General features: G+C 39.6%; 4 protein-coding genes and 3 pseudogenes across 9 annotated transcripts; 5 read left to right on the forward strand and 2 right to left on the reverse strand.

Moving 5' to 3' along the window:
• Nucleotides 1–88,401: 88,401 nt before the first annotated feature.
• Nucleotides 88,402–90,137, reverse strand: LOC125118487 (heterogeneous nuclear ribonucleoprotein A3-like; annotated as a pseudogene).
• A 106,178-nt stretch (nt 90,138–196,315) lies between these two features.
• Nucleotides 196,316–752,552, reverse strand: OPHN1 (oligophrenin 1). 2 transcript variants are annotated; one of them, XM_047764386.1, is made up of 25 exons: nt 751,849–752,549; nt 751,550–751,707; nt 547,817–547,912; nt 515,206–515,267; nt 507,005–507,076; nt 468,681–468,782; nt 452,752–452,862; nt 449,844–449,948; nt 447,617–447,746; nt 444,707–444,810; nt 437,726–437,817; nt 433,214–433,292; nt 428,191–428,224; nt 427,293–427,355; nt 425,857–425,931; nt 326,822–326,906; nt 321,623–321,681; nt 320,376–320,481; nt 303,707–303,866; nt 262,560–262,707; nt 226,218–226,541; nt 204,382–204,547; nt 203,240–203,290; nt 198,581–198,622; nt 196,316–197,331 (listed from the first exon to the last, which is right to left on the reverse strand). In XM_047764386.1, exons 2-24 carry the CDS (start codon nt 751,701–751,703, stop codon nt 198,589–198,591), a joined length of 2,412 nt encoding a protein of 803 aa, XP_047620342.1. In that variant the 5' UTR covers nt 751,704–751,707; nt 751,849–752,549; the 3' UTR covers nt 196,316–197,331; nt 198,581–198,588. The 2 variants fall into 2 exon arrangements, with proteins under 2 accessions (XP_047620342.1, XP_047620344.1); XM_047764388.1 differs by lacking the exon at nt 226,218–226,541 and having other exon boundaries at nt 751,849–752,552.
• Nucleotides 556,807–557,957, forward strand: LOC125118212 (ceramide synthase 5-like; annotated as a pseudogene).
• A 528-nt stretch (nt 752,553–753,080) lies between the features above and the next one.
• On the forward strand, nt 753,081–779,892 carry LOC125118037 (Y-box-binding protein 1-like; annotated as a pseudogene).
• A 15,256-nt stretch (nt 779,893–795,148) lies between these two features.
• Nucleotides 795,149–819,478, forward strand: YIPF6 (Yip1 domain family member 6). Of its 2 annotated transcripts, none has more exons than XM_047765015.1 (7): nt 795,149–795,517; nt 806,006–806,134; nt 807,181–807,259; nt 810,944–810,986; nt 813,375–813,500; nt 814,398–814,555; nt 816,347–819,478. In XM_047765015.1, the coding sequence occupies exons 2-7, from the start codon at nt 806,072–806,074 to the stop codon at nt 816,460–816,462; spliced, it is 585 nt and encodes a 194-aa protein (XP_047620971.1). In that variant the 5' UTR covers nt 795,149–795,517; nt 806,006–806,071; the 3' UTR covers nt 816,463–819,478. The 2 variants fall into 2 exon arrangements, with proteins under 2 accessions (XP_047620971.1, XP_047620970.1); XM_047765014.1 differs by having other exon boundaries at nt 795,149–795,483.
• Nucleotides 819,479–903,496: 84,018 nt separating this feature from the next.
• Nucleotides 903,497–979,183, forward strand: STARD8 (StAR related lipid transfer domain containing 8). Of its 4 annotated transcripts, none has more exons than XM_047764415.1 (15): nt 903,497–903,739; nt 918,538–918,571; nt 965,040–965,111; nt 967,250–967,331; nt 968,330–968,393; nt 970,226–971,625; nt 972,190–972,363; nt 973,588–973,747; nt 974,183–974,381; nt 974,930–975,140; nt 975,408–975,522; nt 975,648–975,998; nt 976,979–977,196; nt 977,305–977,481; nt 977,636–979,183. In XM_047764415.1, exons 1-15 carry the CDS (start codon nt 903,695–903,697, stop codon nt 977,751–977,753), a joined length of 3,420 nt encoding a protein of 1,139 aa, XP_047620371.1. In that variant the 5' UTR covers nt 903,497–903,694; the 3' UTR covers nt 977,754–979,183. The 4 variants fall into 4 exon arrangements, with proteins under 4 accessions (XP_047620371.1, XP_047620373.1, XP_047620374.1 ...); XM_047764417.1 differs by having other exon boundaries at nt 975,774–975,998; XM_047764418.1 differs by lacking the exons at nt 903,497–903,739; nt 918,538–918,571; nt 967,250–967,331 and adding an exon at nt 945,797–945,966.
• A 99,988-nt stretch (nt 979,184–1,079,171) lies between these two features.
• On the forward strand, nt 1,079,172–1,092,255 carry EFNB1 (ephrin B1). Its single transcript, XM_047765190.1, has 5 exons — nt 1,079,172–1,080,091; nt 1,088,739–1,089,016; nt 1,089,760–1,089,852; nt 1,090,072–1,090,200; nt 1,090,342–1,092,255. Exons 1-5 carry the CDS (start codon nt 1,079,964–1,079,966, stop codon nt 1,090,752–1,090,754), a joined length of 1,041 nt encoding a protein of 346 aa, XP_047621146.1. The 5' UTR covers nt 1,079,172–1,079,963; the 3' UTR covers nt 1,090,755–1,092,255.
• The last annotated feature ends 61,178 nt before the right edge of the window (nt 1,092,256–1,153,433 follow it).

Genomic DNA, 1,153,433 nt, shown 5'->3' on the forward strand with positions numbered 1-1,153,433 from the left:
GGAGCAGTGCTCCATGGGCTAAGGAGGGGAAGGCCACGAAAGAGGAAACCTGGGCGAAGGTCCGGACCCACAGGAGATACAAGTCACCATTGTTGGGGATGGGAGAGGAGGAGGGGCAGGCCACCATGGGAAACTCCCTGCTCTGGAGCATGTGCATGCCCCTGGGCTTAGAGGGCTGGGGGGCTCTGCAGAGGCTACAGGTGGTGAGAAGACTTTTGCTCATTTAGGGGAGATTAAGCACTTCTTGTAAAGGCTACCAGTGCCCAGGCACCTATTGTGTGGGCTAAGGGCATCAGGGAGCTAAGTGCAATGTGGTGCCTCTTGAACGATCTACAGGTGGCAGGGACAGATTGGCGGTCATCTTGGAGGCCAGGGTGAGGCATGGCTTGCGACGACTGGGGGCCTGTGAGCAGGCTCCACATGCGACCCCAGTCACCTCAGGGGTTGGAAGAAAAGAAAAAAAGAGGGCACTGCAACCAAACACCATACGCTATTGCTCTCACTCCCCTGGGAAGACACCCGCCCTGCAGCTGCCACTGTCAAAAGCTCTGGGCAGCATCCAGACACTTGGTCAGTGTCCCATCTCAAGATCCTACAACTAGGAGCAGCTAATGCAGCATTTCCTTTGTGGGCTAAGTGGGACAGGGGGTTTCCTGCATGGCCTGCAGGCAGCAGGGGCAAATTGCTGCAGTTATCCCTGATTCCAGAGGTGGGTGTGGCCCACTGCCTTTGGAGAGACCTAAACAAAAATCACTTACAGCCCCATTCACCTAAAGGCCACCACAGAGGAGGGCATTGTGACCGAACACCACCTGTCAGTTCTCTCCCACACCCAGGAACACACCTGTCCTGCTGCTGCCACTGCCAAACATCTGGGCAGTACCCACATGCCTGATCTCTGTCACTTCCCAGGATCCTGCCACTAGGAGCACCCTGTATAGCACCTCTTATGTGGGCTAAGTGAGATGGGTTGCTTCATGCGTGGTCTACAGCTGGTGGGACAAACCACCACAGTTTTCACTGACTCTAGAGATGGTCATGGCCTGCTCCCAATAGGGGTCCCTGAACTGCACTACCTGCAGTTCCAATCACCTCAGAGGAGGGCATTGCAATAAAAAACAAGCTATTGTTGCTCTCACTCCCCTGGGAATGCAAGCACCCTGCTGTTGCTACTGACAAAAGCTCTGGTCACCTTGAAGATCTGCCTAGAGTTTATTACCACTTCCCAGGGCCCTACAACTAGGATCAGCCTGTGGCACCTTCCTGCAGATCCTTGTTGCTATTGAGAGCCCAATGACCAGGCACTGACTTCTGGCCCCACTCATTGCCTCCTTCTCCCCTAAAACACAAGGAGCATCATAGGGATAATGGCCTGCTCACACCAAAGAAAGAGACAGAAAATATTCAAATTAACACACCAAAAATAAATAGTAATCCCTCCAAAAATACAAAGGGGTATTCTTGCATAGAAGTAGCCTTACAAGACTACAGTTTGGCTTCCCCAAACTCAAAGAAAAAGAAAAATATATGCAAGATGAAGAATCACAGAACCCATTCCCAGTTAAAGGAACAGAAGAATTCATCTAAAGCAGTCAACAGTAAAACAGACCTCTGCAGTCCGACAGATATTGAGTTCAAATGGGAGTGAAAATACTGAAGGAATTAAGAGAGGATATGAACAGTACTGCAGATTCCTTTAGAAATGAACTAGAAAATATAAAGAGGAGCCATGAAAAACTAGAAAATTCATTTGCAGAGATACAAAATGAGATAAAGGCAACAAAGACCAGAATGAATAATGCAGAGGAACAAATCAATGACATGAAAGATAAAATAATGGAAATCACCCAATCAGGACAGCAGACAGAAAACCAAATGAAAAAAAAACATGAAAGCAATATGAGACATATGGGATAATATAAAATGGGCCAATCTATACATAATAGGAATTCCAGAAGGAAAAGAAAAAGAAAAGGGGATTGAAAATATATTTGAAGAAATTATGGCTGAAAACTCCAAATCTAAAGCATACTGACATCAAGACACAGGAAGCACAGAGTGCCCCAAGATACTTGAATGCAAACAGGCCCACAACTAGACATATCATAATAAAAATGGTAAAAGTTAAAAATGAAGAGAGGATTCTAAAGGCAGCAAGAGAAAAGCAAAGCATTAATTATAAGGTAACCCCCATGAGGCTATTAGCTGATTTCTCTACAGAAACACTACAGGCCAGATGGGAGGGGTAAGATAAATTTAAATTACTGAAAGGAAAAAATATGCAACCTACAATACTCTACCTAGCAAGAATATCATTTAAAATAGAAGGGGAAATAAAGAATTTTTCCAACAAGAAAAGCTAAAAGAGCACAGCAATACTAAACTCATTCTAAAAGAAATACTGAAAGGGCTTCTTTAAATTAAAAAACAAAGAGAGAGAGAAAAGAGAAAAAGAAGAAATAGGATGGAGGAAACCACAATTGAAAAGCAATCACATAAATAAGCCAGTATAAAGATCTAAGTATGAAGATGTTAAAAAAAAGACATCAAAATGATACAATCTGGGGAAGGAAAGTAAGAATATATAGATTCCTTTTTTTATTTTAACGATGTGTTTGAGCCTATGTGACTATCAGGCAAAACAAGCAGATATAGGAAGGGCTTAACGTGCTTAAAAGACAGGGCATCCACAAATACACAAATCAAAACAGGGCATACACCAACATTACATTCACAAAAACTGATAAGAAAAGTACTCAAGCATGAAATGAATGTAAACAATCCAACCCAAAAAAGAAAAGAAGAAAAGAGAAACACAGAATCAACTGAAAAACAAGGTTTAAAATGGGAATAAATACGGATCTATCAATAAACACCTTAACTGTCAAGGGACTGAATGCTCCAATCAAAAGACACAGAGTGGCAGATTGGATAAAAAAGCAAAAACCTTCAATCTGCTGTCTACAAGAAACTCACCTTAGGGCAAAGGACACATATAGATTGAAAGTAAGGGGATGGGAAAAGATATTTCATGCCAATGGACAAGACAGGAAAGCAGGAATTGCAATACTCATATCATACAAAACAGACTTTAAAATGAAGGCCATAAAGACAAAGAAGGAGACTATTTAATGGTTAAAGCATCCATTCAAGAAGAGGACATTACAATGGTCAATACATATGTCCCTAATATAGGAGCACCCAGATACCTCCAACAAATACTAACAGACATAAAAGGAGAAATTGATGGGAATACAATCATAGTAGGAGACATTAACACCCCACTCACATCCATGGACAGATCCTCTAGACAGAAAATCAATACAGCAACAGAGATCCTAAAGGACACAATAGAAAAGTTAGACTTCCTTGACATTTTCAAGACATTACGTCCAAAAAAATCAGAATACACATTCTTCTCAAGTGCACATAGAACATTCTCTAGAATCGATCACATCCTGGGGCACAAAGCTAACCTCAACAAATTTAAAAGTATAGAAATTATTTCAAGTATCTTCTCTGACTACAATGGCCTGAAACTAGGAATCAACCACAGGAAAAGAAATGAGAAAAAACTTACTATAAGGAGACTAAACAACATGCTACTAATAAAACAATGGGTCAATGAGGAAATCAAGAAAGAACTTGAAAAATACTTCGAGACAAAAGATAATGCAGACACGACCACTCAAAATCTATGGGATGCTGCAAAAGCAGTGCTCAGAGGGAAATTCATAGCAATACAGGCCTTCCTCAAAAAAGAAGAAAAATCTCAAATAGATAACTTAACCCACCACCTAAAGGAATTAGAAAAAGTAGAACACACAAAACTCAAAGTCAGCAGAAGGAAGGAAATTGTAAAGATCAAAGAAGAAATCAATAAAATAGAGATTAAAAAAAAAACAATAGCAAAAGAAATCAATAAATCCAAGAGGTGGTTCTTTGAAAATGTAAACAACATTGACAAATCTCTGGCTAGACTCACCAAGAAGAGGAGAGAAAAAACCCCAAATAAACAAAATCAGAAATGAAAAGAGGTCACAAAGGATACTAATGAAATACAAAAAGCCATGAGAGAATACTATGAACAATTGTATGCCAACAAATTTGACAACTGAGAAGAAATCCACAACTTTATGGAGACTTACAGCTGGCCAAAACAGAATCAAGAAGAAATAGATCAACCGAACAGACAAATCACTAGAAATGAAATTGAAATATGTCATAAAAATACTCCCTACAAATAAAAGTCCATGAAAAGATGGCTTCACAGGCGAATTCTAACAAACATATAAAGAGGATCTAGTGCCCACCCTCCTTAAATTTTTTCAAAAGCCTGAAGAAGAAGGAACACTCCCAAAGACATTCTATGATGCCACCATCACCCTAATTCCAAAACCAGGTAAAGATACCACCAAAAAAGAAAACTATCGGCCAATAACTTTGATGAATATTGACGCAAAAATTCTCAACAAAATTTTAGCCAACCAAATCCAACAACATATAAAAAAGATCATATACCAGGTGAGATTCATCCCAGGTGCACAAGGATGTTTCAACACACGCAAATAAATCAATGCCATACACCACATTAACAAAAAAAAAGTCAAAACCACATGATTATCTCGATAGATGCAAAAAAAGCATTTGAGAAAGTCCAACATACCTTCATGACAAAAACTCTTACCAAAGTGGTATAGAGGAAACAGCTTAACATAATCAAAGCCATTTATGACAAACCCACAGCAAACATGATACTCAGTGGAGAAAAGCTGAAAGCCTTCCCACTAAAATCTGGAACAAGACAAGGATGCCCACTCTCACCACCGTTATTCAACATAGATTTGGAAGACCCAGCCACAGCAATAAGTGCTGGGAGCCACAAAGTGGCTAAGAAGAATAATCCTGTGTGAGGCCTAACTGTAAGCAAAGCTACAGCAGAGGCTGAAGAAACTGAAGCTGCAAAGCAGTTTCGAAGAATCCCCCAGCTGATCCTGTTTAGTAAAAATTTCTGAAATATGATTTCCTCTTCTATTCTTGCGCTTCTTTTCTGTCTGATGCTTATGTGTGTTGTGAGTCATTCTTGGCTCATAATATTGGGAACTTTCTCAAATTCCTGAGCTTCCACCCAAGTATGGGCCATTATTTACTTATAAACCTAAGCCCTTGTTAAATAGGTTGAAAACAATTGAACCATGCATAAAGAACTTTCCTAATAATGGGAAGTTTCCCTTCAGAAGAGTAATAGTAAATATTATGCAGAACTGCCATGTAGGCCTGGAGATCTTTGTTGGACTCTGGTCCGTCCCCATGGAGACAGATTAGGGGGTGGTTTAGGTGTTGCCCATGGCCCAACAATTGTGGATATTATAAGACAAGACGTATTTTTTCTATAATAAACGCTACCTGTTGGGACCCAGCAGGTGGAAATTATTATTATAATTGGCAAGATTTTTTGATATATAGATTTTATAATTAATAAAGATTTTTATAATAGATAAGTTTTATTTAAGACAGTTTATGTTCACACAACCTGCTATGGTTTGAGGTCAGCTTGACCTCTAAAGCAAGCCACGTGTGAATACCCCACTCCCTATCCATGGCTATTCATGCCTGCTAGAGGAGCACAATAGGTAGCTTAGGCAAGAATATCTATCACCTTATGCCAAATCATTGTTAAAGCAAAAATTAGATACCTATTATTCTGCTTGATATTTACTTATTTTTTAAGAATAATATTACAGTTTGTACGTAATCTTCATTTAAAATCTAAAACTAAAATAATAGTTTGGAATAATAAATTAACATATATTGTTGTTTGTATAATCATGCATAAAAGTAAAATGTATAAAAGCTGATGCTCTCCTTTCAATAAACGGGTCATCTGCAGCACTTGCTGAGGGAGTTGGCTCCAATTCTTTCCACGCCTGTTTGTAGCCCCTCCTCTTGTTCATCGTCTCCTGGCTGCTGGGGCTGGACCCTGGCAAATAAGATAAACAAAAGAAATAGAAGGCATCCAAATAGGAAGAGAAGAGGTAAAACTGTCACTGTATGCCGATGACATGGTACGATATATAGAAAACCCTAAGGACTCCACACAAAAACTACTCGAACTGATCAAGGAATTCAGCAAAGTAGCAGGATATAAGATTAACATTCAGAAAAGTATACTAACAATAAAATAGTGGAAAAGGAATATGAAAATACAATACCTTTTAAAATTGCACCCCAAAACATCAAATACCTGGGAATACACCTGTCCAAGGAGCTAAAGGACTTATATGCCTAGAAGTATAAAACATTAATCAAGGAAATTAAACAAGATGTAATGAAATGGAAAGATATTCCATGCTTCCGGGTTGCAAAAATTAATATTGTAAAAATGGCCATACTACCCAAAGCAATCTACAGATTCAATGCAATCATTGTCAAATTACCCATGACATTTTTCAATAATACAAAAATTTATATGCAAGCACAAAAGACCCAGAATTGCCAAAGCAATTCTGAGGAATAAGAACCAAGCAGAACGCATAACTCCCAGACTTCAGGCACTATTGCATAGCCACAATAATCAAAAAAGTGTGGTACTGGTACCAAAACAGACAGACAGACCAATGGAACAGAATAGAGAAGCCAGAAATAAACCCAGACATCTATGGTCAACAAATCTTTGCAAAGGAGGCAGGAACATAAAATGGAAAAAAGAGTCTTTTCAGCAATTGATGGGAAACTTGGAGAGCTACATTCAAATCAGTGAAACTTGTACACACCCTCACACCATGCACCAAAATAAACTCAAAATGGCTGAAAGACTTAAATATAAGACAAGACACCATCAAACTCCTAGAAGAGAACATATGCAAAACATTCTCTGACATCAACCTTATGAATATTTTCTGAGGTCAATATCCCAAAGCAACAGAATTAATAGCAAAAATAAACCCAATGGGACCTAATCAAACCGACCAACTTTTGCACTGCAAAGGAAACCGGAAAGAAAACAAAAAGACAATTTACAGAATAGGAGAAAATATTTTCAAATGATGCAACTGACAAGGATTTAATCTCTAGAATATAAAAGCAACTTATACAACTCCACAGAAAAAAGCCAACAACCCAACAGAAAAATGTGCAAAAGACCTGAATAGACATTTTTCCAAGGAAGATATACAGATGGCCAACAAGCACATGAAAAAATGTTCAATATCCCTGTTTATTAGAGAAATGCAAATCAAAACTACCATGAGATACCACCTCATACCAGTCAGAATGGCCATCAGTGATAAGTCCAGAAATAACAAGTGCTGGAGGGGCTGTGGAGAAAAGGGAACCCTCCTGCACTGTTGGTGGGAGTGTAAGCTGGTACAACCACTATGGAGAACAGTATGGAAGTACCTTAGAAATCTATACATAGAGTTACCATATGACCCAGCAATCCCACTCTTCAGCATATATCCAGACAAATCTCTACTTAAAAAAGACAAATGTGCCCACATGTCATTGTAGCACTATTCACAAAGGCCAAGACATGGAAACAACCCAAATGTCCCTTGATATATGATTGGATTAGGAAGAAGTATATATACGCAATGGAATACTACTCAGCCATAAAAAAGAATGAAGTAATGCCATTTGCATCAACATGGATGGAACTAGAGACTCTCATACTGAGTGAAGTAAGTCAGAAAGGGAAAAACAAATACCATATCATATCACTTATATCTGGAATCTAATATAAGGCACAAATGAACTTTTCCATAGAAAAGAAAATCACGGACTTGTAGAATAGACTTGTGGTTGCCTGGGGGGAGGGGGATGGAGTGGGATGGATTGGGAGTTTGGGGTTAATGGATGCAAACTATTGCTTTTGGAATGGATTAACAATGAGATCCTGCTGTGTAGCACTGAGAACTATGTCTAGTTACTTATAATAGAGCATGATAATGGGAGAAAATATTATGTATACATGTATGTGTAACTGGGTCCCCATGCTGTACAATGGGAAAAAAAGTATTGTGGAAATAACAATTTAAAAAATAAAAAAACAAAAAAAATAAAGTCAATTAAAGATATCATATTAAAAAATCTATATCTGAGTATCAGGGAAATTCCCTAGTTGGCTTTTATGTAAAGCCTGCACCAATAGAATCTATTAAGATTTTAGCACATGTAGATGAAGTCCATTCTGCTTCCGCAAAACAGTAAACCCTCATCACCAGTCTTTTGCCATTCTTATGTCCTTTTAACATGGCAATAGTCTGCTCTTCAATCAGAAAAATTAGGATGGGGGAACAATGGATATAAAGTAAATTGAGCCACTTAGTTTTTCTTGACTCCCTGACAAACCCGATTTTTAGTTTTTGCATTCCTTCACCCGCCAAAGTGCATTTAAGAAAAATTATTTTTGTCTCTAGAGACCTCATCCCTCTCGACCCTTTTAACACCTGCAGCTGGACTTCATTCAACTGCTGCTTAGTATGGGTTATAAATATGTTCTTGTTATTGTGTATATGTTTCCTGGATAGGCTAAAGCCTTCCCTTGTTGCAAGGCTGATGTCCTCCCAGTGGCAAAGAGACTGTTAGAAAATGTGTTTGCCACTTGGGTTATACTTCCCACAGTCTCCAGTGACTGAGGGACCCACTTCACTGGGCAAATCAGATGAGCTTTGACAAAAGTCTTGCAAATTTCTTGGAATTATCACTGCCTCTATTACCTTAATCATGAGGCAAGGGTAACATAACTAAAGGAAATACTAGATACAAGCAGAAAAGGGAATTAATGAGACTGAATGAACTGAGGAGGGTGATTATAGTTTTTAATTCCCTTCTGTTTAAAATATCACTGGTTCTTTTGTTTTCTAGGTTTAAAGAAATCTTTTCTCTTAAGTGAGCAACTTGGTAAACTATACTTTTGTGAACAAAGATGAAACATTTACGTTTTCTCCCTACCTGGTCCCTCTAGAATTCAGAAACTCTCAGTGAGTATTCCTATTCTGTATAAATAATCAGGCCAAGTTCATTATAAAAAAATATTTTGCCATGATTATCTTTTGCAAAAAATGGGGATGGTTGTAGAGAGAAAAATTATGTTTGCACCTTTGTTGTTATTAGATTCTAGTCCTATTAATTGTCTTTAAGATTTTGTTACATCCTATAAACTGGACTGGATCCCTAATTCTTGCAGTTTCCACAAATATCACCAAATTAACATTTCCACTTTTCTCCCACTCTTCTGACTTGTAATCATTAGGAATGAAGTCTGCCCTTCAGCGTTTTTGGAAGGGACCTTAGTGATTCTTCTAAACACTGACTATGCTACAAATCTAGAAATTATTGAGCCTTGGGTACACACCTCTTAACTAAGGAGGATTTCAACTGATACCTGGTCCTTTACAAATACTAGAGATTTCCAAGCCAAATTGAGGAGGAAGAGAAGTAACTGATATTGAGGTATACTGTTTCCACCCAAGAAAACCAATCAATACTTCACGCTTTACCTAAACTTGAAATCCTTTCTTTTCTTTCATTCCTTTATTCTGACATTGGCCTGGAAAGATAACACCATCATTCTTATCTCCAGGCCATTGCTATGCTGGAATTTAGAACAATTTTTAACTTCAAGCTAGAAGAAAGTCTAACTAACCCCTGGCTGAAATAAGCAAATGCACAATTCTTGTGAATGAATCCATTAACAGTGTCACCTTAGTGGAAGTAGTTTGTGCCTGACAGGATTTGTCTTTGTGGTGGTTATCATTTTCCTTGGGGTAATGAATGCTTAGATGGTTGGCACATAACCAGGCAATGCTGCTCAGATAATCTAACTGTGCCCCTAAATGTCCTAGAAAGAATGTAACAGGAGGCATTTATTTCAAGAATCGCTTCCTTTATCATGACTGGATTTCCCTGGATAGGATTAAATGCAAATAAGAATATATTCAGAAGCCTCTCATTAACTAATTTTTTCAATAAATTTAATCAATTTATTAACATTCTGATGCATTTATTTTTATCATTTTATGTATATCATATATATATTTATGATGTTATATATATGTGTATGTATAAATATATGCACACTATATATACTATATATTTTCCCAAAACATCTGAGAGTAGATTATGTATGATATGTCCTCTTAATACTCAAGTATGTTTCTTATAAAAAAGAATACTTTTATTTATCTTCTTTTAAAGAATTTCTTTTTCTATTTCAGGCCTGCACCTGTGGCATGTGGAAGTTCCCAGGCTAGGGGTCCAATCGGAGCTACAGCCACCACCCTACACCACAGACACAGCAATGGAGGGATCCAAGCTGCATCTGCGACCTACACCACAGATCATAGCAACACTGGATTCCTGACCCACTGAGGAAGGCCAAGGATCAAACTCACATCTTCATGGATTCTAGTCAGATTCATTTCCACTGTGCCACGAAGGGAACTCCTAAAAGACTATTTTTAATGTAACCACAATATAGTCATCAAATTCAGGAAGCTTAACAATGATACACTTTAATATTCCGATTTTGACCATTAACTCAATTATGTCCTTTATAGTTTTTTTCCTAGTCAAGGATCCAGTCCAAGATAACATATTGCATTTATTCATTTCTTTATTGAATTATAGCTGATTTACTATATTATATTAGTTTCAGGTGTATAACATAGTGATTCAGTATTTTTGCAGATTATAATCCATTATAGGTCATTACAAGATAGTGGCTATAATTCCATGTACTCTACAGTATATCCTTGTTGCTTATCTACTTTGTACATAGTAATTGTACTTGTTAATCCCATACCCTTAATTTATCCCTCTCTCTTCTTCCTCTTTTGTAACTATAAGTTTATTTTCTGTAATTATAAATCTGTTTCTGTTTTGCATATACATTCATTTGTATAATTATTTTAGATTCCACATATAAGTGATATCATATTCGTCTTCCTCTGACTTAACTCTTGAAAATAGTGCAGAATCTGCTGCTAAAGCATTAGGTGCCCAGCAAAGATCCTTAAGCATTTTGGCTAAGGTTGTTCTTGATAATAGGATAGCCACTGATTACCTTTTAGCTGAGCAATTGTAAAATAAAATTAATATTTTATGGCAAGAAAAGAAAAATATAAACATAAAAAAAATTTTCACTGCCCTTTAGCCTGTTTTCTCTCCCCACTGTGCATTGCATATCTGCATTATGCATAAACCAGACATTTCCCAGTTGCAGGAATACCTGCTCAACCATAAAGCACAACATCTCCTAACATCAACAAGACAGCTTTTGAAAGATAACATTCTTTCTTGGTCTGTAAGGGGTTACATGACTATGATGATGCCATTTAGATCTAGATTATGTAAACTGTCACTAATACATCATTTGGTGTACACTTTGGTGTACACTTCATAAATAACTGTGCCTTGACTTCTAAAGGGTGGAACAGTTCTCAGAACTTTTTGAGATGCTCTTCCTGGGTCATAATCCTCAAATTTGGCTTGAATAAAAATTTCCGTTTCTTTCATAGATCAACTGATTAATTTTTGTCAACACAAGGATGTAGCTGTACTTTGTTCAACACCACCTGTTCCACCTGGAGCAACACTTCTGGGGAAATTGAAAGTAAGTTACATAAGACCATTGAGCAAGCCACTTGGTGTAAAAGGGTGACTCCTTCAATGGGGGTCTTTCTTTGACAGGTATTAGGAACCATGGCATGTTTTATTATCTCAAAAGCTTTAAATGCAGGTTCATAGCCATTAACCACCAGATAAATGATCTCTCTAAGCCTAGAACATCAAAAAGGTAACAAAGAGGGCAACCCCAACTTAAAGATTATGAACCTGGAACTATGATCTGTGAATGTCATGGAGATTAAGCAAAAATATCATGACCAATAAATAACACACCAAAGATCAACAAAGCTCCAGAGTGGTAGCTGAAGGTTATGCTAATGCCTTAAATCTTTTTTTTTTGTCTTTTTGTTGTTGTTGTTATTGTTGTTGTTGTTGCTATTTCTTGGGCCGCTCCCGTGGCATATGGAGGTTCCCAGGCTAGGGGTTGAATCGGAGCTGTAGCCACCGGCCTATGCCAGAGCCACAGCAACGCAGGATCCGAGCCGCGTCTGCAACCTACACCACAGCTCACTGCAACGCTGGATCGTTAACCCACTGAGCAAGGGCAGGGACCGAACCTGCAACCTCATGGTTCCTAGTCGGATTCGTTAACCACTGCGCCACGACGGGAACTCCTAATGCCTTAAATCTTGATCGTATCTCTCAGTTAAGCTGAGAGACTGATTAAAAGGTGGAATTATTAAAAATAAAATACAGGCCTAAAATGGCATACTTGTGTTAAGGCCCATGATACTAAACCTAGATTTAATATCTAATCTAGTCACGGTTTCAACCTTCTCCAGAACTACAATCCTAACCAACCAGTTTGGAATATTCTGATCAGTATTAGATAACCTGCCATATGACACCTCTCTATCCCCCACAGGAAGAAGAGACAATATGCATGATAGAAATCTATACTGTTCCCTTTCCCCAAAAGAAAATATCCTGATCCAGAATTATCCCTTTCCCTATTTTGCTAACCATGTCTTTGTCCCATCCTCCTTTTCATAAAAGTCTTCCATTTTGTACCCCTCCTCAAGGTGCCCTTCTAGTTGCTAGATGTGAAGCTGTGCATTTCATGAGTTGCCTAATAAAGCAAATTAGATCTTCAAATTTATTAGATCTTCAAATTTATTTGAATTTTGTGTGGGGGTTGTTTGTTTTTTTCTTTCTTTTTTATCTTTTTTGGCGATATCTTTTTTGGCGATCTTCATAATGACTGTATTATGAAGATGTGGTATATATCAACATGCCACTGTTGGCATGTATATATAAAATAGAATACTGCTCAGCCATAAAAAGAATGGAATAATGCCATTCACAGCAACATGCATGCAACTAGAAATTATACCACTAAGTAAGTCAGGAAGAAAAAGACAAATACCATGATATCAAAAGTTAAGAAGAAACTGCAAGGCCAAGTTGTTAAAGCAAGAGAAACATTTGCTGTGGGAACACAGGAGGGAATGGCGAGGGAACAAGAAGCTAGGCAGCAGTGCCCCAAACCCCTGGGTTTGCAACCCAGAGAGCAGCAGGCAGAGGCATCTCATCTTGGGCTAACCTCTGGATCCCACCCAGGCTTGGGTCCCTGACTTAGGCTCCTTCTCGCCAACCCTCTTGAGCCCAGGCAGGGAGGAATGCTGAACCAGGAAATGTGCCTTTCCATTACTGACTCCGTGTCCAACACCAGCCTCTTAATTATTGGGTAATTACCACATTTATGGGCCTTCTGTCAGCATGGCCAATGGGCCCCAGTTTCTCAGACAAATTCTAGCACTAGGTCAGAAGACTCCACAGACACTTGGCCCTGTTTCCTCTGATCTGTGGACACCCATATCAGAACATAACCTCTCTCTGTCTCTCTGTCTCTCTGTCTCTCTCTCTCATGGGACCATTTTTCAGACTTTGGGTATACCCAGCCTCAGTAGTGGCACTCCCAAATGTGATCCTTTATTTACCCTCAGTCCTTTCTTAGTCCTCTCTTTCCTTCTAATCACTGGGATGACTCCCTCCACTCTGGGAACGCTCTTCTTGGCTGCCTCTTATGAAATTCACATACACGCAGACTAAGGCGAAATTAGATCCAAGCCTCTTAAATTTATAATACTGTTTGGACAGAATACAGATTGGATAATGGGTCTCAATGGCCCCAAAAATGGCACTTTCAGTTTTAATATCTTGCATGACCTTGATAACTTTCATTACCATAATGGCAAGTGGTCTAAAGTTCCCTATGTTCAGGCCTTCTTTACCCTCCACTCCAGACCCTCTCTGTCTTGCTCAACCTTTCAAATTTTCTTCACTCAAAACTGCTTCCCTCTGATTCTGATATCTCCTCCTTTGATCCTGTAGATCATCTTTCTCTGTGCCCACCAGCTCACAATCATTCTCTCCTTTGCCCTTTTCTTCCTCAACACTTCCCAATCCTAATCCAGATCCCGACCCCTTTTTCTCCCCTCCTCATACATGGTCCTGGACCCAACCTCCTGCCTCCAAAGACACTTCCCAACCAACTCCTTATTCCCTTTATGGGAAGTTGAAGGAACTGAAGGGATTGTCCAGGTCCAAGTCCCTTTTTCTATGGCTGACCTCTCTCAAATTGAAAAAAAAAAAGATTAGGCTCCTTCTCTTCTGACCTTCCGCCTACATTAAGGAATTTGAATATCTTACTCAGTCCTATGACATTACCTGGCATGACATCTATATCATCTTATCTTCCACCCTCTCCCCTGAGGAAAAGAAAAGGGTCTGTTTAGCTGCTCAGGATCATGCTGATGACCTCCACTAGCAAGATAACTACCAGCCAGCCAGTCAGGGCAGCAGCAGTCCCCAGACAGGATCCAAACTGGGAAAATCAGGTAGGTTCCCCAGGTCACAGACTCTGTAGTCACATCGTAACTTTCCTCATAGCAGGACTCCAGAAAGCAGCATACATAACTGTTAACTATGAAAAACTAAAAGAAATTAGCCAAGGCCCAGATGAAAACTTTGTCCTCTTTTTTCTTGCTCAATGGAGGCTTTCCAAAAATATATAAATTTAGACAGTTCCTCAGTAGAAGGAAGTCCTTTTTTAAACACTTAATCTCTCAATCTGCAGCTGACATTAGGTGCAAACTACAAAAATTGAAGGGATGGCACTCAAACCCCACAATGGGATCTCTTGAGCCTTGCCTTCAAGGTATTTAATAATGGGGATGAAGGAGTCCCCTTCGCGGTTCAGCAGTTAATGAACCAGACTAGGATCCATGAGGATTCAGATTTGATCCCTGGCCTCGTTCAGTGGGTTAAGGACCTGGCATTGCCATGAGCTGTGGTATAGTTTGCAGATGCATCTCAGATCCCATGTTGCTGTGGCTGTGGTGTAGGCTGGTGGCTACAGCTCCAATTCAACCCCTAGCCTGGGAACCTCCATATACTTCAGGTGTGGCCTTAAAATAGAAAAAAAAAATGGGGATGAAGAGGATAAAAGGCAAAAATTCAAAAGAGATCAGGCTAAATACCAAATTCTGGCAACTACCATTCAGGGATCCCAATGGTACAGGCTTCCTCATGAGGACAATGGCTCTAAGGCCCCTCCAGGCCCATGTTACAGGTGCCACAAGGAAGGCCATTAGGCTAAGGCCTAACCCTCATTCTTCCCTAGGCCCTTGTCCAATGTGGTAAGAGAGGCCACAGGATGATCAACTGTGATCAACCCACTCAGGGGAGGACCACATCCCTCCCTGTGGAAAGAGCGGAATCATAGAATTTCAACCTTCCCAGCCTCCTTGGTCTGGCCACAGAAGTCTAGGGGTTCCTGGGCCCCATGACCCCAATGCCTATCACTCCATCAGAGCTCCGGGTAACTCTGCTGGTGGCATGTAAGCTGATGTCTTTTTTCATTGACACAGGGCCCACTTAGCACTGCCTGAATTTGCAGGCCCAACACAGCCCTCTCAAGCTTCCATTATGGAGGTTGATGGGCTAATATCCAAACCCTCAACAATACCCCCTCTAAATTGTACCTTATCAGGAAAACCCTTCAGCCATTCTTCCCTGATACTACCCAGGTACCCAATCCTGATTCTTGGCAGAGACATTTTATCTAAATTCAGAGCCTCCCTTATGATTCTCACTCCTATCTCTGTCACTGACCCCTCCATCCTCCTTCTTACTCATCTAGACCCTGATAAATTACCCTTCCAAGCCTCCATTGTTTTGCCCAAGGTGTGGGATAACCCCACCCCTTCCATAGCTCAAAATCATGCTCCCATTCAAATTAAAGTAAAAAATCCATTCACATACACCTGCCAACCCAATATCCTTTGTCCCTTGAGAGCAGAAGGAGCCTCCAACCTGTTATTAACCACCTTCTTTCTGGTAACTTACTCCAACTTACTCCCCATTCAACACTCCAATCCTACTGGTAGAAAAAGTCAGATGGCTCTTACAGCCTCATCCAAGATCTCCACATTCTAAACCAGGCAGTCCTTCAAACTCACCCAGTGGTTCCTAACCCCTATACTAGCCTATCTCTTATTTCCCCAGATACATCCCATTTCATTGTACTCAATCTTACTGATCCTTCTTTATTGTCCCTTCATGCCCAGACCCTCAGGACGTTTTTCCTTCTCTTGAATAGGTCCCAACACCTGCAAATTGAATCAGCTTACCAGTTTTGGGGAAAGCCCCATTTTTTTCAGACAGGCCCTAGCTTCAGATCTCATCACTCTTGATCTCACCCCTAGTACCATTCTCCAATATGTAGATGATCTCTTACTCTGTATCCTATCTTATGACACTTCTCTTAAACATACAGCAACATTTTTAAACCATCTGGCCGATAAAGGATATCGGGTCTCTCCTGCCTAACTGCAACTTTCCTCCCCCCCAGGTCAAATACCTGGGACTCTCTATTATCCCCCCCCAACATCATACTATCACTGTAGATAGAAAACAGCTTATTGCCTCTCTCTCTCCTCCCACTTCCAAAGGGGAACTCCTATCTTTCCTTGACCTTGCAGGATTCCTCTGCATCTGATCCCCAACTTTGGGCTTTTGGCCCACCACTTATATACCAAGCCATCAAAGAGCCTCTAATGGAGCCACTGGAACCTACTTTCAATATTAAATCTCCCTTCCATAAATTATAGCAGGCCCTTATTTCTGCCCCTTCTCTCCCTTCCTGACTTATAACAACCCTTCAAACTCTATACAACAGAAAGTGATGGAGTAGAACTTTGTCTGTTTGTACAAGATAAGGGACCAGATATTCAAGTTGTTGCCTACCATTCAAAGCAGCTAAATGCCACAGTCAGGGAATGGCCGGCCTGTTTGAGAGTCCTAGCTGCAGCTGTATTCCTAACATTCGAGAGCAAAATCTTACCTTCAGACAGTTCACCACAGGCTATTCCACACATAGCCTCTCAGACCTTCTCTCACTTAAAGCTACTCAAAATCTTTTTCGCTATAGAACACAGGAGCTTCATTTGGCTTTTGTTGAGTCACTCAACATACATTTAGCCAGAAACCCCCCACTTAACCTAGCTACCATTTTACCTATCCTGGACATGAAAAACTTACATTCTTGTGAGGAAATTTTAGATTTAAAACACCATATCTTGCTAACATATCAGACTATCCTTTGCCTAAGGCTTCTTATGCCTGGTTTATTAATGGCATCTCCTTTTCTCAGGATGGAAATAGGTGGCAGTACATGCAATAGTTTCTCTTAAGGAGGTCATAGAATCTAATCCCCTTCCAATAGGAACCACCTCCTCAAATGCAGAATTAATTCCTCTTACTTAAGCCCTCATTGTAGCTGCAGGACAAGATGCAAACACGTACACTGACTCCAAATATGCCTATCATATCTTTAACTCACACCAAGATCTGGGAAGAGAGGGGGTTCCTCACCACAAAGATCTCCCCCATAGTCAATTCCCCCTTAATCTTCAAGCTTCTCCAGGTGACCCGACTCCCCAAGGCAGTGCCATCATTCACTGTAAGGGGCATCAAGTGGAAAGTGATCCCTTCATTCAGGGTAACAAGGCAGATATAGAAGCCAAGAGGGCAGTGCTACACCAACCCCCTTCCCCTCAACTCCTAGCTATTCCATATATTACACCACAATACATAAATCCTTCTTAGCCTCTGGAGCATTCAGGGAAGGCACATGACTAACAATATAAGGAAATCACATCCTACCAAAAGACCAAGTTCAGCACATATTAAAGGACATTAATTGGGTTACACATTGCGTTCAAAACTCTCTTACAACTCTTAAGACTCTTCCTAGTCTGCCCTAACTTAAACCCCCTTCTTCAAGAAATCACAAAAAAAACTGTCCTATCTGCTCTTCTGTCTCCCCCCAGGGAAGCCTACACCCTCCCTCCTTTCCTATTCACCAAGCCAGAGGCAATGTACTTGAACAAGACTGGCAGATTGACTTCACCTACATTCCTCCCATTAAAAAGATCAGGTACTTACTAACCTTAGTTGATACCTTTTCAGGCTTAGTGGGGGCATTTCCTACCACAACTGAGAAGTCCTCCGAGGTTACCCAGGTCCTTGTTAAAGAAATCATTCCCCTCTTTGGATTACCAACCTTTTTACAATCACACAACGATCCGGCCTTTGTATCTCAAATAACCTATGAAGTTTGTACAGTTTTAAACATCCAATGATAACTGCATACTCCATATCATCCCCAGTCCTCAGCCAGAACAGAAAGGCTAGCTGTATGATTAAAACACAATTAACCAAATTTAGCCTAGAAGTCAAGGAGCTCTGGACTTCCTTAATACCCCTTGCTCTTATATGCATCAAAGCTTCCCCTCGAGCTCCTTCTTTCCTGAGTTCTTTCAAACTTATGTATGGCAGATCCTTCCTTTTGGGAAAGTTTCCAGTTAAAGAATCTCCCTTTGGGGAATATATACCTATTTTAAATATGCTCAGAGAAATCCTCAGTGAACACCAGGCCAGATACTCTGAAAACTCTTCATGGGAACAATTCCCCTAACCTCTAGAAACCTCCCAAACTGGGTTCTCTTAAAGAACCAACATCCTCACTACCTCCAACCTAGAGGCAGGGTCCCTTTCAAGTACTCTTAGCCACTCCTACAGTGGCTAAACTTGCTGGACACCACACCTGGTTTCATTTCTCTAGGTTAAAACAAGTCTCCAACAGCACATCATGGGACTTGATGCCCCCAAACTTTCCAAAATCTAACAGCTATCTGGTTAGACTTACTCAACTCTAGTTGACCAAGATTCTGGACAAATCAACTAATGAGTGAGCTCCATTACCCATGATACTCTCACTCTGTCCAACCACGTCATGACCAATTATTAAGGTCTTGATTATTTTAGTTCTTATCTGGGCATTTTCTCTTCTCTTCCTCATTCTTCCCTGTGACACGATTCCCTGGTACTCTTCAGACTGACTCTACCAAGTGTTTATTGGGAAAACAGCTCCTTCTCTCTAGATTAACAGTCCTCTATGAATAGACCATATTGTCCTTATCTATTCTGTTTTCCCCTAAATCTTAATACCCCATATCTCCTCCATCTACAAAGACTGTCCATACTAGCCATTGCCCTTCTCAATCTTTGCATTCATATCCTCACCTTTTTGTGGGAGTCACTCCCACAGGGAGACTTCAAATGCCCATGGAGGTGGATCACACATCTTCTGGATCCTTCTCAAGAGACTATCCAATGCATATGATCCTCAAACATTCTTTTTACACCTTACTAACCATAACACTTCTCTTTCAACACCTGTCCTCTTCTGGAGGGTCTTGTCACCCCCTCACCCCTACTGTCAGTCTATAGCACAGGTTACAAACCTAACCAATTGCTGGATTTGTACAAAACCTCTCAGGAGTCCTCAACAATTTTATGGGCCTTTCCTATACATCCAGAAATCCTTCTTAGACTAACTTTAAATTACCATAATGCCCCCATTTTTCCAAAAGATGAGCTATTTCGGACAGATTTAAGTAAATTTACAGGAGTCTCTCAACCAGTATGGGAAGTTACTCATTTGGCTGATAAGGCCTTTCTCTGTTTCCAACATATATCCAGCTACACCTGGTCCTTACCCCAGGAAACCTGAACATTTCCTATTGCAACCACAAACTCTCACTCAGTGCCACTACAGGTACATGGATGTCTATAGGTCCCCATATTCCTGGCGGGAGACATAATGTAACAATTCACTGGGGAAAATTTCCAAATTACACCCCAAAAACATATGAACACAATCTCTTCAACTTTAGTAATTCTCATACTATGCTCTTTGGGCTAACTGATTGAATGGGACAGACTCTTACTAAAGCCAAGGCTAATGGAAACTTTACCTCAACCGGCCCCCAAAACAACCTCTTTCATCTTTTATTCTGAAATCTGCTCTGTCAGCAACCTCCAAGAGTAGAGATAAAAGGATAGTAATAATGAAAAGTAGCCTCCATACAGTCCTGTGTCCAAACCAATATTTTATATGAGATCATAGATACCATGTCTCCACTACAGCCCTCTCTTTATTAGGAACTGGATACTTCTTATGTGGCAGTATGGCCTACTTAGTACTTCCAATACACTGGTAAGATACATGTACTATAGTCGCACTAGCACCCAATGTTCAAATCCTACAACCTCATGAAATGGCTGTCTCAGATTTAATTACTAATCTAGGATCGTTCTTAGCACATGCTCTAAAAAGATCAGGACACAAAATAAATACAAAGAAAATAGGCCCATCCAAAGTTGGCTATTGTGCCCATGACAACCCCATTTTAGAAAAACCAGGGGTAGGCCAGTCCATATGGTAAAGTCTCTTCTTGGTCACAAGGGACTCCCTTACTAGAAATATCTATCTTGAACATCTCTCTAACCTTACAACTGTCCTGGAATGCCACAGTGTAGGTATTTTAAGACCAACAGAGATCTCTTAATAGCCTAGAATATATGGTCCTACAAAATAGAAGAGCTCTAGACATTCTAACAGCTGAATCAGGAGGCACTTGTGCCATACTTAATGAAACCCACTGCTTTTATATCATTACCACAGGACAAGTAGACGAAAATCTGAAAGTTTTGAAAGATAAGAGAAATAATACAGAGGGCTAAAGAACATGCTGCCTTAGAAACATATGCATATCTATTTGCCTCACTTTCCTCTTCTCTTAAAGGTAAACTTCTCCCCACTCCATAGCTCCCTTTATAATGCTTCTCTTAATATTACTCCTTGGCTCCTGTCTAATATCTCTCTCTTTTTTTCTTCTTTTTAATCTATTTTCCCAACAGATTATTTTTTTCCTACTGTACAGCATAGTGATACATCTCTTAGTCAATTTCATACTAACACAGTTCAGACCGTGGTCAACAGAGCTACTGGAGAAATGCTCCTCCTTCAGCAGTACCAATACCAACCTATTCCCCAAACCCCTGTTTAATTGTGTTTTTCTTTTCTTCCCATCCTCCGTAGTAGGAACCTACTATGTTCAGCAACCCAGTACTTGTTGCCCCTAGCCAGCAGAAAGTAGCTAGAGAAGAGAAGACTGTCACCCCTATACCATATAACAAAAGACTGGAATAATAGGTTCCCAGGAGGATGGAGATGGACCCCCCCAATATGGCTGTACACCTGGAGACTTGCTGTGGACACCCTTTCCCAGAATGTGGGTGCTCAAGTTGGGTAGCAGGAAAAAATGGCCCATGGAAAACTGCCTCCATAGATTAACCACCTACAAGAATTAACTGCCCTCTGTCATGGGACTCGATCCCCTTCCCCTCTCTTGACCTCACCCTCCTCCTTCTTCATTGTTTCTGCCACAAGTTCCCCCCATAAACTTCCAGCCACAGATTCCCACCACAGATCCTTTATAAGCTTAGCATCTCCTCACAGTGACATCTTGAGCTCAGTTCATCTGTTTTGGATGCCTTAGTAAATTTATCTTGCTTTACCAACTTGGCCTTGCATGTTCCTCCCCCAGCAGACCTAGCAAAACCCACTGTAAGACCCATGTTCAAAGTAAAGATATATTGAATAAAATGGTAAAATGCTTTCACATAGCAAGAGCTCAATGAATGGTAGCTATGATTACTTTGTTGCAATTGTTGTTATTACCAAACTTGGAGCTCCTATAAGACCAAGACCTAATCTACTTCATTTCTGCCTCTCTAGTACCTAGCACAGAGCAAGTGGGGTAGGGGGTGGGGGTGGAAGGTAAGTCAAATTAATTCACATAAAATGGATTAAGCATTTTAATCATAGCTTAGCAGTAATGAACCTGACTAGTATCCATGAGGATGCAGGTTCGATCCCTGGTTCTGCTCAGTGGGTTAATTATCTGGCATTGCTGTGACCTGTGGTGTCGGTAGCAGACACAGCTCAGATCTTGCATTACTGTGGCTGTGATGTAGGCCAGCAGCTGCAGCTCTTATTCAGCCCCTATCCTGGGAACTTCCATAGGCCCCACTTGCATCCCTTTTAAAAAAAAGCAAAAAAATAAAAATTTTTTAAAAATTTTAAAAAAAGGATTAAGTGACTATTCTGTGCCAGACCTTGTATGGGGAAAATAGGGATGATTTAGACACAGATTCTGTTCTTGAGTAGCTCACAGTCAAATGCATAAGATGGATTTTTGGTCTTTCCACACATATTTGTCTGTAAGTCAACAGTTAGAAGAAGTTTCCCCCATATTAAAAGACCAGTACTCTAACCACAGAGCTGTGGAGCCTACTCAAGTTTCCCACATTTTAACACTTTTGAAATTGGGAGGCTTGTTGAGACCAATGGTGACTTGGTAGTGGTTTATAATTTAATTAACAATAGGTTTTTTCTTCTATGTTACATAAAATTATGGTGTTATTTCAACTAATGGCATCTTAGATTTGATGGAATATGGCAATAGATTATGTACAAGGCCTTTAACAATCTTAAGCTGTGGAGTTATATTTATGAGAAAATTGAAATTTACACAGGTTGAATAATTTGTTCAAGGTCACATAAGTGTTAAATACTCTAAAACTCATGCTCTTTCTCTTTCACTAGAACTCTTCAAGAATTGAGAGGACATTCAATATCACATTGAGCATTGGAATAAATGAAAAAATTAACCAATGAGTAATAGTAAATTCCAGTTTATTAAATAAAGTATTTGATGATATTTTATTATATCATACAATAGAAATGTATGAACCTCATGTATAATTTTAAATTTTCTGGTGACTACACCTTTAAAAAGTCTAAACAGGAGTTCCATTCATGGCACAGCAGAAACGAATCCGACTAGGAACCATGAGGTTGCGGGTTTGATCCCTGGCCTCGCTCAGTGGGTTAAGGATCTGGCATTGCCGTGAGCTGTGGTGTAGGTCACAGACGCGGCTTGGATTCTGCGTTGCTGTGGCTCTGGCATAGGCCAGCAGCTGCAGCTCCAATTCGAACCCTAGCCTGGGAACCTCCATATGCCAAGGGTGTGGCCCTGAAAAGACAAAAGACAAAAATAAAAAATTAAAAAATTAAAAAGTCTAAACAGTGAAATTAATTTTAATAATACATTTATTTTATCTACTATATCCAACATGTTATCATGTCAACATGTAATCAGTTTGAAAACATTATTAGTGAGATAATTTACAATCCTTTTTTCATTCTGACTCCTTGAAAATGCAGTGTATATATATATATATATATATATATATATATATATATACACTTATAGTATATCTCAATTTGGAACAGCTATGTTTTAAATGTTTAGTAGCCACATATGGCTACCTTATCAAACAGTGCAGGTCTAGAGCATCAAGAAAGTCTAGTAAGCCTGCCTTTAGAACTTTTTCATTTGGCTAATAAAATGATTCCCTTCTCTCTCTCCCCACAAGTGCTTCAGTAGTCATCATACCTCAGTGTTAAGGGATTTTATAAAGGATTTTATTTTTCATTTATTTTTACTTTCTATTTTTATTTTTAATTACTATGGAAAGAAGAATAAGCTCCCATGTACACATCATTTTTGTACTCATGCAATTTTCTTCCAGGAATATTTGTCCATTTTTCATGAATTTCCTTCCAGGAATATTCTAAAGAGAACCCCAAACATCTTATCACTAAATCCATAAATATTTCAGAATACATTTCTTTTCTTTTTTTTTTATTTTGTCTTTTTGCCATTTCTTGGGCCACTCTCGCGGCATATGGAGGTTCCCAGGCTAGGGGTCGAATCGGAGCTGTAGCCACCGGCCTACGCCAGAGCCACAGCAACGCGGGATCCGAGCCGCATCTGCGACCTACACCACAGCTCATGGCAACGCCGGATCCTTAACCCACTGAGCAAGGCCAGGGATCGAACCCACAACCTCATGGTTCCTAGTCGGATTCGTTAACCACTGCTCCACGATGGAAAAATACTATGATTTAAACATAAGTTCCATGTGGTTATCATTAGTCTATTTACATTATTATCCACCCATTTCCCACTGCTTTGTGCAAGGCCCTGACAGGCAGGACCAGAAATGAAGAAGATTCAATGATCTTGGCTAATTATTTAACCTCTCTGAACTTCAGTTTTGTCATGTATAAAATGGAGATAAGATAACTCTGGCGATGGATTATTGTGAGAATTCAATAAGAATACTCCAGGTAGAGCTCTAAGCATAATGCTTGGCCCATAGTGTGAGTGTATTGAACCCCAAGATGGTAAAAGGGAAGTCTTAACTAATATAGACTAGAGCAGATTGGTAAACTTAATTGTTCCAGGTACTACAATTTTATTAATGCAGCCTACCATTGCCTCAACTTTTGTGGCATCACATCTCATTATTGAGCCAAGAAATTCACTGCCAAGTTTGAGAACTGCTGCTACTGAGTCATAACTTTGCATCTTTTGATTGTACCTGTACATTGATCCTCTAGCAAACCTACTCCTCCTTGCTCAGATGTTTATAGTTTCATACTTGGAAGATCGTATCTCTAACAGGTATCCCTGCCACCATTCTAGTCCCTATCCATTCTGCTAGCTTTGAGGTTTCCAGACCATGAGACAATGGACAACTCTTCTCCAGCTCCCTCAGGTATCTGAAATAAGCAGGAACAATAGCGGAAGGACTAACATGAAAGATGACCACTCCTCCATCCCAGGCATTTTATAAAGAAGGTACAAACTCTCCTAAATGTTCTTCCTTTTTCCAGGGGCTTCCTTTCAAGAGTGATCTTCATAACAAAGATTCACATGCCACTCCCCTTCTCAAAACCCTTTAGAAGCTCTCCTTATGCTATAGAATAAAGTCCAGCTCCTGAACAAAGCACTCAGTACCACTGTGGTCTAGTGAAACCTCTAGGGTTTTCCCATCTCATTAAGAGTAAAAGCCAAAATCATTATGCTAGTCTATAAATCCCTACATGCTCTACCACAACCCCTGCTCCATATCCTTAATTGCTCTGACCTGAATTATTTACCCTACCACATTCTGCTTCAAGCATACCAGTTTCCCTAATTATTCCTCAAACATAACAAGTATGTCTCCAATTTGGCTTCTTTTTTTATTTAATGATTTTTTTCTATTATAGCTGGTTTACAGGGCTCTGTCAGTTTTCTACTGTACAGCAAGGTGATGTCAGCCCCTTTGTCTGTAACTCTCTTACTCCCATTTATTGACATAGCTCGCACACTACTTTTTTTTTTTCAGGAAAACTATCCGGGCTAGTCTTCACATTGGTCTTTGCTATTCTCTTGAATAGTCCATAAATAGGCAAAGAATCTTATATTCTACTTTCTTAGTGATTTAACCCCATTTAAAATTATATCTCCCATCTCCTTATAGCACATCCTTTTCCCCTTCTTATTTTCCACTACAGCATTTAATATATACACTTTGTTTTTATTATCTGTCTCCCTCTACTGGAATGTAAGTTATATGAAGGCAGTGATTTTTGTCCATTGTTCACTGTTATATCCCTGACACTCAACTTTCACATCTGGATACAGTACTGTCCATCTCAAAGCAGTTCCCTGTCTTTATCACTATCACACTGGACTATAACTTTTTTTTCCCCCCTCACCTTCTATGTCTCCTCCACTAGTTCTAGAACTCTTTGCAAAGTTTGCATTGTGTCAGTGGCTGTTCTCTAATTGACATTTACAGGTGTGTTTTGTAGCCAAGGAGAACTTTGCACTTGAATAAGGTAAATGCATTTTGTTACCTGTGCCCCAAGGCCCCAGTCTCCACACACCTTTCTTGAACTGAGGATGCCTTCTTGGGCTCTTGTCTCCTGACCCCACCCTTTCCTAGCTTCTTAGCATTTATGATTTTGATTGGCATGTTCTATAGTCCAACAAGAAAATTGGTAAAGTTACTGGATAGGATATTAAGGTAGGGTTGGAGGTGGGAGAATGCTTTGTGGAAAACTACCAAGGATAATATCTGAACTCTATTCTATTCCTAAATGATAAATAAGTGCTCTCATGTAGTCATTTTATGGGAAACTACTTGAGCTAGTCTTTACATTGGTCTTTGCTATTTTCTTGGATTGTCCATAAATAGGCAAAGAGTCTTGAACCATCCCAAATATACACACACAGACCTCTGGCTTCAATATTGTTGATTCAATTACACAGGATTCTGAGAGTCCTGAGGAGCCACAATACCAAGATGCATAAGTTCATCATATATTGTCAGAGACTTACTATGTCCTAGGACCTGTGAGAAATAACTTGGGAGCTTTTAAGGGGAGACACCTTATCTTATTCATCTCTTTATCCCTAAAACTTGATAAGGCCTTGGGATAAAATAAACACTTGCCAGAATGAGTGAATGAATAAACCAATCAATGAAGTTGTTCACAGTCTAGAATACAAGAGAAGAAAAGAAAACTATTTGTTAGGCCCATTTACCAAAAATCATCAGGGGCTAGAGGTCAAAGACCCAAACTGGAAATCCATTCTAGTGACCATGTGCCTTCCTCACTCTTATTTTTTCTTACCCACTTCCATTTTCCTGAAGAAAATATTAAGAAAGTTCAAAAGGAAACCTAACATTGATGAGAATACAGGAAAGTGAACACTCTTGTACCTGCTGGGGAGAGTGTAAATACCTTCTGGAATGCAGTCCTGACTCAGCAATTCCATCTCCAGGAACTGAACTTAAGGAGACAAGCAGACTCTTAGGCTACAACCTTCAAAATGGGAGGAACTAAGTCTGCCTTACCCATCATATTTCCCTAGAGCTTAGTATGATAAGTACCTGTAAACATTTGATCATTGTTTGTTGAATAATGAAAGTTTAAAAGCATGTGTTTTATGCACAAGGATAGTCATTATGATGTTTATATTATTTAAAAATTAGAAGCAACCTAAGTATCCTCCTAAGAGTAATATCTGTGGAATACTATGAAGTAATTAGCAATGGTACTTTAGAACTGTGGTTTTTCATATGTGCAAAAATATAGGTTGAATATATATTCGATGATACAATATTGCTTGAAAAGAGTAGGTTAAAGAGAAACACATATAATGTGATCCAGTTTATATAAAATTGTGTGTGCATGTTTACATGTCTGTCTGAGGAGATTTTCAACAAAATGTTGAGTAGTGGGTTATGTCCAGATAATGGGATTGTAAGAATTTTGAAATATCCTTTTAAAATTATTTTATTATAGTATAGTTGATTTATAGTGTTATTTCAATTTCTTCTGTATAGCATAGTGACCTAGTCATACATATATATATATACATTGTTTCTCATATTATCTTCCATCATGCTCTATCCCAAGAGACTTGATATAGTTCCCTGTGCTATACAATAGGAGCTCATTGCTTATTCATTCTAGATGTAATAGTTTGCATCTACCTACCCCAAATAAGATATTAACCTGCAGATAACTTTAACTCAATGGAAAAATTTGAAAGCTATTCCTCTAAGATCAGGAACAAAACAAGGATGCTCACTCTTGTCACTCTTATTCAATACTTTAATGGAAACACTAGCTAGAGTGGTTAAGCAAGAAGACTTATAAACAAACATACAAATCAGAAAGGAAGAAGTAAAATTATCACTATTTGCAAATGATATGATTTTGTAAATAGAAAATCCCAAAGATTCAATCAAAAAACATTGGAACCAATCAATGAATTCTAGTAAAGTTGCAGGATATTAAATCAGCATCCAGAAATCAGTTGCATTTCCATACATTGACAATAATCATCTGAAAAAGAAATAGAGAAAACCATTCCATTCACAATAGCATCAAAAACAATAAAATGTGTAGGAATAAATTTAACTAAGGAGATGAAATATCTGTACAACAAAAACATAAGACTTTGTTGAAAGAAAGAAGACACAAACAAATGGAAATACATGCCATGTTTATGAATTGCAAAAATTAACATTGTTAAAATGTCTATACTACCCAAAACCATCTGTAGATTTAATATGATCTCATCAAAATATCATTTACATTTTTCACAGAAGTAGGAAAAATAAATGTAAAATTTGTATGGATCCACAAAAGACAATGAAAGCAATCCTGAATAAAAAGAACAAAGCCAGAGGTATCACAATTCCTGATTTCAAACTATACTACAAAAGTATAGTAATAACAGTGTGGTATTGGCCTGAAGATAGACACATACACCAATGGAACAGAATAAAGAACCCAAAATTAAACCACAGCATGTATGCTCAGCTAATATTCGACAAGGCAACCAAGAACACTCAATGAGGAAAGGACAGTGTCTTTAACAAAAAGAATTGGGAGATCTGGATAAACACCTGCAGATGAATGAAACTGGACTCTGTCTTGAAGCACTTGCAAAATTTAAATGGACCAAAGATTAAACATGAGACCTGATACCCTAAAATGCCTGGAAGAAAATGTATGGAAGAAGCTCCTTGATGTTGATCCTGTCAAGGGTTTTCTGGATGATACAGAAACACAAACAATAACAACAAAAAAATCAACAAAGGTGAATATATTAAACTTAAATTTTTTGCCCAGCAAGGGAAATAATTAACAAAATGTAAAAACAGTTTATAGGATGGTAGAAAATTTTTGCAAACCATAAGGTAAGTGACTAGTATTCAAAATAAAGAACTCATACAACTCCATAACAAAAAAATCCCTGATTTTAAAAATGGGCAGAACAAAATAGACATTTTTCTAAAGAAGACATTCAGATGGCCAACAGGTACATGAAAAAGTGTTCGGCATCAGGAATTATGAGGGAAATGCAAATCAAAATCACAAATATCACCTCACACCTTGATGATAGAATAGCTATATCAAGAAGACAAGAGATAGCACGTGTTGGAGAGGGAGGGGAGAAAAGGGAAACCTGTGCACTGGTGGTGGGAATATAAGTTGTTTCAGCCACTATGGAAAACAGCATGGAGGTTCTTCAAAAAATTAAAACTAGAACTACCATATGATCCAGCAATTTACTTCTGTGTAGATACCCAAAGGAAATAAAAACGGGATTAGTCACAACAGCCAAGATATGGAAATAACCTAAGAGCCCATGAGCGAATGAAAAAAATAAAGATTTGGTGTGCATATAATGGAATATTCAGCCATGGGAAAGGACATTCTGCCATTCATTGGCAATAACATGGATGAACTTTGAGCACATTATGCTAAGTGAGATGTCAGACAGAGACTATATAATATTACTTATATGTAGAATCTATAAAAGCCAATCTCATAAAAACAGAAACAGTGATTACAAGGGGATGGGAGGATAAGACATATGTTGTTTAGGGATACAAACTTGTAATTAGTTGTAAATAAGCCCTAGAGATCTAATGCACAGTACAGTGAATATAGACAATGATATTTATTACAATCATAAAACTTGCCAGGAGACTAGAACTTAATTATTCCAACCACTAAAAAGCAATGATAATTATGTAATACAATCATATAACAATATAAAATGTATCAAATTAATTCAATAAATGCTTCAAATTTACATAATGCTATATTTTAAATACATTTCCAAAAAGCCCACATGAAGGAGTGAATGAGGGACTTGATGTCTCAACAAAATACCAAAACAGGCTTACATAGAAAAAGAATTCCACTGATAAAATCTGAAAGCTGAAAGGGAGAGGAGGTATATTTCAAGGAATAGAGTTAGGCTCCAAAAAATGTCAATAAGCTGAAATAAGAGGTTGAACCTAACCATATCACTGATAGTTATAAATGGAAAATCCTATACCTGAGCACACACACATACACACACACACACACACACACAATAAATGAATAACAACAACAAAAAACTGGCTACACACAAGATAGAAGACACTGCCATATACATAGTTTGCAGGAAGGTACTTGAGACTTTGCCTAACAGACATCACCCCTGAGATGAAAAAAATCGAATGGGTCTCACCTCATCCCAATCAGAATGGCCATCATCAAAGTCTACAAACAATAAAAGCTGGAGAGGATATTGGTGGGAGTGTAAATTGGTACACTGTTGGTGGGAGTGTAAATTGGTGCAACCATTATGAACAACAGTATGGAAATTCCTTAAAAAATGAATATAGAACTACCATATGATCCAGCAATCCCACTCCAGATTAAATCATAATTCAAAAATATACATGCACCTCGATGTTCACTGCAGCCTATTTGTAATAGCCAAAACATGGAACAGCCTAAACTTTGACAGAAGAATGGGTAAAGATGTGTTACATATATACAATGGAATGTTATTCAGCCACAAAAAAGAATGAAATTATGCCATTTGCAACAACATGGATGGATCTAGAGATTATCATACTGAGTGAAGTAATCAGATAAAGACAAATACATGCAAATATATGATATCACTTATATTTGGAATCTAATAAAATGATACAAAAGAAATTATAAAGTAGAAACAAACTCACAGATTTCAAAAACAATTTTATGGTTACTATACGTGAAACTATTAGGGAGAGGGAAGAATTGAGAGAGTGAGAATAACATATACACACTACTGTATAAATAGATGATTAATAAGAACCTACTGTATAGCAATGTATAGTATAGTATAGGAAAATCTACTCAATAGGGTGTAATAACTTATGCGAGAAAAAAGAATTGATATATTTATATGTATGACTGACTCCCTTTGCTGTACACCTGAATCTAACTATACTCCAATAAAATAAAATTTAAAAAATCTATTTGAAACTTAGGCTGCATTAATATAAGTATAGTGTCAGACCGGGGTAAGTAATAATCCCTGTCCACTCTATTGGTTATCTTATTGAAGGACTGTATCCAGCTCTGAATAATATACATTTAGAGAATATCATGTGAGATGTGTCCAGAAAGAAGTGAGAAGTCAGGGGAGGGAGATAAAGACTTAGAACTGTGGCTGCAAAAAGAACACTTAAGGGAAGTTCTCTCTGTCTTCATACCTTTAAGGATCTGTCAAGATCAGAAAGAGAAGATAGGTTCAAGAAGCCCTAGAAGGCAGAGATAGGACCCAAGGGTGGAAGACATAAGGAGACAGATTTCAGCTCAACAGAAGGAACAAGTTTCTGAATGGGCATGGTTGTAATAAGTTGTCATATGGAGTGAGCTTCTTGTCATAGGAGATGTTCAGGAAAGGTCTAGACAAGTGCTTCTTCATGATGTTGCAGAGGAGAACCACATATCAGCTAAGGGGCATAAAGGTAGTCTAGGTGGCCTTTTAGCCTTCCTCCTACCATATATCTAGTTTTCTGAGCTCTGTGAAGCTGAGAATTTCTCCTGGTACAGGCCCAGGCTTACCTTACCTGGCATTCATAGAGGCTTAAATACCAATAGCTCTCTCAAGAGATTCTGTGGGATGCTCCACAGCCTTTCCTCTGGGAGTTCAGAAGCTTATGACTGACAAAGTTGCTTTACCATTTGGAATTACCAAAAACATTTTCTATGAATTGTTTCTTAGGATCAGAGCTGAGAACCAGAGAAAGACAGAGAGAAAAAATATAGACAAATAGTTAGGAAGAGATCACCCAAAAAGGAGTGAAAGGAGGCTGAGAGGAGACATGTGGGGTGGGCCAGGAGACAGGCAGAGAGACAAGTAAGACCAACACAAATTGCAGGGAGGGGAGGCAGATGAGGAGAAGAGCAGAGAGTGAATAGAAGAGGCAGACTGCTTAAATAAACATTTGTTGGGCTCCCATTATAATGGCAAAGCTCTTAGCCTCATGTGCTTAGCAGTTAACCTCTGAATTTCCAAGAGTTTCCTAAGTAGCAATTACTTCTGAATTAATTCGACCAAGGGGGCCCAAGTAAGTCTGCCAATATACTTCTCAGAGATTAGGCCTTTGTTTACATGAAGAGAAAATGCAGCACTCCCCCATCTCCACTCATGCAAGGATCTTACCGATCTGGGGAGGTAGAAACAGATCTAGACTTACATAACTTCCTGACTTCCTGCACCAGCTCCCAGCCTGGCCCTTGTCACCAGTCTTGCAAGGGGGAATGTCACAAACTCACCTTGGCATGGAGTGGAGGGGAATGGGCAAACAGCTGTGAAGGCAGGCCAAGGAGAGGGACAGGTATTCAGCTATCCACACACTTTCCAGGCTCAGCAGATGAAATGCCCAAGATAATTCTCAAGGTGAGAATTTCCTCTAAACTGAGCACTCCCATTTGTTGTCTTATTTAATATTCATTAATTCACTCATTCAACAGCTTTTCATTGAAAACACACAAAAATCAAACACTCTTCTAGGTGCTGGGCCTATATAAATGAATGAAGGAGCCAAAGATCCCTGTCCTCATGAGCCAACATTCCAATGGAAAGTTTGGAAAACAATAAGCAAAGGAATTATAAAGTATGCAAGAGAGTGAGAAGTGCTATGAAAGAAATGTAAAGTTGGAACAAAGGAATTAAGAGTTTCCAGTGAGTTACTATGCCATTTTACAGATAAAATGCTTGAGCTTTGAGACATGACTAAAGTCACCATGCTGGCAAGTGCTGCATCTGGTATTGAAAGAAAGTCTGTGGGACTCTCCATTTTATCATACTGCCTCCAAGAATATATAACAAGAGTTAAGAGCTAGAGGGTTGACCTGGTAGCAAGTGTTGGGGGTGTCCTGTATTAGGTACAAGTTTAGTGGGGCCTAAGATAACCACTAGTCTAACAGTTTTGCCTCCTGGCTAGGGCTTCAAGACAGACTTCCAGCACCATCCCCAGAGAGGCCATAAGACAGTCAGGATAAGAGTAGCATGCTAGAGAGAGCTAGGATTTATATATACTTTGGGTACAATTCTAGTTCCTTAAGTTCTTGTGATGACAGGTCTGTCCCTCTTTCTCTCTGGATCATAGAATCTCATTTGTATAATCAAGGAGATGGACTTGGAGTTCCCGTCATGGCACAGCAGAAATGAATCTGACTAGGAACCATGAAGTTGTGGGTTCAATCCCTGGCCTTGCTCAGTGGGTTAAGGATCTGGCATTGCCGTGAGCTGTGGTGTAGGTCACAGAGGTGGCTCGGATCCTGTGTTGCTGTGGCTGTGGCGTAGGCCAGCAGCTGTAGCTCCAATTGGACCCCTAGCCTGGGAACCTCCATATGCCACGGGTGCGGCTCTAAAAAGCAAAATAAATGCATACATACATACATACATACATAATTTTTTAAAAAAGGAGATGGACTTGAACTTTCTAAGGTATCTTCCCCCTCTGATGTTCTATGGGCCACTAATAATAGTAATAGAACTGAGCCAATTATTCAAAAAATTCTGTAAGATCCCTTAGTTAATTATGGTTCTCCCATGGCTCAGAAGTAAATAGTACTAACACCCAAAATTCCTTGAGGCTTACTTTTAGAGAAGGCAAAAAAAGAAGGAAGGAGCTGAGGAGATTATGTTCAAAATCACAGTTAAACGCCAACTGGGTGTATGGAGAAGAACCCGAAGAAGCTGAGTCAGTGATAATGTCAGGAGAATTAGGAAGGGGAGGCCTCAGCCAGACAGAAATAAGGCATTCTCATAACTTTCCCAGCAGACTCTTAGATTTCCTGACCATATTCTCCTTATATTGTCACCTTTAGCCCATCTTACCACATTCAAGTGCACTCTGGGCTGCGCTTGCTGCCCAGGTCTAGCTTACCACTGTCATCACTTTACATCCCTCTATGCACCTCTAAGGAGGTACAATTTGAAAAGAAATGCTTAATAGATTATTGCATAATACAAAGAGTATCTCCTTTTGTGTCTGAGGCCTGAGTTCTAGTTCAGGTTCTGCTCCTAACTAAATCTGTGGCTTTGTGCAAGTTCTCCATCCCCCTTCTCAGGGATTCATTTGTAACATAAAGGGTTTGAAATGCTTCTTAATTTTTGTGGGATCACAGATTTCTAAGACTGGATGAAATTTATGAATGTAGATGCCACAACTTTGAATATAATTTTAAGTGACTCATGGACCCCTAGGCTAAGAATTCCTGCCTGATAGCTAAGGGCACTTTCAGCTCTGAATCTGCAGTTCTGTGATCTGGGCATGAGGCCAAGTTCTGCTTGCCCTTTCCAGAGGAAGAGGGTGAGGAGTCTGCCTTCCAAACACAGGCTTGGCCTGTGTCTCCAGCTTTTTTTTTTTTTGGCTTTAACCCATGGCAATCTGGGGCTATGAGGAGTTCTTGCTTCCCCCACAAGGCCTGAAAGTGAGTAACAAGGACAAAGGCAAGGTGCTAAATTTTCCTTCAAAGCCCCATGCCTCTGAGTTCCCTTCTTAGGGCCTCTTGGACCCCAGCCAAAAATTAGAGGCAGTAGGAGGAGGACCTCTGGTCTAGGCAGTAAATGACTCTCCAGGAAGACTGGTTTGCATTGCTGGGTGGCAAGACTTTTCCAGACCATACTGTCCTCTGGTGGCTGTGAACATGTACAGGACTTGTATTGCTGGAGGTCTCTAGCTTTAATAGCAGTATAGGGACAGGAACTAGCAGAGAAATCCCACAAGGTGCTTGGATTTTGTCCATAGCTACTGCTATAAAGCAAGCTCAGCATTTAGACTGTGGGGAGCGAAGGATGGGGGCAGTACTACCAGCACTTTCTGAGATTACCTCGAGCAACAAGTGACTTTCAGCCTTGGGGACATGATCACTGATTCTAGTGAGCTCTATCTTTTTGCAGCCCCTTGATATTCTTTCCCTGGGACACTTAAGGAGAGCTCCCTTATTGTGACTTTGCCAATATATTAGACATGAGTAAGGAGAGGGCAATCACAGTGGATAGCCAGTCTTCAAGCAACAATGAGGATAAGGGCTCTCTTTCCCCAGGAACAAGGACAATCCCATATATTCTTTGGGCCTCAAGTCAGTATATGCTTGTCAGGAATCTCAAACCTAGATGTGCCACAGATTTTTTTTTTTCCCAAACTCACCATATCCCAACTTAATTCATCATCTTCCTTTCCTAGCCTATTTGTATTAGTTAGGAGACTTTAAGGTATAAGTAACAGAAACTTAAGTAAATTGATTAAATTGTGATAAAATGTACACAAATTTGTTGTCTTTAGCAGAGATGCTGGAGACAGTCACTTCTGATGTTGGCCAATTCAGTGGCTCAGTAATATCAAGGACCCAGGTTCTTTCCATCTGTTTGTTCTATTATCCTCAGCATGTCAATTACTCCTCTTATGGTGAAAAAAAATGGCTGCAGTTGTGATAGACATTAAGTTTTCATACAATAATATCAAAAAGACTGTCAGTCCTTCCTTTTGATCATTTTTAGAGAGAGAAAATATTTCCTAGAAGTTCCACAATGCATTCCTCCTCACTTGTCATTGGTAAGAATTGTACCATGTGCTTTATGCTTTACAAGTTAGGTTTAGATTCAGCAGAAACAGAGCAGAAAAACAAAGCAAAACAGATGGCCTAAATATGATAAAATTTTGTTCTGTGTAGAAGACCAGAGGCAGGTTAGTCTAATGCTTGTAAGGTAGCTTTATGAAGTCTTCAGAGAGCCAGGATACCTCCAGCTTTCTATTTTTGCCACCCTTAGGGTATTGTCCCTATCTACATGGTCCCAGATGACTGTTGGAGATCCAGTCATCGCATCCATGTTCAAGAAGGAATAAACTAGAAGGAATATCCTCTCTATTTAAAATTCTTTACAAAAATCCCATATAACACTTCCACTTAAATTTCATTGGCCAAAACTTAGTATTATCACTATGGCTGGCTGCAAGAAAATCTGGTAGCAATGTGCTAGGCTAAAAATTGGTGCTCTATTGCTAAGAATGAAATGGAAAATGTATATTTGGGGTCAACCAGCACTCTGAAGAATGTATTAGCTCTTAATCAATCACTGGTAAAGGAAATGAAATTGCCATGATTAGTTTATGGCAAAACTATGGTAAATGGCTCCAAGACAGGGAGCCCCCAGGAAACATTCAGCAATGTCTGGAAACATTTTTAGTTATCAAAACTTAGGGGAAATATTGCTACTAGCATCTCGTGGCTAGAGACCAGGATTCTGCTAAGCATCCTTCAATGCCCAGGACAAACTTCTGCAACAAAAAATGTCAATAGGGCTATAAGCTGAGAAACTGGCTTAGACTTATCAAGGTCTACCACATACCTACCTTTGTCTCTTCTGCTAGAGAAAGATCCAGGCTCCTCTAGACTTCTCTATGTCAGTTAATGGTCCTGAGGGTTTTTATCTTTATTATGAGAGCAATGAGAATCCATCACAAAGTTTTAAGGAAAAGAAACACAATCTCCAGGATTTTACAACGGACAGCTGAATAATGTCTAGTCCTTAATATGACCTGAGAGAACCTACATGATCTGGCCCCTACCAGCTTTACAACATACCACTCTCCCCCCTCACTCTGTGTGGTCCAGCCATACTGTCCTTTTGTTTCAGTTTATCAAATATGCTGCAGCCTTTCCCATCTCTCCTCCTTTATTTCTTTTAGATAGAACTTCAGTAGGTTGATAGCATTAGTGGCCTCAGTTATTCACCCTTCCCTCTATCCATGCCCATTAGCATGCAACATTGTAACATCCTCTCACTCTGACTCTGAGCCTGGCTATGTGATTTTCTTTAGCCAATGGAAAGTTGGCATAAATGACAATGTGCCAATTCTGAAGCTAGGCATTGAGAAGCATTATGTGTATCTTCCTATTCCTGGAGCCAGTCCAGCTCAAGCCCAGACAAGATCAGCAGAATCTCAGATGACCTGCAGACATTCGATTGAGAAATAAATGCTTATGGTTATATGACATTGATATTCTGTGATTGTTATGCATCATTAGTGTGACAGAAGCATACCGATAAACACCTCAGTTCAATATCACCTAGATTCTGTTCATTCTACTGCTTAAATCTTTCCTATATGTCACATTGACTGAGTTCTGGCCTTTAAAATGTTATAACTGGTCTCAATGTTTCTAGGCCTTCCCTTCTCCAGCCAATCCTCCATACTGCTTCCATAATTACCATTCAAAACAAAACCAAAACAAAAAAAAAGAGAAAAAACAATAATCATGTTTCTCTCCTGCTTAAAATTCTTCAGTGTTGCTCGATTGCCTCCAGGATAAGATCTAAACCCCTTAATCTGGCATTTCAAACTTCCTTTCTGGGCTACTTTTACCTTTAAAACCTCATCTGCTCTGTCTTCTCTGGTACCGTCTAACCACAAGGCTCAAAAGTGCACTGTACTTTCAAGCCTGTAGACCTTTACTTTTCCCTCTGTTCCTTTCCCTCTCCTCATTTGGGTAAAATCTGTTTTCAGCTTTCTAGGTAAACTCAACTATCAGCTCTTCTCCAGCCTTCCCTGATTCCCTTTACTTTCCCCTATATCAATGATATCATGCCTCTCCTTTGTGCTTCCATGAGAAGCTGTTTAGCTCACACTTCCTTTAGCCCTGGATTCTAATCAGTTCCTTAAGCAGTCACCTGCCCTACTCCCTTTGAAATTCCTTGTGTTATTTTCCCCCCAGTCCAGTCCCATTCCTCACTCCCACAACCTCCCCATATCTAACACAGAACCTGGAACAAAGTAAGTAATGTATGTTGCAAAGAAAGAACTCTCTAATTTTTTTTTTTTTTTTTGCTTTTTAGGAGCACACTCACAGCATATGGCAGTTCCCAGGCTAGGAGTAAAATTGAAGGTACAGTTGCCAGCCTATGCCACAGCCACAGGATCTGAGCCATCAGTGACCTACACCACAGCTCTTTAACCCAATCAGCGAGGCCAGGGATTGAACCCGCATCCTCATGGAACCTAGTCATGTTCATTAACCCCTGAGCCATGAAAGGAATTCTCAAATTCCCTAATTTTAAGCCCTTAATGACAGACCTTAAATGTGTTATATTAGGGGAATTTATACCCCTCAAATTATCTTTTACTCCCTGCCTTCACATTTCCAACCACAATTATTCATCAATAAGAAAGTCATTGGGGTAACAACTCTCCCTTTACAGTTGTGTAGCACCAAGGAAGGAGAAAATCTTCATTAGTGTGTAGCCTAGGTGTTTTCTCTCATATATTTACCTGAGATAAGGTAATTAGAATTTTGTCGTATATAGGAGTGGGGCAAGGATGCTGAGTAGAATTGCACAGGATACACATTCCAACTGTAAGAGGTGCCACTCAGAGGCTTAAGGAAGGATGGAGGTGGAGTGGGGGCTAAGTATAGTGGCTCTGAAACACAGGAAACAGGAGAGAGAGTAACAAGAGAGTACAGAGGAGGTCAAGAGATAAGAGGATAAGTGAAGAGAGATGAGGAAAGGAGTGATAAAAATCAAGGGCTGAAGGCTATAGAAATTTTTCCATGTGCCTCTAGTCTACCAACCTTTATTCTGCAACAATCTTAGACCTTGAAGACCATGATCCAGGACAAAATTGCTTCAGAGAGAATAAACACACACTTTGTGGGTGGTCTGTCTACTAAGCCCCTGGTGTCAAATATTCTTGGCCCTTGTTTACATCCTCAACTCTATGTTTCAAGGTGTTTCCAAATACCTCTTGCTCTATGTCTCAATTCCCTGGCTTACCACTGACTTCCTCTGTGACCTTGGGTTGATCCTTTCTCCTCTTTAGGCATCTGGGTCCTCATTTATAACATGGGGGTTTGATAAGATGTTTTGTAAGGGTTGGGCTCAAGGATACTGTGTATCTATGATTCCATAACTGTAGGGTGTGTTTGTGAGTGTGAGTGTGTATATATGTATGTGAACTAGGATAGGTCTTGGGCTTCAGTTAATTTAAAAATGGGGATATTTGATTGAGATGACTTATTAAGGGTCTTCTAGTTTTTAAATAGCATAATACCACAATTCTGCAGCCCAAGCCTTTTCCCGTAAGTCAGATCCTGGGGCTCCTCCTATATATTTTTTTTATTTACTTTTCGTATCTTTATTATCCTCCTATCCATTTTCTCTGTAGCTCAATAATGCTTCCCCTCTTGCAACTCCCAGAAAGAAACATGAAGATTTCCAGGCCCTGCCCTAGATCTGGAGAGCCATATTCCCCTCTGGCCATACCACTCTCAGCTCCAAAGAACAATGAAAATGCCAGATGCTTGGAGCTAACTCCCACTGCTAATAGATTTTTTCCATTTGTCTTGAGAAACTAAATTATTCTCCAAATAAACTCCACCTAGGTTTATAATAAATGTAATTTAAGTGACAAAAACTTATTACCCTCTTAGGCTGAAAAAAAACTACTCCAATCTCTCCAGGGAGGAAATGCCCTCATTAACCAGGGCCTCTCCAAGACTCTTCAAGGTAAGGACCTCACCCTGTGGCTGACACATATAGAAATAAAAAGATCATGGGACTGGAGTGAGCTCACAATTAGCTCCCACATACACATTCAGGACCCATTGAGCCCTCAAGGAGATCATCCTAGACAGTTCCTTGCCTTCATGTTGTTCAGCCTCTATTCCTAGCCATAAAGATGTGATCTCTCCTGCTTAAAAAGGTCTTTCAATATCTCATTACACTATTTATGTCACAATTTAAAAATACATAGGAATTCTTAAAGATCATCACATCTAACTGCCTTGTTTAAGAGATGGGGAGACTGAGGCCTGGAGAATAAAAGAGGACTTACCTGGTGTCATAAAATCAATCAGTGGCAAAGCCAGAGTCTTTGCAGCCTAGGGAAGAGGAGTCTCAAAATAGTTTGATTTTGGCAAATTCTCTTCACTTCATTCTTGCCTTTTATCACCCAGTGTATGTGAGTACCCAATTTTTGGATGCAAGTGAAACTATCAGAACATGGGACATACTCCTTCCTACAGTCTGGCTCAAAACATTTACCAGTCACACCTGATGCTTCTTGGGACCTTTGTTATCTGACAGCATAAGCCTGTTAGGAGCGCCTGTTTTTTTGTTTTGTTTTGTTTTGTTTTAAATGATTGCTCTGGCTGAGTTCCCAGCCTCTTTATCCATAATCAGGGGCAGCTGCCCCATCCTTCACATAGACAGAAGCTAATGTAAGGCCCTGAATGCACCATCTCTTGCTAAGAAACACCTCTGAAGACCATGCTCCATAGAGGAGAATGGAATAGAATCTTTTATCTCTGGAAATGACTTAGCCCTCTTCCATCCCAACTCCTGTCCTCCCCAGAACACACCTTCACCACCAGTCCCTCCTGCTGACAGGTATCCTAGTGCATTCTAACACTATGTATTGTCATAAACAAGATAGGAGGCCTAGAGATACATTTCAAGATAGCATGAAAGAGGGACTTATAAACTCTGGCATTGGAAAGTCTAGGGCACATGGAGAATATGATTCCTATTGCCGTGCTCTTTATCTATTCATTATCAATAATTCATTCATTCCTTAACAGTCACAAAGTGTCTATTGTGGGTCAGGCCCTGTGTGAGATCCTGGGCATAGAGAATAAGGCACAGACTGTTGTACTCAAGGAGTTCCCAGATTAGTGGGAGCAGATGTGACAACATTATATATTATATCTGTGTCAGATCAGGGTTATGTTCAAAGTGTTGAGTAAACATATGTGAATGCCTTATTTTGCTTAGGGGATTCAAGCAACACTTCACAAGGAAGATAATTGTTCAGTAATTTTGGAAGGACAAAAGAGAGTTTGCCAATAAAAGTGGAAAGGAGTGCCCCAAGCATAGGAAATACCATATCAAAAGACTACAGCTGAATTATAATAACAAATATTTATTGAGAACCTGCTATTTGTCAGGTACTTTGTGCATTAACTCATTTAAGCCAGGCAATAACCTTATGAAGCAGGTAATACTATAACCCTATTTACAGATAGGTAACTGAGGCGCAAAAAAAAAGGTTAAATAACTGGCTCAGGCTCTTTTGACTAGGATATAGGGGAGGCATTATTTGAACCCAGACAGGTAGACTTCAGAGCCGGAGTTCTTAACCACTAAATGGTATTTGCTTCTTTTAGATGCTATTGGGAAACAGCTTGACTGGCATGTAAAGTTGGAGGAGTGGGGACACAGAGAATGAAAATGTCAAGAAGCATGTTGGAGAGACTCATAATCAAAAGGCCACGCAGAGAAACAAAGAGGAGACATTGGAATGGGAGAGGCATTTGCATTAGTTATGACTCTCAGGCACAAATTCAGGTCTATGTGGAATACCCCATTTGCTCACCTCTATGTAAGACATTATTGCCACCTCCTAAGTTGGCACCAGAATCCAGGAGACTTATGCAAATGTCCAGAAAAATGGGGAAGGGGCCTCTAATATCCAGTTTCTTATGGCCACTGCTGACACCTTGGTTATCCAAGACCAGCCAATGGGCTATGAATGAGGCAAACTGGAAACTACCTGAGGTGACTGGGGCCCAGGAACCTGCTCCTCGGCCTTTACTTTGAAATAGTTTGTGAGACCCAAGAGAGGAAGTATTTGAGATCTGGAAGGCAGCTGAGAGAGCAGAGATATTGTTTCCGGAGATTTTGTTAATGAGGTACCACTGAGGTGCCTCAGTAAGGATTTGTCTTCTGGCCACAAAACCTTGCTTTTGAAATTTAACCACATTAGTAAGTTACCTTTTTTCATCATTCTTTCTACCTTTAATTTTTTTTTGTAGAGGTTAATAATTTTTGTGTGTAAAATAGCAGTCATTTTCAGCTCTGCTGCAAAGAAGCAGAAAATGTGTGTGGCAGACACTACTTGCCCTTACCCAATAGTCATCCTCCTCTTCCTCCCGTCTAACAGAACTCTGATTTTGTTAGGTGCAGAAGTGGGCCCAGTAAGGGGAACAGAGAACTACACCTCTTAGCTTTCCTCAGCTTACAAAGAGAGAGACAAAAGACTTAGTTCTGACCAATGGATGCAAGCAGAAATCAGTGTGTGGAAATTCTACAAAAGAGTTTTTAAAAGAGGGTAGACTCAGTGGACAAATGACTTTTGCCTTTTCTTGTCCTTTCTTCCTAAAATGTACACATGATGCCTAGTGCTACAGGAGTAACAAGAGCTCTCCATCTTATAGATAGAGTCCTATATAAACCCTGGATGATACCACAGGTAAAAATAGTACAGCGTAGGAGTTCCCTTGGTGGCTCAGTTTGTCATGAACCCAACATAGTGTCCATGAGGATGCTGAGTCAATCCCTGGCCTGGGTTAAGGATACAAGAGTTGCTGGAAGCAAGCTGTGGCTGTGGCATAGGCTGGCAGCTGCAATTCCAATTAGACCTCTGGCCTGGGAACTTCCATATGCTGTAGGTGTGGCCACACACACACAAAACAGAATAGTGGAGCTTAAAGACCCAGGGGCCTGGATACACAGTAGGTCCTGGACTCTAACTCTAGGTTTACATTTTAAACCTCTGGATTTGTTTGTATGCTTGTCTCCTTTTACTATCTGTTGCCAAATGCAATTCCACATTGGTATACTTTGCATAGCTTCTTGAGCTGGAGTTTAAAAAGTAATGGGGTAATGGAATCCACTGAGGAAGAGGTGATATTGAGGGATGAGCTGGGCGCAGCCCCTTCATTCTGCCTACAGGCCTTTTTTCCCAAGCTTCTGTTTGTCAAACCTGGGAATTTCTCTGTTCTGATTAAATCTCTGTTCCCTTACAAGGGGTAGCAGTGAGAACCATAGCCTTCAAGGGAAAGCAAATCCAGAAGATAAAATATGGGCGTCTGATACAAGCTGTACCTTCCCTCCTACATTTCTGCCTTTTGGAACCCTCCTCTGGCAAAACCTAGATGTTCCCTGTTCTGAACAAATTTAATGCTTTAATGACTATAAGACAAAGGATAAAGTTTTGCTTCTTTTATAGACGGGTGACAATAAGATGTCAAAATTCTCCCTTACAAACTTGAAATAATATTCACATTGAATAAACACCTTCACAAATGAGTAATGAGTGAAAAAGACACAAAAAGTTTGATCAAAGCAAATCATAAACTGAAAATTGTTGGAGTTAGTCAGATTTTTAATTCTATATATCTGCTCTACTTAAAAATTAATACCTGAAGAAGATCATAATAAATTGATAATATTTCTAGACATTACAGAGAGGTATATACCCTTTTTTATAGCCACTAAACCTACTCTAAAATTAGAAAACACTGCTAGGCCACATATTATATAAAAAAAACAAAGAACACTCTCTGACATCAATATCATGAATATTTTCTCAGGTCAGTCTCCCAAAGCAACAGAAATTAGAGCAAAAATAAACCCATGGGACCTAATCAAACTGAAAAGCTTTGGCACAGCAAAGGAAACCAAAAAGAAAACAGAAAGACAACTTTCAGAATGGGAGAAAATAGTTTCCAATGATGCAACCGACAAGGGCTTAATCTCTAGAATATATAAGCAACTTATGCAAATCAACAGCAAAAAAGCCAATCACCCAATGGAAAAATGGGCAAAAGACCTGAATAGACATTTCTCCAAGGAAGATATACAGATGGCCAGCAAACACATGAGAAAATTCTCCACATTGCTGATCATAAGAGAAATGCAAATCAAAACTACCATGAGATACCACCTCACACCAGTCAGAATGGCCATCATTAAGAAGTCCACAAATAACAAGTGCTGGAGGGGCTGTGGAGAAAAGGGAACCCTCCTGCACTGTTGGTGGGAATGTAAGCTGGTACAACCACTATGGAGAACAATATGTTGATACCTTAGAAATCTATCCATACAACTTCCATATGACCCTGCAATCCCACTCTTGGGCATCTATCCGGACAAAACTCTACTTAAAAGAGACACATGCACCCGCATGTTCATTGCAGCACTATTCAAAATAGCCAGGACATGGAAACAACCCCAATGTCCATCAACAGATGATTGGATTTGGAAGATGTGGTATATATACACAAAGGAATACTTCTCAGCCATAATAAAGAATGACATAATGCCATTTGCAGCAACATGGATGGAACCAGAGATCTTATACTGAATGAAATGAGTCAGAAAGACAAAGGCAAATACCATATGATATCACTTATAACTGGAATCTAATATCCAGCACAAATGAACCATTCCACAGAAGAGAAAATCATGGACTTGGAAAACAGACTTGTGGCTGCCTGATGGGAGAGGGAGGGAGTGGGAGGGATTGGGAGCTTGGGCTTATCAGACACAATTTAGAATAGATTTACAAGGAGATCCTGCTGAGTAGCATCCAGAACTATGTCTAGATACTCATGTTGCAACAGAACAAAGGGTGGGGGAAAAATGTATACATGTAAGGATAACTTGATTCCCTTGCTGTACAGTGGGAAAAAAATAAATTATAAAAAATTAAAAAAATAAAAAATAAAATTTTATTTATTTTAAAATATAAACATTTTATTTTAAAAATTACTTATTAATAATAGATATTTGTGTTTTTTGTTTTGTTCTGTTTTTTTATTTTTTATTTTTGTCTTTTATAGGGCCGTTCCTGCAGAATACGGAGGTTCCCAGGCTAGGGGTCCTATCAGAGCTGCATCCGCCAGCCTACGCCAGAGCCACAGCAATGTGGGTTCTGAGCCATGTCTGCAACCTCCACCACAGCTCATGGCAGCACCGGATCCTTAACCCATTGAGCAAGGCCAGGGACCGAACCCACAACCTCATGGTTTCTAGTCGGATTCGTTAACCACTGCACCACAACGGGAACTCCCTTGTGTGTTTTTTTAAAGTATAGTTGATTTACAATGTTTCTTCAATTTCTGTTGTACAGCAAAGTGACCCATGTACTGTAAAGTAGGGCCCCATTGCCTATCTCTTCCAAATATAACAGTGTGCATCTAAAACCCCCAAACTCCTGGTCCATCCAACCCACATCTACCCCTGCCCAGGGAACTACAAGTCTTCTCTCCTTGGTGGTGATCTGTTTCTATTTTGTATATAGGATCATCTGTGCCATATTTTAGGCTCCACAACCTAAATGCCCATCAACGTATGAATGGACCAAGAAGATGTAGTACTACTCAGCCATAAAAAAGACAAACTAATGCTATTTGCAGCAACATGGATGGAACTAGAGATTCTCATGCTAAGTGAAGTAAGCCAGAAAGAAAAAGACAAATACTATATGATATTAGTGTGCATTTTAAAGCACATTAATTCCATCATAACCAACTGGAAAAGTTTAGGAAAAATTCTGTATTCCTTGGGTAAATTTTTTGCTTTATTGCAGCAATTAAATTCAAAAGTAAAAAAAGGAATTGCTAGGAAGTTGTCTTGTGGGGTAGTGGGTTAATTATATGGTTTTTCCATAGCTATGGCACAGGATGCAACTGCATCATGAGTTTGATCCCTGGCCCAGGAACTTCCATGTGCTGCAGATGTGGCCAAAAAAATATATGAATTACTGGAAAATATCAACATCAAAATGATTTTCTAATTTTTTCCAAAGGAATGTAATTTATGATTCCATTGGATATATGATGGATATATGATGATAAGCTAGGCTCAAACTAGTTGGGAGAACTTTAACAACCATTTTAAAGTAATGAAACACAATGTTTTCACATAATATTTATAAATATATCATACAATACTGTTTCCTGTACCACTATAGCATTGTACAACAAGGATAATGCCATCCCAAACTTATAAAGGAGACTCATTTAAACAAGTCAGTAAAATAAACAGTAGTATCCATTTAGGCACACAGATTTTAAAAGGGCAGCTTGCTTTTTATGACTGGTTCTGTGCAAGTAAAAATGAAACAAAGACATGGAAATGGTTAGATATACAAGAAATAGCTATTCAGGAGTTCCTGTCATGGCTCAGTGGTAACAAATCTGATTAATATCCATGAGGACGCAGGTTCCATCCCTGGCCTCACTCAGTGGGTTAAAGATCTGGCATTGCCCTGAGCTGTGGTGTAGGTCTCAGATGTGGCATTGCTGTGGCTGTGGCATAGGCTGGCGGCTGCAGTTCTGATTCCACCCCTAGCCTGGGAATCTCCATATGCCATGGGTATGGCCCTAAAAAGACAAAAAAAAAAAAAAAGAAATAGCTGTTCAGAGTTAAATGGCAACATTCTGTTCGTATTTCATACATTGTTTTATGCATATTTTTTCTATTTTTTTAATTTTCATATAAAAAGTACTGGTTTTCTACAGGTTCATAAAACAACATAAAAACAAGCAAGCACAATCCAGGAGAATGTAATGGAGGTGTTAGTTGAGGTTAACAAACTATGGCACAGTGCTTATATCCACTGTAAAATATTTCCAAATCCAAATAATACATGCAGAAAAGATTTCACATGGAAAAATGAGTATTGCTTGTCTCTACAGAAACCAATTATGAACAATCTTTTTTAATTAACATCGTATTAAAGTCACATGTAGCCATAGTCAAACTTAATGTCACTACAAAAGAATGCAGATGGGACCATAGTCACATGAATTAACATTTATAAAGCTGGAATGACATAAGATATCTATATAAACCAGAGGTTTAATATTTTTTCCTTAACAGTCTTAGGTATCAACTAAATGAAGTTGCTGATAACCCATACACTGATGATTTTTGAAATATATTGCAAAAGTAAGGTTGGTTATTACCACTAGGACTCTTGCTGATTCTATTCATAGCCATGCAATGTGAAGAAACAGAGATTGAGGAGACTGGATTGGACTAGGCAAATAAGAAGAAGCAAAAGAAACAACTCCTGCTGGGCCTTGTCACTCCTAGAGTCACTGTTCAGTTTTCTAGCATCTATCAGTCAACCTCTCTTTTTAAAATGCCATTGGAATTTGGATAAGGATTGCAATGAATCTGTCAGTGATTTTGGATGGATATTTACTGTCTTTTAAGTGTAGTAATCTTTTACCTTCTTGGTTAAATTTATTATTAATATTTCATTGTTTTTGATGCCATTGTAAATGGGATAATTTTCTTTATTTCTCTATGGCATAATTTGTTGTTAGTATGCAGAAACACCATTTTTCACAGAAGTAGACAGACAATCTTAAAATGTATATGGAACCAAAAAGGAAAACCACTGAATAGCTAATGCAATCCTGAGAATGAAGAACAATGTGGAAGGCTGATTCCAAGACACATTATAAAGCTGTGGTAAATAAAACATTATGGGATAACAATAGACAAATACACCCATGGAACAGAATCAAGAACCCTGAAATAAACCCATGTATGTATAGTCAACTAATATTTGACAAGGGAGTCAAGAATATAGAGGGGAAAACAAGTCAGATTTTTAAATTAATGGTCCTGGGAAAATTCACATGTAACAGATCTAAAGAGACCCCTACCCTATCTTATACCGTTCACAAAAGTTAACTTCAAATGTATTAAAGACTTAAATGTAATACCTGAAATCATAAAACTCCTAGAGGAAAACATAGGGCTAAAGCTTCCTGACATGGGTCTTGTCAATTATATGACACTTAAAGCACAAGCAAGGAAAATAAAAATAAACAAGTAGGAATACATAAAACTAAAAAACTGCATAGCAAAATAAATGATCAACAAAATAAAAAGGCAACTTACAGAATGGGAAAAATATTTACAAACCATTCATCTGATTAGGAGATTATATCCAAAATTTGATAAGAACCCATACAACTCAAGAGTAAAAAAAGCCCAAATAATCCAATTTAAAAATAGGCAAAGGATCTGAATAGTTGTTTTTCCAAATAATATAAAAAATGGCAAATAGATACATGAAAAAGTCCTCAACACTAGTGATCATTAGGGGAAGGCAAATCAAAACCATAAAATATCACCTCACTCTTGTTAGAATGACTATCTACAGGAATACAAGATATACAAATGCAGGAGTTCCTGTTTTGGTTCAGCATTAACAAACCTGACTAGTGTCCATGAGGATGTGGGTTTTATCCCTGGCCTTGCCCAGTGGCTTAAGGATCTGGCATTGAAGTGAGCTTATGGTGTAGGTCACAACTGTGATTCAGATCCCATGATGCTGTGGCTGTGGTGTAAGGTCAGTAGCTATAGCTCCAATTTGACCCCTAGCCTGGGAACTTCCATATGCCATGGGTGGAGCCATAAAAAAGATGAAAAAATATACAAATCCTGCTAAAGATATGGAGAAAAGGGAACACTTGTGCACTGTTGATGGGAACATAAACTGGTACAGCAACTATGAAAAAACAGTATGGAGTTCTTTAAAAAACTAAAAATAAAGCTACCATATGGTCCAGCAATTCCACTTCTGGGTATATATCTGAATGAAATGAAAACACTAACTTGAAAAAGTTATCTTCTTTCTCATGTTCATTACAGCATTCTTTAAAATAGCAAAGACCAGGAAATAATCTAGGAGTCTATCAATGGATAAATGGATAATTTGTTGTATATTTACAAAATAGAATATTATTCAGACATAAAAGTGAGAAATCCTGATGTTTATGACAACATGATGGACCTTGAGGGCATAATGCCAACTGAAATAAGTCAGACAGATAATACAAATCTTACCTATGTGTTGAGTGTTTAAAAAAAAACTCACAGAAAAATAAATCAGATAGATGGTTATAAGAGGTGGGGGTTGGAGGTGGGAGAACTAGATGAAGGTGGTCAAATGATACAAACTTCTAATTATAAGAGAAACAAATACTAAAGATGCAATGTACAATGTGAAACCATATTTAATGCTGCTACATGGTATATTTGTAAGTAGTTCTTATAACAAGGAAAAAACATTTTTTCTTTACTTTTTTGGGTATCTATATGTGATAATGGCCATTAACTAAGCTTATGTGGTAATCATTTCACAATAATTGTGAGTCATGTCATTATGCTGTACACCTTAAAGTTATACAGTGTTTTATGCCAATTATATACCAATAAAACTGAAAAAGAGAAATGCTACTGAATTCTACATGTGGATTTTTTATCCTATAGATTTACTAATTAGATTTTAGAGTCATTTGGTGGTTATCTTTTGGATTTTCTGTATATAACATCATGTCACCTGCAAATAAGATCAATTTTATTTCTTCCTTTCCACTTCTGATGCCATTTCTTCCTTTTGCTTGCCTGATTGCTCTCACTAGGATTTTCAATATTATGTAGAATAGGAGAGAAAAGAGTAAAAACACTTGTATTATTCCTAATCTTAGAAGAAAACTTTTAAACTTTCACCACAGAGTGTGACATTAGCTGTGGGTTTGTCCTCTAAGTTCTATCATTTTCAGGAGCATTATTTGAATACCTAATTAGTTAAGAGTTTTTATCATTGAGTAGATGTCAAATTTTGTCAAATGTGTTTTCTGCATCCATTAAGATATTTATCTTTCATTCTCATAATGTGATTTATCACATTTATTTATTGCTTGTGTTGAACCAACCTTGCATCTCAGAAATGAACCCTACTTGATTATGATGTATGATCTTTTTTAATGTGTTGCTGAATTTTGTTTGCTAGTATTTTATTAAAAATTTTTACATCTATGTTCATCAGGGATATTAACCTGTATGTTTCTTAGTCTCTTTTTATCTGGCTTTGGTATCAGGATGCTGGACTTTTGGAATGAATTTGGGAATGTTCCTTCCTTTTTAATTTTTGGAAAATGTTTGATAAGAAGTGGTGTTATTCTTCTATTTTAATTTTTTAAAGTTTTATTGAGGTAAAATTATACAAGGTTGTGATAATTTCTGCTGTACAAAAAAGTGATTCAGTAGTACATGTACACCTGTCCATCACCTTTCAGATTCTTTTCCCACATAGATTTTCAAAGAATATTGAGTTCTCCATGCTATACAGTAGGTCTCCCTTGGCCAATCATTCCATATATCTCAGTGTGCATTTGCCAATTCAGCAGTGAAGCTATATTGTTCAGGGCTTTTATGTGTTGAGAAATTTTGCTTCCTTATTATTCTAGGTTGTTCAATTTGTTAGCGTATGGTTGCTCTTAGGAACTTCTTATAATCCTTTGTGTGGCTGTGCTATTATTGGCAATGACTACATGCTTATTAATAATTTTGTTTGTGTCTTTTCTCTTTTTTCTTGATTAATTCAGCTAATGGTTTGTAAAGTTTGTTTCTTAAAATAAAACAAATCTTAGTTTTATTAATCTTTTCTATCGTCTTCCTGTACTCTAGTTCATATTCTTTATTATGCCTTTCTTTCTTTAAATCTAATCTTTATTATGACCTTCTTTATTTAAATTTGGGCTCAGTTTGTTCTTTATCTAGTTGTTTGGGGTTCATGTTGTTTATTTGAAATCTTTCGATTTTCTTGCTCTACTCATTTATAACTATAAACTCCCCTTTCAGATGTGCATATGCTGCAACCTGTAAGTTTTGATATGCTGTGTGTCCATTTTATTTCTCTCAAGAAATATTTTAAAATTTCCTTTTAATTTCTTCTTTGATCTACTTATTGTTAACGGGAGTGTTGTTTAATTTCAATGTATTCATTAATTTTCCAGTTTTCCTTCTTTTGTTCACTTCCAGTTTCAAACCATTGTGGTCAGAGAAGACACTTGGTACAATTTCAGTCCTCTTGAATTTGCTAAGACTTGTTTTGTGGTCTAACACATAGTCTATCTTAGAAAAAATTCATGGGCACTTTGGAAGAACATAGATTGTGCTATTGACAGAATTATCTGTTTATGTCTGTTAGATCCATTTAGTCTGTAGTGTTTTCAAATCCACTTTTTCCTTACTGATTGCTTCTCTGTCTGGATGATATATCCATTATTGAGAGTAGGGCATTATAGTCACTGGATATTTTATTTTTCCTTTCCCTTTGTTTATATATTCTGTTGCTTACATGTTGGTTCATAAATATTTATACTTATAACTTCTTTATGGATCAACTCCTTTATCATTATTTAATGATCTTTGTCTCTTTTTAAAATGTTTATCTTAAAGTCTATTTTGTCTGTTTGGCTCCACAGGTGAATTTTATCAAGCGCATATAGAGAAGAGTAAACACTTCTCCTTCTGAAACTCTTCTAAAAAAACTGCAGAAGAAGGAAAACTCCCAAACTTATTCTATGAGGCTGCTGTCACTCTGATACCAAAATCAGAAAAACATATGACAAAAAAAATTACAGGCCAATATCTCTGATGAACACAGATATAAAAAATTCTCAACAAAATACTATCAAAGTCAGTCCAGCAATACATTAAAAGGATAATACTCCATGATCAAGTGGCATTTATCCCAGAGATGCAAGGGTTTTTCAATAACCAAAAATCAATCAGTGTGATAAACCATATTAACAAATTAAAGAATAAAAACCACATGATCCTATCAATAGAGGCCAAAAAGCTTTTGACAAAATCCAACATCCATTTCTGGCAAAAACCTCCAGAAAGTTTGCATATAAGGAATCTACCTCAACATAATAAAAGGCATATATGACAAGCCCACAGCTAATATCATTTCAATGGTGAAAAGCTGTAAGAATTCCCATAAGATCAGAAAAAAGACAAGATGTTCACTCACATCACTTTTATTCAGCATCATTTTGGAAGCCCTAACCATGGCCATTGGAGAAGAAAAAGGAATGAAAGGAATCCAAATTGGAACATAAGATGTAAAACCACAACTGTTTGTAGTTGACTTGCTACCATACATAGAAAATCCTAAAGTTTCTACCAGAAAACTCTTAGAGGTCATCATCAATGATTTGGTAAAATAGGATACAAAGTTAATACACAGAAATTGATTGCATTTCTGTATACTAACAATTAAATATCAGGAAGATAAATTAGGGAAACAGTTCCATTTACTATCACATCAAAAAGAATAAAATGTTTGTGATGGAAATGTTCTAAATTATGTTGTGATTATGGTTGTACAACTATAAATATAATACAATTTATTGAATAAAATACCCAGGAATAAACCTACCTAAAGAGACAAAATATCTATACTCTGAAACCTATAAGACACTGATTAAAGAATAAAAAGATGACTACAAACAGATGGAAAGAAATGCCATGCTGTTGGGTTGGAAGAATCAATATTGTCAAAATGACTATACTACCCAAGGTGATCTACAGATTCAATACAATACCTATCAAATTACCAAGGATATTCTTCATAGAACTAAACAAAATACTTTAAAGTTTGTATGGAAACACAAAGACCCCAACTAGCCAAATCATATTAAAAAAATAAAAACAGAACTGGAAGAATCAGGTTCCCTGACTTCAGACTATACTACAAAACTACAGCCATGAAAAACAGTATGGTTCTGGCACAAAAACAGAAATATAGATCTATAAAACTGGATAGAGGAGTTCCCGTAGTGGCGCAGTGGTTAACGAATCCGACTAGGAATCATGAGGTTGCGGGTTTGGTGCCTGCCCTTGCTCAGTGGGTTGAGAATCCGGCATTGCCCTGAGCTGTGGTGTAGGTTGCAGACGTGGCTCGGATCCTGCATTGCTGTGGCTCTGGCCTGGGCCAGTGGCTACAGCTCCAACTGGACCCCTAGCCTGGGAACCTCCATATGCCATGGGAGCGGCCCAAGAAATAGCAAAAAAGACAAAAAAAAAAAAAAAACTGGATAGAAATAACTAAGACAAAAAACCTAAGCACTTATGTTCAACCAATCTATAATAAAAGATGCAACAACCTACAGTAGAAGAAAGAGAGTCTCTTCAATAACTGGTGCTGGGAAAACATGAGATCTACATGTAAAAAAATGAAATTAGAACATTCTCGGAGTTCCTGTTGTGGTGCAACAGAAACCAATCCAACTAGGAATCATGAGGTTGTGGGGTCAATCCCTGGCCTCGCTCAGTGGGTAAAGGATCTGGCATTGATATGCGCTCTGTTGTAGGTCACAGACGCAGCTCAGACCCTGCGTTGCTGTGGCTGTGGCCAGCAGCTGTAGCTCCGATTTGACCCCTGGCCTAGAAACCTCTATATGCCACAAGTGAGGCCCTAAAGAGCAAAACACAACAAAACAAAAGAGCATTTTCTAATAGCATACAGAAAAATAAGCTCAAAATGGATTAAAGATCTAAATGTAAGGCCAGATACTATAAAACTCCTAGATGAAAACATAAGCAAAACACTCTCTGACATAAATCAGAGCAACATTTTGTCTGATACACCTTTCAGAGTAATAAAAAGAAAAACAAAAATAAACTAATGGGACCTAATTAAAATCAAAAGCTTTAGCACAGCAAAGGAATCCATAAGCAAAACAAAAAGACAACCCTCAAAATGGAAGAAAATAATTTGCCAATGAAGCAAACAACAAGGAGTCAATTGCCAAAATATATAAATATCTCATGGAGCTTTATATATTTAAAAAAAAATATGTTCTTGCCTCCTTTGTCAAAGTTTAATTGACCATAGGTGTCTGGGTTTATTTCTGGGTTCTCTATTCTGTACTATTGGTCTGTCTGTTTTGGTGCCAGTACTACACTATCTTGATTACTGTGGCTTTGTAATATTGCCTGAAGTCTGGGAGAGTTATGGCTCCTGCTTGGGTTTTGTTCCTCAGAATTGCTTTGGAAATTCTGGGTCTTTTATGGATTAGCAATGGGATCCTGCTTTGTAGCACTGGGAAATATGTCTAGTCACTTATGATGGAGCATGATAATGGGAGAAAAAAGTATGTGTATGTATGTATGTGTGGCTGGGTCACCATGCTGAACAGTAGAAAAAAAATAATGTATGTGGGAAATAAAAAAAATGAATTAAAAAAACAATCAAAAAACACACAGAAGATCTAATCATTTTTCAAGGAGAACATACAGATGGCTAAAAACTACATGAAAAGATATTAACATCACTTAGTATTAGAGAATGGAAGTTAAAACTAGAGGGGGGAGGACAAGATGGTGGAGGAGTAGGAGGACACGCTCACCCTCTCCCACAAACACAACAATAAAAAGCACATCTACAGAATAAATGACTTGCACAGAACAGCAACCAATCACTGGCAGAGGAACCTAAACTCCAATAATGGCAAGAAGTTCGTGACATTACTGGGCAGAACGGGAGAAAAGAGGAGAGTGAGACAAGGTGAATCTGAGCGGGACGGGGGCTCCCGAAAGGGGACTGCAGAGGAGAAAGGGATCCCGCACCCTGGAAAGTCACCTACATGGGGAAAAGATCAAATGAACCGGAGGAATCTCCAGATGCAGAGAAGAGTGTAGCAGTAAGTTCGAGTACGGAAAAGCTGATCAAGAACCGAATGGACCATCTGAACTACGGGCACAGCCACCAAAAATTGAGACGCCTGGGTGGGGGCTGGGCACCGAGACCTCGCCTCTGAAGGTTAGTCCCTGAGAAAGGGCCTGGGGGACGCCTGGGTGGGGACTGGGCATCGAGACCTAGGCTCCAGAGGTTAGTCCCCGGGATGGGGGGGCAGGGCGGAGCGGAAACTGCTTGGGAGGTCTAGAAACCATTTGATGGGGCAGAGACTGCCTGGGAGACTAGAAAACAAAGCTGTCACAGAGGAAGGGAGCAATATTCTACAGGCCAGGAAGTGGAAAGCCGCACCGGAGGGAACCTGGGAAAAGAGCCTGGTCTGTGCCCATGCTGGGGAGGGGAGAGAAGAAGGGGTGGGTCCCCATAGAATACTCCCCAAGCCACAGCAAGCTTATAGGCCCACTAGCTAGGTGAAAGCTGTGCTTCCCAGTGCATCCCCTCCCCCCAACCCCGCCACCCCCTACACACTCGCCGAACCTGGGGCTGCCTGCCATCCAGGAGGGCTGGCCTCAACAATTGCCTGAAGCCTACCACCACAGGGGCTGTCCCTGCACAGGCCTGCTTGCCCTTGGAGGGGCTACATTTCCGCAGAGTAGCACCAAACACCACCAGCCCCCGAGAAAAGGCCTGCAGCCCAGAAAAGCTAGAACAAGCTTAGCCAGGCAGTGAATAGATCTGCCTAATTCCCAGACGGTTATTCTGAGTCGGGCTGCCCTGGGGAGGAGCCTCTTCGGTTTCCAATGGCCCTGCTATGCACCCAAGCCCCCAGGGGTTGCCGTAGTGGATCAGCTGCAAAGGACTGCCACCTCCAGGCAGGACCCCCTGCAGACCAGAAAAGCTGCAACAAGCCTGGCCGAGTCGGGAAAAGATCTCAGACGGTCTTTATGAGTCAGGCTGCCCTGGGGAGGAGCCTCATGGGTTTCCAGTGGCCCTGCTACCCACCCAAGATACTAGGGGGTGCCCCACTCCCGCGGAATAGCTGCTCAGCACCACCAGCCCCCTAGAAGAGCCCCTGCTGCCCAGAAAAGCTGCAACAATCTTGGCCAGACTGTGAAAAGATCTGCCTACATTCTCCGGCCATCCTTCTGAGTTGGGCTGCCCTAGGGAAGAACCTCTTAGGTTCTCAGTGACCCAGATAGCTGCTCCAGCCCCCAGGGGGTGCTGCACTCCTAAGGAACAGCTGCCCAACACCGCCAACCCCCTGCAAGAACCCCACAGCCTAAAAACACCAGAGCAAGCTCTGCATGACCAAGTGAAATCTGCTACCATCGTGGTGTGGACCTCCCAGTCCTGTCTGCTCTCAGGAAGTCCTCCTGTGCTTCATAGAAACACTGTTAGCCCCATCAACACTCCAGAAAAGCCACACTGCCTCAAAAAGATTGACCAACAACGCCAGCCCTCAGGAAATATTCCACGGCAGTGACAAGGCAAACACTGCCCGATCACGGAGAGTACAACTCCCTCAGGAGAAAGAAAACAACAAGCAAGATGAAGAAGCAGAGAAACCACCCCCAGTCAAACCAACAGAAGAACTCACCTAAAACAGTCAACAATGAAACAGATCTCGGCAGTCTGACAGACCTGGAGTTCAAAAGAGAAATAGTGAAAATACTGAAGGAATTAAGAGAAGATATGCACAGTAATGCAGATGCCCTCAGAAAGGAACTAGAAAATATAAGGAGGAGACAAGAAAAACTAGAACATTCATTTGCAGAGATGCAAACTGAACTAAGGGCAGTAAAAACCAGAATGAATAATGCATAAGAACGAATCAGTGATTTGGAAGATAGAATAATGGAAATCACCCAATCAGGTCAGCAGACAGAAAACCAAATCAAAAAACAGGAAAGCAATATAAAACTACCTTGGAACAAATGATAATGAAGACACAACCTCTCAAAATCTATGGGATGCTGTGAAAGCAGCGCTCAGAGGGAAATTTATAGCACTACAGGCCTTTCTCAAAAAAGAAGAAAGATCCCAAATGGACAACTTAACCCTCCACCTAAACGAATTAGAAAAAGAAGAACAAAAAAGGCCTAAAGTCAGCAGAAGGAAGGAAATTATAAAGATCAAAGAAGAAATCAATAAAATAGACACTCAAAAAACAATAGAGAAAATTAATAAAACCAAGAGCTAGTTCTTTGAAAAGGTGAACAAAATTGACAAACCCCTGGCCAGACTCACTAAAAAGAGGAGAGTAAGGACCCAAATAACCAAAATTATAAGCGAAAAAGGAGAAATAACAATGGATACAGCAGAAATACAAAAAACTGTAAGAGAATACTATGAACAACTATACGGCAACAAGTTTGGTAATCTGGAAGAAATGGACAATTTTCTAGAATCTTACAGCCTGCCAAAACTGAATCAAGTAGAAACAGACCAACTGAACAGACCGATCACTAGAAATGAAATTGAAGAGGTCATAAAATCACTCCCTACAAATAAAAGTCCAGGACCAGATGGCTTCACAGGTGAATTTTATCAAACATATAAAGAGGAACTTGTGCCCATCCTCCTTAAACTCTTTCAAAAAGTTGAAGAAGAAGGAATACTCCCAAAGACATTCTATGATGCCACCATCACCCTCATTCCAAAACCAGACAGAGATACCACCAAAAAAGAAAACTATCGCCCAATATCATTGATGAATATAGATGTGAAAATTCTCAACAAAATCTTAGCCAACCGAATCCAACAACATACCAAAAGAATTATACAGCATGACCAGGTAGGGTTCATCCCAGGTTCACAAGGATGGTTCAACATACGCAAATCAATCAGCATCATACACCACATTAACAAAAAAAAAAGTCAAAAATTATATGATGATCTCAATAGACACAGAAAAAGCATTTGACAAAGTCCAACATCCATTCCTGATCAAGACCCTCGCCAAAGTGGGTATAGAGGGAACATTCCTGAACATAATCAAAGCCATTTATGATAAACCCACAGCAAATATAATCCTCAATGGGGAAAAACTGAAAGCCTTCTCACTGAAATCTGGAACAAGACAGGGATGCCCACTCTCACCACTGCTCTTCCACATAATTTTGGAAGTCCTAGCCACAGCAATTAGACAAACAAAAGAAATAAAAGGCATCCATATAGGAAGAGAAGAGATAAAACGGTCACTGTATGCAGATGACATGATACTAGACATAGAAAACCCGAAGGACTCAACTCCAAAACTACTTGAACTGATTAATAAATTCAGCAAAGTAGCAGGATATAAGATTAACATTCAGAGGTCAGTTGCATTTCTGTATACCAGCAATGAAATATTAGAAAAGGAATGCAAAAATATAATACCTTTTAAAATTGCACCTCACAAAATCAAATACCTCGGAATACACCTGACCAAGGAGGTAAAGGACCTATATGCCGAGAACGATAAAACTTGAATCAAAGAAATCAAAGAAGATGTAAAGAAATGGAAAGATATTCCATGTTCCTGGATTGGGAAAATCAATATTGTAAAAATGGCCATACTACCCAAAGCAATCTACAGATTCAATGCAATCCCTATCAAATTACCCAGGACATTTTTCACAGAACTAGAACAAACAATCCACACATTTATAGGGAACCACAAAAGACCCAGAATTGCCAAAGCTATCCTGAGAAACAAAAACCAAGCAGGAGGCATAACTCTCCCAGACTTCAAGAAATACTACAAAGCCACAGTCATCAAAACAGTGTGGTATTGGTATCAAAACAGACAGACAGATCAATGGAACAGAATAGAGAATCCGGAAATAAACCCTGACACCTATGGTCAATTAATCTTTGACAAGGGAGGCAAGAACATCAAATGGGAAAAAGAAAGTCTATTCAGCAAGCATTGCTGGGAAACCTGGACAGCTGCATGCAAAGCAATGACACTAGAACACACCCTCACACCATGCACAAAAATAACCTCCAAATGGCTGAAAGACTTAAATATACGACAGGACACCATCAAACTCCTAGAAGAAAACATAGGCAAAACACTCTCTGACATCAACATCATGACTATTTTCTCAGGTCAGTCTCCCAAAGCAATAGAAATTAGAGCAAAAATAAACCCATGGGACCTAATCAAACTGACAAGCTTTGGCACAGCAAAGGAAACCCAAAAGAAAACAAAAAGACAACTTATAGTTTCAAATGATGCAATGGACAAGGGCTTAATCTCTAGAATATATAAACAACTTATACAACCCAACAGCAAAAAAAAACAATCAATCAATGTAAAAAGGGGCAAAAGACCTGAATAGACATTTCTCCAAGGAAGATATACAGATGCCCAACAAACACATGAAAATATGCTCAACATCGCTGGTTATAAGAGAAATGCAAATCAAAACTACCATGAGGTACCACCTCACACCAGTCAGAATGGCCATCATTAATAAATCCACAAATAACAAGTGCTGGAGGGGCTATGGAGAAAAGGGAACCCTCCTGCACTCTTGGTGGGAATGTCAACTGGTACAGCCACTATGGAGAACAGTTTGGAGATACCTTAGAAATCTTTACATAGAACTTCCATATGACCCCGCAATCCCACTCTTGGGCATCTATCCGGACAAAACTCTACTTAAAAGAGACACGTGCACCCGCATGTTCATTGCAGCACTATTCACAATAGCTAAGACATGGAAACAACCCAAATGTCCATCGACAGAGGATTGGATTCGGAAGAGGTGGTATATATACACAAAGGAATACTACTCAGCCATAAAAAAGAATGACATCATGCCACTTGCAGCAACATGGATGGAGCTAGAGAATCTCATCCTGAGTGAAATGAGCCAGAAAGACAAAGACAAATACCATATGATATCACTCATAACTGGAATCTAATATCCAGCACAAATGAACATCTCCTCAGAAAAGAAAATCATGGACTTGGAGAAGAGACTTGTGGCTGCCTGATGGGAGGGGAGGGAGTGGGAGGGATCGGGAGCTTGGACTTATCAGACACAACTTAGAATAGATTTACAAGGAGATCCTGCTGAATAGCATTGAGAACTTTGTACTCATGTTGCAACAGAAGAAAGGCTGTGGGAAAAATGTAATTGTAATGTATACATGTAAGGATAACCTGACCCCCTTGCTGTACAGTGGGAAAATAAAAAAATAACTACAATGTGTTATTACATCATAATGGTCATTGCCAAAAAGACTACAAAGAATAAATGCTGTAGAGGATGTGGAGAAAAGGGATCCCTCCTACACTGTTGGTGGGAGTATAAATTGTTGCAACCATTATGGATGCAAGTATCGGGATTCCTTAGAAAAATAAATATTGAACTACTATATGATTCAGCAATCCAAGCCCAGGACATAAATCTAGAGAAAACCATAATTCAAAAATATACATAGATAATTCACTGCAGCACTATTAACATCCATCAACAGAGGAATGGATAAAGAAGAGGTGGTACATATATGCAATAGAATATTACTTGGTCATAAAAGAGAATGAAATAATGCCATTTGTAGCAAAATGGATCAGTCTAGAGATTATCATACTGAATGAAGGAAATCAAAGACAAAAATATCATGTGATATCACTTATATGTATAATCTAATTAAAATGATATAAAATAACTTATTTATAAAATAGAAACAAACTCACAGATTTCAAAACCAATCTTATGGCTACCATAGGTGAAGCCATTGAGGGGAAGGAAGAATTGGGAAGGTGCGAATAACATATATACACTACCATATAAAATAGATGACTAATGAGAACCTGTTGTATAGCACAGGAAAAACTACTGCATAGTTTGTAATAACCTATATGGGAAAAAAAAGAATTGATGTATTTATATATTTGACTGATTTGCTTTGGGGTTACCTGAAAATAATACAACATTGTAAATCAACTCTACTCAAATCAAATTTAAAAAATAAAAAAAAATTGTGTTTCTTTTATTTTCATTAATATCCTTGAAATATTTTCATTTTAATAACTATTTTTATAGTTTAAATCAAGTAATTTAACCAAGGGACTATAAAATTATTGATCTTTGAGTAATTGTGAATTTAGAATTTTCATTCTTTTGGGATTTTTTTTTTGTATATGTGTGCATGGAAACTGAATGACTGAGCCTGTGTTCATGGGTCTAAATATGGGGCTATAAACAAATGGTCTTGTGGGGAGCCCTTATCATACTATATTTTTTAAGGCTTGCTATATTATCTGTTTCGATTTCCTGCTATTCAAAATCAAATGTCAGATACATACCAAACTTAAACATCTTCTTAATATCATATAATTAAAAAAATTTAGATGGCAAGAGAATGTATACCAAAAAAATGAAAGACTTATCAAGGCTTATGTTTGGGGACCCAAGTCAGCTAGGACTGTGCACTGAATTCCATGGCCAGATGGGCGTACCTGCTTTGCTCTGCTGGTAGGGAGGGCAATTGGCTTGGATCTCTGTTCAAGTGCCACCATAAGCAGTGTTTGGGATTGGCTACCCAACTTTGTGTATACTCTTATTAGGTTCCCTGTTTGGACAGGCTGAAGGCTATACCTAGCAGTTGGTGAGGCTACAAATTAGTTTCTCTGCCCAGGTGTAGCCACCATACAAGTCCTAAGGTTAGCAAGGCTCTTGTTTGTGGAACAAATTAGGCAGAACGATGCACCAAAACCCTCAGACTGATGGACCATGGCCCTGACTTTGCATATGGGCAGGATGCCTGCTAGGCTCTCTATTCAAGTGCTATATTCTTGGGAGATTTGGTTAGGTTTCCTGATCAGATAGGTCTTGTGGCTATATTTAGCAGCGAATACGGCTACCGATTAGTACACGTGCCTGTGTGGGCCTGCAGAATAGGCAGGCTGGCAGGTATTTTGTTTGGACCAAATTAAGCAGAACTGTGCACAAAGGACCCTCACCAGATGGGGCCACTGTATTTTCTCTCTAGATGGGCAGAACCACTAGCTGTGCTATCCACTTAAACACTATTGAGATAAACAGCAGTCTAGTTGCTTTGGCCAGGCTTTCAGGCTAAGAGGGGCTGGGAGCATCATTCATCAGTAGGCAGGACTATGAACTAGCTTCTCTGATCATCAAGGCAGAAGAACAGGCTCCAAGACCAGCAAGACTTGTTGTTTTGGGGTCCTGAATCAGGCAGACCTATGCCCTATCAAGTTCTCTGGTAAGACTGGGCCACCACCTTGGCTCTGCAGATGAGTAATTCTTCTGGGTGATGCTGTGAGTAGGAACTTCATCTGGTAGAAAGCAAGTGCTGGTTGATGTGAGCCCCTTCTACATCACTATCTGATCCCAGTGGTCAAGCCCCTAGGTTGTCTGGTTATCTCATGAGGCAAGACCTGAATGGACCTCCTGATAAATAACCCACAACACTGGGGAAGCTGAAAGTCTACCTTGAGCTCACTTTTTTTCTCACTGGAGAAAATGTAGGCTGATGGGGGCCCTTTTGGTGCAGTGCAATGACAGCCAAACCTGAGGCAATTCAAAGGAACCAAATCTGTCAGGGCTTTAAGTTCCATCAAACGATACTATCCAGTCTAATATCCTACTTATATAGATAGGGAACACATACAGAAATTTTTGCGGTGGTACAGGAACAAGTCTTCAGTTTTCTTTCTAGTAAGTTTGGCCCAGAGAGGGTGTCTGGTAAATCTCTAAAAGAATGAATAATTGAATTAGTTTTATACCAAAATTGAAACAAGTGGTTATGACAATGATGTGGGAGTGGAGAGAAATGCCTAGAGTATGGTTATTGATCTCAGACCAGAAGCTTCTAGAAGGCAATAATAAGGTTTCCTTGTTTCTTCCTATATACATGTTTTATTTGAACATGTCCCAGTTAGAACCATCAGAAACCTAGAAAATGCCTGATGAGGATGAGTAATTTTTCTCTCAAAAAATCCTGTCTCTCTTTCTCTGTCTCTGTCTGTCTGTCTCTGTCTCTGTCTCTCTCTCTCTTTACAAACCCACCCCCCCACACACACACACAATTTTTCTTTTGTCAAGAAGCAGGATATCCTGTGTGTAAGCTTCCCTATAGTGGCATAAAAAAGAACATAGTAACTGAACTCAGAAAAAATCTGTTTGGATTCCAGTTCTGCCACTTACAAGCTGTGTGACAAATTTCTTAACCTCTCTGACTTTGTTTCCTCATCTGTCCAATGGGAATAAAAAAACCTTCCTTACAGAGTTATTGGGAAGATTAGATGAGATGATTTAACAAAAAGTCGATTAACAGGATTGTATGGAGTTCCTATAACAGAAATTAAACTGAAATGACTTAACGTTTTTATTTGTGTCACTAATAAAAATTCTGGAAGTTGGAGTTCCTGCCATGGCTCAACAGTAATGAATCCGACTAGTATCCATGAGGATGTGGGTTCGATCCCTGGCCTTGTTCAGCGGGTTAAGGATCCAGTGTTGTTGTGAGCTGTGGTATAGGTCACAGATGCAGCTTGGATCCCAAGTTGGTATGGCTGTGATGCTGGCAGCTACAGCTCCAATTTGACCCATAGCCTGGAAACTTCCATATGCCACAGGAGTGGCCCTAAAAAGACAAAAAAAAAAAAGTCTGGAAGTAGACTACAGAGGAGTGGGACAATGGTTCCACAAGTCACTAAGGATCAAGCTCTTGTGTTTTTGGCTACACCATCCCAAGCATATATATTTTTTCCTTATGCTTTCAAGTCAACATCACATTCTAAGCATGAAAAGAAGATCAAACGAAATGTCAGCTGAATCCATCCCTTTTCATCACGAAAAAAAAAATCTTTCCTCAAAGCCCCAACCAGGGATCTTTTGCTTGTATTCCCTTAGCAATACTGGGTCACATGGCCATCACTAGTTGCACTGAGTCTGGAGAAAAGAACATTTTAAGTGGGTGCATTGTTTACCCAAATTAAATCATGATTCTGTAAGGAAGAAGGGAAGATTGGATAAAGGGTGGGCAACTTGCAGAGTCTGTCACAATGGTATATCTGAAAGATTCTAGACATAGGGTAAGTCCGGCATATAAGTGATGTTCAATAAATGTGAGTTATTGATCTCCGAATCTGATAAAATATAGTTCTGAATTTGTTGATGCTCAATTGACAGAGACAATCTAGACTACTAGAAGCTATTTTAGGTTGTATCAGGAAAGATCTTTCAGACAGAACCTCTTCACAAGTGATGATATAATGTATTTTGCACAAAGGCACCCAACTGAAGAATAGAGGGGCTGATATTCAGCCCACATTCTACTAACTTATATTTGGGTTTTAACTTGGGATTATGTCAGGATAAAAGAATACCTTTGCCTAGTCATCCCCTGAAGGTGTTCCTTTTTGCAGTTTATCATGAGTGAGTTGGTGTCTTTTTATAATTTACACAAAGATACCTGCTCTCTTAGAAACTGGAAATCAACATATGAGATGTGACATGAGCCATGATGGGACACGTCTGCTTCATTTTGCCTGTTGCAAGAACCTTAAGATCAAAGAAAGGTCCATATGTGAGCTTTTCTTGTGTTGGTTAGCTGGGTATTAATAGAAGTCTTTTTTAGAAGTCTTTGTGACTGACAAGCTTACTGATTGGCTAGTCAGATGGAACAAACTAAATTTCTGATCAGCTCACTTGCAAACTGGCAGAATGAGTGGTAAACTAACTTAGTTGATAGGATGAATTGCAGACACTCTGATTAATTGAATAATTTACTGGATAATTCATTATTAGTCTATTAGCCAAGATTTGTTACTGTTTCCTATTATATATATGATTGATAGGCTTATCTGATGTATTGTCTTCAGGTGTACTGATTCATTGACATGTAGGCTTGGTAAATATCTGACTGTATAACTCTTTGACTGACCTACTGGCTGACAAACTATCTAGCTTTCTTCTCAACTGTTAGATCTTCAGGCTGTCAGGCTGCCTGATAGGCTAGTCCACTGCATGTGGAAATAGGTGACTAGCTAGCTAATATTTTCTCTGACAGACTTGTAAACCATGTGGCCATGAGCAAAGACAAGGGTGAAGAAAGAAGAGTGGCAAGACCTGCAATTCAAGATACTACCCTGTATACATGAAAGAGCAAAGTAAACTAGTGGCAAGCAAAAGGAGAGGGCACTTGACAAAGGGGTTAATAGCTTTACTGACAGTACACAAGGAAAAATGGCTCTAGACAAAATCAACCCATCAATAATTGGACATGATATTAAAGTTAGCTCTAAACTGCTTGAGACGCAGGCAGTAATATCTCAGCTTGGTCATCAACAAGGAAAATAACAGGTGACATTTGGATGATGAAGAAACAGTAAAACATCAAGGATGGCCATAAAGGAGTCACTTACTGAGCCAGAAGGATGAGTCCTGAGAGGGCAAAAAGCCCAGAGCCCATGTGTTCAGCTCCAAGTACTTAGGCACAAAGAAGCCCAGAAAGAAGAGACCCAAGGGCTTTACATATTTTCTAGTAGAAGGAAGAGGATGGAATTATTCTCTTTTTGTCTCTGAGCACTAAAATGCTAAATCTGAAGTCTCCTTTTTCCTATTGTCCTTTGAGTTTGTACTAAGAAATATCAATTGGTACTATACATACTGTTGTCCACACATTATTCATTGTGTACTAAATGTCAATATTGATGCCTTCCCTACTCACAAATCCTTTAGATAGCTGGCTGCACATGCATAGCTATGGCTATTAAGCTAAGGGTACAAACTTAGTGAAATGTTAGCCTAGCCATAGACTTGCCTGTGACTTATGACATTGTCTGCTATAAAAAGTTTTGCTGGAACAATTCTCTATTATTGATATGTTTGACTAAGAAATATATAAAGATGGATTAATTTAGCAGTAGGAATAGAATCTGAAAGATCATATGGTAAAGAGAGACAAGGGCTATCATAATGGACCACATTTAAATCTAAATTCTATGGAAACAGAACCACAAGTCTATAGCTAAAGAAGAGGATGATAAAACTGGCCATAATTGAATTGCAAAATCATGAAGTAATCATGAAGTAGCTAAGTTCCATTCATATAAGACTAGTAGAATGAGGAGCCATAATTTCCAGTTGCTAATATCCATGGAAAATTTTGACCTATTCTATAGTTCCATCTTTTACTAAATACCAGATGATTTGCCTTTGCTGTGATCCTGGGCACATGTCCCTAAAATAAATCCCTCATACTTAAAGAAACACTGAGTTTCTTATAACTAAAATAACTAAAGTTTTTTTTTTTTCCCGCTGTACAGCAAGGGGGTCAGGTTATCCTTACATGTATACATTACAATTACATTTTTCCCCCAGCCTTTCTTCTGTTGCAACATGAGTATCTAGACAAAGTTCTCACTGCTACTCAGCAGGATCTCCTTGTAAATCTATTCTAAGTTGTGTCTGATAAGTCCAAGCTCCCGATCCCTCCCACTCCCTCCCCCTCCCATCAGGCAGCCACAAGTCTTTTCTCCAAGTCCATGATTTTCTTTTCTAAGGAGATGTTCATTTGTGCTGGATATTAGATTCCAGTTATGAGTGATATCATATGGTATTTGTCTTTGTCTTTCTGGCTCATTTCACTCAGGATGAGATTCTCTAGCTCCATCCATGTTGCTGCAAGTGGCATGATGTCATTCTTTTTTATGGCTTAGTAGTATTCCTTTGTGTATATATACCACCTCTTCCGAATCCAATCCTCTGTCGATGGACATTTGGGTTGTTTCCATGTCTTAGCTATTGTGAATAGTGCTGCAATGAACATGCGGGTGCACGTGTCTCTTTTAAGTAGAGTTTTGTCCGGATAGATGCCCAAGAGTGGGATTGCGGGGTCATATGGAAGTTCTATGTAAAGATTTCTAAGGTATCTCCAAACTGTTCTCCATAGTGGCTGTACCAGTTTACATTCCCACCAACAGTGCAGGAGGGTTCCCTTTTCTAAAATAACTAAAGTTTATGTATAGAATTTCTTAACCTCTTCCTCCCCTCCCCATCTATGTTTCCTTATAACTTAATCCCTTCATCAAAGTGTTCCTTCTTCAACAACATTTCCATATCCCTAGAAACTTGTGTGCAAAATATATGTGTTCCCATTTTCTTAGATGTGTAATGCTATTACCCCAGCCCCAAGTCTTGAATTTCTAGAAATTATTAATATTGGCATAGACTTTTCACATTTATTTTCAATTTTTTTTCCATAGTCCTAAAAGATTGTCAAGGTAATTCGTTACCCCTGTTTTGGAGATAAAGTAACAGAAACCCAGAGCAATGAATTACTGTTCCAAAGTCATACAGTAGTCAAGCTAGGACTATAATTCACTTTTCCTGACTTCCAGTCCTAGATTTTTTTCCCTTTAGTTAATAAGACTAAGGACTCATTCTTTAAATCAGAGTTCTCAAAAATGGGGTGTTACTACCCCAAAGGAACCCAAAGACAATATGATGTGACAAGTAAAAAAGTGAAAAGTTAAAAATTCTGTATAGACTTTTTCTCTGGAAAGATGGAACAGACATAGTTTTCCCTATACTTCATATTAAGTACAGCTAAAAAACCCAGGACATTATATATAAAACAAACATAGCAAGACTCTGAAATGTCAAGAGAAGAAGGCAGACTGACAAGGGATATTGAGACTTGAGAAATAGGGGTCAGCTCCCCAGGTTTTATTTTGCTCATTATGACATAGAGCTGAATATTAGCAACCCCAAACACCAAGAGAACATGCATAAACTTGTTACAACAAACATCTGCTCTTTATAACCAAAAGACCGGAAAAGGAGCAACATAGCAAAACAAAGTTTTAAGCAATACAGCTTTACTCCAGCCAAACAACATGGAAAAAAATTGATGGCCCCATGCCAACATATGTATATTAGTAAGGGTTCCCCCAAAAAATCTGAACCAATAGGACTTAAATATGTATATATTAAATATACATATACTTAACAATAGGGACTTGACCCACACAATTGTTGGGTCTGGAAAATCCAAATTTGTAAGTCAGGCTGATATGTTAGAAATTCTGGCAAAAGTTGATGCAGTCTTGAGCCCAAAGGCAGTCTTGAGGCAGAACTCCTCCTTCTTCTTGGGGAAGCCCCATATTTTCTCTTAAGGCCATCAACTGATTGGATGAAGTACATTTATGTAAAGGAGAGTAATCTGCTTTACTCAAACTATACCTAGTTAAATGCTGATCACATCTAAAAAATACCTTTACAATCCCATTTAGGCTGATATTTGACCAAAGTACTGGGTAGTACAACTTAGTCAAGCTGATACATAAAATTAACCATCACATTTCACCTCTTGTCAACATGGCACCCATACACAATCCTTAAGTCATACATAATCTCAAAATAAAGACAATAAAAGGTCATATTACTGCTTAACATAATACAACTATCCTATATACAGCTGAAAATTCTCTAACCATTTCTCCAGAAGAGGAAGCAAAGTCCTTGAGTGATGTTTCCTCTTCTTAATATCCTATAACTTAAATGTTATGATGTAAAGTCAATAATTATTATATATTATTATGGGAAGTCACTACATCTTATATTATATGAAAAGGGAATAAAAGAGATGAAAACAAAGATATAGATGTAGATACACACATACATACATACAACATACACACACATGCAAATATATTAATAAAAATAAGGAAGAAATACTCATAACAATTATAGTTATAATTTCTGCAATTAGCCACATGGTTCTAGCTTGTATTTACAACAGCTTTCTTCCACTACCCAATCAGTGTTACTTTGCCTTCAGCAAATGCCTCAGATGATAGTGGTTCCATACCTGGTGGCATGACACAAAACTTCATTTCTGAAATGTCTGGGCCATTAATAGTCCTGCCTGAACTGTGTTGTTTTCATTGACTTTAATCACAGGGCATGTCACTAAAAGCCATCCCAGGGTATTTTCAGCATTCCAGACATAGTCTTCTTGACCTCTGCTTCAGAACACTAGTCCAATTTCTCATGGTGATCAGGATCAATCATGGCAACCAATATATTTACTCCCTCCCCTGACTGTTGGTTTAGAAGCATGAGGAGCCCAAAGTGGCTGTGTTACAGTCTTAATTTCCAGTTCAATTATTTTTGTATCTACTGGTGAAAGCATTACTCCCTTTGTAACTCTTCAAGATATCTAGAAGAGCAGAGCAAAAGTTACAGGGACAGGAAGCTGGTGCATCACTGGTGGTAATAGTAAGGACTGCCACACTTATTTCTCCTTTTAATTCCTGGATTCATGTATATTGGCCATAGGAGAAATAGTACTATATATTTGATGTTGATTTAGAGTTTAAACAGTCTCCTGGAGAACCTAGCCCCAGCACTGGAAGTTTTGACTGGTCACTTAGTTGATGTTGTAACTTAGTCTTAAAAAGGCCATTTTACCATTTATTGCTTTAGGATGGTGGGAAAATGGTAAGACCAATAAATTCCATGAACATGGACTGATTGCCACAATTCAACTGCTATGAAGTGAGCAATTAATTAGAAGTATTGCCATGGAATAATGTTATGCACTGAAATGTATCCTCTTCAAACTTTATATGTGGAATTCCCAACACCAATGTGACTGCATTTGAAGTAAGGAATTAATTAAGGTTAGATGAAGTCATAAGGGTGGGTGCCTGGTCTTATATGATTAATAACCTTATAAGAAGAGATACTTAGAGCATTCTCCCTCCCTCTCCCACATGCACACAAAAAAAGAGGTTATGTGATTACATAGTGAGATGGCATCTGCCTAGAAGCACAGAGAAAATCTTCCACAAGAAACCAAGACTGCTGGAGTTCCCATCATAGCTCAGTAGTTAACGAATCTGACTAGGAACCATGAGGTTGTGGGTTCAATCCCTGACCTTGCTCAGTGGGTTAAGGATCTGGCATTGCCATAAGCTGTGGTGCAGGTCACAGACGTGGCTCAGATCTGGCATTGCTGTGGCTCTGGCCTAGGCTGGCAGCTACAGCTCCGATTAGACCCCTAGCCTGGGAACCTCCATATGCCATGGGAGTGGCCCTAGAAAAGGCAAAAAGACAAAAAAAGCAGCCAAGACTGCTGGTTGATGATCTGAGAATTCTATACTCCAATATATGACAAAATAAATTTTCTGTTGTTTAATTCACCCAGTAAGATAGCATTTTTTTTACAGCATCCTAAGCTGACTAAAATAAATACCATGACAGTGGATGAGGATATCTGTATGATAAAGTACCATGGCTGGTAATTATAACAGAAGCATTGGATGCAGAGAAGGCAAATCCGTATCCAGAGTAAGTATTTACTTAAGTAAAATCAAAGTGCTGCTCATTCCATTATAGAAATGTCTCAATGTAATCAACCTGCCACCATGCTGATCACCTCAAGGAATGGTGCCATACTGGACACTCAGTAGTATTCTACTGGTGCTGAGCAGTGGCTGTGGCCAGATCAGTCTTGGCGAGTAGAAGTCCGTATTGCTAAGTCTATGCCTAACTTCCATCCCTGCAATCATGGTCACTTTGTTCATGAGCCCATTGGGCAATGACAAGGGTGGTTGTGAAAAGAGGCACAGAATGGTAGCCACAGAGTCAGTTATCCTATCACTTGATTATTACATTTTTTTCTCTGCAAAGTTTACCCTGTGGTGAGCATTCACATGGTATATAAATATCTATGTTTTTCACCCATTAAGAAAGATCTATTGACATCCCTATTCCCCAGACATCCTGAGTAGCAGTTTTCCAATCACATACTTTCCAATTACATGACCATACAGTCAAACATTGGCCACAGCCCATGAATTAGTGTACAGTTACATGTCTGGCCATATCTACTTTTAAGAAAAGCAAACAACCATGTTCTCGTAAATCTTCAACCAGAAGGATTTACTGCTCTCCAGGGATGTCCCTTAAAGTAGCTGTAGTGTTAGTACTAATGCTGTCCACTTTTAGGTGGTACCTGAATATTGTACAGAGCATCTGCAAGTCAGGTCCTAGTTTACTCTTGCTCTGTCACCTGATTATAGAGAGCTCTCCATAAGACTTATATTAAGGTAATGTAGCAGGATGGAAGTTTTGTGCCATTTCTTTGTAAAACTTATCTGTGCCTTCAAGTCCTGCTTGATCCAATCTCATATACCACGTCTACTGATGAGAGAGTGCTGCTGTGCACACTTAATTTTATGGTTTTATAGGTAAGAACAAGTCAATTTATGATGGGATGTTCATGAATTTGGGAGCCCATGTTTAAGCATTCAATCTTTACTAAGGTCCAGTAGCAAGGGAAAGATTTTTCTCAAAAAAAAAAAAAAGAGTGGTAATCCGCTGAGAATGTTAATGCATTTATCCAAGATCCTAAGGTCCTGAGCTTTGATTCACATATAAGCGCATGCTAAAATCTCAAAATAGTACCCCTATCTTTCACTGCCACTTCAAGCACATTGGATGTGCGTGTCCCAAGAGGCTGAAAATCTTGATGGCAGCTGGACCTGTTACAGAGCCTTCTCTAGTCCAGGGCCCCCCCTCAAAAGTAACAAATTTTCAGGTCATTCAGTAAATGAGCCAGAGTATCACACCCAAAAGAATGATATGTTGCCTTTAAATCTCCAAAAGCCCCACTAAGCAGAGCACTTTATTTTGGTTGTATGAGGAGCCAGATGTAACAACTTACTCTTCAATTTTGAAAGGATATCTTAAAATGTCCCATGCCACTGGATGCCTAGAAATTTCACTGAGATGGAAAGCCCCTGAACTTTTGTCAGATTTATTTCACACCTTCTGACATACAAGCATCTTATCAATGAGGTAGAGTAATAAAGGTGTAGTTCTGGCCTTGCCAAGCGAAAGAAAAATTTATTATGGTGGTATTTACTAGAAGATATGGATTTAAAAAACACTGGACAGGTACTAAGATATCAGCTGTATACCAGGTACTAAGCATGTATTAATTTGCTCAAGCAATGAAACTACATCTGATACAGAAGCCACAGTTGGAATCGACATCTGGTTAAGCTTATGAAAATCCGCCTTAATTCTTCAAGATCCAACTGTTTTCTGCATAGGCCAAGCAGGTAAATTGAATAAGTGCATATCTAGTGGGAAACCTAAACCTCTACCCATGAGGTTATAATGAGGTGCCCCATAGCTCCACTGGATTGGTGTCAAAAAAGTCTAAGTAGGAAGCCAGAGCCTTCAACCATTTGGCCAGTAACACATACTCCCATTTCAGACATGTCATTGGAGACAGTTCAGGAGCCTAGACTCCTTCTAACACTTGGCAGTAATATAGTGCCTCTTCTCATCTCTAAAGGAATAGTGTCAGAGTTGGACTAGATAGAGTCAGGGCTTTCACCATCACCAAGTAATAAATCAGCTTACTCCATCATGATGTCAGTAGAAAGACCATGTAAGGAGCAAGAAATCACACTCCCTACCAGTTGTAATGAATAATATCCTCTCCTGTAAACAAGCTTCAGGGGGAACGTGCACATCTACACCCATATAGAATAATGAGGCAGAACACTCATTTCCCTTCTGGAGTGGTGTTTTTAAAAATTAATCTAAAATATAAACTATAATGTGTAAATTACTTCTAGAATATCCTAACAATTGGAAATGTCACAGGGAACTGTATGTGATTGGGTCACTTTGCTGTACAACAGATATTGAAGGAACATTGTAAGTCAACTATAATAAAGAAAAATCTAATCAAATGAAAAACAAGGAATATTCAAGCAGAATGAACAGAGGTAATCAACAGATAGCAAAACAGAATGAGATGTTAGAATTATCTGAGAAATATTTGAAAACAGCCATGACACACAACTGCAAACACATAAAAACTAAAAAAAAAGAAAAAGAAATCTTCAGCAAAGAAAAAGAAAGATTCAGCAAAAGTAATGAAAGAAAGGATGAACAAAAGAACTAAAGAAAGAAAAATTCAAAGAAAAAAAAGAGGAAATACAAAAAATAAGAAAATGGAAAATTAGGACTCATATATGCAATAACTGAAATAAAAAGTTTGAGTCATGTCACCAAGATGGAAGAGTAGGATACCCTAGTCTGAATTCCCCCACAAAGATGAAGAAGACAATTATACATGAACAAAAATAGTTCTGGGAAACTCAGTTTATTTAAGATATTTCAGCAGAACAGTAGAACGAAAAGCCTGAGACTATCCACATAAAAGGGTAAGAAAAACAGTTTCATTTTCCTGAGTCATCCAGTATCCCAGGCCAGCATTTCTCAGCACCAAGAAGGAACATCTTGGTTTGAGAGTTCCCCTCACTGGGAAAGGGAGAATGTGGTGAGCAACCAGCTTTCCCAACCCTTGGGCACTGCATAGAGGATCTATTCTGTTTTCACTGAATCCAAAGACAAGTAAATCAAAAACCTTTAGAGATAGCTAAGAACTAGAAAGGCAAGGGATAGCAGTATCAGTATGCAGTAGGAGCAACCATGGTTCCTAGTGGCTTACTTCACAGAGGACCCCAGCATATTTTGCCACTGAGGAAACAAATGATCAGGACAAGAACCACAATCTCCCTGCAGATTTATCCAATGAGTTCTGTACCCCATAGATTTTTGCATTCAAACAACAGCCACCTGAGGAACAACTTACTCACTCCTTCCCCTTTGCCACCACCTGCCAGTGCCCAGGATCCACACTGGCAAACATCACCAGCTTCCATGGTGCATGTATATATAAGATTCCTGTGGCTTACCACTACTACAATGTATGTGTTCACAGCTAGTTCTTGTAACTATGCACCTGCAGCCAAACTTCCACCACTGACCTCCACTGCCATTTACATGCCTGTAGTAAGACCCTCCTCCACAGGAGTACATACTGATAGCCAACTCCTTATACTGGCTCTGGCCCTTGCCACTATGGGTGTGTCTGTAATTGGCATCTGCCACTACACAGTCACATGCAGCTGGTCCGTGCAACCAAGCATAAACATGCCACCAGATATAGCCAACACCAGAACCTTCTTTGGTCCCTAACCACTGGATCTGAAGTCACCACTGAGGACCCCAATAGCTATCGCAGCCTCTGCAGAACCCTTGCAGATCTCACCAAGAATCACATAGTTGTCAATGTCATGGAGCAGAGCAACCTGAGCTGATGAAGTATCAGAACCTCTGAACACAAAACTGCCATATATCCTGAGTTACTGGACCTAGGATCACAGAACGCCGTAGTATACCCATAGATAAATGTTTCATAACTGAAGTCAGTACAAGAAGATCGGGAGAGGTGGCTGTCTTTTCTAATACACAGACAGTTACATGAGACTTCAAACATCACAAAGGGAAACATGACAAAAACAAATGAACACAGTAAATTTCCAGTAACTGACACCAAATAAATGGAGGTACACAAATATATACAAATTGGCTGAAAACTAATTCGAATAATTGTTACAAAAAAACTCAGATAACAAGAGACCATATAAAGCAACCTCATGAACTTAGGGAAATAATGCATGAACAAAATGAGAAGTTCAACAGGATAAAACATAAAAAAATAATCAAACCAAAATTTCGGAGTTGAAGAAAACAATAGCTGTACTGAAGAATTCAATAGGGAGCATCAAAAATAGGTTGTACCTCACCCAATGAAAGACTCAATGAACTCAAATATGAATAATTTGAAATCATCCAGTCCAAAATGAAAAAGAATAAATAAAGGCTATGGTAAATGATTAAGGGAAGCAATGTGGGAATTTGGGGGTTTCCAGAAGGAGAAGAGATATTGGAACAGAAATCTTATTTTAAGGAAATAATGGCTGATAACTTCTCTAATCAGAGGAAATGTTTAGACATCTAAGTCCATGAATTCCAAAAACAAATTAAGCTCAGAGACCATCTCCAAAACACATTTATATTAAAACTGTAATAATTAAAGACAGAGAGAGAGAATTTAAAAGTAAGAAAGACAGAAAACTCTAGCCAATATTTTGTGATAATCTATGTGGAAAAAGAATCTGAAAGAGAATGGATGTGTGTACATGTATAACTTAATCACTTTGTTGTACAGCAGCAATTATCACAACATTGTAAATCAACTATAATTCAATAAAATTAAAAAAAAATCAGTAATAGAAAAGAAGCTTTAACTTAGAAGGGAATCCCAAAAAGATTATTCATAGATTTCTCAGGAGAAACCTTGAGGCCAGGAGAAAGGTGAACAATGTATTTAAACTACCCAAAGTGGGGGGGGACCTGCCAATAAAAAATGCTTTATCTAGTAAGCTGCCCTTCAGAAATAAAGGATAAATAAAGACTTTCACAGAAAAACAAAAGCTGAGGGATTTCATCACCACTACATCTTCTCTATTAGAAATGCTGAAAGAAATTCTTGAAAATGAAATGAAAAGTTATGAAAAAACAAAAGAAATTGCAAAAGTCAGTAGAGTCAAGTTCAGAATATTTCAACTGTAATATGGTGGTTTGTTAATCACTTAGCTCCAGTATAAATAAAGGTAAAAAACAGAAGCATTAAAAATAGTTGTAGCTAAAATACTTTGTTAATGGATACACAATATAAAATTATGTTAACTATGATTCAAAAGCATAACATTTGAGGGGGAAGTAACGGAGAAGTTTTTCTATGCAACTAAAATTGTTATCAGTACAAAATGGACTTATATCTACAAGCAGTTTTATAAAAATGCCAGGGTATGCACAAAAAAACCTTACAGTAATACACACTAGATAAAGAGAAGGTAATCAATATACCTCTATTGAAAACCATCAAATATCAAAGAAAGATAAAATAGGCATCTGAACAAAGGAAGTGCAAAAAGTCAGGCAAAAAACCATGAGATGATATAAGAAGTCCTTATTGGCTGCTGTGAGGTGATGTGGCTCAGATCACTTGTTGCTGTGGCTGTGGCGTAGGCTAGCAGCTGCAGCTCTGGTTCAACCCCTAACCTAGGACTTCCATATCCCTGGGGTCTACAGCCAGGTGCAGCCCTAAAAAAACGCATAATTATTTTCAATGTAATTGGATTAAATTATCCATCAAAAGGTATAGAGTGGCTCAATGAATTAAGAACAAGAACTAAATATAGGAGAAGGGTCATTGCAATGGAGTAAGTAATGATGAGCTCAGCTCCTCTCATGGATACACCAAAATGCAGCAATTTTCAGCACAGCTATCAGTGAGAATTACTTGAACACTATCAGAAAAGATCTTCTACAACTACTGACTGCTAGAAGGATATGAGATGCTGTACAGTTAAGACCAATTTCCCAAAATAGGAGAATCAAAAATAGAAGATAATTACAATTTCAGAGATTCTCCCCCAAGGGGTGATGAATCAGACTTCTACATTGGGCTCCCCAGCCTGGGGGTTCTACCCTGGGAAGATAAGCTCCCATAAAGGTTGGATTCTAAGGCAAATGGAGCTTAATTTTGAGAGAACCAGAGAGCTGTGGGAAATAGGGACTCCCTTTTAATGGGTGTACATATTATTTCACAACTTCCAAGATGCACAGCAGAAGCAATAAACTGAAAAGAGCCTAGGTCAGACTCAGTTGCTGATCTTGGAAAGCCTGCTGGAGAATCAAGGGATAATTGGAACTTACTAGGTGGACAAAGATATTGCAAGCAAAGATTTTGGGGAGCTCATCTTACCACAAGGGCACTGGTGCTGGAAATAGCCATTTTGTAGTCCTCACTCTAGATTTTAAGTTCTGGGAACTGGATCCCACACCATCTGGAAAGCTCTATGCCGAGCTCCTAGCAGGAAGGAGAAATAGCCCCACCCACTAGCAGACAGGGTACTGTAGGACTCCCTGAGCTTGCAGTCACCTTGGGACCTAGTCCCACTCATCAGAGGGCCCTGTACCTAATCCCATGAATACCCATCAATAGGCCAGCACAAGTCTTGTGGTCCCTAGGGTCCTGCAGCCAGGCTTTGATCTAGGCCCGTTAGCAGACTGACACCAGCTCTGGGACCCTGAGGCTGCACAGCCAGAGGTTCCAAGACAACCAATGGGCCAACACTAGCCCTGGGACCCAGCCTCAGCTACCAGTAGGCAGGCTCAAGCTCCAGGATCTGCTGGGCTCTATGTCCACCAACATGCAATACAAGACCAACTCTAGGAACCCCAGAACCCTATAACCAGAAACCTTAGGGGATCTGTCTCCATACACTAGTGGGCAAGCACTAGCCCCAGATGTCTCTCAGACATATCCCAACCCACAATTGGGCAAACATCAGCTCTAGGACCGCCTGGAACAGTGCAGCTAGAGACACTTGGATATGGCTCTGCCCATAATTGGACCAGCATTTACCCTAGGACCTGGTTTCAGCCATTATTGGGGCCCAGAACCCCCCAAATAAACTTACCTTGTACACAAACAGGATAAAATCAGGTTAAAAACCACCATGATTTCAAAATCAGTCATGACAAGTCCCAGTCCACCCACCAGCAGGCTAGCACCAAAATAGGATGCCCCAAGTCCCAGTTCTGCCCAACAGAAGGACAGCATCAGCTTTGGAACACCTTGGGCCCCTCACCAAGCCAGTCTGTGTCCAAGCTGCACCCACCAGTGGGCTGTCACTAGCTCATAGCAAAAATTAAAGATAAAAATAAAGAATATTAAAAGCAGCAAGGGAAAAGCAACAAATTGCATACAAGGGAAATTCCATAGACTGTGAACTAAATTTTCTTAACAAAAACTATGCACTACCAAAAGACAGAGACAGGATATATTTAGAATTATCAAATGGGAAAATCCCCAGCCAATAATATACTACTCATCAGGTATCATTCAAATTTGAAGGAGAGATAAAAAAGTTTATAGACAAGCAAAAGCAAAAATGGTTCAACACCACAAAACCAGCATCACAAGAACTGTTAAAAGGACTTCTCTAAGTGTAAAATAAAAGGCAACAAGTAGAAATATGAAAATTATGAAAGGAAATGTTCCAGTGATAAAAGCATATATACTGGAAAAGTAGTGTATCAAACATTTATAAAGACAGTAGGAAAGTTAAAAGACAAAAGTAGTAAAATCATCTATATACACAATAAGTAGTTAAGGTTTAATTGAAACCAAAAGTTGTAAAATATGATGTCAAAGTCATTAAATATGGGGGGATAAAAAAGCAGAGTTGATAAAAATGCATTCGAACTTAAGAGAGTAGGAACTTAAAATAATCATAGATGGATAGCTAGCTAACTAACTATACATTAACCTCATGGTAAACACAAACCAAAAATCTATAATAGACACACACAGAAAGAGAGAGAGAGAGAAAGTAATTCAAACATAACACTAACTATGGTCATCAAATCACAAAGGATGAGAGCAAAAGAAGAAGAAAGCAGCAAAAAAGAACTACAAAAACAACCCCCAAATAACTAAAAATATCATTAAATACATACCTATTGATAATTATGTTAAATGTAAATAGCCTAAATACTGCAATTTACAAAAGTAGACTGGCTGAATGGGAACAATAGCAAGACCCCGATATAAGCTGCCAACAAGAGAATTGCTTCAGATCTAAAGATACATAGAGATGAAAGTAAAGGAGTGGAAAAGGAAAATGGAAATGTAAAGAAAGCCAGGCAACAATACTTATATGAGATAAAATAGACTTGAAAGACTGTAACAAAAAGACAAAAAAGAACATTACATGATGATCAAGTCATCAATCCAAGAAAATATAACAATTGAAAATATATATGCACTCAACTTAGGAACACCTAAATATTTAAAACATATATTAACAGAAACAAATGAAATTGTCAGTAACACATAAGAGTAGGGGATTTTAACACAACGTTTACATCAATGGACAGATCATCCAGACAGAAAATCATTAAGGAAACACTAGCCCTAGATGAGACATTAGACAAAATGGACTTAAATCTATAAGGAGCATTCCCCTGAAAAGCATAGAATGCACCTTCTTTTCAAGTGCACGTGGGAAATTTTCCAGGATAGATAATATGCTAGGCCACAGAACAAATCTTATTAAATTTAAGAAGACTGAAGTCATATTAAGATTGCAGTTCCTATGTGGCTCAACAGGTTAAGGATCTGGCATTGTCACTGCTGCACGTTGGATTCAATCCCTGGTCCCAGAGTTCTACATGATGCAGGCCCAGAAAAAAAATCATAATAATCAAACAAAAGAATCTTTTTTGACCACAACACTATGGAACAAGAAATCAACTACATCAAAAAAAAAAAAAAAAAGCCTGGAAAAACACAAACATACGGATGCTAAATGGTATGCTACTAAACAACAATCAAAGAGGAAATGAAAAATACCTAGAGACAGATGAAAGCAAAAATATAATGATTCAACATCTATTGGATGTAGGAAAAGACATTCTTCAACAAAATTTTATAGCTATACAGTCCTAACTCATGAAACAAGAAAAATCTCAGACAACCTAAACTTACACCTAAAGGACCTAGAATTTAGTTGAAGGTAAAAGCAATAAAAATCAGAGCAGAAATAAATATATTAGATAACAGAGTTCCAGCTAAGGCACAGTAGGTTAATGGCCCAGCTTGTCTCTGTGGTGCCAGTTCTATCCCCAGCCTGACCCAATGGGTTAAGGATCCAGCATTACCACAGATATGGCATAGGTCACTGATGTGGCTCAGATCCAGTTTCTGGCTTGGGAACTTCCATATGCTACAGGTGCATCGAAAAAAGGAATAAAATATTAGAGACAAAAAAGAAAAAAATCAAAGAAATTAAAACTGTTTTTTTAAAAAGGTAAACAAAATTGATAAAATTTTATACTCATCAAGGTAAAAGATAGAGGGCCCAAATCAAGAAAATCAGAAATGGAAATAAGTTGCAACAGACATCAAAGTAAAATTAAATAAAATAAAAGAGAATACTGGTATGCAAATAAAGTGGAAAACCTACAAAAATGTAAAAATTCCTAAAAACGTACAAACTTCCAATACTGAATCAGGAATAAACAGAAAAAAGGAATAGAACAACTACCAGAAAAGAACTTGAATTAGTAATTTTAAAAAACCCAAACAAACAAAGTCCAGGACAAGACAATTTCAAAGGTGAATTCCACCAAATGTTTTTTTTTTTAAAGCTGATACCTGTCTTTCTCAAGTTCTCCCCCCAAAATTTAAGAAGTAATGTTTCCAATCTCATTCTACAAGAGCATCACCCTCATACCAAAACCAGATAAAGATACCACCACCTCATTTTCAGGAAGGTACAAGCCAGTATCACTGATGAACATAGCTATAAAATCTCTGAGCAAAATATTAGCAAGGTAAATTCAATAATCCATTAAAAGAATCATACACCATGATCAAGTGGGATTTATTCCCAGGTACAAAGCTGGTCCAATATCTGTCAGCCAATGTGACACACCATCTTAAAAAATGGAGGAATAAAAGTCATTTGATCATCTCAATACATATAGAAAAACGTTTTCATAAATTTCATCAATTTTTAGAAAAATATAAAAAAATGAACATAGAGTGAACATATATTTCTCTTCTTTCTCAATGAATTTATCACATCTGTAGTTGTATAATGATCATCACAATCCAATTTCACAGGATTTTCATCCCACAAACCAAGCACATCCCCCCACCTCCGAACTGTCTCCTCTGGAGACCATAAGTTTTACAAAGTCTGTGAGTCAGAATCTGTTCTGCAAAAAAGTTCAGTCTGTCCTTTTTTCAGATTCCACATGTCAGTGAAAGCATTTGATGTTGGTGTCTCATTGTATGGATGAATTCACTTAGCAAGATAATTTCTAGGCCCATCCATGTTGTTAAAAATGCCAGTGTATTGTTCATTTTAATGGCTGAGTCATATTCCATTGTGTATATGTACCCCATCTTCTTTTTTTTCTTGTTTTATTATTTTAATTTTTTTTCCACTGTACAGTGTGGAGACCAAGTGTGGAGACTTACATGTGTACATTTTTCCCCCATCCTTTGATCTGTTGCAATATCTGTATCTCAATGCTACACAGCAGGATCTCCTTGTAAATCCATTCCAAATTGTATCCAATAACCCCAAGTTCCCGATCCCTCCTACTCCCTCCCCCTCCCGTCGGGCAGCCACAAGTCTATTCTCGAAGTCCATGGTTTTCTCTTCTGTGGAAAGGTCCATTTGTGCTGGATATTAGATTCCAGTTATAAGTGATATCATATGGTATTTGCCTTTGTCTTTCTGACTCATTTCATTCAGTATAAGATCTCTGGTTCCATCCATGTTGCTGCAAATGGCATTATGTCATTCTTTATTATGGCTGAGAAGTATTCCTTTGTGTATATATACCACATCTTCCAAATCCAATCATCTGTTGATGGACATTGGGGTTGTTTCCATGTCCTGGCTATTTTGAATAGTGCTGCAATGAACATGCGGGTGCATGTGTCTCTTTTAAGTAGAGTTTTGTCCGGATAGATGCCCAAGAGTGGGATTGCAGGGTCATATGGAAGTTGTATGGATAGATTTCTAAGGTATCAACATATTGTTCTCCATAGTGGTTGTACCAGCTTACATTCCCACCAACAGTGCAGGAGGGTTCCCTTTTCTCCACAGCCCCTCCAGCACTTGTTATTTGTGGACTTCTTAATGATGGCCATTCTGACTGGTGTGAGGTGGTATCTCATGGTAGTTTTGATTTGCATTTCTCTTATGATCAGCAATGTGGAGAATTTTCTCATGTGTTTGCTGGCCATCTGTATATCTTCCTTGGAGAAATGTCTATTCAGGTCTTTTGCCCATTTTTCCATTGGGTGATTGGCTTTTTTGCTGTTGATTTGCATAAGTTGCTTATATATTCTAGAGATTAAGCCCTTGTCCATTGCATCATTGGAAACTATTTTCTCCCATTCTGAAAGTTGTCTTTCTGTTTTCTTTTTGGTTTCCTTTGCTGTGCCAAAGCTTTTCAGTTTGATTAGGTCCCATGGGTTTATTTTTGCTCTAATTTCTGTTGCTTTGGGAGACTGACCTGAGAAAATATTCATGATGTTGATGTTAGAGAGTGTTTTGCCTATGTTTTCTTGTAGGAGTTTGGTGGTGTCCTGTGGTATATTTAAGTCTTTCAGCCATTTGGAGGTTATTTTTGTGCATGGTGTGAGGGTGTGTTCTAGTCTCATTGCTTTGCATGCAGCTGTCCAGGTTTCCCAGCAATGCTTGCTGAATAGACTTTCATTTTCCCATTTTATGTTCTTGCCTCCCTTGTAAAAGATTAATTGACCATAGGTGTCAGGGTTTATTTCCGGATTCTCTATTCTGTTCCATTGATCTGTCTGTCTGTTTTGATACCAGTACCATGCTGTTTTGATGACTGTGGCTTTGTATTATTGCTTGAAGTCTGGGAGATTTATGCCTCCTGCTTGGTTATTGTTTCTCAGGATTGCTTTGGCAATCCTGAGTCTTTTGTGTAACACATCTTCTTGATCCACTCCTCTGTCGATGGACATTTAGGTTGTTTCTATGTCTTGGCTATTGAAAATAGTGCTGCAATGAACATCAGAGTACATGTGTCTTTGCTAGTCATGGTTTTCTCTGGATAGATGCCCAGGAGTGGGATTACTGGATCAAATGGGAGTTCTATTTTCAGTTTTCTGAGGAATCTCCATACTGCTTTCCGCAGTGGTTGCACCAATTTACAATCCCACCAACAGTGTCATAGGGTTCCTTTTTCTCCACACCCTCTCCAGCACTTATTGTGTATAGACTTTTCGATGATGGCCATTCTGGCTGGTGTAAGGTGGAACCTCATAGTGGTCTTGACTTGCATTTCTCTAATAATGAGTGATGCTGAACATCTTTTCATGTGTTTTTTGGCCATCTGTATGTCTTCTTTGGAGAACTGTCTGTTTAGATCTTCTGCCCATTTTTCAATGGGTTGTTTGTTTTTTGGTATGGAGCTTCAGAAGGTGTTTATAAATTTTGGAGATTAATCCCTTGTCCGTAGATTCATTTGCAAAGATTTTCTCCCATTCTGTGGGTTGTCTTTTCGTGTTGTTTAGGGTTTCCTTTGCTGTGCAGGAACTTTTCAGTTTGATCAGGTCCCATTTGATTATTTTTATTTTTATTGTCAATATCCTAAGTGGTGGATCTGAGAAGATGTTGCTGTCGTTTATGTCAGAGAGTGTTGGGCCTATGTTTACCTCCAAGACTTTTATAGTATCTGGTCTTATATCTAGGTCTTTAATCGATTTGGAGTTTATTTTTGCATATGGTGTTAGGGAGTATTCTAATGTCATTCTTTTCCATGTGGCTGTCCAGTTTTTCCAGCACCACTTATTGAACAAGCTGTCCTTTCTCCATTGTATAACCTTGCCTCCTTTGTCATAGATTAGTTGGCTGTAGGTGCGTGGGTTGAATTCTGGGCTTTCGATCCTGTTCCACTGATCTATATCTCTGTCTTTGTGCCGGCACCATACGGTTTTGATGATTGTTGCTTTGTAGTATAGCCTGAAGTCCAGAAGCCTGATTCCTCCAGCTCCATTTTTCTTTTTCAGGATGTCTTTGGCTATTCTGGGTCTGTTGTGCTTCCAAACAAACTTTAAAAGATTTTGTTCGAGTTCTGTGAAAAAAGTCCTTGGTAATTTGATAGGGATTGCATTGAATCTGTAGGTTGCCTTAGGTAGTATAGTCATTTTCATAATATTAACTCTTCCAATCCACGAGCATGGTATGTCTTTCCATCTACTTGTGTCATCTTTGATTTCTTTCACCAGTGTCTTATAGTTTTCAGAGTACAGGTCTTTTGTCTCTTTAGGTAGGTTTACTCCTAGGTATTTTATTCTTTTGGATGTGATGGGAAACGGGATTGCTTCCCTAATTTCTTTTTCTGCTCTTTCATTGTTAGTGTATAGAAATGCCATCGATTTCTGTGTAGTAATTGTGTATCCTGCGACTTTGCCAAATTCATGGATGAGCTCTAACAGTTTTCTGGTAGATTCTTTAGGATTCTCAAGGTATAGTATCATGTCAACTACAAATAGTGATAGTTCTACTTCTTCCTTTCCAATTTGGATTCTTTCTATGTCTTTTACTTCTCTGACTGCCATGGCTAGGACTTCCAAAACTATGTTGAAGAGTAGTGGCAAGAGCAGATATCCTTGTCTTGTTCCAGACCTCAGCGGGAATTCTTTCATCTTTTCACCATTGAGAATGATGTTAGCTGTGGGTTTGTCATATATGGCCTTTATCATGTTGAGGTATGTTCCTGTTATGGCCACTTTCTGAAGGGTTTTTATCAGAAATGGGTGTTGAATTTTGTCAAAGGCCTTTTCTGCATCTATTGAGAGGATCATATGGTTCTTATTTTTCAGTTTGTTAATGTGGTGTATCACACTGATGGATTTGCAGATACTGAAGAACCCTTGCATCCCTGGGATAAATCCCACTTGATCATGATGTACAATTCTTTTGATGTATTGTTGGATGTGGTTTGCTAGTATTTTGTTGAGAATTTTTGCATCAATGTTCATCAGTGAAATTGGCCTGTAGTTTTCTTTTATGTGGTGTCTTTGTCTGGTTTTGGTATGAGGGTGATGGTGGCCTCATAGAATGAGCTTAGGAGTATCCCTTTCTCTGCAATTTTTTCTCGAATAGTTTCAGAAGGAGAGGTGTTAGCTCTTCTCTAAATGTTTGATAGAATTGGCCTGTGACACCATCTGGTCCTGGACTTTTGTCTGTTGGAAGTTTTTTAATCACAGTTTCCATTTCAGTTCTTGTGATGGGTCCATTCATCTTTTCTCTTTCATCTTGGTTTAATCTTGGAAGGTTGTACTTTTCTAAGAATTTGTCCATTTCTTCTAGGTTTTCCATTTTATTGGTGAATAGTTGCGTGTAGTAGTCTCTTATGATCCTTTGTATTTCTGTGATGTCCATTGTTACTTCTCCTTTTTCATTTATAATTTTATTGATTTGAGTCTTCTCTTTTTTTGCTTGATAGGTCTGGCTAGGGGCTTACCGATTTTGTTGATCTTTTCAAAGAACCAGCTTTTTGTTTCATTGATCTCGTCTATGGTTTTTTTTTGTTTCTATTTCACTGATTTCTGCTCTGATCTTTATGAATACTTTCCTTCTACTATCTTTGGGTCTTGTCTGTTCTTCTCTCTTGAGCTGCTTTGGATGTAAAGTTAGCTTGTTTATTTGAGTTTTTTCTTGTTTCCTAAGGTGGGCTTGTACTGCTATAAACTTTCCTCTTAGAACAGCTTTTGCTGCATCCCATAGGTTTTGGAGTGTCATCTCTTCATTGTCATTTGCTGCTAGGTATTTTTTTAATTTCCTCTTTGATTTCTTCAGTGATCCATCGGTTGTTTAGTAGCATATTTGTTATTCTCCACGTGTTTGTGTTTTTTGCAGTTTTTTTCTTGTTGATTTACAGTCATATAGCGTTGTGGTCAGGAAAGATGCTTGATATGATTTCGATTTTCTTAAAGTAACCGAGGTGGATTTGTACCCCAGGATATGATCAATCCTAGAGAATCTTCCATGTGCACTTTAGAAGAATGTGTGTTCTGTTGCTTTTGGATGAAATGTCCTATTATGTCCATTTGGTTTAATCCATCATTCAGGGCCTGTGTTTCCTTATTGACTTTGTTTATGGATGATCTGTCCATTGCTGTAAGTGGGGTGTTAAAGTCCCCCACTATGACTGTGTTATTGTCAATTTGTCCTTTTAAGGTTGTTAGCAGTTGCCTTATATATTGTGGTGAACCTATGTTGGGTGCAGAGATATTTAATATTGTTATATCATCTTCTTGGATTGATCCTTTGATCATTATGTAATGTCCTTCTTTGTCCCTTAAAATATTCTTCATTTTAAGGTCTATTTTTTCTGATATGAATATTGCTAATACAGTTTGCTTTTGATCCTCTTTTGCATGAAATATTTTCTTCCATCCTCTCACTTTCAATTTGTATGTGTCCCTAGAAGTGAAGTGGGTCTCTTGAAGACAGCATATATATGGGTCTTGTTTTTGTATCCATTCAGCCAGTCTATGTCTTTTGGCTGGGACTTTTTGTCCATTAACATTTAAGGTAATTATTGAATGTATAGTCTTATTGCCATCTTATTAATTGCTTTGGATTTGTTTTTGCTGCTCTTTTTCCTTTCCTTCTTCTCTTGTTCTATTCTGCCTATAGAAGTTCCTTTAGTATTTGTCGCAAGGCTGGTTTAGTGTTGCTGAATTTTCTCAGCTTTTGCTTATCTGTGAAGGTTTTGATTTCTCCTTCAAATCTGAGTGAGAGCCTTTCTGGGTAGAGTAATCTTGTTTGGAGGTTTTTTCCTTTCATCACGTTAAGTATATCATGGCACTCCCCTCTGGCCTGCAGTTTCTGCTGATAACCTTATTGGTATTTCCTTATATATTATTTGTTTCTTTTCCCTAGCTGCTTTCAAGATTTTCTCTTTGTCTTTAATTTTGGTCAGTTTGATTAGTATGTGTCTCAGGGTGTTCCTCCTTGGGTTCATTTTTTATGGTACTCATTGTGCTTCCTGGATTTGAGTGAGTGGTTCCTTTCCCATGTTAGGGAAGTTTTCAGCTATTATCTCTTGGAATATTTTTTCTATCCCCTTCTCTCTCTCTTCTCCTTCTGGCACCCCTATAATATGGATATTGGTGCATTTCACATTGTCACAGAGTTCTCTGAGACTCTCTTCATTCTTTTTCCTCTTTTCTGTTCTGCATCCATAATTTCCAATAATCTGTCCTCCACCTCGCTTATTCATTCTTCTGCCTCCTGTATTCTGCTGTTGGCTTCTTCTAGTGAAATTTTTATTTATTTCAGTTATTGTATTTTGCATCTCTTCTTGTTTAAGTTTTTTATCTTGTATCTCTTTGGTCAGTGTTTCCTGTAAGTTATCCATCTTTGCCTCCAGTTTATTTCCAATGTCTTGCATCATCTTCAGCATCAACAGTCTAAAGTCTTTTTCCTGGAGGCTAAGAATCTCCTCCTTGCCTAGCTGTTTTTCTGGGTTTTTTCCCTTTTCCCTGATCTGAGTTATAGTTCTCTGTCTTTTCATTTTTATAGGTTTTTGGTGTGGTGATCTTTTTACAGATAATAGACTTGTAGCCTCTCTTACTTCTGATGTCTGCCCCTCTGTGGCTGAAGTCAGTGTGGGGGGCTTGCTGTAGGCTTCCTGCTGGGAGGGGTTGATGCCTTCCCACTGGTAGGTGGAGCTGATTCTAATCCCTCTGGTGGGTGGGGCTTAGTCTCTGGATGGGATTCGTGGCAGCTGTGTGCCTGGGGCAGTCTTTAATTAGCCTGTTTACTGTGGGGTGGGGCTGTGATCCACCTGGATTGTTTTTTGCCATGGGACATCTCAGCAGCTGACTGACAGGTGCAGCCAGATTTTCCCAAAACGGCCACCTCCAGAGAAAGGCATGGCTGCTGAATATTCCTGAGAGCTTTTCTTTCAATATCCTTCCCTCACAACAAGGCATATTCACCCCTGTTTTCCCAGGATGTCCTCCAAGTACTGCAGTCAGGTTTGACTCAGATTCCTATGGAGATCTCACTCTGCCCTGGGACCCAGTGCATGTGAAAGTCTGTGTGCACCTTTTAAGAATGGGGTCTCTGTTTCCCCCAGTCCCATGGAGTTTCTGCGCACAAGCCCCACTGGCCTTCAATGCCAGATGCTCTGGGGCTCTTTGTCCCCATGCCACATCCCCATGCAAGAGAGTTTGATGTGGAGCTCAGAACTCTCACTCCTGTAGGTGAGTCTCTGTGAACCAGTTAGTTTCCAGTCTGTGGGGCTTCCCACCCAGGAGGTATGGGGTTGTTTATATTGTGTAAATGATCAAGAGATGTAAATATCTCTTGATGTGTCCTCCTCTTTTTCTTATGGAGTAGGACATCTTTTTTAAGGTTGCCAGTCAATTTGGGTGAAGAGTGCTCAGTCTTTAGTTGTGAATTTTGTTGTTTTTATTGGATAATTTGGGCTCCAGTCCTATTCCACCATCTTCCAAAACGTGTTCCTATTCTTACTCATTCTTAAATGACTCAGGTACTCCCCAATCTTATATTAAATAAAAATGTTGAGAGTCTTCTTCCCTGTTCTTAGAGGAAATACTTCTTGCTCATCACCATTATGATGTTAGCTGGATGTTTGTCATAATTATTCTTTATTATGTTGAGATATTTTCCCTCTGAACCATCTTTGCAGAGTTTTTTCATGAATGGATGTTGAATTTTTTTTTCTGAATCTATTGGGGTGGTCATTTGATCTTTATCCTTCCTTTTTTTAATGTTGTATATATAACACTGATTAATTAGTATATATTGAGCTATTCTTGATCCCTAGAATAAATCTCACTTGACCTTTATATGTTCTTTTTTATGTATTGTTGAATTACATTACTTGTATTTTGTCAAGGATTTTAAATATTCATAAAATAAATATCCATTAGAATTATGGATTTTTATTTCATTTTTTGTAGTATATTTTTCCAGGTTTGGTATCAGAGTAAAAGTGACCTCATAGAATGAGTTTTGGCATGTTCCCTCCTCTTCAACTTTTTGGAACAGTTTGAAAAGTATTAGTATTAACTCTATAAGTTTGGTAACATTCCCCTATGAAACTGTGGGTCCTAGACTTTTGCTTGTTGGGAGTTTTTTGATAACTGATTTAATTTCAATACTAGTAACTGACTTCTCAGATTATCTTTCTTTCTGATTCAGTCTTGGAAGCCTGAATGATTCTAGGAATTTATTCACTTCTTCCAGGTTGTTGAATTTTTTGGCATAAAACTGTTTGTAGTATTCTCTTTCTTTCTTTTTTTTTAACTTTTTTAGGGCTACACCCAGGGCATATGGAAGTTCCTAGCCTAGGGGTCAAAGCAGAGCCACAGCTGCCAGCCTATACTAGAGCCACAGCAACATGTGATTTGAGCCACATTTGTAGCCTACACCACAGCTCATGGCAATGCTGGATTCCAAACCCACTGAGTGAGGCCAGGGATTGAACCTTGCATCCTCATGGATGCTAATTGGACTTGTTTCTACTGTGCCACAATGGGAACTCCTGTAGTATTCTTTTGATTGTATTATTTATATTTGTTGTTCACACGTGACTAAGGTGAATGTAGAATCCAGATGTTCTCAACACAGCTAAGACTCTCAGAAAAGCTAATACACTAAAATCATATGATTACATTTGAAGGAAAATGCACAAAAAAATAAATAGGACTTTTGAGATTTTTCATTTCAAGGTAAATTTTAATGCTATTAAATTCACAAATATACTAATTTAAACACCCAATTTTATTATCTAAAACACACATTACAAACATGCAAATATCTACTCTCTCCACATGTCAGAGCCCACTCATTTCGTGGTTTGGAAATGGGTAGGATAGATTCCTATTAAACTGCAATCAGCAGGTGTTTCTTTACTGTTAACTTTAGCAAAATTCATACAAAATATTAATTAACAGTGACCTTATTAACTCACAAGGAAATACTTTCAAAACTGAATTTTGTTAATATTTCTGTACTAACATGTAGAAAAACTGAACTACACAAATATTGAAAAGTTAAAAATTCCTTAATTTTTTTTCCTACTATACTATAATTTACAGGGCAATATACCTGATGTAATGAAAAGAAAAAGAAAAAGCTAGAGCAGATAAGAAGCTTCAGGAATGTACATCTAATTGATGCATTTCATTAATCAATAGCTACACTTTACAAAAAGTGTAGCTTTTTCAGTCCTGAACAAGAAGTGTTTCCTGTTTAAGCCATAATAACTTTTCTAACTATGGATAATAATCATTCCTTCTGCAGCAGATTCTTAAAGTTCTCCTAATGCTTTGGGATGACTGTCTCAAAGGAGCCTGAGCTTTCCTGATAACGCCTTGCTCTCTCTCCAGCTAAGAACTGTAACCCCTTTCTGCTGATTTTTTAGAAATGTCTGCTATCATATCAACCACTTCTACCACCAGATCCATAACCACCACCAAAAGAACTGCCCAAGCCTCTCCCACCAAAACTTCCCCCTCTTCATAGGTCCATAATTTTGTTGCTATTCTCCACTAAAATTTCCAACATCATTATAGTTCCCACCAGAACCGTAGGTACTACCTCCAAAATTTCCTCCTTCATTGTAGTTATCATATCCTCCACCACTGCCACCACATCTACTGCTTTGGTTTCCATATCCTCGTCCACCATTATCATAGCCTTCTCTACTACTATAACAAGGACCACCACCATAGTTGCCACCATCTCCTCAAAATTTATTATATCCACCATAATCTCCTTCATAACTATCTCTGCTGTCACCACCTCCACCATCATAACCTGCTCTTCTACCAAAATTTCCACCATGGCCAAAGTTACCTCCAGCATTTCCAAAGTTTCCTTCATGACACATAAAGTTGCCTGATACACCAGATTGCATTTATTGTTTAGAAAAGGCCTTTTTCACTTCACAATTATACCCATTAATAGCGTGGTATGTCTAAACAACAATTTCATCAACTGCATCGTGATCATCAAAAGTTACGAAAACAAATCCTCTGTTTTTCCCACTCTGCCTGCCTTCCATAACTTCTATGTTTTCAAGCTTACCATACTTTTCAAAGTAGACTCTCAAATTGTATTCTCCTGCCTCTTCTTTAATGCCATCAACATTTTTTTTCACTGTTATATGGGTACCAGGCTTTACAGAATCCTCTCTAGAAACAGCTCTCATTGGTCCCACTATACACTCATAAGTCTTAAGTGGTCAAGTACACATTGCTGTATCCAACTTTTCAACACAAGAGTAAGTCATAAAGTTGAAGCCCCTAGAATGTTTTGTTTGGGAATCTCTCATTACCACACAATCTGTAAGTGCACCCCACTGCTCAAAATGTTCTATTAAATTGTCATTGATAATTTCAAACTCAGACCACCAAAAAACATTTTTCTCAACTATTCTGCTTCTTTTGGATCACAGCCCTCCTCCTGGCAGTGGAAACAGTAGTGACAGTGATGGCTGGAACAGGGCTGTGGAGCCACTGGACAATGATTTTACTTCCATTTTGAGACCAGACTCATATCTTCAACCTGAGTTCAATATGACTTTTATTTCTAATTTTGTTTATATGGATCCTCTTTTTTCTTAATGTATCTTGCTAAAACATTTACATTTTGTTTGCCTTATCAAAAATCTTTCTTTCATTGATGTTTTAACATTTTTGACTCATTTATTTCCACTGTGACCTTTATTATTTCCTTCCTTCTGCTGACTTTGGCTTAGTTTGTTCTTTTTCTCTTTTCTTTAGGAGGTAGTTTATGTGGTTTATTTGAGATTTTTCTTATTTCTTAGGGTAGGCATATATTGCTATAAATTTACCTCTTAGACTTGACTTGGCTGCATCTCATAGATTTTGGAAAGTTGTGTTTTTATTTTCAATTGCCCTTAGGATATTTTTGGATTAACTCTTTGATTTCATTGTTGATCCATTTTTTTTTTCAGTAGCATGTTGTTTAGCCTCCACATGTTTGTGGGTTTTTCCATTTTTCTACCTGTAAATCATTTCTAGTTTTCTACTATTGTGGCTGGAAAAGATTCTTGATATGATTTCAGTCCTGTTTGAATTTATTAAGACATGTTTTGTGACATAACATGTGATCTATCCTGGATAATATTCCAAGTGCACTTAAAGAGACTGTGTATCCTCAGAGGGCAAAAATATGGTTGCCAGAGGGGATGGATAGAAGAGAAATAGGTGAGGGAGATTACAAGTTACAAAATTCTTATTAAAAATGATATACAGTTATTAAATATACAGTATGGGGAAAATAAAATTATTATTTAATGTCTGTATGGTGAAAGTTGGTTAATAGAATTATGGTGATCATTTTAAATGTACAGAAATATTGGATCAGTATGTTTTGCAATAAGAACTAAGACAGTTTGTTGTCCATTACAGTTCAACAACAAATAAACTCATAGAAAAGGAAATCAGGTCTGTGGTTACTAGAGGCAGAGTGGTGGTGATTGGACAAAGACAGTTAAAAGTACAGTCTTACAGTAAAGGGGTGTAATGTACAGCACAATAAATATAATTAACTCAGCTCTATGTTATTATGAATATTGTTGATAAAGTAATCCTAATATTTCTCATGACAAGGAAAAAAAAATTATTTCTTTTATTTTGTATCTATATGAGATAGTGGATGTTCACTCACCTTATTGTTGTAATTATTTCATAATGCATGTAATTCAAATCATTATGCTATATACCCTAACCTTATACAGTGTTGTATGTCATTTACATCTCAATAAAAATGGAAAAAAATTTAAAATTTTAAAAATATAAAAAAGAGAAAATTATGTGTATTCTGCTATTTTGAGATGAAATTTCCTGTAGGTATCTATTAGGTTCATCTGGTCTGGTCCATCTTTAAGGTACTCCTTCCTATTGATATCTGGAAGTTCTAGTCATTCATGTAAATTGGGTGTTAAATTCCCCTACTATTGTATTACTGTTGATTTCTCCCTTGATGTTGGTTAGCATTTGCTTTATGTATTTATATGATCCCATATTAAATGCATGTATATTTATGAATATTACACCTTCTTCTTTTAGTGATATAGAGTGTATATGTCTTTTACTACAGATTTTAGTATCTATTTGCTAAACCCACTTTCTTTTTATTTTTATTTGCATGGAATGTCTTTCATCATCTCCTCACATTCAGTCTATATATGTCTTTAACACTGAAATGAGTCTCTTATAAGCAGAATATAGATGGATTTTACTTTTTAAATTAAAACAGCTTCCTATTTTTTGATTAGAGCATTTAGTCCATTGACACTTAAAGTGATTATTCATAGGTATGTACTTATTGCCATTTTCTTGATTTCTGGTTATTTTTATAGTTCCTCTATGTTATTTTCTTTTTCTTTTAGTGTCTTCCCTTGTAGTCTGAAGATTTTCTTTAGTATTATGTATGGGTTCCTTTCTTTTTAATTTTTGTTTATCTACGGTTTTGATTTGTGGTTACCATGAAGTTCATATATGTCAACCTATAATTACGCCTACTAGTTTTAAACTGACAATTATTCAAATTTAAATGCATTCTAAAACATCTACATTTTTTACTCTCTCCCCAAATATTTTTTATGGTTTTGATTTGTCATATATCCTCGTGTCTGTCTCATAACTGTAGATTGTATTAATAATTTATTTAATAATTTTAGATTTTAATCTTTACACTATATTAAGTGTCTGTTTTCCTTGCCTTTTCTGTATATTTGCCTTTGCCAGTGGGTTTTTCCCTTTTTCATGTTTTTATTATTTCTTCTTATAGACTTCTCTTTTTAAAAAAGACTTAAAGGAGACCCATCAACATTTCTTTAAATTTGAGTTTAGTGGTAATGAATTCCTTTGTTTTTTGTTTGTCTGGAAACTTTCCCTCTCCTTCAATTCTGAATAAACTTGCAGGGTAGAGTACCCAAGATTATAGATTTTTTTCCCTTTAAACTTTTTTCTTTTGGTCTGAAAAATTTCCACTGAAAAACTAGCTAATAGCCTTATTGGGGTTCCCTTTTACATGACTCAGTTTTTCTTTTGCTACCTTTAGAATTCTGTCTTTAACCTTTGCCATTTTAAATATGATGAGTCTTGGTGTGGGTCTCTTTGCATTCATCTTGTTCAGGATTCTCTGTGTTTCGTGTACATGGCTATTTGTTTCCTTTTTCATATTTGGGACGTTTTCAGCCATAATTTCATCAAATACCTTTTTTATACCTTTCTCTCTACTTCTTAGAACCCCTATAGTATGCATGTTCATATGCTTGATATTATCCCAGAGGTCCCTTTCACTATTCTTATTTTTAAATTTTATTTTCCTTTTGCTCTTCTGAAAGGGTGATTTCCATTATTTTATCTTCTATATCTCTTGTGCATTCTTCATTTTAACCTAATCTGCTCTTAATTCCTTCTAGTGTATTTTTCATTTCAGTTACTGTATTCTTCAACTGTTACTGGTTCTTTTTAAATATCTTCTATTTCTTTGTTAATATTCTCACCATGCTCATCTATTCTTTTCCCCAGTCCAGTTAGTATTCTTATTACTATTGCTTTGAACACACAATCAGGTAAATTATTTATCTCTGTTTCATTTTAGTTTTCTCAGGATTTTATTCTTGTTCTTTTGTTTGAACCTTATTCCTCTGAATTTTCATTTTGTTTAAATTTGCTATTTCTATGAAATTAGATGTCTTTCCCCTGGGGTGCAATGACAGCTGCCACCTTGATGAGAGGTATGTTGTGAGAAGCTAGAACCAAAACTGGGTGAAAACTGGGTATTCTGTTAGGAATGTTGGTAACCACCACCTCAAGGATGGGTCTGGAAACCTAGAAGCTGGGACATAGGCTCCGAGGGATTTTGACTTCCCCTGCTGTGGAGATTGTCTTTTCCTTAGTTTGGAATGTTCTCAACCAAGGACTTGGGGCTGAATGTATGCACTTTTTTTCACTTTTTCCTCAGTGTGCACTTTGTTTAGAGGTGGGATTTCAGCCATAAATGTTGGAGCTGCATTACTGAGCTGGTTCTGTTTCTTCCTTGGTGCATGCACGTGTCAGTTATGGTGGTCTCTGCACTGGCTTGAGGTAGGGCTGGTTCCAAGCTTGTTTTTCTCTTTCTAAAATGTATGCACACACATATGTGGAAGCAATGGCTGTCTTCACCTTGGTTAGAGGTAGGGCCAGGGCCTGAGTTGGCTCTTCTCATTCCCAAGAGGGTGCATGCTTGTTGCCTATAGTGGCCTCCCTCTTAGTGAGAAGCAGTGCCAAATAGGAGGTGCTAAATTAGGATACTAGGAGATCATGTCACGGCTCAGCAGAAACACATCTAATTAGAATCCATGGGAATGCAGGTAAAATCCCTGACCTCACTCACTGGGTTAAAGATCTGGTGTTGCTGTGAGCTGTGGTGTAGGTCTCAGACATGATTCAGATCTGGCATTGCTGTGGCTCTGGTATAGGCTAGAGGCTACAGCTCCACTTTGACCCCTCGCCTAGGAATCTCAATATGGCACAGGTGCAGCCCTAAAAAGACAAAAAAATTAGGATATTAGTATAGGCTGGAGGGATGTGCTGGGCATTTTTGGCAGGCTTCTTAGAGCCCCAGGCAATTTTTAATCTGTCTGCACACTGGGACTGAGAGCAAGCAAGTCTGCACATGTGTTCTAGAAGAGTAGAGTCCCATTTTCTTACAGCCCTCTGGTAAGCCCCACTGCTTTTCAAACCAGATAAGGTGGCTCAACGTCCTGGTGGACCACAGGGCTGGCATGCCTGATATGTGGCTTGAACCCCTTGTTCCCAGGAAGGCTCACTTAGCCTAATATATCCTCCTCCTCTTCTGGATCACCAGGTAGTGGTGTGGGTCTCAATTAGATAATTTCCCCTCCCATCCTATCAGACTCTGTATTGTTCTTTCTTTACAGCCTTGATTGCAGAAGAGCCACTAGGACAGTTTACAGTTATTTCTTAGAATTTCTCTATATGTTTTGATGTGTTTGTAAGGGGAGGTAAGTTCAGGATCTTCCCACTCTGGCATCTTGATCCCACCCAAACTTCGAACACCCTTATTTAAATTAAGAGGAAAAGCAATGCCCAGCACTTATGCTGTGAGCCACAAGGTAAAGGATATCAATAAAATAGAGATTAAAAAACAATAGAAAAAAGTCAATAAAACCAAGAGCTGGTTCTTTGAAAAGGCAATCAAAATTGACAAACATTTGGCTAGAATCATGAAGAAGAGGAGAGAAAAAACCCCAAATAAACAAAATCAGAAATGAAAATGAGACGTCACAACAGATACTACAGAAATATAAAAAAAAAACTATGATAGAATACTATGAACAACTATATGCCAACAAATTTGACAATTGAGAAGAAATCCACAACTTTCTGGAGATTTACAGCCTACCAAAACTGAGTCAAGAAAAAATAGATCAACTGAACAGACAGATCACTAGAAATGAAATTGAATATGCCATAAAAACACTCCCTACAAATAGAAGTCTGGGACCAGATGGCTTCACAGGCGAATTCTAACAAACACATAAAGAGGATCTAGTGCCCATCCTCCTTAAATTTTGTCAAAAAGTTGAAAAAGAAGGAACATTCCCGAAGACATTCGATGATGCCACCATCACCCTAATTCCAAAACCAGGCAAAGATACCACCAAAAAAGAACACTATCGTCCAATATCTTTGATGAATATAGACGCAAAAATTCTCAACAAAATTTTAGCCAACCAAATCCAGCAACATATAAAAAAGATCATACACCACGACCAGGTGGGATTCATCCCAGGTTCACAAGGATGGTTCAACATACGCAATTCAATCAATGTCATAGACCATATCAACAAAAGAAAAGTCAAAAACCACATAATCATCTCAATAGATGCAGAAAAAGCATTTGACAAAGTCCAATATCCCTTCATGACAAAAACTCTTACCAAGAGGGAATATTCCTGAACATAATCAAAGCCATTTAGGACAAACCCAGAGCAAATATAGTATTCGATGGAGAAAAGCTGAAACCCTTACCACCAAAATCTGGAACAAGACAAGGATGCCCACTCTCACCACCGTTATTCAACATAGTACTGGAAGTCCTAGCCACAGCAATTAGACAAACAAAAGAAATAAAAGGCATCCAAATAGGAAGCGAAGAGGTAAAACTCTCACTGTATGCATATGACATCATACTATATATAGAAAACCCTAAGGACTCTACACAAAAACTACTCGAACTGATCAAGGAATTCAGCAAAGTAGCAGGATATAAAATTAACATTCAGAAATGTATACTAACAATAAAATAGTGGAAAAGGAATATGAAAATACAATACCTTTTAAAATTGCACCCCAAAACATCAAATACCTGGGAATACACCTGTCCAAGGAGGTAAAGGACTTATATGCCAAGAACTATAAAACATTAATCAAGGAAATTAAACAAGATGTAACGAAATGGAAAGATAGTCCATGCTCCTGGGTTGCAAAAGTTAATATTGTAAAAATGGCCATACTACCCAAAGAAATCTACAGATTCAGTGCAATCCCTATCAAATTACCCATGACATTTTCCACAGAACTAGAACAAACAATCCAAAAATTCATATGGAACCACAAAAGACCCAGAATTGCCAAAGCAATTCTGAGGAACAAGAACCAAGCAGGAGGCATAACTCTCCCAGACTTCAGGCACTTTTACAAAGCCACAGTCATCAAGACAGTGCAGTACTGGTACCAAAACAGATGGACAGACCAGTGGAACAGAAGAGAGAACCTAGAAATAAACCCAGACACCTATGGTCAATTAATCTTTGACAAAGGCGGCAAGAACATCAAATGGGAAAAAGACAGTCTTTTCAGCAAGTATTGCTGGGAAACCTGGGCAGCTGCCTGCAAATCAACGAAACTAGAACACACCCTCACACCATGCATGAAAATAAACTTAAAATGGCTGAAAGACCTAAATATAAGACAAGACACCACCAAACTCCTGGAAGAGAACATGGGCAAAACATTCTCTGACATCAACCTTACCACTGTTTTCTCAGGTCAGTCTCCCAAAGCAACAGAAATAAAAGCAAAAATAAACCAACTAATCAAACGGACAAGCTTTTGCACAGCAAAGGAAACCCAAAAGAAAACAAAAAGACACTGTCCAGAATGAGAGAAAATAGTCTCAAATGATGCAACTGACAAGGGCTTAATCTCTAAAATATACAAGCAACTTACACAACTTTACAGCCAAAAAAGCAATAGAAAAATGTGCAAAATACCTGAATGGATATTTACCCATATACAGATGGCCAACAAGCACATGAAAAAATATGCTCAACATCTCTGATTATTAGAGAAATGCAAATCAAAACTACCATGAGATACCACCTCACACCAGTCAGAATTGCCATCATAAGTAATTCCACAAATAACAAATTCTGGAGGGGGTGTGGAAACAAGGGAACCTTCCTGCTCTCTTGGTGGGAATGTAAACTAGTACAACCACTGTGGAAAGCAGTATGGAGGTACCTTAGCAAACTATACATAGAACTACCATATGACCCAGCAATCCCACTCTTGGGCACTAGATCCTCTTTATATGTTTGTTAGAATTCGCCTGTGAAGCCATCTTTTCATGGACTTTTATTTGTAGGGAGTATTTTTATGACATATTTCAATTTCATTTCTAGTGATTTGTCTGTTCGGTTGATCTATTTCTTCTTGATTCTGTTTTGGCCGGCTGTAAGTCTCCATAAAGTTGTGGATTTCTTCTCAGTTGTCAAATTTGTTGGCATACAATTGTTCATAGTATTCTCTCATGGCTTTTTGTATTTCATTAGTATCCTTTGTGACCTCTTTTCATTTCTGATTTTGTTTATTTGGGGTTTTTTCTCTCCTCTTCTTGGTGAGTCTAGCCAGAGATTTGTCAATGTTGTTTACATTTTCAAAGAACCACCTCTTGGATTTATTGATTTCTTTTGCTATTGTTTTTTTTTAATCTCTATTTTATTGATTTCTTCTTTGATCTTTACAATTTCCTTCCTTCTGCTGACTTTGAGTTTTGTGTGTTCTACTTTTTCTAATTCCTTTAGGTGGTGGGTTAAGTTATCTATTTGAGATTTTTCTTCTTTTTTGAGGAAGGCCTGTATTGCTATGAATTTCCCTCTGAGCACTGCTTTTGCAGCATCCCATAGATTTTGAGTGGTCGTGTCTGCATTATCTTTTGTCTCGAAGTATTTTTCAAGTTCTTTCTTGATTTCCTCATTGACCCATTGTTTTATTAGTAGCATGTTGTTTAGTCTCCTTATAGTAAGTTTTTTCTCATTTCTTTTCCTGTGGTTGATTCCTAGTTTCAGGCCATTGTAGTCAGAGAAGATACTTGAAATAATTTCTATACTTTTAAATTTGTTGAGGTTAGCTTTGTGCCCCAGGATGTGATCGATTCTAGAGAATGTTCTATGTGCACTTGAGAAGAATGTGTATTCTGATTTTTTTGGACGTAATGTCTTGAAAATGTCAAGGAAGTCTAACTTTTCTATTGTGTCCTTTAGGATCTCTGTTGCTGTATTGATTTTCTGTCTAGAGGATCTGTCCATGGATGTGAGTGGGGTGTTAATGTCTCCTACTATGATTGTATTCCCATCAATTTCTCCTTTTATGTCTGTTAGTATTTGTTGGAGGTATCTGGGTGCTCCTATATTAGGGACATATGTATTGACCATTGTAATGTCCTCTTCTTGAATGGATGCTTTAACCATTAAATAGTCTCCTTCTTTGTCTTTATGGCCTTCATTTTAAAGTCTGTTTTGTATGATATGAGTATTGCAATTCCTGCTTTCCTGTCTTGTCCATTGGCATGAAATATCTTTTCCCATCCCCTTACTTTCAATCTATATGTGTCCTTTGCCCTAAGGTGAGTTTCTTGTAGACAGCAGATTGAAGGTTTTTGCTTTTTTATCCAATCTGCCACTCTGTGTCTTTTGATTGGAGCATTCAGTCCCTTGACAGTTAAGGTGTTTATTGATAGATCCGTATTTATTCCCATTTTAAACCTTGTTTTTCAGTTGATTCTGTGTTTCTCTTTTCTTCTTTTCTTTTTTGGGTTGGATTGTTTACATTCATTTCATGCTTGAGTACTTTTCTTATCAGTTTTTGTGAATGTAATGTTGGTGTATGCCCTGTTTTGATTTGTGTATTTGTGGATGCCCTGTCTTTTAAGCACGTTAAGCCCTTCCTATATCTGCTTGTTTTGCCTGATAGTCACATAGGCTCAAACACATCGTTAAAATAAAAAAAGGAATCTATATATTCTTACTTTCCTTCCCCAGATTGTATCATTTTGATGTCTTTTTTTTAACATCTTCATACTTAGATCTTTATACTGGCTTATTTATGTGATTGCTTTTCAATTGTGGTTTCCTCCATCCTATTTCTTCTTTTTCTCTTTTCTCTCTCTCTTTGTTTTTTAATTTAAAGAAGCCCTTTCAGTATTTCTTTTAGAATGAGTTTAGTATTGCTGTGCTCTTTTAGCTTTTCTTGTTGGAAAAATTCTTTATTTCCCCTTCTATTTTAAATGATATTCTTGCTAGGTAGAGTATTGTAGGTTGCATATTTTTTCCTTTCAGTAATTTAAATTTATCTTACCCCTCCCATCTGGCCTGTAGTGTTTCTGTAGAGAAATCAGCTAATAGCCTCATGGGGGTTACCTTATAATTAATGCTTTGCTTTTCTCTTGCTGCCTTTAGAATCCTCTCTTCATTTTTAACTTTTACCATTTTTATTATGATATGTCTAGTTGTGGGCCTGTTTGCATTCAAGTATCTTGGGGCACTCTGTGCTTCCTGTGTCTTGATGTCAGTATGCTTTAGATTTGGAGTTTTCAGCCATAATTTCTTCAAATATATTTTCAATCCCCTTTTCTTTTTCTTTTCCTTCTGGAATTCCTATTATGTATAGATTGGCCCATTTTATATTATCCCATATGTCTCATATTGCTTTCATGTTTTTTTTTCATTTGGTTTTCTGTCTGCTGTCCTGATTGGGTGATTTCCATTATTTTATCTTTCATGTCATTGATTTGTTCCTCTGCATTATTCATTCTGGTCTTTGTTGCCTTTATCTCATTTTGTATCTCTGCAAATGAATTTTCTAGTTTTTCATGGCTCCTCTTTATATTTTCTAGTTCATTTCTAAAGGAATCTGCAGTACTGTTCATATCCTCTCTTAATTCCTTCAGTATTTTCACTCCCATTTGAACTCAATATCTGTCGGACTGCAGAGGTCTGTTTTACTGTTGACTGCTTTAGATGAATTCTTCTGTTCCTTTAACTGGGAATGGGTTCTGTGATTCTTCATCTTGCATATATTTTTCTTTTTCTTTGAGTTTGGGGAAGCCAAACTGTAGTCTTGTAAGGCTACTTCTATGCAAGAATACCCCTTTGTATTTTTGGAGGGATTACTATTTATTTTTGGTGTGTTAATTTGAATATTTTCTGTCTCTTTCTTTGGTGTGAGCAGGCCATTATCCCTATGATGCTCCTTGTGTTTTAGGGGAGAAGGAGGCAATGAGTGGGGCCAGAAGTCAGTGCCTGGTCATTGGGCTCTCAATAGCAACAAGGATCTGCAGGAAGGTGCCACAGGCTGCTCCTAGTTGTAGGGCCCTGGGAAGTGGTAATAAACTCTAGGCAGATCTTCAAGGTGACCAGAGCTTTTGTCAGTAGCAACAGCAGGGTGCTTGCATTCCCAGGGGAGTGAGAGCAACAATAGCTTGTTTTTTATTGCAATGCCCTCCTCTGAGGTGATTGGAACTGCAGGTAGTGCAGTTCAGGGACCCCTATTGGGAGCAGGCCATGACCATCTCTAGAGTCAGTGAAAACTGTGGTGGTTTGTCCCACCAGCTGTAGACCACGCATGAAGCAACCCATCTCACTTAGCCCACATAAGAGGTGCTATACAGGGTGCTCCTAGTGGCAGGATCCTGGGAAGTGACAGAGATCAGGCATGTGGGTACTGCCCAGATGTTTGGCAGTGGCAGCAGCAGGACAGGTGTGTTCCTGGGTGTGGGAGAGAACTGACAGGTGGTGTTCGGTCACAATGCCCTCCTCTGTGGTGGCCTTTAGGTGAATGGGGCTGTAAGTGATTTTTGTTTAGGTCTCTCCAAAGGCAGTGGGCCACACCCACCTCTGGAATCAGGGATAACTGCAGCAATTTGCCCCTGCTGCCTGCAGGCCATGCAGGAAACCCCCTGTCCCACTTAACCCACAAAGGAAGTGCTGCATTAGCTGCTCCTAGTTGTAGGATCTTGAGATGGGACACTGACCAAGTGTCTGGATGCTGCCCAGAGCTTTTGACAGTGGCAGCTGCAGGGCGGGTGTCTTCCCAGGGGAGTGAGAACAACAGCATATGGTGTTGTTTGCAATGCCCTCTTTTTTCTTTTCTTCCAACCCCTGAGGTGACTGGGGTCACAGGTGGAGCCCAGTCACATTCCCCCAATGGTGGCAAGCCATGCCTTGCTCTGGCCTCTGAGACGACTGGCACAGTTTGTCCCTGCCACCTGTAGATTGTTCAAGAGGCACCACATCACACTTAGCCCCTGATGCCCTTAGCCCACACAATAATTGCCTGATGACCAGTAGCTTGCACAAGAAGTTCCCCACCTCTCCTAAATGAGCAACAGGTTTTTTCCACATGTATCCTCCACAGAGCCACCCTACCCTCTAATCCCATGGGCACGTGCATGCTCCAGAGCAGGGTGTTTCCTATGGTGGCCTGCCCCTTCTCCTCTCCCCTCCCCAACAATGGCGCCTTGTATCTCCTGTGGGTCTGTATCTTCACCTGGGTTCCCTCTCTGATGGCGTTCCCCTCCTTAGCCTGTGCTCCTTAGCCCCTCATGCAATCCCCAGTCCTCTCTCCAGGACTGACCTCCAGAGCCTCAGTCTCAGCACCCAGCCCCCACTGAAGCATCTCAGGCTGGGGTTTTGGCTTAATATATTCAAATCCTGAAAGGGAAAAATACTACAAGTTATGATATTCTACCCAGCAAGATTTTATTTAGAACAGAAAGAGATATAAAGTATTTCTTAGGCAAGCAAAAACCAAACGGATCCAGCAAAACTAAACTTATCCTACAAGAAATATTAAAGATTCTTCTCTAAATAGGAAAGAAGCAATAATCTATAGGAAATGGAAAATCACATAAGAAAGGTAAATAAATAAAAGTATTAAATATCACTTAAGATAGTATATAGATTTAAAATAATTTAAACATTCTAAAACCAATAGTTATATTAACATTAAAATTAAAAATAAGCATGAAGATGTAATGTAGGGCAGAAAAATCACAAAGTATGAGGGAGAAGAGTATAAAAATTTAGATATTTTAGAATGTGTTATAACTTGCATGACTGTCAGTTTAAATCAGTTAGATATAGTAATGGGTTACCACATTTGAACTCCATGGTAAACAGGAATCATATGCATGAAATAAATTCACAAATATCAATAAAGAAAAAAACTCAGGCATACTATAGAAGAAAGTCATCAAGCAACAAAATGAATAATAAAAAGTAGAAATGAACAAAGAACTACAAAACAACAAGAAAGAAAGAATTTAAATGGCAATAAGTACATACCTCTCACTAATTATTTATCTGATCACCTGTGGTGGCACATGACAGAAGATAACGTGACTCTCTCTCTCTCTCTCTATGTGTGTATGTATGTATATATATATATACATATATATATATATATATATATATATATATATATATATGGGTTACTTTACTGTACAGTATAAATTGACAGAACATTGTAAATCAGCTATAATAAAAATTTAAAAATTAAATCTCAATAGACTAAATACTCTAATCAAAATCATAGAGTGGCATATTCAATTAAAAAAAAACCAAGAACCTACAATATGGTGCATGCAAGAGACTCATTTCAGCATGAAACACACATCCATCCTTTACAAATGAAAAGGAAAATAAAACAGAAGAAGTGATATTCGTACCAGAAAAAATAAACTTTAAAACAAATGCCATAAAGAAATTAAAAGAAATCTAATGGTTAAGGGATCAATACAAGAAGAGGATATTATACTCATTAACATATGCATCCATCTTAGGAGTACTTAAATTTATAAAACAAATATTAACAGTTACAAAAAGACAAATGGACCATAATACAATAATAGTAGGAGATTTTAACATGCCACTGATAACAATGGGAAAAATTATCTAGACAGAAAATCAATAAAGCAACAGAAATCCTGACATAATATACAAGTTTGACATAGTTGATACCTACAGGACATTACACCAAAGAAAAAAGTAACCCAGAATACACATTCTTTTGATGACCACATTGACTATTCTCTGGGATAGACCACAAAGTAGGTCACAAGACAAGCCTCAACATATTTAAAAGGATAGAAATTATTTTAAGCATCTTTCATGACCACAATGGTATGAAACTAGAAATTATCCATGGAAAGAAAATGGGGAAAGAATGAAAATATGGAGACTAAATGATATGCTATTAAAAAATCAATGGTCAATGATAAAATCAAAGAAGAAATCAGAAAATACTTCAATAGAAATGAAAATGAAAATAGCCTTGTAAAATATGTGGTATATAACCAAACATTTCCTAAGATAAAAATAATAATGCAAGTCTTCCTCAAGATACAAGAAAAATATCAAATAATCGGCCTAAGCTACAACCTAAAGGAATTAGAAAAAGAAGAAAAAAGAAACAAACACCCAAGTCCACAGAAGAAGGAAATAATGAAGATCACAGAGTAAATAAATATAATTTAAAAATTGAAAATATCAATATAAAGAAGAGATTGTTTTTTGAAAAGATAAAAAAAGCTGACAAACTTCTAGTCAGGCTAAGAAGAAAAGAGGAGGAGGGGGAGGGAGTGGGAGGGATCAGGAGCTTGGGCTTATCAGACACAACTTAGAATAGATTTACAAGGAGATTCTGCTGAATAGCATTGAGAACTTTGTCTAGATACTCATGTTGCAACAGAAGAAAGGGTGGGGGAAAAATGTAATTGTAATGTATACATGTAAGGATAACCTGACCCCCTTGCTGTACAGTGGGGAAAAAAAAAAACTTAGAGGGCTCCAAATAAAAAAAAATTAGAAATGAAAGAGGATAAATAACAACCAATTCCACAAAATATCAAAAAATCATAAGAGAATACTATAAACAGTCACAGGCCAACAAATTGGACAATCCAGAATAAATGGACACATTTCTAAAAACGTACGGCCTACCAAGACTAAATCAAGAAGAAATGGTCATGAGAACAGACCAATTTCTAGAAGTGAAATAGAGTTTGTATTTTAAAAACTCCCTGCAACAAAAATCCAGGACCAAATGGCTCCACTGGGGAATTCTATCACATATACAAAACAATAAATTATACCTATCCTGTTCAAAATAGTCCAAAAAATTGAAGATATGACAACACTCTCAAATTCATTCTTAAATCCACCAACACCCTGGTAACAAAACCAAAGATACAAAAAAACAAACAAACAAAAAAACAACCCACAGAATATTAGATAAATACAGATGCAAAATCCTCAACAAAATTTTAACAAGCTTAATTCAGAAATAGGTAAAAATGATCATACACCATGATCGAGTTGGATTCAGTGTGAAAAGAATTGTTCAGTAGTTCCCATAATGGCTCAGCAGAAACAAATCTGACTGGCATGCATTAGGACACAGGTTCAATCCCTGGCATTGCTCAGTGGGTTAAGGATCTGGCATTGCTGTGAGCTCTGGTTTAGGTCACAGATGAAGCTTGGATCTGGCATTGCTGTGGCTGTGACATAGGCCAATGGTTACATCTTTGATTTGACCCCTAGCCTGGGAATCTCCACATGCTTCAAGTGCAGCCCTAAAAAGACAAAAAAAAGGGATGGCTCAACATATGTAAATTAATCAATGTGAAAATCACATTACCAAAAGAAGGCAAAAACACATGACAATCTCAATAGACACAGGAAACACCTTTGACAAATTTGAACAATTATTAATTATAAAATCTCTCACCAAAGTAGGTATAGAGGGATCATATTTCAATATAATGAAGGTCAGTTATTACAAACACCCAGCCAACATAATACTCAATGGTGACAACCTGAAAACATTTCCACTAAATTCAGAAACAAGTCGAGTATTCCTACTCTCACCACTTCTATTCCACATAAAATTGGAAGTCCTAGGCACAATAATTGGACAAGAAGAAGAAATGAAATATATACAAATTGGAATAAAAGAGGTCAGACTATCACTATTTACAGATGACATGATAAGCTATATAAAATAAATACTCCACACAAAATTATTAGAGGAAATAAATGAATTCAGCAAGGTGGTAGGAGAGATTAATATACATAAATTTGCTGCATATGGTTTTGTGTACACTAATAATGAAATAACAGAAAGGAAACAAAAAAATCCTATTTAAGATAACATCCCTGACCCCCAAAACATACTCAGAAATAATTTAAACAAAGGAGGTGAAAGACCTATCTACTGAAAACTATAAACATTGATAAAGGAAATTGAAGATGATTCAAAGAAAAGAAAAAATCCATATTCTTGGATTTGAAGAATGAATATTTTTAAGATGACTATACTACCCAAAGCAACCTACAGATTTAATGCAATCCCTATCAATTTTCCATGATATTTTTCACAAAACTAGGACAGAAAATCCCAAAATTTATATCTAACAACAAAAGACCCAGAATTACCAAACGAACCCTGAGGAAAAAGACAAAGCTGGAGGCATAACCCTTCCAGTCTTCTGTCTGTACTACAAAGCTACAGTAATTGAAACAGCATGGTATTAGCCCAAAAATAGACTTATACATCAATGGAACAGAATAGAGAGCCCAGAAATAAACCCATTTATCTATTATCAATTAATCTACAACAATGGAAGCAAGAATATATAATGAGATAATAACATTCTCTACAAAAAGTGGTGTTGGAAAAGCTAGATAGATGTAAGCCAATGAAATTAGGGCAATCCCTCACACTATACTGAAAAATAACCTAAAAATGGTTTAAAGACCTAAATATAAAACATTACACCATAAAATTTCTAGAATAAAACACAGGCAAAATATTTTCTGACAGGAACTGTAGCAATATTTTCTTATATCAATCCCCCAACACAAAATATGTAAAAACAAAATTAAACAAATGAGAACTAATCAGACTTAAAAGCTTTTGCACAACAAAGGGAACCATCACAGGGAAATATATCCAGTATCTTGGCATGAACCATAATGGAAAAGAATATAAAATACATATATACACATACACATACATGTAAAACTGAATCACTTTTCTGTACAGTAGAAATTAGCACAACATTGTAAACCAATTATAATAAAAAGAAATTAAAAAAACATGAAATAGTGATTTTACTTATTTTTTTTGATTTTTTTTCCACTGTACAACATGGGGACCAAGTTACACATACATGTATACATACTTTTTCCTCCCATTGTTGTGTTGTGATGTAAGTATCTAGACATAGTTCTCAATGCTACACAGCAGGATCTCATTGTAAATCCATTCCAAGAGCAATAGTTTGCATCCATTAACCCCAAGCTCCTGATCCCTCCCACTCCCTCCCTCTCACCCCAGGCAGCTGCAAGTCTTATCTCCAAGTATATGATTTTTTTGATGTGGAAACGTTCATTTGTGCTGTATATTAGAATCCAGTTATAAGTGATATCATATGGTATTTGTCTTTCTCTTCCTGACAATGCACTCATGATGAGAGTCTCTTGTTCCATCCATGTTGCTGCAAAAGGCATTATGCCATTTTTTTATGGCTGAGTAGTATTACATTGTGTATATGTACCACATCTTCCTAATCCAATAATCTTTTGATGGACTCTTGGGCTGTTTCCAGCTCTTGGCTACTGTGAATAGAGTTGCAATGAACACGTGGGTGTATGTGTCTTTTTTAAGGAAAGTTTTGTCTGGATATATGCACAAAAGTGGGATTTCTGGGTCATATGGTAGTTCTATGTATAATTTTCAAAGGTACCTCCATACTGTTCTCCATAGTGGTTGTATCAGCATACATTACATGTTGCTTTGGGAGAATGACCTGAGAAAATATTCATGAGGTTGATGTCAGAGAATGTTTGGCCTATGTTCTCTTCCAGGAGTTAGATGGTGTCTTGCCTCAAATTTAAGTCTTTAAGCCATTTTGAGTTTATTTTCATACATGGTGTGAGGGTGTGTTCTAGTTTCGTTGATTTGCAGGCAGCTGCCCAGGTTTCCCAGCAATACTTGCTGAAAAGACTGTCTTTTTCCCATTTGATGTTCTTGCCACCTTTGTCAAAGATTAATTGACCATAGGTGTCTGGGTTTATTTCTAGGTTCTCTCTTCTGTTCCACTGGTTGTCTGTCTGTTTTGGTACCAGTACTACACTGTCTTGATGACTGTGGCTTTGTAAAAGTGCCTGAAGTCTGGGAGAGTTATGCCTCCTGCTTGGTTCTTGTTCTTCAGAATTGCTTTGTCAATTCTGGGTCTTTTGTGGTTCCATATGAATTTTTGGATTGTTTGTTCTAGTTCTGTGGAAAATGTCATGGGTAATTTGATAGGGATTGCACTGAATCTGTAGATTGCTTTGGGTAGTACTGCCACTTTTACAGTATTAATTTTTCCAATCTATGAATGTGGAATATCTTTCCATTTCTTTTTTTTTTGTCTTTTTTGCCATTTCTAGGTCCACTCCTGTGGCATATGGAGGTTCCCAGGCTAGGGGTCTAATCGGAGCTGTAGCCACTGGCCTATATCAGAGCCACAACAATGCAGGATCTGAGCCATGTCTGCAACCTACACCACAGCCCACAGCAACACCAGTTCCTTAACACATTGAGAAAGGCCAAGGATCAAACCCACAGCCTCATGGTTCCTAGTCAGATTCACTTACCACTGAGCCACAATGGGAACTCCTATCTTTCCATTTCTTTACATCTTGTTTAATTTCCTTGATTAATGTTTTATAGTTCTTGGCATATAAGTCCTTTACGTCCTTGCTCAGGTGTATTCCCATGTATTTGATATTTTCGAGTGCAATTTTAAAAGGTATTGTATTTTTGTATTCCTTTTCTAAAGTTTCATTGCTAGTATACAGAAATGCGAATGGTTTCTGTAAGTTAATCTTATATCCTGCTACTTTGCTGAATTTCTTGATCAGTTCAAGTAGTTTTTGTGTGGAGTCCTTAGGGTTTTCTATATATAGTATGATGTCATATGCATACAGTGAGAGTTTTACCTCTTCGCTTCCTATTTGGATGCCTTTTATTTCTTTTGTTTGTCTAATTGCTGTGGCTAGGACTTCCAGTACTATGTTGAATAACGGTGGTGAGAGTGGGCATCCCTGTCTTGTTCCAGATTTGAGTGAGAAGGCTTTCAATTTTCCTCCACTGAGTATTGTATTTGCTATGGGTTTGTCATAAACGGCTTTGATTATGTTCAGGAATGTTCCGTCTCTACCCACTTTGGTGAGAGTTTTCATTATGAATGGATGTTGGACTTTATCAAATGCTTTTTCTGCATCTATTGAGATGATCATGTGGTTTTTGACTTTTCTCTTGTTAATGTGGTGTATGATGTTGATTGACTTGCATATGTTGAACCATCCTTGTGAACCTGGGATGAACCCTACCTGGTCATGGTTTATGATCTTTTGATATGTTGTTGGATTTGGTTGGCTAAGATTTTGTTGAGAATTTTTGCATCTATATTCATCAAAGATATTGGGCGATAGTTTTCTTTTTTGGTGGTATCTTTGTCTAGTTTTGGAATGAGGGTGATGGTGGCATCATAGAATGTCTTTGGGAGTGTTCCTTCTTCTTCAACCTTTTGAAAGAGTTTAAGGAGGATGGGCACCAATTCCTCTTTATATGTTTGATAGAATTCACCTGTGAAGCCATCTGGTCCTGGACTTTTATTTGTAGGGAGTGTTTTTATGACATATTCAATTTGATTTCTAGTGATCAGTCTGTTCAGCTCATCTGTTTCTTCTTGATTCAGTTTTGGCAGGCTGTAAGATTCTTGAGAGTTGTCCATTTCTTCCAGATTGGCAAATTTGTAGGCATATAATTATTCATAGTATTCTCTTATGGTTTTTTGTATTTCTGCAGTATTCGTTGTGATTTCTCCTTTTTCATTTCTAATTTTTTTTTATTTGGGTTCTTTCTCTCCTCTTCTTAGTGAATCTAGCCAGGGGTTTGTCAATTTTTTTTACCTTTTCAAAGAACCAGCTCTTGGTTTTATTAATTTTTCTCTATTGTTTTTTGAATCTCTATTTATTGATTTCCTCTTTGCTCTTTATACTTTCCTTCCTTCTGCTGAGTTTAGGTCTTTTTTATTCTTTTTATAATTCATTTAGGTGGTGGGTTAAGTTGTCGATTTGAGGTCTTTCTTTTTTGAGGACAGCCTGTATTGCTATGAATTTCCCTCTGAGCACTGCTTTTGTGGTAGCCCATAGATTTTGATCGGTTGTACATTTATTATTGTTGGTCTTGAGGTATTTTTTTTTAATTTCCTTGTTCATTTCCTCATTGACCCACTGGTTTTTCAGTAGCATATTGTTTAGTCTCCATGTAGTAGGTTTTTTCTCTTTTCTTTTCCTGTGGTTGATTTCTAGTTTCATACCACTGTGGACAGAGAAGATACTTGAAATAATTTCTATGCTCCTAAATTTGTTGAGGTTAGCTTTGTGCCCCAGGATGTGAACAAGTCTTGAGAATGTCCATGCACACTTGAGAAGAATGTGGGGTTTTTTTTGGATGTAGTGTCCTGAAAATGTCAACGAAGTCTAACTTTTCTATTGTGTCATTCAGGATCTCTGTTGCCTTACTGATTTTCTGTCTAGAGGATCTGTGCATTGATGTGAGTGGGGTATTAAAGTCTCCTGCTATGATTATATTCCCATCAATTTCTCCCTTTATGTCAGTTAATATTTGTTGTATGTATCTGGGTGCTCCTATATTTGGTGCATACATGTTGTCAGTAGTAATATCCTCTTCTTGAATGGTCCTTTAATCATTAAATTGTGTCCTTTTTTTCTTTCTTTACAGCTTTCATTTTAAAGTCTATTTTGTTTGATATGAGTATGGCAACTCCTGCTTTCCTGTCATGTCCATTGGCATGAAATATTTTTTCCTCATCCCCTCACTTTCAGTCTACATGTGTCCTTTGTCCTAAGGTGAGTTTCTTGTAGGCAGCAGATTGAAGGTTTTTGCTTTTTTACCCAATCTGCCACTCTGTGTCTTTTGATTGGAGTTTTCAGGCCATTGTCATTTAAGGTGATAATTGATAGATGATTATTTATTGCCATATTAAACCTCATTTTCCAGTTGATTCTGTGATTCTCCATTCTTTCTTTTTTTGGTTGGATGGTCTCCAATTATTTTCTGCTTGTGTGTTTTTCTTTTCATTTTTATGAATATAATGTTTGGTTGTAATTTTTGATTGCCCTCTTTTTTAAGTATGTTAACCCCTTCCTATAATTGTGTGTTTTAGCCTAATAGTCCTGTAGGTTCAAACACTTCATTATCATACTAAAATTTTAAAAAAATAAAATTAAAGAAAGAATCTATTTATTTCCTTACTTCCTTTGCACACATTTTATGATTTTGAGGTCTCTTTTTCTTCTTTTTAATTTTATTTTCTTTTATACATCTTCATGATTATATCTGTATGCTGGCTTATTTGTGTGATTACTCTCTGATTGTGGTTTCCTCAATCCTAGTTCTTCCTCTCTATCTCTATTTTTTTTTGATTTAGGGAAGCCCTTTCAATATTTTCTTTTAGAATGGGTTTTGCATTGCTGTGTTCTTTTAGCTTTTGTTTGTTGGGGAAAAAAATTTTTCCCCTTCTATTTTAAATGATATTCTTGCTGGATAGAGTATTCTAGGTTGCATATTTTTTCCCTTCAGCACTTTAAGTATCTCTTGCCATTCCCTCCTGGCCTGTAGAGTTTCTGTGGAGAAATCAGCTGATAACCTTATGGTGGTTCCCTTATAACTGACACTTTGCTTTTCTCTTGCTGCCTTTAGGGTCCTCTCTTTATCATTAACTTTTGCCATTTTTATTATAATGTGTCTTGGTGTAGGTCTATGTGGGTTCAATTTGTTTGGGGCCCTCTGTGCTTCCTGTATCTTGAACCCAGTATCCTTTAGATTTGGGAAGTTTCCAGTGACAATTTCTTCAAATATATTTTCTACTCCTTCTGGAATTCCTATTATGCATAGATTGTTCTGCTTTATATTATCCAATAGGTCTCTTATATTGCTTTCCAGTTTTTTGATTTGGTTTTCTGTCTGCTGACCTGATTGGGTGATTTCCATTATTCTATCTTCCACATTACTGATTCATTCTTCTGCATTATTCATTCTGGTTTTGACAGCCCTTAGCTCAGTTTGTATCTCTGCAAATGAATTTTCTAGTTTTTCTTGGCTCCTCCTTATATTTTCTAGTTCCTTTCTGAGGGTATCTGCATTACTGTTCATATCCTCTCTTAATTCCTTCGGTATTTTCACTATTTCTCTTTTGAACTCAATATCTGTCAGACTGCAGAGGTCTGTTTCATTGTTGACTGTTTTAGGCGAGTTCTTCTGTTGGTTTAACTGGGAATGGTTTCTGAGCTTCTTCATCTTGCTTACTATTTTCTTTTTCTTGGTGGAGGTGTACTCCCTGTGGCTGGGCAGGGTTTGCCCTGGCGTTGCTATGGAGTGTTTCCCAAGGGCTGCTTGTGTTGGCTAGTCTTCTTTGAGGCAGTGGGGCATTTTGCAAGGGTGTTTGGGGCTAGCAGGGTCACTCTGAAGCCAAGTAGGACTGGTGGGTCTGCACCACAATGCAGGCAGACTTCCTGTGGCTGGGCAGAGCTTGCTCTGGTGTTTCTGGGCTGTGGAGCTCTTCCAGGGGGTAGGAGTGCAGCACCTCCCCAGGGTCGGTGCACCTAGCTGGGAGACAAAGGGCAGACAGAACTCACAGGACTGCCCCACAATGGAGGAAGAATACCCATGGCCAGGCAGAGCTTGCCCTAGCACTTCTGGGCTGTGGAGCTCTTCCAGGGGGGAGCCAGTGCTGCACAGCTGCTCCGTGGGAGTGAAGCACCTTCTGAGGGTGGGAGCAGCTAGCTGGGCCACTGGGAGACAAAGGAGCACTTCCTCAGGACAGACAAAACTGGCAGGACTGCCCCACCATGGAGGCCGACTTGCCGTGGCCAGGCAGGTCTTGCTCTGGCATTTCTGGGCTGTGGAGCTCTTACAGCGGGCAGGAGTGTAGCCCCTCCAGAGGGCAGGCAGGCCAGGGTGGGGAAAGCCCCTGAGGTGGCCTGCTTCCCATGAGTGGTGAGGCCAGCCCTCCTGGATGGCAGGTGGCCTCAGGTCAGGCACACATGGGGTAGGGGAGGGGGGATGCACTGGATAGCTCTGCTCTCTGCCACCTGGCAGGCGAGCACACTCACTGGGGCACAAGGAGTATTCTATGGTGGCCTGCCCCACCTCCTCTCCTTTCCCCAATACTGGCACCTTGTCTCTCCTGTGGGTCCAGCTCTTCTCCCAGGTTCCCTCTGTTGCAGCTTTCCACTCCCCAGCCCTTACTGTATGGCTCCCTCCACCTGCAATGCACCACTTCCTAATCCCTCAGGTTGTCTCTTCACTGCCAACCCAATCAACTGCTTCCTAGTCCCCCAGGCTGTCTCCACACTGCCAACCCCAGCCCTCTCCTGGGGACTATCCTCTGGAGCTGAGGTCTTTGTGCCCACCCCCCACCTGAACATCTTGGTTTTTGGTGACTGTGCCAGTAGTTCAGATGATCTGTTCAGCTCTCACTCTGCTTTTCAGATCTCATACCTACTGCTGTGCTCTTCTTGGCATCTGGAGATCCCTCCAACTTGGTTGATATTTCCATTGATTAGGTGACTTTCCAGGGTGTGGGTTCCCTTTCTCCTTCACAGTTCCCTTTCTGGAGCACCCGTCCAGTCCTGTTTCCCCTTCTCTAACTGTCTTTTATTTTACCGAGTTATGTCACAAGATTCTTGCCGTTATTGGAGGTTTAAGTTCTTCTGCCAGCATTTAGTTGTTGTTCTGTGAGAGTCGTTTAACATGTAGATTTTTTTTGTTGTGTTTGTGGGAGAGGGTGAGCGTGTCCCCCTACTCTTCTGCCATCTTGCCTTCCCCCCTGATTTTAAGAATACAATACTGGCATAAACAGATACACCAATATAAGAGGAACAAGAGCCCAGAAATAAATCCAGGCACATGTGTTCAACTGAATAAATTCAAGTGAATACATCTAGTAAACTATATATACCAATCGCAAAAATTATCCCCAAATGGATTAAGGCCTTAAATGAACATCCTAAATTATAAAACTCCTAGAAAAAAAAAATAGGGGAAAACCTTCTTGACGTTGGTCTGTGCAATTATTTCTGCCTTTAACACCTAAAGCAGAAGCAATAAAAGCAAAAATAAAGAAATATGACTAAATCAAAGTGAAAAGTTTTTGTACAGCAAAAGAAACAGTCAACAGACTAAAGAGGCAACCTATCAAGTGGGAGAAAATATTTGCAAAGCACATATAGGACAAGGTATTAATATTCAAAATTCATAAGGAAGGCAAATAATATAAAATTATCATGTATTCAAAAATAGGTCTAGGGCTTAAATAGTGATTTTTCCACAGAAGGTATTTAAGTTTCCAAGAGTTATATGGACATGTGCTCAACATTACTAATTATTAGGGAAATGTAAATTAAAACCACAATGAGATATCACCTCACAGCTGTTAAAATGGATATTATCAAAAAGACAAGAAATAATGAATGTTGGTTAGGATGTGGAATAAGGGAACTCTAGGGCACTGTTGGTAGGAACATAGATTGACATAGTCATTGTAGAAAACCTTATAGAGGATAGAGGCTTATCAAAAATTAAAAATAGGAGTTCCCATCGTGGCTCAGTGGTTAAAAAATTTGACTAGGAACCATGAGGTTTCAGGTTCCATCCCTGGCCTTGCTTAGTGGGCTAAGGATCTGGCGTTGCTGTGAGCTGTGGTGTAAGTCGCAGATGCAGCTTGGATCTGGCGTTGCTGTGGCTGTGGTGTAGGCCTTCGGCTATAGCTTGATTAGACCCCTAGCCTGGGAACCTCCATATGCCATGGGAGCAGCCCTAGAAAAGGCAAAAAGACTATATATATATATATATATGTATATGTGTATGTGTGTGTATATCTATATATATGTGTGTGTGTATATGTATATATGTGTATATATATATGTGTGTGTATATATATATATGAAGTAGAGCTATTACATGATACACTGATTCTGATTCTACTTCTGGGTTTACATTTTAAGGAAATGAAGTCACTATCTTGAAGAGATATTTGCAACCCCATGTTCATTGTCACATTATTTACCAATAGCCAAGAAATTGAAACAACCTAAGTGCCCATTGACAGATGAATGAATAAAGAAAATGTGGTGTATTTATATAGATAGAGAATGGGAGATTATTCAACCATAAAAAAGAAGGAAATCTTGCCATTTTTGATAATATAAAGAATCTTGAAGGCATTATGCTAAGTGAAATAAGTCAGACAAAGACAAATTTTTAATGATCTCACTTTTTTTGCCTTTTTTTTAAGGCTGTGCCTACAGCATATGGAGGTTCCGGCTAGGGGTCGAATCAGAGTTGTAGGAGCTGGCCTACACCGCAGCGAAAGCAATGCTGGATCTGAGCTGGATCTGTGACCTACACCACAGCTCATAGTAATGCTGGATCCTTAATCCACTGAGAAATGCCACGGATCAAACCTGCATCGTCTTGGATGCTAGTCAAATTTGTTTCCACTGAGTCACGACAGGAACTCCCTGATCTCACTTATATGTGGAGCAAAAAATAAAACCTAAACCCTTAGAAACATAGACAAGATTGACAGCTGACAGAGTCAGAGGATGGGGTGAGGAAAATGGTTGAAGAACATGAAAAGGTACAAATTACAGTTATAAGATCAAGAAGTTATGGGGATGTATGTTATGTAGCATGGTAGCTATAGTCAACAATAATGTATTGTATATTTGGAAGTTTCTAAGAGAATAGATATTAAAATTTCTCTTCACAAGAAAAAAATTCAACAATGTAAGGTGATAAATGTTAACCAAAGTTATTGTGGTCATTGTTTTACAATATATTCATATATCAAATCATTCCATTGTACACTGTAGTTATTATGCAATGTTATATGTCAATTTTGTCTCAATAAAACTGGGAAAAGAAAAATAAAGAGAAAATGCCGTAGTTTTGTGTGGAATTAAGGCAGCTTCCATAAAAATAGGGAATGCATATATTACTGAACAAATGGTCCCAAGACAGTTCATTATTTGTATATATGCATATATGTGTGTGTGTGTATATATATATATGACTGTAGTTATTTTGCATATTCTATGTATTAGGTATTTTGCCTACAGTATCTCTAATATCTGCAACAATCATGCAAGGTAGATATTCTCATCACTGTAAGGTAAGAAAAGTCCTAGTCACCTCTGTGTCCGCATTTTATAGATCAGTACCTGGCACATAGTAACTCTACCTAATTATTTTGAAATTATTAACACAACGATTATTGTTGAAAATATGTTTCATCTGTGCATTATTCAACCTTTCATTCTTAGTAAGAACATTCCTGAGTTCTTCTGTGACAACTTTCCCACTTGAAAAAAGATATAGATTTCCCAGCCTTCCATGCAGTTAAGAGTGGGCTCATGACAGAGTTCTGGTCATTGAGCTGCAAGTGGTAGGCTCCAGATTGGGATTTTAGAAAAGCTCTCAGGTCAGGATGATTCATATTGTATATTTCTTTCACTCTCTGTCCTTTCCATTCTTCTTGTCTCATAAATATATATGATACAGGAAGTAGAGTAGCCATCTTATTGTCTTGAGAAGATATGGCTAACCATAGCCAAACCATATGGCACCATTGTGAAATAGAGAAGAAGGTATTACCTTCACACACAGGGTCAACTGCAGCTTTCACTTACCCCTCACTGGATGGTGAAAATTGTCACAACTGTATGTGGCAGTCCAGGCTGAGCGGAAGGCCAGAGGCAGCTTAGATTTCTCAGAACATCAAGGAATTACTTATAATAGACTTACCATTATGCAAAAAATTAAAACCCATAATTAAAAATAAAACCCAAAGTAAAAACACTATTCTCTGTTATTTATATACAAGCAAATACAATGTTTAATGTATATATCCAGGGACAAAGGAAGAAGGTCATCACTGACAGGGTAAAAATAAATCCATATTTTTTTGGGCACTTGATAAAAATGGATTTTCCTGAGGATTGTAAGGGTTTCTTTGAAAATTAGGGAGGAATTGTCATGTTTGGTTGTGAAAAGAGTAAAATAAATGTTTTATTTTTAGGAGTTTACTTCCCTCTAAAATGCTGAGCAATAAAAAAAGTATTGCTGGAATGATAAATTCTGATAATAACCCAAAATTTATCTGAGCCTGGGCATGTAGACTGAGAGTTTGCATAAGGCAGAAACCTTGTTCTCCCTTTATTCTATTAATCATGTCCTGACACTGCACTGGGCACACACAAACTGGAAAATACATAGTGGTTGAACTTTCCTATCCTCTGCATTCTACAATTCCTCCCTCCTCTCCCAACATCTGCCTTTTAGACAGATAAACAAAATCCTGGTACTGACTGCATCATGAAGTCCTGAGAGCTTATTCAATATTCAAGAACACTTTCTTACATGCTGTCCCAAAGAGAGTGGGACAAGAATGGGTGAGGGTGAGGCTTGGGATTAATCTAAAAGTCAGTATTTCAAATAAGCCCAAATCAAAGTCAGACATTCTTTCAATGCTTTTATCCAAAGGGGCTCATCCCAGTCAACAAATATACAGACCACATACTGCAGCTAACAATCCCTCATCAATCCACACTCTCATGATATATTATACTAATTGGTCATAGAGCTCCCTCTCACCAATCCCAGATAGAGCTACATTATACTTCCCAATATGGTGTTCCAAGAAGTCACAATAATTAGTCAGTACATGAAACATCACCTATGTGTCACTCTGGGATTGGATATAAAGGGAGAATCTGGACATGACACAATGAGGTGGTAAATGAGGATCAAGACAAAAGCAAAAGGATTAAAAATAGAGTGCAGAAATGTAGCCTTCAGAAATCAGCTGAACCAGAGTGGGTAGCTGTATAGAAGCTCTGTGGAAGGTAACGGAGGATTACGCAAGGGAAGGATAAAATTGATAGGGTTGCTGGCCCAGCCTAGATAGGGGTATTTCAACAGTGCCATCTTACAGGAACCTTCAGGAAACAAGGCCTATGGGGAATGCAAGGCTGAAGGTCAAGTCAGATAATTATGCTATAGGAACTATGGAGAAGAGAAAGGAAGCAAGAGAAGACTATAGGTTTCTAACTTATATCTGGTCCAGGTTCTGGGAGTTTAAATGTCCCATCCCTGCATCTGGCTTGCCTTTACTGGACTCAACTATGGCATAAATGTTCTCATTTCCTTAAAACCTCTCTGAACTGAGTCCTGTACTCTTGTTCCCTTGCTATGTGGCTGTTTATAAATTTCGTTTCTTCAGATTATTTAGGGCTTATTTATGTTGATTTCTCATTCTGTTTTCAAGCTGTGAGGTTGATCCTGAAAAACAGAATCTGCTCAACTGCTCCTCAGAAGGATGCTTCCCTGAAGAGACTTCAGTTCTCAAGGCTAATCTTGAGAAAGTCCCTCTTTATGGGACCAGTTATTTGGAGGCCCCCAAAAAGCATTCAAGTTTTTTTTTTTTTTATTTTCAGAAACTTGTCAGAAGAAGCTCCTTAGTGACAGAACATAATCCTTTGTTATGCCCCAAACATTTTTCACAAAATGAGAAACCCATGGTTCTAAGACTGTGTATATGTTTGATTTTTTCTGTTTCCTCAGCATGGGCATTTTACCCTCCCGGAGCAATTGTCGCCCCCATGCCTAAACTGGTTCCTTTGTTGTCCTGTCTTTTTGTTCTAGAGCTAATGTTTATTATCAGTTATAAAGTCACCTTCACAATATTTCCCAGGAGGGCTTGGACCTTTGTTTAACTGACTCTCCTGGTCTTAGACTCTACTAGCTAGAAATTCCAGAGGTGGGTATGTTAAGCCCTCTGCAGAAATTATAATAACACATGTGTAAATAGAGCAGTAAAGCTTTTAAGGCACACATGCCCATGATTTATTTTAATCTTTCCCTGTGAAATAAGAAGATCAGAGGTTATTATCCCCATTTTCAAAATGAAAAAACTATGTTCTAGAGAGTTGTACAAGGCCACATTGTACAACTATGTAATTCCCACTCTAATGTTATTTCTGCTCTGCCATGGGCCTCTGGATCAAGGTAGCTTACACTCACAGTGGGATCAGCTTTCCCCTGACAAGCCCCTTTTTCCAGGGCCAAGGAGCTGGCAGCCTTAGAGCCCATCTGGTCTCCAGTAGATAAAGCTTTCAGTGATTGGAGACAGGCCCCACCATCCAGTCCACTCCATTAGGAGTATTCTGTCTGAACTGCTGGAGGCACGCAAAGCTCTGCAGTATGCAAGTCTACAGCAGAAATCTGCTTTGCATTTGCAGTTTGCAGACTGTAAATCCCAAAGCACTGGATTGGAGCTCAAGAGGCATGATAATGTTTGCGTGTGCCCACACTCCAAGAAAAGGGCAACATTTTCAGTGCCATATTCTTGGAAGAAGATAAGGAAGATGTATTTAAAACAGAATCTAAAGAGCTGGAAAAAAGTGGGAAAGTGGATTATTGAAACCCACTATATACCATTTTCCAGGTGAAGGGACACTGAAACTTAAAAGATGCAAGGACCTAGTTGAGGTTCTATTACAAATATTTGACTGCTGGGAGCTGAACTCAGTTTGTGTGCCCTCAAACTGGTATTCTCTCCACCATACCACATGTTCATGTTAGGTGTCCTCAAAGGAAAGTTTCCTATTTTAGTTTGTTTCCTTCCTTCCCTTGAGTCAAGGTGAAAGGTACTCAACTTTCAAGTCCCCAAGAGAAAGTTGGTGAGGAGGAAGCAGGGGACAGTGGTAAAATGACTTTGGCTTGCTCTGCATGTATGAGGAGAGAAGATGAAGGCTCCTGCTTCCATTATGCTCAGAAGGGAAGCAGTTCCTGCTGGCTTTGGGGTTGACATTTTATATCGCTTTGAAATTACCTAATAATTTATAGCAAGTGATTAATAATAATCGGCCTGACTCTTTCACCCAAGGGAAGAGATATCTAGTAACATATTTCTGTTAAATGAAATAAAGAACAACCTAGTCTTGGCAAGCTCATTACCTGATGCATAAGCTAGAAAGCCTCGTGATTGTTCACAACTAAATATCTGATAGAGGGTGCTCTGGCTGGGTTTAGCTCTTTAATGTGCCTCTTACTGCTTTGTGAATTTTGGATAGTTACTTAATTCTGCTGCCTCTAGGGATTAGGAGATACTGCCTATTCTTCCAGTGCAGGACTATGAAGGATCAGGATTGTTTCAGATGTTTCCTCTCCTCTTTGGGCCTTAGTTTCTACATTAGAACACAAAGAAGTGGATTAACTATTATCTAGGGTCCTTTCTATTTCTGAAGGTTTCTTTGAGGGCTCCATTTTACCCTCATACACATTTTAGAATTTTGAAACACTTCATTTTTAATTTTTAAAAATTATACAAGCATTATAAGTTCACTGTAAAATAATAGGAAAATTAAGCAGCAGCATAAAAATAAAAGAAATAATCAACTAGAATTTCACTGCTTAGAGATAATTATTGTTAAAATTGAGAGCAATCTACCTCTCTGAACATTTTAATATGCACATTTATCTATGTTTATTGTGTTTGAATTTAAAAAAAAATGAGTCATGCCACACAAACTATTTTGTAATCTGCTTTTTTCTCTTCACAATGCATCATGAATTTTGTACAGAGGTGGAAAATGTATGCCACCCTTTTCATGTTGTGGATTTGAAATGCAAGAGACCTCCATTCTCTCTCCATACAGGTTTGTGCTGGAGAAAGACATTACCTATTCCTTCAAAATCTCACTAACTCCCTGTTTGTTCCTTCCCATTAGAGTATTTGCTAATTTGAAAAATTGGGGAGGGATATCTGCATTGATCATCAATGTTACAGTACTTAAAAAACAGTATCACTCTTTTATTTATTGTGTCTGGGCACTTCTGACCTTCCTCCAAGTCTTCTATCTATAAGATAAGGGCAATAGGTAAGAACACAGAACCTGCCTTTTAGCTATCCTCCCAACTCTCTTCTGGCTGCAATTGATATATTTTTATCCCCACCTACAGAAGTGGTTGAATGAAGTTATAGAAGCCCATTTTTGCAAATTCAAGAGAGGGAAAATGCCACATGTCAGCTTCAAATATGCACTATACACTCTCTAAACCATAGCTCTACATTGAGGATTATAATGATCTTGTCCAATTGAAAAAAATCAGCACATGTTTCCCATTTGGCTAGTAATCATTGTGTCTGCTTACCATTTGTTAGAAATCTGAAGAAACAAAAAAAGATGAATGACATTTTGATATTTAATGGTGAATATATATGCCAACTACATTTCTTCATTGTCATATGAACAGGCTACATGGTATCTCATTGTAAAGATGTCTCATTCTAGTTGAAAAATATCTATTACTGAATATCTAAACTGTTTCTTTTCCCCCAGGCTATAGGAGCCATATGATGAAAATTACAAAATGCCAATAAAAGAAATAAAAGAAAACCTAAATAAATAGAAAGAAATACAATGTTCACGGGTTGTAAGAATTACCATAGTAAAGATGTCAAGTTCTCCCCAAACTGACACAGGCTTAATCCCAGAAAGATTCTGTGTATATACAGAAAAAATTATTCTTAGCTGTGCATAAAAAGGCAAAGAAACTAGACTAGCTAAAACAATTTTGAAAGAGTTACAAAGTGAGAGGAATATTTTTATCTGATATGAAGTCTTCCTATATAGCTACAGTAATCAAGACGTGGTATTTGCTGTGGGATATACACATAGATAAATGTAAAACAAAAAGGAAACTAGAAATAGACCTACATAAGTATGCTCAACTGGATTTTTTAAAAAGATGGAAAACAATTCAGTGGAAGAATAGCTTTTTAAACAAATGGTGCTGGAGTAATTAGATATTCATGGACAAAAGCGAAAAAAAGAACTTTGGCCTAAACTCATACCTTATACAAAAAATTAATTAAAAATGTTTATTGATTCAAATATAAAACATAAACATTAAAATTATTAGAAAAAATAGGAGAAAATCCAAGAATAAGCCACAGGTTCTTTAATTTGACACCAAAGCATAATCCATCAAAAGAAAATTTGCTAAGTCGGACCCTAGTAAAATTAGAAAAATTTTTTGAAAGACCGTGTGAGAAGAATGATAAGACAAATTGCAGACCAGGAGAAAAAATTTACAAATCACATATTCAACTGAATGTCAAAAAGTAATGTATATCATATATATTCATATATAAATATGATAATATATAGAGTAGAATTACTTTTGCCATAATAGTGTGACCCCTCTGCTGACCCATTACCAAAAGTAACTTATGAACATTATTTTAAAACAATAATTTAAAAACTGGAGATGGCCTCCAGGACAAAGAGCAAATGAAGCAACAACATCTATTCAAGAAAATATATAAAATTTAGGTATAAAACTCAAGTCTATATTTGAACCAAGATCACTCCCTCACATCCTCCTCCCAGTTAACAAGGTGAAGACTCCACTCCAAATAGTTGCAGCTGAGAATGGAGAGATCTCTATTCCCCCCAGCTATCAGTAGGAGAGCATTCTTCCCTGGAAGAACAGGACTTCAGGAAACAGGGTGTGTCACATTGACCCCAACTGCTGAGGCTGAATACCAATAGAATTCAGTATAGCAGTGGGGGTTCCATTCTTTTGCCCAACTTCTACATGTGGAATGAAGACTATACCTTAAGCATGACATTTTGAGAATACTATGGCAGGAATAGCTTTTCCCCCAGCATGTGAGATGGTAGTTCAAAACCCAGAGGAATAAGATGATAGGACTTCAGGCTATTCCACAGCTTCCTTACCACCACTGAGCACTTGGCTCCTAGAATGGGAGTGCCATTTAGACATATGTACCATTGTGGCAGCTTCAGAACCATTGTTCAGAGTTTCTGCCTGGGCAGAGAAGCTGGACATAAAACTAATAGCTCCTAATCCCTTCCCAAAGTAACTAACTTCATTCGTAAGAGTATGAAAAAGTTTAAAATTAAGAGTACTCTCAAACTCAATGAGGTTGTAATGAAGGAAATTTAGAGGAGGTTCATATATCTAATACAGATACAATATAAAATGTAGACAGGCTAGTTTTCCAGGGAAAAATAGGAAATTAGGAAAAAAGAGAGCTTGGAAAGGCTCTGATGAGGTCAGAATAAATAACAAACACTGACCACTTCCATAAAAGGAGCTATGATTTAATTATATTAGTTTGTAGATAAATTTTATGCTCCATCACATTATGTAAACATACAACAATAGAGAGGCAATTAGTGGATCTTAACAGCAGGATGTTGTCAGAAAAAGATCAAAAAAGAGCCCTGCCATTACCACTGCCATCCCCTGGTGACTAGGACATGCCCCAAGTTTCATTTCACTGAGAAATATCAGAGAATTAAAACTGTGGAAGGTTGTACAGAAGTAGACTTCACTAAAATAAGCCAACAATTCACTAAAAAATTTAACAATAACTAAAAACTCCAGCAGTAGGAGGGCTAGTACACAGAATTGCTACAATATGCTATTTAAATTTTCAAGTTCCCAACAAAAAGATTAAAAAGCATACAAAGAAATGGGAAAGTATATCCCCTACATTAGAAAAAAAGAAAGCAACAGAATCTACCTGTAAGGGTAACTATATATCAGATTTAAGAAGAAAATATATATTTTTTTAATTTTCCCACTGTACAGCAAGGGGATTAAGTTATCCTTACATGTATACATTACAATTACATTTTTCCCCCACCCTTTCTTCTGTTGCAACATGAGTATCTAGACAAAGTTCTCAATGCTATTCAGCAGGATCTCCTTGTAAATCTATTCTAAGTTGTGTCTGATAAGCCCAAGCTCCCGATCCCACCCACTCCCTCCCCCTCCCATCAGGCAGCCACAAGTCTTTTCTCCAAGTCCATGAAAGAAGAAAATATTTTAAAGTAGCCACTATAAATGTGTTCACAGAACCAAAGAGAAGTTTGATTAAGGAAGTAAAGGAAGGTGTGCTGGAAATATTGATCAAAATGACAATAAATAGAAAAAAATTAAAGGACCAAAATTGTAAAAAACAATCAAATGTAAATTCTGGACTTTAAAATACAATAAAAGAAAGTAAAATACTTACTACTCTAGGTAAGGCACTTACTATTTTAGGTCTAAAAAGTAGATTTGACTGGCAGAAAATATAATTAACAAACTTGAACATAAAGTTCCAGATACTATGCAAACTAAAAAACAGAAAAAAGAATGAAGAAAAATTAACAGAGCTTCAAAGAAATGGAAGACAATACTTAAAGCATTGATATATATGTAATGGGGATAGCAGAAGGAGAGGGAGAAATAAATTGAAGAAAATTCTTCAAAGAAATATTAGCTAAAATATTATCAAAATTATTTTTAAAATGGTAATATAAATATCCCAGAAGATCAATGAAGTCCAAGTGGGATAAACTCAAAGAGACTCATAAACAGACATATGATAGTAAAATGCTGAAAATTAAAGACACAAGACAATCTTGAAAACTTCAGGAGAAAAATGGCATGGTGATGCCTTAGCAGAAACAATACAGACCAAAATGCAGTAGGATAACATATTAAAACTATTCAAGGAAAAACACTGTCAACCAAGACTCCTACATACAACAAAATTGATATTAAAATATTAAGGCACAAAAGACTTTACATGATAAACCATCAAAAAAATAGACTGGAAACGATCAAAAAAGATAACCTACACCCAAAGACAAAGAAGAAGCCACATTGAGATGGTAGGAGGGGGCTTTCAGGATATAAGCAATCCCATACTTGCCAGGTGGGTGACTCACAGACTAGAAAATAACTATATAGCAGAGGACCACCCACAAGTGGAGAGTTCCAAACCCCATATCAGGTTCCCCAGCCTGGGAGTCTGGCATTGGAGGAGGAATCCATGGAGTATTTGGTGTTGAAGGGAAATGAGCCGTGTGCAAGGATGTTGCATGGGACTGGGGTTAAAAGAGAATCCACTCATGGAGGATGCACACAGGCTTTCATGAGAACTGGGTCCGTGAGAAAAGCAAAGTCTCCATAAGAATCAGGATCAGTCATATCTGCAGGTCTTGGAATGTCTCTCAGGAAAACATGGATGGCTGTGGTTTGCTATGGGGACAAGACATTGGAGGCAGAGTTCCAGGAAATAATCATCAGCATGAGCTCCCATGGATGCTGCCATTTTGGAAATCTTGCTGAACCCATGAGGGCTGAGAATCCCCAGGCAAACAACAAACTAGGGTGGGAACACAGCCCCACCCACCAGTAAACAGGCTGCCTAAAGTCCTGGGCACATAGCCACCTCTAATTATACCCAGAGACAAAGCTCCACCCACCAGAGGGATTAGACTCAGCTCCACCTACCAGTATGCAGGCACCAGTCCCTCCCATCAGGAAGTTGGCCACAGGATCCTGTATCAAAGATTACCCATAAGGGGGTGGATACTAAAAATGGGAGGCTACAAGCCACTCTCTTGCAAAAAGGAGACCACACGAAAAGCTATACAAAATTTTTAAAAAGGCAGAAAAATATGAGCCAGATGAAGGAACAAGACAAAAACCCAGAAAAACAGCTAAGTGAACCAGAAATTAGGGACTTCCATGAAAAAGAATTTAGAGTAATGATGGTAAGAATGATTCAAAATCCTGGGGAAAAAAAAAACTGGAGGCAAAGACAGATAAATTATAAGAAATGTTTAACAGAGAAATATAAGTTTTAAAGGTTAAACAAGCAGAGATGAAAAGTACAATAACTGAAATTTAAAAATTCACTAGAAGGACCAAGGGCAGAAAACAGGAGACTGAGGAAAATAAAAGTGAGGTAAAAGATAGAGTGGTGGAAATCACTGATGCAGAAGAGAATAAAGTAAAAAGAATGAAAAGAAATGAGGACAGTCTAAGAGAATTCTGGGATAACTTTAAATTCACCATCATTCACAATACAGGGGTTCCAGAAGGAGAAGAGAGAGGAAAAAGGGCCAGATAAAATATTTGAAGAGATAATAGCCAAAAACTTCCCTAATATGGGAAAGGAATCAGTCACATAGTTCCAGGAAGCACAACAAATACCACATAAAATAAACCCAAGGAAGAACACCTAGAGACACATTTTAAACAAATTGACCAAAATTAAAGACAAAGAGAAAATATTGACAGCAGCTAGAGAAAACCAACAAATAATATATAAAGGAAGCCCCAAAAGATTATAAGCTGATTTTTTATCAGAAACTCTGTGGGCCAAAAGGGAGTGACATGATGTATTTAAAAATGATGAAAGGCAAAAAAAGACAACAAAAAAAAATATTCTACCCAGCAAGGCCCTTATTCAGACTTTAAGGAGAAATAAAAACTTTATAGACAAGAAAAAGCTAAGAGAATTCAGTCCAGTAAACCAGCTTTACAACTAATATTAAAGGAACTTCATTAGATGGAAAAGTAAAGTCCACAACTAGAAACAAGAAAACTAATGAGAATGCTCACCCATAAAGGCAAACATATAGTAAAGGTAGGAAGTCATCCACATATAAATATGTTACCAAAAGCAGCAATCCTGAGAAGGGGAGGGTACGAATGCAGGATATTGGAGATACATTTGTAATTAAGAGACCAGAAAATTAAGACAATCTTGTATATACAGAGAAATACCTATATCAAAACCTCGTTGTAACGGCAAACCAAAAATCTGCAATAGATACACACACAAATAAGACAGAGAAATCCAAATGTGACACTAAAGATAGTCATCAAGCAACAAGAGAACAAGAGAAGGGAAGAAAAAAAGATAAACAAAAATAAATCCAAAACTATTAACAAAATGGCAATAAGAACATACATATCAATACTCAATTTAATTTTGATTCCTTTCATTAGTTCTTTCTTCTTTGATTTTCATAGCTAAGACTTTCAAAACTATGTTGAATAGTAGTGGAAAAGTGGACATCCTTGTCTTGTTACTTATCTTAGTGGAAATTTTTTCAATTTTTTTACCATTGAGAGGGATGTTAGCTGTGGGTTTGTCATATATGGCTTTTATTATGTTGATATAGGTTCCCTATATACCCATTTCAGGAGTTTTTTTCTTAATCATAAATGGGTACTGAATTTTGTCAACAGTATTTTCTGCATCTATTTAGATAAGCATATGGTTTTTATTTTTCAGTGTGTTAAATTGTAAAAAAAGAAAAACTATCACTATTTGCAGATGCCATGGTACTATCTATTACTAGACACTCCTAAATACACTACCAAAAAACCATAGGAACTCATCAATGAATTTGCCAAAGTTGCAATACAAAATTAATAGAGAAATCGAGAATACAGAGAAATTTCTATGTACTAAAAATGAAAGACGAGAAAGAGAAATCAGAGAAACTTCACATTTACCTTTGCATCAAAAGAATAAAATACCTAGAAATAAAACTACCTAAAGAGTCAAAGACCTATACAGTGAAAATTATAGGATGCTGATGAAAGAAAGCAAAGACGACACAAATAGATGGAAATATATAACATGCTCTTGGATTGGAAGAATGAATATTGTCCGAATGATTAGACCACCCAAGGAAATCTACAGATTCAATGCAATCTCTATCAAACTACTAAGGACATTATTCACAGAACAGAATATTTTAAAATTTGTTTGGAAACACAAGAGACCCCAAATAGCCAAAGTGATATTGAAAAAGTAAACTGGAAATGGAGGAATCAGGCTTCCTGACTTCAGATAAATCTACAAGTTACAGATATCCAAGTGACATGGTACTGGCACACACAAAAAAAACCCCAGAAATATTGATGAGTGGAACAGTATAAAAAGCTCAGAAATAAAATCAAACACTATGGTCAACTAATCTATGACATGGAGAAAAGGGAACACTCCTACACTGTTGGTGAGAATGTAAACTGGTACAAAAACTACAGAAAACAGTATATATATATATATATATATATATATATTCTGAGGAAAACTAAAAATAGTAATACCATATGATCCATCAATCCACTCCTAGTCATCTATCTGGAGAAAACAATAATTCAAATAGAAACATGCACCACTATGTACTTTGCAGCACTATTTACAATAGCCAAAACAAGGAGCAATCTAAATATCCATCCACAGAGTAATTGGATAAAGAAGATGTGGTAAATATATGCAACAAAATATTACATAGCTATAAAAAAGAATAAAATAATGCCATTTGCAGCAATATGGATGGACCTAGAAATCAACATACTAAGTAAAGTCAGACAGAGAAAGTCAAATATGATATGATATCACTTATATGTGAATTCTAAAACTAGGTTACAAGTGAACTTATTTGCAGAACAGAAACAGACTAACAAACTTGAAAAATTTATGGTTACAAAAGGGGACACAAATTTGGTAAGCAGGTGGACTAGGAGTTCGGGATTGTTCTAATCCATATGGGAAAAAATCTGTAAGAGAATATATGTTTATACATGTATATTTGAATCATTGTGATGTACAGAAGAAAGTATCACAACCTTGTAAAACACCTATATTTCAGTAAAATTAAATGTCATGAAAACACTCCCTACAAATAAAAATACAGGAAAAGATGGCTTCACAGGTGAATTCTACTAAACATACAAAGAGGAATTTATACCCATCATCCTTAAATTTTATCAAAAAGTTGAAAAAGAAGGAACATTCCCGAAGACATTCGATGATGCCACCATCACCCTAATTCCAAAACCAGGCAAAGATACCACCAAAAAAGAACACTATCGTCCAATATCTTTGATGAATATAGACGCAAAAATTCTCAACAAAATTTTAGCCAACCAAATCCAGCAACATATAAAAAAGATCATACACCACGACCAGGTGGGATTCATCCCAGGTTCACAAGGATGGTTCAACATACGCAATTCAATCAATGTCATAGACCATATCAACAAAAGAAAAGTCAAAAACCACATAATCATCTCAATAGATGCAGAAAAAGCATTTGACAAAGTCCAATATCCCTTCATGACAAAAACTCTTACCAAGAGGGAATATTCCTGAACATAATCAAAGCCATTTAGGACAAACCCAGAGCAAATATAGTATTCGATGGAGAAAAGCTGAAACCCTTACCACCAAAATCTGGAACAAGACAAGGATGCCCACTCTCACCACCGTTATTCAACATAGTACTGGAAGTCCTAGCCACAGCAATTAGACAAACAAAAGAAATAAAAGGCATCCAAATAGGAAGCGAAGAGGTAAAACTCTCACTGTATGCATATGACATCATACTATATATAGAAAACCCTAAGGACTCTACACAAAAACTACTTGAACTGATCAAGGAATTCAGCAAAGTAGCAGGATATAAAATTAACATTCAGAAATGTATACTAACAATAAAATAGTGGAAAAGGAATATGAAAATACAATACCTTTTAAAATTGCACCCCAAAACATCAAATACCTGGGAATACACCTGTCCAAGGAGGTAAAGGACTTATATGCCAAGAACTATAAAACATTAATCAAGGAAATTAAACAAGATGTAACGAAATGGAAAGATAGTCCATGCTCCTGGGTTGCAAAAGTTAATATTGTAAAAATGGCCATACTACCCAAAGAAATCTACAGATTCAGTGCAATCCCTATCAAATTACCCATGACATTTTCCACAGAACTAGAACAAACAATCCAAAAATTCATATGGAACCACAAAAGACCCAGAATTGCCAAAGCAATTCTGAGGAACAAGAACCAAGCAGGAGGCATAACTCTCCCAGACTTCAGGCACTTTTACAAAGCCACAGTCATCAAGACAGTGCAGTACTGGTACCAAAACAGATGGACAGACCAGTGGAACAGAAGAGAGAACCTAGAAATAAACCCAGACACCTATGGTCAATTAATCTTTGACAAAGGCGGCAAGAACATCAAATGGGAAAAAGACAGTCTTTTCAGCAAGTATTGCTGGGAAACCTGGGCAGCTGCCTGCAAATCAACGAAACTAGAACACACCCTCACACCATGCATGAAAATAAACTTAAAATGGCTGAAAGACCTAAATATAAGACAAGACACCACCAAACTCCTGGAAGAGAACATGGGCAAAACATTCTCTGACATCAACCTTACCACTGTTTTCTCAGGTCAGTCTCCCAAAGCAACAGAAATAAAAGCAAAAATAAACCAACTAATCAAACGGACAAGCTTTTGCACAGCAAAGGAAACCCAAAAGAAAACAAAAAGACACTGTCCAGAATGAGAGAAAATAGTCTCAAATGATGCAACTGACAAGGGCTTAATCTCTAAAATATACAAGCAACTTACACAACTTTACAGCCAAAAAAGCAATAGAAAAATGTGCAAAATACCTGAATGGATATTTACCCATATACAGATGGCCAACAAGCACATGAAAAAATATGCTCAACATCTCTGATTATTAGAGAAATGCAAATCAAAACTACCATGAGATACCACCTCACACCAGTCAGAATTGCCATCATAAGTAATTCCACAAATAACAAATTCTGGAGGGGGTGTGGAAACAAGGGAACCTTCCTGCTCTCTTGGTGGGAATGTAAACTAGTACAACCACTGTGGAAAGCAGTATGGAGGTACCTTAGCAAACTATACATAGAACTACCATATGACCCAGCAATCCCACTCTTGGGCACATATCTGGACAAAACTTTCCTTAAAAAATACACATGTACCTGCATGTTCATTGCCACACTATTCACAATAGGAAGACATGGAAACAACCCAAATGTCCATTGACAGATGATTGGATTAGGAAGATGTGGTACATATACACAATGGAATATTACTCAGCGATAAAAAAGAACAACATAATGCCATTTGCAGATATGGATGGAACTAGAGGCTCTCATCCTGAGTGAAGTAAGTCAGAAGAAGAAAGACATTCTGGCTCATTTCATCCATATCTGCAAATGGCATTATGTTGTTCTTTTTTATCACTGAGTAATATTCCATTGTGTATATGTACCACATCTTCCTAATCCAATCATCTGTCAATGGACATTTGGGTTGTTTCCATGTCTTGCTCTTGTGAACAGTGTGGCAATGAACATGCAGGTACATCATCATATGTACATCACATGAATAGTGTGGCAATGAACATGCAAATACCATATGATATCACTTATAACTGGAATCTAATATCCAGCACAAATGAACATCTCCTCAGAAAAGAAAATCATGGACTTGGAGAAGAGACTTGTGGCTGCCTGATGGGAGAGGGAGGGAGTGGGAGGGATCGGGAGCTTGGGCTTATCAGACACAACTTAGAATAGATTTACAAGGAGATCCTGCTGAGTAGCATTGAGAACTTTGTCTAGATACTCATGTTGCAACAGAAGAAAGGCTAGGGGAAAAATGTAATTGTAATGTATACATGTAAGGATAACCTGACCCCCTTGCTGTACAGTGGGAAAATAAAAAAAAATATATTAAAAAAAAAGAAGAAAGACAAATACCATATTGTATCACATATCTGGAATCTAATATAAGGCACAAATGAACCCTTCCACAGAAAAGAAAATCATGGACTTGGAGAATAGACTCGTGGTTGCCAAGAGGGAGGGAGTATGATGAACTGGGAATTTGGGGTTAGTATATGCAGACTATTGCCTTTAGAATGGATTAGCAATGAGATCCTTCTGTGTAGCACTGGGAACTATGTCTGATCAGTTATGATGGAGCATGATAATGTGAGAAAAAACAATGAATGTGGGTATTTGTAACTGGGTCACCATGCTATACCATAGGAAAAAAAAGCTAAAAAATTTTTAATGAAAAAGAGAATGAAAATATAAAAAATATAATATGACACAAATGATACTATTTCCAAAAGAGAAAAATATTTAAGGCCGTAGAGAATAGACTCTTGGTTGCTGTGTGAGAGGGGGTAGAAGGAGGGATAGGGTAGAAGGTGTGTTAGCACATGTAAGCTATTGCAAGTATAATTGCTAAACAAGTTCCTACTGTATAGCACAAACTCTATTCCATATCCTATGATAAATCAAAATGGATATGAGTAGTTTTTAAATGATGTGTATATATGTTTGTGTATATAACTGAATAACTTTGCTATATAGCAGATTAATGCATTAATTAAATCAATTATACTTCAATTAAAAATAAAAAAGCTAAAAGATTTACAAATGTATAAAATTGAGATAATCCATTGCTAGGAGACTTGCCTTAACAGAAACACTTAACATACCTTTTCACACTAAAAAGAAATGATCTCACATGGTAACTTGTTGATTTGAATTCAAATGAACCAAAGGAGTATGCCCATGGATATATCTAATGTAATTGTAGTAGGTGACATTATGCATATTTTCACTTTTATCATTTTACAAAACCAGCTCTTGCTTTCACTGGTATTTTCTATTATTTTTTACCTCTATTTTATTTCCTTCCTTCTTCTGACTTTGGGCTGTAATTATTCTTATTTTTCTAATTCCCTTAAATGGTAGGTTTGATTGTTTGAGATTTTTCTTTTTTTCTTTTTTAGGGCTGGATCTGCAGCATATGGAAGTTCCCAGGATAGGGGATGAATCTGAGTTACAGCTTCCAGCCAAGAGTGAATGCTTTGAAGGAGACATTAAATCATTATAGCTTATATCTGGAATCTAATACATGGCACAAATGAGCCTTTCCACAGAAAAGAAAATCATAGACTTGGAGAACAGACTTGTGGTTGCCAAGGGGGAGGGGGAGGGAGTGGGATGGATTGGGAATTAGGGGTTAATAGATGCAAACTATTGCCTTAGGAATGGATTAGCAATGAGATCCTGCTGTATAGCACTGGGAACTGTGCCTGGTCAGTTATGTTGGAGCATGTTAAGTGAGAAAAAGAATGTTTACATGTAGGTATGACTGGGTCACCTTGCTGTAGAAAATTGACATAACATGGTAAACCATCTATGATGGAAAAAATAAAAATCATTTAAGTTTTAAAAAGGAAAAATTAATTAATTAATTAATTAATCCTTATAGCTGTGAGCTTCTGCCATCCCCAGCCATGTCATGATTTTCTTTTGTCTTCCTCACTCATGGATTCTTTTTGCCTGGAATTCAGGTGGGAAAATTCAGTAAGCAAATTAAGATGTGATATCAGTCTTCCTTCTTTGGTTTTGACAGTTTTTAATCCAGTTACTTGTTGAATTTGAGACTCTGTTCTGACTGATCCCCATTCTACCTAGTCATGCCCTCCTCCAGGGCTGCTCCCAAACTGTTTTTCATCCACTCAAGTCAGTCAGAGCCCTGATGATATGACCTGTCTGCAATCTGGGTTCTCATTAATGTCAACAACTTTCTCACCCACTGAGCCTACACAAAATAAGCTAGAGATCTATTTTCATCTTTTTCCATGGTTATAATCATCATCATCAATTCATTCTAGCAATTCTAGTAAAGTAGCTTTTACTTACCTTATTCAATGCTATCTTCCTAATAGCTCTGTGAGAGAGGAAAGGCAGGTATATTTATGTTCATTTTATAGATGAAGAACCTGAAGCTCACAAAAGTTATTTACTCAGCTATATAGCAATGAAACCAGAACTGGGATCCATGTCTCTCACTTTCCAGTCTCAAATTTTTCCCTACAATAGCATTTCCCCCAAGATGCCCACCATAAAGCTGTTTGGTAACCTCTGATTTCTTTTATCAGAATCCTCAGGAAGGAAGTCCTTAAAGGGTATTTGAAGGGCCTCCCAGTAATTTCCTTGTGGCTTAGCAGGTAAAGGATCCAGTTTTGTCACTATAATGCCTCTGGTTACTGCAGTAGCACAGGTTTGATCCCTGGCTCAGGAACTTCCATATACTATGAGAGAGAGGGGGAGAGAAAGAGAGAGAGAGAGATACATCCCAGATGTCTCTTATGAACAGGAAAAATCCCAAATACTGTATAAAACCCTGTATATCAATCAGGGTTAGCCAGTTAGTGCCTCATCTCTCATGTACAGTGCTGGAAATATCCTGGGAATGTTCATGTGGTCCTAGGTCTTTGAATTACATCATTTTTTTGTCTTTTTCTAGATCCACATCCATGGCATATAGAGGTTCCCAGGCTAGGGGTATAATCAGAGCTGAAGCCACTGGCCTACACCAGAGCCACAGCAATGCCAGATCAAAGCTGCATCTCAAACCTACACCAGAGCTCACAGCAATGCCAGATCCATAACCCATTGAGCAAGGCCAGGGATTGAACCCACAACCTCGTGGTTCCTAGTCAGATTCGTTAATCACTGAGCCATGATGGGAACTCCTGAACTACATTATTTTTAAGAGCTCATATTCCCTATTATGGGACACTACAACTAGGGAATCATGACAGGATAAAGGATAATCTCAGCAGTATTTGGTTATAGTTGTTACACATTTTTCTTTCTGGGATTTCATTTATAGGATCTCTCAACCTTTGTGATTATTTTCAACTGTTGTTTTGTTTTTTTGCATGAGTCTCAGGTAACTCATGTTATTGTGTCCCTTTTTGACCTAATATGAAAGTGATTTTCTCTACAATTGTGATAGGTGTTGCAACTAATTTCTATCCTCTAAGACCTTGGTTTCCCTATTGATCTAGGTAACTTTCTATTATCTCCTATGGATCAAAAAAAATTTGAGTTAGAACACCTGTCATCATTTTAAGGGGAATCTGAAGATCATCTAATGAGAAATAATTCTTGAAATGTTAATCAATCTTGCCTCGTCCAACTTTGCAGCCTCCTCTTTCAAAAAACATACTTTGAGTTCCTTGTGTGGTGCAGTGGACTAAGAATCCAACTGCAATGCCTTGGGTTACTGGAGAGGCATGGGCTCAGTCTCTGATCTGGCATAGGTTAAAGGATCTGCTGTTGCCACAGCTGCAGTGTATGTTGCAGCTACAGCTCAGATTCATTACCTGGCCTGGAAACTTCCATATGCCATGGTATAGACATTTTAAAAAATGAAAAAACATATACTAATCTACTTGGAGAATCAATTGCTTTACCTATTATTTAGAAATCTTATAGAAACTAACAGGCAAATCACTTAGACTTGCCTGCTCTAGTGAAAAAATAGAGCCTTCCTGGCTCTATAATTTCTAACCTATTGCCAAGACTAGAGTTAAATGGTAAGATTTGGTCATTGAGTCCTTTTTTTCACACTGCCTCATCTGCAGTTTCCTTCTGGGATCTCATAGGCTGACTGAGGATAGGACATTGGAGTCTTGTATCTGCTCTCTCTCTTGTCTTCTCTTCTCTCCTTTCCTTTACTGTCTCTGACTCTCTCTCACACACACAACATAAACATGTTAATACACTCCTGTCTTGAATAGAGATTCCTGCCTTTCTTGGAACATCCTTGAGGATTAGAACAGATACTAAGTTTCTATCTCTCCCTTCTTAATTAGCACCTTCACCTCCATATCTTTCCTAGACCCTAAATATCGATTTTCTAATAGCAGGTATCTGCTATCTCGGGCTCAGGGAAGCAGCTGGCTAAACTGAGGACCAATCTAAGCTTTATATTAATGAGGAATTGTCCTCGCTGGTAGATAAGCAACTGAATAGAACTAACTATATCACTTTCTAGACCTATGATCTTAGCTAATTCATTCACATAACTTCTCTGGAAATTATCTTCCTTAAATTATAAATAAAGAAGTGGGATTTAGCAACAAGTTCTAAGTAAATGGCTTTCTAGCTATGATCTGCACTACTCTGGGCACATCACACTTCACTTTAATTAAAGCAGCTCTGATTTTTTTCTGTATTATGAGGAAGCTCCAAATAAAACTTCACTAGAGAAAAGGGTTTAACCAGTATAAAACAGTCTTATCTACTTACCTAAAGAATTTTGAGGGCCAATCTAATACTAACATGTTTTGATTAGATAATAGAAGCTCTTTATAACCATTTCAGAAAAAATGGGAATATTTATGGTTGACTTAACCAAAGGATAAAGTTAATATTTGGGGATTTCAGTCTGGGCAGCCCAGTCAAGAAACACTGTAAAAGGTTGTTAGAGGAAATATTTGAGGGCCAGTTCATAGACATTAAATAATAATCCCAAGTTCATAACCTGCCTCTGCCATTATGGTATGTGTCTCACAGACACTGAGCTATTCAAATTTGTTTGCATAAGCATTTATGAGTGTCTGACATGTATGAGGTTCACAAGTAGGGAACAAATGTGGCATTACAAAAAGTTTGTTTTTTCCAACTATATGCTGTCTATAAGAGGTTCTTTTTTTCATTTTTTCCAGTCCATAGATAGACTCTTAATTCTTATGATGAGTAGATATACTATATCCTTACTTTACAGGTAGAAAACTAAGGCAAGAGAGGTGAAATTTGCCAAAAATCACAATTATTTCTTCCTCATTTATTCAACACACAGATTCACACAAATCGTAAGTGGTGCATCTGGGACATAAACCTATTTCTTCCAAGCTAAGCAACCCCTTTTCATTAGTTGATAAGACTTCTGGTTTCCACTTGGCCCGAAAATATCCAATCCATCCTTTTCTCTACATGTCCATACCCATGATCTTAATTCAGATCCATAATTTATCTTCTGAACTATTGCAGTGGCCTATTGCAGATGCCATACGAGAGCTCCTGGCTTCTTGTCTGTTGCCTCTCCAATCCATTCTTCTCCTAGTTGCAGTATTCTTTTTATAACACAGATATGACCATATTTCTTCCCTTCTTAAACATATGCAGCAGGCAGGATCAAGATGGCAGAGGAGTAAGACGTGGCAATCACTTTCTCCCACAAATGCATAAAAAAAATCCAACTACATGTAGAACAATTCACACAGAACATCTACTGAACACTGGCAGAAGACTTTAAACCTCCAAAAATGGCAAGAAACCCTCCACCTAACTGTGTAGAACAAAAGAAAAAAAGAGAGAAGAGGAAATAAAAGGAATCAGGGCTGGTCCAGCACTCCCGAGAGGGAGCTGTGGAGGAGGAAAGGAATCCACACCTTGGGAGGCAACCTAACTGATGGGGAGATCAGGTGAGATGGGGGAACCTCAAAGCCTCAGAGAAAAGGGCAGAATCCAGACTGAGGACTACAAAGCAGAGAGAGAGATGCACAAACCATTAGTACCACTGCCCCAAGACACAGCAGCCAGAGACACTCTGGTGGGAGCTGGGCGCTGAGACTCAGGCTCTGGAGATGGGAGAGGATGAGGCTTGGCTGTGTAGAGACAGCCTGAGGGGCTAGCGAGCAGCGCACTGTCCACTGGGAAACAGAGTGTCACAGCTGAATGAGTTCAAGAGGAGGCCTGGGCCTGCAGGAGAACCAAGGCACCACTGTTGGGAAGGACAAGAGGAGGAGCGGTGGGACTGACATATGAACATTTTTCTCTGTGCATGTGTGGGCTTTTGGATGGCAGGGCCCATCTTGAAAAGGATACAGGTGGCAGAGAGTTGCTTGCATGGGCTATGGGTGGCAGGGACAAACTCCTGTAGTCATCTCAGACTCCAGAGGTGGGCATGGCACAGCATCACTAGGGGTCTGTGAACAGGAAACACTTGTGGCCCTAGTCTTCTCAGAGACAGTGCAGAGAAGGGCATTACAACTAAGTGCGACCCATTATTACTCTCACTCTCCTGTAACACACAAGCCCTGCTTCTGCTGATGATGATACAAAATGCTCTGGGCATAGCCTATACCTGCCTGATGGTCACTTACCAGGGCCTTGCAACCAGGATCATCCTGCACCACTTCCCTGCCCAACAACCAAGTACTGGCTACTAGCCCTTCCTATTGCCCTCATCTCCCTGGAAGCACACAATGGCCATACACCAGTATACCTCCTATCAAGGGGATAACAGCCTACACACACAGGAAAGAGCAGTAAGCATCCAAACCAAAAGCAGTCCTCACAACAAAATAAAAGGGTAAGACCTCACAAAATACCCGGGGGGCACTCTCGCATATATAGTAGCCCTTCAAGATTACAGTAGTTGTTTTCCATAAAGTCACAGAATAAGAAAAAATATGAGCAAATTGAAGATGCTCAGGAACCATTCCCAGTTAAAAGGACAGGAGAATTCCCCTGAAGGAGCAAACAATGAAACAGACATCTGCAGTCTAACAAAAACCAAGTTCAAAAAGGAGACAGTGAAAATGCTGAAGGAATTGAGTGGCTATGAACAGTAATGCAGATTACTTTAGAAATGAACTGGAAAATATAAGAAGGAGCCAAGAAAAATGAGACTTCATTTGCATGGAGTTCCCATTGTGGTGCAGCAGAAATGAACCTGACTAGAAACTATGGGGTTGCAGGTTCGGATCCCTGGCCTCACTTAGTGGATTAAGGATCTGGCATTGCTGTGAGCTGTGGTGTGGGTCACAGATGTGGCTTGGATCTGGTGTTTCTGCAGCTGTGGCATGGGCTGGCAGCTGTAGCTCCAATTAGCCCCCTAGCCTGGGAACCTCCATATACCTCCTCTGCAGCCCTAAAAAGCAAAAAGTAAAAAAGAAAAAGAAAAGGAAAGGAAAGAAAATTCATTTGCCGAGATGCAAGCAGAGTTAAAGCAAGCAGAGCAACAAGTAAGTGACTTGGAAGGTAGAATAATGGAAGTTACCCAATCAGGACAGCAGACAGAAAAACAAATGGAAAAAAAAAACATGAAAGCAATATAAGAGATCTATAGAATAATATAAAGCTGGCAAATCTACATATAATAGGGATTCAAGAAGAAGAAAAAGAAAAGGGAATTGAAAGTGTATTTGAAGGAATTATGGCTGAAAACTTTCCAAATCTAAAGGAAACAGATATCAAGATACAGGAAGCATAGAAGGCCCCACACAAGTTGAACAGAAACAGACCCTCACCAAAACATATTATAATAAAAAAGGAAAAAGTTAAAGGTAAGATGAGAATTCTAAAGATAGCAAGAGAAAAAAAATAAGTATAATGGAACTCCCATAAGGCTACCAGCTGATTTCTCTAGAGAAACACTACATGCCAGAAGAGAGTGGCAAGAGATATTCAAAGTTCTAAAAGGGAAACATTTTCAGCCTAGAATACACAAGTCAGCAAGAATATCATTTAAAATAGAAGGAGAAATAAAGAATTTTTCCAACAGAAAGTAAAAGAATAGAGCAATACGAAACCCATTCTAAAAGAAATACTGAGGTCTCCTCTAAATAGGAAACAAGTAAGTTATAAGATGGAAGAAATCACAATTGGAAAGCAATCACTTAAATAAGCCAGTATACAGATATAAAAGTAAAAAAAAAAAAACTGTTGTAAAATGATGATTTAAAAAAAGGAACAGCAAAAGGATAAATGTGAAGATGTAGAGATTATCCAAACACCTGTAATGGAACATGGTGGAAGACAACATGAGAAAAAGAATGTGTGTGTGTGTGTGTGTGTGTGTGTGTGTATCTGGTCACTTGGCTATACCAAAGAAATTGACAGAGCACTGTTAATCAACTATAATAAAAAATTAAAATTAAAAAACTCACTTCTGAAGAAAAGCACCCCAGGAACTCACTTAAAAAGTTCATGGGTAGCTGGGATGATTAGAAGAGCTCCTTATGAGTGTCAAAGCCAGGAGGCAATGTGGCATCTGTGTTAGTAGATCTATGGGAACAGAACTGCTGGACCAGGAGATTGGGAACAGCAAAAAAATAGATGTCCCTGTGTTAGAATATGTAAAGCAGGTCACAACCAAGTGGGGTTTCAGGAGAAATAAAAAGGGAGTGAGAGTTTGGATAAACTAACAGATGAGAATCTGAAATTGAAGTTAGGATTTAATAAGGTACTAAATGGAGTGAACCCAGCAGAGCATCAGGAATAACTGTTATATTCTAAATGGGATGTGAGAGTGTATTCCATTTTTCTCCTCTGCAGATATCACTTGCTCTTGTTGAAGTCACCTCTGCTATGAAACTCTTTGAGTAATAACAATCACAGAACATAATTCCAAAGAAAAACTACAGGCAGAAAAGAGTGTCAAGATACTTGTAAAGTTCTAAAAGGGAAAAATTTGCAGCCTAGAATACACTACCGAGCAAGAACATAATTTAAAATAGAAGAAATAAAGAATTTCTCCAACAAACAAAAACTAAAAAAATAAATAAAAATAAAGCAAAATTAAACCTACTCTAAAAGAAATACTGAAATGTCTCTTCTAAAGAGGAAATAAGTAAGAAGATATAGAAAAATCACAATTGGTAAATAATCACTTAAGCCAGATCTAAAACAAACAAACAAACAAACAAAAATTGTAAAAGTGATGATAAACAAAAGGAATAGGAAAAGGGATAAACATGAAGACTAAAAAAGGACATCAAAAGCGTAAAATATGGGAAAGAAAAGTAAGAAAATCTAGACTCTTCTTTGTTTTTAGAATGTGTTTGAGCTTATATGAATATCAGGCTAAAGCAAATAGATATAGGAAGGGGTTAACACACTTGAAAAACAGGGCAACCACAAATAAAAAAAATACATTTGTAAAAAAAAATAAAAAGAGATACAAGCATAAAATACAAGGAAATCATCCAACCAAAAGATAAAGGAAAAAAGGAGAATTATATAGTCAACTGGAAAACAAGGTTTAAAATGGCAATAAATCCATATTTATCAATAATTACCTTAAATGTCAATGGACTGAATGCTCTAATCAAAACACATAGGTTGGCATATTGGATAAGAAAACAATACACTGTCTACAAGAGACTCACCACAGGGAAAAGGACACATATAAATTGAAAGTGAGGGGATGGAAAAATATATTTCATGTGAATGGAAAAGACAGACACCTACAGTCAATTAATCTTTGACAAAGGCGGCAAGAACATAAAATGGGGAAAAGAGAGTTTTTTCAGCAAGTGGTGCTGGGAAAACTGGACAGCTGCATGAAAATCAATGAAACTAGAACACACCCTCACACCATGCACAAAAGTAAACTCAAAATAGCTGAAAGACTTAAATATAAGACAAGACACCATCAAACTCCTGGAAGAGAACATAGGCAAAACATTCTCTGACATCAACTGCACAAATGTTCTCTTAGGGCAGTCTCCCAAGGCAACAGAAATAAAAACAAAAATAAACCAATGGCACCTAATCAAAATTACAAACTTTTGCACACCAAAGGAAACCATAAATAAAAAAAAAGACGACTTACAGAATGGGAGAAAATAGTGTCAAATGATGTAACCAACAAAGGCTCAAACTCTAAAACATAGAAAAAACTTATACAACTCACACCAAAAAACAAAAATAAAAACTCAACAACTCAATTGAAAAATGGGCAGAAGACCTGAATATACATTTCTCCAAAGAAGATATATGGATATAGCCAATAGGCACATGACAAAAATTCTCAACATCACTAATTATTAAAGAAATGCCAATCAAAGCTTCAATAAGGTACCACCTCACCTGGGTCAGAATGGCTATCATTAATAAGACCGCAATTAACTAGTGCTGCAGAGGTTGTGGAGAAAAGCAAACCCTCTTACACTGTAGAAATGAAAATTGGTACAACTGCTATGTAAAACACTATGGAGGTACCTCAGAAAACTAAAAATAGAACTACCTTATCATCTAGCAATCCCACTCCTGGGCATATATCTGCACAAAACTTTTGTTCAAAAAATTACATGCACCCTTATGTTCAGTGCAATACTATTCACAGTGCCAAGACATGGTAACAATTCAAATGTCCATTGACAGATGAATGGATAAGCAGATGAGGTATATATACCAATGCGATACTACATAGCCATAAAAAGAACAAAATAATGCCATTTGCAGCAACATGTATGGAATTAGAGATTCTCTTATTAAGTGAAGTAAATCAGAAAGAGAAAGACAAATACCATATGATATATCTGGAATTTAATGTATGGCACAAAAGAACATGTCTACAGAAAAGAAACAAACTCATGGACATGTAGAAACAGATCTGTGGTTGCCAAGGGGGAGGGGGAGGGAAAGGGAGTGGGATGGATTGGAAATTTGGGGTTAGTAGAGGCATACTATTGCATTCAGAGTGGATAAGCAATGAGGTCCTGCTGTATAGCACAGGGAACTATATCTAATTACTTGTGATAGAACATGATGGAGGGTAATGTGAGAAAAATAATGTATGCGTGTGTGTGTGTCTGTGTGTGTGTGTGTGTGTGTGTGTGTGTGTAAGTAAATGGGTCACTTTACTGTATAGCAGAAATTGATGGAACATGTAAATCAACTATAACAAAAATTTTTTAAAAATCTTCAAAACTCCCACTGTCTTTAGAATGAAATCCAAAGTCAACATGAAACACTATTCACTTCATGTTACCACCCAGTTACTTAGGCCAAAACCTTTGAGCCATCCTTACTTTCTCTCTTTCCTTTACCCTCTTTGTCTATCAGTAAATTATGTCTATAAAGACTTCTAAAATATATCTTGAATTTGTCTCATTCACTCCACATTCGCATCACATTCATAGCTATCACCATTGTCTCAGCCACCATAATATCTGTCACTTGGACTGTTACAATACTCTCTTAATTGCTCCACTCTTGCCTCGTGTGCAGCCTACTCTTCATGTGGCAGCCACAGTAGTCTTTTTAAAATATAAATCAGACCATGGTATTCATCTTCTCAGAACCTCAATGATTCACTATCTCATTCAAAGTAAATGAATATAAAACAGTAAATAATCTGCCCCTAACTCCTGATATCCCCTTGCCCTACTACCTTTTTTTTTTCTTCAAATATACCAAGTTCATTTCCATCTTTGGGTTTTCCCTAAGCAGTTTCCTCTGCCTAGAATGATCTCCTTCCTAATGTCTTATGCATGGTTTCTTCTCATCATTTAGGTCTCAGTTTAAATGTCATCTCCTCAGAGAGACCTTCACATACTACTTAAGATCCACCTAGTCAGGAGTTCCCATTTTGGCTCAATGGTGATAAGCCTGACTAGTATCCATGAGGACTCACGTTGGATCCCTGGCCTTGCACAGTGGGTTAAGGATCTAGTGCTATCATGAGCTGTGGTGTAGGTCACAGTCATGGCTCAGATCTGGCATTGCTGTGGCTGTGGTGAAGGCGAACAGCTGCAGCTCTGATTTGACCCCTAGCCTAGGAACTTCCATATGCCACCTGTGCAGACCTAAAAAGACAAAAAAAAATCCACCCAGTTTATCATATCACCTGATTTTATTATTTGCACAGCACTCATAACTATTTGCTGTTTTATTGTGTTTGTTTTCTTGTAATAGAGAGTAATCTCCATGAAATTAAGGATTTTGTCATTCTTGCTCATTACTCTATTCATTTTTCCCACAAAAGAGTGTGGAGCACAATAAATATTCCTTAAATATTTGTGGAAAGGATAAATTCCTTTCCTACATGTCCAGTTTCTTCTCTTATCACTCCCTTTCCACCCTGCTCTCAATAATTTCTTACAGTTTTGTGAAAATGCTAGAAAATTCCATGTTCTTCTTTGCCTCCTCTTTCTAGGTTCCCTTAGGCTTCTAACAAGTTCCTAGTTGTCATTCAAGAATCACTTCAGATATTACTTCCGTTTTTTGATTCCTTCAGGAAGAATACAGCTTAGCCTTCATGTTGATAGTGCTCCTTGTCCATATAGTTATTATATGTTTTTATGTACTATGATCAGTTTATAGTCTATCTCTTCCCTGAAGCCATTCCCAGCACTTTGCATAATGATTGGAATTTAATGAATGTTTGCTAAATGAATAAAAGATGTAAAAGCCAGAGCCTTCCAAATTCTACCACTTCCCTCTTGAATTACTCTTGAATTACTGGAGAGATAGCATGGATACAGCGTATTAACTCTGAAAGACTTGGCTCTTGGAGTTGATAGTATTTTCTATGTTTCTTTATTTTATTTTATCTTATCTTATTTAATTTAATTAATTTATTTATTTATTTTGTCTTTTCTAGGGCTGCACCTGCACCTGAACCTGAGGTTCCCAGGCTAGGGGTCCAGTCGGAGCTGTAGCTGCCAGCCTATGCCAGAGCCACAGAAACACCAGATCTAAGCCACATCTGCGACATATACCACAGCTCACAGCAACACTGGATCCTTAACCGACTGAGTGAGGCCAGGGATCCAACCTGCAACCTCACGGTTCCTAATCAGATTCATTAACCACTGAGCCTCAACAGAAACTTCTGTTTCTTCCTAATTTTATGGCATTGAACCAGTTATCCACTTCTATAAGACTCATGATCTTCATTTGTAAAGTGCTCTAATATAGTGAAAAATAGTTTTGGTTTACCTGAGACAGAGGAGTTTTCCTGAAATATGGATTTCAGTGCTTAAACCAGAAAAGAAATTCTAGGCACACCAGAATAGTTTGTTATCCTGGGTAATACCTACCTTGTTGTGTTGTGATGAAACTTAGAAATAACATATGTAAAATCCTTAGTACCTCTAAGTGTTTTCTGGTCTTTCTGACAGCTTTCTCTGCCCCTCCCCTTACTGATCTAACTGCAAATCTTGGCCATCCCCTGGTTTTCTCAGAACTTCCACCCCCAGAACCAATGAAAAAAATATAGAATCATGTTTAAGACTTTGGAGTCTAGAATAACACTGACTTGTGCTTGACAATTATGCCTATTAACTCTGATTTCAGGAAACTTACATAATCTCTCTGAACATTGGTATATTTTAGCATTGAATACAGATGATAAGAGTAATTACGTAGAGGGAGAGTTTCCACCTTGTCTTACCCTTCTGCCCCATCTTTTTCTATAAGAGGAAGTAATGTTAATATCAATGAAAGAAGCCTACAACATTGATTGGGTCATATTCACCGGAATGAGTAGTTGCCATGCATAAAACATTCAAGTGCACCTCTATGCAGCTACATCTTTCTCTTCCACTCCATGTAAACCTGTTTTTATTGGGCAAAACTTGCCCTGAAGGTACATATATCTCTGTTGTCATCATTGTGATTATCTCTGTCACTGTGGTCTTAGTTATACTCAAGTCCTCCTTTCCACATACACACAAACACATCTTTTGTGCAACTGAGTCAGAGGATACAGAACAAGACCTTGGTAGGTTCATTTATTTCCTCTTAACTTCCTGATTCAATGCAAATGGTCAGAGGTGGTAAAGTCCCAAGATTCTTATTTTGAGCCCCAAATACTCTCAAACAGGCTTCAAATCATCCAAGGATCTCCCCAAATATGCAAAAGGTCCTGGGTCTAAAATTCAAGTCTCCTAGAGTTTGTGCTTTCCAGAGTAATGGGCTCAAGACTCTCACTCATATTAGACCTTATAGTCTGTTTGGGGTTTACAAATATCCATTTTTGCTGGCATAGAAAGAAGCATGGGATTAACTTCACAATTGACATAAGTACCCTTGAATAAATGCAGACATTTAAGATCCCCAATATATGGGACTACTGTTAGATCCATATTTAAGTTCAACCCTACCCAGTTTTCCCCTCTTATTCTGGTATCTTCTGGCACAATGGTGGGTACCAAGATCCTACATACTCCCCAGATATTAATCTCCAACAAGGTCTGGAGCCCCTGGTATATTTCCCAAAGCCAAACATGAATGCTATATCAGGTACCTCCCTTTTCTCAATTTAGTGGGTATATGAGCTCTGTCTTCTGCTTTTGTACTTACTATGGATTTTTTCCTGATCAACTTTATTTGTATCTCAACTTACCCCTTGAAAAAAGCCCACCTTAATGACTATTAAAGTTTTGGAGTTAAGAATGTCCAACAGCCCACTTGATATGTATGCCTCAGTCAATCAATTAAGAAACAGCGATGGGAATTTTTCCTGACTCTTTTGTGTATGACTTTACCACACCAGCCCTGATTTCCCAGATCCAAACCTTGGCTCTCATGTATACTTTCAATGTGGGGACACTTCTGACATTCTGTACTTTGGTTTTCCAACATAAATTTTTATTCTTCCTTTGCCTTGGTTTTGACATTCCTGTTACCTCAAAAGAAAACACAAATGAATTGGGAAACTTGGACAGCCCAGAACTTTACATAAATTCTACTTTGGTCTTAGCAGGCCACAGGGCACAAAAAATAAGAAACAGAACCATCTAATTCTTGACTCTAGATTATATTTTTCTATTAATGCAGCTTAATTTGGCATGGGCCCTTTTGACAGCCTTGTCCACAGAATACTCAAAGAGCTTATAAGTTAAAGAAACTGTAACTATAGTCAAAGAAAACTTGTCTATTTCACATCTGCTCCTACTAAGCCAGGTGTTACCTGTCCTCTTCTTTGAGCAATTGATGTTAAATTTAAATGTTCTTTACAGTTCTATTAAATGAAATTTAGTTTCATCCAATTGTTCTTCTTTATCGACAAAGTTGGGGGATAAAAAGTTCTAGTCCACTCCTTCAAAGCCCTAATTATATTTCAAAGGAGACTATTGATGGATTCTCATTCACTCAGCACAAGTAATGTCTGGTATACTTGAAGATTTATTACTCTGGCCCCTGAAACTCAAGCTTTTGAAAACCTTGAAATGAACTTTATCATGAACTTTCCACCTGTCAAGGGTCATGATACCATCCTGATGTTGCTGGACACCTTATCCTATTTATTCTTTTAGATCCAGCATTGGACTCTCATTTGCTTCTATTCATCTAAAAATATTAAATTCTCAATATATACCCTAGTGCTTGTGATTTCTCTTCACATAACACCCATCCCTACCACTTCTGTTTCCACTTGTTCACAGCTCATCATGTGGAAATTGACAGCTAGATGCACTGAGATGAATATTTGCTACACTTCATACAGATATAATCATGAATTCATATACCTTTCCACTAAAGAATTTACCTAGGGTAGTTGGTATTCTTATTTTCCCAAAATTCTTTCTTCGATGTAACCATGGAGACTCACTATTTAGGACTGTATAGTTTTCAGAAGTTCTCAAAACTGTAGATCTCATATCCAAATATCCAACTGATTCAACCCATCTTCCATCACTTCCTCCTTTGCCTAGCTCACCAAGGACTTCATTTTTAGTCCATACCACAATGTCCAGACCCATAAACATAATATGAGAAACTTGATCATGTTGCGGAAGGACTTCTGGACTTCCATGAGCATTGTAGTCTGCACCAAATTTCCAGTTTAACAATGGATGTGAGTAGGACAGTGAAACTGCCCATTTCTAATTCAATAGCACTTAAAAAAATGTTAAGACTTCCTCTTAAGCAAATTCAGTGGCACCCCAAATATGATCCTCCAGAGGAATGGAGTAAGAGTGAAGGGTGGGGGTAAGATGTTTTTCTTCCCTGAGCACTTTAATCTGAGCCAACATACCTACCCACCATATACCCCTACAAGGTCATAAAGCCAAGAACTACCTCAATTTGGTTCTAAAGAATCACTCAATGCCTAATATTACCTCCATTCCACTGCTTATTACTTGGTTCCATATTGTGATAATGCCAGCACCTGCTCTGGCTGTTTTCACTTCTGGGAATCAATTTCTGCAACTTAAGAAACCATACTTCCTATCAGGCTAATTCCCTTTTACTTTAAAGAAGATTGGGTTGTAAGGTTTAACTTTAAAATAAGTTACACCTGGGGATCAGAAACCTACGAAGTGACAAGTGATCTGTATAACTGAATATATTTTTTAATCTTTCCCACCTCACATTCCCTGGCATGTAATAGCAGTGGCTATATAACCTTATAGTCAGAAAGAGTTGAGTTCAAATTCTATCTCACAAGGTGTATGCTTGTGAGCAAGTGACTTATCTTCTCAGGAGACTCAATTTGCTGATATAAAAATTGTGAATATTAATGAGAAAACAAAGTTGAACAAGTATTATTGTTATGTATTATAAGCCTTCCTTACACTAGTCTAACCACTTGACAGCACCTCTATACTTAATATCTGTGGCTAGGTCTAGTAACTCTTATTCTACCCCCCAGGAAGTTGGTCTTAAACAGATCCTGGTTCATTGCACCCTATCCACTTATCCACCAATTAGGTTTGTAATGCTATGTTTTGAAGACAACAACCCTTAGTCACATCCAGAAGGTTGCCTCCTCACCTTCCTGATAGAACTAGCTGAGGACACTCACATCTCACACAAGCTATGAGAAAACATTGAAAGGTGACTATTTCTATCATCTAGTTGACAATAGTTCTTCTAGGATATATGTATTGATAAGCCTACACATTGAGATTAAGCACATGAGGAGGCCCCATGGCTTACTATTAAAATAATAGAGACTTTAGTTCTGCATCAAAATCCTGACCATTCACTTATTAGCTATAGGATATGAGACAAGTTTAATTCTTTGAATCTTAGTTTCACCTAGGAATCAAATGACCTAGCACAAAATATGTTCTTGCTTCATCCATTCCCTTTCTGTTTCATGAAGAAAGAGGTTGACCTTAACCTAAATTTTGGAAGATGGAATAATGGGGGTTGACTGGTGAACTTTCCATAAAAGATATAAAAAGAAAGGGATAGAGTGTAAAGAAGCTGCCATGAGTATTGCAAAAGGAGTCAGGGAGAGTAGAGTAGAGCTCCCAGTTAAAACAAGGTAATTTCAATTCTCGAAGCTGTGCCCTTCTTTGCATAGTTTCCTTCTGATTTCCTTGCATTGTTCCTCCTTTTCTCACTTCATGGTGTTTTCCCATTCTGACCCTCAGTTTCCCAAATGACTCCCCAACATGTATACATACTTGGAATGAATAACTATAAAATCCTACAAGCACAAAGATCTTTTCTAAGGGAAAGCAACAAAGAGGGAGAAGGCTCACCTTACACCCAACTCTATGGGGAGTGGTGTCTTGAGGGAGAGAGTGGTAGGGGCAGCTTAGAGGAAAGAAAACAAAACCAAGTCCTTAGGGCCTGAGAGACAGAAGAGAAAGACAACTTGGTGGCTGGGGGCAGACAATGTGAGTCAGAAAAACTTGTGTCCTCCCTACCTACATCCTGTGGCCATAGAGAAACAGACCAAAAGATACTTTGACCAAAAGCAAGACTTAAATGCATCTCTGCATATTCATGATGCAAAACCACTCCATAACACATTTCATAATTTTTGCTGTCAGGGTACTAAGAACATGTCCCTTTCCCACCTCCCTTCCTGATAACTTAGCCATTACATTTGCTGCTTCAAATCAATTGAGAAAGTTTTAGTTCCCAATCTCATGAAGGAAAAATGACAACTACAAAAGGTATCAATGTTCAATGAAAAGAGAATGATTGACTTTTGAATAGGATTTCAGTTCAAATATAAACTCTGTCACTTACTAGCTGTGTGACCTTGGGCCTGACATTAAGCCTGAATTTCTAGATTTATAGAATTGGAATTACAGTATATACTCATGAGTTGTTGTGAGGGCCAAATGAAACAGGGCTTATACAGTATTTGGCAAATAATAACAATGCATAAATACATGCTATTTGCCATGGATGAGACTTGGGGAACTTCTAAGTACTATTAGAGTTTATGATTCAGTCAGTGGAGCATGGTCTTATAAGGCAGAGCATCTGCAGCCACTATGCCTGATTGTGAATCCCAGCACTTCTCTTTAATAGTTATTTTCAACACTAAGACTGGGATAATAATTATGATATTAATACTAGTAGCTATCATATGTGAGCATTAAATGAGTTAATAAGTAAAAGTGCTTAGAATATAACAAAAATGTAGTGAATGTTCGATAATTGTTATTTTTGTCATTCTTCTAATGGAGTATAAGATCCCAGTGTATAGGGAATTTTGGTATGCTTTATTTACTGCTGTTTCTCAGATCCTGAATAGTGCCTGGAATACAGTAGGTGCTTAGTATGTATTTGTTGAATGAATCAATCAATCGTATTCATTGATTTTCCTAACCCACACAAATCTAATGACTGTGGCATTAGTATTTGACAAGACTAGTGATATGACAGTTCAGGGCAACAGAAAGCAGCCTAGTTCCTAGCTTTTCCTTCACATCTAGCCAAGCCTACACAGAGCTGTCAACATCCCTGCACCAGAACCTCTTGTTGACATGGCATGTAGGCTGTAGACTTTGTATCAGGAGATTTCAAAAGGTAAGTTATTGTGTTTCTTTTTCCCTGGATATTGGAAGCTAGACTAAACTGGCAGGCTATGACTCTATCCAAGACATATACATTTTGGATATCTGTTTCACACAGTGTTTTCTAAAAGAAGATGCCCTTCCAAAGCCCTTATTAGGGCCATCCTTAGGTAGCCATGCCTTGGGCCACATGATATTCCCCCTCCCCACCTTAGCCATAACTATTTGGATTGAAGTGACAACCTAACTAATGGAAAACAATGCATACATAGGCTAGCCAATGATGAAGTATTAAGAAAGTAATCCTGCATCAAAAAATGATCTAGGCAAATTAAGTTCTCTCACTGGAATTTGGATTGTGATGAAATCACAAGTGAAGAAATCAGTTAGCAATTACTAAAGCTGAAAGATCATGATGTATAAAGACTGGAAGAACCATGAAGGATGATGATAGGCTAAGTGCAAGCCAGAGTTAGGAGAGAGTAGAGTATATTAGGGAGTAAAAAGTTAGCAACAAAAGAGCAATATAGAGAAAAGAATGGAGCAGATCCTGGGTTATAAATATAGCTGCATACAGCAGGCCATAGAATCTAGTACTTCTATCCAGAATGACCAGAAAAGCTGTATAAAATAAAATATTTTATTTGAGTGCAACAGAGAATTTCTGAGGCATCACAAATTAAAGAGGATAGCAATGCAGAGAGAAAATTACCTTGAAAAGATTAGCAAGATTCCATGGCCACTCTTACCTTGGTAGCATTTTCCTATTCTGAACAGAGATAGGAACCTGGTAATCTAGAATTGTCAGTAGTGTGGACTGCTCCCTGGGGACATGGAAATCAGCAGAGCTATTGGTGGAGGCCTGTATACCCTCATATAATTGATGAATACTAGGAATACTTGGGGGAGGAGGAAAAATTCTATGAGATCCTGAAAAGTAGAGCAGGTTGTGATGGCACTAACATTAATAAAAAATTATAGTTCAGGATCTGCTAGAATAGTTGTCATATAAATTACACCAGACACTGAATTGAAAGTCTTTCAAGTCCTGCAGCAAACCAAATGAATACTAAGACTTAGTTGGAGAAGTTGAACCCAGAGGTAACTTAGCAGTGTTCCTGATTGGATCAAGGTCATCAACCACAACACTAGAAACCCAGTACAGTGAAGGTTAAAGCCTTTGTAAAAGGAAAATAATCTCAACTTGATCTTCAACATTATTTTTATACCATATCTGACATTCACTAAAAAAGAATTGTACTGGAGTTCCCATTATGGCTCAGTGGAAACGAATCTGCCTAGCATCCAAGAGGATGCAGGTTTGATCCCTGGCCTTTCTCAATGGGTTAAGGATTCAGCATTGCCGTGAGCTGTGGTGTAGCTTTCAGATGCAGCTCAGATCTTCTGTTGCTGTCGCTGTGGTATATGCTGGCAGCTACAGCTGCCTTTCGACCCCTAGCCTCGGAAACTCCATATGCAGCAGATGGAGCCCTAAAAAAAGAAAAAAGAAAAGAAAAAGAATTGTGTGTTGAACTAAAACGAAGAACCACAAGACCAAAAGTGAAGAGAAAAAAGACACTAAAAATATGTCCAAAGATAGAGTTTAACTGAGAATCCCTTAAAAATGAGGTGAAAGCTGGATATCCATGTGTATCCTCACTATATGTTATATTTTTCTCTTGCTGCTCTTAAGGTTTTCTGCTTGTGTTTGCTTTCAATATTTTTACTATGGTATGTTTATTTGGTATCTTTATGTTTATCTTACTTGGGTTGTTGAGCTTCCAGGATGTAGAGAAAATCTCAGTAAAGTTAACAGCTGACGTAGCAGAAACAATAGAAGCCAAAATGCCATGCAATAAAAATATTAAAAGTACAAAAGGGGAAAAAAAACTTCCAGTCAAGAAACCTACTCCAGCAAAACTACTTTTTCAAACTGAAGGTAAAATAAAAGCATTCCCAGGTATATAAAAACTTAGATTTGTTGCTAACAACCTCTCTTTCAAAAAATACTGAAACAAATTTGTTAGGCTGAAATCAAGTGACCCCAGATAGTAATTCAAATTCAAATATAGGAGAAGCATCAAGATGTGGAGGAGTAAGATGTCATTCTCAACTTCTCCCACAAACATATAAAAAAAACCCACGTCTACATGTAGAACAATTCATACAGAACATCTACTGAATGCTGACAGAAGAACTTAAACCTCAAAAAGGGCAAGAAACCCTCCACTTAACTGGGTAGAACAAAAAACAGGAGAGAGAGAGAGAGAGAGAGAGAGAGAGAGAGAGAGAGAGAGAGAGAGAGAGAGAGAGAGAATGAATCAGGATAAGACTAGCACTCTGAGAGGGAGCTGTAAAAGAGAAGAGGAACCGACACCCTAGGAAGCCACCTAACCAAGTGGGAGATCAGTGGAGATGGAGGGACCTCAAAGTCTCTGAGAAAAGTGCAGCAGCTGGCATGAGGAGGGCAAGGCAAAGTGAGACACAAAGATCATCTGCAATACCACCCCAGTCTCCAGAACTTGAGACACTCAGGTGGGGGCTGAATATCACTGAGACTCGAGCTCCAGAGGTCATTTCCAGGGAGAGGACTAGGGTTGACTGTGTAGAAACAGCCTGGGGGGCTAGGGAGTGGTGTGCCATGGGCTTGGGAGCAGAACACCATAGCCAAGGGAACCTGGGAGGAGTCTGGGCCCACAGGAGAAGCAAGGTGCCATTGTTGGGGAATGCAAGAGGAGGAGGGGTGGACCACCATAGGAATCTCTTTCCTTGCACAAATGCAGAATCTAAGAGGGAAGGGCACCTCTGACACAGGCTACATATGTCAAGAGGCCACTTCATCAGGCTACAGGAGAGGGAGCCTCTTGTGTGGGCTAAAGGTAGTGGAGGGCTAAGCTTGATGCAGTACCTCTTGGGTGATCTACAGGCAGTGGGGACAAACGACAGCAGTCATCTCAGAAACCAGAGGGGCCCGTGGCCTGTCACCACTAGAGGTCTGTGAACAGGCTCCACTTGCAGCCTCAGTCAACTCAGACATTGGCAAAAAAGGGGGGCACTGCAACTGGGCATGACCTGTTGTTGCTCTCACTCCACTGGAAACACACTGGCCCTGTTACTGCCACTGCAAAATGCTCTAGGCAGTGCCCACACATACTTTATCACTGACACTTTCCAGGACCCTACAACTGGGAGCAGCCTGTGCAGCACCTCCTGCATGGGATAAGCAGGACAGGGTGCTTCTTGCATGGTCTACAGGTGGCAGGGGCAAACCACTATAGTTATCTCTGATTCCAGAGGTAGGCATGGCCCACAACCACAGGGTTCCATGAACAGGCACCACTTATAGCCCCCATCATCTCAGAGGGAACCACAGAGGAGGGCATTGTGACTGAACACCACCTGTTGTTGCTCTCACTCCCCTTGGAACTCACATACTCTTCCACTGCCTCTGCCAAATGCTCTGGGAACCATCTATCTAAATCTGCATGAGGTGTATTACCACTCCCAAGGGCCCTGAAAATAGGAGTAGCCTGCATCTCCTCCATGCAGGTTCTTGATACTGTAAAAAGCCTAGCAACCAGGCACTGACTACTAGCCCCATCCATTACTTCTTTATCCCTAGAAACACACTGAGCATCTTGGGAATGATAGCCTGCTCACACCAAAGAAAGAGACAGAAAATATCCAAATTCCCAAGTCAAAACTAAATAGTAACCCCACACAAAGTACAAAGGGGCATTCTTGCATAGAAATAGCCTTTCCAGGAGTTACCATCAGGGCCAGGTAGTTAATAAATCTGACTAGCATCCATGAAGATGCAGGTTTGATCCCTGGCTTCGTTCAGTGGGTTAAGCATCTGATGTTGCCATGAGCTGTGGTGTGAGTCACAGATGCAGCTCAGATCCTGCATGCTGTGGCTGAGGTGTAGGTCAGCAGCTATAGCTCTGATTCCATCCCAAGCCTGGGAATCTCCATATGCCTCAGGTGCAGCCCTAAAAAAAAAAAAAAAAAAAAAAAAAAAAAGAGAGAGAGAGAGAGAGAGAGAGAGAGAGAGAAATAAATAGACCTCCCAGACTATTGTAGTTGTTTCCCTAAACTCACAGAGAGAGAAAATACAGGCAAAAAGAAAAAGCTCAGGAACCGTACCCACTTAAAAGACAGGAGAATTCACCTGAAGCTGCAAACAATGAAACAAACCTCTGCAGTCTAATAGACACTGAGTTCAAAAGGAAGATAGTGAAAATACTGAAGGAATTAAGGGTGAATATGTAGGATTTAAGAGTGGATATAAAGAGTAATGCAGATTCCTTTAGAAATGAATGAGGAAATATAAGGAGGAACCAAGAAAAATTAGAAAATTAACTTTCAGAAACATGAACTGATTTAAAGGCACTAAAGAACAGAATGAATAATGCATAGGAACGAATTAGTGACTTGGAAGAAAGAATAATGGAAATCATCAATCAAGATGGCAGACAGAAAACCAAATGAAAAAAACATGAAAGTAACATAAGAGATCCATGGGATAATATAAAATGGGCCAATTCAGGCATACTAGGGATTCCAGAAGGGGAAGGAAAAGAAAAGAAAGAGGGATTGAAAATATATTTGAAGAAATTATTACTGAAAACTTTCTAAATCTAAAGGAAACAGATATCAAGATACAGGAAGCATAGAGGGCCCCAAACAAGTTGAACCCAAACAGGACCACACCAAGACATATTATAATAAAAATTGCAAAATTTAAAGAAAAAGAGAGGATTCTAAAGGCAGAGAGAAATACGAAGTGTTAATTATAAGTGAATTCCCTAAGGCTATGAGCTGATTTCTCTACGGAAACACTACAGGCCAGAAGAGAGTGGCAAGATATATTCAAAGCTCTAAAAGGGGGAAATTTTTCACCTAGGATACTCTACCCAGAAAGAATATCATTTAAAACAGAAGGAGAAATAAAGAATTTCTCCAACAAACAAAAGCTAATAGAGTACATTCTAAAAGAAATACTAAAAGGGCTTCTCTAAATAAAAAAGAAGTAAGGGAGTTCCCGTTGTGGTGCAGTGGTTAACGAATCCGACTAGGAACCATGAGGTTGCGGGTTCGATCCCTGCCCTTGCTCAGTGGGTTAACGATCCGGCATTGCCGTGAGCTGTGGTGTAGGTTGCAGACGCGGCTCGGATCCCACGTTGCTGTGGCTCTGGTGTAGGCCAGTGGCTACAGCTCCTATTCGACTCCTGGCCTGGGAACCTCCATATGCCGCGGGTGCAGCCCAAGAAATAGCAACACCACCACCACCAACAACAACAACAACAACAAAAAAGAAGTAAGAAGAAATAGGATGGAGGAAATCACAATTGGAAAGCAATCACTTAAATGAAGCAACATACAGATTTAAAAGAAAAAAATATTTTAAAAGTGATGATAAACACAATGAACAGCAAAAGGATAAACATGAAGATGTTAAAAAAAGACTTCAAAATTTTAGACTGTGGGAAAAACATAAAATATTGACTCCTTTTTAATAACGTGTTTGAGCCTACATGACTATCAGAATAAAGCAAGCAGATATTGGAAGGGGTTAACATACTTGAAAAATGGGGAAACCACAAATCAAAACCAAACATTGTATTCACAAAAATGCAAAAGAAGAGGACACAAGCATAAAATAAATGGAAATCATCCAACCAAAAAAAGAAAGGAACAATGCAGAATTATAGAATCAACTGGAAAACAAGGTTTAGAATGGCAATCAAGAACTACCTTAAATATAAATGGACTGAATGCTCCATTCAGAAGGCATAAAGTGGCAGATTGGATAAAATAGCAAGACCCCACAATATTCTGTCTGGAGAGACTCACCTTAGGGCAAAGGACACATACAGATTGAATGTGAAGGCATGGGAAAAGGTATTTCATGTCAATGGAAAAGACAGGAAAGCAGAAGTTGCAATAGTCATATCAGACAAAATAGACTTTAACATGAAGGCTGTAAAGAAAGACAAAGAAGGACACTATTTAATGATAAAAAGAATTCATTCAAGAGGAAGATATTACAATTGTCAATATCTATGGCCCTAAAAGAGGAGCTTGTTGTATATACAACAAATATTAAAATACAGAAAAGGAAAAACTGATGAGAATACATAATAGTAGGATACTTAACACTCCACTCACATCAATGCACAGATCCTCCAGACAGAAATTCAATAAGGCAACATAGATGCTAAATGACACAATAGAAAACTTAGAATTCATTGATATTTTTAGGACATTACGTCCGAAAAAATCAGAACATACATTCTTTTCAAGTGCACGTGGAACATTATCAAGGATTGACCACATACTAGGGCACAAAATTAACCTCAACAATTTTAAGAATATAGAAATTATTCCAAGTATCTTCTCTGACCACAGTGGCATGAAAGAAATCAACCACAGGCAAAGAAATGAGAAAAAAAAAAAACAGACTACATGGAGACTAAAAAACATGCTACTAAAAAACCAATGGGTCAATAACAAATTAAAAAATACCTCTAGAAAAATGATAATGAAGACACAACCACTCAAAATCTATGCGATGCTGCAACAGCAGTGCTCAGAGGGAAATTCATAATTATACAGGTCTTCCTCAAGAAATAAGAAAAATCATATATTTAAGTCTTTCAGACATTTTGAGTTTATTTTCATACATGGTGTGAGGGTGTGTTCTAGTTTCATTGATTTGCAGGCAGCTGCCCAGGTTTCCCAGCAATACTTGCTGAAAAGACTGTCTTTTTCCCATTTGATGTTCTTGCCGCCTTTGTCAAAGATTAATTGACCATAGGTATCTGGGTTTATTTCTGGGTTCTCTCTTCTGTTCCACTGGTCTGTCCATCTGTTTTGGTACCAGTACTACACTGTCTTGATGACTGTGGCTTTGTAAAAGTGCCTGAAGTCTGGGAGAGTTATGCCTCCTGCTTGGTTCTTGTTCCTCAGAATTGCTTTGGCAATTCTGGGTCTTTTGTGGTTCCATATGAATTTTTGGATTGTTTGTTCTAGTTCTGTGGAAAATGTCATGGGTAATTTGATAGGGATTGCACTGAATCTGTAGATTTCTTTGGGTAGTATGGCCATTTTTACAATATTAACTTTTGCAACCCAGGAGCATGGACTATCTTTCCATTTCATTACATCTTGTTTAATTTCCTTGATTAATGTTTTATACTTCTCGGCATGTAAGTTGTTTATGTCCTTGCTCAGGTGTATTCCCAGGCACTTGATGTTATGGGGTGCAGTATTAAAAGGTATTGTAATTTTGTATTCCTTTTCTAATATTTCATTGTTACTATACAGAAATGCAGCTAATTTCTGAATGTTAATCTTATATCCTGCTACTTTGCTGAATTCCTTGATCAGTTCGAGTAGTTTTTGTGTGGAGTCCTTAGGGTTTTCTATATATAGTATCATGTCATCTGCATATAGTGACAGTTTTACCTCTTCTCTTCCTATTTGGATGCCTTTTATTTCTTTTGTTTGTCTAATTGCTGTGGCGAGGACTTCCAGTACTATGTTGAATAACGGTGGTGAGAGTGGGAATCCTTCTCTTGTTCCAGATTTTAGTGGGAATGCTTTCAGCTTTTCTGCACTGAGTATTATATTTGCTGTGGGTTTGTCATAAGGGCTTTTATTATGTTCAGGAATGTTCCGTCTCTACCCACTTTGGTAAGAGTTTTTACCATGAAGTGATGTTGGACTTTGTCAAATGCTTTTTCTGCATCTATTGAGGTAATCATGTGTTTTTTGACTTTTCTTTTGTTAATGAGGTGTATGATGTTGTTTGATTTACATATGTTGAACCATCCTTGTGAACCTGGGATGAATCCCACCTGGTCATGGTGTCCAGTGTTTTTTATATGTTGTTGGATTCGGTTTGCTAAAACTTTGTTGAGAATTTTTGCATCTAAATTCATCAAAGATACTGGCTGATAGTTTTCTTTTTTGGTGGTATCTTTGTCTGGTTTTGGAATTAGGGTGATGGTGGCATCATAGAATGTCTTTGGGAGTGTTCCCTCTTCTTCATCCTTTTGACAAAATTTAAGGAGGATGGGTATAAATTCCTCTTTGTATGTTTGGTAGACTTCACCTGTGAAGCCGTCTGGTCCTGGGTTTTTATTTGTAGGGAGTGTTTTTATGACATATTCAATTTCATTTCTAGTGATTGGTCTGTTCAGATGATCTATTTCTTCTTGATTCAGTTTTGGCAGGCTATAGGTCTCCAGAAATATGTCCATTTCTTGGTTGTCGAATTTGTTGGCATATACTTGTTGATAATATTCTCTTATGGTTTTCTGTATTTCTGTAGTATCTGTTGTGACTTCTCCTTTTTCATTTCTAATTTTGTTTATTTGGGTTCTTTCTCTCCTCTTTTTGGTGAGTTTAGCCAGAGGTTTGTCTAATTGGTTTACCTTTTCAACAAACCAGCTCTTGGTTTTATTGATTTTTTCTATTTTTTTAATCTCTATTTTATTGATTTCCTCTTTGATCTTTATGATTTCCTTCCTTCTATTGGCTTTAGGTTTTGCTTGTTCTTCTTTTACTAATTCATTCAGGTGGTGAGTTAAATTGTCAATTTGAGATTTTTCTTCTTTTTTGAGGAAGGCCTGTATTGCTATAAACTTCCCTCTGACTACTTCTTTTGCAGCATCCCACAGATTTTGAGTGGTTGTGTCTTCATTATCTTTTGTCTCAATGTATTTTTTTAATTTCCTTCTTGATTTCCCCCATGACCCACTCATTTTTTTAGTGGCATATTGTTTAGTCACCATGTAGTAGGTTTTTTCTCACTTCTTTTTCTGTGGTTGATTTCTAGTTTCATGCCATTGTAGTCAGAGAACATACTGGAAATAATTTCTATACTCTTAAATTTGTTGAGGTTAGCTTTGTGCCCCAATATGTGATCAATTCTTGAGAATGTTCCATGTGCACTTGAGAAGAATGTGTATTCTGATTTTTTTGGATGTAATGTCCTGAAAATGTCAATTAGGTCTAACTTTTCTTTTGTTTCCGTTAGAATCTCTGTTGCCGTATTGATTTTCTGTCTAGAAGATCTGTCCATTGATTTCAGTGTGGTGTTAAAGTCTCCTACTATGATTGCATTCCCATCAATTTCTCCTTTTAGGTCAGTTAATATTTGTTGTATGTATCAAGGTGCTTCTATATTAGGGGCATATATATTGACAATTGTAACATCCTGTTCTTGTATGGATCCTTTAACCATTAAATAGACAAGACACTATCAAACTCCTGGAAGAAAACATAGGCAAAACACTCTCTGACATCAACATCATGACTATTTTCTCAGGTCAGTCTCCCAAAGCAACAGAAATAAGAGCAAAAATAAGCCAATGGGACCTAATCAAACTGACAAGCTTTTGCACAGATAAGGAAACCAAAAAGAAAACAAAAATACTACTTAGAGAATGGGAGAAAATAGTTTCAAAAGATGCAACTGACAAGGGCCTAATATCTAAAATATATATATGTCTGCTGTTTATAAGCCAAAAAAATGAAATAAAATCACACCACAGAAAATTAAATATCTAGGAATAAATCTGACCAAGGAGGTGAAAAACTTATACTCTGAGAACTATAAAACATTAATCAAGGAAATTAAAGAGATTCAAATAATTGGAAAGATATTCCATGTTCTTGTGTCGGAAGAAATGATATCATAAAAATGGCCATACTAACCAAATCAATCTATAGATACAATGCAATACCTGTCAAATTACTCATGACATCTTTCACAGAACTAGAACAAACAATCCAAAAATTTATATGGAATCATAATAAAAGCAATCCTGAGGTACAAAAACCAAGCAGGAGACTTAACTCTCCCAGATGTCAAGCAATATTGCAGAACCATGGTAATCAAGACAGTGTGGCACTGGTACCAAAACAGACATACAGAGCAATGGAACAGAATAGAGAACCTGGAAATAAACCCAGACACCTATGGTCAATTACTCTTTGACAAAGGAGGCAAGAATATAAGATGGGAAAAAGACAGTCTTTTTAGCAAGTGGTGCTTGGAAAACTGGACAGATGCATATAAATCCATGAAAGTGGATAATACCCTCATGCCATGCACAAAAGCAAACTCAAATTGGCTCAACAACTTAAAACATAAGACATGACACCTAAAATTCCTAGAAGAGAATATAGGCAAAGCATTTTCTGACAACAACATTACATATGTTTTCTTAGGTCAGATTCCCAAGGCAACAAAAATAAAAGCATAAATAAACCAATGGGACCTAATCAAACTGACAAGCTTTTGCACAGCAAAGGAAACCTAAAAAAAAAAAAAAAAAAGACAACCTATGGAATGGGAGAAAATAATTTCAAAAGATGCAACTGACAAGGACTTAATCTCTAAAAAGACAAAAAAAAAAGAAATTAAAATGATCCATTAGAAAAAAGTTATTTAATTCAAAAGTAAGCATGAATAGAGAAAGAAGAAGATATGCAACATATATTCACAACAAGTAAAATGGCATATGTAAATCCAGGAAAATTAATAATAGCATTAACATTCATTCAAAAAGATACATGTACCCTTATGTTCATCACAGCACTATTTGCAATAGCCAAGACATGGAGACAACCTAAATGTCCATAAACACATGAATGGATGGATTCAGAATTTGTAATATATATATACAATGGAATACTACTCAGCCATAAAAATGGACAAAATAATGCCATTTGCAGCAACATGGATGAAAATAGAGACTCTCATACTAAGTGAAGTAAGTCAGAAAGACAAAGACAAATGCCATATAATATCATTTATATGTGAATTCTAAAATATGGCACAGATAATTCTATCTACAAAACAGAAACAGATCACAGACACAGAGAGCAGATTTGTTGTTTCCAGGGGGAGAGAGTAGGATAGACAGGGAGTTTGGGGGTAGTGGATATAAACTGTAACCTTTGAGATGGATGGGCAATGGGCTCCTACTGTAGAGCACAGGGAACTGTATGTGATTGGGTCACTCTTCTGTACAACAGAAATTGAAGAAACATAGTAAATCAATATAATTTAATTAAAAATTACATTAAATATGAATGGATTATTTAATCCATTCAAATACTAAAATTATTAGAATGATAAGAAAATATCCAATTGTATGCTGTCTACAGGAGACAAATTACTGATTTAAAAGTGAAATATACTGAAGGTCAAAGAATGAAAAAAGAAATATTACAAAAATAGCAACCACAAGAAACCTAAAGTGATTACACTAATATACAAAACAAACTTTAAAAAAATGTTATAGACATAAAGGGTGACATTTTATAATGAAAAATTGTTAATCCATCAATAATATATAACAAATATATATATGCATACATATATCTAGCAGTAGAACTTCAAAACACATGAAACAAAAACTGATAGAAATAAAGTGAAAAATATATAATTTGGCAGTAATAGTTGGAGATTTCAATACTTTTCTTTCAATAATGTATAGAACAACTAGGCAGAAGATCAATAAGGAAGTAGAAGACTTGAATAGTACTATTAACCAACTAAACTTAACAGATATCTACAGAACATTCCATCTAACAATGCAGACTATATATTCTTCTCCAGTGCATATAGAACTTTCTCCATTGTAGACCATATGCTAGGCCATAAAATACATCTCAATAAATTTAAAGGAATAGATATAAAACATTATATTCTCCAGCCACAATCGGATGAATGTAGAAATTAATAACAAAGAAATATGAGATAGAAATATGTGCAAATTAAATTACATGCTTCTAAATAATCAATGGGTCAAATAAGAAATCAAAAGGGAATTTAGAAAATATTTTCAGGTAAATAAAAATGAAGCTCCAACATACTTAAACTTATAATATACAGCTAAAGCAGAGCTTAGAGGGAAATGTACAGCTGTAAATGCCTATATTAAGAAAGAAAAATTATTTCAAATCAATAGCCTAATTTTCCACAATAGGACTCTGAAAAAAATTAATGAAATGGAACATGAAAAATAATGCAGAAAATTAATAAAATAAAAGCTGGTTCTTTGAAAAAAAGTTATCAAAATTGACAAATCTTTAGTTAAATTGACCTAAAAAACAAGTGAGAAGCCTCAAAATACTAGGACTAGAAATGAAGAAGAGGGCATTACTAATGGCCTTACAGAAATTAAAGGAGTTTAAAGAATACTATGAAAAATTGTGTGCCAATAAATTAGAAAACTTAAATGAAATGGATAAATTCCTAGGAAGACACAAACTAGCAACATTCATTCAAGAAGAAATAGAGATTATGAAGAGATATATAACAAAGAAAGAGATTGAATCGATAACCAATGTTACAGACAAAGGAAAGCCCAGGCCCAGATAGCTACACCATTAATTTCTATTAAATATTAAAAAATACCAATTTTCAGGATTTCCCATTGTGGTGCACTAGAAATGAATCTGACCAGTGTCCATGAGGATGCAGGTTTGATCCCTGGCCTCACTCAGAGGGTTGGGAATCCAGCGTTGCCATGAGCTGTGATGTAGGTCACAGACATGTCTTAGATCCTTCATTGCTGTAGCTGTGGCATAGGCTGGCAGCTTCAGCTCCTAGTCAACCCCTAACCTAGGAACTTCCACATGCTGTGGGTGCGGCCCTATGAAGCAAAAGAAAAAAAATACTAATTTTCACATAGGTTTCCTTCAAATATAAATGAAAAAATCTTTAAATTAATATAAATAATCCAAATGCAGAAATATTAAAAACCTATTCAAAATGACCCAGTGAGATTAATCTCAGGAATGCAAGGTGGGTTCAGTATCCCCTCAAAATCAATTAATGTAATATACTGTATCAATAGAATAATAAGCAAAAAACACATGATCATTTCCATACATTCAGCTAAAGCAATTGACAAAAATGTCACCTTATCACAATAGAAATAGTCAATAAACTAGGAATATAAAGGAACATCCTCAATTAGATAAAAAGCATCTATGAAAATTCCCCAGCATCCCAACCCTCCTCTCTCTCATTCTCTCCATCTCTCCTTTATTCCTAGGCTTTCTTTCCACTTATTTCTTTAGCTCAGCCTATAAACACAATCAAATAACCTTCCATTCCTTTACATACACAAGTCATGCCAGTTCTCTGCTCAGAAACACAAATGACTTCCAAACTCATTGAAGATGAAAGCCAAAGTCATTTAAATGTCCACAGAAATTTTTGACCTCATCTCTTACTATTTTCCCTCTCACTGTGCTCCAATCACATCGGCCTGCTTGCTCTTCCTCATCAAGCATGTGACTACCTCAGAACTTTGCCTGGATCACTCTAGATACCTTCTGCCTGGAATCATCTTTAATATACATGACTCAGTCTTTCAATTTATTCACACCTCTGCTCAAGTGTAGCCTTGTCAAAAAGGCCATCTTTGACTACCCTGTTTAATATAGTACCCCAATCCTACCATTCTCTCTTCCAATTGCCAAGCATTATATTTCTCCTTATCTTCAGCTCTAGAATTAGGGCTCCATGAAAACAGGAATTTTTTTTCTTTAACCTCTGTGTGCCAGCACAGAATAATACTTGGTTCTAATCAAGAAAAAAAACTGTCCTTAATGTCCATAACTGATCTGATATTCACGGTTCAACCTCAATGTTATTACAAGCTTGTTTGACACTCACAGAAAGAACACTTCGTTTTCCTGTTGGACATGAACAATCTCATAGAATACCATTTCAGACAAGATTACTCTGAGACCAAGACAAAATGAAAGAAAAAAAAGATCCTTTGTAATTTTGCAGAAGTAGAGACAAAGTCAAGGTCATTTGGCCACCTACCTCATACCCAAACATAAAATTTCCCCCATATAATGCCTAATACAAACCTCCACTTTCTTTGTCCCCCTCCATGATCACACAAAAGATCCAAATCCTATGATAGTTTCTTTCTAACATCCTTACTGAGATAATCCATGGTTCTACATGGTATGTATTCTCTCTTGCTGCAGTGAGCAGTAAACCAAACTTGCCTAACTACAAAGTGTCCCTTGTGGTCTTTTGTTGAAGAGCATTAACAGAATTGGAGGCACTAATAAAAATTCCCCTGAGATACTCATTGCCTCAGACTGAGACCTTTACTATGTAGCAGTACAAACAATTGAGATCTTTTGTGTGTCTCTATCTGAATAAGATCCCATATACTCTTGACTGAGCACTAAATTCATTCTGAATTGAACTCCACTATTTCACTGAAGCCGTCCAGCATTGGGTTTGTTTTGTTTTCCAAGGAATAAGTCATTATTTAGGATTTTGGGTATAGATCATATTTGATATTTATCTAATACTTGCTTTGTCTAATGCATTTTCTGTTTGTTTTCTTGTCTAATGTCTTGATTGTTGCTTGCTTATAAGTCCATAGTGAGAGGAGGAACACTAGTCAAATAAGTCTATCCTCATGCTAGCCATAAGGACTGAGAAATTCAGAACTTGTTTTTTTCTCAGACCATTGTCCTTTGGACAAATTTTATCCCAGGTAACAATTTCAAAAGGACTTCTCCAGTCTTGTTTTTATGTCCTCAAGAATTTCTCATATTTAGTTCAGTCTTCCCAGCATAATAAGGTTTTGACCATCCTTTGATAAATGACTACTGGCCATTGACTAAGCTCTGGATACACAGGTCATACAAGCACTCTTATGTACATGGTGTAGCTCCTGTGGCATCTTTTCCATCTAAACTTCAACCCAAACACCTGCATTCTTTCTTACTAGAATATATATATTATATATATATAATATAAGATTTTATATATATATTATATATATAATATAAGATTTTATATATATATTATATATATAATATAAGATTTTATATATATATTATATATATAATATAAGATTTTATATATATATACACATACACACACACATATATATACATGTATATATGTGTGTGTGTATATACATACAATCTTCCAAACTAGAACAATTTCATCCTGGAAATTTTGTAATTATAGTGGCCACTTCAGGGGAACTTAATATTCTTTGGAATATTCCTTTAAAAAAAGTAAACAAAAACTCTGAATAGTCAATAGTCTGCTTTCTCTAATTGATATAAAGAGGCTTCTTGGTTCTTTGTTTTTGTATTTTTTTGCCACACCCCTGGCACAAGCTCCTGGACCAGGGTTGGAATCTGCACCACAGCACTGACCCAAGCCATAGTAGTAACAATGCCAGATCCTTAACTGCTAGGCAAACCAGGGAAGTCCAATTAGTATAAAGAGGATGCTAAATGCAATTCATACTCAAAAATCGTTTCCCTAAAATATTATTTAGCTAAAGATATTTCAAAATATGAGAAGCTGTCTCCTAAAGAGTACTTAGGATTAGCTTCTGATGTTGACATTCCTAATGTTATTTCCACTTTTTTGGTTGATTATTTAAAGCCTAAAATTGTGGATATGATATGTAAACCACAACTTGACTGACAAGTCATTCCATTACATAAACTCCAAAATTAAGCTTAACATTTTAAAGAAAATTTACATACTAGAAAGAAAAAATTTAAAATAAAAGACTTCATTTAAAAGATCATTTTAACAGGGTAATGTCTCCTTCTCTTACATATGCTGAGGATTCATAAGTGCAGGATTTTTAATTATGTATCATAAAAAATTTATAAGAACACAAATTATATAAAAATTTGTATGATATTCTATTATATGTACATGAAAAAAATATATTTTCCTACATCTAAAATTTTCTCTTTCACATTATAGATAACATAATTAGATATTTGTCTAAATCTGGCCCCTCCTCATTTTTTTCTGTATCATTTTCTCTTTTTTCTCTATTTTTATAAAATTTTAAAGATTAAATGGTTAAGATTACAGAAAATATGGCAGTGTAGAAAGACTCAAGCTCACCTCCTCTTATGAAGGCACCAAAATTACAACTGCTGAACAACCATCAAAAAATAGACTCAAAGCTGCCAAAAAAGATATCCTAAACCCAAAGACAAAGAAGAAGCCACAACAACATGGTAGGAGGGGTGCTTCCAAAGTATAAGCAATCCCATAACTGCTGGGTTGGCAACCCACAAACTGGAAAATAACCATATCACAGTGACTCTCTCACTGTTTCAAACTCCACATCAGGTTCTCCAGCCTAGGGGTCTGGCATTGGGAGGAGGAGCCCCTGGAGCATTTGGAGATGAAGGCCAGCATGACTTGTGTGCAGGAGCTCCACAGGACTAGGAGATACAGAAACTCCATTCTTTGAGGGTGCATACAATGTTTCATATGCACTGAGTCCCAGAGCAAAATGGGGATGCCATTTGAATCTGGGTCTGATCTACCTATGAGTCTTGGAGGGCCTCCTGGGAAAGGAGGAGTAAGCTGTAGCTTGCTGTGGGGTCAGGACACTGGAGTCAGAGTTTCCCAGGCAATTATCATCAATATGAGCTCCATGGGATGCTCTGTTTGGAAAAAAATGGCCCTACCCAAAAAGATCTTGTAGGCAAAATTCTCAGAAGCCCCAGGACAAACAACAAACAGGGTGGGAACACAGCCAAACCCATTATAAAACAGGCTGCCTAATGTCCTCCTAGGCACACATTGCAACCAGAGACACAGCCCCACCCACAAAAGGGAAAAGACTCTATTCACCAGAGGGATGGCACCAGTCCCTCCCATCAAGAATCTGGCCACAAGCCCCTGTATCCAATTTTACCCACAAGGGTCAAACACCTTGTGTAGCAAGAAAGGCTACAACCCTGTAGTCTGCAAAAAAGAGATCACACAGAAAGCTAAACAAAATAAAATGGCAGAGAAATACAAGCCAGAAAAAGGAACAAGACAAAAACCCAAAACGAGAGCTAGGTTAAGTGGAAATAAGCAACCTACATGAAAAAAGACTTCAGAGTAATTATAATAAGGATGATCCAAGATCCCTGGGGAAAAAAAAACTAGAGGCAATAATCTAGAAATTACAAGAAACATTTAACAAAGTAATAGAAGATTTAAAGAACAAACAGGGAGAGGTGAATGACATAATAACTGAAATGAAAAACTCACTAAGAAGGAATCAATACCAGAATACAGGAAGCAGAAGAGGAAATAAGTAAGATGGATGACAGATGGGTGGAAATCATTGATGAGAAACAGAATAAAGGAAAAAGAATGAAAAGAAATGAGGACAGTTTAAGAAAATTTTGGGATAACATCAAACGCACCAACATTTACAATATAGGGGGGCCAGAAGGAGAAGAGAGAGCGAGGGCCAGAGAAAATTTTGAAGATATAATAGCTGAAAACTTCCCTAACATGGGAAAGGAATCACAGACTCAAATCCAGGAAGCACAACAACTACCAAATAGAATAAACCCAAGGAGGAATACCCCAAGATACATATTAATCAAACTGATCAAAGCTAAAGACAAAGAGAAACTATGAAAAACAGCTAGGGAAAAGCAACTAATAACATACAAGGGAAACCTGATAAGATTGTCAGCTGATTTTTCAGCAAAAATGCTGCAGGCCAGAATGGGGTGGCACAATATACTTAACGTGATGGAAGGGAAAAACCTACAACCAAGAATATTTTAACCAGCAAGGATCTCATTCAGATTTAAGGAAGAAATCAAAAGCTTTACAGATAAGCAAAACAAAGAGAATTCAATAACACTAAACCAGCTTTACAACAAATACCAAAAAAATTCTCTAGGCATAAAAGAAAAGACTACAAAAGAAAAAATAAAATTGCAAATAAGAAGAATCACTGGTAAAGGCAAACATATAGTAGAAGTAGGAAATCATCCACAAACAAATATGATATCAAAACAATCAATCTTGATGAGGATACAAATGCAGGATACTAGAAATGCATTTGCAATTAAGAGACCAACAATGTAAAAATTTTTTCTATATATGTAGACTCCTATATCAAAACCTCATGGTAACCACAAACCAAAAATCTATAATAGATACTCATAGACATAAGTAAAAGCAATGCAAACACAACACTAAGAATAATCATTAAACCATAAGAGAACAAAGAAGATGGGAAGAAGAAAGACTAACAAAAACCAATCCAAGCCAATTAACAAAATGAAAATAAGAACATACATATCAATAACCATCTCAAATGTAAAGGGACTAAATACTCCAACCAAAAGACATAGACTACCCAGATGGATATAAAATCAAGACCCACATATATGCTGTCTACAAGAGACACACTTCAGTTCTAGGGACACATAAAGACTGAAAGTAAGATGGAAGAAGATATTCCATGCAAATGGATATCAAAAGAAAGCTGGAGTAACAATACTCATATCAGAAAAAATAGTCTTTAAAATAAAAACAGTTACAGGAGACAAAGAGGTCATTACATAATTATCAAAGGATAAATCCAGGAAGAATATATAAATATTGTAAATATATATGCATGCAATATAGAAGCACTTCAAGATATAAGGCAACTTCTGAAAGCCTAAAACAAGAAATCAACAATAACCCGATGTATTGAGAGATTTTAACACCCCACATACAGCAATGGATGGACAGATCATCCAGACAGATTATCAACAAGGAAACACAGACCTTAAATATGCATTAAACCAGATAAACTTAACATATATTTATGGAATATTCCATCCAGAAGAAATAGAAAGCCCTTTCTTCTCAAGTGCACATGGAAACTTCTCTAGGATAGATCATATTTTAGGTCACAAATTGAGCCTCAGGGAATTTAAGAAAATTGAAATTATATCAAGCATCTTTCTGACCAAAACAATATGGCTAGAACTCAACAAAAAGGAAAAAACTGCAAAAAAAAACCACGAACACCTAGAGACTAAACAATATGCTACTAAACAACCAATGGATCACTGAAGAAATCAAATAAGAAATTAAAAAATTCCTAGAGAGACAAATGACAATATAGACACAATGACCCCAAATATATGGATGTAGCAAAAGCTGTTCTAACAGGGAAGGTTATAGCAATTTGAGCCTACCTCAGGAAACAAGAAAAATCTCAAATAAACTACCTAAACTTACACCTAAAGCAACTAGAGAAAAAAGAATAAAAAAAACCCAAAGTTGGAGGAAGGAAAGAAATCATAATGATCAAAGCAGAAATAAATAAAATAGCAACAAGAAAACTATAGAAAAAAATCAATGTAACTAAAAGCTAGTTATTTGAAAAGATCAACAAAATTGATTAAACCCTAATGAGACCCATCAAGAAAAAAGGGAGAGGGTTCAAATCAATAAAATTAGAAATGAAAAAGTAGAAGTTAATGCATATCACTGAAATAAAAAGGGTCATAAGAGACTACTACAAGAAACTAAATGACAATAAAATATACAACTTAGAAGAAACAGACAAATTCTTAGAAAGACACAATCTTCATGGATTGAGCTGGAAGAAATAGAAAAGACGACTGTACCAATCACAAGTACTGAAGTTGAAACTATGATTAAAAAACTTCCAACACACAAAAGTCCAGGACCTGGCTGGTTTCACAGGTGAAGTCTATCAAACTTTTTTTTTAAGTGCTGCACATAAGGCATATGGAAGTTCCCTGGCTAGGGGTCAAATTGTAGCTGCATCTGTGACCTACACCACAGCTCATGGGGCTCATGGCAACACCAGGTCCTTTAACCACTGAACAAGGCCAGGGATCAAATTCACATTCTCATGGATACTAGTCGGGTTCTTAACCCACTGAGCCATGATGAGAACTCCATATCAAACAATTAAAGTACTCCACACCTATCTTTTTGAAATTCTTTCAAAAAATGTTAGAGTAAGTGACACTCCCAAACTCATTCTAACCATTAACTTGATACCTGAACCAGACAGAGATAACACACACACACAAAAGAGAATTATAGGGCAATATCACTGATGAATTATAGATGAAAAAATCCTCAACAAAATGCTATACATTAAACCAAATCCAGCAATACATTAAAAGAATTATACACTGTGATCAAGTGTGATTTATCCCAGGGAGATAGGGATTTTTCAATATCGGCAAATCAATCAGTGTAATACACCACATTAACAAATTAAAGAATAAAAACCATATGATCATATCAATAGATTCAGAAAAAGTGTTTAACAAAATACAACACCCATTTACGTTAAAAAACCCTCCAAAAACTAGACATAGAGGGAACCTACCTCAACATAATGAAAACCATATAGGACAAACCCAGAGCTAACATTCTTAATGGTGAAAAGCTGAAAGAGTTCCTGCTATTCCTAGTAAGATCGGGAACAAGATAACAATGTCTACTCTCACCACTTTTATTCAACATAGTTTTAGAAGCCCTAGCCATGGCAATCAGAGAAGAAAAAATAAATAAAAGGAATCCAAATTGGAAGGAAGAAGTTAAACTATCACTGTTTGCAGATGACATGATAGTATACATAGAAAATCATAAATGTGCTACCAGAAAACTGTTAGAGATAATCAAAGAAGTTCCAGGACAGAACATTAATACACAGAAATCTATTGTATTTCTATACGCTAACAATGGAATATTAGAAAGATAAATTAGGGAAACTATTCAATTTACTATCACATCAAAAAGGATAAAATGTCTAGGAATAAACCTAGCTAAAGAGACAAAAGACTTATACTCTGGAAACCTCAAGACACTAATGAAAGAAATCAAAGATGATACAAATAGATGGAACAATATACCATGCTCTTGGATTGGAAGAATCAATATTGGCAAAATGACTGTACTGCCTGATGAAATTTACAGATTCAATGCAATCCCTATCAAATTCCAATGGCATTTTTCACAGAAAGTGAACAAAATATTTTAAAATTTGTATGAAAACACAAAAGTCCCTGATTGTTTTGTGTGAAAACACAAAGCAATCCTGAGAAAGAAAAATGGATCTGGGGGAATCAGACTCCCTGACTTCAGACTATACTAAAAGCTACAGCTATCAAAACAGTATGGTACCAACACAAAAACTGAAGTGGAGATCAATGGAACAGGGTAGAAAGCTCAGAAATTAACCCATGCACCTATGGTCAACTAATCTCTGATAAAGAAGGCTAGAATATACAATGTAGAAAAGGCAGTCTCTTCAATCAATGGTGCTAGAAAAATCAGACAGCTTCATATTAAAATAATGAAATTATAACACTTTCTAACACCACACAAAAATAAACCCAAAATGGATTAAAGACCTAAATATAAGACTGGATACTATAAAATACTTAGAGAAAAACATAGGCCAAACACTCTTTGGCATAAAGCACAATATCTCTCAGATCCCCTCCTGAGTAAGGAAAATAAAAACAAAAACAACCAAATGGAATCTAATTAAATTTAAAACATTTTGCATAGCAAAGGAAACCACAAACAAAACCAAAAGACAACCCACAGTATGGGAAAAAAAATTTGCAAATGAAGCCCAACAATAGATTTACCTCCAAAATATAGAAACACCTCATGCAGGTCAATATCAAACAAACAAATGAACAAACAACCAACCCGATCCAAAATTGGGCAGAAGATCTTAATAGACATTTTTCCAAAGAAGACGTACATATGGCCAAAAAACACTGAAAAGATGCTCAACATTGCTAATTGTTAGAGAAATGCAAGTCAAAACTACAAGGTACTACCTTACCAACCTGAATGGCCGTCATCAATAAGTTTAGAAATAATACATGTAAGAAAGGGTGCAAAGAAAAGAGAATCTTCTCACACTGTTGGTTGGAATGTAAATTGGTATAACCACTATGGAAAACAGTATGAATGTTCTTCAAAAAGCTAAAAATAGAACTACAATCCCAGCAATCCCACTCCTGCCTGTGCATCTATCTGAAGACAACCACAATTCAAAAATATACATGCACCTCAATGTACATTGCAGCACTATTGACAATAGCCAAGACATAGAAGAAACCTAAATGTCTATCAACAGAGGAATGGATAAAGAAGATGTAGTACACATATACAACATACTACTACTCAGCCATAAAAAGAATAAAATAATGTCATTTGTAGCAACATGGATGGACATAGAAATTATCATACTACGTGAAAGTGAAAGACAAATATCATATGATATCACATATGTGTAATCAAAAAAAAAAGAATATACAAATGTTTCTGGCAGAACAGAAACAAACTCTCAAACTTTGAGAAACAATTACCAAAGGGGACAGGTGGGGGTGATGGGAGGGATGGACTGGGGGTTTGGGATTGGCATATGCACTCTGTGGTAAAGGGAATGACTGGCCAACAGGAACCTGCTTTATAGTAGAAGGAACTCTTTGATAATCTATGTGAGAAAAGAATCTGAAAAAGAATGGCTGTGTGTACATATACAACTGTGTACATATATAACTGAATCACTTTGTTGTACAGCAGAAATTATCCTATTATTAATCAACTGTACTTCAATAAAACTTTAAAACATGAAAAAAAGATTAATTGATTAAATATCATTTTTGTAAATACTCTATGAATATTTATTTCAGATAAGCAAACTTGCCAAAATAAAGTTATTAAATATGATTTTTATCAACACTAAAAAGTATATATTTATACAATAACCATTTTAACTATAGCTATGAATATGAAAAAGCTTCAATTTCAAGATATAAGATTTTCACATGATTCAATCAATAATTATTTTACCAAAAATTAAATAACATTTTTTTGGTTCAGTACCAAGGTTAAGTTTCTCATGATTTAAACTTCCTAAATAGCCTACATCTTTTTTTTTAAGTAAATAAGATTTCACTATTTCCATAACTACTTTGAAATTAAAAATTTTATTAGTGAAATTTTATTTAGCTAAATATTATTATAATGGATGTCTTCTTAAGTTTTAATTTTTAAATGTAATTTATAATTGTAATTTTTAGATTAACTTTACTAAGTTAATTATTTCTAAGTATTTGTACAGTTTCTAAAAGAAAAAATATTACAATAACTGTGCTTTGTAAACTCCAATTTTATTTTCCCTGTTTCTTAATGTGTCAATAGATTAACAAAATATGCAAATGATTTTGGATAGTAATGCATATATGTCTGTTCTTGCCTCTCAAATAGTATAAGATAAATGGAACTAGAAAAAGTAACTGTATGTTTTTTTAACTTTCTGTCTTCTAGGAGTTTTGTGTCTTGAGAAAAAAAATAACACATCATTTACTTTAATTAAAAGTGTTAGTAAATGTAGATAATTGCATTGGTAGAGTAATTGCAGAGTTAAAGTGAACCGAATAATATATGTGATTTTCTGTTTATTTTAAAAGTTGTTAAAATTCATTCAAATGATAAATTTAAAATCATATATATTACTTTAAATATACCAACTAATTAGTTATGTTTAAAAGCTATGCTTAAAGCTCTATGTTATTACCTTATTTGTATGTTTTTATATCTGCATATGCCTAAATGCATATAAATAAAGCTATATTCATAAAGCCTTTAATACAATTTATTAAATAATTTATCAAAGGATGAAAATTAGAATTTGGGTTTTTCCTCTAAAATACCCAAGTTTTTAGAGGTTCCTTTTTGTCACCAAATTTTTGTAACTCTCTGCTCTTGGGACATAGTCTTAAATCATTTTGTTGGAGATTCCCTTGGCTAACCCTGACCTAGTTTTATTTGTCCATTTTTAAAAAATGCTATATAACACATCTAAATTCATTCAAAATATAGTCCACTTCTAAAAATTAAATCATCTGAGATGATTAAAATAATTGCCCTTACCGGGCCTGCCAGCTGGAAAAAACTAAAAGCAAATATTTATATTGATAATAGATGTGCTTTTAGGGTAGTCCATCAATTTGGAATGCCTTGGAAATAAATAGGTTTTTAACCTTGATGAAAGCCTAAGGGAAAAATAGATGACAATTTGAAGAACTTTCAGATGCTTTGCTAAGAACATTGCTATAATAAAAATAAAAGGACAGTCAAAGCACAAAGACCCAGAATCTTACGATAATGCTTCAGAGGACCACTATGCTAAACGAGTAGCATTAACTAAGATAATTGCTACTGTAATCACACAGAAAAGAGAGACCTTGGAGAAATTCAGAGTCTATTTATTAATGGTAAAAGATAAGTCCCTGATTTAGAGAAAAAGAAATGAGAAAAGTTAGGATGTTCATTGCATAAAGATAATAATTGGCACTCTCAGTATGGACAACTGATAGCAGCAAATAATTTAAAATGGAATTTAGTAAAAATGCTTCATGTCAATACTTATAATAGCAAAAATAAACTGGCAACAATATTAAACCAGCATTGTTTGGGCAATTTTAGAGATATTGATGAGAATAACCCAGCATGTGCCCTACCTGTAAACAAGTCAATCCTGGTGATACTGGAAAGCCAGAACATGAACAGAAATGAAAGCATCGAAAGCCTTTAAACACTTCCAAATGGTGTTCATATAAATGCTTTCTGCAATAGGCTATGAATATGTTCTGGGTTTGTTTTGTTTTGTTTGAAACAGCTTTATTGAGATATGATTCACATAGCATAAAATTCAACCACTTAGAGTATACATTTTTGTATAGTCACAAAGTTGTGCAATTATTGCCACACTCAAATTTGAAGCATTTCCATTATGCTAAAAAGAAGTCCTATTTAAGTATTACCTCCCACTCCCCATGCCCTCTAGACCTAGGAAACTGCAAATCTACTCTCTGTCTCTACAGACTTGCTAGTTTGGACATGTCATTTAAACAGAATCATATGTGATCTTTTAAGACTAGCATCTTTCTCTGACAATGTTTTCAAGGTACATCCATATTGCTATATAGTATCTTGGTATATATCCATGCCTGGGTATTTATCCGAAGAATATACAAAACACTAATTTGAAAAGATACATGCACCCCAATGTTCATAACAACATTATTTACAGTAGCTGAGGTATGGAAGCAATTTATGTGTCCAACAACAGGTTAATGGATAAAGAAGATGCAATGAAATATTATTTAGCCATAAAAATAATGAAAATTAGTTCTTTGCAGCAACATGACTGGACCTTCAGGTTATTATACTTAGGGAAATAAGTCAGGTAGAAAAAGATAAATATTGTAAGTTTTCACTTATATGTGGAATCTAAAATGAAACAAACAAATGAATATAACAAAATAGACACAGACTTACAGATACAAAGAATGAATTAATGGTTACCAGTGGAGAGAGGGAAAAGAGGAAGGGCAACATATGAGTAGATGATTAAGGAGTTCCAGTAGTGGCACAGCGGAAATGAATCCGACTAGGAACCATGAGCTTGTGGGTTCGATCCCTGGCCTCCCTTAGTGGGTTAAGGATCTGAAGTTGCCATGAGCTGTGGTGTAGGTCGCAGATGCGGCTCAGATCATGTGTTGCTGTGGCTGTGGTGTAGGCCAGCAGCTGTAGCTCTGATTGGACCCCTAGCCTGGAAACTTCCCTGTGCCACTGGTGCAGCCCTAAAAAGACAAAAGAAAAAAAGTGAGTAGATAATTAAGAGATAAAAACTACTATATATAAAATAAGTAAGCTACAATGATACACTGCATGGTACTGGGAATATAGCCAATATTTTAAAGTAATTTTAAATGTAGTATAACCTATAAAAATATTGAATTATATCTTATATGCTTGAAACTAATATGTTAAGTTGTACTTCAATTTAAAAGAGGAAATGAAAACACTAATTTGAAAATATATATGAACTTCAATGTCCATTGTAGCATTATTTACCATAGCCAAGTTATGGATGCGACCTCAGTATCCATCAATAGATAAATGGAAAAAGAAGAATAAACTAGAATAAACAGAGAATAAATTAGTGGTAGCCAGAGGGAAGGCACTTTAAGGGGTGGGAAAAATAGATGGAGAAGATTAAGAGGTACACAATTCTATAAAACGAATAAGTAATGGGATGTAATATATAGTATAAGTATTATGGTCAATAATACTGTAATATTTATATGTGACAAATGGTTACTAGACTTTTGTGATCATTTCATAATATATTTAAATATTAAATCACTATGTTGTACACATGTAACTAGCATAATATTCTCTGTTGACTATGCTTCACTAACACACACACACACACAACTGCCAAGGCATTACTCTCTCTTGATTAGGAATTCCATGCCTCCATGCTTGCACATCCCCATCAGGGAGTACCATTAGTTATCATAACTTGCTATGGTCTGAAAATTATTTTGGCTCAAAATTTTTTTCTTATAGTCTTAATTCTGAAAAATCAGAATGCTGAAAAGCAAACTTTACCTATAGTGGAAAATGTCTGACTTTAAACCTTCATTGTAATATAAGGAAAATAGACTTGTTATTTAAGATAGAACTTTTATAAATTTCCAAATTATAAATATTATTAATATTAATATAAAATGAAAAATAATAAGCAATAATTGATTATTTATGTGTTTGGTGCGGTGTTAAACTATTTTATATGCATCATGTTCTTTCACCTTTATAAAAATACTATGAATCAATTTTCTACTATAAAAAAAACAAAGGCTAGAGAGGTTAAGTAATTTGTCCATGGTCATACAGGCAGAAAGTGGTGGATCCAATATTCAAATCCAGACAGTCTTAGAGGAAGCAATGATTTTTAAAGTGGTATATTAAAAATGTTAACCATTTGAAAAATAGAGTGTATTAAAATTAAGGCCTTCTAGTCATCAAATGACATCAACAATAAAAAAATACTTTAGCAATTTTAGGAATTTGTGCAATGCATATATTTGACAAATGAGGTATAGCCAGATTATATACATATAATCCCTACAAATCAATGTCAAAAGACAGGTTGACCAATAGAAAAATGAGCAAAAGACTTGAGCACTTTACAAAAGAAAATATCCAAATGACAAACATATAGAAAATGTCCTCAACTTCATTAGTCCTCACGAAAATGAGATGCCACTCCACAATAACCAGAATAGCTATAATGAAAAAATACAAAATTTCCAAGTGTTGGTAAGAATCTAAAAGAACTAGAATGATCATACACTGCTGATGGAAATGCGTAATTGTACATCTTTAGAAAAATGTTTGACAACAACTACTAAAGCTGAATACCTGCACACACAATGGCCAAGCCATTCCAATCCTAGGCATATACCTAACAGAAATGCACACTGCTCACTACAGGGCATGTTAAGAAATGTTCAAAGAAACACTAACCATAATTGCCAATAACTGGAAATTTCTTAATGGCCATCAATAGCAGAATGGACTGATTCCATAGATAGTGGTATATTCACATAATGGAATATTATATGGCAATGAGAATCAACAAACTATATAAGAGCAATGGTTTAGAATATCACAAATATAACATTGAACAAAGAAGCTATAGAGAAGAGTAAGTATGGTATTATTCTATTTATATAAATTACAAAAATAAAACATTTGTCTTTGATGTTAGACATGAGGATAATAATTTTCACTTGAAGGGGCTGGAATTACTCTAAGAGTCCATGGGGGTTATTTTTAATGTGCTGGTAATGTTTTGTCTCAAAATGAGTGATGCTGCATAAGTGAACTTAATTTATGAAATTCAGTGATCCATACATGTATGATTTTTTCACTTTCCTGTATGTATGTTTTACTTCAATTAAAAAAAAAGCAGTGTGCCTCCAGATACTACATACTTACACATGCCACTATACTCACTATGAATTGAGAACTGCATAACCAAACTGAGATATAGATGCTGACTCACTACTAAGTAACTTATGCCAACATATCATACTTGATTTTATTCCTTCCTTAATAATTGACAAACTTTTTTGGGGGGTCACATTCAAGTATTTGAATTTGATTGCTGAATTTTCAAATTCAAAGAGTCCTTCTCCAGCCATCTGGTAATTTAGGCAGGGATGCTGGTATTTCTGAAATCCAAAATAATTGTGAATTTTCTGTTCCAATTGAGAATTATTTGACAGGGACCAGGCTGGTAGCAGTAGTGGTAGTAGTCTGAAATATACACTTTGTAGGAATAGAAAGCAAGGATATTATAGATTCTGTAAGAAGTAGGTAGACTTGAGGGAGGGTTTAGATAAACTTCGCCTTCCCTTGGTGGGTGGAGTTCTACTCTTGGAACTCCAAGGGAGATAGCCCTTAAATAATCACAAAAAGTAAATGAATAATAATTTACTTTTAATAGATTATGAAAGGTGCTATTAAGGAAGAGCAAAGAGTGGGATGATAGGTCACAACAAGGACATTGCCTAGTTTAATTTGTGGCCTCAAGGAAACATTTTGTGAGGAATTAACATTTAACCAGAGAGCTGGAACTAAAATATAAGACGTTACCCATGCAAACAAATGAAAAGTGTCCAAGTCAAAAGAAAAAATTATGTGCTGAGGCCCTGAGACAGAGAGAATGGCATGTTTGAGGGAAATGAAGTAAGCCAATGTAGCTGAAGAAGTATGAAGATGGGGGAAAGAATGCTGTGAGAAGAGTCTGGAGAAGCAAACTGGGAGACCCTTCAGTGCCTTGTAGGACATATTAAGGATTTTGGATTTCAAGTTCAATGGGAAACCATTTCAAGCAGGGTTGTGGCATGATCTGACTTACATTTTTAAAAGATCACTCTCACTGCTGTGTGGTGAATTACTATAGGACGAAATGAGAGGAAATGAGACCAGTGATGTGGCTATTTAAGTAGTCCAGGTGAGGAGTTCCCGTCGTGGTGCAGTGGTTAACGAATCCGACTAGGAACCATGGGGTTGCGGGTTTGATCCCTGCCCTTGCTCAGTAGGTTAATGATCCCATGTTGCCGTGAGCTGTGGTGTGAGTCGCAGACGCGGCTCGGATCCTGCGTTGCTGTGGCTCTGGTGTAGGCTGGTAGCTACAGCTCCGATTCGACCCCTAGCCTGGGAACCTCCATATGCTGCAGGAGCGGCCCAAGAAATGGCAAAAAGACAAAAAAAAAAAAGTAGTCCAGGTGAGAGATAGTGGTGGCTTAGGCTTTAAATGATTGCTATGGAGAGGGATGGAGTGAAGAGTTTGGGAATACATTTTGCATGTAGAACTGACATAGTTTACTGATGCACTGGGGTGGTGAATGAGAAAAAAAGAGCCACCTAAATGATACCTGTTTTTTTTTTTTTTTTTTTGCATAATCAATTGTAGATGAAGCTACTACCTATTAATATAAGGAAGAGCATATTTAGAGTGAAAGAGAGGAATAAATCAAGAGCTTGATTTTGAACATATTAAGTTTGAGATGCCAGGGAACATTTAGATGGAGATGATAAATGGGGATGTTAAATTGGAGGAGTTCCAGCTGTGGCTCTGTGGGTTAAGAACCTGACATAGTGTCCATGAGGATGCGGGTTCAAGTGAAGATTTGGCATTGCTGCAAGTGGTGGTGTAAGTCGCAGGAGTGGCTAAGGTCTCATGTTACTGTGGCTGTGGTGTAACCTGGGAGCTGCAACTCCAATTTGACCCCTAGCCCAGGAACTTCCATATGCTGTAGGTACAGCTGTAAAAGGAAAAATAAAAATAAAATAAAATAAAATAAAATAAAATAAAATAAAATAAAATAAAATAAAATAAAATAAAATAAAATAAAAATAAAATGGCTGTTGGATTAGTAAATCTGGGCTCAGAATATGTGTATGGGCTGGAGATAAGTATTTGAAAGGTGTTGGCAAAAAGATGTTGTTTAAACCTGTGAGCATGTATGAATCTATGGGGAATCTTTAAAGAAGAGATGGAAAGGGCCCCAGACTGACCTATGACGAAAATCCGATAACCAAAAGAGGAGACTAAGAACATATCTTCAAGAGGCAGAAGGAGAACTAAGATATTGTCGTGGGAAGAATTTCAAGGAATAAGGAGTGGACAAATGTAACAGAGAGGAAAAATAGAATTGGCACTAAAAAGTGTTGTTGGATTTAATATCACTGAGGTACTCAGTGACCTTAGCAAGAGCAATTTTTATTAAGCGGTGGGAAGGGAAGCCAGATTGCAGTGGGTTGAGGTGTGAGAGGAGGTGAGGAATTTGAGACTTTGAGAGTAATCAACTCTCTCAAAAGGCTTGGCTGCGTACAGTAGAACAATAGGGCAGGAACTAGAGTCAGGTAGAGATAGAAGAGAATGAGGAGAAAATATTTTTAAGATGGAAGAGATTTGAGTGTGTTTATAGGCCTGCAAAAAATAGCTAGTTTAGTGGGAGCTACTGAAAATACAACAGAAGGAACCAGATCCCATTGACTAAATGGTTTAACATTTTTTTCACATTAATACTTGCCACCTCATTCATATCAGGATAGCCTTATTTAAAGTTTTCATCATTTCTCACTTGTGTTATCTATTCCATATCCTAATTGGTCTTCTTGTTTCCAATTATCCCTTCCTTCAAAACACCTCTGTACCAGCAGTTCTCAAGGAATGGTCTGTGGTCTCCTGGAGGTACCAGACTTACTTTCAGGGTTTCCATGAGGTCAAAACTATTTCCACAATAATACTAATGTTTAGTATTTTATTGTTAGGGTCGTTTGCCTTTGTCACTATGTGGATATTTGCATGAATGACACCTTAGTATGAAGCAAGGTGGTAAAACTGAATTGTACTAGTAGTCACTGGATTTTTCCCATTGCTAACTCTCAGAATAATAAAAAATGTGTCATTTTCACTTTAACATGTCCTTGATTAAGCAGTAAAAGATGTTAATTTTGTTAAATCTCAATGCTAAAGTATATAACTTTCTAATATTCTATGTGACAAAATGGAAATTACTTATAAAACACCTCTGCTATACAAGGTATGATGGTTGTCTCAGGGAAAAATATTTGTGAGTTGGGGGCTGAACTAGCTGCATTTTTCATAAAACATAATTTTTAATTGATAGAGAGAGCGACTGACAGATGAACTATACTATTCAGACTTGGGTATTTGGCAGATATTTTCTGAATGATGGGACTCTGTCACTTCAAGGAAAAAAACTGACGATATTTGTTGCCAATGATGAAATTTGAATTTTCAAGTGAAAATGAGAATTTTAGAAAAGTTTGTGTCTGACAGTTTCCACAATATTTTTGATAAGATCTATAGTATTATTCTCATATGATTTTTAAACTGTTGTATAATGAACTATACATGTAGAATTTGCATGACTAAATGCACTAATATTTCCAAATGACCAAGGCATGATACTACAAAATCTTACCTGGGTAAATCATTTATTCAAAGTGCAAAAGAGACCAATGGATTTTTTTTTGCCTTTTCTTGAGCAGCCTCCGAGGCATATGGAGGTTCCCAGGCTAGGGGTCTAATTGGAGCTGTAGCCACAGGCCTACGCCAGAGCCACAGCAACGCCAGATCCAAGCCGCGTCTGAGACTCACACCACAGCTCACGGCAACGCCAGATCCCCCAACCCACTGAGCAAGGCAGGGATTGAACCCACAACCTCATCATTCCTAGTCGGATTCGTTAACCACTGCACCATGACAGGAACTCCGAGACCAATGGATTTTAATAGAATAGAATATGCAAAGTTCACTGAAGTAGCTTCTGGTTCAACACTGCAACTAAACTTTAAAAAAAATTAATTGTGGAGTTTTGGTGTAGTCTTAAAGAAGAATATACACATACCTGAGTGAGGCCAGATTTTCTTTATTTCCTTCAAACAAAACGACACATCATAATAGATTGAATGCAGAAACAGCCACAACAATCCGGCTGTCTTCTATTAAACCAGAGAGAAAGAGTTTTAGAAAAAAATCTAAAATGATACCATTCTTCTCACTATGGTTTACTTTGGAAAATATATTTTTCATAAAAATATATTATGTTAATATGCAATTGGTTTATTAGTTATTTTTAAATGAAGTAATCAAAAATTTTAAATTTCCCAGGTTAAACATCAATAGATAGCACACACACACTATCAAAGCCTCTTTGAAGTCTTTAAAAAATTTTAAGAGTATAAAGTGGTCCTGAGACCCAAACATTTGAGAATAGTTCCTTCACACTAACCATATAATTTCTCTCATTCTTAAGCTTCAAGGCCGTTCATCTATAGGCCTAAAGCTTCTTTTAAGTCTCAATTCCTGTCACTCTCCCCATGCACCCTACCTGTCAGCTGCATCTACATCAGGTAACTTGTTAGTCCTTCAACCTGCCATGGTCATTCTCACTTCCATGCCTAGCACATCTAGCCCAATTCAAACCTCTAGAGTCTTCCTTCCTGCTGGGCAGATTTATTGATCTCTTTCTCCAGTGTACTTTATGAGGTTGATTTTAGAACTGCATTTTCCTCATTTTTGCAAATAAAGAAAATGGAATCCAGAAAAGGAGAGGGACTTGACTAAGTCCCATAGCAAGCAAATGGCAGAGCTAGAGCCTAAATTCCCAGTATTCTTTTCACACTTCATGGAAACTGCTACAGAGATCAGAAAGTATTGAAGGCTCTTAAGGGAAGGGCGATTAAGTTAAGCTGAGCTTTGAAAAAAGTTCTGGATTGGAACATTCTTAAAAGAAGTAACCCCTGCCTGTGGCCTGGTCTCAGAGCAGTCATTCAGTCTTAACTCATGTTGACAGCAGATGAAGAACAACTCATGGGAAATATCCTTGTCTTTTTAAAGCTTCTTCAATTCTATCCACTCAAGCCAGTCATTATCCTTAAATGGAATGTATAAGGGACCTGCAGGCACTCAAGAGGCCACCTGAAGAGTACTGCTGCCATCTGAAGAAGCCTACTTGAGTCGATGTTGTTCTGTCATCACTGACTGCTACACCCACTGACCATAGTTGGCTCTCTAGGCTTGCTTAAAAACTCTAGGAGAGGCCTAAAGCAACATTCAGGAATTACTGGATAATTTAATTGCCTGTCTCAGAGAAATATGATTTTCCTATAATTTGTCAAATAACAGGAATTGGGAAGTTTATCTTTGGAGAAAATTGGTTTCAAAAGATTTTGGTTCTTTGGAACTGAGCTGAATGCTCCGGTTAGCTCCTGGCTTTGACTACCCATTTGGAGTGGTTGGGGGCCCCAAAGCCTTTGCTCCTCTTGGTGTGTCCCTGACAGCAGACAAAGCCTCATGCTGCCCTCAGTTTCTCCCCTTTATTTCTTTTGAAGGACCAATTTCTCATGGTACTTGTACTGATTGTTTTCATAGTGTTCCAATCTGTATTTTTGTATGGAAAGGGAAATAATTTTCTCAGTGGTAATCACTAATAAATATTGTATTAAGTCCTCAAAAGAAATTTTGGCAATTGTGAAGAGATAGTTTCTGTGAAGCCTCCAAATGAAGCTAACCCTAAGGAATGCTACCTGTTCTACAGCAACTGGATAGTTAGGAAAAATTGCCCCCAGGCACAGGGGTCTAGAGGGTGTTAATGAAAATTAACTTGGTCTTGAAAATACTGTCCTAGGGTAAAGTTTTAAGGTGGAGTTGATTGATTCAGTTTAACCCACAGTAATGGGGCACATTTGAGCCAGATCCTGTGATAAGAGCTTAGAATACACAGTTGAATAAAATTAAGACCCTGCCCCAGAGAAGCTCATATTCTCTTCAGGAAGCCAGGCAAAAAATACACGTGGTTACAACATGGTATTTTCAGTTCCAGAATCTGTGTGATTGAGAAGGAGTGACTGCAATGAAATGGAGAAGGCTTTCTTACAGAGGCGATATTTGTGCAGGGCCTTAAGATGAACAGGTATTCATCTGGTATTCTTGTTGTTGTTGTTGTTGTTGTTTGTTTTTTGGGTTTTTTTATTTTTTTAATTTTTGTCTTTTTAAGCCCACACCCACAGCATATGGAGGTTCCCAGGCTAGGGGTCAAATCGGAGCTACAGCTGCCAGCCTACACAACAGCCACAGCAATGCCAAATCTGAGCTGCATCTGTGACCTACACCACATTTCATGGCAACACTGGATCCTTAACCCACTGAGCAAGGCCAGGGATCGAACCCACATCCACATGGATACTAGTCAGATTCGATTCCACTGAGCCACGATGGAAACTCTTTTTTTTTTTTTTTTTTTTTTAGGCATTCATCTGTTTACAGAAGATCATTACAGTTTTAGGGAACCAAATGTGAAAGGCATGGAGGTAGAAAAGCTTAGGTTGTTAGTTATTCTTTGGCTATCATCTGCCACACCCAGATCCATTCTCTGACTTTCTCTTCTCTCCTCTGTGTCCCAAGAATCTGACCCTATGAATTGTATCAATTTGTCTTCTGGTTTCTGGCTGGGTTTGGCTAATGAGTGACACTGATAGATCAAGAGTAGGAGGAGAAGATCTTTCTATGTCTTCTTTACTCCTTTCCTGCTTTAGGTCTCATTTCTAGACTGAATGGAATTTTCCCTGATTACAGTTCTCACTAGGGACTTCACAGCTCCAGCTCTCACTAGGGGCTGGTAACACTGTTCCATTGACTTACCCCTCCAGGCCAAGAGTGTAATGGCTTCCTGTTATTCTTAGACCGTGAGTACTTCACCATCTCTTGTTGATAGCAGTAACCCTGCACATACTTTTCAAAGCTGTCAGTTTAATTTCCTGTAGGACCCTTGCAAATACAAATGAGTACATTTGCAGGTCCAGTTTTCACAGAATGTGAAGTGTGTGGCTGTGGGTGAGGTGAAGATATACAAGAAGAAGATGCGACAGAGTCTACATGGGACAGTCTTATATGATCCTTTTTATGAAAGACCTTGTGTGAGTAGGTCATTAAGACACTTTACAAACCAATTTTGTTCTCAACTGGGAATTCCTGAGTTTGTTGATGTGTTACACAAATGATGCCAGAATTAATAACTACTATTTATTGAATATTTTCTATGTATAATTTTACCTTCGTTATCTCATTGAATCTTCACAACCCTTAAAAGAGAGCACTTATTGATCTCAATTTTACAAGTGAAAAAAACTAAGGCTCAGAGAAGGGAATTAACTTGCCTACTGAACTGGTAATGAGTAGAAGCGAAAGGATTTGAACCTATGCCTGTTTGACTCTAGAGTTTGGGTACCTCACTAGATCCAATTGGATAGTGAATTGGTACTCAGGATCTTTAGGTGTCTTTCAGTCCTAGTATTTCATCCACCTATTAAGTAAGCAAGTATCTCCAACTAAGCCCATTGGCCCATCCATTAACTAAAACTGCTGGTGGCATTTTATGGGGTACATGCAAGGGTGTGAGTGAGATTTCTTGGTTGGGCACAATGCCTTCATTTCCTGCAAATCTCCCTCCTGCTGGCCATGTATTCCCCATCTGGACAGAGACAGAACCACATAGCTAGTTAATTCCAATAGAATTCCGTCTTTAGAAATGCCAGTTATACAACTCCTCTGGTGGAAATCTGGTTCTCCAGCAGGAATGAATGTCACCTATAATGCCAACCAGTGCTTGCTTAGCACTGATATAGGCTAAGTTGCCATGGCTATTGAGTACCAATACCAAATTATGGTTTGATACTATACCTTAGGAAAATGAAAAGAAGAACCAACTTTGAATACCTACTCTGGGCTAGGCACATTCCATTGATCCCTCACTACAACCCTGAGAGGTATATGTCATCACCTTCATGTTAGTAGTGAGGAAATAAGCCTTAGAGAAGGGGAATGGATTGTCAGGGTGTAAGACAGCTGGAGAGTGTCAGAATAGGCATTGGAATCCAGACTCTACCTGATTCCCAAAGCCTGTATTCTTTGCTACTGTATCATGTGTGCAGCATAATAAACTGGTTAAAACCTCAGAATTAAGAACTTGGTTTTGAATCTGACTCCACCACTTTTTAGCTATATGACTATGGGCAAGTCACTTAACTTTTTGTGCCTCAGTTTTTTATCTTTAAAGTGGAAATAATAATATCTACCTCATAGTATTGATGTAAGGATTAAATTCATTCATATTTGTAAAACACTGAGAACAGTGTCTGACACAGAGTCAATGCCATATATTCTTAAATAAATGTAGAGCCATTTCTGTCCATTTAAGATGTCTTAATTCTTCAATCCCCAGGCTTGGAAAAGAAAAGAAAGGAACTATATAAAGAGACATACTCTCCTAGAAGGAAATCAGCTTTTCTCCTAAAGCTGGGGAAAGGCGAAGGTGATTGACCTGGATAGACCCAACCTGCAAAGCTAGGGAGGACTGACAGAAAAAGTATACGGCATCTTTGGGGTGAATTCTTGTGCCTACCCTCCTTTGTTCCCTCATTGCAGCTGGATTTTGCTTTGCCAGCTCTCTCTGACCTCCCTTTTACCTTCAGATGTGGAAATGGCTACTGAGATGATATTAAGAAAGGAGATAGACATCTGGAGGATTGGAACCTTGACTATATGTTGTGGAAGCTGGGCTTGAGGATCATAACACTATCTGGGTCAGAAAAAAAAAATAAACCTACATATGTTTCAGATTCCTTCCTACTATTGTCAAATTAGCAAGGGCAATGTGGTCGTTCCATGGCCACACCCTCTTGACTCAGAACTGATAAAGTTATATATGATGTATAGATGTTGCTGGGTGCCTTTTGATTTCCTGGAAGTCTGGCTTGAGAAGGGAGAAAATATGGATCTCCACTTGCCACTGAAGACTCTTGTGTGAGTGAGATAAAGCTGATGATCACTAAGGAGACCCCAGCTGCACAGGTATGTCTTGTGCACATCATGGTATGCACTTCATGGCCTCGGTACTAGTTATTTTGCTCTGTCAGGAGTCATGGACCCTTTAACATGATTTGTGCGGTTTCTTCATTCTCTAAGACTGACACTAGCCTAATGCTTCTAACTGATTGAACGCACATCTAAATGCCTAACAGTTACGTTATGAAGGGGGAAAAGTACTATTTCTTGTGTTAGATACACTGGGGGTCAAATCCAAGGACCATGGATGAAGTTATTTAGCCCTATAGCTTCAGTTTCTCCATATCTAAAACTTGGATAACACTATCTCTCCCATGGTTATTGTGTGGAACATATGAGAAATTCAGTGTAAAAGTGCCTAGCAGAGGGTCTTTCCCTCCTCCATTGCCAAATTCTTTCTCTCAGCTACCAGTCAGCATCCTAAAGCTTTCAGGGCTTTGAAAATGTAAGTTAATACTATATATTCAAATCCCTTCCTTCCCACCAATTAAGCCTCAATAATTCCTTCTCACTTAGAATCACATAGGACTTGATCTCTATGATGACATTCTATGCCTTAGATGGACTGAGGCACACTCATTAATGCTTCAGCTAGTTCCATGATTATTTCACCTCTTTGCACTTCTAGGCATCTTCCCAGGGTAATTGAATGCAGTCGTGATGGCTACATCTAGGGGCACCACTAACATTTTATCAGAGATCTGTATATTTATGACAGTTTTCTGGAAGATGGCCATAAAGTATCTTGATCAAGAGGTGCTTTGCCCTATTCACACAAAGGCTCCCTATAAGCTGGAAGTGGTCCTGCACCTTCTCTATTCCAATGTGCTTCAGGCACTGGTCATATTTACTCTCCCCTTACTTCACCTCCAGTAGCACAGTAAAATCATTGAAAAGTTTCTTTCTTCAAAAACGTTTCAACACTGGGACACCTTAAAGGAGTCTTCTGTGTTAGTGGTTTCAGTGATGAAAACATGTTACTTTTTTTTTTTTTTTTGTCTTTTTGCCATTTCTTGGGCCTCTCCCATGGCACATGGAGGTTCCCAGGCTAGGGGTCTAATCGGAGCTGTAGCTGCCAGCCTATGCCAGAGCCACAGAAACACGGGATCCAAGCGCGTCTGCAACCTACACCACAGCTCACGGCAACGCCGGATCGTTAACCCACTGAGCAAGGGCAGGGATCGAACCCGCAACCTCATGGTTCCTTGTCGGATTCGTTAACCACTGCGCCACTACGGGAACTCCAAAAAATGTTACCTTTGTACAGGCTCAAGAGTCCATTCCTGCCTAAGCTTCCACCATTTACCTTCTATGTAACATTGGGCAAGTAATAACTCTTTCTGGATTTCAAGTCCCATTCAAGTCCCAATGAGTTCCATTTTACAGATAAGGGGAGTAGGCATCAAATGATATGATGTATATAAAATATATGCAATGTGCCTGCACTATTTCTTCACCCAATTACCACCCTAGGTCTACTAGGAAGGCTCAAGGATTCAGGACATTCCCACTTTATGCTTAACACATGTCCTTCCCTTGGTCCCAGGGGACTCCCAGTTCCACTGTGGGCCTTGTTTAAAATCCCAAGGCCCTGAATTCTAGAAGCCCAAATTATTCAAAGGCTCTATATATGATTATTATAAACTGTCCACTTGTGGTCCCTCTCCCCCTTTGTCACAGTGGGACCAGACTGGCTATTTAGCTGCTTATGCTTCTTTCTCAGAGCTCTTCGAACTCTTTTATTTTATTTATTTTTTTATTTTTTATTTATTTGTCTTTTTGCCATTTTCTTGGGCCGCTCCCGCGGTATATGGAGGTTCCCAGGCTAGGGGTCGAATCGGAGCTGTAGCCACCAGCCTAGCCAGAGCCACAGCAACACTGGATCCAAGCCGCGTCGAACTCTTTTAAAGGATCTTTAGATCCATTTCCTAAGGCATTTTGTGATGTCTTATTCACTTCAGGGATAATAATGTGATTTCTTGCTGGATATGAATATACCCTGGAGAGCTAAGAGCCAGGGTTAATTTCCAATTAAGTATGAAATCATCCAGCAGCAAGATAGTGCTTCTCTCACATATCCCCTCCAGGACCTACCCACCCTCTCACTGAGTACCTTTGAAGAAACACAATAAGCACTATTGTAATGACAGTAGAAGTGAAAAAATATAGGAGGAAGGGAGAGAAAGGGAGTATGGGAAAGACAGCTGCTCCCCAGAATAGCATAAAGAGTACTTAAAAGGGTGAATGTACCTAAGCCACATCACCAGAAGCTTAACTGTCATAGGAAGAAGGAGTCCCTATCAGACCTCATGTCCTAAGAATGCTTTATCCTGGCTGTTGGCAACTACACAGGGAAGAGTATCTGAGCCTGGATTATTGGCATGACACCCCTGCATAAGAGAATAAGTATGGGAGGAACTGAGGCATACATGAGGACAGCTCTTGCAGGGTGAGGGGGTCAGGGTGGCTAGTTACAGGGCCAAGGGACACGACGATTTCCAGATAATCAAGTTACACCACATTGAAGATTACAAGAATCAGGTGGTAACTAGATAACATTTGGGAAGATTTGGAATGGCACAGCATGGTCCACCAGCTCTGAATGGGTATAAAGAAGATTCCATTCTTGGATAGAAACTGAGGCAGTTGTTACTACTATTATTACTACTACTACTATTACTTCTACTGCTGCTGCTATAAGTTAATTTTTTTTTTCCTTTAGGCCCACACCCACTGTATATGGAGGTTCCCAGGCTAGGGGTCTAATCAGAGCTGTAGCTGCCAGCCTACACCCCAGCCACAGCAATGCCAGATCTGAGCCACATCTGTGACCTACACCACAGCTCATAGCAATGCCGGATCCTTAACCCCCTGAGTGAGGCCTGGGATCGAACCCGCAACCTCATGGTTCCTAGTCAGATAAGTTTCCACTGTGCCATGACGGAAACCATGTTAATATTTTTTAAATGGCTGTACCCAGGCATATGGAAGTTCCTAGGCCAGGGATTGAATCCTAGCTACAACCGTGGCAAAACCAGATCCTTTAACCCACTGTTAAGGGGTCTGTGCCAGGCTGGAGATCAAACCTTCGCCTCTGCAGAGATCCTAGCTATTGCAGTTAGATTCTTAACTCCTGCTACTGGTTAATATTGATTGAACATTTATAAAGGGCCAATCATGGTTATTTGGGTGAAATAATTTGCCTGTGGTGATTGAGGCATGAATACAGATAGTGGTGTTTGAGTTACTTTCAGGGGAGTTAGGGGCCAGGGCTAGCAATGGCTAGTAAAGGAGATATGGAGAACAGAGGAACTCAGCCTCTATTGAATCCAGGGATAAAGAGGGACTGAGGTTGTCCATACCCCACCTACCTCACATCCTGATGACTCTGGAAACTATAGTAGGATGGCATCTGCCAGCATCACTGTACCTAGATGGGAGTAGCTGAGGAAGCAGAAAGCAGAGGAATAAATCCAGGGCTGACAATACTAGCGGCAACTTAGTTCCCATAGGCTTGCCAAAGGATTGGAAAAACAAGGCATAGTGAAGGCCATTGCCTAGCCCTGTTCTCCAGGACCAGGAAAGCCCTCTTTGCAACTTTAATTTCAGGCACCTTTTGGGGGGCATTCTGAGGGCCTGGAGCTTCCAGAAATAGGTTTCATAGAAGTTCGGAGGAAATGACGTAACTTGAATGCACACCAAAATAGGGAGGCCTCCTAACTCATGGGAAGCAAGTGGACATATTGTTGGGTAGAGGACATTCCTGGGGCCATTTCTTTTTGACCTCATCCATCTGGACTGACAGTTCCCTGTTCTAACCTTGCAGAAAATGTTAGGTACGTTTGATTTGCACTCTATTGGCCCCATGAAATTCAACAAGTCTGTAAATTTAACTGACTCATTCAGGAAACTCACTTGTGTTGCCTTCGGTTACCAAAATGCCAGGGGAAGCTTAGAATATCAAAGGTGCAAGGGACTGAAATTAGCTTGGCCTCTATCTCTGTTCTAGGAGAATTTTCCTAGTCTGATGGAAGCCACAGGGGATTACTTAGGGAATGGTCTGGGTTTCAATTCTGAATTCATCATTTCCTGGCTGTAGGAATGTGAGCAAATGATGTAATTATTTTATGCCTCAGTTTTCCCATCTGTAAAATGAGGCTAATACCAATACTTACCTCGTAGAAATAGTCTCTGGACAAATTCAGTAAACCCATGCAAAGCACTTATGCTCATGTAGTAGATGATATATGTGTTCTCTCTTTTGGTCAAGTGATACAATACAGGGAATATATATCTTATCTTGGGCCTTTGGGAAAACTGTTTCTGCCCCACCTTATCCTAGGTAGAATGTTCCTCGTTAAGGGACTGGTCACCAGCATGAAGGTGCTATCTAGGAATACCATCAGTTTCCAAAGATCCTCACTTGTACTCCAGCTGCCACTTTCTTTGGTGTGCTACCTAATTGCGTTTGTGTATGCTTGAGAGATGGGAAAGTTGGAAAACACTAGGATTTTTAACCCCTTATCTAGGTGGTGTGTAAATGGTCATTTTTTACCCCCCAGGATTAAAGGGGGAGAGCCATATATCTTTATGCTGAAAAGGAGGGCTTCTTTAGGGAGCTGCTTCATGCCTGTTCTAAGCAGCATTATGGCCCCAAGAAGATCCCATGACCTAATCTCCAGGACTGTGATTAATTACACAATTATTAATTGTGATTAATTACATAATTATTAATTACATAATTATGGCAAAAGAGATGTTGAAGATATGATCAAGGTAACTCTTGACTTTATTTTTTGGCCATGTCCATGGCATACAGAAGTTCCTGGGCCAGGGGTCAAACTCACACCACAGCAGCAACCCAAGCCACAGCAGTGACAACACCAGATCCTTAACATAGTGAGCTACACAGGAGCTCCACTACCGACTTTAAAATAGGGAGAATATCCTGGATTGTCTGTGTAGGCCCAATAAAATCATCCCAATGAAAGTATAGTCCTTAACAGCAGAGGCAAAAGTGGATGTTAAAGAGATACAGGAAGGGAAGCAAAAGGATTTGATGTGCTGCCTTTAGCCTAAAGATAGAAGGGGCCACATTGAAAAAATGTGGTAACATCAGACCTACATTAACAAGAAACTGAATTTTGCTAACAACCAGTGAGGTTAGAAGATGATCTTGAGTCCCAGATGAGAACCACATCCCTGTCTGATACCTTGATTTTAGTTCAGTGAGACACTGAGAAGAGAATCCAGCCACACTATGCCAAACTTCTGACCTATACAAACTGTGAGAGAATAAATGGATGTTGTTTTAAGCCACTAAGTTTGTAGTCACTTGTTACAACAGCAATAGGAAACTAATACAATGTTCATGGGCCTTACTTTGTATATGTCAAATACCTACCTTATGGGGCTGCTATGAGAAAAAATGATAGACATAATTGTGCTCTGTAGAGTTTCAAGTTAGAAAACTGTTAGGATATTCTTCAACAGGGAAAAAAATCAATCTGTTTTGAAGCAACACACCTGGCTTGAAGAAATCAAGAGCTTAGAGCCCCTGAATTTCCCAGAAGTGCTGTGGGTTTGGAGGGCTGCTTCTCCTCCCCTAGAGAAATAGTGCAGCATAGGTGAAATCAGAATACCTAAATCCAAGTCTATTTCCTATCTGTGTGACCTTGGGTAAGTTATGTCACCTCTCTGAGCCTCAATAAAGTGTGGGTAATCATCCTTTCTCCGACTACATGATATGGCTGTGTGAGGCTCAACTGAAGCAAAGAGTTTGAACATGCGATGGAAATAAAGTATTCAGAGGAGGATGGAAACCTATTCATCCTCCCCAGTGTGTTCTCTGCTGCTGGAAGAAATAGCTTGATTCTGGTGAAACTAGCCACCCAAAGAAAGTAGAGTTGAAAGACTCTTGGGGTGATACTCTGAACACCTGTTTTCTGCCATTGGCTCTGGTGTGTGACCCTGAACAAGTCCCTTCTCTTTATGTTTATTTCTCCATATTAAGAGGTTAGCTTATAGCTAGTTATCTTCAGCTAATGGGCATCAGAATTACCTGTAGAGATGAGTGGCCGATAGATGAAGAGCAAGAATTTTCTCTTTTTTAAAAGTCCCTAACACCTCATGAATAAATTAGCTTCCAAAAGCCCAAGTCAGAAGAGTTTTATTAAATCATGAAAAGTAAGCCCTATTCAGGATATAGGTGCTAATTCCCAAGTGTGTGGTTTGAAGCAGCTGGTTTTCAGAAGAGTCTGGATGCCTTGTTATGCTTTAATTAAAAGACTGGCCAATTTCAAACAGTGTTCTGCAGAGTTTCAAGTTAGAAAACTGTTAGGATAACTAGAATTATGCTCCTCTCAGTTCCTTGCAATTCCCATTAATGTTGCTTTGTCATAACTGTGATATTTCCTCCCAGAACTTTCCTTCTCATGTGAATTAAAGATAGTAAACTCTGGCCAGACAAAACTGGGTAAAATTTTCTGTGCTTTAATCACAGTGTTGACTGTAGTAAAACCCGTGACTGATAACAACTGAATGTCAAAGCTGAAAAGGCCCTTTGAGACTACCTGGCTTGAAGTCTAGAAAGGCAGAGGGATTTGCTCAGAATTATGGAGAGGCAGTGACAGAGGTGAGTCTGCACCCCCAGGATTCCTGAAGGGAGCTTTTCCCAATGCTCCATGTTGACTTTATAAAGTCTTCGATGCTCACAGATTTGCAAGTCAAGTAACTTTCAGTCTTCTTATTTCCTAGGCTAGTTTCACTATTCTTTGAAGTATAATACTTCTTTATATGTCATCAAAGTGCAAGGCCATGGACAAAGCAAAGTAAGAAGCAGGCAGCTATGGACACAGTCTTTGTAAACACTCCCAACATACTAGACTGGCCTTATCCATTGTTGGTCTTTGCCTCACCAAGAGGCCTCCTTCCTCAACCTAGTTTATTTTCTCAAATGCCTTACGACCAGCGCTTCTCAAACTTTAATGGCATAGATATCTTCTGGAGATCTCACTAAAGTACAAATGCTAATCCCAGATGTCTGCGATAAGGCCCAAGAATCTGCATTTATAATAAGCTCCCAGGTAATGCTTATGCTGAAGCTGATTATAGACCACAATTGGAGTAGCAAGACTTGAAGATGTTAGTCTCACTTCTAAACAACTTCTCCATTTACTATCATCATTCCTTTACCAGTGGGTGTAGTATGGTGTATTAGAAAGAGGAAGGCCCTGAGTTTTTATCAATCCCTAACTGTGTGACATTGGGCAAATCATTTCTCATCTCTCTGAGCCTCAGGTTTCCTTACCTGTACAACGGGGCTGTCACTTATTGATGTCACTCATTGATGTTGTAAGGCCTGAGGAAATGACTGGGCTTAGTGCAAAATAGACTATAGATTGAAATCTCTAGGTACAAAGAGATTCTGGGCCTATATTTCCTATATTTTCTTAGGACTGCAGAAGGTAAATGAAGAAATATATGTATATATATAATATATAAGCATCATGCATAATATGCTCAAAGGTTGTTTCCATGACAAAACTGCAGATAGAGGCCATTAATACTAGACAGTCTGAATAATTTATTGAAAGTCACATGAACTGGCCCCAGTATCTAATTATGTTTCTTCTTATATTATATATATATTTCACATAGGCAGTCGTTCTAACATCTATTAATGTCCTTGGTATCAAGTGATTATTTTCCCTGTGAAAATGAAGGCATTTCTTTTTCAAAAACATTTCTTCAAGGTATCTTGCTTTTCTTTGCAATTTTTAAACATTTCTGAAGCTTTTTCTGGGCTTGTAATGTGTCAAGGCTGTTTGTGTGTAGCCACTTTAAAAACAGTATCATTGATCTACATTCTCTCAAAAGCAATGTTCTCTAGTCAGAGAAATACTTCTACTACTTTATTTGTTGTAGTTATTACAGAATTAAGGAACTTCTTGAAAAGGGAAGGATTCTTTCCCATTATAGCAAATTATTTTAAAAATACTCTATTTTCGAGTAAACTGGCTATAATGGAAAAAATTAAAAATCATTTTAAAGGGAAAAAATGTTACGTTCACATCATGTCTTAAAAAAATTCTCTATTTGACAACACTTTATTACTGAATTTGAATGCTGAGTTTTTCCACTCAGTGGTTGGACAATACTCTCCAAATTTTTAAACAAAAACATCAATGATATTTATTATTCTAGATCATCTTTTACATTCTGCTATCCTCATGAAAAAACCTTATAGGGATTTTACTCCAGGTATCAAGTACTGCAGAGGTACCAAGACCATTTCCACTTCTCAAACTGCATGTGTGGATATTGCCAATCTCTTGGGCTGACACTTCACATGCTAGAAACTTGGTAAAGTAATAGACACATAAAAGGGCTTTTTTTTTTTCTTTGAAAAACAGCCAAGCCAAGGACTTGGCATCTACCAACTAAAAAATCAATCCTTCATTTTCATAAGACAAAATTAAATGATCTTTTTAAAAAACATTACCGAATAGGCATATCAAAGATGAGGAGAAAACACAACTCTAAAATCTCTTTCAGTCCAGTTTTGATTCTCCTGTAAATTGGACCTACATACCCTCCTTCCCCTCAAATGCTTGCTTTTTGATATTTTGTTAAGCAGACAAGAGTCAAAGAGTCATGCCAGGTCTAGTAACATGGCCTTTGTATAGCAAAGGGAAAAGAGCATGGGGTACAGAGTCAGAGGCCTGCATTAGAATCACAGTTCTGTTATTTATCTTCTGTGTGATGTTGAGCCAGTTATTTTTTTATGTATAAAATGAGGAGTATAGCATCCACTTGCAGGATTATTACAGTGACTAAATGAATTAATGTATATGAAGTTCCTGCACTTAGTAGGTGCTTAATAAATGTTATCACTGTCAGTTTAAGATTTATGGTTCATTCATTGCAGGTTTCTCTAACCTATTGGCTGAGGCATGTAGAGAATTTCCTACAGTTGCCATGCTTTAGTTATCACCCCCTTCCCACAGCTTTTTCTGAATGACTATCCGTCCATCTAGCCTAGACCAAGCCAGTCTCATTCCACTGAAGCTTCTGCTCTTTAAATCAGAGAACAAAAGAGTTGGTGCTGAGGTTCATTCTTTGTAATTATTTTAGTATAGCCCAGGGTAGGGGGAGAGCCAGCCAACCACAGCTCTCTGGTCAACTCTTTAGATCAGGCTCTAGATCTATGGCCCAGGAATCATATATCAATCTTACAGCAACATTTCTGGGACACATACTCTACTGGGATTGCAGTGGGTTTCTCTGTTTCTCAATAATCTCTCAGTATTTGTAGTGGTGATTGTGGAATTTCCCCTGAAGAAAACCAGAGTGTAACTATGTCTCTAACTTCTTCAAAAATACTGAGGCCCCATTGGCCACTGTTTTGTGGCCAAAATCTGCACACCTGCTTGATTTAGTTAGTCATCTGATGGGACAGAGCAGAGAGGCCATAGATCTGAGACTAGAGCTCAATGAGTACTTTGTGAGTGAGGCCAGGAGTCTTCACAGAAACTCCCTTTGTGGTTCAGCTTGCTCCTGGTTTCTCAGCAACTTGGCCTTTGAAATGGGGTGGAGCTGAGAGTTCAATATGGCCACCTGGGCACATCTTCTTTAAGAATATCATCAAATTTCTATTCAATTACTTCCACAAAGGCTCTCAGTGTGTTTACCTTAAGGGTTACTAACTCACCAACAAACCATATTTAGATTTCAGTCTTAAAAGTAACTATTGCCTTCTCAGTAACACTGTTGCAAAGGCATCTCAGAGTTGGTTTGGGCATGTGTGTATTTCTTCTCTCTTCCCCTTCATCCATGTCCCTCTTCCTATCCCTCTCCCTCTCTCACCACTCCCCTCCCCCATGTCTTATTTCTTTCTCAGTACTATAGTCAGTGTACTATATAGTCAGTGAACAAGTGGAGCCTTGCTAGAAGAGTCCAAATAATAAAGCCCTTTCTCTCACACTGGACCACATTATAATTACAGACCCTAAAGACAGGCTATCTAAAAACCTACCCTAAAGCCAAGGAATCTGCAGGGAAACACAAACAATGACACTTTCTCCAGTAGCTTCTCTTCAGCAAACAGGAATCAGAAAGGTCTGCTCTTCAGATTTCTGACTTGCTAAGCCAATTGTGTTTTGGTTCATTTCTAATGATTGAAGTAGCAAATGAAGAAGACTAGGAGCTTACGTTTGGAAGTCCCATTTGGTGGCAAATATGTGTGGCTCAAAAAAGAGGGTAAAATGCAAACCCTCAAAAAGATGACCACTAAAGCCACCAAACATAAGGCCCCTTGCTAGATAGGTATGACATAATGGAAAGAACCTTGAAAAGGAGCCCAGGGATGTGGGATCTTGTTTAAGCATGGCTGCTACCTTGCCCTGCCTCAGGTTACCCAATGATAAACTAGGCATTTAGACTAAATAATTCTGAAGGCCTTTCTAATCAAGTACTTGATGGGTTGTAAAAAGAGTCTTTTATCTCAAGGGCTATGGTTCTTAACCTTTATTGTGTCACAGGTCCAATCTGAAATTCACTAGAATGTTACAGACCATCTTTCCAGAAAAGGCACATTGTTGTGGAAGTCTGCATACCATTTCGGAGTTCCTGAAGCCATAGATATTGGGTTAAGAACTGTTTCTTTCAGAATATAAAAGAGCTTATAAGCAGAAGGCAAACATGGAACAACAGTGAAAACTGCCTGGCCTCAATCCATCTTAACAATTTCCCAGCATTTGACCCCAAAATGGAACTCCTATAGCACAAACGCAGTCTGCCTTTTTAAAAATAACTGTTTTTCAGATTTGTTTCTTTCTTGATTGCTTGCAAATGAAGCTGTCAGGAGAAAACAGGAGGAAGAATAACTAACAGACCTAGGCTTTAACATACAAAACATGCTTTGCAGATTAGTCCTAAATGACCTCCAGAGTCTATATGGAGGGGTTGTAGGGGCATCACTCATTCTGTCTGGCACCACAGGAGCAGACATGTTCTTGGCAAGATATTATAGTGCCAGAGCTCCATCCTGGCACCAGGGTCCATATCATCAGTGAGACATGTTAAGATTCTCCAATGTTCAGCAAACATTCCTTCCTACTCCCCTACTTCCAAGGTAAACAATGGCCCCAAGTCAAGTAACTTTTAGCCCCAAATCTTTCGGAGCTAGATGGCCTTTTGAGGAGGCAGGAAGAGTTGAAAACTGAGCTCCTCTCTTCAACTCGGGTCAGTGGACAGCTTGTTTTCTGCAGTTTGGCTTGAGGGAGTTCAGCCATTAACAGTCTTACAGGAGCTCAAGATAGACCTTCTGAGGGAATGAAGACAGACTATAAAGGAGAAATAAACATGTGTCTAGGACATATGTCCCTTATTTTATAGCATCCCAGAGCCTGAAGGTGCAGGGCCAGGAAAGATCTGCTCTTCAGTACAAAATGATTCAGCACACAAGGGTTTGAAGAAGACCCTTCTAGAACCTGGAAAGGATCCCCTGAGGCCAAGGCTTTTAAAACCTGAAAGGGAAAGAAGAGAGGAAGGAATTAGCTAGGACTGGTTAAGCACTTAACAGGCACTGAACAGTAGGGCCTCCCTTGGTAGGTAGCTAAACTTAAAATTGGTAGAGCTAATCTTTTGAGGAATAGGGGCTGGCTAGGACAAAGCCTTTGTACATCAGATCCCATGAAACATATTTAAGATGGTGCTATAATCAGGGCCTGAAACTGTGTGCTTTTCGCCCTAACTCTAATCCCCCAAAAGTCTAGAGGGGATGCAGAAGCCTGATAACTCTGAGATTACCACCCTTGCAGAATGGCCACTGCCTTTATGGCCCTACAATAACTCCAAACTTCCTTTCATGGAAACTCACCTTTATAAGAGCTGATAAGGAAAAGCTAATCTATCCATAGAGTTCTGAGTGACAGGAAGTGATAGGAAGAAAAGGAAGGTTAAGGAGTATATGAAAAGCTCTGCTCCAGATACCTGGATCTAATTTATATGTGTATTGGTTCATGACATGCCAGCAGTCTGATAGTCAATCAGAACTCCTAGGTAAAGAAATAAATTTCCATGATCATTATGACTCTGGTGACTTTAGTAAGTTACTTATCCCCTCTGGACCTCAGTTCTTTTATTTGTTGAGTTAAAGCACATATTGTCTCCCCTACTTCTGGCAATTGATATGGACAAAATGAGACAATGGAAGTGAAAGTTCTTTGTATTAGACAAATATAAACAACTAAGGATGAAGGTTCAGGGTGGAGGGTTGGTATGACTGAAATAATGATTTGATATGAATGAATGACGTCCCTCTATAAATACTAAAGTAGATTCCTGGGACTTGCTATAATATCAAAAGAGAAGTTACTGATCTTCTTATAGACCCAAGGGATGTCAGAGTTAGAAGGTTCCAAATTTTTCATTTTACATATTGGGAAACTGAGGCCCAGAGAAGGAAATGTAATTGTCTAAAATATCACAGCCTAAGATTCCTAATGAACTTATTTCATAGGCAATTTGTAAAACTACACTGAAGTTTGGCTGAGGGAGAAAAAAAGGAAAAAATGAAACTTAAAAACACAGAAGGCCTCAGAATTAAAAGTCAGTAAGTTTAAGGGTCATGTAATTATAGGGTAGTGAACTGAGACATAGAGGTGAATTCTCACCCTCTGGACCTACATGACATTCCAGTCCTCAGAAACTCAGATCTCAGAAAGAAGGCTTCTGTGTAACAAGGTTCTATAATCAGGAGTGGATACTACATACCTGAGGCCTCAACTCTCATCTCCAGGAAGTCTGCCTTGAGAACTGTGGGTAAAGGAGGAAACACATTTCACTAAGACTGTAGAAATCAAAACTGAAAAAGCAAAGCAAGTTGGTAAGTGACACTACCAGGACAATGCCAATTAGGTCATGTGAAAAACAGGGAAGTGATTCTATCAAGATGTTTCAAAACATCTCACTCCATTCTTATAGGTTAGGCAACCTCCCTGGCAGATTAAGAGAGCCCAATCTTCCAGACACAAAGACATTTTTCAAGTGCCAGCACAATCCTTTGAGTGCTACGCTATGGGAGGCAAGTGGAGACCAGAGATACTGGCCCAAAACCAAAGACTACCTTCTGTGATTATCTCCAATAGGAAAAGGGTAAAAAAGGAGGGCAAATCCCATATGAAATATGAATTTTCCTTTGCCTTGAAGACCAAGTCAGCCTTGCCCATCCTCTTGATGCACTTAGATCAGTCCTAAAATAGCTTTGTCTGGGGATGGTTGGAGGAAAGAGACATCCTGGACAATCAAGCTCCATATAGTGTGGACAGAAAATCCTAGGCACCAGTTCGTCCCAGGGCTATATGCTCAGCATTATTTTTCCCTTCTCTCTTAAGTCTATTTATACCTACTCTCTGAGTGATCCTATTCCCATTTATGATTTCAATTTCCATCAAATACTGAGAGGCCCCCAAGGGGGGTGGATAGTATATGTGAATAGCCCCATAAATTTGTACAGTGGCTGTACTCAATAGTTCTACCCCTAAGTCTATGTAGGTCGAGCCCCACCTACTAGTCTAAGTTGTAGGTACCCACTAAACATCTCTATCTGGATGTCCCAAAGAATCTTCCTAAACACTGTGTCCAAATTGAGCAGAGACACTTTCCCATGTAAACTGCTCCTCCATGACTATTGGTATCATCTACCTAACTGCCTAAGTTAAACTTCTCTTTTAATCCTTCTCTAATGTTCCATGTTTGAAAAGTCAGCAGAGTCTAAATGAGTCTATCTCAAATCTGTTCTTCCATTCCATTCTTTTTGTTGTTGTTGTTGTTGTTGTTGTTGTTGTTGTTGCTATTTCTTGGGCCGCTCCTGCGGCATATGGAGGTTCCCAGGCTAGGGGTCAAATTGGAGCTGTAGCCACCGGCCTACGCCAGAGCCACAGCAACGCGGGATCGGAGCCGCGTCTGCAACCTACACCACAGCTTACGGCAACGCCGGATCATTAACCCACTGAGCAAGGGCAGGGACTGAACCCGCAACCTCATGGTTCCTAGTCGGATTCGTTAACCACTGCGCCACGACGGGAACTCCCCATTCCATTCTTACTAACAATGCCACCGGTCAGGGCCTCATCAACTCCTGTCAGGATGATTATCCTGCTAATTGCTCTCCCTGCCTCCATGCTTTACTTTCCCACCTATCTTCCTCATTACCACCAGATATTTTTTTTTAACTCAGTAAGATTAGAATATGTGTTTTCATGCTTAAAAATGTTCCACGAGGCCCCATGGACTACAGAATAAAGACCAAACTCCTTAGTATGTAATATAAGGCCTTTACAGTCCAGCCCCAATCCATCTTCTTGGCCTCACCTCATGCCAAGTTTCCCTCTTCTCACCCCCAATTCTAGTCAAAGTGGAATTCTAATCACTTTGTGAAACTGCTTTGCATAAGCTGTTCTTCCTCACTGAAATGTCTTCCCCTCCCTTCTATTCTTGATGATCCACTTCTCATTTTATTTTGAGCCTTTAATTTTTTTTTGTCTTTTTTGTCTTTGTTGTTGTTGTTGTTGCTATTTCTTGGGCCACTCCCGCAGCATATGGAGGTTCCCAGGCTAGGGGTTGAATTGGAGCTGTAGCCACCGGGCTACGCCAGAGCCACAGCAATGCGGGATCCGAGCCGCGTCTGCAACCTACACCACAGCTCACGGCAACGCCGGATCGTTAACCCACTGAGCAAGGGCAGGGACCGAACCCGCAACCTCATGGTTCCTAGTCGGATTCGTTAACCACTGCGCCACGACGGGAACTCCCCGAGCCTTTAATTTTTTAATGGTTGTGGAAGGGAGATGAATGAGAAGTGAGTCCAATCAAATATCAGGTTTCAGTAGATGTATAGATAGGAAGCAAATGGGAAGCAAAAAGGGGCAGAGCAAAGGTTAAACAGATCATCTTTTTTCATTAGAAATGAGATGGGATTGACTGTGGCTAATCTAAAAATCTTGACCAGTAGCCAGCACATAGATGCACTGATGCAAGTGGTGGTTACAAAATCGAGACTTAGACAGCTTCCCTTTGTAGATGTTGAGCAGGTGGAACATGTGAGTACCTAGGAAGGTGGCTCATGACAGACCAGAGGACTGATGTACCCATCTTGGTCTTACCTGCACTCTTGCCAAGATAGTATCTGGGGATAAATACAGGATTAAATTTAGGTTCCAGAGGCCTGGTCATAGGATTGGTAGGGTGGGTCTCCAGCCTTAAGTGCTTGCTTTGACTAAAGCCCCCTATGTTGTGATTGGTCCAAGATTTCTCTGAGCACTAAATGACAAATCCCAGACAGTGGTTACAAATCTTTCCATGCTTTCAACACCGGTTTGGCTATTAGAAGTCAGGCTGCTTTAAAGATTCTATTGGATTTTGTTCAGGCCTAGTACATATTCCTTCTCAATGCCCAGGTTCTTTGCCCCAGGCTAGAGATCAATCTCTTATTTTTAAGTGTATTCTACCCATCTTTCAAGCCCCAGCTTAGATAGTACTTCCTCTAAAAAGCTTTCCTTTAGATATGCCCATTTCATTTTGTTAATTCTAGTTTGGTTCATTCCATTTCTACAGCATTTTTTTTTCATATGGTAATCCTAGGAAGGGAGGAAGGACCACCAGGAAGTAAGAAGTAGTCCTGCTCATAGGTGGATATTTTATTAAGAATATTAAGCTCTCTCTTTCTCTCTCTCTCTCATTCTTTTTCTTTTTTTTATCAAGGTAGGTATTGGATTAACCTTGCTTTAAAAATGCCATAGGTGAAAACTTTATCTTCATTCTACCAATAAGAGAAATCAGGGGTGGGGAGTAGGCTTGGATTTCACTTTCATCTGTTATGGTAGAATAAATGGTAAATTATTGTCTAAGAAGAAGTTGGCCCAGCCTAGGGTTCCCTGTGCTGACTGCCAAGCAGAACTTGGGTGACCTGCTGTTTAGAATCATATCCTGGTGAGTCAGGCCCCACAGTTTTGAGTAGATGATGTCAAGTCTAACCCAGCTCCAGTGCTGGTAAGGGCACATTGTTCTGCTTTTAACTGACCACCTGGAAGAGTTATACTGCTGCCACCCATCAGGAAGCATAATTTCTAACTCTCTGATGAGCAACATTGAGTGAACTCACAAAGAGTCCCTGAAGGCTAAGCAATCTTTTTCAATGTGTTCTAGTCTAAAGGGTCCCAAATGACAGGCCTTGGAAAGTGTATATCAGCACTTGAGGAATTTTAAAAACAAATTAAGTAAAAAAAAGGAAAGAAGAAAGGAAGGGAAGAAAATAAAAAATCAAATCCCCAGGCCTTATTCCTAGAGATTTTGTTTTAGTGGGTTTAGAGTGGAGGCAGGAATCTCTGTTCATTTTACTTTCTCTCAAAAGTTTTAAGTGAGCTATATGTGCAGCCAGTTTGAAAAAACACATCTAAGTATGATGTTTACCTCTGAAATGAGGGCTATGTTTATTCTAAGGCTATTTGTGTTAGAGTATTACATTCTATACATTCCTTTCAGCTGCACTTTTAGAATATAATAGGTTCTAAGTATGTAAACTAACAAAATAAGTAAGACCTACATTAGCACAAGGTTATTGCAATAGTATTTGGCATGTGGGTAGTGTGTGTGTGTGTGTGTGTGTGTGTGTGTGTGTGCACGTGTGCATGAAAGAGAGAGACAGAGATAGGATAGAGAGAAAGAGAAGGAAAAATGAAATCACAAAGGCAGAGACAACAGGTACAGAAGTAGACAAAGAAAGAGACATGGAGAGAGTGACAGAAAAAGAGTGAAAAGGATTGGGAGACAAAAAGACAAAGACAGAAACAGAGATATAAGTAGAAAAACACAGAGACAGAAAGAGACTGAAAATTACAGAGACAGAGGAAGAAACAATGCGAGAGGGACAAATAGACAAGAGTGACAAAGACAGAGAGACACACAGGTATAGAGTACAATACAGAGACACGAGGTAAGAGACAGGGAGACAGTTGGGGGAGAGAAGGGAACAAATGCAGACCAAGAGACAGAGACAGAGCTACGGCGAAACAGAAAAAGAGAATATAAGAAAGGAAATACAATGATTATGATGTATTTATTCATACTTTTTTTTTTTTTTTGCATTTTAGGGCCGCACTCGTAGCATATAGAGTTTCCCAGGCAGGGGGTTAAATCGGAGTTACAGCTGCTGGCCTATGCCACAGCCACAGCAATGCAGGATCCAAGCCATGTCTGTGACCTACACCACAGCTCACGGCAACACCGGATCCTTAACCCACTGAGCAAGGCCAGGGAAAGAACCCACAACCTCATGGTTCTTAGATTCGTTTCCACTGTGCCATGACGGGAACTCCAATGATGTATTTACTAAAAAAGTGATTTGATTTCTCTTCTGTCACCTATATCTCTTACCTTCCTGTTTTCCGGGATGCTGTTTCAAAAAACCTGGTCCTGGAAGCCACCCTGCAAACAGAAGCCAACCAAGTCCCATGAGTTGCTCTGGAATGCTTCTGGGACCCAATGGCCAATGGAAAGGACACAAAAATATGAAACAGATGGGCCACCTATGCCATCCCCTGCCTTAGCTTGCAAAGAATCTGAGTCTGAGTAAAATTCCAAGTATCAGAATGTAAAATGGCTTGGAGACCATAGGCACCCCCGAGGCTATGGCTGACACCTCTGCCCCCACCACTTTGGTACAGCATGATCTAGTTATGTTGCCCATTCAGGCTATTCTTAGGAGAAATAAGTGAAACAAGTTCTTGGTTTCAGAGTGTAATTTTTGGCATTTTGTAAATACTTAGCTAATTAGTCTAAATGGTGAAGGCTTTGTTTCCTTATTTACCCAATTTTACAATTACAGAAAACAAGTGACACAAGAAAAAGGAACACCGGGAGGCAGAATATTGAGAGGGGTCCCATGCACTGGCTGAGGAGAAGCCAACCAGGCTAGTTTTGTGGCCAATCAAGGCTGTTCCCTGAGAGCTGCTATGGCCCCATCTTAGCTACCCTATCCCTGGTTCCTTGACTTGCAGGCCAGCCTCAGGAAGGCCTGCTGGATATCAACTCTGGATATCCTCTTCCTATCCTTCAAGAGGCTCTCTGGAGAATCTGAATCATTTTGGAATTTTAAAAATCATACCCTTTCTTTAAAAAAAAAAAAAAACTCAAAGCACAAAGTAAAACAAATCTGTTCATTACATTACTTTTAAAACCAGTAGTAATAACAAGAAAAAAATTTCCAGAGCCAAGGAAGCATGAAAACAGCAAGTAATCTTATCACCCTACAGATCAGGGCAACTAAGAAAAAAGGGTCTCATCAGGCACTAAGGTTAAAACATTTCACCTTCAGGAAAAAATCTCTTAGCCTTAAGGGTTGAGTAGAACACTCCAAACAGGGCTGGTCTGGAACAGTTCCCTCCCTACACTATGAAGTGAATGATGCCTCAGGGTTGTGCAACATACACCGTTCATGACCATAATGATGATCCTGAAAGCAATCCTAGTGGCTTAAGGTGGGCTTTAGGTCAAAGTTGAAAAACAACCCTACTTACACGGACGAAGGGATTTCCCCTGCATTGCCAGCCACAATGTCTGGCTTTGGTTCCGGTTTCTGAGGAGTAGCTGCCCGGCAGGGAGGGTCTGGAGGCCTCACTGGGGGGCGGATGATGGTTGGCTTTTCTCCTGGAGGCCGCACTTTGCTGAAACTGTCAGAGTCTCCTAGAAGAGAGAACAATGACAAGAACTTGGACAGTGAGCCAAATGGAACATTACTCCTGAGCAGGTACCCAATATTGCAGTGATCTGGTTCTTTTTGGTCACTAACAGCTCTGAATTTAGAAAAGAATTCTTCCAGCAACTGTCCTTCCAGAAAGTCTGTTTGAACCTCTGTTCTGGAACTTCATATTTATATTACACCAATTTGCTCAGTCTCACTTTCCTCAACTATAATTAAGACCAATAATGCATTATCTTACAGAGACACTGAGAGGATTTACTTAGGTACTAACAAGTTTAGTACTGTACCTGACACAGAGTAGGTGGTTAGTCAGTGTTTGATGATGAATTTGATGATGAATTTGAACTTGTTATATTCATCGTCACCAAAACTCAGGCACTTTTCACTTAGGCCTTGACTATTGTAGTAGGCTGCTAATTCACCTTTCTGCCATTATGTCTCTAGTTTTCAGATCACTCATATTACATTTTACAAAATACACATAATTTTGTAATAAAATCATTCCAGCAGGAGTATGGTGAAACAGATGCATGCACACATTGCTGGTGGTACTGTACACTGAGCTTATCTATCTAGACAGCCATCAAAAACTCTGGAATAATGTGGATGAAATGAAAAATCATATATATGATACAGTTCATGCTCATTAATCCAGTTGATCCAGTTTAGAGGATAGATCCAAAGAAATTAACCCAAAAGAAAAAAACAATAAGAAAAATAATTGGCAAGAAAACATGCTCTTAACAGCAAAAAGGCAGATCCAACCAAAAAAGCTAATAAGGCAAACAATTTAATTCTCACAAGCATTTAACCAATACATATTAGGCATGAAATAACAAGGATTTGGGCTAGGTCAAAAATATATGCAAATAAAATCATATTAAGTGAAAAAAGTTTACAAAAAGTGTTCATGGCCTAATGAACACCATCTGGAAATAGACACATGTGCACTTAGGCAAAGGTGTTAGTGGATCCTGATATTCATTCAATTTTTGTCAGTAAATCTTGATATTTATCAAGTTTTCATCTGCAAGACTTTTTAAAGCAAATGTAAAAAATGTCAACCTTGATCCATGTAACACTGCAGATTTACCTTAAATATTTCCACATTGCTTTTCTTCTCCTTAAAGATTTTACCAGTGGCTATAAAATGTACAAGATAAAGGTCAAATTCCTTAATATAAATTCAAGGCCCTCTATGAGTTGGTCCCACATTATTATCCCAGGCACTAATGTTAGACTTTAACTAACAGCTCTTCTCTGAACTGTCTCCTCACTGGCCCTATCAGAGCAAGCCCTAACTCTTACTTCTAGATAAGACAGTGTGGTACAGTATAGAAAATACACTGTATGGAGTTGGATAGACCTGGCTTTTCTACTACTTCCAACCTGTGGTACCTGGGACAGTTATTTCAACTCTATCAAGGTATACCTATCAAGGAATTCATCTAGGAAATGAGTATAAAAACCTCTTCTTGGAGTTCCCATTGTGGCTCAGTGGGTTAAAAACCCGACTAGTACCTGCGAGGATGCAGGTTTGATCCCTGGCCTCACTCAGTAGGTTAAGGATCTGGCCATGCTGCAAGCTGTGGAATAGGGCATGGATGAAGCTCAGATCTGGCATTGCTGTGGCTGGGGCGCAGGCTACCAGCTTCAGCTCCGATTTGACCCCTAGCATGGGAACTTCCATACACCACAGGGGCTGCCCTAAAAATAAAAATAAAATAAAATAAAATAAAAAGAATGGTAGGGTATGAAAAAGTGGAGAGAACTGTGTGCTTGATGATCTACTGATGATCTGACTAGCTGAAGAATCAATCTTCCTCTGTGCCTCTTGTAATGGAAATTAATACATTTCTTGATTGCTTAAAACACCTTAAATAAAGTTTACAAAAAATACCTTTTCACAAGGTGGCTCCAGGACTGAATTAGATTACTGATAGGCAGTACCTGGCATACAGCGAGGGTAAGAAGTGTTAGATTTTATACTGCTTCTTGCCCAATATGGCCCCTGTTCTCATGTCTCATCTGTATTGTAACCATCCCTAAACACTGGCTCAAATCTCACTCTTCTGAACACTCCAGCAGGCACAAGTAATGTCCATTTCATGTAAATACTCATGAAGTACTTATTTATTGCTCTGTGGGTTTTTTAATTCCTCCCGGTAGTCATTCTGGTGAAGGAGATAGATATGAAAAAAGATGATGATAATACAATGTGACTGGAAGTATGAACCAAATACTATTCATTTATATGCATAGAAATTCAGTTTCTTCATACAGATGGTATCTATATTTCTGGACATGCCCTTCCCCTTTAGCAGCAGGTACAGATTTGCAGCTAAAAAATGACTAAAATTATAAAAATAATCTGATTTCTCTAAGACATTATAAAATTCAAAACGCTCTTCTAGGTAGATATTTGATGTTCAAGTAAGCTTGGGAGGAAAGAATAGTAGATAGGTTTTATCTTTTCTATTATATATAGAAGGAAACTAAGGTTCAGAAAGGTGAACTCACTCACTTACAATCATGGTTGTAAGTGGGATAATGAGGACTAAAACCCCCAATTTCCCGATTCTGCAACCACTGTTCTTCCCAGTGTCTGCTATTTTTTGTTATTATTAATGTAAAAAGTTATAAATTATAATAATAATGGTAATAAAATAACTGATAAAAATTTAACTACCTTTTTTATTGAACACCTACTCTTTTCCAGGTACTATGATACTATACTTAGTATACATGCATATGCTCCCATTTAACATTGGCCATAACCCTGAAAGATAAAAAGTATTATGCCTGTTCTGCAGTTGAGGAAACAGAGACATGGAGATGAGAGGTAACCTTATAGTTAGTTGGCAGTAGATTCAGGTCCACTTTATTTTTAAAGCCCATGTATTCCCAAGTACCAGTGGTTTTCAACCCTGGCTACACATTGGGAACATTGAATTTACAAAGTACTGGGGACCCATCCCCAGAGATCCTAGTTTCATTGATTAGGGTAGGACCTGGGTATGAGTATTTTTGGAAGCTCTATAGGTGATGCTATGTATAGCCAGAATTGAGAACCACTAGGCTATATGATGCTGCTTGCACGTTGCAAATCAGATTATAACAGCTGACAATGCTGTTCCATTTCTACAGGTCACTTGTAGGAGTGCAGGAAAAGAAGCATATGCCACAGTCAGAGCCAGAAAACATTTCTACCCGAAGCTGTCTATCCTAAGGCTATCATTTCCTTTGATGAGAAAACCAGATGACACCCTCTGAAATTTGAGGCCCACTCATTTCCAAGTTGCAGCCATATCCAAAAAGATATCAACCCAAGGCCTTGGAAAACAAATGTCATTAGCATTCATCTGCCTAGGTTCTTTATTGGGAGGTGCAACTTGATGATTCATTATAAATCAAACTTTGAATCAGTAGCAAAGGGCTTTTCTTGGTTGAAAGACCCCAGTGTTGTTTTCTCCCACCTCTGTTTTGCCACAGGAAAGCCAAAAATCAAACTGAGGAGGCAGAGATGGAAGAGTAATAATAACTGGGAATCAAGAGACCCAGATTCCAGTCTTCATACTAAAACTTCCTTTGTGATCTTAAGCAGATCAATTCCTTACCTGTTCAATGTGGACCACGGCTGTTTTCCAGATCAATGGGTCCATGATATAAATCTGTAGATCTATATCTATCCTTGCTGACTTTAAATGCCACATGGAATACTCTAGAAGCCAGTTCTGATCCTGTGCCTAACCAGCTTTAAAAAAAAATCTCCTTATGGATAGATAGACAGATAACAGTTAGACATGGATTTCATAGCCCCCCCCCCCCCCGCCCTGCCGCTCCTGGCCCTTGCAGAATAAACTCAAACATTTTTTAACTTGGAATTCACTACCTTCTTCCACCTGGCTTCAACTGATCTTTCTGATCTAACTTTCTACCATTCTTTTTCATATATACTATAGTCCACACAAACAGTATTATTTCTTGTTCTAGGTACATATCTTGCAATTAATCATCAGTTTCCCAGATGCCCTTTACACTACTCTTATATGCCCAAATTTGCATCATCCATCATAACTCATCTATATCTACTGGAAGCCTAATATGCCCCAAATTCCTTTCTCTGACTCTTAAAACACTAATCACTTTGCATTTTGAATCAGGGCTCTCTGTTTTGGTGGTTCTATCTCATGTATTAGAATGGAGCAACCTGAGAGCAAAATCCAGGTGGGATTCATCTCTGTATTCATCATGGGCCCAAGGAAATTGCTTTGCATGTAAGTAGTATTCAATAAATATTCCTTGAGGAAAGAAAAATGTAGTTTAGGCCATTAGGAGGACAACAGAAAAAGCTTTGCTTTTTGAAATCTCCATTTGTGCCATCTGTGACACGCACAAGTTTCAGGGCTATTATAAAACCTAAATTGAAAGGTGTTCAATATACTGAGTGTTTCTTGAGGGCTTTTCTGCTCAGCCTTATGCTATCATAAGAGATGCACACGTTTGACATTGGTCAAAAGGATTTAACATGGACTTTTCTATCCAGGGGCTGAAAACTGAGTTGAAGATTAAAGTCATACTTATGGGAAATAAGAATGAATACTATAAGCCAGCATTCACATTAGAGGGTAAAACTTAGGTGCCTAAATAAGTGAGGAAAGGGAGAGTTCCCTGGGGCAGAACTGTCAAAAAGCTTCCTGGAGGGAATAGGTCTTGAGATGGATTTCAAGGGATGGCTAAAAATCCTTCCTTGTCCCTTCCCTGTATCAATGACCCTCCTCTTTCTGAATGTATGGCATGGTCAGAAATAGGTTGATGGTGGAAAGAGTAGCTCTGAGTTCTTTTATGACATCTACATTTTAAGCTTGAGGATTCTCTCAGGATCTATCTAGAAAATAGAAGAGTAAACATCTATCACCTTCCATGCCTGCCATTTCCTGAGAGGTGTTACCCAACCAGTAGCACTATCATTTTTAGAACTTCTATTATATGATCAGATGCCCTGTATACCTAATCTTTTTAATCCTTGCAAAAAACTTGCCTGCAATATAAGCATTGTCCCCACTTACAGTTGAGAATACTGGTTCAAAGAAATGAAATTTACCTAACTAAAATCGTGCAGTTAGTAATCAGCCTCCTATAAAAGCAAAACAACTGCTACATTTTACTCATTATGTGCCAAGTATATAAATAACTCATTTCATTGTTACAGCAATCTTATGGACAACAAATATCTTCATTTTACAAATTAGAAAACTAAGGTTTAGAGAAGTTGTGACTTGCCCAAGTTCTCACAACTAGGATGAGGCAGATCCAGGATTCAAACTCATATCTGGGAGACTCTGAAACCTAAGTCACATCTGAGACTCCAGTAAGCCTTTTGAGCCTATGGTCTTTCTATCAAATTGTACTTACTTTTAATTTCTTTTTAACTTTGATCCACAACCTGACTTTTACTGTAAGTTTGACCTCTTTCTCCAGTTCAATCTGTTTCCCACCCCTACTCTTGGTTCTCTATCAAACACATAACATTTGCAGATTTCTTAGGACTTGATGACCATCAGTCTTCAACCTTAAGCCATTCTTTTACCTTTCTTTATATCCATCTACACCCTACCTGAGGGAACAGAGTAAGGGGAGATATTCCTCTTGTAGATTCTCTTTATCTACTAGAATCTATTTCTTTCTCTTGTACTCCCCCATGATAAGCTTAAAACCTCTCTTCTCCTTTAGCCACTAATTGCCCTTGTGGATCAACTGGGAGTTAGGCTCTAGGAAAGGCAAAGAATGAAAACCGAACACAATAGATTATTAAAAGCATGAGTCCAAACAAGAAAATGTGGATATTGGCCAGCACAGCTCATTACTACAGGATCAAGTCTGTGCCTAATACTTTTAGAGCAAATGCAAATACCACTCATAGCATTAGTCACCCTGGTGGAGAACTGATGACCCTGTGGCTAAGAAGGGCCTTACAAACACCCTTTATTCAAGCCTAAGAGTATACTACCAGAATTTAGTCCTTCCTTTCTAGTAAAGACAGAGGCTCCCAAGCCTATATATCATAGGGTCCCAGTGTGGAAGTATTCTCCACTATTATCTCAAAACCTCCGACATAGTGAAAGACTCTTTACCCTATGTTCCTACTGAAATTTATTCTTATTCTCACTAGAACATAAATCACACTGGACTGGGAATAGTTGCTTACATGCCAGCCTCACCATGAACCTTTAGAGGGCAAGGACCATGGCCTTTCATCTTTATTTCTCTCACTACATAGCACTCACTGTGCATGAATAAATGAACAAATACATGTAAGTAGCTGTCCTTCTCTCTATTTCCCAAAGGAAAGCCCAAGTCCCTTTGTAGAAGCTATACAGATGCCCTCTCCAAAACCAGGCCTGGTAAGAGCCAGTAACATGAAAGGAAGGCAGAAAATTTGGTTTGTATAATTTTGCTCCTCTAAAGTGAGTGCTTCCTAGAAAACAGAAAAGGGGAAGCTAGCTAAAGCTACTTAAGAAATAAGAATGTGTTGGAGTTCCCGTTGTGGCACAGTGGTTAATGAATCTGACTAGGAACCATGAGGTTGCGGGTTCAGTCCCTGGCCTTGCTCAGTGGGTTAAGGATCCGGTATTGCCATGAGCTGTGGTGTAGGTTGCAGACGTGGCTCGGATCCCGCGTTGCTGTGGCTCTGGCATAGGCCGGGGGCTACAGCTCCGATTCAACCCCTGGCCTGGGAACCTCCATATGCCACAGGAGCGGGCCTAGAAAAGGCAAAAAGATGAAAAAAAAAAAAGAAGAAGAATGTGTTACCCAGGGAGCCTGGTTTCAAGCCCCATCTCCACAACTTACAATGTGGGTAACTCTGGGCTATTTGTTTCACTTCTCTGAGCCTCAGTATCTACATCAGCTGTAAACCTATCTCAAGGCCTATCACAGTGATTAGATGCCATAGAGGAGATGTCTCCAGCTCCATGTGTAGAACAGAAAAGAGCCCTTGACAAAATTACATCAGCAAACAATACTGATTTTATTATAAAGTTGACTGCCATGGAACAAAGCAATATAACATATACCTGTTTTTGATATTTTTAATTACTTAGAAAAAATGTGGAGGACATCCAGTCTGTTCGAATGTTGAATCGATGCAAGAGGCGAAGACAGGGGATAGGACAGCTGTATCACTAAGGCAATGAGACGTGGGCACTGACCCTCAGGATGGAAAGTGAAACTCCTAACAAGGAGCTGAACTGAAGTGACTACAAGGTGCATAGTGGGTCAGCTGAGATGATAGCTCCATTCCTCTGACAATGCCATTTTAGGCTGTGGGCTAGTACCTGTGGCTAACAACTATCAGTTATAGTTCGGTGTCAGAGCTGTTGGGTTTTTCTTAATTGATGTGTGTTCTGAAGCAGCAGCCAAAATGGGGAAGAAGGGAGGGAGTAAGAAGTGAGGAGGTGGGGGTGGATAAGGTACAAAAAGGCAAGTACACTAGAAGTTTGGCTAATCCTTCACCAAGGCCATTTCTGCTTTCTGTAGCTAAGGCTGGAGGCATGGGTCTTTGAAAAAACATGCATCACACTTATCTGTTGCTAACTTATCTAAGGCAGAAAGCAAAGTCAGTCAATGTTTTGGCCCAGATTTAGGTAGTCTGACTGATATTTGACAGTCAAATCAGTACTTATATTAAATGAAATGATTAGATCAGAGCAACTGCCTCCAGTGGCCTGAGGCAGAAATGTGGAGGAAGGAGGAAGAATGGAATGTTGTTGGGATTTAACTTTGTAGCTGAAGAGGGTGAAAGTGGAACTGATAGGGTGAAGTTACTGTGTGTCCTGAGCTGGTATGATCTGACTGGCCCTAGGCTTGGCAACGGCAAGACAAACTTTACTATGATGAATAAAAGTTGAGTTATCCAATTCTCTACCAGGATTGATGTGAAGGTCAATGTATGACTTGTAATTTGAAGCTACATATAAGCCTGGCCTAAATTGGCTACTTTCCAGAAGAAACAAATCTCGGTGAGGGGAGGGCAGGGGAGGGAATTAATAACATATTTTGCATATTGGTTATACAGCAGATATTTTATTTGTTATTTCTTTTAACCCTAGAAATAGCAACAATTCTGAAGGAGGAACTGTTTCATCCATTTACAGATGTGGAAACCAAAGTGCAAAGGAGTTAAATGAACTGTAATTATACAGATGCACAAGTTTCAATCAAGAGAATTCAGTCAGTTACTTAGCAGAAATCTTATCAGAGCCCCATAGAAAGGCTTTTACTGAATTGTGTTCTGAAACAATGTCATTAGCCCATATTGAGGTTGTTATATGCAACAACCTATATTATGAAAGCAGCTCTAGGAGATATGTAAATATAAGAGCATGTTTCTGTTTATACACATGGGCAATTGAATTTCATATAATTTTCATGTGTCATGACCATTATTTTTCATTTTATTTTTTTAATGATTTAAGGCTATAGTTTGCTATGCTCTGATATAAGCCTAAAGAAGGTAGGGACCCTGTATGTCTTATTATTCTTATGTCCTCAACACCTAGAAAGGGGCTAGGCACAGAGTAATTATTCTTACTATTTTAAGTACTTATATTCTTCTATATTGTGAAGTGTCTTAAATCTTGTTTGGAATAAGACATGACATAAAACATAAGGCACATTTTTAGAAGACTATCTAGCTCTAACTAGATACTTTACTTTTTAAATTAAAGGATCCAAGATTCTGATCTAAGCCATATCTTGCTTCACAGATTTCTATCCTTCCAAATCCCTCTGGACTAGCCTCAACATCCCAACATGAGTCTCCACATCTAGTAGCCAATTAAATTTGCATAAGTCAGTCACAACTTGAATTTACAATTTGTAATTTTAAAAGTCCATCATTTTTCAGAAGTTGTTACACTTTGTTCTTATTTCTACTAAACAGTAAAATAAGAATGAGAAAACAGTAGTTCACAGATTCAAAGCTTTTAAAGGTAAGGTGATAGTCTTGCCTTACTGGAAGGAACAGAGGCTTTGGCACCTACCAGACTTGGTAAGACTTAGATCCCAGATCCCATGAACCTTTGGCAACTTATCCTTGTTGGCCTCGCTTTTCTAGTATAAATAAAAACAGCGAGGTGTAAAGACCAGAAATAGTGTGTGTGTATATATATATATATATATATATATATATATGACTGGGTCACTATGCTGCACAGTAGAAATTGACACACCACTGTTAATCAACTATATGCTAATAAAAAATTTCAAAAAAAAGATCAAAGTGGAAATACATGAAATAGAGGCCAAAAAGACAATCTACAAGGTCAACAAAATTAAGAGCTGGTTTTTTGAAAAGATAAACAAAATTAACAAACTTTTAGCTAGACACTAAGGATAAAAGAGAGAAGGATCTAACAAGTAAAATCAGAAATGAAAGACCAGAAATAATAACAGCTACTACAGAAATACAAATAAGAAAATATTATGAAAAGCTATATGCCAAAAAATTGGTCAACATAGAAGAAATGGAATAATTCTTAGAATCAGAACTTTCCAATACTGAGACATGAAGAAATGGAAAATCTGAATAGACTGATCAGTAGTAAAGAGATTAAAACAGTAAACAAAAACCTCTCTCAAACAAATGTCCAGGACCAGACAGCTTCACAGGTGAATTCTACCAAAAATTCAAACAATATTTAATACTATCCTTCTCAAACTCTTCTAAAAAATTAAAGAAGAGGGAACACTTCCCAACTCATTTCACAAGGCCACTATTACTCTGACACCAAAACCAGAAAAGGACCACACACACAGGCCAATATCTCTGATGAACATGGATGCAAAAATCCTCAAAAAAATATGAGCAAATCAAATACAGTGCATTAAAAGGATCATACATCACAGTCACAATCAAATGAGATTTAATCCAAGGACACAAGGATAGTTTGATATGTACAAATCAATCATGTAATACACCACATTAACCAAATGAAGGATGAAAACCATATCATTTAAATAGATGTAGAAAAGGCACTTGACAAGATTCAGTACCACATGTGATAAAAATTCTCAATAAAACTGGTGTAGAAGGAACATACCTCAACATAATAAAGGTTATACATGACAAGCTTACAGGAAACATCATAGTCAATGGTTAAAAACTGAAAGCTATCCCTCTAAGATCAGGAATAAGACAAGGATGCCCACTCTCACCATTCTTATTCAACATAAAATTGAGAGTCCTAGTCAGAACAATTAGGAAAGGAAAAGAAATAAAAGGCATCTAAATTGGAAAAGAAGAAGTAAAACTGTCACTATTTGCAAATGACATTATTTTATATATAGAAAATCCTATACACATAAAGACTATATCAAAGAACTATTAGAAATAATAAACAAATACAGTCAAGTTAAAGTGGACAAAATCAACATACAAAAAACATGATGTTTCTGTGTGTTAACTATGAAGTAGCAGAAAGAAAAAAAAATAAGATGATCCCGTTTACAATTGCAACAAAGTAACAAAATACTTAGGAATAAATTTAAATATGGATATGAAAGACCTGTACACTGAAAACTGCAAGACACTGTTGAAATAAATGGAAGAAGACACAAATAAATGCTAAGTTATTCAGTGCTTATGGACTGGAAGAATTACCATTGTTAAAAATGTTCATATTACCAATAGCAATCTACAGGTTCAGTGCAATCCCTATCAAAACCCAAAGGCAGCTTTCACAGAAATAGAATAAAAAAATCAAAAATTCATAGGGAACCACAAAAGATAACAAATAGCCAAAGCAATTCTATGATAAAAGAACAAAGCTGGAGGTATCACACTCCTTGATTTTAAAGTATATTACAAAGCTATTGTAATCAAACAATATGTATTAGTGGAAGAACAGACAGATATATCAATAAAACAGAAGTAAAAGCCTTGAAATAAAAGCACACATACATGGACAATTATGACAAAGGTGCAAGAAACATACAATGTAGAAAGATAGTTTCTTCAATAAATGGTACTGAGAAAATTGAACAGCCATATGAAAAGAAAGATTGATAAATAGAAAGAAAGAAAGCTATACTATCACAAAAGATATTTCAAAATCAATTAAAAATGAATTCAAGTCTTGAATGTAAGGTCTGAAGCTTTAACACTCATAGAAGAAAACATAGACAGTATACTTTTTGACATTGACCTTAGTGATATTTTTCTGTATATTCTCCTCAGGCAAGGGAAGCAAAAGCAAAAATGAGCAAATAGGATTACATCAAACTAAAAAGCTACTGCATAACAAAGGAAACCTTCAAAAAAAGAAAAGACAACCTACCAAATAGGAGAAGATATTTGCAAATCATATCTCCAATAAGGGGTTAATACCAAAAATATTTAAAAATTTATGCATTTGTTATTTGTTGACTTGTTAAAGATGGCCGTCTGACCAGTGTGAGGTGGCACCTCATTGTAGTTTTGATTTGCATTTCTCTAATAATTAATGATGTTGAGCATTTTTCATGTGCCTGTTGGCCATCTGTATATCTTCTTTGGAGAAATTTTTATTCAGGTCTTCTGCCATTTTTCAATTAGGTTGTTTTTTTCTTTTGCTGTTGAGTTGTGTAAGTTGTTTGTATATTTTAGAGATTAAGCCCTTGTTGGTTGCATCATTTGAAACTATTTTCTCGCATTCTATAGGTTGTATTTTTGCTTTTTTTTCATGGTTCCTTTGCTATGCAAAAGCTTGTAAGTTTTTGGGTTTTGTGGGGTTTTTTTTGTCTTTTGTCCTTTTTAGGGCCGTACTTGCAGCATATGGAGTTTCCCAGGCTAGGGGTTGAATCAGAGCTGTAGCCACCAGCCTACACCAGAGCCACAGCAATGCCAGATCCAAGCCACATCTGTGACCTACACCACAACTCACAGCAACACCAGATCCTTAACCCACTGAGCGAGGTCAGGGATTGAACCTACAACCTTATGGTTCCTAGTCAGATTCATTTCTGATATGCCATGATGGAAACTCCAGAAAATCTTGTAAGTTTGATTAGGTCCTATTGGTTTATTTTCACTTTTATTTCTGTTGCCTTGGGAGACTGCCCTAAGAAAACATTTGTATGGTTGATGCCAGAGGATGTTTTGCCTATGTTCTGTTCTAGGAGTTTACAGCATCTTGTCTTATGTTTAAGTCTTTAAGCAATTTTGACTTTATTTTTGTGCATGGGCTGTGGATGTGTTCAAGTTTTATTGATTTACATACAGCTGCTTGGTTTTCCCAGCAACACTTGCTGAAAAGACTTTCTTTTTCCCATTTTATATTCTTGCCTGCTTTGTTGATATTAATTGACCATAGGTGTCTGGGTTTGCTACTGGGTTCTCTATTCTGTTCCATTGGTCTATATGTCTGTTGATCCAGCAATCTCACTCCTGGGCATATATCCAGATAAAACTTTCATTGAAAAAATACATGCACCCCTATGTTCACTGCAGCACTATTCACAATAGCCAAGACATGGAAACAATCTAAATGTTCAATGGATTAAGAAGATGTAGTACATACACACAATGGAATACTACTCATCCATAAAAAAGAACAAAATAACGCCATCTGCAGCAACGTGGATGGAACTAGAGACTCTCATACTAAGTGAAGTAAGTCAGAAAGAGAAAGACAAATACCACATGATATCACTTATATCTGGAATCTAATACACAACACAAATGAACCTATCTTCAGAAAACAAACTCATGGACTTGGAGAAGAGACTTGTGGTTGCCAAGGGGGAGAGGAAGGGAGAGGGAGTGGGATGGACTGGGAGTTTGTGGTTAGTAGATGCAAACTATTGCATTTGGAATTGATAAGCAATGAGATCCTGCTGTAAAGCACAGTGAACTATATCTAGTCACTTGTGATGAAAATGATGGAGGATAATGTGAGAAAAAAGAATATGTATATGTGTGTGTGTGTGTGTGTGTGTGTGTGTGTGTGTGTGTGACTGGGTCACTTTGTTGTACAACAGAAATTGACAGAGCACTGTAAATCAACTATAATAGAAAAAATCTTAAAAATAAAAAGAAATAAAAATACTTATGCAACTCACCAACAAAAAATCTCTAAACAACCTAATTTAAAATGGTAAGATGAGCTGTATGGACACTTTTCCAAAGAAGACATACAAAAGGCCAACAGGCACACTATAAGGTTTTTGAAATTATTTTTTATAGTAGAAACTAATTTGTTCTCCAAGGGTTTTATTTTAAATTTTATTATTTTTTATTTTTATATATTTTTTATTATAGTTGATTTACAATATTGTGGCAATTTGTGCTATAGAGCAAAGTGACCTGGTTACACACACACACACACACACACACACACACACACACACACACACACATATAGTCCTTTTCTTATAGTATCTTCTTTCATGGTCTATATCACAAAATTGGATATAGTCCCCTGTTTAATTATGGGAAATGGAAATCAAAAGCCCAATGAGATATCATATCATGCCCACTAAAATAAGTATTTTATAAAAGGCAAGAAATAGCAAATATTGGAGAGGATGTGGAGAAAAGGGAACCATCATACACTGTTGGTGGGAATGTAAATTGGTGCAGCCACTATCAAAAACAGTATGGAAATTCCTCAAAAAATTAAGGATAGAACCACCATTTTTTGGTTTTTATACAAAGAAAATGAAAACACTAATTCAAAAATATATGTGCATAGAAAAAAGTATGGAGGTACCTCAGAAAACAAAATATAGAACTTCCATATGACACAGCAATCCCACTCCTGGGTCTATATCCAGAGAAAACTTTCATTGAAAAAGATATAGGCACCCCTGTGTTCATTGCAGCACTATTCACAATAGCCAAGATGGAAACAATCTAAATGTTCATCAACAGATGAATGGATTAAGAAGATGTGGTGGGGGGCAAGATGGTGGAGGAGTAAGATGTTGCACTCACCTTCTCTCACAAACACATCAAAAAAAAAATCTACCTGTAAAATGATTTGCACAGGATTTCTACTGAACACTGGCAGAAGAACTTAAACCTCCCAAAAGGGTAAGAAACTCTTGACATAAATGAGTAGAACAAAATAAAAAAAAAGAGAGAAAAATAATAAGGATGGAACTAGCATTCCTGAGAGGGAGCTGTGAATGAGAAAAGGAACCCGCATTCTGGGAAGCCACCTAACAGACAGGGAAATCAGCCAAGATCGAGGGATTTCAAAGTTGCTGAGAAAAGTGCAGCAGCTGGACTGAGGAGGGCAAAGCAGAGTGAGACCTGGACAGATCATCTGCACTACCTCCCCAGACACCACAGCCTGAGACAATTGGGCAGGGGCTAGGTGCTGAGATTCAAGCTCCAGAGGTCTATTCTAGGGAGAGGACTAGTGTTGTCTGTGGGGACATCCTGAGTGCCTAAGGATTGGTGTGCCACAGGCACGGGAGAGGCGTGCTATGGGCTGGGGAGTGGAACATTGTGGCAGAGGGAACCCAGGAGGAGGTTGGGCCCACAGAAGCAAGGCACCATTGTTGGGGAGGGTGAGATGAAGAGGGGTGGACTGCCATAGGAATCTCCCTGTGCACCCATGGGCTATCAGAGGGCAGGGTGCCTCTGGCACAGGCTACAGGTGGTGAGAAGCCACTACCTTGGGCTACTGGAGACCAGGCACTTCTTGTGCAATTTATGGGTGGCTGGGTACCTCTTCTGTGAGCTAAGGGCAGTGGGTGTCTAAGAAGTGCGATGTGGTACTTCTTGAGTGATCTACAGACACCAGGGATGGATCAAGGCGGTCGTCTCAGAGGCCAAAGAGGCGTGGACTTCCACCACTGTGGGCCTGTAAGTAGGGTCGACCTGCAGCCCCAGTCACCTCAGGGGTCGCAAAAAAAAAAAAAAAAAAAACAGGGCACTGCAACTGAGCACCAACAGTTGTTGCTCTCACTCCTATGGGAACACACTCGCCCTGCTGCTGCCATTGCCACAATCTGAGCAGCAACCAAACGCTTGATCACTGTCCCTTCCCAAGACCCTGCAACTAGGAGCAGGTGGTGCAGCACCTCTTGTGTGTGCTAAGCGGGATGGGGTGCTTCTTCCAATGGTCTACAAGTAGCGGGGGCAAACCACAGCAATTATCTCTTACTCCAGAAGTGGGTATGGCCCTCCATCACTAGGGGGTCCCTGAACAGGCACCACTTGTGGCCTCAATCACCTCAGAGTGCACCACAGAGGAGGGCATTGTGACTGCCACCTGTTGTTGCTCTCGCTCCCTTGAGAGCACACCCATGCTGCTGCTGACACAGCCAAACATTCTGGGCAGTGCCCAGATGCTAGATCACTGTCCCTTACCAGGAATCTACAACTAGGAGCAGCCTCAGCAGCACCTTCTGTGGGGCCTAAGTAGGATGTGGTGCTTCTTGCACGGTTTACAGGTGGTGGGGACAAACCACAGCAGTTATCTCTGACTCCAGAGGTGGGCGTGGCCTGCCACCACTAGGGGTCTGTGAACAGGCACCACTTGTGGCCCCAATCACCTCAGAGGGCAATACAGAGGAGGGCATTGTGACCAAACACTACCTGTTGTTGCTCTTGAAGGCCTGGGAGCACACCAGCCCTATTGCTACCACTGCTGAGTGCTCAAGCATTGACAAGCTTGAACACTGTCACATCCCAGGACCATGCAAATAGGAACAGCCTGTGCAGCACTTCTTGTGTGGGCCAAGCAGGATGGGGTGCTTCTGGCATGGTCTACAGGTGGCAGGGGAGAACCACTGCAGTTATCACTGACTCCAGAGGTGGGTGTGGACCGCCACCTCTAGGGATCCCTAAACAGACAGCACTTGCAGCCCCAATCACCTCAGAGGGCAACACAGAAGAGGGCATTGTGACTGAACACCACCTGTTGCTGCTCTCACTCTCCTGGGAGCATACCCACCCTGCTACTACCACTGCCAGACACTCCAAGGAGCACCCACACACTTGATCACTGTCTCTTCCCAGGATTCTGCAACTAGGAGGAGTCTGTGCAGCAACTCCTGTGTGGGCTAAGCAGGAGGGGGTGCTTCTTTTATGGTCTACAACTGGCGGGGGCAAACCACTGTAGTTATCACTGACTCCAGAGGTGGGCATGGCCCACTACCACTAGGTGTCCCTGAAGAGGCAATACTTGTGGCCTGAATAACCTCAGAGGAGGGACTGCAATTGAACACTACCTGTTGTTGCTCTCACTTCCCCGGGAACTCACATACCCTGCTGCTGCCACTGTCAAATACTCTGGGCACCCTGTAAATCTGCCTAAGGCTCATTACCACTTCCAAGGGCCCTGCAACTAGGAGTAGCCTGTGCCATCTTCCTGCATGTCCTTGCTGGTGTTGAGAGCCTAGCAAATAAGCACTGACTACTAGCCCTACTCATTGCCTCCTTCTCCCTGCAAACACACTCAGCACCCTGGAGATAACAGCCTTCTCACACCAAAGAAAGAGACAGAAAATATCCAAACTCCCAAACCAAAAATAAATAGTAACCCCCCACAAAATACAAAGGGTTGCTCTTGCATAGAAATAGCCCTCCAAAACTACAGTTTGGATTCCTTATACTCACAGAAAAATAAAAACATAAGCAAGATAAAGAAGCTCAGGAACCATTCCCAGTTAAAAGAACAGGAGAAATTACATGAAGCAGCAAACAATGAAACAAACCTCTGAAGTCTGACAGACACTGAGTTCAAAAGGGAGATAATGAATATACTGAAGGAATTAAGGATGAATATCAAGGAATTAAAAGTGGATATGAACAATAATGCAGATTACTTTAGAAAGGAACTATATAATGTAAGGAGGAACATGAAAATATTAGAAATTCATTTGAAGAGACACAAACTGAGCTATAGGCACTGAAGAGCAGAATGAATAATGCAGAGGAACAGATCAGTGACTTGGACAATAGAATAATGGAAATCACCCAATTAGGACTGCAGAAAGAAAACCAAATGAAAAAAACGAAAGCAATATAAGAGATCTATGGGATAATATAAAGTGGGCCAATCTATGCATACTAGGAATACAAGAAGGAGAAGAAAAAGAAAAGGGGATTGAAGTTATATTTGGAGAAATTATGGCTGAAAACATTCCAAATCTAAAAGAAAGTGATATCAAGATACAGGAAGCATAGAAGGCCCCAAACAAGTTGAACCCAAATCGGCCCACAACAAGATGTATTACAATAAAAATTGCAAAAGTCAATGATAAAGAGAGGATTCTAAAGGCAGAATTATCTAACAAACAAAATAGACTTTAAAACGAAGGCCATAAAGAAAGACAAAGAAGGACACTATTTAATAGTAAAAGGATCCATCCAAGAAGAGGATATTACAATCATCAACATATATGCCTCTAATATAGGAGCACCAAGATACATACAACAAATAATAACAGACATAAAAAGGGAAATTGATGGGAATAAAATAACACTAGGAGAATTTAACACCCCACTCACAGCAATGGACTGAGATCCTCTAGACAGAAAGTCAATAAGACAACAGAGATCCTAAATGACAGAATAAAAAGTTAGACTTCATTGACATTTTCAGGACATTGCATCCAAAAAATCAGAATATACATTCTTCTCAAGTGCACCTGGAACATTCTCAAGGATTGATCACATACTGGGACACAAAGCTAGCCTCAACCAGTTTAAGAGTATAGAAATTATTTCAAGTATCTTCTCTGATCACAGTGGCATGAAGCTAGAAACCAACCACAGGAAAAGAAGAAAAAACTAACTACATGGAGACTGAACAATATGGTACTAAAAAAAACAATGGATCAAGGAAATCAAGAAGGAAATTTAAAAAATACCTCAAGATGAATGATAATGAAGACACAACCATTCAAAATCTATGGGATGCCGCAAAAGCAGTGCTTAGAGGGAAATTCATAGTGATACAGGCCTTCCTTAAAACAGAAGAAAAATCTCAAATCAGAAACTTAAACCACCACCTAAATGAATTAGAAAAGGAATAACAAGCAAAATTTAATGTCAGCAGAAGGAAAAAATCATAATGATCAGAGAGGAAATCAATAAAATATATATTCAATATGTACAGCAGAAAAAATTAATAATGTATTGGAATAAAAAATGTATATAAAAATGATTCTAGAGCCTCAATGGAAAAAAACCACAATAGAAAAAAATCAATAAAACCAAAAGCTGGTTCTTTGAAAAGGGAAACAAAATTGACAAATCTCTACACAGACTCACCAATTAGCACAAAGAAAACACCCAAATAATAAAAATAAAAAATGAAAAAGGAGAAATCACAACAGATACTAGAGAAATACAAAAAACTGTAAGGGAATACTATGAACAATTATATGCCAACAAATTTGACAACCATGAAGAAATGGACAACTTTCTAGAGACTTACAGCCTGTCAAAACTGAATCAAGAAGAAATAGATCAACTGAACAGACTGATCACTAGAAATGAAATTGAATATGTAATAAAAACATGTCCTACAAATAAAAGCACAGGGCCTGCTGGTTTCACAGGCGAATTCTCCCAAACATATAATAAGGAACTTATACCCATCATCCTTAAACATTTCCAAAAGGTCAAAGAAGAAGGAATACTCCCAAAGTCATTCTATGATGCCATCATCATCCTAATTCCAAAACCAGACAAAGATACTACCAAAATAGAAAAGTAGAGGCCAGTATCTTTGATGAGTATAGATGTAATAACTCTCAACATAATTTTAGTCAACTAAATCCAACAACAGATAAAAAAAGATCGTACACCACAACTGAGTGGGATTCATCCCAGGCTCACAAGGATGGTTCAAAATATACAAATCAATCAACGTCATAAACCACATAACCAAAGAAAAGGCAAAAACCACGTGATCATCTCAATAGATGCAAAAAAGCATTTGACAAGGTCCAACATCCATTCATGGTAAAAATGCTTGCCAAAGTGTGTATAGAGGGAACTTACATTAACATAATAAAAGCCATTTCTGACAAACCCACTGCAAATATAATACTCAATGGAGAAAAGCTGAAAACTTTCCCACTAAAATCTGCAACAAGACAAGGATGCCCACTCTAACCACTTTCACCACTTTCATTCATCATAGTATTGGAAGTACTAGCCAGAGCAATCACACAAACAAAAGAAATAAAAGGTATCCAAATTGGAAGAGAAGCAGTAAAATTGTCACTGTATGCAGAGGACCTGATACTATGTATAGAAAACCCTAAGGACTCAACCCATAAATGAACTGAACTGATCGACAAATTCAGCAAAGTAGCAGGATATAAGATTAACATTCAGAAGTTCAGAAATCAGTTGCATTTCTGTATACTAACAATGAAATATTAGAAAAGAAATACAAAAATACAATTCCTTGTAAAATTGCACACCAAAACATCAAATACCTGGGAATACACCTGACCAAGGAGGTGAAAGACTTTTATGCTGAGAATTATAAGGTTTCAATGAAGTGGAAAGATATTCCATGTTCCTGGGATGGAAAAATTAATATTGTAAAAATGGCCACACCACCCAAAGCAATCTACAGATTCAATGCAATCCTTATCAAAATACCCATGACATTTTTCACAGAACTACAACAAACAATCCAAAAATGTATATGGAAACACAAAAGACCCAGAATTGCCAAAGCATTTCTGAGGAACAAAAACCAAGCAGGAGGCATAACTCTCCCAGACTTCAGGCACTTTTACAAAGCCACAGTCATCAAGATAGGGTGGTAGTAGTATGAAAACAGATATATATACCAATGGAACAGAATAGGGAACCCAGAAATAAACCCTGACACCTATGGTCAGTTAATCTTTGACAAAGGAGGCAAGAATATAAAATGGGAAAAAGACAGTCTTTTCAGCAAATGGTGCTGGGAAAACTGGACAGCCACATGCAAATCAATGAAACTAGAACACACTCTCACACCACAAATAAAAGTATATTCAAACTGGCTTAAAGACTTAAACGCTAGACAAGACACAATTACATTCCTAGAAGAGAACATAGGCAAAACATTCTCTGACATCAACCTTACAAATGTTTTCTTAGGTCAGACTCCCAAGGCAATAGAAATCAAAGCAAAAATAAACCAATGGGACTTAATTAAACTGACAAGCTTTTGCACAGCAAAGTAAACCATTAAAAAATAACTAAAAGACAACTTACAGAATAGGAGAAAATAGTTTCAAAGGATGCAACTGACAAGGGCCTAATCTCTAAAATATACAAACATATTATACAATTCAATAGGAAAAAGTGTACAACCCAATTGACAAATGGTCAAAAGATCTGAATAGACAGTTTCCCAAAGAAGATATACAGATGGCTAACAAGCACATGAAAAAATTCTCAACATAACTCATTATTAGGTAAATGCAAATCAAAACTACTATGAGGTACCACCTCACACCAGTCAGAATGGTCATTTTTAATAAGTTCACAAATATCAAATGCTGAAATGGTATGGAGAAAAGGAAACCCTCCTACACTGTTGGTGCAAAGATAAATTGGTATAACCACTATGGAAAACAGTGTGGAGGTACCTCAGAAAACTTAATATGGAACTACCATATGACTCAGCAATCCCACTCTTGGGCATATATCTGGACAAAACTTTCCTTGAAAAAGACACATGCACCCACATGTTCATTGCAGCACTCTTCACAATAGTCAAGACATGGAAACAACCTAAATGTCCATCGACAGATGAATGGATTAAGAAGATGTGGTATATATACACAATGGAATACTACTCAGCCATAAAAAAGAACAAAATAATGGCCATCTGCAGCCACATGGATGGAACTAGAGACTCTCATCCTGAGTGAAGTAAGTCAAAAAGAGAAAGACAAATACCGTATGATATCACTTTTATCTGGAATCTAACATACAGTACAAATGAACCTTTCCACAGAAAAGGAACTCATGGACATGGAGAATAGACTTGTGGTTGCCAAGGGGAAGGGGCAGGGAGTGGGAGGGACTGGGAGCTTGGGGTAAATAGATGCAAACTATTGCCTTTGGAATGAATAAGCAGTGATATCCTGCTGTATAGCACTGGGAACTATATCTAGTCACTTATGGTGGAGCATGATAATTTGAGAAAAATAATGTACATGTGTATGTGTGACTGGGTCACCTTGCTGTATAGTAGAAAATTGATGGAACAGTGTAAACCAGCTATAATGGAAAAAAATAAAAACTATTAAATTTTAAAAAAGACAAAAAGTCCAAAAATATAAAAAATAGCACAGGGAACTATATTCAATATCCTTCAAAAAAGCAATAACAGAAAAGAAAAAAATAATATCATTATTATTAATTTATTCTACAAATAACAAGTGCTTCCTGTATCACCGTCAGTCATTGTTCTCGGTATTTTGGATATAGAAGTAAATAAACAGGTCAAAAATCCCTCATAAAGCTTGCATTCTAGTTATTATGAATGTCTTTTTGTTCTTGTCTACAATTCCAATATTAGTGGTAGTAAACTGGACGAGATTTCTACTTAAACATCTACAACTTCAGAAAGGTCTCAAGGTGCAAAGTAGTTGGGGTCCTTTCTCTTTCCCATGGAATCCTCAAGCACTTACCCTCCTTGTGGTGAGCCATGGCCCGAGGAGCAGGTCTCTTTATGTGGAAAGATGGGGCCTTACTGGGCCCAGTGCCTGGAACAGGTCCATTGGTTGCCTTTGGTAAGGCCTTGGTCCCTCCATCCTGTAGCCTAGACACCAACTTCCCCACATCCACCTCGAGGCAGGACTCCAACTTGCCCTCTGAAACAGGTCTGCTTGGGGACTTCCTCCCAGAATCAGCTTCCCCACTTCTCTGCATAGGTATTTTGGGGTATTGAAGTGGCTTGGGCAGTTCTATACTACTGCTGATGGTACCATTGGGTGTTCTATGTTGGATTTCATCTAGGAAAAGTTGGTGCAAAGAGGAAAGATTAATAATAACCTTTATCACCATAACATTATTACACATGCATACTTAATATTGCAAAATTACACACATTTTCAAAGGAGTTATTGTCATGAAACAAATCCATGTATCGCACAAAATCAGTCTCTGCTTTTGCCAGTTCACAAGGAGTCACAGGTTTCATAAAACAGGGAATTCAAGAACTTAGTATTATTTTCATGACCAAAATTTAATAAAACCACAATATGCCAAGATGCTTCATTTAAAGGGATATGTTAAAAAATAACTTAATCTAATCATTTGTCAATGGACATTTAGGTTGTTTACATATACACAATGGAATACTACTCAGCCATGAAAAAGAACAAAATAATTCCATTTGCAGCAACATGGATGGAACTGGATACTCTCTTACTAAGTGAAGTAAGTCAGAAAGAGAAAGACAAGTACCATAGGATATCACTTATATCTGGAATCTAATACATGGCACTAATGGACCTATCTACAGAAAAGTAACAAACTCATGGACTTGGAGAACAGATTTGTGGTTTCCAAGGGGGAGGGGAGGGAGTGTGATGGACAGGTAATTTGAGATTTGTAGATGCATGCTATTGTATTTGGAGGTGATAAGCAATGAGATCCTGCATATAGCTCAGGGTCGCTTGTGATGGAAAATGATGGAGGATAATGTGCAAAAAGAACTGGTCACTGTGTTGTATAGCAGAAATTGACAGAACATTGTAAATCAATTATAATTAAAAATTAATATATATATATGTATATATATATATATGCAGCTCTATGTTCATTACAGCATTATTTATAATAGCCAAAATGTGGAAGAAACCTAAGTGTCCATCAGTGGATGAATGGACAAATATGTGGTATACACAAAACAATAGTACTCAGTCATACAAAGATGAAATCTTTCTATTTGTGACAACATAGATGAACTTTGAGAGCATTATGTTAAGTGAAATAAGTCAGATGGAGAAAAACCATTGCCATATCATTTCACTCGTGTGGAAACAAATGGACAAAACAAAAAATGAACAAAGAACCAAAATAAATCAACAAAGCAAACCAAACAAAACGAAAATAAAATATGGAGGGGAAGAAGAGGGAGAAATGGGTAAAGGGGGTCAACTCTATGGTGACAGACAGAAACTAAATTTTTGGTGGTGAGAATGCTATAGTTATACAGAAATAGAAATATAAGGCTGTACACACAAAATGTAAATGTTATAAGCCATTATTACTTCAAAAATAAAAAAATAAATGAAAATAGCAACAATAATTACATTAATAAATAATATAGATTCAAAATGATACATGCACCCCAATGTTCATAGTAGCATTATTTACAATAGCCAAGACATGAAAGCAACTTAAATTTCCATAAACATATGGATGCATGAAGAAGATATTTCACATATATACAATGGAATAATACTCAACCATAAAAAGAATAAAATAATGCCATTGGCAACAACATGGATGGACCTAGAGATTATTACACAATGTGAAGTATGTCAGAAAGAGAAAGACAAATATCCTACTATATAACCTATATGTTGAATCTAAAAGAAATGTTACAAATGAACTTATTTACAAAACAGTAACAGGCTCACAAACATAGAGAATGGACTTGTGGTTGCCAAGGGGGGTGGGGGAGGGGTGAAGTGGGAGTGTGGGGTTAGCATATGCAAACTATTATACATAGAATAGATAACTAACAATGTCTTACTATAGCCAATATACTGGTATATGGCACAAATGAATTTTTTCCTCAGAAAAGAAAATCATGGGCATGGAGGACAGACTTGTGGTTGCTGAGGGGGAGGGGGAGGGAGTGGCAGTGACTGGGAATTTGGGGTTAATGGATGCAAACTATTGCCTTTGGAATGGATATGCAATGAGATCCTGCTGTATAGTACTGGGAACTATATCTAGTCACTTAAGATGGAGCATGATAATGTGAGAAAAAAGAATGTATACATGTATATGTGACTGGGTCACCTTGCTGTACAGTAGAAATTTGACAGAATACTCTAAACCAGCTACAATGGAAAAAATAAAAATCATTATTAAAAAAAGGAACTTAAAAGCCCTCAATCAATTATACATTCTATTACTTTAAATAAAGATATCAGTTAATCCTTAACTATTTCTATTGGTTTCAAAAGTAATTTGTAAAGATCTATCAAATTGCAAGTTAATATACTTAAAAGAATTTAACTTCTTTCTCCATACTCATAAAGACATCCTCAACTAGCTACTTTATGGTCTTTTCCTAGCTTTTGTGGTCTACAATTTCCTGTGACAATAGTACATGCTTTTCAGGTGCTCTGTGTCTTAATTAAAACTTTGAGACTCTAATGAAAGCCAGGGATAATCTCCATATAAAAAAGTTAACCTACACATATACACACACAATTCTGAAAACTCTAATAAGAGATTCATGGAGCCCCCTGAAACTGTTAATGAACCCTTGATTGAGAACTCCTGCTCTACAGAAATTGTCACCTTCCTTGGTAACACAAAACCTAGATCAGAGTGTAGTAGTTAAGAACATAGGTTCTGGTCAGCGAAATGAGACCTGAGAGACATGTCAACCAATTGTAACACATGAGTCTTATTTGGATCCTGATTGAAAAAAAGGAAAACTCAACTATTTAAAAATAGGAGAAATTTGAACACTGACTAGATAGTTAATGATCTTAATGAATTACTGTTTTGTTTTCTTTTATATATGATGATGTTATTGAAAATTTGATTTAAAAAAGAGTCTTTATCTTTTACAAATAGATCTGGAAATATTCATGGAAGAAATGACATGATGTCTGAATTAGGAAAATGGGTAGGGATATAGATGAAACAAGATTGGGCATGTGGTCATAAATGTTGGTGATAGACATATGGAGAGTATGTTACACTGTTTGTTTTAAACTTGGTTTTTATTTGAAACTCTCCACAACAAAATTTTAAAAGAACTCCAGGTTCTAGAGCCAGGTATCCAGGTCTGAATCTCAGTTCTGCTAGTTACCAACTGTGGAACCTGGGGCAAGTTCATAATCTCAGTATACTGCAAATATTCTCCTCAGTAAAAGAGGAATGATAATAGTAAGTACCTACCTCATGAAGCTGTGGTGAGGATTACATGAGATGGTATATTTATTTCAGTGCCTAGTATATAATAAACATTCAATAGCCTTTAGTTATTATTTATATTATTATATTTAAGTGGGCTGTGAGATATGAGTTTCCATGTGGGAAGAAAGGGCTAAGTCTTGCTGCAAAGAATTTTTCCCCCAAGACTTTTCTTCCCCTTGGGAACCTGCCATAAATCATTGTAGCCACCACCAAAGCCATGAGGAGTTCCTCTATAGTTCCTCTATAATTCCCATAATCCCATACTCTTATCTGCTCCCATATAAAAGCAGATATATGACACTGCTTTTATTAACCCTAGCACAACTGCTCTCAGACTAGATCAGTAAGATAAAAAATTACCAAACACTCACAAATAATAGTAGTGACATAAGCTCAAAAATGCCAAGTAATTAGATCACATGCTTCCAGAACATGTCTTGTGGCAGAGGCTGCCTTTAAACCTTCTAGCAATTAGGACTAAACCTCAAGCACATTTACTTTCTCAAAAGAATGAAGTAAACAGTGACATAAATTCATTCTCCCACATGCTTTTGGCCCAACATCTCGGTTACATATTTTTATCTGAATACTTTCTTCTTCTGGTGGAGAGATGTCGGGAGCCATAAGGCTGCTCCAGTAAAGAAAGCAAAGCCACAGTTGGCACCTGCGTGAGGCTTGTCTGGTTAGCAGAGCTACAGACAAGCTGAAGAAAGAAGAAGGATTGCAGAGCAATCCCTTGAAAGACATCGGCTCCAGGAAAATAAAAATGATATCCCCTAAAAAAATATGTTAATCTATTTTTCTGTGTTTATCCTTCCTTTTCTATCTCTATTCACAGCTTTCTTACTGCTAAAGATTTGCCCTGGGTACATAAAACACTTGAACCAAAACAGAGTGAAGTTATTTAAACAATGTAATGGAAAAAGCCTTTGTTTTGGAGTAACAATTTATGGCACCTATTTTGTGAGAGTATACAGGGGTAACGTGATTTCAGTCCCTTTACTTAAAAAGAAGTTTGGGGCTGGGAAAATGTTGTTTGGCCTATAAATTGCTATTTTCTATAATAGATATATTTTTTTATCAAATAACAGTGTCACCTGTAACTTTTATCCCTTATGGGGGCATTTGCTAATTTTTGGGTATAATACTCCTTTCTATTGAAATTGGTGGTTTGGAACTTACGTAAATCAGCACAATAGGTTATATGCTTAGCTTGCTGGCGCCAAATAAATTGTGGTTTTAAGAACGCCATGAGCCCAAGGCTTTCATGCATTTTGTTAACTACATACAACTTTAGTTAAAGAATGTTAGGTATCACAGTTTATTACTTATTAAAGCTTTGTTTTCTTTATATAGAATAGAATAGCTACTGTTGTTGACCTTTTAAGAAAAATACAGTATGAAACTTTAAGTTTGTAATCTTGAAGGAAAATCTGAAGTTGAAAGGAACATGTTTTAACTAACCTTCTTTTTTGTATCTTGGGTGGAGGGAACAAAAGGGCTTTAAATCAAATGTTAATGTCAAATCTTACACGAAACCTGATTGTGATAGGGTATAAAAACTGATGCTTTTCATTTAATAAATTGGGTCATCTGCAGCATGCAGCTGAGGAGTTGGCTCCAATTCTTTCCGCGCCGTTTGTAGCCCATCCTCTCCTTCGGCACTCCCTGGCTGCTGGGGCTAGACCTCGGCAGAGAGACCCTAGGAAATTCCATCCCTGCTCTCCTTTAGGGGAAACAACAGGGGTTGGTCATGTCTTACAGGCCATAATGGTATCATCATTATTTCAAACCTTATAAGAGGTCCAATACTATAAAAAGGAGCCACATACATAGTCTCAGAAAAGCCACTACCTTTCACATTGGAAAGGATCTTTTCCTGGCTTGGAGAAATAGGGGGTATAATGCTAGCAGTAATGGGGACTTTGGAAAGGCCTTTCTGACAGGAAAACCATTTCTAGGTTCTAGAATGTGCTAAATAAGAATGATAAAATAGTAATGATAATGATCATGACAATGATAACAGATACCATTATTTGAATATTTTCTTTGTGCTAGAGCCTGTTCTAGGTGCTTTAGCTGAATTATCTCATGTAATCTTCAAATTACTGTATAAAGTTTTAAACTGTTATTAGTCCCACTTTTACACATAAGAAGTCTAAGGCACTGAGAGGCTTAATGTCATAAAACTAATACGGCAGAGCCAATTTTCAGAGTTGAAGTCTGTTTCCAGGGTCCATACTCTTTCTGAAGAGATAGTTCATGGCTACTGTCAGGTAATAAGAATTCAGTATCATCCCCTTTCCCTAAGTATCCATCTATTTCCACAGGAAAAACACATAATCCAGATTCAGAAACTGCAGAAAACTAGTAGTGAATCAGGATCAGACAGGGAGGCCTCATAAGAGACAGGCCGCCAATCAGGGGCATCTCTACTAAGTGTGGGTAAGTGATAAGGAAGAGTTTTGAGAGGTTGCAGCAGGAGAAAGAGTTAAGTTATGGTAATACCAGTAGAATCAGGCAAACAAGTGCTATGAGGAGGACAGTGCTAATTCTGCATGGTGATACTGGAGAAAATTTTGTAAAAGAGGTAACATTTGAAGGAATGGGCTTGAAGGATTGCAATAGATGGAAAAAAGGGGGAAAGGGAATTTCAAAGAGAAACCAACCTGGAAGAGTGAAAGATCATGATTTGTCTAAGAAAATGTAAAAGAAAAAGTTTAGTGTCATTTGAACATAGGATCCAAATTTAGATGAAAAATATGAGAAGTTGGAGAGGATGTTGTTAATTGGGCTGGGGCTATATAATGAAAACCAATGAATGTCATGTTCAAGAATATGAACTTTATCACTGGGCTGCAGAGAATCATGACTTTTTTGGCAGGGAAGTAGCATTATCAAATGTGTTTTTAGAATATCCTTTTGGGCTCATTATGAAGAGTAGACCAAACCAGAGAGACCGGAGGCAGGGAGACCAGATGGGGCTGCTGATGAGAAGGATCAAAACTAGAGAAGCAGCAAATAGAGACAGATTCAAGAGATATTACAGGAGTCGAATGCAGGGCTTAGATAGGGATGTGTGAGGGAGTCCACGATGATGGTGAAGGACTCACTGTAATACTGTATACAAAGGGAATAACAAGTTTTGGGGTAAGGTAGTGAAATGCTATTGGTAAAGAAGAGTGGTGAGTAGAGGGATTTGCTCCTTCTCAGAACAATGCTCAGACAAGTTATAGGAAGTACAATAATACAGGAGGTAAATGAACTCTGGGATAAGATGGATGAAAGTTGCTGCTCTGTCATTTAGAAGCTGTGTGAATTGGGCAAATCACTTACCCTCTATAAGCCTTCAGTGCTTTCACTATGAGAAATGCTGAAGATCAAATATGGATTTATACCCACCTGGTATGGCTAGAATTATAAAGATAAGATATAGAAACACGATGGCCAACAAGCACATGAAAAAAATGCTCAGCATCACTGATTATTAGAGAAATGCAAATCAAAACTACCATGAGATACTACCTCACACCAGTCAGAATAGCCATCATTAATAAGTCAACAAATAACAAATGCTGGAAAGGGTGTGGAGAAAAGGGAACCCTCTTACACTGTTGGTGTGAAGGTAAATTGGTACAACCACTATGGAAAACAGTGTGGAGGTACCTCAGAAAACAATACGTGGAACTACCATATGACCCAGCGATCCCACTCAGGCATATATCTGGACAAAACCTTCCTTGAAATAGACACATGCACCCATATGTTCATTGTAGCACTATTCACAATAGCCAAGACAACCTGAATGTCCATTGACAGATGAATGGATTAAGAAGATGTGCTATATATACACAATGAAATACTACTCAGCCATAAAAAGGAACAAAATAATGCCATTTGCAACAACATGGATGAAACTAGAGACTCTCATACTAAGTGAAGTAAGTCAGAAAGAGAAAGACAAATACCATGTGATATCACTTATATCTGGAATCTAATATATGGCACAAATGAATCTTTCCACAGAGAAGGAACTCACGGACTTGGAGAACAAACTTGTGGCTGCCAAGAGGGAGAGGGAGGGTTTGGGATGGACTGGGAATTTGGGGTTAATAGATGCAAACTATTGCCTTTGGAATGAATAAGCAATGAGATCCTGCTGCATACCACTTAACTATATCTAGTCACTTATGATGGAGCATGATGGGGACAATGTGAGAAAAAGAATATATATAGAGGAGGCAAGATGGTGGAAGGGTAGGGGGACATGCTCGCTCGCTCCCACAAACACAAAAAAAAAAAACCACATCTACAGGTTAAACGACTCACACAGAACAGCAATTAATCACTGGCAGAAGAACCTAGACTCCAGTAATGGCAAGAATCTCATGACATAGCTGGGTAAAACAAGAGAAAAGAGGAGAGTGAGAGAAGAGGAATTGGGGCTGGACAGGCACTCCCGAAAGGAACTGTGGAGGAGAAAGGGATCCCACACCCTGGAAAGTCACCTACTCAATGGAAAGATCAACCAAATTGGAGGGATCTCCAGATGCAGAGAAGAGCATAGCAGTAAGTCTGAGATCTGAAGAGCAGAGTGAGAACAGAACAGATCATCTGAACTACTGGCACAGTCAACAAAAACCGAGATGCTCAGGTGGAGGCTGGGCACTGAGACCTCAGCTATGGAGGTTAGTCCCCGGGAACAGACTGGGGTGGGCTGTGCGGAGACTGCTAGGGGAACTAGGAAGCGGTTGGTCAGGTTGGTGGGGCAGAGACTACCTGGAAGTCCACAAAGGGGAGTGTCACAGGTGGAGGGAGCAATACGCTAAGGGCTGGGGAGTGGAAAGCCACATCAAAGGTAACCTGGGAGAAGAGCTGGATCAGCAGGAGAGACAAGGCGCCAGGGTTGGGGAGGGGAGAGGAGGGGAGACGAACCAACAATGCCAGCTCTCAGGAAACATTCCACAGCAGGTCCAAGGAAAACACTGCCTGGCCACAGGGAGTACAACTCCACCAAGAAAAAGAAAACAACAAGCAAGATGAAGAGGCTGAGAAACCACCCCCAGTTAAACCAAAAGGAGAATTCACCTAAAACAGTCAACAATGAAACAGATCTCTGTAGTCTGACAGACTTGGAGTTCAAAGAGAAATAGTGAAAATACTGAAGGAATTAAGAGAAGATATGAACAGTAATGCAGACACCCTCAGAAAGGAACTAGAAAATACAAGGAGGAGCCAAGAAAAACTAGAACATTCATTTGCAGAGATACAAACTGAACCAAGGGCAGTAAAAACCAGAATGAATAATGCAGAAGAACGAATCAGTGATTTGGAAGATAGAATAATGGAAATCACCCAATCAGGTCAGCAGACAGAAAACCAAATCAAAAAACAGAAAAGCAATATAAGAGACCTATGGGATAATATAAAGTGGGCCAATCTACGCATAATAGGAATTCCAGAAGGAGTAGAAAAAGATAAGGGAATGGAAAATATATTTGAAGAAATTATCACTGGAAACTTCCCAAATCTAAAGGATACTGAATTCAAGTTACAAGAAGCACAGAGGGCCCCAAACAAACTGAACCCAAACAGACCCACACCAAGACACATCATAATAAAAATGGCAAAAGTTAGTGATAAAGAGAGGATCCTAAAGGCAGCAAGAGAAAAGCAGATGTTACCTATAGGGGAACCCCCCTAAGGTTATCAGCTGATTTCTCTACAGAAACTCTACAGGCCAGGAGGGAATGGCAGGAGATATTTAAAGTGCTAAAAGGAAAAAATATGCAACCTAGAATACTCTATCCAGCAAGAATATCATTTAAAATAGAAGGGGAAATAAAATTTTTTTCCAACAAACAAAAGCTAAAAGAATACAGCAATACAAAACCCATTCTAAAAGAAATATTGAAAGGGCTTCTCTAAACCAGAAAGAAAGGAAGGAAAGAAAGGGAGGAAAAAGAAAAAAAAGAGGAAGAACTAGGATTGAGGAAACCACAATCAGAGAGCAGTCACTCAAATAAGCCAGCATACAGATTTAATCATGAACATGCTTCAAACAAAATAAAATTGAAAAGAAAAAAAATACTCATCAAAATCATAAAATGTGGGCAAGGGAAATAAGGAAATAAACAGGTCCTTTTTAAAAAATTTTGTTTGTTTTCTTTATTTTAGGGTAGTAATGAAGTGTGTGAACCTACAGGACCATCAGTCTAAAACACACAATTATAGGAACGGGTTAGCATACTTAAAAAAACAGGGCAACCACAAGCCAAAACCAAATATTGCATTCACAAAAAAATGAAAAAAACAAAAACCACTCAAGCAGAAAATAACCGGAGACCATCTGACCAAAAAAAGAAAGGAAGAATGGAGAACCATAGAATCAACTGGAACACGAGGTTCAAAATGGCAATAAATAACCATCTATCAATTATCACCTTGAATGAAAATGGACTGAATGCCCCAATCAAAAGACACAGAGTGGCTGAGTGGATAAAAAAGCAAAAACCTTCAATATGTTGCCTACAAGAAACTCACCTTAGGACAAAGGACACATATAGATTGAACGTGAAGGGGTGGGAAAAAATATTTCATGCCAATAGACATGACAGGAAAGCAGTAATTGCAACACTCATATCAGACAAAATAGACTTTAAAACAAAAGACATAAAGAAAGACAAAGAAGGACACTACTTAATGATTAAGGGATCCATCCAAGGACAGGATGTTACTATCGTCAACATACATGCCCCAAATACAGGAGCACCCAGATACATACAACAAATATTAACAGACATAAAGGGAGAAATTGATGGGAATACAATCATAGTAGGAGACCTTAATACCCCCCTCACATCAATGGAGAGATCCTCGAGACAGAAAACCAATACAGCAACAGAGATCCTAAAGGAAACAATAGAAAAATTAGACTTAATTGACATCTTCAGGACACTACATCCAAAAAATTCAGAATACACATGGAACATTTTCAAGGATTGATCACATTCTGTGGTACAAAGCTAACCTCAACAAATTTAGGAACACAGAAATTATTTCAAGTATCTTCTCTGACCACAATGGCATGAAACTAGAAAACAAACACAGGAAAAGAAAGGAGAAAAAAACCTACTACATGAAGGCTAAACAACATGCTACTAAAAAATCAATAGGTCAATGAGGAAATCAAGAAGGAAATTAAAAAATACCTTGAGGGAAACGATAATGAAGACACAACCTCTCAAAATTTATGGGATGCTGCAAAAGCAGTGGTCACAGGGAAATTTATAGTGATACAGGCCTTTCTTAAAAAAGAAGATCTCAAATTGACAACTTAACCCTGCACCTAAACAAATTAGAAAAAGAAGAACAGGAGTTCCCATCATGGCTCAGTGGTTAACAAATATGACTAAGAACTATGAGGTTGCGGGTTTGATCCCTGGCCTTGCTCAGTGCGTTAAGGATCTGGCTTTGCCATGAGCTGTGGTGGAGGTTGCAGACGCAGCTTGGATCCTGTGTTGCTGTGGCTCTGGCATAGGCTGGTGGCTACGGCTCCGATTAAACCCCTAGCCTGGGAATATCCATATGCCCCAGGAGCGGCCCTAGAAAAGGCAAAAAGACAAAACAAAAACAAAAACAAACAAACAAAAAAACCTAAAGTCAGCAGAAGGAACAAAATTATAAAGATCAAAGAGGACATCAATAAAATAGAGATTCAAAAAAATGATAGACAAAATCAATCAAACCAAGAGCTGGTTCTTTGAAAAGGTAAACAAAATAGACAAACCCCTGGCCAGAATCACTAAAAAGAGGAGAGAAAGAACCCAAATAAACAAAATTAGAAATGAAAAAGGAGAAATCCCAATGGATATTGCAGAAATAAAAAAAAAAAAAACATAAGAGAATACTATGAACAACTATATGCCAACAAATTTGACAATCTGGAAGAAATGGACAATTTTCTAGAATTTTACAGCCTGCCAGAACTGAATCAAGAAGAAACAGACCAACTGAACAGACCAATCACTAGAAATGAAATTGAAGCTGTCATAAAAACACACCCTACAAATAAAAGTCCAGGACCAGATGGCTTCACAGGTGAATGCTACCAAACATATAAAGAGGATCTGGTGCCCATCCTCCTTAAACTCTTTCAAAAGCTTGAAGAAGGAGGAATACTCCTAAAAACATTCTATAATGCCACCATCACCCTAATTCCAAAACCAGACAAAGATACCACCAAAAAAGAAAACTATCGCCCAATATCATTGATGAATATAGACACAAAAGTTCTCAACAAAATCTTAGCCAACAGAATCCAACAACATATCAAAAATATCATACACCATGACCAGGTAGGGTTCATCCCAGGTTCACAAGGATGGTTCAACATACACAAATCAATCAGCATCATACACCACATTAACAAAAAAAAAAAGTCAAAAATCATATAATCATCTCAATAGACTCAGAAAAAGAATTTGACAAGTACAACATCCATTCATGATCAAAACTCTTGCCAAAGTGGGTATAGAGAGAATATTCCTGAACATTATCAAAGCCATTTATGGCAAACTCACAGCAAATATAATACTTAATGGAAAAAAACTGAAAGCCTTCTCACTCAAATCTGGAACAAGACAGGGATGCCCACTCTCACCGCTGCTATTCAACATAGTTTTGGAAGTCCTAGCCACAACAATTAGACAAACAAAAGAAATAAAAGGCATCCATATAGGAAGAGAAGAGATACAACTGTCACTGTATGCAGATGACATGATACTATACATAGAAAACCCTAAGGACACAACGCAAAAACTACTTGAACTGATTAATCAGCAAAGTAGCAGGATATAAGATTAACATTCAGAAGTCATTCGCATTTCTGTATACCAGCAATGAAATTTTAGAAAAGGAATACAAAATGATGATACCTTTTAAAATTGCACCACACAAAATCAAATACCTCGGAATACATCTGACCAAGGAGGTAAAGGACTTATATGCTGAGAACTATAAAACTTTCATCAAAGAAATCTAAGAAGATCTAAAGAAATGGAAAGATATTCCATGTTCATGGATTGGAAAAATCAATATTGTAAAAACGGCCATGCTACCCAAAGCAATCTACAGATTCAATGCAATCCCTATCCAATTACCCAGGACATTTTTCACAGAACTAGAACAGACCACCCAAACATTTATATTGAACCACAAAACACCCAGAATCGCCAAAGCTATCCTGAGAAACAAAAACCAAGCAAGAGGTATAATTCTCCCAGACTTCAAGAAACATTACACAGCCACAGACATCAAAAGAGTGTGGTAATGGTACCAAAACAGACAGACAGACTAATGGAACTGAATAGAGAACCCGGAAATAAACCCTGACACCTAGGGTCAATTAATCTTTGACAAGGGAGGCAAGAACATAAAATGGGAAAATGAAAGTCTATTCAGCAAGCATTGCTGGGAAACCTGGACAGCTGCATGCAAAGCAATGAAACTAGAACACACCCTCACACCATGCACAAAAATAAACTCCAAATGGCTGAAAGACTTAAATATACCACAGGACACCATCAAACTCCCAGGAGAGAACATAGGCAACACACTCTCTGACATCAACCTCATGAATATTTTCTCAGGTCAGTCTCCCAAAGCAACAGAAATTAGAGCAAAAAGAAACCCATGGGACCTAATCAAACTGAAAAGCTTTTGCATAGCAAAGGAAACCCAAAAGAAAACAAAAAGACAACTTTCAGAATGGGAGAAAATAGTTTCAAATGATGCAATGGACAAGGGCTTAATCTCTTAGGATATACAAGCAACTTATACAACTCAATAGCAAAAAAGCCAATCAATCAATGGAAAAATGGGCAAAAGACCTGAAGAGACATTTCTCCAAAGAAGATATACAGATGGCCAGCCAACACATGAGAAAGTGCTCAACATCGCTGATTATAAGAGAAATGCAAATCAAAACTACCATGAGATACCACCTCATACCAGTCAGAATGGCCATCATTAAGAAGGTCACAAATAACAAGTGCTGGAGGGGCTGTGGAGAAAAGGGAACCCTCCTGCACTGTTGGGGGGAATGTAAACTGGTACAGCCACTATGGAGAACAGTTTGGAGATACCTTAGAAATCTATACATAAAACTTCCATATGACCCCACAATCCCACTCTTGGGCATCTATCCGGACAAAACTCTACTTAAAAGAGACATATGCACCCGCATGTTCATTGCAGCACTATTCACAATAGCCAGGACATGGAAACAACCCAAATGTCCATCAACAGATGATTGGATTCCGAAGATGTCGTTTATATACACAATGGAATACTACTTGGCCATAAAAAGAATGACATAATGCCATTTGCAGCAACATGGATGGAACTAGAGACTCTCATCCTGAGTGAAATGAGCCAGAAAGACAAAGACAAATACCATATGATATCACTCATAACTGGAATCTAATATCCAGCACAAATGAACATCTCCTCAGAGAAGAAAATCATGGACTTGGAAAACAGACTTGTGGCTGCCCAATGGGAGAGGGAGGGAGTGGGAGGGATCGGGAGTTTGGGGTTATCAGACACAACTTAGAATAGATTTACAAGGAGATTCTGCTGAGTAGCATTGAGAACTATGTCTAGATACTTATATTGCAACAGAACAAAGGGTTGGGGAAAAAATGTATACATGTAAGAGTAACTTGGTCCCCATGCTATACAGTGGGAAAAAAAAGTATACACACACACACACACACACACATATATATACATATATATATGTATACACACACATATGTATGTATGTCTGACTGGGTCACTTTGCTGTACAGTAAAATATTGACAGAACACTGTGAACCAACCATAATGGAAAAAAATAAAAATCATTAAACTAAAAAGAAGATATGGAAACTACCTAAGTGTTTATCAATGGAGGAATAGACAAAGACATTTATTTATTTATTTACTTATTTCAGCCTTCAAAAAGAAGGATATCCTGCCATTCATTTGCTGCTATATGGATGAAACTGAAAGACATTACACTAAGTGAAATAAGCCAGACACAAAGAAAGAATGTAAACAGAAAGAAAGTGTATAATCTCATATGTAGAATCTAAAAAAGTTGAATGCATAGAAGAAGAGAGTAGAACAGTAATTGCTAGTGTCAAGGAGGTGGAGAAAATGGGGAGATATTGGCCAAGGTGTTGCAGTTATGTGAGATAAATAAACCTAGAAGTCTAATATATAACACAGTAAGCATAGTTAATAGTACTATATTGAATAATGGAAATTTGCTAGGAGAGTAGATTTCAAGTGCTCCATTCAAAAAAAAAGATGGCATTTAATTAGCTTGATTGTAGTAATCATTTCACTTATGTATATGTGTGTCAAATCATCATTTTTTATATCTCAAATATAAACAAAACAAAGCAAAACAAAAAACCCAGTGCTGGTTAAGATGTAGAGAAATAGGAACTATCATCCATTATTGGTGGGTAAATAAAATGGTACGTTGATTAAGAAAATAGCCTCAAAATGGTTCCTCAAAGAAGAAACATACAGCAACCATATGACACACAAATTCCATTCCTAGGTATATACCCAAGATCACTGAAAACTTAAATCAACACACAAATCTATGCAAAAATATTCATAGCAGTATTATAACCAAAAAGTGGAAACAATCCAAGTATCCATCAATTGATGAAGGATAAACAAAAGGTGATATATCCATATAATGCAGTATTATTCACTCATATAAAGGAATACATGCTACATAATGATGTATACATGCTACATGATGAATACATGCTACCTAATGGATGAACTTTAAAGTCATTATGCTAAGAGCCAGCCACAAAAAGACCATATATTGTATGTTTCCATTTATATGAAATTTCCAGAAGAGACAAATCCATAGAGATAGGTAAAGTAGTAATCATCAGGGATAGGGAGATAGGGGAATATTGGGAGGTACAAGGTTCTTTTGGGGATGATGAAAATGTTCTGGAATCAGATGGTTACACAAGCTTGTAAATATACTAAAAACCACTGACCTACACTTGAGAAAGTTGAATTTTATGTCATGTGAATTATATCTCAGTAAAAAAAAAAAAAGCTAGAAAAATGTCTAGAGTGGGTGATCCCATTGGTGATCTTCTGGCACAAAGATCTCATCACACAGGTGGGCAAACTGAGACCCAGAATGAGGAAGTGACTAGCCCAAGTCATTCAGCAAGCTAGTGGCCAAGATTAAATTATATCTTGGGTCTACTAACACTCAGTTCATTCACCTATCACACACATTTATTGAGGATTTATGATATGTCAGGATATATGCTAGGGGAATACTGAGTGAAAATTTTCTGCTGGTATAGAGATTATATTCTCTGGAGTGTACCTGTCTATTATGAATAGACAAATAAATGAGTTTATCCAATTAGAATAAGGTTATGCAAAAAAGTAGGCATTCAATGTTCTCTTCCATTTTCTCCTAAATGCCAGCTTACCTCCTCTGTGAAAAAGGTGATTTCTTAAGCTGATTTCTTAAGCTGGGCAGTTTCTTTCTCTTCATTATTCCCTATATACCTGCTTATTTATCCTAAAGGATTTACTGAACACATGCAATATATAGGAATTCCTCTAGAAGCTGGTGATAAAGTGGATCTTATATTCTAATGAGAAAGCCAGATAATAAACTTGTGAACAAATAGTAACAAATGATATGAATAAAATAAAAAAGTGTAAAAAGATAGAGAGTAATTGGAGGAGAAAGAACTATTTAAATAGAGTACTCAGAGAATGTCTCTTTAAAGAGATGGTATTTAGCAGAGATCTGAATGAAGGAGTGAAGCTTGCAAAATTCTGGAGGAAGAATATTTAGTGCCAAGGAAACAGTAAATGTAAAGGCCCTTAGGTTCATTTGATATGTGTAAGGAACAGGAACACCAGTGAGATAAAATCAGAGAGAACAAAGGGGACAGAGAGACAGTGAAGTTCATAAATGAGATTGGAAAGGTAAGTGAGGATCATATAATGCAGAATAAAATGTAAATTTTCTTCTAATTTTTAATGTTTTTTTTTTTTTGGTCTTTCTAGGGCCATACCCACAACATATGGAGGTTCCTACTCTAGAGGTAAATCAGAGCTGTAGCCACTGGCCTACACCACAGCCACAGCAAAGCCAGATCCAAGCTGCATCTATGACCTACACCACAGCTCATGGCAATGCCAGATCCTTAACCGACTGAGCAAGGCCAGGGATTGAACCTGTGTCCTCATGGATACTAGTCAGATTTGTTTCTGTTGAGCTACAATGGGAACTCCTAAATTTTCTTCTAAAAGTGAAGATAACCTATTGTAAATTTTGAGCAGGGAATGATATGATCTGATTTACATTTTTAAAAGAATGTATATCATACTGGTTGCTGTGGAGAATGAATTGTAGTCAGGCAAGAAGAAAAGTGAGGATAACAGTTTGGAAGCTCCTGTAAGCTCAGGTAAGAGATGATAGTGGTTTGACTAGGGAAGGAAGCAGAAGGATTTAGTATGTTTATAATGTGTACATAGAGCTAACAGGAATTGCTGATGAGAGGTAAATTTTTACATGTGAGATAAAAAGAAAAGAGAATAATCAAGGATGATCCCAAATTTCTTGAGCAACTGGATGACTGGTACTTCGAATTACTTACATTGGGGATACCAGAGCAGATTGAGGAATAGGAGTAGGAAATCAGAGTTGTGGTTTTTTATATTTAAAACTGGAGATGTTCATGAGTCATCTAAGGAGAACTGTTGAACATGGAGTCTGAGATGGGAATAGAGGGGAGATAACATCCCTAGATATATAAACTTGGAAATCATCCTCAGATTTAAAAGCCATGAGATTGAATGAGATCACAGAAGAAATAAATATACACAGAGAAGTAAACTGAGAGAAAAATACTCTTGGACCTTCCAAAAAGTAGAAGTTGACAAGAGAAAGAAAACCAGCAGAGGAGACTGAGATGGAATATCTAGTGAGGTAGAAGGAAAGTTTGGCAACCTGAACGTCAAGTGAATAAAGTGTTTCAAGAAGTAAGAGTTAGTAGACAGGAATGCTGCTCACAAGCTGCGTATAATGAGAATAGTAGCGTGGCAACATGGAAACTGTTAGTAATGTTGACAAAAAAGGTATCAACATAGCAGTGGGGAGAGATAATTCCATTTAGAATTGGTATAGGATCCACACTGAGCAATTATTCCACTGAATGACATTTGTTATCTATCTCCATTTAGCCTATAAATTTCTTGAGGTCAAGGACTGTGTCTTAATTCTACCTAACACTCTACCTGAAACAGTAATTACTAAATCCATGTGAGCTGATTTTCTCCCAAGCTTTCCTGGGATATAATTGGAAAGCAAAAATTGTATATATTTAAAGTGTATAATGTGATATTTTTATTTATGAATACATATAAAGTGATTACCACAATCTAATTAACACATCCATTACCCTGCATAGTTTCCATATTGTGTGTGTGTTTAGTAAGAACACTTAAGATCTACATTTTCACAAACTTCAAGTATACAATATGTTATTTTTAACTATGGTCACAACGCTGTATCTTATATCTCCAAAACCTATTCATGCTGAATAACAATCTTTGTACCCTTGGATCAACACCTCCCCATTTTGCCCTCCTTCAAGTCCCTGGCAGCCACCAATCTACCCTCTGCTTCTATGAGTTTGACTTTAAATTAACACATAAAGGTTTGACTTACACATATGAGTGAGATCATGCAGCATTTGTCTTTCTGTCCCTGGCTCTTTTCACCTAGCATAAGATCATCCAGGTTCATCCATGCTGTCATAAATTACAGAATTTCCTTCTTTGTTATCTAAGGCTGAATAATACTCTATTGTTGTATGTTTGTGAGTGTGTGTGTGTTTGTGTGTGTGTGTGTTTGTGTGTGTGATTCTGGGTGTGTGTGTGTATCTCACATTTTCTTTACTCACTAATCTGTTGACGGACACTTTGGTATTTCCACATCTTGGCTATTGTAAATAATGCTGCAATGAACATGAGAGTCCAGATGTCTCTTTGAGATACTGATTTCATTTCCCTTGAATATATACCTAGAAGTGGAATTACTGGATGCTATGGTAATTTATTTTATTTTATTTTATTATTTTTTTTGGTTGGAAATGTATGATTTGCATCTCACTTTATTGTCATAGGTTCACTGACACGGAGGTTAAACTCTACAATCTCAACTGCCATAGCATAGTATTGAATTCTTGTTTGTGTAGCATCTTAAGTGGTTTTTTTTTTTAATTATTTTTTTTTCCACTGTACAGCAAGGGGGTCAGGTTATCCTTACATGTATACATTACAATTACATTTTCCCCCAGCCTTTCTTCTGTTGCAACATGAGTATCTAGACAAAGTTCTCAATGCTATTCAGCAGGATCTCCTTGTAAATCTATTCTAAGTTGTGTCTGATAAGCCCAAGCTCCCGATCCCTCCCACTCCCTCCCCCTCCCATCAGGCAGCCACAAGTCTCTTCTCCAAGTCCATGATTTTCTTTTTTATTCACACAGCTGGTGTGGTGTTATTCTGTGGAAAGCCAAAAAGAAGTAACAAGATCACAAGATCTGAAGAACTGTTAATAAATGAGATGAGTGAAAACAACTAGGGGCAGAGACAAACAACCAAGGAGAGCTATTTCAGGTGTGTTCAAGGAGGGCCACTTGGAGGAGGTGGCATTTATCTTAGACCTGAAGCATGAGAGTGACCCAGCCATATAAAGGTGCAGGGGAGAGAGCCCAGCAAAGGCAACAGCAGGTGCAAAGTCCTGGATTATGAGGACATACTTGAGGTCCTGAAAGAAGCTGATACCTGGAAGATGGGGATGACTAATAGTTCATTCTTGTGTGTTGCTGAGTAGTATTCAATTGAATGCATATGCCACAACATGTTTATTCATTCATCATATGATAAACATTTAGGTTGTTTACGTTTGGGGCTGATATGAAAAAAAAGATACTAAAATATTCAATTATAAGTCTTCACAAAGCCATGTTTTCATTTCTCTTGAGTACATACTTAAGAGTGGATTTGCTGGGTAATGTGGTAGCAAATGCACAATTGCTTTTTATTTTTGTTCCTGTGTATGGGTCATGCTTTCTTGTTTCTTTACAAATCTGGTAATTTTGTATTGAAAAATTGGATAGTTTAAGTAATATAATACAGTCACTCTGGAAATCAGATATCTTCTTCCCACGGTTTGCTGTTGTTGCTATTTGTTTTAGTTATTGCTGTTTTTTTTGTTTGTTTTTTGTTTTGTCTTTTTTGTCTTTTTTGCTATTTCTTTGGGCTGCTCCCGTGGCATATGGAGGTTCCCAGGCTAGGGGTAGAATCGGAGCTGCAGCCCCCAGCCTATGCCAGAGCCACAGCAACATGGGATCTGAGCCGCGTCTGCAACCTACACCACAGCTCACGGCAATGCCGGATCATTAACCCACTGAGCAAGGGCAGGGATCGAACCTGCGACCTCATGGTTCCTAGTCGGATTTGTTAACCACTGCGCCACGACGGGAACTGCAGTTTTTTGTTTTTTTTAACTGACTTTTCTCACCTATTTCTGTAAAATCTGTATTTTTTGTTGAGTGTGACCACTAAAGATATTTCTTTGTCAGCTTCATGGTCAGTTAAATATTAGACATAGATTGCCTTAAAATTCCAAGAACCAATATGACTCCCAGTCTTTGCAAAGGGAATCTGTATAAATGAGCATGTCTTGAACACTCAGCCATACAGCTGACAATTCTATATGGTAGTTTATTTTTAATTCTTTGAGAAAACTACATCCTGTTTTCAACAATGGTTGTACTAATTTACATTACCACAAACAATGTACAAGTGTTCCCCTTTCTCCACATTCTTGTCAACACTTGTCATCGTCTGCCTTTTTTTTTTTTTTGTAATAGCCATCCTAATAGGTGTGAGGTGGTATCTCAATGTGGTTTTGATTTGCATTTCCAATGATTAGTGATGGTGAGCACCTTTCCATATACCTGCTAGCCATTTATATTTCTTGCTTTTAGAAATGTCTATTCAGGTCTTTTGACCTTCTAAAAATTGGGTTATTTATTATTGAGTTATATGAGTTCCTTATGTATTTTGGATATTAAACCCTTATCTATTTTTCTCCTATTCTGTAGGTTGGCTCTTCAATATCTTGAGTGTTTCTGTTGCTGTGCAGAAGCTCTTCAGTATGATGCTAGCACTTCAGTATATTTTGCTTTTGTTGCCTGTACTTTTAGGGTCATGTCCAAAAAAGTTACTGCCCAGAGCAGACAATACCAAGTAACTTTTCCAGAAATATTACTTCCCAGAACAGACAATGCCAAGTAACTTTTCCTCTACATTTTCTTCTAGTATTTATACAACTATAGGTCTTACATTTAAGTCTTTAATCCATTTTGAGTGGATCTTTGTATGTGGTGTGAGATAAAGGTCTAATTTCTTCTGCATATAATTATCTATTTTCCCACTACCATGTATAAAAAGACTGCGCTTTGCCCACTGTGTATATTTGGAACCTTTGTCAAAGATCAGTTGACAATAAATGTGTGTATTTTTCTGTTATTCTGTTTCACTGGATTATATGTCTTAGTTTATAGTAGTAATCTATTGTTTTGATTACTATAGCTTTGTAGTATATTTTGAAATCAGAAATGTGATGACTTCAACATTTCTATTCTACCTCAAGATTGCTTTGCCTATTTGGGGTCTTTTGTGGTTTCATATTAATTTTTTTTTAATGTATACCAAAACAATTTATTTTTTGCTTAAAAATAAAACAATGAATCATCAATGATGATTACCATGGCAGCAGCATCATAATAAGAATGTCCAATAATTAATGATTGAACAAACAATATACATTATAAGGCAAGCAGCTATTAAACATAATATTGAAAAAGAATACTTACTGTCATAGAAAAATATATAAGATTTATGGTTAATTCTTATTTATTGCTATTATTTTTGATTGCTCAATGAATTTATCACGTCAGTAGTTGTATAATGATCATCACAAACCAATTTTATACGATTTCCATCACACAAACCAAGCACATTCAACCACCCTCCAAACTGTATCCTCTGGAGACCATAAGTTTTTCAATGTCTGTGAGTCAGCATCTGTTCTGCAAAGAACTTCAGTCTGTCCTTTGTTCAGATTCCACATGTCAGTGAGAGCATTTGATGTTGGTGTCTCATTGTATGGCTGACATCACTTAGCATGATAAGGTCTAGGTCCATCCATGTTGCTAAAAATGCCAGTATTTCATTCTTTTTAAGGGCTGAGTCATATTCCATTGTGTACATGTACCACATCTTCTTGATCCACTCCTCTGTCGATGGACATTTAGGTTGTTTCCATGTCTTGGCTATTGAAAATAGTGCTGCAATGAACATCAGAGTACATGTGTCTTTGCTAGTCATGGTTTTCTCTGGATAGATGCCCAGGAGTGGGATTACTGGATCAAATGGGAGTTCTATTTTCAGTTTTCTGAGGAATCTCCATACTGCTTTCCGCAGTGGTTGCACCAATTTACAATCCCACCAACAGTGTCATAGGGTTCCTTTTTCTCCACACCCTCTCCAGCACTTATTGTGTATAGACTTTTCGATGATGGCCATTCTGGCTGGTGTAAGGTGGAACCTCATAGTGGTCTTGACTTGCATTTCTCTAATAATGAGTGATGCTGAACATCTTTTCATGTGTTTTTTGGCCATCTGTATGTCTTCTTTGGAGAACTGTCTGTTTAGATCTTCTGCCCATTTTTCAATGGGTTGTTTGTTTTTTGGTATGGAGCTTCAGAAGGTGTTTATAAATTTTGGAGATTAATCCCTTGTCCGTAGATTCATTTGCAAAGATTTTCTCCCATTCTGTGGGTTGTCTTTTCGTGTTGTTTAGGGTTTCCTTTGCTGTGCAGGAACTTTTCAGTTTGATCAGGTCCCATTTGATTATTTTTATTTTTATTGTCAATATCCTAAGTGGTGGATCTGAGAAGATGTTGCTGTCGTTTATGTCAGAGAGTGTTGGGCCTATGTTTACCTCCAAGACTTTTATAGTATCTGGTCTTATATCTAGGTCTTTAATCGATTTGGAGTTTATTTTTGCATATGGTGTTAGGGAGTATTCTAATGTCATTCTTTTCCATGTGGCTGTCCAGTTTTTCCAGCACCACTTATTGAACAAGCTGTCCTTTCTCCATTGTATAACCTTGCCTCCTTTGTCATAGATTAGTTGGCTGTAGGTGCGTGGGTTGAATTCTGGGCTTTCGATCCTGTTCCACTGATCTATATCTCTGTCTTTGTGCCGGCACCATACGGTTTTGATGATTGTTGCTTTGTAGTATAGCCTGAAGTCCAGAAGCCTGATTCCTCCAGCTCCATTTTTCTTTTTCAGGATGTCTTTGGCTATTCTGGGTCTGTTGTGCTTCCAAACAAACTTTAAAAGATTTTGTTCGAGTTCTGTGAAAAAAGTCCTTGGTAATTTGATAGGGATTGCATTGAATCTGTAGGTTGCCTTAGGTAGTATAGTCATTTTCATAATATTAACTCTTCCAATCCACGAGCATGGTATGTCTTTCCATCTACTTGTGTCATCTTTGATTTCTTTCACCAGTGTCTTATAGTTTTCAGAGTACAGGTCTTTTGTCTCTTTAGGTAGGTTTACTCCTAGGTATTTTATTCTTTTGGATGTGATGGGAAACGGGATTGCTTCCCTAATTTCTTTTTCTGCTCTTTCATTGTTAGTGTATAGAAATGCCATCGATTTCTGTGTAGTAATTGTGTATCCTGCGACTTTGCCAAATTCATGGATGAGCTCTAACAGTTTTCTGGTAGATTCTTTAGGATTCTCAAGGTATAGTATCATGTCAACTACAAATAGTGATAGTTCTGCTTCTTCCTTTCCAATTTGGATTCTTTCTATGTCTTTTACTTCTCTGACTGCCATGGCTAGGACTTCCAAAACTATGTTGAAGAGTAGTGGCAAGAGCAGATATCCTTGTCTTGTTCCAGACCTCAGCGGGAATTCTTTCATCTTTTCACCATTGAGAATGATGTTAGCTGTGGGTTTGTCATATATGGCCTTTATCATGTTGAGGTATGTTCCTGTTATGGCCACTTTCTGAAGGGTTTTTATCAGAAATGGGTGTTGAATTTTGTCAAAGGCCTTTTCTGCATCTATTGAGAGGATCATATGGTTCTTATTTTTCAGTTTGTTAATGTGGTGTATCACACTGATGGATTTGCAGATACTGAAGAACCCTTGCATCCCTGGGATAAATCCCACTTGATCATGATGTACAATTCTTTTGATGTATTGTTGGATGTGGTTTGCTAGTATTTTGTTGAGAATTTTTGCATCAATGTTCATCAGTGAAATTGGCCTGTAGTTTTCTTTTATGTGGTGTCTTTGTCTGGTTTTGGTATGAGGGTGATGGTGGCCTCATAGAATGAGCTTAGGAGTATCCCTTTCTCTGCAATTTTTTCTCGAATAGTTTCAGAAGGAGAGGTGTTAGCTCTTCTCTAAATGTTTGATAGAATTGGCCTGTGACACCATCTGGTCCTGGACTTTTGTCTGTTGGAAGTTTTTTAATCACAGTTTCCATTTCAGTTCTTGTGATAGGTCCATTCATCTTTTCTCTTTCATCTTGGTTTAATCTTGGAAGGTTGTACTTTTCTAAGAATTTGTCCATTTCTTCTAGGTTTTCCATTTTATTGGTGAATAGTTGCGTGTAGTAGTCTCTTATGATCCTTTGTATTTCTGTGATGTCCATTGTTACTTATCCTTTTTCATTTCTAATTTCATTGATTTGAGTCTTCTCTTTTTTTGCTTGAGAAGTCTGGCTAGGTGTTTATCAATTTTGTTGATCTTTTCAAAGAACCAGCTTTTGTTTCATTCATCATTCTATGGATTTCTCCATTTCTATTTCACTGATTTCTGCTCTGATCTTTATGAATACTTTCCTTCTACTAACTTTAGGTCTTGTCTGTTCTCTCTCTAGCCGCTTTGGATGTAAAGTTAGCTTGTTTATTTGAGCTTTTTCTTGTTTTCTGAGGTGGGCTTGTATTGCTATAAACTTTCCTCTTAGAACAGCTTTTGCTCCATCCCATAGGTTTTGGAGTGTGGTCTCTTTGTTGTCATTGGCATCTAGATATTTTTTAATTTCCTCTTTGATTTCTTCAGTGATCCATTGGTTGTTTAGTAGCATGTTGTTTAGTCTCCACGTGTTTGTGTTTTTTGAAGTTTTTTTCCTTATTTTTGATTTCCAGTCACAAGAAAGATGCTTGATATGATTTCAATTTTATTGAAGTTACCAAGGCTGGATTTGTAGCCCAGGAAGTGATCAATCTTAGGGAATGTTCCATGTGCACTTGAGAAGAATGTGTGTTCTGTTGCTTTTGGATGGAATGTCCTATAAATATTTAGTAAGTCCATCTGGTCTAATGCTTCATTCAGGGCCTGTGTTTCCTTAGTGATTTTCTGTCTAGATGATCTCTTCATTGCTGTAAGTGGGTTGTTAAAGTCACCCACTATAATTATGTTATTGTCAATCTGTCCTTTTTAAGATCCTTAGCAGTTGCCTTATATTTTGTGATGAACCTATGTTGAGAGCATAGATATTTAAAATTGTTAAATCTTGTTGGATTGATCCTTTGATCATTAGTTAGTGACCTTCCTTGTTGCTTAAAATATTCTTCATTTTAAGTCTATTTTGTCTGTCATGAGTATTGCTACTCCAGCTTTCTTTTGATCCTCATTTGCATGAAATATTTTCTTACATCCTCTCTCTTTCAATTTGCATGTGTCCCTAGAACTGAAATGGGTCTCTTGAAGAAAGCCCAGATATGGATCTTGTTTTTGTATCCATTAGGCCAGTCTATGTCTTTTGATTGGGGCATTTAGTTCATTAACATTTAAGGTAATTATTGATATGCATATACTTATTGCCATCTTATTAATTGCTTTGGATTTGTTTTTGTCGCTCTTTTTTCTTCCCTGCTTCTCTTGTTTTCTCCTCTTCTGGTTTGATGACTATCTTTCATGTTGTATTTGAGTTGATTTTTCTTATTTATTTGTGTACCAATTGTAGATTTTTGGTTTGCAGGTATTCTGAAATTTTGATATAAGAGTCTATACGTATATGAGATTGTTTTAAGTTATTCTCTTAATTGCAAGTGCATCTCCAGTGCCCTGCATTTGTACCCTCCTCTCATGATTTCTGATTTTGGTGTTATAATTATGCATGTATGATTTCATATCCTTACTGTATATATACCTTTACTGGTGAGCCTTCTCATTTCTGGTATTTTTGTTTCCTGTTGCTGTCTTTTCGTTTCTGCCTAGAGAAGTTCCTTTATTATTTGTTGTAAGGCTGGTTTAGTGTTTCTGAATTCTCTCAGCTTTTGCTTATCGGTGAAGCTTTTGATTTCTCCTTCACAACAGAATGAGAGGCTTGCTGGGAAAGTAATCTTGGTTGGAGGTTTTTTTCTTTCATCACATTAAGTATATCATGACATTCCCTTCTGGCCTGCAGAGTTTCTGCTGAAAAATCTGCTGATAATCTTATTGGAATTCCCTCGTAAGTTTTTTTTTCTTTTTTTTATTATTTTATTTTATTTTATTTTATTTTATTTTATTTTATTTTATTTTATTTTATTTTATTCTCCCACTGTACAGCAAGGGGGTCAGGTTATCCTTACATGTATACATTACATTTTTCCCCAACATTTGTTCTGTTGCAACATGAATATCTAGACAATGTTCTCAATGCTACTCAGCAGGATCTCCTTGTAAATCTATTCTAAGTTGTGTCTGATAAGCCCAAGCTCCCGATCCCTCCCACTCCCTCCCTCTCCAATCAGGCAGCCACAAGTCTGTTTTCCAAGTCCATGATTTTCTTCTCTGAGGAGATGTTCATTTGTGCTGGATATTAGATTCCAGTTATAAGTGATATCATATGGTATTTGTCTTTGTCTTTCTGGCTCATTTCACTCAGGATGAGATTCTCTAGTTCCATCCATGTTGCTGCAAATGGCATTAGGTTGTTCTTTTTTATGGCCGAGTAGTATTCCATTGTGTATATATACCACCTCTTCCGAATCCAATCATCTGTTGATGGACATTTGGGTAGTTTCCATGTCCTGGCTATTGTGAATAGTGCTGCAATGAACATGCGGGTGCATGTGTCTCTTTTAAGTAGAGTTTTGTCCGGATAGATGCCCAAGAGTGGGATTGCGGGGTCATATGGAAGTTCTATGTATAGATTTCTAAGGTATCTCCAAACTGTTCTCCATAGTGGCTGTACCAGTTGACATTCCCCCCAACAGTGCAGGAGGGTTCCCTTTTCTCCACAGCCCCTCCAGCACTTGTTATTTGTGGATTTATTAATGATGGCCATTCTGACTGGTATGAGGTGATATCTCATGGTAGTTTTGATTTGCACTTCTCTTACAACCAGCAATGTTGAGCATTTTTTCATGTGTTGGCTGGCCATCTGTATATCTTCTTTGGAGAAATGTCTATTCAGGTCTTTTACTCATTTTTCCATTGATTGATTGGTTTTTTTGTTGTTGTTCAGTTGTATAAGTTGTTAATATATTCTAGAGATTAAGCCCTTGTCGGTTGCATCATTTGAAACTGTTTTCTCCCATTCTGAAAGTTGTCTTTTTGTTTTCTTTTGGGTTTCCTTTGCTGTGCAAAAGCTTTTCAGTTTGATTAGGTCCCATGGGTTTCTTTTTGCTCTAATTTCTGTTGCTTTGGGAGACTGACCTGAGAAAATATTCATGAGGTTGATGTCCGAGAGTGTTTTGCCTATGTTTTCTTCTAGGAGTTTGATGGTGTCCTGTCGTATATTTAAGTCTTTCAGCCATTTGGAGTGTATTTTTGTGCATGGTGTGAGGGTGTGTTCTAGTTTCTTTGCTTTGCATGCAGCTGTCCAGGTTTCCCAGCAAGGCTTGCTGAATAGACTTTCTTTTTCCCATTTGATGTTCTTGCCTCCCTTGTCAAAGATTAATGGACCATAGGTGTCAGGGTTTATTTCCGGATTCTCTATTCTGTTCCATTGATCTGTCTGTCTATTTTGATACCAGTACCACACTGTTTTGATGACTGTGGCTTTGTAGTATTTCTTGAAGTCTGGGAGAGTTATGCCTCCTGCTTGGTTTTTGTTTCTCAGGATTGCTTTGGTGATTTGGGGTGTTTTGTGGGTCCATGTAAATGTTTGGATGGTCTGTTCTAGTTCTGTGAAAAATGTCCTGGGTAATTTGACAGGTATTGCACAAAATATAGGGGATGCTGCAAAAGCAGTGCTCAGAGGGAAATTTATAGCAATATAGGCCTTTCTCAAAAAAGAAGAAAGATCCCAAATTGAAAACTTAACCCTCCACCTACATGAATTAAAAAAAGAAGAACAAAAAAGTCCTAAAGTCAGCAGAAGGAAGGAAATTATAAAGATCAAAGACGAAATCAATAAAATAGACACTCAAAAAACAATAAAAAAAATTGATAAAACCAAGAACTGGTTCTTTGAAAAGGTAAACAAAATTGACAAACCCTGGCCAGACTCACTAAAAAGAGGAGAGAAAGAACCCAAATAAACAAAATTAGAAATGAAAAAGGAGAAGTCACAACGAATACTGCAGAAATACAAAAAACCATAAGAGAATACTATGTACAACCATATGCCAACAAATTTGACAATCTGGAAGAAATGGACAATTTTCTAGTATCTTAAAGCCTGCCAAAACTGAATCAAGAAGAAATAGACCAACTGAACACATCGATCACTAGAAATGAAATTGAAGATGTCATTAAAACACACCCTACAAAAAAAAGTCCAGGACCAGATGGCTTCACAGGTGAATGCTACCAAACATATAAAGAGGAACTGGTGCCCATCCTCCTTAAACTCTTTCAAAAGCTTGAAGAAGAAGGAATACTCCCAAAGACATTCTATGATGCCACCATCACCCTCATTCCAAAACCAGGCAGAGATACCACCAAAAAAGAAAACTATTGGCCAATATTATTGATGAATATAGACACAAAAGTTCTCAACAAAATCTTAGCCAACCAAATCCAACAACATATTAAAGAGGTCATAAAACATGACCAGGTAGGGTTCATCCCAGGTTCACAAGGATGGTTCAACATACACAAGTCAATCAACATCATACACCAAAATAACAAAAGACAAGTCAAAAATCATATGATCATCTCAATAGACTCAGAAAAAGAATTTGACAAAGTCTGACATCCATTCATGATCAAGACCCTCACCAAAGTGGGTATAGAGGGAACACTCCTGAATATAATCAAGCCATTTATGGCAAACTCACAGCAAATATAATACTTAATTGAAAAAAACTGAAAGCCTTCTCACTCAAATCTGGAACAAGACAGGGATGCCCACTCTCACCACTGCTATTCAACATAGTTTTGGAAGTCCTAGCCACAGCAATTAGACAAACAAAAGAAATAAAAGGCATCCATATAGGAAGAGAAGAGATCAAACTGTCACTGTATGCAGATGACATGATACTATACCTAGAAAACCCGAAGGACTCAACCCCAAAACTACTTGAACTGATTCATAAATTCAGCAAAGTAGCGGGATATAAGATTAACATTCAGAAGTCAGTTGCATTTCTGTATACCAGCAATGAAATATTAGAAAAGGAATACAAAATGATGATACCTTTTAAAATTGCACCTCACAAAACCAAATACCTCGGAATACACCTGACCAAGGAGGTAAAGGACCTATATGCCGAGAACTATAAAACTTGAATCAAAGAAATCAAAGAAGATGTAAAGAAATGGAAAGCTATTCCATGTTCCTGGATTGGGAAAATCAATATTGTAAAAATGGCCATACTACCCAAAGCAATCTACAGATTCAATGTAGAATTGAATCTGTCAATCTATCAAATTACCCAGGACATTTTTCACAGAACTAGAACAGACCATCCAAACATTTACATGGACCCACAAAACACCCCAAATCACCAAAGCAATCCTGAGAAACAAAAACCAAGCAGGAGGCATAACTCTCCCAGACTTCAAGAAATACTACAAAGCCACAGTCATCAAAACAGTGTGGTACTGGTATCAAAATAGACAGACAGATCAATGGAACAGAATAGAGAATCCGGAAATAAACCCTGACACCTATGGTCCATTAATCTTTGACAAGGGAGGCAAGAACATCAAATGGGAAAAAGAAAGTCTATTCAGCAAGCCTTGCTGGGAAACCTGGACAGCTGCATGCAAAGCAAAGAAACTAGAACACACCCTCACACCATGCACAAAAATACACTCCAAATGGCTGAAAGACTTAAATATACGACAGGACACCATCAAACTCCTAGAAGAAAACATAGGCAAAACACTCTCGGACATCAACCTCATGAATATTTTCTCAGGTCAGTCTCCCAAAGCAACAGAAATTAGAGCAAAAAGAAACCCATGGGACCTAATCAAACTGAAAAGCTTTTGCACAGCAAAGGAAAGCCAAAAGAAAACAAAAAGACAACTTTCAGAATGGGAGAAAACAGTTTCAAATGATGCAACCGACAAGGGCTTAATCTCTAGAATATATTAACAACTTATACAACTGAACAACAACAAAAAAACCAATCAATCAATGGAAAAATGAGTAAAAGACCTGAATAGACATTTCTCCAAAGAAGATATACAGATGGCCAGCCAACACATGAAAAAATGCTCAACATTGCTGGTTGTAAGAGAAGTGCAAATCAAAACTACCATGAGATATCACCTCATACCAGTCAGAATGGCCATCATTAATAAATCCACAAATAACAAGTGCTGGAGGGGCTGTGGAGAAAAGGGAACCCTCCTGCACTGTTGGGGGGAATGTCAACTGGTACAGCCACTATGGAGAACAGTTTGGAGATACCTTAGAAATCTATACATAGAACTTCCATATGACCCCGCAATCCCACTCTTGGGCATCTATCCGGACAAAACTCTACTTAAAAGAGACACATGCACCCGCATGTTCATTGCAGCACTATTCACAATAGCCAGGACATGGAAACTACCCAAATGTCCATCAACAGATGATTGGATTCGGAAGAGGTGGTATATATACACAATGGAATACTACTCGGCCATAAAAAAGAACAACCTAATGCCATTTGCAGCAACATGGATGGAACTAGAGAATCTCATCCTGAGTGAAATGAGCCAGAAAGACAAAGACAAATACCATATGATATCACTTATAACTGGAATCTAATATCCAGCACAAATGAACATCTCCTCAGAGAAGAAAATCATGGACTTGGAAAACAGACTTGTGGCTGCCTGATTGGAGAGGGAGGGAGTGGGAGGGATCGGGAGCTTGGGCTTATCAGACACAACTTAGAATAGATTTACAAGGAGATCCTGCTGAGTAGCATTGAGAACTTTGTCTAGATATTCATGTTACAACAGAAGAAAGGGTGGGGGGAAAAATGTAATTGCAATATATACATGTAAGGATAACCTGACCCCCTTGCTGTACAGTGGGAAAATAAAAAAAAATTATTAAAAAAATAAAAATTAAAATTAAAAATATAATAAAAAAATAAAATAAAAAGAAAAAAAGAAGAAAAAAATTTACCTTAATTGGAGTTCCTGACATGACTCAGTGGTTAACAAACCCGACTATCATCCATGAGGATGTTGGTTCAATCCCTGGCCTTGTTCAGTTCGTTAAGGTCTGGTGTTGTCCTGAGCTGTGGTGTAGATCACAGATGTGGCTCAGATCCAGCATTGCTGTGGCTGTGCTGTAGGCCAGCAGCTGCAGCTCCAATTTGACCCCTAGCCTGGGAACCTCCATATGCCTTGGGTGCGGACCTAAAAGACAAAAAAATTAAAAAATTTTTAAAAATAAAAATTACGTTAACAAAAAAAAAAAGAAAGAAAGAAAAGGCATCCATATAGGAACAGAAGAGTTAAAACTGTCACTTTATGCAGATGACATGATACTATACATAGAAAACCCTAAGGAAACCCCAAAACTCCTTGAACTGATTAATAAATTCAGCAAAATAGCCGGATATAAGAGTAACATTCAGAAGTCAGTTGCATTTCTGTATACCAGCAATGAAATATTAGAAAAAGAATGCAAAAATACGATACCTTTAAAATTGTACCTCACAAAATCAAATACCTCAGAATACACCTGACCAAGGAGGTAAAGGACCTATATGCTGAGAACTATAAAACTTTAATCAAAGAAATCAAAGAAGATGTAAAGAAATGGAAAGATATTCCATGTTCCTGGATTGGAAAAATCAATATTGTAAAATTGGCCATACTTCCCAAAGAATGTTATTTGTTTCTTTTCCCTAGCTGCTTTCAAGATTCTCACTTTGCCTTTAATTTTGCCCAGTTTGATTAATATGTGTCTTAGTGTATTCCTTCTTGGGTTTATTTTATATGGTAGTCGTTGTGCTTGCTGGATTTGAGTGGGTGGTTCCTTTCCCATGTTAGGGAAGTTTTCGGCTATTACCTCTTGGAATATTTTTTCTGTCCCCTTCTCTCTCTTTTCTCCTTCTGGCACCCCTATAATATTGATGTTGGTGCATTTAACGTTGTCCCAGTGTTCTCTGAGACTCTCTTCATCTCTTTTCAATCTTTTTTCTCTTTTCTGTTCTGCATCTGTAATTTCCACTAATCTGACCTCCACCTCGCTTATTCATTTTTTGCCTCCTGCATTCTGCTATTAGCTGCTTCTGGTGAATTTTTTACTTTAGTTATTGTATTTTGTATCTCTTCTCATTTAAGTTTTATATCTTGTATCTCTTAGGTCAGTGTTTCCTGTAAGTTATCCATCTTTGCCTCCAGTTTATTTCCAATGTCTGGCCTCATCTTCAGCATCAACAGTATAAAGTCTTTTACCTGGGGTCTGAGAATCTCCTCTTCACTTAACTGTTTTTCTGGGGTTTTTCCCTTCTCCCTGATCTGAGTTATAGTTTTCTGTCTTTTCATTTTTATAGTTTTTTGGTGTGGTGACCTTTTTACAGATAATAGAGTTTTAGTCTCTCTTACTTCTGGTAGCTGTCCCCCTTGTGGCTGAAGTCAGTAAGGGGGCTTGCTGTAGGCTTCCTGATGGGAGGGACTGAAGCCTTCCCACTGGTAGGTGGAACTGATTCTAATCCCTCTAGTGGGTGGGTCTTAGTCTCTGGATGGGATTAGAGCTGGTTGTGTGCCTGAGGGGTCTTTAGGGAGCCTGTTTACTGAGGGGTGGGGCTGTGATCCCAACTGAATTGTTGTTTGCCCTGGGGCTTCTCAGCTCTGATGGGTGGGGCCAGATTTTCTCAAAATGGCCACCTCCAGAGAAGGCACACAGATGGATATCCCAGAGAGCTTTGCTTCCTCTGACCTTCCCTCACTACAAGCCACATTCACCCCTGTTTTCCCAGCATGTCCTCTAAGAACTGCAGTCAGGTTTGACCCAGATTCCTATGGAGACTTTCCTTTGCCCTGGGACCCAGTGCACGTGAAAGTCTGTGTGCACTTTTCAAGAATGGGGTCTCCATTTCCCCCAGTCCCATGGAGTTCCTGTATACAAGCCTCACTGGCCTTCAATGCCAGATGCTCCAGGGGCTCCTTTTCCCAGTTCCAGATCCCCTCACGTGGGAATTTTATGTGGGTCTCAGAACTCTCACTCCTGTAGGTGAGTCTCTGTGAACCAGTTACTTTCCAGTCTGTGGGGGTTCCCTCCCCGGAGCTACAAGGTTGTTTATATTGTGCAATCACCCCTCCTACCTCTTGATGTGGCCTCCTCTTTGTCTTCTGGATTATGGTATCTTTTTTAAGGTTTATGGTCTATTTGGTTGAAGACTGCTCAGACTTTAGTTGTGAATTTTGTGTTTTTAGGAGAGAAGTTGAGTTCCAGTCCTTCTACTGCACCATCTTAATCCCATCTCCCATATGAATTTTTAAATTGTTTTTTTCTACTCCTTTAAAATGTCTCTAGAATTTTGATAGGGATTGTATTAAACCAATGATAGCTTTAAGCAATATGAACATTTTAACAATATTAAGTCTTTCAAACATGAAAAAAGAATCCCATTTAATTTTGTTTTCTTCAATTTATTTCATTGATGTCTTCTAATTTTCAGTGTACATGTCTTCCACTCCTTGGCTAAATTTATTCCTGAGTTATTTTATGCTATTGTAAACAGAATGGTTTTCTTCATTTCTTTTTCATATAGAAAAACAACTGAATTTTGTATATTGCTTTTGTATTCTATACTTTCCTGAATTCACTTATTTTGAAGAAAGGGAATATCCTTCTTCCTGATCTTAGAAGAAAGATTTTCAGCTTTTCACCTTAGAGTATAATGTGAGCTGCGGGTTTGCCATATATTGCTTTTATTATATTAAGTTATATTCCCCCTACAGTTATTTTGTTGAGAGTTTTTACCATGAAAGAATATTGAATTTTGTTAAAAGCTTTTTAGGGATCCACTGAAAAGAAATCCGCTATGGATTTCTTTGGGCTTCATGGATCCAGATTTTCATTTCCTATATCATATTTAGGAATAGTTTTTTCTTTAAATAATCTTTATGTGGCTTTCTCTGTCTCTGCTCCTTCTGGGACTCCCACAATGTGCATATTCATTTATAGATTATGTCCCTTAAGTCCCTTATGTTTTCTTCACTTTTACAATCTTTTAATGTTCTTCTGACTGGGTCATTTTAAATGACCTTTTTATGACCTCACTGATTCTTTTTCTGCTTGTTCAAGGTTGATGTTAAAGCTCTCTATTGAATTTTTCAATGCAGACTTTGTGTTCTCCAGAATTTCAGTGTGCTTTTGAATTTCTGTTTGGTTCTTTTTTTATGGTTTTTACAACTTTCTTGAACTTCTCATATATTATTTTCCTGATTTTGTTTAGTTGTTCTCTTTAGTTCCTTGATCTTCTTTAGGATGATTATTTGTAATTCCCTTTGAGTTAAGATGTCCATTTCATTAGGATCAATTCATGGTGCTTTACGTTGTTCTTTTGGTGGAATTAAGTTTCCCTGGTTTTTCCTAATCCCTGTGACCTTGAGTTGGTGTTGGCCTATTTGAAGAAGTAGGCATATCTTCCATTTTTTACAGACTGGCTTTGGTAAGGAAATCTCTCTAGCAGCCAGCACAACCAGAGATTCTGGGTGGGTCAGCTGGAAGGCTCCACAAGTGGGCTTTTCTGTAGTTCTTAGGTAGATTGTTATAGTGCCTGGGTCAGTGGATGGGCAAGGCTGCCACCTGGATCTACAGAGAACTTGGAGCCTTGACCCCAGAGGCTAGCCTGGCACTGAGGAAGAAGAGGCTGCATCCACAGGGGGCCTGGACTAGAGGTTGAGATGTGGTTATATCCTGATGACTAGAACTACCAGGGCAAGCCTGAAGGCTGGGTCCGTGGTTGTGTTCAGGAGACTAGGGCTTCAAGAGCCAGCCTGGTATGTGGAGCCTGGGACTGCAGAAAATGGCCTAGTGCTGGGGCAGGTATAGAGCCTTGGTTGGTGAAGGCTGGTTTGTACGCTGGAAAAATGGGGGGTGGGGTTGGTACTAAGGTTTACTGGTGTGGTTCTGGTGCTGGGGTCCAAGGTAAAGTTGGGTGTTCATCTCATTATCTTTCCTCCTTGTGGAGAGGATCTTTCTCAATACTATGTTGTGTAAGCTTAGGATAGGAGTGATGAGGATAATATGAAAAATGTCCTTTCTAGCATCTGCAATGCATCTTTTATTATTTCTGTACCCTTTCCAGGTGCTCTTATCTCTCATCTGGAAAACACAGCTCTCATGAAGGTAGTTCTATGCATGGATAGTTGTTTGAATTAAGGCTACTGTGAGGAGACAAGCACCAGAAACTCCTATTCAGGCATCACTCCTCTGAATTTGTATTTAAAATCATGGAAACACCCAAATGTTCATTGACAGACGATTGGATTAGGAAGATGTGGTATATATACACAATAGAATACGACTCAGCCATAAAAAAGAACAAAATAATGCCATTTGCAGCAACATGGATGGAACTAGAGACCCTCATACTGAGTGAAATAAGTCAGAAAGAGAAAGACAAATACCATATCATATCACTTATAACTGGAATCTAATATACAGCACAAATGAACCTTTCCACAGAAAAGAAAATACTTGAAAATACAGAAAAGAAAAGACTTGAAGAATAGACTTTGTGGTTGACCGGGGGGAGGGGGAAGGAGTGGGAGGGATTGGAAGCTTGGGGTTAACGAATGCAAACTATTGCTCTTGGAATGGATTTACAATGAAATCCTGCTGTGTAGCACTAAGAATTATGTCTAGATACTTACATCTCAACATCACAATGAGAGGAAAAATTATGTATACATGTATGTGTAACTTGGTCCCCATGCTGTACAGTGGAATAAATAAATAAATAAATAAAATTTACAAAAAATAAAAAATAACAAAATCTCAAAACACTCAGAAAACACATTGCTCACCCATTTCAATCTATTGAGGAATATATCTAAGAACACCTTGGACCCTCCGCTGACCTGCTAAGGAGAATGGTAGCTGGCTTTGCAGGTTCATCTCTGTACTCTCCATTGCCAAAAGACTAATTCACTCTCAGCACAAATTTTACAAACCTTGCCTTGCCTGACCCAGGACCCAGGAAAAGTATACCTTTACATGGAAAAAAAAACGGTTGTGCCTCCACTTCTGCATATCTTGTTTCCAATCACTATTAAGAAGCTAAGGTAAACCCTTGCTACTGACCTTCACTTTCATCCAGGGAAGAAGTATAGAAAACAGTCCTTTCCCGCAGCAAGCGCTTTGAAATTGTGATTGGTTTGTGCCTCCTTGCTGTCGCTCGAGGCGGAGGCACTGGAGGTGCAGTACTTTCTTCAGGTGGACCTGAATAGATCTGTAGAGGGGGAATATTTCCAGGAAATGATTAGAAAGATCATTTTTGTATTCCTAGTGGTAACTACCATTTCATGCCCATTAATGTTACATCTAGAGTCTCCATATCAATTCTAATATGACTAAAGAGATTGGGTGGATTTTCTAAATCACTCTAGCCACCAGCAATTGTTTAGAGACCTCCTACCATGTTTGAGGTGCATAACTTGGCGCTTCTCAAAATGAATACAGACAAAAGCTGCACATCAGGGGAGCATCCTTCTATCTATTAGATGTTATGCTGTCTGATACATGAGTCATTGAATAAAACCAATTTAATCATTATTTTTTTACTTATTATTTTTATTTTTTAAGTTTATTTAAAAATATATTGCAATATAGTTGACTTACAAAGCTGTGTTAATTTCAAGTGTACAGCAAATTAAATCATGTATATGTATATATGTGTGTATATTGTGTATATATATACTTATACACATATACATATATCCATTCTTTTTCAGATTCTTTTCCCATATAGGTTATTACATGGCATTGGGTAAATTTCCCTGTGCTATACAGTAGGTAATTGTTACTCATCTATTTTATATAGTATTGTGTATATATCAACTCAAACCTCCTAATTTATCCCTCCTCTCCACATTTTCTCTTGGGTTAATATAAGTTTGGTTGTGAAACCTATGAGTATGTTTCTGTTTTATAAGTTCTATTGTATTATTTCTATTAGAGTCCACATATTAGTGATCTCATAGATCATTATTTAGAAATAAACTGCAATAGCAATTCTGGATTTTCCACTTACTTCCCAGAAAACTGTAAGAAAGTCACACCCCCCCACCTCAAATACCATAAAAAGTTACCTCCCATCTCTAAGATTTAGCTTCCTTATCTGAAAATTGTGGAGAGCATCACTTATCAAAGGGTGTGGTGAGAATCAAGTGAAAAGGGTAGTCAAAGTACATTATATGGGTAGTGGGAGGTGTGATGAATGACTAAAAACACCTACATACATTCAATATTTATGAAAAGATACCTATAAAGCTGGTTATATTGTTTCCCTCAAGACAGGAATAATGAATGGCTAAAGAAAGGATGGAGGAAACTTGTTTTTTAACTCCTATACCATTTTTATCTTTAAAAATTTCATACCATATATGCATTAGTTATTCACAAAATAAAGGGCAAAAACAAGGTGCCTTAGAAGATAAAAAAAAGTGCTGGATAAGTGAGGGAGGAGTTGTGATTAGAATTTGTGTATAGTGTCTCATATGTACTTAAGGATCTTCCTATCCCTGGGGAGAATGACCTTCTGGCAAAAGTGAACCCTGGGAGGGAGGGGACCAATGGTCACTGCAATAATGAAATCAACCCCAATGATTAGTACAAAAAGAAATGTCAAAGCCCAACATTCTATCAGGCAAGATTCAACACAGGTCACATAGTCACAGAACTTACATGATTGGGAACACAAGGCAAGCCTATGTAAATGCTGCACAATGATAGATAACAATGTAAGAACAATCATAAGGCAGTATGTGTCTCAAAAAGGAAAAGAGAAAATGACATAGTAGCAAGCTTTGAGGCCATATACTCTCAGATCATATTTCTGCTTCCACCACCCTTAGTAATAATATTCTAAATAACTACCATTTGTGAGCACTTCCTTAGGTAACTGTAGTAGTTGTTACAAATATTTCTTGCTATTTATCAAACACACCGGGGCCTTTGCACTGAGTGTTTCTTCTACCCAAAGTACTTTTCCTCTACATATTCATATAGCTCATAGTCTCAATTTCAGGAGGATTCATGATCAAATATACTCCTCTCAGTCCGTCCAGGTGAATATATCTAAAACTTTGACTTGCTTCCCTCTACCCAGTGTTTCCTATCACCTTTATTTAACTTTCTTCTCATTAGAATTTTTATCACTTTCTAACATAGTATAATGTAATTATTTAGTCTTTTTTGTTGTTGTCTGTTTTCCCATTTGGTTATATGCTATACTGAAGAATATTATCATTTTCACTGCTATATCTCCAGCAACTAGAATTTCTGGGCAAAAAAAATAAATCACACTTAAAATTGTGATATGCATACATGTATACATTCTCTTTTTCCACATTATCATGCTCCATCATAAGTGACTAGACATAGTTCCCAGTGCTACACAGCAGGAACTCATTGCTGATCCATTCCAAAGACAATAGTCTGTATGTATTAACCCCAAGCTCCAAATCCATCCCATTCCCTCACACTAATGAATGAAAATTTTAAAAACTGTGATATAAAAGAACAAATCGTCCTCTGAAAAATATAATAGCCTTTTCCCCTTACAGCAAAAATAGTGGAAAAGGGATTAGATTTACATGTCCAACAATGAAACATTTTAAAAGCTAGGGAAAAAAAATATAACAACAGTTGTGAATGAATTTGAAATGTGGCAATGAAGGAAAGTGACCCATGAGAGATAGGAAAAATAAATGAGGTGAGTTCCATGATTATCCCAGTTTTCAGCCTGGGGAGATTCTTTGGGCCATAATGCAGGAAGAGGAACCAAAGGGAGTCTGCTTAAGTTGAAGGCATTCAGTTGCAAGTATGACGAGGGCAAGGAAGTGAGAGTTTTCAGGGCAGAGTAGCAGAGAGAAGACAGTTTCACAGAGAGCTCTGGAGATCTGCAGGGGTCCTCTTTAAGAATTGAGCTGACCCATTCCAAAGGCAATGGCTACTATGTCTAGTCACTTATGATGGAGCATGATAATGTAAGAAAAAAGAATGTACAAATGTATGTGTAACTGGGTCACCATGCTATACAGTAGAAAATTGACAGAACACTGTAAACCAGCTATAATGAAAAAAATAAAAATCATTATATATTTAAAAAAAAGAATTTCGCTGTCATCAAACTAACACACAATGAATACATACGTGTGAGGCAAGAGCGACATGATAAAGAGGAAACAATTACTTAAGATCACACAGTGGGTAGAAGAGGTCCTATTCTCAGCAGCTACAGTGTATTATTGAATACACCTGACCAAGGAGGTAAAGGACTTATATGCCGAGAAGTATAAAACATTAATCAAGGAAATTAAACAAGATGTAACGAAATGGAAAGATAGCCCATGCTCCTGGGTTGCAAAAGTTAATATTGTAAAAATGGCCAGACTACCCAAATCAATCTACAGATTCAATGCAATCCCTATCAAATTACCCATGACATTTTCCACAGAACTAGAACAAACAATCCAAAAATTCATATGGAACCACAAAAGACCCAGAATTGCCAAAGCAATTCTGAGGAACAAGAACCAAGCAGGAGGCATAACTCTCCCAGACTTCAGGCACTTTTACAAAGCCACAGTCATAAAGACAGTGTGGTACTGGTACCAAGACAGACAGACAGACCAGTGGAACAGAAGAGAGAACCCAGAAATAAACCCAGACACCTATGGTCATTTAATCTTTGACAAAGGCGGCAAGAACATCAAATGGGAAAAAGACAGTCTTTTCAGCAAGTATTGCTGGGAAACCTGTACAATTGCATGCAAATCAACGAAACTGGAACACAGCCTCACATCATGCACAAAAATAAACTCAAAATGGCTGAAAGACTTAAATAGAAGACAAGATACCATCAAACTCCTGGAAGAGAACATAGGCAAAACACTCTCTGACATCAACAACATGAATATTTTCTCAGGTCAGTCTCCCAAAGCAACAGAAATAAGAGCACAAATAAACGAATGGGACCTAATCAAACTGACAAACTTTTGCACAGATAAGGAAACCAAAAAGAAAACAAAAAGACAACCTACAGAATGACAGAAAATAGTTTAAAGTGATGCAACTGACAAGGGCCTAATCTCTAAAATATACAAACTTATACAGCTCAACATCAAAAAAGCCAACAACCCAATTGAAAGATGAGGAAAGAACCTGAATAGACAACTCTCCAAGGAAGATATACAGATGGCAAACAAGCATATGAAAAAATTCTCAACATCTCTGCTTATTGGAGAAATGCAAATCAAAACTACCATGAGATACCACCTCACACCAGTCAGAATGGCCATCATGAATAAGTCCACAAATAACAAGTGCTGGAGGGGGTGTGAAGAAAAGGGAACCCTCCTCCACTGTTGGTGGGAATGTAAGCTGGTACAGCCACTATGGAGAACAATTTGGAGATACTTTAAAAATCTATACATAGAACTACCATATGACCCAGCAATCCCACTCTTGGATATATATCTGGACAAAACTTTCCTTAAAAAAAGACACATGCACCCGCATGTTCATTGCAGTAATATTCACAATAGCCAAGACATGGAATCAACCCAAATGTCCACTGATAGATGATTGGATCAATAAGATGTGGTATATATACACAATGGAATACTACTCAGCCATAAAAAGGAACGAAACAATGCCATTTGCAGCAACATGAATGGAACTAGAGACTCTTATCCTGAGTGAAGTAAGTCAGAAAGAGAAAGACAAATACCATATGATATCACTCATATCTGGTATGTAATATATGGCACAAAGGAACCTTTCCACAGAAGAGAAAACCATGGACTTGGAGAATAGACTTGTGTTTGCCAAGAAGGAAGGATAGGGAGTGGGAGGGCCTGGGATCTTGGGGTAAATAAATGCAGAATGTTGCCTTTGGGATGGATTAGCAATGAGATCCTGCTATGTAGCACTGGGTATTCTGTCTAGTCAACTATGATGGAACACGTAATGTGAGAAAAAAGAATGTATACTTGTATGTGTAACTGGGTCACCATGCTGTGCAGTAGAAAAAAATATATATATAAAGAAATAAAAATTTAAAAAATAAAATAAAAAATAATAATTCACAGGGCAATGAGTATAGCACACAGACAAGTTTTGTCACATTAGTGATGAAAAATTAACATGTGACTAGATACTATTATTTTTCTAAGAAAGCCTAAAGGAAAGACTTGAAAAAATCAAGCTGCTTTCAAGTTAACCTAACTGCATCCCAGAAAAAAAGCTCAACAATATTATTTGTAGGAATAAAAGGGTGCCAACATCCAGGAAAGTAAAATGAAGAATGTCTTTCATCTGATAAAAAATTACCACAAATAAGTTATAAGGTAGCTCTTTCTGATTTTGCAGTATGTTATTTCTTTGTCTTGCCCAATTGCTCTGGCTAGGATTCCAGGACTATGTTGAATATAAGTGGTTACAATGAATATCATTATCTTATTCCTGATCTTAGCAAGAAAGCTGTCCACCTCTGGCCATTGAATATACTCACTGTGGGCTTTTTCTATACCATCTTAGTAGTGTTGCAGTATATTCTTTCCATACCCAATTTGTTGAGAATGTTTATCATGATAGGATATTGAATGTTGGCATATGCATTTCTTGCATCTATTGAGATTTTTGTTTTCCATTCTATTAATGCAGTGAACCACATTTATTGATTTGCATATGTCAAACCATTCTTGCATCACAGGGGTAAATCTCATTTGTTCATGGTCTTTGATTCTTTCAAATGTTATTCAATTAATTATGCTAGTATGTTATAGAAAATTTCTGCATCTATATTCACTAGGTATATTGGTCTGTGGTTTGTATTTTCTTTTTCTTTCCTCCTCATCCTCCTTTTTCTTCTTCTTCTTTTCCCCCTCCTCCTTTAATAGAGTCCTTATCTAGCTTTGGTGTCAGGATAATGTTGGCCTCATACAATGGGTTTGGGAATGCTCCTTCCTTTTCAACTTTTTCTGAACCGTTAATAATTGGCATTAAATCTTCCTATAATGCTTGGTAGAATTCACCAATAAAACAATCTGGACATGAACTTTTCTTTTTTTGGAACACTTCTGATTACTAATTTAATTTCCTCACTTGCTATTAGTCTATTTAGATTTTCTATTTCTACATGATTCAGTCTTGGTAGGTTGCATATATCTAGGAATTTATCCATTTTTATAGTTATCCAATTTGTTGGCATATGATTATTCATGATAGTCTTTTATTATCTTTTATTTCTGTGGTGTATCCATTTTCATTTCTGATTTTATATATCTTTCTTCTCTATTTCTTAGTCTAGCTAAAGGTTTTCAGTTTTATTCATCTTTTCAAACAATGAAACATTTTCATTTATCTTTTCTACTGTTTTCTGAACGCTATTTCATTTATTTATGCTCTGATCACTGTTATTTTCTTCCTTCTGCAAACTCTGGGCTGATTTTTTCCAGTTTCTTGTGGTATTAAGTTAGGTTGTTGGCAATCTTTCTTTTGTCTTAATTCCTCTCTTAGAACTGCCTTTTCTGCACCCCATTAAGTTTTGATTGGCTGTTTTTCTATTGTCATTATTTCAAGATATTTCTGATTTACCTTTTAGTTTCTTGCTTCACCCACTGATTGTTCAGAAGTGTGATTACTACATATTTGTAAAATTTCCAACTTTCTTCCTGTTACTGATTTCTAGTTTCATACTACTGTGGTCAGAAAAATACTTGATATGGTTTCAATCTTCTTATAATTGCTAAGGCTTGTTTTGTGACATAACTTATTATCTATCATAGAGAAAGCTCTATGTGAACGTGATTGAAAAGAATGTTTATTTTGTTGTTGTTGGGTGAAATGTTCTATATACGTCTGTTAGGTTAATTTGGTTTAAGGTATAAGTAAAGTTCAATGTTTCTTTAATTGATGTTCTATCTGAATGATCTATGCATTATTGAAAGTGGGATATTAAAGTTCCCAATAATTATTTTATTGTTGTTTATTTCTCCCTTCAGAACTGTTAGTATTTGCTTAATACATTTAGGTGCCCCAACATTTGGGTGCACATAACTGTATAATTTTATATCCACTTGATGGATAGACTACTTCATAAATAATGACCTTCTTTGTCTCTTGTTAGTTTTTCCTTTAAAGTTTACTTTGTCTGATGTAAGTATAGCTATCTCTGCTCTCATTTGGTTTCCATTTGCATGAAATAACTTTTTCCAACACTACACTTTGAGCATATGTGTGTTCCTAAATTGGAAGCGAGTTTCTTTTAGGCAGCATGTTATAGTGTTTTATATTTAATCCATTCAGCCACTCTGCCTTTTGATTGAAAAATAAATTTCCACTTATAGTAATTTTTTTTTTTTGCTTTTTAGGGCTGTACCCATGGCATATGGAAGTTCTTAGGCTAGGAGTTGAATCAGATGTACAGCTGCTGGCCTACACCATTGCCACAGCAACACTGGATCCCTGAACCACTGAACAAGATTGATTTTCATAATGATCACCACTCACCTCCTAATTGCCAATCCTATGGGCACTCTTCAATCCTTATTTTGACTTTTCTCCAGCACTTGACACAAGTTGACATTTCTGATCTAAAAATGCCTTACCCCTTACCTTTCCAAATGACTATATTCCTACCTTTCTGAAAACTACCTAGTCTCTTTCCAAATGTTGATCTTCTCCAGGATTGTATTCTCAGTCCTCTAATAATCTCACTAATTTAGACTCATTCCCTCTCTCAACAATTTCATCCACTCTCATGGCTTACACTATCCATTTTCTCTAATGATTTTTATACCAGTATATGTAATTGTGTACTCAATACTATCATTTGGGTATCTCAAAATTATCTCAACCTCAACATTTCTAAAATTAAACATATTTAATTATTTTCTTGTTTATTTTTAAAAATAATGCTAATGTCCAAGCCAGAAATAAAGCCATTATTATCCTAATATCCTCCTTCACTCTAACATCCCATATCCACTTAATGACCACGTTCCACTGATTATACTTCTTTAATATCATTCTAATCTATCCTCTCTGCTCACTGCCAACACATAAGTTCAGAGTCCCATTATGTCTCTCTAGTATTACTATAGTGGTCTCCTATCTGCTCTCTATGCCTTCTCTCACTCCTTCCTTCAGTCTGTCTATCAAAGTATGGATAAAGTGACCTTTCTAAATTCAAAATATAATTTTTTTACTCCTCTGCTTATAACGTTTTAGTGACTCCTTACTATCTTTGAGACAAAGTACAAACTCTGTAGTTAATACACAAGGTGCTCTATAATCTGGCCATTACCTACAATCTCCAGTCTCATCTTCCACTATTCCTACATTCATCTTATACTAGGTATCCATTCACCTTCTTCCTCTTACTAATAGAAGTCACTGAGTTTTTCCTGAGTGCCCATGCCTAAGTTTCCTAGTTTACCTTGTAGCTAAGTAAGACTTAAGTTTTAAACAATAGACTACAAGTGGAAGTGATGTATACAAACTTCTGGATCATGTTTTTATAAAGAAATTGTCTTGATTCCATTCTGTCTCCTTACCTCTTGTCTTTGATGAAGACCAATGGAACATATATATAGGACCCAGACATTAAGGCCAAGTCATGAGGATGGCAGAGCTACTCCACCAATTTTGGAGTATTTAATCTCTGGATTTTTACATGAAAGCAAAATGAATTTCTTATTTAAGCCACTGTATTTGCTGTCCTCTTTGCTATAGGAATTTAGCCTGTACCTTAATTAATCCATTCGCCTTTAACTTTTGGGACTTATAAAGCCTTAGCTAGCCCCCAAGACAGAGATATGTTCCACTTCCATTTTTGTCCATAGCATCTGATGTACATCTTCATCACAGTAGTTACAATGATGTGTCCTAAATATTACTTGCTCCAAATTTCCTGCCAGTATCACAAGCTTCCTGACAGCAGAGATTTTTGTCTCATTCACCTGTATATGCTAGGGCCCTAGTAGAACACCAAGTAAAAGGAAGCAGCTCAATGATAGATTTTAGAATGAATGGATGGACCATGGCTTCTAGGCCCCTCAAGGCTTATTAAGTAATAGAGCCTTTTCTCACTTATTTCTTCTAAACTGGAATTGGGGAAATAGTGTATGACAAAGAGATTAAAGAGGTAGCTTTGAGGCAGAATCAGCTGTGTAGAGGTTTTGCCACTTATAAGCTATGCAACCTCATACAAGTTACTTAAACTATATGAACCTCAAATGTGAGGCTCAGTTTGTATTTTGCAGACTTCAGTTGCAAAATAATGATAATAATACCATCTGCCTCATACCATTGTGATGATTGAATGAAAAAATATATGTAAAGAGCTTGGTCTGGAACATATTAAGCACTCTACAAATGGTAACTATTGCAGCCCTAAAAAGGGCTTAAATTCTCATTTTCTTGGAGGAGCTGGAGGGAGGGTGGAAGATTGGGGGACAGAAGAAGGTTGATTTTAGAGCAATAAGGGGTAGAGTGGTTATGTGCTACGCAAATCAGAAGTTGTGGACTTGATGGCTTTTCAAGGTCTCTGCCAGATGAAATAATTTTATTTCTCTCCTCTAGTTATACAAATTATTTGCTTCTCATTGACAAAACTCCTTCCTTACAGCCTAATCTTCTTCAAGGGGCTACCCCAAGGTGGATATGGGCTCACTAACTTCTAGGGTTTATAATGAGAGCTGCCAAATCCACTGGGACCAGGTGCTGTTTACAGGCTCTGTCTCCTTGAGATAGACTGAGACATTTGCTGGGAGTCTTTTGAGACCAGTTTTGTTAATGTGCTCATAGGCAGTGCTCAGAGAAGATAGTAGGCTTAAAACCACAGTATCTCTAAATGAGAAAAGTCTAGAAAAACAGAGGGGACCCTTCCTGTTGTGTGTCCTTTCTAAAATTAAAGCATGACCTGGATGACCCTACAGTCAACATGGATTGCAACATTTTCTCCAAAGCTGGCCTACAGATGTAAATCTTGGAGCCAAGATTTAATGTGGAAATATTGGCAATTACTGTGGTAGGAAGAATCTACTTACCTCCTTCTCTGTCCTGTGGGCCCTCCAAAGGCCTCACATCAGATCTCTTTTTAAATGATAAGCTTTAACCTATGTGTTACTATTATTCCCTTTGGGAAAATAAATGGAGTATGTGTCACTAGTATTCTCTTTGGGACAAGAAATGGAGTAAATGGTCATCCTTGCTCATTCAACTCTAGCCACTCTGGCCTCTTAGCTATTCAACATGTCAAGCACATTTCTGCCTCATGGCCTTTGCATTCAATGTTCACTATTCTTGGATCTGCTTTCCCCCAAGATATCCACCATGGCTTATACACCTAGTTTATTCAGTTCTCTGCCTAAGTATCATATTAATACTACCTTCTATAAGATAACTATCCCTTACCTTGTTTTGTTTTTTATTCAGAGCACTTATCACCACCTGGCAAAATTTTTATTGAATTGTTTACCATCTATCTCTCCAAAATAAAATATTAGATCCATGAAATAAAGGTCTCTGTTTTTGTTTAAAAGTGTATGCCCCAGTGTCTAGAAATTTTGCCTGGTATGTGATAAAATTTAGTATTAGGAAATTACTTTGGAATATATACTCAAATTTGAATTTAATATTAATATTATCAAAATAACATTTGAAAAGAAGACAACAAACTACAAATATAACTAGTGGCTTGAGAAGGAAAACCTGGGGAGAAAATCTATGTTTTCATTAAACTTAACTTTGACAGCCTGATTTTAATGAGGAGGGCCTTTTAGAAAGGAAAAGGGAGTTAAGAGAGGTCCAAGAAAAGAAACTGTTTTACCCAATTCCCTATTGAGTAATATTTCTTGAGTACCCATTAAAAGCATGTTCTGAGAAAGGAATAACAATATACCCTCTGAACACAGAAGAAACAAATCTTAAAGGAATGGGCAAGTCATAATGTGTGAGGCTTTCTTACAGATGGATAAAAGCTAATTAGATGAAAGCTAGATGAAGCTAAATACCAGGTGGCACAGGATACAAAACTAGCTCTTCTGTATCTCATGCAATCATTGTAAATGGGAAATTACAGCAGTGTCAGGAGAAGGCATAACTGGCAGGACTATGATAAGAAATCAGATTTGTCTCACTTCAAGGTATATACATAGAAGGAAACACTTTAAGTTAAGAAAAATAATTCTTTGGGTGGAAACAGTATCAATCAAAACTTATTTTCCCAATTTCTAAAACTCCAGAAAGAGGGCAGACTGATTTGGCTTTATGTAGATTGGTTAAGAACACCTTGAATTTTGTGATCTTTGATACTGACTTCAGGAAAAATCCCAGAAGGTAGCCAGAGTAGTCTGGGAGCAAACAAGTGATATTTGCTTTCTGGGCACTTGGCTGGCTCTGAGGTGGTGTTAGCTGAGTTGAATTCTAAAGGCCTGGTCTAAGAGAACTCAATAGCTAAGGAATAATATTTCACTTGGACGGGCCTTGACTATTGCCTGAGGTGGCCATCGGTCTAACTCCTAGAAATCCTTCTTCTGAAGGCTATTAAGGTCTAAAGTTGGATAATAACTTAACATTTGCTAAGCTTTGAGGCACAGACAGGAGAGGTAGCACCTTTTCTAGGAAGGGGGATTCAGAAAATGCTTGCCAGGGTTTGATCACATATTAACTCCTTCTGGTTTCTTCTCTGTTATGTCTTTAGGCATGAAAGAGAGAAGAAATTTAACATAAGACAGTCATTTTTCAATTGCCAAAAGTCATGAGATCCACACTCACCCAAACTTTTGGAAATTTTGGCCAAACTGAGCAACTATCCAGATTCTCCCCAGATGCTGCTTCAGGGCTGCAAATATCAGATTGTACAAAAAGCATCTCGCCTTTCTATAAATCAAAGATATAAAACTTGGCCCTGATGAATCTCAGCTTTCCACTGAGTCTCCATTTATGCTCTGGCCGAGGCTGTGCTGTGCTTTCTGGGGTCTGGTTATATTAGCAAAAATTGCACTCTGAACTTCATTAAAAATAGAGGTGGTGATGGGGTCAAAAATAATGAGCTCTTAGCATTTGGCAGAGACTACTTTAAACATCAAATGTGTCATAAAGTTTTCAAGTATGCATAGAACTTTGAAAATGTAATGTCTATTGTTATCAAGAGCATATTTTTTTTTTTTAAAGAGGGCTGTCACCAGGCTTGTCTTTGGTCTCTGCAACACAGAGGCTTTCAGGTCCTTCTACATGATACACTCTGCAACCATACCTAGTCCTACCCATACGTTATACTTATAGGAAAACTGATGATCAAAACAAGGAAGTGGTTTGCCAAAGGCTCCAAAGCTAGTAGGTAGTAGAACTTAGACTAGAACTGAAGAATTCTAATCCCAATATGGCACCCTATCCTCTTAAAATACAGGACCTCTTATATGAAACTGTTTTATACTTGCACTGATTATGGTCTATAATCCATGCTCTGCCTGTCAGTCCATTCCTCTGGCCAGTTGCCTTGGGAAGAGAATGCTGAGGTAGAGAAACAATGAAGTCAGATCCTGGTAAGGAGAATTCTATCCAGTTGTCATGGATTTATCTATTTTCTACTAAGAATAGAATGGCAGATTTCAAGTGGAGTTTTCCTTTTAGAACTATTTAGGATATTTTAGGTTGGAGAAGGGAAGAGTTTCTGCATTGTTTAGCAACCTGAACTAAAAATTATCTAAGCACTTCTAAGAAATTCCCCTTTGGTTACAAAGACTTAATATATACCAGGGATTATGAAAGAATGTCATTACTAAAATAATCTGTCAATAAAGTAAAGAGGTGGTAGTACAGGGAGGGCATGGGCAGGTATTAGAACTTGGTGGGCAATACTAAGTACAAAAATACTTGATACACTTATTTTACTGAATCCTCCCAACAACTGAGTGAGTTTACTAGTCCCCATTTTTAAAATGAAAGAAACAAGACTCAGGGAAGTAGCCTGACTTAAGCCATCCAGCTAGCACAGAATGGAGCTGGGATTCAACCTCAGAGTCATCCGCTTCCAAAACTATTTTTCCATTCTTTTTATAATATCCTCACTTTCAGAGATATTTGGAAAAATCTATAGAAGTGGCCTGGGCATTTTCAGGATTATTTTAAGAAGTCTTAGTCTGAAAAAGTAGCAGTGACTCAACGACAGTCCTAAAAATCAGAGCAAAAGAAAGAGTTCACCCAAAAGTTATGATTCCTGGTTTCCAAAATTCCTATAGGCAGTATCATCAGACTAAGGAACCTCAGTCTGCTTTAAGTTTAGCTGCCAAAGGACACCTATCTAACTGTCCAGAACAGTGGCCTCAGTCTTACTGTATTATCTAGACTCCGATGTTCAAACCTAAGGCTCAGACCACCCAAAGGAGAATGGCAAAAGCAAAAGTATATGATATAAGAAAATCACTGGCCATTGAAGGGAATGGGCCATATGAACTCAGAGATCTTTTTAAATTCTCAAAAATCTACAATTCTATATTAATTTCCTCATTTCTCTCCCTCTCTCTCTCTCTCACACACACACACACGTGACAAGCAAATCAGAAGCCTCCAAAAATATATCAAAAATCCATATTTGACTTTCATATGCACAATAAATTTAATCCTTCTAGGCCTCAGTTACCTGTAAGTTAAATGAGGAAATAGCTCATAAAAGTTGCAAGGATTCAATGAGATGTTGAATGTCAGTAGGGTACCAGAATTCATGGCACATAGTAAGTTCTAGATAAATACAAACTATTGTTTATACTATTAATTATTATTTCAGTGCCAACTGGAGAGAGGAAAAGGGAGGGAGAGAGTATTCCCCACCTTTTGCTAAATCTTGAGATAATTCTTAACGGTGACAAGAATCTAAAGGGTGACTCATGGGTAATGTTTCAGCTCTCTGAGAGATAAACCCCAGCTCACAGCTGTATAGTATACTTGTCACACTATCTCATCAGGATTGGACATACTTATTCACTTCAAACAGGTCCTGATCTCACTTCAAAGCTAAGGTAACTAAGCTTTTGGGAAATGTGTGAAGATCTTCTTTATTTAGATGTAATTGAAAACTTAAAGCTATGTTTTCAAAGATATACCATGACTAATGAACATATATGAAATTTCTCAATCTAATAATTCTTTGCTTAAAGATATTTTATCTTCAGGTTACACTTTGCTCTCAATATTCACTACTTAAAGATTTTTTTTCTGAAGATTCATTTGAAAATGTTTGCCAAGTCCCCAGATAACATTATAATGTGAAAGTGTCGTCACATGTACAGGCTAATAAAATGCTATTTTTAATAACTTTTACCTTAAATCTATCATTTCAGAAATTAAAGGCTTTGAAGTAAAAACCTGACTTAATTGGATTGTGTGTGGGGGGGTGTATGTCGAGAGATAATAGAGATATGTTTAAAATATATAAAATATAAATCTGTAAAGTATAAATATATATTTATATTCATTTATATTTTAAAATATCTACCTACCTACTACTCATTCCAGAAAACAGGGGCAGAGAGGAACATTCATGTATTCCTTTGCTGCCCTCTGGTGGCAGACTAAAATTTACAGAAACAGGAGGAAGAGACCAGGACTAAAATGTTCTGTTTCCCCTGGGTTGCAAAACTGGGTGTCTGAAAAATACATAAAACTGAGTTTTTCCTTAAAAGGGACTCTTGTTTGCCTCCTAAAATCTATTACATTGCTACAATGTTGGGTTTTTCCTGGACAAGATCCCATTTAGCCATTTGGGAACATAGGCAGCATTTGTATTCCCACAAACTCCACATTAAGAACAGCCCAGCTTTCTCTGGCCAATTTACAGGAAGAACCTTCCTCAACCATCTACATCTTCATCAAAGACTGTACCACTCAGTTCCTTTAACTATGGTTTATAACCATACATCTTTAGAAATAGGAATAAAATCCATTTCCACATATATTGATAATAGATTTTCCAATTATTTTGAAAATAATTATTCATCCAGAAAACTGTACTTAAGGCAATAAAGAAAGATCCTGTAGGATTAAAAAGCAGCTTCCCCCAGGGAAAAGGAAAGATTGGAAATGAATAAAGGGGCTCGAGTGAGGTTAGAAGAGCTAAGATAACATCAGTGGTGGAAAGACAAGCACAACTCGCTGTTATCTTTAACATCTCACACAAAATAGGTCCCCATTCCTTGAGGTGTAACCTTAACATAACATACCTAGAATTAAGTTTCAGCTTTACCACTTACCACACTGTGCCTGTTTCCTAATCCAACAAATGGAAATAATGATATCCATCATTCACAGAGTTAGAATAAGGACTGAATGAGATAAAAATATATTGTCCCATAGGGCACATAGCCAGATTCCATGTCCTTGTTGAATACAAATCTAAATTTAAGAGGCAAACCTGCTGGTTCCTAACCCCAGTACAATGATCTCAGCAGTAATAAGGATGGAAATGACCAATACCAGATTGTATAACTAAGAAAATGAGTTTGCAAAGCACAAGTGAGATATGTGGTAAGACTTTGGGGCTAATACCTGAGTTCTTTTATAAACTAATTCAGAAGAACTGTGGGAGTAGATGGGTGGGGATGGACTAAAATTCCCAAGGGTAGGAGTGGGAATTGAGTTGGAGAAAGGCAAATTTGTTACTACTACTGCAGCATGCATAAAGGGCCTTTATGTGAAATGAAGAGCTTGCACAAGAAGGTCTTCAAGGTCCCTTTACAGTGTGAATATTCAAATTGAATCTATTCCATATTTTGACCCCTTGAGTAAAATAAGTCACTATGCTCAAAACAAAATTGCTAAGAACTGCCTTCAGACCTGTCTTCTCCTTTACCCTGTAATCCACCACAATTCCCCCAAAACAAAATGTTCAGAAAAAAAACAGAAGTCAACCTTCCCCTATCAGTCCAAATTGCCTCTGTGCTTGGGCACCCTGATAGATACTTCTCAGTGAGATGGGAAGAAAGAGAACTTAAGAATGATTGACACTGTTTAGAGATCAGTGTAGAGGTAGAACTTCTTGTGCCATAACTTACCGACTTACCAACTTCGAAAACAAATAATTTAGAGAAGATGATTCCTTCAGGTATCAATATTTGTGATGCACTTAAATTTTGTTTACAGACTGTGGACATTCTTAAAAGAGAGGCTAAAGGAAGGGAATGACAGAGAAATTTAAAACCAATGTGTTTAAGCCCCTTTCTATTAAAGAGCAAGTGTAAATGGAAAAAACACATTACTGAAATTAATATATGTCAACTGAAAAATCACATCCCATTAACTGAACAACTTGGCAGGAACATATAATCCCTGATATTTGTAAAACAGCATCCACCCTCATATATATTATCTCTTTTAAGCCCCACAACCATCCTAAGAGGTTACACCTACATAAGGTCCAGAATTTCTGGAACAATCTCATCCACATTTCATTTTGCTCTTTTTTAAAAAAGGCAATTTGATAAACGTATAATAAACTGGGACCTCTTTTTGTATCTCCACATAAGATATTAAATATGAATAAATTCATAAATCAGAAAAGATCCCTCGTTACCATGTCTTTGTTTGGAAAACATGATCAGAGTATATATCTAGTATCATACAAAGGTTAGAATTTCAATCATTTTATAGGTTATAAGGGTATAACAACTTCACTCAAAAAGTGACCACTCATTAGTAGGAAAAAACCTCTTATTGGATCATAGGAATAACAGATAACTAGCACTTTGATCACTCTTCAAATCACCCAACAGAACACACATTTGATATCCTGGCCAATATCAAAGCAAAATCACACTTTTATGAAGTTTTAGGGATTGAGGTCATTCATTAAAAATGGACTTCCTTATAAAGTTGAAGTTGTCAATTCCCCTAAAAATTGTATAAAATAACAACAAAAAGACCCCATTTTTTCAGATTAATGATGAGAGACTAAACATGCTAATGTCAGTCTTGTATCCACTTGTAAATTTATTAGAACATTTAAAATGCCAAATGACTCAAGCAAGAACTATCTAGACTTCCCTACTGCCTGCAGGATAAAGACCAAACTACTTAGTCAAGCATACAAGATGCATGCTTGGACCACCAAATGCTAGGATTAAAAGAATATCCTTTAAAACAAATCTTTATGGTCTGTGGATGATCCTTCAGCAACTCATCCCTCAAAGTTCTTTGGCCTTCTCATCAATAACCTTTTTCCTCTACCTCAAGTACCCATTTTCATAAACATAACAAAGATCTTGTGGTAGTATAGTACAGGTCTGAACTGCCGGGTTCCAAATCCAAGCTCCAATACTTACTCATTATGTGACACTGGAAACATCACAACTTCTCTGTGCCTTGGATTTTTCCTTATGTGAAAGTAGGTGTTAATGTCCTAATGTTAAATAGTGCTTCAGTGTTTAGCGCATAGTAAAGACTTTACAAGTAAGTAAATAAACATTTTCTGGTTATCACCTGAAAATTAGTTTCATTTTTGACATTTGAAATACTAGTTTCTGACTCTGATGACTTCCCATCCTTCTAGGAATCACATGTCTTCACTCTACTTATTCCTGGTCTTTAACACTGAGAACTTTATTCCCTGTATCCTCTTACTTTATCTCAATCTACTAATTCTATCACTTCCTTCTCCTTCTCAGTTTGATCTAAATGGTGGACAATAAACAACTACCAATACCCTCAGGATTTTTGGTCCTGTTCCTTTTCTGCACTTCCCTTAAAAACACCAATGCTAGAAAGCAGCATATAACCAGGCTAGTTGTAGTCCAATTCTATACACTGTTTTTTGAGCAGTGTTTGGGGGAGCTGAGAAGCCCCACCAGGGATAATAGGTTTACACTGTGCATTTTCCTTTAATAACAACACTTTAACATGTACTTGGCCTGCTCTTTCTCCATTCCCTTCATAGACTATTTTAAACCTTTTTTTAACTATCCTCAAGCATCCGGCCTTATACCTATTTTCCTTTACTCTCAGCAGATAAGGTAAAATTACATTCTACCTGAGAAAACAGCATGCAGCAATCATTATCTTCTTCAGTTTTCAGACACTGCCTCCCCTTGCCCAGAGCTTACAAAATTTATATGCATCTATTCCTGCTTTCCTCTCCTTCCCTAAGAGGTCATAGAATAATCTAGAAGCCATCTGTTCAAAACACCTCAGGGACTTCCCCCCATCAATTATTTCCTCTCTCACTTGGATCTTCAATCTCTTCCTCCATATCAGCTAAACAGTCTCTGGTTTATAAACATGCACATGTTGCCCAGTCTTAAAAATATTCTCTCTTGAGTCAATATCTCTCTACACATTGCCTCCAATTTTCTTTCCTTTTTACAACCAAACCACTTGATGTTCATTTCTCCACCTCCCATTAAACACTTTAAATTATTTACTATGAAATATTCTACATAGATCAAAAGATTAAAATGTTATAATAAAAAAAATCCCTGTGTAACCACCACTCACTTTAAGATCAACAATGCTCACCAATTGTACTCCCTTTCCCCTCACAGAGGTAACTACTATCCTAAAATGGAGTTTTCAGTGATTTAAGATCAGATGGGTACACAAGAAGGATAGGCACACATTCAAATGTCAACCCAATAAAAACAATGTGGCACCCCCACCTCTCAACTGAAATGGACAGCTGTTAAAGACTAAAATGTATCCTCCCAAAATTTATATTTTGAAGACTTTACCTTTACTGTGACTGTATTTGGAGATATGGAATTTAAAAAGTAGTAAAGGTTAAATGAGGTCATAAAGGTGAAGCCCTAGACCAATACAACTGGTATCCTTGTAAGATGAAGAAGAGAGAACAAAGAGGCACACACACACAGGGGAAAGTCTACAAGAGGGCACAGTGAGGAAGCAACCAAAGAGAAAGCCCTGAGGAGAAATTAGCCCTCATAGTACCTAGACATTGGATTTCCAGCCTCTAGAACTCTGATAGAGTAGATTTCTGTTGTTTAAGCTATGTAATATATGGCATTTTGTTATTGTAGCCCTAGAAAACTAATAAAACAACCAATACATGTATGAAAAGATACCTGATCTCATTCATAATTTAAAACATCTATTTGAAAAGAATGAAATATAATTATTCACTTATGAGCTGAATAACATTAAAATGTTTGAGAAATCCAACTTTACTAATGATGTGAGGAAATAGGCCAAATACTGATGGTATCAGTATATATCAATAAAAATTTTTTAACTTTATATTTTGAGATGATTTTAGACTTTAGGAAAAACTACAAAAATAGTACAAAGAGTTTCTTATAACCATCTTCCAAATTCCCCTAATAGCTACATCTTATATGACCACAGGGGAATTATTAAAAGAAGGAAATTGACATCAGCACAATAATATTAACTAATCCGCGATTTTATTTGAGTTTTGTCAGTTTTTGCATTAATTTCCTCCTTTACTGATTTAGGATACAATCCAGGATCAAATATGGCATTAAATTGTTATAGCACCTTAGTCTCCTTCAGTCTGTGATAGTTCTTCAGTCTTTCTTTGTCTTTCATGAGTATAAGGCTTCTGAAGAGTACTGGTATGGCAGACAGAATGATACCAAAGATGTCCATGTGCTAATCCCCAGAACCTGTTATTATGTTACCTTATTTGGAAAAAAAAAAGATGCTTTGCATATATGATTAAGGTAAGGATTTTGAGATAGGAAAATCACCTTGGATTATGTGGGTAGGCTCAATATAAAAACAAGGGTCTTTATAAGAGGGAGGCAGAAGGTTCAGAGAGAAAAGGTGATGTGTTGATAGAGGCAAAGGAAAGTGAGTGAGACAGTGGGGGTAAGAGTGAGAGTAAGAATGACAGAGGAGGGGAGGGAGAGAGAGAGAGAAATTATATGCTTTGAAGATGGAGGAAGGGGCCACAAACCAAGGGCTGCAAGGAGGCTTCTAGAAGCTGGAAAGGGCTAGGAAAGAGAGGCAGCACTGCCAACAGATTTTATATTTCTTACCTCCAGACCTGTTAAGATAATGCATTTGTTTTGTTTTAAGTCATAAAGTTTGTGTTAATTTGTTACAACAATAATAGGAAATTAATATAAATTTTGATGCCTGGATATAGTGTGCTGTAAGAAATAGTTTAAAATTATGGAAGTCAAAACCTAAAAATTTGCTTTGCAATGGGCGGGAGCAGATACTGCGAGAATTTAGAGGATCATAACAGAAACAGCCTGGACTACTTTGAACAAACTGTTAGTAGAAACTGCATATTAATGATTCTGCTAGTGAGAGCTCAGAAGGAAGTATGGAGAACAGTAGAAAAAATGTATACTGTCTTAGGGAACGTAAGTCATCATAAAGACTGTTGATAGAAATATGGATATTAAAGGTACTGCTGATGAAGGCCCAGAGGGAAGTAATGAACATGTCATTAGAAACTGGAGGAAATGGGATCCTTATTACATAGTGGTATAAAGCTTAGGTGAATTGTTTTGTTACAGTTACATGGGAAGCACTACTTGTTAAGCAATTAACTTGGTTACTTAGCTGAGATTTCCAAGCAAAGTATTGAAGGTTTTGCCTAGTTTCTTCTTGCTGATTATAGTAAAATGTGTGAGGAAAGAGATAAAATAAGGAAAGAGCTGTTAAACAAAATGGAACTAGGACTTCTAAGACTATATAATTTAGGAAATTCTCAGCCTATGTAGATTGCAAAAATTGTTAAAATTAGGAGATTCATTGTCAGGAAGGCATGCTTTGAAGAGAAAGCCAAGGGTGTGGCTAGATAGCCTTTTGTTAGTGACTCAGAAGGATCCAAAAAATCATAGTATTCAGTTACACAGAGGACTCTTTGAAGAGTTTATGTATGTGACTCATGGATCCCACTAGCTATCTCAGTAGAAGCCAAAATTAGAGATGGGATGCTGAGGCAATTATTTAGGAAAGACTTATGGAGGATCTTCTTGCCCAATGGAATGAATCTTGGTGACATACCTTGGGGACCCTCAAAATTTTGAGGATGTTATACCCACATAAACACTGCTAGCTTGGCCTAAAAAGGACAGAGAGAAGATGAAATAAAAGAAGGCTGTCAGACCCCCATAATTCTACAAGCAGGAAACAGGCTGATAAAACTATTCAGCTTCAAATACATGCTACTTTTCACCAAAAAAAAAAAAAAAAGGAAAAAGGAAAGATGACTCAGAGGGTGGAGCTGCAAGTCCAAAGGATTGAGCCACATTCACAGAGGGTTATTCTGGACCCTGAAACCTAATAGAATTTGCCCAGTTGGATTTCAAAATTGCTTGGTATGATTGACTCATTTTTTTCCCTTCTATTTTCTCCTTTTTGGAAGAGGAAGATCTATAATTATTATCCTATACCTATCTTTCCAATGTATTTTGGGAGCAAATTACTTGTTTTCTAGGTTTACAGGTAAGATAGTGAGGAATTTTACCCTACAATGAATTATAGCAAGAGACTCACCCATACCTAATTTAGGTGTTTAGATGATGAGATTTGGGACTTTTGAGCAGAAGATAATTAGATGAGATTTTGGACTTAAATTGATGCTATAATCAGTTGAGACTTTTGGGAATCTTGAAATAGGATGGATATATTTTGCATGCAGGATGGACCTAAGTCTTTTGGGGTCAGAGAGTAAACTGGTGGACAGAATAATGACCCTCAAAATGTCCATGTCCTAATCCCCCAAACCTGTAAACATGTTACCTTACATGGCAAAAGTACATACAACTTGCCAGTTATTTTGCAGGATTCAGTCAATTTGGGTTTTTCTGTTGTCTTCTCATGATTATATTTAGGTTAAACATTTTTAGGAAGAAGTGATGCTAAACTCCTCGCAGTGCACTATACTAGTGATACAAGATGTTGATATACCTCACTACTGGTGAGTTCCACTTTGAAGATATTATTTTTCCCCTTATCATTAATAAACATCTTGAGTGAGCTATTTTGAAAGTTGGAAGATACCATGATTCTAGCTTTACCTTTACCTACTAACTTTAGTATTTATTGATGGTTCTTGCCTGTAAATTACTGGAGCTATTTCTATTTTGGTCATTTCTTCTACATATGTTAATTTAAATCATATCGTAAGAAAAAGCTGTTCCTTCTCGTGTGTGTGTGTGTTTAATTGTTTATATCAGTATGGAATCATAGATATTTATTTTATTCTATGGGTTACAATCCAATACTCACATTATTTATTTTATCGCTCAAATGTCCCCACTTTGACCACTGAGATCAATTTCCTGTTAGCCCTTAAATTCTTTTATCACTTTCCTGTAAATTTCTCCAAGAAGCCCTGGTTATTTTAGTGGGTAATGGTATTTAGAAATCAAGGTTAGAGTACTAAGTATGCTCGTTGTTACTGGAGTGGCACTGCTTCTAGGTATCTATGGATACACAAATATTTATCAATATTTACTTCTGTATCTATCTGTATATTTTAAAAATATGAGTTTTTAAAACATTGACTGTTTCCATCCCAATGCAATACCACATTGATCATTTTACCCTTTTTCTTTTGCTTATTTGTAATGTCCTTCTTCACTAACAAGAAATCCAATTTTCATTATTCATTATATATCTACTTAATCCTATAATATATTAATTTCAAAGCTGCTAACCCATGCCCCTGTGAGTAATACATTTACCAACTAGAATACAGTGTTTGTATAAAGTTCTTTGTCTTTAGTCTTAAAATATACAGTAGAAATAATGTTTTCCAAAATTACTTTTGCTAGTTCTTTTCTCCCCATCCTCTTCTATATGGCTATATTCCTCATTTGTAATATCATTTTTGGTTCATTTGGTATTGGTTTTATTTCACTTCGGGTTCTTCCAGCAGTTAGGTTGATTTTACTTAGGTATTTACTTAGTTTTGAGTACATGAAACATTACTATGATTCTGTCAGACCCATGCAAAAAAAAATATTCAAAGAGTTGCTCCTCTCTCATCCTTGCTACAGCACTTTCATTTTCTCATCCTTACCAACCCTTATCTGCCAAACATCTATAGGCAGCCAGTTCACTATGTTCTGATTTACCTGTCCTGTAAATCTTTTTCACAATAAGCAGATCTATTTCTACTTTCTTATATCCTTTTCTTATGTAAGGGAGCATATTATAGATACTTTTTTGTACTCTCCTATTTGAGAGTATGTAATGTAAATCATTCTATATGATGTCTTCATTTGTCAAAATTTTTTATAAAATACTTTATTAAATCAAATATAGCCAAAATATTATCATCTCCAAATGTAATCAATATGAAAAGTCTGAGTTAGTTTACATTTCCTAGTTTTTTGGCTATGCCCATGGCATGTGGAAGTTCCCAGGCCAGAGATCTAACCCACACCATATCAGAAACCCAAGCTGCTGCGGTGACAGTGTTGGATCCTTAACCCTCTGTGCCACAAGGGAAGTCCTAAATTTCTACTTTGAAATAAAATAGAGTAACAGGAATTTGCAGAGATAGTACAGAGAGGTTGTACATACCTCCTCTCACCCAGTTGCTCCCCAAAGGGGATAGCTTATATAACTACAGTACAATATCTAAACTATGAAAATAACATTGGTACAATGTGTATAAATAGTGTTTTGCTGTTTTACCACATGTAGATATGCCATTTTATCACATATACATTCATGTAACTACCAACACAGTCAAGATGCTATTCCATCATCTCAAATATCTCTCTTATGTTACCCTTTTAGAGTCACACCCACCACCATAAGCCTCTACAATCACCTAAAGACTGGCAATCACTGTTCCTCATCTCTATAATTTTGTCATTTTGATAATGTCATATAAGTGGAATTACACAGTATATAGCCTTTTGACATAGGCTTTTTACTAGGTAAAATACCCCTGGGATCCATCCAAGTTGTTGTGTGCATCACTAATTTATTCTTTTTTACTGCCAAATAGTATTATACAACATAAATTACTGCAGTTTGTTTAACCCATTGAAGGACATCTGGGTTGTTTCAGTTTCTGGCTATTACAAAACAAAGATACTATGTACATATCTGTAGAGGTTTGTGTGAACATGTTTTCTCTGGGATAAATGCCCAGAAGAGTAAATAACTGGTGGATTGTACAATAAGTACATAGATTTTTTTTTAAGAAACTGCCAGACTTTTCCAGAGGAACTGTTTTATCATTTTATGTTCCCACAAGAAGTATATAAGAGATCCAATTTCTGTGTACCCTGGTCAGCATTTGGTGTTACACACTGTTTTATTTTAATTATTTTAATAAGTATGCACTGATATCTCACTATGGTCTTAGTTTGCATTTCCTTGGTGGCTAGTGATCTAGAATATGTTTTCATATGTTTATTTGTCATACATACATCATTTTCTTTTCTTTTGCTCATTTTATAATTGAATTGTTTGAGTTTTTAATGTTGACTTTTGAAGGTTCTTAATATATTCTAGTTATGACTCCTTTATCTGATACATGGTTTCCAAATATTTTCTCCAGGTTGTTATCATGTTTCATCATCTTTTTAATAGGGTCATCCACAGAGCAAAATTTTTTTATTTTGATAAAGTTCAATTTATTAATTAATTTCTTTAATGGTTTTGTCTTTGGTGTCATGTCTAAAAACTACTCAGTAAGACTCTTCTGTAGGACCAAATATTTTCTCCTATGTAATCGCCTAAAAGTTCTATAGTTTTACATTTATACATATGATGATTTTAATTTTTGTATAAGATGTGAGTTTTAGGTCAGTGTTCAATTTTGTTGCCTATAGATATGTAATTGCTCTAACATCATTTGTTGAAAAGCCTATCCTTCATTCCTTGAAATGCTTTTGTACCTTTGCCAAAAAAAATTGGCAATGTTTTGAGACTACTTATGGACTCTCTCTTCTCTTCCATTGAGCCATGTGTCTATCCATCTGCCAGTCTCACACTGTTTTGATTACTGAAGCAATACAGTAAGCATTAACATTAACAATATCTTTCTTTATTCTTCATTTTCAAAATTGTTAGCTCTTCTAGTTCATTGTGTTCTTCTAGTTCAAATCTACTATATTGTGTATATATACATATATGTATGTATGTGTATATACATTTGTATATACATATATTAGTGTAATCTTATCTCTACTTACAAAATCTTGCTGGGATTTTGATATCAATTGCCTTAAACTTATATGTACAGATTTGGAAAGAAATGACAATCTTTACTATGTTGAGTTTTCTACTCCATGAGCACAGTATGTCTCTCAGTTTATCTTTTGACTTTTTTTCAGCATTCTATAATTTTCAGCACATAGATCCTGTAAATGTTTAATCAGAAATATACCTAAGCATTTCAGTTGTTTTGAAAGATTGTAAATGGTATTGTATAACATTAATTTCATTTTCCACAGCCTCAGTACTAGTATAAAAGATACAACTGATTTTTTTTATCTTTACAGGGTGGCACCTGCAGTATATGGAGGTTCCCAGGCTAGGGGTTGAATCGGAGCTGTAGCTGCTGGCCTATGCCACAGCCACAACAATGCCAGATCTGAGCCAAGTCTGCAGCTTACACCACAGCTCACGGCAACACTGGATCCACAACCCACTGAGCGAGGCCAGGGATCGAACCTGCATCCTCATTGATGCTAGTCAGATTTGTTTCCACTAAGCCGTGATGGGAACTACCAAAACACAATTGATTTTTGTATGTTGGCCTTGTATCCTGTAACCCTGACAAACTCCCTAATTTCTGTATGTTTTTTTAATACCCTTTTTGATTTCTATGCAGATAATCATATCATAAGCAAATAGAAAAAGTTATATTTCCTCCTATTTGAACTGTATTTGTTTTATTTCCCTGTCTTGCCAAAATCCACTAGATAGAAATTCCATTACTATGGTTTTTTAATGATGAAAGCAAGGATTTTCATGTTATTCTCAATCTTAAAGGGAAAGCATTCAATATTTCATCATTATGTATGATGTTAGTTATGGGTTTTTAAATTTTTTCATTATTTCCCCAATACAATTTTTTTTTCTACTGTACAGCATGAGGACCCAGTTACACATACATGTATACATAATTTTTTCTCACATTATATAGTTTTCAGTGCTACACAGCAGGATCTCATTGCTAATCCATTCCAAAAGCAATAGTTTGCATCTATTAACCCCAAGCTCCCAATCTCCCCCCACCTCCGCTGGGCAACCACAAATCTATTCTCCAAGTCCATGATTTTCTTTTCTGTGGAATGGTTCATTTGTGGTGTGTATTAGATATCTATATATAAGTGATATCATATGGTATTTGTCTTTCTCTTTCTGACTTACTTCACTCAGGACGAGAGCCTCTAGTTCCATCCATGTTGCTGCAACTGACAAAGGCTTAATCTCTAGGATATACAAGCAACTTATACAACTCAACAGCAAAAAAGATAACAACCCAATTGAAAAATGGGCAAAAGACCTGAATAGACATTTCTCCTAGGAAGATATACAGATGGCCAACAAGCACATGAAAAAATGCTCACCATCCCTAATTATTAGAGAAATGAAAATCAAAATTACATGAGATACCACCTCACACCAGTCAGAATGGCCATCATTAAGTAGTCCAAAAATAACAAGTGCTGGATGGGTTGTGGAGAAAAGGGAACCCTCCTGCACTGTTGGGGGGAATGTAAGCTGATACAACCACTATGGAGAACAGTATGGAGGAACCTTAGAAATCTATACATAGAACCACCATATGGTCCAGCAATACCACTCTTGGGCATATATCTAGACAAAAGTTTCCTTAAAAAAGGCACATGCAACCACATGTTCATTGCAGCTCTATTCACAACAGCCAAGACATGGAAACAATCCAAGTGTCCAATGATAGATGATTGGATTAGGAAGATGTGGTGTATATATATACACAATAGAATACTACTCAGCCATAAAAAAGAACAACATAATGCCATTTGCAGCAACATGGATGGAACTAGAGACTCATACGAGTGAAGTAAGTCAGAAAGAGAAAGGCAAATACCATATGATATCACTGATAACTGCATATCTAATATAACACACAAATGAACCTTTCCACAGAAAAGAAAATCATGGACTTGGAGAATAGACATGTGGTTGCCCGAGGGGAGGGAGTGGGAGAGATTGGGAGCTTGGGGTTAATAGATGCAAACTATTGCTTTTGGAATGGCTTAACAATGAGTTCCTGCTGCGTAGCACTGAGAACTATGTCTAGATACTTACATTACAACACGACAATGGGAGAAAAAATTATGTATACATGTATGTGTGACTGGGTCCCCATGCTGTACAGTGGGGAAAAAAGTGTGTTGGGGGAAATAACAATAAAATAAATTAATTAATTAAATAAAAAGGAAATGATACACACACACACACACACACACACACACAAACACACACAATGGAATACTAATCAGCCATAAAAAAATAAAATAATTCCATTTATAGCACATGGATGGACTTGGAGGGTATTATGCTAAGTGAAATAAATCAGACAGAGAAAAACAAATACTACATGATATCTAAAAAATACAACAAATGGGCAAATATAATAAAAAAGAGGCATATGTAGAATCTAAAAAATACAACAAATGGGCAAATATAATAAAAAGAGGCAGACTGACAGATACACTGAACAAACTAGTGGCAACCAGTAGGGAGAGGAAAGGGAAGGGGTATATAGGAGTAGGGGACTAATACGTCCAAATTATTATGTATAAAATAAGTTATAAGGATATACTGTACAACATAGGGAATATAGCCAATATGTTATAATAACTATACATGTTAAAAGTTATTTATAGTCAAACTACAACTAGTTTGACTATAAATAACTTATAAAAATTGTGAATCACTATATTATACACCTGTAACTTATATAAAATTGTACACCAATTGTACTTCAATGCAAAATAGATATAAAAATAATATTTTTTAAAAGACAGTGAAATAGTCTTATTGCTCATATGGAGAAAGTATTAGTTACAGTAACAGATGCTGGGAAGAAATTGATTCCAAACCTCATGGATGACTTTGAGGGGTTCAAGACTTCATTAGAGGAAGTAACTGCAGATGTGGTAGAAACCACAAGAGAAATAAAATTAGAAATGGTGCCTAAAGATGTGACCGAATTTCTGAAATCTCATGATAAACCTTTAATGGATGAGGAGTTATTTAATATGTGTGAGAAAAGAAAGTAGTTTCTGGAGATAGAATCTACTCAGTGAAGATGCTATGAAGATTGTTGTAATGATAATAATGTATTGAGAATATTACAAATAAGCTTAGTTCATCAAGCAGCCAGCGGCTCTTGTTTCAGAGGATTGACTCCAATTTTGAAAGAAGTTCATCTGTAAAATGCACGCTACAGAGAAATCATTCATGAAAGGAAGGGTCAATTGATGGTGCAAACTCCAATGTTGTCTTAAGACATTTCCACAGCCACCCCCACCTTTAGCAACCATCACCCTGATCAGTCATCAGCCATCAACACTGAGGCAAGATATTTCACCTGCAAAAAGATTAAAACTTGCCGAAGGCTCAGATCATGATTAGCACTTTAAGCAATAAATAATTTTAAATTAATGTATATACACTGTTTTTTAGACATAATGCTATCACACACTTAGTGGACTACAGTATAGTGTAAATATAACTTATATGCGCAGGAAAACAAAAAGTTCGTGTGGCTCACCTTATTGCAGTGGTCTGGAAATTAACCTGCAATACTGTCAAAGTATGCCCAAATATATCTGTTAGTTACATTTGGCCTGGAGTATGGTTTCGGGTCAACACTTACTTGTTTATTTCTGCCTGGATGATATATACTCATTTACTAAAGTCTTTTATGACTGCTATATTTTTTTTCCATTTCTCTCCAGATTTTTCAGTGTTTGCTCAATATATTTACGTGCTCCAATGTTAGGTGAAAGTTTATTTATAATTGTTATGTATTTTTGATGAGTTGACCTTAGTATCATTATATAATAAACATCTTTGCCTTTTGTTACCATTTTTTGCTTAAAGTCTATTTTGTCTGATATAAATATAAGCTCTACCCTTGCTCTATTTTGGCGTCCAATTTTATGGAATATTTTTCCACTGTCCTTTCACTTTGAGACTGTGTATGTCCTTAAAATTGAAGTGAGCCTCTTTTAGTCAGCATATTAGTTGGGTCTTGTTTTTTCGTTGTTTATTTTAATCCATCCATCCAACCATTCTATGCATTCTAAAAAAATTATTATAGTTGATTTACAATGTTCTGTAAAGTTCTGCTGTACAGAAAAGTGATCCATATATATATATATATATATATATATATATATGAACATATATACATATACATTCTTTTTCTTAAATTATCCTCCATCATGTGTCATCACAAGTTATGTGATTCCTGTACTATATAGCAGGACGTCACAACTTATCCACTCCAAATGCAAACCCCGAACTACCAGTCCATCCTACTCCCTTCCCCTCCATCCTGGCAACCACAAGTCTGCTCTCCATGAATCTGGCCCTGAATCTGTCTCTTTTCTGTAGATAGGTTCATTTTTGGCATATGTTAGATTCCAGATATAAGTGATAACATACAGTATTTGTGTTTCTCTTTCTGACTTACTTCACTTAGTATGAAGATCTCTAATTCCATCGATGTTGCTGCAAGTGGCATTATTTTGTTCTTTTTTCTGGCTGAGTAGCATCCCATTGTATATATGTACCATATCTTCTTAATCCAGTCATTTGTCTGTGGACATTTAGGTTGTTTCCATCTCCTGGCTATTGTGAATAGTGCCAAAATGAACATAGGAGTACATGTAACTTTTTGAATGAAAGTTATGTCTGGATGTATTCCCAAGAGTGGGATTGCTGGGTCATATGGTAGTTCTATATTTAGTTTCAATCTATTTATTTAATTAATTAATTTATTTATTTATTTATTTTTGCTTTTTAGGGCCACACCTGCAGCATATGAAAGTTCCTAGGCTAGGGGTCAAAAAGGAGCTGCAGCTGCCAGCCACAGCCAGAGCAGTGTGTGATCTGAGCCATGTCTGTGACCTACACCACACTTCATGCTGGGTCCTTAACCCAAGGAGCAAGGCCAAGGATTGAACCTGCATCCTCCTGGATTCTAGTCAGATTCATTTCTGCTGTGCTGCAAATGGAACCCCTTCAATCTATTTTCATTTAGAGTAATTATTGATAGAAGGATTGACTAATGTCATGTTATTGTTTATTGGCTGTTTTCTGATTCTATTTTTCCTTCTTCCTTTCTTTCTGCCTTCCTTTGTAAACTGATAATTTCCCCTAGTGGTATGTATTAATTCCCTTCTCTATCTTTTGTAAATCTACTGCAAGTTTTGGTTTTGTGGTTACTGTGAAGCTTACATAAAACATCTCATATATATAACAGTCTATTTTACACCAACAATTTAATTTCTATCTCATGCAAATACTCTTTTTACTCCTCTCTCCCTTTTATGCTTTTGACATCACCATTTATGACTTTTTATATTGTGTATCTATAACAAATTATTGAAGCTAGAGCATTTTTAATACTTTTCTCCTTTAACCTTTGTACTTTCTAGTAATTCTAATTCTTTTTTTTTTGTCTTTTTGCCTTTTCTAGGGCCACTCCTGCGGCATATGGAGGTTCCCAGGCCGAGTCGGAGCTTCAGCCGCCAGCCTACACCACAGCCACAGCAACGTGGGATCCGAGCCGCATCTGCAATCTACACCACAGCTAACGGCAACGTCTGCAACCTACACTACAGCTCACAGCAACGTCTGCAACCTACACTACAGCTCACAGCAACGCCGGATCCCCCAACCCACTGAGCAAGGCCAGGGACCGAACCCGCAACCCCATGGTTCCTAGTCGGATTCGTTAACCACTGCGCCACAAGGGGAACTCCCTAGTAATTCTAATTCTTTTAAGTAGTTAACACATCACCATATTACAGTGTTAGCATATTGTGAATCTGACTATAAGCTCATCTTTACCAGCAGGTTATATATTTTTATACACACGATTTTACATTACCAATTAGTGGCCTTCTTTCAGCTTGATGAACTCTTTTCAGCATTTATTGTAAGGCATGTTTAGTGGGAATGAATTTCTTTGGCTTTTACTAGGAAAAATCTTTACTTCACCTTCAATTTTGAAGGACAGCTTTTCTTGGGTGAAGTATTTTTGGTTGGGAATTTATTTTAGCACTGGGAATATATCATCCCCTTATCTCATTGTCTATAAGGTGTCATATAAGAAACCCAGATAGCCTTATGTGTATTACTTTGTATGAGATTTTTTTTTCTATGGCTACTTTTAAAATTATCTCATTATATTGGGTTCTAGACAGTTGTATTATTATGTATCTTGGAAGAAACTTCCGTGGATTGAAATTTTGAGGTGATCTATTATCTTCACAAACTTGGATGTTCAAATCTCTCCCCAGGTGTGAGAAGTTCTCAGCCATTATTTCTTTAAATAAGCTTTAGATCCATTTCTCCCTCTTTTTTCCTTCTGGGACTCCAATAATTAGTACAGCCTATTTGTTGATACTGTTTCATAAGTCCTGTATGCTTTCTTCATTCCTTTTCATACTGTTTTCCTTTTGCTCCTCTAGTTGTATAATTTCCATCGGTCTGTCTTCTAGCTCATTTTTCTCTTCTGCTCATTCAAGCCTGCTATTGAAGCTCTTGATTGAATTCTTCAGTTCAATCACTACATTCTTCAGCTACAAAATTTCTTTTTTATGTTTTCCATCTTTTTGTTGAACTTCTCATTTTTCTCTTGTATTATTGATTTGTTAACCTATTTGTGTTCTCTTGTAGGCTCTCTGAGCAATATAGAAGAATTATTTTGAATTCTTTGTCAGGCAATTTCTGATCTTCATTCTTTTGGGACCAACTACTGAAGGTTTACCATATTCCTCTGGATGATATTGTTGGTGTAAAATAGACTGTTATATATATGAGATGTTTTATGTAAGCTTCACAGTAACCACAAAACCAAAACTTGCAGTAGATTTACAAAAGATAGAGAAGGGAATTAATACATACCACTAGGGGAAATTATCAGTTTACAAAGGAAGGCAGAAAGAAAGGAAGAAGGAAAAATAGAATCAGAAAACAGCCAATAAACAATAACATGACATTAGTCAATCCTTCTATCAATTTAATTTCTATCTCATGCAAATACTCTTTTTACTCCTCTCTCCCTTTTATGCTTTTGACATCACCATTTATGACTTTTTATATTGTGTATCTATAACAAATTATTGAAGCTAGAGCAATTTTTAACACTTTTCTCCTTTAACCTTTGTACTTTCTAGTAATTCTAATTCACTTTTTTTGTCTCAAATTCTTCATGATCCCGTGTAGACTTTCATAGGTGTCTCCTCATTTGAATAAGCAGTCACATATTCCAGACTTTATGGATTGACTTCTAAGGGAAAACATTCACTTGTGAGTGGGGGTATGCTGAGTTGCACTATGACTCTCAGTCTGGGAGTACAGGGTGCCAAGTTAGGAAGCATGTGTCAGGCACTCTGGGGGCATAATGTCTCTTTGGCTCAGGCTACTGGAGTCCATAGTATCATCAGCTGCATGGTCCTTGGTGGGCACTGTGAGGGGGTCAACTGTGGCTGAAAGGGCTGTTGGGGTCCTAAGTGGCACCTCCAGGTCCAACAGCTAGGGACCAAGGCAGGAAGCAGTTGTGGCTGGAGCTGGTGGTGTACACACAACAGCTGTGGGAGTCAATTGCAGGTGCCTGTTTATAGGCAAGGCACAGTTGCAGACAGACATGTAATTATTGGGACCAGGACAGGTAGCAAGGGTCAGGTCCAACTATGAGCTCACTGGAAGATGCAGAGGCCCTGGATGTCAGTATAATTTCCTATGGCTGTAGGTGTGCACACTCAGTGGAAGCTGGTGATATGGTTTGGGTTAGGGGTGTGCAGGTGCACAGCTGGAGGGGCTAGCTAAAGGTGGATACAATTGTGTTAACCGGTGGGAGAAGGCATGGCCTGATCTGAGCCCATAAGCAGCTGTGGGGTCCCTGGCTGTTGGTGTACACTATCTCAGCTACATACTCTCCTCTGGGCATACATACTGTAGTGGTGGATGGTAATGGGAGTTGGGCTGGGGGCATGCAGGTACACAGCTAGGGGGGCTAGTTACAGGTGGGCACAGTGGTGCTGGCCAGTGACAGAAGGCAGGGGATGATTCATGTCCACAAACAGCTGTGGGCACCCTGGATACTGGCATGTTCACCCATGGCTGCATATTCTTCCTCCAAGATGTGTGCAGGCCAAAGATGGGTATCAGGCCAGTGGTATGGAGGTGCATAGCTGGGTGGGCTAAGCTCCAAATGTGGGCACAGTGGTGGTGGTGAGCCTAGGGGCTGTAGGCTGGTGTGCTAAACCAGCCTTAATCACACAGCTGCTGAGGCCCACACTAGCTTCAGGCATAGCCCCTGGGCTCTGGTGGTGGTGGGGTAGGGTCCCAGGCATACTTGCGCATCTTCGGAGACTTTGGATGGCTGCCAGTGTAGTTCCTAGGTTCCATCAGGGGCGAGTGGGTGGTGAGAGTGAAGACTGACTTAGGTGGCTGGCATTAGGGAACATGAATACCTGTGGGGAGAAAGCTGGTGATATCTATGACATGTTGAGTGGTGGTCTACAGCAGCTGTGCTGACCACTGGCTTCATGAGTGGTATATTCTGCTGAGTTTGTCCGCAGAGCACGTCTCTGTGGACTTGATTAGTTGCACTATGACATGTTGGGTGGTGGTCTACAGCAGCTGTGCTGACCACTGGCTTCATCAGTGGTACATTCTGCTGAGTTTGCAGAGCACATCTCTGTGGACTTAATTAGTTGCACTGCATGTCTGCTAATAATAGCCTCTGCTTTCCATCCTTTGTTCCTAGCCAACAGTATGCATCTCTGCTGGTCTGGCTGATGTGAAACTGAAGTGATACCTTTACATGGTGCCCTGAGAGGCTGGAGAAGCTGATCACTCACCCTGCTCTTCCTTTCCTTGAAATAGGAGCTCTTTCCAGCTAGAAAGTTCCTTCTTGGCACTGAATGATGAGTGGAGGATGGGGAAGATACCAACAAAATGAATTTAGTTTTCTTTCTCTTCTTCTGAAAATATTGTTTTTTTGTTTGTTGTTGTTCTACTTTGTTACTAAAACTTCTTAGTAGACTCTAAAATCCTCCTAGAGCTGTTTTTGTTCATGGATAGTTGTCCAATCATTGATCTTTGTGGGGAGACGGGAAGCTGGATTCTCCATCATCATTTTTTCTGCCAAGTGTCATGTTGTCTTTCTGTTATTGTGGTCAGAGAAAACATCATGCATGATTTCAATTTTTAAAATTTTTTGAGGTTTGTGTTATACACTAGGATATTGTTTATCTTAATATATGTTCCATGGCTACTTAAAAATATATACATTCTGTTAGTGTTGGGTATAGTATTCTATAAATGTTAATAGGATCTGTTGGCTGATAACACTCTTGACTTCTAAATCATTTCTGATTTTACATCTAGTTGCATTTTTGGTTGTTGAGGGAGGAGGTTGCTAATATCTTCAAGTATAATTTTGGATTTTTCTATTTCTCCTTTCAGTTCTATAACTTTCTGCTTCATGTAATTTGAAGTTTTGTTGTTTAGTGCATAAACATTTAGAATTGCTGTTTTCTTTAACATTTTTTAGAATTCCAAATGGATTTATCTAAAGTGTTTCTGAGTGCATCTCTTTGTACAGCTTTAGTTATTACACTGTACATACATAACTTATCATAGGCTACTAGTGTCAACATTTCATGTGTTTGGTAAAATGTACAAACCTCGTCTCACTTGATGTGCTTTATGCTACCTCTTTTACAATACAATCATCTTAAGCATTTCCTTCACATTCACTGAGAATCACATCAGATCATAATTTTTTCTTTATTTCAACAAAGCTGGAATTTTGTTTTTTTGCTTTGAGTTTAAAACATAATTGAGAAAATTCAAAGGAAGAATAAAAGCCTATTAAATTTATCCATAATTTTACTCTGTTGTTCTTTCTTCTGTCCTGATACTCCAAGATTCCTTCTTTTACTGTGTTCTTTCTGCTTAGAGAAATCCTTTTAGCCATTCTTTTAGGATAGGTCTTTTGTAACAAATGCTCTTAGTCTTCTGTTATTTGGATTGCACAATTTCTGTCATTCTAATAGTTCATTGATCCTTTCTCAATCCTCTCTATTGCATTGTTGAGCCCATCCATTGGATTTTTTAAAGTTCACTTATTGCATTTTCCAGTTCTATATTTTTCACAACTTGTTCTTTGATCTTCTATTTCTTTGTGAGTCTTTGTATTTCTTTGCAGAAATTTTCTACTACTTTGCTGAGATTTTTTTCCATTTGTTTCAAATGTATTCTTAATTACTCATTTAAGGCATTTTTATGATTACTGCTTTAAAATTCCTGTCAGATAATTAACATCTTTGTCATCTTGGTGTTGATGTCTATTGATGGTCTTTTCTCATTCATGTAGAGATCATCCTGGTTCCTGGTATAAAAAATGATTTTCAACTGAAGCCTGCACATTTTGCAAATTATGAGAAATTTGTTCTTGCTTATATGTTCTGTTATAGCAGGCCTATTCTGACAGTGCCACCGAAGGGGAGGAGGAGCAATGCCTCATTACTGCCAGAATGGAAAAGGAGTCTAGATTTTCCCTTTGGCCTCCATTGACATCCCAATGGGAGGGAAAGACTCCTTGTTACTTCTAGGCAAAAGTAGGAGTTTAGGCTCCTTACTAGGCTGCTGCTAATACCATTCTGGCTGAAGAACGGTGTCTCTTTACTGTTCTCCACATGGTCTCCTCTCCACTGATACCACAGTGTGGAAGCCTTATTACCACTGAGTGATGATAAAGTTCTGTATTTCTACTTGGCCTCCTCTGACACTACTCCAGTGCTAAATGGTCATGGGAGTCTAGGTGCTTTATGTGGTCTCCATTGACACCATTGGGAGTGAGAGAGGGTGGCTCATTATGATCAGGCGGGGATGAAAATGTGGTTTTTCCACTTGGCCTCCTTGACACAAAAACATGGGGCAGGGAGAGGATGGTTGAGGTCCCTTGTCACAGTTTGGTAAAAGTAGAAGTCTAGGGTCTCCACTCAGCCTTTGCTGAGGGTGGTGGTGAGGCCTCAAGTTTTGGGGGGTATTTTGCTGGGGTAAAGAAGTTATTACCTAAATCTTTTTTAAAAATTTAATTGGAATATAGCTGACTTTACAAAGTTGTGTTAATTTCAGGCATATAGCAAAGTAAGTCAGTTATACACACATCCATTTCTTTTCAGATTCTTTTCCCATATAGATTATTACATAGTAATGAGTAAATTTCCCTTGCTATACAGTAGGTCCTTCTTACCCATGTATTTCATATATAGTAGTGTGTATATATGGATCCTGGCCCCCTAATTTATCCCCCCAACCAGCGTTTCCACCTTGGTAAACATAAGTTTGGTTTTGAAATCTTTGAGTCTATTTCTGTTTTGTAAGTTCTATTGTATCATTTCTATTAGATTCCACGTATTAGTGATAAATCTTTTTCTTTGTTATTAGGCTACTCCTTTTCAGTTCCTTTGACTAGAAAGATCAGGTTTTTGTTGGGGCCTTTTTCGACCCCACTCATTGGTGTTCTTAAGCTGTCAGCTTCTACACTACCGAATCTGGGAGATAGGAGGTAAAATCAAAACCCAGGTAAATTATAGCCATATTATTCCTCAGGTTCCATGGTTCATAGCTGGTCTGGTGTGCCTTATTTTCTTCATATTTCAGAATCTTCTTATGTTTCATTTATATATAATGTCTAGGGATTTTAGTCTATCTTAGTAGAGGAATAATGTATGCATATTAAAATCTATCAAATATATTAACGCATTTTCTTTTCTTTGCCAGAATGACAAAGAAGAACTTACTGAAATAAGGATTGGGACTAGGGGATGAGAATAAGTAAAGAGTAGAATTGTTTTTCATGCTATACTTTTTTTATGATTGAAAATGTTTACCATGTACATACATTTCTTATTTTTAAAATTTTTTAATCACATAAAGCAGTACTTTTCAGGGATTGTTCTACATGACATGTCTTAGGAAACAGAAACCACTCCCTACTCTTTCCTTCCCAAAACTGTCTCCTTTCCAGGACTCTATGGCTCACTATGTGCACATTTTCATGTCACTGAACATTCTATCTTGGTCTGTTTTGTGGTTTCCTCTAATGGCCCTTCAAACACTGGCACTCTCTAGATTTCAATCATCTTTGGTTTCACATTTATTCCCTTGCTACTAGTATTCTATAGGCAAGAATATCCACTCACATGGCTTTAACCACCACCTCTATGCTACTGAAGACCAACTCTACTTTGCTAATCCTGTTCTCTTCTCTAACCTCAGATGTCTCATAAACATATCTATCTTAACTTATCCCAAACTGAATTCTTCCTTTTTTTTCAAATCTTCTCCTCCCTCGGTATATCCATTACAGTAAATGGAAACTTCATCTTTCCATTTGCTCACATATAAAACCTTGAAGTTATCCATGACTCCTCCAACATCCAATATATGATTTGTTAGCAAATCCTGTCTACTCTGCCTTCAAAATTATTTAGAACATGACCACCTCTCACCATTTCCATTATTACCATCCTCATCCAAGGTACAACCATTTATTGATTGCATTACTGAAACAGGCTCCTAATTAGCCTCCTTGCTTCCACATTTGTTCCTCTGCAGTTATCTTCCACAAAACATCCAAAATAGTCTTGTTCAATATAAGTCAAATTATGTCATTTTTCTGGTCAAAAACTTCATTCTATCCTACTCAATATAAAAGTCAAAATACTTCCAATGGGTTCTCAGGCCCTGTAGAATCTATTCAGCTTTATGTCTCAATTTCCTCTGTGAACCCATCCTATTCTGTTTCTCTTCTTTTGATTCTAGCCAATCTGGCCTACTTGTTGTTCCATGAACATGATAGGCACACTTCTGCCTCAGGGATACTCCACTTATCATTTCTTTAGCCTTGAATGCCCCCCCCCACACACACACAGATATCTGAGCACATCATTCCTGTATTTCCTATGGTTCTCTGCTCAAAAGTCATCTTCTCATGAGGTCTTCCTGGCCACTGTATTTAAAACTTGAAAACCACTTCTCAAGTCAACTTTTCCTATTTTCCTTTTCTGCTTTGTTGTTCATTTTAATGCTCATTACCATCCAACATACTACAGAATTTACATATACACCATGGAATATTACTTAGCCATTAAAATGAATGAAATACCAGCATTTTTAGCAACATGGATGGACCTAGAAACTATCATGCTGAGTGAAGTCATCCATACAATGAGACACAAACAACAAATGCTTTCACCGAAATGTGGAATCTGAAAAAAGATCAGACTGAACTTCTTTGCAGAACGAATGCTGACCCAGAGACATCAAAAAACTCATGGTCTCCAGAGGAGACAGTTTGAGGGGTGAGGGGATGTGCTTGGGTTATGGGATGGAAATCCTGTGCAACTGGATTGTTATGATAATTATACAACTACAGATGTGATAAATTCATTTGAGTAATTTAAAAAATACAAAAAAGAAAATAAAATCATAAATCAATGAATTTTAAAAAAAAGAAAGAAAGAGAATTTACTTATTTTGATACTGCTTTTCTAAACTCCATTATGGCTGTAATCATCAGTTCCTAAAACAGTACTTGGCAAATAGTGGGTACTCAATACATATGTTCTAAGTTGTGTCTGATGATATACATGTAAGGATAACCTGACCCCCTTGCTGTACAGTGGGAAAATTTTAAAAAATTATAAAAAAATACATATGTTCTAAATGAATGAACCAATCAATCAATAAATAAATGCTCTAGACCAAGAGTCAGAAAATTACAATCCATAGGCCTGTTGTCAGTTTTGTCAGTAGAGTTTTATTAGACCATTCATTTGTTTATATGTTATCTATGATTGCTTTTCTAGTACAAAGGTGGAGTTGAGTAGTTGTGAGAGATCTATGATCTACAAAGCCTAGAATAGTTATAATATAATTCTTCGATAAAAAGTTTGCCAGTCCTTCTTTAGATTCATAGTCAACTGCTTCTTAGATATTGTTCCCTGGATATCTTTCAGAAATCTCAAAACAAATCTGCCCTAAACTAAGTTTCTCTCCAACTCCCCCAAATTTTTCCATTCTGTATTTCTTAACATGTATGAGGTATAGTCCCGTCCATCCAGTCAGCCAATTGAGAAATCCAAGATTCAGACATTTTTCTCTCCCTCATTTTCCATTTCCAATTACTAATTCCTACTGCTTTTGTTTCCTTGTTCTTCATCCCATTGCTCTGACTCAGGCTACAATTATTTACTGTTTAGACTATGGCATTACTTTCTTTCTCTCTGTGATCTGTCTTTCACAATATAGCTAAGATAATGTCTTCCAAATGTAAATCTATCCACCATAGTACTCTACTTTGAAACAATTCTTTCCCAAGACTTCAGGAACAATTTCAAACAATCCAAATTCCTTAACTAGACAAAGTCCATTCCTTTTAGGACCTAGCTACTGTTTGCCTCCAATCACATTTCCTGCCACTCGCATTTCCATTTCTTAGTCCAATAATACCAAATAGTTTAGGGTTTTAGGCCCTTGGGCCTTTGTTCATATTGGACCATCTCCTTGAAATTTCCTTCCCCTCTTTAACTTTCTTTCCCACTTTAAATATGGGTTGTACTTCTCTGCAAGTACCTATCCTTGATAATCCCAAAGAGACCTGTATATATCCAATAATATCACTGTACCAAAATGACTGGTGAGGCAGCACTGCATAATGATTAGGTACTTCAATTCTGAGCCAGGCTACTTAGATTTAAATCCCAGCTGTGACACTAGTTAAATGACCTTGATCATGTGACTGTCACATAGCATGTGCTTGTTATTATCTTTACATTTTGGCTGAAAAAAATGACTCAGAGAAGTTACATCATTTGATATAATGCAGATAATATGGCAGAGAATGCCAATTGTTATCCAACATTCATTTTCTCCTTCTTTTAGTGAAAGAACTAAAGACTTACCTGGGTACATGACTGCTCCTAATAAAAACTAAATTTTCTTGCCTCTTATAGCTACATGTGACCATGAGATTAAGTTCTGACAAATGGTATATAAATGAAAGTGATATGCATGACTTTCAGGTCATAACCTTAAAGGAAAGGGTTATATCCTCCACTTCCTTTCTTTTATCCTTCTCAATTGATATAATATAGAAAGTACTTGGTCACACAGATGAAGCAGTACCTTAGGGATGGCAGAAAAACAACAAAGAAGTAACTCAGGTTCTATTCCCTGGACCACTTGGCTGGACTGTTCCACAACCAATAAATAAATGTCTCTTGTGTTAGTGCCACTGTAAAGTCTTAGCGGCATAACCTGTATCCTACCTGATATAGCTAGCAAGTAGAAGAGCCTAGATTTGAACTGTACATACTGCCTGGACTATATCACCAGCCCTCTCCCCCTGCAGAAAAGTTTTTATTGGATAACGCTTTGCTAGGATGGCACTGGCTGCTAAAAAGTTTAGAAGCAAATGTAGGGCCATCTGTAGGAAGTGTGTGAGACTTGTCAATAACTATTTCTTGTCTAGCCTCAATTCCTGGGTTCATTTTCTGTGTCTTTATTTTTCATTTTTCATTTTACCTAATTATTATGTGCAATACCTCATATTTTACATAGTACATAAATATACCACCTTAAATTCTTTCAGAATGTGATGATGTTTAAATAAGTGTAAGTATTGCTTTCTTTATAGTTTAATTGCACATACACTACTTTTTACCTATAATTTCCCCTTGTTTATATGGTTGTATCCATATTATATTATTAACTCCTTAAGGGCATGAAAAGTGATATTTTTCTTCTTCTATACCATCTAGTATGGGTCCTGATAATAAAATAGTTGCATGGTCAAGCAATGTTTGCTGAATTAGTGAATTTTACAGGATCAGAAATGCTATTAAATATCATTGGGTCACATGGGATTTCCTTCCATTATAACCTGAGCCAGGGAGAAGACAGAGATCTAAAGGGTGGCTAGAGAAGGAGTGATGGTGATGACAGGAAATACATACCTTGACAAAGTGCTCAATTAGGATTTCCACCACAATGTTCTGGAATTTGATGTTCATCATGGCAGCCACAGTGTCCTCCTGAGCTCTCATCAGAGTGGGCCCGAAGATCACCCCCATATTTGAGGGGGTCATAAGATTCTCTTTGCTGTGCTCACACACACTGCCAGAAAAGAAAAAAAAATAATTAACAAGATTTTCACAAATATGCCCTTATAACCAAGTCTGTGTTAGATGCTTTAGGGGGTAAGAGAAACTAAAAAGTTGAAAGGCAAGCCCCAAAATACATATAGGAAGAAAAGTTTACAAAGGAAGCAACTAGTAAAGGGGCCAAAGTGAGACATAGCTAACTTAGCTTATAGCACTGTAGGAGTTACAAGAAGTGGGGATGGGTGGCAATAGTATTTGGAAAGACAGGAGGGAAGCAAGACAGCAATCCAGGGCAAGAGGTAGAGCATGTACAAAGCATATACAAATAAGAACAAAGCACAAAGAGAAAGTGCCTACCAATCTCACCAGTCAGGAATCTAGCCAAATCCCCACCTACTCTTAGCTAGAGAGGAAAAAATCTCAAAGAGCTGAAAGGTATCCTTAAGATCAGCACTTTAGTATCCTCTTTACTTTACATAAAACAGAAGTCCAAAGAAATAAAAAAGATTAGCCTGAAGTCACAATTAGTCATTCCGATTAGAGCAGGGCCTGTAACCCCTAATTTTCTGATCCTTAGTAACTTTCCTTACTTAAATTTATTTAGTGGCTTCCTATCACTTATAGGACACTGCCAATTCTCTTCAAAGTAGTGATTGAACTACTCAGCCATAAAAAAAGAATAATGCCATTTGGAGCAACATAGACGGAACTAGAGACTCTTATACTAGTGAAGTAAGTCAGAAAGAGAAAGACAAATACCATATGATATCACTGATATCTGGAATCTAATATAAGGCACAAATGAACCTTTCCACAGAAAAGAAAATCATGGACTTGGAGAATAGACTTGTGGTTGCCTGGGGAAGGAGTGGGATGGATTGGGTGCTTGGGGTTAATAGATGCAGACTATTGTCTTTGGAATGGATTAGCAATGAGATCCTGCTGTGTAGCATTGGGAACTATGTCTGGTCACTTATGATGGAGCATGATAATGTGAGAAAAAAAGGGGTACATGTATGTGTAACCGGGTCACCATGCTGTACAGTAGGAAAAAATGTATTGGGGAGATAACTATTAAAAAAAAGTAGTGATTAGAATCTTCAGTAACTTGGAGCTTATTTCCAATCCCAATGTACAGCTTTAGCTCTAAAGCTGAGCTGAGTTTAAATCCCAACACTACCAACTATTGCTGTGCAACAGTGTTGGTGACCTAACCTCTCTCTCTGGGCTTCAGTTTTCCCACTTGCAAAAATAGTATCCACCTCAGAGGTTGTGGAATAAATAGAGCTAAATTGGTTTAGAATGGTGTCCTGGAAATATTCCATTAGAAGAATCTGCTGTTATAATGACCTCTCTAGGAGCCTCCATCTAGTCATCTCGTCACCTAGTGCTGATGTCTGACACTCAGCTTAGATTAGGTTTTCTGGCTACATCATGCAGTTTCAGATCTCCATATCTTTGCCCATGCCACTCACTCTGTTTAACATGTTTCCATCCTCCTAGATCCAAAGAATGTCTATTTATACTTTGAGACTCACTTTAGATGTCATCTCCTTCAGGGCTCTTACAGCCCACTTTCTTAATCTTGATTGACAACATTGGCAAGTAGAGTATGCTGAAATTTTTTCTTTCCTACCTGCCTTTCCTAGTAGATGGTAAACAATTTCCAAGTGTGTGTGCCTCACACAGAGAAGACTCCAATTAATTAGTTTTAATGAAACTGAGCACCTCTAGTACTCTTATGTAGTACTGGAGGCAGTCAAGTAAAAGGTGTGCAATCCTTTGGTCAGTTTGGCTATGGGGGGGTGAGTAGATGAGGGAATGGAACAGCCTACCACAAACACTAATTTTCAAAACCTGCCCAGGTGAAGTCCCTTTGGAGACTGATCTCATCAACAGGCAGGCTCTGGTCACTAAGTAGGTAAGAGACAGGGACAGAATCCTTAGGCAACGCTTAAGTCTGTTAAACCCACGACAGAGGCTGGGTGACATTCAGATGATAATGAATAGCAACTATTCACAGGCCTTTGGTATTGCTGAACTGGTGAACTGCTTTTAACAGTTTAAATATTTCTGCAATTAACTCTTATTCTTTATTGACAGAATATTTCAGATGTTAAAAGGGAAAAGCAACTCCATGCTGCCACCAAGCGATCCACAATGGCTAAACCACTAGAAACAATTTAAGGACACTTGTGAGACAATAGCCTCCAGCAAATGTGAAGGCTCATCTCCTTTTTTGAGCTTTGAAAGGTCATGAGTTTTGGCTGAATGTGCCAGAGCTCACTTAATCCTCATGAATCCAAAAGGCAGGGCATTTTATCTCTGAAGTTTCACAGAGGATAAGAGGATTTAGTCAAGGTCAAACAATTTGTGACTACATGGCAATACAGGGATTCAAACCCATATCAGTTACAGTCAGCCCATTGCATCCCATTGCCTACTTGTCTAGTTTCTCTCAAGAAATTAGCCACTGTGGAGGACCCTTTAGGCTAAAGCCACATTCTATTTCTCAAAGGGAGGTACTTGGTATCCTATTTAGGACACTCTTTTCCTTCTTGGCCTTCTTATGAAATTTGTAAGGTAATCTATTCATTGGGGAGGTTTTCTTTCCATTTGACATCTCTCATTTTATTATACATTTTTAAAGCATAAGTCACACTCCAAACTGTGGGTTAATAAGATGAATGAAACAAAAAAAACAAGGCATCATGAATTAGGTAGGAGTGTGTTATATGATTTGACAGTGAAGAAATCTTAAAATCTCTAGTCCACATAAACTAGAGAAAATGGGCACAACTTCTTAAACACCAAAATTTAAAACAAAGAAATGGGTATTAGAAGGAAGTTGTAAAAAAGCCTCTAGGAAAAAAACAATTTTGATTAGATGGTTTAGATCAGAGGTCGTAAATTAAAATGCCCACAAAAACAGAACTACCTTATGATCCAGCAATCCCACTTCTGGGTATATATGAAATAAAAAGGAAATGAAATCAGTATCTCAAAGAGATATCTGCACCCCCATGTTCATTGCAGTATTAGTCACAATAGCCTAAAATTATCTATTAGATGCACAAATAGATAAATATATACACATGATAGAATATCAATAAGCCTTAAAAAGAAAGAAATCTTGCTATTTGTGACAACATGGATGAACCTAGAAGACATTATATTAGGTGAAATAAACCAGACACAGAGTAATTGTCTTAAAAGGGGCTGGGGGGAGAAGGAAATGGGGAAATATTGGTCAAAGGTACAATGTTTCAGTTATGTAAGATGAGTTCTGGAGAGCTAATATATAGCAATGTGAATATACTTAACAACAGTGTATTTTATGCTTAAAATTTGCTAAGAGGGGAGATCTCAGTGTTCTTACAAGAAAGAAAGAAAGAAAGAAAGAAAGAGAGAGAGAGAGAGAGAAAGAAAGAAAGAAAGAAAGAAAGAAAGAAAGAAAGAAAGAAAGAAAGAAAGAAAGAAAGAAAAGAGAAAGAAAGGAAAGAAGGAAGAAAGAAGGGAGGGAGGGAAGAAGAAAATGGTAACTATATAAGGTGATATAGTAATTAGCTTTATTTATTGTGGGAATTATTTCAAAATATACACATATACCAAACACTAAGGTACATACCAAAAATATATATAATTTTCATTTGTTAATAATTCCTCAATAAAAATGAAAAAATAAAAATAAAAACTGAATAAGTTCATTAAACTGGTTCCATCACTAATGTGCTGTTTGACTTTGGGCCTTTTCTCCATCTCTAGGTATCTGTTCCCTCATCTATAAAATAAGAAGGTTATTAGGTAATCTAAAGAGGCCTTACTTCTGCCATGCAATGACTCTTAAGAAAGTCCTTCTCTTGAAAATAATAGGGGAAAAAAAGGCAGTCACACATTATGTGTCTACGGTTGGAAGAATATAGAACCATTTAAGTATGCTTTCCCTCCCCACTCTAAAAACCCCCCCAACCCCGAAAATAAGCAAAAAAAAAAAATCCCCCAAACACAAATCAAACAAAGAACTGGAATCAGAGCAATCCTCTTGATTCAACTACAGCAAACTTTAAAGGACAAATGACCTCTTTCTTTCCTTTAACAAATAAGTTATAAGAAGAAGGAAAGTGATGAAAGAGAACATAGGTTAGGAATATGGTAAAAACATAGAGGCTCTATCCTATCAAGCCTTGGCCTCTGGGTTTTTTCTTAACCCTCCAGATGATTCTGATGCACACAAAAATTTGAGAACTATTACTATAGATAAGGGGTAACAGTTAGGTTTGACTTTTGGGCCAAATACAACCTGCTTTTGTAGATAAAGTTTTATTGGTGTACTGCTATGTACATTCATTCATGTATTATCAATGGCTGATTTGTATTATAAAGGTAGAACTAAGTAGCTGTGTCAGAGAGTTCATACAGCTCACAAAGACTTAAATATGTATTACCTAATTATTTATGGAAAACATTTGCTGACCTCTGCTAGAGATTAAAAGAAATGTTATTTGAATTCAGATTCAAAGAAAAAAACATATAACATATTTGAGACTACTGGAAATTTTAACACAATATTTAATGATATTAAGTAATTATTAATAATTTATTTCAGATGTGATAATTATACTGTGTTTATATGTAAAAGAATTTCATTTTTCAATATACATACTGAAATATTTACAGATGAAATAATATGGTGTATTAGATCTGCTTCAAAATACTATAAGAGGAGGGGAAATGGGAAATGGATAGGGATATACAGAAACAAGATTGGCTACATCTTGATAACTGTTGAAGTGGAGTGATAGGCATATGAGAGGTCCTTGTATTATTCTTTCTATCTTATTCTTGAATATTATATATTTATATTCAATATTGTAAATACTTGAAATTTTGCATAATAAAATGTTTTTAAACAGCAAGAGTTGGTGTCTGTCACAAAGTGAGTAGTCCCCATCCCTAAAGATGATCCCTTTTAGGGCAGACAGCTTTCATTTCCACCACTGGTGTTATGTTATCTGTAATTTACTTCAACATAGGCAGTGCAATGTCCTGAATTTCATCAATGCCATCAAATGCAACCACACCATTATTTTATTATGTGCCACTCAGAAAGAAAAAAATTGTTAAATCAATATGTAATATTTTAAGATATTTCAAAGAGAAAATAAACTCAACAATGAACATAATTTAATTAAAATGGCTACACTACGAGCAGCCCATGTTCATGCATGTAGAGGTGAGGATAATTACATCAAAATTGCTACCTGACAAAAGTGATTTTAAGAAACCACTGATTCTAAGATGCAACTAGAATTCAGGTTATAATTTCAAAAAGACAAGTGTCGTGGAGTTCCCGTCGTGGAGTAGTGGTTAACGAATCCGACTAGGAACCATGAGGTTGCGGGTTCAGTCCCTGCCCTTCTCAGTGGGTTAACGAACGATCCGGCGTTGCCATGAGCTGCGGTGTAGGTTGCAGACGCGGCTCGGATCCCGCGTTGCTGTGACTGTGGCGTAGGCTGGTGGCTACAGCTCCGATATACCCCTAGCCTGGGAACCTCCATATGCCGCAGGAGTGGCCCAAGAAATGGCAAAAAGACAAAAAAAAAAAGACAAGTGTCCTTTGGAATTGATGAAATTTGATATACATGTTTGTTAGTTTTCATGCACACTCTAGGGTAGGTGAGCTATGAGTCTGGTATTCTAATTTTAAATGCATACTTACATACTTAAGGGCTGATTAATTAGTACTTTGAAGAATCTAATCAGAATCCATAGGGGGTACTATAAGCTTCATCTTTCATCTCTAATAAACAATATTGGCTTTTTTAATTAGCATGATTGTTGGCAAACTGATTTCTCAATGCTGAGATGTATCAAGATACATGGATTACGGATTGGCTAGAAAAATTGTATAGACATTCCCAAGTTTTCATGGACAAGCTAGAAGAACAAAGCAATGTTTGTTATTAACAATAGAGTAGATCAGCTAATATTACGTGTCTTCAGAGATGATATAGTATAAGATGCACAACATCACCTATGATGTGTTCTAGCCAAAAAAATTGCTCACTTGAATTCATCCAGCCTTAAATATAGCCTGTAATTCATAAGAAATAAATAAGGAAAAAAAACTTCAATAATAAAATGGTAAAGTAGACAAAACTAGTAAGTAAGATTCTATAGAACAACTGTTCTAGTATCTTCAATAAGCCAAAGTTATAAATAAAGAAACATCATACACCACATTAACAAAAGAAAAGTCAAAAACCACATGATCATCTCAATAGATGCAGAAAAAGCATTTGACAAAGTCTGACATCCCTTCATGACAAATACTCTTACCAAAGTGGTATAGAGGGAACATAGCTTAACATAATCAAAGCCATTTATGACAAATCCACAGCAAATGTAACACTCAATGGAGAAAAGCTGAAAGCCTTGCTGCTAAAATCTGGAACAAGACAAGGATGCCCTCTCTCACCACTTTTATTCAACATAGTATTGGAAGTCTTAGCCACAGCAATCAGACAAACAAAAGAAATAAAAGGTATCTAAATTGGAAGAGAAGAGGTAAAATTGTCACTGTATGCAGATGACATGATACTACATATAAAAAACCCTAAGGAGGAATTCCCGTCGTGGCTCAGTGGTTAATGAATCCGACTAGGAACCATGAGGTTGAGGGTTCGATCCCTGCCCTTGCTCAGTGCGTTAACGATCTGGCGTTGCTGTGAGCTGTGGTGCAGTCATGGCTCAGATCCCGCGTTGCTGCGCCTCTGGCGTAGGCTGGTGGCTACAGCTCCAATTTTACCCCTAGCCTGGGAACCTCCATATGCCGCAGGTGCGGCCCAAGAAGTGGCAAAAAACAAAACAAACAAAAAAAAAAACAACAAACAAAAAAAACCTAAGGACTCCACACAAAACCTACTCGAACTGATCAATGAATTCAGCAAAGTAGCAGGATACAACATCAACATTCAGAAATCAGTTGCATTTCTATATATCGACAATGAAATATTAGAAAAGAAATACAAAAATACACTACTTTTTAAAATCACACTTCCAAAAATTAAAAATACCTGAGACTAAACCTGAGCAAGGAGGTGAAAGGCTTATATGCAGAGAACATTAATCAAGGAAATTAAAAAGGGTTCAAAGAAATGGAAAGATATCCCATGCTTCTGGGCTGGAGAAATTAATATTGTAAAAATGGCCATACTACCCAAAGAAATCTACAGATTCAATGCAGCCCCTAGCAAAAGAAACTGTGCTAAATTAAAAAAAAAAAAACTGAAAAGGAGATAAGAAATAAATATAATGTGATGCCTTACATTGAGTACTAGTTTGGACCAACCACCTGCAAAGGGCATTTCTGGATCAACTGGGGAAATGTTAACATGGTATGAAAAGGCAAAAATTGTTGAACTGAAAAAAGTTTGGTATTACTGAACACTATAATTTTATTTTGGTAATAAATGCAAATATATGTGTGTGTGTGGCGCGGTTATGTATGTATACATAAACACACACTCACAGAAAGATCCAGAAGAAAATGCAGTAATATGTTACTAGTAGTGATTTTTTGGATACTGAGAATAGAAAACTTTATTTATTTATTTAGCTTTTGCTCTTTTGTATTTTCTAATCTCTACAATGCATGGTATTGCTTTGGAAATAACATAAGTGTTATAGTTACAAAAATAAGAATATTCCAGTAAGCCTGAGAGCCCACATCCTTTAAAATGGTGGCCCAAGCCTAGGATTGGAAGTGGTCCTGCATTTGGGCATCAGACCATAGGATTTAATTGCCTGACTCCACTTGCATTGCTGTGATATTATCTCATCTGCTTCAGGTTAAACTCTCACACATGATACAGTCAGAGTACCTGAAAGAAAAGACAGTTGAGAATTCACTGAACTTATAGAACAGGTTGAACAACTGTCTTGTTTCTGCTTCCTGATAAAAACCTGCATGAGTGGTAGAATTAGGCCTGAGGCTTGCTTCCACTGATAGAGAGATTATAGGGGAGGTGACTTGTACCATTCTCCTACTTTTGATTAATGAAAGTGACAGGTACCAACTAAAAAGAATAGAATAATTGGGAATCTCAAATTGGTTGAGGTCAGTTTGTGTCTATTATCAGTCTAGAAAATGGGCTAGCAGTGGAAACATACTACAAAGGCATAAGTTATAAATATCATATAGAATATGAAAGCAATATTTGGCAGTCAAGAAAATTGTGTGAATTTGGAAAGCACATGAATTTTCTTCTCCTGTGTAAATTTACCTGTTGGAACAAAGCCCATTTTTTATTTTATTTTATTTTTGTCTTTTCTAGGGCTGCATCCATGGCATATCGAGGTTCGAGATTAGGGGTCTAATTGGAGATGTAGCTGCTGGCCTACCTACGCCAGAGCCTCAGCAACACGAAGCCTATTTTTAATCTTCGTCTTCCCTTACAACTTTTGGTTATAACCAAAAAAACTTTTGGTTTGAATGAATAGTACTATGAATACTCATACTCTTTACCTTAATTCAAGAATTAACATCTTTCTACATTTGCTTTCTCTCTCTCTCTCTCTCTCTCTCTCTCTCTCTCTCTCTCTCTCTATATATATATATATATATATATATATATATATATATATTTTCTGAGCCCTTTAAAAATAAATTGCTTCAACCTTAAATATCCTAGCATTCATCGCCAAAGAATAAGCAAATTGTCCTATAAAATCACAATAACGTTTTTATACTTAAGAAAATTTATAATAATTCCCTATCATCCAATATCTGGTCCATAGTCACACTTTCTCAAATGTCACAAAAAAATTATAGTTGGGTGTTTCAAATCTAGATCCAAATTTAATGTACCACATATGCTTATGTTTCTTTAGTCTCTTAATACAGAACAGTACACCTAACTCTTTTCCTCAGGACATTGACTTTTTGAAAATTCCATGCCAGTTGTCTTGCAGAATGCCAAACACTGCATTTTTCTACACCCTGTTTTTCCTGCAAACTGAAATTAAACATTCTTGGCAAAAACTTTTTTTTTTTTTTTCCTTTTGAGGGCTGCACCCAAGGCATATGGAGGTTCCCAGGCCAGGGGGTCGAATTGGAGCTACAGCTACCGGCCTACACCACAGCCATAGCAACACAGGATCTGAGCCACGTGTAGGACCTAGACCATAGCTCACAGCAACACAGGATCCTTAACCCACTGAGCAAGGTCAGGGATTGAACCTGCAACCTCATGGTTCCTAGTCGGATTAATTTCCTCTGCGCCAAGACAGGAACTCTAAAATGTTTATGTTGTATACTTCTTACTGTATCCCATCAGGAGGTACATAAGGTCAGTCTGTATCTTTATTAGCAATGCTAAATCTGATCAATTAATTAAGGTGGTGATTACCAGATAACTTCATTGTAAACATACAATTTTTCTATTTGTAATTAGTAAGTAACATATGGGTAATACATTAGTATATGAATAGCTTGTTCCTGAAAAATTATTTATCCAATGGTTTTGATCTATGCCAGAAATGGCATTGAGGTTGCAAATTAGTAGTTTTTCTTTTTTTTTTAAGTGTCATTGATTTACAATATTAGTTTCAGGTGTGCAATACAGTAACAACATTTTTATAGATTATCATCCATTTAAAGATATAAAATATTGGCTATATTCCCTGTGCTGTAAAATATACCCTTGTAGCTTATTTATTTTATACACAGTACTTTTACCTCTCAGTCCCCTACCACTATTTTAACCCCCCTTCCCTTTCCCCACTGGTAACCACTAGCTTTTTCCCTTGAGATATTTATCAGTTTCTGTTATGTTTATTCATTTGTTTTATTTTTTAGATTCCACATATAAGTGTTAGTATGCAATATTTATCTTTCTCTGACTCATTTCACTTAACATAATACCCTTCGAGACTACTCATGTTGTTGCAACTGGCAAAATTTCATTCATTTTAAGGTTGGGTAATATTCCATTGTATATATGTACAACATCTTCTTAATTCATTAATCTGTCAATGGACATTTAGGTTTCTTCCACATTTTGGCTATTGTAAATAATGCTGCTAAGAACAATAGGGTGCATGTATGTTTTTGACTTACTGTTTTGTTTTCTTTGGATATACACCCAATGGAATTGCTGGATCATATGGTAGTTCAAATTTTAGTTTGAGGAACCTCCATAATATTTTCTTTTCTTTTCTTTTTTTTTTTTTTTTGTCTTTTTGCTATTTCTTGAGCCACTCCTGCGGCATATGGAGGTTCCCAGGCTAGGGGTCAAATCAGAGCTGTAGCTGCCAGCCTATGCCAGAGCCACAGCAACGCAGGATCCGAGCCGCGTCTGCAACCTACACCACAGCTCACGGCAACGCCTGATCGGTAACCCACTGAGCAAGGGCAGGGATTGAACCTGCAACCTCATGGTTCCTAGTCGGATTCATTAACCACTGCGCCACGACGGGAACTCCCATAGTATTTTCCATAGTGGCTGCACCAATTTACATCCCCACCAAGAGTGTACAGAGATTCCTTTTTCTCCACATCCTTGACAACATTTCTTATTTATAGTCTTTTTTTTTTTCTTTTTTGTCTTTTTGCCATTTTTCTTGGGCTGCTCCCGTGGCATATGGTGGTTCCCAGGCTAGGGGTCAAATCAGAGCTGTAGCCGCGGGCCTAAGCTACAGCCACAGCAACGTGGGATCCGAGCTGCATCTGCGACCTACACCACAGCTCACGGCAACGCCGGATCCTTAACCTACTGAGCAAGGGCAGGGACCGAACCCACAACCTCATGGTTCCTAGTCGGATTCGTTAACCACTGCGCCTCCATGGGAACTCCGTATGGTCTTTTTGATGATAGCTATTCTGACAGGTATGAGGTGGTATCTCATTGTGGTTTTGATTTGCATTTCCCTGATTAGTGATGTTGAGCATCTTTTCATGTGCTTGTGGTTATCTGTATACCTTCCTTGGAAAAATATCTATTCAGGTCTTCTGTCCATTTTAGAGGGGGTGGAGGTTTTTGTATTTTTTATATTGAGTTGTATAAGCTGTTTATATATTTTGGATATTAACCCCTTATTGGACATATCATTTGCAAATATTTTCTCATATTCTGTGGGTTGTCTTTCTGTTTTGGTGATGGTTTTCTTCACTGTGCAGAAGCTTTGAAATTTAATTAGGCTCTATTTGTTTGTTGTTGCTTTTATTTCTTTGTATAAGGAGACAGATACAAAAAATATTACTATATTTATGTCAGAGAGTGTTCTGTCTATGTTTTTTTCTAAGAGTTTTACGATTTCAGGTTTTACATTAAGGTCTTTATTTTGAGTTTATTTTTTGTCTATATTATGAGGAAAAGTTCTAATTTCATTCTTTTATACATAGTTGTCCAGTTTTTCCTGGACACTTGCTTAAAATACTGTCCTTTCCCCATTTTATATTCTTGCCTCCTTTGTCATTGATTAACTGTCTATAGGTGTCTGGGTTTATTTCTGGGATCTCTCTTCTGTTCCATTGATCTATGTGTCTGTTTTTATGCCGGTAATGTACCATTTTGATTATTTTAGCTTTGTGCAAACTAGTAGTTTTTATATTTCTATCATTCCTCCCACATTTATTAGCTGGTGTTCTTTAGTAATAGAGTTTTCCTAGGGTTGCCACTGTGGCACAGTGGGTTAAGAATCTGACTGCAGTGGCATTGGTTGCTGCTGAGGCACAGGTTTGATGCCCAGCCTGGATATGGCATTGCCATAGCTGTGGCATAGATAGCAGCTGTGGCTTGGATTCAATCCCTGGCCTGGGAATGTCCATAGGCCACAGGTGCAGCCATTAAAAAAAAGAAAAAGAAAAAGAAAATTTTTTCCTTACTCTACCTACCTCCCATGGATTTTAATTTATTCCAAGTGTCATAATCAAATATAATATTCACTGTTTTTGATGTTTAGGTTGTTCCCAGATGTAACTAGTTGTCAGCTTTTTCAAGCAAATTCCTGAATTTTATGAAATGACCCTATTAGTGCATGAGCTCTACTTTGCTTACAAAGGTATACTTTAGCCAAGGCTCACCTTATATTTTCCTTGCCCTAGACTTGGAATCATCCATTTCTCTAAGAAACCTTGGTATTTTTGAGAAGGGAATGTTATTTAGAAACAAAAGATCTGGGCATTAGGTGTATTATTGCTTTTTTGGATTAGAATCACTTCAAGAGTGGATCAATGTAGAGAATATTTTATTGTTTTGTTTTTAAATAATGACCCCATGTTGGCATTCTCAATTCAACTTTACTATCAAAGAATATTTTTCTTTATGTATTGAATATTGCATGTGTATCTCTTTTTCTTACACCATAAATCTTTGCTTCTGATAATATTAATATATTTACTTTTTTACTTTGTCCTTATGAGACACATATACATAAAATAGTTTCAAATTATAATTCTAAGTATAATTTATTACTAGTGATAATAAACATACTGGGTGGTGCTTACTACTTTTTGAAAGCTTTTCCAATTTTAGAATATATTTCATTGGCACGAGTCAGAGGAATGTTTTAACAAATTAGATGAAATAACTGTTTTCTCTGTGTGAGTATGCTATGAATTTGATAAACATTTAGATTCATTTCCCTTTTTTGTGTTCCTTTTAGGGGATGTAATGTTTTCCTTTAGATTTAATTTTACTTTTTTGATATGTAAAACATTACTATGGCTCAAAAGTCAAAACTATAGAAGGAGGTAGACCCAGAGGAATCTAGCTCTCATCCCTATCCCTTCCACCCCATTTACCACCCATCCTTTGTAAAAAAATAAATAAATAAAAAATAAATAAAAGAGAGAGAGAGAAACCACAATTAAATAGAGTGAGGGCATCAGAAGTGGTAGCTCTTGTGCTCTGCAATAACAACAGAGCCCAACAGGAAGAAGACAGACTCTTCTTTCCAGCCAAGGACTCAGCCAATGAAAAGCCATGGACACTTTGTTTATTATAGCCCTCCCAACTTCCTTTTCTCCTCTAATAAAAAATTCTCTCCCTTGCCAGGTGGGGATTTTCACATGGTTCGCCATGGATGCAAATTCTAAATTGCAACTCTCTGCTCATCTCAAATAAACCCGTCTTTGCTGGAGAAATATCTAGTAGTCTATTTATTTCAGTTCAACACTCCTTTTTAAATCATCATCATTAGTTTGTTTTTATAACAGCTTTATGTAGATATATTTCATATACCGTAAAATTCACCCTTCTAGGAATTCTCCTCTGGCACAGTGGGTTAAGGATCCAGTGTTTTGACTGAAGCAGCTTGTGTCACTGTTGTGGCACAGGTTCAATCACTTGCCCAGGAACTTACATATGCCATGAGTGCTACCCCTCGCCCCCAAAAAAAGTTCACTCTTCCAAAAGATACAATTCAGTGGGTTTTTTTTTTTTTGTATATTCACAGAGGTGTCCAACCATCTTCACTATCTAATTCCAGAACGTTTTCACCACTCCAAAAAGAAACCCCATAACTATTAGCTGTCACTTCCCATTCCATCCCATGTCCCCATGTCCCCATGTCCCAGTCCTAGGCAGCTATTAATCTACTTTCTGTCTCTATAGATTTGTCTTTTCTGGAAATTTTGTATGAGTGGAGTAATATAATATGTAGGCTTTTGTGTCTGGTTTCTTTCACTAAGCACAATGTTTTCAAGGTTCATCCATGATTACTTTTATGGCTGAATAATGTTTCACTATATGTTTACACCACATTTCATTTTTCCATTCATCAATTGATGGTCATGTGGGTTATTTCCACCCTTGGACAACTATGAATAATGCTGCCATGAACATTTGTCTACTGGTTTTTGTGTGGAAATTGGTAATGCATCCTGAAAATCACTTCAAAACAAAATTCCTATTTTCCTCATTCTTTTTAATGACTATTTAATACTAGTTGTTTGAATATACCATGATTTACTCAACTAGTCCTCTATTGTTGGACATTTATGTTGTTTCCAACCTTTTGTTACTAAAAATTATGCTGCAGTGACAAAACTCATGCAAATGTTGTTTTGTATTAGTATAGCTATGTCTTCAGAGTAGATGCCTAAAAATGGAATTGCTGGGTCAAGTGATAACTGAAGATGCTAATTTGTTAGATATTGCCAGATCCCCCTCCACTAGGCCTATACTGCATTAACAACAGCAATGGATTGGAGTCCCTATACTCCACAGTCCTATCAACAGAGAATGTGGTCAAGGCTTAGGGTCTGCCAATAAATAGTATCTCAAGGTTCAATTTGAATTTTCTTATTATAAGCCAGTTTGCAGTTTTTCACTTACTTGCAGGTACTTGTCTTTCTTTTTAAAATTTATTTAAGTTTTTTTTTAAATTATAGTTGACTTACAATGTTGTGCCAATTTCTGATGTACAGCAAAGTGATTCAGTCATACAAATAGTATTTATATTTCCATATTCTGTGTGTTTGTGTCTATTGTTCCTTTTGTCCTAGGAGTTTTGAGGACCAAAATTCTTCAGCTAAGGTAGTTGGCCAGTCTGGGTGGATGGAAGTAGGTGTTTCTCACTAACTGCCAGTAGGAGAATCTTCGAGTCCTTATCTCATATCACATATTGAGACTCTTAGAAAGTCAGAGTTGGAAGAGCCCTTTGGGATTAGCTATTCCAGTCCCCTCATGTTATAGATTAACAAACTGAGGCCCGGAAAGTAGGATGGACTTTCTTTAGGTCACATAGCAAATTAGTAATCAGCCTAAACTGGTTCAAGTCCCTTTAACCCTGGGAAACTTCAAATTAACATGCAAATGGCTTATGTGCTGATTTTTGTACTTTACTGAGATTATTATAAACAATTTTTTGGAAAGGGAATGTTTTGTTTTGTCTTGTCTTTTCTGGGGCCTCACCTGCAGCATATGGAGGTTCCCAGGCTAGGGGTCTAATCAGAGCTATAGCCACCGGCCTACACCACAGCTCACTGCAATGCTGGATCCTTAACCCACTGAGCAAGGCCAGGGATCGAACCCACAACCTCATGGTTCCTAGTCAGATTTGTTAACCACTGAGCCACAATGGGAACCCTGGAAATGTTTTTTAATGTTCTCTATTAGCCAAATTGCAAACATTGGCAATAAATATAAAAGCCATCTACTTGTGAATTATGCCCATTTATCTGCAATAGTGTCTATAATACTCATTGGCTATAGAAGTATAAAAAAACAAACAAAAAAACACTTAGAATGTCAGACCTGGCTAGATACTGGAGAGATATCATATTACAGAGGAATCTGAGGTCCAGAGGTGTAGAATGATCTGGATTTGTCACATCAGGAGGCCAAGAGGCCCATTTAAGCCTGGAGTCTCATCTTCGCTAAGGGCATCGATTTCAGGTGTTTTAGATACTCTTTAAATGAAGTTAAATATATCATCACGGCATTTCTGTGAGTGAGCTGATAGCTTTCTTAAATACAAACACTTAAAGTACATCACAATTTTTTCTAAGCTTGTCTTATTTATTTATTTTTCTTTCATTTTATGGCTGTACCCATGTCATATAGAAGTTCCCAGGCCATGGACTGAACCCGAGCCTCAGCTGTGACCTATGTCATAGCTGCAGCAATACAAGATACTTTAACCCACTCTACCGGCCAAGGATTGAACCCACGCTGCTACAGACAATGCCAGATCCTTAACCTGCAGTGGGAACTCCTATTTACATTTTAATATACTCAAGGGTGCCCATAAGAGTGATCTGCCCATGGACATCAAGAATGCTAGTAGCAGAACTGACACTAGAATCCGGGTTTGCTGACTCCTGGACAGAGTACTGTTTCCTAGAGGCAGCAACTGGCCTTTTATGTGTTAAGTAAATTCACCTTTATTCATAACATTGAACCTTCTGGCTAGGAACCACCACAGTGGGGCACACATGCCTCTTAGGAGCCACCCATCCTTGAGCCAATCACTAGACCTATTCTCTAGAATCCTGCTATCTGTTCCTGCTTGCCACATACAAGCAAAGAATGTGACCACAGTCTTAATAATGAATTCCCATGTCTTGAGCATGGGAGTGCAATGCAATCTCTATGTGCCATGCATTTTACCTGTGTTCATTTTAATCCACACAACAATATTTTGTGGTAGCCAATAGTACTGTCATTTTACAGATTATCAAACGAGGTTAATACAGGTTTACCTAATATTATATAGCTAAATAAGTGGTATGGCTGGAATCTGAAGCCAGGTTTATCTGACTACAAAGCATGTATTCAGCTCACTCTATGTGGTCTTACCCCTCAACTGAGACAATCCCTCAACTACGATGCATGATGACTCTGAGAGGATATACACAAGGGTAAAGGCAAAATGGCTTTTCTCGCAGAGCACTCAGCCTGACCAAGATGAAGTTGGGGACTGTAACTTAATGAGCTGACGGGCAGTTTCTCTTCAGTGCTACCAGTAAGCCAGTCACCTAATAGGAACTCTTCTTGAAAACCTAGAAGTTACTTACTTGACCAAGTGTCTTATAAGAATTTCCAGCATCTCTCGGTTCTTTTCAGGTAGCTTATATACCAGGGAGTGAATAGCTCCCAGCCGATAATCCAGGTTGTCAGACTCTGAGAGAGAACAGAGAGATAGTTTTGCCTTCTGGATCAAGCAAAGTCTTTTTCTCTCTCTCTCCCCCTACCTCCCTCCCTCTCCCTTTCTCTCTCTCTCTCTCTCTCACACACACACCTGTGCATGCACATGCACACACACATACACAATGCAGAGATAGAGAAACATAGAGAGTCAGAGGAATGAAGAGAGATACATAGACACAGAGACACAATGACAGAGACCAAAAAACAGACACTGAAAGAAAAAGGCTAAAAAATGTAGACTAAAAATGAAATAGGCCTAGAAAGATGAAGAAATATGTGAGTAGAGAAGACAAGACTGAGAGCAAGTCAGAGTTCATAATACAGCAGATTGCTCCTAAAGTTCCACATGTAAACTTCCAGCTGGAAATCACTGCCCAACCATTTTCCTTGTGGAAATGGGGATTATGCTGCTACCTCTGGGCTCCTCTGAAAAATCACTAAGAGAGCTCAGAGTAAAGATCAGAGTTCTCTTGCCTCAACAAAGATTCATTATGAGGACAAACCCCCTGAATCTTTTTCCTGAATACTATTCAGGACATGATGCAGAAGAAGGGTCACACTGAGGTAGGGAGGGGTACTCATACAGTGGTCTCAGCCAAAACTTTTAATGCTTCTTCAGCTGCCAACTTTTTGGGTGATTCTATATTCCTTATTTCCTATGCACTCCTTCACCCTCACCCTCAGTCTTATCTAAAAAATGTGACCTTAGCACTTAAAAGATTAGGAATAATAATTCACAACATAACTGAAAAGGCAAGGTGCTGAAGAAAAGCTGAAACAGTAACTGTAATGGAACCACTTTGTGGTCCCCTGGTATGGGAGCCAATACTGTTGCTCTGATATGAGGCATAATCAATCAATAAAGTCTTCACACCTGTCACATCCCTCAAGTTAGCCAGTTTTTTCCAATGCACCTAAGAAACATCAATTTATGAAAAATAATACAATTGATTTAGCAATCAAAAATTCTCTCCTTTGACAGTGGACAAAATCTGTGTATATGCTTTTGTTCTTTTCCTCAATTACTTTCATCAAGCAGTTTTCTAGGCTTATTGCTGTAAACATTACTAAGAAGCCAGGACAACACAATTAACTAAGTAACATAAATACTTACTGGCAGCAGAGACCAGCTCTTTGTGAAGTCTATAGGTCATGACAGGTTCAGAAAGATTCCTGAAATTAATGAAGATTGTATGAGTTCCTTTGTGGAGAGAGTAGTGAGGCCTTAAATTCTCAATTCTGTGGGCAACCAAGGCTGAAGTTTATGAGCCCCACAGATTAGCATGACTACATATATTTCTCTCTTCACCTGAAACTTTGTCAGAGCAATCCTAACAGCTAGTAATTCAGCAGAAGACCTACAAAATTATCAACCTTGAGCAAGGTCTCCAATTAGTTCTCCAAAAGTAAAAACTGGCAAAATCCAGTGCTGCAAAATTCCGAAGGGTACCCACTATGAATGCTATTAATGAAGTCCTTACAGTTTGATAGTTCATCAGCCGCCAAAGTGTTTTCGTATCTGTCTTGTAATTTGATCCTTCCAAAAAAGTCCTGTGAGGTGGGGCAGTAATTCAAATTCCCATTTGATGCAGAAGGAAATTGAGACTCAATGAATTTCTTTATTTAGTCAAAAAATATTGGCTGAACACCCATTATTGACTGCCATTGTGCCAGGTATTGGAGATCCAGAGAGGAATAAGACATAGTCTAAACCTCCAAGGAGCTAATAGTCTAGTTGACCAGACTGCTATATATAAGATTTGCAATGCAATGGAACAGGTATGATGATAAAGGTAAGTGATGCATGGCTCAGGGGAAGGAAGTAATCTAATAATAATAATAATAATAATAATAATAATAATAATAATAATAATAATAATAATAATGGAGTTCCCATCATGGCTCAGTGGTTAATGAACCCAACTAGCATCCATGAGGATGTGGGATCCATCCCTGGCCCCGCTCAGTGGATTAAGGACCCGGTGTTGCCATGAGCTGTGGTGTAGGTTGCAGACATGGCTTGGATCCCGCACTGCTGTGGCTGTGGTGTAGGCCAGTGGCTGCAGCTCTGATTGGACCCCTAGCCTGGGAACCTCCATATGCCACGAGTGCAGCCCTAAAAAGACAAAAAAAAGACATAATAATAATAATAATAATAGGAAACTCTCCACTGTTCTAAGTGGTTACCTATATTTACTCATTTAATTCTCATGACAACCCTGTAAGGTAGATATTGTTATTATCTCAATTTTATTGAAAAGGAAACTGAGTTTCAGAAAAGTTAAATAATTCATCCTAGACCACACCGATAGTAAATGGCAGAAGTAGGCAGTCTGTCTCAAATCCATGTTCTTATTTTTTTTTGTCTTTTTTTTGCCATTTCTTGGGCCGATCCCACGGCATATGGAGGTTCCCAGGCTAGGGGTCGAATCAGAGCTGTAGCTGCCAGCCTACGCCAGAGCCACAGCAACGCAGAATACGAGCCATGTCTGCAACCTACACCACAGCTCACTGCAACGCCAGATCGTTAACCCACTGAGCAAGGGCAGGGACCGAACCCGCAACCTCATAGTTCCTAGTCGGAATCATTAACCACTGCGCCACGACGGGAACTCCTCAAATCCATGTTCTTAATCACTATGTTATACTGCTTGCCACTGCAATTACTGTAGTAATGTAGGCGAGAGATAATAAAAGCCTAAACAAAAATAGTGCCAGTAAGGATAGAAAGAAAAAGTGAAGAGAGTTATTTGAAAGATATTAAATCTAGACTTCCTTCAACAATGAGTATCTTGGTGAGGAAGAGAGTAATCTGACTTGGATAATTGAAAATAGAGTAGAAATTGATGCAGAGGGAAATGGAGATGCTGTGTCAGGGATGTTTCTGGGACAGCCAAAGACAGATATCTACTAGATAAATGGATGGAATGCCCTTCTGGATCTGAGAAGATGTGGAAATCATGAACCTAGAGGGGTGATTAAAACTATGAGAACAGATACCACTGCTCAAGAAGAGATGGTAAACTAACAGCCAATAGCTACATGAGGCCTTTCAACATGTCTCCCTTGTGCAGAATAGTGTGTAAAAAAGAAATGGAATTGAATCAGTAATCAGAATATGAAAATTTGAATATTTCACATAAAAATCCATATTGTCTACTTATATTGAAAAAGTGAAAGATCTGTCTACATTGGGCCCATGTGATCATTTGTGGAAGTAAACAATATTGTCATTTATATATAAAAAAGGGATTGCTATGCAAATAAAGTTTTGATATGCAACATGTCTAATATGAAAGTAGTCTACTTCAGTCATTTTCATGTGGTGGCCCCTACGGATATTTGAATTTTCCATCCTTTCAATGTAGTAAAAAGAGAGAAAAGCCCTGAGAAATACCAGATAGAAAGTCCATAAAAGGGACTTCTAAAAATGGTCAAAGAGGGAAAGAAAATCCAAAAGCAAGTGACACAGCAGAATCCAAAATAAGAAAAGTTTAAAGGAAGGCTTCTTAACAGCTTCAAATGCTACAAAGAGGTCAAATAAGGCAAAGGCTGATGATTATCTATTGTGCTTATCATTGAGGGAATCACTGGCGACCTTGGCAAGAGCAGCTTCAGTGGAGCAGAGGGGGTGGGAGTCATATTGCACTGGGTTAATGAATAAACTGGGAGGTTAAGAAGTAGAGACAGGGAGTGTATACTTTATATACTGAAACTTGATTGAGAAGGGGTGAAATATCTCTCTCTTTAGGCAATCTTGTTGAAACTCCTGCCTCCAATTATCAGTGTACACTGTTATTGATTCTCAATTTTTTAGCTCAAGCCCAGAATTCTTTTCTGAGTTTCACTCCTATGTATTTCCTATATATCCATTACCTACCTGAAATTCTTGCCCTGCTTTTTTCAAAGACACCTACATTCAACATATCCAAAACCTAACTGGTCATATCCCTCAAATTTAGTAGTTTTCTTGTGCTTCCCAAATGTATGACCATCATTTGGTTGTATGGGCTGGAAATACAGAAGTCATTCTTTTATTTCCTTCTCCTCCATTTTCATATACAAGTTCACTCCCTAAATCTCTTGACTGTGCTTATTTCTATCTATTCCCACTGCTACTGACTAGTCCACACATAAGCACCATCTCTTTCCAAAACTACAACAATAGCTTGCTAATTGGTTTCCATCTCTACCTATTTTGCCTCTCTTTACTCATCTCCCTCTATTTTTTTTCAAAACGCAAAATCTCATTATAGAACTTCCTGCTTAAAAATCTTTCAATATATTCCCATTCCTTTTAAAATAGATCGAGACCCCATAATTCTTAAAATGTCCTAAAAGGCCTTGCGTGATCTGACCTCTGCATATCTCCACCTCCCTCTTTAAACTCAATACTCAACCTATACTGGTACATGTAGTCTTAAAAGGATTTTCCGCTTGCTTCAAGAACTTTGCATATGAAGTTATTTCTGTCTGGAACTGCCTCCTCCCAGTTGACTCCAAATTATAATTCAAACCTCAGTCCAAACTAAACACCACAATAAATCAGGACTTTCTAATATATGACATTAAAGCACCTTGTACTTTTCCTTCAAGAGCACTTATTATATTTCCATATATTTGTTTCATTATTTGTCTTTTATCTATTCTCTTTACTGGACTATAACATTTTTAAGGTCAGAGTCCATATCTACATATAACTGTATACCTATTGCCAGACACCATTCTAGGCATAGAGTAGATAACTCAGGAAATGTTTATTGAATAATTTAGTGAATGGTGGAATGAATGAATGAAATAAGACACAAGGTCAAAGAGATGTCCATTGCTGGAGCATATTTACTTGCTAAGAGGAAAGAGCTAGTTCAGTGAGAGAGGATGAAGATACAACAGAGAGAAGGGATAGTTTTTAGAGTAATTTCTGGAAATGTTGGAGATAAGACGTGAGTTAGGTACCTAGAACACAGATGGGGAAAGCACACTTTGAATACTGACACATTTGAGAAATCTAAAGGGTGTTGACTGGCTAGTGCATATTAAAGGTTTATGGATAAGATTCTTATAACAAATATCTCTTATTAGGGGTGCTGGCTACCCAAGCTTTCAGGTTTAATTTTTTTATCTTTCAAAAGGGCTACATTGCTTATTATGGGATGAGCTGGGAAAGATGTAATGTGAGAGGGACTTAATCTATATAAATCTTTGAAAAAAACCTGACTGCTTTTAAGGAGGCTAAAGACATAGTCACTTGCTTGCACTGTTTTCATCATCGCAAACCTCCTAAAAGTACACATAGCAGATTGTTGTCTTTACTAAATAACCCAAGAACACAGCCCCTGGGAGGTGGGGAATAGTGAAATAAAATTCTCCAATACCAGAGGCCTTACAAGTCAGAAATAATTAAGTTCAAATAATACAAGCTGTGATCATGTATATGACTTAATGTGAGAGGAGCTATGCTTCAATTTCTTCATTTGTAAAATGTGTATGGTAGCAGATACTTTACAAGTTTATTGTTAGAATAAAAAATGACATTGTCAATGTAAACAACTAGAACCCTGCCTAGTACAGAATAAACCCTCCAACAGTGCCTTTCTTCTTTGACACTAGAAAGAGCACTCATGTTTACTTAAAGTTCTAAGATAATGCTACAGCTGAAGGTCATTAACAGAAATATCTAGGACTCATTCTATTTTGGATCATTGGTATTTCCCAGAGCTTAAGTACCTATTTTAACATCTAAAGAATACAATAATTGAAAAGAAGATATTTTAGCACATAAAGTATGGTACATATTATGGGACATAAAAATAAGAAATGAATGAGTTTAAAAGTATGTATGTCACAAATACTTGTTACACAATACATATTTATGATAATAAACTGAATAATATATTCATCATCATTGCACATCCACAAATTTTGCTGGTAAGTTAAATTTTTTTTTCCTACTGTGGCCACTTTATTCAGTTTGAACATTTTTATTGTTGCACTTTTTTTTATTCCCAGCATATCCATCAATTGACAAAACTTCACTTATTTTAAGGACATGACTTTTAAATATTTTTGAGCCATTTTCCTTTTAAAAAGTCATATTTCAACAATTCCATTATTTTGATGCTTGCCTTGCTTATATTCCTCAATTAAAAAAGTCTCCTAATGCACATTTTTTGACAGAATTTATTTTCACTCTTTTTTTCCTTTAGCAATCCTTTCCAATTTCTCAAAATTGGGACCACATTAATTCCAATCTCCACCCAGACACATTTCACGATCTTTGAGAAAGCACTGTTCCAAATCATATCAGGCATACCTGAGGTAGAATTTCAAGGAGCTGGTGACTGTCTTAATGTCCCAGTCACTATTATTAAAATCAACATCTCCTGGGCATTTAGGATCTATTTAAGAAGAAAAAAATTTAAGAAAAAAAAAGTTAGCATTCCACAAGAGCTTACATTTTTACTGCTTTCAAAGAAAAAAAAGTGAATTAATTAAAAGATAGTTACTCTAATCAGTTTTCAAAAGATGAAAACATTACAACAAATATATCTTTGAGGTCTCTAAAATTCCCTTGCATGTAAGGAGCTTGGAAGTCATGTCTTTCATTCACACAATGAGAAAAAAATGGAACAAACTGAAAATCAACTGCTCTTTCTTCTATCAGAGAACTGAGGTCATAGGGCAAACAACTGTACCCAAAACTGAAGAGAGAGAGAGACAAAGATAATCAAAACTTATAGAGCAGAAGCTCAAGAGCAAAAAAATTCCCTGGGAACCAGTAGAGAGCTAGGAAAACCCAATCTGTAAATGACAGATGACTAGAGGCTCAGTGTGGACAAGTTTGAGTATTAAAGATTCTAAGGGGGGTCCAGTCCTAGGGGGACTCCCAAGCTTTTGTGAGTTTACCTGAGAAGCTTTAATCAGGTTCTCAAAAGTGAAGATCTGAGAAAAGTTCCCTCATGTTACTGTAATTCTGAGAGTGGAGTTAAGGAAATTAGCCATTTAAAAAATATGTACGGAGTATTTCATTCTTCTTAATAAGGCCTACCCTCAAGAGAAAACTATTTTACCAGAAATTAACTGACCTAGGAAAGGGGAAGTTCCCAAATCCAGATCTAGCATGCCTTCCTGTTTCTTCTAAGTGGGAAAAATGAAACACAAATGAGTAATACTTATGAAGGTCACAAGTTAGAAGCACAGGTTCAACAAAAGACTGAGACATACAGAATTGAAGAAAGCTAACCCTCCCCTCACACTTTGCCACCACATCAATAGGCCTCCTGGATACTAATAAAGGAATATGACTAAAAGAACTATTATTTTCAGACAAAATTTAAGTTTCTATGGAAAACAAAAGACAATAGCACAGGCAACCATGTCCAATCACTTGTGATAGAACACGATGGAAGATAATATGAGAAAAAGAGAAATATATATATATATAGAACTGGCCCACTTTGCTGTACAGAAGAAATTGAAAGAACATTGTAAATCAATTATAATAAAATTTTTAAAAAGTAGGGACAAAAACAAGGTCACCAGAGGTAATTTATCCCATGACACTTATGGTTTCAGCAAACAATAAACACAGCTAAACACTAGCCAGACAAATAAAACGTCACACTAAAGACCCGTTTACCTCAGTTCCTTTCACACATCATGTCTGGCTTGCAACAAAAATTATAAAATACTACTAAAAGACAAAAAAAATTTAAGAGACCCAGAAAACATCAGAACCAGATTCAGATATGACAGATATTTTAGAATTATCAACCTGGGAATTTAAAACAAGTATGATGGGAATTCCTATCATGGCTCAGAGGTAACAAAGCCAATTCATATCCATGAGGATGCAGGTTCAATCCCTGGCCCAGCTCAGCAGGTTAAGGATCCAGCAATGCCATGAGCTGTGGTAAAGTTCACAGATGCGGCTTGGATCTGGCATTGCTATGGCTGTGGCATAGATCAGCAGCAGTAGTTCTGATTCTACTCCTAGCCTTGGAATTTCCATATGTCATGGATGCAACCCTTAAAAAAGACAAAAATAAATAAATACACAAATACATAAATAAACAAATAAACAAAACAACTATGATTAATATACTAAGGACTTTGATGGACAAAGTGGACAACATAAAAAATGAGTTGGATTAACTTAAGCAGAGAGCTAGAAACTTTAAGTAATAGCCAAGGGGAAATTCTAGAAATCAAAACCACCTAACAGAAATGAAGAATTCCTTTGATTATCACAGCTGGGAAAATAATCAGTGAATTTGAAGAAATGCCAGGAGAAACTTCCAAAACTAAAATGCTAAGAGAACAAAAAAGAATGAAAAAGACAAAACATAATATTCAAGAACTGTGGGACAATAACAAAAGGTGTAACACACATGTAGTGGGAATAACAGAAGGAAAAGAAAGACAAAAAGGAACAGCAGAAATATCTTAAACAATAATAACTGAGAACTTCCCTAAACTAATAATAAACATCAAACCACAGATCCAGGAAACTCAGAAAACACCAATCAGGATACATACCAAAAGAATATATCTAGGAATATAATAGTCAAACTAAATAAAGTCAAAGAAAAAATCTTGTAAAAAAGACCAAAAAACAAAACAAAACAAAACAAAAAACAGTTTACCAAAAGAAGAGCAGGATAAGAATTACTCTGACTTTTCTCAAGAAAACATGTAAACAAAACTCTATTTGTTTACAGTGGAATAAAATATTTAAAGTGTTAAAAGAAATTATCTTTCAAAGTGAATGAGGAATAAATACTTTCTCAATAAACATTGAGAAAATTTGTCAGCAGTAGACCTGCCTTGCAAGAGATGTTAAAAAAAATTCTTCTTAAATCTATAGTACAATAATTCAGATTTCTATAAAGAAAGAAAGAGTATTAGTGGAGGAATAAATGGTGGTAAATAAAACACTTTCTCTTATTTCTCTTCTTCTAAATTCATCTAAGAGGTAAAAGTTCAAAATATAGCAACAATGTATTCAGTGATTATAGCTTGTGGATAGTGAACTAAATGACAAAAGTATTATAAAAGGTTAAAGAAGGCATTAGAAATATTCTGTTTTAAAGTCCTGACAGTACCAGTGAAGCGGCAGAGTATTATTTGAAAGAGGACTTGTAAAAATTATAAATTTATGTTGCACGCACAAGAGCAACCACTAAAAAGTTTTTTTTTAAAAAAAGCATAATTGATATCTAACAAAATAGACAAAATGGAAGCATACAAAATGCTCAATTAAACCCAGAGAAGGCAGAAACAGAATGGTATATGAAAAGACAAACAAAGAACAAGGACAAGGACATGACTAGAAAACAGTAACAAATAAGGTAGGAAATAATATAACTATATCAGTAATCACTTTAAATGTTAATGGTACAAATACACTGGGGAGAAGACATAGACTGTCAGAGTGTATTATAAAACAGTACTTAATTATATATAGCCTATAAGAAACCCAGTTCAAATATAAAGAGACATGTAAATTAAAAATAAAAGGACAGAACTGAAGTTCCCTCGAGGCTCAGCAGTTAATGAACCCGACTAGCATACATGAGGATGTGGGTTTGATTCCTGGCTTTGCTCATTGGGTTAAGGAACCAGCATTGCCATGAGCTGTGGTGTAGGCTGGCAGCTACAGCTCCAATTCAGCCCCTAGCCTGGGAACCTCTCCATATGCTGCAGGTGCAGCCCTAAAATGACAAAATAAAAGGACAGACTTGTGGTTGCCAAGGGGTGAGGGGAGGGGATGGGATGGACTGGGAGTTTGGGGTTAGTAGATGCAAAGTATTACATTTGGAGTGGATAAACAATGAGGTCCTACTGTACAGCACAGGGAACTATATCCAATTTCTTGGGATAGAGCATGATGGAAGATAATATGAGAAAATAATATATATATATGATTGGATCACATTGCTTTACAGCAGAAATTGGCATAACATTGTAAATCAACTATAATTTTTAAAAATTATGAAGGCTTTATACATAAAAATAAAAAAATAAAATAAAAACAAAAGGAGAAAGATACACCATCCTAATATTAATCAAAAGAAAGCTGACTTAGCTCTATTCATTTCAAACAAAGTAGACTTCAGATCAAGGAAAATTATAAAGGATAAAGAGGGGCTTTCTTTACATAGAATGTTTAATTCTCCAAGAAGACATAACCATCCTTAACAGGTATGCATCCAACAAAAAAGCACCAAAACACGTAAGACAAAAACTGATAGGACTACAAGGAGATGAATCCTTGCTGCAGACATCAACACCTGTTATCAGTAGTCAAAAGATACAACAGGCAGAAAATCAGTAAGTAATTGAACTGAATAGTACCATCAACCAACTGGATTTAATTGACATTTATAGACTATTCATCCAAAAAAGCAGCATACACACACTCTTCTAAAGTTCATCCAGAACATTCACCAAAATAGAACACATTCTGCGCCATAAAAAACCTTAATAAACTCAAAAGACTAAAATTATACACCAATATGAAATTAAACTAGGAAAGCAACAAAAGATAAGTAACATTCAATGTAATCCCTATGAAAATAAAAATGGCAATTTTCGCAAAAATAGAACAAATAATTATAACATTGTAATGGGACACAAAAGACCCCAAACAGAAAAACAACCTTGAGGATGAAGTGGAGGTATCATACTCCCTGATTTTAAACTATACTACAAAGATACAGTAATCAAAACAGTATGGTACTGCCAGAAAAACAGACACATGGATCAATGGAAATGAATCCATACTTATATGGTCAATTACTCTACAACAAAAAAGGCAAGAATATGCAATGAGGAAAAGATAGTCTTTTCCATAAATGGTTTGGGAAAACTGGACAGCTACATGCAAAAGAATAAAACTGGAGTACTTTCTCATACTATATACAAACATAGATCCAAAACAAATTAAAGGCCTAAATGTAAGACCTGAAACCATAAAACTTCTAGAAGAAAACATAGGTAATAATCTCTTGAACAACAGTCTTAGTAATATTTTTGTGGATATGTCTGCCCAGGCAAGGAAAATAAAAGAAAAATTAAACAAATGAGACTACATCAATATACAAAGGTTTTACACAACAAAGGAAACTATCAACAAAATGAAAAGCCACCTACTTAATGCAAAAAAAATTTGTAAATAAAATATCCAACAAGGGATTAGTATCTAAAATATACAAATAACTCATATAGTTCAATTTAAGGAAAAAACTCAATTAAAAATGACAGAGGACACAAATAGACATTTTTCAAAATAAGACGTACAGATAGCCATGGGCAGATGAAAAGATACTCAACATCAGTAATCATTAGGGAAATAAAATAAAAATTACAATGCACTAACACCTTACATCTGACAGAATGGCTATTATCAAAAAGATAAGAGATAGTCTTGGTGAGGATGTGGAGAAGAGAACCCTCATTCACTGTTGGTAGCAATGTACACTGGAAAATAGTATGGAGAATAGTATGGAGATTCCTAAAAAAAATGAAAATAAAACACCATACAATCCAGAAATTCCAGTCTGAGTATTTATGTGAAGAAAATGAAAATACCAATTTTAAAAGATATATGCACCCATAATTTCGCTGCAGCATTATTTAACAATTGCTGAAATATGGAAGTTCAACCTAAGTTTCCATTGAATGATAAATGGATAAAGAATATGTGGTGTATATACACAATGGACTATTACTCACCCATAAAAAGAATGAAATCTTACCATTTGTCAGAACATGGATTGACTTAGAGGTTATTACGATTAGTGAAATAAGTCAAAGATAAATACTGTATGATTTTACTTATATGTGGAATCTTAAAAAAAATGAAAAAAAAAACATAACCAGAGTCATAGATACAGAGTATAAACAGGTGGTTGCCAGCAGGGTAATGTTTGGGGGAGAAGAAAAATAGCTAAGAGAGATTAAACTTCCATTTACAAAATAAATGTCACAATTATGAAATGTACATTGTGGGACATGGTCAATAATTATGTAATATCTTTGAAGGTGGCATGACAACTATACTTATCATAATGATCATTTTCAAATGTATGGAAATATTGAATAACTATTTTGTGTAGCAGGAACTAACACAGTGTTGTAGGTCAATTTTATGTTAAAAACACACAAACAGAGAAAAAGAGATTAGTTTTGAGGTTAGTAGAGGTAGGACATGGGGAAGGGGGGATTAGATGAAGGTAGGCAAAAGTTACAAACTTCCAGTTATAAGACTAATAAGTACTAGATAGGAGTTACCGTTGTGGCTCTGTGGGTTAAGAACCCAACTAGTATCCATGAAGATGTGGGTTAGATCTCTGGCCCTGCTCAGTGGGTTAAGGAACCGGCATTGCCATGAGCTGTGGTATAGTTTGGAGGCATGGCTTGGATCTGGCATTGCTGTGGCTGTGGTGTAGGCAGGTAGCTGAAGTTGCAATTCAACCCCTAGCCTGGGAACTTGAATATGTCATGGGTGCAGCCCCCTCCCAAAAAAATAAGTACTATATATGTAATTTACAACATTCCAAAAAGAATTTACACTGCTGTATGTTATACATGAAAGTTAAGAGAGTAAATTCTAAGATTTCTCATCAAAGGGATGAATTTTTTTCTTTCTTTAATGTCGTATCTATGTGAGATTATGCATTTTCACTAATGTTATCATGGCAATCATTTCATGCTGTATGTAAGTCAAATAATTATTGTGTACACCTTAAACTTATACAATACTACATGTCAATTACATCTCAATAAAAATGGAAGGAAACTGTTTAGTTAGAATTGAGATATTTCATAAGTGTAAAACATACACCATATTTTGAAGAATTAATATCAAAAAATATAAAATAACTCAATAATTTGTTATATTACATGTTAAATTAATAATATTCTTAATATATTCTTATATAATAATATTCTTATATAATATTCTTAATATATTCGGTTAAATAAAGTTTACAAGTAAAAAAAATGTAAAAAAGTGCTTCTAAAATACAAATACAGCCAAAATCATTCCCATTCCAAAAGGGAGAAATAAGAAAACAGAAAGGGGTAACAAGTTCAAAATCTTAAGGCCAGTTTGGGTAGGCATCTTGCCTTCTAGACATACTGGGATAGTGGCCCTGTCTCCGAAGGCTTGGGTGCCCCTACTCCCATGACTTTGTTGGCATAATCCATTCTGCAACTCTCCTAGGTTAGAGTTCAGTGCCTCTGGCTCTCCCAGGCTGGAAGTGCATGCATCGGGTTCTCCTTGTCTGGGGTAATGGAGGCAGCCCTCGCAATGGCCCTCCATCTATCAAACAATATGTGGAAGCAGCCACACCTCCAAGGTTCTTGCACTCTGCATGGTGGCAGAGAAGGTGCTCCAGGGACACTCACAATGTTTAGTGTCTGTGCCCTGCAGAGGGGCAGCCACTTCTAGCCTGTGTTTCTCCTGATATAACACTTTTCTCTCAGGAAAAGTGTCTGGCACATAGTAAGTAGGATTTATCCTTTTGCACTAGGTAAAGGCAAAAGATTCCTGGCTACAGAATCAACATTTCAATTGCTTGTATGAGAATGTTATCCCTCTATATCAATTACTAATTGGTGTGTTCTGAAGCATACTGTACCCTTATTTGTGTAAAATCTTTGCCTTGCCTGAGGTCTGTCCATTCTCAGTGAAAGTAGAGTGGCCATCAATTTAACCATGTGCCCCATTTATGCTTCTTATTTTTAAAAAAAGCTATCCACACCAATCTCTGCTCATTTGATTGTAAAGCATAAGGATCTGCATGTAACTGATGTGATTATGATTTCTGCACTCCAATTTCTTCTTAGAGAATACCAATTTCACCTTTATATTGCCTAATTTTTATATTCATCTCTGTAACAAGATAGTATTTGTAGAGGATTATTGAAGAAACATGCAGTCCAGATAGTCCTCTAAGATGGTAACTGAACTTTAATTTTCCACTACCCTCTGAATCTATGGTTTACCATAGCAGTGATTGTTGGAGTAATTCTTCCCTTTTGTATTCATTTGGACCTGAAAGTTTGGGGACAGAATTCACACCAATATCTTACAAACCCAAATTTGCCTCCTACTTGTCTATAATGCAATAGAAATAAACTGAAACATTATTATGTCTAGGAAAAGTCAAGGTATATTGAAAGAAGGGAAATGCTCTGAAGAATCAGAATACAGGCATCCCTCTGAAAAAAAAATTAACTGTAACAAATAGAGCATCTTAAAATTTTTCTGATAAGTTGTCAATATGATTAAAGATTGCTTCAATAAAGCTCAAATAGTAATGAATATAAAATTATTCTTAGCCAAGGAATATAATGATACCTCTTTGACCTAACAAAGATTTACAATGGTGTGATAGTAAATGATTAATAGCCAAGTTGGCTTGGGGGACAAGGGAGCCTTGATTTGTAGAATTTGCCAGTTTCTGCGGTGTGATGCCAACGAAGATGGTAAAAGATGTGCACAATCAGGTCTTATGAGCCAGCATGAGTGTGTCCAGCATACTACTGAATCTTTCTCAAATGACCAGTTGATATCACAGTTAAAGCTTAAGATCAGAAGCCAGAAGGGAATCCTGCCTTCGCTACTATTACTTATCATTGAGTCATTGTGTTTAGCTCAATGATTCACAAATCTACCTTCTAGAAATCTCTGAGAAGTTTTTAAAATGACAACCCCAGGCTCCACCCTATGTGAATTAAATCAGAATCTATGGAGGTGAGTCTTGATTCTTTCTTAACCCTCCAGGTGATTTTAGTGAATGGCAAAGGTGGTGAACAGCTGGGAAATTTGATGTAAGTAAACAAAAAACATACAACTTAAAGCTGTCATAAAGAAAATCGAGTAACTATCTAGCTGAACAACCCAAGATAATTGAGAAACTGTTACAATTTACAGGAAACCTTGTTAAAATCCCTTGTCAGAAAATAAAGATGCAAAAATAACAAGCATCTTATATACTAGCAATAATCAGTTCAAAAACATAATAGGAAAACCATGGCACTCTGTGCATATCCGTATGGAGGAGAGTGATTTTTTTTTGGCTCCACCCATGGCATGCAGAAGTTCTGGGGCCAGGGATCAAACCCAAGCCATATCAGTAACCTTTGCCATAGCAGTGACAATGCCAGATCCTTAACCTGCTGAGTCACCAAGGGATGTTGAGAGATATTATTTATATCATCAAACTTAGGAATAAATATGCTTACCTATTTAGGACTTATCTAGAGATAAGTATAAAATGTAAATGGAGACAAATACTGTGATTCTAGAAATGAAGAATGAATATTGAAAAGTAACCAACTTGATTCCAATTAAGCTTTAGATTTAATACTATTCAAATAAAAAATGTCAAAAAGTTTATGTTTTCTGGAACATGATAAAAAGTTTACATGGGACAATGAATTGGCAAAAATGGCTGAAACACTTTTAAAGGAATTATTGGGGAGAATTCTTGATACTTGATAAGAAAATGTTAATAATGCTACAACAGTAACAAGGACACAGTGATACAACAATAGACCAGTGGAAAAAATAAAAGGCTCATGAAAAGAACTTCATATACAATTAAAGAATCATTATAAATTAGTGCAAAAAAAGACATATTCAATAAACAGAGCATAGATAATTAACAATTGAGAAAAATTAGGTTAGATATCTATTTTACAACCAAATCGTATATTCAACTTCAAATTAATAGATGAATTAAAATGTAAAAAAATAAACACTCAACAATTCACAGAAAACACAAACAGACTTTTATAGGCTCTTGGTTTGGGAATGATATTCTGAGAATACTAGGAAATAAAGTTTTGTATGCACTCTGGAGCATGTCATGAATATATTGCAAGTTTGACAAGTTCTAGAACCTGACACAGAGATGACCATTTGAGAGTTATACCGAGGTCATGATTTGATGTAGAGCATGCACTAAAACTATGTATCCCCCAAATGAGCCTATCATCAGGTGACAAATTACATGAGTCATTTGGGAAGCTTTGTGAAATGCAGTCCTGGATCCCATGAAAAGAGATTGATTCACAGGATCCAGGTTTAGGCCTGAGAGGTTGTTTTTTCATTTTTTTTGTTTTGTATTTTTAATAACAACTTATCAAATGTGATTCTAGGATAAGGCTGTTTTTCCTGCTGTATAATGATAGGTAATAAGATTGGAAAAAATAATCAAGAAATATCATGGTCAAAGTTCTATCATTCCAAATGAAGGCACAGTTTTTTTTTCTTGAATTTTGAGGTAAAAATAAAAATAAAAGCAATAACAACAAAAATATCCCCACAGTAGTGAGAGAGTTACACTGGCTCCTCTAAATCATCTGAGTCATGCCAGAGTATACCAATTAATGAAGAACAATTATTAATATGATATTACTGTGAAAATTCTGGTTGCATGAATACTAAGATAAGCTTTGGTTACTTGCAGCTGATAAAACTTATTGAGCAAGAGGAATAAAGAGAAATGACAAACAGAAATGGGAGGCAAAATGAGCTCTCTGGCTCTGACCCAAGTTGTGAAGGCACTAGAGAAAAGAATAAAACAAAGAGATTGATCAGTTTCACCAAGTTAGAGTCTTGACAGCTGTATTTTAGGCTCTTGCTTATCCTCCTTCTTCAGTTATAAAACCTAGGGATGGCAGACTGTGTGCCCCAAACACAGTGATAAAAGACAATCTATCCATAGAATAAATGTATTACAAAATATGGCTATGGGAGCTCTTTGATTATTTAATCACTAATAATGCAACTTGGTTCCATCAATAAGCAGAAATGCTAGTTATAAATATAGAAATGGCCACACTGGTTCATCTCACCTATTTCTATGTTCTGCTATATATGTAGGAGACAGGGATACCACCTGAAAAAAAGGGTGGATGCTACTTTAGTTAGCATATTAAAGTAAATCCATATTTCTCCCTGGATTCATATTATATCAAGATTATTAATAGCATTTATAACCTTGAGGCAATAATTCTACTTTGGCAAATCTATGCAAAGTATACATTAGAAATAATATATCCAAAATTATATAATCACGAAAAAGGAAACAAATGAAATGTTCAACAAGAAGGAAATAATCTGATAAAATTTTAGTTCTTTTATCTATCCAATATTTTGTAGCCATTAAAATATTTGCAAAGCATTTTTAATCATATGGGAAATGCTTATGTCAAAGTAATGGTGGCCATGAAAATTAAATCCTGCTACACATCCTCCATAAAAAGACACAGAAAAACTTGAAACACATAAAAGTACATAAAGTCATGCCTTCTACATCACAAAAATACAGAGAACACCCAGATTCCAAATTTCGTGTAAGTAGAAAATAAACACCAAATCCCACTGAGTTGTCACTCATAGTCCACAAACCCTAAAAGGAAGCAAGGGCAATGCTAGGAAAAGGTCATTCATGAACCAAAAAAAAAAAAGAGGGCTAGAGGCCTAAGATTAATCCAAAACAAGCACCAGAAAGATGAAACCTACAGAAAGCATTAAAATACTGAAAAACTGTCAGGATAGACCAGGACACTCAGGGGAAAATATTCTAAGCAAGTCTTCAGAAGGCAGTCTTTGAAAGGTATTGCTGCTAGGAAAGAGGAAAGCAAAAAGTAAGGGAAAACACCCTTTGAACTTTGAGTGGACAAAGGAAAGTAAAGCAAAAGAGGAAATTTTAGAAATGAGCAAAGATCTACCAAGCAAATGGAATCAATAGCAAAGTCAACTTCAAGCCAATAAGCATTAAATGAGACAAATTAGTTTTTTTTATTTTTTTTTTATAGCTACAGTTGTGGCATATGAAAGTTCCTGGGCTGGGGGTCAAGTTGGAGCAGCAGCTACTGAACTACGCCATAAACATGGCAATGCCAGATCCAAGCAGCATCTGCAACCTACACTGCAGCTTATGACAACACCAAATGGATCTGTAACCCACTAAGCGAGGCCAGGGGTTGAACCCACATCTTCCCAGACACTGTCTGGTTCTTAACCCACTGAGCCACAACAGAACCTCTGAGACAAATTATATTTTAATGTTAAAAGCCATACTAAAAATGAAGAAAGCATAGTTATGAATATCTGCATCAGATAACACGGCAACCAACTTTATAAAACAAAAATATAGAAGATACAAGGAGATGTCAGTAGAAGCAAAAAGAGATTTTAAACATACCATTTCCATCACATTACAGATCAAGTGGACAAACAAGAATGTAGAAGCTAAATAACATAATCAATAAGGTCATTCATACAGATATATATATTAAATAGAGACTACACTTCCCAAGTGCACATGAAACACAAAAACTGTTTGCATATTAGGTCACAAAGATAACATCAATAAGTTCCATGAAGTTCAAATATAATAAACATTTTCTAATCACAATGCAATGCAATAAAACTAGAAATAGTTTTAAAGTCAAATCTCGGTGGAAATTTTTCACTTTCTATTAGACAATTCTTGAGTAAATGAAAAAATACAAACTAAAATGACAAAAGTTCTGGAAAAAATGCCATGATAATGGAAACACTACATATGAAAACCTATGAGATATGTTTAATGGGAAGATAAGGGGGGTTATTCACAAACTTAAACACATTGATCAATAAAATGAAAGACTGAAAATAAAATTTTAGCTCAAAAAAAGCTAAAGAAAGAACAATGAGTGAAACCAAAACTAAGATCCAAAAAGAAAATAATAAAAAGAGTAGAAATCAATAGGTAGGCACAGTAGATCTAATTAATAAATTGAAATAATTTTATTGGAAAAAATACAAAATAAACAAATCACAAGATAACCTTATTTTAAAAAGAATAAATATATTAAAAAGCACAAATATACAAAAAGGAAAAACCACTAAAATAGAAGAAATTTTACAAGTCATAAGAGACTCAAAACTCAGTGCTAATAAATTGCAAAGCTAGATGAAATTTTACCAAGGTTAACTCCATTAGAGACAGAAAGCTTAAAGTGATCATTTTTCACAGAGGCAGTGGAAATACAGAAAGTTATTTAGCTAGGGTCTGTACACACACACACACACACACACACACACACACACACACACACACACTAATACCAGAGGAAATTCTACTAAACATTCAAAGAACACTGAATCTCAATGATCCATAAATTTTTCTGGGGCATTGAAGACAAATCAAAAGTTTATAAGTTTTCAGATAAACAAGGGTAATATTCATAATAAGACCTGATAAAGATTGTATCAGAAATTTATGGAACAATATCACCTGTAAATAATTATGCAAAAATCTATAATAAATTATTAGTAAACAGTCTCCTATATCATATTAAGAAAATAATATACCATGGCTAAATTTGATTTATTCCAGAAATGCAAGAATTGCATGCAGAAATGCAAAGTGATTCAATATTAAGAAATCTAGTTATACCTTATTTAATAGGCTTAAAGGAAAACTGTGACTATCTCCAAAGATATTGAAAAAGGCTTCAACAAAATTGAAATTTTCCTGACTTCAAAAAAAATTACAATTAAGAATTGATAGTTTAGGGAGTTCCCGTCGTGGCGCAGTGGTTAACGAATCCGACTAGGAACCATGAGGTTGCGGGTTCGGTCCCTGCCCTTGCTCAGTGGGTTAACGATCTGGCGTTGCCGTGAGCTGTGGTGTAGGTTGCAGACGCGCCTCGGATCCCGCGTTGCTGTGGCTCTGGCGTAGGCCGGTGGCTACAGCTCCGATTCAACCCCTAGCCTGGGAACCTCCATATGCCGCGGGAGCGGCCCAAGAAATAGCAACAACAACAACAACAACAACAACAAAAAAGACAAAAAAAAAGAATTGATAGTTTAGAAATCTTAACATGATAAAACACATACTAACAGAGAAGTGCTTAAGAATTGGGGAAAAAAGGCACACTATTTTATTTGTAGATAATATTAGAGTATATCTAGAAGGCCAACAGAACATATAATACAATTAATTAATAGAAACAACTGAAGCATTCATTAAAGATTCAAAACATAAAATTAACATACATAGATCAACAGCCTTCACATACACAAACAATAACTAGCCAGAAATTATAATAATAAAGGAAATCCCATTTACAATAGCAGCAAAGAAGATGAAATATTATAATTATTATGCTTTCATTTGTAGTGCAAAACTCTTTAACTAGGTGCCATTTGTTTATTTTTGTTTTTATTTCCATTACTCCAGGAGATGGATCCAAAAATACTGTGGGATTGCTGAATAATATGGTAACTGCTGTGGTTCATGTCAGAGTGTTGTACCTATATTTTCCTCTAAGAGTTTTATACTATCTGGTTTTATATTCAGGCCCTTAATCCATCTTGAGTTTATTTTTGTGTATGGTGTTAGAGAGCATTGTAGTTTCATGCTCTTATATGTAGCTGTCCAGTTTTAGCAGCACAACTTATTGAAGATATTGTCTTTTCTCCACTGTATATTCTTGCTTCCTATGACATGTGTTAATTGTTCATAGGTGTGTGGGTTTATTTCTGGGCTTTCTATCTTCCTCCATTTATTTATGTGTCTGTTTTTGTGCCAATACCATACTGTTTTGATTGCTAAAACGTTGTAGTATAGTCTGAAGTCAGGGAGCCTGATTCCTCCAGCTCTGTTTTACTGTCTCAATTGCTTATGGAGGTTCTTTTAAAAACTAAAAATGGAATTACTATATGATCCAGCAATCCCACTCTTGGGCATATATCCAGAGAAAAACCACAATTCAAAAAGATACATGCAACTTAACATTCATAGCAGTACTATTTACAATAGCCAACACATGTTAACAACCTGTGTCCATCGACAGATAAATGCATACAGAAGATGTGGTACATATATGCAATGGAGTACTACCCAGCCATAAAAAAGAATGAAATAATGCCATTCTTAGCAACAAGGATGGATCTAGACATTACCAGATTAAGTGAAATCAGACAAAGCCAATATCATGATATCACTTTTATGTGGGATCTAAAAAAATGGGACAAACTTATTTACAAAACAAAAACAGACTCACATTTGCTTATAAAACAAATTTATAGTTACCAAAGAGGAAAGGAAGTGGAAAGAGATAAATTAGGAGTTTGGGATTAACATATACACACTACTATATGTAAAAGGATCTACTGTGTAGCACAGAGAACTATATTCAATATTTCAAAATAACAGAAAAGAATCTGAAAAAGAATATATATATTTGTGTATGCATGTATAACTGAATCATTTTGCTGTACACCTGAAACTAACACAACATCTTAAATCAACTATACTTCAATAAAAATATAAATTAAAGAAATAAACTTAATTAGAAATGTGTGGCAGCTGCATAAGGAAGACAACATAAAAACTCGCTTGAACAAATGGAAAAATGTTCCTTGTTCTGAGATAATATGACTAAAGGTGATAAGGAAGTCAATTCTCTCTAAATTAATATATAAGTCAAACATAACCCCAATTAAACTAGCAACAACATTTTATATATGGATGGACAAGTTGATATTGAAGTTCATATGGAAAATAAACTGACAAAAATACCCATGAAAACAGAGAGAAAAAAAGGTAATTGGAGGACTAGCTCTGTCAGACATTAAAACATACTATTCAAAGACAAATTAGCTATTTGAACAAAGAAAAAAATAGATCCATACTTCTTACCACATATAAAAATAAACCCTTTTATTTTCTTACAGTTTTATTGAGATATAATTGACATACAGCACTATATCAGTTTAGAGTATACAGCATAATGATCTGACTTAAACATATCATGAAATAAATATCACCATAACTTCCTGAACATTCATCATCTCAGACAAAAAATTAGAGAAATAGAAAAAATTTTTCCTGGGATGAGAATTTCAGGATTTACTATCTTAACAAAATTCATATATAGCATAGAGTGGTGTTAGTTATATTTATCATGTTGTACATTACATGCCTAGAATTTATATTATAATGAAGTTTGTACACTTTGACTTCCTTCATCCAATCCCCTTTCCCCTACCCCTCTCCTCTAGTAACCACAAATCTGACCTCTTTTTCTGAGTTTACTTGTCTGTTTTTGAAGCAGAAATGCCATAGCAATACACTGTTAATTCCTATCACACGTTACAGTGATTCAGTATTTTTGCACATTTCAAAATGACCGTCATGATAAGTCTAGTTATGATATGTCATCATACAAATATATTACAAAGTTATGGACTATATTCACCACACTGTCATTTCATAATCATGATTCATTTATTTTGGAATTGGAAGATTGTACATCTTAATCTCCCTCATGTATTTCTTTCCACCCCACACAATTCTCCCCCTTAATAACCACATTTTGTTCTCTGAATCTATGACTGTTTCTGTTGGGTTATCTGTTCATTTGTTTAGTTTCTTAAATTCCATACATAAGTGAAATCATACAATATTTGTCTTTCTCTGTCTGACATTTCTTTTAGCATAATACTCTCTAGGTCCATCCATGTTGCCACAAATGGCAAGATTACATCCTTTTTAATAGCTGAGCAGTATTTGCTTGTGTGTATCTATATCTATATATGTATATATCTGTATCTATCTATCTACACATACAAAAGATCTTTATGAATTGATCGACTAATGGAGACGTAGGTTGTTTCCATATATTGGCTATTGCAAATACTGCATTTTAAATAATAATAACATAGAGGTACATATATATTTTCACATTAGTGTTTCTATTTCCTTCAGATAATATGCAAGGCTGGAACTACTGAATCATATCATAGTTCTAGTTTAATTTTTTGAGATATATCTATACTGTTTTCCACAGTGCTATGCCAATGTGCATACCCAGCAACAATGTAATGGGGTTCACTTTTCTACACATCCTCACCAAGACTTGTTCTTTGTTGTCTTTTTTTTTTGTCTTTTGTCCTTTTAGGGTAGCACCCAAGGCATATGGAAGCTCCCAGGCTAGGGGCCGAATTGGAACTGCAGCTGCCAGCCTACGCCTCAGCCATGGCAACTCAGGATCTGAGCTGCATCTGCAACCTACACCACAGCTCACAGCAACTCCGGATCCCCAGCCCATGGACCAAGGCCATGGATTGAAACCACGTCCTCATGGATACTAGTCGGGTTCGTTAACCACTGAGCCACAACAGGAATGCCCTCTGTCTTTTTGATAATAGCCATTCATACAAGTGTTAAGTGATACCTCACTGTGTGTTTTTAAAATTTTTTATTATAGCTGATTTACAATGTTCTGTCAATTTCAGTTGTATAGCAAAGTGACCCAGTTTTACATATTTTTTTCTCACAATATCCTCCATCATTTTCCATCAAAAGTGATTATAGTTCCCTGTGCTCTACAGCAGGATCTCGTAGCTTATCCACTCCAAATGCAATAGTTTGCATCTATTAATCCCAAACTCCTAGTCCATTCCAATCTCTCCCCTTCCCCCGTGGCAACCACGAATCTGTTCTCCATGTCCATGAGTTTGTTTCCTCTCTATAGGTAGGTTCATTTCTGCCACATATTAGATTCCAGATATAAGCAATATCATATGGTATTTGTCTTTCTCTTTCTGAATTACTTTACTTAGTGTGAGATTCTCTAGTTCCATCCTTGTTGCTGCAAATGGCATTGTTTTGTCTTTTTTTGTGGCTGAGTTGTATTCCATTGTGTGTATGTTCCATATCTTCTTAATCCATTCATCTGTTGATGGACTCTTAGGTTGTTTCCATGTCTTGGCTATTGTGAATAGTGCTGCAATGAACGTAAGGGTGTGTGTAACTTGTTCAATGAAAGTTTTGTCCAGATATATGCCCAGGAGTGGGATTGATGGATCATATGGTAGTTTCATATTTACTTTCTGGATGTAACTCCATACTGCGTTTCATAGTGGTTATACCATTTTATATTCCCACCAATAGTGTAGGAGAGTTCCTATTCTCCACACACTCTCCAGCATTTGCCATTTGTAGACTTAACTAATCAAGGCCATTCTGACTGATGTGAAGTGGGACCTCACTGTAGTTTTGATTTATATTTCCCTAATAATTAGTGATGTTGAGCACTTTTTCACGTGCCTGTTGGCAATCTATATATCTTATTTGGAAAAATACTATTCGAGGCTTCTGCCAATGTTTAAATTGGGTTGTTTGTTTCTGTTGAGTTATATCAGTTGTTTTTATATTTTAGAGATTAAGCACTTGTCAGTTGCATCATTTGCAACTATTTTCTCCCATTCCGAGGTTGTCTTATTTTTTTATGCTTTCCTTTGCTGTGCAAAAGCTTGTCAGTTTGACTAGGTTCCATTGGCTTATTTTTGTTTTTATTTCTATTGCCTTTGGAGACTGACCTAAAAAAATTTTTGTACAGTTGATGTCAGAGAATGTTTTGCCTATGATCTCTTCAAGGAGTTTTATGGTGTCTTGTCTTACGATGTCTTTAAACCATTTTGAGTTTATATTTGTTCATGGTGTGATGGTGTGATCTAGTTTCACTGATTTACATGCAGCTAACCAGTTTTCACAGCACCACATGTTCAATAGACTATCTTTATCCCATTTTATATTCTTGTCACCTCTGTTGAAGACCAATTGGCCACAGGCGTTTGGGTATATTTCTGAGTTCTCTCTTCTGTTCCATTGGTCTGTATGTCTGTTTGTGTACAAGTACCATACTGTCTTGATTGCTGTGGCTTTATAATATTGTCTGAAGTTTTTAGAGAGTTGTGACTCCTGCTTGTTTTTTTTTTTTTTTTTCCCCTCAGGATTGCTTTGGTAGTTCTGGGTCTTTTATGGTTCCATATAAATATCTGGATTGTTTATTCTAGTTCCTTGAAAAATGTCATAGGTAATTTGATAGGGATTGCATTGAATCTGTAGATTGCTTTGGGTAGTATGGCCATTTTTACAATATTAATTCTTCCTATATAGAAGCATGTAATATCTTTCTATTTCTTTGAATCCTCTTTAATTCCTTAATAAATGGCTTATAATTTTCAGCATACAAGTTTTTCACATCTTTGGACAGGTTTACTCCTATATATTTAATTTTGGGGGTATGATGTTAAAGGTATTGTATTTTTGTATTCCTTTTCTAATATTTCATGTTAGTATACAGAAATGCAACTGATTTCATAATATTGATCTTATATCCTGCTACTTTGCAGAATTAATTGATAAGTTTGAGTAGTTCTTGTGTGGAATCCTTAGGGTTTTCTATGTAATAGTATCATGTCATCTGTATACAGTGACAATTTTATCTTTTCTCTTCCAGTTTGGAAAACTTTTAATTCTTTCATTTATCTGCTTGCTGATCCTAGGAGTTCCATTCCTATGTTGAACACCAGTGATGAGATTGGGCATCCTTGTCTTGTTCCGGATTCTATCAGGAAGGCTTTAATTGGCTGTGGGTTTCTCATAAATGGCTTTTATTATGTTAAGGTATGTTCCCTTTATACTAATTTTGGTAAGAGTTTTTATCACAAATGGATTTTGTATTTTGTCAAATGCTTTGATGCAACAAATAAGATGATCATGTGCTTTTTTTTACTTTTCTTTTGTTAATGTGGTGTATAATGTTGATTTATTTGCATATTTTGAATAATCCTTGTGAAGTTGGGATGACTCCCACTTGGTTGTTGTATATGATATTTTTTATATGTTGTTGGATTCAGTTGGCTAAAATTTTTTTGAGAATTTTTGTGTCTATATTCATCAAATAATTTGTCCTATAATTTTCTTTATTTGGTAGTGTCTGTGTCTGGTTTTGGTATTAGGGTGATGGTGCCTTTATAGAAGGTCTTTGGGATTAATTTTCTTCTTCTTCAACCTTTTGGAAAACTTTAAGATGGATGGGTATTAGTTCTTCTTTATATGTTCGGAAAAATTTGCCTGGGAATCTATCTGGTATTGGGCTTTTGTTTGTAGGGAGTAATTTTTATTACATATTCAACTTCAGTTCTAGTGATCCGTCTGTTCAATTAATCTGTTTCTTCTTGATTCAGTTTTTGCAGGCTGTATGTCTCTAGAATGTTGTCCATTTCTTCCAGGTTGTCAATTTTATTGGCATATAATTGTTCACAGCATTCTCTTATTTTTTTGTATTTCTGTGATCTCCTTTAAGATTTCTCCTTTTTCATTTATTTTGTTTATTTTAGTTTTCTCTCCTCTTCCTGGTGAGTCTGTCCAGAAATTTGTCAATTTAGTTTACCCTTTAGAAGAACCAGGTCTTGTTTTTATGGATTTTTTATTTTGTTTTATAAATCTCTATTTTATTAACTTCCTCTCTGATATTTATGATTTCGTTCCTTCTGCTTACTTTAGGTTTTGTTTGTTCTTCATTTTCTAATTAATTTAGGAGGGAGGTTAAGTTGTTGATTTGAGATTTTTTTCTTTTATGACAAAGGCCTGTATTGCTATCAACTTCCCTCTAAGAATGACTTTTTGGCATCCCATAGATTTTGAGTAGCTGTGTCTCCATTATGCATTGTTTCAAGGTACTTTTTAATTACCCTTTTGATTGCCTTATTGATTAGTAGCACATATGTCTAACTTATCTATTATGTCATTTAGGATATTTGTTGCCTTACTGATTTTCTGTCTAGAGGATCTGTCCATTGATGTGAGTAGGGTGTTAAAAGCTCATACTATTAATTGTATTCCCATAAATTGCACTTATATTAGGAGCACATGTATTGATGAGGGTAATATTCTCTTCTAAAATTGATCCTTTTACAGTTAGTTTCCTTCTTTATCTTTCTTTATGGCCTTGGATTCAAGGTCTATTTTGTCTAATATGAGTATTGCAACTCCTGCTTTCCTGTTTTTTCCATTCATATGAAAAAGCTTTTTTCATCTCCTCACTTTCAGTTTATATGTGTCTGTTGCTTTAAGGGGACATTGAAGGTAATGATTAATAAATATGAATTTTTTGCCATTGTAAACCAGGTTTTCCAGGGAATTCAATGTTTCTCCTTTGTTCCTGTCTTATCTATTTTTTTGGGGGGGTGACTTCCTTTTATTTTATGCTTGCATACTTTTCTTTTCTGAATGCATCATTTGTTTATTTTTATTTTTATTTTTTCCATTATAGCTGGTTTACAATGTTCTGTCAATTTTCTACTATACAGCATGGTGACCAGTTACACATACATGTTCATATTTTTTTATCACATTATCATGCTCTGTCATAAGTGACCAGACATAGTTTCCAGTGGTACACAGCAGGATCTCATTGCTAATCCATTCCAAAGGCAATAGTTTGCATCTCTTAACTGCAAGCTCCCAATCCATCCCACTCCCTACCACTCCCCCTTGGCAAACACAAGTCTCTCTCCAAGTCCATGATTTACTTTTGTGTGGAAAGGTTCATTTGTGCCATATATTAGATTCCAGATATAAGTGATATCACATGGTATTTGTCTTTTTCTTTCTAACTTACTTCATTATAAGAGTCACTAGTTCTCTCCATCTTGCTGAAAATGTCATTACATCGTTCTTTTTTGTGGATCAGTAGTATTCCATTGTGTATGTATACCACATCTTCCAAATACAATCATCTGTTGATGGACATTTGAATTGTTCCCATGTCTTGGCCATTGTGAATAGTGCTACAATGAACATGCAGGTGCATGTGTATTTTCAAGGAAAATTTTGTCTGGATGTATGCCCAAGATTGGGATTGCTGGGTCATATGGTAGTCCTATGTATACTTTTCTACAGTATTTCCAAACTGTTCTCCATAGTGGCTGTACCAGTTTACATTTCCACCAGCAGTGCAGGAGAGTTCCCTTTTCTTCACACCCCCTCCAGCATTTGTTATTTGTGGACATATTAATGATGGCCATTTTGACTGGTGTCAGATGGTATCTCATGGTAGTTTTGATTTGAATTTCATTAATAATCAGGGATATTGAGCATTTTATTCATGTGCTTGTTGGCCATCTATATGTCTTCCCTGGGGAAATGTCTATTCAGGTCTTTCGCCCATTTTTCCATTGGATGGTTGGCTTTCTTGATGTTTAGTTGTATAAGTTGCATGGATATCCTAGAGATGAAGCCCTTGTCGGTTGCAACATGTGAAATGATTTTCTCCCATTCTGAAAGGTGTCCTTTTGTTTTCTTTTTGGTTTCCTTAGCTGTGCAAAAGATTGTCAACTGGATTAAGTCTCATTGGATTATTTTGGCTTTTATTTCTGTTGCTTTGGTAGAATGACCTGAGAAAACAGTTGTAAGGTTGATGTCAGAGAATGTTTTGCCCATGTTTTCTTCCAGGAGTTTGATGGTATCTTGTCTTATATTTAAGTGTTTCAGCCATTTTGAGTTCATTTTTGTGCATGGTATGAGGGTTTGTTCTAGTTTCAATGATTTGCATGCAGCTGTCCAGGTTTCCCAGCGATACTCGCTGAATAGACTGTCTTTTTCCCATTTTATATTCTGGCTTTCTTTGTCAAAGATTAATTGACCATGGGTATCTGGGTTTATTTCTGAGCTCTATATTCTGTTCCATTGGTCTGTCCGTCTGTTTTGGTACCAGTACTACACTGTCTTGATGACTGTGAATTTGTAATATTGCCTGAAGTATGGGAGGGTTACACCTCCTACTTGGTTTTTGTTCTTCAGAATTTCTTTAGCAATTCTGGGCCTTTGTGGTTCCACATAAATGTTTGGATTGTTTGTTCTAGTTCTGTGAAAAATGTCCTGGGTAATTTGATAGGGATTGTGTTGAATCTGTAGATCGCTTTGGGTAATATGGCCATTTTTACAGTATTAATTTTTGCAACCCAGGAGCATGGAGTATCTTTCCATTTCTTTACATCTTGCTTAATTTCCTTGATTAATGTTTTGTGGTTCTTGACATATAAATCTTTTACCTCCTTTATCAGGTGTATTCCCAGGTATTTGATGTTTTGGGGTGAAATTTTCAAACGTATTGTATTTTGTATTTCTTTTCTACTATTTCATTGTTAGTACACTGAAATGTCATTGATTCCTGAGTGCTAATCTTATATCCTGCTACTTTGCTGAATTTGCTGATCAGTTCAAGTAGTTTTTGGGTTGAGTCCTTGGGGTTTTCTATACTTAGTATCATGTCATCTTCATACAGTGGCAGTTTTCTTTTGTTTGTCTGATTGCTGTGGATAGGGCTTCAATTGGAAAGCAATCACTTAAATAAGCCAGCATTCAAATCTAAACATGAGGATGTTAAGAAAAAATAAGACATCGCAATCATACAATATGGGGAAGGAAAGTAAGAAAATAAAGATTCCTTTTGCATTTCATTGATGTGTCTGAGCCTATATGACTAACAGGCAAAAGCAAGCAGATATAGGAAGGGGATAATATACTTAAAAAACAGGGCAACCACAAATAAAAACCAAACATTACATTCACAAAAACTGAAAAGTACTCAAGAATAAAACAAATTTAAACCCTTTAACAAAAAAAAAAAAGAAGAAGAAGAAGAGAGAAACAAAGAATCAACTGGGAAACAGTGTTTCAAATGGGAATAAATACATATCTATCAATAATCACCTTAAATGTCAATGGACTAAATGCTCCAATCAAAAGACACAGAGTGGCAGATTGGATAAAAAAACAAAAAACTGGAGTTCCCATCATGGCTCAGTGGTTAATGAAACCGACTGGGAATGATGAGTTTGGGGGTTTGATCCCTGGCCGTGCTTGGTGGGTTAAGGATCTGGTGTTGCTGTGAGCTATGGTGTAGTTTGCAGATGCAGCTCGGATCTGGCATTGCTGTGGCTGTGGTGGAGGTCAGCAGCTACAACTCTGATTGAACCCCTAGCCTGGGCACTCCATATGCTGCAGGTGCAGCCCTCAGGAGATAAAGAAAAAAAGACAAAAAAAAAAACCCTTCAATCTGGTGTCTACAAGAAATTCAATTTAGAGCAAAGGACATTTATAGATTGAAAGTGAGGTGATGGGAAAAGATATTTCATGACAAGGGACAAGACAGGAAAGCAGGAGTTGCAATGCTCATATCCGACAAAATAGACTTTAAATTCAAGGCCATGAACAAAGTCAAAGAAGCACACTATTTAATGGTTAAAGGATCCATTCAAGGAGTTCCTGTCATGGCTCAGTGGTTAACAAATCTGACTACGAGACATGAGGTTGCGGGTTTGATCCCTGTCCTTGCTCAGTGGGTTAAGGATCCGGCTTTGCCATGAGATATGGAGTAGGTCACAGACATGGCTAGGATCCCATGTTGCTATAGCTCTGGTGTAGCTGACAGCTACAGCTCCAATTAGAGCCCTAGCCTGGGAATCTCCATATGCCATGGGAGCAGCCCCAGAAAAGGCCAAAAAAAAAGCCAAAAAAAAGAGGATCCATTCAAGAAGAGAATATTACAATCATCAATATATATGCCCCTAGTACAGGAGGAAACAATTACTTACAACAATTAATAAGATACATAAAAGGAGAAATATATGGGAATAAAATAATAGTAGGAGACATTAACACCCCACTCACATCAATGGAGAGATCCTCTAGACAGAAAATCAATAAAGCAACAGAAATCCTAAAGGACACAGTAGAAAAGTTAGACTTCATTGACATTTTCAGTACATTACATTCAAATAAATCAGAATATATACATTCTTCTCAAGTGCACATAGAACATTATTAAGAATTGATCACATACTGGGGCACAAAGCTAACCTCAATTTAATTTATAAGAGTATAGAAATTATTTCAAGTATCTTCTCTGACCACAATGGCATGAAACTAGAAATCAACCACAGGAAAAGAAACGAGGAAAAAACCACTACACAGAGACTAAGCAATATGCTATTAAATAACCAATGTGTCAATGAGGAAATCAAGAAAGAAATTAAAAAATACTTCAAGACAAATGATAATGAAGACACAACAACTCAAAATCTATAGGATGCTGCAAAAGCTTTGCTCAGAGGGAAATTCACAGCAATACAGCCTTCCTCAAAAAAGTAGAAAAATCTCAAATTGACATCTTAATCCACCACCTAAATGAATTAGCAAAAGAAGAGCAAGCAAAACCTAAAGCCAGAAGAAGGAAGGAAATCATAAAGCTCAGAGAGGAATTCAATAAAATACAGATTTTAAAAAATGATAGACAATAAAACCAAGAGCTGGTTCTTTGAAAAGGTAAACAAAATTGACAAACTTCTGGCCAGACTCACCAGGAAGAGGAGAGAAAAAACCCAAATAAACAAAATAAGAAATGAAAAAGGAGAAATCACAACAGTTACTATGGAAATAGAAAAAAACATGAGAGAATATTATGAACAATTGTGTGCTAACAAATTTGACAACCTAGAAGAAATCCACAACTTTCTAGAGACATAGCCTGCCAAAACTGAATCAAGAAGAAATAGATCAACTGAACAGACCAATCACTAGAAATTAAGTTGAATATGTCATAAAAACACTCCCCACAAATTAAAGTCAAGGGCCAGATGGTTTCACAGGCAAATTCTACCAAACATACAAAGAGGAATTTATACCCATCTTCCTCATACTTTTTCAAAAGTTTGAAGAAGAAAGACCACTCCTAAAGATATTATATGACACCACCATCACTGTAATCCTAAAAGCTGACACAGATATCACCAAAAATGAAAACTATTGACCAACGTCTCTGATGAATATAGACGCAAAAATTCTCAACAAAATTTTATGCAACTGCATCCAACAACATATAAAAAAGATCATACACCATGACCAGGTGGGATTCATCCTAGGTTCACAAGGATGGCTCAACATATGCAAATCAATAAATGTCATACACTACATTAACATAAGAAAAGTCAAAAACTACATGATCATCTCAATAGATGCAGAAAAAGCATTTGACAAAGTCCAACAGCTATTCATGATAAAAATATTACCAAAGTGGGTATAGAGGGAACATAGCTTAACATAATCAAAGCCATTTATGACAAACTCACAACAAATGTAATACTCAGTGGAGAAAAGCTGAATGACTTTGCACTAAAATTTGGAGCAAGACAAGGATGCCAACTCTCACCACTGTTATTCAACATAGTATTGTTTGGTTTTGATTTGTAGTTTCCCTGTTTTTCAAGTATGTTAACCCATTCCTATATCTGCTTCCTTTAGCCTGATAGTCATAGAGACTCAAATACTGGAGTTCCCATTGTGGTGAAGCGGTTAATGAATCTGACTAGGAACCATGAGGTTGAGGGTTTGATCCCTGGCCTTGCTCAGTGGATTAAGGATCTGGAGTTGCTGAGAGCTGTGGTGTATGTAGGTCGCAGATGTGGCTCGGATCCCACGTTGCTGTGGCTCTGGTGTGGACTGGCGGCTACAGCTCCGATTCGACCCCTAGCCTGGGAACCTCTATATGCCACAGGAGCAGCCCTAGAAAAGGCAAACAAACAAACAAACAAAACAAATACATTCTAGAAAAAAAAAGTCTTGATGGTCTTGCTTTCCTTTCCCACATTTTATGATTTTGATGTCCTTTTTAACATCTCTGTTTATCGTTTTGCTGTTGCTTGTGTTTATAGTTGCTTTTACAATATTTTTTTCTTTTTAGATCTGTATACTGCCTTATTTACGTGATTGCTTTCCAGTTGTGATTTAATTCCTCCTTATTATTTCTTCTTATTTAGTTTTTATTTAGAGGATTGCTTTTAATATTTCTCTTAAAATTTCTTTCTCTTTGTTTCTTTATTTCGCTATCTTTTTTTCATTTTGTTCTACCCAGTTTCTTGACCTCTTTGGAGGTTTAAGGTCTTCTGTCACTGTTCAATAGATGTTCTGTGTGAATTGTTATACATGTAGATTTATTTTTATATTTGTGGAAGAAGGTGATTGCCACATCTTACTCATCTGTCATCTTAATTCTGACAGTCACTTTTGATTAGCATTTCCCTGATGCTTGGTGATATTGAGAATATTTTCATGTGTCAGTTTTTGGGTTTTAAATTCCCTTATTACTATTGTGATACTGTCTATTTTTCCCTTTATGTATATTAATATTTGCTTTATGTAATGTGGTGCTCATATTTTGGGAATATATATTTACGACTGTTACATCTTCTTCTCGGGTTGATTCTTTGATCATTTTGTAACGTCCTTCTTTGGCACTTTCAAAAGTCTTTATTTTTAAGCTTATTTTGTCTAATGTAAGTATTGACAGCACAGCTCTCTTTTCATTTCCATTTGCATGGAATATTTTTCCCTCCTCTCAGTTTACTTCTTTGTGTGTCTTTAGATCTGAAGTGAGTTTCTTGTAGGCAACATTATACATGGTTTTTTTTTTTAATCTTTTCAGCCACTCTATATGTTCTGGAGTATTTAGTCAATTTACATTTAATGTAAATTTTGACAGGTATGTATGTATTGCCATTTTATTAATTGCTTGGGGTAGGCTTTTGTAGTTCTTTTTTGTTCCTGTCTTCTTTGTTTGTGCTTTTCCCTTGTGATCTCATAACTATGTTCAGTGTTATGACTGGAATCTATTTTTTGTGTGTATGTATTAAAGATTTTTAGTTTATGGTTACCATGAGGTGTGTGTGTGTGTGTGTGTGTATACATATATGTATAATTATTTTAAATTTCTGATCTCTTAAATTGCTTTTTTTTTTTTTTTTTGCTTATGGCTGCCTCTGAGGCATATGGGAGATCCCAGGGTAAGAGTCAAATGAGAGCTAGGGCTGCCAGCCTATGCCACAGCCACAGCACTGTGGGATCCAAGCTGCAGCTGTGACCTACACTGCAGCTTGCAGCAACACCAGATCCTTAACCCACTGACCAAGGCCAGGGGTTGAACCCCAATCCTCATGGAAACTAGTGGGATTCTTAACCCACTGAGATGTAGTGGAAACAACTCAAATGCATTTTAACAACACTGCATTTTTACTTTACCCTAAACGTTTACTATTTTCACCAACATATTTTACATCATTTTGTTTTGTGTATTCATTAACTACTTTTCTCTTTTAAACTTCATACTACGTTTAATAGCTTTAGTGTTCATTTGACTTTACCAATGAGATTTTTTTCCTTTCATAATTTTCATGTTTCCATTTGTGTTTTTTTTTCTTTTTTATTGAGAGAATTCTCTAAAATTAGTTTGGTGGTGTTTTTGCTTGTCTGTAAAACTTTTGATATCTCCATCAAATCTGAATGGAATCTTGCTTAATAGAGTATTCTTGGTTGTAGTTTTGTGTGTGTGTGTGTGTGTTTTTACTCTCATCATTTTAAACATATCATCCCATTCCCTTCTGGCCTTCACAGTTTCTGCTTAAAAGTCAGCTGTAAGCCTTATGAGAGTTCCCTTATATGTAACCCATTGCTCTTCTTTGCTGCTTTTAACGTTCTGTCTTTATTTTTAATTTTTGCCTACTTTTTTTGGGGGGGGGGCTGTGCCCGTGGCATGTGGAAGTTCCCAGGCCAATGACTGAACCCACACTACAGCAGTGACAATGCCATATCCTTAACCTGCTGTGCCACAAGAGAACTCTATTTTTGCCATTTTAATTACAATATTTCTTTGTGTAGACCTGTTTGGGTTGATCCTATTGGAGGCTTTCTAACTTCTAGACCTAGATATTTGTTTATTTTCCCAGGTTAGGGAAGTGTTCAGCTATTATGTCTTTAAATGTGTTCTCTGCCTCTTTCTCTCTCCTTTACTACTGGGACCCCTATAATGTGAATGTTATATGCTTGGTGTTGTTCTAGAGGTCTCAAACAACCCTCATTTCTTTTTATTCTTTTTTTTCTGCTTTCCATGAAGCATCAGTGATTTCCAATACTCTGTCTTCCAGCTTGTTCATCTACTCTGTATCATCTAATCTCCCACTGACTCCTTCTGGTGCAATTTTTCATTTCAATTATTGTATTCTTCAGCTCTGTTTAGGTCTTCTTTATATTTTCTAACTCTTTGTTAGAAGAGTTCATCCATTCTTCTCCTAAGTTTTTTTTTAACAACTTTATGATCATTAACTTGAATTCCTTGTCTGGTAGATTGCCTACCTCTACTTCACTGTTTTCTTCTGGAGTTTTATTTTGATACTTGGTTTGGAACATATTCCTCTGTAGCCTCACTTTGTTTAATTTTCTGTCTTTATTTCTATATATTTAGTGGGTTGTCTTACATTTCTTGAGCTTAGAGGAGTGACCTTCTGTAGGAGATGTCCTATATATCCCACCAGTACACACCCCTCTGGTCAAAAGAGGCATATGCTCCAGGGTACTGTCTATATGAGTGGCATTTGTCCTCCTCTTGAGGCTGGCTGCCTACCATGGGCAGTCTTGTAGGCATAGCTAACCACTGTTCTGGTTGGTTGCTAGGTTCTATCTTGTGTGGAGACTGCTGGCCACTGATGGGTGGGGCCAGCCCACAAGGATGCTGCCTTCAGAGTGGGTGGTAGTGTGGCCAGAGGTCCTGGGTCTAGTGTCAGCATGCTGGTGGATGGGGCTGGTTCCTGACATCATTGGCTGGAAGGTCCAGGGTGTCTCAAAACTGGTGTTGGCCCTCAAATGAGTTGCAATGAAACATAGGTAAACTGGCTGAGGGGTCCAAGGTATCTCATGGTTGGTGCTGACCTTCTGGTGAGTGGGTTGGGTTTGGGGGGTCCTAGAACTGGTGTCAGCCTCCCAGTGATGGGGTCAGGGCCATGAAGGTGCCAGGGTTCATTCTTCCCCACTGGGGAGTGAGGCTGGGTCCTAGGGCTAATGCTGACCCCCTAGTGGGCAGAGATGGATCCAGGTTCAGTGGCTACTAGGCCCTGGGAATCCAGGGGATAGTGCCCATGCACTGGTATGCAAGGCTGGGTGCTGGGCCCTTTGTAGTACAGGGCCAGGTCTCAGGGTGGCTTTATGCTCAAGGGATCTTAAGGTAGCTGGCCTGCTAGTGGATGAAACTATGTCTCCACCTGGCTGGCTGCTTGGCCTTAGGCATCCCAGCACTCATAGGACAAGCTGGTTGGTATGGCTAGTTTCCAGACCTTATAATCTAGAGGGAGAATTCCAAACTGGCATTTGCCAGTACCAGTGTCCTTGGAATATAACAAGCTTCCAAAAATGGCTGCCAAGAGCGTCTATGTTCCCAGTGTGAACTCCAATTGCCTAATGCCTATCCAGTAGGCTCTCTAAGATCATCAGGTGGGGCCGATGCAGGCTTCGTTCAAACACTGCTTCTGCCTTGGGTCTTCAAGTATAGAAGACTTTGTGTGTCTCTTTGAGGGTGGAGTCTTTATTTCCCACAGCCCTCTGGCTCTTCCAGAAATAAGCCCCACTGGCCTTCAAAGCCAGATATTCTCGGGGATCATCTTCCTTGTGCACAATATCTGGATGGGGAGCCCAATGTGGGACTCAAACTCTTTGGTCCTTGGGGGAAACTTCTGCAATTGTAATTATCTTCCCATGTGTGGGTTGCCAATCTGTAGGTATGGGTCTTCACTATATTGCATCTCTACGCATCTTGTTGTGGTTCCTTCTTTATATATTTAGTTGTAGATTATATTTTCTGCTAGTTTTCTGGTCTTTCTCATTGATGGTTGCTCTGTAAATAATTATACTTTTGATATGCCCAAAGTAGGAGGTAAGTTTAGTATCTTCTGAATCTGCCATCTTGGCCATTCCCTCTAATAAACTCTTAAGTGGATCAGAGATATAAACATAAAAATAAAACCACAACATTGCTGGTAGAAAATTCAGATCACTCTCTACACATCTAGAGTATAGGTAAAGGCTTTCTATGATTCAGTATAGATTTGATAACATAAAATATTAATATATTTCACTTCTAAAAAGTTTTCAAATGTATGCCAATTGTATCATAAATAATATTAACTGAAAATTGACAAACTGGGAAGGAAATATTTATGATATATATGGCAGATGAAAGGTAAAAACACCTCTCAAATACTGAGGGTCAAAAACAATTTTTAAGTTGTGAATAAATGGTCAAAAGACATTAACAGAAAATTTAAATACATATTATGTATACATCTGTGTGTATGTATATGTACGATTAAGCATGAAAAAGGACAAGTTTCTCATAGTAAGACAAATGTAATTTAAAATTGCACTGAAATACCATTTCTTATCAAATCAGTAAAAAAGTTTTAAGATTATAACAAAATATTCTTTTTGACAAGGCTCTCATATAAATATTCTCATATATTGTTAGAAGAAAAGTAAATTGGTACAACTCTTCCAGAGATGAATTTGTGAATATCTAGTAAAACTGTATACGAACTTGCATTTTGCCACAGAAATCCCACTTCTAATAATTTGCCCTGAAGATAAACCTTCAACAATATGAAAATATATGTGTACAAGTTTATTCATTACAGCATTGTTTGTGGGTGCAAAATACTGAACATAAACTAAATGTCCCTACATAGGATAGAGGCTGAATAAACTGTAATATATCCACATAATAGAATACTCTGCAGCTGTAACAAAGAATGATGAAGACCTATATGAGCTTACATGGGGTCGTTTCCAGAATATATTGTCAAGTTTTAAGTATAAATTATGCTACATTTTCCATCAAAAGAAGGAAGGAAATGAGAAAATACATACACATTTTCTCATTTGTACAAAAAAGCAACACAGGAAGGATAAAGCTGACATGAATGAGAATTTTACCTTCAGGGTTTGGGTGGGAACTGGTAGGCAATATTAGGAGGGATTGGAATGAAGTAGAAAGAATTGGGGTGAAATGACACTTCTCTTGAATAAGTCTTTTGGTATAATTATGATTTTTGAAGCCATGTTAAATCCTCATATAGTCAAATGGTACAATAGAAATAAAGGGATGGGGAAATCCTACAGTGGAATACAAACAGAAATTAAACTAACTGCATTTCTAAAGAGTAACAAACTATACCAAGGCCAGGGCCAACATAGGGAAGGATGAATAATCCAAGTAATTTTTGAACAAAGTATTTTGACTATATTTAGCCTCCAGGCTAAATGTCAGAAAAATATAAACAAACATCAAAACCTACTTAGTAGATTTATTTTTTTGAGAGTTAGGGGTTAATAATTCTCCAATTACTTTCTGTGTATTCTAGGACTAAGTAAAACTGTAAATATATTTTAAATAATGGGAGCCAGGTTTCTCATTTTTACACAATTCTCTACATTATTCTAATACATAATTCAGTTTAGCAAACACTGATTTTCAACACATTCTATTTGTTTGTTATTCCTTAGGTGGGAACAAGTTGATTGAGAGAGAAGAGGGGACAATAGTGGACATCCAGCCTACTGAAAGATAAGAATTAAAACCAGAATTCCTTTCTAGAGTATTTGGCTCTCTACATTAATTCCAAAAAGTCAGACAGGCTGGAACCATCATGAAACCATGTTATGTAAAAGGTCAAGGAAAGGAGAACTTCTTTAAAGAAGGCGGAAAAAAATGGTTAACTCCAAGAAAAGATGAAGCAGCTAAGAGACAATTTTCTCATGCACAGAGCTGTCCATCCATCCATACAACTTTCTTCTAGATGATAACATCTGAGTTAATGTGGTAACATTCAAAAAAAGGATTCAGAGTTAAAAGAGGTCAATAAAGACCTATTTTATTATTGCATATTAATATCTTAGTGAAATTTGCCAGTTTCTATACACTAAACCATTGAAAACACTTTACTTGCATTATCTCATTTACTCTTCATCACAGCTCTGATTTTCTATTAACTAACTTTTGCTGATGGGCAAAGAAAGGCCCATGGAGGTTAATAAAAATGCCCAAAAAGGAGCCACTAATAAGTAACAGGGGTCAGGATTTAAAGACTAGCAGGGTGGCATCAGAATACAGAATACTCTACTGCTCTGTCTCACTCCAAAAAAGATATCTGAGAGAGGAGCCTGAAAAAAAAAGTGAACCAAAATAAGTTGTACTGAAGAGCTAATGAAGAGAAAATGTGGTTTGTAATAATCTTTCCTTTTTGGGTTTTTCTGATTAATGCCTTTCAATGGACAGTTTCTTCTCTAGATGAGGTTAGTCAGTGGAATTTTTTGCATCCAATCTTCCTCTTTATAGGCTCCTTGTTTGATTCAATTTAGACTTAGGGTACTTCTTTCACAAATTGCTCAGTAGAACTTCTGTCACATTGGCATTCATCACTCTGATATCTGCATGCACAACACATATGAATTTAAGTAATGTCCTTAGGAACTTCGACTGAGAAGCATCCAGTTCCATATGTTAGTGTTAATTGGTAGATGATTTACATCACAAGATACCAGAAGTCTGTAAGATAAGAGGAAACTCAAGAAAGATGTCAGCCTCTCTCCATTACCATTTATTTTGCTACTGCTTATGATGCCAGAAGGGGCTGAATTGGGAGAGAATTGAAAAAAAAAGTTGCTGTAATAAAGGCAGAGGCCTAGGTTCCATACACTTTTCTGAAATACATAGGATAAATCAGTAGTTTTTCTTAAGACACGAAAAAGCAGACTGGTTTTCTCTATATAACCAAGGACCTCAGGGAGGCCATCACAGTCAGTACTGGAGTTAGTAACAGAATCCTAAAATTTCAATATGTATATTACATTCTGGATCACTAGAATGAAGCACAGGTTAAAGAAGCTCAAAATATCTAGGACACATCTCTATGACCTAGAAGAGAAATAAAAGGTAAATGAAGGAGTTCCCTTGTGGCACAGCAGATTTAGAATCCGGTGTTGCCAATAAAGTGGCTTGGGTTTGATCCTTGGCCCAGGAACTTCCACATGCCATGGGTGCAACCAAAACAAAAAAAAGTAAATGAGTTTCTAAGAGAAAAAGAAAAAGAAAAATTAAAACTATTCAAAGAAAAGACAGATTATGGGCAAGCCAGAGAAGATCAGAAGAGAGTTATAATGTACATTACAATCCAAATCATAATGCTACCTATCATTTATTTTTAATAGCTACTAGGTATTGAATGTTTAACTATATGATAAGAACTTTAGTATTTTACATACTTTATCTTATTAAATCCTTGAAACCCTATGAAACGAATAATCTTAAATTCCATTTTACACATAAAGAAACTGGGCCTCAGAGAAGTTATATTACTTGCTAAGGACACACAATTAATAAGTAGAGGAGTATCTGAATGTAAGTCTGCACTCTCACTCATACTGCTGACTCAAGGAATACTCATTAGAAAAGTAGGATTAAAAAAAAAAAAATCTCTAAGTGACCAAGTAACCAATAGGTGAAATGTACTGACTCCTTAGGAAGAAATTAATTATTGATTTATTTATTTTTATTTTTTGTCTTTTTAGGGCTACCCTCCAACCAAAGCACATGGAAGTTTCCAGGCTAGGGGTTGAATTGGAGCTGCAGCTGCTGGCCTGTGCCACAGCAACACCATATCTGAGCCTCTTCTGTGACCTACACCACAGCTCATGGCAACACTGGATCCTTTAAACCCACTGAGCAAAGCTGGGGACCAAACCCACATCCTCATGGATGCTAGCAGGATTCTTAACCTGCTAAGCCATGACAGAGACTCCAAAGAAGAAAGTGATTTTTAAATATGAACATAAGAGTAATTTAGAGAAACCTATGAAAACCTATGAAAAATACAGATTTAGATATGTGGGTTAAGAATATGAGCACCACTCTGAATATAATAATTGTTTCAGACCAGGTTCATTAGTGAATAGTAAAGTCACTGGAAATAAGGTTTCTGGGAAGCAAAATATTCATATGATGCCATAGTAATGACTGATAAATTAATTACCAAATACATTTTACAGTGGGGATATCTGGTAATCACTACCTAAGGCAGGTAATCAAATTGCATCACTGGAGTGAGGGATGGAGCGGGATGGATTGGGATCTTGGGATTAATAGATGCAAACGTTTGCCTTTGGAATGGATTAGCAATGAGATCTTGCTATGTAGCACTGGGACCTAAGTCCAGTCACTTATGATAGAGCATGATAATGTGAGAAATTAGAATGTGTACATGTATGTGTAACTGGGTCAACATGCTGTACAGTAGAAAAAAATTTTACTGGGAAATAACAAAATAAATAAATAAATAAATAAAAATACAAAAAAAGATAAAATTCATCTGTAGAACTGATATTAACTTACTGCTTGCAGTTAAATCTGTAATTTAACAAGTTATTACTGAAAAAAAGGAAAGAAAATTTCTCATGATATGACAAAATGAGAAGCATACAATCTCACCCATTAAGCATTCTTCCCAAAAATGTTTATGTTGATACATTCAGTCTTTTAGACCTGATTTCCAATTTGCAGGAAACAGGGGTGATAGAAGAACAAATAATATAATGATGAAGAAGTGATAGGTAAATCTACAACATGAGAATTTTCTAAGAAAACTGGCTAGGACTCTTCCAAAAGTCAATGTCGGAGTTCCCATCGTGGCACAGTGGTTAACGAATCCGACTAGGAACCATGAGGTTGCAGGTTCGGTCCCTGCCCTTGCTCAGTGGGTTAACGATCCGGCGTTGCCGTGAGCTGTGGTGTAGGTTGCAGACTCGGCTCGGATCCCTCGTTGCTGTGGCTCTGGCGTAGGCCAGTGGCTACACCTCCGATTAGACCCCTAGCCTGGGAACCTCCATATGCCGCGGGAGCAGCCCAAAGAAATAGCAAAAAGACAAAAAAAAAAGAAAACTACAAAAGTCAATGTCATACAAAAAAGGTAGAGGTACTATTCTAGATTAAAAGAGATTAAAGGAGTTCCGTCATGGCTCAGTGGTTAACGAATCTGACTAGGAACCATGAGGTTGCAGGTTCAATCCCTGGCCTTGCTCAATGGGTTGAGGATCTGACATTGCCCTGAGCTGTGGTGTAGGTCGCAGACATGGCTTGGATCTGGCATTGCTGTGGCTCTGGTATAGGCTAGGCCAGTGGCTATAGATCAAATTGCACCCCTAGCCTGGGAACCTCCATAGGCCACGGGAGTAGCACTAGAAAAGGCAAAATGACACACACAAAAAAGTAAAAAATAAAAGAGATGAAAGATGTAGCACAAATATTTGTACAAATGGATAATTCTGACTATGTACCTGATATTAATTATCTTATGGAATATTTTTGGGGGTAATGATATTATAGTTATATAAGAGAATTATTCTTAGGAGTTCCATGCTGAAGTATTGAAGAGTGAAGTGTGTGTGTGCATGTGCATGTGTGCGTGTGTTTGAATGTTTTCTCCCTCTCTCTAATAGAAAATAAGATCTAGATATATAAATATATGAATAATATAGCTATAGATAATGTGTAAGGGACTGAGAAAGCACTTGAAAATGTGACTAAATGTCAACCAATGTAATCAAAATTGGGAGAAAATATAAGGCACCCACTAAGAAGATAGACTATTACGGAAATTTTTCAAACTTTTAGTGGAGAAAATAATAGAACACATAAGACTTAATTAAACCAAAAAAAGATTAAAAAAGAAGAAAAAGAATACAAGGAAGTACTTTATTGAAAAAATAAAATGGTAGAACTTTTAAGTAATCACAATACATGTTATTATTCAAAATTGAGCTAAATATTTTATATTAAATATATGTATATATATAAATATATACATAGGTGTGTATGTATACAAGTAGAAATTACATAAGCAGTTAAGGTTATTAAATTAACAATTCTTTTAAAACACATAAAAGAGTCATACATTAATTTTCAGGAAGTATATAGATTGGATTTGAAATCTAGACTTTATCAGGATTGAAAGGAATTGTAAATATAATTCTGAAGTTAATTAAAAGTGGCTATTAAACTGAAATAAAATTAAGAAAACCCTTCTATTTACAATATCCTCAAAAATAATAAAATGCTTAGGAATAAATTTAATATAAAGAAGTACCAAAATTATTTATAAAAACTGAAAAACATTGTCAAGAGAAACCTAAACAGAACAAAATTTGTTCATGGATTAGATGTGAGAAGAAGAAGAAAAAGAGAGCTCAAAGATGATTCTTTTTAGCTTGCACAAGTAAAAAAAATTACAGTGGAGAAGTCCGTGGGAAGAACAGTTTTGGAAGGGTAAATCAGTATTTTATTTTAGTTTGGTTTGGTTTTTTTTAGTTTGGTTTGTTTTTTGGCCATGGCATGATGTAGGATCTCAGTTCCCAGACCAGAGACAGAACCCAGGCCAGAGCAGTGAAAGCACTGAGTACTAATCACTAGACCACTAAGGAACTCCCAGTATTTCATTTTAGACATGATAAGTTTGGGGATGTTTAATAAAAACTCAGGAAAGATGTGAAATAGAAAAAATGGCTACATGGGTCTGAAGGTCAGGGGAGAGATCTGGGCTGAAGAAATAAATCTGGGAGTCATTCCCTCAACAAATGCTTACTGAGTATCATCCCCATGCCAGGTATTGTGCTAGAACCTGAGCTCTCCAATATGGTCACGACTAGTCACATAATGGCATATTAAATGTTCAGTTTCTCACTAGCCATATTTCCAATGCTTAATAGCCTCATGTACCTAGTTCAAATGTACCTAGGTTCAAATCCTGGCTCTAACTTCTAGAAGCTACTTAAATTTGTGCCTTACTTCATCTACACAATGGGATAATAATACAATCTAATTCATAGACATGATGTGAAGTTCAAATGATTTACATTTGCAAAGTGCTTAACACAGATAACTGCATATAGTAAGTGCTAAATCAGTGCTGTTTCTTTATGTTGTTAAATCACAGTGGCAGATTGGTTGATTATATTTTGAATGCTACCAGATGGCAACAACTGAAACTGAATCAAGAAAAAGAGTAAGAATAAATAAAAAGAAATACAAAAACTTTTACAAAAAGTCTCTGAGAATCATGTACTTGGAAGATTCGAAGCCAATGTCTTGAAGAAGGCTCAGAATTTTTCAGCATATTGTCAATATATATACCAGTGCAATTGCTATAAGTAAATATGTGTAAAAAATATTTATGCTGCATACAAAATTCTTGAATAATCATATAACTACTATGAATATGAAAAGGTGTCTTTTGGGGAGAAGTTTATGTAATATGAGGCAAGATGAACCAAGACGTTACAGTGATTTCCATATTTGATAGGGCAAACTGTCAATTTCCATTGTATTGGCAAAGCACAACCATAAATCTTTGGTAGATTGAATGGTTGTAGTAATACTAATGCAACCTAAATCATTAAAAATGATCATGGAAAAGAATGGCTGATTTATAAAAAGCATCTTAGAATTTTAATTTGCATTTATTTACCTGCATAAGTTTGGGTAAAGAGTTGATTGGGGGAGTTCCCATTGTGGCTCAGTGGGTTAAGAACCCAACTAGTATACATTAGGATGCAGGTTTGATCCCTGACCTCAGGCAATGGGTTAATAATCCAGTGCTGCAATGATACAATATGTGAACCTTGTTCGGATCCTGATTCAAACAATCAAACTTTAAAAAGAAAATAAGGCAACTTAGCAAGTTTTGAATGTGATGATATTAAGAAATTGTTGTTGCTTTTAAAGTGTGAAATTGGTATTGTGGCTATGTGAAAAAAAAGAGTCTTTATCTTTTAATGATATGTAAAGAAACACTTATGGATGAAATAAGACATTTGAAATCCACTTGAAAATAACACAGTGGGTGGAGGAAAAAGTGGGTGAGGCTCTAGCTGAAACAAGACTGGCCAATTGTTGATACTTGTTGAAGTAGGGTGCTGAATATAGGGAGGTTCAACATACGGTATTTTTTACTTCCATAAATGTTTGAAATTTTCTGTAATAAAAAGTTATTGTTTAAAAAGAACTAGAAGTTAGAGAAACCAGTAACTGTGCTTACTTCCTAGGATGGAAACTGGGTGGTTGGGGACCAGAGGTGAAAACTTCCTTTACACAGTTTACCTTTTGTAGTTTTTAAAAGAAAAACATGTTCAGTATTTTTAGATTCCATATATGTGATATACGGTATTTGTCTTTCTCTGTCTGACTTATCTCACTTAACATAATGCCCTCAAGTTCCATCCATGTTATCACAAATGGAAGGACTTCCTTCTTTCTTATGGCTGATATATATATAATGTTCTTTATTCATTCATCCATTGACGACACAAGTTGTTTCCATTTCTTAACTATAGTGAATAATGCTGCAATGAACACGCTTCAGGATACTGATTTCAGTTTCTTTGATATATACATAGGAGTGGGACTGCTGGATGATATAGTAGGTCAATTTTTAATTTTTTTGAGGAACCTCCATACTGTATTCCATAATAGCTGTACCAATTTACATTCCCACAAATATTAATATAAGGATTCCATTTTATTCATATCTTTACTAGCATTTGTTATCTCTTGCCTTTTGTTTGTTTTTTGCTTTTTAGCCCAGCACCCATGGCATGTGGAAGTTCCCAGGCTAGGGGTCATATCAGAGCTGCAGCTGCCAACCTATGCCACAGCCACAGCAATGCCAGATCTGAGACACTTCTGCAACCAATACTGTAGCTCAAGGCAATGCTGGATCCTTAACACACTGAGTGAGGCCAGGGATCAAACCCGCATCCTTGTGGATACTAGTTGGGTTTGTTATAGCTGAGCCACAATGGGAACTCCATCTTTTGCCTTTTTGATAAAAGCCATTCCAACAGGAATCTGAAAAACTGAACTTCTAAAAATAGAGAGTAGAATGATGGTTACCAGGGACTGGGGAGTGGGGGAACTGGGGAGATATTTAAGGGTACATACTTACAACTAAGTAGATAAATAAGTTTTGGAACTCTAATGCGAAACATAGAGATTATGGTCATCAATACTGTATTCTAAACTTCAAAGACGCTAAGAGCCTAGATCTTAACTGTTCTTATTACACAAAAAGAAATGATAAATATGTGACATGATAAACGTGTTAACTAATGCCACTGTAGTAATCACATTGCAGTACAGAAATGTATGAGAACAACAGATGCACAACTTAACACAATATTATATGTTAATTATATTTCAAAAAAAAATAAAAAATGAAAAGACAAAACCTCATTGTGGGCAAGGCCATACCAAGAGAGTATATGTTATCCATTGTTGTCTCACAGGGAGGTGGTTATACATTCAAATATAGAAGACCTAGAAAACAGGGCACTGAGATATCTCTATCTGGATTCTAACCTCTTGAGGATAACTTAACTACAAAGGAAGAAGTAATAGCCTCCCTGTAGTCCAGAGCAAGTACCAGCTAGCATATTTTCAGTGTGATCTTCTTTGGAAATATTTTAAATAATTATTATGAGAAAAGGGAAAAGTTAAACCCCAAGGAAATTCCCTTTGGACTTGCTATAGTTCCTTTGGAAATCTGACAAAGTCAGATGCAACAGATTGGATATTCACACTAGAAAGAAAACCTTAGAGAGGTAACTGGTGATGACATGAAGGAGATAAATCAGCTTGAGGCAACTGTATCTTCACAATCATTGGACACATGTCCAAAATGATCACTCAGAATAGTTTCTTCCTTATGAAAGATGGAAAGATTGAGGACTCTAGACACCACAGGAACAACTGAATGGTCTGGCCAATGACCAATTTTAATGCTAATGGATAACACTATTTCAAAAGGGTTTATAATCAAAAAGGCAAAAACTATGTCTGGTATTGCTGTCTTTCTATACTTTCTACACTTACCACCATGTTTGACATATAGTATATATTCAATAAACATTAAACTAGCAGACTCAAGAAAGGCCTATATAAGAGGAAACACTCGAGGCCAAAAAAAAAAAAACAAAAAACGAAGGCTCTTTGTCATGCCGATTTAACAGGAAAGGAAAAACCAAAAGAGGGAGGGAAGATGAAATTGGTGACAAATAATAGAAAACATGATGTTGCTCACATAAAAGGAACTGGAGAGGTAAGAAGCCAACTTCAAATAGTTAAAACTGACAAAGAGTTGCCTATGTGTCTGGACAGTCCTGGTGACAATACCAACATCTAGGCCCCTGGAAAACAGCCCTTCAGTCCTGACATTGTCCCCTGCCCGTAATAACCTCCATGGTTTTTCAAATGTTGATTAAGTATCTATTTAGCTGACTTACATCTAAGAATGCCTAGTCCATGACTTAGATGATGCTGACATTGGACTTAGGACACAAACAGCAATCTTCAGGTTACGAATACCCTGAGCAATTCTTATAAAAGCATGTTGACATAGGTCTTACACAAATGTAAATGGACAAGTATTCAATTATTAGAAGGAATGAAACATTTTCCAAATTGGCTTTAATTTGGGGAAGGATATTTTATTGGTAAACAGCACCATCATTTTAGAAATTTTTGAAATAACAAATATTGAGATAAATTCTCCATTCTCCACTTGATAATTTGTGATGAAGAATAAAACTAGAGAACATTTATGTTAGTAAATGTCATGTAAAAATCTGTATCTAGCAACTACTATCAATAGGACTCATCAAATAAAAAGTTTTACTTTATACATTTCCTTAGTCTCTGCTTTTGTTTCACTTTACCTCTGAGATGTTAACAAAAGTGACTAGGAATTATTTGTAACAATATTGAGAATATCTCAAATGTAATACATGTGTGAAATTTTTTCTGGATGGATTGTTAAGGTCAACACTTGAATTGTGGCTATGCTTCTTTTTCTTTAATGAAAACCTATAATCAGATCTTCTCCATAAAAATTAAATTGTCACATGAAAATTATATTGCTTAAAAACCTGGATGAGAGTTAGGCACTGTTATTGGTATACATTCTTCTGCAAAGATCTTTTTTGTCATGTCTGATTTCAATTGCTTATTTTCCCCATGTTAGTAGACAGACATGGTTGGTGGCCTCTTATCTTCTACATTAAGATCCCTATAGAACAAGACTTCCCTGTAAATTCCTTTATCTTGGATTCATACTTGAAAGCTTCCTTTTCTGCTAAGGAAATCTGGACTTTCAATAAGAATTCTGGAAACCCGAGGAGTACTTACAGAACACAAGAAGATATGTTGGTATTTTTTGGAATCACAACCTATCTCTGACACATAACCAGACTGCAGAGAGAAAACTGCTTAACGCCAAGCCTTAGTAGAAACTTTCTAAAACACATGTTGTTTGTGTAACAATTTACTAAGCATAAAACCAACAAGCTGTATTGTGGGATAGAAGGTAAGAAAAATAATCTTTACAGTTAAAGAGAGAAGCTCATTAGAGGAAGTGTGAGTTATGTTTAGTGGTAAAGGCATAAGTCATCAGGAGGAGGAAAAAGGAAAAGACATTAAGTGACAACGAACTGAAATTGAGTTTCTTCATCTTTGGGAAAATGATGCTTGGTGATGACAAGGGCCCATCTGCATCTGAGATAGCAAGGTTAAGTGAGGAGATAGTGAATATTCAAAAGGTCAGGCAATGGACAAGAGAACATTGCTGGGATCATACTGACAGGATCTAAAAGAGAGAATCAGTGAAGTCCAAATGAAAGAATACCTACACCTTCAGCTACTGGATGCTGACAGACATATAATCACTACTGAAATTTAAAAACCTGGTGAAAAGGACGTAGAAAGAGTCATAGACCTGACAAATCAACCTTTGCAACATTTTGGTGTTTACAAGTATCTATCATTTACCTTTGCAACATTTTGGTGTTTACAAGTATCTATCTTTTCACTTTCACTGATGGTCCCAAGAATGCTGGGATAGACAGTATGCCAAAATAGCCTTATTCAACTAAGTTAATCATCTAGGGAAACTGATATAGAATTTGTATTCACATGGTGTCCAAAAAGAAGTTAACATTGCAGGCCTAAGACTGCTATCCTTAGAAAGGCCTGCTTGCAAGGGCTATCTATGGCTGGTTTTTGGGAACTTGGAAATTTGAAAGGATATCCATCATCCCTAGAACTGATAGAAGTGACTCAATGGGCCTAGACTGCCTGTGCAAACACTGCAGTATACACTAAACTCCTGCTCTCCTCTGAGAATCTAGAATGTTGGTAAACGTTGGGCAGAGGTTACCTTCATGACCTGCCACCCATAAAAACTCTAGGCATTCAGTCTCTAATGAGCTCCCATGGTAGACAACACTTCACGGATGCTGTCACAATTCAATACTGGAGGAATTAAGTGCATATTGGGTGACTCTACTGGGAAAGAACTCTTGGAAATTTGTGCCAAATTTGCTCCAGACATTACCCCATGTGCCTTTTCCCCTTGTTAATTTTCCTTTGTAGCATTTGACTATAATAAATCATAGCTATGAATAAGACTATATGCTGAATTCTGAGTCCTTTTAGCAAATGACTAAACCAGGTGTGGTATTTGAAACACCCAATATTTTCAGGACTTGTTCAGGGATAGAATTTCCTATTCAATCTTTTGGTAATTCAACTGAAACTGATTAGGTGCACTGTACCATAAAGGGTGGCAATTATAGAGAGTAATATCCTAAAACAACACTGAAATTACATCATAGATATAAACATTAAGTATAAAAGTTTACAAAGTCATGCAAACAAGTTTCAGCTAAGTAAAGAAACCACAAGTTGGCATTCACATGTTAAAGATTATAAAACATATTCAACACGTGAAATTAGGTGAGGTAACACATAGCATTTTATCTACAATTTGATGTATACATGTTTTAAGTGAAAAAAGTGAAAAGGAAACATTTGGATATTAGAAATAAAATTATAAAATTATACTGAAGTTAAGAAATAAAAAGCTAGGGAACTGGGGTGATACTCCAAGTTAATGACTCAAAAACTCAGAACTTTGAAAGTTTCTCTGTATTTAAATACAGAGAATAAGTTTCTCTGTATTTAAAGCTGCCTTTAGAATGACCCCACATCCCACCAGAAATCCTCTGAAAGGAATGATGTAATTCATTTATTTTATTCAACATGTGTTTATTGAAGTTATTCTAGCCAAATGATATTTCAAAGCACTAAAATGATAGCAGGAAATAAAGCAAAACCTCTGCCCTCAATATATGGATAATTTCATAACTCTTAACTAAATGAGTTAAAAGTAAACAAAAAAGCAGAGGAGCCTTGATCTTAGAACAAGAAAAACAAAGGTTATAGAACATTATATTGTTAAAAAGGTACAATGCTTTCCAGGTTTTCTAAGATAGTGCTGCGATGGCTACAGGCAAGTCTGAGGAAAGGCTTCCTTGATGAGGAGAGGTGGTCAGGTGGATTATGAAATAATTAGTTTTAACTGGAACAAACCGGTTCTGATTAAGAGTCCACAAAATGACATAGGAAATGGAAAGCTAATATGAATTATCCTAGAGCACAAGGTCATACAAAAGTAATTATGATGTGTATATATTGTCAAGGAGTTATGAAATGATTTTTTTAAAGAAAGAAAAAAGTTATACTGATGTTGATGAAAATCAGCTTACATCTTGGTTAATAATCCAGATCACCTATCATGAACTGCTATTGCACTAAAAGCCTCTAGATATACATGGAACAGATTCAAAGCTGTTCACATAAAGACTCACCTTTTTCCACTCTGTTGATATTCCTTAGAATGTGTTCATTCATAAACAGCAGATGTGGCAAAGTGATGGCAACTGAGTCAAATTCAGCCTGCAGATGTTTTTATCTTTATTTTTTTTCCCCTGGCTGCACCCTTAGCATATGAAAGTTCCTGGGCCAGGGACCTGACAGCAACCCAAGCTGCTGCAGTAATAACACTGGATCCTTAACCCACTGATCCACAAGAGAACCCCCTGAAGACATGTTTTGATTTGCTTTAATGATGTTTTTTTTATTGTAAAATATTTCACACATGAAGACACAAAGAAAAATATAGCAAACACTAACGTACTAATGATACTTAAATATTATGCCATATTTCCATTAGATGACTATTATAAATAAATTAAATTCAGGAGAGAGGATTAAGATGGCCAAATAGAAGGACTGGAGCTCAACTTCTCTAATAAAAACAACAAAATTCACAACTAAAGGCTGAGCAATATCCACCCAAATTGACCAGAAACCTTAAAAAAGATACCCTACTCCAGAAGACAAAGAGGAGGCCACATCAAGAGGTAGGAGGGGCGATTTCGAGATATGAACAACCCTATACTTCTGGGGCAGGAAGCTCCACAGACTGAAAACTAACCAGTTCACAGAGACTCACCTACAGGAGTGAGAGTTCTGAGCCCCACATCAAACCCTCACCTGCACGGATCTGGCACTGGGAGAAAGAGCCCCTGGAGCATCTGGCATTGAAGGCCAGTGGGGCTTGTGTGCAGGAACTCCACAGGACTGGGAGAAATGGAGACCCATTCTTAAAAGGCACACATGGACTTTCATGTGCACTGGGTCCCAGGGCAGTGAGAGGTCTCCATAGGAATCTGGGTCAAACCTGACTGTGATTCTTGGAGGACATCCTGGGAAAACAGGGGTGAATGTGGCTTGTTGTGAGGGACAGAAATTGAAAGCAAAGCTCTCAGGAATATTCAGCAGCTTGCCTTTCTCTGGAGGTGGCCATTTTGGGAAAATATGGCCCTACCCATCTGTCAGCTGAGAAGGCCCAGGGCAAACAATTCAGGTGAGATCACAGCTGCACCCCTCAGTAAACAGACTACCTAAAGACCCCTCAGGCATACAGCTGCCTCTAATTCCATCCAGAGACTAACCCCCACCCACCAGAGGGATAGGAATCAGCTCCACCTACCAGGGGGCAGGCATCAGCCCCTCCCATCAGGAAGCCTACAGCAAGCCCCCATACTGATTTCAGCCACAAGGGGGGCAGACACCAGAAGTAAGAGAGGCTGCAACCCTATTATCTGTAAAAAGGTCGCCACACCAAAAACCTATAAAAATGAAAAGACAGAGAACTATAACTCAGATCAGGGAGAAAGGAAAAACCTCAGAAAAACAGCTAGGCGATGAGGAGATTCTCAGCATCCAGGAAAAAGACTTTACACTGTTGATGCTGAAGATGAGGCCAGACATTGGAACTAAACTGGAGGCAAAGATGGATAACTTACAGGAAACACTGACCAAAGAGATACAAGATACAAAACTTAAATAAGAAGAGATGCAAAATACAATAACTGAAATAAAAAATTCACTAGAAGCAGCTAACAGCAGAATACAAGAGGCAGAAGAACGAATAAGCGAGGTGGTGGACAGATTACTGGAAATTACAGATGCAGAACAGAAAAGAGAAAAAAGATTGAAAGGAAATGAAGAGAGTCTCAGAGAACTCTGGGACAACGTGAAATGCACCAACGTCCATATTATAGGGGTGCCAGAAGGAGAAGAGAGAGAGAAGTGGACAGAAAAACTATTCCAAGAGATAATAGCCAAAAACTTCTCTAACATAGGAAAGGAACCACTCACTCAAATCCAGGAGGCACAACAAGTACCATATAAAGTAAACCCAAGGAGGAATACACCGAGACACATATTAGTCCAACTGACCAAAATTAAAGATTAAAAAAAAATATATTGAGAGCAGCTAGGGAAAAGAAAAAAATAACATACAAGGGAACCCCGATAAGGTTATTGGCAGATTTTTCAGCAGAAACTCTGCAGGCCAGAAGGGAGTGGCACCACATACTTAACATGATCAAAGGAAAAAACCTCCAACCAAGATTACTTTACCCAGCAAGGATCTCATTTTGATGTGAAGGAGAAATCAAAACCTTAACAGATAAGCAAAAGTTGAGAGAATTCAGCAACACTAAACCAGCCTTACAACAAATATTAAAGGAACTTCTCTAGGCGGAAAAGAAAAGACAGCAACAGGAAACAAAAATACCACAAGTGACAAGGCTCACCAGAAAAGGTATATATATACAGTAAAAATATGAAATTATCCATGCACAATTATACCACCAAAATCAGAAATCATGAGAAGAGCTGGGTACAAATGCAGGACACTGGAGATGAACTTGCAATTAAGAGACTGACAAGTTAAAACAATCTCATATACATATAGACTCTTATATCAAAACTTCAGAATACCTGTAAACCAAAAATCTAAAATTGATACACAAACAAGGAATCTCTGGAGAAGAAATATATCTCATAGGAAATAAGTGCATAATCCACCATGAAGGGGGTCATTTGACATCATTCTTGGAATGCTCAAGTCTTCTTAGATCTGATTCTGATTTCCTCTCCATTAAAGAATTTATGATAATTATAATTAAATAATGCAACTGTACAATTTAAAAAATAATTAAATGACTCACTCTATTTACAAGATAACAGCTATTATGCTCATCACCCCATGCACATGCACACAAGCACATGCATGCACACACACATACACATCCATAATATTTTGCCAGTCCTTAAATCTTTATCCAAACGGCAATAAAATATATGAATCCTTCTACAACTTATGCTCTTTGCTCCAATTATGGTTCTGATATTTATACATGTTGATATATCCTACTTTAGTTCAAGAGTCAGGAAAATTACTATGCTTGGGCCAAAACTTGGTGCCTGTTTTTGCAAATAAAGTTTTATTGTAACACAGCTACATATTGTTTACATATTGTTTATGGCTGCTGTCTAAATAGTTTACATATTGTTATGGTTGCTTTCTAACTACAGAAGCACAGTTGAGTAGTTAAGACAGAGACCATATGTCCATCAATATCTAAACTATTTACTATTTGATCCTTTGCAGTAAGAATTTGCAAATTTTTTAACAGTTTTTTCACTGTAATCACTGCATAATATTTCACTGTATAAATTTACAGCATGATGATAAACATTTTATTTCTTCAATTTTTCACTATTTTTAAGAACCTCACTGTGTGAATTTTTCTTTTCCAGACTATTTGTGTTGTCATGTATCCTTAGTGCTGCTGTGGACATAAAATGTACACTGAACTTAACTTTTTGAAATATATTGAGTCAAAAAGTACTATATCAAGTCAAAAGCCTGATCTAAAAAGGGCTTTCCAACATCTGATAGCTCGAATGGTAACAAGCAGAGTATGAAATTAAAAAAAAAATGAAAGTGAAAAGGAACAATCTGAGACTATAAAACAGTTTTGAGTTTACGATGAAACTAAAGAAAAAAGGCAACTTTACCATGATCTGTATTGTATAAAACAGACCTTTCAAAGTACTTGTAAAGAGGGAGTTCCCATTGTGGCTCAGTGGAAACAAACCCAAGTAGAATCCATGAGGATGCAAGTTTGATCCATGGCCTCATTTGGTGGGTTAAGGGTCCAACATTTTTGTGAGCTGTGGTGTAGGTTGCATATGTGGCTGGGAATTGGCATTGCTGTGGCTGTGGCTGTTGCCAGCAGCTATAACTTTGATTCAACCCTTGACCTGTGAACTTCCAAATGCCACAAGTGCAGCCCTATAAAGAAAAAAAAAGTAGTTGTAAAGAATATAATTACTAGGAAATAATCATTGTAAATGTAAAGAATTTATAAGTCAATAAAAATAAAAAATCACAAAGGGCTATAAAATATCATGAGGAATATATCAAATACCCAGGCCTTACATCGACTACACACAATAACCATTATGTCTAGGGCTCATGATACTTTTGAAGGTTCATAAAATGTTTTAATTTCTTTTTTTAATTTTTTAATTTTTATTTTTTATATAATGATTTTTTTCCATTATAGCTGGTTTACAGTGTTCTGTCAATTTTCTACTGTATAGCATGGTAACCCAGTTACACATACATGTATATATTCTTTTTTCTCCTTTTATCATGCTTCATCATAAGTGACCAGACATAGTTCCCAGAGCTACACAGCATGATCTCACTGCTTATCCATTTGTGAAGTAAGTCAGAAAGAGAAAGACAAATACTATATGATATCACTTATATCTGGAATCTAATATATGGCACAAATGAACCTTTCCACAGAAAGGAAAATCATGGACCTGGAGAATAGACTTCTTTTAATTTCTTTTAAAATGAAAAGAAAATATTAATATAATCCAGTCTGTATAATACTTGTCTTCATACAAGTCATAAAATACAACTTTTAATATTTTTATGGAACAAGTGACTTATGAAAGCAAAAGATCATAGGGCCCCTGAAAACCAGTGTAGCCCTGCAGATGCCTTGTGGAAGTTCCCTAATTCAGGAATATTATTATGAATAATAACATAGCCATATTTGAGATCTTGATGATTATTAAGACTCTGCCAGACTCACTCCACTAAACAATTACTTGCTCCTAGAGCTTTTGCCTCGAAACTTGTACAACTTTAATAATTGTCTTGTCCAAATGAAAAAATCATCACATATGCTTACCTTTCCAAACCCCTTGCAAAAAATCAAAACAATTATTTTTATATCCTTGAGTGGCAGGTTCTAGTGAATGTAGAAGAAACCAGTTTATGAGAATTTACACCAAAATTTTAGCCAGCATGCATTAAATTAAAGTCCAGGCATATTGTTCATGGAAGGTATGAAGCCACTGACCTGAAGCATCAGAATTTTCCATAAGTACAATTTTTCTTATATTCTCTCTATATGTATGTATCCTGTTCCCTTCAGTTGTAATGGAAGTGGAATTTATCCTTGGAATGCAAGAATAGTTTGACATACACAAATCAATAAATGTGATACATCATATTAACAAAATAAAAAGTGAATGTCATATGATCATTTCACTACATGTAGAAAAAAGTACTGGACAAAATTCAATACACTTTCATAATAAAAACTCTCAACCAACTAAATATAGAAAGTAACTCAATATAATAAAGGCCATATAGGAAAATCCCATAGTTAACATACTCAATTCCAAAAACTAAAAGTTTTTTTCTCAAAGATATGGAGAAAAATGAGGATGCTAACTCTTACCAGTTTTATTTAAAATAGTATCAGAGGTACTAGGTGAGGAGTTCCCATTGTGGCACAGTGGAAACAAAACCAACTAGGAACCATCAGGTTGCAGGTTCAATCCCTGGCCTTGCACAATGGGCTAAGGATCCAGCATTGCCATGAACCATGGTGTAGATTGCAGACACGGATCAGATTCTGTGTTGCTGTGGCTGTGGCATAAGCCGATGGCTACAGCTCTGATTCGACCCCCAGCCTGGGAAACTCCATATGACATGGGTGTGGTCCTAAAAAAGACAAGAAAAAAAAAAACAAAGAAGTACTAGATGAGCAATAATGCAAGAAAAAGAAATGAATGGCATCCTAAAACAAGGAAGTAGGAAAATTGTCTGCAGATGAAAGGATCTTATGTGAAGAAAACCTTAAGACTCCACCAAAAAAATATTAGAACTGATACACTAATTAATTTAAGTTGCAGGATACAAAATTAATACCCAGAAACTTCTAGCATTTCTATACACTAACAATAAGAAAAATTAGAACACAATCTTATGTACCATCTCATCAAAAAATAAAATAAAATACCTAGGAATAAACATGTCTAAGTAGGCAAAAGACTTGTATTTGGAAAAGAATAAGACACTGATGAAAGAAATCAAAGATGACACAAACAGATGGAAACATCTACCGTGTTCTCAGGTTGGAAGGATAAACATTTTTTTTCGTTTTCTGGGGGGGTCCCAGCCATGGCATATGGAGGTTCCCAGGCTAGACATTCAATCAGAGCTTTACCCTATGGCCTATGCCACAGCCAGGGCAACATGGGATCTGAGCCATATCTGTGAACTACAACACAGCTCACAGCAATGCCAGATCCTTAACCCACTGAGTGAGGCCAGGGACTGAACCTATGTCCTCATGGGTACTAGTCAGATTTGTTTCTGCTGAGCCAAGACAGTAATTTCAGAATCAACATTGTTAAAGTGGCCATACCAATCAAGGCAATCTATAGATTTGTTGCAATCGCTATAAAATTACCATTGGCACTTTCACAGAACTAGAACAAAACTTTTAAAATTTGTATAGAAACATAAAATATCCAAAAATAGCCAAAAATACTTTGAGAAAGAAGAACAGAGTTGGAGGAATCATGCTCCCTAACGTCAGATTTTCTACAAAGCCACAGTCATCAATACAGTATGGTAATGGCACAAAAACAGAAATACAGATCAATGGAACTGGATAGAAAGCCCAGAAGTAAACAAACACATTTATGGTCAACTAACCTATGAAAAAGGAAGCAAGAATATACAGTGGAGAAATGAAAGTTTCTTCAATAAGTGTTGCTGGGAAAACTGGACAGCTACAAGGAAAAGAATGAAATTAGAATACAGTGTAACTATATACACAAAAATAAACTGAAAATGGATTAAGGGAGTTCCCGTCACGGCGCAGTGGTTGATGAATCCAACTGGGAAACATGAGGTTGCAGGTTCTGTCCCTGCCCTTGCTCAGTGGGTTAACGATCCGGCTTTGCCGTGAGCTGTGGTGTAGGTTGCAGATGTGGCTTGGATCGGGCATTGCTGTGGTTCTGGAATAGGCCAGTGGCTACAGCTCCAATTCGACCCCTAGCCTGGGAACCTCCATATGACGCAGGAGCGGGCCAAAGAAATAGCAAAAAGACAAAAAAAAAATGGATTAAGATTAAATGAAGCAATTGACAAGGGATTAATTTCCAAAATATACTAACATCTCCTGTAGGTGTTAATATTAAAAAAAAACCATCAAAAAATGGAAAGAAGATCTAAATGGACATTTCTCCAGAGAAGACAGACATATGGCCAAAATGCACATGAAAAGATGTTCAACATTGAAAATTATTAGATAAATGCAACTCAAAATTGCAGTATCACTTAACACCAGTCTACAAACAGTAAATGTCGGAGAGGGTGTGGAAAAAAGGGAAAACTTCTATACTTTTGCTGGGACTGTAAATTAGTGAAGCCAGTATGGAAACAGTATGGAGGTTCCTCTAAAAACTAAAAATTGATCTACTGTATGATCCTACAATCCCAACCCTGGGCACATATCCAGAGAAAAATATAATTCACAAAGATACATGCACCCCAATGTTCACTGCAGCACTAGCCAAGACATGGAAGCAACCTAATTGTCCACTGACAGAGGAATGGACAAAGAAGATGTGATAACACAAGGAAAAATAGCCAGTAATATACTTCCTTTGAAAATGCCTAGATATTGAATTTGTAGAAAGTTATTTTAAATATATTCAAAGAAGTAAAGAAAACCCTGTTTTAAAGAGTAAAGAAGGTTTGATGGCAGCATCTCCTCAAATAGTATCAATAAACAAAAGAAATTATTTTCAAAATCATTAAATGAAAATTTGGGAGGTGAAAATACCAAAAAACATAATAAAATTTCCTAAGACAAGCACAACAGTATATTTATGTTGGCAGAAGGAAAAATTTGCACAGTTGAAGATAGACTGATAGAAATTATGCACTATGAAGGAGAGAAAAATATAATGCCGAAAAATACACAGAGATTTAAAGAAATGTGAGACACCAATATATATGAAGTGGAAGTATCAGAAAAAAAAGAGAAAGAATGGAGTAGGACAATGTATTTAAAAATAATGTCTGGGGGGGTGCTCTAGTAAGATGACAAAAGAGTAGGACATGGAGCTCACCTTCTCCCCAAAATACATCTACATGTTAAATAATTCTCAGAAAACATCTAACTGATTGCTAGAAGACCTCAAACTTTAGAAAGGGCAAGAAAACCTTAACATAACTGGATAGGAAAAATGAAAAAAAAAAAAACAGAAAGAAAGGCACTGGGATGGGACCAGATCCCCTGAGAAGGAGCCATGAAAGAGAAAATGTTTCCTCACATAGGAAGGCCCCTCACCAGGGTGGGGGAATGATCAGCCAGAACACAGGGGGAGCTCTGGAGCCTAAGAGGAGAGTATAGCAATGGATCAGTGGAGGATAATGTGGAGAAAGCCCTGCACAGATGGCTGATGCTACTGCTTGGCACACACTAACCTGAGATGTGCCACATGCATCTGCTGGGGTGGGCAGGGGCTGGATGCTGAGGCTAGGGTCAGATCTGGGGAGAGGCCTTGGGTTGGCAGCATGGAGCCAACCTGAGATGTCTAGGGTGTGGTGCACCACAACCAAGGGAGTGCATGAAAAAGCATTGGAGAACCAGAGAGGCAGAGCACTATTGTTGAGGGGCATGAGAAAGGAGGTGTTGGGACCACCATAAGAGCTTCTCTTCCCACCTTTAAAGGTGCTCAGGTGGCAGAGCACAGCTTGTATGAGCTCTGGGGGCAGGCATGAGCTGCTGCTGCAATCACAGACTTCAGAGGCAAGCACAAACCACTGCCTCCACTGAACACCTTGCAAGTGGGTAATATTACTGTCCCTACCTTCCCTGGAGAATGCACATACTGCCACTGGCACAAAAGGTCCCAAGACCAGGCACTGACTATTGACCCTGACTTCCTCGGAGCATGTGTGGGCTGCAAAACTGCACACCCACTATCAAGGGGATAACAGCCAGCAAACTCTGAGGAAAGGTGGCAAGCATCCAAACCAAAAGCAGCCCTCAGACCAAAAAAGGTTAAACCCACACAAGCTATGCATGGATGCACCCACATATATAAAAAACCCTCTAAGAGTAAGAGAAATACAAACAGAAATGAAAAAGTAGAGGACCACTGCCATTTGAAAGACCAAGAGAATTCCCCAGAAAGAACAAACAATGAAACAGAATACTTCAATCTAACATCAACTTCAAAAAGGAGGTAATGAGAATACTGAAAGAATTAAGAAAACCAATTGACAAAAAAATGCAGATTATTGTAAAAAGGAACTTAAAACTATAAGGAAGTGCCAAGAAAAATTAGAAGACTCATTTTCAAAGGCAAAAGCTGAGGTAAAATCAATGAACAGCAGAAAGAATAATGCAGATGAATAAGTGATCTGGAAGATAGAAAAAATAGAAATTAATCAAAGCAGTAGGCAGAAAATCAGATAAAAAAAGAAAACAACATAAAGAGACCTACAGGATGATATAAAGCATGCTTATCTGCACATAATAGGGATTCTAGAAAGAGAAGAAAGAGAAAATGGTATCAAAAATGTATTTGAAGAAATAATGGCTTAAAACTTTCCAAACTTAATGAACAAAATAGATATCCAGATACAGGAAGCATAGATGGTCCAAAACAAGATGAACCCAGACATTCCAAGACATATTTTAAACAAAAAAATGTTAAAAATTAAAGATAAAGAGAGGATTCTAAAGGCAGCAAGAGAAAAACAAAGAGTTAATTATAAGGGAACACCTATAGGCTATCAGTTGATTTCTGGTAGGAGAAAAACATCAATTAGTGTAGGAGTACCTGTAAAACTACTCCTTACAACTGAGTAGCTATATATGCATACTCAGCCATAAAAAAGAATAAAGTCATGCCATTTGTGACAACATGGATAAACCTTGAGGGTATTATGCTATATGAAATAATTCAGACAAAATAATTACACTAATGTGTGAAATCTTAAAAAAAAAAAACAGGGGAGGAGACAAGATAGCAGAAGAGTAGGGGGACACGCTTGACCTCTCCCACAAACATAACAAAAAAAAAACACATCTATAGGATAAATGACTCGCACAGAACAGCAACCAATCGCTGACAGAACCTAAACTCCAATAACTGCAAGAAATTTGTGACATTACTAGGTAAAACAAGAGAAAAGAGGAGAGTGAGAGAAGGTGAATCCGAGCTGGATGGGCACTCCTGAAAGGGAACTGTGGAGGAGAAAGGGATCCTGCACCCGGGAAAGTCACCTACTCCGGGGAAAGATCAAACAAACTAGAGGAATCTCCAGATGCAGAAAGAGTGTAGCAGTAAGTTGGACTACTGAAAAGCAGATCAAGAACTGAACGGACCATCTAAACTATGAGCACAGTCACCAAAAATTGAGATGCCTGGGTGGGGGCTGGGCACCAAGACCTCCGCTCCGGAAGTTAGTCCCTGGGAAAGCCTGGGAAAGGGCTGGGGGGGCGGGGCGGGGTGGAGCAGAGACTGCTTGGGAGGTCTAGAAACCAGTCTTTCAAATTTGACGGGGCAGAGACTGCCTGGGAGACTAGAAAACAAAGTTGTCGCAGAGGAAGGGAGCAATAATCTAGGGGCAGGGAAGTGGAAAGCCACATCAGAGGGAAACTGGGAAAAGAGCCTGGTCTGCATCCATGATGGGGAGGGGAGAGAAGAAGGGGTGGGTACCCATAGAATACTCCCATGCCACAGCAAGCTTACCGGCCCGCTAGCTAGCTGAAAGCTGTGCTTCCCAGTGCATCCCTTCCCCCTACCCCCGCCACCCCTTTGCACTCGCTGGACCTGGGGCTGCCTGCCATCCAGGAGGGCTGGCCTCAACAATTGCCTAAAGTCTACCACCACAGGGGCTGCCCATGCACAGGCCTGCTTGCCCTTTGGAGAGGCTACACCCCTGTAGAGCAGCACCAAACACCACCAGCCCCTGAGAAAAGGCCTGCAGCCCAGAAAAGCTAGAACAAGTCTAGCCAGGCCGTGAAAAGATCTGCCTAATTCTTCGACAGTCTTTTTGAGTTAGCCTGTCCTGGGGAAAAGCCTCTTGGGTTCGCAGTGGCACAGATAGCCACCCAAGCCATCAGGGGGAGCCGAGCTCTTGCGGATCAGCTGCATAGGCCTGCCAGCTCCAGGCAGGACCCCCTGCAGCCCAGAAAATCTACAATAAGCCTGGCCAGGCCGTGAAAAGATATGCCTAATTCTCGGACGGTCTGAGTCGGGCCACCCTGGGGAGGAGCCTCCTGGCTTTGCAGCAGCCCAGCTAACTGCTCCAGTTCTCGGGAGGAGCAGGACTTCTGTGGAACAACAGCACAGGACTGCCAGCTCCCGGCAGGACCCCCTGCACCCCAGAAAACCTACAACAAGCTTGGCCAGACTGTGAAAATATCTGCCTACATACTCAGAAGGTCCTTCTGAGTTGGGATACCCTAGGGAAGAGCCTCTTGGGTTCTCAGTGACACAGATAGCTTCTCCAGCCCTGAGGGGGTGCTGCACTCCTGAGGAACAGCTGCCCAACACTGTCAACCCCCTGCAAGAACGCCACAGCCTAAAAACACCAGAGCAAGCTCTGCATGAACAAGTGAAATCTGCTACCATCGTGGTGTAGACCTCCCAGTCCTCTCTGCCCTCAGGAAGTCCTCCTTTGCTTCAAAGAAACACTGTTAGCCCCATCAACACTCCAGAAAAGCCACACTGCCTCAAAAAAGATTGACCAACAACGCCAGCCCTCAGGAAATATTCCACGGCAGTGACAAGGCAAACATTGCCCAATCACGGAGAGTACAACTCCCTCAGGAGAAAGAAAACAATAAGCAAGATGAAGAAGCTGAGACACCACCCCCAGTCAAACCAACAGGAGAACTCACCTAAAACAGTCAACAAGGAAACAGACCTCTGCAGTCTGACAGACCTGGAGTTCAAAAGAGAAATAGTGAAAATACTGAAGGAATTAAGAGAAGATATGAACAGTATTGCAGACACCCTCAGAAAGGAACTAGAAAATATAAGGAGGAGCCAAGAAAAACTAGAACATTCATTTGCAGAGATGCAAACTGAACCAAGGGCAGTAAAAACCAGAATGAATAATGCATAAGAACGAATCAGTGATTTGGAAGATAGAATAATGGAAATCACCCAATCAGGTCAGCAGACAGAAAACCAAATCAAAAAACAGGAAAGCAATATAAGAGACCTATGGGATAATATAAAGTGGGCCAATCTACGCATAATAGGAATTCCAGAAGGAGTAGAAAAAGATAAGGGGATGGAAAATATATTTGAAGAAATTATCACTGGAAACTTCCCAAATCTAAAGGATACTGGGTTCAAGACACAGGAAGCACAGAGGGCCCCAAACAAATTGAACCCAAATAGACCCACACCAAGACAAATCATAATAAAAATGGCAAAAGTTAGTGATAAAGAGAGGATCCTAAAGGCAGCAAGAGAAAAGCAGAATGTTACCTACAAGGGAACCCCCCTAAGAATATCAGCTGACTTCTCTACAGAAACACTACAGGCCAGGAGGGAATGGCAAGAGATATTGAAAGTGCTCAAAGGAAAAAATATGCAACCTAGAATACTCTATCCAGCAAGAATATCATTTAAAATAGAAGGGGAAATAAAATTTTTTCCAACAAACAAAAACTAAAAGAATAGAGAAACACAAAACCCAGGCTAAAAGAAATACAGAAACGGCTTCTCTAAACCAAAAAGAAAGGAAGGAAAGGGAAGAAAAAAGAAAAGAAAAATAAAGGAGGAGAGGAAGAACTAGGACTGAGGAGACCGCAGAGAGCAGTCACTCAAATAAGCCAGCATACAGGTTTAATCATGAAAATGCTTCAAACAAAATAAAATTAAAAAGAAAAAGAAAGAGTCATCAAAATCATAAAATGTGGGCAAGGGATATTAGGAAGTAAATAGACCCTTTTTGTTTGTTTGTTTGTATGTTTCTCTTCTTAATTTTAATATAGTAATGAATGGTTTGAACCTACAGGACCATCAGGCTAAAACACACAATTATAGGAAGGGGTTAGCATATTTAAAAAACAGGGCAACCACAAGCCAAAACCAAATATTGCATTTGCAAAAAATGAAAAAAAAATACACTCAAGCAGATAATAACAGAAGACCATCCAACCAGAAAAAAAGAGAATGGAAGAATGGAGAACCATAGAATCAACTGGAACACGAGGTTCAAATGGCAATAAATAATCATCTATCAATTATCACCTTAAATGTCAATGGACTGAAGGCCCCAATCAAAAGACACAAAGTGGCTGAGGGGATAAAAAGGCAAAAACCTTCAATATGCTGCCTACAAGAAACTCACCTTAGGACAAAAGATACATATAGATTGAAAGTGAAAGGGTGGGGAAAAATATTTCATGCCAATAGACAAGACAGAAAAGCAGGAGTCGCAACGCTCATATCAGACAAAATAGACTTTAAAACAAAAGACATAAAGAAAGACAAAGAAGGACACTACTTAATGATTAAGGGATCCATCCAAGGAGAGGATATTACTATCGTCAACATATATGCCCCAAAAACAGGAGCACCCAGATACATACAACAAATATTAACAGACATAAAGGGAGATATTGATGAGAATCCAATCAGAGTAGGAGACCTTAATACCCCCCTCACATCAATGGACAGATCCTCTAGACAGAAAACCAATAAAGCAACAGAAATCCTAAAGGAAACAATAGAAAAGTTAGACTTCATTGATCTCTTCAGGACACTACATCCAAAACAATCAGAATACACATTCTTCTCAAATGCTCATGGAACATCCTCAAGAATCGACCACATATTGGGACACAAAGCTAACCTCAACAAATTTAGGAGCATAGAAATTATCTCAAGTATCTTCTCTGACCACAATGCCATGAAATTAGAAATCAACCATGGGAAAAGGAAAGAGAAAAAAACTACTGCATGGAGACTAAACAACATGCTACTAAAAAACCAATGGGTCAATGAGGAAATCAAGAAGGAAATTAAAAACTACCTTGAAACAAATGATAATGAAGACACAACCTCTCAAAATCTATGGGATGCTGTGAAAGCAGCGCTCAGAGGGAAATTTATAGCAATACAGGCCTTTCTCAAAAAGGAAGATCCCGAATGGACAACTTAACCCTCCACCTAAACGAACTAGAAAAAGAAGACCAAAAAAGACCTAAAATCAGCAGAAGGAAGGAAATTATAAAGATCAAAGAAGAAATCAATAAAATAGAGATTCAAAAAACAATAGAGAAAATTAATAAAACCAAGAGCTGGTTCTTTGAAAAGGTCAACAAAATTGACAAACCCCTGGCCAGACTCACTAAAAAGAGGAGACAAAGAACCCAAATAACCAAAATTAGAAATGAAAAAGGAGAAATCACAACGGATACAGCAGAAATACAAAAAAACATAAGAGAATACTGTGAAAAACTATATGCCAACAAGTTTGACAATCTGGAAGAAATGGACAATTTTCTGGAATCTTACAGCCTGCCAAAACTGAATCAAGTAGAAACAGACCAACTGAACAGACCGATCACTAGAAATGAAATTGAAGAGTTCATAAAATCACTCCCGACAAATAAAAGTCCAGGACCAGATGGCTTCACAGGCGAATTCTATCAAACACATACAGAGGAAATGGTGCCCATCCTCCTTAAACTCTTTCAAAAGCTTGAAGAAGAAGGAATACTCCCAAAGACATTCTATGATGCCACCATCAACCTCATTCCAAAACCAGACAGAGATATCACCAAAAAAGAAAACTATCGCCCAATATCATTGATGAATATAGACGCAAAAAATCTCAACATAATCTTAGCCAACCACATCCAACAACATATCAAAAAGATCATACACCATGACCAGGTAGGGTTCATCCCAGGTTCACAAGGATGGTTCAACATACACAAATCAATCAGCATCATACACCACATTAACAAAAAAAAAAGTCAAAAATCATATGATCATCTCAATAGACTCAGAAAAAGCATTTGACAAAGTCCAACATCCATTCCTGATCAAGACCCTCGCCAAAGTGGGTATAGAGGGAACATTCCTGAACATAATCAAAGCCATTTATGATAAACCCACAGCAAATATAATCCTCAATGGGGAAAAACTGAAAGCCTTCTCACTGAAATCTGGATCAAGACAGGGATGCCCACTCTCACCACTGCTCTTCAACATAGTTTTGGAAGTCCTAGCCACAGCAATTAGACAAACAAAAGAAATAAAAGGCATCCATATAGGAAGAGAAGAGATCAAACTGTCACTGTATGCAGATGACATGATACTATACATAGAAAACCCGAAGGACTCAACCCAAAATCTACTTGAACTGATTAGTAGATTCATCAAAGTAGCAGGATATAAGATTAACATTCAGAAGTCAGTTGCATTTCTGTATACCAGCAATGAAGTATTAGAAAAGGAATACAAAAATATGATACCTTTTAAAATTGCACCACACAAAATCAAATACCTTGGAATACACCTGACCAAGGAGGTAAAGGACCTATATGCCGAGAACGATAAAACTTTAATCAAAGAAATCTAACAAGATCTAAAGAAATGGAAAGATATTCCATGTTCCTGGATTGGAAAAATTACTATTGCAAAAATGGCCATGCTACCCATAGCAATCTACAGATTCAATGCAATTCCTATCCAATTACCCAGGACATTTTTCACAGAACTAGAACAAACAATCCAAACATTTATAGGGAACCACAAAAGACCCAGAATTGCCAAAGCAATCCTGAGAAACAAAAACGAAGCAGGAGGCATAACTCTCCCAGACTTCAAGAAATATTACAAAGCTACAGTCATCAAAACAGTGTGGTAATGGTACCAAAACAGACAGACGGACCAATGGAACAGAATAGAGAATCCGGAAAGAAACCCTGACACCTATGGTCCATTAATCTTTGACAAGGGAAGCAAGAACATCAAATGGGAAAAAGAAAGTCTATTCAGCAAGCATTGCTGGGAAACCTGGACAGCTGCATGCAAAGCAATGAAACTAGAACACACCCTCACACCATGCACAAAAATACACTCCAAATGGCTGAAAGACTTAAATATACGACAGGACACCATCAAACTCCTAGAAGAAAACATAGGCAAAACACTCTCTGACATCAACATCATGACTATTTTCTCAGGTCAGTCTCCCAAAGCAATAGAAATTAGAGCAAAAATAAACCCATGGGACCTCATCAAACTGAAAAGCTTTTGCACAGCAAAGGAAACCCAAAAGAAAACAAAAAGACAACTTTCAGAATGGGAGAAAATAGTTTCAAATGATGCAACTGACAAGGGCTTAATCTCTAGGGTATACAAGCAACTTATACAACCCAACAGCAAAAAAGCCAATCAAGCAAGGGAAAAATGGGCAAAAGACATGAATAGACATTTCTCCAAGGAAGATATACAGATGGCCAACAAACACATGAGAAAATGCTCGACTTAAAAGAGACGCATGCACCCGCACGTTCATTGCAGCACTATTCACAATAGCCAGGACATGGAAACAACCCAAATGTCCATCAACAGATGATTGGATTCAGAAGAGTGGTATATATACACAATGGAATACTACTCAGCCATAAAAAAGGAACAACATAATACCATTTGCAGCAACATGGAGGGAACTAGAGATTCTCATCCTGAGTGAAATGAGCCAGAAAGACAAAGACAAATACCATATGATATCACTTATAACTGGAATCTAATATCCAGCACAAATGAACATCTCAGAAAAGAAAATCATAGACTTGGAGAAAACACTTGTGGCTGCCTGATGGGAGGGGGAGGGAGTGGGAGGGATTGGGAGCTTGGGCTTATCAGACACAACTTAGAATAGATTTACAAGGAGATCCTGCTGAGTAGCATTGAGAACTTTGTCTAGATACTCATGTTGTGACAGAACAAAGGGTGGGGGAAAAAATGTAATTGTAATGTATACATGTAAGGATAACTTGATCCCCTTGCTGTACAGTGGGAAAATAAAAAATAAAAATAAAAAAAAGCAGGAGTTCCCATCATGGCTCAGTGGTTAACCAATCCGACTAGGAACCATGAGGTTGAGGGTTTGATCCCCGGCCTTGCTCAGTGTGTTAAGGATCTGGCATTGCAGTGAGCTCTGATGTAGGTCACAGACGCAGCTCAGATCCCTGCATTGCTGTGGCTCTGGCATAGGCCAGCAGCTACAGCTGCAATTAGACCCCTAGCCTGGGAACCTCCATATGCTGCAGGTGTTGCCCTAGACAAGGCAAAAGTACAAAAAAAAAGTCTCTGATTAAGGGCAGAGACTTAAAACAAAAAACAACAAACAAAAAACCAACCAACCAACAAACAAAAAAACTCATACAAAGAAGAGATTAGGGTTACCACAGAAGTGAGTTGAAGATGGGTGAAATGGGTGAAAAGTGAAACTGTACAGTGGTCACAGGTAATAGATACATGGTAGTGATTACTCTGTAGTATATACTGATATTTAACTATAGTATGCCTTAAATTTACAGAATTAAAAATAAAATAAAATAAACCCTTCTTCCATTTACCTGATATTTACTGCATATGTTTTCCATGTAAATTGTGTTTAATCCCCACAACATCCCTATGAGGAGAGTATGACTTTTATTCCCATTTTATGGATGGAAATCAGGTTCAGAGATGTTACATAATGTGCCCAAGGTAAAACAGTGAGACAAGCCATGCAAAAGCACTCACAGTATAATAGAATTCATTGAGAAGTGCCATATTCAGTGTCTGACAGACATTAAGGACTGGGGTTACTTTTAATTGAAAGAGAATTATATACATAAATCTTATCAGTAATTACATTAACTGTAAATAAATTGAATACAAAAGACAAAATCTGACAGAATGAAGTACAAAAAGACATCACCTAATGATATGCTGTGTACAGAAGACACACTTTAGACGCATATGCTCAAACAGATTAAAAGGAAAAGGATGGGGAAAATATCATGTAAACAGCAAACAGAGAGAGCTATAATGGTTTTAATAACATCAGATGAAACAGACTTTAAAACAAAAATTGTCACTAGACTCAAAGAAGCACATTTTAAAATGATGATTAGATCAATTTAACAGGAAGATAAAACAGTTATAAACAGAAGTGCATCTGAGCACAGAGCCTCAAAATACACAAAACATTTAAACATTCATGACTGATGAATACAGTGAAGCAGACATTCTAATAATTATAATTAGAAACTTTAATGCTATACTCTCAATAATTAGTGGATTAACTAGGCAGAAAATCAATGAGGATATAGAAGCTTGAACAAAGCTATCAACCAACTTGACCTAACAGACATTTATGGAAAAACTGGCCAAATCACAGTAGATTACCTATTCTTTTCAATAGCACATGTAATATTTTCCAGGATGGACCATATACTAGGCCATAAAACCTATATTGATAAGTTTAATGAAACTTAAATCATACAAAGTATATTATATGAGAACAAAGTAACACTGCAAAAAAAGATAGAAATTTAGGAAATCCACCAATATTTGGCAATTAAATACTACATTCCTAAGTAACTTGTGGGTCAAAAAAATAATGAAAAGACTTTTATCTCAATGAAAACAAAATATAACATATCATTTATGAATGCTGTTAAATGGGTGATTAGAGAGATATTTATAACCTTGAATGCTCACATTAAAAAATAGTAAAAATCGGAGTTCCCGTCGTGGCGCAGTGGTTAATGAATCTGACTAGGAACGATGAGCTTGCAGGCTCGATCCCTGGCCTTGCTCAGTGGGTTAAGGATCTGGCGTTGCTGTGAGCTGTGATATAAGTTGCAGATGCGGCTCGTATCCTGTGTTGCTCTGGCTCTGGAGTAGACCAGGGCTGCTGCTCCGATTAGGCCTCTAGCCTGGGAACCTTCATATGCCACGGGAGTGGCCCTAGAAAAGGCAGGAAGACAAAAAAAAAATAGTAAAAATCTCAAATTATTACTCTAAGCACTCATCTTAGAAATCTGGAAAAAAAAGAATATGAAATCAAGCTGAATCAAGCCAAGGCAAGAAAATAATAAAAATTGAACATAAAGAAATAGAAAAAGCATAACAATTATAGAGAAAATTCATGAAAATGAAAGTATACTCTTAAAAAGGTCAATAAATACTTAGCTAGATTATATAAGAAACAAAAAGACATATCGCAAAAATAAGGAATGGAAAGAAGACAATGCCACTGACCCCTAAGCAGCTAAAAAGATTATGAAATTTAATTAGCAATTCAAAAATCTGCCACAAAAAATGCCCAGGCCCAGATGGTTTTACTGGTGAATTTTATCAAATATAGAGAATTAATGCCAATACTTGAATTGTTATTCCAGAAAATAGAGGAGGATAGAACATGTCTCAACTCATTCTATAATGATGATATCATAGCAAATCCAGAAAAAAAGATATCAGAAGAAAGAAAAACTATATACTAATATATTTTATAACCATATATGCAACTATCTTCAGCAAAATATTAAGAAAAGAGGAGTTCCCGTTGTGGTGCAGTGGAAACAAATCCTACTAGTATCCATGAGGATGCATATTTGATCCCTGGCCTTGCTCAGTGTGTCCGGGGACCCGACGTTGCCATGAGCTGTGGTGTAGGTTGCAGACATGGCTGGATCTGGTATTGCTGTGGCTGTGGCCGGCAACTGTAGCTCTGATTCAAGACCTAGCCTGGGAACTTCCATATGCTGTGAATGTGGCCCTAAAAAGAAAAAAAGAAAAAAAAGAAAAAAAAAAACAGAAAATAAATTCAAAACATATTTTAAATGAGTATGCATTGTGACCAAGTGGATTTATCCCAGGAATGAAAGATTTGTTTAACATTTGAAAACTGATTAATGTAATAAGCCACATTCATAGAATAAAAAACAAATAAATATATATATATGATCCTCTTTGCATTTGACAAAACCCAACATCTATTTATAATAAAAGCTCTTAACAAGCTTAGATTAGAAGGGAAATTTCTCAAACTAAAAAAAGGACTCAATGGTGAAAGACTGAATGCTTTCATCCTCAGACTGGGAACAAGATGATATCTACTCTTGCCTCTTCTATTTACCATGGTATAGGAGGTTCTAGGCAGCATAATCCAGCAAGAAATATAAATAAAAGTCATCTAAATTGGAAAGGAAGAAGAAAAAAACATTTTTTAACCAATCACATGGTCCTATATACATACAAGAAAATCCCAAGAAATCTACACATATAAAAACTATTAGAACCAGATCAACAATTGTAGTAGTGTAACATCCCCTGGAAGAGCTCAAGGTGGAAATCAGGAGTGAGGCACTCTATGCTCTGGGGAAAACTGGCAGAATAGGTCTTCAGACAGTTAAACATTTTCAGGAGAATATTTTATTTATTATGAGCTCAATTCTTGTATCTCCTTATATCTAGAAAAACACTAAGATCATTAACAGTAATATCTGCCTTGGTGATTAAGGAAAATACTATTAGAAGTCAATTGAGGAGCTATGGTCTAGACGTCCAAAGTAATGCTAGGTGGCATTGTGAAGCTGATTTTGGACAAGTCCTTGTACTGTTGAGAACTTGAATTTTCTGGGCTGTATCAGACTTAGGGTGGCACCAGCTGTTCTTCAAGCAAGGTATGCTGGCAGTTAGTAGCTGCAACCTATGGCTTCAATGTATACTTGTAACTACTAAATTTTTAGACAATGAAATTGCTTTAGATCAAACATCAGCAAAAAAAAAAAAAGAATTTTGTAATGGCCAATAGCTCCTGTGTGTGTATGTCAATACCCCATCTGATGTTAAAAACCTACTTAGATAGAAATAGACAACTAGCTACCTGGCTACAAAAAGTCTCCCCAAAGTTCAAGTTGTAGGCTGGGTTTCAGGCATATTTTCCTAAATTCCTCAGGGAATGTGACCTATTTTGTCAAATGAAGTTCCAGTTGTAATTCCTACTTACTTCCTTTTTTTTTTTTTTTTTAGAGCTGCACCTGCAGTATATGGAGGTTCTAAGGCTAGGAGTTGAGTAAGAGCTGTTGCTGCTGGCCTACACTGAGCCTTATCTGTAACCCACACCAAGGCTCATGGCCATGGCAACAACACTGTATTCTTAACCCACTGAGTGAGGCCAGGGATCAAACCTGTGGCCTCATGGATGCTAGTCAGATTCGTTTCCGCTGAGCCATGATGGGAACTCCATCACTCCTACTTCTAACTCAGTCTTGTTGCACCAGATTGGTCAAAGGATTGAGATCTTAATCATATAAGACTTGGATCTGGGACTTGGAACTCAGGAATATTTCTCATTTGGGGTCAATTTCCCAAATTGAGGCAGGACTCTGACCCATTTTACCAGGAAGTAGCCAGAGCAGTCATTGCCCTGTTCCCTGGAAGACTTGGAGAAAGAAGTGGGGAGTTAAAAACTAAGTCCCTGTAAAAACGAGTTCCTTTGCTAAGTTTATGATTAACATTTATACCCAAAATATTCTGTTTCTTGCTCAACAAGTGCTCTCCTCAAGATTGTGAAGTATCAAAGAAAAGGGGGGAATGTAACTGAGCTAGTGCCCTGTGAGGCTCCTAGGAACATAAGCCTTTCTGTGTCCTCCATTGCTTGTTTTTAGGGAATAAGCCTCAGCCTCCATGACCCTTCCTGAGTTCCAAAGGGCAGTTGCTAATCAGGGAAAGGAGGGGATGCAGAGGCTAGGGAGGAGCAGTACTGCCTTGGGGCAGGGTCCTGGTTCCTCTTCAAGGAATATACATAACAATATCCTTGAGCCCTTCTGTAGAACTAAAACCCCCAACAAATTGGAAGAACTACTAGATGAAGCATTATTCATTCCAGGAAGGAGGATCACCAGAACCAGCCCTGGGGACACTAAACACCAGCTTTGAAAGACAAAACAAGCTTGCTTCTATCCTGATCTTTATCTCTAGCCCTAAACCTGACAACCTTACTCCATACCCTGAACTATAAAAGCACCTCCTAACCCACAGTCTTTAAGGCATTAGTCTGTTGTGCCCCCCCCTTGCCTGGCAAAGCAATAAAGCTATCTTTTTCTCCTCCCCCCCCCCAAAAAAAAACTATTAGAGCTAATACATGAGTTCAGGCCAAGGTTGCAGGAAACAAGATCAATGTCTAAAAACGAATTGTACTTCTATATATGAATAATGAACAATATGAAAATAAAATTAACAATGCAATTTGATTTACAATAGCATCAAAAAGAATGACATAGAAACAAATTTAACAAAAGGAGTGCAAGAGGTAAACAATGAAAACTACAAAACTTTGTTAAAAGAAATTAGGAAGATCTAAATAAATGGAAAGACATCCAATTTTCATGGATTGGAAGGCTGTTATGGACTGAAGGTTTGTATTCCCTGAAAATTCAAGTATTCAACTCTTACCTTCCAACATGGCAGTGTTAGTGAGGCAGAATAATAACTCAGGTGGTCAGTGTAGGAGCACGGGCTTCAATGAATTCTTTGACATGGATATCCATGGACATTTGTGGCTTAAGGGCTCCAGGGAGTAACATCCCCACAGGCCTTGTTTACTATAGGGAGTATACCTACACCCAGATGGACATTAATCTCTAACCCCCTGTGACTTAGTCTATGGGAAAATAAGGGCAAAGAAACCATGAGACTTACAGGACATTTCCACCTCTAAGACCCCTGTTGGACAAGGGCTGATATAGGTAATTGGGCAAGGCCAATGGGAGAAAACCATATTTCTGAACCCCATGTTGGTCACCCCCATTTTTAAGGGATAAAAAACCCTACAGGACAAGAGAGAGGAGGATTCTTCTTCCCCCTCCCAGCTGTACTGGGAGCTGTTTGCTTTCCTATAATAAAGGCTTTGCTTGCCTGATGCCTGTGTATTCAAGAAGTTTATTCTTCGGCTCCATGAACAAGAACCCAGATTCCAGTAACATCTTTCCGGCATCATTAGGAGGTGGAGGCTTTGGAATGTATTTAGGTCATGAGAGTAGAGCTCTCAGGAATGGGATCAGCATCCTTATTAAAGAAATCCTAAAGAACACTCTCACATTTCACCATGTGAAGATATATTAGAAGACAGCTATCTATGAACCAGGAAGTGAGTCCCATCTACCAGCACCTTGGTCTTGGATTTCCCAGCCTCCAGAACTGTGAGAAAAAAAAAGTTTGTTGTTTAAGTCAACCAATACATAATATTTTCATTATAGGAGTCCAAACTATGACAGAAATTGGTAAGCAGTGTAGGGTGCTGCTGTAAACAAATACCTAATAATATGGAAGTGGCTTTGGAACTAGGTAATGGGCAGAAGCTGGAAGCATTTCTCAAAAATTTAAATATAAATTGACTAATTTACTATATGATGAAGAAATTCCTCTCCTAGTTATCTACCAAAAAGAAATGAAAATGTTCACACAAATACTTGGACACTAATATTCACAGCAGCCTCATTCATACTATTCAAAATCTAGAAACAATTCAAATGTTTATAAGCTTAAGAATGGAAAAATGCATTATATCCATGCAATAGAATACTGAATGCATAAGTACATCAGTAATGAATTTCAAAAATATTATGTTAAGTGAAAGAAACCATATGCCACAGACCACAAATTATATGATTCCATTTTTATGGAACATCTAGAAAAATACAATTTACACAAGTCAGAAGGAAGTTTACTGGTTGCCTGGTGCTAAGGTTAGGAATGGGGATCAACTATAAATGTACCTGCGGTATCTTACTGGGGGATAAAAATGTTCTACAATTGATTTATGGTGTGGCTGCACCACTGGCTAAAAATCACTGAATTGTACACTTGAAATCAGTGACTTTTTAAATATGAAAAAAACCCTAGAGTTAATAAAAACTGAAAATATACACACCATGTGACCCAGAATTAGATACCCAGATAAATCTATAACAATATGCATGTGTATATTCACCTAAAGACATGTACAAGAATGTTCATTGTAGTGCTTTTTTATGAGAACCCCAAACTGGAAACAACCCTAATGTTTATCAACACGGAATGGATAAATATATGTTAATACCTTGAAATACTGTACAACATTGAGAAGGAGCAAACTAAAACCACACACAATGAAAGAGATGAATTTCTCAAACTCAATGTTGAATGAAAGAAGACATGCACAAAAGAATATAAAATGTATGATTCTATTTACATAAAACAGTAATAAAGAAACTTAGTCTACACTGTTGGAAATCATAGATATAGTTAACCTCTGTTATGGGATTGTGACAAGAAGAAATCAGAAGGGGACTTCTGCATGAAAGTAGTGGTCTGTATCTTGATTTCATTACTAATTACACACGTCTGTTCACTTTGTAACAAATTCACTGAGATCTGTGCACTGTAGCACATGAATGAACATTTTTAAAGTGTTCATGTGCTGTACAGCAGGACCCCATTGCCCATCCATTCTAAATGTAACAGTCTGCATCTACCAATACAAAACTCCCCATCAGTTCCCCTCTGTACCCCTTCGCCCCTGGCAAACACAAGAATATCCTCCATGTCCGTAAGCTTTTCTGTTTTGTGGATAGGTCATTTGTGCCATATAATAGATCCCATATGGTATTTGTCTTTCTCTTTCTGACTTAGTATGAGAGCCTCTAGTTCCATCCATGTTGGTGAAAATGGAATTATTTTGTCCTTTTTATGGCTGAATAGTATTCCATTGTACATATGTACCTAAAAATGGGTGAATAAAAGCCCAAAGCCTATCATTGAATCATTGAAATCGCATTCTCACTAACAAATGGCTGACTCTTTTTTTCTTACTAAAGACATATTTTAAACTACATAGCATATTATTTCCTTATGGTACTATCATTCAAATTGTTCTTGGATTCTGCCTTATGTTCTCATAAGATTATTTTGGACTTACTCTAAAAATAGAAATTTACTATTAGGATAAGAAAAAATTAGTCCAGTCATGCTAGGCAGGAATGATTGATCCAAAAACTGAAGAAATGGTAAAATATTCAGAATTTTGTGAAAAAAAAATAGAAAATTTGCACTGTATATATAGTGTAGAAATGAGCATTGTTATGCATGAAATTGTTTCAAAAATTAAAATGGAGAAAGAGTTTTAGGAACAAACTTTTACTGTAAACCGAATAATTATGTTACATAAGTACATTAAAAAACTATCTTCTGAGTCACAAAGTATCATTTTGCAAGGCAGACAGTTATTTAAGTACATAATTAGTTATATATTTAATATATTTGGTTGGAAAAAACAAATTGTAGCATAACTAAAAAGAAATGTAACTATTTAAGCCAAAGTAGGGTTTTTCATTGATTTATTGATTTATTGGTTTTCATTCAAACAATATCTACTGAGCCCTTGCTGTGGGTCAGTCACAATTTAGCTGCTTGAGACACAAATGTGAAAGTTTCCTGCACTCCTACCCTTCTGCTGCTGACTCTGCTGCCTCTGCTGATGAACATCTTTGTGTGTTCATCAGATCTCAAGGCTGGAAAAATGTCCCCCTAACTAGCTTTTCTAGCACTCAAAAGAATCTGTGACTCCGGGATGTCATTTCATTCTATTTCTTGGCCTTCTCATCTATAAAATCAAGAATTACACCTCCCCTGAAATTATGAGAAATAAATCAAAACAGCTAACATGGAAAATATAATTAAACTCAAAAGCAGTGCAACATCTAATCTGGCGGGCATGCATCTTGGAATGTTCTTGAAGAGCCCAAATACTTAATAACCAAGGTAATTAATGGTTAGGCATGAGTGGGAGGGACAGAAGTGTTAAGAAATAACTTGGCAATCTTTTCCATTTTGTACAGAGAAGTTATTGCAGAGGTCAAGCAAAGAAATGTTAACCCATACCTAGTGAGATATTTAATTTTATTTATTTTTGTTTAATACTAAGCCTATCAGTAATGAGAAAAATAATATGAAATTAACTTATATATTGTTATCTGTCCATCTGAAGGAAACACTACAACAAAAATTTTAACTTGGAAATATAACATTATTTTTAACGCTCTCCGATGAACAAAGATGCCATTCTAACCCTTTAAAATACCATAACTGATCATTTCCTCAAAAAACATTTACATAGTTTTAGCCTTTTAGCATGAAACTATTCTTTGGGTGAGCAAAAAGCCTTAATAGGTGGTCTAAGACAAAAAAAACTATGTATACAAAATGCAGAAGACATAATGAAAAATTAAGAATCACATAACTTAGTGTGCTATTCTACCAACAAACGAAAAAGTGTGATAAATATTTTTGGAGGGAAAAGCTCTACATAAATATACTTTCATATAGTATAGTTTAACTGTGATTGTTTAGGACTGCTCTTACAGCTAAATATTTATGTCAATTATAAAAAATCAGTTATTTTGAAAAGAGCACACACTCTCCTATATAGACTTTTCTACCCATGGGAAAAAAATTAAAAAAAAAAAGTATCACTTCCCCAGTGAAATCTCACTTTTATCATATTCTAAATGTCCACATATATTTGGATCTGCTTTTGAACTCACTATACCATTCTGTCATTCTGACTGTCTAATCACGCATCAATTTCAAGTTGTTTTTGTCAATCTTAGCCTTCCAAATATGATACTCTCTGGTAAGAGTCTTCTATTCCAATTATTTCGTGGCTCTTCTCATAAGTTGATTAATATAAATAAACGTTAGAAGCAGAATTGTTTAGTTCCAAAATAATTTCCAATTGTCTTTCCATGGGGACTGTGTTATATTCGTATATTAAGCAACTGAAATCTTTACTGAACTAAGTATTTCTATTCAAAAAGAAGATCTGTATTTCTATGTATTCAAGCCTTCCATCTAGGACCCTTTCAGCATTCCAAAATTCTCTCCAAGTTGATCTTAAACATTTTTTGATGTTTACTTCTAGGTATTTTATATATTTGTTTACTTTCATAAAAGGAATATTTTCTTCCATTTTATTTTTGTGTATATATGAAAGAAATGTCTGCACAATAAATTTGTAAGCAGCCACCTCACTGCATTTGGTAAGAAAAAGTTCAAGTGATATTCTCGATTTTTCTAGCTATAAAATAATATTATCTATAATATATAGCTACAGCCCCTGCTTGATAACTTTTATGCTTCTACATTATTTCTCTTGTGTTTCATCGACTAGTATTTATAGAATGTTATTCTTTAATAGCAGTAATATGTACATACCTGCCCAATTTTATAACAGTGCTGAGATTATATAGCATTTATTTTGTAACCTAATTTTTCTAAAAAGTTTATGTGCACAGTGAAAGATACTTAGTATAATGATCACTATATATTAAAGTAATTATTTCGGTGGAGTAGGAGGTAAAGTGAGTTGGTATTGTCTTCTATGTATATTTTTTAATGCTTAAAAATATTTAAGAACAGATATTCTATGTGCATAAATCATTATTTTTAAAAAAAATATTAAAGTTCTAAAAGGATATTGAGCAGAAAAAATGTTATAATATGATCATTTAATGGTAAAAAAAATTTCAATAAAATTTTTAAAAATGTTCTTTCAATTTATGTGCATTATTTTTAATGGCTATTAAGCTGTTAGGACATGTATATTTACTTATTTTTTAAAGTATAGTTGATTTACATTTCTTCAATTACTGTTGTACAGAAGTAACCCCAACACACACTGTTACCTGTGCTGAACAGTAGCGCCCCACTGCCCATCCATTCCAAATATAACATTTTGCTTCCAAAAAATCCAAACTGCCCTTCTCTGCCCATCACTACCCCCACCCTCCTGGGAATCACAAGTCTGCTCTCCTTTACCATGATCTGGTTCAGTTTGCAGATAGGATCATGTGTGCCATGTTTTAGATTCCTTGAATAACTGTTACCATATGGTATTTGTCTTTTTCTTTCTGGCTTACTTCACTTAGTATGGGAATCTCTAGTTTCATGCATGTTGCTGCAAATGGCATTAGCTTATTTTTTTTAATGCCTGGGTAGTAGTCCATTGTGTATATGTACATCTTCTTAATCCATTTATCTGTCAAGGGACATTTAGGTTGTTTCCATGACTTGGCTATATTGAATAGTACTGCAATGAACATAGGAATATATATATCTTCTCAGTGATAATTTTGTCTGGATATATACCCAGTAGTTGGATTGCTGGATTATACAGTAGTTCTATATTTAGTTTTCTGAAGAACCTCCATATTGTTTTCAACAGTTGATGTACCAATTCATATTCCCACCAACAGTGAAGGAGGATACCCTTTTCTCCACAATCTCTCCAGCAATTATTTGTTGACTTGTTAATGATGCCCACTCTGACAGGTGTGAGGTGGTAGCTCATTGTAGTTTTGATTGCCATTTCTCTAATAGTTAGTGATGTTAAGCATTTCTTCATGTGCCTATTGGCCAACTATATGTCCTCTTTGGAGAACTGTCTATTTAGATCTGCCCATTTTTCAATTGGGTAGTTAAGTTTTTTTGTTGTTGAGTCATATGAGTTCATATATTTTGGATATTAGGTCCTTGTCTATTGCATAGTTTGCAAAGATTTTCTCCCATTCTGTGGGTTGTCTTTTCATTTTTATAATGGTTTTATTTGCTGTTCAAAAGCTTTTGAGTTTAATTAGGTTCCTTGGTTTATTTGTGTCTTTATTTTCATTATTCTAGGAGGTAGATCAAACAAGATGCTGCTGTGATTTATGTAAAAGAGCATTCTGCCTATGTTTCCCTCTAAAAGTTTTATAGCATCTGGACCTATATTTAGGTATTTAATCCATTTTTAGTTTATTTTTTGTGTATAGTGTTAGAGAGTTTTCTATTTTCATTCTTTTACATGTATTTTTCCAGTTATACCAGCACCATCTATTGAAGAGACAATCTTTATTCCAATCTATGTTCTTGCCCCCTTTGTCATAGATTAGTTGACTATAGGTGCTTGGCTTTATTTCTGGGCTTTTTATCTTGTTCCATTGATCCATATTTCTATTTTTGTGCCAGTACCATATTGTTTTGATAACTGTAGTGTTGTAGTGTTGTCTAGAATCAGGAAGCTTGATTCCTCCACTCTTGTTTTTATTTTTTGATATTGTTTTGACGATTTGGGGTCTCTTGTGTTTCCAGACAAATTTAAAAATATTCTGTTCTAGTTCTGTGAAGAATGTTTTGGTAATTTGATAGGGATTGCATTGAACCTGGAGATTGCCTTGGGTAGTATATTCATTTTGACAATATTAATTCTTCCAATGAAAATGCATGGTATATCTTTCCATCAGTCTGTGTTGTTTCTGATTTTTTTCATCAGTATCTTATAGTTTTCAGAGTATAGATCATTTGTATTTTTAAGTAGGTTTATTCCTAGGTATTTTATTCTTTTTTGATGTAATGGAAAATTGGGTGGTTTCTATGATTTCTCTTTCTTATCTTTAATTGTTAGTATATAAAAATGCAATTGATTTCTGTGTATTAATTTTGTAGCCTGAAACTTTGCCAAATTCATTGTTTTCTGGTGTGGTCTTTAGGGTTTTCCAAGTATAGTATCATGTCATCTGCATGGTATGGTATAAATTCACAATTTCATGCTGTCTTTAGGGTTTTCTAGGTATAGTAGTATCATGTCATCTGCAAACAGCGATAGTTTTATTTCTTTTACAATTTGGATGCTTTTTATTTCTTTTTCTTCTCTGATTGCCATGGCTAGGATTTCTAAAACTATGTTGAATAATATTGGTGAAAGTGGACATTCTTATTTCGTTCCTGATCTTAGTGGAAATGTTTTCAATTTTTCAACATTAAAAATGATGTTAGTTGTGGATTTTTTCATACATGGTTTTTATTATGTTGAGGTAGGTTCTGTCTATGCCTACTGTCTGGAGAGTTTCCATCAGAAGTGGGGGTTGATGTGGTGTATTACATTGATTCATTTGTGGATATTGAAGAATCATTGCATCCCTGGAGTAAATCTCACTTGATCATGGTATATGATCCCTTTAATAAAACATTTGGACTTGATTTGCTAGTATTTTGTTGAAAATTTTTGCCTCAACAAAATAAAATTGGACTTGATTTCCTAGTATTTTGTTGAGAATTTTTGCCTCTATGTTCATCAGTGATATTGGCCTGTAATTTCTTTTTTGTGGTATCCTTGTCTGGTTTTGGTATCAGGGTGATGGTAACCTCATAGAATGAGCTTGTCAGTGTTCCTTCCTCTGCTTTTTTTCAGAAGAACAGGTATTAACTCTTTTCTGAATGTGTGATAAAATTTGCCTGTGTAGCCATCAGGTCCTGGACATTTGTTTTTTGGAAGGTTTTTAATCACATATACAATTTCAGTACTTGTGATTGGTCTGTTCAAATGGTCAGTTTCTTCCTGGTTCAGTCTTGGTAGGTTGTACCTTCATAAGTATCTGTCCATTTCTTCTAGGTCATCCATTTTAATTGCATAGAGATGCTTATGGTAGTCTCTTATAATCCTTTGTATTTCTGTGGAGTCAGTTTTAATTATCCGTTTTCAATTCTAATTTTACGGATTTCAGCCCTCTTTTTATCAGTTTTGTTGATCTCTTCAAAGAACCAATGTTTGATTTCATTGATCCCTATTGTTTTCTTTGTCTCTATTTAATTTATTTCTGCTCTGATCTTTATGATTACTTTCCTTCCACTAATTTTGGGCTTTGTCTATTCTTACTTCTCTAGTTGTTTTAGGTATAAGTTTAGACTGTTTATTTGAGTTTTTCTTCTTTCCTGAGATAAAACTGTATTGCTATAAACTTCCATCTCAGAAGTACTTTTGCTGAGCCCATTATGTTTTGGGTGTTATATCTTCATTGTTATTTGTAAGTTTCTTCTGATTTCCTGTTGATTTCTTCAATGATACATTGGCTGTTCAGTAGCATATTGTTTTGCTGTCAGCAGTTTGTGTTTTTTACTGTTTATTTCTAGTACTTGATTTCTAGTCTCATAGCATTGTGGTCAGAGAAAATTCATAGGATAATTTCAACTTTTTAAAATTTACCAAGGGTGGATCATTAGCACAAGATGTGATCTTTCCTGGAGAATGTTCCATGTATACTTTAGAAGAATGTATATTCTGCTGCTTAAGGGTGGAAAATTCTATAAATATCAGTTAAATCTATCCAGTCTAGGGTGTCCTTTAAGGCCCATGTTTCCTGTTGATTCTCTGTCTGGGTGGTCTGTCCTTTGATATAAGTGGGTTGTTAAACTCCCCCAGTATGATTGTGTTACTGTTGATTTCTCCTTTTATAGCTGTCAGCAGTTGCCTTATATTGAGGTTCTCCTATGTTAAGTGCATATATAGGTACAATTGTTATATCATCTCCTTTGATCATTATGTAGTGTTGTTCTTTGTCTCTTGTGGTTTTCTTTATTTTAAAGTCTGTTTTGCCTGCTATGAGCTTTGCTACCCCTGCTTTCTTTTGCTTTCCATTTCTATGTAATATCTTCTTCCATGCCCTCAATTATAATCTGTATGTGTCCTTTAGCCCGAAGTGGGTCTCTTGTAAGTAGCACGTGTGTGTGTGTGTGTGTGTGTGTGTGTGTGTGTGTGTGTGTGTGTGTGTGTCTTTTTACTATATCCACTCAGCCAGCTTGTGTCTGCTGATTGGAGCATTGTTAATCGCTTTTGTTTGTTACTTTGGGTATTTTTTTCCTTCCCTTCTTTTGTTGTCATCTTTTGATTTGTTGACTATTTTTAGTGTTGTGTTTGGATTGCCTTTTCTTTCTTATATGTGTGTCTTTTATGGTTTTCGTTTGTGGTTCCCATTAGATTTGGATATAACCATCTATGTGAGTATAGAATTGTTTTGGGTTGAGGATATCTTATTTTATAATGCATTTTCAATGTCTACATTTGTCTTTTCTTCTCATGCCTGAGTATTTTGATATCATATTCCTCAATGGGTAATTTTCTATCTCTATATTATCTTTGTCTTTACCAACGAGTTTTCTCATTTGAAATTTTGTATCTAATTGTGGATTTTTCTTTTCTGCTTAGAGAAGTTCCTTTAGTAGTTGCATATCTTGTTTAGAGGTGCTGAATACTCAACTTTTGCTTGTCTGAAAATCTTTGGATCTCTCCATCGAATCTAAATGAGAGCCTTGCTGAGTATAGTAGTCTTGGTTCTAGGTTCCACCCCTTCATCACCTTAAATATATCTTGCCATTCTCTTATAGCTTTCAGAGTCTCTGCTGAAAGATCAGTTCTTGTCCTTATGGGGGTTCCTTTATATGTTATTTGTTGCTTTTCCCTTGTGGCTTTTAGTATTTTTCCTTTGTATTTAAGTTTTGTCATTTTGATTAGTATGTCTCACTGTGTTTCTCTTTGGATTTCTCTTGTGCGGGATTCTTTGTGCTTCCTTAACTTGAGCGAGTGTTTCCTTTCCCATATTGAGGAAGTTTTCAGCTATAATCTCTTCAAATATTTTCTAGGGCCCTTTCTCTCTCTCCTGTTCTTCTGCAAACCCTATGATGGGAATGTTAGACCCAGAGATCTCTTAGACTCTCTTCAGTTCTTCTCATTCTTTTTTCTTCAAATTTTTTCTGTAGCAGTGATTTCTACAACTCTGTTTTCCATGTCCTTATTTGTTCTTCTGCCTCCATTATCTGATTGCTGATTCCTTCTAGTGTATTCTTCATTTCAGATATTGTGCTATCAATTTTAGTTTGCTTGCTCTTTAGGTTTTCTGGCTCTTGATAAGCAACTTTCATAACTTTTCTATCTGTGTCTCTATTTCTCTCCCAAGGTCTTGGGTCATCTTTACTATCATCATTATGAACTCTTTTTCAGGTAGATTACCTATCTCCTCTTCATTTGGCTGTTTTTGAGGGTTTTGTCCTTATACTTTGTTTGAAAGATATTTCTTTGTAGTCTCATAGAGTCTAACTTTCTATATTTATTGTTTCCTTGACAATGTGGATGCAGCAGTTGGTGCCTTGTCTTGGAGTTCTCAGGGTGGTAGTGGCTCACTAGTACTTAGAGCATGTGATGGGAGCAGTGGTATTATGCTACCTCCCCTGTAGCCGGGTGGCTCTTAGGAATGGGGTCCATGTGAGTGCTGGCAGTGGTTCATCATTCACAGGACAGTTTTTATGGCAGTGTGGGGGTGGTCAGAGCTGACTCCTGTGACCCCTCCTGCTTCCAGGTAGATCTCAGGATGTTTTCCTGTAATTTGCACCTTTAGCAGTTGATCCTGCAATCCCTCCCATTGTCAGGGAGGCTCTAGGGTGGGGACTGCTCTTTGTAGCAGGATGGGCAGGTGCCCTAGGGTGCATTCTCTGTAGCCCTAGAGGTAGGAGATGCTCCCTAACTGTTGCTAAGAAGCTTTCTCTGTAGCTGTAACTCCTGCCCAACTCTCACGGTCCCTCCCCCTACCAGGCTGGTGGAGGAGTGCTCACTGCACCTGTTGTGAAGTAAAAACTGCAGTGGGCCTCTCTCGGCTCCTTTGGCTAACCATGAAATACACGCTGCTTCCACCATCCCTGCTTTATTGTTGTCAGGGATCACAGAGCTTGTACTACTTCCAAGATCATTCCACCAACCCACCAGGCTGTTTATGTCTTCTGGGCTGTGTGCTTTGTTTCCTGGTCCACTGTGCCCCTTCACTGGGCCTTTTGGGCTTTCCACCTGACCACCTGGCCTCTTGTGATAGTCAGCATCCTTTGTGCTATTTCTAAATTGACTTTCTTTGCCCCCATGCAGATTGTAGCTGTTCACCTGCTCACAGGCTTTTTGTGACTCCCATGTCATCTAAGCTATTTCTGAAGTGGATTTACTGGTTCAATGTGCTATTCGTAGCTCTCCAAACACCCAGATGGTTCCTTGCATTTTGCCAGGATCCCTTAAACTACTTCTGAGATACCTTTCTATGTCCCCTGGACAGGTTCTGGCTCTGTGCTTGCCCAGAAGGTCCCTTGCAGAATCCTGGACAGTCAATTCTGATTCCTGCTCTGATTCTCTGTCTCCAAGGCAAATTGTGGCTCTGTACTCACCCACAAGGCCGCTGGCAAACTCCCCAGATATTTCCCTGTTTCCTAGGTAACTTTCTCCAACTGATAGGGAGATCGCAGTTTTGTGCGCGCCCCCCCCCCCCCCCCGCCAGGAAGACCCTGTGGTATCTGCCCTGCTTGAGAAATAATTTTTTCGGCCCCCAACCCCCAGATAATTTGCAGCTCTCTGTCATCTTAGGAGAGCCCTTTGCAGAATCCTGGACAGTCTGTGATATTTCCAAAATCACCTTCTGTACACTAGGGAAGACAGGTCTCTTCACCCATACACTGGGCCATCCATGATCCCCTGAGCCTTGTCCACTGTTACAGCAGTTGCTTTAGTGTTTTCCCACCTATCTGCAGGCTGGGGTCATGTGGACCGTGCTACTCCCTATATCTTCTGTCTGCTCCAAGGGTTCCCTCCGCTTGCCCCACTTTCTCTGTAGCCTTAAGGGCTGTGGGCTGCTCTGCAATGGATGCTAAGCAACTACTGCTTGAGGGCAAATCCTGGATCTGGGGCATTGGGGTCTTTCAGTCTGAGATCACTCACAGGGAGTAAGGCTATATAGTGGAGGATCCCACCCCTTCCCTCCAGCAACACCTAATGATGGCACATAGCCTCCAACCTTGACTGGGATTCCTCAGCTTATAGCGTCACATGTTGTCACTCTAGACTCCAGTCCCACCAGGCTGTTTCCATGCTACCAATCCTAGTTTTTATCAGGGTAGCCAGCCCCAGATTTTTCTCTGACTTTGATCTTCAAAGATGGAGTTTCAATTCCTGACCCCTGTCCACCCAGCTTATGGTTGAGGAGTGCAGGGCAGTGACACTGGCTGACTGTAGATGACCATTTCTGATTTAGCTGTGTTACATCGATTGCTGTGTTCTCCTCCAATACAACAAAGTTCTTCCGCCATTGCAGCTGGTCTACTCAACTGGTGTGGGGAACTTCCCAGGGTGGGGCATTCTTTTGTGCTTTTGTTTTTTTCTTTTCCAGCTTCTTCCCAGGGTGAAGATCCTGACCTGCTTTGTTTCTCCTTTACTCTCCTCCTTTTCCTTTTTTTCTTGTTTTGTTTTACCCAGTTTAGTGAAGATTTTTTTTTCTCCCTCAGAGTCCTGGGTTATTTTGCCAGCATTCAACAAAATTTATGGGCAAATAGTTCTAAAAATATATGGATTTTCAATGAATTTGTGGGAGTAGGTGAGCCTCATGTTCCACTCCTTTGCCACCATATTTTTCCCCCAGGACATGTATATTTATTATGTTGATTGGAATTTACTTAATAAATGAAGATGTTAGGTACTTTTGGTTTTTTGTTTGTTTGTTTTGTAGGGTTTTTTTTTTTGGTCTTTTTGTCTTTTTAGGGCCACATCCATGGCATAAGGAGGTTCCCAGGCTAAGGGCCTAATCAGAGCTACAGCCACTGGCCTACACCACAGCCACAGCAATGCCAGATCCAAGCTGCATCTGTGACCTACACCGCAGCTCACCACAACACCAGATCCTTAACCTACTGAGCAAGGCCAGGGATTAAACCCGCAACTTCATGGTTCCTAGTTGGATTCAATTCTGCTGCACCATGATGGGGACTCCAGGTACCTCTTTTGGACTGGAGACACTCTGAAAAATTATGGATACACTAAAGGTGCTGTGAGAACAGAAAAATTGGGAAGTTTACCTCAAACTGAAGAACTACACCAGAAGGTAAGGAGAATGTAAACCAAATGCAGCCCCGTTTGCAATCTACATTAACATGACTATTAGTCTACACATCGCATTAACAAGAATTAATCTAGAAAATTCTTGGCAGTAAGAGACAGTTTCAAATATTCTTGTTTCAGAAACTACCGGGAAATCCATTTATCTGAACAATGACCATCAAGTAGCCTTCCTCTGGGTCAATAGTCAGTTTTCAGACTATCTTTCAAAAGGATTTCATCAGATGATTGTTTACTCATCAATGTTTCACTTTAAAATTTTTGAAATGTTATCAAAAGATTCTAAAATTTGATTCAATTTTAAAAATCTGACTTTTTGATATCAGGAACTTTACCCAATCTCAATCATTTGGGCCTCAACAATGAAAGACTTGCCTTAAATTAGATCCCCACTGATTCCTCCCACTTTTATTTTCCCCTTCTGAGGGGGTACTAAAACAATGTTGTCCTGGTAGTGACCTTTTTACTACAGTAAGCAACAAAATATATTTTGGTGGCTCAAGGAATCATCAGTCAAATAAATGAAAACCTTATTCATAAAATTCCTTGTTTAAAACCCTTTTGTGGTTTTTCACCATTATTATGCTAAAGAATAAAATCATTAACATGACTGAAAAGGTCTTGTAGTACCTGGTCACAGACTGATATTGATAGAATAAAACGCAGGATGCCCAGTTAAATTTGAACTTTGCATTAACAATGATTAGGTTTTTTTTTTTAAGTATTAAGTGTGTCCCAAATTTGTTTATCTGAAACTGAAATTTTATTGGGATTCCCTATTTTTGCTTGTTGAATTTGGCAACGTACTCCATCCTTATCTTGGTGTCACTTTCCACTTGCATGCTAAATCTGAATTTAAGTCAATTTGGTGCACAGATCCCATGTCTAGCACCCTGGGCAGAGGCTGAATAATTAAAGACATTAAAGCAGAGGATTAGTCTCCATAGGACACAATTAACTAACTGCACATTTGGGCTTAAAATTGAGTTGATCTCCAAGAACACTGGTGAATAAATGAAGATATAGGGTGGTGGCTGCGCCTTGGGCACCAGAGTGAAGAAGAGATCAGAAGTGTGCAAATAATCCCAGTTTGATAAAAATCTTAGGATTAACTTAATAAGAAGCTCTGTAATTACTTTCCCTAGGGATGAAGTTCTCCACTGGGGAGCCTCCATCTCTGCAACAACCAATACACCCTGAGTGGACACTATCCTGAGGACTCCCATGGAAATGAAGGGTTTGGGGGAAATTGACTGCTTAGGGAAGCTCCCTAGGACAGAAGGACTCACATAGGATAAAAGATAGAGAAGCTGGGTCTGGGGAATAAAAGAAGAAAAGTAAGAGAAGTGGATAAGAAGGGGCTCATGAGGAGGATCAAGATCTTCTTTGGCATCTTTGGAAACTAGAAGGTGTGTGCAATTTATGTCCAAAAAGTCAGCAGATATACAAGGAATAAACTGGGACTATGCATCAGATAACATTCTGGGGTCCTTAGAAGAAATTAAGTTGACATTGAAAATAGAGGCATGCCCAAGAAACGTTGCCACCTTTTCTGCTGACATATCATTTCTAAGAACTATTCAGGTAATTTGGTGATAACAGTGTCCCAAATTTGAGACATCCCCAGGAATTTCAGAGAGAAATGGAGGATCTTAGAAGCCTGCAGTCATATTCCATTAAATTAACATTCTAGAAATTCTAGATATGCCTGTATACATGATTCTCAACCAGGATTAAGACACAGTCACTCTCCTTTAAGACACTCATGGTGAGCAAGTCAGATAATCCAGAAATAATAATATCACAATAACAGAAATGGTGCAAAGTACAGAACTGGTAGAGGAGAGAAAGTGATTAACTGTTTTACATAAGACGAAGTGTGGCTTCAGAAGATACAATACCAAAACAGAAATCTATTTGATGAGCAAAAATTTACGAGGTGGACAAATGTGGAGGCATGACCAAATAGCCTGATTTAGACTGCATCCTTTTTCCCCTTTTTCAGAGACCAAAATTTGCCCACAAGAGGGAGACCACAACTACTAAAAAAAATAATGAATCAAAACCATGAATGGGATGGGGAGAAGGATCAAAACTAAGCTATTTTTTTGAGGAACCTCCATACTGTTTTCAATAATAGTTGTACAAATTTACATTCCCACCAACAGTGTAAGAGGGTTCCCTTTTCTCTGCACCCTCTCCTGCATTTATTGTTTGTAGACTTTTTGATGATAGCCTTTCCGACTGATGTAAGATGATACCTCATTGTAGTTTTGATTTGCATTTCTTTAATAATTAGCAATATTCAGCAACTTTTCATATATTTATTCTTTTGAGAAATGTCAATTTAGATTTTCTGCCAATTTTAGGGGGTTGTTTTATTACATTGAGCTGTATGAGCTTATATATATATATATATATATATATATATATATATATGAAATTAATATCTTGTCAGCCACTTCATTTGCAAATATTTTCTCCCATTCTGCAGGGAGAAATGTTTTGTTGATGATTTCCTTTGCCATGCAAAAACTTAAGTTTAATTAGGTCCTATTTTTAATTTTTATTTTCATTGCTCTAGGAGGTGAATTTGGAAAGATATTGCTGCAGTTTATATCAGAGAGTGTTCTACCTATGATTCGTCCTAGATGTTCTATAGTATCCAGTCATATTCATTTAGGTCTTTAATCCATTTTGAGTTTACTTTTGTGTATGTTGTTACAGAGTGTTCTTTTTTATGATTTTTATTTTATTCAATTATAGTTGGTTTACAGTGTTCTAATTTCATTCCTTTGCATGTAACTGTCCAGTTTTCCCAGCACCACTTATTGAAAAGACTGTCTTTTCTCCACCATATATTGTTGTCTCCTTTGTCATAAATTAATTGCCCATAGGTTCTTGGGTTTATTTCTGGGCTTTCTATCCTATTCCTCTGATCTGTTTCTGTTTCTGTGCCACTACCATACTGTTTTGATGACTGTAGCTTATGATCCAGCAATCCTACTCCTGGGCATCTACCTGGAGAAACAATAATTTGAAAAGATGCACACACTCCAATGTTCATTGCAACACTATTTACAATAGCCAAGACATGGAAGCAACTTAAATGTCAATGGGGAAATGGATAAAGAAGATGTTGTGCATATAAACAATGGAATATTACACAGCCATTTAAACAATGAAATAATGCCATTTGTAGCAACATGAATGTAACTAGAGACCATCATACTAAATGAAGTAAGTCAGACAGAGAGAGACAAGCATCATATGCTATCACTTATATGTGGAATCTAAAAAGAGGATACAAAGGGGAGAGGTGGGGGGAGGGATGGACTGGGATTTGGAAAAGGTATATGCACACTGTGGTATAGGGAATGCTTGGCCAACAAGGACCTGCTGTTAGCACAGGGAACTCTACCCAATATTCCCTGATAATCTATAGGGGAAAATAATGAATGGATGTGTGTTCATGTATAACTGAATCACTTTGTTGTACAGAAGAAATTACCACATTATAAATCAACTATACTTTAAAAAAAACAGGGAGTTCCTTTCATAGCTCAGCAGTTAACAAACCCGACTAGGATCCATGAGGATGTGGGTTTGATTCCTGGCCTCACTCAGTGGGTTAAGGATCCAGCATTGCCATGAGCTGTGGTGTAAGTTGCAGTTGTGGCTCGGATCTGGCATTGCTTTGGGTGTGGACTAAGCCATCAGCTGTAGCTCTGATTTGACTCCTAGCCTGGGAACGTTCACATGTCATGGGTGTAGCCCTGAGAATCAAAATAAAATAAAATAAAATAAAATAAAATAAAATAAAATAAACTTTTAAAACAAACAAAAAATCTGAACTAATTATCAAGGGAAGAAAGAAGAGCCTACAGCAAAGCTAGAAGTGATAATCTGGCCAGCAAAGGAACAAAAATGAGGTAGTGATGAGGGCAATTAGAAGAACAAATAAAAGATGCTGTCTAACAGAGAAAAGAAGCTGAAATTTCCCTTTGCCCACTCTCATCTTCACAGTTTCAAAGGATAATTGCCTGACTGGGATTTAGGCATCTTTGAGAACTTGGCTCCCACATGAAAAACCTACTACTTGCTAATTACTGTTATTCCCAAATATCAACTATGTGTCAATTCAAATACCTTAGTACTAATGCTATTTGCAGAGATTCACAGCAGCTATATTTCATGAAACTATACATGGTACAAAATTTGGGCAATAGTATGGAGTACAGTCATATATGGAATAGTTCCTATTTCTGAGAAGAAAAAAAAAGCATTCTTTTGGGAGAGACATGCATCAAGAAATAATTTCAATACATGATCAGTAATAGGCACAACAAAAATGTGTTTAAGATATGTAGTTGGTATAGAAGAGTGAAACATTTTTTTTAACTTTAATTCTGAGGTACAAAATCCTTATTGTTGAATTTGTCCATTATTTTGGGATTTCATGCTTTCACTCATGATTTATTTGTTCTCTTATCAGTATTCTATAGCAACTGGTACTATTAAGAAACAAGACAACAGGCCCAAAATGGAGTCTCTTATGCTAAGCCCCATGTCAAAAAACAAAGACATAACTTAATTACAAAATTACAATTTCGGCTCTCTTAGAAATGCAGTCTTAATCTAGTCAATCAGGAATCACCTGGCCAATGGTAGTTAGGTAATCTGCCTGATAAATCACTGCTATCCCTAAAGGAAAGTAACCTTGCAATAACCAAACTACTTTTATGCCAGTATTATTCTTATTTGTACTCCTCCTCCCTTCTGCCTATATAAGTCTTCATTTTGCATAGGTCCTTGGAGCTCTTTTCACTCTGCTACATTGGGTGTTGCTGAATGAAATCAATTTTTGCTCATATAAACTCTTAAATTTTTTAATATGCCTCAGTTTATCTTTTAATGGTAGATACACCTAATATGGAATGTAAAGTTATGAGTACAGGGATAGACTGATTAACCCATGAAGTCAAATTAGACTGTGTACTCAGGAGTTCTGTTGTGACACAGTGGGTTAAGGATCCAGCATTGTAACTGCAGTGGTATGGGTTGCTGCTATGGCACAGGTTCAAACCCTGACTCGGGAATCTCCATATGATGCAGTGTGCAAAAAAAAAAAAAAAAAAAGTAGAATGCGTACTCACACAACAGTGGCCTGCTGAGGATTCCTATTCTACAAATGTTTTGGTTGCTAATTTTTGCTTTAATTGAAGAAGTATGTGGAACTTTGCTTAAGGCAACTGACAATTAACTACTTGTTCCATTATTAAGGATACATGGGGAACACATGAATATAAAATAATATCTGGATTTTTCTGTGGTCAGCACTGTCTCATTAGATTGGGGATCTCATTTATTAATTCACTAAAGCAGTCATTAATTCCACAAGTATTTACTGTATCAGCCATTGTGCTGGCTACTATATTCCTAGAAATCCAGGCATCTGGTGGAGAAACACAGAGAAATGCTAGAGTGTGTATTGTCTACCTGAGAATTCGGAAATTGCAATTTTCCCAGACAACAGCTAGTTTTGATCTGGGGAAGACTAGTCTTTCTTTTCTGATTACTTTGATAATTGTATCTGGATGGATTTCCAGTATGAATGAATGAGAAAGATTTTAGGGAAGTCATACTATATTAGAATGGAAGGCAAGGGATATGTGAAGAATGGGAGAAAAGAACAAATAAAGGGAAATAAATAATAACCACAAACATCAGTGTCTATTATATAGCAGGAATTCAATAAACACTGCATGAAAAATGAATAAAATGAAGAGAATTGCAAGACTGATCTAAAGAAATGGAGAAAGGGGTTCATAAGAGGAGAAAGAAGGATGTGGAAGAAAAGCAATAAGACTTGTATAAAGATGAGACTTAATGGAATTCAGACAGAGGAAATGAGGTTCATATTCCATATCAGGAGAAAGAATACCTTCCCTTTATCCCAAAGTTAATATATATTCCTTACATGCTTCATATAAATATTATGAAAGCTTGGTTCAAGGGACAGGCTATTGATTACAAAGGGGATACTGTGATTTTTCTTCTAATGTTTCATGTCCTTGAAAGAGAAGAAAAAAAAAGAGCTGGATCTGGAATATTTCAGAGGTTACTCTGGGAGGAAAATGTATAATTGTATCCATGAACTATAGCTTCTGTAAAATTCTAAGATCTGTGAGGAAAGGATTTCTTTTTATTATAGTTGATTCAAAATGTTCTGCAAATTTCTGATGTACAGAAAAGTGACCAAGTCATATATATATATGAATATATACATATATTCTTTTTCTCACATTATCCTCCATCATGTTCCTTCAAAAGCAACTATATATAGCTCCCTGTGCTATACAGTAGGTTCTCATTGATTATCCACTTCAAATGCAATAGTTTGCATCTACTAACCCCAAAATACCAGTGCATCCCACTAACTCCCCCTCCCCTTGGCAACCATAGGACCATTCTCCATGTCCAAGAGTTTCTTTCATTTCTGTAGATAGGTACATCTGAGCAATACAATAGATTCCAAATATAAATGATGTCATACGGTATTTGTCTTTCTCCTTCTGACTTATTCCACTTAGTATGAAAGTCTCTAGTTGTATTGATTTTGCTGCAAATGGCATTATTTCATTTTTAATGGCTGTGTAGTATTCCATTGTATATGTACCACATCTTCTTAATCCATTCATCTGTCAATGAAAATTAAGTTGTTTTCATGTCTTGGCTATTATAAATACTGCTGCTACGAACATAGGAGTACATGTAATTTTTTGAATGAAAGTTTGTATAGCTATATGCCCAGGAGTGTGATTGATGGATAACATGGTAGTTCTAAATTTATTTTCTCAGGTACCTCCATACTGTTTTCAATGGTGGTTATACCAATGTACATTCCCATCAAGAGTGAAGGGTTCAGTTTTCTCCACACCCTCTCCAGCATTTGTTCTTGTTGACTTCTTAATCATGGCCATTCTGACTGGTGTGAGGTGGCACCTCATTGTTCTTTGGATTTGAAATTCTCTAATAATAAGGGATGTTGAAAATTAATTGACCACAGGTGTCTGGGTTTATTCTGGGTTCTCTATTCTGTTACATTGGTCTATATGTCAGTTTTGGTACCAGTACCACACTGTCTTCATTAAGTAGTTTTATAATACTGTTTTAAATCTGGGAGAGTTATGCATCATGCTTGGTTTTTGTTCATATGTCTTGTTATGTCTTATGGTTCCATATAAATTTTGGGGTAGTTTGTTCTAGTTCTGTGAAAAATGTCATGGGTAATTTGATAGGGATTGCATTGAATTTGTAGATTGCTTTGGGTAGTATGGCCATTTTAACAATATTAATTCTTCCAATCCAGAAACATGGAATATTTCCATTTCTTTGACTTCTCTTTAATTTACCTGAATAATGTTTTATAGTTCTCATCAAATAAGTCTTTCACCACCGTGGTCAGCTTTATTCCTGGGTATATTCTTTTTTTTTCTAATACTTCAGTGTTGGTATACATAAATAAAACCAATTTCTGAATGTTAATCTTGTATCCTGCTACTTCGCTGAATTCATTGATCAGTTTGAGAAGTTTTTGTGTGGAGTACTTAGGGTTTTCTACATATAGTATCATCATCTGCATACAATGAAAATTTTACCTCTTCTCTTCCAATTGGACACCTTTTTGTTCTTTTTGTTTGCTGATTGCTGTGGCTAGGACTTCCAATACTATGATGGATAAAGGTGGAATTGGGTATCCTTGTATTATTCCAGAATTTAGTGGGAAGGCTTTCAGCTTTTTTCCATTGAGTATTATATTTGTGGTGGGTTTGTCACAAATAGCTTTTATTATGTTATGTTCCCTCTATACCCACCTTGGTATGAGTTTCTATCATGAATGGATGCTGGATTTTGTCAAATGTTTTTTCCACATTTATTGAAATGATCATGTAGATTTGACTTTTCTTAATGTGGTGTGTAACACTGATTGATTTTTGTATGTTGAATCATCCTTGTGAAGTTGGGATGAATCCCACTTGGTTGTGGTGTATGATCAACTTTATATGTTATTGGATTCATTTGGCTAAAATTTTGTTGAGAATTATTGGGTCTCTATGTATCAAAGATATTGGGTCTCTATGTATCAAGATATTGATATGAGGGTGATGGTGTCTTCATAGAATATCTCTGCAAGTGTTCCTTCTTCTTCAAACTTTTGGAAAAAATTAAGGATGTGTATAAATTCTTTTTATGTTTGGTAGAATTCGCCTGTGAAGCCATCTGGTATTGAAATTTGGTTTGTTGGGAATGTTTTTTAATACATACACAATTTCATTTGCAGTGATTGGTGTGTTCAATTGACCTATTTTTTCCTGATTAATTTTTGGCAGGCTGTATGTCTCTAGAAAGTTGTCTATTACTTCCAGGTTGTCAAATTTGTTGGTATACAATTGTTCATAGTATTCTCTTATGGGTTTTTTTTTTGGTATTTCTACAGTATTCTTTGAGATTTATCCTTTTTAATTTCTTATTTTGTTTGAGTTCTTTATCTGCTCTTCTTTGTGAGTCTGGCCAGAGCTTTGTCAATTCTGTACACCCTTTCAAAGAACCAGCTCTTTGTTTTATCGATTTTCCTCTTGTTTCTGAATCTCTATTTTATTGATTTCCTCTCTGATCATTATGATTTCCTCCCTTCTGAATTTAGGTTTGGTTTCTTCTTCTAATTCTTTTAGGTGGTAGGATAAGTTGTTGATTTGAGATTTTTCTTCTTTTCTGAGAAAAACCTGTATTGCTTTGAATTTCCCTCTAAGAAATGCTTTTGTGGCATCCCATAGATTTGGAATGGTTGTGTTTTCAATATCATTTGTCTCGAGGTACTTTTATTGGGGAGGACACACCCACAACATATGGAATTTCACAGGCTAAGGGTCTAATCAGAGCTATAGCTTCCAGCCTACACCACAGCCACAGCAACACTGGATCCAAGCCAATCTGCAAACTACACCACAGCTCAAGGCAATGTTGGATCCTTTACCCATTGAACAAGGCTAGGGATCAAACCAATGTCCTCATGGACACTAGTTGGATTCATTTCCACTGAGCCACGATATGAACTCCTTGAGGTATTTTTAAATTTCCCTTTTGATTTCCTCATTGACGCACTGGTTTTTTAGTAGCATGTTGCTTAGATTCAATGTAATCAGTTTTTTTCTCATTTCTTTTCTGTGGTTGATTTATAGCTTCATGCCATGTGGTCAGAGAATATACTTGAAATAATTTCTATATTCTTAAATTTATTGAGGTTTTGTGCCCCAGTATGTGGTCAATCCTTGAGAATGTTCCATGTGCACTTGAAAAGAATGTATATTCTGATTTGTTGGATGTAATGTCCTGAAAATATCAATTAAGCCTAACTTTTCTATTGTGTCATTTAGGATCTCTGTTGCCTTGTTCATTTTCTGTCTAGAGGATCTGTCTATTGCTGTGAGTGGGGTGTTAAAATCTATTATTGTATTCCCATCCACTTCTCCTTTTATGTCTGCTAGTATTTGTTGTATGTACTTGGGTTTTCCTATATAATGTACATATCTATGGATGAGTGCAATATCCTCTTCTTGAAAAGATCCTTTTATCATTAAATAGTGTCTTTCTTTGTATTTCAATATGGACTTTGTTTTAAAGCCTGTTTTGTCAGATATGAGCATTGCAACTCCTGATTTCCATTTGCACTAAATATCTTTTTCTATCCCCTCACTTTCAATTTATATGCATAATTTGCCATCAGGTGAGTCTTTTTTAGACAGCATACTGTAAGCTCTTGCTCTTTTATCCAATCTGCCCCTCTATGTCTTTTGATTGGAGCATTCAGCATTAAGGTAATTATTGATAAATATGTATTTGTTGCCAATTTAAACCTTGTTTTCTAGTTGATTCTATGTTTCTCCTTTTTTCATTTTTTTTTTTTTGTCTTTTTGCTATTTCTTTGGGCCGCTTCTGCAGCATATGGAGGTTGCCAGGCTAGGGGTCTAATCGGAGCTGTAGCCACCGGCCTACGCTACAGCCACAGCAACACGGGATCTGAGCTGTGTCTGCAACCTACACCACAGCTCACGGCAACACCAGATCATTAACCCACTGAGCAAGGGCAGGGACTGAACCTGCAACCTCATGGTTCCTAGTCGGATTCGTTAACCACTGCACCATGCCGGGAACTCACTTTTTTCATTTTTTTGATGGGATGATTTATTTTTATTTTATGCTTGTGTCCTGTTCTTTTGCGTTCTTGTGAATGCAGTGTTTGGTTTCGATTTGTGGTTGCCCTGTTTTTCAAGTACATTAACTCCTTCCTGTATCTGCTTGTTTTGGCCTGATACTCATATAGGCTCATACACATGCTATGAAAAAAGTCTTGATGTTCTTGCTCTCGTTCTCTACATTTTATGAGTTTGAAGTCCTTATTTAATACCTTCAGGTTTATCCTTTTGCTGTTCTTTGTGTTTATCATCACTTTTACAATATTTTTTCCTTTTAGTTCTGTATACTGGCTTATTTAACTGATTGGTTTCCAATTGTGATTTCTGCCATTCTATTTCTTCTTCTTTTTATTTAGAGAAGCCCTTTCAGTATTTGTTTTAGAATGGGTTTAATATAGCTTTGATCTTTCAGTTTTTGTATTTTGGAGAAATTCTTTATTTCTCCTTCTATTTTAAATAATATCCTTTCTGAGTAGAGTATTCTAGGTTTGCCCCCACCACCTGCAGACCATGCAAGCGGCCCAGTGTCATGCTTAGCCTGTGCAGTTGGCAGCCTGCTGCCCTTAGCCCATGTAAGAGGCACCCAGCCACCAGTGGCTCATACATAAGGCACATCATTGCCCATAGCCCATGCAAGTGGTGCCTCACCACCTGTAGTCTGTGTCAGAGGTGCCCCACCCTCTTTGAGTCCAAGCATGTGCAGGGAAAGATATTTCCATGGCCATCCACCCCTCCTCTTCTTGCCCTCCCCAGCAATTGAGCCTTGCTTCTCCTGTGGGCCCAGACCTCCTCCTGGGTTCCTTGGGTTCCCCCAGATGTTATGCTCCACTCTCCATTCCATGGTGCACTGCTCCCTACCCCTCATGTTGTCTCCAAAGAGTCAACCCTAGTCCTCTTGCTGGAACTGACCTCTGGAGCCTGAGTCACAATGCCCAGCCCCTGCCCAAGCATCTCAGTGTAAGGTGTCCAGGGGTTGTGGCACTGATAGTCTGTGTGGCTCTCATTCTGCTTTGTTCTCCTCAGTCAAGTTGCTGTGCTTTTCTCCAAGACTTTGAGGTTCCTCCATCTCAGTTGATCTCTGCATTGGTTAGGTGGATTCCCAGGGTGTGGGTTCCTTTCCTCTTTCACAGCTAGCTCTCAGGATTGCTTGGCCCATCCTGACTCCTTTTCTTTCTCTCTGTCTTTTTTTTCCCCTTTTGTTCTACCCAGTTATGTGGAGTGTTTCTTGCCATTTTTGGAGGTTTGAGGTCTTCTGCCACCATTCAGTAGATGTTCTGTGTGAATTGCTCTACATGTAGGTTTTTTTTTTTTTGATGTGTTTGTGGGAGAAGTTGAGCACCTCATCTTAATCCTATGCCACCTTGATCCCTTCCCCTAGGAAAGAAATTTTTGTCTGCCTTTCTTTGCTACAATACCTACCACCTGATACAGTGGTTAGCACACATGAAGCAAGGAAGTGGGCTCAGTTGCCAAAGGCAAGGAAACGGGTTCTCTTCCAGACCATCTGGAAGGAATTTAACCCTGCCAATATCTTGATTTTACTTCCATCATTTTACTTCCATTGACCTCTGACCTCCTGAAGTGTAAGAAAAAAATTTGTGTTGCTTTAAGCCACTATGTGGCAATTTGTTATGGCGGCAATAGGACACTAATATGAAAACTTTCCTGGTTCCTTATTCATGGTGAGATAACTGTCAGACTGTCCCTAGACCAGAAACCAGCAGCATGGTGCAGATGGGGCAAGGGAGTTACCAGATTCATATGCCAGCTTTAATTTATTTTTTGTAAATTAAAGTACCCCTGAAACAAAACTTCGTATCCCACCTTTTACATTTGACAGGAATGCAAAGAAAGGGCAATATGTTTGTTGGGAACTTAACATGAATTTAGTATCAGTTATTCAGATCTTGATGAAACAACAGAAAAAAATGTTTAGACTACAAGACATTTCTAAAAGTTTTTGACATCAGCTTAAAAACTAATGACAATTAAGACATAATTTTAAAGGATTTAAATAGATATGATAAATTATTTCAGCCTTCAGTAGTATCAGTTCAAAGCAAGCATGATGTGAGAATAATCAAAGTATCTAGTTTAGTAAGTATAGTCATGATTGATGTATAAAACCGATATGAATTTTTTTAAAAAATGTACACACAAGCACACACACACACATACACACACACATACACACACACACAGAGATCTGGACTTCAGAATAAAAATACTTTGATATGAATTGAAAGTTAAAGCCCTCCACTACATTGGAATATAATAAACAGCATTAACATAAAGAATTGCTTTAAAGATTAATGCATAGAGCTCAATTTCTGCAACTCTTGAAGTGGATCTTGACATGCTTTTGTTTTATTTGCAAGGCAACTTAATTCTCTTTCAGCCAAAGAGCTCATATAATTTGAAGTTGCTTCTCTTTAATATATACTTATTATCTATTTATCTAGATATATGTCAGTTTAATATTAAAGTTAAGTTTTTGGATGCTGAATATTTTGCATTAAGTATGGAAATAAAGAATGTCAACTATCATACATTTGTGTGTTTCTACTAGATTTAACTCTCTACATATGACTGTATTAGGTGGTGTTCCACCTGGTTTCTGAAAATAAAATTTATTTTCTTTTAAGAGCATAACTATGAAAGGAGAAATTTAAATACTTAAATAAGTAACATCTCAGTGATTTGTTACTTCACTCACCATGCCAACTGCTCCTCTGTTAAATTCAGTAGGCCTCTGGTATGCTAACAATACTGTAGGAACAATGTTTCTCTGTGTATGGTTTCCTAGCCAGATTCAACTTCATCAAGAACCTCTGATTCAAAAAATTGCAGAGGAAGCGATACTCCCAAACTCATTCTATGAGGCCACTGTCACCCTGGTACCAAAACCAGACAAAGACTCCACAAAAAAAGAAAACTACAGGCAAATATCACTGATGAACATCGATGCAAAAATCCTCAACAAAATACTAGCAAACCACATCCAACAATACATTAAAAGGATTATGCGTGATGATCAAGTGGGATTTACCCCAGGGATGCAAGGGTTCTACAATATCCACAAATCCACCAGTGTGATACACCACATTAACAAACTGAAGAATAAAAACCGTATGATCCTCTCAATAGACGCGGAAAAAGCCTTTGACAAAATCCAACACCCATTTCTTATAAAAACCCTTCAGAAAGTGGGCATAGCGGGAACCTACCTCAACATGATAAAGGCCATATACGACAAACCCACAGCGAACATCATTCTCAATGGTGAAAAGCTGAAAGAATTCCCACTGAGATCAGGAACAAGACAAGGATGTCTACTCTCGCCACTACTCTTCAACATAGTTCTGGAAGTCCTAGCCACAGCAATCAGAGAAGTAAAAGAAATAAAAGGAATCCAAATTGGAAAGGAAGAAGTAAAACTATCGCTATTTGCAGATGACATGATACTATACCTAGAGAATCCTAAAGACTCTACCAGAAAACTGTTAGAGCTTATCCACGAATTTGGCAAAGTTGCAGGATACAAAAGCAATACACAGAAATCAATAGCGTTTCTATATACTAACAATGAAAAAGCAGAAAAGGAAATTAGGGAAGCAATCCCATTTCCCATCACATCCAAAAGAATAAAATACCTAGGAATAAACCTACCTAAAGAGACAAAAGACCTGTACTCTGAAAACTATAAGACACTGGTGAAAGAAATCAAAGATGACACAAGTAGATGGAAAGACATACCATGCTCTTGGATTGGAAGAGTTAATATTATCAAAACGACTATACTACCCAAGGCAATCTACAGAGTCAATGCAATCCCTATCAAATTACCAAGGACTTTTTTCACAGAACTCGAACAAAATATTTTAAAGTTTGTTTGGAAGTACAAAAGACCCAGAATAGCCAAAGACATCCTGAAAAAGAAAAATGGAGCTGGAGGAATCAGGCTCCCGGACTTCAGACTATACTACAAAGCAACAGTCGTCAAAACTGCATGGTACTGGCACAAAGACAGAAATATAGATCGGTGGAACAGGATAGAAAGCCCAGAATTAACCCCATGCACCTACAGCCAACTAATCTATGACAAAGGAGGCAAGGATATACAATGGAGAAAGGACAGCTTGTTCAATAAGTGGTGCTGGGAAAACTGGACAGCCACATGGAAAAGAATGAAATTAGACCACTCCCTAACACCATATGCAAAAATAATCTCCAAATCGATTAAAGACCTAGATATAAGACCAGACACTATCAAACACCTAGAGGAAAACATAGGCCCAACACTCTCTGACATAAACGACAGCAACATCTTCTCAGATCCACCTTTTAGAGTACTGACAATAAAAAGAAAAACAAACAAATGGGACCTAATCAAACTTAAAAGTTTCTGCACAACAAAGGAAACTCTAAACAACACAAAAAGACAACCCACAGAATGGGAGAAAATCTTTGCAAGTGAATCAACTGACAAGGGATGGATCTCCAAAATTTATAAACACCTTCTGCAGCTCCATACCAAAAAAACAAACAACCCCATCAACAAATGGGCAGAAGATCTAAACAGACAGTTCTCCAAAGAAGACATACAGATGGCCGAAGCACACATGAAAAGATGTTCAGCATCACTCATTATTAGAGAAATTCAAATCAAAACCACAATGAGGTTCCACCCAACACCAGCCAGAATGGCCATCATCGAAAAGTCTATACACAATAAGTGCTGGAGAGGGTGTGGAGAAAAAGGAACCCTATGACACTGTTGGTGGGATTGTAAATTGGTGCAACCACTGTGGAAACCAGTATGGAGATTCCTCAGAAAACTGAAAATAGAACTCCCATTTGATCCAGTAATCCCACTCCTGGGCATCTATCCAGAGAAAACCACGACTCGCAAAGACACATGTACTTCAATGTTCATTGCAGCACTATTTTCAATAGCCAAGACATGGAAACAACCTAAATGTCCATGGACAGAGGAGTGGATCCAGAAGATGTGGTACATATACACAACAGAATATTACTCAGCCATTAAAAAGAACGAAATACTGGCATTTTTAGCAACATGGATGGACCTAGACCTTATCATGCTAAGTGAAGTCAGCCATACAATGAGACACCAACATCAAATGCTTTCACTGACATGTGGAATCTGAAAAAAAAAAGACAGATGGTACTTCTTTGCAGAACAGATGCTGACTCACAGACATTGAAAACTTATGGTCTCTGGAGGAGACAGTTTGGGAGGTGGGGGGATGTGCTTGGGCTGTGGGATGGAAATCCTGTGAAATTAGATTTTTATGATCATTATACATCTACAGATGTGATAAATTCATTTGAGTAATAATAAAAAAAAGAACCTTTGTTAATACATCCAGTCTCTTTTCTCTCCATGCCTGGTCTTACTCCTCTGCTCCAGTCATTGTAAAATACTTAGTCTCTAGAGCAAAACATGATCTCAGAGTCTGACTGAAGGAAGAGCTACTGAGCAACTACAATGTGCCAGGTACACAGACATTATTATGAGCATAATTATGATTATAAAGATAAAAGGTATTATCATTAATAAGATGCCTTAGTAAAGGGTAGAGAATCAGAACTCATAGATATGGTACCAAGTTGTCTCTGAGGTGATCAGATTAGATTCTCTGTGACAAAGGTAGTTTTTGATGAATTCAGCACAAGTGAAGACTCTATCCATCACAGTATGTAGGGTCTGCTAACATAGGGCATAATGCAACAATCTGCAGTGGGGGGGAAATGTGACTAACCAACTAACAGGCTGAATGAAAATTTTTATTTGCCAAAAAGACAGGTTTTCAGGTTAGAGAAGTACAGAAGGCTTTAGTAAACAATTGAGGACAGCCCACAGGCATATATTATAGGACATGCCATAGAGAAAGTGGTCTGCAGATTATTTGGGTTAAAAAAAAAAGTGCCTGGAAGTGTCTCTTTGACTGGAATAGAGCATGAGGCATAAAGAAACAAGTAAGGCAAAAATATCAGGCTGGCAAAAGGAAATAAATGCTCTTCCTCCTGGATAAGTATGGTGAGCCTACATGAAATCAAGACAGCCAGTGCCGAGCGGTGTGTGAAAAGTGTGGGGTAGGTCAAAAGAAGAAGGGTAATTTTGAGTATCCCAGTAAGAATCCCCAGAAGGCATAACATGAAAAAAGTTTAGAAGGGAGGTCTCCTTACATAATTATAGATTATAAACTAGCTGAGCAACAGTCTTCTCCATAGAATATAAGTCCCACAAAGGTAGGAAATATGAGTGTTTTTTTTTTTCAGCTATGTAATCTACAGCCCTGGCCCTTAGTACTCACCTATTTGATAAATGAATGAATAAATGTATGAGGATCATCATACAGATCTAAAATTTCTTAGAGTTGGGGCAGGGATCCGGGTTTACCAATTTTATGAATATAAAGTATATTAACACTGTTTTACATTATATTTATAAATATATTCAGAACTTCTTTGTATATTTTTCAGATATTCCTATGAGTACTAATATTTGGAGGCTGATGTTGAACAGATACAATATGCTAGCCCTGCCACTTTCCATGATACTTTAACTGAATTATACTGTCATGTGTGATCTGAATTAACAATTTTAGTCCTACTGAAGCCTGAAACAGAAGGCTACAATCAGTACGATGTCTAGCATGGCATTTTTTAGCTTATCATTCATCAGGTAAAAGAATGTAGTGATACTGGAAACAGAATTCTAAGTAGTTAATCTGAGTTTAATAATTTTTCGGAGACTAAATATTCTGGGCCATGTTGCCAACTGTTTTAGATATGAAAAAAATGGCTTTCAGCTTATAAAACACAATGTAAATTAACCAGGAATAATACAACTTAAATTTTTGAAAGCCAGCAATGTAAAGTGATAAATAAATACAGATACTGAGGTACCAGTGATGTAATCTACAATACAAAATCTTCACAACCTTTATTACTAGATGCTGCAGAACCATCAAATGCTAATATGGCTGGGATGTCAGGCATGCAGGGATATGGAAGGTAAGCTATTCATCACAGAAGAGACCAAAAATATATGCTTTATCCAAACTGTAGCCTTTTACACTCAATTTGTTCTTTGATACTTTATGAGAACTGAGATACAGTGTTGCCAGATAGTTTACTACCATTCACAGTAGGAACAGCAGGTTGTCAGGAAGAGATTAACAATGAGCTTGGTTTTAAGTGACTGTGGAATGTCTATGTACAGAGGTACCTGTAGAATATCTATGAACAGAGATCTTGTGCAAAAATTCCAGTACTGATTCCCTCAGCCTTTGGAAGTTATTTGCCTCAGCCATGATCAGTTTCGTCCATTTATCAGAGTGTGATCAGTCCAATGTGTGCAATGACCCTAATACATTTGAGAAGCACAGGTCCAGTGGTAAATTGGATCCATAAGTTTAGAACTCATGAGATATGTCTGGACTAGTGATTTTTTAAGTGCTGTCAGCACAAAGGCGCTAGTAAACACCACCACATAGAGGGACTTCCACTCCTGGCCATGTTGGAATAACTGGGACCAGACTTACTACTCTCTTATTGTAACAATTACAACATGGGACAAAATATGTGAAAGAGCTGTTAGTAGTCATTGACCAATACACACTATAAGGCTATGACTCTGAAAAGGGGGAAAAAGCAAGATAAGCCCTACCAAGATCGCTATCTGAAACACTTTCTAGAAGGTAGCATGGAGAGTGAGAATTCGAGCTGAGCATGGAGGTCATGCTCAGTTGAAGTGACAAAGATCAAAGTTCAGAGAGGCTGAGGAAACTAGAATTTGCAGGGCAGGTTTCCAGAGAAGAGAGAGCTACGAAGAAAAATAACCAAAAAAAAAAAAAAAAAACCCTACCTATAGGTTCCCTTGAATCTGCCATTGAATATAAAACCATGAGTGACTAGGATAAAAATCCATGAGACTAGACAAAGAAATACCAAGAAGCTTTCAGCTGAACAATACCCATAACTCACACAAAGCTAGCAGGTATTTAAGCTCCAATTAGTAAGAATTAAGAGACAAAAGAAGACAGATCTTAGAAGTAGGGCTAAACTAGCCAGGAAAGTATACTTTGTATTTGTCCTAACAAGTTTAAAAACAATCTTCAAATGGATCAAGTTGATCCACAAGTACCTGCCTGTAAAACAAAATTCAACACTCTTTAAAAGAAGTCAACAAAATTGAAACACTAAGTCATGATATCCGACATGCAACAAAAAAATTACTAGATACATAGAAAAAGAAAAATGTGATCCATACCTAGGAAAAAAATCAATCATTGGGAAAACATACAGAGGAAGAAGTGAAAAGGGGCAAAGATAGAATGCTGGGAAATACTCATATAAGATTTAAAATATATGAAGAAAAAGATCTGACAAAAGTCACCTGGAAGGAGACTGTTGAGTCATAGAAGTCATGTAGCAAGAAAGTTTCAAAAAGGAGGGAGTGGTCAATGAGGAGATCAGGCAAGATAAACACTGAAAACTGCTCACTGGATTTCAGACGAGATTGGGAACATTCGGGGTGGTACAGCCGACGGCACCCACTGGATTTCAAAAAAAGATAGGCTTCTTCTTCTAAGCCTGGCCAGAGTAGCACCAATGGATAGGTTGAGTAGAATCCACATTACATAGAGTTTGAGGAGTGGACAAGATATAAGAAAGGAGAGATGCTAGTCATTGCTTCAAGACAAGATGGTCTCTGACACAGTATAGGCAAACAAGTGTACATTTTATGTTTGAAAATATTTTAAAAATATATTCTACAACCTTATTTAGCAAAGCCCCATTTCTCTTAGAGCCACATTCCTTCCTAATACACAAAAAAACTTCCAATAGGAATTACAAAATTAAAATTGTTACCAAAAAAGGCATTCAGCAGCTTCTGAACTTGAATATTGCTGCCCACAGTACGGTACAATCCCTCTGTCTTGATCCCTAGGGAAAGAAAACCAGGTCAGTTTTGTTTACAGAGCTAGAGCTTCCATCTCCCTCAGGATAGAGAAAGTAGGCACTAATACAATGGAGTCATTTATAAAAGGAAAGGGTCTCCCTACTCTCTTCAAGCTCTCCATACCTCCACTGCAATAGGGAAACCATCCTGAAACATCTCCACAAATAATTCTTTCCATACTTCCATCTGTATTGTACCAAGCCCTCATTAACCTGAATAGAAAAGAACACACTCTATAGTAAAAAGAATAAAATGCTTAGGTGAGTAGCAGCAGATTGTGGATAAAGGTGTTGCCATTGTGAAAAGTGGCTAGAGTTTAGAAAATGAGGAAATATCAACTTTCAAGTTGCCCTTGAGCAGTGATATAAGGTAAAAGAGGGCTGGAGTGCGACAGATGTGATGCAGACAGCCATTTTGCACAGAGAAAGATTGAAGGATCATTTTAAAAAAGAGAGATAACTGGCTCAAAGACTACAATCACCTGCATCCAAAATATTCTCAGAAAGAAAACAGTATTGTCAACCTGGAAAAGTACTGATGCCATATTTGTCTCACTTTAGCTTTGTCCCCATCAATTTTTAAACTAATATATACTGTGGTAGAAACTGAACTCTTGTTTCTTTAGGATGAAACTATCAAAACATTACTTGAATAGTGCCAGGTAGTATTTTAGAATACTTTACAAGCCATTTGAAGCCATTAATCTTTAAAAGCAAAAAACCACAGACTATCCAAACATGGTTAATTAAATACCGCAGATTTGGAATTTGCTGCAGTTTTTAAAACTGCGTTTAGTCTTCAATTTTATAAACAGTCTTAATTTCTAAAATGGGTCCTGACTAATAGATGACATCATTGTTACTTTAGAAAAATTGCCCAGGATAAATTCAGAATGACCAGATTTTGCCATTAGCAATAACATGGGTGGATTTTGAGGGTATTATGCTAAGTTAAATAAGTCAGACAGAGAAAGAAAAACACTGTACGATATCACTTATTTGTGGAATCTAAAAAATAAAATAAAATAGTGAATATAACAAAAAAGAAACACACTCACAGACAGAGAGAACAAACTAGTGGCTACCAGTGGTGAGGGGGTAAAATAGGGGTAAGGGAGTAAGAGGTACAAACTATTATATGTAAAATAAGCTACAAGAAAATATTGTACAAGACATAGAATATAGCCAATATTTATAACTATAAATGGAATATAATCTTTTAAAATTGTGAATCACTATATTATACACCTGTAACTATGTCAATGAAAATTAAATAAATAATAAAGCTATTAAAATCAAAGAATGACTAGATTAAAACACTGCCAAGACTACCGTTCATATCATACCTTTGCTCTCAATGACATTGATGCATTTCCTAACAAACTTGAACCCCACTTCATTCAGCTCCACTGTTTCAAGCAAAAAGAAAGCAGAATTAGAGCTCGCTGAAATAAGCTTCACCTACCAAACATTCAACATTCTTGCAGTGAGATTGCAGTAAGAGAACTATGGGTTTGGTTGCTCTCTTCAATCACCCTTAATAGAAAGATCTTTCATTTGGGGAAGTGGTTACTCTTATAACACCAAATGATTTTACTTGGCCCTTTGCATTATGTCTGCTTCCAGCATGAGTGACATCAAATGTAAAATGTTAAGCAAGAAATGCACACAATTTCAATCATGTGTCTAGAACAAGAAGTATATAGTATGTTTCTCTATATTACTACTACGACCCCACCTATAGACTAAGATGAAATGACTTTCTTAGTTTAATCAATAGACATTTTCTAAAAAATCAGATCTGGATTTCATTCCACACAGAGATATCCATAAATACACTTGCATCGATATTACATATCATTGATGATAGCATTTACTGTGATTAGTTAGGATAGCTGTCAGTTTATACAGACGAGATAAAAAATGTGACTTACGGAGTTCCTGTCGTGGCGCAGTGGTTAACGAATTCAACTAGGAACCATGAGGTTGCGGGTTCGGTCCCTGCCCTTGCTCAGTGGGTTAACGATCCGGCGTTGCCGTGAGCTGTGGTGTAGGTTGCAGACGCGGCTCCGATCCCGCGTTGCTGTGGCTCTGGCGTAGGCCGGTGGCTACAGCTCCGATTCAACCCCTAGCCTGGGAACCTCCATATGCCGCGGGAGCGGCCCAAGAAATAGCAACAACAACAACAACAACAACAACAACAACAACAACAAAAGACAAAAGACAAAAAAAAATGTGACTTACTTTCTTCCTGTTTTGTTATGGGACTGTGGTAGATCTATAAAAGAAGAGAAAAAAAAAGAGCCATGGCTATTGAAAATCACTATAGGTAAGTACAGCAAATATTAAATCTCTTTCCCCGAATAAGCCATCAAAACCATTAGCAACTTTAAGTCTTTATAAGAAAGAAAGTGGGCAGTTCCCTGGTGGCCTAGTGGTTAAGGAACCAGCATTATCACTACTGTGGCTTGGGTCACTGCTGTGGCATGGGTTCAGTCCCTGGCCTGGGAATTTACTTATGCCATGGGCAGAGCTAAGAAAGCAAACAAACAAAAAAGAAAGTAGGCTAAACAGAATCATCTTTGCTCAGGCCACTAGAAACAGTGGATTAACAATCCTTGGACTCTGTGTTGGGTTTCATACAGTACACTACAGTTGCAGCCTACCCATCTTAGACATTTATGTACGTAAAACTTGGAGAATTTGATGGAGCAAGAGAACATGAGAGAAAGGGAATGGTTTTCTCATGGACACCTGGGTAATTGGCATCGATGATAAAATTTAAATATTCCTAATACCAACTTCTCACCTGAAAAAAACTAGTTAATGGTTATTTACTTGTAGAAAGGCAAGTGCTCATCTGAAAGAGATCTATGCATTCACCAAAATTTCTCTCAGTCAGCTTAAAGTATGCATTGGGATAGCTATGTGAAACCAAAGAGGAGACCCTTGACTCTTTAAGTCTAGTCTTGGCTCTGTCTCTACCTCATTATGAAATAATGGCATGTCCTTTTCATTCTCTAGGTCTCAAAATTCATAACTCAGAAATGATCGAGGATGGAGTAGATGTTCCTTCATCTGGTCTCTTTGACACTTTAAGCAAAGGGAAGCATACCATGCTTAGGATCAGTGAATTAGGCGGTTTAGTAAAGCAGCAACATTAGTAATGTGAGGCTACAGGAAAAAGGAAAAAAAAAAAGTCCTCTATATGCCATCTGTAGAATGTGCTTTAGCAATGTCTCCTTTTAAAATAAATTTTTCTATGTGTGTATGCCCATGGATTTCAGTGAGAGGTTTCTGTGTTTGGCCAGCATTTTCTGCTACTTTAAGAAAGGATATGTGAAACATTTGCCATATCAAATCAGTAAAGATCACATTCAGTGGGCCCATGTTTAACATTATTCTCCACAAAAACAATCTGTATCCTTGGATCTTTAAAACCTTAAAGGAAACTTGTGGTGGCAGAGGAGGAGAGAGGTTGGTGGAGGGATGGAGTGGGAGTTTGGATTTAGCAGATGCAAACTATTATATATGGGATGGATAGCCAACAGGTACTACTGTATAGCATGGGGAACTATATTCAACATTCTGTGTTAAAACATAATAGAGTATATGCATAATTGAATCACTTTGTCATACAGCAAAAATTACCACTACCATTGTAAATCAATTATACTTCAATAAAACTTTAAAAAATTAAAAAAACATATTGGAAAATGTTTAAAAGAATGTGTATAGTACATAACTGAATCACTTTGCTGTACAGTATAAATTAAAACGATCTTGTAAATCAAATATACCTTAATAAAAAATAAAAACTGAAAAAAAAATCCTTAAAGGGAGAGCAAGTGCGGGAGAGGGAATTAAGAGTGAGAAAAAAGAACGTATACATGTATGTGTAACTGGGTCACCATGCTGTACAGTTGAAAAACAATGATTGGGGAAATAACAATTGATTACAATTCAAAAAAAGAAAAAAAAGAGTAAAATGTCTTACAGTATTGTAAATTAATCACACTTCCATTTGTAAAAGGTAAGAAGAAAGTAATATGAACAACAACAAAAAGTAAAATGCCTTGCTGAACCTCCTAAAATCACAGGCATGTAATAGTTAAGTTTCAGGTTTCTTGGAGTGGAGGGCCTACTTTTTAAGTGGAAGTCCTCACCACTCCACTTCTGTACTACTACCTTCTTGGTTGCTATAAATCTGGCAATCTAGGCACTCGTCTTTAGTCTCCAGGGCACTGGAAGCACCACAAAGAAAGCCCCATAATATATTTCTCCTCTTAGCAGATTTTTTTGCCCTGAATTAAGGAGGAAGATTAGACTGTATCCAAATACTGCTGAATTCCATTAGGTTTGCACCCAACCTTTACACCAGTTAGAAGCACCTAAAACTAATTTAGTACATTATGGTTGACACACTCTCATTTGACATTTCAAAGCAACTCTGTGAGGTTGATAGAACTGAGATTATTAAAGCCATTTTATTGAAGAGAAGAAAACTAAATCTCAGAGAGATAAAATAGCTAGATCAGGGTCACACAATCATTACATGCCAGAATGAGCATTCAAATCTACCTTTTTGGGATTCCAACAATTAGGAAGTTTATATTATTTCATATGCCATGAGAAGAAAACTACTTGTAAGAAACTGAGGTGAGAAAATGCTTTTTGGTGACCTCTGTTCATATTAGTCTTTTTATGATGATCAGTAACCCTTTTATTTATTTATTTACTTATTTATTTTTGTCTTTTTAGGGTCATACCTGCAGCGTATGGAGGACCCCAGGCTAGGGGTTGAATAGGAGCTGCAGCTGTCGGCCTACACATAGCCACAGATACATGGGATCTGAACTGCTTCTGCAATGTACACCATAGCTCACAGCAATGATGGATCCCTAACCCATTGAGTGAGGCCAGGAATCGAACACATGTCCCCATAGATACTAGCTGGGTTCATTATGGATACTAGTTGGGTTCATTACAACTGAGCCAAAAGGGGAACATCCATCACTAACCCCATTAAAGTATTGCTTCTTCTCCTATTTAGAGCAGTATTCTAAGTTCCTATTGTGGCACAGTCATTAACGAATCCAACTAGGAACCATAAGGTTGTGGGTTTTATTCCTGGCCTCACTCAGTGGGTTAAGGATCCAGCGTTGATCAGTGAGCTTCACCAGTGAGCTGTGGTGAGGTCGCAGATGTGGCTCAGATCTGGAGTTTCTGTGGCTGTGGTGTAGGCTGGCGGCTACAGCTCCAATTAGCCTGGGAACTTCCATGTGCCATGGGTGCGGCCATAGAAAAAAAAATAATAATAATTAAATTTTTTTTTAAATAGAACAGCATTCTAAATGGAGTGGTTAATCTTGTGATACAGGATGACAATGACAATGCCATCTCCTGCCCTTAAAGAGAATAAGCTTACTTGGGGATGTAAAGGAGGGGCAACAAAACCATTTTGAATAAAATCTTAATAAATGCTTGTTCAGAGCCATGGAAAGAAATTATTTTCCATCCTTATATATGAACACAATTAATAAACTGAAAAAAAGGCTTAATTTTTCTTTCTTCAGGAGATATTGCGGGGAGTTCTCTAGTGACTCAGCCAGTTAAGGATCTGGGGTCACTGTGGTGGCTTGGTACACTGCTGTAGCACAGGTTCAATCCTTGGCCCAGAACTTCCACATGCTACAGGGCCATGGACAAAAAGAGCAAGAAGAAGAAGGGAAAGGGGAAGGAGAAGAAGGAGGAGAAGAAGGAGAAGATGATCTTGTGGGCACAGCTGCACTGCTGCATAATCTAGCACTAGAGAAAGAAGCTGAGAGACCTGGATTCTATGCCAATTGTGATTCCTTTCCGAAGGTGATCCTAAGGAAGTCCTTTGCCCTCTCTAGAACTCAAGTTGCCGTGAGAAGAGATTTGAACAAGAGATTTTTTTTCCGTTTTTTTAAAGTTTTACTAAAGTATAGTTGATTTACAATGTTGTGGTAATTTCTGCTCTACAGCAAAGTGATTCATTTATACATACACACATCCATTCTCTTTCAGATTCTTTTCCCACATAGATTATCACAGAATGTTGGGTAGAGTTCTCTGGGCTATATAGTACAGCAGGTCCCCATTGGCCATCACTCCATATACCTCAGTGTGCATATGCAAATCCCAAACTCCCAGTACAGCCACTCTCCTACTCACCTGTTACCTTTGGTAACTATAAGTTTTTAAAAGTCTGTGAGTCTGTTTTGCAAATCAGTTCATTTGTATCCTTTTTTTAAGGTTCTACATATAATTGATATCATATGATATATTTCACTTTGTATTATCATCTCTAGGTCCATCCATGTTGCTGTAAATGGCACTATTTCATTCATTTTTTATGGTTGAGTACTATTCCATTGTATATATGTACCACATCTTCTTTATCCATTGCTCTGTTGCTGGACAATTAGGTTGCTTCCATGCTTTGACCATTGAAAATGGGCAGAAGTTCTAAATAGATATTTCTCCAAAGAAGACGTACAGATGGCCAAAAAAAAAAAAAAAAAAAAAAACAGGAGTTCCCGTCGTGGCGCAGTGGTTAACGAATTCAGCTAGGAACCATGAGGTTGCGGGTTCAGTCCCTGCCCTTGCTCAGTGGGTTAACGATCCGGCGTTGCCGTGAGCTGTGGTGTAGGTTGCAGACGCAGCTGGATCCCGCGTTGCTGTGGCTCTGGCGTAGGCCGGTGGCTACAGCTCCGATTGGACCCCAGCCAGGGAACCTCCATATGCCGCGGGAGCGGCCCAAAGAAATAGCAAAAAGACAAAAAAACAAAAAAACAAAAACAAAAACAAAAAAAACACATGAAAAGATGCTAAACATTGCTAAATATTACAGAAATCCAAATCAAAACTACTGTGAGGTACTACTTTACACCAATGGTCATCATCAAAAAGTCTACAAACAATAAATGCTGGAGAGGGTGTGGAGAAAAGGGAACCCTCCTGTGCTGTTGGTGGAAATGTAAATTGGGTAACTACTATGGAAAACAGTATGGAGGTTCTTCAAAAAGCTAAAAATAGAACTACCATATGATCCACTCCTGGGCAACTATCCAGAGAAAATCATAATTTGAAGATACATGCACCCCAATGTACACTGAATTAACAATTCCTTCTACCTCTAAAATTTTGTGTATTACCACTTAATTGTCCTAGACTCACTGCTACTACGAGAGCACACTCATACAATATATTATGTTGCTGAGGTTTCCCCTGGGTAACTTACAGGTTCTTTCCCATCCATGGCCTCCATCCATAGTCTTCTGTTAGCTTCCGAAAGGGCCTGCAGAGTGATGGTGCCCGGTCTAAGGGAAAAATGACAAGTTAAAAGCAGGAAACTCACCTGAGAGAATGCAGTCCTGTGATCTAGTGTCCATTTCAGCCCTGGGAGTTGTCACACTCAGCAGGCACACTCATATGGAATGTCAACTTTTCAAAATCTCTTTTATTCAGAAAAACAATAAGATGCTTAGAGAACAGTACCTTTAGAGACACTAATGGAGATGGTATTTTGGTGGCCTCATGCAAGAGTTTGGCAAGCAAATAGGAAGGAAGATGCTGACACCTCACCACAATACACACTTAAATTTGCTCTCTTAAAAGTTAGCCATTTGGTCTGGGTTCTAAGGGTTTCAGGATGTTCATCATGAGCTCATGTATTTATCAGGAAAATGGCTTTGTCACTTCTACCACCTAGGATGTCCAAGGAGCATTTCAGTTGGAAAGAATTCAACAACATGCACAATGGCTCAGCCACAGGGAGAAGGCTTTTTGGCTGAATTAAACAATCTGATGAATAATAATGACAACTAATAGTTATTGAATGCTCACTAGATGCCAGGTTCTTCTCTAAGTATTTTATAGGTGTTGATTCACTTCATCTACCCAGGAGGCCTATAAACTTGGGGTTATAGTAATCCCTATTTTACAGAAGGAGAAAGTGAAGCACAGAGAGATTACCTAAATTCACACAGTAGGTAAGTATAGAGCCAGGATTTCAATTCAGGAATTTTGTTTTGTTTTGTGTTTTATTACTCAATGAATTTATTACATTTATAGTTGTACAATGATCATCAAAATCCAATTTTATAGGATTTCCATCCCACAACCACAGCACATCCCCCCACAGCCCTAACTGTAAGAATTTTGGTCTAGCAGCCATGTTCTTTCTTAACCACTACACCATCAGGCTCTTCTGCATGGCAGATGACTTCAAATACAATTTTATTCTATTTATTTGCAACATACCTATACCTAGAGATATCCTAAGGTGGTACAATCTGTTAATTTTAGGCCTTCACAACCAAAGTGGAATTTGGGGATTGAGCATATTATTGCAGGTATAAAATCTCCTACATTCCCTGCTTAGCTGTGCCATTATGAGAAGCTTGTTCCTTTCAGTCCTTCTGTGTTAATATGAGATCTCTCTTGGAGTCACAAAATGATAAGAGCAGTGACAAGAGAGTTCAGTGGAACAGTCACTGGGCCTCAGTGTCTCTACCCATAAAAATGTTGGGACAGACAAGCCGGGAGGTATTTTCCAGTTCTGATAACATGGAATTCCCATTCGACCTGACCTTCTATCTCTTATTTCATTAAAATGCTCCTTAAAAAGGAAAACCCCAGACAAGCCGGGAGGTATTTTCCAGTTCTGATAACATGGAATTCCCATTCGACCTGACCTTCTACCTCTTATTTCATTAAAATGCTCCTTAAAAAGGAAAACCCCCAAATGGTCTTTAAGCCAGAGTCAACTGAAAACTTAGATTTGGGCACTGGTTTCTTTCAAATTTATCTTTCTCTAAGAAGCATCCAATCTTTTGGATATATCTTATGGGACTAGATAGTCTAGAAATCTTTGTAAAGACAGCTACCCAGCTGAATCCTAAAGCCAGAAGGAAGGAGGGCAATCATAAGGACAAGAGACATAAAAGCAGATGCTGTGGACGAGACAGGATATTAAACCCATTCTAGACTATTTCCCAACAGTATGTGCCCTCTCTTGACCTTACAAAGAAGCTGAAAGAATAAATAAGCAACATTTCAGGAAGCATTTGGAGATTCTTAAGTGCCACCAAAAGTCAAATTCAAAGAAAAAACATTATTAAGAAAGTAGAAAGAGTACTGACTTCTAGTCCAGGTTTTCCATTATGACCTTAGACAAACTCTTTTGCCCAGCCCAAGGTCTCAGTCACACATTTAAAATAAAGAGGCATATACAGTATATTGGCAATAGAATACAGTGGTTAAGTGTGTGGGCTTGGAAACTAGTATGCCTGGATATGAACCATAGCTCTAACATTTACTAAATGTATAACCTAAATTGCTTAACTTTTCTTTGTCTTCTTGTCTTTGTGAAATCAGGCTAATAGCACCCCCTATTTCATGTGACTGTGGTGAAAACTAAAGGAAATTATACACTTTATAAGCTTAGAATGGTGCCTGGCACATAGAAGTACTCAGCAAATGTTAGCAGTTGTTGCTGCCATCATCATCATTGTTGTTAATAATATTACTATTATTATTGCCTTTCAAGCTCTAATGAGCTATGAGCTGGTAGCTTCAATTATTGGTAATAACACTAATAAAAAAGTGATCCTCTGTTCTTCAAACAGAAAAAAGGGACCCGGGAGTTCCTGTTATGGCACAGCAGAAACGAATCTGACTAGGAACCATGAGATTGCAGGTTTGATCCCTAGCCTTGCTCCGTGGGTTAAGTATCTGGCATTGCTGTGAGCTGCGGTGTAGGTTGCAGACACGCTCGGATCCTGCCTTGATGTGGCTCTGGTGTAGGCCAGCAGCTGTAGCTCTGATTAGACCCCTAGCCTGGGAACCTCCATATGCCATGGGTGAGGGCATAAAATAACAAAAAGACAAAAAAAAAAAAGGAAAAAAGAGACGCAAAGAGTCCTTTGTTCTATTCCATAGGGAACATGAGTAGCCCGATGCCTACTGGGAGGACTGCTTCTGCCCCTTTTATCAATTTTACTAGTCAGGAAAGCAAATATCACATCTCTCAGAAAACCCCACATGCACAGAGGTACCACAGCATCTCTTCATTATTATATTTGACCCTTTATTTCACAACATATTTATTCTTCTTCTAATACACAATGGAGTAAAATTTAAAAGAACATGGGTTTTAGAAACCTACACACCAGGGTTTCAGATCAGCCTTGCCACAATGTGACTTTGATTAGGCAAGACAACTAAATGCATCCAAGTGTCAATCTCCTCACCTGTAAAATTTAACATTCCTTAAATGAGGGAATGTTTTTTAAAGTGCCCAATATGTGGTAAGTAAAATCACTGACACATCAAAATTTTAATTCCTAGGTTCTAGTCTCAGAATTTCTCAGCATTCTGGGGTAAGGTAAAATACATTTAAAAATGATATCAAATTTAGTATCTACCATGAGCCATACATAGGTGCAAGATACATAAAGATGAATTGAGGTCCTAACCTCAGGGCCACACTGTTTTCTTTGAGTCTATGGGAATATTACTTGCAAGTAGCTTGCATAGTTAAGCTGAAAAGGGAATCAGAAAGGAACTAGATGCAGAAAAATTTACTTTCATTTAAGGCATGTTGATGCTTCAGAGTCAAAGACATTAAAAGGTTCATGAAAAGGAAGCCATGGCCAATAGTCACTTTCCCCTTCCTACTGGCCCTGAAACTCGGGGGGGGGGGAGGGGTGAGTGACAGCTTTATTTCTACAGGTAACAATGTTGACTATTATAGCCTCTTTCTTTGGGACCATCCATTCTTAACAAAGAAATCAGACAGATTTATAAACAGAAATTTAAAATAGGGACATGAACTAATAATTACTTATTCCCAGCCAAAAATTAATGCCCTATTTTCTTAGTCTAATCTATATGATTCCAGTCACTGATATTTTTGTTCATATGTTATTGTAATTCAACCTTCAAGTTCCTTCCTAGCAATCTGATCATTTTGTTAAATTCTATTACATTACTCAGTGTCTAATATATAGAACTAATGGGCTGAAATAAAACATAGAAATACATTTACTCAATGAATTTGGATGAACCTCCCAACTATATAACATAACCTTTTTCCAAAGTAACTCCAAATGCTCTCATTTTAAAATTTAAAGGTTAAATTCCCCTCTAACAAAAGTGTCCAGGTTGAAAAAAAAACAAAAAGAAGGCACTGGAGAGAAACAAATGTAACCAAGGCCAAAGTTGCAAGCCTTTGCTAAAATCAGAGTTGATAATCAAACTATTTCCACTTTACATAAATATCTGCAAAGTAGGCAAAGTCTGTATCATGTTTGTACCAAATGGGGAAAAAAAGACTCCCCAACACCACTACCACCCTTCACCCAAACTACTTCCCCTTAAATATGTGTTCCAATTCTCCTGTTCTTGTATATTAGGAAATAAAAAGAACGAGTTTTGTTATCCTGTTCTTTTTGCAGCATCACCAAATGCTAACCTTCCACATATACAAAAGCAAATTAAATCCTAGGAGTAACCATTTCTGCCTAGAGCAGGTGAAGCAAAGCTGACTGACCCTTGAATAGAGATAACCAGCTCTGGGCCATTCCTAACAGAGATCCCTGTGAAGGGCAGCCAGAAAGCCAAGACAATAATGTCATGAATAGATTTTCTCATTTTTATCAACAAAAGATGAAAGAGGAAAATAAAATACCTACCTAGGGTCATCATCTGGCACATGGGAACTCTGCCAATTCACATCAACACAGCTTACCTTTCATTGGTTTCTATATCAAAACAGAATCTCTTGTCAATAGACTCGGTCTTCCTTCTCACACAGTACTTCAGGGTTAAATCCAAGGGCCCCTGATATAAGAGAAGTATTAATAGCCAATTTGAAAAAAAATACACAGAAGCTTCTTTTGTCTATCACAGTGTCCTCAGTGTCACTTGGAAAGCATCTGTCAGGGCAGCAGGAACCTCAATGTTTAGTCTCATTGAGAACCTTTTCCCCTCAAATGGTATTTGCAGCAAGGTGGCAGATGGTTTCTCTCTGCTACAGAAATCAATGGCTGAGTCCAGAAGAAAATGCTCAGATAAGTCAGTGCTCTTTTCCAAGTGTGGTAGAAACTCATTAAATAGCATGTGAGGAATGTGGAAGAAATGGGATAACCAAATGGCATTAAGTGTATAGAATAAAATTTTCATGAGATTTCTAGGTAGGGAGGTTGCAATGGGTAAGTGGCATTTTGAAACCCTCCTTCCAGTAAAGTGGCAGATAGAAGAGGGGAGGAAAATATTTTTCTCTCCCTACTTCCAGAGTCTTTAAAATGATAGGAATTGCAAAAGCAATCTCTCCAAAGATAGGGTAGGAGTAGGGAAAATAATCACATTTGTGTAACAGTCAAGGGGGCACTTGTTATTTCATATGTGCAGGATAAGGTGGACCAACCTTAGTATTGTGGGCACTTAACAAGGCCACTGTGTCCACAGATTAAAATTCAACAAATCCCTTATTGTTCAGGTTTCCCTCGATTACCTCAACAGAGACAATATGGTACAGTGCCTCATATTATGCTAAGTTTTTTAAACCACCTTTCATCCTAACAACCCTCAGAGGAATGTGAAGCTCAGAGAGGTAAAGTGGTTTTCTCAAAGTCAACCAAGTCAGTATAGTAGAAATATCAATAAACCAGAAAGTTTAAAACCTGGGGTCTTGGAATTCCTTTTGTGGCTCAACAGGTTAAGGGGCTAATGTTGTCTCTGTGAGGATGAGGGCTCAATCCTGGCCTTGCTCAGTGGGTTAAGGATCTTGCGTTGCTCTAAGCTGTGGTGTAGGTCACAGATGCAGCTTGGATCTGATGTTGCTATCACTGTGGTTGTAGGACAGCAGCTGCAGCTCCAATTTGACCTGGAAACTTCCATATGCCACAGGTGTGGCCATAAAAGAAGATAAAACAAAAACAAAAATGAAAACACACAAAAGAAACCTGGGGTCTTATCTCAGTTATGTCATTTACTAGCTATGTGGCACAGGGTAAATCATTTTCACTCTCTGAATATAAACTTCACAATCTAATACATGAGAATAATACTACCCACCTTGCTATCTCAAATTCAGAAACACTATCCAAAAGCCAGGTTTGTGCCTAGACACCATACCATCAAAACTGGCCCATAGAGCCATAACCCAATACTTCCCTATCACTGGCATACTCAAGCCCTTTGCAGGCCTATCCTTTTCCTTTTCCTGCAATATAAAAACACAACTCTATAGTCACCTTTCAATCTGCTTTCCCAACCTGATCACTTAGGATGGCAAGCATTATTAGTCTTACAATATGAAAACGATTAACAACACCATGTACTCGCCTTTCCTCTTTAAACTCTCAACTCCCTCAGATTTGGCGATGTCACAGCTCAGGCTCTTTCATGACTCCCAATTTGCATATACTGTCTCCTCCACTCCAAATGACTTTATCTATATTCTCATACTTGTTCTACAAATTGTAGTTCACCTTTCATTTCTTAAAAAATCCTTCTCCAGTACCATATGTTGTCTACTATGTGTTTTTCACATTGTATTACAGCTTCTTTTTTTTTTTTTTTTGGCTTGTTAGGGCCACACCCGTGGCATATGGAGGTTCCCAGGCTAGGGGTCTAATTGGAGCTGTAGCCGCTGGCCTATGCCAGAGTAACATGGGATCCAAGCCACATCTGCGACCTACATCACAGCTCGCGGCAACTCCAGATCCCCAACCCACTGAGCAAGGCTAGGGATCGAACCTGCAACCTCATTGTTCCTAATCGGATTCGTTTCCACTGCACCACAATGGGAACTCCTACAGCTTCTTTTTTGCATGTTTGATTTTCCCACTTGATTGAAAATTCCTCAAGGATGTGGGCAGTGTCTTATTTATCTTTATATCTCTAGTAAATAAAGAGTTGGTACCTAATAAATATTTATTGACATTATCATCCTTGCCATTTTTTCAGATGAGAAAAATGATACTGAGCAACATTAAGTAATTTACTCAAGATCACAATTTACTAAGGCACAAAACTAGGATTTGAAACTAGTTCTTGAGACAAGAGTGTCCAAGATGGTGGAGCAGAAAAACCCTGAGTTAACCTCCTCACAGACAGACCAAAATTACTATTTACAGAGAAACTGTAGATGAGAATGACCTGAAGACTAGCAGAAAATCTTTTCTACAACTAAAGATATAAAGAAGGAAACAGAGTTCTCTTGTGACACAGCAGGTTAAGGATCTGCCATTGCCACTGCCTTGGCTTGGGTTGCTGCTATGGTGCAGGTTTGATCCCTGGTCAAGGAACTTCCATCTTCCATGGGTGCAGCCAAGAAGAAAAGAAGGAACCACAGGTAGGAGGGACATGGGCATGATATAGTAAAGGCTCAAACCCCTGTGTACATGATACACAACTGGAAAGATACTTACAACTGCAGAATTTATCCCTAAGAAGCAAGGGGTCTGATCCCCAGATCAGACTCCCAATCAAGGTGTCCTGCACTGGGAAAACAAGGCCTCAGAAGAACTGGCTTTGAAAGCCAGCAGGGCTTGCTTTGGGAGAGCCAGAGGGCTGTAGGATTAGATACTCTGTTTTTAAAGGGTGCACCCAAAAACTTACATGCTCCAAGAACCAGGACAGAAGCAGTAATTTGAAAGGTGCCTGGGTCAAATCCACTTGCTGATATTAGACAGCCACCCAGAGAGACAGGAGGCAGCTAGAAATTACCCTGGGGATATAGACACTGGTGGCAGCCATTTTGAAAAGGTAATTGTACCATGAGGGCACAGATGCTGGCAAGTACCAATCTGGAGTCCTCCTTCTAGATTATTATAAATGTCAAACCTGGCCCCACCCACCAGTGTGTGGGCACAAGTACTGGGATACACCAGGCCAAGCAACCAGCCATATAGGGATATAGCCCCACTCACCAGTAGGCTAATAGAGGTCTAGGTTCCCCTGGCCACCCAGCCACTTTAGGACCCATCCAACAGAAGGCACAGGACTGAGCCCTGCCTACAAGTAATCTAACACAAGCCCCAGGCACTGGCCTCACTCTCCAGTAGGCAGGCACCAGCCTAGGACACATGAGACCCAACACTGCCCACCACTGTGCTGAAGCCAGGTTTAAAATATACCATGGCCTGCAACCAGATTACCCATGATCCAGTCTCAATGAACATCAGGCTGACACCAGGCCCCAGGTCTCAGCTTGACCAAGCAGCAAGTTGATATCTGCTCTGGGACCCTCCCTTTGGGACCCACAAGAAGCCAACCATTGACCTTGTCATGCCCATCAGCGAGCCATATATGGATATAGCCCATATAGCAGGACACAACCTTAAATATCAATAGGCAGACATCTGTTCTCTGTGATAATTGCAGCATTAATTACAATAGCCAAGATATGGAGGTTCAACCTAAGTTTCCATTGAATTATGAATGGATAAAGAATATAAGGTATATATACACAATGGAATATTATTCAGCCATACAGAAGAATGAAATCTTGCCATTTGTTACAACATGGATGGATCTAGAGGGTATAATGCCAAGTGAAAGAAATCTGACAAAGAAATATAAAATGATTTCACTCATACATTAAACATAAAAAGTAAAACAAATGAACCAACATAATTAAACAGAAAAGAGTCACAGATGCAGAAAACAGATAGGTGGTTGGCAGAGGAATAGAGAGTGGGAAGGAATGTGAGAAATAGATGAGGAAGATTAAGAGGTATAAAGTTCCAGTTACAAAATAAATGAATCACAGATATGAAATGTATAGTGTAGTGAATATAATAAAAAACTATGTAATATCTTTACATGGTGACAAATTATAGCTAAACTTATGCTGATCTTTTTATACTGCGTAGAAATATTGAATCACCATGTTGTCCACCAGGAACAAATATAGTGTTGTGGTGCAGGTCAATTATACTTGAAAAACAAACTAATAAACTAACTAATAGAAGAAGATATCATATTTGAGTTTACCAGAGGTAGGAGGGGGAATGAGGAATTGGACAATGGCATCTAAAGTTATAAACTTTCTGTTATAAAATAAATAAGTACTAGGGGTGTAATGTGTAATATGATTAATATAATTAACACTTCTGTATGTTATACAAGAAAACTGTTGAGAGTAAATCCTAAGAGTTCTCATCACAAGATTTTTTTCTTTCATTTTGTATCTGTATGAGATGACGTATATTCAGTAAATTTATTGTGGTAACATTGTATAATATTCCTTATGCTGTACATCTTAAACGTATACAATGTTGTATGTCAGCTATATCTCAGTATAACTGGAAGGGGTAATATTTAATATGAAGAATGAATGAATGAATAAACAAATAAATAAAACCAGTTACCGAGATTCAAAATGTAGCCCTCTCTCTTCTTACCACTTGCTTGGCAGAGAATCTTATAAAATAGTATTTGGGATTGTGCTCTGTAAATTGAGCAGAACAACTCAAATGGAAGTTGATAAGCTGAACTAATAGGGGACACTGGTAAGTACCATAGTCAGAAGAGGGTTAATTCTTCCATCTTCAAATTGGGCTAATGATACTTCGCAATGCTGCTGAGAGAGTCCATGAAGCACATGACAAAAAAATGTCTAGCTCAGTGCCTAGGATACAGCAGACATTCAATAAATAGTGGCTTTAATGGTGTTATCATTATTACAGTCACACTTATTTGTATCCTTTACCTTTCTAAAACACAAACTAGTAAAAGGAACCGAGTCAGAGAACTGATAAGAAGAAATCATTCATATCTCAATTTAGGGAAATTCAAGTAACTACTTCCACCTCCTCTTTTTTCTAAATGGAGAACTAAGTTACTCTTTCCATTCCATAAAGAGTCCCATATTAAAACTTCTTAGGCTAACACTATTGCAGTTTTGCAAGCAACCACTCAATGAAAAGGGCAGAGGGAAAGAACAACCTAACGAAAGGCTTGCTCTCATCTGCTAAGAAGCTATACAAGTGGTATCTGCTGCCTCTGGCTTGAGCTTTGCAGTAAGACCTGTTTAAGAAAGGAACTTTAAAGTCCAAGATTCAGAAAGCAATGTGTATACCAAAAGAAAAGAAAGAGACTACAAAATAGCATTGCTTATAAACACTTATCAGATACATAAGTTAAGTTCTGATAGAATTGGAACAAATTCTGTGCTACAGCATAATTTATTGGAACCATATAGAAAGGTTTTTTGGGGAGTTCCTGCTGTGGTGCAATGGGATCAGCAGCATTTTGGGAGAGTTGGGACACAGGTTTGACCCCCAGCATGGCACAGTGGGTTAAAGATCCGGGGTTGCCACAGCTGTGGCTTAAGTCACAGCTGCAGTTTGCTTGGATCTGATCCCTGGTCCAGGAACTCCATATGCTATGGGGCAACCAAAAAAAAATTTAAAAATATAAAATATTAAAAAAACCCTAAGCCCTCAAAAAACAAACAAACAAACAAACAAAAAAAGAAAGAGAAGAAAGGTTCTCTGGCAATTGTCAGGCTGGAAACTAAGGTGAGTTTTGGAGTCATAGATGAGTAAGTGGCCCACAAAGAAACATGGATGAGAGGTCTGAGTTCTGGAAACCCCATCTGGTATACTTCATTAGAGACGCATCCCATGTCTAATCCACATTTAAAGTAGAGTGGCAAAACGTGTGGTTAAAGACAAAAAAGAAAAGCAGTTTTCCAATAGCCTCCCATCAAATCTCAGTCCTCTAATTTCCTATGAATAAGCCATACAAGAGAGATCTTCCATGGAAAGCACAAGCAATGGAGAAAAATTGGCCCTCGAAGTCTCGAAATTTCTGCCTATCGAAGCTTATGCACCATAACTTTTAATGCTAACAAGGAACCGTGTTTCACTTTGTAAACAATTTGTAAATAATGGAAATCCTTAAAAATTATGCCCTAAAACCTTGTCTGAGAGAAAAAGGAACACATGGAACTACTTTTAGAATATGAATATTCAGGCTGTCAGCTTTTATCTTAGGAAATGTTTGTGTGTTGGTGTGTGTGCCTCTGTGTTTGTGTGTGTGAGTTCCCAAAGCCCCCACAAAGATAGGCAAAAGCGAGATGACAAATTTTTTTTAGCTGGGTGGTCAAATACACATATAATATATGATTATGATATAATATAACAATATAATATTTATAAAATATGGTTCTTCTCGGTAAGCAAACTATATTCTCAGTATGTTAAATTCATCTTGCCATTTTGGGGAGTAGGGAAAAGTCTGGAGGGTAGAATAAGAGGCGTTAACTGCTTAAAGACATTTGAGCATTACATACAATGCAGGGTACAGATTATTCCAACTTTAGGCAACAGACACACTCCTTTAAAAACGGAATTTTGGAAAATGGTTCATATTTTAAACACTTGGTATTTAAAGGAACACTATAGTAGAGCCGCCTTAAAGGTAAGTTATACTCTCCTCCCCCAATTTAACCATACTTTTGCAAATTTTCTTTGTATAGTACGGTAGATACTTATAATAATTTAATAAATGATCTGAAAGGGTACAGGTACTTTCAGAAGGCCCAGCATCATTAACAGAGATTTTTTTTCACTCTGAGTAGTACTGCCCAATGCAAACTTAGACCAAGGAGAACATATGAAGTCATGGCTTCACATGACAATGGTGAACTTGATTCTTTGACACGAACTCAGTCACAGAGGCATTTCCAAAAAATTTGGCACAGAAAATAACTGACCTGCTGCTTAGCACCTGGCTTCTGTTCCATAGGCATCATAGTGAGTGTTTTGGTCTCCTTCTCATATTGGCAGTAGTATTTCACCCAGGATATTCCCAAAGCCCCTACAAAGATAGGCAATAGTGAGCGGATAAAGTAAATATTTTGGCTGCATGGTCAGTCCACCCCTAAGACAGAAGTTGTGTTCAGACAGCTTATTCTTCATGATCATGACCCAGATCTTTCCCCTGAACTTCAGCCCCACAGTGCCACCTGCCCACTACACATTTAGATATCCTAAGCCTCATCAACTGTTCTCCACCTCTGCTCTGGCTTGCTCCAAACCTCTTTCCTTGCCACGCTTCCTGTGAATGCTCTTGCTACACATGCTATTGTATGAGCTGGAAATATCTCTAATCTTCTGCGGTTCCTTCACTGTAAATCTGTTCTATTTGATTGGTGGTTGGGTTCTGCCCATTCTATCCCCTACATGTCTCTCCCTCCACCTCTTTTAGAACTGAATTCATTCAGGTCCCTATTGCTAACTTTCTAAAAAATGTCTTATATTTCGAACAAAAAAAATTCACTATTTATCCAATGAATTATTTCAGTGGCCTTCTCTCTGGTTTTGCACATCACTGATCACTCCTTTCTAATCCATTCTATACTCTTTTGATATATATATATCATATATAATAATATACATATATATCATTCCTCTTATTATAAACTGCCCATGGCTTTCCTACTCTGTACAAACTCCTTAGGTTGGCTCACAAAGCCTTTTATAATATTTACCTTTCCAACTTTGTCTTTTACCACCTTCACCTCCATGCTCCTGTCTCCTTCAATTACTTTCAGTTATCAAAAAATAGGTGGCAATATAATGTACAGTCCAAGTTCAAGACACATTTGAGAGTGAATAAGGAACTATTAATAATTACATCAGGAAAACAAGTGTAAACCAGGACTTTTCTTGGCACACCAAGACTACAAAGAACTACAACCTCACACATCTCTGTGTCTTTACTCATGCAGTGGTATAGACTTTGAATTTTCTACAACCTTTTATTTACCTGTCAAACTCCCACTCATAATTCAAGTTTCACTTCACAAATCACTTCCTCAGTGGAGCACTTAGATATGCCCCAAATGCAGTGCTCAACACATTTCATTGTAATTATTTATATACTTGTGTCATCTTCATCAGACTGTGAAATTCTATTTTACTTTATTTTATTTTATTTTTGCTTTTTAGGGCTGCACCCTTGGCATATGAAAGTTCCCAGGCTAGCAATCGCATCAGAGGTACAGCCGCTGGCCCATGGCACAGCCGCAACAACGTGGGATCCAAGCCACATCTGCGACCTACACCAGAGCTCACAGCAACACTGGATCCTTAATCCACTGAGTGAGGCCAGGGATCGAACCCGCATCCTCATGGATACTAGTCAGAATCGTTTGCACTGCACCACGACAGGAATGCCCGACTGTGAACTTCTTGAAGGCAAAAATCAAGTTTCATTTATTTATTTATTTTTTGTATCACCAGTGCACTGCATGTCGTCTGGCAAAAAGGATTCTTAATAATAAGCATATACTCAATTAAGTAGCAATGTGATAACCATTTGACAAATTAGAAAACTAGGGCCTAGAATGATCACATAGTTAGTTGATATTAGAGCCAAGATTACATACCCATTATTCTCTGTGCTTCTTTTTTTAAATATAGCAGTGGTTCACATCGAGGGGCAATTTTGGCTCCCAGGGGGCATTTGGCAATGCCTAGACATATTTTAGGTTATCACACCTGAAGCGTGCTTTTTGAATAAATTAGGGAGAGACCATAGATGCTTCTAAACACCCTATAACGCACAGGATGAGCAACCAAAACAAAGAATGGCCCAGCCTGAAATGTCAATAGCACTGAGATTGAGAGATCCTCCAACAAAGAGGAAAAGAGATAAACCTGACAAATGGAAGAACACATCTTTGAAAACCTTCACAATGAATTACTATAAGGGAAGAAAAGCATGGTAATATCACTGGTGAAATACCATGCTTTGTGTATTTCAGTGGGTTTTGCCACTGGTAACCTCTGGGTAGCCTCTTCTGTCTACTCATCAGGTAGAATGATTCTGATTAGGGACTGAAATTATAGGCTTTGGGGACATTAAGTCATAGTCCAAAAGGAAAATCAAATGGCAAACATAGGTTTACATAACATTATTCAGGAAGTAGGAAAGCTTGAACCCTCTGCAATTCTCAATGACTGGATAAGTTAACTCATTTTTCTTGGTTAGCAATGAACTACTTCCTTGCTCACTGAAATCACAATGGTTTTGTAGTGCTTTAAGGGCAGGCTTATAAACCTAAGGTGGTGGAAACTATAAGATATAGTTGTAGTAGCATAGGTTTTGGCATTTCACAAACCTGAGTTACTCTGAGGCCTACTACTTGATAGTTGGGTAACTTTCAACTAGTGGATCCCTCTAAGCCTCAGTGGCTTCATGTGTAAAATGGGTATGATAAAGTGGTTTCAAAGATTATATGAGATAGTATGCTTAAAGCACTTAACACCATGCCTGGCACATAGTAGGTATAATAAATATTATTTTATACTTCCTTTCTCCTACATCCTTTTCGCTTCAGTCAAAGAATCATTGAAAGGTTTAAGCAATTAACAATCTCCATCTTGCATTTCAGAGAAAACATTAGGTTTTATCATCCCAGAGCCTTATTAGACAAATCCTTAACCTCCTCCTCCAATTTCTCCTTCCTTTCTATTTTCTCTATTCCCATGGTGCTCTCCAAAGAAGTGTAGCTGGCAGGGGTCTAAGAACTATGTGGGTGCCTGGAGTTTGGACAGACCAAGTGGCACTGGGTGCAAGCCTATGGAAACCCAGTGGGTATCCCTATATTCCCACACACATTTCTCTTGGGTATAGAGATAGCCTTCGATGGTTGGCTGTCCTGGAAGTTTGCATGTCTGAGGAGCTTCTTTCATCCTTTTCTTAAGTTCTTCCATCTCTTCTCGGGTACTGGAGAAATGATTTCTTGTCTGTGAAGACATTAGCATCATAATCATTACCATAATCATCATCATCATGAATAAGTAATCACTGGCCAGAGATCAAATGTAGAATTGTCTTGGCTTTCATCATGTGCTACAACATACCAAAAAAATAAACATTGAGTGGCACAGTAACCAGAAAGCAATTTAGTGGTGTTTAACAGTAATAAAGATTGAAAGAAAAAGAGAAACATAAATAGCATTGTACCCATAAAACCACATCTGGGAGACTTTTTTTCTAATGGAAATCACATAGGCTCCAATAAATAAAGACTAAGAATTCTGAGCATCAGGCTGACTCTTGCCTTACAGAAAAAAGGAGATTATAAAGAAAGTTCCCAAAGATAATATTATCAACTTCTGAATTATCCCAGAAGTAAAGTCACTGCCTACTTGACTCTGAACCAAATTCTGACCATTCAAATAAAATATATGATAGGGTGTTCTCTTTTGAATGTAAGTCAGCAGAAAACTTAGGTTCTCATGCCCATGAATAATAAAAACTAATGGTAAGAAGTAATATATTTGAAACCCCACACAACTAAAACACAATGGCACAAAACAGTTTGAAATGTGGGTATGAAAATCACTAGAGACAGGTCTATAGTGTTTTCTTTTTCTTTTTACAGCTGCACCTGCAGCATATGGAAGTTCCTGGGTCAGGGGTTGAACTGGAGCTGCAGCTGAGGCCTAGGCCACAGCCACAGCAATAGCAGATCCGAGCCACATCTGTGACCTACGTTGCAGCTTGCAGCAATGCTGGATCCTTAACCCACTGAGAGAGGCCAGGGGTTAAACCCACACCCTCACAGAGACAACATCAGGTCCTTAACCCACTGAGCCACAACAGGAACTCAATCTTTAGTGTTTAGTCTCAAGACTGTCACACAGTGTCAGTGAAAAAGTTGATGTGGGCTGCCCTATCTAGTTGGACTCACTCAGTAGCTTGTCCTTTAAGTGAATTTGCCATATATATACATATACATATATGCAAAGGATTGTTGCTAAACTCATACTCGTCAAGTTATATATAGGGGAAGATTCAAGTGATAAACCCAGTTATAATATTCAGTAAATCAGAATATAGGGGCTATCATATGCTGGTAAAGGAGAATAGTACCAAAAAAGAAAAACAACAATAACAACACCACCTGAAAGTCACTATTCTCCTAAACAACCAAGTAAAGTTTATTTTCACTGCAACTTAGCAACAATTTTCATCTAAAAATACATATATAAATTTTATGCAATGCAACAACAAGTCCAAAACCATTACCTCAATGATACCTTCTTTTACTGTACCAAACAGTCAATTATTCCACTCTCTGTGCTTCTTTAAATATCTTGGTCTTAACTCCACTGTAGTACTTTTCATAGGTAATTATGTATCTCTGTTTATTTGCCTCTGCTCTGAGAGACTGTGTATGACTTGAAGGTAGAAAAACTAATGTGCCTCATTATGGCATGTTCAGTGCTTTTTACAATGCCTGGCATAAAGCACATGTTCAATATATCCCTAGGAATTTGTTAAATGTTGGTTAAATAAATAAATGAGAGAAATAATACATATGACAAGGAAATTGCCTAAGCCCAAGTATAAGAAACAGCATGGCAAAGAAGGTAGAGAAAACCTTTTAAAATATTTTATTTAACTGTAGTAATGTAGTGAGAAAAGGAATGAGAAAAGGGAAGACAGGGGAAAATAGGCATTCATGGCAATAAAATCTGCACAAGAGTGTCTTGACTAACTAGCAGGGAAGTAACATAATATCTGTGCTAAGCAAGCCTATAGCTGAGTGATCTGGGAAAGATGTAGTAAATTGGTAACACGTAATAAATGTTGGATAGATAGAAGTATCAGTGAGTGGAAATGCGGATTTGAACAATAGTCAGCCTCATCAACAGGGAAGAGTTGAAACTGAAAAAGTAAGAAAAGTCTAGTACCCTTAAAACATCTGTGATCTACACCAAGTGTCCTGACAAATTGGCTGAGTTGTAATAACCTAGAACTCCAATATCTAGACATCGGGGCTAAAATCCAACTGGAATGCAGAGACAGGTGAAGAAACCCACATGCAAACTCACATTCTGTAAACTGAGCTGGAGCTGCTGTTTATAAGGGAGGAAATCCTGTGTGAGCTCCACAGTCAAGCTGTTGGAAATGAAGAGGCTATGAAGAAAGGCCAAGACCTAGGGAAAATGTGTAAAAATAACTTTATCACCAGCACCTTCTCATTTATCAAATAAAGGAAACAGATGCATGAAAGAAAACCTTCACACAGTGTTTATCCAGTATAGTATTAAAAGCAGTCATGCAAAAAAAAAAACATAGGTTTATACATAGCTATTCTCTTATTATGTTAAACACTTTCACTGGACTCAGTTCCAGAAAATAAGAATTAGTGACAAATTTATTCATTAATACCCTTTTCAGATAGCATATAAAACCATTCATAATGTGGACAATATGAGACTAGACAGTTTCTTTATATCTTAAAACTAGCACAAAGTAGGTATTCAATAAACATTTGTTGATAAAAAATAAATGGATAAATGAATTAAGTAATATTCTACACCATAATGAATACTGTAATAATGCTAAAAGATCCAAAGGCTTTGATCCAATTTTCAAAATAGAAATGTTTCAGGGAGGTGGGGAAGTGTTGCAGAAGAAGACACACAAATGATCAATAAAATATATTTTTATATTTTTAATGTTCAACCCCATTAAATATCAAATACATACAAATAAAAGCAAAAGAAAATACAATTTTCATGTATAAATATTTTAAAAACAATACTTGGGAGTGCCCATTGTGGCTCAGTGGGTTACAAACCCGACTAGTATCCATGAGGATGAGGGTTCTATCCTCGTGCAGTGGGTTAAGGATTTGGTGTTGCCACATGCAGCACAGGTAGCAGATGTGGCTCAGATTCAGCGTTGCTGTGGTGTAGGCTGGCAGCTGCTAGCTCTGATTTGACCCCTAGCCTGGGAACTTCCATATGCCACAGGTGAGGCACTAAAAACAAAATAAAATAAAATATAAATATAAATATAAAATAAAAACAATGCTTAATTCTGGCAATCATAAAGTGTAATAGGAAGTAATAAAAACTGCTCTTTTTAGAAATTAAACAGGTGAGCACATATATAAATATGCACACTCATATACATATACACAAACACAAACCATAATTATATATAAACACATATAAAACTATGTACACACAAATGTACTACACGTGTGTATGTACATATATACATAAATGCATATGAGCATGTGTACCACACGCACAGTCATATATACATTCTTATTTCCCTCCCAAGCTTTCCAATCTCAGGAAATGACAATATCACCCACCCAATCAAGCAGGAAAGTAAAGATCCTGATTTCTTTCACTCACACCTCAATCCAGTAAATCAGTAACTCCTATCATTTTTGCCTCCAAAGTATATCTCCAGTCAAATCATTATCTTCTATTTCTACTCCTAGCATCCTAACCTAAAGCAACATTTTTGCTCGCCTAGACCACTATGGTAACCACATAACTGGTTTCTTCATTTCCACAAACGCCCCCTTCCAAACCATTTGCCACACAACAAGATCAGCTCATGTTGTATCCTATTTAACACTCGTCAGTGATTTTTCTATGATACTTATTAAAATCCAACCCCCGTGCCATGCCTACAAGTCCTATGCCTTCCCATCAGATATTATATCCTGCCACTCTCCTTTTCTCTCACCAGTATCTAAAGTCACTATCTTTTCATTCCTTGAGCACATCATTATGTACTAACTTAAGGAATGTGCACATGTGTTTTTCTGTGTCTAGAATGTTCTTTCCCCACTGTTCACATTGCCTCATCTTCTTTCCTTAGATCTCATCATAAATGATACTTTTAGAAGTCCTCTTTGACCACTTCATTCAAAGTAGCTGTTTGTTCTAATTCTTTGTTTTAGTCCTTATCACAACTTACAATTATTCTATTTATGCATATCCTCCTTTCCGTACCATGACAGTGTAGCCTTCTTAAAGACAGAAACTGAGTCTTTTTTACTATAGGAAACTCATTGTTTAGCCCAATGCCTGGCACATAACAGAAGCATAATAAATGCTTATTAGACAAATGAATAAATACTTGTTTACACATATACATATGCAGATATACACCAATGTGAGCAAAGATATACATGGACACAGGTATACATGCTCAAGTGTTATACATGCACACACACATGCATACACTTGTATACACACTCAAATCTACAGGTACACATACACAATAGATAGAAAAAGGAATATAGTAGAAACACAGGGAATTTAGGAGGGGAAAAGCCACAATGTTAACAGTGATCACCTCTATGTGGGGATTTATTGCATTTGTTTTCTTTTTCATATAGTTTTTTAGCTTTCCTGCAATTGTTTTTACATTGTTTTCTACAATGTTTTTATAATAAATAAAAGTTGTTAAAATTCAACACGGTTGTCAAATTAAAGCACATCATTCTTATAATAAACTAAGGAGATTTAAGTCGAAAAAATTTCAAAATATAGAAGTAAAAATAGTGAATGGGAAGTCATTGAATGCAAGGGGCATGGGTTCCTAGGACACTGTCTGGGATATGATAGGTACTCTCAGAAAATTTATAAAATTTTGAGAAGAAAGAAGGAAGGAGGTCAAGGTAAACTTAAAGGTGATGGAGAAGTAAAGGGAGGGGAGGAAAAAGGAGGAAAAGAAAGAGAAAGAAAAACCACAGCTACATAGAGAAAATGGAAGAGGAAATAGGTTCAGGGGGGTGAGGAAGAGTGAAAGAAAGAATATTAGTGAGAGAGCATAGTTAATGCAAGCTGTATACTTTTCTGACATTCACTATTAAGCACTGACTATCTTTCACATTATTTGAGACTCTAATTATATAATCACATTTCTCCATATTTACCAAACACTTGATAAATATTTTTAGACTATTGATCAATAGAGAAAACTTACTGGTTCCACAATATTGAACTTCTTAGACTCCTGAACTTCCTGGATTTGATAAACATAATCAAGGGAGGACTCAAAGAAATTGTGCCTCTCCTTGTCCACCTGGAGGTCTGCCTGTAAAGAAGGGTAACAAATGTTACACATTGGTTAGTCATTCATGCAAGTCAATGCTTGAGGAGTCAATAAAATGCTAGGGAGAGAGGAGAATTATGCCACCAAGTAGTGATCTTATCCTTTCATTTTACAGATAGGGAACATGACACCAAAATATAAAAAGTGACTGATACAGGATTTTCAGTTTCTCACCTAACAAGTAAGAAGCTTGGAAGTTATTGCACCCTCATACAAGGAAAAGCTGAGTAAGTTGAGAATCAACATCTCTTCTTAAAACCAACAGAGAATTAAAAGCAGAGGGAAAAGCACTGCCTCAAAAATTGGATAGAGTTGATTATGGAAAATCATTACCAGAGCAGAAGCCTGTTTCTGCAGCCACTATCAGGGTTTATTTAAGAATAGCTCTCTAAAGAAATCCAAAGGTAATAGGGAAGACAAAAAACAAAGACACAACAGGAAATATTGGCCTCTGACAAAATACCTATAGCAAAAAAAAAAAAAAAAAGAATAGCTTAACTCCTAGTCAGATAAGCATAAAATTTCACAATAAAAGCATTTTTACCTCAGTTCCTTTTACCCAGGACAATATGTTCAGCTTTCAACAAGATATTATGAGACATGCAAAATGGCAAAACAACATTAACATTATATGACATTATATTAAAAAAAAAGGCAAAACAAACAAACACAGCCTGAATATAAAGAACTAAGCTCGGAATTAAATGCAAATAAGGCAGAGATGGTGGATGCTGGAATTATAAGACCAGGGATTACAGAGCAAATGAAAAAGAGGACAATACATATAGACTCATGTGTAATATAAGCAGACACATGAAATTCAAAGAAATAATCAAAGGAAAGGATAGAGATTGCAAGCATTAACAAAAACAATGATTTTAGTGAGCTCATCAACACACCTAAATGGACAAGGCTAAGGAAAGAATGAGTGAGCTGCATATATGCCAAGAGGAACTTTGAAAACTGAAATGTAAAGAAAAAAGGAATTAGAAAGATTAAGTAGAATATTCAAGAAATATTAGAAAATTACAAAAGGCATAAGATACACTTACTAGGAATGTCAGAAGGAAATGATGGAAAAAGAAGATATATTTAAAGTAAAAATGACTGAAAACTTTTTAAATTAAACACAAATAAAGACAGATTGAGAAAACTAAGAGAATAATAGCAGACTAAATACCAAAAAAATCTATACAAAGTTATGTCATGTTCGAAGTGTAGAAAGTCAAGAACACAGAGAAAATCTTTAAGGAAACAAGAGGAAAAAAAATCTTATCGAAAGAGGAGTAAGGATAAAACTTTGATTTAAAAAATATGCAAAAAGAAGAGAGTAAGTAGAGTGAGATATTTAAGAGATTGAAATTTTAAAAATCACAAAATTAGAATTTTGTATCTAGTGAGATTATCTTTTTAAAAAAAGGAAAATTAGGAGTTCCCGTCGTGGCGCAGTGGTTAACGAATCCGACTAGGAACCATGAGGTTGCGGGTTCGGTCCCTGCCCTTGCTCAGTGGGTTAACGATCCGGCGTTGCCGTGAGCTGTGGTGTACGTCGCAGACACGGCTCGAATCCCGAGTTGCTGTGGCTCTGGCGTAGACCAGTGGCTACAGCTCCGATTCGAGCCCTAGCCTGGGAACCTCCATATGCCGTGGGAGCGGCCCAAAGAAATAGCAAAGAGACAAAAAATAAAAATAAAAATAAAAAAATAAAAAATAATTAAAAAAAGGAAAATTAAATAGTTTATCAAACAACAAAAACTGAAAGATTCTGTTGCCAGCAGACTTGGAATCCAAGAAATGTTACAATTAAGTTCATCAGACAGAACAAAAATGACATAGGTCAGAAATATTTACAAACATAAAAGACAAGAAGAGTGTTAGAGGAGGAATAAATGAAGGTGAAACAAAACCTTATGTTTTTCTTATTCTTAATTTATCTTACAAATAAAGAGTTTGTCATAAATAATAATTTCAACAATGTATTTGGTGATTACAAATTATGAAAAAAATGAAATGAATGACAGCAATTTTATCAGAGACTGAAGGGAAAAACTCAAAGTACTTTGTTATAAGGTGCCTATACTACTCACGAAGCAAAAAGTAATTTGAAAGTAGACATCTTCTTAAGTCAATCATCCGTCAATGCACATTTAGGGCTGTTTCCATGTCTTGGCCTTTGTGAATAGAGCTGCAATAAACATGTCGGTGCATGTGACTATTTCAAGGAAAGTTTTGTCCAGATATATGCCCAAGAGTGGCATTGTTGGGTCATATGGTTGTCCTATGTACAGTTTTCTAAGGTTTGTCCATACTGTTCTCCACAGTGGTTGTACCAGCTTACATTCCCACCAACAGTGCAGGAGGGATCCCTTTTCTCCACACCCCCTCCAACATTTGTTATTTGTGGACTGATTAATGATGGCCATTCTGACTGCTGTGAGGTGGTATCTCATGGTAGTTTTGACATTAAATTCTCTAATAATTAGGGATATAGAGCATTTTTTCATGTGCTTGTTGGCCATCTGTATATCTTCAATAAACAGATGATTGGATTAAGAAGATGTGGTTAAGTAGAAGGAATACTACTCAGCCATAAAAAGAATGAAATAATGCCATTTGCAGCAACATGGATGGAACTAGAGACTCTCATCCTGAGTGAAGTAAGTCAGAAAAAGGAAGACAAATACCATACGATATCACTTATACCTGGAATCTAATATATGGCACAGATGAATCTTTCTACAGAAAAGAAAATCATAGACTTGGAGAATAGACTTGTGCTTGCCAAGAGTGAAGGGGAGGGAGTGGGATGGGTTGTGAGCTTGAGGTTAAGAGATGTGAACTATTGCATTTGTAATGAATTAGCAATGCTATCCTGCTATGTAGCACTGGGAACTATGTCTGGTCACTGATGATGGAGATGATACTGGGAGAAAAAAAAGTGTATACATGTATGTATAACTGGGTCAACATGCTGTACAGTAGAAAAAAAAATAATGTGTTGAAAAAAAAATAATGCGTTGGGGATCTAAAAATAATAAATAAATAAATAAATGAACAATAAAGTAGATATGGCTTAACTGTAAATAAATTGTGAAAACACTAGAATAACCAATAAAAAAAATTTAAAGAAAAGTAAAGTTGACATGCCAAAACAGGACAGAAAATGTAATCATATAAAATTTTTTTATTTTAATTTTTTATTGTGATTTCCCTAATAAGATTTTTTTTCTACTGTACAGCATGGTGACCCAGTTACACGTTCACGTATACATTCTTTTTTCTCCCATTATCATGCTCCAACAACTCCACGCTTGAGCATATATCCGGACAAACTATCTTCAAAAAAGACACAAGCACCCACATGTTCATTGCAGCAATATTCACAGCAGCTAAGACATGGAAACAACCCACAATTTTTAATTTAGAAAAGGGAATGCTGAACAAATATATGTCAACAAATTTGACAATCTGGAAGAAATAGACATTTTTCTAGAATCTTACAGCCTGCCAAAACTGAATCAAGAAGAAACAGACCAACTGAACAGACCAATCACTAGAAATCAAATTGAAGCTGTCATAAAAACACACCCTACAAATAAAAGTCCAGGACCAGATGGCTTCACAGGTGAAATCTAACAAACACACAAAGAGGATTTTGTACCCAGCCTCCTTAAACTTTTTCAAAAGGTTGAAGAAGAAGGAACACTCTCAAAGACATTCTATGATGCCACCATCACCCTCATTCCAAAACCAGACAAAGATACCACCAAAAAAGAAAACTATCGCCCAATATCATTGATGAATATAGATGCAAAAATTCTCAACAAAATCTTAGCCAAGCAAATCCAACAACATGTCAAAAAGATCATACACCATGACCAGGTAGGGTTCATCCCAGGTTCACAAGGATGGTTCAACGTATGAAAATCAATCAATGTCATACACCACATTAACAAAAGAAAAGTAAAAAACCATATGATCATCTCAATAGATGCAGAAAAAGCATTTGACAAAGTCCAACATTCATTCATGATCAAGACTCTCACCAAAGTGGGTATAGAAGGAACATTCCTAAACATAATCAAAGCCATTTATGATAAACCCACAGCAAATATCATACTCAGTGGAAAAAAAACTGAAAGCCTTCTCACTCAAATCTGGAACAAGACAGGGCTGCCAACTCTCACCACTGTTATGCAACATCGTTTTGGAAGTCCTAGCCACAGCGATGAGACAAACAAAGGAAATAAAAGGCATCCATATAGGAAGAGAAGAGATAAAAATCTCACTGTATGCAGATGACATGACAGTATACATAGAAAACCCTAAGGACTCAACCCCAAAACTACTTGAACTGATTAATAAATTCAGCAAAGTAGCAGGATATAAGATTAACATTCAGAAATGAGTCACATTTCTATATACAAACATGAAATATTAGAAAAGGAATACAAAAATACAATACCTTTTAAAATTGCACCTCACAAAATCAAATACCTCGGAATACAAGTGACCAAGGAGGTAAAGGACTTATATGCCAAGAACTATAAAACATTAATCAAAGAAATTAAAGAAGATGTAAAGAAATGGAAAGATATTTCATGCTCCTGGGTTGGAAAAATCAATATTGTAAAAATGGCAGTACTACCCAAAGCAATCTACAGATTCAATGCAATTCCTATCAAATTACCCAGGACATTTTTCACAGAACTAGAACAAACAATCCAAAAATTCACATGGAACCACAAAAGACCCCGAATCACCAAAGCAATCCTGAGAAACAAAAACCAAGCAGGAGGCATAACTCTCCCAGACCTCAAGAAATACTACAAAGCCACAGTCATCAAAACAGTGTGGTACTGGTATCAAAACAGACAGACACACCAATGGAGCTTAATAGAGAACCCAAAATAAACCCTGACACCTATGGTCCATTAGTCTTTGACAAGGGAGGCAAGAACATCAAATGGGAAAAAGAAAGTCTATTCAGCAAGCATTGCTGGAAAACCAGAACAGCTACATGCAAAGCAATGACACTAGAACACACCCTCACACCATGCACAAAAATACACTCCAAATGGCTGAAAGACTTAAATATACGACAGGACATCATCCAACTCCTAGAAGAAAACATAGGCAAAACACTCTCTGACATCAACATCATGACTATTTTCTCAGGTCAGTCTCCCAAAGCAATAGAAATAAGAGCAAAAATAAACCCATGGGACCTAATCAAACTGAAAAGTTTTGCACAGCAAAGGAAACCCAAAAGAAAACAAAAAGACAACTTACAGAATGGGAGAAAACAGTTTCAAATGATGCAACCGACAAGGGCTTAATCTCTAGGATATACAAGCAACTTATACAACTCAACAGCAAAAAAGCCAATCAATCAATGCAAAAATGGGCAAAAGACCTGAATAGAGTATTCTCCAAGGAAGATATACAGGTGGCCAGCAAACACTTGAAAAAATGCTCAACATCGCTGATTATAAGAGAAATGCAAATCAAAACTACCATGAGATACCACCTCACACCAGTCAGAATGGCCATCATGAATAAGTCCACAAATAACAAGTGCTGGAGGGGGTGTGGAGAAAAGGGAACCCTCCTGCACTGCTGGTGGGAATGTAAACTGGTATAACCACTATGGAGAACAGTTTGGAGATACCTTAGAAATATATCCATAGAACTTCCATACGACCCCACAATCCCACTCTTGGACATATATCCAGAGAAGAGTTTCCTTGAAAAAGACACATGCACCCGCATGTTCATTGCAGTACTATTCACAATAACAAAGACATGGAAATAACCTAAATGTCCATCGACAGATGATTGTATTAGGAAGATGTGGTATATATACACAATGTAATACTACTCAACCATAAAAAAGAAAGACATAATACCATTTGCAGAAACATGGATGGAACTAGAGACTCTCGTCCTGAGTGAAATAAGTCAGAAAGAGAAAGACAAATACCATATGATATCACTTATAACTAGAACATTTCCACAGAAAAGAAAACCATGGACCTGGAGAATAGACTTGTTGCCACCTGGGGGGAGAGGGAGGGAGTGGGAGGGATCGGGAGCTTGGGGTTATTGGATACAACTTGAAATGGATTTACATTGAGATCCTGATGAGTAGCATTGAGAACTATGTCTAGATACTTATATTGTAACAGAACAAAGGGTGGAAAAAAATGTGTACATGTTAAGTGTATCTTGGCCCCCATGCTGTACAGTGGAAAAATAAATAAATAAATTTAAATAATAAAAAAAGAAAAAAAATAAACATAAGGTAACAATAACCCACTGTTTAGTTAAACAAGGCCATTAGGCTAAGGTGACTCTTAATGCCATGGTGGCTTATATGAGCAAGCCAAAATCTAATTCTGTAAATACCACAAAGTTATTAAATCAAAACCTAATGACAACCAATCAAAAACAGCTAACTAGACTGTAACCTATAGTCAATCAATAATTTCATTGCTTTGCTTTTGCCTTTTTTATATCAAAGTCTCTCCCTAAGCTACTGTAGGTGGATCACATACAAAAAAAAGGGGGGGAATGCAGGAAAAGAATGGAAGAGAAAAAAAATAATAAAGGCAATGAATAGAAAATTACCAAACATGGTAGTTATTTATCCAACTATATCAATAATCACTTTAAACACACCAAATAAAAGGCAGAGACTGTCAGGGAACATAAAAATAAGAGTCAATTATATGTTATATATAAGATCTAATTTAACAAAGATAGAGGAGTTCCTGTTGTGGATTTAGAATCTGACTGCAGTAGCTCAGGTATCTGTGGAGGCAAAGGTTCAATCCCAGCCTGGTGCAGAGGTCGCAGCTGGGGCTCAGATTCAATTCCTGGCCCAAGAACTTCCATATGTCATGGGTACAGCCATAAATTTTTTTTAAAAAAGCAAAAATAGATTAAATAAAGGTATGAAGAGGCTTGTATCAAGATGGAGGATGAAGGAGGATGCAGAGGTCATATCCTACAATGAACACATCAAAAATACATTTACTTGCAGAACAATCCTCATTGAAAACTAACTGGAGACTGGCAGAAAAAAAACCCTATACTAACTACCAAGGCTGTAAGAAAGATACATGCAGAACTGGGTAGGAAAGGAAGAAAAGAAATCAGGTGGGCAGCCATGCCCTAGGAGGAAACTCAGAGGAAAAGGGAAATTACATGGGTGGAAATTTTTCCTGGGGAGTGAGTTGTTCAGGCCACATATTGGACACCCCAGCCCTGAGGTAAAAAAACAAAGGAAGACAAGCCACCATGGCTGGTTGGGCCAGTGGGACTACCAGGAGGGCTGTGGGAAGCCTGGATTCTGCTCCTGAGGAGTACATGAATATTGGCTTGCTCCCTAAGCAAGGCAGAAAGGGCAAATTAAAACGATGTCTAGCTGACTGGTTTCCTGTGACTACCCTGGTACACATGCCATCCTGAGTTGAGTGAACACTCCAGCACCGTTTGCTTCAAGTCACAGCTCCACACTAGGTTCAGGACTGCTATTACTATATGATCCAGCAATTCCACTGCTGGGTGTACATCCAAAACAAAAACGCTAATTTGAAAAGACAATGCACTCCAATGTTCATAGCGAAATTATTTACAACAGCCAAGATATGGAAGGAAACCAAGTCTCCATCAAAAGAACAATAAATAAAGATTTCATACACACACACATATATAGGAATATTAGCTATAAAAAATGAATTTTGCCATTTGAAACAAAATGGATGTACCTAAAGTATTTTATGCTTAGTGAAATAAGTCAGAAAGGCAAATATCCTATCTTGTTACTCATATGTGGAATCAGAAAAATAAAATAAATGGATGTAAATGACAAAACAGAAATAGACTCACTAATATAGAGAAACAACTACTGTTCACCAGTGGGGAAGGATAGGGCAAGATAGGGACATGGGATTGAGAGATACAAAGTGCTATGTATAAAATAAACAAGGAACCAGGATATTTTGTACATCACAGGGAAATATAGACATTATTTTGTAATGATTTTAAATGGAGTATAACCTTAAAATTGACAATCATTATGGTCTTTACCAGAAACTAATATATTATAAATCAACTATAGTTCAATTAAACATAATTTTTAAAATTTAAACATTTTTAAAAGTAAAGGTATAAATATTCCATGCGAACAAAAATCAAAGAAAGCTGGACTAGCTATATTAACTTCAGATAAAGGAGACTTCAGAGCAATAAAGCTATCAGGGGAAAAAGCGAGGCATAATGTAATGACAAGTTGGTCAATTCTCCAAGAATACATAACAACCCTTATTATGTATAACAGAACAACGTAACACATGAGGTAAAATGATACAGAACTGCAAGAAGAAATAAAGAACTACACTAATAAGAGTCAGAGACTTCAATATTCCTCTATCAGTAATTGACAGATCCCTGGAGTTCCCATCATGGCTCATTGGTATTGCAACCAACTAGTATCCATAAGGACACAGGTTTAATCCATGGCCTTGCTCAGTGGGTTAAGTGATCTGGCATTGCTGTAAGCTTGGTGTAAGTCTCAGATGCAGCTCAGATCTGGCATTGCTATGACTGTGGTTGAGGCCTGCAGCTGTAGCTCCAATTTGACCCCTAGTCTGGGGACTTACATATGTCATAGGTGCAGTCAAAAAAACAAACAAACCAAAAAAAAAAAACCTGAAAAAATTGACAGATCCAACAGACAAAAAGTAAGTACAATTATAACTCATTTTACTGTGCTTCAATTAACTCTGCTATGAAAACATTGTGTTTTTTATAAACTGAAGGTTATAGCAATCCTGCATTGCCTGATGATGGTTAGAATATCATAGCAATAGAATATTTTTAAATTAAGGTATGTACATTTTTTTAGACATAATGCTAGTGCTTATGCCATGGATACATACAGTGTAAATGTAACTTTTATATGTATTCAGAAACCAAAAACTCATGATATTCATAATATTGCAATATTCACTTTATTGTGGTAGTGGCAGTCTATAACCAAACCAGCAATATCTCCTCCAAGGTATGCTGGTAAAGACGTAATTGAACTGAACACCACAAATAATTGACTAGATGTAATCAACATCTATAGAACATCTCATTTAACAGCTTATTTTTAAGCTAACATGAAACAATCACAAAGATCAATCACATTCTGGAACATCTGAAAAAATTTAAGAGAATAGAAATCATAAAAAGTAGAAATTATAGTAGAAATTAAAAATAAAAAAATAGCTTGAACACACCAAAATAGCAGTAGATCAAGCAGCACATTTCGAAAGGGTTCTTTAGAAGCAAACACAACATTGTAAATTAACTATACCACAATTTTAAAACAAGAAGTCTAAACTGTGATTTAAACTTCCAAAAAACAAAAATCCAAGAGCTAATGGCTTCACAGGCAAATTCTACCAAATATTCAGACAAAAGATAACATCTACTCCCCTGAAACGCTTCCAAAAAAATTCGGAGGAGGAACACTCCCAAGCTTATTCTATAAGGCCACCATCACACTGATACCAAAATCAGAAAAAGATACCACACACACACACACACACACACAAATTACAGGCCAATATCACTGATTAACATAGATGCAAAAGTTCTAACAAAACATTAGCAAAACGAATCCAACTATGTATTAAAAGAATTATACACCATGATCAAGTAGGATTTATTCCAAGGATGCAAGGAGTCTTCGGTATCCACGAATCAATCAGTGTAATATACCACATCAACAAACTGAAGAATAAAAGCATATGATCATCTCGATAGATGCAGAAAAATCTTCTGACAAAATTCAAAACCCATTTCTGATAAAAACTCTCCATAAAGTAGGCATAGAGGGACTCTACCTCAACATAATAAAAGCCATATATGACAAGCCCACAGCTAACATCATTCTCAATGGTGAAAAACAGAAAGCATTTCCACTAAGATCAGGAACAAGACAATGATGTCCACTCTTACCACTGTTATTCTATATATTTTTGGAAGTCTTAGCCACAGTAATCAGAAAAATAAATAAATAAAAGGAATCCAAATTGTAAAAGAAGAAATAAAATTACCACTGTTTGGAGATGACATGATACTATACCTAGAAACTCCTAAAGACAGAAAACTGTTATAGCTCATTAATGAATTTGGTAAAGTTGCAGGATACAAAAGCAATACAAAGAAATTGACGGAATTTCTATAAACTAATATGGAAAGATCAGAAAGAGAAATTAGGAAAATGATCCCATTTACCAACACATCCAAGAATAAAATACCTAGAAAAAAACTACCTAAAGAGACAAAAGACCTGTTCTCTGAAAATTACATGACACTGATGAAAGAAATCAAAGACAACACAACGGATGGAAAGATATACCAAAATCTTAGATTGGAAGAATCAATATTGTCAAAATGACCTGACTGCCCAAGGCAATCTACCAATTCAATGCAATCCCTATCATATTACCAAGGACATTCTTCACAGAACTAGAACAAAATACTTTAAAATTTGTATGGAAAAGATGCAAATAGCCAAAGCAATCTTGAAAAAGAAAAACACAACTAGAGAAATCAGATTTCCTGACTTCAGACTATACTACAAAGCTACGGTAACGAAAACAGTATGCTACTGGCACAAAAACAGAAATATAGATCACTGGAACAGGATACAAAGCCCAGAAATAAACCCAAGCACCTATGGTCAACAAATCTATAACAAAAGAAGCACAAACAAACATAGGAAAGAAGACAGTCTCTTCAAAAAGTGGTGCTGGGGAGTTCCTGTCGTGGCTCAGTGGTTAACGAATCTGACTAGGAACCATGAGGTTGCGGGTTTGATCCCTGACCTTGCTCAGTGGATTAAGGATCTGGTGTTGCTGTGAGCTGTGGTGTGGGTTGCAGATGCGGCTCAGACCCTGCATTACTGTGGCCATGGTGTAGGCTGGCAGCTACAGCTCCAATTTGACCCCTAGCCTGGGAACCTCCATATGCCACCGGTGCAGCCCCAGAAAAGGCAAAAAGACAAAAATAAACAAATAAATAAATAAATAAATAAATAAATAAATAAATAAATAAATAAAAGTGGTGCTGGGAAAAGTGGACAGCTACATGTAAAAGAATCAAATCAGGACATTCTCTAACACATTACACAAAAATAACTCAAAATGGATTAAAGACGTAAATGTAAGGCCAGATACTATAAAACTCATAGAGGAAAATATAGGCAGAACACTCTTGGATGTAAGCTTCATCAATATCTTGTTTGATCTACCCCCTAGAATAATGACAATAGAAGGGTATCCTCCTACACTGTCAGTGGGAATGTAAATTTGTATAACCACTATAGAGCTTCCTCAAAAAAGTGAATATAGAACTACCATATGATTTTGGAATTCCACTCTTGAGCATATATCCGGACAAAACTTTCCTTGAAAAAGATACATGCACCCCTATGTTCATTGCATCACTCGTCAAAATAGCCAAGACATGGAAACAACCTAAATGTCCATTAACGGATGAATGGATTAAGAAGATGTGGCACATATACACAATGGAATACTACTCATCCATAAAGAAGAACAAAATAATGACATTTGCAGCAACATTAATGCAACTATAGATTCTAAGTGAAGTAATTCAGAAAGAGAAAGACAAATACTATATGATATCACTTATATGTGGAATCTAAAATATAGCACAAAAGAACCTGTCTACAGAACAGAAACAGACTCACAGACATAGAGAACAGACGTGAGGTGGCCAAATGTGAGGGGGAGGGTGTGAGATGCACTGATAGTTTGGAGTTACATTTATAACGGATAAGCAATGTGGTCCTGCTGCATAGCACAGGGAACTATATACAATCACTTGTAGTAGAACATGATAGAAGATAATATGAGAAAAAGAAGTGTGTGTGTGTGTGTGTGTGTGTGTGTGTGTGTGTATAATTATGTATGTATGTATAACTAGGTCACTTTGCTGTACAGCAGAAATTGATAAAAAATTGTAAATCAACTATAATAATTTTTTTTTAAAAAAAATCAAGTACATTAGGAAAGCCGCCAGGAACATCTACATATAGCACCAAATTGCTAGGACACACCAAAAGCTTTCATTGCAAAAGCCTCTAAAAGAATAAGTTCCCATCTTGGCTCAGCAGAAACCAAACTGACTAACATCCATGAGGATTCAGGTTTGATCCCTGGACTCGCTCAGTAGGTTAAAGATCTGGTGTTGCTGTGAGCTGTGGTGTAGGTTGCAGACATGGCTTGGATCCTGAGTTGCTATGGCTGTGGCATAGGTTAGCAGCTACAGCACCGATTCGACCCCTAGCCTGGGAAACTCCATATGCTGTGAGTGCGGCCCTAATAAAAAACAAAAAAATAAAAAATGAAAAAAATTAAACAACAAACTTTGGACTGCATCTAGGATTCTAATCCCACAGGTTGGGTAATTCTCTAGGAGTACTCAAAGGACTCCACATATAGTCATACTCATGGCTAAGATTTATTTCTGTGAAAGGATACAAAATAAAATCAGCAAAGAGAGAAGATACATGGGATGAAGTCCATAGAGAGCTTGGTGCAAACTTCCAAGAGTTAGTGCAGTCACCTAAGAAATACTTCATTCTTCCAGCAACAAGTTATGACTACATACACGAAATGTTGTCGACCAAGGGAAGCTCATTAGATACTGAGTGCTTTAGGGTTTTTTTTGTGACTGTACACAAGCTCCCTCTGTTGAGCACATACCAAATTTCTTGACTCCCTAAGGAAAATAAGGTGTTTAGTATAAACCACATTTTTTGTACAGGCAGTGTAGGCCCAGTAAGTCACTTTTACCACTTGGGTAAACTTTTATATCAGTGTAGGGAACTGTTTACCAGCCAAGTTCCAAGACACCAGCTAAGGGCTAATTTGAAAGCACACTTTTTTAAGCACAGTAGTCTTGGGCCAGTAATGGTAACTCATTTCTGCATAGGACCCCTTGCACAGAATAAGAGGAAAAGAAAGAAAGCAAAATTGTGCAAAAGGGAAATGGCAGAAGACCCCAGACTAGTACTTCCTTGCAGTTTATGGAAGAGATGCAGTCCTTCACCTTTTCAACACTAACTCCATCTACCACTGAGGCTCTTGACTTATCACCTTCAAATGCTTCACATTATGTGACAGATACTCACTATATAAGTATCAGGAGATTACCTTCAGCTTTGTCACAGTCTGTGTGACCTTGGAAAAGATGATTTCTGAGAACCTTCACAGCTAGTGTCTATACAATTATCCAATTGGGTATCTGTTTTCATACTTGAAACTTCAATATTTCCATCTTTTACCGAATATTTCATCCAACACATAGATCCATTTTTCCATTCAAAAAATGTTAATAAGTTAATTCATTTTTTTCATGTCTCCAGTGCCATTATTCTGACTAAGAACTTCTCCCCTAGATCATTGCAATAGCTTCCTAAAATGGATTTCCTGCTTCCAGACTCTCCTGGATCTAATTCATCTTACAACTTCAGTCAGTTTGAGATTCCTAAAATAGAATTCTACTCATGTTGTTTACACAACGAAAGGACTTCCATGAGTCTTCCAGGGCCAAAAGAATTCAACACAAACTCCTGAGCCTTATTACACCACAACTTGCCTAATCCTTTCTTGTATTTCACTATCCCGAAATAGTAATGCAAATTCTGGTCAAAGCATTTGCCAAACACCGTTTACATCCTTGGGGCCACTTCCCTCAACTTGAAAGGTCCATTTCTCCATATTTATCTGTTAAACACTTTGCCTATTTTCGTAATACCATCTAAAACTAGGAAGGACAACATTCTTCCATAAAAGCAATTCTCCACAACCAGATATAAGTATTTTATTCTCCAAACATTCTCCTATCATTGCAAGGACAATACACACACATTACATTATGTAAAAAATTCTACATGTATAAGAGTCATATGTATTCTCGTTTTAACATCCCAACTATAAGCTGCAGAAGTGCAGGGAGTATGTACTAATGACATTGCAGTCTTCTTGCACCCAGCATAGTCCCTGGACTGTGGTAGGCACTCATTGAATAGTAGCTTATTTGAACTGAAGTCAATGGAAGTTCCATGTAAGCTGTAGTCCCAGTGCAGGATCAAAAATGAAAACTAAGAATGAAATTACAACACTCCCTAACACCATAAACAAAAATAAACTCCAAATGGATTAAACACCTAGATATAAGACCAGACACTATAAAACTCTTAGGGGAAAACATAGGCCAAACACTCTCTGACATAAACAACAGCAACATCTTCTCAGATCCACCTTTTAGAGTATTGACAATAAAAACAAAAATAAACAAATGGGACCTAATCAAACTTAAAAGTTTCTGCACAACAAAGGAAACCCTAAACAACACAAAAAGACAACCCACAGAATGGGAGAAAATCTTTGCAAGTGAATCAACTGACAAGGGATTAATCTCCAAAATTTACAAACACCTTCTGCAGCTCCATGCCAAAAAAACAAACACCCCCATCAACAAATGGGCAGAAGATCTAAAGAGACAGTTCTCCAAAGAAGACATACAGATGGCCGAGAAACACATGAAAAGATTTTCAACATCACTCATTATTAGAGAAATGCAAATCAAAACCACGATGAGGTACCACTTTACACCAGCAGAATGGCCATCATCCAAAAGTCTACAAACAATAAGTACTGGAGAGGGTGTGGAGAAAAAGGAACACTAGTACACTGTTGGTGGGAATGTAAAGTGGTGCAACCACTGTGGAAAACAATACGGAGATTCCTCAGAAAACTAAACATAGAACTACCCTTTGATCCAGCAATCCCACATCTGGGCATCTATCCAGAGAAAACCACGACTCGCAAAGACACATGTACTCCAATGTTCATTGCAGCACTATTTTCAATAGCCAAGACATGGAAACAACCTAAATGTCCATGGACAGAGGAGTGGATCCAGAAGATGTGGTACATATACACAACGGAATATTACTCAGCCATTAAAATGAATGAAATACCAGCATTTTTAGCAACATGGATGGACCTAGAAATTACCATACTAAGTGAAGTCAGCCATTCAATGAGACACCAACATCAAATGCTTTCACTGACATGTGGAATCTGAAAAAAGGACAGACTGAACTTTGCAGAACAGATGCTGACTCACAGACATTGAAAACCTTATGGTCTCCAGAGGAGACAGTTTGGGGGTGGGTGGGGGGATGTGCTTGGGTTATGGGATGGAAATCCTGTGAAGTTGGATTGTTATAATCATTATATTACTACAGATGTGATAAATTCATTTGAGTAATAAGAAATAAATAAATATAAGAAAGAGGGAAAGGCAAAAAACAAATTAAAAAAAAAACCAAAAAAATATAAAACAACCCAAAAACAAACAAAAAAACTTCTAATGTAGGAAAATATCAGGGAAAAAAAGCTGGAATCAGAAACTTGGAGCTAAAAGGGACTCTAGAGATCTTTGAGTACCACTCTCCCTTTGATGAAGAAAATGAGGCCAAGAAAGAAATATCTTATCCAAAATCAAACTATGAGTTCGTGGAGGAGCTGGCCTGAGAACTCAAGGCTCCTGAGTCCCTGGCCATGACTTAATCAGTAAGCAAAACTATTATACATGGATCCCCTACTGAGGTAGAATATGAGAAAAGCCTTGTAACAGAAGCTGCCACTATTACCAAGGCAGGGCTGGCAAGGGAAAAGAGGCTTAGGATTTTTTTAACATACCTCTTGTAACTGGGATTCTTTCTTTTTGGAAGACAGATGTAAATGCCGATCCAGCAAGGAATAAAATCTCTCACCATCCTTTTCAAATTTCTTTTTCCGCTCCTATATATGGAAGAGAAGGCACAGATTAAGATGTCTACAGGTCTTTTTTATTGTTATTTCCCCAATACAATTTTTTTTCTAATGTACAACATAGTGACCCAGTCACACATACATGTATACCCTCTTTTTTCTCCCATTATCATGCTCCATCATAAGTGATTAGACATAGTTCTCAGTGCTACACAGCAGGAACTCATTACTCATCCATTCCAAAAGCAATAGTTTGCATCCATTAACTCCAAGCTCCCAATCCATACCACTCCCCCCCCTCCTCCTAGGAAACTACAAGTCTATTCTCCAAGTCTATGATTTTCTTTTCTGTGGAAAGGTTCATTTGTGCTGTATATTAAGTTCCAGATATAAGTGATATCATATGGTATTTGTCTTTCTTTTTCTGACTTACTCCACTCAGGATGAGAGTCTCTAGTTCCATCCATGTTGCTGCAAATGGTATTATTTTGTTGCTTTTTATGGTTGAGTAGTATTCCATTGTGTATATATACCACCTCTTCCTAATCCAATCATCTGCCAATGGCCTTTTGGGTTGTTTCCAAGTCTTGGCTATTGTGAATACAGCTGCAATGAACACGTGGGAAAACTTTCCTTTTTTTCAAGGAAAGTTTTGTCCGGATATATGCCCAAGAGTAGGGTTGCTGGGTCATATGGTAGTTCTATGTATAGTTTTCTAAGGTACCTCCAAAATGTTCTTCATAGTGGCTGTACCAGGTTACATTCCCACCAACAGTGCAGGAGGGTTCCCTTTTCTCCACACCTGCTCCAGCATTTGTTATTTGTGGACTTATTCGTGATGGCCATTCTGACTGGTGTGAGATGGTATCTCATGGTAGTTTTGATTTGCATTTCCCTAATAATCGAGGATGTTGAGCATTTTTTCATGTGCTTGTTGGCCATCTGTATATCTTCCTTGGAGAATTGTCTATTCAGGCCTTTTACTCATTTTTCCATTGGGTTGTTGGCTTTTTTGATGTTGAGTTGTATAAATTGCTTCTACATTTTAGAGATTAAGCCCCTGTCAGTTGCATCATTTGAAACTATTTTCTCCCATTCTGTAAATTTTCTGTTTTCTTTTGGGTTTCCTTTGCTGTGCAAAAGCTTTTCAGTTTTATTAGGTCCCATTAGTTTATTTTTGCTCTTATCTCTATTGCTTTGGGAGAATGACCTGAGAAAACATTTGTAACGTTGATGTCAGAGAATGTTTTGCCTATATTCTCTTCCAGGAGTTTGATGGTGTCTTGCCTTATATTTAAGTCTTTCAGCCATTTTGAGTTTATTTTGGTGCATGGTATGAGGGTGCATTCTAGTTTCATTGATTTGCATGTAGCTGTCCAGGTTTCCCAGCAATACTTGCTGAAGAGACTATTTTTTTCCCATTTTATGTTTCTGCCTCTGTTGTCAAAGATTAATTGACCATAGGTGCCTGGGTTTATTTCTGGGTTCTCTATTCTGTTCCATTGGTCTGTATGTCTGTTTTGGTACCAATACCACACTGTCTTGAAGAATGTGGCTTTGTAATATTGCCTGAAGTCTGGGAGAGTTATGTCCCCTGCTTGGTTTTTGTTTCTCAGGATTGCTTTGGCAATTCGGGGTCTTTTGTGGTTCCATGTGAATTTTTGGATTGTTTGTTCTAGTTCTGTGAAAAATGTCATGGGTAATTTGATGGGGATTACATTGAATCTCTAGATCACTTTGTGCAGTATCACCATTTTTTAAAATATTAACTTTTGCAACCCAGGAGCATGAAATATCTTTCCATTTCTTTACATCTTCTTTAATTTCCTTGATTATTGTTTTATATTCTTGGCATATAAATGCTTTAGCTCCTTGGTTGGGTGTATTCCGAGGTATTTGATGTTTGGGGTGCAATTTTAAAAGGTATTGTATTTTTGTATCCCTTTTCTTATATTTCATTGTTAGTATACAGAAATATGACTCTTTACTGAATGTTAATCTTATATCCTGCTACTTTGCTGAATTTGTTGATCAGTTCAAGTATTTTTTGGGTTGATTCCTTAGGGTTTTCTATATATAGTATCATGTCATCTGCATACAGTGACAGTTTATATAAACTGTCACGGAATGAAGATGTCTACAGTTTTAATTCAGTCTCTTCAGGAATAAGAATGAATAACACAGTGTCAGGTTTCATATAGCCAATCTCTCTAGTCCCTGGGATGGAAAAAAAAAGCAAGAGAGAATTTACATTTGCATTGGTCTCGGCAGTTTCCACGCCCTCAAATACAACCTTGAACAATTCCACCTACACAAAAGGCAGTACCTACTGGTGTAGATAAAGGCTCTGGAGGCTGCTAATCAGAGAATGGCACTTGTATGCTAGTTACTTTTTCTTCTCCACAATATTTTTCACATGAATTAACTACTCATTCATTTTTTGTAAAGGAGAAAGAAGGAACACAATAGTGAACAGTGAACATGCCTTTAAAAGGTTAATCTACAATTCACTTAAACAGCCTAACAATAAGTAATACACTTCCAAGGCAACTGGAACTTAAGACTGCCTCTGTGAATGGTGAGTTATTTGCTATTGTTTATTTATTTATGTACTACATACTAAAAGATGATGCTAAAGATGAGGAAAAAATCCTGAAAAGTTTAACTGAAAATTCAAGAGTTGAAAAACTCGGGAGTTCTGGCTGTGGTACAGTGGGTTAAGAATCTAACTGTAGCAACTTGGGTCACTTCAGAGGTATGGGTTCAATCCCCAGACCAACTCAGTGGGTTAAAGGATCTGGTGTTGCTTTCAGCTGCAGCATATGTCTCCCCTTTGGCTCAGATTTGATCCCTGGCCCATGAACTTCCATATGTTGTGGGTGCAACAAAAAAAAAAAAAAAGAGAGAGAGAGAAAGAGTTGAAAAGTTTTATGAAGGATTGAGGATTCAGCCATCACTCTCAAGTGTGAAATTTAATTAAACTCTCTGCCCCTCAGCACAACTAGATATCATACAGCCTCAAATGAGCACTAACAATGCTAGTTTTCAGAAACTAATACTGAAATTGTGCAATCCTCTCAGCACCATGTTGGGAAAATAAGTAAAAAGGCTTGTGTCGTCACATAGGATATCCAAACTCACTGAACACCCACAATGTGCCAAGTATTAGAAGAGGCACAGCAGGAAACACACTGACAAAAAGAAAAAAATAAATACCTGACCCATGGTTTATTTCTAGAGGCAATCCATTGCTGAACAGAAAGCCAGGACAGGGCTGAGTGACCTCTGATCTGTAAGGAATGTGTTTTTACCAGAGAGAAAAAAGTAATAGAGGAAGCTAACATTAACTGAGGCCTACATCAGGCCAGACAATATGCTAGGTACTTAAAATCCAATTTTGTTTAGTCTTCACAGCTCTGAGAAGTTGATATGATAAAGTAAATTAAGGTACATAAAAGGTGAATTGTCCAAGGTCAGATAATTCACAGGTTTGATTTTTTCCACATAGTCAAATCAAACGCAGATGATCTTGAATTACACTCGGGAGGCTTTTAAATAACGAAAGTGTCTTGTATGTAGCCTTAGCTCCAACTCAGTTACCAAAACACAGGGAACAGAGACTCTCACACAAAAGATAGGTAGGGGAAACTCTTCCTCCAGAAGTTGGATCTATATAAAGTGGCAGCTGTTTGAAGAAAGCATGGGATCCAGAAAATGTCAGTGACTTATCTAGGAATAGATAAAGTTGTGTAGGTCACTTTCTCTTCCACTTCCATTTTTAAAATAAAGGCTAAGATAAAATTCATGCGTCATAAAATTCACCATTTAAAAGTGGATAATGCAGTGGTTTTTAGCATATTCATGAAATTGTGCAAACATCAACACTATCTGATTCCAGAATATTTCCATCAACTCAAAAAAACCTCCATACTTATTAGTAACCCACCCCCATTCTCCCTCCCTCTCCTCCATAACCACAATTAACATTTTATCTCTATGAATTTGTCTATTCTAGACATTGAATATAAATTGAATCATACAATATGTGGCCTTTTGTGACGGTCTTCCTACACTTAGAATCAAAGTTCATCTCTGTTGTATCATGTAACAGTGCTTCATTTTTTTATGGCCAAATAACATTAGAATATTTGGATACACCACATTTTCATTATGAATAACTTCACTGATGGACATTAGGGTTATGTTCATTTGGGGACAGTTATGAATAATGCTGCTATGAATAGCCACATAAGAGAGTCTATGTGGTAATGCTTTCAATTCTTTTGAGCATATACATAAGAGTGAAATTGCTGGATCATTTGGGCAACTCTGTTTTTAACTTTTTGAGGAACAACAAAACTATTTTCCAAATTAGGTGTATCATTTTACATTACCCGAAGCAATGAATGAGAGTTCCAACTTCTCCACATATTCACTGACACTTTTTTGACTATATCAAATTCAGCGGATGTGAAGTTGCATTCACTGTAGTTTGACTTGCATTTCCCTAATACTAATGATATGAAATTTATTTTTGTATGTTTATTGACCCTTTGCAGATACAATTGACCATTGAACAACTTGGGGGTTAGGGACAACAAACAAACCTGTGTATCAATTAATAGTCCACCTCCATATACATGATTTCACCATATCCATGGTTCTGCATCTGTAGTTTCACTAATCACAGATTATGTAGTGTTGTAATATTGAAAAAAATCCACGTACAAGTGGATCTGTGCAGCTCAAACCCAACTTGTTCAAGAGTCAACTATATTTTCGTTAGAAAAATGTTTATTTAATTATTTTCCCCATTTTAATATTGGGTTTTATCTCTATAATTTGAGTTACAAGAATTCATTATATACACAATACTAGATGTGCAAGTATGTTATCCCTTTCTTGCGGTTGTCTTGGCACTTATTTTTATTTTTATTTTTCAGCTGCCCCCATGGCATATGGAAGTGCCAAGGCCAGGGATCAAATCTGAGCCAGAGCTGCAATCTATGTCACAGCTGTGGCAAGGCCAGAACCTTAACCCACTCTGTCAGGCCAAGGAATGAACCAATGCCTCCAGAGAGACAAGCTGGATCATTAACCTACTGAGCCACAGTGGGAACTCCTGCCTTGACACGTTCTTGGTAGTGTCCTTTGAAGCATAAGCATTTTTAAATTTCTGAAGTCTAACTGGCCTATTTTTTGGTTTTTGTTTTTTTTTTAGTTACTTGTGGTTTTGATGTCATATCTCAGAAACTATTGCCTGATGTAAGGTCATGAAAAATTATACATATGTTGTCTTCTAAGTGTTTTATAATTTTCAGTTTTAATTTTTTTATGTGGTATAATGTAGGGCTCCAACTTCATTATTTTCTGTTAAGATATCCAGTAGTCCTAGCATCACTGTTCAAAAAACTATTCTTCCCCATTGAATGGTTTTGGCATCCTTGTCAATTATCAATTGACTATAAATGTGTACTTTTATTTTCAGATTGTCAGTTCTATTATATTAATCAATGTGTTTATGTCAGCACCATATTATGTTGATGATATATTTGTGGTAAATTTTAAAATTAAAAATCGTGAATTTTTTTCAAGACTTCCTTTTCCATTTGGTTCTTTTGATGCAGATTTTACAGTTAACACATCAATTTGTGAAAAATACTCAGCTGATATTTTGCTAGAGATTTACATTGAATCTGTAGATCACTTTTCTATTACCACCCTGGTAGTCTTAGAAGTCTTCCAATTCATGAACATGGAATGTCTTTCTAATTATTTAAGTCCTCCTTAATTTCTTCATGTGATGCTTTGCACTTTTCAGTGTACAAATCTTATACTTATATTTTTTATTTTATGCCTCAGTACTTTAATTTATTGGATGATACTGTAAATGGGACTGGTTCCTAAATTTAATTTTCAGATTATTCACTAATAGCGTATAGAAATATGATTTAGGAGTATCAAGACGGCAGAGGAGTAAGACATCTGCTCACCTTCTCCCACAAACACATTAAAAAAACATCTAAATGTAGAATGATTCTCACAGAACATCTACTGAGTGCTCGCAGAAGAAGTTAAACCTCCAAAAGGGGCAAGAAACCCTTGACATACTGGGCAGAACAAAAGAAAAAGAGAGAGAGAAAAAAGGAATCAGGACATGACTAACATTCATGAGAATGAATCCACATCCTGGGAAGCCACCTAACCAACTGGGAGATCAGCCAAGACAGAAGAACCTCAAAGTTGGAGAGAAAAACCAGCAGCTGGATTGAGGAGGGCAAAGCAGAGTGAGAGCTGCACAGACCATCTGCACCACCAGGACACCACAGCCTGAGATTCTCGAGCAGGGGCTGGGAGATAAGACTCAGGCTCTGGAGGTCAGTGCCAGGGAGCTGACTAAGGTTGGCTGTGTGGAGACAGACTGAGGGGCTGGGGAGTGGTGTACCATGGGCTGGTGAGTGGAACACCACAGCCAAGTAAACCCAGGAGGAGGTCTGGGCCCAAAAGAAGCAAGGCACCATTGTTAGGGAGGGTAAGAGGAAGAGGGGTGGACTGCCATAGGAATCTCCCTGCACACACATAGGCTCTCAGAGGGTAGGGCCCCTCTGGCACAGGCTACAGGTGGCGAGAGGCCACTTGCTCAGGCTACAGAAGACTGGGCATTTTTTGTGCAGGCTATGAGTGGCTGGGCACCTCTTGTTTGGGCTAAGGGCAGCAGGGGGTTAAGCACAACATGGTGCCTATTGTGTGACCTATAGGCACTGGGGACAAACCACAGTGGTCATCTCAGAAACCAGAGGGAGGCACGGCCTGCCACCACTAGGGGTCTGTGAACAGGCTCCACGTGGGCCCCAGTCACCTCACAGGATGGCAACAGAAAAGGCACTGCAACCAAGCACTACCCATTGTTGTTCTCACTGCCCTGGGAACACACCCGGCATATTGCTGCCACTGCCAAAAGCTCTGGGCAGGACCCACAGGCTTGAACATTGTCACTTCCCAGGACCCAGCAACTAGGAGCACAGCCTGTGCAGCACCTCTTCCATGGTCTTAGTGGAATGGGGTGCTTCTGGCATGGTCTACAGGTGGTGGGGGCAACCTCTGTAGTTATCTCTGCCTCCAGAGGTGGACATGGCCTGCCACCACTAGGGGTCTATGAACAGGCACCACTTGCAGCCCCAATCACCTCAGAGGGCACCACAGAGGAGGGCATTGTGACCAAACACCACCCATTTTTGCTCTTACACCCCTGGCAATATACCCACCTTGCTGCTGCCACCGCAAAATGCTCTCAGAAGTGACCACAAACTCAATCACTGTCACTTCCCTGGACCCTGCAACTAGGAGCAGCCTGTGCAGCACTGCCTGTGTGGGCTGAGCAGGATGGGTGGTTCTGGCATGGTCAGGTGGTAGGGTCAAACCACCACAGTTATTGCTCACTCCAGAGGTTGGTGTGACATGCCACCCCTAGGGGTCCAAGAACAGGAATCACATGCGGACCCAATCACCTCAGAGAGCATTACAAAGGAGGGCACTGTGACCAAACACCAACTGTTGTTGTTTTCACTCCCCTAGGAATATACCTGCCCTGCTGCCGCCACTGCCAAACACTCCTGGCAGTACCCACATAAACACTGTCACTTTGCCAAGACTGTTCAACTAGGAGCAAACTTTGTTGAACCTCCTGCATGGGCTAAGCAGAGCATGGTGCTACATGTGATGAGGGCAAACCATTTCAGTTATCTCCGACTCCAGAGGTGGGTGTGGCTCACCATCACTAGGGGTCTGTGATCAGGCACCACACGCAACCCCAATCACCTCAGAGGGCACCACAAAGGAGGGCATCATGACTGAACACCACCTGTTGTTGCTCTCACTCCCCTAGGAACTCACACATTCTGCCAATGACACTGCCAAATGCTCTGGGCAGTTCCTGAATCTGCCTAAGGCTCATTACAACTTACCAGGGCCCTGCAACTAGGAGTAACCTGGGACACCTTCCCACAAGTCCTTGATATTGCTCAGCAAAGAGGCGCTGATTATTACCCCTACCCATTACTTCCTTCTCCATGGAAACACACTCAGCACAGCCTGCTCACACTGAAGAAAGAGACAGGAAATGTCCAAACTCCCATGACAAAAATAAATAGTACCCCCTCACAAAATACAGAGATGTTATTGCATAGAAATAGCCCTTCAAGACAACAGTTTGGTTTCACTAAACTCAAAGAAAAAGAAAAATGAAAGCAAGATGAAGAAGCTCAGGAAAAACTTCCAATTAAAAGAATGGGAGAACTCATCTGAAGGACAAAAAATATAACAGACTTCTGCAGTCTAATAGACACTGAGTTCAAAAGGGAGATAGTGAAAATACTGAAGGAAGTTAAGAGTGAATATGTGAAGTAATTGAGAGCTGATGTAAACACTAATGCAGATTGCCTTAGAAAGGAACTAGAAAATATAAGGAGGAAGCAAGAAAATTTAGAAAATTCATTTGCAGTGGTGCAAACTAAGCTAAAGTCACTAAAGAGCTGAATGAATAATGCAGAGAACAAATTAGTGACTTGGAAGAGAGAACAGTGGAAATCACCCAATCAGGACAGCAGACAGAAAACCAAATGAATGCATAATAGGATTTCCAGAAGAAGAAAAAAAAAAGAAAAGGGGATTGAAAATATATTTGAAGAAATTATGTCTGAAAACTTTCCAAATCTAAAGAAAATAGGTATCAAGATAAAGGAAGCACAGAGGGCCCAAAACTAGTTGGACTCAAACAGGCCCACACCAAGACATATTATAATAAACATGGCAAAATTTAAAGATAAAGAGAGGATTCTAAAGGCAGCAAGAGAAAAAGCAAAGTGTTAATTATAAGGGAACCCCCATAAGGCTATCAACTGATTTCTCTACAGAAACACTACAGGCCAGAAGAGAGTGGCAAGTTATTTTCAAAGATCTAAAAAGGGAGAAATTTGCAGGCTAGTACTCTACCCCACAAGAATATCAGTTAAAATAGAAGGGGAAATGAAGAATTTCTCCAACAAACAAAAGCTAAAAGAGTACAGCAATACTAAACCCATTCTAAAAAAAACAGTGAAAGGGCTTCTCTAAATAAAGAAGAAGTAAGAAGAAATAGAATGGAGGAAATCACAATTGGAAAGCAATCACTTAAACAAGTCAGTATGTAGATCTAATAGGGGAAAAAAAAACCTACTGTAAAAGTGACAATAAACCCAAGGAACAGTAAAAGCACAAACATGAAGATGTTAAAAAAGGACTTCAAAATCATAGAAGGTGGGGAAGAAAAGTAAGAAAATCTAGACTCTTTTTTTTTTAATAATGTCTTTGAGCCTATATAACTATCAAGCTAAGACAAGAAGATATAAGAAGGTGGTAACACACTTGAAAAACAGGGCAACCACAAATCAAAACCAAACATTACTTTCACAAAAACTAAAGAGAAAATTACAAAAAAAAAATGAATTGAAATCATCCAAACCATAAAAAATAAATAAATGAATAAATAAAAGGCACAAAGGGAAAAAATGGAATCAGGTAGAAAAGAAAGTTTATATACGCAATGGAATACTACTCAGCCATAAAAAATAACAAACTAATGCCATTTGCAGCAACATGGATGGAACCAGAGACTCTCATACTAAGTGAAGTAAGTCAGAAAGAGAAAGAGAAATACCACATGATATCCCTTATATATGGAATTTAATATATGGCACAAATGAGACTTTCCACCAGAAAGAAACTCATGGACTTGGAGAAAAGACTTGTGGTTGCCAAGAGGGAGGGGGAGGGAGTGGGGGACTGAGAATCTGGTTTAACAGATGCAAACTACTGCATTCGGAATGGATAAGCTATGAGGTCCTGCTGTAGAGCACTGGGAACTATATCTAATCAGGTTTGATGGAGCATGATGGAGGATAATATGAGAAAAAGAATATATATATTATATATACATATGTATGTGTGTGTGTGTGTGTGTGTGTATACATATATGTATATACACATACCTGACTGGGTCACTTTGCTGAATAGTAGAAAACGGACAGAACACTGGAAACCAACTCTAACAGAAAAAAATAATAATCATTTTTTAAAAAGAAATACAATTTAATTTTGTATGTTGATCTTGTATCTTGCAATGCTGTTGAACTCCTTTATTAGTTCTAATTGTGTGTGTATTTGTGTTTGTATGTGTGTATTCCTCAGGATTTTCCAAATACAAGATGAAGTTATCCGCAAATAAATACAATTTTGTTTGGTCATTTCCAATCTAAATAATTATACTGGCTAGAACAAAGAGCAAAATAGTGAACAGAAATAGGAAGAGTAGACATCATTGTTCTCTTCTTTACGTGAGAAGGATAAATTTTATTCTTTCACTATTAATATAATATGACGTCAACTCTGAGCTTTTTGTATCTGTCATTTATCAGTTTGAGAGGATTCCCTTCTATTGCTATTTTGTAGAATATTTTTATTCAAACAGGTTGTCAGACTTGTCAAATGATTTATATGCAGCTGAGATATACTTGTACTTCTGTCCTTTATTATAATACTATAATGTATTGATTGACATATAGATGTTCATTCAACCATGCATTACAGGAAAAAAATCTCACTTGTTTATGGTATATAATACCTTTTATATCTTGTTGGATTTGGCTTGCCAGTATTTTGTTGAGGATTTTTATATCTGTATCAATGAGGATGCAGATTGTATCCCTGGACTCGCTCAGTGGTTTAATGATCTGACATTGCCATGAGCTGTGGGAGAGGTCGCAGAAACAGCTTGGATCTGACATTACTGTGGCTGTGGTGTAGGCCAGCAGCTGCAGCTCTGATTAGACACCTAGTCTGAGAACTTCCATATGCTGCAGTGAGGCCCTACAAAGCAAAAATTAAAAAAAAAAAACCTGATAATTTGCAGAAATATAACTAATGTTTCAGGACCAAATATGCATACCACCTCATTTAATGCCCACCACAAACCTGTCAGGCAGGTATAATTAATATCTATATTTTACAGCTGAAACTGAGGCTCAGGGAGGTGACATCATTTGGGTCATGTCACAGAACCAGAAAATGTAGCAGAGCTGGATGGTGTAACTCTGACACCTTGTGCCTTGATAATGCCTGTGTGCTTGCATGGTACAATAGTTAAGAAAATGGACTCTAGAACCAGACTACCTGCATTCATTATCAGTACTGTTCCTTTCTAGTGCATGACTATGGGAATTATATAGCCTCCCTGTGCCTTAGGGTTTTTTTTTTCCCCCTTAGGTTTTGGGTTATGCTTATTTTGTTGTTACCGTTTGGTTTCTTTGTTTATTTTAATCGTTTACAGAGTCCCTGCCTTGTAGTGTAATTTTGAAGATTAAATGAATTAATCTTTGAGTTCTTAGAAGAACATCTGGCACAAAAAAGCACTATATAAATGTTTAAAAAATAAATAACTACACACACAAGGTTATAGTATCACAAAGATAGAGTGGGTCATGAATCATTTCTAGCCCACCTTGCTACTTCGGGAATGACTCCATTTAAAACTTATTCTCTGAAAGATCTTCCAGGACAGTAATGCTAGCAGTTTCCCCAACAACACAAAAAGTTTAAATATTGTTCCATGCAAGTTCAGTTCAAACATCAACCCTTTGTTTTATAATTTTGGTCTATTTTCCCTTGTTCAGTCCTTGAAAGAAAATGAAAATGGATTACTGTTGAAATGTAGAAATAGAACTGCCAAAAAATTAATTTTACGAGGGAAGGAGGAGGGCTGAAATATCTCTTCATACTAGCCTCAATATGTCCTCTTTTGTAGTGGTAAAGATATAAAAATAGAAATAGAAGTATAGGTTCTAGCCTTGACTCTACTTCCACCTATATATTTGAACTTAGCCTAATAACTCAACCTCTCTTTCTTCAGCATCATCATTATCTAGAAAATGAAAACACTAGAAAAAGAAATCTCATAAACCCTTAGTGTTAAAATAACATAAGGGAAAATGACCTCCTTGAAGTACTACCAAGTGCCAGGGTTAGGAATCAAACCCAGACCTTCTGATCCCATGGTTGTTCCCACTATATTGTTGGTTTCCATCAAAATATCTTCTCTTTTACCACCATCAGCCAGTACACGGTAGATGGGATTACCCTTCCCAAGTAATGGCCACCTCCCAGTATCCATCTCCTTTATCATGTGAAATTGCAGTTTGTCCCAGTAAAGGAAGAAAGTGTTTTACTTCGAACTGATATTAGGTTTGGCCATAAGACCTGTTTTGGCCAACAAAATTTGTGAGGAAGTGACAGTGTGCAAGTTTTCAGCCTAGAGAGTTCTCCAAAGAAGATATACAGATGGCCAATAGGCACATGAAAAAATGTTCAACATCACAAATTATTAGAAAAATACAAATCAAAACAACAGTGAGGTACCACCTTGCACCTGTCAGAATGACCATCATTAACAAGTCAACAAATAATAAATGCTGGAGAGGTTGTGGAGAAAAGGGTATCTTCCTTCACTGTTGGTGGGAATGTAAATTGGTACAACCACTATGGAAAACAGTATGGAGGTACCTCAGAAAACTAAATATAGAACTACCATATATCCACTCTGAGCATATATCCAGCCAAAACTTTCATTGGAAAAGATCTGTACCCCTAGGTTCATTGCAGCACTATTCAAAATAGCCAAGACATGGAAACAACCTAAATGTCCATTGCCAGATGAATGGATTAAGAGGATACGGTATAAAAATAAATAAATAAATAGCCAAAAAAAAAAAGGAAGAAAATGTGCCATACACTGGAATACTACTCAGCCATAAAAAAGACCAAAATTTGCAGCAACATGGATAGGACTACAGACTCTCATACTAAGTGAAGTAAGTCAGAAAGAGAAAGACAAATACCCTATGTTATCATTTATATCTGGAACCTAATATATGGCACAAATGAACCTTTCCAGAGAAAAGAAACTCATGGACTTGGAGAACAGACTTGTATTTGCAAAGGGGGAGGGGAGAGGGAGTGGGATGGACTGGGAGGCTGGGGTTAACAGATGCAAACTATTGCATTTGGAGTGGATAAGCAGAGAGATCCTGCTGTGTAGCACAAGAAACTATATCTAGTCACTTGTGATGGAACATGTTGGTGGATAATGTGAGAAAAAGAATATATATATATACATATGTGTGTGTGTGTGAGAGAGACTGGGTCACATTACTGTACAGCAGAAATTGAGAGAACATTGTAAGCCAACTATAATGGAAAAAATAAAAAATTATTAATAAAAAACAAAAACAAACAAACAAAAAGGCTGAAGTGTCTCTGCTCACCCACCATTTGCTTTTACCCTAGAAGCTCTCTGATTCTTGAAAAGCACAGACACAGGGTGCAGACCTAATATAGCCCCGGTGGCCTGAGACAAGCCATTCAAACCTAACTGAGGTTAAAAGCCAACCTATAGATCTATGAGCTAGTAATAAATGCTTACTGCTGTGTCCACTGAGATTTAGGGTGCTTTGTTATGCAAAATACCTATGAAACAGCTAACAAATACAAAAAGTTTTCTGAGGCTCTCAGAAAAGTATTTTGTGGTCATGATGAATTTCTTAAGGGAATAAAAATTGGAGCCCATATACATTGCTATATATATCAGCAGGAAATGCTATCTATCAAAAATTACAAATCATTTCCCAATATCAGAATTTACACTTGAAATTAAATAGCACTTTGCCTAAAGTTCCAATTTCCCTGCTGTTAAGTTTCCTCATATGTAAAATGAGGATAATCATAGTACTTATTTTTTAAATTTTTTATTACAGTTGATTTACAATGTTCTGTCAATTTTTGCTATACTGCAAAGTGACCCAGTAATACATATGCATATGCACACACATATATAAATATATATATATACACATTTTTATCACATTGTCCTACATCATGTTCCATCACAAATAACTAGATATAGTTCCCTGTGCTGTACAGCAGGATCTCATGGCTTGTCCACTCCAAAGCAATATTTTGCATCTATTAAACCCAAACTACCAATTCCTCAGACTCCCTCCCCATCCCATTGGCAAGCAAAAGTCTGTTCTCCAAGTCCATGAGTTTCTTTACTGTAGTAAGTTTCATGTGTGTTGTATATGAGTGATATCATATGGTACTTGGTTAGCTCATTCTGATTTACTTCACTTAGTGTGAGAGTATCTAGTTCCAGCCATATTGCTGCAAATGGCATTATTTTGGTCTTTTTAGGCTGAGTAGTATCCCATTTTAAAGTCTATTTTGTCTGATATGAATGTTGGAACTCCTGTTTTCCTATCTTGTGCACTGGCATGAAATATCTGTTCCCATTCCCTCACTTTCAATCTATACGTGTCCTTTGCCCTGAGGAGAGTCTCTTATAGAGAGCATATTGCAGCTTTTTAATCCAATCTGCTACTCTGTGTCTTTTGATTGGAGCATTAAGTCCATTGACATTTAAGGCAATTGATAAATATGTATTTATTGCCATTTTAAACCTTGTTTTCCAGTTGATTCTATGTTTATCCTTTGCTCCTTTCTTTCCTTTTTTTTTTCGGGGGGTTGGATGATTTCTTTTATGCTGTGCCCTCTTCTTTTTAGTTTTCATGAATGTAATGTTTGACTTTGATTTGTGGTTTCCCTGTCTTTCAAATATGCTAACCCCTTGCTATATATGCTTGCTTTAGCCTGATAGCCATATAGGCTCAAATATTCTACAAAAAAAAAAAAATAGTCCAGATTTTCTTACTTACCTTCCCCACATTTTATGATTTTGATATACTTTTTTAACATCCTCATGTTTATCCTTTTGCTGTTCCTTTTGTGTATTGTCACTTTTATGATAGTATTTTTTTACTTTTAGATACGTATCTTGCTTATTTAATGATTGCTTTCCAATTGTGACTGCCTCAATTTCTATTTTTCTATTTCCTCTTATTTTTTTTTATGTAGAGGAGCCCTTTCAGTATTTCTTTTAGAATGGGTTTAGTATTTCTATCCTTTTTTAGTTTTTGTTTGTTGATGAAATTCTTCATTTCTCCTTCTATTTTAAATATCTTTGCTGGGTAGAGTATTCTAGGCTGCAAATTTTTCCCTTTTAGAACTTTAAATATCTTGCCACTCTTTTCTGGCCTGGACTGTTCCTGTAGAGAAATAGGCTAATAGCCTTATGGGGGTTCCCTCATAATTAATACTTCATATTTCTTCTGATGCCTTTAGAATCCAGTCTTTAACTTTTGCTATTTTTATTATAATATGTACTGGTGTGGCCTGTTTGGGTTCAACTTGCCTGGGGCCCTCTGTGCTTCCTGTAGCTTGATATGTTTCCTTTAGATTTGGAAAGTTTTCAGACATAATTTCTTCATATATATTTTCAATCCCCTTTTCTTTTTCTTCTCCTTCTGGAATCCCTATTATGAGTAGATTGGCCTGCTTTATATTATCCCTTAGATCTCTTCATGTTTTTTTTAATTTGGTTTTCTTTCTGCTGTCCTGATTAGGTGATTTCCACTAAGCTCTCTTCCAAGTCAGTAATTCATTCCACTGCATTATTCATTCTTCTCTTCAGTGCCTTTAACAAAGCTTGCATCTCTGCAAATGAATTGTCTAATTTTTCTGTCTTCCTCCTATTTTCTAGTTCAGTTCTAAAGCAATCTGCATTACTGTTTATATTTGCTCTTAATTCTTTCATATTTGCCCTTAATTTCTTCAGTGTTTTCACTATCTCCTTCTTGAACTCAGTGTCTGTTAGACTGCAGAGGTCTGCTTCATGTTTGTCCTTCAGGTGAATTCTCTTGTTCTTTTAACTGGGAATGGTTCCTGAGCTTCTTTATTTTGCTTACATTTTTCATATTCTCCAGAGCCTGAGTCTCATCACCCAGCCCCGCTCAAGCATCTTAAGCTGTGGTGCCTGGGGGTGCTGGTACTGATGGTCAGTTCTGGCTTCACTCTACTTTGCTCACCTCAGTCTAGCTGCTGCACTTTTCTCCAAGACTTTGAGGTCCTTCCACATTGGCTGATCTCCCCTTCAGTTAGGTGGCTTCCCAGCCTATGGGTTACTTTCCTCTTTCACAGCTCCCTCTCAGAAATGCTATTCCCATCCTGATTGCTTCTTGCTCGCTCGCTCTCTCTCTCTCTCTCTCTCTCTCTCTTTTTCCTTTTGTTCTACAGTTATTGTGAGGGTTTCTGGCCCTTTTTGGAAGTTTAAAGTTTTCTGCCTGCATTCAGTAGATGGTCTGTGCAAACTGTCCTACATGTAGATATTTTTCTTTTGATGTGTTTGTGGCAGGAGGTGAGTGCCACATCTTACTCCTCTGCCATCTTGATTGCTCTCCCATAATAGTGTTTATATCATAGAGTTCTTGAGAAGCTAAGAATAGATAATGTATGGTAAATACTTACTTAACACATATTGTTCGATAAGTTTAGCAGTGATGATGTTAAGGATAATGAATTGGTACCTTCCCTTTACATAGTCAAGGAAAGGAAATGCTTTGAAAATATACTTTAAAAATCCACTTTCAGAGATAAAATTCTGGTTTGAGTTTAAACCTTTTTTTCCCCCTTACTAGCTAATAATGTCCTCTCCTTCTCTAAGTGTAAAAAGACATAAGAATCAGCTTATCATCTATCAAACACACAAAAGGTACACAAATTAATAACCAAAATAAAAAAAAATCTTTGGACATGCCATCCTGGGGAGCATATACCCTACTCTTAGGAGAATACATTTTCCCAGGGAGTCTTTTCAGAAGAAATCTGGCTTTGGAATATGGACCTTCTCAAGGAATGTTTTGTCAGTTAAGACTGACAACATAATGCCAGTTAAAAGACAAAAACTTTAAATATCTGCTTTGTTTAAAACAGGTAAGGAAATGAAAAGTTTCATTCATAAAATTGTCTGGATAGATAATGGCTTAAATTAAAAAGGTACTTAGTGATTTTCAGAGTGGCAATCTACAGACATAGTTGCTGGTTCTCATCTTAGCTTGTATATATTCATAAACTTTAGAAGTAAAATAAACTATGTAGCTTATCCCCTTCATTTTATTCAAATAAGTAAACTGTGATGCAGAGAAGTGCATCTGATTCCATCTGAAGGAAAATGACTGAAACAGGGAAGGCTTCAATGAGGGCTATTATTTTAGGTCTACAAGGTTATCTCAGCATTATTCTCCAAATTGACAATTTAGGGATGCTGATAAGATTATCAGTGATTTGAGTACACATAGGAGAGTTGAGCTCTGTCTAAAACATCATAATTATGGAATATCTCTGAAGGAAAGTGTGATTACATAGATAAGGAATCAGGTGACCTGAATTTCAGTCCCATTTCCCCCACTAACAAGCAATGCCCTTGTGTCAATCATTTAAAATTTTAAGCTTCTGTTTTCTCATCTGAAAAATGACATTAAACTAATAGCTTTGAGGGTGCCTTCAGCTCCCAAATACATACTGTGATATAAATGGATCATCAGCTAAATTAGGTTAAATATTTTTTAAAAATTAAAAAAAAAACAACAGAAGGAGCCTACTTTATATAGGCAAGAATAATTTCCATATAAATACTTAAAGTGCTTAAAACCAACTGAATCCAAGACCAATTATGATTCAAAGACCATGAAGACTAGAACCAGAAGAAAATGAGTTCTGGTTCCAGTTCTGCCACTGACTTCCTGTGGGACCTTGGAAGAGTCACTTTCCCTCTCTGGCTCTTTAATATACTTAGTCTCTCTTTGGAAGACAAGATATGACAAAAGCTCCTCTGTGACCATGATATTAAAGTGCTATAGGTAGATAACCAGAATTTTTTCTATTTCCTGACCCCTGAGCATATTCCAGAGGTTTCTGGTTAGGGTCCAACCTTTCTAATCTCAAAAGTCCATTATGGCAGTCACTGTTTATCACCAACCCTAATAGTCACCCTCCTTCTTTCTTATTATTTCTACAGATATCAGGCAGGCAACAATGTTCTCAAGAAATGCTGTTCAAGAGAGAATCTTAGGACTTCCATTTTTCTTTGCCAGTTATTGACCTAGAGGTTATCCCACAAATTGATTCTTGCCAATGAGGTATAAGAGGAAGTCAGCTGGTGGATTCTGGAAGATATTTTTCTTTCTGGATAAAAGAATAAAATGTTATATGAAAAGAGCCCTTTCCATTCCTTCATGCTTTAGATATTAGATTGTAATGTGTTGATTACTGTAAGTCATCTTATAACCTTAATGTAAAGTCCAAGAGAATCAGAGTGACTATCTGGAGGGCACCGATTAAAACTTGGAACTGCCTACTTCCAGCATTCATAAATCAACAACACTGTTCCTGTGGTATGTGATGGTTATTTTTATGTATCAACTTGGCTTGGCTGTAGTATGCAGATATTAGGTGAAATGCCAGTCTAGATATTGTCATGAAGGTAATTTGTAGATGAGAATGCCATGTTAATCAATAGACTTTGAATAAAGTAGATGACACTTCACTAACTACTTCACCCAAGTAGCTGAAGGCCTTAAGAAAAAAAGAATTGAGGTCCCCCCATGGAAGAGGATAAATACAAGAAGAAGAAATAAGAATTGTAAATATATATGCACCCAACATAGGAGCAGCACAATATATAAGATAACTACTAACAGCTATAAAATTGACAGTAACACAATAATACTGAGGGACTTTAACACCCCCCTTACAGCAATGGACACATCATCTAGACAGAAAATCAGCAAGGAAACACAGGCCTTAAATTATACATTAGACCAAATAGAATTAACTGATACTTAATAGAACTTTTAACCACAGAAAATCAGAATATACTTTCTTCTCAAGTGCACACAGAACATTCTATAGGATAGATCATATCTTGGGCAACAGAGCAAGTCTTCATAATTTTTTTAAAAAATTGAAATTATTTCAAGCATTTTCTCTGATCACAATGCTATGAGATTAGAAATCAACTACAGGAAAAAAAAAACCAGCAAAAGATACAAACTCTTGGAAGTTAAACAATATGACATTAAACAACCAATTGATCATTGAAGAAATCAAAGAGGGAATTAAAACATACATAGAGACAAATGAGTATTAAGATACAACAATCTAAAACCTATGGGACACAGGAAAAGCAGTTCTGAGAGGGAAGTTTACAGCAATACAATCTTATCTGAGAAAAAAAAAATCTCAAATAAGCAACCTAACCTTACACCTTAAATATCTAGAGAAGGAACAACAGACAAAGCCCAAAATTAGTAGAAGGAAATAAATCATAAATATTACAGCAGAAATAAATAACATAGAGACAAAAAAAAACAATTGAGAAGATCAATGAAACCAAAAGTTGGTTCTATGAAAAGTTAAAAAAAATTGATAAACCTTTTGCCAAACTCATCAAGAAAAATAGGGAGAGGGTTCAAGTCAATAAAATTAGGAATGAAAAAGGAGCAGTTACAACTGATACTGCAGAAATACAAAGGGTCATGAGATACTACTATGAGCAACTGTATGTCAATAAAATGGACAACCTGGAAGAAATGGAAAGATTCTTACAAAGGTACAACCTACCAAGACTGAACCAGGAAGAAACAGAAAACATGAATAGACCAATCACCAGGGCTGAAATTGAGGTTTAAAAACTTCCAAAAATCATATGGTATTTGTCTTTGTCTTTCTGGCTCATTTCACTCAGGATGAGATTCTCTAGTTCCATCCATGTTGCTGCAAATGGCATTATGTCATTCTTTTTTATGGCTGAGTAGTATTCCATTGTGTATATATACACCACATCTTCCTAATCTAATCATCTGTTGATGGACATTGGCATTGTTTCCATGTCCTGGCTATTGTGAGCAGTGCTACAATGAACATGCAGGTGCATGTGTCTCTTTTAAGTACAATTTTGTCTGGATATATACCCAAGAGTGGGATTGCGGGGTCATATGGAAGTTCTATGCATAGGTTTAATACCATATGATATCACTTATAACTGGAATCGAATATCCAGCACAAATGAACATCTTCTCAGAAAAGAAAATCATGGACTTGGAGAAGAGACTTGTGGCTGCCTGATGGGAGGGGGAGAGAGTGGGAGGGATCGGGAGCTTGGGCTTATCAGACACAACTTAGAATAGATTTACAAGGAGATCCTACTGAGTAGCACTGAGAACTTTGTCTAGATACTCATGTTGCAACAGAACAAAGGGTGGGGAAAAATGTAATTCTAATGTATACATGTAAGGATAACTTGATCCCCTTGCTGTACAGTGGGAAAATAAAAAAAAAATCCCAAAATCAAAAGTCCAGGAACTGATGGCTTCACAGCTGAGTGCTACCAAAATTCTGAGAAGAGTTAACACCTCTTATTCTGAAGCTTTTACACAAAATGGCAGAGGAAGGAACACCCCCTCAAGCTCATTCTCTGAAGCCAGCATTACTCTGACACCAAAGCCAGACAAAGATACCACAAAAAAAGAAAATTACAGGCCAATATAACTGATAAACAGAGATGCAAAAATCCTCAACAAAATATTTTCAAACCACATACAGATATACATTAAAAAGATCATACACCATGATCAAGTGGAATTTATTCCAGGGATACAAGGAGTCTTCAATATCCACAAAATCTATTAATGTGATACACCACATCAACAAACTGAAAAATAAAAACCATATGATCATCTCAATAGATGCAGAAAAAGCTTCTGAAAAAATTCAACACCAATACCTGATAAAAAAAAAAAATCTCCCGTGAGTGGACATAGAGGGGAACTATCTTAGTATAACAATAGCCATTTATGACAAACCCACAGCTAACATCATTCTTAATGGTGAAAAGCTGAAGGAATTCCCACTAAGATCAGGAACAAGACAAGGATTTTCTCTTTCACCAATGTTATTCAACATAGGTTTTGGAAGTCCTAGCCATGGCAATCAAAAAAGAAGAAATAAAAGGAATCGAAATTAGAAAAGAAGAAGTGAAACTATCACTGTTTGTAGATGACATGATTCTATACCTAGAAAATCCTAAATACACTACCAGAAACATGTTAGAACTCATCAATGAATTAGGTAAAGTCACAGAATACAAAATTAATACACAGAAACCAATTTCATTTCTGTATACTAATAATGAAAAAGCAGAAAGAGGGATTAGGGAAACCATCCCATTTACCACTGCATCTAAAAGAATAAAATACACAGGAATAAGCCTACCTAAAGAGACAAAAGACTTGTACTCTGAAAACTCTAAGACAGTGATGAAAGACATCAAACAAGACACAAATATATGGAAAAATATACCATGCTCTTGGATTGGAAGAATCAGTATAGCCAAAATGACAATACTACCTAAGGCAAACTACAGATTCAATGCAATCCCTATCATATTAATATTGTCATGTTTTACAGAACTAGAACAAAATATTTTAAATTTTGTATGGAAAAACAAAAGTCCTTGAATAGGCAAAGCAATATTGAAAAGAAAAACTGGAACTGCAGGAATCAGGTTTCCTGACTTGAGACTCTACCACAAAGCCACAGTCATCAAAACAGAATGGTACTGGCACAAAAACAGAAATATAGACCAATGGAACAGGATAGAAAGCCCAGAAATAAACCCAACCAACTATAGTCAATTAATCTATGACAAAGGAGGCAAGAATATACAGTGGAAGAAAGATAGTCTCTTCAATAAGTGGTGTTGGGAAAACTGGACAACTTCATGTAAGAGAATAAAAGTAGAACATTTTGTAAACCCATACACAAAAATAAACTCAAAATGTATTAAAGACCTAAATATAAGGCCAGATACTATAAAACTTCTAGAGGAAAACACAGGCAGAATGTTCTTTGACATAAATCACAGCAACATCTTGTTGATCCACTTCATAGAATAAAGAAAATAAAGACATAAATAAACCAATGGAACCTAATTAAACTCAAAAGCTTCTGCACAGCAAAGGAATCCATTTAAAAAACACAAAAACAGGGAGTTCCCGTCGTGGCACAGTGGTTAACGAATCCGACTAGGAACCATGAGGTTGCGGGTTCGATCCCTGCCCTTGCTCAGTGGGTGAACGATCTGGCGGTGCCATGAGCTGTGGTGTAGGTTGCAGACATGGCTCGGATCCTGCATTGCTGTGGCTCTGGCGTAGGCTGGCAGCTATATCTCTGATTAGACCCCTAGCCTGGGAACCTTCATATGCCACAGGAGCGGCCCACGAAATGGCAAAAAGGCAAAAAAAAAAAAACAAAAACACAAAAACAACCCACAGAATGGGAGAAAATGTTTGCAAATGACTCAACTGACAAAGGTTTAATCTCCAAAATATACAAACAACTCACACAACTCAACAACAAAAAAACAATGCAATCAAAAAATGGGCAGACCTAAATAGACATCTCTCCAAAGAAGAAATACAGATGGCCAGCAGGCACATGAGAAAATACTCAACATCACTAATTATTAGAGAAATGCAAATCAAAACTACAGTGAGGTACCACTTCACACAAGTCAGAAAGGCCATCATTAAGTAAACAAACAACAAATGCTGAAGAGAATGTGAAAAGGGGACCCTTCTTCACTGTTGAGGGGAATGTAAACTGGTATAACCATTATGGAAAACAGTATGGAAATACCTCCGAAAACTAAATATAGAACTACGATATGACCTAGCAATCCCACTCCAGACAAAACTTTCATTGAAAAAGATACATGCACCTGTGTGTTCATCAGAGCAATATTCACAACAGCCAAGACATGGAAACAACATAAATGTCCATTGACAGATGAATGGATTAGGAATATGTGGTACATATATAGAATGTAATACCACTCAGCCATATAAAAGAACAAAATAAAGCCACTTGTAGCAACCTGGATGGAACTAGAGATTCTCATACTAAGTGAAGTAAGTCAGAAAGACAGACACCATATAATATCATTTATATGTGGAGTCTAAAGCATGGCACAAATGATCTATCTACAAAACAGAAAAGATCATAGACATGGAGGACAGACTTGTGTTTGCTTGGAGGAGGGGGGAGGGAGTGGGATGGATTGGGTGTCTGGGGTTAGTAGATGAAAACTGTTGCATTTAGAGTGGATAGGCAATGGGATCCTGCTGTATAGCACAGGGAACTATATATCTAATCACCTGTGATGGAACATGGAGGAGCATAATGTGAGATAAACAAAGTATATATATGTATAACTGGGTCACTTTGCTGTACAGCAGAAATTGTCAGAACATTGTAAATCAATTATAATAAATTTTTTTAAAAAATAAAAATAAAATAAAATTATCCATGTGTGTTTGAAAAAAAAAAAACTACCTGTGTTAGAAGGCATTCAAATTTAAGCTTTTCTGGTTCATAGCTACAGCCAATCAGCAGGATGAAAATTATATTCAACATCATACAAGATAAATGGAACTGACTTTGGAATTGGAGAGACAAGACAGACCTGAGTTTAAATCCTGGCTCTGCCATTTTGTAGCCTGAGTGACTGTGGACAAGCTCTTACCCTCTCTAACCCTTGCTTTCTTCATCTCTCTAACCCTTGCTTTCTTCTTCTCCACAGGGTAATGTGAGGATTAAATGTCAGGAGAGACCCCAGTGCATAGTAAGTACTGAACTAATGTTAACTCCCCTATATTTTTCTACTCACAACATTTTTTTTTATTTTTTTAGACATGCATGACAGTCACTAGCCACAGGTGCATAATTTAAATTTTAATTAAAATTAAATAAAATTTAAAATTTGGTTCCTGGAAAACAGAAGTGACCTCATTCTGAGGCAGAGTCCATTCTACATCATTGACCATTGGGATATCTTTACTCTTCAAACCTAATGTAGCCACTTTTCTATTTTTTAGGGACAGATTACCTTGTATCAATAGCATGACCATATTAGCCTATGTGGTACATCCTTGATTGCTTGAGCAAAGGGACCTATTGTATGCCAAATATTTTTACATATGTGATCTCATTTGGTATTAAATAGAGATGCTTTGTGTTTGGGAAAGAATAAATTTGTCTTCCACGAATGACTGCTTTCTGCTATACACAGAAGACACAGGGACACAATAAAGATTTGCTGAACCAAACTCTCTTGCATCTTTATGAATTAGCCTATGTTTTCCCCAGATGTGGAGCAAAGAAACTCTTTTATATTGCTGGTGATGACATAAATTGGCATAGCCACTTTGGAGCTCACTTTGGCAATGTATCTGAAAGATGTATATGCTCTATCAGCCAGAAATCCTATACATAGGTTTATAACATGGAAAAAGTTTCAAACCTGCGAAAGAAAACATGTACATCACTTTTCAAGGAGTAATATTTTCACAAGCATTAAGAATGGAAGCAAATGACTCATCAAACATCAAGATAAAACTTAAAGAAATCATGCTATATTCTCACAATAAAATGTTTTAGCAATAAAAATGAAAGAACTCAAATATATGAATATGGATGACTTTGATACATAAAATATTGAGTGAAAAAGAGCAAGATACAGAAAGAATACAAGCAGCAGGATTATTCCTTTTCTTTTCTTTCCTTTTCCTTTGCCCATATTAGCAACATAGTTCCCAGACCAAGGATCTAATCTGAGCCATAGCCGCGACCTACACTAGAACTGCAGCAATGCCAGATCCTTAACCCACCGCACTGGTCTGGGTAATGAACCTGCACTGCCACAGAGACAATGCCAAATCCTTAACCCGCTACACTACAGCAGGAATTCAGAGAATTATTCCTTGTAAATATTAACAGCAATAATACCAAGAGCATGTAATTCTTACTATGTTTCAGACACTATTCTAAGCCTTTTATACATATTAACACTTTTTAATCCTCACAACTCTATAAGGTAGGTACAATTACTTATCACATATAGTTAATGAAACTAAAGCCCAGAGAAGTTAAGTGAATTTCCTAAGCTGAAAAGCTAGTAAGTTGAAGAGCTGGGATGCAAACCCAGGTAGTTTCGTTCAAGTCCACAGTTTAACCACCATGCTATATAGAAAAATACTATGTATTGCTTGGGGAAATTCACATATGTGAGAAAAGGGAGAGAAAATCATAGTAGGGGAGGAAGGTCCATATGTGAAGATAATTAGGAGAATAAATTCACAAAGCTTCTCTCAGCCACTTTCTCCTTGTATGTAGATATATACCAGACTATCAGTGGAAAACATGCTACTGAATCTTTCAAATGTTCTCTGAATTTTTAAAAAATTATAGCACATACTCTGAAAAATACTCTGCACAAATATCAGTAAATGTTCAGAAAATGAATGCACCTGCATAATCAGCAGTCAGATAAAAAATTACCAACATCTAAAAGGCACCCTTGTACCTGTTACTGTATTAATACCCCACTCTGAGGTAACCATTATCTTAGCTTCTAACATTATCACCTAGTTTTGCCTGTTTCTGAAATTTACAGAAATGGGCTCATGCTTCAAGTAATCTTCTGTAACTTTTTCCCCCTCAACCATGTATTAGTCCAGATTCATCCACATTGTGGTGTATAACAGCTCTAGTTCATCCATTCTCATGGATAAAGTAATATGAATTTCATAATCCATTCAAATATTGAAAGACTTTATTGATCTTTAAAAAAAAATCCATCCATAGCAGCCCCACAAGGCTGGGCTCAGAGTGCAGGACACTGGCCTTTGGAATGCAGGGCAGACTTGTCTTCATCCACCTGAAATAGGTTTGTGCCTTGTTCCATCTTCTGCATTTTTTCAACCTCATCTAACCCCAGAATAGTCTCTTTCCTGAAGTTCTTTCTTTGATCTCTGCTCATGGAGAAGAAACAGCAACAAGACTGAGAGCCCCATGTCTTGCTGTCAGTGACTTCTTGCCTGCCATCTGTTGGGTGAGAATACACTATATCATAGCTTCAACACCAGCTCCAGCTCCCCTAATAATGGGCTAAATGCAGATTCAGATATTTTAGACAGTTTGGCCCTGGTCTCACCAGAGTCTACACAAAGGCTCCATTCAGTGTCTATTCTTCTCTGGCAAAGGCATCCTTGAAAGAGAACTGAAAACATCACATTGTGGGGAACTCTGACATGACCCCCAAAAAATATGAATCAAAGAGTATAAATACTCCCCTTGTCATGTGTCTTTGGAGGATGACTGAGTCTTTATTATGTTCTCCCCAGTGGACAGCCCAGCATTCTACACTGCAGGATAAAAGACCCCTTATGAACAGAGCTTGATCGAGCCTTGCTTGTCCTCCCTTGACCATGGTGCAAGGGGATGGGGTATCTTGCATGGTGATGAGAATGGGAATAGTGGTGGGAAGGATTCTGCTAAGCAAGAAATAGCTAAAATATAGACATGGGGTAAAATTCACAAACTCTGCTTGTGCTGAAACTATTGAAAGGTGAGAGGGATAGGCACTAACCAAACAAGAGTCTAAAAGAGGTGGACCAAGAAAGCTAAGCCTAGTAGATAGGATATTAGAAGAAAAGAATAAAGAATGGGATTATCTTTGATCTATCCAAGTCAACAGAAATTAATACTTATATTAACCCAATATAATAAATGTCAAAGTTCACGGACTAGAGGTATAAAATCTGAGTTCAAATCCTGGATTTGGCACTTGCTCCTGCCACTATAAAATGAGCCTAGTAATAATCACTAACAAGGTTTAATTAAGGCTCTGGATGAGAATAGTAATGTTATTAACTCTAACAGTGAAAAGTGAAGTTGCAGCTGATAGAGATCGAGAGTTAAAAAGTATTAAAGGAAGACAGAGGTGCTAATATATTCATCTTACAAAGCCATAGGTCAAAATTTGATGGAACATCTTTGCCAACACTTGTTATTTATTATCTTTTTGATGAAAGCTATTTGGACAGATGTGAAGTAATATCTCATTGCGCTTTTGATTTTCATTTTCCTGTGATTCCTGGGTTTTTAGTCTGATGATTTGGTGTCATTTGTTTGTTTTTGCTTTTGTTTCCCTTGCCTAAGGTGATATGCGCAAAAAAATATTGATCAGACAGATGTCAAAAAGCTTACTGCTTTTGTTTTCTTCTAGAAGTTTTATAGTTGCAGATCTAACAAGTCTTTCATCCATTTTGAATTTATTTTTGTTCACAGTGTGAGAGAGTACTTCAGTTTGAATCTTTTGCATGTAGCTGTCCAGTTTTCCCCATACCATTTATTGAAGTGCCTATCTTTTCCCCATTTGATATTCTTGGCACCTTTGTCATAGATTAATTGATCATAAATGTGTGGCCTTATTTCTGGGCTTTCTATCCTGTTCCATTGATCTATATGTCTGCTTTTTGTACCAGTATCATACTGTTATGATTACTGTAGCTTTGTACTATAATTTGAAATAAGACAGTGTGATACCTCTAGCTTTGTTCTTTCTCAAGATTGTTTTGGCTTTTTGGGATCGTTCATGTTTCCATACAAATTTTCAAATTATCTGTTCTACTTCTATGAAAAATACCATTGATATTTTGATAGAGATGGAATTGAATCTGTAGATTGGCTTGGGCAGTAAGGACATTTTGACAATATTAATTCTTTCAATCTATGAGCCCAGTGTATCTTCCTGTTTGTGGTGTTTTTTTAATTTTTTAATTTTATTTAATTTTCTAATTATTTTTTAATAGTTATTTCCCCAATACGATTTTTTTTCTGCTGTACAGAATGGTGACCCAGCTACACATACATGTACACATTCTATTTTCACACATTATCATGCTCCATCATAAGTGACTAGACATAGTTCCAAGTGCTACACAGCAGGATCTCATTGCTAATCCACTCCAAAGGCAATAGTTTGTATCTATTAACCCCAAGCACCCCATTCATCCCACTCCCTCCCCCTCCCCCTCCCCCTTGGCAACCCTTTATCATCAGTGTCTTACATTTTTCCCAGTGCAAGTCTTTTACCTCCTCAGATTTGTTCCTAGGCATTTTATTCTTTTTGATATGACTGCAAATAGAATTGTTTCCTTAATTTCTATTTGTAATAATTCATTGTTAGTGTATAGGGACAAAGCAGATTTTTGTATATTAATTTTGCATCATGCAACTGAATTCATTGATGAGTACTAGGCAACAAAAATACAAGCGTTGGCAAGAATGTGGAGAAAGGGAACCATCCTGAACTGCTGGTAGAAATGCAAATTGGTGCAACAACTATGAAAAATAGTATGGACAGTTTTAAAAAAGGTAAAAATAGAACTTCCATTTGACCTAGCAATTCCACTCTTGGGTATTTCTCTGAAGAAAATGTAAACACTAATTAGAAAAGATACATGAACCCCTGTGACCATTGAAGTGTTATTTACAATAGCCCAGAAATGGAAGCAACCAAAGTGCCCATCAATAGATGACTAGATAAAGATGTGGTATATAAACCAAAGAAATAATACACAGCCATAAAAAAGAAAGAAATCTTGCCATTTGCCACATAATGGATGGACCTAGAGAGTAGTATGATAAGTTAAATGAGCTGAGAAAGACAAATTCTCTATGATTTTACTTATTTGTGGAATCTAAAAATCAAAACAAAAGAAGAGACATAACATAACAGAAATAAGAGTTATAGATCTGGAGAACAAATAGATGGTTGCCAGAGGGGAAGGGAGTGGAGGAAGGGAGAAATAGGTTATAAAATACATAAGTACTAAGGATGTAATTTACAACATGATAAATATTATTAACTGCTGTGTCTTATATATGAAAGTTATTAAGAGACTAAATCCTGAGTGTATATCACAAGGAAAATTATTTTTTCTATTTCTTTAATTTTGTATCTATTCGAAATGATTGCTGTTCACTAAACTTATTGTGATAAACATGTCATGATGTCAAATCATGATGTACATCTTAAACTTATATAGTGCCGTATGTCAATGATATCTCAATAAAACTGGAAGAAAAAAGATATACAATGGAATAAATATTTATACATACACAAAAAGAGAAACCGATATGTAAGAAATAGGGGTTAAAGTATAACAGTGGTAAGCAAAAGAAGAACAAAAAAGATGTTACAATTATTCAAAAAAATCTGAAAGGAAGCGAAAGAGGGAACTATGGACAATGATCATTTGTATTACAGCATGAAGAAATAATTTCTAAGGTTGATAAATCAAGAAATCACAATACAAGTAATTTTTTTATAATTTTTTTTTATTTTCCCACTGTATAGCAAGGGGGTCAGGTTATCCTTACATGTATACATTAGAATTACATTTTTCCCACAGCCTTTCTTCTGTTGCAACATGAGTATCTAGACAAAGTTCTCAACGCTATACAGCAGGATCTCCTTGTAAATCTATTCTAAGCTGTGTCTGATAAGCCCAAGCTCCTGATCCCTCCCACTCCCTCCCCCTCCCATCAGGCAGCCACAAGTCTCTTCTCCAAGTCCATGATTTTCTTTTCTGAGGAGATGTTCATTTGTGCTGGATATTAGATTCCAGTTATAAGTGATATCATATGGTATTTGTCTTTGTCTTTCTGGCTCATTCCACTCAGTATGAGATTCTCTAGTTCCATACATGTTGCTGCAAATGGCATTATGTCATTCTATCACCTCACACCAGTCAGAATGGCCATCATTAATAAATCCACAAATAACAAGTGCTGGAGGGGCTGTGGAGGAAAGGGAACCCTCCTGCACTGTTGGTGGGAATGTAAACTGCTACAGCCACTATGGAGAACAGTTTGGAGATACCTTAGAAATCTATACATAGAACTTCCATATGACCCCACAGTCCCACTCTTGGGCATCTATCTGGACAAAACTCTACTTAAAAGAGACATGTGCACCTGCATGTTCATTGCAGCACTATTCACAATAGCCAGGACATGGAAACAACCCAAATGTCCATCGACAGATGATTGGATTAGGAAAAGGTGGTATATATACACAATGGAATACTACTCAGCCATAAAAAAGAATGACAAGTAATTTTTTAATTGGGAAAGTAACCACAAAAAAAATCAAATAAAACTGATTAAAAATAAATGTCTCTAAGAAGTGGGGAAAGAGTGGCAACTGTTGAATTTCTTTACAGATTCTAGTATACTATGAACTAAGAAATGCTGCCTGTTGTATCAGCAAACAAAGGCTGTTGCAGCCAATAAGCCATCAGCTACTACAGCTGACCCAAACTGAGTCCTGAGGGAACTCAGGATGGAAACAGACAGGCTGCCTGCCATCAAGCCATCTGCCCTCAACCACTGCAGTAGTCCCCAAGGTGCACCCTGAGGGGACTCAGGATGAGAAATAGCAGGATACTGCCCCAGATGGTTAAGGAGCATATCAAATTAATGATTTCAATTAGCCCAGACTCTTGCATCTTGCCAAACTCAGAAAAGCAGCAAATTCATTAACTTGAGATATCAGGTTTTATTTATTTTTTCTAATTTAATTTAATTTTTTATTACTCAATGAATTTATTACATTTGTAGATGTACAATGATCATCACAATCCAATTTTATAGGATTTCCATCCCACAACCCCAGCGCATCCCCCCACCCCCCAAACTGTCTCCTCTGGAGACCATAAGTTTTTCAAAGTCTGTGAGTCAGTATCTGTTCTGCAAAGAAGTTCAGTCTGTCTTTTTTTTTTCAGATTCCACATGTCAGTGAAAGCATTTGATGTTGGTGTCTCATTGTATGGCTGACTTCACTTAGCATGATAATTTCTAGGTCCATCTGTGTTGCTAAAAATGTGGGTATTTCATTCCTTTAAATGGCTGAGTCATATTCCATTGTGTATATGTATCACATCTTCTTGATCCACTCCTCTGTCCATGGACATTTAGGTTGTTTCCATGTCTTGGCTATTGTAAACAGTGCTGCAATGAACATCAGAGTACATGTATCTTTGCTAGTCATGGTTTTCTCTGGATAGATGCCCAGTAGTGGGATTGCTGGATCAAATGAGAGTTCTGTGTTTAGTTTTCTGAGGAATCTCCCTACTGTTTTCCACAGTGGTTGCACCACTTTACAATCCCACCAACAGTGTCATAGAGTTCCTTTTTCTCCACACCCTCTCCAGCACTTCTTGTTTATAGACTTTTGGATGATGGCCATTCTGGCTGGTGTAAGGTGCTACCTCAAAGTGGTTTTGATTTGCATTTCTCTAACAATGAGTGATGTTGAGCATCTATTCATGTATGTTTTGGCCATCTGTATGTCTTCTTTGGAGAACTGTCTGTTTAGATCTTCTGCCCATTTGTTGATGGAGCTGTTTTTTTTTTTTTTTTTTTTTGGTATTGAGCTGTAGGAGGCATTTATAAATTTTGGAGATCCAGCCCTTGTCAGATGATTCACTTGCAAAGATTTTCTCCCATTCTGTGGGTTGTCTTTTTGTGTTGTTTAGGGTTTCCTTTGCTGTGCAGAAACTTTGAAGTTTGATTAGGTTCCATTTGTTACTTTTGTTTTTATCATCAATACTCTAAGAGGTGGATCTGAGAAGATGCTGCTGTCATTTATGTCAGAGAGTGTTTGGCCTATGTTTTCCTCTAAGAAAAGGATACAGTGTCTGGTCTTATATCTAGGTGTTTAATCCATTTGGAGTTTATTTTTGTGTATGGTGTTAGGGAGTGTTCTAATTTCATTCTTTTACATGTGGCTGTCCAGTTTTCCCAGCAGCACTTATTGAACAAGCTGTCTTTTCTCCATTGTATATTCTTGCCTCCTTTGTCATAGATTAGTTGGTTTTCTTTAAAAACAGTAATCTTCTGATGTTCTGTAACTACTTTTGTTGGCAAAGCTACTATGTGTCCTGTCTCTTTCTTTACCTTTTCAGAATGGTCCCTCAGAACTATTTGAGAGGCTGCCTACTGGGCTTGAGTCCTCACAAAGTCTGTCAAATAAAACATAATTCTCAACTTTTAGACTGTGCATTTTTTCAGTTGACAATACTATGTTATTTTTAATTATATATGTATGTGTGTGCTGCATATAATTTTAATTTTTAGAATGCAAAAACTAAACACTATTTTTCAAAACTTAAGGGTTGTAAAATGGCAACTGTCTGAAAAATTATAGATTACACATTAAAATTAGAAGAAAACAAATGTCCGTCTAATTGCATAAATATGCAAACTGCCATACAGAAGTTTAATTGGAAAAGTGAGATCTGTCAGGTTTTGGCATTAAGATGTGGTTTACTACTTTTTTAACTAATAATAAAATGCTGTTTCAACAGAAATATTGTCCAAAAGTCCACTATATAAAACAGATCCAAGGGAAACTGCTGTGGCTAGAGAATTGGGAACTCCAATCAAAATTTCCCCTGGGGAAAAACCTCTGATATAGATGATACCTGTGAGATAATCTGGCCCATGATGCCATGCCTGGGAAGTGAACAATCTAACAGATATTTAGAAGTTATTTGTATAACAGAAACTAGCGCCTGTGGTATGATAGACTGGCTAATCTGATGAGAACTGTTGTCTTCATGAAATTGCTTTTTTTTTTTTTTTTGCTTTTTAGGGCCGCACTTGTGGCATATGGGGTTCCCAGGCTAGGGGTCGAAGCAGAGCTACAGCTGCTGGCCTGCACCACAGCCACAGCAACTCAGGATGCAAGCCGCATCTGCGACCTATGCCACATCTCACGGCAATGCCAGATCCTTAACCGCTGAGCGAGGACAGGGATCGAACCTGAAATGTAATGGTTCCTAGTCGGATTCATTCCTGCTGTGCCACGATGGGAACGCCTCTTCGTGATATTGTTACAGCAGGCAGATAGATAGGCATGAGCAGAGAAGGGGGGGGCATGGGGCCAGATGGCAGGAAACCACTCACCATGCAAACAGCAGGGTCCATGGATGGACAAAGAAAAGCCAGAACCTCCAGACTGATAGGAAACCACATCTTTTGGGGTGATAAGTGCCGGGGGAGGGGCAGACAAAGAAAGGTGGAAAAGCATGCAAGTCTCCAATGTCTGGATGTAACCTGCTGCTCATTATGCCCTCATTATAATAAAATTATAACAAAATTAGCCATGCAGATAAGAAGTACCCATCATACACTGACTCCATGACACTTGTGATAAAACCAAATAAGGACAAAAAATCCCTCCTCCCCTTGAGAAGGTGAAGCTGGGATGAAAATTAAGGAATATGACCCAAAAGCCCTACCTTCCCAGTGAATATCCCACCCATACTGTTAGATACCCCATATAACCGGTATGCCAAAAAACGCACGGCAGCTTGCTTGCCTCTCTGCCACCTCTCCTTAAGAGGTGTATTTCTCAGTTAAATAAATCCTCACTTTTCTTTCTCAATTTCTGTCTCGTTTCTGAATTCTTTCTGCGACTAGACAAGAACCTAACCTTCGGGGACAAAATGACTCAGTTACAAAATAACCTTCTGAGATTCATATTATTGAAAGAGCCTTCCGCTGGAGCCCAATCACCCAAATTGAACTGACAACCGATCTGGCTGGTTTGCAAATGAACTCTGCAAACAAGGTGGCTTGCATTAGCCATCTCTAACTGACAGCTCAAAAATTTAGCCCTACAAGAGCCACGATGAATATTGAGTATCACAAGTCACTGTACTTAATGCTTGCCCCACCAACTTTCCATAAATTTCACATAAGATATTGATTATTTCAAGAGATAGCATCAGGTCATTTGAAGAGGCAAATCCCATTTGAACGTCCAGATGAGTTTATTCAGAATGTGTCCATTCTTAGTTCCCAGAACTCTCACTTATTTTACATTCATTTTTTTATTTCTTTGACAAAAAGACGCCTCCCACATCCTGCAGAGCCAGAGACACAGATCTAAAGACCAAGCGACATGAAATCTCTCCATATATCAGTGGTCACTTGGGAAACAATCACTTCCTCTACCATTTTCTTACTGCCTCATTCATTAACTTCTGATCTTTTTAATCAGAGTAAGTCTACCACCAATGGGACAATTTTATGGAAAATATTCTGTTCTCATTGTTTTGTTGCCAATAATGATGAGGAAGGAGTAGTAGAAGGATAACAATGATGATGGCAGCAAAAACTCCTCTAACATGTATTATTTGCCAGGTGCTCTTCTAAGAATTCTGTATATGTTAATTAATTTAATTACTTCTATATCTATGTGCATATGAATTTTCTTCAAATATTGCCTCCTGTTGATTCTTATCTCATAGAGCTCATGAAATGGCAGGAGCTCTCTACCAAAGGTAACTACTTTGTCTATTTCAAATAGAAATAAAATGCAAGCCACATCCATAAATTTAAAAATTAATAATTGTCACATTGCTACCAAAACAGGGCCTCTGTTAACCAGTGCCAAATATAAAGGCAGAGACAGTTTCGGGTGAAGGAGAAAGGAGTAACTTTTATTGCTTCGACAGGCAAAGGAGACCACAGCAGGCCTTAAAGACTGAGGGAAGTTTTATGGTCTTAAAGGAGAAAAACTAGGCTTAGATAGGAATCAGGGTTGGGGCAGGCATACATTCTTCTTTCTTTTGGAGAATTCTACTCATCAGAGCTGGCATCTCAGCATAGTCCTGGTGGTCTTCTAGGTTATCATGTCCTGACCTTTCCTAGAACAGGTATACTTGCAAAAGAGTATGTTTTTCAGGGATTATGAAAAGCTAGGAAAATATCAGAAAAACATCAGGTGCTTAGCATAATCTTTTACTCACAAGCAATTTTGTTCAGGGTGCAATTAATTGAGGGAAAGGTGCAGGGGTGAGCTCTAAGCTTTTTGTTTCTAAAAGGCATAAGGAATGTAATTTCTCTATTTTCGGCGCATAAGGTATCTGCATCAAATTCCCCACTGCTAATTCATCCCTTCCATTTCGACGGAAAAAGGGAAATGGGTGTCAAATTCATTTGGCTGCTTCCTGCTGAATGGTGGCAGTGAATAAGTGTTCTTCTCACGGAAAGAAGGAATATTTTTGTGCCATTCAGATGGGGGCTTAAAGATAGATTTGTAGTCTTCTTTCATAAGTATAGAAGATAACATAGTAATTTTAACAGAGTATAGAAATCACCTATTCATAGAAGAAGGATTGAGACAAGAAAATCAATTATTCCTGAAAAAACTGAGGAAAACTGCCCAGAGTAATCCAGCCCATTATATTGGAAAACCAGTTTTGAAACAAGTCATTACTTCAGAGGCATAAGAATCTGCATGATTTACTTTTTGTAAAAAAAAAAAAAAATCATGTCATTAAGTGGAGATATTTCTTGATTTATCTGGCATAAAAGTACAACACTCTGAAAGTATGATGGCACAGGTTCATCTTTGATAAGCAGTGAGAATGTCTAATGCCAACAGATTGTGTAAAACTGCCTTTCTCATCAGGGTGATCTTGGTGTTAAAAGGAAATGCTTCTTTGGCTATCACTTAAGGCTTTTGAGTAAATTTGGCCAGGGTTTCTATAAAGAGAGATATGCTTTCAAGACATATGCTAGGGGAAAAAAGATCAAATAATCATACCATTTGAAAACTGATTGTTTCCATCTAGTGTGGAGATAGGGGACATTAGCAATTTTGGCAAATTGCAATGATTTTCATTGATATCCTCATGCCCAAGGGAAACCTAGGGTTCGCCTGCCAATCCACCAGTGGACAGAGGCCATGATTCAGCAATGACATTAAAAAAGGAAAAATAGGTGAAATTAACTTCAATAATACTTTCTATTCAACCCAATATAACCAAAATAATCTCATATCAACATATAATCAATATAAAATATTGAGATTTTTACATTTTTATACTATCTTCAAAAGTAGTATATATTTTACAACACACTAAATTCTGACTGGCCAATATATACATCTCAATAGATGTACATTTAGTCAATTACCCTTAGAATCTCAAATGGAACATTATACTATAAGTGATTTGTCCACTGTTCTTGTACATATGACAAAACTGAGGCCCAGGGAGAAGTCATAACTCTCACACAATGAAATGAGCCCTAGACTTATAACCAGGAAAACTAAACTCAAATCCAAGCTCTGCCACCTCCTAGTTGAGAGACATTAGACACCACACCGCATTGAACCTTAATTTCCTATCTCTGAACTAGGTATAATAATATCTACAGGGTTGTTCTGAGGTTCAAATGAGAACATATAACTATATTTGTAAGTGCCTAACAAAGCACATACCAGGAATGTCACAGAACCAGCTACTGTAGTGTGTCAGTCTGGGTCCAGTCAAGAGACAGAAACCACTATATTGAATGACCAAAGTATAAACTTAAACAAAAAATAATTGTAAGATATAAGGAAACTCTACATAGTACCCTAAGGCTGAGGGAAGGTACTCAAAGAAGGACAAACTTAGAAGGAATTCAGGTCTCATTAGAAAAGGTATATATATACATTTTTTTTGGCGGGGGGGGGTTTCTAGGACCATACCTGCAGCATATGGATGTTCCCAGGCTAGGGGTTGAATTGGATCTGCAGCTGCTGGCCTACGCCACAGCCATAGCAATGCACAATCTGAGCCATGTCTGCAACCTATACCAGAGCTCACAGCCAGGCCAGATCCTTAACCCACTTAACGAGGCCAGAGATCAAAATCACATCCTTATGGATACTAGTTGGATTCGTTTCCACTGTGCCACAATGGGAACTCCCGGTAAAGGTATAATTGAAGCCAACAAACAGCAGAGAAATTTTGCTGGTTTGGCCCGGTGGTCTGTAGTCACTAAGAAACCAGGAGGCAACTCCAGAGTGTGGGAGCAACCAGCAACCAGTGGAGTAGGTATACAGAGAGGATGGGAAAATTAGGTTTCAGGTGAGTTTTGTAGGGCCCAGTTATGAGACATAGGAAGTACAGAAATTTGTTTCCCTCCCCTTAGATGAAATGAGGTCAACCACTGCAGCATATTCTTACTTTTATTTTTTCCTATTCTCATCCAGGAATGAGAGTAAACCAGGTGTGAGGATTTTTATATCACCTGTCCTTTTTCATTCTCTTTATTCAGTGTTATGTAACAATCGTCATGTCACTTAACAAGAAGCTATTTATTTTCATGCCATGCTTGTGATCTTAAAGGTTCTTTTCTCCTTCAATTATATACTTTCCCAATTAAGTATATAAGTTGATGAGTCTCCAGATGAACTAAGTGGGATCCAGAATTGCTGGGCTATACAGAGGACTCATTTTGCCTGAATGCCAGTTATTCAAATAATGTCATGTCAACCTGACTGAATATATCAGGCAGTGGAAATCATGTCCACTACTCTGCTCTTTCTTCTCAAAACTTACTACTTTCATATCCTAGATCCAAAATGCTTGTCATGGTATTCCAGATAATAACCACTGGATGGTGTGTTCTTAGTCCTAAAAGGTCCAGATGCTTGGTCAAGACTGTACATTCAGTTCAGGCAGACTATCTTGGCCACATGTTACATACATATTGGAACTTACAAAATAGGCATACACCTAACTGAAAAGAATAAACTTGAAAATTATTCATACCCCTTCCTGAAACACCAGGGAATTAGAGAGATCCATAGGAATCTGACATTATCTGGCACAATGATGCCCAAAAGAAATTTATACAATGATGGAAATGTTCTCTATCTGCACTATCCAATATAGTAGCCACTGCCACATGTGACTATTGAGCATTTGAAATGTGTCTAGCATGATTTGAGAAACTGAGTTGTTAATTTTATTTTATTCATATAGCTATTGACTACCATATTGGACAGCATAAATCTAAACACTACAGCTAAATGGAAAGAATGTGGGATTTAGAGCTAAATAGATCCTCAGGTCTAAATCCTCACTATGGTTATTTACTAACTACGTAACTATAACTATGGTCATGTTCTTTATCTTGTCCACACTTCAGTTGCCTTATTTATAAAATGGGGATAATAACATCCTCACAGGTTGTTATGATTACACAATGAATGTAAAGCACCTAGCCCAGGGCACAGCACATATTAAGTAGTCTTTAAATAATCACTATTATTATCAAGCTCCTCATTTTCCATATAGAGAAACTGAAGCTGCAAAAGGAGAAATGCTTTGTCCAGTTACAGTTACAGAGCTAGTTGGAAGCATATTCAGAAGCCAATTTCAGATTTTCTCACTTTTTGTGAATACGAGTCTTCTCACAGAGATGAATCCTCCTCACTCCTGAAGAGTGAAGGGTAGTAACCCAAATGACTACTCAGTTTCTATAAAAAAAAATATCTTATACATGTAGAGAAAATGTACCTTTGTGAAGCCTATCTGTTCCTTCCGGAAATTTTCCAGGGGTTTGATCAGCAAATCACTAGCATTGTGTACCTAGAAAACAAGAAAGAACACACAAGGTTCAGATTCAAGATTTATTGTTATTAGTTCATTTCCTTGTAATATACCATCCTGCAAAATGTTCACTAGTTTGCTAGTTTGTTTGGTTTTGTTACTGCCTTTTTCCTGATATTGGTCTTTTAAAATCAAAAGCTTTATAGGAAATGAGAGAGGGGACATTAGGGGCATTTCTCTGTAACTTTACTGGTAGTCTGATCTGAATTTTTGATAAAAAAATATCCAGAGTCATTCCCAAAAACAGACATAGGAGGCCTGAAGTATATGAGGAAAAGAGAAGAGAAAAAGAATGGACAATATATGAAAATGGCCATTGCACCAAGTGTAAATCATGTCATGGAAGGCAAATGAATTAGCAGTAATAACATAAGAAAAAAAACCAGTATAAATTGTTTCCATTCCTGCCTCGGTGTGTCATAAAATCAGAATATTTCCCTCAAAACTAAGAGTGTATTACGGCACCACAGAGAACACTGGATCAGGCCTTCAAATGACCTAACTGTATGCTTCCTCAGTGGTTGATACAAACATCCTGTCCAAGTACTAAAAATATGGGCATTAATATGGTTTTGGAGATATATAAGTATCATATCCAAATTGGATCCCTTGATCAATGGGCAGATAGAAATATAGAAAGCTTGGTCTTCATATAAATGTCCTAGGAGACTGCCTCTACCCAAGGCAACAAGTGGAATTTGTTTCTTCAGAGTGTGAATTAGCTGCACTTCAACAGAGGCCCTTAGAGAATGCATTCGAAAGGCTGGATTTTAGGACCCATTTCATTAATTTTGATCTATTAACAGGACAGGAAAACGAGGAACTGGCTTCCTTGTCAGATGAGACAAAGTGTCAGTAAGACAAGATATGTCTTTAAAACAAAAATAGAAGACAGAATGGAAAGCTAGTCTTGATCAATCCTGTATTTTCCAGACTGAGAAGCAAATTTTAAACTACCACCAAAAAGCATGGCAAGTTGAGGCACTAATACATATGTTATCCAGGTCCTACAGGTACTTTGGACCTCCTATTCTGTGTCCAGGTGTGATTCAAGCTTCAACTAAACTGGCAAACTCTCATATGATCAAAGATCCATGAGCAGCCCTGATATCAAAAATAAAGCCACCAGACACTATGAATGACTGAAAACAATAATTCTCTTACTACAATAATTACCAGCATGCCTCTCTTACCCAACACACTCTCTATTTCCATGGATTGTGAATCATATGCTATCAACTATGTGTACCCCCTGGAAATAAATTAAGTCATTGTTGTCACAGATCCAATGAAGGGAGTGATTTTTAACTTTTACTATTGGGGAAGTTTTAAAATATGACTACAAATTCTATAATACTCCTCCCATTGAGAAGGGATGTCTCAACCTTGAATATGAGTGGGTTTGTTACTGCTTTGAACCAATACAGTACAGTAGAAGTGATACTACATGATATCCCACATGAATGCTTGAATTCCTGACCCACAAAATCATAAGATAAAATTAAATTGTTTTCATTTAAGCCACTAAGTTTTGTAATAGGTTGTTATAAGCAATAGACAATTAGAAAAGCTAATTCTGGTTTCACAGAGGTACAGTTGCCAGTTTTTCACATTCCAAGGCAGATTTTCTTGCATAAGCAAGTGTGCTAGTAACTTCTCACAGAGTTAGAGAATAAAGCTACTATTTTCATATGTTTGGCCCTGTCTCAGTCTAGAAAAGTGGTAGTACATGATTCACTTACATTGGAGTCCACAGTTTTCCCCTAATAACATTGGAAATACTTTCCCAAAAGAAACAGATACTTTCCGCCAGAACGTAGAGCTAGAAATGTAGAAGAATGTCACACTGAGGCTTGGCTTTTTATTTTATTTTTTTGCTTTTCAGGGCTACACGCAAGGTATGGAAGCTCCCAGGCTACAGCAACGCAGGAACCGAGAAACATCTGTGACCTACACCAAAGCTCATGGCAACACCAGATCCCTAACCCACTGAGTGAACCCAGGAATCGAACCCACGTCCTCATGCATACTAGTTGGATTCATTACCACTGCACCACAATAGGAACTCCCTTGCCTGTTTTTTTTAATATTTGGTTTTATCCTTAAACTCATTAGAAGTCTAACAACCATGAAAAAAAAAAAAGCACTTTTGGAGATCCGGTCATGGCGCAATGGAAATGAATCCGACTAGGAACCATGAGGTTGCAGGTTCGATCCCTGACCTCGATCAGGCATTGCTGTGAACTGTGGTATAGGCCGCAGATGCAGCTCAGATCTGGTGTTGCTGTGCCTGTGATGTAGGCCAGCAGCTATAGCTCCGACTGGACCCCTAGCCTGGGAATATCCACATGCCCTAAAAATAAAACAAAACAAAGAAAACCCTTTTAAGTAAACTTGGCCTTAATTCCCTTTCTGATCATGGCATCCATTTTGTTAGCTCTCTACGAGGAAATCTCCTACCTATTATCTCAGAGTAAAACCCCCAGCATAACAAATCAAAACTAAAATGAGATATCACCTTACACTAGTCAAAAAGACCATCATTTAAAAATTCTACAAATAACAAATGCTGAAGAGGGTGTGGAGAAAAAGGAGGCCTCTTACACTGGTGGTCGGAATGTAAATTGGCACAGCCACTTATGGAGAACAGTATGAAGCATCCTCAAAAAACTAAAAATAGAACTACCATATGATCCAGCAATCCCACTCCATGGCATATATCCGGACAAAATCATAAGTTGAAAAGATACATGCACCCCAATGTTCACTTCAGCACTATTTACAATAGCCAAGACATGGAAGCAATCAAAATGTCCATCAACAGATGAATTGATTAAGAAGAAGTGGCACATATATACAATGGAATACTACTCAACCATAAAATGAAATAATGGGAGTTCCCACTATGGTTCAGTGGTAACAAACTCTAGCCTGGGAACTTCCTTGAGCCACAGGTGCAGCCTATTTTAAAAAAAGAAGGAAGTAATGCCATTTTCAGCAACATGGATGTACCTAGAGATTATCACACTAACTGAAGTAAGCCAGACAAAAATAAATATCATAGGATATCACTTATCTGTGGAATCCAAAATATGACCGAAATGAACTTATCTATGAAACAGAAAAAGACTCAAAGACATAGAGAACAGACTTGTGGTTGCTAAGGGGAAGCAGTGATGAGGGAGGGATGGACTGGGATTTTGGGATTAGCAGCTGCAAACTATTATATATAGAATGGATATACAACAAGGTCCTATTGTATAGTACAGGGAAATTTATTCAATATCCTATGATAAGCCATAATGGAAAAGTATATATAACATATATTATATATTATATATAATATAAATATATATAACATATTTAATAATATAAATATTATTTAATAATATTTAACCATATAAATATAACATAAATATATTATATATATTATACATATATATCTATAAAGCTGAGTGATTCTGCTATACAGCAGAAATTATTGCAATATTGTAACATTGTAAATCAACAACACTTCAATAAAAAGAACTCCCCAGCATTACGTGACATTCTAAATATATTAGCGAGTGTATCTAATCTGGTTCCAAATGAATAAAGCCAAACTAGAAATGTCATTTAGCAGAATAGAGATGGCATTCAATCCAGTAGTGCAGGATTGTTCAGGAATTTTTGATGGTTAACCAATTGCCAAAAGAAGGCACTGAGGGTACACTGCTTTAGGTCATTCTTAGAAGTCCTCAAAGACAGACCTTACCATTGCCAAAACAGGACTTTCAGAGTCAGAGGGCATCTAGGCATCTTAATAATTCAGAAAGTCTGTGATCCAAACTTTTAAAGGCCACCTTATGAGGTACTACAATCTCCCCCATGGTACTGTTTAAGAAATAAAAGCTGGGGTACTCCCCTTAATTTATTCCCTCCATAGTTCCTTACACAATTTAAAATTCATTTATGAGAATGACTAAACATTTGCAGTCATCATATGCTAGGGCTGTGAACTTCCTTCTTGTTCTACTAAAGCTTCTTTTGGGCTCTTCTTATTAGAAACTATAAAAAGCTGTTTAACATCTCCCAGATTATCCATATTGAGGTACAAATGTCCTTTTACCACAATTCCAGGAAATGGGAGAGGTGCAGTCAAGCAATGAATTCCTGGCATGCCATAAAATGCCTTCATTGAAACAACATTCACAGCCTTGCTGGAACTAAATAGTAAATGGGGCGCCAACACTCAATACATGATTGAAGAACTTTGGGCACAACATAATTCGAGAAGAAAATGAGTCAGTCCTGTGGAAAATGGCCAGCAAGAATGGTGAGAAAAATATCTCAAAAAGTGAATCATACTTCAATATTCTAGAGCTTTGTAATTGCATAAATAAAAGAGATCAAGAAACAAGTAGGGCTGAGAGAGATTTCTAGTGATGTTAATTAAATAGGGATGAATGCCTCTGAGATCAACATTAGTAGCCAGATACAAACTCTTTCAAGAGAACAAAACATTTAGAAGAATGTGGATTGGCTAGTGGGATGTCTAACAGGGTCTGGGGAAACTACCCACATTGGCCTCTCCTAAGCACTTTTAGAAGAAAATCTTTTGAACAAAGAAAATCCCCAAGTCAATTTTCCACCAACAGAATCTTGGGGGCAACAAAAGATAACTAGAAACATTTATAAAATGAGTGCTTTTTGCTATTTATAAAACATTTCCATATTGATTTTCTTATTTGAAGTACTTACAACAGCCTTGGGAAGTGGGAATTAATTTCCTCACCTTACATAAAAAGAAATAGACTCAGAGAAATAAAGTGGTTAGTATGAAGTCAACAAGTTAATGGCACATCCATTATTAGAGCCTAAATCCCTAATTCCCCTGTTTGAGAGCCCTGCACTCAATCTTAATTCTCTAGAAGCCTAGATTAAATGGTAGCAGTATTCTGAGAAGCCAGTACCACACTGTTGAAAAGGAAGGTGACTATTCCACAGCAAAAGAAATAAAAGCAAAAATAAACAAGTGGGACCTAATTAAACTTAAAAACTTTTAGACAGCAAAGGAAACAATCAGCAAAATGAAAAGAAAACCTATGAAATGGGAGAAAATATTTACAAACTATGCATCTGACAAGGGGTTAATATCCAAAATATACAAAGAGCTTATACAACTCAATATCAAAAAATAAAATAAAATAAAAATATTGGCAGAAGACCTAAACAGACATTTCTCCAAAGACATATAGATGGGCAACAGTCACATGAAAAGATTATTAACATTAATAAATTATTGGAGAAGAGAAAATCAAAGCCAAAATGAGGTATCACACCTCACACTGGTCAGAATGACCATCAACAAAAAGAAATAATCAGTGTTGGTGAAGGTGTGGAGAAAAGGATGTCCTCACACATTGTTAGTGGGAATGCAAACTGGAACAGCCATGATGAAAAAGAGTATAGAGGTTTCTTAAAAAAATTAAATAAATATAGAACAACCATATGACCCAGAAATCCCATTCCCAGGTATATATTCAGACAAAACTATAACTTGAAAAGACATATGCACCCCAATGTACACAGCAGCACTATTTACAATAGCCAAGACATGAAAACAACCCAAGTGCCCATCAACAGACAATTGGCTTAAGATATATACACACACATACACACACACACACATATACACACACACAGAATGGATTATTAGCCACAAAAAGAATGAAATGTTGCTATCTGCAGCAACACAGATGGGCCTGGAGATTATTATACTAAGCAAAGTAAGTCAGACAGAGAAAGAAAAACATATATTATATGTGTAAACTTAAAAAATAATACAAATGAACATATATACATAACAAAAGCAGACTTATAGACGTAGAAAACAAACAGAGTTACCAAAAGGCAATGGGAAAGAGGAGGAATAAATTAGGAATATAGGATTTGACAGACACAAACAGCTATACATAAAATAGATAAGCAACAAAGATTTACTGTATAGCACAGGGAACTATACTCAACATCTTATAATAAATGATAATGGAAAATAATCTGTAATATATGTGTGTGTATATATATATATATATATATGTATATAAAAAACTGAATCACTGTGTTGTTACCTCTGAAACTAACATAATATTTAAATCTATGATACTTTAAGAAGTTTTTAATTCTGTAAAAAAAAAAGTGTGATATTGCTGAACAGACAGACAAATAGATGAATGGAACAGAATAGAGAGCCCAGATATAGATCCGCGCAAATATAGCCCACTCATCTTTGACAAAGCAAAGGTAATTTAATGGAGAAAGGATAGTCTTTTCAGAAATGGTAAGGAAACAACCAGACATCCATAAGAAAAAACAAGTATCTAGAGACAAACCTTATACTTTCTCAAGAATTAGCTCAAAAGAGGTCATAGATCTAAAGGTAGAAAACAGAATTATAAAACTCCTAGAAGATAACACAAGGGAAAATATAGGTGACCTTTGGTTTGGTGATGATTTTTTTGATACAACACCAAAAGCATGATCCATGCAAGGACTGAAAGGGTGGACTTCATTAAAATTAAAAACTTCTGCTCTACGAAAGACATTGTTAAGAAAATGACAAGATAAGCCACAGACTGGGAAATATTTTGCAAAGCACATTTCTGATAAAGGACTGCCATCCAAAATATACAATGAAATGTTAATATTCAACAATACAAATGGGCAAAAGACCTGAACAGGAGTTCTCATTGTGGCTCAGAGAGTTAAGAAGCCAACATAGTGTCCGTTGGGATACAGGTTCAATCCCTGGCCTTGTTCGGTGGTTTAAGGATCCAGAGTTGCCACAAGCTATGGTGTAGGTCACAGATGCAGCTCCAATCTGGTGTTTCCTTGACTGTGGTGCAGGCTGGCAGCTGTAGTTCTGATTTCACTGCTAGCCTGGGAATTTTCATGTGCCATAAGTGTGGCCATAACAAGAAAAAAAAAAAAAAGACCTGAACAGACACTTCACCAAAGATGGTCTAAAGAGGCAAATAAGTATATGGAAAGATGTTCTACATCTTGTTATCAGGAAAAGAAAGATCAGTATTTGCCGGGGTTTGGATGTCAGAGAAGGAGAAAGGAATCACAGGGGATTTTTCGGGCAGTATGATGAAACTTTGATGGTGAATATATGTCATTAAACATTTACCAATATCCATAAAATATGCAACACAAAGAGTAAACCCTAATGGAACTATGGACTTTAGTTACTAGCATTGTGTTGAAATTTGTTCATTAATTGGAACAAATGTACCACACTTTCGAGATGTTAATAATAGGGGGAACTGTATGGCAGGAGAAAGGGAGTAGGGTTTACACTTAAATAGTGTAAGGATTAAGGGCACCAACCTCCCACCCTGTGCAGTTGAAAGACTGCATATAACTTTATAGTCTGTCCTTCAGTGTCTGAGGATATGCATCCATAGATTCAACCAACGTCAGATCACACACTGCTGTAGTATTCACTGAAAGACATCCACATATAAGTGTACCTGCATAGCTCAAACCCAGTTCAAGGGTCAACTGCATATGAATCTCCCTGTAATTTCCACTCAATTTTCTGTAAAACTAGAACTACTCTAATTATTAAAATCTGTTAAGAAATTAGATTTTAAATGTAAAGAAAATTTCCACATAGATTTATATAAAACAATCACGTCAAATATAAACAAAGCCCATATTATTATTTCTAAAGTTTTCACATTGATTTGAATAAATCATATGTCAAATATAAATGAAGCCCACGTTATTATATTTCTAAAAGCAGAGAAACACATTAATGAATTGATGATTAGTTTAAGAACACTAAAGACCACAATTTTCGTCAACGTGTTCAATAGCCAAATTTAATGTCCTCTGAAATCCTATCTCACTGAAATATATAGACTAATTTCCTTCTACCTAATGCTAAACTCTCAGGGCAGGAGATTGAGCTAGAATAACCAGGGCCATCTCCTGTCTTTATAGTACCCAGGCAATGATGAGACTAAAACTGAAACAACACAGTATCAATCCAGCTAACGAGGACAAGAAAAATGCCCAAGATTAGCCATAATCTTGGCTCCAGCCTCAGTTTAATGACCTACCATCATCATCCTCTCATTTTCTACTTCGTTGAGCAATTCGGCAAATTCCTTGAAGGATTCAGCTGAAAGGATAGAACAAAAGAAAAACCAAATTAATGACCTACTTATATTCCAAAATAATTACAACAGTAAGTTTTTTTAGCTTCCATACCCTCTTAGAGTTACCTAAGTTTTTTGCCTTGTAATGAAAAACTTTAAGATCTATTCTCTTAGCAACATTCAAATAAGCCATACAGCAATGTTAACTATAGTCATCATGTTGTACATTACATCCTCAGTTGTTATTTATCTTAAAACTTTAAGTTTGTACCTTTAACCCCCTATATCCAATTGTCTCAACCACCATGCCCCCCCAGCAATCACAAATTTGATTTCTTTTTCTATGAGTTTGTTTCTTTTTAGAGTCCACATATACATAATACATTACTTGTCTTTCTTTGTCTGACTTATTTCACTTAGTGTGATTCCCTCAAGGGCTATCAATGTTGTTATAAATGACAGGATTTCCGTTTTCATGGCTGAATAGTATTCCAGTGTGTGTGTGTGCGTGTGAGTGTATGTGTTGTGTATGAGTGTATGTATGTATGTCATTTTCTTTCTCCATTCATCTGTCAATGGACACTTTGGTGGTTTTCATGTCTTTAAAATTATATAGGTTATGCTGTCATGAAAATGGGGCTGAAGATATCTTAAACACATTGCTTTTTTGTTGTTGATTGTTAGGACCACACCTATGACATATGGAAGTTCCCATGCTAGGGGTCAAATTGGAGCTGCTTCTGCTGGCCTATGCCACAGCCAACTGCAATGCCAGATCCGAGCTGCATCTGTAACATATGCTGCAGCTTGCAGCAATGCCAGATCCTTAACTCACTAAGTGAGGCCAGGGGTCAAACCTACATCCTCATGGACACTATGTCGGGTTCTTAACTCTCTGAGCCACAACAGGAATTCCTTCAAACCAGTGATTTTGTTTCCTTTGTTAAATAGCCAAATTGGAATTTCAGGATCATAAAATAGCTCTATTTTTATTTTTATTTTTTTAGGAACCTCCCAATTGTTTTCCATAGAGGCTATACCAATTTATATCCACACCAACAGTGCATAATGGTTCCCCTTTGTCCACATTCTTACCAGTATATATCTCTTATCCTTTAATGGTAATCATTTTAACAGTCATTAGATGATATCTCCTCACAGTTGTGATTTGCATTTCCCTAATGATTAGTAATGCTGAGCACCTTTACATGTACATGTCAGCAGTTTCGATATCTTCTTTGGGAATATATCTATTTAGGTCCTTCACACATTTTTAATTGGATTATTGGGGGTTTGGTATCAAGTTGATGGCTTCTTTACATATTTTTGATATTGACCCCTTATCAGATATATGGTTTGCAAATATTATCTCCCATTCCACAGGTTGCAATTTCATTTTCTTGGTCATTTCTTTTGCAGTGCAGAAGTTTGATACAGTCCCACTTGTGGATGTTTTTATCTTGTTGTTTGTGTTTTAGGTGTCAGATCCAACAACTCATTGCCAAGACCATGTTGAAAAGTTTTTACCTTCTATTTTCTTCTAGGAATCTTCTAGGAGTTTTGTGGTTTCAGGTCTCACATTTAGGTCTTTAATCCATATGAAGTTAATTTTTGTGAGTGGTGTAAGATAGGTGTCTAGCTTCATTCTTTTATATGTGAATATGCAATTTTCCCAGCACCACTTATTGAAGAAACTATCTTTATTCCATTGTGTATTTTTGGCTTGCTTGCCAAATATTAGCAAGTATTTATTTGCGGGTTCCCAATTTTGTCCCATTGGTCTAACAGCCTGTATTTAATACTGCACTGTTTTTAGTACTGTAGCTTTAGAATATATTTTGAATCCAGGAAGTGTAATGCTTTCAGTTTTGTTCTTCTTTCTTAGGATTGCTTGAGCTATTTGGGCTCCTTTGTGGTTCCATATGAATTTCAGAATTGGTTTTCTACTTTGGTAAAAAATGCCAACAAAATCCTGATAGGGATTACATTGAGTCCACAGAGAGCTTTAGGTAGTATTGACATTTTAAAAATATTAATTCTTCTCAGTTCCCTTATGGTGCAGTGGGTTAAGGATCTAGAGTTGTCTCTGCAGTGGCTAGGGTCACTGCTGTGGCGCAGGTTCAATCCCTGGACTAGGAACCTCCACTACTGCAGGTGTGGGAAAAAATAATATTAATTCATCCAATCCATGAACATGGAATATCCTTCCATATATTTGTGTCTTCTTCATTATCTTTCATAGTTTTTTTGTGGCTTTCAGTGTAGAAAACTTTTATCTTCTCAGTTAAGTGTGACTACATATTTTATTGTTTGTGTATTATAAATGGAATCATTTTCTTTACTGTTTTTTCAGATAATTCATCATTAGTATATAGAAATGCTACGAAAATTTGTAATGCTGATTTTGTATCCTGTAACTTTACTGATTTGTTGATTAGATCTAACAGGTTTTTTTGGTGGAGTCATTAGGATTTTCTATATATAAAATCCTGTAATTGGCAAATAGAGAAAAATTTACTTCTTCCTTTTGAATTATAATGTCTTTTCTTTTTCTTGCCTGATTACTCAGGCCAAGACTTCCAATACTGTGTTGAACCAGTGTATTGAGAGTAGACACCCATGTCTTGTTTCCCATCCTAGAAAGAGCTTTCAACCTTTCACCATGGAATACAATATTAGCTGCGGGCATGCCATATATGGTCTTTAATATGTTAAGGTACATTCCTTCTGTACCAAATATTCTGAGAATTTTTATCACAAACAAATGTTGTAATTTACCAAATACTTTTTCTGCATTTATTGAGATGATCATATGATTTTATCTTTCATTCTATTCATATGATGTATCACATGTATTGGTTTGCATATGTTAAACTATACTTGCATCCCAGGAATGAATCCCTCTTGATCATGGTGTATGATCTATTTAATAGGATGCTGACTTCTGTTTACTAGCGTTTTTTGAGAATTTTTGTATCTATGTACATCAGAGATAGTGGCCTATAGTTTTCTAAGAGTTCTTTCACAGCTAACATTTCCCTCAATCTTCACAGCCACCTTAGTGTAGCTTGCACTACTCTCATTTCATAGACAAGCAAAGACTAGGGGAAGGATAATGGGTATGCTGTGTAAAGAAAAACAGTACAAGGATCTGGAGACTTGAGTTTGGGTCCCTGCTCACATTACTCATCAACCTAGACAAATTTCTCTAAATTTAGCCCCTTCATGCATCAATTTCCTCATCCATAAAATGAGGATATTACTAATTGTTACTTCACAGTGGGTTTTGGAGATAGAAAATTAAATACTGAATTAACCAACAGATTTTGTAAAGTGTAAAGTGTCGTTTTTCTTAGTATTAAAAGCTGTGTTTGAATAAAAAGAACTTATAACTCAGTAGCCCTGTGACAGGGTATGTTACTCAAACTCTAAGACCCACTTTCCTTACCTAGAAATAATAATTCCTATTTCCCAGGGTTGTTTCATGATTAAAATAAGGTAATATATACACAGCTCCAAGTATACATAAAAGTCTTTTTTAAAATATTAGTTCTGTTCCTTCTTGGATGTAAGGTAGAGATACTCAACACTTGCTACACATTAGAATCATCTGGGGTACTTAAATAAGGAAGCCATATACCTCCTCTGAACAACCGCCCAAATTTACCGGCTAAGTGTCAAAAAGCCTAGTTGGTGACAAAATACAAGTGTAGAGGTGAGTGCCCAGAGGTTAAGTCAGGAAATAAAGCCTAACTACCTGAGAGTATGTTCTTATACTGAAACAAACAAAAAAAATGATTGAACAAAAGAAAATGATAATAAAACTATGCTTTAGTAGTACAGACAGCAGTAAGCCCCAGCTACTTTGTTACTGGTCTTATTTTTAATATATTTAACCACCAGCTCCTTGACCCAATTTTACTGGAATTTGGAAAATAGGTCCAAAACAAAAATGATACTACAAATACAGTAGTAGAAGATACTACTACAGTAATAGAAGATACTCAGATGGTCTTATCCAATTCTTCATGAAATGCTTCAAACCTTAGGCAACATCTACTATTAGCAGCCACCCTGATAACACACCTCTAGTGACAACAGTGGTAACCAACTTGTCTAAGTGTGCCCAGGACTATCATAATTATAAAACTGAATACCCCACATTCCAGTAAAACTCCCAATCCCAGTTTTCCCAGGACTGTCAGTCACCCCAAATGACACGAGTTCACTCTCTGCTGAGGCAGGCCAATCCTCACTTTCAGTATGTCTCCATTAAAAATTCCTTCTTTCATAGTAAGCCTAAAACTGTCTCCATTCATTTTGGTTTTCTTTCCTCTTGGTATAGTGACAAGCTTTTGTGGGATGTTAGACAAGACAGAGATGTAGTATGTTAGGAAGAAAAATATATCCGTAAGAAATGAGGAGGATTCTAGTTTAGGGGACAGGATAGAGAAATAGAAGGAGCATGACTTTCAGAAAGAGAAAGACCTGGATTTGCAGCCGCATTCTATAATTTTCTTGCTATGTGACTTTTGATACGTGATTTGTCTCCTTTGAGCTTAAGTTGCCTAACTTGTCAAGTAGGCATCATGGGACCTGAGTGTGTCTTTGTAAGAGTGAAACCTTTAAGAAGCTAAATGGAGAGTGCCAAAACATGGTAGATAACAAACATTATCCCTTCTCCATCATCCAAAATTTCTGGTCTTCCAGTATCAGTTCTGCCACTTACTGGAAAGGTGACTAAGCAAGTCACTTCTTCCTCCCTGGAATTCAATTTCTTCATATACTATATATATAGTTTGTGTATATATACATAATAAATACATATATATTAGTATATATACTATATATTCTTTAGTATCCCTTCAAACTCTAATAACTACTATTTTAAAATTTCTAACATTTTACTAGAAACAGAAAGTATATGCTCAAATGGTTTCAAAACTGAAGATACTTAAAATAAAGCCTAGAAAAACAAATGCATTCATATTAATATTTTTAATCAAAAATAGACTTCCCTTTCTAAGGCAACATTACAACAAATCTAACATTCCTAGTACCAAGGAAACTAAGTTCAGTATCAACAGAGGACATCAGACAATGGCATTTCTTTCTTCTGAAAATTAAGTTTCTGCACAAACTCAGGAAGTCAGCATTGTAAATGCAGCAAATTAAAAGCTCAAACTCGGAGTTACCATCATGGCTCAGAAGAAACAAGTCTGACTAGCATCCATGAGGATGCAGGTTCAATCCCTGGCCTCGCTCAGTGGGTCAAGGATCCAGCGTTGCCTTGAGCTGTGGTGTAGGTTGCAAGACGTGGCTCAGATCTGGCATTGCTATGGCTGTGGCATAGACCAGTGGCTACAGCTCCGATTTGATCCCTAACCTGGGAATCTCCATATGCTACAGGTGTGGACCTAAAAAGACAAAAATAAAAATAACAAATAAAAAAATAAATAAAAGCTCAAACACAACATAAAGAACAAAAATAAGCTAATTAGAAAGATTAAACAGGAAAAGATGAAAATATTTATTGATCTCCTGTCCTCAAAAACTTTATGTTACAAAGAGTGTCAGAGAGATATTTTTTGTTGTTATTTTGGCACTTTCTGTGCAAGATCAGTTTGCCTCTCAGGGAAAAGTGACAATTATGTATAATAGTAGAACATTTAAAGGAAAATTTTGTTAGTTTTTGGATAACAGCCATTCTGACAAATTTGACTTGATACGTCATTCTGATTTTGATTTTCATTCCATGATAATCAGTAATGCACCATTTCATGTGCCTGTTGGTCATCTGTATGTCTTCTTTGGAAAAATGTATATTCAAAAACTCTGAACACTTTTTAATTGGGTTGTTTGTTTTCTGTGGGTTTTTTGGGGTTTTTTTGGCCACACCCATGGCATGTGGAAATTATTCCAAGGTCAGGGATCAAAAGTTCAACATATCAGTGACCCAAGTCAGCAGTAACAACACTGGATCCTTAACCCTTTTAGCCCCCAGGGAACTCCAGGGTATTTTTTTTTTGATGTTTAAACTGTATGAGTTCTTTTTATATTTTGCATATCAGCTTCATATCGGATATATCATTTACAAGTATATTTTCTCATTCAATAGGCAGCTATTTTATTTATTGATACTTTCCTACAGTGTGCAAAAGGATTTTTTTGTTTTTTCTTTTTAGTTTGATGTACTCCTATTTGATTATTTTTTCTTTCATTCCCCTTTCCTTAGGAGATAGATCTAAAAACAAATATTGGGAGTTCCCATCATGATTCAGTGGAAAGGAAACTGACTAGTATCCATGAAGACACAGGTTCAATCCCTGGCTTTGCTCAGCCAGTTAAGGATCCGGCATTGCTGTGAGCTGTGGTATAGGTTGCAGAAGCGGCTTGGATCTGGCATTGCTGTGGCTGAGGTGTAGACTGCCGGCTACAGCTGTGATTCGATCCCTAGCCTGGGAACCTCCATATGCCACGGGTGCAGCCCTAAGATATATGTATATATATATATTGCTAAGACTGAGGTAAAAGAGCTGACTATATTTTATTCTAAGAATTTTACACACGTAAGTCTTTAATCAATTTTGAGGTTATTTTTGTAAATGATGTAAGATAATGGTCCATATTAACTCAATTGCATGTGGATGGCTACAGTTTTCCCAACATCATTTACTGAACATTCTTTCTTCCCCACTGAACACCTTGCCTCCTTTTCTGTAGATTAACTGACCAGACAAGTGTGTGTTTATTTCTGGGTTCTCTATTCGGCTCCATTGATTTGTGTGTCTATTTTTCTGCTCTAACATTCTTGTTTGGTCACTGTAGATTTGTAGTATAGTTTTGCAATCAATTAGCATAATACTTCTAACTTTCATCTTCATTCTCAAAATTGTTTTGATTATTCAGCATCTTTTGTTATTTCCATACAAATTTGTATGGAATTTTAGAATTTGCTCTAGTTCTGTGAAAAATGCCATTGGTATTATTTTTTTGATAGTGACTGCATTGAATCTGTACATTGCCTTGAGGTGTATGACCCTTTTAACAATGTTTATTTTTCCAATCCATGAACAAACTCCATTTGTCATTTCAGTTTCTCCATTAATAACTTTTTGCATTTGTTTAATTGAAGTAACATTGATTTATTAATTGTATGTTTCATATGTACAACATTATAATTTTACTTTTATATACCTATAATGAGTTCAGAACCAGAAAATTCTTTTCCATCCATCATCTTACACTTGATCCCCTTTATCCATTTGACCATACTTTCTGGTAACCACTACTCAAATCTAGGTGTATACATGTTTGGTTTTGATGTTTGGTTTGTCAAATCATTTTGTTTTTGTTTGTTTACTAGTATTTATATTCCATATAGGAGTGAATTCATACAATATTTGTCTTTTTATATCTGAATTATTTCACTAAGCATAATACCCTCATGTTCCATTCATGCTGCCACAAATAGCAAGATTTCATCTTTTTATATCTAAGTAGTTTTCCATTTTACACAGACACAGACACACACACACACACACACACACACACACACACACACACACACCACGACTTCTTTATTCAATCATCCATCAATTGACACTTAAGTTGTTTCCACATCTTGGTTATTGTGAATAATGCCATGATGAAAATGGAGGTGCATTTATCTTTTAGGATTAGTATTTTCATATTCTGTGGATAAATATCCAGAAGTGGAGTAGCTAAATCATACAGTAGTTTTAATATTAAATTTTGGGGGAATTTCCATACTGTTTTCTATAGTGGCTACACCAATTTGCATCCACAACAGTGTATGAAGACTTCCTTTTTCAACATCCTCTCCAAAACTTGTTATTTCTTGCCATTAGGAAAAAAGCCATTCTTATAGGCATGACATAATATCTCATGGCAGTTTTGATTTGCATTTCACTAAAAATTAATGATGTTGAAAATTTTACAATGTGCCTATTGTCCATCTTCATGCCTTTTTATAAAATTATTCAGCTCTTCTCTCCCATTTTTTTCCTTGACTGCTTTGCTTTTTTGTTGAGTTGTACCAGTTTTTATATATTTTGGACATTAACCACAGATCTGTCATATAATTTAGAAATATCTTCTCCCATTCAGTAGATTGTCTTCGTTTTATTGATAGTTTTGTTTGCTGTGGAGAATATTTTCTTAGTTTGATATAATCCTATATGATATGTTTCCTTTTGTTTCCCTTGACTGAAGAGACATATCTAGGAGGATGTTGCTAACATTAATATCAAAGAGCAGGCTGCTTATATTTTCTTCTAGGTGTTTTTTGGTTTTAAGACTTATGTTCAAGTATTTAATCCATTTTGAGTTAATTTTTGTGTATAGTGAAATACTAGTCTGGTTTCAATTCTTTGCACTTGGCTATCCAGTTTTCCCTACAGAATTTACATAAGAGACTATCTATTCACCACATTATGTCTTTGATTATTCACAATATATGAGTTGTCCATATACAAGTTAATTTATTTCAGGACTCTGAATTCTGTTACACTGATATATACATCTGTTTTTCTGGCAATACCATGCTGTATTGACTATTATGACTTTGCAGCACAGTTTGAAATATGGGGGTCTAAAAATAAACTCAAAATGGCTTAAAGACTTAAATATAAGACAGGACACCATCAAACTCCTGGAAGGGAACACAGGCAGAACATTCTCTGACATCAACCTCATGAATATTTTCACAGGTCAGTTTCCCAAGGCAACAGAAATAAGAGGAAAAATAAACCAATGGGAACTTATCAAATGAACAAGATTTGCACAGCAAAGGAAAACAAGAAGAAAACAAAAAGACAATTTACTGAATGGAGAAAATAGTTTCAAACGATGAAACTGACAAGGGGTTAATCTCGAGGATATATAAGCAACTTATACAACTCAACAACAAAAAAGCCAATCACCCAATGGAAAAATGGGCAAAAGACCTGAATAGACCATTCTCAAAGGAAGATATACAGAGGGCCAACAATGCTCAACATCCCTGATTATGAGAGAAATGCAAATCAAAACTACCATGAGATACTGCCTCACACCATCATGAATAAGTCCACAAATAACAAGTGCTAGAGGGGGTGTGAAGAAAAGGGAACACTCCTGTACTGTTGGGAGCATGGTGGGAATGTAAGCTGGTACAGCCACTATGGAGAACAGTATGGAGGTACCTTAGAAATCTATACATATATATGACCCAGCAATCCCACTCTTGGGCATATATCCGGACAAAACTCTCCTTAAAAAAGACACATGTTGGAGTTCCCGTTGTGGTGCAGTGGTTAACGAATCTGACTAGGAACCATGAGGTTGCGGGTTCAGTCCCTGCCCTTGCTCAGTGGGTTAATGATCCGGCATTGCCGTGAGCTGTGGTGTAGGTTGCAGACGTGACTCGGGATCCCGTGTTGCTGTGGCTCTGGCATAGGCCAGTGGCTACAGCTCTGATTCTACCCCTAGCCTGGGAACCTCCATATGCCGCGGGAGCAGCCCAAAGAAATACCAAAAAGACAAAAAAAAAAAAGACACATGCACCCACATGTTCATTGCAGCATTATTCACAATAGCCAAGACATGGAAACAACCCAAATGTCCATGGACAGACGATTGGATTAGGAAGAGGTGGTATATATACACAATGGAATACTACTCAGCCATAAAAAAGAACAACATAATGCCATTTGCAGCAACATGGATGGAACTAGACACTCTCATACTGAGTGAAATGTCAGGAAGAGAAAGATAAATATCATATGATATCACTTATAACTGGAATCTAATATCCAGCACAAATGAACGTTTCCACAGAAAAGAAAATCATAGACTTGGAGATAAGACTTGTGGCTGCCTGGGGGGAGTGGGAGGGAGTGGGATGGATTGCGAGCTTGGGGTTAACAGATGCAAACTCTTGCTCTTGGAATGGATTTACAATGAGATCCTGCTGTAGCATTGAGAACTATGTCTAGATACTTACATCACAACACAACAACAGGAGGAAAAAGCATGTATACATGTATGTGTAACTTGGTACCCATGCTGTACAGTGGAAAAATAAATTAAATAAATAAATAAATAAAAGAAATATGGGAGTCTAATACCTCCAACTTGGTTCTTTTCCCCAGGATCCATTTTGTTATTTGGGGGTTTTGTGGTCCCATATAAAATGTAAAATAATTTATTGGGTACATTTTATTTCTTTTTCTTGCTAAAATCCTTGGATAGGACAACCAATACTATATAGAATAGGAGTGGCAAAAGTGGACATACTTGTCCTGCTTCTGATCTTAAAGGGATAGATTTCAATTTTACACCATTGAGTATGACTTTAAATGTGGGTTAGTAATATACAGCCTTTATTGTTTTCCGGTGTGTCCCTTCTATAATACTGTGGTCAGAAAAGATGTTTGATGTGATTTCAATCTTCTTAAATTTACTGGGCCTGGTTTCGTGGCATAGCATGTGATCTACCTGGAGAATGTTCCAAGTGCATTCTGCTTCCTTGGAATGAAATGCTGTGTGTGTGTGTGTGTGTGTGTGTGTGTGTGTGTGTTTACATTTACAGAAAGAGAGAGACCATCTGATGTTATGTGTCATTTAAAGCCAGTATTTCCCCATTGATTTTCTGTCTGGATGTTTTGTCCATTGATTTATATGGAGCATTGAAGCCCCTAATGTTATTGTGTTACTGTAAATTTCTCTTTTTACATCTGTTAATATTTGCTTTATATTTTTAGGTGCTCCTATATTGGGTGTATACATATATACATTTACAATTGTTATGTCTTCGTTAGATAGATCCCTGTATTATTATGAAATGTCTTTGTCTCTTGTTACAACCTTTATGTTAAGTATATTTTGTCAGATGTAAGTATTGCTACCCCAGTTTTCTTTCATATGCATTTTTATGGAATACTTATCAATTCCCCTCCCTTTCAGTCTGTGTGTGTCTTAAGATCTTAAATGATTCTGTTGGAGGCCGCATATATGTCATTCTTGTTATTTATTTATTTAGCCACTAAATATATTTTGATTGGAGGACTTAATCCATTTATATGTAACCTAATTATTTATAGGTAAATACTGATTGCCCTTGTGTTGTTTTTGTATTTCTTTGTTCCATATTTCTTCATTTGCCCTCTTCCCCTGTGATTTAATGACTATATTTAAGTGTTATGTTTGGATTCCTTTCTCTTTTTTGTGTGTGCATCTATTATAAATTTTTGGTTTGTGGTTGCCATGAAGTTTGTATAAAGCAATATATACATATGTGTGATTCTCTTAAGCTGTTGTGTATTAAGGTCAAATGCATTCTAACAACTCTGCATTTTTATGCCCCCAACATGTAATATTTTTGACATCACATTTTACATCTTCATCTTTTTCTTCATTTATCCCTTAACTACTTCAGCAGATATAGAATATTTTACTACTTTTGCCTTTTAACTTTACTACTAATTTAAAAAGTGGTTGATTTATTACTTTTACTATATGTTTGTTTTATTAATGAGTTATTTCCTTTTATAGCTTCATATTTCCAGTTGTGATCTTTACTTTTCCACTTAGAGATGTCCCTTTAACATCTCTTGTAATGCCAGTTTAGTAGTGCTGAACACTTTTAGTTTTCGGTTATCAGTAAAACTCATTATCTTGCCCTCAAATGTTAATGATAGGCATGCTGGGTAGTTTTGTGGTTGCAGGTTTTTCCCTTTTATCACTTCAAACATCTTGTGCCACTCTTCTTCTTGGCAAAATTTCTGAAAAGACAGATGTTTTCTTATGGAAGTGCCTTCATAAGTTTCTATTTGATTTTCCCTTACTACTTTGAATAGTCTCTCATTATCTTTCATTTTTGCCATTTTGATTACAGTGTATTCAAGTGTGGATCTCTTTTAGTTAATGTTGTTTAGCATCCTCTGATTCCTGTACACAGATGTCTCTTTCCTTTCCCAAGTTAGGGAAGTTTTCCACTATTATGTCTTCAAATAAGTTCACTTCCCCTCTCTCTCTGTCTTTCTTCTTCTTTTTGGATACTTAAAATGAAAAGTCAGTACACTCGATGTTATCTCAGAAGTCTCAAACTGTCCTCATTTTAAAAATTTCTTTTTTCTGCCATTTTTTTGCGATTTCATCTACTGTCTTCCAGTTGGCTGATCTATTCTTCTGTGTTATTTAATCCACAGTTGATACCTTCTAGCTTTTTTTTTTACTGTTACTGTATTCTCTATCTTTGGTTCTACTTTATATTTTCCATCTCATTTAAAAATTTCATTGTAAAGAAGTATATTTGACTTATAATGTTCTATTAGCTTCAAGTGTACAGCAAAGTGAATCAGTCATATATAGAAATATACCCATTATTTTTTCCCATACAAGTTATCACAAACCACTGAGTAGACTTTGTTGTGCTACACAGTAGATTCTCGTTAATCATTTATTTTATATACTAGTCTATATGTGTTATTGCCACCATCCCAAATCTTCCCTCCCCCCAATTGTTTTACCTATTGTAACCATAAGGTTGATTTTGAAATCTATGAGTTTGTTTCCATTTTTAAAATAAGTTCCTTTGTATTATTTTTTATTAGATTCCACATATAGGTGATATAGACGATTTGCCTTCTTCTGCCTCACTTCACTTAGTATGATAATCTCTAGGTCCATCCATGTTGCTGCAAATGGCATTATTACATTCTTTTCAATGGTTGAGTAATATTCCATTATACATATGTACCACATCTTCCTTACCCATTTCTCTGCCAATGGACATTTAGGTTGCTACCATGTATTGTCTATTGTAAATACTGCAGCAATGAAATTGGGGTGCATGCATCTTTTTGAATTAGTTTTCAACTCAATTGAAATTAGTTTTCGACTAAGAATAAACCTAACTAAAGAAACAGAAGACCTGTGCTCTGAAAACTATAAGACACTGATAAAAGAAATCAAAGATGATACAAACGAATGCTATAGGATTGGAAGAGTCAGTATTTCAAAATTACTCAAGGCAATCTACAGATTCAAGGCAATCTATAAAGTCAGTGCAGTCCCTATCATGTTACCAATGACATTCTTCATAGAACTAGAACAAAATATTTTAAAAATTTTATGGAAACACCAAAGACCCCAAATAGTGAAAGCTATATTGAAAAGACTATATTATAAAGCTACAGTCATCAAAAGAGTAATGGTACTGGCACAAAAACAGAAATACAGATCACTGGGACAGGATAGAAATAACAAAAATAAACCCAAGCACCTATAGTCAACTAATCTATGACAAAAGAGGCAAGAACTTACAGTGGAGGAAAGATAGTCTGTTCAATAAGTGGTGCTGGGAAAGCTGGACAACCACATGTAAAAGAATCAAATTAGAACACTCTCTAAACACCATACAAAAAAAATAAACTCTAAATGGATTAAAGGCCTAAATGTAAGACCAGATACCATAAAATTCATAAAGGAAAACATAGGCAGAACACTCTTGAACAGAAATAGCAGCAAGATCTTGTTTGACCCACCTCCTAGAATAATGAAAATAAAAACAAAATAAACCAATAGATACTTATTAAATTTTTTTCAGAGCAATGGAAACCATTAAAAAAAATGAAAAGACAACTCACAGAATGGGAGAAAATCTTTGCAAATGAAGCCACTGACACGGGATTAATCTCCAAAATATACAACTACTTTCAATCTCTTTGTTAACCTTCTCACTGTGTTCATCCATTCTTATTCCAAGTTCATTGAGCATATTTATAATCATTACTTTGAACACATTATTGGATAGATTGCTTATCTCCACTTAGTTCATCTTCTGGGGTTTTATATTATTCCTTCAATTTGAACATATTCCTCTGTTGCTTCATTTTGCCTAATTCTCTGACATTATTTGTATATATTAGCTAGGTCACTTACATATTCTAACCTTGGAGAAATGGCCTTTATTAGGAGCTATCCCAAGAATCCAAACAACACATTACCCTTAGGTCACTAGAGATACATGCTCTAAGGATGCCCACTATATGGCGTTCATGAACCCTTCTATTTTGGCAGGGCCAAGTACAGTGAGACTGGCATCTGACCTAGTTGGCTGCAATGTCCTTCCTTATACAGAGTCTGCTGGCTCACTATTGGGCAGCATCAGGTCTCAGCACAGCTAGCTGAGGAGTTCCAGTTCACTGGTGGGTGAGGACACATACTGACATGACTGGCAGTGGGGCCCGGCAGGTCCCAGGAGTGATTCCAGCCTGCTGATCTGCAAGGCCAAATCCTGCACAGCTGGCTGCAGGGCCTGGACCTGGGCTGGTGAAGGCCCACTTGTGTGCAGGGCTGAGGGCCAGTTCAGCTGTCTGCAGGTCACATGTGGTTCTGGAGCTGAATCGAGCTCACTGTTGGGTGGGGCTAGTTCTTGGCACAGCTAGCTGCATGGCCCAGGTGATCTCCAGAAGGTTGGGAAATTTCCTAAGGTTCCAGGCTGAAGTGCCTAAGGAAGGACTGTGGCTGGTGCTGGCCCACTGGTAGCCAGGGCTTGGCCCCTAAATGGCTGGCTGCAATGCCTCAGAGAGTCCATGGACTGGTGCCACTTGGCTGCTGGGTCGATATTCCTCAATTATTTATAGGCTAGTGGGAAGACTCCAAAATGGCGCTTAGTAACACTAACACCCTCTTGGTAGAAAAAGTTCCCAGAAATTGATGCTGCCAGCATCCATGATGCCAGAGGGAGTCCCAGTTGCCTACCAACTCTCCAAGAGGCTCTCCAAGGTCAGGAAATAGGTCTAGCTCATTCTCCTTTCAAACTACTGCTTCTATTCTGGGTCTTGGAGAATGTGAGATTTTCTGCACTCCCACTGAATATGAAGTCTTTGTTTTCCAAAGCTCTCTGGTTCTCCCAAAAGTAGGCCCTACTGTTTAGCAAATCCAAAAATTCCAGAGACTCATTCTCCCAGTTCAGGGCCACCAGGATAGGGAGCCCAAAGTGGGGCTAAACACTCCTCACTCTTTGGGGATAACTTCCACAATTGTAATGTTCAGCCTCCTTCTGGATCACCTACCCAGGGTTGTGGGTTGACTATAAAACAACATTGACCCTCCTCTTTATCTTGGAATAGTTGTAATTTTTGTATGCCTATGGGAGGAGGTGAAGTCAGAGTCTCCCTATTTAACCCTTTGAAAAATTTCTCCTAGGGGATATTTGTTAAATTACAAATTCTGTATTTTTATTTGTTCTAGGTCATTTTACATTTTCTATTGCAAGCATTAGTTTCCATAGTTTGCATCCTTTTAGGAATCTGTTGATTTCATCATGGTGATATAATTTGTTGGCAAAGTATTGTTTATACTCTTGCCATAAAATCAGTTTTATTTCTGTACATTCAATAGTAATGATACATATTTCATTCTTTTTTGTAGTAATTTAAGTATGTTCCACATCAGTCTAGCTAAAGGTATATAAATTTTAATTCCTCAACAAAAAATGAATTGTTTTGTTGACTATATTGTTTTTACTTTTATTATTTTTATAGAAGTAGCATTGATATACAATATCATATAAATTTCATGTGCATAACATAGAAATGCATAATTTTTCAAGTTTATATTCCATTTATAGTAATCATAAAATATTAGTTATATTTCCTATATGATACAATACTTCCCTGTACCTTATTGATTTCATGTAAGATTTTATAGAAGAAGGAATTAAGAGAAGATATGAAGAGTAACACAGACTCCCTCAGAAAGGAACTAGAAAATATAAGGAGGAGCCAAGAAAAACTAGAAAATTCATTTGCAGAGATACAAACTGAGCTAAGGGCAGTAAAAACCAGAGTGAATAATGCAGAGGAATGAATTAGTGATGTGGAAGACAGAATAATGGAAATCACCCAAACAGGACAGCAGACAGAAAACCAAATGAAAAAAACATGAAAGCAATATAAGGGACCTATGGGATAATATAAAATGGGCCAATCTACACATAATAGGAATTCCAGAAAAAGAAAAAAAAAGAAAAGGGGATTGAAAATATATTTGAAGAAATTATCGCTGGAAACTTTCCAAATCTAAAGCATACTGGTATCAAGATACAGGAAGCATAGAGGGCCCCAAACAAGTTGAACCCAAATAGACCCACACCAAGACATACTATAATAAAAATGGCAAATTTAATGATAAAGAGAGGATCCTAAAGGCAACAAGAGAAAAGCAAAATGTCAATTATAAGGGAACCCCCATAAGGCTATCAACTGATTTCTCTACAGAAACTCTACAGGCCAGGAGGGAAAGACAAGAGATTTTTAAAGCACTGAAATGAAAAAAATATGCAACCTAGAATACTCTATCCAGCAAGTATATCATTTAAAATAGAAGGGGAAATAAAAAATTTCTCCAACAAACAAAAGCTAAAAGAATACAGCAATACAAAACCCATTCTAAAAGATATATTGAAAGGACTTCTCTAAATTTAAAAAAAAAAAAAAAGGAAGAACTAGGATGGAGGAAACCACAGTCAGAGCGCAGTCACTTAAATAAGCCAGCATACAGATCTAATCATGAAAATGTTTAAAATAAAAGAAAGAAAATAAGACATCAAAATCATAAAATATTGGCAAGGGAAGTAAGGAAATAGATTCTTTTTTTCTTTTTTTTAATTTCATTATGGTAATGAAGTGTTTGAACCTGCACCACTATCAGGATAAAACACACAATTATAGGAAGGGGTTAACATACTTATGAACCTTTCCACAGAAAAGAAAATCATGGACTTGCAGAATAGACTTGTGGTTGTCAAGGGGGAGGGGGAGGGAGTGGAATGGATTGGGAGCTTGGGATTAATAGATACAAACTATTGCCTTTGGAATGGATTAGCAATGAGATCCTGCTGTGTGGCACTGGGATCTACATCTAGTCACTTATGATGGAGCATGATAATGTGCAAAAATAGAATGTGTACATGTATGTGTAACTGCGTCACCAAGCTGTACAGTAGAAAAAAAATGGTATTGGGGAAATAACTATTTAAAAAATAATAATTAAAAAAACAGGGGAAGCCCAAATCAAAACTGATCACTACATTCACAAAAAATGAAAAGAAATGTATTCAAGCAGAAAATAAGTGGAGACCATCCAACAAAAAAAGAAAGGAAGAATGAAGAATTATAGACTCAACTGGAAAACAGGGTTTAAAATGGCAACAAATAAACATCTATCAATTATCATCTTAAATATCAAAGGACTGAAGGCTCCAATCAAAAGACACAGAGTGGCTGACTGGATAAAAAAAGAGATCAATATTTTTAAACAAATTTCACAAGGCATTGGCTATTGCTTATTCAAATATTATTTTTTCCTTGCTCCCTTCTTCTTAGACTCCCAATATACATGTGCATTTATGCTTGATGATATCCCATGCTCTCTGAGGTTCCATTCATTTATTATTCTTTTTCTTTCTTTTCCTCAGATTTAATAATCTCAATTCATCTTTATTTAAGTTCACTAATTCTATCTTCTCCCAGTAGGCTTTACTGAATTTTTCCTTTCAGTTTTTGTACTTTTCTTTTCTTTTCTTTTAGGGCCACACTCACGGCATATGGAGGTTCTGAGGCTAGGGATCAAATCAGAGCAACAGCTGATGGCCTACACCACAGCCACAGCAACACCAGATCTGAGCCACATCTGTGATCTAAACCACAGCTCATGGCAATGTCAGGTCCTTAACCCACTGAGAGAGGCCAGGAATTGAACCTGCATCCTCATGGATCCTATTTGTGTTCATTAACTGCTGAGCCATGAGAGGAACTCCAGTTTTGGTAATTTTCAACCACACAATTTTTCAGTGGTGGCTCTTTTTTGTTAATTAAATAAATTATAATTTTATTTTTATATAGATACATTTATATACTTAAACCAACTAACTGAAAATCTTTTTCTGTGAGTTACAATGATTTGGTTTCCTCAGGGAAAGTCTCTATTGATTTTTTCTTTTCTTACTGATAGGTCATGTTTGCTTACTTCTTTGCATGTCTCTTTTGTTCAAAAGTATGCATTTTAAATAATGCTATGTGACAGCTTTGTAAATCAGAACCCCTTTCCCTTCTTCTTCTTGTTATTTGTGGACTAATTCAATAAAGTCTGCATTCTTTGTCATATAAACATACTGAAGTCTCTAGTAAATTAGTGGTCAGCAAATGATTGGACAGAATTAATTTAAGTGCTTTAAGCCAGTAAGTCTCCCAGTCTTCATTGAAGGACTCTCTAAGTGTTGGTGCACACTGTCAACATTCAGCCAGATGGTGTATAACTCTGTCTTAGTTTTCACTTCCTGATTGTACAGGCCTTCAAGGTCAGCCAGAAATCAGAGATTTTTTTTGGACAGGTGCAAATCATGGACGTAAGCAAAGCCCTACACATTCACACATTTGCATAACCTTCTATATTTCCAGGAATATTTTTCAACTTTTCAAAGCACTCTATGGACATCTCACTCTCCACTTTTTCCTAACAAGTTTATTTTTCAGCTTCATGTTTGCTACTACTCTTTTTGCTGCCTGAGACAGCTGTGGCTGCTAAAGAATTATCATGAAATGCTTGTGACAAATGCTTGAAAACAGCCATCTGCAGTTAGTCAGCTCTGAGTCAATTCAAATAAGACAAGCACTACAAGTCATATTTTTAGCTTTAGAGGAACTTCAAACCCATTCTTCCCTATCCAAAGGCTACAAGAGAGGTAATTTTTACAGCTTTCACTATTGTGCAGCTGTTAGCTTTCAAGGCTATTGTGGAGCTGGAGAGAGGGGGTGAGAATAGGGTAAATTAAAACACCAGAAAGGTCATTGTTCTTTCTATTATTCATCATTTTTTTTCTTCACTGAAAACAACTTATATTGTTGCAAATTTACGATAACATGTAGAGATCTTAAAAGTTGATTTTGGCAATTTTTGGCAGTGTTTTAATTGCTTTTATGTAAGAGGAGCTTTTTAGATGTCATTTCATAACAAATTTCCCTGAGGTCAGAGATTATTGATCCTTACTTTCAATTAACAAGACCTTCAGTAACTGTTAAATCACTTAAGTTACTGAGTCTAGGAAAACCCATTGTTCAATGTCTTGCTTCTATAAAAGATTGTAATTTTATTTATTTGATTATCAGAAGACTCTAAAATCTCACTGAGATGTATGACAATAGGCATACATCACAGTGTAAAGATCATCTATCTTAGTCCAACTACCTCATTTTATCTGTAAGGAGACTAGGGTCCATAAATGGGAACTGACTTGCCAAGGTCACATAACTAGTTGCATAGTTACAAGGGGACTTTAATTCAATGCTTGATCTAACTTCTTTCATATAACAATGTGCTTTTAATCCCAACCAAGGTACCTCTGTCATATACTTATTGCTCTCTAATTGCCTCCTAAATGGTGCTTAGGTTACCCAGAAGATCTTATGTCCACACTTCTTTGTTCATGTATATAGTGAGTTGAGAAATGCTTCAAGGGCTAAAGCAGGAAGTATGGACCATAGTTAATTCTGGATTAGTGTCACACAATCTTAAAGGCCTCTTACTGGTATATTTTTAACCAAACTCATGGATTATCACATCACCTTCTGAGAGAGAGAGAGAGAATTCTTGAAAATGGCTCTCTAGAGTTTACAGAAAGAAAACAAAAACTTTAGTAAGATCAAACTATCCATGAGAGTGCTGCAGGAGAGAAAAGCTACTAAATAACAAGGAGAAGGAGTTGAACACCTACCCTTTCTTAAGATAAAAGGGAAGGTGACAAAGAAAATTTGCTAGCAAAGTTTAAAAACAGGCATGCAAAAGCTCCATTGTCCTCACCACCACCATCCAACATTCTGTGGACAAAGCATGGCTTAGAAAACTGAATGCAGGAGTTCCCACTGTGGCACAGTGGGTTAATGATCGAGTGTTGGCTCTGTGGCAGCACAGGTTTGATCCCCAGCCAAGCAGAGTAGTTTAAGAATCTGGTGTTGCTGTAGCTGTGGCATAGGTCAAAGCTTCAGCTCAGATTCAGTCCCTGGCCTGGGAACTTCTATATGCAACAGGTGTGGCCAAAAAAGAAAAAAAGTAAAAGTGAATGCAATACTCTTCATGAAAGCCTAGCAGTCTTAGAGCATTAAAAAATGGCCAAACAAGAAGTAACTATCTCTGAAAATTTTTCAAGGGAGAAAAGAGCAAAATTTTAAGAAAAAGGAGAGGAAGAGAAAGGCATTATGCTAGAGGCTTCTCAACTCTTTTAATATTTAGCATTATCACTTTATTAATGAGAAAACTGGAATTTAGCAAAGTCAAATAAATTTCCTAAGACTATTAGACAATGCCTTCCAAAAAGGTTGTAAATTTCCAATGGAAGCTGACAACACTGACCAAAAGACTTCAAACTGTTTATATCCTGTTTGCCAGTAAATTCACTTCCATGCCTAAAAATAATACTGCATACAAAATAGTATGTTACTGGCACAGAAATAGAAATATAGATCAATGGAACAGGATAGAAAGCCCAGAAATAAACCCAAGCACCTATGGTCAACTAATGTATGACAAAGGAGGCAAGAACATACAGTGGAAAAAAGACTCTTCAACAACTGGTGCTGGAAAAACTGGACAGCAAAATGAGAAAGAATGAAATTAGGACACTCCTTAACACCATGAACAAAAATAAACTCAAAATGGATTAAAGACCTAAATATAATTCCAGATACTATAAAAGTCCCAGATGAAAACAGAGGCAGAACACTCTCTGACATACACTGCAAGAATAACTTGTCAGATCCACCGTCAAGAGTAATGAAAATTTAAAAAAATGAAGAGGAGTTCCCGTCGTGGCACAGCAGAAATAAATTTGACTAGGAATCATGAGGTCATGGGTTTGATCCCTGGCCTCGCTCAGTGGATTAAGGATCTGACATTGCCATGAGCTGTGGTGTAGTTCGCAGACTTGGCTCAGATCTGGCGTTGCTGTGGCTGTGGTGTAGGCCAGTGGCTACAGCTGTGATTAGTCCCCTAGCCTGGGAACCTCCATATGCCACGGGTGTGGCCCTAAAAAAGACAAAAGACAAAAGACATAAACAAACAAACAAACAATTAAATTTAAATTTTTGCATACCTCCCCAAAAAATTAACAAAATGAAAACACAATCCATAGCATGGGAGAAAATCTTTGCAAATGAAACAACTGACAAGGGATTAATCTCCAAATAAACGAACAGCACATACAGCTCAATATCAAAATAAGAAACAACCCAATCAAAAAATAGGCATAAAAATTTTTTTAAAGATGTGTGGAAGGTCTAAATAGACATTTCTCCAAAGAAGACACACTGATGGCAAAAAAAAAAAAGAATGAAAGGGAGTTCCTGTTGTGGCTCATGGAAATGACAATCCATGGCCTCGCCCACTGGGTTAAGGATCCAGCGTTGCCATGGGCTGTGGTGTAGGTCACAGTGTGGCTTGGATCCCGCATTGTTGTGCCAGCAGCTGCAGCTCCAATTCGACCCCTAGCCTGGGAACTTCCATATGCTTCATGTGTGGCCCTAAAAAGCAAAATAAATAAATAAAAAAGAAAAGATGTTCAGCAATGGCTAATCATTAGGGAAATGCATATCAAAACTACCATTAGGTACCACATTAGACAAGTCAGAATGGTCATCATCAAAAAGTCTACAAATAACAAATGCAAAAGAGGGTGTGGAGTAAAGGGAATACTCTTACACTCTTGGTGGAATGTTAATTGGTGCAACCACTATGGAAAACAATATGAAGTTTCCTCAAAAAATTGAAAATAGAACTACAATATGATCCAGCAATTGTATTCCTGGGCATATATCCAGAGAAAACCATAAGTGAAAAAGATACATACATACTAATGTTCAGTGCAGCACTATTTATAATAGCCAAGACATAGAAGCAACTTACATGTTCATCAACAGAGAAATGGATAAAGAAGATGTGGTACATATATGCTATAGAATATTATTCAGCCATAAAAAAGAATGCAATAATGCCATTTGCAACAACATGGATGAACCTAGAGATTATCATACTAAGTGAATTAAGTCAGATGGTGAAAAACAAACATCATATGATGTCACTCATATATGGAATCTAAAAAAAACATACAACATGAACCTATTTGCAGAACAGAAATAGACTCACGGACTTTAAAACAAACTTAGGGTTACCAAAGGGGAAAGGAAGTGGCAGGGATGCATCTGGAGTTGGGGATGGGCATATGCACATTGGAATGATTAGCCAATGGAGAAGTGCTGTATTGCTGTATAGCACAGGGAACTCTACCCAATATTCTGTGATAATCTATATGTAAAAAGAATGGATGTGTGTATATGTATACTGAATCATTTTGTTTTACAGAAGAAATTATCACAGCATTGTAAATCGATAATACTTCAATAAAACCTTAACAAATGAAATAAAGCCAAAAACAAAAAACATTAAAAAATAAAAAGAGAAAATTCTATTCAATCCTTCTGCCCATTTTTTAATTGAGTTGTTTGTTTTTTTCATTTTAAGCTGCATGAGCTCTTTATGTATGTTGGATGCTACCCCCTTATATCATATCATATCCTACCATAGCATATCAAATCATATCATATCATACCACTTGCAAATGTTTTCTTCCATTCTGTAGATTGTCTTTCCTTTTCTACTATGGTTTCCTTTGCCGTATAAAAGCTTTTTAAGTTTAACTAGGTCCCATTCATTTATTGTCACTTTTGTTTCCTTTGCTGTAGGAGACAGATCCAAAAAAACATTGCTACAATTTCTGTCAAAGGGTGTTCTACCTACATTTTCTTCTATAAGTTTCATGTTTCAGTCTTACATTTAGGTCTTTAACCTATTTTGAGTTTGTTTTTATATCTGGTATTAGAGAATGTTCCAATTTCAATCTTTATCATGTAGTTGTCCACTCTTCCCAATACAACTAATTGAAGAGACTCTCCTTTCTCCATTGTATATTCTTGCTTCCTTTGATGTAGATTAATTGAGCAGAATTGCATGGGTTTCTTTCTGAGCTCTCTATCCTGTTCCATGGATCTATGTCTCTATTTTTGTGCAGTTACCATAACTGTTTTAATTAATGCTGCTTTGTATTAATATTTTGAAGTCAGGGAGTCTAGCTCTGTTCTTGCTCAAGATTTCTTTGGGTATTTGGAATCTTTTGTGTTTCCATACAGATTTTAAAATATTTGTTCCAGATCTGGGAGGACACCCATGCCTCATTCTGCAGAGATGCCATCCTCTTTAATCAATCACCACCCATGGGAACTCAGAATGGCCTGGGAGCTGCCACCTCCTTTTGAAAGCACTTTGTGTTATGCTCTGCTTTGTGAATATTAGATCACTGACAATGATGAACTTTATCTAAGAACTAGGTTCAAGGAAAGCAGGGACAGTTAAGAAACACCATTTTATGTTCTGAGAAACAGGTAAACCACAAAGCACCATCTTCCCTCACATATAAGACCCATCTCCATCCTTGCTTATGACTCCCATAAACTCAAAGATGACTTCTTTGTTTGCCTGCCTCTATAATGCCCCAAGTTTTCTTCCTTTTCTTTAAAACGTTTCTCATTAATATCGGTTCTCCCTATGTCATCTATCTGAATACAATCATCTCCTAAAAATGACCAGTGCATAGTTTTGGTATTTTGAGTTTATCATGTGAGTTGCACAGGAAGAATTATCAAATTGAAAGATATGTTTTGCCTTACCTGGGTTAAATTTGGATAGGTAAAATGTTTTAATATACGTATTTCATATATTACATACTATATGAGAATTTCCTAGGAAAATGTCAATGACCTCATTGTCCATGATATGTTTCTATTTATCAGAGTCCCAACGCTGTCTTGACTGATATTAGAAAACATTATAGTGTTATCAGTTGTAATTTACTTTTTAATTTTTTTCTTTTTATGGCCTTACCTATGGCATAACGAAAGTTCCTAGGACCAGGGTTGAATCAGAGCTGCAGCTGAGGCCTACACCACAGCCACATGGTAACTGGACCTGAGGTACATTTGCGACCCCCACCGTAGCTTGCATCAATGCTGGAACCTTAACCCACTGAGCAAGGCCAGGGATCAAACCAACATTCTCATGAAGACAATGTCCCCATCCTTAAGCTGCTGAGCTACAGTGGGAAGTGATGCTGGGGAAACTAGACAGCTACATGTAAAAGAATGAAATTAGAACATGCTCAAAAGCCATAAACAAAAATAAACTCAAAATGGATTTAAGACCCAAACACAAGGCCAGATACTATGAAACTCCTAGAGGAAAACATAGGCAGAACACTCTTTGACATAAATTGCAGCAATATCTTGTTTGATCCATCTCGTAGAATAATGAAAATAAAAACAAACAAACAAACAAAAACACAATGCAACCTAAATAATTTAAAAGCCTCTGCACGGCAAAGGAAAGCACAAAAAAATGAAAAGAGAACCGACAGAATAGGAGAAAACCTTGGCAAACGAATCAACTGACAAGGGATTAATCTTCAAAATGTACAAATATCTCATGGAGCTTTTTATCAGCAAAGCAAAAAAAAATGTGAAGATTTAAACAGACATTTATCCAAAGAAGACATAAATGTGGCTAAAAAATACATGAAAAGATGCTAAATATCAATAATTATTAGAGAAATGCAAGTCAGAACAACTATGAGGTATCACCACACACCAGTCGGAATGGCCATCAACAAAAAGCCTATGAACAATAAATGCTGGAGAAGGTGTGGAGAAAAGGGGATCCTTCTACACTATTGGTGGGAATGTAAATTGTTGCAATGATTAAGGAGGACAGTATGGAGTTTCCTTAAAAAACTACCATATGATCCAGCAATCACACTGCTGTGCACATATCCAGAGAGAATTCTAATTTGAAAAGATACATGCACTCCAATGTTCATTGCTGCACTATTTACAATAGCCAAGACATGAAAGCAACAAGTATGTCCATCGACAGAGGAATGGATAAAGATGTGATATACATATATATATAATATTATTTCAGCTATAAAAAAGAATGAAATAATGTGGTTTGCAGCAACATGGAAGGACCTAAAGATTATCAGACTGAGTGAAGTAAGTCAGACAGAGAAAGCCAAATACCATACAATATCATTTATATGTGGAATCTCATAAAAATGATACAAATGAACTTATTTTAAAAACAGAAACAAACTCACAGATTTCAAAGCCAATCTTAAGGTTACCTTAGGTGAAACCATTGAGGGGAGGGAAAAATTGGGAGGTTGGGAATAATATATGCACACTCCTGTATAAAATACATGATTAACAAGAAGCTACTATAGCACAGGAAAAATCTACTCAATAGTTTGTAATTACCTATATAGGAAAAAATAATATATGTGTGTGTGTGTGTGTGTGTGTGTGTGTGTGTGTGTGTATACATAGAATATGTACACACATATATATACATAGAATATATATATTTATACGTATATGACTGATTCACTTTACTGTAAACTAGTACCACATTGTAAATCAACTATACTCCAATAAAATTAAATTAAAAAAAAGTCCAAAGTGTGATTCTTTATGAAAATTTCCAGCAAAGCAAAGTTAAATAGAACCATATGGCAAATAATCACTCTTGTTATAACTGCAAAAAATGAGGCCAAATCTAATCAGACCAGCCATATTTTTTTTTTATCAAGAATATTTTGGAGTTCCGGTTTTGGCACAGCAGAAATGAATCTTATTAGTATCCAGGGGGACACAGATTCAATCCCTGGCTCTGCTCAGTGGGTTAAGGATCCGGCATTGCCATGAGCTGTGGTGTAGGTCACAGATGAGGCTTGGATCTGGTGTTGCTGTGGCTGTGGCATAGGCCAGCATCTATTCAACCCCTAGCCTGGAAATTTCCATATGTCGTGGGTGCAGCCCTAAAAAGCAAAAGAAGAAAAGAATATTTATTTTTTTTATTAACTTTGAAAAGGGAGAATTTTTGTGTTTTAATGGGAAATAATGCATTGTCTATAGCACACCCTTTTGGATTATTAGAGTTTTGCCCTGTTTTTTCTATTTGACATAGTTGAGTTTTTGCATCTCTTGTTAATTGTGGATAACTTAAAAGCATGCATATTCTCTCCTGTTTGCTCAAAAAAAAGTTTTGGTAGTATCTATCTGTCAAAAAAAAACAGTTTTGGTATATCTATCTGTAATTCTAACTGGATACTGATACCTGCCCAATTTTTAAATATTTAGCAAACTATCAATCCCTTCCACTTCTTCCAGTATCTAGTTAAAATCCTCCAAACTAGCAATTTCAATGTTCCCCCTCCCATCTGACCCAGAGTCATGGAGAACTAAGATAAACCTGATAATCCAGTTCCCTATAAGGATTATGGTTGTCTTGTAATTGGCCCTTTCTCCACAATCTGAAGACTTGTAAACTAAAACCTGGTACCTTGATATAACCTCTAAGTGCTCACCACCAAAGCAGACCATATGCTGAGTTAGAATTTTCCATAAACAAGGCACTGTGTGGACTAAGGAAGTCTGGTGAAAAGCTCAATGGATGCCCTTATATGAAAGACGGCCAAGATTGAGGACAGTGTCACCAAGATGATTGACATCCCACCTTAAAAGCTTCAAAAACTGCAATGAATGGCACTTTATAATCAAAACAATGTCGCCCATTGACTTTTTGGAAATCACTGGACCCTCGGGGTTCAAATCATAGCTTTTTTCTTCAATACGAACTTTTATATTAATCAACATGGTCATATGGTTTAGCAAAGTAAACTATATTGAACTTCTTGTAATAATACACCACAATGGAAAAGAATATAGCTGAATCACTGTTCTGTACACCAGAAATTAACACAACATTGTAAATCAACTATACCTTAATAATAAATAAATAAAATGTTTTAGAAAATTTAAACTTTATACTAATATTTTTCTTTTTCATTTAGATTATCCCTATCCATTTAGATTGGCTGACCTTTTATACCCTTAAACAACTGACTTTTGTCACCGCAAAAGATAGTCTAACTGGTTTCACAGAAAAGCACCAACAAAATCCTCAAGAAACTACTTCTTAAGCCCTGCTTCATCCCAGTTAAGTTTATGCTTGCCTGTGAGTTTTCAGCAATGAATAAAATCCATGTTGAATAAAGGTGTGGGGACTAGGAGAACTGACAATGTGGAACTTAGATAAAGTATTCTGCCCCTATAAAGCAGTAATGGGTGGCTGATGGAACTTTCTACCTGCAAGCTCGACCTTAAATCAATCTGCTTGGTCCACAAAAGAGTTTTTTCAAATATGATAACTAGACTAGAAATGTGATTTGCAATCAGAGATTTAAAAACAATGATTTTTTCTTTTTCCAGGCATACACAAACTAATTCATTTGATCTAAGATGGGTCCTGAAACTCTGGATCAACAAGCTCTCCAATTAATTCTGATAAAAAGCTGTATTAAGAATAGCTGAATTAGATACTTTCTAAGGTCCCTATAGACACTGACAATTTATTTTACATTTTCCTCTTATAGATAGTTCAGGAAGCATTGCCATGACCTGTGGTGTAAGCCGCAAACATGGCTCAGATCCTTGTTGCTGTGTCTGTGGCACCTTCCTGGCATTGAAAATTCTCAAAATCTCTTTTCAGTCTGCATCAGTAAAGGTCAGTTCATGAGTCAGCATCCGTAAAAGCAATGGTCAGATGATAACTAGCATAACTGGAATTGGCAGGCAAATAATAACTGAATTAAAGGGTTATTGTAAAGCATATTAAGAAAGAAATGTGTCACAGCCAGTTGACACCCACAAGAAACAGGCAGCACAAGGAGGTCATTTTTACTTTTGTTTATAAGCCATTATGCTCAAGCTCACACACCTTTTTTTTTTTTTCTTTTACCTTCATGGCACTAGTTGACAAGAATGGTGAGGTTCAGAAGGGTAAGAGAATTGATACATAAAGTTCAGCATAAAAGATAATATGGGGCACAGATCTGTTCGTTAGCTTTAGGGGAAATGGGCACCTGTTCAAAGTCAGACTCATCCAGCATGAAAAAAAAAAAAAAGATACATTTAGGGAATTCCACATACCATACATTTCCAATCTCCAAGATTACCCATTCATAAGCAAGTAGCAGGTTTGTTTTTTTTTTTTTTTTGTCTTTTTGCCTTTTGTAGGGCTGCTCCTATGGCATATGGAGGTTCCCAGGCTAGGGGTCTAATTGGAGCTGTAGCCGCGGGCCTACGCCAGAGCCACAGCAACGCGGGATCCGAGCCGCGTCTGCGACCTACACCACAGCTCACAGCGACGCCGGGTCCTTAACCCACTGAGCAAGGCGAGGGATCGAACCCGCAACCTCATGGTTCCTAGTCGGATTCGTTAACCACTGCACCACGACGGGAACTCCATAGCAGTTATTTTTAAGAAAGAAATATGTTTAATTTGGGCTGCTATAACAAAAATACCACAGATTTAGTGGTGTATAAACAATAGACATTTCTCACAGTTCACAAGGCTTTAGTCCTAGCTGGCAGTGTTTCTTCTGGTAATCCCACATCTATTTCTAGCTTTTGTTGAGAAGATTGATTAAATCCATGGTTCACACCTACACTAGTCTTATCAAATGGTAAGTCCACCATATTTTTAGTGTTTTCTTCCAAATATTCTTTCTCATTTTTTGTAATATAGATAAATCTTTAAGTTGGGGTTCCTTTTTGCTTAACAATTTCATCTTCTCATTTCTCTTCTCTCAGACTTTATTATAAACAGTCAGGGGAATCCAAGCCATTCTTTTAACACTTGCTTAGAAATCTCATCAGCCAAATATCCAATTTCATAGCTTACAAGTTTCACCTTCCATAAACCACTAGAACACAAACAATGCAGCCTAATTATTTGCCTCTTTATAAAAAGAATCACCTTCTTCTCCACTTTCCAGTAGCATGTTCCTCATTTTTGTCTGAGACCTGAACAGAGTGCACTCCACCATCTATATTTATACCAATATTCTGTCCATGATAACTTAGGTATTCTCGAAGAAGATTGATGCTTTCTCTACCACTCTCTCTTCTTTCAGGGCTCTCATCAGAATCATCTTTAAAATTCCATTTGAAAGGAGCCCATTACCCAGTTCCAAAGCCACTTGCACATTTTTAAGTATGTGTTATGGCAGCACCCCCACTTCACAGTACCAATTTCTATTTTACTGAGTTCAGGGTGCTATAACAAAATAACATAGACAGGATGGCTTATAAACAACAGAAATTTATGACATTTCTGGAGGCTAGAAGTCTGAGATCAAGGTGTCAGCATGGTCAGATTCTGGTGAGAGCTCCCTACCAGGTTGCAGACTGCCAACTTCTCATTGTATCCTCACATGATAGAAAGAGGGTGAGAAAGCTCTCTGAGTCTCTTTTATAAGAGTACTAATCTCACTAATGAGAGCTTCACCTTCATGACCTAATTACCTCCCAAAGGCCCCACCTCCTAATACCATCACATTGGTATAGAATTTCAACATATGACTTTGTTGGGGACACAAAAACATTTAGTCCATTGCCAAGTACAGAGTAATCAAATCTTATATTAACAATAATGATTAAATACCTAACATTTATTTAGGCACTGTGCACACTTGGCATTGACTGCCTCATCCCCATTTTACATATGAGAGAAATTAATAGAGAGGTGAAGTCACTTTTCAAGGTTCCACAGTTAATAAATTGCAAAGCTAGAGTTCAAACCTGGGCCGTCTGACTCCCATGATATTGGTCTAAGTTATGCCTTTAGACCAATACATATTTGCAGAAATAGAATGAAATGGAGTGCATAAAGAAATAATCCAAATATAAATGTCTGCCTCACTAGTAACATTGCCACATTTGGCCAAAACAGTAGTTGTCAACCTCCTAATAATACTCATTATAGTATTATTGATAATCATGAAAAATTGGAAATAAGCTTAATTTCCAATAATAGTTGAACAGTATATAAAGCATGGATCCTATAATGAAACTCAAATGCATCCATTACTCATTCATTCAAAAAACATGTACTGAGCATATACTATATGCTAGATACTCCTTTACACGCTAGAGAAATAGCAATGAGCAAAACAATGTCCTTGCCGCCCCCCGATGAAGCTTACAAATTTTTTTAAATGACGTGAGAAAATGCTTGTGATAAAATGTTAGGTTAAAAAGATAAAATTACATATCTAGAATGAACTAAATTACATAAATATAAAACAGCTACATGTAAAAAACAGAGTTAAAAGATAAAGCAAAAAAAAAAGACAAAAAGGAGTTCCCATTATGGTGCAGCGGAAACGAATCTGACTAGGAACCATGAGGTTGCGGGTTCATTCCCTGGCCTTGCTCAGTGGGTTAAGGCTCTGGCATTGCCGTGGCTGTGGTGTAGGCGGGCAGCCGTAGCTCCAATCAAACCCCTAGCCTGGGAACCTCAATATGTTGCAGGTGCAGCACTAAAAAGCAAAAAAAAAAAAAAAAAAAAAGACAAAAAGATAATATGCCCAAATATCCAAGACATTCTTTCTGTGCTAGAATATTTTATTATAAGTAATTTTATACTTTTATATATTACTCATACTTACTACAATGAAAATTTAATATAACAATAATAATACATTTTTATATTTTAGTTCTTGGGTTCATAAATAAAATTGTGTTACTAACTTGTTTTTCAGTACCATTATGTCATTCTAATTGTTCTGTGTTCTCATCTAGCGAATGCCTTACATTAAGTTGTAAACTTAGTAGTGCTCTTTTTTTTTTTTTTTCAGGGCTGTACCCATGGGCACATGGAAGTTCCCAGGCTAGGGCTCAAATTGGGGATGCAGCTGCTGGTCTACTTCACAGCCATAGCAATGCGAGATTCGAGCTGCATCTGTGACTTACACCACAGCTTACAGCAATGCCAGATCCCTAACCCACTGAGTGAGGCCAGGGATTGAACCCACATTCTTATGGATACTAGTCAGATTTGTTTCCACTGAGCCACAATGGGAACTCCCTTAGAAGTGGTCTTTAACTCAGTGGTCACCAAACTTTTTTTTTTTTTTTTTAATTTTCCCATTGTACAGCAAGGGGGTCAGGTCATCCTTACATGTATACATTACAATTACATTTTTCCCCTAGCCTTTCTTCTGTTGCAACATGAGTATCCAGACAAAGTTCTCAATGCTATTAAGCAGGATCTCCTTGTATATCAACTCTAAGTTATGTCCGACAAGCCCAAGCTCCCGATCCCTCCCACTCCCTCCCCCTCCAATGGCCAGAGAGCAAATATTTGAGGCTTTGAAAGCCATCCAGTTTCTGCCACTACTACTCAGTGCTGTCCCTGTAATACAAAAGCACCCATAGACAATACTGAACTGTATTCCAGTTGTCTGCACTCCAACAAAATTTCATTTACAAAAAAAAAAAAAGTGGCAGACAATATTTGGCACAAGGGCCATATTTTGCTAACACAACTTTAACTTCATAATTAACATGAACACACATTTTTTCTTACCTCTTATTGTAAAATCCTTGAGAGACAGAGATTAACAACATTTTTCAGAGGATTAGACTGAGGCTCATAGAGAGGAAATATCTTTTCCAAGATAGCACAGCTCTCAAAGTGAGTTGTTAAATTCAGTTCCCAAGAGAGATGCCAAATCTCCTGTTGCCTGAAAAGCTATACATATATAAATGCTCATTTTAAACATTATAGGGGAATTTGTTCCTTAGAAGAATCCTACTCTGAATTATTTTGGAAAATAACCCCTCAAAAAAATCACTCTTTAATTTATCCTTTACAAAAATATCCATTTTCTTGGAGTTCCCGTCGTGGCGCAGTGGTTAACGAATCCAACTAGGAACCATGAGGTTGCGGGTTCGGTCCCTGCCCTTGTTCAGTGGGTTAACGATCCGGCGTTGCCGTGAGCTGTGGTGTAGGTTGCAGATGCGGCTCGGATTGATTCTGCGTTGCTGTGGCTCTGGTGTAGGCCGGTGGCTACAGCTCCTATTCGACCCCTAGCCCGGGAACCTCCATATGCCGCGGGAGCGGCCCAAGAAATGGCAACAACAACAACAACAAAAAAGAAGATGCTTCGCATCTCCGCCCGCAGGAAGAGCCTTCCACCCTCTGCGGGGAAGCCTTTGGAGTGTAGAAACAAGAATTGTAAAGGAAGCTTTGGAATGTAAATAAAGTTTAAAAAAAATATCCATTTTCACCTACTAGATTCTTTAAAGAAAATTCCCCTGTAGACTGAGTCAGAGACCTCAGTGGAAGTTTAAGGGATATCTTTTTATTGCTTTCATGTGAGGAGGAAATGGGACTGGAAGGGAATGTTTCATTATGTTTCTTAAGCAGCTTCCCAGGAGCTCAGCATTAGGCAATAAGGGATAAAAATGCCAACTTCTCTATATCCACCAACCAAGGAGGTTGCTTGGTCTCAGACCTGCTTTGAGAGGGACATGGCCGCTTGTGGCTGAAGACTTACCAATGTTAATCTCGTCATCAGTCAGAGTATCTCCAATGAAATCAAACTGAAAGGATTGCAACGTCTGGGAAAATTTCTGAACAGCAGAGGAATAATCTAAAAAGGAAGAGAAATTAAAAAAATGGTCAACAATGCTGTCTTTTTTTGCCTGGTTTCCTCATCCCTGTTAGGACAGACAGAAGAAAAGCAAAGGCAAGGACTCCCAACAGACAGCAAATTGCATTGGAAGACGTTAAACCAAAGAGCAGACTTTCAGTAGGAGATGTGAGCAACTAAAACCACACATTAAAGAGGAAGTAAAGCAACTTAGTGAAGTCTTCTGTTTAAGTTAAGGGACATGTTTTATATTCAATCCCTATCCTACCTGACCTGTTCTACCCAAAGCCAGTAAAATCTAAAGCTACTTAGTTGTACTCCTAAGAGAGTCTTCTTAAGCTTTATTGAGTACCCATTATGGACAAGAGTCTAGATGCTTTCTTGCTTTTATCAAATATCCACAATCAATCTACAAAGAAAAAATTAGCTCTAGGTCCCAGAGCTGGCGGAAAGACCTGAAACTGGAATACAGGTGGTGAGTCTACCTCTCTAGGGCCTTTCCAAGGACAATATAGGCAACACCTGGACATTTTACACACTAACAAAATGCCAGCTTTGGTTGAGGTAATACCTGGCAGAGGGACAAATTTAACTTGCTCATAGAGTATTCACTAAGTAACATAAAATAAGGAGATGATTGATGAAACAATTGAGAGTGGTATGGCCAGACAAATGTTTTCATTTTTGGTCAATAATTCTGAACATAACTATATGAATTTAGAATGTCAGTATAAATTAAATCACTATTAGCTAAACTTGTGACAAATTATTCCTATTGAAATTTTAAAAATATGACCTTTATTAAGAGATCCAGTCAAAACTCCAAACTTAGTACTCCAAGAATAGTTCTCAGGACCATCATCACCTGAGGGTTTGATGGAAATACACATTCCCAGGTCACACACTAGACCTACTGAATAAGAAACTGCATTTTTATATAATCCTTAGATAATTTGTATGCACTTTAATGTCTGAGGAGCACTGCTCTCACCAACTAAAGTAACACATTAAGAACATATTCTAGGAAAGATCAAACTTCTTAGTAAATTTTGCTACCATTTTTTTATTTCTTCTCCCTAATTACATCATAGTTCACACTCAAATCTTTCAGAAACTCAAGTGCCTGAGATTTTTTGCTCTCATTCTAACAGAAAGGAAGACAATGCAAACAACATTACCTAATGAAAATCTATCATGGTTAGGTTTTCAGAGCTAACCATCCATAATAAAACATGTTCAGCTATTTGGTTGGAACAAATTAGCCTGCCAAGAATTTTATTACCTTATTACCTATGTCTCATTTAGAGAAGTATTTATTTTAAGCATTTATTTATTAATTTATTTATTTATTTTAGGGCCACACCTGCAGCATATGGAAGTTCCCAGGCTAGGGGTCGAGTTGGAGCTTCAGATGCAGGCCTACCACAACCACAGCACCACCAGATATTAGCTGTGTCTGTGACCTATGCTGCAGGTCATGTAAACAAAAAGAACCTTAAGCCACTAAGTGAGGCCAGGAATCAAATTTGCATACCCATGGATACTAGTCAGCTTCATAACCTGCTGAGTCACTACAAGAACTCCCTATTTTCAGTATTCAGAGCCTTGATATTTTGAACAAATCACTAGCAATAACAATAATAACAATTACAATAGTTATGATAATAAATGTTTTATAGAGATTAGAAGCAACAGACCAAATTACCATACCTTTTTTTTTTATTTCCCCAAAACATTTTTTTTTTCTACTGTACAGCATGGTGACCCAGTTACACATACATGTACACATTATTTTTTCTCACATTATCATGCTCCATCATAAGCGACTAGACATAGTTCCCAGTGCTACAGAGCAGGATCTCATTGCTAATCCATTCCAAAGGCAATATTTCACATTTATTAACCCCAAGCTCCCAATCCATCCCACTCCATCCCCCTCCGACTTGGTAACCACAAGTCTATTCTCCTAGTCCATGATTTTCTTTTCTGTGGAAAGGTTCATTTGTGCCATATACTAGATTCCAACAATCAATATATATGTCCCTAAGATAGGAGCACCCAGATACATACAACAAATACTAACAGATACAACAAGAGAAATTGATGAGAATACAATAATAGTAGGAGACTTTAACACCCCACTCACATCACTGAAAAGAGCCTCTAGACAGAAAGTCAATAGTGCAACAAAGAGCCAAAAATGATACAATAGAAAACTTAGACTTAACTGACATTTTCAGGAGATTACATCCCAAAAAAATCAGAATTTACATTTTTTCTTCAAGTGCACATGGAACATTCTCAAGGATTGACCATATACTTGGGAAAAAAACAACCTCAACAAATTGAAAAGTACAAAAATTATTTCAAGTATCTTATCTGAACCACAATGGCATGAAACTAGAAATCAAGCACAGGAAAAGAAATAAGAAAAACAAAAACTGACTACATGGAGAATAAGCAACATGCCACTAAAAAACCAATGGGTCAATGAGGAAATCAAGAAGGAAATTTAAAAATACCTTAAGACTAATGATAATGAAAACACAACTATTCAAAATCTATGGGATGCCACAAAAGCCATGCTTAGAGGGAAGTTCATAGCGATGAACTTCAAAAAAGAAGAAAAATCTGAAATCAACAACTTAACATACCTCCTTAAAGAATTAGGAAAAAAAGGAACAAACGAAACCCAAAGTCAGCAGAAGGAAGGAAATCATAAAGATCAGAGAGGAAATCAATAAAATAGAGATTCAAAAAATAATAGAAAAAAATCAATAAATCAAAGCCCTGGTTGTTTGAAAGGTAAACAAGCCATTGGCCAGACTCACCAAGAAAAGGAGAGAAAGAACTCAAACAAAATAAGAAGTGAAAAATGAGAAATCTCAATGGATACTGCAGAAATACAAAAAAAAAAAAATCAGAGAATACCATGAACAATAATATGCCAACAAATTTAACCACCTAGAAGAAATGGACAACTTTTTAGAGACATACAGTCCACTAAAACTGAATGAAGAAGAGATAGATCAATTGAACAGAACTTTCACTAGAAATGAAACTGAATATGTATTAAAAACACTCCTTACAAACAAAACTCCAGGACCAGATGGATTCACAGGCGAATTCTACCAAACAAACAAAGAGGAACTTATACCTGCCCTTCTTAAACTTTTCCAAAAGGTCGAAGAAGGAACACTCCTAAAGACATTCTCTGAATCCACCATCACCATAATAACAAAACCAAAGATACTACCAAAAGAATTACAGGACAATGTCTTTAATGAATAAAGATGGCAAAAATTCTCAACAAAAAATCAGTCAAACAAATACATCAACATATAAAAAAGATCATACACCACGACCAAATGGGATTCACCCCAGGTTTACAAGGATGGTTCAACATAAGCAATTTAATCAATGTCATACACCACATTAATAAAAAAGAAACCAAAAACCACATTATCATCTCAATAGATGCAGAAAAGGCATTTGACAAAGTCCAATATCCATTCATGATAAAAACTCTTATGGGTATAGAGGGAACATACCTTAACATAATAAATGTCACTTACAACAAACCTGCATCAAATACTCAATGGAGAAAAGCTGAAAGCCTTCCCACTAAAATATGGAACAAGACAAGGATGCCCCGTGTCACCACTTTTATTCAACATAGTATTGAAGACTTAGCCACAGCAAGCAGACAAACAAAAGAAATAAAATGTATCCACATTGGAAGAGAAGAGGTAAAATTTCACTATATGCAGATGCCATAGTACTATATATAGAAAACCCTAAGGACTCCACACAAAATCTTCTTGAATTGATCAATGATTTCAGAAACATAGCAAGATGCAAGATTAACATTCAGAAATCAGTTGCATTTCTGTATACTAACAATGAAATATTATAAAAAAGGAATATAAAAATAAAATACCTTTTAAAATTACACCCCCAAAAATTAAATACCTAGGCATAAACTAGACCAAGGAGGTGAAAGACTTATATGCTGAGAACTATAGAACATTAACCAAGGAAACTAAAGTGAATTCAAAGAAATGGAAAGATATTCCATGCTCCTGGGTTGGAAGAATTAATATTGTAAAAATTGCCCTACCACCCAAAGCAGTCTACAGATTCAATGCAATCCCTATCAAATTACCCATGACCTTTTCCAGAGGACTAGAGCAAATAATCCAGAAATCTACATGGAACCATAAAAGACCCACAATTGCAAAAGCAATCCTGAGGAACAAAAACCAAGCAGGAGGCATAACTCTCCCAGACTTCAGGCAATATTACAAACCAACAGTAATCAAGACAGTGTGGTACTGGTACCAAATCAACATATAGACCAATGGAACCTGATAGAGGAACCATAACTAAACCCAGGAACATATGGTCAATTAATCTTCTGTGAAGGTGGCATGAATATAAAATGGGAAAAAGACAATCTGTTCAAGAAGTTGTGCTGGGAAAACTGGACGGCCACATATAAATCAATGAAACTGGAACACACCCTCACACCATGCAAAGAAATAAACTCAAAATGGCTTAAAGACTTAAACGTAAGACATGCACCTAAAACTCCTAGCAGGGAACATAGGCAAAACATTCTCTGACATCAACTGTAAAAATTTTTTTTAGGTTAGTCTCCCAAGGCAACAGAAATAAAAGCTGAAATAAACCAATGGGACCTAATCAAATTCACAGGCTTTTGCAAAGCAAAGGAAACCACAAAAAAAAATCCAAAAAGACAATCTATGGAATGGGAAAAAATAGTTTCAAATAATGCAACTTACCAGGGCTTAATCTCTAAAATATACAAACAACTTATACTACTCAACAAAAACAAAAAATAATAAGCCAATTGAAGAATGGGCAAAAGATCTGAATAGACATTTCTCTGACGAAGATATACAGATGGCCAATAAGCACAGGAAAAAATGCTCAACTTCATTAATTATAAAGAAATGCAAATCAAAACTACTATGAGGTACCACCTCACACCAGTCAGAATGGCCATGATTAATAACTCAACAAATGACAAATGCTGAAGAGGGTGTGGAGAAGAGGGTACCCTCCTTCACTTTTGGCAGGAATGTAAATTTGTACAACCACTGTGGAAAACAGTATGGAGGTACCTCAGAAAATGAAATATAGAACAATCATATATGCCCCAGCAATCCAACTCTTGGGCATATATCCAGACAAACTTTCCTTGAAAAAGATATATGCACCTGTATGTTCATTGGAGCACTATTCACAATAGTCAAGAAACAACCTAAAGTCCATTGGCAGTAGAATGGATTAAGAAGATGCAGTATATATACACAATGGAATACTACTCAGCCATAAAAAAGAACCAAATAATGCCATTTGCAGCAACATGGATGGAACTAGAGACTCTCATACTAAGTAAAGTCAGAAAGAGAAAGACAAATACCATATGATATCACTTATATCTGGAATCTAATATACAGCATAAATGAATTCTTCCACAGAAAAGAAACTCATGGACTTGGAGAACAGAGGCCCCTTGTGGTTGCCAAGGGGGAGGCTTTAAATTAGGTATTTTAAATATGTTCCAAGAATTAAAGGAAACCATATCTAAGGAACTAAAGAAAAAAAGGAGAATGGTGTGTCATCTGATAGAGAATATCAATATAGAGTTGGAGATAATTTTAGAGAAACCAACTAAAATGCCTGTAGTTAGAAAGTACAACATTTGAAATAAAAAATTTAATACAGGGCCTCAAGATTATATTTGACTAGGCAGAAGAGTCAGTGAACCTGAAGAAAGGTCAATCAAAACAACCCAGTCTACAGAAGAGAAAGAGAAGAGAATGAAGAAAGATCAACAGAACTCAGAGACCTATGGGATACCAACAAGCTTTACACCGTACACATAGTGGGGACCCTAGAAGAGGAAAGAGAGAAAGAGGAAGAAAAAACATTAACCACATTTGATGAAAAATACTTGCACTCCCAACAAGCTCAAAACACTTGAAGAAAGATAAACTCAAAGACATACACAACTAGAAACATCACAGTCAAACTACTGAAAGAGAAGGAAAGAGAATCTTTTAAAGAAGCAATTAAAAAATGACTCACCATGTACAAGAGAGAACCTTAATAAGATTAACAGCTGACTTTTAATCAGAAGTCACAAATTCCCAAACATTATTCAAAGTTCTGAGGGGGAAAAACTATCAACAAAATATTCTATATCTACTAAAATAAACCTTCAAATTAGAGGAAATTAAGATATTCCCAGATAAACACTGAAAGGATCTGTTACTAACAAAAGCGCCCTATAATAAATACTAAAGGGAGTCTTCCAGGTGAATATCAAAGGAAATTGATCTCTATGAAGAAGTAAATGGCACTAGCAAAGGAAATAGATGCAAATATGGAGGACAGAGTAAATGTATTTTCTTTGTAAGTCTTTGATTCTTATATGTCAAAAGAAAAATGTGTATAGTAATATTTATAAAAGTATGTTGATGTGTAATTTGTATGAAAATACCAGCACAAAAGAAAGAGGAGGTAGCATAGCTATATTGAAGAAAAGTTTTTATATATTAAAGACTTGGTGTTCAAAGTTCATGCTGTGGATCAGCAGGTTAAGAACCCAACTACTATCCATGAGGATGCAGTTTTGATCCCTGGCCTCATTGAGTGACATTGCTATGGCTGACGCATAGGCCAGCAGCTGCAGCTATGATTTGACCCCTAGCCTGGGAATTTCCATATGCCTCAGGTGGGGCCCTAAATATTTTTTAATTAAAAAATAATAATTGGTATTAATCTGCCCTATATTGTTAAGGTAAGTATTAATTGAAATTCCCATGATAACCACTAAGTAAATAGTTGAAAATATATAGTAAAATAAACAACACGCTAAGTAAAATAGTGTATTAGAAAAGCTTTTTTTATGCAAAACAAGGCAGCAGTGGAATAGAAGAACAAGAGATATATAAGGCGTACTAAAAATAAAAATGGTAGATGTAAATCCCACCTAAATTAAACATGAATGTAGTAAAAATTCCAATCAAAGCCAAGAAGTAGTAAAAATGGATTTAAAAAGTAATTCTACTATATGCTTTCTATAAAATAATTGCTTAATTCAAAGACATGGATATTTTGAAAATTAAAGGATGGAAATAATACATTATGGAATCAATAACCAAAACAGAGGAAGAATGTCTATAACAACATAAGACAAAATATACCTTAGGTCGAAAATTGTGATGAGAGACAAAAAGCGATATTTACTAATAATAAAAGGGTCAAAATATCAGAAAGAAATCACAATATACAGACATTCACCTAACAACAGAGACATAAACATACATGAAGCAAAAACCTGAAAGAAATTAATAAACAGACAAATCAACAATAATAGATGATTTCAATATTCCACTTTCAATAACGAGTAGAACAAATGGCCAGAAAATCAACAAGGAAATATAATTTTAACAGCGTTATAAACCAACTAAACCTAACAGACATCTACAAAATATTCCACCCAACAAGAAAATACACAATTCTTCTCAAGTGTACGAAGATATTTTCTAGGCTACACCATAGGCTTAGGTCAGTAAAACAAGCCTTAATAAATTTAAAAGGACTTGAATCTACAAAGTATATACTCTGACCACAATGTAATGAAATTAGATATTAACAACAGAAGAAAATTTAGGACATACACAAAAATGTGGAAATTTAACAACACAGTACTAAATGGCCAAGAGATCAAAGAAGAAAACACTAAATACATTCAAAAATGCTTTGAGATGAACGGAAACAAAAATACAGCATACCAGAACTTCTGATATAACATTATCAGAGAGGTGACAGGGAAATACACAGCTTTAAATTCCTACCTTAAGAAAAGAATATCTCAAATCAATAATATAACTTTTTACCAGATGAAACTAAAAAGAGAAAGAATACTAAACACAAAGCAAGCAGAATGCATGAAATAACAAAAAGCGAAAGCAGGAATTAATAAAAGATCATAGAAAATGGTAGAGGAATATCAATAAAATCAAACATTGATTCTTTAAAAATATCAACAAAATTGAAGAACTTATAGCTACAATGAGCAAAGAAGAAAGAAAAAAGATTCAAATTACTAAAATCAAGAATGAAAGAGGAGACATCACTGCATAACTTAGGGAAATAAAAAGGATTATAAGGGAATATCATGAACAATTGGACACTAACAACTTAGATAATGTAAATGAAATGGATAGGTTCCTAGAAATGCAACAACTCCTTAGACTGACTCAAGAAGAAACAGAAATTATGTATAGATATATAACAAATAAAGTGAATAAATTAGCAATCAATAACCTGCCCCGCCCACAAAGAAAATCTCAGGAAAAGATGTATTCAATGGTGAGTTCTACCAAACATGTAAAAGAGAATTAACACTAATCCTTCTCAGAATTTTCACAAACTAAGTGTGAACACTTCTCAATCCATTCAACAAGGCCAGTATTATCCCAATACCAAAACCAGACAAAGACATCATTAACAAAAGAAAACTACGGACCAATATCTCTTATGAATACAGATGCAAAAATATTTGACAGAATACGACCTAACTGAATCAAACAACATATAAAAAGATTATCCACTATGAGCAAGCAGGGCTTATTCCAAGAACATAAGTTTAACATATAATAGATAGTCAATGTTACATTATATTAATTAAATATAGTTTGAATCCATTGCTATTATTTTCTCAATATAGGCAGAAAATTTTTTGATAAAATCCAACATCCACTCATGATGAAAACACTCAATTATAAGTATGAGGGGTCCATTGGCTGGAGCTGCAGCTGAGACTATGACGGCAGTGGCTGCGGGGTGGGCATAAGATGGCAACAACAATGGTGGGTGCCCTGGGCCTCCTATGAGACTGGCTATGGAGTGAGCACTCCTGACTGCCCCAGAAAGTGAGCTGGGCCTACCTAGAGGGGCCAGGCAATGGCAATGGCTACCTGCGGGCCTGGCACATTCTTTTGGTGTTCCCATTGGCTGCGGGCATGTTCTCAGTAAGTCTGCTCTTCAAGCGGTTTATTGCCAAACCCAGTGCACTTCATGTTGGCACCCAGGACAGTGGTCCTTATCAGGTGCAACCTAATGCCATCCTTGAAAAGGTGTTCATATCTATTACCAAGTATTCTAATGAGAAAAGTCTGGAGGGCCTGTCAAAGCAACTGGACTGGGATGTCTGAAAAATCCAATGCTGGCTTCACTGTGGGAGGAATCAGGACAAACCCTCAATGCTCACTAAATTCTGTGAAAGCATGTGGAGATTCACTTTCTATTTATATATATTCTGCTACAGAATTAGCCTTCTCTGGTCGTCTCCTTAGTTTTGGAACACCGGATGATGCTGGCATAGTTACCCTTACCAGCCTCTCACAAGTGGGCTTTATTACTATTATATCATGGAATTGGCTTTCTTTTGGTCTCTTATGTTTTCTCAGTTACAGACATTTAAAGAAAGGACTTCCTGATCATGTTCGTGCATCATATGGCCACCATTGGGTTCATTACCTTCTTCTACATCAACAACATGATTCGAGTGGGAATTCTGGTCATGCATCTACATGATGCCTCAGACTTCTTGCTGGAGGCAGCCAAGCTGACCAATTATGCCAAGTATCATAATGACTTGTGACACCATTTTTTGTGATCTTCAGTGCTATTTTTGTGGTGATGCATCTAGGAATCTATGCATTCTGGATTCTGAACACAACCTTCTTTGACAGTTGGGAGATGATCGGGCCTTCTCCTGATCCTACAGGTTCTGCATGTCATTTGGTCCTACTTAATTGCACAAATTGCTTTCAGAGCCTTGACCCAAGGAAAGGTATCTAAGGATGATTGCAGTGATGTGGAGAGCAGCTCAGAAGAAGATGTGACCACCAGCAAAAAAAGCTCCTGTGGCAGCAGCTCTGCAATGGTGCCAATCAGGTAAATGGTCACATGGGAGGCAGCTAGCTACTGGGCTGAAGAGTAAGGTGGTTTGTATGGGGACATTAGCACAGAGGGACTTGTAGGGTCACTAGCAACCTACTCTTCTTAGGCCTCCCCACATCCACACTCTTGTGACTAGGGTGTGTGCAGGCACTGAAGAGAATCAAAGAAACAAATATTTCACTTTTTAAGAAAACTCTGCCATTTTGTATTTAATAGCCTCCAGATTCTTTCTGTAATGTTAACTGATTTGCTTTATGTGTGCCCATGTGTGTGTGTACATATGGCCATGTGCATTTGTGCATATGCGTGAGTTTCATTGCCTGGGTGGGGCACAATTCTGAACTGGGGCCAGAAGGCCTTGCTGGTCCTCTTTGAATCCACCTCAATCCCAGATTTGGCTCACCTTGAATTATGCTGGCTCTGGAACGTCCCCTCCTTTGTTGCCCATGGCTCTTGAGGCTCTGGCCATGTGAATGGAGCAGCCAAGTTCAGCTCCAGGTTTCTGCACTATTCCTCATTCAGAGCTGAAATATTTCACATGAAGTTGTATAGAAACAGACAACTATGGATGGATGGCCAGGATTGCTGTGGTCCCTAGCTATCCCTTCCTACCACCTCATGGTGATAGGGACAGCTGTTGATACCCTGCCCTTTATTCAATGTTACACAAGGAATGGGGGGTGGGAGGAGAGGGTAGCTGAGGGAAGAAGGACAATAGTCACTGGGTGTGCTGTTAGGGTTTATACTATTGTTTACTCTTCAGTGATTAAAAGTGCTTCAACCGTCAAAAAATAGTACAAGGGAGCCTAATAAAGCTCACAGCTGATATCATACTTAATAGTAAATGAAAGAACTTTTTTCACCAAGGCCAAGAAGACTATAATGTATGCTCTTACCATTTCTGTTCAAAAGTCTACTGGAGAGTGTAGTCAAGACAAATAGGTAAGAAAAAGAAATAAAAGGCATCCAGTTTGCAAGGAAAGAAGTAAAGCTTTATCTATTTGCAGATAACATGATTTTATATGTAGAAAGGCCTAAGGAATCCACAAAAGCACTATTAGAACTAATAAACTAGTTCAGCATGTTGTGGGATACTACATCAACATACAAAAATCAATTGCCGGGGGAAGGGGGAAGGAGTGGGATGGACTGGGAGTTTGGGGTTAGTAGATGCAAACCATTACATTTAGAATGGATAAGCAATGAGATCCTACTGTATAGCACAGGGAACTACATACAATCTTGGGATAGATCATGATGGAAGATAGTATGAGAAAAAAATGTATCTATATCTATATATGAATTACTATGTTTGCTGTATCGAAGAAAGTAGCACATTATAAATCAACTATAATTTAAAAATACATTAAAAATCAATTGTATTTCCACACAATATATATGAACATTCCAACATGGATGGGCCTAGAAATTATCATAAGAAGTGAAGTTAGACAGTGAAAGACAAACATCATATGACAGCTCATATGTGGAATCTAAAAAAAGGATACAAATGAACTTATTTGCAGAACAGAAACCAACTCACAAACTTTGAAAAACATATATTTACCAAAGGGGATGGGGGGGTGATGGACTGGGGATTCGGGATTGGCATATGCACACTGTGGTATATGGAATGATATGGCCAATGGGGACCTGCTGTATAGCACAGGGAACTCTACCCAATATTCTGTGATAATCTATATGGGAAAAGAATCTGAAAAAGAATGGGTGTGTGTGTGTATGTATAACCCTGTTGTACAACCGAAATTTTCACAACACTATAAATCAACTATACTTCAATAAAACTTTTAAAAATAAAAAAATTCCATTCATAATTAACAGAAATAAAACATGAGGCAATAAATTTAACAAAAGTAGTGTAGTATGATTGTACATTGAAAATTATAAAACATGTTTGAAAAAATTAAAAATCTGAATAAATGGGAAAGCTTCCCATGTTCATGGATCAGAATACTCAATATTGTGAAGATGGCAATATGTGACATATTGATCTACAGATACACTCCATCTACAAAATTCAAACTGCCTTTTTTAGAAACTGATAAGAATACAAAAATTCATAAAGAAGGGAGGAGCCCAAAAGGGCCATGACAATCATATGAATTTTTAAAATGTGGCAGAAGCCATATAATGAAACATTCTTTAGTCCATTAAAGAACAATGGAATACTGACACATGCCACAAAATGAAATATCTAGAAGAGACAAATATAGAGAGAAAAATTAGTAGCTTCCAGGGAGTAGGAGAGGGGACAATGGTGAGGGACTGTTAGTGTATATGGGTGTTTCTGAGATGACTGAACATTCTTGAGGGAGTTCCCATTATGGCTCAGCAGGTTAAAAACCTGACTAGCATTCATGAAGCTGCAAATTTAATCCCTGGCCTTGCTCAGTAGATTAAGGATCTGGCATTGCTGCAAGCTGCAGTGTAGGTGGCAGATGAAGCTCGGATCTGGAATTGCTGTGGCTGTGGCATAGGCCTGTGGCTGCAGTACAAATTCAGCCCTAGGTCAGGAACTTCCATATGCAGCAGTTGTGGCCCTAAAAACAAAACAAAACAAATATGGAATAAGATAGTGATCACCACTGAATTGTACACTTTTTTTGTGGTATGTGAATTATGTCTCAGTAAGACTGTATTTTTTTTAATTTTGAATGGAGAAGGTGAGTGTGACTCTAAAGAGGGAGCACAGGGCAGATCTTTATGGTGAATGCACAAGTCTATATTCTGATTGCAACTGTGAATATATCAATCTACATATGTAATAAAATGGCACAGAACTACACATACCCAAAATACCAATATTAATTTCCTGTTTTTAATGTTTAAATTATATGAGATGTAACATTTGGGAGAGACCGAGTGAAGGGTACACAGAATTCTATGATACTTCTGCCACTTCCTGTGAATCTACAAAAATTTCAAAATTAAAATTTTATAAAAGGTGTTTTAGATATCACTTATCCAACATAATAGTAAGCTTCAGAAAAATAAAGGCTGGCATAACTTTAATCTCTTGTACCTACCTTTACTTTTATCCTTTGAAAAATGGATTAGTAATAATATTTAACCCACAGACTTGTTGTAAAGATTAAATTAGATAACATATGTAAAATGCCTTATTCTCTTTCTTCCCTTTCTCAATAAAAATGTCAAATTTGGCATGTCAAACTAGCATTGCCAAACCTAAAGCTCAAAAGGAAAATTCAGCTCTTTCCCAGCATGTCAAAAATCAAATTATTCTAGTTGGGTATGACTGTAAATCCCTGTGTGAACCAAGATACACAGTATAGTATAAAATGACCTGAAGTCACCTCTAGGACACTAAAACTCTCTAATATTTCTGGTGATTTGTTTTAAGTGAACAATGTTATTGTTGTAATTATCTAGATACGACCCATTCAGTGGAAGACAAGAGGAGGGCATTTGACAGAAGCTGGTATCCTATAAGAGCAGTTCTCTCTGTATTTTGGTCTTGGGGCCTCACTAATAAATTCAATAATTATTGAAGACTACAAAGAGCTGTTGTTTATGTGTATTATATCTATTAATATTTGCTGTTTTACAACATAGTGAGACAGTTTTAAATATTTATTTATTTAAAATAACGATTCACTGATTATGATTTAAAATAAATAAATTAAATATTTTATGAAAAATAACTCTATTGCCTAAAACAAATAAAAAAGTATTGAGAACTGGAACTACTTTACATTTTGAAATTCATTTTATTGTCTAACTTGATAGAAAACAGCTGTATTGTCATATCTGCTTCTTTTAAATATGTTGTGATATGCTGTTTTAGTTTAAGGATATAAAGAAATTCTGTCCTCACACCAAGTAGCATAGCTGAAAAACAAAGGAGTGTAGCCCTTCAGATAATTAATGTAATCTTCTCTGTTACCACACCAAAACTCAAAAAGAAGTAGTTTCATAAATGTTAGCTGTGATGTAAAATAAGAAACTATGTCAAAGACCATTTCATACCCAGTTAACCAATAAAATTTCTTGGTCTCTTTTGTACTTCAAATGGATCTTTACTCATGAATGCAACTTTTACATATGTGTGACTATGTAACATCATACATTAGTCATTTGGAAAACATTGGTACACAAAGTTATGCAAATATTTCAAATGTTGATAATTTCATTATCAATATTAAGTCAGTTTTAAAATGACACTGAAAATCACCACTGACCTCATTTTTTATCTTTTATTATAGTATAGTTGATTTACAAGGTTGTCTTATTTTCAGGTATACAGCAAAATGATTCAGTTATACATACATATATGTTTTTTCAGATTATTTTCCCCTATAGGTTATTACAGAATATTGAGTAGAGTTCTCTGTGCTATATGGTAGGTCCTTGTTATTTACCTATTTTATATATAGTAGTATACATATGTTACTCCCAAAGTGCAAATTTAACCCTCTGCTCAATCTTTCCACTTTGGTAACAATGTTTTTTTTCTATGTATGTGAGTCCCTTTCTGTTTTGTAAATAAGTTCAATTGTATCATTATTTTATAAGATTCCACATATAAGTGATATCATATGATATTTGTCTTTTTCTGTCTGGCCTAATTCACTCAGTATGGCAATCTCTAGATCCATCCAGGCTGCTGCAAATGTCATTATTTCATTCATTTTTATGGCTGAGTGGTATTTTATTATATATATATGCCACATTTTCTTTATCCATTCATCTATCAATGGACATTTAGGTGGCTTCCATTTCTTGACTATTGTAAATAGTGCTGCTATGAATATTGTAGTGCATGTAAAATTTCAAATTATGGTTTTCTCTGGGTAGATTCCCAGGAGTGGGATTTCAGGATCATATGGTAGCACTATTTTTAGTTTTTTAAGTAACCTCCATACTGTTTGCCATAGTGGCTTTACTAGTTTACATTCTGACCAACATTGTAAAAGGGTTACCTTATCTCCACACTATCCCCAGTATTTACTATTTGTAGACATTTTGATGATGGCCTTTATGACTGGTATTAACTAAGACCTCATTGCAGTTTTGCTTTGTATTTCTCTAATAATTACCAATGTTGAGCATCTTCTCATGTGCCTTTCGGCCATCTGTATGTCTTCTTTAGAGAAATGTCTATTTAAACTTCTGTCCATTTTTTGATTGGGTTGTTTCACTTTTGATATTGAGCTGTATAAGCTGTTTATATATGTTAGATATTAACCCCACATCGGTCATACCATTAGCAAATATCTTCTCCCATTCTGTAGGTTGGCTTTTTGTTATGTTTACAGTTTCCTTTGCTGTGCAAAACCTTTAAGTTCAATTAGGTCCCATTTATTTTTGTGTTCATTTCCATTACTCCAGGAGACAGATCCAAAAATATGCTGCTGTGTTTTATGTCAAAAGTGTACTGCCTATGTTTTCCTCTAGGAGTTGTATAGTACCAGGTCTTTTATTTTAGGTCTTTAATTCATTTTGAGATTATTTTTGTGTGTGGTGTTAGAGAATGTTCTAATTTCTAATGTTCTAGAGTTCTAATTCCATACTTTTACATGCAGCTGTCCAATTTTAGCAGCACCACTTATTTCTCCATTGTATATTATTGCCTCCTTTGTCATAATTAATTGTCCATAGGTGCCTAGGTTTATTTCTTGGCATTCTATCCTGTCCATTGATCTTTTTTTCTGTTTTTATGCCAGTACCATACTTTTAGATTACTGGACTTTGTAGTATAGCCAGAGGTCAGGAAGTGTGATTCCTCCAACTCTGTTCTTCTTTAAGAATATTTTGGCTAGTCAAGGTCTTTGGTGTTTCCATACAAAATTTAAAATTATTTGTTCTGGTTCTATGAAAAATGCCCTTAGTATTTTTATAGGGATTGTACTGAATTCGTAGATTGCCTTGGATAGTATGATCATTTTAACAATATTAATTCCTCCGATCCATAAACATTGTATATCTTTCCATCAGTTTATGCCATCTTCAGTTTCTTTCATCAGTGTCTCATAGTTTACTGAGTACATATCTTTTGCTACCTTAGGTTGGTTTATTCCTAGGTACTATATTCTTTTTGATGTAATGATTGTTTCATTAATTTTTCTTTGTGATAGTTGCTGTTAGTATATAGAAATGCATCACGCTTCTGTTTGATTTTGTGTACTGCAACTTTGCTTAATTCATTGATGAGCTCTAATAGTTTTCTGGTGGCATCTTTAGTATTTTCTATATATAGTAACCTGGCATCTTCAAACAGTGACAATTTTACTTCTTTCTTTCCATTTTAGATTCTTTTATTTCTATCTCTTGTTTGAAACACTGGCCTTAAATGACACATTATATCAGATGGATTTAATTGATATTTAAAGAGAATTCCATCCAAAAGCAGCAGAATACATATTATTTTCAAGTGCATATGGACCATTATCCAGAATAAATAATGTCACAAGACAAACCTTGGTAAATTTAAGAAAACTGAAATCAGGAAGTGTGATTCCTCCAACTCTGTTCTTCTTTAAGAATATTTTGGCTAGTCAAGGTCTTTGGTGTTTCCATACAAGATTTAAAATTATTTAAGCACCTTTTTTGACCACAATCGTCACAATGAGATTAGAAATCAACTACAAAACTAAAACTGCAAAAAAGCATAAACATGTGGAGGCTAAAAAATATAATACTAAATAATCAATGGATCACTCAAGAAATCAAGGAGGAAATAAAAAAATCAGGAAATAAATCAAATAAAAAATACAATAATAATATCTATGGGATACGGCAAAAACAATTCTAAAAGAAAGGTTTATAGCAATACAGGCTCATCTAGGGAAACAAGAAAAATCTCAAAATAAACAAACTAACTTTACATCTAAAAGAAGAAAAAACAAAACCCAAATTACTAAAAGGAAAGAAACCAAGATCAGAACAGAAATAAATGAAATAGAAACCACACCCAATTTTTAATAGGTTTGAAACTCAAGTAGCTAAGTTTCATTATGACTCAAAATCTGATGAATGCAATTCTACTTCTTAGGCATATTACACAATGGAATGCCCAAGGGATTGCCAGGCTTGGTGGTTTTAGTTGCTTTCAGCTAAAAAAGGTTTCATCTAAATATATGCGTCCCTTTTCACTTACAAATTGTTTAGCTTAGATTAATCACCATAATTGTAGGGCTGTGTGCTTCTCCAAAGCAGAATGAGTTAGTGGAAAAATCACTAGGATTTGAGTTCTAAATCTAGGCTTGGGAACCAATCAGCTATGTGGGTTTGGGAAAGTTATTTCAACTCTTCGGGCCTCAATTGTTGAAAAACAAAATCTTTGCTATTTAATAGCTACTGTGATTTGCCTTCATTTTATATATAAAATTATATTATCATCTATCTGAGAGGGTTGTTGGAGAGATTAAAATAAGATGTCATAGTTTAAAAACTGGAGATAGTTTTGTAAATGGAATTAGTTCTATTTATTTTAAAATCGGGCTATTATTGTTACTATTAACCAAAATGTTAGTGAAAATATGTATTATTGTTCTATAAAAATTAAAATATAATTAGACTACAACACTGGCTATTGCATTTTGCAGGACTTTGGAACAGTTGAGAGTATGATAAAGATATTGGCTCTCATCCTAGAAAAAATGTGGGATAAGATTGTACACAATTCTATACAATCTCCAGTTCCCAGTGCCTTTTTTTTTTTTTTTGGCTTTTTAGAGTCACACCCATGGTATATGGAGGTCCCCAGGCTGGGGGCGGGGGTGTCATATCAGAGATACTGCTGCTGGCCTACACCACAGCAACCCAGGATCTGAGCCACATCTGCAACTTTCAGCACAAATCACATCAACACCAGATCGTTAACCCACTAAGGAAGGCCAGGGATTGAACCTGCATCCTCATGGTTCCTAGTTGGGTTCGTTAACTGCTGAGCCACAAAGGGAATTCCCCTACAATCCCCAGTTCCCAGAAGCTCTGATGTTCAACTTAAAAAAATCTTAAAGAAGGTATCTTCCAGTTTTCACAGCCTAGAGTGTATGGCTTTTCCCTTTTTAAATAAGTAAATAAAGTACCCATTCAGTAAGTCAGATAGATTTGACCAATAAATCTTCCTTGTAAACCAAACACTTAAAAACGTTGTGTAAAATACAACAAGTGATTCCAGGAGCAAGATGGCAGAGGAGTAAGAGGTCATGCAAACCTTCCCCCACAAACACATCAAAGAAACACATCTAGGGAGTTCCCATTGTGGCACAGCAGAAACGAATCTGACTAGGAACCATGAGGTTACGTGCAGGTTTGATCCCTGGCCTTGCTCAGTGGGTTAAGGATCCGGCATTGCCATAAGCTGTGGTGCAGGCTGCAGACGTGACAGGGATCTGACACTGCTGTGTCTCTATCGTAGGCCAGTGGCAACAGCTCTGATTAGACCCCTAGTCTGGGAACCTCCATATGCCATGGGTGTGGCCCTAAAAAGACCAAAAAAAAAAAAAAAAACATCTATATGTAAAACTACCCACACAGAGAATCAACTGAATGGTGGCAAAAGACCTTAAACCTCCAAAAAGGGCAAGAAACTCTTGACATAACTGGGTAAAACAAAAGAAAAAAAGAGAGAAAAAGGAATCAGGACAGGACTAGCATTATTGAGAGGGGGCTGAGAAGGAGAAAAGGAACCCACCTCCTGGGAAGCCACCTAATCGAGGAAAGATAGGCTGAGTCGGCAGGACCTCAAAGTTGCAGAGAAAAATGCAGCAGCGAGAATGAGAACAGCAAAGCAGAGTGACAGCCGAACAGATCATCTGAACCACCGGCCAGGACACCACAGCCTGAGATGTTCAGGTGGGGGCTGGGCGCTGAGACTCAGGCTCCAGAAGTCAGTCCCAGGGAGAGAACTAGGGATGGCATGAGGGGCTAGGGAGCAGTGTGCCACGGGCTAAGGAGGGGAACAAAACGGCAGAGGGAATCTGGGAGAAGGTCCGGACATGCAGGAGAGGCAAGGCGACATTGCTGGGGAGAGGAGAGGAGGAGAGGCTGCTATTGAGAGCCCAATGACCAGGCACTGACTGCTGGCCCTACCCATTGCCTCCATCTCCCAGAAAACATGCTGAGCATCCTGGGAACAACAGCCTCCTCACACCAAAGAAAGAGACAGCAAATATTCAGTTGAAGGAACAGGAGAATTCACCTAAAGCAGTCAACAATGAAACGGACCTCTGCAGTCTGACATTGAGTTCAAAAGGGTGGTAGTGAAAATACTGAATGAATTGAGAAGATGTGAACACTAATGCAGATTCCTTTAGAAAGGATCTAGAAGATATAAGGAGGAGCCAAGAAAAACCAGAAAAGCCATTTGCAGAGATACTAACTGAGCTAAAGACAATAAAGATCAGAATAAAAAATGCAGAGGAATGAATTAGTGATATGGAAGATAGAATAATGGAAACCACCCAATAAGGACAGCAAACAGAAAACCAAATGAAAAAAACATGAAAGCAATATAAGGGACCTATGGGATAATATAAAGTGGGCCAATCTATGCATAATAGGAATTACAGAAGGAGAAGAAAAAGAAAGGGGGATTGGAAATATATTTGAAGAAATTATGGCTGAAAACTCTCCAGATCTAAAGGATACTGACATCAGGATACAGGAAGCACAGAGGGCCCCAAACAACCCAAACAGGACCACAACAATACATATTTCAATAAAAATGGAAATAAAGATAAAGAGAGGATTCTAAAGGCAGCAAGAGAAAAGCAAAGCATTAATTATAAGGGAACCCCCATATGGCTATCAGCTGATTTCTCTACAAAAACACTACAGGCCAGATGGGAGAGGCAAGATAAATTTAAATTGCTAAAAGGAGTAAATATGCAACCTAGAATACTCTATCCAGCAAGAATGTCATTTAAATTAGAAGGGAAAATAAAGAACTGCCCCATCAAACAAAAGCTAAAAGAGTACAGCAATACTAAACCCATTCTAAAAAAACTACTAAAAGGGCTTCTCCAAATAAAAAGAGAGAGAGAAAAGATAAAAAGAAGAATTAGGATGGAGCTAACCACAACTGGAAAGCAAACACTTAAATAAGCCAGCAAACAGATCTAAACATGAAGATATTTTTAAAAAAAAGACATCAAAATCATAAAATGTGGGGAAAGAAAGTAAGAAAATATAGATTGTTTCCTTATATTTTGATGTGTATGAACCTATATGATTATCAGTCAAAAGCAAGCAGATAAAGGTAGGGCTTAACATGCTTAAAAAACAGAGCAACCACAAATAAAAACCAAACATTACACTCAAAAAATTGAAAAGAAAAATTAATCATGAAATAAATGGAAACCATCCAACCACAAAAAGAAAAGAAGAAAAGAGAGAATCAACAGGAAAACAAGGTTTCAAATAGAAATAAATACATATCTATCAATAATCACCTTAAATGTCAATGGACTAAATGCTCCAATCAAAAGACACAGAGTGGCAGCTTGGATAAAAAAGCAAAAATCTTCAATCTGCTGTCTACAAAAAACTCACCTTAGAGAAAAGAACACATATAGAGTGAAAGTGAGGGGATGGGAAAGATATTTCATGCCAATGGACAAGACAGGAAAGCAGGAGTTGCAATACTCCTATCAGACAAAATAAAATGATGGCCATTAAGAAAGACAAAGAAGGAGACTATTTAACGGTTAAAGGATCCACTCAAGAAGAGGATATTACACTGGTCAATATGTATACTCATAATATAGGAGCACCCACATAGCCTCCAACAAGTACTAACAGACATAAAAGGAGAAATGGATGGGAATATATTCATAGTAGGAGATTTTAACACCCCACTCACATAAATGGGCTGACCCTCTAAACAGAAAATCAATAAAGCAACAGAGTTCCTAAAGGACACAATAGAAAAGTTAGACTTAATTGACATTTTCAGGGCATTACATCCAAAAAAATCAGAATACACATTCTTCTCAAGTGCACATGGAACATTCTCAAGAATTGATCACATATTGGGGCACAAAACTAACCCCAACAAATTTAAGAGTGTAGAAATTATTTCGAGTATCTCCTCTGACCACAATGGCATGAAACTAGAAATCAACAACAGGAAAAGAAATGAGGAAAAACCCACTACACGGAGACTAAACAACATGCTACTAAAAAACCAATGGGTCAATGAGGAAATAAAGAAGGAAATTAAAAAATACCTCAAGACAAATGATAATGAAGACACAACCACTCAAAATCTATGGGATGACAAAAAAGAATGCTCAGAGGGAAATTCACAGCAATAGAGGCCTTTCTCAAAAAAGAAGAAAAATCTCAAATTGACAACTTAAGCCAACATCTGAATGAATTAGAAAAAGAAGAACAAACAAAACCTAAAGTCAACAGAAGGAAGGAAATCATAAAGATCAATAAAATAGAGAAATCAATAAAATAGAGACTCAAAAAGCAAGAGAAGAAATCAATCAAACCAAGAGCTGGTTCTTTGAAAAGGTAAACAAAATTGACAAACCACTGGCCAGACTCACCAAGAAGAGGAGAGAAAAAACCCAAACAAACAAAATCAGAAATGAAAAAGGACAAGTCAAAACAGATACTAGAGAAACACAAAAAACCATGAGAGAATACTATGAAAAATTATATGCCAGCAAATTTTATAATCTAGAAGAAATGGACAACTTTCTAGAGACTTACAGCCTGCCAAAACTGAATCAAGAGGAAACAGAACAGCTGAACAGACCAACCACTAGAAATGAAATTGAATATGTCATAAAACCACTCCCTACAAATAAAATTCCAGGACGAGATGTTTGAATTCTACCAAACATAAAAACAGGAATGTATACACATGCTCCTAAAACTTTTTCAAAAGTTTGAAGAAGGAACACACCCAAAGACATTCTATGATGCCACCATCACCCTAATTCCAAAATCAGACAAAGATACCACCAAAAAAAAAAAAAAAACTATAGGCCAACATAGTTGATGAATATAGATGCAAAAATTCTCAAAATTTTAGCCAACCAAAGCCAAAAACATATAAAAAAGATCATACACCACAACCAGGTGGGATTCATCCCAGATTCATAAGGATGTTTCAACATACACAAATCAATCAACATCATATACCACATTAACAAAAGTCAAAAACCACATGATCATCTCAATAGATGCATAAAAAGCATTTGACAATGTCCAACATGCATTCATGATAAAAATTCTCACCAAAGTGGGTATAGAGGGAACATTCCTTAACATAATAAAAGCCATTTGTGACAAACCCACAGCAAATACAATACTGAATGGAGAAAAGGTGAAAGCCTTTCCACTAAAATCTGGAACAAGACAAGGATGCCCATTCTCACTTTTATTCAACATAGAATTGGAAGTCCTAGCCACAGCAATCAGACAAACAAAAGAAATAAAAGGCATCCAAATAAGAAGGGAAGAGGTATAACTGTCACTGTGTGCAGACGGCATGATACTATATATAGAAAACCCTAAGGACTCCACACAAAAAATACTTGAACTGATCAACAAATTCAGCAAAGTAGCAGGATATAAGATTAACATTCAGAAGTCAGTTGCATTTCTGTATACTAACAATGAAATATCAGAAAAGGAATATAAAAATACAATACCTTTTAAAATTGCACCCCCAAAAAATCAAATACCTGGGAGTAAACCTGACCAAGGAGGTAAAGCACTTATACGTTGAGAATATAAAACATTAATCAAGGAAATTAAACAAGATGTAAAAAAATGGAAAGATATTACATGCTCCAGGGTGGGAAAAATCAATATTGTACAAATGGCCATACTACCCAAAGCAATCTACAGATTCAGTGCAATCACTATCAAATTACCCAGGACATGTTCACAGAACTAGAACAATCCAAAAATATATGGAACCACAAAAGACACAGAATTGCCAAAGCAATTCTGAGGAAAAAAAAACAAGCAAGAGGCATAACTCTCCCAGACTTCAGGCAATATTACAAAGCCACAGTCATCAAGACAGGGCAATACTGGTACCCAAACAGACATATAGACCAATGGAACAGAATAGAGAACCCGGAAATAAAACCTGACACCTATGGTCAAATAATCTTTGACAAAGGAGGCAAAAAAATAAAATGGGAAAAAAAGATGGTCTTTTTTCAGCAAGTATTGCTGGGAAACTTGGACAGCCACGTGCAAATCAATGAAACTAGAACATACCACACACCCTCACACCACACACAAAAATAAATTCAAAATGCATGAAAGACATAAATATAAGACAAGACACCATCAAACTCCTGGAAGAGAATACAGGCAAAACATTCTCTGACATCAACCTTACAAATGTTTTCTCAGGTCAGTCTCCCAAAACAACAAAATTAAAAGCAAAATAAACCAGTGGGACCTAATCAAACGGACAAGCTTTTGTAGAGCAAAGGAAACCAAAAAGAAAACAGACAACTTACAGAATGGGAGAAAATAGTTTCAAATGACACAACTAACAAGGGCTTAATCTCTAGGATATACAAGCAACTTATACAACCGAACAGCAAAAAAACCAACAACCCAATGGAAAAATGGGCAAAAGACCTGAATAGATATTTCTCCAAGGAAGATGTACAGATGGCCAACAAGCGCAGGAAAAAATGCTCAATATCACTGATTATTAGAAAAGTGCAAATCAAAACTACCATGAGATACCACCTCACATCAGTCAGAATGGCCGTCATGAACAAGTCCACAAATAACACATGCTGGAGAGGGTGTAGAGCAGAGAGAACCCTCCTGCACTGTTGGTGGGAATGTAAGCTGGTACGGCCACTATTAAGAACAGTATGGAGGTACCATGCTCTAGATACCCATGAGCCACTAACACCTCTGCAAACTTCAAGACAAGGCAAGAACCGCAGAATCTACATATGTGTCATCAAAGTGAAAATAAGTATAGAAATGTTAAACATTATGAGACAACAAAGAAATAACATTCAGCCAAAGGAACAAGACTAAATAAATAAATAAATAAATAAATAAATAAATAGGAGATAGGTAATCTACCTGAAAAAGAATTCAGACTGATGATAGTAAAGATGATCCAAGACCTTGGACAAAAAGTGGAGGCACAGACAGAGAACTAGAGGAATTAAAGAACAAGCAAACAAAGATGGATAGTGCAATATCTGAAATGAAGAATACACTAGAAGGACTCAACAGCAGGATAACAGAGGCAGAAGAATGAATGTGATGTAGAAGAGTTGTGGAGATAATTTCCACAGGAAAAAAATAAAAAGAAAATGAAAAGAATTGAGGAGAGCCTAAGAGACCTCTGGAACAATAAACATACCAACATTTGCATCATAGGGGCTCCAGAAGGAGAAGAGAAAGAAAAAGGGCCAGAGAAAATAATTGAAGAGATTATAGCTAAAACTTCCCTCATATGGGAAGGGAAACACTCCCTCAAGTCAAGGAAGCACAGAGGATCACACACAGGATCAACCCAAAGAGAAAGACAGCGAGACACATACTAATCAAACTGACAAAAATTTAATACAAAGAAAAATATTAAAACCAACAAGGGGAAAGCTGCAAATAACATACAGAGGAACCCCCATAAGGTTAACAGCAGAGACTCTGCAAGCAAGGAGGGAGTGAAAAATTATCTAAGACTGATGAAAGGGAGGAAACTAAAAGTAAGAATTCTATACCCAGCAAGGCACTTTCAGATTTCAAGGAGAGATCAAAAAATTTTCAGACAAAAACTAAAAGAATTTAGCAACTCTAAACCAGCCCCAAAGCAAATATTAAGGAATTTCTCTAAGCAGAGAGGAAAGAGCCACAACTAGAAACAAGAAAATTTCAAAAGAGAAACATCAGTGGTAAAGACAAAGATAAGAAAAAGGTAGAAAATTACCCATTGGTAAAAATCATATCAAAACTAGCAGACATGAGAAGAGGAGAAGACAAATGCAGAACATTGAAAATGCATTTGAAATTAAGAGAACGGCAAAACAAAATAATAAGTAAAATAGACACACACACATAAAAAAGAAAAGCAATCCAAACATGACACTAAAGATAGCAAATCACGGAGTTCCCATCGTGGTGCAGAGGAAATGAATCCGACTAGGAACCATGAGGTTGTGGGTTCGATCCCTGGCCTCGGTCAGTGGGTTAAGGATCTGGTATTGCCATGAGCTGTGGTATAGGTCACAGAAGTGGCTTGGGTCTGTCATTGCTGTGGCTCTGGCGTAGGCTGGCAGCAAAAGCTCCAAATAGACCCCTAGCCTGGGAACCTCCATGTGCCACAGGTGTGGCCCTAAAAAAAAAAAACAAAAGACAAAAAAAATTAAAGGAAAAAAAGATAGCAAATCACAAGACAACAAAAAGAAGGGAGGGAAGGAAGGAAGGAGGAAGGAAGGGAGGAAGGAAAAAGACCCAAAGTAACAATTCAAAGCAATTAATAAAAAATGGCAATAAATACATATTTATCCATAATTATAATGAATGTAAATGGATTACATGCTCCAACCAAAACACACAGACTGGCTAAATGAACGCAAAAAGAAGATGTATATATATGTTGCTTACAAGAGACCAACTTCAGACCCAAGGACACATACAGACTGAAAGTAAGAGGATGGAAGAATATATTAGGTGTAAATGGAAATCAAAGGAAAGCTGGGATAGCAATACTAATATCATACAAAACAGACTTTAAAATAAAGAAAATCACAAGAGACAAAGAAGGACACTACCTAATAACTAAAGGATCAATACAAGAAGAAGAAATAACAATTGTAAATATATATGTACCTAACATAGGAGCACCTCAATATATAAGGCAACTGCTGACAGCCATAAAAGGAGAAACCGACAGCAACATGATAATAGCAGGGGACGTTAAAACCCCACTTATATCAAGAGACAGATCATCCGGAAAGAGAAACAAAGAGGAAACATAGGCCTTAAACAATACTCTAGACCAGATTGATTTAACTAATGTTTATAGAACATTACATCTGAAAGCAATAGAATATACATTCTTCTCAAGTGCATATGGAACATTCTCCAGGATAGATCATGTTCTGGGCCACGGATCCATTGGAAAATTTTAAAAAGTTGAAATTATTCCATGCATTTTCTCTAACCACAATGCTATGAGACTTGAAATCAACTACAAGAAAAAAACAGCAAAAAACACAAACTCCTGTAAGCTAAACAATATGCTACTGAACCACCAATAGATCATTGAAGAAATCAGATAAAAATCAAGACACAAAGAGACAAATGAAAATGAAGATACAACAACCCAAAACTTATGGGACTTAGCAAAACCAGTTCTGAGAGGAAAGTTTATAGCAATACAATCTTACCTTAAGAAAGAAGAAAAAGCTGAAATAAACAACATAAACTTGCCCCAAAAACAATTAGAGAAGGGAGAACAGACAAAGCACAGAACTAGCAGAAGGAAAAAATCATAAAGATCAGAGCAGAAATAAATGAAATAGAGACAAAGAAAACAATAGAGAAGATTAATGAAACCAAAAGTTGGTTCTTTGAAAAGATCAACAAAATGAATAAACCCTTAGCTAGAATCATAAAGAAAAAAGAAGGCTCAAATAAGTAAAATTAGAATTGAAAAAGGGAGAAATTAAAACTGACTCCACAAAAATTCAAAGGATCATAAGGTACTACTATAAGCAACTATATGCCAATAAAATGGACAAGAGATAACAAATGGACAGATTCTTACAAATCTACAATCTACCAAGACTGTTTCAGGAAGAACCTGAAAATATTAGTGGGCCAATCACAAGCACCAAAAATGAATATGTGATATAAAACATTCCAAAAAACAAAAGTCCAGGACCAGATGGCTACACAGGTGAATTCTATCAAACATCGAGAGAAGAGTTAACACCTATTCTTCTGAAACTCTTTCAAAAAATAGTAGAGGAAGGAAAACTCCCAAGCTCATTCTATGAGGGCACCATCAACTTGACACCAAAACCAAAGATAAAACAAAAAAAAATTACAGACCAATATCACTGAGAAACATAGATACAAAGATCCTCAACAAAATAGTAGCAAACCAAATCCAACTGTATATAGTAAAAGGATCATAAACCATGATCAGGTAGGATTTATCCCAGAGATGCAAGGATTCTTCAATATCTGAAAGTCTATCAATGTGATACATCACATCAACACACTGAAGAATAAAAATCATGTGATCATCTCAATAGATGCAAAAAGGCTTTTGACAATATTCAATATCCAGTTCTGATAAAAACTCTCCAGAGAGTAGGGATAGAGAGAATGTAACTCAAAATAAGAAAAAGCATATATGAAAAACCTACAGCGAACATCATTCTCAATGGTGAAAAATTGAACATTCCAACTAAGATCAGGAACAAGACAAAGATGTCCACTTTCACCACAATTATTCAACATAGTTTTGGAAGTTCTAGCCACAGTAATTAGAGAAGAAAAGGAAATAAAAATAATCCAGATGGAAAAGAAGTAAAACTATCACTCTTTGCAGATGATATTTATACTATACCTAGAAAACCCTAAAGACAGGACCCCTACTAGAATAATGACAATAGAAACAAAAATAAACCAGTGGGACCTAATTAAACTCAAAGGCTTTTGAACAGCAAAGGAAGCTATTAAAAAAACAAAAAGACAACCCTCAGAATGGGAGAAAAACTTTGTGAACAATGCAACAGACAAGGGCCTAATCTCCAAAATACATAAACAACTCGTGTAACTCAAAAACAAAAAAACAAACAACTCAATTGAAAAATGGGCAGAAGACCTAACTAGACAATTCTCCAAAGACCTACAGATGGCCAATATGCATATGAAAAAAAAGCTCGATATCACTAATTATTAGAGAAATGCAAATCAAAACCACTATGAGGTACCACCTCACACCAGTCAGAATGACCATCATTAACAAGTCCACAAATAATAAATGCTGGAGGGGGTGTGGAGAAAAGGGTGCCCCCCTCCACTATTGGTGGAAATGTAAACTTATACAACCACTATGGAAAACAGTATGGAAGTACTTCAGGAAACTAAATATAGAGCTACCAAATGATCCACCAATTCCATTGCCAGGCATATATCCAGACACCCTTTCAATGAAAAAGATACATGCACCCCTATGTTCACAACAGCACTAGTCACAATAGCCGAGACATGGAAACAACCTAAATGTGCATTGACAGATGAATGGATGAAGAAATTATGGTACATATATACAATGTAATATTACTCAGCCATAAAAAAGACAAACTAATGCCATTTGCAGCAACATGAATGGAGCTAGAGAGTCTCATTCTAACTGAAGTAAGCCAGAAAGAAAAAGACGAATGCTATACAATATCACATATTTGTGGAATCTAAAATATGGAGCACATGATCCTATCTAAAAATAACAAACAAAAAACAGAGCATTGCCAAGAAGAGCATACTTGGGGTTCTGGGGATGGGGGGTGGGGAGAGATTGTGGGGAAAAGAAACAACTCCCACACAGAAAACTTAATATTTGAAAATTACAAATAATACAAGGAAACTAACATGAAAATCATGAGTGGACTCCTTTCTGTGAGAACTAGAATTACAGGGTAGTCCAAAAAGCATTATCACAGGGATATTTACAATACTTAGAGATAAAGAAAAATATAATCCATATGACAATATCATATTATCTCAAAAGGGACAATAAGCAGTTTATCAGCAATAATTAATGCTAATAAAATGGAGTATTAGTTTTAACATACTGAGAAAAAATACAATCAACCTACTAATACTGAATTGGAGAAAAGATATGAGGATATTACCCAGGGAACAGCTCAGAGGAAAAAAAAGAGCTAGAAAACATAAAAGAAAATGAAAGAGACAAAAGGAAAAGAGGCCCTAAAAGGAATAACCAAAAATTAGAATAAAAGGCATAGGGATAAAGGTTAACAAAATAGTAAGCTAGGAAGCTCCAAACTCTTAGACCTGCACAAGAACATCAAATCAAAGAAACAAAGAAAACAACCAGAAAGTGTCTGAACCAACTTTATAGGAGCTCTGGAAAACAGTCAAAGGTTTATTGCAACAAATCAAAGACCCAACCAAGAGAAATGAATCTCCATTGGAAGTCCTACTCACAGCAATCAAAGAAAAAAAGAAAGAAAATGTATTCAAATTGGAAGTGAAGAGGTAAAATGGGTACTATTTGAGGAAGACATGATATAGAGAACCCTAAAGTCTCCACACCTAAAAAATTAAAACTCCACACTTAAAAAATTGAAATACATTCAGAAAGGAAGCAGGATACATTAAACAAACAGAAATCTGTTGTTTCTATACAGTAATAATGAAATATCAGAATACATTTTTTTAAATCACATATAAAATTTCATCAAAAAGAATAAAATACCTAGGAACGAACTTAATCAAAGAGGTGAAAGACCAAAGATAAAGGAAACTGAAGTTGATACAAAGAAGTGGAAAGATACCCTGTACTCTTGGATTGGAAGAATATTCTTAAATTGACCATATTACTCAAATCAATCTTCAGATTCTATGCATTCCTCATCAAAATATCTGTGAAATTTTTCAAAGAACTAGAACCAATAATCCTAAAATTTATATGGAATGAATTGCCAAAGCAATTTTGAGAAAAAAGAACAAGGCTGTACAATAAACCTCCTAGACTTCAGACTGTACTACAAAGCTACAGTCATCAAAATACCATGGTATTGGCACAAAAACAGACACATAGATCAATGGAACAGAACAGAGCCCAGAAATAAGCCAACACACATATGATCAATTAATTTACAACAAACGAAGCAAGAATATATGATGGAGAAAAGACAGTCTCTTCAACAGGTGATGCTGAGAAAACTGGACAGCTACATGTATAATCATGAAATTTGAACATTCTCTCACATCAGTACAAAAATAAACTAAAAAATGGTTTAAAGACCTATGTAAGAGGTAAACTATAAAACTCCTGCAAGAGAATATAATCAGAAGTCCTACCTACAGTAATCAAGGACTTTATGTCTTATTACAATGTGGGTAGGACTTCTGACTATTTCCAATTCATAGGGGAATCTTTGACATAAAATGTTGCAATATATTTTTTGGATATGTCTCCTAAAGCAAAAAAAAAAAAAGCAAAAATAAATAAATGTGACCTAATTAAACATAAAAGCTTTTGCACGATAAAATAAACCACTGGCAAAATGAAAAGAAAACCTACTGAATGGGGGAAAATATTTGCAAATGATGCAAATGAGGAGTTAATCTGAAAAATATAAAAATAAGTCATAAACTTCATGTCAGCAAAGCAAACAACTCCATCAACAATTAAGCAAAAGGACTAAATAAACATTTTTCCAAAGAAGGCATACAGATGGCTAATAGGCACAGGAAAAGATGCTTAAGATCACGAATTAGTAGAAAAACAGAAATAAAAACAATATCATCTCACCCCTGTCAGGAGAGCTATCATCAAAGAGTCTACAAATTGTCTTGTTGTTTTCTTTTTGTTTTCCTTTGCTGTGCAAAAGCTTCTCAGTTTGCTTAGGTCCCATTGGTTTATTTTCGCTTTTATTTCTGTTGCTTTGGGAGACTGACCCGAGAAAACACTGGTAAGGTTGATGTCAGAGAATGTTTTGCCCATGTTCTCTTCTAGGAGTTTAATGGTATCTTGTCTTATATTTAAGTCTTTCAGCCATTTTGAATTTATTTTTGTGCATGCTGTGAGGGTGTGTTCTAGTTTCATTGATTTGCACGTAGCTGTCCAGGTTTCCCAGCAATTCTTGCTGAATAGATTGTTTTATCCCATTCTATGTTCTTGCCTCCTTTGTAAAAGATTAATTGATCATAGGTGTCTGGGTTTATTTCTGGGTTCTCTATTTTATTCCATTGGTCAGTATGTCTGTTTTGGTACCAGTATTGCACTGTCTTGATGACTGTGGCTTTGTAAAAGTACCTGAAGTCTGGGAGAGTTATGCCTCATGCTTCGTTTTGTTCCTCAGAATTGCTTTGGCAATTCTGGGTCTTTTGTAGTTCCATATAAATTTTTGGAGGGTTTGTTCTAGTTCTGTGAAAAATGTCCTGGGTAATTTGATAGGGATTTCACTAAATCTGTAGATTCCTTTGGGTAGTATGGTCATTTTTACAATATTAATTTTTCCAACTCAGGAGCATGGAATATCTTTCCATTTCTTTGAATCCTCTTTAATTTCCTTGATTAATGTTTTATATTCTCAGCATATAAGTGCTTTACCTCCTTGGTCAGGTGTATTCCCAGGTATTTGATTTTTTGGGGGTGCAATTTTAAAAGGTATTGTATTTTTATATTCCTTTTCTAAAATTTCATTGTTAGTATACAGAAATGTGACTCATTTCTGAATGTTAGCCTTAGTTACAAATGATGCAACTGACAAGGGCTTAATCTGTAAAATATACAAACAAGGTATACAACTTGAGAGCAAAAAAGCCAACAACCCAATGGAAAAATGGGCAAAAGGCCTGAATAGACATTTCTCCAAGGAAGATATACAGATGGCCAACAAGCACATGAAAAGATGTTCAACATCCCTGATTATTAGAGAAATGCAAATCAAAACTACCATGAGGTATCACCTCACACCAGTCAGAATGGCCACCATTAGTAAGTCCATAAACAACAAGTGCTGGAGGAGGTGTGGAGAAAACGGAACACTCTTTCACTGTTGGTGCGAATGTTCCACTATGGAGAACAGTATGGAGGTACCTTAGAAAACTATACATAGAACTACCATATGACCCAGCAACCCTACTCTTGGGAATATATCCAGACAAAACTTTCCTTAAAAAAGACACATGCACCCGCATGTTCATTTCAGCTCTGTTCACAATAGGCAGGACATGGAAAAAACCCAAATTACCATTGACAGATGATTGGATTAGGAAGAGGTGGTATATATACACAATGGAATACCACTCAGCCATAAAGAAGAACAAAATAATGCCATTTGCATCAACATGGATGGAACTAGAGACTCTCATACTGAGTGAAGTAAGTCAGAAAGAGAAAGACAAATACCATATGATATCACTTATAACTGGAATCTAATATACAGCACAAATGAACCTTTCCACAGAAAAGAAAATTATGGACTTGGAGCATAGACTTGTGGTTGCCTGGGGGGAGGGGGAGGGAGTGGGATGGATTGGGAGCTTGCAGTTAATGGATACAAACTATTGCTTTTGGAATGGATTAGCAATGAGGTCCTGCTGGGTAGCACTGAGAACTATGTCTAGTTACTTATGATGGAGCATGGTAATGGGAGAAAAAAGAATGTATACATTTATGTGTAACTGAGTCACCATGCTATACAGTAGAAAAAAAGTTGTGTTGGGGAAATAATAAAAGATATAAAGACAGAGGAGAAAGTCTAAAAAAAACAATCTACAAGTATCCTTGTACAAATATCTGCAACATTATCTATGAATAATATTGGAAATGATGTAAAAAAAATAGAACCCTTGTACCCTGTAAGTGGAAATGTAAATTGATGCAGTCAATAGAGAAAATAGTATGGAGTTAAACTCAAGATAGAAACGCCATATAATTTAGCAATTCCACTCATGTGTATATATCTGAAAATGTGAAAATGCTAATTCAAAAAGACACATGCACCCCAATTTTATAGTAGCACTCTTTATAATAGTTGAGACATGGAAGCACCCCAAGTGCCTATCAATGGATGATTGCAGTAAGAAGATATGATACACACACATACACACACACACACACACACACACACACACACACACACAATGTAATATTACTTCGTCATGAAAAAGAATGAAACACTGCTCTTGGCAACATTGGGGATTGACCTAGAGAATATTATGCTTAGTGAAATAAGTCAGACAAATACTACATATCACTTATATATGGAAGCTAAATGACAATACAATGAATATATATGCAAAACAGAAACAAATTCATAGATTTAGGAAACAAACTTATATTTACCATAGGGGAAAGGGAAGGAGGAGGGATAAACTAGGGATATGGGATTAAATACTATTTATAAAATATATAAGCAACAAGGATACATTGGACTGCACAGGTAATTACAGCCATTATCTTGTAATAATTTATAATGGATTACAATATGCAAAAATACTGAATCACTATGCTATACCCCTGAAACTCATGAAATACTGTAAATCAACTATACTTCAAAAAAATAAATAAATGAGCAAACAAAAACTATCACCTCTGTTTCATCTGGCAAAAAATAATTCATAGAACATTGTGTATTTCTAAAAATAATGTAAATATACCATTTTTATTGTAAAAAGAGGAAAATACATCTTCAAAACAACTGAAAAAGTTTCATGGTATTTTCACTAGTTGGGTAGTGGTCTTGGGCTTAAGCAAGTTCCCATTTCCCCACCTCAAACCACAGGAAGCAGAGTAGATGTTATTTGTAAATTATTGTGTACATATATTATAACCTATCCAGAAGATACCCAACAGACTGTTTCAAGGTGGTCATCACAGTTTCACATAACTCAGAAGGCAGGTGAGAAATGCAGTGGACACTGTTTATAAAAGATACTAAATGACTGAAAGCCCACTGTGTTAGTTTGCTAAGGGCTGCCTTAAAAAAAGTATCATAGACTGGGTGGATAAACAACATAAATTTATTTTCTCACATTTTGCGACACTAGAAATCTGAGATTAAGGTGTCAGTATGGCTGATTTCTTCTAAGGCCTCTCTCCTTTGCTTGTACATGGCTGTCTTCCTCCTATATCATCACTGTCTTCCCTCTGTGTGAGTCTGTGTCCTAAGCTATTCTTCTTATAGGACACTAGTCATATTGCATTTGGTCACATCTATATGACCTCATTTTACTTTAAATTACCACTTTACGGGCCCTATCTCCAAATAAAGTGCCATCATGAAATACTGGATTTTAGGACTTTGACATATGAATTTTGAAGGATACAATTATGCCTATAATAACCACAGATTTCTGTGGCAAGAAATTATAAGTAGAGACATGCAATGGACTATCTAAGGCCAACAGGAGAAGCTAGGATGAGACTCTTTCAGAAATTATTCTGACGAGAAACCACGAGGTTGCAGGTTCAATCTCTGGCCTTACTCAGTGGGTTAAGGATCCGGCATTGCTGTGAGCTGTGGTGTAGGTTACAGACGCAGCTCTGATCTGGCATTGCTGTGGCTCTGGCATAGGCCGGCAGCTACAGCTCCAATTGGACCCCTAGTCTGGGAACCTCCATATGCCGCAGGAGCAGCCCTAGAAAAGGCAAAAGGACAAAAAAAAAAAGAAAGAAATTATGACATTCAAAAACAGCTAAGTATATAGGAGAAACTCAAAAAGTCATAAATATGACAAGACAAGATGCACGCACCCCTAAAGACGTGAGATGACCTTAAGCTTTTATATCAGACTATTATCCACAAGGACAAGATCAAGCCTACTCAAATGATGACATGACCATCCATAATGAAAAACTGCAAAGACTAGGAAAGGAGGCTCTCCTGTCTCTTTTTTGTTCCTTATATACTTTGTTTGAGCTCCTGGCATTCAAGACAATTTCTGTCAAAATAGGAGCAAAACAATAGCTAAAGGAAAAGTCATGACACGATGAGAAATAGTCATTACAAAAACAGACTATAAAGGCCTCAAAACAAATGGACTACAACAGCCTTCAAAACTCAAAATTTTTAAAAATAAAAAATAGTGAAGGCTAGGGAAGTAGGAAAATCTGATCTGATTTCCTGAGTTGCCCACACTATTAATAGTCAAATGTCTAATTTTCAACAAAAATAAACAAAAAGCTACAAGCATTCAAAGAAACAAGAAAACAAGACTCATTCAAAGGAAAAAAAAATAATTGGCAGAGACCATTCAGTAGATATTGGACTTAGCAGACAATGACTTTAAAACAACTTTGCAGTATAAGCTATAATTGTTTCACTGCTCTATACCATTTTCCCCATAACAAAGGCAGAAAAATTCAGGTAGTTTTACACGTGAACGTTAACAAAACCTTATGAATCAAATGTTTGGATTCAAATGTTCAATTTAGATTCAAATGTTTTACAAGATGATTTAGAGACTTAAAAAAAAGAGGAAAGGATTTCTGTCTATGGAATGATAAAGTAGACATATTTTTCCCTATCCCTCCTTCTAAGAAAAGATAAAAACCCTGGACATTACATATGAAACAAACATAAGACTGAAGAGTAGAGAAAAAAGTTACAGTATTAGCTTTAAAGTAGTGAGAGAGAAAAGCTAAAAACCTCCTAGTAGTAAATTAGAAATAGATCTGAGGAAATCAACCAGAGCACAACGCAGAGAGAAAAGTAGCTAGAAAATATATATATTTTTAAAAAGCTAAAAGGAAAAAGGATAGAATAAGAAATGCTGATGAAACACAATTAGAAAACTCTATAAGGTCCAAAAAAGGACCTGAGTTGAGTTCCCTGGGTTACATTTTGGCTTCATATAACCCGTCCTAGGTGCTGAAGAAGCGAGAAATCTGGAAATGCCAAAGGACTCAAGTAAAAACTGGCCACAAAAAGCCTGCTCTCTCTAGACCAAGGACCAGAAAAGAAGCAGTCTAGCAGGACATAAAACCTTTAGACATTAACCAATGAATACCAGGAAACACCACAGGGAAAAAAAAAACATGCCTACCTCTACCAACAAAGGACTAACATAGTGCTAATCACATCAATATCAGAGAAGGCCAAATGGGCGTCTCATCTTTGCAAGGCAGTAATTAGCCATCTTCTCCCCATGGTATCACTGTAGACTACAAGCATGCCTGGATTTCCACTCTCATCCAGAGTACTGTACCAATGATCCTCCCCACTGGGGTAGTATGAGAAAAGGCCTTATGGAGAGCAAAAAGTAGCCTTCCACATTCATCCAGTAATAATAAGACCATCCCATCTTCATAGTGTAAACAGAGGTCTATAGGAGGTAGTACTGCATTCTTGCCCATACCAGAAAAGATGGTACTAGTGTAGGCTTAGTGGGGACCTTAATACCTATCCCCTCCACCCCCAGCAGAAAGAATGGTATCTCTGGCCAAAAAAGAGTGGGAAAACTTGACTTCTGCTCCAACGTGGCAATAATAAGGTAGTATGTATTCAACCAGAGGAGTAGTATCAACATGGTTTGCTAAAATAAGATTCAAATTCTCATAATACCCCAAATTCTCATAATACCCCAAAGACTTCAATTAAAAACAACTTGTAATATCAGAAACTGAGATCTCAAGCTATATGAGAAAAGACAACAAATACACAGATGATGGAGATGCTAGAATTATCTGACAATGACTGTAAAACTTCAATAATAAAAATAAACAATTAAAAACATGTTTGAAACAAATAAAAAAATAGAAAGTCTCAGAAAATAAATATATTTTAAGAGAATTAAGTGGAGTTCTCATGTGGCGCAGCAAGTTAAGGATCCAGGATTGTCACTGCAGCAGCTTGGATCTCTGCTGTGGCATGGGTTTGATCCCTGGCCCAGGAAATTCCGGATGCCATGGGAGTGGCCAAAAAAGGATTAAGTGGAAAAATACTATAACTAAATTTAAAAAATCAATTTTTTAATTGAGTATGGCTGGCTCAACAGCAAAATAGAGAGGACAAATGAGAATCAGTAAACTTGAAAATAGAACAATAAAATTTACTCAATCTGAAAAACTGGGAAAAGTGAGACAGTGCTCAGGGACATGTGAAACTATAACAAAAGGTTTTTTGGTTTGGTTTGATTTTTGCCACACTCAGAGCATATGGAAGTTCCAGGGCCAGGGACTGGATCCAAGCTGCAACTGCAAACTACAGCTGTGGGCAATGCAGGACAGTCAACCTGCTGCACCAGGCCAGGGATCAAACCCACGCCTCAGGAGTGATCCAAGCTGCTGCAGAGACAATGCCATCCTTAAGCTATTGCACCACAGTGGAAACTCCCAGAAGATCTTATATTCCTGACATCACAGTCCTAAAAATAGAGAAGAGGAAAACAATGAAAATCACTCAAAGAAATAACTCCTAAAAATTTTTGAAATTTGGCAATAGACAAAAACACAGATTCAAGAAGTGAAGCTCAAACTAGATAACCCCCCAAAATATATATCAAGACATATCATAACCAAACTATTGAAAATAAAAGAAAGAAAAAATCTCAAAAGCAGAAAGAGAGAAATCATACTTTAAGGGGAAAAATTATGATGGTAGCAAATATCTGATACAAAAATGAAGATAAGAAAATGGCACAATATTTTTCAAGCATTTAAAGACAAGAACTGCAATCCTAGAAGTCTATATCCACTGAAAATGTCCTTCAGGAATGAGAAGAAAAACAAGACATTTGCAGATGAAATAAAACTAAGGTTATTGTCACTAGCCCTACACTACAAGAATGGGTAAACAAAGCTCTTTAAACAGAAAGGAAATGCTAAGAGAAGAAATATTTGAACCTGAAGAAGGAAAGAATAGTGGTAATAGCAAAAAATATTGGTAAATACAATAGATTTACCTCTCCTCTTAAGTTTCCTCAATTATTTTTGACAGTTGAAGCAAAAGTTATAACACTGCCTGGTGTGGTTCACAATGTATGTAAAGGAAATACTTAGTACATATTATATTATAAATGGATAGGGAAAGGAACCTAAAAGTGGTAAGTTTATACAGTTCACTAAAAATGGTCAAATATGGACAAGAGTAGAGTGTGAGAAAGTATGTGTGTATATGTTCAAATATATGTACATTATAGTTTACAAACACATAAGTACATATGGAAATACATATATTTACAAATATAATACCTTAGAGTAACTACTAAGAAATCCATACAGAGATACACTCAAGTAGAATACCAAAGGTATATCTATACATCCATGTTCATAGCAGCATTATTCACAATAACCAGATGATAGAAGCAACCCAAGTGCTCATCAACATATATACACTGGAATATTAGCATTTTTTTTTACTTTTTTTATTACTGAAATGAATTTATCACATCTGTAGTTGTATAATGATCATAACAATATGATTTCACAGGATTTCCATCCCACAGCCCAAGCACATCCCCCCACCCCCCAAAATGTCTCCTCCAGAGACCGTAAGTTTTTCAATGTCTATGAGTCAGTATCTGTTCTGCAAAGAAGTCCAGTCTGTCCTTTTTTTCAGATTCCACATGAAAGAATTTGATGTTGGTGTCTCATTGAATGGCTGACTTCACTTAGTATGATAATTTCTAGGTCCACCAATGTTGCTAAGAATGCCAGTATTTCGTTATTTTAATGGCTGAGTAATATTCCAATGCGTATATGTACCACTGATTCAGTCCTCTGTCGATGGACATTTAGGTTATTTCCATGTCTTGGCTATTGAAAATAGTGCTGCAATGAACATTGGAGTACATGTGTCTTTGCGAGTCGTGGTTTTCTCTGGATAGATGCCCAGGAGTGGGATTACTGGATCAAATGGGAGTTCTATTTTCAGTTTTCTGAGGAATCTCCATACTGGTTTCCACAGTGGTTGCACCAATTTACAATCCCACCAACAGTGTAAGAGGGTTCCTTTTTCTCCACACCCTCTCCAGCACTTACTGTTTGTAGACATTTGGATGATGGCCATTCTGGCTGGTGTAAGGTGGTACCTTATTGTGTTTTGATTTGAATTTCTCTAATAATGAGTGATGCTGAACATCTTTTCATGTGTGCTTCGGCCATCTGTATGTCTTCTTTGGAGAACTGTCTGTTTAGATCTTCTGTCCATTTTTTGATGGGGTTGTTTGTTTTTTTGGCAATGGAGCTGCAGAAGGTGTTTGTAAATTTTGGAGATCCATCCCTTGTCAGATGATTCACTTGCAAAGATTTTCTCCCATTCTGTGGGTTGTCTTTTTGTGTTGTTTAGGGTTTCCTTTGCTGTGCAGAAAGTTTGAAGTTTGATTAGGTCCCATTTGTTTGTTTTTCTTTTTATCATCAATACTCTAAGAGGTGGATCTGAGAAGATGTTGCTGTCGTTTATGTCAGAGAGTGTTGGGCCTATATATTCCTCTAAGAGTTTTATAGTATCTGGTCTTATATCTAGGTCTTTAATCCATTTGGAGTTTATTTTTGTGTATGGTGTTAGGAAGTGTTCTAATTTTATTCTTTTCCATGTGGCTGTCCAGTTTTCCCAGCACCACTTATTGAACAAACTGTCCTTTCTCCATTGTATATCCTTGTCCCCTTTGTCATAGATTAGTTGGCTGTAGGTGCGTGGGTTTAATTTTGGGCTTTTTATCCTGTTCCACTGATCTGTATGTCTGTCTTTGTGCCAGTACCATATGGTTTTGAGGATTGTTGCTTTGTAGTATAGTCTGAAGTCCAGGAGCCTGATTCCTCCAGCTCCATTTTTCTTTTTCAGGATGTCTTCGGCTATTCTGGGTCTGTTGTGCTTCCAAACAAACTTTAAAATATTTTGTTCGAGTTCTGTGAAAAAAGTCCTTGGTAATTTGATAGGGATTGCATTGAATCTGTACATTGCCTTAGGTAGTATAGTCATTTTGATAATATTAACTCTTCCAATCCACGAGCATGATATATCTTTCCATCTATTTGTGTCATCTTTGATTTCTTTCATCTGTGTCTTACAGTTTTCAGAGTACAGGTCTTTTGACTCTTTAGGTAGGTTTATTCCTAGGTATTTTATTCTTTTGGATGCAGTGCTAAACGGGATTGCTTCCCTAATTTCTTTTTCTGCTCTTTTGTTGTTAGTGTATAGAATAATATTAGCCTTTTTAAAAAGGAAATTATGGTATGCTACAACATGGAAGAATTTTGAGGACATTATGCTAAGTAAAATAGGCCAATCACAAAAGAAGTAACATTTGATTTCATTCATATTAGGGATGAAGAGTAGTCAAACTCAAATAAAAAGAAAGTTGAATAGCAGCTGCCCAGAACTGGGAGAGGAGGAAATGGGAAGGTGTTGGAAAATGAGTATAAAGTTAAGCTTTTGTAAGGTGAAAGTTATCAAGATTGGTTACAGAACAATGTGCATATACTTAACACTAATGAACTGTACACTTAAAAAAATCTTAATGTGGTAAATTTTATGTTATATGAATTTTATCGCAATTTTAAAAAAAAATACACTGAAAAACATTGCAAATAAATCAAAATGGAATTCTGAAGTAAGTTCAAATAGCCCAGAGAATTGCAAGCAAAAGAAAGCATAGAAACAGAAACAGAAAGAACACATAGAAAACAATAAAATAACAGACTTAGCCTTAACATATAAACAACTATATTAAATTTAAATGATCTAATTAAACCAATGAAAGGACAGAGACTGGCAGAACTAAAGAAAATAACACAATGCAACTATATGATATCTATAAGAAATTCATCTGAAACACATTAGTAGGTTAAAAGTAAAGAAACATAAAAAGATATACTATGCAAACATTAGTTTTTCTAAAGCAGGAATGGATATATTACTATCAGATAAAGTAGACATCAGAGCAAATAACAAAGGACAGAGAAAGACAGTCTATTACATAATGATAAAGTAATCCACCAGGAAAACACAGAATTCCCAAATGTTAATGTACAAGATGTTCAACATACATGAAGTAAAAACTGATAGAACCTTAAGAAGAGACAAATCACTTCTCTCTCAAAAATTGATAGAACTGAACAAAAAAATCAGCAAAGATAAAGAACTTAACAATACCATCAACCTAATCAACAGTATAAAACATTCTACCTAACATCAGCAGAATACATATTCTTTTCAAACACCCATAAAGCATGTACTGATATATACCATTGTGTTCATTTTCTATTTGCTGTCATAACAAATTACCACGAAGTTAGTGGCTTAATACAAATATGTCATCTTACCATTGTTGTGGTCAAAAAATTAAACAGGTCTCACCTGGCTGGAATCAAAGTGTTGGCAGAGCTGCATTTCTTCGGAACACTAAAGGAGGGAATTTCTTTCCTTGCCTTTCCATCTACCCACATTCCTCGGCTTATAGCCCAATATATCCATCTTCAAAGTTAGCAATGTCACATCAAGTCATCAAATTTTTCAGACACTGTCATATTTCTAAATCTTTCCCGCTTGATCTTCTATTACAATTACAAGGCCCTGGTGAAAGCATTGGGCACACCTGGAAAATCCAGGATACACTTCCCAAGTTCAGCCCATTAGCAACCTTACTTCCATTCGCAACCTAATTCCCCTTTGCAATATAATATATTCAAAAATTTCAGGGATTAAGATGTGGACATGTTGAGGTGGTTATTATTCTGCCTACCACAACCATGTTCTGAGCCATAAAACCAACTTCAGAAAATGTAAATGATTTGCTTTAGAGAGTGTTCTCTAGTCACAACAGACTCAAAATAGAAATCAAAACAGAAAGATATTTGAAAATTTTCCAAACGTTTAGAAACTAAACAACACAGTCTGAACATGAAATAAAGGGAAAAGAAAAATGCATTTAATTGAATGAAAATGAAACTACACCATAACCAAAGTGGTTATGTTGGCAGACGACTGATGGTTAATGTAGAAAACACCAAGTAAACTAAAATAACTCCCCTAGGACTAATAAGTGAATTTAGCAAGGTTCCACAATACAAGATCAATATACAAAATCAACTGTACTTCCATATACTAGCAATGAATACATGGATACTGAAATTTAAAATACAATTTTTATTTACAATCACTCACAAACAAAACCACTCAGGTATAAATTTAACAAAACATATTCATAATTTGTATGCTGAAAAAAAAACAAAACGGTTGTGAAAAAATCAAATATCTGATAAATGAATGAACTTACCATGTTCATGGATGGTAAGGGGTAAAGAGTAAAGGGGTCAATTCTTACCAAAGTGATATACAGATTTAAGGCAATCCTTATTAAAATCCCATCAAGACTTTTTTGGATAGATATACAAAATAATTCTAAACTTTATATAAAAGGACAAAGGGATGAAAATAGCTAAAACAATTTTGGAAAACAATAAAATGGAAAATTACTTTGCCTGATTTTAGCACTTATTATATAGCATCATCAAGAAGATAGGTTATTATTCATGGATCAATGACACATTAAAGAAAATACATAAAAAGACCCACACAAATTTGTCCAACTAATTTTTAAATAAATTTTTAGAACACTTTTAGATTTAAAGAAAAATTACAATACTACAGAGTTCCCATATACTTTACACCCAATTTTCCTATCATTAACATTTTACACAACATGGTACCTGTATTACAATTAATGAACCAAGCATTCATATTGTACTCAGATTTCCTTAGTCTTATTTTTCTTGGCTTCTGGTCATAGGGAGTTCCCATCGTGGCACAGCGGAAATGAATCTGACTAGGAACCATGAGGTTACAAGTTCCATCCCTGGCCTCACTCAGTGGGTTGAGGATCCAGCGTTGCCATGAGCTGTGGTGTAGGTCACAGACGCAGCTCGGATCTGGCATTGCTGCAGCTGTGGCGTAGGCTGGAAGCTTAACTCCAATTAGACCTCTAGCCTGGGAACTTCCAAATGCCATGAGTGCTGCCCTAAAAAAAAAAAAATGGATCATAGACTTAGACCTAAAACAGTAAATATTTTTGAAGGAAAACTTAGAGAAAATCTTTAGGTACTAGTCCTTGCATATGAGTTCTTGGACTTGACACAAAAGCACAATTTATGAAAGAAAAATATCTTCAAACTGAACTTCATCAAAACTTTAAAATTTTTCTCTGCAAAATGTCCTGCATAGAGGATGAAAAGATAAGTTATAGACTGGGAGAAAATATTTACAAACCACATATATCACAAAGGACTCATATCTAGAATATACTAAAACTGAAAATTAAATATACACAGTCCAATCAGAAAATGAGCAACACAAATAAAGACATGATTGACTGAAGAGGGTATATGGATGGCAAACCAGCACAAAAAGGATTATAAACATCATTAGTTATAAACACCATTAGTTATTTGGGAAGTGCAGATTAAGACCACAGAGAGATAATATTATATACCTATCCAAAAGGCTAAAATAAAAAATAGTAACAATACCAAATGCTGGTGAGGATGCAGAAAAACTGAACTTACCTTGTTCTTGCAAATGTAAAATTTTAAAACAACTCCGGAAAATATTTTGATGGTCTCTTACCATACAACGCAGCAATTATACTTCTCTGGGGACATTTAACCCAAAGAAATGAAAACACATACCTGTTCAAAATTCTCTACATGAATGTCCATAGCAGCTTTATTAGCAGCCAAAAACTGAAAATAACCCAAATATTTTTCATCAGATGAATGGTTAAACAGTGGTACACCCATAGCATGGAATACCATTCAGCAATAAAGAGAGATGAAGTATTGATAGATGCAACAACTAGAAGAATTTTCAAAAAATTGTGCTGAGTGAAAAAAAAAGACATTTTCAAAAGACTTAATACTGTATGATGCCATTCATGTAGCATTCTCCAAATGAAAAAAATAAATAGAAATGAGTAATTTATTCTTGGTTGCCAGGAGATAAGGATGTTGGCAGGCAGGTGGGTGGGTATGAATATAAAAAGGTAGCATGAAGGAGACCTTTGTGGTAATGAACAGGTTATATATCTTGCTCGAGGTTATAGTCATACAAATCTACATGTGATAAAATGCATAGAACTATATATAAACATTTTACCAATGTCATTTTCCAGATTTTGCTGTCATACATATTTATGTAAGGTGTAACCACTGGGATAAACTGAATAAAAGATACAAAGGATATGTCTGTACTATACTTGAAATTTCCTATGAATCTAAAATTACCTCAAAATATGGAGTTCCCGTCGTGGCACAGTGGTTAACGAATCCGACTAGGAACCATGAGGTTGTGGGTTCGGTCCCTGCCCTTGCTCAGTGGGTTAACGATCCGGCATTGCCGTGAGCTGTGGTGTAAGTTGCAGACGCGGCTCCGATCCCACATTGCTGTGGCTCTGGCGTAGGCCGGTGGCTACAGCTCCGATTCGACCCCTAGCCTGGGAACCTCCATATGCCGTGGGAGCGGCCCAAAGAAATAGCAAAAAGACATAAATAAATAAAGAAAGAAATAAAGAAATAAAATAAAATAACCTCAAAATAATACATTTTTAAAAATAACGAAATCTATCCATTTATTAGTCTGACAGCAAAGCCAGTTCTAAAAACAATGGCTTCCTTTCTGTTACGTGAATCCACCAGAAACATGCTCACTTTGGGGCTATTATAATTTTTGTACCCCCGGACGTCTTTGCTAAAATGTCACTTTGTCAGAGAGCCTTCTCTGTAAATCCTGATCTAAGATTGCATATCTTGTATACACACACTATCCCCATCCCTCCTTATTTTTTGTCTACATCCAACATACCATATATTTAGCTAATTATCTTGTTTATGTTCTTTCTCCTCCCAGTAGACTAGAAACTTCACAAGAGTGAGGATTTTTATCTATTTTATTTACAATTATATCCAGTTTATTAGAACAGTGCATGAAACATAGTATACCCTCAATAAATAACTGTTGGATGAGTGAATGATAAAATGTACAGGAAAAGAAAACTATGGACCAATCTCACTCATGAACACAGATGCAAAAATCCTAAACAAAACAAAATATGGGTGAATAAGCAATGATAAGAAAGTCACTGTAAGAAGGAAAACCTCCCATTTGTGATAATATGGATGGAATTTGAGGGCATTATGCTGCGTGAAATAAATCAGACAGAAAATACAAATACAGTATGGTCTCACTTATATGGGAAGTAAAAGTAAAAAACTCACAGAAAAAGATTAAATTTTTGGTTACCAAATAAAAAGGTAGGGGGTGGAGCAATTGTATGAACGTGGTCAAGGTATAAATATCAATTATAAGATAAATAAGTGCTAAAGATATAATGCATAACAGGATGACTATAGTTAACACTGCTATAAGGTATAATTGAAAGTTCTTAAGGGACTAGATCATAAAAGCTCTCATCATAAAAAAAAATGTACTATTCTCTCTTTTTGTGTACATATATAAGGTGATAGATGTTAACTAAATTTATTCATTTCACAATGTACATATATATATTGTCATTATGCTATATGTCAAATTTATACAGTGCTGTATGTCAATTACATCTCAATAAAACTGAAAGAAAAATGAAAGTTATTTACATTATGTGCAAATAATGGTTATTCTAACATTTCAAGAAAAACCAAACACTACAAAATCTATTAGTAATTTACCATATTTAAAGACTAAAGGTACAAAAAAAGCATTTGAGAAGATGCAGCACTCATTCACAATCATTATTACCTAAAAGAAAAAAAGGCAGCTTCAGACTAGAAAGGAACTCTTCCTTAACCTAAAAACGACTATCAACCAAATGCATTAAACACTAGACTTAATGGTGATATTTTAGAAATGTTCTCACTCAAATATGGATCAGGTCCAGGGTTCCACTATAGTTCTTACTAATAAACACGATATGGTAACCCTAGCTATTGCAGTTAGACAAGAAAAAGGAATACAAAGTATAAAGATTGGAAAGGAAGTTTCAAAATTGTGGATGTTTATAGGTAACATGATTTACTATATAGAAAATCCAAGTAAATCTGCAGACAAACCATTAGAACTAATGAGAGTTCATCAAGGTTATGAGATACAAGATCAACATATAAAATCAATAGAATTCAGGGTTGTGAATCAAAATGACAGTGTAAGAGAATGTAAAGGTCATCCTCCAATGAAGACATGAAAAATTCATCTATACAAGTAGAACAATTCTCACTGAAAACTAAGTGGGAACTGGAAGAAAGACTCCTGTACAACCAAGGCTGTAAGAAAGATATGATCATAATCAAGTGGGAAGAGAAGAAAAGCAATCAGGTTGGGAGAGGACTCAGGGAAAAAGAAAGCTTACACAGGCAGAGACCCACCCTGGGAAATGAGCAGCATGAGGAATTGTATGAATGTGGTCAAAGGTACAAATATCAGTTATAAGATAAATAAGTACTGAAGATATAATGCATAACAGGATGACTATAGATAACACTGCTATAAGGTGCATTGGATGCACCAGTCCTGGGGTCCTACACAGGGGAAATGAGTCCCCTTGTATGGTCGGAGGACTGTGGAGACTAAGAGAAAAACTGTGGCAAGGCTGGACTCTGCTCTTGAGAAGAATGCAGATGCAAGTTTACTGCTGAGGCAGGGGGGGAAGGGGTCTGCTCTAGAGGCTTCCATGTTCCCCACGACAATTAAAGCACACCCCAGCCTGAGCCAAGAGAATACACCAGCCCCATTCATTCCATATGGCAGCACAGTACTGGATCTATAATGGCCATGACTGGGGAAAACACTCAACCATTAGACACAAAAATAACTAAGTCCTGGGATGGAGCATAGATGGGTCGGCAAAAGTCACTGTAGGTGCTTACTCCAGCAGTGCCTTAGAAGCAGTTGGTATTTATGACAGAAGCTACACCACAACTCCCTGCCCCGCAAAAAGTGTGGAGAGGCGATAGGGGCCCTACCTGGTCTCCACAGCAATTCTGTAACAGGACAGAAATTACAGAAGCTGGAAGCAGTAACTGACAGTGAGGAAAAATGGGAACTTGCACCAGAGGCTGCTTCTAAGTAGAGATGCAGGTGCTTGCACAGTCAGTGCATCAGATCTCTGTCTGTAGTCATAAACGACACAACAGACCAGTTGTACTCAATACACATCTACAGGTCATTACTTCAAAAAGAGCAGAATACGAATTTTTTCAAGTGCACATGGAACATTCTCTGGGATAGATTACAGGCAATTCTAAACAACTTTAAGAGTATTGAAATTATATCAGGAAATATTTCTGATCACAACCATAAGAAACTAGAAATCAATTACAGAAAGAAAAATGAGAAAAGAACAAATATGTTGAGACTAAAACGTGCTACTAAAAGACTACTGGGCCAATGAAGAAATCAAAGAAGAAATGATAGCATCTTCAGGATTTTCGAGGTATAATGTCATGTCATCTGCAGTTGTAGATTTACTTCTTCCTTTCCAGTTCAGATTCCTTTTATTTGTTTTACTTCTCTGATTGCCTTGGCTAGGACTTCCAAGACTATGTTGAATAGGAGTGGCGAGAGCAGACATCCTTGTCTTGTTCCCGATCTCAGCAGAAATTCTTTCAGCTTTTCCCCATTGAGAATGGTGTTAGCTCTGGGTTTGTCGTGTATGGCTTTTACCATGTTGAGGTAGGTTCCCTCTATGCCCATTTTCTGAAGGGTTTTTTATCAGAAATAGGTGTTGGATTTTGTCAAAGGCTTTTTCTGCATCTATTGAGAGGTTGTTATTCTTCAGTTTGCTAATGTGTTGTATCACACTGTTTGATTTGCAGATATTGAAGAATCCTTGTGTCCCTGGGGTAAATCCCACTTGATCATGATGCACAATCCTTTTAATAGATTGTTGAATCTGGTTTGCTAGTACTTTGTTGAGAATTTTTGCATCTATGTTCATCAGCGATATCGGCCTGCAATTTTCTTTCATTGTGGTATCTTTGTCTGGTTTTGGTATGAGGATGATGGTAGCCTCATAGAATGAGTCTGGGTGTGTTTATTCCTCTACAATTTCTTACAATAGATTCAGAAGGATAGGTGTTAGCTCTTCTCTAAATGTTTGATAGAATTTGCCTCTGAAGCCCTCTGGTCCTGGACTTTTGTATCTCAGAAGCCTTTTAATCACAGTTTCAATTTCAGTACTTGTGATTGGTCCGTTCATCTTTTCTATTTTGTCTTGGTTTAGTCTTGAAAGATTGCACTTTTCTAAGAATTTATCCATTTCTTCTAGGTTTTCCATTTTACTGGCATATAGCTGCGTGTAGTAGTTTCTTATGATCCTTTGTATTTCTGTAATATCCATTACAACTTATTTTTCATTTCTAATTTTATTGATTTGAGTCCTCTACTTTTTTTCTTGATAAGTCTGACTATGGTTTAGCAATTTGTTGATCTTTTCACAGAAACAGCTTTTAGTTTCATTGATCTTTTTATGGTTTTCTTCATTGCTATTTCATTTATTTCTGCTCTGAGCTTTATGATTTCTTTCCTTCTTCTAACTTTAGGTCTTGTCTGTTCTTCTCTCTCTAGCTGCGTTAGATGTAAAGTTAGCTTGTTTATTTGAGCTTTTTCTTGTTTCCTGAGGTGGGCCTGTATTGTTATAAACTTCCTTCTTAGAACTGCTTTTGCTGCATCCCATAGGTTTTGGAGTGTTGTATCTTTGTTGTCATTTGCGTCTACATATTTAATTTCCCCTTTGATTTCTTCAGTGATCCATTAGTTGTTAGGCAGCATGTTGTTTAGTCTCCACGTGTTTGTGTTTTTTACAGTTTCTTTTTCTTGTTGATTTCCAGTCATATAGCATTTTTGGTTGGAAAAGATGCCTGATTGATTTAAATTTTCTTAAAGTTACTGAGGCTTGATCTATGGGCCAAAATGAGATCAATCTTAGAGAATGTTCAGTGAGTACTTGAGAAGAATGTGTATTCTGGATTGACTGTCCCATAAATATCTATTAAGTGCATCTGGTCTAATGCTTCATCTAGGGCCTCTGTTTCCTTGTTGATTTTCTGTCTGTATGATCTGTCCATTGCAGTAAGTGGGGTGTTAAAGTCCCCTGCTATTATTGTGTTACTGTCAATTTCTCCTTTTAAGGCTGTTAGCAGTTGCCTTACATATTGAGGTGATCCTATGCTGGATGCATATATATTTACAATTGTTAAATCTTCTTGGATTGATCCTTTGATCATTATGTCATATAATTCTTTGTCTCTTATACTATTCTTTGTTTTAAGGTCTATTTTGTCTGGGAGGTCCCATCATGGCACAGTGGAAATGAATCTAACTAGGAACCATGAGATTATGTGTTCGATTCCTGGCATTTCTCAGTGGGTTAAGGATCTGGCATTGCTGTGTGCTGTGCGGTGTAAGGCCTATTTTGTCTGCTATGAGTACTGCTGCTCTATCTTTTGATGCTTTCCATTTGCATGGAATATTTCCTTCCATCTTCTCACTTTAAATTTGTATGTATCCCTAGAAGTGAATAGGGTCTCTTGAGGACATCAGGTATATATGGACCTTGTTTTTGTATACATTCAGCCAGTTTATGTCTTTTGCTTGGGGAATGTACTCCAATTGTATTAAGGTAATTATTCATATGTGTGTTCTTAGTGCCATTTTATCAACTGTATTAGATTTGTTTTTGTTGCTCTTTCTTCTTCACTTCAACGCTTATTCTATCCCCTTGTGGTTTGAGGACAATCTTTAGTGTTGCATTTGAGTTTATTTTTCTTATTTGTGTGTGTATCAATTGTAGATTTTTGGTTTGCAATTATCCTGAAGTTTTGATATCAGACTCTACATATATACGAGATGGTTTTAAGTTGTTGGTCTCGGAATTGTAAGTACATTTCCAGTGTCTTGCATTTGTACCTTCATCTTCTCAAATTCTGATTTTGGTAACATAACTGTTAGAGCTCATCAATGAATTTGGTAAAACTGCAGGATACAAAATTTACACAAAGGAATTGACCTCAATTCTATATTCTTACAAAGAAAGATGAGAAAGAGATATTAGGGAAACAATCCCATTTTCCATCACAACCAAAAGAATAAAATACTTAGGAATAATCCTACCTAAAGACACAAAAGACCTGTACTCTGAAAACTATAAGATGCTAATGAAAGAAATCAAAGATGACACAAACAGATGGAAAGACACACCTTGCTCTTGAACTGGAAGGTCAATATTACCAAAATGACTATACTACCCAAGGCAATGTACAGATTCAATGCAATCCCTATCAAGTTACCAAGGACATCTTTCATAGAACTTGAATGAAATATTTTAAATTTTGTTTGAAGGCACAAAAGACCCAGAATAGCCAAAGACATCCTGAGAAAGAAAAATGGAGCTGGAGGAATCAGGCTCCCTGACTTCAGACTGTACAACAAAGCTACAGTCATCAAGGCTGCATGGTACTGGCACAAAGACAGAAATATAGATCGGTGGAGCAAGATAGAAAACCCAGAATTAAGCCCACGCACCTGCAGTCAACTAATCTATGACAAAGAAGGCAAGAATATACAATGGAGAAAAGACAGTCCCTTCATTAGGTGGTGCTGGGAAACCTGGAACGCCACATGTAAAAGAAAGAAATTAAACACTTCCTAAAACCACACATAGAAAAAAACTCACAGTGGGTTAAAGACCTAAATATAAGACCGGATACTATAAAACTCTTAGAGGAAAACATAGGCCAAACACTCTCTGACATAAAGCAGAGCAATACCGTCTCAGATCCACCTCCCAGAGTAATGACAACAAGAAGAAAAATAAACAAATGGGACTTAAATTAAACGTTTCTGCACAGCAAAGGAAACCCTAAACAAAACAAAAAGACAACCCACAGAATGGGAGAACATCTTTGCAAATGAATCAACTGACAAGGGATTAATCTCCAAGATTTATAAACACCTCTTGCACCTTAATACCAAAAAAAAAAAAAAAAACAACCCCATCAACAAATGGGCAGAAGATCTAAATAGACAATTCTCCAAAGAAGACATATAGATGGCCAAAAAACACATGAAAAGATGTTCAACATCACTCATTATTAGAGAAATGCAAATCAAAACCACTATGAGGTTACGCCAGCCAGAATGGCCATCATCCAAAAGTCTAGAAACAATAAGTCCTGGAGAGGGTGTGGAGAAAAGGGAACCCTAGTCCACTACTGGCGGGAATGTAAATTGGTACAACCACTGTGGAAAACAGTATGGAGACTATTCACAAAACTAAAAATAGAATTACCATTTGATCCAGCAACACCATTCCTGGGCATCTAACCAGAGAAAACCATGACTCGAAAAGATACACATACTCCAATCCTCACTGCAGTACTATATACAATAACCAAGATATGGAAAAATCCTAAATGTCCATTGACAGAGGAGTGGATAAAGAACATATGATACATATACACAATGGAATATTATTCAGCCATTAAAAGGAAGGAAATAATGGCATTTGCAGCAATATGGATGGACCTAGAAATTATCATGCTACGTGACATTAGTCAGACAGTAAGACACCAACATCATATGCTATCACTTACATGTGGAATCTAAAAAAAGGACACAATTAACTTCTATGCAGAACAGATAGTGACTCACAGACTTTGAAAAACTTATGGTTTCCAAAGGAGAGAGTTTGGAGAGTGGGGGATGGGCTAGCGGTTTAGGATGGAAATGCTATAAATTGTGTTGTGTTGATCATTGTACAATTATAAATGTAATAAAATTCATTAAATAAATAAATAAATAAATAAATAAATAAAAGTCTCCAACTATAGGGCGTTTCTGTCCTGGCTCAGTGGTTAACAAATCTGACTAGCAACCATGAGGTTGCACATTCGATCCCTGGCCTTGCTCAGTGGATTAAGGATCCATCGTTGCCGTGAGCTGTGGTGTAGGTCGCAGATGCGGCTTGGATCCTGTGTTCCTGTGGCTGTGGCGTAGGCTGGCAGTTACAGCTTCAATTAGACTCCTAGCCTGGGAACCTCCATACGCTGCAGGTATGGCCCTAAAAAGACAAAAGAAAAAAAAAGGGGGGTTTCAACTATAAAAAAATAAAGTTTGTAAAGCACTTTTAAACAAATAAATAAAACCTCAGGATTTCCCATTGTGGCAAAGTGGAAATGAAACCAACTAGGAACCATGAGCTTTGGGTTTGATCCCTGGCATCGCTCAGTGGGTTAAGGATTGCTGTGATCTGTGGTGTAGGTTGCAGATGTGGCTGGGATCCTGTGCTGCTGTGGCACTGGTGCAGGCTGGCAGCTGTACCTCCAATTAGACCCCTAGCCTGGGAACCTCCATATGCCATGGGTGTGGCCCTAAAAAGTAAAAAACACCTCATACTTAACAAGAAAAAAAAAAGAAGTGAAAAATACCTCAAAAAATGAAAATGGAAACACAACACCTAAAATATATGGGATACAGCAAAAACATTTTTTTTAATTCTTTCTATGGCCACACCTGTGGCATATACAAGTTCCTGAACTAGGGGTCTAATTGGAGTTGCAGCTGTAAACCTATGCCAAAACCACAGCAAAGCCAGATCCGTGCCACATCTGTGGCCTACACCATAGCTTGAGGCAACATTGGATCCTTAACCCACAGACTGAGGACCAGAATCAAATCTTAATCCTCATGGAGTCTGTGCAGAATCCTTAACTGGCTGTGTCATGATGGGAATTCTGCAAAAGCAGTTGTAAGACCCAAGTTTATAGTGGTACAGGCCTTCTCAAGAAATAAGTAGAATCTCATATAGACAACCAAAACTACTACCTAAAAAAATTAGTAAAAGAAGAAAAACAAAGCCCAAAATCAAAAGAAAGGTGCAGGATACAAGATTAATGTACTGACATGTTTTGCTTTTCTATACAATAATAAAGAACTATCAGAAATAAAACCTGAAAAAACAAACCTGATAAAAATTAAATCAAAAAGAATAAAACAACTAGGAATAAACTTCACCAAGGAATTGAAAGACATATTCCAAAAACTATAAAACATTGATGAAAGAAACTTAAGATGAAAAAAGGAAATGGAAAATTAATCCATGCTTTTGGACTGGAAGAAATAACATAATTAAATGGCCATATAACCCAAAGAAATCTGCAGATTTAACATAATCCCTATCAAAATACCCATGATATTTTTCACAGAACAAAAGAAATAACCTCAACATTAATATGAAACCACAAAAGACCCCAAATTGAGAAAGCAATCTTGAAAAAAAATAATAAAGTTGGATGTATAAACCTCCCAGATTTCAGACTATACTAAAAAGCTACAGTCAGCAAAACAGTATGGTACTGGCACAAACACAGACACATAAATCAATGGAATAGAGTAGAGAACCCAGAAATAAACTCATTCCACCTATGGTCAATTAATCTACAACAAAGAAGGAAAGAATATATAATGAAGAAATGACAGTCTATTCAATAAATGGCACTGAGAAAACTAGAGAGCCACATTTAAAAGAATGAAATTAGAACATTTCTTCACACCATATACACAAATACACTAAAAATGGATAAAAAAACCTAAATGTAATACTTGAAGCCATAAAATTCCTAGAAGAGAACATAGGAAAAAGATTTCTTGACAGAAATGATATCATATACTGTTTGTTTTTCTCTATCTGACTTATTTCACTAAGCATAATATTCCCTAGGCCCATTAACATTGCTGTAAATGGCAGAATTTCTCTTTTATGGCTGAGTAATAATCCATTATATGTACATAGGTGTGTATATACATATACCACGTCTTCTTTATCCATTTGTCTGTTGATGGATACTTGGAGCTTCTGTATCTTGGCTATTGCTGCTATGAATATTGGGGGTGCGTATATCTTTTCAAATTGGTGTTTTAATTTTTTTCCAGATATATACCAGAAGTGGAATTTCTGGGTCATATGGTACTTCTGTTTTTAGTTTTTTGAGGAAGTTCCAAACTGTTTTCCATAATGGCCTAACTTACATTTCCACCAACAGTGTACAAGGGTTCCCTTTTGTTCACATCCTCTCCAACATTTGTTATTTATATACTCTTTGATGGTGGACATTCTGACAGAGGTGAGGTGACATCTCATTGTTGTTTTGATTTGCATTTCTCTACTAATTAGTAATACTGAACATCTTTTCATGTGCCTGTTAGTGATCTCTATGCCTTCTTTGAAAAAATATCCAATCAGTTTTTCTGCCCATTTTTCAATTGAGTTGTTTGGGTTTTTTGGTATTGAATTATATGAACTATTTATATATTTTAGATATTACACTTGTGGTCATTTAATTTGCAAATATTTCCTCCCATTCAGTACATTGTCTTCTCATTTTGTTGATGGTTTCCTCTGCTGTGTGAAAGCTTAGGTCCCATTTGTTTATTTTTGCCTTTATTTCCTTTGCCTTAGGAGACAGACCCAAAAATATAATCACATATAAGCTGTAAAAATACTGAATCACTATGCTGTATGCCTGAAACTAACATTATATTGGAAATCACCTATACTTCCATAGAACTTTAATGAACAAACACAAAAAAATTAATAGAATGCTTATATGTCAAAATAAACAATTAAAAATATAGTTTAAAGGAATTAATTGCAACAACTAAAGAATAAACTAGGAGTTCCCTTCTGGCACAGTGAGTTAAGTATCCAGCGTTGTCACTGCTGTGACTCGGGTGGCTGTTTTGGTACAGATTCAATCTGTGTCTCAGGATCTTCCACATGCTGTGGGATAAACCACCTTGAAATACATTTATGAAAAGATGTGCATGAATTTTATATAAACTTCTTAAAATGATATTGAAAGACAGAATGGCCCCTGATTGAGGAAATAACTTCCATTTCCATATATGGGAAAACTTCACTTTCTAAGGGGTCAGTCTATGAATTCACTGCAATTCTAATCAGTAGAATTTTTATGGAACTTGATAAACTCATTCAATAGAGAAGTTCCAGTCCAAGAATAGTTAGGAGAATATTTAAGAAAAAGTTAAGGAGTTCCCGTTGTGTCTCAGTGGTTAACGAATCCAACAAGGAACCATGAGGTTGCGGGTTCAATCCCTGGCCTCGCTCAGTGGCTTAAGGATCTGGCGTTGCCGTGAGCTGTGGTGTAGGTTGCAGACGCGGCTCAGATCCTGCGTTGCTGTGGCTGTGGCATAGGCCAGCGGCTACAGCTCCAATTAGACCCCTAGCCTGGGAACCTCCATATGCCGTGGGAGCAGCCCTAGAAAAGGCAAAAAGACAAAAGAAAAGAAAAGAAAAAGTTGGTCAGACTCTCCCTATCAATAGACCATACTTGTAATAAGCTGTAATGATTAAGACAGTATAAGTGCAAGGAGAGGCAAATAGCTAGATGGAATAGAAACAAAAATCCCAGAAACAGATCCAAATATATATGGAAAAATAGTATATGGCAGACACAAACAAAAACTTCAAAAAGATATATTGTTATATAACATATGTTGGGACAATTGGCTATTCATATAAAAATTTACATACTCATCTGACACCATACACACAAAAAAACTAGATGGGAGTTCCCTGGTGGCCTAGCAGTTAAGCATCTGGCATTGTCAATGTGATAGGGATGGAGTAGGCACAGGTAGTTTTAGAAGTCCCAGTAGAGGATCATAGAGAGGAAAATCTAGGGGACTTTGGGAGATCACTAATAAATTGCTCAAAAAAAGCCATCAGAACAAGGCAGGCTTGATTAACTAGTGTAAATGTGAGAATTACCTCAGGTCATTGGGTGGGGGATGGGATGAGGCCAGCATTTAGATTCAGACCAAGGACAGGAGTTTGAGAACTGCCCTTCTGCTGATTTGAATACACAACTTACAGGATACCAAGGAGGAGCTAGTACTCCCAGAAAAGAAGAGGTGGTATTTTCTGACCCCCACTTCCCCTGGACGATAAAACTGTAGCCCACCAGATCCTCGGGGCAGAGCTTCCTTGCCTGCCCGCTTGCATCTCTCACAAGCATCCTATCCTAATAAATCTATTTCTTGCCTATCACTGTGTCTCTCTTCAAATTCCTTCTGTGCAGAGGCATAAAGAACCTGAACCTCAGTAACTCCAGACATCAGGTGAGTACTAATTGAAAACATGGGTTCAAGTCCCAGTCTGGGTTTCGGCCAGGTTTGAGTCCTGGCACGTGGGTTCGAGTCCCAGACTGGGTGTGGGCCGAGTTCGAGTCCCATCATATGGGTTCAAGTCCCAATCTGGGTTTTGGCCAGGTTTGAATCCCAGCATGTGGGTTCAAGTCCCAATTTGTGTTCTGGCTAGGTTCAGGCCATTAGTACTCTCAGTTTCAAAGGCTGTGACACAGTTTGGTGTCGTGGTGTGGGTTCAGTCCCTGGCCGGGGAACTTCTACATGCCAGGGGCACAGCCGGAAAATAAAATAAAAAACTAGATGGATTCTGACCTAAATTTAAAAGTAAAAAACAAGCAAGTATCTGTCTAACTTCACTGTAGAAAAAAATTTCTTAAGACACAAAAAGCCCAAATAATAAAAATAATATATCTAACAGTTTCAAACATCTATATGACAAAAATCACTATAAACAAAATGATAAAGAGAGAAAGTCAACAATGTAGTTGTCTTTGGCAATAAAGGAGATCAGTGTCAACTAAAAAAATATACGCATAATTAAAAATTGAGAGTTAATTTTTATGTGGGGCAAAATGAGGACCTACCTAAGCCTAGGAGGCAGTATCTTAAGTAACCCTGGGAAAACTGCTCTCCAGAGGCGGGGAGGGGTGGTATATAAAGGAGTTTAGCAACAAAGGGCAGGTAGTAAGAACAAAAGTTTACTGTTAAAAAAAAAAAACTATATAACTCCAGTTAAGGAATTTAGCGCATTTCTATGTATGGGAAGATGGAGGTCTGGGCTCACTAAAATCATCACTTTAATATGCACCTCAGCTATCTGGGGCCAGTATCCTAAGTTTCCTCAGGGTGCACAGTGGGAGTAGCTGCAGTCTGATGGCTGCAAGGTGGCCAGTACTCTTTTTTCCTTTCAGAGTTCCCTCAGGGCACACCTGCTCACCCTTGGAGGTGGCTGTGGTCACTGATGACTGTGATATCTTTTGTTTACTGATATGGCAGGCCATATTTTATTTCCCACTAGGAATAAGGAGAAACTACTTGTAATATATTTAATGAATAAAGGATTAACTTCTAGAATATATAAATAACATTTATAAATCAATAATAAAGGACAATAACTCAAGAGAAAACTGGGCAAATATACAAAAATGGCAATTCACAAAAAAAGGAAGTACAAAAGGCCAGTACATCATATTGTAAAATTCTCAAGAAAATAAAAATTAAACAATAATGAGATTCCATTTCATACTCATCAGATTGGAATTTTTTAAGGTATGACAATGTCAGGTGTTGATGATGTGCATAAATGGAGAATTTCATATTTCTTGGTGGAAGTATAAACAGGTATAACCACTTAGGAGTACAACTTGGAAATGATCTGGTAATATGAAAAAATGCTCTTTACCTGAGAAACTCTTGCACATTTCCCAGGAAGGCATATATGAGGATGTTCATTGGCACACTATTGGCAGTGCTGAGAAATAAACAACTTACATCCCATTTATAAGGCAAGGAATAGATAAATATGTGGTATATTGTAGGATGGAAGGTTCCTTGTTGCCACACAGAAAAGATCTTTTCCTCTCTCCCTGTTATTGGTTAATTCCTTGAGAAAATTTGTAATCGTAAAGCAGCCTTCTACTGCTTTGATGTATGAGAATATCTCCAAAAGCTAAATAAGCTTCTTGCCAATGTTCCAACCCAGGACTATTTTTCTTAAGCGCCTTGGAGCCATCTCCTTGAAATATTAAGGAAGAAAAGTCCTATTTCCCTGTTAGCAGGGAAGTTTAGCCCAGACCCCCAGTTAAGTCTTAATCATCTGCTTGCCATAGAGATAAGTTTTATTTTTTCCTTCGGACAAAGGCAATTAACTAATGCATGGCTACCTCAACTGCCTGGTACATTTTGGATGAACCGTGTTTAGCAAATAGTGCTATCAAGCAATGAGGACAATTAATGGTTTGGGAACATGTACATCTGCTTAGCTATATAAAAGGGTAAGATTTCTTTCTGTCTCTACAATCTCAGTGAACTGCCTGCCATTTATATCCCAATTTGGTTTAATGCTTATTTCATAATAAAATGGTTTTATTTTCCATATTTATGAAAAATTTATATATACACACACACATATATACACATATATATCTCTTAGAATTTGACCAAGAAAGACAAACAGCCAATTCAGGATTATGGTTGCCTCTACTGAGTACTGGAGAAAGGGGTGAAGGCAGATTTTACTATCTCTATAATGTGTTGTTTAGAGAAAGAGAGCAATGAAATAAACATGACAAAATGTTCATCTTCAAGGGTAGATCCAATGATGTTTTTTATGACTCTCTGTACTTTTAAATTTGTATTAATAGTAGAAGTAGTGATCATAATAATGAGGAGTCAGGTTTTCCCTATGGTTCCTATGCTCATTCCAAAGCAGAGAGTCCCCCCCCCCAAGTTTCCTACATAAAGTTTGTAGCAGTGATTGGCAGCTCAGCAGTCACTAGCAGCCAAGGTTAGACACACAGAGAAAACCAGAGAAAATGTAAAAACCTGGCACCCAAATATGTGCCTGGTGTTGTCAGTGCTTCTTCACTTGCTGTGACTTTGGGGAGTTGTATTAAATTCCAAGTTCAGAGTGATGCCTTCTGGGGGAATTCTACCTCTGTGATCCTTTCTTAAAGGTATCACCAACACTAGTAAGAACCTGGCTACAGGCCAGGGAAAGGTTATACTGCTTGTGTATTTAATATGCCCCGCAGACTGCACAGCTTCTTATGTCCTGCTTAGACTTATTAACATTTGAAAAGCTTGTCTTTTTTCAGATTTACTGAGTACTGGGCCCTTCTCTGATTCCCAGGAGAAAACTCCAATTCTCCTTGGCAAAGCCTCTGCAAAAGACTCAGCCTTTGAGAAAAAAAAGTAGGAGACTTCTGGGCCAAAAAGGACAGAGAGGAAATCTTCATAACCACTCCACCATTTCTCCTACTCTAACTAGTCTTTTGTAGAATTTTTTTTTAAAAAAAGCAGATTAAAGCATCTAAATTGTAAGAACATGGGCTGCTGCTGCTATGGCTATACACAGACCTACAGGAAGTAAAGTAAAAACATTGTGCTACCTAGATGTGAAAAACAATAGCAAATGTCCCTTGGGGGCAAATTTATTTCTTTAACAGAGGAAGACAGTATTCTTCAGAGACTACTACTCTGTTATCTGCTAGTCTCTAGTTCACTCAAACTTACGGAGACACAGAGAAAGGAATCAAAATGCTGAAACCTCAGTTCATATTCATATTCTAGCCCCTGTACATTACATACAATGATAGCCAATAAATGCATGTAAATACAGATAATGTAATAATATTCAGCCAATATTATTATATAGTACTATATATTATATGTAATACATTATATATTGTTATTATATAGTATATTATAATACAGTACCTTGAATTGGTACTTCAAGGCATATATACACACATATACACACTAGCAAACCTATATATGAGAGAGCTGAGATAAAATATATAAAATAAGTACCTTTGTATTGACAGTGAATTAAATGAGTAACTCTATCAAGTAAGTAATTTGAGACTACCTCCCTCCTCTGACATTTAAGAGCCTTTCACCACACTCCTAAGGACCAATATTGACAGGGAAATTTTCTCCAATTCAACTGTCATTTTCTGCTCTAGCCCAAAACAATTCAATCAGTCCTAATCTGATATTGATGCTGATAGTCAATCCATTCCAGAAAGATGGCTGCTTCTCTAATTCGTAGAGTACACTAGGAAAGCAGTTCTTATAGCTTTTAATTATCACTAAATTTCATACCCAACAGTACATCTCAAACTAACAAACTAAATTATAAAGGCTATTTTAAGATTTCTTTGGTAAAACTGCCTTTTTAAATGAAAAGATTGAAGTCCAAAAAGGAAGTATGATTTCCCCTAAATCACAGAAATAACCACTGTAGTATCAGAGATGAATATTAACAGGCTCTTAGCTAATGATAATGTTGGGCTTCAAGTCTCCTTCAAGGAGACTGAACTCAAAGCCTCTGGCCAAGACAAGTATTACCAGACCCTTATCTCATTGGTCTCATTGCAATGCTCTTCCCCAACCTTGAGCAACTAAGCCTACTCCTTCATACTCCCTACTAGGAAAGGTATGTGACCCACTCCTCATCCACCTCTATAGGGGCAATAAAAACAGAGCTCAGGTGCATCTTAAAGGAATTCCCCAGGAATTTCCCTAACCTGTCCCTCATGCAAATGAGGTATCCTGCCCAGAGGAATCAGAAGATCAAATATGCTCATACGGAGGCCAACCAACACTCAACCCTCACACACACACACACACACACACACACACACACACACACAGTCACACACAGTGGACCTGGGCAGGAAGAATCAGGTCCCCATTCAGGTCTACAGCATGGGGATATAAGGGAAATCCAATTGTAAAGCAGATAAAGCAGTGGCCTGCTCTCCCTCTGAGAGTGTACTTTGGCTTTAATAAAGCCAATATTATTGGCTGTAACACTTTCACTTTAAGAGCCTGTTTACACTTTCAAAGCACCCTCCATTTCAATTCTTTGTTGTGGTCAGGCAAGAATGGAGAAAAAAAAAAGCCAATAAGACAACTCTTGATTTTGTTCTTTCCTTGGTAAGGAGTTGGACACAACAAAACACTCTTAGTATTTTAATAAACACCATTTCTCATCTACCTCTCATACTGGATTTTGATATAATTGAATTTTTATGTAGTTAGATTTTGATATAGATAGATTTCAATGTAGTTTGATTTTGACATAATTGGACTTTAGTGTTGTAGTTTGATGTTTGGATTCCAGTGGAGTTGGAAAATAAATTGGACTGCCCAGTAACTCTATCACTACTCATAAAGTGGTTAAGGACTAAATGAGATAACATATACAGAGTTCCTGGCCCAGAATAAATGCTCAATAAATTACAGTTTCCCTTTTTTCATAATGATGTCTTACATGTGCATACAGGATTAATAGTTTGCAAAAAGGCACTGACATAAATTCTTTGATTAGTCTTGCAATAACTGTGTGAGTGAGATAGAGCAAATATTCTTCTCCTTTAAAAAAAAAAGTAAAGGGGGCTCAGAGAAGACAAGTACCACCCAGAGCTAGACAGTGACAACTACAAGACTCATAGGAAGTCCTCAGACCCCAAAGCCCCCAGTGCTCTTTCCCTATGCCAGTGGTTCTCAAACATCAAAGTGCATCAGAATCGATGGAGCTTGTTAAAACAGTCTGCTGCTCCCTACCCTCAGTTTTTTATTCAGTATATGTTGGGTGATGCCTGAGAATTTGCATTTCTAACATACTTCCCATTGATGCTAATGGGGATGGTCTAGCAGCCACACTTTGAAGACTACATATCTATGTCATGCTAACAATTAAGAAGGTATAATCTAACATGGTTAAAGGATCTCAGGAGAAACATATCTTTTGTTCACAGTATCTCAGAATGTCAGAGCTACAAGGGAAATTGGAAATCATCTAGCCAAGTGGTTACAGACCCTATTTTCTTATCAGAATAACATGATAGTTTTTTTCTAAAAATCACCTTTGCCTGGCTCCACCCTCAGAGATGATGCTTTCAGTTACATAAGAGATTTAAATTTTACTGAAAGAATCCTTTGCTAGCAGACTCACCTTACAAGAAATACTAAAGGATTTTTTCAGGCTAAAGCAAATGACCATAAGAGAGGAGTGGACAATACAGAAAGTAGGAAGACCCCAAGCTCACTTCCTCCATGGAAACACCAAAACTACAACTATTTACAGAGCAACTATTTATGTCTCCTACAACTAAAGATATAAAGAAGGAACCACAAGGAGATGAGTAGGAGGGGCAGAGACATGGTATGGTCAAGATCCACATCCCTGGGTAGGGGACCAACAAATGAGAGGCTAACTAAATTACAGAGGTTCTCCCTAAGGAGCAAGGGGTGCAAACCCTATGTCAGGCTATCCGGTCCAGGGGTCCTGCATAGGAAAGATGAGCACCAGGAATGTTTGGCTTTGAAAGCCAGCAGGGATTATTTTCTGAGATTCAGAGTACTGTGGGAAATAGAAATTCCCTCTTAAAGGGTGCACACAAACCTCACACACTCTGGGACCCAGGGTAAAAGTAGTAATTTGAAAGGAGCCTGGGTCAGACCCAACTGCTGATCTTGAAGAACATACTGGGTAAGCAGGTGGCAACTGGAGCTAACCCTGGAAACAGAGATGCTGATGGCAGCCATTTTGGGAGCTCGTCCTACCATGAGGACACTAGTGCTGGCAATAACCATTTTGAAATCCTCCCTTTAGCTTATTAGTGGAAGGAAAGGACTCCACCTAATACTATGTCAATATGAGTACTGGGCCAAGTCAGGCCAAGCAGCTATCCAGTCAGGGTCACAGCCCAACCCTCCAGTAGTCCACCAACCTTAAGACTCTTTCTTTCAGCCCACAGTCATACCAGGATACAGCCCTGTTGGCCAGAGGACCAACCCCTCAGAGCAGTGCACAAGTAATAGCCCTGGGACCACCTGGGACCTACAATCAGGTAATGGGACCCAGCCCCACACACAAGCAAAAGTTGAGGTGAAATGAAGGACCTCAGAACATGACTCCACCCACCATTGGTCTGCCACTAATCTCAGAACCAGCTTCACATACCATTGGAATGACACCAGGACCAGGATCTACTGAGCTGCAGCCTTACCCACCACCAGTCAGGCATAAGCACAGAGACTCACCAAGCCCAAGCCCCATCCACCAGCAGGCAAACACTAGCTCTTGGACACCATGGACCCCTCAGCCAGCAACCCCAGAAATTAACACTGCCTACCAGCTAGCCAACACCAGCCACAAGACTGCCCCATTCCCCGCCTGCCCACCAGCAGGCTGAAACCAGCTGTAAAACACCTTGGACTCCTCAGTCAGCTGGCCCTGGGTTGAACACCACTCTTGAGCTTGGGGCTGGATTCTACCACCAACAGTATCAAGAATCAGTCTGCCCACCAGCAGGCAGACACCATTTCCAGGAGCCCAAAACCCATAACCCTCACCTCAGAATGCTGATTTTCCCCAAAATGCCTGAAAGCCCTAGCCCTGAGATCACCCAAGGCCCTGTAGCGAGCTACCTTATAACCTGTCCCACCAACCAGCAGCCAACAGCCTCCACACAGGCAGGGTCTGGCATCACAAAATCACAAAAAAAGGAGAGTGAAAGCAAAGACTTAATAGAGAAAGTGACACAAAACAGTAACTTAAATTAAAAAAAAGAGTACAAGAAATTGTACCCATGAGTTTTATAGTACGTGACTCATATATCGATAAAGCTATTAACAAAAGTTGAATAGAATGGAATGACAAACCCTCATGTGTCCATCCTTCCCCAAATTCAGTAATTATATAATTCATTAGGCCTTTGGTTTTGATAGTTAAAATAATGAGAACAAAAGCCTAAAGGTGGAGAAGTCCAAAAGACTTTCAGATTTAAAAAAGGATGATAGGGCAAAGTATACCAAAGAATTCTTTAACTAAATTGCAACTTTTTTGAGATCTGCTTCTTCTATAAAACAAAGTTGAAATAATTTGGATGGGTTCCCACTAACCAAAGGCAAGACAATTTGTGCATCATAAAATATAATAATCTCAATGGATTGAAACACATCAAATATAAAAATCCATGAGTTAAAGAATGTATACATGTATGTGTAACTAGGTCACCATGCTGTATAGTAGAAAATTGACAGAACACTGTAAACCAGCTATAATGGAAAAAAATTAAAATAATTATATATTTTTTTTAAAAAAGCAGTACACATGGGAGTTCTCTGGTGGTCTATTGGTTAGGACTTGGAACTTTCACTGCTGTGGCATTGGCTCAATTCCTTATCTGGGAAGTGAGATTCCAAGTCAAGCTGCTGCACACCGTGTCCAACAAAAAACAAAACAAAACAAAAAAGCAGTGCACAAAACACATTTTAAAAATAAATTTTTACAAGATAAATTAAAAAAAAAAAAACCCGTGAGTTCTATAATGTGTTCCGTAATGCCCAAATCCTAACTGGTCAACTTTGGAGGATGCTAGAGAATCAAGTCATTATCTGAAAACTAACATATAAAGGGAGGAAATAAGTATTTTTTCTTCCTTCCAAAACAAATATATTTCGGGATAACCAAATAGTTTATGAGAATAAGTCCTTCTTTCTAGAAAAATTCCAACTAAAAATACTGAAAGAATGAGAGAAATAAAATATCATAGTATTTCAACCCCTCATTAAATAATGGATCTAAGCAATGTCTGCTAAAACCATTGGTAAAGGAAAAGTTGGCAATAAATTTTATAATGGAAGTAGCAAGCTAAAAAAACCCTGTACAAACAAACTTAAAATTACACACAAAAAAGGCAACCGGGGGGTACCCTGGTGGTCTAATGGTTAGGATTCAGCGCTTGCACTGCTGCGGCTTGGGTTCAATCCCTGGTCTGGGAACTGAGATCCCATATTAAGCCACTGCATGTTGCAGCCAAAAAAAAAAAGGCAACCAGATAGTATGCACCTCCTAATGTAAGGCAATATAAAACTCATATACCCCCCCCAAAAAAAAAACCTAAATCTTTTTTTTTAACCCTAGCTACAAGAAGTGCTATTTTTTTTTTTTGGCCATGCCAAATAATGACAAACAAGATGAACCCAGAGAGACCCACACCATGACATACCATAATTTAAATGGCAAAAGATAGATTTTTTTTGGCCAAAGCCACAGAATGTGGAATTTCCTGGGCCAGAGGTCAAACCTTCACCACAGTAATAACCAGAGCCACAGAAGTGACAACACTGGATCCTTAATTCACTGAGCCACCAGGGAACTCCAAACTAAACCTAAATCTAATCAAATATCTAGATCTAACTACAAGCCTACAGGAATTCCTAGAGAAAAATGTTAAATAACAACAGGGTGATGAAATCAGTAAAATTCAGATTATGAGAAAGTCTAGAGGTCAAACAACCAATTTCTTCAAGTAAATTGTAAGTGAAAAAAAAGAGGGAAATTTTAAAAAGAGAATTAAGAAACTTACCAACCCAGGGCAATGTATGCACCTTGTTTGATAAGCTAACTATAACAAAAAAATTTAGAAGACAATCAGGAAATTTGGATATTTACTCTTTATGATATTAAGGAAATATTTTAATTAAGTCTGATAAAGGATTGTGTGGTTGTTTTGTAAAGTTCTTATTTTGTGAGTTAAATACTAAAACATACTATGTTGTCTTGGAACTTGCCTCAAAATAATCCAGTTGGGAAAGGAAAAGTAGGTGATTGTATAGGTTAAACAAAAGTGTCCATGAGTTGATACTTGGAATATGGATAATGGGCACATTGGATTCATTATATTATTCTCTCTACTTGCATATGTTTGAAATTTTCCACAATAAAATATTTTTTTGAAATAAATGAATTCAGGTATATAAAATAAAAATAAGTTGGTGTAAAAAGTTAGGGTAGTTACAAGACCATGTAACGTTTGATTACATTCACATGAAATACCCAGAATAGGCAAATCTACAGAGATAGAAAATAAATTAGTGGTTGCCTAGGGTTGGGAGGATTGAAGGGAAAGAGAGGGACTGTTAAAGAGTAGGAAATTTCTGTTTGGGGGTGATTAAAAATGTTCTAAAATTGATTGTGGTAATGGCTGCACAGCTCTAAATATAAAGCATTGACCTGTGTGCTTTAAACAGGTGAATTGTATGGTATGTAAATTTTATCTTAATCAAGTTGTTATATTAAAACAAACTCATGGCTCCTTAGGGGGATGATAGTGAAGAAAAAGTTAGGAAACATTGACTCAGACAATGGCTATGAAAGTGCTTTGTATATAGAGAAGCACTATTTGCCACATCTCTTAGTTCTTATAACTCAAGGATCAACAGCATAGTTAGCATCTCTTCGGACAAATAAACATACTTAAGTATTTCTCATCCTAAAAAAAAAAAAAAAAGAACCCTCCCTTAACCCCTAACCTGTTATAGCTATTGATCTTTCCCACATTTTCAACTTTAAGAGTCATCTGTATTCTCACTCAACATGTGGTACCCAGATCAACTGAACCAGTCTTCATTTTAACAATCCTCGGCGTTAAGTATCAAGCTTGAAAAAGCACTCAATAGCTACCTCGTCAATGTGGAGTAAGTTTAAGCAAAAGCATAGGCATGTGACTATCCAAAGCTATGGGCAAGTTAATGTCATTTTTAGAAAGGTAAAAGTTGTAGTTTAACTTATGAGACACTGCACCTATTTAAAAGTTATTTTAACAATGGAAAGACATAACTGTGACCTGATAGGTGGAGCTGGGTCCTGTGCCCTCTGGTGGGTAAGTCTGAGTCCATAGGCGGCTGTGGGCTCAGAAGGTCTTAAGGCAGCCTGTCTGCTGATGGGTGGGGCTGTATCCTGCCCAGTTAGTTTCTTGGCCCAAGGAATCCCAGAACTGGTGCCTACAGGCTGTTGTGTGGGGCCAGGTCTTGGCCCTAAAGAGCTAGAGGGAGGATTCCAAAATGGTGCTTGCAGCACTGGTATACACATGATAGAAGGAGCTCACAAAACTGGTGGCCACCAGTAACTATGTTTCCCAGGTAAGCTGCAATTGTTTCCTGCCTCTCCAGGAGATTCTCCAAGATCAGCAGGTTGGTCTGATCCAGGCTTCTCTCAAATTACTGACTTTGCCCTGGGTCCTGGAGTGTATGAGGTTTTGCGTGAGCCCTTTAAGAGTGAAACCTTTATTTCCTACAGCCTTCTGGGACTCCCAAAAGTAAGGCCTGCTGGCCTTCAAAGCCTGATGCTCTGGGGACTCATATTTTCAGTGCAACAGCCCTGAGCTGGGGAACCTGACATGGGGCTCAGAACCCTCACTGCTTTGGAAGAAGCTCTACAATGTAATTATTCTTCATTTCATGGGCCAACCACCCAGGTGTGTGGGACTTGACTATTTCACAAGTACTCCTGTCCTACCTGTCTCGTGTTTTCTCCTTTATGTCTTTAGTTTTATAAAGTTTTATTTTGGTAGCTTCTGATCTTTTTCATCAGTGATTGTTTTGCAGATAGTTGTGATTTTGGAATAACCGTGAGAGGAGGTGAGCTCATGGTCTTTCTATTCTGCCATTTTGGTCGATCTCTATCAGGATTTCTTTCTTTTTATGGCTGAATGATATTCCATTGCGTATATTTACTCCAACTTCCTTATCCATTCTTCTGCTAATGAATACTTAGGTTGTTTCTATGTCTTCATTATTATAAACAACGCTGCTACAAACAAGGGGTTGCAGCTCTTTCTTTGAGATTTCATTATCTTCATATAAATACTCATTCTATTCATACGGCAGTTCTGTTTTGTTTTGCTTTTTTAGGAACCTCTGTAATGTTTTGCATAGTGGTTACATCAATTTACATTCCCATTAACAGCACGCATGATTTCCTTTTCTCCACATCCTCAGCAGTGTTTTTCTCTTGTTTTTTTTTTTTATGATAGTGATTCTAAGAGGCAAGAGGAGGTTATGCTTTGCTTTTCTCTGATGATTAGTGAAGTCATGCATATTTTCATGTACCTGTTGGCCATCTGTATGTCTTCTTTGGAAACATGTCTCTTTTAGATCCTCCGTCATTTTTTTATCTGATTGTTTCTTTTGTGTACCATAAAATTAACAGTGCTTAAATTAGAGTGGTGGCATTCTGAGGTGATTTATATTTCTCTTCTTATTTGCCAAATGTTTTTATGTAGCTACATTACCTTATTTGAGGAAAAAAAAGCATTTGAAAACAATATATAAAAATATACAAATAAAATTGAATAAGAATATAGAAATAGATTAAAAGCTAAGTTTATGGGTAAAAATATTTTTCACTGTTAAGACAAGAGTATTTTAATAATAAATAAATTGATGCCACTTTAAAAAAAGAGACTAATTATCAGCAGAGATGAAAACAGCATGGCCTTGAAATAAACATACTGTTGTATTTTGATGCGTCCCAACTGAAAGGAAAAAGGAGTGGAATCCTCTGAGCACTGAATGATGAGCTAAAGAGAGAGGTGACCAAGAAGACAAACCACTGTTAATAGAAGAGCAATAGACTCTGAAGAGAAATGAACGACTAAAGAAACAACTGTGAAATTCAAGAGGAAACAAAGGGATCCATAGAAATGACAAGCACATCATCTCCATTAGTCTGTAGCATGAAACCTAATTAGGCAATAAGGAGAGAATGGGGGACTTTCCTGGAATGTAGCAGGTGCTTGGGATGAGTGGCTGCTTCAGCAGAATGCTAAAAATTACTTTAGAACATAGGATATCAACTTGGGAACTCCATGAGAGGAACCAATGTAACCTCCATTTTACACAATTAGAAACTGAGACCCAGAGAAGGGGAAGGGCCTTACGAAAAGTCTACAATGAGTTCTAAAACTTAATACCAGGCTAGATCTTTTTCCACAAACACCAGCTGCTTTCTCCAAAGTGCTGTATGTCAAGAATGTTACTATTTTTATGAGGGGAATCTAAAGCCCTCAAACCATTATTATTTGCAGATGGTACGATACTCTATACAGAGAACCCTAAAGACTACACAATACTATTAGAACTAAATATCCAGCAAGGTAGCAGGATATAAGAATACAGAAATCTGTTGCATTTCGTTAAAAGTAACAATGAAATATTAAAAAAAGAAAAGTAAAAAAAAAATCCATTTAAAATCATGTCAAAAACTACCTAGGAATAAATTTAACCAAGGAGGTGAAAGACCTATATGCTGAAAACCATAAAACAGTGATAAAGGAAACTAAATGAAGATGATTCAGAGAAATGGAAAAAAAGCCCTCTCTAAACAGCATCACCTTTTGATAGAAACTAGATTATCAGCAGAGCCCACTTACTTGCTATGCATGCATTTCTCAGAAGCTTTAACCTCTATATAAACAAATATTATCATTAGGGGTACAATTATAATGTGAGTATGTACTGGCAGAAAGACAAGGATGAGGAGTAGACACTTCTCCCAGCTATGGGAAAACAGTCATTAAAATAAACACAAGGCCTAGAATGGAAAGCAACTTAGGGTTCATGGGGGTTTTGATGAAACTAAAGCACAAAATCCTTCATAAAGTCCTTTCAATGTCAGAATTAGACAGGGTTTTAATACAAATTCAAGAGAGTATGTTTGAAAACTAGTTATAGGAAAAAATAGCATCCAAGGGCAGGTGGAGCTTCTTAGCGTTCTGAGATAAGGACAGAGAAGATTGTTGATATAAGGAAAGAAAAATTTCTGCATTAAAAATGCACATAAAGGGGAGTTCCTGTTGTGGCTCAGAGTTAATGAACCCGACTAGTATCCATGAGGATGTGGGTATGAACTCTGGCCTTCCTCAATGGGTTAAGTATCCAGCATCGCCATGAGCTATGGTGCAGGTTGCAGACATGGCTAGGATCTGGCATTGCTGTGGCCATGGTGTAAGCCGGCAGCTGCAGCTCTGAATCAGCCCCTAGTCTGGGAACTTCTATATGCTGCAGCTGTGGCCATAAAAAGCAAAAAAATAAAAAATAAGGCACATAAAGAAAAAAGAGAGTAAGAGGAGGATTACATGTAGCCTTTTTAAAACACCTTTATTGAGATATACTTCACATACAATAAAATTCACCCATTTTAAGTGTAAAAGTTAAATTTATGTTGTTTTTGTTCCTACTAAAAATTAAATTACACTCTTTTGGGGAATATTAAAGAATAACATCATCAAATAATGTCAAAAATATAAGTACTCATAATTCCCCCTCTAACTAAAATATTTATAAGATTCTACTCTAATAATTTCACTGTACATCATCTTCAATATAATGTCCATAATTGTTTTAAAATACACTCAACAGAGTTATACCACAAGCCATGTAGTAAGTCCCTTTTTTATTCCTAAAATATAATCTTGTAAAAAGTTAGCCCTGAATCAAAATATGCAGCCAGAGCTTTCAATGCCACCAGTGCAACATCCCAGACCATAGTAATGAATAATTAGCAAAATGGATATTCAAATAAAAAAAGTTACAGAAAGTACATTAAGTACAGAATGAGGCTTCTGATTCACAGAAATTTGAATACATAATTATACAAATTCAATATATCTATTTGACAAACAACATTGCAATGATCTTAGCCATTCATAATGTCTTTGGACAACTTTTCAGCAGTGTTTGAAAAGTTATGATGAGGTAAAAAGAACCTTGGCTTTATGGTTCAAATTCTCGACATACCTCTTACTGTATGTGTGATATTGAGGATATCCTCATCCCTAATGTTTCCTACCTCTAAACCAAGCACCCTCTTAAATGCCATGGGCACACATAACCATGGCATATTTTGGGGGGCTGGCATGGACAGCCAAACCCTTTCTCCACACACACATCTGATGGGCCCAGGAGTTTACCCATATGTCGGTAACATCAGACTGAGGAATTTAAGGGAGTAGACTAGTTTCCTTACAGATTATTCAGCCTATATTTATTAAACCCCCATAGAATGCCTTTTCTTATAGATCTCAAAGGGTTTCATATTTTACATGCCGGTAACCACAGGAACTTCCTTTTGAAATGCAGAGACAAGGAAAATCTTTCCAGCTGTGTCAAAAAAGCTGGTAACTTAGTAACTACATCTAGAATCTGCAAGAAAATTGATTCATTTTAAGAAACCAATAAAGGAAATTATATAAGACAGAGGCTGGGATAAAATACAGAAAATGCTATATCGGTCCAATGGAGATTAATGTCTGTGTGGAACACAGACCAATAAAACCTCAAGGTAGTCATGACAATTGATAATTCTGGATAGTAAATGTGGCTTAACCTCTCCCTCTCCAGTTTCATTTGAAAGTAGGCTACCATGGAGGAAGAAAGACCCAGATGTTTTCAAGATGAAATATTTTCCTATTTCAAAGAGAGGGGCAAAGAAGTCATTTGTAAGCTGCCCTTTGAGGCTGCTGTGTAAGACCTATATTCTTTCCAGGTTATTTCAAAAGTCATGTTTTATCTCAGGGAAGTTGGTTACAGAGAGAGATTCAAAATACAGCAATTTCTGGGCTAATTTTGAATTGTACATGCTTCAAATAAAGACAACCCTCAGTGTTAGAGTTGTGTTTGTTTTGTTTTTACCTTATTTACCAAATTCAAAATACACTGACCAAGTGTGATGGTTAATTATATTTGTAAACTTGGTTGGGCCACGGTGCCCAGATATTTGATTAAATATTTTTCTAGATGTTTCTGTGAGGGTGTTTTTTGGAAATGATTTACATTTAAATTGGTAGACTGTAAGCAAAGGAGATTGTGCTCTATGATGTTGTGGGCCTCATCTAATCAGTTGAAAGTCTGTATAGGAAAAAACCCGTGGGGAGGAGGGAAGAAGTGGAAGGGTCAGAATAACATATACACACTACTATTTTATACCAATAGATGATTAACAAGAACCTACTGTATAGCACAGGGAAACCTACTCAAAAGTTTATAATAACCTATATGGGGAAAAAAATGAATGGATATATTTATATGTATAACTGATTCACTTTGCTATACACCTGAAAGTAATTCAATATGGCAAGTCAACTATACTCCAATAAAATTTTTAGAAAAACACAGTTTCTGGAGTTCTCGTCGTGGCTCACTGGTTAATGAATCTGACTAGGAACCATGAGGTTGCGGGTTCGATCCCTGGCCTTGCTCAGTGGGTTAAGGATCCGGCATTGCCGTGAGCTGTGATGTAGGCTGAAGATGCAGCTCGGATCCTGCGTTGCTGTGGCTCTGGTGTAGGCCGGTGGCTACAGCTCTGATTCAACCCCTAGCCTGGGAACTTCCATATGCCGTGGAGCACCCCAAGAAATGGCAAAAAGACAAAAGAAAAGAAAAGACAAACACAGTTTCAAAGAATAGGCTCTATATCATGGGTGAATTTGAAAACATTATGGTAAATGAAAAGAAGAAAGAAAAGGAGGAAGTGAGGAAGGTATTAAGCCACATTTGTCAGATGGAAACACAAATATTCAAATGTCAGGAATAAGTTAAGGTTTTATTGGTCTGCATTCCACTTTTCGGCCCCACCCTCTTTGTCCTTTAGTCCCCTCCATTCTAATGACACAAATTATTAGCTGTTTTGTTATATGCACAAGAGGCCTTCTTATGTTTTTTCTATTTTTTTCTTTTTGTTATTCAGACTGGCTAATTTATATTGTTCTATTTTCAAATTCACTGATTCTCTCCCCAGTTGTCTTCATTCTTTTGTTGGCTCTATCTACTGAGTTGTTCAAATAAGTTATTTGGTCTTTTAATTTTAAAATTTCCATTTGATTTTTCATTATATTGTCCATTTTTTACTAAGAATTTCTATTTCATCATTTGTTTCAAGAATATTCATAATTTCTTAATACATTTTATGATGGCTGATTTAAAATCCTTCTCAGATAATTTGAACATCTTGTCTTGGTGGTGTCATCTGTTGTCTTCTCATTTAGTAAGTTGTAATTTGTTTTGAATTGAATTGTGTACACTCAAGACTCACATGTTGAAGCTCTAACCACTAGTACCTCAGAATGTGACTGTATTTGGAAAGAAGCTTTTAAAGAGGTAATTATGTTAAAATGAGGCCACTAGAGTACCCTATTCCAATTTGATTTGTTTCCTTATAAGAACAGGAGATTAGGATATACACAGAGGCATCAGAGATGTGTGTACACAGAGGAAAGGCCATAGGAGAACACAGTAAGAAGGTGGCTATCTACAAACTAAGGAAAGAGGCATCAGGAAAAACCAAACCTATTGACACCTTGATCTTAGACTTCTAGCCTCCAGAATGATGAAAAAAATCAATTAATGGTTTAAGTCGCCCATTCTAGGGTACTTTGTTAGGAGACTCCTAGCAACCAAAAATAAGATTTTAATGACCTTTGGTACAACTGATGCTTTTCTGTTATATCCTGGACATTTTGAGTCTTCTGTTATGAGACCCTCAATCTCACTTAAATTTTCTGTTTTAGTAGGACTCCTCTGACATTTGTCCAATGGGTGAAGGGAAGTGCCATTACTGCCAGTTGTAAGGGAGAATCAAGGATCCCTAGTCAGCCTACATTGACAATGGGAAAAGGAACAGTTCTTCCTTACTGCTACACATAAGTTGGAGTTCAGGTTCCTCAGAGCTTCACTAGGTCTCCACTGCCATCACCATGGCTGGAAGAGGTAAGTGGGGTACTTTGTTATTTATATTCTGGCAAGGATGGTCTAGATTCCCTACTTGGTCTTTACTGGAAGTGACGGAGGTGGAACCATAGCATTTTTTCTGAAATGGTAGAACATCTATCATCTAAAAGTTTTCCATCTGGCTAGGCATCCCCTAGAGAAAGAAGAACTACCTTGAAACTTTTTTAATTTGTGCCCATTGGCATTATCAGGTTGCCAGGTTCTACAGCTCCCAGTATGGGATATATGGTGCCAAAAGAAAAATTAATTCTGCAAGTTAAAACATCTTTACCTAATGAATACAACTTAATTTGTTAGACAGTTGAAAGCCATTTAAAATTGTGATCAAGTCGATGACCATACCACCCTGAACAAGCCCAATTTCATCTCATAAAATTGTGATCAGGAATCAACTTCATAAGATACAAATGTATATATCACATAATACACTAAAGAGTTACACAAATGAAGAAATATAAAGTGAAATTCAAACATCATTCAGTGTAACCAGGATTGGAAAGATGACCATTCATACCCCATCACTGGCATCTTCCATACATGTGAATTTAGGGCCCTAAATGGGGATAAACACAGATGATGTATGGCTCTATGGTCTCTTTCTTAAGGATTAAAATGAGTTCTAACATGATAACTCTTTCTAGATCAGTGCTGCCCAATATAAATATAATGTGTACTACAAATTCTAGTCACATATGTAATTTTAAATTTTCTAGTAGCCACATTAAGAAAAAAAAAGCAGGTAAATTAATTTTGATACATTCTATTTTAAACCAATATATCCAAAATATTGTTTCAACATGTAATCAATTTAAATAAGTTATATTCTGTATCTACAGGTATAAAAATGAGATATTCTTTTAACTTTATCATACACACAATCAGAGTAATTATCTGAAAGCTAGTGTATATTTCATGCTTATAACACACATCAATTCAGTCTAGGCATATTTTAGCTGCTCAACAAGCACATGTGGCCAGTGGCTACCATAATACACAGAGCAGATCTAGACATACAATACTATGGAGAACTGCCTGCATGTAAATACCAATCTACCACTTATGCCAAAGATAGAATCATCATTTAGTGGGTTGCTATTAAACCATCTTTAGGTTCTCTTTAAACAAGCAGTATAGCATAGTCCTTTAGAGAAGAGACTCTAAAAACAACCTGCCTAGGATCCAGCTCTAGGAATTTTGACTTCAAAGCCATCTCTTTAACCTCTCTTTGACTTAGGTTCCTCATCTGTAAAATGGGAATAATTACACCTATTTCAAACAATGGTTTGGCATATCAAGTGAGTTAATATTATAGAAAATACTTAAAATAGTACCTAGAATACACTAATAGCACCTGATAATTATTGAATTATTAAAATTATTACTACTATCATTCTATAATGTCTAAGCATTATAAAATAAACTAGATTGTATTGTATTCTATTGTATTGGTTTTTTGTTTGTTTGCTTTTTTGCTTTTTAGGGCCACACCTGTGGCATATTGAAGCTCCCAGTGTAGAGGTCAAATTGGAGGTGCAGCCACCAGCCTATTCCACAGCCACATCAATGTCAGATCCAAGCTGTGTCTGTGACCTACAGTGCAATTCAGAGCAATACCGGAACCTTAACCCACTGAGTGAGACCAGGGAGCGAACCTGCATCCTTATGGATAACTAGTTGGGCTCATAACCTACCGAGCCACAATGGGAAATCCTTTATTGTATTTTTTATTGCAAAACTTTAATAAATTTAATCCAAAATACAAGGCAGTATAATAGGGAAAGTGCAGAATGCATGTAGCCAAAAACAGGGATAGAAAGGAGGGACTGTTTTTACTATGTTAATAGCAGGGGATTCTTAGAAGAGGTGGCTTTTGGATTAGACTTGAAATTTCTGTAGAATTTCACCACCTAAAGAATGGAGAGGGTGTTCTTAACAGAATGAAATGTATTAGCCAAAGAATTTATGTGGGAAAGTATGACATTCAAGGAGTAAAGACTCTTCAAGATTAACAAGAGAGAATGTTAACATTAAGAAGTAACAGAAGATAATGCTTGGAAAAGCTAATCAGGAAAGGCCAAGTGCATGGAGGTGCTTTTACACCAACAGAGTAAGAAATGGAGTCACCGAGGAGCAGAAGTAAATGAAATAAAAATGAAGAAAACAATAGAAAAGATCAATAAAAAAAAGCTATTTCTTTGAAAAATATCAACAAAATTGATAAACCCTTAGCCAGACTCATAAAGAAAAACAAGGGAGAGGGTTCAAATCAATGAAATTAGAAATGAAAAAGGAAAAGTTGGACTGGATATTATAGAAATACAAAGGATCATAAAAGACTATTACAAGCAACTATATGCCAATAAAATAGACAACCTAGAAGAAATGGAAGAATTCTTAGAAATTTACCATATTCCAAGACTGAACAAGGAAAAAATAGAAAATATGAATGAATCAATCACAAGTACTGATGTTGAAACTGTGACTTTAAAAGTTCCAAAAAATAAAAGTCCAGGTCCTGATGGCTTCACATGTCAGCTCTATCAAACATTCAGTAAAGAGTTAACACCTATCATTATAAAACTGTTGCAAAAAATTGGTGAGAAAGGAACATCCCAAACTCATTCTATGAGGCCACCATCACCAGACAAAGACACCACAAAAAAAGAAAATCCCAAACCAATTTCACTGAAGAATATAGACGCAAAAATCCTCAACAAAACACTCAGAAACCAAATCCAACGATACATTTAAAGGATCATACACCATGATCAAGTGGGATTTATCCCAGGAATGCAAGGATTTTTCAATATCCAAAAGCCAATCATGTGATACACCACATTAACAAATTGAACAATAAAAACCATATGACCATCTCAATAGATGCAGAAAAAGCTTTTGACAAGATCCAAAGCCCATTTCTGACTTAAAAAAAACCCTCCAGTAAATGGGCATAGAAGGAACCTACCTCAACATAATAAGTTCATAATAAAAAATGACAAGCCAACAGCTAACATCATTCTCAATGGTGAAAAGCAGAAAGAACGCTCACTAAGATTAGGAACAAGGCAAGGATGTCTACTCTCACTACTTTTATTCAACATAGTTTTGGAAGTCCTAGCCACAGCAATAAGACAAACAAAAAAGAAACAAAAGAAATACAACTTGAAAAGGAATAAGTTAAACTATCACTCTTTGCAGATGACCTGGCACCATACATAGAAAATCTAAAGATGCTGCCAGAAAACTGTTAGAGCTCATCAATGAATTTGGTAAAGCTGAAAGATACGAAAGTAATACACAGAACTCTACTGCATTTGTATATACTAACAATGAAAAATCAGAAAGAGAAGTTAGGAAAACAATCCCACTTAATAATTGCATTAAAAAGAATAAAATACCTAGTAATAAACATACTAAAAGAGACAGAAGGCCTGTACTCTGAAAATTATAAGATGCTGATGAAAGAAATCTAAGATGACACAAACAGATGGAAAGATATACCATGCTCTTGGATTGGAAGAATCAATATTGCCAAAATGACGATACTGCCCATGGCAATCTACAGATTCAACACAATCTCTATCAAATTGCCAATGGCATTTTTCATAGAACTAGAACAAAAAAAAAAACTTTAATTTTGCATGGAAACACAAAAGTCCTGAATAGCCAGAGCAATCCTGAGAAAGAAAAACAGAGCTGGAGGAATCAGGTTCCCTGACTTCAGACTATGCTACAAAGCTACAGTCATCAAAACAGTATGATACTGGCACCAAAACAGAAATATAGATTAATGGAACAGGATAGAAAGCCCAAAAATGAACTCACATGCTAATGTTCAACTAATCTATGACAAAAGGAGGCAAGACTATACAATGGAGAAAAGAAAACATACTCTTCAATCAGTGGTGCTGGGAAAACTGGACAACTACACGTAAAAGAATGAAATTAGAACACTCTAACACCATTCACAAAATTGATTAAAGTAACTCAAAATTGATTAAAGACCTAAATATAAGGCCAGATACTATAAAATTCATAGGGGAAAACATAGGCAGAACACAATGTGACATAAACAGCAGCAATATCTTTTCAGATGCACCTCATATAATAATGAAAATCAAAACAAAAATAAACAAACAGGACCAAATTAAACTTAAGACTTGTTGCACAGCAAAGGAAACCATAAACAAAAGGAAAAGACAACATACAGGATGAGAGAAAATCTTAGCAAATGAAGTGACTGGCAAGGGATTAATCTTCAATTCATATGAACAACACATACAACTCAATATTATGAACAACCCAATCAAAAAATGGGCAGAAGATCTAAATAGACATTCTTCCAAAGAACAAAGACAGATGGCCAACAAACACACCAAAAGATGATCAACATTCCTAATTATTAGAAAAACACAAATCAAAACTACTATGAGGTACCACCTTACACCAGTCAGACTGCCATCATCAAAAGGCTACAAACAATAAATGCTGGAGAGGGTGCAGAGAAAAGGGAACCTTCTTACACTGTTGGTGGGAATGTAAACTGGTACAATCACTATGGAAAACAGTATGGAGGTTCATCAAAAAAACTAAAAATAATACTAACATGTGACCCAGTAATCTCACTCTTGGGCATCTATCCACAGAAAGCCATAATTCAAAAAAATACATGCACCCTAAAATTCATTGCAGTGCCATTTACAATAGCCAAGATATGGAAGCAATCTAATATCCGTCAACAAAAGAATGGATAAAGAACATGTGGTACACATACACAATGGTATATTATTCAGCCATAAAAAAGAATGAAATAATGCCATTTGCAGCAGCATGGATGGAACTAGAGATTCTCATACTAAGTGAAGTGAGTCAGAAAGAGAAATACACATGCAATATGATATCACTTATATGTGGGATCTAAAATATGGCACAAATGAACCTATCTACAGACCAGAAACAAACTCATGGACATAGAGAGTAGACTTGTGATTGCCAAGTTAGGAGGAGGGAGTGGGATGGACTGAGAATTTGGGGTTAGTAGATGCAAACTATTGCATTTGGTGTGGATAAGCAATGTGGTCCTGCTGCATAGCACAGGGAACTATATCATACTAAGTGAAGTTAGAGAAAGACAAATATCATATGATATAACTTTATGTGGAATCTAAAGAAAGGATACAAATGAACTTATTTGCAGGACATAAACTGACTCACAGACTTTGAAAACAGAATTAGGATTACCAAAGGGGACAGGTGGTGGGGGAGGGATGGACTGGGTGTTGGGGATTGGCATATGCACACTGTGGTATATAGAATGACTGGTCAATGGAGACCTGCTGAATAACACAAGGAACTCTACCAAATATTCTGCAAAAATCTATATATGAAGAGAATCTGAGAAAGAATGGATCTGTGTATGTGTATAACTGAATCACTTTATTGTACAGCAGAAATTATCACAACACTGTAAATCAGCTATACTTCAATAAAACGTTAATATATTTTTTTAAAAAAGGTGTTATAATTTTCCTGAGATCTTACTATGTATCAAGCACTGAGCTAAGTGGCTTGCAGGGATTCTCTACATTACTCCTCACAACCACCTTGTGAGAGGAGCCACTATTACTTCCATTTGAGGAAACTGAGGCTCAGAGAGGATAAAGAACTCAAGGTCCAGCAGATGGTAAGTGGTAGAGCCAGGATTTGAATCCTAGTCCATCTGATTTACCTTTTAAGTTAAAAATTACATTTTTCAGATAAAGAACCTGATACTCAGATTGAGTAATCTGTCCCAAATCATAGAACTATTAAGTAGCAGAAATGTGATCCAAATCCAAGAATACTAATACCAAAAAACCCATAGTTACTGCTGTGATTACCACCTCACATCTGTCTTCTTTTTCTATTCCCCAAAAATGGCAACCATGCTCTATAATTTAGAAGATGTTTTCTCATCTAGAAGAGCCAGGCTTCCCTATTTAACCTAAAGTTTTGTTTTATACTTATCTCTGCTTCATTATTTCATTCATACTCACCCATTCTTCAGCAATGGTTAGCCCCTTTAAGTAAGAGAAACATTTTTGATGCCCCCCCCAATTTTGGACACTACATTGTATAGTTGTAATTTGTAACATCCATCAAGTAAGAAAATGCAAGTGCATTTTTCTAAGATTATGTGATCTTACTGCTCTTTTTATTTTTTTAACTCAATGAATTTTATTATATTTATAGTTGTACAAACATCAGCACAACCTAATTTTACAAGATTTCCATCCCAAACCCCTAGCCCATCCCCCTCCAACCTGTCTCCTTTGGTAACCATAAATTTTTCAAAGTCTGTGAATCAATTTCTGTTCTGCAAGGAAGTTCATTGTATCCTTTTTTTAGATTCCACATATAAGTGATAGCATATGACATTAGTGTCTCACTGTCTAACTTAACTTAGCATGATAATTTCTAGGGCCATCCATGTTGCTGCAAATGCCATTATTTCATTCCTTTTTATAGCTGAGTAATATTCCCTTGTGCATATGTATCACATCTTCTTTATCCACTTCTCTGTTGATGGTCACTTCCATGTCTTGGCTATTATTTATAGAGTTGCAATGAACATTGGGGTACATGTATCTTTTCAAGTCATGGTTTTCCCTGGATAGATGCCCAGAAGTGGGATTGATGGATCACTATTATTCTGCCGGTACAAGAGTGATCACTTCAACTTGCTTTAAAATGAGTGTCTTGAGCTAGAAAAAGACAATTTGAGAGGATTTCCTGGCATGTAAACAGGTCGGAAGTCATCATTACAATTCTCACAAATAAGAAAAAAGATGAACAAATGGAAATCAACAGTTTCTCCTAGATTCACTAGAAAATTGAGGTAACAAAGCAAAGTGTTGCCCCAAATTTGGACATACAGGTGAATACCTTCATTGGAGCCAGCACCAGAGTAAGAAAACTTAAAAATTATTGATGAATTTAAGATAACTTTAAAAAAATTGATGAATTTCTTAAAGATCAGTGTGGACAAGTTTGAGATTTAAAAGCTCAGGGTGCAGGTAGTCTTAGAAAGCCCCCCCCCCCACTTCTGTGAGTTTTACCACCAGGGGCCCTGCCAGGTACTCACAATGAAGATCAAAGGAAAAAACCCTCATGATTCCTGTAGGGGAAAAAGATTCTGAAATACACATAGAGCATTCTGTTTTCTTAACAGGACCAGCACTCAAGGGAAACCATTTTATCAGAACCTAACTGACTAGATATTTACTAAAGCTTAACCATTGTGAAGAAAAGAAAATTCCCTGCTCCAACCCCTTTAAGCCTTCCACATTGGGGGAATGGAAATACTGAACTCCAGCCCTTATTCTAGCTTTCCTGTCTAACCTAAGGTATGGGAACTAAGAAGCACTTGCAAAGATCATGGCTCAGGCAAACAAGCTCTCTAAAACACTAAGACCTATTGAATGCTTCTCAGCTTTCACTCCCCCCAAAACTTAGCACCACATCAATAGGGCTCATATATAATACCAGGAAAATACCATCGAAATTACTGTAACTTTCAAGCCTTATTTAAGAAGAAATTCCTAAGGAAACCCAAAGACAAAAGAGGAGGGAAAAATAAGGAAACTAGAGGAAATTTAGCCCCTGACATGCAGAGCAACAGCAAACATTAAAACAATCCAACTCTTTGTCAGATAAACATAAAACCTCATGCTAAAGATTTTTTACCTCAGTTCCTTTTATACAGCACAATGTGACTGGCTTTCAACAAAATATTACAAGGCATATGGAAACACAGGGACAAAAAGTGTAAAGAGACACAGTAAGCATCAGAATAACATTCTGAAAATTCAGAGATATTGGAATTAGACCAGGAATTTAAAACGAGTATGATCAATATGCTAAGAGCTCTAATGGAAAAGGTAGACAACATGCCACAATACAGGAGTAGTATAAACAGAAATATAAACTATGGAAAGAATCAACAGAGAATGCTAGAAATCATAAACAAAAATGAAGAATGCCTTTCATGGATGCATTAATAGAACGGAATAAGCCAAGAAAAGATCTTCAGGGAGCTTGAAGATATGTCAACATAAATTTCCAAAACTGAAATGCAAAGAGAAAAAACTATTTTAAAAGATGGAACAGAAAAATCCAAGAATTGTGGGATAATTACAAGTGGTGTCACATATGCATTATGAGCATATCAGAAGGAGAATAAAGAGAGAAAGGAACATGGGAAATATTTGCAGCAATACTGAGAATTTCCCAAATTTATTGTCAGACAGCTAATCACCGATATAGCAGGAAGCTCAATGAACACCACGCAGGATGAATGCAACACACAGGATGAATGCGCGCACACACACACACATACATACACACACCTCCCTACCTAGGGATATCATATTAACCACAGAAAATCAAAATAAAGAGGAAGGGGGGAAGGAAGAAGTCGGTGGGGGAAAAAAACATCTTATTTATGGAAGAGCAACAATAGGAATTATATCCAAGTACTCCTCAGAAATCAAGCAAGCAAGAAGAGACTAGATTAAAATATTTATCTATCACGTTTAAGGAAAAAAAATCACCAACCTAGAATTCTGTGCCCTGTGAAATTATACTTCAAATGTGAAGGAGGAGTTAAAAATTTCTCAGAAAAAAAAATGAGAGAATGTGATGGAGCAGACCTGCCTTATAAGGAATTTTAAAATAAGTTAATCAGAGAGAGAAAATGATAAAGGTTAAAAACCTAGATATATGAAAAGCAAGGAAAAGAACTAAAGAACAAATAAATAATAAAATAAAACCTTTTTTTTCCTTGTTCTTAGTATAACCTAATGGTTTGGCTCAAAATAATAGCTGGAACAATGTTTTCAGTGATTATACTGTATTGAATAAGTGAAATGAATCACAGCAATGTTATAAGCGACCAGAGGGAGGAATTAGAGGGAGAAATTAGGAATGCTCTGCTATAATGTATTTGCACTATATGGGAAACCATATTGTCATTTAAAGTGGATTTGGATTATTTATAAATAAGCATTGCAAATTCTAAGACAACTACTGAAATAAAGTTTTTTTTAAAGTTTAATTTATTTTCTATGCAAGAAGAGGAAATGGAATCATCTGAAATACTCAATTATAAAATTATAACCAGAGAAGGCACTAAAAATATAAGATTAAAAACGAAACAACAATCTCAATGAATAGAAAACAGTAACAAATATGGTAGATATTAATCCAACTATATAATCACATTGAACATCAATTGTCTAAATTCACCAAATGCACGTTGTCTATAGGAAGCCTACTTTAAATATAAAAACACTGCTATAGTAAAAGTGTGGAGAAATACATGCTATGATAACACTAATCAACAGAAACCTGGGGGAGTTCCCACTGTGGCAGAGTTGGTTAAGTATCCGGCATTGTCTCTGTGGACGCAGGGGTTCAATCCCTGGCCCCGCACAAAAGGTTGAGGATGTGGCAATGTGTAGCTGGGCCATAGATTGCAGCTGTGGCTCAGATTCCATCCCTAGCCTGGGAGTTCCCACATGTCACAGGTGCAGAAAAAGAAAAAAAAAAAAAACAGAAAGCTGGATTAGCTATATTGATTTCAGACATAGCTGACATTAAAGCAAGGAAAATTATATGGGAAAAAGAAGATTACTACATAATTATAAAGAAGTCAACTCTCTGAGAAGACGTAACAATGCTTAATATGTATGCACCCAAAAACAGCATCACAAAATGGGAGGCAAAAATGAATAGAATTGCAAGGAGAAACAGACAAATCCACTCTTACTATTGAAGAATTCAACACCCCTTTATCAGTAATAAGCATTTCCAACAGACAGAAAACCAGTAATATAGTTGAAATGAATGGCCTTATCAACCAACTGGATTAGTAGACATCTATAAACTACTTCACCTAATAGCAGCATAATACACATTATTCTCAAAACTCACATAAAATATTCACCTAAAAAGACCACATCCTGGGCAACTTGATATATATTATAAAATTAAAAATAATGAAAATTATACAAAATATGATCTCAAAGCACAGTGGAATTGAAATAAATAATAAAAATATATCTGAAATACCTAGAAATATGTGGTGATTAAGCAAAAATTTATAAATAACACACAGGTCTCAGGAGAAATTTCTAAATATTTGAACTAAATGGAAATGAAAACACAATATATGAAAATGTGTGAGATGAAGCAAAGCAGTGCTTAAAAGGAAATTTATAACACAATGCATACATTAGAAAAGAAGATTTAAAATCAATAAACTAAGCTTCCACTTTAGAATATGAGGAAAAGGACAATTTCCATAGACCAAAAAATCAATGAAATTTTTTAAAAGAAGTCAATAGAGAAAATTTTTCAAAAAGCCAAAAACTGTTTCTTTGAGAAGATGAAGAAAAACGGTAAACTTCCAGCTAATTAATCAAGCAAAAATGAAATAAGATACAAATTACTAACATCAGAAATGAAAGAGGAGACACCAGTGCTAATCCCATGAATATTAAAAAGATAATAAAAGAATAATATAAACAATTATATGCCCATGAATTTGATAACCTAGATAAAATTACCAATTCTTCAAAAGACACGATCTGTCAAAACTCACACAGAGATAAATAGACAATGTAAATAGGTCTATATCTATTAAAGAAATATAATTAATAAGTAATAAACTTCTAGAAATGAAAGTACCAGGCTGAGATGGGTACACTGGTGAATTCTACCAGTCATCTAAGGAAGAAATGATATAAACTCTCTACAATCCCTTCCAGAAAGTAGAAGCAAAGGGAATAATTCCTAATTCATTCTATTATACCATGGCTAATACCAAAACCAGACAAAGGCATTACAAGAAAAAGAAGCCAATATCTTTCATGTACATAGATACAAAATATTAGCAAATTGAGTCCAACAATCCATAAAAGTAATTATATACACCACCAAGAGGGATTTATTCCAATAGGCAAAGCTGATTCAATATCTGAAAATCAGTTAATACAATCTATCAAAACAATAGACTAAAGAAGAAACGTGATATGATCATATCAATGAATGTGAAGAAGCATTTGACAAAATTCACACCTATTCATGATAAAAACTCTCAGCAAGTTGAGAATGTTCAACTTGATAAAGACCACCTACATTTAATATCATGCTTAATGGTGAGAGACTAGACCCTTTCCCACTAAGAACAAGGCAAGGATATCTCTTTTCATCACTCCTCTTCAACTGGAAGCCCTAGGAAATGCAATAAGACTAAAAAAAGAAAATAAAAGGTATACAAGTTGGGAAAGAAGAAATAAAACTGTCTTTGTATGTAGATGACATTTTTATATATATAGAAAAACCCAAAAAATCAAAAAAAATACCTTTGAACAATGATAGCAGATTGAAGGATACAAGGTTAATAAAAGTCAATGACTTCTGTATTTACCAGCAGACTACAATTGGAATTTGAAATTTAAAGAATTTACATTAACATCCAAAACCTGAAATATTTAGGTATAAATATACAAAACATATACAAGATCTATATGAGTAAAATTATAAAACATTAATGAAATAAACCAAAGATATAAACAAAGGAAGAGATATTTGCATAGGAAGATTCAATATTGTCAATATTCCACTTTTTCTAACTTGATCTACAGCTCCAAAGTGATTCTAAAATTTATATGAAAATGTAAAAAGCTCAGAATACCCATAACAATAGTGAAGGGGAACAACAAAGCCAAAGGACTGACATTATTCAACTTAATAACTACAAACTAAAGTGTCAAGGCAGTATGGTAGTGACAAAAGAATAGACAGATGTATCAATGGGACAGAACAAAGAAGCCAGAAATATACCCACATAAACTTAGTCAACTGATCTTCTACAGAGGAGCAAGGGAAATTCAATAGAGAAATGACAGTTTTTTCAACAAATGGTGCTGGAACAACTAGAAATCCGTATGCAAAAAAACAAAAGGAGTCCAGAAACAGACCTTATACCTTTCACAAAAATTAATTCAAAATGCATTGCATTATTTCAATAACAATAACAGTGCTGTGCACTGGGGGCATATGATGGACTTGGGAAATCTCATAATTCAGGGTATTAGAGATGCTGTACGTCAGACTCAAATATATCTAAGGCATTTGAAGTATGGCAAGGTAAAGGGGAGGGACCAACTAAATTTTTAGAAAGACTCAGAGTTCAGATGAAAAGATACAGTGGAATAGATTCCACCGACCCTTCAGGAAAGGGCATGCTCAAACTTCATTTTGTAACTAATAGTTGGCCAAATATTTAAAAAAATAAAATAGAGGATTGGAAAGATAAACCATTAGAGAACTAAAAGAGGCACAAGAAGTTTATGTGAGAAGGAAGGAGGAATGGAATTCTATTTTATCAAGGGTAAAGAAGACTAAATCTGTCTTATAGCTTGTTTTAAATGGAAAATCGGGGACAAACTAATGGATACAGAAAGTGCTGGAAGGTTTGTGGGAAGTAGACATTGAACTAAGTTTAAAAAAAGTTTAATTGAGTAAATTAATTTTAAAATAAGCTGCTGCAAAACTTGAACTTGGCTTTTCCTTGTTAAGAAAACAAAGTTTCCTTGGAATGCTACTTTGACAACAGATATTAATATTAATATTCTTTTAAGTGATCTGCTATATTTGCTTTTGAGATCTCTTATAACTTTGGTTAAGTCAAAAGTATTATCCACAATGACCTATGATTCTATCTGACCAAATTAAACGAAAAAAGAGATTTATTTATAAACACTATCAAGTTCTAATTAAACTGCTTTTAACTCAGCTAACTTTAGAATGCGTCACAGAACCCTTGAGTGAAACATTCAAAACAATTTTTAAGTTAAATTTATTACAATTATTTGAAATGTTAAAATACTTAGCATTATCAAATGAGTGATAAACCTCAGATTACACAGATAAATATTTTTAACATAGATATTCTGAAACGTTTACAGTTTCTGAAATTTGGATATGTACTGGTACTATGTTATAATTTTTTTTCTAGTTATTTCAAAATGTTATATGCCACAACAGTGACCAAGTTTCATTGTCAATTTGCATTACAATCAGATTCAAAATATGCCTTAAGTCTTTTGTCACTGTTATGTTAATGGCTTTACTCCCATACATTTGCAAAAATGTTTCCTCTTCAAGAAGATCTATAAAAAGAACTTTTTAAAGAAATAAAAGTTTCTGACTTCCAGACCTTAATTATGAGCTGGGTAAGAAATTAAAAATTCTAAAAGGAAATCTGATGATTTCATAAACAGTTAAACAAAAAGGATTGGTTACATTGGACTGTGTCAACTGGTAAATATGACTATAATTTTGTGGTTTCTGTTTAAAATAATACTGGCTTTTAATCTGTGTTTTCCAGGTATGAAGAAATTGTCCCCAATAAGCAATTTGGTAAATTATACCTTTTTTAAGCAGAATTGAAATATTTCTCTTTTCTCTACCTGATTTCTTCAGAGAATGGAAACTCTCAGGTTCCCAGAAGTTTTATCAGATAAATTAGGAAGGCCATGTTGTATGTAGCCTATATAAACCCCAAGGTATTTGGGTTTCTAAAAGGGAAGGAATTCACCTAGATAAAAATATTTAAGACAAGCACTTGGTATGACTTTCCTAGCCTGAGATGCCTTTTAAAAGCTTAGTCTATGATTCCTTATAACGTTCTAACAAAGCCAATTTTTAGAAAACCCTATTTGATCAGTTTTATTCATGTAAATCATCAGGTCAAGGTTGTTGACACCAGACTTAATAGACAAGTAAATTAGTCTTGGTTTGGCTAATATTTGATAAAAATGAGCATAATTTTAGAGAGGAAGAGATGTTTCAATGAATACTTGCTAAATCTGGTAATCTAATTCTTTTATCATGTATTTATATATACATTTTTTCTATTGTACAGCATGGTGACCCAGTTACACATACATGTATACATTCTTTTTTCTCACATTAAGTGTTCCATCATGGAGTTCCCGTCGTGGTGCAGTGGTTAACGAATCCGACTAGGAACCATGAGGTTGCGGGTTCGGTCCCTGCCCTTGCTCAGTGGGTTAACGATCTGGTGTTGCCGTGAGCTGTGGTGTAAGTTGCAGACGCGGCTCGGATCCCGCATTGCTGTGGCTCTGGCGTAGGCCGGAGACTACAGCTCCGATTAGACCCCTAGCCCGGGAACCTCCATATGCTGCGGGAGCAGCCCAAGAAATAGCAAAAAGACAAAAAAAAAAAATTGTTCCATCATAAGTGACTAGACAGAGTTCCCAGTGCTACACAGCAGGATCCCATTGCTAATCCATCCGGAAGGCTACATTCTGCATCTATTTACACCAAGCTCCCAGTCCCACCCACTCCCTCCCCTTCCCCCTTGGAATTCTGGTCAGTATCACTAAGACTTACTTACTTCCTAGATAGTTCTTTGCTATTATGTTATATTGCTGCAAAGTTTAACTGAGCTTCTAAAAGAACACTCTAAGCTGGTTTCTAAAGTTTATCTCAGTGATCTCTTTTTGGATAAAGATCAGATGCCCCAGAACCTGCAACAAGGGGACTATGCATACTAAAAAGGGCATAATATAAAAGGACTATTTCCCAGCTTGTAGAGGAAGGCCCTGTTCCCCTACTATGGAGCCAGAAGGAGGTCCAACCATTTAGGGATTTAAGAGAGGTGCTGACAGGTGCCCCTCTTCTGGCTCTACCATCCTTCGAAAAACCTTTTCATTTATTTGTAAGCATGGGCTGGGGAACAGTTCTAGGGGTCCTCACGCAGGAACATGGAGGAAGCCATCAACTGGTGGCCTTCCTCTCCTGCCTCCTGGACCTGTCACCAGAGGATGGCCTGAGTGCATACAGTCAGTAGCCACCACTATCCTATTAACTGAAGGAAACAGAAAACTCACCTTTGGAGAAAGGCTGACTGTGAGGATAAAAACAGGACACAAATGCCTGGGTGAAATGGATAAAATATTCTGTGGACACACTACACAAAGGCAACTGTTACGTTTGTGCCACAGGGAGACCAGAGGCCCAAGTGGTTCCCTTTCCTCTGGTCTTGAATGTATGATGGCCCTCTTCCACGACAAAACAGCTTGAAATAACGAGTCCAGTCAGACTTTGTCACTGCTATTCCTTGAGGTCAAAAATTCTGTGGGTCAGTCCCTGAGAACTGTTCAGCAGCCAAATGAAAATGTCAACTTCTCCTCATGTCTAAAATGACAAGAGGCAAAGATAACTTTCTTAGGCAACCTGACCAGGTGCAGTGAAAGCCAGTCCTACATCACCCCCAACAATAAATCCCAGTTCCAAGTGCCCCAGGGCAGATGTCTGGTGGTATTGTGGGGGTGCACTAATGGGCACCCTTCCAGAAAATTAAAGTGACACCTATACTTTGGTGCAAGTGGCCATCCCTTTCACCCTGGCATTTAGGTCGCAATCTCAAACTCAGCCAATCCTGAGAGAACGAGATATCACCTTTGACCCCCCCCACACATCTATATTGACTCAATAGGTGTTCCAGAAATGTTCTAAACAAATTTAAGGCAAGAAATCAGGTAGCTGCAGGGTTTGAATCTGTTCTCTTTTGGTGGTCAACCACAAACAAAAATGTTAATTGGATAAACTACATCTATTACAATCAACAAAGATTCATTAATTACACTTGAGATGCCATTAAAGAAATAGCCAAACAGCTAGGGCCAACTAGTCAAATGGCATGGGAAAATAGACTTGCTTTAGACATGATGCTGACAGAAAAGGGTGGGGGTTCTACGTAATGATTGGCATCCAGCGCAGTATGTTCATTCCCAATAACACTACCCCAGATGGCACCATCACCAAGGCCCTATGCAAACTAATGATCTTAGCAAATAAACTTTCAGAAAATTCTGGTATTAATGACCCCTTCACAAACCTTTTAGAAAACTGGCTTGGAAGATGGAAGGAACTAATAGCTTGAATCCTTACCCCTCTAATTGTGTAGTTAGTGTCCTTGTCCTAGTTGGATATTGTATAATTCCTCGTGCCTGGGGGCTTACTCAAAGATTAATAAAACCATCCTGAGAAAATAACTAGGACCCCCTCCTCACCAAACTAATATGCTTCTGATGGACACAACAGAACATAAAAGTCAAACTATGCTCAAAGAGTTTGAAGAAAAGAATATTTCATAAAAAAATAAAAGGGGGAAATTGTGAGAATAACATATGTCTTTTCTATCAAAGGAAGTCTTGGTTACTCCATTTTGTTCCTGCTTCATCTAAGACACCCTCCTCCACCCAACTCCTTCCCTCTTTTCCCAGTAACAATTTGTTTCAAATTAGCCAACCAAGAAGAATTTGCACCATGACCTGACCAATGAGAAGGGGACAGATATACCACCTGAGTTAGGGATAAATAGGAAGGGTCTTTTCTTTGTGCGGGCACTTTTTGAGTACCTGTGCATACCTGTGCCCTTCTGTAGAAGTAAAGAGCCTTGTGGAGATCTCCCCGTGCTCCTGTATCCCACTTTCCGACACTGACGATCCAAGCCAAGGTCATTTTAATTCTCCAACACTTTTTAATGGCTGAATAAAAAACTCCATTGTATATATGTACCACATCTTCTTAATTCATTCATCTGTAGATACACTTTAGGTTGCTTCCACATCTTGGCTATTGTAAACAGGGCTGCAATGAATATCGGAGTGCATGTATTTTTTCAAATTATACTTTTTTTACGCCCAAGAGTGGGATTGCTGGATCATATGGTAGTTCTATTTTTAGTTTTTTAGAGAACTTCCATACTGTTCTCTACAGTGGTTGCACCAACTTACATTCACACAAACAGAGGAGGGTTCCCTTTTCTCTGCACACTCCCCAGTATTTATTGTTTGTAGACTTTTTCATAATGGCCATTCTGACTGGTGTGAGGTGATACTTCATTGTAGTTTTGACTTGCATTGCTCTAACAGTGATGTGGAACAATTTTTCATGTTTTTGGCCGTGTATCACCTGTGCAGAAATATCTATTTAGATATTCTGCTCATTTTTTGATTTGTTTTTGTGGATATATATATAAATATATATATAGCCATAAGATTTTTGTATATTTTGGAAGGAGAATAATCCCTTATTGGTTGCTTCATCTGCAAAATTGCTCTCCTTGCAATTTGTGTTGAGTATGATGTTTGCAATGGTTGTATATACCTAAAAAATCCTTATAAGAGATGCATAGTGAAATCATTTTGAGTGTAATGATGTTCATGGGATTTACATCAAAATTCTCCAGAAAAAACTATGTGTGTGCAAGAGTGTATGTATGCGTGTACATGTGTGTTGGCAGGGTTGGGGGGAGATATACGAAATAGGATTAGAAAAAAATGGTAAGTGATGGATGCACTAGGATCATTATACCAGATTATGGGTTTTGTGTATTTTGAAATTTTCTGTAATAAAAATTTCTTTAAGTATGTGTGTATTAAAATACCAGAAGAGCTCAAAATTTCCTTCTGGCCCTAAGGTTCTTTGATTCTATAGCCTGGAATATGCCCACACTTAATGCATGTACTGTGTGGGAAGCTGGATTTTCTGAATAATTAATAAAATACCTTCTACCCCAATCTCTAATATGCACTCGCAAGAAGACCCTGTCATGGATACTTCTCTAGGAATGCTTGACATGTAAGCCGTGACTTTGTTCACTGTGAGGTTTTCATAATCTCCCATTCCCTCAGCCTGACAGCAGTACTTCTATTATTTTAAACTTCCACTGGGATGATTATTCTTACATATTTGTGTAGAGCAATAAAAGAGAAATAACATTTTCCCCTTAATATGTATTGCAACCTACTTCATCTTTGTGCTTTACAGTTAATATAGTGGAAACAGGAGTTCCCATCGTGGCGCAGTAGTTAACGAATCCGACTAGGAACCATGAGGTTGCAGGTTCAGTCCCTGCCCTTGCTCAGTGGGTTAACGATCCGGCGTTGCCGTGAGCTGTGGTGTAGGTTGCAGACGCGCCTCGGATCCCACGTTGCTGTGGCTCTGGCGTAGGCCGGTGGCTACAGCTCCGATTCAACCCCTAGCCTGGGAACCTCCATATGCCGCAGGAGCGGCCCAAGAAAATAGCAACAACAACAACAACAATAACAACAACAACAAAAAATATATATAGTGGAAACAGATTTTTTAAAGTAATAGAAAAAAAACCTCTTATTCCCAATAACAAACAATTTTTCCTATTTACACAGTACTAATACCAAGTCAAAATAATGATAGCTGTCTTTAGGAAAGGTGAGTTTTTGGTTTCTATCAGTATAGAATTCAGATTCTTTAAAAGAATAATTGGTCAACCATGAACAGTTGAGAGAACAACTGAGTTAGAGCTAAGAGAAAATCCTAGGCAACCTTAAGGGAATCTGAGTTCAGGTTTCTGCATGTGTCTATTTAAATTTAAATTCATTAAAATAAAAGTAAATTATAAATTCAGTTCCTCAGTAACACTAACCTCATTTCAATTGCTCAATAGGCATATGTGGCTAGTGCCTACTGTACTTAAAATCATAGACAGAGAACATGTACATTATCAATGAAAGTTCTATTGGACTGCACAATGCTAGGGCATAGTGCTTAAGAGCACAAGCTTTGGAGTCTGAATAAAATTCCACTATATGCTCCTCAACTACCCAACCCTGTGAATTTGGGTAATTTAGATAAATTCTCTAATCCTCACACTGCCTATCTATGAAAAAGGAATGACAACAATATCTACTTCAGAGGGTGATTATAAGGATTAGTGAATGTATGTATAAAACAGTAAACTTTAGCTATTATTACTTTTCCATGTGCTAGGCTCCTATAATACAAAGAAAACAATCTTAAGAAAGAAAAACAGAACTACAGGAATCATACTCCCTGACTTCAGACAATAGTATAAAGCTACAGTAATCAAAACAGCTTAGTAGGAATTCCTGCTGCAGCATAATAGGATTGGCAATGTCTCTGCACCACTTGTAGGCAAGTTCAATTCCTTGACTGGCATAATGGGCTAAAGGAACCAGTGGATCTGATTGCTGGCCCAGTAACTCCATATGCTGCAGGGCAGGAAAGAAAGGAAAGAAAGGAAAGAAAGGAAAGAAAGAAAGAAAGAAAGAAAGAAAGAAGAAAAAAAGAAAGAAAAAGAAAGAAGAAGGAAAGGAAGGAAGAAGGAGAAGGAAGAAGGAAGAAGAAGGAAGGAAGGAAGGAAAAAGAAAAAGAAAGAAAGAAGAAAGAAAGAAAGAAAGAAAGAAAGAAAGAAAAGAAGGAAAGAAAGAAAGAAAGAAAGAAAGAGAGAGAGAGAGAGAGAAAGAAAAGAAAGAAAGAAAGAATCCAGCATGATATCACAAAAATAGACACATAGATCAATGGACCAGAATAGAGAGCACAGAAGTAAACTTACACACTTATGGTCAATTAATCTATGACAAAGGAGGCAAGAATACACAATAGAGAAAAGACAGTCGATTCAATAAGTTGTATTGGGAAAATTTGACAGCTACATGTAAAACAATGAAACTAGAAAAATAGAACCATATAACAAAATGAACACCAAAAAAATGTCAAATGGATTAAAGATCTAAATCTAGATCAGATACTATACAATTCCTAGAGGAAACATAGACAAAATACTCCGTGACAAAAATTTCATTGATATTTTTTGGGGAGTTCCCATTGTGGCACAGTGGAAAAGAATCCAACTAGGAACCATGAGGTTGTGGGTTTGATCCCTAGCCTCACTCAGTGGGTTAAGGATCTGGCATTGCCATGAGCTGTGGTGTAGGTCACAGACATGGCTTGGATCTGGCATTGCTGTGGCTGTGGTATAGGCCAGCAACTACAACTCTGATTAGACCCCTAGCCTGGGAACCTTCATATGCCATGGGTGCGGCCCTAGAAGACAAATATATATATATATTTGCTTCTGTCTCCTAAAGTAAAGGAAATAAAAGCAAATATAAAAAATAGAACCTAATTGGAGTTCCCACTGTGGCTCAGTGATTATCGAATCTGACTAGGAACCATGAGGTTGAGGGTTCGATCCCTGGCCTTGCTCAGTGAGTTAAGGATCCAGCGTTGCCATGAGCTGTGGTGTAGGTCACAGACACAGCTCAGATCCTGTGTTGCTGTGGCTCTGGCGTAGGCCAGTGGCTACAGCTCCAATTCGACCCCTAGCCTGGGAACCTCCACATGCCGAGGGAGCAGCCCTCAAAAGGCAAAAAGACAAAAAATAAAATAAAATAAAATAAAAAATAGAACCTAATTGAACTGAAAAGCTTTTGCACAGCAAAGGAAACCATAGATAAAACAAAAAGAAAACCTAATGAATGTGAGAAAACACTTGCAAATTATGTGACCAATAAGAGATTAATACCAAACACATATAAACAGCACATACAATGAAATACCAAAAAAATAAGCAACCTGAAAGAATTAAGATGGCAGAGTAGAAGGACTGGAGCTCACCTTCTCTCATAAAAGCAACATAATTACAAACAAATGCTGAACAACCTTCAACCAAATAGACTGCAAACCATCAAAGAAGATATCCTACGCCAGAAGACAAAGAGGAGGACACATCAAGATGCAAGGAGGGGCAATTATACAATATAAGCAAATCTATACCCACTGGGTGGGCATCCCACAGACTGGAAAGTATCTGTATGACAGAGACTCACCTACAGAAGGGAGAGTTCTGAACCCCACATCAGGTTCCCATACCCAGGGATCTGGAATTGGGAGGAGCTCCCAGATCATTTGGCATTGAAGGCCAGTGAGGTTTGTGCACAGAAGCACCATGGGACAGGGAGAAATGGAGACCCCATTCTTGAAAGGTGCACACAAGATTTCATGTGCATTGAGTGCCAGGGCAAAGCAGAGACTCCATAGGAATCTGTGTCACACCTAACTGCAGTTCTTGGAGGATCTCCTGGGAAAACAGGGGGTGACTGTAGCTCTAGTGGGGGAAGGTAGGCAAAGGGAATAATCATCAGCATGTCCTCCTCTAGAGGTGGCCAGTTTGGAAAAATCTGGCACCACCTATCAGGGCTGAGAAGCCCCAGGCCAAACAATAATCCAAGAGGGAAAAGAGCCCCACCCATCAGCAAACAGACTGCCCAAAGACCACCAGGCACACAGCTACATCTAATCTCACCAAAAGACAAAGCCCCGCCCACCAGAGGGATAAGAATCAGCTCCATGTACCAGTGGGCATGCACTAATACCTCCCATTAGGAAGCCTACAGCAAGCCCCAACACCAAATTCAGCCACAAGGGAGGCAGACATCAGAAGCAAAGAGGCTACAAATCTATTGTCTGCAAAAAAGTAGACCACACCAAAAATCTATACAAAATGAGAAGTCAGAGAACTATAACTCAGATAAGGGAGGAAGAAAAAAACCCCAGAAAAACATATAAGTGATCTGGAGATTATCAACCTCCATGAAAAAAGACTTTACTCTTTAGACTAATGATAGTGAAGATGATTCAACATCTTGGAAATAAACTTGAGGCAAAGATTAATAAATTACAAGAAACACTGAGCAAAGAAATACAAGATTTAAGAATTAAGCAAGCAGAGATGCAAAATACAACAACTGAAATAAAAAAATTCGTTAGAAGCAACCAACAGCAGAATACAGAAAGCAGAAGAATTAAGAAAGGTGGAGGACAGACTAGTCAAAATCACTGATGCAGAACAGAAAAGAGAAAAAAGATTGAAAAGAAAGACAGTCTAAGTCAACTCTGGGACAATGTTAAACGTACCAACATCCATATAATAGGGGAAACAGAAGAGAAGACAGAAAGGGCCAGAAACAAATATTTGAAGACATAAAACCCATAAACTTCCCTAACATGGGAAAGGAATCACTCAGTCAAATCCAGGAAGCAAAATGAGTACCATATAAAATAAAACAAAGGAGGAACACCAAGAGTCACAAAATAATCAAACTAACCAAAATTAAAGACAAAGAGAAAATATTGAAAGCAGCTAGGGAAAAGAAAAAAATTAACATACACAGGAACCCCAATAAAGTTACCAGCAGATTTTTCAGCAGGAACTCAGCAGGCCAGAAGGGAGTGGCACAATATACCTAAAGTGATGGAAAGAAAAAAACCTCCAACCAAGATTACTCTATCCAGCAAGGCTCTCATTCACATTTGAAGGAGAAACCAAAGCTTTACAGACAAGCAAGAGCTAAGGGAATTCAGCAACACTAAACCAGATTTACAACAAATACTAAAGGAACTCTTCTCTGGGTTGAAAAGGCCACAACTAGAAACAAAAATATTACAAATAACAAGCCTCACCAGTAAAGGCAAATACATAGTAAGGGTAGGAAATCATGCACATACAAATCAGAATCATGAGAGGAGGAGAGTACAAACGGAGGATGCACTTGCAAATAAGAGACCAACAAATTAAAACAATTTTGAAATATACAGACTCCTATATCAAAACTTCAGGGTAACTGCAAACCAAAAATCTACAATCGATACACACACAAATAAGAAGAAAAATAAACTCAAATGCAACACTAAAGATAGTCATCAAACCACAAGAGCAGAGAACAAGAGAAAAAAGGGAAGAAAAATGAGCAACAAAAACAAATCCAAAAGAGTTAATAAAAAGGCAATGAGAACATACATATCAATAATTACCTTAAATGTAAATGGACTAAATCCCACCAAAAAAAAGGCAGACTTGGCTGAATGGATACAAAAACAAGCCCCATTTATATGCTGACTTCAAGAGACCAACTTCAATTATAGGGACACATACAAATTGAAAGTGAGAGGATGGAAGAAGATATTCCATGCAAACAGAAATCAAAAGAAAGCTGGAGTAGCAATACTCATATCAGACAAAACAGACCTTAAAATAAAGAATATTATAACAGACAAGAAAGAACATTACATATAATGATCAAAGGATCAATCCAAGAAGATATAACAACTGTAAATATATATGCACCCAATATAGGATCACCTCAATATATAAGGCAACTGCTAACAATCTTAAAAGGAGAAATTGACAATAACACGATAATAGTGGGGGACTTTAACGGCCCACTAACAACAATGGACAAATCATCAAGACAGAAAATCAACAAGGAAACACAGGCCTTAAATGATGCATTAGACCAGATGGACTGAATAGCTATTTATATAATATTCCATCCAAAAGCAGCAGAATACACATTCTTCTCAACAGCACATGGAACAATCTCCAGGACAGATTACATTCTGGGCCAGAAATCAAGCCATGGTAAATTTATGAAAACTGAAATCATATTGAGCATTATTTCCAACCACAATGCTATAAGACTAGAAATCAACAAGAAAAAAAAAACTGCAAAAATGGAGACTACATTATATGAAACATTTAAAGAAGATCTAACTCCTATCCTTCTGAAACTATTCCAAAAAATTGCAGAGGAAGGAATATTCCCAAACTCATTCTATGAGGCCACCATCAACCTGAGAGAAAAACCATACAAGATACCACAAAAAAGAAAATTATAAGACAATAACATTGATGAAAATACATGCAAAAATCCTCAACAACATACTAGCATACTGAATCCAACAGTACATTAAAAGCACTGTAGAGCATGATCAAATGGGATTTTTCCCAGGGATGCAAGGATTTTTCAATATCCACGAATCAATCAGTGCAATACACAACATCAACAAATTGAAGAATAAAAACCATATGAACCTCTCAATAGATACAGAAAAAGCCTTTGACAAAATCCAACAACCATTTCTGATTTAACAAAAAAAAACCCTCCAGAAAGGGGGCATAGAGGGAACCTACATCAAAATAATAAAGGCCATACATGACAAAACCACAGCCAACATCATTATTAATGGTGGAAAGTTGAAAGGTTTCCCTCTGAGATCAGGAACAAGACAAGGATGTCTACTAGTCTACTATCACCACTACTATTCAACATTGCTTTGGAAGTCCTAGCTACAGCAATTACAGAAGAAAAAGAAATAAAAGGAATCTGAACCAGAAAGGAAGAAGTAAATCTATAACTGTCTGCATGATACCATATCTAGAATATCCTAAACATGCTACCAGAAAACTATTAGAGCTCATCAATGAATTTGGTAAAATTGCAGGATACAAAATTTACACAAAGGAATTGACCTCAATTCTATATTCTTACAAAGAAAGATGAGAAAGAGATATTAGGGAAACAATCCCATTTTCCATCACAACCAAAAGAATAAAATACTTAGGAATAATCCTACCTAAAGACACAAAAGACCTGTACTCTGAAAACTATAAGATGCTAATGAAAGAAATCAAAGATGACACAAACAGATGGAAAGACACACCTTGCTCTTGAACTGGAAGGTCAATATTACCAAAATGACTATACTACCCAAGGCAATGTACAGATTCAATGCAATCCCTATCAAGTTACCAAGGACATCTTTCATAGAACTTGAATGAAATATTTTAAATTTTGTTTGAAGGCACAAAAGACCCAGAATAGCCAAAGACATCCTGAGAAAGAAAAATGGAGCTGGAGGAATCAGGCTCCCTGACTTCAGACTGTACAACAAAGCTACAGTCATCAAGGCTGCATGGTACTGGCACAAAGACAGAAATATAGATCGGTGGAGCAAGATAGAAAACCCAGAATTAAGCCCACGCACCTGCAGTCAACTAATCTATGACAAAGAAGGCAAGAATATACAATGGAGAAAAGACAGTCCCTTCATTAGGTGGTGCTGGGAAACCTGGAACGCCACATGTAAAAGAAAGAAATTAAACACTTCCTAAAACCACACATAGAAAAAAACTCACAGTGGGTTAAAGACCTAAATATAAGACCGGATACTATAAAACTCTTAGAGGAAAACATAGGCCAAACACTCTCTGACATAAAGCAGAGCAATACCGTCTCAGATCCACCTCCCAGAGTAATGACAACAAGAAGAAAAATAAACAAATGGGACTTAAATTAAACGTTTCTGCACAGCAAAGGAAACCCTAAACAAAACAAAAAGACAACCCACAGAATGGGAGAACATCTTTGCAAATGAATCAACTGACAAGGGATTAATCTCCAAGATTTATAAACACCTCTTGCACCTTAATACCAAAAAAAAAAAAAAAACAACCCCATCAACAAATGGGCAGAAGATCTAAATAGACAATTCTCCAAAGAAGACATAGATGGCCAAAAAACACATGAAAAGATGTTCAACATCACTCATTATTAGAGAAATGCAAATCAAAACCACTATGAGGTTACGCCAGCCAGAATGGCCATCATCCAAAAGTCTAGAAACAATAAGTCCTGGAGAGGGTGTGGAGAAAAGGGAACCCTAGTCCACTATTGGCGGGAGTGTAAATTGGTACAACCACTGTGGAAAACAGTATGGAGACTCTTCACAAAACTAAAAATAGAATTACCATTTGATCCAGCAATCCCACTCCTGGGCAGCTACCCAACGAAAACCATGACTCGACACATGTACTCCAATGTTCATTGCAGCACTATATATAATAGCCAAGACATGGAAACAACCTGAATGTCCACTGACAGAGGAGTGGATAAGGAAAATCTGGTACATATACACAATGGAATATTATTCAGCCATTAAAAGGAAAGAAATCACGGTATTTGCAGCAACAAGGATGGACTAGAAATTATCACACTAAGTGACGACAGTCAGACAGTGAGACACCCATATCAAATGCTATCACTTACATGTGGAATCTAAAAAAAGGACATATCTTTGCAGAACAGATAGTGACTCACAGACTTTGAAAAACTTATGGTTTCCAAATGAGACAGGTTGGGGGTGGGAGGATGCACTGAGAGTTTGGGATGGAAATGCTGTTAAATTTGGTTTTGATGATTATTGTACACCTATAAATGTAATAAAATTCATTGAGTAATTAAAGAAATAAAAGTAAATAAAAATAAAAATTGGCAGAAGAACTGAATAAAGATTTTTTCCAAAGAGGAAATGCTGATGGCCAACAGGCACATGAAAAGATGACCAACATCATTAATCATCAGGGAAATGCAAATCTAATCCACAGTGAGATATCACCTCATACCTGTCAGAATGGCCATCATCAAAAAAACACATATAACAAATATTGGTGAGGATATGGAGAAAAGGAACCTTGTACACTGTTAGTGAAACTAAATTGATGCAGCCACTATGAAAAAAAGTATACAAGTTTCACAAACTAAAAATAAAATTACCATGTAACCAAGCAATTCCACCCCTAGGTATATATGCAAAAATAACAAAAACACTATTTCAAAAAGATACATGCACCCTAATGTTCATAGCAGCATTCTTTTCAGTTGCTGAGATATGGAGCAATCTAAGTGCCCCCACACACACACACACATACAATGGAATACTACTCAGCCATAAAAAGAACAAGGTTTTATCACTTGCAAGAGCATGGATGGACTTAGTGGGGACTATGCTAAGTGAAATAAGTCAGACAGAGAAAGACAAATAGTGTATGTTATCACTTATACATAGAATCTAAAAAATATAACTAATGAATATAACACAAAATAAGCAGACTTGCAGATACAGAGAATAAACTATTCCTTACCACTGAGGAGTGAGGAGAGGAGAAATATTAGGGTGGGAGAGTGGGAGGTACAAATTATTAGATGTAAGATTGGCTCAAAGATGTATCATACAACAGAGGGAATATAGCCAATATTTTGAAATAATTATAAATGTAAAGTAACCTTTAAAACAGTATTATTTTTTAAACTTTAAAGTTAAAAAAAAAGAAATAATAGGAGTTCCCATTGTGGTGCAGTGGAAATGAATCCAACTAGGAACCATGAGCTTGTGGGTTCGATCCCTGGTCTTGCTCAGTGGGTTAGGGATCCAGCATTGCCCTGAGCTGTGGTGTAGGTCACAGACACGGCTTGGATCTGGCATTGCTGTGGCTCTGGCATAGGCCAGCAGTAACAACTCTGATTGGAACCCTAGACTGGGAACCTCCATACACCACAGATGCAGCCCAAAAAAGGACAAAAGTCAAAAAAATAAAGAAAATAAAGAAAATAAATTTTAAAAAGAAAAAATAAATAAACATGGTACCTGCCCATATGTGAGCATACTTTCTAATATTGTAAACATGCATTTAAACAAATGAATCCTATTATTCTAGGTTCAGGAAGAATGATATTCCTCTAAAAGGTTCATTTCATAAGGCTTTACAAAAGAGGTGACATTTGAGCAGAAGATTAAAGAATCTGAACGAATTTTCCAGGTATAGAAAATGAGAAAGCATTCCAGGCATAGAGAAACAATGTGAACAAGCAAAGGACCTAGCATGGGAAGGTGGGAGAAGACCAGTGTGCAAATGAATACGGGGAATGTTTAATGTAAGGCAGCATGTGAAGAAAACATCAACAGGAATCAAAAATCTCATAACATACCAGCTAACATGACACTTTATTCACTTTTCATAAGCAGCTGTGCTCTCCTTACTCAGCATAAGAATCTCCCTCTAGACAATTACAGCATTCAGCTGCTACTTTCCCTCAGTCACAAACAAATCCACCAAAGGGAAATAAAGCTGATGTAATTCTACACAATCACAAACATAAACAAGGTTTGAGCTGAAATAGGAGAAAGTCAGTGAACTGATTGCTCTCCAAGTGGTAGAAAAGAAAGCTAACATTTAGTTGATATATGCAATCTATCAATTACTATACTTAGAAATGATACCATTTCACCCTCTAAACAACTCTATGGAGTTGCAATTATTCCCAGTTGTTGAGATTTCTAAAACTATTCAGCTCAAAGAGGTGAAATGGCTGCTCAAGATCTCATGGTTAGAAAGTGACAACTGATTTTGAGTCCCACATGTATGTTTTTAAAAAACACTTCTGCATGCCAACAACAAAAAAAAGAGCTAGTTGAACATAGCTAAGAAACAGAGACTTTAGTAAGCATCCAGGATAAATACAAAGGATATAATCTTTGCCAAAGTATCTTTAAAAATGGCAAAAGTAAATTTTGTGGAAGAGAATCTGATTTCCAGAGATACTGTATTATAATATTCAAAAACTCAGTTTTCAAAAACAACAACAACAAAAAATCACAGGGCATACAAAGAAACATAAAAGATTGCCCATTCTCAGGAACAAAATTAATTGACAGAAATTGTCCAGGAGGATATCCAAATACCAGATTTACTAGACAAAGACTTCAAAACAATGACTGTCTTAAATATGCTAAAAAAACTTAAGGAAAACACACAGAACTAAGGAAAATCAGGAGTATAACGTATGAACAAAATAGAAATACATTAAAGATACAGAAATTAAAGAGTGAACAGAGTCTAAGAGAAGTGTGGGACACCATAGAGCAGACCAGAAAATGCATTTATGAGACTAACAGAAGGTGAAGAGAGAGAAAAGTGCCAAAAGAATAAATGAATAAATAAGAGCCAAAAACATGGCAAAATTTATCAAAGGCATGAATCTATACACCCAAGAAGCTCAACAAACTACAAGGAGGATAAGCTCAAAGAGACTCAAATTAGACACATTATAATCAAACTTCCGAAAGCCAAAAATATGACAGTCTCTAGTTCCATCCATGTTGCTGCAAATGGCATCATCTGGGGTTTTTTATGGCTGAGTAGTATTCCACTGTGTATATGTACCACATCTCTTAATCCATTCATCTGCTGATGGACATTTCAGAGAGAAAGACAAATACCATATGATATCACTTACATCTGGAATCTAATATATGGCACAAATGAACCTTTCCACAGAAAAGAGAGGTTCTCATGGACATGGAGAAGAGACTTGTGATTGCCAAGGGGGAGGGGTAAGGGGAGGGAGTGGGATGGACTGGGAGTTTGGGGTTAGCAGGTGCAAACTATAGCATTTGGAATGGATAAGCAATGAGGTCCTGCTGTATAGGACGTGATCTAATCACCTGTATCTAATGACTATATCTAACCACCTGTGATGGAACATGATGGAGGATAATGCAAGAAAAAGAATGTGTATGTATATATATATATATATATATATATATATATATGACAAGGTCACTTTGCTGTACAGAAGAAATTGACAGAACATTGTTAATCCACTATAATAGAAAATTTTAAGCCAAAAATATAGACAGAATCTTGAAAGTGGCAAGAGAGAAGTGACTGTTCTAGCAGAAGGGATCCTCATTATGATTAACATGCAATTTCCAATCAGAAACCATGGAGGCCAGAATTCAGTGAGATAACACAAATTATCAACACAAAAAGAAAACCCATTGTGGCTCAGCAGGTTAAGAACCCAACATAGTGTCTGTGAGGATGTGGGTTCAATCCCTGGCCTCACTCACTGGATTGAGGATCTGACATTGCTACAAGCTGTGTCACAGGTCATAGAAGCAGCTCAGTTCTGGTGTTGCTTTGGCTGTGGCATAGGTCTGCAGCTATAGCTCTGATTTGACCCCTGGCCCAGGAGCTTCTATATACCACAGGTGAAGCCACAAAAAAAAAATGCCAGTCAAGAATCCTATATTCAGCAAAACTGTCCTTCAAAAACGAGGGAGAAATTGCAAAGGGAACCAAAAAAAAAAAAAAAACTTACAGAAAGGGAGAAAATAGTGTCAATTGAAGCAACTGATAAAGGCTTAATCTCTAAAATATACAAACAACTTATACAGCTCAACAGCAAAAAATCCAACACCCCAATTGAAAAATGGGCAAAAGACCTGAACAGACATTTCTCCAAAGAAGATATACAGATGGCTAACAAGCACATGAAAAAATGCTAAACATCCCTGATTATTAGAGAAATGCAAATCAAAACTACCATGAGGTAGCACCTCACACCAGTTAGAATAACCATCATTAATAAGTCCACAAGAATCAAATGCTGGATGGGGTGTGGAGAAAAGGGAACCCTCCTGCACTGTTGGTGGGAATGTAAGCTGCTACAACCACTATGGAAGACAGTTTGGAGGTACCATAGAAAATTATACATAGAACTACCATATGACCCAGCAAACCCACTCTTAGGCATATATCCGGAGAAAACATTCCTGGAAAAAGACACATGCACCCACATATTCATTGCAGCACTATTCACAATAGCCAAGACATGGAATCAACCCAAATAACCACTGACAGATGATTGGATTAGGAAGATGTGGTATATATACACAATGGAATACTACTCAGCCATAAAAAAGAACAAAATAATTCCATTTGCAACGACATGGATGGAACTAGAGACTCTATACTAAGTGAAGTAAGTCAGAAAGAGAAAGACAAATACCACATGATATCACTTATATCTGGAATCTAATATACAGCACAAATGAACCTTTCCACATTAAAGAAAATCATGGACATGGAGAACAGACTTGTGGTTGCCAAGGGGGAGGGGGAGGGAGTGGGAAGGACTGGGAATCTAGGGTTAATAGATGCAAACTATTACCTTTGGAATGGATAAGCAATGAGATCCTGCTGTATAGCACTGGGAAACTCTACCTAGTCGCTTATGATAGACCATGATAATGTTAGAAAAAAGAATGTATACATGTATGTGTGACTGGGTCACCTTGTTGTACAGTAGAAAACTGACAGAACACTGTAAAACAGCTATAATGGAAAAACATAAAAATCATTTAAAAGGGGGCGGGGGAGAAACTAAAATTTTCCCAGATAAACAAAACTACTGAGTTCATTACCAGTATATTTCGTCTATAATGAATACAAAAAGAAGTCCTTTAGGTTGAAATAAAAGGACACTAAACGGTAACTCAAAATTATATGAAGAAATAAAGATCTTCTATAAAGGTAACTGTGTGAAAATATAATAGCTAGCATTATGATATTTTTGATTTGTAACTGAACATTTTTATTATTTTTGTAATTTAAAAAACAAATGAGTAAAAATGATTATAAATTTATGTTATTAAACATACAGAGTATGTATGACAACAATACACAGAAGAGGAACCAAACTTTAAAGGAGCAGAAATTTGTATGGTATTGGAGGTAAGTTGGTATTAAATCAAAGTTGTTTGTTATAAATTAAGGACGTTACAAATTAAATGAAATCCCCATAGTATCCACATGTAAAATATGCAAATATATATATAATAGGAAATAAGATGGGAATAAAGTCAATTCACAACAAAAAAAACTAAACAAAAAAGGCAGCAGTAATAGAGAAAATAAGGTATAAAAATGTCTGATACATAGAAAATAAGTTGCAAAATTGTAGAAGTCCTAACGTATCAAATAATTACTTTAAATGTAAACGGATTAAGCACTCCAATAAAAAGGAATACAAAAATATAATACCTTTTAAAATTGCACCTCACAAAATCAAATACCTCAGAATACAACTGACCAAGGAGGTAAAGGACTTATATGCTGAGAACTATAAAACTATAATCAAAGAAATCAAAGAAGATGTAAAGAAATGGAAAGATATTCCATGTTCATGGATTGGAAAAATCAATATTATAAAAATGGCCATGCTACCCAAAGCAATCTACAGATTCAATGCAATCCCTATCCAATTACCCAGGACATTTTTCACAGAACTAGAACAAACAATCCAAACATTTATAGGGAACCACAAAAGACCCAGAATCGCCAAAGCAATCCTGAGAAACAAAGACGAAGCAGGAGGCATAACTCTCCCAGACCTCAAGAAATATTACAAAGCCACAGTCATCAAAACAGTGTGGTACTGGTATCAAAACAAACAGACAGACCAATGGAACAGAAGAGAGAATCCGGAAATAAACCCTGACACCTATGGTCAATTAATCTTTGACAAGGGAGGCAAGAACATAAAATGGGAAAAAGAAAGTCTATTCAGCAAGCATTGCTGGGAAACCTGGACAGCTGCATGCAAAGCAATGAAACTAGAACACACCCTCACACCATGCACAAAAATAAACTCCAAATGGCTGAAAGACTTAAATATATGACAGGACACCATCAAACTCCTAGAAGAAAACATAGGCAAAACACTCTCTGACATCAACATCATGAATATTTTCTCAGGTCAGTCTCCCAAAGCAATAGAAATTAGAGCAAAAATAAACCCGTGGGACCTCATCAAACTGAAAAGCTTTTGTACAGCAAAGGAAACCCAAAAGAAAACAAAAAGACAACTTACAGAATGGGAGAAAATAGTTTCAAAGGATGCAACTGACAAGGGCTTAATCTCTAGAATATATAAACAACTTATACAACCCAACAGCAAAAAAAACAATCAATCCATGGAAAAATTGGCAAAAGACATGAATAGACATTTCTCCAAAGAAGATATACAGATGGCCAGCCAACACATGAAAAAATGCTCAACATCGCTGGTTATAAGAGCAATGCAAATCAAAACTTCCATGAGATATCACCTCATACCAGTCAGAATGGCCATCCTTAATAAGTCCACAAATAACAAGTGCTGGAGGGGCTGTGGAGAAAAGGGAACCCTCCTGCACTGTTGGTGGGAATGTCAACTGGTACAGCCACTATGGAGAACAGTTTGGAGATACCTTAGAAATCTATACATAGAACTTCCATATGACCCCACAGTCCCACTCTTGGGCATCTATCCAGACAAAACTCTACTTAAAAGAGACACGTGCACCCGCATGTTCATTGCAGCACTATTCACAATAGCCAGGACATGGAAACAACCCAAATGTCCATCGACAGATGATTGGATTCGGAAGAGGTGGTATTTATACACAATGGAATACTACTCAGCCATAAAAAAGAATGACATCATGCCATTTGCAGCAACATGGATGGAACTAGAGAATCTCATCCTGAGTGAAATGAGCCAGAAAGACAAAGACAAATACCATATGATATCACTTATAACTGGAATCTAATATCCAGCACAAATGAACATCTCCTCAGAAAAGAAAATCATGGACTTGGAGAAGAGACTTGTGGCTGCCTGATGGGAGGGGGAGGGAGTGGGAGGGACCAGGAGCTTGGGCTTATCAGACACAACTTAGAATAGATTTACAAGGAGATCCTGCTGAATAGCATTGAGAACTTTGTCTAGATACTCATGTTGCAACAGAATAAAGGGTGGGGGAAAAAATGTAATTGTAATGTATACATGAAAGGATAACCTGACCCCCTTGCTGTACAGTGGGAAAATAAAAAAAAAATTATTAAAAAAAATGGTCAGAGGGAGTTCCCTGGTGCCCTAGACGTTAAGGATTTGGTGTTGTCACTGCTGTGGCTCAGGTTCAGTCCCTGGCCTGGGAACATCCACATGCTGTGGGTATGGCAAAAAAAAATTAATTAAAAAAAATAAAAATAAAAATATCAGAGGATCTGAATACACACTTTTCCAAAGGTCACAAAGATGACACAGAAATGGCTAAGATGCATGTTAAAAGATGTTCAATATTGCTAATGATCAGAAAAATGCAAATAAAAACCACAATTCAATATCCCCTCATACCTTTTAGATTGTCTACTGTTTTCTTTTTGACAGGAAGTAAGGAAAATAATATTAAAAATATATATATATATACACACATATATCTGAGTCACTTGGCTATACAGAAGAAAGTGGCACAACATTGTAAATATACTATACTTTAATATTTTTTTCCCAAAAAGACAAGAAGTAAAAGTGTTGGGGAGGATGTGAAGAAAAGTGTACCCTTATATGCTATTGGTGGGAATGTAACTTGTACAGCCCCTAGGGAAAAGAGTATGGAGGCTCCTCAAAACTTTAAGAACTTCTATATGGTCCAGAAAATTCCACTTCTGGGCATTTATCTTAAGAAAATGTAAAGACTAATTCAAAAGATATCTGTATCATGTGTTCGCTTCAGCATTATTTATGCTAGTCAATATACGGAACCAATCTAAGTGTCCTTTGATGGATGAATGCATAAATAAAGTATGGTTTATATCTACAATGGAATACCATTCATCCTTTAAAAATGAATGAGGGAGTTCCCGTCCTGGCACAGCGGAAACGTATCCAGCTATGAACCACGAGGTTGCAGGTTCAGTCCCTGGCCTCACTCTGTGGGTTAAGGATCTGGCATTGCCATGAGCTGTGGTGTATGTCACACATGTGGCTCGGACCTTGTGTTGCTGTGGCTGTGGTGTAGGCTGGCAGCTACAGCTCCGATTAGACCCCTAGCCTGGGAACATCCATGTGCCATGGGTGCAGTCCTCAAAAAGACAAAAGACAAAAAAATAAATAAAAATAAAAATGAATGAAATCTTGCCATTCACAACAACACAGACAGACTTTGAAGGCATTATGCTAAGAGAAATAACTCAGGGAAAGACAAGTACTGTATGATCTCACTTATAAGTGGAATTTAAAAGACCACAAGGACAACAAACCAAGCTCTTGGATAGAACAGATCGGTGGTTGTCAGAGGTGAGTGGTATGAAATGAGAGAAATGTGTGAAGGGGGTCAAAAGGTACAAACCTCCAGTCATGAAATAATTAAGTCATGGGATATAATGCACAACATGGTGACTATTAATATTACATTGCATATTTGAAAGTTTCTGGATTTCCTGTTGTGGCGCAGCATAAACGAATCCGACTAGGAACCATGAGGTTGTGGGTTCAATCCCTGGCCTCGCTCAGTGGGTTAAGGATCCAGCATTGCCGTGAGCTGTGGTGTCTGTCGCAGATGCAGCTCAGATCTGGTGTTCCCGTGGCTGTGGTGTGGGCCTTCACCTGTAGCTCTGATTGGACCCGTAGCCTGGGAACCTCCATATGCCACAGGTGTGGCCCTAAAAAAAAAAAGAAAAAAAGAAAAGAAAAACAGCAAAGTTGCTAAGGAATTAAATCTTCAAAGTCCTCACCACAAAAAAAAATTTTAAACTCTGAATAGTGATAGATGTTAACTGGACTTATTGTAGTGATCATTTCATAGTACATACAAATATTGAATGATTTTGCTATGCATCTGAAATGATTGTTATATGTCAATTACACCTCAGTAAAAAAAAAATAACTTGAAATCCAATGTTATCTACAACAGACTCAGTTTAGCTCCAAAAAGAGAAAAAGATCTAAAGAAGTACAGGATGGAAAAAACTATTCCATGCAAATAGTATCCAAGACAGTTGAGGTATATATACCAGTATCAGACAAAATATTGTTTTGTTAGAAATTGACAAGGATGCCAAATCCATTTAATGGAGAAAGAATTATCTGTTCAACAAATATAGCCTGGACAACTGTATTTCCATGTGCAAAAGAATTAATCTGAACTCTTTACCACACCATCATATAAAAAAATTTACTCTAAATGGTTAAAATCTAATTTAAGAGCTAAAAGCATAAAATTCATAGAAGAAAACATAGGAATAAATCTTCATGACCTTGGACCTGGCAATGAATTATTAGATATGGTAACAAAATCATGGCCAAAAAAAAATGATTAAGTGGACTCCATCAAAATTTAAAACTTTCACGCATCAAAGTGTAATAGGAAAAAAAAACAAGTTTGATTCTACATTGAATCTCTTTCTTTTACTTTAACCTGTGTATTTTATTGCTTTGGTTTCAGGTTAGAATACTGCCTATAGCCAGAAATACTCAGAATAGCCCATTCTCAAGGCTCACCTTTAGGAGTACAGAATTATTCCACTCATATAGAGATTAAAAAGTTGCATAAGAGAGAATAACATTTGTCTTGTTGGAGGTTTACAGGGACATTGTGACCTGACCTACATGGACAGCTGCAAAAACAAAGAATTCTGACACCAAGCAGCTTGCAATAACCAAATACATCCTGTCCTCTTTCAGTATAAAAGAAGCATGAATTCTGACTTGGGTAAGATTCTAGGACATTAATCTGCCGTCTTCTTGATCTGCTAGCTTACCAAATAAAGTTGTTATTCCTTGTCCCAACACCTCTTCTCTCAATATGTTAGACTGGCATGCATTGAGTAGAACGAGTTTGGACACAGTGACAAAATAAAATCAACAAGAAAGAAAAGCCAATAAACTGCTTATTTTATATCAAAAATGGAATTTAATTAACAAAATATGATTTTCTTGCGAAAAAAGTACAAAGACAACATACAGAATGAGGAAAAAAAGTTTGGAAATCATATATCTATTAAGGGTTAATTCGAAGAATACATAAAGAACTCCTACAACTCAACAACAAATAGATAACTCAGTTTTAAAATGGGCAAAGGATTGGAATAGACATTCCTCCAAAAAAAGGTATACAAATAGCCTAAAAGCATATGAAAAGATGCTCATCCTTAATCATTAGGGAAATGAAAATTAATACTATAATAAAAAACCCCTTTCATAACTACTTGAATTATAAGAAATAAGTGGTGGTTGTGAGGCTATTGAGAAGTTGGAAATCTTGTACATTGCTGGTAGAAATGTAAAATGTTATAGCTGCTGTAGAAAACAGTTTGAAATTTACTCAAAAAAGCTAAACATAGAATCACCATATGACTCAGAAAATATACTCCTAAGTATATATACCCAAAAGGACTGAAAACACATTCAAACAAAAACTTGTACATGAATGTTCATAGCAGCACAATTCACAACAACCAACATGTGGAGACAACCTAAATGCCTATCAATAGATGAATAGATAAACAATACGTGGTGTGTGGGTATGTGTGTATAAAATATCCATTATTTGGCAATAAGAAGAAATGTGCTACAACATGGATGAACCATGAAAATATTATGCTAAATTAAATAAGCAATATATGAGAACAAATAGTATATGATTCCACTTATATGAAATATCTAGAATAGGCAAATTCATACAGACTGTAAGTAGATCAGAGGTTACTAGGGGCTGAGGGAAGAGAATAATGGACAGTTGCTTAATGGTTACAGAGCTGCTATTTGAAGTGATGAAAAAATTTGGAAACAGAGTGGTGATGGTTATGTAATATTTCAAATATAGTTAATGCCACTGAATTATACATATATATTCTAAATTGTAAACTTTATGTTATATATATTCTACTGAAATTTTTAAAGTGTTTTAAGTAAGCAATCTGCCTCAGAGCCCTCCAGTTCAGACACCCTGACAGCACTGTATCTGCAAAATATAAATAATAATCCCTGTTCTCCCTCTCACATATTTGTAAGAATCAAATAAATAACTGTACAGGGGTTTCTAAACTGCAAAGGGCTTAGATCAGATGCAATTATTATCTCAGAGATTTTTACATAAGCCACACACTAAGTTGGTCTTTAGCACTGTGCAATATAGCATATTTATTTTATCATATCTTGCAGCTTAGAGGCAATTTCAATAGCATTCTCAGCTTCCAATGACACTACCCCAACTTGTAAAACTCTGTAATTGACCAGACGATCTCTGGTCAGCCTGGTTGTGACTACAATTCTTTCATTTAAGAGCATAATTTCTTTCAGGGTATCTTGCACATGTTTGTCACAAAAGATTGATTCACCTAAGGATCTCATGACAGTGATAAAAGAACTAAGACAGACACACACACACACATACACACACTCACCAAAAAAAAAAAAAACACTGAAGCTGCCAGCTCTTGCTTAGGGAGACTAAGAAGACTTCCTAGGGAGCCAACATGAGAGGGAGTACCAGAGAGCAAAGTAAGGATCAACAAAGCGACAGTGGCAACCAGCTTTTGAAATGGCTCCCGGACCAAGACCCACCACAGGCACAATCAGCTTCCTGAGAGGGTTCTTCAGTCTTTTTGTCCCTACTAAGCAGTTTATTTTAGAATGACTACCCAAAGGGGACTTGGCACATCACCAGGCTGTTGGCACCAAAGCAGCAGTGCTCACAGCAAAACAGTGATTTGGAGAACAGAGGGCAAAATGCTCCCCACACAGCTAGTGAAGGCCATGCTAAAGTGAAAAATCAAAGCCAGCACCTTTAAACAAAGCTATGCGTCAAGCACTCCATAAGACGGTACCTCAATATCCTGCTTTATTCACACTGAGCATCCAGAATTCCTTTGCCCTTATCCATTTAATCAGGAAGAACTTCTTGAATATCTCCTGACTTCCATAACATCTGAATTCACTCTTCATTTCCTGTTTGTGGTGACTCACTCTTGCCTTACATTGAACTAGACGTGGGTTCAACCCTTCTCCCAACTAGAAACTGCTATCACTTCTTGACTATAAGTGATTATAATCATCACCTCAATAGAACCTATCTGCCAGAACCCTTTCTCAGCACTGACACATGTGCCCTAACATCCTTGGAAAGGATTAAAAGAGATAATATATTATTTGCTCTCAAATTGTATAAATCATAGAATAAAATCTCAAAATTTGAATGTCTATAAAATAATTAATAATAATGGCTACTGCAATCTACTGAGTACTAGGCATTACTTAAACATATAATATGGATTCCTCACTTCAACTTTAGAAGGTAGGGCCTATTGTTATTCCTATTATTGAGAAAAGGAAATTGAGGTCATGAGAGATTAACTGACTTCCCAAGATGTCAGAGTGAAGAAACGGCAGGGGTTTTCAAAAAAGGATGTGGGGGAATTGGACATCCATAGGTCAAAAACCCCCAAATAAATACAAATAAAAACTCAAACCTTCACCTTATACAAAAATAAACTCAAAATAAACTATAGATCCATGAGTTCCTGTCATGGCTCAGTGGGAACAAATCTGACTAGCATTCATGAGGACGTAGGTTCAATCCCTGGCCTCACTCAGTGGCTTAAGGATCCAGCATTGCCATGAGCTGTGGGTAGGTCACAGATGCAGCTCAGATATGGTGTGGCTGTGGCTGGTACATAGGCCAGCAGCTACAGCTCCAGTTCAACCCCTAGCCTGGGCACCTCCATACACCATGGGTGCAGCCCTAAAAAGACAAAAAAAAAAAAGAGAGAGAAAAGATGTTCAACATCATTAGCCATTAAGGAAAAGCAAATTAAGGCACAGATGAGGTACCACTAAACAATTACTAGCATAGCTACGATAAAAAATAGTAACAACACAAAGTTCTGGTAAGGATACAAAGAAATTGGAATTTTCAAACATTGATAGTGAAAATATAAATTGGTAGAGCAGTTGATGTCAAAGAGTGTTTTGCCTATGTTCTCTTCTAAGGATTTTATGGTGTCTTGTCATATGTTTAAGTCTTTAAGCCACATTGGGTTTATTTTTGTGCATGGTGTGAGGGTGTGTTCTAGATTCATTGACTTGTGTGAAGCTGTCCTGTTTTTCCAGCACCATTTGCTAAAAAGACTGTCTTTTTCCCATTTTATATTCTTGCCTCCTTTGTCAAAGATTAATTGACCACAGGTGTCTGGGTTTATTTCTGGGTTTTCTATTCCCATTGGTCTCTATATAAGTTTTTGTACCAGCACCACAATGTCTCGATTACTGTAGCTTTGTAATATTGTCTGAAGTATGGGGTAGTTATGTGCTCTGCTTGGTTTTTGTTCCTCACGATTGTTTTGGCAATTCTGGGTCTTTTATGGTTCCATAGAAATTTTTGGATTGTTTGTTCTAGTTCTGTGAAAAATGTCATGGGTAATTTGATAGGGATTGCACTGAATCTATCTGTTAGACTGCTTTGGGTAGTATGGCCATTTTTACAATATTAATTCTTCTGACATAGGAACATGGAATATCTTTCCATTTCTTCAAATCCTCTTTAATTTCCTTGATTAATGGTTTATAGTTCTCAACATACGAGTCTTTCACCTCCTTATTCAGGTTTATTTCTAAGTATTTAATTATGGGGGGGTGCAATTTTAAAAGGTATTGTATGTATATATTCCTCTTCTAATATTTCATCATTAGTATACAGAAGTACAACCGATTTCTGAATGTTAATCTTGTATCCTGCTACTTTGCTGAACTCCTTGATCAGCCATACAAATGTTTTCCTAGGTCATTGTCCCAAGGCAATAGAAATAAAAACAAAAATATACCAATGGGACCTAATCAAACTTACAAGCTTTTGCAGATCAAAGGAAACCATGAAAAAAAACAAAAAGACAAACTGTGAATGGGAGGAAATAGTTTCAAATGATGCAACTGACAAGGACTTAATTTCTAAAATATACAAACAACTGAAACAACTCAACAGCAAAAAAACCAACAATCCAATTGAAAAATGGGCAGAATACCTGAATAGACATTTCTCCAAAGAATATATACAGATGGTCAACAGACACATGAAAAAGTGTTCAACATCACTAATTATTAGAAAAATGCAAATCAAAACTACAATTAGGTACCAGCTCACACACAGTCCAGTCTGAGGTACCTCAAAAAACTAAATATAGAACTACCAAATGACCCAGTAATCCTACTCCTAGGCACATACTGGGACAAAACTTTCATTGAAAAAGATACATGCACCCCTATGTTCATTGCAGCACTATTCACAATAGCCAAGACATGGAAACGACCCAAATGTCCATCAACAGATAATTGGATTAGGAAGATGTGGTATATATACACAATGGAATACTACTCAGCCATAAAAAAGAACAAAATTATGCCATTTGCAGCAACAAGGTTGGAACTAGAGACTCTCATACTAAGTCAGAAAGAGAAAGACAAATACCATATGAACACTTATATCTGGAATCTAATATATACCACGAATCAATCTGTCTACAGAAAAGAAACAAATTCATGGACATGGAGAATAGACTTGTAGTTGCTAACAGGGAGGGAGAGGGAGTGGATGGACTGGGAGTTTGGGTTTAGTAGATGAAAACTACTGCATTTGGAGTGGATAAGCTATGAGATCCTATTGTACATCACAGGGAGCTATATCTAGTCACTTGTGATGGAGCATGATGGAGGATAATATATTCTTTTTCACATTTGAAAAAAGAATATATATATATATATATGTATACGTGTGTTTTATATATATTTATAACCCACACACACTATTGGGTTACTTTGCTGTGCAGGAGAAATTGACAGAACATGGTAAATCAACTATAATAAAAAAATATAATAAAAATCTTAAAAAATAAATTGGTAAAGCCATACTAGAAAATTTCTAGGTGGGTTCTCATAAAATTTAACATGTGTATATATATATATATATATATAAATATACACATATGAGTCCACGGTCCCTTCCCGGGCATTTATCAAATAGAAAATAAAACTTCTGTTCACTAAAATTGTATTATAATGATTTGTAACCACCAAAAACTAAAAACAATCCAAATGGCCCTCAACTAGAAAATGAATAAACAAAGTAGTACATTCATACAAGTTAACACTACGCAGCAGTAAAAAGGAACAAACTTGGATCAATCAAATGGGCATTATGTTGAATAAAAAAAGTTAATCTCTAAAGGTCACATACTACATGACTCTATCTATAAAATATTCTCAAAATGACAAAATTATATAGAGAATGGATCAGAGGTTGATGTGAATAAGCTTGAAATTGAGATCTAAGGAGAACCTGCAGACGTCTTTGACAAATACGCTAGTGTAGAGATAACGGGAATTCTTCATTTAATAATTACATGGTGAGCTATTTAGACTTTTATAAGAAACTCTTAGTAGAGATGCTAATATGATGTGTGATTACAATCTTAAAATGTCAAGGACTTTCTCCAGGAAAATCTTTTAAAATATGAAGGAAAGTCCCCTGAAGGCATCATACACCAAGTTTTATCCAATTCTGTGTCAGTACCTAGCCACATAGAAGGCATTCAGGAAATATCTGTTGTTAGTAATGTTGAAATTAATGAGATCACCAGCCCTATCTGCCTCAACCATAAATATACCTGATTGCTCTATTTGATTTTGGTAAGAAGTGCTAATATTTACAGAGTGCTTATTATGATTATGTGCCAGGATCTGTCATATACACACACATACACACACACACACACACACACACACACACACACATATATATAGCAATCTCACAACCACTCCACATTGTAGGGACTATTATGATGTTCATTTTAGAGACAAGAAAATTGAGACACAGAGATCAAAGGACTTGCTTACAGATCCCATCTCTGGTAGGTGAAGAAGCCACAATGTAATGTAGCTCTAGAATTATGTTCTGATCACTGTTATATAGCCTTATATAAGAGTAAATCATAAATTTATAAATGTATAAATTCTACAGCCTCTCTCTGATATGCTTTTCAGTTACTGGGCCTTTGATTTACCTATAAGTCTACTGAAGATGTATAAAGAGAGAGAGAGAGATCAAGATGTCAGGCTAGGAAGACCCTGAGCTCGCCTCCTCCCACAGGAATGCCAAAATTACAAGTATTTACAGAACAACTTTCTGTGACAACAACCTGAACACAAGTAGAAATGATTTCCCACAACTAAAGTTATAAAGAAGGAACCACAACAATATGAGTAAGAGGAGTGGAGACATGTTCTACTCAGGATCCACACTACCAGTCTAGAAACCCATAAGAGACAGGGATATAACAAACTGTGGAGCTCCTCTCCAAGGAGGGAGGAATTTGAGCCCTATGTTGGGCTCTGTAGCCCTGGAGTTCTTCACAAGGAAGGTGAGTCCCTAGAATGTCTCACTTTGAAAACTAGTGGTTCCCATGTCTGAGAAAGCCAGAGAGTCATAGGTAACTGAGATGCCCCTCTTAAAGGGCCACCCCAAATTTCACATGCTCTAGTACATGTGCCTCCCAGTACAGAGGCAGCAGTTTAAAAGGCACCTGGGTCAGATACATTTGCTGATTTTGTGGAGCCTCCCAAAGAGGCAAGAGGCAGCTGCAACTACCAATGGGAACTAAAATGTTGACAGCAGCCATTTTTATGATCTCATTCTACCATACTGGTAATGGTGGGCTATTTAGGAATCCTCCCTCTAGTCTATTAGAACTAGGGGCCAACCTCACCCACCTGCAACAATCATGCACTGCCTAAGCTCACAACCTGGAACACCAAGGGCCTACCTGCCCACCAGTGAACTAAAACAAGTTGCACACAGTCAGACCACACCATCAGACACACTGGGGGCTTTCCCCCCTACCAGAACACCCACAACACCACCAGGTTGCATGGACAGCTATGCCAAAAAATTTAACCCAGCAAACAGAATGTCAAAAAATTTAACCCTGCAAACAGCATGTCTGTGGCAGTCATTTACCACCAGGTCATGAAACCAGCTGTACCAGGTACCTTCCCCACCCACCAGCACACCCATGACAGTTGTGCATCACCAAGTATCACATCTACATATGGAACAATGCTCACCAGAAAATAACTGGAGTCTAAAATAAAGACTCTTGTAAAACCAAGCTGAAATAAATAGCCACATGGGATCAGGTAGGAAGGGAACACAAGTGATCAGGTCAGAACCTGTTTCCCTGGAAGGAGACTCAGAGGAAAAGAAAGAATACAAAAGCAGAGATCCTCCTGATAAAGGGAAGATGAGCCTCCTTGGTTGCATGGAGGGCTGGTGGGACTAACAGAAGGGCTGTGAGAAACCTGGACTCTGCTTGTGAAGCAGAGTCTCTTCCCAAATCAGGGAAGAGAGGGCAGATTGAAACCAAATGGGTAGCTAACTAGTTTCCCAAAACCACTCCAGGTTCTTAGGCCAGCCTGAGCCAAGCAAATGCTCAAACACCACTTGCCTCACATCACGGTTCTACACTAGAACAATGCCTGTCACGAGCAAGGAAAAAGCTCGGCCATGAGAGGTTGAGGTGAATCCACCCTAAGTCACATCTGAGTAGGGAGAAGGAAGGCAATACCAGCTACTGCACGGGCAGAACATCAGAGGTAGATGAGATCTCTGATGGTGGCCAGATTGCCACAACACATGCCCCAACCCATGGTGAATATCCACACCAGCCCCTCTAGGGCAAGGGTGCTAGTGCTGGGAGAGGGAAGAGCATACACTTAAAGGCAACTATGCCAGCTGAGACCAGAACCTTAGGGCTTCTGCCCCAGCAACCTGGGACCGGATGCCATTATTGACAGAACAGTGTCAGCCCCTGAGCAGAGAAGACCTGGCTCACACTTGGTACTGTGTGACCATCTCCATCAAGCACATATAAAGCTAGTAGAAAAGTTAAAAGGCAAAAGTAGTAAAATCATCTACATCTACAATAAGAGTTAAGGGATAAAAAAACAATGAGATGTAAAACATGATGTCAAAGTCAGTAATCACGAGGGGAAGAGAGTAAAAACGCAAGTTCGTTAAAATGCATTTGAACTTAAGAGATCAGCAACTTAAAATAATCGTATACACACTGCTCTATAAACTTCATGGCAACCACAAACCAAATCCATAATAGATACACACAAAAAAAGAGGAAGTAATCCAAATTTAACACTAAAGACAGCAATCAAATCAAAACAGAAGAGAGAGAAAGAAGAAAGGAACAAAAAAGAACTACAAAAATAATCCCAAAGCAACTAAAAAAATGGTAATAAGTATATACTTATCAACAATTACTTTAAATTTAAATGAACAAAATGCTCCAACTGAAAGACACAGAGTGGATGAATAGATATAAAAGCAACCCTCGTCTATATGCTGCCTAAGAGTGACTCAAGTCATATCTAAAGATACACAGAGAATGAAAGTGAGGAATGAAAAAAATATTCCATGCTAATGGAAAGAAAATAGGAAGCTGAGATCGAAATAGTTATCTCAGAGAAAATACTGTAAAACAAAGACTGTAAAAAAAGAAAAAGAAGGGCATTACATAATAATCAAGGGATTAATAAAAAATTACAACAATTGTAAACATATATGCACCCAACATAGAAGAACCTAAATGCATCAAGTTAATATTAAGAGACATTAAGAAAGAAATAGACTAACAAAGTAACAGTGGGTGACTTAGACACCCACTCATATCACTTGATAGATCATCTAGACTGAAAATCAACAATGAAACACTACTGATAAGCAACACATTAAGACAAATGTACTCAATAAATATATATAGAATATTCATCCAAAAGTAGCATAATACACATCTTTTCATATGCACATGGACAGATAGATAACATGTCAGGCAAAAAAAGTCTCAGTACATTTAAGAAAACTGAAATCATTTCAAGTATCTTTTTTAACCACAGCACTATGAGATCAGAATACAACTACAAGAAAAAAATTTTATGGCAGTTCCTATTGTAGCTCAGTGGGTTGCAGACCCAACTAGTATCCACAGGGATGCGGGTTCAATCCATGGTCTCACTCAGTGGGTTAATTATCTGGTGTTGCCATGAACTGTGGTGTGGTGGCTTGGATCATGCATTGCTGTGGTTGTGGCATAGGCTGGCAGCTGCAGCTCTGATTCGACCCCTAGCCTGAGAACTTCCACATGCTACAGATTCAGCCCTTAAAGCCAAAAAAAAAATTCAAAAAACACAAACATGTTGAAGCTAAACAATATGCCACTAAACAGTGGACCAGTGCAAAAATCAAAGAAGAAATCAAAATACTTGGAGACAAATGAAAAGGAAAACACAATGATCTAAAATCTATGGGATACAGCACAAGCAGCTCTAAAAGGAAAGCATATGGTGATATGCCTACCTCAGGAAACAAGAAAAATCTCAAATATACAACTTGACATTATACCTAAAGCATTTAGAAAAAAGATGAAATAACAACCCAAAAGTTAATAGAAGGAAAGAAATCATAAGGCCAAAAGCAGAAATAAATAAAATAGAGCCTTAAAAACAACAGAAAATCAATGAAACTAAGAGCTGGTTCTTAGAAATGGTAAACAAAATTGATAAACCTTTAGTCAGACTTATGAAAAAAAAAATGACAGACGGCCTAAATCAATAACATCAGAAAGGAAAAAAAGGAGAAGTTACAATCAACATCACAGAAACACAAATGATCAGAAGAGATTACTATGAACACCTAAGGGCAATAAAATGAACAATACAGAAGAAATGGACAAATTCCAACAAAGATTCAATCAGGAAGGTATAGAAAAGATGAACACACCAATTACCAAGTTAAAAAAAAAAGAATCAGCCCTAAAACAACTCCCAACAAACAAAAGTCCAGGACCAGATGGCTTCAGAAGTGAATTCTACCAAATATTTAGAGAAGAGTTAACACTTATTCTTCTCAAATTGTTCCAAAAAAAATGCAGAGGAAGGAACACTTCCACACACATTCTATGAGGCCAGCATTGCCCTAATAGCAAAGGAAACCAAAGTTTTACAAAAAAGAAAACAATTAACACAGGTGCAAAAATTCTCAACAAAATATTAGCAAACCAAATTCAACAATATCCTTAAAGGGTCATACGCCAAGATCCAGTGGGATTTAGCCCTGGGATGCAAGTATGATTCAGTGTCCATGAATCAGTCAATATATGATACAAAACATCAACAAATTGAAGAATAGAAAAAATCATATGATCATCTCAGTAGATGCAGAAAGAACTTTTGATGAAATTCAACATTTATTTATGATTTTAAAAACTCCCATCAAAGTGGGTATAGAAGGAATATACCTCAAAATAATAAAGACCATACACAACAAGCCCACAGTTAACATCATACTCAACTGTGGAAAGAGAAAAGCCACTCTTCTAAGATCACGAACAAGACATGGATGTTCACCCTTATCACTTTTATTCACCATAATACCCAGAAGTCTTAGGAATCAGACTAGTAGTCAGACATGAAAAAGAAACAAAAGGCATCCAAGTTGGAAAAGAAGTAAAACTGTCACTGTTTGCAGATGACACAATACTATACATTGAAAATCCTAAACATGCCACCAAAAAACTGCTAGAACTCATTGATGAAATTGGTACAGGTTCAGGATACAAAACTGATACACAGAAATTGATTGCATTTCTAAACACTAACAATGAACTATCATAAAAAGAACCTGAAAAAAACAAACCTGATCACACAAAAAAGAAAAATACCTAGGAAAAAACTTAACCAAGGAGGTGAAAGACATATAGTCTAAAAACTATAAAACATCAATGAAGGAAATTGATGATGATAAGAAGAAATGGAAAGATATAGCATGTTGTTGGATCAGAAGAATTAATATTGTTAAAACAGCCATACTACCCAAAGTAATCTACAGATTTAATACAATCCTTATCAAAATACCCATGACATTTTTCATAGTACTAGAACAAATAATCCTAAACTTCATATGGAATCAAAAAATACCCTGAATTGCCAAAGCAATATCCAGCAACAAAGCTGAATACACAAACCTACCAGACTTCAGACTATACTATAAAATTACAGTAATCAAAAGAACATGGTATTAGCACAAAAGCAGACACATAGATCAATTGAACATAATAGGGAACCCAGAAATAAACCCACGCACTAAGGTCAATTAATGTATGACAAAGGAGGCAAGAATATACAATAGAGAGAAGGAAGTCTCTTCAATAAGTAGTGCTGGGAAAACTGGACAGTCAACAGGTAAAAGAATGAGATTAGAACATTTCCCCATACTGTAATACACAAATATACTCAAAATGGATTAAAGATCTAAATACCTGAAACCATAAATCTCCTAGAACAATTTGACATAAATCGTAGCAACATATTTTTTATATGTCTCCCAAGGCAAAAGATATAAAAGCAAAAATAAACTGGACCTAATTAAACGTAAAAGTTTTTCACAGCAATGGAAACCATCAACAAAACAAAAAGACAATCTACTAAATGGGAGAAAATATTTGCAAATGATGTGACTGACCAAGGGCTTAATATCTAAAATATATAAACAGCTCATATAATTCAGTATCAAAAAAACAAACAACTCAAAACTGGTGGTCAACAGAGGGAAAGGAGGCAGAAGTGAAATGTCACACAGAAACAAATACTATTATTTCACTTATATGTAGGATCTAAAATACAAAATAAATAAACAAACACAACAGAAACAGAAACAGACCCATTACTACAGAGACCAAACTGGTGGTCTCCAGAGGGAAAGGAGGCAGAAGGGAGGGTAAAGGTGATTAAGCGGTCCAACTTCCAGTTATAAAATAAATCAATTTGTAATGTATGTAAGTATCAAATCACTATATTGAACATTTGAAACTAATATAATATTGTATGTTAACTATACTTCCATAAAAAATAAAAAAGACTGACAATAACAAGTATAAATTTATAGATGTGCAACAACTGTGATTCCCATATATTTTTGGTGGAAATGTAAACTAATACAACTACTTTGGAAACATTTTTTAAAGATGTATACATATACACTATGGTATAAAATAAATGATTAATGAGAACATACAGTTTAGCATAGTAAATTCTATTCAATAGTTTATACTAACCTATATGGGAAAAAATAATGGATATATGTATATGCATGACTGATTCACTTTGTTGTACACCTGAAACTAATACAACATTTAAGCCAACTATACTCCAATAAAATTAAATTTCAAAAAGTCATTCTTGGACTTCCTGCTGTGGTGCAGCAGAAACAAATCCAACTAGTATCCATAAGGATGCAGTTTCAATCCCTGGCTTCCTTCAGTGGGTCCAAGATCCAGCATTGCCATAAGCTGTGGTGTAGGTCGCAGATGTGGCATTGCTGTGGCTGTGGTGTAGGCCGGCAGCTGTAACTCAATTTGGCCCCTAGCCTGGGAACTTCCACATGCTGCGAGGGCAGCCCTAAAAAGAAAAAAAAAATCTATGAAAAAAAACCCCTTAAAACCTAAAGGAAACTGTATGTGCAGTAATTTAAATATACCCTAACAATCTCTTTCCACACTATTAACTTAGAAAGTTGGCATTTTACTCGTGTACAGTGCAAAAAAGCAACATAATGAAGAATAGATACATGTGAAAATAAAGTTGTATAAGTATAGAACTCTTGAAGAATTTCCTGGGTAAGATTTAGGTGTCTATATAGTAATGATTCCTTCAGTCAGTAAACATTTCCTTAATGCCATTCCTAAGCACTAAGGACCCAGAGAGAGCCAAAACATAATCCTGGCTTCAAAGAGCTTATTCTGGTGATGGACACTCACATGGAACAACAGCAGTTCAGTGCAGTAACTATGGTGGGAAAGATATCAGCAAAGTCTTCCCAGAGGAGGAGAGACATGAGTTGAGAATGTGGAATTAGAGCTTGTCAGGAAAATATGGTGGGGAAGGGCACTTTAGGCAGAAGGAACTGAGTGTGCAAAGGAATGAGTGAGAGACAGAGAGAGACAACTACTGAGAGATAGAGACTGAAAAAGATATCAGGGTTCAGTGATACATGGTGTAGTTTGTCAGGAGGGCTGGTTGCTACACAGGGCAAGGCTGCTGAAGATATGTGGGCAGCACTACGGACAGTACCTATGCCACAAGTAAGTTTCCCTTCTTTCATGCTGGCAGCCTTGAACAAAACGGAAAGAAAACTTTCTGATGTGAAAAGCACTTGTGGTCACCACCGCATTCTCAGTGTCTAGCACAGTACCCCTTATAAAATGCCTGGCACAAATTGTCCTTTGTGATTTAAAATTCTAACTTATGACTTAGTTGACATAAAAAATTAAATTGCTCTCCCATGCTGTACAGTAGAAAATTGACAAAACACTGTAAGCCAGCTATAATGAAAAAAACTAAAAATCATTACAGGAAAAAAAAAACTTGAAATAAAGATGTAATTTCACCAGCTTAAAAAAAATTAAATTGCTCTCAAAATCCTGGAATGGCCAAAAAGAACAGAAATGTAATTTTCACAGGAATTATCCATAATAGTAACTCTTCACATTTTCTAAAGTATTATACAAATAACAAAGTTCTCATTCACATAACATTCTTGTTAGTTAGGTATTTCTATCCCTACTATGCAGAAAATGAAACAAAGCTTTAAAAAGTGAAGTGACCTAACAGTACCAGAAGAGTCCGAATCCAATGCTTTTTCCACTATAACACAGCTACCAGATTCCAATAAGCTAGGTCCAGCTCCTACTTGCCCTTGACCTTCCTACCTGCCTCTAGGCCTCTTATATCTCACTTCTAAAGCATTTTTCTCTTAGGCAATCCCAAGGAAAAACACTATGCAAAAATATAATATGTGAAGTTTGTCCATGGTCCTCTGCTACCTAAAAGAAAAGTTCAAACTCTATATTTTCACCCACTACCCCCTGCACTTCACACCCCCATTCCTGCTTCTTTGATCGGTCACACCATCTGATCAAAAAAACTGACCTGTTTTTCACATTCTTCCTCAAATAGAATTAGAGTTCTTTTTTTAATTGGGATTTTTTAATAATAAGCTGTATAAACTGTTTTGTATATTTTGGAAATTAATCCCTTATTCGTAGCATTGTTTGCAAATATTTTCTCCCAGTTTGTAGGTTTTTTGTTTGGGTTTTTTTTTTTTTTTAGAATTCGAGTTCTTTGAAAACAGGGATTTTTGTCTTTTGCGCACTGCTCTACCCTCAGTGTCTCCATGAGTACTTGGTAAAAAATAAGTGCTCAAAAAAATTTGTTGGAAGTTCCAAGTGGAGCAGCAGGTTAAGGATCCAGCATTGCCGCAGCTGTGGCACAGGTTGCAACTGCAGTGCGGGTTTGATCCCTGGCCCAGGAACTTGTACATGCCTCAGGTATGGCTAAAAAAAAAAATGTTACATAAATAAATGAACTCTGTCTGACATACAAGGCCCTTAAGAGACTGACTTGTACCATGGTCTCCCACTCCTCACCCATCTGCAACCTATCTCAAGGTCCCCCCAACATGTTTCCTAGCATTCTCACCTCTATGCCTTTGATCATATTCCCATCTAGATTCAACTGGAACCTACTTCTTTCTGGAAGCCTTCTTTAATCACTCAAGCCAGCATTAATATCTCCTTCCACGAAGCTTAACAGCAAAACCGTCTGGGGCACATATATGGCTTCTCTCAAGTGTGGCCCTACATTACAAATCAGCCACCAACTAGATTGGAAGCTGCTTGAGGCTATGATCTCTGTCTTGGTCCTCTCTGCATGCCACATTGCTTCTGTCATAGTGCCTAATCAATGAAAATGCATTCACTCACCTCTTTATGATAGAACATCTCAAATCACAGTGCACATTAACGAAAAGGAGAGAAAACTGTGCTTGGTCCTGTCACATGACCAAAACATGACAGTGTGATTTGCTGTTAAAAGCTATGGAGTCATGGAATTCCCGTCATGGTACAGTGGTTAGCGAACGTGACTAGGAACCATGAGGTTGGGGGTTCGATCCCTGCCCTTGCTCAGTGGGTTAAGGATCCAGCATTGCCATGAGCTGTGGTGTAGGTTGCAGACACAGCTCGGATCTCACATTGCTGTGGCTCTGGCATAGGCCGGTGGCTACAGCCCCGATTCGACCCCTAGCCTGGGAACCTCCATATGCTGTGGGAACAGCCCTAGAAAAGGCAAAAAGACAAAAAAAAAAAAAAAGCTATGGAGTCAGATGGCCTGTTAAACTCTGAACAATTTTCGAATGCCTCACTTTCCTCATCTGTAAAATGGGGATGATGATGTTAGTCCCTACCTCACAAGTGTCAAGGATTGTGTCAGGTATTAAATGACATAAAATATGTATGTACACATCCTCTTGCACAGAATAAGCTCTCATCAAGTATTAACTATTATTATTGACAATGACCTAGGTTAAAGAGTGGGCCTTTGCAATGGATACAAAGTTTCAAAGCTTCTTTTTGGAGTGATGGAAATATTCTAAAATTGACTGTGATTATGGCTAGATATATAAGAGCCACTGAATGGAACACTTTAAGTGGGTGGATTACACAGAATATGATTTATAGCTCAAAATAACCCTCAAAAGAGAATAGGCTTTGGATCTACTGATGAGTTCAAACAGAAGGTAGAACATAAAGGGATCTTACCTCAAAAGCACGTTATTAAAACTATTTGCTCAAAAAACCTGTAGAATCCATGGGGTTCACTTTCCTTTCTGGTGGAAGGCAAGATCTTTGTAGTTTTGGCCCATCTAGGAGGAGGGAGGGTCATCATGCTAAGTACAGAGCTTATATTGAAAATGCTCCTGAATGGGATCAGAGCTGAAGGGGAAGAAATACAGATCACATCTCACCTCAGACCAAATGTAGACTGCCTAAGTCCACTCATAAAACATTTTGGCATGATCAAAAAGGAATTAAACGGTAAAGTGTTGGAGAAAAAGTCCTCCAAAGGGAAGCTCAACATGAAAACAAGTACAAAAACAAATGGAAAACAGGCTGTCCAAAAAAAGACAAGCCCCCAGGGATCCTCAGAAAGCCCCAACTTGTACTTTCAATTCTTTCTCTCATCCATGAGAGATCTAATCACATTTGGTAATCTCATACAGAAACCCCATGACAGAGAAAACTGCTCTGTGTTTATTTCTTTGCCTCAGTTTTACGGGTGACAAAGCCAAGACCTAGAAGCCACCACCTTTGTCAAGCACCAGATCAGACCACACTCTGACCTGGACTAAATAAGTAGAAAATGAGCAGAAATCTGTACATCATCTACAACATATGAGGGAGAAGTGACTGAAAACAAAATAATGCTGATGATCAATTCTTGATTCCTAGTGAACATTGGGAAGCTATGGAAAGGAAAGAGGGAAATTGACTGTAAGCATTCATTGCACATCAGTTTAAACTACATCACTCTCTAGATGTTTATTTCCTTCATATCACCATCCTTTCCTGTTTATATTATTTCAATAGTAGAGGCTTATGACATACAATTTTTCCAAACTGTCACACAACAAATATGCACAAACTTTCTTGAACGAATAAAATTATAGTATACTATTTTTATTTAAATTCCAGATTCTACTATCCTTTGACAACATGTATGCCTAGAAATACCTTACCACCAATCAAAAATCCCTAAGAGCACTAAAGGCATAAGCATAAAAGTATTTAAATGAGCCTTTCGAAATATACTGCAAGAAAGGACACGAAGTGAAGATTCAGGGGACCTGTATTTCAGTACTGTTTCATCAAGAATGGTATACCTTGAGCATATCTCTCTGGCCCTCAGTCTCCTCCTCTGAAATGTGAGGGATTTAAAGTAGATCAGTAGTTCTCAATCTCAAGGCAGTATTACTCCCAGGGCACATCTGGAAAGGTATGGAGATGATTTTGGTTGGCACAATGACTCAGAGAACAGTAGTGGCATGTTTTGCAGGGGAGAGAGAAACGGGATACTAGACAACTAGCAATGTCCAGAACACAAACAAACAAAATGAACAATGATGTCCACAATATCAAAAGTATACTACTCGCCCCTCCCAGAAATAGCTGTATAAAATAATTAGGTCCTCATCAACTCCTAAAATCCTTTTCCCCATCTTCCAGTGTAATAAAAAACACTGCTTCGTTGTGATTGTCCTGTGAAGTCTTGAAGAGTGGGGAAACATCAGTCATCTTTTGCTTGGTAAATGAGAAGAAAAGAAAAAGAAAAATTTACTCTGCATTTGATCATGCTCTTAAAATGTGTCATTAACAGATCATTTTCTAGAACCCAGTGCACTAAGAAGATCTTAATCTGGCAATGAAATGAACCTTAAAACTGGAGACATATTACACACATACACACAGAACTTTATTAACTGTAACCAGATGTCCATAACAACCATTTGTTTAAAAGAACACAAACAGTGAATTCCATTAGACTCTGTTGTTCACATTTGAAATCCAAGTGAGTCTGAGTTAGGGGCTAGTAAGAAAATTTTGAAAAAGTACTCATAAAACAGCCAAATGTTCATCCTGCTGGATCCATGTGTTTTGGTCCAAGAGGAAAAAAAAAACATGAGTAGTTGTTTATCAGCTACATCCCAAAAGTCAACAGGGTGGAGTTGAAGAGGCTTTGCTTATTAATATAATTTACTATTTTTAATGCCTGCTCTGAAATTCTTCCCACAAATTTGCATAGTGTACTCTTCCTTATGGATTAGAAACAATGAATTCTTTGTGTCTGCTACTAATCAATCTGAAAGTAAATCACTTGGAATTAAATTTCTAATTTCAGGGTCTTAACTACAAACTGTTGTAAACTGGCAATTAATTCATGGATACAATACCAGCAGCCAAAGAGAGAACATCAAAGCCTCTAGCATGCCAATTGCAGAGCCAACTGCTGAACAGAATCTTTTGAAAAGATGGCTTTGAAAAACTCTTTTCTGATTTTTTTGGACACAAATTATAACAACTCCATCCAAACCCATTGCTTATCTAAGCCAAATTTAACCCCTTCCTGAAGCTAGCCAAGGGATTATAGTAAATAAATCCTTTCCTTTTAAGGATGTTTCAAAAAGCAGTTATTTTCTGTGGTAGAAAAATCAGATCTCTGTGGCCAGCCCCTCCTTGTCAGCAGTCTCCTAGAATATAGCCTCAAGTTCCAGAAATGTAAAAATCCTGAGTCTGTGCTAGTAGTTTTTGCCAGTGGCCTCACTGGGCTAGTATCCAAATTTTAGAGTCTAATGTTTCAAATAAGGCCAAGCCCAATACAGAACAATCATCCTTAGTGTTTAGCAGTGTCTTACTTCTAAGAATATTTTGCTGCCAGCAAATTCTCATCTATACTGGGGAAACTAATACCCATATTTGTCCCTGCCAACTCAGCTATTTTTCCTGCCACACACTAGTTAACCTTTTCAAGCCAATTCTATCCACAGCTGTTATTAACCTTCACAGACCTATACAGCCCTTGTTAAAGGCCAGTTGTGGGAGTCAGATTATTTCGTAAACTGAATATGGAAGGCAAGGGGCAAACCACATCGTGACTTCATATAACATTTGCAAAGGGTAGGATATGAGAAAAACCTGGGTAAACTCTAGCAACTTGAATGCCTCAGCAAACTGATTTTTAATTGTCAATATGCTTACGTGGCTCACCTCTGCTCTCACAAATCAGAGAACAATAAGCAAAGGAGAATGAAGTTTCGTTCATGCTATATAGTTGATAAAAATTTGACAAAAGGTAACCTTGTTTTATTCACTTCAAATAGGCATCTCAAATTTTATTGTGTACAAACAAAACTCTCAATATCATCCTTCTCAATCTCTTTCTCCATCTCTCTCCAACATGTATTACCTCTCTTTCTTTCACACACACACGCACATGCACACACACGTGCACACACATACACACAGAAGATCCAGTTGCTCAAGCCAAAAAATATTTATAATCCCCCCATCTAATACGTTGGCAAGTAAAAAGCAATAATGGATCCACTTTCTAAGCATATCCTGAATCTCAAAGCACTTCTCGCCAAATCCACCACCACTTTAATCCAAACCGCCACCATCTCTTGCCCAGATTATTACAATAGTCTTGTAACTGACTTCCCTACTTCCATTCTTAGTCCTATAATCCATTCGACTCACAGAAGTCAGAACTACCTTTTAAAAATACAAAACATATAATATTCTCTATCCCATTATCCTTTTGTATTATCTTCATAGAATTTATAACTATCAGAAAATATCTTAATTATTTACTGTTGTACCTTAAGGCTCTCCCCATTAAAATTCAAGCTCCATAGAGAAAGGACTTGGGACTTGGTCTGTCTCTTTCAGCACTATATCTACAACACCTGGAACAGTGCCTAGCATACAGAAAGGTTCGTTAAATATTTGCAGAATGAATGACTATTCTATAAACAGTGAGCACTTATCTGACAAAACTGCCACTAGGTGCTATGTGTGATGGAGACAAAGAAGATAGGGTCCTGACCTGGAGAAGCTCATAGGAGGGACACAGACATTAAATAATTACAATACAATGCTATGGATGCACTGGAAGGATAGAGACAGTTCTCCTGACTGTGTTTGGGTAAGATGCAAAAAGTTACACAGGAAAGAATAAATTTGAGCTGCAACTTGAAGAATGGGCACATTTTCCAAACTGAGAAAATTTGTGATGGGCATGACAGGTAAAGTTAACAACACAGACAAAGAATGGAGTCTTAAGCAAGGATTTGGGGCATAAGAATGCCGGCTATGTACAGGAGACAGTAGTTTGGTGGGTTAGAATAGAGTATGTAGATATAGGATAAATTTATAGGAATGGAAGCTTAAAGATTGTGGGCTGCAGTCAGATTATAAAGGGTCTTACATGTCTTATTAAGAACTTTGGTATTGATTCTTGTAGACAGCAGGGAGTCAACTGCAAGCAAAGAGAAAAAAAGGGTTCATCCATTTAACAAATAGTTATTGAGTACCTGATTAGATTTCTTTTCTAGGAATGTAACCCAGGCAACAGGGGCAAGAGTGTGTCAAAATGGGGAAGAAACTGGAGGGATGTGAAACAACTGAAAGCTGCTACCAATTCAGCTGGGATATTTGTTTTTAAAACAATACAGATTCCTAGCTCAATCCCAGAGCTATTGATTTTAAGCCTCTCAGAATATAAATCAAAAATTAATCTTAGGTTTTTGTTTTTACTTTGAAAGCAATTTATGTTTGTGGGGAAAAATTATCCAACCTATACAGAAGGGTATGAGTTAAAAACATACATGCACCCCAATGTTCATTGCAGCATTACTTACAATAGCAAAGACATGGAAGCAAGGTAAATGTCCATCAACAGAGGAATGGATATAAAAAATGTGGCACATACAATGGAATATTATTTGGTCATAAAGAAGAATGAAATAATGTCATTTGCAGCAACACAGATGGACGTAGAGCTTATGCTAAATGAAGTTAGACAGAGAAAAACAAATATCATATGATATCACTAATATATGGACTCTACTAATAAATGATACAAAAGAATGTACAAATCAAAAACAGACTCAAAGATTTCAAAGCCAAACTCTTGGTTACCAAAGGTGAATCATGGAGTGGGGGAATAATGAGGGGGTTGAGATTGACATATACACATTCTGTATTCATAACAGATGGGTAACAAGGACCTATTTATAGGACAAGGAAATTTCCTGAATACTGTGGAATAACCTATATGGGAAAATCATCTGAAAAAGAATGGCTATATGTTATATGATGTACTTTGCTCTTCACCTGAAACTAACACAACTTTGTAAGTCAACCATACTCCAATAAAATTTATTTTAAAAAATGTCTCTCTTCCCACCTCCTTTATCAAGAACTACAACCACTTCCCTACTACCTCCCACCACCACCACCCCCCAATTAGGTCCCTTTGCTCCAGAATACCCAAGAGTGAGAATTACTGCACTGCTAAGCTCCATCACCTAGGCAGTTTTTCCAAAATTTCACAGAAAATAAGAACTGCCTGGGGTACTTTTTAAGGAAAAAGGTTAAAAGAGAGACTAGTAGGCTCCTCTCCTCCAGAATCTAATTTAGTGGAACTGGGAAACAATTACTTCCAATGAGTCTTATCAGGTAATCTGGGACACCTGTCACAATCCTAATATACACCAGCAGTCCCAAGCTTTAATATGCATAAGGAGTCACCTGTGGATCTTCTTTAAAATGTTCATTCTTATTCAGTAGGTGTGGGGTAGGACCGAATATTCTACATTTCTAATAAGCTCCCATGTGATGCCAATATAGCTGGCATGGGGAATGACACTTTGCTGAACACTGGGCTTATTTTATATATATAAAATTATTATTAGAATCTACCTCAGACTTTTTTTGGCCATGCCTGCAGCATTCAGTGACCTGAACAACAGCAGTGACAACGTTGGATCCTAACCCACTGAGCCACCAGGGAACTTCCTCCCTAACTGATTTTATGAAACCAACATTACCCTAATACCAAAACCAGATAAAAACACTACAAGAAAAGAAAACTATAGGCCAATATCTTTTATGAATATTGATGCAAAACTCCTCAACAAAATATAAGCAAACCAAATTCAACAGCATATTAAAAGGATTATAGACCATGATCAGATAGGTTTTATTCCTGGAATACAATGACATCTAAACACACACACAATCAATCAGTGAATACAATGTACCATATTAATAGAATGAAGACATAAACACATGATTATCTCAATCAACATACAAAAAAATTGACAAAATTCAACACTCTTTCATGATAAAAATACTCGATAAACTAAGAGTAGGAAAATATCTCATCATGATAAAAGGAATACATGGAAAGCCCACAGCTAACATCATGTTCAATGGCAAAACACTGAAAGCTTTTCCTCTAAGATCAGGAATAAGACCAAGATGTCTGTTTTCACTACTTCCATTCAACATAATACTGGAAGGGCTAGCCAGAGCATTTAGGGAATAAAAAAGAGATTTACAGCATCCTAATTGGAAAAGAATAAATAAAATTATCTTTGTTCACACATGATCTTAATCAAAAAACCCTAAGATTCCACACCAGAAAATGTTAGATTTAATAAGCAAATTCATAAAAATTGAAAGATACAAAATGTACACACAAAAATCAGTTGCATTTCTAAATATTAGCGATAAACAATATGAAAAGGAAATTATAGGAATTTCCTTGTGGTGCAATAAGTTAAGGATCTGATGCTGTCACTTCAGCAGCTCAGGTTGCTGCTATGGCATGCATGGGTTTGATCCCTGGCCTGGAAACCTCCATGTGCCATGGTGCAGCCAAAAAAAAAAAGAAAGAAAAAAAAAGAAAAGGAAATCATGAAAACAATTCCACTTACAATAGCATCAAAAATAGTAAAATACTTAGGAATAAATCTAACCAAGGAAGTGAAAGACTACACTGAAAACTATAAAACCTTGCTGAAAGATATTAAAGAAGACCAGTAAGTGGAAAGATATACTGTGTTCATGGATTGAAAGACTTAATATTACTAAGATGACAGTACTACCCAAGGCAATCTGCAGATTCAATGCAAGCCCTATCAAAATCCCAATAGCATTTTTTGCAGAAACAGAAAAACCCATCTTAAAATCCTTAAGGGATCTGAATAGCCTCAATTTGAACCCTCAAATGGCCAAAGCAATCATTATAAAGAAAAATGAAGTTGGAGGATTCATAATTCCTGATTCCAAAACTTACTACAAAGGTATAGTAATCAAAACCACATGGTACTGGCATAAGGACAGACATATAGGCCAATGGAATAGAACAGAGAGCCCACATATAAACATTTGCATATATAGTCAGCTGATTTTCAATACAAACGCCAAGACCATTCAATGGGGAAAGAAGAGTCTTTTCAACATGTTGTGCTGGGTAAACTGGATATCCACATACAAAAAGAATGAAAAGGAACTCTTACATTTCACTATATATAAAATTAAATGAAAGTGGATCAAAGACCTAAATGTAAGAGCATAAAATGTAAAATTCTTAGAAGAAAGCATAGAAGGAAATTTTATGACATTCAATTTGGAAATAATTTCCTGGATGTGATGCAGAAAGTATAGGCAACAAAAGAAAAATGTAGATAAAAACAGCCTTCATCAAAATTTAAAACTTTTGTGCATGAAAACACACTATCAAGAAATTGAAAAGGCAACCCATAGAATGAAAGAAACTATTTGCAATTCAAACATCTGATAAGTGATTAGTATCCAGAATATATAAAGAGTTCCTACAGCTTAACAACAACAACAACAAAATCAATCCAATTCAAAAATGGGCACAGGACCTGAATAGATATTTCTCCAAAAGTGATATAGAAATAGCCAATAATCACATGAAAAGACTCTGATTATCAATATCCCTTTAGGGAAATGCAAATTAAAATCATGAGACACCACCTCACACCCATTAGATGGCTCCTATCAAAAAAAAAACGAAAATAAAAGAGAAAGAAAGACAGAAAGAAAGGAGGAAAAGAAAGAAAGAACAAAAGAAAAAGAGAAGGAAGGAAGGGAGGGATGGAGGAAAGAAGGAAGGAAAGAGAAAAGAAATGAAAAGAACAAGCATTGGTAGAAATGTGGAAAAACTGGAACCCTTATGTATTGCTGGTGGAAAAATTAAATGGTATAGCTACTGGAGAAAATGGTATGATGGTTCCTCAAAAAAGTAAACATTGAATTACCATACAATCCAGCAATTCAATTCTGGGTTTATACTCAAAACAAAACAAAACAAAACAAAAACTGAAAGCAAAGATTCCAGCTGATAATTGTACACCAGTATTTATAGCAGCATTATTTACAATAGTCAAAAGGCAGAAAAAATCCAAATGTCCACCAACAGATGAACATATATACAAAATGTGGTAATACATACCACGAAATATTATTTAACCTTAAAAAGGAATGAATTTATGATGTATGCTACAATGTGAATAAACCTTAAAAACATTATGCTAAGTGAAATTAGCCTGACACAAATGGATAAATACAGCATGATTCCATTTTATATTAGATACTTAGAACTGGCAAATTTATATAGACAAAAAGTAAAATGGTGATCGTCAGGGTATGAAGGGACAGGGAAATAGAGAGATATTATTTAATGTGTATAGTTTCTACTTGAGATAAAAAAAAGTTCTGGAAATATGGGATGGTGATGGTTGTGTGATATTGTGAATATTCTAAATGCCAATGAATTGTACACTTAAATATGCTTAAAATGATAAATTTTATGTTATGTGTATTTTACTAAAGTAAAGAAAAAATCCTTAGTGCGAGGCACCCATCCTGGACTAATTCTATCAGAATCTCTGGGAGTAACCCAGATATCAGTATCTTTAAAGTACCTCCAGTATTTCCAATTATCAGCTAAGATTAAGAAGCACAGATCTGGACTTTTTTCCCTCTTGGAAAACATGGAATTATTATTTGCACATCACTGATGATGGATATCCAACTGTGCTTTTCCCGATGCAAGTGAGATTATTAGCTCTATGCATTTTACCAGTTGTGTCTGAATACTCATTTCTAGGGTACCTTGAATTAGTAAGCTGCTAGGATACTATCGCTATAGTTGTATAGTATAAAAACTGTCTTTAGGGAGTTTCCCTGGAAATGCAGCAGGTTAAGGATCCAGCATTGTCACTGCTGTGGTGCAGATTTGAGCCCTGAGTCAGGAACTTCCACATGCTTCGGGCATAGCAAAAAAAAAAAAAAAAAAAAAAAACCTCTGTTTAATGCTAAAATTTTTACAGATTAAATAATAGTCTACGAATCTAATTCAAAGTAACCCAAGCCAAGTGTTGGAATAGAGTTATGTATAAAACAGATAGGCCATATATTAATAATTGTTGAAACTGGGTGATACATATGTAAGTGCTCTTTATACTATCCTCTCTAATTTTGTGTATATTTGAAAGTTTCCATATTAAACCTGGAAACAAATTTAATTACATTTATAATGAAAATAATCTAAAATATTTAGTAATTAGATCTTGATCCTATAGATTATAGTAGATATATACAATGAAATATTAAGAAATTTTTTTTATGGCCGAACCCACGGTGTATGGAAGTTCCCAGTCCAAGGACTGAAACCAAACCGCAGCTGCAACCTATGCTGCAACACTGGATTCTTTAACCCATTGTGTAACAGTGGGAACTCCAGCATTTTTAAATGATAGTAAAAAAAATTGTAACAATATGGGGAGATGTTCATGATGTGTAATTTAGTAAAAAAGTAAGTTATCAAAATCAGTATATACAGTATGATTCAATTTTTGAGCAGGATACAGAATGGAGCGATTAACAGTGATAGATCTGGAGTTTGACAGATGTAGGTTTCTGGCACTTACTAACTGCTAGACCCAGGACAAGGGAGATAATAACATCTATAGCCATGAGGTGTTTGTAAATATTGTCGAAATAATGTATGTAAAACACTTAAAAGATTAGTAATGGAGGTGGTGGTGGTAGTAGTAGCAATAGCAGTAGTAGCTATATATGGCTAGAGCTACTGAAAAAAGAAAAACATTGGAAAAAATATCTAATATCTTAATATCTAAAATAAAATAAAGGTAAGATAAATTATGACAAATTCATTGATTTATTAAATAAATAGCTATTAAAGGCCCATTTGGGAAATACCATGGAACCATAATGCTGAACAAGACATAAAAAGAAGGCAGCTATATGCACCACTATATCAAAAGCAATTGCATCTCTATACACTAACAACACACTACTGAAAAAGAAATAAACAATCCCATATACAATAGCATCAAAAGGAATGAAATACTTAGGAATACATTTAGCCAATAAAATAAAAGATATACACTGAAAATTAAAGACATTAAAAAAAACTGACAAACACAAATAAATGGAAAGGTTATCTCCTATTTGCAATTGGAAGAACCTATATAATTAAAATGTCCATACAAACTACAGACATAGTTAATGCAATCACTATCAAAATTCCTATGACATTTTTAACAAAAATAGAGAAAAAGAATATTTGGGGGGGCCACACCCATAGCGCTCGGAAGTTCCAGGGCCAGAGGCTGAACTTGCACACAAAAGTGACCCAAGCCACAGCTGTGATAATGCCAAATCCTTAACCCACTGAGCAACCAGGAAACTCCCCTAAAGTTCATATGAAACAAAAAAAGACACTCCATAGCCAATGAAACCCCAAGATAAAAGAAAAAAGCTGAAGGCATCATAATACCTGATTTCAAGCTTTATCACAAAGCTATGGTAATCAAAACAAAATGGTATTGGCACTAAAACAGACACACAGACCAAGGAACAGAATTAGGAGCCCAGAAATAAATCCATACCTATATCTAGTCAACTAATATTTGACAAAGGAGCCAAGAATACTCAATGGGGAAAGGACAGTCTCTTGAATAAATAGTGCTGGGAAAACTGGATATACATGTGCAAAGGAATGAAACTGCACCCCTATCTTACACCACTCACAAGAACTAACTCAAATGGATTAAAGACTTGAATGTAAAGCTTAGAACTGTAAAACTACTCTAAGTAAAGAGAATGGAAAAGCTCCCTGACATTGTTCTTAGAAACAATTTTCTGATATCACAATAAAAGTGGAAGCAACAGAAGCAAAATAGACAAATGTGACTGAATCAAACTAAAAAGTTTCTCCAAAGCAGAGGAAATAATCAAGAGTGAAGGACCACCTACAAAAGGGAGAAAGTATTTGCAATCTACACATCTGATAACTTAATATCCAAAATATATAATGAATTCAACAACTTAATAGTCAAAAAAGTGACCTGATTAAAAAATTAGCAGAGGACCTGAACAGATATTTTTCCAAAGAATTCATACAAATGCCCAACATGTTCATGAAAAAAATGCCTAATATCACTAATATTCATGGAATACAATCAAAACCACAATGAAGTATCATCTCATGCCTATTAGAATGGCTATCATCAAAAAGACAAGATCCTGCTATGGCCCAGTGGATTAGGGATCTGGCATTGTTGCTGCAGCAGCTCAGGTCACTGCAGAGGCACGGGTTTGATCCCTGACCTGGTGCAATGGGTTAAGGATCCAGTGTTGCTGCCACAGCTGTGGTGTAAGTCACAACTATTGTTCAGATTCAAACCCTGGCCCAGAAAATTCCAAAAGCTGTGAATGTAACAAAAAAAGGTTCCCTGAAGAAGGAAATAGATATTCAGGTACAGGAAACAAAGAGTGCCAAATAAGATGAACCCAAACAGACCCCCACCAAGACATATCATAATTTAAATGACAAAAGATAAAGACAGGATTTTCTTGGTGGCCACACTCATGGTATGCAGAAGTTCCCAGGCCAGGGACTAAAACCTTGCCACAGCTGTAAACAAGAGTGGCAATTCATTCTTAACCTACTGAGCCATCAGGGAACTCTGATGACAAGAGAATTTTCAAGGCAGCAAAAGAAAAACAAAGAGCCACATACAAGGGAATTCCCATAAGGCTATCAGCTGAATTTTCTACAAAAACATTGCAGGCCAAAAGGGAGTGCATGTTATAATTTAAATGCTGAATGGGAAAAAACTACAACCTAGTACAATCTACACAGCAAAGATAACATTTAGAATTGAAGGAGAGATAAAGAGCTTCTCAGACAAGCAAAAACTAAAAGACTTCATTAACCCAAAACCACCTCATAAGAAATGGTAAAAGGTCTTCTTTAAGTGAAAAAGAAAATGCTACAATAAATAAATTATAGAAAAGGACAGGAGTTTCCATTGTGGCTCAGTGGGCTAAAGACCTGACATAATCTCCATGAGGATGCAGGTTCAGTTCCTGGCCTCACTCAGTGGGTTGATGATCCAACATTGTCACAAGTTGTGGCATATGTTGCAGATGTGGCTTGGAATCAGTGTTGCTATGGTTGTGACAAAGGCCTCAAATGCAGCTCTGATTTGACCCCTAGCTGGGAACTTCCATATGCCACAGGTGCAGCTATAAAATAAATAAATAAAGAAATATATTATAGAAAAGGAAAATGCCATAGGTAAAGGCAAATATATATCAAAGGCTGTGGATCAACTACTTAAGCTAGTATGACAGTTAAAAGACAAAAATTGCAAAATAAACTATAACTACAATACACCCTTAAGGGATATACAAGAGGAAGTAAAACACAACATTAAAAACACAAACTTTAGGGCAGGTCTGAAAATTGGAGATCTTTTAGAATGTGTTTGAACTTAAGTAGTTATTAGTTTAAAATAAGTAGATACAGGTCAACATAGATGAACACCACCAAACTCCTAGTAGAGAACATAGGCAACACATCCTTTGACATCAACTGTACAAATGTTTTCTTAGGTCAAACTCCCAAGGAAACAGAAATAAAAGCAAAAATAAACCAATGGGACCTAATCAAGCTGACAAGCTTTTGCACAGCAAAGGAAACCATAAAAAGAATAAAAACACAATCTACGGATTGGGAGAAAGTAGTTTCAATGATGCAACTGAAAAAGGCTTAATCTCCAAAATATGCAAACAATGTATACAGCTGGGCATCTATCCAGAGAAAACCATGACTCGCAAAGACACATGTACTCCTATGTTCATTGCAGCACTATTTGCAATAGCCAAGACATGGAAACAACCTAAATGTCCATCGACAGAGGAGTGGATCAAGAAGATGTGGTACATATACACAATGGAATATTAACTCAGCCATTAAAATGAATGAAATACCAGCATTTTTAACAACATGGATGGACCTAGAAATTATCATGCTAAGTGAAGTCAGCCATACAATGAGACACCAACATCAAATCCTTTCACTGACATGTGGAATCTGAAAAAAGGTCAGAATGAACTTCTTTGCAGAACAGATACTGACTCACAGATATTGAAAAACTTATGGTCTCTGGAGGAGACAGTTTGGGGGGTGGGGGGATGTGCTTGGGTTATGGGATGGAAATCCTGTGAATGCTCATTATACAACTACAGATGTGATAAATTTATTTGAGTAATACATAAAAAATAAAAAATAAAATAAATTTATAAATGCCCTAAAAAAACAATAAACAAACAGACAACCAATGGAAAAATGGGCAAAAGACCTGAATAGACATTTCTCCAAAGAAGATATACAGATGGCCAACAGGCACATGAAACAATGCTCAACATCACTAATTATTAGAGAAATGCAAATCAAAACCACTATGAGGTACCACCTCACACCAGTCAGAATGACCATCATTAACAAGTGCACAAATAATAAATGCTGGAGGGGGTGTGGAGAAAAGGGTGCCCTCCTACACTGTTGGTATGAAAGTAAATTGGTACAAGCACTATAGAAAACAGTATGGAGGTACCTCAGAAAAGGAAATATAGAACTGCCATATGACCCAGCAATCCCACTCTTGGGCTTATATCCAGACAAAACTTTCCTTGAAAAGGACACATGCACCTGTATGTTCATTGTAGCACAATAACCAAGACATGGGAACAACTTAAACGTCCATCGACAGAGGAATGGATTAAGAAGAGGTGGTATATATACACAATGGAATACTATTCAGCCATAAAAAAGAACAAAATAATGCCATTTGCAGCAACATGGATGGAACTAGAGTGTTTCATACTAAGCAAAGTAGGTCAGAAAGAGAAAGACAACTACCATAGGATATCACTTACATCTGGAATCTAATATATAGCACAAATGAACCTTTCCACAGAAAAGAAACTCACGGACTTGGAGAACAGACTTGTGGTTGCCGAGGGGGAGGGGGAGGGGGAGGGAATGGGATTGACTGGGAGTCTGGGGTTCATAGATGCAAACTATTGCACTGGAGTGGATTAGCAGTGAGATCCTGCTGTACAGCACAGGGAACTATATCTAGTCACTTGTGATGGAACATTATGGAGGATAATGTGAGAAAAAACGTGTATATGTGTGTCATTTGGTTACTTTGTTGTACAGTAGAAATTGACAGAACACTGTAAACCAAGTGTAATGGAAAAAATAAAAATCATTTAAAAATTTTAAAAAAAGAAGAGGTGACATTTAATTTGAGAGCTGAATGATAAGAAGGCATGAACCACACAAAGATCTGGGTGTAGGATTAGGAAGAACTTTTTGAGCAGAGGGAAGAGTGTATGCAAAGACTCTGAGCTGACAGTCTTGCTTTTATTCCCCCTTAAAGATATTAAAAGAAGAGCCGTATGGTTGGAAGGTATTGAGTAGCTGGCTGATCACTCAGGCCATGTAGGCCAGGTAAAGAGATATAGTGTGAACCCATCAGAGGATTTAATGCAGAGAGAGTCATGTGATGTGATTTATATTTTGAGCTTACTCTGGCTGCATTGTGGAGAATGAATACAAGATGGGCAAGAATGGATGAGGGGAGACTGATTAGGTGGTAATTGCAGTAGTACATATAAGAGACGATGGCTTAGAGTATTGTGAAAATGAAGAAAAGTGTATTAGAGGCATATTTAAGAGTGTAAATCAATGGGATTCGGTGATGGATTTGTTATAGAAAGTGAGCGAGGGGGGTATGTGTGGGGAATCCTGGAGAGGACCAGTTTTGTGGGGAAGATTGGACATTTGATTTTTATATATTTGAGGAGTATTCCCAATTCAGTCTGAGGGTGCACACTGCCTCTTGTTGAGCACTTTAGCTCTGTGATACTATGTAGATATTACCCTTATTAAAGGCAGGGGTTCCAGAGTGAGTGATTTATTTATAAGCCTTGCAGCCCTATGTTCCTATGTAATTTCTTTTTCTACTCTTAAATGCATAGTCGCCACAGGAATGAAATACATAGAAGGGGTTGGAGTACATTTTTGTGGGTTTGATAATTTCAAGTGAAAAATGTTTTGGCTTAAAATCTTTGGAAACCATTCCATAGGGTTATTATAGCTGCAGCTGATAGCAATTAATGGATCAGCAGAAGATCCAAAACATCCAAAAATTGTTCAGGCACTAGGGCGCTACTGAAGAGGGTGACCTTTACGTGGACCTTTCTCCCACTGGATAGAGCATAATTTGAGGAAAATACATGCAGTCATGAGCAACTTTTAATGTGCCTCCTAAAAATAATAGCAAATAAAAGCTAGTAAACACAGGTGGAGAGAAAAGTCAGGAGACAGATAAGATCAAAGGCAGCTCCAATTTCTTTGTGGTATGTTTTGCCCCAATCTGGTAATTTTCCTGCACATACTTTGGTCTAGACACTGCTTGCTTCTCAGTCTTTCTTCAAATCCCACCCCCTACAACCACAGGCACGATCATTAAATTCTATTTTTGTTAATGTTACAGGATGGGAGGAGCCTGATCTGAAAAGAAGAAAAAAAAATTGCAAGGAAGAGCAGTGTTAGATATGCCAGTGCCAAAAGGAAGGCAGTGATGATAAAGAAAAAAAAAACCTGGGAATTAAGAAAGGGTTAAGTAGTTAACCTAACAGAAGATAAAAAGCCAAAGAAACAGGTTTCAGGCTGTGTTGAGGCCACAGTGTGCAAATAGGTCTAACTACCTGAAAAAGTGCAGGTTTGCAGTAAAATGTCAATATTACAAAGCCACAGTCATCAAAACAGTGTGGTACTGGTATCAAAACAGACAGACCAATGGAACAGAATAGAGAACCCATAAATAAACCCTGACATCTAGAGTCAATTAATCTTTGCAATAAAATGTAATTGGCTTCACTGATAAGTGGCTGGGGGCCCTGAGGCAGGCCTATTTTGTAAACTTGTTGGAAATCCTCTAATGTGGTGCCTAGTTTACAGCCAATTAGAAGTTAGGAGCAAAAAACCAAAAACGGAAATGATTGTTAACCTTGCTATAATTTTGTCGAAATAGAACTTACATTACAGACCGAGAGCAGATTAAAGAAATGTGGCTGAACTATCCTAGAGGCTGTTCCAACACAGCTCTTGCTAAGCAATCTTGGTATTGCTCCCAAAGCAAGAGCTCCTCACCATGGGAAGATAGTTTTCACTAACTGCACAGAGAAGATTAACCACAGGATCCAGGTATTTTCAGCTTCCATGAACCTTTCAGTCTAGAGACAGTCACATGCTTCTGGAGGCAAGTTTCTCTAAGAAGGTGGGGATTGATGGGTAAACTTCTAGCCAGTTATTACTGACCAGGGGCTCAACCGGAAAGACAAGGATATTCAGTAGTATTCAGAGTCAAGAACTTTCCAGCAGTCCCTCACACAAGGTCTCAAGCCCTAGACATGGGAAGAAGGCATGTGGATTTACCTAGGCTCCTCAGCTTTGATGCTTATTGACTGTATGATGAAGTTATGCCTTGTTCTTTCTCAGGGAGGAGTGGTGGAGGGTTCTACCAGCCAACCTCCACCCTCAGTAATCTCTTGTTCTGAATGCTTCATACTCCTCAGGTATCCTGAAATCATCCTAAAATTGCCCTCATATAGAGTAGTAACAATCAGAACATATAATGAAAGGAAAGAAACCATTTAACTAGCAACAGAAAGAGAAAATACCTGGGAATAAATTTAATCAACAATACACAAGTACTGCATGATGGAAAAAAAAATAAATATTGTTGAGGAACACAACAGAAGGAAGATACATCATAATATACAAATATCAACTCGCTTAAGTAAATAATAGGGTAAATTTAACTCAGTTCAAATAAAGGTTTTTTTTTTATTAAGCTGGTTGTAAAATTTATGTAAAAACAAGCAAGCAGGAAAACTCAGAGAATTCAGGAAAAGGAGAGTAGTAAGGGGGAATTCATTTTATCAGAGATTAAAAACAAAATGTCATTAAGCTACAGTAGTTCGGTGTGGTACTGATATATGACTTTAATGACAAATCAGTGAGGTGGACCAGACAGTCCAGGAATAGACTGAAATCAAATAGATTTTTCACATCCGATGAAGATGGAGCTTCAGATAAGTGGTGGGAAAATGAATTATTTCACAGAAGTTGTTGGGATACCTTGGTAGCCATTTAGGGAAAAGTGTTGCTTCCATACTTCTTACTTAACACCCAAGTAAGTTACAGATAAATAATTAAATGTAAAATATAGGGCCACAAAACTTCTAGGGAAAAAAATGGAGTGTTTAAAATTAATTTTTGAAGTTCCTGATGTGGCTCGGTGGCTTAAAAACCTGATGCTGACTCTGTGAGGGTGCGAGTTTGATCCCTGACCTCTCAGTGAGTTAAGGATCTGGTGTTGCTGCAAGCTGTGGTATAGGTCACAGATATAGCTCGGATCTAGTGTTGCCCTGGCAGGTGCACCTCCAGTTCAACCCCTAGCCCTGGGAACTTCTATACGCTGCAGGTGTGACCTTACCAAAAAAAATTAATTTTTGAGTGGGGAAGGATTTTTAAGATATACAAAATTAGGAAGCAATAAAAGGAAAAGATGATATCTCTGAGAGCATAAAACTCAAACCTCTGTGTGGTAAAAGATCATGAATCAAGTCCAAAGTCAAGTGAATGACACTCATACATAGCCACAGTAGAAATTGGCACAACCTCTGCGGAGGGAGTTTGGCAGTTTAAGTCAAAAGTTAAAAATGCATATACCTTAACCCAGGGAATTCTACTTCTTTGATTTATTCTATATTTATACCTAATATGTCCATACATATGCAAAAAGATATATGTGCAAGGACGATCTGCATTGCCACTGTAACAAATTACCGCAATTTAGTGGCCTAAAGCAATACAAGTTTATTCTTTTACAGTTTTGAAGGTCCTTTTCTTTTTTCTTTTTTTTTTCTTTTTTGACTTTATAGGGCAACACTCGAGGCATATGGAGGTTCCCAGGCTAGGGATCTAATCAGAGCCTACGCCAGAGCCACAGCAATGTGAGATCCAAGCCGTGTCTGTGACCTACACCACAGCTCACGGCAACACCAGATCCTTAACCCACTGAGCAAGGCCAGGGATCAAACTCGCAACCCCATGGTTCCTAGTCGGATTTGTTTCTGCTGCACCACAACGGGAACTCCAGTTTTGAAGGTCCTAAGTCGAAAATCAGTTCCACTGAGCTGAAGTCAAGGCATGAGCAGGGCTGGTTCCTTCTGGAGACTAAAGGCAGGATCTGTTTCCTTGCCTCTTTCAGCTTCTAATGGCTGCCTATATTCCTTGGCTTGTGACCTTATCTCCATCTTTAAAGAGTATCACTCCAGTCTCTCTGCTTCCATTGTAACATCACTGCCTTCTCTCCCTTCTGCCTCCATCTTATAAAGACCTTTGTGATTGATTACATTGGGCTCATCCAGATAATCAGTAATAAATGTCCCACCTCTAGATCATTGAATTGATCATGACTGCAGAGACCTTTCTGCCATGTAAGGTAATCCGTTAAGAGGTTCTTGAGATTAAGACATGAACCTCTTCGATGGAACATTATTCAGCCTACCATGCAAGGCATGTTCTTTCATACCCTATCTCTAGAAGAAGAAATTGTTAATGATAAATGCCTTTTTTTTTCCCTTTTGGGCTGCCCCACAGAATATGAAGTTTCTAGTCCAAGGATCAGATCCAAACTGTAGTTGCAACCTATGTTGCAGCTGTAGCAACACTGGATCCTTAACCCACTCTGCCAGGCTAGGTATTGAACCTGTGTCCCAGTGCTCCAGAGACACTGCTGGTGCCATTGCACCACAGAGGGAACTGATAAATGCCTTTTAGAAAGACAAACATGGGGCAAGGTGAGAAAAAGACACTTCACTGCATAACCCTTGTATCCCTTATGCTTATGTATCTGTATTCTCTATTATAAAAAAAAGTGTCATGCTCATTTTAGAAATTTTAGGAGTTGCAATAAAAAAATCATCCAACCATACAGATTCAGCAGCTGTTAATATTTTGGTATAGTTCCTTATCTCATTTTTTCTATTCATAATTATGTCTGTGGTAAATAGAATAATTACTTCCCAAAGACATCCAAGCCCTAATCTCTAGAATATGTGAATATGCTGTCTTACATGGCAAAAAGGACTTTGTAGATGTAAGTAAGGATCAAGAGACAGGAAGATAAGATAATCTTGGATTATATGGGTGGGCTCAGTGTAATCACAAGGATCCTTATAAGACAGGGAGGCAGGAAGCTGAGAGAGAGAAGATGATTGTAAAGTGAACCAGTGGTCTGGTAATGTGTCCAGGGCTAAGGAATGTGCACGGCTTTTAGTAGCTGGAAAATGGAAGGGCTGAATTCTTGGACTTCTGATCTGTAGAATAGTATGAAAATAAATGTCTCATTTTAAAATACTGATTTTGTGGTTGGAGTTCCTGCTGTGGCACAAGGGATTGGTGGTATCTCTGCAGCTCCAAGGATACATGATTGATCCCTGGCCTGGCACAGTGGGGTAAAGGATCTGGCATTGCTGCAGCTGCAGTATAGGTCACAACTGCACCTCATATCTAATCCCTGGCCTGGGAACCCCATGTGCCACGGTGTAGCCAAAGAAAGAAAATAAAGCAAAACAAAATAAAATACTGACTTTGTGGTAATTTGTTACAGTGGTGTTAGGAAACTAATGCAATGTCTCTAAACGATAAGCATTTCCTCATGTTTTTGTGAGCACTATAATGACTCCTTACTGTAGTGTTATTATTTGTTTACTTATTTGACTTCTTTTCTAGAATGTAAGTTATATAAGAGCGGGAACCACTTATATTTTTCCCTAGCTTTATTGAGATATTATAGGCATATATGCATGTTTAAGGTGTACAATGTGATGATTTGATATATGTATATATTGTGGAATGATTACTGCATTAAGGTTAGTTACACCTACAATTTCTCACATATTTTGTTTTTTGGTAGCTGGTGATAAAATTTAAGACCTACCCTCCTTACAGCTTTCAAGTATATAATACACTACTGTTAATTGTAGGCACTACGGTATACATCAGAACTTATTGATCTTATAGCTGGAAGTTTGTGGCGTTTGACCAACATGTCCTCATTTCTCTTAGCTCTCAACCCCTTGTGACCACCAAACTTACTCTCTATTCTTTTCTTTAAAATGACTCATCCAGCTGTATTTAGTAAGTCAGCAACAAAAGAATTCATATCCTGACACTGTTTTTTAATACCTAGTAGTTTGTACCTCTTAATCCCCATCCCCTATTTTAGTATTATTTGTTCTAGTTCTGTGAGAAGTATCTTGAGCAATTTGATAAGGATTGCAATAAATCTGTAAATTGTTTTGGATATTATGTCCATTTTAACATTATTGATTCTTTCAATCCATGAACATGGGATACCGTTCCATTTCTTTTTATCCTTTTGAATATCCTTCATCAGTATTTTATTGTTTTCAGTGTGTAGGTCATTCACCTCCTTAGTTAAATTTATTCCTACGTATTTTATTCTTGTGATATGGTTTTAAATTAGATGGCTTTCTTGATTTCTCTTTCTGATAGGTCATTATTAGTGTATAGAAAACCAACATATTTCTGTATATTAATCTTGTATCCTGCAGCTTTACTGAATCCCTTTAAACAGTTCTAATAGTATTTTGTGGAGACTTTTTGGGTTTTCTATAAATATAGTATCATGTCATCTGTGAGTACTGACAGTTTTACTTCTTCCCATTGAATTTCAATGCCTTTCACTTTTTGTTGTTATTTGATGGCTGTAGCTAGTTGTGAGAGTTGCATCTTTGCCTTCCACCTGATTTTTGAGGAAATCTTTCAGCTTATCATTCAGTATATTGTTTGGTGTGGATTTGACATAAATACTCTTTATTATGTTCAGGTATGATCCCTCTATACCAACTTAATTGAGAGTCTTTATCATGAATGGATGTTGAATATTTTCACATGATTTTTATGAGTTTATTAAGATGATCATGTGATTTTTATCATTCCTTTTGTTAATGTGGTGTATCACATTGATTACTTTGTGAATATTGAACCATCCTTGCATCCCTGGATGAACTTGATCCAAACAAATAAGGTTTTATGATCCTTTTTTTGTATATTGTTGATTAGGGTTTGGTAGTATTTTGGGAGGATTTTTTACCTCAATATTCATGAGAGACATCGGCCACTAATTTTCCTTTTTTATGATGTTGTTGACTGCTATTCATGTCAGGGTAACAGTGGCTTCATAAAATGAATCTAGGATTATTCCATCCTCTTCAATGTTGTGCAGTAGTTTGAGAAATTTTGGTTGATCATTACCTTGTATATGAGGTAGAATTTCCCCATAAATAGAATTCTGGACCTGGACTTTTGTTTACTTGGAGTTTATTTTAAATGATTTTTATTTTTTCCATTACACTTGGTTTACAGTGTTCTGTCAATTTCTACTGTACAACAAAGTAACCAAATGACACACATATACACGTTTTTTCTCACATTATCCTCCATAATGTTCCATCACAAGTGACTAGATATAGTTCCCTGTGCTGTACAGCAGGATCTCACTGCTAATCCACTCCAGTGCAATAGTTTGCATCTATGAACCCCAGACTCCCAGTCAATCCCATTCCCTCCCCCTCCCCCTCCCCCTCGGCAACCACAAGTCTGTTCTCCAAGTCCGTGAGTTTCTTTTCTGTGGAAAGGTTCATTTGTGCTATATATTAGATTCCAGATGTAAGTGATATCCTATGGTAGTTGTCTTTCTCTTTCTGACCTACTTTGCTTAGTATGAAACACTCTAGTTCCATCCATGTTGCTGCAAATGGCATTATTTTGTTCTTTTTTATGGCTGAATAGTATTCCATTGTGTATATATACCACCTCTTCTTAATCCATTCCTCTGTCGATGGACGTTTAAGTTGTTCCCATGTCTTGGTTATTGTGCTACAATGAACATACAGGTGCATGTGTCCTTTTCAAGGAAAGTTTTGTCTGGATATAAGCCCAAGAGTGGGATTGCTGGGTCATATGGCAGTTCTATATTTCCTTTTCTGAGGTACCTCCATACTGTTTTCTATAGTGCTTGTACCAATTTACTTTCATACCAACAGTGTAGGAGGGCACCCTTTTCTCCACACCCCCTCCAGCATTTATTATTTGTGCACTTGTTAATGATGGTCATTCTGACTGGTGTGAGGTGGTACCTCATAGTGGTTTTGATTTGCATTTCTCTAATAATTAGTGATGTTGAGCATTGTTTCATGTGCCTGTTGGCCATCTGTATATCTTCTTTGGAGAAATGTCTATTCAGGTCTTTTGCCCATTTTTCCATTGGTTGTCTGTTTGTTTATTGTTTTTTTAGGGCATTTATAAATTTATTTTATTTTTTATTTTTTATGTATTACTCAAATAAATTTATCACATCTGTAGTTGTATAATGAGCATTCACAGGATTTCCATCCCATAACCCAAGCACATCCCCCCACCCCCCAAACTGTCTCCTCCAGAGACCATAAGTTTTTCAATATCTGTGAGTCAGTATCTGTTCTGCAAAGAAGTTCATTCTGACCTTTTTTCAGATTCCACATGTCAGTGAAAGGATTTGATGTTGGTGTCTCATTGTATGGCTGACTTCACTTAGCATGATAATTTCTAGGTCCATCCATGTTGTTAAAAATGCTGGTATTTCATTCATTTTAATGGCTGAGTTAATATTCCATTGTGTATATGTACCACATCTTCTTGATCCACTCCTCTGTCGATGGACATTTAGGTTGTTTCCATGTCTTGGCTATTGCAAATAGTGCTGCAATGAACATAGGAGTACATGTGTCTTTGCGAGTCATGGTTTTCTCTGGATAGATGCCCAGCTGTATACATTGTTTGCATATTTTGGAGATTAAGCCTTTTTCAGTTGCATCATTGAAACTACTTTCTCCCAATCCGTAGATTGTGTTTTTATTCTTTTTATGGTTTCCTTTGCTGTGCAAAAGCTTGTCAGCTTGATTAGGTCCCATTGATTTATTTTTGCTTTTATTTCTGTTTCCTTGGGAGTTTGACCTAAGAAAACATTTGTACAGTTGATGTCAAAGGATGTGTTGCCTATGTTCTCTACTAGGAGTTTGGTGGTGTTCATCTATGTTGACCTGTATCTACTTATTTTAAACTAATAACTACTTAAGTTCAAACACATTCTAAAAGATCTCCAATTTTCAGACCTGCCCTAAAGTTTGTGTTTTTAATGTTGTGTTTTACTTCCTCTTGTATATCCCTTAAGGGTGTATTGTAGTTATAGTTTATTTTGCAATTTTTGTCTTTTAACTGTCATACTAGCTTAAGTAGTTGATCCACAGCCTTTGATATATATTTGCCTTTACCTATGGCATTTTCCTTTTCTATAATATATTTCTTTATTTATTTATTTTATAGCTGCACCTGTGGCATATGGAAGTTCCCAGCTAGGGGTCAAATCAGAGCTGCATTTGAGGCCTTTGTCACAACCATAGCAACACTGATTCCAAGCCACATCTGCAACATATGCCACAACTTGTGACAATGTTGGATCATCAACCCACTGAGTGAGGCCAGGAACTGAACCTGCATCCTCATGGAGATTATGTCAGGTCTTTAGCCCACTGAGCCACAATGGAAACTCCTGTCCTTTTCTATAATTTATTTATTGTAGCATTTTCTTTTTCACTTAAAGAAGACCTTTTACCATTTCTTATGAGGTGGTTTTGGGTTAATGAAGTCTTTTAGTTTTTGCTTGTCTGAGAAGCTCTTTATCTCTCCTTCAATTCTAAATGTTATCTTTGCTGTGTAGATTGTACTAGGTTGTAGTTTTTTCCCATTCAGCATTTAAATTATAACATGCACTCCCTTTTGGCCTGCAATGTTTTTGTAGAAAATTCAGCTGATAGCCTTATGGGAATTCCCTTGTATGTGGCTCTTTGTTTTTCTTTTGCTGCCTTGAAAATTCTCTTGTCATCAGAGTTCCCTGATGGCTCAGTAGGTTAAGAATGAATTGCCACTCTTGTTTACAGCTGTGGCAAGGTTTTAGTCCCTGGCCTGGGAACTTCTGCATACCATGAGTGTGGCCACCAAGAAAATCCTGTCTTTATCTTTTGTCATTTAAATTATGATATGTCTTGGTGGGGGTCTGTTTGGGTTCATCTTATTTGGCACTCTTTGTTTCCTGTACCTGAATATCTATTTCCTTCTTCAGGGAACCTTTTTTTGTTACATTCACAGCTTTTGGAATTTTCTGGGCCAGGGTTTGAATCTGAACAATAGTTGTGACTTACACCACAGCTGTGGCAGCAACACTGGATCCTTAACCCATTGCACCAGGTCAGGGATCAAACCCGTGCCTCTGCAGTGACCTGAGCTGCTGCAGCAACAATGCCAGATCCCTAATCCACTGGGCCATAGCAGGATCTTGTCTTTTTGATGATAGCCATTCTAATAGGCATGAGATGATACTTCATTGTGGTTTTGATTGTATTCCATGAATATTAGTGATATTAGGCATTTTTTTCATGAACATGTTGGGCATTTGTATGAATTCTTTGGAAAAATATCTGTTCAGGTCCTCTGCTAATTTTTTAATCAGGTCACTTTTTTGACTATTAAGTTGTTGAATTCATTATACATTTTGGATATTAAGTTATCAGATGTGTAGATTGCAAATACTTTCTCCCTTTTGTAGGTGGTCCTTCACTCTTGATTATTTCCTCTGCTTTGGAGAAACTTTTTAGTTTGATTCAGTCACATTTGTCTATTTTGCTTCTGTTGCTTCCACTTTTATTGTGATATCAGAAAATTGTTATCCAAAATTGATATCCAAAATTTTTGGATTTTTTGTTCTACTTCTATGAAAAATGTCATGGGTAATTTGACAGGGATTGCATTGAATCTGTAGATTGCTTTGGGCAGTATGGCCATTTTTACATTATTAATTCTTTCAACCCACAACTATGGAATATCTTTCCATTTCTTTGAATCCTCTTTAATTTCCTTGATTAATGTTTTATAGTTCTCAGCATATAAGTCTTTCCCTTCCTTGGTCAGGTTTATTCCTAGGTATTTAATTTTGGGGGGTGCGATTTTAAAAGGTATTGCATTTTTGTATTCTTTTTCTAATATTTCATCAGAAGTGCAACTGATTTCTGAATGTTAATCTTGTATCCTGCTACATTGCTGAATTCATTGATCAGTTCGAGTAGTTTTTGTGTGGAACCCTTAGGGTTTTTTATATGTAGTATCATGTCATCTGCATACAGTGATAATTTGGTTTCTGTTCGCTTCCAATTTGGATAAATTTTACTTATTTTTGCTTGTCTGTTTGCTGTGGTTGTTTTCAATACTATGTTGAATAGAAGTGGTGAGAGTGGGCATCCTTATCTTGTTCCAGATTTCCAGATTTTAGGGGGAAAGCTTTTAGCTTTTCTCCATTGAGTATTATATTTGCTCTGTGTTTGTCATAAATGGCTTTTATTATGTTAAGGTATGTTCCATCTACACCCATTTGGATAAGAGTTTTTATCATGAATGGATGTTGGACTTTGTCAAATGCTCTTTATGCATCTATTGAGATGATGTGGTTTTTGACTTTTCTTTTGTTAATGTAGTGTATGATGTTGATTTGTATATGTTGCACCATCCTTGTGAACCTGGGATGAATTCCCACTTGGTTGTAGTGTATGATCTCTTAGCTTTTGTTTGCTGGAGAAATTCTTTATTTTTCTTCTATTTTAAATTATATTCTTGCTGAGCAGAGTATTCTAGGCTGCAAATTTTCCCATTTTAGAACTTTGAATATATCTTACCACTCTCTTCTGGCCTGTAGTGTTTCTGTAGAGAAATGAGCTGATAGCTTTATGGGGTTTCCCTTATAATTAACACTTTGTGTTTTTCTTGCTGCCCTTAGAATCCTCTCTTTATCTTTGACTTTTACCACTTTTATTATAATATGTCTTTGTGTGGGCCTGTTTGGGTTCAACTTGTTTCGTGCCCTCTGTGCTTCTTGTATCTTGATATTTGTTTCCTTTAGATTTGGAATGTTTTCAAATATAATTTCTTCATATATATTTTCAATCCCCTTTTCTTTTTCTTCTCTTTCTGGAATTCCTATTATGTGCAGATTGGCCCACTTTATATTATCCCATAGATCTCTTATATTGCTTTCATGTTTTTTCATTTGCTTTTCTGTCTTCTGTCCTTATTGGGTGATTTCCATTTCCATTACTCTATCTTCCAAATCACTAATTCATTCCTCTACATTATTCATTCTGCTCTTTAGTGCCTTTAACTCAGTTTGCATCTCTGCAAATGAATTTTCTAATTTTTCTTGGCTCCTCCTTGTATTTTCTAGTTCCTTTCTAAAGTAATCTGCATTACTGTTTATATTTGCACTTAATTCCTTTATATTCACCCTTAATTTCTGCATTATTTTCACTATGTCCCTTTTGAACTCAGTGTCTATTAGACTGCAGAGGTCTGTTTTATTGTTTGCTGCTTCAGGTGAATTTTCCTGTTCTTTTAACTGGGAATTGTTCCTGAGCATCTTCATTTCACTTACTTTTTTTTTCTTTTATTTTAGGGAAACCAACTACTGTAGTCTTGGGGGTCTATTTTTATGAACGAGCATCCCCTTGCATTTTGTGGGGGTTACTGTTTATTTTTTTTGCATGTAACCTCTTCTAAAAAGACTTTCTTGTCCGTGTTACCAAAAGCTGGCTTCCTTCTGTTATTCTCTCAAGCCTTGTTTATTCCCTTCACAATTTTATCACAACTTACGTTTATTTTATTTGTCTGCTTACTTGTTGTTTGCCTTCCTCCAGAATATAAATTCCCTGAAGACAGAAATCATGTTAGTATTGTTTTCCACACTATCCCAGTGCCTAGTATATAAAAGGTCCTCAAAAAGTACTTCTAAAGCCCTTAAGTTCTGACTTAGATGAACACTTCCTTATCCCTCTCTTCTGCCCTTCCTAAGCATCCTGAACTAGTTTTTTAGGATATTCCTCTCACAAAGTTATTACCTTGCGTGATAGATGCTAGTGCTGTTCACCAAACATTGCTGATTCCTCCATCAAGGGCTGCATTTCCCTATCTCCTATGAAGGCAGCTATGGCCTTGTGACTTACTTTGGCCAATGTAATGTGAGCAAAAGTGATATGCATCATTTCTAGTAAAAGCTTTAAGAACCACAAAGCAAACCGTCACATTCTGTTTCCCTTCTCCCGGTGATCATGAAAGCATGTATGAAAATGGAGCTCCATTCACCTCCATCCCTCAGAATCTGTGACAAGCAGAATGCCCCACCAAATGTCTATGGACATGCATCATGATAATAAAATAAACCTTTGGGGAGATTGATCACAATGTTGGAGTAGGACAACATGGGACTCACCCCCCTCCACAAACAACATCAAAAATATACTTACACATGGAACCATTCTCACTGCAAACTAACTGAAGATTGGCAGAAAGGCTCCCATACAAACAAATCTGTAAGAAAGACCCACACATAATAGGGAAGGAAAAGAATAAAACTGATCAGGTTGGCACCTGTGCCCCTGGGGGGAGACTCAGAGGAAAAGGGAGTTTATACAGTCAGAGACATGCCCTGGGGTGTGAGTGGTTTGAGCCACAGATTGGGGACCCCAGTCGTGTAGTCCAACACAGGGAAGATGAGCCCCTGTGGCTGACTGCAGGGCTGCTGGGACTACCACAAGAGCTGTGAGAAGGCTGGACTCCACTTGTGACAGGCATGCGCATGCTTGTTTTCTCCCCTGAAGCAGGGTGGAGAGGGCGATTTAAGACTGCTCCAGTGGCTGTCAGGGTTCCAGTTATCGCCTTGGTGCACATCCTAGCTGGAACCAAGCAAACGTCCCAGTTTTGCTTACTTAATGACACAGCACAGCACTGGATTTAGGACTGCCATGACTGAGGAAAAAGCTCAGCTATGGAATGCAGAGGCTGCTCAGTACTGGGGCAGCATCTAGGTAGGGAGGTAGTAGCCATTGTTGGCACATACTTAAGCAGTGCCAACAATGGCCCAGAACATTGACAGTAGCCACTCATCACAGCTGATGACCCATTATATGCTGACACACAGGCCCTGTCTGCTTTGCACTATGACTCTAAAATAGGGTATGGGGTGAGTGACTGGCTGTGAGGGACAAAGGCAACATAGACCCAAGACTGCATCTGAACTGAATGAGGGAAACAACTTCTGGCACCTACACAGTCAGCACATCAGAGACAGATTGGAACTCTGTGTGCAGCCAACATGAGTGGAGAGCCCACACATTACTAAACCCCTTTGGTTTAGTACTTGCCCCTGTGGAGCAAGGGTCCCAGTGCTAGGAGAGGGGAAACTACACACTTATACGAAACTGAGTCAGCTCAGGCACAACCCTCAGGGCTGCTGCTGCAGCAACTTGGCATCAGATTACACCATTGATGAGGTGGTGATGGCCACTGAAAAGAGGGAAAGAAAATCCCACCTTACACCCAGACCCAGCTCTAGCCCTTCCATCTCCAGCTCCATCCCTTGCAAAGGTGGTAGCTGCCAGTACACCCTGAGGAAAGACATGATTTGTGTCTATATCAAATCCATCTCTCCCACCAGAGGCACTGGCACAGGCAGTCAGAATAGGGATGCCCCCACTTCTAAGGACAAACCATGAAGACCACAATAAATGACTAAATTCACTGGTCACAAGAATACCTATCTTGAAAAAAAATGTGAGGACAAAATAGAAATTTTAATATAATTATATCAAAAGAGTTACCCAGTTCCACTAAAAGTCGCTGAATGTTTTATGTGAGCCAGATACTGTGCTAAGTGGCATGACATATACAAAGATTAATCAGAACCAATCTCTCTCCAGGAAGATAGGGAAGATATTCACAAATATGGCTAACAAGATATATGGCTGTATACACAACATCAATGGGGAGTGGTAATTCTAATTCAGAAGCTGGTAGGGGGAACTGGCCTAGAAAGACTCCAGATAGATTGCTGGGGCAATAAAGAAAACTCCTCTCGGTTGCACATATAATTTCTGAAAGCTGGATATGTGGAAAGTTCTAGGCCTCATATTGTTCAGTAGTACAAAGATTATTAGGAAACAATTCTTATCTTCCAAGGACAGCATCCAGTGTAGCAATATTATTAAAATATCTATAACATCAAGGGTCACACAAGCATTATGTGACATAGAACCATGAGAACTCAAATGAGGAAGAAATCACATTCAATTGTGAATAGCTGGGAGAAATACAAGGAGAAGGTGAGATCTGAGATGGGCCTTGCAAGATGGAAGGACTACAACAGAGACAGATGGAGGTAACAGCGTTCTAGGAAAAAATGAATGGCTTGAGCAAAAAGAACTGATGTAGAACAGAGCTGAGTACAGGTTTGGAGAATACTGAAGAGTCCAATTTAGTCTGAAAGCAAAGGATAGAAATGGAAGTAGCAAAAGATGAGGCCAGAAAAGACATTTGGGTGCATAATCGGGAAAATTCTGAAAGTCAGGCTGAATATATTCTTTTTGAAAGTTCACAGAGGAGTTCCCTTCATGGCTCAGTGGTTAACGAATCTGAATAGCATCGACGAGGATGCAGGATCAATTCCTGGCCTTGCTCAGTGGGTTAAGGACCCAGAGTTGCTGTGAGCTGTGGTGTAGGTCACAGACATGGTTCAGATCCTGCATTGCTGTGGCTGTGGCGTAGGCTGGCAGCTACAGCTCCATGCGACTCCTAGCCTGGGAATCTCCATATGCACGGGTGTGGCCCTAAAAAGCAAAAAAAAAAAAAAAATTACAGAATGAGAATCCATTTAATGTATCTGAACGGGAGGGGTGGCAGGATGCATGCTTTAGTTAGGAATAGTTCATTTGGAATTGGTATAGGATGAACTAAATGAAAAAGAGATAAACAGCCAGGGACCAGTTTTTGCTCAGGCAAAAAGTAAAAAGGATTTGAAATGAGAGTGAGGGCAAGAGATGGAGGGCAAGAGATGGAGATAAATGCAAAGGGACACTGCTGGAGACAAACCTCCCAGACTTTGCTGTTTATTGAATGTGAGTTTCATGGGAGAAAGAAAGAGAAGCTATCTTTGAGGTTTCAAGTCTGGCTAACTTACATGATTGGGAATGCCATGAACCAAAATGAGGAAGTCAGCAGGATGTGGGGAAAATACATAGTTGGGTTTTGACTCAAAATAAGGAGTTCCCTAGTGGCCTTGTGGTTAAGGATTCAGCACTGGCACTGCTGTGGCTCAGGTTCGATCCTTGGCCCAGGAACTTCTGCATGCCTCGGGCACAGCCAAATAAATAAACAACTCCAATAAAAAGTGTTTTAGTGATGACTAAATGTCAGCATAAATCAAAACATTAAATCTCAGGTTTAAATAAATCCTGCTGCATACCTTATGTTGACAGGCATCATGATCTGTTCTCTTCACGCAGTGAATAAGTGCTATACCAGAGCTAGAAACCAAAGAAATAAGCCCTAACATTTTAAGATGAGTTCCTTTAAGATCAGGTTTGTAAATAATTCCACAAATCTTCATAATGAAAAGGGCAAAGATAGGTTCCATATACAGCCAGTAGAGATATTTTTTAATATTATGGTTTTTTCCTTCCTATTTTATTGAGATATAATTGATATGTAGTACTGCATAAGTTTAAGGTATACAGCATAGTGATTTGACTTATACATCACAAAATGATAACCATAATAATTTTAATGAATATCCATCATCTCATATAGATACAAAATTAAAGAATTGGAAAAAAAGTATTTTTCCTTGTTATGAGAACTATTAGGATTTACTCTCTTAACTTTCATATATGACACACAGCAGTGTTAATTGTATTTCTTATGTTATATATTATATCCCTAGTACCACTAATCTTATAACTAGAAGTTTGTAACTTTTGACTACCTACATCTAATTCCCCCTCCCCACCCCCACCTCTGGGAGCCAAAAATCTGATCTCTTTTCTCTAAGTTCATTTGTTTGTAAAGAATAACTGACATACAACACAATGTTATTTCCTGTTACACAATCTAGTAATTTGATATTTCTATACATTTCAAAATAATCACAATTCTATTTATCATCTGTCACCATAGAAAGATATTACAACTACTATTGACTATATTCCCTATGTTGTACATTTCACACCTGTGACATTTGTTTTGTATCTCTTAACCTCCTTCACCTACTTATCTCCTCTAGCATCCTGCTCCCATCTGGCAACCACCAGTTTGTTCTCTGCAACTGCAACTGTTTCTGTCTTGTTATACTTGTCCATTTGTTTTTTAAATTCCGTATAAGTTAAATCATATAGTAATTATCTCTCTGTCTGACTTATCTCAATAGGCATAATTCCCTATATGTCTATCCATATTGTTTCAAATGGCAATATTTCATTCTTTTTATGTCTGAGTAATACTCCATTCTATATATTTACTACATCTTCTTTATGCTTTTGTCTATCGATGGGCACTTAGGTTGTTGCTTCCATATCTTGGCTATTGTAAATAATGCTGCAATGAATATAGCGGTGCACATGTCTTTTTGAATTCGTGTTTTTGTTTTCTTTGGAAAAATATTCAAAAGTAAAATTACTGGGTAGTATGGAAGTTCATTTTCTTTCTTTTTTTTTTTTTTTTTTTGGCCAGGCCCATGGCATGGGGAAGCTCCTGGGCCAGGGATTGAACATATGCCACAGCAGTGACCTAAGCCATAGCAACAATACCAGATCCTTAAACCACTGAAAAACCAGGGAACTCCCATTTTCAAATTTTGATGAATTCCCATACTACTTTCTATAGTTTCTGTGCCAATTAACATTCCCCCCAAAAGACCACAAAAGTTCTCTTTTTGCCACATCCTTGCCAACATTTGATCTTTGGTTTCTTTTTGATGATAGCCATTCTGTCAGGTGTGAGGTGATACCTCATTGTGGTTTTGATTTCCATTTCTGTAATAATTAGCAAGGTTGAGCATCTTTTCATGTGTTTGTTGATAATCAGTATGTCTTCTATGTGAAAATGTCTACTCAAGTCTCCTGATCAGTTTTAATTGGGTTATTTATTTTCTGATGTTGAGTTGTATGACTTTTTTGTATATTTTGGATGTTAACCCATTATCAAATGTATCATTTGAAAATAACTGCTCCCACCCATTCAGAAAAGAGGCTTTTCATTTTATATTTTCCTTTGCTGTGGAAAAGTCTCTTATTTTGATGTAGTCCCATGGTTTATTTTTGCTCTTGCTGTCCTTCCCTGAGGAGACAGATCTAAATAAAAAATACTGCTAAGACTAATTTCAAAAAACTCACTGCCTAAGGTTTCTTCTAGGAGTTTTATGGTTTCATGTATTACACTCAAGTTTTTTTTTCCCCATTTTGAGTTTTATTTGTGTATATGGTGTAAGGAAAAGTTCTAATCTCATTCTTTACATATAACTGTCCAGTTTTCCCAGCACCACTTACGGAAGAGACTATCTTTTCCTCGTTGTTTATTATTGCTTATTTTATTGCAGATTAATGGCCCATAAAAGTGTAAGTTCATTTCTGGGCTCTCTATTCTGTTCCAGTGATCTATGTATCTGTTTTTAATGCCAATATAATACTGTTTCAAATATGTAGCTTTGTAATATACTTTGAAGTCCGTAGGTATGATATCTTCAGTTTTTTTTCTTCTTTCTCAAGATTGGCTTTGTTATTTGTAGTCTTTTGTGTTCCCATACAAATTTTAGAATTACTTTTTCTAGTTCTGTGAAAAACGTCATTGGCATTTTGATAGGGATTACACTGTATCTGTAAAGTGTGTTGGTTAGTGTAGTCATTTTAACAACATTATTTCTTACAATCCACGAGCACATTTCTTTCCAATTGTTTGTGTGATGTCCAATTTCTTTCATCAATGTTTTATAGTAATCCAAATATGGGTCTTTTACCTCCTTAGACTTATTTCTAGGTATTTTACTCTTTTTGATGTGATTATAAATGAGACTGCTTTCTTAATTTCTTTTACTGATACTTCACTTTTAGTGCATAGAAACATAACAGGTTTCAGTACATTAATTTTGTATTCTACAAATGTGTCAAACTCATTGATGATTCCTATAAGTTCTTTGAAGGTCTCTTAAGGATTTTCTACACATAGTATGGTATTGTCTGCAAACAGTGACAGGTTTACTTCTTTCTTTCCAATTTGGATTCCTTTTCTATCTTTTTTTTTGGGGGGGGGAGTCTGTCTGCTCCATCTGATTGCTAGAACTTCCAGTACTGGGTTGAATAAAAGTGGCTATAGAGAAGGCATCCATATTTTGCTCCTGATCTTAGTGGAAATGCTTTCAGCTTTTCACAGTTGAGTATGATGTTAGCTGTGGGCTTGCCATATATGGCCTTTATTATGTTGAGGTATGTTCCCTGTATACCAACTTTGTGAGAGCTTTTTGTTTGTTTGTTTGTTTTGTCTTTTGTCTTTTTAGGGCTGCACCCGTGGCATATGGAGGTTCCCAGGATAGGGGTCTAATTGGAGCTACAGATGTCAGCCTACGCCACAGCCACAGCAATGCCAGATCTGAGCCATGTCAGCAAACTATACACAGCTCATGGCAATGCCAGATCTTTAACCCACTGAGTGAGGCCAGGGTTGGAACCCAAAACCTAATGGTTCCTAGTTGGATTCATTTCCACTGTGCCATGATGGGGATTCTGAGAGAGTTTTTATCATAAGCAGATGTTGAATTGTCTCAAAAGATTTTTCTGCATCTATTGAGATTATACAGTTTTTATTCTTCAGTTTATTGGTGTGGTGCATCATTTTGATTGATTGCAGATATTGAAGAATCTTTCCACCCCTTGGATAAATCCCATTTGATCATAATGTATGAACCTTTTACTGTATTGTTGAATTTAGTTTGTTAATATTTTGATAAGACTTTTGCATCCATTTTCAACAGTGATATTCGTCTGTAATCTTCTTTTTTATGATAGCTTTGTCTGGATTTGGTATTAGGGTAATCCTGGCCTCACAGAATGAGCTAGAAAGTGTTACTTGCTCTGCAATTTTTTGAATAATTTAAGACAGGTGCGAACACCTCTCTAAATTCACTTGAGAAGCCATCAATTCCTTGACATTTGTTTGGAGGAACTGTTTTATTACTAATCCAATTTCATACTCGTAATTGGTGTGTTCATATTTTCTATTTCTCCCTGGTTCATTCTTGGAAGATTGTGCATTTCTAGGAATTTGTCAATTTTTTCTACATTGACCATTTTATTGGTACATAGTGGTTCATAGTAATCTTTTATGATCCTTTGTGTTTCTGTTGTGTCAGTTATAACTTCACCTATTTCATTTCTGATTTTATGATCTGGGCCCTCTCAATTCTTTTCCTCGATGAGTTTGGCTAAAGATTTTCAATTTTATCTTTCAAAGAACAAGCTCTTAGTTTCATGATCTTTACCAATCTTTTTATATCTATTTCATTTGTTTCTGCTCTGATCTTATTATTTCTTTCCTTCTATGAACTTTTGGTTTTGTTTGTTCTTTTTCTAGTTCCTTTAGGCATAAGTTTAGGTTGCCTACTTGAAATATTTCTGGTTTTCTGGGTTAGACTTCTATTGCCATAAACTTCCTTCTCAGAGCTGTTTGTGCTGCATCTCATAGATGTTGGATCATTGAGTTTCATTTTCATTTGTCCCCAAATATTTTTTTTATTTCTTCTTTGATTTCTTCAGTGTCCCACTGGATGTTTAATAGCATATTGTTTAGCCTCCATGTGTTTTTGCAATTTTTTTTTTCGTATAGTTGATTTCTATTCTCATAACGTTGTGGTCAGAAAAGATGCTTGATATGATTTCAGTCTAAATTTACTGAGCCTTGTTTTGTGGCCCAGCATGTGATCTATCCCAGAGAAAGTTCCATGTGCACTGAAAAGAATGCATATTCTGCTGCTTTGGGATATAGAATGTTTTACATACACACACACACACACACACACACACACACACACATATCTCATCTCATGTTTATTTTAAGGCCAGAATTTCCTTATTGATTTTTCTGTCTAGATGATCTGTCCATTGATATAAGTGAGGTGTTAAAGTTCACTACTATTATTGTGTTGCTGTCATTTTCTCCCTTTCTGTCTACTAATATTTGCTTTATGCATTTAGGTGCTGCTATGTTGGGTGCATATATATTTAAATTCTTAGATTGATCCTTCTATTATTACGTATTGACCTACTTTGTCTCATTCCAGTCTTTGTTTTAAGATCTATTTCAACATATATAAGTATTGCTACCTTGCTTTCTTTTGATTGCTATTTGCATGTGATATCTTTTTTCCATCCTTATACTTCTGTCTGTGTGTGTCTTTGGCTCTGAAATGAGTCTGTTTTAGGCAGCATACAGGTGAGTCTCTGCTTTTATATCCATTCAGCCACTCTATGTCGTTTGATTATGGCGTTTAGTCTATTTACATTTAAAGTAATTAAAAATTGTTAATTGTTTGGAGGTTGTTTTGTACTTATTTTTTTTGCTCCTTTCTTCTTTTGCTCTCTGTCCTTGTGTTTCATGAGTATCTTTAGTGCTATGTTTGAAATCTTTACTCCTTTTTCTGTGTGTATCTATTATATATATTTTTTTGGTTTGTAGTTACTATGAGGTTTATATATACCAATCTATTCATGTATGTGCTTATTTTAAGTTTCTTATCTCTTAAATTTGAATGCATTTTACCAACTCTGCGTTTTTACTCCCCCCCAAGTTTAATATTTTCAACATCTTATTTTACATTTTTTTGTTTGATGTATCCCTTAACTATTTTTTGTGGATGTGGATGATTTTACCACTCTTGTCTTTTAACCTCCTTTTAGCTTTACAAGTGGTTGACATACTCTATTGTATATTTGCTTTTACCAATGAGATTTTTCCTTCATAATTTTCATAATTCTAGTTGTGACCTTTTCAATTCCACTTAGAGAAATTTCTTCTACATTTCTTATAACATTGGTTCTGTGGTGCTGACCTTTTTAAATTTTTTATTGTCTGTAAAACTCTTTATCACTCCTTCAAATGTGAATGACAGCCTTGATGGGTACAGCACTTGAGGTTGTAGGGTTTTTTCCCTCTCATCACTTTAAATATATCAAGCCACGCCCTCCTGGGTATGGCCAATAGTTTTTAAACTTTGTAAATTGATTAAGCACTAGGGACTCCCTCCCTGAAAAAAGCATACATTAGCACATACTCAAACAATAAAATATGAAACTGGGATGATTTCCACAAAACTCTGTAAAGTTATAATTATACAGGAGCATTAGAGATTCAACATTTTGATAGCATGCCTAGAAAAATGGCAGTTTCCAAGGAGATGGAACTTAAACAGGCCAGCATGAAATCACACATGGGTGAGGTAGAAAGATGAAGAAACAAAGCTTAAGACAGAAAATTAAGATACAGTCCAAGCTGGCAACTGTTCCTGTGTGCTAAATAGGAAAAGAAGCACCGCTGCCAAATGTTTCAAGTCTGCAGACTCAAGTAAGACACCTTATTCATGAATCTGTGACTCTGAGGTCTTGTCTTAGAAGTTTTCATACCACTGCCTCAGAGCTCAGATACAGAAGAAGTGTCAAATATCTTTAATTTGAGCAAAGTAGATTATTGAGATGATCCTTATAGAAGAAGAAAAAGTCACCAAATAAAATGAAAACTAAATCTAAAAAAACTCAAATCAGGGAGCCAAAACTCCTGATAGGAAACATTCCAGGAGAGAAGCATAGTGTTTATTACAATTGAAGTATAAAAATCATTTGCTTTTTGGAGGGGAACTGTCCTTCTTCCCTACAGATCAGCAATCATTTTGCATATGTACAGGCATATGTTATTTTTGAAGTAATTGATGTTGAAACAATACCTGCTTTAAATCTGCAGAAATCTAAGGGGAGATTCGGGGCTCTGCCACTAAATCAAAGCCCAACTGTACCTTTCAACTCTAAAAAGGAAAATTTCCTATCACTAAAAGAGCTGTGCCAATTGGATGCTTCCTTATAAATGCTCTGTATTCATTCCCAGGCTGAAGAGCACAGGGCAAAAGAACAGTGATGACTTTCAACTGAGGCAGCATTCCAACCCCTAAGAAGTCAAGAACTGTACCAGACAATGCCTGATGGGTAGAGCATTTCTTGAGCAAAGGGTGCAGCTGTACCACGTAGGATCAAGGAAAATTCTAAAAGGAAAGTGCCACAATCACATCTCAGGAGCTCTGGAGGGATGACACAAGCAGGGGACTAATAAAGGAGGAAATGAGATACTGATTGCAGAGTCAGAAGTCCTGAACACAAGCTTCACCACTGGGTAACTTTGAATACTTAAAGTATTGCACTTCTTTATCTGTATAACAGGGTTAATGACAACAAACCTACCTATTTCAAAGAATCTGTATGAGATGTAAACATGATCATAAAAGTAATGCATATTATTTAATTTGAAATCATAATGTCATACACAAATGTACAATATTTGCTCATCCATCGTCTTTTCCCCCTATTGCACTCAATACACTCTCTGAGATTCTTTACTTTCTTCTTTTTCTTAGCACAACCACACTCCTTTATTATGGCTGAGATCAGACCTGTATGTGCCTGGGATTTCCTAGACATCAGCAGAAGAGCTGGGAGGAGCCCAAATCCCTGCTTTGTTGGAAGCAGAGACTGCTGTAGAATAAGTGATCTTTATCTTCATCAGGTCTGGGTGGTAGGTGAGATTTCATAGAGGATACAAGCAACCTGAATTGAGTGCAAAGGAAAGAGTGTCCATATTCCCATTTTTGTCCTTTAATTCATTTATGTATATCTTTCATCCAAGAAATTTTCCTAAGTTTTAGGACATAATGGGCTAAGGGAAGCAACAAGATATTCTATAAATAGTAATGATCCAGTGATAACTAAATGCAATTCATAGTTCTATACTGGGTCCTGAACCAGAAAACAAACAGCCATAAAGAATGTTATTAAGATAATTTGAGAAATTTAAGTATGGACTTTAGATAACAGTGTTATATTAGTGTTAAATACCTTTATACTGTAGTTATGTAATAAATGTCCTTGTTATTCAGAAATACACACTGAAAGATTCAAGGGAAAAGGTGATGATATATGTAATTTACTCCCAAATGGTTCAGAAAAATAATAATATGCAAATATCCAGAGACAAAAATAGCAACACATTAACAATCAGTGATTCTGAGTGAATGATATACTAAAATTCTCTGTACTATTTTGAAACTTCCCTGTAAGTCTGAAAGTAATTCAAAATAAACTGATTTTTAAAATAGTTAATGATCCAGAAATCAGTAGACCTGGATTCTAGCCATCATATGACCCTTGGGCACTTTATGTATTATCTTTCTATTCAGTCTCCTCAGATGGTAAAATGAGGCTAATAATGCCTATATGTCCTAATTCCTTTCCAGAAGTGTAAAAACAAAAACTACAGAGTCAAAAGACAAGATTTAAGTCCAGAACTTTACCACTTAAATAATCAGATTGCATTGATCCTATAAGCCTCAGTATTCCCATTTGTAATATGGGAGTAACAATATGTACCTCAATGGATCAATGTGGAGATGAAATGGACTGGTGCCTATAGTAAAGCCATATACAATTTATAGATCTCTGAGCTTGGTAACATACAGAAAAGATAAGAACATGTGTTCCCCTCCAGATAATATTATAAACTTAGCATAACAGTACCTTGTCAATGTCCTCTAAATTTACATTAGGCATAACAATACCAAACTATCTGTGAGAAATAAAACTGCTTTCATAATGTAATGGTTAATAAAATATTAACACAGTGGTGTCCTACTTATTCAGCATTATGAGATAATAGACCATTAAAGAAAGTTAATTTTCAATGGAAATATAGCTTATCATTTTAAGCACTAAGAATTTTTTATTTTAACCACTTTAATGGAAAGCTAACATTTAATACTTTCCTACCTTCTTAAATTATTCTAGATAACTCAGTTTCATCATCATGACACCATCAATTAATCTGAGTTTGTCATACACTGTTGAATGTTCAGGTATGTAGAACTACTGATCCTACACAAAATGGGCCCAAAGCATAATGTTTTACAAATTTTTTATCTGTTTTTCAGGTATTTTCAGTCTCCTCCCTAACTTCAATTCAACTGCCACTCATTTTTCATATTAAAGTTCTGTTTCTAGACTTCTTCCCACTTCACCTCCACATCCCTAGTTTCTGCTTCTAAATTTCTCAGGGGTAGGAAACCACATCCTCTACCAGAGTAGAGCGCCCACTCAAAACCTTGAGACCTTGTTTTGGCTAACCTCTAGCATCCCAGTTATATTCTGGATGTTGAGGTAAGAAAAAGGACCTTCAAATGTGTAGTGCTATTACTTTAATGAGGCAATAAGAGCACTATTATGCAAGATAAATATGTTATTCCAGTTAGTAACTGGTCTATGGGCTTATAAAGAAAAATAATTTTTTTTTTGTTTTTTATGGTTCGGGAAGCAAAATGATTTGATATACCCTACAGTATCTAAGTCTCAATTAATCAACATTTCCTACAGGCATAGAGCACTTAATAAGAAAAAACCTTAAATTCTATGATCTCACTTGATTTTCAGAATAATCTTGCAGGGTGAATTGTGCAAATGTTCTTAATTTCATTTCACATATAAGGAAACTGGTTCTAAAAGATGAGCTGTACCTAAGATCTGGTTAGCAAAGATTTGGGTCTTGAATCCTGGCTCTAGGAATCCAGGCCAGTGCTCATGCTGCTGTACCACACTGACTCTCATGAACACACGGGGGCATTTCTGTAAGTACAGTATCTCTAAAGAACATTGTATTATCTACAATTCTGGAGGGAAGGAGATATGGACTATTTCCCCCAAAAAAATACAAGAGAAGCAAAATGGTGATTATCACAGGCAGAGAATTATAAAATTTGCAGACCAAAATCAACTCCCTAAGCTTTGGCAATGACCTGGAATGCTGAGGATAATGTTCAGAATGTCATATGAGAGCTGGAGATGATCCATAAAAAGGACTAAAAAAGTGGCTAAGCAACTATGTTTTAAAATGAAGTGCTAATAGAAAAATTACAATTCTCTTGTCTGGTGAAATGAGGGCTTATGGTTGGAAATAAAAATCTTTAGAGTCATAAATGTAAGGAAATGTTAATAAATGTTTTCTTAAGCAAGTCTAAAAAACCAAAACTTAAGGAGGTATCCTTTTGAAGTTTCAAATAATCAATTTAAGGGCAAATTAAATAATGGCATATTTTCATGTGGTAGACTGAGGAAACTCTTTACTCCAAGTTACATAGAATGGAACTATAAGAAAAATAAATGTAGGACCAAGACTTAGAGAAATTAGATTTTTTAATATCTATCTCTGTGAGGTGATGTCATTCCTCCCACAAATCATCTCTTAATGCCCAAAAGAAATGTCCAACATTGAAAACAAAACCTCTGGCTGAAAAGATCACGCAATTGAATCAAAGTGATATATCTAATGTGTTTATGACTCAGCTCAGGCAAGTATTATAGATCCTAAAGAAAAGTTTAAAATCATTTATCAGGTTTCATAAAAAAAGTAAAAATAAAATTACCATATAATTGGTATTTTTTGTGTATATATCCAAAAGAAATGTAAGCAGGGTCTCAAAGATATATTTGTACATCTATGTTGATAGCAGTGTTAGTCACAATAGTCAAATGGTGGAAGCAAGCTAAAGCAATTCATCACCATTAAACAGGCCTTATAGCAAATGTTAAAAGGATTTCATTAAGATGAAAAAAAGCACACTGATTACTAACAAGAAAATATGCTAAAATATAAATCTCTCTGGTAAAGGTAAACAAGGTGACAGTGGTGAATTCATCGTTTATAAAGCTAGTATGAAGGTTAAAGGGGAAAAGTAGTAAAGATAACTACAAGTACAATAAATATTTAAAGGATATACAAGCTAAAAAGATGCAAAATGTAACATCAAAAACATAAAATATGGCACAAATGAACCTATCTACAAAACATAAACAGTCTCACAGACATAGAGAACAGATTTGTGGTTGTCAAGGGGGAGGGAAGAGGGAGTGAGATGGATGGGAAGTTTGGGGTTGTTAGATGCAAACTATTACATTTAGAATGGATAAGCAATGAGATTCTACTGTACAGCACAGGGAACTATATCCAATCTCTTTTAATAGAGCATGAAGGAAAATAGTATGAGAATAAGAATGTATGTATATGTATGACTGGGTCACTGTGCTGTACAGCAGAAATTGGCACAACACTGTAAATCAACCATGCTCTAATTTAAAAAAAAATAAATTGTTGAGGGACTTCAATTGTGTCTCAGTGGATTAAGGGTCCAGCATTGTCACTGCAGCAGCTCAGATCACTGCTGTGGCATGGTTTCAGTCCCTGGCCCAGGAATTTTCACATTCCACGGGCATGACCAAAAGAAAAAACACATAATGTTGGGGGGAGTAAAAATGTAGTTTTAGGGAGTTCCCATTGTGGCGCAGTGGTTAACGAATCCAACTAGGAACCATGAGGTTGCGGGTTCCATCCCTGGCCTCGCTCAGTGGGTTAAGGATCTGGCATTGCCGTGAGCTGTGGTATAGGTTGCAGACGCGGCTCAGATCCTGCGTTGCTGTGGCTCTGGCGTAGGCCGGTGGCTACAGCTCTGATTCAACCCCTAGCTTGGAAACCTCCATATACTGCAGGAGCGGCCCAAGAAATAGCAAAAAGACAAAAAAAAATGTAGTTTTAGAATGTGCACAAACTTAATGTTATCAAGTTAAAACAGGACATTATAAAAATAGATTGTTATATGTAAGTCTCATGGTAGCCACAAAACAAAAACCTATATTAGATACAAAAAAAATGAGAAAGTAATCTCAGCTTACCACCAAAGAAAGTCATCAAACCACAAAGGAAGAGAGCAAGAGAAAAAGAAAAGAAAGGAATTACAAAACAACCAGGAAACAATAAACAAAATGATAGTATGTATATATCTATTAATAATTACTTTAATGGTAAATTGTAAATCCTCCAATCAACAGACATAGTGTGGCTAAATGGGTAAAAAACAAGACCTACCTGCAGCTTACAAGAGACTCACTTCAGATATAAGGACATACACAGACTGAAGTAAAGGGATGGAAAAAAGATATTTCATGCAAATGGAAACCACACAATACTTATATCAGACAAAACAGACTTCAAAACAAAGACTATAACAAGAGATAAAGGACATTACATGGTAATAAAAGGTTCAATCCAAGAAGATGATATAACAATTGTAAATATATATACACCTGACATTGGAGCACCTAAGTATATAAAAACAAATATTAACAGACCTAAAGGGAGAAATAGACAGTAACACAATAATAGTTGGGGGCGTAAACAACAAGGTCCTACTATATATCACAGAGCGCTATATCTGATCTTCTGTTACAGACTATGATGGAAAATAATATAAAAAAGAATGTGTATAATATGTATGGCTGAATCACTTTGCTGCACATCAGAAATTAGCACAGCATTGTAAATCAACTATACTTTTGTAAAAAAAAAATTATAGTAGGGGACTTTAAAATCCAACTTACATCAACAGGTAGGTCATCCAGACAGAACCAATAAGAAAAAAAAATGGCATTAAACACCACATTAATCAAATAGACTTAATAGATATTTATAGGGCATTCCATCCAAAAACAACAGAATACATATTATTTCCAAATGCACCTCCAAGATATACCACATACTAAGCTACACGACATCTCAATAAATTTTAAAAAGAGTTAAATAATATCAAGCATCTTTTACAATCACAACAGTCTGAAACTAGGAATCAATTACAAATGAGAAATGGAAAAAATGTAAGCATGTGGAGATAAACAAAACTCTACTAAACAACCAATGGGAAAATTTTTAAAATACCTTGAAAATAATGAAATGGAAATAAAATATGTCAAATTTGGGGGAATGCAATATAAACAGTTCTAAGAAGGAAGTTCAGCAATACATGCCTACTGCAAGAAATAAGACAAAAAAAATCTCAAATAAGCAGCCTAACTTTACACCTCAAGGAACTAGAAAATGAAGAACAAACAAAGCCCAAGTTAGCAGAAGAAAAGAAATAACAATATTTTAAATAAATGAAATACATACTAAAACAATAAAAAATCAATAAAACAAAGACTTGAAAAGATAAACAAAATTGACAAACCTATGTCTAGACTCAACAAGAAAAAAAGAGGGTTCAAATAAATAAAATCAGAAATAGAAAACATGAAAACTGACACCATAGAATCTAAAATATGACACAAACAAACTTATCTACAAAACAGAAACAGACTCACAGATATAGAAGACAGACTTGTGGTTGCCAAGCAGGGGGAGAGATGGATTGGGTTTAGCAGACGCAAAGTATTATATATAGGATGGATTAACAACAAGGTCCTACTGTATAGCACAGGGAACTACATTCAATATCTTGTGATAAACCATAATGTAAAAGAATACAAAAAAGAACATATATATGTATAACTGAATCACTCTGCTGTACAGTAGACATTAACACAACATTGTAAATCAACTATAGTTCAATAAAATTAATTTTTTTATAAAACTGACCTCACAGAAATACAAAGGATCACAGAAGACTACTATGAACAATTATATGCCCAAAAAATGGACAACCCAATAGAAGTGGCTAATTTCCTAGATGCATACATCCTTGATGAAGACAGATGCAAAAATTCTCAACAAAATATTAGCAAACCAAATTTAACAATATATTAAAAGGATTATATACTATGGTCAAGTGGGATTTATTGCAGTGATATAACATGGCACAACACCTTCAATTCAATAAAACTGATATACCACATTAACAGAATAAGAGATAAAAATCCTTTTGATATGGAGTTCCCATAATGGCTCAGTGGAAACAAATCTGACTAGCATCCGTGAGGATGCAGGTTCGATCCCTGGCCTCACTCAGTGGGTTAAGGATCTGGCATAGCCGTGAGCTGTGGTGTAGGTCACAGATGCAGCTTGGATCTGTCATTGCTGTGGCTGTGGTGTGGGCCAGCAGCTACAGCTCTGACTGGACCCCTAACCTGGGAACCTCCATATGCCATTTTTGATGCCCTTGTTTGAACAAAAACCTCTTTAGGGTGAGGCCCTAAAAAGACAAAAAAAAAAATCCTTTTGATAGATGCATAATAAAGTATTTGACAAAATTTATCACCCTTTAATGATAAATGCTACTAAGATATTAAGTACAGAAGAAACATATCTCAACATAATAAAGACTATAGATGACAAACCTACAAAGCAACATCATACTCGGTGGTGAAAAGTTGAAAACATTCTCTTTTTTTTGTCTTTTTGGCATTTTTGGGGCCGTTCCCATGGCATATGGAGGTTCCCAGACTAGAGGTCTAATTGGAGCTGTAGCCACCAGCCTATGCCAGAGCCACAGCAACGCAGGATCCGAGCCACATCTGCAACCTACACCGCAGCTCACGGCAATGCCGGATCGTTAACTCACTGAGCAAGGGCAGGGATCGAACCCACAACCTCATGGTTCCTAGTCGGATTTGTTAACCACTGCACCACGACAGGAACTCCGAAAACATTCTAAGATCAAGAATAAGACAAGAATGCCGGGAGTTCCCATCATGGTGCAGTGGTTAACAAATCCGACTAGGAACCATGAGGTTGCGGGTTTGATCCCTGGCCTCACTCAGTGGGTTAAGGATCCAACGTTGCCATGAGCTGTGGCATAGGTCACAGACATGGCTCAGATCTGTCATTGCTGTGGCTCTGGTGTAGGCTGGCAGCAACAGCTCCGATTAGACGCCTAGCCTGGGAACCTCAATATGCTGCAGGTGTGGCCCTATAAAGACAAAAAGACAAAAAAAAAAAAAAAGAAAAGAAAAAGAAATAAAAGTAATCCAAATTGGAAGAAGTAAAACTACAGATGACACCATATAATACACAGAAAATTCTAAAGACGTCACAAAAATCTATGAGAGTTCATTAATGAATTTGGTAAAGCTGCATGATACAAAATTAATATACAGAAATCTATTGCATTTCTATGTACTAACAACAAACTATCAGAAAGAGAAATTAAGAAATAAATCCCATTTACAATTGCATCAAAAACAATAAAATATCTAAGAATTAATTTAACCAAGGTAGTAAAAGAACTGTACTCTGAATACTAGAAAACAATGATAAAAAAATTAAAAGAAGATGCAAAGAAAGGGAAAGATATTCCATGCACAAGGATTGAAAGAGTTAATAATGTTGACCTGTCCTTACTACCCAAAATAATCGATAGATTCAAGGGAATCACAATCAAAATATCAATAGAATTTTTCACAGAACTGGAACAAATAATCCTAACATTTGTATGAAACAGTAAAAAAAAACCTTGAATAGCCAAAGTAATCTTGAAAAAAAAACAAAACTGGAGGAATCATGCCACTTAACTTCAAACTGTATTACAAAGTTATAATAATGAAAACGGTAAGGTACTGGCACAAAAACAGACACATAGATCAATGGAATAAAATAGAGAGCTCAAAAATATACCCATACACATATGGTCAATCTATGACAAAAGAGACAAGAATATACAATTGGGAACAGACAGCCTCTTCAATAAATGATGTTGGGGAAAATGGACAGCTACACACAAAAGAATAAATCTAGGCCACTATCTTACACCATACACAAAATAAAACTTTAAAAAATAAACTCAAAATGGATTAAAAACCTAAGACCTGAAACCATGTAAGTAGAAAAAAGCATAGGCAGTCATCTTTTTGACATCAGTCTTTTAAATCTGTCTCTTCAAGCAAGGGCAACAAAAACAAAAATAAACACATGAGACTACATCAAACCAAAAAAGCTTTTTCACAGTGAAGGAAACAACAAAATGAAAAGCTCACATACTTAATGAGAGAAGATACTTGCAAACAATATATCTGATAAGGGGTTAATATCCAAAATATACAAAAACTCATACAACCTAACATCAAAATTACAACAATGCAATTTTAAAAATGGACAGAGGACCTGAATAGATATTTTTCCAAAGAAGACATACATATTGCCAATAGACACATGTAAAGATGCTCAACATCAACTAATTATCAGGGAAATGGAAATCAAAACCACAATGAGATATCAACTCACACCTATCAGAATTTCTAGGAGCAAAAGACAACAAAAAAACAAGTTAAGGCAAGGATGTGAAGTAAAAAGAACCCTCATGCACTATTGGTGAAACTGTTAATTGGTACAGCCACTATGGAAAAAAATATGGAGGTTCCTAAAAAAATTAAAAATAGAACTACCATATTATCCAGCAATTCCAATTTTGAGTATCTTTCCAAAGAAAACAAAACAGTAATTTCAAAGCTATTGCACCGCTATGTTCACTGCAGCATTATTTCACAATATCCAAGATGTGGAAATAATGTCGCCATTGATAGATAAATGGACAAAGAAGATATTGCCTACATACAATGAAGTATTTCTTAGCCATAAAAATGAATAAAATCCTGCCATTTGCAACGACATAGATGGACCTAGAGGTCAATATGCTAAATGGAATTGACCATATGATTTTACTTATGAGTAGAATTAAAAAAATAAAACTAATGAATAAACATAATAACCAAAACAAAAGACTCATAAATATATAAAATAAACTAATGATTGCCAGAGGAGAGTTGGAATGGGGGATGAATTAAATAGGTGAAGGATATTAGGAGGCATACACTTCCGATTACAAAATAAATATGTCCACAGAGATATAATTAACATACAGCACAATATAGTCAGTAACATGGTAATAAATTCTACAGTGACAGATGGCAGCTAGACTTATTGAGGTGATCATTTTGTATCACGTGCTATACACCAAAACTAATATAATATTGTAAGTCAATTATATTTCAATTTTTAAAAAAGGGAAGTCTGACACATTACAAAATGAATAAAGCTTAAGGATGTTGTAAGTAAAATAAGCCTGTCACAAAAAGAAAAACACTCAGTGAGTCCATTGTATGCAGTACCTAGAAGAGTAAATTCACAGAGACAAAGAGTAGAAAGGTGGTTGCCAGGGGCTGAGGGGGAATAGGAGTTATCATGTAATAGGTATTGAGTTTCAATTTTGCAAGATAAAAAGAGCTCTGGTGATGGATAGTGGTGATGGTCACACAACACCGAATGTATTTAATACCTCAGAACTGTACTCTTAAAAATACTTAAAATGGGAGAGAGAGGAAAAGATGGCAGAGGAATAGGGGGACACGCTCGCCCTCTCCCACAAACACAACAAAAAAAAGCACATCTACAGAATAAATGACTCGCACAGAACAGCAACCAATCACTGGCAGAGGAACCTAAACTCCAATAATGGCAAGAAGTTTGTGACATTACGGGGCAGAACGGCAGAAAAGAGGAGAGTGAAAGAAGGTGAATCCGAGTGGGACGGGCGCTCCCGAAAGGGAACTGTGGAGGAGAAAGGGATCCCGCACCCTGGAAAGTCACCTACATGGTGGGAAAGATCAAACGAACCGGAAGAATCTCCAGATGCAGAGAAGAGTGTAGCAGTAAGTCGGAGTACGGAAAAGCCAATCAAGAACCGAACGGACCATCTGAACTACGGGCACAGTCACCAAAAATTGAGAGGCCTGGGTGGGGGCTGGGCACCAAGACCTCGGCTCCAGAGGTTAGTCCCTGGGAAAGGGACGGGGATGACTGGATGGGGGCTGGGCACCGAGATCTCGGCTCCAGAGGTTAGACCCTGAGAAGGCGCTGGGGGGGCGGGGCAGAGGGGAAACTGCTTGGGAGATCTAGAAACCATTTGACGGGGCAGAGACTGCCTGGGAGACTAGAAAACAAAGCTGTCGCAGAGGAAGAGAGCAATACTCTAGGGGCGGGGAAGTGGAAAGCCGCATCAGAGGGAACCTGGGAAAAGAGCCTGGTCTGCAACCGTGCTGGGGGTGGGGAGAGAAGAAGGGGTGGGTCCCCATAGAATACCACCCACGCCACAGCAAGCTTACAGGCCCACTACCTAGCTGAAAGCTGTGCTTCCCAGTGCATCCCCTCCCCCCACCCCACCACCCCCTATGCTCTCGCCAAACCTGGGGCTGCCTGCCATCCAGGAAGGCTGGCCTCAACAATTGCCTGAAGCCTACCACTGCAGGGGCTGTCCCTGCACAGGCCTGCTTGCCCTTTGGAGGGGCTACACTTCTGCAGAGTAGCACCAAACACCACCAGCACCCGAGAAGAGGGCTACAGCCCAGAAAAGCTAGCACAAGCCTACCCAGGCCGTTAATACATCTGCCTAATTCTCGCACAGTTTTTCTGAGTCGGGCTGCCGCGGGGAGGAGCCTCTTAGATTTCCAGCAGCCCTGCTACCCGCCCAAGCCCCCAGGAGGTGCCGAGACCTAGTGGACCAGCTTCATAGGACTGCCAGCTCCAGGCAGGACCCCCTACAGCCCAGAAAAGCTGCAACAAGCCTGGCTGAGTCGGGAAAAGATCTCAGATGGTCTTTCTCAGTCGGGCTGCCATGGGGAGGAGTCTCTTGGGTTTCCAGTGGCCCTGCTACCTGCCCAAGCCCCCAGGGGGTGCCCCACTCCTGCGGAATAGCTGCTCAGCACCACCAGCCCCCTGGAAGAGACCCTGCAGCCCAGAAAAGCTGCAACAAGCTTGGCCAGACTGTGGAAAGATCCGCCTACATTCTCAGGCCATCCTTCTGAGTTGGGCTGCCCTAGGGAATAGCCTCTTAGGTTCTCAGTGACCCAGATAGCTTCTCCAGCCCCCAGGGGGTGCTGCTGCACTCCTGAGGAACAGCTGCCCAACACTGCCAACCCCCTGCAAGAACCCCACAGCCTAAAAACACCAGAGCAAGCTCTGCATGACCAAGTGAAATCTGCTACCATCGTGGTGTGGACCTCCCAGTCCTGTCTGCCCTCAGGAAGCCCTCCTTTGCTTCAAAGAAACACTGTTAGCCCCATCAACACTCCAGAAAAGCCACACTGCCTCAAAAACCATTGACCAACAACGCCAGCCCTCAGGAAATATTCCACGGCAGTGACAAGGCAAACACTGCCCGATCACGGAGAGTACAACTCCCTCAGGAGAAAGAAAACAACAAGCAAGATGAAGAAGCTGAGAAACCACCCCCAGTCAAACCAACAGGAGAACTCACCTAAAACAGTCAACAATGAAACAGATCTTGGCAGTCTGACAGACCTGGAGTTCAAAAGAGAAATAGTGAAAATACTGAAGGAATTAAGAGAAGATATGCACAGTAATGCAGATGCCCTCAGAAAGGAACTAGAAAATATAAGGAGGAGCCAAGAAAAACTAGAACATTCATTTGCAGAGATGCAAACTGAACTAGGGGCAGTAAAAACCAGAATGAATAATGCATAAGAATGAATCAGTGATTTGGAAGATAGAATAATGGAAATCACTCAATCCGGTCAACAGACAGAAAACCGAATCCAAAAACTGGAAAGCAATATAAGAGACCTATGGGATAATATAAAGCGGGCCAATCTACGCATAATAGGAATTCCAGAAGGAGTAGAAAAAGATAAGGGGATGGAAAATATATTTGAAGAAATTATCACTGGAAACTTCCCAAATCTAAAGGATACTGGGTTCAAGACACAAGAAGCACAGAGGGCCCCAAACAAACTGAACCCAAACAGACCCACACCAAGACACATCATAATAAAAATGGCAAAAGTTAGTGATAAAGAGAGGATCCTAAAGGCAGCAAGAGAAAAACAGAATGTTACCTACAAGGGAACCCCCATAAGAATATCAGCTGACTTCTCTACAGAAACACTACAGGCCAGGAGGGAATGGCAAGAGATATTTAAAGTGCTCAAAGGAAAAAATATGCAACCTAGAATACTCTATCCAGCAAGAATATCATTTAAAATAGAAGAGGAAATAAAAATTTTTTCCAACAAACAAAAACTTAAAGAATACAGCAACACAAAACCCAGGCTAAAGGAAATACTGAAAGGGCTTCTCTAAACCAAAAAGAAAGGAAGGAAAGGGAAGAAAAAAGAAAAGAAAAAAAAAGAAGAAGAGGAAGAACTAGGACTGAGGAAACCGCAGTCAGAGAGCAGTCACTCAAATAAGCCAGCATACAGATTTAATCATGAACATGCCTCAAACAAAATAAAATTGAAAAGAAAAAAATTAAAAAGAGTCATCAAAACCATAAAATGTGGGCAAGGGATGTTAGGAAGTAAATAGACCCTTTTTGTTTGTTTGTTTGTATGTTTCTCTTCTTAATTTTAATATAGTAATGAAGGGTTTGAACCTACAGGACCATCAGGCTAAAACACACAATTATGGGAAGGGGTTAGCATACTTAAAAAACAGGGCAACCACAAGCCAAAACCAAATATTGCATTTGCAAAAAATGAAAAAAAAATACACTCAAGCAGATAATAACAGGAGACCATCCAACCAAAGAAAAAAAAAAAAGGAAGAATGGAGAACCATAGAATCAACTGGAACACGAGGTTCAAATGGCAATAAATACTAATCATCTATCAATTATCACCTTAAATGTCAATGGACTGAAGGCCCCAATCAAAAGACACAGAGTGGCTGAGTGGATAAAAAGGCAAAATCCTTCAATATGCTGCCTACAAGAAACTCACCTTAGGACAAAAGATACATATAGATTGAAAGTGAAAGGGTGGGGAAAAATATTTCACGCCAATAGACATGACAGAAAAGCAGGAGTCGCAACGCTCATATCAGACAAAATAGACTTTAAAACAAAAGACATAAAGAAAGACAAAGAAGGACACTACTTAATGATTAAGGGATCCATCCAAGGAGAGGATGTTACTATCATCAACATATATGCCCCAAATACAGGAGCACCCAGATACATACAACAAATATTAACAGACATAAAGGGAGATATTGATGAGAATACAATCAGAGTAGGAGACCTTAATACCCCCCTCACATCAATGGACAGATCCTCTAGACAGAAAACCAATAAAGCAACAGAGATCCTAAAGGACACAATAGAAAAGTTAGACTTAATGGATATCTTCCGGACACTACATCCAAAAAAAGCAGAGTACACATTCTTCTCAAATGCTCATGGAACATTCTCAAGAATCGACCCCATATTGGGACACAAAGCTAACCTCAACAAATTTAGGAGCATAGAAATTATCTCAAGTATCTTCTCTGACCACAATACCATGAAATTAGAAATCAACCATGGGAAAAGGAAAGAGAAAAAACCTACTGCATGGAGACTAAACAACATGCTACTAAAAAACCAATGGGTCAATGAGGAAATCAAGAAAGAAATTAAAAACTACCTTGAAACAAATGATAATGAAGACACAACCTCTCAAAATCTATGGGATGCTGCGAAAGCAGTGCTCAGAGGGAAATGTATAGCAATACAGGCCTTTCTCAAAAAAGAAGAAAGATCCCAAATGGACAACTTAACCCTCCGCCTAAATGAATTAGAAAAAGAAGAGTAAAAAAGGCCTAAAGTCAGCAGAAGGAAGGAAATTATAAAGATCAAAGAAGAAATCAATAACATAGAGACTCAAAAAACAATAGAGAAAATTAATAAAACCAAGAGCTGGTTCTTTGAAAAGGTGAACAAAATTGACAAACCCCTGGCCAGACTCACTAAAAAGAGGAGAGAGAGAACCCAAATAACCAAAATTATAAATGAAAAAGGAGAAATCACAACGGATACTGCAGAAATACAAAAACCATAAGAGAATACTATGAACAACTATACAGCAACAAGTTTGACTATCTGGAAGAAATGGACAATTTTCTAGAATCTTACAGCCTACCAAAACTGAATCAAGTAGAAACAGACCAACTGAACAGACCCGTCACTAGAAATGAAATTGAAGAGGTCATAAAATCACTCCCGACAAATAAAAGTCCAGGACCAGATGGCTTCACAGGTGAATTTTATCAAACATATAAAGAGGAACTGGTGCCTATCCTCCTTAAACTCTTTCAAAAGGTTGAAGAAGAAGGAATATTCCCAAAGACATTCTATGATGCCACCATCACCCTCATTCCAAAACCAGACAGAGATACCACCAAAAAAGAAAACTATCGCCCAATATCATTGATGAATATAGATGCAAAAATTCCCAACAAAATCTTAGCCAAGCAAATCCAACAACATACCAAAAAAAGTATACACCATGACAAGGTTGAGTTCATCCCAGGTTCACAAGGATGGTTCAACATACGCAAATCAATCAGCATCATACACCACATTAAGAAAAAAAAGTCTAAAATCATACGATCATCTCAATAGACGCAGGAAAAGCATTTGACAAAGTCCAACATCCATTCATGATCAAGACCCTCGCCAAAGTGGGTATAGAGGGAACATTCCTGAACATAATCAAAGCCATTTATGACAAAACCACAGCAAATATAATACTCAATGGGGAAAAACTGAAAGCCTTCTCACTGAAATCTGGAACAAGACAGGGATGCCCACTCTCACCAATGCTCTTCAACATAGTTTTGGAAATCCTAGCCACAGCAATTAGAAAAACAAAAGAAATAAAAGGCATCCATATAGGAAGAGAAGAGATCAAACTGTCACTGTATGCAGATGACATGATACTATACATAGAAAACCCGAAGGACTCAATCCAAAATCTATTTGAACTGATTAATAGATTCATCAAAGTAGCAGGATATAAGATTAACATTCAGAAGTCAGTTGCATTTCTGTATACCAGCAATGAAATATTAGAAAAGGAATACAAAATGACTATACCTTTTAAAATTGCACCTCACAAAATCAAATACCTCGGAATACACCTGACCAAAAAGGTAAAGGACCTATATGCCGAGAACTATAAAACTATAATCAGGAGTTCCCGTCGTGGCGCAGTGGTTAACGAATCTGACTAGGAACCATGAGGTTGCGGGTTCAGTCCCTGCCCTTGCTCAGGGGGTTAACGATCTGGCGTTGCCGTGAGCCGTGGTGTAGGTTGCAGACGCAGCTTGGATCCCGCATTGCTGTGGCTCTGGCGTAGGCCGGTGGCTGCAGCTCCGATTAGACCCCTAGCCTGGGAACCTCCATATGCCGCAGGAGTGGCCCAAGAAATAGCAACAACAACAACAACAACAAAAAGACAAAAAAAACACTATAATCAAAGAAATCAAAGAAGATGTAAAGAAATGGAAAGATATTCAATGTTCCTGGATTGGAAAAATTAGTATTGTACAAATGGCCATACTCCCTAAAGCAATCTACAGATTCAATGCAATCCCTGTCAAATTACCCAAGACATTTTTCACAGAACTAGAACAAACAATTCAAAAAATTCTATGGAACAACAAAACACCCAGAATCGCCAAAGCAATCCTGAGAAACAAAAACCAAGCAGGAGGCATAAATCTCCCAGACTTCAAGAAATACTACAAAGCCACAGTCATCAAAACAGTGTGCTACTGGTACCAAAACAGACAGACGGACCAATGGAACAGAATAGAGAACCCGGAAATAAACCCTGACACCTATGATCCATTAATCTTTGACAAGGGAGGCAAGAACATCAAATGGGAAAATGAAAGTCTATTCAGCAAGCGTTGCTGGGAAACCTGGACAGCTGCATGCAAAGCAATGAAACTAGAACACGCCCTCACACCATGCACAAAAATAAACTCAAAATGGCTGAAAGATTTAAATATATGACAGGACACCATCCAACTCCTAGAAGAGAACATAGGCAAAACACTCTCTGACATCAACATCATGATTATTTTCTCAGGTCATTCTCCCAAAGCAATAGAAATTAGAGCAAAAATAAACCCATGGGACCTCATCAAACTGACAATCTTTTGCACAGCAAAGGAAACCCAAAAGAAAACAAAAAGACAACTTTCAGAATGGGAGAAAATAGTTTCAAATGATGCAACCAACAAGGGCTTAATCTCTAGGATATACAAAAAACTTATACAACCCAACAGCAAAAAAGCCAATCAATCAATGCAAAAATGGGCAAAAGACCTGAATAGACATTTCTCCAAAGAAGATATACAGATGGCCAGCCAACACATGAAAAAATGCTCAACATCGCTGGTTATAAGAGCAATGCAAATCAAAACTTCCATGAGATATCACCTCACACCAGTCAGAATGGCCATCCTTAATAAGTCCACAAATAACAAGTGCTGGAGGGGCTGTGGAGGAAAGGGAACCCTCCTGCACTGTTGGTGGGAATGTAAACTGCTACAGCCACTATGGAGAACAGTTTGGAGATACCTTAGAAATGTATACATAGAACTTCCATATGACCCCACAATCCCACTCTTGGGCATCTATCCGGACAAAACTCTACTTAAAAGAGACACGTGCACCCGCATGTTCATTGCAGCACTATTCACAATAGCCAAGACATGGAAACAACCCAAATGTCCATCGACAGAGGATTGGATTCGGAAGAGGTGGTATATATATACACAATGGAATACTACTCAGCCATAAAAAAGAATGACATCATGCCATTTGCAGCAACATGGATGGAACTAGAGAATCTCATACTGAGTAAAATGAGCCAGAAAGACAAAGACAAATACCATATGATATCACTTATAACTGGAATCTAATATCCAGCACAAATGAACATCCCCTCAGAAAAGACAATCATGGACTTGGAGAAGAGACTTGTGGCTGCCTGATGGGGGCGGGGAGGGAGTGGGAGGGATTGGGAGTTTGGGCTCATCAGACACAACTTAGAATAGATTTACAAGGAGATCCTGCTGAATAGCATTGAGAACTTTGTCTAGATACTCATGTTGCAACAGAAGAAAGGGTGGGGGAAAAAATGTAATTGTAATGTATACATGTAAGGATAACCTGACCCCCTTGCTGTACAGTTGGAAAATAAAAAAAATTATTAAAAAAAATAAAAAAAATAAAAATGCTTAAAATGGTAAATTTGCTTTGTATATATTTTACCACAATCAAAAATAATTTTTAAATTATTTTTTCAGGCTCTATTAAACATGTTTTTTTCCTAACACCATAAGGTATACTGATAATCAGAAGGAAATTTCATAAATGGAGAACACCTTGTCTAAAACAGTACATAGAAATAAAGATAGTAAGCCCATCTCAGCTGTGCACGTGAGACATGAAAGAGGAAGGAAGTAACAACTAGGCAACTAAGGCTGGCTTTTCATGTGGAAGTGTTTGTTTTCTGTATGTTCAGTATTAATTTTTATTTTTAACTTCTCAAACCAAATTTTAAATTTTATTATTGAATTTCTCTTTGAACTATATCTAGTCACTTATGATGGAGCATGATAATGTGAGAAAAAAGAATGTATACATGTATGTGTAGCTGGGTCTCCTTGCTGTACAGTGGAAAACTGACAGAACACTGTAAACCAGCTATAATGGAAAAAATAAAAATCATTAGAAAGAAAAAATAAATAAAAGAACAGTATTAATATAATAAAGCATTTCTTCATTTATAAAAGTTCCAGAAGCATTCTGAAGGTAGTCAAAATGTCAGTGCAGGAATCAGAATGCCTGGGTTCCATTCCCACATTGGCCAAGGCTCCTTATGACTATAAAGAGCTCATGCAGTGACTTAATGCCAGGCAGGAAGTAAAGGAAGCAGGGGGAAGAAAGGCAAACAAGCCAAACAGCCTGCCATCAAATGTGAAATTACTTCTCTCCAACTTGTTTAAACCGAGTAATAGACCCTTGTTATATATTTCTTCTGGGGTATCTAAATTACTTTTGCAACAACTGGGGCATAGTGAGAAGTTCAAACAAAGGCCAGCTTTCTAGAGACCAGATGTCTATATTTGGGAAAAGGATTTCTGCACACAGCTCCATTAGTATCCATTAGCCCTGCATTGTGACTTTGTGTATCAGAATAACCGACCTTAAGTGAATCAATGCCAGGCCCTGGGGAATGTAAGCAGATTCAAAGACTCAGGCTGTAGAAGGAGACACACCTTGTATACTCATACCCACAGACCACTGTTACTTGTTTTTCTTCTAAGCCAACACTATCTGCCTATAAAATCTATGTCATCACCACCCATCCTTCCCCACACTTAGGCCCCTTTGTTCAACCCCAGCTCTAATGACACAGACAAAAAGAATCCTCCATATTTGTGATTTCAACAACTAAGAAATCCTAGATAAAACACTCTACCATATTGCACCTAGCTGCATTTTTAACCTACTCTCCTAATTTAGGTAGAATAAAAGCACCAGCTGGCAAAGGGAAAGTAAGTCTCTTTACACTGCAAAATATTCTTGGGGCAAGAGGAAAGATGGGCTGCAAAGGGTAGGATCTGTGCTGAGAAACCAGGGCAGGAGTCCAGATCCCATACGGACAAGAACAGTCTCTGTTAATCCTGGGATAAGCCACTTAACTATTCTGTGTCTCAATTTATCTGCTGTAAAATAAGGTCTCATTATTCATTCAAATAAAATACTTAGAGAATACTGAATGCCAGGCACTATGTTAGGCACTATGACCAGATCTAAAAAGGGTTCCCTTTCTCAATGCCACTAGAACCACGGCAAAGATATAATATCACACCCAAAGGCACTACAAATAACAATGCTAATCTTTCTCAAATGATTATTACAGAAAAACGAGACCAAGACCAGACACACTCTTACCTTCTTTATGAGTGAAGTTGCTTTTATAAGCCAGCCTAGAGGGCTTTCTGATCAGTCCCTACTTTGCTCTCATTAGAGTATCTGCAGGGCTGTATGACAGAAAGCACTGTGAAACATTTCTTTGCTTTTCTCTTTGTAAAGTGTTCTCTTGAATTCTCAAGGATTAATTCACATCCCAACTCCAACCAAATTGTCAATTACTATTATTTAAGTTTATTTATGGCACAAGTATTGTCATAAATGTATTTTTTTAATTCTTAGTTGGGAGTTCCCATCATGGCTCAGTGGTTAATGAATCTAACTAGGAACCATGAGGTTGCAGGTTCGATCCCTGGCCTTGCTCGGTAGGTTAGGGATCCGGTGTTGCCGTGGGCTGTGGTGTAGGTCGCAGATGCGGCTCAGATGCAGTGTTGCTGTGGCTCTGGTGTAGGCTGACAGCTCCAGCTCTGATTAGACCCCTAGCCTGGGAACCTCCATATGCCGCGGGTACAGCCCTAGAAAAGGCAAAAACACACACACACAAAAAAAAAAATTCTTAGTTGGAGTTCCCTTGTGGTACAGTGGGTTAAGGATCCATCACTGTCACTGCAGCAGCTTGGGTCACTGCTGTGGCGCAGGTTCCATCCCTGCCCCAGGAATTTCATACACTGCAGGCGTGGTCAAAAAAAAATCTTAGTTAACAACACTAACTTTTATTAAAGGCATGCTACTTTTGATGTTATTTTATTAATACACTCAATAACCAATGTTGGTATTACTGGCTCCACTTATAGTTGAGGAAACTGAGACTTTAAGAGGCTAGTAGCTTGTCAAATGTTACCCAAGTAGTCCATGGCAGATATGGAATTCTGTGTTCCTCCAATAATAACGCTCATTCCAACAACAAGCACTCTGCCAAGCCTTGCCACGCCTCCTTGCTGATGAGCTCTATTTCCTACATAGAAAATATGCTGAAACCTAAACTCAGTAATATAACTTCAACCAAGACTATATCTTTCACCACCAAGTCCCAGGTGTCATTTAGATAAGATTAAAAAGAAAAGAAGAAGAAGACTTAATTAAAGCCCTGGGGTCTGAAAGCTATATTTTCCCTAACATTCTAGATTCTAGCACTTCCAGAGGACAGAAGTTAACGATGAAAAACATCCCCAAGGCAACAATCTAATTCCATTCCTTCTCTAGCTCTTAATTATCTTGGCTGGTTTAGATGGCTAGAAAACAAAGCAGTTTACTCTCTGACCTTCCAGACCCCCTCTAACACTATAATTCTTATTCTTTTTGCCCTAGTTACATAGGTGAACCTGTGGTTATTCTATAAAACTGGTTTTAGATACCAAATTGATCTATTTTAGTAAATGTACCATAAATAACATGAAATTGCATCTAGCAACCGCCACATTTTTTTAAAATTCATATTAAATCATATCAAAATAATAATAGCAAAATACCAAAATCACACCAATCAATCACAAGGAATAGATGAGAACCAGGGAAGCTGAGAGTTACTCCTGTTCATAACATTTCATTTCTTTAGGCCTCTGCAAAATATTATCTGACCAGTTGGAGAAAGCCTGACTGGGCAACATGCCCTATTGTGACTTTTGTGGTTCCTGTCCAGTCTCCTTCACTACTTGGTATATTACATCATCGTTAACTATAAAGGGAAATGCTGGTCTGGCCCCTTTAATGAATCTGAAGTTCCCAAATCTGTCAGGGAGAGAAACCTCATGTTATCTTAGGGTAAATAATACATCAGAAGTCATGGATTTCCCTTCCAGTGGAGCCAAACGTTACCTATGTATTATTTAGTTGTACCACACACCTTAGGACCAGTTCAAAAATCAAAATCAACAAATGTATACAAACTACTCAGGAACATTGCAAAAAAATCTCAATAACTATCTATAATGGGAAAGAAACAGGGGTTCATGACCAAATGCTAAGAGACAATTTAAAAAGGGCAAACTTTCTGCATTGGAGAAGTAGTGTGTTTCTGATTGGTCAATGGGGAAAGAAGAACCCCTGGAAGACAGCTTTGTTGATACCAGAACTCAGACTGTATCAAGCCCTGGAATAGGAACTAGGGATGCATCACTGATAAGGGAGACTGCCCATTCAAACAGGAAAACACCTAGTAGCACCATATAGATTCTAAAATCTTCCTTATATAGGAGGAAGTAGGCTATCCCCAAAACCACATCCTTGCACACCTCTCTACACAAACTCAGCTGAAGCTGGACAACAACAGGAAGGTCCAAAGAACACTCAAGGAACTCAGTGCCCTGCCTTACCCAACAATAACCAATTCATGTTGCACAGCCCAGTTTAGTCTTTAAGGACTATACTGCCTCTGTCAATACTATTCAACTCTACCATTTTAGAGCAAAAGTAGATATAGACAATATGTAGACAAGCAGATGTGTAAAGTGTTATTTACAAAAATAGACATTATTCACAGAAACAGGTGGTGGGCAAGATTCGGCCCATAAACCCTAGCATGCTTTAGTGCAAATAGAGCAAGAAGACCTCTTTGAGAAATCAAGTTCTTAGCCCCTTGCCCTTCCGCCCAGGACTCCCAAGAAGGCTAGAAAAGTTTCCTTCAGTTGGTTATTCTCAAAGTTAGAGGCTGGAAAACTCTTCAAAGTAAACAAGGCCCATGAGTATGCATTGTACTTACTTCTACTTGTCACCATTAGAAATAAAAATCTTCACTGGTCCAGTGGAGAGACCAAAGCTACCTTCTCTGATGTGCCAATGGGATGACACATGTTTTTCATAAACATTATGTTACTAATTCCTGCCTGATGCAAAAACTCAGACCATATTCCATCAGAAACATCAAAGCCACAATTGGCTAGCAGCCTTCAAAATACCCAGAAGCTCCTGGATGGCCACTCTTTGAGAAAGCCAGTCCTGAAGGAGGCTACTAACTTCTTGAGACTAAGACCACCACCAAAAGAAAATAATTCTACCCAGAGAAACTTGACAAGCAAGTGCCTCCTTGCCCAGTGGTTGGTTCAATGTTTTACTCAGCCAGATCCTGCTGGACTTGTTAGACCTGACAAAACAACAGCAATAGCTTTGGTAATAATGCCAGATATAGATGGGGAAAAACTTCCTGCTGTCAGAGAAATCTAAATAATGGGCCCTGCCTAAGAAACATATCAATTATCCCCATTACCAAGGGAGCAGAAGCTGTTAAAAGTACAGGGGTAAGAGAAAGGCAAAAGGATTGGTCCTAAATATCACCATGGCACCCCTATATTTATGAGCTCCTTTGAATGGGGGCTGCCTAACATGTGGCATGGGGGCTCAGAAAGAATTTAAATCACAATTTGGAGGGTGGCAAGTGAGTCATCAGAGCAGGGACAAGTGACTCAGCATAAAAACAAGACACATTAAGGCAAGGTCTCAAGAAGGGAGAATAAGATGGGCAGAGGAAAGGCTCAAGAAACTAAAGAAGGCTGACTGCAAAACCAGGCCACAGGTGAGTCAGACAGACATCAAGAAGAATCAGGTAACTACCACAGTAAGGAACCATACAGGAAAGCACAGAGACACAAACTTCCCATATTCACCCTTCAAAGCATAAGCACTACCCCTTTCTATAGAGCATATGTCAGGATACAGTAGAAACTTGTAGCCTTTATAAGCCAGGAGATCTGGCTTTGGACCCCAATTTGCCACATACTGCTGAATAACTCTGAGTAAATCACTTAACTTCTCTGAATTTCAATTTTCTCATCCATAAAACTGTGAGACCATTATCTGCCCTTGGTTACTTGTCCTATATAAGAACACTAATAGTACCCTACCTGATTGGCTCATGGGGTTGCTATAAAATCAAATGGAGATCATAGGTCAAATTGCTTGGTGAAATAAAAAAAAAAATACTGAGTTCCCATTGTGGTGCAGCAGAAATGAGTACAAATAGGAACCATGAGGTTGCAGGTTTGATCCCTGGGCTTGCTCAGTGGGTTAAGGATCTGGTGTTGCTGTGAGCTGTGGTATAGGTCACAGATGCGGCTCAGATCTGGCGTTGTTGTGGCTGTGGTGCAGGCCAGCAGCTGTAGCTCCAACTGAACCCCTAGCCTGGCAACCTCCATAAGCCACAGGTGTGGCCCTAAAAAGCAAAAAATAAATAAATAAATACTAAGAAAGATGTTATACTTTAATTATTTTTATGAAGCATTATTAAGTACGGTATCAATGCAAACACATAACTCCATCTAAGAATGAAACTGATTTTAAACAAAATGTATATTAGTCCCAAAATTTAACAATCACAGATAACTGGGGCTAAATAATGTCTGTACCACCTATGAAACTTTCAAAATAGAAAACCGAGTGGCCTATTAAAATATGCCCTACTTTTCTTATTAAGCAATTTACATTTTTTAGGTTTATTTTCCATCCAAAAGATATAATCAAAAAGGCCCAGTGTCACCCCCTCCCTCATCACCAATATGAAGCTTCCCCAAATTCCTTTTAACCACCTCCACTGGTTTCAGAGAATTTTCTTTTAAAGGCCTCTACCTGAGTCTGTAGAGTCTTCTCTGCAGGAGCCTTCACAGAATAATTCACAATTGATGATGGCAGAAAACTGTACCACAAGCTCTTGCCTATCAGTCCTGTCAGCTACCCACTTCTCTACTGCTGTTCTCCAGCTTTCAAACCTTTCCTAGTGGCCACTTCCTATGAAGATAACGTACTAGTGGCACTCCTGTTTCTCTACAGAAGGCCTCATACCTCTTCTTCAGAACTCAGCTTTCTGAACTACCTGTTCCTCTAAACAGCACTTACATTCTTTTTCATCATTAAAGGAAATAAAACCAAATGTGGAACAGTGAAGATACTCAGAAAATCTAAGTGTTAGCTCTACTACTGACCAGCAGTGTGAAAGTTCTTAAACTCTGTAAGCCTTAGTTTCCTCATCTATAAAATGGAGATAATAACACTTTTCTTCCCAGATTAAGTTATATAATGCATGTGAAAGTGCCTTGTATATTATAAAGTATCTCTGCAAATATCAGCTTATATCCATATCTATATCTAGGTCCATATCCAGGTAATCAGTCAACCTGAGTGAGATCATATTCAGAGATCCCAGCCTTGCTGTTCCCCAACACAAACACTACCAAACCTAAATCCAACTCGATTTGTATTAGAGTTGCTTCTTCCTCATTCATAACTGGATTCTCTAAATTCCACATATCTAGGGATAGTTCTTCTACTATAGAAGGTCTGTCTCTCGATCTTCTATTTCATCAAGTTCCTACTAGGCAGGGGCCAACCAGAAAAAGGTTAGCAGTAACTTCAGACTCCCTGACCTTCCCCTACTCCATTCCTGCAGGTCTGTTAAACACTTGGCTGCCTTCAGACCAACACTGGAGGTACATTCTTGGCAAGAAGCAGTGAAGAGAAAACAATTCTTTTATTTCACATGCTGAAAGTGAATCTGAAAAAAAAAAAAACCACAGGCTCAGCAAAAATGAGGTGGGTGAAGGGTAGAGACTGTTTTCATATGGCGCAGTGACATCACACAGAGCCCAAGAGTGGGACTGATTTTTGGGTTTCTGTACTGACTCTGTGATTAACTGGCTCAGTGACCTTGGACAAGGAAATCTCCTCTTAGGTTTGTTTCCTCATCTGAAACATGGAAGAGTTAAATGAAATGTTGGCTTAAGGGCCCTTAGAACTCTTTGAGTCCATGTCAGCAAGATACTGCCCATTAATTAAAAAGAAAAGGGAAGCATTAAACAGCAGCTGTTTTTCACAAAGGAAATGCAAACAAATGCCAGAAAGGCCCAGCTTTCCCTCCACTTTCATTCTGGTGGTGCAGCCATACAATCTTGAGCTGTTACCCAATTAGCACACTGGTACCCTTTGCTTTCTCATTGAGTGCCATGACAGAACAATCATTTCCATAAACCCTGAAACACTGGGCTTGTATTCTAGAAGACAAATAGCTCCAGAAAAAAACAAATATGGAAAGATATTAATATTTACCATGCTAAGAACAAGAGAAATTCAGCATGGTGATAATGGTGGCAGAGACATTTTCTTCAGAACTCCCTTTCCAGGTTTTTTTTTTCCTGGTCTAAGTGAAAGCTGTAAGGGGCAGCTATAAACAACCTTGATGGCTTGTTACCCACTCTCCTCCCCCCACCTAATGAATTCGTGATGGAGGACTTCAGGATTAGCCTCCAGCTGTCAACTGCCACATTCATAATACATATTTTTCCAATCACAGGGAAAGGCTTTTCCACGACAGCCTGGCTTTGGAAAGCGAGCTGGAAGCTGAAATGTGAATCTCTGGCTTCTGAGAAGTCCTTAATGAAAACCTTTTGCAAAGGACTGCTGTGAAGTTCCTAATATGGTACTATAGTGCTGGACCTACTGCTTCCCACTTGTGAGAAATTCCATGCTGCCTTAGGATAAAAGTAATATGGGAGGAGAACCCTGTCACCCTTTAGTAATGCCACACATTTCCCAATTTACACTGTCCACTACATAAAAAGCAGCTGCATTTTCCATAAGAAGTCAACAGATGAGCCAAGAAGAGGAGAGGCCTCTGGAACTGCCCAACCAGCTGGTGTAAGCTCTTGGAGCAAGAAACAAAGAGGACAGGTGGCACACCAAGATGTAATGTACTGCCATTCTGTTGTGACAAAAAACAAAACTAGGCTAGATTGTTCAACAGGGAAACCACCTGATCCCTGCCATAATAATGAAGGAAAGAGAATGAAAGGAAACTTTCCACTACCGCAGTTCTTCACTGCTAACTGGGTCACTTCAAACAAATGCACACCCAGCCACAGTAAAGAATATCAAGACAGTTTTAATGGAAGGTACCTAAGTTAGAGTATAGTTCAGAAAGAGCCTTGAAGAGTTCCTGTTGTGGAGCCGTGAAAACTAATCCGCTAGTAACCATGAGGTTGCAGGTTCGATCCCTGGCTTCACTCAGTGAGGATCTGGCGTTGCTGTGAGCTGTGGTGTAGGTTGCAGACGCAACTCGGATCCCACGTTGCTGTGGCTGTGGCGTAGGCCAGCAGTTGTAGTTCCAATTCAACCCCTAGCCTGGGAACCTCCATATGCCGTGAGTGCTGCTCTAAAAAGAAAAGAAAGAAAAAGAAAAGAAAGAAAGAGCAAGCCTTGGAATGGGAAACCAGAAAATCTGACAATGGTCCCAATTCAGACTATAGCTCTAGGTCCCAGAAAGAGTTGGTCCTTTTGGCTTCCTCTTCCCTGGATATAAACCCAACAGAGTGGATGTGAAATTTTCTCAACAACCTACCAGTTCTGTAATTCCATAAGGAAAAGCCAAAGGAAGATGTAGGTACAGAAGCCAAGCACCTTTGTTTCTCCAAGCACAATCATAACAAAAAAAATGGCTTTGAGACATAACTCACATACCATAAAATTCACTTATTAAAGTGTACAATTAAATGTTTTTAGTATACTCAGTGTTGTGAAATTATCACCACAATCTAATTTTAGAAAATTTTCACAATTCCAAAAAGAAATCCTTTACCCAGTCATAACATATCTCAACCTTCCCCCCCCACCCCCAGCCCTAGACAACCACTAACCTGATATACCTAGTTTGTTTAGTGTTTTTAGCATAATAAGGCAGTGGTCTTTGAAAAATATCTGCACCTATTAAGAGAATAACAACATCTAGTTATTTACTATTTACTGTCACACTGACAGATTTTCAGATGTTAAACTAACTTTGCATTCCTGGAATAAATTCCACTCAGCTATGGTATATAATTCTTTTTTATACATTGTTAGATTTGGTTTGCTAGTATTTTGTTGAGGATTTTTGCATCTATTTTCTTAAAGGAATTTGGTCAATAGTTGATTTGTGATGTCTTTGGTTTTGGTATCAGGATACTACTGCCCTCAGAGAATGCGATAAAGAGTATTCTTTTCTAATTTTTGGAAGTTTGAGAAGGATAGATATTAATTTTTCTTTGAATGGTTGAATTAGCCAGTGAAGTCATCTAGGCCCAAGTCTTTCTTTGTGGCTAGTATTTTGATTACTACCTCACTGCCTTTGTTATAGATCCTCGCAGACTTTTCATTTATTCCGGAGTTAATTTGGGTAGTGCGTATCTAGAAATGTATCAATTCCATCTAAATTATGTAATTTATCAGCATACAGTTTTGCATAGTATTCCAATTTATTCTTTGTTTTTTCATTTTTGTAAGTGTGGTAGTAGTGTCTCCTCCTTCACTCATGCTTTTAATAATTTGAGTCTTGTCTTTCTCAGTCTAGCTAATGGTTTCTCAATGTTGTTGTTTTATTTCAAATTTTTTTTAGGGCTGCACCCTCAGCAAATCAAGTTCCCCGGCTAGGGGTCAAATCAGAGCTGTAGCTGCCAGCCTATGCCACAGCCACAGCAATGTGGGACCTGAGCCATGTTTGTGACCTACACCACAGCTCCCTAACCCACTAAGTGAGGCCAGGGATTGAGCCCACATCCTCATGGATACTAGTTGGGTTTGTTACTGCTGAGCCACAACGGGAACTCCCTCAATGTTGTTATTTTTTAAAACCAACTCTTGATTTTTTTAGTTTTCTCTATTTAATTTTTTGGCCACACCCATGGCATGCAGAAGTTCCTGGGCCAGAGATCAAACCTGCACCACAGCAGTAACCCAAACTGCTGCAGTGACAATGCCAGATCCTTAACCTCTGGGCTACCAGGGAACTCTCTAAATCTTCTCTATTTTAAATAGAAAGAATAGATTTTCCTATACTTTATTTCATTCAGTTCCACTCTAATTTTATCATTTCTTTCCCTCTACATGCTTTAGAATTCATTTTTTCTTCTTTTTTCTAGTTTCTTAATGTAGAAGTTCAGGTTATTGAATTGTGATCTTCCTTCCCTCTTTTCTAATGTAGGCATTTAAAGCTATAAATTTTCCCATAAGCACTGCTTTTACTGCATCCCATCAATTTTGCCACATTGTGTTTTCATTTTTGTTCATTCCAAAGTATTTTCTAATTTCCTTTGTGATTTCTTCTTTTACCAACTGGTTACTTAGGAGTCTGATATTTAATTTCCACATATTTGTGAACTGCCAAAATATTCTTCTGTTATTGATTTGTAATTTCATCCCACTGTGGCTACAGAACACACTTTCTATAAATAAATATATTCAGGCATATTTTGTGGCCTAACAGAGGGTCTGTCCTGGAAAATGTTCCATGTACACTTAAGAATGTGTTTTCTGCTGTTGTTGTGTGGAGTGTTCTACAGATGTCTGTAGAAGATCTTCTTGGTTTACAGTGTTGTTCACTTCTTCTATTTACTCATTGAGCTGTCTAGTAGTTTTATCCATTATTGAAAGTACAGTATTGAAGTCTCCAACTATTATTGTTAGATTATTTCTCCCTTCAATTCTGTCCTCTTTTGCTTCATGTATTTTGGGGCACCATTGTTAAGTGCATATGTTTATAACTTTACATCTTCCTGATATAGTGACAGTTTTACCATTATAAAATGTTTTTGTTTGTATGTTATAAAAATTTTGTCTTAAAATATATTTTGTCTCATGTTTACACAGCCACCTTAACTCTCTTCGGATGCTGTCTGCCTGGCATATTTTTCCATTCTTTTACTTTCAACCTATTTGTGCCCTTGAACACAACATAGATCTCTTAAAAGACAGCATACATTTCAATTTATCCATGTTTGGATCAATTTATCCACTTTTCCAATCTCTGCCTTTCTATTTAATATTACTGATAAGATAGCATTTATGTCTGCCATTTGCTTTGTTTGATATGTCTTATCTTTTTCTTCTATTTTTCCATTACTACCTTCAATTGTGTTACACAGATATTGTCTAAAGTACTATTTTGCTATTTTTTTACTACATATTTTTTAGTTGTTTTCTTAGTGAGTGACGTCAAGATTACAATTACAATCTGGTTCAGATTAATTTTAACAACTTAGAAAGCATACAGAGAGATTGCTACAATATAGTTGTTTCCTCTCCCTCCTTTGTGCTATATTGCATTACATATTGCATTTGTTTATTCATTTTTTTCCCACTGTACAGCAAGGGGATCAAGTTATCCTTACATACACATTTTTCCCCCACCCTTTGTTCTGTTGCAATATGAGTATCTAGACATAGTTCTCAATGCTACATATTGCATTTTTATATATCATAAGCTCATCAACACAGTTTTATAACTATTGTGCAATACAGTTGTCATTTAAACCAGATACAGACAAAAACAGCTACTAAAAAAATACTACTTTCTATATACTTATGTAGTTACATTTACTGCTGCTCTTCATATTTTGTGCAGATTTGAACTACACCAAACTTGAAATTTGAAATTGCACCATTCTTTCATTTCACCCTAAAGGACTCCCATTAGTATTTCTTGTAAGGCAGTTCTGCTAGTGACCAATTCTCAGTTTTTGTTTTGTTTATCTGAGAATGTCTGAATTCTCCCTTGTTTGTGAAGAATATTTTCAATAAAGAATTCTTGGTTTACATTAGTTTTCTTTTAGCACTTTGAATATGTCAGCCCACTGCCTTCCAGCCTCCATAGATACTGATGGGAAATCATCTCTTCATCCTACTGAGGGTCCTGCTCACTTGATGGGTTGTTAGCCTCCTGATCCTTTCAAGATTTTCTCTTTGTTTTTGGTTTTCATCAGTTTGACTATAATATATCTCCAGGTATGGATCTTCTTGAGTTTATCCTACTTGGAGTTGTTTGTTTGATTAGCTTCTTGGATATGGAAGTTAATGTTGTTCATCAAATCTGGGGAGTTTTGGGCCATGATTTCTTCAAATATTCTTTCTGCTTTTTTTCTATCTTTCTTCTCCCTCTGGGACTCTCATTAGGCATATGTTGATATACTTGATGCTGTCACAGTTTCTGGGGCTCTGTTCATTTTTCTTCTTTTTTTAAATTTATTTTGCTCACAATGGATAATCTCAGACCAGATTACCTTCAACTTCTATGATTCTTTCTTCTGATAGATCAAATCTGCTGTTTAACGCCTCAAATGGATTTTTCATTTCAGTTTTATATATATATATATATATATATATATATATGTATATGTATATATCCTTTATGGCTGCACCTATGGCATATGGAAGTCCCAGGCAAGGAACTGAATCTAAGCCACAAATGCAACCTACACCATAGCTGCAACAGTACCAGATCCTTCAGTCCACTGTACAGGGCTAGGGATCAAACCTGCACCTCCATAGTGACCCAATCCACTGCAGTCAGATTCCTAACTCACTGTGCCACAGAAGGAACTCATTTCAGTTACTTTATTTTTCAACTCCAGAATTTCTACCTGGTTCTTCTTTATAATTTTTATCTCCTTATATTTTCTCTTTGGTAAAACATTGTTCTCATGCTTTCTTTTAAAAGCTTTAGTTTTTTTAATATATTTATATTCACTGATTTAATTTTTTTGGTCTAAATTCTAACATTTAGGTCCCATTAGGTACAGTTTCTACTGACAGCTCTTCTCCATATATGGCCTATACTTTTCTGTTTCTTTGCATGTCTGATCATTTTTTGTAGAAAATTGGATGTTTTAGACAATGTAATGTGGTACTTCTGAAAATCAGATCCTGATTCCCAGATTTTGTTGTTATTGTTGTTTTGTCATTGTTTTGTTGCTGTTTGTTTAGTATATTTCTTAGATTCTGTGATGTCTGTATTCCTTGTAGTGTGTAACCCCTGAATTCTGTCTGATTAGTTTAGTGGCCAGCAAATAATTGTTCAGAGATCTCCTTACATGTCTTGAACTTTAAGTCTTCCATCTTTTTCCAAGGGGGTCTGCATGTGCACATTGGGGCATTCCTTCAACACTCAGCCAAGCAGTTTACAACTCTGCCTCAATTTTAGCCATAGGAGAGAAACAGGCATTCTCAGGTCTTTTCTAGATACATGCAGAACTCTGGGCATGCATGTGGCCTTGTAGATCCCCAAGAATATGTCAGAGCTTTTCAAAGTCCATAGTGGATATCTCATTTCCCTTTTATGTTTTTAACCAGGCTTTTGTTTACCCTGACTGGTCTCAGTCAGTCTAAGGCAGGTGTGATGTTAAACCCACTGAGTAAGCTCAAAATCAGTTGAAGTAATAGGAAGTCATGTGAATGGGACTTTTCTAGGTAGCTTTGAGACAGGTTTGGGACAAGACTATATGTCTCTGAGTTTTTGAGGAGCTACAAACCCAGCCCTCCTCCTCAGGTGCTAAAAGTTTACTGGTTTCCACAGCTACTATGGTTGCAAGGCTATTGGTTTTCAAGGCTACCACAAAGCTCTGGTGAAGGGATTGGGAGGTAGTGTAAGTTAAAACCTGCTTCTCCAGAGATTCAACAAGTTTCCATCAATAAATATTCTTCAGATTGTTACAAGCCTTTTGGTTAATTCACAGAATTCTGAAAAAGGTGATTTTTTGACATTTTTGCCAGTGTCCTTTTTCTTTCATAGAGGAGTTCATTTGATGAGATCTTTAATGTACCATTCCTGCCAAGTACAATCCTAAAGAAATCTTTCCCCAAGTGACTGCGAATTTGCCTACAATTTTCATGGAAGCTTATGTTAGAATAAGTACCAGGAATTCTTTTTAAAGGATAAACAGTTGCCAGTTGTTGCCTCTAGGGTGAAGAATTGGGGAACTGGGACACAGGAGAAGGGAAAGGGTTTCCCTTTTGTACCTTTTGAATTTTGTACCATGTTCATGTGTTACTTACGCCCAAAAAACCACATTTTTAATATACTTATAAAAGAAATAGGCAGTAGGTACTTTAGGTTTTCCCTGAAGACCCCATGAGATATACTACACCCTGTTTCTGACAAACTCTCCACTCACTTAAAAGAGTCTTGCTCATTGCCAAGGCTATTAAATACCAAGGTAGTAAAACAGAGAGATTTGACTTAGGAACTATTCCTTCTCAGTTTATTCTTTTTTTCCTATGGACAGTTGCATTCCCATGATCTAGCTCATTTTTCTCCCACAAAGACCCACTTTTTAATATGTGATATAATATATATCATATCCTAAACTTCTTCATATCTCTTCTCACAACTGTAATTAAATTATTTGTGGGTAATCAGATGTTTGATATATACTCCAAGAGCCATAGCAGCCTTATTCACCATTATATCCCCAGTTTCCCAGTTGCCTGACACATAGTAGGTGCTTATTTAATCCTTGATAAATTAAATTGGATTGCCTTTGCATTGTATAAGGCTTTAGCACTTGATGCAAGCCTAATAATGCATCAAGAGGGCCCTCCACTCCATTAGGAAAAAAAAAAAAAAAAACAGCTCAAGATTTCCAGGGTACTCCCCTGGAAAAGCATATATCTTTCCAGATCATCATGAGTTTTTAGGAAATTTCTGTAGTAACTGATTAGAGAAACAGATGTCAGATTAAACAGAAGTTTTTGGCTATGCTTTTAAAAATGAGGCTATATAAAAAGGACAAAAAATAAATAAAAAAATTAAAAATGAGGCTATAAAAGTGAAGCTAAAAGGTAATTTTCACACCAAAAGGCTGGCTTGGTTCACTTTTCCACCCCAGTCCAGCTACTTTGGAATCTGGTCTTCTGAGGACCTTCAGTGAATATGGCAATACTGTCTCCACCAAATTCCATTTGACACTGCTTCATATCTATTAATAGCAGTACCATCATATCTATTAATAGCAGTACCAAACAGCATCCTCATTACACTGATCTGTGCTACTCTAGAAAGTATCTAAAATATAGTCATCCCTTGGTATCTGTGGGGGATTGGTTCCAGGACCCCTTGTGGATACCAAAATCCACAGAGGTTCAAGTCTCTTATATAAGATGGTATAGTATTTGTGTATAAACTACCCAGTCCTCTCATTACGTATAGTACCTAATATAATGTAAATTCTATGCAAATAGTTTTAAATACAATGTCAATGCTTTGTAAAGACAATGTAAAGCAAATAGCTTTAAATATGATGTAAATAGTTGCTAGCATGTGGCAAATCAAGTTTTACTTTTGGGAGCTTTCTGTAAATTTGTCCCCAATATTTTCCATCCCCAGTTGGTTGAATCTGCAGATGCAGAACCTGCAGACACAGAGAGCCATCTGTAACCCATGTCTTCCAAGGCACTGATTAAATGTCATGAGGATAATAACAGGATATCTGCTCACTGAGAATGTATATTACAACTCCTCCCTGCACACCAAAGCATTATACCCACCCCAAAGGGATTAAAAGCTTTGGTTTCCCTCACTATAGAGCTACTCAGAAAGAAATGAAGTGCACCAGGTTGGCACATCTCAAGAAGCATTCATCAAGAGGATAATCACATATGCTAGCATGATTCAAGTCATCTACCATGCTGGACCTGTCATTTGGGTTTTCCCTTTGCCCACTCTCCCAGAGTAAAGATGAATTGGCTTTAAAGTTTATGACAGAATCAGAGTTCCTGTTGTGGCACAGCGGAAATGAACCTGGCTAGTAACCATGAGGTTACCATCCCTGGCCTCACTCAGTGGGTTAAGGATCCGGCAAGCTGTGGTATAGATTGCAGACGCAGTTCAGATCCTGCATTGCTGTGGCTGTGATGTAGGCTGGCAGCTGTAGCTCCAATTCAACCCCTTGCCTGGGAACCTCCATATGCCACAGGTGTGGCCCTAAAAAAGCAAAAAAAAAAGTTTATGACAGAATCAATTTAGAGTGCTTAACTATTTGTGCAAGACAGTGGCAGCCTAGAAAAGAGCATAAAAAAGCCAGGAGGAGCCCTAAAACTCACTATCCAAACCTCTAATTTTAGAAATGGGAAAACTTGGGTTCACAAAACTAATGACTTAGTGTCATACAGCTAGCTAGTGGCAGAGTTGGAACTAGGACCCAGATTCCCCATGTACAAAGCTAGAGATGGCTCCACTAAGTGTATTCAATCTCGAATTTGCTTTTAAGATGGAATTGACACATCATTTCAGAAAAGCAATTATTTACCATATAGGTGCTACAGTTGTGAAAACAGGAGATGAACAGACACCTCAAGAGGTCATCTTAACATAAACATCTAAAACTCTTGTCCTTAAAAGTACAGAATGAAAGAAAGTAACATTTTGGTATTCTTTTAAAACACAAGTTTCCATTAGTCCAAGACAGCCTATGTATTTGTGGTCGTGCATGTATATGTGTGGGCTTAATGGTATAATTCTTTTTTTCTGACATCTGTTTTTTGTTTGTTTGTTTGTTTGTTTGCCATTTCTTGGGCTGCTTCCGCGGCATATGGAGGTTCCCAGGCTAGGGGTCTAATCGGAGCTGTGGCCGCCAGCCTATGCCAGAGCCACAGCAACGCAGGATCCGAGCCGAGTCTGCAATCTACACCACAGCTCACAGCAACGCCGCATCGTTAACCCACTGAGCAAGGGCAGGGATCGAACCCGCAACCTCATGGTTCCTAGTCGGATTCGTTAACCACTGCGCCACGACGGGAACTCCTGACATCTGTTTTATACATACAAACATACATATATATAAAGTATGTTATCTTTGTTTTTGAAGGGCTATTTAAAATTTTATGTTTAATTAACTATATCTAGTCACTTATGATGGAGTATAATGGAGGATAATATGAGAAAAAGAATATATATATATGTATGTGTGACTGGGTCACTTTGCTGTATAATAGAAAATTGACAGAACACTGCAAACCCCTATAATGGAAAAAATAAAAATCATTTAAAAAAATTATGTTTAATTAAATCCTGTCAGTATACCAAAATAAGATGAAAATGCATGTAGGCATAAAATAAGATCCTATAATTGGGTTAGTCATTCCTTTCACAAAAGATTAAACTACAATATGCAATGAAAAAAAAAAGTTATGGAATGGAATGTTAGAGCCGAAAGTGAGCTTATAGATACCCTAACCATCCCTACTTTTGTACAGCTACAGACCTAGGGCCCCAGCAAAATGACTTGTGAAGGTCACAGACCTGATTAATAACAGAACCATCACCATACCCAAGTACCTAGACATCATGCCTAAGGTTTTTTTCCTATTATACCATCATTCTGCCTCAGCTCATTTGCAGTGACTAGTGGTGCTTCCCCAGTGAAACGTCTACCTAGAGACTATCACTTTCCATTTTCCTAGCTCATTAGAGTCCAAGACTCCTAGACTGTCAGAGGTAGATCACCTAGCTCAGGAGTTGCAACCTGATTAAATCTAGGCTAAAGGGAAATACATTGTATTTAGCTACCACATTTTTAAGTAAAGGCTTTTTAAATGGGATGAGGCTGCTGGATTTTACCCCAATCACTCCAGCCCTATTAACCCACTTTCAGTAGCTTCGTATTTTTCTGTTTTCTCCTTGGCCTCTGACAGCCTATGAGCCCGGGACCCTGAATCCAGAGCAAGCATAATTAACAGCACGCAAAAGTAAAACTAGTTGATGGAAAATGTGAAATACAGCATTTTTTACCAATAACTATAGTCACTGCCTTACTAATAAAAAAATCCATTTAGGTTAACTAGTTATATCAGAGATCTGCAAACTACAATCAGTTAATCAAACTCAGGGCACAGCCATTTCTGTATGTTTCCCCTCAGCTGAGCTGAGAATAGTTTTTAATATTTTTAAAAAACTGAAAAATTCAAAGGGAAAATAATATTTTGTGACATGAAAATTATGTGAAATTCACTTTTCAATGTTAATATTAGAAGAGAGCCATTCCCATTTCACTGCTTTCTCAAAACAATGGCAGTTAGGTCATTACCACAGAGACTGCATGACCCTTAAAGCCTAAAATATTGCCCTTTACAGAAGAGGTCTACTGACCCCTGGGTTATATCAAAGAAACTTTAAAGTTGCTAATAAACCTCTAAAAAGTCACAAATACTTATGTAGAATTGGAACACCTTACACATCACTTTCAGATGAATCGTTCTAAAACATGGCTCAGACCACACCTCTCTCTACCTTACCAAAATCATCATTAATATTCCCTGCCTATAAAGACAGGTCTGAAGTATTTAACAGGTCCTGCACGGTCAAGGCCTCAACCTTCCATTGTGACCTTATCTCCCAAACTTCTCTTCCTGCAGCATATATCCCATATGACTTGAATTATTTGCTATCCCTTTACAATCTCCGTGTAATTCTTATTACATGAAATGTCCTGTCCTGCATATAGGGCAATGTGGTAAAATAAGCAGGGGCTTTACAGTCAGGTCTGGGCTCTAATTCAGACTCTTGCCATTATTAGTTGGGAAAGTTATTTAACGCCTCTGAACTTCAGTTTTCTCATCTACAAAATGGGAATAATAATCCTTGCTTTATAAGGCGGTTACAAGATTTTAATTCCTGGCATATAGGAACAGTTAAACAAGCAATAAGTATTATTACTTCTGCCCAATTACAATGCTATACCTCCTTTGCTTTTCCTTATCCTTCCATAGGGAAATGAGTTCTCCCACTAATGTCACATACCATGGTATTCATCTGGCCCACTACTACCTTATATGATAATGACCTCTACGCATGTCTTATCTCCCCTCTTTGTCTGAGAACTCCTTAAGGGCAGGATGCATCTGTGACTGACTTTCTCATCTGTGACAGCCTTGACAACAATGGCTTGAATTTAGTAGGTAAATGATGTGTTCACTGAACTATATAACATTTATTAGGCGTATCATGCTGTGTTGGGATGTAAGCAGAGACTACATCACTTGTTCTAAATAACACCTAGCTTACGTGCATAGAAAATATTTAAACAATACCAGGGACCACAACTTCCAACATAAAAACAAGAACGAGGAGTTCCCGTCGTGGCGCAGTGGTTAACAAATCCGACTAGGAACCATGAGGTTGCGGGTTCGGTCCCTGCCCTTGCTCAGTGGGTTAACGATCCGGCGTTGCCGTGAGCTGTGGTGTAGGTCGCAGACCGGCTCGGATCCTGCGTTGCTGTGGCTCTGACGTAGGCTGGCGGCCACAGCTCCGATTAGACCCCTAGCCTGGGAACCTCCATATGCCGCAGGAGCGGCCCAAGAAATAGCAAAAAAAAGACAAAAAAATAAAAATAAAAAAAATAAAAAATAAAAACAAGAACGAACCAAAAAGTGGGCAATATAATCTTTCAGAGTGTCAGTGTTTTTATTTTTCATTAGTTGAAATTATAATCACCATCTTGTACTCTAACAATTTATGAGTAGGTCACATTAAAGTGGGAGAGAAATCAACCACTTCCCCAAGGAAGACATTGAATATCATTCATAACATCAATTACCTCTGAGTAGCACAGATCTAAGAAAATCTAAATATTCAAACAAGACCTATATTTAATGAATTAATCATCACAAACAGTTGTGACCAAAATCTTTATCTAGAGCTCTATACAAAATCAGACACAAGCAGGAAATCAAGTTCTACCTAGACCACCAACTTTTTTTTTAATTTTTATTTTTATGGCTGTACCCACGGCATATGGAAGTTCCCAGGCCAGGGACTGAATCAGAGCCACAGCTGTGACCTATGCCACAGCTTGTGGCAATGCCAGATTCTTTAACCCACTGTGCTGGGCTGGGATTGAACCCGCACATCCACAGCCACAGGAGCTGCTAAAGTGAGATTCTTAACCCAGTGCACCACAGCAGGAACTCCTAAGCCTAACAACCTTAACAAAAACTGCAGCTGGTCTTTGCAGCATTATGCACCAGGTTTCATTGGTTCCTAGAAACACTATCCATTTGACTGTGTGCTCAATTTACTAAGCTAAATAAAAAGGTGCCAATCATTTTTCTTTACTTTTAATGCCAGACTCCAAATGACAGGATGAATCCACAAACATGTATACAAAATTAATTGCTGAGACATGCCAATGTAGGGAATTACATTTTCCAACAAAATGACAACAAGAAATGTTTCCAAATACTTCTGCTTATGCATTTCCCTTTAGAAACCTACTGAAAAATACACATTCACCAGCAGATATGTTATTAACCTGAAGATGTATTATTAACAACTTACAATGTTTAACTGTTTCCATTTACAAAACACTTTCATAATCCATTAACTCCTTTGAGCCTCAAAGCAACTCTGAGATGCTTAGAGGCTCAAAGGAGCCTCAAAGGAGATGCTTTCTATTTACTTCACATATAGAATTACTCCCATTCTATAAATGAAGTAAATGATTTATGCCAAAATGGTGAAGCCAAGATTGTAACCCAGGTCTTCCAACTCCCAATTCCAGTGTTCTCTTTTCCTTCTCCTTCCACATAAAGCAAGAGGATACCTTTGTTTTGCTTCCACCCCACTTATTCTCAAAAAGTCGCTCAGCTAGCACAGTGTGAGGAAGCAGAGTGGGAGTCTAAACATCACTGTGGTTCAGACAGTGGGAATCATCCCGCCTTTGTCTCTAGCTAATCACATTTTTAGAATCTTAAAGGAAAGAAATGGAGTGTGGGTTAGCTGCTGGGTTTTATTTCTTAACTGTCCTATTTCTGGATTTTTTATGTATACTCAGAAACATAAAACCACCATAAATATCAAAAAGCCCCCCTGAACCAAAATATCTCTTGGATCTTTTGCCCACATGCAGTGGTTTAAACCTGCACAGTTGTTGACTCTTACCAATTTTAGTCTCAGAAAAGGAAAGAATAAAAACTGCAACTTGGCCCTAGCTTAGAAAACGTTTGCCCTTCCTCAAAGGTATTACTGAACTGTTTATTTTTTCTCAATAATCTTATTCTCTGTGATTCACCTTAGCTGGTCATTCTTTTTAGCACAAACACTGTCCGCTTACCCTACACTTGACAAAGCCACTCCCTTCCGGGGGCTTAGATGAGCTTCATTTGACTATGAAGTTAACCAAGCAGTTTACTTTAACAAGTAAATAAAAAGAAAATCCAAAATTCCCCCTTTCTCCTTTTAGGAACCCTCACCTTTGTAACTACTTTTGTGGCACAGCCTTCATACCTTTATCCTCTTAAGGGACTCTATTAAGTGGCAACACACCCCAAAGCCTGGCCTAAAGTCTCTAAGGATCAGCATTTCAAATACCCCATCTTTAAGGTCCTTCTTAAATACCCCATCTTAAGGGAACTTTAAGGTCCTTTGAGGTCCTTTAAGGAGTTTACTCTTGTTCAGACTACAATAGGACAAACCATTAAATGGTCAAATTCAATCAAAGGACTAGCGGGAACTTGGAAAATGTATATTCTGACCAAAGTGGGCAGACAACACATGCAGGGAAAGCTCAGACTCCAAGGGGCAAACCAGAAGAGCTGCACAACAAATACTATTGAGCCGCTGCTCCCAAGCCTCTCTCCTTGTTCTTGGTTGGCTGCATTTGTCTTAAGAAGGTCCCCTTAAGAAGGACCTAGACACAGTATTCAGGGGATAAATCCACTCAGAACCAAGTTATAAGCATACAGAACATATTTGTCAGTGGCTCTGACTTAATTTTTCATAATCATCTTTTAGCCAAGAAGAGAAAAAAATGAATTATCACCACCTATTCACTATCCTCCATTCTTCTGGGTATATATACTTTGGCACAAAGGATTGGTTTCCCTGCACTCTCCTTGAGGATGTTTATTATTCTTTCTCCTACTCCAAGCCTTCTGCCAACTGGCAGTAATAAAAACTCCACACACAGTGGGGAAGTGGGGGAGGGCCCCACAGCTGTCAGCTGTGGCCACTGGGAAAGCCAAGCCAGGTGAGGTCCCTTCAGCCCAGTGACTGCCAACCTCAGCTCTATAGTATGCTCCTGGGGGTGGGGGGCGTCCTTGTGCCAGGGATTAGGCAGGTCTTTGTTTCACCCTGGAGCAGAATTCAGTAGCATGTGAATTCATTTAATAAATGTGAACTTAAACCAACCTTGACCAAACTCATGGCTCATCAACTTAGAAAAAATCACTGGGACAAAGGTGCTGAGCAAGAAAATTTCCATAGAAAATAACTTGCCATTGGAAACTTTTTACTGCCCCCATACTTATCTGTAGCAACCAAAGGCCTTGCAAGGAACAAAAACCCTGACTCAAGCTGCTGGCCTGAATTCCCAATTCTTTAGGAGGTGCTGGGGCAGTTCCTTGGTCAGCTTGGATGTCCCTTTGCCCCATACATAGGTACTAAAAAGTCCAACAGTACAAGCAGACTGTCCCTTCTGAACCACAGTCTGACAAGAAAGGATAGTTATGGAACAAGAGAGTGCCTGGCACAGCTACAGATCCTGTCTAAGGAGGGCAAGGTCACTAAAGGGAAAGGCCCCAAATTCTAGTTGTAGCCACTACCTTCAATTTTTACTGACCCAACTTCCAAAGTGTCTGGAAACCCATTTGCGTCACAGACTTGGGCTGGGAATCACCCTGAATCCTCCCTTCCCCTCTGGTATGGAAAAGCTCAAAGGCCAGAGCCACCAGCTCGAGGAAACTGCTATCGAAGCTTTCCACTTACTTCTCATTGCACCGATAAGCGCATTGCCGTCTTTAATCACGTCTTTGATGAATTTATTGGTCCTCTCCAGCTCCTGCTCATAACACTTGAGCCTCTCGCGGAAATCAGGGCTGTCCAGGTAGCAATCGCTGAACTCCAGCGGGGGATGCCCCATGGTTCTGAGGGCGGGGTTTGGAAAGAAAGGGAAAAGACACAAAGACCAAGAGCATCAGTGGCATAGTAGGGGAAGTGCATAGGGTACAGTGCGTGCGAGACCCGCTTAGGAAGCTGTAGCCTCCCTCCCTTTGGAACACAAGTACCTGTTCTGATGAGATTCCTGGGGACAGCTGGCTGGTTTGTACCGGAAACAGGCGGCCTGGTGATTGCTTCAGGTGACCGGGAGAGCTAACTAAGGCAGTTGGATCCCGGCGGGGTGCTTCCTAGCAAGCAGCATGTGCCCTAGGCATCGCCCCCTGACAGTCAGCAGAAACTGCAGCTTGGCTCGCCTCCAGAGACCGGCCGGATCCTTCCTGGGCAATTGCAAACGTGACACTTCGGCCCGCCCAGGGTGTAGGCGAGGGTGAGCGCCGGGGATGGGAGCTGCCTCTCCTTGCTCCCTGCTGACTAGCCAGCTGAAGATTTCCTTTGCAGAACTCCAAGGGCAACCCGGATCGCACTGTCCCCTCCCTCTTCTTAAAGCCAGAGCCTACTCTCTGCCCCGGCGAAGCCCTCGCACCAAGCCGGGGCACTCGGGCTCCTTCAACTGTATCTTACTTGCACCCTAGGGTCTCGTTAACAGTCCTCCGTCTCCCAAAGTTCCTCCTGGTCCAAGGCAACCGGCCTGCTGTCTTGTTAAGCGCCAGAGGGGTTAAACTGGGGCGGCAATGAAACGTAGCTTTCCTCCAAAGACGCCTGAGCGGGAAGAGGAAGGCAACAGCACGACGCACAATAGCTGCAGTAGCCCGGCGCTTCCCTACGGAAACTGGGGAGCAGTCAAGCGCCCTAGACTCCAGCTGGAAAGCGTGGCGGTCTGGGAGATGTAGTCTTTCCGTTTCATGCCCTGTGACTCCTCCCTGCGATCTCCCCACCACCCCGCCGGGACAGCCGCTCTCGCTGAAAGGCATTCCCAGCCAGCCCCAGCTAATAGCCGTCCCTGCCCAGCCTCGAGGGGTAGGTGCGTAGCACTCTACTGGAAAGTTTCCAAGACTGCAGCGAGCAAGAACCCGGGAGGGATCTATTGTAGGAAACTGTGCCTCCCTTCACATTATTTGGCTAGGTTGTTAGTTCTTTTTCCTTCCTCTCTTTCCAGTCTCCCTCTGTCCAGCCCAGTTATTTTCCTCCTATGGTTCTCATTTCTATTGGTCCTAGAGTTCTAATTCTCCCGTGCCTTCGACCTGAAGGGTTTACTCCTGCTCTTGGCTCTCTGCATTAAACTCAGAACCCCCCACCAAAGAAAGGGAGGCCATGATTAGGAGTTCAGTTTCCCTTGAATGGAACCTCAAGGTGTGGTTTTTGTGACCCAACTCATTGCATAGGCCACTGATTAAAGCACATGATTTTCCAAGGGTAAGTGGAAAACCTAAGAAGAGGATGTTACAAGTTGTCTTGCAGGTTCCCTGAGAGGTCTCTTGTCGGTTGTTCATTGTAAGAAAACTGGGGCTACTATTACAGGTAGCTGCTTTGAGATTAAGAGCAGCTAGGGACTGGAAAATAGTGTGTACACAGGTCAAAAGATTCATTTTAATTTTGGAGAAGTGTTTAGATTACATTGCTCTGTGCAGAAAACCAAGAAAAGCCAGAACTGAAGGGGATTGTAAAGAGAGTGTTAATGGCTAGCCCACCTGTGTTAGTGTCTTATTGCTGCTGTAGCAAATTACCACAACCTTGATGACTTGAAACAGCACAAATTTATTATCTTACAGTTCTGGAAGTCAGAAATTAAAAATAGACCTCTAGAGGCCAAAAGCAAGATGTCGGAAGAGCTGTGCTCCCTTCTGGAGGCTCGAGGGGAGAATCCATTTCCTTGCCTTTTCCAGCTTCTAGAAGCTGTTCATATCCCTTGGCTCATAGCACCCTTCCACCATCTACAAAGTCAGCAATGGCTGATCAGTTCTCTCTCTCACTTCCCCACTCTGACACTGACTCTCCTGCCTCCCTCTTTCTCTTATAAGGACCCATCAAATAACCCAGGATAATCTCCCCATCTCAAGGTACTTAAATCAGAGTCCTTTTGTCATGTAAAATAACAGGTTCCAGGGATTAGGACAGGGACACCTGAAACATTCTTTACCTTCCACACAATCTATATTCTTATAACCAACCCATCTCACTAATCTTCAAAACAATCTTACAAGGTTAATATTATTATTATACCTATTTAAAGATGAGATAGCTGAGTTGAAGAGAGGTTGTGTCTTGCCTAAGGACACACAGCTAGTTAGGTGGCAGTTCTTGAACTTGAGCCTACCCTGCTCTTAATCACTACACTATATTGCAGTAATGGTAAAGCATCCAATGAGGAAACACTCTCTGAGAATTAATAGGCAGCCAGATCGCAGGGAAGGGTAGTGGGGGGTGTGGGTGTGGCCATGCCCATGGCATGCAAAAGTTCCAGGGCGAGAGATTGAATCCGTGCTACAGCAGCAACACAAACCACAGCAGTGACACAAGCCACAGCAGAGACAATGCTGGATCCTCAGCCTTCTGAGCCACCAGGGAACTCCTATTTCCTACTCTTTTCATCTTTAGGAGAAAATGTCCATTTTCTGGATAAGCATCAATATACGTACTAAGGGAAGATGCTCAATGAACAGGTACACAGTCTTTCATTCTAGCAAGCATTAACTTCATTAATTAAGTTAATTTTCAGTGTAGTGTGCATTAATTAATTCAACAAACATTGATTCAACACCTGCTATATGCTTTGATTTTTAGAGCCTATGCCTGTATTTTCATTATGATGAACATTACCACTGACATTAATGATGTTGGGTATCATCTAACACCATATACCCAAAGTGTTTTACAGTCATGTCTGTTATCCTTTATCTAGACAATGAAACAGAAGTGCAGAAGAAAACAAATGCCCTAGACTAAATACCCAGGAAGAAAGAGGGTTAAAATTGGAACTCACTCCTTCAGATAATAGCAGCATTAACAGCATTATCCTAGGTGCTTTGCACATGTTATACCTAACCCTGACAACACCCGCTATAGGATTGGGGTCTTCAAATTTTTATTCACATAACTCCTAAATTTTTTTTGAGTAGCTAGGTATTCCCTTATATATTTTTAGGTTGACATCTAAATTTTTTCATCATGTTTAGTTGGAAAAGGTATAATCACTAGCATACTATACACATTGACAATTTAAAATAAAACAGTTATATTACATGTTTAAAGACATTCATCGTATGCTAGAAACCAGGGCAATTTGATGCCCACCATCAAACATTAAATGCAAAACAAAAGTGTTAACTTTTCTTTAACCTACAAAAAATATATATTGTTTCTTTTCGCTCCTTGAAATCAAATATCCATTGGATTCTCCCTACAGAATCATCTTCTGTCATAATACATTTTTATACTTGAAAGTCCTCTATTGATCTCCATATTGAGTTTCTCTGCACAAAAATATGTCCATAGATAGAAATTAAATTATTTTTATTTCCTCATGACCATAAGTTTCCAAGTATAAAAAGTCTTCTGGATTGAATTATAGTTGCAATTATTATGCATACGTAATTGTTAAGATATTATATATTGTGATTATTATTAAATATAAAACATAATTTCACTGGAAATGCATCTCTAGTGAGATGGAGAAGACCTTGAGTTAAAGAAGTTTCTTGGACATGAATACTTAAAATTGTTGCTTTATTTAGCCCCAAGGGTTTTTACAGCCTGGGTCAAACTACCACAATATGATTCCTGACCTTTGAAAGGTATGCTCTCCTTAATGAGAGGCTGGGGGAAAAAGTTGGGAAAGGCAAACAGAAGGTCAGTTGCAAGGCAAATCATTTTTAGCAAATAGTTCTAAAGGAAGTTGGTGGTTTGAAAATTGGTTCCCTTTCAACTTCATTCATATTTACCAAAACTTGGAAGGAATCAAGATATTCTTCAGTCGGTGAATGAATAAATAAGCTGTGGTACATCCATGCAATGGGATATCATGCAGTGCTAAAAGGAAATGAGCTATAAAGGCATGAAAATACATGAAGGAACCTTAAATGCACATATTACTAAATGAAAGAAGTCAATCTGGAAAGGTTACATATGGTAGGATGACAACTATGTGTGATTCTAGAAAAGGCAAAAATAGAGAGACAATAAAAAAGATCAGTGGTTGCCGGGTTGTGGGGAAGGGAGAGAGAGACGAATAGATGTAGTACCAGAGGATATTGTGAGCAGAGAAAATGCTCTGTATGATATTATAATGGTGGATGCATTTCATTATATGCTTGTCCATACCTATAGAACATACAATACCAAGAGTGAACCCTAATGTAAACTTTGGACTTTGAGTGATTATGATGTAAGTTCAATGTAGGTTCACCAAATGTGCCACTCTGGTGGGGGATGTTAATAATGAGAGAAAGCATGTTTTGGAGTCAGGAGTATATGGGAAACCTCTGTACCTCCCTCTCAATTTTTGTGATCCTAAAACTGCTCTAAAAAATAAAATTATTAACGTTTTGCAGGAAGGAAAGAAATCCTATTTCCCCTGTTTCTTGTATGTCAAGGTAACACCACCTCCACAGACATTTTTTTTTTTTTTTGGCTGCACCCATGGCATGCAAAAGTTCACAGGACAGGGATTGAATCTAAGCCAAAACAGTGACCCAAGATGCTGCAGTGATAATGCTGAATCCTTAACCCAATGCACCAAAAGAGAATACTTTGTTGTTGTTCACAGTCCTAATACAAGGCAATACCTCTTTTCTAAGCAATCACTCTATTTCAGGTGTGATGCTGTGGAAAGAATACTGAATTTAGAGAAATGCAGGTAATACTGTTACCACACCAAACTTGAGTCCCCTCACCTGCTCATAGTAAAGCCAATCTACTGACACCAGGTTATGGTGAAGGAGAGTGCAGCATTTACCGTAAAGTCACCAATACAAGGAGGACAGTGGCTCATGTTCAGCAAAGCAATTTAAAAGCCAGGTGAAGGAGTGGGGTGGCAGGGTCTGTCATCAGCTTATGCACAATTATCTGATTTATCATGAGGTAAAAGGGCAATGTCACAGGAGTTAACATTATCAATCCTTAGGCTCCAATAGGCTTATGGTCATCAAATAGTTAACATATTCCATTGGTGGAGGGGGAGGGTTCACATCTGTAAAACAAATAAGGAAATGTGCATCAGATGCTATTATCTAGGTACTTCAAAGATGTGTTAAAACAGAAGAAATGGAAGAAGGCTCTGTCCCAGAAGGTCCCAAAGGGTACTGCTCAGTTACAACATAGACCTCAAGTCTGACTCCACTCTTCAGAAGCTCTGTGACCTTGAGCAACTCATGTAAACTCTCCTTGAAATAGTACCTTCTTCACTAATCTTTCTAAGGATTAACGAATAGATAATTCATTGGAAACTGCCTGGCACATAACTCCTCAATAAATGTTCCTTGAATCTAGTGCTTTTTCATTGTTCTTGTTCTGATTGACAGCACCAAAGAGGCAGAGAGGAGTCAGATTGTTCACAATAATATTCCTAGAGAAAGATTTACTGTTTATGTAGTAGCACAACTTGATCCCTGTTCAAGGTCATCATAGGAAAATAAAAAGTCATGTTCAGAGTAATTTACATTTCAACTCACCTAGAAACTCTAGTCTGGTTTGTGGTGTAATTATTATGCTCTCTCAACTTTCAGGACATTCACAAGGTCTGCAACATTGCAACATGGCCAAGACTCCCCTTGAGGATTTAAGAACTGAGGCCTGAAACCTTAGAGTTAATCATTTTAGTGGATTACTTCACAGTGGACTTTCAGGACAGCTGTTAAGTCTCAACACTGTTTAACTCAGGTCATCCAGGATAGGAGCTTATCAGGTTGATGTGTCTGTATGTCTGTCCTTCATGCTTGAATCAGATCCTCTTAACCTAATGAATGTGATCAACCTCCTATAAATTTCAAATTGCTTTCACAGCTTGAAAGATATAAACAGAGGGAAAATAAAGAAACCACATGTTACAGATTTTTAGGAAAGGCAATGTACTTGCCCAGGGAAACCAAATGAACAGCCAGAATTAACTTAATATACCAGCTTCTGTTTCATCTCTCCCATCTAGGACCACAGCTAGCTTCGTTAAAATATTTCTTTACGGTACTCATTAATCATTTGCTCTTCTCCACATATGAAAAAATGAAATGAATTATTTTAAAAATGGTCTGAGAGCCTGCAAAGAAAGGTAATTTTCCAAATGCTATTTTTGGGGGCTTCTGTAATTTATGAGATATGTTTTTAAAAGTTTTATCCTAAAGATATAAAGTAATATCTTAAGACCCCTGTGCTTCTTTTAACAAATCCTAAAGATCTTTGTCCTAAAATGTTGCAATCCTTCTTAAACAAAAAGGTAAAGAAGATACAGAAGTTACTTAGCCTATGTCAGTAAAAAGAAGAGAAACTGAGGGGAAATGAGGTGAGAAGTGGAGAGAGAAGGGGTAGCATGGATTGGTGACTTCTCTCTCTCTTTTTTTTTTTCCTTTGGCTTTTTAGGGCCGCATCCATGGCATATGGAGGTTCCCAGGCTAGGGGTCTAATTGGAGCTGTAGCTGCCAGCCTACACCACAGTCACAGCAACAAGGGATCTGAGCCGCATCTGAGACCTATACCACAGCTCATGGCAACGCCTGATCCTTAACCCACTGAGCAAAGCCAGGGATCAAACCCGCGACCTCATGGTTCCTAGTCGGATTCATTTCCACTGTGCCACCATGGGAATTCCAATTGGTGACTTCTCTTAAATCAGGCATGTTACAGAAATGATCTTATTTACTTTGCATAATAACTCAGTGAGGAAGGTTCTGTTGTCACTTTCATTTTACAGATGAGGCAATTGAAACTCAGAGCAGTTAAGCTACTTGGCTAAGGTCATCCAGAAAATAAATAATATACCAGAGTTCCCGTCTGGTATATTCGACCCCTAGCCCGGTAACCTCCGTATGCCGCGGGCGCAGCCCTAAAAAAAAGGTCAAAAGACAAAAATAATAATAAAATAAATAATGTACCAGATTATTTAAATCTGGGTCTGAATCTGAATCCATTTTTGCCATTGCATTATAATGCCTTCCAGTCCAGTGCATCAATATCTAATCTCCATTCCCTCCTGTTTATGTGACTGGATGTACTTAGTATGATAATATGAAAAAAATTAATTCAGGGTCATTCATTGATAATTACAGCAAATTATTTAAAATTATCCCAGGTTGATATTAACAATGGCATTTTGTTGACTTCTCTGAAGAGCTAGCTGACAGCTCTGGCTTTCATGCTACATATACTGAACCCTTTAGGAATTTTCAGACTTGCACTGCATAAAATGTAAGACAATGTGCATAGCAGCTCTCCCTAACCCCACCACATAGCCAGCCTTGCCCCTGGTCCTAGTCTAGCCTAAATCCTACATTACTACTGGCCCCATTCTCAGCCCCTCTCTTGGCTCTGGTCCATTCTCCACTTTGACTGGACTTGGCCTAGTTTCTTTCCTTAGCCTAAGCCAAGATTTTAGGAGCTATTAAGTGTAAATGGTTGAAAGAAAGGAAAATCATTTTCCATCCTTTTTTGTACATTCAACTCTCTACTTATCCTCTCCTTACAATGTTTCTTGGTGAAAAAGCCATCAATTTTAGCTTCAAGAATGTAATCTATTTTAATCTATGTGATTATCTACCACAATTTTTTATTCATAGGATTCACTGCTTTCACCACTTTTTCATATTATTGAGTCCATGTCAAAGATGTCTGTTGGTAAGAATCTGGGGATTTTCTCCTTGTGGTCATTTTCTTGGTTCATTTTTTTTTTTTTGTCTTTTGTCTCTCTCTCTCTCTCTCTTTTTTTTTTTAGGGCCACACCCATGGCATATGGAGGTTCCCAGGCTAGGGTTTGAATCGGAGCTATAGCTGCTGGCCTATGCCAGAGCCACAGCAATGCCAGATCCGAGCCATGTCTGCAATCTACACCACAACTCACAGCAATGCCAGATCCTTAACCCACTGAGAAAAGCCAGGGATTGAACCCACAACCTTATGGTTCCTAGTCAAATTCATTTCTGCTATACCATGACGGGAACTCCCCATTTTGATTTCCAACTAGCCACAGTACAAAAGAAATTCCAAAGTCTATTAAATTCTGAGATACTTTATAAAAATGGTGAAAGTATGTCTGTTTACTTTTATACTCCCAGAAACTTTTAAACTTTTATACTGCCATCCCAGTACAGTCTGCTGGGTTTTCCCATTTTCTAGCATCTTCTAAAGGTAGAAACTTTCCAACAGTTCCTAGAAGCTCCTACTGACTAGTGGAAACTAATCATGTTCTACTAATGATTCTTGAACTTTGGTTTGTGTAAGAATCACATAGGATGCTTGCTAAAAATGTAGATTTTCCTAGACATTTCTCTTGCAATGAGTCTGATGATATGATCTGGATTCAGGTATAGGCTGAGGCCAGGTTATATGAACTGAGGCCTAGAAGTAACAAGGAATAAGAAATGGGAGGAAGGGAACTTAGGTGAGTCCTTGGGGAATCTTAAATATAAATATTACGCATGATTCTGATGAAAGGGGTCCACAATCTAATCATACAATCTTGCTCATTGATATGGGGTTTTATCTAGTAAAAAGTAATGGAGGAGTTCTCTTGTTGTACAGCAGGTTAAGAATCTGGTATTGTCACTGCAATGGCTTGGGGTTGCTGCTATGGTGCAGGTTCCGTCCCTAGCTCAGGAACTTCCACATGCTGTGGGCATGGCCAAAAAACAGGTAGTTTAGGCATGAGAGTCCTCATGCAACAATGACTAATAACATGAGTAAAATTTTCCAGTCCTCATTTTGACAACAGTTAGGCTTTATGGCTTCCATACTATTTCACCTTACCTGTGATTCTTTTTATTTGTTTTTTGTCTTTTTATCTTTTCTAGGGCCACACCCACAGCCTATGGAGATTCTCAGGCTAGGGGTCCAATCAGAGCTGTAGCTGCCTGCCTACGCCACAGCCACAGCAACATGGCATCTGAGCTGCATCTGCGACCCACACCAGAGCTCACGGCGATGCCAGATCCTCAACCCACTGAGCAAGGCCAGGGATTGAACTCACAACTCCATGGTTCCTAGTCAGACTCATTAACCACTGAGCCATGATGGGAACTCCTTACCTGCGATTCTAAGCTAATAGTTAAATAAGTGTGATTAACTCTGACATTTGTATAATATTTTATATGTGGTCATTTTCATTCATAGCACATTACATGCTTTTTTAACACAATTGCTGTAATGATAAATTGAGAAAAATAAAACAACTAAAATATTCTTCAAAAGGTTTCTGGTCCCAAGGCAGTAAACCAAGAAGAAGCATTCAGACAATTGAGCCTAGCAAAGTCCATGAACATAGTAAGAAATATAGTATATCATACTCCAGAACATATATATAAATAACTAAAACAAATTTCACAAAATACTCCATAGACTGTATTCTATTTTCTATTCTACTATATTTCATTTTTTTCAAAGTTTTTTTTTATATTTCATTTTTTTAATTTCATCACTACCAACTAAAATGATTTCATATCCCAAAGCAAGTCTTTACTTGTCCTGCTGACATGGATGTAGGACACCACAATCCGGAGGGGAATGGGGGTGGGGGCTAATTTATACAGCAAACCATCTCCCACTAGCATAGTGCTTACCTAACCTACAAACTCAGATATCCCCAGCCAATCAACCACTCAGAGACTTTGTTTTCCTAAAATAGGACATATACTGCCTATAATCTTTAGACTTTGAAAGATCTCAATCCTCCTATTCTCAACCTCACAGCCCAGAACCTACCTAGACTCTATACTGAATTGGGTTCCAAGCTTGGCAGTAAAACTTTTTCACTCAGTTGTGGCTCTTTATTTTTTAATTTAACAATTAGTGATCCATGACCTGTAGTTTAACAAACACTGATCTAATTCACAAGGGAACTAAAAAAAATATGTTGGTTCTCTGACTCATTTGTTTTAATACAATTTTTTCTTTTTTCTTCCCAATGTACTGCCAGTTCACTTATATTTGCCTTATTGCAACAACAGTTTTCATATTCCTGATTTACTTATTTTGATACAGTGCAAAGCAAAACCAAGCTTTCCTATAGCCAGCAATAATATTAAAAAAAAAAAAAACCACTAAACCCAAAGATGTGGGGAGAGTTTGGCTGACCAAGAAATTCAGGAAGAGGCATTAGACTGTTTAATGTGGAACCAAAATTAAAATTTTACATTATGTGGTTAAGAAAATTCTTGCTTTTTGTGGTTGAAGTGAGATTATGTAAAACTTCCTTGTTAAATTATACTAGTAAAACAAAGATAAATCAATAAAATATTGAAGAGAAAAATACAAAATATTTTTATATTTTTGTCCTGCTTTTATCAATAAGCAGTAAATAGGAAGAATTTAAACTTTAAACAAATATGAAACAGTTCATTCATCATTTCTTTAAATAACCATTTTGGAGAACTGAAAACTTCTGTCATTTTCATGTCTAGCCAATACTTTGTTACAAAAGCCCTAGACTTTCTTTATGTAACAACTTTTTTTGATTATTTGATACATTTACAATGTACAATTCAATATTTTTAGTGTATTCACAAAATCGAGGAACTAACATCACAATAAACTTTGGAATATTTTCATCACCTCAAAAAAAAAAAAAAAGAAAGAAAGAAACCCTGGGAGTTCTCTTGTGGCTCAGTGGGTTAAGGATTTGGAATTATCACTGCAGTGGCTTGGGTCGCTGATGTGCCACAGGTTTGATCCCTAGTCTGGGAACTTCCTCATGACACAGGTGCAGACAAAAAAGAAAAAAAATACCCTGTACTCGTGAGCAGTCAGTCATCTTCCATTTCCTTCCAAACCCATCACCTCACAGTCTCCCTCAACCATCAATCTACTGTGCTTCTATAGATTTGCCTATCCTGGACATTGCCTAAATAAAATCATATAATGTGTCCTATTGTGTCTGGCTTCTTTCACTTAGCATAATGTTTTTAAGGTTCATCCAATTTATACCATGAAGCAGTATTCCATTCCTTTTATTGCCAAATAAAAACCCATTGTATAGATATATCACATTTTGTTTATCCATTCATCAGTTGATGGCCATTTGGATTATTTCCTCTTTGGGGTTATTACGAGTAATGCTGCTATCAAAACTTATGCAATAAAATTGGAAATTAATAATAGAGGATCGCTAACAGATAGCTGTTATATGAACAGCTATCTGTTATATACTTGGGAACATATTACATAGTAATAAATAATCCCTTTGTTTAAAAAGGAAGATTAATGGAATTAAGAAATGCTAGAGAAAAAAAAATGCTAGGCGAGTTCTCTTATGGTGAAGCGGGTTAAGGATCCAGAACAGTCACTGTAGCAGCTTGAGTCATTGCTGTGGCATGTGTTCGATCTTGGACCTGGGAACTTCTGCATGCCATGGGTGCAGCAAAAACAAGAACAAAGAATAGAAACGCTATGATAGAATGATAATAAAGCAATATATTCCTAAATTTGGGGGCCACACCTGAAAAAAATTCCATAGGTATATAGGTCAAAATTTATGGCATTAAATTAGTTGATCAGGAGGCAAGAAATGTTAAAAACAAAAAAAGGTGAACATTCAACTCATAAATTGGAAAAAAGAAAATATAAAGGGACAATAAGAATAAGAGAAAATGAAATAAAGAAGAGAAAAAACAAGAGAGAAGATCTACAAAGTGAAAATTGTCTGTTAAAAAGGATTAATAGGAAGTTCCTACTGTGGCTCAGTGGTAGCAAGCCTGACTGGTATCCACAGGATGCAGGTTCAATCCCTGGCCTCACTCAGTAGGTTAAGGATCCAGCGTTGCTGTGAGCTGTGATGTAGGTTTTTCAGATGCGGCTTGGATCCGGAGTTGGCAAAACTAATTTTTTTAAAGAGTTAGGATGTAGGTAAATAAGATAAAGATTAACTAAGATACAATAGAGATGAAAAACAATAAAAATGTGCTATAAACAAATCTATATGCTAATAGATTTGAAAATGGAAATGAAATAGAAATCCATAAAATGCATAAATTGGCACAAAAAAGAAAGAACTTAAACAAACATGGTAGTAAAAAAAAATATTTTCCTCTCATAAATCTCCATGTTCATATTGTTTTACAAGTTCTGCTAAACTTTGTAGATCTGTAAATTCCTATTATATGTAAGTAATTCAACTAAAGAGGAGCAGAATCTGCCCAGTTCATTTTATAAGACACTAATTAGTATTGATTCCAAAACTATAAAACAAAAATAGAAGAAAGGAAAACTGTTAGCCCAATTTACTGAGAGCAGTTACAAAAATTCTAAATAAATTATTAATTAATGAGAGTATACACTTAAAAAATCATTTGTTTTGAAGAATTATGAGTTTTCCCAGTAATAAGACTATTCAATATCATGAAACTTATTTATATAATTTAGCATATTGATAATCTAAATGAGTTAATGCATATGATGATAATAATACATTTAATAAAGTTCTATACGAATTTATGATTTAAATAACTGCCAGTGAATAAGGAATAAAAGAGAAAACCACAAAGTCAAAGTTTAATTATCTTTAAGATTTTTTTTCTATTATAGTTGATTTACAAGGTTCTGTCAATTTCTGCTATACAGCAAAGTGACCCAGTCATACATATCAAAGTTTATTTTCTAAACAAACTAACCAAGAATATAAACTTCCAGAAAAATAAAGATAAAAAAGAAGACGTGAAGAAATAATAACACAGATGAGATAGGAAATTAATTATAGATAAATTTTAAAATTCATATGAAATGAAATTTTTTTTGAAATTAATGAAACTCATACTAGAGAAAAAACAAATTCTGACTAAGCCTATAGAACTATTTAAAAATTGAAGCAGGAATTTTATTTATTTATTTATCTATTTATTTATTTATAGTCCTTTTAGGGAGGCACCTGAGGCATATGGAAGTTCCCATACTAGGGATTGAATCAGAGATAAAGTGGCTGGTGGGCCTCAGCTCAGGGCAACAAAAGATCCTTAACCCACTGAGCAAGACCAGGGATAGAATCCACATCCTCAGAGACACTGGATTGTGTTCTTAACCCTCTGAGCCACAATGGGAACTCTGACAAATTTTAAAAGATCTAAATAATTTGAAAGATGTATCATATTCATGGATTAGAAGACTCAATATTGTTAAGAGGGTAAGTGTTCCCAAATTGATGTGCAAATTTTGTGCAATACCAATCAAAAACTTCACAGGATTTTTACTTTTTAGAATTTCATATGCCAATTCTAAAATGTATATGAACTTTCAAAATACTTAGAATAACCAAACACATTTTTTTTGGTCTTTTTGCCATTTCTTGGGCCGCTCCCGCGGCATATAGAGGTTCCCAGGCTAGGGGTCGAATCGGAGCTGTACCTGCCAGCCTACGCCACAGCCACAGCAGTGCAGGATCCCAGCAACGTCTGCAACCTACACTACAGCTCACAGCAACGCTGGATCCTTAACCCACTGAGGAAGGCCAGGGATCGAACCAGCAACCTCATGGCTCCTAGTCGGATTCGTTAACCACCGAGCCACAACGGGAACTTCCCAAACACATTTTTTAAAATGACAAAATTTAGAAGACTTATTAGGTATGATATGAAGACTAAATATAAACTTACTGTAATAAAAACAGTTGGTATTGATGAAAAATAGACATAGAACAAAATTGAGAGCACAAAAATAGATCCATACCTCTTTTTTTTTTTTTTTGTCTTTTTGCCTTTTCTAGGACCAATCCCACCGCATATGGAGATTCCCAGGCTAGGGGTTGAATCGGAGCTGTAGCCACCAGCCTACGCCAGAGCCACAGCAAAACAGGATCCGAGCCGCGTCTGCAACCTACACCACAGCTCACGGCAATGCTGGATCTTTAACCCACTGAGCAAGGCCAGGGATTGAACCCACAACCTCATGGTTCCTAGTAGGATTCGTTAACCACTGCACCACGATAGGAACTCTGATCCATACATCTTTTGTCAATGATCTTTAACAAAGGTACATAGTGATTCAATGCAAAAAGGCAAAATTTAACAAATGGTTTTAGATAAATTTAAATGTGGAAAAGTAAATATCTACATCATGCACAAAAGCTAACTTAAGATAGATCAGAGTCTTAAAAGTGGGAGCTAAAACTATAAAATTGTTGGAGGCAAATATAAAAGCGAATGTTAATGACTTTGGGTTACCTCTGACATCAAACACATAAGTGACAAAACATAAAATATAAATGGGATGTCGTCACAATTTAAAAGTTTTGTTCACAAAATAGTACCAACAAAAAAATGAAAAGACAACCCACAGAAAGAGAGAAGATATTTGCAAGTCATATATCTGATAGGGAAAATGTATTGATAATAATATAAATAAAACAACTCAACAATAAAAATTACAAATAACTTATCTTTAAAATGGTTCAAGGATTTGAATAGATATTTCTCCAAAAAAGATATGTAAATATCCAATGAGAAAATGAAAAGATTCTCAACATCAATAGTTATTAAGGAAATGCAAACAAATCCACAATTACATATACTATACTGACTGTGATAGCTATTTATATACATATACATATACATATATATATATACACACAATCTATCAAATGAAGAAATGTCTGCAAGGATGTGGAAAATTTCAAATCCTCATAAACTGTTGTTGGCAATATAAAATGATGCACCAGTTTTGGCAAACAGCCTGTGTTTCCTCAAAAGTTAATACATAGTGTTACCGTATGACCCAGCAATTCCACTCTATGTATGTAGTCAAGAGAAATGAAAACTCAGGTCCACATACAGACTTGCATGCAAAATTTCATAGCAGCATTATTCATAATAGCCAAAAAAATGGAAACTACTTCAATGTCCATGAAATAATAAGTGGATTAAAAAATGTGGCATGTATGCACAATGGAATGTTATTCAGCCATAGAAAGGAATGAAATACTGATACGTGCTTCAATATGGATGATGCTTGAAAACATGATAAGTAAAAGAAGCCCACATATGGTATGATTCCCTTTACATGAAATATCCAGAGGAGAGTATACAAAGACTTGATGTAGGTTAGTGGTTGCCTAGGGCTGGGAGTGGGCAATGAGTGATTGACAGATAATGGCTAAGGGTCACAGGTTTCTGTTAGGGGTGATCAAAGTGTTATAAAATTAATTGTGGTAATAAATGCTTAGCTCTGTGAATACAATAAAAGTAAATGAATTTTGTATTTTAATGGGTGAATTACATGGTATGTGAATTGTTTCAATAAACTCTTACAAAAACTCCTGAAGTTTTGCTAAAGACATTTTCAGACATAAAACAGCAAAAATAATTCGTCATCAGTAGACCCACACTACAAGAAATATGAAAGAAATTCCTTGAGTTCTCTTGTGGCACAGAAGGTTAAGGATCTGGTATTGTCACTGAAGCAGCTTGGGTCACTGCTGTGGCATGGGTTCAATTCCTGGCCTTAGAACTTCCACATGTCATGGGAGTGGCAAAAAAATAGAAATTCCTTAAAATGGTAAACAAATATTACCAGATGAAAACCTGGATCTACACCACGAATGAAGAACAACAAAGTAACTTCATGTGTAAATACAAAAACTTTTCTTTCACAATATTTTGATACCTTTAAATGATAACCATTTAAAGAAAAATGACAATAATATATGACAGAGTTCATAATATATATACAAGTAAGATATATGAAAACAAGGGTACAAATGGAAGGGAGAAATGGAAGCATGCTGTGATAAGATTTTCATACTGTAAATGAAATAGTATAAATCATTTTGAGGTAGATTGTGATATATTAAAAATATTTAATATAAACCCTAAAGCAACCATTAAGATGACACAGTAAAGAGTTATAGCTAAGAAGTTGAAAAGGTTAAAACATGGAATGATTAAAAACTCCATCAAGAGCTCCCTGGCGGCTTAGCACGTTAAGGATCTGGCATTGTCACTGCTGTGGCTTGGGTTGCTGCTAGGGCATGGATTAGATCTCTGGCCCAGGAAATTCCACATTCCATGGGTGAAGCTTTAAAAAAAATTAGAGAAAAAAGACCATAACAGAATTGAACATAAAACAAGCAGAAGAAAGAAAGTAATACAGATTAGAGATGAAATGAATGAAATTGAAAACAGAAAAAGAGGGTGTCTGGTGTTATATTTAAGTCTTTCAGCCATTTTGAGTTTATTTTTGTGCATGGTGTGAGGGTGTGTTCTAGTTTCATTGCTTTGCATGCAGCTGTCCAGGTTTACCATCAATACTTGCTGAAAAGACTGTCTTTTCCCCATTTTATATTCTTGCCTCCTTTGTCAAAGATTAATTGACCATAGGTGTCTAGGTTTATTTCTGGGTTCTCTATTCTGTTCTATTGGTCTGTATGTCTGTTTTGGTACTAATACCACACTGTCTTGATTACAGTGGCTTTGTAATATTGCCTTAAGTCTGGGAGCGTTATTCCTCCTGCTTGGTTTTCGTTCTTCAGAATTGCTTTGGCAATTCTGGGTCTTTTGTGGTTCCATATGAATTTTTGGATTGTTTGTTCTAGTTCTGTGGAAAATGTCATGGGTAATTTGATAGGGATTGCACTGAATCTGTAGATTGCTTTGGGTAGTATGGTCATTTTTACAATATTAATTTTTGCAACCCAGGAGCATGGAATATCTTTCCATTTCTTTACACCTTCTTTAGTTTCCTTGATTAATGTTTTATATTCTCAGCATGTAAGTCCTTTACCTCCTTGGTCAGGTGTATTCCCAGGTATTTGATGTTTTAGGGTGCAATTTTAAAAGGTATTTTTATATTCCTTTTCTAATATTTTGTTTTTAGTAAACAGAAATGTGACTGACTTCTGAATGTTAATCTTATATCCTGCTACCTTGCTGAATTTGTTGATCAGTTCAAGTAGATTTTGGATTCAGTCCATAGGGTTTTCTATATATAGTATCATGTCATCTGCATATAGTGACAGCTTTACCTCTTCTGTTCCTATTTGGATGCCTTTTATTTCTTTTGTTTTTCTGATTAATGTGGCTAGGACTTCCAACTGTATGTTGAATAACAGTGGTGAGATCACTCTTGTCTTGTTCCAGATTTTAGTGGGAAGGCTTTCAGCTTTTCTCCATTGAGTATTATATTTGCTGTGGGTTTGTGGTAAATGGCTTTAATTATGTTAATATATGTTCCCTCTATACCCACTTTGGTGAGAGTTTTGATCATGAATGGATGTTGGATTTTGTTGAAGGCTTTCTCTGCATCTATTGAGATGATCATATGGTTTTTGACTTTTTTTACTGTGGTATATGATGTTGATTGATTTGCATATGTTCAACCATCCTTGTGAACCTGGGTCATGGTGCACAATCTTTTTTATATGTTGTTGGATTCGGTTGGCTAAAGTTTTGTTGAGAATTTTTGCATCTATATTCATCAGAGATATTAGCCAATAGTTTTTTGGTGGTATCTTTGTCTGGTTTTGGAATTAGGGTGATGGTGGTATCCTAGAATGTCTTTGGGAGTGTTCCTTCTTCTTCAACTTTTTGAAAAAGGTTAAGGAGGATGGGTGTAAGTTCCTCTTTGTATGTTTGGTAGAATTTACCTGTGAAGCCATCTGGTCCTGGACTTTTATTTGTAGAGAGCGTTTTTATGATGTATTCAATTTCATTTTTAGTGATCGGTTTGTTCAGTTGATCTATTTCTTTTTGATTTAGTTTTGGCAGGCTGTAAGTCTCTAGAAAGTTGCCCATTTATTCTAAGTTGTCAAATTTGTTGGCATATAATTGTTCATAGTATTCTCGTATTTTTTTGCATTTCTTCAGTATTTGTTGTGATTTCTCCTTTTTTCATTTCTTATTTTGTTTACTTGGGTTTTTTCTCTCCTCTTCTTGGTGAGTCTAGCCAGAGGTTTGTCAATTTTGTTTACCTTTTCAAAGAACCAGCTCTTGGTTTTATTGATTTTCTCTATTGTTTTCTGAATCTCTATTTTATTGATTTCCTCTTTGATCTTCATGATTTCTTTCTTCCTGCTGACTTTAGGGGTTTTTGTTGTTGTTGTTGTTCTTCTTCTTCTGCTTCTTCTAATTCATTTAGTTGGTGAGTTAAGTTGTCAATTTGAGATTTTTCTTCTTTTTTGAGGAAGGCTTCTATTGCTATGAACTTCCCTCTGAGCTCTGCTTTTGTGGCATCCCATAGATTTTGAGAGGTTGTGCCTTCATTATCATTTGCCTCAAGTTATTTTTTAACTGCCTTCTTGATTTCCTCATTGACCCATTGGTTGTTTAGTAGCATGTTGTTTATTTTCCATGTAGTGGGTTTTTCCTCATTTCTTTTCCTGTGGTTGATTTCTAGTTGCATGCCATTGTGGTCAGAGAAGATACTTGAAATAATTTATTTATTTATTTATTTATTTATTTGTCTTTTTGCTATTTCTTGGGCCACTCCTGTGGCATATGGAAGTTCCCAGGCTAGGGGTCTAATTGGAGCTGTTGCCTCTGGTCTATGCCAGAGCCACAGCAACACGGGATCCGAGCTGCGTCTGCGACCCACACCACAGCTCACAGCAATGCTGGATCATTAACCCACTGAGCAAGGGCAGGGACCAAACCTGCAACCTCATTGTTCCTAGCCGGATTCATTAACCACTGCACCACGACGGGAACTCCTGAAATAATTTCTATACTCTTAAATTTGTTGAGGTTAGCTTTCTGCCCCAATATCTGATCAATTCTTGAGAATGTTCCATGTGCACTTGAGAAGATTGTGTATTCTGATTTTTTCGGCTGTAATGTCCTAAAAATGTCAATTAAGTCTAACTTTTCTATTGTGTCCTTTAGGAACTCTGTTGCTTTATTGATTTTCTGTCTAGAGGATCAGTCCATTGATGTGAGTGGAGTGTTAAAGTCTCCTACTATGATTGTATTCCCATCAATTTCTCCTTTTATGTCTGTTGTATTTGTTGTATGAATTTGGGTGCTTCTATATCTGGGGCATATGTATTGACAAATGTAATATCCTCTTCTTGAATGGATCCTTTAATCATTAAATTGTGTCCTTTTTTGTCTTTCTTTATGGCCTTCATTTTAAAGTCTATTTTGTCTTATGTGAGCATTGGCAAACTCGTGGAAGATAACATAGGCAGAATATTCTCTGACATCAACCTTACAAATATTTTCTCAGGTCCATCTCCCAAAGCAACCAAAATAAAAGCAAAAATAAACCAATGGGAACTAATCAAACCGACACGTTTTGCTCAGCAAAGGAAACCACAAAGAAAACAAAAAAACACCTTCCAGAATGGGAGAAAATAGTTTCAAATGAGGCAACTGACAAGGGCCTAATCTCTAAAATATACAAACAACTTATATAACTCAACAGCAAAAAAACCAACAACCCAATGGAAAAATGGGCAAAAGACCTGAATAGACAGTTCTCCAAGGAAGATAATACAGATGGCCCACAAGCAGATAAAAAATGCTCAACATCCCTGATTATTAGAGAAATGCAAATCAAAATTACCACGAGATACCACCTCACACCAGTCAGAATGGCCATTATTAATAAGTCTACAAATAACAAATGCTGGAGGGGGTGTGGAGAAAAGGGAACCCTCCTGCACTGTTGGTGGGAATGTAAACTGGTACAACCACTATGGAGAACAGTATGGAGGTATCTTAGAAAACTATACATAGAACTACCATATGACCCAGCAATCCCACTCTTGGGCATATATCTGGACAAAACTTTCCTTAAAAAAGACACATGCACCCACATGTTCATTGCAGCTCTATTCAGAATAGCCAAGACACGGAAACAACCTAATTGTCCATTGAAAGATGATTGGATTAGGAAGAGGTGGTATATATACATAATAGAATACTACTCAGCCATAAAAAAAGAACAACATAGTGCCATTTGCAGCGACATGGATAGAACTAGAGACTAATCCTGAGTGAAGTAAGTCAGAAAGAGAAAGACAAATATCATATGGTATCACTTATATCTGTAATCTAATATATGGCACAAATGAACCTTTCCACAGAAAAGAAAATCATGGACTTGGAGAACAGACTGGTGGTTGCCAAGGGTGAAGTGGAAGGAGTGGGAGGGACTGGGAGCTTGGGGTAAATTGATGCAGAATGTTGCCTTCGGGATGGATTAGCAATGGGATCCTGCTGTGTAGCACTGGGAACTCTGTCTAGTCACTTGTGGTGGAACATGTAATGTGAGAGAAAAGAATATATACATGTAAGTGTAACTGGATCACTGTACTGTACAGCAGAAAAAAATGCATAGATATATGATTAAAAAAGAAAACAGAAAAAGAGAAAAAATAAATGAAAATAAATGGTTCTTTGAAAAGGGCAATATAATTGATAAACCTCAGGCAAGTCTGACCAAGAAAAAAAAAGAAGACACAAATTACCAACATCAGAAATTAAAGGGAGCTGCACTGACTGAATATATATTAAGAAATAAACTATCAATCATCACCTCTAAAGAAATAGATAACCTGGATAATCCTATATCAATAAAAAATTGAATTTGTAGGAAGTCCCTTGTGGCACAGCAAGTTAGGATCTGGCTTTACTGAAGTTGTGGTGAAGGTTGCAGCTGTGGTGCAGGTTCAATCTCTGGCCCAGGGAACATTCACATGCCTCAGTGCAGCCAAAAAAAAATTTTTTTTAAATTTGTAGTGTTAAAAAAACCTTCCAAAAAAGAAATATCCAGACCCAAATATGTTTAATGGTGAATGGTATTAACAATTTAAGAAGAAATATTACCAATTCTACACATTCCTTTCCAGAGAAAAGGAGTCTGCACACACTTCCTACCTCACTGTGTGAGGTCAGCATTCCTCTAATACCAAAACAAAACAAAAATATTAGAAAACCATAGATCAAAGTTCTTTCCAAACATACACATGAAAATCTTCAACAAAATATTAAAAAATCAAAAGAAATCCACCCTAGGATAGCAAGATGGATTCAACATTTGAAAATCAATCAATTTAACTCATAATTTTAACAGAATAAAAAGAAAAACCACATAATCATGTTAATTGATACAGAAAAGATATTCAATGAAATTTGACATTCATTCTTAATAAAAACTCTCAGCAAAACTCTCAGCAAACTAGAAATAGACAAGAATTTTCTTAACCTAATAAAAAGCATCAGTGAAAAAAATCTGTAACTAACATCATATTAGTTAGATTAAGAACAAAGCAAAGATGTAATCTCTCACCACATCTATTCGATATCATACAGGAAGTCCTATCATGTGCAAGAAGACAAGAAAAAGAAATGAGGCATCTAGAATGGAAAGGAATGAGAAAAAATGAAGAAAAGAAAGAAAAAAAGACAAGAAAAGAAGACAAGAAAGAAAAAAAGAAGAAGACAAGAAAAAGAAATCAGGCATCTAGAATGGAAAGGAAGAAAAAATTGTCTTTATTCACAGATATGTTTGTACCTCCAAAAATCCCAATGAATCCACTAAAAAAGCTGCTAGAATGAATAAATGAGTTCAGCAAGATTGCAGGATAAAAGGTCAATATATATACTGGAAACAAAGAGGTGGAATTTGACATTTAAAAAATACCACGTACAATAGCACTGGAAATAAAACATTTAAGTGTAAATGTAAAAAAGTATACATTTTGCTGAAAACTACAAAACATTGATGAAAGAAGTAAAATATCTAAATGAAGATATATTTATATTCAAATGTTGGAAAGCTCAATATTGCTAAGATGTCAGTTGTCCCCAAATTGGTCTATAGATTAATTGCAATTCCAATCAAATTTCCAAAAGGATTATTTGTACATATAGAGAGTTATTATCATACCAAAACCAAAATGAAACAAAACTATTTCTCAATATCATTAAATGTCAATTATCCAGATTGTCTCCAGTGTTGTTTTTTTAAAACTGTTTCTTTTTGGAGCAGGATCCAAATAAAGTCTATATGTTGCAATTGATTTTTTACCTTGAAATTAATTGTCAAAACTTTCTCCTTGCAATTGATTTGCAAATCGGGATGGAAAAGGAAACTGGGGGAATACTTTTATTTTCTGGTCTTTTACAGAAAATGTTTCTCAATCTCTGATTTAAAAGACTGATTCTCTGATGGTTTGAAATATATTTTTACATGGTTATTGTTCTGATGAGGTTTTCTAAGTCCTCCTGAGTCAATTTTGATCATTTATAGTTTTCTAAGAATTTGTTCATTTCCTTGATGTTTTCAAACGTTTATATAGATTTGTACATAGTACTTTTCATGTAAAAATTTAAAAAATTTCTCCATTATTACTCTTGGCCTAAATTTTAACCCCACCTTTACCAGTAACATCAATTCTGAATAATTTGGAGCAAGTTACTTATCTCTTGTCTCATTTTCTTATAAAATGGGACAATAAAACATACTTAAGTTTTGTGAAGATCAGATGCAATAATGTAAGATTGGTTTGTGAAATAGCGGAGTCCATGTAGATGTTAGTTATTTTTAAGCTGTTAGGTTATCTTAATATCAAGTCTTTGTATTTAAGTAGACTTTTCATTTTTCATTTTAGTTGATTTACAATGTTGTGTTATTTGTGAGATATATATATATATATATATATATATACACATACATATATGTTTTCTTTTTCATATTCTTTTCCATTATGGTTTATCACAGGATATGAATATAGTTCCCTGCGCTATACAGTAGGACTTTGTTGTTTATCCAATCCATATGTAATAGTCTGCATCTATTAACCTCAAATTCCTAGTTCATCCTCCCCCCCCCCACCCTCCCTCCCCCTTGGCAACCATAAATCTCTTCTTTATTTCTGTAAGTGTGTTTTTGTTTGGTAGTTAGGTTCTTTTGTGTCATATTTTAAATTTCACATATAGGTGCTATCATATGGTATTTGTCTTTCTCTTTCTGACTTCATTTAGTATGAGAATCTCTAGTTGCATCCATGTTGCTGCAAATGGCATTATTTCATTCTTTTTATGGCTGAGTACTATTCCATTGTATATATGTACCACATCTTCTTTATCCATTCATCTGTTGATGGACATTTAGGTTGTTTCCATGTCTTGGTAATTGTGAATAGAGCTACAGTGAACAGAGGGATGCATGTATCTTTTTGAATGAAAGTCTCGTCCAGATATATACCCAGAGTGGGATTGCTGGGTCATATGGTAGTCCTATTTTTAGATTTTTGGGGAACCTCAATACTAGGAAGACAGGGGATGGGACCTACTACACAAATGATGGAGTTATCCTTAGATAGTAAAGACAGTTGTGAGGATAAAAGGCAGAGAATGTGGTTACAGGTGTTCACAAGTGGATAAATATAGCAGTGAAATTCTGTAGAAGTCCTCTTTTGATTCCTTTTATGTTCTCAGTGAAGTAGAAAGCAAAGGTGTCATCTGAAATTCAGGACTAAAGAAGAAATGCTGAAGTTTTAATGAGAAAGAAAATATGTAATCTAGGCAAGTGAGTGGGTGAATGGACATGAGAAACGTGTGATCACCACACAACCTTGAAGGTCCATGAAGTTTTGTGGCCATTTAAAGTGAGAGCAGTCAGCACAGTTATGTCCTTTACTCCAGTCACATTTAGCTAACTGTGCATGTGTTGGGTTTAACCAGTATTGGACTTTTGCCAAGTAAGTATGATAAAGCAAAAGTAGGGCCAGGAAGTTGGGAGTGTTGCAATGGAGTGATTATAGCAATTATCAATGGAGTTTAAACAGATTAAGAAAGGAAGAGAGGACATAAGTTGGATGAAAGACAGTAAAATATTCATAGATCAATAGATTGTAGGTCCCAACAGGATCAAAGGATAAGAAGGAGTGAAATTGTCTTGTTTCTCCCTGAACTTTCCTGCTCTTCTCATATACATTAAAGCAGTAAGCTTTTCTAATAATTCACACACAAACAGAAATAAATAATTTGGAGGTCTGGACTGGAGAATTAACTATATTTTAAATTTGCATACAAATAGCTCTGATATTAGTAAATAATGTACTCATCCTAGGAGACTGCATGTCTAAGAAAATCAGTGGCTTCTGCCCCCTCTCTATTATGTCCACTCATACCATTCTCTTTTCACAATCTTATTATAGAGGAAACCTACTTTAAAATGATTCCTGTATGGTGTTTTTCATATTGTAGTTTACTTAAAGTAAGGAGAGGGAGAGAGGTGTTGTTTCATACTCTTCAGGATATCGTTTTCTACCTTCCTCCTTTTTTCCTTATTCATAATCTTCCTTCCTGAAAAAGAGATGATAGGGAATGGAAGGAAGAAATGCATAGTCTTACGGAGAAAATTTCTCTTTTTGTTCTGCTATAATTTTAATGACAATTTAATTGCACTCATTTTATTTTCAAATGCCACTTTCCAGATGAACTTATTCAGAGCCAACATTGACTCAACATCATGGGTTCTTTTTAGTTCCTTTTGTCAAGTGAGCCAAAAAATTCTTCCATGGTAGTCCTATATTCTTCTTTTTCCCAGTTACAGAAAAAGGAGTGTATTGCTGCTAAGAGGCAAGATGGTTGAAGCACCAGAAAAAGAGGGAGAAGGAATAACAGGAGGTGGTAAAAGAAGGAACACCTCCCTTTGGCTAGCTACCTACTAATACTCACCACTCAATTCGTCGGAGTTCTATTCCACTCTTCAGTTTCCCTCAACCTCTTGACCAGACTTTGCTGACAGAAGAGTTCTGTGCCCCTTCCAACTCTGTGAGCCCAAGTCCTCCCATCTCAATATCTCGTTCATGGGCCTTGCTTTTTCCAACCCCTCACTGGTAGTATGGGTTGATTTTCTCTTACTTGAAAACAAAAGCATTGTGGCAGATACAGGACACTTCACTTTATATATTTATGTATTCTGACCTTTTATAACAAACCTATATTTCTATTATACATATTAATTAATAGCTAACATTTAACATGTTTAGTCCTCACAACTCTATAAGGTAGCTATCATTATCTCCATTTTAGAGATGATGAAACTGAAGCATAGAGAGGTTTAGTAATTTTAGAAAAGTCAAGTAAAAAGTAAATGGTGAAAGTTCCCACTGTGGTGCAATGAGATCGGTGGCATCTCTGCAGCTTCAGGACATAGAGCTTCGATTCCTGGCCCAGCACAGTGGGTTAAAGAATCTGCCATCGCTGCAGGAGTAGCATAGGTTGCAACTGTGGCTTTTATCTGATCCCTGGCTTGGGAACTCCATATGCCACAGAGGGGCCAAAAAAGAAAAAAAAAGTAAATGGTTAGGTTAAGTTTCATACCCAGATATTCTGGTTCCAGAGTTTGTATTCCTATTCACTTCACAAACCTGACTCTCTCTTTTTACAAGTGTAAATATTAAAAACAAAGACGGATGGAAGCAAAATTGCTTCCTTGGCACTCCTACTGCCACCACTATTTTTCAGATGTCTATCATCTTGTGTTTGGAGTAGACATCAAACACCTTTCATGTCCAGCATTCTGCAAGCAGTTTGAACCTGGCATCACTTGTCTACACAGTGCTATATCTCACTTTCTCTCATAGGCCTGTTAGAATCTGTTCTGCCATTCTGAAGTATGCATAAGTTTGGAGGTACAAAAAAGTGGAACCCTCCACATAGTGACCACTGTCCAAAAGGGATATGGGAGCTGCCAAGAAACATCCCATTCTTCTATCCCTCCAGTGGACAATTCTGCATGTACATTCTATGAAGCTCCTTAGTGGGATCTACCCCCTCTTTTGCAGCTTGAAAACATACTGTTCTAATGGCCTTCCTTCCACTTATGCTTCATTCTGCCCAGTTTCCTTCTCCTGATGCCTGAGATCACTTCCCAACATCAAGATGTATATGAAAGTTCTTGTTTCAGGCTCTTCTTTCTGCAGGAAATCCAGGATGAGATTAATCCAATAGGATATATTTAACTTTATTTTTTCACACTTTACTGCTTTCTCATGCACTTTATCATTTAAGCTTCCATCTAAAATTTTCTTTTAATTAAGTTAATGCTGATATTATATCCCGATTTTAAGATATTCTTATTCATATATTACAATAATGTATATAAATGATTGTCTAAAAATTACACAGAACATGAAAAAACCATCCTTAGCTCATCGGCTTTTGTCCTCTTCTCTCTCACGTAATGTTTGCAAGATGGTTGTTGCACCTACAGGTATGACATCTGCATTGAAGGCAAGAAGATTGGTGGGAAGGGACAGGCTCTGCAAGCTGAATCTGGCTCTTTTATCTAATCAAATTCTTTCCCAGTAGCTTCCCTGGATGACTTCTTCTTTGTTCTCATTAGCCAGAACTGGATCATATGGCCATCCCTGTCAGCAAACAAGGTGAAAAATTAGAAAACAAGATTGGCATGATTGACTTAAATCAATTTTGATTCAATACTTGGACCTGGACAAATTGCCACCCTGAAAAAAAAGTGGGGTTCTGTTAAGAAGGAATAAGGTGTAAATGTATATTGTTTAGGCAAATAAATTTGTATGTCTACATAAGTGATTTTTTTATAAGCTGCTTTGTCATTTACTATTTCATGAACATCTTTATATGTCAATACATAAACAGCTATTTTACCTTTCAAAATTTCAAGCTGAAGTGTTGAGGCATGAAGTATACTAATGTTTGGGATTTCCCCTGTGGCCCAGTGGGTTAAGGATCAGGCATTGTCACTGCAGCATCCTAGGTAATTGCTGTGGCATGGGTTTGGTTCCTGTCCTGGGAACTTCCACATGCCACAGGCACAGCCAAAAAAAACAAAAGTATACTAATATCTGAAACTTTATATATTTATATATATTTATAAATATAAATTTATATATATTTATATTTATATATTTATATATTATAAATAAATATATATAAGTATATAAATATATAAATATAAATATACCATATAAATATATATATATATACCAAGATCAGTAGCAGGAGCAGAGAGCAGACCCCAGAGAGCCCTGAGCAGCTCCACCACTGCTGCCAGCGTAGTTACCATCATACCCTAGGAGGAGCTACAAGTGCTGCAGCAGGCCCCAGTCACCATCACCATAGCCTTAAGAAGCAAGGCAGAGACCAAGCAGCTGAGGATCACCTTCCCAAATCCCCTGCCACCCCCGCCCTCAGCACTGCCAATACCAAGCCTTGCAGGACCAGCTTTGACACAGGAAGCAGTGGTCTGGGGCCTTCACACCAGTGGCACCTTCCAGCAGGGACAAGGTCATCTCAACAAAGGTTTTGGGAACAGTAAAATGGTACAATGTAAGAAATGGATATGGTTTCATCAAACAGGAATGACACCAAGAAATATATATTTGTACATCAGACTGCCATAAAGAAGAATAACCCCAGGAAGTACCTTCACAGTGTAGAAGATGGAGAAACTGTGGAATTTGACATTGTTGAAGGAGAAAAGGGTAGGGGCGGGCAGCAAATGTTACAGGCCCTGGTGGAGTTTCAGTGCAATGTGGTAAATATGCAACAGACTGTAACCATTACAGATTTTATCCACATCACAGGGGTCCTCCATGCAATTTCCAGCAGAATAACCTGAATAGTGAGAGTGGGGAAAAGAATAAGGAATCAGAGGGTGCTCCCAACCAAATGCCATACCCAATAGCACTAGCCCTACCACAGGCAAAGATTGCCACCTTACTACATGCAGAGACCTTATGGGCAATGACCATAGTATTCCAACCCTCCTGTGCAGGGAGAAGTGATGCAGGGTGTTTACAACCAGGGTGCAGGAGAACAAGGTAGACCAGTGAGACAGAGTATGTATCAGGGCTATAGACCATGATTCCACAGGGGCCCTCCTCACCAAAGACAACTCAAACAGGATGGCAATCAAGAAGATAAGGAAAATCAAGGAGATGAGAGCCAAGGTCAGCAGCAATTGAAGTTGTAGGTACCGCCACAACTTCAATTACCAGTGCAGTCACCCCAAAATCTCTAAACCACAAGATGGCAAAGAGAGCCAATCCACCAGCTAAGACTTCATCTGGACTGAAGGCTGAGCAGGGTGGGGCTGAGTAAATGCCAGCTTACCATCTTTACCATCATTTGATTAGTCACCCAACAAGAAGAAGTGAATATGAAATTTGAACAATAAGAAATGAACAAAAGATTGGAGCTGAAGACCTTATCTGCTTGTTTTTTGCCTGTTGACCAGATAACTAGAACTATGTGCAGCATTTATTATTTTAACTAAAGATATCTCCTTTTGGTAATGACAGAGTTTTTTTTTTTTTTTAAGACTAGTTTTTCTCAATCTTTAAATGTTTTAAAATTGTTTCATATCTTGTCAAGTTGTGATTTTTAAGAACCTCATTTTTAATTTGTAATAAAAGCTTACAGCTTGTTTTTTTTTTTTTTCAAAAAAGTCAACAAGCGGCAAGCACCTGTTAATAAAAGTCTTAAATAATTGTGAAAAAACACCCACAAAAAAACAAATGATACAAGAATGGACATATGAAATGAAGCAGAAACAGAAAAATGTGAATTGTAGACTCCAGGTGGTGTGCACATGGTTGCTCCCTGTATTACTCTTTGACATTTACACTGCTATGCTTTCAACATTTTTATATATTTGAATATATTCATAGTAAATGCTGGATAAAGTTTTAGTCAAATTGAATACTCTATGTACAAATGTGTAAGAATGAAAAAATAAACAGGAAACAATCCCTTTTGCTATAAAATTACAATTAGGACACAACATAAGTGTTTTAATGTAATTTTATGGATTAAAGAAGCAAACAAAGGAGTTCCCTAATGGCCTAGTAGGTTAAGGACCCAGCATTGTCACTGTGGCTTGGGTCACTTCTGTGGTATGTGTTCAATCCCTGGCTTGGTAACTCCCACATGCCATGGGTATAGTAAAAAAAAAAAAAAATAGAGGAAGCAAATATCAACTGCTCTACTGAAAATATCCATGGTTTGAAATAGAACAGTTAATGTAGGTATACATGGATATGCTTCTAACTAAAAAAAAAATCATGGAAATTACTATTCTGTGAGTTTTTTCATGTCTTCATATCTTTTTTTCATGTCTTCATATTTTTTTATCTAAGAATTAACTTTGGAGTTTTTGAGTGTCACCTATACAAAAATGTAGAGCAATCTATTTCATCTTATACCAATCTTCTACCAGTTTGTTAAATAGAGAACAGGTGTGTGTAGCCTGAAACAGCATCCAGGTAACCTGAATACTGACTAAATTCACAACTGCATTATTACCTGACTCCTTCCTAGCCCATTGGCAAGACAATCTTGAGTCAGAAGGCCTGAGAAAGCCAAAGAATAAAGTACATGGTGGAGGAGTTAGAGAAATAACTTATTTTGGAGATTGATGTGAAGATAAATAGCCTTAGGGAGGTGAGAAAGGATTAGAGAAAGGAATAAGGGAAGGGCTGGGCCAAGACAGCAAAAGGGAAAGAGTTGGAGGTAAATAGAGAGGTTAGGGAGGGTTTTATCACTAATTTTACAACAAGAAAAGAGAAACTATTGTTTACACCAGGAAGGGTGGAGTGTTTATACATAGAAGTTCTTTGGGAGAGGCAAGTGCCAAGAAAGAAAAATACTGAAAGTGGAAAACATGCCTGCAGTTTATAGGGCTGGAGTGTTGCTTGTATATTAGAGAGAGAGTTGAAATGGGGTTAATGGGTGAGGTTATCCAAGGGAACTAATGGCCTCAGAGAGAATGAGCAAGGATGGCCTGGTCCCCAAAGGGAGGAAAGTCTAATTGCATTGACTGGCACTTCCAGAACAATGTCAAATAGTGGTGATAATAAGCATTCACCATACTTCTCCAGAGCCCAAAGCCACTTTGTTTGGAGTTGGCTGGGCTGTGGAGACTTTGGAAAGTTCCTGCTGCCAGGAGTTGAGTGCGAAATCCTTGAACTAAATTTCACAGAATTACTTCTGAACAGGAGTGGAACGTTTTATTTACTGTACCCAAAGGTGAGCACTGAATAAGGTAAAACTGACTTCTGCAATTTTCACTTAAAAGAACTTTTAATGGTAATCTTGGACAATAAAGATAGGCTTTTATCTCAAAAAATTTTATTTATATCAGTTCTCGTCATGGCTCAGTGGTTAACGAATCTGACTAGGAACCATGAGGTTTCAGGTTCAGTCCCTGCCCTTGCTCAGTGGGTTAGGGATCGGGGGTTGCCATGAGCTGTAGTGTAGGTGCAGGTGCGGCTCAGATCCCACGTTGCTGTGGCTCCGGTGTAGGCCGGTGGCTACAGCTCCAATTCAACCCCTAGCCTGGGAACCTCCACATGCCACGGGAGCAGCCCAAGAAAATGGAAAAAATACAAAAAAAAATTATTTATAAATGTATCTGTGCACCACCATATCAATGCTATTTTTCAAAAGGTACCTTAAATATGCTTAAAAACAAAGCAAAACAAAACAAAAAAATAAGCATTCTTCTTTTCTTGGCTTTAATGGGAATGCAAGGATTAACACGATGTTGGCTTTTGGTGTGCTACAGATTTCTTTATCATGTTAAGTACATTTCTATTAATAATTTATTTTTGTATTTTATTTTTTAAACAAAAAAATATTGCCCACCATTCAAGTTCTACAAGGATCAAGTCATTAGCTGTTGTAGTTGCTGACGTACAGCACATACTGAAAGGAATACAGGATGAACCATTCTGTTTTTTGAATATATGAGCCCCTAGATAGTTAAGATGCCTGCCTAGGGAAGAATTTCAGTGACCACAACAGATTCTTGCATCTTCTCATACATAGAAAAGCACTAAAATCATTATGTGAGATATCTTTTCCTTGGGACTAGCAATAAACTTTTACCAAGATATATGCTTGACTACATGAATTTCACAGCCCTCCATCATATATATTCTGGTTCCTCCCCAGCTTCTTCAGAGAAGTTACTCAGAGCCATCTGGGAGGTTGTCTCCTAGGCTATAGTCCTCAGTAAGTCCCCAAAAATAAAACTGAAACTTTCAGTTGACAGTTTTGGCAACCACGAAGGGACACAGAGAAGACTGCTCTCCTTCACCTAAACTCTGAGGACTCAAAACCTTGGAGATCAATTTGAGGAAGTGTCTCCTGGCCTTGGCTCTCCTGATTATTTATTGACAATCCTGAGTTTTATTTGGCAGTGGATAAAATGGTACTTGATCCCTCAGTTGAAAGACACCAAGGGTGATTTTCCCAGTTGAGAGACACTTGGCAAAAGAGGGACACTGGGAAGATTTGCTCAGTTGAAAGGCATGGTGATTAGGTAGGAGGCTGGCCTAATGAATTTACTCAATTCAGCTACCTTAATAGAATTTGTCAGAATAAAAGTGTTAAGACACCATAGGAGAGTTCTCTGCTCTAAAGAAAAGGGACACAACTCTTTCCAGTCAGTTATGGGTTTCTTAGGCAATTGAGAAATTTATAGGAGTATTGAAGGTGAGTCCTCATACCATATAGTGGTCCAATAGGGACACAGACTTATTAAGTAAAAACTTGCTCACCCACAGACACACAATATGAGTTGACCACCCAGTATTCTGAGCATCCATGGCCATTTTAGACTGAAAGAAGAAGTTGAGACACATAAAAGAGCAGAAATGACTCTACGGTGACACTTATAGGACTTAAGCTCACAAATTGTACATGGGCCAACCACACATGCTAATTTCATTAGCAATTTCATTCCTACAAATCAACTCTTTTTTTGGCCCCATCTTCAGCATGTGAAAGTTCCTGAGTTAGGGATCAAACCCATGCCACAGCTGCAAACAGAGCCACAGCAGTGACAATGCTAGAAACTTAACGTACTGAACCACAAGGGAACTCCCTCAACAAACCAACTTTAAAATGGGGAAGAGTTTCCCAAGCAGAGAAATGGAGGGAGCTAGAAAATCTCTAACACTCTCAGCTAGGTTTATGTATGTTCATAACTTATACTTCCAAGTCCTTTTTAATTGTGTATTAAAGGAAATTCTGCCCTGAAATGGCTAAAATAGGGTTCTTTCGACATTCCTAAACTGGTTTCTGTGTACACAGTTAGAGAAAGTTGGCAGAAGGTAAAAATTCTTACGATGTCAGTCAGTTTCTTTGATCTCACCTGTAGGGTCTGTTGGAAATTAGAGTGGTAAGAGTTGTTTTCTTTTCTAAAACTAAATTATGGGAGAAAATATTTATAGGGCTAGTTCCTTGGACCCAGTGACTCTTGGTTTGAAATTTGGTAAAGTACTTAGGTTTGTTAATCCTTTTCCTCCCAGAGATGATCACTGTTTTTTTGTCTCTGTCTTTTGGGTCTTTTGTCATAAGTAGGAAAACCACTGGCCTGATTAGGTTTTCCTTTAGTCTTGTTATATATCCTGAGAACTTGACTTGTTGACCAGTGAGAATATTCTCTCTGGTCTTTGCCATCCAGAAGGTTCATGTACCAGCATATATTTGGCAGTCAAATAGACTCGTAATCTAAACTGAGCATTCTTTGTCAGACTGTGTCTGTCCTCAGAGGAGTTTGTCATAAGGGATCTCAGTCTATAAGGGCGCTTTGTCATCTCAACATTTGCTGTGTCTGAATATACAATGAAGGTCTTTATTTTCTTAGAATAGCCTTGGGAGTGAAATTGTATCTTGTGAGGCCTCTATCCTTTGCACTCTCTTGTGGGACGTCTCTTACATTCTTGGTTAAGCCACAAAAAGACATATTGGTTTTGGTCACTATTAAGATCCTGCTCATCAATAGCAAGATGATAAATCCTTTGAATTGAAAAGACTTATAAATTTTTAACATTTTAGAAAGTGCTCAACACTTGCATCTATTTTAATTGGTATCAATTTTCAAAATAGCTTCACTGAAGGATTTGTTGCACAGGCTAATGAAAGATTAAAGATATAAAAGTTACCTAAAACAAATGACTATAAGACTGACATAGCTCCTCCTGCTCCCCTCTATCCTCCTTTATTTGTGTACTCATTCTAGTAATCCTCTGTATGAATTGCTTTTCTACTCTGAAGAGACAATTAGAAATTGTCTTTAGAAATGCAACCACTTGAGTCCGTAGGCAATCCTATTTATGTCAAAGGCTGAACTGAGGGCCATAGTTAAAGCATTTCCAAAACCCAGGGAGGATCCTCAAAAGTTTTTGTAAATGGATTACCAAGATGGGAGGGCAGTGGTCTGACTAAACTAGTGATATAGTTGATATTCAGATTCTGATAAGCAATTTTTTGGCCTGCTCCCCTAAGCTAAATATACTCAGAGAGAAAGAAAAACATTCCAGCATAGGTAGATTGGTATGTCCATCCTTTGATATCATTTATGTGACTACCCACTTCTTTGAGGAATTAAAAACAGCAGTCCTTGATTTTACAAATCTATTCTTTCCAGAACCAGAGGTGTGGATCTAGAAACAAGTCAAGGACCACCAATCCTTTTCCACTCCCCCAAACCTCCCCTACTTATCTTAAGAGTCTTATAAGCACTGAAAAACAATTCTGGCCTTAAGGGAAAAAAGTCCTTCTAGGAGGAACTTGCATATCTCTTCCTGTGCCTTTGAGTTGTCAATGTTCTGCCTGGTCTTCTCCAGGAACTCTTATCTAGGCCATTTTTAAAAATGCACATTTCAGGATGGTAACTCTTATCAAAAGAAAATCAAGAGGGGGATAGGTCTATTGGAGCAGCTTGACTTGTAAAGGACAAATAGAAATCTTAAGTGTCTTCTCCATAAATATTGGTAAAAAGGGCCTAGCCACCTAAACAGGTGACCTTGATTTGTTCTATCTGCTAGGAACCAAATTTGAATCCAACTTCTGTAACTGATGAGCTTTGTATTATTACACCTGATTCAAAGCTGAAGTTTTGGAATGGCAACTGAGGGGTCTCTGTTTGTGTGTTTGTATGTGTCTACATATATGTGTGTGTTGTAGGTGTGTAATATAGCCAAAATTACTTTTTAAGAATTTTAGTTGGTTTAAAGAAAAATAAGCACCTAGATAAATTCTCAGAAATGTAGGAAGAAACTAAAATTAATTTCAGGTTCACATGATCTGGGAAATATTCAGTATTAAATTAATATTTGGCATTAAAGTTACTTTAGTTAGTTTAATAAATATAGACATGTGTTAGAATCATCAGTATTAAATATAATACTTTTTTATTGTACCTAGATTTATTAGAGGTCAAATAAGATCTTATTATATCTATTGCAAAATTTGTCAGCCAGAACATGACTTGATATAATAAAATTTTTATAATTAAATGTAAATGGGTAAAGAGTTTTTAGATGAACTCTTTAAGAATAATTATGCTGTTTTTTTTTGTCTTTTTTTGATATTTCTTGGGCCGCTCCCACGGCATGTGGAGGTTCCCAGGCTAGGGGTCTAACCGGAGCCGTAGCCACCAGCCTATGCCAGAGCCACAGCAACGTGGGATCTGAGCCGTGTCTGCAACCTACACCACAGCTCACAGCAACGCCAGATCCTTAACCCACTGAGCAAGGGCAGGGACTGAACCTGCAACCTCATGGTTCCTAGTCAGATTCGTTAACCACTGCGCCACGACGGGAACTCCAAGAATAATTACGTTTTATGGCTTGTCTACTTAGAAATAGTTTCTCCAGATCTTTTTGGTAACTTCAAACTTTAGAGTTTTGCTCAATTAAATTAAATTATTGAAGTTTATTGAATATCTAGATCATTCCCAAATAAAATAAGATACTTAAACATTAATTACTGACCAAGGTTTCTTTTACAGGAAGCTAAAGATATTTAGTCCTATTAAAAAATATGTTTGGTGTTACATGGAGACATTTTCTATAAGAAAGCACCTGTTTTCGAAAAACTTTAAGCAGTATTTAGAGGTTTGACAATCTATAGAATGCTAATGTAAAAGACAGTTTATAATCACTTACTTTTTAGTTTTTGCTAGAAATTAAGGTTTTTAAGAGTTGAAAGTTCTTTTTTTTTTTTTTTTTTGTCTTTTTAGGGCCGCACCCGTGGCATATGGATGTTCCCAGGCTAGGGGTCTAATCGGAGCTTTTGCTGCCTGCCTACACCACAGCCACAGCAATGCCAGATCTGAGCTGTGTCTGCGACCTACACCACAGCTTGTGGCAATGTGGGATCGATCCTTAGCCAACTGAGCAAGGCCAGGAATTGAACCTGCAACCTCACGGTTTCTAGTCGGATTCGTTTCCGCTGAGCCACTACAGGAACGCCAAGTGTTGAAAATTCTAATCAAAATTTCTAATTAGGACACTAAAAATTCATAAGGAAAATGTCCCTTTATGCGAAGAAAAAGAAGGTATAAGGAATGGAAACATATTTAGTTCAGGAAGAGTAAGTAATTTTGTCACAAAGAAAGGTTAAAAAAATAGAGAAAAGAGGAACGAAACATAGGAGAAAATATGAAGGTAAAAAAACTTATAGAAGGTTTGTGGAAAAGAAACCTTAAGAAAAAAGTTCTGTATGTGATCAGGACTGGCTAAGAGTAGAATAAATGTAATTGAGTTAATTAATTTTAATATTAAATGTAAGATGGTACAAAACCTGAATTCTGTTTTCTGTTAAGAGGACAAAGTTGTAATGGGATATTTATATGTTCTTGGTAACTATTTGTCAAGGGTTTTTTTTTGCTTTTTTTTTTAACCTTTTAAGTTATCTGTTGTAATTTATATTTGCCTTTGAAATTTTTTGTCACTTTGTGTGGGTGGGTCACTAAGTATTAGTATTGTTACACAGTGACCTATGATCCTAATTGACCAAGTGTTTTATTTTTTTATTTTTTTATTACTCAAATGAATTTATCACATCTGTATGACCAAGTGTTTTAAATCTTAAAATATATTTGACAAACTTCCCCCAAATCAAATTCTAAATGAAGTTCTTTTGACCTAACTTTGAGATTTTCCAGAGGGCCCCTGGAGCACCTAGAGCTTTATCTTCTCTCCTTATTAAAGAAAGACATTAAATTATTTAAGCTTATTTGGTATATTAAATTACATGGGGAGTTCCCGTCGTGGCTCAGCAGTAATGAACCTGAACCTGACTAGTATCCATGAGGATGTGGGTTTGATCCCTGGCCTTGCTCAGTGGGTTAAGGATCTGGCATTGCTTTGAGCTGTGGTGTAGGGCTTGTATCCCGCATTGCTGTGGCTGCGGTGTAGGCCAGAAGCTGCAGCTCCAACATGACCCCTGGGAATGTCCATATGCCATGGGTACGGCCCTAAAAAGACAAAAAAAAAATTACATGGGAAGCATTGTTAAATGAATGGTGATAAACTTTCTTAGGCTGTATTTTATGAATGAATGTCACTATTAATGTTCTAGAAATTTTATGAAATTTATAAAATTTAAATGTATCCTGGTGTAATGTCACCAGTCATAATTCTAGTTATTTTAATATTATGTCACTAAAATAACAAATTTCTTTGACAGTTGCATCGTAAACAGGGTTTTCTGCCTTTTTATGTCTTTTGTCTTTTATAGACAATTATTTTTGTGCTTTGACGCTTTTGCAAAAATGCTTCATCTTAAAGACTGATAGAAAGGATCTTTTGACACGTACAGGTTTCTGATGATAACTTTAGCTCATACCACTGAATTGGGTAAGAAATTAAAGAATTTTAATGGAAACCCTGATGACTTCATAAAATTGTTAATAGAAGATTGTGATCAATGAGAGTTAGTTACACAGGGCTGAATGAGTTTTTATGACTTTTCGTCTGAAATATTACCACCTTTTAATCTTTGTTTTCCAGACATAAGGAAACCCTTTCTCTTAAGCTAATTATGACTTACAGCAATTTGGCAGATTATAACTGTATAAACAAAATTGTAACATTCATCTTTTTTCTCTACCTGATTCCTCCAGAATTGATGGCAATATAGTTATTTGCATAAGTTTGATAAGACTCTGTTCCAACAGGACATATCGGAGATATTGGCTATAATACCAAGGTTTTGACTGGATTATCATATTCGAAAAAATGCATAGAATCATATATGACCAGATAGCTTTATATAACTAAGGTGGACTTTATGGAGCCATATAGGCCCTTGGAAAAACAACTTGGTACCTTGCATACATACTGGGAGCCCAGCAGCCACTTCCTGGCAGGTAGAGGAACCTCAAAATAGTTTGAGGTCCTCAAGAAGTGAGAAATTCACCCAATCTATAGGTAGTATAGGTGAATCGGATGGTAAGCCCTTGGTGTGGCTTTACTGATATTCCTGATGAACTGTTCCAGTGCAGCCAATTTATTTATTTATTTATTTGTCTTTTTTGCTATTTCTTGGGCTGCTCCCGTGGCATATGGAGGTTCCCAGGCTAGGGGTCTAATCGGAGCTGTAGCCACTGGCCTACGCCAGAGCCACAGCAACGCAGGATCCGAGCCCGAGCCGCGTCTGCAACCTACACCACAGCTCACGGCAACGCCGGATCGTTGACCCACTGAGCAAGGGCAGGGACCGAACCCGCAACCTCATGGTTGTTGGTCGGATTCCTTAACCACTGTACCACAACCGGAACTCCCAGTGCAGCCAATTTAAAACAGCCTATATGTGCTGCATCCCACTGAAGCACAGTGGGTTAATGATCTGGCTTGTCTCCATGGAGGCACTGGTTAGATCTATGCCTGGAACAGTGGGTTAAAGATCTAGTGGCCTAATCGACAGATGCTGTTTAAATTCCATTCTTGGCCTGGGAACTTCCATATGCCACAGGTGCAGCCAGAAAAAGGAAAAATAAAATAAAATAGCCTGTGTGATCAATTACACTTATGCAAATAATCAGGCAAAGTTGACTGAAACCAGAATTATTCTGCGAAAAAAATTAGTCTTAATTTGGCTATATTTTGTAGAAATGAGGGTAATTTTAGAAGAAAAACATTGTTTTGATGGGTGTTGAGTTCTAGTGTTGTTCATTGTCTTTGAGGTTTTCGTATTCACTGCCTAAGACTCATTTTCTAGATGGCTCTTTCTTACTATGTTGCATTATGACAAAAGTTTAAATTATTAAAAGGGCATAACTAAGATTGTTTCTGAAGCTTATCACAGTGATCTATCTTTAGATGAAGATCAGGTGACCAATGACCTGCAGCCAGTAGATTATATACACTGGAAAAACACCATTAAAAGGACTCTCTCCAACCTAAATTGAAGGACCTTTGTTAGATACCCTTAATTAGATCTTGCACAGCGTAACTGAAGGAAATTGATTCTTGGATTCACATTTCCAACTTGAAAGGTCCCCTGCATTGGAGTGGTCTGTACAGAGGACTATTGACCCCAAACTCACCTTAAAATGATGCTCAATCTCTCTTGCCTTTTGAGATGGCCCCCTCTCTCTCTCCCCCTCTTTCTCAATAAATCTACTTTTTACCTATCAAAAAATAAATAAAACGATGCTCAGAGGAGAAACTACATCCACCCTAGGATAAGATGACATCAAAAGGAGACAGCTATTCCAGGGTACCAGACCTGACTCATATGATTTTCATGTTTTTTCATTTATTTAACTTCTGCACATAGATCAAATGTTTTTCACAAATCCCACTCAGAGTTTAAAAATCAAGCCAATTGTTGAATTTATGGTCAATCACTTGCATCCAATACTTTGGAGTTACCTCGGTGGATTTCTCCTCTCTAAGGCTGTAGTTGGAGGGCCCTTAGGAAAATTATTCTAGAAGAAAGAAGTTATAGTTCTGTTTGGGCCACTTTTGATATTATTAAATGGGACCCCTTCTCCTGGCCAAAGACTCATACTTGCTCTGACCATGGTCATAAATGTGAATGACTTAAATCTACATCACAATCACCCTTGTTTACTATGCTTTTCCTGGTAATCTCCCATAACAGACTCTCCTCACTCTCAATATCCTCTTTTGTCATTATTACCTGAGGATGGTATTCAAGGTGAGGACTTCAACATTTTGGTGAGTTACTAGTTTTCTGGGTCTCTTCTGTGCATACATGTTATTAAACCTTATTTAATTTTCTCCTGTTAATCTTAATCAGGTCAATTTAATTCTTAGAGAAGCCAGAGGAACCTAGATGAGTAGAGGAAAATTTCTTTCTCCTTGACAATAGCCTTCAAAACCATCCAATACTTTGGGTGTGGGAGGAAAGGATTGCTCTTTGACAACTTTTTAAAAGAGTAACAGATGTATATAGTAAAAATTTCAAACTGCATGAAAGGTCATACAATGACTAGCCCTCCCTTGAAAGTCAATAAATAGTTCCTGCTACTCTTATTGCCAATCCCTGTTTCTCTCCCCAGAGGCAACCACTCTTACCAGTTTCCTGTGTAGTCCTTGGGACATAGTCTGTGAATATTCAAGCATATGAATATACTTTCCCTTCTACTTTTTCACACAGATGGTAGCATACCATAAAACTCTTCTCACCTTGCTTTTTTACTGTGAGAAAGGCTTGTGAGTGCTGCCGTAATGTAAATGTTCATAGTTTAACAGAGGATAAGTACTGTTGTATATTAAAGAATAATGAGTTCATTTGGCAATTTTGTGAGTTACATTTGCAAATAAAACATAAAAGAATTTCTATTTTAGGAGCTTGTTCCTATTTTACCCCTTCCTTCCTTTCTCTCTTCATAGCATATTATCTCATACTCAACTTGTACTCTACTTGTTAAATGAGGAAAACTGGCATTTTTAGACTGAAATAATACCTGGGTAACCAGAACACTAACTGCCTCAACAACTGTTTTATGACCTGTTCTCCTCTTTGCCCAGCATCACGCTCACCTTGAAATGAGTGGCCAAGAGGCCAAGAGAAGAGGTTAAGTGGTATAAGTTGTGGTTTTCAGTTAGGGAGAGATAACTAATTTTGGAGGTTGGAAAGGAAATAGAAGAGGTTATTAATAGCCTCAGGAAAGCCTGAAGGGACTTGGTAATCTGATAATGAGTGCTAAAGTCAGGACAGTGAAAGGGTTACACAGCTAAAAATCCCACTAGGGGAAGATAGATAGAGAGGGACTTCAGGAGATTACCATAATTTAGATACCAACCAGAAAAAGCCTATGACAAGGGGCAGCTAAGTAACAATTAGAACATTTTGAAAGTAAACAAACTTAGGCTACCACAGAAAAATGGATACAAGACCTGCATTTGTCCTTGTAAGGTGTATAAGATAAGGGACCCTGGGAAAAACTGTATTCCTGCATGTAGCCAAGAAAGACATATAAGTGAAATGGGACATTATACTGAAACCTGAGGTGAATTACCATATTTTAGTGTACGTCACTATTCTTTTGCTAATGTACATGATTTAAATAATGCGATGAGAGTCCTAATTATACCATATAGTGTCAAAGGAACTAATGATGTAGGCCCAAAGTGAAGAAGGTAGTCTTCTTCCCTCCCTACTTTTTCTTTGATTATAAAAATGTAGCCCACTTTGTTCTCCAAGCTGCGCTCCCTTGCCCGTCCACTTGTATGTGTCACAAGCATCCTAAACTTACTCTTTGTCTGTCACTGAATTCTTTCTGCATGGAGAAAAAACAACCTAAGCTTCAGTAAGTCCTGAGACCAGATTATGATTTCCATCAGAAGATCAAAGGTTTGAGCCCCCTCCTACATCAGGGATTATGAATTCAAGTCCCAATCTGAGGTGTGGCTGGGTTCAAGTTCCATCCAAGGAATGCAGTTTCAACAGGGGTAGGGGATAATATTGGCGGGGGTGGGGTGGGGTGGGGGGGAGAATGGTAGTGCGAGAGGTGGAACAGGTTTAGGAGGCTGAAGCTAGGCCTGGAAAACTATACATTCTCTTGTAGTATAAAAAAAGTTTCATATCTTCTGTCCTAAATTTTAATACTACTACTTCTATCAGTGTTTTCAAAAGCAGTAAAATGTGCTTGGTCTGAGAATGAGGTAGAAGGTAGATGGGCCCCTGGGCTGAGAACAGCTGGGACAAGTAAATTGGGCCTTGTTTTGTGAGAATTAGCATATGTCCTTTCTATCAAAGGAAGTCTTGGTTACTCCATTTTGTTCCTGCTTCAACTGAGACAATCTCCTCTACCCACCTCTTTACCTCTTCTCCCAGCAACAGCTTGTTTCAATTTGCCAACCAAGGAGAATGTGCACCCTGACCTGATCAATGGGAAGGGGACAGGTACATCACCTGCGTTAGAGATAAATAGGGTCTTTTCTTTTTGAGTACCCACGCCCTTCTGCAGAAGTAAAGAGCCTTGTTGAGATCTCCCCGTGTTCATGTGTCTCACTTTCCAATACTGACGATCCAAGCCAGAGTCATTTTTTTTCTCCAACATTTCTCTTTGACACCTCAAGGAAAAAGTTAATTGTAGGATCTGAGCTCTGCTGGAGTAAAAAGATAAGATGACCACTTTAATCACTCCTGGTGTCAAAAAGATCTCCCCAATTATACATTCATAGTAAGACTCCTAGGGATTGGAGTTTCTGTCGTGGATCATTGGTCAATGAACTTGTCTAGGAACCATAAGGTTGTGGGTTTGATCCCTGGCCTCGCTCAGTGGGTTAAGGATCTGGCATTGCCATGAGCTGTGGTGTAAGTCACAGACACAGCTCGGATCTGGCATTGCTGTGGCTGTGGTGTAGGCCAGTGGCTACAGCTCTGATTCCATCCCTAGCCTGGGTTGCCACAGATGTGGCCCTAAAAAGCAAAAAACAAAACAAAACAAAACAAACAAAAACAACAACAACAAAACCCCCCAAAACCAAAAAAAGACTCCTAGGGGTCAAAAAGGGAGGGGGCACCAGGCCATAGTTCATCTTGATACCATCCCCGGCACCCTTTGCTTTGGAATCTCTTTGCCAAAAGATGCACATGCATATCAGAGAGGGTCTTGTGTCCGGTCAGGTGTGAGAAATAAAAGAAAATTGGCTAAAGGTAAACAAAGACCCAGAAGAACTGTGCTACGTAAGTGATTTAAATCACCTCTCTGATGCACTCCTCACTCAGGGGATGCCTGCACCCACACTTCTCTTTATGGTGTGTATTACTTCTTTGCTTCTGACTTAAATATAAACTACTTCTCTCTGTGCTCTCCCACATGTACTGTGCCTCTAACAATAAACTTTATACCTGTTTTCAAAATCTTTGCCTCCTTGAAACATTCTTACTTTCAACAGGGGGCAAGAGTCAGGGCAATTCTATTTTTAGCCTCTAGCTAATCTAGTGGCTAGGGCTCCTGATTTTCAACCAGGCTGCTCAGGTTCAATTCCTGAGCAAAAAATTAAGATTTCGCTCGAAGCCATCACTCACTGCTATCTCTCCAAGATCAAGAAGAATTATAAGAATATTGAACAAAACAGAACAAGATTCCACCCCCCCACACACAAACACATCCCTCATTAGTTTGGGAAATTCTCCACGCTACATTCCACATTGTTTAAGTTTACTACTTGTGTGCTTTCCTGAATTGCCTACCCCCCAAAAATAAAGCACTCTATTTCACACCCATCCCCTTCCTACTCTGTAAAAAGTGGAAAACCGGTATTTATGCGCCCCCACAGGCACCCAGTAGCCTGCATATTGCTTGCATCAATAACGGACCTCATTCCAGCATGGGGTGAGATAAATCGGAGTCTGAAACAAAGTTCCACAATGAGACAGGGAATAGAGGTTGGGACATCTAGGAGTTTTCTTTAAAAAGTTATTCTTAATAGTCACCATCTTTCAGTCTTGAATATCTTCACTACTTGCCCCAAATCACCTAGCAACTTTGTAAATTGTGGTATGATTAAAACTTTGGCCAATGTATAGAGAAATACTCCCTCCTCTCGGCCTGCCACCAAGGGGGTAAGGGAGAAAAGTAACCTTGGAGGTCGGTGTGAAAACAATATAAAAGTCGAGGAAGGAGTTCCTGTCGTGGCTCAGTGGTTAAAGAATCCGACTAGGAACCATGAGTTTGCGGTTTGGATCCCTGGACTTGCTCAGTGGGTTAAGGATCCCGCGTTGCTGTGGCTCTGGCGTAGGCCAGCGGCTACAACTCCGATTCGACCCCTAGCCTGGGAACCTCCATATGCCGCGGGAGCGGCCCGAGAAATTGCAAAAAGACAAAAAAAAAAAAAAAAGTAGAGGAAGTGGGAAGCTGCTAGGTGGGATGAGAAGCTCAGGGATTCGGCCAGGCGGGGATGACAGTGGAGGGGGCGGTAGGTAGGGAGGGCTGGATCCTTTCATTCAGCAGCTGAGAAACAAAATCCCTCGGCCGCCGGGGGAGGGGCAGGCCTTTGCCCTAAGGTGTGGTGCTGGGGCGGGGGGGGCGGTACCCGGAGCCTACTCTTTGAGAGCCGGAAGCGGGCGCAAGGGGCGCGGGTGGGGAGAGGAGGAAGCGGCGGTCCCAAGGCCAACGGAGCAAGGGGAGCGTATCTATAAGGACCCGTGGCTCCGAGGAAGGGAAGCGAAGCGACACGGATCTCTTCCCAACCCCCGGAAGACGAAAGACGAAGGCCGACGGCCGGGATCGCCAACTGCTGCCAGGCGCCTTTTGGTGACGCGGCCACCGCTCGCAGACGCGCTGACGGACCCCGGCCTCCACGTCGCAGGTTCTGCAAAGGCCTGTGGGAGCGTCCGGAGAGAAGGAGGGCCAAGATGGCGGAAGCGGCGGAGTCTCCTGGAGACCCGGGGACAGCAACGCCCAGGCCCCTGGTGAGCTTGGGATCTGCGACCGAAGGGACCGAGGGTGAGGAGAGTGCACCTTAAGGAAGTCGGGTGACGGGCTCGTTGCCTGAGAGAGCCGGAATCCCTTCCTCCCGGCAGGCCCTTTCTGTACCCGATACCAAAACCAGTCCCAACACTGCACCTATTCTTTGGGGTTCTTCCCTCCCTCGTTCTTTCCACGCCTTGTTGTGAAACTCATTCACTTTCCCTTCCCAGACTCTGAGGCTTGTCCTCCTCCCCTGCATTTTGTTAAATGCCGAGCTTTAAGCAATTTAATTATCTTTGCATCTGCTGTCCCTTCATTTTGTCAAGACCTGTCCTTAGCTCTTGTTGAAGTAGCCGCATTCTGGGATTTATGAGAGATTGTTTCCCATGGGACGTTATAACTTGATTATTGATTTGCTTCGTGACCCCTCCCCCCATCGTCTTGATTTAATCCTTGCCCTCCCTGTCGAAGCTCCTTGCAATCCTCTTCATCCTCTTCATGATGCTCTCTTGCTCCTGCCTCTACAGAGGATAGGATTTATATTGCAAATACAAGTCCAAAGCCTGGACAAGTATTTAAGAACACAGGTTTGGGAGTTAAACTTAACTGGTCTGGAATCACTCACTCTGCCGGCTGTATGAATTTGGGCAAGTCATTTCATGGAGAGTATTTCGTTATCTGTAAAGTGGAGATTAAAATACCTTTCTCAAAGAGTTTTTAGGAAGTTAACCTAATTAATGTGAAGTGTCTAATACAACCAGTGCCATAACTGAGGAGTGTAGTCAACTGAACATTCTGCCCTCAGTCCCTCCTCCCAAGCATTTAATTGTCTAGCAGTGTTTAGTTATATAGTAGTTGCTCAGTAAATGGTTCAGCCCTTTCATTTGTTTTAAACAGGCAACTTAACATAGAGGACTAACCTGGGAGTCAGGTGAAACTGATTCTAGTTTTCATTCTGCTTACTAGCTCTATTTGTTTTTCTCCTCATTCGACAAATATTTATTGAGCATCCACTATATTCTAGTCACTCTTTAGACACTGGGGATACAACAATGAAAGAAGGTGAGTAGGTCCAAGTTCTCATGGAGCAGTTGTGACCTTGAGGAAATCACTCTGAACTCCAGTTTCCTCACTGGGAAAACGAGGATAGTAACTCATCATAGAATTAGAGTACTAAATCAACTAATACATAGTGCCTGGTATACAACGTAGTTATAGTATATAACGTAGTTACATGTTATAACCATATAACAACCATATAACCATAGTGCCTGATATATAACACAGTTACAGATGTTTGGGTGTTTCATCTAATGTGCCCCACTCCTCTTTTATAAGCTTTCCCCTAATTAATTTTAGTGGTTCTGGTTACTCATTACTCAGTATCCAATCCACTTGTATTCAACAAGGTTTTTTTTTTGTTTTTTGTTTTTTTTTTTCTTTTTAGGGCCACACCCGTGGCATGTGGAGGTTCCCAGGCTAGGGGTCTAATCAGAGCTACAGCTGCTGGCCTATGCCACAGCAGTTCCTGATCCAAGCCACATCTTTGACCTACACCACAGCTCACGGCAAGACTGGATCCTTAACCCACTGAGTGAGGCCAGGGATTGAACCTGCAACCTCATGGTTTCTAGTCAGGTTCGTTCCCGCTGCGCCACGATGGGAACTCCTATTCAACAATGTTTACTGAACTCCCAGTGTGTGATACCCAATGCTAGTGGCTTTAGGGTGTATAGATGGCCTGCCATTATGGTGCTTACAGTCCAATTTGTAGGGATGAGACAGATGTACAATGCTAAAATATGACACTATATAAGAATGGTACACATAAAATACTAAAAAAATTTAAAAGAAGATGCTATCATGTCTACTTGGGGTGATGAAGCAAGCTATGTGGTAGAAATTATATTTGAGGGGGCCTCAAAGGATGGGTAGGATTTGAAATTCCAGGTGAGCATAAGAGCTGTCAATGATTGAGAACCTGCTATGTGCCAGGATTGTGCTAGACATCCTCTGCGTGTTTTATAAACTTCACAGCAACTATTTCAGTTAGGTGGTTTTTAAACTGTATTCTATTTGCTGGTGGGGAGATGAGACTCAGAGAAATTTGATCATTTCCCTAGCGTGGCCAGGCTGAAATTTCAACCTAGGTCTGCTTCTGAAGCCCAGACTATTTCTCTTAGTGCTACATAGCCTCTCATGATGAAGGTACAGAGGTTAGGAGATGCTAATGTATTTAGAGAATAACTTTGGCTAAAGCAGGGAAGTATTAGGGGTAAACCTTAAAAGATGAGGCTGCTAAGTTAGAACGGCAGTATGGAACAGTGGTTATAGATGTATGCTCTGGGGTCAAATTGCCTAGGTTTTCTTCTCTGCTCTGTCATTTAATTGGCTGTGGAATATTGGGGGAGATTACCAAACCCCTCCATGGCTCAGTTTTCCTATCTGTAAAATGAAGATTAAGTGATACTTACAGGGCTGTTGGATAGATTAAATGAGTTAACACATGTAAAACACTTGGTAGAGTACCTGGCATGTAATAATCATGCGATAAGTGTTGTTTCTTGCTGTTAACTACTATGTTGGGAAGTTTAATAGGCAACAGGAGCCAGTGGAAATTTTTGAGGAGGGAAGGGTTTAAGATCATGAATGTTGAAGTTCCTGTTGTGGCGCAGTGGAAATGAATCTGACTAGGAACCATGAGGTTGCGGGTTTGATCCCTGGCCTCGCTCAGTGGGTTGAGGATCCGGCATTGCCGTGAGCTGTGGTATATAGGTCGCAGACGTGGATCTGGCATTGCTGTGGCTGTGGTGTAGGCTGGATTCTACAGCTGCGATTAGACCCCTAGCCTGGGAACCTCCATATACCGGGGGCGTGGCCCTAAAAAGACAAAAAAAAAAAGACAAAAAAAAATAAATGAATGTTTGGAGAAATCTAGGAGACCAACACAATTGTAGTAGTTCCATGAGGAAGCGATGGCTACCTGGACTTCAGCATAGGCAGGAGATGTGAAGATTTGAGAAAGGCAGAATCCTTCAGGGTTTGCAGTGCTAGGGAGAAATGTGTCTTAGTTCAGTGTTTTTCAAACTTTAACATGCATCTCAGTCATGTGGGAAATCTTGTTAAATTGCAGATTCTGATTTAGTAGGTCGTGATGAGGCCTGAGATTCTGCATTTCTAGTAAGCTACCAAGTGGTGGTGCTGCTGCTTCTCCTAGTATCTCATTTTGAAAAGCAAGGCTATAGACAGATGGGATGACAGTGAGGCCCTGAACAGAAATACAGATGAGGAGAATGAGGGCTCTAAAAGATTATTCATTTTTGGAAATATTTAGTTTGAGATATTGGCAGGCCATCCCATAGATATACAGCAGACAGTTGGACACTGAAATCTGGATTTAAGGGCTCATAAGCGGTCAGGACTAGAGAGGTTGATTTAGGAGTCATTTGTGTGGAGTTGAAAATACAGAATCTTAGGTAATGCCTGTCTACTGCCTGTCTAGGGAGCAGAAAAAAGAGCCATAGTAATGACTAGCCTGAGGTCTGGAAGGAAGCTGGTCCCAGGTGAAGGTGCTGACTAGAGACCATGCCACTAAGCCCCCCCACCCCAACCCCTTGGAGCCAGGCCTCTTGTACAGAGCTGTTTCCTGCTTGATGCCCCGCTCCCCAACCTTGTTGACTCTTCTCTCTCCAGGATTTTGGTCAGTAGCATGACCCATTGCTCCAGCCGCTTTTTTTTTGGTCTTTTTTCTTTTTTAATTAAAGGCCACACCCATGGCAAATGGACGCTCCCAGGCTGGGGGGTCCAGTTGGAGTCACAGCTGCTGGCCACAGCCACAGCAACACAGGATCCAAGCCACGTCTGCGACCCATACCACAGCCTACGCTATCACCTGATCCCCAACCCACTGAGCGAGGCCAGTGATCAAACCTGCATCCTCTGGATACCATTCGGATTCTTTACCACTGAGCCTCAACAGGAACTCCTCCTGGCCTCTTTCTTAAGGCTTCAGGCCCCACTTTTCCTGTGTGTTTTTGGCTCTGCCTCTGCCTGCTCCCCTTATTGGCCCAAACCAGGCAACAAAGTGTGCATGTGTGTTTCTGTGTACGTATGTGCATAAGCCTGCCTGCACAGAGGAAGGGGAGGGACATGGGGTCAAAGTCACCTCTGTTTTCCACTGAGGGGCTAGTCAGAGAGCAGGGTCCACTAGCTGAAGGCTTAGTGATGCTGTCTCATTTATGGGGCTGGAGGGCCATGGATACTGGCTAAGCTCACTGAGCAGTGTCACTAGTTCTCTGGAGAAGAGACAGGAAGGGTTGGGATGGGGGATGGGTAAGAATCACATGGCCCACTTTAGTGATTGCAGTGACTTCTGAAACCAAGTAGCTGGAGTTAGGGCCAACTTCCCAGGCTAAGGGAACAGTCTTCTATAAGACTGCCCTGGCTTCAGACATTAGCCACATATTTGGAGGTTCCAGGGACCACCCTCACTTTTGACCTACTGGCTACAAATTCAGAGATTCCCATTATCCCCTCATTCTCCTTAATTCACTAGAATGACTCATGGAACTCAGGAGAATGCTACACTTAAAATTACATTTTTATTATAGAAAAATACACTTTTAATATAGTAAAAGGATACAATCCAAGTTAGCAAAAGGGGGAGATGCATAGGTTGAGATCTGAGAGGATCCCTAACACAAAGCTTCCTTGTCTTTCTATGGAGTTAGGACAGGACTCTGATACGTCGATGCCTGACAATATGCAGAATACTGCCAACCAGGAAAGTTCACTCATGTATCTAGAGTTTTTATTGAGGTTTCATTACGTAGGCATGATTAACTCGATCATTGACCCCCCCCCAGAGGCCAGGTTTATATCACAGGACTCAAATGCCCAGTCCTCTAATCTTGTGTTTAGTCTTTTTGGTGTTGTTAGCCCCCATGCTGAGTCATCTCATTAGCATAAACTAGGGTGCCACCAGGACTCACCTGTTGGCTAAACTATTAGGGCCCACTATGAATAACAAAAATATTACTGTCATTTAGGAAATTTCAAGAGTTTAGAGGCTATCTCCCAGAAACTGGGGACAGAGGCCAGCCAAGTTCTTTCTTTCTTTCTTTTTTTTTGTCTTTTTAGGGCTATACTTGAGCCATATGGAGCTTACCAGGCTAGGGGGTCTAATCAGAGTTGTTGCTGCTGGCCCATGCCAGAGCCACAGCAACGCCAGATCCAAGCCAAATCTGTGACCTATAACACAGCTCATGGCAACGCTGGATCCTGAACCCACTAAGCGAGGCCAGGGATCGAAGCTGCAACCTCATGGTTCCTAGTCAGATTTGTTTCTGCTCCGCCATGACGGGAAATCCCCAAATTCTTTATTATGTAACAGTGACAGAACTTGAATTGACTTTCCTGGAATCTTGAGCCTGAACTAACATTTATCTAGCCCCTGCTGTGATTCTGCTACTGTTTTGCTTGTATTAAATACATTCCTTCCTCAGGACAACCCTGTGATGATGGTACCATTATCTCAGTTGTACAGATGAGCTAACTGAGACACAGGAAAAGGAACCTGCTCATTGTCACAAAGGTAGTAAATGATGGAGCTAGGATTTGAACTCAGGCTGCCCGGCTCCAGGAGCTTGCACTCATAACCAAGGCTCTCCAGATACCACATGTTGAGCATTGACTGTGCTAGGTGACATGCAGGTGCTAATTCTCATAGCACTGTTGTTTCCATGTGAGGGCAAAGCCCTGTTTGGCTTCAAAGCCCTTTCCTTCTCTACTGCCCTACCTACCCTAGCAGTAGCAGGCAGCAGGAAAACTCAAAACAAACAATCCTGGAACTTGAAAGGACAGTGTCTTAGTATTGAAGAGAGAATAACAGCTTCAAAAAGGAGTGGTTTATCCATTAAGTGGTGAAGAATACTCAGAGGGCGAAACTGAGAAAGGCTTCTTGTATTTCTTGATTATGAGCTCACTGTTACAAAGCAGTGTCAGTCAAGGTGTAGGAAGACCAGTGCAGATTACAAAGGATTGAGTGAGTGGGAGATCGAACAGAAGTTTGATCAGAGAAGAGGAAAGAAAAGAGAGTAGTTTGAGGGAGTGGCAAAAACAAGGAAATGATATAGTATAAAGAGTAGTATGATGAACTCATGTACCTATCAACACTCTACTGTTCTTATTTCATATATTTTCCCACAACATTTTTTCTGGAGGATTATTTTAATCTTTTTATTTTGAACTAATTTTTGATATAAAGAGAAGTTGCAAAAATGGTATAGAGAGTTCTTATATACCTCACCCAGCTTCCTCTAATGTTAATGTTGCATATAACAGTAGTACAAGTATCAGAACCAGGAAGTTAATGTTGGTACAGCACTATTAAACTACAGATCTTATTTGGATTTTATCAGGATTTCCACAGATGTCCTTCTTTGTTCCAGGATCTTATCCAGGATCTCACATTGTATTTAATTGTTATTTTTCCTTAGTTTCCTTCAGCCTGTAATGATTCTTCAGTCTTTTCCTTGTCTTTCACAAACTTTTGTATTTTAAAGCAAACCCAAGACTTAGCACTTTACTCATAAGTACTTCAGTATATTTCTCTAATAGGTAAGGACTTTTTCATTATCTGCTTTGTTATCACACATAACAAAATATTAATAATTCCTTAATGTCATCTCTTCACTTTCTCTCAGTTTTCTAAAAAAAAAAAAAAAGAGGTGTGTTTACAGTGTGTTCAAATCAGAATCCAAATAAGGTCAACAAATTCTATTTGGTTAATAGGTCTTTTTAAATACATTCTCCTCTTTTTAGTATAATTTATTTGTTTAAATTCAGCCATTTGTCTTGTAGAATTCTCCACTTTCTGTATTTTATTTGACTGATTATATCCTGGTGGTATTCATTTTTAGTATGTGCTTCTGTCCATAGTATTTCCTGTAAACAGATCTAGAGGCTTATATATTTGCGTTCATTTTGGCTTGGGGAAGGGAGGGGAGGGGAGGCAAAAAGAAAAAAGAACTTGGATGGTCCCTAAAATTAGGAATTTTTTTTTTGTTTTATAACTTTTTATTAAGAAAAAATTCAAACATATATAAAAGTAGAATGATAAAGTAGACCCTCATGTACCCAACCTTCAATATCAATTATCAGTTTATGGCTAACCTTTTTTCTTCTGTAGAGCTACCCACTTCCCTTCTATACCATTTTGAAGGAAATCCTAGGCATCATTACATTAGTCAGTATTTGATATATAACTCTAAAAGATAAGGATTCTGTTTTTAAAGAACATAATATCATTAGTACAACTAAAAAATCAACAATTCCCTAATATCAAATGTCTTTTCAGTATTCAAGTTTCTAGTTATCTCCTAAATATTATATTTTTATAATTTAATATCTGGCCCACTACCTATTTCTGTAAATAAGGTTTCATAGGAGCACAGCCACATGTAATTTTTTATGTATTGTTTCTGCTTTCCTGCTATAGCAGCTGAGTTGAGTAGTTGCAACAGAAACCATCTGTCTCTCAAAGCCCAAATTTACTGTTTGGGTCCTTCACACAAAATGTTTGGTGACCTCACCTTTAGGCTGTCATTTTTTAGAACAGTTAAGAATAAGAAAAAAAAATTTATATTTACCTTCATTTAAACCACTTCTGAAAATCTTCATTTCCTTGTGTATATTCAGATCTCCTTCTGATATGATATTCCTTTCTGAAGATCATCCTTTAACATATCTTGTAGTGCATGTGTCAGCTTTAGCTTATCTGAAAAAGTCATTATTTTGCCTTCATTTTAAAACAGTTTTTTGGCCACACCAGTGGCATATGGAAGTCCCTGGTCAAGGGATTGAATCTGAGCCGCAGCAGGGACCTACACCACAGCTTCTTGCCTTCATTTTTAATGGCTATTTTTGCTGGGTTTAGAATTCTGGGTTGACAGTTTTATTCTTTCAGCACTCTAAAGGTGTATCCATTTTCTTAATGCCATGTGTAGTTTTTTTTTTTTTTTTTTTGTCTTTCTGTTGTTGTTGTTGTTGTCGTTGTTGTTGTTGCTATTTCTTGGGCCGCTCCCGCAGCATATGGAGGTTCCCAGGCTAGGGGTTGAATCGGAGCTGTAGCCGCTGGCCTACGCCAGAGCCACAGCAACACAGGATCCGAGCCGCGTCTGCAACCTACACCACAGCTCACGGCAACGCCGAATCAGTTAACCCACTGAGCAAGGGCAGGGACCGAACCCACAACCTCATGGTTCCTAGTCGGATTCGTTAACCACTGCGCCACGACGGGAACTCCCCATGTGTAGTTTTAGGTGGCATGTCTTTTTTTCTGTCTGCTTTTAAGATTTTCCTCATTATCTTGGTTTTCAGTAGTTTGAATGGCTAGGTTTGTGGATTTTTGGTTTTGTTCTGTCTTTAGGCTGATTGGGGTTCTCTGGCCTTGGATCTGTTATTTGATGTCTTCTATTTTTTGGGTGGAAAATGCAGCCATTATCTTTTCAAATATTTCTTTAGATCCATTATCTTTCTCTCCTTGTGGGATTTCAGTTATGTACAAATTAGACTATTTAATATCGACCCACAGCTCTTGGATGTTCTATTCTATTTTGGTTTTTTTTCCCTACTTTTATTGAGATAAATTCACCATCATTCACGCATACACCTTTTCTACTAGAGCTAGATCTTGGAGAGAAACCCACTATTTTATGTAGGAGCAAAGGGAAGACAGAAAACTAAAGAGGAACAGTAAGAAAAACACTGGTAAAACAGTACCCACCCTAAGCACAGGTAAAAGGGTGGTACTTTCTCAGTGATCTTTTCTTTCCCCAGCTGATGTAGACTCTTAATAGTCTGGCCCTGGGATGATTTTCCACCCCTCCTCCAGGGGTAGCAAGATTTTATCCTTGATGTGGGAACCTTCAATGCATCACCAGCTTCATGTTCCTCTTCTACTAGAGATGGACCAAGACAACAAAGAATTCCTGCCTCCCAGGTCCCCACCACCAAACTAGCAAGTATGAAGTAACAAGAAACAGCAGTCGAGTGCTAAGGGAGATGCTAGATCTGGTCACAGATGTGGCTTGGATCCCACGTGCTATGGCTGTGGCACAGGCCAGCAGCTGCAGCTCCAATTCACTCCTAGCTCGGGAGCTTCCATATATCCCAGGTGTGGCCCTAAAAAGCAAAAAAAAAAAAAAAAAAAAAAAGAAAAATAAGAACATTCAAATATGTATATATACTTTTATCTCCTCCTTTATTAGATAAATAGTAGCATATATACAAAATTTTCTCCACATTATCTTTTAAATTTAACACACCATAGTTGTTCTTAGAGACATTCCCATTCCTTCTTACAGTTGCATAGCAATCATGTGGACATACTGCACTTTGTTCAATGAGTTCTTTGTTACATTTGGACTATTAGTTTTTTTTGCTCTTACCAGTAGTCGTGTAATAAAGAGCCTTGTGTATATGTCTTTTTGTATTTTTACCACTTGATCTTTAGACTCCTAAAAATGGTGAGTGATCCATATGTAAATTTGCTAGATGTCAGATTCATCTTCAGTAGAGTGTAGTACCATTTTGCCTCCCCACTAGCAGCATTTGTGTGCTCTTTCCCTTCAGCTTCACTTGGAGAGTATGTTGTCACACTTGGATTTTTGCCAGTCTAACAGGTGAAAATTTTTACTTCAAGTAGTTTTAATTTGCCTTTCCCTTATTAAGAGCATGATTGAAAGTTGTTTTTCATAAGTTGGTTGAACAATCTTATTCTTCCTAAAATTTTAGTACATTGTCTTGTATTTCATTTACCTCTAACAACTACCCACTAAATATTGTGCCCATTGGGCCAAAAAACACATGAGAACAGATTACTCCTGTTTTCCCAGGAACTAGAAGATGCTAGAGTTTCAGAAGTCACAATAATCAAATTTGACATATGAACATAAGAGTTTGAAAGTTTGCAATCTTGCAAGTCACTTTGGAAATGTCATTTGATCTGTGGTTGCCAACAACCTGATAAAAAGTGTATAAATAATGTATTTTGCTATTTCCATGTTCTTCCCAGTTTCCATTTTGACTTCACATAATGCTCCTTTTTAGCCAATAGAGGCCACTAGAGCCCACTAAGGAACAGAAGTGGAACAGAATCATGGCTATGCTAAGATGTGATTGATGAAAGGTCACCTTTTCATAGCTTTGCAGTCTTACTTGCTTATGTCCTGTGAAGCTTTCATGCTTGAAAGAAACCAAATATTTGAGGGCAAGAGAGTGTCTATGCTATTTACTTTATAATTTTTTCCATCATATGCCATGCCCTTCTTTAAGATAAAAGAAATAATCATTTGAGAATTTTAGTTAATTGCATTGTTCAGTGTCTGGTGAGCTAATGCATTACTTTAAAAACTGTATGAAACCCTGCAAAAAAATAGTCCTACTCTCTAGGAAATGATGTTTTTTTCGGGGAGTCCTGCAGTTTATTACAGGCTATAAATTTTTTTTCCTAATTCTTCTCAGTTTGCAGGCCTTTCAGATATATCTATCTCACAAGACATCCCCGTGGAAGGAGAAATCACCATTCCTATGAGATCTCGCATTCGTGAATTTGACAGTTCCACATTAAATGAATCTGTTCAGAATACCATTGTAAGTTAGACAAGTTGAGGGAAGTTCTGTTCAGTGTCATGGGATAAATAACTAATTGCACTTTGTAATGTTTTTGTTCACTGATTTTCAATGTATTATATTTATTGAAATTTAAGATTCTCTCTTAGAGAATAATTTGGCACAGCCTTTTTGGAAAGCAGTTTGGCTGTGATTGATAGTAAGAAATTTAAAATATATTTTTAAGGTGATAATTCTGCTTCTCCAGGTAAAGTATAAGGAAAAAAGTTTTTTAAATACAAAAAAAATATTCTTATAAATACAGAAAATATTTATACAAAGATGTTTGTTACAGTAGTCTTTATAATGGGTGGAAATTAAACCACAGAAGAGTAGTTGGTTAAGTAAATTATGTCTGTGCGATAGAATGGTAAACAACCATTAAAAACTATGTTCACAAAGAACTATTAATGACATGAAGAAATTTCTAGGTGAAAAAATTAGGACAGAATAACCTTAATTATATTTTGAAAGGTTATATTTTTATGTCTGTACCCTTCTTTAAATGTCTAAATGTTTAAAAATCTGGCTTCTAGGATTCATTTACCAGCTAAATTAGAAATGTTGAAAATTTATTTTACATATTGTGAAGAATGTGATGGCTGAGAAGCAGGATAATTGGCCCTTGTGACCTCATCGTGTATGAACTGAAAGTCAGATGCTATGTGTTACAGAGCAGATTTTACTAGTGCTATTATATTTGTTCCTTTAAGTAACATATTAGGAGGGCTATATTCCTCTTTTGCAGAGTTTTAAAAAACAGAACAGATCGTTGAGATAAAGAGTTAGATGTTGGCTTAAGTAGTTAATCAGAAAGGTTAACAGAAAAAGGAAATAATAGAAAAACCATACCTTTCTGGTTTGTTTGTATAGCGAAGGAATTAAACTGGAGCTATAGCTCTAAAATTCAATGAAGAGCTCCTAGGAGATTGAAGTAGATCGAAATGGAATAAATTTTAGCAAATTAAGTGAGGGGCTGCTTGGCAACCTTGGTCATCACAATACAACAAGTTGTTTATATTTTTCAGATGCGTGATCTAAAAGCTGTTGGGAAAAAATTCATGCATGTTTTGTACCCAAGGAAAAGTAATACTCTTTTGAGAGATTGTAAGTATATGAGGTTTTTGAGGATTTACTATTTTTCGCCATACCTTATCCTAAGTAGGCTCTGTGGTAATAAAACTAATATCATTTTGCAGGACAAAAAAATATTAAAAATATAAAATCAGAGTTCCAGTTGTGGCTCAGTGGAAATGAATATAACTAGTATCCATGAGGATGCAGGTTCGATCCCTGGCCTCGCTCAATGGGTTAAGGATCCGGCATTGCTGTGAGCTGTGGTGTAGGTTACAGACAAGGCTCGGTGTTGCTGTGGCATAGGCTGGCAGTTGCAGCTCCAATTCGATCCCTAGCCTGGGAACCTCCATATGCGATGGGTGTGGCCCTAAAAAGACAAAAGTTATATATATATAAAAAAAAATATATATATATTGAGTATATAAATGAAATTTTTGAAAAGACTTAAAAATTTAGAGTGGAATTTCAAAGATTGGAAGATTTTGCTTAATATATTGTCCTTATCGATAAATATTGACTGTATATTCTCACCTTCTATAATGGACACTGCAAAAAATATTTCTGGAAGTGGCAAACACATAGGGACTTTGTTCAAACAAAGAGCTGACTATCTCCAAGGGAAAGGCAAAATGTTTAAATGTTAAATTAGAATAATAGCTAATACCCATTTAGGATTAACAAATTAATTGTACTTTATTGACATTTCTGTTTTCAGAATGGTCATTTACTCTGTTGACTGCTTTCTTTAGGAGTTTTGCAGTAAATTATCTGTTATTTACAATTGATTCTTAAAATTGGTAGACCTTTTTCTTTTCACGCATTCTTGATTTCCTTAGTAATATTTATCCAAAAAATTGAATCAGTTATTTGAGAATAGTAACAGTATCATGAGTGTACCTTCTCTTTTGGCAGCATTTCAGCTGTAATACAGGGATGTCAAATTTTTGAAAATGTGCCATCACTGTATGGAGATTGGATGCAGTGTCAGAATCATCTTCAACACAGTATTCTGTGGATTGGAGCTGACATGTGAATTGCTATTACTAGTACCTAGTGGAAAGGTCATGGACAAATCTGGGTTTAAATAGTGTTTTCATCATTAGATGTGTGATCTCAGATAAAATAGTTAACTTTTCTGAGGTTGAACTTTCTTCCTCTATTAAAGTAAAAATAATGACACGTACCTACTTGAGGACTAGAGATTATAATGCATATCAGCCACCTCACACATCATCTGCCATTTAGTAGACCCTCTATAAATGGTAGCTACTATTCTGGGGCATTCCCCCCACCATATCTTTTTTTAATCCTTACAACAGCCTTGTGAAGTAAGAGTTATTGTTCTTGTTTTACAGATGAAGAAAATGAGTCTCAGGGGAGCCAAAAATATCTTGTCAGTATCACACAAGCAGGATTAGAACCCAGTTTTCAGGTTCAGTGCCCTTTCTACTCTATCACTGCCATCCCAGATGTGACACTATCCTTCCAATTGCTGCTGTGGCTCAGTTCAAAGCAAAGTTGCTTCAGTCACGATGCAGAACCAGTGTGTTAGTTTGCTGATTAATAATCAATATGGCTATGTCACATGTTAAGATCCATTCCCAAACCTTGTGGGGATGGTTAAGGCTTGCATGAAGGGTAAGTCACATCCAAAATTTGTGCTTCTGCCCTGCCTTGTTATCATTGAACTTGGCAAAGTGGCAAGGAAAAAAAATTCACAACTTAAAAATAATTTAAAAAACAACAACACAATGAAATACCACTTCAGATCCATTAGGATGGCTATTATGAAAAAAAAAATAGAATGGGGAGTTCCCATTCCGCTCAGCAAGTGTTGGAGAGGATGTGAAGAAATTGGAACCTTTGTGCATTGCTAGTGGGAATGTAAAGTGGTACAGACACTGCGGAAAACATCATGGTGGTTTCTCAAAAAATTACATACTTAACCATATGAATCAGTACTTCTGTTTCTGGGTATACTCAAAAGAAGTGAAAGCAGAGATTCAGACATATTTGTACACTCATGTTCATAGCAGCAGGCAGGAACAACTCAGATGTCCATCAGTGGATGGATGGGTAAATAAAATGTGGTATATAAACCATGGTATGTACATTATGGGATATTACTCATCCTTAAAAAGGAGTGAAGTTCTGACACATGCTACAACGTGGATGGACCTTGGAGATATTATACCGATAGAAAGTAAAATGATGTTTGTCAGAGGCTGAGGGAGTATTGGGGAGTATTATTTCATGTGTTGGAGTTTCAGTTTGGGAAGATGAAAAAGTTCTGGAAATGGATAGTGTGATGCTTGTGCAACAATGAAGCTCAGTGCCTGTACATTTAAAAGTGACTGACATGGTAGATTTTGTGTAATACGTGTTTTACAAGAATAACTACTTGTAAAAATAAAATACTTTAAAATAGTGTTTTTTACAAATTAAAAACAATCTTCAGTGCATTAAAAAAAAGCCACCGTTTTAATGTCAGTTGTACTTGAATTCAATTTTTCATTTATTAAATTAAAAAATTTATTAAGAACAGTAATAGTTTATTAGAGTGTTAGGATTATGGTTTTTTTTAAAACATTTTCCACAAACTGTCCTCAGTGATAATCAGAATTACTTACTTTAAAAAATGATGTGGAGTTCCCATTCCGCTCAGTGGAAACAAACCCGACAAGCATCTATGAAGATAGGATTCAATCCCTGGCCTCGCTCAGTGTGTTAAGAACCAGGCATTGCTGTGAGCCGTGGTGTAGGCCAGCAGATGCAGATCCAATTCGCCCCCTAGCCTGGGAATTTATATATGCCGCAGGTGCAGCCCCCCCCCCCCCCAAAAAAAAGCCAAAAAAATGATGTGTTCACATATGCATACTTCTTTCAGGTAAAGTTACATACATGTGAAGTAAAAGTTAGAAGTGGTATGTGTACCTTTTTTTCATATTATTTGAGGAAGATAATTGTGCTTAAGCTCTTTGTTACTGAACTGTTGTGTTAATCGCCCAACAGCTCTTTCTTGAGAACCACCATGCTTAGAACTGATGTTGGCAGAGCTTTTATAGTTTTCAGAAAGCTTTCATAGTATATGTTAACATTTAACCCTATGGAATTACCAATATTGGACTGTTTTTTCAGTTATAAGAACAGCAATTCTGTGCTAGTTCAAGGTAGTAATTATAAAAGGGAAGCAGTGTTGCAGAGTAGAAAGGACTTGGTAGTAGGAATCAGAAGATCTACATTCTGATCCCACCCCCACACCTAACTGTTCAGGTAAAATTGGGCAAGTCACTTCTCAGCTTCATTTTTCGTATTTGTGAGGTCAGCTTGATTATACTTCCCTTGTCTAATGTATTCTCAGATTGGTGAGGTGACTTGGCTTTAGTCTTTCTGGTGGTGTGGTGTGGGGCACATAAGTCTTTTGACTCCTTGCCCATTGGTCTTTAACTCCAGCATGCTGGAATGTGGCCTAGTAAGCAGGTAGGGAAAGGGGTGATTTGTGGTATATGAAGTAAACAAAACATATGGGATATATGGAGAAGGGCATTCAGAATGGGGAGCAGGGAAGGCAAGTAGAGGCCTAGGAGAGATAGGAAGGCTTTGAGCAGACAGAGAAAGCCTCGATGTCTGAATTCCAAGGGTGGGTTAAAGACAAAGATAGAAAATACTACATGGTTGTGTCTTAACCATCTTCTGTCTTTTCTTGCTTTGTAGGGGATTTATGGGGCCCTTTGATCCTTTGTGTGACACTTGCATTGTAAGTACTTATATTTCCTTTTTTTGTCATTTGAGATAGATTAGACTTTTTTCATGGAGTTTCAAAATTGAAAGGGATTTTGACTGAATAATTCATTTAGGACTTCTGTGACATATTGTATTCTTTATGTATTTAAATCTAAAAAGTCATGTACCTTTCTAGATCAGTTCAAAGAGTGTTGGAATTTAACAATATGAAAATTATGCCCACCTTTGTTTACCAATGACTTCTTAGCTTGTTTTAGCCATTTCTTTCATTTTTTTGTTTGTTTTGGCCACACTCATGGCATGTGTAAGTTCTGGGGCCAAGCGTTGAACCCACGACACAGCAGTGACCTGAGCCACTACAGTGACAACTCCAGACCCTTAACCAATTGTGCCACCTGGGAACTCCTGTTTTAGCCATTTCTATTCAACATTTATTCACTCTCATGTACCTCTCCATAATTAAACTAAGTGAATTAAATATCTGTAGGTTTAAGCACTGTATATTTGTAAACATAATTCTTTTTAAATTTTACTAAAAACGTAAGTGAGAATAAATTAGAAGTGGTAGAGTTCAAAGCAAAATCATGTTTCACACACATTGTATGTAAAAGGAAAAGGACAGAAGAAGGAAAACAAAGTTCCACTGGAGAGAAGAATATAACCATTGGTAGAGTAGAAAAAATACTGCACTAGGATTCAATTCTGAGTTCTCACCATAACTCTGCTATCAGTAGAGTGACTTTGGTGTATTAATAACTAAAATTTGTGTAAGGATTTTTCTCAGCTAACAACAGGTTTTTAAATAACTTTGCTTATCTTATCCTCAGTAACAAGAAGTGAATATTATTTTCCTTTTTTGACAAACAAGCTCAGGTTCAGGGAAACTGAGGCCTGAACCAAGGTCACATAATCAGTGGTAGACCTGGGATTCAGCCTCAGGTTTCCTTGACTGTCCATTCTCCACCCCTGTGATTATTACACACCTCTTCCCACCTAACCTCTCTGGGTCTCCTTTTCCATATTGATAGAAGGAAATGGTTGAGGGTCTTTTCCAGGCCTAACCTGTTATGATTCTAAATTCAACAAGTTTCTTACTGGCTTCTCTACCCATTTTAAAATGTAAGTCAAGCATATAGCAATTTAGGTAAAAATATAGAGTGCTATATCTTATGCTTAAAATAACCACATCAAGGGAAATAATGCCTTGATGAAAGGGTTTATATTAGAAGCTCTGAGCATATACTGTTTTATTTTTAAAAAATTAACCTTACAGATTGTGGAGTTTAACCCCACTAATTTCCAGAGAAGAAAACAGGAAATCAAGTGATTTGCTCCAGTTTACATATCTAGTGACAGAATTTGGATCAATATCTCAGTCTCTTGCCTTCCAGGCAAGTTAATGTTCTTTCCATAATGCCATGCTGAAGCAGTAAGGGATCCAGACAACAAGTGACAAGGGCCAGCATTCTTTGCATTGAATTGTGAGGACTCAGAATGGAGTATGCAGAACTGTAGAATACAAAAACCTGTACTGGCAAATAGCATAGTAAAGCAAAACTTACTGTGGGAACTTCTCTATACTTTGTAATAAGAAGAGGTTGCGAGCTTGATGATGTTTCTTCTTGTTTTACTGAAAAAAGAAATGAAAATACAAGTGTTCTAAGTCCAAAATTCAAAACAATTTACATCTGTAACTTCTTAGACGAAGAGAGGATGTTTCAGTGACTGAATACTCAGTTTTGAAGCAAAACCTTTTAGTGGTAATCTGATTGTTTAAATCCACAGCTAAATAGGTTTGTAGACTTTTTCCATTTTTAAATCCAGAACTAGAACCTTAAGCCAAGGAGTATAAAATCAAATGTGTACATGCATGAATTGTGAATTGGTGATAAGAAGCCCTTGCAAGGGAACCTGTGGCTGTGTCAACTGCATCTGACTGTTGCCATGTAGAAACACAGGCCCAATGTTAAAAACTCTAATGATTTTTCAAGAAAATCCAGAAATACATATTTTATGTGAAACCTCCCAATTTTAAATAATGTCAACTTGAATTTAAGACCATTCTAAGTATTATATGGACCAACAACCTCATGTCTGTGAGCCACATTTAGCCCTTCAGTTTATACCCTCTGCTTAAAAAAAAAAAAAGTCTTCAGTAATTTGTTTAAACATTCCCATAAGGCCAAATGGAGTACTCCTTGTAGTCCTGAGGCATTTAAATTTGAAATAATGGGAGCCTTGCCATATACTTCTGGCGTTTTCCTTTTGTACAACCTGCTTGTTATAAATCTTCAGGTAAGGTATAGGGCAGCACCCTGATTCAAAGTTTGAGAACCTGTGCCTTAAGTTTGTTGCTCTAAATAAAAGATTAGGCAATTCTCATGCCATTTCCTTATTGCAGAATGCTTCAGAGAGGCTCTGTAGATAGCGAAAAAGATGGAGGGCCCCAGTTTGCAGAAGTGTTTGTCATTGTCTGGTTTGGTGCAGTTACCATCACCCTCAACTCAAAACTTCTTGGAGGAAACATGTGAGTATTATTAAAATGCATATGTTTTCCCTTGCCAGGTTGCATATCTTAGACTCTTAAGGAAATCTGGCTAGTTTTGTGTTCTTCAAAAAGAAAAATCAAAATAAATGAGAACCAAAGAGAAAGTTCTCTTAAAACCACTGAACAGGGATTACCTAGTTGAATTAAATTATCTAGGGCCCTTTGATAAGCTTCAGATGCTCTCTCTCCAGCCATTGAAATCATAGGCAAAGTTTTTTGTGTTAGAAGATTATGTTTATCTTTGGGAACAGATGGTCCATAGCTTTCAACAAACTTTCTTTTTTCTTTTTTTTTTCTTTTTGTCTTTTTAGGGCTGCAGTGGCAGCATATGGAAGTTCCCAGGCCAGGGGTCAAATTGGAGCTGTAGCTGCCAGCCTACACCACAGCCACAGCAATGTGGGATCTGAGTTGCATCTGTGACCTACACCACACCTCACGGCAGTGCTGGATCCTAAACCCACTGAGTGAGGCCAGGGATCGAACTTGCATCCTCATGGATACTAGTCGGGTTTGTTGCCGCTGAGCCATGACAGAAACTTCTCAACGAATTTTCAAATATTCACATAGATCTATAAACCAGAAAAGATTAAGAAACAGCATCTTAGAGGTTCAGTGGGAGAAAGAGGTCTCTAGGAATTAGAGTAGATCATCTGGTATTTTAGATGGCTGACTCTTCAAGTGTTTAAGAGGAGAAGAGGAGGGAATGGGGAGAGAAGCTGAAGCATATGTTTAATACAGAAGCCTATCCTCATAAAGTTGATGTATTTATGTGGAGGAGGGTAATAGTCTATGGTACATAGAAATCTGTGTAATAAACTGTATCATGGTACAGATTAGCTATATTTATGATCTTTATGGATGTATGTTGTTTTTTAGATCTTTTTTTCAGAGCCTCTGTGTGCTGGGTTACTGTATACTTCCCCTGACTGTGGCAATGCTGGTTTGCCGACTGGTACTTTTGGCTGAGCAAGGACCAATAAACTTCATGGTCCGGCTTTTTGTGGTGATCCTGATGTTTGCCTGGTCTATAGTAGGTAAGAACGTACTTACCTCCTTAATAGCAGAGCAGACCAAAACAGGCAGAGATGAAGACCAGATGAGGAGCAGTGTAACTTATAGGTCACATGTGAGTGACATGATTCTTAGCATTGTCATCCATAGAACTGTCACCTCTCAGTATAGGCATTGATAGGGATAATGTCCCTCTTAGATGGCTGTCTGGACTTTGGAGATGTGGAGAGTCACATCTTTATTTATTTATTTTTTTTATTTTTTCAATCCTTAAATAATGGATAGGGTTGGGACGGGAGATTACGCCAGACCTAGCTTAGTCCTGGCATATATATAGGAGGCATTGGTGACTTGGGAAATGTTGTGAGCCTTTTCCTGACAAATGAATTACAATAATAGCTAGCATTTACCAATTGCTTATTATAGGCCAAGGACTGTTGTAAGTATATGTATTATCTCATTTAACCCTCACAACAACCCTAATAAATAAAAACTGTTATTAATTGGCCCCATTTTTATAGATGAGGAACAGACACAGGTTAAGCAGCTTGGCCTAGGACACAAAATTCATGAATAGGGGAATCAGGTTTCAAACCCAAGCAGACCACATATCTGTTTAGAACTATATACTACCTCCCAGTATAGGTTTGTTAACTGTCATTATATAGTATTTTTCTGCTTCAGTAGAAATTTCTGCGAAAGATTAGTGAGAACCTATAGCAGTGGTAATGAATACTATTTGCTTATTGTTTGTACATTCCTAAAATTCTTAAATTCCACCTCAAACTGGAAGTGTTCCCTAGCTTATTTAATGAGATAGACAGACTGCCTAATTTTAAGTTCAGTACATCTCTTTGTTCTGTAACATGGTTAAAAGCCAAGAAGTAATCTAAAACTAAGGTCCGAAAGTGCCAGAATTGATATTCCAAAGAATATTGTATTAAATATTGTTTAATATTGTATGAAACTTGGGCACCTTATCCATGGAAGAACCCTTTATTCCCTCACTTTGAGTCTGCTAATTTACTATACATGTAGTTCTAAATAGCTTAGTTATCTAGTATCCAGGCTTATAACAGTTCAGAAAGTAGAATTTTGGAAGAGAGGTTCCTGTAAGCATTCATACTTTAATTTAGCAAATATACATTAAGCACAAACTGTTTTGGACATTGTGCAGGCACGGTCTCTATCCTCTGAGTTCACAAGCTAGGCGTGTAAACTCTTAAGGGCAATAAAGTGTTCCAGGAAGGTGATGAAAGTCTGTGCAGGGTATATTGGGGACACATAAGAGGTAAGTGGGCAGTTCTACCTGGGGGTGGTGGGGAGGGCAGGATACTAGATGGTTGTTCAGGAAAGAGTTCTTTGAAGGGTGTTTACTCATGAGTAGATAAAAAAGATGAGTAGGTATTTCTTGGATGGACCTGCAGAACAGCATCTGAAAAAAGCTGATAACTCAGAACAATTACTAAAAAAACAGCAGTGTGAGGCCATTTGCCATAGGAGCTTTGTAAGCTTGTTCAGCACAGATCAGTAACTTCCCAGAAAGGGGAAAGAAACCCCTTTTAGAAAGCTTTCCATCTAAAATGTTTGAAAACTCTCAAAGCTTTGATACTTGAAACAAGCAGCCCTCAGCTGACTGGAAAACTCTGCTGCCAAATGCCTTTTTCTCTGAGGATCACAAATATAACTGAACATGTAGTATATAATTCTTCGCCCCATACTATGCCAAGTACATTCAGGTTTAGTAAATGTTAGTAGTTGTGTCAGTCTTATTGTATTAAATATTCCTTTTTGTTTTGTTTTGTTTTGTTTAGCCTCTACAGCTTTTCTCGCTGATAGCCAGCCTCCAAACCGCAAAGCCCTTGCTGTTTATCCTGTTTTCTTGTTTTATTTTGTCATCAGTTGGATGATTCTCACCTTCACTCCTTAGTAAATCAGGAAATGGAAATTAAAAACCAGGGAATTCAAAGCTCATCTGAAAGATGCAGTTCACCATGGAGCTTTGCCTCTGGCCCTCTTTTGTCTAATTTTGAAGGTATTTGGTAACTGGGTACATGAGGAGATTAAAAGGGAGCCATAAAGCACCATCACCATTTATGTAAGGAACTGACCTTTGAAAGGCTGTCCTTTACCTTTTAATATTATTTCTTTAAAATACATGTGCATAGTACACACAGTCTCATGCCTCCTGAGGCATAATGGGGTCACCGTGGTCCATTTGGGTGACAACCAGTGACTCAAGAAGCACATGGATACATCCTGCAAGTTGAATATAGTTGGTAACTATATTTTTAGTTTTGAGAATACCAGTTCAGGGTGCAGCTCTTAAACACATTGCCTTATGACTATTAGAATATGCCTCTCCTTTCATAAATAAGAAAGGATATCTATCCATTTTATTTCTCTTAAGCTTAAAAAGACAATGACAGAGGTTGGGAAGGGGGTTCATAGATGAGGGAGGAAAAAACATGAACTAACCAAAATTCAGATTTTGATTAGAGAAAATTCTGCACTTGTTGCTTAAAAAAAAAAAAAAAAAAAAGCAGAGGACATCTAAAACCTAAGCTTTTTTAGTCTTTCTGTATAGTCACCCTTCTGCTGTGCTTCATTAGCACTTCATTGACACTCTTAACTTTTAATCTTATTTCCTAGTTCTGCATATGTAAGCTATTAGCGGTCAACATGTAATTTTCCTTTGACTGAAGCTCTCAGTGGACTGACCAATGCTTGAACTTATCCAAGTAGAAGATCTCAGAAATTTAGATTGGTAGGTCCCTAATGCATATTATTATGTGGGCACCTTCTCTTAAGGGTAGAATGAGGTGGTTTGCATAGAGCATAGCTCTAAGGAACCCTTTGTTATTCTGTGTAGTCTGGCCTCTAAGTAGAAAGTAAAGCTAAATCAGAAGCCTGCATTTGACCATGTGAACATGGAGGGATTTAGTGTTCCGATGGCTGATTCACAGAACGTTTAGATGCTTAGAGCAAAACATAAGATGAGTTGAGCTGCCACCTTTTTTCATAGTGGGCTTAGCAGTTTTCATTAGGTATGGTTTTTTGGGTTGGGAAATGTCAATTTATTTTGTTGGATTTAGATTTTATTTGTAAAGCCACTTAGCTCTCCTTTAGACAAGTACTTTTTTGCACATAAGCACCAACTTGTATTCTCAGCTATTTATGCACGCAAGTATGAAGGCTTTTTAGCGGGGTGTCTGGGACATGCTGATTCTGAGCTAATCATGGCTTCTTTAAGGTAATATGAGCTGCTGCCTTCTATAAATTGCACAGTGAAGAACTCTTAATAGACAAAGATTAGGAGTCAGGCAGAACACATTTGTTGTAAATATGCAGTTACTTATAAAGATAGGAATTTCTTATTCTGCATTTTTTCTTTATCACAGAATTTAAATATTTATTCATTTGTATTTAAAGACAACCTACACATAGATATATAATTTTAAAGACATTTTCTCCATTCCTTGATTAACCTAATGAACAGTACTAGGACAGATGAGTTCTTGGAATGATATTCAACTACAAAGCGTTACAAAGTTGGTCCCCTCTGTTTCAGCCTTGTTCAGATATTTGGGTACTGTGTTTGTATTTATTTCAATGTCCCTTTTAAATTTCAAAATGAACCCTTTTAGGATAAAGCCAGAGTTTCAGTCTTGCACTGATAAAATATTTTGAAATTGGTTCTAATTTTGAACTTGGTTGTAAATTATCCATTTCCATTGTCTGAAATTTTCTAACTTCCCACTAAAAATAACTGTCTTCCAAAGTTGTTTCCTAATCTCTCTCAATGATTATAATGTAAAATTAAAGAAATAATCATACTTCTCAAAAGGGAATTAAATCTTTACTGAATTTCACTCAGGCTAAATATTTGGTCAGAAATTCCTAAGGCCACAACTTTGGTGTGCTTTGTGTATGTGTGGTGGGAGTAGGAGGGTGATGAGTAATGTATATTGACTGTTAAGGCAACTCGTTCTGTGTTTTAATCTGTTACTTTTGGGAATAGTTTTATTGATTTAAATGAAGGTGGGTAAAATGGAGATTTAATTATCTTTCTGAAAATGAGTGGTCAGTTTGATGATGTAAATAAATATTTTCTTAATATATGCGAAAAAGTGCATTGCTTTCTGTCACAGAAGACCTGAGTATCTGGAAGTTGTAACCCTCAACACAACTTTCCCTAATTTGCTGCAGAGGCACATGGCTAATTATAGAAAGGAAGACTAGAAGGGAAGGGGACTGCAGCAAAGGAAACCTGTTCCAGGAAATGGAAGGTTTCATGTTTTAGATGAGATACACGTGTTTGAGCATCATTGCTTAATGTGGTGCATTATTTCTGTTGTGGCCTATCACTTGCTGCTCCTACTTCTGAGATTGAGACTCTATGTTGTCACATTCTTTAGCAATAGGAAAGGTTAACTGGGTTTAATTGCTATTCAGATTATAAAAACCCAATTGGTGTGAACATCTTTGAATGTGTAGTGTATTCTTAAAAGTCCATCATTAATTGTCAAGTCTTTTGCCTCTTAAGTGGCTTACTCTGTGAATTGAATTTGATCTTTTCATTATGATAGGGATTTTTGTTCAGCAAGGTGAGGTGGGTCACAGGACATGGGGCTAGTAAGCAGTTACTGTTGACTATATTTGTCTTTTTATAAGGTGTCCCCAAAAATGTGAATAGAAGCCTCTATTTGAGGGTTTAATTATGTACTTTATATAATCTAGGTATTAACTGTATTTAGACTTGCTGTTTAATTCCTGGAGGTGAAGATGAAAATCTGTCATTTCAAATTCTTGGGTAACATCAAGTCATTGGAATTTATCTAAAGCCTATCTTGATGTGATCAGATGTCCATTGCATGCAGTTGTTTTATTCCTGAGTAAAATACTGAAATTGTGCTTCTTAATTAAACTGTTCATTTCTGAGACAATTTGGATAGAAATAAATGTGTGAAGTTAATCCATATATGAAAAATTAGAAATACTTCTCTAGATTCTGTGGGCTTTTATTAAAAATAAAGAATTTCTAGGGATTTACTTAGGCCATAGCATGGCTGAATAATAATGTGACAATAATATTACTACTAATATTAGCTAACATTTATTGGGCACTTACTATGTGCCAGACACTATTCTATTTTTTTAAGAATTTTTTTATGAAAGCTTTATTGTGATACACTCTACCATAAAATTCACCCTTTTCAAGTGATGTAAAATTCAGTGATTTTTCGATACACTCACATCATTTTGCAACTGTTACCGTGATCGCATTTTAGAACATTGCTATCACTCCATAATAAAACCTCGTTATCCATTAGCAGTCACTCCTTTTTCCTAGCACCTGGCAACATTAATCTGCTTTCTGTCTATTGATTTGACCAGGCAAATTCTTAAGTGCTTTTTTTTTTTTTCCTATTCTGGGGCCACACCCACAGCATATGGAGGTTCAGGCTAGGGGTCCAATAGAAGCTGTAGCCACCGGCTTATGCCAGAGCCACAGCAACACAGAATCTGAGCCGCGTCTGCAACCTACACTACAGCTCCCGGCAACGCCGGATCCTTAACCCACTGAGCAAGGCCAGGGATTGAACCCGCAACCTCATGGTTCCTAGTTGGATTCGTTAACCACTGAGCCATGATAGGAACTCCTTAAGTGCTTTTCATGCATCTCCTCCAACCCTTAACATAAAGTGTGCTACACTCCTCATTTTACTGGTAGAAAATCGAGGCTCAGAAAGGTTAAGTAAATTGTCCAAGGTCACACAGTAAACTGATTAAAATGGGAAAACACATTAGCTGAGATCATAGTAGGACACATGTTGAATTGCATTGTTATGCACATGAAATGACTGTATCTCCTCCCCAGGGTATGTTCCCTGTTATTAGCCATTGCAACCTACAGCTCACTGGAGGTCAATAACTCCTTTTTTTCTTGAGTACTAGAACACTGTATTAGCAGCATCCGAGAAAAACACAAGAGCCATTGTACATTGGGAAGAGTTAGGTTTGCTGCCCTCACTCCTCTTTGAGCACCTTTTTTCATCTTCCCACCACCACCAGATACATACACCCCTCCCCTTTTTCTCAAAGTCTTAAGAATCAAACAATTTCTGCCTCTTTCATTTTAATTCTCCTAGAAGGATGGTTAACATGTCAAAATTTAGCTTGTCTGTTCAGGTGTTTATAGTCAAGAGATACAATTGGTCACATGTAGTACCATCAATATTCCTAAGACCTCAGTGGTTATGAGAATAGAATGCCTTTTTATTTGGGTTAAACTAGGTGGGGGGAGAGAAAAAACACAGTAAAGGCTTTGCCTTAATAAAATCACTGCTCCAGCCTGGTAGGAAGTGGCCACATGCTGCTCTTGTTCACTCTGTTCTTTTTCAGAGCCCTTGTACTCTGCACCATCACTGCTGGTAATTTCTTGGTCCTCTTCATACTGTTTTAATCTTGATCTTTCCTATAAAGAACCTGTGAAAGTATAAAGCTGTAAAATGATTTGTGGATTTTAAATATGCAAATAAACACTGGAAAATGAAAATTTGTGTGTGGCTATTCTTGTGCTGAAAGGCACGGGGATATTTGCTGCATATTGTTTTCAGATATAATCTGTTACCAGAAAATGTTGAATATTGTGTGGGATTGCACAGGCAGCAAGTTAGTAAGGGAAATCACATTTACTGTGCAAATAATATTTGCCAGGCACTATAATAGCTATTTTATAAACAGTATCTCTAATCACAGCAGCCTTTTGAGGTTGGTGTTATTATCCTTATCTCAGAGTTGAGGAACCTGGGGTTCAGAGGTTAAATAAGTGACATGATGAATGGTGTGACCAGGATTCAAATTCAAGTTTTATGACCCCGTAGTCTCTCTCCTAGGTAATTTCTTTGCCAAATTAAAATCATACCTATTCACTTAAATGAAATTACTCCAGGATTCAGTAAGTGGTGGAGCTGAAATGTGAACACAGCTCTGTCTTAATGGCAAAACCTGTGCACTTACCGCTATGCTCTGCTACCTTTGCAGAAAATTTTATACTCCGAAAGCCTTGCATGAAGTGGGTATTCAGGAAATGCTGAATTAAAAGAAAAGTGGGTGGTAAGTAAAGGTATTACGTGCTGAGTGTTGGGGGTATGATGAGAAATAAGAATTGAGAAAGTGTATTTGGCTGGAAGCCTGTAGTAAGTTGACGGTAATAATTGTCCAAATATTTTACCCCTTTCTGTCCCTGCCCTTTGCCATGAGGCTTTGGAGTTCCTCTCAGTAAAAGGCAGAAACTTGTTTCTAATGGGCCTCATGGTTCATTTTGCCTAATAAAATGTGGCAAGGTAATAGTGCTCCAGTTCTGACCCTGAAACCCGAGACTTTGTTTCCGTTTGTCTCTTGTTTCTCTGCCATTTCTAGAAGAACATGCCCGAGTTAGCCTGGGGGACATAAGGAGCAGAGCCCACTCATCCCAGCCATAGCCATCCTAGAATAGCCCACTACCAACTGACTGCTAGACAAATGAGTGAGCCCGCTAAGACCAGAAGAACTGTTCAGCTGTACCCAGCCTAAGTTACCAACCCACAGATTTAAAAACTAAATAAATAATTGTTTTTAAGCAACTGAATTTTGAGTGGCTTGATAGGTAGCATTGTAGTGTCAGTAGATAACTATATACAAAGGCCATTAACAGTTTTCTTAAAAATGCTTCCAAAGGTACTAGGTATGAAATGGAGGCACTGAATATATTGGTTCCATATTTGTAGTGTCGTATCAGGCACACAACATTAGAAATGAAAGGAATTTAAGAGAGAACTGGTTCCATTTACTAATTTTACCAATGAAAAGCTGAGTCCCAGAGAGGGAAAATCCAATGTTATTAGAAGGCACCAGGATCAAACCTAGTTTTCTTCAGTTTGGCCCATTGTTCTTTTCTATAACATGAGAGAGTAGAGAGAGTTAATAGGCCTATAACCTAATAGCAAAAAAAAAAATTGGGGGGTCAGTGGATATGTATATATTTAACGGTGAAAAAAGAAAGAGCACATGAAAAAAAGTTATATGCTCCAAGGAAAAGGGTTTATTGAGGGAGCAGCTCTCCAAAGGAGATGAAAAGGACTGTGATTCAGAATATAGCTGGTGGATTAAGCTTTAGAGAAGGTAGAGAAACCTCTTAGGAGGTGGAAAGGAAGAATAAATGGTTAGATGTATGTTAAATGTTGATACATTCAACAGGCTGGTTGATTGTTACATTATGCTAGATATTGAGGATTCAGAAATGGCTAAGACACTGGCCCTTGCTGTAAGTACTAGCTCCCAGTAGAATACAGCTTTTATAGTACCAATCACAATGGCAGGCTGAGAATGAAGGGGAAATCAAGCCACAGAAGTAATGGGAAGCTAATGGGCAGTGATGATAGCCACAGGCATGGGTAATATGTTGAATGGTTGGAATAGGCAGGGTGGAAGAGGGATTGAAAGTCAAGATCAGGACCTCAGCTAATCTAGTCCAGGCAGGCATTTAGAGTCTAAAAAGAAATCTGATCCAGAGTAATAACATAGCTTCTGAACAAGAGTAGAAATGGGTTCCCCTCTAGCAATCATCCAAACACTGCCGTGTTCTCATCCAAACTTCTCAAAAAACTTGTCCATACTCACATTCAACTCCTAAACCAATGGCAGTCTGGCTTCTATGCTGGCCTCAGTGCTCTCATTCCTAATTGCTAATCTTACCCTACTGCACTGACGTTATTGATCACTCCTATGCCTCCTGGAAACTTTCTTGGTTCTCATATTCATCTGTTCCCTCTTAGTGGGCTCCTATTCCTCCATCTGCCCTTCAAAAGTAGGTGTTCTCTCTGCCTCCTGTTCTTTGCAGTCTACAAACTCCCCCTATACAGTGAAAGCCACTCTCATAATTTCAGCTACCACAGTAGGCTATTCAAACTATTGTTTTTGTCTGCTCAGTGAGCACTTCCACCCTTTCTGGTTCTTCTGAATTCCTTCCTTACTCCATATGGTCCTGGTAAAATGTCATGCATGGTGCTGTGTAACCTCCCTGCCGCAAGAGTAGACATGGGGCCTAAATGTTCTCTCATTTTCTTTCTTTCTTTTTTTTTTTTTTTGTCTTTTTGCCATTTCTTGGGCCGCTCCCGCAGCATATGGAGGTTCCCAGGCTAGGGGTCTAATCGGAGCCGTAGCCATCGGCCTACACCAGAGCCACAGCAACTCGGGATCTGAGCTTCATCTGTGATCTACACCATAGCTCATGACAACACCGGATCCTTAACCCACTGAGCAAGGCCAGGGATCAAACCCACAACCTCATGGTTCCTAGTTGGATTCGTTAACCACTGAGCCATGACGGGAACTCCCAATCCTCTCCTTTTCTTGAACACAGTAATTGATTAAAGGATGAGTATCTGTCCAAGTTGGGCTAATCAGAGGCCTCCCTAGGTCTTTGCTGCTAGAACTAGTCTTTTTGGTTAATGCGTTGTAAAGATAAAGGTCTAGGATGGTCAGTGGCCAACTTTTCTACCACCTGGAGGAAGACAGCAAAGTCTGACAGCTGAGGGACACTTTAGGAGGTTTGAGCCCTGAATCCAATTGTGTCTGAAGGCAGAAGAACATGAGCCAATTAGTTTGAGGAATTTTGATAATTCTAAAATATCCAGTCCAGAACTTTAATATATGATTTCTAGCATAATTTAGAAATAACTGCCTGCTAGACGGTTACTTGCAAGTCCTATATGCTCTTCAAGTTTGTCATGTCTTTTTTTTTTTTTTTTTGGCCACACCTGCAGCATGTGAAAGTTCCCAGGCCAGGGATTGAACCTACGCCACAGCAGTGACCTAAGCCACAACAGTGATAACACCAAATCCTTAACCCACTGAGCCACCAGGGAACTCCAAGCTTGCCATGTCTTTTTTTTTGTCTTTTTTTTTTGTCTTTTTGCCATTTCTTGGGCTGCTCCCGTGGCATGTGGAGGTTCCCAGGCTAGGGGTCTAATCGGAGCTGTAGCCACCGGCCTACGCCAGATCCACAGCAACACGGGATCCGTGCAATGCCGGATCCTTAACCCACTGAGCAAGGGCAGGGATCGAACCCACAACCTCATGGTTCCTAGTCGGATTTGTTAACCACTGTGCCACGACGGGAACTCCAAAGCTTGCCATGTCTTAACTGGACCTGACTGGTCCCCCAAAGCCTGCTCCTCCTCTTATGTTCCTTATTTTATTTTATTAATTTAATTTAATTTTAATTTTATTTTGTCTTTTTAGGGCCGCACCCACGGCATATGGAGGTTCCCAGGCTAGGGGTCGAATTAGAGCTATAACTGTTGGCCTATGCCACAGCCACAGCAACGCAAGATCTGAGTCGTGTCTGTGATCGACACCACAGCTCACGGCAACGCTGGATCCTTAACCCACTGATTGAGGCCAGGGTTCAAACCTTTGTCCTCATGGACAGGCCAGGTCTCTGATTCTAGAGAACATAATCAGAATTAGGTTCAACTGCATATAACAGAAAAATCTCAAACAAGAGTAGTTCAAATAAGATGGAGGCTTATTTCTCTCTCATATGCAAAAGTCTAAAAGTGAAACATCCAGGGTCGATATGGTGGTCCCTGGCATCACTGGGGACCTTAGCTACAATTTTGTTGCCACCATCCTCACCACTAGTTTCCTTCCTGAAGGTTACCTTAAGGTCTGGATGGCCGCTGAGCCCAATCCATTATATCTGGATATCAGGCAGCAGTTAGAAGTAGGGGAAAACAAAAGGATAACTTTCCAAGCAAAGTCAGCTCCCTTTAAGGTACCCTCTTAGGAGTTAAAATACAGCACTTCTGCTTACACCTCCTTGCTAGGAACTTTAGTCACACGGGCGTATCTACCTGTGGGAAGGCTAAGAAATATACACTTTGAACTGAATGAATTGCTGCTAAAATTGATACTGGAGTAATACTATTAAAGAAAAATTAAAAAAATAAAGAAGGACTGGATATTGGGCACAGAAAGCAATCTCTGTCACAAATATTTGTTGAAATAATTTTTAAGGATAATTTACATATAATGAAGTACTCATTTTCAGTGTACAGGCTGATGAGTTTTGACAAATGAGATCAGTTTTGTAATCACCACCATAATCAAGATGTTGACTATTTTTATCATTTCTTTTCTTTCTTTCTTTTTTCTTTTTTTTTCTTTTCTTTTCTTTTCTTTTTTTTTTTTTTTTTTTTTTTTGATTTTTAGGGCCGCACCTGCAGCGTATGGAAGTTCCCAGGCTAAGGGTCAAATCAGAGCTATACTGGCCGCCCTACGCCAGAGCCACAGCAACTTGGGATCTGAGCTGTGTCTGTGACCTACACCACAGCTCATGGCAAAACTGGATCCTTAACCCACTAAGCTAGGCCAGGGATTGAACCTGCATCCTCATGCATCCTAGTCAGGTTCGTTAACCCCCTGAGCCCTGAAAAGAACTCCCCAGTACTTTTATCATTTCTAAAAGGTCTTTTGTGTTCCTTTGTAATCAGTGTCTTCCAATCCCTGGTTCCAGACACTCGGTGATTTACTGTCACTTTAGATTTGTTTTTCCTGTTATAGAATTTCCTGGAGTCTTTTGTGTTTGATTTTTTTCACAGTGCATTGTTTCAGGCTGATCCTTGTTGTTCATGTATCTATAGTCTGTTCCTTTTTATTGCCAAGTAGTATGGTATGGTATAAATATCCCACAGGTTTAAAAAAATCCATTTCACTGTTAATGAGTGTTTCGTCTGTGCTCTAAAAGCTTTCACCAAATGCCCCACCTCCCACAGGGTGCTTCCTGTGATGAGAGTGTGATAGGAATACAAAGGCAGGTTCATTGCTGGAAGACAGGACTTTTCTGATGAGTGATTTTGGTTTAAGGACTCCTGGACAGGCTTGCTGAACTTTTCTTAGAAGTGCACTGTAGTCAAAAATGCTTTCACCCAACCTTCCCTCTTCCTTCTCTTCTTCGGTCAGTATCAGACCCACATGCTGGGCTGATGGCTCTCCTAATCTCTCTTAGCTCCATCCTCATTTTCTCTCACAGAATTTTCCCTGATACATTTCTGGCACATTTCATCCAGTTTTGACATCTGCTTCTCAGAAGACTCAGACTAACACGGATGACTTCCAGCTTTTGGCTATTTGAATCAGGCAGCTATGAACATTTTTATTCAGATATTTTTACGGGCTGTGCTTTCATTTCTCTTGGGTAAAGACCTAGAAAGAAAATTGTTGACTTACATGGTAGGTGTATGTATTTTTAACTTGATAAAAAAATTGCCAGGGATTTTACCCAAGTGATTGCACCAGTTTATACTCCCACCAGCAGTGTTTGAAAGATCCATTGTTTCACATCCTCCTCAACACTTGGTATTTTTAATTTTATAAACTTGGTATTAATAATTTTAGCCATACTAGTGCTTGCGTAGTGGTGTCTCATTGACCCTTGAGATTATTAATTTATATTGTTAACCCTTACATAACCACAATTTGACCCCAAGCATGTCTGAGTCAAAAGCCTGAGTTCTTTACACTGTATGAGATCCCTAGCACTAGAATGGGAGAGGTGAGGAAAAATATTAAGGCATTAGGTAGAAAAAAGGATGGAAATTAATGCTGTGAGAAATAGGCTTGTATATGAATGAATTGTTAAGTAAATGGAGATATGAATGAACAAGCATATAACTAAGACTCTCAAAGTAAAAATAAACAGGAACATGAAAAAATAAACAGCCATGAAAAGGAGTGAAATACAGTTACATGATACAATGTGGATGAACCTTAAAACATACTAAATGAAAAAAGCTAGTTGCAAAAGGTAATATATTGTAATTCTGTTTATATGAAACATCCAGAATATGTAAATCCTCTACTCTCTAAAAAGTGAACAGCTGGTAACTTTTTGTAGGAAATGGGTGCTTGATAGAACCAGAATATGGAGACCTGCCTATTCTGTCATGCCCCCCATCCCTTTTTTGAAGCTTCCATCTGAGTCCATGCAGAAATGCTGGAAAAATAAGCAAAATACGGTCTTCAGATGAGGTCAATAAAAAGAGAAAAAAATTCCATAGTGTTTGATCTATATTTGTTAATTTAGTATTTAGGGGAAGTGGTTGGGGTGGATAGATAAAAAAAAAACTAAGACCAATGTCACTATGTGCCAAGCACTGGGCTAGATGTTTTACTATATAATCTCTTTAATTTTACAACATCCATAAACTTTTGGTCACAAGTAACAGAAAATCAACTAGCTTAAGTAACTATCTATCTATCATCTATCTGTATCTTAAGTGAATATATATGTATATATGTATTAAGTGAATATATTTACAGTTAAGTGACTACACTCACACACACATATTCATTTAACCGAAAGTCAAAAAGGCTGGGCTAACTTCAGGCACAACTGTGTCATCCACATGCTTAAAAATGTCTTTAAATTTTGTTGTGCATCTTCTCCATTTCTGTGAGCTCTGGGAGTTGGCTTCATTCTCTGGTAGACTGTCTTCATATAGTTGGAAATATGACCTTCATTCAGCTGTTCACAGTGTATATGGTCCTTAGAGCTCAAATCAAGCTCTCTGAAGGACAGGGACCTTCTCTCTCACTGTAGCAATCCTCCCCTAAGGATGAACCCTGACTGGGTAATTTGCATTTCCTTGGAACAGTATGTCTAAGGGAATGGAGCAATCTGATTGATTGTTCAGGGTCAAGTACATCCTTCTCTGGTGGTAGAGATGGACTCCTGTGGATTGATACCTGTTAGGAATCACGCAGTGGAGGAGGGACGGGCCCAAATATGAATAAACATGAGGCATCAAAAGCATAACAGATGTCACCACATTTTTGTCAAGTGAGCATTATCATCTTCATTTTACAAATCAAGACTCTAAGGTGAAATGACTTGCCCTATATCACACACCTAAAAGGTTGGAGATCTGAGTTGGAAGAGGCAGCATGAAAAGTGGATAAAGCTCTGGACTGTGGACCAGACTGGGTTTTCCTCTGGCTTTGGCTGCTGACTACATCATATATGTATGATATATAGACTGGTTATATATATAATTATAATTGTTTATATTATTGTTGCATATGTAAACAATTTGGAGGGAGTCAATCCCATTGTCTCATATTCCCCATATGTGAAATGGGAATATAATTTCCTTCCTTTCTTCCTCCCTCCCTCCCTTCTTTCCTTCTTTCTACGGCTGCACCTGAGGCTTATGGATATTCCCAAGCTAGGGATTGAATAGGAGCTGTAGCTGCCAGCCTGTACCACAGCCATGGCTACATGACCTACACTGGCTTGCAGCAAGGCTGGATCCTTAACCACTGAATGAAGCTGGGGATGGAACCCGCATCCTCATGGATGCTACACTGGGTTTTTACCCACTGAACCACAACAGGAACTCCAGATATTTTATAGTTTTCAGCTTTTTAAATAATTCATATGCAGTAAAATTGACTTTTTGTCAGGGCATGCAGTTCTATGAGTATACATAGAAATTAATGTGTAATCAGAAAATAGAATATTTCCATCAACCAAAAAAAACTCCATAATTTATACCCTATCACACCCTCCCCCACCCAAACACTCACACCCCACCTACTGATCTGTTTTCTACCACTATGGTTTGTCTTACAGAGAATGTTATAGAAATGGGATCATATAGTCTATCACTTTTAGAAACTGGCTTCTATCATTGTTAGCATAATACATTTTAGGCTCATCCAAGTTATGTGAATGTGGAGTTCTCTACTTTTCCTTCCTGAGTATCAACCACCTCATTGTTAGTATATTATAGTTTATCCGTCCAACAGTTGAAAGACATTTCTTTTGTTTCTAGTTTGGTGCTATTATAAATAGAGCTGCTATGAATATCCCTGTGCAAGGCTTTATGTGAACATAAGTTTTAATTTCTCTAGCATAATTACTTAGGAATGGGATTGCTGAATCATATGGTAAATATATGCTTTGGTTTATCGGAAAATGCTGGACTGTTTTCCAAAATGGCTATAAAATTGTGCATTCTGACCAGCAATATAGGAGAATGCTAGTTGCTTTGCATGTTTATCAGCACATTGTCTTGTCAGTATATTTTGAATTTCAGCCATTCTAATAAGGTGTTTTTTTTTGTTTGTTTGTTTTGTCTTTTTGCCATTTCTTGGGCCGCTCCCATGGCATATGGAGGTTCCCAGGCTAGGGATCCAATAGGAGCTGTAGCCACCGGCCTACGCCAGAGCCACAGCAGCATGGGATCTGAGCGGCGTCTGCGACCTACACCACACCTCACGGCAATGCCGGATCCTTAACCCACTGAGCAAGGCCAGGGATCAATCCCGCACCCTCATTGTTCCTAGTCAGATTCGTTAACCACTGCGCCACAACGGGAACTCCCATTCTAATAAGCTTTTAGTGGCATTCATGGGTGACTTTTTTTGCATTTCACTAACAGGTAATAATATTTAACCTCTTTTAATGTGGTCATTTGCTGTTCATGTATCTTCTGTGAAATGCCTGTTTATGTTTTTTGCCCATTTTCTAATTGGATTGCATATTTTGTTTTGTTTTGTTTTATTGGCTGCACCTGCAGCATGTGGAAGTTCCTGGGCCAGGGATGGAAGGGATGGAAACTATGTTGCAGTTGCAGCCTGTGCCACAGATCTGGCCACACTGAATCCTTAACCCACTGTGCCACAAGGGAACTTCTTGCTTGTATTTTTTTTCTGTTCAGTTTTGATGGTTCTTTATATGTTCTGGAGAAAAGTCAGTTGTCTGATATGTGATTTGCTAATATGACCTAATAGACTTTAGCCTGTTTTTATTCTGTTAACAGTATCTTTCACAGAGCAAAGGTTTTTGGAGTTTTCTTGTGGTGTAGCGGGTTAAGGATCTGGTATTGTCACTGCAGCAGTTTGGGTCACTGTTGTGGTGTGGATTCTATCTCTGGCCCAGGAACTTCCACATGCTGGGGTGCAGTCAAAAAAAAAGTTTTTAAATTTGATGAAGTCCAAATTACCAGTTTTTAAATTTATATATTGTGCTTTTGGTGACGTGTCTAAGACCTATTTGCATAACTCCAGATCATAAATATTTACTCCCATATTTTCTGCTGGAAGTTGTATAAGTTTACATTTTATATTTGAGTCAGTGGTTCTTAACCAGGGATAATTTTGCATGGATCAAGAAATTCTGATTTAGATCTGACAGATTTTGAATTAATGTTGTTTTTTCCCAATTTTATTGGATGTAAGTGATGAATTAATTTTGTATAAGGTGTCAGTTTTAGGTCAGGTTTAATTTTTTTTTGCATATGGGTGTCCAATTGTTCCAATATATTTGTTGAAAGGGCTATCCTCTATTATAACTTTATCAAAAATTAATCAGCCCTTAACACATACACACTACTATATGTAAAATAGATAAGTAACAAGGACCTACAGTATAGCACTGGGAGGTGTACTTAATGTTCTTTAATATCCTATATGCAAAAAAGGATATATGTATAACTAATTCACTTTGCTGTACACCTGAAACTAATACAACATTGTAAATCAACTATAATGAAATTAAAAAAATTAATCAGCCATATTTGCGTCATCTACTTCCAGCTCAGTTTAGTTCCATTCATTTGTGTGTCTATCCTTTTGCTAGTATAACACAATCTTCGTGACCATAAGTGTGAAATTAAGTAGAGTGACCATGACAAAGTGGGATTTATTCCCAGCAAAATTGGTTTAATGTACAAAAGTCGATGTAATATACCATATTAAAAGAATAAAGAACAAAAATCATATCATCATCTAGATATCAAAAAAAAAAAAAGGAGATTCTGTTGCTGTGGCTGTGGTATAGGCTGGCAGCTATAGCTCCAATTCCACCCCTAGCCTGGGAACTTCAATATGCTGTGAGTGTGGCCCTAAAAAGCATTAAAAAAAAAAGTCAGCCCAATAAATGAGGAATAAAAAGGAAACATTCTCAACTGATGAAGGACATCTACAAAAAATCCACAGCTAATACCATACTTAATGATGAAAGGCTGAATGTTCTCTCCCGACTCTCCCACTTACAAGATCAGGAACTAGACAAAGATATCCGCACTCACCTTTCTATTCAGCGTTGTACTGGAGGATCTATCCAGGACATGCAGACAAGGAAAAAAATGTATCCAGATTGAAATTGAAGAAATAAAATTATGAAGAATCAGCAAAAATCTATTTGAGATAATAAACGATGTCAGATTGATGGTATTGTTCAGCTCTTTTATATCCTTGAGGATTAGCTGTCTACTAGTCTTTCACTGAGAGAAGAGAATTCAAGTCTCCACTTCTAATTTTAAATTCATCTATTTTTCACTTTAGGTCTTTTAGTTTTTGTTACATGTATTTTGAAACCATAATTTTGGGCACGTACACATTTGGGATTGTTATGTCTTCTTAGTGAACTGACCCTTTTATCATTAAGTTATGTCCCTCTTTTTCCTTGGTAACTTTCTTTGCTCTGAAGTGTACCTTGACAATAATATAACCACTCCAGCTTTATTTTGGTTAGCATTTTTATGGTATATCTTTTTACTTTTAAACTTCCTATATCATTATATTCAAACTGAGTTTCTTCTAGCAAGCATATAGTGGGCTATGTTATTATTAATTTTATCCATCTGACACTCTCCATCTTTTAATTGGTATGCTAGTTTCATGTATTATTTGACTTGTTTGGGCTTAGGACTACTATTTAATATTTATTTTATGTTTTTATATTTTTCATTCCTGTTTTTCCTTTACTACCTTCTTTTGAATATTTTTAGCATTCCATTTTAATTTATACATCATGTTTTTGACTATATCTCTGTGTTTTTTAGAGATTTTTCTAGTGATTACAATATATGTACCTAACTTTTCTATGTTTATTTTTAAATAATATTTACCACTTTAAGTGGAATTTAGAAATCTTATAATCTCAGAGTTCCCTTTATGTTCCCTTATTTATATTGTAGTTGCCATTTAATTACATCTACATAAATTGAAAACTCCATCAAATAAAGTTATAATTTTTTTCGAGTGTCAAACATATTTTAAAGGACTCAGGAGAATGATCTATCATATTTACCTAGATATTTACAACTTCTGTTACTCTTCATTTTTTTTTTTTTTGGTTTTGTGGCTGCACCTGCAGCATATGGAAGTTCCCAGGCTAGGGGTCAAATTGGAGAAGCAGCTGCCAGCTTACACCACAGCTACAGCATTGTGGGATCTTTAACCCACTGAGCAAGGCCAGGGATCAAACCGCCTCCTCATGGATACTAGTCAGATTCTTAACTGGGTGAGCCACAACAGGAACTCCCTCTCCCTTCATTCTTGATGGTCTAAGTTTCTTTCTGGTATAATTTCACTTCTGTGTGAAGAACTTTCTTTAGTAATTATTTTAGAACACATCTGTGGGGAAAGAATTATCCTTAGGTTTTTTTTTTTAATCTGAGAATATTTCTATTTCACTTTTATTCCTGGAGATTTCCAGTGGACATAGAATTTTTGGATAACTGTTATTTTTTCCCAGCATTTTAAAAATGTTGTTCTGCCAGAGCTTACCTTCTGTCATGAAGACAACAAAAGTACAACCAACTGCTGAGCAACCTTCAACAAAACAGACTGTAAACTACCAAAAAATATATGTTACTCCAAAATACAAAGAAGGGGCCACATTGAGGCTGTAGGAGGAGTGATTATGTGATGTATGCAACCCCATACCCCCAGGGGGGTGGCCCACATACTGGAACATAACTTATATCACAGAGGCTTACCCATGGGAATGAGAGTTCAGAGCCCCATTTCAGGTTCCCATGCCTGGTGATCTGGCATAGGGAGGAGGAGCCCCTGGAGCATTTGACATTGAGGGCAAGTGGGGCTTTTGCACAGGAGCTCCACAGGACTGGGATAAATGGAGACTCCACTCTTGAAAGGTGTATACAGGCTTTCTTGTGCACTGGGTCCGAGGGAAAAGCAGAGACTCCACAGGACTCTGGGTCAGACTTGCCTGTGAATCTTGGAGGATCTCCTGGGAAAACAAGGGGTGACTGTGGCTTGTTGTGGTTGAAGGACAATAGAGGCAAAGGTCTCAGGAATAATCATCAGCATGAACTCTAGAGGTGGCCAGTTTGGAAAAATCTGGCCCTACCCATCAGGGCTGAGAAGCCCAGACCAAACAACAAACCAGGTGGGAACACAGCTGCACCCATCAGCAAACAGGTTGCATAAAGTCTCCCCCAGGTGCACAGCTGCATCTAATCACACCCAGAGACAAAGCCCCAACCACCAGAGGGATAAGAATCAGCCCCACCTACCAGTGGGCAGGCACCAGTCCCTCCCATTAGGAAGCCTGCAAAGGTCCCATACCAACTTCAGCCACAAGGGGGCAGACATCAGAAGCAGGAGAGACTACAACCTTATCTTTTTGTCTCCAAAAGGAGACTACACAAAAAATCTATACAAAATGAAAAGGTGGGGAAGTGTGACTCAGATAAGGGAGCAAGAAAAAACCCCAGTAAAACAGCTAATTGATCTTGAGATTACCAATCTATGAAAAAAAACTAGGCTAATGATAGTAAAGATGATTCTGTATCTTGGAAATAACCTGGAGGCAAAGACTGATAAATTACAAGAAACACTGAACAAAGAAATAAAAGATATAGAGATTAAGCAAGCAGAGATGCAAAATACAATAACTGAAATAAATTCACTAGAACAAATCAAAAGAATATAGGAGGCAGAAGAATGAATAAGCAAGGTGGAAGATAGACTGGTGGATATCATTGACATAGGGCAGAAAAGAAAAAAGATTGAAAAGAAATGAGGACCATCTAAGAGAACTCTGGGAACACTTTAAATGCAACTACATCCATATTATAGGGGATTATAGGGGTGCCAAAAGGAGAAGAGAGAGAGAAAGGGCCAGAAAAATATTTGAGGAGATAGTAGATGAAAACTTATCTAACACGGGAAAGGAGTCACTCAAATCCAGGAAGCACAAAGAGTAGCATATAAAATAAACTCAAGGAGGAACACCCCAAGAAACATATTAATCAAAATTACCAAAATTAAAGACAAGGGAAAATGTTGAAAGCAGCTAGGGAAAAGAAACAACATACACAGGAACCCTGATATGATTATTGGCAGATTTTCCAGCAGAAACTCTGCAGGCCAGAAGGGGGTTGCAAGGTATACTTAATGAAAGGAAAAAACCTCCAACCAAGATTACTCTACCCAGCAAGGCTTTCATTCAGATTTGAAGGAGAAATCAAAACCTTCACAGATAAGCAAAAGTTGAGAGAATTCAGCAACACTAAACCAGCCTTAGAACAAATACTAAAGAACTTCTCTAGGTGGAAAAGAAAAGGCCACAACCTGAAAAAAAGAATATTACAAATAACAAGGCTCACCAGTAAAGGCATACATATATAAAGGTAGGAAATCATCCACACACAAATATGCTACCAAAACCAGATCATGAGAAGAGAAATGCACAACTGCAGGCTACTGAAGATGTATTTGCAATTAAGAGCCCAACAAATGAAAACAATCTTGTATATATATATGTGTGTGTGTGTGTATATATATATATATGTGTGTGTATATATATATGTATATATATGTGTGTATATATGTGTGTATATATATATGTCTATATATATGTATATATGTGTGTATATATATGTATATGTATGTATATATATGTGTGTATATATATATATATATACACACACACATATATATATACACACACACACACCTATATCAAAACTTAATGGTAACTGCAAACCAAAAATCTACAATAGATACACACACACAATAAGAAAAAGCAATCTAAACACAACACCAAAACACAAGAGAAAGGAACAAGACAAGAAGAGGGGAAAAAAGACCAAAAAAAACCACATCCAAAACAGTTAATAAAATGGCAATAAGAACATATATGTCCATAATGACCTTAAATGTAAGTGGACTAAATGCACCAATCAAAAAACAAACAGGCTGAATGGATACAAAAACAAGACCCATGTATATGCTGTCTTCAAGACACAGTGGGTTAGGCATCAGGCATTGCCTTGAGCTGTGGTGTAGGTCACAGAGGTGGCTCAGATCCTGCATTGCTGTGGCTGTGGTGTAGGCCAGCAGGTGTAGCTCCAATTCGAATCCTGGACTGGGAACTTCCATATGTCATGAGTTCAGCCATAAAAAAAAAAGTGAGAGGATGGAAGAAGATATTCCATGCAAACAGAAATCAAAAGAAAGCTGGAGTAACAATGCTCATTTCGGACAAAATAGACCTTAAAATACAGAATATTATAATAGACAAGGAAGGACATTACCTAATGATCAAAGGATCAATCCAAGAAGAAGATATAATAATTGTAAATATATATGCACCCAACATAGGATCACATCTATGTACAAGGCAACTGCTCACAATCCTCAAAGGAGAAATTGACAACAGCACAATAATAATAGGAGACATTAACACTTCACTTATAGCAATGGACGGATCATCCAGACAGAAAATCAACAAGGAATCACAGGCCTTAAATGATGCATTAGACCAGAGGAACTGAATAGATATTTATATAATATTCCATCCAAAAGCAACAGAATACACATTCTTCTCAAGGGCACATGGAATTTTCTCCAGGATAGATCATATGCTGAGCCATAAATCAAGCCTCAGTAAATTCATGAAAATTGAAATCATACTGAGCATCTTTTCTGACTACAATGCTATAGTACTAGAAATCAAAAACAAGAAAAAAGAACTTCAAAAAACACAAACACATGGAAACTAAACAACATACTGATGGATCACTGAAGAAGTAAAAGAGGAAATTTAAAAATACCTAGAAGCAAATGACAATAAAGACACAACAATCCAAAGCCTATAGGATGCAGCAAAAGCAGTTCTAAGAGGGAAGTTTATAGCAATACAAGCCTACCTCAGCAATCAAGAAAAAGCTCAAATAAACAACCTAATGCTACATCTAAAGCAGCTAGAGAGAGAACAGACAAGACCTAAAGTTAGCATAAGGAAAGAAATCATAAAGAGAGCAGTAATAAATGAAATTGAAACAAAGAAAACCATAAAAAAATCAACAAGACTAAATGCTGGTTCTTTGAAAAGATCAACAAAATTGATAAACCTTGGAGTTCCTGTCATGGCTCATTGGTTAACAAATCTGACTAGGAACCATGAGGTTGCAGTTGCAGTTTCGATCCCTGGCCTTGTTCAATGGGTTAATGATCTGGCATTGCTGTGAGCTGTGGTGTGGGTCACAGATGCGGCTTGATCACACATTGCTGTGGCTCTGGCGTAGGCTGGCAGCTACAGCTCCAATTGGACCCTTACCCTGGGAATCTCCATGTGCCACAGGTGCAGCCATAGAAACTAACTGGTTCACAGAGACTCACCTACAGGAGTGAGAGTTCTGAGCCTCACATCAAACTCCCACGTGTGGGGATCTGGCACTGGGAGAAAGAGCCCCTGGAGCATCTGGCATTGAAGGCCAATGGGTCTTGTGTGCAGGAGCTCCACGGGACTAGAAGAAATGGAGACCCCATTCTTAAAAGGTGCACACAGACTTTCATGTGCACTGGGTCCCAGTGCAAAGCAAAGTCTCCATAGGAATCTGGGTCAAACCTGACTGCAGTTCTTGGAGGACATCCTGGGTAAACAGGGGTGAATGTGACTTGTGAGGAAAGGACATTGGAAGCAAAGCTCTCGGAATATTCAGCAGTGTGCCTTTCTCTGGAGGTGGCCATTCTGGGAAAACCTGGCCCCACCCATCAGTCAGTGCTGAGAAGCTCCAGGGCTAACAACAATCCAGGTGGGATTGCAGCCCCACCACTCAGTAAACAGGCTACCTAAAGACCCCTCAGGCACACAGCTGCCTCTAATCCCATCCAGAGACTGAGCCCCACCCACCAGAGGGATTAGAATCAGCTCCACCTACCAGTGGGAAGGCATCAGCCCCTCCCATCAGGAAGCCTACAGCAAGCCCCCATACCGACTTCAGCCACAAGAGGGGCAGACACCAGAAGTAAGGCTACAACTCTATTATCTGTAAAAAGGTCACCACACCAAAAACCTATAAAAATGAAAAGGCAGAGAACTATAACTCAGGTAAGGGAGAAAGAAAAAACCCGAGAAAAACAGCTAAGTGATCAGGAGATTCTCAGCCTCCAGGAAAAAGACTTTAGACTGTTGATCCTGAAGATGATGCAAGACATTGGAAATAAACTGGAGGCAAAGATGGATAACTTACAGGAAACACTAAGCAAAGAGATACACGATATAAAACAAACAAGAAGAGATGCAAAATACAATAACTGAAAAAATTCACTAGAAGCAGCTAACAGCAGAATACAGGACACAGTAAAACGAATAAGCGAAGTGGGGGACAGATTAGTGGAAATTACGGATGTGGAACAGAAAAGAGAAAAAAGATTGAAAACAGATGAAGAGAGTCTCAGAGAACTCTGGGACAACGTTAAATGCACCAACATCCATATTATAGGGGTGCCAGAAGGAGAAGAGAGAGAGAAGGGGACAGAAAAAATATCCCAAGAGATAATAGCCAAAAACTTCCCTAACATGGGAAAGGAACCACTCACTCAAATCCAGGAAGCACAACAAGTACCATATAAAATAAACCCAAGGAGGAATACACTGAGACACATATTAATCAAACTGACCAAAATTAAAGACAAAGAGAACATCTTGAAAGCAGCTAGAGAAAAGAAACAAATAACATACAAGGGAACCCCGATAAGGTTATCGGCACATTTTTCAGCAGAAACTCTGCAGGCCAGAAGGGAGTGGCATGATATACTTCACATGGTGAAAGGAAAAAACCTCCAACCAAGATTGCTTTACCCAGCAAGGCTCTCATTCAGATTTGAAGGAGAAATCAAAACCTTCACAGATAAGCAAAAGTTGAGAGAATTCAGCAACACTAAACCAGCCTTAGAACAAATACTAAAGGAACTTCTCTAGGCAGGAAGGAAAAGGCCACAACCAGAAACAAAAATAACACAAATGACAAGGCTCACCAGTAAAGGTATATATACAGTATAGATAAAGATAAAAAATCATCCAAGCACAATTATACCACCAAATTGAGAAATACAAAAGATACAAAATCATCCAAGCACAATTATACCACCAAATTCAGAAATCATGAGAAGAGGTGGGTACAAATGCAGGACACTGGAGATGAACTTACAATTAAGAGAACAACAACTTAAAACAATCTCATATACATATAGACTATTATATCAAAACTTCAGAATAACTGCAAACCAAAAATCTACAATTGATACACAAAGAAAAATCAACTCAAATACAACACAAAAGATAGTCATCAAACGAGAAGAGGAGAGGACAAGAAAAGGAAGAAAAAAGAGCAACAAAAACAAATCCAAAGCAATTAATAAGATGGCAATAAGAACATACGTAGCAAGAATTACCTTAAATGTTAATGGATTAAACGTCCCAACCAAAAGACAGACTGGCTGAATAGAGACTGAAACAAGACCCATATATATGCTGTCTTCAAGAGATCCACTTCACTTCTAGGGACACATACAAATTGAAAGTGAGAGGATGGAAGAAAATATTTCATGCAAACAGAGATCAAAGGAAAGCTGAAGTAGCAATTCTCATATCAGACAAAATAGACCTTAAAATAGAGAATATTATAATAGACAAGGAAGGACATTACCTAATGATCAAAGGATCAATCCAAGAAGAAGATATAACAATTTTAAATATTTACACACCCAACATTGGTTCATCACAAAATATAAGGCAACTGCTAACAACTTTAAAAAGACAAATCAACAATAACAAATAGTGGGGGACTTTAACACCCCACTTACAGTAATTGACAGATCATCAGACAGAAAATCAATAAGGAAACACAGGCCCTGAATGAAGCATTAGACGAGATGGACTTACTAGATATTTATAGGACATTCCACCCAAAAGCAACAGAATACACATTCTTCTTGAGTGCACATGGAACATTCTCTAAGATTGATCACATTCTGGGCTACAAATCCAGCCTTGGTAACTTTAAGAAAATTGAAATCGTATCAAGCATCTTTTCCGACCACAACACTATACGACTGGAAATCAACAACAAGAAAAAATCTGCAAAAAACACAAACGTGGAGATTAAGAACATGCTACTTAACAACCAATGGATCACTGAAGAAATCAAAGAGGAAATTAAAAAATACCTAGAAGCAAATGTCAACAAAGATACAACACTCCAAAACCTATGAGATGCAGCAAAAGCCATTCTAAGAGGAAAGTTTATAGCAATACAAGCCCACCTCCCGAAACAAGAAAAAGCTGAAATAAACAAGCTAACTTTACATCTAAAGCAGCTCGAAAGAGAAGAACAGAAAAGACCTAAAGTTATTAGAAGGAAAGAAACATAAAGATCAGAGCAGAAATCAATGAAATAGAAACAAAGAAAACCATAGAAAAGATCAATGAAATGAAAAGCTGGTTCTTTGAAAAGATCAACAAAATTGATAAATGCTTAGCCAGAATTATCAAGAAAGAAAAAGAGAGGACTCAAATCAATAAAATTAGAAATGAAAAAGGGGAAGTAACAACGGACATCACAGAAATACAAAGGATCATAAGAGACTACTATGTTCAACTATACGTCAATAAAACAGAAAACCTAGAAGAAATGGACAAATTATTAGAAAAATACGATCTTCCACGACTAAACCAAGAAGAAACAGAAAAGATGAATGGACCCATCACAAGAACTGAAATTGAAACTGTGATTAAAAACTTCCAACAGACAAAAGTCCAGGATCAGATGGCTTCACAGGCAAATTCTATCAAACACTTAGAGAAGAGCTAACACCTCTCCTTCTGAAACTATTTCAAAAAATTGCAGAGGAAGGGATACTCCCAAACTCATTCTGAGGCCACCATCACCCTCATACCAAAACCAGACAAAGATACCACAAAAAAAAAAAACAAAAAACTACAGGCCAATTTCACTGATGAACATAGATGCAAAAATCCTTAACAAGATACTGGCAAACTGCATCCAAAAACACATTAAAAGGATTATACGTGATGATCAAGTGGGATTTATCCCAGGGATGCAAGGATTCTTCAATATCTGCAAATACATCAGTGTGATACACCACATTAACAAACTGAAGAATAAAAACCACATGATTCTCTCAATAGATGTGGAAAAATCCTTTGACAAAATCCAACACCCATTTCTGATAAAAACACTTCAGAACGTGGGCATAGCAGGGACTTACCTAAACATAATAAAGGCCATATATGACAAACCCGCAGCTAACATCATTCTCAATGGTGCAAAGCTGAAAGAATTCCCGCTGAGGTCATGAACAAGACAAGGATGTCCACTCTCGCCACTACTCTTTGACATAGTTTTGGAAGTTCTAGCCACAGCAATCAGAGAAGTAAAAGAGATAAAAAGAATCCACATTGGAAAGGAAGAAGTAAAACTATCACTGTTTGCAGATGATATGATACTATACCTAGAGAATCCTAAAGACTCTACCAGAAAACTGTTAGAGCTCATCCACAAAATTGGCAGAGTCACAGGATACACAATTAGTACACAGAAATCAATGGCATTTCTATACACTAACAATGAAACATCAGAAAGAGAAATTAGGGAAGCAATCCTGTTTACCATCACATCTAAAAGAATAAAATACCTAGGAGTAAACCTACCTAAAGAGACAAAAGACCTGTACTCTGAAAACCATAAGATACTGATGAAAGAAGTCAAAGATGACACAAACAGATGGAAAGATATATCATGCTCGTGGATTGGAAGAGTTAATATTATCAAAATGACTATACTACCTAAGGCAATGTACAGATTCAATGCAATCCCTATCAAATTACCAAGGACTTTTTTCACAGAACTCGAACAAAATATTTTAAAGTTTGTTTGGAAGCACAACAGACCCAGAATAGCCGAAGACATCCTTAAAAAGAAAAATGGAGCTGGAGGAATCAGGCTCCTGGACTTCAGACTATACTACAAAGCAACAATCATCAAAACTGCACGGTACTGGCACAGACAGATATATAGATCAGTGGAACAGGATTAAAAGCCCAGAATTCAACCCACGCACCTACAGCCAACTCATCTATGACAAAGGAGGCAAGAAGATTCAATAAAGGACAGTTTGTTCAATAAGTGGTGCTGGGAAAAATGGACAGCCACGTGGAAAGGAATGAAATTAGACCACTCCCTAACACCATACACAAAAATAAACTCCAAATGGATGAAAGACCTAGATAGAAGATCAGACACTATAAAACTCTTAGAAGAATATATAGGCCAAACACTCTCTGAAATAAATGACAGCAACATCTTCTCAGATCCACCTCTTATAGTATTGACAATAAAAACAAAAATAAACAAATGGGACCTAATAAAACTTCAAAGTTTCTGTGCAGCAAAGGAAACCCTAAACAAAACGAAAAGACAACGTACAGAATGGGAGAAAAATCTTTGCAAATGAATCAACTGACAAGGGATTAATCTCCAAAATTTATGAACACCTTCTGCAGCTCCATACCCCAAAAAACAAACAACCCCATCAAAAAATGGGCAGAAGATCTAAACAGACAGTTCTCCAAAGAAGATATGCAGATGGCCAAAAAACACATGAAAACTTGTTCAATATCACTCATGACTAGAGAAAAGCAAATCAAAACCACTATGAGGTACCACCTTACACCAGCCAGAATGGCCATCATCCAAAAGTCTACAAACAAGAAGTGCTGGAGAGGGTGTGGAGAAAAAGAAACCCTAGTATACTGTTGGTGGGATTGTAAATTGGTGCAACCACTGTGGAAACCAGTATGGAGATTCCTCAGAAAACTAAACATAGAACTCCCATTTGATCCAGCAATCCCACTCCTGGGCATCTATCCAGAGAAAACCATGACTTGCAAAGACACATGTTCTCTAATGTTCATTGCAGCACCATTTTCAATAGCCAAGACATGGAAACAACCTAAATGTCCATCGACAGAGGAGTGGATCAAGAAGAAGTGGTACATACACACAATGGAATATTAGTCAGCCATTAAAATGAATGAAATACCAGCATTTTTAGCAACATGGATGGACCTAGAAATTATCATGCTAAGTGAAGTCAGCCATACAATGAGACATTAGCATCAAATGCTTTCACTTACATGTGGAATCTGAAAAAAAGACAGATGGAACTTCTTTGCAGAACAGATGGTGACTCACAGACATTGAAAAACTTATGGTCTCTGGAGGAGACAGTTTGGGGGGTGGGGGATGTGCTTGGGTTATGGGATGGAAATCCTGTGAAACTGGATTGTGATGATCGTTATACAAGTACAGATGTGATAAATTCATTTGAGTAATAAAAAATGAAAAAAATTAATATACAGAAATCAACTGCATTTCTATATACTAAAAATGAAAGATGAGAAAGAGAAATTAGGGAAGCAATACCATTTACCATCACATCAAAAAAATAAAATACTTAGGAATAAACCTACCTAAAGAGTCAAAAGACCTGTACTCTGAAAACTATAAGACACTAATGAAAGAAATAAACGATGACACAGATAGAAAGGCATACTATGCTCTTGGATGGAAGAATCAATATCATAAAAATGACAATACTTATCAAGGCAATCTATAGATTCAATGCAATCCCTATCAAATTACAAAGGACATTTTTCACAACATATGTGAATTAGAACAACATATTTTAAAGTTTGTATGGAGGCACAAAAGAGCCATTCTGAGAAAGAAAAATGGAGCCGGAGGAATCAGGCTCCCTGACTTCAGACTATAAAGCTGTATGATACTGTATGATACTGGCACAATAAATGAAATACTCATAAGTGGAAGAGCATAGAGAGCCCAGAATTAAACCCATGAACCTACAGTCAACTTATCTATGACAAAGGAGGCAAGAATATACAGTGGATGAGTTCCCATTGTGGAGCAGTGGAAATGAATCCAACTAGGAACCATGAGGTTGTGGGTTTGATCCCTGGCTTTGCTCAGCGGGTTAAGGATCCAATGTTGCCATGAACTGTGGTGTAGGTCACAGATGAGGCCTGGATCTGGCATTGCTGTGGCTGTGGTATAGGCCACCAACTACAGCTCCGATTAGACCCCTAGCCTGGGACCCTCCATATGCCATGGGTGCGGCCCTATAAAGACAAAAAAAAAAAAAGAATATACAGTGGAGAAAAGACAGTCCCTTCAATAAGTGGTGCTGGGAAACCTGGACAGCTACATGTAAAAGAATGAAATCAGAACACCTCCTAACACCATATGCAAAAATAAACTCACAATGGATTAAAGACCTAAATATAGGACCGGATGCTATAAAACTATTAGAGGAAAACATAGGCCAAATACCCTCTGACATAAATCACAGCAGTATTTTCTCAGATCCACCTCCTAGAGTAATGATAATAGAAACAAAAATAAGCAAATGGGACTTAATTTTAAAAGTTTTTGCATAGTAAAGGAAACCCTAAACAAAATGAAAAGACAACCCACACAATGGGAGAAAATATTTGCAAATGAAGCAACTTGCAAGGGATTTATCTCCAAAACATATAGACACCTCCTGCAGCTCATTACCAAAAACAACAAAAAATAAATGACCCCATCAAAATTGGGAAGTAAATCTAAACAGACAGTTCTCCAAAGACATATAGATGGCTAAAAAATACATGAAAAGAAGTTCAACATCACTAATTGTTAGAGAAATGCAAATCAAAACTACTAGGAGGTACCACCTTACACGAGCCAGAATGGGCATTATCAAAAAGTCTACAAGTGGTAAATGCTGGAAAGTGTTTGGAGAAAGGTGAACCCTATTACATTGTTGGTAGAAATGTAAATTGTTGCAACCGCTATGGAAAATAGTATGTAATTCCTCAAAAAATGAAAAATAGAATTACCTTATGATCTAGCAATCTCATTCCTGGGCATCTATCCAGAGAAAACCATGATTCAAAAAGATACATGTATCCCAGTGTTCGTTGCAACACTATGTACAATAGCCAAGACTTAGAAGCAACCTAAGTGTCCATCAACAAGGGAGTGGATAAAGATGTGGTACATACACACAATGGAATATTACTCAGCATAAAAGGAATGAAATAATGGCATTTGCAGCAACATGGATGGACATAGAAATTATCATGGTAAGTGGAGTTAGACAGTGAGACACAAACATCCTATGCTATCACTTATATGTGGAATCTAAAAAAAAGAATACAGTGAACTTATTTTCAGAACAGAAACTGAATCAGAGACTTTGAACAACTTATGGTTACCAAAGAACAAAGGTTATTGGGGGAGGGCTGGGCTGAGGGTTTGGCTTGGAAATGTTCTAAAATTAGTTTGTGATGATGGCCGTACAACTATAAATATAATGAAATTCATTGAATTTAAAAAATAAAATAAATGGAAAAAAGTAAAAATGTTGTTCCATTCCTTTTCTCTTGTCACTTTCAAGATTTTTCTTGGAGTTCCCATCATGGCTCAGTGGTTAACGAATCCGACTGGGAACCATGAGGTTGCAGGTTCTATCCTGGCCTTGCTCAGTGGGTTAAGGATCCAGCATTGCCGTGAATTGTGGTGTAGGTCACAGACGCGGCTCAGATCCCGCATTGCTGTGGCTCTGGCATAGGCTGACGGCTACAGCTCCAATTCGACCCCTAGCCTGGGAACCTCCATTGTCACGGGAGCGGCCCAAGAAATGGCAAAAAGACCAAAAAATATTTTTTTTCTTTGTTGTTTGTGTTCAGCCGTTTGATTACTATGCAAGTGTGCGTGGATTTCTTTGTGGTTTATGAATTTGACTTTGCAGATCGATGCGTTTCTCAAATTTTGGGAAGTTTTCAGTTATTATTTTATATTTAAATATATTTTATTTTTCAGATCAGTGTAAGATTTACAACAAAATTGTGAGGAAGTTACAGAGATTTCCCATATCCCCCTTTCCCTCACACATACATAGCCTTTCCCCATTTGCAACATCACTCAACAGAATAGTGCATTTGTTACAACTGATGAACCTACATTGACACACCCTAATCACTCAAAGTCTACAGTTTACATTATGTTTCACTCTTGGTACTATACATTCTACAGATTTAGACAAATCTATAATCACATGTGTCCAATATTATGGTATTATACAGAATATTTTTACTGCCCTAAAATTTTGCCCTCTGCCTATTAATCCCCCCCACCAACTCCTCTTGCAACTACTGATCATTTTAATATCAATATAGTTTTGCTTTTTCCATAAAGTTATATAGTTGGAACTATACAGTATGTAGCTTTTTCATATTGGCTTCGTTCACTTAGTAATATGCATTTAAGATTCCTCTATGTCTTTTATTGCTTGATAGCTCATTTATTTTTAGCACTAAATAATATAGCATAATATTTATCCATTCACTCCAGAAGAACATGATGATTGCTTCCAAGTTTTGGCAAGTATCAGAAAAGCTGCTATAAACATCATGATCCAGGTTTTTATGCAGACATAAGATATTGACTCCCTTTGTTAAATACCTAGGGTTGTGATTGTTGGATCCTATGGTAAGAGCATGTTTAGTTTTCTAAGAAACTAACAAATTGTCTTCTAAAGTGTCTGTACCATTTTTCATTTCCACAAGCAATGTATGAGTGTTTCTTTTGCTCTGCATCTTTGCCAGCTTTGGTGTTCTCAGTGTTCCAGGTTTTGTCCATTACAGTGGTGGTATCCTGCTACTTTTTTAATTAGCACTTTCCTCATTATGTGATATGGAGAATCTTTTCATGTGCTTATTTGTCATCTGCATGTCTTCTTTGGTGAGGTGTCTGTTAAGATCTTTGGCCCATTTGTCAATCTTGTTTTCTTGTCATTGAGTTTTAAGTGTTTTTTGTATACTTTGGATAACAAATCTTTATCAGATGTGTCTTTTGCAAATACTTTGTCCCAATCTGTGGCTGGTCTTCTAATTCTCTTTATGTTATGTCTTGCAGAGCAGAAGTTTTTGATTTTGATCATGTTCAGCTTAAAATTATTTCATTGATAAATTATGTCTTTGGTGTTGTATTAAAAAAGGCATCACCCACCTCTCAAAATCAAATACCTCAGAATAAAACTGACCAAGGAGGTAAAGGACTTATATGCCGAGAACTATAAAACTTGAATCAAAGAAATCAAAGAAGATGTAAAGAAATGGAAAGATACTCCATCTTCATGGATTGGAAAAATCAATATTGTAAAAATGGCCATACTACCCAAAGCAATCGACAGATTCAATGCAATCCCTATCAAACTACCCATGACATTTTTCACAGAACTAGAACAAACAATCCAAACATTTATAGGGAATCACAAAAGACCCAGAATCACCAAAGCAATCCTGAGAAACAAAAACCAAGCAGGAGGCATAACTCTCCCAGACTTCAAGAAATACTACAAAGCCACAGTCATCAAAACAGTGTGGTACTGGTATCAAAACAGACAGACAGACCAATGGAACAGAATAGAAAGAACCCGGAAATAAACCCTGACACCTACGGTCAATTAATCTTTGACAAGGAGGCAAGAATATAAAATGGGAAAAAGAAAGTCTCTTCAGCAAGCATTGCTGGGAAACCTGGACAGATGCATGCAAAGCAATGAAACGAGAACACACCCTCACACCATGCACAAAAATAAACTCCAAATGGCTGAAAGACTTAAATATACGACAGGACACCATCAAACTCCTAGAAGAGAACATAGGCAAAACACTCTCTGACATCAACATCATGACTATTTTCTCAGGTCATTCTCCCAAAGCAATAGAAATTAGAGCAAAAATAAACCAATGGGACCTCATCAAACTGACAATCTTTTGCACAACAAAGGAAACCCAAAAGAAAACAAAAAGACAACTTACAGAATGGGAGAAAATAGTTTCAAGTGATGCAACTGACAAGGGCTTAATCTCTAGAATATAGAAGCAACTTATGCAACTCAATGGCAAAAAGCCAATTAATCAATGGAAAAATGGGCAAAAGACCTGAATAGACTATTCTCCAAGGAAGATATACAGATGGCCAGCCAACACATGAAAAAGTGCTCAACATCGCTGGTTATAAGAGCAATGCAAATCAAAACTTCCATGAGATATCACCTCACACCAGTCAGAATGGCCATCCTTAATAAGTCCACAAATAACAAGTGCTGGAGGGGCTGTGGAGGAAAGGGAACCCTCCTGCACTGTTGGTGGGAATGTAAACTGCTACAGCCACTATGGAGAACAGTTTGGAGATACCTTAGAAATGTATACATAGAACTTCCATATGACCCCACAATCCCACTCTTGGGCATCTATCCGGACAAAACTCTACTTAAAAGAGACACGTGCACCCGCATGTTCATTGCAGCACTATTCACAATAGCCAGGACATGGAAACAACCCAAATGTCCATCGACAGATGATTGGATTCGGAAGAGTGGTATATATACACAATGGAATACTACTCAGCCATAAAAAAGAACGACATAATTCCATTTGCAGCAACATGGATGGAACTAAAGATTCTCATCCTGAGTGAAATGAGTCAGAAAGACAAAGACAAATACCATATGATATCACTTATACCTGGAATCTAATATCCAGCACAAATGAACATCTCCTCAGAAAAGAAAATCATGGACTTGGAGAAGAGACTTGTGGCTGCCCGGTGGGAGAGGTAGGGAGTGGGAGGGATCAGGTGCTTGGGCTTATCAGACACAACTTAGAATAGATTTACAAGGAGATCCTGCTGAGTAGCATTGAGAACTATGTCTAGATACTCATGTTGCAACAGAACAAACGGTGGGGAAAAATGTATACATGTAAGGATAACTTGATCCCCTTGCTTTACAGTGGGGGAAAAAAAAGGCATCACCATACCCAAGGACAAGTAGATTTTCTCCTATGTTATATCCCCTAGAAGTTTATAGGTTTGTGTTTTACATTTAGGTTTGTGATCCATTTTGAGTTAATTTTGGGGAAGCGTGTAAAGTCTGTGTCTAGATTCATTGTTTTTTTTGTTTGTTTGTTTGTTTTTGCATGTGGATGTTCAGTTGTTTCAGACTATCCTTGCTCCATTGTATTGCCTTTATTCCTTTGTTGAAGATCAGTGACTATATTTATGAGGATCTATTTCTTGGCTTTTTTTTCTGTTCCATTGATCTGTTTGTTCTTTTGCCAAATAATAACACACTGTCATGACTACTGTATCATTATAGTAAGACCTGATGTCAGTGAAGTTTTCAAGTGTCAGTCCTCCAAGTTTTTCTTCAGTCTTTTGCCTCTCCATATAAACTTTAGAATCATTGTTTTTGTTATTGATAAAGTAAGTAGCTGGTATTTTGATTGGCATTGCATCAAATCCGTAGATCACGTTGGAAACAACTGACATCTTGACCATATTCAGTTCTCTTACCCATGAACATGGAATAGGTCTTAATTTCCTTAGTTCTTTTAAAATCTTCATTTATTGGAATTTTGTAGTTTTCCTGATATAAATCTTATACATATTTTGTTAGATTTATATCTAAGTATTTCATTTATGGGGAGGGTAATGGAATTGGAATTGCATTTTTATTTCAAACTCCACTTGTTCACTATTGGTTTATTGGAAATCAGTTGACTTATATATATTAACCTTGTATCCTGCATTCTTGCTGTAGTCATTTAGTTCAGGAGGGTTTTTTTGTTGTTGTTGTTGATTCTTTTGGATTTTCTACATGGATGATCACATCGTATGCAAATAGAAATAGTTTTATGTCTTTCTTCCTAACCTCTATAAATTTTATTTCCTTTTGTCACGTTATTGCATTAGCAGGCACTTCCAGTACAATTTTGAAAAGGTGTGGTGAGAGGAGATATTCTTGTCTTGTACCTCATCTTAGTGGGAAAGCTTTGAGTTTCTCATTCGTAAGTATGATGTGAACTATAGGTTTATTGGCAGAGAGTTTTTATCAAGCTGAGAAAATTTTCCTCTATTCCTAATTTACGGAGAGTATTTTTGGTTTCGTTTTCTCCTCCCAAATCCCAACAAGTACAGCCATCCCTCCTCTTTCCTTCTTTCTTTCTTCTGTCTGTCTGTTCTTTGTTATCTTGCGATGGTCGTCTGACGGAGGATGATTGCTGGATCTTTTCCGTTCTGCTTCCTTACTTTTGACTTCCTTCCTCTTTCCTTCCTTCCTCGCATTCATTTCTCTTCCTTCTTCCTCCTTCTTCCTTCCTTTCTTCCTTCTTTCCTTCCCTCCCTCCATCCTTCCATCCTTCCTTCCTTCCTTCCTTCCTTCCTTCCTTCCTTCCTTCCTTCCTTCCTTTCTTCCTTCCTTTCTTTCTTCCTTCCTTTCTTCCTTCCTTTCTTTCTTGCTGCACCCACAGCATATGGAAGTTCCCAGGCCAGGGATCCAATCCAAGACACAGCTGTGACCTACACTGCACCTGTGGCAATACTGAATCCTTAATCCACCTCTCAGGGCCAGGGATCAAACCCAAGCCTCGGCAGTGACCTGAGTCGCTACCCAGATAACACCAAATCCTTAACCTGCTTCACCACAGTGGGAACTCCTCTTTCCTTTTCTTTTCTTTTTAAAAAATCATGAATGGGTGTTGGATTTTTGTCAAGTGCTTTTTCTGTATCTATTGCTATGATTATATAATTTTTCTTTTTTTGTCTCTTAATGTGATGGATTGCGTTATTTGATCTTTGCATGTTGAAGCAGCCTTGCAAACTGGGATAGATTCTGCTTGGTGGTGACATATAATTCTTTTTATACATTTTTGTCTTTTTTTTTTTTGCTTTTTCTTGGGCCACACCCGTGGCATATGGAGGTTCCCAGGCTAGGGGTCTAATCGGAGCTGTAGCAGCCAGCCTACCCCAGAGCCACAGTAATGCAGGATCCAAGCCACATCTGTGACCTGCACCACAGCACACAGCAATGCCGAATCCTTAACCCAGGGATCAAACTGCAACCTCATAGTTCCTGGTTGGATTTGTTAACCACTGAGCTATGACGGTAACTCCTATATTTTTAAAAAAGTTTTATTTTTTAATATTTTTAAATATTTTTAATATTTTGTTGATAAATTTGGTATGTAGTTTTATTTTTTGTAATATCTTTGTAGGTTTTAGTACTAAGGTAATGCTAGCTTCATAAAACAATTTAGAAAGATTTCCCTCTGCTTCTGTCCTCTTAAAGAGATTATAGATGATTGGTATAATTTATTCCTTAAATGGTTGTTATCATTCACTAGTGAACCCATCTGGGCCCAGTGCTTTCTGTGTTGGAAGGTTAATAACTTTTCATTCAGTTTCTTTAATGGATATAGGCCTATTTAAATCATCTATTTCTGTTTGTGAGTTTTGGCAGATTATATCTTTCAAGGAATTTGCCCATTACATCTAGGTTATCAAATGTATGGTCATAGAGTTTTTCATTAGCATTCCTTTATTACCCTTTTAATTTCCTTTTAATTTCTGTCTACTTAAGTGATTTACTTTCCAATTATGCTTTTCTCTTTTCTATAGATTCTTATTTCTTTTCTATTTAGACAAGGCCTTTCAACTATCTTTTAGGATAAGTTTAGTATTGCTGTATTCTTTTAGTTTTGGCTTTTCTGACAAATTCTTTATCTCTCCTTTTTAAGATAATAATCTTGGAGTTCCCATCGTGGCTCAGTGGTTAACGTTAAACATGAGTTTGTGGGTTCAATCCCTGGCCTCGCTCAGTGGGTTATGGATCCAGTATTGCCGTGTGCTGTGGTGTAGCTCGAAGACATGGCTCAGATCTGGTGTTGCTATGACTCTGGCGAAGGCCGGCAGCTACAGCTCTGATCAGACCCCTAGCCTGGGAACCTCCATATGCCATGGGTGTGGCCCTAGAAAATAGAAATAAAATAAAATAATAATCTTGCTGGGACCAGTGCTCCCCCCCACCCCGGAGGGATATGTTGCTGTGAAAGAAGAAATGTTCTTGCACCCTAGTATAAGTGGTGTTCTGCCACATGAGAGCACATGCAAGGAACAAGGCTGTAATGGTGTGTCCTTCCTCTCTCCTCATGCACCTCCAAACAATGGCACCTGAAATCTAAGATGGCCAGGGTTTCCTGCATATACCCTCACATGCCGTCACACTAGACTCCAGTCCCTTCAGACTGTTTCTACACAGCCAGCCCAGCCCCAGTCCTCTCCCTAAGTCTGATCTCCAAAGCCCAAACTTCAGACCCCAGCTCTTGCCTATACCAGTGGCCTCACGTCTCAGGCTGGGGAGTGTGGAGTGATGGCACCTGACTGTCTGTGCAGGTCTATGTCTGTTCCAGCTGCTCAAAACAGTTGCTGCATTCTCCTCTGATGCTCTAGAACTATCCTTCTGTCCTAGCTGATCTCCCCACGGATGAAGGTATTTCCCAGGGTGCAAGAACCTTTCTTCTTTCACAGCAACATCTCCCTCTCGGGGTGGGGGAGCACTGGTCCCATCCCAATTCCTTTCTCACTTTTTTTTTCTTCTATATGGTTACATGTTCTTTCAGAAGCCTGAGGTCTTCTGTCAGCAGTCAGTAGATTTTCTGTGAGAATTGTTCCATGCGTAGATGTATTTTTAATGTATTTGTGGGAGGAGGTGAGCTTCACATTCTCCTACTCTCCCATCTTGGAAGCCTCTCTCCTCTCAGTCTCCTTGGATTGCTTTGAATCTTCTCCTCCTCCTCCTCCTCCTCCTTCCCCTCCTCCTCCTCCTCCCTTTCTTCTTTCTTTTTGTTTTTTTTTAGGGCCACACCCATGGCATATGGAGGTTCCCAGGCTAGGGGTCAACTTGGAGCTACAGCTGCTGGCCTACACCACAGCCATAACAATGCTAGATCCGAGCCACGTCTGCAACCTACTCCACAGCTCATGGCAATGCTGGATCCTTAACCCACTGAGCAAGGCCAGAGATTGTACCTGTGTGGATACTGAATCTATACACTGATAACTCCCAAATTTATATATCTCTGCCTTGACCCTCTCCACTAAACTCCAAACTTGTATATCTAACTGTACATTTGATATCTCCATTTTGGTATCTAGGAGGCATCTCAAAATGTGTTAAAAAAAAAGCACTCTGTTTTTCCAACCTTAACCTGCTCCTCCCCCAACCTATCCCAATTATAAATTATGCCATTGTTCTGTTTCTCAGACAAGCAACATCTTTGAATTCTCTTTCCCACAAGCTCCTAATCCAACCCATCAGCAACATATATCAGCTCTACTTCAGACACTAGAAATTATGTGCCTCCTGTTGAAGACCCAACACTACCAATAAAATATTTTTGAGAGAAAATTAAACCCAGATCTGATCAAAACTTTAGATTAGCTATCAATTTACAATACAGAAGCTGACATATTTTATTTTTTATTTTTAAATGGAAAACAATCTGAAAAACTATATATATATATATATATATATATATATATATATATACAATTGAACTATTTCAATACTAATTGAAATATTAATTGAACTATTCTGGTGGCTGTAACTCAAAGATCAAGGTGCCAGAGGTTTTGATTCTGATGAGGACCCTTTTTCTGCTTTGAAGAGGGCCATCTTCTCTGTGTGATCTCACATAGAGGAGGGAGAGAGATTGTGCTCCTTGCTCTCTTCTTATAAGGGCATTAATCCCACTGTGAGGACCCCACTCTCATGACATCATCTAAATACAATTACTTCCAAAAGACCCCACTTCCAATGCCATCATATTGGAAATTTGGTCTTCAACATATGGATTTGGTGGAGTGGGACACACAAACATTCATCTATAACAGAAAATAAGAGTGGTTTGTGAGCCAGTGATTAAGAAAATTAATTAAAAGACTATGTGAGGAGCAGCTGGGCTACCCATGCCTCATGCAAATGTCCCCATGCAGACAGACATACTGATAGCCACAGAGCCAGTGACTGAGTGAAAATCAGAGGCTTAATTTCTAAAGAAATTTAATTCTCTGAATGGAGCAAGAGTTTCTCCATTCTGGTGCTCTGTGGAAACTAGAGCACCAGAATAAAGACTTCCTTATATTGGTCCCTGGAAAGATCCTGGTGTGTCTGCTTGCTCCTTATCTACAAAAGGTGAAACCTACTAGGCAATATACCTCACACATATACATAGAACGTAGACTTCTTTCCCATTCAAGGTAGAGGCTTTTGGGGGAATATATACCTAGTTATCTCTCCTCTTTATTTTAATCACCTTAGATCTTCAGTCAGAACTATGAGTGGACAACCAAGGATTATCTGATATTTAAGGGAAAAAAACACAAAATAGAAGTTCTCAAATGAAAAAATAGAACAAATGGATATATATATATATATAGATAGATATAGATATATATATATGGGATATATATAGGATATATATATATAAGATATATACAGGATATATATTATATATATAAAATGGATATACATATATATATGTGTGTGTGTGTGTATGTGTATATATATATATACAGAGAGAGAGAGTACATTCAAGGAATGTAACTTTATAACTTAAATGTACACTGAGATTCAGGAATATATTAAATTGATAAAGCAAGAATAAGCTGACATAACAAAAGAGCAATCATGAATGAGACAGACTTGGAAATTAAAATAATACTATATATTTGTATTATAATACTATATCATTTGTATTATAAATTTATAACAAACTCAGGGAACATGGAGCAAAAACACAAAAAGCTAAAAAATAAGAGAAAAAATTAGGACATGGAGAATCAATCTAGTAGGTTTAAATTTGCTTTGAGCTTTTTGTTGTTTCCTGAGGTAGGCTTGTATTGCTATAAATCTCCCTCTTAGAACAGTTTTTGCTGCATCCCATAGGTTTTGGAGTGTTGTATCTTTGTTGTCATTTGCTTCTAGATATTTTTTAATTTCCTCTGATTTCATCAGTGATCCTTTGGTTGTTAAGTAGCATGTTGTTTAATTTCCACATGTTTGTGTTTTTTGCGGTTTTTTTTCTTGCTGATGATTTCCAGTCATATAGTGTTGTGGTCGGAAAAGATGCTTGATATGATTTCAATTTTCTTAAAGTTACTCAGGCTTGATTTATGGCCCAGAATGTGATCAATCCTAGAGAATGTTCCATGTGTACTTGAGAAGACTGTATATTCTGTTGCTTTTGGATGGAATGCCATATAAATATCTTTAAATCTATCTGGTCTAATACTTCATTCAGGGCCTGTGTTTCCTTGTTGATTTTCTGTCTAGATCTGTCCATTGCTGTAAGTGGGGTGTTAAAGTCCACTGCTATTATTGTGTTATTGTCAATTTCTCCATTTAAGGTTGCTAGAAGTTTTATATATTGAGGTGATCCTATGTTGGGTGCATATATATTTACAATTATTATATCTTCTTCTTAGATTGATCCTTTGATCATTATGTGATGACCTTCCTTGTCTCTTATAATATTCTTTATTTTAAGGTCTATTTTGTCTAATATGAGTACTGCTACTCCAGCTTTCTTTTGATTCCTGTTTGCATGGAATATTTTCTTCTATCCTCTCACTTGTGGAGGATAGAAGTGAAGTGGGTCTCTTGAAGACAGCATATATATGGATCTTGTTTTTGTATCCATTCAGCCAGTCTATGTCTCTTGGTTGGAGAATTTAGTCCATTAACAGTTAAGGTAATTCTTGATATGTATGTTCTTATTGCCATTTTATTAACTGTTTTGAATTTGTTTTTGTTGCTATTTTTTCTTCCCTTCTTCTCTTGTTCTCTACTCTTGTGGTTTGATGACTATCTTTCGTGTTATATTTGAGTTGATTTTTCTTATTTGTGTGTATATCAATTGCAGATTTTTGGTTTGAAGTTACCCTGAAGTTTTGATATAGGAGTCTATATATACATGCGCGAGATTGTTTTAAGTTGTTGTTCTCTTAATTGCAAGTTCATCTCCAGTGTACCCTCCTCTACTCATGATTTCTGATATTGGTAGCATATTTGTGTGTGGATGATTTCCTATCTTTACTACACATATGACTTTACTGGTGATCCTTGTCATTTGTTGTATTTTTGTTTCTAGCTGTGGCCTTTTCTTTTCTTCCTAGAGGAGTTCCTTTAGCATTTGTTATAAAGCTGGATTAGTAGTGCTGAATTCTCTTAGCTTTCACTTATCTGTGAAGGTTTTGATTTCTCCTTCAAATCTGATTGAGAGCCTTGCTGGGTAAAGTAATCTTGGTTGAAAGTTTTTTCCTTTCATCACATTAAGTATATCATGCCACTCCCTTCTGGCCTGCAGAGTTTTTGCTGAAAAATATGCCAATAATCTTATTGGGGTTCTCTTGTATGTTCTTTTTTCTTTCCCCTAGCTGCTGCTTTCAAGATTTTCTCTTTATCTTTAATTTTGGTCAGTTTGATTAATATGCATCTGGGGTGTTTCTCCTTGGGTTTATTTTATATGGTACTCCTTTTGCTTCCTGGAGTTGAGTAAGTGGTTCCTTTCCCATGTTAGGGAAGTTTTCAGCTATTATCTCTTCAACTATTTTTTCTGTCCCTTTCTCTCTCTCTTCTCCTTCTTGCACCCATATAATATGGGTGTTGGTGCATTTAACATTGTCCCAAAATTTTCTTAGACTGTCTTCATTTCTTTTCAAATGTTTTTCTCTTTTCTGTTCCACATCACTGATTGCCACTAGTCTGCCCTCCAACTTGCTTATTCATTCTTCTACCTCCTGAATTCTGTTGGTTGCTTCTAATGAATTTTTTTAAGGAATTTAATTTTATACATGTGAGATTAATTTTCTTTTCTTTTTAAAATTATTTCCCAATACATTCTTTTTTCTACTGTACAGCATGGTGACCCAGTTACACATACATATGTACATTCAATTTTCTCATATTATCATGCTCCATCATAAGTGACTAGACATAGTTCCCAGTGCTACACAGCAGGGTCTCATTGCTTATCCATTCCAAAGGCAATATCTTGCATCTATTAACCCCAGATTCCCAGTCTCTCCCCCTCCCTCCCCCTCCCCTTTGGGAACCCACAGGTCTGTTCTCCAAGTCCATGACTTTCTTTTCTGTGGAAAGGTTCATTTGTGCCATATATTAGATTACAGATATAAGTGATACCATATGGTATTTGTCTTTCTCTTTCTGACTTACTTCACTCAGGATGAGAGTCTCTAGTTCCATCCATATTGCTGCAAATGGCATTGTTTCATTCTTTTTATGGCTGAGTAGTATTCCATTGTGTATATATACCACATCTTCCTAATCCAATCATCTGTTGATGGACATTTGGGTTGTTTCCATGTCTTGGCTATTGTGAATAGTGCTGCAATGAACATGCGGGTGCATGTGTCTTTTTTAAGGAAAGTTTTGTCTCGATATTTGCCCAAGAGTGGGAATGCTGGGTCATATGGTAGTTCTATATATAGATTTCTAAGGTACCTTCATACTGTTTTCCATAGAGGTTGTACCAGCTTACATTTCCACCAGCAGTGCAGAAGGGTTCCCTTTTCTCCACACCCTCTCCAGCATTTGTCATTTATTGACTTTATCATGGCCATTCTGACTGAGGTGAGGTGGTATCTCGTGGTAGTTTTGATTTGCATTTCTCTCATAATCAGTGATGCTGAGCATTTTTTCATGTGCTTGTTGCCATCTGCACATCTTCTTGGGAAAATTGTCTATTCAGGTCTTTTGCCCATTTTTCAATTGGGTTGTTGGTATTTTTGCTGTTGAGTTGTATAAGTTGCTTGTATATCCTAGAGATTAAGCCCTTGTCCATTGCATCATTTGAAACTATTTTCTCCCATTCTGTAAGTTGTCTTTTTGTTTTCTTGTTGGTTTCCTTATCTGTGCAAAAGCTTGTCAGTTTGATTAGGTCCCATTGGTTTATTTTTGCTCTTATTTCTATTGCTTTGGGAGAATGACCTGAGAAAATATTCATAATGTTCATATCAGAGAATGTTTTACCTATGTTCTTTTCTAGGAGTTTTATGGTGTCTTATCTTACATTTAAGTCTTTCAGCCATTTGGAGTTTATTTTTGTGCATGGTGTGAGGGTGTGTTTTAGTTTCATTGCTTTGCATGCAGCTGTCCAGATTTCCCAGCAATGCTTGCTGAAAAGACTATCTATTTCTCATTTTATGTTCTTGCCTCTGTTGTCAAAGATTAACTGACCATAGGTGTCTGGGTTTACTTCTGGGTTCTCTATTTTCTTACATTGGCCTGTATTTCTTTTTTGGTACCAGTACCACACTTCTTGATGACTGTGGCTTTGTAATATTGCCTGAAGTCTGGGAGAGTTATGCCTCTTGCTTGGTTTTTGTTTCTCAGGATTGCTTTGGCAATTTGGGGTCTTTTGTGGTTCCATGTGAATTTTTGGATTGTTTATTCTAGTTCTGTGAAAAATGTCATGGGTAGTTTGATAGGGATTGCATTGAATCTGTCGATTGCTTTGGGTAGTATGGCCATTTTTACAATATTAATTTTTCCAACCCAGGAGCATGGAATATCTTTCCATTTCTTTACATCTTCTTTGATTTCTTTGATTCAAGTTTTATAGTTCTCAGCATATAAGTCCTTTACCTCCTTGGTCAGATGTATTCACAGGTATTTGATGTTTTGGGGTGCAATTTTAAATGGTATTCTATTTTTTTATTCCCTTTCTAATATTTCATTTTTAGTATATGGAAATGTGACTGATTTCTGAATGTTACTCATATCCTGCTACTTTGCTGAATTTGTTGATCATTTCAAGTAGATTTTGGATTGAGTTCATAGGGTTTTCTATATATAGTATCATGTCATCTGCATACAGTGACAGTTTTATCTCTTCTCTTCCTATTCGGATGCCTTTTATTTCTTTTATTTGTCTGATTACTGTGGCTAGGACTTCCAATACTATGTTGAATAACAGTGGTGATAGTGGGCATCCTTGTCTTGTTCCAGATTTTAGTGGGAAGGCTTTCAGCTTTTCTCCATTGAGTATAATATTTGCTGTGGGTTTGCCGTAAATGGCTTTGATTATATTCAGGAATGTTCCCTCTGTACCCACTTTGGTGAGAGTTTTGATCATGAATGTATCTTGGACTTTGTCAAATGCTGTCTCTGCTTCTATTGAGATTATCATGTGATTTTTGACTTTTCTTTTGTTAATGTGGTGTATGACATTGATTTCTTTGCGTATGTTGAACCATCCTTATGGACCTGGGATGAATCCCACCTGGTCTGGTGTATGATTTTTTTATATGTTGTTGGATTGGGATGGCTAAAATTTTGTTGAGAATTTTTGCGTCTATATTCATCAGAGATATCAGCCTCTAATTTTCTTTTTTTGGTGGTATCTTTGTCTGGTTTTGGAATTAGGGTGATGGTGGCATCATTGAATGTCTTTGGAAGTGTTCCTTCTTCTTCTTCAACCTTTTGAAAGAGGTTAAGGAGGTTGGGTATAAGTTCCTCTTTGTTTGTTTTGTAGAATTCACCTGTGAAGCCATCTGGTCCTGGACTTTTATTTGTAGGGAGTGTTTTTATGAAATATTCAATTTTATTTCTAGTGTTTGGTTTGTTCTGTTGATCTATTTCTTCTTGATTCAGTTTTGGCAGGCTGTAAGTCTCTAGAAAGTTGTCCATTTCTTCTAGGTTGTCAAATTTGTTGGCATACAATTGTTCATAGTATTCTCTCATAACAGCTTCTTGTATTTCTGTAGTATCCATTTTGACTTTCTTTTTTCATTCATGGGCCCCCAGTGGTCACAAGCCATGCCTCCCTCTGACCTCTGAGAGGACCACCGCAATCTCTCCCTGCCACCTGTAGATTGTGCAAGAGGCACTACATTACACTTAGTCCTCTTATGCCCTTATCTCACACAGTAGTTGCCTGGAAACCAGTAGCATTCACAAAAAGTGCCTAATCTCCCCTAAAAGAGCAAGAGACTTCTCACCACCTGTCTCCTCTATAGAGCCGCACCACTCTCTAAGCCCACAGTCATGGGCACACTCTGGAGCAGGGTGTTTCATATGGAGGCCCACCCCTACTCCTCTCCCTTCCCCAAAAATGGCACCTTGCTTCTCCTGTGAGTCCTGCCTTCTCCCGGGTTCCCTCTGCTATGGTGTTCCCCTCTTTAGCCTGTGATGCACAGCTCCTTAACCCCTCATGCCAGCCCTAGTTCTCTCCCTGGGACTGACCTCCAGAACCTGAGTTTCAGTGCCCAGCCCCCAACTGAGTGTCCCAGGCAGTGGTGTCTGGGCCGGTGGTTCAGATGGTCTATGCGGTTCTCTGCTTTGCTGTTCTCAGTCCAGCTGCTGCATTTTTCTCAGTGACTTTGAGGTACCACTGAATTGGCTGATCTTTCATCAGTTGGGTGGCTTCCCGGGAGGTGGTTTCCTTTTCTCCTTCACGGCTCCCTCTCAGGAATGCTAGTCCCTTCCTCATTCCTTTTATCTCTCTCTCTCTTTTTTTATTTTTTCTACCCAGTTATGTCAAGAGTTTCTTGGCCTTTTTGGAGGTTTAAGTTCTTCTATGAGCATTCAGTTGATGTTCTGTGTGAGTAGTTTTACATGTAGATGTGTTTTTTGATGTGTTTGTGGGAGAAGGTGTGCGTGACCTCTTACTCCTCTGCCATCTTGCTCTGCCTCTCCTGCTTCTAATGAATTTTTAATTTCAGTTATTGTATTTTGCATCTCTGCTTGCTTAAGTTTTAAATCTTGTATTTCTTTGGTCAATGTTTGCTGTAAATTATCAATCTTTGCCTCCAGTTTTATTTCCAATGTCTTGCAGCATCTTCAGAATCATCACTCTAAAGTCTTTTTCCTGGAGGCTGATAATCACCAGATCACTTAGCTGTTTTTTCTGTTTTTTTTTTCTTTCTCCCTTATCTGAGTTATAGTTCTCTGTCTTTTCATTTTTATAGGTTTTTGGTGTGGTGACCTTTTTACAGATAATAGAGTAATAGCCTCTCTTGCTTCTGGTGTCTGCCCCCTGGTGGCTGAAGTTTTTAAGGGGGCTTGCTGTAGGATTCCTGATGGGAGGAACTGTTGCCTAGCCACGGGTTGGTGGTACTGATTCCTATCCCTCTGGTGGGTGGGGCTTTGTCTCTGGGTGAGATTAGAGGCTGCTGTGTGCCTGGGGTGTCTTTAGGCAGCCTGTTTACTGAGGGGTGGGGCTGTGATCCCACCTGGATTATTGTTTGGCCTGGGGCTTCTCAGCGCTGATGGGTGGGGCAAGATTTTCCCAAAATGGCCACCTCTAGAGGAACACATGCTGATGAATATTCCTGAGAGTTTGCCTCCAATGCATGGGGTTGCTTATTCCACATAATCCCCCCTCCTACCTCTTTTGGCCTCCTCTTTGTTTTTGGAGTAGGATATCTTTTTGAAAGTTTCAAGTCCATTTGGTTGAAGTTTGTTCAGTATTTGGTTGTAATTTTGTTGTTTTTATGAGAGAAGATGGTGAGCTCCAGTCCTTCTATTCTGAAACTTTGGTTCAACTTTGCTTTAATAGAGATTCCTTAAAAAAAAAAAGACAGATAAAATGGAGGTGATACAATAACATTTATTTTGGAAGAGGGCAGCATATTTACTTTTATCTCAATCAAATCATAACACTTTCTTTTCCAGCTGTTGCAAGGTGCATATACAATATTCTATTATAGATCCACTTTTACAAGTTTTTCTTTGGCATTACAGCAAGCCTCTTTTTTTTTCCAAACAGAGGAATATTCCCAAATTCTCCCTAAAGTTAAAATAGCACCCTCCCATCATAGGCCCATAGTGAAATGGCCTAAGGGGCAGAATGATTTCACAACTCTTCACATTACTGTACTAAAATGATATACCCCACTGGAGAGTGCAGTTGGTATAATTTGGGTGCATAGTTGTGCCATCTCTGTTAGTGCACAGGAAAGCTGTAGGGGCAGAGCTGCCAAAAACATGGATGGCCATTGCTCCAGTGTGTCTTGAAGTTACCTCTGCCCAGTTGGTCCTTGAAGTTTTGGATGTGCTTTAGACCTGTTTCCACTTTCTTCTTTCTTATGTCTCCCTTCTAGAGTGGGAATATCTATCCTGTGCCTATATTACTGTTGTATATTGGAAGCACATAACTTGTTTGATTTCATAGGTTCACAGCTGGATAGGAATTTTGCTTTGAGCCTCACCCATTTGCCATTTAGATTATTTCTATGAGATTTTGGATTTAGACTTTTGCATTGATGGCATATGAGGAAGTGAATTTTGGGGTACAGGGGCAGAATGTAATATACTGAATGTCTTCCTTCAAAATTTGTATATTGTAATTCTAATAGCCAGTGTGATGGTATTGGGAAGCAGGGTCTTGGGAAGTGCTCAGGTTGTGGGGGTATAGTCTTCAGTAATGGAATTATTCCCCTTATATAAAAGGCCTGAGAGAGCTCTCTCATCCTCTTCACCCATGTGTGGATACAACAAGAAGTCTGCAACCCAAAAGAGGACCTCACACCACTATGCTGGCACAATGATCTTAAACTTCTAGTCTCTAAAACTGTGAAAAATAAATTCCCATTGCTTATAAGCCACCGAGGCTGTTTTGTTATAGTGGCCCAAATGAACTAAGACAGAGTGGATTTAAGACATACTGCAAGTTCTGAAACTGTAAAATTCTGAAACAAAGGGAAAAATCTCCATAGCATTGGTCTTAGCAATGATTTCTTGAATATGATATCAAAAGAACAAGCAACAAAAGCAAAAATAAGAAAAAAAGTTTATATCAAACTAAAAACTTCTGCATATCAAAGAAAATAATCAAAAGAGTGGCACCCCATAAACAATACGCTACTAAACAACATGGATCACTGAGGAAATAAAAAAAAAATTACCCATAGAGAAATGAAAATGAAAACACAATGATCCAAAACGTATGGGATGCAACAAAGGCAGTTCTAAGAGGGAAGTTTATAGCAATAAAAGCTTACCTTGGAAAACAAGAAAAATCTCAAATAAGCAACATAACCTTACACTTAAAGCAACCAGAGAAAGAAGAATAAACAAAACTCAAAGTTATTAGAAGGAAAAAAATCATAAATATCAGAGCAAAAGTAAATGAATTAGAGATGAATAGAAAGGAGCAGACTAAAAGTTTGTTTGTTGAGAAGATAAAATTAATAGCCAGACACATCAAGAAAAAAAGAGACAGGGCTCAGATCAATAAAATTAGAAATGAGAAAGTAGAAGTTACAACTGCACTATGGAAATAGAAAGGATCATAAGAGACTACTACAAGCAACTACATGCCAATAAAATGGACAAACTAGAAGAAATGGACAAATTCTTAGAAAAGTACAATCTTCCGAGACTTTCCAAGGAAGAAATAGAAAATATGAACCAATGAATCACAAGAACTGAAATTAAAAATGTGATTTAAAAACTTCCAACAAACAAAACTCCAAGACCAGGCAGCCTCACAGGTGAATTCTATTAAACATTTAGAAAAGAGTTAACACCTATTCTTCTGAAATTATTCCAAAAAATTGCAGAAGAAGAAAACTCCCAAACACATTCTACAAGGCCACTATCACCATGATACCAAAGCCAAACAAGTTACCACAAAAAAGAAAATTGTATGCCATAATGATGATGAACATAGATGCAAAATTCCTCAAAAAAATAGTAGCAAACTGAATCCAACAATATATTAAAAGCATCATACACCATGATCAAGTGGAATTTATGCCAGGAATGCAAGGATTTTTCAATCCACAAATCAATTGGTGGAATACACCACATTAACAAATGGAAGAATAAATAAAAACAGTATGATCATCTCAATAGATGCAGAAAAAAATTTTGACAAAATTGAATACCTATTTATGATTAAGAAAAAAAAAAACCCTCCAGAAAGTGGGCATAGAGGGAATCTACTTCAATACAATAAAGGCCATATATAACAAACCCACAGTTAACATCATACTCAATGGTGAAAATGAAATTATTTCATCTACGATCAGGAACAAGACAGGGATGTCCACTCTTGCCACTTTTATTCCACGTAGTTTTGGAAGTCCTAGTCACAGTAATCATGTTGAAAAAGCAATAAAAGGAATCCAAATTGGAAAAGAAGGGGTAAAACTGTCACTGTTTACTGATGACATGATACTATAAGTAGAAAATCCTAGACATGCTACCAGAAAACTATGAGAGATCCTCAATGAATTAGGTAAAGTTGGAGGATACAAGGTTAATACACAGAAATTTCTTGCATTTCTATACACCAACAACAAAAGATCAGAAAGAGAAATTAAGGAAACAATCCCATTTACCATTTCATGAAAAAGAATAAAATATCTAGGAATGAACCTGCCCAAGGAGGCATAAGAATTTGAAGACACTGTTGGAGAGAGGACAAGATGGCGGAGGAGTAGGGGGACACGCTCGCCCTCTCCCACAAACACAACAAAAAAAAGCACATCTACAGAATAAATGACTCACACTGAACAGCAACCAATCGCTGGCAGAAGAACCTAAACTCCAATAATGGCAAGAAGTTCGTGACATTACTGGGCAGAACGGGAGAAAAGAGGAGAGTGAGAGAAGGTGAATCCGAGCGGGACGGGCGCTCCCGAAAGGGAACTGAGGAGGAGAAAGGGATCCCGCACCCTGGAAAGTCACCTACACGGGGGAAAGATCAAATGAACCTGAGGGATCTCCAGATGCAGAGAAGAGTGTAGCAGTAAGTTGGAGTACGGAAAAGCTGATCAAGAACCGAACGGACCATCTGAACTACGGGCACAGTCACCAAAAATTGAGACGCCTGGGTGGGGGCTGGGCACCGAGACCTCGCCTCCAAAGGTTGGTCCCCGAGAAAGGGCCAGGGGATGCCTGGGTGGGGGCTGGGCACTGAGACCTCAGCTCCAGAGGATAGTCCCCGGGCTGGGGGGGCGGGGCAGAGCGGAAACTGCTTGGGAGGTCTAGAAACCATTTGACGGGGCAGAGACTGCCTGGGAGACTAGAAAACAAAGCTGTCGCAGAGGAAGAGAGCAATACTCTAGGGGCGGGGAAGTGGAAAGCCGCATCAGAGGGAACCTGGGAAAAGAGCCTGGTCTGCACCCGTGCTAGGGAGGGGAGAGAAGAAGGGGTGGGTCCCCATAGAATACTCCCCACGCCACAGCAAGCTTACAGGCCCACTACCTAGCTGAAAGCTGTGCTTCCCAGTGCATCCCCTCCCCCCACCCCCACCACCCCCTATGCTCTTGCCAAACGTGGGGCTGCCTGCCATCCAGGAGGGCTGGCCTCAACAATTGCCTGAAGCCTACCACCGCAGGGGCTGTCCCTGCACAGGCCTGCTTGCCCTTTGGAGGGGCTACACTTCCGCAGAGTAGCACCAAACACCACCAGCCCCTGAGAAAAGGCCTGCAGCCCAGAAAAGCTAGAACAAGCCTAGCCAGGCCGAGAATAGATCTGCCTAATTCCCGGATGGTTTTTCTGAGTTGGGCTGCCCCAGGGAGGAGCCTCTTCAGTTTCCAACGGCCCTGCTACCCGCCCAAGCCCCCAGGGGTTGCCTTAGTGGATCAGCTGCATAGGACTGCCAGCTCCAGGCAGGACCCCCTACAGCCCAGAAAAGCTGCAACAAGCTTGGCCAAGCCGGGAAAAGATCTGACTGTCTTTCTGAGTCGGGCTGCCCCGGGGAGGAGCCTCTTCAGTTTCCAACGGCCCTGCTACCCACCCAAGCTCCCAGGGGGTGCCCTAGTGGATCAGCTGCATAGGACTGCCAGCTCCAGGCAGGACCCCCTGCAGCCCAGAAAAGCTGCAACAAGCTCGGCTGAGTTGGGAAAAGATCTCAGATGGTCTTTCTGAGTCGGGCTGCCCCGGGGAGGAGCCTCTTCAGTTTCCAACGGCCTTGCTACCCTTCCAAGCCCCTAGGGGGTGCCCCACTCCTGCGGAATAGCTGCTCAGCACCACCAGCCCCCTAGAAGAGCCCCTGCAGCCCAGAAAAGCTGAAACAAGCCTGGCCGAGTAGGGAAAAGATCTGCCTACATTCTCAGGCCATCCTTCTGAGTTGGGCTGCCCTAGGGAAGAGCCTCTTAGGTTCTCAGTGACCCAGATAGCTGCTCCAGCCCCCAGGGGGTGCTGCACTCCTGAGGAACAGCTGCCCAACACTGCCAACCCCCTGCAAGAACCCCACAGCCTAAAAACACCAGAGCAAGCTCTGCATGACCAAGTGAAATCTGCTACCATCGTGGTGTGGACCTCCCAGTCCTGTCTGCCCTCAGGAAGCCCTCCTTTGCTTCAAAGAAACACTGTTAGCCCCATCAACACTCCAGAAAAGCCACACTGCCTCAAAAACCATTGACCAACAACGCCAGCCCTCAGGAAATATTCCACGGCAGTGACAAGGCAAACACTGCCCGATCACGGAGAGTACAACTCCCTCAGGAGAAAGAAAACAACAAGCAAGATGAAGAAGCTGAGAAACCACCCCCAGTCAAACCAACAGGAGAACTCACCTAAAACAGTCAACAATGAAACAGATCTCGGCAGTCTGACAGACCTGGAGTTCAAAAGAGAAATAGTGAAAATACTGAAGGAATTAAGAGAAGATATGCACAGTAATGCAGATGCCCTCAGAAAGGAACTAGAAAATATAAGGAGGAGCCAAGAAAAACTAGAACATTCATTTGCAGAGATGCAAACTGAACTAGGGGCAGTAAAAACCAGAATGAATAATGCAGAAGAACGAATCAGTGATATGGAAGATAGAATAATGGAAATCACTCAATCCGGTCAACAGACAGGAAACCGAATCCAAAAACTGGAAAGCAATATAAGAGACCTATGGGATAATATAAAGCGGGCCAATCTACGCATAATAGGAATTCCAGAAGGAGTAGAAAAAGATAAGGGGATGGAAAATATATTTGAAGAAATTATCGCTGGAAACTTCCCAAATCTAAAGGATGCTGGGTTCAAGATACAAGAAGCACAGAGGGCCCCAAACAAACTGAACCCAAATAGACCCACACCAAGACAAATCATAATAAAAATGGCAAAAGTTAGTGATAAAGAGAGGATCCTAAAGGCAGCAAGAGAAAAACAGAATGTTACCTACAAGGGAACCCCCATAAGAATATCAGCTGACTTCTCTACAGAAACACTACAGGCCAGGAGGGAATGGCAAGAGATATTTAAAGTGCTCAAAGGAAAAAATATGCAACCTAGAATACTCTATCCAGCAAGAATATCATTTAAAATAGAAGGGGAAATAAAAATTTTTCCAACAAACAAAAACTTAAAGAATACAGCAACACAAAACCCAGGCTAAAGGAAATATTGAAAGGGCTTCTCTAAACCAAAAAGAAAGGAAGGAAAGGGAAGAAAACAGAAAAGAAAAAAAAAAAAAAGAAGAAGAGGAAGAACTAGGACTGAGGAAACCACAATCAGAGAGCAGTCACTCAAATAAGCCAGCATACAGATTTAATCATGAACAGGCCAAACAAAATAAAATTAAAAAGAAAAAAATAAAAGAGTCATGAAAACCATAAATGTGGGCAAGGGATATTAGGAAGTAAATAACCCTTTTTGTTTGTTTGTATGTTTCTCTTCTTAATTTTAATATAGTAATGAAGGGTTTGAACCTACAGGACCATCAGGCTAAAACACACAATTATGGGGAGGGGTTAGCATACTTAAAAAACAGGGCAACCACAAGCCAAAACCAAATATTGCATTTGCAAAAAATGAAAAAAAAATACACTCAAGCAGATAATACAGGAGACGATCCAACACCCCCCCCAAAAAAAAGGAAGAATGGAGACCATAGAATCAACTGGAACACGAGGTTCAAACGGCAATAAATAATCATCTATCAATTATCACCTTAAATGTCAATGGACTGAACGCCCCAATCAAAAGACACAGAGTGGCTGAGTGGATAAAAAGGCAAAATCCTTCAATATGCTGCCTACAAGAAACTCACCTTAGGACAAAAGATACATATAGATTGAAAGTGAAAGGGTGGGGAAAAATATTTCACGCCAATAGACATGACAGAAAAGCAGGAGTCGCAATGCTCATATCAGACAAAATAGACTTTAAAACAAAAGACATAAAGAAAGACAAAGAAGGACACTACTTAATGATTAAGGGATCCATCCAAGGAGAGGATGTTACTATCGTCAACATATATGCCCCAAATACAGGAGCACCCAGATACATACAACAAATATTAACGGACATAAAGGGAGATATTGATGAGAATACAATCAGAGTAGGAGACCTTAATACCCCCCTCACATCAATGGACAGATCCTCTAGACAGAAAACCAATAAAGCAACAGAGATCCTAAAGGAAACAATAGAAAAGTTAGACTTAATGGATATCTTCAGGACACTACATCCAAAAAAAAGCAGAATACACATTCTTCTCAAATGCTCATGGAACATTCTCAAGAATCGACCCCATATTGGGACACAAAGCTAACCTCAACAAATTTAGGAGCATAGAAATTATCTCAAGTATCTTCTCTGACCACAATACCATGAAATTAGAAATCAACCATGGGAAAAGGAAAGAGAAAAAACCTACTGCATGGAGACTAAACAACATGCTACTCAAAAACCCATGGGTCAATGAGGAAATCAAGAAGGAAATTAAAAACTACCTTGAAACAAATGATAATGAAGACACAACCTCTCAAAATCTATGGGATGCTGCGAAAGCAGTGCTCAGAGGGAAATGTATAGCAATACAGGCCTTTCTCAAAAAAGAAGAAAGATCCCAAATGGACAACTTAACCCTCCGCCTAAATGAATTAGAAAAAGAAGAGTAAAAAAGGCCTAAAGTCAGCAGAAGGAAGGAAATTATAAAGATCAAAGAAGAAATCAATAACATAGAGACTCAAAAAACAATAGAGAAAATTAATAAAACCAAGAGCTGGTTCTTTGAAAAGGTGAACAAAATTGACAAACCCCTGGCCAGACTCACTAAAAAGAGGAGAGAGAGAACCCAGATAACCAAAATTATAAATGAAAAAGGAGAAATCACAACAGATACTGCAGAAATACAAAAAACCATAAGAGAATACTATGAACAACTATATGGCAACAAGTTTGACAATCTGGAAGAAATGGACAATTTTCTAGAATCTTCCAGCCTGCCAAAACTGAATCAAGAAGAAACAGACCAACTGAACAGACCCGTCACTAGAAATGAAATTGAAGAGGTCATAAAATCACTCCCGACAAATAAAAGTCCAGGACCAGATGGCTTCACAGGTGAATTTTATCAAACATATAAAGAGGAACTGGTGCCCATCCTCCTTAAACTCTTTCAAAAGGTTGAAGAAGAAGGAATACTCCCAAAGACATTCTATGATGCCACCATCACCCTCATTCCAAAACCAGACAGAGATACCACCACAAAAGAAAACTATCGCCCAATATCATTGATGAATATAGATGCAAAAATTCCCAACAAAATCTTAGCCAAGCAAATCCAACAACATACCAAAAAAAGTATACACCATGACAAGGTTGAGTTCATCCCAGGTTCACAAGGATGGTTCAACATACGCAAATCAATCAGCATCATACACCACATTAAGAAAAAAAAAGTCAAAAATCATACGATCATCTCAATAGACGCAGAAAAAGCATTTGACAAAGTCCAACATCCATTCCTGATCAAGACCCTCGCCAAAGTGGGTACAGAGGGAACATTCCTGAATATAATCAAAGCCATTTATGAGAAACCCACAGCAAATATAATCCTCAATGGGGAAAAACTGAAAGCCTTCTCACTGAAATCTGGAACAAGACAGGGATGCCCACTCTCACCACTTCTCTTCAACATAGTTTTGGAAGTCCTAGCCACAGCAATTAGACAAACAAAAGAAATAAAAGGCATCCATATAGGAAGAGAAGAGATCAAACTGTCACTGTATGCAGGTGACATGATACTATACATAGAAAACCCTAAGGACTCAACCCCAAAACTACTTGAACTGATTAATAAATTCAGCAAAGTAGCAGGATATAAGATTAACATTCAGAAGTCAGTTGCATTTCTGTATACCAGCAATGAAGTATTAGAAAAGGAATACAAAAATATGATACCTTTTAAAATTGCACCACACAAAATCAAATACCTTGGAATACACCTGACCAAGGAGGTAAAGGACCTATATGCCGAGAACTATAAAACTTGAATCAAAGAAATCAAAGAAGATGTAAAGAAATGGAAAGATATTCCATGTTCCTGGATTGGGAAAATCAATATTGTAAAAATGGCCATACTACCCAAAGCAATCTACAGATTCAATGCAATCCCTATCAAACTACCCATGACATTTTTCACAGAACTAGAACAAACAATCCAAACATTTATAGGGAATCACAAAAGACCCAGAATGCCAAAGCTATCCTGAGAAACAAAAACCAAGCAGGAGGCATAACTCTCCCAGACTTCAAGAAATACTACAAAGCCACAGTCATCAAGACAGTGTGGTACTGGTATCAAAACAGACAGACAGACCAATGGAACAGAAGAGAGAATCCGGAAATAAGCCCTGGCACCTATGATCCATTAATCTTTGACAAGGGAGGCAAGAACATCAAATGGGAAAAAGAACGTCTATTCAGCAAGCATTGCTGGGAAACCTGGACAGCTGCATGCAAAGCAATGACACTAGAACACGCCCTCACACCATGCACAAAAATACACTCCAAATGGCTGAAAGACTTAAATATACGACAGGACACCATCAAACTCCTAGAAGAGAACATAGGCAAAACACTCTCTGACATCAACATCATGACTATTTTCTCAGGTCATTCTCCCAAAGCAATAGAAATTAGAGCAAAAATAAACCCGTGGGACCTCATCAAACTGACAAGCTTTTGCACAGCAAAGGAAACCCAAAAGAAAACAAAAAGACAACTTTCAGAATGGGAGAAAATAGTTTCAAGTGATGCAACTGACAAGGGCTTAATCTCTAGAATATAGAAGCAACTTATGCAACTCAATGGCAAAAAGCCAATCAATCAATGGAAAAATGGGCAAAAGACCTGAATAGACATTTCTCCAAAGGAGATATACAGATGGCCAGCCAACACATGAAAAAATGCTCAACATCGCTGGTTATAAGAGCAATGCAAATCAAAACTTCCATGAGATATCACCTCACACCAGTCAGAATGGCCATCCTTAATAAGTCCACAAATAACAAGTGCTGGAGGGGCTGTGGAGGAAAGGGAACCCTCCTGCACTGTTGGTGGGAATGTAAACTGCTACAGCCACTATGGAGAACAGTTTGGAGATACCTTAGAAATGTATACATAGAACTTCCATATGACCCCACAATCCCACTCTTGGGCATCTATCCGGACAAAACTCTACTTAAAAGAGACACGTGCACCCGCATGTTCATTGCAGCACTATTCACAATAGCCAGGACATGGAAACAACCCAAATGTCCATCGACAGATGATTGGATTCGGAAGAGGTGGTATATATATACACAATCGAATACTACTCAGCCATAAAAAAGAATGACATCATGCCATTTGCAGCAACATGGATTGAGCTAGAGAATCTCATCCTGAGTGAAATGAGCCAGAAAGACAAAGACAAATACCATATGATATCACTTATAACTGGAATCTAATATCCAGCACAAATGAACATCTCCTCAGAAAAGAAAATCATGGACTTGGAGAAGAGACTTGTGGCTGCCTGATGGGAGGGGGAGGGAGTGGGAGGGATCGGGAGCTTGGGCTTATCAGACACAACTTAGAATAGATTTACAAGGAGATCCTGCTGAGCAGCATTGAGAACTTTGTCTAGATACTCATGTTGCAACAGAAGAAAGGCTGGGGGAAAAATGTAATTGTAATGTAAGGATAACCTGACCCCCTTGCTGTACAGTGGGAAAAAAAAAATCCTATGTAGAGAGAAATGATATCTTTTGTCTGGTGAGTCTTCCAATGTATGAGTACAGTATTTCTCTATATTTATTGAGATTTTGTTTCATTTTTCATTAGCATGGTTTATAGTTTTCAACATATCAATCTTTTTTTCAAGTCTGTGTAGTTTTATTTTTTAATTTTTTTTTACTTTTTATAATGATTTTTATGTTTTCATTATAGCTGGTTTACAGTATTCTGTCAGTTTTGTACTATACAGCAAGGTGACCCAGTTACACATACACGTATACGTTCTTTTTTCTCACATTATCATGCTCCATCATAAGTGACTAGGTATATTTCCCAGTACTATACAGCAGGATCTCATTGCTTATCCATTCCAAAGGCAATAGTCTGCATTTATTAACCCCAAATTCACAATCCATCCCACTCCCTCCCCCTCCCCCTTCGCCACCACAAGTCTGTTGTTCTCCATGTCCATCTTATACATGTATTGTTGGATTTACACTTATGTATTTCTTTTTATTTAGGAATTGTTAATGGTATTTTTCAATTTTTGTTTCCTCATTTTCATTTCTAGTACATAGATATACAAATGATTTTTATGTTTTTCTTATATCCTATGATCATGCTGAACTCATTCATTAGTTCCAGGAATTTTTTTTGTAGATTTGTTGGGATTTTCTGTGTAGACAATCATGCCATCTGAAAATAGGGATGGTTTAATTTCTCTTTTATAATCTGTATGCCTTTTATTTCTTTATTGCCTTATTGCTAGGACTTCTAGTATTATATTGAATAAGTAGTAAGAGTTTTCCTGATCTTGGATAACATCTAGGCTCTCACCATTAAGTATAATGTTAGCTATAGGTTTTTTGTAGATGATCTGTATCAAATTGAGGAAGCTGCCTTCTTTTCCTATTTTTCTGAATTTTTTTTAAATCACAAATGGATGTTAAATTTTGTCAAATGATTTTCAGGCAACTGTTGTGATCCTGCAGTTTTTATTCTTTAGCTTGTTCAATTATTTGATTTTCAAATATTGAACCAGCCTTATATCCCTGTGGTGCTAAATTAAACCTCGCACAGTCATGGTGCATAATTTCTTTTACATGTCACTGAATTCTATTTGCTAATATGTTATTAAGGATTTTTTTTTCTTTTTATGGCCTTGCTTGCAGCATATGGAAGTTCCTGTGCTAGGGGTCGAATTGGAGCTTCAGCTATGGTCTACACAATAGCCATGGCAACAGCAGATCCAAGCTGCATCTGTGACTTATGCTGCAGCTTGCAGCAGCGCTATATCCTTAAGCCACTGAGTGAGGCCAGGTCTCGAACTCTCATCTTCATGGAGACAACATCAGGTTCTTAACTGACTGATCCACAATGGGAACTCCATTATTAAGGATATTTTATGTCTGTATTTATGAGGGATATTGGTCTATAGTTTTCTTTTTCTGTGCTTTGTCATGTTTTGTATTCAGGGGAACACTGTCACTGTAAAATGAATTGGGAAGTGTTTTCTATTCTAATTACTGGAAGACATTGTGTAGAATTGTTAATTCTTTAAATGTTTGATAGAATTCTCCTGTGAAACAATCTAAGCTTGAATATTCTATTTGTGGGAATTTTCAAATATGAATTCAGTTACTTTAATAGTTATAGAGTGATTCAAATTATCTATTTCATAGTAGATGATTTGGAGTAATTTCTCTTCCAAGGTACAGGCCAATTTTACCTAAGTTGTCAAATTGATGTGTGTAGAGTTGTTTGTAATATTCTTTGATCATCCTTTTGTTGTGACATTCTGTTTCATTCCTGATATTGGTAATTTATTTGTACTCCCTTTTATTCTTTGTCAGTCTTGCCAAAGGATTGGCAATTATATTGAACTTTAAAAAAATCAACTCTTGGTTTCATTGATTCTCTTTATTGTTTTCCTGTTTTCACTTTCATTGATTTATACTTTCCATTATTTCTTAATTTTGCCCTGCTTTGGAATTATTTTCCACCTCTAATTTCTTGAGGGGGGAGCTTAGATCATTGATTTTAGGCCTTTCCTCTTTTCTAATGTAAACACTAAGTTACAAACTTTCCAAGATTGATTTAGTTGGGCTCCCCAAACTTTATTGTTGTATTTTCATTTTTATTTGGTTCAATGTATTTTTAAAATTTCCTTTGAGACATACTCTTTGACATACTGATTATTTTGAAGTATGTTTTTCACTTTCCAAGTGCGTGGAGATCTTCCTGTTATCCTTCTCTTAATGAATTTCTTATTTTAAGTGTTTTTCAGCTCTGTTGTTTGGTGCATTAACATTTAGGATTGTTATATCTTCTCAGTGGATCAACCCTTTCATCATAAGTAATGTCACTCTCTATCTCTAGTAATTTTATTATAGTCACTCCTGATTCCTTTCAATTGTTTCTGTGGTATATCTTTTTCCATCCTTTCATGTTCAACCTACTTGTGCATTGTACCTGAACTGAGTCTCTTGTAGGCAGCATAATGTTGAATCATGTTATATAATCCACTCTGCCAACCCCTGTCTTTCTGTTAGGGTATTTATACCATTTACATTTAATGCAATTAATAATATGTTAGGGCTTAGTACTATTTAAAAATTTTTACTATTTTATTTTATTTTTCATTTTGTTTGCTTACCCTGTTTTTCATGATAGTATTTTATTTTTCTTTACTTCTTAATTATTAATATTTTCTAGAATTCCATTTGATTTATCTTTAGTGTTTTTGAATGTATACTTTTGTATAGACTTTTTTTAGTGTTCACTCTACATGTTACATTGTATATATTTAAGTCATCAAGGCTATTGGTGTTGACATTATACCAATTTTAGTGGTCTCTTTAAATCTCTCTACCCTCCCCCATTTATATTATACTTGTCTTAAATATTTCCTCACATTTATTGAGAACCTTCTCAAATCATTAAATCATTAAACATACAACCATTAAACATAATCCAACCATCAAAAATGTATTAGAAAACATGAGAGGAAAATAAAATTCTATTATATTTATCCATATTTTCACTTTCCCATTTCTTTTTGATATTCCAAGATTTCTTTACTTATCATATCCTTTCTGTTTAGAAAACTTTCTTTAGCAATTCTTTAAGGGTAATACTGCTGGTCATCTATTCTCTTAGTTTTCCACAATCTGAGAATATATATATATATATATTTTTTTTTTTTTGTCTTTTTAGAGCTGAACCCATGGCACATGGATATTCCCTGGTTAGGGGTAAAATTGGAGCTGTAGCCACTGGCCTACGTCATAACCACAGCAACACCAGATCTGAGCCACATCTGTGACCTACACCACAGCTCACAGCAATGCCAGATCCTTAACCCACTGAGCAAGGCCAGGGATTGAACCTGCATCCTCATGGATACTAGTCAGATTCATTTCCTCTGAGCCATGATGGAAAAACTCCATAATCTGAGGATATCTTAATTTCCCTTTCATTCCTGAAGGATAGTTTTGCTGCAGATAGAATATGTTGTTGCCAGTTCTTTTCCTTCAACTCATGAAAAATATTACCCCATTTCGTTCTGGTCTCCAAAATTTCTGATGAAAAATCATTTTTCTTTTACAAGTAAGGTGTCATTTCTCTTCTCCTGGTATGAAGATATTTCCTTGTCTTTAGTTTCCATTTTACTTAATGTCATGGGCTGCCATGACAAAATATTATAATTTTCTCATAGTTCTGGAGGCTGGAAGTCTGAGATCAGGGTGCAAGCATGGTGATATTCTGGTGAGAGTTCTCCTGGCATACAGATCACCACCTCCTTGCTATGTGTGCAAATGACATTTCCTCAGTGTGTGTTGGGGAGGGGGAGGGGGGTTTCTTTCTTTTCTCTTTCTTTTCTTGTAAAGCTACCAGGAGTTCCTGTTGTGGCTCAGTCAGTAACCAAACCGACTAGTATCCATGAGCATGCAGGTTTGATCCCTGGGCTTGCTCAGTGGCTTAAGTATCTGGCATTGCCATGAGCTGTGGTATAGGTCTCAGACACGGCTTGGATCCTACATTGCTGTGATTATGGCAGAGGCTGGCAGCTCCAGCTCTGATTTGACCCCTAGCCTGGGAATTTCCATATACCATAGATGCAGCCCTAAAAATACACACACACACACACACACACACACACACACACACACATGTATATATAAAGCTATATATATTTATATATATATAAAGCTACCAATCCCATCATACTGAAACACTCCTCATATGACCTCATTTAAATTTAATTAACCTCCTGAAGGCCTATCTCCAAATATTGGAGGTTAGAGCTTCAACATATAGATTTTGAGAGGACAAATTTCCATCCATAGACAGTTTTTTAAATTTAATTTTTTTTCTTTTTTGTGGCTGCCCTGTGGCATATGGAGTTTCCTAGGCCAGGGATCAGATCCAAGCCATGGTTGAGACCTACACCACAGCTGTGGCAGAACTGGATCCTTAACACATTGCACTGGGTTGGGAATTGAACCTGTTTCCCAGCACTCTAGAGATGCTGCTGATCCTGTTTGCTACAGTGGGAACTCCACCAATTGAATCTTTTAAATATTTTTTTCCTCTTTGCAGCTGCACCTGCAGCATTTGGAAGTTCTTGGGCTAGGGGTCATTTTGGAGCTGCAGCTACAGGCCTACACCACAGCCACAGCCATGCAAAATCCAAGCCGCCTCTGTGACATTACATCTGGTAACAATGGATCCTTAACCCACTGAGCAAGGCCAAGGATTGAACCTGCTTCCTCAGAGAACCTATGTCAGGTTCTTAACTCACTGAGCCACAACGGGAACTCCTCAGTCGTTTTTTAAATAGGTCTGTTCAGATTGTTTATTCTTCAGTTGTTTTTGGTAGTTTGTATCTTTGTAGGAATTTGTTTATCTAAGTTATGTATTTTTGTTAGCATACAGTTGTTCATAGTATCCCCTTAAAATCCTTTTTATTAATGTAAGATTGATAATAATGTCTCCTATTTCATTTCTGATTCTAATGGTTTTAGTCAGTGTCTATCTATCTCTCTATCTCTCTCTCTCTCTATCTCGCTATCTCGCTACCTCTCTATCTTCCCTGTCTAGTAAAATATCTACCAATATTTTTGGTGTTTTCAAAGGATTAACTTTAGGGTTTACTTTTTTTTTTTGCCATTCTTTCTAACCTTTGTTTTCCATCTAATCTTTATTATTTTCTTCCTCTGCTGGCCATGGTTTAGTTAGTGCTTCTTTTTCTGGTTTCATAAGGTAGAAATTTAGATTATTGATTTGAGTTCTTTATTTTTTAAATCAGACTTGTATAACTATAAATTTCTCTCTAAGCACTGCTTTAGCTTCATTTCACACAATAGACTGGATTTTGTCCTCTCAAAATGCATATGTTGAAATCCTAACCCCCAGCGTGGGGACCTTTAGGACATGATTAAATTATGAATGTGTAACTCTTATGGATGGGATTAGCATCTCTGTAAAAGAGACCGCAGAGAGGATATCTCATATGCTTTGTGTTTTGTGCTTTATTTTCATATATCTTAAAGTTTTTCCTCATTTCTCTTATGATTTTTTATTTGGCCCATTGATTATTTGGAACTATGTTACTTAATTTGTACATATTTAAGAATTTCCCAAAGTTCTTTCTGTTATCAATTAGTATGCATTCTGTTGTGGTTGTAGAACATAATATGTGTAATTTCTATACTTTTAAGTTTATTGAGACTTTAATTTTTTAATATAAGCTGATTGTTTTATCTAATTAAAAAATTTATGACAGTATAGTTGATTTACAATGTTCTTTCAGTATCTGCTGTGTAGCAATGTGACCCAGGCACACATATACACCTGTTTTTGTTTTTATTTTTTTCATCAGGTTCTTACCTAAGAGACAAGATACAGTTCCCTGTGCTGTACAGCAGGACCCCGTCACCCACCCATTCCAAATGTAGCAATCTGCATCCACCAACCCCAGACTCCCCATCTGTCCCCCTTGTCTAATCCCCTCTCCCCCCGGCAAACACGTCTGCCCTCCATGTCTATGATCTGTTTCTGTTTTGTAGATAGATAATTTGTACCATATTTTATTTATTTATCTATTTATCTATGTATTTATTGTCTTTTTAGGGCCACACCTGCGGCATATGGAGGTTCCCAGGCTAGGGGTCGAATCAGAGCTGTAGCCGCTGGCCTATGCTACAGCCACAGCAATGCCAGATCCAAGCCGCGTCTGTGACCTACACCACAGTTCATGGCAACGCTGGATCCTTAACCCACTGAGTGAGGCCAGGGATTGAACTTACATCCTCACAGATAATAGATTCATTTTCACTGAGCCACAACTGGAACTCCTGTGCCATATTTTAGAGTCCACATATAGGTGATATCTTATGGTGTCTGTCTTTCTCTTTCTGACTTACTTCACTCAGTATAGAAGTCTCTAGTTCCATCCATGTTTCTGCGAATGGCATTGTTTTGTCCTTTTTATGGCTGAGTGGTATTCCATTATATATATGCACACACACACCACATCTTCTTGATCCATTCATCTGTCAATGGACATTTAGGTTGTTTCCATGTCTTGACTATTGTGACTAGTGCTGTGATGAACATATGGGTGCATGTAACTTTTTTCATTGAAAATTTTATCTGTATATATGCCCAGGAGTGGGACTGCTGTATCATATGGTAGTTCTGTATTTAGTTTTCTGAGGTATTTCCATACTGTTTTCCCTAGTGGTTGTACCAATTTACATTCCCACCAATAGTGAAGGAGGGTTCCCTTTTCTCCACATCCTTTCCAGGATTTGTTGTCTGTTGACTTGTTGATGATGGCTACTCTAACTGGTGTGAGGTGTACCTCATTGTAGTTTTGATTTGCATTTCTCTAATAATTATTTTTTCATTTCAGATATTGCCCTATTCATCTTGCTCTTTAAATCTTCTAGCTCTTTGTTAAACATTTCTGTTGAGTTCTCCATCTGTGTCTCCATTCCTTTTCCAAGATCTTGGATCCTCTTTACTATCATCACTCTGAATTCTTTTTCAGGTAGATTACCTATTCCACATCATTTAGTGGTTTTTGTGTGATTTCGTCTTGTTCCTTTGTCTGAAATCTGCTTCTTTGTTGTCTCATAGTGTCTACCTTTCTGTTTATTGTCCCATTGATAGTTGCTATGTAGATGCCAAAGCAGGTGCCCAGTCCTGGAGTTCTCAGGGGTGGTAGCAGTTCATGTGTACCCAGAGCACATGTTGGGTGGGTGCACTTCTCCTGGATATGAGTGACTGCTAGGGATGGGGTCTGTGAGGCAGGTGGCAGTGATTCACCATTCACAGGATTGATTTTGTAGCACGTGGTGGTAGCAGTGTCTCTTTCAACCCCTCCTGCTACTGGGTAGTTTTCAGGGCTATTTCCTGTAGCTTACAATGTCAGCAGTTTTTCCTGCAGCTCCCTGTCTTTGCTGGGAAGGCTGTAGAAACTGCTCTCTGTAGCTATAGGCATGGGTGCCACTGTTCTGCTGTTATCCCCCTTGCTTGGCAACTCTAAGGATCTCTAAAGCCCCAGGAGCAAGAGGCTTCTTCCTAACTGTTGCTAAAAGGCTCTCTCTGTAGCCACGGGATGTGTGTTTCTAGTGGTCCCTCCCCTAACCTGGCCACTGGTAGGAGTGCTCTCTGTAACCACTGCAGATCAGAATGTGGGTTAATGGGCCTCCCACGGCTCCCTTGGTGTGGAATGGGTGTCTCTGCAGGGCCACTGGCAGGGGCCCTGTATCTTGTGCTTTTCTCCAGTTGAGCAGCCTGCAGCTTCAGCAGGGAGCATGCACCAGTGGCTCTCTCTTGCCTATTTTTGGTGCAGATTGGTGGCCACTAGCACAGGCCCTGCAGAGCCTCTGGGTAGAGCTGTGGTACCCATTCCCTGGTTGAGCAGATCATTGCTCTTGCAGGGAATGAGTGCTGCCACTGGTCACTGCCAGTGCGGGGGCCACTGGCAGGAGCTGAGAACTTGTGTTATTCCCCCAGAAAGTTACTCTACCTGCTCCAAGAAGTCTGTTACCCTAAGACTTCCAGCTTTTTCTGGGCGGCCATTGCTGCCAAGTGGTTCCCAGTAGCTAAAGCAGGCGGTGTTCTGCAGCTTGAGGCAGCACATGCAGGGAACAAGGCTGTAGTGGTGGATCCTACGCCTTCCTTCCAGCACCACCAAAAAATGGCATCTAATCTCTAAACCTGACTTGGGGCTTCAGATTAATATCTACTTGACTTCAATAGTATACAAAAATGTTACTCTTGTAGAGACTACTTGACTTTAATAGTATACAAAGATGTTATTCTTCTTGTGGAGACTAGAGCTCCAACTCTATTCTGCCCCTTCCTTTGGCTACCAGGTTTCTGAATTCACTGTGATTATGGGCTGTTGGTTTTCAAGACTATTGTGGAGCTGGGAAGATGTTACGGCAATAGAGCAAGCTAAAATGCTACTGAGTGTACTGTTACTGTGATTCAGCCTTTTTTTTGAATGAACACTCCTCTAATTGTTGAAAACTTTTAGTTAATTTCATTTGCAAACATGGAGATAAAACAAAAAGTTACATAAGAAAGAAAAGTTACACTACTTAGCTCTTCAGTGAACAATATTTACAAAGAAACAATGATGTAAAAATTTATTGCTTTACACCTTTTCATATTAGCACCATTTTGTTACCTAACCTTTAATAAACATTTTGTTGTACATGGAAGTTAGTTTTGGGAATTCCCATTTACATAGGCAGCCCCCAACAACATGCAGGTTCTGCAACATGCATTTTTTTCAAGAATAAGTTTGTAATGGGTCAGAATCACCTGTATTTTTTGAGATCATTTCAGGTGAAGTTTGTGTTTCCAACTTCTCCAGTTTATTCCTGAATTTATACTGCATATTTGAAATAAACAACGTGGTTTTTAAATTTTTTTTTAAGGGCTGCGCCCTCAGCATATGGAGGTTCCCAGGCTAGGGGTTGAATTGTAGCTATAGCTGCTGGCCTACTCTACAGCCACAGCAACGCCGGATCTGAGCCTCATCTGTGACCTACACCATAGCTCATGGCAATGCTGGATCCTTAATCTACTGAGAGAGGCCAGGGATCGAACCTGTGTCCTCATGGTTCCTAGTCAGATTTGTTTCCACCGAGCCACGACAGGAACTCCCGAAATAAACAATGATATCACTGTGATTTTTTAAAAACTTTTTTTCTGGCTGTTTTGAACAGCTTTTCCTTTTTTTTTTTTTTTTTTTTTTTTTTTTTTTTTTTTTTTGCCATGCCTACAGCATGCGGAAATTCCCAGGCCAGGGATCAAACCTGCTCCACAGCCACTACCTGAGCCACAGCAGTGACAATGGCAGATCCTTAACCCACTGAGCCACCAGGAAACTCCTCACTGTGATTTTTAATAAAAGTTAAGAAAAAGAAAATTTTGCTTTTTGTTTCCTTTCTGGCAATTATGACCATAATCATTAGTGAAAATCAATTTTCATATAGAGGGGAAGGGCTATTAAAAATGATCCTGCCTTACCCTTTACCTCAGATTTTCAACTCTGACATTTGTACCTTAACTTTTACATTGAGATGTTGATAATATTTATATCATTTCTACTTTGTTCTATATACTTATTTCCTTATTTCCTTTCTGCCTAACTGGGGGAAAAGAGAGTGGTAAGGAATTCCTGGAACCAAAAGCCTGAAGAGAAGATCTGAAAAAATTCAGTCAAGTCATTTGCCCTCTCAACCTAGCCAAGGGAAAGGCCCTCTCCATTTTTTCTAGTATGCGTTTATTTCAGAATAGGTCCTGGCATATTTCCCTCCCTCCTTCATCCCTCCAAATTATGTACCCCCTGGAGGACTGATTCAGAGGACTAGGAGTAAGCCCCTGGGAACATCAGCAGAGGCCAGTAAGGTGAGGCTTCAGGGTACTGCTCCTTTTGTATGTCAGCCAGGGGCAGGGCTAAGAGAGTCACTGGACCTTGACCCAATTTTATCCCACTTCCCTGCCAGCAGACACACATATACACCAAGAGATGTGGCACATCTCATGGAAGTGTGACTCATTTATACTATCCACCACATACTTTTCACATGAGCTATTGCCATGTCTCAATATGACAACCTCATGCATATATTTTCCTTTTTTTGGCTGTTCCACAGCATATAGAAGCTCCTAAGCCAAGGACTGAACATACACCACAGCACTGACCCAAGCTGCTGCAGTGACAACACTGGATCCTTAACCCACTGAGCCACAAGGGGACTCCACCTCTTATTTCGTATATGATGAAACTGAAGCTTAGAGAGGTGAATGTGAGTGACAGAGCTCAGATATTACTTCCAAGGCTATATACACCTGATTTCAGGCTCCAGAGCCAGAGGGCGATTGGTAATGTATGGTTTGCTGGAGAAGCCTGTGAGCCCTGCTGCTCCTTCCATATGAGAATTCTTATCCTCTGCTGTAAATTAGGGGGCATGCATCTGTGGAGAAGGCTGGGGTTGTGGGTCTGTATCCATCCTCCATTCTTTTCCCTTGATCAGCCCTGGGTCTGGCTCTTACACTCTGGAGATGAAAGCAGGATAGGGAAGGTAAAATGGAAAATAAATCAAGGAAGAAAGCTGCAAACTGTCCAAAAGTCAGCATTTCTCCACGGGTAAGCAAAATGGAATGATCTGGTTGTTACAGAAGGTGCCATTAAGTGTAATATAATTGACCGTAATGTGAAATGCTCTTTTGGAAAATTCCAGATGAATAAAAGTGAGGCAGGCTCAAATGGATTTAAAATTCCAAAAGGTTAGAAAGTGGAAGGCTCTGTGATGTGTGTTTCTCTTTCTTTTTCACCTCCTACCAAGAGCTTTTCTGCAATTTTCCTTCCCAATTAATTCTGAGCAATGAACAAGATTACTCTTGAAGGTGCTTCTAATGGCATAAATGGAGTCTCCTCTTTTGTTATGTGAAGTGAATGTCTAGGAGGGCAGAATGGAATTATAGAGTGAGCCGTGTCTCAAATCCATAAGGAGACCTGGATTTAAGCCCTAGCTCTGCCATTAACCTGCTTTGTCAGCCAGGTCAGTTCTCTCTCAGCCACGGTTTCCTTATTTATAAAATGGGAGTGACAGAAAAATATGTTAAACTAAATGATTTAAATTTTTTTCTGGTCATGAAATATTTATTAAGGTATAGTTTAGGGAGTATGGTGAATATAAAATTTAGGATCACACTATGAAGCAATTTCAATTCTTTCAAAAGTCAGCCCAATCTTCAATGCTCTGAAGATATAAAACCAATGGTGAGATGCACTAAAAGCAATTTGATTCCTTTACGGTTCTATAGACCATGCTCAGTCTATCTCTTTCCTCTTGAGAGTTTAGTCTCTTTGTTACAAAATTGTATGTCTCTTTCATTTCTTCCATTTGGTATGTAATATGAGGAGACACTTTTGGCCCACATGTTCCATTTTCCAGCTCCCCACATTAGGCACCATGTGGATGCCCTGTCCTTGAAGCTGAGGGAGTACCTTGGAAGAATGAGGTATGTGCACATCCAGGCAAGGAAGACAGGAAGAATTATGGTATAGTGGGGGGAATGCAGAATTGAGAGACAGACAGATGGGTTCAAATTCTGGCTCCATCACTTTTCAGCTGTGGTGATTTTAAGCAAGTCACATAACCTTTCTGAGCCTTAATTTGCCTTTTGCTAAAACGTGGATATCCTCTGCCTCATGGGATGTTATGAAGATCAAGTGAAAGGAGATATGAAAAAGGAGTTAGGGCAGTGTTCACAAATATCACTCATGGTCAAGTCTAATATTCAGTGGTTTACACTGGTACAGGGTCCATTCTGATCGGCCAGAACTTGTGCCACAACAGTTGTGGGATATTTTGAGTGTCACTCTCTGGTCGTTATTATTTCTAGAAGGACAATCCTCTTAGGAAAACCCAGAAGACTCTCCTTCCCTGGCAAGGAAGGGAAGTGTGATTGGGTCACTTTACTGTACAGCAGAAATTGACAGAACATTGTAAATCAACTATAATATAAAAAATAAAAATCTTAAAAAAAAAAAAAGCAGATAGATTCTCATCCCTCAAGGATCTCAGTCATTAGGGAGAAAGACATAAATAAGCTGCAATTCAGTGTGGTACATTTTATAGTAAAATATGAGCAAGGTGAAATAGATTCATGAAGGAGGGATGTTCACCATTTCTGGGTGTAGGTGGATGCTTAGAAAGGTTTCATACTGAAAAAGTGGGATGGGATTTATTTATTTATTTATTTACTTACTTACTTATTTATTGTCCTTTTAGGGCCACACCTGCAGCATATGGAAGTTCCCAGGCTCGGGGTCAATTTGGAGCTGTAGCTGTCAGCCTATGCCAGAGCCACAGCAATGCCAGATCCGAGCTGAGTCTGTGACCAGCACCTGCACTTACACCTACCATTTCTCATGACAATGCCGATCCTTAACCTACTGAGCGAGGCCAAGGATCACAACTGCGTCCTCATGGATGCTAGTCAGATTTGTTTCCGCTGAGCCATGACAGGAACTCCAAGATGGGATTTAGCATATGAGTATTTGTCGTGCATGTGTGAGAGAATGCATTCCAGGCAGAGGAACCAGCATGCACAAAGGCATGTACTAGTGTGTTCTGGCAACTATAAATTGTTGCATATGGTATGTATTAGTTAAGAGGCTTTCCATTGTAAGTAAGCAAATATCCAACTAAAAGTATCATGAACATATGAACAGTAATTGATTTATTGTCACTCATGACAAAAAGTCCAAGGGTGGTTCCCAGGTAAATTCATTTGTTTAATTTTGTCATCAAGTACCCATAGATTATTCTCTATCGTCTTTGTTTTGTCAACAATCTGTCTCTTCTGGATTGCAAGATGGTTATTTTATCACATGCAGTCATAACTATACACCACAAAGAATAAGGAGACTACTTCATTCCATGTGTGTCCTTTTAATAGGCAGGAAAACGTTTCCCTGAAGCTACCCATTAAACATTCCTTCCAGTTCTCTGCACATGCTCTAAATGCAAGGGATGCAGGGAAGGTAAGTATATGTCATTTGTCATTCTTCAGCCTTTATTATAGTGGGAAGCTATATCATAGGGAGGGGTGACAGGAAAAGAGCCTGAAGAGGCCTAATCCTGAAAACCTTATATATCTGGCTAAGAATTTTGCATTTTCTCCCACAGAAATTAAATCAGAGAAGTAATGTAATGTAATCAAATCTGAATTTTGGAAAGATCACATTGCTATGTATGTATATATGGTATGTAAATACAGTTGACCTTCTGTAAACAAGCAGGACCCTATGGGGTCTTTCCAGGAAAGACCCCTCCCCACCTCATGCCCTCTGCCTGCCTCTTCTCTGTAGAAAAACTTTAGCCTCCTAGGCTTTGCCAGAGTTTCAAAGAATCAATTTAATCAGAGAAGTGAGAACATGCAGAAAGGCAAACAGTCAAGCAAGACAAAATAATAATAATAGTAGCCATTAAACAAAGTCAAGGACTTTTAGTTCCTCTTCAAGGGCTATGGATAATATTTTTAGCCATATCCTTGACAACCGTTTCATAGATCCCCACCAGGTGGAAGAAGTTAACTGTATACTGCCCATCAGCACATAGGCCCAAGACTGGTTGGAACCAAAAGGTTTATGATGTTGTATCCTAATCACTTCATCATCAACCAATCAGAAAAATGTCTACAAGCTGATCACACACCCCACAATACCCCTCCTTCATCCTATCTTTAAAAACCATTTCCTAAAAGCCTCAGGGAGTTAGGATGTCTTGAGCACTAGCTGCCTTGTCCCCTTGCTTGGTACCCTGCAATAAACAGTGCACTTTCCTTCACCACAACCCAGTGTCAGTAGATAGGCTTTACTTCACATGGGTGGGTGGATCCAAGTTTGGGTTGATGACACTTTGAACAATATAGGAGTTGGGGTTAGGGGTGCTGACCCTCACTCAGTTCAAAATCTGACTATAATTTATAGTTGGCACTCTGTATTTGTGATTCTTTAGTATATGTAGTTCCTTAGTATGTGCTGTCCCATACAGTTTCAGCCAACAGTGGATATTTCAATATTTACTATTGAAAAATATCTATGAATAACTGGACTCATGCAGCTCAAACCCTGTTGTTCAAATTTCAACTGCATGTGTTAAAGTTCTGGAATGATAGATGTCAACTGATATTAAGAATCATCTCTGAGGAGGAGAGTGGGATTGGAGGAGATGAAGGGGGACACGAACTTTTTCCTCTTTTGCAGTGGTTCTCAACATGTGGAGATTTTGGACCCCAGGGGATATTTGCTAATGTTTTTAGATTTTTTTTTTCATTGTCACAACTGGAAGAGTGCTACTGGCAGTTAGTTGACAGAGAGGTAGGGATGTTGCTAAACAACCTACATGGCAAGGGACAGCTCCCACAACAAAAAGAATCCAGTCCAAAATGTCAGTGATGCCAAGGCTGAAAGACTATGGTCATAGACTTTTTTTTTTAAATGTATAATCTATTTTTTTCTGTTCTATATTTTTCATTTATTTTTATTAAAGTATCATTTATTTACAGTGTTATGTCAGTTTCTGCCATACAGCATAGTGACCCAGTCATACATATATACACATTCTTTTCCTTCATACTATCTTCCATCATGTTCTATCCCAAGAGATTGGATGGAGTTCCCTGTGTTTTACAGTAGGATCTTGTTGCTTATCCATTCTAAATGTAATAGTTTGCATTTACCAACCCCGATCTCCCTGTCCATCCCACTTCCTCCCCCCTCCCCCTTGGCAACCAGAAGTCTGTTCTCTATGTCTGTGAATCTGTTTCTGTTTGTTTGTTTGTTTGAATTGTTTACTGCGAAACCATATTCGTGTAGCATATATCCTTTAAAATGTTTAAAGACATTATTGCACAAACCAAAATTCATAAGAAACATTGGAAAGCAGATTGGAAGGGTGGCGACTAGAGATGGAGACACCAGTTAGGAAGCTATTATAATATTTCATTCAATGGATTTCGTTTTTCTTTCTTTCCCTTCCTTTTCTTCCTCCCTCCCTCTATTCCATCCTTCCTATTTCTCTCTCTCTCTTTTTGGGCAGTAGGAACTCTTTATTCCAATGAAATTTTCCTGGAACTAAGTTCATAAATCAAGGAATCAACCAATCAGAACTGCTCTGGTTGAAGCAGGAGTGGGGTCTAGAGCCCTAGATTGTGTCACTTTCCCTCTCCCCTCATGGTAGCCTAATATACTTCCACAAAGCACTTTGAACTCTCCCCCTCCCCCACCCCATGTAGAAGCTGAGGACTGATCCAAGAATGATACAGATGGAGAGGCTGAGAAGATTCTAGAGTTATGTGTATGTAGTATGTTTGCTAGAACAGTTGTGATAAAATTCAAATTGCTAACTACAAACTACAATTTTATCAGTAAGAAGGAGCATTTTTGGACCATTTCTAATTATAATTTGCTATAAATAACTCCCTTACCATTAACACCAAATGAAGGAAAACAATTGACAAACTGAGAGAGCAGGTGGAACTGATGGAACAATGAGGCATGGTGATTAGATATTAGAAGAAGCTTGGAGGATTCCCAGGTTTTTAGCTTAGGCTACTGAATGTATGTGTGCTATTCATTAAGATGGGGAATAAATGAAAGTGCAAAATGAGGAGTTCAATGTTGGATGTGTTGCATTTGAGGTGCCTGTGACACACTCAGGCAAATTGTTGAGTAGATAACCGGATACATGGGTCTGAAGCTGAAAACAAAGGTTGGGAGTCATCAATATGTAAATGGTGGTTGAGATCTTGAAAATGAGTGAGGTCATCCAGGGAGAATAGGGTGAGCCTAGGATAGAACTTTAGAGAAAAGCAGTGGTTGGGGTATAGGCAGAGAAATATGTCTCCCTGAAGGAGGTGGGGAAGGGCTGAACCAGAGTCAGAAGAGGAGAATAAGGAGAATGATGTTTTCAACATTAGAGGAGTGTTTCAAGAAAGAGGACATAAATAATAGTCAAATGCATCAAACACGTCAAATAAGAAAATGAGTAAAAAGTGAGTTGCCTTTGTTTTTCTCTCAGGAGACTTTGACAGTTCTGGCTATAAAAGATTTGAGGATGAAAAATCAAGGATAGAGAATTTTGTTAGAAACTGGCTGATTCAATTCAAAGTAGCTTAAGCAAAAAAGGTGTAATGCAAACTGGCCCTCTTCACATGATAATATGGCCTCTGTGCCTCATATAATTTGAGAGTGACTGAATCCCTTCCCCAAACTCCAGTTAGAAAAGTTAAAGTGTAGAATTTGATGATCCAGGCTTCGGTCAGCCAAACAACACTAGACCCATCTCTGGATTGATAAGCTCTTGTCAGGAAGTATGTTTTGGGAGGCAATGGTAGCATTGGGTATCTACAAATGCAAAATCACATGTGGTTTTTAAATACACAGTTAGATACAATGCTATATTTTCCTCCTTGGATTTCAGCTATTCTTAATCGTGAAGCTCAAATAATTTAATGCACATAAAATGATTTTTTTTTGTACATTGGAAAATACCTTGCTTGTGTTTTTTTTTAACTGAACAGAAATGTGTTATCACTATCAAATGCAGACTCTGTTACATTTCCTTCTAGAATCTTATAATTTGGAATTCAGAAGATTTCATTTTAAAGATGGAGGTGGGGAACCTCTCAGAAGTGAGGAATATGCCAAGCAGAGAGAACAATAGTGTGGAGTCCCTGAAGCCTTGGAGCTCCTGAGATTTCACCTGTTTCCTTCCACTTCCCCCTCATCCTTTTCCCAATAGAGACAATTCTGCACACAGACATGGATACAAGAGGCTGTATGGTGTCTCTAAAGCCTATGCTGGTCCTGTACCCTCTGATCTTTATACTCCAAATGCCAAGAAGGAGACTGAATGTCTTATATTCTTTATGCTACCAGATCAAAGCCCTTCTCCTGAGGGCCTATCTTTCTGTGGGGAAGCAGTCAGCCCCCCTCCCCAGTACAGCCGAATCTACTGCAGTCTTCTCTGTGGACCTCAGCTGGGTCCAAGGAACCCATCCCATTCCAACACTATGACAAGATGCCCTCACCTTGGATGCCAAGATGACCTGAGCAGCCAGATAATTAGGAATGGAATGGACCTCTATACTGGAATAACTAGTTCCAAGTTAGAAGATTCTAGAAGGAAATATAACAGAGCCTACTACATTAGATAGTAAAAACACATTTCCATCACATTTTCCAATTTACAAATAACATTTCACATGTATTAACTTGTTTAATCCTCATGATTAAGAACAGTTGAGAAAAGTACAGAATCGTATCTGTGTATTTAAAAAACATGTGTGAATTGTGCATTTGATTTAAATGTTTAACTTAGTGGCATTTGCTGTTAAAGCCAAGCTGCTTTCATAAAGAAATCCATTTTCGTCTTTTAAAAGTGTAAATGAGTTGAAAAGAACAACACTCTCCTTGTTTCATTTAACCTAAGTCACAGCCAGTTTAGCTGTTCAGACCAGGTTAATACCCCCTTCTGTTTGTGTGGCACTTTATAGCTCCCCAATACTTTCGCATCCATCCTATCATTTACTCTTTTTAAAATGATTTTTATTTTTTCCATTATAGTTGGTTTACAGTGTTCTGTCAATTTTCTGTTGTATAGCAAAGTGACCCAGTCACACACACATGTATATACATTCTTTTTCTCACATTATCCTCCATCATGTTCCATTACAAGTGACTAGATATAGTTCCTAGTGTTATACAGTAGGATCTCACTGCTTATCCATTCCAAAGGCAATAGTAGCATCTCTTAACCCCAGATTCCCAGTCCATCCTACCCCCTCCCCCTCCCCCTTTGCAACCACAAGTCTGTTCTCCAAGTCCATGAGTTTCTTTTCTGTGGAATAATATTTGTGCCATATATTAGATTCCAGATAGAAGTGATACCATGTGGTATTTATCTTTCTCTTTCTGACTTAACTTCACTTAGTATGAGATTCTTAGTATGAGAGTTCCATCCATGTGGCTGCAAATGGCATTATTTTGTTCCTTTTAATGGCTGAATAGTATTTCATTGTGTATATATACCACATCTTCTTAATCCATTCATCTCTGGATGGACATTTAGGTTGTTTCCATGTCTTGACTATTGTGAATAGTGCTGCAATGAACATATGGGTGCATGTGTCTTTTTCAAGGAATGTTTTGTCTGGAAATATGCCCAAGAGTGGGATTGCTGGGTCATATGGTAATTCTATGTACAGATTTCTAAGGTATCTCCATACTGCTCTCCATAGTGGTTGTACCAGCTTACATTCCCACCAACAGTGTAGGAGGGTTCCCTTTTCTCCACACCCTCTCCAGCATTTGTCATTTGTTGACTTGTTAATGATGGCCATTCTGACTGGTGTGAGGTGGTATCTCATAGTAGTTTTGGTTTGCATTTCTCTAATAATCAGGAATGTTGAGCGTTTTTTCATGTGCCTGTTGGCTATCTGTATATCTTCTTTGGAGAAATGTCTATTCAGGTCTTTTGCCCGTTTTTCAAGTGTGTTGTTGGTTTTTTTTTGCTGTTGAGTTGTAGAAGTTGTTTGTATATTTTAGAGATTAAGCCCTTGTCAGTTGCATCATTTGAAACTATTTTCTCCCATTCCATAGGTTGTCTTTTTATTCTTTCTATGGTTTCCTTTGCTGTGCAAAAGCTTGTCAGTTTGATTAGGTCCCATTGGTTTATTTTTGCTTTTATTTCTGTTGCCTTGGGAGACCTAAGAAAACATTTGTAAGGTTGATGTTCTCTTCTAGGAGTTTGATGGTGTCTTGTTTTACGTTTAAATCTTTAAGCCATTTTGAGTTTAGTACATGGTGTAATGGTGTGTTCCAGTTTCACTGATTTACATGTGGCTGTCCAGTTTTCCCAGCCACTTGCTGAAAAGACTATATTTTTCCTATTTTATATTGCCTCCTTTGTTGAAGATTAATTGACTGTAGGTGTCCTATCATTTACCCTTAAAAATAACCCTAGCAAGTGGGCAAAACAGAGATTGTCATACAGATTTTTTCTGAAGGGGAAACCAAGGCATGGAGTGTTGCAGAGGTTTGACAAGATCACTCAGCCCCTTAGGACTGAGCTAGAACTCCAAGTTAAGCCTACTGCATCTCAGCCTAGAGCTCCTTCCCTTCCAGTAGAAATGTCTGCTCTGTTTCTGAGACTAGATTGCAAGTTCTTTGAGGGCAATATTGGGCTTTATTCATTTGGAGTAAACCCAAGGTGGCTGATGCTCAAAAAAAAAAAAAATTACTGACTGCCTGACTTTTTGAATAGATGCCAGATTCACTCCCATCTATAAACTGAGGGGCTTGGAGTCCCTGTCGTGGCGCAGTGGAAATGAATCTGACTAGGAACCATGAGGTTGCGGGTTTGATCCCGGGCCTCATTCAGTGGGTTAAGGATCCAGCGTTGCTGTGAGCTGTGGTATAGGTTGCAGACGTGGCTTGGATCTGGAGTTGCTGTGGCTCTGCATAGGCTGGCAGCCACAGCTCCAATTCGACCCCTAGCCTGGGAACTCCATATGCCGCGGGTGCAGCCCTAAAAAGTAAAAAAACAAACAAAAAACAAAAACAAAACTGAGGGGCTCACTGCTAGTGAGTTCCAGGAATTTGAGAAAACTAGCCTCTGCACTCATTGCTTGGCCTTGCCACCAGGGGTCAGCACTAGCACTCATGAGCCCAGAGCCCAGAGCCTAGGGCTGTGGAAACAGGAACAGGAAAGACAGAGGCAAAGCAGAGCTTCTGGTCAAAAAGACTAGCAAGCAGACTCACATTGCCCATGGGAAGAACTAGCCCACTGTATTCATTGTTCCCTGACCTTGGTAGGACGTGCCAGGGTCCAGGGCTTTTAGGGAGGGAGGGTTGGTAAGATTTGGGAATGAGGGTGAGAAGAGAACAGGATAATGGAAGGAAGCCTGGGCTGGTGTAAAGAATTTGGGGCTCCAGTTCCAGCCCTGGTGCTTTGACCTACCATGAGACTTCAGGCAGAAACTTTTTGTTCGCTGGTCCTCAGTCTCCCTGTTGCAGAGGAGGTTAAACCAGAGCACTGGTTCATAACCAGACCTGCATAATCTGAGGAGCCTTTTTCAAAATGCACAAACTTCAAGGCCCCACTCCAAATTTACTAAAATAGAATCTCCGGGAGGTGGGACCTATGATTGTCTTTGGAAACAGCACCCTAGCTCATCCTGCTGCACACCCCTGATGTGAGAACTGCAGCTGGGTTATTGCTAAGGGCCCTGCCAGCAATGTGGCCCTCCCTCTTCATAGGCAGTCCTAGGTAAGAGGATTTGCAGGGCACCTCCTGAGCACCCATAGCTGCCTGCAAGCTCTTCTACTCTACTCCTGGGGGTCATGTTGGCTATCTAGGTCCTTCCACCACTGTCCTCCCTGCTCACACCCTGACTCTCTGACCCTGCTGGATGGAAGCTCTGAAGTGCCACCTCCCCTGACCCCTGGTATCTGTTCTGACTCCTTCCTAGGGAAGTGTCATTCATATAAAAGAGAATTTTGGAGGCATCTGGGAAGGAACCATCACAGCACTGACAGGAGGAAGAAAAACATCCCTGAGACAAGAGCTGGGAGAAAGGGGTCCCTGTTAGGACCAAAAGCAAAAGGCAAAGGACAGACCTCCTGGCACTAAGGATAAGAATAGGAACCACTCCTCCCTTTGGGGCAGTTTTGCAATTTCCAAAGTGCTTCCATAGTGATTAACCACTTTATATTTTGAGCCTTAACAACAGCCCTTAAAGGTAGGGGCCATTATTCCCATGTCTTGAGGCACTGCTTTCCTCACCACCCTAGAAAAACAGTCACCTTACCCACCCTGCCAGCCCCATCATTTTTCGTCTTGTTCCTCTGTATTTTTATAGACTTTATGATTACCTGGCATTTTATTTTATTTTTATTGCCTGTTGTTTATTTGTTTATTGCTTGTTTTCCCCATTAGAATGTAAGCTTAAGGAGGACAGGGACTGTGGTTGTATCATTCACTATTGAAGACTTAATGGTTAGAAGAGTGTCTGATATAGGATGAGAGCTCAATAAATATTTATTTAATGAATAAATAAAATTTATACACGGGGGAAATCAAGATCCACAAAAGAAAACAGCTTTGTCCCAAATCGCATAGATAGTCACTGCTTCAGACAGGACTGGATCTCATGTCTCTCTTTCTCCTGACTCCCAGAACAGTGCTTTCTCTCTGTTCCTCCAGAATCAGAGTGCTTAGCTCTGACAGTACTTAGCTCTAAAACTACTTCTGTTGATTTGGGGGCCTGGCAGTAGAACAGGGGCATTGGGATTGATGGTCAAGGCTGCTGGCAGTCACTGTAGTTTTACCTTATTCAGAAGAAAGCTCTGGCTTTAACCATAAGCTGAGCCCCTGGGCCTGGCCAGACAGTGCCCCTCAGTCATTAAATGGACTGAGTTTGAGCATGGATGATGACTGACCCATGCCCCCTGGTGGAGACACCAACTGCTAACTGTTGCTGGGTTCACAGGAGTAGCTGGGGGTTTTTTTTGTTTTTTTTTTTCCCCACTGTACAGCAAGGGGATCAAGTTATCCTTACATGTATACATTTTCCCCACCCTTTGTTCTGTTGCAATGTGAGTATCTAGACATAGTTCTCAATGCTACTCAGCAGGATCTCCTTGTAAATCTATTCTAAGTTGTGTCTGATAAGCCCAAGCACCTGATCCCTCCCACTCCCTACCTCTCCCATCAGGCAGCCACAAGTCTGTTTTCCAAGTCCATGATTTTCTTTTCTGTGGAGATGTTCATTTGTGCTGGATATTAGATTCCAGTTATAAGTGATATCATATGGTATTTGTCTTTGTCTTTCTGGCTCATTTCACTCAGTATGAGATTCTCTAGCTCCATCCATGTTGCTGCAAATGGCATGATGTCATTCTTTTTTATGGCTGAGTAGTATTCCATTGTGTATATATACCACATCTTCCGAATCCAATCATCTGTCGATGGACATTTAGGTTGTTTCCATGTCCTGGCTATGTGAATAGTGCTGCAATGCAATGGAAGTCCTAGCCACAGCAATTAGACAAACAAAAGAAATAAAAGGCATCCATATAGGAAGAGAAGAGATAAAACTGTCACTGTTTGCAGATGACATGATACTATACATAGAAAACCCTAAGGACTCAACCCCAAAACTACTTGAACTGATTAATAAATTCAGCAAAGTAGCAGGATATAAGATTAACATTCAGAAGTCAGTTGCATTTCTGTATACCAGCAATGAAGTATTAGAAAAGGAATACAAAAATATGATACCTTTTAAAATTGCACCACACAAAGTCAAATACCTTGGAATACACCTGACCAAGGAGGTAAGGGACCTATATGCCGAGAACTATAAAACTTGAATCAAAGAAATCAAAGAAGATGTAAAGAAATGGAAAGATATTCCATGTTCCTGGATTGGGAAGATCAATATTGTAAAAATGGCCATACTACCCAAAGCAATCTGCAGATTCAATGCAATCCCTATCAAATTACCCAGGACATCTTTCACAGAACTAGAACAAACAATCCAAACATTTATAGGGAACCACAAAAGACCCAGAATGCCAAAGCTATCCTGAGAAACAAAAACCAAGCAGGAGGCATAACTCTCCCAGACTTCAAGAAATACTACAAAGCCACAGTCATCAAGACAGTGTGGTACTGGTATCAAAACAGACAGACAGACCAATGGAACAGAAGAGAGAATCCGGAAATAAACCCTGGCACCTATGGTCCATTAATCTTTGACAAGGAGGCAAGAACATCAAATGGGAAAAAGAAAGTCTATTCAGCAAGCATTGCTGGGAAACCTGGACAGCTGCATGCAAAGCAATGACATTAGAACACACCCTCACACCATGCACAAAAATACACTCCAAATGGCTGAAAGACTTAAATATACGACAGGACACCATCAAACTCCTAGAAGAGAACATAGGCAAAACACTCTCTGACATCAACATCATGACTATTTTCTCAGGTCATTCTCCCAAAGCAATAGAAATTAGAGCAAAAATAAACCCGTGGGACCTCATCAAACTGACAAGCTTTTGCACAGCAAAGGAAACCCAAAAGAAAACAAAAAGACAACTTTCAGAATGGGAGAAAATAGTTTCAAGTGATGCAACTGACAAGGGCTTAATCTCTAGAATATAGAAGCAACTTATGCAACTCAATGGCAAAAAGCCAATCAATCAATGGAAAAATGGGCAAAAGACCTGAATAGACTATTCTCCAAGGAAGATATACAGATGGCCAGCCAACACATGAAAAAATGCTCAACATCGCTGGTTATAAGAGCAATGCAAATCAAAACTTCCATGAGATATCACCTCACACCAGTCAGAATGGCCATCCTTAATAAGTCCACAAATAACAAGTGCTGGAGGGGCTGTGGAGGAAAGGGAACCCTCCTGCACTGTTGGTGGGAATGTAAACTGCTACAGCCACTATGGAGAACAGTTTGGAGATACCTTAGAAATGTATACATAGAACTTCCATATGACCCCACAATCCCACTCTTGGGCATCTATCCGGACAAAACTCCAGTTAAAATGGGGTTGGTTTTTATTATTCTCTCCATGAGCCTTTTTGTGGTAGGCTCTTGAGCATATGAGAGTTATTTATGCAGGCTCCGGCGTCAGACTGCCAGGATTAGAAAGCTGGTTGCACTACTTGCCAACTGTATGACCTTGGGAAAACATCACTGAACTGCCTCTGTTTCCTCATTTCTACTTACCACTCAGGGGTTCTGGGAAGGTTAATGAGGCAATCCATGAAAAGCATTTGGAGTGGTGTCTGGAGGGGTGTCTAGCACAAAGTAAGTGCTTAATGCATGTTAGCTATGATTTTAGTTATTTTCTTAGAACTCATATTTTCTTTTTATTATTGTCATTCTATTGTTATTTTGTTCCAGCATTTGTCCTCATCGTTGTTATTATTACTCTTATTTTGGTTTCTTCTCCTTCAATGCATTTTTCTTCCTTGAGCCATAAGGATTGACAATAAATGGGGAAATGAAGGCTTGGAAGCCCAAAAGAGGCTTAACCCGGGTCTCAGAGTTCACCAAGTCACCAAGAAGGCAGCAGCTTCCTAGCTCAAGGCTTGCTTTCACCAAGCCTGTGCCTCTTGGGAGCCCTGAGTCATGCCCATATGCCATCCTGAGGAGAAGGTCTCTGCTATGGTTATGTCATTGGCCAAGAACTTGTTCCAAGCCAGTTTACTTCTTTCTCCTGCCCTGTTTCTCAGTCCCCTTACCCCCTCTGACTCCTTCTCCCTTTCCCTCTTCTCCCCTGCTGGCAAGCATTCCCACTCTGCACTTAGCCCTGCCAGGCTCTCTGACCTTTGAGAGCCAAGAGAGCAGCCCTTCTTTCAGGGCCTCTGAAGCCACCCCTTCATGCAGGAAATTGCTCATGTGCTTGGGCTGATAATGACTGGCAATCCTACTGATAATCACATGCTCATGGGATTCAGCACTTGGTTACCACCACTTCCTGTGAGGCCCCGTCAAGCCAGTGGTGGCCCTGAGGGACCATCACACTTGAAATGAAGATCAAGCCATCTCTGGAGAGGTGGAGTATGTTGGCCCAAGGCGAGGGCTGCTAGGCCTGGCAAGAGGAAATGTTGCAGTGTGACCTTTGGGGATCTCATGTCCCTGCTCTGCCTCTGACTCTCAGCTTACCAGGCTGGGGTAGGGGCTACAGGAGCTGGGAGAGTCCGAGCTGACCTACTTATGGGCAGAGCCACTGTGGCAGTGGGTGGGGACACTGTGTTCCTGAGCTGGAAAGTTGGTATTTTCCACCCCAGGCCCTGGTGACTGGGAGGCCAGAATTTCTAACAGCAGGAATTTCACTTCTCCAAGGAGCATCTAATGTCTTTTCTGGAGATCACATTCAGGTCTGCCTCAGTATCTGGCTGTTTGCCTTGATGGTCCTGTGATACACAGAACCCTAGCCTCCATTTCATTTCCCAGCCATTTCTGGGCCCATCCCTTGGGCAGGAGGAAATTCCTGCCAAGGCAAGGGCCATTTTATAGGAAAGAAATGATTAGCTGCCTTTCATCTGCCAGAACTCCTCATAGTGTGGGCATTTAAAATGGTAGTCTGAAAATACAATACAATACAATACAATACAATACAATACAATACAATACAATAAAATAAAATAAAATAAAATAAAATGGTAGCCTGCTGTTGCTGGGAGAGGAATGGAATTCCCAACACCTTTTGTGTCAGGCCTCCCTGTTGATGAAACCCAGGAGACAGGAGCTCAGGGTTTCCAAGGTATAAAGGTATATTCTGCCTCTCTATTATAAGCAATTCTCGGGTCACAATGAACATAGGAGCTAGAGGACCCTTAGAGCCACCTGGCCCATAGATTTCCAAACCCAGCTGTTCATCAGAATCACCAGAGAACCAGGCCCTACCACCTAAGGTTTTGATTCAGTATACCTAGGGAGGGGACCTGGGGGTGTGTGTGTGTGTGTGTGTGTGTGTGTGTGTGTGTGTGTGTATCTTTTAGGGCTGCACCTGTAGCATATGGAAGTTCCTAGGCTAGGGGTTGAATCAGAGCCACAGCTGCCAGCCTATGCCACAACCAGAGCAACATACGATCCAAGCTGTCTCTGTGATTTATACCACAGCTCATGGCAGCGCCAGATCCTTAACCCACTGAGTGAGGACAGGGATCGAACCCACATCCTCATGGATACTAGTCGAGTTCATAACCCACTGGGCTAAAACAGGAACTCCATAAATTTTTAAATATAGATATTCAGCCAGGTTTAGGAGCTACTGGTCTAGTCCAGTGCTCTCACGTTACAGATGGGAGGAATTGAAGCTCAGAGAGGCATTTTTTGAAGGTCATGTGTCAACTACCTAACCTGACAGTGAAGGCTCTTTGTGATCTGGTACTAATATACTTTTTGTTAGTCTAGCATTTCATTTATGCACCCTGGGGGCTGCATAAAATAGAAAATATATAAAATACAGGATGCCAGTCAAATTTGAATTTCAGACATACATGTACTAAAAAATTATTCATTGTTTACCTGAAATCCAAATTTAATCTAGCAGTCCATACATTTGCTCAATGTGGCAACTCAGTGCAAGCCACCCTGCAGACCACCTGAATGAAATCTGCTATATGTAATTCATATGTGATTTCTGAATTCCTACTTTTAGGCCTTTCCCTATGCTAGCTCTTCTGTCTGGAACACTCATCCCATTATTTCCCCCAGTCCTGCCCATTCTTCAACCTGAATGGCATCTCTTCTTTCAAGTGTTCTTATCCTTTGAGCTGACTTTGATCTAGCCTCTGTTAACACTTTCCTCATCTTTCTACTTCCACATTCTCATGCTCGGTCTTGGATCAGAGTTCTTTATCTGTTGGCTTAACTCTCCTGTGGAGCATGAACCAGCCATCCTCCAAGAGAGGGACCATATCTGAGTAGAGAGTAAGGTGTAAAAGCAAAGACTCTGGTGTCAGATGGGTTTTGCTAGAACTTTAGTTCTGTCGCTTACTGGCTGTGTAACCTTGGGAAAGATTTTCCACCTCTTTGAGATACAGTTTTCTTATCTATAAAATAAGAATTATAAGAATAATGTCTTCAGATGGTTGCTGTGAAAATCAAAATGTGATAAAGCTTTGAGAGTGCTTAGAACAAATCAAGTATACATAAAGTACTCAATAAATGGAAGCTATTATTATATGTCATCATATCTGTATCCTTAGGGCCAAGCACAGTGTAATGATCAATAAAGTCTACTGAATGAATGAATGAATGGATACACAAGTAAAGGTAAAAGTCTGGATATAAGATCCTGAGCCACATTGACAGAAAAGAGCTAGGTGCCAATGCAAGCGGCTTTGTATTGGAAATACATGAACATCGCAAAACTATTCCCCCAGGAGAAAGCATCTGTCCTCAAGGAACTGCGTCTGATATCGCACTCCCCTCTAGGGGAGTACATTACTGTTTGGAGATTGTAATACAACTGTTTGTCTCATAGGAGTACATCTACATTTCTGTTCTCTCTGTAATTATTGGAGATGGTAGACTTGTAGTTTTCACTCCACCTCTGCCTTCTGTGGACTTCTAGGAAACTTGATTTCTATTGGGCGTTGCTCTCTCCCTCTGTTATGGTGGAATTCATTGATTGAAACATTGGTACATACCTGGAGACCAAGGGAAAAAAGATGAAGTACAAATGCCAAGAATTGTTTACTAGATGTCAAGTAAATATTTGTTGAACAAATGACTGGACATTGGTGAATGAATGATAGAGTATAAATAAATAAATGTATATAGTTTTTTTAAATAAAATAAATGTAGAATAATTCTTGTACCACTTCTTTCTGCCTACCATGTTCTGGAAAAGGGAATGATTAGGCCCTGCCACAGGAACCCCGTCTGAACCTTAGTGTAAGCACCATTTTTAGAGTCATCTCTGTTAGGTTCTTAAGGCTGATAGGAACACAAGAGGTTAGTTGGGCCAACTTTTCCCTTGTATACATCTAGTGACAGGGAGCTCAGTACTTTTTTTTTTTTAACTTTTTAGGGCCGCACTTGTGGCATATGGAAGGTCCCAAGCTTGGGGTCAAATCAGAGCTGTAGCCACCAGCCTACATCACAGCCATAGCAACGCAGGATCTGAGCTGTATCTGCAACCTACAACAGCCACAGCTCAAGGCAATGCCAGATTCTTAACCCTCTGAATGAGGCCAGGGATCGAACCTGTGTCCTCATGGATGCTAGCTAGATTCATTTCCAGTGAGCCACAATGGGAATTCCCACCAGGGAACTCACTATTTTATAATCTTTACAATCTTCTTGATCTATGCTATGATCTTTGAATGCTTGGAGAAGCTCTGACTGCTTCATCAATGACAGACATAGTACTAGAATCCAAACATCCCTATAACTCAGGCTAGGGTACTCATCACCGTACTACCCTTGGAACTATCAAGAAATTCAGTAAAGCAGCATTCAGTAAAGTTAGTGAGAAAAGAACTGTCCTAGGAAGCAGGAGAACTGTATCCAAGTCTGAGCTCTATTGTAGACTTTCTGTGTGAAATTGAGTAATCCCTTTCCTTATGGGGGCCTCGGTTTCCCATTTTGCACAATGAAGGCTTTCAAATTGGATGCTCTGCAAGACTTTTCCAGCTAATTCTATAATTCTCTAGTGAGGTCTATTTAGGATCTTGTAATACAATGGTTCTTAAAGTGTGGCCCACAAATCCTCAGGGGTCCCTGAGACCCCTTTCAAGGGTCAATGAGGTCTCCCTTTTCTAAGTCCATATCTGTGGGAGGCAGAATTTTCTTCACATACTTCGATCAAAACAGCATATCACAGCGACTGAAAGCAGGAGCAGCTATGAGAATCCATCTGTCTTCTATTAAACCAAACACTAAAGAGAACAGCAAGAAACTATAAAACCAGGCCAGAAAGTACTGCAGTCCTCCACTCTTCCAGATGAGCTATCAGAAGAAGTGCTGTGAAGTAAGTCAGAAAGAGAAAGACAAATACCATATGAATATATATCACTTATATCTGGAATCTAATATATGGCACAAATGAACCTTTCCACAGAAGAGAAAATCATGGACTTAGACTTGTGGTTGACAAGAGGGAGGGGGAGGGAGTGGGATGGATTGGGAGCTTGGGGTTGATAGATGCCACCTATTGCCTTTGGAATGGATTAGCAATGAGATCCTGCTGTGTAGCACTGGGAACTATGTCTAGTTACTTATGATGGAGCATGATAATGTGAGAAAAAAGAATGTATACATGTATGTGTAGCCCTAACCCTCTAACCCTAACCCTCACCATGCTGTACAGTAGAAAAAAATAATGTATTAGTGAAATAAAAAAAATCCTTCAATAAAATAAAGATAAGAATAAAAATAAAACCATGCCATGCCTCTCAGTAAAGCTATTTTTGTTTTAGGAGATACTGTTATTCTTCATAAAATATATTTATAAAATGTTCTAAAATATGTAATACGAACATGCCTAATTTTTAGCATGTTTTTTAAATGAATGAATTCATCAATCTTCTTTAAATTTCTCAACCAATTTCTTATATAATAAATACCCATAGACACAACCCACATAAATAAAAACTCCTTGGTCTTTAATAACTTTTAATAGTGTAAAGGGGTCCTGAGAGCAAAAAGTTTGAGAAAGTTCTAGTAGGTCTCTGACTTCCTGTCTCATTCTGTACAACCCTCTCCCTTCAATGGTTCTGGATATGATCTACTCAGAATCTGACAGAAGGAAGAACACAATGGCCTTGGGAGGGAAGCCATTCTTCCAGACTCACAGATCTTAGCTATAGCAGGTTTCTCTTTTCCCTCATCTGGTTTCCTTGGCACAGATTAGTGACTTGGGCCTTAGACAAAACACACTCTGGTAGGCAATGCCAGTTCCTGGGTGGGGCAAGAAAGCAGCTGGTCCAGGGAGGGTTAATACGATGGCTTCACTGCTTGTCTGTCCACAGGTTCCCAGCCCCTAATGGGTCTACCTGCCCTCATGGCTATACTCTCATTCCCCAGCCCATTCCCCAAAACCACCCCCATATGGACTCCAGTCACCAAAGAAAGCAGTCTTCATGCCTGTTATGCCCATTATAGGAGGCCTTGAATGTGAGGCAAGTGAGGCCCTCCCAGATTCAGAGCTCCCTGGGAGGTGAGTAGGGATCTTTATCCTCATCCTCATGTTACAGCCAGGGAAACTGAGGTTCCCAGAGAGAAAGCGTATTGGCACTTCCCCCAAAGATCTGGGCTTAGATTTGAACTCGAGTCTAGAGAATGCTAAATCAATGCTCCTGCTTTACCAGAACCAAGGGAGAGTTAGGAGCACCCAGGACAGGAAAAAGAAGCAAGGGAACTTACATCTATTGAACACTTGCTATGTGTCCAGTATGGTAAGTGTAAATGAATGCTTACCTTACTGACTCCTAACAGTTGTCCCCTTATGCAAACAGATGATCCATAGTTTACATATGAGGAAAAAGGCTTGTCAGGACACCAGGCACAATTGCCTGCTGAATGAATGTCCAAAGGTACAGCTGGTGCACCGCAACCCAAGAGGCCTGGATCTAAAGAAGAGCGTGAACTCCAGGAAGCAAGAGGTCATGTGGCCATTCTAGGAGGCCTGTGCTCCTGCTCTGCAGCCTCTGTGTTTCCCATCCTCAAACCTCTGGTTGCAGGAGAAGAGAAATGCTCAAAGGATGGAGCACTGTTTTGCTCTGGGTCCTCATGTTACTCACCTGCCCCATGCAGGGGGCTTCCCCTCATAAGAGTGTGTGCAGTTAGAGGTGGGTGAGAAGGAGCCACTTGCCTTGCCTTTGGCTGACTGCCATTCAGGGCCCGAATGAATGAACATCTGAGATAGCCCAGAGGTCAGGGCTAGAGAGGTGAGACATCTGTTATCATCACTTCCCTAGGGTACAAATGAGGAAAATGAGGGCCATAGAGTTGTTTAAGCAGAACTGGAGGGATCCTTACAGACCCTCAGGAGGGACACACCTATGGGACAAACCACAGAGGAGGAAAGTCAGACTTAGGCAGAGGCTTGCTCAAAGCAGGATTAAGACTTTCTAGGACCCCAGGATTTGGCCCTTTGCCTGACCAGCTTGAGTTACTGAAAGGGAAGCGAGGCCAGAAGGAATAAGTTATTCTGGGCTTTTTGATGACATGTGTCCCCAGAGACCCAAGCCTGGCCCTTTGCCATGGGGTCCCTGGGAGCCTTCTGGCCACCAGCCATGGCACCCTGCCTGCTGAGGCTTAGGGGTGGAGGGAAATCATTGCTTCTTAATGGCTTCCTGCCCAGAAAGCCTCTAAAAGTGCCTAATGTTAACTCTGTTTCCACTGGAAGAGCTGACTTCAGTTCATGCAGGAGGTTCAAGAACAGATTCCAGGCTAAACTTCTGGATCTGGAGATTTCCGAGCATGAGAGCAGATAAAGAACTCAGATCATGTTCAGAAAAGAACATATAGCCACGCTACCCGAGCTGGAAGAGAGCTGTGTACACTGAGGCAGGGGATGGATAAAATGACCTTTGAGGGCTTGGAATCTCTTTGGGGCACTCCCTGACTTCTTTATGGGTGCCCAGGGGCAGCATAGTAGTTCTGAGAGGAGCAGCAATTGTTATCCTGCAGGAATTTTCGTCCATAGTTGCCCTTTATGTAACCCTAAACAGGAGCCATACAACACACTTGAGACTTAGCAACCTGTGAGCTTGCCTCTCATTGTACAGCTGGGAAAAGTGAGGCCCAGAAGAAGGGGGCTTCCCCAAAGTTCCAGAGTGAGTCACAGTTCCTGATGTTAGAGCAGGGTGGGAGAATGACCCCATGACCCAGGGCCCCGAGCTTCCTATCAGAGAAGGTTTCCTAAGGCCATACGCCTTTCCCCTTCTGTGACTGTCACCTCACCTGCCTGGGACCTTCCTAGGTTGAGGGCTTTCCTCCCTGGGCTTTTCTCCTTGGAACTTTTCCAGTGCCACTGAGCTGTCTGGGTTCTGCCCAGAGGCCCCCAGGGAGGGCCGGTGTATCATTCAGCAAGAGGCAGCAAGCAGGTTGTGGGCCCAGCGGCTGAGCCACAGTGGGCTGGACACTCCAAGCTTGGGAACTGTAATGTTCAGGGAATTTCAGCTGGCATCACTGTCCAGTCCCAGCCAACTGGTTAACGGTTCCGAGTTTGAATCAGTGACCCGCCTCCTAGTCCCTCCTCCTCAGCTAGCCTCTCTTCCTCCCTCCCTCCCTCCTTCCTTCCCTTGGAGGCGCCTGGAGTGCAGGCGAGCTGAGCTCTGGCCTCTGCTCTCCGCCTCTTCCCTCTCCGAGCTGAGCCCGCTGATGGAGCACGGGGCCAGGGCTGGCTCTCAAAAAGCCTCTGGTCCCCTGTAGCCTGATCCCCAGAGAGGAAGAGGCCCGTGCCCAGCAAAACTCTGCTGGGCCCTGCCAGCTCCCCACACCCCATCATGCCTCTGCTGGACGTGTTTTGGGCTTGCTTCAGGAAAGTGAAGGTAAGAGGCTGCCCAGACCCAGCCCACTCCCCTGCTTTGGGTGGAATGAGGCAGCTGGGGACTGCTGCGTGCCATCTGGAAGGCGGATGGGCTTCTGAGACTACCTTGGAGCTAGAGAGTCTTGGGTTCGAGTCTTGGGTTCATGTCTTGCCTTTGTCACTTAACCAGCTCTGTGAATTTCTGCTGCTTTCCCATTGAAATAAGTCAGCCTGTTGGCGCTTCTTTTAAAACCTGCCTTTGTTGCTTCCTTGGCCTTGCCCCAAAGGCAAGATTCTTAACCTCTCTGAGCCTCAGTTTCCTCAGCTTTAACATAAAGACAATAGTAACCCCGACCTTATAAGGTGATGAGGTGGGTGTTATTCTTTACATATTAAATATATGCAAATATGAGATAATGTGTGTAAAGTTCCTTGCATGATACCTGGCATGTAGCATCTATAGGAGTAATGGTAACTATTACTGTGATTATCATTACTAATTTCCATTAACATATATCAAGTACCTGCCCTGTGCTAGGCACCATAGGAGTTACACAAAAACCAAGAAGGGACATGGTTTCTGTCCTCAAAGAAGAGGTAAGAAAATTGACAAATTTTTATCAAGCCCCTACCATATGTCAGACACTATGCTAGATAGTCAGTCAATAAATGTTTGTTGAGTGATTATTGTATTGTGGATACAGGGGGTACATGAGCACAGCAAGATTCATGAGGATATAGAGGGCATCATTTCCATTCTCAAGACCCAGGGAACTGATATTTATTTAGTATCTGGTATATATCAGATATAGGTACTTTCAGTTCATTAACTGGTAGCAATCTTCACCACAAGCCATTTTTTCCTACTTTTATAGATGGGGAATGGACACTGTGAATAATCAATAAACATTTGCAAGGTCACTCAGATGTGATTGGCATAGTTGTGATCTGAACTCCTAAGTCTGTACTCTTCTTGACACTCTGTGGCTTCCCACAGCTGAACCCAGTTGGGAGACTTTTAAACAACTAGACTATATAGAAGATAGGATGAAAGTTAGGTGAGGACCCTTGGAGGGACTTGAAAAGTTTTCACTGGAGGTCACATTTGGGCTGAGCCTGAAACTTGAAGAGAAGAGTTCGTCAGTCCAAAAGGGTGGGGGGAGGAATTCCAGGCATGCCTGGCAGAGAGAACTTCTCTAGCAAGAGTCTGGAGGCAGTCAACTGGTGGTGGATTGGGGGAAGGGCTGGCATCCTCATGCTCCTCAAGTGCAGGATTAGAGGGGAGAGGAGCTAGAGAGGGGGAACCGGGGGTCTGGAATCAGAGCTTAGAATTGATCCCTGGGAACAAGATCCTTACCTAGTGAGGGTCCCAAATGAGCTTTTCACTCATCTGTGGTGAAATGCGAGAAAGGTGGGGATAATGCAATGCAGTTTTCAGAGAGCTAAATGAATTCAGCTCAAAGGACTCTTCTTTACTTGGAGATTGTGATGTCCATCCTTTGGGGATGGACAAACAATCTTTCTTTTATGAAATAAGAGTGTGAGATTTAAAAAAAAGTCTGTCTTCAGCAAAATTAAAAATTTGCAATGCTCTGTTACCCTACTTATTTTTTTAAAAAAATGTCTTCCTCATCCATGAAATTCCAAAGTTTGGGGGAAGTTGCTTTAGGGGATGACAGGGATTTTAGTAAAGTAGGGATATAATTAAATGTTCAGTTTTAAGAAAAGCACTCCAAGCGGTCTCAGGCAGAAATGGTGTGGAAGGGCCCAGTGGCCATGCAGAGGCCAGGAAGGTGGCTAAAATGGCAGTGAGGATGGGTATGGAGGAGATGATGAGAGATGGATCTAATGATAGGACAAGGCAAAGTGGAAGTGAAAATTCCCATGAGGTTGGGCACCAGACTGGCACCACCGTCCACTACCTGGTGAACCATTCTGGGTGCCTGGCATGGATGTAAATCCCCTTGCGCTCATTATCCCAATCTGTCTCCCAGCAACCCATGTCAGCCTCTTAGAAATTGTTCTCTTGGGTAGGAGGAACCCAAGAGAAAGTCAGGTTGGGAGTTCTCTGGTGGTCTAGTAGTTAGGATTTGACTCATGGCTCAGGTTCAATCCCTAGTCTGGGAACAGAGATGCCACATCAAGTTGCATGCTGGGGCCAAAAAAAAAAAAGTCAGGGATCTCTATCCCAGATTCCAAACGCTGTGTGTGCATGTGCTTTTGCATGTGTCTGTCTCTGTGTATATGTGTATGTGTGTATATGTGTGCTTGAATGATGTGTCAATGTACATGTGTGTATAGCTAAGAGTGTGCAGAAATGCATGTGTAAGCTCCGTGTTTGTGGACAACACACATCCACAACAATGTAGACTCACATACATATGCCTACATGCACATACAAAGGTAGGCACACATGCACACATATATAGACCCTCCTGTGAACAAGTTTGCAGGTACACATAGAGTTATGGAGACATACGGAAGCACACCCACAGTGCAAAGGCACATGTGTACACACTTTCATACACAGGGATGTGTCAGACATGAATCAGCACACAGTTCGATCTTGAGGGTAAGAGACAGCCTGCCAGCCCAACACATACTTTGAGTTTCCCAACTCCCATTTCAATGCTGCTGCTCTGAGGCCCCAGTGCAATAGGCAGGTCTTCTAGGCTTGTAAACCTAGTCAAGGGCATGGGCTGTTCTGGGACACCCTCCCTCTCTGAGCAATTGCATGGCTGTATGGGAAGAGAGTGGTGGCACCACATGCAAGACCTGACACTGGGGAGGGGCCTGGCTATGGCCAAGCCTGCAGTGACTGAAAGGGCTCTTTTAGATGTCCCATTCAACCTTTTTGTGGTTCTGATGGGGAAACCAAACCCCCAGCATCCCCCACACACAGTTTGTAGCTCTCCATCAGCTGAGGAGGTATGAAGAGGTATAGAAACTCAGAATTCCAGGGCCCCCCCACCCACCACCACATTCTAGCTGTGTGACTTTGAGCAATCCTCTCTGAACCTCAGTTTTCTCATCTGCAAAATGACACTAATCAGGGTGTGCCTCATAGAAGTACTATGAGAATTAGGCGAGTTGTGTCTTTAAAGTGCCTGGCATGGTCTGGGTGGTCAACACACAGGACTCGTTGGAAGATTTCTGAACTGTACACCAGGGGCATCCAGCAAAGAATAATGCTTGTTCCATATTTGAAAACTCTGGGGTTAAGGCCTCAGGTCTCGTCTGCTCCTTTGCCACACTCCTCTTCAGCCCTCTCCTCTGGCACTCTTGGACTCTAAGACCAGAAGCAACCTGTGTCAGAGCTAAGGGTGACACCTCAAAAGCCAGTGATACTGGGAAGGTGGTAAGAGGTCAGACTGGGGTTAGGGCAGCCAAGGGGCAAGGTGTTGGTTGTGAGATGAACCCAGTGTAGATATGTGTCTGACATGTCTTCCCTGGAGGCTAAAGGGGGTCAAGAAAGTACCCCTGGCCTCTCAGCACAGCACTATGCATGCATATGACTCCCCCTTCCTCACACTCAAATGTGTACACACGGGACCTTTTATTTGATGTGTCCTTTTGTCCCATTCCAGCACCTAGCATAGTATGATGCACATAAAGAGTGCCCAGAATGTGGATCCCGTCTCTTTGTATCAGATGGGCATATCAGGTCCTGGAGAGCACTGGCCTGGCAGGTGGAAAATCCAGCTGGAGTTCTATCTCAGCCATGACCTCTAGGTGACTTTGAGAGGGTCAATACTCCCTGGTGACCCTCAATGCTTTCTCCTTATAACAGACGCAGAGAGTCACACAAGATCAGAGATGGAAAGGTCCATAGAGGTCCTCTGTCCCCCCTTCTGTTCTTCTCTCTTGAAGTTATTGATGAGGAAACTAAGGCTCAAAGAGGGGAAGAGATGTGCCCAAGGTCACCAGGAGGTCAGGACGCAGTGTGATCCATACACAGTCTGTAGTGGATGGTAGTATCTCTAATTGTTCTGTGGCAGAATCTGTACACAACTTGTCTCTGGTGGAAAGTAACAGCAATACCGGCGGTACATGCCACACACATGCACACAAACACATGTGGTAATAACCCTGTCTCACCTACCTGCTTCTATGGGAAGCAAAGCAAATTTCAGATAGAAAAATCTCCTGTAAACTGGGAAGCCTTGTCAAGGTTAGCACCCACTGAGGGTCCATAAGGGATGCCACACTTTTCTCCCAGTCACTGTACTCAGTAGTCAGGCATATGAGCGCATATGTGCACAAGGAGTGCCATGAGTTCACCCAAGGACACATTCTTAAGCACCCCCTGTTGTGTGTGCTCCCACCATATGCACGGGACTCTCATGTGTCTTCCTGGGCTCCTGTTCATATGGGTGTGTGCTTTCACACCCCCTCTGCAGGCCAATGGTCATGTGCATATGTGTGCTCATGTGAACACATGTCCTCACATGTGCTTGTTCACACCCCCTGCCTGCTCTGCCTCCAGGCCAGGTCACAGCTTCCCAGTCTTCATTCTGGGAATCAGCCTGGCAGGGTATGGGGTTGAAAGTGTGACAATGACTGGGTGATTCAACAGTTCTATTCCCAGCCCCCAGGATGTCTCTCCTTTTCCAGGCCTTTGCCCTAGACCAATTGGCCACATGCAGTGTGTATTTGTCATGGGAGGGGAAAAAGAGAGTAGAATAAATTCAGGAGAGCACATGAATATATAGAAACTCTCAAATAATTCTGGATGCTATTCCAACTGTCCTCTTTCTCTCACACCTCACCAAGAGGATGGCCAGACACTGTTGAACACCTCCAAATATGTGAAACTTACCACCTCCTCAGATAGCCTGCTTCATTTCAGGACACTACTCCAAGTTCTTTAATCAGCCTGAATATGTGTGTGTGTGTGTGTGTGTGTGTGTGTGGTGTATGTGTAAGTGGTCGTGTAGTCATGTGCATCTGAGACTTGTATATACATCCGCTAAATTACCGGGTCCAAAAAAGGGAAGACTTATGACAAAGATTCTCAGGTCATGGCCAAACCACTTAGTGAGGGCAGGGCAAGGCCCTATACCTCATAGAAGGAGGCTTCATCACCAGGCCCCTCTCTGCAGTTCAACAGCCCAGTTAAATGATGTGTCAGCTGAGTGGTGGGTACTAACTCCCAACATGGGTAAAAAATCCACACTGTGGGTTGTCCTTGTGTGACTAGTTGTAAATTGCCTATATGCTGACATATGCCCCATATCTGTGAGGAACAGGTCCATGAGATGAAAGAATAGGTTGTGGTAAGGTTATTGGCACGGATGGACCTAAAGGAAGTTGTGAGTTGATGACATAATGCAAGCCTGGCACATGGTAGATGTGTAGATGGATCAGAATCTGAAAGGATGATCTCTGTGGGAAAAGGGAAGGGAGATTTCTTCAAGGAAGAGTAAAATTGGAGACAGGAAAGGAAAGCGAGGCAGCACAGAGCTAGGGGGCTTACCCTGGATGTAAGGATTGCATGTGAACGGCGATGGGAACAGGGGCCAAGATGAGAGCCTTGTAATTCTGTGTGTAGGAGTTTGAACTTTGTGCTCTTAATGCAATGAAAAGACCTCGAGGAAAGGATCTCTAGAATAAGAAGACATGGAGTCAAGCATTTCACTATCTAGGTCATAACTTGTTAGCTGTGTGACCATGGGGCTGTTACTTCACTCTTCTGAGCTTTAGTTTCCTACTCTGCAAAATGAAACTAATGACTACCTCATGAAGTTGTTATGGGGCTTAAATGAGTTAATACATATAATTAATATATATAAAGCACTTAGAAAAGGACCTGGCATGTGGTTAGTGAACACTAACCATTTTTATTATTTGTATGCTGTAAAAAATGATAATTCCTATCTCATAGGGCTGTAGCGAGGATCACATGAAATAATGATGGCAAGAGCTGTCAAGATGTTTATTTACTGATATCTTGAATGAAATGGGACGGTTTCCCTAGACTGTGATAAGCCCTGACAAACTCATTCCTTCACTCATTCAACCTAGCAATAGTTATTCAGGACCTACCATGTGCCAGGCACTGGATTAGGTCCCAAGGAGATAAATAATGGTGAACAAAATAGCTCTAGGTCCATACTATCATGGAGCTTACTGTCTAGTGGATATAAAATGAGAGCTTTTCACATTTCAACCCCCACGTGCCCTGTTTGTGGGTATGATTGATTCAGTCCAGAAAATGTCTAGGTATAAAACTGCTTAGTCATTTAACAATTTTGATGTATCTTGCACCAGTGCATGGTAATCTCACCTAGTCCTCAAGGCCAAGAGACGGCTAAACTGGAAAGCCAAGGTACTTCCTACAACAGCACAGCCAGAACAATCTTGAAAGTGGGCCCAGCCTGGGCATGAGGATGGGGACCTCCAGATTTTACCCCTTTGGGACTCCTAACCCTTGCCCCTCTCCCTCAGTTGAGCCATCTCAGCACAATTGGTGAGGTTTGCTACCAGCCATCTGAGATTGGACAATATTTGTTCTGGGGAGTGAGATGGGGAGTAGAAAGCAAGGGTTTGACTCTGATGTGTGCTGGACACAAATTCCTCTTTTTCTTTTTTTTTTTTTTTTTTGCCTTTTCTAGGGCCGCTCCTGTGGCATATGGAGGTTCCCAGGCTAGGGGTCCAATTGGAGCTGTAGCCACTGGCCTACACCAGAGCCATAGCAACGCAGGATCCAAGCCTCGTCTGCAACCTACACCACAGCTCACAGCAACACCAGGTCCTTAACCCACTGAGCGAGGCCAGGGATCGAACCCACAACCTCATGGTTCCTAGTCAGATTCGTTAACCACTGAGCCAAGACGGGAACTCCCACAAATTCTTTCTTTGCCTTCAGCTTCTTTGTTACCAAACGGAATATGAGTTGGTGTACTGGGGGTGGAGGACATACCTGGCAAAATGGCTGGTAGGGACAGAAGGAAGTGGGAAAGCCTACAGACAGGCAATGCCAAGTTTCCTACCTCCCCACCAAAGCACTACAGAAAGTTGGAACTAATATTAGCTAACATTTATAGAGCACATAGTATGTGGTAGACACTATTCCAAGCCCTTCATGTATATTACTTCATTTCACCATCACAATCACTCCACAAAGCCAGTGGCGTTATTCTCCTCATCCTAATTTTACTGAAACACAGAATTGGTTAGGATACTTATCCAAGGTCACACAGATATTATGTGATAAACTTGAGATTTTAAACCCATAGAGTGGAGGTCCAAAGTTCATGTTCTATCGACAACATAATCTGTATCTCAGTTTTTCCACCTATCAAATGAATGGGTTAGATTGGTTTATCTCTGAAAGGCCTTCCAGCTCTGGTATGCATTATATTTAATATTTTTGACTGAAAAAAAAGGCAGGACTCTTGCATCTTCCTTTACATAGAAAAGTGTTAAATTCAGTAACTTGAGATATCTGTTTTTCTTTAATCAACTGTAATCTTTTGATGTTCCAACTACTTGGTCTTTGTTGCAAAAACTCCTTTAAATCCTGGCTCCTCCACTTCTTCAGAGCAGTCTCTCGCAGAGCTTTCTGAGAGGCTGTCTTTTGGGCTTGAATTCCTCCAAAAGACCACCGAATAAAACGTAATTCTCAACTTTTAGGTTGTGCTTTTTTTTTTTTTAGTTGACAATATTTGCATCTCTGAACTTCCAGGCCAAGTGGAAAAAAAAAAAAAAAACCTTGCTCCCCAGATGTCAGTGATTTCCACTCAAGGTCCCTGGGGGAGGGGAGCTGAACCCAAACTCAGAGAAATGAGCCTGTCCTGGAGACCGGTCCTCCCAGCAGCTTGTAGGACTGGAGAACAGCTGGAGGCCTGGGAAGTTCTGCGATCCAGGCCTGGCCTGCATTTACAAGTCACCAGTAACAATAACAGGGAGCAGTAGCTCAGGCAGCCTGTGCTGGGATTATGGGGTCAGAGGTTTCACAGTGGGGTTGGGTGGTGGAGCTTCTTGACCCAACCCTCTGGTCCACCCCTGAGCTGCCTCTGCCACCAGAGACTTGGAGTCCAGCTAGACCTGCAGCTCCAAGGCTGGGGCTGCCAAATGGCAGAGGAGAGGAAGTCTTGCATTTGGGGAATGGAGCTTGAGGCCCTGGAAATGGGTGTGGGTTGACTTTCCCTGCCCTTTTCAGCTACCCTGGCCTGGATCACCCTAGGAGCTTGAGAGACAATGCAGCACAATGATACAATGTAGTAGCTGCTGGAAATGGAATGCTGATCCGCAAGCCCAGATTCTGCCTCTCCTGCCCCTCTCTGAGCCTGATTCTTTATCTCCAACACAAGGACAACAGCCCCCACTTCATAATTGATTACAACCATGACATATGTGAAAGGGTCTGTCACATGGTAGGTACTCAGAAAATCTGAGTTGAATTTGAAGACAGTTTATTGGTTGCTCTAGGTGACCTGAGGCCCATGGCTTTAGGCCTTCAGTTTCCTCATCCATAAAATAGGGAGAAATCTCATCTGTCTGAGGATAGCCTAGAATTGTGGACATCCTGCCGAGATAAAAAGACAGTAGGAAACACTGATGTTAATACCTTGAGGCTCAGGAAGTGAATAGTTGTTTAGGCCATTCTTCCAACTCCTCCTATCCCCACCCCTACTCCCACTCCAGGTCAAACTAGTTTGGAGTCTGGAAGAGACCCCATTCCACCCTGGAACTGCTGTGTCTTTCTCTTCTAGTTCATTCCTGCACTCATCCTGTCTAAGGCCTCTCTCCCAGAGGGACTCCCAAGCTCTGGGCAGGAAGGAGGGTCCCTGATGGCTGGTGGGAAAGTCAAATCTTTGGGACATAACATTCCTGAAATTATCTAGGGAATCCCTGGGGTTTGCAGCTGCTTGTTCTCTCTTCCCTCTGGCCGGCTCTCTGCCTGCCATGGAGGCGCAGGGGGCAGTAGGGCGCTAGGCTGGAGAAGGCTGTGAGGGGTGCTGGGGTGGGGGGGTGGGCAAAGGGGAGGAACCAGCCCCGGTGGAGTGGCCCTATAGGCCAGGTGAGGAGTGGGGAGTGGGGAAGGAGCAAAGGAGGCCAAGCCAGGACTGGCAGGAAGAAATTAAGGCAAAAAGAGCCCAAAGCAGCAGGAGTTCTGTCACTGGGTGAGTTATAAAATGATATGCAGATTGGCATTCTTGAGGCTACAGGTCGGTTGCCCTTTGCGGGGTGGGTGAGTGGGGTAGTTCTGGTGAGTGGAAAAGGGGAGTCAGGAATTCGGACAGGCTCAGATTCCCAGCTAGTCTGGGACACCCTGTGCTCTCAGAGAAGGGACAAAATCCTCAGGGGATTCCTCAGAATGCTGTCCCAGACTCTTGAGTTCTACAAAGGCCTTCTTCTTCTTTTTTTTTTTTCTTTTTAGGGCCACACCCGCGGCATATGGAGCCCAGACTAGGGGTTGAATCAGAGCTACAGCTGCTGCCTACAATACAGCCACAGCAACGCGGGATCCGAGCCGTGTCTGTGACCTACACCACAGCTCACAGCAATGCTGGATCCTTAACCCACCGAGCGAGGCCAGGGATCGAACCCGCAACTTCATGGTTCCTAGTCGAATTTGTTTCCGCTGTGCCACGATGGGAACTCCTACAAAGGCCCTCTTGAAGTCACTTCTTCCATTGTCTTTTCCCAGCTGGGGTTGTAACTCACCCTCTTCCTTGTGATGAAAGGATGAGAATTGTCAGGGACCCACCTATCGTTACAGGCAAAAAGTCTGAGCCCCAGCAAAGAATTAGACAAAGGCAGATGGTCAGGCCCAGAATGCCTGTTGTTGGTCAGTCCTACTTAAAAAAATTGTTTTATTAAAATAATCAACTGATTTACAATGTCATGCCAATTTCTGCTGTACAGAAAGTGACCCAGTCTATATATACATACATTCGTTTTTTGATATTATCTTCCATCATGTTATATCCCAAGAGATTGGTTATAGTTCCCTGTGCTATACAGTAGGACCCTGTTGTTTATCCATTCTAGATAAAATAGTTTGCATCAACTATCCCCAAACCCCCAGTCCATCCCACTCCCCCCTCCCCCCGCCTTGGCAACCACAGTCTGTTCTCTATGTCTGTGAGTCTGTTTCTGTTTTGTAGATAGATCAGTCCCACTTTAAACCATGTCTCCTCTGCCCTTTCCAGAGGAGAGATTGGCATCCCTCATAGCACCTCACTCCCAGCAGGTATCACACCCTGAATATGATTACATGTTCCCAGGTCACTGGGATGGGGTTAAAAATTGACATCATGACACCAATGCTCAAACTGAGGACCTGATGCCAGGCTCAATCCAGCCCCAACCCACATATGCCCTCTGTGTACCCAACTACTTCCTTGATGGTCTGTGAGCTCTTTTAAGCCCCAGTCTGTGATTTATCCATCCCTGTGTCTAGCACAATGCAGCCCCTATTCTAGGCTTAGCCTAGAGGAAGTTGACTGACTACACAGAACACACATATACTCTCATGTACGCACAAGTAGCCAAAGCCACTGCACCCTCTCCCGATGGAGAGACCTCAAGAAACAGGAATCAGCTACTAAAGGATCAGGGGAGCCTACTTCCCACATTGGCCATAGTCTGTGTTGGCAACCCATGGGATGGGCCTGAGGGTGGTGAGAGCCCACTCAGGAGGAAGGGAGGGTCAGGCTGTGAATAGGGCTCTGTGTGGTCCAGCTGAGAGGGCTGGGGGAGGCTGGAATGTCAAGAACGTGCTCTCATGACCAGCTCCAGGCTGGGGCCTGTGGCACAGGGCTGGCCAGGGGCTACGGGGGAGCAAGGAAGCCAGGCAAGGAAAAGATGAAAAGTCCCCCTGGCTTGGCCTCAGATAGCAGGGCATGGGCTGGACATAGAATCTGTAGGCCCAGCAGAGAGGATGCTGGGATGGCTAGCTCCAGACCAGCCACTGATGCTAAAGACTCTTCAGGTCTGGACAAAGCCTGTCAGTCACCTTTGAAGCTGGTTTCCAGGCCACCCTTTTCAGACTTCCCAACCTCTAACCCACAACTAGCTTCCCATTTCCCTTGGGGCTCCAGCTCTCTATTTTCACTTGTTCAACAAGATGCCCTTTTTTCCCTCAGAAACTTCAGATCTGTCTCTTTCTGTCTAGCCACTCTGTCTCCCCCTAGAAGGCAAGCATGTCAAGGGCAGGGACCGTGTCTACTTCGGTGCAAGTTTGCATCTGCAGGTCCACTGCAGCACCTACTGCATGGTTCTGAGCAGAAGTTTCCACAGATGCCCTGAATCCAATAGGTCCAGAATGAGATTCATTACAAAAGGAGGACTCACTCCCCCTTATTCCCAACCAGGTCTTTTCCTCTGTTCCTGACTTCAGTTAATAGCACTGTCATCAACCTAATTACCCAGGCCAGAAACTTTGGACTTACCCTTGCATCCTCTACTCACCTCCTATAGCCTATTATTTACTGCAGTTTTACTATGTAGATAGTTGGTATATTTGTCCCATGATTTTTATCCCAAAGGCCATGCTCAATCTGCAGTAACCTCATTGTCTCAAGTTCTGCCTAACCTCTCCCATCCCCATTCCCCACCTACTTTTCACCTAATAGAAAGAGTGACAATCTGAAACATAAACCCGCCTCTCTTTCTCCCCTGATTAGGCCCCTTCAAGTGCTATCTCCCTATTGGGCTCTGGATAAAGTTCAAGTTCTAGCACATTGACATACATACAAGATTCTTCATGATGTGGCCCTGACCTGCTGCTCTACACACATTTCCCACTATCTGTCTGGCCCTCTGCTCTCCAGCCAGACTATACACAGTTCCTCAAACTGCACAATTTCATACCTCCTTGAATTTTTCTCCGTTCTTCCTTCTGCCTGCCGTTTTCTTTTCCAGTGCTTGTGGAATTGTGAAAATGTGGAATTGTGATGATTTGTACATGTGGCCTACCTCCTGCCCCTACTTCCCTACTTGGCTGTGAATTCCTCAAGGGCGGGGAACATGTCTGATTTATCTGAATTTCTGGGTACCTAGCACAGGGCCTGGCCCTCAGAGGCTCATCATGAGTAAATTAATGAGTGAATGAATGCATGACCCACTGGATGGAAGGACTGTCACTGCCAATCTTGGTTCCCTTCCAGGGTATCTATTTCTGCAGCTGCTGGATTCTTGGCTCCTTTGTCCAGAATACTTAACGTGAGAGAAGTATGTTCTATGACCGGGAAACAAAGAAGAACCTTCACTCTGTAGTGAAACTACCTGAAGTAAAAGTTCATACCTCATTTTCCCCTGTAAGGTTCTCAGCTACTGAAATAGCACCAGGATCAAGGTCCAAAGCTGAGTGGATTTTGTGGTCTTAGTCTAGGCCAGGTTATCCTGGACCCCAAAGAGAAAAGAATAAGATGCAATAAAACTGGGAACCCCGTAAGCCTAAAGTGTAAACTTGATTCTGCCATTTACTGGGTGTTTGGCCTTGAGAAAGTCATTTCCCTTCTTTGGGCCTCATTTTCCTCATGTGTCATGTGAACTTAAAAAACCTACCATGTTTGTGAGAGTCAAACAATATTCCTTCTATGTAACCTGTAAATCCTTGTGTAAATTTAAAGCCTAATCAGCTCCTGAATTACCTTTTTTTTGGTCTTTTCTAGGGCCGCACCCATGGCACATGGAGGTTACCAGGCTAGGGGTCGAATTGGAGCTGTAGCCGCTGGCCTACACCACAGCCACAGCAACGTGGGATCTGAGCCGTGTCTGCGACCTACACCACAGCTCACAGCAATGCTGGATCCTTAACCCACTGAGCGAGGCCAGGGGTTGAACCTGAAACCTCATGGTTCCTAGTCAGGTTCATTAACCACTGCGCCACGACAGGAACTCCTGAAATATCTTTAATTGTCTTACATCTATTAAGATAATTAAAGCGGGTGGGGTGTAGTGTGGGTGAGGTTGGAATTTAATGTGACTAGATCAGGATTGAGGAGTAAGAGTCTGTCCTACCCATTAGTTCACCTCCTAATTTCCCAGAACTGTCACATTTGGGACCTCACGGGGGCCTGCTTCCACCTTCCCTCTGACCCCTCAGCCTTTTTTTCTATTCCCCTTTTGTCTACTACTGAGGATTATGATGATTTGCTTAATCATGGCTCCACTTTGAAGCTTTATAGGAGAATTTCATATCCATCCCTCTTGATTTTTCCCTCTCTCTTCACACCTGTCTCATTCTAGAACTTTCCATCTCCTTCACACTAACATCCCTTGGGGACTCTGCCAATGAACCCTCAGGGGGGACACTTCCTTCCTTCCCTCCTCTCTCATGTCCAATTGTGGGTTGGCCATTCACTAGGTTGTCTTGTGGCCTACAAGTGTGGATCTGATGTTTGGTCATTTCAGGGTGATCTAGGGCTGTGATTAATCTCCTAGGACGAGAAATCATTGTGGTCAAGTGTCCTCCCCTATGGTAGTCATTGTGCAGGAATAAGAGAGACAACAAGTACTATGGCAACTCATTTCATGATAACATTTTAGTTGGTTTAGACCAGTTTCATGAAGGCAGGAGAATAAGCAAGGAAATCCCTCTACTTCTAAGAGGAACCCTTCTTTCTTTCCTTAACTATTGAATGAAAATCTGTACCACTTTCATTTCAGCCCAAGCCACATACATGCTTACCCATACTACTGCAAAACCTTCTAAGAAATCTCCATGCTTCCTCCCTAGCTCCACAATCCATTCTCCACACAGTAGCCAGGGTGATCTCTTTATGGTGGAAGTCAGATCTTACCATTCTGTTCTCTGCCCTCCAGTGGCTACCTACCGTCATTTGAATCAAAGCCAAAATCCTCATGCTGGCTTTCAAAGCCCTGCATAATTTGGCCCTTGACCCTCTTAACCACTGCCTAAAGTGTTCTGTACCCAGATTGACACATTGCTGATTCCTTCTTGTCATTCAGGACTCTGTTCACAATTCAACTCTTCTCAGAAATTCTCTCTGATCACTTTTTCTAAAGCAACACCCCCCCCACCCCATGCCATTTATACTACCACTCTCTAACTCATACTGTTTTTTAAAGTTTCTCCTTCCTGGTTCTTAGCTATGTCTGAAATTTACTTATTGATTTGTTTACCTATTTATTTTTTTGTCACTGCTCCATGAGGATAGAGACCTTATCAGTTTAAATCTACTAGCATCTAACATATTGTTCTGTAGGGCATTGATGCTCTAAATATTTGTGGAATGAATTAATTAGTAATATTATTTATTATTTTATAAAATAATTTTGTGTATGTTAAGTTCTCACAAAGCCTGTGAGGTTGGGATTATTACCATCCTAGTTTTACAGATGCTGAAACTGAGGCTGAAGAGGTTACAGGTGATATCCAATGTTATGTGAGCAATAAGTAGGGGAAAATGGCCCTGAACTTGAGCTTTCCAATTCAAAATACTACTTTTTTCCACCAACATACCTTACTTCTAACCTGGTCGATGGTATTTGCTTTGGTTGTTCCAAGCAAATGGTGACTGATTCTTTGATAATTCTTATTGTCAAGCCTTGGAACAGTGCTGTGACCTGCACAGACTGCCTCTGCTCTCCTGACCTAGCAGTACTCTTGTTCCATGAGAATGAGGTGAAGTAGAGGAAGCCCATGGAGTGGGAGAAAGTAGTATGGAGTAGACAGTCAGGAGTCTGAGCTTCTAGGCTCCACTTTGCTCCCACTTGTACTTCATTTTTCTTTTCTGTGGGCCCCCATGCATCTTTCTGTAAAATGGGTAGATTGAACTTGCAGACTTCAAAGATTCCTTCTGGTTCTGCAATGTCTTGATGTCTTCTCTGTTTCTTTTGTAGTGCTTCCCATTGCTGCAGGGGAGGAAGAATGCCGGTAAGTGCCTGAGGTGGGGCTTCTCAGTGATCCTCACCCACTAGCTGATTAGGTCCCTGGGCTTGGAGCCAATGTCCTAGATGCTGAAGCTGGAGATGTCCTCTGTCTCCCTCCAGTGGACATTTCCTGGGCTCTTCTGCCTAGCCTTTTAGAAGTAAGTGGGCATACAGAACTTCTCTATTTCTCAGATGGAGGGTTTTCTCCAGTCAGGGAGCCTGGTGAGGAGCTCCTGCAGAGCTGTCAGTGATTGGCAGCCATCCATATGCTTCCCTTGCTCTCAGATGCCTTCTTTCCACTGGGAGGTGGGAGACATGTTGGGAAAGGGAATAGGTAAGAGGAGGGTGAAGGAAAGTGACCTAGCATTTGGAGTTCAGTGTCTGGATATTCCAACACTTGCTCTATGTGGAAGGCTTCCAAGAGAGTTAGTTAGGACTGAGGGATATATATAGCCTTGAGGGGAGGGGGGGAAATCCCTCTTTTTCTTTCTTTCTTTTTTTTGTCTTTTGTCTTTTTTTTTTTTTTTTTGAGGGCCTCACCTGTGGCATATGGAGGTTCCCAGGATAGGGGTCCAATCAGAGCTACAGCTGCTGGCCTATACCACAGTCACAGCAGTGTGGGATCTGAGCCGCATCTGTAACCTACACCACAGCTCATGGCAATGTCAGATCCTTAACCCACTGAACGAGGCCAGGGGTCAAACCTGCAACCTCATGGTTCCTAGTCAAATTTGTTTCCACTGCGCTATGACAGGAACTCCCCTTCCCTTTTCTAACAAGTTTCTTTGAAGCTGACTGCTCAGCTGCCTTCTGCCTCTGGTGTCCTACTTGGGTGTGGATAAGAGGGTGGCATGCTGCAGCAGCTCCCTTCTGTTGAAGAGGAGCACTCAGTTGTCTCAAGGGGGATGACTGCTTTGGGGAGGAAGAGAAAGAAAGCTGTTGGCCAGGAATGAATTTGCTACGAGAGCTTGAGCTCCTGGCATCAACTTGGCTTTGCTGAGGTCATCTAAGTCATCCTTCTAGCTCCACCTTGACCTCAGCCATTCTCATTGGCTTCAGTTTTTCATCAGAATGGGCTCATGACCTGATGAGCATGGTGGCAATTAGGGCTGGGGGTCATAGAAACGGAAAGGCACCAATTAAGAAGTGGCCTGCATGAGGCATCTTGGGAAGATGTTAGGAGAGGAAACTTGAGCCCTTGCTCCTGAGGTCCTCCCCACGTCATGGGGACACAGTCTTACCAGGAGGCAGAGAGGGGATCGGGTGACCTCCCAAGGACTTTTCCATCTTTGAACCCTTAATTTTGGGTGGTGGCTGCTCAAAAAGAAGAAGAGCCAGCAGGGTGAGGTGATTATTTGTGTTGCCATGACAGCAGATGAGAGGGGACCTATTTTGGAGCAGGAACACTGCTTTGATCAGCACACAGCATACATCTGTTTCTCTGTGCCGCCCTGCCTCCCCTAGCCTCCCCCATCACCATTCCAGGGCTTCTTGCTGAGAACAGTTCCTGCTTTGCAGCCGAGACTTCTGGGGGCACAAGCTCTGTGGACTGCCCATACTGGGGGAAGGACAAACTTCTCCATTTCAGAGACACCAGCTGCAAAGGCTAAAAAGAAATGCTCAGGCCCTGAAATAGTGACCACTGCCCCTCCCCCCACCCTAGAAGAAAGCACTTGCAGCAGCTGCCAAGTTGCCTCATTAGAATGTCTGTGCCAGGGCGAGTCGCCAGCCTGAATCCTGAATGAGTGGGCACCAGGTGGCTGAGTGGTCTATGGTTTCTAGAGGAAAGAGGAGTGTCTTTTAGAGGGTAGGGCCAGGCAGAAGAGACTGCCATCTACAGAGCTACTTCTTTAGGTAAAAGTTTGAAAATGTCTATTTAAGGGCAAGGGTGAACACACTGTGCTGAGCAAATGTGATTCTTTTTGAGAGTTAGCTTGGGGAGGAGAGAGAACTCTTGATTTGTTTAATTACTGATTCATTTTTGGACTAGGTAATGCCTTCTCATGTTTCAAAATTCAAGAAGTATGAAAATAAAAAAATCTTCCCACTCCTGCCTCTCAACCGTCCAGCAATCCTAATCTCAACCAGTGTTATCAACTTCTTTGGGCCCTTGATGAGTTTAGAAGATCTAAAGAAAGTGAGCTGTATTAGCCAGGACTTCAGTGTAGCTGAAGCTGCTGATTTGGGGTTGGGGGAGGATTGAGGGGAGTATGCAGAAAAGACGATGGAGCAGGAATCACAGGGCAGGAATTGTGGAGCAGTGGTGGAATAAACATTAGTTTGGGAGTCAAGAGGCCTGGGATTCAGTCTAGACTGAACAATTCATGGTTGAGTGATCTGAAAAACTTTCTCTCGTGGACTCTCAGTGTTCTATCTGTACATTGAGCCTATTGTGTTCTCATAGCCATTCTTACAAGTTCCACCGGAGTAGAATAGATGTGACCTAGGGGAGCACATACCAAGGACATTTTAGAGAAGAAAAAGTTGAGATGGTGACTCAAAGCTGACAGTCGAGTATGATTTGCATATGTAATCATCTTCCTATTAAGATCAGCTAATCAAAAGTTTCTCAGACATGCTACTGTGAGCATTTGTCCTAGTGGTCTCATTGACAGAGCAAACCTTAAGCACTAACTGCACAGAACATTAGGAATGTCCAACTGGCTTAAGCATTCGTAGTGCTGCCCAGGCCCAGGAGGATGGCCTGAAATAGCTTTGACTGTCTTGAATCCACTAGCAAACTGTTCCCCAAATTTCATGCATTCGTGATCCAACTCCACAATTTTTTGCCATCAATTCAACTGTGCCATTGTGTACTTATTATGTTTCTTTAACTCAACCCAATTTTAAATAATAACCTCACTTTAGCTGTAAATATATATGAAATGAAAGTTTAAGGTATTAGTTACAGCTTTCCTAATAACATATTAAATTCAATATATGTCTACCAAAATTCAACACATCAGTGTATCACTCCAAACCACTCCATGCCAATATACCAAGAATTGGAAAACACAGAGGTAACACATACCGGCAGATCAGGAAGGGTTTTAGACCTTTGGGGCTTACTCCAAGACTCACTAGGTGCTCCCAGGCTCCCTGCATCCCTCCATACTCCTTCCAAGGCCTTATGTTGTGTTACTTAAACATGAATTGCTCTTGAGATGGAAATCTAAAAGGAGCCTCCCCCAGGCGGGGATGACATATATACACTACTGTATAAAATAAATGATTAATGTGAGCTTACTGTGTAGCACAGGAAAATAAATCTACTAAATAGTTTGTAATAACCTATATGGGAAAAAAGAGTGGATATATTTATATGTATGACTGATTCACTTTGCTGTACCCCTGAAACTAACACAACATTATAAGTCAGCTATACTCCAATAAAATTAAATTTAAAAAATAAATAAAAGGAATCCCTCGCTCCAAACGAAATCCACAACTCTGAACTGCCTCACAGGTGCTGACATGAGAATGCTTGCCTGGGGCACCAGAAGCTCTAGGTTCCAGTTTTGGTTCTGCCCTTGGCCAGCTGTGTGACCTTGGGCCTATCCCTTCCTTTCTCTGGGCCTAGTGTTTCCACTTATAAACTGAATGGTTTCATTTAAATGACCTCTAAGGTAGCTTGCTGCTCTAAAATTCAGTGACTCCTTGACTTGCAGACCCTACATTTCTGTTTAACCCATTAGTTCCTCTGCCCAGCAACCCACAGAGGTAAGGAGGCTGCTGACCTTTCCTCCCACTGCCCTTGCATCAAATCCTCCCTGAGGCCCCTTGCTCCCAGTGCACAAAACTCCTTTTGTTGCCTGGAGTCATCCAGGTTCCTGTTGAAGTGGCCAAGGCAACCTGGGAGGTCATGGTTGGCTTGTAACAAGAGCCTAGGCTCCTTAACCCAACTGGCTCAAGCCTGGCTGCAGTCTTGGCCTCAGGACCAGACTTTGTCCATCAGCTGCCCCAGATACCTCCCTCTAGCTCTGAGAGGGTGGAGACTAGTTTAAAAGGGATAAAATAGAAACAATTAAACAATTAAAGTTGCTATTGGGTATCACTTGTAAGACTCAAGAGGAGAGGAGAGCAATACACTGAGTTCATAAAAATCATCAGTAATAATTCAATTAACTTCCTTGCTTTTGAAAATGACCAAATCATTCTTGTAACTAATTTTTGACTGATCTGACTGTTTAACACTTGCTATTTTATGAAGAACATTTGCAGGTCATAGCTTATCTAGCATTTGATAGAGATTTGACCCACCAACTTGGACTAGTAGAGTTATCAACTTAGTTAGAGTTATCTGGCATTGATTATCATTTGAGACAGGAAATCTTTCATCCATGATCTGTAGTGAATTCAGCCAAGGCAAAAACACTGGATAGTGAGTAGAATACTCTAAGATCTAATCGCGTCTGACATTAACTCCTTCTGTGACCTAGAGTTAGTTGCCTCCCCATGACTGGGCCTCAGTTAACTTGTATGAAAAATGAGAAGATTGGTGTTCCCATCGTGGCTCAGCAGATATAAATCGGACTAGTATCCATGAGGACGAAGTTTCGATCCCTGGCCTTGCTCAGTGGATTAAGGAGCTGTGATGTGGGTCGCAGATGCGGCCCAGATCTGGTGTTGCTATGGCTGTGGCATAGGCCGGTGTCTACAGCTCCAATTTCTACCCCTAACCTTGGAACCTCCATATGCCCAGAGTACGGCCCTTAAAAAAAAAGTACACACACATACAAAAAGAAAAATGAGAAGATTGAACTAGAAGGTCCCAAGGTCCTCTGTATTCTATTCTGTGTCATCCTCTACTCCCTTGGCCCTGCCATAGTCAGACTGAAATGGTGGGGGGAGGAATAGGGTCAGTGGAAAGGGCAATTTCAAGATGTTTTTTGGGATAGTGGAAGGATTTCCAGACACGTGGAGGAGTGTAACAGCTTTCTTTGGGATCAAAAGAGGCTGGGAAGCCCAGGTCGCCGATGCTTGCTTTCAGGAGTGAAAACAGAAAGCTAAGCACAGGCTTACAGATACAAGCCAGACCAAAGTCCTGAGGCATAGCTTAGTTGGCAATTTTCACACCTTGGGCCAATCCAGAAGATCAGAGCAAAGGCTATGTGGCACAGGATAGTTACCCAGGGGCTGGGGGAGAAATGGGAATTGCACGTAGAATGACAGGTCTGAAGGGGACCTGGGAAGTGCCACTAGACATTTCCACCAGAAGGCCCCATGAATCTTTCAGACTCAACACTAAAGATCATAATTCATGGTCATTCCCTGGAAACTTTCTTCTCTAGGATTCTTTCTTGATTAATATACCATCATCTACTCAGTCACTCAAACTAGAGTCATGGAAATGCCTGGGCTCTTCCCTCTCTCTCATCTTTTGTCATTCAGTGATGAAATGCCTGTGAAACTTCTCTGTAACGTTTCCTAACTCTGCCCTTCTTTTCCACCCACACTGCCATTCATAGCCCTCCATCTTGGCCCTTAACAGCTCTGATGTGGATGATTGCTATGACTTTCTAACTGGTCTCCCTGCTGGGACGCTTTCCCTGCCAGTCCACCTCCCCTACTTCTGCCAGAGTTTTTTTTTTCTCTCTCTCTCTCTTTTTTTTTTGTCTTTTGTCCTTTTCAGGGCCACACCCATGGCATATGGAGGTTCCCAGGCTAGAGGTCTAATTGGAGCTGTAGCTGGTGGCCTATGCCAGAGCCACAGCAATGCCAGATCAGAGCCGCATCTGCGACCTACACCAAAGCTCACAGCAACACCAGGTCCTTAACCCACTGAGCAAGGCCAGGGATCGAACCCGAAACCTCATGGTTCCTAGTCAGATTCGTTTCTGCTGTGCCATGATGGGAACTCCCAGAGTTCTCTCTTTCAAAGAAAAATTTGGTCATGTTCAAAAACCTTTGATTGTTCCTTACCCTTTTGGTCAAAGTCCAGGTGTTTTGTGCCAGCAATCATGGTTCCTCACAACTTAATAACCTAGCTTTCTTGCTTCATCTCATACCATATCCCCTCATTTCTGAGCCCCATGGGACAACTCAGTAGTTCCTACGCATACAATGAACTCTCACATTGGACTCTTCACTGGGTATGTCCTTTGCCAGTCTCTCTACTTGGCCTGTCAAGCTGTCTTCATGTCCTCTGACAAGCCATCTTTTCCATATCTCTGTTATAACACATCATGTTGTTCTGCCTTTGCTTCTTTTCTTTCCTTTATCCCCTATGGACCATGAGCTCTTAGTGTATAAGAACTACATCTGACTGACCTCTGTATTCCCAGAACTAAGCACAGGGCCTCACACAAACAATGAATCTGCCAAGACTGTCTTTTATTTTTGATGGCATAGCAAAAGAACTTCTGGTAATTAGACTAGTGACTTCTCTCTCAGCAGACTTTCTTCCCTATCATTTCATCTCTGAACTAGCTATTACAGATTTACACAGAGCCCCCACTGGCTCCAAATTGTCTTGAGACAGGACTTGGAGGGGCTAACTGTTGCAGCCAGTGGTGTAGGTCCATGTAAAATACATTTCCACCAATGTTTGAAACTTGGAAGTTGCCTATATCTCAAGGCAAGAAGGGCACTTAAGGACCATATTAACCAGTGGTTTACAGACTGGATACTGAGAAATTTGAGACCCTAGAGATTCACTGGGAGATGTGAGGGGAGGACAGAGTTAGGGGGTGCTTCGTTCAACCAAATCTATTTTACCTTTTGGAGGTTACATGAAGATTTCATTTGGAGACTGAAGTTGGCCACATAAAAGTAGATGTTAGAGACCACTGCTCTAGTCCAGTGCTCAACTGCTAACAGGCTCCCTTTACACCATTCCTACTATGTGCCCACTCACCCTCAGGCCAGACTCTCCAGATACGGTCAAGTATCCATTTTCACTCCGTACTCAGGTGAAAGTTTTTCTTTATGTGGTGGCAGAATCTGCCTCACGACTTCGACGTAGTGGTCTTGTTTTCACCCATTGGATTCTCATTGAAGTTGTTATGTCCTTCTTCCTTATGACCAATCTGCTGACATTTAGAATTTCCCAAAGTCTGAGATGGAAGGAACTGTGTAGCTCATATAGTCCATTGCTCCCACTGCAATTCAGAGAAGGTAGGTGATCTGCAAAACAGCAAATAGCCCTTAGTCGTAAAACTGAGGCTAGAACCCAAGTCCCCACTCATCTACAATGTCCTCCCAGAATCTGTCTTTCCACAGAGTGAAGAGCTCCAACTCCTAAAATAATTTCTCACAGTCCTGATGACTCTTCCCTAAACTTAAACTCCATTGACAGTACCCAAGGGCTAAAGATTGGCAGTTCAACTGGTGAGAGCTCCATTGTCCCCAGACTTTGGTCAGCCTCAGGTACGGGCAAAGGGGAACAAATTGGCAGTAGAATAAGAGCTGTTTCCTCATCACAGCCTCAATTTTATTCTCCTTCTCTTTCCACAGGACTAGATTCCATTCAAGTAGGCTTCTTCCCATGGCAGGGCAGCCAAGGGGTAGTTTTCAGAGGTTCCTTCTGACCTGTTTGTTAGAGGGTCCCTGCTGTGTGACCCTCCACATCCCCAAACCAGAAACAAGAAGAGTTGGTTTGGTTTACATTTTGAGAAGAAAAATGAAAACATAGGAAACCGAGCTCCTGAGAACAAAGGTTTCCAACTCTGTGTCCATGTGCCCCTGGAGCAGGATACTTCAGAGAATACATTCCACAGGAGAAGGGAATGGCCTCCTTATTAAAAACAAAACACATACACATAGCTTCTTTACCAAAAGCTTCGCCACACAAAAAGGTGATACTTTCTCTTGCTTCTCAAAGGGGGTTCTGTGTCTCCCTGGGCTAGAGGTAAGCAGAACTTCTTCCTAGAAGATGTTTCCAAGAGCATCTTCTTGGAATGGCTCATTTTCCCTAAAATATCTTGGTGCAAAGCATCATTTTTTCTACGAAAACAAGCAAAAATATATGTCACAGAATAGCATGTAGAATTCATATGAATTTATAAGATAAAAGTGGAGACTTCCAAGAAATGTCTCACTTGTGGCTGGCTACATGGGCTTCCTTGGCTCCTTAGGGATGTGCAGGGAATGAGTTCATTCTATTCAGTCATTTGGGAGTACTTTGGCCCAAAAGTTTAAGAAGCATTCAGTGAGCTGGTAGACTCCCTGAGGGTAGAAATTTGCCTCTCCATAGCTTCATGCCTGGTACACAGCCAGCCACGGAAAGAGTGCTTGAGAAGAACTATTTGCTCCATCCTTCCATTCCTCCCATCCACTCATCCATCCTTCCCAAGAAGCAAGTGAAAAAGGTAGCCTTACACTGGTGAAAGAGCTTGGTTTCTGAAGAATTCTGACAGCTCTGGGTCTAAATTTGGACTCAGTCAGTTATTAGCTGTGTGGTCACCTCTCTGAGCCTCAGTTTTCTTCATTTGAAAATGAGGATCTAGGAGTTCTCACTGTGGCACAGTAGGTTAATTATCCGACTTGTCTCTGTGGAGGCACCGGTTCAATCCCTGGCCTGGGAACTTCCAAATGCCACAGGTGTGGCCAAAAATGGGAAAAAAATTAAGAAAATGAGGATCTAAACACCCAACTCCTGGAGTTGTGGGAATTAAGTGTGATAGTGGGAGTAGGATGGCTCTATAAGCACCCAGGCAGTACACAAATAATTATTAAATGCTTATAAAAATGACCACTGTGATCAGTCCAAGCAGTCAAGTGAGAGGAGGGAGAGATGTTTTCTCCAGTCCAGAAGTCTGACTTGAGACTCAGCTGGCAGGAGCTGGGGCCTCAGGAAAGAGCCCCTGAGCCTCTGGGATGGGGAGGGCCCAGAGAGGGCTCTGTAGCCCCACTCCCGCTCCAGGGAGGCAGTGTGTTAGGCCAGAGGGCAACTTTAGGTGGAGTGATGGAAGTATCAGGTGTGCCTCTGTACATCTTGGGTCTGCAAAAACTGGATGTGCTTGCTTTCTCATATCTGCCCATGAGTCCCTTCGAGGCCTGGCTCATGGCAAGGGTAAGGGTCATTCGTCAGCAGGTCTAAAGTACAACCAGGCACGCTGGCTTGGCAACTTACAGCTCTGTGATGTTGGGCAAGTGTTTTTTCCTTCTGGGCCCTGACTTCCCCATCATTAAAGTCAGGGGATGGGAGAGAGCGGATGCCAAGGCCCTTCTGTCTCCTCCACACTATGGTTACAGGGCCCTTGACTGGAAAGCTGTTTGACCTTGTTTTTTCCAGAACTGTGATCTTACAAAATTGTGATCAATCTGTGGTCATCTAATTGCTACTGAATCCTGGACCTGAGTGAAAAGCAGTGCGGGGAGGCCTGGGTGGGCATCCTTCTGTTTGTAAGTCTCCTGGTCCCTATGGCTCCTTATGCTGGGATCTGGCTGCACTGGCCCATCTCCAGAGCAAGTGGCGATCACAGTCCAGGTGAGGGGAAGGTGGGTGAAGCAGGTGTTTCCCAAGGCACCTCACAATATAAAATGAAGAAAGGAAAGAAATCCTGACCATCCCATGCACCTAATTGTTCAGGAAGATTTCCTCCTAGGCAGGACTGTCATCTCAGAAGTCAATAACAGCTGCTGGGTCGGAGAGCTGCTGTGGTCTCTGGGATTCTGAGACTCCCCAGTCTCATCTCAGACTGTTCAGACCATGGCCATTCTTCAAAACTCCGTTCAAATAGGGTCCACTCCCTGCTTCAAACCCCCTGCATACTGTGTATCTGTCTTAGAGAGTGGATCATGTTTTGCCTTGGAGCTAGTTACTTTCACATATGGATTAGAAAGAAAATACATTCTCTGAGGAAAAACATCAACCTGTCTATCTGGATATAAAATGGACAGCCAAAGTCCCATAATTCCTCACTCCCACTTTCCATAATGAGCCACTGCTAGGAAGTGTTTGGGTAGCTTCCCATAAAGCTTCTATTGTCAAAGCTACTGAAAATGTGAGAGGAGTTCCTGCTGTGGCTCAGTGGGTTAAGAAGTCAACTAGTATCCATGAGGATGCAGGTTCGATCCCTGGCCTCATTCAGTGGGTTAAGGGTCTGGTGTTGCTGCAAGCTTCAGTGTAGGTTGCAAATGTGGCTCGGATGACCTGGCATTGCTGTGGTTGTGGCATAGGCTGCAGCTGCAACTCCAGTTCAACCCCAATTCCAGGAACTTCCATATGCTGCAGGTGGGGCCGTAAAAAAAAAGAAAAAATGTGAGTGAGTGTGATGCTCAGCTGGCTTCTGAGATTAAATACCTCAGTTTGTGTCACAACTCTCTACATGCTGGTCAGATCAGCTTGGGTGAATTTTGTCCCCTCTTTGAATCTCAGTACCCTGCACTGTAAAATAGGATAACAGTTCCTCTCTTGCTATCTCACAGGATTGTTGTAAGGACCAAATGATACAAGAAAAATGAAAGCTTTTTGGAAACTCTTAGTGGTGCTCGATTTATCTCCACTCTTGTCTCTGCAACTTGACTATAAGCACCTAGAGAACAGAAACCTTGGCCCATCTGGAGCTGGGCCCCCATGGCCTCTAGTTCGATGTCTTGTCTTGAACAGGCAGGTGGTGACTCTGCCAAGGCAGGGGGCATAGAGATCCACCCCAGGGTCGGTGCTTTGTTTTTGCTCTGGTTCTGGGCACGCAGTTTCCCGCGCTTCCTCTGGAGCCAGACCCAGCTGGGAAGACCATTTTTCTAAAGTCACTTGGCTTTTAAAATGCTGCTCCACTTTGAAAATTCAGCAGATTCCGTTCCCACCCCTTATCTTCTTCAGCTCCAAGTTCCTCAAATTCTGGCCCTAAGTAATGTTTTCAGAGTTCTCAGCATGTGTGTGCGCACAGACACACATTTCTGTGTATATATGTTTCTGTGTGTATACACATATACATAAATATTAATGACAGAGAGAGAGAAAGAGAGAGGGAGAGAGGGAAGCAGCCAAGAAGATACACTTATCTAAATGAATCAGATATAAAATGATTGGAGCGAGTTCCCATTGTGGCTCAGTGGGTTAAGGACCCGAGGTCTCTATGAAGCTGTGGGTTCGATCCCTGGCCTTGCTCAGTGGGTTAAGGATCCAGTGTTTCTATGGCTATGGCATAGATTACAGCTGTGGCTCTGATTTGACCTCTAGTCTGGAAACTTCCATATGTCACAGATGCAGCCATGAAAAGAAAAAACAAACAAACAAAAAATGCTTGGAAATTAGAGCTAGAAAACTCCTTGGATATCATTTAATCCAATCACCCCCCCCCCAACCTTTACCAACTGAGAAACTGAGGCCCAGAAAAAAGACTCGCCCAGGGAGCTAGTGGCTCTGACAGCCAAGTAAAGAGAGTGGGGAGGAGCAAAGCTCTGGGCTGAGGGGGTTCAAGCTGGGGGAACTGGCCTGAGGAAAGTGGGTGGGGTCTGAGAAGAGATGAATGTGGCCAGAATGGGAGGATCAATTAGGAGAAGCAGTCAGAACCAGCTGTGAAATTCCCCTGGCAAGCAGAAATATAAGAACTATGAGGGTTGTGGTTTAGCAAGCTATTATGAACCTTGCTGAGCAAGGAGAGGGTGGAGAGAGGAAGAGCAAAATCAGAGGGGCCCAGAAAAGGAGAAGAGAAGGAAGGCTACACTGGGCCAATGGAAAACATTTAGAGCGATGGGTCAATAAGGGCTGAACTGAGCAAGTCAGCAGAGCCTTGTCGCCTGTGGGACATCCAGCCACCTTCCAAGTTCCCACCAGTCTGCCCCCTGGTTTCTTCTAGGCTCCACAGTCCTTATTTCTTAGCAAACTCAGCATTTTCCCACTGCCCACTGTTTGGAGAAGTGGCCTCAGACTGCGGGCTTTACCTGCACAGATTTGACACAAGGGCATCCTGCAGCCTGGCTTGACTGCCAGAGCAGGAACACACTCACTCTACCTCTAGTCACATTGAGAGCTGAGCTCAGTCCATTTTGCAGATGAAGGGTAACATAACATGCCAATGGAAACAACCACAAAAATAACAAAAATAAATATGTATTGCGAACCAGTAGTTGGACTGATCAAGAATGAGGGCTGTAGAGCCAAAATGCCCATATTCAAATCCCAGTTGCACCCTCCATTAACTGTGTGATCTTGGACAAGTTGCTTAACTTCTCTGTGCCTCAGTGCCCTTTGCGTAAAAAGAAGTTAAGAATTGTGCCTTCTTGGGAGTTCTCATCGTGGCTCAGCAGAAACGAATTTGATTAGTATCCATGAGGATGCATGTTCGACCTCTGGCCTCGTTCAATGGATTAAGGATCCGGTGTTGCCATGAGCTGTTGTGTAGGTCACAGACACAGCTCGGGTCTGGCATTGCTGTGGCTGTGGCATAGGCCAGTGGCTACAGATCCGATTCACCCCCTAGGCTGGGAACCTTCATATGCTGTGGGTGGTGCAGCCCTGAAAAAGACAAAAAAAAAAAAAAAAAAAAAAAAGAAAAGAAAAAAAAAGAAAGAAAGAAAAGAATTGCGCCTTCTTGAGAAGATTTGGAAGGAGCAAATGAATGGAACTTGTAGAGCCTTTAAACAATGTCTGATGCACAATGCTCAATAAATGCCAGCTGTTATTGTCACCATCATTACATGCTGTGCACTGCTCCAAATGTTTTACTTGTCTTGTGGCCTGTAGTGATCACTCAGAAGGGAACTGAGGTCCAGGTGTAAGAACAACATCTAGTCTTTTGCCTTTTCTTAGATGCAGGATTTTTTTCCTCCAAACAAATCCTGCGTGGAAGCTCAATGCAAAAAAGAGATAAAAAGCTGTCTGGCTCTGAACGAAGCAAGTTGGGGTTTGTTCTCCCTTCCCCCAACCTCCCCAAGCTAAGCCCCAAGGCTCCTCTCTAGCCACAGTTAAGCACAATTTGCAAGCCCAATGATCTAGTCCATTGCACTTTTTTATGTTCAGATGATGATACCCTTAGACCTGAAAGGGCAAGTTACATGCCCAAGGTCAAAGGCTGAAGGGAGCGTGGGTGGCACCACTGGGCACAGAGGACACTTGGTCAAAGAGAACAGCCTCCTTAGTTAAACTAGAACATCAACCATCCAGACTTGGGCAGAGGAGACCCAGGAAAGGAAGGGTGAGCAGGAGGAGAGGGGAGGCTAATCCAGAGGCCCTGGCCCTGGGCCCTGAGTGTGAACAGTCCCTCTGGACCCTCATCACTACCTGGGGACACCCCAGACTTCGAAACAAGAAGGCCCTATCCTCATCAAACCTCTCGCTGCCTAGGGTTTGTGGTTCTGTTGACAAGGGATGTGGTCCCCTGCCCCTGAGCTCTCCAGTCTGGGGGATGCAGCTGACCTGGGGTTAAATCCTGCCCTTCTCGCCTTTTGATTGAACCCTTGGCCCAAGAGAGCATTTTCACAAGGCTTCTTCTTCTTCAGGGTTCTAGGCCAGCAGCCTGGCTTCCAACTCATTGTTGTTGGAGATGAGCAAGGGGATGTTCTGGCTCTATGCCCCTTTCACTGCTGTGTGTATAGGCGTCCTTCTCTGTTCAAGACCAGCCACTGTTTATCTAAGAACCTGAGCATTGCTGCCAGCTTTTATTTTCAGACTCTGGCATGAGTTACCTGAGAATACCACATGGAGGCAGAATCACAGCAGTTTCCCTTAGAGAACTATGGGACTTCCCTGGAATCATTTCTGACCTGATTGTTTGAGCCACTCAGACCTGTAAGCCCTCTGGAAAATGACTGAATTTGGGGGGCAAGTTAGGGCCAAGTACTGAAGGGCAAAGCCCAGGTGCAGTGCCCTGAGTTGCTTGGCTCTCCCTGGATGGGCCCCAGGACCTCCATCTGTACCATGAAGGGATGGAGCAGATGCTCTCTGAGGGCCCACCAACTCCAGGTTGGGCTTCTGTGGAGGTTTGGCCACTCAGCCACTTGGGTTCTCTCTCATGTACTGGCTTGGAATCTCAGGGGGACATACCAAGTGATGGATGCACACCAAGTCTGCCCACCAAAGTGGCTTGACAGCCTTCCTGGCTAGTCACACAAGGGTGAGGATGCAGGAGGAGGCTGAATGACCCTCCCCCCATCAAGCTGCAAACTGTTCCTCTGTTACAAAAGTAGCTTTCATTCACAGCAAGGCCAGTTGCTCAAATGGACAGAGCCCTGGACCCCTGAGTCAGACTATGGGGTCCATGTTCCCGCTGGGTGGTGCTGTACCTTTGCCAGGTGGTGGAGAGAGGAAGAGGGGCTTCTGCAAGTTCCGTGGAGGTGAAGGTGTGTGTGTGCAAAGGCCTGGGCGTGGGAATAGGGGCCGCTGTGGGTGGGTGCTGGGTCAACTTCCCAGGTAAAGGCAGAAAGAATTAGTGGACATTAAACTGAACAGCCTGTGTGACACAAGAACAGGAAGGAAGCAGGAGGCAAGTAAAGGGCTCTGGGGTGAGTCTGCCACTGCTGCCAAGTGCATCTTATCAATTTCTCACATAACAGTTTGGAAGGGTAGCTCTGAGGGCTACAGTTCCTAGGGGCCTGGTTTCTGAGGCTGATGAAATCCTTACAACATATACGCTATTGCTGCCCATCCAGGAACCCTTCTTAGACTTGGTTGCAAGGGCCTAGGAATAATCCTCTCCATTTTACTAATTCCCAGAAAAGGCTAACAATTGGGCCATAGATACAGCCAGGTGGAGATGGAAAGGGCTAAGGCTCCTGCTTTCACTTTTCTTTTTCTTTTTTTTTTTTTTTTTGTCTTTTTGCTATTTCTTTGGGCTGCTCCCACGGCATATGGAGGTTCCCAGGCTAGGGGTCCAATCGGAGCTGTAGCCACTGGCCTACGCCAGAGCCACAGCAACGCGGGATCCAAGCCGCATCTGCAACCTACACCACAGCTCACGGCAACGCCGGATCGTTAACCCACTGAGTAAGGGCAGGGACCGAACCCGCAACCTCGTGGTTCCTAGTCGGATTCGTTAACCACTGCACCACGACAGGAACTCCGGCTTTCACTTTTCTGCCTGCAGTTGGGAAGCTGCAGAACCCTGCTACACACAGCTCTCCACCACTATTCTCTCTACGTCTGGTCATTTCCCACTTACATAGTGCTCTCAGATCTATCATCTCGAGGTCTGCAAGACAGAAAAAAAATTATTTCCATTTTCTAGGAGAAGAAGCAGTTTCAGCAACCTGCCAAAGGCCACATAGCTATTGAATGGTGGACTCAGGTCTTGAGGGCAGAGTTGTGCCCAAATTCCCCTCTACTTGTCTACAGAGTGCATTAGGCCAGCATGGGAAGGACAGGACAAGATGAATGAAGCATAAAATTTGAGACCCAAAGCAGCAATCCCCAACTCCCTCGGATGACATTTAAATCCTTTGCTCTTTTCCATGTGAACTTCTGAATTGCAGAGGCAGTCATGGGGTCCTTGGGAGGGAAATGCAGAAGCCAGTGAAGTCAGTTCTCGGAGCAGACCCCAGAGCTTCCAGCTTTCATGGCTTGCTAGAGGTAGATGAGCTTTGTGATCAGGGTGCCACGTTTGATTCAATCACATACAGGGCAGAGTGGAGGGGCCTTTTCTCTCCTCCTCTCTCACCACCTGTGGTTGCATTTCATGCTTGGTCACTGAGCCACCTGGACATTCCTCTACCCCATTGATGTTGGGTAAGAAGACTCCAAATCTCTCCACCACCATTTAGTTCTGTCAAGGCTGCTTCTGGGTCATTCATTCAGTCTTTTAACAAATATTCCCTAAGTGCCGACTCTTGGCCGAACTACCTCCTGAGCAATGGATATGCCATAAATAATAAAACACACTTCTTGCTCTCAGAAGATCCAAACTCTTATTGGACAGAAGACAGACAGATAACTCTACTCAATATAGAATTATGGCTGATGAAACTGAGCTGAAGGAGCAACTGGAAATGCAACAACTTATGCTATTCAGAGGAGGGGCTAAAAGGATCTTTGGGACTTGCCAGGTGCAGGAGACTGGGAAAACACTTTAACCTCTTTGTCCTTCAGTTTCCTCATCTGTAAAATGGGACAATGGTAGCAGCTACAGGGTTTCTGTGATGAGTCCATGAGTTAAAATGTGCAAAGAGCTTTGAATAGTGCCAGGCACATTGAAAGAATCATGTGAATGTCTGTGAAATAAATCAAGGAAATAAGGAAAATTATTTTTGTGTGTGTGAGAGAGAAGAGCACATGCAACACATTGGGAGGGTTAATGAAGTTTAGAATGCCAGCTGTTTTGGCTGGGTGAGCTGCTTATGTAGAACTATGAATGTCAACCTTAGAAGTGTGGACTTGTCCCTGTAGATGATGGGTGGCCCTTTCTGAAACTGGATCTTGCTATGGAGGGTGGCAGAGGACTCCTGTGTGAAATGTAGTGCTCTTTCACCAGCCCAGCAGGTGCTGGGTCCAAGAGACTGCCACCAGCCAGAGAGCAGTGAGTTGCCACACATGAAAAGAGAACCAGTCCTGTGCACAGCCCAACTCCTGGCTTAGTAATGATCTAGGGAAGGCTGGGTCAGGGGTAGAGACACTACATCTCTGCCTTCAAAGAGCCACTCATTTCATTGGAATAAGGCCTGCTTCTGCCAAGAATCAACTCAATTTTCCTGGTTGGAAGTAGTGGAGCTGCATGGGTGAGAGGCTCTGTTGTAGCCAGAGAGATAATATGTATAGTGATTACTAGCCAAGGCTGAGTCAGGCCTGTCTGAGTTTAAAGCCCAGTGGTCACTTCCCAACAGCATGGACTTGGGATAATTGCTTAATTTCTCTGTGCTGCAGTTTTCCTGCCAAAAAATGAGGGCAACGATAATCCTTTGACCTCCTCATAGAGTCGTCGTGATGATTAAAGCATAATCATATGTGGAGAGTACTTAGAACTTTGATTCACACAACAAATGCTTCAGAAATGTGGTTAACTATTCTCAGTGACTGAGGGCCCACCATGTGCCAGGTGTCCAGTACCCCTGGGGGTCAAAGGCAGTGGCCTAGAAGCACATGGATGCAAGTAAAGTGGGGTTCATCTTCCTGGAGTGTCAGGTTTCCTCAAAGGCTTAAAGGAGAAAAACGTCCACTTTTATATGAAAACAATATGGATATACACTGGAGTTAAGTGGAAAATTCAAGTAGATGTTTAAGAGCAGGGATTTTTAAAGACATTTCCTGCTTGGAGCTGAAGCTTCAGTTTACATCTTCAGCCCCCAGGGTTTCTATACATTCTACCCCCTCAGCCCTCAGGTGCACTTGGGTACAAAAGTTCCCGCCACACAAATACACAGACAGAACCTTTATGACAGATCATTCTGGGGGTAAGGATAACCACCGCATTACAGGGGTAAAAACGGAGGCTCAGAGTTCAGATTCTGCCATCACCACTTACTAGCTGTGTGAACTTAGCAAGTTACATCACTTTTGTCATCCCCCAGTTTCTTCATCTGTAAAACTGGGGTGATGATGATGATGATAATTAACTGCTTTATCAGATTATGATAAGAATTAAATATATTAATGCCAGAAAAGCATTTTAGAACAATGCCAGGCATATAGTTAGTGCTCAATACACACTAGCATTTTATTAAGTCCATTCTTACATTTCCTCCCACAATGAGACGTTGTCAGATAGGTGTCATCCTGTCCATTTGATGAGGAAGGAAGTTGAAGCTGTAAGAGGTTAGGTCAGAGGCCCCCTTCTCTTTATTAACAGAGGGCATTCCTGTAGTGGGAAGGAGGTGGGAGTAGATGACCTCTTAGGTCCTTCCCAGTTCCCATGTTCTGTGATTCAAGTTAAACTTTGGAGCCCTTTCATATTACTCTTCAGGCTGGAGCCCAAGCAGCAGGATTCAGGAAATAGGGGAGGGACCAGACAGGGAGGGAGATACCTTAGCAGAGTAGGAAATGACTGCTGCATCCCTTCCTTCTAGGCTTCTGCTGCAAGGGGCTGTGCCCTGCACTCCTGCCCCACCAGAGAGCAAAAGGGAAACTCCTGTGCTTGGAGGAAGCTGACCAGGGCCTCCTTTTACTCAGAAGGGAACTGGCCCTTGTGGCAGGGGCTGTATAGGGGCTGCTGGGAACTCAAAAGTCAAAGGCTTGACAGCACCAAGCTGGGCACAGAAAGGGACCTCCCGATGGCTGTTTATCCTGGCTGAGCTAGTCCAGAATGGGGACTGTGGATAGGTCGGAGGGTGCTGGGAGAGAGGAATGGGCTCCCTTCTGGTTTGTAATCCTATGGGGGGGAGGGGGGAGAAACGACAAAAAAAAAAAAAAATCTCCATGAGGCAGAATGGCCTAGAGGAAGGGGCAGATAGGGAATCTGTCTTAATTCTGAAATGAATTTCCTGTGTGACCTTGGGCAAATCCTCTTCTCCAAGTGAAGAATGCATTTGTTCAATAAATATTTTGTGACCACCTCCTGTGTGCCAGCACTGCCCCAGGAAAAGGGCAAGTGGCTTGGAGATCATCAACATGTTAATCTCTCATTCCCTTCCAGCTCTGCCACTGTGCCTATGAAAAGTGGGTGCAAATTGCAGGCAAATAAGCACAAATCAATTCACAAAACTTTTTTCCTTTCCCCAGCCTGTCCCTCATGAATGGATTTGCTAAGGTCTCATCTTGTGGCACGAGAGAAGGAGATGGAAGAGGAAAGTGCTGTGAACCTCAGTTCTGTATCCCCTTATTTTCACTGTGTCATGGGATTATTATCCTCATGCTACAGATGAGGAAACTGAGGCTCGGAGAGGAAAAATGTCCCAGGTTATGTCACAGTTAGTGTAGAGCCACTATTAGAATCTCCAGCCCCTTATTGGCCATCATCAGAAGTGTAATGCAAATGACCAGGTCTGAGAGCTGGCAACTTACTGCCTTCCCTCCATTGTAAACAAAGGTGGATAGGACTCCCCACCATCCTTGAGTCAGGTAATAAAAGTTTGCTCGCGTAGGTGGAGGTTAGGCGTACGCAATGGATTACATAATTTAGGGTCCTGGGTCCAGGCTTTTCAGCATGGTGGATGCCTTCTCATGTTATGACCTACAAAAAAGGTTAGATAAATATACCTTTGTAAACAAAGACGAAAGATTTATCTATTTCTCCCTACCTGATCCTTCCAGAATTTGGCTTCTCCTGTGGATTTTATAGTTTATCGCAGCCAGATTACAACTAGTTATACTAACCATTGTTTTAATTGCTACTCTTTGTTTCCAAATTGTTTATGCTTTGTGTCTCTCTCTGCTGTACTATGAACTTATTAATGTTACTAGCTATATTATTTATCCTATCTAGTTTATAAGACTATCTCTTGCATTACCCAATGCATAACCAGGTCGCCAACAGAATTAACGATGGCTACAATTCTTGAAACAATTGATCATACACATATAACTCTACATTAAAAAAAAAAAGTGTTGATCTCTTTGAGAATAAAAGTAAATATTTATGGAGATGCTTAGATGAAGGTCAAGTCATTTGCTTTCTTGGGCCTCAGTTTTGGGCAAAATAAGAGAGTCTTCAAGGAATGCTTCTGCTCATAAGGTCCAGGATATCCTTGGCCCTAGAAAGGTTTTAAAGGATAGCTTTTGGAACCCAGGGTCCGCTGTTCTTGTCAGACAGATAGTAAGCTAAGGTAGGGGTGGAGAAGGCTGAGGAGTGAGTGAGTCAGTTGGCCAAGATGGCCAGAGCCATTGTTTCCTTCTCCATCTGGCTGTTGGTCAAGGTCTTCTGCCATGTCACGTGGTTGGTGAGATCTGGGGTAGACGGAGGTGGAAGGGCTGACTTGGTTACTAAGATGACCCTCACTATCTTGCATTGAGGTGGGAGACATGGGATGGGTGGTGACACACCTCTTCTGATGGAGAAGGCTGGAGGAGGACTCCAACTGGGGACAGGAGGCCTGATGGAGATGGCGGGGTGGTCAGAGTAGTGGAGCTAAAAGACTTGAGGCCAGTATAGGATAAATAAAGAGGGCTTCCTGATCAAGGTGGGGCGTGGAACTTTCTAGTCGCCCTTGAGGGGGCAGGGCCTGCTCAGCCCCTACCTCCCTCTCCCCCATCCTCCCTCCCTGGCTAAGTGGAAGTGGGGGATACCCTAGGCACTTACATCCCTACTTGCTCACAGCCGGCCCCAAGGAACCCGAAGCTCCAGGCGTGGGTGCCCTGGACACTGTGGGGTGAGAAGGGCACCTGCTGGGACCCGCTGAGCTGGAATTGAGGTTTTCAGAGCTGGGCAGATCACACGGGAGGTCGGGCTTGGCTGCACTTAGGCCTGGAGTCCCCACACTGCTATGCACTCCTTCCCCACTGCTGCCTCCTCTGCGGTTCCAGTTCTATTTCCCTCTATTTCATCTGTCCGTCTGTCTAAACTATGCCTCTGGCTGGCAGGCCCGCTTTTTCAGACCTTCCACCCCCGCAGCCTGCTTGCTTCTAATTCTTAGCTGGCTCTCACTCTGTCTCGGGGTGCACCATCATTTGATCCCAACTGTCCGTCCGGCTTCATCCCTACTCGCCTCTTTCCCTCTGCCGTCACGTTTTAACACATAGTAGTAGGTTTTAATAAACAGTGTGTTCCCAGCCTCCTATTCCTCCAGCATTTTCTTTGTTGCTGCCCCTGGCATCACACTTGCACCCTTCTGTATGTCTTTCAGTGCCACTGTATGTCTGATCCTAGGTCTGTGTTTTTACCTCTTCATTCCAATGTCCGTCCATCCATCTTTCCCACGTTTTGTCATATCTTTCTACCTAGTCGGTAGCACCCTACACTCCCTGTCAGGTCAAGGGCCCCTTCCTGCCCCCTAGTTGTGTGACACAGCCCAGCCACCCTTGCAGCACCTTTTTGGTCAGCTTGCGTTGCCTGAAAGCTCCATCCCAGGAGCTCCACTCCAAGAGTGCCTGAAATGTCGTCTTTTTTTAAATGGAAAAAAAATATATTTCTTTGAGCACTGAAAAAATCTTTCCAGGCTCTTTGCAGTCCTTTTCCCAGATAAATTCCCCCGTGCTCCCCCCCGCCCCCCGCCTCAATGGCACATAGGAAATAATAGCAAACCGGGTTTGCTCTTCATGGACCACGAATGCATTGAAGGCTGCAGACAGCGGAAAAGCCTCAGATCAAACCCTCTGATTGTATACATGTGGACACTGAAGCCCAGAGAGGGCAAGACTCTCAGCCCCATCACACAGCATCTCTGTGGTAGAAGCCAAATTTGCAGGGGTCTGGCCCCTAATCTAGGAGCCTTGGTGGGAGTGGGGCCTATGAGCTACTTTCTTGGTGTTTCTTGGGATTCTGTTGATCCAGAGACATCAGATGTCCAACCTGGGAGCCTTGCTGTCCTCTCCTCTTTCCCTGTCCTCTGGGACCTAACCTGGTGGCCCACCTGCCTGGGTTGGGCATTCTCCATCTGGGGCTGCTGTTGCTTCCAGTACTGGCATAGGAGTTCCAGGAAGATAGGGACCCTTGTTGGGCCTGCCTGACCTCTTCCCCACCCAAGCCCCTACCAGTGTGTGTGTGTAGGGGTACTGGGGAAGGAGAGAGCTATGCTTGTGGAAGGGGAAAGGGACCATTGAGACAGGACAGGGCCTCCAAGGCCAAGAAGAGCCCAGACTCTTTGTTGAGTGGTCCTTGAGCCACACCACACATCCTATGCCCTCTCTGATGTCATTCTGGGGCCTCTGAGGGCTAATCTACAAGGAAAGGAGATGGTGGATGGGTGGCCTCCTGGGCACTGTCTGGCTGAATTGAGATTGCCAAACCCTAGAGACCCATAACCACAGGGTTGGTCTAGGCCAGGCTGTGGGCAGGGCCTGTAAAAAGCTACTCCCTGCCCCCATCCTCCCCCTCACCCCAGGAGCCCTCCAACTTCGTGGGCTGGAGCATGAGGTTAGGCTGTGGTGGGCTGGCAGTGGAGCATGTGAGTGGGAAGGAAGAGCCTCCTCTTTCCTCCTACTCTGTTTCCTCCTCACCCACCCAAGGTCTGTCTGGGATGCTACTTCCTGGGAGGGACATGTGGAAGGACCCCAGGCAAGGGAGCAGGATCCTGAGCTCCATTCAGGGGCTCCCGGTGTCCACTGCCACAAGGTGAGTTGAGGGACGCACTGGAGGCAGAGGCTGGGTCTCCCCCCTTTCTCTGCCTTTCACCTCAGCCCTCCCTTTTTTTGCACTTTCCTCTGTTCTGTCTCACCTGGCCCCCTGCTAACCCCATCCTCAGAGGACCTCATACCCCCACCACTCTCCCTTCCGTTGTAGAAGTCCCATTCATGTAGGGTTTCTTGGAGCCCTGCCCAACCCCCCCCCCCAAAAGCTCACAGAAGCAGAATAGTCTGGAAAGAAGGGACTATAGAAACAAGGACCCAGTTATATTTTTCCAGATGAGGAAGCTGAGCCTAAACAGGAAGGAGCAAATCTGAAGGCTGAAACTAAATCGGGCAGAAGGAGCTGTTGAGGAAGGTAGAGGGAGGGTTCCCCTGACCTCAGCTGCTTGTGTGTGTGCATGAGGAGGGTGCCGGGCAAGGTGAGGGGCTCATGTCGGAAGTGGACTCACCTTGGCTTATTTCCCTTTAGCACACTGACATTCCTCTGAAGAACAGAAATGGTGTGTGGCATGGGGCTGGGGGTAGACATCCTGCTCTGAGTGTCTTTCCCTGGGGCGACCCCACCTATTTCATTTGGGCCAAGGTAGGGAGACTTCCTTGAGGGAATGGGGCCTGGGGGGAGGGGTGGGAGGTGCTCCATCTGCCTGTAGCAGAAAACCTCTAGCTCCTTTGAGACAGGTCAGTAAAGTCCAGCCAAGGTCCCATCCTGGGTGTGAAATGCGACCCATCACTTGGGTCTGTTTTGTGGATGCTGCAGGCCAACAATCTGACACTTTAGCTGGTGTTTGTTGGGGGTAGGGGGCAGGATCTTGGATTTATAGGGAAGAGCTGGGGACAGAAACTGAGTGGGCCTGGGTTCTCTGCCTCCAGCTGCCTAGTCCAGGTATCTGGAGGCAGTCATGACTTGCCCCAGTACTTCCCTATTGATGGCTCCAGGGGGCAGGTGGGAAGGAATACGTGCTTCTGTGTCCTAGCTTGGGGAGGGAGACCCCAGAGAAGGTAAGTGGCCCTGAAATTCCCCTGGCCTGTGCCTGGTGCAGCCAGGGCTCCAGATTCCTTCACAGCCAACCCAGCCCGGTAAAGAGCTCCCCCTTGCAGGGTGCTCTGGGGTGTGGGGTGAGCATAGCCAAGGCAGTCCCCTGGGCTGAGGACTAACAGGGGGTCTTTGTGCTCCTCCCAGGACATAGCTCTCTGTTCCCCACTCCCACTTGGCAATGCTCAGTGAGGTGCCTGTGTGCCCCTCACTTATGAGCCCCTCCCACCACCACATCCCCCCTTCCCACATCTGGCCTTACTCCAGCTCCCCTTCTTAGTGCAAACCCCCCTGGTGTGGCCATGGCTCCTCAGGAATTTTTTTTTTTTGCCAGCTGTAACAATCCCACGTTGTGGCAGCCTGATCAATAGCCCCTTTTCATGAGGCTGGGTGGGAGCCCTGAACCACCAGGCAGCAGGCCTTTGCCCTCCCACGCCTGACTGGTGGGCTTTCGGTGAGGCCTGCATGAATGTGCATGTGCATGTAAGCATGTGTGTCAGAGCACCCATGGTCATGTGTTACACGAGGCTGGTCTGAGGGTAATTCATTTTCCTCTCATGGTTCCTATTCCCCTTTTTTTCTTCTCAGCTGAGTTCCTTGGAATTATTTGCTGCTGCTCCTTTTGCCGCGTTGGAAAAAGTAGTGAAGAGTCTGTTGGGTACCTTCCTGTTGTTACCCTCAGCCATTCCGGAGTGGGGCTATGGTTCTGCCTGCAGCAGCCTGAGGAAGTCCCATCTTGGGCAGAGAGACGGGTAGGGGCTGCTCTAAGTCCTCTGATAAGTACTTTTTGGGACCCAGGTGTCTCAAGATGAGGCTCAGGGTAACAGCATATGGAGTTTCTTTCTGCCACTACCTAGAAGAAAAGGGCTGATTGGCCCCTAGCAAAAAGCTTACCTCTGCAATACCTTCAGTGCCATCCCACCACCTGTCACGCTTTACAGGACAGCCTCACATCCAACTGTCTCAACTTTGCCCATTAGGGATTGTGCTCTCCCTTCATTTTAAAGGTGAAGGAACTGATGGTTGGAGTGGCACAATGACTTTCCCTGGGCAACACAGCCTGAAGGCGGTAGAACTGGCTCTAGCACCCAACTCTCCTACTTCCTGATCCAGGGCTCACTCCACCATTGCTCAGTGCCCCTGTCACTATATCTAACAGTTTGAAGCACTTTCTAGGTGCCAGCCAACCATTCTAAGTGGAATTTAGTCCAGTGGATCTGCAAGCAGATATATAAGGTCAAGAATGTGATTATAGACCACATGTTACAGGTGAAGAGACTAAGGCACAGAAAGTTGGCAAGCAATTTGTCCAAGGTCATGCAGCTAGTAAGTAGCAGAGTTGCACTTTGTACTCAGGCTGTCTGGCTCCAGAATCCATCATACTGCCTTTTGTATGTTGCAGCTGGGCTGTGGTAGTGGTAGAATGAGGGAAGCCCCACGCCTTGGGCATAGAAACACATACATGCACCCTGAGGCTTTTTCACCTGCCCTCAGCCTACCCCCATGAAAACTCTACATTTCCCTGCGTGATGGTTGAGCTGAGATCCAGGGCAACAGCAGAACTATAGGGCACACAGGCAATAGTGAGAGCTGGTGGAAAAAGGGATGCCAGAGGCCTAGAGGCTCCAGTTATCTCTAGAGACACTTAAGATGCAGCCCAGGAAGAAGCCTGTGAAAAGCTACCATGTCCTCATCTTCCAGACACCATTACTGAATTCTAGATAAGGCTCTGGCTTAGGTTTGGGGCAAGGGGCTTGGGGACCAAGGGCTGCTGGTGATTGAAGGAGATGAGCTATCCGTGTTTTTCTGAAGAGGCTGAACTCTCCTTGGTTTTCTGAAGTTCATGGGATAACGGAAAGAGATCAAAAAAGACCCAGAGAAATAGCCTAGACATCGTTTGGGCCATTTCAGAATGTCACAGTGTGGGTAGCAAATATCAGGATTGCAGCTTTAGCTGACTATTGTGTTCACTCGTTCACCAGATGTTTTTTTATTGAGTACCTAGTCTGTGTCAGGCACTGTGAAGCTCTCGTTCTAATTATTTATAGCAATTGCTCCTTTTGTAGTTTTGGTTCTCTTTTTTGTAGTTTTTGTGCTTCCTATAGTTTTCCCTTTTTTAGTTTTCTGCCTTGATTGCCTTTTTTCTATTTAAAAAAAAATTGGAGTTTCCATCATGGCTCAGTGGTAATGAACTGGACTAGTATCCATGAGGATGCCGGTTCGATGCCTGGCGTCACTCAGTGGGTTAACGATCTGGTGTTGCTGTGAGCTGTGATGTAGGTTGCAGACACAGTTCGGATCTGCCTTTGCTGTGGCTGTGGCTGTGGCCAGCAGCTGTAGCTCCAATTCGACCCCTAGCCTGGGAATCTCCATTATGCCATAGGCGTGGCCCTAAAAAAAAAATTAAAAAAGCAAAAAAAAAAAAAAACGAATTGGATGTCTCAGACCCATCATATCTGATTCAATTAAATGTACCCACTAAAAGGTAAGTTGGGGTTTTTGCTCATTATTCATTTGATTGTATTTATTTATGGTTATCCCATGAGTGTCTTTTAATATTCATTCACCCATTAGCAAACATTACTGAGAAGCTACTGTAGTCGCTGTACTCCGTGTTATGTGGTGGATGGAATTGGTTCTGACATAGTTTCCTGCCATTAGGGAAGCTATAGGGTCATTGCTGGACCCACACTCTTATTCCCTTCTAACCTTTTTCAGAAGCAAGGTAAATTTGGCTCCAATTCAGAACCTTAGGATGCTTGCAAATATAATAACCCAGTCTCAAGAAGGAGGTAATCTCCCTTCCCACCATAAGGGGTTCTGGCTCTGGGTAGGATTTTGTTTCCAGGAGTAAGTTCTGGAGTAAAGGTCTCATCCACATCCAAGACCCAAAGGAGCATGGCTCATCTTGAACAAAGTGCCTGCTGTGGTCTTGCTATTGGGAGGAAAAGAGGGGTACACACTGGAAGTAGCCTTGCTTCACAAGTTCTCCTCTGATTCTCATCAGGGCTGGCAGGGAAAGAAGGTGGAAGAATTCCAACTTGGCCTAGTGGACTGAAGGCCAGACAGAAGGGGGAACTTGGGGCTAGGTCTGGCTCTGCCATTGCCTCAGATGACCTTAAGAAAGTCACGGTCTTAAAAAACATTAATTTTTGCTCTCATCTGTGTTGGGTACTCAAGGCAACAAGTTGGATGCAGTCCCTGCTTTCTAGGAACCTCAGCATTTCTCCCATCTGTTAGGTAAGAAATCGCCCATCTGTTAGGAGAAAATAACCGGTGTGCAGGTATTGTTCCTGCCATGGATTTGCTGGGAAAACTTGTGTGAGTCATCTCTTCTTAGTTTCTGTATTTATACGTGTGCAGGATGGTGGTTGGATGGTGTGGAGTCTTGGGTCTTCCCAGTGGCTAATAGGAGTCCTCAATTCAACAGTGAAATCAAAGCATGAACTTATGTTGGACCCTTGTGAAGAAAGACAAGAGAGAAACCAAATCTTAACACTCTGTTTCTTACTGAATTTAAACTGGCTTTCAGGTGGTAGGTACCTGCTGTCACAACACTTGGGAGCCCTCTCTTGCCATGATTACTGTAGATGCCCCAAGTTTTCCATGCATTTCTCTGCAGAGGTAGAGTTTGGACTCTGAGCTGGGGTTCATGAGGGAGTTGCACAAAATGGGAATGGCAACTTCCTACTCAAATATTCTAATTGTTCTCTTGGTGTCCCCAGGAATCGGAAATCTCACATAAGTTGTGTCTTCTGAACTCCCCGTAAAATTATCCTCAGCAAGCCATTGAACCTTCCCGTGTGCATGGAATATGTATTTAAATCCCCCACACGGTGCCAGACACAAACAGAGCTCAATAAATATTAGTCTGCGCGCCCAGCCAAGTCGCTCCTTCACCCTCAGGCGCTGGCCCCGGGCTTCTGCCTTGTCCCAGCCCGCCCCCGCCCCCGCCCCCGCCCCCGCCCCCACACCCACAGCCGCCGCGGTGTGACCTGAGGAAGAGGCATCAGCATGGGGATTGGAGGAGCTGGAGGGCAGAGCCCCGCCCACCACGATTTGGGCCGCTTTCTTCGGAGTTCGGTGGGCCGGACTGAGCCCTCATTGGTCGAGGTCCTGTAGGTGGGCGGGGCATCCACGCCGCCCGACTCGCCTCTGTTCCCCTCCCCACCTGCGCCGAGAGTGGCCCCGGGTTGACAACAGCTAAGCGGCGGTGGCAGCTGCCTCTCCAGCTGGCACTGTTAACCCCCGCCCGACCCCAGGCTCCGCGCGTGCCTCCTGCTGGCTGGCAGCTGCGTCGGGGTCTCGAACCCAAAGCAGCGGACGCGGCCTCCAGGTGGGAGTTGGGGCGACGGCCGGGGCCGGTTACGGGGTGGTCGGGACAGGCTGGTTGCTGGGGCTTCCGCGCTTTGTCTCGCCTTGTCTCTGACGCGCTTCGGCCCCGGCTCTTAGCTGCCCGGTATACAAGAGAGACGCTGAGGGAGCAGTCTGGGCCACTTGAGCCACCCAGGCTTGGGGCCAGAGTCGCTGAAATTGGGGGAACCTCCGGAACCCGCCGGCAGCGCTTCTCCCTAGGAAGCCCCGCGAGTGGGGTGGTGGGGTGGTGGAGGGTGGCTGTCCCTCCGTTATCCCCGGGCCTGGCCAGAGTCCGCAAGCCGTTGCTCTGGGGCTTAGGAGGCAGGCTGGAGCTGGGCGGGGTGGCGGGACTTGGGCTCTGTGGTCGGTCACGCAGCTTTTCCTCTCTTCTCTTCCTCTGCTGTTGAGCGCATTTCCAGGAAGCCCCTGGTCTGGTCTGGCAGCCTGGGCTTTCCCCTCCGCCACTGCCTTCCCTTCTGAGAAACGCCCAAAATTTCCTGGCAGTGGGGATCAAACGAAAACCTTTGGATAAGTCGCGTCTTTCAGGGCTCAGTTTCCTCATGAACTCTATAACGGGTTTGGATTAGAAAACCTCTGAAGAAAGGCCTTTTAGTGGAAGTTTTGGGGATTTCCCAGTTAGATAATCTGGGGTTCTCACCTCCATTTCTCTTCTCCCATGAGTCTTTAAAGTTAAGCACTCAGGAAACCAAGGTTCAGCCACTAATTCATGTGACCTTAGGCCAGTCATGCTACTTCTGTGGGCCACAGTGTTTTCAACTGCACCTCAGATGGTGGGCTGGATTTCAGTATCTAAAGGTCCAGTCTCTTCGGCTCTGGCATCTGATGACTGGCTGCATGGGTCCAGATTCTTAAACTGGCAGGTAAAGGGTTGTTTCTGAGATGCTTAGGGTGGCAGAAACTAGGCAGATGGAGAGCCTTGTGGTGATTATGCAGCTAAGCCAGCTGGACAACTAGTAGTGTTTGGGGAAGGCAAGCAGGACAGCAGCCAGACTGAAGGTGGGGAGTGGCGGGGCCAATTCAGAGCCCTGGGCCCCAGAGGGTGGGCTGGAGGGCCCTGGCTTGTCTCCATCTTTCTCAGAGCACCAACATCTGCCCACCCCAGAGGAGACAGTGATGAATCACACCCAGGGCTATTTTCAAACCCTGACTCCTACTACGACCTGCTCCTGCCCCCACTCTAGGGATTGATGTCCCCATCCACCGTCTCGTACTGCTTTCTGAATTTCCCCTTCACTTTCATCCTCCTAGAATGAGAGACAATTCTTGTCTGGGGTTGAGGGGTCAGGCAACCCAAGGGAGTAGAGAAGGTGGCAACTGCAGGTGATTTCTGAGTGGTTGATGGAGTGAGCCAGAAGAGTGTGACAGCAGTGATGGCTTTGGGGGTGGGAGACTCTTTTACCCTAAAGCTACCGTATTGCTGGACATTCTGAGCTGGTCCTCATTTCCAGGATTTGGCCTAGTCCAACTATGTTCTGAGTATGAGATTTGGAATTTCTGCTCCCTGGACCTCTGTAGTTAGGGCTATAAAACACTACATGGATAGAGTGGGGTTACCCCATTTGCTTGCCTTCTCTCCGCTTCTTAAATGGCTCTTGCAGAAGTATGCTAAACCCTTCTGTGCTTCTGTGGTTCCCCTCCCCGATTTGGGGAGGAGAGGCTGTTGGGAGATGATATCTGGAGCTGTTTAGGGTAAAGAAAGAGGCTGAAGCTGCGCAAAGGGACTGTGTAACCCTGTGTGAGTGCCGGTGCGGGTGGCGGGGGGGGGGGGGGGAGACTTGCAGGGAAGACAGAAAAGCCTTCCTTATTAAAGCACAACACCTCCTGAGTTTGAGCAGAGGAGTGAAGAAAGTGGCACAGGGAAGTCCCAACTTTGACCCTCTCTGTCTCCTTGACATTTAAAAATTCCATTCTTAGGGCTATAGATTGGAGACAGAGCAGAGGACCCTTGGAGCCAGCTATAGGTACAACAGTAGCGACATAAAAAAAGGAAGTCCGGAAGGGAGGAGAGGATGGAGACTTTCATGGGGATGCTGTGGCAGCTGTCAGCACTTTTCCACTAGGACACTCATGAGGCTTGTTCCCTATTCCAGCCGTGGAAAGTTCAGGTTCAACAGATGGCAGGTTTAACCAAGGCAGGCTATGCCTCCACCTTCATGGGGTCTCTTACTGGAAGAGGGGGTTACCTCTGGCTTGAATAGAGTAAGGAGAACTTTTTTCTTGGGCTCCCAGTTTGGGTAGGATCAAGCATAGTGGCCCTGGGCCTTTGGGAGACTGTTATCAGATAAAGTAGAGATAGGGGATCTGAATGATGCGAGGGCTCTAGGGTGGAATGTGTGAGCTCCCCCAACCCTGCAACCCTAAACAGAGGAGTTGAGCACAGGGCTGGGCCCACAGTTGTGGGCATCACGTGTTTATCACAGCTTTATTCATCTGTGACTTGGGGCCTTGGTTTATGTGTGTGTATTGGGGGGACAGGAGTCTTAGTAAACTTGAATCAGTGGACAAGAGGCCACAGTCACCAGTCCGATGTGCTGTGTTTGTGTGTTACATCTGCTCTACCCAGCCTTCTACCTTGGGAACCTGCATACCCACCATTGCTGTGCCTTTTACCCTGACCACACAGGGACTGCGGAACTGGAGGTTAAGTTCCTTTAGAGTCCAATGTGGTATGGGGCAAATAACAGGGGACTGGGAGCTGAACACATGAAGGTTTAAGTCCAGACTCTGCTGCTCCACTTGACTTCTGAGACTCTTGGTTTCTCCCCGCCTTTTCCACTTCACTGCACTAAACGAGGGGATCCAGGGTGAAATGCTTGGTAAACTATCAAGTGCTGTATAAATTATTAGCCATTAGGTTCAAGCTTGGTGCTAGATTTTGTGGAGGACACAAAGCGTAACCCCCACCTTCAAGGAATCTATCATCTAGGCGCTAGTGGCATGAATGGCACATGACACACTAAGTCTATTTTGGTGAGGTCTTTAAAAAATGATTATGTTGTGAGTTTGATCCCTGGAAACTTCCATATGCCGTGGGTGCAGTCAAAATAAATAAATAAATTAAACTCAAAAAATTATTATGAAGAATTTCAAACATACATAAAAGTAGAGATGATTGATGTAATAAAATCGTATGTCACCCAACTTCAACAGCCATTAGCCTGTGGCCAGTCCTTCCCTATTTACACCTCCATCTACTCCACCCTCTTTCTTGTTATTTTGATATGAATCCCAGACACCTTATCAATTTATCTATAAATAGCCATATATATAAACTATACAGATAGGCAGAGGGTAGGGACTTATAGACACTGCACCATGAGTACACCTTAAAACAATCCCTTAGTATCATCAAATATCCTGGCAGCGTTCATATTTCCCATTGTTGAGGAGGATGTTTCACCCTGGGAGGCTTGGCCAGGGAGCAGTTTTTCTTTAGACTGAGAGGAAGACAGAGGCATTGACATTTGAGCTGATCCTTGAAAGTGAGGCCCAGGATCAGTCGGAGCTGGAGGGATTATGGAGCTGTAGACCCTTGCTTTACAGTGCCTGTCTCTTAGGCTCCAGCTCTGGGGGCTTGGACTCCCAGAGGCTGGCCTGTGGAGGCTTCTCCCAGAAAGGACATGTGTGCCTTGGTTCTCTAGTGGTTAATGGGAGTTCTAACTCTCTGACTGCCCCCCGCCCCAGTTCCAGGGCCACCCAGGAGCTGGAGGTCTGCAGCCCTGGGAGAATTCCTGGGAGGTTGCTCGCCTCCGGGCCCCTCCCCTGCCCCTGGCCCCCGAGGCCAGTTCCAGTTCAGAGCAAAACAGGATGCATTCAGGATGAGCGTCTTTCCTAGCTTGTCATCTAATCACCATGACCCAGCTTGGAGCTTCCTCTCTCATTCATGATAAAAACCCTCACTGTCTCGCTTTTCCCTCCCACCCCAGTAAGGGTGTGCTAACTTCCTCCACATCCGGGCCAGCCCTCCTCCACCCCCAAGTGGCGCTGAGGGAGAGCTTCCCTCATCCAGGCCTCGCTGCCCCAGAGCCTCCTGCTCTTGGGCTGTCCTTGGGAAAGGAGTGGCTCCTTTCCAACAAGCCCGGGGTCCTGCCTCTGTTTGGTTAATGATTGAGCCACATAATAACCACCTCAGAAAGTCACCTCTAGGGGATGGCCATTAACTAACTCCTTGTCCACCTGGGGCCTTAAAGGGACCCCATTTTGAGCCCTCACCTTCACCCAAGGGGATATTAACAAACATTCAGTCATGGGAACTCCTGGGGCCAATTAAACTTATGCCCCTCTGTTTTCACTTGAGCAAACAGTAGTAGTCATTCACATTGCTTCAAGGACACACATGCAGCTTGGGTGGTATTGAGAGGGGCAGAGAGTTGAGTTGATAGGGATTCAGATGGGCAGTGGGGTAAGGTTTTTTTTTTTTAAGGCATTGGAGTCAGAAGGGGGTCAGATGTTTCCAGGAGAAGTTGACACCCTGATTTTAATTTGAAAGTCAAAAAAGAGCAAGAAATGCCCATCCAAATGGTTTGCCATTACTGGGGATGGGGTGAGGCTGTGTGTGTATGTGTGTGTGTGTGTGTGTGTGTGTGTGTGTGTTTTCAGTAAGGCCATGGGTCCCTCCACACCAGGCTAGGACATGAGGCCTGAGGCCTCTGTAGTGTAGGAGGAGGAGGAGGCCTTCCTCAGAGAGCCTGTATCTTGACAAGCAGTGGGAGTTGGGTCAGGCTGGGGCCCAAGTCCAGTTTAGAAAGCTCTAGACCATAAGAAATTTTCTGCAGTTTCAGCAAAATGAGAAGGAACCAACATTTAGTGAACCCTGTGGGCCTACAATGGGGTCAGGAAACTGGGCTTCTGGTTGCACTTCTCTGTAGCTGCCTCTCCATGAGTGACTTCAGAAAGGACATTTGCTTTCTTTGGATCTAAATTTTTAAAATGCAAGCCCCCCAACCCCCACTCAATGACTCAGTTTATGGGAAGAAAACGGCAAAGAAACCATGAGACTTATGGGACATTTCTGCCCCTAAGAGCCCTATTGGACAAGGACTGAAACAGGTAATTGGGCAAGGCCAATGGGAGAAAACCTCATCTCTCTGGACCCCACATTGGTACACCCCCATCTTTAAGGGATAGAAACCCCTATAAGACAATAGAGAGGGGGGGGCTCTTCTTTCCCCTTCCAGCTGTCCTGGGGGCTGTTTGCTTTCCTGTAATAAAGACTTTTGCTTGCTTGCAAAAAATAAAATAAAATAAATAAAATAAAATAAAATAAAATAAAATAAATAAAATAAAATAAAATAAAATAAAATAAAATAAAATAAAATAAAATAAAATGCAAGGCCCATGGCATGGACTCGGTGGTATCTCAGGCTGCCTTCTAGTCACAAAAGTATACATTTGCAGTCAAGGATTTTTTCTTATACACAAGGCAAAGGTGAGCTGACTTCAAATCTTTCCAGGCCCAGTCACTAAATACTCGCTAAGTACTCGCAGCTGGCTGGTCAGTTTGGGCTGGCTGGACCTTGAACTGCCACAACTTGGATTTTCTTTCACTGCAGGCTTTTGAGCAGTTTGTGTCTGTCCCAGGTGGCCACCCTCTGACCCTTTCAGCCCCAAGTTAATAAGTGACCTGTTCCCCCTGAGTAGTACCAGCCCAAGGTGCTCCTGGGATCCCAGGCCTCTGTGGGAACTGGCTGGGGGCCTAGCCAGCTCCGGTCACCTTTATGCTTCTCCTACAACAGCCCAGAGGTAGGAAGCAGATGGAGCTCGGGGAAGAAGGGCCTTTAGAGGACACTGGGTTTAAATTCTCCTTCTGAAGTTTAGGTCTTGCTCTCAGAGTGCTTGTATAGTCACTCACCTTCAATAAATGGGAGGGCGGTATGTTATGGCAGTTGCTTGCATCCACGGAATTTCCAAAAGTTTTTTTCTGATGTTGAGCTCAACTCTGTCTCCCTGAGATTTCTATCCCTGGGACCACCTTGACCCGGCTGTTTTCTCTGACCTAAAGGACAGAACCAGAGGCCAGAACCCGAGTCCTGCTGTGTTCTTCTGGGACTATACAGCCTCAGCTCTTCCAAGTGCTCCTCAGGGGACCTGGGGCCAGTCCCCTTTGCAGCCTCGTTACTGTCCTCTGCACTTGCTACTGTTTGTGGCTCTGGGGGTGGGAAACGGAGCTCTGGAAGCCCCTCACTCTCCTTTTTATTTATAACCTGAACTCTCAGAAAACTTCTCCATTATCTTTTTCCTGTTGGCTCCAGCAGGTAGATTCTGAACCCCTGTAGTCCTGGGTCCAAACACCTCACACAGTAGTGTCTGATTCTTTTGTCATTCTGGTCCAGCTAGTTGCCATGACTGGGGAGCTCTGGGAGGGTGGGGCCTTCTTCTTGGTGTCCTGATCAGCAGAGGACAAGCCTGAGGCAAGGAAGTGCTCACCCGGATGAGTGGACTGTGTCGCACTGTGGGGGCTGTCTGTGTAGCCTGCTTTCCCGCTACTTGTTTTTGTCTCTTGAGCTGGTGGGGGTGGGGGAGGGGATATTTTAAGGAGCACTGAGACTGGAAATGAGTCTGAGCCATGCCCACAGTGGGGCCTAGAAGGGTGAATCAGACAGGGAGAAGCACCAGCACCACTCCTCTAGCAGTTGATGATGACACTGATGAGTCCTCCCATTTCTTTAAAGTTTCCAAGGCACTTTCACTTCCATGATCCCATTCTGTTCTCAGAGCAGCCCAGTCCCATAGACAGTGTGATCCCCCCAGTGTGATCCTGGCTGATCCTCACCTGAGGCCCAGAGGGAGGAAGGTGTCTGTGGAGGGAGGATTTGGAACCCAAGTCTCCTGCCGCTCAGCTCACCCTGTTTCCCCCAAACCACGCCCAACACCCAAGGCGGCTATGGCTGACTTGGCAGCTTCCCCACCAGAGAGGAACCTCTGCCCAGGCCGCAACTAGGTTCCCATGGCAGAGGGAGTGACCTCCAGAAGAGGTTGCCTGAGGATTTCCTGTCCTTTATCTGGGCTGGCCAAAGGCACACTGGTCTGAGGTGTGAGATAGGCACTTGCAGCCAGTCGTTCTGCTCCAAACTGGGGTCAAGTCAGGCGGGAGTAAGGGCAGTGAGCTGGAGAAGCACTTTGCCCCAAACATCTGGGCTGCGCAGTCCCCACCTGAGCAGGGCCTTCTAAATGGAAAAAACAGAGACATGAGGGAAAGGGGCCAGAGTGGAGCTGAAGCAAAACACCCCCTGATCTGTACACACGGTGCCTGGGGCAGGAGAGTGTTGTGGTGAAAGAGCAGGGCTCAGATATAAGACAACACTGCGTGACTTTAGGCAGATTATATAACCTCTATGAGCCTCCATTTTGTAAGGAGATACATATCTACCTCATAGGGTTGCTGAATATGAAATCTATCATATATAATAGCACTCTCACCATTATTGTTGTTGAGTAGTACTTTCTGCCACCTTGTCACTTTTCTATTTCTCACTGACCTGGAGACATGCTGTGCTCAAACCTGCCACCTCCTGGGCATTAGCTCTGGATGTTTTGTCACTTAAGATTCTGCCTCCCCCAGAAAAGCTCCTCCTGGCCATGCCTGCCTACAGGGCTCCCTTCCAGTGGCCTCCAGTGGCACTGAGGATACTGCAGTAGGCTTGGTGTTAAGAGGATAACACCAAAAAATGATAGTGAACTTTTCTCAATTCTTGACACATTTGAATTTACTTATTTTCCAGGACAATTTGGTAAGCCGGGTACTGCTATCATCACCCCTGTTTTACACATGAATAAACCGAGCAAGGAGGGGTTCAGGGAAGAACTTACCCAAGGTCATGTGACTCAGGAGTGGTGGAGCTGGGATCGAGACTCAGGCCATCTAACTCCACCACCCACACCCTTAGTGACTCTGTCATGCTTCCCTCTTCCCTTTCCCAGGTGCCTGGCTGGGAGGCAAGAGCTGAGGCTTGAGTCTCCCTTCCACTCCTGACTGCTCCCTACACCCACCAGCAATCAGTCACTCCTGCACAGACAGTCCCCAGGTCCTTGCCTCCCTCCCCACCCTGCCCCCCTTGGGTTGGACAGATGCAGAGGAGAGAAAACACCAAAGGCTAGGTATTGATGCTCTAAAGCAGAGCTGCAGTGGGGTTGGGGAGGGTGTTTGGGAAGGAGTTGGGGGTTGTTCTGATGGCGGTGGCAGGCTCGCCTGATTAGCACTTTCCAACACTGAGGGTGGCAAGTGGCTTGGGGGAAGAGACATTTTAATGAGCTATCTTGACAACCAAGTTGCATTATTTAGAAGGTGTGGGTGGTTAGGGGTGGGCAGGAGGTGGTCTGGATTCACTTTTGTGAGCCTTCCAGCTGGTGTGGCCCATGCTAAAATTGGATGTGTACATGGGGGGCTTTTGTCTAGAAGCTCTAGTCCTCCCTGCAATGTTCCTACCTCCAGGCTCTTGGGTACTGCAAGCTTCCTTCCCTCAGGCTGTACCAGCTGCCAGCTCCATTGCTTTCAAGCTCATTTTCTGTTATCTTGCCTTCAGATAAGCTCTGGGGGTTGGGGGTGGGGGGCTTCAAGGAACAGTCCATCTTAGCCTCTGCCTCCCTGAGAAGGGTGGGCCTGGTAGCAGCTCTGGCCAAGAGCTCAGCATTTGTTCAGTTTTCCAGACCTTCGTGCCTTCTGTAGGGCCTGCATAGAGTAGGTGCTTGGGTAATGTTAGTTGAATAGTGTACAACCAAGGGGGAGTGGATTTGGAGAGGAGAGCCTGGGGAGGTTGACATGGGAATAGCTCAACAGGAGGGCTATGTGCATTTTAGGCAGGCTCCTGGCTGCATTGGTAGTTGACCTTTCAAAGCCTCAGTTTCCCAATTTGCACAGCAAGCCTGCTTTGGAAAGGGTTGTTGTGGGGACCAAAGAGGATGTGGGATGATCAGGTGCCTTCTCCACTACTGGGAACTTACTTTAGGCTAAGGTTTCAGGCAGCAAAAACCCTGGTGTATGTTTTTTTTGTGTGTGTGTGTGTCTACGGCCTAGGCTATTTCTCCTATTTAATGAGGAGGAGCCTAACTTAGTGGCTCTGACTCTGGAGCCAGACCGCCTGGATTTGCAACTTGGCCCACCTATTCTTCACTGCTGACCTTGGGCAAGTTACTCCATAGCTCTGGGCCTCAGTTTTCTCATTTGTCAAACAGAGATATTATCAGAGCACTTACCTCACAGGGTGTTGTGAAGATTCAATGACATAAACCATATGAAAAGTACCTAAAGTAATGCCTAGGACATAATGACAACTTATACCCTTCAGCTGGTATGATAATTATCGCATTTTATACTTGCAAAAACCTCATGTTGTTGGTACTATGATCATAACCCTATTTGACAAATCAGGGCACCAAGGCATGGAGAAGTTAAGTCTCACCCAAAATGATCTGTGTAAAGTCCTGCTTAGCCCAGGGCATGGCACAAAGTACATACTCGATAAATATTAGTGTCTGTTATGAATTATTCTTAATGATTACATTTAGTATCATAAATATTATTATCAGTAATGAGCACAGCCACAGCCGAGAAGTAGCAGAGCCAGGACTAAGAGCCTTCAGATTGCTAGTCTGTTTCTCTTCCCACTCACTGTACCCCCAGACCTCTATGCTCATCAGCTGTTAGGCTGCTCTTTGGGATTCTTCTTCCCTTCCTCATGCCATGGCTTGAGCATGCCCATGGTCACCCCTGCTCCTGTCCTCTCCTTTGTGTTCCGAGTCATGGCCCTGCCTTTGGCTGCTGTGGGGCTCTGGGGGGTGACTTGTGTCTGCTGGCTTCCACAGGGAGAACAGGCCCCACCTGAGGAGGCTACTTCTCTCAGGGCTACTTCCTTTCTGTCAGAGACAATTTTCTCTGGATCTCAGGGTGGGGCCAGGCTCCTGCAAGGCATTTCCTGCCCAGGAGTTTATATTTGGCCTCAGCAAAAGGAAAGGGAAATAGGGTTAGGAAGTGGGGGAGGGGGTGTAGAAGTAGTGGCACAGGGTCAAAATGGGCAAGTGCCAAAATTTTGCAGGCCCAGAGAAAGAAGCAGGAGATGGCGCATGTCCTATCTGTGACGTGAGCTTGGATGCCCGCATGGGAGCTTGGGATGGGAGAGTTCAGTGTTCCTTGAGGTCAGAATGCCTCCACTCTCAGGCAGAGTTCATTTTCCCTTCTCACACCTCTGGGCATAGGCTTTTTGCCCTGGGGCAAGGCATGCTGCCACTCAGCCAGATTGCTAAATTGCAAGTGTGTGCTCAGTTCCGTGTCCTTGCTGTGTGGATACCAGAAGAAGGTGTGGAGTCAAAGGCCTGCACACTATTGAGTTGGGAAGCAAGACTTCCTGCCTAGGTGTTGCCAGAACATTCAGTATCTCATACCACACAGTAGTGGGGATGCTGAGCCCCAAAGGACCCAATGCACTGGAGTTCCAGTTGAAGGGGGGAGACAGAGGTATGTGCTGCCAAGAAGGTAATGGAAATGTACACGGGGCCACTTAATTTAACTGAGCTGCTGGGTGGTGGGGTTGGTGAGAGATCAGGGAAGGAAGGCTACATGGGAGGGGGTGTTTGACCTCCATCTTGTTGAATAATATAGGAGGTTGCAGCTTCAAGTCAGGCTGGGTCTAGAGTATAGAGCTGGAAAGCAGTCTGATGTCTGTCCTAGGCTGTGGGCAGTGGGGGACCCTTTGGGTTATAGAGCAGAAGAGTGGCCAGGTCAGAGCTGGGCTCTTGGGAGAAGAAGCTGGCAGGATGACCTGTTGAAAGGAGAATCTAGAGGCTGGGAACTTGCAGGGCTGACGTAATCCAGGAATGAGAACCTAGAGCATGGTTGGGCATGGGAAACCATGACCACTGGATGGAAACATTGATTGAACTTGGTGGCTAAATACATTAGTGGAGAGAGGACAGACTGGGTTGACTGGAGGTTTAAGCCTCAGTGTTTGTTGCCTTTAGAGACAGGAAATCAGGAGAGCTGGGAGGGAAAAATGGGTTTGTTTTTGGGCCCCTTTGAGGGTCCTCTCTTAAGTCTCCCAGAAGAGAGCATGCAGGAGAAGGCCCCATTTCTCAACTGAACCAGCCACTTCCAACCACACATACTTTTTTTCTGGGTCTATATTTTGTTGAGAGGCCATTAGAAAATGGGGAAATGGCACCTTAGACAGAGGTGCTGACTTGCCCAAGGTCACCCAATAAATTCCTCATGAAGCTAAGGCCAGAATGTAGTTCTTCTGACCTTGGATCCATTACTCTTTCCACCCATACCACAGTGGAGAGTAGTTCCATCTGCCCCAAACTGGTTAGGCTGGCACCTCTTGCCTCCAGGCTGGGGACTAGAGGTGATGGAGTAGCACGTGGCTTATGAAAACACCTGTCTTTCCTTGTCACCATGACCTGTCAGAACACCTGGGGCAGGGTAGGGGGCAGGATCCCCTGAGGGCAAGAAAGCTAATGGAGCCACTGCAGCAGAGCAGGTGGCAGCTTTGACCTTCACTGTCACAAGGAGGCTCTGGGCCAGGCAGGAATGTCAGCTGCCTTCTTTGGCCCTGATGCATCAAGTGCTTGCCTAGGAGACCACAGGCTGGGCTGACTCTTGACCCACATTTTCAAGCAGCCCCAGCAGGCCCAGAGCTCTGTGGTAGCCACAGGGCTCTCATGACCCTCCATCACTTCCAGCTGCATACTGGAGCTCAGGCCACAGCTTTACAGGGGTGACACAGTTGGAGGTTCCTTATGTAATTTCCATATTCATAAAAACTCCAAACAAGAACTGCCACCTCTTCCTGGCTGACCCTGCAAGAGATCCACTGTGTCCAAAGGCAAGGGACCTCCAGTGATTACTGCATCTATTCTTAACCTCACTCTTCAGGACATCCACAAGGTGAGCTGGAGCCATCTGGAGGTGCCTAAGGCCTGCCAGTAAGGTGGAAGCTGCCCCTCACGGTCTGACACTTCAGGTCTGGAGTCAACCTTTCTTTGACTGTGGGAGGTGTCCTGTGCATTGTAGGATGTTTGGCAGCATCCCTGGCTAGCAGCATCCTTACCCAGTTGTGATGACTAAGAATGTCTCATGACATTGCCAAGAGTCTTCTGGGGGGTAAAATTATCTCTGGTTGAGAGTCCCCATGGGCCTGTGGCTATGACATGTTAAGGAGGGAAGGGTATTAGAGTGGAGGGCTGCATGTGTGAATCTGCCACTGGCCAGCAAGAAGATTTGGTGGCTTCATTTTGTTCCCACCCAATCCCATGGTACTGTATCCTCCTGGGCCCTTTGCCTTGGTGGTCCCTCAGCTGTGATGGGGAGACTCCAAAAGTTCTGCTCAAATGGGCCTAGGGCCTTGGCATCACACTGTAGCTCTGGATGAGACCAAGGCTCACATCTGAACAGGTGCAGTAGGGGCCCTGGGTTCTACCCAGCGACCTAATGAGCCAGAGGCCGGCCACAGTCCAGCACTGCCAAGCTGGGCTGCTTGACCTTGGCAGCCCTTTGCTGCAGCACCCCTCCTGCAAGGGTTGGAATGTGGGATGAGAGCTATTTTGGTCTCATCTCCCTTCCTCTGTCCACCTCCCTCCCTTGTAAGAATCTAGTTAGAGTTGTGATTCCAGCTAATAGCAGCAGGAGCTGGAGAGATGATGTGTGCTCCTGACTTCCCAGAGGACAGGGCATGGTAGACTCCATTGAAGTCCTCTCCAAGGTCAGGAGGATTAGTCTTGGCAGGCCTGATATCCATGACAGCTCTAAGTATGGGTCCTCATGGAGGCCCTTCTCCCTCAGTCTCCAGAGAGAGAGGTGGCATGACCAGGCAGTCATCTGTTGCAGCACCTATCTCGAGGGCCCCTTCGTACAAATTCTAATGAAGCATTGCCTCTGAGGGATGCAAGGTTTGAGGCTGGGTGGGCATGCTTCTCATGGCCAAGGGCCCTTAGTGTTACCTTATGGGAGGGTGGAAGGAGCCGGTTGTAAGCACTTGGGCCAACTGAGACATGGGCCCTCTGCTAGAAGGCCAACATCTCCTCCTCCTCAAGCGGGGCCCCTCCCTAGGAGTGTGGGTGGATGGAGGAACTGGAACTTGCCTCAGCCAAGAGAAGTGATCTGAGAAGCTGTTTGCCAGGACCTGGCATTTCCAGGTGTAGCAGCAGAACCTGGAGTGAGAGGCGGCCCCTCTGCCTACCTTGGCTACCAGCTGGGCTTCACAGAGGCCATTTTGGGAACTTGGCTTGGCACATGGAGGCATTCCAGGTCTCTCTTCATCCCTCTGAGCACCTGCTCTTCTTCCTGTGCTCACTGAAGGTGGGAGAAAACCCGCTGAAACAAGCCTTGTTTTGGAGACATCCATCTTTGGTGAGATGCCTTTCCAAATAGGCAGCTAAGTAAGGGAAAGGAAGCCAACACTGAACAAAGCACCTTCACAAACAACTGCAGACATGCCTTCTCCTGTCCTACTGTGTGCATTCAGATCACTGTTCCCTGGGCCCAGAGAAAACACAGGCCAGTGATGAGAATGGGCCTGAGTGTGGCCTCTGGCTAGAATTTTTCCGGAGACCTACACCTGTGGCTTTCTAGCTGGCCTCATCCATTTAGGGCAGTGGTTCTCTAGCCTGTGTTTTTGAATCACCTGGAGACTTCTCAAGAAACAAAAAACTAACTCTATCCCCAGAGAGTCTAATTTAATTGGTCATGATTTAATTGGAGCCCAGGCACTGGCATTTTAAAGCTCCCCAGATTATAATGTGTAGCCCGAGTTGAGAGGTGACTGCTCTAATAGTAACAGGGCACTTTGATCTGGACTTCTGTGACATTTGCCCATTGCCTGTCTTGAGCCCTGGGTCTTGCCTGATTCCCTAGGCCTGAGCCAGCCTTTGGTTGGGAGGGAGCAGGTTGAACCCAGGCCTGAGCAGCTCTCTCACAGCCCACTGGGTGACCAAAAGGCATAAAGGGCTCAAGTTTCCCAATAGTGGTGTGAAGAGGGGGTGGTTAGTGAATCAATCAAGTGGCTGGGTGAGACTGGAACTCCGGCAGCTTATTTTCCCGTCACCTTCTCTTCACTTGTAGCTCTTTTTCTCACTTCTTTACACCTAGGAACCAATCTGAACCTTAAAGACTGCGTTTAAGTAGTCTTGACTGGTTTTGTTTTGTTTTGGTTTTGGTTTTTTGTTTTTGTTTTGGTCTTTTTAGGGCTGCACCTGTGGCACATGGAGGTTCCCAGGCTAGGGGTCGAATCGGAGCTGTAGTTGCCGGCCTACACCACAGCCACAGCAATGCCATATCCAAGCCGTGTCTATGACCTCCACCACAGCTCACGACAATTCCGGATCCTTAACCCACTGAGCGAGGCCAGGGATCGAACCTGCAACCACATGGTTCCTAGTCAGATTTGTTTCTGCTGTGCCACAATGGGAACTCCAAAGTAGTCTTAACAAAAGCAGACCTCTGTAATGAGGACTTTCATTATAGCCACTTTCAAAACCAGACAGAACCTGACCAGATACACACTGTAACCTTGGAGGTAGGCAGGAAAGTTGTTAGTCTCTACTTCTCAGATCCGAAACCAAAGCTGAGACAGCGAAGCAAGTTGCCTTAAGATGATTTAGGCAGCAAGCAGGGAAGTCTGCTTGACTGGAAAAAGCTTTTTCTCCAACTCAGTTGTCATCTTTGGCATTGATGCATTTCCTCAGTGGGAAACATTGCTGCCTTTTTCCTGGGTGTGGAAGCTCTTCGTTCATACAGTGTTTTTCAAAACCAGAAGCCCCGCTTTCTCCTCATTCTCTCCTTCTCTGCATAGAAAAATGCACCATGCTAAGAGGATCCCTGACCCTGGCCTGTGGAAATATGGAAGTAGATATTGTCATTGACCCCTGAGACCAACTGCTGCTGTTCAGCTATTCCTTCTTAGACCCTCTCTTCAGAAGACCTGTGGGCTTGACTCTAAGGCCCTATTTGACGCTGGAGCTTCCTAATATGTCGCCTCCCTCAACTCTCCTGCCTCCCCAGCTCAGCTGGGTCCTTCCCCAGGGAGAGAGTCTGGCATTAACTCTCAGTGGAATCCAGTTTGTGCCAGCTGAGTGCTGTCCCTGACCTGTCCTGGCATATCACCCTGGACTTGGCCAGCAGATGGCCTGTAGAACGTCGTTGTTGAAACTGCTGCAGACTGCACATCTGGACACAGAGGCAGGACCAAAGACATTCCTCTGTCACTTGCCTCAGCCTGCCCAGTGTCACTCTCCCCACCAGGCACATAAGACAGCCCTCAGTCAGGGCTGCTTGGGCCCCAGCACCAAGTGGATTGACTCTCCTGGGGATGGGTGGTCACTCCTGGACCCAGCTGGGACAGCAGGTGGGAGGAACAAGGCAAGGCACCTTAGCTCAGTCCTTAATCACCAAGATGTATATCCCTGACTGCTCTATCTGGGAGGGAGCCTCACGGCCTCTCTGTACTCCATGAGGTGGTGTATTGTCAGGAGCCAGTGTCCCTGACATCCTGTTAAGTAATAATCCATTACATTCCTCAGATTCCTGCTGGGAAGGGCTCCTGGGGATTCATTCGGAGCCCTGCTTTCAACCCCTTGGCTCCTTTGTCTTTTGGAGCTATTGTGGCCTCTTTGAAACTTCTGCCTCCTAACCTCACCTTCCTGAGTCATCTGGCTTCAATTCTGCCAGTGATATAGATGCAGCTACTTTCCAGACCTAGAAAGACATACTATTAGCTGGGTCTCTTTCTCCCATGTTCTTTTTTTCCTTGGGACCTTTTGGGTAGGGCAGGAACTCATCTGTTGAATGCTTGATTTTTTTTTCCCTCTCCAGTATTTTGTTTAATGCTCTCAGTAGCTATTAGAAGTGGATTCTGTTATTCTCATCTTCCAGAGGAGAATACTGAGTTGTAGAGAGGTTAAACAACTTGCCCAAAGTCAGAGAGCTAGTGACTTACCAGGATTGGAGTTCAGGCTTAGACCAAAAGGGGCAGAAAAAAGTTTGGGGGCTTGGAGTTCTTTGGGGTCTAAGCCCTTTGTTTATCTGGTATCTGAGGGCAGGTGCCATAATGCAGTGGAAAAGAGCGCTGGACATGGAACTAAAAGATCACAGTCGTAGTCTCAGTTGTGACACTTTGTGTGACTTGGAAAAGTCCCTTGGGCCTTTTCCATTATGTTCATACTGTAGCTTTTTTTTGGGGGGGGGGAGGGTCTTTTTGTCTTCTACAGGGCTGCTCCCACAGCATATGGAGTTCCCAGGCTAGGGGTCTAATCGGAGCTGTAGCCACCGGCCTACGCCACAGCCACAGCAACGTGGGATCCGAGCCGTGTCTGTGACCTACCCCACAGCTCACGGCAACGCCAGATCCTTAACCCACTGAGCGAGGCCAGGGATCGAACCCTCAACCTGATGGTTCCTAGTTGGATTTGTTAACCACTGTGCCACAACGGGAACTCCCATACTGTAGCTCTTAAAAAATACTAATTTGGAGAGTATCACCACAGATCAAGTAAATTGGCCTCCAGGGATGGGGCCCTGGGGGAATTGGTATTTTTGAAAAGGTTCCTACCTGATTCTAACGGGCTTCCAAGGGTGAAAAATCCTTGAGATAGATGATTTAGGCCAGCATGTCTCAAACTTTAATGTGCATGCAGATCACCCAAGGGCCTGGTTAAATGTGGATTCTTATTCAATAGGTCTGGGATTCTGCCTTTCTAACAAACTCCCAGGTGATACTGATGCTGCTGCTAGTCCAGAGATCACACTTTGAATAGAAGAGGGGCTAGAGGGCTCTATGTCAGAATGAAAAAAAAATTGGTGCCCACCTGAGTGAGCTTGTCTCCTTCCTTCCAGCCATGGCCAGGGCTGCTGCCAAGCATTAGGGGAGTGGGCAGCCTGCCCCTCTCCCACTGACCCCATTGCTCAGACATAAGGCACAGATGTGTTAAGATGAGGATTTTATCACCATACTCTCCCATCTCCTTCAGGCTCAGGAAGGGCAGCCAGGTGCCTCTCTCCTCCCCCTCTTCCTCCTTGTTCTGCATCTAGGCATGAGTGACTGGGGGCTGCAGAGGCCTCCAAGGGTGACATGCAGGCCTGTCCCTGGGGACTGGTTCCCTTGCCTGGGTGGCCATTCCAAGTGGCCCTTGAGGGGTCACTGTCTCCTTCTGTGCCTGCCACTCTGGAAACTCCAACCTTGTCCCCTTTGGTACTTCCCCTTTGTCCTAATCACAGGGAGACAGAGCTGGTTGCCTGGAGGGGCTCTGAAGACAGGGAAGGACCTTTTCCCAGGGGCATGGTAGGAGAAGAAGGCAGGGAAGTGGCTGTGACAGCTGGCTTAGTTGTCCTAGCAGCAAAGCCATGTCCCTTAAATGTCATCTGGGTCGGTGTGAAGTCCCTTTGGGCTGCTTTTACCACATCCCCAGGTCACCACTGGCCTAGAGACCCGGATCCTTTTCTGGGCTTGCATTGCCCCCTGCCAGAGAGGCTGAGGTACTGCCAGCTGGGCTCTGTGGGAAGAAACACTTTCCAGTACCTCTCAGAGGTCATGGTGATTCCTAGTTCTCTTTTATAGGTTAGAAAATTGTGGTAACGTAGAACACACATGCGTGCACACAGATGCAGGTGCAAGTACGTGCACAGACCGAAGGGCCTCTGGGGGTGTGTCCCATGCTGATCGTGTATCCTGGACATGAACAAACTCAGCTGCAATTACATGCAGAGATAGATGCATCAGGGCGGCAGCGACTGATGCACTTGCTCTCAGAAACGCACCAGTATTTACCAAAGCCCTCAGTGGCTCTAGAGGCTGCAGAGCCCTCTATTCTTACCCTCAAATCCTCCTCAATGTGCGACCCTTGAGGAGCCTATTATTATTATTTTTTGACTGACTTGGACCTTCCCGAATTCTTTCCTCCTTTATCTACCCACCCAGCATTTCTGAAATATCTTTTTGTCCTTTAACTGATGTTTCTGGCTGCCACAACCTCATCTTGGATTTCCTTGTAGGATGGAGAGCACTGGGAAGAGAGAGCTCTTCCTGTCTTGGAAAATCCCCGTCAGTCTCTTTGGAGTCCCCTGGTCAGAGGCACTGAGGAAGTGGAAGAAATGTTGGGGGCAGAGTTCAAACAGCAACTCTGCTGAGCCACAGACTCTCGCTCCTCTCCCACTGCCACAATGCCAGGTCCCCTGGTCCCAGCCCCATTGCTCTCTGGTACCACGTGGGTAGGGAACAGATAGCTGCCTGGGCAGTCCCAGAACCTTTCATAGGTACTCAGTCTACCATGGCCAGGAAGGTCTCTGTTGCTTCAGTCCAGCTGCAAGTCTCCACTGGGGTTGGCAAGGATGCTCGACCCTGTGCCAGGCATGGCCAGAGCAGAGGTGGGGCGCTAAGCCAGCCATTGCCCACCAAGGCTCGCATAGGCCAGCATTGTCAGCTTGATAACCAGCACTGGGTTGTGCCACAAAGAGGCCAAGCCAAGGCAAAGAGCAGGGGCAGTCCTGGGAGTCTCCATGGGGAGGGAGGGCTGGAACTTGGTGATCAGTAAAGGAGGAAGAGCATCTGGGAGGCTGCCATGTCCAAAGGGTCAGAACCTGAAGCAGGAGTCAAACTGAGCTTGGACTCCGGTCCCAGCACTGCAACCTTGTCAAGTGTGAAACTTGTAGACAAGCTCTTTCTTTCTGAGCCTGTTTGGAGAAATGTAAAATGGGCATATTAACATCCTTTGCACGGCTTAGGCTTATGGTGTGTGTTAAATGAGATTTGGTTACCAAAGTGCTGGGGAATGTTAGTTTTGATGATAGCAAAGAGAGTAATAGCCATTGAACATTTTGTATTCCTTGCTGGACTAGGATGGTCTATGTGGAAGGGGGTGGCTCCCTGGGGGACGTGGGGGAGGAGGGGAGGTGGCTGGCTGTGACAGGGAGTGCTTCTTTTGTCATTTCTAGGTCACCATAGCAATAGGTGCCTGCCTACTGGAGAGAGAGAGATATTTGGCTGGCTTGGCACCAGCACCCCCTAATCTTCTTTCTCTACCTGTCTCTCCCCCCACCCCATTCTCTTTTAGAAGCTGAGGCCAAAAAAGCGTGTGGGTGGCTCCGAGCGACAGGATTCCCCCAGTATGCTCAACTTTTTGAAGGTGAGGCCGCTCAATGGCGCCCCCTCCCCCACCTCAAAACTTGCCTCATCCCTCCACTTTTCATCTGGAAAACGGGGCCGTCTGGTCTTTTCTCCAGCCACACAAGGAGCTGTGTACACTGGCCCTGCTCCTATAGTTACACCCTCTCTCCTGCACAGGCCTCTCTCCTGCACGCTCATCAGCTCTCACAAGCTCTGGGGTCACCCGTGTGTTAAAGCACCTTGTCTCAAACGGGGCCACTTCTTCATGACGTTTCTGAGGACGCCTCATTCCTGATTTCTCGGTTTTCCTTAATTTTTCTGTTTTCCTGTAGAGTTGTTCAGACTTGCTGTTTCCACTTCCCCTCTTCTTCCCACATCCCCACTGTACTGGCTGCATCCCTACCTCACCAACAAAACAGCCCTGGTCAAGCTCACCGGGGACCTCTGTGTGGTCGAATCCAGGAGTCAATTAACAGTCATGACTTAAATCTCTCAATAGCATTCAGCACAGTTGGCCACTCACTTCAGCTCCTGGAACACCCTCTTCCCCTGGATGTCCCTCTGACTCTCAGTCTCCTTAACTGACTGGGCTTCCTCTAACTGAGGCTAATTGTTAGGGTGTCCCAGGGCTCTGTCCTGGCCCCTCTTCTCTTGACATTTATTTCCTAGGAGATCCTTGTCCAAGTACCACCTATATTCAGATGACTCCCCAGTGTCTCTCTGTCCAGACCTTAGTCCCAAGCTCCAGATTCAGCTTTTCAACTCCCAATTTGCTATCTCTGCTCAGGTGCCTGACAGATGTCTCAGATGTAACCCTCTGATGGCACCACCATCCACTCAAGCCCCACACCCAGGCATCATCCTCCATTCCTCTTTTCCTTTGTCAATTATCTAACCTGTCAGCAGGTCCCTTCTCCCTCCAGAATCTATCTTGACTCAATCCACTTCCTACCACCTTCACTGCCTCACTGTGTGACCTGCTTGCCTGGCCTAGTGCTGCAGCCTCCTTCCTGTGCACCCTCCTCTACTCTGAATGCATAGCAGCTAGAGGGACCCAGTGAGCATAGGTCTGATCATGTTACTCCTCTACTCTGAATGCATAGCAGCTAGAGGGACCCAGTGAGCATAGGTCTGATCATGTTACTCCTCTACTCTGCTCTGTGTCACTCCTCCGCAGGCTTCACAGTGCGATCAGAGTGAAGTGAGCACCAGCGCTTTGTTCCGAGAGGAGACCCAGCTTCCAATAAATCCCTCTCCACTTTGCTCACTACGTTCCAGGCTCTTTTCTACAACTCGCTCATACCAGGCTCTTGCCCTTCTTGGAGCCTTAGTTTTAGTCCTGCCTGAGACCTTCTCCCAGGCCCCTTCTAGCTTTTCAGGGCTCAATTCAGAAGCCACTGTCCTCACAAGCGAGGCCTCTACCCTGTGGCCCTGGCTCATGTCTTTACTAGCATTTGTAACTGTATACTTTGCTGTTCTCATATATTGTTACTGTCTCTTGCCCTCCTGAGAATGTGACCTCCTAAGGCATGGATCATTTTTTTTTTTGTCTCATTCACAGCTGTATCCTCAGTGCCTGGGACAAAGTCCTTGCTCAGTTAATATTAGTAAATGAGTCCATGGGCTTGTTTTACCAGGAAGGCAGAAAGGTGTGGGCTTTCAAGTGATGCTCTCTCCTCTTCCCCGACTCCTTTCTCTTCCCTCCCCTCCCTAAACCTGGGGGAGCAGGCACCCTTGCTCTGAGCAGCAGGGGAAGTGGGGCACTGTTTGGATGGTCCTCTTCCTGTTCCCCACCATTCACCTTGGGCCTCAAGAGAAGGTCCCTGTCCAAGCAGCCCATGATACAGAGGGGACTGGAGGGACCCAGGTGGGCTCTTGACAGCCACCAGGGACCTTGGGCCTGCTGTCCTCCATGGGCCTTGATGGGTCCTCTCGTCCAGCCAGACCCTCCTGGCCTCTCCCTGACCTGCCCCCCGCCCCCATGGCCAACTGCAAGTTCCCCAGGCCCCTCCTTCACTGAAGCCTTTCTCCTCCTGCTCAATGCTCAAAGGCCTGCCTCCCTGCTTCCCTGGCTTCCCTTTGCTTGCTCAGGGATCTCTGGTGCTGAGTTTCTGACCTACCACCCTTGACTCATCTTGGCTTTTCTCTGCCATACAGAAGGTTCGTTTCCCCTGGATATTGGCTCTGTGAAGAAAGACCACAGTTTTCTGGACGAGGACTCTTTGGGGGCCCTGTGCAGGTAGGGGGACTGAGGGCCAGCCTGAGGGCCTGGCTTGGGGCTTTCTCATGGGAAGAAGCAATCCTTGTCTCCTCTAACAGAGGGGGACCCTACATGTAACAAAGCTCATCTGATGCAGTCACACTGTTCACTCTGTCTTCTGTGTCTGTGACATCCCCCCCCCACCCAGTTGCTAGAAAGCCAAGGTATGGCCTTGATTCTTTTCTCCCTTCAGTTTGATCCTCCAAACATCCCTCTGATATGTCCACTCTCTACTTGTTTGGGGCCGAACCACGACTTCTTGGATCCATTACAGTGGCCTCCTAACTGGCCTTCCTGCCTTCTGGCTCTGCATCCCCACTCCTGCTCTGATCCAACCTCTCTACAGCTACTGGATTCAGCTTCCCAGTGGGCACTCCCCTGCATCCAGTGTGTCACCATCTTCTGGGAGAAGTCAGAACTTTTGTTTTAGCATGACACCCAAGGCCTGTTGCAACCTGGCTTTGATCAACCTTATCAGCCTAAATCCTTCCCTCATACACATACTGCCTGGGATAGGAGTCCCTGTTTCTCTCTCCCTCTGAATTCTATTTCTGTTCTTCAGGAAACCTTCTTTGACTGCACCCCCTGCCTTCGTGGAAATTGTCCCACCCTCTCTGTGCCCGCTGTGCTGTCTGTCTACTCTGTTCTTCTTCTCTCTCTCTTTTTTTTTTTTTTTGGTAGGTTCTTTTTTTTTTAATTTGTTTTTTATTGTTATTTCCCCCAACACTACTCTGTTCTTGAATGTGTCCTGTCCGCAGTGTTTTTTTCCAGAGGTCATGATAATCTATAAGTTTCCAGAGGCCATAATCTACCCAGCATCATGTCTGCAACCTTCATGAACATGGGGACTTGGGAGAAGTATTGATGTCTTGGACACATGGAGCATTGGCTGGCATCTTGAGAGTGTCTCAGAAGCTATGCCCTGTAGGCTTTGGGGCTTGGGCACCCAGGGTGAACACTGCTTTTTTTCCTTGCAGGAGGCTGATGACCTTGAACAATTGTGCCTCGATGAAACTGGAGGTTCATTTTCAATGCAAACATGTGAGTCAGGGCAAGAGTGGGGTCTGTGGTCCTGTGGCAGCATGGTGAACCCAGGATATACACAAACCGCTTATGAAACTACCTTTAGTGTCCTGGAGTCTGGGTGTCTGGGGCAGTGCCTTGCTCCAGCCTGGGAGTAGGGTATAGGGGGCTTTATGAGGCTTTTGGCAAACCTGGTCTCAAAGTTGGGGTGTGAGAACAAATAACCTGGCCCACAGCCTCCCCACCCCTCTCGGCCCACTCTTCCCTCCTGGATTTACTAATAACTTGACTTAGTGATGGCTGTCCCTGAGGGAAATCCATCTGCCTACAGTACCTGCTCTGTGATGGCAAAAATTCCTTAACTAGGGAGCAGAGACAGAATAACATGGTGGAAAATCACAGCCCATGTGGTCTTAGAAGTCAGGATTCCCAACCCCACCACCCTGAGGTCTTCTCCCACTAAGCCTCATTTTCTCCATCCCTATAGTGAATTGGAAATGGCATTAACAGACTCCAAAGGTGTTTCTTTTTCTTTCTTTCTTTTTTTTTTTTTAGGGCCGCACCTGTGGCATATGGAGGTTCCTATGCTAGGGGTCAAATCAGAGCTGTAGCTACTGGCCTGTGCCACAGCCACAACAATGCAGGATCAGAGCCATGTCTGTGACCTACACCATAACTCCAGATCCTTAACCCACTGAGCAAGGCCAGGGATCAAACCCCCGCATCCTCATGGATACTAGTTGGGTTCGTTAACCACTGAGCCACAATGGGAACTCCCTCCAGAGGCATTTCTGATTCCTCCAGTGTTGCGCAGAAACTGAGAGGGTTCTCGGTTTGCAAAGTAGCCCCAGAGAGTGGGCCAGATGACCCCATCCTTCCCCAGGGTCAGGACCAAGGTCATATAATGTCACGCAGTAACTCAGTGACAGAGCTAGGGCTAGAATCCTTGGCTTTTCACTGACCTTGTGGATCTTTTTCCACCAGAGGTCTGCAGTCGAATGAGTCGGTCAACCCACCAGAGCCCAGGCTCGGGAAGCAGGAGACCCCTGGGACCCTGCCCCCCAGGCTCTGTGCTGCCTGCTCAATGACCTTGGGCAAGCCTCTCACCCTCTCTGGACCTCAGTTTCCCCACTTTACAAATTAGAAAACTGGAACATCTAAAATATTCTAGCTCTTGCATTCTGTGATTTTTTTTTTGCCTTTTGCCTTTTGCCTTTTGTCCTTTTAGGGCTGCACCTGCAGCATGTGGAGGTTCCCCAGGCTAGGGGTCTAATTGGAGCTGTTGCTGCTGGCTACAGCCACAGTCACAGCCACAGCAGCACCACATCCAAGCCCCGTCTGCAACCTACACCACAACTCATGGCAACTCCAGATCCTCAACCCACTGAGTGAGGCCAGGGATTGAACCCGCAACCTCATGGTTCCTAGTCGGATTTGTTTCCACTGCGCCACAATGGGAACTCTGCATTCTGTGATTCTAATCTAAGGCTATAGCCTAGAGATTTGCTAGGAAGCTGCTGAGGACAGGAGGTCAAGATGCTTGAATTCCAGCCCTGGCTCTGTCACTGAGTTACTGCATGACATTGTATGACGTTGGGCAAGTGACTTCTCATTTGTCTGAGTATCCCTATCTGTTCGATTAATCAGCTGACTGCTACCCTCCATCTGGGCTTTGTCCATGACTCCTGGTTTCTGGAACTCCCAGAGCCAGACTTCTAGGACATGTCCTCAGCCAGAGAGCAGGGCCCTTTGCCTCAAAGTTCCCTAAGAGTTTAGAGGCAGAGAGTGGAGCCCAAGCAAGGGCCTGTGGGCTGGACTTTTCTGACCCCAGCCTGTGGTACCCTACCCAGAATGAAGACTCAGAGGAGGAAGATCAATGTACCATCAGCAACCACTGGGCCTTCCAGCGAGAGAGTAAGCGCTGGTCTCGTGTGGGCTCCTCCAACCTGCTGGCCCCACCAAGCCCTGGCCTGCCAGTGACCTCCAGCTGCGAGAGTGTCCTCACTGAGCTTAGCGCCACCTCCCTGCCAGCCATCACTGTGAGCCTAGCACCCGAGCCGGTGGACCTGTCCTTGCTAGGCCGTGCTCCAAGCCCAAGTGACCAGCCCTTCCTCAGCCCCACCAGGGCCCAGGAGGGTCCCAAGGACAAAACCAAGAAGCACCGTTCCCGTAGCTTCCTCAAACACCTTGAGTCTCTGAGGCGGAAGGAAAAGGGTGGCAGCCAGCAAGCAGAGCCCCAGGATAGCTCAGCCACCCCAGAGAAGGCCACCAAAGCCTCCTCTTTCCGAAGTCGCCATGGCTTCCTTTCGGCTGGATTCTATAGGGCCAAGAACTGGGTGGCCACCTCAGCCAGTGGCAGTGGCACTGAGACTCAGAGGGCCTGGGAGGCCTGGCCTGTGGCCACGTTTCAGCATCCTCAGCGGGTACACCGGGGTGACTGCCTGGTTCATGTGCCCAGGGACCACAAACCAGGCACATTCCCTCGCTCCCTGTCCATTGAGAGTCTGTGTCCTGAGGATGGACACTGCCTGGCAGATTGGCAGCCAGGTAGGCGCTGGGGCTATGAAGGGCGCAGGGGCTCCTGTGGCTCCACAGGCAGCCATGCCAGCATCTATGACAACATGCCTGAGCTGTACCCAGCTGAGCCTGTACTGGCTGGGGCCGAGGCTGAAGAGGAGGAGGGGGATGGGGACAGCTACACTCACCTGGATGACATCCTCCAGCATGTGTGGGGGCTGCAGCAACGGGTAGAGCTCTGGTCTCAGGCCATGTACCGAGCTCTGGGGCCCAGAGATAAGGAAGAGGAAGAAGAGGAGGAAGAAGAGGAAGAGGCCAGTTCATCAGTAGAAATAGCTACCAGTGAAGTGGAAGGCCAGACCCAGGCTCCAGCCCATGAGGAGTCCCTAGCCGTGGGCCAGGTGGATGTCCAGCCAGGAGTTCTGGCTCAGGCTCAGGCTCAGGGCCCAGCCGAGGCTGAGCTCCTGGCACAGGCAGAGGCCGAGGGCCCAGGCTTGGCCCAGGATAATGAGCAGGAGGCAAATTCAGGTGGGGAACCCACCTCTGCCTCCAGCCTGTCTGTGGAAGAAGGACACTCCATTTCTGACACTGTGGCCTCCTCCAGTGAGCTGGACAGTAGTGGGAACTCCATGAATGAGGCCGAGGCCACAGGGTCCCCGGCTGGACTCCAGGCATCAGCACCCCGTGAAAGACGAGATTCGGGCGTTGGGGCCTCACTGACCCGACCCTGCAGGTGGGAGTTCAGGGTAGAGGTGGGGCAGGGCTTCTGCAGCCTCTCTCTTTCTCTCCCCCTTCCCCACCCCTCCTCCTCCCTTCTTCTTTCCCCCTCCCTCCCTTTTCTGCCATCACCCCCTCCAAACCAACTTCTTAATCACAAGGCCCAGGAGTAAGTTCGATTGCTCCTTTGGGGCCTCAGTTTCCCCATCTGTAAATCAAAGGCATCAGAGAAGATGGTCTCTGATCCCCGGCTTCTCTATTCTGGGTTTCTCAGAGCAGCCCCTCCACTGCAGTCTTGACAGGAAGGGGGACTGGTACTGTTTGCTGGCACTAGTTGTGCCTGAGCTCTGTGCCACCCTCCCTGATAGCATCTTGGCTGCTGAGTAGTCCTGGAAACCAAGACTAAGCTTTCTCCCCCCCCCACCCCCGCCCCCTGGGGCCCAGCAGCAGCACTGACAGTGGTCCCATTTCCTTGTCTTTTCTTTTTTTGGGGGGGTGTGGAGGACCAAAAGAACACAAGTTTCCTAAGGTTTATCCAAACCTGCCCCTCTGGCCTTCTCTACCCCATCACCCCCATCAGGAAGCTCCGTTGGCACAGCTTTCAGAACTCCCACCGGCCCAGCCTCAACTCTGAGTCACTAGAGATCAACCGGCAGTTTGCCAGCCAGATCCACCTCCTGCACAAGGGCTCACTGCTGCGGCTCACCGCCTTCATGGAGAAGTACACCGTCCCCCACAAACAGGGCTGGGTTTGGTGAGTCCTTCTGGGCCCCAGTGGGCTGCTCACCCAGGTCCTGGCTCCTTCCTTGCCCCCACTCCAGGGCCCTGGGAGGGTCATCTTTAGAAGGTAGGTGTAGGAAGGCGGAGCCTATGGGCCAGTGGAGTGGTGGATGTGCCAGGAGGCTGGAGAGGTCTGTGTGGCTCTGAGTGGTGTGTGTACATCTGTGGGGAAAGCGCGTGGGGTTCACATGAGTATGAGTATGAGTGAGGAGGGGTGGGAGTAGGGAGTTTTCCAGCTGTACTTTCTCCATCCCAGTTTCCATGCTGCCACCAGGGAGAGTGTCTTAATATGCAGCTTGGGTCCCCCTTACTGACAGACCCCCTCTTGTGGCTCCTCATTGCCAAAGAATAAGGTCCAGTTTCCTTCCTATCACGGTCATTGCACGTTCTGACCCTGCCTCATCTGCCGGGCCCTTCAGCCCACCACTCCCAAGCAATCACCACATTGTCCAGTGGACAAGTCGTTCTTCTCTGAATGCACTGTGCCTTTTTTTTTTTTTTGTCTTTCTACAGCTGCACCGTGGCACATGGACGTTCCCAGGCTAGGGGTAGGATCTGAGCTCCAGCTGCCAAGCCTACACCACAGCCACAGCAAGACCAGATCCAAGCCACATCTGTAACCTACACCACAGCTCACGGCAACGCTGCCAGATCCTTAACCCACTGAGCGAGGCCAGGGATTGAACCTCCGTCCTCATGGCTGTTAGTCAGATTCATTTCTGCTGAGCCATGACGGGAACACCCTGAATGTTCTGCGCTCTTGTTCCTGCCTCTTTGCCTTTGCCCATGCTGTTCTCTCTGCCCAGAATGCCTGGTTCCCATTTTTCCTCTGGCACAACACCTACCCATCCCTCAAGAGCCCGCTTAATTTCTACGTTCTTTCTGAAGCTTCCCCTGATGCTATAAGTACAGTTCCCCTCCCTTGTAGGTCTTCCCCTAAGTTCTTGGCCCACTCCTGGCCACAGGTATTATCGCTACCCATTGATGCAGTTATCTCCTTGACCAGACTGAGAGTTCCCTGTGTTCCTCTGGGACTCTCTAGGACTGGGCTCAGAGCAGGTGCTTGATGATGATTGTTGACTCTGGGGATATGGTGTGTTTCCTACCCTGCTCACCCCCAGCTGAATCCCCCCAAACTGCTGAATGTCCAGGCTATGTCCCGCCCCCATTCCTGATTTCTGATCACTCTCCCAAACAGGTCAATGCCCAAGTTTATGAAGAGAAACAAGACACCGGACTACCGAGGCCAGCACGTGTTTGGGGTGCCGCCCCTCATCCACGTGCAGCGCACAGGTCAGCCGCTGCCCCAGAGCATTCAGCAAGCCATGCGATACCTACGCAGCCAGTGCCTGGACCAGGTGAGACTTTCCAAAGAGCATGAGAAGAGATGTTACTGAGAAGGAAGTTCAAGGTTGAGGAATTGGGATGGAGAGCTGCTCTGGCATCAGGTAGAGACCCTTCCTATCCTCAGGAAGGCCCAACAGGGATGGGCCCAAGGCTCCCTTCTGTCTGATTCCATGCCAGCTTTTTTTCTGGCCCAGGCGCAATAGCTCCCACTTCTAGGACCTCCGCTTTAGCCTAGGTCCTCCTTTTTCTACTCACTTCCACTAAAGCCATCTTTCTTTTTGGCCCCAAAGCTATAAAAACCCTTCCCTTTGCTTTTGCCATTTATCTCCTACTCTGCCCAGCAGGAAGCTTGCCAGCTTGGATGTCTCTGGGGTGGCCTACCTTCCTGACACTCGGTCCAGGGCTGGCCCCACAGTCTTCCTTCCTCCCTCCCCTGCTTGTGCCAGGTGGGCATCTTCCGCAAGTCTGGCGTGAAGTCCAGGATCCAGAACCTGCGCCAGATGAACGAGACCTCCCCAGACAATGTCTGCTATGAAGGCCAGTCAGCCTATGATGTGGCTGACCTGCTAAAGCAGTATTTCCGGGACCTGCCCGAGCCAATCTTCACCAGCAAGCTCACTACAACTTTCCTGCAGATCTACCAGCGTGAGTTGCTTGCACCTGTTCTCAGTACCCTGTTCCATCCCCAGCCTCTCTAAATCCTAGGGCTTGTGGAAGATTAACCTGTTGTGAGCTCACTGGAAGATTTACTATGCTGAGTTGGTCCTTAGAGAGAGACACATTCTTTTTTGTTGGTGGTGGTGGTAATTACAAATTTACTTTCCTTTAAGGGATGGGAGGGGGTCTCTCTGACAGATGACTTATCTAGTCCTGATCAAGAGATTCCTGATGGAATGATTTAAGATTCCAGTTATGGAAGAGTTAAATCCGTATGTCAGTTAAGGAGAGATCACATTCTATTCTCCAAACCTATTATATGGAAGGATAGACTGCAGCCCTAAGGAAAGGCAAGGACTTCCCCAAGCTTACACTTCACTTCTAGCACCCAGAGACCTCCGAGTCTCCACCTTTGCCCTTCCCCTTCACCAACATCCCTTGGGACCACTGTGCCTTCTGCATTACTGAAAGTAGGAGGCTTGCTGCCAGAGGCTCTCTGGGAATAAGGAAGTCCTTCTGCCATGCCTTCCTCACAGTCCTACCCAAGGATCAGTGGTTGGCAGCCGCACAAGCTGCCACCTTGCTGCTCCCTGATGAGAACCGAGAGGTGCTACAGACCCTGCTCTATTTCCTAAGCGACATTGCCTCTGCTGAGGAAAACCAGATGACAGCCGGTAACCTGGCAGTGTGCTTGGCACCCTCCATCTTCCACCTCAATGTCTCCAAGAAGGATAACCATTCACCCAGGTGAAACAGGGCGGGGCGTGGCCAGGCCGGGCAGGGAGGGTTTGGGACCTATTGGATTTTTTGCCCTGGATAGCTGGTACTGCAGTTCCCAGGCAGCACCACAAGGAGTCAGCCTGAATCCTCAGGGGTTCGTGGCTGGTTGGGTGCTGTGAAACGGGGCCTTTGAAAGGAAAGCAAGTTGTTTTATGTTCAGGACTGGCAAGCAGCCTTTTGGGGAGCTTGTCTTATGCCCTTGTGCCGTCCTCTCCTCCTGACCCCTCCCTCCAGGATCAAGAGCAAACGCAGCCTAGTTGGCCGGCCAGGCCCTAGAGACTTGAGTGAGAACATGGCTGCCACCCAGGGCCTATCACACATGATCAGTGACTGCAAGAAACTTTTCCAGGTGAGTCACTCCAGGCCATGGTGCCTACTTCCCAAACCCAGCAAAACCATCAGGCCTGACCTTTTGCACCCTAAGTCAGGAAGAGGGCCTATCTTGACACACATTCCTCAACCTCCTGCTTCCAGCTCTTCCCCTACAAGGTTTCTCATCTATCACACTGCAGTAGCCAAGCCTTTCTACTCCTTATAATGAACCAGACAGACCCCATGGGGTCCATGACCCTTTGCCGGTGTGTATGTGCGCCATCCCAGGTGCCCCAGGACATGGTGCTGCAACTGTGCAGCTCCTACAGTGCGGCTGAGCTCAGCCCTCCTGGCCCAGCCCTGGCTGAGCTGCGGCAGGCCCGAGCTGCTGGTGTGAGCCTAAGCCTCTACATGGAAGAGAGTGTCCAGGAGCTGCTACGTGATGCTGCTGAGCGCTTCAAAGGCTGGATGAGCGTGCCAGGACCCCAGCACACGGAGCTGGCTTGCAAGAAGGTGAGGACCACGCTGCCCAGGGTTGCCATGGGGCCAAGAGAGGGCAGAGTGCAGGCCGGTGGGTGGTGGTGATGCAGCAATCCCCAAGGAAGGAGTTGCCCTGCTGTCTTGCTGTGCTTCCGCCTGATACTTGCAAAATGTCAGCCAACAGAGCAAGAATCTTAAGGAAATGAGAAGCAAATGAGACTAGAGCTCTTTCTTGGGGAGCCCTTGCCAGAATTACCTTCCCAAAGGGCCACTCCAGACCTGTTACTACTTTTAGAACCTCACCTCCCTTCCTTCCCTGTGCCACAGTCCTGCCGATCTCCTTACATTTCCACCTTTGAGCTTCGGCCCTTGCTGTCCTCCTGCCCCTACCGACCTGCTGTAAGCATTCTATTTCCCCAGCCATTTTCAGCCCCAACTTGATATGCCTCCTCCTCCATTCAGAGCCTCAGGCTGGAGGTGACTTCTCTCTGTTCTTCTTTTGGTACTAGTCTCATTCTTTCTGGATTCTGATTATGAGTGAGACTTCAGGCCTGAGGTTTCCCATGGATAAAGCAATCATAGTAAAAGCCCCTCACATGATGGCAGTGAGAAGCTCACACAAGGCCTGGCATGTGCTAAAGGCTCAGAATACGGCAGCTTTTGTCACCGTGCACGCGCTCCACTTCCCAAACTAGATGGGGAGTTCCTTGAGGATGATTGACATCTCTTCCCATTCAGTTCCAGAAATTCCATGCACTGTGCCCATTTCCTGGTAGAGCCTAGTAGACCTCAGAGAATGTGCATCCTGTCATCTCTTTGTGCTCTTGAGCACACAGAGGAGCAGGAATATGGAAAGAAGGAGGACAGGGAACACAGGGCTGTCCTGTCTGGGTCTGGCTGGGCTTAGCAGAGTAGCCTTGTAGCCTTCCCTTGTCAGGGGCTGCAGTGAGGGCAGGGGTTGGCAGTTCTCCAGCCCTGACAGCTGCCCCTGTCCTCACTTCCTGGATTCACAGGCACCAGATGGGCACCCTCTGCGTGTGTGGAAGGCATCTACAGAGGTGGCAGCCCCCCCGGCCGTGGTGCTACACCGTGTCCTGCGGGAGAGGGCCCTCTGGGATGAGGACCTGCTGCGGGCTCAGGTGCTGGAAGCCCTGATGCCGGGTGTGGAGCTGTACCACTACGTCACTGACAGCATGGCACCCCATCCCTGCCGCGACTTTGTGGTGCTCCGGTGAGGGGTTCTGGCGGTCACCCTGGAATGATGGGGGACCTGGGAGGTGGGGTGGGAACCGCTGCATCAGGGAAGCTGAATGTGTGTGTCCCTCCCCCTAACCCCCAGGATGTGGCGTTCTGACCTGCCCCGCGGGGGTTGCCTGCTCGTCTCTCAGTCCCTGGATCCTGAACAACCTGTGCCTGAGTCAGGGGTGCGGGCCCTGATGCTCACCTCCCAGTACCTCATGGAGCCTTGTGGCCTGGGCCGCTCCCGGCTCACCCACATCTGCCGTGCTGACCTCAGGTACCAGGCCCCCTCAAGCCTGGTGCCCTCCAACCTCCACTTCATGCCACTGATCCCAGGGTCGGGGGTGGATGCAAGTCCTGTCTTCCTTTTTCCTGGCAAGGGCTCTGGGGAAGAACCCATGGCTCATTCCTGCCCACTTCTACCTCTCCAGGGGCCGTTCTCCTGACTGGTACAACAAAGTCTTCGGTCACCTGTGTGCCATGGAGGTGGCAAAGATCCGAGACTCCTTCCCGACCCTGCAGGCAGCTGGTCCTGAGACAAAGTTGTGAGCCTCAGCCTGGTCCCAGGGTGACGCCACCCAGGCTTCCCCTGTCCCAGGGCAGCGAGGGTGGGATGAGAGCAGAGCAGCCCCCGATGGATGCTGCTTCCAGGACGGAAGCAAGCTCGGGCTGTTTCCCTTACTTCCTGAAGCTCCTCTGCACATAGAGGGGAGGAAAAGAGAATTTCAGTGTCATGTCTCCACTCGACCCCCAAACCTGTGTTCTGTCTTTCTGAGAAAGGGGAGTCAATTCAGGAACGAGAAGATGGCTACTGCTCTCCAGGTCCACGGAGCCACCGGTCAGTCTGAAGCCTTCCTGGCTCCCCTGCCTATAGGGCAAGGAGGAAGAGAGCAGTGTGTGTTTCTAGGTCTCAGGTGTTCCGAGAGGCCAAGCCAACGTGCTTGGTGCTAGGGTCCCTTTGAGGTTGGACAGGAGGCTCTGGTCCTGCCTTTGGGTCCAACATTGGCCCTGAACTGCCTTTTGCAGAGAAATTGGACTTAAGTGAACGGACACAGGAGCAGAGCACAGGGCAGCCCCAACCACCGTGAGCTGTTGATTTGTGTAAATACGATTCTGATTTTTACAAGGCTGATTTAAAGAGAGGGCACTGACAGGCCCCAGTAGGCGACATGACGATTTGGGATAGCTTGGGATGTGAGAGCTGGGGGGAAACTTCCTTTCTCAGGTCTCAAGAGACCAATGAACCAGTCTCTCCTGACTTAGGCCCCACACTTTAACTGCCACTCCATGGGGTCCTGTGTAGCCATTGGCCACGCATTGCCATGTCTGGAGAGTAAACAGTCTTGCTCCCACTGCACAGGCCAAGCAAAAGCAGATGGTGGCAAGGAGATACTGTCTGTGTCTATGTCCTTTTTTTCCGCTATTGTTGCCTATGGTAAAAGGTTGACATGACAGCCCCTTCCTCCAGCAGAGACCTGGCCCCTGGATCAGGTGGCTGGCCAGCAAGGTGGAAGGGCCTAGTGTCATCTCAGCTCACTGGAGCTTGATCTCAACCTGACCTAGCCCACCCAACTGGCCATCTTGGTTCACATGGAAAGTCAAACGCCGGACACCAACTAGTGCTTTATTATTATTATTTTTTGGCTGAATAAACTGGAGTGGGATAGATTCCAGCCAACCAGTTGTAATTTTTAAGCCTGTTTTATTGTACCTATAAATACTGTACAGTCAGAATATTAAAAAATGTATTTGTGTATATATAGATACACACACACACACATATATATATATATACACACACACATCTATATACACACAGACACACACAGACATATACATATTCTCTCCAGAGTGTACCATAATCTGTGGGTAGGAACAGAGGTCTGAAAGCCTTAGGGGGGCAGGGCACTTAAGACAGGGGAGGTAGAGAACCAGGTCCAAGTGACTCCCCAGTGGAACAATAAAGCATTACAATAGAAGCACTTTGTGTGGCTCTTTGCTGAGACGATGGGCTAGGGATGAGGGGCAGGTTACAATGCAGGCTTGGTGTTAGGGTCAGAGATTGTGAGCATTACCAACATAGGACTCAAGGTGGGGTAAGGGGAGGCTGCAGAAGGAATGGGGAAGGGCCTCAGCCTTTTTCCTAGGGAGGTGACTGAAGGTGGAGGAGGCAGGATTCCAAGAAGCCATAAACCCCATTCCCTGACCTGACCAGGGTCTCCTATCTGAATATTCCACAAGCATGACCTCAGATGTCCTGACAGCCCCTGTGGAGAGCTGTCTTTGGCTATGCTATTCTCCCTACCCCTGCTACACACAGTCCAAGAGTGGAGACCCAGTCCCAATAAGCCTCCTGGGACCTATTGTTCCACCCATAAGCCAGCCTGAAACAGGTTTCAGTGCCTTGAGGCAGCCCTTGATCTGGCTCCACTGGACAGCAAAGAGAGGCCCCCTCATCTTGACTTCCTGCAAGAAGCTCTTTCTTTGCCACATTGCTTGTAGCTGTAAAATCCCCAAGCTCCGAGGGACAGCTAGAGAGTACAGTCTTTGCAGTCAATCTGTGTTTACATCCTTCTAGTGCTGTCAAGCAGCATGGGGCAAAACAAGTCCTGCTCGCTCGCTCTCTGGATCTCAGCTTCCTCTTGGGCCAAACAGGCCAGAGATCACCTCATCACAATTCTGGCCCGGTAAATGTTCAGCATGGCCCACCCTAGTCTGTACCTCCACCCAGAGTGAACAGATTGGAGTGCGTATCAAGTCCCATTTCTCTGTCACCTTCTTCCATTCTCTTCTTCTAGGTTCAGCTGTACCTACGTGCTTTTGCCCTTTCCTCACAGCTGCTTCTTGGGTGTCTTGGGTAGACTTGTAAGGGAATGAGGTAGAACAGAGAGCCTGTCAGCACCTTGACTTTGGGAAAATAATGAAAGCACCTCCACGTGATTGCGGGATGAGGAATCACTCAAGCAGTGCTGGTGTTAGGGGACACCAATGTGAAACTCGAGCTGATATTTTTCAAGTCAGGCAGCAAGGGAACCTTCTGGCACAGGCTCTACCCCACCTGGTCATGGAAGGAGGCCATGATGATGGCACAGAGGATTGTATTTAGCATGGTGTTAATAGTGGGCATGAAAATGACCACCCAGATTGTGGTCACTAGGAGACAGGTAAAGAGTTATGAAGGAGGCTCTTGCAAGAGACAGAGAATTCCCCCAAACTTTCATCTCTAGACTCTGAGGCCCAAGACCAGTTGACCAGTGTGGTTCCTTTATGTTTGGCATTCTTGGATAAGCAGCACCAATCAGGGGGGCTTCTCTGGGCCTTTGTGTTGTCCTCCTGCATAAAGCAGAGGCTTCCATCCCTCCATCCCTGCATCTCTGCCTGGCCCACCATGCAGTCTGTAATTGGCCTGTAGACATAGGAATGGGTGTCATAATGATGAGACTGCCCAGGCCTCTCATTCCCATGCATGGCAAGCACCATCCATGGCCATTTTTAGCCTTCAGTCTTGGATCTCCATCTACCTTGAGTTGACCTTTCCCTGGTGCCAGAGAACCCTCACCCTCAAATTCCCAATCCTGTTGCCTGTACTTTTCATTCTTATGCTTCCCCTGACCCATTACCCCAATGAAACCAGACTGTGGGTAAATTCCATGTGGGAACTGGACAATCTATTCGTGAGTGGCCATCTATTATTTTCTATTTTCCAGTGCTCTATTTCCAGAGTGGCTGAGGGTAGCTGGTAGACAAACCTAAGTTCAGACCCTAGCTATATCACCTGGCTGAGTGACCTTAGGTGACACATGTAACCTTTCTGATTTGTTTTTCCTTGCAGAAAATAAGGCTAAAAATCATTGTATCTTGTAAGGCTCTTGTTGGGGTTAAATGAGCCAGTGGTTGATGATGGGGTTGAACAGTGCCTAGGACATGGCAGACACAAATAAATGGTAGTCTCCCCTGCCATGCCTCTTCCCTACTAGTCAGACTCTGTAGAGAGGCTTCAGGCTTGGGCAAGGGGGTGGGGTGCATATGCATATTATTTTCTGATTGGCATCAAGGCCCTACCTCCCCTTTGGGTTCCTAGACCTCCACAGCCTCGGTTTCCACCATTCTGGACACACCTACTTCCTCACCAGGCTCTAAACCTTTCAGTGACCTCTTTGCATCCTAACTACTGATTGGTTTTCACTCCACTTCCTCTTGGAGAATTTGGCCCCATGGCCTTATCTTCCTTTTTGAAATCCTCCTTTCTTATCCTCTCCTCTCTGTCTCAACTTTCTTATAAGGGACTTCGCTGACATTCATCATTTCAGTTTACACCTCTGTGCAGATACCCCCCCATCACTACCAAGAGCCTCATCACTTCCTTTTGCTGTGACAGCTATTTCCCACTCCATGAGTGAACCTTTCCATCTGGAAGACCCACCTACATGTCAAACTCAACAGGCCCAAGCCGAACATAGAGGAGCCACACTGGTCATCTTCTGACACACAGTCTGCTCCCTGCTGCCTGTCCTGTCTCTATTTGTAGCAATGTTATCTTCCTGGCTACCTTCCTTAGCTCAAATCCCCAAATCAGCCATGACCTCTCCTCTTTCAACCAATCCATCCCTCCATCAAACATATCCTCTCAAACTCATCCATTCTGCTATTCAACAAGTAGTTGTGGAATGTCTGTTATATACCAGACTCTGCTGGGACACAGGAAGTACAGCAGTGAACAAGACTGATAAGATTCTCACATGCCTTTAGCGCACATTCTATTAGATGGGTTAGTGAAGGGAAGTAGATAATAAACACACACTCAAGCTAACTTCAGCCATGACCAGGGTGATGAAGGCAATAAAACGGTGAGGTGGTAGTGATGGAGCACTTACTCCGATAGGGTGGTCAGTAAGAGCCTCTCTGAGCATGTGGCACATAAGCCAAGACCTGGGAAAAAGGAATGGTCCATGCAAAGATCTAAGGGAAAGCGTTCCAGGCAGTAGAAATAGTGAACAAGCACCAAGGGCTTGGGGTGGGATGAAGTCAGCACTTTCCAGGAGGAACAGCTGGTGAGATGTAGGACCAGATCACATGGGGCTAATGGGGAAGTACCCACATCTGGCTAAATCTCCCTACAGTGTTTCCCCATCCCCACCCCATGCCTATGGCAGCCCAGTTCATGTTGCTTTCCTTTCAACCTGGATATTCAGGAGAGGCTGTAACCCGTCTTTCTTCCTCCGCCCTTTTCCACCTATACCTAGTTCTAGGTCAGTCTTTCTAAGGTCAATTGTCACCCTGTCTTTCTGACTCAAAACCTGTCAATGCCTCTGCTTCCTCCACACCCCACAGTTGACTACCAAACTGTGGCATTCAGGACCCTACAATGCAGCCTTGACTTGTCCACCAAGTTTCTCTCCCACTTCACCTCCCTTCTCTAGCCATGTCTTAGGCATGCTACTTTAGTTCCTTTTGCCAGGAATTGACATAAGGCTGTCTTGGACTCAGAAGACCCAAGTTCAAGTCTAACCTCTGGGGCAATTGGCAAGTTATTTAAATTTGGGGGGGGGCCAGTTTCTCCATACACAAATAAAATGAGGTTCAGAGAGATGTGTAAATTACTTAGCAAGATAGGTTGACTATTGCAAACTGCTGTCACTGTCCAACCTCACCCATCTGGCTCTCAACTCCAATATATCTCCACCATGAAGTCATTCCTGAAACTTTCAGCAAGGTTTGTTCCATCCCTCTTCTGAGTGGTCATTGCCTTTTGCATCTATTTTAAGACCTCCAGCTCACCAATACCTCCTTGTAGGGTTCTTTGGGCACCAGTCACATTGACAGTCTCCCCATTAGCTTGGGAGCACCTGGGATCAGGATCAGCACCTAGTGGGGTTCATCTCTGAGCCCTTCATAGTGTCAACTCATGGATACATGAAGTCCCAGTGAAGGAATTTGGAGAGATAGAGGTGGGTTCAATTCCTGGTCCTGCCACTTCTTAGCAGTGTGAACTTGACTCTTTGAGATTCAGTTTTCTCATCTGTACAGGAAGGCCTACTTTGTTAGGGTGTTGTGAGGAACCCATACACCTAGCACAGTGCCTAGTACAATCCTAGGCATAAAAGGAGCCCTTAGTCACTGTTTACTGTGTAGACTCTGTCACTACAAGCCCTTCCTCTACAAACACCCTCCCCCACTCGGTTTGCCCCATTTTATCCTCTCTAGCTCACACCCTTCCAGCCTCAGCCAGTATTTCTCAATCAACCTACCCCCAAGTTCACGAAGAATTTTTTGAGTGGAATTTTGTCGCATAAACCTAACTTCAGATGTACAGGCTCATCTCCTTGCTTAGTCTATGACATCCAAGACAGGGACAGAGTGAGAGGCATCTAGAAGAGCCAGTGTCAGGGAGCTCATGGAGTATATGTTGAATCCAATTAAATATTTGTGTGTAGGAGCAAGAAGACATGAGAGAATGTGAGGTGGGGGCTGTGGGGCGGGAAGGGACACTGGAGCTTGAAGCAACCTGGAAAAGGGTGAGTGGGAACCACATCAACCTTCTGCCACACAGGAAGGAGCACATGGATACTGAGCACTGACTCTACACCAGGCCCCACGCCATGCATTTCACACACAGGATAACTTTTTACCTCAAAATTCCCCTCTGCATTGTTAGCATCCCCTTTTCCTGGATAGAGATCTGAGAGTCTGAGAAGCAAGGAGACTTTCCTTAGGGTTCAGAGCCAGAAAGCAGCTGAGCTGGGTCTTCTGCCAAGACTCCCAAGCTTGTCTTCTCTCTGGTGTCCAGAGAAAAGGGAGAGGATGCTCCTACCCCCTGCTGGTAGAGTCAGTATGCCTGTGAGAAAGGTGGGGAGGCACCTGGAATTTCTTGAATAAGGAAGGAAAAGTGTTTGAGGAAAGCTGGCTGAAGATAAGTGAGATCAGGAGGGAGGGCAGAGAGGCAGGCCTGCAGTGATGTGCACTGGTCATGGAAGCTGCCCTGCTCTGCCCCAGGTCAACCTCACATTCTGCTAGGTATTGGCCTGCCCTGTTTCCAAGATTGTCACCATCCCTGGGAAGGGCTCTGTGGTATCCCTGAGCTGCCAAAGCCTCTAGACAGGCAGATAGTACCTTAAGCTGTTGGGATTAAGTAGGGGCCACATATGAACTTTGATGGCCCTGCCTACTTTTGCCTTCGTGGACCATTCCTTTCTAACCAATATTTTGAAATATTTTACAAACGTTTTGGAATAAAGATGACTATTATCTGGGCTGGACTGCCGTGGCTCACTATATATTTGCTGTCATTATATTCACTTTTATCCTAATATAAAAATAATTAAAATTAAAACATTTTTGAGGTTGTGCATGGTGTCAGGATGGAGGGAAATTGATCCTGAGAAAGAACATACATGAGAGCGAGAGCAAGGGAGATAGAGAGGGACAGACACACAGACAGAAGTAGATATAGGATCAGCCAGAGTCAAATAATGTATACCTAGAAAGTGTTCATGAGATTGTTCTGAACTAAAAATAAATTCTGATTGAAGACAACATGGCAGAGTAGAAGGACTTGAGCTCACTTTCTCTCAGGAAAACACCAAAATCACAACTAATTGCTGAACAACCATCAACAAAAAAAGAGTAGAATCTACCAAAATAGATATTTTACATCCAAAGACAAAGAATAAACCACAATGAGATGGTAGGAAGGGCAGATTTGCAACATAATTGAATCCCATACCTGCCAGGTAGGCAACTCACAAATGGAAAAATAATTATATTGCAAATCTTCTCCCACAAGAATGAGAGTTCTGAGCTCCAGGTCAGGCTCCCCAGCCTGGGGGTCTAGCATCAGGAGAAAAAGTCCCCTAGAGCATTTCATTTTGAAGGCTAGTGGGACTTGAGTGCAGGAACTCCACAGGACTAGGTGAAACAGAGACTCCACTCTTGGAGGGTAAAGTCTCACATGAAATGAATTAATATAACACAAATGAAACAAAATGTGGACACAGGGCAATGAGTAACTTCACATGAGCCTGGGCCAGAACTACCTGTGGGTCTAGGAGGGTCTCCTGGTGAGGTAAGGGTCAGCTGTGGCTCACTGTTGTGGCAAGGACATTGCTTGCAGAAGCCCCAGGGAATATTCAGAAGCATGATCTCTCCCAGAAGTTGCCATTTTGGCACCAAGACCTGGCATCACCCAATAGCCTGCAGGGTCCAGTGATGGGATGCCTCAGGCCAGACAACCAAAAGGATAGGAACACAGACCACAAACACAGAAATTTAGACAAAATGAGAGAGCAGAGAAATAAGTTCCAGACAAAAAAAAAGGACTAAGTGAAGTGGAGTTAGGCTATATACCTGAAAAAGAATTCAGAGTAATGATAGTAAAAATGATCCGAGATCTTAGAAAAAGAAGGGAGGCACATATAGAGAAGAGATGTTTAACACAGAGCTAGAAGATTTAAAGAAGAGAGATGAACAATACACTAACTGAAATGAAAAATATACCAGAAGAAATCAATAGCAAAATAAATGAAGCAGAAGAAAGAATAAGCTAGAAGATAGAGTGGTGGAAATCACTGCCATGGAAAAGAAAAAAGAATGAAAATAAATGAAGACAATCTCAGAGACCTCTGGGACATTAAATGCAGCAACATTTGCATTATAGGGGTCAGAAGGAGAAGAGATAGAGTCAGAGACAGAGTCTGAGAAATTGTTTGAAGAGATAATAGCTGAAAACTTCCCTAACATGGGAAAGGAAACACTCACTCAAGTCCAGGTAGTAGAGAGTACCATATAGAATAAACCCAAGCAGGAACACCCTGAGACACTTATTAATCAAATTGACCAAAATTAAATACAAAGAGAAAATATTGAGAGCAGATAGGGAAAAGCAACAAATAACATAAAAGGGAACCCTGATAAGGTTATCAGATGATTTTGCAGCAGAAACTCTCAGGCCAGAAGGAGGTAGCACAACATACTTAAAGTTACAAAAGGGGAAAAAAAACCTATGACCAAGAATACTCTACCCAGCAAGGTTCTCATTTGGATTTGACATAGAAATCAAAAGCTTTACAGACAAGTAAAAGCTAAAAGAACTCAGCACAACCAAACCAGTTTTACAACAAATGCTAAAGGAAATTCTCTAGGCAGAAAAGAAAAGGCCACAACTAGAAATGAGAAAGTTACAAATGTAAAAGCTCATTGGTAAAGGCAAACATACAGTAAAGGTAGGAAATCATTCACATGCAAGTATATCAAAACCAGCAATCATGAGAAGAGGGGAGTATAAATGCAGGATGTTGGAAATGTATTTGCAATTGATAGACAGCAACTTAAAACAATTTTGTATGTATATAGACTGCTATATCAAAACCTTGAGGTAATCACAAACCAAAAATCTACAATAGATACACACACACAGAAAAAGCAATTCAAAGACAGCACAAAAGATAGTCATCAAATCACAAAAGAGAACAAAAGAGGAAGGGAAGAAAGAAGACATTTGAAAACAAATCCAAAAAATTGGCAATAAGAACATACATATTAATAAATACCTTAAATGTAAATGGCTTAAATGCTCCAATCAAAAACAGACGGACTGAATGGATACAAAAACAAGACCCACATATGTGCTGTCTATAAGAGACCAACTTCAGATCTAGGAACACATACAGACTGAAAGTGAAGGGATAGAAAAAGTTATTCCATGCAAATGGAAATCAAAAGCAAGGTGGAGTGGCAATACTCAAAAAAGACAAAATGGATTTTATTTTTTAAAAAATTATAGTCAATTTACAATGTTGTACTAATTTGTGCTGTACAAAATAAACTTTAAAATAAAGACTGTTGGGAGTGCCCATCATGGCTCAGCCGTTAACAAACCCAACCAGCATCCATGAGGATGCAGATTCAATCCCTGGCCTCGCTCAGTGTGTTAAGGATCCGGCATTGCTGTGAGCTGTGGTGTAGGTCACAGATGTGGCTCAGATCCCGTGTTACCATGGCTCTGGTATAGGCCAGAAGCTACGGCTTCGATTGGACCCCTCGCCTGGGATTGGACCCCTAGCCTAATATGTCTTTATTATATATATAATAAACACTGTTAGAAACAGACTCAAAGATTTTGAAATGGAACTTATGTATACTGAAGGAGAAATGTGTGGGGGGGGATAAATTAGGGGGTTGGGACTGATATATACACACTACTATATGTGTGTATATATAAATGAGTAACAAGGACCTACTGTATAGTACAGAGAAATTTACTTAATAGTATAATAATGATAACCTATATGGGGAAAGAATGGCTATATGTATAACTGATTTAATTTGCTGTATACCTGAAATTAACACAAATTTGTAAATCAACTATATTCCAATAAATTTTTTTGAAAATTAAAGAAAAAATAAAAATTGTTATGAGATAAAGACATTATCTAATTCAATAATTCAACCCAAGAAGTAGATATAAAAATTATAAATATATATACACCCAATATAGGAACACCTCAATATAAAAGGCAAATACTAACAGCCATAAGAGGAGAAATTAATAGTAACATAATAATAGTAGTGGAATTTAACACCCCAATTACATTAATGGACAGATTATCCAGACAGAAAATCAATAAGGAAACACAGGCCCTAAATGACACATTAGACCAGATGAACTTAATTGATATTTATATAACATTCCATCTGAAAGCAGCAGAGAAATCACATTCTTCTCAAGTGCATATGGAACATTCTTCAGGAGAGATCACCTCATATGCCACAAAGCAAGCCTCAGTAAATTTAAGAAAACAAATTATATCAAGCACCTTTTCCAGCTACAACACTATGAGATTAGAAATCAACTACAAGAAAAAAATCTATAAACACACAACCATATGAAGCCTAAACAATAGGTTACTAAACAACCCATGGATCACTGAAGAAATCAGAGGAAATTAAAAATACCTAGAGATAAATGTAAATGAAAACACAATGATCTGAAACCTATGGGGCACAGCAAAACTAGTTCTAGGAGGGAAGTTTATAGCAATACAATCTTACTTCAGAAGAAAGAAACACCTCCTATAAACAATCTAACCTTACAAGTATAGCAACTAAAGAAAGAGGAAAAAACAAAACCTTAAGTTAGCAGAATGAAAGAAATGAAGATCAGAGCAGGGATAAATTAAATAGAGACAAAGAAAATAATGGGAAAAAATTGATGAAACTAAAAGCTGGTACCTTGAAAAGATAAACAAAATTAATAAACCTTTAGCCAGACTCATTAAGAAAAAAAGGGAGATGGCTCGAATCAATAAAATTAGAAATGAACAAGGAGAAGTTACTACAGACACCACAATGACTATACTACCCAAGGTAATCTACAGATTCAATGCAATCCCTATCAAATTACCAATGGCATTTTTTTCAAAGAACTAGAACAAAAAAATTTAAATTTGTAATGAAACACAAATGACATTGAATAGACAATGCAATCCTGAGAAAGAAAAACAGAGCTGGAAGAATCAAGCTCCCTGTCTTAAGACAATACTACAAAGCTACAGTCATCAAAACAGTATGGTACTGGTACAAAAAACAGAAATATGGATGAGTGGACCAAGATAGGAAGCCCAGAAATAACCCACACACCTATGGCCAATTAATATATCACAAAGAAAGCAAGAATATACAATGGAGAAAAGATAGTCTCTTCTATAAGTGGTGCCAGGAAAACTGGACAGCTACATGTGAAAGAATGAATTTAGAACATTCTCTAATACTTTACACAAAAATAAACTCAAAATGAATTAAAGACCTAAACATAAGACCAGATATTATAAAAATCTTAGAGGAAAACTTAGGCAGAATACTCTTTGACATAAATCACAGAAATATCTTTTTGGATCCACCTCCTAGAGTAATGAAAATAAAAACAAAAATAAATGAATGTGACCCAATTACACTTAAAAGATTTTGTAAGCAAAGGAAACCCTAAACAAAACAAAAAGACAACACACAGTACAGGAGAAAATATTTGCAAACTGTGAGACAAACAAGGGGTTAATATCCAAAATATACAAATAGCTCATACAACTCAATGACAAGAAAACAAACAACTCAATCAAAAAATGGGCAAAAGAGCTAAAAAAATTTCTCCAAAAAAGATATACACGCACATGAAATATGTGGCATACAAAAAGATGCTCAGTATTGCTAATTATTAGAGAAATACAAATTCAAAACTACAATGAGGTATCACCTCACACCAGTTAGAATGGGCATCATGGAAAAGTCTACAAACAATCAGTGCTGGAGCGGGTGTGGAGGAAAGGGAACTCTCCTACACTGTAGATGGCAGTATAATTTGGTGCAGCCGCTGTGGAACACAGTATGGAGGTTCCTTAAAAGACTAAAAATAAAACTACTGTATGATCCAGCAATCCCACTCCTGAGCATGTATCTGGAGAAAACCTTAATTTGAAGAGATACACGCACCCCAATGTTCACTGCAGTGCTATTTACAATAGCCAAGACAAGGAAGCAATGTAAATGTCCATCGAAAGAGGAATGGATAAAGATGTGGTACACACATACAATGGTATATTACTCAGCTATAAAAATAATGAAATAATTCCTTTTGCAGGAACATGGATGGACTTAGAGATAATCATACTAAGTGAAGTAAGTCAGAAAGAGAAAGACAAATATCATATGATATCACAAACGTGGAATATAAAAAAGTGATACAAATGAACTTATTTTCAAAACAGATTTAGGCTTACAGACATAGAAAACAAATTTATGGTTACCAAAGGGGAAAGATGGGGGAGGGATAAATTAGGAATTTGGGATTACAATATGCACACTGCTATATATAAAATACATAACCACCAAGGACCTACTGTATAGCACATGGCAATCTACTCAATGCTCTGTAGTGACCTATATGGGAAAATAATATGAAAAAAGATTGGATATATGTTTATGCATAACTGAATTGCTTTGCTGTATACCTGAAACCAACACAATATTGTAAATCAACTATAACCCAATGTAAAATAAAAATTAAACTGAAAAAAGCTAGTAAGCTTTTCTCTTTACTTCGATTTAACTAATAGGAACTGACAGATTCAATCTTGGTTAATTAAAAAAAAAAGCATGAGAGCCAAGAAGTTCATCCTCAAGTGTCAGAGGGAAGAAGAAAATCTACTACCTTTCATTTCCAAGTTCTATGCTTACTCATCCTGAGATGATGGCAGTGGCAGTGTTCTCTTAAAAAGCAGAGCTTCATGCCTAGCTAACAATGGACTTGAATTTATATCAGCTGTAAAACCTTCCAGACAAGACTGTTACGTTAATATCCTACATAAGACAATCTGGAGAGGAATGGAAAATGCTGCTGGACTAGATGTTAGAGCCATGTCTGTCTTTTTTTCATCCCTCATGCAAACTGATTTCAGACTGAGGAACTTGAAGACAAAATGATACCATAAGTCCACACAACCTCCTCAACTTCAAGCCTAGCAACAGCATAGAGAATTATTTTCAAAAATAATAGATTTAAAATGACATTTATGGGAGTTCCCTCATGGCTCAGTGGTTAATGAACTCCATAAGGATGTGGGTACAATCCCTGGCCTTCCTCAGTGGGTTAAGGATCCAGCATTGCCATGAGCTGTGGTGTAGGTCGCAGACACAGTTTGGATCCCGTGTTGATGTGGCTGTGGCATAGGGTGGCAGCCGTAGCTCTGATTTGCCTCTAGCCTGGGAATTTCCATATGCCATGCATGCGGCCCTAAAAAGCAATAAATAAATAAATAAATAAAATGACATTTACAAATGAAATGGTATACTGTCTGGGCTTGCTGTAGAATATTGGGGAAGGATGGGGGAAGATGAAAAGTTGGCTAAGGGTTAATTAATAACTATGGAAGCTCCACGAATATTATAATACTGAAACACCCAGAATACTACATGAGTATGCCTATGTTAGAAGTTTTCCAAAATAAAAAGAAAAAAATTTAAAATACTTTTGTGGGCTCTGGCTGCTGGACCTACTATAACTAACAATAAGCTGGCCCTGGCAGAGGATGGCACAGAACTTGGAAATGGGTAAAAACATCTCTGTTGAGGGAGAGAGACATCTTTGAGTCCTGGGCAGTTGGACACCTGTCTCTACGCTTCACTTCAAGCACACTGAATGTGAGTAACCACAGCAGCTCTTCTTGCCTTCCTTGTTAGAGTGTGGACAACCCCTTCTCATTCCCCAGTTCCACCTCACTACCCTTCCTAGACTGGAGAGGCAAGCAAGTTCCAGTCAGGGCCTCTAACTGGTTCCCATGAACTTGGCCAAACTCCTTTCTGTCAAATGAGAGAGATTTATGGCTCTGGCCTCCTGATTGGGAAGCAGAACCCCCAGCTCCCAGCTTCCTCTCCTCTAAGGAACCAGAGAAGAGCTGGGCCCAGCCTGAAGCTGGCCTCCTTCCAACCACCCCCCACCCTAGGGAGGAGCTGAATCAGTGGCTCCAGCTTGTCCCTGAAGTGAGACACGTTGTCCAGGTCACAGAAAAACACCAGCATAAACAAGCAATGCTTGTGTAGGCAGAGGAAATGGCCATGTTCTGGCTTGTGACAGCTTTATGAGGAGGGGAAGCAGAGGAGATGGGAAGTTGGGGATGTCAGTGGCAGGGTGCTGAGACAGGAGGCAGGGCTCAGGGCCCAGGGCAAGGAGGGGGAACCAAAAAATTGAAGCCCAGCCCCTCTCCAGTGTGATTGACACAGCTTGCCCACCTGTTTTCTGATTAGATGCTCACAAAACCCTGAAGGTAGGTACAATTTTAGCCACATGTTCAAGGTACAGAAACTGAGGCTCAGAGAAGTGAAGGAAGGTACTTGCCCAACATGCTCAGCCAATTAGTGGCAGAGCTAGATTTGAATAAATTGGGTCTGTGTGAGTCAGGGTTGGGTGGGTGGGAAGAGCTCAGTGAGTGAGGTGACGGCAGCAAGGTGGGGATAAGTGAGGCAGGAGAACCTTTTCTCTGCACTGCTTCCCATAAAGTACACTTGATTTGTTTCCCAAAAACCCTGGGGTAGGTGTACTAGTAGCACACTAGTAGCTGATATTCATTTAGCAGTTTTGCCAAGCACCGCATACACACTTTATACGTCTTTTCTTATCTAGCGCTTAGTTTGCATTATGTCAGGCACTGGGTTGAGCACTTTTACATGCATTCACTTGTTTATTTACTTTTCACAATCCTGGGATGGATAGCTCCATTTTACAGATGAGGACAACTGAAATACAGAAAGGTAAAAGGACCTACCTGAGGTCATAGACTTAGCAATGAAGGAGCCTCGATTTGAAACTTGGTTTGTCAGAATCTAAAGATCAAAGAGTAGCTGGGGTTGGGAAGGGCAGGACAGTGGACATTAGATGCAGGGGAATAAGCTCTACAGAGTGAGGGGACTGAAACTGGAGCCCAGTCAGAGAGGGAATCACAAATGCCTGAGACTCATCTTCACCCACAGGGTGGTGAGAAGTGGTTTCCATGTCCATGAAGGAAAGAGAAGAAGTAGGTCTAGGGAACAGCTGGAGAGATTGAGGTTGGATGTTAGGAATCACTTTCCCATTCTGTGGATAACTAAAGCACCACTTATCTGGCAGCATCTGAGACAGGAAGGAAAGGGGCAGGGCACAACCATTAAAAGAATGACCCAACCACTAAGGAGAACAAGATACCACAAAAACTGGTTAGAACCAATCAGGTCCTAGATGGAGGAAGATTCAACTTCCAATGGACCTTCAGCCTCATTATGCACTCATTGTAATACATTAACATATGCTAAATAACACACCCTCAGGTGCCACGACAGCTCTGAGGCTGACCATAAAAGGCTAAAAACTGGGCAGTGCCCCAACTCCTGGAAATCCCTGCCTCTTCCCCAAGATAGTTAGAATATTCCTCCCACTCATTTGCCTATGAAATTACTCAGCCCATAAAAACACCACCCCCTACATCTCAGGCCACTCTGGCCTTTTGAGAAGACACCTTCTATGTATGGAATATGTATTCCCCAGGGGTGGTCTCACTTTCCTAGATGACCCCATGCTCTGGGGCCACTGCCCTTGCCTTCTGAGATAGTCACACTCTGTCATGGAGTCTGTATCTCCCTCAATAAACCTACTTCCACTTCACTCTGGTTAGCTCTTGAATTCTTTCCTGCCCATAGCCAAGGACCCTCACTTGGCAGCCTATCCCAGAAATTCACTTGAGACCTGGAAAACAATCATCTTCTGGCACCCTATTTTTTCCTGCAACACATTTTGCCATGAGGCCTGGAGTTTGAATAAGATTTTGGGGAGGACATGCAGGGAATCAAATTGTCTGACAAACTACAGAGCTGAGTTCCTCTTCTGGAGATCAGTTTACAGAGACAGGTTGGAGGAGGAGAAATGGGCCTGAGCCCCAAGCACTAGATTCCTCCCACTATCTGCCTGCCTCCAAGGCCAGGTCTGTCCCCAGCTATATATTTGATTGTGTATACCTGGGTGGCACTCTTACATCCTACTCTGTCCAGGGCTCAGAGACCCAGCCCCTCAGAAAGCTTTGCACCCTCTAGTGCCCCCACAAAATGGGGCCTGGCATACAGTGCACAGTGCTGCAGCATCACTGAATTAGGCACCTCGCCAGCTGAGGCCTCAGGCCCCTGGGGATGGTTAGATGAGGAAAGGCATTGGAGACTGTGGTCAAATACCTTGGTGCTAAATAGGTTGCTTTGATGTGTGTTTCAAAGCAGTCCCATGAGCTGAGAGCTTAGAGACCTACCTACAGGCCAGGGAAATTGAGACGCAGTTAGGATTAGAATGTGACAGGAAATATTGGCAATGTGCCAAGTGGCAGAGAAATTTAGAAGAGGGAAAAGCTTCTTGTGGTTATGGTAGTGCATAGGGGCCCCATTTCAAGGGAGCAATTGGAAGAACCTAGAAGGATAGGTACAACTGCAAAGCCAGGGACAATATCTAGAGGATGGGAGGAGGTGTTATGGTGAAGAGTGTGAGCTAACATTGGAGTTGAGAGAGAATGGGTCCCACCTGGTGAAACCGAGGAGGCAGGTTGGCAGGTGAACACAGTAGGGACAGAGAGAGAGGGGCAATGGGTCTGGAGCAGAAGCTTGCTCTTACATGCCCAGAGGGAGACTCTGCATTTAATTCCCTAGGAGCCATGAAAAGTTTTTGAGCAGAAGAGTCTGAATGAAGCTGTGCTTAAGGAAGATAAACCTGGCAGCATTATGGGAGGAGGGGAAAAGGGAAAGGCCTGGAGGCATGAAACTGAAGAAGAGAGCTCTTTCTAAGACTCTGAAAAGAGAAGGTTAAAGTCAAGGCTAGGGATCCAAGAGGCATCAGTATCAATTTAGGGCAGCCACTGAGTCTCTCCCCTTCTCTTGGCTTTGGCAGTCCAATCTTCAGAGTGAAGGATTTGGGCTTTGATTCCCCAAGGGCCCTACGGCCAGAATATCCCGTAGCCCTGACTTGCCAAGGTCTCTGTGCCTGGAAGAACCAACTCAAAACCTTGGTTGCTCCTGACCTGTGGCCACAGGATTGGAAAGGTGAAGAGGTGCCAAAGTGGTCAAGTGGTAGTAAAGGAGGATGGGCAGTAGGACAAGGGGCTGATAGTGGAGATGCTGGCTGCACAGTGGAGGCCCTGTAGCCCTGAAACACAGTAGTTCTTGGGCCACTGATGTAGTCACACTCCAGATCCCTGAGGGCTCAGGAATTAGAAGGTGGAGCCCGGAGATACACTCAGAGGCCCTGGCCTAGCCCAAGAATCTTGTAGTGATGGCAAAGAACCTAGAGAAGAGAAAACCAGGAGCTGTGAGGCTCATCTATGCTGTGAGTGAGCACAGCATGGACCCTACTGGTTTCCAGAAGGTAAGTGTGCATTGGCCTAGAAGTTGGCATTTCACACCCATACAATTTGGCTACTGTTATATTGGCGAGTCACAGTGTCCTTCCCCAGCCCGTGCTCCCATGCCTCCCCACCAGCTCTCACACGGAGCCACCTCTGGGTCTTCAGGGCTTGTGTGGGTGTGAGTGCCCAAGCCTAACTACCGAGTGTTGGCCCTGGAATTACAGGTTTTAGTTCCAAGCAGGCAAGGAACCTGGAAGGGAAAGGGCCTCAGAGAGGTACTGGGAGCTTTAGAGCTGGACTAGCCCACCACCCAGTGTTTCCCAAAGTGGGTTCTGCTAAACACAGTGTGAGAAAGATGGGGTAGATGACATACATAGCAACACAGTACAGATACTGATCTGCTCTATAATAAAAGACACCTGCTTTACTTTGTTGAATAAGGCGCTTTCCTAATTTATTTGCATTTGGGACTCCTTTTGTCATCATATCCCAATGATCATCCACATAATTTGATGAATGCTGCCACAGACTCTAGGGAACCAACAGAGGGTTTCAGGCTGGGAATGACAAGATTGGGCCTTTTTTGGAAGGCTCACTCTAGATGCTGTGTGGGTTGTGAACTGGAGAGATCAAGAGTTGCTGCAGGGAGATCAGGAGAGATACCGCAATCGTCCAGGCAGGAAAAATGAAAATCCCACCCATAATAAGGGTGCAGCAGGGATGGTGAATGGCACTGGAGACTGTCCTATCTTTGAATTGGGCCCAGTCCACATGCCCTAAAGTCTTCCCATGGCCCAGAACTGGGCCCTCTTAGTCAGCCAAGTCCCATTGCCCTCTCCCTGATCAGCCCTATTCCACCTTCCCAGCCCCAGCTCCTCCAGACTGCCCAGAATGCCAGTGTGCTGGCACTCAAGGAAGCTGGATTGCTGGCCACTCTCCATTCTAAAATCTTGAAAGGCTATAGTCCCACAAGGCCCACAGCTCTCAATTCCATTTCTCCCTAATGGGATTTGTAGTGTGAGCAATATTGATTGCAAGCTTCCTTCTCTTTTATGAAGCATTTTATGACCTCCCACTAGAGGGATTTTCTTGGGAAGGCTAACTGGACTAATGGCAGTGATGAAACAGTGAGGAGGGAGGTACAAATAGTAGCTCTTCTCCTTACAGATCAGCCTCACTTCCACATCCTGGTCAAGTATGGAAACACTCTGACAGGCTATTGCTCTAGGCAGTGGCAAAAGACATCATTCTCCACATGGACACACACTGTGTGCACTGAACAAGGTGCCTGGGCCTACAGGTACTTACCTGGGCTAGCCCAAATATTCATAAAAGGTAGCATGTAGCCAGTTATAAATACCTACTCACTCAGAGGAACACACACATAGAGGTACATAACATTTTGACCTGTCAGCTTTGATGAATGAATTTGGATACCAGGAATATTTTGTTCTGACTGGTTTAATGGGGTGGATTTGACACAAAGATATTTTTATAAGGCCTAAAATTAAACCATTAAACTTTCAGCCTAAAAAATTACTGTTATCAAGTGCTATTTAAAAGGACATCCCAAGTTAGATCCTGTAATATGGTAATGATGGTGCATAATTCTCTTAAAATTCTAGCTTAAAAGTTTAAAATGAATGTAGTAAATATAATCATAACTTGTTGTTGTCCTAAGTTATTATCAGCTTAAAATAGGGTGTTATAAGTTTAAGATATTTTATGTAAGCCTCATGATAACCACATGTGAAAAAAACCTTTATAGACTTTTACACAAAAAGGACATTATGCAAAAGAATATAATAAAGAAGACAAAGCAGAGGCTCCAATAAAGATGCAATAAAGACAGTGGACTACAAGGATGTGGAGCTCACCTGCTCCCACATATACATTAAAAATACATCTACTTGTAGAACAATTCTCACAGAATACACATTGAATGCTGGCAGCAGATTTAAGACAGCCAAAAATTTCAAGAAAATATTATAAGAAGCAAGAATCTATAAGGAAGAGAAAATCACAATTGGAAAGTAAATCACTTAAATAGGCCAGTACACAGATGAATTTTTTTTTTATTTGTGAAAGTGGTGATAACTACAATGAACAGCAATAAGATGAACACGATGTTGTATAAGAGTACATCAAATCATAAAATGTGAGATAAGAGAGTAAGAAAGTGTAGGGCTTTTTAAGAATGAGTTTGAGCCTATCTGACTGCCAGTCTAAAGCAAGTAGATATAGGAATGGGTTAAAGTACTTGAAAAACCGGGTAATCGCAAATCAAAAACACATAGTAGATTCACAAAAGCCAAAAAGAAGAGAACACAAAAATAATACAAAATAAAATCATTAAAACAAAAAGGAAAAAAAAGAAAGAAAAGGAAAGGAACAAAGAAGAAATACAAAATCAACTGCAAAACAAGGCAATAAATACATACCTATCAATGCTTACATTAAATGTCAATGCTCTAATCAAAAGACATAGAATGGCAGATTGGATTTAAAAAAAGAGCCTACAGTATGCTGCCTATAAGAGACCCACTTTAGGGCAAAGGATACACAAAGATTGAAAGTGAGGGGATGGAAAAATATATTTCAGGCAAACAGAGATGACATGAAAACTAAAAGATACATGCACCTCAATGTTCACAGCAGCACTATTCACAATAGCCAAGATGTGTAAGCAATTTAAATGTTCATTGACTGGTGAGTAGATAAAGAAGATGTGGTACATATATAAAATGGAATATTATCCAGCCATAAAAAGAATGAAATAATGCCACTTGAAGCAACATGGACAGACCCAGAGATTATCATACTAAGTGACGTAAGCCAGAAAAAGAAAGGCAAACACCGTATGATATCACTTATATGTGGAATCCAAAATATGACACAAATGAAGCTATCTACAGAACAGAAACAGACTCACAGACATGGAGAACATAGAGGTTGTCATGGGGGAAGGGGTAGGGAAGGGATTAGGAGATGCAAACTATTATAAATATAGGATTCATAAACAATAAGGTCCTACTGTATAGTACATGGGATATAATATGTTGTAATTTAAACCATAATGGAAAAGAATATATATATATATCCTGAATCACTTTTCTGTACACAAGGAACTAACACAACATTGTAAATTAACTATATTTCAATTAAAAATAAAATTTAAAAAAGCAGTCAAAGCATACTGATACCAGAATAAATCAAAACATGAAAAAAAGACAGCAGGACAAGAAACAAGGAACAATGGATCTTCGAGACAACCAAAAACAATTAACAAAATGGCAATAGTCATTTAATGGCAATGTCAATAATCACTTTAAATGTAAATGGATTAAATACTCCAATCAAAAGACATAGAATGGCTAATGGAGAGGAAAAAACATAAAGCAAGATCCAATGATAGGCTGCCTACAAAAACTCACTTTAGCCTTAAAGATGCAAATAGATTGAGAGTGAAAGAGTGTAAACAATTATTTCAAGTGATTGGAAGTAAAAAAAATCAAGGGTAGCTATACTTATATCAGACAAAATAGACTTTAAACTAAAGATAGTAAAAAGAGACAAAGTCATTACAAAATGATAAAAGGGTCAATCAAGAAGATTTAACTATTGTAAATATGTATGTGCCCAACATCAAAACACCTAAATATACAAAGGAAAAACTAACAGAGCTAAAATAAGAAATAAACAGCAATACATAGAGGAACTTCAATACCTTATTTTCAACAATGGATAGATCTTCCAGATAGGGAATCAACATTTGATTTGAACAGCATTATAGACCAAATGGATCTAACAGATATATATACAACATTCTACCTAACGACATCAGAATATACATTTTTCTCAAGTGCACATGGAGCATTTTCTAGGCTAGACCATATGTTAGGATAGTCTATGTTAGGTCTAAACAATTCTTAGCGCATTCAAAAAGGTCGAAATCATACCAAGTATCTTCTCTGACCACAATGACATAAAACTAAAAGCTAATAATAAGAAAACTGGACTTTTCATGAATACATGGAAATTAAACAACATTTTCCTGAACAACAAAGGGACAAAAGAAGAAATTAAAGGGGAAATAAAAATGTTTCTGGAGACAAATGAAAATGGTAACAGAATATACCTGAATTTATGGAATGCAGCAATAGCAATTTTAAGAGGTAAATTTCATAGCATTCCAAATAACCTAACTCTACAACTAAAGGGACTATAAAAAGAAGAAAAAATTGAGCCCAAAGTTAGCAGAAGAAAAAATGGATATATATGAAAGCAGAAATGAAGAAAATAGAGAGTAGAAAAACAACGGAAAAGATCAGCCAAACTAAGAGTTGGTTATTTGACCCCAATTACAAAATTATAAATATAAAGGAGACATTACAACTAACAGAAATACAAAGGATCATAGGATGCTGCTATGAAGAAAAACTGTAAACCAGCTATGATGGAAAAAATAAAAATCATTTAAAAAAGAAATAAATTTCATATACATTGAAATATTTAAAAAAAAGAAAAACTGGCCAACTTAAAAGAAATAGAAAATTCTTAGAAACGTACATCTTTCCAGACCGAGTCAGGAAAAAATAGAAAATTTCAATAGTCAAATTACTTATAAGGGAATTAAATCAGTAATCAAAAATCTCCCGATAAAGATAAGCCCAGGACCAAATGTCTGCTTTGGTGAACTTTACCAAATGTTTAAGAATGAATACTAACCCTTTGCAAAATCTTCCAAGAAATCAAAAAGAATGGAACTCTCCCAAACTCCTTTTATGAGGCCAGCATTATTCTGATGCCAAAATTAGAAAAGAACACTACTAGAAAAGAAAACTATAAGCCAATATCCCTGATGAATATAGATGCAAATATTCTCTATAAAATACTAGCAAAACAAGTTCAGCAACACATTAAAAGGATCATGAACTGTGATCAAGTGGTATTTATTATCCCTGTGACACAAGAATGACTCAACACTCACAAATAGATCAATGTGATACATCACATTAATAAATGAAAGAATCATGTTATCATTTCAATAGATGCAAAAAAAGCATCTGATAAAATTCGACATCCATTCATGATAAAAACCCTTAACAAATTAGGCATAAAAGGAATCTATCTCACATAGTAATGGCCATATATGACAAGCCCATAGCTAACATTCTACTTAATAGTGAAAGGCTGAAAGCTTTTCCTCTAAGATCTGGAACAAGACAAGTGTGCCCACTCTCACCACCCCTGTTCAAAATAGTACTAGGAGTTCTAGCTAGAGTAATTAGGCTAAAAAAGAAATAAAATTTATCAAAATTGGAAAGGAAGAAGTAAAATTGTCTCTATTTGCAGATGACACAATTTTATATATAGAAAATCCTAAAGGCTCAGTGAAAAAAACAGTTAGATCTAAGCAATGAATTCAATAACATCGCAGGCTACAAAATTAGCACACAAAAACCAGTAGCATTTCTATACACTAACAACACATTTTCTGAAAAAGAAAGAAACTGATTCCATTTACAATAGCATCAGAAACAATAAAATACTTAGGAATAAATTTAACCAAGGAGGTGAAAAATCTCTACTCTCAAAACTACAACACATTGGTGAAAGAAACTGAAGACACAAATGGAAAGTTATCCTGTTTTAAAGTATTAGCAAAATTATTACTCTTAAAATGTCAATACTATCAAAAGCCATCTATAGCTTCAATGCAATACCTATCAAGCTTCCAATGACATTGTTTACAGAAGTAGAAAAAAACACACCTAAAATTTACTTGGAACCCCAAAGGACCTTGAATAGCCAAAGTAATCCTGAGAAGGAACACAGATGTGGGCATCACACTTCCTGATTTCAATTTGTACTATAAAGTGATAGTAATCAAAACATTATGGTACTGATATAAAAACGGACAAACAAATGGAAAATAATTGACATCCCAGATATAAACCTAATCATATATGTAAGTCAATATTTGACAAGTGAGCCAAGAATATTCAATAGAGAGAAGATGGTCTCTTCAGTAAATGGTGCCAGGATAATTGGATATCCAAATGTAAAAGAATGAAACTGGACCCCTATCTTACACCACTCACAAAAAGTAATGAAATGGATTAAAGAATTAAAAATGACCTGAAACCACTAAACTCCTAGAAGAAAACATAAGAATAAATCTTCTCGACATGGACCTTGGTAATCATTTTTTGGATATGACACCTAAGGCACAAGAACAAAATAAAAAATAAAAACTGGGACTACCTGGACAGCTGCATGCAAAGCAATGACACTAGAACACACCCTCACACCATGCACCAAAATAAACTCAAAATGGCTGAAAGGCTTAAATATACGACAGGACACCATCAATCTCCTAGAAGAAAACATAGGCAAAACACTCTTTGACATCAACATCATGAATATTTTCTCAGGTCAGTCTCCCAAAGCAATAGAAATTAGAGCAAAAATAAACCCATGGGACCTAACCAAACTGAAAAGCTTTTGCACAGCAAAGGAAACCAAAAAGAAAACAAAAAGACAACTTACAGAATGGGAGAAAATAGTTTCAAATGATGCAACTGACAAGGGCTTAATCTCTAGAATATACAAAAAACTTATACAACCCAACAGCAAAAAAGCCAATCAATCAATGCAAAAATGGGCAAAAGACCTGAATAGACATTTCTCCAAAGGAGATATACAGATGGCCAGCCAACACATGAAAAAATGCTCAACATCGCTGGTTATAAGAGAAATGCAAATCAAAACTACCATGAGGTACCACCTCACACCAGTCAGAATGGCCATCATGAATAAGTCCACAAATAACAAGTGCTGGAGGGGCTGTGGAGAAAAGGGAACCCTCCTGCACTGTTGGGGGGAATGTAAACTGGTATAGCCACTATGGAGAACAGTTTGGAGATACCTTAGAAATCTATACATAGAACTTCCATATGACCCCACAATCCCACTCTTGGGCATCTATCCGGACAAAACTCTACTTAAAAGAGAGACCTGCACCCGCATGTTCATTGCAGCCCTATTCACAATAGCCAGGACATGGAAACAACCCAAATGTCCATCGACAGATGATTGGATTCGGAAGAGTGGTATATATACACAATGGAATACTACTCAGCCATAAAAAATGACATGTTGCAGCAACATGGATGGAGCTAGAGAATCTCATCCTGAGTGAAATGAGCCAGAAAGACAAAGACAAATACCATATGATATCACTTATAACTGGAATCTAATATCCAGCACAAATGAACATCTCCTCAGAAAAGAAAATCATGGACTTGGAGAAGAGACTTGTGGCTGCCTGATAGGAGGGGGAGGGAGTGGGAGGGATCGGGAGCTTGGGCTTATCAGATACAACTTAGAATAGATTTGCAAGGAGATCCTGCTGAATAGCATTGAGAACTTTGTCTAGATACTCATGTTGCAACAGAAGAAAGGGTGGGGGAAAAATGTAATTGTAATGTATACATGTAAGGATAACTTGATCCCCTTGCTGTACAGTGGGAAAATAAAAAAAAAAATGGGACTACATAAAACTAAAAAGCTTCTGTATGGCCAAAGAAACCATAAACAAAATGAAAAGACAACGTACAGAATGTTAAAAAATATTCGCAAACCATATATAGGACAAGGGGTTAAATATCCAAAATATATAATGAACTTCTACAACAGAACATCAAAAATACAAATAGTCCAATTAAAAATGCACAAAGGACCTGAATAGACATTTTCCAAAGAAGATATATAAAAGGCCAACAAGTACATGAAAAAATACTTAACATCACCTGACTAACAATATTTAGTCATTAGGGAAATGCAAATTAAAACCACAGTATGGTACTACCTAAAATTGTTAGAATGGTCATCAACAAAAATACAAGCAATAAACGCTGGAGTGAATGTGGACAAAAGGGAACCTTTGTGCAGTGTTGGTGGAATTAAAAATGGTCACAACCACTATGACAAACAGTATGGAGGTTCCTCAAAAAATTAAAAATAGAGCTACCATATGATCCAGCAATTCCACACCCAGTATATATATGTGAAGAAAATGAAAACGCCAACTCAAAAAGATATCTGCACTCCAGTGTTCACTGCAGCATTGTTTATAATAGCCAAGACATGGAAACAACCTGTGTCCATCAATGGATGGATGGATAAAGAAGTTATTATATGTAGGTAAGAAGATATAGATATACGTGTAGATTGATATATCTATAGATATATAGATGCAGATTATATATACACAGTGGAATATTATTCAGCCATAAAAATGGAGAAATCCTACCTTTTGCAACAACGTGGATGGACACTGAAGGCATTATATCAAGTGAAAGAAGTCACATGACAAATATTGTATGATCTCACTTATATGTGGAATCTTAAAAAAAAAAACAAAAAATAAAAAACAAAAAAAAAATAAACTCATAGGTAAAGAGATCAGACTTGTTACCAGAGGCAGAAGGTATGGGAGGGGGAATTGAAGAAAGGTAGTTGACAGGTACAAACTTCCAGTTATAAAATAAATAAGGACCAGGGATGTAGTGTACAATATGATGACTATAGCTAGCACCGTTTTCTGTACGATGTACAACAAAGTTGTTAAGCGAGTTAATCCTAAGAGTTCCCATCACAAGGAGAAATTTTTTCATTTTTTTCTTTTCTTTTTATTGTACCTATATGAGACGATGGATAATAGCTGAACCTATTGTGGTAATCATTTCACAACATATGTAAATCAAACCATCATGCTGTATGCCTTAAGCCTTTACAGTGATGCATGTCAATTATTTCTCAATAAAACTTAAAAAAAGAAACAAAAATTGGAAATCATAAAAGATGCATTATATAGGTATGTTATACATGCAAAAAATGATGATGCATAAAATGAAGTGAAAGTCTTGTCCTTCTTTAAAGAAGCAAGAAATAATTGAGCAATAATGCTTTATAACAAAAATAAAAGGGCATCCCCACATCACCACTTCAACTCATTCAGTTGGTGACCCTAGCCCTTATGGGGACTTATGGAGGAATTCAGGAGTGAGGAAAGGCTCAGGGATGTTAGAGGAGTCCATTGCCTGATAATAAAAACATGATGATTTTATGTTGTAAACCAGCTGTCTGAGCATAATCTGTTCAATGGCTCCAGCAGAATGGTCCTCAAAATGTTCTGTGTTAAGATGTGCTAAAAAACTAAAATTAGAGTTACTGTATGATTCAAGAATCCCACTTCTGGGAGTTCCCGTTGTGGCTCAGCAAAAACAAACCTGACTGTAACCATGAGTATGTGGGTTTGATCCATGGCCTTGCTTAGTAGGTTAAGGATCCAGCGTTGCTGTGAGCTATGGTGTAGGTCGCAGACACAGCTCAGGTCCTGCATTGCTGTGGCTGTGGCATAGGATGGCAGCTGTAGCTATGATTTGACTCCTAGCTTGGGACCTTCCATATGCTGCAGGTGCGGCCCTAAAAAAAGACGAAAAAAAAAAAAAAGAATCCTACTCTGGACATATACCAGGAAAAGATGAATATGCTAATTTGAAAAGGTATACGCACCCCAGTGTTCACTGCAGCACTATTTACAGTAGCCAAGACATGAAAGCAATGTAAATGTCCATTGACAGAGGAATGGATAAAGAAGATGTGGTGTACATACATACACACACTCACACAATAAAATAACTACTCAGTCATAAAAAAGAATGAAATAATGCCATTTGCAGAAATATGGATGGACCTTGAGATTATCCTATTAAGTGAAGTAAGTCAGAAAGAGAAAGAAAAATGCCATATGATATCACTTATATGTGGAATCTAAAATATGACATAAAAAACAGAAACAGAGTCAAAGAGATATAAAACAAACTTATGGTTACAGAAGGGGAAAGGTGGGGGAGGGATAAATTAGGAGTTTGGGATGAACAGATATACACTATTGTATATAAGATAGATTAAAAAAACAAGGACCTACTGTATAGTAGAGGGAACTACATTCAGTATCTTGTAACAACCTATAATGGAAAATATGAATATCTTGCTGTACACCTGAAACTAGCACAACATTGTAAATCAACTATCATAAGAAAAAAAGAAAAAAAAGATGCAGTTTAGTCATGCATGGAGACACAGGGCACACAAACGTGTGTTCACACAGTGGCACAGGAAAACAACCCTACACAAAACACACAGGTACACACACACAGACATTCATGTCCTGCACAAAAACACAGGAGTCTCTAACATACATTTTTTCTTCCCTCTCTCACTTATTGGGTTATGTAACACCCACCCCCACCCCAGGTTGTGGTGTGTCCCATCTTGCCTCTACTGGAATCAGACTGTAGTGGGCACACCAGTTCTGGGGCAAGGGCAGAGGCAGGCAGGTGCTTACAGCCCTTCAGAACGTGAGTATTGGATGAACTTCTGGTCCAGGAGTTGGCACGGCTGAAGGAGGGCCAGAAACCCGGGTCTGGGCCCAGCCACTGACCATCCTGTAGTCCCTACTCATGGGTAAATCCCACATATTGGTCAGCCCTGACAACAGAGGTGATAGGGCATATGTTGGATGCTGCTCTGCATGCCTCTTGCAGGGCCCTGGGAATGCTCTTGTCTTCAGCCACTTGCTCTGTAATGAAGGAGGCAGCCTACTGGGGAGAGAGAAGGGAGGGGCCTGGGCCTCTGGCCAGCTCAGGGCTATGGAGAGGAAAGAGACAGGAGGACAGTGTTCTCAAGGCTGAAATGAGGTGTTGGCCCAGACATCTCTCAGGCCAGGCCTTCTAAACAGACCACATTGACAGGGGACAGGGCTAAAGATATGCGTTCACCCCTCACTTGGGCCAGTCCTGGCCAGGCTGTATAGGAAAGTGACCTCTTCCTTCCAGAGTTAAAAAGTCTTCACACAAGACTCTTCCACCTCTGTTCTTATCTTTCTCACAGGCAAGCTGGTTCTGCAGTTGGAGAGGATTGGCTTGGTACTGGGCATTGCCTTTCACTGCACCTGCACTGCTCCCAACACTCACACAGACACACACACACACAAAAGCACACACAGAAACATACACAAAGGTGTCACACTGGTCCATCTAGAACCTTCTATTTGCAGGGGACTGTCGCACTGCTTCTGACCTCCCTTCCTTATGGCAACTCTGTTCAGGTTTAGGCTGACTTGGCCTTGTCAGTCTTATTTTCCCAGAGGCTTTTGTACCTCCTTCTAGCCAGCCATCATAGAGTGAAAATAATTAATATTTTAATTAATATTTAGTTAATAATTACAAGAGTGCCTTACATATTGTGAGAGGACATTTATGTGTGTAATAAATAAAAAAAATCATAACTATTATGTATCAAGTACTTCATAAGGTTCCTGGTGCTTTACATGTATTATTTCCTTTTTTCCTCACAACAACCCCTGAGGTTGGTACTATATTATCCCAATTTTATAGATTAAGAAAATGAGGGCTATAGAGGTTTAGGAAATTGTCCAAGGTCACTTACATATTAAGTGGCAGAACAGAGTTTACAATCCACAAAGTTTGGCTGCAGAGCCCTGATGTTTTGTCTCTAGGCCATTCTGCCATGTGAGTCAGGTGTGCAACTCTCAAGGGCACATGGACAATTGGGCCATTCACCCTCTCTGCCTTAGGACCAAAATCAAAGGTCCTCAAGGTTGGCCCTTCAATGGCTCCCTCAAGCCATCAGGATAAAATCTAATATTCCTGATGTGACGTATTAGGCACTCCACAACAGGTCCCTGCCCACGAACCTCATCTTCTATCATTACCTTTCCTTATGTTTTTTTGACCTTTTGCAGTTCCTGGAATATGTCATGCTTTCATTTTCTTCCTAGACTGTGAACATGCAGGACCTTCTGCCTGGAATGAATGCCCTTCTTCTTCCTTTTGTCCAGGTTGACTATTTATTTACTTATTTATTGGAGTATAGTTGACTTTACACTGTTGTATTAGTTTTAGGTGTATAGCAAAGTGAATCATATATATATATATAATATATATATATATAATATATATATATCTCCATTCTTTGCTCTCCTATAGGTTATATTGAGTAGATTTTCCTGTGCTATACAGTAGGTCCTTGTTAGTTATCTATTTTATATATAGTAGCGTGGATATGTTAATCCCATCATCTTAATTTATCCCTCGTCCCCAAAGGTTTCCCCTTTGGTAACCATAAATTTGATATCAAAATCTGTGAGTTTGTTTCTGTTTTATAAATGTTTCTTTTGTATCATTTTTATTAGATTCCACATATAAGTGATATCATATGATATTTGTCTTTGTCTGACTTACTTCACTTAGTATTATAATCTCTAGGTCCATCCATATTGCTGCAAATGACATTATTTCATTCTTTTTAATGGCTGATTAATTCCATTATATATATGTATATACACACACCTCATCTTCATCAATTCATATGTCAAAGGACATTGACAAGTTCTTTATGTATTTTCATACTTAACAAAAATGATGCACATATACATAAATTTTTCATGTCTTAGAGTAAATAGTCCCAACTCTGGAAATATTATTAATATAGCAAATGAAGGATCACACTGTAGAAAATTTGCAATATTGTTACCTGCATTTTTAGATGAGACTGAGGCACTGAGGGATGAGGAAACTGACATGAGATTATACACCTGATAAATTGAGGGAGTGGGATTTAAGCACCACAATTGCCTGATTCCAGAGTTGTCACGTGACTGATGAGGGGCCAGGGATCCAGAGATTTGGTAGGTGAAGGCGGACTGCTCCTATCCCTTCCACCCACCTTGCCCCAGAATCCACTTCTTGTGCCTAGTCATTTATGATTGGTGGACAGGATCAGTTCTTGGGATTTGATGAGATGTGTTCCAGGGGAGGCAGTTTTTGTGACAGGGAGAGGGAGAGAACAGAGTAGCACGCCTCAGAACGAATAAGAAGACAGGTGCCAGGAAACTTATGGGAGGCTGTGGAAAGCCAGGAACTAAGTGTGTGTGCATACATAAAATGGTGGGGCCGCTAGGGGTTCCTGGGGTGGAAGGGTTGGCTAGGAGTGAGGGAATGGGAAGGTGGGATTCACCACAATCCTCCTCATCAGCTCCAGTTGCCATGGTCCAGCTCACCTTGCAGTGTAGGAACTGAGAGAGGCAGCCCCAGGGAAATTGGCCCAGGGAACAGGGCTGATGCGGGACTACCTACCCTGAGGCTGGGAAGAGTAAGTAGAGAATCTATCCAAGGGAAGCAAACAGTGCATGGGGTGTGTGGGTGGGTAGGGTGTATATTAGTTTCTTAGGGTTGTCATAACAAATTACTATGAACTAGGTTGTTTAAACCAACAGAAACTTATTCTCTGAAGTACAGAATTCTGAAATCCAAGTGTTGGCAATGCCACATTCCTTACTGAGGCTCTGGGGTTGAATTGTTCCATGCCTCTCTCCTAGCTTCTGGTAGCTTCTAGGCAGTTGTTGCCAGTCCTTGGCCTGAAGCCACACCAATCCAATCTCTACCTCCATCTCCACATTGCCTTCTCTGTGTATCTCTCAAAACTCTCTATGCTTTTCTCTTATAAGGATGATTGCATTTAGAGCCTATCTGGATAATCCAGGGTAATCGCTTCATCTGAAGACTTTTAATGATATCTACAAGGATCCTTTTTCTATAGGTTGGGGCTTGATAGCTGTGATGGCCATTATTCAATCTACTACAGAGGATGAGGGTGAGTATCAAGATAATTTCAGGATTTACCTGCCTGTGGTTCTTTTGGCTCCTCTCTGATCTGTATGGTGGTTTCATCCTGAGTCTGGCTGCGAGATGGATGATAGTGCTCTGGATATCTTTCTCATGCAGCTCTGTTATAAAGCTAGAAAGCACTAGAAGGGCCCCTAGTAGGTTTGCCCAAGTATCTGATTAGTCTGAACTGTATCACATGCCCATGGCTAAGCCAATCACAGGCCAGGGGTTGAAGCCTCTATGATAGATTTAGACCAATCAGAACCTACCTCTTGAAGCACATGACCATGCAGAGGAGATTGGGTATCTAAAGAAAAATGGGGTTCCAATAAGAAAGAGGAAGCCATGGGATAGCCCTAGCTTTCATAGTTTGGATTGTATATAACCATATTGATTGATTAGGGAATACCTATTTGCCTCCTGTAGCTGCTATTGCTTATCAAGCTAAGCTTGGAGTGTGTAGAAAATGTGTTGCTCGGTCTTCAGAAGACCACAAAATACCAGATCTGAGGAGAATATTGCTCAGTGGCATGTCTCCTATATACAAAGAGGGTAGCTGTGATCTCTCATAATTTTTTATTGGGGGTAAATTCACATAACATATGATTAGCCATTTTAAATGTACGACTCAGTGGCATTTAGTATATTCACAATGTTGTGCAACCACTACCTGCCTCTCATTTCAAAACTATCACCTCAGTACACCTGAAACTAACACAACATTGCAAATAAAATATACTTCAAGAAAAAAACAAAAATTTTATCACCCCATAAGAACATCCCATATCCATTAAATGGTCACTTGTCATTCACCCCTCCCTCCATCCCCTGGCAACCAAAATCTCCTTTCTGTCTTTATGAATTTGCTTATTCTGGATATTTCATATAAAAGGAATCATAAATTATGTAACTTTTAGTCTGGCTTCTTTCACTAAGCTTATGTTTTCTTTTTAAAAAATTTTTTTATTATAGTTGATTTACAATGTTCTGTCAATTTCTGCTGTACAGCAAAGTGACCCAGCCATATGTATATACATATTTTTTCTCACACTATCATCCATCAGTTTATGTTCTCAAGGTTCATCCTAATTTCTTAGATAGATAGGTAGATAGATAGATAGATCAGTACTTCATTACATTTTTGTGGCTGAATAGTAATTAATTTTATGGATAAACCATAATTTCTTTATTCTTTTTTTCTGTTAATAGACATTTGGGTTGTTTCCACTTTTTGACTGTTATGAATAATGCTACCATGAACATTTGTGGACAAGTGCTTATTTGAGCTCTTGTTTTAATTCTTCTGGTTATATTTCTAGGAATGGAATTGCTGAGTCGTATGTTAACTCTATGTTTAACTTTTTAAGGAAGCAACAAAGTGTTTTCCTTAGAGGCTGGACCATTTTATATGCCTACCAACAATATACAAGGATTCCTATTTCTCTACATGCTTCTCGACTCATTTGTTTTCCTCTTTTAAGAAAAATTATAGCCATCCTACTGGGTGTGCAGTTGTATCTCACTGTGGTTTTAATTTGCATTTCCCTAATGATCTGTGATGTTGACCATATTTTCCTGTGCTTTTTGGCTATTTGTATATCTTCTTTGGGGAAATAACTATTCAAGTCCTTTGCCCATTTTTGAATTGGGTTGTTTGATTTTTTTTTTTTGTCATTGGGTTGTAAGAGCTCTACTCTGAATAACAAACCTTATCAGATATATGACTTGCAACTATTTTTCCCATTCTATAGGATATCTGTTCATCGACCTGTTAATGTTCTTTGATGCATGAAGGCTTTGTCTACAGATTCCCAAGGCTCCTTACACTGGTGTATTGTAAGAAAGTCATCACCAAGTGCTCTGAGTCATTATAGAATTCAGCCTGGGACCCCTTCCTTCAAAGTCAAGCTTGATTTTTTTCTCTCCAGTCCAGCCAAGTTTCTCCCAGAGAAATGCTGCTCTTCAAGGAAACCCTCGTCTCCTAATGTTCTCTCCTCCCAAATTCCCCTTCTTTCATAACACACAGGGCAGTGTTTGTTCCCTTCCTTTCTTCCTTCTCTTCCTTCTCCATCCCTTCTTCCTTTCCTTCCTTCAAGGTTTCTTCCCAATCCCCAGGCCATCTAAGTATACTGGAGGTAGAAGAAAAGAGGTTTGGGTGAGGGAAGTTTGAGCTGGTGAAGATGACCCTCTGACAGTTTTGAGGAGCCTGAAATCCAGACCTCACACAGCTGTGACCCCAGTGCCTCTTCTCTCACTGACTGTGTGACCAAGGCAAGTCCCATCTCTCTTCGAAGTCTCAATTTCCTCTTCTCTGTAATATTAAAACATCAGAACACATCTGTAGCATCTACACTTTTAAAAAATCATATAGTTCAATGAAATCTAACTTTAAATATATATGTATATATATATATATATAACAAATCAAAGCAAATTGGCCCTAGTAAAGGGGAAGTCTCTGCTCAGCTCATCCAGCTAAAGCAGAGGCATGTCCTCAGAACCCTGAGGCTCAGGATATTCATTTACTGAACAAATATTCTTTGAGAGTCTACTATGGCTAGTCTTAAAGTTGCCACTCGGCAGTTCTCTGTGGCATTGGATATTAAAGGAATATGTCATAGGTTCAGACAATGGCATTTGTGCTTCTGGCTCTGTGTCTCCAGTGGCCACCTCCCTGCTCCTTCAGCCTACCCCTCCTCTTACCACTCTCTCTTCCTTGCTTCTCTCCCCCTATGTCAATCTCTTGCTTATCTGCCCAACACTGTCTCTTCTAAGGCAGGAAGGGAAAGCTAGACTTATTGGGAGCTCTATTCCAACTCCCTTCTATTTTGTTTGTTCAGATCATCATAGGATTTGTAGATGCTAAAAAAGTTGAAGGGGAATCCCCCAGGACTGAGGTCTCATCTACACTTTATGGTTTCCAAGTCTTGGAGTATCTGCTTGTTGCTCAATAAACATGCTACCATGTAACTGTCCAGGGCAAACAGCTCTGTGAGAGGTCCCCAGCACCAACTTTTCACTCAAAACCTGCTCATAGAACTTTCCATGAAGCTTGTCTCTGAGTTTAAGAAGAGAAAGAACAGGATGGAGTTACCTGGATGCTATGAACACTATTCCCTCCATCCATTCAGAAAGAGACCCATCTAGATTCAGAGGTAGCAGCCAGAAATGGGTGTGTTTAACAAACTACCCCAGAAGATTCTTATCATCTTTTTTTTAGATTCCTACAAAAGTGATATCATATATTCATCTTTCTTTTGTGGTTCTCAGTGGTTATCAGCCCTGATTGCATATCAGGGATGCCCAGGCCATAACTCGGACCAATGACATCAGAGTCTCTGTAGGTGGAACCCAGGTATTGGTAATCTTGTTAAGATTTCTAGGTGAATCCAATGTGCAAGTAGGGATGAAAACCATTATCCTAGATGGTCCGTGAACCCCTTTTCACCCCTAAGTTCTATGGCCTAGAGACTACATGGAGCTGATAAGGCCCCTGGTGGAGGGGGAGGAGGACACTGTAGCGTGGGAGGAGCAGGCTTCTCTGGGGAGGCACTGAAGCATCTCTGGCCACCTGCTGATATGGTGGAGGAGGAAGACATCAGGGAGGCTGACTTGTTCATGGGCAGGGTCTGAACATCCAGCTTGAAAGCCCGATTTCTAGAAGGGGTCATCGAATGGCATCCCCAAGGGATTTAAATGCTAGTGCAGGAGACTGATGGGCCTTTGCTCTGGGTGCCTTCCCTTGGAGCTCTCAGCCTTTCATGGAGCCCACAGTCTGATAATAACTCCCTCTCCATGTCTCCAGCAGACAAGGACTCAGGCAGAATGAGGGGCCCCGCTGGGGCTCACATCTTTCTTTTTTTATTTTTTAAATTTTATTATTTATATATTTATTTATTTACTTTTTTTCCCCCACTGTACAGCAAGGGGGTCAGGTTATCCTTACATGTATACATTACAATTACATTTTTCCCCCACCCTTTCTTCTGTTGCAACATGAGTATCTAGACAAAGTTCTCAATGCTACTCAGCAGGATCTCCTTGCAAATCTATTCTAAATTGTGTCTGATAAGCCCAAGCTCCCGATCCCTCCCACTCCCGCCCCCTCCCATCAGGCAGCCACAAGTCTCTTCTCCAAGTCCATGATTTTCTTTTCTGAGGAGATGTTCATTTGTGCTGGATATTAGATTCCAGTTATAAGTGATATCATATGGTATTTGTCTTTGTCTTTCTGGCTCATTTCACTCAGGATGAGATTCTCTAGCTCCATCCATGTTGCTGCAAATGGCATTATGTTGTTCGTTTTTATGGCTGAGTAGTATTCCATTGTGTATATATACCACTCTTCCGAATCCAATCATCTGTCGATGGACATTTGGGTTGTTTCCATGTCCTGGCTATTGTGAACAGTGCTGCAATGAACATGCGGGTGCAGGTCTCTCTTTTAAGTAGAGTTTTGTCCGGATAGATGCCCAAGAGTGGGATTGCGGGGTCATATGGAAGTTCTATGTATAGATTTCTAAGGTATCTCCAAACTGTTCTCCATAGTGGCTGTAGCAGTTTACATTCCCACCAACAGTGTAGGAGGGTTCCCTTTTCTCCACAGCCCCTCCAGCACTTGTTATTTGTGGATTTATTAATGATGGCCATTCTGACTGGTGTGAGGTGATATCTCATGGAAGTTTTGATTTGCATTGCTCTTATAACCAGCGATGTTGAGCATTTTTTCATGTGTTGGCTGGCCATCTGTATATCTCCTTTGGAGAAATGTCTATTCAGGTCTTTTGCCCATTTTTGCATTGATTGATTGGCTTTTTTGCTGCTGGGTTGTATAAGTTGTTTATATATTCTAGAGATTACGCCCTTGTCAGTTGCATCATTTGAAACTGTTTTCTCCCATTCTGTAAGTTGTCTTTTTGTTTTCTTTTGGGTTTCCTTTGCTGTGCAAAAGCTTTTCAGTTTGATGAGGTCCCATGGGTTTATTTTTGCTCTAATTTCTATTGCTTTGGGAGACTGACCTGAGAAAATAATCATGATGTTGATGTCAGAGAGTGTTTTGCCTATGTTTTCTTCTAGGAGTTTGATGGTGTCCTGTCGTATATTTAAGTCTTTCAGCCATTTGGAGTGTATTTTTGTGCATGGTGTGAGGGTGTGTTCTAGTGTCATTGCTTTGCATGCAGCTGTCCAGGTTTCCCAGCAATGCTTGCTGAATAGACTTTCATTTTCCCATTTGATGTTCTTGCCTCCCTTGTCAAAGATTAATGGACCCTAGGTGCCAGGGTTTATTTCCGGATTCTCTCTTCTGTTCCATTGGTCTGTCTGTCTGTTTTGATACCAGTACCACACTGTTTTGATGACTGTGGCTTTGTAGTATTTCTTGAAGTCTGGGAGAGTTATGCCTCCTGCTTGGTTTTTGTTTCTCAGGATTGCTTTGGCGATTCTGGGTCTTTTGTGGTTCCCTATAAATGTTTGGATTGTTTGTTCTAGTTCTGTGAAAGATGTCCTGGGTAATTGGATAGGGATTGCATTGAATCTGTAGATTGCTTTGGGTAGTATGGCCATTTTTACAATATTGATCTTCCCAATCCAGGAACATGGAATATCTTTCCATTTCTTTACATCTTCTTTGATTTCTTTGATTCAAGTTTTATAGTTCTCGGCATATAGGTCCCTTACCTCCTTGGTCAGGTGTATTCCAAGGTATTTGACTTTGTGTGGTGCAATTTTAAAAGGTATCATATTTTTGTATTCCTTTTCTAATATTTCATTGCTGGTATACAGAAATGCAACTGACTTCTGAATGTTAATCTTATATCCTGCTACTTTGCTGAATTTATTAATCAGTTCAAGTAGTTTTGGGGTTGAGTCCTTAGGGTTTTCTATGTATAGTATCATGTCATCTGCATACAGTGACAGTTGTATCTCTTCTCTTCCTATATGGAGGCTTTTTATTTCTCTTGTTTGTCTAATTGCTGTGGCTAGGACTTCCAAAACTATGTTGAAGAGCAGTGGTGAGAGTGGGCATCCCTGTCTTGTTCCAGATTGGAGTGAGAAGGCTTTCAGTTTTTCCCCATTGAGTATTATATTTGCTGTGGGTTTATCATAAATGGCTTTGATTATATTCAGGAATGTTCCCTCTGTACCCACTTTGGCGAGGGTCTTGATCAGGAATGGATGTTGGACTTTGTCAAATGCTTTTTCTGCATCTATTGAGATGATCATATGATTTTTGACTTTTTTTTTGTTAATGTGGTGTATGATGCTGATTGATTTGCGTATGTTGAACCATCATTTTTTTGGTATGTTGTTGGATTCGGTTGGCTAAGATTTTGTTGAGAATTTTTGCATCTATATTCATCAATGATATTGGGCGACAGTTTTCTTTTTTGGTGGTATCTCTGTCTGGTTTTGGAATGAGGGTGATGGTGGCATCATAGAATGTCTTTGGGAGTATCCCTTCTTCTTCAACCTTTTGAAAGAGTTTAAGGAGGATGGGCACCAATTCCTCTTTATATGTTTGGTAGAATTCGCCTGTGAAGCCATCTGGTCCTGGACTTTTATTTGTCGGGAGTGATTTTATGACCTCTTCAATTTCATTTCTAGTGATCGGTCTGTTCAGTTGGTCTGTTTCTACTTGATTCAGTTTTGGCAGGCTGGAAGATTCTAGAAAATTGTCCATTTCTTCCAGATTGTCAAGCTTGTTGCCATATAGTTGTTCATAGTATTCTCTTATGGTTTTTTGTATTTCTGCAGTATCCGTTGTGATTTCTCCTTTTTCATTTATAATTTTGGTTATTTGGGTTCTCTCTCTCCTCTTTTTAGTGAGTCTGGCCAGGGGTTTGTCAATTTTGTTCACCTTTTCAAAGAACCAGCTCTTGGTTTTATTAATTTTCTCTATTGTTTTTTGAGTCTCTATGTTATTGATTTCTTCTTTGATCTTTATAATTTCCTTCCTTCTGCTGACTTTAGGACTTTTTTGTTCTTCTTTTTCTAATTCATTTAGGTGGAGGGTTAAGTTGTCAATTTGGGATCTTTCTTCTTTTTTGAGAAAGGCCTGTATTGCAATAAATTTCCCTCTGAGCACTGCTTTCGCAGCATCCCATAGGTTTTGAGAGGTTGTGTCTTCATTATCATTTGTTTCAAGGTAGTTTTTAATTTCCTTCTTGATTTCCTCATTGACCCATTGGTTTTTGAGTAGCATGTTGTTTAGTCTCCATGCAGTAGGTTTTTTTCTCTTTCCTTTTCCCATGGTTGGTTTCTAATTTCATGGCATTGTGGTCAGAGAAGATACTTGAGATAATTTCTATGCTCCTAAATTTGTTGAGGTTAGCTTTGTGTCCCAATATGGGGTTGATTCTTGAGAATGTTCCATGAGCATTTGAGAAGAATGTGTATTCTGCTTTTTTTGGATGTAGTGTCCTGAAGATATCCATTAAGTCTAACTTTTCTATTGTTTCCTTTAGGATCTCTGTTGCTTTATTGGTTTTCTGTCTAGAGGATCTGTCCATTGATGTGAGGGGGGTATTAAGGTCTCCTACTCTGATTGTATTCTCATCAATATCTCCCTTTATGTCCGTTAATATTTGTTGTATGTAGCTGGGTGCTCCTGTATTTGGGGCATATATGTTGACGATAGTAACATCCTCTCCTTGGATGGATCCCTTAATCATTAAGTAGTGTCCTTCTTTGTCTTTCTTTATGTCTTTTGTTTTAAAGTCTATTTTGTCTGATATGAGCGTTGCGACTCCTGCTTTTCTGTCAAGTCTATTGGCGTGAAATATTTTTCCCCACCCTTTCACTTTCAATCTATATGTATCTTTTGTCCTAAGGTGAGTTTCTTGTAGGCAGCATATTGAAGGTTTTTGCCTCTTTATCCACTCAGCCACTCTGTGTCTTTTGATTGGGGCCTTCAGTCCATTGACATTTAAGGTGATAATTGATAGATGATTATTTATTGCCATTTGAACCTCGTGTTCCAGTTGATTCTATGGTTCTCCATTCTTCCTTTCTTTTTTTTTCTTTTTTTTTTTTTTTTGGTTGGATGATCTCCTGTTATTATCTGCTTGAGTGTATTTTTTTTTTTTCATTTTTTGCAAATGCAATATTTGGTTTTGGCTTGTGGTTGCCCTGTTTTTTAAGTATGCTAACCCCTTCCCATAATTGTGTGTTTTAGCCTGATGGTCCTGTAGGTTCAAACCCTTCATTACTATATTAAAATTAAGAAGAGAAACATACAAACAAACAAAAAGGGTTATTTACTTCCTAACATCCCTTGCCCACATTTTATGGTTTTGATGACTCTTTTTTTATTTTTTTTTTAATTTTATTTTGTTTGAAGCATGTTCATGATTAAATCTGTATGCTCGCTTATTTGAGTGACTGCTCTCTGATTGTGGTTTCCTCAGTCCTAGTTCTTCCTCTTCTTCTTTTTTTTTTTCTTTTTTCTTCCCTTTCCTTCCTTTCTTTTTGGTTTAGAGAAGCCCTTTCAATATTTCCTTTAGCCTGGGTTTTGTGTTGCTGTATTCTTTAAGTTTTTGTTTGTTGGAAAAAATTTTTATTTCCCCTTCTATTTTAAATGATATTCTTGCTGGATAGAGTATTCTAGGTTGCATATTTTTTCCTTTGAGCACTTTAAATATCTCTTGCCATTCCCTCCTGGCCTGTAGTGTTTCTGTAGAGAAGTCAGCTGATATTCTTATGGGGGTTCCCTTGTAGGTAACATTCTGTTTTTCTCTTGCTGCCTTTAGGATCCTCTCTTTATCACTAACTTTTGCCATTTTTATTATGATGTGTCTTGGTGTGGGTCTATTTGGGTTCAGTTTGTTTGGGGCCCTCTGTGCTTCTTGTATCTTGAACCCAGCATCCTTTAGATTTGGGAAGTTTCCAGCGATAATTTCTTCAAATATATTTTCCATCCCCTTATCTTTTTCTACTCCTTCTGGAATTCCTATTATGCGTAGATTGGCCCGCTTTATATTATCCCATAGGTCTCTTATATTGCTTTCCAGTTTTTGGATTCGGTTTCCTGTCTGTTGACCGGATTGAGTGATTTCCATTATTCTATCTTCCATATCACTGATTCGTTCTTCTGCATTATTCATTCTGGTTTTTACTGCCCCTAGTTCAGTTTGCATCTCTGCAAATGAATGTTCTAGTTTTTCTTGGCTCCTCCTTATATTTTCTAGTTCCTTTCTGAAGGCATCTGCATTACTGTTCATATCTTCTCTTAATTCCTTCAGTATTTTCACTATTTCTCTTTTGAACTCCAGGTCTGTCAGACTGCCGAGATCTGTTTCATTGTTGACTGTTTTAGGGGAGTTCTCCTGTTGGTTTGACTGGGGGTGGTTTCTCAGCTTCTTCATCTTGCTTGTTGTTTTCTTTCTCCTGAGGGAGTTGTACTCTCCGTGATCGGGCAGTGTATACCTTGTCACTGCCGTGGAATATTTCCTGAGGGCTGGCATTGTTGGTCAATCTTTTTTGAGGCAGTGTGGCTTTTCTGGAGTGTTGATGGGGCTAACAGTGTTTCTTTGAAGCAAAGGAGGACTTCCTGAGGGCAGACAGGACTGGGAGGTCCACACCACGATGGTAGCAGATTTCACTTGGTCATGCAGATCTTGCTCTGGTGTTTTTAGGCTGTGGGGTTCTTGCAGGGGGTTGGCGGTGTTGGGCAGCTGTTCCTCAGGAGTGCAGCATCCTCTGGGTGCTGGAGCAGCTATCTGGGTCACTGAGAACCTAAGAGGCTGTTCCCTAGGGCAGCCCAACTCAGAAGGACGGCCTGAGAATGTAGGCGGATCTTTCCACAGTCTGGCCAAGCTTGTTTCAGCTTTTCTGGGCTGCAGGGGGTCCTCCAGGGGGCTGGTGCTGCTGAGCAGCTATTCCGTGGGAGTGGCGCGTCCCCTGATGGCTTGGGCGGGTAGCAGGGCCGTTGGAAACCGAAGAGGCTCCTCCCCAGGGCAGCCCGACTCAGAAAGACCATCTGAGATCTTTTCCTGGCTTGGCCAGGCTTGTTGCAGCTTTTCTGGGCTGCAGGGGGTCCTGCCTGGAGCTGGCAGTCCTATGCAGCTGATCCACTAGGGCACCCACTGGGGGCTTGGGCGGGTAGCAGGGCCGTTGGAAACCGAAGAGGCTCCTCCAGGGCAGCCCGACTCAGAAAAACCGTCCGGGAATTAGGCAGATCTACTCACTGCCTGGTTAGGCTTGTTCTAGCTTTTCTGGGCTGCAGGCCTTTTCTCAGGGGCTGGTGGTGTTTGGTGCTACTCTGCGGAAGTGTAGCCCCTCCAAAGGGCAAGCAGGCCTGTGCAGGGACAGCCCCTGCGGTGGTAGGCTTCAGGCAATTGTTGAGTCCAGCCCTCCTGGATGGCAGGCAGCCCCAGGTTCGGCGAGAGCATAGGGGGTGGTGGGGGTGGGGGGAGGGGATGCACTGGGAAGCACAGCTTTCAGCTAGCTATCCGGCCTGTAAGCTTGCTGTGGCGTGGGGGGTATTCTATGGGGACCCACCCCTTCTTCTCTCCCCTCCCCAGCACGGACGCAGACCAGGCTCTTCTCCCAGGTTCCCTCTGATGCGGCTTTGCACTTCCCCGCCCCTAGAGTATTGCTCCCTTCCTCTGTGACAGCTTTGTTTTCTAGTCTCCCAGGCAGTCTCTGCCCCGTCAAATGGTTTCTAGACCTCCCAAGCAGTTTCCGCTCTGCCCCGCCCCCCCCCAGCCCATTCTGGGGGACTAACCTCTGGAGCCGAGGTCTCGGTGCCCAGCCCCCACCCAGGCGTCTCAATTTTTGGTGACTGTGCCCGTAGTTCAGATGGTCCGTTCGGTTCTTGATCAGCTTTTCCGTACTCCAACTTACTGCTACACTCTTCTCTGCATCTGGAGATTCCTCCGGTTCGTTTGATCTTTCCCCCGTGTAGGTGACTTTCCAGGGTGCGGGATCCCTTTCTCCTCCACAGTTCCCTTTCGGGAGCGCCCGTCCTGCTCGGATTCACCTTCTCTCACTCTCCTCTTTTCTCCCGTTCTGCCCAGTAATGTCACGAACTTCTTGCCGTTATTGGAGTTTAGGTTCCTCTGCCAGCGATTGGTTGCTGTTCTGTGTGAGTCATTTATTCTGTAGATGTGCTTTTTTTGTTGTGTTTGTGGGAGAGGGCGAGCATGTCCCCCTACTCCTCGGCCATCTCGTCCTCTGAATCTCACTTGAACCTTCTTAGCAGAAATTTCAGCTTCCAGCCGAGACTCTGCTCCACTCCCTCAAACTCTTTCCTAGTCCTACCCAGTTTCATTGATATCCCCTCTACTCCTTCTTTCATGGACACCAGTTCAAGCTGATAAATATTGGCTTTCTGTTCAGAAGGTACTAAGGGGTTTCAATAGTCATTTGACACGTAATTATTAAGGACCTATATATAAGATGCCATACAAGGACAAAAAAAGTGATTCCTTATCCTCAAGGACTGCCCAGTCTAGTGAGAAAGTCTGGAATATAAACAGATAAATACCAGTCAGTGTGGATCAGTTCAGTGACAAAGAGATGCCCACAGGTTGTGGGAGCCCAGAAGAGGGACCACCACCCAGACTGGATCCCAGAAGGAGAGGTTGTATGAGATAAGGCTTAAAGGATGAGAAGGAATTTGCCAAGTGATGAAGCAGGAAGAAATAAGATGTTTTGGGCAGAGGAAGCAGCATGTGCCAAAGTCTGGAGATGAGCAAGAGGTGTACTGTAAGATAGGACGGTTGCCACATACATGGAGAGTGGAAGAGATAAAGCTGCAGAAGAAGGTAGGCACCAGACCACATGGGTCCTTAGAGGCCATGGTGAGGAGTTTAGATTTTATCCAGAGAGCCCTGGGGAGCTAGTTACTGAAGGGTCTTTCAGGGGTGCAGAGCATGGGTAGGAGGAGCAAGAGTGAACTCAGGAAAATAGTGAAGAGGCACTATATTATTCCAGTTAAGGGGGCTGGGAGAGATAAATTATGAATTTGGAATTAACATATATACAATGTTATATATAAAATAGGTAGGAGTTCTTGTTGTGGTGTAGGGGAAACAAATCCAACTAGTATCCATGGGGATGCGCATTCGATCCCTTGCCTCTCTCAGTGGGTCAGGGATACGGCACTGACATGAGCTGTGGTGTAGGTCACAGATGCAGCTCGGATCCAGCGTTGCTATGGCTGTGGCGTAGGCTAGCAGCTGCAGCTCTGATTGGACTCCTAGTCTGGGAACATCCATATGCCACGGGTGCATCCCTAAAAAGCAAAAGTAAATAAATAAATAAATATAAAATAGATAAACAGCAAGCACCTACTATATAGCACAGGGAACTATACTCAATATCTTTTATAATAACCTATGATGGAAAAGAGTCTGAAAAAGATCAGAATCACTTGCTATACACTTGAAACTAATACAACATTGTAACGATGGCCTGGTGGTAGCAGCATGGCTATGGAGGTAGGGACAGACTCAAACTTGAATGGTAAGAAGGAGAGAAAAACTCTTAGACTTTAGGACTGGATGGCTAGAGGATCTGGCTTAGGAGGAGAGAGATGGTGAGTTGGGATAGAACCATGGTGGCTTTGAGGTGTTGGTGGGACATCCAAGGTGAGATATCCAGCAGGCATGTAGACTCATTAGTGCCAACATTTCCCTCCAGTAGCTCTGTCCTTTCCATCTTTCAAAGCTCCATTCTCTCATTTTCATTCCTTCTCATTTTCACCAGACCCCTTTGTTCATACCTCTCTTTCCTCTTCCTTCTGAGGCTGTAAACTTGTCTGCCCCACTCCTTCCTATTACCTTTCCACCTCAACTAAATATCCCTAATTAAGTTTGAGTACAAAGTGCTTATTTCTAATAATATATTACTCTCTTGCCTGTCAGTCAGTTTCTTTCACGTAGTGAATTTTTAACTACAGATATGCACATTAACTCTTGACATAGCATCATCAGATCAGAGGCTTTTGAGCTACTAAGTAGAAAGATCCTTAGACTGTGAAGTCCAGAGAGGGGAATTGTATTGTCAAGGTCACACACACACTGAATCATAATTTCAAGGCCCTTCTTCTTCAAAGTGGAATGAGGTGTCCTCCAAACACTACAATTGCCTTCCTGAATTACGTAGAGCCCCCACACTCTTTTTAATAAAAACTAGACACTCAAGAGGACATAGTCTCTGACTTTAGACCTTGAAGTTGTTGTCACAAGCAAAGCTTATAGATAGGATCCAGTTGTCCCCCCACCAGGGCAGGAGAATAAGGACCTATGCTTAATATTTTCTTCTTACCTTCCCCCAGCTGCCCCTCTTCCAATAGCAGAAAAACTGTCCCACAAAGCCACCCAAGAAATTTGCATTTTGAACATGTACCTAGATGATGTCAGTGAAGAGTACCTCAGACTGGGCTTCAAGGACAGCTGCCCTAATTCCTCTCCATAGTTGAAGCCAGTAAGCAGCCCTCCTGTGTTCTTAGCAACTTAACACAAGACACTTATCCAAAATGGTGGCAGTGAGACATTGTGAGTGACAGGTGAAAGTGACACTTGGGGTCCAGCCTCTTTACCTCTCTCAGGTAGTACCTCCTCCATGTGACCACACAGGCCCGTAGGTGCCTCCGCTACAGTTCAGCCTGGGGGTGCTGTGACCATCACAGGAAGCACAGATCGATCATGGAGAGGCAAAGAGTCCATTTTCATGAATCTGGGAAGAATAGACAGAATGACTTGATGGAGGAAGACAGCAGGGATCCCCTTTCAGAAAGGACAGAAGAGGAGTTCCCACTGTAGCTCAACAGGTTAAGAACCTGCTGTAGTCTCCATGAAGATGCAGGTCCCATTCCTGGCCTTGCTCAGTGGGTTAAGGCTCCAGCATTGCCATGATGTGTGGCATAGGTTGAAAATGTGGCTCTGACCTGGTGTTGCCAGCACGTAGGCCTCAGCTGCAGCTCCGATTCAAGCCCTAGCCCAGGAACTCCCATATGCTGCAGGTGCAGCTATAAAAAAGAAAAAGAAAAAAAGGACAAAAGATGAGGAAAGGACAGAAGGGCTCTGAGCCCAGGATGCATACTAAAGGGGGTGTCTTTGAAGGGAGACTGATGGAAACACAGAGCAGCCAACTGTGTGGGCGTGTGGCATGGTAAAATTTCCAAGCAGCTTGAGAGGAAAGTTGGTCAGTTCTTTCCCTCTGTGACTATATCAGTGACAGCAGAAACTGGTGCCTTGGATGGTACCAGTGTCATCAGATAAACACCAGATGTGCAGGCAGGAGTCCCAGGTGTGTGTGCCACCCCTGCTATAGATGCACTAGAGATGGGGAGAGGGAGGATATCTATGAATGGGTTGCAGCTCTGCATTTGGGACCAGTGCAAGGACCTCCAGAAGAGCTGGATAGCACTTGGCAAGGATACTGCACAAAAAACCCCAAAACAAAATAAAGGTGGAACCAGAAGACTTTAAAGTTTCCCTCATCCCTAAGTATCTTTGTTTATATGTTTTTCTGTTTAATCCAATCAAGTCTGAGAAGATTTTCCAGGTGGGGGATAATAGTAATAATTCTAACATTGATTGAATATATTGTTATATGCCCCAAACTGTTCTAATCCCCTTATGTATTGATCCATTTATTCTTTATATCCATAGGAGGCTGAGACTTTTACGACCCCAATTTTACAAAGAAACTTAGGCACAGAAATGTTAAGTAACTTGCCCATGATTTATGTTTTAGGTAGCACTGGCCAAGTTATGCTACAGTAATAGATATCACTTAAATCTCAATGACTTATATGCCTGTCATGCTCTCATCTTATATGCCTGTCATGGCTCAGCAGGAGGGCTGTAGGATCCAGGCTAGGGAGACAGTCACCACCTTATGACCATCATACTACCATCTCAATGTGTGCTTTCTCCATCACCAAAGACATTGAAAGAAAATAGTAGAGAATTGAAGGCCTGCAATTAAATACCTAGATCCCTGTCACTTCTGCCCTCACTTCTTTGGTCAGAACAAGCCATGTGGCCACATATAACTTCAAACAAGTGGGAACATACAATCCCTATGCACCTGGAAGTGCAAAGACCCTGATCAATATGAGCCTCGGTGATGCCTATCACAGTCCCACAGCTGGCAAAGATTCAACCCCAGGCTTCCCAGTTCCCAAGTCTCAGTCTTTATCGCTGGTCCACTGCTCTCCTCCTGTGCCCCCCAGAAGAAATGGCCAACAGCCCCTCCTGTGAGAGACCCAGAAATCAGCATTGTTTGGGAAAATTGGAGTTGGGGGGAGGTTAGGACCTCTCCCTGACTGCTCAATGTTTCTTGCCATCTAATCCCTCATGGTCCCAGGGCAATTTCTACCCACATTCCTGGAATAAGTTCCAGTCCAATGTCCCTTTCTATTCGCTGATCTTGGAGGGGTAGGAGTACATAAGCTTCTGGTAAGCCTCACCTCCCCCCACCCCTGCCACTAGCTCACTCACAGAAATAATTTTCTAATGAGTTTTGAGTGCTGGGCAATAGAGCAGTGGAGATAGAAAAGCCAGAGGGAAATTGGAAGGCCTTGGTCCTGGTGAGCAGAGAGCATTAGCAGAAGTTCTGCTTGATGTCTGAAGCTCTTATTACATCCTACCAAGGTGATGTCAGGAAGCTGAGGGAGGACTGGCACAAAGGAGTCTCAGGTGACATCATCCTGGACTGCAGTAGGAGAGATCAAGGTTAGATGCTGAAGAATTCCTGATAAAAAAGACAAAGCTTTCTTTATGCATAGCTCTTTGAAGAAGAAACCATCAAATTCATCTCTGTATCCTCAGCACCAACCAAAGGCCTAGCACAGAGAAGGCACTCAGAAAATACTGCATGGAAGGGGCATATTAGAAATAGATTTTAAAGAACAAGGTGGAGATAGCCAGGCGAGCTCAGGTCTCTTCCAGGTTAAACTCTCCAAGTGTTCCTATACCATGTTGTGTTGCTCAATGAAAGGCAGAGCTGGGCTCAGGCCTGGGGAAGCTTGACATGTTCCTGCAGAAACTAAGTGACTAGTTTCCTCTGCAGGGCCTCATTCTCCCCCTTTCAAATGTGGCCAAAGTCCCTGACCCTTGGGTTCTTGGAAGGAGATTAGCCTGCAGAGTGGCTCAATGTTTTTGCCCCAGTCACACTCCTAACTCTTTAAAGCATTCTTCTTCTTCTCCTTCCCCTTCCCCTTCCCCTTCCTCTTCCTCTTCTTCTTTTGGCTGCCCCCATGGCTTGCAGAAGTTCCCGAGGAAGGGATCGAACCCAAGCCATAGCGATTGAAAAGCCAAATACTTAACCACTAGGCCACCAGGGAACTCCTCTTTAAGCATTCTAATCTCTTTTGCACCCCAAGGTTCTAGCTTGCAGTAATTTCTCTTTCTGGACCATTCTTCCCTTCACTTTGATTTTGCTAACTCATACACCTTCTTAAATTTTCATTGTTTGGTCTTTTCCTCAAAGGGGATTTCCTTGACACTTCCCTCCCCACCCCTCCAATCTAAATTGGGCTCCCCTTGCTATACACTCTCAAAGCCTTTATTTTAAAAGAGTATTTATCACACTTTGTAATTTAGGATCAATTTGGGGGAATGATTAGCTTTATGTCTGTCTCTCCCAGTCAAATTTAATTTCATGAGATCAGAGAGAGGGGTTTTTCATTCTAGTACCCCAGTATCTGGCCCAACGCCTGACATATAGTAGGATCGACAAATGTCTGTTAAAACAAACTGATAAAATTAGGACTAAATGAATGTTTATCCATGCTTCCTTTGGTGCTTAATATGGAACCTGGTTCAATAAATGTTTTTTTCCCTCAAGCCTCCCTTCTTCCTTCCTTTCCTCACTGGCCCATTCCCTGGGAAACTACTGCTTAGATATGCATCTTCTCATGGGGAACTTCAGACACAAACAGTCCAGATAAGTCAGCAAGAAAGAAGAGTGTGGCTGAGCCACCTCATGCTTGGAGTAGGCCTACATGAGGAGATAGATAACAGTGTACCTGATCTCCAGCATCTTCCAATGCTGCCGGGCTCAACTGGAAGTGTGGGCAGATGCCAAACCATAATAGGTATGGCTTCAGTGTCCAAGACTGATCCCTCACCTAGCAACTAAGGCTACACAGAGTGTGGGGACTCAGATCATGGAGCAGGTAGGAAGAATAACAGGAATATTAAAGAATCTCTCTGAGACCACCTAGTAGTCCCAGGGGAAGCTTGTTAACTTGGCTAGGGACCTGCACCCCACTCTCTGTGCAGTCATCTCTGGAAAACAACTGTACAGAATCTCAATATAAAAGCTCTCAAAGCAGAAAGGGACATGGGAGTCCACCTAGATCCACTCTGGGCCCACTGACACTGGTACCAGAGGCCCCAAACCCCTCTACATCTTCCTCAGCAAGTGTTTTCACAACCTCTGATTGCATATCCCCAGCCACAGGGGGCTCATTGTCCCAGAAGAGAGAAAAGCCTGGACCCTTTGTTATTTCATCTGGGTATCTCTCCTCACTGGACTGACCATGCAGTCAAAATTCAGATCCCATTTTGGGGATGGTCTCAGTCCAGGGGACTGGTCTGTTCCTCAGGGACCATGGTGGTGTGGAGGGATACACTCTTTTGTCAAACCTTCAAAAGTCTGAGGGAACCCTATTAAACAGGACCTGCCAGAGGCCAAGCAGAGTGGCCTGTACAACCTGCCAACCCACAAGGTGCCTATAGATGCAAGAGCTTCTTGAGGGTGGGGAACAAGTCTCTTTTGTTCACCATTCCTATCACATGCCTGCTGCCTGGTAAAGGATGGGGGCCAAGGTATAGTCATCTTCGTGACCAGCACAGTGCCTGAGTTTGTTTGTCAAATGAATGGATAGATGAATTCTCCTCCTTGGGTAGGTTACATCCCTTGGGTAAGATTCTTCATGATTATCTGATTCATTTTCCTTATGCTTCCAGTGAGCATCAAAACTCTTATCTAGCTCTTGAGAATAATGCTTAGGAGGAGGGAAGGCAAAGTCATTTGACGTATCTGGAATGGGTCTGAAAAATCTATCCTTTTTTCCAACCTTCTCTGTCCTTCCATTTGCAGAGGAATGTCAACCTCTCCTAACAGGTCCTCTGTCTCTGGCTACATACTTTTCCTCAGCAGGACCTCCCTCACCATACTTTACTCTATCCAAAACTCACAGGGTCTCCCAGCCATGAACAAAGGACTTCCATCTCAAAGGCCTCCTTCCACCATTCTTGACCTCATGATCTGGCTTCAGTTGTCCTTTCCCCCTCCCACCCCCCACCTCTGGAACTATCTGTTGCCCACTGGGCCCTGTAAGGTACCCCTAAAGATATTCTTATGGGCCTCAATGAAGATCATTTTTTTGCAGCTACCACAGTAGTGGATTAGACAAGAATTAGGATCCGTCATCAAGAAGGCTAAAGCTATGCAACCTGGACTTAGTTTAACATCTGCTTGAGAACTGGGAGGAATAGTGTGTTAGCTCAGAGAGGAGACAAACATAATCCTAACTATTGCTGAAATAAAACTTCTCAAGGACAGGATTCCCCTTCTCTGGCTTGGAAAGAGCATTGAGCACAAGATGAACTTTAAGAGTGCATCTCAGTCATTCCCCTGACTCTGTGCTGGGCTACTCTGAAACTATCTCAGACTAAGGAGATGCTCTGCACTGTTTAAAATGTGGCAGTTTAAGATAAATTGAAAACAACTAAAACACTCAGCAATAGAGGATTGTTTAAATAATTACAACTCACCCACAGAATGGAACACTGGACAGTTTTTTTTAGTTGCAATTTTGGAGGCTCCTTAATAGAAATAATACATAATATTTTGTTTTGTCTGGCTGTGCCTGAATCATGTAGATGTTCCCAGGCCAGAGATCGAACTCATGCCTCAGCAGCACCCCAAGCAGGTGCAGTGACAACACAAGATCCTTAACCTGCTGTGCCACAAGGGAACTCCCTATAATGTAATGTTATAATAAATGAGAGACTGGAAGAAATACACTAAAATGTGTACACTGATTACCTTGGATGGTGGAGTTGCACATGATTTTTACTCTCTTCTCTGTATTGTCAGTACTTACCAAATTGTATCCATTAAATCTATGTAATTTTGAAGTACCGATCCTCGCTGCAACATGAATGTACCTTGAAAGCAACATTTGGAGACATGGCTTCCCCAAAACTACAAAGCAAATACTCAGCAAATCTCAACTGAGTACCTAGGACCAAAGTAAATTATGAGTCTGGTGCCCCTGATGGAGCTTGGAAGGGGAGGTAGAAAGCCTACATAGTAGAGGTACAGGCTTAGCTGTCTTCAGCTCCCTGAGCGACCTCAAGAACTGAAATGGGATCTTAAATACCCTCTGTTCCAAAGAGGGTGGATGAGTGGCATGTGTGCTACCCCTCCCCTCTCCCTCATCCATGGCAGATATCACTGGTCCAACATGGGACTCTTTCTCCCTTAGCCCAGATGTCTTTGAGGAATCTACCTCCAGATGGTGTTTCACATTGCCACTGCTTATTATGTAAACTTTTATCCCCCAATATGATCTAATCCCCTCATTTTATAGTTAAGGAGAAAGAAAATTTCTCAAAGCCACAGACTGAGTTATTAGCCACTCCAGCATCCCTGTCCAATGTGTGTTCCACTGATCAACTCCCTCTGATGATACTTCTCTGCACAACTAGGGGGTAGAAAATAAGATAATTTATCTGAATACACTTTCCAAACTGTTCAGCGTAGTACATACGTGTGGGGAAGGGATGATTATGTCTATAGCAATTGAGAGACTTATCAGTCTTACATATTTCAAGTGCCCAGGCTATGTGAGGCTTTCTGGAGAATAAGAGAAATACACAGAACACATGATTCTAGAAGAGAAATTAGTGAGCAGAGGTGGCCAGTGAGAAGAGATTTTAAACATGCAAATAAGCACCAGGCCAGGTCCAGGATCTGAAAGAAATCCAGCAGAAGGCAGGAATTTGCTGTTTTTCTGCTTTGTTTCTGGTTTGTTTTTGTCTCAGCTTTTCACTGCCACAGGCTAGGGCCAATCCAGAGTTGTGGAAATATCTGCTACAGGAAATATACACTTACAAATTATATACAAATTAGAAGTTGGAGTAATTTGTGTATACTTGCAAAGGGATGAATACATAGCCTGCCTTTTCTGCCAGATTTGTGGTTCGCACTCTGGGCCTTACATCCAAGGCTAGCTGTATTTCTCCCAGATTGGATGTACTTCGCCTTTATAATTGTTTTTAACAGTTTTGAAACATCTGTATAGTATGTGAATATTCTGCATTGGGAGCTTCATTGATAATTGTGGATGGTGTCCTCTTGGGAGTGTTTAGCAGGTGGCTGAGTCCCAAGATATGCTTCAAAGACACGTGCAGCCTTTAAGGCACATCCAGAAACAGTGAGTACCACCATCCATGGCAAGCAGAGGGTGCCTCTTCTAGACAAGACTCTGGAGGTGGGAGGAACTGAGCCCTTCTGTGGTTATAGAACAGCTTTTCCCACAATACACTGAGCCTCAGGCCATCTCTTGTTTTCTACCCTCTCTTGCTTTTCAAAAGCCTTGGCATTCTCATCTGTGACATGGGGATACTGACACTGCCTTTCAGGGTATTTGCCAAAGCCCAGAAGAGAAGATTTCTAGACCACAGAGCTCAGGGCTGCCTGTACAGAGGCAGGCACTTCCTTTCCTTTATCCAGGGACACAGCTATTCCAGAGCCTCTGCCTCCCTAACCTGCAGCCTCACTCTCTGAGAGAGCAAACCAATGGTCATGAGGAAACCGGCAAGTCATAGTTAGCTCTTAGTCAGGAGATTTTACTTCTACTACCAGAGGCCTTGTTTGTTTGTTGTTGGGTTTCTTTTGTCAGAATGTTAAATTTTCTTAGCAATGAGGGCTGAATTTTTTCAAAGGCTTTTTCAGAACTTTTAATGCATCAATATAGTAGTTTATACTAATAGATTTTCTAATATTGAATCATCCTTGCGTTTCTTCATAAACCTGTTATGATCATGATGTTTTCTTAACATGCTTGTGAAGTCTGTTCAGTAACATTTTATTTTGATTTTTTGCATCAATATTCATAAAAGATATTTATCTGAAATGTTCTTTTAAAACTCTTTATCATATTATATATCACACTTAGATGTCAGTGTTATACTCACTTTGTAGAAAGAAATTGGAAGTTTTCCTTCATTTTCTCTGAAGCAATTTAAGTAGCACTAAGACCATGTGGTCTATTTTGTAGGATTCCTCTATGACAACATCTGGGCCTATTGACTTTTGTGGGATCGTTGCATAATAATTTCTTTTAATTCTATTATAACTATTCTCCTTAGTCTTTTTATCAACACTTGGGCCCATTTTGGTAAATTGTATTTTCCTATAAAATAATGCATGTTATCTAGGTTGTCTAATTTCTTTACATATAGTTATGCAAAGTATTTTTTAATGAACTACTTTTTATCAATAGTTATCTCCCTCCTGTCCTCTCATTTGTGCTTTTTCCCTTTTAAAAATTAAATTTGTTGGTGGTTTATCTCTTAATTTTTTATCAGAAATCCAGAATTTTGATTGATTTAATCTCCTGCTTTTCTATTTTCTGCAAAGGCCTTGTTTTTATCCACTGCCCCACTCAATCTCTCTAGCAATCTCGGAGGCAGATGTTATCATTAGCTTTATATTAGGAATGAGGGAGTTGGTTCATTTATAGGACCTCTGAATACGGCTATTATGAGTTTGATGAGTTAATACATTTAGAGCTCTTAAAATAGCATCCAACTTGCAGGCATCTCAATAAATAGCAATTAGTACTACTATTTAATAGAAAGAGGGAAGATCTAGTTGAGGAGGGAGATTGGGGCCAGGTTGTAGACAATCATGGATGCCCATGGTCTAAATTTGGACTTTCCTGCAAATTATGAGAAACTATTTACAGTTCCTGAGTCAATGAGTGTCATAAGATGGAGCTGTGTTCTATGATGGTCAGAATAGCAGATCCATAGTACAGACTCTCCTAGGGAGGACTAGCATTTTACCAATGTCCAGAAGAAATGGGAACAATTCGTATTTTGGGGATCTGGTACCCTCCTAGCAAGTTACCCTGAGTACCTGAAACTTCTGTTCTGGGATTTGGTGTCATGGGAATGCAACAGCCTGTGAGTGGAGGCTCCTCTGCTCTCTGTGCCCTAACCATGCCTTTCCCTCCCTGACCATCAGACACTCAGGGAGTCTCATCCCTGGGAGACAGGCTTCTGAAAATATTATGATGTTTGGGTGCAGGGAGTTGCAAGCAATGACTTAGTCCCCCTAGCTCAGGCCACCAACATTCTTTACCTGGATGGTGATACCAGCCTCTTTGTGTCTGTCATTTGCCAATTTACACTCCGATATTTTTCCTGACCCTTCCCTCACTCTGTTCTGTATTGGGTTTGGCCAATGGGAGGCAATGGTTAGAGACTAGACAACGTGGGCCATTCTCTGCCTCTAGTTCTGCCTGGGGTGGTGGTTCTGGCAGCAACCATATCTCCCTTGTGCTTCATTTCTCAGCAGACAACACTCTGTACTTTTAGCTCCCACTGGATTGGCACAGCTTCTGGGCTCCAATAATCCCCTTTTCCCATTGTTCCCCCAGCCTAGGGGTGATAGCTATCTCCTGGTGCTACTAAACTGTGGGCTGCCTCACTCCCCCCCATTTGGCTTCTCAGCTCTTCTGTCCTCTGTGTAACCCAGACCTCATGTTAAGTTTCCTTCATTTAGAAGACACAAATTGGGTTCTGTTTTCTAAACTGGATTATACCTTATATACTTTCCCTACTGGTCTCTCTGAGTTGGCTCTTGCCTTTTCCAATCTATCCTTTCCATAGAAGCCAGAATGATCTTTCTAAAATGCAAATCAAATCATGCGCTCCCATGTACAGAACCTTCCAATGGCTTCCTATTGCCCTTAGAATCAAGTCCAGTCTCTGCCACAGCCCCCGTGAGCTCTGACTTCTGCTAACCTCTACCATATCATCCCCTACCAGTTCTTCTGCTTTCACATGCTCTAACTGCATTGGGTTTCTCAAACACTCCAAATGTTTCCAGCCTCAGGGCCTTTTCCCATGCTGTTTTCACTGCCTGAAACACCCTTCTTCTCCCCACCCACCCACACTACTTTTGCCTAATTAAATCCTGTTCATTCTTCAGAACTCTGTTTCATTATCCCCTTTTTTCTGGGAAGCTTCCCTGGCCCTCCAAGTTAGGTTAGTTCCCCCCATGCATGCTCTCATTATGTCCCATCCTTTCCCAGCATAGAGCTCACCACAAATCACTGTAATTAATAATTTGAAGATTTACACCCTACCTCATGCTCTACTATAAACTTCTTAAAGGGTAAGAACCACATTTCTTTTGTTCATCACTTTATACCCAGTGTCTAGCACATAAGAGACACTCAAAAGTATTTGCTGCATGAAAAAATGACCTCCGACCTCCAACTCTCCTAGTGAGGTCGGGATGGGGAAGGGAGACCAAGTGGGCCTTTCCAGCTTCTTTGTCCTGCCTACTGAAGCCTAGGGCAGATGAGGTGAGTGCCTGGCTCCTGACAGCAGGAAAGGCCTCTGATTCCTCTTTCTCCCTCTCAAGAATAACTTTTTCCTGACTCGCCAGGAGACAAAGAAGCTGGCAGGGTTCTAGGACTCATCTGAGACTGTGGGACTGTAGACAGGCATGGCTTCTCAAGTTCATCTCCCAGGCTGGAGATGCAGCTGGGAGCATCTGAGGGAGGACAAAGGAAGAAAGCCTCTTTCAGAGCAGGGCTGCTGAGTGTGTGTATGTGTGATTGTGAGTCTCTGTGTGAATCCTTATGTCTCTGAGAAGAGCCATGTGTGAGGCTGAGGAGATGAGCAGTGTGTGCCACATGGTATTGGCAGCTCCATGTGAATGTGTACATGTAAGAGCCAGTACATGGGGAGAACAAGACTGTGTGTGTGTGTGTGTGTGTGTGTGTGTGTGTGTGAGAGAGAGAGAGAGAGAGAGAGAGAGAGAGAGCGAGCTCTTGGGAGGGAGGGATATTAGTGAGTGCACGTGTGACTGTGTGAAAACAAAGAGGATGGGAGGGAGAGAGGCAGGGAGGTGGGTAAGAAGCTGGCCTGTCTGCTGTCCCACACAGTTTGATTTACAGAAATGTGGCCACCATTAAGAAGGGTGATTCTGTCAGAAGAAGGTGCTGCCTTCTTCTTGGGAAGGAAAGAGGAAGAAATACCTTTTTTTTTTGGTTATGCCCACAGCATGAGGAAGTTTCCAGGACAGCGATTGAAACTGCACCACAGCAGTGACAACAGGAGAAGAAACATCATGACTTCTCTCTACTCCCCTCCCATCCCCTTCAGGTGCTTCCCTTTGACTGAACCCAGTGGGAGATTAGAGGGCCAGAGAGAGAGGCAATACATTCACTAAGGATGGGGCGCCCCTCTTCCTCCAAGGGGTAAAGAGCAGAGTAGAGAAGGAGAAAGAATAGAGCCAGGGAAGTGGTGGAGGAGCCAAATGAAGTTAATCTCTAAAATCTCTCTGACAGAAGTGAGGGAGAGGATAGAGAGCCACCCTCTGAGGACCTAGCAGTCAAGTTCAGATTGAATAGGGTGAATAGGAAGTGTTGAGTTTGGGCCACTGGCCTCGTTCTAGGCAGGATTGCCTAGAGGTCAGTAAGCAAGACTGCACAGTCATATCTTTCTTGGGGAAAGTTCTGGTGATTTTGAAGGGCAGGAGTTATTGGGGAAGAGACGTGGAGCTGTAATATTTGGGTGGGGAAGCTCCTTCCAAGAGGAAGTTATCAGAGCAGGCCATCTGGGTGGGGACTGCTGGGCTGCACAGTGGGGGACATGGACGGAGCAAGTATATTCAGTTTCTCTTTGCTGCCCTGGCACTGAAAAGTTGCTTTGGGACTGAGACATGCTGAGACCTGGGACCCGTTACTGGGGTGCTTGTATCTGGACCAACACCTCCAGAAACATACAAAGAAACTATAAGGGACTAAAAATAACTGCATGCATGCTCAGTCGGGGCGAATTATGAACAAAATGCAAAAAGGCCAAAACCCAACTGCCACTTCTGAGGTTCCAGGAGCAAAAGCAGGATACTGTGCATGATCCCTGCACATAGCACCACTAAGGAGGTAGGCAGATCACCTAAGCCACCCCTTCAGCCCGACCCAATCCACCCCTACTCTCAGCCCATTTAAGGAACCAGCTCGCCGCCCAGCCCGCCAACTACCCTAAGCCCAGAGAGCAAGCATGAGAACTTGTTACTTGTTTTCACCCCCCTAGTGCTGCAGCTCAAGCCCCAATAAAACCTTGTCTGAATTCCTTGTCTGGCCTCTTATCAATTTCTAGTGATTAGAGTCCAGGGACCCAGGTCAGTAGCAGGACTACCCCACTCTCCTATCCACCTACCTCTTCCCTCCATACCTTCATGAGAATCCCAGGCCACTCTTGGCAAGATATTCCCCGAAATCTCAGATGTTACACGGGGACAGAACCAGAGGAGCTAGACTGCATATGCCAGCTACAGAAACTGGGGTCAGACATTCGAAAAAGCCAGAGCTGGTGAGGGGTGTTTAAACACTGAAACGGTTACGCATGAGAGGGTGTGGGAGCCTGTGCCTGGAGGAAGGGGCAGCCTGCTAGGGGGTCCACACAGAACTGGGATTCAAGGGACCTGGATTCTGGGATTGGTTTCATCAATGACTCTGATCTTGAGAAAGTATGTTCTGGCCTTTGAACCTCAGTTTCCCCATTTACAACAGTGAAATCACCACGTTTGCCTTAAATGGGTTTTATTAAGGAGGAAAGGGTGAACACATAAGGAAGTAGTTTTAAAACTGTGACTCATCAGGTTAAACATGATGTATGGTGAGAAACAGTAATAATGCTGACTGGGCCTCCTGGGGTCTCACGAGTCAGGGCAACATATTTGTTCAATGGAATGAATGAATATCTTTGTATAGACATGCATTTCCATGTGTACCAAAACCTGAAATACTCAGAGGCTTGAATGACATATGGGGAGGGAACTTTTTGACTTGGAACGTATATACACATCTGAAACCATAGGTGTAAGACTCCATAAGGGCTGAGGCATCTGGGCAGGGGACAGCCTAGAGGAGGGAGACGCGGCCCACTCAAAGCCTGCTTGGATGCACACATTGTGCTCAGTCTTACTGAAAACCTAGATCTTCTAGAAAAAGCCATGGCCAGGGAGGGCCTCACATCCAATTCCATCTGGCCTTAATTGCTCTTTTTTCAGTTTGCCTTCTAGCCTGTCTGGAAAATACATTACTCACTCTGATTTGAGGTCCTGCCTGGCTCCTAGGAAGAGGGGTTAGATGTGAAAGTGAAGGAGATACAATGTTATAATTTAAGACCACTAGAGAAAGACAAATATATCATATCACCTACATGTGGAATGTAAAAAAAATAAGGATACAAACAAACTTATTTACAAAACAGAAATAGACTCAGACATAGAAAACAAATTTATGGTTACCAAAGGAGCTTGGAGGGGAGATAAATTAAGAGTTTGCGATTAACATATATATACTACTATGTATAAAATAAGTAAACCACAAGGACCTACTGTATAGCAGAAGGAACTATACTCAATATCTTTTTTATATTTATTTATATATTTTTTTTCTACTGAACAACATGGTGACCAAGTTAAACATACATGTATACATTCTTTTTTCTCACATTATATGTTCCATCACGATTGACTAGACAGAGTTCCCAAAGGCAATCCATCCCGAACGCAACATTCTGCATCTATTTAACCCAAGCTCCCAGTCCCTCCCACTCCTCCCCTTCCTCCTTGGCAACCACAAGTCTGTTCTCCAAGTCAATGATTTTCTTTTCTGTGGAAAGGTTTCTTTGTGCCACATATTATATTCCAGATTTAAGTGATATCATATGGTATGTGTCTTTTTCTGACTTACTTCACTCAGAATGAGAGTCTCTAGTTCCATCCATGTTGCTGCAAATGGCATTATTTTGTTCTTTTTTATGGCAGAGTAGTCCATTGTGTATGTATACCACATCTTCCTGATATAATCATCTATCAGTGGACATCTGGGTTGATTCCATGTCTTGGCTATTGTGAATAATGCTGCAATGAACATGCGGGTGCATGTGTCTTTTTAAAGTAGAGTTTTGTCCGGATATATGCCCAAGAATGGGATTGCTGGGTCATATAGTACTTCTATGTGTAATTTTCTAAGGTACCTCCATACTGTTCTCCATAGTGGTTGTAACAGCTTACATTAACAGATGGCCAAAAAGCACTTGAAACAATGCTCAACATCACTGATTATTAGAGAAATGCAAATCAATATCTTTTAATAACCTATAATGGAAGAGAAGGTAAAAAGAATAGATTTATATATATGTGGAGATATATATATATATATATATCACTTTGCTGTATACCTGAAACTAACTCAACATTACAAATCAACTATATTTCAATAAAAATTAAAAACAAACAAACAAACAAAAAGAGAGCACTGGACTGGGAAGTAGAAATTCCCTTCCACACTTGGTGTGCTCTGGGAACTAGGCTAAGTTGCTAAGTTCCTTGCCTACCATGGGCCCCAGGCTCAGAAGCTAGAGAGGGTTTTAAAGGCTGAGTGAGCTGAAAGAAACTGAGACCAGATGGGGAAGGGCCTGTAGTTTCTGCCTGAGAAGTGAGGGCTTTGTCTTGAAGGTAAAGGGGAGCCCTGTGCATTTGTTGAGGCAGGCAGGGCATAGTCCACACAGTGCTTAGAAAGATGTGAGGGAGGACAAGATGGCGGAGGAGTAGGGGGACACGCTCGCCCTCTCCCACAAACACAACAAAAAAAAAAGCACATCTACAGAATAAATGACTCGCACAGAACAGCAACCAATCGCTGGCAGAGGAACCTAAACTCCAATAACGGCAAGAAGTTCGTGACATTACTGGGCAGAACGGGAGAAAAGAGGAGAGTGAGAGAAGGTGAATCCAAGCAGGACGGGCGCTCCCGAAAGGGAACTGTGGAGGAGAAAGGGATCCCGCACTCTGAAAAGTCACCTACTCGGGGGAAAGATCAAACGAACTGGAGGAATCTCCAGATGCAGAGAAGAGTGTAGCAGTAAGTTGAAGTACGGAAAAGCCGATCAAGAACCGAACGGACCATCTGAACTACGGGCACAGCCACCAAAAATTGAGACGCCTGGGTGGGGGCTGGGCACCAAGACCTCGGCTCCAGAGGTTAGTCCCCAAGAAAGGGCCGGGGGACGCCTGGGTGGGGGCTGGACACCGAGACCTCGCCTCTGAAGGTTAGTCGCTGAGAAAGGGCCTGGGGGACGCCTGGGTGGGGGCTGGGCACCGAGACCTCGGCTCCAGAGGATAGTCCCCCAGAATGGGCTGGGGGGGCGGGGCAGAGCGGAAACTGCTTGGGAGGTCTAGAAACCATTTGACGGGGCAGAGACTGCCTGGGAGACTAGAAAACAAAGCTGTCACAGAGGAAGGGAGCAATACTCTAGGGGCGGGGAAGTGCAAAGCCGCATCAGAGGGAACCTGGGAGAAGAGCCTGGTCTGCGTCCGTGCTGGGGAGGGGAGAGAAGAAGGGGTGGGTCCCCATAGAATACCCCCCACGCCACAGCAAGCTTACAGGCCGGATAGCTAGCTGAAAGCTGTGCTTCCCAGTGCATCCCCTCCCCCCACCCCCACCACCCCCTATGCTCTCGCCGAACCTGGGGCTGCCTGCCATCCAGGAGGGCTGGACTCAACAATTGCCTGAAGCCTACCACCGCAGGGGCTGTCCCTGCACAGGCCTGCTTGCCCTTTGGAGGGGCTACACTTCCGCAGAGTAGCACCAAACACCACCAGCCCCTGAGAAAAGGCCTGCAGCCCAGAAAAGCTAGAACAAGCCTAACCAGGCAGTGAGTAGATCTGCCTAATTCCCGGACGGTTTTTCTGAGTCGGGCTGCCCTGGAGGAGCCTCTTCGGTTTCCAACGGCCCTGCTACCCGCCCAAGCCCCCAGTGGGTGCCCTAGTGGATCAGCTGCATAGGACTGCCAGCTCCAGGCAGGACCCCCTGCAGCCCAGAAAAGCTGCAACAAGCCTGGCCAAGCCAGGAAAAGATCTCAGATGGTCTTTCTGAGTCGGGCTGCCCTGGGGAGGAGCCTCTTCGGTTTCCAATGGCCCTGCTACCCGCCCAAGCCATCAGGGGACGCGCCACTCCCACGGAATAGCTGCTCAGCAGCACCAGCCCCCTGGAGGACCCCCTGCAGCCCAGAAAAGCTGAAACAAGCTTGGCCAGACTGTGGAAAGATCCGCCTACATTCTCAGGCCATCCTTCTGAGTTGGGCTGCCCTAGGGAACAGCCTCTTAGGTTCTCAGTGACCCAGATAGCTGCTCCAGCACCCAGAGGATGCTGCACTCCTGAGGAACAGCTGCCCAACACCGCCAACCCCCTGCAAGAACCCCACAGCCTAAAAACACCAGAGCAAGATCTGCATGACCAAGTGAAATCTGCTACCATCGTGGTGTGGACCTCCCAGTCCTGTCTGCCCTCAGGAAGTCCTCCTTTGCTTCAAAGAAACACTGTTAGCCCCATCAACACTCCAGAAAAGCCACACTGCCTCAAAAAAGATTGACCAACAATGCCAGCCCTCAGGAAATATTCCACGGCAGTGACAAGGTATACACTGCCCGATCACGGAGAGTACAACTCCCTCAGGAGAAAGAAAACAACAAGCAAGATGAAGAAGCTGAGAAACCACCCCCAGTCAAACCAACAGGAGAACTCCCCTAAAACAGTCAACAATGAAACAGATCTCGGCAGTCTGACAGACCTGGAGTTCAAAAGAGAAATAGTGAAAATACTGAAGGAATTAAGAGAAGATATGAACAGTAATGCAGATGCCTTCAGAAAGGAACTAGAAAATATAAGGAGGAGCCAAGAAAAACTAGAACATTCATTTGCAGAGATGCAAACTGAACTAGGGGCAGTAAAAACCAGAATGAATAATGCAGAAGAACGAATCAGTGATATGGAAGATAGAATAATGGAAATCACTCAATCCGGTCAACAGACAGGAAACCGAATCCAAAAACTGGAAAGCAATATAAGAGACCTATGGGATAATATAAAGCGGGCCAATCTACGCATAATAGGAATTCCAGAAGGAGTAGAAAAAGATAAGGGGATGGAAAATATATTTGAAGAAATTATCGCTGGAAACTTCCCAAATCTAAAGGATGCTGGGTTCAAGATACAAGAAGCACAGAGGGCCCCAAACAAACTGAACCCAAATAGACCCACACCAAGACACATCATAATAAAAATGGCAAAAGTTAGTGATAAAGAGAGGATCCTAAAGGCAGCAAGAGAAAAACAGAATGTTACCTACAAGGGAACCCCCATAAGAATATCAGCTGACTTCTCTACAGAAACACTACAGGCCAGGAGGGAATGGCAAGAGATATTTAAAGTGCTCAAAGGAAAAAATATGCAACCTAGAATACTCTATCCAGCAAGAATATCATTTAAAATAGAAGGGGAAATAAAAATTTTTTCCAACAAACAAAAACTTAAAGAATACAGCAACACAAAACCCAGGCTAAAGGAAATATTGAAAGGGCTTCTCTAAACCAAAAAGAAAGGAAGGAAAGGGAAGAAAAAAGAAAAGAAAAAAAAAAAAAAAAGAAGAAGAGGAAGAACTAGGACTGAGGAAACCACAATCAGAGAGCAGTCACTCAAATAAGCGAGCATACAGATTTAATCATGAACATGCTTCAAACAAAATAAAATTAAAAAAAAATAAAAAAAGAGTCATCAAAACCATAAAATGTGGGCAAGGGATGTTAGGAAGTAAATAACCCTTTTTGTTTGTTTGTATGTTTCTCTTCTTAATTTTAATATAGTAATGAAGGGTTTGAACCTACAGGACCATCAGGCTAAAACACACAATTATGGGAAGGGGTTAGCATACTTAAAAAACAGGGCAACCACAAGCCAAAACCAAATATTGCATTTGCAAAAAATGAAAAAAAAAATACACTCAAGCAGATAATAACAGGAGATCATCCAACCAAAAAAAAAAAAAAGAAAAAAAAGAAAGGAAGAATGGAGAACCATAGAATCAACTGGAACACGAGGTTCAAATGGCAATAAATAATCATCTATCAATTATCACCTTAAATGTCAATGGACTGAAGGCCCCAATCAAAAGACACAGAGTGGCTGAGTGGATAAAGAGGCAAAAACCTTCAATATGCTGCCTACAAGAAACTCACCTTAGGACAAAAGATACATATAGATTGAAAGTGAAAGGGTGGGGAAAAATATTTCACGCCAATAGACTTGACAGAAAAGCAGGAGTCGCAACGCTCATATCAGACAAAATAGACTTTAAAACAAAAGACATAAAGAAAGACAAAGAAGGACACTACTTAATGATTAAGGGATCCATCCAAGGAGAGGATGTTACTATCGTCAACATATATGCCCCAAATACAGGAGCACCCAGCTACATACAACAAATATTAACGGACATAAAGGGAGATATTGATGAGAATACAATCAGAGTAGGAGACCTTAATACCCCCCTCACATCAATGGACAGATCCTCTAGACAGAAAACCAATAAAGCAACAGAGATCCTAAAGGAAACAATAGAAAAGTTAGACTTAATGGATATCTTCAGGACACTACATCCAAAAAAAGCAGAATACACATTCTTCTCAAATGCTCATGGAACATTCTCAAGAATCAACCCCATATTGGGACACAAAGCTAACCTCAACAAATTTAGGAGCATAGAAATTATCTCAAGTATCTTCTCTGACCACAATGCCATGAAATTAGAAACCAACCATGGGAAAAGGAAAGAGAAAAAAACCTACTGCATGGAGACTAAACAACATGCTACTCAAAAACCAATGGGTCAATGAGGAAATCAAGAAGGAAATTAAAAACTACCTTGAAACAAATGATAATGAAGACACAACCTCTCAAAACCTATGGGATGCTGCGAAAGCAGTGCTCAGAGGGAAATTTATTGCAATACAGGCCTTTCTCAAAAAAGAAGAAAGATCCCAAATTGACAACTTAACCCTCCACCTAAATGAATTAGAAAAAGAAGAACAAAAAAGTCCTAAAGTCAGCAGAAGGAAGGAAATTATAAAGATCAAAGAAGAAATCAATAACATAGAGACTCAAAAAACAATAGAGAAAATTAATAAAACCAAGAGCTGGTTCTTTGAAAAGGTGAACAAAATTGACAAACCCCTGGCCAGACTCACTAAAAAGAGGAGAGAGAGAACCCAAATAACCAAAATTATAAATGAAAAAGGAGAAATCACAACGGATACTGCAGAAATACAAAAAACCATAAGAGAATACTATGAACAACTATATGGCAACAAGCTTGACAATCTGGAAGAAATGGACAATTTTCTAGAATCTTCCAGCCTGCCAAAACTGAATCAAGTAGAAACAGACCAACTGAACAGACCGATCACTAGAAATGAAATTGAAGAGGTCATAAAATCACTCCCGACAAATAAAAGTCCAGGACCAGATGGCTTCACAGGCGAATTCTACCAAACATATAAAGAGGAATTGGTGCCCATCCTCCTTAAACTCTTTCAAAAGGTTGAAGAAGAAGGGATACTCCCAAAGACATTCTATGATGCCACCATCACCCTCATTCCAAAACCAGACAGAGATACCACCAAAAAAGAAAACTGTCGCCCAATATCATTGATGAATATAGATGCAAAAATTCTCAACAAAATCTTAGCCAACCGAATCCAACAACATACCAAAAAAATGATGGTTCAACATACGCAAATCAATCAGCATCATACACCACATTAACAAAAAAAAAGTCAAAAATCATATGATCATCTCAATAGATGCAGAAAAAGCATTTGACAAAGTCCAACATCCATTCCTGATCAAGACCCTCGCCAAAGTGGGTACAGAGGGAACATTCCTGAATATAATCAAAGCCATTTATGATAAACCCACAGCAAATATAATACTCAATGGGGAAAAACTGAAAGCCTTCTCACTCCAATCTGGAACAAGACAGGGATGCCCACTCTCACCACTGCTCTTCAACATAGTTTTGGAAGTCCTAGCCACAGCAATTAGACAAACAAGAGAAATAAAAAGCCTCCATATAGGAAGAGAAGAGATACAACTGTCACTGTATGCAGATGACATGATACTATACATAGAAAACCCTAAGGACTCAACCCCAAAACTACTTGAACTGATTAATAAATTCAGCAAAGTAGCAGGATATAAGATTAACATTCAGAAGTCAGTTGCATTTCTGTATACCAGCAATGAAATATTAGAAAAGGAATACAAAAATATGATACCTTTTAAAATTGCACCACACAAAGTCAAATACCTTGGAATACACCTGACCAAGGAGGTAAGGGACCTATATGCCGAGAACTATAAAACTTGAATCAAAGAAATCAAAGAAGATGTAAAGAAATGGAAAGATATTCCATGTTCCTGGATTGGGAAGATCAATATTGTAAAAATGGCCATACTACCCAAAGCAATCTACAGATTCAATGCAATCCCTATCCAATTACCCAGGACATCTTTCACAGAACTAGAACAAACAATCCAAACATTTATAGGGAACCACAAAAGACCCAGAATCGCCAAAGCAATCCTGAGAAACAAAAACCAAGCAGGAGGCATAACTCTCCCAGACTTCAAGAAATACTACAAAGCCACAGTCATCAAAACAGTGTGGTACTGGTATCAAAACAGACAGACAGACCAATGGAACAGAAGAGAGAATCCGGAAATAAACCCTGGCACCTAGGGTCCATTAATCTTTGACAAGGGAGGCAAGAACATCAAATGGGAAAATGAAAGTCTATTCAGCAAGCATTGCTGGGAAACCTGGACAGCTGCATGCAAAGCAATGACACTAGAACACACCCTCACACCATGCACAAAAATACACTCCAAATGGCTGAAAGACTTAAATATACGACAGGACACCATCAAACTCCTAGAAGAAAACATAGGCAAAACACTCTCTGACATCAACATCATGATTATTTTCTCAGGTCAGTCTCCCAAAGCAATAGAAATTAGAGCAAAAATAAACCCATGGGACCTCATCAAACTGAAAAGCTTTTGCACAGCAAAGGAAACCCAAAAGAAAACAAAAAGACAACTTACAGAATGGGAGAAAACAGTTTCAAATGATGCAACTGACAAGGGCGTAATCTCTAGAATATATAAACAACTTATACAACCCAGCAGCAAAAAAGCCAATCAATCAATGCAAAAATGGGCAAAAGACCTGAATAGACATTTCTCCAAAGGAGATATACAGATGGCCAGCCAACACATGAAAAAATGCTCAACATCGCTGGTTATAAGAGCAATGCAAATCAAAACTTCCATGAGATATCACCTCACACCAGTCAGAATGGCCATCATTAATAAATCCACAAATAACAAGTGCTGGAGGGGCTGTGGAGAAAAGGGAACCCTCCTACACTGTTGGTGGGAATGTAAACTGCTACAGCCACTATGGAGAACAGTTTGGAGATACCTTAGAAATCTATACATAGAACTTCCATATGACCCCGCAATCCCACTCTTGGGCATCTATCCGGACAAAACTCTACTTAAAAGAGAGACCTGCACCCGCATGTTCATTGCAGCACTGTTCACAATAGCCAGGACATGGAAACAACCCAAATGTCCATCGACAGATGATTGGATTCGGAAGAGGTGCTATATATACACAATGGACTACTACTCAGCCATAAAAAAGAATGACATAATGCCATTTGCAGCAACATGGATGGAACAACTAGGGAATCTCATCCTGAGTGAAATGAGCCAGAAAGACAAAGACAAATACCATATGATATCACTTATAACTGGAATCTAATATCCAGCACAAATGAACATCTCCTCAGAAAAGAAAATCATGGACTTGGAGCAAAGACTTGTGGCTGCCTGATGGGAGGGGGCGGGAGTGGGAGGGATCAGGAGCTTGGGCTTATCAGACACAACTTAGAATAGATTTACAAGGAAATCCTGCTGAATAGCATTGAGAACTTTTTCTAGATACTCATGTTGCAACAGAAGAAAGGGTTGGGGGAAAATGTAATTGTAATGTATACATGTGAGGATAACCTGACCCCCTTGCTGTACAGTGGGAAAATAAAAAAAATTATAAAAAAAGAAGGTTCAAGTGAGTTGAGAAAAGGGAAATTGGTCCAGGCTGTGGGTGTGGGTGGGTGTGGGGTGTGTGTCATGACACAGAGACCTGAAGGAAAGACACCAGCTTTAGCACTTCAAGTAGACCAGCTGGTTCTTTTTTTTGTTTTGTTTTGTTTTGTGTTTGTTTTTGTTGTTTTGTTTTGTCTTTGTCCTTGTTGTTTACCTATTTTATATATATATATATATATATATATATATATATATTTACTTTTGCTTTTTAGGGCCACACCTGTGGCATATGGATGTTTCCAGGATATGGGTCCAATCAGAGCTGTAGCTGCCAGCCTATGCCACAACCATAGCAATGCAGGATCCAAGCCATGCCTGTGACCTACACCACGGCTCACAGCAACACCGGATCCTTAACCTACTGAGTGAAGCCAGGGATTGAACCTGCATCCTCATGGATACTAGTTGGGTTCATTACTGCTGAGCCACGATGGGAACTCCCCAAATGGTTCATTATAACTACACTGCTTGTTGCACCTTTTGTGGGCTGGTGGCATGCTTGTGCATACTGGAGTGCTGTGGAGGTTGGGTGGCTGGCAAAGGGATATTTGTGAGACCCCATTCATTCCTCAAATATTTTTTGAAAACCATGCTGTGCCAGACACTATTCTAGACACTGAGGAACTCAGTAGTGAATATGAGGGGCAAAAACATACAAAAATTTCTTCCCTCATTAACCATCCCGTGCTGTTGGTGGGAATGTAAATTGGTGTAGCTGCTATGGAAAATAGTATGGAGGTTCTTTAAAAAACTAAAAATAAAACTACCATATGATCCAGCAATCCCACCCCTGGACATATATCCAAAGAAAACTTTAATTTGAAAAGGTACAAACATACCAATGTTCATTGAAGTATTATTTACAATAGCTAAGACACAGAGCAACCTAAATGTCCAACAACAGAGGAATGGATTAAGGAGATGTGGTACATATATACAATGCAATACTATTCAGCTATAAAAAAGAATGAAATAATGCCATTTGCAGCTACATGGATGGACCTAGAGATTATCATACTAAGTGAAATAAGTCAGGCAGAGAAAGGCAAATATCATATGATATCACTTATATGTGGAATATAAAAAAACAGTATAAATGAACTTATGTACAAAACAGAAACAGACTCACAGACATAGAAAACAAACATAGTTACAAAGGGCAAAGAGGAAGGGAGGAATAAATTAGAAGCTTGGGATTAGCAATACAAATGGTTATATATAAAATAGATGAACAGCAGGCCCTACTATATAGCACAGGGGGCTATATTCAATATCTTATAGTAATCTATAATAGAAAAGGAATCTGAAAAAGTATATATATACATATATATATATAAAACTGAGTCACTTTGCTGTACACCTGAATCTAACACAACATTATAAACCAACTATACTTCAATTAAAAAGAATATCTTTCCTCATGGAGCTCACAATTCTCATGAAGGGAGACCAAAAAAAAACCAAATAAATAAAATTTATAAAATGCTATTTGGTTATAAATCTATGGAGAAATTTTAAGTATGGAAGGGCTAAGAAATTGCTAGGAGGAGCATATGTTTCAATTATAAGTAGGGGGTCATGGGCCTATAGGAAGTGAGAAGTCTCCCCTGTGGGGAGGGGGCATTGAAGAGGGCGCTAGTGCTGCCCAAAAGTGGCAAACTCCCCTCCAGGCCTGCAAGTGGAGCCAGCAACCAAATGCATACCCTAGAGTTTGGGCTGATCCTGGAATTGCCTGGTGCTTGCAATCCCATCTCTTCCTATGTCCCACTCAGGCCCAGCCCTCACCATGTACACATATAAAAATAGTGCATTAAACCTTCACAGTCCAGAGCTGCTTCTCAGTGGCTTATGTGTCATGCCTCACCTGACTTCCTTTTAGCTGAGAATGTCATTCTTCAACAACATGACTAACAAATCTGATTGACCAATGCAGATTGTATCTGCTATTTCAGGTTCCTGAATTTATCAGGTTCCTGTCTTGGCTATTGTAAATAATACTTCAATGAACATCGGTATTTTGTATCTTTTCAAATTAAAGTTTTATCTGGGTATATGTCCAGGAATGAGTGTGAGTGAAACTGCTGCTAACTTAGCCACATCATGCTCCAGTACTGCATGTGCATGTTGGAGTTGGGATTCCCTGGGCAGCATCACTAATTATGGGTGGTTCGCTCTCTGAGCCTTGGTTTCCTCATTTGAGATATGAAATCTCTGCCCTACCTCCCTTATAGGATACTTACAGATAAATATGACATAGAACTTTGAAAGCAGGATATCAAGGACCTTGGTAGATGCCACCCTACTATAGTCTTTCCTGAGAGGTAGGAACAATCTAGCTCCGCTAGCTGTCTGCATGTGTCTGGCCCTTGGATAAACCTCTGGGTGGTTTCACTTAATTGTTGTTCAGATGGGTCTGTATCTGTCAGGAAGAGCTGCTGGTGACCCAAGACCAAGAAAGAAAGAATACTGCCTCATCAGCTGGTAACAGTGCCGAGGGTCGTGGTAGGCTGGAACAGGCGGGTGGAGGCAATGCAGGCCTTTCTCTTACCATCCTCAGTGAAGAAATTGAAATTGGCCCCAGGAAATTTAAGAAGCATTCATACAAAACAGGGCATTGATCACATCGTGTGTGTGTGTGTGTGTGTGTGTGTGTGTGTGTGTGTGTGTGTGTGTTTTGGTGGTGGCAGGGACAAGTAAAAAGATAAACAAGGGCTGATCTCTACCTCAAGGACTCAAAACTTAGTAAGGGGAAGGATAGGGAATCTTGAAGGGGAAGTGTGCCAAGCAGGGTTTTATAATCACCTAAGGTGTGGAGAAAGGAGTGGCTGGAAGCAATGTCACCAAAGAGACTTTTGCTGTGATCTAGTGTGATGTCTTAGGCTAGGGCAGAGTCAATGAGAGTGGAGAATAGGGCAAACGTAGGGAAAATATCATGGAAGTGACTGCAATCTCAATCGGCAAATGGTCGATTAAAGGAGATGGGGGGAAAGGGGAAATTTCAAAGGAATTTACAAATTCGCTGCTGTTAAGCCCTTCCTAGACTTTTGTGGTTGGATTGGAGGTGAGGGGTAAGGTTAGTTACATGTTACATTTGGTGCTAGAACATTTCACCTTGTCCATTTCAACTCATCATTCAAGCCTGTAGAGAACTCTCTGAAGCTTGATTCACTCTCATCCTAAGGATCTGCTAGTCCTCTGGGTTTCACATAGTTTGCAAATTCTCAAGAGCCAGGCTGCCCCTACTTCATTTCATGCTCTGCCACTTACTGGCTGTGCGATCTTGGACAAGCTAATTAACTTCTCTAAAGCCACAGTTTCCTTATCAGCATTATGGGGATAATAATAATATTTACCATACAATGTTGATGTGAGGATTAAATGAGTTCATTCATAAAAAGGATTTAATGTAAACAGTGGATAAATGCTATTATCATTATTGTTGAATGCATTTTTACTTAGTACTTATATCGCACCTGGCTGTGCCAAATGCCCTGGAGGAAGTAGTGAAAATTAGGCCAGGTTTCTTGGAGAGAAATGTGCAGCAGGCCAAAATCCAAGAGGCTCAAGGCTATAAGACAGAGAGGTTCAGAGTGCTGTTGCAGAAATGGAGAGAAGAGGAAGTAAGGGAATCTGGTGAGGTAGGGTAGAGGTGAGCAAGGGTAGAGGTAGTTGGATCAAGTTGTCCATCTGACCAAAGGGCAGTCCTCTTGGTGGTGACTTAAAATTGGTCTGCAGGAAATTCTGTGCAAAAAGAATTCTGAACTGGGAACTAGAGAAAATAAAGCAGCTGGCACTAGGATTAAAACTGAAAAAAATGAAAAGAGAGGCTAAAAGCGAATATTTAAAGTTCTGCTGCTGAGGGCTCCAGAATAGCTTGGGATCAAGTTCCAGCCTCTATGAGGCCAGATCATTATACGGTTCTCCTTCTGCTTCTTCTTCTCCCCCTCGCCCTTCTTCTTTCCTTCTTCTTCTTCTTTCTCCTCCTTCTTCTTCTCCTCTTCCCTGTCCTCCTTCTCCTTCTTCTTCTTCATTTTTTAGGACCACGACCATGGCATATGAATGGTCCCAGGCTAGGGGTCAAATCAGAGCTACCCCTGCTGGCCTCCACCACAGCCACAGCAATGTGGGATCCAAGCGTCATCCGTGAACTACACCACAGCTCACATCAATGCTGGATCCCCGATGCACTGAGCAAGGCCAGGGATTGAACCCACATCCTCATGGATACTAGTCAGATTTGTTTCTGCTGAGCCACAACGGAAACTCCCTCTTTTAAATGTTCTAAGTGGAGTTTCCTTAAAAAAGAACAGCTTTGGAGTTCTCATCGTGGCGCAGTGGTTAACGAATCTGACTAGGAACCATGAGGTTGTGGGTTCGATCCCTGTCCTTGCTCAGTGGGTTGATGATCCAGCGTTGCCGTGAGCTGTGGTGTTGGTCGCAGACACGACTCGGATCCTGCGTTGCTGTGGCTCTGGCGTAGGCCGGCAGCTACAGCTCCGATTCGACCCCTAGCCTGGGAACCTCCATATGCCACGGGAGCGGCCCACGAAGTGGCAAAAAAAAAAAAAAAAAAAAAAACAGCTTTGTTGAGATATATTCACGTGCCATACAATTAATCCATTTAAAGTATACAACTCAATGGTTTTTAGTATTATGTATAACCATCGCCACAGTCAACTTCAGAACATTTTCATCACCTGGAAAAGATAACCTATACTTGTTAAGAATCATTCACTCTTCCCCCTGTCTCCAACTCCTAGAAACAACTATTCAACTTTCTGAGTCTGTGGATTTGCCTATTATGGATGTTTCATATAATTGGGATAATACAATATGTGGTTTTGTATCAATTGGCTTCTTTTACTTAATGTAATGTTTTCAAGATGCATCCATGTTGCAGCATGTATCAGCTCTTCATTTCATTTATCATGGAATAAATTTTCACTGTGTATATATACACATTTAATTTATCCATCGGTTGATAGATATTTGGGTCATTTTCCACTTTTGGCTTTTTTGAATAATGCTGTTATTAACATTCATGGACAAGTTTTTGTGTGAATGTATATTTTCATTTCTATGGGGTATATACCTAGGATTGGAATTGCTGGGTCATATAATAGCTCTATGTTTAATCATGTAAGTAACTTCCAAACTGTTTTCAAAGTGGTTGCCCCATTTTACATTCCCTTGGCAGTGTATGAGGGTTCTGATTTCTCCACAGTTGTTGCCAACACTTGTTATTATCTAATTTTTTGATTATAGCCATCCTAGTGTAGTTCGTTGTGGTTTTGATATGCAGTCCCCTGAGAACTTTTTTTATGTGCTAAGTAGCCATTTGTATATCTTCTTTGGAGAAATGTCTATTCAGATACTGTGCCCATTTAAAAAATTGGATTGTCTCTTTATTATTGAGCTTTAAGAGGCATTTATATATACTAGACACAAGTTCCCTGTAACTTGAAAATATTTCTCCCATTCTGGTGATTATTTTTCTACTTTCTTGATAGTGTCAAGAAAAAAAGTTTTTTCATTTTATCTATGTTCAATTTATCTATTTTAATTGTGTTTCTTATGTTTTGGTGTCATACATGAGATTCTATTGACAAATCCACAGTCATGTAGATTTACCTTCATGTTTTCTTTTGAGATTTATAGTTTTAGCTCTTACATTTAGGTCTTTGATCTATTTTGAGTTAATTTTTGTATATGGTGCGAAGTAAGAGTTCAATTTCATTCTGTTGCATGTGGCTATCCAGTTATCACTGTACCATTTGTTGAAAAAAACATTCTTTCCCATTGAATGGTCTTGGCACTCTTGCAAAAAACAAGTTGACTAGGGAGTTCCCATTGTGGCACAGTGGAAACAAATATGACTAGGAATCATGAAGTTGCGGGTTCGATCCCTAGTCTCGCTCAGTGGGTTAAGGATCCCATGTTGCTGTGGCTGTGGCGTAGGCTAGCAGCTGTAGCTCTGATTCGGCCCCTAACCTGGCAACCTCCATATGCCATGGGTATGGCCCTAAAAAGCAAACAAAAACAAAAACAACCGGTTGACCATAGACACATGGGTTCATATCTGGACTCAATTCTATTCCGTTGTCCATCCTTATGCTGTACTACATGTTCTTAATTACTACAGCTTTGCAGTTATTTGAAATCAGAAAGTATGGGTCCCCCAGTTTTGTTCTTTTTCTAGAATATTTTGACTATTATGAGTCCCTCGCATTTCCATATGAATGTTAGGATCAGCTCATCAATTTTTGCAAACAAGGCGGCAGGGATTTTGTTAGGGATTGCATTAAACCTAGATCAATTTGGGGAGTATTGCCATCTTAACAAAATTAAGTCTTCTAATCCATGAACACACGATGTTTTTATGTGTATTTAGATCTTTAATTATTTATTTATTTATTTATTTTGCCTTTCCTAGGGCTGCTCCCACGGCATATGGAGGTTCCCAGGCTAAGGGTCTAACTGGAGCTGTAGCCACCCGCCTATGCCACAGCCACAGCAACGCGGGATCTGAGCCTTGTCTGCGACCTACAGTACAGCTCATGGCAATACCTGATCCTTAACCCACTGAGAGAGGCCAGGGATCGAACCCACAACCTCATGGTTCCTAGTCGGATTCGTTAACCACTGCGCCACGACGGGAACTCCAAGATCTTTAATTTCTTTCAACAGCAAACTTTTGTAGTTTTTAGAGCATGTATAAATTTTATACTCCTTTTGTTAAAGTTATCCCTAAATATTTTATTTTTTTTGATGCTACTCTAAATGCAATTGTTTACTTAATTTCACTTTCAAATTGTTCATTGCAAGTATGTAGAAATACTATTTATTTTTGTATATTGATCTTGTATCCTGCAATCTTACTGAATTTATTAGTTCTAACAGATATTTAGTGGATTCCCTAGAATTTTCTATATAAAAGGTCTTGTCATCTATGAATAAAGATTGTTTTACTTCTTTCCATTTCAGATGACTTATTGCTTTTTTGTGCCCCCAAACCCAGACTAGAATCATAAGTACCATGTTGAATAGAAGAACGTATATCTTTATCTTTTAACTGATCTTATGGATGTTAGTTTTGAGTACTTCTTAGATGTCTTCTCTGTAGTAAAGTTCTTTTGTATTCCTAGTTTGTTGACTGTTTTTAATCATGAAACGGGTTGCATTTTGTCAAATTCTTTTTTCTGTATCTACTGAAATGATTATGTGCTTTTTGTTTTCTATTCTATTGATATGATGTATTAATTGATTTTCAGATATTAAACTATTCTTGCTTTTCTGTGTTAAATCACACTTGGCCATGGGATATAAATCATTATGTTGTTGAATATGATTTGCTAGTGTTTTCTTTTATGGCTTAGTATATGGTCTATCCTGGAGAATGTACCATGTGCTCTTGGGAAGAATGTATATTCTGTTGTTGGGTGGCCTGTTCTATAGATATCTGCTTTGTAATGTTTTGTTAAGGATTTTTGCGTCTATAATCCTATGAGATGCTGGTCTTTAGGTTTCTTTTCCTCTGATATCTTTGTTTGGTTTTGGTATCAGGGTAATACTGGTCTCAAAGAATGAGATGGGAAATATTGCTTCCTCTTCTATTTTTTTGAAGAGTTTCTGAAGCATTGGTATTAGTTCCTTTTTAAACGTTTGGTATGATCCAGCACTGACTCCATCTGTAATGATACTTTCTTTGTAGTTGGATTTTTATTTTTTAAATTACAAATTCAACTCTTATTAGGTCCATCCTTATTGTCAATTTCTTGTTTAATCAGTTTTGGTGGTCTGCGTCTTTCCAGGGATTTTTCCATTTCATCCGAATGGTCTTATTTATTGACACACAATTGTTCATAGTATTCCTTTATAATCATTTGTATTTCTGTAAGATCTGTAATAATGTCCTCTCTTTCATTTCTCATTTGACTCATCTCTGTTGTTTTTTCTTTGTAAATACAGCTATAAGTTTGTCAATTCTGTTAATCTTTTCAAAGAATCAGGTTTTTATTTCATTGATTTTTCTCTATTTTCTACTTTCTAATTTCATTAATTTGCACTTCATTATTTCTTTCCTTTGCATGTTTTACATTTAGTTTGCTTTTTCTCAGTGTCTTAATGTAGAAAATTATGTTACTGAGTTGAAATCTTTCCTCTTTTTTAACATAAATATTTACAGCTATAAATTCCCCCTAAACACTGCTTTAGCTATATCTCATACAAGTTTTGGCAAGTTTTATCTTCGTTGTCATTGATCTTTAACTATTTAAATATTTTTCTTAATCTTTTTCTTTGACCAATTGATTATTTGGGGGATTGTTGTTTAATTTCTATATATTTTCAAGTTTCCCAAATTTCTTTATATTTTTGCTGTCTAAATTCATTCCATTGTGGTCAGAGAACATAATTTCTATGATTTCTACTACTTTAAATTTACTGAAATTTGTTTTACAGCTTACCAAATAGTCTATCCTGGAAATCATTCCATGTGCACTTGAGAAGAATGTATATTCTTATCAAAAACCATGGAACTAGGGAGTTCCCATCATGGCTCAGTGGTTAACAAACCCAAATATTATCCACGAGGATGCTGGTTTGATACCTGACCTCGTTCAGGGGGTCGGAGATCCAGCATTGCCATGAGCTGTGGTGTAGGTCACAGATGTGGCTCAGATCCTGTGTTGCTGTGGCTGTGATGTAGGTTGGCAGCTGTAGCTCCAATTCGACCCCTAGCCTGGGAACCTCCATATTCTGCAGGTGCAGCCCTAAAAAAGACAAAAGGATAAAAAACAAACAAACAAACATGGAACTAAAGAACAGTGGAATGACATATTTAAAGTACTGAAAGAAAATAATTGTCAAACAAGAATTTTATATTCAACAAAAATATCCTTTAAAAATGAAGGAAAATTAAGACATTCCCAGATAAACAACAGCTGAGAGAGTTTGTTACTGATAGATATGTACTACAAGAAATACTAATGGTAGTAATTCAGGCTGAACTAAAAGAACACTAGACAGTAAGTCAAAGCTGTACAAAGAAATAAAGAACAAAGGTAAAGGTAGCTACATAGGTAAATATAAAAGCTAATATTATTTAATTCTGCTTCATAACTCTTTTTTCTACATTACTTAAAAGGAAAATACATAAAACAATAATTATAAATCTATGTTAATAGGAACATAATGTATAAATATGTAATTTATGAAAATAACAACTTAAGGAGAGTGGGCTTAAGGTGTGTAAGAGCAAAGGTTTTGTACACAAATAAATCTAAGTTGGTATTAATTCAAACTAGGTGATACAAATTTAAGATGTTTATTTATCCTTCAATCAGTTTGGGTAGTTTATGTGTATCTAGTTGTCTAATTTATTGGTGTATAATTTTTCATAATATTTTCTTATAATTTTTTTTTCTGTAAAGTATAGCAGTAATGTCTCCACTTTAACTTATGATTTTAAAATTTGGAATTGCTCTCTCCTCTCTCTCTCTCTTTGGTAAGTCTAGTTAAATGTTAGTCAATTTTGTTGATCTTTTTTTTTTAAAGAAATGTTTTGGTTTCATTGATTGTATTATGTTTTTATTCCTATTTTGTTTACCTCAGCTTTACTATTGACGATTTCTTTACTTCTGATAGTTTTTATTTAATTTGATCTTCTTTTGTGCCTTGAGGGATGACATTAAGTTGTTTTAGTTTTTCTTCTTTTTAAACATAGATATAGCTATAAAATTCCCTCTGATCATAGCTTTTATTCCGTTTTATGCCTTTTGGCATGGTGTGTTTTCATGTTCATTTGTATCAAAGTATTTTCTAATTTCCCTTCTGATTTTTTTCTTTCACTCATTTTTTAAATACATATTGTTTACTTTCCATAAATTTGGAATTTTCCAATTCTTCTAATGTTATTGATTTCTAGTTTCTTTTCATTGTGTTGATAGCATATCCTTTGTATGATTTCAGTCTTTTTGAATTTATTAAGATCTTATATGTGGTCTAACTTAATATCTATTGTGGACAATACCCTACGTGCAATTGGAAGAAAAATTTGTATTCTACTGTTGTTGGGTGGAGGATTCTGTGTATGTTTGTTAGATTTAGTTGGTTTATAATGTTTAAATTCTTTATCTCCTTATTGATTTTCTGTATGATTGTTCTATCCATTATTAAAAGTGGGGTATTGGAATCTCCAACTATTATTATAAAATTGTTTATTCCTTACTTTGATTCTGTCAAATTTTGCTTCATATATTTGGGGAGCTGTTGTTGGGTTCATATATGTTCATAATTATTATATCTTATCAAAAATCTATAGAGAGCAATAACAAAGAAATTGAATCAGTGAACAAAAACTTTCCAAAAACAAATGGCTTCAATAATTAATTTTGCAACCATCTAAAAATAAGTTAATGCCAATTCTTCTCAAAAATTTTCCAAAGAAAATGAGAGCATACTTCCCAAGTCATTCTATGAGGCCACAGTTACCCTAATATTAAAGATAAACAAATGTATCACATTAAAATAAAGCCAGAGATCATTATTCTTATGGAAGTAGACATAAAATTATCAACACAGTACCAGCAAACTGAATTCAGCAGCATTTTAAAAGTATTATACACTAAGACCAAGAGTGATTTACCCCAGGAATGCAAGGAGTTTTCAACATATAAAAATCAAAAAATGCAATACACTATATTAATGAAATGAAGGAAAAATGAATGTGATCACATCAATTGATGCTAAGAAAGAATTTTACAAAACTCAACACCCTTTCATGATTGAAAAACCACTTTAACACATTAGGAATATATGAGTTATATATATAAATATATAAATGTGTATACATGTACACACACACACACACACACACACACACACATCCAAAAGCAGCAGAAAGCACATCTTTTCAATTTCACATGGAACATTATCCGAGATAAATAACATGCTAAGCCACAAAACAAGTCTCAGTAAACTTAAGATTGAAATCATATCAAGCATTTGGAGTTCCCTTCATAGCTCAGTGGTTAACGAACCCAACAAGGATCCATCAGGATGTGGGTTAGATCCCTGGCCTCACTCAGTAACTTAAGGATCTGGCATTGGGTCCTGCATTGCTATGGCTGTGGTGTAGGCTGGCATCTGTAGCTACGATTAGACCCCTAGACTGTGAACCTCCATATGCTGTGGGTATGGCCCTAAAAAGCAAAAACAAACAAACAAAACCCAGCTTTATTTTTAAAAAAAGCTTTATTTAAAAAAAAATCTTATCAAGCATTTATTATGACCTTAAGGCTGCAAGACTAGAAATCAATTACAAGAAAAGAACTGTATTAAACACAAACATGTGGAAACAAACAGCTAAAAAAAAAATGCTGTTAAACAACAAGTGGATCACCAAAGAAATCAAAGAGGAAATTAAAAAATACCTGGAAAAAAAGGAAAACAAAACAACCATTCAAAATCTATAGGATGAGGCAAAAGCTCTTCCAAGAAGAAAGTTTTTAGTGATACAAGCCTAACTCAAATCAATAGCACAACCTTGTCCCTAAAGAAACTAGAAAGAGAGGAACAAACAAAACCCAAAGTTGAATTGGTTAATCAGTTCAAGTAGTTTTGGGGTTGAGAACTTAAGGTTTTCTATGTATAGTATCATGTCATCTGCATACAGTGACAGTTTTAACTCTTCTATTCCTATTTGGATGATTTTATTTCTTTTGTTTGTCTAATTTCTGTGGCTAGGACTTCCAAAACTATGTTGAAGAGCAGTGGTGAGAGTGGGCATCCCTGTCTTGTTCCAGATTTGAGTGAGAAGGATTTCAGTTTTTCCCCATTGAGTATTATATTTGCTGTGGGTTTGTCATAGATGGCTTTTATTGTATTAAGGTATGTTCCCTCTATACCCACTTTGGTAAGAGATTTTTATCATAAATGAATGTTGGACTTTGTCAAATGCTTTTTCTGCATCTATTGAGATGATCATATGGTTTTTGACTTTTGTTATGATCGATTTACATATATTGAACCATCTGTATGAACCTGGGATGAATCCCACCTGGTCATGGTGCACTATCTCTTTGATATGTTGTTGGATTTGGTTGGCTAGAATTTTGTTGAGGATTTTTGCTTATATATTCATCAAAGATGTTGGCCTATAGTTTTCTTTTTTGGTGGTATCTTTGTCTGGTTTTGAATTAGGGTGATGGTGGCATGATAGAATGTCTTTGGGAGTGTTCCTTCTTCCTCAACCATTTGACAAAGTTTAAGGAGGATGAGCACCAGATCCTCTTTATATGTTTGGTAGAATTCTCCTGGGAAGCCATCTGGTACTGGACTTTTATTTGTAGGGAGTGATTTTATGACCTCTTCAATTTCATTTCTAGTGATCAGTCTGTTCAGTTGGTCTATTTCTTCTTGATTCAGTTTTGGCAGGCTATAAGATTACAGAAAGTTGTCTATTTCTTCTAGATTGTCAAATTTGTTTGCATACAGTATTCATAGTATTCTCTTATGGTTTTTTTATATTTCTGAAGTATCCATTGTGATTTCTCCTTTTTCATTTCTAATTTTGTTTATTTGGGTTCTTTCTCTCCTCTTCTTAGTGAGTCTAGCCAGGGGGTTGTGAATTTTGTTTACCTTTTCAAAGAACCAGCTCTTGGTTTTATTAACTTTCTCTATTGTTTTTTGAATCTCTATTTTATTGATCTCCTCTTTGATCTTTACGATTTCCTTCCTTCTGCTGACTTTAGGGGTTTTTTGTTCTCCTTTTTCTAATTCATTTAGGTTGTGGGTTAAGTTGTCAATTTTAGATTTTTCTTCTTTTTTGAGGAAGGCCTGTATTACTATGCATTTCCCTCTGAGCACTGCTTTTGTAGCATCCCATAGATTTTGAGAGGTTGTGCCTTCATTATCATTTGTCTCAAGGTATTTTTTACTTTCCTTCTTGATTTCCTCATTGACCCATTGGTTTTTTAGTAGCATGTTGTTTAGTCTCCATGTAGTAGGTTTTTTCTCATTTATTTTCCTGTGGTTGCTTTCTAGTTTCATACCATTGTGGTCAGAGAAGATACTTGAAATAATTTCTATGCTCCTAAATTTGTTAAGGTTAGCTTTGTGCCCCAATATGATATAAGATTAACATTAAGAAATCAGTCGCATTTCTGTCTACTAACATGAAATATTAGAAAAGGAATACAAAAATACAATACCGTTAAAATTGCACCCCCAATAATCAAATACATGGGAATACACCTGACCAACAGGTAAAGGACTTATATGCCAAGAACTATCAAACACTAATTAAGGAGATTAAAGAAGATGTAAAGAAATGGAAAGATATTCCATGCTCCTGGGTTGCAAAAGTTAATATTGTAAAAATGGCCATACTACCCAAAGCAATCTACAGATTCAATGCAATCCCTATCAAATTACCCAGGACATTTTTCACAGAACTAGAACTAACAATCCAAAAATTCATATGGAAACACAAAGTACCCAGAATTGCCAAAGCAATCCTGAGAAACAAAAACCAAGCAGGGGGCATAACTCTCCCAGACTTCAGGCAATATTACAAAGCCACAGTCATCAAAACAGTGTGGTACTGGCAACAAAACAGACAGACAGACATGGAAGAGAATAGAGAACCCAGAAGTAAACACTGACACCTATGGTCAATTAATCTTTGACACAGGAGGCAAGAGCATAAAATGGGGAAAAGTCTTTTCAGCAAGCATTGCTGGGAAACCTGGACAGCTCTATGCAAATCAATGAAACTAGAACACACCCTCACACCATGCACAAAAATAAACTCCAAATGGCTGAAAGACTTAAATGTAAGACAAGACACCATCAAACACCTGAAAGAGAACATAGGCAAAACATTCTCTGACATCAACCTCATGAATATTTTCTCAGGTCATTCTCCCAAGGCAAAAGAGATAAGAGCAAAAATAAACCCATGGGACCTAACCAAACTGACAAGGTTTTGCACAGCAAAGGAAACCAAAAACGAGTACAAAATGGCAATTTAAAGAATGGGATAAAATAGTTTCAAATGATGCAATGGACAAGGGTTTAATTTCTAGGATCTACAAGCAACTTATAGAACTCAACAGCAAAAAAACCAACCACCCAATGGATAAATTGGCAAAAGACCTGAATAGATTGTTCTCCAAGGAAGATATACAGATAGCCAACAAGCACATGAAAAAATGTTCAACATCCCTGATTTTTAGAGAAATGCACATCAAAACTACCACGAGATACCACCTCACACCAGTCAGAATGGCCATCATTAATAAGTCCACAAATAACAAGTGCTGGAGGGGGTGTGGAGAAAAAGGAACCCTCCTGCACTGTTGGTGGGAATGTAAACTGGTACAACCACTATGGAGAACAGTATTGGAGGTACCTTAGAAATCCATACATAGAACTACTATATGACCCAGTAATCCCATTCTTGGGCATATATCCAAACAAAACTTTCCTTAAAAAAGACACATGCACCCTTATGTTCATTGCAGCACTATTCACAATAGCCAAGACCTGGAAACAACCCAAATGTCCATTGACAGATGATTGGATTAGGAAGATGTGATACATACACAATGGAATACTACTCAGCCACAAAGAAGAGCAACATAATGCCGTTTGCAGCAATATGGATAGAACTAGAGACTCTCGTACTGAATGAAGTAAGTCAGAAAGACAAAGACAAATACCATATGATATCACTTATAACTGGAATCTAATATCCAGCACAAATGAACATCTCCACAGAAAAGAAAATCATGGACTTGGAAAACAGACTTGTGGCTGCCTGGGGAGAGAGGGAGTGAGTGGGAGGGATTGGGAGCTTGGGGTTAACGGATGAAAACTCTTGCTCTTGGAATGGATTTACAATGAGATCCTGCTGTGTAGCATTGAGAACTATGTCTAGATACTTACATTGCAACACGACAATGGGAGGAAAAATTATGTATAAATGTACGTGTAACTTGGTCCCCATGGTGTACAGTGGGAAAAAAAAACCCAAAGTTAGTAGAAGAAAGGAAATAATAAGGATCAGAGAAGAAATAAATAAAATGGAGAATAAAAAATATAAAAAGTCAATGAAACTCAGAGTTACTTCTTTGAAAACATTTTAAAAATTGATGATCTTTATTCAAAACATTAAGAAAAAAGAGAGGGCCCAAATAAATAAAAACAGAAATCAAAAAAGAAAAATTACAACTGACACCACAGAAATACAAAAGGTCATAAGAGATTACTATAAAAAATTATACACCAATAAAATGGACTACCTAGAAGAAAATGACAAATTTCTAGAAATGTACAATCTCTCAAGACTGAACCAGGAAGAAATATAAAATATAAACAGACTGATATTTTTATGAATGAAATACAGTCTTTTAAAAAACTATGGGAGTTCCCATCGTGGCGCAGTGGTTAACAAATCTGGCTAGGAACCATGAGGTTGTGGGTTCGATCCCTGGCCTTGCCCAGTAGGTTAAGGATCCGGCGTTGCCATGAGCTGTGGTGTAGGTTGCAGACACGGCTCGGATCCCACGTTGCTGTGGCTGTGGCATAGGCGGATGGCTACAGCTCCTGTTAGACCCCTAGCCTGGGAACCTCTATATGCTGCAGGAGCGGCCCAAGAAATGGCAAAAAGACAAAAAAATAAAACTAACAATAAAAAACTACCAATAAACAAAAGTCCAGGAAAAGATGGTTTCATAGGAGAATTCTACCAAACATTTGGAGAAGAGTTAACACCTATCATTCTGAAACTATTTCAAAAAATTTCAGAGGGAGTTCCTATTGTGGTTCAGGGAAATGCACATCCATACCGCAATGGGATATCACCTCACACCTGTCAGAATCAGTACCATCAAAAAGACAACAAATAATAAATGTTGGAGAGGATCTAGAGAAAAGGGAACCCTCATGTATGTTGGTAAGAATATAAATTGGTGCAGCCAAGCATGGAAAAAAATATAGCAGTTTTCCCCCAACTTAAAAACAGTGCTACAATATAATCCAGTAATTTCACTCTCGGGTATTTATCTGAACAAATCCAAATCACAAATTTGAAAATATATAGAGACCCCTTTGTTTAGTGTAATATTATAATAGTCAAGATAAGGAAACCTGGAGTTCCTTATCTTGTTCCTGGAGTTCCATCGTGGCTCAGTGGTTAATGAATCCGACTAGGAACCATGAGGTTGTGGGTTTGATCCCTGGCTTTGCTCAGTGGGTTAAGGATCAGGCATTGCCGTGACCTGTGGTGTAGGTCACAGATGTGGCTCAGATCCCAAGTTGCTGTGGCTCTAGCATAGGCCGGCTGCTACAGCTCTGATTAGACCCCTAGCCTGGGAACCTCCATATGCCGCAGGTGCAGCCCTGAAAAATAAATACAAATAAATAAATAAATAAAAGATAAGGAAACCCACTGTTAGATGAATAGATAAAGAATATATATACATATGGAATATTACTCAGCCTAAAAAGAATGAAATCTTACTATTTGTGACAACATGGGTGGACTAGAGGGTATTATGATATGTGAAATAAATCAGAAAGAAAAATAGTCTACAATTTCACTTATATGTGGAATCTAAAAAACAAAGCAGATGAACAAATATAGCAAAACAGAAACAGAGTCATAGAAACAGAGAACAAACTGGCAGTTGCCAGAGGGGAAGGAGTTAAGGGGATAAAAGAAATAGGTAAGGGAGATTAAGAGATACAAACTTCAAGTTATAAAATAAATGCATGTCGGGTATGAAACACAGCATGGGGAATATAGTCAATAACTATGTAACATCTTTGTATGGTGACAAATGGTAAATAGACTTATTGTAGGGATCATTTTGAAATGCATAGAAATATTGAATCCCTATATTGTACACCAGGAAATAACATAGTGTTGTAGGTCGATTATACTTCAAAAACAAACAAAGAAACGCATAGAAAAAGAGATGAGATTTGTGGTTACTAGAGGCAAGGTCGGGTGGGAGGAGGGGAAACAATGAAGGCAGTCAAGAATGAAGGCAGCATAAAGGTACAAATTTACAGTTATAAGATAAATTAAGTACTAGGGATGTTATGTTACATGATTCATGCAATTAGCACAGCTTTATGTTATATATGAAACTCATTAAGAGGGTAAATCCTAGAAGTTCTCATCACAAGGAAAAAAATTTCTATTTCTTTAGTTTTGTGTCTGTATAAGATGACAGGTATTCATTAAACTTATTGTGGTAATCATTTCATAATGTATGTAAGTCAAGTTATTATGCCTCAAACTCATACAGTGTTTTATGTCATTTTTATCTCAATAAAACCGAAGAACAAGAAGAAATAGCAGTTTATGTGTATTATTGGGAATAAGCAAAAGAACTAAAGCCGCTAAAAGAGGAGAGGGTCTGGCATGGGAAAGGATGGGGTTGTTATACTGCTTACACCTCTTTGATTTTTAACCATATTCATGTGTAGTATTTTGGTTTCAAAAGTACTTCTCAAACTCTGTAATTCTAATCCTGTCCACGCCTGGCCTCAAATCCTTCTAAGGCTCCCCAGTGATACATGTTAAATTATGAATTCTTTACCTGTCATTCAAAGCCCTACTACATCTGGTTCTGACCTACATTACCAGCCTTATAACTGCCCTCTTCCTTAAAGTACCTGGGACTCTGGACACACCAATCTATTTACATCATCTTTGGTGCCATTTTATTTCATGCTTCCATGCTTTTGCACATTTCATTGCCTCTAATTGACTTTCTCCTTCCCCTCTCCACCCCTCCTCCTCCTCATCTCCCTGATGAACCCGCACTCATCTTCCCAGTCTACAAATGTCACCTTCCCCAGGAGGACTTCCCTCTACCACACAGGAAGAGTTTTGCCCTCTTTCCTCTGTGCTGTCTCAGCATTTAGTACATCTCTCTACTATAGCAGAGATCACATGGGATTTAACTTGATGTGTCTGCTTTCCCCACTGGACTGTGGGCTGTTTGATGGCAGTGATTAGCTTTTATTCATGTTTGTATTCTCAGGCCTTAGCTCCTGCCTTATTGAATTGAATGTGTGGTTGTTTGTTTATTTAATTAATTTATTTATGCCCCACAGCATTCCTGTCAAGTTGCTATTTCTTTTTTTCCATGTCACCCTGGTAACAAAAAAAAAAAATGAGACTAAAGGATTCACTGTCTCGGTTGGGGGATGGGGGGATATGCTGGGGGTTTGGGATATAAATGCTATAAAATTGGGTTGTGATGATCTTTGTACAACTATAAATGTAATAAAATTCATTGAGTAGTTTAAAAAAATAAAATGAATTTGATAATAAAAAAAAGGATTCACTGTCTTGCCCCATCCCCTTCCTCCTTCTAAAAAGCTTCTTGGATTTTCTGGCTTGTTGAGCTGGTAGTAATGACTAAAGGAAAATTGAAAGAGACCTTGAAAGTTGGGACCGATTCCCAGAAAAAGGAGTAGAGCATAGGGAAAAGTAAATGGGGTAGAGAAAGCTAAGAAGGCTCTGGGGAAAGATCAGGGGATGACAAAGAAAGAGAAGAGATGGCAAGGGCTGAATGTAGAGGGAATTAGGCATGTGTGTGAGGAAGGGTGGACTAGACTCCGTGTGCCTGATGCTGTTTAATCCACCTCTGAAGGAAGCCCTCCCACCTCTATCTCTCCCTGTCCCATTATCCTTTCCATAGTATTGACTACTATCTTAACATGTCCTGTCTTCTTTGGCTAGGATGTGAGCATCATTCCAGAAGCAGAGCCTCCTCTGGCTTGTTCACTGCTCTATCAACGGGCTGGGAAACAGGCTTGGTAATACTAAGTATTCAGAAAATGAGAACTGTGTTTGCTATTTTCATTCATTGACTCCTCTCCCCTTGCTTACTTCTACTTTTCAAATGCTGTTCATCCTTCAAAACCTCAGAGGAGACCTAGCAACTTCTAGAACTCCTATTTCTTGGCTGAAAGTGAGGTTCTGACTTTGATATATGGAGCCTGCAACTACTCCCATACTGGTCTCATAAGCTCTTTGATTCCAGGGTCCATTCCTTATACATCACAACAACACATTTTACTGAGTGTACTGTGTGTGTGTGCATGCCAGAAAATCTATACATAAGAAAAAGTCATTTTATTTTATCGTTTTTAATTTTTTATTAAAATATAGTTGATTTACAATGTTATGTCAATTTCTGCTGTACAGCAAAGTGACCCAGTCATACATACATATATATGTATATATGTATGTATATATATACCTTCCTTTTTTATATTATTTTCCATCATGGTCTATCCCAGGAGATTGGATATAGTGCCCTGTGCTATTCAGTAGGACCTTATTGTTTATCTATTCTTTTTTATTATTATTCTTTTTATTTTTTTATCTTTTTTGTCTTTTTAGGGCTGCAACTGCGGCATATGGACGTTCCCAGGCTAGGGGTAGAATTGGAGCTATAGCTGCTGGCCTATGCCACAGGCATGGCAACGCTAGATTTGAGCCGTGTCTGCAACCTATACCACAACTCATGGCAATGCCGGATCCTTAACCCACTGAGCAAGGCCGGAGATTGAACCTGCAACCTCATGGCTCCTAGTCAGATTAATTTCTGCTGCACCACGACGGGAGCTCCTATCTATTCTTTTTTTCAAAAAATAAATTTTATTGAAGTATAGTTGACTTAAAAAGTTGTGTTAGTTTCAGTTGTACAGCAAAGTAAATCAGTTACACATATACATATGTTCTTGAAAAACAGTCATTTTAGACTGACAACTGATGATGAAAATAAAAGAAGGTAATGGCCTAGATGATGACAAAGGCTGAGGGAGCAGTGCTAACTTCTTCTGGATCATTGGAGAAATTTCTATGAGGAAGTGGCAACTGATATGAGATCTGACCGATCAGATCTGGATAGATACCTTTGTATTTCCCACAATGCCCTACATGTCATATTACTGATTGACAGTCCATGGAGTCTTGGGGGGGGGGGAGATTCCTAAAGGTTATCTAGTCCGGGGCCAATCTTACTTAGATTTCATTTCCTGATAGTAGGCTATGGCCCCCAGGTAGGACAACCTGCATTAAGGTCCCCAAACTTTCCCATTGAAGTTGGTTCTCAATACCCCCTTATGGATAGCTGCAGAACCAGCATTTTCTAGGCACCTGCTGTGTACCAGACACTCCCATACCTTGTATCTTACTCACCTCTTTCCTAGTAGTACTACTATTATTGTTCCCATTTGGAATATGAGTCAAACTCAGAAAGTTTATGTAACTTTCCCAAGGCCACACTGCCAGCAAGTGTATAGTGAATGTGCCTGATGCCAAGTTTGGTGCATCTTGCTCCCTCCATCCTGAAGTTTAAACCACCCTGTTCATTTGAAGTTTGGTGTGTGTGTGTGTGTGTGTGTGTGTGTGTGTGTGTGTGTGTTTCTTCTTTTTAGGGCCGCACCTGCGGCATATAGAATTTTCTAGGCTAGGTGTCAAGTCAGAGCTGCAGCTGCTGGCCTACACCACAGCAACAGCAAGGTGGAATCTGAGCAGCTCCTGAGACCTACACCATGGCTCACAGCAAGGCCAGATCCCTGACCATCCCTAATTGAGGCCAGGGATCAAACCCACACCCTCATGGATATTAGTCGGATTCATTTCCACTGTACCACAACAGGAACTCATCTGTTCATTTGAAGTTTAAACCATCCTGTTCAAACTTTAGAAGTACTTTGAGAATACTAGGCTCAGGACTGCCTAGATTTCATTGGACCTTTCTCACTGGAGATGTCCAGTTAACCTCTTCCATATACTGATCCTATAGAGACATGAACTTATGCTGTCTTTTTCATAATCATTACATGAAGACTGAGATCGTGTCATGTCTGACCCCAAATGCCTCTGAATGGACAGTTTCACACCTCACTCAGGCTCCTTTCTCCAAATCTTGGACTCCCTCATAACCCGTGTGTGTGTGTGTGTGTGTGTGTGTGTGTGTGTGTGTGTGAGAGAGAGAGAGAGAGAGAGAGAGAGAGAGAGAGAGAGAGAGAGAGAGAGAAAGAGAGAGAACTCATGTGTGTGTTGTGAGTGGGGGGGGGAGAGATACAGAGAGTAATACACTGATGCTGTTTACTTGCCTGGTCCCCAGGCTAAGAGGTCATTCTGATCCCCTGTATGTGACCTCTTCTCTCCATCCCTCAAATCTTCTGAGTTGGTTCTACTTCCCCTTTTATTCTCCTCAGGGGGTCAACACTGGGTATCTTCTCTTTTATACCCTAGAGAGAACCTTGTTTATGTCCTATACCTCCTGATTCCCTCAGCATCCTTCTCAGTCATGGAGCCAGGTCCTGCTGCCCTAGAGGTGGAAAGAGAGCAGGAGACCAGGCTTCTGGGAGTCTCTGAACCAATCCGTTGTGAGGCGTGCACGCCCTCGTGTGTTCATCTCGTGTAAATTCAGCCTGAGATTACAACCTGAGGCCCTGTTTTCTTTCTTTTTTTTTTTTCCTTTTTTTGGTCTTTTTGTATTTTCTAGAGCTGCACCCGCGGCATATGGAGGTTCCCAAGCTAGAGGTCCAATCAGAGCTGTAGCCGCTCTCCTACACCACAGCCACAGCAACGTGGGATCTGAGCTGCGTCTTCGACCTACACCACAGCTCACGGCAACACCGGAACCTTAACGCACTGAGCAAGGCCAGGGATCAAACTCACAACCTCATGGGTCCTAGTTGTATTCATTAACTACTGAGCCACGACGGAAACTCCCGAGGCTTCTTTTTCTGATCCAGCCAAGGATCCTAGCCTTTTCCTGCCTGACTGTGCCATTGCCTCCCTGACATTTGAATCAGCCTACATCTTGGGGACTCTATCTGGTCTCATTCCAAATGTAATACCTCCTGGTCATTTCCCCCTTTGTCTCTCTCTCTCTAACAACTGCAACTACACAACAATAGTAATAGCCACTATTTGCCAAGCATGTAGTATGGGCCAGGGGATTTATGTACATCAGTTCATTTAAGCTGCAGAGCCCCTGATGTATTATTTTCTTGGCACATAGTAGGCACTTGTGAGTGAATGAATGGTTTCTTCCCAGATCATCATATGGTAAACAGAAGTTTGGGGAGGGCACACAGGTAATAAGGATAAGCAACAGAATTGAAACCCAAGTCTACTTGATCTCAAAGCCTGGGCTCCCAACAGTTATATAAGGATGCTTATTTTTTGTCTTTTTTCTTCTTAGGGCCACACCTTCGGCATATGGAAGTTCCCAGGCTAGTGGTTGAATCGGACCTGCAGCTGCCAGCCTATGCCACGGTCACAGCAATATGGGATCTGAGCCGTGTCTGTGACCTACACCACAGCTTAAGGCAACACCAGATCCTGGACCCATTGAGTGAGGTCAGAGATCGGATCCACATCCTCATGGATGCTAGTTGGATTCATTGCCACTGAGCCACAACGGGATCTCCCTCAGGATGCTTCTAACACCCCTGCAGCATCTTAAATCCCAATCATCAGGCCTGTGTGAGGGAGAAGCTGATGAATGTGGTTAGGGGAACTGGATTTGAAATCAGAAATCTGCATTTCTCTAATAATCAATGATGTTGAACATTGTTTCAATTGCTTGTTGGCCATCTGTATATCTTCCTTGGAGAAATGTCTATTCAGGTCCTTTGCCCATTTTTCAATTGGGTTGTTGGCTTTTTTGCTATTGAGTTGTATAAGTTGTTTGTGTATTTTAGAGATTAGGCCCTTGTCAGTTGCATCATTTGAAACTATTTTCTCCCATTCCATAAGTTGTCTTTTTGTTTTCTTTTTGGTTTCCTTTGCTGTGCAAAAGCTTGTCAGTTTGATTAGCTCCCATTGGTTTATTTCTGCTTTTATTTCTGTTGCTTTGGGAGACTGACCTGAGAAAACATTTGTAAGGTTGATGTCAGAGAATGTTGCCATGAGATACCACCTCACACCAGTCAGAATGGCCATCATTAATAAGTCCACAAATAACAAATGCCAGAGGGGGTGTGGAGAAAAGGGAACCCTCCTGCACTGTTGGTGGGAATGTAAACTGGTACAACCACTATGGAGAACAGTATGGAGGTATCTTAGAAAACTATGCATAGAACTACCATATGACCCAGCAATCTCACTCTTGGGCATACATCTGGACAAAACTATACTTAAAAGAGACACATGCACCCGCATGTTCATTGCAGCACTATTCAAAATAGCCAAGACATGGAATCAACCCATATGTCCACTGACAGATGATTGGATTAGGAAGATGTGGTGTATATATACACAGTGGAATACTAGTCGGCCATAAAAAAGAACAAAATAATGCCATTGGCAGCAACATGGATGGAACTAGAGACTTTCATACTGAGTGAAGTAAGTCAGAAAGAGAAAGACAAATACCATATAATATCACTTATATCTGGAATCTAATATAAGGCACAAAGGACCCTTTCCACAGAAAAGAGAATCATGGACTTGGAGAATAGCCTTGTGGTTGCCAAGGGGGAAGGGGAGGGAGTGGGAGGGACTGGGAACTTGGGGTAAATAAATGCAAAATGTAGCCTTCGGGATGGATTAGCAATGGGATCCTGCTGTGTAGCACTGAGAACTCTGTCTAGTCACTTATGATGGAACACTTAATGTGAGAAAAAAAATGTGTACATGTATTTGTAACTGGGTTACCATGCTGTACATTAGAAAATATATATATATACATAAACAAATGATAAAAAAGAAAGAAATCAGAAATCTAATAAGCAGGCACTATACCTCTTCCTGGTTCTCTGAGTGTGCGCAAGTTGCTTAACTTCTCTATACCGAAGCTTCCTTATTAGCAAATTGGGGTAATAATAGTAACAACTCAGAGGGTTGGGCAAATTTAAGGAGATAATATACATAAAGGACTTAGTGTGGAGCTTGGTACATGGTAATCACACAAAAAATTTTGCGATGGTGATGATGGTGCCTTAGACAAATACAACATGATGGCTCCTTCTAGCACCTTTTCTGTACCTTGCTCCTTACCCCATTCCTTCCACCTCTTTATTCACTGCATTGGGCTGGATCATGGCCACCAAAAATATATGTCCTTGTCCTAATACCTGGAACCGATGAATATTATTTGTAAAAAGTACCAATCTTTGTAGATGTGATTAAGTCAATGATCTTGAGATGAGGAGATTGTCCTGGATTATCTTGATGCACTCCAGATTCAATTACAAGTGTTCTTATAAGAGAGAGAGCAGAGGGAGATTTTTTTGGCTGTGCCCATGGCATGTGGAAATCCCCGGTCCAGGGATCAAACTCGAACCACAGCAGTGGCTGGAGCCAGAGCAGTGACTGGAGCCACAGCAGTGACAATGCCGGATCCTTAAATTTCCCAGCCACCAGGGAGCTCCTCAGTATCAGTATTTAAGTGTTGTTAATTTTCTATCATAGTATTTAAATTATGGGATATCAAAGGAAAGAGTAAACATCCATCGAGGCCTTAATCCCCTCCTCTGGGGAAGGGGTTCTATGCTTTGGGTTATAGGCAGAATAGATGTATTGTATTGTGTTGTGTTGGCAGAATAATGACCATGTTATTGTCTTTATTTGGAGGTTAAGTGTGATCAAAGAGATGGATATGGATGCCAAGTAGACAAGAGGTGGACTTGTGATAACTAATTTTATGTGGCAGCTTGACTGGGCCATGAAGTACCAGATATTATTCTGGGAGTGTCTGTGAGGGTGCTTGGGGATGAGATTAACATTTAAATTGGTAGACTAAATAAAAGGGCTAAACTCATCCTCCATAATGTGGGTGGGCCTCATCCAATCAGTTGAAGGCCTGATTAAAATAAAAAGCTACTCCTTCGATCTTACTTTTTTTTTAATTTTTGGAATGAAGCATCACTTTATTATTTTTTGGGGGGGGCACACCCATGCCATATGGAGGTTCCCAGGCTAGGGGTCGAATCAGAGCTGTAGCCGCTGGCCTACACCATAGCCACAGCAACGCAGGATCCAAGCCTCATCTTTGACCTACACCACAGCTCATGGCAATGCCAGATCCTTAACCCACTGAGCGAGACCAGGGATCAAACCCAAAACTGCATGGTTCCTAGTCGGATTTGTTAACCACTGAGCCACGACGGGAACTCCTCCTTCGACCTTACTTTATTTTACCCCAAGTAAGAGAATTTTCCTTTCTGCCAGTCTTTGAACTAGAACATGAACTCTCCCTGCCTAAAGGCCTTTGAACTGAGATATCAGCTCTTCCTGGTTCTACAGCAGTCTGCCAATTCTGGACTTGAGCTGGAAAAACTGCTCTACAGATTTGGGGCTTGCTAGCCCCTCTCTCTATATAATTGGTTCTGTTCCTCTGGAGAACCCTGACCAATACAAGGAAGGAATACTTTTCAACTCATTCTGTTAAGTAAGTATTACTCTGATACCAAAACTGGACAAAGACATCACAAAGAAAGAAAAATACAGACCAAACCACATCCAGCAACAGATAAATAAAAAGGACTAAGCACTATGAAAAAGTAGGACTTATCGCTAGAATATAAGGTTTGCTTAACACATTAATAAAGGACAAAAACCACATGACCTTCTCAATAGACACAGGAGAAACACTGGATAAAATCCATTGTCATTTCATGATAAATAAACTCCCCAAACTCAACAAACTAGGATGAAAAGGGAACTTACTCAACCAGATAGAGAACATCTACTAAAAAACCCACAGCTAACGTCTTACTTGGAGATTAAAAACCGAGTTCTCTTTCTCTAAGTTCGGGAACAAGACAAGGATGTCTGCTCTTGCCACTTCCATTCAATATGTCACTGGAGTCCTAGCCAAGGCAATAAAGCAAGAAAAATAAATAAAACACATCCAGATAACAAAGTAAAAAGTAAATATTTATCTCCATTCACAGATGATATAATCTTATATATAGAAAAGCCTAACAAATCTACTAAAGCCCTGTTAAAAATAACAAGCTAAGCAAAGTTTCAGGATATAGTATTAATGTACAAAAATGTGTTTTCTATGTGCTAGTAATGAACACTGAGAGTAAGAAAGTAATCTCATTTTTTATAATATCAAAAAGAATAAAATACTCAGAAATCAAATTAACAAAAGAAGTGTGAGACTTGTACTCTGAATACTGCAAAACATTATTGACAGAAATTTTAAAAGATCTAGGGATATGAAAATTAATCCTCTGTGTTTACGAAATGGAAGGACAAAATTTTCTTATAAGTTAATAAGAAAAAAACTGCAGAGGCATAGGAGATGAATATACAAAACTATGAAGAAATACAAATTGGCTAATAAATATTTAAAGAGGGCAAAAATGCAGCTGATAAGGGCTAACACGTCCATAGCACATGCTATATGCATGCTTCACATGTATTAACTCTTTAACTCTCACAACAACTCTCACAGGCTACTCAGGACTGTGTGACACTCCCACTTCATCCATGGTTGTCTGTTCACTTGTGTGGAGTGATGTGTGCCCCCACAATGCCTGTATTGGCACCACTGACCCCAGTGGCCTGACTCTACCCTGAGTGTCATTGACAGTGTCAGGAGAGCTTCCTGGACTGCACCCTTCAGGTAAGTCTCCTGAGTCATAATTTCTGAAGTACAAGTTCAGCTATGTGCTAGGTGACAGTGTGTAAGCCAGTCTTCCCTAATGAGCTTCTATAGCGCAAATATTCTGTGCGGCAAGGGGTCCATGTACACCCATTAGCCTTAGCAGTCAGCTAGGCTGGGAATGAGGTTGTCAGCTACTGATGAAAGGTGGGTTGCCCAGTGAGGGCACAGCTACTTCTAGAGGAAGACCATTGTGTTTCTGCCCAGAAGTGGGCCCTGGGAGGCCCTTCTGGCAGAGCCGAGATTTCCTGCAGGAAGCAGTTCTATTCTGCAATAATGTGAGGGAAAATAGGTAATCAGAGTCACAGAGGCCTGTGCCTTATTGCCTGGCTCTGGTCATGTCAGACTGGACCTTTTTAAAAGCAGGTGTTGCTAATCCACTTTGGCCATAAAACCTCTTCCTGAAACGGACAGCCTGTAGAAAGTCCAACCTGAAACATGCAAGCTCTTCTCCTTGCAGAATGTGCCTGGGAACGGGGATAGACTGCCTGCTTTCTAGGGATATCAACTCCAAGTCAGGGCCTTGTGAGAACCCTAGCGGTGGGGGCAGGTAGGGGAACCCCCTTGAATCACCTTGAACCCCCACAACAGGCTCTTTGCCTTTTCAGCCCAAGCAGGTATTCTTCTTACCAAGGATTATTAGAACCAAATTACTGAGAGTCTCAAGTGAGTGGCTTACTTGGAGAAGGGGAGAGGAAAAAGAATACCTTGATCACTGCCAAGGTCACCAGGATAGACAAAGGCAGAATAGCTCAGGGAGGCCACATTATTGACAGAAATTTTAAAAGATCTAGGGATAAAAGTAAGGCTCAAGTCAGTGGGCCCTCTACTCAATGGTACATGTTGGATTGGGACAATTTGCTGTCAGACTGCAGCAACTGGCAGGCTCCCAGGGGAGGTCCAGCAGTGTTTGTGAACTGAACTGACGCATGTTGCTTCCTGGGAGAGTCTGAGCATTCTACAGATAACAGCCTCTGCTGGACTCTCCCTTTGTGGGCATGGATTCTTGAATTTTGAAGGAGTTCATTTTCTATAGGACTTTCCTAGTTGGCCACAGCCACCTTGGGTGATAGGACCTGGGACACTGTCCATTTGGGCTGGGCTATCTGTCTTTCTGCCAAATGAGCAAATTAGAGGTGAAGTGCCCTGTGATGAGAGAGAGGACAAGGAGGATGGATGCAAAGTTAGCCCCTCCATGTTCCGTGGAGCTACGGTCTTTGCTGTGACTCACACAATCCTGTGCTGTCATAGCCTGAGTTGTAGCCACCCCCCCCCCCCCCGCCCCGTGTCCCTTCCAGGGGTAAAGGCAGTGTCTGGCAGGAGATGGAGGTACATGTAGCTTGGAGCCAGAGAGGCCTGCATCAAACTTTGGGGTCTGCTGCTCACTAGATGTGAGGTGTTACTTAGCTCACTTGACATCTGGGGTCAGTTTACTCATCTGTATATAAAATGACTTTGAATGACAGAATGGATGCAAAGTACCTGGAACATAGCAGGTGCCCTGTAGATGGTAACTGTCACCGCTATCACCACCACCACCACCATCAACATCATCATCGCTAACACTCTTAGCATTTATTGTGTACCTCCTGCATGTCCATCCCTATGCTTGGCCTTGATGCAGAAGATAAAGGAGAAAGCAGTCAGTGGTTTCTGCCTCAGGTTAGTATGTAGTGGGAGAGCTCATATGCACATAAATATTGAAAATCCAAGTGCCAATCAGAAGCATACGGTCAGGATATGGAGATCAAAGGAGGGAACAGATCTGTGGTCTAAGGTGTTCAAGGAAGGCCACCCAGAGAAGGCAGGGCTAGGATAGGCCTGGATAGACTGAATTTCCAGTACTGCGAAAGAGGAAGGGAAGAGAATAGAGGATGCTCCTGGCTTGGCTCAGCTCAGGACAGCTCCTGGAGTTGGGAGTGTCTCCCATCTCCCTTGGGGCTGCTGGGGGGCAGGCTCAGTGCTGGGTCAGTTTTCGAAATGCAAATACTGGGCTGGCCACTGGGGGTCGACAGAGATTGAGGAATAGGGAGGCTACTAGGGCAAGGAGAAGATTTCCTTGGAGACTCTACCCAGTTGATTCAACAGCCTGCCTAATGTTTCATTTCCCCACCTCTGAAATCTCCCCCCCCCCGCTTCCTCCCTGTCTTTAGAGCCCTAATCCCCTAAATTCCTCTTAGTTCAGAAGTTCCAGAATGTCCCGCCTCCCCCACCAATCCCAGGAGGAAAATTCCCTACCTCTCCACCCCCCACTCTCCCCACCCTCACCCCACCTGTCATGGCTGAAGCCCAGGGCCGCCATAGTCTCTGCTTTGTGTCCAGGAGAGCAGCTGTGAAAGAAAAACAAGCCAGGCCAGGGAGATTTATGTTCCTCTGAGGGAGGTGGCTGTCTCGTGAGGAAGATGCTGGGTGGTTTGACGATGGAGATTTCACTCCAGGTCCAACTTGGACAGCACTGGGGAGGTGGAGGTACAGCAGGGGTGAGGCGGGGGAGGCTGATGAGGAGACTAAAGGCTTAGAAAGAAATTGGGTCCTTTCTGAGAGGTACACTGAGCCTGGGCACTGGGGCCTTGCTGATTAAAGGTGAGAATGAAGGTCCCTAAACCAAGCTGACTACCTTGTGAGTGGGGAGGGGATGTTTCAATGTCAGAGATCCTGGTTTGCTTGGCTCAGGGGAAGCTGGAGGGTGGCAGGCCTGGGTGCCATATATCTGCTGTTGGTTATCTGTCCAGCTGGGTCCAGCCCCTTATCTGTCCTCGGGCTGCCCCCAGGGGCTCGTGACCTTTCTACCAGCAGGCCTGGGTTTATCAGTAGAGAAAGCCCAGAAACCTGACCCTTTAGCCTTTATGGCATGGTGGAAAGCAGGAAGCTAGCTCATAGGCTAGTGAGAAGTCAGAGCTAGGAGGGCTGGAGAGAGGAGGCAGCACTGCCCCTCCCCTGTGGCTCCTCAAGTTGTCCAAATATTTGCTTTGCTTGGGGTGTTCCTCCAGGGTAAATTTATTTCCTGTGTTTATGGGGCCTGATGAGTCCAGTGTGTTCTCTAAGGAGCCAGGAGCAGGACGGGGCAAAGATGCCATTTCTGTAGATAGCGTCACCCTCCCCTGGGCTTCCTGGTTCTCTGAGATGGGAAACTAAGCTGGGGTCAGTGACAGGTGGGGGACAGTGGCTGCTCCCCTCCCCTAAATTCCCAAGCCCCTGACAGTGATGAATGGCCCGACCCCTCTTTGCGCATTCCCCAGGTAACTGGAGTGAGGGAGCAACAGGTGAGCCGGGCTGGAGTGCTGTGGGGTGTCCCCCCACAGCTGCCCCCTATGGGGCTGAAGAACAGAGGACAGGAGAGCCTGCTAGAGGAAGCTGAACCCAGATCAGTGACACCAAGGAAGGCAGGGATATCCAATGACTAGGCCTGTAAGGAGCCCATAATCCCAGCTGCAGTCCAGAGCCTCTGACACCTGCTGCGTCACATTGAGTCATGCTCTGGTCCTCAGGTGCCTTGTTCTAGCCTCTTTTCAGAGCAGGGACAGGCCATTTGTCTGTGTGTGGCCCGATGATTTGGGATAGATTTCCCAGGAGCCCAGGGTAGAGTAACAAGTTATAAGGCGAGAATAAAGTGGGAGGGAGAGTGGGAGGGGGAAAGCCCAACTCAAGAAGAGAAGGACTCCTCCTAGCCCTGGTGTCATCCTGCCAACGGCCTGACCCAGAGCCAGGTTGACACCTGGAAGATCAAGGTGATCTCCATGCAAATACCAATAAACCAGGCATGAGGCTGGAGCAGGGACCAGGAAGGGGCGGGGGTTTGAGTGTGGTTAAACTCTTGGCCTTGGGGACCACCCCCTCCTTCCCCAACCCCTGGGAATTGCCATGGCTGCAGAGAAACTAGAAGAGCAGAACTTGCCCACCTGGGGCTTGATCTGAGACCTAGCCCTGGGGTGTGGTGCAGTAGGGAGGTGGGAGGAGGAAGAGTAGGAGGGCTCGGGTCCCACCCCAGACTTGCCCTGAGAGTGACCCAGAGAGAGTGACTTGGAAAAAGCAAGGATTCGTAGGGGAGGAAGGACAGCCTAGGCTCAACACAGACCCCAGCTAGTCTTAGCTAGAGGGCGGTGAGGGCAGAAGGAGGACCAGGAGAGAAGGGGGTGGCAGGATGTAGCTGGCTGGGTAAGAGAGGGCTTCACAGGCTGAAGTTGGCAGAACAGGGGATGTGGCCAGACTGAGGCTGGAGCCTCAGTTGTCTCTTGCCTAAAATAGGCCTATCATGGAGTTCTCATCATGGAACAATGAATACCAATCCGACTAGGAACCGCGAGGTAGCGGGTTTGATCCCTGGCCTCGTTCAGTGGGTTAAGGATCCAGCATTGCTGTGAGCTGTGGTGTAGTTCGCAGATGCAGCTTGGATCCTGTGTTGCTGTGGCTGTGGTGTAGGCTGGCAGCTGTAGCTCTGATTCAACCCCTAGCCTGGGAACCTCCATATGCTGCTGGTGTGGCCCTAAAAATAAATAAATAAATAAATAAATAAATAAATAAATAAATAAATAAATAAAATAGGCCTATCGATATCAACCTCAGGGATGCTGTGCACATTAAAAAAAGACAGCATAGCACCAAAGGTGAGAGTGCCCCACTATGCTGTCTGGCACACAGAAGCTGTTCAAGAAACATGGCTCTCCCTCTACTTGTGGGGAATGGCTATGTGTTTCTGTGACAAGGGTGCAGGTAGAGGCTGTGGGTCTTCAAGGGGACAGTCAGGAGGCCTAAGGCAGGTCAGAGATGACTGTAGATAGGAGAGGGGTGCTAGACTCACGGGGGTGGTTCCAGCTGGCATTGCCTCAACCTCAGGGCAGGTTTCCTGCCCTTTGATCTTTCAGTGGGCAAGGCCCACCCCTTGGTACATACTCCTTTCCAGAGCCCTGGGGTATCTGAGTAGAATCATGCATAGAAGCTCAAGTTGTGTAGCTAAATGGCCCAGATTTGAGTCCTATTCTTCCACTCCCTGGCTGTGTTGTCTTAGGTGAGAGAGTTCACTTCTCTGGTCTCAGAGTGCAAGGCAGACAATAAGAAGTCAAGGACAAGAGCCATGGTAATTGAGAAGGTGTATGTGTGTGTTTATGTATGTGCATGGGACAGTGACATGAGAAAATGTGGGGGCTGTACTCTATGTCCCACGAGGTCAGGAACCAGGCCTGTCAGCTGGTGCTGCGTGACTGGATAGGAGAGGAAGATGGACAGGTTCAGGTACAAGTGTGTACATGTGTAAGAATATGAGAGGAGTGAAAATAATGTGCACGGGGCCCACCAAGCACATGTTAACAGGTGAGAACATGCGTGACCAAGAATGATGGTGTCTCTGTGGGAGGCTCTGCAGAGGAATAATAGTTTCCATTCAGTAAGCACCATGGTGGGCTGACCGTGATTCTAAGCCCTTTCAGTGCATTATCTCATTCACTGCTCAGCATGGCTCCCTGAAGGAGAGAGGATCTCCAGGTTACAGAAGAGTTAACTAAAGCACTCAGGGGAAGTGACTTGCCCAAGGAGACACAGCTGATAAGCAGTGAAATCTGTGGCTCTGAAGTTCACACCCCTTGCATCCCATGGGTGTGGGAAGCTGATCTCTGTAGCTCTCCAGAGGCTGCATGATGCCTAAGGCCTCCTGCAGCTGCCAGATATTCCTCCACATCCCTGAGCCCAGGAGGCCCACATATACTGATTTCCATCTGCTTGGAGCTCCTTGAAGGCAGGGCTTGGTGGGGTTCCCCTTTGGATCACCAGTTCAGAGGCCAGCACAGGATCAGTGCTCAGGAAACACTTGTGGACTTGAACCCTGAGAAGTATGTGGGTTGGGTAACACTGATCTGATAGGCTTGGGGGAGGGTTGTGACTATCACTGAAACATAGAGAGCTTGGATAAGAGAGGGTCCACAGCCCCCATAGGTCCTGACTTCCTCTCTAGCTTCATTGGGGAGTAATTTTTCCCTACCTCAGGGGCATGAATCACTACATCAGAGGCCCTGCTAGGGTGGGGCAGGAGGTGGGGGCCTGGAGTCATTGGCCCTGGCAGCGGGATGGAGTAGGCCCAGCCTTGCTACTGAGGCTCTGGTGGACAGGTTGAGGCAGAAAGACTGTGCCGTGACCAGGGGTGACCAGCGTGCAAAGCAGGCCTAGACATAGAGTCTGTTCTTTCCTCTGTGCCCTCCCCACCCCGGATGAGGCGTTGGCACCCTCAGGAGCTGCTGCTGTCTTCCCATGTTTCCTAAGTCTGGCAGCATAGCCTCATCTGCCCCATCCCCCACCAGGTCTTGGGCTTGCCTCCTGACGGGCACTGGGAGTGCTGGTAGTGGAATCTAAAGTTGGTTCTTGGATTGGTGGTGATGATTTTAGCTGGAAACTTGAGGATGTGGCCAGGACCAAAGACGAACTTTCCTAGGCCTAGAAACCTTCTGGAGGACTGGAAGTGAAGAGTGGAATCCTGGCCATCCTGAAGGCCACTTCCTTCCAGGCATGAACCAGCTTTCAACTAGGAATGGATTAAGCAAGGAAGGAAGCAAGAAGGGGCTGGAAGTGTGGCGAGTGGGTATGGTACAGGGAAACAGACATAGGCTTTGGAGAAAGATAAGTCTGGGGCCAAATCCTGCTTCTACCACCGATCAGCTCTGTGACCTCAGATGAATCACTTCTTCCTGAGCCTAAAGGATTCTGAAGGGATATGCCTCTACTATGGTTCTTGGCACACAGTAGGTACTCAGACTGTTTTTCATCCTCAGGTTTTGCTGTACTGCCATACACTTGTGGCAATCCTAGTCTTCAAGCTGGATGATGGGTATATCCCTGCAGCTAGTTTTTGTCTCTCCTTGCTCACACCCCAATAAGGGGTCCATCTGGGAGCTGGGAGATTTTTAAACAGCTCCTCTTCTTCCCTTTCTACCCAGATCTTCCAGGCTCTGTCCCTGAAAGTGGGAGGAACCCACTTCTCCCTTTTTATTTCCACCCAAATACAGGCCCACTCTATGAGCTAAAGAGATCATCAGAGGATCCAGTGAGAAACTCAGTAGCTCAGTCTCCTATTTAAGTGCAAGGACAGGAAACTGTAAATGGCGAGCACTTCGGGAATGTCACTCACCTAATTATTTCCATAAAGCAGCAGCAAGAAAACTTTATATCCTCTGCAGCCTGGCAGTCCCTGAGTCAATCCAAAACCCAGATCTTCCTCCTAGTGATCTCTTCTCCTCCCCATACCGGGCTTCTGTTCTTGCCAAAGCCACCTCCCCTATCCCAGGTCTTGCGCTCAAGTGCCTGTGCCAGGCTGCTGTGAGCCATGCTCTTGTTGGGGTGGGTGCTCTCAGTCGGTCCCAGGCGCCCGCAGTGCTATGGAAGACCAGTAGAGGGAGACGTTAGCACGTGTGTATGTCTGCTGTGGTCCGACCCAGGAGAGCGGGTCGGACCGGGAGGGTCTGAGCTGTGGGATGGAGCCAAAGTTATAAGCAAGGAAGCGAGGAGGGGCGGGGAGAATGGGCCAGGGCTGGGAGACAAAGACCCAGATGGCGAGGCCGGGAGGGACTGGAGTCCGCAGTCTTGGGGCGAGGGCGCCCGCTTTTGCTTTTTCGAAAGGCGCCTCTGCCCTGCGCCTTTTCCTCTTTGCCCTCCAGGTGTCTTTCTTTACCGAGGTGCCCTCTAATCCCCGTTGCCGTATCCTGGGGCTTTGCCCGCGCCTTGAGACAATGCCAGACCCCAAAACTGGGCCCCCGTTGTTCCACAAAGCTCTTCCCCAAAGTTGAGACTCCCAAGGCCTGGTCCCCAGGGGCGAAGAACTCATCTTCCTCCCTCCCCCTTTTCCGTACTTGACTCCTCTGAGATTCCACCACCCACCGCGATTGGTTTGTCTTTTCAGGACTCCAAGTCCATTTGCAAGCGGACCCGCACTGCGAGGGCGGAAGGAGGAAAGGCCACCAGAGACCTACGGGACTGAGAGTATACAAGCCCACGGAGGTGGGCATGGGAGCAGGACTTCAGGGCTCGCGTGTGTAAAAAAAGAATGGCAGTACTTTCCCGGAATACTTAGGACAGGGCCTGTCTAGCCCAGGTCAGCGGGCCAGGCGCGCGGGGAGGAGAACAGGCCGACAGCTCAAGAGGAGCGCCAACTTCCCACGGGCTGAGCGCTCTGGAAACGGACTAGGCGGGACCCACACCTAACCGCACGAGCCGCACATTCAGATTGGTGCCATCAAGAGCGCGGCGTCCTTAAGAGCTCCCTGAAACCCCACCCCCTTCCTGTTCTTGGGGGCGTGGTGCGGGGCAAGGACCCCGTGACGGAGCTTGCTATTGGCTAAGATGAGTAGGGTTGGCCTTGCGTTCGCCTGAGCAGGGGAGTAGACAGCTCAGCCGCGGCGGAGGGAGTCTATGCGCGCTGGACAGCAGTGGGAGGTGTGTGAGCCTCGCACTGGCCTCAGACCCTCGGGCGCAATCGTCAGGGAGCTAGGACTCGGCGGCTGGACTGCCGGGCCACCCGGCCGAGGCTTCAGAGGTGCAAACTGATGGGACTGGCTCTCTCGGCAGCGTCTCCCCGCTCTTATAAGTACACTGAGCGGGGCCCGCGCTGAAGTAGAAGCTGTCGGGGGGCGCACAGCCCGGAGTCTCAGTGTGGCCTGGAGGAACGGAGCCCGTGCCTGGGCGCTCCGGTCGGGAGCCCCCGGAACGAGCTCGTGTGTTGGGGAGACTCCCACTTCTTCCCAAGGGTGCCGATCCCGAAACGGTCGAGGCTTCGGGGCGACCGCCGAGTCTCCAGTGACGAGACCCCATTGGGGAGAAGGCGCGCAGTCCCAAACAGTCTCGGAAAGCCGAGCGGAATCCGGCGGGATCACCCGGGGGCTCACAGCCCCCGTCGCGCCTCGTGCGGCGGAGAGGCCAGGGGAGCGAGCCCTCGGAGGCCGTAGCTCATGCCCGGGTTGGGGGCGGCTGCCCAGTGAGTCTTCCTGGCCGGCGGGGCGGAGAAGAGCGACACCGAAGCCGGCGGGAGGGGAGCACTTCAAGGCCGGCGGCTGCGGAGGATGGGCGCCTGAGCAGCTTGGAGCGCAGCGCGGCACGGGAAGGCGAGGCCAGCGTTGCTGAGGAGGCGCCAAGGGATCCCAAAGTGCAGCCTGCCCCCCGGGAAGATGGCCCGGCCTGGGCAGCGTTGGCTCGGCAAGTGGCTTGTGGCGATGGTCGTTTTGGCGCTGTGCCGGCTTGCCACGCCGCTGGCCAAGAATCTGGAGCCCGTGTCCTGGAGCTCGCTCAACCCCAAGTGAGTAACTTATCTGCTCTGATCCCTGGGGGTGGGAGGCACTCCTTGGGGGTGAGGCCGCGCGCCCCTGAGCGCCTGTGAGAAGATGTTTGGAGGAGGAGAGGCGCCCCATTTTGTCTCTGGCTTTTTCGAGTGTTTCTCTGCGGACGGGTGGGGCAGGGTGCGGCGGGGTGGGGTGGGGGCCCTTGGCTGGGTTGTGACCCCTCGGCTTCCCGGCCCTCTCCAGCGCTCGTCCCGGATCAAGTCGAGATGGTTGCGCCCGGCGGTGCTGGGAGTCCGAGCGCTCGAAAGCGCACGGGAGAGCGGGTTGGGGAGAGAAAGCAGCCCCCTCGGGGGGCCCCTGGGAACGTGGCGGTTTTCGCCGAGAGCCGCTCGGTGAGGAGGTGGGGGGGGCGAGCTTGACCTGGGCGGGGGAGGAGGAACACAGGTTCCTCGTTTGTTTAGCTGTGAAGGGATCTCCGCGCGGGACTCCTCGCTCGGGGGCGGGTGGCAGCTCCTGTATCCCCCATTCAGGCTTCTCCCATTTTCATTTCTCTTTCTTCCTTGTTTGCCTCCCTAGCTTTTTGGTTTGCCGTCTCTTCTAGGCTACCCCCCCCCCCTTCTCCCTGCTGGGGCCGTGGAAGGGCGGGCGCCGCTCCCAGGCTCACAAAGGCGGCGGGTGGAGAGGGGCGGAGTGGGAGAGGGGTTTTGTTTGCGGGGGGGGGGGGTGTTCGATCAAGCGCCCATCGGGGGTCCAAGGGAGCCTGAGGCATAGCTTCCAGGGCTGGCCTGGTCAGAGAGTGATGGCCGAGCTAGCGAGGGAGGTGGGTGGAAAGCGAAGGATTCCTGCCCAGGCGGGTCCCATTGACCCCCCCTACCCTCTGTCCCTCAGATTGGGGAGCTGTGCTTAGCTTTTCCCAAGGGGTTGGGGAGGCAGCTATATAGAGGAGATCCTTTCTTCTCTTCTTCCTCCTTTCCCTTACAATCCCCCCCACCCCCCTCCCCAGCACACACACCTTTCAGGGCGGTGGCTCAGTGGTTTCTGGGCTGTTAGTGGGGAGTCTCTGGGCTGTATAATGACCTCTGGACCTTTTCCTCTTTTGGTATCCAGGACTCAGGTTGGAACCCAGGGTCAAAATTGCTCTTCCTTTCTGTTTTCTGGAGGTCCCAGCAGTGTGGGGACACACCACTTAGTGGGAAACTGGGGACCGTTGGCCTGCCCTATCTGTGCTCTACAATTCCTGTATCTGGAATCTCTTCCTGTTCACTCTCCTGGGCTCCCAGCTAACTTCCCAGGCTCCTGCATGCCTTGGCCTCTTAGGTTACAGGGGCCGTGCATCTTTCAGCTCTAGAGTGGCAGAGGACTGCTTCTTTAGTTCTCTTCTCTTTGGGTTAAGATAAGGTCCTATTTATTGGTTAGTGGGATGTCTAAACCAGGGTCAGGATCGAGGGCTCTGCCTCAGTGCAAGGAAAGGGACTGACAAGAATTTCCTCCTTACTCAGAAGCCAAACTGGGCAAAGCGCTCTTCTAACAGCAGGGACTCAAAATGGTTTGGGGCCCTGGGCTCTCAGCCCAAGGGGAAAAATTGTGGAGTGCCCAGTTCCCCCCTGTAAGGGTGGAGATTGGAAATGCTCTCTCTTGAGCCAGGAGAGCAGAAATCTGCCTGGGGTAGCCCATCACAGGGGCTCATGGGAATGACCTAATTGCTCTCTCGGGTCTCTAACCAGAAAGAGAGATAGCAGGCAGTTCCACAGCTGGAAAGGAGCCCTCCTGCAGAGTGAGGGGGGTGGTTGACTGGGAGAAACAAGATCTCCCTGAGCTTCACCCTTTTTGTGTTTTGAGCCTTTAGTGCTCTAGACCCTTTTACAGGTTTTTGATATAGGCCTCCCTCCCCAGTTGACTTTAGGCTGAGGGCAGGCTTCCTGGGGGTGGTGGGTGGTGGTGGCTGAGGCCTCAGTACGACCTGCACAAATTCCATCTTGTAATTGAGGAGATCTTGGGAATGGTGGGGGAGTGATCCTGGTGCCCCTGTGACGCCCGCCCCCCCCCGCCCCCCGCCCAGAGTTCCATCTCTGACTAGGGGTCTGGAATGCAGCCTGTCTGTGTGTGTTAGTGCGGGTGTTTCGGGGGTGGGGAGGTCGGGGGGACAGGAGGAAGGCATTGCCCTCATCTACACTCTGAGCTCTGGGGGCTGCCTCTACCACCGCGCCCAAGCCTCGGGCTGCCACAGCCTTTCAAATAAACAGTTTCTTTCTATCTTTCTCTCCCGTTTTTGCCTCCTGCCCGAGTTCTCCCTCTCAGGTCGTTGTTGGTTCGCCTTCTCACACCCTGTGTGAGCCGTGTTCACCTCCCCTCTCCAGCTCAGCTCGCCTGCTCTCCCTCTTTCTCACACTCCCTCTCACTCTTAGTCACTCTCTGCCTCTTTTTCTCAAGTCCTTTTGTTTCTCGCACATGCCCGTGCTCTCCCTCACAGGCTCATTTTCTCCCGTCCCTCCCCTCTTCCTCCCGGCTTTTGGTCTCTCTCCTCAGTCCTGTCAGGAGCTGGCAACCCCCCCTTCCCCCCCCCAAATCTCTCAGCGCCTATAAACCCCGCTTAATTGCTTCCTCCTTGGGAAAAAATCAAAATAAAGAAGTGGTCGGGCTGGGGGTATGTTTCCGGGTTCCAGGGTCTGGGCAGCCCCAGCCCTGACTGGGAGAGGGGAGCCAGAAGGGCCAGCTTCGGCTTCAGACTCCTCGCCTCTTTCCCACATTGGTGCTGGGGCCCTCCAGGGTGGTAGTCCCTGGGCAGCAAATGCTTCTGCCTCCTTAGCCCTCTTGTCAGATTTGCCCAATGAGCACAGCGTGGGAAGGTGAGTTTGGGCCCATTGGAGGTTGGGAGGAACCCAAGTACATGCGTGTGCTTGGGTCAGGGCTGCGATGGAAGGTCCCAGGGCAGTCCCCCTCCCCCAGCCTTCTCCTCTGAGAGTTTGGGGCAGCCGGCAGGCCTCATACTTGAGTCCTCAGCCAAGTCCAGCTGCTGCAGTTCAGTCTCTCAGTCCCGTTCTGACCCCTTCCTGCCCCCCACTCAGGTTCCCCCACCTCCAGGGAGTGGGAATGTGCCTGAGATCACATTACACCTTCCCTGCAAGGGGGCAGTGGTGGGGGCTTCAGTTTGGCATCCAGGACCCTTGACTCTATCCAGCATGGGTGGGGGCAGCTGCAGACCCCAACTCAGGCTTGCCTGCTACAAGCCAAAGTGTTGGCCCCAGCCCCCTCACAGCTGTTCCAGCTCACAGTCCTGGGGAGGCCAGATCAGGGGGCCCCTTTCCGGGGCGGCTAGGGACCTGACCTCTTTTACTCTGTGGCTGATTAGCCACAGGTGGGGGCCCGAAAGTGATGGGAACCCAGCAGCTCCTAAAGTTCTCCTCCTTTCCTCCCCCTACCCCAGGCAGCAAGGCTTCGGCAAGAAGGGCCTTGTGAGGCTAGGCTACGGCCTGAAAGGAGGGTTCCCTTTCTCCCCTCAGGCTCTCTCCACTGCCTCACCAGTTCTGGTGGACAGGGGTGGGTGGGCCCTGGATACCACTGTGCATCACTGATTTCTGGTATTGGGATTGTGGAGCCAGTGGGCCAGCCAGGAGGCAGCGAGTTGCCATGGGAACATCAGGTTTGGGGGAGGGTCCACCCTATGATTATTAGGGGAGTTGAAGTAGGGGGATGCTCACCAGCCACATTCTAGGTTCCTTCCCCTGTGTGCCATAGCAGCCCCTTTTGGGTGGATTTTTATGCCAGTCGTTTCGGGTAGGGTTGCTAGCAGCCGGGACTGTAAGAAGCTTTTTCAGCTTCGTCTAAGTGACACTGTGCTTGTTGTGCTAACAGTCAGGCAAGGCAGTACCTTACTACTTACAACTCATCCTCAGATGAGAAGTTGGAATTGCCCCTGTTTTCCAGATAAGGAGGCATTTTCCTGGAAAAGGGAGGTTACTTGTTTAAAGTCAGTCATCTCATAGTGGGTAGAAATGTGCCCTATGCCATTCTTTCCATGCCATCCTGCTGCCTTAGAGTCTGGGGAAAAACTGGATTTAGAAAGTGGCACTGGCTCTTGCCCCTGGGTTCCCCTCTTGCCTCACAGGTGTGCGTGCATCTGTCCTTGTGACTCAGAGCCTGCCCACGTGGGATGAGCAGTGATCTGGCTTCCTCATTTGACTTTGCAAGGCCTACCTCTGAGGGCAGTGTGCTCGGGGTGACCTGATCTAGAGGCAGCCAGCTTGATGCCTGGCGCTCTCCCTCGTGGGCTCTGAACAGCAGCCTTGGTTCCTCTCTGGGCCAGAAATCTCACTGCCTCTCAGGGACCCCACAGAAAGACTCCAACAAGGAAGGGGGTGTTAAGCCCGCAGTGGGCACTAGTATTGGCCCAGTGGGGCAGAGGGGAGATGTAGCTCATTGTAGGTGGGGGGGGGTGACTTCCTCTGGGGCTCTCCTAGCTTCCCTGCCTCCGACATTGCTGTGTGTGTGCCAGGACCCAGCTGCTGTTCCTGCCCACCCACGCCTGGGCGGGCACTGCTGGGACACGCCAGGCCTGCTCCTGCTGCCTCGGGGGCTGGGTGGAGCTGGGGGAGTGAAAGAGGAGCCTTTAATTTGGGGGCTCCCCACCCTAGCCGGGATGAGAGCAGACTTGAGCTCTGGCTTGGGGTCTATCCTCCACTGGTCCTGCCGCCCTGGGGGTGCAGGCGCAGTGTGGTGCCAGCTTCGCTGAATCAAGGCTGTGGCTAGAGCCTTTACCAAGCCTGGACTGGCATGGCCTAGGACCAAGCTCTCCCTTCGTCCACTCTCTGACCACAAGTTCCTAGAGCCTGAGGGAAGGGTGAGAGGGAAGGAAGCAAAGAGCTGGTAGGTCATGGGCAGCTTTCTAGGCATGACCCCCACAGCTACCCAGCTTTACTTGTCTGCGTATGGGTGCAGAGGGGCTCAGCCGGACAAAGAAACAGGTGGGCAGTTGGCCTCTGAGCAGTACCGGCCACTGCCCCAGAGCCTTCAGGCTTCTCATCTCCCAAGATTCTTTTCAGCAGTCATGGCAATACTTCTAAGCTCAGGAGGCAGGCTGGGGGAGAGACTTGGGCTAGGGTGGAGGGGAAGAGGCAGGCCACAGACGGGAGCCTGAATGCTCAGGCCGCCTGCCTCCTTGAGTCCTTTAACTCCCTGGGGGTGGCTCCCTGGGGTCCTCGGGGCTATCAGAGGCTAAGGAGGGAAGGCCTCAGGGGTTACCATGGCGATTTGCTGCAGGCTTCCTGCTGGGCCATGTCAATCCCCTTATTTTCCAGAAAAGGGCTTTGTCTGGGGGTGGCCCCAGGCTGGAAAGCTTGGCTTGGTAATAGGGGGAGTAGTACGTTTTAAAAAGTGAGGGATATAGAGTTTAACTGGGCACTGTCTTCCACCTCTTCTCATGTCCCTACTCCTAACCTGGTGGGTACCAGGGGAGACCTATAGGCTCCCTGCATACAGGGTGACCAGCATCAAACCTGACCTCGGGCTTCACTCTCACTGCTGCATACTCATACTCACCCTTCATGGCCCCTCCCCACTTTCTGGGGCTGCTCACAAGCCCAGAAGCACTTTTCTTAGTGGTGGGGAAGAGGCTAAGGAGGCACTATCATGGGGGACCAGGGTCAGGGAAGCTGGGTCTCATCAGGCTCCTCTTCCTTCTGCACTTTAAGGGAAGGTGAGTTTCTCTCTGCCAGCTGCTATGCAAATGAACTTATGAATATTTATGAATTCTGTTCACTGAGGTTGATGAGAGAGTCTGAGGGGTGTTGGGGGGCGATAGTCCTCTCTTCTTCCCCCTCCCCCACCTACTACATAGACATCTGTTTCCTTGGTGTTTCTGGGTTCAAGGTAGAGCCTTGAGTAGCTGGAAGCCCTGTGTTCTGATTCCAGGGCTCCAGAGCCCAAGTGGCAATGAGAGACTGTGCTCAGGGCAGACAAGAGTCCCTGTGAGTAAGCTGGGCCAAGTGGTTATAAAAATGAGCTGACCTGAACCCCTTTGCCTGCCTTCTACCTACTGTCACCTCCAGGTAGGGTCTTGTTTGGAAGTGCAGCTATACAAGGATTCAGCCAATGTTTTAGATCCTCTCCCAGGACCCCCAGGGGTTAACATCCTGGTGAATTTAGGCTCCTCAGTTTGACTTTGAGTACACTTCTCCAATAGGAGCATTCATCTGATCACTCATTCTCTCACATGAGGAGCCTGGACCCAGGTGGGTCTCGAAGTTTCCTTCTGGTTCTAAGCTGTTCCAAGTTGTCTAATCCCACTGTCTGGAAGAAACCAGTATGAGGATTGGAAAGTGAAAAATGCCTTGGGAATTTTGGAGGCTTTGGCGAAACTTCTTGGCTTTTTGTTATGTGTGGGATGGGGGCATTTTCTCTCAAACGTTTGTATGGCCCTCCATCTGGTGCCTGGAGTGCGGGAAAGCTAGGTACCAAGGGGGAAACCTTCTTGTTGTGGTTTTTACCCTCCTGCACAGCAAGATGGCAGGCTCCAGCTTGGTGGAGGCCTCCCTGGAAATGGAGAAAGGGCTACTGTCCTTCATCTACTTGGTCTTGTTCCCTTACTCACCCCCTTAGGTATCATTTCCCTCCCTCAGGTGGGGGTAGTAAACTCCCAGAAGGCCCTCATGCCTTGTAGCCCTCAGGAAGTGGAACCATGCTTTTCCACCATCAGCTCCCTTCTCTTGAAGCACTGCCTTCAGCCCTTCGTTGTCCTTCCTGCTAGAAAGTCTAACCCCCACTGGATGAAACCCACACTGCTTGTCATGCCCTGTCTTTCAGTCTGGCTCTAGCTGAGCTTTTCCACCTCTTCTTCTGCTCCTCTCTACTCATTACTGGGCCAATCACTGGCCTGGGTTTTGTGTCCCAGCATGCTGTCTACTCTTGTATGTTGACTTCTTATTCCTCCCCGCCCCCTGCCCTGGACCCACTTTCATCTCACTCTTTTTGTGGGACCATCTCTAACTGTCCTTTCAGATGAGCAGTCTCCTTCCTCTTTCTGCCTTCAGCCCCTGCCTTTTGAGCTACCATCCTCGCTCATAGCCTCCTGATAGCCTGGTGCTGTCTATTGCTGCAGCGAGGGCCATTTACTTTCCTGACCCCAACCAGACAATAACGTCCTTGAGGATGGGGCCATGTCTTCTTTTCCTACTTCCCACCCAAGAAACAAGACTGAGCTCATAGGCACTTGGTGTTAGTGTCTGGCCTTCTGCCTCTTGGCAGACCAGAATAATTCCTAAGCTGGAGTCAAGTGGTTGAGCGCCAAGTGTGTGCTGGGTGCTCTACATATGCCATCGTGTCTCCCCTTCGCAATCCTGGGAGGTGGGGCTCTTCCCATCCCCAGTTTATAAGTGAGGACACTGATACTTAGGGAGATCAGAAAGCTCATCCAAGTTCACAGAGCTAATCAGGGCTACCATCTATCTGATCCCAAAGTCTTTTTTCTCCTACATCATACTGCTTTGCACCCAATTCCAGCCTGCCCAGGCTCAAAAATGGCTGGGAGAGCACCGCTTTCTTTGTGTTTATTTTGTATTGAAGCATCATTGATTACAGTGTTGTGTTAGTTTCAGGTGTATAGCAAAGTGATTCAGTCATACATACATATGTGCCTTTTTTTTTCCAGATGAGAGCACCATTCTCTTAGGCAAGGATAGGATGATACGAATAGGTGGCCCCAGGCAACTGCCCTCCCCCTGCTATTTCCCAGTGCCTGGCCTTCTGGATTAGAAGATGAACCTGGCTGGGGAGGCACTTGTCCATCTCCTCTCAGGATCTGGAGTAGAGGCAGTGTGGAGATGGGATTAGAACATAGATGAGCGAGATTCCTGGGGCCCTGTCTGATATGATCTCTGTTGTCCTCGCTTGGGCTCCTTCTCCCCTTCCTCTGTTCTAAGCAGTGAGACTGGTCAAATTTGGGGATTCAGGCTTTTGCATTATGGGGGTAGGGTAGATCCCAGTAGGATGCCTGGCAGTGGGGAGTGGAGAAAGCTGTGTGGAGCTGCGCCTGGCTGGGGACTGTGGCCTTGGCTCTAGGCAATGCCTGTTCCTATCTCCCCATCAGGACCAAGACTAGCAAAGGATGGGGGAGAAGGCACGGGTCCCAGAAAGGTTATGCACCCCCAGCAGTTGGCTGGGAGCTGCGGGGGTGGTGGCTAGGGCATGTGTGGGCTTGTCGTGTGCGTGTTTCTGTGTGTGTGTGTGCATGTGCATGTGCAAACACATGTGCTAGGGAGCTAGTAGCCGTGGCTGTGGAGGCATGTCAGTGTGTTAGGGGTGGGAGGAGGACAGGGCTGCCACCTCCAGGCAGCCCAGGCCTGACACCTTGGTACCCAGCCCATCTGCCACGTCAGCCCCCTGCGGAAATGCCACATTAGGACAAAGGGCACCCCCAGCTAGGCAGTGCCCCACCCTGCCGAGCAGTCAAAGCCTGGCAGCCTTGCCCATAGGCCACCCCTTCCACACCCTGCTGGCAGTGTGGTTCTCTCTCCCCACCCCCAGCCTGAGGATGGAGGAAGGACAAGAATGTCTGTCCTCACCATCTCCACCCAGTGCACCCAGCCTGGCCTTCACTGTCTACTCCCCTGGTTCTGAGGATGGCCTGAGACCCTCAACCCTGGGGCTGACCATCTTTTCCCTCCTGGGCAGGTTCCTAAGTGGGAAGGGCCTGGTGATCTACCCAAAGATTGGAGACAAACTGGACATCATCTGCCCCCGAGCAGAAGCCGGGCGGCCCTATGAGTACTACAAGCTATACCTGGTGCGGCCTGAACAGGCAGCTGCCTGCAGCACCGTGCTTGACCCCAACGTGCTGGTCACCTGCAATAGGCCAGAGCAGGAAATCCGCTTCACCATCAAGTTCCAGGAGTTCAGCCCCAACTACATGGGTCTGGAGTTCAAGAAGCACCATGACTACTACATTACCTGTGAGTCCCTGCCCACCACGTGGTTCTCTCCTGTGCAGTAGCAGTGGGAGCTTCTGAGTCATGCAATGAGAATGCACACAGGTCAGGCCCATCCTGATCTGGTCCCCTTTGAAGACTGGCGTGCCCTCCTCCTAGCCTGGCCTTGGAATTCTGACCCTAATGTTCACCAAGAGGCCTGCTCCCAGCTCATCCTGGCTCTAGCAGTTGGATGGGAAAGGACTCTGATCTGTGGTGTTCTCTCTTATTTCCTTTGCCTGCCTAATTTCTAATCCTGGGAATGGCAGAGATAGCAGAGTTTCTTCACGAGAAACTGAGGCCCCAAGAGCTTTACCTTATGCTAGATCGCACAGAGAGTTAGGGATAGGTTGGGATTCCAGCCCAATTCTCTTGACTCCTAATCTAGCATTCCTTCCAGTCTGTATAGAAGCCTCCTGCAACATGCCAGTTCCAATTATTTTGCCTCTGAGCAACATCGCTCAATGAGAAGACATACTTAGTTTCCACTGAGAAAAAAGAGCCACTGCCTGGTCCTGATAGGGGAGCAGTGCCCTTGCGGGTGGGGCTAGTTCCTGGACTCTGTTCCTAGTGGGAGGAGAGAAGTAGAAAGGTTCATAGGTAGGTGGAATCAGGTTGCAACTCCCTGGCTCCCAGTTCCGTCGTTATGGGCTCAGGCAGCACTAGGGCTTCTGGGTAATGCAGGCAGCCCTCTCCCTCACCCTGAATGCTCTGGCCTCTTGCTGCAGCTACATCCAATGGGAGCCTGGAGGGACTGGAGAACCGAGAGGGAGGCGTGTGCCGCACACGCACCATGAAGATCGTCATGAAGGTTGGGCAAGGTGAGCACCCTGAGGGGGTAGTGGTTTCCCCAGCTAGGCTTTTGCAACAGATGCTCCTAACTTGGGTGTGGTGGTGTGGGGAATGGGTTGGGGGCAGTAGGGCTAGAGGATCTGAGGTCCAGTATCTGGGCCGTTTTTGGCCCGTGCCGTATAACTGAGGCACCTATGCTGTCAGGGAACCCCCCCGCCACCACTCACCTATCTTCTCCCCACCCTCAGACCCCAATGCTGTGACACCTGAGCAGCTGACTACTAGCCGGCCCAGCAAGGAGGCAGACAACACTATCAAGATGGCCACGCAGGGCCCTGGCGGACGGGGCTCCCTGGATGATTCTGATGGCAAGCATGGTAAGTGTGTGGGTATCTCCCAGAGGGCAGAAGCTATTGCTCGGCCCTAGCTCTGAAGGAAGGCAGGGTGCCACCTGAGATCCACCCTGTGTCCCCAAGGACCCCTGGCTGACCTTCCTCCCCTCCCTTTCCCATCCGCAGAAACTGTGAACCAGAAGGAGAAAAGTGGCCCCAGCGGGAGTGGAGGCAGCAGCGGGGACCCCGACAGCTTCTTCAACTCGAAGGTGGCGTTGTTTGCAGCCGTAGGCGCTGGCTGTGTCATCTTCCTGCTTATAATCATCTTCCTGACCGTCCTGCTACTGAAACTACGCAAGCGGCACCGCAAGCACACGCAGCAGCGGGCGCCTGCCCTCTCGCTCAGCACCCTGGCCAGTCCCAAGGGGGGCAGTGGCACGGCGGGCACCGAGCCCAGCGACATCATCATCCCCTTACGGACTACAGAGAACAACTACTGCCCCCACTATGAGAAGGTGAGTGGAGACTACGGGCACCCCGTCTACATCGTCCAGGAGATGCCGCCCCAGAGTCCAGCGAACATCTACTACAAGGTCTGAGGGCCCGGGCGGCCTCGGCCCCGAGGGACAGTTGGCCGGGACTGCACCTCTCCTTCCTCACCCATGTCCCTCCCCTTGCCAGCTGTGCCCACCTTTGTATTTAGTTTTGTAGTTTCTTGGCTTTTATAATCCCCCTTTTGCCCTGCCCCCTGGGCTTTGGAGGGGGGTGCTTGTGCCCCTAGCCCCCATGCTCTTGTGCCTTCCCCCTCTGGCCAGGCCTCTGGGCTCTGCGGGGGCACCCCTTCTTGGAGGGCAGGGTCTGATGCTGATGGACAGCAGGCAGGGAGTTGCCCCCCCCCCACGGCCCTGCCCCCCTCCTCGCCCCGTTTCTCCCTTCCCAGGACTGCTTGTCCACTATCATCACTGTTTTTAATGTTTTTGCGTTCATTTTTTAGCTGTCAATTCATTTCCATCTGGTTTTTTTTTTTTTTTTAAGAAAAATGGAAAAGGCAGCCCCTCCCCAGCTTTTCTGAGCCCGGCTGACCCCAGTATCAGGGGCCTGGGGCAGGATATGGCCAGCCAGGAAGTAGAGGATGGCATTTCTTTTATAAACTCCTTGGCATTTGTTGGGTGGCGGGGTGGGCCAGGGCTGTTCTTGCCCACGAGGGAAGACGAGAGTGCCACTGGACAAGGTGTCTCACCCTTCCCCCACTGACCCTCCTTCTGCAGTGCTGATCTTGGCAAATGGGGTAGTGGCTGCCATCCTTCCACCAAAAAAAAAAAAAAAATCCCTTCCTTGTGGGATTCTTGGGCATCTCCTGCCTCCCTCACTCTCACGGTAATTAACGTCTTAATTGGCTGTTGTCTGGGGAACAGGAGAGCTGCTGCAGGCAGATGACCTCATGGGGGGTGGAGGGAGGTGAGGTGCCCAGGTGGCTATTTGCCCTGCAGAGCTGGGAGTTCCCCCTTTCCCCTCTGCCCTGTTCTCCCCTCACCTTTAGCATTTCAGCTTGGTGGGGAAACAGAGGCCCAGGGCAGAGAACTAAGCGGGTATAAGGCCAGGTGGCCTGCTCCTTTTGTGGGCTCTAGCACAGGTGGGTGCACCCTCCCCCAACCCAGCTCCCACTGGCCCTGCAATCTTGGGCTGGGGCTTGGAAAGAGGAAGAGGCTTGCCTAGGGCTGGGCTAGCACGCCGTGCACTTTGACCCCGGCTCCTTGCCAGCACGGCTGCTAACAGACTGCCACTCACATGCGCCTTGCAGGCGCTCCCAGAGTGGCCATGGAAGGAGCTGGGCCTCACATCATCCACCTCCACACTGCCTCCTGGCCAGCTGCCCACCCCAGTGCCAGGTGGGAGAGGGAGCGGAACAGCCAGCCCCTTCCAGGTGGCAGTCGGAAGGGTTTTTTGTTTTTGTTTTTGTTTCTGTTGCCATTTGTGTAAATACTAGTCTTTTTGGAAAAAAAATAATGTAAAGATGTTTTGTATAAACTCTGAATTATTTTCTTGTTGCTTTTTTCTTAGAAAAAATGAGAACTAAAAAAAAAATTTAACCACATGGAGAAATGGGTGTAAAATGGTGTCGTGATGTTGGGGAATGAAGTGTGTATATGAGTATGTGAGAGAGAGAGAGGGAGTGTGTGTGTGTGTGTGTGTGTGTGTGTGTGTGTGTGTGTGTGTGAGAGAGAGAGAGAGAGAGAGAGAGAGAGAGAGAGAGAGAGAGAATGAGAGAGAAAGAGAGAAATTTTCGGTGCCTAAAACAATGGTGATCTGGACAGGCATGAGAAAATGATGGCTGTCCTAGTGGAACAAGATATTGCAAGTGCTCTGTGCCCTTCCTCATCACAAGATCCTCTACCCTCTTGTTCTCCTGGACCCTGTGGCCATATCCCCCTGTCCATCCTGTCACTGCTGTGGCATAGGCCATGGGCATCTGCCCAGTCTGGCACTAGGCTCAGCTAGAGAGGGTTGATGGGGGAAGGGGTGTTCTCATGGGGACCTGGGTGTGTCCGCAAGTACTGCCGCCACCTGGCTGGGGCTAGATCTGGAACCTGTTGGCAGGCCCAGCCCTGCCCTGCCTCAAGACACCTGGAGGTGGATAGAAATAACTTCCCAAGAGCTGGGCTTCAGCTCTGGCCCGCTGGGTACTGAGGCTGCTTCAGGCTGCCTGGTTCACTTTATAGCCAGAAGAGCCTACCTTCTCCTGTGCCCCAGAGCTCTCACCATGGCATACGTGGGGGCTTCTGGCTGACAGTTGAAGCCCTCAAGCTAGAGCAGCCCTGAGCACCTGGTCTCCCTCCTGCAGGCTGATGGCCTGCAAGTGTAGTGAGGGCCCTGAAGAGAGTTTGGCTACAATCCCATAGCAGAGACGCAGGCTGTCAGGGCCTGGAGCAGCCTGTAGGTCTTCTGGGGCTGGGGAGGGGGGCGCTCCCTGTGGAGATGGCTGAGACAGATGTCAGGAGAGGAGGACAAGTGGGATCCCAGCAGCTAAAAATGGGTAAGAAGACACTAGAGGAAAGGAGGAGGAGGAAGGAAGGGGAGGGTTAGTTAGCGATCCAGAGCAGGAAGTCCCAACACACCAACCAAGGAGCAGGCATGGCTGTGAGGGAAGTGGGAAGTGTCGGGGAGAAGGCAGGGGGAGGAGAGTCATAGGACCTGCAGGGTGGAGGGAAAGGAGGCTGGCTGGAGCAGCCAGGGCTAGGCCCCGGCTGGGGTGCTCCCAAAGCCAGCTGGGGCAGAGGCTGTTTATTTGGTTTCTCATTAACCAAAGGAAGTGCCTGGATCAGATGAGGCCTCTGCTGCTTGACTGCCTTCCCAGAGTGGGGGCCCCTGCCTGGGCCAGGGGTCTCTACCCAGGGCTGCTTCAGGCCAGATTGATGGTTGCTTCAGGTCAGATTGATGTCTCTAACCGAGGGGAAGCCTGATCCAGATTGGGTAAAGCCCTTTCCACAGGTCACCAACCGAGTTTCCTTGGGTGGTCCCTGCCCCACCCCCACCCCCCCCACCAGCCCAAGACACCAGCTGCCCTCACCCTATAGGTGGGGAATCAAGTTTCTGAGGGCCCCTTGGGAGTAGCTGCAGGAGTGTGAAGTTAAAAAAACTGTCTGGGAAAGGGCAAAGCTGAGAATGAGGCAGCCTCTCCAACAGCCCAGAAGGTTTGGCCTCAGTGGCTGCTTTTTGTCTGAGTTCTGTGTCCGCACAGTGCTGGCCACGCAGCGCTGCTCAGTAGCCCCTTATGGCAGAGCGTCCTTCACCAGGACAGTGCCTGCCACTTAAAAAAACGCTTGCACACACTTGATCTCGTTGAATCTCATCAGGTTCCTTGTGAGAGTGGAAGGTGGAGAATTCTTTGCTTCATATTTGGGAGACAGGAAACTGAGACCCTGCAGGGGGCAGTGACTTGCCCAAGAATATGCATCAAGTGAAAGCCAGCTTCAAGCTAGGCTTCAAGCCCAGACCTTGAGCAAATAGAAGTTGCTTGAGGGTGATTCTTCCCTGCCCCACCCCCATGCTCCTTGCCCCCTTGCAGGTGAGACTGAGCAAGCGTGCTTCCTTGGGGATCTTGAAGAACAGGAGCCACTCCCACCCTGCCATTTCCCTACCCTCTGTGTGGGTCAGGGAGGGACCAAGCTAAGCTAGCTGGAGGCAGGAGGTGTGAGCCTCCTGTGGTAGGGCCCCAGACCTGCCCAACCCTCAGCTCTCCTTCCGGTCCCAGCTGGGCCCAAACTCCTGGTGAGTCAGGGATAGAGGATGCTTCCCAGGTGAGGGTGGGGCTGCCTGGCTTCCTCCACAGGCTGAGCCCAGATCACCAGCGAAGCCAAGCTGGGCAGGTGCTAAGCAGGCCTCAGTTTCCCTGAAGGGACAAGGCCTTGTGGAGCTGTAAGGCCAGGGCTCTTGGGACTTATTACCCTGGTCCATCTGAAGCTCTCAGGAGGACTTCCTGAGGCACCCAGGATGTGGATGGCTTGGCACCCTCTAGGCAGAGGCATGGGGGTGAGCTGAAGAACCCAGGAAAAGGCCCAGGCCCTACTGGGACCATCCTAGGTTGGGCCCTGCTGAGCAAGCGGCCCTTTGGCCACCTGGCATCAATCACTCTTGGAAATCCGGCCCGCCTGCCTGCCTGGCCTCCTGTCCTGCCTGGGCACGTCACAGTCCCACTGACACCCCAGCTGAGTCAGCCCTAGCCTGCTGGGGGACCCTCCTCACCCATCTGCCGCCGGCCTCCTGCACAGCTGGCCATCAGATCTTGGGGGGCTGGGGCCCCAGCTGGTGCTTGTTAGTTTGGCTCCCCCTTTGGGAGGCTGCTGAGGGGAAGACCAGCCCCCACCCAGGACAGAGGTCACAGAGCCCAAACTGAAAGCAATTTAAGGGCACGGGGGAGACAGTAATTATAGGTTCTGTTTCCAATGGTTAATTATCCAGCTGGCAAAGAGAAAGGGAAGAGGGAAAGCTGGGGGTGGGGGGAATAAGGAATGTGTGAAGGGATACGAAAGGGCAGGAGGAGTTTGCTGTGGGGCCTTTTAATACAGGGGAAAGAACCCCAGGCTGAGCAGTTGGAGACGAAGAGCATATGCCAGCTCTTTTTGATCCGACGCAGGCAGGTTCCTGCCTCTTTGGGCCTCAAATGCCTGTCTGGGTTATGAGGAATGGGATTAGATTTCTTCAATTATTCAGAGAATATTTACTGAGCACCTACTATATGCCAGTTGGTGATCTGGTCACTAGGGTACAATGATGAACAGGATAGACAAGGTCCCTGCTCCCAGGAACCTCACATTCTAGAATAGCCTTTAAGTGTCTAGTTAACTCTTAAACTATGCAGTGGTGTGAGCGGCAGAATGGAGGATAACAGAGATTAAAAGCTTGGGTGCGAAAGTTAGCCTTCCCTGCATTCATTCATCCATTTTTTTTCTTTTTGTCTTTTTAGGGCCATACTTGTGGCATATGGAGGTTCCCAGGCTAGAGGTCCAAAGGGAACTGTAGCCGCCGGCCTATACCACAGCCACAGCAGTGCCATATCTGAGCCACGTCTGCAACCTATACCACAGCTCATGGCAATGCCGGATCCTTAACCCACTGAGCGAGGCCAGGGATCGAACCCACAACCTCATGGTTCCTAGTCAGATTCGTTTCCGCTGCGCCATGACGGGAACTGCCATTCATCCATTTTTTAACAAGCGTCGATTGCCCGACACGAAGTAAGCATCAATAAATGGTAGCTGTTGCTTCCCCTACGAGGCACGCAGGAGGCAATTTGGCTCTGGGGCTGGGCTTCCCAGGGACCCTTACTGTGAGAGTGGCCCCAAAGCCTGGCTTGTTCCTATCATCACTGTCCAAAGCTGGCCTTTTGCAAAATCCCTAAACATACTCAGCAGAGGCCCCAGTCCCAGTCTGCCTCCTCCAGCCTCACCTGCATCTGGGCTGGGGGCTGGGCAAAATGTACCCCTGATATACACTTCCCAAAGCCAAACTAGAAGACATGTGTGGCCTTTACTCCTATGCCTCCCCAGGGGCAGTGGGTAAAAAGCTGGCTTCTGAGAGAGGAGCTTCCCCCTTTCTCTGGCCAGGGCCCTGAGGAGAAGCTCCAGGTGGCTCCTTTGCTTCCAGGATCCCAGGAGACTGTGGAAACTACCCTGCCCCAGAGACTCTCCACCGGCTGGATTCTGCTGGCCAGAGCCCTTCTTCTCAGGAGGACTAGCTGGTGGCCTCCCTCGCTACCTTCATGCCAGTTCAGTAGAATCTGAGGGACCAAAGCCAGCAAATGGTAGTGCCAGGACTTCCTTGAGAGCTTCTTTCCAGACCAAACCCCTCAGAAACTGAGACCCCAGATTCTGGAAGTGACTTACTCAAGGGCACATAGGAGTGCTGACAGAGCCACGCCTCAGGACCAGCTCCCCTTCCTCCCAGGCCACAGCTGTGTGCCTTCTTTGTACACAGCTGCTTTGTTCTCCCAGAATCCCCAGGAGTTTGTGCGAGTGAGCCAAACAAACAGTATTTATATTGACAAACTATGTAAGTTTATGCAAGGCAGTTACCAAAACGACACATTCTAACATTGAGGAAACTATGGTCCTGGGAGGTTTAGGCCTGATCAGAGCAGACCTGGAAAAGAAAACACACTATCAGTTCACCCTCCTCCCTTTCCTGTGGTGCCTCGCACAGCTCTGAAAGTCACTCCTGGACACAAGAGCTTGGAGGTGCCTGAAGGGGTCAGAACTGCTGGTTGGGTGCCCAGACCCAGGATCAAGCATCTCTCAAGGCTGGGTGGGGCTCTAAAGGTCGAGGAGTTCACCCTTCCTTGGGAACCCAAGGTGGTTGTCCAGCCTCCATTGCACACCTCCAGGGTCTCCCTCCGCTCTCCCCCTCCCTCCCCCACCCCGGTGGCCGCAGGGCCTTTCTGGCCAGCCTGACGGTTAGCTGTCCCTGCCCTGTCTTCAGCACCCCCCCCCACACACACACTAATAGCCATGGCAGTAACATGCTTTCACATGCAAATTGCTATGGAATTCTCAGCCCCTGCCAGTGCCCCAGCCCCCAAGGCCTCCCCCTGGGCAGATTCAGAGAAGAGAATGGAATCTTTCAAGCTGTTAGGGCATTTAGAGACCTTCTAGTCCAGCCCCCTGGTTGGATGGATGGGAAAACTGAGGCCCAGAGAAGGGAAGAAGGAACTGCCCAGAGTCACACAGAGAATTTACCAGGACTGGCCCTCGCCCAGGTCTTCTGACTTCCAGCCCGCTGACTCTTCGCATCACAACCTCCCATTTCCTCCTCCCCCCCCCCACCCAGAGATGTTGACTGTGGGCTCTGGGATCCCTCCCTCTAGCAGACACTCATCCAAGGCACCCCTCAGAGGAGCCTGGGAGTGTGGAATCCAGAAAAGAAAAGGGCAGAGGTGTCCATGACTTAGGGGCTCTGCCCAGGGAAGGGAGCCATTCTCCTTTGAAACAGGCAACAGGCAGGATTTGCTCACTTTTCTCTCTGTGCACACCCTGTCTCCTCCAGGCCCTCGATCCTGATCAAGTTGCCCTCATTCACCCACCCCACAGCAGACCTGCCAAGCCATGCCGAACCTTCTCCTGGGCTCTAGGCACACAGCACAAATCTTCCCTGCTTTGTGTAGCATCGCTCTGCCGGCGTGGCCACCAGCAAAGCCTGGGCCCTGGGAAGACCTGGGAACCAAGATCCCAGCTGGGGTTTGGAAAAATCTCCCTTCTCTTCAGTTAGGCTAAAAACAAGATTGGAATTTTCTGAATTGAACTTTGCAAGGAAATAAAAATAAACACCAAAGGGGGAAAAGATACCAGTTTATAGAGCACAGGTGTCAGTTCCCAGCTCAGCTGAGGTGTTGTCATAGATGGGCCTGAACTAGCAACTTCCAGGTTATCCTTCAGCCTCTCAAGCATCTCTTGATTGGGCCCACTTCTGACCACCACAGACTCCACCACCCTGGTCCAAACTGCTTTCATCTCCTGCCTGGGCTATGATGATCACCTCCCAACTGCTCTCCCTGCCTCCATCTGTTCCTCTCTCTTGCAAAACGGCAGCCAAAGCGTTTTTTTTTTTTTTTTTTTTTTCAAACACCATCTGATTTTGTCAATTTCAGTTTACCTTTCACATTTATCCATCATTCCTCAACTCCTCAGCATGGTGGTTAGAGTCAGAGCCCTGGGTGATCTGGCCCCTGCCTCCCTCTCTCTCTCTCTCTCTCTCTCTCTCCCCCCAATTCTCTCTCTCCCTCTCTCTTCCCACTTCTCTGTCTCTCTCTTTTCACTGCCCTAATGGCATGCAGAAACAGAAATTCCTGGGCCAGGGATTGAACCCGTGCTACAGCAGAAAACAGAGCCACAGCAGTGACAATCCTGGATCCTTAACCCATTGAGCCATGAGGGAACTCTGCATCTCTTAAGCTTCTCACCTCAATCCCTCCACACCACATTCACTTTACACCTCGATTATTTATTTGTTTATTTATTTATTTTTCTCTTTAGGGCCACACCTGTGGCATGTAGAAGTTCCCAGGCTAGGTGTTGAATTGGAGCTGTAGCTGCCAGCCTATGCCATAGCCACAGCAATGCCAGATCCGAGCCGCATCTACGACCTACACCACAGCTCACGGCAATGCTGGATCCTTAACCCACTGAGTGAGGCCAGGGATTGAACTTGTGTCCTCATGGATTCTAACTGGGTTCATTACCACTGAGCTACCACAGGAACTCCTGAACCTTTCCATATGCGCTTCCATCAGCCAGAAATGCCCATCCCCTTGTCCCTGGCCTGCAAACTCCTAAGGATTTTTCATAGACACTTCTGACTCCCAGATCCACGTGAAGTTGGTGCTCTCAGCTTCCACGGTGCTTCTGCCCACACTACATGTGAGCATCTGGAGGGCTGAAATTGTGTTTTATTTGTCTCTGTGTCTCCTCTAGAGTGGGGCCCAGCACAGAGCTGAGTGTAGAGGTAATATCAATGAACCTTTGAAACGTTTATCGAATTGAATGTGTTTGGCTGGGCTGGAACATCATCCCAGGGTTCTGTCCCTGCCTTCTACCTGCTCATATTACTGTCTAGCCAATCTGCAGAGTTAATACCTTATTATATTACCCTACAATAAAAGCAAACATTTATTGAGTACTTATAGTCCAGGCACCATGTTCAACACTTGCTTATGCACATGAACACCTCAGTGAGGTTCTTATCTGAAGGAGAACCAGATTAGCTCTATTTTACAGATGAGGAAATGGAGGTTCAGTGAGGGAAAGTACTTTGCCAATGGGCACATGTCTAGGAAGTTGGAGAGCAAGGATTTGAACTCAAGAAGCCTGGTCTATGGCCATACCACCCTGAATGTGCCTGATCTCAAGAAGACTGAATCCAGAGTCCAAATACTTAGGCACTTTGCCACTCGAGGGGAGTGAGGTGGTGGTGCCAGCACAGGGAGAGGGTGAGGTGGGCCCTGTGGCCTGTGCCCCTCATGTCAGCCACATAGCCATAGAGGCCATCTGGTGTGGAAGTTCAGAGCCCAGACTCTGGACTGGCTGTCAGGGTTTACATCCCAGCTTTACCACTTTCTAGCTTGAATTCTTGAGGAAGTTATTTAAACTCCTCTTGTGTTCATGGTTGTTTCTTCCATAAGATGAGGCTGAGAGTAGCAATCATTCTCTGAGACTGCAGTGAGGATAAAGCGAAGGCACACACAGGAAGCCCTGACAACACGGCCTTGGTAATTACTCAGTAGGTGTCATTTGCGAGCCTTTGAGTCTGGAGGCAGCCTTTGTTCCTGTCATCAAGCCATAGGCAGCCAAGTCCAGTCCGGGCTGGTCTCTGGGTGGCCACTTGAGTTGGAGGCTCGATGACCAAAGATTCTCTGGCCTCAGCCTCAGCCTGAGTTGCTCTGGCCCCAGTGAAAGTACAGCAGTGGTTGTGAGCAGCCTCCTGGGTTCCTTGAGCTGAACTGCCTGGGCTCTTTCCATGTTTTGGGCCTGGGATCTCTGTAGTCAGAGGATCTCTAGGGCTGGGGCAGTTGTGCTGCCCCTCCTCCCCATTCTTACACTCATTCCCTCTATCTCAAGCCAAGGCCCAGGGCTTGGCTGGTCTGGCCTTGACTCCAGAAAGACCAAGGGGAGGAATACCCAGTCTGCAGGAGCTTGGAGTCAGGGCCGGGAGGTCTGCATTGAGGCCTGACTTTGCCATTAATACTTGAATAATTCATCTCTTCTCTCAAATCCTGGGTTTCTTCTTCATCTGTTGAGAATGGGATGTTGTCAGCAAAACTGCTTTGTCAAAAGCAGCAAGTATGCTTCCATGTAAGGAGCCACCACTTCCCATCAGAATGTGTGTTCCTTTGGGGCAGAGAAACTGGCATCAGTAAAGAGCTGATAAATGTGTTAATAAGTTGAGCACCTTTCCCACCAGGAATCCATGCCCATCCCTAGCCAGAGGCCCAGATCCAAAGCAGAGACACTGGAGCTTCCAGGTACTATTGGAAAGAAAGACACTACACTAGGGAATGCCCTCGTGGTCTAGTGGTTAGGACTCAGTGCTTTCACTACTGTGGTCTGGGGTTCAATCCCTGGTCTGGAAACTGAGGTCCTGCATCAAGCTACTGCACCCCATGGCCAAAAAAACCACAGAGATGCCACACTAAATGGCTTCTTTCTACACACATTAGGTTGGTGATGTTTAAGCTGTACAGCATTTCTGGAAGGCTACCTGGGTTATTTCACCTCTTACTAGCTTGGTTTCCTCATCTGTAAAATGGGGCTGCTGATGCCACCAATGGCATTGGGTCATAGAGAAGATGCCATGAGATAAGACATGTAAAGCCTTTAGCACAGGGCCTGGCACATCTTGACCATTCAGTCAACACTGTTATTGCAATTACTATCTCCATGTGAAATAGTTGCAAGACTGCCTCTATCATTAGACCACGATCTCTTCAAGAATAAGGACTATGCTCTATTTACTTTTTTTCCCTCTCTGAATCTCCAGGGCCCAGTACAGAGCTTGGCACATAATAGGAGCTGAGTGAGTTCGGTGAAAAGAAAGTCCAGTGTCCTCAACATGGAGAAGAGGAAGCCAAGGCCCAGGAGAGGGCAAGTCAAGAGTCAGGCCTAGAACTCGGGTCTTCTTTCTTCACCTTTTGGTCCCTTGGGAACTTGGAGTGAGGGTGAGGATTGGGACAACCTCCTGGATCCCTTGAGCTGAACTGCCGAGGCTATTTCTGTGCTTTGCGTCTGGTTTCCCTGTGGTCAGAGGAACTCCAGGCCTGGGGCAGTTGTGCGGCCCCTCCTCCCCATTCTTGCCCTCATTTCCTCCATCTCAGACTCTAGTCTGGCCCAGCAAAACAGGAAGATTCATTAACCATCTAAATATACAGAGCTCAGGGGCCATGTGCAGCCTGCAACAGAGCTGGGGTCCCAGCAAGGCCAGAGTCTGAGGCAGCCCTGCCGGCTGAGGGCTGACTGGGAGGGGGCTGGTGAGAGGGAAGCCCCAGTAACAGCTAATGTGATGATTGATGGGGAGGTGAGTGAAGCCAGGCCAGTGCCAGGCCACACCCCTCTCAGTCTCTACTCCCCTTCATGGCCACCTATCCCTGTACCCCCCTGCCTGCCAGGTCCAATCCTGGTCCCCCAAACCACTTTTGGTACCACTCCCCTCCCTGCACTCCTCAACCTTTCAATCTGGGTCCCTGAACCTCATAAGTATGGAGCCTAAGAGGTGGGCGATCAGGAGTGGGGGTGGGTTTCCCCAGGCCCCTGCCTGCTTATTATTGTAAGGGCTATTTCTCTAATCAAAACTCCCCAATTACCCAAGGGTCCCTCTGATTAATATTCCATGATAACAGGAACAGGTCACATCTGGCTGCAGGAGCTGGAATTCGACACTCTAGGAGCCCCATGATTGGTCTGCAGGAAGAATAATAAACTTCCTTTCTTCTGCCCCCCCCTTCCCTTCCTTCCCATTCAGAGGCTCCCCTTTTCTTCCACCTCCCCTTCCTCAGGCCCTGTCTGCCCCTCTCCATCTCCATCCAAACTCCCAGCTTTGCCTTCTGCCCACTCTCCAGTCTTGGTCAGCCTCCTGGCCATTATCAGCCCCTACTTTGCCAGGCTGGCCCAGCAACATTTTATGCTGAGATGCAGCAGGCTAAGCAGAGAGGGTGATTTCTGAGTGATTGTGGGTGCTCCGAATGTATCACCTCACCAAACCCTCCTTACCATCCTCCTGCGAGGAGGTAGTGTTATCCCTGTTTATTGATAGGGGCATGGTACATCTGAGAAGCCACAGGGCTTGCTTGGTGTGATGTCACAAGGGCTTAAGTGGCAGCGCCAGGGTTTCAAACTCAGGGCTTTCTCCTTCCAAATGTCCTCCTCTCTCCATACCTTCCTCTGATCTGCTGAGGACCATGTCAGTCCTGGATGCCTGGATGAGGATGTGACCCACCAACAGGGCACAGAGTCACTGTGATGGATTTTTAGACGGAAATGAGCTGAGACCCTTTTTCTGAACCCCACAGACCAGAGAGGAGAAAAGGCTTGCCCACATCCATGTGGGAAGGTGATGGTGAATATGGGACTTGGCCTCAGGTCTTTTAACCCTCAGAGGAAAACCCCTTCCACTTGCCATCCTGTGGACAGCTCTGGGTGAGAGAGATTTCCCACCACAGCTGCATCAGAAGGACTGCCAGATGCCACCCCCACTCTGACCTGGCCCAAAGACACCCAGACAGGGCACAGCTGCTTCTGTTTGTTCATTCTTCACCTGGGTGCCTGAGCAGAAAGGGCTCTCTGCCTGGAGCCAGGGAGGGGATGGCAGGGGCAGGGGTGGGAATTCATGCTGGGGGCCAGAAAAGATTTGCCTTCAACCAGCTTTCCTGAGGGAAAGTCATGTGTCCCTTTGGTAGCCGGCCCCCCACCCCCCAACCCTGATTCTCACGGGCCAGGACAAGGGCTGGGGAAGTGTGTCCCCCATCCCCTTGCTCCCCCACCTGATCCTTCTTTCTTCCTCTCCTCTTGCTCTTGCCTCCCCTGGTGTGGGTGGGCCTTGGCTCAATGCTGTTCAGAAATACCCTGGAGCCACCTCCCTAATTCATTGCTGAGTAAACTGAGATCCCTGGATGAGAAGACCAACAAAGGCTTTGACTCAGTCAGCGGCCCCTGGCTCCAACAGCTCCTCCCATCCCCTCCGCATCCCCATCCTGGCTGGGACAGTCCTAGCCAGAGGGCTAACCCATGGGGCTGCTCAGTCCTCGTGTCCTGCCCCCTGTGAGGTCTGAGACCTGCTGTGTTTTGGAAGGACCATGAGGTTTCTGGGACACAACTACCTCGAGATTAATACAGGCCCAGACAGGCCTTGCGAGATTTTGAGCATCCCCTGGGCAGCAGGGGCCCACACTATCCCTCCATCTCTGCTCTTTTCCTGCCACAGTTCTTAGTGTCCTGGTCATGCAGTTTCTCACTCAGACCCCTGCTTCCATATCCTCCCTGGTCCCACCCTACCCTCATCTTCTACACTGAAGCCACCCTGACCTTCTTCAGCTCCAGATCCAGGGTAATTACAGAGTTTCCCTATGCTTCAGCTTCCTCCCCTGTAGGGTGGGGATAAAAATTAGACCTGTCTCATGGGGTTGTAAGGACGAGCATGCACGTAAAGACCGAATGCATAGGACCACATAGGACCATGCCTGGAGCAGAGGAAGCCCTTTGTCTCCATCCAATCTGCTAATAATCCAAAAGGCTAACACCAAGGGAGGGGCTGCTGTGTGCCAAGCACTGTTCTGAGCATTTCGAGCGTGAGAGTTTATTTCATCTCCCCCACAGATTTTTAAAGTGAGCATTGCAGATGTCATTCCCATTTCACAGATGAATATGCTGAGGCACACCAATGCTATGCAACTTTCCAAAGCTAGTACCGTGCCGAAAGATCATCTGAATCTATATAGTCTGACTCCAGAATTTGGCTTCAACCACTTGGCCTTTTTGCTTCCCTAGAAACAGTCTGGGACTCCAAAGTACCTACCAGATAAAGTCTAAATTCCTGAAGCTGCCACCGCATGCTCTCCCACCCCTCCTCCTCCTCAGATTACAAATCCCCTTGAGAATGGAATGACTGCTTCCGGAACACCAAAGGGGCTCACCTGCTTCCAAGCCCTGGCTTAGGCAGCTTCCCCCACTGGGAATGGCCTCTCCCCACCACCACTGCCATCACCACCACCACCAAAAAATAAAATAAAATAAGATAAATCCCTGCGTGTCCACACACACAGGTCCCGACTCTCCAGGTGTTTAACTCATCTCCAAAGCCAGGGGGTTCAAAGTAAGCACTTGGAGAAGCGGGGTTTGTGTGTGCATGTGTGGGCGTCTTGAGGAGATTGAGGTTTAGAGGGACACTTAAAATCTGACCAGTTTCATGAGGCTATATGGGGTCTTCGAGGTGCCCTAAGACAGTGGTCCTTAACCATTGCACCACCTAGGACTGTCTTTTTGAATTATTCCTCCCCACTTCTCTTCCCTCTGGGCTCAATCCAAAGGCTTTGAAAGATCTTGTCTACCAAACACTCTGTATTTAAAAAATTATATAGCAGAACGAGCAGGAAAGGCTGGCCTCTTGGGAAATCAGATACCACATTTGAGAGGTGTGTGGATTTTACCTTCTCTCCCCACCCCGCTTCTTCTGAACTTGAGTTTGAATGACTCGATGTGACTTCTGGGCAAATCAGATGCCGGGGCTCAGCCCCCTGCAAATGGGAACAGAAAGCTCAGTCTTTTTTCACTGCTGTTGATATGGTTTTATTGTCATGCTCTAGGACTGACTGCAATAGACAATTGATCCTACTGCCTAATTATTGTCAGAAAGCAGGGCTTAAGATCAACTACCCAAAACCCCAGATCATCAGCATTGGCAGACAGCCCCCAGCATTCAATTGGTTTCTCACCAACAATTTAATACAACAGGTCAAATCATTCAGTTACCTGGGGGTGCAATTTGCAACTAATTCATCTTGGAGGGTTCACCAAGAAGCTATATTGCCTAAATTAGATGTTCTAGGGGTGTTTTATTGAGAGTTTTTAAATGGCCACAGTGGCAATTGGTAACGCCTGCTTTGAAAACTTTCCAAACAGAGATGGCTGCAGGCCCGGCTCCATGGCGGAGAACTTTGCACATTGGAGGAGATTCTGAACCGTTTTCAGGGGAACACTGAATTCATCAGACCCTCTGGGCCTCTCTGGGAGAATTGCTCCTAGGCCTTCTTGATCCATCTAAGCCCTCCCCTCTGCTGGGTTCTCCGGCCAAGCCCAGGGCTCTGCCCAGCATCACTGCAGCACTCTGTGGTCCTCCCAGATAACTCAGCCTTGAAGCCCCTGATGCCCCAGTCTTATCAAGAGCTCATTCCAGAGAACTAATATTTATGGTGGGCTGTCTGTAGAGCAGACTGTCTACCTATCTCCTGGAGTCTCTTATTTTTCTAAGCTTAAGACAGCTCATCAGAGGGCTGGGTACTTAGAGCACAAGATTGCGGTCTTTCTGGAGGCAAGAAGAGAGTGTAGGGGCTATGTGTCTAGCCCTATCACGTCTCACCTGTGAGTCCTTGGGCAAGTGATTTCACCAGACACTCAGTTTCCTCATCTGTAAAGTGGGGATAATAACAATGCTCACCTCCTGAGCTGATTTGGGGGGGATTTCGTGCCCAGTACTTAGTGAATGGTGGCTATTACTATTTATTTGTATTTCTTGGAGAACTGTCCTGGGTCCTTGCAGCAGGTAGCTGGAGGGAACACTCTGAGAAAGTCAGCTTGGTCTCCACTGGCTGCAGGGATGTCACTAAGGACACTGGGTGGTCGCTTCTCCCAGGGTCCTCTTTGTGAAGGGCCAGGGGAAAGATGTGATTTCTTTTCCGACCAGGGAAAGCCATGCTTCCTTGGAACACTTGGTTTATTTTTATGTTACAGATGCTGTGAAGCTTATAATTGATGATGTTTCCCTCTTTTATGTGGCTACCAGGGGAGCTGAGAGCCAAATGCAGGCTCTGGTAACTATAGAATTTTATAGAAGGCATTTTTTGTGTGTGTGTGTGTCAGTCTTCCTTCTGGTTTATTATTTTCCTACCTTATTTTTCTTTATCTTGATTTCTCTCAAGTATGTATTTTATCATTTTCTATTTTATGGCATTTGTTCAGCTGTCCCTAATCCTTTGATGAATAACTTGTGATATAAATTACTGTTGCAAGAGGCATCATCATTTAGTGAATGTTTTCTGTTACCAGTGCTTACTGAGAATTAGCTTATTTAATCTCACAATCACCCGATGAGAAAGGGGCCATTATTACCATCTCTCTTTCATAGATGAGATACTTGAGGTTCAGAGGGTCTAAGGGCCTCACTCCAGGTCATACAGCCTAATAGACCTGGGAAGGAATGGTCACCATCCAGAGTTGTACCCTCACTCCACCATATGCCTCTGATAAATAGTTGAAAGGCAAGTTCACAGACAGTTATGTGTGTGTAGAAGACAGATCAGATAAATAGATATAGGCAGGTAAGATAGGCAGAGGTGGCAGGCAGACAGTGAGATGAGAGATATGATTGGTTTTTCCATAAGATTAACCAAGATTGCCTCATGGAGGTGATATAATTCTAGCCCAAGGCAAAAAGAACACAATGTTTTAGCCCGAGCAATCCTACCATAAGGAAATGTTCATTCTCCCTTAGGGCTTTTGAAAATTGAGATACCAGTGGCTGTTCATTAATGCCTTTGTAGACCCCTCTTCATTCATGCATGCATCCATCACACAGCTACTGTGGCTGGACAGTGGGGACACAGATAACTAAGGCAACACACGTCCCCACCCTCGGGGGCTCCTGAATCACTGAGCAAGACATACAAGGAGACTAGAGATTACGGTACAGATGCTGGAACTCAGGCCTCTCCAGGGTCTTCGGGAGGCAGAGAGGCAGCCAGGGGTGGGGAGCGGGAGATCAGCTAGAGTCAGGAAATGATTTAAGTCATCATCTCATTAAGAAATTCGTCCAAGACGAGGAGTGAGAGAAGGGTAGAGGATGATTAAGAGTTTGCCAGGCTGCAGAGATGCCAGAGGGCAGACAGAATCACATGGGCAAAGACACAAAGGCAGGTGAGGCCAGGGCACTTTGGAGAGGCTGCAAATGATCTGTTCTGGTTGGAAGGCAGGGGGTGTGTCAGGTGGCCTAAGAGATGAAGCTGGATGGGTAAGGAGGCCAAATCATGAAGGGGTGAGGGGTTTGGTGTTCACTTCAGGGCTGATGAAGAGTCCTGAAGAGGTTGGAGGCAGGGGAGGGGCCTGGTCAGCTTGGCATTTTGGAAAGTCATCCACAGCCACAAAGCAGTGTGGACAGCTAAGGCCAGGAGACCAGCTAAGAGGCAGTTTCCACCATCCTATTCTGAGTCACTTTCATATGTGCCACTCTTTTGACAAATATTTATTGAGAGCCTATTAAGCCCCAGGCTCTGTTGTAGACACTGGGGCTATTGCAAAATACCACATGGACGAAGCTCCTTGCCATCTCAGAGACAAACACTAAATGCTAGACATAATAAATAACTTATAAATCATGTTAGAAGGTGATTCGAGCTGCAGGAAACAGGAAAATAGAGCACAATTAGAAGGGTAAGGATGCAGGGGGGGTCTGGCTTAGACTTTATCAAGGAGGTGACATTTCAGCAAAAGTGTGAAGAGAGAAAGCAGGGGACTTTTGAGGACTCTTTTTGTGTCTGATTCCTCCAGACTTTCACATCCCAGGCCAGTGGACTTGGGCTCTGGTAGTCCTGGGTTCAAGTCCTCATACCTTGGGCGGGAAACCACCACTCAGAGCCTTCACTTCCTCTTGTTCTCCCTGCCCCTCGCAGCTGTGGTGACATGATGGACACAATGGTGCTTTGTGGTCTGACAGGCAGGGCCCAGAGGGAAAGAGCTTACCACGAATCTTCTCTCCAGCATCCCCTCCCAGGCCTCTGGAAGCCCCAACTCTCTCTGCACCCAAGGAGCCAGTAGAAGAGACAGCCATGGGAGAGTTGCTGACAGTCTCCTGCTCCAGGGGTGATGGGGAGGAGGGAAGAGGATGTTCCAGCTGTTTCTCTCAGCTCCAGAAAGGCTGAAACTGGGCCATGGGCTGGGCCTGTGGCATTGTGGCTGTTGCCTCTGCCATGCACCACTGGGCATGAACCCACCATGGGGCAGAGCTGGAATAAAGCCCTGACAAACCATCCAGTTCAGTCCCTATGAGACAGATGGAGATGATGAGGCCAGGGAGGGCAAGGGACTGACCCATGGGCACAGAAGGAGTGAGTTAGAAACAAGTGGCCCTGGGGTCTAGGTCTCCAGCCTCCCAAGTGGATTGTGGTGGAGCCAAGAGGTTGCTTTGACACAAGTGAGTTTGTCAAAGGTTACAGACTGCCCCTGATTTTCTGTTCTCCTACTGAGGCTTCCTTTGGGGGGTTGGAGCCCACTGCTAAAAATAGCTAACATTTAGCATTTTTCCAAGAGCTTTCCATTCATTATCTCATCGAGTCTCTCAACAACCCTACGAAGGGTTCTTAGTACCCCTATTTTTATTGGTGAGGAGACTGAAACCCAGCCAGGCTAAGTGACTTGTCCAAGGTCACACATTAGGAAGCAAGGGAGCTGGCTTATTTTGGCATCTTTGTTCTTGAGTTTTGTATTTAGCCACTGGGTTATACAGGTATGAGATGAGTGTGTGTAAGTAATGGTTGTGTGTGTGTGAATATGTTTGTTTGATTGTATGTTGGGAGGGGTTCCTGTCTAAGTCTCTATTGCTCATTCACGCTTGGCTGCCTGGGGGACAGGACAAGCCAGCTAAGAGCTATTTCCCCAGCAGGTACCTGTGGGAGCTGGGGTGGGGGGGAGTGCCTGTGGTTCACAGTAACTGTGACCTAGAAGAACACACACGGTGAGAAGATGCACAGATACCATTTGCACGTGACACCCTTTGCAAGTGGTTCTCCAACTGTGGTCTCAGGACCAGAAGCATAGGCATCACTGGGAAAGTTGTCAGATATGCAAATTCCTGGGCCCCACCCCAGTCCTACTGAATCAGACACTCAGGGCGGGGCCCAGAGATCTGTGTTTTAACAAGCCCTCCAGGTGATTCTGATGCGCTCAAGTGTAAGCATTAGGACAGATGGGCGGGGTCCCATGCACGCAGGGGTGCCTGCTTCTGTGTACCCGCCAAGGGCACAGCATTGTCCAGTCTGCAAAGGGCCTCACTCATAACCTTCTTAGATCCTCTCAATGATGGGGATCCCGTCCACTTCCCAGATGAGTAAATTGACATCCAGGGAGGTGAGATCATACAGCCACCAGTTGCCGACAGATGCCAAGCCCGGCAGTCTTTTCCCCAGCACAGAGTATCTATCTTCGATCCTCCCACCCCTGTGTCCTGTGCTGGTCTAGGGCTCCCCCTGCTCATAGCAGCTTCTCAGAGGGAAAAGGGGATAGAGAGATGGCCTTTCTTGGCTTCCTGCCCCTCCTGCCTCACCCCCTCTCCCGCCAGTCTGCAGCACCTGTAGAACAAGTTCCCTCTTCCTCAGGTGAGGTCATCTGGCAAGGAAGGAGAGTGGTTGTCCATGGAAGGAGAAGAAGTTCCGGGGACCCAATGGCTGTTTTCTAGGATGTTCATAGAGGTGGATGTGGGGCAGCAGAAGCTTCAGGCTAAGGAATCCCCTCTTCCATTTCCTCCCCTGCATATGGGGGCTCCTGTGGCATTGGTTGGCCCTGGTGCAGGATGAAAGCCAACACCTGCCCAGGCCAGTCTTCTGCTCCAACAACATTCCTCCTCTGGGGACTCTGGCAGGGAAGTGAGGGGCCTATGTAGCCTGCCAGAGGGATAGGAGTAACAGGAAGGGACAGGGAGAGTGGGGACGTCCAGGTCCATGGAAGTAAGACGTATACACAGTCAAGAGACCGTAAAAGTAAGCATAGGCCCAGAGCATGTTGGCAAACATCTGGCCCTGGGATTTGTGCAATGCTAGGGGGATCTGGTGATACAGTATCAGGGGTCACAAGTTCTTTGAGAATTGAAGTTTTATGTTCTTATTTTGATGGTAATCTAAACACAATTTTTCTTACAAAGACAGCTATAATTCACAACGGGAAGACATTTTCATAGCCTATGTTCAATTCTGATGACGTTATTTAAGGGGGGCGGCGGGCAGATCTGGGGGTGGGAGTTGTAGTTGTCCAAAGATTTCTTTTCAGGAGCTGGTTTGGCTGAAACTTTTGTCCTCTAAAGGGAAGATGTGTGGATTCCACTCCAAGGTTGAACAGCTCTGATTGAGTCCAGCTCCTTCTCATTTCAGTAGAGGACACTGAGGCCTGGACAGGGCCAGGTGCTTGCTCCAAGTCTTCCAGCAAGTCAGCAGCAGAACTGGGACCAGAGGCCTGGCCTCCCACATCCTGCAGGGGCTGTGGTTCATGGGCGCAGGGGCAGTCAGGGTGGCAGAAGAGTGTGCCTCAGATGTTTCCATTATGGATTTCTCTCCCTTTTCTATCTTTTGGAGATGCATGGACCCATTTGGATCTTTTTAGGAGACCCAGTCAGCCAGAGGGTGCATGAGGGAGGACTCAAAACTTTACGCTGTGGTGACTACCGTATCTCCATTCAGTGAGAGATATGTATATGGTCCAGTCCCCACCTTCCCCCAGCTCCTGCACCATGTGGGGATACAGACCTAAAAACAGTGATGATGCCTCACAAGTCTCCAAAGTGGACTTTTCCATCCATAGTGCTAACAGACGTTTATTGAACCTTTACTATATACCAGGCACTTTACATGTAAGATGCCAAGATGTCATCAAGGAAGGCATGATCCCATTTGGCAGATGGGGAAAATAAGGCCCAGGAAGATTAAGGAAACTGCTTCAAGGTAGCAGAGTCAGGCAGACTGATTCCTGAGCACACTTTCTTAACTCTCCCCTTACTCGTGTGGGCCTTACAATAGCCCTGAAAATGAGCTTGGATGGGTCATTTCTCCTCATTTTTCAGAAGAGGAGACTGTGGCTCAGAGAGGGAGAGTGGTTGGCTCACATGGTACAAAGCTAGGAAGTGTTCTGTCTGTTTCCTCATCGCAGACCTGAGACCTGGAAACCTTCAAGGATTTGCTAGCACGTCAGAGACAAACTTGTCAAACAAGTTTGTGGTGACAACGGCAAATTAATTAGTTGAAGTATAAATTGGTTGAAAAGAAATATTTACAGTCAATGGTTTTCCATGTAATAGTAATTTCCAGGCGCCATGGGGAAGTTTTTAGTAGCCTTTGAGTGTGTTTGCCTGTTTTCTGGAATTTTCCATTTTTATCTGGGGGGAAGAATAATTTGGGAATCTGTTTTCAACCCACTCTTCCTGCTCTGACTATTTAGCAGTGTTTCCCTGAACTTTGAAATCTTACCTCTGATTCTAAGCAAATTGCCCCCGAAAGCAAACAAGTTGAAACTGCAGTGTTTCCATCTGCTGGTTCCAGCTTCCCTGAGTTTGTATAAACCAGTATGAATATGTAACCTTTAAATGCAATATAATCTGCCTTTCAAGTGATTTGCCTTTTAAGTTTTTCAAATAAGTGTTTTTGACAGTGATGCCAACTTTCTTTTTAGCCCACGTTCTCACCAATTTCAATGTCCACGCCTCTTCAGGGAAAGCAGTTTTTGCTTAGCATCTTTTTGACGGTGCTGTGGTAATCATTTGCTCCCATTGGGAATACTGCTCGCTGTCAGAATTGAAGTGCTATGTGGTTTCTGAGACAGGGACAGGCTAAGGCTGAGCTTTGTTTGTGTAATGGTGCTTGAAAGTATTGGCAAGGAAAATGCCAGTGGGTATAATGTGCACATGCACCACACACCAGGTACAGTGTGAGGTAAAGGAGGCATCTGAAACCCTTGGAAGGAATCAGGGCATATGGATCAGTGCAGTCCACGTACTGCTGCCTTTGTGTTGGTCCATGCTGTCCAAGCCCCTTGGTGCTTCCAATATAAGCCCTCCCTCAAAAACTTGTTCGGGCCCTTCTCCTGGGTGGCAGCAGTGTGGATTCCAGACTCCAAGCAGTTGCTCCACTGGCCCTGCCTGTGTTGATCTTTCCACCCAAATGAGATAACACTGCCAATGCAGCTGACCTGGAAGAAGAGAAGTTTGAATGAATCAGAGAGAACATTTCAGAAATAAAAACCAAACTCCTCCCCTCAACATGAATAATGCACTAAAAATGGATTAAATGTTGAAAAATTTGCTAAAATTTCACGTGGTACGTCAAAATGACCAATACCTGAAAAACCAGTGACAAGGAATATGAATTTTTCTCTAGTTTATCATTTAGAGCCAACATTTTTTTTCATCATTTCCCTTGGAGCCAGAGCAGATGGGTTGGAACAAAAGTCCTCATCTTCTTCTTCCCAGAGAATTGAATTCAGCTGAGGCTCATGCCTCCTGTGTCCACACACATGCACCACAATATCTATATTGAGCTAGATCCCCTGGCTTCAAAATGCTGCGAAGAGGTGCATGTGGAACAATTGAGGGCAAATCAACCCTAGAGCCACTATGGATTCAAAGTAGATTTCTTCCTCTTTTAATGGCCTTTCTTTATTTTCCAAGTTTCCTGCAATAACCATGCATTACTTTTGTAATTAACAAACATAAATACTACAATAAAAAGTGTTAAAGTACAGGAGTTATCTTGTGACACAGTGGGTTAGGGATCCAGTGTTGTCAGTGTAGCAGCTTGGGTTGCTACTGCGGCACAGGTTTGAACCCTAGCCCTGGAACATCCATATGCCAAGGGCACAGCCAAAAAAAAAAGTATAAAAGTATATACTCTATGTGCAGAGCCAAAGCTATGTACTCAACACTGTGATAGGCACTTTGGGATTGCGACTATGGGTCCCTGTCCTGGGCTGTCTGGTCCTACGGGGGGCTTACTCTTCTAGCCAGTAACTGAGCTCCTCCTATCCCTCACTTTTCCACACTGGCTTCTTTTACCAATAGAGCCAGAGAAGGAAGCCAGGGACTTGAGTCTTTATGACCAGAAGGGTAAAGCAATTAGTCTAAGGGGACACAGTAAATTGAGGCTAGGTAGGGATAAGACAGCAAGATTGAAGATGGCAGGAGTAATTACTCAACACATACTTTCCAAATGCCAACTCTGTGCCAGCTGTGGGGGTGCTCAAGAAAGCAGAATTCTTTGAGAGGTAGTGTGGTATACGGCTTCACCATTTAGTGGCAACTTTGAGGTCAATCCTTAAGCTCCTAGTAACTCAGCCTCATCATCTGTGAGATGTGGACATTGATTATTGATCACACTGTCACCATAAGAATGTATGCAGGGTTTACTAAGTGTTAGATATGTATGTGCACTTGACATACTGATCTCACTGCATCTTCATAGCAACCCTGCAAGGCAAGTACTCCTTCCCCCATTTGACATGTGGGAAAACTCAGAGAGAGTAAGTGGTTGGCCCAGGATCACACAGCAAGCAAACAATGAGGTCAAAACTTGAAGCCAAGCGGGCTGACTCTAAAGTCTTTGATCTTTACCACTCCATTTTGCTTCCTCCCATCACGAAGCTGGTATCATAAGTCAATGGAGTATCTGTACATCAAACACCAAGCCTGGCACACAGTAGGTATACAATGTGAACTTGGTCTGCCTCCCTTGAAGATCTCCCAGGCCAAGGTGGGGAGCAGAGGGAAAGCAGAATTGTGCCTCACCCAGGAAAGTATTTCTACCCTAAAGACTAATCTCTTCTGCTTCTTGCTTTCCTGACCCCCAGGCAGGCATAGACACCGCCCCCCGCCCCCGCCCCCCACTTGTCCTTCGCCCTCCCACAGTTCAGGGAAGACCTCCTCTGCCCCCTCCCCATGGTCTGTCTAGGCCAGTCTGTGTCTCCGACCGCAGCAAAGCATTAAAAATTGAAAGCTCCTTTGAAGAGAAAACAGTTTAATAAAAGTTCCATCCATTTTTCATGAGAAGATCAGGAGAAGGATGGTGAAGAGGAGAGGCAGGATGGGAGAGATGGGGAGGGGAGAGAGGGGCTTAGGGAATCTCTGGTGGGGGCTCAGTAGAGCAGGGGCCAGGAAGTGCTGCCTACCCTGTGTCCGCAACTCTGCTGGCCCCAATGCCCTCTTCTTTTCTCACTTCCTCTTGGCAGGATCCATGCTAGGCCTGTTGATACTGGGAAGTATGGCTTCTTCCTCCAGGGAGACTGATGCCTTCTCTCTGGGGAAGGCCTCAGAGGCTCTGGGCTGCACTCTTTCAGGAAGGGGAGCACAAGATGATCTCTGGCCTTGTGCATGTGTGTTCCTTCTCCACCACTGAGCAACTTCCTAGATTGGGCATGACGTGGCCAGTCACTTGAGTCCTGGCCACATGTTTGACTGCCAGAGGACTAAGAGGGGCAGGGCCAGGTCAGAACACCAGGCTGGCCACTGGGCATGCAGCTAAGTCCAAGAGAGAGGTGGGGCCATGGGGGAGCTGAGGGGAGTTAGATTCAAGCCTTAGCTTGTTTTCTTGGGAACCTAGAACTTTTCTAATCATAAGAGACACAATTATACCTACCGTCCTGCTCAGCCTCCATCCCTTCTTATTTCTTCTACCTCAACAAAGACAGGTCCACCCAGGAAAGTAACCTCACAGACTGGCCCTGGGAGGAGAGGTATGTACCTAGGTCTATTTGAATGTGTGTCTACCTTTGGCACAAGTCTGTGTGCGTGCATGGGTATCTACAAGTGCCAGCACATGTGTATAGTGGCATAGGCATGAGTGTGCATAACCAGGGCAGTGTGTGCATCTGTGTGTGTGTGTGTGTGTGTGAACAAGGATGTGGGCTAGTGCTCATGTGTGAGGACTTGTTCCCATTGCTCCTTGCTTCTGAGCAGAAATGTGCCCTCCCACAGCACATACTGGAGGGCAGGTGGGACAGATAAGGTGGGTGAGAGGATTTTGGGAAGAACAGAAAGGAGGGTGGGCCCCAGAGAACTGAATAGGCCCCTGAGGGTTGGGGGGAACCCGGGAGACAGGCAGGCCAGATGTTCCAGCCACAGCCACAAAGCTGGTCCCTGTGGGCCCTGGAAACTGAAAAGGGGTTGCTTCATTAGCACCTCAATTAAGAGAGCAATGGTGTCTGTGTGTCTGTACAGGGGCAGGGGCTCCTGCTTCATCCACAAGGTCAGGGGAGCTTCGGAGTATATTCTTGGAGTAACAGTAGGAAAGGCGGCGCGGGGGCTCACTCATGGTGCATCTTGAGGTTTCTCTGTCAAAACTCCAGGTCAATTTTGGCAGAGCTTACTCCCTAACCCCCTCCAGCTCAGGGATGTGGCCTCCAGATAGCAGGGTGGGGAGTGAGGTCCTGGTTCCAGGAGAGGATTTGGGACCAGCGTGGGATATCCTGGCTGCGTCTTCCTCTAACTTTGTTCCAGTTATGTGTTCACTTAGCCATTCTTCTATTCCTCCATCCCACGTACATTTACTGAGCCCTGACTCTTAGGCCAGGCATTTTATCAGGACATCGAACAGACAGATATGTCCCTGGCCTCCAGGGATACCGAACCTAGTGTATTCTTGGCTGATCTCTTCCATGGCTTCCCATATACTGCCTTCTCCATGGCCCTGTTGGGAGGGTGGCTCGGCCTGGTGCTGCCAGTTCACGCTGGTAGCTCAACAGGCCAGGGAACCGGGACACACAGACCCTGACTTCCATTAACCATGTGACCTTGGCCAAGTTGCTCTCCCTGCCAGGTCCTCCATTTTCCCATTTGTCCTGGGACTGATTGCCCTAAGATGAGCTCAGAGGGCCTTTCCTGCTTCAGTGACTGTTGCTGCCTTTGAACACACACTAAGATCTGGGGACTTTTTTCCCTTGGTTAATGGCTCTGGGTAACCTTAGGCAATTGATGGCATCTCTTTAAGCTTAGTTCCCTCAACTGTAAAATGAGTATAATAAAACTACCTTGCTCATAAGTTCTTTGGGAAACATTAACTGTGGTGCGCATGTATGCAAAAGTCCTGGCACAGAGCCTGTGGCAGCATGTGATCATCGGGCTGGGATTGGTGGTGGCACCCCTGAAAGTGTCTCCAGTCACAGGGCCAGGCTTAGCCCTCCCTCGATGTAGAGGCAGGATGTGAGTTAAGGTGATGGACATGGGGGTTGGTGGGTTAAGGTGCTGGTTTTAGAAATCTTGCAAGGGAGGCCAGGAGGGAGGCCACAGTAGACACGGTTCTACTTGTCCTAGTCATCTGAGCCCGCTGTGGGGAGGTTCCCATAAGCCCTAGGGCAGAACAAACGGGTGGTTATAGCACCCCGTTTAGTTGTCTGCCCCCTTACCTCCCTCCACCCAACCCCGTGATCCCTTAACTGTAAATTCAAGAGCTAGAGAACATCTGGCTGGCATTGCCTTTGGTGGTTAAAGCCTAGCAGGCCAAGGGAAGGAAGGGGTATAGCAGGATGCCAATGACCATGAGCCTGATCTTCCTTTCCCTTTTTCCCCCTTCCCAACTACCCTCCCCCCCTCCCCACCCCCACTCTCCTGAGAGGAAGGCTCGGCCTCCTCTTGAATCTAACCAGCCCATTCCCCAGGGGACCACACTCCAGTAATTTTCTCCCTTCTGTTGGCTCCCTGCCCTCAGCCTGCAAATATGTTCCAGTTTTCCCCAACTGAAAAAAATCTTCTCCTCCATGTTCAAGCTCCTGCCTTCCTGCTGACCTCCCTTCTCACAACCCAGCGTCCATGCTCCCTGTCTTCTGGCCTGGCTTGCTTTCCTTTCCTCTCTCACTGCGAAAGTCAGCAAAGTCCAGGTGACTAAAGGTCATGTCCTCCCAGCTTGGGCCTGGACAACACCCACTTGCTGGTTTGGGCACAGCTGTCCAGCCCCTCCTTCCTGGGATTCCTTAGGACTCCAGATGCCCTCCATGTCCTCCTTTCTCTCTGCTAGACCTTCTCAGGCTTCTCCCTCTTTTTTACCCATCACTTCCATTCTAAGAGCTTTGTCACATTGGTAGGCTCAGAAAAGAGGGGGTTAGTGGGCTTGGAGGTGAACATGCAAGTAGGGTATGTCAAGGGCTGAGTGGGAGATACGGGTAGGGCCAGAATAGACAGGGCCCTGTAAGTCAGGGGGTGGGGACTTGGGGTTTTCTTATAAGCCAGATGATAGGCCAGTGGTAAGCAAGGGAGTAACTTGATCTGAACTGCATTTTTAAAAGAGTCATTCTGGTCTCTGCATTGAGAACAGACTGTGGGGGTGAGGGGAGGTCTGTTGGGGTGAGCGAGGGATCACAGCTTGGACCAGATTGGTGGAGGGGGAGATGCAGAGGGCTGGATGGATTAGGATATAGTTTGAGACTAGAGTGGCTGGATTGCTGATGGACTGGATGTAGGAGGTGAGAAAAAGAAAAGATTCAAAGCTAACTCCCAGGTTTGAGGCTAAAGCAACTGGATTGATAGTGATCCCATTGACTGAGCTGGGTTGCACTGAGGGGAAGGAAGGTTAGGGAGAACTCAAAATCTTTGCCTTGGTCATGTTAGCTTTAATATCCTATTAGACATCTAAGGAGAGGTGTCAAGTAGGCAGTTGTCTGGAGCTCAGTGCAACAGTCAGAGCAAGAGCTATAAACATGGAGGAGATGATAGTTTTACCTCTGGCCTTTGAGCCTGCTCTTTCCTCTGCCCAACACTCTGTCTTCATTTAGGTCTCAGCTCAAAGGTCACCTCAGTCTAAAATCACCTTCTGGCTTGGCCTGAGGCATGCTCTCTCCCATAGCCCTGTTTTATTTCCTTTCCAGCACTCGTCTCTAGCTGAAGTTATCTTCTTCACATGCTTCTCCACTGTGCTGAACTGTAACTTCCATGAAAGCAGGGGTTGTCATCTGTTTTTGTTCACTGCTGTTTCCCTGGGGCTTAGCACAGAGCCTGGCCCATAGTAGATGCTCACTAAATATTCACGGGCTGGATGAACAAGCATTTTACAATGGATCAGCTCCTTTCTTCTTAACAACAACCCTCCATAAGAATTGTAGTTGTGGAGTTCCTGTTGTGGCGCAGTGGTTAACGAATCCAACTAGGAACCATGAGGTTGCGGGTTCGGTCCCTGCCCTTGCTCAGTGGATTAACAATCCGGCGTTGCCGTGAGCTGTGGTATAGGTTGCAGACGCGGCTCGGATCCCGCGTTGCTGTGGCTCTGGCGTAGGCCGGTGGCTGCAGCTCCGATTCAACCCCTAGCCTGGGAATCTCCATATGTCGTGGGAGCGGCCCAAGAAATAGCAAAAAAAAAAAAAAAAAAATTGTAGTTGTAACCCCTGGTTTTCAGAGGAGGAAACTGGGGCTTGGGGAGCTTGCTAAAAGTCCAGGTCAACATCCTAGGAGATGATGTAACTGGAACTCAGTCCCACATCTATTCATCTCCAAAGCCCATACTTTTAACTACTTACTCCTACCAGAAAATGCCTTTGAGACCAGGCTCAGGTTGGAGGCCATGCTGCCACGTCTTTGCTCTGAGATTCTGGGCAGGTTAGTAAGCAGTTCTGACCCTCAATTTCCTCTTCTCTGAACTGGGCATGCTGATGTCCTCTTATTTACAGCATTCTTCTGAGGATGCTGTGTTGGAACGCCCACTAAAGAGCTTTGTTTGTCCTATCAGTGTGTACCTAAATAAGGGACAGATAACTTCTTTGGGCTTCAGTCTCCTTATCTGAATAATGGGTGAGAAGTGGGGAGAGTGTGGAGGGGATTAGATGATCTCTGATCATCTTTCTAACACTGACATTCCGAGAATCCTGGGTCTCTAACGTTTGTAGAAATGAAATGACTTTAAATGTTCAAGCTACTTGGGCCATCATAGCTTCAGCCTGTGGATGTGGGGGGCCTCTTTGAAGTTCGAGGTAGGTAGATTGAGGACAAATCAAAGGAAGTCCTTCCTCACCCCAACCTAATGAGCTTATGGCTTTCATTACACACAGGAGTGGTCCAGGCAGGAAATAAGAATGGCTTGGGATGGAATGATAAATGCCAGAGGCTCTGAGCAGGAGCTGGCAATGCTGACCTCTAAGGTCAAAGAGAGGGAAGTGGCCCCTTAGGGCCCAATCAGAGACCAGCCCTAGGCTTCCAGAGCAGCAGTTCTGGATGGTGGGAATTGGGGGTGGGGAGATCACTGAGACCATTTACCTGTGTTCTCTCCCCCAACTCCCTTAGCTTAGCCCCTGGCAGGGGATTGGTGGGGAGAGTAGGGGCAAGAACTGCAGGAAAGGCAGTAGGATGGAGATTCTGGCTTCCAACCTCCACCCACCTTCACAGGAAGGCTCAGGCTGGCTGTGCCAACACTCACCAGCTGCTGTGGGGAACGTCTGGCATATGATCTTCCCTTCCTTCTGCCTCATCCCCACCCACACCTGGTGACATCAGCTGGAAGGAAGGACTGTGCCTTCCATATACCACAGGGCAGGACAAGATTGGTAGCTTTGGGAAGCTGGTGGGATTTGGCACTGGTGCCCTCCTCTCGACCCTTTCAAAACCCCTCTATTTCTACTATCCCTGTCCTCCTTCTTCCAAAAGCCAGTACTGCAGGGTCTTGCTCTCAGCTGGCTGTCAACTAAGGTGTTAGCTGTCAACTAAGGTGTTAGCTGTCAACTAAGGTGTTAAATGATATCTAAGGTGTTAGCTGATAACTAAGGTGTTAGCTGACAACTAAGGTGTTAGTTGATAAGGCTTAACACCCCCCAAGGGGTATGTGCATTTTAATAGGGGATTGTTGAAAAGAACTGGCCTTCAAGACTCGGATGATATATGCTATATTGGTGTAATTTTGGGCAATGGTGTTGATTAAGGGTGGAGGTGTGGGTAGTCCCCTCTAAATCATACCACTTAAGTAATCACTTATCCATAAGGTCACACTTGCATGCACACACACACACACACACACACACACACACACCTCTATCATCTTTGCAAAAAGTTCTAAATTGTCTATATATAGGTATACACTTTTATGACAGGTAACAATAATAACAACAAACACTTATATAACACTCCATGACAGGCACTGTTCTTAGCACTTTACATATATTAACTGATTTCCTCTGCACGACAGCCTTCTGAGGTTGGTCTGATTTTTAGCCTGATTCTATAGTTGAGGATGGGAGGTTCAGAGAGGTGATATAACCTGCCACCAGGCCACACACTAGTAGGGCTGTACAGGTAGCCTACGTGGCTCCTCATCCCAGCTCTTTACTACCGCACTGAATGCTTCTCACCCAGTACATGGCAGGGTACATCCACTGAAGGGAGGCAGATCCGAGGGTGTAAGGTTGTGTGCTTGCTTATAGGTATGCACCCCAAGTCATTAAACCCTGAAAGATAGGGCTGAGGAGAGGCTGTTTTGCATGGAAAGAGTGTGCACATTCCGGAGGGGGGGACATGTTGTGGGCAGAGGCTGTAGGAAGTGCAGGTCTGTGCACTCATCCCTGGGTTGTGAGGGCTCTCTGGGCGGGGTGGAGGCACGGGCTGGCTACCACGGGGGCACATGCAGACTGTGCATTGCTGCCTGTACCCATGTATTCTGAGCTCACCAGCCCCAGTACAGCCCATGGTCCTCTTCACCCCACACCCAACCGGTATTCTGTGACTCGCCTTGCTGCACTGTGGAATTGTGGCCATCAGGAGGCTGGGATCTACTAGGTTTTAGTCTTGAACCGCAAGAATCAGCCTCTGGCTGGGGAGGGGAGAAGATGAACCTGTCACCCAAATGAGGGCAGATGAGAGAAATAGATTGGAAGTTGAATAAAGGGCATGTGTATAGGGAGGGTGGCATGAGGTGAGCCTTGGTAGGGCTTTTGCCATATAGGGATGGGACAATAGGAGCAAGGGTGGGAAGTGTGTGTGCATGTGTTTATGCTCATCCACTTTGGGGGAAAAAATATCAAAAATAAGGTTTGCAAGGATGCTGAAGGCCCATAGGTCTTTTCCTATGGGCACTTTGCAGGTGGGAGAGACATGATTGGATGAACATTTTAGCAAAAGTTGTCCAGATTATCCGTGTGAGCAGGGTTGGGTGGAGCAGGCCAGAGGCCTTAGTAGTCCTGCCTGGGCATGGCCATGGGGAAGCTGGGAAGGGCTTGGGTTGGGGGCAGCTAAAGTTGATAAGCCACAGGAGGGGGAGGAACTCATGGCTCTAGTTCTGGCTCTAGACTGGCCAGCTGGTGGGACAACCAACAGTGGGTTTTGGAGCCTGGAGGTCAGGAGAGAAGTCTGAGCTGGAGACAGATTCTAAAAAGTATTTCATACATAACATTTTACAGCTTTTCTCCCATTACAAAAATAATACATGCTTATTAAAGAAAATATGGCAAATGCAGACAAGCAAAAAGAACGCAATGATAATTTGCAATGTACTTGTCAGAGAAAACATGTGTTACCATTTCGGTGTATTTCCTCATTTTTCCCTGTATGTATTTATAGGTTTGATTCTATAAACTGGTCTTTAAAGTGTATTGTAAACATTTTCTGATAAGAAATTTAAGCTACAAGTGCTTTTTTTTTTAAACAAAGCTTTCAATACTATAGGTAAACTGGAATTTGTATACTCAATCCCCTATTGTAGGATATTCATGTTATTCTGAAACCATCACTACTATATTGATTGTTGTAATGAATAGCTCTGTGGCCAGTGGGATAGAGATTTGGAGGCTGTCCACCCAATGCCTTCGGCTTCTACCCTTGCCAGGGCCCTTCAACTGAAGTGGGGCAGTGACAGTCTGGGTTTGGGTGTTTGGAACCCAGCCAGGGACAGGCTGTGGGGTCTTGGGCAAATCGCCTTATATCCATCTGTGCAGTGGAGGAGATCAGACTTGGTGAAGTTCTTGGGTTTTCCTTGGTAATCTAAGTCCTATCCCCACTGAATATTTTTGCTTTCATTCTCTTCACTCTCTCTCTGGCCTCCACCTCCTTTCCTCCCTAGACTTCCTATTTCCTTTTTTTCATTTTCTCACTTCTCCCTACCCCTCCTCTGGTCTGCTTCTCCTTGGCTCTCTCTTACTAGGTTAGACTGCCAGTGAACTGTGGCCTTGGGTGCAGGATGGAGCCCTCCGGCAGAGATCTGCCATGGACACCAGAGCCCTGGGACAGTTCTTGCCCTCCCAGTGGCTACAGTAACACTGGGCTTTTGTGGCACTGACTATCAGATAATTGAAGTGAAAACTGTGTTTTTTGTGAAGAGGCAGGAAGAATTGAGGATTTTTGGGCCTCATCCTAAAGAGGTCTTTCCTGAGAGTGGGGTGGCACTATGCTGGATTTCTGGATCCAAGTTCCTGGCCAGGATCTCTAGGCAGTTTCCAAGGGTCTGGGGACCAGTTCTTTGAAATGAATTGGAATGAAATGGGTGTAGGTGTGTGCTTCTACCATTCAGTTCTTCCATTAGGATGCTTAAGGGTCATGTGACTTCAGGAAAAGGTTAAGGAGCCTTGTCCTGGTGGGTTTTTTTTTACCTCTCCTTGTCTCCAGGCAGGATGCATTCTCCAGTCTCCAACACACACACACACACACACACACACACACACACACACACACACACACACACACACACACACCTCTCCAGGCATTACTGATTGAGCCCAGTGCAGTCACATCCTTAGGAAGGTAACCTCACTTTTGCTTAGGGAGGCATTCCCCACACATCGCTTTTGGGAATCACTGTCTTTCTAGCCACCATTCAGTGCTTTCTGCCCCTTCCAAAGTTTTCTGTGAGGAGCAGAACTGGCTCAGCAGGAAACCAAGCAGGGGGCATCTATATGAAAGGTAGCAAGGGCAGGAGCATCTGCTGCCTGGGGCCTCTGAAAGTGCCTGAGGATACAAGTGTGTAGAGCAATGCAGAGCTGGATTGGAGAGGATTAGATAATTGACCTCATAATTGACCTAATTAGTGAGTGGCTGTGTGGAGAGCTCTTGGGGACACTGGGCCCACAGGTGGCACAAAGGCCAGGCAGAAACACATAAACTCTATGAAAGACAAAGCCTGGGTGTTTGCCAGAAAGTGGGGAGGGAGAGCATTGGAGGGAGAAGGCAGGACTTGGAGTCAGTAAGCAGAGTGGGGCAGGGATAACAGGGTCGCTAAAAGGACAGGGAGAGGAGTCAGAGAGACCCTGAGAGCAGAGGCACAGTGGCTGGGGCGCCATGAGGGGAAGGATTGAGGTCTGGATACACCAAGGGGTGAGGCACAGGGCCTGGGGACACAGAGGGAGGGTCAGAGAAGGGCCAATGAAAACCTTGAGGGCAGAGAGTCAGAGGCTAGGGTCCCTGAAGACGACGATGGAGTTACTGGGAGAACAAGAGCAGCAGCTGAGACAAAACTGGGAGCTGAAGGGCAGGGCCCATTGGCTCTTTGGAGTTCTCTGTGTTAGCAATGGAACTAAAGAACCTGAATTCAGTTCCCATGCCTGGACAAGGTGTGTGTACACACACCTGCACAGTTGTGTGTTTGTGTACATGGTCACTCCAATCCCATTTGGGGCTTCAAGGGATCTGGTGACATCTTGGTGGGAGGAGAGGGCATTGGGTAGCCTGGCAAAGAAGACTGGAACTCCTGCAGCTCAAAGCAAACTTTGGGAAGAACTTGGCCCTTGGGGCTTCCTCCTCAGAAGGCCTTCTTTTAGCAAATGTTCATTGTGTGCTCACTAGATGCCAGAAAATGTCTTAGGAGCTGAGAGGCATCAGTGATTATCTCTGACAGAGATCTCATGAAGCGTCCATTCTAGTGAGGGGAGAGACAAATACTAAGCATAATAAAGGAGTGAAACATGCCATGTGTTTGAATGTAATAAGTGCTATCATAAAAAAAAAAGGACCAGATGACAGAGAATAGGGAGTGCCAGGGTGGGGGGGACAGTGACCTGTAATTTTAAATAGAGTGGTCCTGGTGGGCATCATTGAGAGGGTGACAGGAGGCATACAAATAAAAAATGAAGGAGAAAGAGTGAGCCCTGTTTCTATCTGAGGGAAGAGTCTTCGAGGCAGAAAGAGTAGCAGGTACAAAGGCCCTGAGGCAGAAAAGGGCCTGGTTGTTGGAGGAACAGCAAAGAGGCCTGTGTGGCTGGAGGGCAGTGAGCCAGGGGGTGAGTTAGAAGAAGAGGTCAGAGAAGTGATGATGGGGTAGGGGAGGGTATATCCTATAGTGCCACGGGAAGAGCCATGGGAGGAATGGTGGCTTTTACTCTGAGTGAGATGGGAGCCACTGCAGGGCTTGCAGCAGAGGAATGACTGGATCTGACTTAGTTTTTTTTTTTTTTTTTTGTATTTGCCTTTTAGGGCTGCACCTGTGGCATATGGAGGTTTCCAGGCTAGGGGTCGAATCGGAGCTATAGCTGCTGGCCTATACCACAGCCACAGCAATGCCAGACTTGAGCTGCCTCTTCGATCAACACCATAGCTCATGGCAACACTGGATCCTTAACACACTGAGCGGAGGCCAGGAATCGAACCTGCTTCCTCATGGATGCTAGTCAGATTCATCTCCATGGAGACACGACAGGAACCCTGATCTGACTTTGTTTTCATGGAACTTTCCCCTCTCGACTGGTATGTGGACACCAGGTTTTGGCAAGGTCAAGGGGGAAAGCTGGAGAGCAATGAGGACTCTGCAGCAATCTTGGTAAGCTGCTATGGGAGCTCAGCCAGGAGGGCAGTGGAGAGGTGGGTGGACAGAGTGAAGGGCCCTGTCTTAGAAGGGAATATGAATCCAGGTCTGAGAATTCCCGCCCCTCAGGAATCTGGCGTATTTGATGAAGAGTTAGGTCTAGGGACACTCTGTTGGAAGCTGCTGGTCCTTGGCACTTGGTGGGCAAGTAATTTACAGGAGAAATAGCATCCCTAGTTCCTGTCTCTGGGGGTGCTGGCAGGGTGGTTGAAGAAACGAAGCACCCACACACAGACACATCAATGAAGGAAAAACTTGTCCCCAGGCCTAATGTCTGCCAGGAACAGAGGGGGCAGTGAGAAAAGGGACTTTTGGAGATGGCTCAGGAGAATGCAGGGAGACTTTCTGGAGGTGGCTTTTGACCCACCTACCCACACATATGTTCTCCTGGGAGTACACATTCAGATGTTAATGCCTACCACAAAAGTGGCCATCCTGCACAAGCATGCAAGCTGAGATGCACACTCAGGCCTGCAGCAGTGTGCACACATGGACACTCATGCCTGGCTCACGCCATCACATACATACATAAGCAACACCTTCACCCTGGGCCACAGCCCACTCCCAGCCTCGTCTTCTATCAGCTTGCCTCTCCATCCCCACCCAAGCCACCTTGATCAAATAAGCTGTGCCTTTTCGCAGCAGTCATTGTGCCTTTGCACAGGTTTCCTCTGTGTGTAATGACCCTCCTCTCTGACCGCCTTCAGCCAGTCAGGGGCATGGAGCACGCGGGACTGTTGGTACCCATGCATTTCTCTCTCTCCTCTGCTACACTGGGTGCCCCTGGGGCCAGGGTCTGTCTTCTTTACCATTAGACCCCAAGATCGGTGCCTAGCACATAACAAGTGCTCAAGCATTGCTGAATGAATGCAGAACTTTTAGGAGAAGAAGGCTTGAAGTGGGTTATAGGGGAAGGCAGACCAAAGGTAAGGTGGCCAGAGCAGGCTGGGCCCCATTCTCTGAGGGACAGCAGTGAGGACAGCCTTGGGAGCTCTCTAGTGGCCCTGCTGCAGCTCCACAAGCCCCAGGGGCTGGCTTCCCTCCCGCTCCAGGGCAGAACCAACTTGTTGGGGCTGGGGGACGGGGTGTGGTGGGGGGAAGGCGACGTGGAGAAGGAGCAGATTAATCTGGGGATTAATTGAAGGACTTAGTGGCCTGGCAGCGCGTGCTTGCGGCAGCGGCTCTAATGGCTTAATCAGATTACAGGCCTCGGCACACGGTCATTCCCAGCAGTGCCCAGCTCCCCCTTGAGAACTTCCCCATTTCAGGGCTCTCTAGGATGGAGCCTGCACCCTCTGGTCAGGACCCACTCTGAGGCCCGGATCCTTGAGCATCCAAGGTGGAGACCCCCTGACTATCCAGGTTAGCCAGATCCAGGCCCACAAAGTGAGCTGACTGGAAGGGCATGGATTTGCAGTTGATACAACACATTTTAGCTGTGTGACCTCAGGGAAGTTATCTAAGCTCTCTGAGCCTGAGCTTCAGGCTCCTGTCTGTGGCCTCTTCCCCTCCTCCCTGGCCCAAGTCTCTCCCCCAGCCTGCCTCCTGAGCTTAGAAGTATCGCCATGACTGCTGAAACAAATCTTGGGAGAGGAGAAGCCTGAAGCCTCTGGGGCAGTGGCTGGTACTGGTCAGAGGCCAACTGCCCCTCTGCTTGTTTTGTAAAGGGGATAGTAACTCTGCCCTTTAAGCACTGATGTGGGGATTAGAAAGGATGTAGGTGAAGGAGTTCCCTTTGTGGCTCAGTGGGTTAAGAATTTGACTAGTGGGAGTACCTGTTGTGGTGCAGTGGAAAATAATCTAACTAGTATCCATGAAGATAAGGATCCCTGGCCTCTCTCAGTAGGTTAAGGATCTGGCGTTGCTATGAGCTGTGGTGCAGGAGCGACTGGGATCCCACATTGCTGTGGCTGTGGTGTAGGCCGGCAGCTGTAGCTCCAGTTTGACCCCTCACCTGGGAACTTCCATATGCCGCAGGGGTTACCATAAAAAGGAAAAAAAAAAAAAGATGTAAGTTAAAGCGCTTTGCAAGTGTTCCTTATTTCTGGTAGAGTCCATCATCCCTTTCCTTTCACAGGTCCAGTCCAACGAAGGGCAGACATGAAGAATACAGAAGGGACATGAATTAATAACAGTAATAACAATCATAATCAGCACCCATTCCAACAACCAACCTGTGCATGGCACTTTAAAATAGAGGCAGTGCTTTCCTGTCTACAATCGTATTTACTGCCTTGGAGGGCTATCTGGGGCCTTGGGGAATTGACAGCCTCTGTGTTAAAGACAAGAAAGCAAGAGAAGCCCAAGAGAGAGATGTTTTGCCTCAGCGGTCAGAGCTGTATCCACAGGCAGAATCCTGTCCACACACATGCTGGTAGGATGGCCAGGTACCAAATAAATTGAGGGCTCCAAGCTGAGCCCCTGGACCAGACATGCTGGGGGTGGGAATGCTCAGCCTTGCTGCCTCTCCTTCTGAGCCAGGTGGAGCAGGGCTGAGGCTCTGAGCTTCAGTAAAGGTGAGACTCTCTGACTTGGGGGGTGCTCCATGGTTCTGAGGCCTGGGGAACCTCAGATGTCAGGACTGGGGCTGGTGGGGTTTGGGTGGTTGGAGAAGTTCCCTGGGTAAGCCTCCCAACCAGAAAGCTTCTGGCTTTCCAGGGAGTGACTGGGCCTACCAGGGCACAGATGGAGGTGCTGTTTGGGAGTAGTCTGGCTTCTGCACCCACCCCCCGGCTTCTTGTCCCCAGTAGTTTATTAGGAGTAATTTGTTAAGCTGTTCCGACTTGTCAGCAGCCACTTCAGTGCTTCTGCCTCCTGTTTGCTTTTTTTTGGGGGGGGGGGTCCAAAAATGTCAGGAGTTGAGGGGCAGGCTACAGAGAGGGAGGTTGTCTAAGAAACAGGAGGAGCCCAGGCCTCTCTCCACCTTAAAGTCTTACTTCCACAGGGCTTCCTGTCTGAAGGGAATAGAGAAGGGCTAATTCATCCCATGTGCTCACTCCTGGCTCTTCCAGTTTTGCTCCATTCTCAGGAAAATAGAGAGGTGGGCAGGGAGGAATTGGTGGTGGAGGTGGTCTCTGGTGGATAGGGGTGAGGGCTGGACCTGGAAAGGAGGTGGAAATGGCTAGGGAGGCCTCGGGCTGTTCTGTGGCACTTATTCAGGTGAGATGTCTGAGTCCTGCATGAGGAGACTAGATAGGTCACATGGTGCCAAGCCCTGAGCCTTAGGTTTCACTGGAATTAATGAATTTTATCCTCGTAACACTGACATTTTTCAGGCAAGGCAAAACCAGAGCTCAGAGAGGAAAATGACTTGCCCAAAGTCATATAGCTGGAAAGCAAAAGGGTGAATTTGAACCTAGAGCTGGCTGCTCCAAGGCCTTCAGAGGACTCAGGACTGCTTTGAGTGAAAAAAAGAGACAAAAAACTCAGTCGGATGGGTGAGAGAGTAGCCCATGAGCTCGCCGGGACTCTGGCTGACCTGGGCTTTGGTTTCCCACCCCTGTGAAAAGTGGGAGCTGGACTGAGGGATCCTGGGGGATCCTGCCAGCTCTGATGGTCAAGGATTTCCCAGATCTGTCTTCTACTCCTTGCCACGGCCAATCTGCCAGCCAGTTGGGGTTGGGAGCAAGAAGGCAAGCCTGGAAAAGCCACCCTGGGGTGAAGGAGGCGAAGGGGGATTGCTCCCGGGAGAGCAGGCCCATAGCACCCGACCAGGTGCGGCTTTGAGGCAAGACTTGGCAAGAGGAGACAGGTCTGAGGCGAGCTTTGGCTCTTAATCACCGCTTGACTCCCTCTTGTGCTCCCTGCCACCCTCCCAGGAGCTGGGCGCCATGGGGGGCTGGGAATGGGAAGGGCCTGCATGCCACATCCCCTCACCCTGGCCCTGCCCCATGGACTCTGGGGGAAGCTCATTAGCTCTAGAGGTGCCCTGGCCCTCCCCTCACAGCTTGTCACACAATTAGCCACCCTCTCTGTACAAGTCGCTGTGTAATTATTGGGTCTTGGCGGGCTTGGGGCCATGTAATTAGCCTGCCCCAGCCTCCAACCAGCTCTCAAGGTCATTAGTGGGCCCACTGGGGGTGGGTGGGCGGGCAAAATCATCTGCATGACAATGCACACATTGTGGCGCCATCGCCTGCACCACCCAGGGCAGAGGTGCAGCCGGTGGCACTGTGTGGCCCGGTTCCTAGGCACATCTGCCCTACTGCAACTGCCTGCTCAAAAGTGCTTCGAACCTGGCTAGTCAGTCAAAGGTTACAAACCCTTTCCCATCCTATCTCTTCTGTGGGCCTCATTGTAGCCCTGGAGGTAGGGATTCTGCTTATCCCCATTTCACAGATGACAACAACTGAGGCTTAGAGTGGGGCCAGGACTCCCCTAAGATCACTCTGCTCACAGGTGGTGGAGCCAAGGTCGGCACTCAGTTCTGTCTCATTCATTTGTTTTCTCCCCAGGAGAAGCCTGGGAACAGACTGGCTCCTGAGACTAAGTGCTTGATGCTGAGCTAGAGGCTGCCCCAAGGAGCCTTGCTTGCTCTCAGCAGCCTCTGGGGCGGGGGGGGGGGCACCTCTTTCCTCAGCCCTGAAGCCCTGTGCCAGCCTACTCCTGAGCCATCTCCAGGCTTTTCCTGGACCCTCCTTCAGGAGCACTCAGAATTTCCCCCCAGGCCAGCAAGACAGGCAACTTCACTAAGAATCAGTCTTCAAGGGAAGAGCTGGCAAGACTCTCTCGGTATCTCTGACTGTCTGGAAATATCTATTCTATCCTTAGCCAATTGCATCCTTGGAGGGCTAATGGTGGGCATCCCCAGTTTTGCAAGGATATTCCTTCACTGAGACACTGTTCCCTGTCCCTCTCCCACTGTCCTTCTTCCTACCTGGAGAGGTCTTTCACCATCTCCCACCTTAACCTGCTGTCTGGGAACCTGGGCTGTGCTGCCCTTCATTAAGACTCTTGGTCCAAGAGTTCCCATCGTGGCTCAGCGGAAACCAATCTGCCTAGTATCCATGAGGACACAGGTTTGATCCCTGACCTTGCTCAGTGGGTTGAGGATCCAGCATTGCCATGAGCTATGGTGTAGGTTGTAGATGTGGCTCCAATCCTGTGTTTCTGTGGCTTTGGTGCAGGCCAGCACCTACAGCTCCAATTTGACCCCTGGCCTAGGCACCTCCGTATGCTGAGGGTGTGGCCCTAAAAAGATGGAAAAAAAAAGACTCTCGATCCAGTTGGTGGAGGTGAAGAGGAAGGTGGCTAGGGCTCCTGGCTGCTTAAGCCACTTCCCCTGCTTTGCAAGAGTCTTAAGGTATACGCACCATGGACCTTGGCAGGTTAATAGCATGTTACTCTGGCCATCTATAGCTGTTCTGTCCTGAGCAAGTTCACTAACCTCTCTGAGCTGTGCAGAATTTTTGTCAAGACTAAATGAAATAACTGGCAAGTGCCTGGCTCTGCTTGTGCAAGGCACAAAGTGAGAAAGTGAGTTCCCTTCCCAGTTCCCAGCAGCTACTGGGCCCTGAAGCCAATCCCGGCTTCCATTTCTTCCAGGGCCCTGAACAAAGTCCCCACAGAGCGCCAGTGTTCTGCACCTTGCCCCCTCTCCTGCTGCCTGCCCCCAGCGACCCCCAGCCACCTTTTAGCCTCCACCCCCCTGCACCATTTCCCCATTTTGAAGGCTGCATTATCCTGGCTGCAGGGAAATTAGTTGTTCCCTTGAAACCCCCTGCCCCGCCCTCCCTGCCCCCCTTCCCAGGGCTGGTGACAAGTATGTGGGACTTAATTGGCTGGCATGAAAGGCAGCACTGACATTAATTGGCTACATTTGGCAGGCAGGCCCCCAGCCTCCCCCCCTCCTCTCTCCAAACCCCTACCGCTTCCCAGGAACCTTATCAATCCCACCACAGGGACCAAGAGCTTCGAGGCCCCTGCCAATTAGGCACTTTTTGCTCCTTTTCTTCCCCTGATGGGGTTTCGTTAGAATTTATGACACTCTATAGGGCTGGGGGTGAGGGGGGTGGGAAGCAAGAGATGGGAAGGCTGGGGGAGGCCCATTCCTATGGAGAACAGGCTGGGGAGGGGCGGGGAGGGGTGCGGATGTGAAAAGGACACTTGGGATTAGGCCCTGAAGCTGGAGGGGAGGGGGTCTGGGATGCAGGATGGACGGCCTGGAGGAAGGGGGAGGAGGCCTTTGGCCAGGCCAAGAAGACTGATTTAATAGGCACTGCGTGCACACTTGGAGGAAGGTTTGAGAAAGTTTGAGGTGATCCAGTAACACGGCTATGGGACAGAGCCTGAAGGCCTAAGACCTGGATTTTCTTCCCAGCAATCCCTATGCACCCTTGGGTTAGTCACTGGCCATTTCTGGGACTTGAAGGGATGGGGCAAGATCCATGGTTCCCACCCTAAGTCAGCATCTATGAAGAGAAGGGCAAAAGAGGCATCTGAAAGTTAGCCGTAGTACTTTGGAAAGCTTGCCCCAGGTCTGGGCTGTGGTGCCAAATGGCAGCTCAGTGTGCTCTTGGACAGTCTCATGCCACCCAGAAGCTTCGACTGGCAGCCTGGGATGTCTGTATGATAAAACTCGGAAGGCAAGTAAATTGTGACTCCCCCAATTCTGTGTTTTTGGGAGAATGAAACTTTCAAAGCCTGAAGAGGCTTTTAAGAGATTCCCAGGGATGATAAGGGGGATGAGCTGGATGGGCTGGCACAGGCAGAGGAGGAGGCAATGACCAGGAGTCATCTCTTATCACCCTCTGAAACCATCCTTGCAGCCAACATTGGTGGGATTTGGGAGCATTTGGAACCTTGCAGATGTGCAGCTGATTCAGGGCTCCCAAGTGCATCTGAATACAGATGTGCTCTTTTGGAAAAGAAAAGCCTTGGGCATTTCAGATTTATACTAGCATTTTGGTGCTGACTGGTGGGTCAGATACTACTCATATAGGCCCGCAGCAGTCTGGAGAGGGAACACCAAACCCCAGCCTCCATTGCTCCTCTGTTTTAATAACTTTCAACTAGGAGAAGAGATGGAAATGGGCCCTGCTTTCCCAAGGTTTTCAGTTCCATCACTGGGGTGTCCAGGTCCCTCAGGGCCCATTCTGGGTTTTGTCTGATGAACTCACTGGCCCCCACATGACTTGGCAGGACTAGGCAGTTGGAGGTGGCCCTGAGCATCCTGGAAGACTCCTTTCAAAACATGATGAATAGAACTTAGCTCTCCCATCTGCCCCTTTGTCTTCTTGAATGGATATTTCCCCTGCCCAAACTCATATCTGTTTCTACTAAGATGGTGCTATTACTATGACAAGGGCTACTGCTATATAATAACCACCATTAAAATCTTTTTATTGAATACAGTTGGTTTACAATGTGTTAATTTCTGCTCTACAGCAAAGTGACTCAGATATATATATATTCTTTTTTCCATTATTGTCTATCCCAGGGGATTGGATATAGTTTCCTGTGCTATACAGTAAAATCTCATTGCTTATCCATTCTAAATGCAATAGTTTACAAGTACTAATCTCAAACTCCCATTCCATCCCACTACTTCCCCCTCCTCCTTGGCAACCACAAGTCTGTTCTCCATGTCTGTGAGTCTGTTTCTGTTTTGTAGATAGGTTCATTTGTGCCATATTTTAGATTCTGCATATAAATGATATCATATGGTATTTGTCTTTCTCTTTCTGACTTCCTTCACTTCGTATAATAATCTCTAGTAGCATCCATCTTGCTGCAAATAGAAAGATTTCATTCTTTTTTGTGGCTGAGTAGTATTCCATTATATAAATATATATAAATGGATAAAGAAGCTATATATATATATATATATATATATATATAGAGAGAGAGAGAGAGAGAGAGAGAGAGAGCTTCTTTATCCATTTACCTATTAATGGACACATAGGTTGCTTCCATGTCTTGGCTACTGTAAATAATGCTGCTATGAACATTAGGATGCATGTATCTTTTCGAATTAGAGCTTTTGTCTTTTCTGGATATATACCCAGGGGTGGCATTGCTGGATCATATGGAAGTTCTGTTTTTAGGTTTTTGAGGAAACTCCATACTATTTTCCATAGTGGCTCCATACTGTTTTCCCACCAACAGTGTAAGAGGGAATAACCACCATTTTTTTTTAGAATACACTAGGTCCCAGGCATTGTTCTAAGCACCTTATTTATATTACCACATTTAGTTCTCACAACAGCCTATAAGGTGGTAATTGTTACTACCCCCATTTTACAGATAAAGAAACCAAGTTTGAGACTAGAAAGGTCATTTGTCCCAAACGGCTCTGAAGAGGTGTACTGACACATGCAGGTCAGTGTTACTTGGAATCCTGGGCCTCTTTGACCTTGAGTAGGCTGGGGGTACTCCTCATGGTACGGGTGAACAAGGGGTGCTGGTGTGCGTATTTGCCAATTGGAGCGTCCATGGGTAACAAGTGCCCTTCCTTTGTTCCCTGATCCAGTGAGAATGATGCCTCTCCAGACCCTTAGACCCTCTTTATTCTGGTGTGACATCTGGTACTCCATCTAAGAATCCTGAATCCCCTTTGATAATGATTTTTATTCCTTCTAAGAAAGTTGAATCTCCTCTGCAGATCCTGGAGGGAGTGAGGGAAAGCCAGCAGAACACACACTTGGCCACAACCTTAGGCCCCAAAGCTCAGGGACAGAGACTTCAGTGGCCACCAGGGTTGGATTTTAAGACCTTTAGAGGCTTTAAGCTCTGAACAGACTACACAGCCCCTGCCCCCCCACTGGACATATATAATTAAAATTAAAAACAATACTAACCCATAAAGTACGTGTAAGGAAGTCCAACAAAGTTTTGATTTTTCCCAAGATACTACTTTGATACTTAAAAAAATATATCAAATTCTTTCAATTTTTTTTGCTTTCTCTCTCATGCGCACTGGGACACATGCTCACCACTGTTAGTGATTTCAACCCAGGCGGCCTGCCATTCCCGGAATCCAGCCCTGTTGCCCTCACTGTTGTCTTCACCTTGCAGGCAAAGCACTCCATTGTCACCTCCTCTCTGATAGTGCCTTTTGGCTGAACTTCTGCCTAAGAGACCTGTACCTCCCCTCCCCTGGATTTTTTGCCTTCTCTAACCTGCCAACCTTTTGGTTGGCTGGTAATGAACTAAGTGTCAGCCACTCCAAAGTGTGGTCAGCAGAGCAGCAGCAGCAGGACCTGGGAACTTATTAGAAATACAGAATCCCAGACCCACTCAATCAGAATCCATGGTTGCCCAGGTTCTCTGCCTGCATATCACAGTTGCTCTTCTAAGGCAGTGATGCTCAAAGCAGCCCCAGAACTTGTTAGACATCCAAATTCTTAAGTCCCATCCTAGTCCCACTAAATCAAAAAGTCTAGGAGTAGGACCAGTAATTTGTGTTTAATAAGCCCTTCCAGGTGGTTCTGATAGGCTCTACAGTTTGAGAAGCGCTGTTGCTCTAAGATACATGAAGCAGGACGCTCTTACAGAAAAGTCTCAGGCCCTTGGACTTTGCCAACCCCCATCAAGATAGGTACCAGGCAAGAAAAGGATCCTGTACTGTACTAGTGATTGTTTAGGCATCTGGAGTAGTCCCTGGAAAATGGTGCTAGGTGTGCGGGAGATTTCAGGAGGACGTTATTTATTGAGCATCTACTAAATGCTGGAAATGGCCAGACATAACTACAGGCATTTCTTCATCTAGTCTGTAGACTATTCTGTGGGCTAAGAGTTAGTCCACCCTCTCTTTTAAAAATGAGGAATCTGAGGCTCAGAGAGGTCAAGTGAGAAATGGAGGGTTTGCATCCAGATCTGTCAGAACCCAAGTCTAATGCCCTTGCCATAAAACCTTTACTTTCCAAACCCTAGTTCTAGAATGTTCTAGAAACATTAAGAGTGCTTACTCTATGCCAGATCTCATTCTAACTGCTTTACCAATACTAAGTCACTTAATCCCACAGCATCCCATTTTGCTGATGAGGAAATTGAGGCACAGAGAGGTTAACGTACCTGTTCAAGGTCTCACAGCCAATAAGTGGTAGAGTCAGGATTCTAACCTGGGTAGAGTGGCACAAGAGGCCTTGCCTAAACATCAGAGTTAATTTGCTGTCCCTTTACAAGCCAAGTACAGGTCAGACAATGGGAACAAAAGAGGGAGTCTGTTGGCCTTGACAGGTTTATTGAGGTAGTTTATGTTTGATTTCCCCAATTTCCAGCTCAGCTGTTTCACTCACATCTCCTTCCTCCCCGACAGTATCAGTCTGGGGCTGCAGGCTCTCTGCTCAGTTCAGGACTCTCCCACCACCTTCTCTAGGCCCCTGAGGGTTGCCAGTAGAAATCACCTCCAGCTCAGGCTGGTCCTTTGGGCTTCCTGCCCAGAATCCAATTGGCCAGCCTGAGGCCCCCAACTAGCCAGAAAAGCAAGAGATAGGAATCATACAGGCCCCGGTGACAGGGTAATGTGGCAGCCAGATGGATGCCTCCTCCTGATACTCCCATGCTTCCCTCTCCCCAGCATTCTGGTTTCCCACCCATTTCTCACTGGAATCTTACCTACTCCAGCAGCAGCAGGTTCCCAACATGGCACAAGTCCCTGCACTGACAGGTGGGAAGATGGGCTGCTGGAAGGCCAGACTAGCTAAAGGGTCGGCCGGCCTTCATCAGAGTGGCTCGGGGCCACAGCCCTCCTCCCATTAGTAATAAAATTCTCCCAATTGACATCTCTGCAGTGACTAAAAGCTTACAAAAACTTCTTAGAGCATTTTCTCAATTGATAATCATCACCATCTTGTGAGGAAAGCATTCTTATCCTGGTCTTTCAGGGGAGGAAATAGATGAGGTACAGAGAAAAAAACAACTGAATAGAAAGTACGCAGGCCTGCTCACACTGTCCCGTGCCAACATGGTGCTCTGTCTACACCACCAAAATCCTGACCGCAACTCTGTTCAGGAGATATTAGGGCCAACTTGTTGACAAATGATATGGAGTGGCTGGTCCAGCAGAGAAATCTCTAGGAAAAGGCAGGAGGTTTGCTACGCTTCTTGCTTGTCACCCTCAGGGCACCAGGCAGTCCCACTCTTTCTGTTGCCTCTTGCATCTGGTTCTTTGGATAAGCTGCTGTGGTTGTGTTCCCAGAGGCCATTCTCATCTCCCTGATGGCCTCCTTCCCTGACCTCTGATCTTGCCACCTGTGGCGACTATTCCAAGGACAAAAGGCTCTTAGGTGCTACTCAGTCCTTTTTCCTTCTCTCCAAGTCTGATCTTAGCCATCAATACCCCAAGTGTTCTCCATGGAAGCCCGTTCTGTTGGCGACAAAGCCACCCACCTCCATCTTTTTTCCAAAACGTCCTCCTCTTACTCTCAGATCAGAACTGAAACTCATGTCTGCCTTTAGAAACTCTCTCTAGTAGATGCTCTGCTTTTTACTTTGGCCCGTTTTGGCTTCTAGAAGCAGTAAGGAGACTGCTGTAGTCCAGGTTTGCAATTACTGTTTATGGCCAGGATTCCTGTGCCAACTTCCAATGCCCCCTCTTCCATAGAAAACCATGCTGTTGACTAGAAGCCCCTCCCCCTTTCTCAGTCCCATTGCCCACCAGAAAATATTGGCCACTCTTCAGTTCCCACAGCACCAGGCCCCTGGCCTTTCTCTCCAGCCTGGCCCCTGCTTCAGCATCCTCGTGGCTATCCCCTCAGCCCAATCCCAAGCCATCCTACAACTCCATGACTTCATCTACACACCCTCTCTATAGAAACTTACCATTGGCTTGGTTACATCTCAAGATTTTTCATTACTTGGAAAGACTTCAGCCCCACGATTTCTAATCCTCAGGTTTTCTAAGCCCATACCTCAGATGACTGGCTCCTTCATTCCTCATGAACCTGGTCTTAATTCTAGTGCTTGGCACTGAACTCTTAAGTAAAAAGGTGTTGGATTAATGAAAAAGATGAATTGGTCACCCCACTTCTGAGCATTTCAGTCCCTCATTCCTATGCCCTACCCCATTCTTCCCAGTCCTCCATCCTCTCCAAGCCTCCCTCACCTCCCTGCTTTGTCTACTCTAGACCCTAGTGCCAGCCATAACCTTCATGACTTGAAGCCATTCAATCTTTGCATACCATCTGCTAGTTTTGCTGCTGTCCCTAGCCCTGGCCAGTTAGTTCCTGGCACTTCTAAGTTCGCTAGAATTAATGGGAAGCCCTTGCTGATACTGATGTTCCACAATCTTTTAACTCATCCCCTTGGGACTACGGTTCCCATCTTCCATTTCTCTTACATTCCAGCCTCACGGCTACACCCTTCCTAATATTTGGCTTCCAATTTTGCTAAGACAAAGGTTGTCCCTCTCAGAATTTTTCTGTATGTCCTCTCTCCTAGTCTCTTCTCCTCCTCCCTCTCTTCCTCCCTCTCTATTTTGTCTCCTAGGAAGATATGTCTATTCTCTGCTCCATACCTAACCTTTAACTCCATCAATTATTCCCTTTCTCTTATATCTCCATCCCTCCCCCTTCTTTGAGTGCTATTTCCTCCCCAGCCTACAAGGATTTTCAGCTCTCCCCCATCCTTCAAAGAAACCCTCCCTTGACCCTGCCTCCCTTTTAAGCTATCATCTTCTCTCTTGCCCTCCCTTCTCAGCCAAACTTCTTGGAAGCGTTGTCTACCCTCACTATCTCTGCATCCTTACCTCCCACTCTCTCCTCAGTCTACTGCATTGTGTCCTCTCTCCCTTTCACCTGATATTGCTCTTTTAAAAACAGCCAATGGCTTTCTTGTCAGTCACCAAATCGAGTGGTCTTTGCCCATCTTCATATCTTACCCTGCCACATGTCCCTTCCTGCTTGCCATTGTCTCCTCCCTTGGCTTTGGAGGTAACTAATGGCTCCAGGGCTCTTGCATCTTGTGGCTCCTTTACTATTTACTCTTGCCATACATGGGCCAGTTTTGCTCTAGCTTTCATCTTTGGTCTTCTCTCTCCAGAGCAGTCATGCTCATTCTCCTGCTTCCAGCCATTCTGATCATGCCCCATTATTTATAAATAGTCTTGAACATTCATCTGGTTCCAGACTGAATTCAAGTCCCAAGGTCCCAATTGGGCATGTTCATTTGATGTCAGTCAGGGGCCTAAAACTCAGTGCCTCAAGATGAAAGCATCATCTTTTCCCCAAAACTAGTTCCTTTCGATGATGTCCAGTTCATAAATGGTACAACCATCTACCCAGTCAATAAAGCCAGAAACCTAGGAGTCAGGATTGCCTTCTTTCTTCGCCTCACCCCAACCCCCAATCCATCACCAAGTCTTAAATGAGGTCTATTTCCTCAACATGTCTTCAATTTGCTTTTTTCCAGGTCCATTTTCTGTTTTGCTTCATTCATCCATTCATTCAGCAGTCATTGAATTCTAGGGGTTGAATAAGAGCTACAGCTGCTGGCCTACACTACAGTCACAGTGACAGTCACTGTACTAGCTTCTGGGGAAACCATGGTGAACAAGACTACTGAGGTATTTGCCCTCATGATACTTACATCCTAGTGAGGGAAACAGAGAAGAAACAAATGAATACATACATAAGGAGATGTGAAGGCTGTAAGTGCATGACTGTGATAGAGAACAACAAGGGGGTGCTATTTTAGGTATGATGTTCAGGGAAGACCTCCCCCACCTCCCCACCCCAGCCACACCCATGGCATATGGAAGTTCCCAGGCTGCGGATTGAACCCATGCTTCAGCAGTGACCCGAGCTGCCACGGAGACAATGCTGGATCCTTAAGCCTCTATGCCACAGTGGGAACTCCAAAGAAGATCTTTATAAGGAGGCAATATTTAAGGAGTTCCCGTTGTGGCTCAGTGGTTAGAGAATCTGACTAGCATCCATAAGGAGGCAATATTTAAGCCAAGCCCTCGAGGTTGATGAAGAGCCAGCAATGTGAAGAGCCAAGGAGTCCACTTTCCAGGCAGAAGGACCAACTGCAAAGATCCTGAGGCCAGAAAGGGCTCAAGTGTGTTAAGAAGCAGAAAAGATACAGTGTGGCTGCAGTGGAGAGAAGGAAGGGACCTGTCAAAGGATGTGGTCAGAGGGGGAGGCAAAGACCACACTTTGGGGGACATTGTAAGCCAGAGTAAGGAGCTTGCATTTCATTCCAAGCACAGCCCAAATCTACCTCAAGGTTTTCAGTTAGGGAGAGGTGTAGCTTCATAATACATTTTTGAAAAAACAATGACTCTGGCCGTCATGAGGAGCCTAGGCTGCAGCAGCGTAAGAGAAGAAATGGGAGAGTAGGGAAAAATGGTCACAGCAAGACAGGTGGAGAGACATTGATGGAAGAGATATACTTGAGGTAGAACAGAGCCTGTTGATACATTGAATGTGGGGTGTGAGGGGAAGGAAAGAATCAAGGAGGACTCCTGGAGTTTGGGCCTGAGCAACTTGTAAATGGTACATTTACTCAGATCAGAAGTCAGGGAGGAGCAGGCTTCAGTCTGAATTCAGGCTTTTTCCTTGGACTTTTTTTTTTTTTTTTTAGGGCTGCACCTTCAGCATATAGAGGTTCCCAGGGTAGGGGTCAAATTGGAGCTACAGCTGCCAGCCTACACCACAGCCACAGCGATGCCAGATCTGAGCGGCGTCTGCAACCTACACCACAGCTCACGGCAACAGTGGATGCTCAACCCACTGAACGAGGCCAGGGATCGAACCTGCAACTTCATGGTTCCTGGTCGGATTCGTTTCCACTGCGCCACAACAGGAACTCATCCTTGGACATATTTATTTGGCATTTTTCATTAAGCATTCAAGTGGAGATATCAAGTAGGTGATTGGTTAAATGAGGCCGGAGATCAGGTAAGTTTGGAATGAACATGAACATTTGGAAGTGACAGGCATATGCATTTGAAGCCATAGGGATGGATGCGCTCACCTCAGGAGAGAGTGTAGAGAGGAGAGGAGAATTCAGATAGAGGAGGGGAAAGCCAGGAGAGTGTGTTGTCCCAGGGTTGGGAGAAGAGACTTTTTACAGGAGGAGGTCAGGCAATACTGGGAGCTGAACTGGGATGATCTTGGAGAATTTTTACATCAACCCAATGAGGTAGGTGCTATGATTATCAGCTCCACTTTACAGATTAGGAAATTGATTCTCAGAGAGGTTAAATATCTTTTTCAAGGTCATATGCCTGGGTAGTGGGAGAGCCAGGGTTCAAACACAGACAGGCTCTCTCCAGAAGCCCTATCATAACCACCGCTCTGGCCTACCTGTCATAATATCAGCTTCTAGAACACCTGCTGGATTTGGCAATCTGGCACTGTTGGTGATCTTGATAAGAGTGATTTTGCCAGAATTCAGTGGTTAACAGATGAATGGAAGGTGAGGAAGCAGAGGTGGAGTGTTGATGGCTCTTTGAGAAATTCCCTTGTGAAGGAAAACATAGATGTGGGACCACAGCTGAAGAGAGATGTCAATCAAAGGAAAGTCTTGTTTTTAAATTTTTTTTTCCTTTTTCCCTTCTCTCCCCTTCCCCCTCCCTCCTTTCCTTCCCCTCTCCCCTCCTTATTTTTGTTAAGAAGGAAAATAGGGAAAGTGTGTCTTTGTTAAAGGGAATGAGACAGAGAGTGGGAGAAGCCACCCAAAAGAGCCTTGGGAAGGCTAGAAGGGTGGGCTCTGGAGAACAGTTTGAAGGGCTGGTCTGAGACAGAAGAAAGGCCTCACACTCCATTGTGATTGAGAGAGAAGGAGAAAAGGGGCTATGGAATTTGTGGGGAGAAAAAGAAGTTCTTGTTTGATGGCACTCATTTTCTCAATGTGTAATCAGGTGAAGTTAGCAGCAGTAAGGGGTGGAGACTGGAGAAGAAACAGGACTGAATCATATCCCTATCAGGCGTCCCCTGAGCTAGAGCAGTAGTCCCTTCGCTGCTTCTACCTTTTCCTCCACCCTCCACATAGAAGCTAAGTTATTCTTCTAAAGATTAGAAAGGTTAGCCTCTGCTTCAAAACTTTCCATGTCTTTACCCATGTCTCCTCCTCTGCCAGGAACACCTCCATGGCCCACCTCTACTGTTGAAGCTTTTTCTGGATCTCTCCTATTGGATACGACCTTCTCTCCAGATGGAATTGATCACTTCTCATCCTTTGTGATTAACAGATGTATTAGCCCAGCTCTGAGCCCTGAGAGCAAGGACTTTGCCATATTCACCTCCATGCCCCTTCCATGCAGACACAGTGCCCCGTACTTAGTAGGTACACTACTGTGTGTTTATGTTCATAGCAGACACATGTGTATGGACTTGAGCACATGCATGGACCTGAGAGTCAGGAGACCAGATTTCTGGACTCTTCCTTTCCTACAACTTGGTTTCCATCTTTGTAACCATGAGTGAATGGGACCTGACGGTTCCTAATGCCTCAGTACTGATACTTTTTGCCTCCACCATTAATGAATCCACCTGACCCTTCTGGAATGCCATTGACATTGCCAACCTGTAACCTAAGTTTGCAAGCCTCTGGATAAAGAGGGATGACTTTTTGACCAATGTGTCAGCCTCTGTCTGAATCAGCCATTAAGGTCCGCATTGGTTGAGCATTTACTGGGTACCATCTTTGTGTGTATTTTATTGTGTAACTCTTGAAACAATCATGGAAGCCAGCTTTTCTAGTTGAGGAAACTGAGGTTTGAAGAGGTCTGGTAATCTGCCGCACAAGGAAACAACAGGGTTGGGGCTCTGATTCAGGCTCTCTACTTTCCGAGCTCCTGTTCTTAACTACTCTGTTGGTCTTTGTTTTGGCTGCACATTCAGCTCCCTTGGTGGGCTTTAAAATTATTTATGGCTGAATCCTAACCCCAGAGACTCCCGACTCAGTTGGTCTGGGGTATGGTCTGGTCCTTTCAAATTTTTCAAAGCTTCCTAGGTGATTCCACTGTGCACCCATGATTGAGACCACTGACCTAGAGACCCAGCTTTTGGTCTGAAGCTAATCCTGACCTGGGCAGTCCTGCTGGGTTTTGGGGATAGGAGTAGGGAGTAGAGGTTGCAATAGAGGCAGGACATAGGGGCAGAAGTGGGAGAGGGGTGGTGCAATGGAAAAGGAGCTGGGATTTCTCTGGTTATATATACTGTAGTGTCAGGGGCTCAGAGATTATCCTGCACCAATCTTGTGTTCATTGTGTCTTCCTTGTCCTGCCCCCACCCACCACCCCCAGGCATCCATGGGTCCAAACTGTTATCCAGCAGAGCACATTTCTTCCTCCTAGGGCTAAGGCTCTTTTCAAAGCCCTGTCCCCACCCAAAGCCTTGGATGTTATTTCTCATGTGCTCAGGCCCTGGCTAGAAAGCTGTTGTTGGTGCAGAATATCTAGAATCCTACGATTCTGCTACCAACAGACAGTCACCCACCCCCTTGGCCTTTTGTCACTGGACGTCCCCTAACACTGAAACTGACCAAGGTCGGGGTCCACACCCCTTTGGACCAAGCTTCCTGCTCTGGAATCAGGTTCCTGGCCTCAGCTTCCCCAGGATCTGGACTCCTCCTTCCCCACCAGTCCTGATGGCTGAGGTCACAGAGGCCTTGTACTCATGCTTACCCCAGTTATGACATGACAGGGTCAAATGACCTCTTTTAGAGGACTGGGGTGCTCTTTTGAAGGCAGTGCCAGGTGGGGGCAGTCCCGTGCCCCTAGAAACTGGCCTCTGCAGGCAAGCGTGCCAGGGTAGCATACCCCTGAGGTGGAGAGGGCCTGATCGGGGGAGAAAAGCTGGGAGCTGCTGGGTGGGCCAGGTGGGTGTGGAGGAATTCTCTGTCCAGCTGCACATCTTTATTCATAATGCTTGATTGTTCCTGGCTAGGGAGCTGATCATGCTGTGTGTGTTGGGGCGGGGGCGGGGGCGGGGGGGAGCCCTGGGCAGGCGGGCAGGCAGTGGGCTCTCTCCACTCCCTTCTTCTGTAACTGCAATGGGAGTGGGGGTGGCCACGAGCCCGGGGCTCTCAGGCTGCTCACAGCTGGTCCCGATTTGTGGACAATGGGAACTCAGCTCACAGTGCATATCCCATCTGAGCCCCAGCTCAGTCTGGAACTGCTGGAAGGCTTGCGCAGGAATGCAGGGTGGAAAGGCTCAGAGGGCGCATGCTGCAGAAGAGACTTCGATAAAAAGTTCTGCCACAGAGAGGAGTGGAGCAGTGCAGGAGAGGGTGGTGAGAATGGGGCATGCCAGCTGACCTCTGCCAGCTGACCTAACCCAGGAGGGCATGACCTTAGCAGTGACTTCCACTATAGCAGCCTGGAGCTCTTGTAACCTCACCACTGGGGGAGGGGGTTCCAGCTGACACCCCTATAGAAGCAGGGACTCAGCCAAGGGCACACGGAGTCCCCAGCAAATCTGAGACTGGCAGTCAGGTTACCAGAAGCCAGGCCATGCCATTCCTGCTCCTAGAGCTAACTATTCCTGATGCTAAGGCCCCCGTCCCTGACCTCAGTGACGAGACCAGCCTGAGCCCCTGTGAGCCCAGCTCCCCCAGGCCTGCCAGAGAGCATAGGGAGAAACCCAGAGGGAACACGAAACCCTGCAGTCCTGGCCCAGCTCCCCCTGCACAGAGCCTCCCTCTACGCACTCTGCCCTGCCAGGCACAGGAGCATCTGGCCTGCTCTGAGGGGATTCAGATCTGGGCTGGGCCAGATGGGGTGGGGGAGATGTGGGGAAATGGAGGCGGGAGGGGTAATAATAGTAGCCCAACATGTTCTCATTACAAGGAAAAAAAAAGTGTAACTGTGGTGATGGATGTTAACTAAACTTATTGGGGTAGTTATTTCACAATGTATATAAATAAATCATTCTGTTGTACACCTAAAACTAATACAATGTTATATGTCAATTATATCTCAATTAAAAAATAGCCCAATATATTGAGCATCTAGCATGTGCCAGGCATAGTTTCTAAGTGCTTTGCATACGTGATCTCGTGTCATCGTCACAGACACAGTAAGAGGTAACAGTGATCCTTAACCCCATTTTACAGAGGAGGAAACTAAGGCTCAGAAAAGGGAGGTAACTTGTCCAGGATCTCATGACTATTGACTGAATCCAGGACCATCTGACTCCCAGAACCATCTGAACCCAGATGAAGATTCTTGCCACTAAGCTGTTTTTATGAATGCTTCAGGCTATGGGAGCTTTTGCAATGGCATTTAATTCATGCCTCTGGACTCAAGGAGGAGTGTCAATGCCAGCCCTGAAGGCAAAGATTGAAGTGAAATCTTTGAAAGAGCTGTCAGGAGTTGGCGAAGGCCTGGTGAAGTACTCTCCTGCCCTGGGGTGGGCAGGGGAGCGCAGGTCACCTGTCTCACAGATGGGAAGGCTGAGGTCAGCCAGTAGGGAAGAAGGGGGTAGACTTTCTGAATAGTGCCCCCTGCCCCGTGCCACCAGGGCCAGGCTGGAGTGTGAAAGGCGAGCTTAGCACTAAGCTGGGCTCCTGTCCCGGGAGAGGTAAGTTACTAAGAGAGCAAGATTTCTGAAAGAGAGAGAGAGAGAGAGAGCGAGAGAGAGAGCGCACTAGAGTTAGTTCATTAGGAATATTTGGGTCCTTTGTGGAGATGCAGAGGCCTCCCTGCCCCAGGCAGCTTTGTCTGTTACCCAAGCAGTAGTCTTAAAGTGGCCTGGTGATGGGGCACAGGCCAGCAGGCCTCCAGCCCCGGTACAGTGCTCTGAGAACAGTTCATTGGGTCTGAGCCTGGGAGGGCACTGGCCAAAGGCAGAGACCAGAGGTGGAGGAGCTGTTCCTGAGCAGAGGAGCCCCGGTGTGCCCAGGTTCTGCACAGAGGGTTCCCAATTAATTCCACCAATGTTGAAAAGTGGGCATAAAGGAATATCCTCCTATGACACATGTGGATGCTGAGGTGCCAGGGGCTCCTACATTGCTGAGAGCCATGATTAGAACCTGGGCTGTGCTTCCTTCATCCTTAGCCTGGCAGCCCTGGGCACTGGGAGGGAGGCCCAAGGTTCTGTGCCTACCTTTGACCTAGCCAGGCTGGGCCAGGGAAGAGTTGAGAGCGAGGAAGAAGGAGGCAGGCTGCCAGGAGGGAGAGCTGTGTGTGTTTGTGTGTCTTTTTGTGGGCGTGTGTGTGCCTGTGCGTTTCTGTGTGTGTGTCTCTCCCGGCGGCTGTTCTGCTTCCTCAGCAGCCTTTCCCTCCCCCCTCCACTTCATTTCTTTTTCTTCTTCTCCTTATTCCTCATTGTCGTCGTCCTTTTTTTTTTTTTAATGAGACTTAATTAGCGTCGAGTTCCTCCTCCAGCTCCCTCTCCGCCCCCTCCCCACCCCTGCCCTCCACTCCCTCCTTCTCCTTGAGGTACAGGCCAAGCGATCTGACAAATGCACTTGAGAACAAAGCGCCAGGCTAATTCGGGGCCTGCTCAGGAAGCAGGAGCTGAGCTGAGATAATGGGTCTGAAATAGCCCAGCATGATTATGCTTCCTCAGCCTGTGGCCAGGCGGGTGCAGGCTCGGGCGGGCAGGCGGGTGGCGGGTGGACAGGCGGGCGCCGGACGCTGCTTGCCTCCGTCCTGCCCATGGGACCATCCATGCCCAGTCCTGATGCCTTCCTTAAAAGCCCTCCAGATGCCCCAGGGGTGAGGGTGGGGGCCATCTTTCTGCACCAAAGTCAAGTCTTCTCTGGCCTTCCTAGGAGTGTTCTTCCTCCCAGGGACCTTCAGACCCCAGCAGGGACAATCCTGGGTCAGAAGAGGCCAGACACTGGACAGGATGATGCATCAAGGCTGCATCAAGAATCCAAGAGGTCGGGCACCCTGGCCTCCATTCTCCTGGCCTTGTCATGTTGTCCCCATCAAAGCTTAGCAGGAGGGGGGTGGAAGGGGCGATATATACCACAGGGCTTGGGCCCCCAGTCAGGGTCCTCTCCGAAATCACTCACTTGTGGAGATGGAGCCCTCTGCCAGAGGAGAGGGGGCAGCTGAGTGTGTTCTGACATCCCAAGCAAGATAGGACTTTGACATGGTGACCATCAGAGACATGGGTCAGACATCACTTGGCTATCCTCTACCTTGTCTTCCTGGAGCTTGTCCAGAGCTTGAGGCCAGACTGAGGAACAGTCAGGAGGATGAGTCAAGGATGAACAGGAATCAGCCCTTCATGGGCCACTGCCCCATCCCATCCCCCGGCCCCTGCTACATGCCTTCGTTCTGATCCAGACATGGCCTGGAAGCCTACAATGAGAACAGTCATGGAGCTTTATTCCCTGGCCCATTTGTTGAGTTCACTGCCCTTTCTAGACCCAGTGACCAATGGCATGTATGTGGACACATAGCCATTTTGCTTCATCCATCACCCAATATGCATTTCTTAAGCTCTTCCCAGCACCAGGCTCTGCACCAGACCCTGGGGACTCAAAGGCAAATTGGACAGAGGCCCTGCTCTCAGGGGCCCTTAGTCTGGTAAGGGTGACAAAAAATCGAGAGATATAGTAGAGTGTGATCTGTGTGGTGACAGTTGGAGTCCAAGAAGCTGTGAGAGCTGAGAGACTCTAAGGGCAGGAGTTCAGAAAAGGCTTCACAGAGGAGGTGACATTTGAACTAGGCTTGAAAGATGAATAGGGCTCTGCCGGGGTAAAGATGGAGAGGACTAGAAGTTTGCTCCCTTCATGTCACAGGGGAGCTAGAACGGGAAAGTGCAAAACCAATGTATCCTAATGTCCTCATGTTTGTTTACAACGTTGGGATCCTGGGGCTAGAAGGAGGCAGATGAATGGGAACTGCCTGGCTGGGCCAAGGGGCCCTGCTTACAAACAGACCCCATGGACGACCACCCATCTCCCCTATGCCAACCTGACACAGTACTGTAAGCTCACTCTCTCCTCAGAACTGTGGCACCAACCTCTCCATTCCGCCATCCTTCCTCAGCTCCCACTGCAGTGCTGAAACCTGGACCTCAGCCCTCAACTCCTATTCTCCAAACAGAATGCCTGGGCTTTCTCCTTTGGTTTTCATTGTGCACTTTATTTCTGATCCCGTTGTGCCAGCCTACCCTCAACCCTGTGCCTTGTCTCTAACCACCAGAATCCCAGAAATGGCCTTACCATCTGCATTTTTGCTTTAGACGAAGCCGGCTATGGAGCGAACAGATCGTCTTCCTTTGGTGCTTGTCCATGCTGTGAGCTGTCTCAGGATGTAATATAACCTTTCTGTCTTTTCCTGCAGCAAGGTCTCCAAAGAAGCCCAGTCCAGGCTTTCTGAGTATGCACGAGAAGGCCCCGGCTGACTTTTAGAGCCACCATATATGGTTGTAAAGGTAGTGAACTGCACAAGAGTGTCTGGCTGAGGGTGTGAGTGGGGGTTGACACCCAGCCTGCCTTCTCTTTAACAATCATGTCCACACTGGTGCAGGCTGCATCTGCCTACAGGGGGTGCCCTTTTCTAATTAGCACAGAGGTGCTGAATGGGTGGAAGGAGTCCTGGCTTTTCACCCTCCACCCCCACCATGTCCCATCCTCATCATTGCCTTGGAGGAAGGGGATGGGAGATGCTGAACTCTTTGAGGCCCTCCCAGCTGAGAAACCTAGGTTTGTGAGCTGCAACAAATATCTGGTGAGTGGGGCCAGCTCCGGGACAGAGGCTGTTCCGGGCTGTGCAAAGGGACCGTGTGTGAGGATTAGTGAGAGGAAATGAAAATTGGGGATGGCCCTCAGGGGAATTGAGTGCAGATGATGTCAGAGAGGAGGCTGCCTCCTGGAGAGCAAGGGACCCCAATGAGAGGCTGCAGAGATGAGAGGTGGGGGCAGGGAGGTGTGGGAAGGAGGGGGCTATCTTCATTGTCCCCAGCCGTTAGGTAGGCAACCACCTTGAAGGCCCAGAACCCAGTCAGCCCACCTGACTTCCTGACCCCTAGCCACCTCTGAGCTCTCCTCTCTCCTGGCGCCCTGGGAGCTGAGGGGATGCATTCCTATGGAGGCCTCCAAGGACCAGAGTGGCAGGCAGGGAGAAGTGGTTTGTCAGGACCGACTTCTACCTCCTGGCAGCTCATTTCACAGCTTGAGAGAGCACTCACTTTTTCAAACATGTTCACTCTGGATTGTCTCAGTCACCTTGCAAGGGGGGTATGATTATTCCTATTTTACAAATGAGGAAATTGAGGCTCAGTAAGGTCCCTCAACTAGTAAAGCTGCAGAAACTGTATTTGAACCTCATTCTGTTAAACTCCAAAGCCCAGGCTTTTGCCTTTTTCCACCCCACTGCCAGCCATGGACATAGCTGAGGGCCAGGTGGTAACTGCTAATGTTTCCAAAGCTCAAAACATTCTGTTTTGGAATGATTAGCTCCATTTTCCAGATGAGCAAAACTGAGGTCAGATATGGGTAATAAGTGGCAGAGTTGTCCATAATGGCCTTGGAGTGGGTGAAGGAGGAGGGAACATTTTGCGAGAAAGAAAATGAAAATGCATGTGTGCGTGTTTGTGCCTGCCTGTGTGGTGCCCGTGTGTGTGTGTGTGTGTGTGTGTGTGTGTGTGTGTGTGTGTGTGTCAAACTAGAGGCCAGGATGCATCATGGAGCTCCCATGCCATCTGGGCAGAGAAACAGAGTTGGGAGGGCTTTGGGATGTAGAGAGGAGGGTGAGTATTATGGGGGTCTGGTAGTGGGGCTAGATGATTGTGCCATGGAGAAGGGCAGGCTCCATTTATGGAGATTTTCCCCTAAGTTTGAGAATAGCTCCTTCTTCTTTTTATTTATTTTTTATTTTTTAATTTAATTTTATTTTTTTAATTGTTATTTCACAATACAATTTTTTTCCCCTACTGTACAGCATGGTGACCCAGTTACACATACATGTATACATTCTTTTTTCTCACATTATCATGCTCCATCATAAGTGACTAGACAGAGTTCCCATTGCTACATAGCAGGATCTCACCCTTCTTCTTTTTAAAGAAGACTGGGCTTTCTCTCCAGGGTTCCAACACTGTTTGCCTCCCCCACCTCTTCTATGGGGGCTCCGTCTGCTCTCAGGTCCTCAGCTGGCGCCCCCATCCCTGCTCCCTAATTTCAGCGGGGCAGGCAGCGTACCCGCATGCCCAATTGATTCTCCTAGCACACACAGGTAATTCATCTCAGCCTCCCTGCCAGTCCCCCGCCCCCAGATGTGCAGTCTTCCCAGCAGCCAGAGGCCAGCTCACCCCACCCATATCACCGGCCAGCTGCAGCCCCTCATTTCCCTGGAAGAGAGAGCTAATAAAGGATAGTCTCTGAGCCACAGCACCTCCCCATTCTTTCTTGCCACAGCCGCCCCATAAAACTGAGGGGAGAGATATAAAGAGAGCAAGTGTGAGTGGAGATTGAGTTTCCATCTGAGGAGGGGTGGGGGACGGTGGGGATATAGCTAGGGCTGGGACAAGAGTGGGCCAAGCCTGGGGCCCGGCAAAATGGAGGTTCCTATTCACAGTCACTGTGGCCCCTATGCCAGCTCCTAAAGAAGGGAGAAGGGTGATATGGGTATGAAATAGAGGGTGGTGACTATGCCAAAGATGGTGGGTTCGATATGGGAACCAAGGATGGGGAGTCCTGAGGGCATTCCTCTTCCTGATTTCCCCTTCTCTTCCCTGACCCTTCCCAGAGCCCTGTCCATGAGTCAGGAACCCTGGCCTGAGCTTGAGTGACCTTGATCTGCTGTTTTAGTCTTCTCCGTGGACCTCAGTCTCCCAAACTTTGGAATGGGCTCTGCCAGACATCTTACAAGTCTATGAGTTAGGACAATATATGCTATTGACTGTGCTCTGTGGGAAAATGTGGGAAGCCCCTTGTTCATTACCTCTCAGGCCTGGCCGAGCCCTCAGGAGAAGATGAGGTCTTAGGGGGTTCTGGACCAGGTACTTTGGGCTGGGCAGAGTCTGAACTCTGCAGAAGGGCTGCCCTCTCCTGTTCTGCCCAGGAGAAGGAGGTGGGCGAATCTTAGGCTATGAAACCCTCCCACCCCAGTTATGGGGTACAACATTCATTCATTTGTTCACTCAATAATCATTTATTCATTCAATAATTATACCACAATTTGTTGAGTACATGCTATGTGCCAGCCACTGTTGCAGGCACTGGGAATGGAACAGCAACCAAAATGCAAAAACCCCTGCCTTCCTGGGAGCTGACATTATGGTCAGCAGAGAGAGAGACAGTAAGTAGGTGACTGTTCTTCCATAAACCAGAGTTTGAGGATGGGCGAGGAAGCAAGTCCAGAGGGTCTCTGGGCCATGCTGGGCCCTCCCCTCCCTGGCACTGCTCTCAGTGAGGAGCCCTAAGCCCTTCTCCCATAGAAGCTCCTCTGTCAGCTCTTGGCCAGTCTGGGCTTGGTTTAGAATTTCAGATTAGAGTGCAAAGACCAATTCCTCTGGGTCCTGGAAATGCCGCTGGGCTCTGCCTGCTTGAGATGGACCAAGATTTGCCCTGTGAGTGCAGCCTGAGCTGGCCCTGTGGCCCCATCCATGGCCAACACCAACCTTGCCAGTGGTAGAGGGCCTGGGCTGCTTGGGTGCCCTGCTGCCAAAGGGGTCTGGCACACATAGCCCTGGAGAGACTCGGATGGTGGTTGACTCGGCTCTTAAGCTTTTCTCTGCCATCTAGTTCTTAGCCCACAGTAGGCATTTGTTTAATCACCACTTACCTTGGTTATTAGTAAGGTGGCAAATGAGAGAGTACTTCAGAAACAATCAAGCTCTTGCCAGATATTAGTTTATTCATGTCTTCCTTTGCATTTCCCTGGGTTCTTGCTCAAAGTGGGGCTTCAGTGTTTATTGAAAGAGCCTTTGCATTAGATAGTGCCTGTTCACTCTGCTAGCGCACTCAGGGTTCTGGGAGTGGCGTTGGGGTGAGACATCCAGAGCCGTGGATATTTGCTTGGCAGTTTTAATCCTTAGATCTGTCATTGGCTGTTTTTCTTGGGCCAAGTCCTTTGACTTCTGGGAACTCAGGGGTCTTGTCTATGGAGCAAGCAGAAAAGTCTCTTGCTCTGCTCCCCAGAGGTTTGCAGTGATGATCAACTCAGAGGCTATCAGAGCGCTTGGCCAGTTGTAAAGTGGGCACCAACACACAGACCCACAGGACCAACTGGGTGCCAGGCCTGTTCCTTCATCCCAGCTGGCTTTGGGGTTTAATTGGGCTGCTGGTTCCCAGGGCTTGACTCAGGAAGGTACTGGCATCAGGGTTTCCCAAGCAGAGCCAGGCCTAGTGTTGCCGGCCTTCAATTTGTCCATGCTCAACTTGGCCCCCTGCAGGAGTCTTGGGCTCTGGAAGCATCACCCACACATATTACAGGTGCCTCTGCCCACTCCGGGGAGGGGCGAGGCAACGGTCATCCTCGGCCCTCATCCAGTGATGCAGACAGAAGGAAACGCAGAGAAGGTGCCTGATCTAGACATCGAGAGAGGAACCTCCAGCAACTGAGAGAGACTGGGAAAGTGGGAGAAAGGGAAACAGTGTAAGAGATATGGAGAGGTGGAGGAACTGAGAATTGGGAGAGACTAGCAGCGTGTGTGAGAAACAGACAGAGACAAGGAGACTGAGCAACAGAAGAGGGTGAGGGCAAGATTTGGGAGGGAAAGATATTGCATGTGAGAGAGACAGACTGAGAGACGGAGATGGAGAGGGTGTGGGAGAGCCTGCAAGACTCGGTGAGCTAGAGAGAGAGGGCTAGTGTGAGTGCCACTGGAAACCTGAGGCAGAGAGCAACTCAGTTTTCCTTCTGCAGCCTCCCCACGAGGGTGCGGGGTGCAGGACTGGGAAGAGCAAGCCCGTGTTGGGCAGGACTGAGCCCCTCTCGGGGAGGTGGGGGGGGGAAATAAACGAGATGGGGTCAGCACCCCAGAGGCCCTGACTTTGTCAGCCAGGAGGAGATCCTGGTTTGTCCCAGGCCACTGCTGCTTCGGAGTGGGGGTGAGAATGTGCTAGAAAGGAAGTTCCAGGGCTGCTGTAGCCACCTGGGCTGAGGAAAGTGTCCTGACTTGGAAGCTCTGCGTTCTGGGCCCAGCTCTAACACAACTTGGCTTCAAATCTGGGGTTGGGCCTTTCCCCTTTTGGGGCCTCAGTAGGTCTTTCTGTACAATGGAGTTGTCTGGGGAAGGTTGTGGTCAGGGAGTTGGATTTAACAATCTCTTCTAGCTCTAATGCTCTAGAATTTGCTAAGGAAAGGCAAGAGAAAATGAGATCCCTCAACTTTCAGAAATGCACAAGCAGAGAATTGTTCTTTTTTCTGTAGAGAAGGCTAAGAAGTTAGATTCTCAGTCTCTGAGGGAAAACACAACTGGATGTGTGAGAGTAGGGGATGGAAGAAAGCTTCGCAGAAGAACTGCTTGGTCCTGAGCAGAGGGAGGCTCCAACCGGTGGAGGCCCTCCGGTCTACTTAGAGGTGTTTGGAGGGTTGCTGGGTAGGGGTGGGGCTGTGGCTGTGTGACACCTAGGCAGCCTGGAGTCCTGGTCACTGTTGGGCACAGTCTTGCCCCCTGCTCTAGTAATTGGAAGCTCCATCAGAAGGTAAAGGGAGGTGGTGGGGCTTGGGGAGGGCTAACAGAGCCTTGTCAACCTGCCGTGCTACTGGAGTGGGAACAGGCAGAGATTGTACAGCCGCCGCCCTGTGAACCAGGGACCTGGAGCCTGGCAACAAAGATGACAGGGAGTCTTGCCTGGTTGGTGGGTTGAAGCAGAAGTGAGGGTTTCCCTAAGCAGGCCCTTTCTCATATGCTCTGTGGTTCCTCCTCCCTACCTCATCCCGAGGGCCCACCCTCCTCTCCTCCTCCCTCCCCTCCCCTCTCCTCTCTTCCTTTTACTTCCACTCCCCTCCCACTTCCACTCCTGCAGGGTGCTGGTCCTGTTCTCAGGAGGGGCCGTTGTGGCCCAAAGGGCGAGCCCCATGGGGGCAGGAAGGCTTTGCCCACTCCAAGATCATCCCCAACCCCAGCTCCACCACACATGGGTAGACCTGCTCACAGAGCTCTCACTTCCCATGTTGATGGACTGAGACCACAAAGAAGTCCCAGCCACATCCTCCCCTTACACTTGGCAAGTGAAAGCAGTTCTGGTGGAGACCGAGGGCCACACCGGCATTTGCTCACATCCTGGTGGCTTTGTCTGGGGATAAGGATGCCAGTTTCTCCACCTTTGTTCTTGATCCCCCTTGAGGGATCAAAAGAAAAGATAAGTTGGCTCTACAGCAAAGACTAGGAAATGTGATCTCACAACACTCATCCCAGAGGGCAGACAGTGGAGACTCAGAGAGCCGGGGTGCTTGTCCATAGTCTCAAGGCTAGTAGAGGCATGTTCTTGACCTCCATGTGTCAAGCTCCAAAGCATCTGCCGATTTTCTTGGTTGGTTTGTTTCTTTTTGTCTTTCTCATTTTGAGGAAGGAGAGGAGGGTGAGAAAAGTAGGCATTGTAGAAAAATTGAAAACCAAAGAGAGTATTGCCAACATCACCTATAATTCCACTAACTAGGGAGGACCACTGTTAACTTTCAGGTATCTTCCTGTCCAGTCTTTTTTTACTCTGCACACACACACACACT

The sequence above is a fragment of the Phacochoerus africanus genome, chromosome X (assembly GCF_016906955.1).
Source record: "Phacochoerus africanus isolate WHEZ1 chromosome X, ROS_Pafr_v1, whole genome shotgun sequence".
Classification (NCBI taxonomy): Eukaryota; Metazoa; Chordata; class Mammalia; order Artiodactyla; family Suidae; genus Phacochoerus; species Phacochoerus africanus.

Bases quoted from the DNA above. Each gene is read 5' to 3' on its own strand.
- YIPF6 (XM_047765014.1), top strand. From the start codon at position 795,427: ATGGCGGAAGCGGCGGAGTCTCCTGGAGACCCGGGGACAGCAACGCCC. The intron at 806,135-807,180 runs GTAAGTTAGACA...TATATTTTTCAG, and splicing joins AATCTGTTCAGAATACCATT to ATGCGTGATCTAAAAGCTGT. The intron at 813,501-814,397 runs GTGAGTATTATT...GTTGTTTTTTAG, and splicing joins AAACTTCTTGGAGGAAACAT to ATCTTTTTTTCAGAGCCTCT.
- OPHN1 (XM_047764386.1), bottom strand. From the start codon at position 751,703: ATGGGGCATCCCCCGCTGGAGTTCAGCGATTGCTACCTGGACAGCCCT. The intron at 468,783-507,004 runs GTACATTTTCTC...TTCCATATATAG, and splicing joins AACAGATAGGCTTCACAAAG to GAGCGGAAAAAGAAATTTGA. The intron at 262,708-303,706 runs GTATGTATTTCC...CCCCCTCTACAG, and splicing joins TAATTGAGCACTTTGTCAAG to ATCTATTCAGGTCCACCTGA.
- STARD8 (XM_047764415.1), top strand. From the start codon at position 903,695: ATGCCTCTGCTGGACGTGTTTTGGGCTTGCTTCAGGAAAGTGAAG. The intron at 903,740-918,537 runs GTAAGAGGCTGC...TTTCTTTTGTAG, and splicing joins CTTGCTTCAGGAAAGTGAAG to TGCTTCCCATTGCTGCAGGG. The intron at 965,112-967,249 runs GTGAGGCCGCTC...TCTGCCATACAG, and splicing joins GTATGCTCAACTTTTTGAAG to AAGGTTCGTTTCCCCTGGAT.
- EFNB1 (XM_047765190.1), top strand. From the start codon at position 1,079,964: ATGGCCCGGCCTGGGCAGCGTTGGCTCGGCAAGTGGCTTGTGGCGATG. The intron at 1,080,092-1,088,738 runs GTGAGTAACTTA...CCTCCTGGGCAG, and splicing joins TGGAGCTCGCTCAACCCCAA to GTTCCTAAGTGGGAAGGGCC. The intron at 1,089,853-1,090,071 runs GTGAGCACCCTG...CCCCACCCTCAG, and splicing joins CGTCATGAAGGTTGGGCAAG to ACCCCAATGCTGTGACACCT.